Genomic DNA, 1,016,489 nt, shown 5'->3' with positions numbered 1-1,016,489 from the left:
ACCTTACTCCCTATAAGATCTGTGTGAAGGGGCATCTGGCTGGCTCAGTTGGTAGTGCATGCGACTCGGGGTCCTGATTTCGAGCCTCACATTGGACAAAGAGATTACTTTAAAAACAAACAAAAAGCTTTCTGTGGAAATGGAACTTGTGAGAACCTTATTTCTGATCCTGCCTTGTCCTCCCTAATCTTGAACATGGTCCTCTTTGGACCTATTAGGATTTTATTTAGTTGGGCCTGATCTAAATTGAAGCAATCAACAGTTTCTGGTGTGTTTGAAGAAGACAAACTGCACAGAATCCTAAAACCTTGCTTACCTACGCTAGCTTCTGAGTGCAAACTACCTACAATATCGGTTTGGGGAGCAAAACTGATAACCCAGTTGAGACAAAAGTATGTTTCTGAAACCCCAAGTAACAGAAGGCAACTTGTGATAAATGGCACGGATGAATAGTGCTTGAGCAGCTCAGAGGTAGTAACTCGCTGAGGGTGAGCTTGACTGGTGGGGATGTGGTGGGAAGGTGTAGCAGAAACAATAGTGAGATAGATGGCCTTCATCGAGACTAGTGAAGAAGCTTGCTCCAGGCAGTGGGAAGGCTCAGGATGCTGGACAGTTGAAAGGGGGGACCAGAGGGTTATCATCTCTGGCACTAAGATGTTTAAGGTTTTATTCTGTAGGTACTTGGGAGCCTTGGGAAGATTTTGAGAAGAGGAGAGATGTGACTAAGGCATTTATGTTTTAGAGGCATTGTGGTGTGGTAAAAATTTTACTGGGCTAGGAGTAAGGAAACCTGGATTCTAGTCTGGCTCTGCCACTATTTTGTGTTCTCAGACATGCTTCCACCTCTCTTAGAAAATCAGTTTCCTTACCAAAAAAAATGAGGATGATAATATCTACTTAATAAGGTTATTGTGAGGATTTGTTCAACAGATACTTTTGTACTGGTTCCAAAATGCCAGACGGGATACTGAAGTGAATAAGACAGACCTGGACCCTCTTCATGGAACTTAATGAGATAACACATGTAAAGGACTTGTCTAGCATAGTGCCTTATGGTAGGTAAGCAGATACTTAGTGGTATATTTTAGAAATAAAAGGATTGAATACTTTACAACATCTGCTCTTAAATCAAAAGTTTCCTAAAATTCTTTTCAACCAGCTATTAGAAGTTCCTTGTGATTTTTGTTTGCTTATTTTTGTTGTTTGTTTAGAAATATACCTCTTGTTGGGTCTCACACCAGCTCAGATACTGCCTTTGGAATAAGGTCTAAACTTCTTAGTGAGGCATTCAAAGCTTTTTCAGGATAAAAACTTTTTTCTTTGTACCACACACTCTTCCAAAGTATGCTGTGTCAGGGTCAAATGCATCAGGTCCCCACTTTGTGTCCATGCCTGGTGCCTTGCTGCCTTCACACTGTCACTCTTACTCCTTCCTCCTGGGATGCTCACCCTGAATCATCAGTGTGAGAGTTAATGTCAGAACTAAGGTTAAAACATTGATCTCCTATATTGTCTGTTTTCTATGGTTTAAGTGTTGGAAATGGGAGGAATGTGTAGTAAGGGTCTATAGCTGTCCAAGAATTGGGGACAAAAGTGTGGTTATTAAAGTACCCGTGAGCTTTTGCTTTTAAACAGTACTCTGTCCCTGTTTATCCTGTGCTGCTTTGGTTTCTTGCCTTCTGTGCATATGACTTTTCCATTAGAATATGAGCTAATTAGGGGCACCTGGGTGACTCAGTCATTTAAGCATCCAACTTCAGCTCAGGTCATGATCTCACTGTTTATGAGTTCAACCCCCATGTCTGGCTCCGCACTGATGGTGCAGAGCCTGCTTGGGATTCTCTCTCTCTGCCCTTTATGTGAGCATTCTCTCTCTCTCTCTCTCTCTCTCTCTCTCTCTCTCTCTCTCTCTCTCTCTCTCTCTCGTAAACTTAAAAAAGAAAAAAGAATAGGAGCTAACTGAAGGCCAGGGCAATATATGTGTTAATTCATCTTTGAATATCTTCCCCCTATTGCCTTAATTGTGCCTAATAAATGTTTGAATAAGCTAATTAATAAATATAGGTTGCATTGTAGGAGTTAAAGCTTTCACCCTGGAGTACATGCTTCAGCTCTGAAACATTTCAAGATTGGTTGGTACCGGGGCACCTGGGTGGCTCAGCCGGTTAGCATCCGACTTCAGCTCAGGTCATGATCTCACAGTCTGTGAGTTCGAGCCCCGCGTCGGGCTCTGTGCTGACAGCTCAGAGCCTGGAGCCTGCTTCAGGTTCTGTGTCTCCCTCTCTCTCTGCCCCTCCCCTGCTCATGCTCTGTCTCTCTCTGTCTCAAAAATAAATAAAAACATTTAAAAAAAAAAACTTAAAAAAAAAAAAAGATTGGTTGGTACTATTTTGGTGTGTTTGAACTGCTGTGAAGTATGCTGATGAAGTTTGAGTTGCTGCTGGAGGGTGGCAGGGCTCTGGTGATGTAAACCTAGAATTGTGACCTCAACTGCAGGCATGTGCAGGAAGTTGTTATTGGGGAAGAAGTTTCTGGGCCCAGTAGAAAATGTAGGTAGACTTAGGGTTAGGTAGCAGCTCTTGGAAACTTGTCCCCGCCCATAAGATACTGAAGGGCCCTCCAGTTTGACTATTGCCGGGACAGTTAGAACTTGTTTCCTCCTCCGTGTCATCTAGCAAGAGGTGCTCAGGGGACTGTGCCCAGCAGGACCTCACTGCCCAGCAGAATAGTAGGGAAACCAAGTGGCCTACATCTACTGTGGACTACCTGACTGGTTACCTATCTGTCTGCCCTCCTCTTTACCTCGTTCTCATCATCAACATCTACCATTGGCTTGGCAATCAGAAACCAGTATTCATCTAGATGGTAAACCGTGACTAAGGGCTATTTGTTTATAGTTGTTGGTACTTGGTGGAACTTAAAAGTTGATAGTGTCTGAATCTAGGAGTACTAGCATTGGTTGTAGAGATGCAGTTGGGTTGAAGAAGCTATGTTGTTCCACTGAAATTTTTTACTTACTCTTTGCAGATTGATTTTGATGATGTGGCCGCAATAAACCCAGAGCTTTTACAACTTCTTCCCTTACACCCAAAAGACAATCTGCCCCTGCAGGAAAATGTAACAGTCCAGGTAGGTGCTTGTCATCTGGCTGAACCAGTGCCCCAGATGATTTGCTTGGCTTGTTGGCTTTTGCTGATTTTCTGGAACTGCCTAGGACTTCAGCATAACACATGGATCTAAGATAAGTCCTTGAAAATTGATAGGAACCACATATTGTGATGTTTTTGTTTTTATTTTACAGAAACAAAAACGCAGATCAGTCAACTCCAAAATTCCTGCTCCTAAGGAAGGTAAATAGATTTTTACTGGCTTATCGTCATGGGGTTTGAGCCCAGGATAATATTCCTGGGGCACAGGAAGCTGTGAAATAGACTCATTGCTCCACTTTAGGAGGTGGCTCTATGTGGGCTGAGTCCTGCCCTGTCTTCTAAGCATCCTAGTGAAGAAGAATCGAACCTACAGGGAGGTTTTGGTCAAAAGGTACAAAGTTTCAGTTATGAGAAATAAGTCCTCGAGATCTAATGTACATCTGGCCTGTGATTAACAACACTGAATTATATACTTAAAATTTTACGATGAGGGTGGATCTTATGATAAATACCCTAACCACAAAACAAAAATAAACAAAATACAAAGCAAAGAGAGTGGGAGCAAACCTTAGGAAGAGATGGATAAGTTTATAGCATTGATTATAATGATAGTTTCATGGGTGTTTACTTATCTCCAAAATATCGAGTTAAACACATTCGATATCTACAGTTTTTGGTATTTCAATCATACTTCAAGAAGTGCTTTTTTAAAAATTTTTAAGTGTATTTATTTTGAGAGAGAGACAGTGTGAGTGGGGGAGTGGCAGAGAGAGGGAGGGAGGGGAGAGAGAGAAAGAAAAAGAAAGAAAGAAAGAAAGAAAGAAAGAAAGAAAGAAAGAAAGAAAGAAAGAAAGAAAGAAAGAAAATGAGCAAGAGAATAAATGGGGGAGGGGCAGAGAGAGGAGGAGACAGAGGATCCGAAGCAGGTGCTGTGCTGACAGCAGAGCTCAATGTGGGGGGCTCAAACTCAAATTGTGAGATCATGACCTGAACTGAAGTCGGACACTTAACTGACTGAGCCACTCACGCGCCCCTGTACCATGTGTTCTATTTCCAAATTTCTGACTTACTTTATAGGTGATGAATTGTTTCTCTCTTACGGAGGGAAACTATATAAATGGGTAGAAATTAATAAGAATTCAAATATAACTCAGTTGTTTCTCTCAGTTAAGCATTCTTATAAGATTCCAGAAAATCAGTGTAGCTGACCCATGGGTTTCTGATGATGTGCCCCAGGTCTGGCTCTGTAAAGCATCCTGAAACAGTGGAAAAATCCAAAATCCAAATCCCAGACTTTGGAATCTAACAGTTTTGGGTTAACATCCTGGCTCCAACACTTACTACAGTGTGGAAGTTCCTTAATTTCTCTGAGCCTTATTGTCCTCTTCCATCAGATGGGAAGACTGATATTTACCTTACAATGTTATTTTGAAGTATGGGAAGATTGTACAATGATAGGTGTTGCTGCTGTTAAGGTTAATAATGCTTTTTTCCAGGGATTAGGTCTGTCTCTTCAGAAAGGATTTCGGATTGGCTGTAGGTCCCTCCATTTACTCAGGACAGTTGCTCTTGTGGGAGATATCCTTGCCCTTGGGAGCTCTCAGATTGGCAGAATGTGAATAGATTAGTTTTGGGGTCACTAGTACTTGGCCTTTCTAATTTTTCCTTTCCTTGGGTGGAAGGAGTGGGAAGTTGGGCTCTTTTTCCTAGTGATCTGGACCCATCCCACCCTATACAGAATCTTGGAGGGTTGCCCCCTAGTGGCCCCCATCGGCCCTCCTGATCATGCCCCACTGATTGGCTGCTGCTGCCCTTGGTGTTTCAGGTCTCCGAGGCCGCTCCACCCGAATGTCCACTGTCTCGGAGGTTCGAATTACCACTCAGGAGAATGATATGGAGGTGGAGCTACCAGCGTCTACAAATTCCCGCAAGCAGTTTTCAGTTCCCAGTGAGTAATGAATTTGTTTTTCCTGTTTGAGGCTCTGCAGCAGCTGCTCATATATTGCCCTGTCCCTGTTCTGAAATATCCTGAGATTTCTACACTCCCCTGTCTTCAGTTCTATTCTGCTCCCTTATTTGGAAATCATTTAATTTTACTCTTTAATTTTATTGAAACATTACACACACACACACACACAAAGAAAAGCGACCATATCATTTAGTTCATAAACCGAACATACTCACATAACTCAATCAAAGCATTATGAGCAACCCAAAAATCCCCCTCAAGTTCCCTTCCAGTTCATAAGCCCCTATATTAAGTACCTATAATCTTGACTTCTGATACCATAAATTAGATTTTTCCCTTTTTGGACTTTATATAAATAGAATTTGAAAAATATTTTTAATTGTTAACTTTTATTAGATAAAGCAGGTACAGATTGTGTAAGATAGACAGTCGTTACATCTTACATGTATCAAATTCAGCTCTAATAAAATGAATGTAAACAAGAGGGTCACAACCAGGTATGGGAAGTAGCAAGTTGTCATGGGCTTTCTGGGGTTGAATCAATATGTTGTTGCTCAGGTTTCTGTTACTCCTGGCTTTTCAGTCTTTGTCCCTCTTAACCCAGGTTCCAAGACTTGGAAAAGTCTGGCTTTTTCTTCCACATACGCCCTGGCCTGAGAACCCAAGCTTGGATGAAGCCTAAAGTCTTTAGGCCTTTAGAGGCTTTCCCTTTGTGGTGAAGTCCATGCTGAGCTACTCACATACCTTCAAAGATATATATTCTTTTTTATTTAAAGATTTTATTTTTAAGTAATCTCTACACCAAACGTACAACCCTGAGATGAAGAGTCGCATGCTCTACCGACTGAGCCAGCCAGACACCCTACCCTCTAAGACTTTTGATCCCAGGAGTCAGCCCCTGTAGAGACTGGTTGGGTTCAGGGTTTGGGCTGAAGTGACGGGAAAAGCCCAAGCTCTGCTCACACGGTGGGAGCCCAAGGTTTTGCTGAGCTGGCAGTCAGTTGCACTCCTCCTGACCCACGACCTGCTAGGGCTCAGAGGAGCACAGCTCTGGTATGCCTGCCTGCTTCTCCAATGACTCTTGTTCCCCCACAGCTGGACCCCCTAGGCCCTCCTGCCCTGCAGTGGCTGAAATACCATTGATGATGGTCAGTGAGGAGGTGGAAGAGCAAGTCCATTCCATCCGAGGCAGCTCTTCTGCAAACCCTGTGAACTCAGGTAGACACACTGAGCTGTCTGCTGCCCTGCTCCTAGTGCAGGACAGGTTGTTATATCCTCTCCCAAACCTGACCTGCTTTGGCACCTGACTTCAAACCATGTTTATCACGTGGGGGCATATTTCCTGTGGCCATCGCATCAGTCTTTCACAAGAGGTGACCTTGTTCCCACCAGCTGGCAGGAGCCCTCTAATGTAGTTGAGGTGTTGCCATAGCTCAAGTCTTGACCAACACCTGAAAAACAGCCCAGAATGCCCATCAAAATCAATCAGGGATGGTATCACCTCTTGTGGTTGTTGAGAAAATGCCACAGAGACACGGAGAGAGCTTGGGTTAGGCCTAGAGCACTTGTGCAGGTCTTTACTTTGCAGGCTTAGCCTACAACGGATAGAGTCATATCCATTGCTTCCTCTCCTTGCATATGGTGGTTTAAGAGCAAGGGTCTAAGGAAGGCCTAGGCCTGGGAATGGCCCATGACTCAATAGAACAGCTGGAAAAGAGTAGGCTGGCTGGCCTAGACAGGTAAAAGTGGGCTTCCTTCTTCCCCAGTTCGGAGGAAATCATGTATTGTGAAGGAAATGGAAAAAATGAAGAACAAGCGAGAAGAGAAGAGGGCCCAGAACTCTGAAACAAGAATAAAGCGAGCTCAGGTACCTTTCTTAGGTCAAGGGTTTTTGGACAGGCATTCTTAATTGCAACCTCACCAGCAGCAGAGATACAGCTGGGCCCCAGCGTTTCTGAGGCTCCAGTTCTGATATCCAGGAAATTTAACTGGTTTTTCATCTGGATTCAGGAAAAAATAATCAGATATTTTTCTGAAGCCCTTTGGGTAGGGAATATTTCATGCTGATCATCCAGTAGGCACACCCATCACAGTGCAGTGGCCAACAGAGCTGCTGGGCAGAGTTGCCTGCTTTCCCCCCGACCCCCACCTCCACCTCCTAATTGTGTATATGGGGCAGGGGTTTGGGGTTGCAATAAAGTCCCAGTTTGGAGCATTTCCCCTCAGTTGGGTTAACTGCTCCAGGGAATCTCAACCTGCTGGTCTCCTAAGGGGACAGTGGCCCTCGCCCTAGTTCCTAGAGTGGTTGAATGCATGCCTAAAACCTACCATCCCCCACCGCCAATCTCTGTTCCCAGGGCCTTTGCTTCTGAGTTCTCAGCCTAGAGCCAGGGTGGGAGGAAGGTAAGATGTGGGAGGGCTTTGTCAACTGAAGGGCTGTGTGTATATAAAGAGCTGTTGCTGATGCTTCAGCACTAAGCTCTGAGAGCATTTACATGTCAGCAGTCAGTCCTTTTTTTGCCCTTGTCCCAAACAGGAGTATGACAGCAGCTTTCCAAACTGGGAATTTGCCCGGATGATTAAAGAATTTCGGGCTACTTTGGAATGTCATCCACTTACTATGACAGATCCTGTAAGTAAACCTAAAAGGCTTCTATCTCTCCTTCCTGAGTGTGTGTACAATTGAGAGACAAATCTCCTCTTTAAGGATGTGAGAGCTTGCAAGAATCTCCACTTACCCTTGAGGATATTTTTAATACCTTTAATGGGCTGGAGCTAGCAAGGCTGGATGGGAGAGTCAGCTGCATAAAGTGTCACCCTCTTCACTTCCATAGGTTGGCTAGATCCTTACTAATAATCGTGTAAGTGGCACTGAAACCTGTAGGCAGCAGGGTGAGAAAACTGGAAAGGAAATTCAAAGCTGCCTGACTGTTTTTGAGAGTAACTAATGGTGGAGCTGGGGTCCCAGTGTTAGGTCTTGGCCCTTGAGTGAGCCAGACATGGGATTGGAAGAGGAGGAGTTCTTTCAGTATTGCTCTGACCTTTTGGTGGTTGGTTGTCTTCTTTCATCCTTTTGAAGATCGAAGAGCACAGGATATGTGTCTGTGTGAGGAAACGCCCGCTAAATAAACAAGGTAAGCCCTGATCAGTCAGAAGGAGGCTTTTGACTGACTGACCTTCTCCATGTCCAGGAATCATCCCCTGAAATACTCTTCTTCTGCAGAATTGGCCAAGAAAGAAGTTGATGTGATTTCTGTTCCCAGCAAAGGCCTCCTCTTGGTCCATGAGCCCAAGTTAAAAGTGGACTTAACAAAGTATCTGGAGAACCAAGCCTTCTGCTTTGACTTTGCATTTGATGAAACAGCTTCAAATGAAGTTGTCTACAGGTTAGTTTCTTGGCCTCTTTTATTTCCCTTTCCCAGCCTTCCTCTTGTCAATGTGGGATATTGTACTATTCACCGCCACACTGATCTCTGAGGCCTTTCTTGGCCTCCTCATATTTTCTTTGGATCAGCCATTACAGAGTTGGTTCTGGCTCTGTCTCCTGGCACCAGGAAGGCCCAGTTTGGGCTTGTCACATCCCATTTTGCATCTTTAGCAGTGCATCCTCAAATGGATTACAAGTGAGGTATTACCCGTTGTACTCTCTGAGGCTGGGTTGGGCAGGTCGAAGGGATTCTTCCAGTGTCTTATACAGCCACTCCATTACCCACTGAGCTTAGCAGACTCAGCAAAGACTAGGACCGCTCTATCTAATACAGCACCACCAGCCTCATGTGGCTATTCAAATGAAAGTTAAATAAAATTAAGAACTCAATTCTTTTTTTTTTTTCTTTTTTTTTTTGGCTTGAACTCACAACTCTGAGATCAAGAATTGCTTTCTCTACCAACTGAGCCAGCCAGGCGTCTCAGAATTCATTAAAAAAAATTTTTTTTAATGTTTATTTATTTTTGAGAGAGAGAAAGCACGTGCACAAGCAGGAGAGGGGCAGAGACAGAGGAAGACACAGAATCTGAAGCAGGCTCCAGGCTCTGAGCTGTCAGCACAGAGCCCAACGCAGGGCTTGAACTCACAGTGAGATCATGACCTGAGCTGAAATCAGATGCTTAGCTGGCTGAGCTGCCCAGGTGTCCCAGAATTCAATTCATTAGTCACACTAGCCACATTTTAAGAGCTTGACAGCCACCTGTGGTAGTGGCTGCTATTAGCACAGTAAAGAACATGTCCACCACCACAGAAAGTTCTATAAACAACACTGCTCTAGACCAGAGGTTGACAAACTATAGCCCATGGGCCAAATTTGGTTTGCAATTCCTTTATTTATTTATTTATCTATCTATTTATTTATTTTTGAGAGACAGCATGAGACAGAGCACAAGTTGGGGAGGGACAGAGAGATAAGGAGACACAGAATCTGAAGCAGGCTCCAGGCTCCAAGCAAGTGTTCAGCACAGAGCCTGATGTTGGACTCGAACCCACGAACCATGAGATCATGACTTGAGCCAAAGTCAGTCACTTAACTGACTGACTGAGCCACCCAGGCGCCCCTGCAATTCCTTTTTATATGGTTCTCAAAATAAGAATGAATGGTTTCTGTGTTTTTAAAGGATCGTTTTTAAAAACATGTGACAGTAAGGGGCACCTGGGTACCTCAGTCAGTTAAGCATCTGACCTCAGCTCAGGTCACGATCTCACAGTTTCTGGGTTCGAGCCCCATGTTGGGCTCTCTGCTGTCAGCGTGGAGCCTGCTTTGGATCCTTTGTCCCCCCTCTTTCTCTGCCCCTCCCTGACTTGGGTGTGTGCTTGCTGTCTCTCTCTCTCTCTCAAAAATTTTTTTTAAATTTATTTTTTAAATTTACATCCAATTTAGTTCGCATATAAATAAACATTTTTTTTTTTTAATGTGGTAGTGGGGTGCCTGACTGGCTCAGTCAGTGGAAGGTGCAACTCTTGATCTCAGTGTTGTGAGTTCTAGCCCCATTTGGGTGCAGAGATTACTTAAAAATGAAATCTTTAAAAAAAAAAAAAACGTGACAGAGACCTATGTAGCCTAAAATGTTTTAGACTCCTACTTTAGAGGGTTTCCTCTGATCTTTGTAGTGTTTCTTATGCTGGCAGTCAGCTACTAAGCTCAGGGTTTCATCTTGGGTCTCCAGAGTCAGACAAAGAGCTGATGGCTCAGTTAGAGTGTAGGCCACCAGCTTACTCTTGGCAGGTCAGTCCAGCCCTCCCCAGTTGGCTGGGAGAATTTCAGATTTGTAAGTGGGGCTGGGGTCCAGTGGGACCACTTTGCAGAAGAGGAGTGCTATTGTTTGGAAGGAGGAATTGAAGACTGCAGTAGTTCTGCAGTGGAAGGGCAGTAGGACCACATTCTAGGGAGCACATTTTGGGGAGAGATGTATACTCTTTCCTGTCCTTTCTCCCAGGTTCACAGCAAGGCCACTGGTCCAGACAATCTTTGAAGGGGGAAAAGCAACCTGTTTTGCATATGGCCAGACAGGAAGTGGGAAGACACATGTGAGTATTCAGCCCGGGCAGGGAGCAAACCAGCCCATGGTGTCACACTGGGTCCCTGTAAAGGAAGCAGGTAAGTTGCTTGCAGAAAGTCCCCTTGGTACAGATGCCCTATCACCAGACACTCTTGTTGTGCCAGATGCCTTAGCAGGTACAGCTTCTCAGCTTTGATGTGGTGGCCCACTGTGGTAATGGAGCCACTAGTGCTCTGGCCTAGGCCCAGGGTCCTTTACCACAGTCTTCTGCCCCTTCCGTTTGCAGACTATGGGCGGAGACCTCTCTGGGAAAGCCCAGAATGCATCCAAAGGGATCTATGCCATGGCCTGTAAGTAGTGTGTTCTGCCCCACTTGGGTTGGGCACAGAAAGGCAGGTTGCTTACTTAATCCAGGCTCTCTCTCATAGCCCGAGATGTCTTCCTCCTGAAGAATCAGCCTCGCTACCGGAACCTGGGCCTGGAAGTCTATGTGACCTTCTTTGAGATCTATAATGGGAAGGTAGCTAGCTGGCAGGGAGCCCGTCTCTACTGTTGGGGCCACTGAACTTTCTAAAACCTTGAGGTTGGCTAGAAATTGTAGGAACCAAGCAGCCTGTGGGCTGTCAAGCCTTTAATGGGCTGCTCTGTCCTATCGTTGTGGGAGGTTTCATCTGATGGTGGGATGGTGCCCAAGCTCAGTAAGTATGGCAGGCACACTCCTCGGGGCTCCTTCTCACATGTCTCACATGGGAGGTTTGCCTTGTGTGTGCCCTGTCCTCCCTCGACCCACCTCCTTAAAACCTTTCTACTCTTCCCCTGATTGTGTACATTCATTTTCATGTTCGTATTCTCTTTCTCTCGCTCTCTCCCCTACCCCTTATACTCCATACCTTCTACCTCTACCTCTGTACTCTGCTTTTGCAGAGTTGCTTTCCTCAGCAGGATCTTGATAATAATAATGGCTAATGTTGATTATTGGTGTAGTATCATGTGCTAAGCACTTGTCTCAACTCATTCAATCGTTATAACCTATGAGGAAGTATTCGCATCATTATTCTGCAGATGAGGAATAAGCCTGGAGTAGTTAAGTACTGGTCCAGGCTCCCATAGCTGGCAAAGTAGCAGGGTCATATCAAACTGAGGCAGCCTGATTCAGCTTTCAAGTGTACTACTGCCCGCCACCCAGCTTAGCTTCTCTCTGCCTTCTCTGCTGCCAGCTCTTATCTAAGCTGGGACAGGCCCTGAAGGAGGGGGTGTAGGTGGGGTGTCCAGGACCTAATGGCCTTATCCTTGTTCCCCTGCCTGGCACAGCTGTTTGATCTGCTCAACAAGAAAGCTAAGCTGCGCGTGCTGGAGGACGGCAAGCAGCAGGTGCAGGTGGTGGGGCTACAGGAGCATCTGGTTAGCTGTGCTGACGATGTCATCAAGATGATCGACATAGGCAGTGCCTGCAGGTCAGAGTTCTGGTGAGGGGAAGGGGCCACCTAATGCCCGGTTCAGGTGATAGACCCCCGCTCTGAGCCCATTGCTGTTTCCACAGAGCGCCACTCTCTGCAGCTTGGTGAGGGCTGTGAGGGCCTCTGCCGTAAGGACTCTCAATAGGGCAGATGACCCAGGGCAAGAGGCTCATCAGGAGCAAGTGTCTTAAATCTAACCCAGGTAGACTTTATTTCCAGGTCCTTACCCCAAATCATCCTTCCTGACTTCTCTAGGTTTCTTCTTGCTGTCCCCTCCCTCTGTGGTAGGAGACAAGCTCTGGATCTAGTCTGGGCTGGAAGGGATGGGGTCATAGCTTCTATACAGAGGTAGGGAAGTGTTCTTCCACCAGGCACGGTGCAGTGGAATGCTGGGTGGCTTATGGAGGCCCAGGGAGGGGGTTGCCCTCTCCAAGCCTCTCAAGCTTTCACAAGTGGTTCATGACAACCCCTCCTCCTCATGTGCCCTGCAACACAGGCAACTCTCCTTCCCCATGTGCTTTTGGGCCCTCTGGGCTGGCTAAGGCCTAGCACAGAATCTAGTACTTTCACTGCGAGGAAAACTTGCCAGATCTGGAGGCAGAGGGAAAGCTGTTGCCCAGGAAGGGCAAAACAGAAATCTGGGATAAGAAAACACAGGACTGCTTAGAGTCTTGACCTGTGTCCTTTGTACAGAGAACTCAGTGCTGTGGAGTGGGGTGGCTTGAACTCTGGGGAGCCACAGTGGCTCATAACCTTTCTTTGCCCTCCTTTGCCACAGGACTTCTGGGCAGACATTTGCCAACTCCAACTCTTCCCGCTCCCATGCCTGCTTCCAGATTCTTCTTCGGGCCAAAGGGAGAGTGCATGGCAAGTTCTCTTTGGTGGATCTGGCAGGGAATGAGAGAGGTGCGGACACTTCCAGTGCTGACCGGCAGACTCGCATGGAGGGTGCAGAAATCAATAAGAGTCTCCTGGCTCTGAAGGTAGGAGGGCCTAAACAGGTGGTTGGCCTGGAGGACTGCTGGTGGAGGGAGGGAGGGAGAGAGGGAGGGAAGGGGCAACTCAAGAGGAAGAACGGGACCTCAGTGGCTCCTGCTGCCCCACAGGAGTGCATCAGGGCCCTGGGACAGAACAAGGCTCACACCCCATTTCGAGAGAGCAAGCTGACACAGGTGCTGAGGGACTCCTTTATCGGGGAGAACTCAAGGACCTGCATGGTGAGTAGGGTCACTTTGGAGGTGGTATAGGAAGACGTTGAGTCCTGTCTCTGGGCAGAAGGCTTGGTGCCCTTGGCTACCTGGGTTTCCAGGCTCAAACTTTACTGGGCATCCCCCACTGCTTTTTAGTACCAGGTTCCTCTTTGCCTATTCAAAAGGGAAGGAGAGGATCTGCTCCCTTTACTATATGTCTATGCAGCTCTTGGTTTGGGGTCCAAAGGGGCCTTGCCTGATGAAAAGGGGCCCCAGAATTCAGAAGGATGGCCTGTGGGAAAGCAGGAGAGCAAAATTCTCCCCTTCAATGGTTTCCCTCAGGTTCACTGACTCCTAATTAAGTACACAGGAAAGGGGTATGGCCTCAAATGACTTTTTGTTCCCTTCCTTATTTTATCTACAAGCCTGCTAGCTAGGATCTGCCTTCTTCCCCTCTAAGGAATCTCCTCTTCCCTGTCTACTAGGGAAGGTAGGAATTTCTGACTAAGCCACAGAGCCTTGAGATGTGACCTTGGTGAAAGAGTCCATAAAAAGATAAAACAACAGGTATCCAGATGCACCTTTAAAGGCAGGGAACCAATTTTTAACGTGCCTTAGTTTTCAGTGCCCTTGGGGCAAATTGCCTGGCACAGACTAGGCGCTTAGTTAGCTCTCCGCCCCAATACTGTGTGGGTGTCAGCAGCTCAAAGAGACGACTCCTGGCAGTATCCAGTACTAGGCAGTCCAGCGCCTTTACCCTACCCTGTGATCCTCAACCCTTAACTGCCTATTTCCCCGTTTTGCAGATTGCCATGATCTCACCAGGCATAAGCTCCTGCGAATATACTTTAAACACACTGAGATATGCGGACAGGTACTAGTACCATGACCAGTGGGATGGGGAGACGGGTGCAGGAGGGAGGAAAGGAAGAGGGAGGAAGTCTGGAGCCTCAGTGCCTACTGTATATTCTTCTGTGACTCAGTGAATCTGAGTTCAGACATGTCCCAGTCCCCTTCAAGCCTTAATGTGAAGCCAGCATGGGTCATCTTGGCCGATGTAAAAGCTGCCGAGCCTCATGGTTTGAGTGATGCTGCAGTCCTGTGAGTGCCAAAGAGGTTCCTGTGGGATCTGAGACCTTCTTGTTCCTCAGGGTCAAGGAGCTGAGCCCCCACAGTGGATCCAGTGGTGAGCAACCAACTCAAATGGAAACAGAAGAGATGGAAGCCAGCTCCCATGGGTCCCTGATCACAAGCAATGTAAGGTGTAGGGTGGGGCCAGGCAGGATGGAAACGTGGCCTATCGAGGGAAACTAGGCCATACTGTTGTACCTCTCCTTTTGGCCCCTCAGTTCTCCAAAGAAGAGGAGGAACTGTCTTCGCAGATGTCCAGCTTTAATGAAGCCATGTCTCAGATCAGGGAGTTGGAGGAGAGGGCCATGGAAGAGCTCAAGGAGATAATACAGGTGATGAGCTGGTCCTGGTTAGGGATGGACTGGATATCCACCCCAGCACAGGCCCTCAGCAGTGCTCAGAACCATTCCTTGAGCATGAGCTGGGCTTTGCTCCCACAGGTCTTCAGGTAGGGATGGCAAGAGGCAGACCTTTACCTAGTATTCCTCAATTGTCCACCTATTCATCTAGCTGTTCTAGAACAATGAATTACCATACCCTTTTCTCCAGCCTGGCCTACACAGGCTTTCCTCCATCCTCCTAGCCAGAGCTAGTCTCTCCCCTCTATGTTCCTGATCGAGGTTTTGGAGGGTGACTTCTTTGCAGAGATCTTGGCTTGTTTACTCAGTGAATGTTTGGTGAGTACTTTCTATATGCCAACTCCTGTGCTAAAACCAAGGACCAAAAACATCAAGTATGGATAGCATGCCCTAAAGTAAGACATGCTCAATCCTGACTCTTCTGAGTTGTTTTTTTTTTTCCCCTGACTCTTCTATTTATAAGCTGATTTCCTTAGGAAAGTCATTTAGCATCACTGGGCCTCAGTTTCTTCATCTCTGCAGTGGGCAAGACAGGATGATTGCATCTGAAGATTAAGAGATATGCTTTTAAAACAGTGCCCAGCACATGGTTAGTGTATAGTAAGTGGTAGATGCTGGTGCTGCTGTGACTCCCGCTGTGGGAGAACAGGGAGAGGGAAGGGGAGGCCCAAGAGGGCACTCTGCCAGTGGGGTATTCAGGGCAGGGTGCAGTGCAGAAAGAAGGACCTTGGGCCACTCAGAAATGAGAAGGGAACGTGAAGAGTAAGCGCTTAGGCATGTCCTCCCTCCCTGGAGTGCTCAGGGTACAAATGTGTGAAAGGACATGGTATTTTCAGAAAGAATGAGAGGTTCACTCTACTCAAAGCAAAAGATGTAAGCAAGGGACATTGATTAAATATGTGTCTAGGTCAACAGGTAACCTGATGCTAAAAGACCTATGGCTCACTCCAAAGGCCTGGACTTGGTTATGAGGGCAGTGGATACCTTTGAAGGGAGTAGAGTATGGTCAGATCAGATGACGTGGTCTTATCACAGCATTAGGTACATCACTGTAGCTGCAGTGTGGAGTCTGGTTTGGGAATGAGGGAGAGCATGAGTAGAGGCACTTAGGAGTTATGGGAAATTAGGAGATTGTTGTAAAGAGTTCACGAAGGGCATCTGGGCGGTTCAGTCAGTTAAGTGTCTGACTTGGGCTCAGGTCGTGATCTCATGATTCGTGAGTTTGAGCCCTGCGTCAGGTTCGCTGCTGTCAGCACAGAGCCCACTTCATATCCTGTGTCTCCCTCTCTTTGCCCCTCCCCCATGTTTTCTCTGTCACTCTTCTCTCTCTCTCTCAAAAATAAACATTAAAAAAAAAAAAAAGTTCTGGACACCGGGGTGGCTCAGTCAGTTAAGTGCCTGACTTTGGCTCAGGTTATGATCTCACACTTTGTGGCTTCGAGCCCCACATTGGGCTCTGTGCTGACAGCTCAGAGCCTGGAACTTGCTTCAGATTCTGTGTCCACCTCTCTCTCTGCTCCTCCCGCACTCATGTTCTGTCTCTCTCTGTCTCAAAAATAAACGTTAAAAAAAAAAGTTCAAGAGAGATGTTGGAGCCTAGACAGAGTGTGGTCATGGTCACCATGAGACTGGAGTGAGGACATGAGACTCAGGTGCCATTTAAGAAGCAGAATTGGTAGGATTTAGGGACCAGCAGGGTGAAAGAATAAAGTTATTATTCCCATTTCCTGCTTGGCATCAAGACAGATTGTGACATTGATTTGACCTAGGGAGAGGGACAAGTTTGGGGTAGAGAAGAGGATGAATTCAAGATGAAGATTTCTACAGGAGCAGGTCAAGAAGCAGAGCACAAGCTATGGCTTAAGGAGTGGGCATCTTGCCTAGGTTGTCTGCATTGCAGATGGTAGGGGCCCAGGAATAATTTGCTAAGTTTATTTGGTCATTTTTGAACTGACAAGGTCCCCCCATGTCATTGCAGCAAGGGCCAGGCTGGCTTGAGCTCTCTGAGATGACTGAGCAGCCAGACTATGACCTGGAGACCTTTGTGAACAAGACAGAGTCTGCCCTGGTCCAGCAAGCCAAGCACTTCTCAGCCCTGCGAGGTGGGTGTGGCTGGAGGATGGGGCCTCTGCCCTGAGGGAACGGGGCTTCTGAAACACCCACTAACCCCCAGTGCACCACCACTCCTTCCCTCCAGATGTCATCAAGGCCTTGCGCCTGGCCATGCAGCTGGAAGAGCAGGCCAGCAAACAAATAAGCAACAAGAAACGGCCCCACTGACGACTGCAAATAAAAGATCTGTTTGGTGTCACACCCAGCCTCTTCCCCTCCCCAACCTCCCCAGCAAACTTTGGGCACCTGGTGGGTCTAGTCAGGGTCTGAGCTGGAAAAGGCTTTGGTAAACACCAAGTATGGAGGCAGCTGGGGAGAGGGTCAGAGTGACGAGGGACACTTCTCTCCTTTTCTTCGGTTACAGCTCTCCAGGGAGCAAGGGTGGGAAGATAGAGCTTTTAGTTACTCTGGGTGTTGCCTTTCTCTCCAGGAGGGGAAGACTCTCTGGTAAAGAGTTCCCTGGGGTGTCCTTCTGCCTCTGAGGACTGGCTGCTGGTAAAGGGCTCCCTCGGGTTATCCTGGCGCTGGGGAGAGGAAAGGAGCCTTTAGTCCAGCTCTCTGCTGGCTCTGGCCTGCCTTCCATGCCCTTGGTTCAGCCACTATGTCTTGTACTCTAAAAAAAAGTTTCTGGGATCTCCCTTCCTTGCTGTTTTTTGAGGCCCAAGAGGATCCCTGCTGTTTCCTGTTTTATGTGTTTATACATTGTGTCTAACAATAAAGAAAGAGGAAAAAGTCAACCTGTTGACTGGTGTGTGGGAAGGGCTGAGACATGTATGAACCTTCTCGGACTAAGGACAGATATTACTGCAATTTTCCATAGTGCTGATTCTGTACTCTACCTAGGAGGCCAAATCCATACCAGCAGTTTCAATGATGTGGTAAAGCTTCCAAGCTCTGCCTTGTTCTGTGCTTACTAGGTCCCAGGTCTTCTGGGAACAGGAACCATAAGCAGAAAGATGGTGCTTTGTCAGTTACAGTCTTTGCTCAAGACACATTACAGGATTCTGTGGCAACACTGACAAGAAAGCACTTAGCTTGCTAGGTGGGAAAGGATCTGATGAACAATACCAGTTTGGTCTTGAAAAATTAGAAGTTTGCCAGGTGAACTGAGGAACCAGTCATAGAGCATGGACAGTTGGGAACTGGAAGATTCCAGATTCCTTGCCCTGGAATATGAATTATCAGGGGCGCCTGGGTGGCTCAGTCGATTGAGCGTCTGACTTCAGCTCAGGTCATGATCTCATGGGTTCGAGCCCCGCCTCGGGCTCTGTGCTGACAGCTCAGAGCCTGGAGCCTGATTCGGATTCTGTGTCTCCCTCTCTCTCTGCCCCTAACCCACTCGCATTCTGTCTCTGTGTCTCTAAAAAATAAATAAACATTAAAAAAATAAAAATAACATTAATTATCTAAATAGTAAAAAGGTAATAAAAGATTTTTAGCCTAAGTGCCACACAACCAAATGCACATTTTAGAAAGACCTCAGGAAGAAGGGGCACCTAGGTGGCTCAGTCGGTTAAATGAAGACCTGACCAGACCTGACCCATCTTCTCACTTGGAATGGCATATTAGTCCCTCATGGGACCAGCCAGGGGAATCCTTGTAAGTCATCACCTGCTTCAAACTCTTTTCTTTTTAAAATTTTTAAAATATTTATTTACTTTGAGAGGTACAGAGAGAGAGGGACAGAGAATCCCAAGCAAGCTCCACACTGGCAGCACAGAGCCCGATATGGGGCCCGATCTCACAAACCGTGAGATCATGATCTGAGCCAAAACCAAGAATCAGATGCTTAACAGACTGAGCCATCCAGGTGCCCCTCGAACCCTTTAATAATGTCCCTTTGCACAAAAGATAAATTCTAAATGTCCTGCTGTGGCCTGGTCAGCTCCTTCCTCTATTGGTCCAGTTGGAATGCAGTTTGGGCAAAACACTTAGGAGGTTAAAAGCCTGGCTCCTGAGGCCACCTTAAGTGGGTTATTTAACCTCTTTTTGCTATTTGTGAAATGAGGATAATACTGGTATAGAGGTGTTAATATACACACGGTAGTAAGGACAATGTCTAACATTTAATAAGTGCTATATAAGTTCTAGCTAGCTTATCGACCATAGCCAAAGTATGGAAAGAGCCCAAATGCCCACTGACGGATGAATGGATAAAGAAGATGTGGTATATATATACGCAATGGAGTATTACTCGGCAATCAAAAAGAATGAAATCTTGCCATTTGCTACTATGTGGATGGAACTAGAGGGTATTATGCTAAGCGAAATTAGTCAGAGAAAGAAATATCATATGACTTCACTCATATGAGGACTTTAAGACACAGAACAGATGAACATAAGGGAAGGGAGGCAAAAATAATATAAAAACAGGGAGGGGTCAAAACATAAGAGACTCTTGGGGCGCCTGGGTGGCGCAGTCGGTTAAGCGTCCGACTTCAGCCAGGTCACGATCTCGCGGTCCGTGAGTTCGAGCCCCGCATCGGGCTCTGGGCTGATGGCTCGGAGCCTGGAGCCTGTTTCCGATTCTGTGTCTCCCTCTCTCTCTGCCCCTCCCCCGTTCATGCTCTGTCTCTCTCTGTCCCAAAAATAAATAAAAAACGTTGAAAAAAAAAAAAAAAAAAGAGACTCTTAAATATAGAGAACAAACATAGGGTTGCTGGAGGGGCTGTGGGAGGGGGGATGGGCTAAAAGGGTAAGAGGCATTAAGGAAGACACTGCTGGGCTGAGCACTGGGTGTTAAATGTAGGGGATGAATCACTGGAATCTACTCCTGAAATCATTTTTGCACTATATGCTAACTTGGATGTAAATTAAAAAATAAAATAAGTGCTAGCTAGCTAGCTAAGCACATAAGGACAAAGATTTTTGTTTTATTTAATACTGTATCCATAACGTCTGGAACATACGGTAAGCACACAATTCATATTTTTAAATGAATGAATACACTGCATCTCCTACCGCTCCAACTACACTGACCTTTATTTCTTGAATATACCAGGGCACTTTTTTTTTTAAATAACAGCTTTATTGAGATACAATCCACGTACTATAAAAGTCACCCTTTTAAAATTCACATACTATGAATTCAATGGTTTTGGTATATTGATTTAATCGGGCAACCATCACCACTGATTCCAGAACATTTTTTTTTTTTTTAATGTTTCTTTTTTTTTTTTTTTTTTTTAACATTTATTTATTTTTGAGACAGAGAGAGACAGAGCATGAACGGGGAGGGTCAGAGAGAGGGAGACACAGAATCTGAAACAGGCTCCAGGCTCTGAGCTGTCCACACACAGCTGGACGCGGGGCTCAAACTCACGGACCGCGAGATCATGACCTGAGCCGAAGTCGGCCGCTTAACCGACTGAGCCACCCAGGCGCCCCTTAATGTTTCTTTTTGAGAGAGCACGCAGCATGTGCACAAGTGGGGGAGGGACAGACAGCGAGGGAGACAGGATTTGAAGCAGGCTCCACGCTGACAGCAAAGAGCCCGATGCAGGGCTCAAACTCAGAAACGTGAGATCATGACCTGAGCCAAAGTTGGATGCTTAAGCAACTGAACCACCCAGGTGCCCCAATTCAAGAACATTTTCACCCAAAAAGAAACCCAATATGCATTAGCAGTCATCCCCCAATCTCCTCTTCCCCCAGCCCCTGGCAACCACTAATCTACTTTCTCTATGGACTTGCTATTCTGGACATTTCATATAAATGGAATCATACAATATGAGGTCTTAGCATTTAAGATCCATGTTGGGGTGCCTGACTGGCTCAGTTGGTAGAGTATGTGACTATTGATCGCAGGGTCCTGAGTTCAAGTCCCATGTATGGTGTACAGATTACTTGGAAAAATTAAATCATGAAATAAGATTCATCAAGTCCTCTATAACTTTCTCTTCATTTTTGCACTGTCACTTTTAACACATTAAAAAAAATTTTTTTAACATTTATTTATTTTTGAGAGACAGTGTGAACAGGGGAGGGGCAGAGAGAGAGGGAGACACAGAATCTGAAGCAGGCTCCAGGCTCTGAGCTGTCAGCAGAGAGCCCATGCGGGGCTCGAACCCACGAACCATGAGATCATGACCTGAGCTGAAGTCGGATGCTTAACCAACTGAGCCACCCAGGTGCCGCCTTTTTTTTTTTTATTTTAATTTAAATCTAAGTTAGGTAACATATAGTGTAATAATAATTTCTCTCCCTGCCCCTCCTGGAATTCTCCCTCCCTCTCTCTCTGCTCCTCGCTCACTTGCGCCCTCCTCCCAGAAATTAAAAAAAAAAAAAAAAAAAAAAAAAAAGGTGGTGAGAGTTAATGTCTTTGTCTTGTTCCTGATTATTAAGTTTGATTCTACCTATGGGTTTTTATAGATGGTCTTTCTCACGTGGAAGAAGTTCAATTCTGTTTCTAGTTTAAGTATTTTTATCATGAAAGGCATTAGATTTTGTCAAATGCTTTTTTTGTGTGTTTTGAAGTGACCATGTTTTTGTCCCATTTATTTTATTTACTTTTTAAGTTTATTTATTTATTTTGAGAGAGAGAGCACGCACAAGCAGGGGAGGGGCAGAGAGAACGAGAGACAGAATCCCAAGCAGGCCCACTGCCATCAGCACATAGCCCAATATGGGGCAACTTCACAAACTGTGAGATCACGACCTGAGCAGAAATCAAAAGTAGGGTGCTTGGGGCACGTGGGTGGCTCAGCCAGTTAAGCATCAGACTCTTGGTTTTGGCTCCAGTCATGATCTCAGGGTTCATGACCTGAGAGGCCCCAAGTTGGGCCCTGTGCTGGCAGTGCAGAGCCTGCTTGGGATTCTCTCTCTCTCTCTGCCCCTCCCGCATTCAGCTTTGCTCTCTCTCAAAATAAATAAATAAATATTAAAAAAAAAAAAAAGTAGGACCTTTACCTGACTGAGACACCCAGGCACCCCTTGATTGTTATTTTTTTAAAGTAAGCTCTACCCCCAACATGGGGCTTGAACTCATAACCCAGAGATCAAGAGTCACATGCTCTACTGACTGAACCAGCCAGGCACCCCAAGCATTGTTACTTTAGAAAGCAGCAGGCTCAGAAAAGTCCTCCCACCGTGTGTTTGTACATGGAGGTGAGATTTTGAGCAGAGACAATGAGAGAATCCCTTCAAAGGGCTGGGATAGGATTGGGAGCAGAGTGTAAAGGACTCCTTTAGGCAATTTACTCCTTTAAATACTGCCCTTTGATCCGTTTCCCCTCCAGCCACCAGCCAGTCTCCTCTCTTATTATTTTTTAAAAATTTCATTGTTGTGGGGAGGGATGCCTGGGTGGCTCAGTCAGTTAAGTGTCCAACTTCAGCTCAGGTCATGATCTCGAGGTTCGTGAGTTCAAGCCCCACATCGGGCTCTGTATTGACAACTCAGAGCCTGGAACCTGCTTTGGATTCTGTCTCCCTTTCTCTCTGCCCTTCACCTGGCTTGCTCGCTCGCTCTTTCTCTCAAAAATAAATAAAACATTAAAAATTTAAAAAAAAAGGTTTTAAAGTTACTAAATCCAAGAATCCCTTTTTAGACCTTTACTAACCTTTACAGTAGCATTAGACCATGATATACTATGCTAGCTTTCTTCCTGTCAGTCTAACTGCTCCTTGTCTCCTCTGCCAGTTTTTCTTTACCTGGCCTTAAATGTTCATATTCCTCAAGCCTTGGACCTAGAACATTTTCCTATTTCTTTATGCTAAGGGTTGGCACATCACAGTATGCTGATTGAGCCCGTGCGCCAAGAGTTGTTGTTACGTTTTAAAATGTTTGTAAAAAATCAAAAGCGTAATGGTTCATGAGAGATGAATCTCAGTATCGTAAGTTCTGGAACACTGCCACACACATGGAACACTGCCACACACATTTGTTTACTATTGTCTAGGATTACTCTCACACTACACTAGCGAAGTCGAGTAGTTGTGACACAGACTCTATCTCACAAGCCTAAAGTATTTATTTAGTACATTTTACAAGAAAAGTGTGCTTTATGCTCTCTCCCTAGATGCCATTCATTCTGGAAACTTTAATTACATTTGCATAGTAATGATTCCCAAAGTAACATCTTCTGTCCAAATTTCTTCCATAAGGATGACCAAGACATGAACATCCAGCTGCCCGTCATTCCCACTTAGAGGTCACCAAGATCTCAAAATGAACATGACCAGAACCGCTCCTACCTTAGTTTACCCCATCTCAGTAAAAGGCACCGATTTTCATCCAACTCATCAAGTGAGGAATTAGTAATCCTCGACACACACCCCTTTCCCTAACCCCCTCCCCCCAAGCCCAATGTATCACCAAACCCTTCAGAATCAAACCTAAGTCCACCACTCGTTTCCCTCCCTGCTGCCTTCCACCTTTTCCCATCGCAGCCGCGCCCAGCTTCTACAACGAGTCTTTTCAAAGCGTAAAGCCAGGTGACTCCACCTCGGATGTACCCTAAAGCCCTCAACCTCTAGCGAGCGGCAGCAAACGCGGGTCCAGCGCTGTCCACAAGTTAGGAGCGCAGAGGCCCCTCTCGCAGCGGGAGGTCCGCGGTACTGTCGCAGAAACGTCAGTGACGTCGCACTCAGACTCCGGGATCCTCACAGCGGCGCGCAGAAACCACGTTAAAGGGGCGGGACTGCGTTTTACAAACCGGACCGTGAGGCTTTGCGTTTTCCCTTTCGCAGCCAGCGCCGAGAGTGATGGGTGAGTGTCGCTCTGCTTCGGGGCCCGGGAAGGGGGACGAGCTCGATCCGGCGCCATCCTGCCTCGCAGTCAAGTCAGGAGTGCGGGCGCCCCGACCCCTAGCACGGAGCAGCCACGAGGAGGGTGGTGCTCGGGTTCTGGCCGCCGAGGCCCCCTCCAGGGGCTGTAGGAGCTTGGGGTTGCAGGCATACCAACATGGCTGCCATGGGAAGGAGCCCGGGCTGGGCCGCATGTGGATGATGACACCTTGATAATGCTGTAAACTCCCGAGTGCGCAGTGGGGGAACCAACCTTGGAGAACTGAGCGTGCGGCCCGTCCGGCGCGGGGGTTTGGGGCTTGCGAGGTGCCGGCCCGAGGCCCAATGGCTAAAGCTTCCGTCCCCGTTCCGGCATGTAGGCATCTCTCGGGACAACTGGCACAAGCGCCGCAAGACCGGGGGCAAGAGAAAGCCCTACCACAAGAAGCGGAAGTATGAGCTGGGACGCCCCGCTGCCAACACTAAGGTGCGTGCGGGGCGTTCGCGTCCCCCTAGTCTCCGGCGTGGTCTGGCCTCTGCTTGTGGTGGTTGAATCTTTGCAGGGCTCTGTGATCTGTCTAGGGGACTGGGCGGCCTCCTCACCTTTACCTGTTGGTTGAGACTGAAGAGATTGCATGGAGACAGATGCTGTGTACTAGGACTTAAAGGGCACTTGGAGGGGATGGGCTCCTCAAATGATAGAAACCTAGTATTTTTGTTGAATAGAGACTTAGTTTTCAGTGTTTGGAGTTAGGTTTTTCCTCTTGGAGGTAACTAGAGTGATGAAAAAGTATCCTTAGGCGTGGTTGTGGCCGTCTTGGTCACCTGTGTGCCACTTGCCAATGCTAGGACTTGTCATAGTTACACTGACTGTGTTGCCTCCGTCCAGCCTGGGTACCCTTCCCTTTGTTGTCTTGCTCTCTTGGATAACCTAGTTCCTGTCTCCTTGTGTTTTCCAGATTGGCCCCCGCCGTATACACACAGTCCGGGTTCGGGGAGGCAATAAGAAGTACCGTGCCTTGAGGCTGGACGTGGGGAACTTCTCCTGGGGCTCTGAGTGTGAGTGAGGCCCTCTAGGAGTGGGTGGGAACTCAATCCCTAAAATTTCCTAAGCTTCAGTAGGTACTTTTTAACAGGAAGTCCTTGGCCTCCATCAAGATACTGAAGTTTCTCTTTGTTTGAAAGATCTTAAGGTTGTGGTAGCTGGAGAATTCCCTCTATCCTGTTTTGTCTCTTAAGTCCTATAGCCTCAGGGATTGGGGCTGAGTCTAGACCTTATTTATATGTGGTTGCCAGCCATCTCTGGAAAGGTGGCTTTGTGGAAGATGAGCTGACACCCTGTGGCTGGGTAACGGCTTAGAGTTCCCTTTTCCTTAGGCACTATGGGGTAGGATGTGCAGGGAACAACAAAGCCAGTTGTTTACAGGACTTGATTCTGAATTTCTCCTGTGAGCAGGTTGTACGCGCAAAACAAGGATTATTGATGTTGTCTACAATGCATCCAACAACGAACTGGTCCGCACCAAGACCTTGGTGAAGAACTGTATCGTGCTCATTGACAGCACACCGTACCGGCAGTGGTACGAGTCCCACTATGCACTGCCCCTGGGCCGCAAGAAGGGGGCCAAGCTGGTGCGTTTTTGGGGTGCCAACTTCCCTATTGGGCGGGGGAGGCCAGCCTCATTGCAGCCTTCTTATGATGAAAACTGCGTCCAGTTCTGCTGCTGAAGGGAAAGAGATGAAAGCTTTTAGTGCTGAGGAAGGCAGCAGGGATTGGGATATACTGGGCCCAAAGCTGTGAGGACATTCCTTCCTTGAGTCAGTGCTTGGGGAGCTCCAGCTAAGTCATCTGTCTCCTTTATTTAGACTCCCGAGGAGGAAGAGATTTTAAACAAAAAACGATCAAAGAAAATTCAGAAGAAATATGATGAGAGGAAAAAGAATGCCAAAATAAGCAGTCTTCTGGAGGAGCAGTTCCAGCAGGGCAAACTTCTTGGTGAGATAGCTGTTGCCTCGGGGGAGGGGGTGTCCAGATAACTGTATATCCTCTGCATTTTATTCTTGCCTCTGTTCTTTTTACTGGCCAGCCTTGTGGTAGAGGCTTCACCAGGAGAGTTAAATGATAACAGAATGCAAGCAAAACTCAGAACATGTGGTCATCCCATTAGTATGAAGCTCAAGTGGGAAATAGTGGGCAGGAGTCCGTAGGCCTAAGCTTGCCCTCTGCCTCTAACTCCCAGAAGTATTTTGAGAAGTCCATGCATGTGTGGGCTGAGGGGGCTGTCTCAGTGATGAAAACTTTGTCCAGTTCTGCTACTGACTTTTAAGTGACGATGAAGTCTTATCTGAGGAGACAGTGGGCTTCAAGCTTGCCCTCACCACCACCACCACCACCACCACCCCCCCAGGATACCTAAACCAACATGGACTTCTAAGGCAATACCTAGGTTTGGATAGGGCCACATTGTCATTTTGCTAATGAATGCATACTCTCTTGCAGCATGCATCGCTTCAAGACCAGGCCAGTGTGGCCGAGCAGATGGCTATGTACTGGAGGGCAAGGAGCTAGAGTTCTATCTGAGGAAAATCAAAGCCCGGAAAGGCAAATAAATCTTCCTTCCTATCTTCGGTCATGTAATAAAAGGTGTTTATTCTGCCCTGTATTCATGTGTGAATATCTGATTGCTTGGGAAACCGTAGAGTGTCCCAGCTCACTCTGCCTGAAGGCCAGCCTTAGGTGTGGGCTATGTCTGTAAGGGGGAGCATTTCTCACCCCAAAGGCTAGTGTTTAGTGGGAACAGGGATGTGGCATGCAGGGCAAGCAGAAACTGTGTAAGGGAGGTATCTCAGCACTGGGCCCCCAATATTACTGTGTTGACCATGACTGGTACCTGAAGCCATGCTGCCTCTGTAAATTTGGCTCTTTTAGAGGTCCTGTACCCTTTCCCTATGTGCACCTTGGTCTTAAGGTTTTAGCTTGGAAGTTTTCGGCCTGGGTTTGTGAATAGCCTATAAACCTGGAAATTGTATTCCAAATTTCTTTTGTACATTGTTGAGGAAGTTGAGCACACTTACGTATCTGTATCTTTCAGTTTTTTAATGTCTTTCTGAAGTTAATTTTCTTTTGAAACCTAATCCCCCTTCCCCTCTTACCAAAGTGTGCAAGATAACCAGTGGTTTCTGCATTGCTAAATCTGCAAAGTTCAGTTCTTTGTCTCCAGCTTGGCTGTACATTGTCTATTGTAGGTATTGAATGTGGTTTATGATGCATTTTTTTTAATGTTTATTTTGAGAGCAGAGGAGGGGCAGAGAGAATCCCAGGCAGGCTCCATGCTCAGTGCAGACCTGACTCAGGGCTCGATCTCATGACCACCAAGATCACCTGAGCCTATATAAAGAGTTGGGCACTCAATGGACTCAAGCCACCCCGGTGCCCCATATGATGCATTTTTCTAACTTTAACCCAAACCTACTTAACACCTGCATTTGTATATCATAATTGGACTCTCAAAGGTGAACATGTTAAAAATGGATAACATTCTTCAGCTTTTCCTTTTCAAATAGTTTCTCAGCTATTTGATTATAGCAAACAGTTGTCTTTATACAGCTGCTTAAATCAAAATCTTGGGTCATCTGACCCTTATATGCTAACATCTAATAATCCCAGGTCTTAATTGCTTCAACCTTTAAAACCATCCACCTTCCAGTCACTTTTTTATAAGTAGCACTCAATGCTTCTGTTGTCCCCAACACAATCCTAGCAATGTTGATAAGTTTTTTTGTTTTTTTTTTTTTTAATTTTTTAAGGTCTATTTACTTTTGAGAGAGAGTGCGAGCAGGGGAGGGACAGAGAGGGAGACACAGAATCTGAAGCAGGCTCCAGGCTCTGAGCTATCCTGTCAGTGCAGAGCCCGATGTGGGGCTCGAACTCCTGAGCCGTGAAATCATGACCTGAGCTGAAGTCGGATGCTCAACGGACTGAGCCACCCAGGCGCCCCTGTTGATCAGTTTTAAGATCAGGTTTTTGGGGCATCTGAGTGGTTCAGTCAGTTAAGGGTCCCGACTCTTGGTTTCAGCTCAGGTCATGATCTTGCAGCATCATGGGTTCAAGTCCTGCACTGGGGTCTGTGCTGGCAGTGCAGACCCTGCTTGGGATTCTTTCTGCCCCTCCCCCACTCATGCTCTCTCTCTCTCAAAATAAATAAACGTTAAAAAAAAGTTTTTGGGGGCCACCTGGGTGGTTCAGTCAGTTCATGAGATCAAGACATATGTAGGGCTCTCTGCGCAGAGCTAGCATAGGATTCTCATTCTGCTCATCCCTCGTGCATGCAGTCTGAACTTTTTATTTCTTTTGAGAAAGACTGTGAGCAGTAGAGGAGCAGAGAGGGAGAGAGCATCCAAGCAGGCTCTGTGCTGTTAGCTCAGAGCCTGACGACATAGGGCTCAAACTCAACGAATCTTGAGATCATGACCAGAGCCAAAATTAAGAGTAGGATGTTGAACCAACTGAGCCACCCAGGCACCCCCTCTCAAACTTAAAAAAATATATCAGGTTTTTGACAGGGCAACTTACCATCTCAAAAGCCTAACCAAACACTATGGAACTCTACATGACCTGCTCCCTTTTTCTATAGTGCCTATGATCCTGGCCTTACTGAGTAAATAATGTATGTTCATTTGCTATTCTTTTGTTGGAAACAATTTATTTCAAATACCCACATGGCTTACTCTCCAGGTCTTACTTAGACCGTCGTTTTTTTCCTCTCTGATCACAGTTTGGTTTTTTTTTTAATGTTTATTTTTGAGACAGAGAGACAGAGCACGAACGGGGGAGGGTCAGAGAGAGGGAGACAGAATCTGAAACAGGCTCCAGGCTCTGAGCTGTCAGCACAGAGCCCGACGCGGGGCTCGAACCCACGGACCGCGAGATCATGACCTGAGCCGAAGTCGGCCGCTCAACTGACTGAGCCACCCAGGCGCCCCTGATCACAGTTTTTTAAGTTAGTCCCTTCAATGCTGTATCTTTTCCTCCTTTTTCTCCTTATCCCTTAGTTGGGCATAAATTTTGCTCATTTTGTCTTGTCCTACTAGAATGTAATTCTGGGTAACAGGTATGTTTGTATCCTGCTCTGTCTCCAGTACCTGGAAGTACAGGACAACATAGCAAGCACTCCAGTGTGCTAAATTAATTTTTTATTAAAATTTTTTTTTAATGTTTATTTTTGAGACAATGCGAGAGACCCGAGTGCAAGCAGCGGAGGGGCAGACAGGGAGACACAGAATCCGAAGCAGGCTCCAGGCTCTGAGCTGTCAGCCCAGAGCCCGATGTAGGGCTCAAACTCACGAACCGTGAGATCATGACCTGAGCCGAAGTCGGACTCAACCGACTGAGCCACTCAGGCGCCCCTAAATTAATTTCTTAAACAAGATTTTATCGAAGTTGAAGTTGATGGAAAGTGTAAGTATGTAACTTTTAAGAGTTAAAGAAGTGAACACCCAACTGGTTCATTAGCTTGGCAAAATTGCAGACTTCTGTGAAGAGACAATAGGGAAAGATGACAGCCACCACTTTTGAGTACAAAAACTTCAGGACACAGATCAACCCAACCTTCTGACACCTTACCGTTGCTCTGGGGAGGCCTGTGCCCCACCTTTCCATCCAGTGATTATCTTAATGCAACACCTTAATTTTAGCTATTGTTGACTGAGAGGTATGAGTCAGGAGTTGGTATGGGTCAGCAAAGCCACACTAAACACTTTGCCTTTATTTCCTAATTTGAGTTCCAAAAAACTATACTTCCCCTTCTACTTATAATTTATGAATAGAATCTTTTTTAAAAAGTCTTGGATCCAGGCAGTATTCATGTCCACAGCCTTCAGATGACCATTCTTGCTCTGAGCAAGGCTACTTCCTATTAACCCTGTGAAAAAGCCTTAAATACCTTATGGGTGAATGGCTGTCCTGGGGTGCTATTGTCTCCATACATTTGGAGACCTATGCTTAGGTATCCAGTAACCTATGGTCACCCAGCAGTATGAAAGTAGCAAAACCAGCATTATCTAGTCAGTCAACAATGCCAGAGCATGCACTCAACCTCTATACTCTTGTTTCTGCCCTCCTTTGACTTCTGTCCTCTGTAATTCTTTGATCTTAAGATTCAGTTTTAGCATTCACCAAGTTCTTTAATGGAGGCTGAATTTATAGGCCAGGAATCTTAGAGGAGCTCAGTTCAGGCAACTCCATCTAGTGTTGTCTGAGTCTGATTTCCCCCCAGCACTGTAGGCCCACCACAGAGATGGAACCCCAGCTTCACCCCTTACATCGTCTCTTCTGTTGGTTGGTGGGTACAGAGAAGGATGTGGTACTCAGAAGTTCAAATGCCCAAGGTCTAGGCTGGGTGGTGTAAGACTGCCTTCACATATGAGTTCAATCAGCCTCCAGTACAGATTCCCAAGCCCTTCCATATCATCTTTACCTCACTATCCCACTGCACAGCAGGCCAATTTAGTTTTAAGCAACCATAACTGCACAATGATTATATTCTCATTGTAAACAAAAACAAAGAATATTATAGGAAAAGCAAAAGTCCCCCAGCACACACACTTTGATCCCTCTTCAGAGTAAGATCATCAAGATAAGGTATACCCTCAATATCTCTTTATGTCTCACACAAATTGTAATGTTTGGACCAGCAGCAGCAACAGCACCTGGGAATTTACTAGAAATGCAACTTCTTGGGTTCCGTCCCAGATCTAATGAATCAGAAATGCTGGAAGGGACACCCATAACTGTTCGGAACAGGCCTGTCAGTGACGCTGATGCTCCCTCAAGTTTGAGAACAGGCCCAGCTCCCCGGGAAATTAACAGTGCACCTGGGTTCTTGTCCTCTAGGCCTCGCACGTGTATCCTTCTAGCTACATCGTCCCCAAGCAAGCCATCCTACCTTCTCCCGCCAAAGCGGACGCATTCCTAGCCCTGACACTGGCCCCGCCAACGCTCTGGCTCAGGGCACACAGCAAGTGTTCCTATGGCGTCCGAGGGCAGGACCAGCGCCGTCTGGAGGGCAGCAGGGGGCGGAAAGCGAGCAGAGGCAGGCTTGGGGGAGGCAGGCAAGAGGGCCCGGCCCTGGCAGCCTTTTCTCAGGGCTCCCCGGCCTCGTCCCCTGACCCCACCGACGCCTCCTCAATGCGGTCCGCGGCCTCGGGGTCGCCGCCCTCCTCTGCTCGCAAGCGCAGTAGATGAGGGGTCCGGGGGGCTCCGCGTACGCGGCCAAAGGTCCGGAGGCTGATCGCCGGCGAGGGTGCTCCTGCGGCAAACAAGTGGCCGAGCAACGGGGTCTGCGCGGCGGGGAGAGGCCTAGCGGACCCTGGGGACGTATCCACCTGCACGTTCTGCTCGGGGTCGTCGCTCACGCTGCGGACGGGAGGGAGGTCTGAGCGATCTTGGCGCCGAGCCGCCCTGGGACTGACTCTCCCGAGAGGGCGGGGAACAGGAAGGACCGATCCATTGGCGCCCCAGAGTGGGGGCGAGGACCTGGGGCCCGCGTGCCAGCTCAACCCCTGCCTCCACCAGCTTGGGTCACTCACCGAAGGTTGAAGGTGGAGCCCAGGAAGGAAGGCCGCAGAGCCTCTGCTGCCGTGGCCACCGTGTAAGGCGGCTGCGCTGAGTCTTCGTCCCAGTACAGGTCCTTCTCCACGGGAGGCAGGTTCTGGTACATGTCGTCTACGGAGAGCAGGGACACCTGAGGCAGGCAGCAAGTCATAAGGATCCTCCTGTCCTCTCCACACTTAGGCGGAGAGCTGGCAAGGAGGGGAGCACAGGGAGTTGCCCCCGGACCCGGCGCACCTGTAAGTTGCGGTCTATGAGCTGGTTAGTCTCAAAGTCATCATCATCCTCCCCAAAGGGGTTGATAATCTGTTCGGCCACCTGCAGGTTGTAAGACAGTGTTTTCAGGGCTCAGAGCCCCATTCTCCATCCCCAAAGTTGAGGTGGACCCACATGTCTACAGAACAAGCTGGTATGAACACGCTATGTGCCCACCTTGAGCCAGCCAGCATAGAAGAAGAACTGCAGCAGAGTAGTGAGAGGCACATACATGTCCAGGTCCCCCAGAGTAGACGCTGGCCCCTGGCCTGGCTCTAATGGCTCCTGAGGTTTGGCAGGCCCTGCCTCTGGCTCCACAAACTGGCGGCCGACCAGGGAGAGGGCAAAGTAGGAGTATACCGCTATGGTCACCACCTGGAGAAGGAAGCCGGGCCGAGTAAGACAGGGAAAAATTCCCTCCCCACCCCTGAGGGCCAGTGAGGGACTCTGACAAGGAACTAAATGTGTAGCAAGGTGTGGCAGCATCAGAGGGGATGGGGTCCTATTAGTGGGGGTCCGGGGATGCTTTGAGGATGAGCCCTTAGTTGTTCAGTGTCTCACTGGACTGAACTGCCCCAGCGCAGGTGCCATCTCTAGTTTTCAATGTCACACACAGCACAGGACATGCAGTAGGCACTGGGACTGGGGAGGTGAGAGGCAGTTACTTGGGTGTAGACGAGAGGTATGCTGATCCAGTCATAGTGGAATAGCATGCTGCACTTGGCCCGGTACTTGTTCAGCTCCTGGTGGAAGAGCAAGAAGAGGAAGTCAGTGGAGGTGAGGAAGGAAGAATGGGGAAAGAACTGGGAGCCCAACACAAACCAGGCCTAGAGGCCCAGTTGGCTGTTGGAGGTGTTACCAATGTGGGAGTGCTTGTGATGGGAAGCAGTTTAGCAATGTAGTTCCAAGCATGGACCCAGAATGTATGAGTCCCAGCTCCACTAACTATCTGTGTGATTTCGGCAAGTTTCTTTTCCACTCTGCCTCAGTTTTCTCACCTGTGAAAGAGGGATGCCGATAATGTCTCAAGGGTTGTTGTGATGGCTAATGAGTTAATGTACGTACAGTGCTTCCAACAGTGTGCAGTACAAAGTTGGCAGCATCTAAGTGCTCATTACTAAAATTATTGTTCTGGTTTGCAAAGCTAGGAGGAGGAGGATAAATGGGCCTGGTCTGAGCAGACTCACTTCCAGGAGCAGGCAGAGAGCAATGTCATCACGGATTCTCCCATCCCTCCGGGCCTGGGCCGCCAGGTTAGTAAACCAGACACATGGGATCCAGTACTTGTTGAAGTCGGATTTCAGGCTCTCAAACTTTTTCCTCTCTTCCTGGGACATGAAACCTGAGGGGATAAAGTGAGTGGGGCGCAGACTCAGCCCCTGTGCCTAGGACTTGCCCCTTGGGGGTCAGACCTCTCCTCCTAGGAGGCCCACCTTCGGGCTCTGGTGGGCTGTGCCAGGGCTCCCCAGCGTGGCACCTGCATCGGCCCGGCCGAGCCCCAGGGGCCCCTGTCCGCACCTGCATCCACCACGTGCTCCATAGTGGGGAAACGCTTGAGCACGCGGGTGCTGACTGAGCGCAGCACCAGCACAGACGCCAGGTTGGCATAGCGGATGAGGGTACGGCGCAGCAGGCGGCCATGCTGGTCTACGCCGTGCACGCTGGCCGAGATGACGCACATCAGCTGGTCTGGCAGCGGGATGCTTGTATACTGGGCCCACCAGCGGTTCACCACCAGGGTCACGTAGAAACCTGGTCAGCCGCCCCAGAAGTGGGGACAGGAAGGGAAGAGGGAGCGTCTGGCAGTTAGCGTGCCCTGCCCCCCAGCTGGAGCGCCTGGTCCAGGCTAGGTTGAACTGAAGCAGGGGGAAGGACACATCCGGCTCCAGTGTCCTGCCTTGATGTCAGGGGAAGTGCCTCTTCCTAAAGCCTCTTCCTTGCTAAGCCAGGCCCGGAGGATGGAGGAGTGCAAACCTCTGGTAGAGAAGTGGTGGCTCAAGGCCACTAGTAGTAGTTAACTCTGAGCCCCTCTTCCCATGAAGGTGGGAAGGGGATGTCACCTCTCTGCAGCTCCCCTCCCCCCAGAGCGGGGGTTTGAAGCCAGCAGGTGTTTTGTCCCTTGTTTGCGGAGTGAGGGTCCAGCAAGTGATAGGCAGGGTCTAGCCCTCTGGAAATCCTGGACCCAGGATACAACTCCCATGTCTGCTGAGCCTGCTCCGGTTAACCTCTAGGCTGTGCTGTTGGGGTAATTCTGACTCAGCGCTATCGACTCAACCCAAAGGTCAGGGAAGATGGTAAGAAGGATACCAGGGAGAACTAGAGGGAGCCTTACCCAGTACAAAGGATAAGGGGATGAGATCTGCCGAACGATTACAGTATCGGGCCACCTGAGCATATACATGCCTCTGCTCCTGGGTCAGCAGCAACCTGGGTAAGGTCAGTTGTAAGCCTGGGTTAGAGGGAAGTGGGCAGCCCTGTCCCCCACAGGCCAGCCCTGAGACCTCACCCTCACCGGTAAGTGATGCTGAGCAGAGCATACAGGGCGATGAAGAGGAGGAACTCTTTGTAGAGGAGCTTGTAGATGCTTCCCCTCCAACGGAGAAGCAAGCCAGAGAAGCCTCCGAAGCGAGCCTCCGCCACTTTGAGGGTGTATGAAACCGTCATGGTGCTGGGGGCCTGAGCAGGAGGTCACAAGAGCTGCCCCCAGAGTGTCCCTCTTTCCCAGCAAACCTTCTCCTTAGCTTTCCTTCTTATCACCAAGCTTCGTTCCCCGGGCAACCTCCCTTCAATTCTGGTCACATACATCTAGCCTTCACCCTGTGTCAGTAGTCATGGGGGAGGAAGCTGCAGAGCAGACAGAGCACATCCCCATCCCCTCCAGAACTCAGTGTACATGGGTCAAGCCAGGATGGCATGGGCCTAGGGGAGCTGAGATCTATAACCTCTCTTGCAAGAGGCTTCCCCGGGATCCTCTTCCACTTGCAGGGCTAAAAGTAACCAGATCATAAACTGCTAAGGACAGGAGATCCAACTCTAGCCTAGACCCACAACTATCCCTTGGGGTCTTGTTGATAGCTGGTCTCCCGAGGCCCAGGGTACTGTCACCCCCCACTCCACACCTGCCTACCTGCTCTGAGCAGCAGCATGTGTTGAGGAAGGAGAACTGGGCTAGCCCCCACATGAAACACACTTAAATATCTGCCGGGCCCATAAAGCTTAACTGGACTGTGGTTATCATTGATGGATTGAGGCTGTCACCCAGCTTCTCCTGGTCCTGGGAACTAGATTTGTCTCCCTACTCCTGCAGGGCTGGGCTGGCCTTTGGGTGGCAGAAATGCCATCTGCACTGACCCCACAGCACACACAAATAACACCATGTCCTTGAAACCAGGATGACAGGGATTACTGTCCCACGCTCCAGGTGAGAAGACAGATGCATGATGATCAATTGTTACAACAGCTGCTGATCACAGAGCACTGACTGACAGGCACTGTGCCAAAGGCACTACTATATCATCCTCTCGTGGAATCCTCATCACAACCCCATGAGGCAGGACTCATCCCCATTTATAGATGAGGCTCCAAGAGGTAAATGTCTTGCCCAAGGTCATATAGCTGGGATGCACTGGAGGCAGGATTCAAAGCCTGAGTTGGTGGACTTTGTTGAGCTTGAAAATAAAACATCCAGTTATTTTACCAGCAAAATGGGTTTATTAAAAAAATAGAGGAATTGCAATTCAGGGCATGCAAGCTATAGCAACCCATAGGCAAGTCTAGAAAACAAAGGAAAGGAATGTTATTTTATAGAGAAAAAGGAGGATGTTGAGAGGGGCCACTTTGAACAAAGTCCACTGGAGGCTGGTGATTTTTTTCTCATTGGCTGAGTTGTGCCATCTTCTCATTGGCTGGGCTGTTGCTATTCAAAGAAAAAGTCTCCCTCTTGCAGGGGTAGTAGGGTAGGTTCTGTGTTGTTGGAAAATGCAAGGTATGCTTCTTCCTTTTGGGGTCTGCAATTGAGGACAAATTGGTAGGGTGTGAGAACTACCCCCCTTCTGGCCTACAGACTATTTTATTTTATCTTGTTTTATTTTATTTTTGAAGGGGGAGGGGCAGGGGAAGAAGGAGAGAGAGAATCTTAAGCAGGCTCTATGCTCAGTATGGAGCCCAGCTTGGGGCTCGATCTCATGACTGTGAGAGCATGACCTGAAGCGAAATCAAGAGTCAGATGCTTGGGGCACCTGGGTGGCTCAGTCGGTTGAGCTTCCAACTTTGGCTCAGGTCATCAGGCTCACTGCTGTCAGTGCAGAGTCCATTTCAGATCCTTTGCCCCCCTCTCTCTGCCCCCACCCCCACCCCCCGCACTTACACTCTCTCAAAATAAACATTAAAAAAAAAAAAAAGAGAGAGAGAGAGATGCTTAACTGATTGAGCCATTCAGGTGCCCCCAGACTCTATTTTACATGGTTTTCCTGTATTCAGTTTCACAACCTCAAAGGCTGGAAGTGGCCTACTTGGGCCTAAACAAGGGCTTGAGCCCTAGGACCATAGTCCTGTGCACTGGCCACACTGCCAGGCTTCTAGTCCAGGCTCTGAGACTTGGCTTAACCATCCCCCATCCCTATCCCATGGAGTTGACAAGGCCACAGGCCTGGGACTCAGGCCTAGCGATGCAGACCTCCCTCAGCCCTGTGTCCAGCATCTTGACTCCTAAGGGTGCCTAGCATCCTGAGTGGCCATTTGTTTTTTGTTTTGTTTTGTTTTATTTTTTTTTAACGTTTATTTATTTTTGAGACAGAGAGAGACAGAGCATGAATGGGGGAGGGTCAGAGAGAGGGAGACACAGAATCTGAAACAGGCTCCAGGCTCTGAGCTGTCAGCACAGAGCCTGACGCGGGGCTCGAACTCACAGACCGCGAGATCATGACCTGAGCCGAAGTCTGCCGCTTAACTGACTGAGCCACCCAGGCGCCCCCTGAGTGGCCATTTGTACTTCTAGGCCTCAATTTCTTCATCTGTTAAACAAAGGAAATAATATTTGAGGCACCAGCTCAATTACCCACCCAGTGGTGAGGTCATCCACAAAAACCCAGGAGTGGTGGTCCCATTCTGACCTGTATTGAGAAGCTCCTTCCCCCACATTGTGAGCTGATTCTTACAAGCATTTCTGAAAGAGAGGAACATGGAGAGGTGATTAGGAGCACAAGCTTAGGAGTCAGACAAACCTGGGTTTGAATTCTAGTTCTCTGTAGCCTTGTAAGAGTTACCTAATCTCTCTGAACTTCTGTTTCCTCTTCTATAAAACAAGATCAATAACACCTTCCACATAGGGCAATTGGGATTATTCAAAAAAACAATATCCAGAGCCTGGAGCACTGCAGGCATTGAGCCTGGGCTGCTATTACCATGAAAAGCCAAATCTGTTCTCTTTGGTTTCTACCTATTAGTCCTCTGTTGTGTCCCAGAACCAGGCAATCCTTCAGAGATGAAGATGCAGAGATGTTTCACCTGAAGCCCTGCCAGCCTGTCCCCAAACCAAACAGTGCCAGGTCCTGGCTTTTAAACTGGAAATACAAGGCCTTTTGAGATGACCCCATCTCTGCTCCCATCACCAGCCTCTGGTCTAGCTCCTTTTCACTGCTTCTGCAAGGTCCAGCTCAGAGCATCCTCAGGGAAGCTGTCCATGATCTTCCCCAGATCACTCCCCAACGCACTCTAGGTTTCCTCTCTCAGCAGCAAATCACACTGGGCTGTGTGACCTGTCTGCAGGGGTCATCTCCGTCCAACCGGTGTGGCCCTTGAGGACAAGATTGTACCTTTTTTTTTTTTTTTTTTAGTTTATATATTTTGAGAGAGAGAGAGAGAGTGCAAGCAGGGAGAGGGGCGAGAGAGAGGGAGAGAGAGAATCCCAAGCAGGCTCTGCGCTGTCAGCTCAGAGCCCAACCCGGGGCTCAATCTCATAATCAGTGATATCGTGACCTGAGCCAAAATCAAGAGTCAGACACTTAACTGACTGAAGCACCCAGGCACCCAAGGACAGGATTGTATCTGATTCATCTCGATAGAGCTGGGGAGTCCTTGAGCCCAAGCAGGCTTTTTTTTTCTTTTCCTTTCTTTTCTTTATCTTTTTTTTTTTTTTTTTTCATTTTTAACCTGAAAGACATCTGGCCTTCCTTCCCCTTTTTCTTTTCTTTTTTTTTTTAATTTTTTTTAATGTTTTGTTTATTTTTGAGACAGAGAGAGACAGAGCATGAACTGGGGAGGGGCAGAGAGAGAGGGAGACACAGAATCCGAAGCAGGCTCCAGGCTCTGAGCTGTCAGCACAGAGCCCGATGCCGGGCTCGAACTCACAAACCGCGAGATCATGACCTGAGCCAAAGTCGGACACTTAACCAACTGAGCCATCCAGGCGCCCCCCTTCCCCTTTTTCTGTAAGAACCTTCCTGGATGAACAAGGTTTGGAAACCTACTCATGGCCAGAAGAGTTATGTTCTCTTTCCAGGGCCCAGGTGAGCCAGGTGAGATGTCAATATGAGGAAAGAACTGGACTCAGGCTGTGTGTGTGTGTGTGTGTGTGTGTGTGTCCCAGAGGTCTGGAATACCAAGGATCTTTCCCAGGGAGGGTGAGATACCAGCTCTGGGGACTCAGCCATCATGGCCATGCATCCCTTCCCAGGCTCTGATCTGTGGCTTTCCTAGAGCATTCTGGGCTTCATACCACTTAAAGAGTCTTGTTATCTAGGCACCCAGGCCCTGGGACTGAAGGAACTCAGGCTCTGAGGTCCTGGGAGCTTCCGTCAGTACTCCTTTAGGGCATCCCAGGCTGCTGCATTTCAATCATTGCCCTCATTCACTTCTGTGGCCCTCACCTTCCTGACTGTTACCAACACTCTGGATCACTGGGCTGTGAAATTTCCCACAGAGCCATGGATAAAAGTACAGGACTAGAAGACTTGCTCCTGGAGGGGGCAGTCCCCAATCCCCACCCAGCCCCTCCCTCCTGAGTCACCTTATCTCCCTTCCCAGCTGCTGACAAATCCCTTTGGTTTATGGTCCAGGAGAGGGAACCATTCCACCTGTAAATCATTTACTCCACCCGTCTTTATCATTCCTCTAGTTCTTGCCTCACCCTCTTCTGGTCCTAACCACCAAAGACCCTCTCCCCTCTTCACAGCCCAGAGTTGGATATATGGCTTGACAGTTTACAGCATGGAGTTTGGAGCCAGACTGCCCAGATTTTCAAATCTGAACTCCACTGTGAACTACTTTTGTGACCTTGAGCAAGCTGTTTTACCTTTCTGTGTTTAATTTCCCCATGGGGAAATAGGGATGATAATACATTTCTCATAGAGTTGTGAATATCAAATGAATTAATATTTAGAAAGTGCTCGGAATAGCACATGGTAAGTATGAAACACTACCGTAGCTATTAGCATCTGTCTGGTTTGGCTTTAGCACTTCTACCTTTGCACCCACCAAAGACACCTGTGATCTTATTGCTTATTCCAACAGCCCCCTCCCAGTTCTAAGCTTACTTGGCAGCTCTCATTCTTGAAAGACTCCCTTGATCTCTGTGACCTGACACTGTGAAGAGATTCTGACTCTGAGCTGCCAAGGGAGCAAGGAGTGTGGGACATGTGCTCAACTAGGGGCAGAGGAGCCTGACAGAATCCTCTGGGGGATGAGGACCCAGAGAATTCAGAAAAACCTCAGCTTGGGCAGAGATTGTGAGAGTCTTGGGGGAAGGAGAAAGAGCACTAATAAGAGGGACATGGAGACATGGAGCAGTGTAGAAGGAGGACAGGTACAAGGACAGAGAACCAATGATCCCCAGAAAAGTCAGGCAATGGTGAATAGTGAAGTCAGACATCTTGGATTCAGATCTTAGTTCTACCCCTTGGTAGCTGTATATGACCTTGAGTAAGCAGCTTAACCCCTTGAGTCTCAGTTTCTTCATCTGGGAAATGGGAGTAATAATCACATGCATATCATAAGGCTACTGTGAGCAGTCAGTAACATAAATGCTTAGCCCAGTTCCTGGTGCATGGTAGGTGCATAAGATTTATTCATGGTAGCGTATATTACACTGAGGGAGGAGGCAGAGGAAACTTCCAGGCCTTTCAGTTACAACATCCAGCAGGATCTCCTCCTTGTGTGCTGGCCTCTGGAGGAGGGCTCAAAAACCTTGATAACCTCCGAGGGGGAGAAGACGGTGAAGAGTAACAGAATATGGCACCCAATATGCCACTTAGGCATATTGACTATTTTGAACTGTAGCTACATGCAAAACATCAAGTGCAAGGAGAAGCTTTCTCTGAACTTCCCTTATCTGCCTAAAGATGGATCTCTAAAAGAACTCAATGGGAATGAATCCCCTTCCTGGGAGTTTCTTCTTATATCACAGGAGAGGAGACTAGAAGTGTATACCATATCCAGACAAACTTTGCCACAAATGATCATATCTCCCAACCATTCTTCTAAGGACCCATTCAGTTTTTCCAGAAATCATTTACTCTTCCCCAAGAGGTCTATATTTCCCTTCCCTTTTCCCTATTAAGATGGTATTTAAGGGGCGCCTGGGTAGCTCAGTTGCTTAGGCATCTGACTTCTGCTCGGGTCATGATCTCACCATTCCTTAGTTCGAGCCCTCTGTCAGGCTGTGTGCTGACAGCTCAGAGCCTGGAGCCTGCTTTGGATTCTGTGTCTCCCTCTCTCTCCGCCCCTCCCCTGCTCATGCTCTGTCTCTCTCAAAAATAAAAAAAAAATAATAAAAAATAAAAACACTTAAAAAAAGATGGTATTTAAGCCTGAATTCTAAACAACATGAGAGACTTACTCATTTTTCCCTCAGTATCTCCCATTCTCCCCTGCATACATAAGTTATACATGTTAATAAACTTCTGTTTGTTTTTCTTTTGTTAATGTTCTTGTTTGAGAGTTTAATCTGAAGACTAAGATGGATGGAGGTAAAATTTTGACTCCTATACAAAGTCCTAACCCCAGTACCTTAGAATATGACTGTATTTGGAGACTGAACCTTTCAAGAAGAAGTTAAATTAAAAGGAGGCTGTTAGGTGGGTCCTAATCTGATTTGAGAAGAAGAGATTAGGTGTTTTTATGAGAAGAAGAGATTAGGACACACAGAAAAGAAGATCATGTAGATAAAGCGGATTAAGAGGTATAAATTTTCAGTTATTAAATATGTAAGTAACACAGAAATGAAAAGTATAGCATAGGGAAATAGTCAATATTACAAAAATGTTGTATGGTGACACATGGTGACTACAGTTATGGTGGTGAGCACTGAGTAATGTGTAGAATTGGCAAATCCATATGTTGTATACCTGAAACTAATATAACATGTATGTCAATTATGCTTAAGTAAAAAAAAAAAAAAAAAAAAAAAAAAAAGACTGGGGTGCCTGGCTGGTTCAGTCAGTAGAGCATGTGACTCTTGATCTCAGGGTTGTAAATTCAAGCTCCAACTTGGCATGGAACCCACTAAAAAAAAAGGAAGAAGAAGAAGAAGAAGAAGAAAGACTATTAAGTCAGAGGGAGAAGACTATCACCTACAAACTAAGAGAGAGTCCTCAGAAGAAATTGTTAAACAAAATTCAACTGGGGCACCTACGTGGCTCAGTTGGTTAAGTGAACAATTCTTATTTCAGCTCAGGTTACGATTTCACAATTCCTGGGATCAAGCCCTACATTGGGCTCTGCACTAACAGCACAGAGTCTGCTTGGGATTCTCTCTACCTCTCTCTGCCCCCCCACCCCCCACCGTGTGCTCTTGCTCTCTCTCAAAATAAAAAATTTAAAAAAAATTTTTTTTAAACGTTTATTTATTTTTGAGACAGAGAGAGACAGAGCATGAACAGGGGAGGGGCAGAGAGAGAGGGAGACACAGAATCTGAAACAGGCTCCAGGCTCTGAGCTGTCAGCACAGAGCCCGACGCGGGGCTCGAACTCACGGACCGCGAGATCGTGACCTGAGCCGAAGTCGGCCACTTAACCGACTGAGCCACCCAGGCGCCCCTAAAAATTTTTTAAAATAACAAAAAATTTAAAATTCAACTAAGTAAATTTGAAGATCTAATTGGCTTTATTAAACAAAACATGAATCAGGCAGCATCCCATCTAGGAAGTTGAGGGGTCTCTGAGGAGTTGTACAAAATGGAAAGTTGTTATAGGAAGCAGTGTGGGGCAAGAAAGAAGCAAAAGAAAATAAAGAATTGTTTCCTGCAAGGTCACTTTCTCTTAGGAGGAAGAGCAAGGGGTCTTATCATGCAGATCACCTCATCTTTCTTTGGGAGATGGAGAGAGTCCTATACAAGATTTATTGGCACCTATCAGAAAATTCCTGACAGGTTAAAATTTATATTTCTGGGGGAGATTGAAACTGCAATTAGGTTAGGTATTAAGCTCTGGCTTAGCAACTTTGCCTGGCCCAAGTAACACCATTTGAGGTCTGTGGTTTTCTTTTTAACAGAATTAACCTGTCAATACCTTGAACTTGGACCTCCAGCCTCCAGAATTATGAGAAAATAAATTTCTATTGGTTAAGCCACGTTGTGTGTAGTATTTTTTTATGGCAACCCTACCAAACTAATACAAAGACATTTTGCTTTATTTTCCAAATATAAAATTGCAAAATCAAATATGCCTTTTCAAACTACACATGCTTCAGCTCCATTTTCCCCACAGATCTGTCCTTCCTGGCCCACTGCTACCATCTCCCCACTGGAAAATTGTCAACTTGTAGGATAAAAGCCAAACTCCTGAGTATGGTACTTAAGGCCCACCCCTCACCCCTCACTCCCCCTGAGAGTAACTAGAAATTCTCCACATTTCAGGATGTTTGGTTTCTTCCATCAGTGGCCATGAAGGGCAAGGGTAGAGAAGCAGGACTTTGTGGGCCTGATGAAGGATTGGGTGGGCTGGTGACATGGAAGGAGGATAAAATGGAGATGACACTAAGGATAAGGAGACCAGCAAGATGCTGTGGCAATAATCCGAACCAGAGACTGCAACTCAGATTAGGCTGTGAGGGGAACATGGGAAGTGGGTACTTTTCAGAGATTTTTATCTTTGGGGAGATAAAACTGACAGGAATTGGGTACTCAATAAGTATTTATTGACTTTCCTGGCTACTCTTTCTAAAGCAAGCTCTTTGATTACTTTTCTGTTTACCTCCTTCATAACACTTTTCAAAGCCTGCGATTACCTTGTTGGCATACTTGCCAATTGTCTGTTTCCATCAAGCAGAATGTAAACTAAATGAGGGCTGCAACCTTGACCAGTCTTATTCATCCAGTGCTTGGCACTTAGCAGTTGCTCTCAATAAATCTTTGAGGATTGAATGGCTTAATAATTGACTGAATAGTACAGAGTGAGGGCAGAGAAATGACAGGGAAAGGCCAGGGGAAGCCTGTGAAACTGGAACAAACACTCGAGAGGGGTTAAGACCCCACCTCTCTGTCTCTGGCCCTGGAAAGGGCAGGCATGAACTAGGGGTCCAGCAGTCCAGTTGGCTCCAGAACCACCTGCCCAATTGTCCATAGCTAGATTTGAGAAAATCCAATTCTCATTCTTCACTTTCTGGCCTCTGGCTGCTGACTCCAGGCAGTGGGAGTTTTCCGGGAAGGGGAACAGGGGACCCTACCAGAACTGGAGACCTGTCCCTCAAGAATGTGTAAGAGAGGGTAGCCTGGTTGGCTCAGTCGGTTAGCGTGGGACTTCGGCTCAGGTCATTATCTCACAGTTCATGAGATCGAGCCCCACATTGGGCTCTCTACTGTCAGCGCAGAGCCCGCATTGTATTCTCTGTCCCCCCTCTCTGCCCCTCCCAGCTTATGCGCGGGCGCCCTCTCTTTCTCAAAAATAAACATAAAAAAAAAAGAAGAAGAAGAAGAATATGGAAGAGGGTTGTAGAAGATGCGGCCTGGCACATAATAAAAACCTTGAATGCTGGTCTCTGTTTGACCACAAAACTTGGCGTGGCAGTCTCCTACCCACCCCTCCCCATCCCAAGCCAGGCTCCGGAGTGTGCAATTCTTCCCAAGCCCTAAAGGGGGTGGCACCGGGCTGCGCCCGCGGGCTCTGGCCGAGGGCAAGGGACCAGCGGAAGGGCTCGCGCCCTTAAAGGGGAGTTTTGGTGACTCCCGCTGGCGAAAGCGAGCGCCGCCCCTGCCTCTCCCTTCCCACCAGGATTGCTTGTCCATCTAGTTGCCTGGCGGAGACTCCGGATACCCAGCCCCCTTCGGACTTCAGCATAAGCCCCGAAGGATGGGGAAAGAAAGAGACCTCCATTAAAGGGACTCTCGGTCACCAGGGCGTGGGGCTAGGGGTACGGAGAAACGGCTGCTCCCTACACGCTTGGTGCCTACCAGCAGAGTTGCCTCTTTAAGGCTTGGGTAGGAGGCTGGGTCTGAACTTGCATTGGGTGGGAGGACGAGCTTCTTGGTGACGTAAGACCTGAGGAGGGGCGTGCCTTCTGAGTGACTCTTCGCCTAGAAGGGGGCGGGCTCTTAATGACGGAACTCCGGGGAGGAGACAGGCGTTCATTGATAAAAACGCCGGGCTCCCTCGGGCGCGAGCGCAGCGTAGCAAATCCAGGCAGTGCCACGCGCGGCCCGGGCCTGGCGGAACAGAAACAAGCCGGGCCCGCGCTGCGACGCACCGCCTGCATGGAGCCCGCCGCCGGCTTCCTATCCCCGCGTCCCTTCCCGCGTGCTGCCGCCCCGCCCGCGCCCCCTGCCGGGCCCGGGCCGCCTGAGAATGCCTCGCCGGGACCTGATCTGGAGATGCTTGACGGACCACCGGCGCCGGACTCAGGGCGCCTCATCACCGACCCGCGCAGCGGCCGCACCTACTTCAAAGGCCGCCTGTTGGGCAAGGTGAACTGGTGGGGTGGAGTGCTAGCGAGGGGCGGGGGGGGTCTTGCCGACCTTCTGGACGGCTCCTGCTGGGGCGGGGGCGCTTGTCCTCAGCGCGGGGACGCGGGGACGCTTGTCCTCGGCGCGGGGACGCTTGCCCTCAGTGCGGGGACGGTCTGCGGGCCAGACTTGGCTATCCTGGAGCGCTCTGCCTGATGCCCCCTTCCCAACAGGGGGGCTTTGCCCGCTGCTACGAGGCCACTGACACGGAGACCGGCAACGCCTACGCTGTGAAAGTCATCTCACAGAGCCGCATCACCAAGCCGCATCAACGCGAGAAGGTGGGCCCCAGGCCCAGCGGATCAGGGGTGGGGTGGGGACAGTAGTGAGGGAGCCCTTGAAGGATGACCACCCCGCGCCCCCATTGCAGATCCTAAACGAGATTGAGCTGCACCGCGGCCTGCAGCACCGCCACATCGTGCGTTTTTCACACCACTTTGAGGATGCTGACAACATATACATTTTCCTGGAGCTCTGCAGCCGAAAGGTGAGTGATGACAATGGGAGTGGGAGAGAGAAAGGGGCCTTGAGACCCAAAGCTGGAGCCCTGTCTCTTCCTTCCGCGAGCACAGATGGAGGGAGGGTCAAAGAGGGCGGGCCAGGGGCTGAAGCAGTGGCTCTCTGCAGTCCCTGGCCCACATCTGGAAGGCCCGGCACACCCTGTTGGAGCCAGAGGTGCGCTACTACCTGCGCCAGATCCTTTCCGGACTCAAGTACTTGCACCAGCGGGGCATCCTGCATCGAGACCTCAAGCTGGGTGAGAATCCTGGGCCAGCAGGATTGGGGTTTGAGGACGCAGAGAGAAAGGAGTCTGACACACCTCTTTCCCCCTGTTCAGGAAATTTTTTTATCACTGAGAACATGGAACTGAAGATGGGGGACTTTGGGCTGGCAACCCGGTTGGAACCCCCGGAACATAGGAAGAAGTGAGTGTTTGAGGAGAGGGGTGGCCACAGTCTGTGTGATACAGATGACGTGCGTGACAGACAGTGAGTTTGTATGTGGGAGGCATGATGACTGACTGATGTGTGTGTGTGATAGATGGGGAGGGATGACAGTTGTTTGTGTGTGGGGGAAGGTGGAGGTGGCAGCCACGACTGGTGGAAAGGCTGAGGGTCCTGTTGGTGTTTGAATCCCTGAGACAGACGGGGATGTAAGGATTCTTGGAGATGTTTGATCCTGTGTGTGGCTGGGGGAAGGTGACATAAGCAATGTGTGTGTGAGACAGACGGAGTGTGGGAATAGCAGGACATGACATCCTGTGTAAGAAGACCCTGCTGTGGCCATGATGACTGGGTGTGAGTGACAACAGATAGCATGTGTGACAGAGGAGTGTTTTGGGGCAATATGACAGCTGGTGTTGGTGTGTGTGTGGCACAGACCATAGGAGGTGACAGCCTGTGTGGGTGTCTGACAGACGGGAGTGGGAGAAGGAGGAAAGGATCAGTGATGGACTCTGCTGGCCTTGGAGGAGGGAGCTGGGTTGGGGGTCAGGGCCTTCCCCCCCCCCCCCCCACGCCGCCCCCCATCATCCTGCAGAGCAGCTGAGCAGCTGGGCCAGGCGGGTGGGCGGGGACTCAGCTGCCATCTCCAGCATCCATTGTCCCAGGACAAGCAGGAGTTCTCTGGCCTTTGGTGACAGGCAGCTGCTTTGTCTGGACTCACAGTGGGGGCAGGGATGAGGGTGGGGGGTGGCTAGCCAGGCTGGGTCTGAACCTTCTCCTCTCTTCCTACTCCTTTTCAGAACCATCTGTGGCACCCCCAATTATGTGGCTCCAGAAGTGCTGCAAAGACAGGGCCATGGCCCCGAGGCAGACGTGTGGTCCCTGGGCTGTGTCATGTGAGTCCCAGGGTCGTCTACACACTGGTGGGTGCACGCATGGGGTGTACCTTCCACTTTACTCCTGACCCCCCTTATCTCTACCTCACAGGTACACACTGCTGTGTGGGAGTCCCCCCTTTGAGACAGTTGACTTGAAGGAGACCTATCGCTGCATCAAACAGGTTCACTACACACTGCCTGCCAGCCTCTCACTGCCTGCCCGGCAGCTCCTGTCTGCCATCCTTCGAGCCTCGCCCCAAGACCGCCCCTCAATTGACCAGATCCTGCGCCATGACTTCTTTACCAAGGTCTGTGGCTCCCCGAAGTCAAGTCTGCATATTCCCAGGGGATTCAATGGGGGGTAGGTGACAGGGCCCCTAGGACCTCCCTTCTCTGCTCACATGACTTCCCTCCTCAGGGCTACACCCCCGACCGGCTCCCTGTCAGCAGCTGTGTGACAGTCCCAGACCTGATACCCCTTAACCCAGCTAGGATTCTGTTTGTCAAAGTTACCAAGAGCCTCTTTGGCAGGAAGAAGAAGAGTGAGTCTGCGATGTCAGTGGGTTTGAGGGTATAAAGTGCAGGGGGGCTTGTTACATATATTGTGGGGGCATGAGTGTGAGTGCCTTTGAACCCCTGGAGAGAGCATGTGCCCATTTGTATCATCCCTACAGGAAGCCTGCGGGGTGGGCAGGATACTGAGGGCTATATCTTCCCCCACCCAGGTAAGAACCATCCTGAGGAGCGGGACGAGGTCTCCTGTTTGGTGAATGGCCTCACTCGGACGTCCATTGGCCATCAAGATGCCAGGCCTGAGGTGAGGTACTCACGTGGGTAGTGTTTCCTGACTCACTCTCACCCTAGCAGCTGCAGGAAGCCTGGGATAAAAGAAGCTAGTGAAGCATCTAGCCTCATGGTAGCCTAATTGGCTGTGTGTCATTAGCCAGGCAGGGCTGACCTGGGGTGCCCTGGCTGCCAGGGCAAGGCTGGGCCATGGACTCTCAAGGATTTGGATTTTGAGGACTATCTCACTTCCTTCTCCTACCCAACCATCCAGGCTCCAGCAGCTTCTGGTCCAGCACCCCTCAGCTTGGTAGAGACGGCACCTGAGGACAGCTCACCCCGTGGGACACTGGCAAGCAGTGGAGATGGTGAGGAGCCAGGAGGATGAGAAGTGTTAGAAGTTTCTGGGGCTGAGACCAGGGACCAGAGGGAAGGAGTCAGAGGTCAGTGGTCATGGCCTGTGTCCTGGGGAACTAATGCCTAATTCTCAGTGCCCTGTTTCCTTTAGGGTTTGAAGAAGGTCTGACTGTGGCCACAGTGGTGGAGTCAGCCCTCTGTGCTCTGAGAAACTGCCTGGCCTTCATGCCCCCAGGTGAGATTGGGGTATGGTATGGGTGAATGGTGGTGGGAGTTCTTTGGCTGCCATGTTGGGAACAGATCCTCACTCCTTCCTCTTCCATGACAGCGGAACAGAACCCAGCTCCCCTTGCACAGCCAGAGCCTCTGGTATGGGTCAGCAAGTGGGTTGACTACTCCAACAAATTTGGCTTTGGGTATCAACTGTCCAGCCGCCGTGTGGCTGTGCTTTTCAACAATGGCACACATATGGCCCTTTCAGCCAACAGAAAGTAAGTGCTGTTATGGAGTGTCTTGTATCCAGGCCATTGTGCCCAGCAGCTGTGTGCTTCTGCACTTGGGTGTCCTGGGGTCTCTCGGGGAGGGGCATCAGTGCGGGGTTCTCTCTGACCTCTTGTCTCCTCTCCTCCAGGACTGTGCACTACAACCCTACCAGCACAAAACACTTCTCTTTCTCTGTGGGTGCTGTGCCTCGGGCCCTGCAGCCTCAGCTTGGTGTCCTACGATATTTTGCCTCCTACATGGAGCAGCGTCTCATGAAGGTATGTGGACTGGAGTGGGACACGTTGAGGACTAACACAACCTGATCCCTTCCTAATCCCCTTGGCAGGAGTGGCTGGGGGGGCTAAGAGCTAGAGGCTGGACCTCTAAGGGAGACATTAACGGGGAGGGGCCTGACTAGTATCAGACAAATAACCTGCTCCTACTCCCAGGGTGGTGATCTGCCCAGTGTGGAAGAGGTGGAGATGCCTGTCCCCCCACTCTTGCTGCAGTGGGTCAAGACTGATCAGGCCCTACTCATGCTGTTTAGTGATGGTACTGTCCAGGTAAGAACCCCTCCTGGAGTTGGGGGCAGGGTCTAGGAGGCCCACTATGCTGGGGAAAGAAACTGGACCTGGGGCCTAGGCCCTGATCAGTGCTACCCTTCTGTGCATAGGTGAACTTCTATGGCGACCACACCAAACTGATCCTCAGTGGCTGGGAGCCCCTGCTTGTGACTTTTGTGGCCCGCAATCGCAGTGCTTGCACTTACCTCGCTTCCCACCTTCGGCAGCTGGGCTGTTCTCCGGACCTGCGGCAGCGGCTCCGCTATGCTCTGCGTCTGCTCCAGGACCGCTGCCCAGCCTAGGCCCCAACCTGCAGAGCAGGCCTTGACCTAAAGCCTCAGGGCTGAGGCCTGTGCCTGTAAGGCTCTGGCCTTTGCCTTTGTGGGCCTCCCTGTCCCTTTGGTGCCTCACTGGGGGTTGTGGGCCGAATCCCCCAGGGAATCAGGGACCAGCTTTACTGCGGTTGGAGTCTGCCTGTCTCGGCAGCCTCCTACCCCTTCTCCAAGAAAAGCCTGAGCCTTAGTCCCCAGCTAGGGGACGTTATTTATGGACCACTTTTATTTATTGACAGACATTTATTTATTGGGATTGAGCCCCAGGGAGGGCCTCCTCCTGGGATAATAAACCGTTTTTGCATAACTTGGAGGCCTCTTCACTCGTAGTAGAGCCCATGGACCACGGCCACGGCGAAGAGCGAGGCGTTGGTGAAGGCAGCGGAGGCCAGACCATCGCATTCGGTGTCCCAGAGCGCGCGGCTGGCCACGTGCACGCCCTGGCCGGCGCGCGGCCCCAGCACCACACTGCACACTAGCTTGTAGCGCGGGGGACTGATCTCACGCAGGCGCACGCGTACCAACTCGCACAGCTCCTGAGCCAGAGGCCCGGCCTCCATCCCCGAGTAGCACGCGTTGTGCAGCCTCGCTGCCAGCGCTGCCTCCAGGGCGCACTGTAAGCGCGAAGCTTCCCAGCGCTCCCCTGGCGCTGGCTCTGTGCGGTAGGAGGGTGCCACCTGACGCACAGGCGCTAGGGGCAACCCAGAGAAGCTAATCCTTGAGCCCAAAAGAGGAACTGGGCCCAGAGATGGTCGCCGACCCCCAGGACCCACGCCTGGTCCGGCCAGCGAGTTGCGGCGTGAGAAGGACAAGGCTGGGCCCAGCACAGAGCCACGGCGGGAGGCCGGGCCCAGACTTGCTAGTCGGGCCTCTTCAATACTGGGCAGGTGGCCTGGAGGCCTCACCGGTGATAGTTTCAGCCCGGGGTCTTTGGTAGTATCCTCCTCCTGGCGTCCTGGGGGCACAGACCTGCCAGCCATGGACCTGCCGGCTGGAAGACCCACACATAGACGGGGGCCTAAACTGGCCGTCTGTACCACATCCAGTCTTTCACTCTGTGATAAGGGTTTTTACCCCCTAACCCCTTCTTACCTGTGTTTTTGGGACAGGTGAATCAAATTGTCCCCAGCTGCGTGGATTCCTAGGTGCTTAGAGGATTAAGGGCTGTTAGGGACATAAGCGATGCTGCTCAGACTATCATCTTGGGGTTGCCCCTGTCCCCTTGAGCTCCACTTTCCCCTGGGCACTATGGAGGTTAGCTAAGTGAGCTCTAAATAAATACACCTCCTTTTCTCTCTTCCACCTGACTTCTCCAGCAGAAGGGAGATGAACCTCCCCTTTGTTTTCCTCAGCCTAGATAGTGGTGCCTCAAACCCCTAACCAGAGGGAGACACAGACAGACCAACTCCTTCAACCCCACAGATCCTTCTAGCCCCGTGTCTAGAATCCAGACACCTTCGACCCCTACCTGCTTCTAGGGTGGCTAGCACAAAGATCTCTCCTACAATTGGTTCAGGCTGGATGGAGGCAGGTGACTCAGGAAGCTCCTTCCACCCTCTCCAGTTGGCCTCTGGCCCTACCTCCAGAATTAGTTCTGGGATGAATGCCCTCTTCTCCCGAAACTCCCACAGGAAACTGAGTCAGCTGCAGCCTTTGGACTCCAAACTCTCTCCTAGCTCCACAGCCCTTCCTCACCCAGCTGGCCTGACTGGCAGGCGGGAAGGTAATGGCCCCTTGTGTTGTGGAGTTGCCCTGGGTTACTGGGAAGGCACTCCTGTTTTTTTGGTTTCCTCCTTCCAGTCCTGGCTCTGGCTTAACTTGGAAGTGTTACTACACAGTACATGCTGTGTGCGGGGTGCCTGAGTCATCAGGCAAGAGGAGATAACAGGGGCCTAGAACCCCTGTACTGAGGGGGCAGATGTAGAGAGGGGCTCTGGTCAGAAAGGTATTCCCCTACACCAGGGCTCTTGAGCCACTGTCCATTTCTCCCCTTCTGAAGGCTGGCTCTGAAGCTGTTAGCAAGTTGCAGAGGCCTGGTATATGGGGAGACCTTGAGGCTGTAGGGGTGGCTGTTCAGGAATCAGGATCTTCCCCCACAGGAAGAAGAACGTCATGGCTCTATCCTCTCCCCATTAGCCTCAACAAGGACAAACATTTCCGCTCTCTGTGCAGAGCTGGGGTGGAGTTTGGATGACTTCCTCAGCTCAGGGCTGTGTGCAGGGGGAGGGGAGACCCATTAGCCCTGCTGGTGGGAGCCGACCTGATGCAACAGTGGTGACTAGACTTGGCAGTGAACCAGAGTCCAGCCTCCTGACCCCTGCTGACCCAAGCGCTCTGGAGCTTGTCTCCAGCTGGCCACACCTCTGCTGTGCCCTAGTGCCTAGAGTGCCAACCCCCTAACTGTGGTTGCATTTTAGGGATGCCAGAGGCCATGACGCCTCTGTCAGAGCTGACACCTCCTCACCTGACCTCCTTCTGGGAAGGACAGGACTGCCCCCCTCCCAGACAAGCCAGTCTGGGCCCTGAAAGCTCTATGAGGGTGAGGAATTTCCCTATTGAGGGGGGTTTCCCAGGCCTGGCTAACCTGATCCCGACCCTGTGCGCATGTGAGGGAAGGAGTAGGAGGGTCAGGGAGTTTGAACTCTGAATCCAAGGCAGGCAGGGGCCTGGGTGCTAAGACCCTCTACTAACTTCCGGCCCCTCTGAGGGCTGAAGTTTTCCCTGGGCCTGTGGAAGATGGGTGGGGCCTCTCAAGCTGAGCTCCAGTTTCCGTGGAAACCCACAGGCTTCCCACCCACTGCTGCCTGGGCAGGCTCCCAGCTGGGGCCTCATGCTCTGCCAGCCTCTCTTCCCCAGTCCAGTCTGCTCCACCCTCAGCCTGTCTTGGCCCCTTCCCTGACTCTCCATCCCCAAGCCCAGCCTCTGGCCTCTTCTATTAGGCTCTAATGCCTTCTTAAGGAACCTGGGCCTCTCCTGCCCCATCCCTAAACTTCAGCTTCTCAGCAAACAGGCTTCCCAAGCTCCTGTCCCTCCCTCTCAGGCCTTTCTAGCCTCCTTATGAGCTCCCAGGCCTAGCCAGGCCTCCTGCTCCTGCCCACCTATCACCTCCCACAGACCAACAGACAACAGGTCTCCTAGGCTATTCTGTCCTCTTGCTCCCCTGCCCCACCCCACCCATGGAGACCCCAGGACTGCTTGTGCACGGGGAGGCTGCACCCTTTTCCACAGCACTCCGAAGCCTTCTCAACAATCCCCAATACAGGTGAGGGGGTGGGCCCTGTCTGTGGGATTTCCTTAGCTGGCTCTGCCGGGTCCCATGACTCTGAGGAAGCCTTGGGTACAGAAGAGGTGGAGATGACCCTCCTCCCTGGTGAACTCATTCTGGGGAAGTCAAGTGTGGAGAATGGCTACAGGTTACATCATTCAGTGTCCATGATGTCTTGAGAGCCAGAAGTGGGGGCGGGGGGAGAAGAGGGGGAGGCAGTGGGGGCTGGAGCCCAGAGCAACTGGTATGACTTTGGGTAAAGGCCTTCTTTTGTGGATTTGGGTTCCTGGCAGAGAGGAGCCCTTTGCCCCCTGGATCTTGAGAGATGGGATGTGACTTGAGTCCCTCCCTGGGAGGCAGAGGAGCAGATGACCCTGTTCTGGGAACTGGGGATTCACAAGAGGAACAAAACTCAAGGGATTGAGCCAGAGTTTCCGGCAGGAAGCAGTTCAAGGGTGCTGCCTAGGGCTCACTGCACAGGATGCTAGTGGTGTCTGAAACCAGGGATAGAATATGGGGGAAGGGCTGGTCAGGAGAACTAGAATGTAGCTTTCTGTCCCCACTTCCTCCCTAAGGGTTGAGGACTCCCATGACCCTACTGCTTTGGGGATTACAGTCTGGTCTGAGTAGTGGGAACCCCTGGCCTTGGACCTGGGCCTAGGAGGCTCCAGAAGCCCAAGCTTCATTTCCTGCCTCCAACCCTCTATGCTGTTGGGAGGCCCAGAGGTTGGGGCCGGAAGTGGTTGTGAAGATGGAAAATGTGGTCTGGTCTCATGATGGTGCGTCGCTGCCATGTCTATCTGCAGCCAGTGCACTCTGCACCCCCGCTCCCCCACCCCCTCCTGCCTGGAGGAGGCTGAAAAAAGCTGAGTTTGCAGTCTATGGAGGAGGAGCCAAGAAGAGCTTCCCTTACCTCAAGAGTCAGGCTGGGGAGAAGAGGGGTATGTAAGATCAATCTTGCATCAGCCTTGGTGTCCCCTCCGTGATCAAGCATAGCCACCTCCTCTAAGACCTGAGGGTTTGGGATTACTATCCCATTTCATGGATGAGAAACCTGAAATTCAAAGGTATAAGTCACTTGCCTGAGCCACCATGGGATGAAGCTAGGACTAAAATCCAGGCCTGTGTGTATACTCCAGACCATTGGCTGGAAGGACTAAGCCCTGTCCCTTATATGACAGATAAGGAAATGAAAGCTCAGAGTGGGCAAAGGCAAAGCCTAGAGTTATATCCAAGACTCTGGCCTCTTCTTCCCTGGCTCTCTCCTTCCCTTCCCACAGTGATGTTTGCTTTGTGGTCGGTCAAGAACGGCAGGAGGTGTTTGCCCACCGGTGCTTGTTAGCCTGTAGATGCAACTTCTTCCAACGACTTCTGGGTCCGAAGCTGGGCTCTGGCATGCCTAGCCCCGTGGTGCTAAGCACTGTGCCAGCTGAGGCCTTCCTGGCAGTGCTGGAGTTCCTGTACACCAACAGCGTCAGGCTGCACCGCCACTCTGTGAGCCTGTTGGGCAAGGGTGTGGATGAGAGAGGGAGGGGGAGGGGCAGGAGACACTCCCTTCCACATCCCTTCTACTTTGCAGGTGCTGGAGGTGCTGACCGCGGCTATAGAATATGGACTGGAGGAACTGCGAGAGGTAGGTTTATGTGGCAGGCCCTTGTCTCACTTCTCTTGCTTCTTATGGGCTCAGATCACACCCGACCTCACACACACTCTGGCCTGGAGAGGAACGTGTTCCAACACAGAAGTATGGATAGCTCTCTGTGTAAATAGGCATTATGTGTGCCTATGTGCAATGGATATGTACATGCCCTGTGTGTGCTGTGGGGGCATATGGCGGGGGTTATGGCTGGTGCCATAGATGCCAGGATAAATCAGCCTTGATCCTTGTTCTTCAAAGAGAGATAGACACATGAAAACTCTTAACCCAGGGGCATAAGAAGTGTGATAAATGAGGGTATATGGTGCTGAGATTCTACAGAGGGTCTCTCTAGTCTTGCCATAGGGGAGAAAGGAAGACTTCTTGGGAGGGGAAACATTTGTGTTAGATCAAGTAGAATAGGTAGAGGTTTGCTCAGAGGGGGAGTGGAAAAGGTGGCATTCTAGTCACAGAGGCACAAAAGGAGCTAGTGAGCCATTTAGTGTGGCTGGACTAAGTGTGAGAGGAGAGAGACAGATGAGATTGGAGACAGTGCTGGGGGCTAAATCATACTGGACCTTAAAAAATTTGGACTTTTTTTTTTACTCAGAGGGCATGGAAATTCATTGGAAGTTTCAGGTAAGGGAGTGAGGATTTGGAGCTAAGAGAATAAGTGATTGGGAGAGATGGGAAGGGCTCCACAGTCCAATGGGGATGAGAGGCAGTGGCAGCCCATGACTTTAAGAGAAGAGGAACTGGCATGACCCAGTGCTTTTCTGGATGTGAGAGTGAGAAGGAGAGGTCATGGGTGAAATTCAAGTTTCTGGTTAAAACAAAAAGGTCTTTGAGTCAGGAGTGACACAAGATAAGTGTCCTCAGAGAAGGAGAGTGGATTTTCACGTGGCTTTCATCTAGTTTCATTTGTGGGGAATGTGCTAGAAGGTAGACTGCTGGACCCAAAGTAGGCTGCTAGTGTCCAGTCCCTTCAGGCTTGTCAAATCTCAGACCCTGGTGATTTCTTGCCTCTCTTGGTCTGGGAGGTCACCTTGGGCATGTGGCTGCTTAGGAGCCTGGGTGGCTCACTGCTTCCGAGGATGGGGTCTTGGGGGAGACACCTTGGCACAACCCGCTTTCATTTCTGTTCCCAGCTGTGCCTGGAGTTTGTGGTGAAGGTGCTGGATGTGGAACTGGTTTGTGAGGCCTTGCAGGTGGGTGTTCTAGACAGGCTTGCAGTTAGTCCTCAGTGTGGAGGACTGGACTACAATGGTCTCTCCAGCCTCCAACCTGATGGCCTTCATCCTGTTCCTAGGTTGCTGTAACCTTTGGCCTGGGACAGCTGCAGGAGCGTTGCCTAGCTTTCATAGAGGCCCACAGCCAGGTATCGCTCCCCATCTTCATAGTCTCAATCCCTCAGACCTCATTCTGCTCCTCCCTGACCCATTCGTGGACCCACAGGAGGCGCTACGGACCCGCGGGTTCCTGGAGCTGTCGGCGCCAGCGTTGCTGTCCCTGTTGCGCAGCGACAAGCTCCGCGTGGACGAGGCTGAGCTCGTTCTGGCGGCCAGGAGCTGGGCACGCGTGGGTGCGGTGAGCGGGGGTACTAAAGGGACCCTGGGTTGGCGTGGGGAAGGAGGCTTGGGGCGCAGGAACACGGCAAGCCGGAGGCGGGGCAGGTGCTCCTGACTGTCCAGGCTTAGGGCTGGCGTTCGCAGGCTGTGCTGGAGCGGCCGGTGGCCGAGGTGGCGGCCCCGGTGGTGCGGGAGCTGAGACTGGCTTTGCTGGCCCCGGCGGAGCTGAGTGCCCTGGAAGAGCAGAACCAGCGGGAGCCGCTCATCCCGGTGCGGACGCGGGGAACCAAGCTCAGATCCGCTCAGCAGCGTGGGGGAAAAGCGCGAGGGTGGGGGTGGGGGGGCTCGGCCCAGGGTCTGCCGGGTGAGGGGGTATTGCAGGACTGCCGTGACCGGCCTTCCCCTGCAGGTGGAGCAGATCGTAGAGGCGTGGAAATGCCACGCTCTGCGAAGAGGGGATGTGGCCCGGGGCGCCCCGTGCCGCCGCCGGAGGGGAACCCTGCCCCGGGAGCATCACTGCTTTCTGGACCTGCCCTTTAAGTGACCAAAGGCCGCGGTTTGCAAGGAATTCTGGGCCTGTCCCAAGCTACAACTCCCGACGTGCCTAGTGCTCGGAGCCGACTTCCGCCCCCAGCATGCCCTGCGAGCCGGGCGCTGGAAGGGCGACTGTCGCCCGGCTCTGCGCCCTGTGGGTGGGGCTGTGGGGGTGGGGAGTGGGTGTGGGCTTGGGCGGGGCCCAAAGGCGATTTCCCTTACACTTTACCCTGACTCTACCCTGGCCCTCTGGCCGCGCAGGCCTGCCGCGTTTACTTTTATAATCCCCACGTTTTTCGGCTCAGCTCCTTCTTTAATTCCAGAGCTACCTCCTAGAGAGCACTCTCTAAATGCCCCACAGACACCTCAGACTCAATCCAAAATTGGGCTGCCTCATCTTTCTCCAGTTCTGCCCCCATCGTGTTTCTCATCTCTGTGAGTGTCTAAGCCAGAAACCTGCATCTCAGCTTTGCCTTGTTCTTCATCCTCACATCTGCCTCCCGTGACTTCTGCCTTCTAAGACACTGAAGGGTAGTAAAATGTGCCAATCCAAAATACGCCTCTTTGAGCTAAGGATTATTTTAAGCTGATTATTTTGAGAAAAAGTGGAAGCTCTGGAAACAGAATAGAAGTTACCCTTTTGTAAGGAAAATTTATAATTAAAAAGGGGATCTCCATTAGTAAGGGCGTCTCCTCTGTACCAGGAAAAGAAGGATGATCAACTCAAGATTTTAGTGGAGAAGGCACCCACTGAAATCTGCTTAACAAGCCTTACCTTATGTACTGTGTTTTTCCTGGTAGCATTCTCCTAACTGTCCTCCCTACACTTTTCTTTCATCCTTAACTGAAGATGGTCTTTCAGCAGGTATTTTAGACCACCTCAGGGAGTTACTCATTTTTCCCTGGGTATCTCCCATGTACACAAGAGGTATACATATTAATAAACTTGTTTTTCTCTTGTTAATCTGTCTTATTACAAGGGTCTCAGCCAAGACTTCATAGAGTAGAAGGAAAATTATTTTTTCTCCCCTATGAGATCTTTCCAGTTGGTTCAGTTCTCTTCACTTTAGTTCATTCAGTACCATGTTAAGAATTAATGCAACAGGCTCTTGCTAGTCTTTCTGCCTCCACACCATCCATGCCCCTCTTCGTGCCATTTCCCACACTGCAGCCAGACTTAAGATTATCAGCCGTACTACCCTTATTAAGCCCCCAACATCCCCATTGCTCAGACAAAATACACTCTATTTCACTTTCAGGACACTCCGAATTACTAGTGGTTCCAAATGTTAGCAACTCTTCTCTCAACTACCTTTGCATAAAGTCACTGGTTCTGAAGGCAGTAGTCCTCTGGCTGCACAGTCATTCTCTTGGTTACTGATGACTCCCCATGCTACAGATGCAGTTTTGGAGTGATGGTGGGGTCTGGAGCCGATGGCCAAGAAAGAATGGTTGAGTGCAAAAAGGTGATTTTAAAGCATGGGGACAGGACCAGTGGGCAGGAAGAGCTGTATGTGTGTGTGTGGGGGGGTGTTGTGAGGAGTGACTGATTATATACTTAGGGGTTGGGGTAAGTAAAGGCCAGGGGAAGTTTCCAGAAGGACTTTCATATGCTAATTATATGCTAAAGAAGACTCAGGGGCACCTGGATGGCTCAGTTGGTTGAGCTTCCCACCTGCGCTCAGGTCACGATCTCATGGTCAGTGAGTTCGAGCCGCGCATCGGGCTCTGTGCTGACAGCTCAGAGCCTGGAGCCTGCTTTGGATTCTGTATCTCCCTCTCTCTCTCACCCTCTCCCGTTCATGCTCTGTCTCTCTCTGTCTCAAAAATAAATAAACATTAAAAAAATTTAAAAAAAAGAAGACACACAGGATCCTGGAGGCCTTGCTCTTGTCAAGCTAAGATTGTTTTTTTCCCTCTAGCAAAGCATTAACATTAAGACAGTAGGGAGTTCCTGGAGGAATGTTAGAGTTGACCTGCCTCAAGAATTTGTCAAAGGGCTGCAGGTTATGAGGAAATTTAATTCTATCTACATTTCTTTCTGCCTTTGTTTCTCACATCACTACCTTTTTCATTCATTACACCCTTTGTCTTCCTGAGGATCTGAATCTCCCTAGACAAAGATCCCTGGGATTGGAGTGGTGCCTTATTCATTTCTTGTTTCTCCAGTCTCTGTCACATAATCAGTGCTCTGCAAATGTTCACTGATGACGTTATTTCCTTATTTAAATGCTATTTTATTCCATAAAGAGTTTAAAAGAGCTATAAAACAAGATACTATCAATCTAAATTGAGGGACAGTTGATTAGTAGAAAATAGGGTTAAACTTCTGTCTCAGGGATTTTATACAAAAATATGTTGCATATGAATTAAAGGAAGTTATTTGGCATTACTTCTCAAGACCGAAAATGTGGTTACTCATAGTACCACTTCATAACAGCATTGTTTGGATAATGAAAATTGAAAACAAGCTAGATGTCCTGGTTTAATCTAGAAGACTGGCTAAACTATGGTATATTACAGTGATATAGAAAGGTATCTGTGACTTTGGAAAAAGCTCAGTGCAGATCAAGTAGAGCACAATTCCTTTTGCTAAAAGAAAAGGTAGTGTAAGGGAGGAAAAAGTTCTCCTTGCCCCTCTTAGGGTGCCTGGTTGGGTTTGAAAATTAAACTTGGGAATGCAAGCTGGTGCAGCCACTCTGGAAAAGAGTATGGAGTTTCCTCAAAAAAACTAAAAATAGAACTGCCCTAGGACCCAGCAATTGTACTACCAGGCATTTATCCACGGGATACAGGTGTGCTGTTTCGAAGGGACACAGGCACCCCCATGTTTATAGCAGCACTATCAACAATAAAGTATGGAAAGAGCCCAAATGTCCATCGGCGGATGAATGGATAAAGAAGATGTGGTATATATCTACAACGGAGTATTACTCAGCGATCAAAAAGAATGAAATCTTGCCATTTGCAACTACGTGGATGGAACTGGAGGGTATTATGCTAAGTGAAATTAGTCAGAGAAAGATGAAAATCTTATGACTTCACTCATGAAGACTCTAAGAGACAAAACAGATGAACATAAGGGAAGGGAAATGAAAATAATATAAAAACAGGGAGGGGGACAAAACATAAGAGACTCTTAAATATGGAGAACAGAGGGTTACTGGAGGGGTTGTGCGAGGGGGGGATGGGCTAAATGGATAAGGGGCACTAAGGAATCTACTCCTGAAATCAGTGTTGCACTATATGCTAACTAATTTGGATATAAATTTTAAAAAAATTAAAAAGAAAATTAAACTGACATAGATTAACAGGACAAAAGCATACAAATTTATTTAATATGATTTATGTATGTATGTATGTATGTTTGTCATCTCTACACCTAACGTGGGGCTCACACGACCTTGGGATCAAGAGTCACATGGTCCTCCGGCTGAGCCAGACTGGTACTCCAATATTAAGTTTTAGTGTGCTCACTTCATCAGCACATATACCGATATAAGTTTTAGCAATACAAAAGCCTTCATAAGGAAATGAAGACTAGAAGAAATGGTTAAACCAGAGTATTTTTTTTTTAATGATTATTTTTGAGACAGAGAGAGACAGAGCATGAACGAGGGAGGGTCAGAGAGAGAGGGAGACACAGAATCTGAAGCAGGCTCCAGGCTCTGAGCTGTCAGCACAGAGCCCGACACAGGGCTCGAACTCACGGAGTGTGAAATCGTGACCTGAGCCGAAGTCCGATGCTTAACCGACTGAGCCACCCAGGCACCCCTAAACCAGAGTATTTTTATGCTGGGTTTGATGAAGAGTGGATAGTGATGGAGGACATAATGGGTTAAAGGGTATGAGGTAAGTGTAGTAAATGGGGAAATTTAGCAAAACCTGTTTGGATTCTTCTTGGAGTCCCTTTGACTCTGGAGATAAGGATGACTCCTTGCCTCCAGTATAGGAGGGCACCTCTCACTTGAGGGTTTTATGACCTGTTTCAAGGGAGAAGGGAGATAGGGCCAGGGTGAGATGAGGCAGTAAGAGTGACTCTTCTGATTTCTCAAATTGCTTAAAATATTCAATATGCCAAGATACTATATTTTGGGGTAGCATGTCCTGAACCCCATCAGTAGCACAGTGATTAAGAGTATGTCTCTTCTGGATCTAGGCTGCCTGGGTTTGAATCCTAGCTCCACCACTTTCTGGCTTTGTGACTTGAGTAGGGTAAACTTTCTATGCCTCAGTTTCCTTGTTTTGAAATGGCGATAAAAACAGAATCTATTGAATAGAGTTCTTAGGAAGGTTAATTTTGTAAAGTGCTAACCTTCCTAAGAACTATATTAAATATTTAGATAATATATAAATTAAATATCTAAAAATATTTTATATATATATATATATATATATATATATATATATATATATATGAATCCATTCATTTGTTCCATAAGTATTGAGTGCTCATGTGAAAGGCACTGATTTAGGGTCATGGGATCCATCAGAGAATAAGTCAGGTAAATTCCCTGCCTCGAGGAACTTACATTCTAGGAGAAACATACAGCAGACAAGTAAAGAAATTAATGTATGATATAATTTCAGGAAGTAGTTTGTACTCTGAAAAAAAATAAAACAGATTAAAAAGATAAAGAGTGATGTGGTGGGAGTGGGGTTGTTTCATACAGGGTGGTGAGGGTGGACCTCTGGAGACTCAGGACTGGAGACCTAAAGGATGAGGGGCACAAACCACATGTCCTGGAGAAAGGCATTTGGAGGGGTTTGTGCAGGCTGGAGAATGGAGTGTGTGATCAGATTTACATTAAAACAATTTGTGTGTGTTGTATGGAAGATTGGGACAAAGGGGCGGTAGGGAATGGGGTACAGTCTAAGAATAGTTACAGAGGAGAGTTTTGTATGAATCCATCAAGAGCTCTTCTTGGACCAGGGTGGGTTGCTTGAAGCTTATGCTTTGAATATGGCCATCACTGATCCCAGCTGTAAATTTATGGAGGTCACCAGCCATGACATGGTATTTAGTTAAAGCCAGAGAAGATGCTGGGGTACCTAGGTGGCTCAGTCGGTTGAACAGCTGACTTCAGCTCAGGTCATGAACTCAGGTTGAACATCTGATCTGACTTTGGCTTGGGTCATGATCTCGTGGCTCAAGAGTTCTAGTCAGAGCCTGACAGTTCTGAGCCTGGAATCTGCTTGGGATTCTGTCTCCTTCTCTCTCTGCCCCTCCCGCATTCACACTCTGTCTCAAAAGTAAAGGTTGAAGAAAAAAAAAAAAAAAGTCAGAGAAAATACAGATAAATGGGAGAATCTGAGTCTAAAACCCAAGGACTCATGTGGTGGGTGGCTAGCTAGCCATATATCCATTTCTCCACGGCTCTCCCCACTGAGATTATAAATTACTTACCTGGCTATGTTATTTGTCCAGCCTTTCCAACATTTGGCGTCACTAATAAACTAAACTCTTTATAAATGAAGAGGCTAGTTACTACAGTGTTAACCCACACCTGCTCTGAAATATCTTCCCAGAAATACCGGAAAAACCTAAAAAAGCACCTCACACTTACTTTTCTTTGGGAAGCAGAAACTATACTCACCCACAAGTAAAAGTCACAACGTATTATGAAGGCTGCATCTTTCCTTTTCTTAACCATAAAAATAAGCCTCAAAACGAGGCCTCAAAAAATTTGGGTAAAGACTCATAGTTGTTTCTCTCCACGGAAATCTTTAGTAAAAGGCGAAAGATTTATGCGATTTGAAGAGAAACCAGAGCATACTCTGCCACCTTCTCCTGGAATTTCCTAGAGCAAGACAACACTTAGCACACTTATGGTTGTTTAGTGTCGGCACGGTTCATGCTCCCTGCTTGGAATTTCTATAGACCATAGATTTCTAACAGGTAGTATGACCTAAACAGCGCAGAAATCTTGGTGGGGCTGGAACTCCAGCAGCGTGAAACTGGTTTTTCGTGGTGCACCATGGGTATGCAAATCACAGGCGTCTCCGGGCGGGTGGGAGACACCAGCTGTGGCGGCGGGGTGGCGCTAGGGCGATGCCTCCGTAGTAGCTCTGCGGTCCACACGAGAACCCGTGCCCCGTTTGCCCGGAGAGGTAAGGGCGTTTCCCGCCGGTGCCTGTGCCGAGCTCTTTACCAAGGGGTTGGGATTGTTAGTCCCAGTTATTGAAGTACAGCTTTACCGGCAGGAACACCCTCCACCCCCCGCCCCCAGTGCTGGGACCCAAGCAGAAACGGTTGAGCAGAGTCCTCAGGGGCCCTGGGACCTCGTAGGACGCACATCACTACCCCTCCCGGAAGAGATGGCATCCAACTAATATTAAAGGATGGTTCCATCAAAGAAGAAAAGTGTCCTTGGCAGAGAGAATGACGTCTGTGAAATTGTGGAAGGTGCACACTGAAAATAATTCAGCCTGTCTAGAGTGTGGTGTGTCTGAATGAGGGTGTGAGTCCGGCTAGACACTGTCTGGGAGAGAGCTGGATGATGGCAGAGGCTAGAGTGAGTTGCGCCTGGAAAGGGCTTAGATTTCGTCTTGTCCATGATGGGGAGCCATGAAAGGGAATTTAAGTCAGAGGACTGAGTAGTGTGAGGTACCACACAGGGTGGGCTGCCCCGCAAGGCCTGGGACTTGTCTCGGAGACTGGAGGTGATTCATACCCCTGGATTGAGCATTCTTGGGGTGGTCGAACTCCAATCGACTGGAATCCGTTTGATTGCTGCCACACCAGGACACCTTTCCAGTCAGAGCAGTCAGAGCAGAAACTTTCAGCACAGTTAGTATCTATACACACTACAAGACTAGGGAGCACTTATGAGATACCAGGTCATTTCTTACATAAATAATTTCATTGAAAATCCTGAGGAAAAGAAATAGCACCCTACGAGATAGGCTCTAATCTTCCCATTTCACAGATGAAAACACTGAAGCACAGTGAGTTTAACTAACTTTCCTGGGTCCCTCTGCTGCTAAGCAGCACAGTAGACTGACATCTTTTGCACTAGTCCAGCTTGGTGAGCTCTTCTGCTCCACTCAAAAGCCCCTCCACCCAGGCACTATTGGCTTGAAATCCAGCCTCCATCCCTTGCACCCCCTATTTTAGGTTCAAAGCCAACTACTCAAGGTCTTTTTAGGTATTTATTTTAGTGTTGATTCAACTGCTATAGGTTTGTTCATGTATTTAATTAAATGAATTTATTTTATATTTAGTCAGAACCTGATTTTCTGGCCTTTAGCCTGGTGGGTGGGGTATAAGAAGGCAGTGCTCTTAAGGTGGGGTTGTTCCTGGTGAGTGGCTGGAACCCACTGTGCATATTTGTATCACTTGAGACTGAGACCTGGAATAGTTTGAGGAAGGATAATAAAAGACCTCCCTCACCTCATAGGGTGAGGTGCTGTAATCTAGCCCAGAAGTGTGGCCAGAATCTTCTAGCCCTCTGTATAAGAACAGAACAGATAGCTTAACTATAGCACCTCACTGGCCACTAGCACAATCTCAGTTTCTGGACAGTTCCCCCTGTGGATCCCCTGGCTGTCTGGCCAAAGGTGCCTCTGGGGCACCAGGCTGCTGATTTGCAGAGGCCTCTTGCCTTGGAAGATGGTCTAGACATAAACTCCTAAAATGTCTCCCCAGACCTTGCTATTCCCATCTGTTTCAGTTGGCTACTTTCTCTATCTGCTTCCATTTTACCTTCTACCTGTTGCATGGCTCTGCCCCTGCCCACCCCCCCACCCCCCACCCCCCACCTCCCACCATGCTGCTGAAACAGAGAGGTGTGCAGGGCTGGATTATGATGGCTCTGAAAGCCACACAGCAGTGTCACCAAAAACATTTGTATCATTTGGTATACTAAGCACTTACCCCAGGTCCTGTTACCAACTATATGACCACAGTATATTTGTTGAATATGACCTTCACTTGCCAGGTGAATAAATAGACCAACATTACGTGACAAAAATTTAGAACCTGGGGGCCCTTCCGTTTCAGGACTAAAGTAGCCCCAGGAACTTAGACCATGATGCCTCTAGTTGCAAACTCCCAAGTTTGTTTGAAAGAAAAGCACCAAAGTCATTTGAGATGAGTTCATATAGAATATATTTCACTCTTTAAAAATAAAACTTTCAGCATAGCTAAAATCTATACAAACTACAAAAATAAACATCTTCATATAAATAATTTACGTGGTAGAAGGAGGGCAGAAACAGACGGCCTACTCAGGAGTTACCAAGCAGTGGGGGGCCAGGACTAGCAAAGGGTACTAGAGGATCCCCCAGGCTTGGCCTGCGAGGGGCCAGTAGCACATGGGAGGGCGGGGAGAAAAGGGATGAACCGCAGCCTGAGGTGCTGGCTTCTACCCCCATGCAGAAAGGCACAAACACAGAACCAGGTGTGCAAGGCTGTTCTCCCAGCCCAGAGGGTGCTGGTTTTGCATGGGTATCAGGGAGGTCTGTGATGGCTGAGGCAGGAAAGGGAACGCAGGCAGACAGCAGCAGCAGGGCTCTCCAGGTGTCTGTCCTGCATTCAATAACCCACCCACTGCTTCCCAGTGACTTCATGTGACCCAAGCAGGGTCTCCATGTTTCAGGTGCTCTATCACCCAGTGGCTGGGCATGGTCCCCTAGAACTGAGGTTGTTGGAGCCGCTGGCAGCTGGTGTGGCAACAGGGGACCAAGTGGGTTCATCAGAGGCTGGGTGGATGTAGGCACCAGGCAGTGGGGGTGGGTGGAGGGCCACTGTCATGGAGGTAGTCACTCTGGCAAAGCTCTGGGGCAGGGTGGGGGACAACCCCCACCTGAGTCCTCCTTCCCGTGGAGCTGGAGGGCTGAGGACCTCTGGGCTCTCCTTGTATATCTGTACCACCTGGAGGAGACACCACTCCCAGTGAGCCCAGGGGTACCAGGACCTCAGTCCCCTTCAGCAGCTCACTGGTGCATCACTCTGATTGTTGGGAAGTTGTGGCCCTTGTTGGCTTCCAGCAGCAAATAAGAGCTGACAAGGGACAGGATGTCAAGGCCTGGGACAAACTCTGCACGTTGCTCTTGACCCTAAACACTAAGGTGGGTCCCATAAAGAAGCCAGAAAAGTTGAGGGACAGGGGCATGGTGTTTGGGCAAAGGGAGAGGCTGCCACCTTTGGTTGACCTCAGGGGGAGGGTCCTTGTGAGTTGAGCCCTGTCTTTTGGCCAATGAGATTTTGTCCTGGCTCTGTCTCTTCCCTTGCCTATCCCACCCCATCCCCTGGGCTGGAAGCAGGGGGAGGGTATGGTCACCTCTGGTGGGGGGCCCAGGATGGACAGCAGCACAGGCAGCAGCATGAGCCCATGGAGGAGGCCCAGGAGTGTGAGCACTGTCAGCACCACGAAAAAGTACCTGTGTGGAGGTAAGTGGTCAGCCTGGGTAGCCCCTGTGGCCAGTACAGGCAGGCCCTACCTCCTTGCCCCATGCCTCCCCTACCTTATGATGAAGTCAAAGTTCGAACCAGCAAGCATAAGCAGACCCAGCAATGTGGAGACGGCCCCATCGGTCACCGGAGCAAATGTGTGCTCTAGGGCACAGGCAGCCCGCAGGTTCCGGCTACCCTGGGTGGTCAGGAAGCCCTGGGGGAGAAAGGAGGCCCTATAGCTGCTCATTGGCCAGCCATGCCCTCAACTTCTCATCTGTCCCTAGGGCTCACAGGTCAGGTAAACTGAGCTCCTGGAAACTATCCAGGAAGTATGCATGGGTCTATTTATTTATTTTTGCATGAGTCTATTTAAGTAACACTGTATACATACGTCTGGTGAGACACAGAGATGTCTAAAATCGTTGGCAAACAGAGCCTGTCACCTGTTTTTGTAAATAAAGTTTAGTTGAAACACCGCCACGCCCACTCATTTACATATATCTATGGCTGCTTTAGTGCTACCTCTGCAGAACTTCTACAGAGACACTGTGACCTGCCAAGCCTAAAATATTTCCTGTCTGGCTCTTTACAGAAAGTTTGCTGATCCTGGGTCCAGACGGATGGACACCAAATGGTCACAGTTACTTGTTTGGATGGGATTTCAGAGGATTTCTAATTCTTTCTTTGTACCTCTCTGCGTGCTGACTTTTCCCTCCTTCAAGGTTCTTATATATTGTTCTTACAATCAGAATAATAACGGCTATTATGGTGGAAAAAAGGGAGCTGTCTGTGGGGTCTAACCACAGCTGGTCTGTGGCCCCCACCTCTGCTCCCACTCCTCCTCTGCCAGAGAACACAGAGCTTTGGGAGAGGCTGAGCCTACCTCACTTCTACCATCTTTTTCTTGGAAGAATCCTTCATTTGCCCCACATTGCCATCCAGCTACCACCCCCCATTTCTCTGATCCCTTCACGGTAAAGCCATCCAAAAGAATTGTTGGTTCCTGTTTTCTCACTTTCCATTCTGTCCCCACTTTGGTCAGGCCTTTGTCCCGTCCTCTCTGCTGAAATGACTGCTTATTTTGTTGTTTACATGTTTATTGTTTATCTCTACCCTTTAGAATATAAGCTCCTTGAAGGTAAAGGCTGTCTGTACTGATATTATATCCCCAACTCTCCTTGTAAGTTGGTTTGTGTGTGTATGTATGTATGTATGTAATCTCTATACCCAGTGTGGGGTTCAAACTCACATCCCTGAGATCAAGAGTCCCATGCTGTATGACTGAGCCAGCCAGGCGCCCCTGTATCCCCAATTTTTTTTTTTTTTTGCGTCCAAACAAGGCTTTGAAACCAATCCTTAAATAGTACCTAGCACATAGTAGGTGCTTGACAAATATTTGCCTGACACTGAATCAGCTGGCCCACCCATCCCCCAGTGCCTGTGCTCACCAGAGCCACATGGACTGTGAACTCGACACCAATGCCTACAGAGGCCACAAGGATCACCACAGGGATGGCACTCAGTTTGATGCCCAGGAAACCCATGATGCCAAAGAGCTCCACAGTCATCATCGCCAGGACCAGTACCTGGGGAAGGCAGGGCTCACTCAGGCTCCTGGGAGAAGGGATGACGGGCTGGGCAGGACAGGGGTGGGGAGCCATGGGTCTCTCTTGCCCCATCCCTGAAAGGACTCACTATGAGACCAGCTGTCCAGGGATTGAGCAGCAGCAGGGCACAGACGAGGAAAGTGCATACCAGCAGGATGCAGATAGCCAGCAAAAAGTAGCGCCGCAGGCCCAGATACTGCTCCCAGAAGAGGAAGGGGGAGCCACTGGGGTAGGCACGCACCCCAGCCCGGCCTGCCTCGGTGCACGCTGCTCGGGCCCCCTCAATGGCCTCCACGAAGTCCGCAGTCTTCTGGAGGCCATGCAGTAGGAAGGGGAACTGGGCAAATTCCAGGGGCTGGGCCGCCGGGACTGTGGAGGGTAGGGAGCAGCAGGGAGAGGAGGGGTGGCCAGTGAGCACAAGGAGGAGAGGGCAGGGCCTTAGGATAGGGCCTGTGTGGGCCCAGGCTGAGGCTCTTGTTGGGCTTCCCCCCAGACTCACTGCGAAGGTTCTCCCCCGTAGTGTCATACTTGTCGTGCAGCCACTCGGGAGGTGGGGGGTAGAAGTTGGCCTGTGAGGCTGCCAGGCCCAGTGGGTCACTGCTTACCCACATGGTCAGCCCCACGTAGAAGAGTTCGGGTGGGATCAGCCCCTCCTTATCTACTAGCTTCCTTGTGGTCAACTGCAGAGGCAGAGAGAGCTGAAGGCCTGGGCCCGTAAGGCCTAGAGCCTCTCTGTGCTTCCTGACCCTTCCAGCCCCCTTCCAACCTGGCTGAAATCCAGAGGCTCTTGGGCATCCCCGGTCTGGATGAGCAGCTTGTAGGCCAGGGCCCCATCCTCAGAGCCATTGCGGCACGAGTGGCGGGTAATGCGCCCAGAAGCCCAGTCCTGGTCAAACGCGGCCTGGATTCCTAGGGGAGAACAAGGTAGGGTACAGTCAGCCTGCAGCCCTGGGGGCTTCTGCCCGCAGCAGCACCCCTTTCAGTTTCCTTGCCTCTTACCCTGTAGCCAGTTGCGGTAATAGTGCAGCCAGGTGCGGGGCGCCTGGGTGGCAGGCGGGGGCAGCACGGCCTTGAGAGAACTGAAGCGCTGGTGCAGATCAAAGAGGGCGCGTTGGGAGTGGGCGTAGTCAAAGCCACCCTGTGTCACCAGGGCCACCTCGTACAGGGAGAAGTACCTGAGCTGGGCGCTCAGGAAGGCATGCTCCTTGGTGCCCCGAGGCACCACATCTGTCAGGGCCAGCCCATCCTGCACCAAGGTTGCTCCGTAGAGGCTCAGGCCCAGAAGAGCCCCAAAGAGCACCAGCACCATGGCCTGTGGGAAATGGCAACTAAGCTGGAGGCCCAGGGATGTGCCCCAGCCCTCAGGAGGTGGCATGGGCCGCCTACCCTTCTTGGGGCCCAGAGACACTTAAGTCTCTGTGCTGGTGCACCCCAGCTTCTCCAGGCCTAGAGTCTTACCTTGCTGTGTGACTGGAGCAGCAAGGGTGCGAAATGATAGCGGGCGAAATGAGCGAGATTCCAGCGGGCACAGGGCAGGGAATTGCAGGTTGCCTTTTGCCTTGTCCCCTCCTCTTGGCCTAGAAGGTCCCGTGTGGACCCTCCTGGGCTGAAGAGCTCAGAGCCCAGTGGGTCAGAAGGTGGGGGCACCAAGTGGGCCCGGGGAGGCAGGATGGTGACGACATGCTGGCTGCTGGCGTCACAGTGGGCAAAGGCTTGAACTGTGGCAGTCAGGTGGGCAATGCCCACTGGTACTGTCCTATCCCCTAGTTCCTGGGGCAGAATCTGAATCACGCGGGCAGAGCAGGGGCTGGAAGAGGCAGAGAGTGGGGGTGGCAGGTCTGTGGAAATGCTGGTGGGGGGACAGGAAGTGATGGGGCCCGAGGAGATGAGGCCTGGTGGGGTGGGGATGCAGGGACGGTACCTGGAGAAACAGCAGAGCACGTCGAGGCGCTGGCAGTGGCGCCGATGCAGGTCTAGGCTGAGGACCGCTGGGAAGACAAGCATCACGGCTGCAAAGTTGCAGCCAACCACTATGGCCGCCTGGGGGATGGACAAGAGGGACACAAAGGCTGATGAAGCATGCCTCCGCTTCATGCTCACCCTGAGCCTGGGCCCTGTTCCTGAGGCCTCACCTGCAAGGAGAAGGCCCGCAGTGCAGGGATGGGAACTAGGGCAGCCATGAAGAAGGCAACCATGTGGTTGATGGATGTGAGTGCGACGCTGGTACCTGTGCGCCGCAGACACTCGCCTGTGTGCTCCTGCCAGGACAGGGGAGGAGCCATGGGTCTTCAAGGTAGAGCGAAGGGGAAGCTTGGGAGCTTGGGATGGCAGAGGAGGGACAATAACCACACGGCAGCTAACAGGTATTGAGTACCGTACACGTGTCATGCACACTGTTCTAAGCACTCAACCTGCGTTATCACCAATCCTCACAACAACCCTCACGACACCAGCACTATTATTACCCCTGTTTACAGATGAGGAAAACTGAGGCACAGACAGGTTAATTACCAGCCCAAGGCCACCTAAGCCAAGAAGCTCTTAACCCTATGCTAAACCGCTTCAGATGAGCCCAGGCTGGAGAACGAGGCCTCACCTGGAGAGGGGTGCCAGGTGGAGCCTCTGTGAAGGCATGTGCCAGCAGGAATATGTCATCCACACCGATGCCCAGTGCCAAGAAGGGCAGCACCTGGAGGGGCACAGGGGTGGGCAGCTGGAGGAACTGAGGAGCCTGGACTGTGGACCCCAAGTGTGCCCTGTAGTCCTGGTGTACCTGGGTAGTGGCAGCGTTGAAGGCGATGCCAAGCAGGGCACAGAGCCCAAGGCCCGAGGCCACTGCCAGGGCTACCAGCAGCACCCCTGCAAGGCCTACAGCACCCTGGGACTGGGCACAGTCCCAGCGCAGCATCGTCACACAGGCATAGGCTAGCTGTGGGGAAGGAGGGCACAGTCTTGGAAAGCAGCTTCCTGGCTGAGCACCGGGTAGAGGGTGGGGTAAGGTGCCGGGAGCAGGACCCACCATGAGCAGATAGCCTCCCACCACACGGGCAGCACTGACTTCAGAGAAAGCGTGCAGGATGTCATCCAGGGTGGTGGAGGAGAAGGCGTGGATCTGCTGGGATGAATTCTGAGGCAGGGCCTCCTGGGCCAGCTGGAGAGACAGGGTGGATCTGAGGGGCAGGAGGAGGGAGCGGCCTCAGGGCGCCGCCCTTGCCCTTCTGCACACCGACCTGCACAAAGCGCCGCTGCCAGGCCCTCAGCACTGTGCCAGCCTGCTCCTCGCTCCAGCCGATGTCGTGTGTCTGGTAGTCGCCTCGGAAGTGCTCATACAGCTGGCGGGGACTCATCAGCAAGAAGGTGCTCTGTAGGGCTTCTGCCCTGGTGAGGGGTAGAGGAGAGTTGGGGGGCAGAGCTGGCCTGAACGCCCAGCAGGAGCTGTACAGGGGGGTTTTGCCAGAGCCGCCTAGAATCAGAGTGTGGATTCCCATGCCTGGGGCCCCCTTACCAGGCCCCATGAAGGCCCTACCTTAGCAGCTGTCCTTGGGCGTCTCTGGCCATGCCCCCCAGCAGCAGTTCCTCCTGCCAGTGCATGAACTTGTGGGAGAAGCCATGGCAGCCACCGTTCAACTCCTGAGCCACATTGGGAGCCTAGAGGGGGACAGGAGGGGGGTTTATTATTCAAGGCTCTGGCTCTGGGTAACTCAGGGTCCCTGGGCTGGAACCACGCCTGCCATGGGGTTCCATAGCCTGAAGTGTAGATAAGTATTCTCCTGAGTTTCTTGCCTACTCTGAGTCTCTTGCCTAATAGTGAACAGCTATTATCCTGCAGAGAGGAGGCCACAAGAGGGAGAAGAGGCCTGGAAATAGGCTTCTGGGAAGCGCTGGAGTAACTTTGGTGGGTTTTGGAAAAAGGTTCACATTCACAGGGCCACAGACACTCAGGAAACTAGGTATGATACTTGTGGTTAGCTAATTGGTCCTCAGTTTCTCTGTACAAATCTATTTTGATGAAGTCCAGGTTTTCTGGGCTTAGAAAAGGACCAAGGGATTCATATACCACTTGAAGGTCCCTTAGGAGAACCGAATGGAAAGGGTATTCAGGTATCTAGCCCAGTGAAGGCAGGGTAACGATGTCCAGAAAATGGGAGACAGAGCACAATCTGCTCTCTCAGAACATATGAGGAGGGAAAAGGGAAGAAAAATAGCCTTTCCCTGGCAAACCCGGCTGGAACCCACCTGCTTGCTGTGATGGTTAGGGGCAGTAGGTGGGCAGTGGAGGTCATCAGGGTGCAGACAGGGCCGCCCCACATAGGCCTGGCCCACCTGTGCCTTGTCTAACAGCTCCCGGAAGCCCTCAAGGGAGGCAAAAGGGCCCAGCTCCTTGAGCAGCTGCTCTGGATCCAGGTTGGTCCACTGGATGTCAGGACGACCACTGAGGGGAGAGCCCATGGTTGATGAGGATAAAGGATCAATTCCCTCCCTCCAAAATGCTGCTAGGGGACCCCTGCTGTACCCTACCCTCCTCCTAGCTGTTCATTTGTCCCTCCATATGAAGGGTGTGCAATGTTGAGCCTCCCAGAGCTCCCAGGCTACACCAGCTTACCAGGTTGCTGCAGTGAGATGGAGGACAGATAGTACTTAACACATGGACAAGGCCAAGAAAAAGCCCCACTGAGTCCCTTCCCAGGCATCTATCTTTGGTTCTAATACATAACCATATGAGCACCTGCCTGTAACAGGTTTTCTTTTTAGTCTGGCAACAGCTTAGCTGATACCTAGTTAACTCTCCCATGCAAAGTCTCTTTCTGGGGATCTTTTTTTCTCCATTCAGATCTTTGTTCTGTTTTGTCTAAATAAGGCCAGTTTGCCTTTCCTTCAGAGGAAAGGAGAAGGGGGATGTGGAGAGAGCCCTGGGGCAGTCTGGCCCTGGCCTGACAGGTAGTTTAGGCCCTTAGTAAGGTTTTGATCATCATCTTTACTCCCACCCTCTCTTCTGCTGGGAAAGTCCCGGCCTAGGAAGCAGGGCCTGGGAGCAGCTGTGGTGGCACTCACGGCAAGTAGGCAGAGCCCCCTTGGAGTTTGGCTCCCTCCCAGAAGCAGTCGAGGGGGGTGAGGATCACGCACGGAAACAGCTTCTCAATCATCTGCCAGGGACATCCCAGGCCACATCAGTCCTGTCCCTGGGCTCCTTTCTCCACAATCTCTGTAGAATGCCCTCTGCAACCCCCTCCCCTCCCCTCCTGACTTTTAGCCTCCCCATCTCCGAGAACCTTCCCCTGCTGCAGAAAAGGTTCCACCTTGACCCCATCTCAAAGAACAGCTCAGGGTACTCACCCGCTCAATCATTCCATTTTCAATTAGCGGAATTCCTGACTTGTAGCAGATTTTATTCAAATCCCAGGACCTGGAATAGCCAGGGCACAAGAGATCAGCAGAAGAGGGAGATTCCCATGCCAGCTCTGCCACAGCATGCCTCACTCCCAGCTGCTCAGGGACTCAGCCAGACTCACTTTCCATAGAGTGATACTTGCACTTTACTGGCTGCAAGGGCTGCCTGGAGGTGGAGGCCCAGTGCCTCAGGCGTGAGGATGTTCTCCCCCTCCTGGTGTGGGGTCTGTATCAACATCTGGGAGGTGTATGCAGCCTCCTCCCCCAGCTTCTCCTTGGTGTAATGCAACTCCTGGCTCACCCGGCTGCCCACTGCCAGAGACAGAGAGAAAGCTGGGGAAAAGAGCTTTAGTGGATTGGAGCTCTGGGGAATGTGGGACCCTAGCCTGCTGAGGCTTCCCAGGAAAAGTGGGAGAAGTGCTCTGAAAGGAGCCCCTACTTTTCCCCTGATGGCCATTCTGACTCCACAGGCTCCTGGCCCTCTGGCTGGAATCTGGAGCTTTGCAGGGAAGTGAGAGACCTCAGTTGTATGGCTCTATGGAATTCTTGTGTTGTCTAAGATTTAAGCATGAATCAGGTTGGCTAGGTTTGGAGCAAATAACTTCAAAATGAGAGGTCAGTATGAGTTGAGTCGGGGCTGGGGTTTTGGAGGTATCCTGGTAAAGGAGCCCTCACTCAGTCCCTCTCTGCTCTGGTAAGGAAGACAAGGAGGGACAAAAGGGACCAATAGAGAGGTTGCCATTGGGAGGGTCTTCTAAAAGAACAGATCTAGTGCTAGGACTGGTTCTTAGTTCAGGTTGTCCCAGGCAATGCTTTATAGCCATACATCTTTTTGCAAATTGTTCTGCCAAGAGGGTGGGGATGGAAGTGCCTGGTAATAATGGGCCCTGTGGTGGCACAGGTGAGAGGGAGGATCAGATAGTCTTTCAGTGTGATGCTGTCAACATACTGCTTCCACTCATGCAAGAAGTACCTGGAATCGGCTCACGTACCCTGGCAGAGGTGACAGCAACATGGACCAAGGGGAAGAAAACGTTCCCAGATCCCTTTCGCCAGTCTCACTGTCCAGGCAACAGGGAGACCTAGCGCCAGGCCTGCCTTAGTTTCCTTGATCTTGGCAACCCTCAAGTCCAGCATTGTACTGGCCACAGAGTCATGGTCTATAACTGGGGCCTAGCAGGGGAGGGGTGCTGTGAGGGGATATGGCCTGCCTGTGGTTTGGAGGAGGGCAAGGGCAAGTGCCAAATCACTCCTGAGGCTTTATGGACTTGGTCTGGGCTTAGGCCCAGTTCTGCTTCCACCTGTCCAGGACCTCTGCCTGTTGGTCATTGCCATTCCTGGGGCCCACATGTATATCTTCTCTGAGGCTCCAGCCCCATCGGTGATCATCGTGGTCCCCCATCTCTTTTTCTTTTTTGGTTTATTTAGACAGAGAGAGTGTGTGAGAGTGCCTATGTGCTCACATTGGGGCAGGGTGGGGGCATGCAGAGGGAGAGAAAGAATCCCAAGCAGGCTCCGCCCTGTCAGCATGGATCCCACCACCCTGGGATCATGACCTGAGCTGAATTTGAGTTGGATGCTTAACCCACTGAGCCACGCAGGTGCCCCTCCCAATCTCTTTTTCAAACCCATATAATCTCCTTACTCATGAGAGTCCCAAACCCTTAGCAGCAAGCCCCCAACACAGATTTGCCCATCTGCTCACATTTTCTCACTCAAATCATATTCCTGGCCCTCTCTCACGAATGTAGCCTCCCATAGCCATGCTGCCTGCTTCCACATATTTTTCTTCCTTTTCTGACTCTCCTTCCTCCCCAGGCCTGTACTGTACTACAGTGTTTATTTCACCAGGCTTAGGCCAAACCTGCTACAAGGAGGGACAGGAGGGGACAAAAATAAGCTCTTCATAGTAAGTGAGTTTGCTGAGGGGAGGGAGGCACAGGAGAAGGAAGGAACCCAGAGAGGGCTATCAAGAAAGCAAGAGAGGGGTGCCTGGGTGGCTCAGTCCATCCAACTTTTGGTTTCGGCTCCAGGTCATGATCTCACAGTTTGTGAGTTCTAGCCCTGTATCGGACTCTGTGCTGACAGCGTGGAGCCTGCTTGGGATTCTTTCTCTCTCTCTCTCTCTCTCTCTCTCTCTCTCTCTCTCTCCTCTCCCTCTCTCTCTGCCCCTCCCCTGCTCACTTACTCTTTCTCAAAATAAATAAACTTAAAAAAAAAAAAAAGAGGGGCGCCTGGGTGGCTCAGTTGGTTGAGCGTCCAACTTCAGCTCAGGTCACGATCTCACGGTCCAAGAGTTCGAGCCCCGTGTCGGGCTCTGGGCTGATGGCTCAGAGCCTGGAGCCTGCTTCGGATTCTGTGTCTCCCTCTCTCTGCCCCTCCCCCGTTCATGCTCTGTCTCTCTCTGTCTCAAAAATAAAATAAACGTTTAAAAAAAAAAAAAAGAAAGCAAGAGAAATACTGGCAATGTAAAGCATAACATCAAAGAAAATAAGGAATCCTAAGAAAAAATGAGGAAAAGCAAAAGGTAAACTTCTGCTGACAACAATGATGATGATAGACATGAGGACAGATGAACTGGGATGTATTGTGCGGGCAAGAAGAGACAGCAGGTGGAAGGGAGAGCCTGGAAACTCTGTACAGACCTAGGTTTGAGCCTTGGCTCTGACACTTAGTCTGTGCTTTGGGAAAATTACTTAGTCTCTCTGATCCTCAGTTTCCTCATCTGTCAAGTGGGGACAATGCCTACCTTGGTAGAATTAGAATCAATGCAGGCAAAGCACTAACTGCCCAACACATAGTAGGTACAGACAAGGAATTGTTATTTAATAGCTGCCGGGAGAGAGACTGTGGGACTCTCCCAAATGGGAGAGAGACTGTGGGAAAAACGAGAAAGAACTTGGAGTAACAAAGATTGAATGGGGAGGAAGTAGGAGAAAAGGTGAAGGAGATGTTAAAATCAAGTCTGTTGAATGCTTTTGTGCCTTTACAAAAGAGAGAATATAACTAGTTAGCCAGCATGGAAAAAGAACCCACCTTATATGTAATCCTATAAGTGTGAATTAAAACAGCAGTAAATTACTGTCTATCAAACTAGCAAAAATAAAAAAAAAAATTGATAGCACTCATTGCTGGCTTACAGGAGTGGACTCTTCCTACCACCAAAGTGTAATTTGGTATGATATTTGGGGGAAAGCAATATTGTAATATGTATCAGACCCTGAGAAATGTTCGTAATCCTTGGTCCAGAAATTCTCCATGCAAGGGCCTATAAGCAAAGACATAGGCTTTCTTGGAGTTAACTGGGAGCCATGGTAGCTTTTGAGCAGAGAAGTGAAATGACCTTTTTCATCACTGAACAATACATTCTGGAGCTGAACTGTGAATGAATAGGAATTGAACAGGGAAGAAGGTCAGGAAAAGGCATTCTGGGCCAAGTTATGTGTAGGGAACTATCAAAGACTCAGCATTGCTGAGTGAAGGAGAGACAATGCTAGAGAAGAAATCAAGTTAGGTTGCGAGGGCCTAGAATGTGTGCTAAGGAACTGGATTCTGGAGTCTCCCCAGACCCTAACAGAAAGTGGTGGAAGGACTCTAAGCAGGGGATGGACTTGGCCAGATTTATATACACCACAGGAGGGCAGTGTAGAGGCAGAGTTGAAGGTGAGGCTTGCAGAAGATTGGTCACTTCTCTAACAGACTTTGATTTTGTTGGCCATTCTCTGAAAGGCCCAGTGATTCAGGGCAGCTGGATCCCTCCCCAGCCTCAGGGGGGTGGAATTTGATTAGTTAATCACAGTAATTCCATTGCCTTTGCCAAGTGAAGGGTTTAGGCATATGAAGCTACACAGTTCTTGCCAAAGTGACCAAATGAGAAGTCAGCTGGGGGGCTTCTGGTAAAATTTCCCCCACTTCCAAAATTTCCCCCAGACAGGACGGGATGACGTCCCTTTTCTGACACTGCAATAGGCACTTGGGACAAGGAGGTGGTAAGCCTGAGGACAAAAGGCCAACATGCTGAACAAGGCAGAGGAGAAGACAGGAAGAACCTGTGTCCCTACTGATGTCCTTAGGTTTTGAATTAACCATCCTGGAACTTCTCTACTGTGTACTACCAGATTTCTTGTTACAGGGATAATAAATCAACCTTCTTCCTTCCTTCCTCCACCCTCCTTTCCTTTTTTTTTTTCTCTTTCACGTGGCTAAAAGCATATCAAATGATACAATCAGGAGTGCACTACCAGAGACTGAGAAAGGCCTCATCTAGAGCAATGGCCACATGGGTGGAAAGGAAGAGTCTGTTATGAGAAAGGTTAACAAAGAAGAATTTGCTGGCTTAGTAACCAGTTAGGTAAGGAAGAAGAACTGAGGCTGACTCCCAAAGTTTCAGCCTTGGGTCTTTGAGTGGATAGTCGTTCCACCAATTGATATGTTGCATCCTGCCTTCTAGATAGAATGGCTACATGTTCCTTCTTTTCAGGGATAGCTCCAATTTCAAACCATCTCTCTCACTGTTCCTGTAAGTATTGGTTGGGCTATGTGTTGTGTTTTTTTATTTTAGAGATCAATCTATCTCTGGGCCTTTTAGCTTTAAAGTTGATCAGGAAGGACAAGTTATTTTCCAAGTCTCTCACCATGGCAAAATTGTAAGGGACCCTGAACTCTGGTCCAGAACTCTGATAGCCAGTGAGTGTCCTGCTTCTTTCTTTGCTTCCTGTATTAGCAAAACAGGAAAGGAATAGAGAAATACTCTTCAGTCCTCACCTTGATCAGCTCCTCATTGCCTAGGGCATTGCTGGGAGAAGCCTCAACTATAGATGTACAGAGACAAGATCAGGTCAGGATCATTGCTTTGACCTCACCCCCAGCTCTAGCTGATGTAGGACACAGCAGGATTCTGAAATAAAGGAAAAAGCCCTAGGAATTGGATACCACCCTCTAATATCACCCTTCCACAAACAGCATAAAAAATCTGGTGGGATCTAGCTTGTCCTGTGCTGGAGTAATAGGAGAGAAGATAAGGAACAGGAACATGGAGGTTCAAGCAGTGTTTAGATGGGAAAGCTCTGGGAAATGGAGAAAGAGGAAGAGGGGAGAGACAGCTTCTATTGTAACAGGAAATCCAACAGTCATTTGGGACCACCCAGGCAGCAGTGGTGTGTGGGTGGGGGTATGTGTATGTGCGTGTATGCACATGTGTGTTCTGGGGCTGGGGGCAGGCAGGCAGGCACAGAGAAACATCTGCTCTGGACCCCAGGGCTGGCCTAGAGTGTATATGTATGTGTGAGCCTGCAGAGGGCTGGGGCAGGGTGGGGATGGGGTGTGGGAGCCCAACAGGCAGGCGGGCAGGCTCCAAGAAACATCTGCTGTGCATCCTAGGGCTTGCCAGTGTTTGAAATAACTCAAGGGTGTGAGACTCTAACCTGGCCCTGCCTTTGGGTGTGGGCCAGGCCTGGGGGAGGTTTGGGGGAGGCCACAAATGCAAATTTCCCAGGAAAGACCAGGTAAGAGTTTGACTCTATTGAAGGGCTAACATATGAAACCAGGCCTCAGGAAAGAAGAGTTATGCCAAAATTATTAATAAGAAACCATCTTTATCTAATGCTTCCATTAGGAAGTGAGGATTTGGTTGCATCTGACTCCACTGCTGCCTCAAAGTGCAGACCCTGTGCCGCTTTTTCCCACTAATTGCAGGGGGCCTAGGTGCATGGGACCTCTCCATGGAGGCTTGCCAGATGATTTACTCAGTTTCCCCTGCCAGTTCTAATTTTCCAGATTCTCCTGGTTAGGTGTGATCTCTCCTTGCCTTCTCTTATTCAATGTAATCACATTCTGCTCTACATTATATTGCATCCTAACACATATTTTACTTTCCTTGCTACTGAAAAATGGGTCTTAGTTTGGTTGCCTTTACAAACCCTGCCATGCCATAAAAAATACACATAAAAAGTTGGCAATAATTGCTAAATAAACACACATGCTCACAGATAACTATTCTATATACCTATCCACAGGACTCCATCATCTGCAGATGTCCATTTACAGGTGTGGGAGGGAGCACTGCTCCCAGACGCCCAGGCTTTGGCAGACAGGTACCCCTTCCAGACCCAGAGCCAAGCCCACTAGAACTCAGTAGTCAGCTCCTCACGCTGTTCTTGTCTTAGGCTCACCATATCCAAGCAGCTATGACTAGTGTCCACAACTCACCTTCCACCCAGAGCTGTTCTAGGTCTGTCTCAATGATGGCCACACGGAGACCCAGTGCCAGGGCTCCAAAGGCCAACAGGCCCAGGAAGAGCACTTTGCCACAGTGTCTCTGGATCCCGCAGCCCAGAGAGAAGAGCAGGCCCTGGAAGTAAGCACGAAGCCAGAGCGGAGCCTTTAGGCTCCCAGCTAGGATCTGGGATGGAAAGAGAAGGGTCAGCCAGGCATTACTGCAACAATGCATGAAATCCTTCCTTTTTCTCCTTATGTACACCCTCTGCCCAAACCCTAGCTTCTTGCTTTCTGGATGCAGGACAGGTAGGATCTACAGAGACACAGGCCCAAACTTGGAAAAGATTTAACTCTATTCCCTGACACCCACCCAATACACCCCCAAGGAAGGCACAGACCCCTTTTCTGAGAGTAGAATACATATACATACATCTGTTTTCAGGTGGACAGAGGTGAAACCCAGACACACTCTCACCGGCCAGATGTTGAGGAGACACAGAAAGGCACACACACCCTTAAGGGGTGGGCAATAACACCCTGCACTTTAGAGACATCACACCTTGCTGAGTGACAGACCTGGGGTCTCTAGACCTGGTCCCAATCTTTCTAACCCGTTTCCACTCCACTCACCTGGGGTGATGCGGCTCGAGCTGGGGGTGTATAGACAGGGGGCAGCTCCTGGAGTGGCGGCGGCCGAGCCATGCTGGCGGGGATGGGGGGCGTGGGCGCCCCCAACTCGCGTTATCTGGGATTCTCCATAGGCTGGCCTGGTACCCCTGTACTGCGGGGCCCGGCGTCGGGACTCAGTGGGGCCGCTTAGACGCGGCGTGGGTGAGGGGTGGGATGCTGGTGAGCAGCGGCGGCTGTGAGGGGGATGAGCGCAAGGAGATGCGGGTGCCGGAGTCAGTCCCGCGTTCAGGCAGAGCTACCGGCCCGCGACAAGCCGCGCGGCAAGAGGTGGAGAACGCAGTGAGGAGGAGGCGTCCTTAGCCCCAGAAAAAGGGAGAGGGCCGGGACGACGCCCTCCCATTGGCTGAGGGATCCGTAAATTACTCGGAGCCGCGCGGCCGGATCTGCTGCTAGGCAACGGCGCCGCGGGTGGGGGCGGGGCAGGAGACCACCCAGGCAGGGCCACCCCACGCCTTGCTTCCCCAGCCGCCTGCGGGGCCCTGGGGGAGAAGCAGGGAGGGAGATCCCGAGGACGCACGGCGCTGGCCAAGTATGAGCTAGGACACGCCAGTGCTGAGAAAGGGTATCTGCTGACTGACCCGCCAAGACCCAAAGACTCCTTTTCGCTCTTTTCTGCCTCCACACTTGCCCCTTTCAGTCCACTCTCCACTGAAGCCAGAGTTATCTCTCTAAAATGCAAATTTGATGATTGCTCTAGAACACAAAGCCCTTTTGGAGCGCGGAGCCCTGCATGATCTAACTAAAGCCTCTCTCATAGTTCCTTCACACCCACCCGATGTTCTTTCCAGCCCTACAGAGTTACATGTAATTTCCTAAAGGCACCATGCTATTCCAGGCGTTTCTGCCTTTGTACGTGTTGTGGCCCTGTTGTCTTGGCAGACAACCTTCAAAACAACATGAATCGGTCATCTCTCTTTGAAGTCTTCCTTGATTCGCACTTCTGCCTGATGTAGTTGCTTCTTTCATTGTGCTCCTTATAACTAGACAATAAGTAGGTGCTCAATTGTTGAGTAAATCACTGCGAGTTGGAGAAACCAGGGTGGAAAGGACTGGAAACGGAATCGTTCCTTTATTAAGCTTTCATCAACTATCCTGAGTACCGTTTCTGCCAGGTTTCTGAATGATTAACCCTGAGTGGCAGAGGAGGGTAAAATCGATATTCTAACATGTAAAGTTTGGAAAAGAGAAAAATAATCTCCAATAAACTCATTAACACAACCACTACTCTCTCCCGCCAATTTCTTGGTCAGTTCTTCCAGACTTGTTTATCATTACATCATTAACATTACATTGTTACTACATAGTCTTTGTATCAATTATTTGGAGAATGTCCTTAGGACAGATTCCCAGAAGTGAGGGTGTTGGGTCAAAAAGCATGAACATTTTTATGGCTCTTGCTACACATTGCCAAACTGCTTTTTGAAAACGTGTCAATTAACATTATTTCCAGAGCCTCAGTCCTGGGGAAAGGGAAATTTCAGACTGAGGGGATGAACCACCTAACTGGTTTGCCACATCTGTTGGTCCATTCTTCCAGCAAAATGCCAGTGGAGGAATCAATACATGTATGATGCTGTTGGCCAAGTAGTAACTATGCATTAAAAAGCAGCATATGTGCATAGCACTTTCTTCTTCCCTGTTATCCTCTTGTGGATAAAGAAAGTGTATGGAAGATGGTGGAATAGGAGGATCCAAGAAAACGTATCCTCAGGAATTCTCTGGATATAGAAATAGTCTCTAAACTAGCTGTATGGGCCCCTGGATTGCTCTTGGGGCAACAGCTGAGTATGGCTGGGTACTCAAGCAGAAAGGCTCTGTTGTAAGTAGCTCTTGAGACTTCCTTCCTTCTTACCAGACTCCGCAAGACATAAAGTCCATAGAGAAAGATTTGTAACTGCCTGGGCTTTGGGACTCTGCTTCCACCGCAGGCCCACCATTGCTAACAACTGTGGTGAAGTCCAGCATTTCTGTGGATGCTTCCAGGGCAGGGCTTGCCTGCTGGGAGAATTTCTTGCCAAACTCCAAAGACCAATGTGGGAGAAACTGGTCTGCAGTTCTAACCATTCCAACTTAGGGCCTAGTCCCCTCTGGCTGCTCCAAGCTCCAAGATGACCTTTCTTTTCCCCAACAAAGTGATTTCCTGAGTGCAGCTGAGCTCAATCAGAGCAACCTAAAGCCATAGACCCCAGGGAACAGGAAGGGAAGTAGAAACTCGTCTTTTTTACGCTACAAGAAGCCTGCTTCACTGTGGAACAGCCTGGTTCAGTGTCACTTCCACTGGGCCTGGAAATGTGTTTTGGATTAAAACCAGAGAAATTCCCCAAAGAATAACAAAAGAGAAAAGCCATTTAATTAAATTCATTATCATCAAGGAGTAAATCTAATTACTGACTGAGACAACATCCTTTAAGGTCTGTTATGTGTCCACCCCTTTGCTAAGTTCTAGGGTTGCAGGGTACCTGCTTTTTAGAAGTTCATAGTCTAAGAGGGAGCACAGAGACCACAGGGGAAAACACTGTGAGCTGGAATACTCAGGGAGGTTTAACTTGGATTGGATGGGAGAGGTGGGAAGATGACCAAATTGAAAAGGAGAAGACATGGTTCAAGGTCTGGATCTATCATTTACTGCTTATGAGATCTTGGGCAAGTCACATAATCTCTGACATTGACATAAGAATTAAATAATATATGTGGCTGACAAGCAGTGTAGGTAGGGTCCATGTAGGAGGAACTAGGTTAGACCTTCTTTCCTTGGCATTCTCCTAGGCTTCTCACTCATGCTTTGGGCTGGCTTTTGTTATCTGGGCTGGGCAGGGTCAGTGACCCTGAGATGTAGAGAAGGGAAGCAGGGATCCCTGGTGGCCCCCCCCACTGCCATCCATTATGTTTAGTGGCCAAACTTGGGAATGTATACCCCTTCCCTGTAGGCAGCTTTAGGCCAATAGCACCTGTCAAGTCTCTAGTGTCAGAGGCTGCAACCTGAGATCAGAGAATGGCCTTTTACCTGGAAGGTGGAGTAAGAAGAGAGACTGAAAGTCAAAGCAGAATCTCCCCATTTATCCATGGCAGAAAAGCCTGATGCAATCCTTCTTGGTGGTGGCAGATGGCTCAGGTTGAGGATGTCATCCTAGCTTCAAGTAGAAGATGTTTTCTTGCTCAGCCTCTTTCCTTCCCTGTGAGCTCCATCAGAACTAAGCTTTCTAGCCCTTGTGTCTGGGTGGTCCTTCCCATACCCACTCCCCCTTCCTCAGACACATTTAACTATTTAGAAAGCAGTACACAAAGGCCTGGCTTACTACCTCTTTAGGGGTAGGGACAGCTGTGGATAAAGAAAGTATGTTCTCTGCAATTCTCTGGAAATAGAAACAGCTTATAAACTGGCCTGTGTGGGCCACCAGATTGTTGTTGGGGCTCCGGCTAAAGACATCCTCCCCCCCCCCCCCCCCAATTCCCACCTCCATAAATGGGAGTGGGATACGAAGACTAATGTGATGAAGGACTGGGAAGAAGTTCAGCCTCTGACCTTGGAAAAAAGTTTGGAGGGCAGTCCTGACAGTCTGTCCCCTTACAGGCTCAGGAACTCTTGCCAGCAGGTGGGGGTGAGGTGTTACTGGGGAGGGGTTCCTGGAGTAGTAGACATCAGATTTTGTCTGACCTGGCAAGCTCCCAGAACCCTTGTTGCTCAACACTTCCCCAGAGTCCTCCTTGATTGGCACTGAAAGCCTCCTTCCTTCTCTCTTCCACTTCCCTCCTGGAGCATCACTGGGAGAGGCAGAACAGGTAACTCTCTTACCTGCCTTGCCTCTTCTGGCTTCTGTCTCATAGAGAGGTAGCTGGCAGTGGAAATTCAGTTTCTCACTATATTTTAGATATATACAAACTCTCTGTAAGCTGCTGCCAAAAGGAAACAAAAATGGTCCCAGCCTTCTGGCAGACAAACAGAGCAAAGGGAAGAGAAATCAAAGCATCTTGGGCATTCAGCCAATCCTGGAGTTGTTGGAGACAATAGCAGCACTGTCCTGGGCTGGGGGCTGTTCCCAGCTGGGACTTAAACTTAGCAAGGCCTTCCCCTGGGAAATCTTACCTTGTCCTGTTTTCTCCAGCTCCCCTTTCCAAGTCCTGCTCATGGGTTTGTGCAAGGGAAAGCAGAGAAGTCTTTCCTCTACCTTACTGTCAGGGATTCCAAGGGCTCAGTGGGGGAAGATGAGGAAGGGGTTTGGGAAGGCTCTAGGACAGTTTAATCAATCCCTTCTCTTCCCTTCCTTCCAAACCTATCTAGCTTCACCCCCTTTCTGTTCAGAAGAAGCAGTTTTCTGGCCTCTTGGGCCACCCAGATCCCAAGGGTCAGAAAGCTCAGAGAGGGGACAGAACCTGAGAATGGAAAGATCCTTTAAAAGTTATCCAGTCACTTTCCCATTTTGCAGATGTGGAAACACAGGGACAGAGGAGAGGCAAGATTTGGCCAAAGCCAAACAATATTTCAGAGGGCAGGTCTTCTTCCATCCAGCATCAGCTCTACTCTACAGATTTCGTTTCCAAAGGGGACCACCCTGGGCACTGCCACAGCTCTTTACCCCCACCTCTCCCCACAGTCCTATCCATCTCAACCACTTCTACTGGGCCATTTCAGCTCCTGTCTGATTAGGGCAAATTTTCAGGAACCTTGTTCTGGCCAGTGGTAGGAATGTGGAGCTCTAGAGCTCCCAAGAAGGCTGGTGGAGGTGGAGATCCTTCAGGGTAGAAATGCTCATCTAGTCTCTCACAAGTTCAATGAGAACAGCACTAAGATTCAGGCAAGATTACTCAAATGAACTTTAGAGACTTCAGATTTTTGAAGTGATGTAGAAACCAGTATTTCAAATCATTCTTTATAATTACTGCCACCCACAGTGAGCACATCAAGGGAAACCTTTACTTTGATAATTCTAGGAGGTGAAATCCACCCCAGGAACCACTTTTATCTTCCACCAAACACCTGCAGGTTGTAAAAGTAGTGCAGGGAGAGGCAAGAGCAGAGTGTATGTGTGTTTGGGAGTGGGGGTGGTGAAGGGAAGGTGGATAGAATTCCAGAAGGGCTGTGAGTATGGAAATCTCACTTCTTAATTATCTGAAGCGGGAGAGTCAGTATAATTAGGATATAAAGGAGCGTAGCTGGAGAAGAATTAGGAAGAATTTCAACCATGATATAGGTTCCTGGCACTTATTTTCCAGGTTGGACAGACTTTAGTCTTCTCCTCATTGAGGGAAGGTGAGAAGGAGTCTGTCTGGCTTCACAGACCATGGCTTTCTCTTATTGCTCTTAAATCCACTAAAACCAGTGGAGTTAGGCTTGTCAGCTAGGCCAGGGCTGTCTCCTGCTTATTTTGAGTCTCCAAAAGGTAACAGTTGACCTGGAGAAACTGCCTAGAGACTGGGAGGTGGGGAGTGAATGGCAGGTGACGCTGGGGGTGGGGTGGTGGCAGGGGCTGAGAATCTGTGTGGCAGGTATGGGAACACAGCAGTAAGTCATGGGCTGAGGACTAGGGGCCACGCTTCCCAAATCAGCAACTGTAGAAGGAGCTTGATGTACAGAGGTGGCACTGTCAGCAGCTATGCCTATGGGTCTAGAAAGCCTGATTAGGGTCAGGAACTGAAATACTCCCAAGTCCTTTCAGTAAGCAGATACTTTTATGGATGAGGCTGGGCCAGCCAGTAAGAAAGCAGTCCTTCTAGGAGCTTTACCCTTGATAACCACTGTACACAAGAGCTAGCTACACACTGGCTCTAGATGTTTTTTTTCCCATGTGACTCATGAACACACACTGTGTATCCCTGGAGCCCACCTGATATGGAGCTTGGGACTACCCCACAAGTCTCCACCATGCCTTTGGGAGCCCTTCTCTCTCTTTTTTAAGTTTATTTAAGTAAACTCTACACCCAATGTGGGGCTCAAACTCGGAACCTTGAGAACAAGAGCCTCATGCTCTACCGACTGAGCCAGCCAAGTGCCCCATGGGAGCACTTCTTTATTGGGAAATAAATACAGAGTCAAACAGGTGGGCCAGCCAACATCTGTAGTTCTGGGGGCCAAGAGAAAGGAGTCCAACTTTTCAGAACTCAGATCTCCATGAGCTGGTCACTCCCCACGATCACCTCGTTCATTCGTTTGGCTGCAAAAGAAAAATGTTGTTTGAGAACTTGCAGTAAAGGTGTCATTTCAAACCAAATTATTTATTTTTTTGAGAGAGGGAGCACATGTGAGTGGGGCAAGCAGAGAGAGAGACAGAGACAGAGACAGAGAGAATCCCAAGCAGGCTCCACACTCAGTGTAGAGCCTGATGCAGGGCTTGATCTCATGAACTGAGATCATGACTTGAGCCAAGATCAAGAGTCGGATGCTTAACTGACTAAGCCACCCAGGCACCCCAAACCAAACCAAATTATTTCTGATTTCTATGTCCATAAACACGTATTCCTCTATGTGGCTCTGCTCTTGAGAAGATCTTGGAAGTACACCTTGCCAAAGGGATTATAGGAGAGGCAGCATCTTCCTACACAGGAAGAAGGGACTGATTCTTTATACAGTTAGCTTCTGGGAGACCTCACATAGGAGGGGAACTGGAGTTGGGTCTTTTTATTTTTAAAACATTTTGTGTGTGTGTGTGTGTGTAAAGCTTATTTATTTGAGAGCGTGAGAGAAAGAGAGAGACAGAGTGCAAGCAGGGGAGGTAGAAAGAGAGAGAGGGAGAGAGAGAGTCCCATGGAGGCTCTGTACTTTCAGTGCACGGGGGGCTTGAACTCACAAACTGTGAGACCATGACCTGAGCTGAAATCAAGAGTTGGATGCTTAACCAACAGCCACCCAGGTACCCCTGGAGTTGGGTTTTAAAGGATGAATATAGTTTTTTCAGGCAGTGTATCAAAGGAAAAGCATTCCAGGCTGTTGGAACAACATGAGCAAAGGTATAAAGATATAAGATAGGGGAATATGAAATCCTGTGGTGTGGCCAGATGATAGGAAGTGGGGGAAAAGGGTGAGAAGAAATAACGTTGAATGGTTAACGGAGATATCCAGGGGCGCCTGGGTGGCTCAGTCAGTTAAACATCCGACTTTGGCTCAGGTCATGATCTCATGGTTCGTGGGTTCAAGCCCCACGTCGGACTCTGTGCTGACAGGTCAGAGCCTGGAGCCTGCTTCGGATTCTGTATCTCTCTCTCTCTGCCCCTCCCCTGCTTGTGCTCTGTCTTTGTCTCTCAAAAATAAATGTTGAAAAAATAAATAAATAGAAATAAATGGAGATATCCAAAGGAGAAAGGGAGACGCCTCACATGTAGCATGGAAATAATACTTTCCAATAATTTTTGAGAGAGAGAGACAGTGCGAGCCAGGGAGGGGCAGAGAGAGAGAGAGACAGAGAGAGAGACATAGAATCTGAAGCAGGCTCCAGGTTCCGAGCTGTCAGCATAGAGCCTGATGTGGGGCTTGAACTCACGAACTGTGAGATCATGACCTGAGCCGAAGTTGGATGCTTAATCGACTGAGCCACCCAGATACCCCACCACCATAGAGTTTTTATTAAGATTCAATGACTTACAGAATCATCAAGTGCTTGCTAAGCAGTGGCCATTATTTTGTAAAGTCCAAACCCATGACCTGATCCTTGCCTACCCCTCCAGCTTCATGTTCCACCATTCTCCACTTATCCCTGTAAGCCATACGTTTTGTATGGCTAGACCTCTACACAGGCTGTTCCCTCTGTCTAGAATGCCTTTCTTCCCCTCATCCCATCACATTTTCACCCTAAATGCCCTAATCAAGCACCTCCACTATTTGATGCTTTCCCTTCCATACTATCCTTTTCCTGTTTTGTGAAAACACTACCTGATACATATCTCTGTCTCTACATCATTATGTCATTCTTTCTACTTCACTCTAAGAATCTCAAGGGTAGGGTCAGTATTTGTTTTCATACCCCAGTGTCTAGCACAGCTACTTGCACAGGAAAGATTTCAGAGGCTTTGGGTAATGATAAGGATAGGGTATCGTTACTAAGTGGAGAGTTAACATTGAAAGGAGATGAAGACTAGTAGAGTAGAGAAGATCAAGGAATTTTAAAGGTGAGTTTAAGTTGTCCAAGACAAGACATTTAGAAGAAGAGAAGGAGCACAGAGGAAGACTATGAACTTTCAATATATTTAAAAGGGGAGCATCACAGAAGCTGACCAGTGATGGAGTGAAAGGGAAGAAAAGTGTTAGTTTTCAAGGAATAAGAGCTATAGAACAGAGGGAGTGAATCAACAGTCTGGAAGGGATAGGGGAACCAGGGTCATGCTATCTCTTATTTCCTAGAGGTATGGGGCAGATGCACGACACAGGAAAGTTTTCCAGTCCTCTGTTGGCTCAGACAGAAAAGGCTGACCAGTTGGCTGAAAATGGATTCTTTCTGGGCAAGCTTCCCATGGCTTCTACAGGTCCAACATGTTTCTTGTAACACTTGGGAGCTTGAATGTGACCCTGATAGGTAAGGCAGAAACATTGGCTTTCCTGAGGCTCTCCTTCAGTCTCAGAAGGCTTTGGTGCAGCAAAATGAAGACCCTTGATGATGGGACTAAGCTTGGTAGAGACCTGTTTGGGTCTGTTCATATTGCCCATGGCCTGGAGCCTTGAAGGGGGTTTCTGACTGGAGCTTTAGAGACCTTAAGAATTCAGACATGCCCTCTGATCCACCCACCTTTTCAGCTTTGTTTCTTGCTATATCTCCCTTGTACCCTATGTTCTAGATTTTCCAAATGAGTTGCAGTTTCCAACACTGGATTGTTTTTTGCCTTCAAATGCTTGCTTGCTTACCTGGTTCCCCTTTGCTTGAGAGGTTCTTCCCTTTTGTGTATTTGATAAATAGCCCAGAATTTCAAGATTTAGTTTTAATTCCTTCCTTGTGTCAAGAACTGACCGATTTCTATGTCTTTAATTAACCCTTATAGTCTCTTACCATCATACCTGTGAAACTTTTCTATACTTATTTCTTTGTCTGTTTCTCTACTGGGGGCAGCTGGACAGCAAGAGGCAAATCTTATTCATCTTTATACCTCTAGCCTATCATAGCCTAGAATATAGGAGGCAGTAGTAGTTGCTGAATGCATGTATGTTTTGGGGGTTATGTGAAAGTACAGATGTAGGACAAGGAGCATATACAGGACAAGGCCCCCAACCTCTTTGTCACAGAGAGCATAATTGACACAAGAAGGGCAAATGAAGTGCTTGGATGGGGCAGACAACGCCTTCTGCTCTGCCAGGCTCCAAACAAACACCTGAGCTTTCTTTGACCTGCTCTCCCTACTTTCAGCTCTACCCTCTGGTCTGCTCGTGGCCGGGGGGTGGGAGAAGTCTTGCTCACTGGGATTCAGGGAAGAGAGACTAGATCTGGCATTTTGGGGGCAGCTGAATTTTCACAGGGATTCAGTAAGGCAGAGGAAACCTGGAGGGAAGCAACAAGCAGTACTAGTTATGCTTGGCCAGGGTTGGAAGCTGACTTCAGTAAACACACTGGAAAAGTTCTGGGCTGGAATCAGGTTGGGAAAGATCCTAAGATCCTAAGGATCCTTCCCTGAGAGTACAAAGGAAGGCTGGCAAGTTGAGGAGAAACCAATGGGACTGAAGGGAATGACAAGTTGAATATGAAAAGCTGCACTGCTGGGAAGCTGGGAAGGATTCCCACTAGCCAGGACTTGACCTATGTACCCATCAGGTTTTACTTTCATGGCCAGGGGACAAATCACTGTGATCACAGGGAAGAGATCCAAGTTATCTCACTGACAATAAGAAGAGACTCAGATGAAGTCTCCAGTTAGAGTCTCCCAGGTTTTGACTTTGTTGGCTGTGGCTTTTCTACTGGCTTGAGCAGGAGATCAAAGTAGACTGCCAGGATTTTTGCCAGAGATAATCTCATTAACTGAGTATGCTGGGGTGGGGGTAAGAAAAGCCAGAGTTTTGTTAGAAAAGGGCGTGTTCTGCTGGTAGTGAAGAGGGCTATACTGGTTGTAAAAGTCACATTTTGGGGGTATAAGACTATTATAGATGTAGTGACTCTGTGGTATGAAAACAATCGAAATCTGGAGAGAGGATAGCATTACTTCTGAGGATGAATATTTTATTCTAAAATCCCTCCAGGTGAGGAAGACTGACTTAGGGACTCTGCCATCTACTGAGCTGTTTGTTGCTGAGGACCTGAGTTGTTGATGTTTGTCTGCATCATCTACAGTAACAGGTCTCGAGTGCTGCACTAATGGTTATGGATTTTCTTTCTCCACATGGCTCAACTGCAAAGAAAAGTAACAGTGGGAATTGGTGACTGGCCAGGAGTACCTGTGGCAGGAAGGCACTGACTATTGTGCTGGATACATCAGTCCATCCAGCATAGAAAACAGAGCGGGAAGTGTTAAGGTTCTGTATTTTAGAGTCCAGATGACTTCCCTGGCCACCTCTCTTTCAACCATTAAGGGGCTTCCTTGCTAAAATGGGAACACACAGTGTTGGAGCCAAAAAGTCCATGGGACACTAAAGCCCATGACATCTTAGGAGTTTGGCTAGCCCAGCCTTGTGCTCCCTGATGGGAGATGCAATGACTCAAAGCCTAAGTATCTGGCATTCAGTTGTCATGTATACATTATGAACACAGAATGGAAAGGGTCCTTGCAGAGTAAAAGAAAGGAGCCCCATTACTTTGTTGGAAACGGGGAGAAGCAGCAGAAACTGTGAGGTTCCAGGTTCCAGCACACAAGAAGGGAGGGATCCTCTAGGGTGGTGGCAAATGGAGTTCATACATTCAAATATGCCTATGGAATCTAAACTCTTAAAAACCACAGAAGGAAGCAATTCCTGGCTCCAGGAGGGGCTGAAAGAAGAAAGTACTGGAGGATGCTTCTACTTTTTGCTGAGCAGGGAGAATTTACAAAGACAAAGAAGCGGGAAGGAGGTGGAAGAAACATTGTTCAGGGCTACAAATCCAAAGAGAACAGAACAAAGCACACAGAGAAATGCAATGAGGTGACAGGGAGAGGACAGGATAAAAAAGCAGCTCCACAGACAAGCTGCTTTTGAAACTCTGGGGACCATTTCCAAGGGCTTCCCATGGAGTTAGAGAAAAGGCTGGGTGTTCTGAATCTTGTTTTATTTTATTTATCTTATTATTATTACTTTTTAATTAATGAATTTATTTGAGAGACAGAGACACTGCGAGTGGGGGAGAGGCAGAGAGACAGAGGGAGAGAGAATCCCAAGCAGGCTCCGTGCTGCCAGAGCACGAGCTTGAACTCCTGAAACCAAGAGATCATGACCTGAGCCAAAACTAAGAGTCAGAGGCTTAACCGACTGAGCCACCCAGGCTCCCCTGAATCCTATTTTAAAGAAATTACCAACAGGCCCCATCTGCTCAAGAAAGAAGTTTCTCCGTAACCTAAGGGTAGGCCTGAGTGAGCTGGTATGTTGAGCAGGAGAAAAAATCAGGATCTGGGGCTCCTGAAGATCAGAAAGAGCTGGGATATGGAGGCCAAATGTATTTTTCCAATATGGAAAAAGGACTAAAGGGAGAAAAGGTGTATCACTGATCAAATTCTGCTGGGTAAGCCAGGAGTGGCTTCTTTCTCTGGTCTTTTTGGAGGCTATCTGGCAATAATTCAGGTTGAAGAACCAGTTTTGTCATTTACTAGCTACATACCTTGGGTTAATTTCAATTTTTCTTTCTCTCTCTTTTTTTTTAAATGTTTATTTATTTATTTTGAGAGAGAAAGAGAGCACTTGCATGAATGGAGGAGGGGCAGAGAGTGGGAGAGAGAATCCCAAGTAGACTTCGCACTGTCAGTGCAGAGCCTGGTGCAGGGCTCAATCCCATGAACTGTGAGATTATGACCTGAGCCAAAATCAAGAGTCAGATATTTAACTAACTGAGTGCCCTACACTTCAACTTTTCTAAGTCTCAGTTTCCATTTCACCAAATGGGTCAATAATGAATCCCTACCTCACAGGGTTTTTATGAGAATCCAATAAGACAGTGTATGTGAGAACATTTCAAAGCTATACACAACAGCTAGCTGTTAGCCAATGGCCTTCCAGTAGGGCAATGCCATCCATGCTGCCAGTGTTGGAATTTAAGTTTGTATGCCAGCCCTCACACCGTGCATACGATCACAGAAGAAAATACCAATAGCTGTGGTGCTGCTGTTGACTAATACTCCTGCTTGAAGTTTCTCTGGTGAGACACTGGGTAGAATGTGTCTGCCATTAATTGAACTAAAAATACCAGTCTTTCTTTTTTTTTTTTTTAACTTTTTAAAAAGTTTATTATTTTAAGGTTTATTTATTTTGAGAGCGAGCGAGCGAGCATGCACAACTGGGGGAGGGGCAGAGAGAGAGGGAGACAGAATCCCAAGCAGGCTCCACACTGTCAGCATACAGCCCGATGTGGGGCATGAATCCACGAACCATGAGATCATGACCTGAGCTGAAACCAAGAGTTGGATGCTTAACTGACTGCACCATCCAGGTGTCCCTCAAGAGTCATCATAAAGTATTGGTGCTAATCTGGGCCATTAGATCTTTTTGGTATGTTTGAAAATTTTTGATAGTAAGGCTGCATACATTTATGAGCTTATTGGTAAGATAAATTCCTAAAAAGGGAACTGTTAAATCAAAGTTAAAACGTTTGACGACAATGTCAATTCCTCTCCAAAGATGGCTTTATCGATTCATGTTCTCACCTGCAGAGTATGCATGTGCTTGTTCCCTTATTGTCACCAGCACTAAGCACTAGGTAAAAAATGGCATCTATGATTGTAATTTGGTTTACCTTTGGCTTCAATCCTCTGGCCACTTCCAATTAGGCAGTTCTTGATGTCCGTTCCCTTCTCGATCACAGCATTGTTGCAGATGATGCTCCCCTGGATGCTGCTTCTGTAACAGAGCAGCCAAGTTAAAGAGTGCCCATGGCTCTCATCACCATCCTTACCCTTGTGGGTTGGGGGTTCTGGCTCATTCATAGGCTAGGAATGGCCGGTTTGTTCAGTTAATGGCTACATGCCTCAAGTTGTCAATAGAAGAGAGAATGCTCAGCTGGACCAAGGGAGGACCTGGCTTTAGCAAAGTCCAGAGTTCAGATATGCTTGTAATGATCTTCCCCACTAGGGCTTGAAAACAGAAGACGCTGTGATTTCTTTAGACATGCCACACCTAGAGGTCTAAATTTTATTGGATCTCTCCTTATTTGTTCTGGGGAGTGGAAGCTGGCACTAGTCCCTGGGCTGACCCATCACTCTTGCTTCTCATCTGGGAATATATTCCAAATTTCATCTAAGGCTTAAATCCTATGAATCCTCCTAGGAGGTCAGCTATGGAAACAATAGGTATCCCACAGCTCTCACTACAGACTCTGATTAATCAAAACCATACTCATTTAAAAGAACCCAAAAAACAAAAAAAACAATGTTTTTTTAAACTAGCTCCATGCCATATCAAAGACTACTCCAGATCCTAAAGCCACTCTCAAGAGTAGTACCTCTGGGTCGTAGCATTTGAATGTATTTAAAGAGCATCTTTCTGGCTCCTAAAGACTAGTGGGTGGGAGTAGAGGTCCTTCTGAAAATCTTCACTAGCATGTGTTGCATACCTACTCTATGCTAGCTGCTGTGTTAAATACTCTATGTACATTATAGGAGGGACTTACAGATCTAGTCATTTAATCACCTGGGCAGCATAAAAAATAACAAACAAAAACACCCTCATCATCCTGGCCTCCATCAATCTTTTTGGTAGGTCTGGGATACAGGCTTTATGTATTTAATTAGAAAAAAAAAAGCTTCCTAGATGATCCTGGGAGTTATCATTTTTACCTCTGATGCAGTAAAAATAACAACCACATTTTTAGAGAAGTTAAACCATTTACCCAAAACCACATAATTGCCAAGTAGCAGATTCAAATCTAGATCTGCCTGACTCCAGAAGCCATACATTTAATCATAATGCTATACAAACATTAAGGGGAGCAAAGACTGGAGGAAGCTTCAAACTGCCAAGTTGTTTTTCTGAGCCAAATGTCTCTGTGGAAGGAGGGGCTCTGCCCTAACAGGGCACTGAATATTCAGTACCCTAAAGAGTCAGAAGTGGGCAACTGGAGGGGAGAAGGAAGGTGAGGAGGAAGGGTATGGGCATCTATTTAAACAAAACAAAACAAGACAAAACAAAACACTAACTAAGGAAAAATCCTCACGCAACCCAAGAAGCATTGGGGCTAGGGAGGAGGACATTCCAAGGACTGAAACTATTAATGCACAGGCCATTAAAAAAAATTCTTGCCAAATGCCAAAACTTTAGTAAAATGCAAAAAAGGAATTCTAGCAGTTTATGGCATTCCAGAGTCTTCTTTATCTCTATTTTTTGGAAGGTTAAAGCCTGTCAGAAAGCAGCAAAAGGCCAAAGCCACAGCACCTCTGTGGTATGGGCTAAAGATGGGCAGACAGTATTTGTTTTTTTGGCTCAAATTCAGGATACACTAAAAAAAAAAAAAAAAAAAAAAAAAAAAAAAAAAAATCAGGATACACTCAGTGGGTATGTATCAAGGGGCCTTCCAAAACCTACTTTCCTTCTGTTTTGGGTAAAGCAGTTCAGTTAGCAGTTAGGGTGGCTCCTGCTTCTTGATGAAAATTCCCCCAAAAAGAATAGTACGGAAGTATAGAAAGCTTCAGAAACACAGGCTGCTGGGACAAAGCAGGCTTACAATTGGCTACTAGTTTGCCACTGAAAAGTCTTTTTTTTTCTCTAAAATGGGAGTAGGCGGATGCCTTCTGCTCAGAAGTGTAAGATCCTGAGAAGGCATGCTCTGGAGCTAGGCAAGGGGTAAATATAGTCAGCAGACAAGAAAGCCAAGAGGAATTCAAGCAGCCATAATTAGAGACTACTACATGGCTATTTTGGAATTTGGGATGTAAGTGGGAACCATTCCTGGAAGGAAGAGGCTAGATTGACTGAGGTCAGATTTCCACAGCAATGGATAGCCTGGGTTCTCCTTACGTCTAACAGGTACGATTGAGGTATTCAGGAAACTTTTCTCATCTAATTTGTGTTTAACTCCCTCTGAGACACATAAACTACCACTGTAGAGTCTGCAGATGTGATGGGAAAAGTGGGTTGATTATATAAAGAAGTTGGGTGCTCTCCTGAAGCTCTTGGTCAGTGGATCTATGGAATGATTTGAGATGAACACGTGACAAAATGCTTGGTGAGTGTAAAGTTCTTTTCTGCCATTTGTTTCTTCAACTGTTTCCTATTAGCACTGCTGCAGTCACAAGTCACTTCCATTAGCAAGGCTGAGGTACTCCGGAAAAAATGTCAAGCCAATATAGCTTGTCCGGACAGACTTTTCCACCTGTCTAGAAAGAAATTCCAAGATTAAGGATTTTATTGGAATTGTGCTCATGCCAGAGAGGAAGGACTAATACTACTATATCAAATGTTGCCAATCTACAATAATGGCTTTGCCTTTTCTGCTCGGTGCATAAAGTGGAGTGGAGGTGACTTCCTCTACAGCTGAAGAAAAGAACTGGCCCCAACATGGAAACAACAGTTTTTGCAACTCAGTTTTAAGTCTCAGCTTGATACTGAAGACTCTGCTGTGCTAATACCTGGTTGTGTCTAATTTCCTTCCTTCCTTCCTTCCTTCCTTCCTTCCTTCCTTCCTTCCTTCCTTCCTTCCTCCCTCCCTCCCTCCCTCCCTCTCACCCTCCCTCCTTCTTCCTGTCCTCTCCTCTTCCCCTTCCTTCCTTCCTTCCTTCCTTCCTTCCTTCCTTCCTTCCTTCCTTCCTTCCCTCTTTCTATCTGCCTACCGGTTACCTACCTACCTACTGAGAGAGAGAGAGAGGGAGAGAACATGAGTGGGGGAGAGGGGCAGAAAGAATCTTTTTTTAAAAAATACAATGTATTTACTTTGAGAGAGGCAGAGAGGGAGAAAGAATCCCAAGCAGGCTCTGCTGTTAGTGCAGAGCCTCATGTGGGGCTTGAACTCATGAACCTGGGCTGAAATCAAGAGTCGGATGCTCAAATGACTGAGCCATCCAGGAGCCCCTGGTTGTGTTTTCTAAGAAGCTGTTGAGACATGGCTACTATTAATGGAGTTTTGGTTCTCACTTCTACTTGGTGGGGTTAAATTTTAAGCAAAACTGCAGGCTTTGGGAAATTACCCTGAAAATGCTAATGCTTCAGTGGAAAAGAGACCATGAGAAAAACAGAGGTCTTTGGAAGATCTGTAGATCACTGCTTGGCCAGGTACACTGCCACACCATGTTGTGGCATATGACATAAGGAAGAAGCCCTGGTCTGGGAAGCAAGAAGGCCTCCAAATTCTAGTTCCTCTTCTGGCTTTAGTTAGAACTTTCTTCACTTTATTACAGAAGGAAAGGGAACTCACATAACTCTATTGTCTAATATATCTCAGTCATTACACAAAACATTTTATGTTCATTGTGTAACTTAATCTTTTTAGCAAGCCTGCAGGGATAGTGGTGTTTATTCTAATTTTTACAGAGAAACTTGAGGCTTACAGAAGTTATAATAGCAATGTGCCCAAGCCTACACAGTGATTAAGTGACTCCATTGTCGGACTCAGCTGGTGACTGGGTAGTATTTGGTAAAAAGCCATGAAATTTTTCAGTAACTTTAAGGACAGGCAGGTTCTGCTCTGGAGATAAGCTGGTAGGCTTTCTAAACTTACTGATAGCCTTGGGTGAGAAAAGAGTATGGAACTGGAGATATATGTAGTTTTTCTAGGCATGTGACTAAACCCAAAGGTTCACTACTTGAGTCCAAAGATTATGGTTGAGTCACCCATATTTCCCCAAAAGGCAAGAGCCTCCTAACCTTAGCCCAAGGGGCCCTCATCCAGGAGTCTGTCTAGATGAAGAATCATGTATAATTATTTTTTGTATTTTAAAAAAAATTAATGTTTATTTTTGGGAGAGACAGAGTGTGAGTGGGGGAGGGGTAGAGAGAGAGGGAGACACAGAATCCGAAACAGGCTCCAGGCTCCAAGCTATCAGCACAGAGTCTGACTCGGGGCTCGAATCCACGAACCGTGAGATCGTGACCTGAGCCAAAGTCAGACGCTTAACCGACTGAGTCACCCAGGCACCTCTGTGTTATTTTTAATGAACTATTTCAGGCACAGAAAAAAAGTCTGTATTAGTAGACAATATATAGTATTTTTTTCATGTTTTAAAATTTTTTATAAATGCCAAACTTGCTTTTTTCCCCCTTCAACATCACATTTGTGAGATTTATCCAGGTTAATTCATGTAATAAGACATAATGCTTAAAGAAATCTCTCACCTTCTTCCTTTCTCTGGTCAATCTTGCTTTTGGTCCTCTAAATGAAACTGTATTGGCCCCAGCAAGCAAGCTGAAAATTTTCTCCCTTTAGTTCTATGTGTGTCGCTTTACCATATAAAGGTTTAGTGGTGAGAAATGTCTCCCTCCTAAGAAATCTAAGTCTTTATATTCCCTAAACAGAGGCTAAGAAAAAGAAGGGTTTGGGGGAAATCACGGTTAACAAAGTAACAACCTCAAAGAATTAAGCTGTAGTATTCTCCATCTAAGAAGATCTAAGAAGATGGGTTTAGTCCAAAGGCAAAGAGTGAATCAAAAGTCTTAAGGAGCCCCTTTAAGTCCAGGGGATCTTCCCAAAGTTTCGTACGTTGGTATTTTCAAGACTGTTACTGAAGAAACATGGAAAAAATTCTTCTAACAGTCACGGTCCTTTTGCAACTCTAATTACCACAGACTTAATTTTATGTTTAAGGGAGTTCACTTTTATACTCCTCCTACCCATTTGTTAATATTTTGTTTCATTTCTTACTTGGCTGTATTATTTCTTCAAGTAGAGTTTTCCAGAGGGTTCATGGGTGACACATCTCCAGAGGCCTGGAGTATTTTTTATGATTTTATATTTCAACCATAATTTGACTAACTCTAGGATTCTTAGGTCTTAATCGTTTCCCTCCAAATTTTCTAAATGTTGTCTTACTTAAATGTTGTCTTAAATGTGGTCACAGGAAAGTCCAAGGCCAGCTTGATTTTCTCCCTCCTATGTGCCCTGAGATTTTGCAAAAGATGTGTTTGCCAATTTCCCTCTGGTTTGCCCATGCCCTTATTTGTTATGCTGGTTGAATTTTGGTCTTTTCTTTGGATCTGATCTACATTCCATTGTGTCTGGCAGATAGTCTTTAGTCTGTGTACAGGTATGTGGTATTATCTAGTTTTATTATGGATGAAGCTTCCTTTTCTGGTTTTGTTTGTTTTTATTTTGTTGAATTTCAAGGAGTGAAGTACTCCATTATTTTTTCTAGAAGTAGACATGGCTCTCTGGACATATACTCAGCCAATTATATAGTAGGGGAGGTTAAATCAGGGACTTCTATTTTTCATTCAGTAAATACTTACAAGGTATATAAAGTACAGTATTAGAAATTAAGAGATACAAAGGTATATAAGAACTACTTCTGTGTTCAATGAATTTACAGTCTAGTTGAGGAAAAAAGAAAGGTGCACTAAACAGCACACGAACATAAATGAAGTGTATGGGTGCACAGGGAACACGGAAGCGGAGGAAACAATTTCTGGCTAGAACAATTCAAGGCTGCATGGAGGAGGTGGAAAATGTATTGGACCTTGAAAGATGAGTAGGAGGATTTCCTACAGGTAAAGATCTTCAGAGAGAGGCAATTCAGGCAGAGTGAATGTCAGGAATAAGGAAAAAAAAGAAAAGTAAGGGACCCAGTGAGCAGGGTAGTCAGTGAGTACAGGTGAAGAAGACACTCAGGGTAACAATGAGAAGCGATAATATATTGTTTGGGTCTGAGGGCTGCACTTGCTGCTTGCATAAAGCATGGAAAACCTAGGTGAAAATTTGGCTCCCTGGCCTGCCTGTGAAGGAACTACCTTACACTGTTGCTTGGGTCATTCACCTTGGACTAGGAGGAAATGCAGAAGATGTTGCTCAGGACCAGAGAGCCAAGACACAGAACACAGAACTGACACCAAAGCCTGGATAATGAAGTTTTAACTATCGACTTTGGGTTGCTGGGCATCAGCTGTCATAGAACTTGGAATTTCTACCAGAAACTGAAAATAAGAAAGACAGGACCCTTCTCTGCATAGTCTCACCTACACCTTCGCCAAGGTGGTCCTATTAGCATCTCTCAAGCTTTGAGGACCTCGGGCAGATATCTAAGCCACTGTCCAGAAAGCCTCAGCAACTCACAACTGCTGGCAGAGACAAGCAAGCTAGGAATATCAGAAACTGCCTTCTGGACGAATTCATGCTCCTACTTTGCCACTCAGTCCAGATGTAACAGCAGCAGGGTAACAGTCTCACGCAACTGCAATTTAGTTACTTTTCCCAAATTTACTATAACTAATTAAAACTAAATGACCTGAAAATAATGGAAAAAGGTTCATATGGGATGCAGGATGTCTGATCTTATCACCAGGAGCTAATTTACCAGATTGGGTAATCTCTAATGGTCTCCCTAGTCATTAGCTTCATGTGGGCTGCCTCAACTTTTTTAGTTGAAAAAAAAAAATAGCAGCCACCACCATCTAAACCTTTATTGTTTCCCTAGCTTATAAGGCCATTCAAGATGATACCTCCTCCAAAATAGCAACTGACTCTAGGATATTATGCTAGGTATTTTCTATGAATTTTTCTCATATACGCAAGTTGGAGTTTCTTAGGGAACCTTGGTTCCCTCACCAAGTCTCTTAATGTCAATTCAGGACACCAACACTGGACTTTAAAGAGGTGCCAGAGAGCTGCTCCTTTGTCTGCCCACCCACTGGAGGGGAGGGAGAGGGTGCTAATTAGAGCAAATGGGAAAGTTATGGCACTGTCTTCCCTGGAAGGTCTGAGGCATGATGAGACAGAGTGGAAGTTACAAAGCCTCATGAGCTACTCTGGAATTAGGTGATCAAATGGATAAAGGCAAGTGTGGTTCTTGTTTTTGAGAGAATGGTGATGCCTGTCAGTTTCATGCATGAATCTGGAATGAGACATGGAGTAGCAGGAGTGCAATGAGAAGAAAATCTAGAATTCCACAATTTGCCCATCTGTAAAAATGCAGGAGTGGAGCAGGGTGACTTCTAAGGCCCTATGTCACTAACATTCCAGGACTCAGTGTTGGACCTAGATCATGAAAAACCTGGAAATTCAAACTTTATTCTAAAGGTAATGGGGAGTCTTCAAAAAAAGTTTTTTTAAATTGTTATTTATTTGAGAGAGAGAGTGTGTGAAAGTGTGCGTGTGAGTGGGGTAGAAGCAGAGAGAGAGAATCTTAAACAAGCTCCATGCCCAGTGCAGAGCCTGACATGGGGCCTGATCCCATGACCCTGGGATCAGGACTTGGGCCAAAATCAAGAGTCTGGCGCTTAACCAACTGAGCCACCCAGGCGCCCCTCAAAAACAGTTTTTGAACAGAACAGGGACATGATCAGAGATCTCCTTTAGGAAGACAACACTGGCGGGGAGGTGCCTCAGTGGCTCAGTCAGTTGAGTGTCCGACTTTGGCTCAGGTCATGATCTCACTGCTCCTGAGTTCGAGCCCCACATCAGGCTCTGTGCTCACAGCTCAGAGCCTGGAGCCCACTTCAGATTCTGTGTCTCCCTCTCTCTCTGCCCCCAGTTTCACTCTGTCTCTCTCTCAAAAATAAACGTTAAAAAAAAAAAGGAAGACAACACTGGCAACATGCCACCTCTGAAATGAGATACAGTAATGATGATGTCGATGACGATAAACAAATGAGAGCTAACACTCTACGTCCAAGTTCTATTCTAAGTGCTTTATGTCTATTAACTTAGTACTCCCAATAAATCTATGGGGTAGTTTAGTTTTTTTATTATTATTTCTTAATGTTTATTTATTTTTTGAGAGACAGAGACAGAGCATGAGTGGGGGAGGGGCAGAGAGAGAGAGGGAGACACAGAATCCACACACAAGCTCCAGGCTCTGAGCTGTCAACACAGAGCCCAATGTGGGGCTTGAACTCACGAACTGTGAGACCATGACCTGAGCCAAAGTCGGACACTTAACCGACTGAGCCACCCAGCGCCCTGAGGTAGTTCAGTTTTTACCTCATTTGACAGTAAAAAAATCAGGCACAAAGACGTAAAGCCAATTCCCTAAGGGACTAGTAAGTGACAGACCCAGGATTCAGTCTGGCAGTCTGACTCCGAAGTTCAATTTCTAAATCCATAGAAGGAATGACAGAAAGGCAGATTTGGAAGAATAAGACAAATACAGACAGAAAAATAAGAGAACGCCACAATGATTCAGGAAGAGGTCTCTGGGTCTGACCTCTTCTTCTGACCTCTAGTCATGGGGTGTCTGGGTGGCTCAGTCAGTTAAGTAGTCCGACTTGGTATCAGGTCAGGTCATAATCTCGTGGTTTGTGAGTTTGAGCCCTGCATCAGGCTCCACGCTCCACCAAGGATTCTCTCTCTGTCCCTCTCTCTCTGCCCCTCCTCTGCTCGCTCTCTCTCTCAAAATAAATAAATAAACTTAAAAAAAACCTATAGTCACAAACTGGCTACTAGATACCTCCACATAACTGGATGTCCTGTAGGTACTTACAATTTCATATGCCCTACACAGGCCTTTTCTCCCCACAAATCTGTACCTCCTTCACCTTTCCTCATCTCAGTGAGCACACCATCATCTACCCTGTTTCCCCACCTAGAAACCTGGGCTTCACCTACCAACTGTCCTCTCTCTCTCTCTCTCTCTCTCTCTCATAATGTTTATTTTTGAGACAGAGAGAGTGAGCGAGTGCAAGCAGGGAAGGGGCAGAGAGAGAGGGAGACACAGAATCTGAAGCGCTGAGCTGTCAGCACAGAGCCTGACATGGGGCTCAAACCCATGAACTGTGAGATCATGACCTGAGCCAAAGTCGGACGCTTAACCAACTGAGCCACCCAGGTGCCCCTCAACTGTTGTCTCTCTTACCCTTTAAATCCCTTCCTTGCCCATTCCTTATCAGTCTCTTTAGATTCTTTTTCTTACGTCCAAAATTGCTGATGTTCTCCAAGGTTTTATCTTGGTTTCTTTTCTTTAAAAAATTTTTTTTAAGTTTATTTATTTATTTTGAGAGAAAGAGAGAGTGAGTGCCCATAAGTGGGGTAAGGGCAGAGAGAGAGGGAGAGAGAATTCCAAGCAGGCTCTGGGGTGTCAGTGTGGAGTGCATGGGGCTTGAACTCACTAACTGTGAGACCATGACCTGAGCCGATATCAAGAGTTGGACACTTAGCCAACTGAGCCACCCAGGTGCCCCTTGGTTTCTTTTCTTTTAAGGTCACATAATCTCCCTGAATGTCTCTTCTACTCCCACAGCTTCAGTTACCCCTTCTATGCCCACCACTCCCAAATCTGTACTTCAAGCACAGGCTTCTTTCCTGCACTCCAGTCCTGCACATCAAGTCCCTGCATGTCAAGGCCGCTTGCCATTAACTCAACTTATCCCAAATGGAACTTACCTTTTCCCTGCCTCCCACTCTGCAAATCCTCTGCTGATTTCTATCTTAGTGAATAGCACACCAAAAATCTTATTGTTCAAGCAAGAAATCTGGAAGTTTTCCCTAATTTCTTTTACCTTATATATCCAGGCAGTCATCATGCTTTATAGTTTGTAATCATCATACTATTTCTCCTCCCTATCACTACTGCTACTGTTTTAGTTTAGGGCCTCTTCTATTTTACCAGGATTCTTTCAGTAGTCTTCCTCTCTCCATGTTTATCCTCTTTACATCACTCTCCATAATGCAGCCAAAATGATCTTCATAAAATGTAGATTTAATTGTTATTCCTTTCCTTTAAACTCTTAAATTATTACTGTTACCTATTAAACTTCTTAGGGGATAGTCCATGATTTGGCCTTTGGCCATCTGTATAGCCTTGTCTCCTCTCTATCCATTTCTCTTTTGAATTCTGTTATTTTGGTTATTATGAATTGTTTACCATTCTTCCATATAACAAGTATTTACTGAGTTCCTGCAGGCTTTCTGCTTCAAGATATAATAGTGAAACAGAAAGATAAGGTACTTACATTCTCAAATTAATATTTACTTGTGAGAGACAGGTAAATAAGAGAAGTCCAGATAGTAATAATGCTATGAAGGAAATAAAACAGGTTGACGTAACGGAGAGTACTGGGACAGGTTACTTCTGATAGGGTAAGTCAGTCAGTGAAGCCCCTTCTTAAGTGATGAAATTCAAGCTAAGATCAAAATGAAGAGATGTTTCTGGAATAAGATATGCTCATGCTCTCTCACACTTCACACTCCTTTAAAACAATATATTTTTTAAAATTTATTTATTTACTTAGAGAGAATCGTGCGAGTGGGGTAAGTGCAAAGAGAGAGGGGAGAGAGAATCCCAAGCAGGCTCTGCACTTCAGTGCAGAGCCTGATGTGGGGCTCGAACTCACAAACCGTGGACAATGACCTGAGCCAAAACTAAGAGTCAGATGCTTAACTGACTGAGCCACCCAGGCACCCCTCACACTTAACACTCTTGATGTATCTAGAACATTCCTTTCTCTACCTTGGGTGGCTCTACTCATTTTTCAGCTCATGGGTCATTTCCTTAATTCTTTCCTGACCCTCTTCTCCTTTGTGACTATACAGATTTCTACCACAGCACTCATGCACAGTCTTCAGTATCCAGTGGGTCTTTTGTTTGATGAGTAAAATATTTGAGACAGGTCTCTACTCTCAGTGGTGTGCTGGAGGCAGCCTGTTCTGCTTGGGAGAGCTGATTGTTGGTATCTCTTCCCAACTCAAGTGTTTGCTGATATCATTGGCCATAGTGGGAGAATGTACAGTATGGAAATTGGCAGATGTTACAAATCAGATCACTTATTTTTTTCCTTTGGAAAGCTAGTTGTTAACAACTTATCAGTACACCACTGGTAGCAGTGTACCACAAAATTCTGACCTTTTTTTTTTTTTGGCAATTAAATTTATATATGCATGTATATATCTGAAAACAAATCTTTCTGAAGGTTTTACTATGAAAAACAGCAGGCTTCTGTTCCCCCTACTCATTTCCTTTTTCCTGGAGACAACTTTTGGTCTTTTTGCTGAGTTATTTCAGTTTTTTTTTGTTTGTCTGTATTTTAAAGAGAGAAAGAGGGAGTGGATGAGCAGTAGAGGGAGAGAATCTCAAGCAGGCTCCATAGCCAGCACAGTCCGACATGGGACTAAATTTCTCAACTCTGAGATCATGACCTGAGCTGAAATCAGGTCGGACTTTTAACCAATTGAACCATCCAGGTACCCCCTTGAGTAGTTCAGCCATTTACCTCCCCGTGTATACATAATAACATGCATATTACTACTTTTTCAGTTTTTAGTTTTAGTCATTATCAATAGATTTCCCACAATGGAAGATGAGGATTTAGCTTTCCTTTCTCTCCCTCTTCCCTCTTTTCCTTCCTATCCCTCATCCTTTCTATATTGTTACAGCATGATTTTGGTCAATAGTTGTTTATTACGATTACATAAATTGTATTTCACATTGTGTACATAGTGAACTGTGATGCCATTTCCTTTCATGTGCAAATTTTTATTTATTTATTTTAAAGTTTATGTATTTATTTTGAGAGAGTGCACAAATGGGGGAGGGGCAGAGAGAGAGAGAGAGAAAATCCCAAGCAGGCTCTGTGCTGTCAGCATGGAGCCCAACACGGGGCTTGAACTCAAGATCATGACTTGAGCTGAAATCAAGAGCTGGATGCTTAACTGACTGAGTGACTGAGCCACCCAGGTGTCCCTCAGGTACAACGGTTTTTTTTTAAGTTTATTTATTTATTTTTGAGAGAGACAGACACAGTGTGAGTGGGGGAGGGACAGAGAGAGAGGGAGAGAGAGAATCTCAAGCAGGCTCTGCACTGTCAGCACAGAGCTGATGTAGGGCTTGAAGTCACAAACCATGAGATCATGACCTGAGCTGAAACCAAGTCTGATGCTTCACTGACTGAGCCACCTAGGTAGCCACCCCCTACAACTTTTTAAACAGAGTTCATAACTGTTTTGTTTTTGTTAGATAGTATTCTATGCTATTACTAATTCAACCCAAACTTTTAGCCAGTTGTCTAAACCTTTCAAGATGTTTATATGTATTTGGTATTTTATCATTTTCATCTTCCTAAGTTTTTTGTGGATTCCACTCTGGGCTAACTGCTCCCTTTATGCTTCATGCATAGTTGTCATTTTTGGATCTGCCTTCAGTATCATGCTATGTATTCTTTTTGCTTTTTCAGAGTTGTATCTTTTGTATCTTGTATCTTTGGTTTATTCTTCATTTGGTGGAACACATCTAGAAAAAACACACTTGGGGCACCTGGGTGGCTCAGTCAGTTAAGGGTCTGACTTCGGCTCAGGTCATGATCTCACGGTTCGTGAATTCAAGCAGCGCATTGGGCCCTCTGCTGTCAGCACAGCCTTCTTGGGATCCTCTGTCACCCTCTCTATCCCTCCCCCACTCACTCTCTCTCTCTCAAAAATAAATAAACATTAAAAAATTTTTCTAGGAAAAAAAAGAAAAATCACATTTAACATTTTGCTTGGGTGTAGAATTCTAGGTTGAAATTAGTTTTCCTTCAGAATTTTGAAGGCATTGTTCTATTTTCTTCTAGTTTCCAATGTTGCTACTGATAAGTCCAAAGCCATTCTGGTTCCTGATTGGTTATATAGCACCTATTACTTTCTCTTTGTAACTTTATAGCATGCTTTGTCTCCAGTGTTTTGAAAACTCAAAACGACGTAGATTTTTACCCATTGTGCTGGGCACTTGGTAGGCCTTTTCATTCTGTAAATTTACCTCTCTGTGGGGCATTTTCCTATATTATTTCTTAAATAATTTCCTCCTCTGATGTCTGAACTCTCTCTTTTTTTTTTTTTAGAGAATTCATATTCAGATGTTAAACACCCTGAACTGGTCCTCTCATTTCCTTATCGTTTCTCTTCTATGTTCTATCTCTTTATCTTTTTGCTCTACTTTCTGGGAAATGTCAATTTTATCTTCTAATTCTTTTATTGGGGTTTTCCTTTTGTTATCATAGTTTTAATTTCTTAGAGTTCTTTTTTTGTTCTTTGAAATGACAGGTTGTTTGAAAGTATTTTTCTCTCCCTGCAATCCCTGTTTCTTCTAAGTTGCTTTTTTGTAACTGTTTGATTTGTAGATCTTTCATGATAGGCTTTCTTTAGATCTCTGGTAATCTTTGGTTATCTCTTCATCTTTAGGGGAGGATTGTAAAAAAGCTGACTGGAAGCTCTAAGCACATGAACGGAATTTGTCATCCATAATTTTCACTGCAGGGTGATTTGACTGGACTGTTAGAAATCTCTGATGTAAATAAATTTAGTTTTTCTTCTTGGGGCTAGTCAGAATCTCCAGAGGAGATTCTTCCAAAACACCTGACCGATGCGTTAGGCCTGGTTGCCAGGGTTTGGGAGTCAAGTCCGGAAGTGGGCTTGGGGGAGAACAGATCTTAGTGGCCAATATCCCTATGGTCTCCAATTTTCCTGGTTTATTATGGTACTTCCTCCCTCAATCCTATTACTTCCATTAGTCCCTCTTCCTAAAGAGTAAAGGCTTAACCTTTAGCTATGTCCCTACATAGCTTCTCTCTCCAAAATGCTTTCCCCAACCTCTCACTGGCACCTATGAGAGGTATTTCAGCTTTCACTGAACTTGAGGTCTTCCCTTATCCTTCTCTCCTATTAGTTCCTGGACAGAGAAATCAACAGATGTCAGAGCTAGAATCAAGGCTTTAGAATCAGCTCTTTCAGGTTAATCCAGTCTTGTGGTTTTCAAAATTTGCTTTATACGTCTGCTTCACATCCCCTAGGAAGGACAAGTGCCCCTTCCCCACTGTATTACAAACACCTGTGATTTTATCAGTTATAAATATTGAGTTTCTGCATAATAATTATTTATTTAAAATGTCTCTTTTTTGAGAGTGCGTGCATGAGTGGGGGTGGGCAGAGAGAGAGAGAGAGAGAGAGAGAGAGAGAGAGAGAGAGAGAATGAGCATCCCAAGCAGACTCCTTGCTGTCAGCCCAGAGCCCAGTATGGGGTTCAATCTCACCAACCGTGAGATCATGACCTGGACCAAAATCAAGAGTTGGACACGTAACCGACTAAGCCACCCAGGTACTCCTGCATAAGATTTATTTTAACAAAAATTCCCTTTCTAAAAAGTCTGAAAGCCATTGCTTTGGTAATACCCCTCCTCTCTTCCACCACCTGTGTTTGCATTATATACAGGAAAAACCTGAGGACCATACAGAGGAAGAATCTTACTAAATATATCATTTCAAGTCTTCTTACTACAGTTCAGGCTGTTCATAAACCAAGATTTTAGAACACTTTAAAGTGTCTCAAAATGGGGGAAGATTCTCCATAACTTGTAACAAAGAAGCTCTCTTTTAAAAATGGTGCATGGCTTAAATGTCCACTCCTCCTAGTCCCCTGCCTTCTTCAGGGCTGCTCTGAGACACTGAGATAAGGGAAGATGACTATTACACATTGGTACAGTGTCATTCTAGTACTGCCAGAGGCTCACTACTGTGGCCATCCCATCAAGTAGCACATCAAAGCAAGGGAAGGCAGCCTCTCTCAGGACCACAATTGGAATAAGTATGAAAAAGTCGCCAGAAATGTTTTCAGAGACCATGTCTTTATTGAGCCAAAACCAATGACTCAAAGGGCCTAGGCACTATTCTTTCCTTTGCCTTTTCCCTCTTCTTCCCTTCCTCAAGCTGAGCCCTTTTCTAGGCTGCACTGGCCCCCAAAACCTCCCAGGGATACCAGGAGCCTTTTGCCTTAAGTGGGCACAAGTGGAAACATACCCTTCCTCCACAGTGACTGAGTTCATGAGAAGGCAATTGGTGATAGTCACTCTATCTCTTAGGACACAGGATGAACCAATGACTGAGTGCTTAATGGATGACTTCTCTCCAACTTGCGTATCTGGCCCAATGAGGCTGTCAACTCCAACCTGCAAAAGGCAAATATAAAACTTTGTCCATCCATCTCAACCAACTGCAAATCAACTCCTCAGATCCTTTGAGTTGGGGTCTAATGCAATCTTTCCCCAGAGACACCTCAGCCAAGGGGTAAGTATTTCTTAGGGCCACAAGGTCACATAATACCTCTGAGATCAACTCAAACAAACTTACACACAGGCATTTGTGTATATAAATGTGTTCTCTTGAAGAGAGTGCTCAAATCAGTGTAAGAAGAGGGACAGAGATGGAAGGCTCTTGTGTCTGAGTCCCGAGACCCATAATGGACCTTCCTTACAGAATTTGTATGGCTGAGGTCAGCACCTGTCCAGGTAGTCTTGAATGTCTGGGCTAGATGATGATATTTTAGAACCAGAACCCAGCTGGGGTTTTCCTGGGACTAATGAGTTTCAGGGCTTGAGAACCCCAATGCATCGTCTCAAGGACATACTTCATTCAGCACACACAGAGACTGCCCCATACCTGCCCTGCCCAAGCTAGCACTTACCAGGTGTTTGCTGACAATGTGGGCTGATGAATGAACCAGTGATTCTTCTGGACAGAGAACTGATAGCAATTTGGGCACCTTGAGGAAAGAGGTTTGGTTACTAAAGACAGACCAGAAAATACCTGAGAACATCTTAGGTAGAACTCAACAGCCAGTTAGAGATGTAGGGAGTTTTTAGCCACAGCTTTCCTGTTTGGGTGAGGCAGAGCAGGAGGCTGCTTCATTTCCCCTAGGACAAGGATTGTTTATGCAGCAAATTTCAGATGGTCTTATCCTTAGTTTCCTAGCTGAGAATCTCCTCCTTAAAAGTAATGGCATGTCCCTCAGCTGGGAGGTGCAAAGACAAGCCTTCAAGAAGCACTTGGGAGAGGCCTACTGAGAGCAAGGAGGATTCTGAGTCCTGACCATAGTCATCCCAGGTTCCTGCTCCCCTCCTAGACCAGTGTGGCCATGCATAAAGTGAGAGCTAATATTAGACAATTCCATAATCAGGATAGTTCCTGAGAAGGCATCTATGGCCTTCACCAGCCAAAATAAAATGTTGAAGGTGTTCACACTATTCTCTCTTCAATATGAGAAAACTGAGAAGGCTACAAATATGAATTTTAACTATGGACCTGTTAGGAACGTGCAAGTAGTGTGCCTATCTGTCATTCTCCGGCATGAGCAGAATGCTGGTCAGAGCACTATGTGTGGTGGCCACAGTGGCTGAAGGACACCTTGCCAGGACTGGCTACACCGGCAATGTGAAGGCTAATACCTCAGCCCCTATCCCTGGGATCTCCTTCTTCTATTATACTTCAACCAAGGCTGTTCAGACCTGTCTACTGCACAGCTCCTGTTGGTACTTCATAGGACACTTCCCTAGTCTCAGGCTATCCATGGACCTGCTTTCAGACTAGCTTGACAGAATCTAGTCATAGAACTGAAGAATGAGAACTAAAAGTCAAATTAAGGAAGGTTTCTAATAGCTCTGATTCTAAGTGGGGGCTGACTTTACTGAGGACTGCCCTGGGTAAACATGGGACTAGGTATGATTTCTCATAAACTCTCTGGCTTGGATTCTCCTGGATCTACAACCAATCCAGGGTGAAGCCAGTTTGAGGCCTGGGGCTGGGACTATACACATTATATAGTGTGGGTCCTGAAGATTCCTGAGCCAAGTTTTCTTTAGGGACTAAATTCTTTTTTTTTTTTTTTTTTTTTTTTTTAATTTTTAACATTTATTCATTTTTGAGAGTGAGAGAGACAGAGCATGAGTGGGGGAGGGGCAGAGAGAGAGGGAGACACAGAATCCAAAGCAGGCTCCAGGCTCTGAGCTGTCAGCACAGGGCCTCACGCGGGGCTTGAACTCACGGACTGCAAGATCATGACCAGAGCTGAAGTTGTACGCTCAACTGACTGAGCCACCCAGGCACCCCATAGGGACTAAATTCTAATCCCAATTTTCAACAATATCTTTTATCATCCTACTTGACACGCCCCCCTCCCCCCACCCCCAGCTTATACCTGCACTGATAGTTTTCACAGAGTTCTACCAGAAACTGCATCAACAGCTAATCTTTTCATCTTATCTCCGTTGTCCTTGAATGCCACCCCAGTATAGTTCCCTCAGTCATCTATCTTTTCCTCTTCTCATCTCAACCCTTTCCTTTTCATGGTCTCATCATCCCTCCCTCCTAAAACCTTCTTCCTGTACCTGTATACAACAAAGAGTCTCCCACCCCCCACCCCCATCTTCGGTCTCTTCATTGTTTCATTACTCCACCCCTTGCTTTAACCTTTTAAAGCAATGCTTCCTCTGCAACAGAAGCTGCTCATTCTCCATATATCACAAACTTCAGGGTTAAAAGGAGGAGTTAGTTCTCTAATGCTGTTTCCAGACACTTCCCTCTCATAGACATTCCTTCTCTGAGGCTCTACCATCTGACTACTCGATATTCTATTCTTTTACCTTCTTAGGAACGTCTCCTCTCTGTGCCTAAGTTTACTTCATCACAGTACTGATTACACCGTATTTATCTGCTTGTTTATGAAGTACTGCAGATATCCCATGCCTAGCAGAACAAAAGAAAACTTCTGAACCCAGAGGCCAAAGTTAGCCTTTCTGAGAATCTCAGCCCTTCTTTGGAACCAGAGGCTCTACCGCTATGGACTAGGCTCTCTGCTTCCCCTTTTGCTGTAACTGGGTACCCCAATGCTATCCCCTGACATGTCAGGTCTTGCTCAACCTCGGGAATGAGAGGGATTCTGAACAAGTCACTGGGACTAATGAAGAAGTGAGACACCCACGATTTCTATTCTTTTTTTTTTTTTTTTTTTAATTTTTTTTAATGTTTATTTATTTTTGAGAGAGAGAGAGAGAGAAAGAGAGAGTCAGAGTGGGAGCTGGGGAAGGATCAGAGAGAGGGAGACACAGAACCTGAAGCAGGCTCCAGGCTCTGAGCTGTCTGCACAGAGCCCGACATGGGGCTTGAACCCATGAACCATGAGATCATGACCTGAGCTGAAGTCGGGACACTTAACCAACTGAGCCACCCAGGCGCCCCCCATGATTTCTATTCTAAACCCATCCTCTTACCTGTCTGTTTGCTTCCATGTAGAGTCCCAGAGTGCTTACTCGAGAGCAGAGCCCCTCTTTCATGATGTGGACATAGCAGCGCACCTGTGATTTGGACAAGTCTTCCCACCTGTCTCCTCGACAGACATTCCAGCAGGCATCATAGGGAGCAAAGGTCAGTGTATTGTCTTCTTTTATAAAGCTGTAAATATCTTCAGAATAAACAGAGAAAATAGAGGCTCAAGTTATGTTTTCAAAGAGATACAACTCACATCTCTCTCCCTGGAACTCAGTCATGCAGCATGGACCCTGAAGTCCCACTACAACCTGAAAGACTAAGTGAAATTAAAAGAGGCAACATGCTTTCCTGAACATCTGAAAACCCTTAAAAAGGATTACAAAAATCCTTAAAAAGAGATCCTAAAATGGGAATGCAAGCTGGTGCAGCCACTCTGGAAAACAGTATGGAGGTTCCTCAAAAAACTAAAAATAGAACTACCCTATGACCCAGCAATTGCACTACTAGGCATTTATCCACGGGATACAGGTGTGCTGTTTCGAAGGGACACATGCACCCCCATGTTTATAGCAGCACTATCAACAATAGCCAAAGTATGGAAAAAGCCCAAATGTCTACTGATGGATGAATGGATAAAGAGAATGTGGTATATATCTACAATGGCGTATTACTCGGCAATCAAAAAGAATGAAATCTTGCCATTTGCAACTACGTGGATGGAACTGAAAGGTATTATGCTAAGTGAAATTAGTCAGTCAGAGAAAGATGAAAATCATATGACTTCACTCATAGGAGGACTTTAAGAGACAAAACAGATGAACATAAGGGAAGGGAAATGAGAATAATGTAAAAACAGGGAGGGGGACAAAGCAGAAGAGACTCATAAATATGGAGAACAAACTGAGGGTTACTGGCGGGGTTGTGGGAGGGGGGATGGGCTAAATGGGTAGGGGCACTAAGGAATCTACTCCTGAAATCATTGTTGCACTATATGCTAACTAATTTGGATGTAAATTAAAACAAAACAAAACAAAACAAAACAGGTCCTAAAAGCAAGTTTGACCAATAATCAAGTACTACTAGGGAAAATACAATAGAGGGCTCTTGTAAATCATGACATAACATAAGCAAGGGTCCAGGCTTTAGTGACCAGCCATATTGGCTTTGTGCTGCTAGCCTCTATTACCATATCTAGTAGTTGTGCTATGACAGAAATAGCACAAGACTTGGAACCTGAGTTATTTGGGCCCCAGTTTTTCAGCTCATAAAACAACCAAGTAAGATCTTTTATTTTATGATAAGAAAACTGGGGCTCATCTCAGGTCACAGAGCTAATAAGAGGGAGAGTCAGATTTCAAATACAGATTTCAAATCCAAGTCCTGATATCTTAACCATCGTGCTATATTGTCTCCATTTATTCATTTGATAAATTTGTTTTTGGAACTCTTACTATGAGCCCAGGACTGGCCAGGGACTAGGCAGGGATATGACAGCAAACAAGACAGACCTTGCCCCTACATCCTGGAAAGGAGACAGCCTGGTTGGCCTCTTGTTGAACTGTAATTGTATACTCCTTCATCTTTCTTTCTTTGACAGAAGAGACTGAGTTTAGTCAGGAGTAGGGCTGCCCAGAGCCTAGAGAACAGACGAACTAAGAAGTGGGGGGCAGAGTTTACTCAAAACAGTCTAGTGAGGAACATAGTCAAACCAGAGCTATGAACCAGAGAACGGACTTGAGGCATGATTAGCCTGTCCTGAAGAGCATAAGCGGCAGAGTCTGATTGAGCAAGCCTACCCAGACCTTAGGGTAGGGTGTCAGCTACCCTGTCTTCCCTGGTGGTTAGACAAGAAACTGTTGCCTTGAGACAGGCATCCTGCCCAGTTATTCTTTCCAAAGGTGCTGTACCCCTACCTTACCGCACCAACCCAAACACTGACCTAAGGATTTCAGCTCCTTTTTCTTTAGATCCTCTTCTTTTTCTTCTTGTCCTTGCTGTGAGGAAGCTGAGGAGAACTGTTTTCTTATTAGGTATGGAATCAGTTCACTCCGGATGGAAGTGATTGATCTAGGAAGAAAAAGGGGTCCAATATGAGAAATCTGACTGTCTGGATCCTATGGGATCAGAAACTCTGTGTATGCTAGTAAAAGCCAAATTCCTTCCTGTCATGCCACCAGGGGACTGACAGAGATCAAAAGTGACCTGGATTTGGTAGTTCTGGAGAAGCAGAAGATCTAAGTTCTCTATCAGCTTCAGGCTGGAGGGGGGGAGGGTAGTATTCTAAATCTAAGAATCCCTTCCCTGATTTACTCAGAAAATAGTCTTTTACAAAGTCCTATCTACCTGGTGTGTGTGCACATGTGTTTGTGTATGTGCATGTATTTTAACATAGGGCCTTGACTCTTAATTGGCAATAACCCTTGAGAAGGAAGAATGCTCTTGTCTTTTGAAAAAAGTTGTTTAAAAAACATTCAAAAACTTTCTCCATAAAGGCCTTGCATGTCTTCTGTTAATCCTAAATATCTTATATTTTTGGTTCATATTATAAACGGTGACTTTTAAACAGTTATTTTCTTCTTCTTGTTGGTTTTAGAAATTTGATTTATTCTGTATTTTAATCTTATAGCCAATTGCTTCACTAACAATCTAATTCTAATAATTTATCTGTAGATTCTGACAATCATACCAACTATGAGAACAATACTTTTTTTCTTCCTTTCTAATCTGTAGATCTTTCATTTATTTTTCATGGTCTTACTATATTAGCTAAAATCTCCAATACAATGCTGACTGGAAGCACTGATCGTAGTAATCTTTACTTGTTCTTGATTTTAAAGGAAATTCTAGTATTTTATCATGTAGACTGATGATTTTTTTTTCATTATCAAAGCTACCATTTATTGATTGTCTTCTGCATGTAGATGTTGGGTTTCATGCTTTATAGCCAACAGTCCACACATGTCATAGGTTTTCTGCACATACCTTTTATGTACATAGGTTAAGGAAGTTCTCTTTTATTTCTAACTAGCTAAAAGCTTTCATCAATGACTGGGAATTGAATTTTATTTAAAAAATTTGTTTTATGTCTATGGAGCTCAACATACTTTTTCCCTTTTAATCTGTTATGATGATGAGTTTTTAATTTTTCATTTTATTTTAGAAAGAGAGCATGTGAGCAGGGAAGACAGGCAGAGAGAGAATTTTTTTTTAAAGTTTACTTATTTATTTTGAGAAAACAGGGCTCCATCCCATGACCCTGGGATCATGACCTGAGATGAAATCAACAGTCGGCCACCCAACTGCCCAAGCGCCCCATCGTGATGAGTTTTTAAAAAAACCTTTCTAATATCAACAGGTGTATTATTCAAAGACTATATATATATGATTTCTGCTCTATACTCCCTTAGAGTAGAGGAATTACAGGTGATTCTTTCATTATTTGTGCAAATTATGAAATTTTACATTTTTAGGACATTCCTAAATTTCTTGCCTCTCATTTTTTTCTCAGCTTCTATGGTACTACTCTCCTGGTTGGATTCAGACTCTGCAAATTTAAAATTCACTCTAGGGGCGCCTGGGTGGCTTGGTTGGTTAAGCGTCCGACTTCGGCTCAGGTCATGATCTCATGGTCTGTGAGTTTGAGCCCCACGTCGGGCTTTGTGCTGACAGCTCAGAGCCTGGAGCCTGTTTCAGATTCTGTGTCTCCCTCTCTCTCTGCCTCTCCCCTGTTCATGCTCTGTCTCTCTCTGTCTCAAAAATAAATAAACGTTAAAAAAATTTTTTAAAAAATAAAAAATAAAAAAAAATAAAATTCACTTTAATGACTAGGTACTTCCCATGCAGATTTCATCTTCCCATCTACTTAACAGTAGGCTTCCTCAGGACACCTGGGTGGCTCAGCTGGTTGAGTGTCTGACTTCGGCTCAGGTCATGATCTCAGTTCGTGGGTTTAAGCCCCGCATCAGGCTCTGTGCTGACAGCTCAGAGCTTGGAGCCTGCTTCAGATTCTGTGTCTCCCCTCTCTCTGCCTCTCCCCTGCTCACCCTCTGTGTCTCTTTCTCTCAAAAATAAATAAACATTAAAAATTAAAAAAAAAAAAAGAGTAGGTTTCCTTATGACAGTTGTACTTATTCACCAATGGCTATCAAGGAATTCCTCCAACAAAGTTAACTTCAATTTACTTTCATGTAATCAGATCAGTCGAGGACAGCACTTAAGGAAAATCAGATCACAGATCAATGTGTAGAACTTTCAGAACGCCAAAAAAATTCCAGCACTATTTTTATACATTTTTATAAGCAGTAAGCAATCTTGGCCAAGAGCTTTGAAGCTCTCCTTTATTTGGCCTTCCTGGGTCGCAGGAGACATGGTGATTCCTAGAGGGTACTGAGACAGAATGTTGGGTCTAAATGACCAGTAATCTGGAACAGGGAAGAAGGGACCTGATCCTTAGTACAATAAGTATGCTTTTGATTTATACTTAGCAAAGGAATTAAAAGCACAGAAGGGTAAGAGACCAGGACATGATTTTTAGTTTTCTCTCTCATGCTGTAAACTTGCCAGAATTTGAAATCACTAATTTATTTAGGATTTAACAAGCATCTATTAATATGCCATTTACTGCGCTAGGCCTTGGAAATATACTGTTTCTGACTTCAAAGAATTCATAATCCAGTGGACAGCAGCCTGATCATGGATTTAAAAGGAACAGTGTAGAGGGAGATGAGGTTGATCAGGTAGGCAAGGACGCCAAATCATGGAAGCCTTTTGTGGCAGTCTCTAGTCTGGACTGAGAAGCTACTGGTGATTTTTAAGCAAGAAAGTGACATAATCAGTTTTATTTCTTAGTAAGATAATTCTGGTAGCAGTGGAAATAGGCCTGATATAAGGAGACCGAAGAGAGGGAGACTCTGAAAGATGAAAATGTGGTTTTAATGTATAAGCAGCCCAATAAACTGCTGCTGCATACTTCACGCCCTTCCCCCACTCCCATTCAAAGAAGCTCTGCAGGCTGACATGGGACCACACAGATGGAGTACAGATAGGAAGGCAAGACAGAGGCAGAGGCAGAGGAGGGTAAGCAAAATTATGAACCCTGGAGCTACACAGTTCATGGTTTTTGTCATTTTTAAAGGATCAAGTCAGACATCTTTGAAAAATTCTGTGTAAGCTGGAAGCTCTTGTATTGAATTTCAATGTGATTTTTCTCCTGATCCTTTGATGGAGATTAAAAATTTCCATATGAATACAAAGAATGAAACAACACTTACTCTTAGCTCTTTTTCTCCCTCTTTAATGCACCAAACCAGTGTGGGTAGCAAATGTTCCTTGGCCCCCTCTGGTGGAAAACAAGTCAGTTCCCTTTGAAGAAATGACAAAGCATGGACAGCTGGGGGATTTCAGAGCCATGATATTTACATTATGGGCCAAACAGAACCGTCATGGCAAGAAGCAAGTAAACAAGCCTTGGCACACAGCCCCTTAGGGCAGAGCCCTTTACGGAGATCAGACAGTGATTTAAAGAGAGGACATGAAGCAGTCCTGCCGGGTCCCACCTGCCTCTGCTGGCGCTCAGCATCAGGTCAATCCCCATAATGCAGTTAGCTCAGCAGCATTACAGAGGACAAAATTACTCTTCCTGCTTCCTACTCAAAGTAGAGGCAGCTCAATGCTATGCCAAGAACTGGGATAGGCCACTGTGAACCTTTGTGAACATCCTGCCCTTGGGGCTGAAGATAAGCGGCTGGATCTACTGCCCTGGGCATGGGCAACCTCACATTTCCCATTCCCTCTTATACACAGCCTTCCTAGAAGGACGCCTCATCTCATGAATTATAAGCTTCCAAGAAATAAGAAATCACAAAGGAGAACAACAGATTCTGACTAGCTATAAGCAAACAACTCTACCAAATTAAGAAGACAAAAAATAGTTGCTACAAATAGGACAAAAGATTAATATCCTTAACAGATAGATAGAAGGGTTCAAAAATACTTTTAAAGAGATAAAAATTAAAACAAGATGCAATTTCTCTCTGAATCAAATCAGCAGATTTAAAATAATTCTCATTACTGATAAGGGTGCTTTGAGACAGTTACTTTCATACAAGGGGAGTCAGAGTATAAACTGGTAAAATATTTTCTGAAAAGTGGCAATACATAGAAAAAGTATTGAAGATAATGAGGGAGTGTGGAGCAAGCTGAGGGCAAAGTACAGGCTAACAGCACCCAGGTGGGATATATGTGATACTCCTTGGACACTCCTGGCTACCCAAGAACAAAGGAAAGGGGTTTAAGTGCTTACCATGGCGATATGGGAAACTACGGCACATGAAAAATTAAATTCCCTTACTCCCTATAGCCCACTGACAAGTCCTTGAAACCGGCAGAGTGACCTCCCTCTAGGAGCTCAGCTGCCTCAATGATGACACTTTGCTAGGGGCAAAAGAGAATCTTGGCTTAGCGTTATCCTGACCCCCCAGGAACCTTTGAGTCTACCTTAACATATAAAAATTCCTTTGGAAACTTCCTTTATCTCAGCTGCCCCAAGATATATGCTGGCAATCATACTCCAAACTTATGGCCCCGTGATATACATCTGAAGGGTATCATGAGGTTCTACCAAATGGTAATAAATGGCATTTTCCTAACAACACCTAATTTCTCAAGGTCCTGGAAACCTTGCTTCCAAAATACCTTAGAGACTCACTCTATCCCTAACCCCCTCCCAACCTGAGGGTATATACTCAGTTACCTGTCACGACCCCAGTGCATTTCCTGCCACGGGTCCTGTCCTTTCATAAAATCACCTTTTTGCACCAAAGACATCTTCAAGAATTCTTTCTTGGCTATTGGCTCCAGACCAACCCACCATCACCCCCAAAACTTCATTCATATTATTTCACCCTGTAGTTCTATGTCTATAAATCTATCCAAGGAAAACACATTATGCTCAATAAATATTTGCTGAATAAATGAATAATAATCTAATATCATATAGGCAAAACTGTAAGAATGTTTTAATGAAAGGAAAATGCTCATGAATAATACTGAATAAAGAAAAAACAAGATATTTTTACAGCATGATTTCAAGTATGTATATGTATATATAAAAATAAACAAAATAATGGAAAGAAATACACTAAAATGTTGTCAGTTATTACACAGTAGAATTATGGGTAATATTTTCTTTTTATATTTTTTGAATTTTCCAAATTCCACAGTCATAGGCCATTCCTTATGTCTTCTTCCCTTACTTTCTGTGCTATCACTCTCTTGATCTGTTCCTATTTCTCTCGGTTTCTCCTAAAATATTTGGTGTTTCTCGGTATTTTTCTTTTTGCCCTCTGATTGTTCTCATGCTATTCGTCTCCCTGAGGCAGATTATCGCTTACTGGCTTCTTTGCTGCTCATTCCCAAATGTGAACCCATAGCCAAGACCTCCCTCCTTTACTTTAGTCCCACATTTCCAGCTGTCTGATAGACCATGCCATTTAGATGACCCACAGATAACTTAAACTCAATGTCTACAACTGCACCCATCATCATCCCAAACCTCCCTCACCAACACTGCTTATCTTGCTCAGTGACATGAAGCTTCATTTAGCCACCCAAGCTAGAGGTCTAGTAATTACCAGACTTTTCCTTCTTCCTTCTTCACATAACCATTCACCAAACATTGCTGATTTTTATGCCCTAAATCTCTTTCAATAACTGTCAACTCCTCTCCATCTCTACTGCCACCACCTAGCCTAAGCCACTGTTATTCACTTGGATTCCTTCAATGCTTTTAATTGGTCTTACTCCCTCCGGTCTTACCTTTTGAACTCTGTCCTTCATATTGTAGACAGAATACTCTCTCTAAAATATAATCTGATCATGTCTCTTCTTCCTTCTATCCACCCCTGGATACTGTGGTTTTTACTAAAGTACAGATCTGATCTTATCTCCTTAGGGTGTGGTCAGTTTGTGAAAATTTATTGAGCCTTAAGATTGCTCTCAAATCTCTCTTCTTGGAAGCCTTTCATAACACTTGTAGGCTTCTATACTCTCACAGCAAAGACAATTATATAACGTTTTTTAATCCATATCATTAAAAATTTTTTTTAAGTTTTTTTTGAGAGAAAGAGTGCGTGCAAGTGGGGAGCAAGGGGGCAGAGAGAGAGAATCCCAAGCAGGCTCCGCACTGTCAGCACAGTGCCCAATGTGGGGCTCAAACTCACGAACCGTGAGATCATGACCTGAGCTGAGATCAAGAGTCAGATGCTTAACCAACTGAGCCACCCAGGCGCCCCAAATCCCTATCACTTTGGAGTGTTATGCTAAGAAATTAATATATATCATCTCAAATTCTTACAGCAATTCTCATGGTAGGTACTATTGTCCTTATTTTTATAAGTGAGATAATCAGGGCTTAGAAAGACTAAGATCTTTTTTAAAGTTAATACAGCTTTTATAGTTGGCAGAGCCGAAACTTACTCCATATCTATCCCAAAGCCCATGACTCTTTCCACTATACTATATTAACTAGTACTGTTTCCTGCAACCATAGTACTTTCCACAGGATTTATAATTTTTTGTTTATTGTCTTTACAAATAGTAAGTGCTAAATAAATATTTATTTGAATAAATATTTCTGAATGAATGTGTAAACAACTGAGTGTCAACCCCCTAGGCTAGAGAGCTGGGAATAATTTCTTCTTCTAATTTTTGGATATAGAAAGTAGAGCTTTCCTGATTTGGAATTGTAATAAACTCTAAATATGTTTCTCTATTACTAATATTACTACCAGTAAAAATCCAACATTTGAGGGGCACCTGAGTGGCTCAGTTGGTTAAGTGTCCAACTTTGGCTCAGGTCATGATCTCACAGTTCATGGGCTCCACATTGGGCTCTGTGCTGACAGCTTGGAGCCTGGAGCCTGCTTTGGATTCAGTGTCTCCCTCTCTCTCCCCCTCCCCTACTCACACTCTCTCAAAAATGAATAAATGTTAAAAAAAAAAATTAAAAAATCCAACATTTGAAAAAATACATAATTATTAGTTCTGGTGAAGTCTGATATTTTTAGCATTTTTGCCTTGATTTCTGATTGGGTCCTCCTTGTGGCTACAAGCTTCCAGGGAAGGCCTAAAAATGATGTCCATGGAAAAGGGAAATATTTAGCTACTTTTGCATTTTGTTTTTGTAAGCAAATCAAAAGAGACTTAAAATCCTCTAAGCGTCTTCCACCTCAAGTCAGTCCTTCAAAATATTAATGAGGAAAGAGGTAGAAGAGGAAACGTACTTTTATAGGGCCGGGAACTCAAGTTTGCAGAGCAGAATTTTTTTTTTTTTATATTTTTATTTATTTTTGAGAGAGAGAGCAAGGGAGGGGCTCTCTGATGCAGGGCTCGAACACCTGAACTGTGAGACCATGAACTGAGCTAAGTCAGATGCTTAACCGACGGAGCCACTGAGGCAGCTAAGTCAGATGCTTAACCGACGGAGCCACTGAGGCACCCTTGCAGGGCAGAATATTAAGGGCTTGGGTTTTCTTGCCTCTTTTCTCATCTCTTGCAGAGGAGCTATAATTGGGAAGGTAAGGTGATTGCGAAGTTAACCCATGCTTTCTTCTCAGTCTTCTTTTTCTTTTTGCCTTCAAAGTAAATAGATATATATGGAATAGTAAACAGGACATTATTTTGGATTAAAAGGTACTGATTTTAGTTAAAGCTAGGCACTTGGTATACATACAGTATTCTGTGATACCCTTTTCCTCTTTTTTTTTTTTTAATGTTGATTTATTTTTGAGAAAGAGAGAGAGAGAGCGAGTGCTCAGAGGAGGGGCAGAGAGAGAGGAAGAGAATCCAAAGCAGGCTCCAAGTTTTCAGAGCAGAGGCCGACGTGGGGTTCAAACACACAAACTGAGATCATGACCTGAGCCACCCAGGTGCCACTACCCTTTTCCTTTTTAACAAAAATACTGAAAACTTCTATGAGAGTAAATTTTCAATGTTGGTGCTATGGCTTGAGAAAGAAAAACATGTTCACATCCTACAGGCTGGAAAGACTGTTTAGGCTTATGTCAATCCAATAAAAACTCAAAGAATATATTTGGGTATTTATTAAATGTTTGAGTTCAAAAAAAAACTTATGGTAAGGAGCACCTGGGTGGCTCAGTCGGTTAAGCATCTGACTCTTGATTTTTGCTCAGGTCATGATCTGAAAATAAACAGATATTTAAAAAATAAAAATAATTATGGTAAGTCTAACTCACTGTTTCAAAATTTAAAAACAACTTTTTGGGGGCACCTGGGTGGCTCAGTAGGTTAAGCCTCTGACTCCTGATTTCGGCTCAGGTCATAATCTCATGGTCATGAGATTGAGCTCTGTGTTGAGGGCTCCACTCAGCGTGAAGCCTGCTTGGGATTCTCTCTCTCCTCCTCTCTCTCTTTCAAAAACAAAAGAAAACAAAAAAACATTAAAAAAATTCCAGACTTGAAGGTATATTACAAAGCTATAGTCATCAAGACAGTATGGTATTGGCACAAAAAGAGACACATAGATCAATGGAACAGAAGAGAAAACCCAGAAATAGACCCACAACTGTACGGTCAACTAATCTTTGACAAAGCAGGGAAAAATATCCAATGGGAAAGGATAGTCCCTTCAATAAATGGTGTTGGGAAAACTGGACAGCAACATGCAGATGAAACCTGACCACTTTCTTATATTATGCACCAAAATAAACTGAAAATGGATGAAAGACCTAAATGTGAGACAGGAAAACATCAAAATCTTTGAGTACACAGGCAGCAACCTCTTTGACTTAGCCATAGTGAATTCTTACTAAACACATAGGTAGAGGCAAGGGAAACTAAAACAAAAATAACTATTGGGACTTTATCAAGATAAAAAGCTTCTGCACAGTGAAGGAAACAATCAACAAAACTAAAAGGCAGCCTACAGAATGGGAGAAGAAATTTGTAAATGACATACCTGATAAAGGGTTAGTATCTAAAATCTATAAAGAACTTATTAAACTCAACACCCCAAACACAAGTAATCCAGTTAAGAAATAGGCAGAAGACATGAATACATTTTTCCGAAGAAGACATCCAGAGGGCTAACAGACTCATGAAAAGATGCTCAACATCACTCATCATCAGGGAAATACAAATCAAAATCACGATGGGATACCACCTCACACCTGTCAGAATGGCTAAAATTAACAACACAGGAAATAGCAGCTGTTGGTGAGGATGTGGAGAAATGGGAGCCCTCTTGCACTGTTGGTGGGAATGCAAACTGATTGTAGCCACTGTGGAAAACAGTGTGGAGGTTCCTCAAAAAGTTAATAACAGAACTACCCTATGACCCAGCAACTGCACTATTAGATATTTACCCAAAGAATACAAAAATACAGATTCAAAGGGATAACTGCACCCTGATGTTTATAGCAGCATTATCAACAGTAGCCAAACTATGGAAAGAGCCCAGATGTCCACGGACTGATGAATGGATAAAGATGTGGTATATATACACAATGGAATGTTACTCAGCCATCAAAAAGAATTAAATCTTGCCATTTGCAATGATATGGATGGAGCCAGAGTGTATTATGCTAACTGAAATAAGTCAGAGAAAGATAAATACCGTGTGATTTCATTCATAGGTGGAATTTAAGAAACAAAAACATAGGGGAAGGGAAAAAGAGAGACAGAGAGGGAAGCAAACCGTAAGAGACTCTTAACAATAGAGAACAGAGTTGACAGAAGGAGGTGAGCAGGGGAGGGGCTAAATGGGTGATGGGTATTAAAGAGGGCACTTGTTGTGATTAGCACCGGGTGTTGTATGTAAGTGATGAGTCACTGGGTTCTATTCCTGAGTTCAATATTACACTGTATGTTAACTGACTGGAATTTAAATAAAAATTGAGAAGAAAAAAATAGATAGCATAAGGACCATGTAATAGCATAAAAAAGGTAAATAAAATGTAGAATGTAAAGTATAAAAAAATTTTTTTTGAGTTCTTACTGTGCACCAACTATTGCTCTCAGCTCTTTACAAGTATTTTTCACAACAATCATAAACGTCAAGTATTATTATTCCCAATTTTTAGATGAGAAAAGTAAGGTTCAGAAAGGTAAACACGTATCAAGATCACACAGCTCAGTTACTAAACTTCTCTTGTCAAAGAGAGTGCAGGTTTTCTTTTCTCCCCAGTTTACCTTATAGCTTTTCTACTTGGTCAGCTATAGAAATCCTCATCTCTGCTTCCACTACTGAAAAATCACATTACTTCTGCTGATGATGTGAGATGTGAGCTATCATCACATCTCTTCATCCCATTTACCAAGCATATACTGAATGTGTTAGCAATCCCGGTAGGTTCTAATCTCAAAAGAATTTGGATTGAAGACATTAACATGTAAACAGCTAAAAAAACCACAACTGAACAAAAAACACAGGGCAGAATATGCTGACTTTCATAGGTGAAAGACAGAAGATTGCCAAAGTGTCCTTTCTGAAAGTTGTGTCTACCTGGTTTACTTCTATCCTCCCATCCCTAAAGGAGTCATCATTTCATAACCAGATAATTATAAACGCCTCTTAATTACCTTGAAGGAGCCTCTTTCCCATCCAGCATGGTCTGTTCCCCTGCCAGGTTGTACTGCTGCTCCTTCCAAAAGGGACTATTCTGTTTGAAGATTTGTAACTCCCTGCTAAACTTTCTTTCTTTTTTTTTTTAAATTTAATTTTTAAAAATTTACATCCAAATGAGTTAGCATATAGTGCAACAATGATTTCAGGAGTAGATTCTTTAGTGCCCCTTACCCATTTAGCCCATCCCCCTTCTTACAACCCCTCAGTTTCTTCTCCATATTTATGAGTCTCTTCTGCTTTGTCCCCCTCCCTGTTTTTATATTATTTTTGTTTCCCTCCCTTATGTTCAACTGTTTTATCTCTTAAAGTCCTCATATGAGTGAAGTCATATGATTTTCGTCTTTCTCTGACTAATTTCACTTAGCATAATGCCCTCCAGTTCCATCCACGTAGTTGCAAATGGCAAGATTTCATTCTTTTTGATTGCTGAATAATACTCCATTGTATGTATATATGTGTGTGTGTGTATATATATATATGTATATATATATATATACACACACACACATATATACACACACATACCACTTTTCTTTATCCATTCATCCATTGATGGACATTTGGGCTCTTTCCATACTTTGGCTATTGTTGATAGTGCTGCTATAAACATGGGGGTGCATGTGTCCCCTCGAAACAGCATACCTGTATCCCGTGGATAAATGCCTAGTAGTGCAATTGCTGGGTCGTAGGGTAGTTTTATTTTTAGTTTTTTGAGGAACCTCCATACTGTTTTCCAGAGTGGCTGCACCAGCTTGCATTCCCAACTCCCTGCTAAGCTTTCAAAGCCTTGTACATGCTGCTTCCACCAACCTATTCAACCCCATCTCCCACACCTTTGAGATAAGGCCTCCACTATTCCAGCCAGGAATAAAGAATCTCTCTTGAGTACCATTCTAATTTGTCCTGTGTGCCTTTATACTTTTCCTAATATATTGAAATATATCACTTTTCAGTATAATGCTTTTAATCCCAACGAATCTGACAGGTGAAGGGTAGATGATGGGGATAAAGAGATAAGGGTGTTTTAACAGATCTTGAGATGGGGTGGCAGTTTGAGCTGAGACTGTATCATGCTCTATTGGAACGGGCTCTGGGAAAGTCCCATTTGGCAGAGCTTCTGGCCAGGAGCCACAGAATCACCAAATTAAGGCTTGTCCTCAGGGCACATACCACTGGAGTACACTTGCCAGGTGTGGGAACAGCTAACTGGTGGCCAGATGAATTACAAAGGAGCTACTGCAGCTAGGGTGAAGCTAACTTTGGTGTAAAACTGTCTGCATATCCAGACATCAAAAGCTAAAATCCCATTTGGTAGTATTAAGGAGCACTGTTTGTTGTTGTTGTTGTTGTTGTTGTTGTTATTGTTTTAAGGTGTGATAATGGTATTGAGGTATTTGTTTAAAAGATAAAGACTTTATATTTTACATATACATGTTCAGATATTTATAGATAATAACAATTCAAATAATTACAGATGAAATTACAAAATCATAATGACCTGCTTTAAAATAATCTGGCATGCCAGTGGAGAGATGGGTGGCAACATATATAAAACAACATTGGCCATGAATTGATAATTGTTGAAGCTGTGTGATGGACACATGGGATTTCATTACATTATTTTCTCTACTTCTGCATTCCTGTGAAGTTTTCCATAGTAAATATTTAAAAAAGAAATCATAATTTCTACTACTAGTGCATCCTCTTTCAACATATCAAGGCCAGGGCCTACTTCAAGACAGGGCCTCATTTTCACTTGAGAATAAAAAACAAGCCCTTAGGGGCGCCTGGGTGGCTCAGTCAGTTAAGCTTCTGACTCTGGCTCAAGTCATGATCTCACGGTTTGTGGATTCGAGCCACACGTCAGGCTCTGTGTTGACAGCTGAGCCTGGAACCTGCTTTGAATTCTGTGTTTCCCTCTCTCTCTGCCCCTCCCCTGCTTGTGCTCTGTCTCTCAAAAATAAATAAAGGTTAAAAAATTAAAGAAACAAAAAACCAAAAAAACAACCAAGCCCTTAAAGGCCAAGAGTTAACTTCATTTTTGGAATATATATAGCCCGGACTGGTGACTGGAAAACAGGTCCTGAATCAATAATCAATGACTAATTTTGGCAGCATGTCCCTTGTTATTTAATATTTTTATTTTTATTTATTTTTAAAGTTTTATTTATTTATTTTGAGAACGAGAGAAAGAGAGAGCGCATGTGAGCGTCAGCATGTGCAGGGGAGGGACAGAGAGAGGGAGAGAGAGAATCCCAACCAGGGTCCACATTGTCATTGCGGAGTCCGATGTGGGACTCAAACCCATGAACTGTGAGATCATGATCTAAGCTGAAACCAAGGGCCAGACACTTAACTGACTGAGCCACTCAGGTGCCCCAACTCTCTTTGCTATTTAAAAAGCAAAGCTCTGCAATCTACTGTGGAGCTTAGGCTGTAAATTTCCTGAGGGCAGGGCCTATGTCTGCTTATTTACCATTGGTCCCGCAGTTGATCTAATACAATGCCTGCCTCATAACAGGTGCTTAATAAATATTTGTTGATTGAATGATCAAACACAATAATAAATTAGAGGGGAGCAAGGCAACAGTGTCCTAAGGTGGGGAAATAGAGAAACGACAATCCCTGACAAAGTTTTCTAGGAATCCAAATGATTTCTTTTATCATTGGTTCTAAATGGGTATTCCTGTAGAGGTTTACCAGGTGTTGTGGGGGTAAGGGTTAGGAAGCAAGAAATATACTGGGCACGGAGGAACAATTCCCCTTCCCCTTAATATTCCTGTATATATCCAAGTCTATCAGCCAAAAGCACGCTAGTGTTTAAACTCAGGTTCTCAGACTTTCTTCCTCAGCTGGTCTGAGGGAACTTGGTGCTGTGGTACTAGCCCACTTGCTTTCCAGTCCACCAGTGCTATTCAAGGCAGAAACTTATCCTGCAGCCATCAAGGGAGACCAGGTGCTCCTCTCCTCCTCTTAAATCTTTTCCTACCTGTTCCTCTGAGGACTCTAAGTGCATTTACTATAAAAAATCTTTGAGATCAACCTCAGAGGAACTTTTTCCCTGGAAACCTAAGTCCTGTGATCTGCCAGATATAGTCCGTGGAGAGTATTTAAGGCCCATAGTTCTATACTCAAAGCAAAATCAGAAAAAGTACCAAATTTGGTTTTTCTGCATTCATAAACATTCACCCAGTGAGATGGACTTTTCCAAAATTGGAGGGAAACTTGTTTTTTTCTCCACTCTTCTTGGCTAAGTCTCTGAAACTTTGCTAAGAGGGCCCATCTGTAGGATAATTGCCTAGGGGAAGGATACCTGCTTGGAGACAAATAGCACTAGAGCTAGGGAGCTCAATCTTGCAGAAGGAAGAAGAACCCAGAACTATGCAGAAAGAGGCACCATATGTTATGATTAGTTTTACAAAAATATTCTGTTGGCTTAGTGTAACACTGGCCCCCCAAATATAAGCAGGGACTCTGTGATACAGACAAAAATAACAGTATGCTAATAACACAATTTTATTTTTAAAACAAAGGCGAGAATCAACTATTATTTATATAAACAAGTTATCTAACATTATCAGGGTTTAAAACTGTTAACTAAGAATCAAGGTAGTTTACACACTATGAGTTTGACTCTACCTCCCTCTTTCTTACTTATTTTCCATTAGGAAGTCCACAACGTATTTCTTCAAGCAGTAGAGATGGGCATCCACAAGGCCTGTGTGGAAATGTATTCTAGGGTGCCTGCAAAAACAATAAGAGAGAAAGGGTTCACAATCAAGTAACGTGGTTCTATCCTATTATTAGGTAGTAGGCATTAAAAAGTTTATAAGCATGGGGCACCTGGGTGGCTCAGTCTGTTGAGCATCCGACTTCAGCTCAGGTCATGATCTCACGGTCCGTGAGTTTGAGCCCTGCGTTGGGCTCTATGCTGACAGCTCAGAGCCTGGAGCCTGCTTCGGATTCTGTGTCTCCCTCTCTCTCTGACCCTCCGCCGTTCATGCTCTGTCTCTCTCTGTCTCAAAAATAAATAAACATTTAAAAAAAAAAATTTAAAGGGGCACCTGGGTGGCTCAGTCGGTTAAGTGTCCGACTTTGGCTTAGGTCATAATCTCAGTTTGTGGGTTCAAGCCCCGCGTCAGGCTCTGTGCTGACAGCTCGGAGCCTGGAGCCTGCTTCGGATTCTGTGTCTCCCTCCCTCTCTGCCCCACCCCTGCTCACACTCTATCTCTCTCTCTCAAAAATAAGTAAATGTAAAAAAGAAAAAAAAATTTAAAAAGTTTATAAGGGTCAGAGCCATGCTGCTCACACCCTACTCTGGCCAACATGGTGAATACTAGCTCTACTCCTACCATAGAAAAGGTCTTCTCTTTATAGAAACTCTATCTCACACTTTATGAGGCCTTTAGGTGAACTATCAAATCACTGACAAGTCACCTTCTTCTATCACAAATTCCAACTCACAATTCTTATGATTAACATTTTCTTGCTTTTACTCCAACTGCCCCACTTTCTGCAGGCCATATTTCAGCCATGCTTTCTTCATGATCTGGTATGTATTATTCCATTTCCACAGAAAATGAAGTAAAATTCTGTGAATACTCCCTAATTCCCTACTTTTATGTATTCATCAGGACTTTCCCCAGATATACTTCCTCCAGGAAACCTTCACTGACAACTCAAGTTCCTGCTCCCACAGCACTTGGTGCCCATCTCTATCAGTTAAGTTATCATCCAGTAAGGTAACAGCTTCCTTACTTGGCTCTCTCTCCCAACAGACTGGAAGTTCCCTGAGGGCAGAGATTTATTTTTATACCTTTACCATTTAGCATTGTACCTCACACAGTGTATTTAATAAACAGCTGTTGAATAAACAAATGAATAAATTAGGTCAGATTAAGGTATTTGTTTAGTTGCTGTCTATTTTAGTTTGACGTTTTGGTTTGAGCCTTAAGAAATGCCATGCTTATAATGTCTAAGGTCATTTTATTTAGTAACAACAGACAGCTGAAAGACAGGAAGGAAGAAGCAGGGTAGAAAAACTGAGATTCCAATCACAGATACCTGATTATTACCTTTCTTCTACGCTGTGTTACTGTGCTTTGACTGGTTTATACTTAAAAAAAAAAAATTTTTTTTTTTTTTTTACATTTATTTATTTTTGAGAGAGAGAGACAGGGCACAAGTGGGGAGGGGCAGAGAGAGAAGGAGACAGAATCTGAAGCAGGCTCCAGGCTCTGAGCTGTCAGCACAGAGCCTGATGCAGGGCTTGAACTCACACTGTGAGATCGTGACCTGAGCCACAGTTGGACACTCAACCGACTGAGTCACCTATGTGCCCCAGCTGGCTTATACTTTTAAGGAAAGTTATTCTCACGGGATCTAGATACTCTAGAAGCAATTTATCAAATAAGTTAAGGTGCACCACCCCGGGCTTCCACTCTTTTGGGAGACTGGGAGAAGCGGTAACAAAATGCTTCTAAAAGAGCAACAGAAGTTGTCAGACTTAGGACCCCACACTCATAACCTGCCTCCCCATCCCCACAAGCCAATTAATGTATACAATGAGGTTGAAGAAAGTAGAAGGTACTTTCCAATTTGAGATTGAGTTCTAAGAAATTCCTGAGGAAATAGAATTTTACAAATGCGAATGTGGTTATCTTGTGGTACCAGGGTTTCATTTGAAGTCCACACCCTGGTAACTCTTTCCCTTGATCTAACCAATCTGGAAAGTTGCACTCTCCTGTTTAGTCCCTTGGTTTACAAATTCCTTGAATCATTTAATACACTCTATCTATATTATTTAATCCTCATAATCACCTCATGAGGTAGATATATTACTCTCATTTTTATAGCTGAGGTCAACTTGTATTATACAGACAGGAAAGGAATAACTTAAAAGTTCAAATAAATAAAAGTCTGAACAACCATCATCTAAACTTAGCAATCCCTATCATATATGGTAGTATTTCATATAGCATTTTATAGTTTATAACTGTTTGTCAGCTTTTTACTCTCATCCCTTTATTTTTTATTTATTAAAAAAAATTTTTTTTTAACGTTTATTTATTTTTGAGACAGAGAGAGACAGAGCATGAACGGGGGAGGGGCAGAGAGAGGGAGACACAGAATCTGAAACAGGCTCCAGGCTCTGAGCCATCAGCCCAGAGCCCGACGCGGGGCTCGAACTCACAGACCGCGAGATCGTGACCTGAGCTGAAGTCGGACGCCCAACCGACTGAGCCACCCAGGCGCCCCTCTCATCCCTTTAAAGTAGGTAAAACAAACAAAATTCTTCCATTTTTCAGAAAAAAATTCCAAAAATTTAGCTGGTATACTTAAGGCTAGAGATTTACTTACAAATTTGGACTATAATGAAGAACAGAAATGGGTGATTCAGAGATTTTTCTTTTAGATTTAATTTGTAATGAATGTAAATCTTGGAGACTAATGACATTTAAATTGTCAAAAAGGTGGTTTCCTTACTTCATTTTATTATTTTTGATAATAGCAGAAATAAGGATTGATATTTTATTTTATTTTTTTAATTTTTTAATGTTTTTTTATTTTTAAGAGAGAGACAGAGCATGAGCAGGGGAGGGGCAGAGAGAGGAGACACAGAATCCAAAGCAGGCTCCAGGCTCCGAGCCGTCAGTACAGAGCCCGACGCGGGGCTTTAACTCACGAACTGTGAGCTCGTGACCTGAGCCGAAGTCAGACGCTCAACCGACTGAGCCACCCAGGCGCCCCAAGGATTGATATTTTAAAACAAAACAAATAAAGCTAAAAACCTCAAAGAGGCACCAGCAAAATCTGGGTAATCGACTGAATGCTCCAGGTCAGGAAGATCCTTTAGATTTGTATAACATAAAGTAAGAAAACAATAAATGGAAATGAATAAGACATTTAGAAACAGTTGTAATTTTAGGTCTTAAAAGTTTTTTATTTTATTTTTTAAAATGTTTTTGATTTATTTTTGAGAAAGGGGGCGGGGACAGAGAGAACGAGTGGGGAGGGGCAGAGAGGGAAGGGAACACAGAATCTGAAGTAGGCTCCAGGCTTTGAGGTGTCAGCACAGAGCCCAACGCAGGGCTCGGACCCACAAGCTGTGAGATGGTGACCTAAGCCAAACTCAGATGCTTAACCGACTAAGCCACTCAGGCGCCCCTAAAAAAAATTTTAGAGTAAGTTGGAAACTGTGTCCTCCTCTTTTAGTTTCTGGAAGACTTTGTGAAGGATTGGTATTATTTCTTCAACTTTTTAAAAATTAAAGTATAGTTGACAATGTTATATTAAAGAAACTTTTCTAGGTTACAGAGGTAGATAATAAAAGAACTGCGATTAAAACTTAGGTATGTGTGACTCTAAAACTTTTGTACTATCTCATAAGTCTCATCTGTCTACCAACTTCTTTCTTTTCTAGATATATAATCCTAGGAATTCTATATAGATGAAGTCCTGCTCCAAATAGTTTCACATTTAAATTTGGGGCAAAGAAGGCAGAATGCTTTGTTAGGATCAAAAATCCCTGTTTTTGTACTTGCTGAATATCCTACTTTGAAGTTTATTAGCTGCTAGTACCATTCAAAATAAATGTGTTAAGGAATGAGGTTCTCAGCATTGACCTAAGACAAGCCTCTTTCTCATCCTGCTTCCAAGTTTTCTCATACATTCTGGGAGAACAGGAAAGCATATATTAAGAAATGCTTCCAAAGAAGCAGCTGCCTCCTCTGGGAAGATAACATTTATTTATTTATTTATTTATTTATTTATTTATTTATTTATTTTTTAAAAATTATTTTTTAATGTTTATTTATTTTTGAGAGAGAGCGAAACGGAGTGCAAATGGGGGAGAGGCAGAGAGAGGGAGACACAGAGTCCGAAGCAGGCTCCAGGCTCTGAGCTGTCAGCACAGGGCCCAATGTGGGACTCAAACTCACAAACCGTGAGATCATGACCTAAGCTGAAGTCAGATACCTAACCAACTGAGCCACTCAGGTACCCCTGGTAAGATCACTTTTAAATGTCTAGGAGTTGAAGATACAAGCTGTGTACCTGTGTTTCAATATTTATTTACCCCAAACTTCTCCTAATATTAACAACTTGGAAGTACTGTGTGTCAGGGACAAAGCTTTAAGATCTCTAAGGAAACTATTAAGGAAAACTACCACGCAAACACTGGTCATTATTGTGCAGGTTAAGATTTTTCTGAGCTTTACTTTCATTGAAAGAAAACTGAACACAGAACTATGTGTGTCACCAACACTGTACAGAACATCTGGAGAACTAAAAAGCTAGGAAATAAAAAAGTTGTTCAGAAAGGCAGTCCAGAAAGAAGGAAATACTCCACGAAGGATGAAATAAATACTTAACAAAACAAGTAATTACTGTCATTAAAATCATACCAATTTGCTCCCTAGTAGAATAAACTTAAGATTTTAAATATCCAAAGCTCCTAATGACTCTAAAAAAAGGCCCGAGTCTCTTTAGTTGATAAAAGGATCTGTAATTTCCCTCTAAAAGATCTCAAGGGATTTCAAACACTCATTTCCTTTAAATCTACAGAATGAGGGCAAAGGTCCTTAGGCTCAAAAGTTCTTGGGGCCTGTTCCCTTCTTCCTCATCCATAGAACCATTATGTGTACAGGAGGAAGGAAGCTGTTTTTTTTATCTTGCTCACTGCCTAAGTTTTAGCAAAGGCCAACTGGGAATTCTATTTCCTGACATACTCATAAAGAGTAGAAAAAGGCTGATAGACAAGTAAAGGCGCAGTTTATAGTTGTTGAGTGTTAAAAAACTGAAATTTATCTTGACATTCCATGTGGATACACTATTAGACTTCCAGAATTGCTGTGAATGGGACCTGAAGGACTTCCAGCCTACTGGAAAAACAGGTGTCTACTATGAGACACTCCACACTGACCCAGTGAAGAAAGAAAGCTTCCACTAATCTAAACTGAGTATGTCCTAACAGTTTACATGGCTGCACAGAATGACTTTTTTCCGACTCCAAAGTTTGAGAACAGGAGAAGAGCAAGGAATGGGAATAGAATGAAGAAGACTCAGTTAAACAAAAATTCAAAATACAAGAGAAACTTATTTCTAACATATGCTTCTCTTTGCATAAATATGAATGTTAACAGGTAAAGGAAATGTCAAGGATGGCTCCTGAATTCAGATGCCAGGGGAACTAAAGCTTGAAACAATGACTCATAAGAACCAGAAGCAACACTTCCAATGAGGATAAAAGTCTCCTAAGATAACTTAGCCATCTCTAAGTGTTCAATGCAACATTGTGAAAACCTCCCACTCTATTTAAAGACCTTCAAACAATCACCTTCTACTTTATTTGGTAATCTTAAATATATTCCAATAAAAAAGTGTCTTTTCTCCGGCTAGAAGAGTCAGAACGAATTCCCTATTGCTTAATCATTATGTATTTTTGTTTTGTTTTGTTTTTTGGTTTTAAAGTAAAAAATATGGGGGCGCCTGGGTGGCGCAGTTGGTTAAGCGTCCGACTTCAGCCAGGTCACGATCTCGCGGTCTGTGAGTTCGAGCCCCGCGTCAGGCTCTGGGCTGATGGCTCAGAGCCTGGAGCCTGTTTCCGATTCTGTGTCTCCCTCTCTCTCTGCCCCTCCCCCGTTCATGCTCTGTCTCTCTCTGTCCCAAAAATAAATAAAAAATGTTAAAAAAAAAAAATATGTTTACTGGAATGTTTTAGTTGTAGCTGACATTACAACGTTTAGCTTTATTTTTATTAAATAAATTTTTAAAGTTATTTATTTTTAGAGAGAGGGAAAGCATGAACAGCGGAGGGGCAGAGAGAGATGGGGGGGGGAAGGGGGGGTGAGAGACAGAATCCCAAGCAGGCTCTGCCCTGTCAGTGCAGAGCCTGATGTGGGGCTCAATCTCAGGAAACATGAGATCATGACCTGAGCTGAAACCAAAAGTTGGATGCTTAACCAATGGAGCCACCCAGGTGCCCCAACAACATTTAGCTTTTGTTACACCCATAAACATGTGGAAATTACAATTGCAATGGCAAAGCAATTGTAATGTGAGAAGAATCTTGAAAATATTGATGGAATGGCAATACATGTTTTTTAGCCTGATGATCTGGTACTCTACAGGGGCTTCTGGACCACCAGCCTGATCCTCATGTCAATGTGATAATGTAAGTCCTTATAATAACAGGATGAAATATTAATATCATGGTTTAATTACATATACAATCAGCTGGCAAGTATCCAGTTTCAAACTAGATCCTTGAAACATGGCAAAATAGAGGGTGGTTATCTTTGCCTTAACCATAATTACTGAAAACTTCCCTTCTGTTAGAAGGGAAGAAGATAACTGGACATTCTCAGTGATCCAATTTGAAGTGATACTTGCCTCTTATTTTCTTGAAAAAGAAGTTTTGAAAGTTATATACATAGGTTTCATTTAAATTATGCAGCAATCTTTTATTATTGCTATTCAGATTTTGTTTAATGAAAATCTCTGTCACCAAATCAAGTACGATATTTCACGACTATAAGAATGATAATTAGGGGTATGTAGATGGCTCAGTCAGTTAAGCATCCGACTTCGGCTCAGGTCATGATCTCACGGTTCATGGGTTTGAGCTCCACATCGGGCTCTATGCTGACAGCTCAGAGCCTGGAGCCTGCTTCAGACTATCTCCCTCTCTCTTTGCCCCACCCCTGCTTGCACTCTGTCTCTCTCAAAAATAAATAAACATTAAAAAAATGATACTCATTAGCAAAAGGATAACAGCAACCAACGCCATGATGGCTTTTATTCTGCATCCACGCCATCACATTTGCCTTTGAAACTGTGTGGATATGCTGCTAAAAGCAACTGCATTACCTGATAAGTTTTCTATATCACACAGAGGATGGAGAGAGGGATTAAATGATATAACAGGATTCTTTAATCTTTGTAATATTTTCTTGCATGACATCAATAACTTCAGCCACCTGATTCTGAATATACTTAATTTTATCATTTCTAGGTCTAAATCTTGGTTCAGATGGTCCCTTTAGAAAAAAGTACTCTTCTTCATCTGAATCCTCTTCCAAAAGATTTCTCCCTTCACTCTTCATGGAGCCAGTGACATCATCATCATTTAGGTGGCACTTGAACTTGGGAGGCATACTTTTTATTTTTATTTTACATTTATTTATTTTTGAGAGACAGAGTGAGACAGTACATGAAGTGGGGGAAGGGCAGAGAGAGAAGGAGACACAGAATCTGAAGCAGGCTCCAGGCTCTGAGCAAGCTGTCAGTACAGAGCCTGATGCAGGGCTCGAACTCTGCATTATGAATTATGAGACCACAACCTGAGCCGAAGTCAGACACTCAACGAACTGAGCCACCCAGGCACCCCAAGAGGCATACTTTTTGCCCAAGAAGTACTTTTCTGTTTCCCAGAATAAGTATTCACCACCTGAGCTCCTGGGGGTAGGCAGCACTGGGAGGGTGGGGGAAGGAGTGGGAAGTGCAGGAAGAAAGCGGGGCAGGGGGAGACAGTGGGCACAGACCTGGGGGCTGCTCCACCACAGCTGCACACATAATCATTAGAGTTTAAAAGAAACTAGAGACCAAGGTTGCTTAGAAGTAACTATCTATAATTCTATCTATAATTCTAATGAGACAGATTTTGGGGCAAGAATTCAGTTGCATAACTACCTGGTAGCTATTTAATAGGAAGGCACGCACTTGCCACAACACCCCAAATGCCAGATCTTGGTGGCACTGTAAGTGGCAGGAATGACAGACTGATGATCATCAGGTGTGCACATGGAGTTCCAAACCAAAGGTCTACCTGTGCAGCAGAGTGGGCTACAGCACTCTTGGTGCTCAGGTTCCATCCAAGAAAAGCAGTTGTACTGAAGTGAAAGCCCTGGACTCAAGTGCATCAGAGACTTCCAGGGTTGAAGAGTTCTTTTGTTTTGTTTTAAACTTTTAATGTTTATTTATATTTGAGAGAGAGAGAGAGAGAGAGAGAGAGAGAGAGAGAGAGAGAGGAGAGGGAGAGGGAGGGGAGGGGCAAAGAAGGAGACACGGAATCCAAAGCAGGTTCCAGGCTCTGCGTTGTCAGCACAGAGCCCGACACGGGGCTTGAGATCATGACCTGAGTCAAAGTCAGACACTTAACCAACTGAGCCACCCAGGGACCCAGAGAGGTCTAAGTGCTGCTCCTCATTGTACTGACAGAAAAACAAAATAAATTATTTTAGTCCATGTTAAAAGTAATCAATTCGCTCTTCCAGGCAACAGTCTCTAGCTTACATTCATTGAATACCTACTATGTGCCAAACATTTGGGACACAGCAGTGAAGAAAATGGACGTGAAAGTTGCATGAAGTGTACAGTTTGATGGAAATGAATTATTGTAAGTGTGCAATAACTGAATGGCAAGCAAAGAATGCTATGGAAGCATATAATGAGGGACCTTGCCCAGGTTGGAAGATGATGGAAACTTCCCTTTAAGCTTAGACTTGAAAGAAGAGCAGGAGTTAACCAGGAGAAAGGGGTGGAAAAACAGGCACTCTGGCAGAGAAAAAAGTAGGTGTCAAGACCTTGAGGCAGACTGGTGAGTGTGAGGAACTAACATTGCCCAGCACTGATAAAGCACAGAAACCAAGGTGGGGAGAGGCACAAGATGAAGCTACAATAACACGGGGCACCTGAGTGGCTCAGTTGGTTAAGCGTCCAACTTCGGCTCAGGTCATGATCTTGCAGTTCGTGAGTTTGAGCCCTGCGTCGGGCTCTGTGCCCATCACCGTGTGGCAGCTAGAGGCCATCGCGCGTATCCCCGAGGTCCTTAGCAAGATGAAGCTGCAGCCCTTTGTCACAGAGGCCAGCGTGGAGAAGGCTCTGTGGCTCTCCCAGGTGTCCATGCTGGATGCTGCCTTCTCCAGCACTCTGTCAGGGGTGGAGGGCTTTACCAGCCAGGAGGACCAGGAGATGCTGAGTCGCACTGAGAAGCTTCTCAAGTGCTGCTTCACCATCGGCTCCCGGGAGTCAGAGCACAGCATCATAATCCAGGACTTCACCAAGCAGAAATACACGGAGCACGCCATCCACAAGGCCCTGCAGCTCATGTTCTGACGGGCGAAATCCAGCATCGTATGCAGGGCAAGGCCCTCTATCACCTCAAATGAGCCTTTGCGGCCTCGCGGACTTGCCTATACCTCTTGCACCGCCTGCACCATAACCATCGCTGTCCTCTGCCTCCCTATTGTCATCCTGAACTTCCCATATGCTCTCCCCATCATAGAGGAGGTGTCCCCACCTGCGCTGGAAGAAGGAGCATCCCTTCCTCGCTGCCTCTGGGCGCCTGCCTCTAGTGCAGGTCCAGGAAATGTGCTTTTGGAGTTTGTTGAAATAATAAAGCCACGGTGTGTTTGGATGTCAAAAAAAAAAAAAAAAAAATAAATAAATAATAATAAAACAAGCCAGGTAGAGAAGGGTAACTGGCTGAAGGAGTACTAGGAATGGTGACCACAAAAGGAGAGAGGCATGAAAAAGAATGCAGAAGTCAGTGAACTATAAGCAACTCTCCATCGTTTATAGGGTAGAGTGTTGAGTATGGCTTGTAGTGAGGGGAATGGTGAGATTAGGCTGAAAGGAATACGTATGGTTAGATGACTGAGGGCCATTAGGAATTTGTGCCTTATCTTACAAGCAATGTGCTCTTTTTTTCTTCTTTTTTTTTTTTAACTTTTTATTTGAGAGAGAGAGTGCGAGCGAGGGAGAGGGGCAGAGAGAGAGAGAACCTTAAGCAGAATCCATGTTCAGCATGGACTGTGAGATCATGACCTGAGCCCAAATCAAGAACTGGACACTCAACCAACTGAGCCACATAGGCGCCCCACAAGCAATGTATTTATTGGTGTAGGGGAAAGTAGTAGAAAGCAAAGTTGAAAATTTGGGAGAGTGCTGGAAAAACTCATAGAGTAAGGTTCCAAGGGAAACAGGAAAATGGGGCAAAAGGTATAAGCGAAGGGATCAGTCTTAAACAGGAGGAAGGAAACTTCTTCCTCTAAGGCTAGAGAAAAGGAACTGAAGGTAGGTCTGAGTAAAGATAAATTATGGGTATGGGTAGTATGCTGGGCAAATCAGTATCTGTTAGCCCGGATTTTCTCGCTTAGCCTTAGCTAAGAGCTAAGAAGGAATAGGCCAAGTAATTTTCTAAGAGAGGTGGTGATGGTTGAGAATTACTGCTGAGAGAAGTGGAAAGGTGGTCCAGGAGAAGTGTAAGGCTGCAGAGTGGTTCTAAGGGTTCAGCTACAATCGGAACCATGAACTTATAGTGGTGCCAATTTACAACACTGCATAATATTTTTCCTGAAGACTTTAATAAAAAGGATGTAGGAGCAGACAAAATAGATATTAGAGGGTTTATGAGGGCAGAAAAAGGAAAAGGACAATGAGTGAGGATATGGAGGGAAATGCCTGAAGTAACAGACCACAGGGTCTAGACTGAAGAAAGAAATCAAGAGAAAGAAGAAAAAGAGAAAGAGGGAGGGAGGGAGCGAATTCAGTGACTAAAATGAAGGAAACAGGCTTCTAGGTAAAGACAGCAGATTAAAAACAGGTATTAAGCCCTATTCCTTTTGAAACCTCATTAAAGTGATAGGGAAGGGTTTTTGTTGTTATCCTCATCGTTTTTCTCCAAGGACAAAGATTAGGAGAAGGGAGGACAGTAAAAAAAATTTTGGAAGCTGGAAAGCAGGATGGTGGTAGCAGATTTAGCACATTTAAGAAAGCTGAATCCTAGACCAGGCATAAGGAAAGCTAAGGAGCAACCTAATTGGACTGCAGAAGCCCAGAAATGATCAGGAGTTGGTAGCACAGCTTTTACCCACATCGAAAGGAGATTGGAAGATTTTTCTCTGAAGTCTATAGCCAGTCCAAAAGAAAAGGCTTAAGAATACCAACATGAGAGTTTCTTTACAAATAACCTATCTACATCACTTTATAGAAGTGAGAATTAAAAGTACAGAGGAGTAAGAAAAAAAAGTCTCAGTGCCTAGGCTGGACAAGATACCTTGGGAAAGTTTGTTGATTCTGATGTCCACAAGTCCCTCTCAACCCTTCCCACAAAATACTGCAAATTAGAGAAATACTTTAGGAAGTATAGTTGGTTAGTAGCACTGGGGATACTAATTTAGATAAACAGTACTTCAAGACTTTGCATATCTTTGGGAAAACAATCAAGGGCATAAACCTATTTCTCATCATCTGGAGTCCCAGAAATACAGATTTGGCCAAGCATGATCTTTGAGGTTTTGATTTAAGTCCTTGTCTTATCAGATATAAACGTCTAAACTTAAACAAGAGGAATGTGCAAACATTTTATCCGATTTTAAAAGAAATTCTTTAGAAGTTTGTTTTAATATTATCATTACACTTACAGTGAAAAACCTTCACTAGTACTCAAAAGAAAACAACATAACATCGGAGAAAAGCTACATGATTTTCTTATTAAATATTTGGCACAAACACCTTTTACGTATGAATTATTAAAAACACATGTCGTTTAGAAGTAAAACAGGAATTTTAGGGGGAGGGGTGCGGTGGTGGTGTCTTTAAAGGACAACTAAGCCAGTTTCATTCAGGGAAACTGAGGTTTAGAGAAATAAAGTGATTTGCTCAAGGTCATATAGCTGGTTTGTCTCAAAACTAAATTCCAAAATCTCTGGACTTTAATTTCCAGTACATGCTCTTTCTACCAGCAACATTCTTTTCCACCACATGTAATGCCTCTGTATCACTAATGCATCAGTTTGACATGTAGGAAAGGTGTTGTGCTTTCTTCGAATCTACTGAGGTTGTAGAATCTGGGCCCACTGGAGTGAAGTTAGTACTGTCTGGTGATGGAACAGCTTGCTGGGGAGACTGCCTCTGTACCCGCCTATAGGGATAGCAGGACTCCTACTCCAGCAAATGTCTTATACTATTTCCCTTTCTAGGACCAAACATGACTGAGGTCCTCAAAACAGAACACTCTCTTTGCAATCAAGGAAACACTTCATCTTTTCTCAGAAAGGGAGAAAACAAAGGAGATGTACATTCTATCATCATCTCTTTCTCCTACAAGCAGTATGAAAAGTTAGAAAACTTTAAAACAAGAGGTTTCCGGCTCTCCTATATAAACAAAGTCCTTTTCCAAGATAACTTTGGTGTTTGTCCAATAGGACCTAGCCCCAATCTTTGGAAATTCAGTTAAAAAAAAAAAAGATAGGAAGTATCATATTCTCATATTCAAAAGTGCTTGAAAATCTGAATTTAATTAGTTTTTACCCACCATCTCACTGAGGCCAGGAGGAGCACAATACCCCTGAGAGTCATAGGAATGGGGGCAAGAACATTTTTACTGCTCATTTATCCAGCCAGCTGCCCTATTACAACTATAAACCAAAGATCCTTAATCATTGGAGTGTAATTACAAGTTAGAAGAATGGAGGGGAAAAAAATCTGCCAACAACCAAAAATATAATCTAGTTCTAAGAAACTGGTGTTAATGGTGTTAATGACACCAGTGCTTACCCAAGGTCCCAAACTCAGCAGCTGTGAGGGAAAAATACATCACCATCTGCTTTCATTTTCACCTTACCTCTGGCTATTTCCTTCTTCTTTGCTCCCATCATGCCCAAACCTTGCTCTCTTTGGCAGAGACCACTAGGACGAGGCATTTACTAACAGTCTCCCATATGGAGCCATCAGCTAGTTCCCAGGAAGGTTAAAGAGAAAGCAGGAGACGGTCTCCACCCTCTAGTTGTAATTAAGAAACGTATGACTAGCTGCTAAGAATTTAATGTCTAAGCTTGCCAACTCTAATATACAGGAAAGCATAAATATCAGTACTTGATGGATGCATAAATGAGCTAGGTCCTTTGTTTTACATAATAGATAATCACAATTGATCTTTCTGCATTCCAAAGGACACAATCGCTTTATTCTTTGGAGTCTTGTGAATTTAGCAGTGCAACACTGCTTAACTTTCTAGGTCTTTTACCTTAAATCTCTCCTGCATACTGCTGTCATGTTATCTTTCCAGAATCCTGAATTTGAATCATTTCCCTTCTCAAAAAATCTTTAATAATTCCCCAGTATTCAAGGCCCTCTGTTATTGTACCAACTTAACTTTCCAGCCTTATCTCCTAATATTCTCCAACAGGGACCCTCAATTTGGGCCAAACTGTCCCTAAACAAATCTTGCATACCCTGTCTCCAAGTATTTGTTCACAGCCTTCTTCGTACGCAGGATCCAGCTTCTTATGTCCTTTTCCATACCTGATCTGTATCCATCCTTCAAGGCCAAATTATTCTCTTACATTGTCCTGACCACCTCAGTCCTTAGAGACTGCTACCTTCTCTAAATTCTTAGAACACTGTTGGCCATAATTGTTCAGTATCTGATACTGTTTGCTACTGTTTGTTAGCCTTTTATATGCATAGTCTTATCTTCCACTGAGGCAAATAAATTCTTTCAGATGGTCTCCTGCCTCAGGGATCCCCTTAAATACCAAAATAGTGGTTTGACCAGAGAAGGAAACTTCATAAACATTTGTCAGTTGGAACAATGTGCTCCTGAAAAATAGAAAGGATGAGTAAATGGAAAAGGTCCAGCTCTGCCCCTAATTAGATAAATGATATGGAACAAATCCTTCTTCCTCTGGCTTTTAGCATCATTATCTGAAATACAGGTGACTGGACTAAATGATATTCTAGCTGCTACAGTCTATGATAGGATCTTACAAATAAGTTCATATTTTCAGAGCATTAAAAGATATTACTTAATTGTCATCTTATGGTGAACTTTTCTAAGATACAAGGAACCCCCCCCCCGCCATTTCCTAAAATTTCATTTTGATACATGGACTCAAAAAAATTCATAACAAAACCCTTATTTTTTATATAAAGAATTCCAAATTCAATCAGCTATATCCTAAGAAACAAGCTGTGTTACAAGGTACCATCATAGCTACTCTGTAGAGAAAAAAAAAGAGTTCCAGTGGGGCTGGCAAACTACAGCCTGCCAGTTGGATGGCCCTAAGGTTTGTTTTTGTAGATAAAGTTTTCTTGGAACACTGCCATGCTTATTTGTTATATCTTAGGATGCTTTGTGCTAGAACAGCAGAGTTGAATAAACGCAACACCATATGGTCTGCAAAGTCTAAAATATTTACTATTTGCTCTTTACAGAAAAAGTCTGCCAATCCTTGTTTTATACCTCAACATTCATCAGAAAATACCAAAGCCCTTGATTACAGAAACTTAAATCACAGTTGGTCACTGGGTGATTTCCCATTCATTCAATTAAGAAATATTTATTGGGATTTCTTTCTTTTTTAAAATGTTTATTTCTTTTTTTTTTTTTTTTTTTAAATTTTTTTTTTCAACGTTTTTTATTTATTTTTGGGACAGAGAGAGACAGAGCATGAACGGGGGAGGGGCAGAGAGAGAGGGAGACACAGAATCGGAAACAGGCTCCAGGCTCCGAGCCATCAGCCCAGAGCCTGACGCGGGGCTCGAACTCACAGACCGCGAGATCGTGACCTGGCTGAAGTCGGACGCTTAACCGACTGCGCCACCCAGGCGCCCCTAAAATGTTTATTTCTTTATTTTGAGAGAGAGAGAGAGAGAGAGGGAGAGAGAGAACAAGCAAGCAGGGGAGTTGCAGAGAGAGGGAGAGAGAGGGATCCTAAGGAGACTCTGTGCTATCAGTGCAGAGCCCAATATGGGGCTGGAACCTATGAACTGTGAGATCATGACCTGAGGTGGAACCAAGAGTCAGACACTTAACTGACTGAACCACCCAGGAGCCCCTGGAATTTCTTATTTCTAACTGAATCTTCATTCAATTTCCTCATCTGTAAAATGGCATATAATAACGTCCACTTCATAGGGTTATTGTAAAGATTACATAAAGCCTTTAGCACCATGCCTGACATAAAATCTGAAAAATGACAGCAGCTATTATCATCATTATCACCACCACCACTACCACCATCTTCTTTCCTGATGTCCTAGGAAAGAAAAGCAGACTCTCTCTGATGGCCATGACCAACAGTGAAAGGAGAGAACCCTAGCCTCCCTTAGACTTCTTGACTTCATACTTGGGGAAGAGCTTTATTTTGATAGTACTCAGATTAACCACAAGAAGACAGGGAATGTTCTTTTGATACAAAATGGCAGTTGACTCCACAAGTCCTCTGACATCAGATATATCTAGAACTCATTATCTTTGTCAGAGTGTATCAAGAAAATAAATCCGATTTTATTTTATGAATACCTCTCTTGATAAATTAGAGCTTGCCTGCAGCCCCAAACTTAAGCAACAACACTGTAAGACAATGTGAAATTAAATGATGCCACTGACTTATCACTACCTCCTAAATCAACCATCTATTCAAATTTGGTAACAAACTTTCTCACTTCTGAGAACTGTAATTTTTTAAAAATATGTTTATTTTTGAGAGAGACAGAGAGAGTGAGCTGGGGAGGGGCAGAGAGAGGGGGACAGAGGATCCAAAGTGGGCTTTGTGCTGACAGCAGCATTCCCAATGTGGGGCTTGAACTCATGAACTGTGAGATCATGACCTGAGCCAAAGTTGGATGCTCAACTGAGTCACCCAGGTGCCCCGAGAACTGTAATTTTTAAAAAGCCTAAGAGCCTATACAGTTTTTTCTAAGTCAATCCAACAAGTGAATGGTGGGTGCCTACTTTTTTCTTTTTTATAGTGTTGGTCATACCTCTCTAATATGCATAGAAGTTGTCTGAGGAAACAAGTAGGTTTTATGTTTTTTTTTGGGGGGGGAATCCTTCAAAATGCTGAAAAACAAAATGTAAATAATTCTTTGGTGGGAAAAAACAGATGATTTAAAATCAAGTGCCAACCTTTTGGGATGAGCACTGGGTGTTGTATGGAAACCAATTTGACAATAAATTTCATATATTAAAAAAAATAATAAAATAAAAAAAAGAAAAAAAAATAAAAAAAAATAAAATCAAGTGCCAATATCAATTGATAAATAATGGATATCTAAAATGTGATATATATCCATACAACAGAATACTGGTCAATAATAAAAAGGAATGAAGTACTGACAAAAGCTACAAGACAAGTAAACCCTGGAAACACTATGCTAAGTGTAAGAAGCCAGCCGTAAAAGGCCACATAAGATATGATTATATTTATGTGAAATGTCCAGAATAGGCAAATACATAGAGATATAAAGTAGATTAGTGTTGGTTGTCTAGGGTGGGAGGGGAGGATTAGAGAAAAATAGGGAATCACTTAATGGGTATTGGGTTTCCTACTGGGGTAGTAAAAATGCTGTAAAAATTGATTGTGGTGATGGTTGTACAACTCTGTGACTATATTAAAAACCACTGAATTATTCACTTTAAATGGGTGAATTGTATGTTGCATATTTATAGCTCAAAAAAACTGTTGTATTTTATTTTTTATTTATGTATTTTTTTAATGTTTATTTTTGAGAGTGGAGGAGGGGCAGAAAGAGAGGGAGACAGGATCTGAAGCAGGCTCTGTGCTGACAGCAGAGAGCCTGGTGCAGGGCTCGAACTCATGAACCGTGAGATCATGGCCTGAGCTAAAGTCGGATGTGTAACCAACTGAGTCACCTAGGCAGGCCAAAGCTGTTATATCTTAAAAAAGAAAAATCACACCTTAGCTTATATGTTACATGTCAAATTTATTCAATAAAAATAAAAATAAAAAAATAAATTTTTAAAAGGAAAAATCAAATGCTAAGACTTCCATCTTCCATCTAAGATTTATAGAGCTGGAAAGAGAGTTGCTCTCATCCTAACAAGAAAAAATTGAATAATCCATGAAATTGTAACTTTTCTTGAACTCATCACAGGCAGAACTCTAAGCAGCCAGAACTCTAAGGAAAGACAAAAGCCTCCAAGGAGAGAGGAAACATCAATGTTAGCTCACCTATAGTACAGCATAAAAGTTATAGGGCTGTCATGTAAGTGGGTAAGAAGGATTTAGCTAAATTCTCAATAAATTTCTACAGGTTGAATGTGAGCTAGCATAAGAGGATATCATCCCAGGAATCACAGACACATAAGGTATTTGCACCTATTTTTCTCAAATACATAAAACTGTATACTACAAAGAGTAAATTTTACTGCATATTAAATGATGCCTCAATGAAATGAACTTAAAAAAAAAAAATCAAGTGGAGTGCCTGGGTAGCTCAGTCGGTTAAGCATCCGACTTCGGCTCAGGTCATGATCTCACAGTTTGTGAGTTCGAGCCCCATGTCAGACTCTGTGCTGACACCTCAGAGCCTGGAACCTCCTACAGATTCTGTGTCTCCTTCTCTCTCTGCCCCTCCCCCACTCATTCTCTGTCTCTCTGTCTCAAAAATAAACACTAAAAAATAAATAAAATAAAAAAATCAAGAGCCAAGTAATTAGAAACAACCTCAATGCCCAACACTGGATATGGTTAGATAAATGATGGTATATATTCATATGACAGATAATTATATAGCTCTTGAAAACCATGTTAAAAAACTAAGAAGACTGTGATAGGATAATGGGCCCTCAAAGATGTCCACTTTGGAACCTGTGAAAGTATTATCTTACATGGCAAAAGGGACTCTGCAGATGCAATTAAGGTTCTTGAGATGGGTAGGTTATCCTATATTATCCTGGTGGGTCCAATGTAATTACAAGGGTCTTTATGAGAAGGAGACAAATAGTTGACGAAGTACTTTTTAACTGATGTGCTATTTATTTAAGATTTTATTTTTAAGTAATCTCTATACCCTAACATGGAGCTTGAACCAACAATCTCAAGGTCAAGAGTTGCATGTTCTACTGACTGAGCCAGCCTGGTGCCCCTAATATGTCATTTAATTCTCCAGAATCACTTGGCCCAGAGGGTCAAATGCCAGCCATATCATTGGGTCTGACTGCAACACCACAAATCTAGCGGGCTGCCATTTGAATACTCTAGGGTATATTTGCCTCTGTAAACAGGTCTACAATGCTTTTTTTGTTTTGTTTTGTTTGTTTTTTTTATGTCTACAATGTTAGACAGATGCTGCCTACACTAGCTGGGGCCCTCTCCTTGTGATATGGACATGGCCTGCAGCCCCTGAAAAATGAGAATCAGAGCTCCAAGCAGCAGTTTCTAGTGTTTGGTCTACTTTCATTATGCTTCCACTTACTCCTGGGGTGCTGGAAAATTCCTTTAGACTCTGACAGACCAAATGATTATCTCTTTATCAAATATTTATAGAGAAAAGAGCAATACTATTAGGCCACAAACTAGTAAGCCGAACAGGAATAGGTTTTCAGCATTACATTACCATCAAACAACAAGCTTTTTAAAAATGCCCGTTCTATGCCAGACCAATTAAAGAAGAATCACTAGCAGTGGGGCTCAGCCATCAGCATTTAAAAAATACTCCCCATTTTTTCTCATTGCCATGAGGCACCTTTTGGGATGAGCACTGGGTGTTGTATGGAAACCAATTTGACAGTAAATTTCATATATTAAAAAAAAAAAAAAAAAAAACAACAAAATTTCGACTTTTAAAATAAAAAAAAATAAAAAAAAAAAAAATACTCCCCAGAGTTGAGAACTATTGGTCTTATGAAAAGGGCAGACAAGAAATCAATGCTTACAGCAGTGAAGCTGGAAAAACTCTGATTGAATGGGCATATATTTTTTGGTACATGCTCAGTCAGGAGTTTTAAGAGGCATACATGTTATTACTTAACATTCAACATAGTTTTTATTTTCTTTTAAAAGTTTGTTTGTTTATTTATTTAGAAAGCGAGCGCACACACGTGCACAAGTCAGGAAGGCACTGAGAGAGGGAGAGAGAGAGAATCCCAAGTAGGCTCCACACCACCAGTGCAGAGCCCGATGCAGGGCTTGAACCCACAAGCCGCGAGATCATGACCTGAGCAGAAGTCAGACACTTAACTGACTGAGCCACCCAGGTACCCTGCATCATAGTTTTTATACATGCACACGTCAATGCATAGGGCTTGCTTCCTGAGAAAGAAAACAATTTAATCATCCAGGCAGTTTAATTCTACAACTGCAAAAAGGATCACCCCGAGGGAGAGAAAGTTTGCTTTATCAGGCAGTAGCAAACCATGGGGAAAACGATTATTCTGTGTTCAAGGCTGAATTCTTGAGAAGTGAGATGAGATAGTATTTGGGGTGCAAGATGCTTATTAGGGATCAATACCCATGAAGGGAAGAGGAGGAAGCAAGACTGGGCAGAGGAAAAACTGAACCAAGATGGAGGTTGTACAAAGCCTCAGCCAACACAGCAGGGAGTTGTGAAGTACTGCCTGTCAGAGTGACCAGGCCTTTATATCCATCCCTCATTTACTCTTGCTGCCCCAGCAGGGTATGACCTCAATTTGGCTCTTTACAGATGAGGTAGATCCTGAAGTCTGTGATGACTAGAGGCTGTCTGCTAATTACGCTTCCTATAGATGAGCAGCAAGTCCTTCCTTGAAGGGGGACCTAAGCATTTTACCTGTATGTCTATCATATGGCACTATAACAATGAACACTGTGGGTCAAGAGGTGGTTCCTTTTCTTAAGAATCCATTCTAACCTAGGCCTCTCTCCCTGGAAGCACAAAAAAGAAAAATTATGAGGCTATTTGTTGCCAATGTTTAAACAACAAAAACCCTTGAAGTTTAGTAAGACCACAGGATGACTGCCCATTTCCTTGATGTTTTGGATTGAGCTGATGATTTGTCCAAGATCTTAGCAAAGGCATTCAGCTAAGACAGGATACATACCATATACATAGCCACATGACTTTCCCTACTTCCAGGATATGTGGGGAGCAAACTGAGGCTGAAAGGAAAGGAACTGTGCCATATAAGCACATTTCCCCCCTTTGAGATGTCTTTCAACTTCATTATTTCTTAAAAACAAAGCCTAGAGATTTAGAATTTTATTGGTCATCTATGTTATATAACAAATTACTTCAAACTCAGAGGCTTAAAAAAACAATTATCTCACAGTTTTTGGAATCCAGGAGTGGGTTAGTGGTTCTGACTCAGGTTCTCTCATGAGGTTGCAGTCACACTGCTGGCCAAGAGCTGCAGTCATCTCGAGGCTGACTGGAGGAGAATCTGCTTTCGACATGGCTGTTGACAAGTCTCAGAGTATCTCTTCCAAGCTCATTAACGTGGTTACTGGCAGACCTCAGTTCCTCATGACATGGACTTCTCCATAGCCTGCCTGAATGTCCTTATGACATGGCAGCTAGTTGTCAAGAACTTTTTTCATCCCCCAAGAAGGGCCCATAGGTGCCATATCTATAAGTCCTTTCATGTTTGAGAATGTCTTCCTATCGCTTTTAAATATAAAAGATATCTTTATTGTTTACAATATTCTCAAGTTCCACTTTCTTTCCCTGAGAACTCTGCACATATGGTTCCTCTGGTATTTAATGTTGTGATGAACTTGGAAGTAAACTTAATTTTTCTCTCATGTAAGTGATAAGCTTTTTGTCTTTGATGCTTGAAGAATTTTTTCTTTATCCCTAAAGTTTAACAGGTTTACTAGGATACATCTGGCCAAATTATCTTAGAACACACTACACTCTTAAAATTTGCAGATTTTTTTTTTTTTTTTTTTTTTTTGAGAGAGACATAGCACAAACAGGGAGAGGGGCAGAGAGAGAGAGGGAGAATCCCAAGTAGACTCCATGCAGTCAATGCAGAGCCTAATGTGGGGCTCAAACTTACGAAACCGTGAGATCATGACCTGAGCCAAAATCAAGAGTCAGATGCTTAACTGACTGAGCCACACAGGCACCCTAAATTTGCAGATTCTTAAGATTTGTAAATTTTTACTTGATTCAAGAAATTTTATTATATTTTCTCTTGTTTTTAATTAAAAAATTGAAATTATGTATGAACATAAAGAGGTTTCTCAAGGCTTACAAGGAAAAATTTCAGTCCTCTATTCCTTCTCCTACCCCATTTTCTATTCCCCAGAAGCACCCACTTTCAATTCTTTTAGTGGATCCATTTAGTATTTATACCTGTATTTCTTTTTTTTTTTTTTTTTAATTTATTTTTGGGACAGAGAGAGACAGAGCATGAACGGGGGAGGGGCAGAGAGAGAGGGAGACACAGAATCGGAAACAGGCTCCAAGCCATCAGCCCAGAGCCTGACGCGGGGCTCGAACTCACGGACCGCGAGATCGTGACCTGGCTGAAGTCGGACGCTTAACCGACTGCGCCACCCAGGCGCCCCTATACCTGTATTTCTAATAACATTTTAATATTGAGATTTCTTAAAAACATTTTTTTAATCTTTACTATTTTTAAAAAAAAAATTTTTTTTAACGTTTATTTATTTTTGAGACAGAGAGAGACAGAGCATGAACGGGGGAGGGTCAGAGAGAGAGGGAGACACAAAATCTGAAACAGGCTCCAGGCTCCGAGCCGTCAGCACAGAGCCTGACACGGGGCTTGAACTCATGGACCGTGAGATCATGACCTGAGCCGAAGTCGGACGCTTAACCGACTGAGCCACCCAGGCGCCCCTTTAATCTTTATTTTTGAGAGAGAGAGAGAGAGAGACAGACAGACAGACTGTGAGTGGAGGAGGAACACAGAGAGAGGGAGACAAAGAATCTGAAGCAGGCTCCAGGCTCTGAGCTGTCCGCACAGAGCCTGACGCGCGGCTCGAACTCATGAACTGTGAGTTCCTAACCTGAGCCCAAGTCAGAAGCTTAACGAACTGAGCCACCCAGGTGTCCCATTTCCCATTTCAGACATCATCTGTTGACTTCCCAGTATGGAAGATGAGGATTTAGGTTTCTTTCATCACCAGCTCTGCCCCTACCAACATACAGCTATACTTCTGTACCTTTTACCTTCCCAATATAATTTTACAATTTTGGTTAGTTCAATAATCAAAGTTTAAGTTATCACCACTGCAGCTTTAGGTATTAGCTATTAACTATTAAGAAGGAAGTTTATCTCTCTTGTCTTCCCTCGTCTCCAACACACTAACCCTCCCTCTCATCATTCCAAAGTAATTATATCATAATTTTGGTTAGATCAAGTTAGTGATTACATTACTATGCAAATATAAACATTAGTTACAGCTGAGACATTCAGTAACTAACGATTAATGTTTTTCCTGCATATTTTTGCTTGCCTTGGCATTATTGTCTCTCATTTCTTGGTTTTCCAGATATTTATCAATAATTCAACCCCAACCTAATCACCAAGTACTCAAAATCCTCTCAAAATGTTGAGACACATCAACTCTTCTGCCATTTTCATCAGAAGAAATATGATCATCTTGAAGAAATTATTCCCAAAGCTTTCTGACCTATTCTAATCTGGTCTGGTTGCCATTTACACTGGGGGCTCAGATGTTATCCTGGAATCTCCCTTTATCATCATCCTAGGGATTCTTTTTCCTATATCCTATGTCTTTCTCTTTTCTTAGTTTATGCCAGGGTTTTGGTGTTATATATTCTCTAGCAGCTTTCTGAAAACAGATACATGGAAAGCAAATGTCTGTAAAATTCTTATTCTACTCTCACACCTGATTGAGAGTTTGACTACATACAGATTTAAGAATTTTGAAAGCTGTCCTCTGTTTTAGTTTCTAGTGCTGCTGTTAAACGTTCAAAGCTGTTTTAATTCCTTTACATGTGACATCCCCCCTCCTATCTGGAAGCTTGCTGGATCTTTTCTGTGATGTCAGTGTTATAGCATTTCATAATGACAATCTTGGTACGTTTCTTTTCATGCATTTTGCTGGACACTGTTTCCTTTTAGTCTAGAAACCCAGCCCCTTTCATTCTGAGAAATGTTTTTTACATTACTTCATTGATAAAATCTTTCCCCTTCATTTTCTGTTTTCTCTTTCTGGAACTCCAAATATTCAAATGTTCTTGGTTGCTCCTTTAATTTACTTACCATTTCTTTATTTTTCATCAATATGTTGTTTTATTCTACTTTGTGAAACATTTTTCAAAATTGAGTTTTTCATCTTGTTCTCTAAATGCTCCCTTTATTCTTTTTTTTTTTTTTAAGTTTATTTATTTTGGGGGGAGGGCAGGGCAGAGAGAGAAAATCCCAAGCGGGCGCCACACTGTCAGCGCAGAGCCTGATGTGGGGCTCGAACTCACAAATATGAGATCATAACCTGAGCTGAAATCAAGAGTTGGACGCTTAACCGACTGACCCACCCATGTGCTCCTAAATGTTCCCCTTGAAAAAATCATTTTGAATATAGGTGACCACAATGTTATGTTAGTTTCATGTGCACAATATAGTGATTCAACATCTCTATATGATATGCTATTCTCATCACAAGAGTGTGGCTACCATCTGTCACAATAGAATACTATTACAATACCATTGATTATATTCCCCAAGCCATGCCCTTTATTCCTGTGACTTATTCAGTCCATTAACTGGAAGCCTGTATCTCCCACTCCCTTTCATCCATTTTGCCCATTCCCTCACTTTTCTTCTCTCTGGCAACCATCAGTTTGTTCTATGTATTTATAGGTCTGATTCTGCTTTTTGTTTGCTTATTCATTTGTTGTTTTTTTGATTCCACACGTGAGTGAAATCATATGGTATTTGTCTTTCTCAGTCTGACTTATTTCACTTAGCATAATACCCTCTAGGTCCATTCATGTCACAAATGGCAACATCTCGCCTTTTTTATAGCTGTGTAATATTCCATGGTGTGTGTGTGTGTGTGTGTGTGTGTGTGTGTGTGTGTGTGTGTGTTGTGTGTGTACAGAATTTCTTTATCCATTGATCTCTCGATGGACACCTAGGTTTCTTCTATATTTTGGCTACTATAAACAATGCTGCAGTAAACACAGGGGTATATATATCTTTTCAAATTAGTGTTTTCATTTTCTTTGGATAAATACTCAATAGTGGAATTATTGGATCATATGATATTTTTAATTTTTTTGAGGAACTTCTGTACTGTTTTCCACAATGGCTACACCAATTTACATCCCCACCAATAATGGATGAGGGTTCCTTTTTCTCCACATCCTCACCAACACTTGTTTCTTGTCTTTTTTTTATTTTAGCCATTCTCACAGATATGAAGTGGTATCTCACTGTGGTTTTGATTTGCATTTTCCTGATCATTGGTGATGCTGAACATCTTTTCATGTGTCTGTTGGCTATCTGTATGTCTTCCTTGGAAAAATGTCTATTCGGGTCCTCTTCCTCTATCTATCTATGTAAATAAATGTGTTATTTTATTTTTCAGAGAGAGAGAGAGCGAGCACGAGTGGGGGAGGGACAGAGAGGGAGAATCTGAAGCAGGCTCCAGTCTCTAAGCTATCAGCACAGAGCCCGATGTGGGGCTCGAACACATGAACCATGAGATCATGACCTCAGCTGAAATTGGAGGCTTAACTGACTGAGCCACCCAGGCACCCCAAATCAGATTTTTTTTTTTTTTTTTTGGTATTGAGTCATATAAGTTCTTTATATATTTTGGATATCAACCTCTTATGTAATATTGTTTGCAAATACCTTCTCCAATTCAGTGGGTTGCCTTTTTGTTTTGTTGATAGTTTCCTTCATTGTGCAAAAGTTTTTTATTTTAATGTAGTCCCAATAGTTTATTTTTGCTTTTGTTTCCCTTGCCTTAGAAGACAGATATAGAAAAATGGTGCTAAGGCCAATGTCAGAGAAATTACTACCTGTGTTCTCTTCTAGAAATTTTATGGTTTCAGGTTTCATATTTAGGTCTTTAATCCATTTTGAGTTTATTTTTGTGTATGGTGTTAGCAAGTGGTCCAGTTTCATTCTTTTGTATGCAGCTGTCCAGTTTTCTTAGCACCAGTTTTTGAAGAGACGGTCTTTTGCCCATTGTATATTCTTGCCTCCTCTGTCATAGATTAATTGACCATATAAACCATGTTCTTATTTCTGGGCTATTTTGTTCCATTGATCTATGTTTCTATTTTTGTGCCACTAAATGCTCACTTTTTAATACAGAATTCTGCTTTTGGGGGCATGATTACAGTATTCTTATCTCTCAGTGAGGGCAAGGATTTTGGTGTGTTTTGTTCACTGCAGTATTCCTAGCTCCCAGAATAGTGGTACTTGGATGGTCAAATATTAATAAATCTTTCTGAGTAATGTTATCTCTTTTGAAGTTTTCTTCTCTCTAAAAAATTTGTTTATTTTAATTTTTAAAAGTTTATTTATTTATTTATTTTGAAAGAGAGAGTGCAAGCAGGGAAAGGGCAGAGAGAGAGAGAGAGAGAGAGAGAGAGAGAGAGAGAGAGAATCCCAAGCAGACTCTGCACTGTTAGCCCAGAGCCCGATGCAGGACTCAAACTCATGAACTGCAAGATCATGACATGAGCTGAAATCAAGAGTTGGACACTTAACCTACTGAGTCAGGCATCCTCTCTCTCTCTATCCATCTCTCTATATATTTATGAAAGAGAGAGAGAGAGAGAGAGAGAGCGCGCGCACATGCAAGAGAGCAGCACCAGTGGGGGAGAGGAACAATGGGAGAGAGAGAATCCCACGTAGGCTCCATGTCCATAACCTTGGCATCACGACCTGAGCAGAAATCAAGAGTCAGACGCTCAGCTAACTGAGCCACCAAGGCTCCCCATTTCTGAAGATTTCTGTTGGTCTTTTTTTCTGCTAACTTATTGTGCTTTTTTCCCTGTTTATTTGTTCTGGCCTCTAGATCTCATAATCCCTGTTTCTTTTTGTCTAAATTTAAGAGTGGCACACACACAAAAATCTCATTGTGAGCATTGAACACGTGGTGGGCTTTGTCAACTTTGAAATTCAGTGTAGGATGATCCAAGAAGTGGGTTTTCTGTTGGGAATTCCCTGATGTCTGCATCTTTTAGGGCTCCTCTCGGAAAGTCTGCTACCATAGAGAAGAATCTTCTAATGCCCTTGCTTGACAGGTGCAAGCCTGGCTGCTAGTATTTAGAAGCTAAGTGGGAGACAGAAGCTGAAGACCTCAGGACATACACTTCCTACTCATTTTTTTGCAACATATCTCCATCCTCATTTATGCCTAGTGCCCCAATCCAGAGATCTTCTATTTTACCCTCTTCTGGGAATAAATTTCCAGTCTCTTGCTAGGGTTGTGAGGTTTGGGGGAGGTAATCTGAGGATCGATCTACAATTTGGACACATTTTCAAGTAATCCTGTAGCTTTACTTGTAGATCTATTTGGTGCTGTTGAATCTTGACTCTTTAAAGAGTTTCATAGGGTAAATCAGTTTGCAGCTCAGCTTTCTCAGGTATGTTAAAATGTCCTGCTTTCCTGCTTCCAAATTGTTGACTTTGCTCTTTCCTTTTCCATCTTCTTTAGTCTTCTGAATTTACATCTCTCTAAAATCCATGTATTGCTGTTTTAGTGGGGCTTCAGAAGTCATCAGCCCTTCTAATTTTATGTTAAAATCCTCAAATAAAATTACTTTACCAAGAAGTCCTTATATCTTTGAATACATCTTTTGGTCCATGTTTAGTTCTGTATTTCAGAGACATTAGTTTATTGTCATCTTTATCTTTTATTCCTATCAGATTCTCTATAATTTTTAATCATTTTTGTTGAAATTACTGAATACCTCAAACCTTTCTTTTATGTCAATAATTTGATTTTCAATGGTATCTGTTCTGTCCTTTGCTATTTTGTCTTCAATTTATTTTCTTAGTTCTAAAATATCCTCTTTTATCTCATTTTGTTTTACCATCTCATCACTGAACTTTTATTTATTAAATTCACATTTTGATGAATTGTTTTACAGTTGTAAGAAATTCTATGCAATGAGTTATGTTGTCAGGATACGTTTTTTGTCTCTTTTAGAACATTTTTCTTGCTTTTATTTTGTTTGCTGTATGTTTGCCCAGTTGACATACCAGTTCTTTTGGTCTTGTTCATGCTTGATTTATTTGTCTTGGTATGATATGGGTGAGTTCTTATCTTTCATCCTCCTGTACCTGAGACCAACTACCACATGAGTGGCGGTTATTTTTTTCCTTTCTTTTTTTTTTTCTTTTTACTGAAGTATAGTTGATACACAACGTTACATTAGTTTCATATGTACAATACAGTGATTTGACAACTCTATACTGTTAATGCTCACCTCAAGTATAGCTACCATCTGTCACCATACAACACTATAATACCATTGGCTATATTCTCTATGTCGAACCTTTCATCCCTGTGACTTATTCATCCCATAATTAGAAACCAGTACTTCCTACTCTCCTTCACCTCTTTGTACTCACCCCCTACTCCCCTTCCCTGTGGCAACCACCAGTTTGTTCTCTTTATTTATGGGCCTGTTTCTGCTTTTATTTTAATTTTCATATTAAAAAAAAAGATTTTATTAAAGAATTTTTTTAATGTTTATTTTTGAGAGAGAGAGAGAGAGAGAGAGAGAGAAAGAGAGCACATGCGAGTTGGGGAGGGGCGAGAGGGGGGACAGAGGATGTGAAGCGGGCTCTGAGCTGAGAGCAGATGTGGGGCTCGAACTCATGAACCGTGAGATCATGACCTGAGCTGAAGTTGGACACTTAACTGACTGAACTGCCCAGGCGCCCCCAAAATATTTTATTTTGAAGTAATCTCTATACTCAATGTGGGGCTCAAACTCACAACCTCCGGATCAAGAGTTGCATGCTCCAACTGAGCCAGCCAGGTGCCCCTATTTCTGATTAAAAAAAAAAAAAAAAAAAAAAGTGAAATCATATATATGGTTATTTACCTTTCTCTGACTTATTCCACTTAGCATAATACCTTCTAGGTCCATCCTCATGTTGCAAATGGCAAGATCTCATTGTTATGGCTGAGTAATATTTCATTGTATATATTACCACATCTTCTTTATTCATTCATCCATCAATGTATTGATGGAGACAGGTTGCTTCCATATCTTGGCTACTGTAAATAATGCTGTAATAAACATACGAATGCACATATATTTTCAAATTACTATTTTTGGTTTCTTTGGGTAAATACCCAGTAGTGCTGGTTATTTTATATTCTGTGTACTTTTCTATGGCTTCAGGGAATGATGGGAGGCAGAGGGATAGAAGGAGCAGAAGGAACAGAGCTAAAGTACTACAGAATCTTTGTTAAAACATTCTTCTTGGGGGGCCTGGGTGGTTCAGTTGATAAAGTGTCCAACTCTTGACTTCGGCACAGGTCACGATCTCATGGTTCGTGAGTTTGAGCCCCATGTTGTGCTCTGTGCTGGTAGTGCAGAGTCTGCTTGGGATTCTGTCTCCTGCTCTCTTTCTCTGCCCCTCCTCTCCTTGTTCTCTATATCTCTCTCGAAATAAGTAAAATAATCTTTAAAAAAACACATTTTTCTTTCCTGAGATTCTGTTAAAGATTCTTCTTTCAGTCCACATAATTAAGGGTTATATTCCATTCCTAAAGAGGGATAGTCTCCAGCTTCATATTACTTCACTTATTCATTTTTATGCTTGATCTTTCATTTCTGTTAAAGAGTCAGCCTCATTGTTCATTTTCCCTGCTTCATCATTTACTTGCAAGTAGTTGTTCCTGCTACTTCTCGGTCAGAAGAAGATAAAAGTACTTAAAAAAGAAGATAAAATGTGCTTGGTTTGGTTCTTTCCAGCTTTGGAGCTTTTAGTGGGAATTTGCAGGATTTCATTAACACATCAGTATGGCTTCTGGGGAGGAGTGATAGGGTGTTGGGACCCACCTTTATTCCTTTCTATTCTTCATCAGAATCTTGTCTCTTTCCTTGACCTTCAATTTTTAAACTTTATTATATTTAATTATCCTACTTTGTCGCTGTTGAAATTTCTGCCAGTTTTATTCCCCATAGCAGCCCTATTATTATTAAACACATTTTTATAGATAAGACAACAAAGGCGCTAATATAGAACTCTAATACATTGGGTTAACTGGGCTAGCTGAAGCCAGAATTTAATTTCATTTTCATTAAAATATATAGTTTGAAATATGTTTCCTACCTCTGTTGTCCTGGATGGCAAAATCAATGACATTTTTCTTTCCCAATTTACTCCTCTCACATTCATCTTGTTCAGGGTCCAAACATGTTTTTGTTTGTTTTGTTTTGTTTTTTAACAGCAAAAATGGGTTTAGTCAAGAATAACAGAGATTTACAATCTGGGACAAGCAGGCTATGGCAAAACTACAGACAAGTCCAACCCAGGCTCCAAACAGTTTTTAAACATTCCTATGTACTGGTATGAGGCAGTAAAGCTCTGAGTATGGTGGCTTCTGATGAAAAAGTCCATGCTGGGTAAGCACTCAATAAATGCTATTTAAAGAAAATGTGCCTGGTTTGCTTATTTGTAGCCATTACGATGGCTACTATCAAAAAACAGAAAATAACAAGTGTTGGTGAGGATGTAGAGAAATTGGAACCTTTGTGCAATTGTAAAATGGTACAGCCACTGTGGAAAATAGTATGGAGGTTTCTCTAAAAATTAAAACTAGAACTATCATATAATCTAGCAATCCCGCTTCTGGGTGTATATCCAGAAGAATTCAAAGCAGGATGTCAAAGGGATATGTGCACACATGTTCACTGCAGCATTATTCACAATAGTCAAGAGGTGGAAGCAAACCAAATGTCCATGGACAAATGAATACATTTTAAAAATGTGGCATATACACACAATGGAATATTATACAGCCTTAAAAAAAGAAGGAAATTCTGACACATGCTTACAACATGAAGGAACCCTGAGGATATTATACTAAGTGAAATAAGCCAGCTGACAAAACATAAGTACTATATAATTCCACTTATCTGAGGTATCTAAAGTAGTCAAGTTCATAGGAACAGAAAGTCAAATGGTGATTACCTGGAGCTGGGGGACAGGAAAAAGAGAAGAGCTGTTGTTTAATGGATATGGAACTTCAGATTTGCAAGATGAAAAAGTTTTAGAGATCTGTTTCATAACAATGTGAATATGTTTAACATTACTAAACCATATGCTTAAAAGTGGTTAAAATGTGTGTTTACCACAATTAAAAAAAAGAAAAAGAAGGTCTATAACACTGTTAGAAAGACAGTCCAGTTCCCTGTTCTCCCCACAGCTGCTGTGCAGGATTTGACTCTACCTTGGCAAGAAAAAAACACAGGGAAAAGCTAAGCTTATGTGGGGAAGAAAAGCCTTCATCCTATCTCATGGGAAAATAGTCACATACTTTTGTCAATTTCACACAGTATAATCTCGCTTTCATTCCCTCTTTCCCATCCACTGGGTGGTTTTATTTTGTTTTAAAACAAGGAGAATTGCCAGAAAGAAAAACCCTAGGGCTTACTTTTGCAGGATGGATCCCTTAATGACCAGCTCTTCATCCAAGTCTGCTTCATTAGCCATGAAGAGCAGCCTCTTTCCTGTGCTGTCCACTCCAATGAAGTCACGCTGCTCCACTGAATCATACAAAAGAAAGAAAATCAAACAAAGCCATTTGCCCCTGCCTGCATGACTAAGTCAGGGGGACAGGGCACCTGCTCACAATTCTCTTGGAACTAAATACAGGATTGTTATATATATATGTTTTAAATACTGTGTTATATCACAGTGTTTATCACAGTGTTTATAACATGGGTAGTCAAAATATTTTTGTATTGTTCTAAAGGGTATTATTAGGTTAACTAGTGAAGTTTGAATAAGGTCTATAGATTAAAGTACTGTAGCAATGTTAGAGAGGTGGGGGGCAGGATACATACTGATTTAAAAGCAAAGGGAATCATCTGCAACTTATTCTCAAACAGCTCAGAAAAACAGTAATAGTGTATGTACTACATTGTGTATACATATCATACACTGAATATATATCATTAGAGAGAGAAAATGATAGAACAAATGTTAACATTTGGGGAATTTGGGTAAAGGATATATAAGTTCTCTGTACTAGTCTTGTAATCATTCTGTAAATGCGAAATTATCTCAAAAACAGAGTTAAGGAGTAAAGATATGTTAGTTTGACCGTGGTAATCATTTCACAATCATGTCTACATATATCAAAACACCACTGTACACTTTAAATACACATAATTTTTCTTTGTCAAAAATAAATAAAAATTAATAATAAAAAGCTGACTATGTGGATAAACCATAAACTCATTACATGGCACAGAAAGTATAACAAGGAATTCTTTCTCTGCAAAGAATACCCTAGGTCTGTGCACTGTGGAAATGAGAAAAATATTATTTACAGACATGTACATTCAATCAACATTAACTGTATGTCTATTATGCATTAGATTTTATTCTGTATGAGACAGCATTCAAAGAAAATAAGGTGCATTTTTACTAGATGTGGAGGGTTCTTTGGTAGACAGTGATTTTACAGGCTGTCATATTATTGCTGTTTTCTATGTTAGATTTCTTTCGGCCAACCAGATTATAAATTCTTCAAAGGCAAGCTTATGATTCCTTTATATCTCCTTTAACATCTAGTACAGTGTTAGGCACTTAATAAAATCTCCTACTAACATCTGAGAAGCTGAGGAGTACCTATAGCTTACAAAAGCATTTTCACATAGAGGCAGCATAGCATAATGATTAAGAAGAGAGCCTCTGAGGCCTGACTACCTGGGTATGAATCCCACTTACTAGCTGTATGTCCTAAACAAGATACTAAACTTCTCTATTCTTCAGCTTCATCTGCAAAATGGGTATCATAATAGTGCCTACCTCACAGGCTTGTTATGAGCACTGTATCAGTTAAGATTTGTAAAGTTCTTATAACAGTGCTATTAAATCAAACATTAAATAAAATGTTTTGCTAAAAAAATTAAAATGCATGCTCTCATTTGATCCTCACAATAATAAAGCAATGATTTAATACCTTCTTGAAAGAAGAAAAAAGTTGAGCTCTAGAAAAATAGTTTTTCCTTTTTTTTTAATTTAAAAAAAAAATTTATTTATTTTTGATGGAGAGAGACGGAGCACAAGTGAGGGAGGGGCAGGGAGAGAAGGAGACACAGAATCCAAAGCAGACTCCAGGTTCTGAGCTGTCAGCACAGAACCCGACACCGGGCTCAAACTCACAAACTGCAAGATCATGACCTGAGCCAAAGTCGGACGCTTAACTGACTGAGCCACCCAGGCGCCCCGAAAAATAGTATTTCTAAAGGTGAATTTGTCTGTCTCCTACTGACAGACAACAGCTACCAAATAACTGAACATGATTCACTGTTGGCTGCAGTTGCCTATATACCTAGAACCAAATGTATTACAAGTGTATAATGTGTTTTAGCTCAGGTGCTTGAAAGCATTCATTCCTTGAGATGGTTTTTGGTCATCTTATCACATGCAGTGTCTGAATCTAAATAGGGAGAAACAATCATAAAAAAAAATCATATGCTGGGGGGTGCTCGGGTGGCTCAGTCGGTTAAGCGCCCAACTTCGGCTCAGGTCATGATTTCAGGGTTTGTGGGTTCAAGCCCCGCATCAGGCTCTGTGCTAACAGCTCGGAGCCTGGAGCCTGCTTCAGATTCTGTGTCTCCCTCTCTCTCTCTCCCCTCCCCTGCTCACACTGTCCCTCTCAGTCTCTCAAAAAATAAATGTTAAAAAAAATTAAAAAAAAAAATCTTACGTTGGGGTGCCTGGCTGGCTCAGTTGGAAGAGCATGTAACTCTTGATCTCAGGGTTGTAAGTTTGAGCCCCATGTTGGGTGTAGAGATTACTTAAATAAATAAATAAATAAATAAACTTAAAAAAAAAATAAGTTATATGTTATTTTTCTCAATGACCAAGATTAGCGAATTCCAAAGAAGGAAGGGCAAATAGTGCCAATTTGAGGGTAAGTTTTACAGGGAATTTCAATTGAAGCAAATTTTGCAGAGAATTTCAAATGCCACACAGCAGATATGACATATATCAGTTCATCCATTACATGGAAACTTGAGAATATAAAGGTTTGCAGCAGTCTGATTATGAGCCAATATTTTAAAAAGAAACACAGAAATGTTATTTTTGGATATATTTGGAGTGCTTACTCTATCCAAGTCCTTCAGCCTACAAAACCTCAAATTATTGAATGTCCTGGGAGCAGTGATTTTCAAGTCCATGTTTCAGCTATGTTGCTCTTTACTCACATTCTTCACTCTCAGGGGCCCCTCCTTATATTTGCTTCCTTGAAGCTACCATAGTAACCAGGACCTCAGAATACACTACAAATTATAGAAACTTGTTTATGTTCTGCTTTAACAAAGTAAATTCTACTTTGGGAGCAGAGAAGATAACATCAAAATGTCCATCCTAAGAAGGCTACAAAAATAAGATTAAGCAAGCAGATTAAGAAAGAAACTATGAATTACCATTAAAAAAATTCTGTCAACTAGTCATATTTTTTTTCTAGTTGATTTTTTTTTTAATAAAATTTAACGTTTATTTATTTTTGAGACAGAGAGAGACAGAGCATGAACAGGGGAGGGTCAGAGAGAGGGAGACACAGAATCTGAAACAGGCTCCAGGCTCTGAGCTGTCAGCACAGAGCCCGACACGGGGCTTGAACTCACTGACCGCGAGATCATTACCTGAGCCGAAGTCGGCTGCTTAACCGACTGAGCCACCCAGGCGCCCCTAGTTGATTTTTATTTATCTGACACTTCTGTCTCCTCTATTGTCATTTACTTATCCATTCATTCATTCAACTAATAAACAAACTTGTGCACCTCCCTTGTGATAGGCATTACATTTATAGTAGGGAATTCCAACTCGTTTTATGAGGCTAGCATGATCCTGATACCAAGACCAGACAAAGACATTATGAGACAGAAAAATTACAGGCACATTCATTTGTTATATAAATACAAGGATCTTAAATAAAATATTAGCAAATAAAAACTAAAAACGTATATGGTAGAGTTAAAAGGGTTACAAATTTGTTGTACTTCTTCAAGAGGTAAGGTCTAGAATGTACAATGGTATAGCCACCATGGAAAATTGTTTGGCGGTTCCTCAAAACATTAAAAAAATAGAATTACCACACGATTCAGCAATTCCACTTCTGGGTAGACCACCCAAAAGAACTGAAAGTAGGGTCTCACAGAGATAGTGTGCATACCCTTATTCGTAACAGCATTATTCACAATAGCAAAAATGTGAAAACCACCCAAATTTCCACTAATGGAGTGATAAGCAAAATGTAATATACACATACAAGAGAATATTATTCAGCCTTAAAAATGAAGGAAATCCTCATGCTTAACACGGAGGAACCTTGAGGGCATTATACTTTATGAAATAAGCCTGTGACAAAAGGACAAATACTGTATGATTCCACTTACATATGGTACTTAAAGTAGTTAAAATCATACAGACAGAAAGGATATGGGGCACGTGGGTGGCTCAGTCGGTTGAATGTTTGACTTTGGCTCAGGTCATGATCTCACCATTCACAAGTTTGAGCTCCGCAATGGACTCTCTGCTAATGTCAGCGTGGAGCCTGCTGCAGACCCTCTGTCCACCCCCGCCCCCTGTCCCTCTCCTGCTGGTGCTCTCTCTCTTAAAAATAAAAAATAAACATTAAAAATAAAAACATGGGCACCTGGGTGGCTCAGTCAGTTAAGCATCTCACTTCGGCTCAGGTCATGACAGCTCAGAGCCTGGAGCCTGCTTCAGATTCTGTGTCTCTCTCTCTGCCTCCACCCCTACTCACACTCACTCTCTCTCTCAAAAATACATAAACATTAAAAAAAAGAAAGTATAATGGTGGTTTCCAGGGATTGGGGGGGGGAGGGGAATGGGGAGTTATTGTTTAATGGGTATAGAGTTTCAGTTTCACAAGATGAAAAAAGTTACACAGATGGTGGTGATGGTTGCACAACATTACACATGTATTTAATACCATTAAACCGTAGGGTCGCCTGGATGGCTGTTTGTAGAGCTTGCAACTCTTGATCTCAGAATCATGAGTTTGAGCCCCACATTGGGGGTAGAGATTACTTAAAAATAAATAAACTCTTTAAAAATACCACCGGACTGTACACTTAAACAAAGATGGTAAATTTTATATGTATTTTACAATAAAAAAAAGTGAAGGAAAAAAAGTGCTCACAGGAGAAAAAAAGAGGTAAGATCTAGTTCTCCATCCTTTATATCTAAGCTAGCCTAGCAACTAGCTTTAACAGAGTGCAATGGAATGACACAGTCTGAATTCCACGCTTAGCTTCAGGAGACCTTGTGTGTAGCTTCTTCTACTCTCTCCTCCTCTTTTAGAAGGAGATAGAGAGAGCACATGAATGGGGAAGAGGGGGCAGAGGAAGAGAGAGAATCTGAAGCGGGCTCCGTGCTGAGTGTAGAGCCCGATGGGGTGTTTAATCCCACGATCCTAGGATCATGACCTGAGCCCAAGTCAAGAGTCAGATGCTCAACCAACTGAGCCATCCAGGTGTATCTTCTCTTACTCTTTTAGAACCTGCTGCTGTTATATAAACCAGCTTGGGCCTCCAGTATGGCAACAGACTGGATGAAAGAGAAACTCAATTATCACAGCTTAGGCCCTAGACATATTAGTGTACCCAACTGTGGTAGGCAGCCTCTAAGAATGTTAATTGCCTCTTGGTAATCACACAATTTCTGTATCCCCTCCCACTGAGAACAGCTGGCTGGCCAGCAATTTGCTTCTAACCAACAAAATGTGGCAAAAGTGATGAGATATTATTTCTGTGATTCAGTTACATAACTTTGTAATTTCTGTCTTGTTAGAAGATTCTCTCCTTGCTGGCTTTGGCAAAGCAAACTGTTATGTTGAAGAGGCCCAAGTGATACAGAAATGAGGGCAGCCTCTGGCCAACAGCCAGCTAGAAACTGAGGCTCTCAGTCCAACAGTCCTTAGGGAACTGAAATTCTGCTGACAAACAAGAGAGCTTAGAAGCAAATTCTTTCCTAGCTGAGCCTTCAGATGAGACCTCAACCCTGAATGACAACTTGATTTCAGCTTTCTGAAAGACTCAGAATCAGAGGACCCAACTAAGCAAATACCTGGACTCCTGACCCACTCTGTTGTTTCAAGATGTTAAGTTTATGGTAATTTGTTATATAGCAATAGATAACATACACTAGCAGCAACAGAAAACTGATAAACTAGCTAATACCACTTGAACAGAGATGAGACAACTCAGTTATAACAGGCCAAACTACCAACCTAAAGAATCATGAGCAGATTACATACATCTTGCTACATTTTTTTTTTTTTGCAGTGTTTAACTTTACATTAAAAAAAAAAATTCAATTTATTTAAACTAAAACAAAACAAAACAAAAGCAGTTCACCCATTTCTACCATCTACCTCTGGAAAGCACCAATCTGTTCTCTGTATCTATGAGTTTAGTTAAAAAAAAATTATTTTTTTAGATTCCACATATAGAAGAGATCATATGGTATCTGTATTTCTGTTTGATTTATTTCACTTCACATAATATCCTTGAGGTCCATCCATGTTGCTGCAAATGCCAAAATTTCATTCTTTTTATGGCTGAATAATATTCCATTGTGTATATATACTACAACTTCTTTATTCACTCATGTACTGAAGGACACTTAGGTTTGTTTCCATATCTTGGTTACTGTAAATAGTATTGCAAGGAACAAGGGGTGCATATATCTTTTTGAATTAGTGTTTTTATTTTCTCTGGAAAAATACTCAAGTAGACTTATTGGATCATATGGTAGTTCTATTTTTAATTTTTTGAGGAACCTCCATACTGTTTCCCAAAATGGCTGCATCAATTTACATTCCTACCAACAGTGCATGAGGGCTTCTTTTTCTACGTATCCTCACCAACACTTGTTATTTCTAGTCTTTTTGGTAATAGCCATTCTAACAGGTATGAGGTAGTAGCACATTGTGGTTTGTATTTCCCTGATGATTAATGATGTAAAGCATCTTTTAATGTACCTATTGGCCCTCTGCATGTCTTCTTTAGAAAAATGTCTATTCAGAGGCACCTGGGTGGCTCAGTCGCTTAAGCATCTGGCTCTTGATTTTGGCTTAGGTCATGATCTCATGGTTTGTGAGATCAAGCCCTGCATCAGGCTCCATGCTAAGTGCATGGAGCCTGCTTGGGATTCTTTCCCTCCCTCTCTCTCTGCCCCTCTCATACTCATGCTCTCTCTCTCTCTCAAAATAAATGAATAAACTTAAAAAGAAAAGAAAAATGTTTATTCAAATCTTCTGCCCATTTTTTAATTGGATTGTTTCTTTTTGCAATTAAGTTGTATGAGTTCTTAGCCCCTTATCAGATATATGGTTTGCATATATTTTCTCCAATTCAGTAGGTTGCCTTTTCATTTTGTTGATGGTTTCCTTTACTGCATGGAAACTTTTTAGTTTGATATAGTTCCACTTGTTTATTTTTGCTTTTGTTGCTTTTGATTTTGGTGTCAGACTCAAAAATCAAGGAGACTTATCTCAAGAAGCTTACTGCCTATGTTTTCTTCTAGGAGCTGTATAGTTTCAGGTCTTACATTCAAGGCTTTAATTCATTCTGAGTTAATTTTTGTGTATGGTATAAGATAGTGATCCCATTTCATTCTTTTGCATGTGGCTGTACAATTTTCCTAGCACCATTTCTTGAAGAGCTTATCCTTTCCCCATGGTATATTGGCTCCTTAGTCATAAACTAATTGACCATATATGTGTGGGGTTAATTCTGTGCTCTTTATTCTGTTCCACTGATCTGTGTGTCTGTTTTTATGCCAACACAATACTGTTTTAAGTATTATAGCTTTAAAATATTTGAAATCAGGGAGCATGATGCCTCCAACTTTGTTTTTTCTCAAGATTGCTTTGGTTATTCGGGTTCTTTTACTGCTCCATACAAATTTTAGGATTTTTTTTTTTTGGTTCTGTTTCTGAGGAAAATGCTATTGGAATTTATTTTAAGTTTATTTATTTATTTTGAGAGAGAAGAGAGCATGAATGTGAGCTGGGGAGGGGCAGACAGAGAGGGAGAGAGAGATTCCCAAGCAGGTTCTGCACTGTCATCGTGGAGCCCAACGTGGGGCTTGAACTCATGAATTGTGACATCATGATCTGAGCCAAAACCAAGAGCTGGATACAATTGACTGAGCCACTCAGGTGCCCCAACACTACAATTTTGATAGGGATTACATTGAATAAATTGAATGAATACATGCTATCTTTTGTATAAAATCAGAATAAGTAAAATATATACATATATCTTTTAGGAATACAAAAAGCTGAGATATAACTATATGAAAAAGAAAGAAAAAAAAGAAAAATAATAAACACAGGATTCAGCAAGGGTACCTTAGATAGGGACAATAATGAGTTGGGGACACGTGGAGATCACATTGACAGAAGTTATTTTAAATTTTGAGTTTGGTGGTGTGTTAAAAAAAAGAGATTAGTTTCAGAAATTTTTCAGAATTGAAGACTTGAATATTCAGATCGAAAGGCCCGTTATCATCTAACACGGGATGATATTAGACCATACTGAGGATAATCAGTGTGAAATTTTATAATTTTGGAAACAAAAAGATTGTATAAGCTTCCCAGAAGGTTGGGGTGGGTGGGTGGGAAGGTTTCATGCAGAGAATGAAGAATCAGAATGGTGTTAGACTTAATAGAAAAGCTAGAAGACAGTGAAATAATACCTTCAACATTTTGAGGAAACATGATTTCAAGAGAAGATTATACCCAGCCAAAATATCAAACAACTATGAGGATAGAATAAAGACATGCAAAAGCTCAAAAATTTATTTTTCACAAACCTCATCTCAGGAGGCTACAAGAGGATATGTTCCACAAAAGAGTGAGTATAAGCTAAGAAAAGAGGAAAAAATAAAATAAGGGGCACCTGGGTGGCTCAGTCAGTTAAGTGTCTGACTTTGGCTCAGGCCATGATCTCACAGTTCGTGAGACTGAGCCCCACATTGGGCTCTCTGCTGTCAGCACAGAGCCCACTTCAGATCCTCTGTCTCTCTCCCCTTGTTCTCTCTCTCTCTCAAAATAAATAAATAAAAGAAATAAACTGGGAAAGAGGAAAATAATGACTTTCAAAATATGACAGTGAAGGGTGAACCTAAAATGGTAGTTTCACAGCAGAACAACTAATCCAGAAAAGCTCTAAGAGAGATTATCTTCAAGAATCTGAAACTGAGAGAACACTGAATGTGTTGGAAAGTAATGAGAGGAATTCACACAACTGAGGCTGATGTTGAATTAGTAATAAATACACAGAAAAATAAGCAAATGAAAAAACAAGACAATTTTTAGAAAAATAAAAGGAGGAAGGAGAAAATTAATCATATACAAGGTTCAGCTGTGAATACCATTTAAACAGTTATAGTAAACATTAAATATTCAGTTAATAAATACTGTAAAAAATGGGGAGACTAGAAGTTTACATGTGTGTGGTGGGGGTAGAGGGTACGGTAAAACAGAACTACAGCTTTAAGTCCCATAGTAGGAAATAAGTAAATAATTCCTAAAACTAAAAATACGAAGACATAGCAAAAAAACCCCCAAAAAACAACAAACCACGTTATTTGGAGATGTGGAATTAAATGTGAAAAAAAGTTAGCTAAAAATGTTGAAAGTGGCTGCCTCTGAGTAAGGTGAGAATAGACAGGGCTAACGACTGCTATTTATTATAATATAATTTGGATAATTCCATCAGTCTTTAAATTATGAGCATATAAAACTTTGATAAAAACAAAAACTAAATTCAAAAAAGAAAGAAAAAGAAAGCCCAGGCTATGGAGTCAGAAAGCATGGGTTCAAGTTCTGATTCTACCACTTACCACTGATGTGACTGATATTAAGCAACTATCCACAAAATGCTGGTAGGCCATTCATGGATATAAAACTTGGTAAATAACAAAACTACCTAGCCCTGTTCAATGGATTTTATTTTATTTCATTGTTTCAAGTTTTTATTTAAATTCCAGTTAATGAAGATATAGTGTAATATCAGTTTCAGCAATTCATTAGATTTTAGTTTGAGAGCAAATCTTATCTTTGTTTCCCATATGAGGCTTAGCATAAACTTTACATATAGTATGTTCTAAATTCAATGACTATATCAAAACTTAATGCATTTATAAGTCAGGGATCTCATTCCAAGTAGCCTGTCTGCATATTACTAAGTTGTTCCTCCTTCTTTTCAAATACCATGTTTTTAAATATATTTCCCTGTAACTGGGGCATTAAATTGCTCCCTGTATTTTACATATGCTCCTATTATTGTACACTGTGACTTATAAATTCTAGCATATTTGAACCTACTTCTGCATGCTGTTTCTTCAATCACAACAATTTTGATTTTCTTTTTTTTTTTTTTTTTAATTTTTTAACATTTATTTATGTTTGAGACAGGGAGAGACAGAGCATGAACAGGGGAGGGTCAGAGAGAGGGAGACACAGAATCTGAAACAGGCTCCAGGCTCTGAGCTGTCAGCACAGAGTCTGACGCGGGGCTCAAACTCACGGACCGCGAGATCATGACCCGAGCCAAAGTCGGCCGCTCAACTGACCGAGCCATTCAGGCGCCCCAACAATTTCGATTTTCAATATGCTGGGATTTCAAGTCAGTTCTGTTAAATATAATTAGGAAGAGTGGGGGAGTTGGGGATTGAGAAGAGAAAAGAGATAAAGCAGAAACCCAAGCAGAGAGTTTTCTAACAGTTCAGCTTTGAGAAATAAAGAAAGCTGAAGCAAAAAAAAAAAAAAAAAAAAAAAAACCCAAAAAAACAAACAGGCTCAGAAGGCCTGCCAACATTTGTTAGTGCAGAGGGAGCTAAGCTGATTGAGAGGTGACAGCCAAGTGACAGCTTTCATTTGTGTGATTCTCAAGCACACTGATATTTATTGAATCTAGCCTGGACCAAGGCTATATAACTCTGAGAAGTGGGGAGGAGTTTAAGAAATACTACAGTGAACTGGATGGACTAAATAAAAGTTGAATCTAATTTCTCTTACTGGGTGGGGGACAATAAGAATTGCCTTTACAGGCAGGCTCCTCAACCATTCGATAACATCTATTGACTGCTATGGGCCATAACTAGGCCAAGTGCTGGGGACAAAATGAACAAAATAGAATATAATGATCCCAGCTCTTACAGAGCATACAGTTGAGTATAGGAGAGAGTAAATAAGACAGCAGGGCTACCATATTTAGACAAACAAAGGAGTATGGTTTCATATTAGAGGGTCAAGAAAGGCCCCTCTCAGAAAAGAACTTGAAGGCTAAGCTAAATTTAGAGTACGTGTGTTGTGGGGAGAGGGGATGGCGAGGATTTTGGGCAGAGAACAACATGTGTAAAGACCTGGAGTAAGGAAAAAAAAAAGTCCCAAAAATCCAAACATGAATTTGATCTTGCCCTCCTCAGAATCTACCATCTACAAATCTTCTGGGAAAGAAGTGGCAAGAGGGGGAAAGATGGCTGCTGAAACATCTAGCCATTAGTCATTTTCTTGTAAGTTGGTAAGAACACCATTTGGGAAACTTGGACCTACCGGATCCACTCTATTAAACAATATCTGGGAAAAAGGGGACTGTAGCCTATTCTGGCACATAATAACAGCTAAGAGGCAGACCAAATATACAATTTGAGAATATTAGGGTTCTTTAAAAAAAAAATTCTTATCATTGAAATGCATAGCATTCCACAGGAGGAATTTATTTTTTGTATTATTATTTTTAGTGTTTATTTATTTTTGGAAGAGCGTGAGAGTGTGTGTGAGCACGAGTGGGGGAGGGGCAGAGAGAGAAGGGACAGAGGATCCAAAGTGGGCTCTGTGCTGACAGCAGAGAGCCCATGTGGGGCTTGAACCCACAAACCATGAGAACATGACCCAAGCCAAAGTCGAATGCGTAATTGACTGAGCCAGCCAGGGGCCCTTCCACAGGAGGAATTTAAAACTCAGTTATTTAGGTGAAACTCAGCTTTCAAATATAATAAAATACAGATACAGAGAAATTCAAAATTTCATACTAAGAATAGAAAATCTTTCTATAACACAAATCTGATCAGACATTCTCGTTTAAAATTCCTCAACAACTTGTGCTCACTTCAGCAGCACATACAATAAAATTCCTCAACAACTCCCCACTGTTTTTTTTTCTAAGATGTTCTTTTTTTTTAATGTTAATTTGTTTATTAGTTTATTTATTTATTTTGAGAGAGAGAGAGAGAGCATGCGCAGAGAGGGGCAGAGAGAGAGAGAGGGAGAAAGAGAATCCCAAGCAGGCTCTGCACAGTCAGCGTAGAGCCTGAGGTGGGGCTGCAACCCATGAACCATGGGATCATGACCTGAGCTGAAATCAAGAGTTGGACGTTCAACAGACTGAGCCCGATATGGGGCTTAAACTCATGAACTGTGAGATCATGACCTGAGCCAAAGTCAGATGCTCAACCAACTGAACCACCCAGGTACCCCAACTCCCCACTGTTTTGAGGATAAAGTCCAAACTCTTTAGTCTGATCTCTGTATCCTCTCCAGTCCTATTCCCTGCTTCCCTGTCTTCTGTAATTACACTTCAGCTAAAAAGTAGGTTATCAGTGTACATCATACGTTTTCAAAGAGAGGAGTCACCTTAAATAAACTTTCAATGGCCAAGGTGTGACAATTTAAGCATCAAAATTGTTTTTTTTTTTAATTTTTTTTCTTATTACATTTCTTTATTTTTGAGAGGCAGAGAGAGACAGAGTACGAGTGGGGGAGGGGCAGAGAGAGAGGGAGACACAGAATCTGAAGCAGGCTCCAGGCTCTGAGCTGTCAGCACAGAGCCCGACATGGGGCTCGAACTCACCAACCGTGAGATTATGACCTGAGCCAAAGTCGGATGCTTAACTGACTGAGCCACCCAGGTGCCCCTAAAATTATTCTATTTTTTATTTGAGAGGGAGAGGGAGAGGGAGAGGGAGAGGGAGAGGGAGAGGGAGAGGGAGAGGGAGAGGGAGAGGGAGAATGCAAGCAGGGGAGAGAGGGAGAGGGAGAGGGAGAGGGAGAGGGAGAGACAGTCTTAAGCAGGTTCCATGCTCAGTGCAGCGCCTGACATGGGGCTCAATCCCATGACCCTGGGATCATGACCTGAGCCAAAATCAAGAGTTGGATGCTCAACCGAGTCATCCAGGTATCCCTAGTTTAACTATTTTTTAATATTTGATCTTAAATTAGATTTTTTGTTTCTTAGATATATGCATTCAATTATTTGAGCCTTAAACACAATGCAAATAATTCTGAGTGCTCCTCTCTGCACACAAATCCTCTGGACTTTACAGAATCTAATCAATAGTTCTAAGCCTCTTCAAGTCAGGAACTGTCTTTTCTGACTTTATGTCATCAACCCCTAGCACAGTGCCTGCAGTGCAATCAGCTCTCAATAAATGAATCAGTCAATTTTTCTTTCTTTCTTTCTTTCTTTCTTTCTTTCTTTCTTTCTTTCTTTCTTTCTTTCTTTCTTTCTTTCTTTCTTTCTTCTTTCCTTTCCTTTCCTTTCTTTTCCTTCCTCCCTTCCTTCCTTCTTTCCTTCCTTCCTTCCAACATGGGGCTTGAACTCATAACCCTGAGATCAAGAGTCACATGCTCTACCAATAGAGCTTGCCAGATGCCCCAAATTGAACACATCCTTTAAATTTTCAATAAATGTTTCTTAAGTGAAAACATGAATGACAATAATAATTATAAAAACCTAACATACAAATAAACCAAACTCCAGTCTCCTTACCTGTTTTTTTTTTCCCCTTTTGACCTGGAACTTGTTCTAAGCCATCTTGGCCTTTTCTCATTAACATTGCAAGGGATGCATCATGAGCTCTGAACAGGTCTACAACTTCGTGTAAGGCAACATCTGTTATGAGATCACAGCTCAGGACTAGAACATCTGTCTGTCAAATGGAGAAGGGGAAAGTCAATATCACAAAAGGCAATGGATCACAATAATCATCACAGGATAAACTTACAATGGCTTAGAAGCACACACAAACTGGACACTTGTTTTCAAACTTTTTTAATAGCAGCAGAATAAATAACATAAATAGGCTGTTCTAACTAAATATCTGCCTCTCCTTGGGTGAGCCTTATGGCTGCTGAATCTGAGGGTCCACTGGAATCCTGGGCTCTAAGGAACAGAGTCTGAAAACCACCACATTGTCTATTTCCATGAAATATAATTAATGATCATAAATTTATATATCCCTTTACAGTTTGAAAAACATTTTCACATAGTCTGATGATTCCATATGGTTATGAAATACTATGAAACAGTCACTTTGCTATAGTACTAGAAAATAAAAGGGTGAATATAACATAAGTCCCATCTCTCAAGGAAACCAATGTAAATAGTAAATAATTACAATACAACCTCAGGTATGTATAAAAGCACTCATTTAATTCTTATAATAACACCATGGTGTGGGATTATTATTAATATTATTAGTTCTCATTTTTATGGATAAGAAATATGAGAACTAACTACCACAGTGTCTGGCACATAATAGGCATTTAGTAATTATTTGATGAATGAATGAATAAATCAATGAAGTAAAAAAAAGATTTTCTCATGTGGTGGGTATTCTGGTTGCAAGTCTGGTAATTCAGATTAATTACAATAATAACGAATAATAGTAATTAACGTTCACTGAGTGTGTACTATTGGCCAGGAATCATGGTAACTTTGCATGCATTCCCAATCTTTATAACACTATGCAGTAAGCACTATTAGCATTTGTACTTTACAGACAAAGAAACAGGTTTATAGTAGTTAGGTAACTAAGATCTAACAACTTGTAATGACTATTTATATAAATAAATAATCTATACTAGTGAATAGTGTTTGAAGAAACATAGCTTTGGTAGTTTGAAAACCAATTTAAGGGAGTTTCTAGTCCACAGTATTAGGCACCCAAAACATCTAAACTTAGATCTTAGATACTTCTAAATTTTGGTCTGTCTAGTACCCAACACTATGGGTACTAGATATCAACTGGAGTATCATATTTTAGGAGTATACTTGATAAACTAAAAAAGCATCAATAAGAAGATGATCAAGGTGGTGAAAGAGCTAGAAACATAATAGTGAAAGAAGAGAAGCTGTTTAATAGGGAAAAGACTGTAGGGGAGACAGTGGGCAGGACAAGGATTATGGGGTGGGATTAAGAAAGAAAGAGATAAAAGCATTCTTTATTAAAAACGTTATTTCCTAATGTTTATTTAGTTTTGAGAGAGAGAGAGAGAGAGTGGGGGAGGGCAGAGAGAGAGAGGGAGACACAGAATCCAAAGCAGGCTCCAGGCTCCAAGCTGTCAGCATAGAGCCTGATGCAGGGCTTGAACCCACGAACCGTGAGATCATGACCTGAGCTGAAGCCTGACACTTAACCAACTGAGCCACCCAGGTGCCCCTAAAAGCATTCTTTAAATACCTGGCAGTCTTTTCTTTTTTTTTTCTTAATGTTTATTTTTGAGAGAGAGAGTGCAAGCAGGGAAGGGGCAGAGAGAGAGGGAGACACAGAATCTGAAGCAGGCTCCAGGCTCTGAGAGGTCAGCACAGAGCCTGACAGAGGCCTCGAACCCATGAACTGTGAGATCGTGACTTGAGCTGAAGTCTGATGCTTAACCAACTGAGCCACCCAGGCACCCCAATACCTGGCAGTCTTAAGGAAGAACCAAATTTTACCTAAATAGCCCAAGAACAAAACTAAGAACAAAGAGGAAACACATGAAGAAAAGTATTTTAGTTTCCATATTAACTTATATCTGTCAATCAGAGCTATTCAAAAAGAGTAATTTTGTAAGGCAATGAATTTCCCATCATTAGAAGTGCTCAAGCAGAAACTGGATTATCACTTGCAACAATTCACTTACCTAACATTTATTTTTTTATTATTTTTTAATATTTATTTATTTTTGAGAGAGAGAGACAAAGTGTGAACAGGGGAGGGGTAGAAAGAGAGAGAGACAGAATCTGAAGCAGGCTCCAAGCTCTGAGCTGTCAGCACAGAGCCTGATGCGGGGGCCCGAACCCACGAACCATGAGATCATGACCTGAGCCAAAGTCGGACACTCAACCGACTGAGCCACCAAGGCGCCCCACTTACCTAACATTTATTGAGCACTTACTCTATGCTCACCCAGGCCCTACTCTGAAAGATTGTACTAGGAAGTGTTAAAGTGAGTGGCTAAGAAAGGCTACTTAGTATATTTTTAACAAATTGCTACCTATACATTCTGCTACTACACTTTATCATAAGTGCAGAAAACAGAAGTCCCAAAACAATCAATGGAAAAATGAATTCCTTAAATTGCCATTTAAATTAACTACACAAATGTTTCTCAATAGCACACCTGCAGTTTCTGAGGGGGGCCTGAAGTAAAGCCTGATTCCTACTGCCCTTTCTGAGTCAACCAGGGAAACTCCTCTTTTATTAATTTTATTTTCTTAGATAGGCTTCTGTACAAGCTTTGGCTTGGAAAACAGGTTTTGCTATTTTAAAAAGTCTGAAAAACACTGAACTAAATTATTCCTGGTTTAAGAATAAATAAAATGAGTATCTACATGGACATTCTTGTACGTGGTTCCTACTCTTCTGAGATTTTAATTTAAAATCAAGATTCCTGCTTTGGGTGGGAAAAATGGATGATTTCAACTCACATTCTACTATAGTAAAAAGTCATGTTTCCTCAGAAATTGAGGCTCAGGAGGAAGCAAAACATAAGAGACTCTTAAAAACTGAGAAGAAACTGAGGGTTGACGGGGGGGGGGGGGGAGGGAGGGGTTGGTGATGGGTATTGAGGAGGGCACCTGTTGAGATGAGCACTGGGTGTTGTATGGAAACTAATTTGACAATAAATTCCATATTAAAAAAAAAAAAAGAAATTGAGGCTCAACTATAAGAATGCCTTGGCTTGGTTCTTTTTTTTTTTTTTTTTTTACATTTGTTTATTTTTGAGAGACAGAGCACAAGTCGGGGAGGGGCAGAGAGAGAAGGAGACAGAATCTGAAGCAGGCTCCAGGCTCCGAGCCATCAGCAAAGAGCCCGATTTGGGGCTCGAACTCACAAACTGAGATCAAGACCTGAGCCGAAGTCAGACACTTAACTGACTGAGGCCTTGGCTTACTTCTTGAAATACAAGAACCATCATTTCTTTTTCTACACATATAACTTATTATTTATAGCCCAAACAATTCCTTTTGAGAGCCTCTTCAAGTTAAGAAGTTCAAATTTGGATTTTTTTACTCTTTTGCTTAAAGCTATCTTAGTTCCTTCTGGATTTTAACGGAGCTAAAAAAAAAAAAATTTTTTAGGAAAAAAAATTCCTAACCTCACCATCTAGGAACCACCAAATATTAGCAAATCAGCCTATGTATATGAAAGCTCAGGAAGAGATAGCATACAGAACCCTACTTCTTGTAACAATGCATAGGAAGGCAGGGAACATGGGCTATTATTAAAGACATGTCAGGACAGCAGTACAGAAGTCCCATTTCATTGTAATGAAAATGACAGTTTACTGAGAAAAAAGAACTTCTTTCTCTAATAAGATGGCTGATTTTTGCAAGCTGACTGTTCTACAATAAATTTAATTATCAAGTGTACTCCAAAGTGAAGAAAATGATCCCAATGCAAATGCCTCTGAAGTGGTGACAATGTCATCTTGGAAAATAAGTGCGGTTATCATTGAATATTTGCCAAAAATAAATCTGTCAGTGTAGTGAATGCCAAACAAGTCCTGGGTCAATGTGAACAGTCTACTGCTTCATTTTTCTCTTTGCTTTTAGATGACTTTTTGCTAAGCTGAATGCAAAATCCCCAAGGAGCACAAGAAACAGACCCCTCCCCCCACTGTTTGGTTGCCATCTGCTCTCAGTGTGAAAAGAGAGGCGTCAGTCAGAAAGGGCAGAGCTTGGGATACAGATGGAGGTGCTACTCCGTCAGGCCCTCTCCTGCCTCTGTCCCCAGAAAACGCTCCATCTAAAACTCACTCAAACCAAACACATTCCCATCCTCTTTGCAACTCCACCACTTCCAAAGGGAAGTCTTTGCTCTTTGATCAATGTACGTTGTTTCCAAAGCTGGAAATCCTGGAAAAAGAAACAAAAGTCTAAAAGGAAAACAATCATCCTTGTATCTTCATACTACCACCTATTTCTCTTTACATTTTTATAAAAGCTATAATAGAAAATAAATAACTGTTGTTTGATTTTTATTCTAAAAATGTAAAGCCCATTCTAGAAATGCAAATATTCTTCTACTAACTGGAACCCAGAGAGAAAAAGCAGAGAAACTGTTAAGAGCCAGAGGCATTTCTGATCACGTGTGACCACAAGCCATGAATAAACATAGACTGTTTGGACTGTGAAGGAACTGTATATCTGAAATGCAATTAACTTGAAAAGTTCCCTGGACACACCAAGCCTCCGCTGCTTTGTGTTTCAGGTAACCAGTTCTTTTCTAACGCCAACAGTAAGCCTCTTCTTTTGCAGAGACCAAATGGAATCTCCTCAGACCTCCCTACTCACTGTTCTAATAGTCCTCAGTATCCCTTTATCCCAAGTCTGTTCCTTTACAGGGGTTAGGGCAATGTCAAGCGCAAAAAGCACGGCTCTAAAGGATCGCAAATGTGTCCAGTTTTGACAAACTGTATGGAAACATACAAGGTCTTTAAGGGAAGGTGAAAACAGCATGTTAGTGTTTGGGGAGAACTCAAGACCTCCAGGAATTCAAAATTCCAACTGCTGCCAGTTAGTTTTGGCTAAAGCAAACAAATTAAGCTCAGAAAACCCAATTACAAAGCCATGGCAAGGCTCAGGATTTCTCTCATTACAAGAACATTTTCAATCAAGCCAAAACCACTGAGTAAAACTAGAAGAAAAAAACAAAAGTTAAATCAGAAAACCGTATATATGTGTGTGAGGTGGTAGCGGTATGGTGGGAGGTGGTAAGAGCTACTGGGAATAGCCTTTCTTCTTTTCCTGGCAGCTGCTCCATGACAGATTGTTATAAATAACACAATCTTGCAAACAATTTCCTATGGCATGGAGAGAGAAAAACACTTATTCCACTGGAAGAAAACCCGTAAAGGCAAGGTAACCTCGCTTTTACCCACCCAGCACTTCCACAAACAATGGCTATGATCCAAATCACCACCCTGTACTCCACCCCTGCCCATATGGAACTAATGAATTCAGCTACTTGGTGCTACTATGAATGGTTACAATTTACATTTCCTATGTGGTCCAATCCCAATCCAACCGTCAAGAGTAGTTTGGTGTTTTAATAAACACCAATGTCTAACTGCAATGGAGACCTCACCATGCTTGATTTCCGTTGAAAATGTTTGGAAAACACTCCCAGTCTGCAGTTCCCAAAGTGTAAGGCAAAGGGCCAACTGCCATTTTGTTTTTAATGAGTCTGGGGCATTAGGTGCAGGAAGTAATGACCAACTCAGTCTGTAAGAAATGTGATAATCCTTAGGCTTAGAGCTAAACATCCTTCCTGTGTTCCTTAGCTTAATCATAATGTCACCACCACCAGGATCTGAAGTGAGAAATCTGGCCACAATCTAGGAATGAATTCCTCTCTCTTTCCTGCCCAGTCCCCTACCCCAACATGTTACTGGTCACCAAGTCCTTTTCTTTTATCTCCACTGCACTACCTTAGTTTAGGTCTCAAAGTATTCTTCCAGTCTCTTAGCTGGTCTCTCTCATTCCAGTTTTCCCCTATTCTAATCCACACTTCAATTTCCACTACTTATTTCATTTCCCTGCTTAAAGACAGCCTAAAATAATGTTCTCCAAACATAAAAAAAAAAAAAAAAGTTGAACATTTATTCAACTATTCCCACTTACTTTAAAGAAGAATTTTTATTCATTTATTTTATTATTCTTATTTTTTTTAATGTTTATTTATTTTTGAGACAGAGACAGAGCGTGAGCAGGGAAGGGGCAGAGAGAGGGAGACGCAGAATCCGAAGCAGGCTCTAGGCTCTGAGATGTCAGCATAGAGCCCGATGCGGGGCTCGAACTCACGAATTGTGAGATCATGACCTGAGCCGAAGTTGGACGCTCAACTGGCTGAGCCACCCAGTCGCCCAAAAAAGAATTTTTTTTTAACGTTTTTGAGAGAGAGAGACAGACAGAGCGTGAGTGGGGGAGGGGCGGCAAAAGAGGGAGACACAGAATCTGAAGCAGGCTCCAGGCTCTAAGCTGTCAGCACAGAGCCTGACACGGGGCTTGAACCCATGAACCGTGAGATCATGACCTGAGCCGAAGCCTGACACTTAACCAACTGAACCACTCAGGTGCCCCTATTCCCACTTACTTTTAAAATTTATTTAAAAATACACGAATCACTATAAGTGATATAACATGCTCTTCAGACAACATATACAAAAATTGATATTTTTTTAAGTGAAGAGATAAAATTAAAAGAACTAGAGATTCTATTCTAATATCTTCCTCTGGTACTCCATCCTACACACCCCCGGCTTTGAGATCACCCCATTTAGAATATCACCGTTTTGTAAGATTGAGTTTAAGTTCCTTAGTATGACACTAAAGGTCTTTCAAATATGACTCCACCTACCTAATTCAGCCTTCTCTGCCACAATTCCCCTACCACATAGCTAATGTTAACTTGCTGGAGTAAACTGCCAAAAATGCATTCCCCATTCTCTTTTCCCATCCCACCACACATTCATCCATCAAGTTGCAGGTCCTGTCACAGTTATTATAAAAGACAGTACCCAATATATTATCTCAGCTAGAAATGAAGTCTTTTCTCTTCCATTACAGACCTTAAATAACTAAATTGGATTAAACGGGTTTTTCTCCCATCTAGACTTTTTTTTTTTTAATTAAAAAAATTTTTTTAAATGTTTATTTATTTTTGAGAGAGAGAGAGAGACAGACAGACAGACAGACAGAGTGTGAGCAGGGGAGGGGCAGAGAGAGAGAGGGAGACACAGAATCCAAAGCAGGCTCCAGGCTCTGAGCTGTCAGCACAGAGCCAGAAGCCCCAACACATGAACCATGAGGTCATGACCTGAGCCGAAGTCAGATACTTAACCGATTGAGCCGCCCAGATGCCCCTATTTTTTTTGTTTTAAATTTTTAAAATGTTGAAAGAGAGATAGAGAGAGACAGAGTGCAAGCAGGGGAGGGGCAGAGGGAGAGGGAGACACAGAACCTGAAGCAGGCTCCAGGCTCTGAGCTGTCAGCACAGAGCCCAATGCAGGACTCGAACTCATGAGACATGAGATCATGAACTGAGCTGAAGTTGGATGCTTAACTGACTGAGCCACCTAGGTGCCCCTGGAGTCCTTTATTCTTGAATGACTGCACCCATATTGAATTATCTATGGATTTTAGCTTCAACTTAAAAAAAAAAATTTTAATGTTTATTTATTCTTGAGAGAGAGACAGAATCTGAAGCAGGCTCCATGCTCTGAGCTGTCAGCACAGAACCCCAACGCGGGGCTTGAACCCACGAACTGCCAGATCATGAACTGAGCCAAAGTCAGACACTTAACCGACTGAGCCACCCAGGTGCCCCTAGACTTTGAGTTTCATAAGGAGCTCTTTTATCTTTGTGTCACCAGAGTTTAACCTAGTGCTGGGGAACAAGCATCTGTAAATGTTATTAGCACTCTTCCTGTTACCTCCTTCTCCTTGTTAAACTGACTCAAAGAAGAAAACATCCAATTTTAGGTGTTTAGAAACAGCATACTTTCTGACAAAGCTGAGAGCCCCCTTTGTAAGAGACTGTGACCGTTCACAGGACAGGGGCCAAAATGGTAACTTGGCAGCCCCCTAAAGCAACAAGGTAGGAAATAAACCTGTTGCCCCCAAAAAGGAAAAAAACAGAAATGTCTGAAAACTTACCAGATGCAGCTGTCCTGGAAGGTATGGCTGGAGGGGATATGCTAGATTTATAATTTTAAAATGGAGACTCAACATTACCTTCCTAAAGAAGTTCTCCTCTTCAGGTTACAAACAAATAGAAGAATTTTACTCATCTTTCCTGTGTGAAGCTAAGAAGTAACTGAGAATCTGTTAATTTCTGACATTATTAAATGAGTTAAATGCTAATCACTTCTCTTCCAGAATTTTTTTTGAGGCAAAATATTTATTTATTGTCACTCAGTTTGTAACATTTAAGACATAGAGGTTGTTTATGAAAATGCAGAAATTGTTGGTATCTGCATTTTAAGTATCTGCAATTTAATCTTAATCACCAAATGCATGGACATTACATGGCTTTTTTGTTCTCTCAAATCAAACCTTCACTTTGAAAGAATTTGTTACTCTGAATTTATTTTAAATAATTCAATTCTTTTTCTTCAGTTAGACACAAATAGTCCACAGAATAAAAATATAATTGCCCCATTTCAAGACTATGAAACATGCTCTTAACAATTACATTACATTTTTTCTAAGGGCTCCTGGGTGGCTCAGTCGGTTAAGCCTCTGACTTTGGCTCAGGTCCATGAGTCTCGCAGTCCATGAGTTCGAGCCCATCAGGCTCTGTGCTGACAGCTCAGAGCCTGGAGTCTGCTTTGGATTCTGTGTCTCCCTTTCTCTCTGTCCCTCTCCTGCTCATGCTCTCTCTCTGTCTCTCATAAATAAATAAATGTTAAAAAAAAAATTGAAAACAAAACAATTACATTACATATTTTCTATAACTGTAACTCGAATTTTAATTTTGTCCTGAAGTATAAAATATGTAGAAATATTGTCCGGTTTACTTGGAAGCCAGAAAGCTTGGGAGAGGGTCACAGAGGGTAGTTAGGGACTGTGATAAAGGGAAGTTTATCATAATATAAGAAAAAGACAACTAACATTTAAAAAAAAAAAAGAAACTAAAACCATTCTCAAAAAGCAACTCTTAACATTAGGCAGGTTTTTTTTCTTATTAATTTCACATGTGACTTTGAATGGGCCACTCCCTCTATGGGTCTCAGTTTCTTGATCTATTAGATGAGAGGGCTGTACCATCTCTGAAGTCCCTTATGGCATAAAATTGTATGATTACAAGGGTCAAGCTTTTTTTTTTTTTTTTTTTAGAAGAGAATAATTACTATCCATATGCCTTTTAAAAAATATTTTTTTAAATTTTTATTCATTTCTTTTGAGAGAGAAACAGAGCATGAGCAGGGGAGGGGCAGAGAGAGAGAGGGAGAGAAAGAATCCGAAGCTCTGTCAGCGCAGAGCCCGATGTGGGGCTCGAACTCAAGAACCGTGAGATCACTACCAGAGCCAAAATCAAGAGTTGGACACTTAACCGACTGAGCCATCCAGGTGCCCCCACATGCCTTTTTGGTTTTTTTAATGTTTATTTATTTATTTTGAGAGAGAGAGTGTAGACAGGGTAGGGGGAGAAAGAGAGAAAGGGAGGGAGGGAGGGGGAGAATCCCAAGCAGGCTCCACACTGTTAGTGCAGAGACTGATGCAGGGTTCGAACTCACAAACAGTGAGATCATGACCTGAGCTGAAATCAAGAGTCAGATAGATGCTCAACCGACTAAAACACCCAGGTGCCTCAAGAATATATTTCTTTATAAATATTTTTTTCTTTTTTTAAAAATGTTTATTTATTTTTGAGAAAGAGAGAGAGAGAGAGAGCACAAGCAAGGCAGAGGCAGAGAGAGAGAGGGAGACACAGAATCCAAAGCAGGCTCCAGGCTCTGAGCTGTCAAAACAAAGCCTGACGTGGGGCTCGAACTCACAAACTGCAAGATCATGACCTGAGCTGCAGTTGGACGCTTAACTGACTGAGCCACCTAGGTGCCCCCTTTATAAATATTTTTTTTCTTTACTTTTTTTTAATGTCTACTTATTTTGAGAAAGAGGGAGACAGAGAATGAGTGGGGGAGGGGCAGAGAGGGAGGGAGACCTAGAATCCGAAGCAGGCTTTAGGCTCTGAGCTGTCAGCAGAGAGCAAGACACGGGGCTTGAAATCACAAACCGTGAGATCATGACCTGAGCTGAAGTGAGATGCTTAACTGACCGAGCCACCCAGCTGCCCCTGTAAATATTTTCTAATTCTAAGTTTCTAAATTTTAACAGCATCAAAGAAACTGCTCAGGACATTTTCTCTGTTCTTCACACTGTCTTCCAATCAAAGAGTCCTGAAGGTGAAGAAGGTGAACTCTTCACTCAATCATGTTCAGGCCATTTCTCTCACTCCATGACCTATACTCATTTGAAATGCATGACAACAGATGAAATCATCTACTCCTCCTTGTTGCAGTCAGCTACGGAACTCCCTGTCACCCTTTCTCCTTAGTTATTACAGAAGTTTTAAGATAGTAGATTGAAGGCATACAACTGTATTCGCCCTTCTCAAAACATCACTGAAATAACAAAGGATTTTTAAAATGGTCCTAAACTCATAAACGTAAGAAGAATGGGAAAGGAGACAACATTAAAAAAATGACTATGTTGGGGCACCTGGGTGCCTCAGTCAGTTAAGCATCCGACTTCGGCTCAGGTCATGATCTCACGGTTTGTGAGTTCAAGCCCCACGTTGGGCTCTGTGCTGACAGCTCGGAGCCTGGAGCCTGCTTCAGATTCTGTGTCTCCTTCTCTCTCTGCCCCTCCCCCACTTGCGCTCTGTCTCTATCAAAAATAAATAAATGTAAAAAAAAAAATTAAAAAAAAATGACCATGTTAATCATAGGAAAACTGAGAACAAACTCAACTTACACCAGATTCTCCAAAAGGCTGAGGAACTGATATGGATAAAAAGCAGGGGAGGGAGGAATTAAAATAAAGAATGCTGGTTGAAAGATCTCTCTTTTCCACTCAGTGCAATCCAGCTACTGCACATGTGTCACACTGGCAGAGGGCTGAAGAGAGTAAAATAGAAGATATCTAGACTGGGAAAGCACAATCACAGTTGGGATAGGAAGAGAGGATGCATCTTACTGAAAAAAGGGGACTTAAAAAAGAATGCACACAGGGGTGCCTGGATGGCTCAGTTGGTCAAGCATCCAATTTCAGCTCAGGTCATGATTTCATGGTTCATGAGTTTGAGCCCCGCATCAGGCCCTGTGCTGACAGCTCAGAGCCTGGAGCCTGCTTCGGATTTTGTGTCTCCCTCTCTCTCTGCCCCTCCCCTGCTCGCACTCTGTCTCTCTCTCTCTCAAAAATAAACATTAAAAAAAAAAAAATGCATACAGGATTCTGAGACATCCTCCCTAGCCCTGACCCCAACTCATTTCCTGGAATGCCAGCAGCCAGGTCTTTACTTTTCAGGCAGGATAACAGTTTTCTCCAGGGAATCTGAGTAATCCAAGAGAAAAAACCCTAAAAATAGAGATATAAGAGATCCACCAAAAAAAGAGCCCAACCCTATCACCATATCACCCTATAAAGTGAAGCTCACAGTTGACACGCCCCATCCATATATAAAACTTAAGGAAAAAGATAAACGTATTGAAAATATGAAAGAAAAGATAAGAAAATTAGAGAGCCAGTCTAAGAAATGCATGAACAGAATCAGTTAATAATCAAAAATAAATAAACGTAAAAAAAAAACAAAACAGCTGTCTTACCATCTCCCATTTTCTTTTTTGTTTGTTTTTAAAGTAATCTCTACACCCAATGTGGGGCTGGAACTCACAATCCCACATTCAAGAGTCACATGTTCCATTGACTGAGCCAGCCAGGTGCCCTAACATATCCCATTTCTTAATCCCTCACCTCTTCTGTCTAATCTGGTTTTTGTCCCTACTATTCCAGCAAGAGTTTAAGTCATCAATGAATCCATGTTGCCAAATCCAATGATAAATTCTTGGTTCTCATCTTACTCAACTTTCCATAGCAATATCTGGCACAACTGATCACTCTCTCTTTGATTCACTTTCCTCACACAGCTTCCATGATACCTTAACTTCCTGATCTTTCTTTTTACTTCAGTGGCTGTACCTTCCTAATCACCTTTGTTTCCTCCTCCTCTGGTTCTTGGTCTCTAAATACCAGGCTCAGCCTTTAGCCCTCTTCTCTTCTTTTGCTACACACACTCCCCAGATGATTTCACTTTGTTGATGATCCCCAGATTTATATGTCCAGCCCTGACCTCTCCTTTGAGATTCTGAATTGTAAAACTGCCTACTTGATATCTCTACATAGACATCTAATACTCAGTGTTACAAATTAACATCCAAAAATTATCTTTAAAAAAATTTTTTTAAATTTATTTATTGAGAGCATGCGTGTGTGAGACAGAGAGCATGAACAGGGAAGGGGCAGAGAGAAAGGAGGGAGAAAATCCCACACTCTCAGCGCAGAGCCAACACAGGGCTCAAACCCATGAACTGTGACATCATGACTCGAGCTGAAGTCAAGAGTGGACACTTAACCGACTGAGCCACCCAAGTGCCCAACATCCAAAAATTATCTTGACTGCCAACTTGTTTTTCCTCCAGTCTCCCACACTACTATCACTATCACTCCAGTTGTTCAAGTAAAAAATCCAGAAGCTATTGTTTCATTTCTCTCTTTTCTTCATTCTATATATCCAATCCATAAAAAGTCCTGTTAACTCTACCTTCAAAATATGTCTTGAATGAGGGTGCCTGGGTGGCTCAGTCGGTTAAGCATCCAACTTCAGCTCAGGTCATGATCTCATGATTCGTGAGTTCAAGCCCCGCATCAGGCTCTATGCTGACAGCTGGGAGCCTGGAGCTGCTTCGAATTCTGTTTCTCCCTCTCTCTGCTCCTCCCTTGTTCATGCTCTGTCTGTCTCTCTCTCAAAAATAAATAAACATTAAAAAAATAATTAAAAAATGTTTTAAATGCAACTACTTCTACCACTACTGTTCTCATCTTAGCATTATCTTCCATCTGGACTATTGCAACTATCTCCTAACTGATCTGCCCGATTCATTCCTGTTGCATTATAGTTTTACTTTCCATACAGCAGCTGTAGAGATCTTTTAAAAGCATAAATCAGATGATGTCACTCAAAATCCACCAAAGGTTTCCCAACATAGAACAAAATATAAACTTTAAATTCTTACTATGATCTAGAAGATCCTTTATGATCTGGTCCTCACATAACTCTCAGGCCTTCCATACTACCATTCTACTACTTAATTACTGTGCTCTAGTCATATTGGTCTTCTTACTGCTTCTGAAACAGGTTAAATTTATTCCTAACTCAGGGCATGTGCACTTGCTATTCTCTCTGCAAGGAAAGATCTTCCTTAAGGCTTACTACCCATATCATTAGGGTTTCTTCTCAAATGCTATCTCCTGTCTGAAAGAGCTCTCTCTTTCCACTGCCACTCTTTATCCCCTTATCCTGCTTTATTTTTCTTCTTAGCATTTTTATCACCAGAAATTATTTGTTTTCTAATTATATATTTCTCCTTATAGAATAGCTCTATGAGGACAGGGATCTTGTTTATCTGGTTTATCACTGTATTTCCAGCATCCAGAATAGTGCTTGGTATATAGCATGTGTTCAATACATATTTGTGAATAAATGAAAAATATGACTATTTTATAGATGAATTAAATGCAAGCTTAGAAGGGATAGTAACCTCATTGAAGAGCATATGCTAATAAATGGTGGCACTAGAATTAGAATTGAGATCTACCTATATTTGTGAAAGCCTATGTTCTTTTCACTATGTCACTATATTTCTTTGATAAGACAAGACAAGACAAAACAAGACAAGACAATTCCTCCCTCTGGAATAACCTACTTGGGGTAGAGGACCAGCCATGTCAGCAAACTTAAGGCTTGATGGAAATTTACAGATGCAAATAAAATGAACACCAAACAGTCAATGCCATGATCCCTCTGATCTGCAATCACTAAAACTCATCTTTAGGCTCATATAAACATCTATGCCTATATCAAAGGAGTAAGGAACATGTTCCAAATGTTTACATAGAGCTTGCCTCCATCTGTCATTCATTCAATAAATACATATTGAGCATCCTCTCTGTGACAGGCCCAGAAACAGTTCTTGTCCCATAGTCTAGTGCAGGGAGATGACAATATGACAGGTAATTTTAATTCTCTGTGCAAGTACAGAAAAATGAAACATAATCCAGTATTAGAAAGCCAACAAAGGCTTGTTGAAGCAGACAATGCTTAAATTAAGAGCTGAAATCTGTGCTGACAGCTCAGAGCCTAGAGCCTGCTTCGGATTCTGTGTCTCCTTCTCTCTCTGCCCCTCCCCTGTTCACGCTCTGTCTCTCTCTGTCTCAAAAATAAATTTAAAAACATTAAAAAAAAAAAAAAAAGAGCTGAAAAAAGGATGGATAGCTATAGGCTACTTCAAATGAACTCCTGGTCATGAGGACAGAATGCTTACTGACTTCCCACAAATGGTACTAGCCCATTCCACCAGTCAGGCTATAGTCTTTGTTACCTTATGATTCAGAGCAGGATAGGTGGTCATACCAAGAGTTGTAAGCTATATGGCTCCTTACCACCCAAAGATAAAGAAAGTATGTAATGATAGCCTAGGTGTTCTATCCTAATTCCTAGCTATCATGTTTCTGTCCTTAGTTCATTCCATGAAGCTTGTGAATATATACACTAGGTTAGTACAGTCAAGAGAAAAGCTCCACTGAGATTTCCTAGGGACAGAAAAAAAAAGGTTTAAAATGTCCTTGTTTAACTTACTTCCACCATAGCTCCTGGGCTTTTCATTATTCCACCAGTGGGCTCAAAGAAGGCATCACTGGGGATATCCTGAGGCCTTCCTATGCAACCCCAGCCCACCAAAGCAGTCAAGAAGGAAAGTTGCCACTTAAAGACTTCAAGCAAGTTGGGACCAAGTTCTCAGATTTTCCCTTAACCAAACTGTACTCATTCTTTTCAAGCAGATAGAAATCTGCCAAAAACAAATCCTTGGGCAAAATGAAAGGTTCCAGAAAAGAATGACAGAGATTTGTAATTCGATAAAGACATCAAACACTCAACTGAAAACAACTTGTACTTAGTTTTTGAACATCTAAAAATAGCACATATGCTCAATCTTTCTAATAAGCTGTCCCTAGGATGGGGATTTCATTGGCATAGTTTGTTCTTTGTTGTAACATGTCAGCTGTTTCATAAGACATGTAACAATAGTCCTTTTTCTACATCAAAGAATTTACATAACTAAACCTCTAACTAGTGTGTTGGTATCATTATCCTTATTTTCTAGGTTGTGAAACTGAGGCAGAGGGCAAATGAGGCTTGCCTTAGGCTAAAGAAAGATTCTTGTCTAGATTAAATAGAAAATTATCAACTCTGCAATCTATAAATTAAGAGAAGCCATGAGACCTGCAATATAAGGTTAAGTGTTTTAAACACAGGCTATAGAACTCTATTACAGATGTAGTTTGCTGAGGTCTCCTAAAGATACCTCACTAACCTGTTCTCAAAACACTTACCTAATAATTTATTCTGAAGCCAAGGGTCTAGAGTTAGAGTAGATTATAAGGACTGCTGAGGGGCGCCTGGGTGGCTCAGTCGGTTAAGCGGCCGACTTCGGCTCAGGTCATGATCTCGCGGTCCGTGAGTTCGAGCCCCGCGTCGGGCTCTGTGCTGACAGCTCAGAGCCTGGAGCCTGTTTCAGATTCTGTGTCTCCCTCTCTCTCTGACCCTCCTCCGTTCATGCTCTGTCTCTCTCTGTCTCAAAAATAAATAATCGTTAAAAAAAAAAAAAAATAAGGACTGCTGATGCTTGTCTCTTGGAGGCAACAGGAGTGAAAAAAGCATGGATATTTGAGATGCACAAACGTACAGTATCTCAAAACCCAGGGCTGGGTTCTAGTCTGGCTCAGCACCTAACCAGATGTGGGATCTGGGGGAGATTATTTAAGCTCTCTGAGTATCAGTTTTCTCAACTGCAAAATAGAATACCAACTACCTTTCAAGGTGGGTATGGGGATTAGATATCCGTAGAAATCTACCTTTCAAGGTGGCTGTGGGGATTAGAAATCCAGAGTATACCTGAAAGATCTCCCTTGCGATCTTCAGAGCAAACATTCTGGGTAACTCCAAAGAAAATAAAATTTACGCCCTCATAATCAGCTAATAAATTAACTCTCTACTTTAGGGTCATCTATAAGAACAGAAACTAAAGTTCTGAAGTAAATTAATTTTTCAAATGTACTCATTTATAAAGCTTTAGCAAATTTAAGTAGCCTCAAAAGGGTTTAACTGGTTATAGACATCTTGTGTGAATAATCAGCTGTTACTGCAAAGCAGGTCTCTGCTGTTTCTCCATTTCACTTTTCATCTGCCCTTCTATTCTCCTCCCTTCCAAGTTGTCCAATTTCTAAAAAAAAGATCAAATTAAACCTTAAATGTATATACTTCAGGATGCCACACAGAAAGAAAAAAAGACTACCACTTAGGTTATTTAATTTATATGTTTTCTTTTTTAGTATATTTCAAAGATATGTAGACCTAGGTAAAGTTTTAAAGGTGTATGTTTACACTGAGTGAGGCCATCAGATCATACAACATGAAACTAAAATATTCCCTCATAATCTCAGCTTTGTAATACTCCTTCAACTGTTAAAGTAGAGGATCTACCAACATTTTTATGCTTTTCTTGGAGTTATTCTATCCCCTTCACACTAAGAATATCTATCCCTATGTATCACCCCACTAGCACAAATTCCTACTTTTCTTACAAAACTCAATTAAAAAGTGACATTCAAGAAGTGGTCTTTCTTCAATAAGTAGATCCAAGCAGTGTTTGTTGATAGTCTTACAGAGGGCACACAGTACTCTTCTCACTCTTCTTTACTATGTCCCTAATCCACTTCACTACTGCACTCAAATAACAATTCAATATCCACTGAGGCATGTGCCACTTGACCATACCTAGCAGACATCATCCTATTAATCCCTGATTACTTAATGCATTTACTGAGACTAAAGTACTTAATGCATAGTCTTTCTTTCCACCTCAGAAGTAGCTGGAGGATTAAATGAAATAATGCACATTAAGTGTTTAGCATGGAGGCTTCTGGTATTAGAAAACTGTGGGCTAAGAACCCCAAAATTGTGTTACAAACACCTAAAAATTTTGGAGAAGACTCAACAAAAAATTATTCCAGGTGTATTCAAACTTACAAGAAAGAAAGGGAAAATACCAAGTGTGAGAACTGAAGAAGGAAGTGAAAACTGAGCAGGAACCCTGGCTGCCTTAACTAGGGTTTTTAAGGGCTGCATTGGGCCAAAAGATGTGGCTGGATGCTGGTATGAAGTAGGGAGTTTGAATGGAGACCCTGCATAAATGAAAACTCAGTGGAAGGGTAAACTTTGGGGTGGGGGGGGGGGCGCGGAGTCTACCTACAGCATAGAGAGTTATCAAGGAAACCTGTCTGTCTCTGCTTGGGCTTGGGACAAAAAATTCTGAAGGTCTATTATCTCTAACCTAGAAATCTATACAAAAGTAAGGTATCATTCAAGAGTAAGGAATGGAATAAAACATTTTCAAACATTCAAGTTCTCAAAATATTTACCTTCCATGCTCTCTCTTTAAGAAGCCAATAAAGGTTGAGTTCCTTTGAAATGAGGGAGTAAACCAAAGAGGAAACATGGGACCTAGGAACCAGGGTATCCAGCCCAGGAGAGAGAAGGGAATTCCTAGAATGATGGTGAAAAGTCCCAGGATGACAGCTCTGCAGCAGGCCTAGAGAGCAAACAGTAGAGATTTGAAGAGAGAATGGATGGCTCCTAAGAGGGTTGTCTCAAAGGAAACAAAAACAAAAACAAAACAAAAAACTGGTATGTTTAAATATACTGATACATTTATGTTCCTTTTAGAAGTCTGAGGATGAAAAAAAAAAAAAGTCTGAGGATGAATTAATGATGGAAACACAGAAAACCAAGCAACTTTGAAAGTGTGGCAATTGGTAACTCTAAGAAAACAAAACATTGCATATAGAAAAAGTAAAAACTTGTAAGGGATGACAGAACCATTTATCTTGATCCAGGCAGTAGTTATACAACAATAATACATTTGTCAAAACTCAGTACACTGAAAAGGGTGAATTTTTTACTCTCTATAATTTATACCTCAATAAATCTGATTTAGAAAAATTATAGAACTGTACATTTAAAATAGGCATATTTAGGGGCGCCTGGGTGGCTCAGTCGGTTGAGCGCCGACTTCGGCTCAGGTCACGATCTCGCGGTCCGTGAGTTCGAGCCCCGCATCGGGCCCCTGTGCTGACAGCTCAGAGCCCGGAGCCTGTTTCAATTCTGTGTCTCCCTCTCTCTGACCCTCCCCCATTCATGCTCTGTCTCTCTCTGTCTCAAAAATAAATAAACGTTAAAAAAAAAAAAAAATTAAAAAAAAATGGGCATATTTATATCATATATAAATCATAATAAAATTGATTTTTAAAAAAGGAAGTATAATACTAGTATACTGCATGGTTAAGCTCTAAATAAACCCTCATGATTGATTTAATAAAAAATTATGACATACCTGTATTTGGGAGATTAAGAAAGGGGAAGTTTGTATATGTATACACGGAAGGGCAGATGGGCTGGTAAATGAACCACATCCTTATCTTTCACAGTAGAAATTCAATCGATCATCTAGAACTAAAACTAAAAAAATAGTAGTATAAATATGTTACTTAAAAATACTGAGGACATTACCAGAAGGAAAAAGAGCTGAAAGTAGTTGCTTCTGAAGAGCAAAATCATGAATGCGCATTTTTGCTGAAAAAAGAAATGAATGAGGCAACATTCTAGAAAAAAAAAATCATGAATGAGGAAGGATAGTGCAGGAGACCTTTATCCTTCACTCAAAGTTTTACAGAACTGTTTGATTAAGTTGTATACATTATGTACATCTACAAAGTACATACTAAAGAGAGGACGTGAAAACACAATTTAGGAATAAATTTGACAAAAGATAAATAAGATTTTTATGATGAAAATTATAAAACTTTACTGAGATATATTTTAAAAGCCTGAAATAAGTGGAGAGATTCTAAGTGAATTTGAGCCTAAACTATGAAAAGCAAAACTAAAAATTTAAGCAAAGTATCTTTAAGACCTCAGAAGGGAAGCCACCTGGGTGGCTCAGTGGTTAAGCATCTGACTTTTGATCATATGGTTTTTGAGTTTAAGCCCCGCGCTGGGTTCTGCGCTGTTGGCATGAAGCCTGCTTGGTATTTTGTTTCATCTCTCTGTCCCTCACCTGCTTGTGCTCTCTCTCTCTCAAAAATAAGTAAATAAATGAACTTTATATATACATATAAAAAGCTCATAAAGGGAAGAATTTCTAAATTGTGACAGAAATCACAAACCATAAAGGAAAAGAATGAAAAATCAATTACATTAAAATTTAAAATCTTCTATTTCTCCTAGATCTCAGACTGCAGTATCTAAACATCATTCTCCACAAAAAGAAACCAGGGCTTTTTTTTTTTTTTAAACCTCTTTGTTGAGGTATGATTGACATGTAAAAAGCTGTACATAAGAAAATCAGGACTTTTTTAAATGTCTGATTTCAGAGCTGGATACAATGCAATAAGAAGTACACATATGAAACATTATTACAAAAAAAGTTGAAATTGAACCTAGCTAACATTTAGATCCAAATTACAATTTATAAGAAAATACTGGGAAAGAAAAACAAGTTAAGTGACATCAGTAGAGAGCAACCAGACACACGACAGATGTCAGAGATTCTACATGACAAATAACCTGTTTTCTTTGATAAGTCAGTGGCATAAAGCTTAACCAACTGAGCCACGCAGGCGCTCCAGACTGGGGGAAAACTTGTAACCATATAACTAAAGGATTAGTATACAGAATATACAGAGTATATGTATAAGTAAGAAAAAGATGGGATGCCTGGGAGGCTCAGTTGGTTGAGCATCCGACTCTTGATTTTGGCTCAGGTCATTGGTGGGTTTGAGCCCAGCATGGGCCTCTATGCTGACAGCACGGAGTCTGTTTGGGATTCTATCTCCCTCTCTCTCTACCCCTTCCCTGTTTGTGCTCTCTCTCTCAAAAATAAATAAATAGACATTTAAGAAAGAAAGAAAGAAAGAAAGAAAGAAAGAAAGAAAGAAAGAAAGAAAGAAAGAAAGAAAGAAAGGAGGTATAACCCAAACACAAAATGGGCAAAGGATATGAGAAATTCAATGAAAAGGAAAACGACCAATATACCTAGCAAAAAAAAATCTCCCCCAAAGCCTCAATTTCACAAATAATCAAGGAAACGCAAATTAAACCAAGAATGAGGTACCATTTCACACCCATCATATTAATGAAAATTTAAGTTTCAGAATACCAATTGTTAATAAGGACAGGCAGAAATCAGAACTCTAATTCATACCACCGGTGGGAATATAGACTAATATGACTGCATTCATATTTGCCAGTATCTAGTAAAGCTGGAAATGCACATACCTTATGATCCGCACATCACTCCTAGGTGTCTATCTTCAAAACAAGAGCACAAAGAAACTGGTGCAAGGATGGACGTTGTAGTACTATACATGATGCAAGAAAAGAAAGCAAACTAACTGTCCCAAGAAGAGGAATGGATAAAAACTCTTAACAAGGACTCAGTTCCAATTTGGAGAGACTGCCTCTGCAAGGAAAGTTTTTGCTAAGCTCATGCCAGAAAGAAGAGAAGGAAGGCCTTTGTCCATCAAGTCCTTAGCCAAATCTTATTCTGCCTAGCCTCAATTTTTCCCTCTCCAGTGGATACAAATATTGACCTTCCCCATAACCCCGATCAATCCAAACATGTCTTCTCCTCTATACCTAGACACCTGAGCAGTGGTAAAAGACAGAAAAACAAGAAAAAAAATTTACCACGACTGTACTAATTGTGGTAATTATAATTTATATTCTTCAACCCCAGCTATACTCCTGATGCTGCTCAGGTCTCCTTCTCAGTGTCCATAGTCAGCTCTCTCCCATTTTCCAGCGACAATTCTAAAGCTTCACTACTCACAGGTCCCAATCCCATCACGTTTCTCTCTCCACATTCTCAACAGACAAATGCACCTCCTACTTCATCAAGAATACAGAGGCCTCAGGAGTGAATTTTTTAAATTCCTATCTCTCCTTCTTGATCTGCTTTTGAGTTTCCCTTTCTTCCTATCTTCTCATTTCAGTGGAAGATATAGTCTTCCTCTTGCCCAAAGCTGCTCCTTCATTCCTTCTTGTCTCCTTGGGGACCTCATTCATCATTTATCTTTCTTCTATACCTCTCCACTGGCCCTTCTGCTCTCTCATAAAAATGTTCAAGCTGCTTCCATCTTAAAAATACACTTGGGGAGGGGTGCCTGGGTGGCTCAGTCAGTTAAGCGTCCGACTTTGGCTCAGGTCATGATCTCGCGGTCTGTGGGTTCAAGCCCCGCGTCGGGCTCTGTGCTGACAGCTTGGAGCCTGGAGCCTGTTTCAGATTCTGTGTCTCCCTCTTTCTCTAACCCTCCCCTGTTCATGTTCTCTCTCTGTCTCAAAAATAAATAAATGTTAAAAAAAATTTTTTTTTTAAAAAAAAATACACTTGGGGAGCCTGGGTGGCTCAGTCAGTTAAGCATCTGACTTCAGCTCAGGTCATGATCTCACAGTTCATGAGTCTGAGCCCCATGTTAGGCTCTAGACTGACAGTGCAGAACCTGCTTGGGATACTCTCTCTCCCTCTCTCTCTCTCTGCCCCTCCCCAACTGGTGTTGTCTCCGTCTCTCTCGAAATAAGTAAATGAACTTTAAAAAAATAAAATGAAGGGAAATAAAATCTTTAATGGGGTGCCTGGGTGGCTTAGTCGGTTAAGCATCTGACTTTGGCTCAGGTCATGATCTCATGGTTCATGAGTGTGAGCCCTGCATTGAACTCTGCACTCTCAGTGCAGAGCCTGCTTGGGATACTCTCTCTCTCCTTCTCTTTCTGCCCCTCCCCAGCTTGCTCTCTCTCTCAAAAAATAAATAAATAAACATAAACAAATATATAAATAAAATCTTTAAAAAATTAGATAAATAAAAACGCTTTTGGAAATCCAGACAAAAAGACCAACTCACTCATAAGGGAAAGAAAGATTTTTCACCTGTACTTTTTTGAACAGCAACATTATATAACATAATCCATGAGAGAATTTAAGATATTTAAGAAAAAAATGTGAGTCAAGGATTTCATATCCATATAAATTAGCTTTGAAATATAAAGGCTGCAGATAATCTGCTAAGCATTGATATCATGAAGACTTCTTAAGGAATCTACTAGAAATAAGCCTCAGATAGCCAAATGCCTGGAGAGACAAGGACTACGGCCTGGTGGCAGTGATCATTAACCGCTACCACAACACAAAAAGAGAGACAATCTGGGCTGCATGGATAGCTTAGTAGGTAGACCATGCAACTTGATCTCAAGGTTGTGAATTTGAGCCCCATGTTAGGCGTGGAGCCTACTTAAAAGAGAGAGAAAGAGAGAGAGAGAATCAGCAAATATGTGCCTCCAGATAGAAGAACACAACACCACCTATGAAAGTCTTGCCCCAAAATTCAAAACCTGAGTTTAATGGAGCCTCTAGGTCCAACTACCAATACCAACACCAATATATATAGAGAGATACTTATTAAACAACACCACATGGTTGCAATCAACAAAATGCAGACTGTGGGAGGGAAAATATACAAGAAAAAGATCCAATTTCTCCAGCAAATAAATTAATGGGAAAAAAGAGATAGAGGTAAAATTTATATATTAAAAGAGACATTTCAACCAATTGTAATGTACAGGCCTTATCTGCCTCCTGATTTAAATAAACACACTAAAAAATATTTTAAAGTTATATTTATAAGGCAACTAGAAACTCATACACTGATTGGATATTTGACGATACTAAAGAATTATCAGTTTGTTTTTTTAGGCATTATAATGGCATTATAGTTTTATTCTTATTTTACTTTATTTTTAAATGTTTATTTTTGAGAGAGAGAAAGCATGCAAGCTGGAGAGGGGCAGAGAAAAAGGGGGACAGAGAATCTGAAGAGGGTTCTGCGCTGGCAGCAGAGAGCCCGATGCAGGGCTCGAACTCATGAACCACGAGATCATGACTTGAGTCAAAGTTGGACACTTAGCTGACTGAGCCACTCAGGCTCCCCAGTTTTTTCATTTTTTAAAGAGCTCTCAAAAAATGATCTCATCTTAGTAGTATATTCTGAAATGCTTAGAGATGAAATTATATGATGTCTGAGATTTGTTTTAAAAGAACATGAGAGGGAGCAAGATAGGTGGGGATATAGATGAAATGAGATTTGCCATGGGTTAATAACTTTTGACAATGTAACCATGTAATAGATACATTGGCAATGTTCTATTTTTGTACATATTTGAAGTTTTCCCTAATAAAAAATTTTTTAAACTATGGTCCATAATTGGTATTTAATAAATTAAGCAATTATAATCATTAGTATTAGTTGACTCTCAATAAATATTTGCTAACTGAATGAGTTCAGACATAGATAAGACTGAATCATCCATCAACAAATATGAAACATTATTGTGAAGAAGATTTAAAATCTAAGAATTTTCAGGGGGTGCCTGGGTGGCTCAGTTGGTTAGGCGATCAACTTCAGCTCAGGTCATGATCTCACAGTTTGTGAGCTCGAGCCCCGCGTTGGGCTCTGTGCTGACAGCTCAGAGCCTGAAGCCTGCTTTGGATTCTGTTGTCTCCCCCTCTCTCTACCCCTCCCCTGCTCATGCTCTGTGTCTCTCTGTCTCTCAATAATAAATAAACATTAAAAAAAATTTTTTTTTAATCTATGAATTTTCATGTCATCAACACCAACTATAAGAATGGAGCCCACTCACCCACGGCGTGGGAGAATGAATGAACCAATAATCTCTCTTGGTAAGTCAGAGAAAGAGGGTGGGCAGATGAAATAAAAAGTGAGAAGCCAGTAAGTCAGCAAAAATTGTGGCATAAGATAAGGCAAAATGAAGTAGAAAACAGTGCCAGAAGAATAAAGCCAAATGAAATATATGTCTGTTAGTTGAAAAAACACATAGCAAATATGATGTTCAGCTTCAATATCTAATATGCAGACGTGATGGAAGTTTTCACATATAAAATATATTTAGCAAATGCAATGTAAATGAAAAAAATTATAAATTAAATTTAAACAAAAAAGTCAGATAAAGCTAACATACTATTGTGGTCTGAGAAAAGCCATGTGGGATAACCTCACAGTAATATTTGGGGAACTCAATCTGGAGGAAATAGGTAAAGATAAAAGAACTAAAAGCTAATAAACTCCCAAATCTCAAGGGGAATATTATCTTACCTAAAATCTTACTTAAAACAGACCAAGAGTCCTCAAATGTTTAGGAAGCTGCTTTGTAGGCACAGGGTAAGAGAAATAAATTGGTTCAATAGGGCAATGCTTTTAAACCATGGCACAGCCTGGGGGTACAACTTCCTATTTTAGAGAGGTACTTGCCATCTCTTAGTGAACACCAACAAACTGCCTTCTCAGACTATTTCACTTTCTTCAACTGTTTATATGTATTTCTATTGCCTTTCCTACAAGATCGAGTTGATTCCAACCAGACAGTTCTAAATTTTGGCTTAGCTCAGGTCTTACTTTGATCTTAATGGCTATTTAGGAGTCTACTATGTTTCTCCACAGGTTAGCTTTGCTGCCTCTGCTCTAGGTTGGAATGCAAGTTGATGTGAAGTCAGGATTTCAGGAGCCATAGGTAAAGGAGAAACCAAGTAGAGATAGCAAAGACAACAGAGACTTGCTAGCCAAAGTCACAGCTTGAGAAGAAGGCACAGAGGTAGGATTATACGTAAAAGGTGTCATGTAAGTGATGTAGAAACAAAGGGATAAAGGAAGAAAAGAAATGAAATTGTGCAGAGTGAATTAATGAGGACTCTTACGTTATGTTCAAGGGGGAGCCCTAAAATAAGGATCAAATGATCAAAACCATAGGAAGGAGCAGTAACTTGAGAGTATTCTATCAGCAGTTACTATACTCGCCTCCACATGCCCTCTTCTATTTATAGTTGGCATTACCACTTCTCAAGCCTCTAAGAGTTATACAGGTCTCACATGAGACTTCTAGGATCTCCAGTTCCAGGTAAGGGTAAAAATATTCCTAAGATTTAGACTTAGGGAGCAAAGAGAGATTGTACCTCTATCCTAAACTTTTAAACAGTAGCTGAAAGAGCCCCTGGCTAGTCCACTAAACACCCTAAGATTCTTGGTAAACTTGGCATCTGTTCCTGCAAAAGAAAAGAATTATCATTTCATTTTCCTAGTGAAATTCCCCATATTCTCCCTAAGGAAAGAAGCAGCTGCACTCCAGAAAGTAACACACCCAACAGAACGGAATTGGAAAACTCCACCCCAGTCAGAAACACCAAAACCTACTTGGATGGAAGCATAGAAAAACAGAAAGAGAGGCCACAAGTGAATGGAAAATGCCTATTACATATTGCACTGGAGATCCTGGCTAGGGCAATAAGACAGTTCAAAAAAAAAAAACAAAAACAAAAACCATAAAGATGAAAAAAGAAGAGGTAATATTGTTTTTATTTACAATCAACATGATGATGTATATAGAAAATCCTAAAGAATCTATAATTTAACAAAGTCAATATAGAAAACATGATTTTATGCAATAAACAATTGATAATAGAGTAAAAAGCACCAGTTATAATAACATCATTAAGGGTCGCCTGGGTGGCTCAGTTGGTTAAGCGTCCAACTTCGGCTCAGGTCATTATCTCACAGTTTGTGGATTTGAGCCCCATGTTGGGCTCGCTGCTGTCAGCACAGAGCCCATTTTGGATCCTCTGTCTCCCTCTCTCTCCATCCCTTCCCTTCTCGCTCATGTGTGTGCTCTCTCTCAAATAAATAAACATTAAAAGAAATCATTAAAAACATTTACCTAGGAAAAAATTTACCAAAAGATGTTCAAAGCTTCTACACTGAAAATTATAAAACACTATTGAGAGGAATTAAAGGAAATCTAAATAAACAGATGTTCAAGATTAGAAGAATCAATATTAAAATATCAATTCTCCCCAAACTGATCTATAGATTCAGTTCAATTCGTACTATAAATCTAAAATAATGAAGACAGGGTGCCTGGGTGGCTCAGTCGGTTGAGCAGCTGACTTCTGGTCGGGTCATGATCTTGCGGTTCCTGAGTTTGAGCTCCACGTGGGGCTTTGGGCTGACAGCTCAGAGTCTGGAGCCTGCTTCAGATTCTGTGTCTTCCTCTCTCTCTCTGCCCCTCCCCCACTCACCCTGTTTGTCTGTCTGTCTGTCTCTCTCTCTCAAAAATAAACATAAAAAAAATAACGAAGACATTATTCAATGTGGTATTGAAGTAAAGACAATGAAACAAAATAGAGAAAACAGAAATTGGCCACATACAGTCCGCTGATTTTCAGTGAAGGCACCAGTGCAATTCCATGGGGAAAGTAAAGTCTTTTTAACAAATGGTGCTGGAACAAATATCCATATAGAAAAAAAACCTTTATCCTTATATCACACTACATACAAAATCAAATCAAGATGCAGTAGATATCCAACCATATTTTAGAAGTAAACATAAGAGACTATCTTCACAAGCTTGGGATAGGCAAAGATTTCTTAGAAAGGGCACAAAAACTGTATTAACCACAAAAGAAAAAAAATCAGTAATCTGAATTTCAGCAACATTGAAAACTTATGGTCATGAAGAGACACCATTAAGAAAGAAAAAAGGCAGGGGTGCCTGGGTGGCTCAGTCGGTTAGGTATCCGACTTTTGATTTCAGCTCAGGTCATGATCTCATGATTTGTGAGATTGAGCCCTGCCTGGGGCTCTTTGCTAGCAGCGTGGAGCCTGCCTGGGATTCTCTCTCTCCCACTCTCTCTCTGCCCCTCCCCTGCTCATGTGCGCACACTCTCTCTCTCTCAAAATAAATAAATACTTAAAAATAAATAAAGTAAAAAGGCAAGCCACACTAGAAGATATTCACAACACATATCTGACAAAAGACTTACATCTAGAATTTATTATTCTAGATGTAAAATACAATTTCTGTAATCAATAATTAAAAGGTAAACAACTCAATTTAAAAACAGGCAAATGCTTAAAATGGTGGTTAGTGGGGTCCCTGGATGGCTTAGTCAGTTAAGCATCCAACTCTTGATTTTGGCTCAGGTCATGATCTCATGGTTTTGTGGGTTCTAGCCCCAAGTTGGGTTCTGTGCTGCCAGCAGAAAGCCTGCTTGGGATTCTCTGGCTCTCCCTCTCTCTTTGCCGCTCCCCCACATGTTCTCTCTCTCCCTCTCTTTCTCTCTCTCTCTCTTCCCACCCAAAATAAATAAAAATGAACTTTTAAAAAAAATTAAAGAAGAAAAGGTGGTTAGCATCATTACAATCAGAGAAATGCAAATTAAAACCACAATGAGTGGGGCACCTGGGTGGCTCAGTAGGTTGGGCATCCGACTTCAGCTCAGGTCATGTTCTCACAGTTTGTAGTTCGAGCCCCGCATTGGGCTCTGTGCTGACAGCTCAGAGCCTGGAGCCTGCTTCGGATTCTGTGTCTCCCTCTCTCTGGCCCTCCCCTGCTCACACTCTGTCTCACTCTCTCTCTCAAAAATAAATAAACATTAAAAAAATTTTTTTAAAAACCACAATGAGTAACTACTCCATAGTTAGCCACTAGAATGGATGAAATGTAAAAGACGATACCAAGTGTCAATGAAGACGTGCAGCAAATGCAACCCTTACACATTGTTGATGGAAGTATAAAATGGTATAACCACTTGGAAAATTATTTGGTAGTTTCTAGTAAAGTAAACCCTACAACCTAGAATATTTTCACAAAAGACTTGCAGAACAATGTTCCTAACAGCTTTACTCATGACATCCCCAAATTAGAAACAATCCAAACGGCCATCAACAGGTAAATAAGTAAACAGTGGTATACTTATTCAATGGAATAAACACACACACACACACACACACACACACACACACACACACACAGTTATACTTGCAATAAGAGTCTGAAAAATATTACATTAAACTAAAGAAACCAGACTAAAATGGTTTGATTCCATTTATACCTAGTTCATGAACAAAGTTAACATGTGAGTTAACTCAAGGGGGGTAGGGGGCTGGAAGGTTGAGGGTAGCTTACTAAAAAGAAGTAAAAAGGAACTTTTAGAGGTAATGGAAATGTTCTAGATTTGGGTAATGGTAATCAGGGTGTATATATCTGTCAAAATTTATTGAACTGTATACTTAGTATCTGTGTATTTTACTGTATGTAAATTATTTCCCAATAAAGGTGGGATGGCGGGAAAGGCCTAGTACATTTCTACATTAATTTTTTGTTCTTTAGTGCATAGGTAGGTTGAAACTATTAATCTGTTTGTAGTCATGAGAAATACCCAGAGAGTCTGCTCCCCAATTCAAACAAGATGCCAACATTATCATACAGATTGAATTTTTCCCAAAGGACATCAATTTCAAAATAATTTACAGTGGATATTTCTCAGGTCATAGGCCACAGGCCACCAGGGAGACTATGTCCTCATATCCATAAGCCCTTGTTAGTATCTAATCAAAGCAGACCAAAAGGTCAAATATTAACATGTTGCAGGGGTGGGGGTCTGGAATTTTTGAAAGTTCCTTTATATTTCTTTCCAGTCAAACTGTCATCTGCAAAGTCAACTGTCGCTTTCATTTTTATCACTATAGATTAAATTCACTTGTTCATGAACTTCATTTAAATGGAATCTTTTAAAGCACATTTGAAGTACACCTCTTTCTTAGGGATGTACAATTACTCAAAAATATTGGAAACCAGTGCCTGTGACAACTAAACACCTAAATCTTCATTAATATATGTGCTGCCGAAGCGAGCACACCTAAATCTTCATTAATAATCAAAATAGGGGTGCCTGGCTGGCTCGGTCAGAGGAGCACGTGACTTCTGATATGGCGTTTAAGCCCCACATTAGGTACAGAGATTACTTACATAAATAAATAAATAGATAAACTTTAAAAAAATAATCAAAAGCAGTTGAAGAGTACATGGGGCAACAAAATACGTGATGCAAAAATATATTTTCAAAAAAGCACTGTAAGCTGTAATGCACTGTGAAAACATCAATGATATTTATCTTCAGTAAACAATAAAAATTAAGAAATAGCTTCTCACCTTAAGTTTTGGATATATTTGGCGCAGAGAATCTGCAGTTCCCTTGTCAGCTTCATCAGTAATACATACAACATCTAGCTTCATTTTCATCTTGAATTCTGCGGATAGAGCCTTTTGGACATCCCTGGTTGTAATGACAATGACTTCTACAGCACAAAACAAAAAAAGAAGGAAAGACACAAAAACTCGCTTTCATTTAGACAGTGGTTTCACTATTTCAATTAGATTTGGTCTCTTTCTAGATTTATTTATTGTTATTTTTTTAAGTTTATTTATTTTGAAAGAGACAGAGAGTGTGAGCAGGGGAGGGGCAGAGAGAGAGGGAGAATCACAAGCAGTCTCTGTGTTGTCAGTGCAGAGGCTGATGCAGGGCTCAAACTCACAAAACTGCAAGATCATGACCTGAGCCGAAATCAAGAACCAGATGGATACTTAACTGACTGAGCCACCTAAGAGCCCCTGTTTCTAACTGCAATAATAATAGCTAATATTATTGAGTCTTTTCAATGTATTTTACATGCATTCTCTCAATTCTTACAAAAACTCATTTTACAAATGAGGAAACCTCGACTAAAAGATATTAAGTGACTTTGTTCAGGGTCACACAACTAGTAAGCAATGGACTCAAGATAAAACTCAGTTCTGATGATTCGAGCCCACACTTTAGTATATTACATGCCACTTCTTGATGTAAAGAACTCAGAAGAGCATTCATTGAATCATACACAAACAGGATTACATTTTAAAATTTTCATTCACTACAAAGGAGCTATCACCACTTCCCACCAAGCAGCCATAAGTGTTTCATTGAGGATCACAATGAACCCTACTAAGAAGCAATTTCCATAAAACAGAGGTCTTCATCTTATCCGTATAGCTGTTAACCAATGACAGGAAACTTGGGGTTTTGTTATCTTTGGGATTTTTGGTAGGGTAATGTAATTCACTACAACATAACATGTGTTGCTGATGTTTGAAGATCAGATTTTAGTGTCTCTAAAGTGAAACAATTTCCACTTGTTCTGTGATAGTGTTCTAGGTAACAATTATGTCTCCCTTTCACTGTAATCATATTTTTCTCTTCTTTCTTCCTCTTTCTTTCTTTCTTTTCCAAATCATTTAACTTCCCTTCCTTCCTTCTCTCTTCTTCCATTCCCCACTTTGCTTTCTTTTAGTCACTAACTCATTCATCCAATAAATACAAACACTTTTAATATGAAAAGGAAAAACAGGCACTGAGAAGTCAGAAATGGAACTCAACATGGTTCCTATTCTTAAGAAACTTAAGATGGAGAAATTATACATAGAAATGACTAAGGAAGGCTTTCTGGAAGGGATGGCCTTTGAGATAGGTCAAAATAAATTCAAGTCCAACAAACATTTTTTTAGTACACACTGTATGTAAATGCTGATATTACAAAGATGAATGAGATATAGTACCTGCTCTCAGAGATATCAGTCTCCCAGGCCACTAATTATAGCATAAAACAGGCCTTGGGTAGTACTGAGACAGAAAAACACAGTGAGATGGAACCACAGAGGACAGGATGATTGATGCTGTTTAGAATTTCAAAGAGATGGTACCATTTTCGAGAGGACATTTTAGGTAGAGTGGATAGAGTGAAGGGAATAACTGCATATGTGGGACAGTCTATAACTGGACTAAGACTCTTGTGGAGAGAAAGAAAATGCTAAGCAGGGCCACATTAACTTCTCTAAACTCGCGATCAATATGAACAAAGTGAATAAAGATTTTGCTATCAAACTCCAGAATCTTGGGACGCCTAGGTGGCTCAGTTGGTTAGGCGTCCAACTTGGGCTCAGGTCATGATCTCACAGTTTTTGAGTTCAAGCCCCGCATTGGGCTCTGTGCTGACAGCTCAGAGCCTGAAGCCTGCTTCGGATTCTGGGTCTCCTTCTCTCTCTGTTCACCCTCCCCCACTTGTTCTCTGTCTCTCTCTCTCTCAAAAATAAATAAATGTAAAATAAAAAAAAAATTTTAACTCCAGAATCCTGTGTTTAGGAGGCACTCCTCAAATCTCTCTCTCCCTCCCTCTACCCCTCTCCCATGCTTGCGCACGCTCTCTCTTTAAAAAAAAAAAAAAGAAAGAAAAGAAAGAAGAAAAAAAATCTTTTCTAAAACAGATCTCTTTTTTTGGTTTGTTTTTAATTTTAGGGAGAGAGAACACAAGTGGGGGAGAGTGGCAGAGAGAGAGAGGGACAGAGAGAAGGAGAGGGAGAAAGAATCTCAAGCAGGCTCCATGCTCAGTGTGGAGCCCAATGTGGGGCTCAATCCCATGACCCTGGGATCACGACCTGAGCTGAAATCAAGAGTCAGGCACTCAAACTATTGAGCCACCCAGGCGCCACCTAAAACATATTTCTTAAAAAAAATTTTTTAATGTTTATTTTTGAGAGAGAGAGAGAGAGAGAGACAGAGTGTGAGTGGGGGAGGGGCAGAGAGAGGAGACAGAATCTGAAGCAGGCTCCAGGCTCTGAGCTGTCAGCGCAGAGCCTGATGTGGGGCTCCAACTAGTGAACCATGAGATCAAGACCTAAGCTGAAGTCAGACGCTTAACTGACTGAGTCACCCAGGAGCCTCTAAAACATATCTCTTAACATCAGTGTCATAAAGACTACTGCATAGAAATGTTCACAGGTTTGTCTCAGGAAGGCAATTCTCATGGTGGAATGAACACCAGAATACAAGACTGTGCCCCAGGATCTGACACTACTTCCATCTGGTACTCAGATTTGCTATATCTAACTATAGGACACCTCAAACTCATTGTGGCCAAAGCTGAACTCATTATATTCATTCAAACCTATTCGTTGACTCATATTACCTTTCCTAGTTACTGGTATCACCATCTAGTCACCTACTCACCCAAGCAAAAAGTAGAGGGAACTCTTCTCTCTTTTTCCACTCTCCCTCTCCATTAATCATCAACTTTGTCAAATGTTCCTTCTTCTCCATCCTTAGTGCTACTTCTTTAGTTCAGGCCCTCTTTATTACTGGTGTGGACTTCTGTATCAATTTCCCAACTCATCTCCCTGCTTGTAGCCTTGAGTCATTCAAATCCATTCTTTATAGAGATTCCAAAGCAATATTTCTAAAATGAGCGTTTAGGGGGACCTGGGTGGCTCAGTCGGATGAGCATCCGACTCTGGCTCAGGTCATGATCTCATGGTTCATTAGTTCAAGCCCCACATCGGGCTCACTGCTGTCAGCACAGAGCTTGCTACAGATCCTCTGTCCTCCTCCTCTCTCTCTGAGCTTCTCATGCTTGTGCTCTCTCTCAAAAATAAATGAAATATTAAAAAAAAACTTTTTTTAATAAAAAATAAAATGTGCATCTCAGTTGTCAAATATATTAATTACCATAAAGTTGTTCATAATATTCACTTATCTTTTTAATGTCTGTAGGATCTGTAGTCTTGTCCCCTCTCTTTATATTTGTATCACCCCACTAGACTTTAAGGTTCTAGAAATCAGGGCCTAAGTTACCTTTCCAATTCTGTACCCCTTAATATATTAATATATCACCTGATACATATAGATTCATAGTAAGTACTGACTATGAGGTACTGACTTGGAATCCCTCTGTGCTCTTTCTGATATCCTTATAGGAGTAATCTTGGATCATTGTGGAGAGCAGCTCTAAAACAGTAATAGCACTATCTTCTCAACCTTTTTTACATAGCAATAGAGTACTTCTATGTTCTTAATTAAAAGAGGCCAGTCTCCAGCCAATGCTGAGTCCTGGTCTTCTCTCATTCATCCTCTCTCACTCTCATAAAGCCGACAAATCATTGGGATCAAACATCCCCAAGGTTTTATGAGTACATCTCATTGCCATAGCTCACCTTCAAATCCAACACGCTCAAGCAGGTTCAGTGGGTACCAAATTAAAGGTTTGTTCCCAACTGGAAGCAGAGGTTTGGGAATGCTGGAAGTCAGGTCTGTCATCCGAGATCCCCCTCCAGCTGCCATCACTACTGCTTGAAATTCCATTTTCACAAACAGCTATCACAGAGAAAAACAATTAACAGGGGAAAAAAAAGTAACAAATTCAAAGCATACATAGTACTAACCCTATTTCTATTTAGGTTACTGATAATCACTTATGTCAAATGTGTCACTTCCAACTCCAATAACCACAATAAGAAAATCTCCTTAGCTACAGTATAAACATCACCTTTATCACATTTTCTGACTCACCAATATAAACTCTCAGCTCCAGCCAGGGCAGATGGGCTGAAGGAGAGATATGAATTAAAGAAACCTGGCCCTTTCCCTTGAGGTGCTCACAATTAAGTGGAGAAGATAAATTCAGTAAATTACAATATACTATCATTAGTGTCGTGGCAGGAATATATCAAAGATGCAGTAGGCATTTGGTGAAGGTAATACCTAAGTATTCCTAGAAAAGACAGGGAGTTTTACAGGAAGGTAATATTTGAGGGGACTTTTGGAGGAGTAAGAGTTTACCAAGTGGGCTTCTGATATGAGTTCTAATTTCTTGAAAAAATCTGGAAACTTCTGACTAGAATTAACAGCATAAATACAAGCATACTAGGTTTCTGAAAAGTATGAGATGACTTAAGATTCCTCCAATAATTCAGCCATCTGCTCTCTTCACATTATCCCCAACTGTGAAAGATATTACTGTAAACACAAATGTAGGGATGTATCTGAACCTAGATTTGCAGAGCCCAATAGTAGAAACAAATCAGATTAATTCCTTTTTCTAAACTCAAGGTAATAAACAAACCTGTTTGACCTTCAAAAGAATCTCTTTACAGCAGCTACCACAGAAAAGGTGCACGGTAAAAGGTCATAAATCCTTACTGGCTTAAAATAAAAGTACTCCTTGATTTACAACAAATGATAAAACTTTTTAAGTACCAGTTTGAAATACAATGTTCAGAAAAAAAAAAATCTGAAACCAAATTGGCAAATAATGCTGCACCCTCCCCTGTAATTATGATCAGTCCTGGGTCCTCATCATTATTTAAACTGCAGCAGTTACACCCGGTACACCCAAGGCACAAAGTGAAGCCTCCTGAACAACATCCACAATTTAAAGATATGGTAATTTCAATTTCAGCAACCACTGCCTCAGAATGGAATTTAACTTCAATGTGGTACTGTATAACTCCTATCACATCTGATGTTATTATGAAAAGAGCATGGGACCTTTCGAGTCAAAAGACCAGATTTTGAGTTCTGGTTCTACCACGTCTAGGTGAGATGACCAGTGGCCTGACATTTAAAACTCTGAGTGTCCTCAGTTCCTGGAAGGGAGCCTGGTTTAAGCTCATAGACCCTTGAATCAGATGGCTGGATTTGAATTCTAACCCTAACCCGCATTAGTTGTGTGAACTAAGGCAAGCTTCATAAATTCTCTTCATCTCAGTTTTATTTTGTAAGATGAGGATAATTACTACTTCACAGCGTTGTTTTGAAGAGTAAATAAGTTAATCTATGTAAAGCACACAAAATAATGTCAATCCCACAATAAGCACTGTGTCTGACATCATTAGACAGAGGCTAGGTCATGGAAAGCCTTTTGTGCCAAATGAACCATGCTGTTGCATAATTCTGGTCTTTGTGTTGCTCCTCTTGCTTCCTAGATTGCCTTTTTCCTTTGCCTAGAAATCACCTACTTAAGCTAAGAATCATCTTTCTTAAAAAAACATTCCTAACCTCTCCTATCCTCCTGGTAGAAGCAACTCCTTCCCTCTTAGGATCTTCCATTCTACCATGTACAGATCATCTCTGTCTTCCCAGGCTTTATTGCACATATATTTAAATGTCTGTATCTCGTGAGTTCCTTGAAGGCAAGGACCGTGTCAACACTGTATTCTCAGTACCTAACACAATTTCCATCAGATGCCTGGCACTCAATCAGTGTTTGTGGAATAAGCATCTGTGAACATCTCAAAAACCGCCTGTAAAAGTCAAGCTCAAACACGTGAAGGGACATTAGACCCCAGGTCACCAGGATCTAAGGTTTCTGCTCTCCGCGATAATCATGAACATAACTAACCATGATCCAGACAGATTGTCAAATGCCTCAATGTCACTGACACGACTCTGGGTGATAAGAATCACAACGAGTCTCGTTAGCCTCCCAAGGTTTAGAGTGGGGGGTTCATGGCATCTCATACATGCCTCCATCATGGCACTCGTTGCCTTCTCCTTTTGTACACTGGTAAGATAAAACACTATCATAATTGGGTCTCTCATCTGGACTTTATTGCATTCCTATTTCTATTTCATTGGCTTGCCCCTAAACAACTAAAAATAGGCAGAATAAATAAATGAAGGGCTGAAGTGGAAAGAGTTCAGGCACTGTGCTGAGTAGTCCAGGATCTGGGTTCTCTTTCGCTGTGACTTCAAGTAGATCCTCCACTCCCTCAAACTCCTTTCCATCTGTTGCACAAGGTGGTTGGCTCACATTCTCTCCAAGATCCCTTCTAGTTCGGCTACTTAGCTGCTTGGCCGGGTCAGGCAGGGACTCGAGCGGGCGACTCCAGGGCTCTGCACCCCCGCCCACCTCCTGAGGCCTTCCTCGGCCGGGATCGAGGAGCCTGCTTTCCCCATATGAGCGGGGCCCGGCTGCCCCCACCGCGGTGCTCACCCCCAACAGCCAGCTCGTAAGGGGCCTGACAGCGTTAACGCCGCAGCTTTACCTCTCGACTCCAGGCGCGCCACAGCAGCTCCCAGCGCACCCCACGCCGCCTCCGACTGCCAGTCCAAAAGCGCAGGCGCGCGATGGCCGAACAGATCGATGGGATGCGCTGGGCAGGCCCGCGTAGAAGGGACGAGCGTCGAGCAATAGATTTCATACAAAAAGCGCGCCCTATGAGAAGAGGAAGCTGGGCGGTCTGTATCCTTTCGTTCATTCACAAATCATCAACGCCCATTGAATGTGTTTCCCAGTGCTGGGCTCCTGGAATCTGCACAGGAACAAGCCACGGTCTCTTGCTTTAGGGAGTTCTCATTCTACCGTATGGCCAACTACCACTCTGAAAAGAGAGCTCATTGGGAGCCGCAGTTTTGGGCTAGCGGGCGGAGAAACAGCCAAATACTCATGCAGGCCAGAGATTGCCAACGCTTTCTATGTCTGCAATGTCTAATGTGGCGACTCACATCGGCTTTCTGAACCAGACTCTTATGGTATGGAAAACAATCACCTTTAATCATTGAAACTGGGAGAAGGAGGGGTGTCAGTGAAGACCTCATTGAGACAGTGACACTGAATAATGGCTTGAAGAGAGTGAGTCAGGTGGATATCTTGGGTAAGAGTCTTCCAAGCTGACTAGCTAGCAAGTGCAAAGGCCTTGAAGAGAGACTGCGTGTTCAAAGAACCGTAGAGAGGCCAATATAGCTGAAGGGAAGTAAGCCAGGTGGAGAATGAATGATGGCAGAGGTCAGAGGCAATGGGAGAGAGGGTGGATAATTCAGATCTTGTGCGTCTTGTAGGGCATTGTGAGGATCTTGAATTAAGCAGAAGAAGAACATGATATGACAGGTTTTTAAAGGACACTCTGATAGCTGTGTTAATAGACTCCCTGGAATCAGGGAGTCCACTTAAGTGGCTGCAACTGCATTAGAGACCTCAAATGCCTGTATCTAGACAACTCCAACAATTTTGAGAGATAATAATCGATGTTGTAAGCAGTTAGTTTTGGGGTGGTTTATAAGCTATAGCAGATAACAAGAACAATGGCCACTCTCTCACACACATTCCTGCAGTTTCCTAATCTTTTAGAAGCTTCCTCTTTTTCTGTCCATCTCTTAAACCTTGTGTTGCTTTAGCTCCTTGCAAATTAAGAGGCAGAGTCTAATTTCTGCAATAAAAATAAAGGAGTTTTACTTCATTCAACAGTATTTATTGAGTGCCTAATAAGTGCCAAACAATGTCTTAGATGGTAGATGCTGGGGATACAACAGTCAGGACTTGTAATTTTTTCCCAGACTTTCAGTTCAAAGAATAAGAGCTCAGTTAGATGTCCGGGGGGAGGGGAGGAAGACCTGAGACTATTTCCATAAAACCAGCCTATTCCTACTCTGCCTTTTCTTCATTCCAGGCTGCTGGTGGAGTTACTAAATAATTACTTATTTTACCTAAAGAATGACACCAGGTATGTGGGTAAAAGGGAGCCATGGAGTGATTGGCTACAGAAGGCCTGAAACTTGACTACCCTTTCCTTCTATGGCAAGATACTGTCTCTCCTTGTTATTAGCTCAAGCAAACAGAAGCCTTGGGAATTACAGCATGTTTTTGAGGTAAGAACCAGTTATTAAGAACAGCATTCAACCCCATATCTGTCATCCATTTTAAAAGCTCATGTTTATTTTTTTTCAATATATGAAATTTATTGTCAAATTGGTTTCCATACAACACCCAGTGCTCATCCCAAAATGTGCCCTCCTCAATACCCATCACCCACCCTCCCCTCCCTCCCACCCCCATCAACCCTCAGTTTGTTCTCAGTTTTTAACAGTCTCTTATGCTTTGGCTCTCTCCCACTCTAACCTCTTTTTTTTTTTTTTTCCTTCCCCTCCTCCTCCATGGGTTTCTGTTAAGTTTCTCAGGATCCACGTAAGAGTGAAAACATATGGTATCTGTCTTTCTCTGTATGGCTTATTTCACTTAGCATCACACTCTCCAGTTCCATCCACGTTGCTACAAAGGGCCATATTTCGTTCTTTCTCATTGCCATGTAGTACTCCATTGTGTATATAAACCACAATTTTTTTTTTAAATATATGAAATTTATTGTCAAATTGGTTTCCATACAACACCCAGTGCTCATCCCAAAAGGTGCCCTCCTCAATACCCATCACCCACCCTCCCCTCCCTCCCACCCCCCATCAACCCTCAGTTTGTTCTCAGTTTTTAACAGTCTCTTATGCTTTGGCTCTCTCCCACTCTAACCTCTTTTTTTTTTTTTTCCTTCCCCTCCCCCATGGGTTTCTGTTAAGTTTCTCAGGATCCACATAAGAGTGAAACCATATGGTATCTGTCTTTCTCTGTATGGCTTATTTCACTTAGCATCACACTCTCCAGTTCCATCCACGTTGCTACAAAAGGCCATATTTCATTCTTTCTCATTGCCACGTAGTATTCCATTGTGTATATAAACCACAATTTCTTTATCCATTCATCAGTTGATGGACATTTAGGCTCTTTCCATAATTTGGCTATTGTTGAGAGTGCTGCTATAAACATTGGGGTACAAGTGGCCCTATGCATCAGTACTCCTGTATCCCTTGGGTAAATTCCTAGCAGTGCTATTGCTGGGTCATAGGGTAGGTCTATTTTTAATTTTCTGAGGAACCTCCACACTGCTTTCCAGAGTGGCTGCACCAATTTGCATTCCCACCAACAGTGCAAGAGGGTTCCCGTTTCTCCACATCCTCGCCAGCATCTATAGTCTCCTGATTTGTTCATTTTGGCCACTCTGACTGGCGTGAGGTGATATCTGAGTGTGGTTTTGATTTGTATTTCCCTGATGAGGAGCGACGTTGAGCATCTTTCCATGTGCCTGTTGGCCATCCGGATGTCTTCTTTAGAGAAGTGTCTGTTCATGTTTTCTGCCCATTTCTTCACTGGGTTATTTGTTTTTCGGGTGTGGAGTTTGGTGAGCTCTTTATAGATTTTGGATACTAGCCCTTTGTCCGATATGTCATTTACAAATATCTTTTCCCATTCCGTTGGTTGCTTTTTAGTTTTGTTTGTTGTTTCCTTTGCTGTGCAGAATATAAGCTCATGTTTAAACTAGCAGATATTTTCAGGGAATTTGTTCCTGTAGTTGACTACTTGAGGGATTGCTTCAGTTTAAACTGACTTGAAATTATTCCCTTAGGGCAACAGTTTGCAAACTTTTTGATCTCTGGGCTCTTTGCACTCTTAAAATATTGGGGACCCTTGGGGCACCTGGCTGGCTCAGTCTGTGGGGCATGCGACTCTTGATCTCCAGGTAGTAAGTTCAAGCCCCATGCAGGGTGCAGAGATTACTTAAAAATAAAATTATTGGGGACCCCAAAGAACTTTTGTTTATATGGATTATATCAATTGATATTCACCATATTAAAAACTCAAACTGAGAAATTAAAACACATTATTCAGTTTTAAGATAAAAATAATACCATTACATGGTATCATAAATGTCATTTTTATGAAAACATAAGTTTTGAAAACAAAACAATTAGAAGAATGCCATGCTTTCACCTTTTTGCAGATCTCTTTAATATCTGGCTTAAGAGAAAACAGTTGGGGGGCACTTGGATGGCTCAGTCAGTTTTTTAAGCGTCAAACTCTTGATTTCGGCTCAGGTCATGATCTCATGGTTCATGAGATCAAGCCCTGTATCAGGCTCTGCACTGATAGCACAGAACCTGCTTGAGATTCTCTCTCTCTCTCTCTCTCTCTCTCTCTCAATCTCTGTGCTGCCCCCACCCCCCGCTGCTCTCTCTTTCTCAAAATAAATAAACATTTAAAAAAAGAAAGAAAACAACTGGATTCTCCCATCAGTTGTGATGCATTGTTTTGAGTGTATTCTATGATAAAACCTCACTTCACAGAGATACACAATTAGAAAGGGAGAGATATTTTAATAGTCTCGTCAGATAGTTGTAGGTAATATTCTTTGATACTACATCAAAGCTCAATAAGTGGTAGTTTGTTAAAGATTTGTTGCAATGTAGAATCACTGTGTTTTTTTTTAAATGTTTATTCATTGCGAGAGAGAGAGAGAGAGAGAGAGAGAGAGAGAGACAAAGAGAGAGACAGAGCATGAGTAGGGGAGGGGCAGAGAGAGAGTGAAACACAGAATCTGAAGCGGGTCCGAGGCTCTGAGCTGTCAGCACAGAGCCCGAGGCGGGCTCTAACCCCTGAATCATGAGATCATGACCTGAGCCGAAGTCAGACGCTTAACCAACTGAGCCACCCAGGAACCCCTAAAATCACTGTATTAATGAACTTGTTGTACTCTAATACTTGCACTTCAAATGGACATTTTACCTATGCATGATTTTGCAACTTGACACACTGATCACTTGGAAAATATTGGTTCACTGAATTATGCACATCATTCCATATGTTGACTCATTATATATATGTATATATACGTATATATACATTATATACATAAATTTTAAAATATATTTTTAATGTTTATTTATTTTGCGAGAGAGAGAGAACAAGCAGGGGAGGGGCAGAGAGAGAGGGAGAGACAGAGAGAATCCCAAGCAGGCTCAACACCGGCAGCGTGGAGCCCAGTGTGGGGCTCGAACTCATGAATGGTGAAATCATGACCTAAGCTGAAACCAAGAGTCGGACGCTTAACTGACAGAGCCACCCAGGTGCCCCTTATTATAGTTTAAAAATTACATTTGTTAATATAACCACCAATCTCATCAGAAAATCCTTACATGTTGTAAAGCTGGTAAGCTTATGATGACAGATACAGGTTTTCCAAACTTCTGATTTTCTCTTTTAAGCTCAAATATTATCATTGGTAGCAAATACTATTAGTGGTTTTCCTTGAAGTGACTGGCTTACTTCATTAATTTTGATAGTTTGTATGTACTCAGGGACCAAGATTTAATAAAAATATGTTATTGCTTCATCAAAGACATTAAATGAAACTTTGCTTTATTATTATTTTATTACTATTATTTTATTTTTATTGCAAGTGTGTGGCAGTGAAGAATGCAATGCATGTTAATAGAGTTTGGTATCACTGCTTTGATTCATGCCAAAGCACCAGCAGTTTTAGCCACCATTGCTTTTGCACCATTAGTGCAAATATCAATTCAATGAAAGAGGCAAGTCATATTTCAGTATTACTATGAAAGCAATTTTGACATGACAGATCCATTGAAAGGATCTTGAGGACTCCCAGAGGTCCATGGAGCATACTTTTTTTTTTTTATTTTTTTAAAAACTTTTTTTTTAACGCTTATTTATTTTTGAGACAGAGAGAGACAGAGCATGAACGGGGGAGGGTCAGAGAGAGAGAGACACAGAATCTGAAACAGGCTCCATGCTCTGAGCTGTCAGCACAGAGCCCGACGTGGGGCTTGAACTCAGGGACCGCGAGATCATGACCTGAGCCGAAGTCGGACGCTTAACTGACTGAGCCACCCAGGCGCCCCGCCATGGAGCATACTTTTAACAACTGCCGCCTCATGGATTCCTTCTTTCTGCCTCCCACTGCTTCTAGTACTTACATTATGGCACTTATCACAAAATATTGTCATCCCTTTTTTATGTTTTCTCTATCACACTGGGAGCCCTTGGAGGACAAAGGCAATATCTTAGTTGCTCCTCTCTACCCAGGTCCCAGCAGCACAGGACCTGGGACATACTAAGTAAATAATATTGAGTAAATTAAAAATTTCTCATAAATTTTCCCTTGACCTCCCATGTGGTGGTGGAAAAATGGAGTTGAGGGCCCAGGTCACTGACAACATCTCTTTTTCTGAACATTCCTTCTCACTAAATCAATCTATATTGTTATCTATATTATCCTTAGCCTCATTCTTATTTATTTTTATTAATTACATGGGAAGTACTCAATAAATGCTTACTGAATAAAGACTGTTCCCTATAATGTTTGTTTCTTTAAAAATTTTTTTTTAACATTTATTCATTTTTGAAAGGCAGAGAGAGAGCGCAAATGGGGGAGGAAGGGCATAGAGAGAGGGAGACACAGAAACAGAAGCAGGCTCCAGGCTCTGAGGTGTCAGCACAGAGCTTGACGTGGGGCTCAAACTCACAGAGCGTGAGATCATGACCTGAGCCGAAGTTGGCCACTTAACCGACTGAGGCACCCAGGCGCCCCTTGTAATGTTTGTTTCTTGTTCACATTTCTTCCCCAGGGGACATTTGTATGTATGTGTTTATCTGTGGTGGGGACTAGCCCAAGAAGGTCAAGCTCCAAAGTTCTCTTTCAGCTTTCAAAGGAAACCTTTCAAAAGTTGGGCCTTGGCTCAGAAATACTCTTCCCACGGTCTGCAAGAGTTCTCTCTTTGGGAATTTGCTGGCCACATCATAATATTCATCTACTCCATTTGGCTGTGGACTTGTCAGTGGGGCAGGAAATTATTATTTTTAGAGTACTGAGTGAAAGATAAAAATGAAAAGAGAAACTCTACTTTGGCAACCAGTTGCAGGTCCTAAAATATTTGTGTTTTATTTTTGTACATAAGCCCACCAGTTGCCTAATAGATTCATAAGTTAGAGAGCAAATGATGCTATAGTGTTTCTATAAAGGGCTTGGAAGGAAACTTCATTAATTAGGACTTCAATATTTCCTTTCAAGCACACAGAATTTCATTGTTGTTGGCTTTAAAGGTCTGAATCTGGATTATTTATGGTTAAACAATTAAAAAATACTGATTTAATCAATTTGCTAGTTTTTCTCCTTTATTAGAAGCAAAATTTTCAGAGGGCTGATTTTCCTTGTTTTTAAATTGGAAAGTATGGTTTATGAGCTACACTTTATTTACTTATTGAACAGCTGTTTACTGAGTGACTGCTATGTGCCCAGGGCAGTTTAAGGCTCATAAGGTATATTAGTGAACAAATAAGGATCCAACCTCATCCCAACAGGCAGGGGTAGCATACATTATAAATAAATTTAAGTAATAAATGAGTAAACTGTGCAGCATATTAAAGTGTGATAAAACTTTGGAAATAAGAAAAAGTTAGGGAAGAGGGACAGGGAGGAGAACACCACACTGGCAGCTATAAAGTCTTAAGAGTTTTATGGAGGTTATTGAAATTTGGGACTTGTGTCCCATTTAAATCTCTGTAACTTTCTATATAATAAATTTATGAGTATAATCAAAATGAACAGGTGAAATCAGTAAAAATGGTGAAGTCCCTCTAAAAATTCTCTCCTCCACAAAAGCAATGAGAATACTGTAAAAAATAGAATCAACTTTTTTGAACATGCATCATGAACAGTGAAACAATCATGTCACTTCTTTCAGTATGTTGGTAGTCACCATACATCTCTTAATTGTTTATACACAGACGGCAAGAATGTAGTTGTGTTGCTTCCTTGTCTCCCAGTGATAAACCCATGTGACATAAAAAAAAAAGGCGGGGGGCGCCTGGGTGGCTCAGTTGGTTGAGCGTCCAACTTCAACTCAGGTCATGATTTCATGGTTCGTGAGTTCAAGCCCCACGTCAGGCTCTGTGCTGACAGCTCAGAGCCTGGAACCTGCTTTGGATTCAGTGTCTCCCTCTTTCTCTGCCCCTCCCCTGCTCATGCTCTGTTTCTGTCTCTCAAAAATGAATAAATGTTAAAAAAATTAAAAAAAAAAAAGATAACAGAATTGGTCAAAATGAAAGTGCACCAAAGAAATGAAAAGTGATAAGGCAGGAAGTGAAATTCAATTAAACATATATGGAGTTATACAAGAAATGACTGATTGTGGGAATGTTAGTACTGCTATCATGAGAGAATATAGATACACAGCCAGAGGAATTTAGTGAAGGCTACTTTATCTACATAAAGGAGGAAAATGCTTGTGACAAAAGGGAAGAAGATGTTCCAAAGGAACTTATGCCAGCAAAAAGTCCTTCACATTCAAGGAATTCTTAGAGATAAATTTAATGAGATTGTAAAATACAAAGAAGAGAATGTTGGAAGCTGATCCAAACTTAAAAAGGTATATGACAATTCATCAAAACATAGTGAAGATACTTGTTCCATATTTTAATAAAAGAGACAAGCATTGTTCAAATTACTTTTGGTATGTTTTTTGCAAGAAAAACTGTTCTCAATTTCTCTAAATGCTTTAGATTACAAAGTAGTAAATAAATATTAGTTTAGTATATTTTGATTTTCCTCTACATTTATAACTGACAGAAAGTTTTTGATGCTTTGACAAAAAAATTTAAAGGTCACAGAACAATGGTAGTTTCTCCCACTGACTATTAAGGTCTCTTTGGTTTCAACTTGCAATGTCATTTTAATATTCTGGCAGTACTGTGAAAAATGATTTCTTTTTAAAATTTTTTTAGGATTTCATATATATATATATAATTTATATACATATAAATTTAGCATAAAATTATGAGGAGATAGCATTTCAAATCAAATCAACAGTAAAAGGATAGGTGCTTCAGAAAAGGAAGCTGAGAGGGGCGCCTGGGTGTCTCAGTCAGTTGAGGGTCTGACTTCAGCTCAGGTCATGATCTCACAGCTCGTGAGTTCGAGCCCTGCATTGGGCTCTCTATGCTGACAGCTCGGAGCCTGGAGCCTACTTCATACCCTGTGTCTCCCTCTCTCTCTGCCCCTAACCCACTCACATTCTGTCTCTCTCAAAAATAAATAAACATTAAAAAGAAAAGAAAACTGAGAAAACTTGGCCATGGTCAACAGCTAGTATGTGGAAAAACCAGGATATGAATACAGGGATGCTAACTCTACAGAATGTGCCCTTAACTAGTATAGTATGTTGACTTCACGTAGAATATATTCAATATACAGTTTCTTCCATAGGGGTTTTGAATTCATAAATATTTAAAATTTTGTAAATCAGGAAAGAACAAATATGAAATTAAGTGGCAAAGTACAGACTGGGAAAACCAAGGTATTGCAACACCTGACACAATAAAGGTATTAATATACACTAAAGGGAGTAAAATTGATACATCCTGGCAATTTGGCAGTTTGATGGTGATTTCAGGATATTATTCTAAGGAAATAATCAAATAGGTATGGAAGGATATATGCGTGAGGGTGTTTATTAGAATACTTGTAGTTTTCAATATCAAAATTTTGTAGACAACCTTAGTATCCATCTACAGAGTTTTTGTTTTGTTTTATTGTAACCTCTATGCCTGATGTGGGGCTTGAACTCATGACCGTGAGATTAAATGTTGCATGCTCTACTGACTGAGCCAGCCAGGTGCCCCAGTAGAGGGTTTTAAATGAGAAGTTAGGAAAATTTCTTAAAATGTAACAAAATGCAGCTAATAAAAATAACAGTTAAAATGAGTATGCCCCTTGCCCCAGTGACCATCATTTCTGCCTCTAGTCTCTCCTTTTCAAATTCATTTTCTACACAGATGCCAAAGGCAGATCTAATCATGTCACTCCCTTGCTTGACACCCTCATGGCTTGGCAATGCAAAATCCTAAAACAAGCTTCTAAGGCTGGAGTATCTTCTCTCTCTTCCCTTAATAGTCCAGGAACACAGGACTCAACATGTTTCTTGGCTGGACTTTGTGCCCAGTTATTCTGCCTAAGGATTTAGCATTCCATTGAGCCCCACTGGTTAGTATCACCCTGCTCTTTTAACAATACCCTTTGCTACTCCTTTGGAACTCTTACACCAATGTTATTAAATATTGTGTATGCAATTATTTAATATACTCTCTCCCGTGAGACTTTAAATTCCTAGAGAGCAAAAATTATCTGTTTAGCCAACATTTTCCCCATTGTGCCTAGTATAATGCCTGGCATGGTTGCTTGATGCATTCATTGAATGAATGAATGAAAAGCAAGCTACAAAATAAACAGTGTGAGTCCAATTTGGTAAAGGAGGGGCCAAACCAGTACCAGACACAGAAATAAGAATAGCCCCAGCAGGTACATGCTGGCCAGGCTCTTCCCTGAGAAGGGGAATGTGCTCCTCTGATAGGTGGAATGAGGGGGCAGGCTGCACAAGGGGGTGGGAGCTTGCTGGGAAGAACAGAGCTGGATGAGAGTGGCAGCCTCAGGGGCTCCTACCCTTCCACCTCCCTGGACAGGAAGGGGCTGCCACAAGAGGGAGGTAAGTCTCCTGTGGACCACCCAAGGTACAGGCATTGGAGTCACAAGATGAGGGCTGCCTGGGAGGCTCAGCTGGGGTATTAGACACAGAGTTATGGGGAGATAGGCCTTGGGGAACACACAGCCCCAGAGGGAGTGTTCAAGGCCAAGGCCTGGAGTTTCCCAGCCAGGGCAGCATGGAGGAGCATTGGGAGAGTGAATGCCACTTCACTTGAGACCATGCTTGAGGTCAACTCCTTCTGCTGGGGGAGGGGGACGGGTCTATAAGCTCAGGAGATCTCTCACCAGGTACTTGTCCTTAAAGACTGCACCCTAGCTGCGTGGCAATTGGAGGCAGTGTGGTGGGTGAATGAGTAGCTGTGCTGCTGTGTCTTTTGTCAAAAGCTTGACCTGGCTGATCAGCCATCTCAAGGCTTTGTCTTTTACGATGTCAAATTCTGCCTACCTGGTTCCTGAAGGTGGATTCCTATCCTCCATCCCAGAAGATGCCAGGCCAGGCTTTGCACACCACTGCCCCCTCTCCCAGTAGCGTCCTTATTTCCCTGCTTATCTCCAAATTTAATGTTTGTCATTGTGAGACTCACCACTCCTACTTGACACATGATCTCCCTGGCTTCCAGCCAAGAGCCCTGAAGTCCTAGAAGAACCTTCTCTGCCATCCCTCTGGAGCCCAATAAACACATTCTGAAGGAATGAATACATCCATTTATTAAACTTTCCCATGTGCAAGATCTTCTTTGATGGGGTGTCATGGAGGCCCTTAAGGGAGGAGCACTGGGGCATAGACCTGCATAAGGCTTAGGAGCAGGTTTAAAGTCTAAGCTTTGAGTTGGGTGAAAGGGAGCTACTGAAGATTTCAGAGAGGACATAACTGGCTTTAACCTTGCACAATCTTGGAGATGACACAGCAGATGGGGAATCAGGCTGGAGGCAATGCAGAAGCATTGAATACAGTATGGTGGTGGTGATTTAACGTTGAGAACATGTAGGTTCTGAGCCAAAGAAGGTGATGGCACTCTGTAGTTTGAGACTGGGTTGGAGGGAGGGCAGAGCTCACACTTTGGGTATGGAGGGAGAGGAGGAAAATACAAGTATGTGAGTGAGAAGATGCTTAGCTGCTGCTTCATTCTTGGGGCAGGTGACCAAAGAGGATAGCCATTACTCCAATGCCTTGTTTGGGGAGGAGCCTCCACCACCCTCCAGAGGTTTTAGTTTTGAATCCAGGCTGAAGCCAGAGAAAAACAGCAAAAGGCGGGGGGCGGGGAAGCAAAAAAAAAAAAAAAAAAAAAAAAAAAAGCAACAACAAAAAACTGAAGTAAAGTCCATGGGGTGGGGAGCTAGAAGGCCCCCTTCAAGTAGCTCAGGCCTGGCAGCTTGTGCTGGGCTTGTGGGATTCCCTCTCACTGAGGATGAACAACTCGGGAAGCAACCCTGAGCACGCACAGGGCTTGTGGGTCTGAGGGGCTGGGCTACCAGGGTCAACCCACCACCCCCACTCCAAGCAGACACAGGGGCGTGCTGTCTTTTTCTGAGCATGTCAGCTCAGGTCAGGAGTATGCAGACCCCACTGGTCCAGGGAACATGTCTTCACCCTGGGCGCCGCCTAGTGGGACCTGTGCAGGCAAGGTCCTGCTGGCCCGAGGCTGCCCCCTGGTGCCGCCTCACTCCTCCCAAGGGCTCATGTCAGTGTCAATGGCCACGCAGTTGTACGCCGCATAGCGGAGCTTCTCCTCGCACACCTTGGCACTGAGGGAGACGGAGACTTGGTCAGCACCAGGTGCAGAGGTCCTTCCATCACTACGAGGGTCAGTGCGGTCAGTGCGCGGGGTGATGGGTGATGGGGTTCCAGTTTGTGCACTTCAGTACTGGAAGTCCTCCTCCATCCTAGGATACCACTCCTTCCCCCACTCCCCACTCTCTAGGTTTGAGCCTAAGAAACCCACCTGGCATAATGTGGTAGGAAGAGGGTGCTTGAACAAGTTGAAGACTCAGGCAGCGCATCTGTAGTTTCGTAGCTGGGAGCGTGGAGGGGCCACAGATTAGAAAGAATTGTAGGGGCACAGGGTAGGGGTCTGACATGTGAGTATGTGTGGGGGGAAGAGGGCAAAGGCCAGCCACAGACCCTTTGGACCCCTATCCCTGCCACCTGCACTCACCCCAGTTTGTCTGGGTAGATATAGATCCGTGCTGGCAGACGGCTGCGGCCAGTGACAAAGCGCAGGAAGCGGCTCCGGTCCTCTGGATGGAGAAGGAAATCAGTACCTGCACTAATGGTGGGGGAGGTTCTACAATTTCTACCCTGTTTCTGTATCCTACAAGTGGAGTCTGAACCCAGGCATCACTCTCCCCTCTTCCACTGACCGTTGGTGAAGTTGTTCAGTGCTTCCCAAAAATATTGCACTCGAGTGTCAGATGGCTCGAAGTCCTCAAACCGGGCTGGGGACAAAGTCAGAATTCATTCTTAGGTCCCAACCTACCTAGTCCTAAGCCTCTATCCCTGTGTTGCCCTGCCCCACACTCACTGAGCTTTCGTAGAGCGTCCACAGTGACCTCTGGGTCCCCGCACACTTTCTTCTCCAATTCCTGCCAGGTCAGCAAGTCCAGCACAGCCTGTGGCACCACCTTTAGCAGTCCTGCCTGCATGGCTGCCACCTGGAGAAGGAGGGAGAGGCCTGGCTAGGGAAGAGGGCACAACTCCCAAATCAGTGTGTGGTGGAGTCACTTGGCATCCACTCATAGAGATAATGGGGGACATGACATGATGTTTGTTTAGCACTAGGGGCCACCTCTGAACCCCACCAACAAGCAGGAATGTAGGGCAGAGGAATGGTAGGGGCCAGAGTTCTTGGGATTGGGTACTGGTAGCCTATTAGGCTAGGCTCTGATTATCAGGAGCTGTGCAAAGCTCTCTGTTCTCCTGGCCTCTGGGTGGTACCTGCTCCTTGCTCTCTTCTAGCCGCGTCTTCTGCACCAGTTGGATGAAACGGGAACGGTCTTCATATCCCACTATGATGCCTGCACCCCCGGGGATCAACTCTACTACTTGCTGGTCACTCAGTACAGTGGTGAATGTTAGTTCCTTCCCAAATTTGAACTCAAATGTCTCCTTGTCCATTCCTTCCATCACTTCCAAGAGCTTCACCTGGGGGTTGGAGAGAGGCAAGGAGGTCAGCCTTTCATTGTTGAGACAATGTTGTTTTCTCTCAAGATGCTCACAGGGAAGCAGGAGAGGCAGACAGGCAAGGCAGTCCCATGCAGGTAATGAGGGCAGTGAGGGGGTCAGTACAAGGGCTATGAAAGCATCAAGACAACACTTCCTTGGCTGTCAGGGAAGGTGTCCTGAAGGAAATGGCATCCAAGCTAAAACCTAAATGATGGCTGATTGTTGGCTGGGCCACAGGAAGTCAGGAGAGAGAACATCTTGAAAAAAGGTTGAAAGAGCAAAAGGCCTGTGGAATCTGTTTGGCTAGAGCCTGAATGTGAACTAAGTGGACAGGCATACAGAGGTCATATAAGGTTTGTCAGGTTCTGCATTTTACCCTAAGCCCAGAGCAGAGACACTGAAGGGTTTAAACAAGAGGAGGGAAATGAATTACTCTGGCTGCAGGAGATCAGATGGGTAAGAATGGACATAGGAATACCAACTCTGCAGTCACTGATTGTGTCAGAAAGGAAAGTGGCCTGAACGAGGAGGAGAGCGGTGAAATAGAAGAAGTGGACAGATTCCAGAGGGAGATGTAACAGAATGTGGGAGGTGAGGGAAAAGGAGGAATGAAGGCTGACACTGAGGCCCTTGGTATGGGGAAGGGTGGGTAGTGGTGCTGTTCTGAGACAGGGACCCCTAGAAGGCAGTAGACTGGGAGGTGATGAACTCCCAGTGCTGAGCCTGAGGTTCCATCTGGGGCAGATGTCCTGCAGGCAGGTGCATATAAGACTCCAAACTTAGGAAAGAGGCTGGAGATGGAGGTAAGATTTTAGGGGTCACCAGAATAAAGAAAGTAGTTGAAGCCATGGGAACAGAAGGAGTACATGTGAGGTTAGAGAAGGCTCAAGACATCCTTTGGGAGCAGCAATCTTCAGGGGCTGCACAGAGTAAACACCAGGTCCAGGCCTTACTTACCAGCACAGAGTCCACAGCTGGGAAGTCCTTGCTCCAACTCACTTCCTCACCAGAGAGCTGCTTCCATACAAAACCAGGCAGAGCCAGGACCTATGGGACAAATAATCACTATGGTATTCTCACATTGGGCTGCCCAGGTTTGGGTGGTTCTTCTTCTTTCCAGGGGCCAGGCTCATCTGATGTGGGTACAGATTAGGCTACTCACCAAGAATTCCTTACCCCGAAGGGCAGCCCCCATCAGCTGTCCAATCCATTCATATTTGGCAAAGTCTCGGCAGGAGGGGTTAGGCACATACATGTCCCGGGCCTCACCAGTGCCATTGCCCTGCCCCCAAGATAGAGCTGTCAGCATGGCATGGAATGGACCCTACTTTGTTGTCCCAGATTCTCCAAAGACTTGCCTGCACACTTTCCACCAGAGGCCCTGAATGATCCCTGACTGTAGAATGGCCCCTCCTTTCCTGTCTGCCCAGAGGCTGCCCCAGGCAACTCGGTCCCTCCTCTGCTCCCTCTCTAGTTCAGCACCTGGGAGGTTTGCAGAGATGAACAGCAGAAACAACTTGAGAAGTAGAGATAGGAGATTACCTGGTTGGCTGTGCGCACAAAGAAGGGCAGAGGCACAGGGGTGTCTGCTGAGCTAGGGCACAACTCTTCTGACATGTCTGCCAGGCTATCTCGGAAACCACCCCCTGAAATGACACAGATGCTCTCCACTGGGGAATTCAAGAGTCCCAGCCCCCATAAAGGATTAATAAGCAGGTCTTCTATCTTGGTTAGCTCGTGACCCCAGAAGCCTCTACCACTCTGAAGGCTGGACCCTTATTATCCTTTGTCAGGGCCTCACCTTGGTCAATGATGCCTTCTGCAATGAATTTACACTCCCACCACTGGTCATAGCGCATGGGCCACCTGTAAGAAGGAGTGGATGCTGGGCCAGGGCTCAGGATGGTTCACAGGACACCAGCCAGAAGTAGGGGCTACGGAGGGGTAATGGTGAAGGGTTCCAGAAGCAGTGTGCGGGTATATATAGTTTATGTAACTCCAGCACAAATCCCTCAACCTCATGCCATACCTGTAGTCCAAGGGCTTTTCATACTTGTCAGAGGGCTTGAGGCCTTCATAAACCTGGGGGCAGGGGAAAAGGGAGGGAGTTATAGGAAAGTCTGTTTCAAGATCTGGCCCCACTTTAGACCAAAGACCTTACTCAGGTTCCTCTTGGTCCAGCCCCCAGGCCCTTTACTGACCCTCCCTTGGTCCGACCCCAAGTGGTCCAGACCTGGGTGAAGACTGCGTTCTTGCAGGCAGGGTCCCTTAAGGGGCAGGCACGGTGTTCCATGGCAAGGCGCCGGTTGATGTACAGGCGTGGCATGAAGCTGGGCTTGCTGCTTTCTGAGTCACGCAAGCACTGGGCCACTAGCCCTGGCCTTTGGCGTGATAGCAGCAGGAACTGCTTCACTTGCTGGTGAGGAGAGGTGGCCAGAGCAAGACTGGCAGGCAGTCAGTCTCTGTCCAGGACCCGGAACCTTCCTCTATGCCTGGACCCAATTCCATGGTTCTAGTCCATGCCTAGTTCATCCCCCCCACGACCCTCCCCTTCCTTGTTTCCCATCTCTCCCTTAGTCCAGTCACCGGGGTTGGGGGGGCGAGTGCTTTCTAAAACAAAAAATCAAACTTTGTCATTACCTACTTAAAACCCTTCCAATAGCTTCACTGACCTGGGACATAGTCCTTGCTTCACAGCCTGGCCCATAGTGCCCTCTGCTATCAGGGCCTGCTATTTGCCTCCCCACTCCCAGCCTCATCCCCAGGTCATACTCACATTTACCTGTATACTTCTCTTAAGTTATCTAGCAGCTAACAACTCCCAGTATGCACCTTTCATGCAATCTGCCTTGTGCACACTGTCACTTCTTCACCCCAGCTCTTGTATATTTCATATACTATCTGGGAGAACAGCATGCCTACCACTGAATTTTAACTATCTGTGTCTGGCTTTTTTCCTACATTCCCAGAGCCCAGCAAAGGTCCAGGCCTAGAGTAGGTTTGAAGAACTCTGTGTAAAAGGGTAAATGCTTGCATGAACAGAAAGGAGGAGCCCACTGCTGAGACCAATACTAGGTGGGCCAGGCTCACCTTAATCTCACTGAAGGTGCCAAGCGTGTGATCCCAGGCAGGTACCAGGTGGTGTAGGACACTGTCTAGGATCTTTATGAATCTGGGGTGAGTGGATAAAGATAATGCAACTAAAGAAAGTAGCATGGATTTAAGACCCTCTCACTCCCCAACACATAAAGACAGGAGAAGGCAGGGCCCAGGGGCTGCCCTGACCCTTGAAGTGGAAGAGCTTACAGTACAGGGCCTTGAGAACCTCCTTCATACAGACATGTGAGGTGCAGGATGGGGGGAAAGGACGGGCCGGGCAGGCCCAGGACCACAGCCACCTCTGCAGGAGAACAGCTCTGCGGTATAGTACTTCAGGGTCAGTGCCTTCGAGGCGTGGGTATCGCACCAGACTGGTTGGCTGGAACAGGTCTGCATTTAACCCTAGTTCCCGCTGTCTAGATGACTTGATCTTGATCCCTCGAAGACGCACGTCAATCCCATCATCTGGGGGAAGGAGTCAGAGCAAAGTTACTTAGGGCACTTACTGCCTCTTTGGTTCTCAGAGCTGAGAATGGCTCTTTGATGCTCAGACTTTTGTCACCCGTAGCCCCTAGAAACTTGGGACCTTTGTGAGCCCCTTCTACTCATCTGACTCTGATTATTATATTCTTTGCCGGTTCCTCCATCCATCACTGTAATATTGGGATGCCTGAGGGTCCCAACTCAGTTCCTCTTCCAGATGAGCCCAAAACCTCTATGGCTTTAAGGAAGGCATATACCTGGCGCCTCCCACCTGGCTCAGGCCCAAAGCTTCAAATCCTGGAGTTAGTTTGATAGCCTTCATCCCAACTCCAACCCCATTTCTTCTCTACACTCACTAACAGCTAGCCACTATCTATACTCTGTCACTCCCTTTCCCTCCTTATAGCCTTAAGCCCCACCTCGGCACTCCACGATGCGGATCTCGATGACTGGGAGATGAACGGTCATGTCCTCCAGGACACAGACATCCCCGATCAGGGTCCTGAGGAGATGGACGTGAGGCACTTTGAATACCCCTTGCCTGTAGGGATTGCTGGGCTCTAACCTAACCTTATGCTTCCAAGTGGGGGCAGGCCCCATTACTACAATCATGCCCCATATCCCCTCCCAGACCAGCTTGCTCACTCACTCATCAATGCTCACGTCACTCAGCTTCTTCAGGTTGTCCCCTTCGCCTCCATAGATCACTACCCGCTTAGGCATAAAGTTGTCATCTGTGGTATCCACTGTGAGCAGCAGCTTCCTAGGTGGTCAGAGTATACACATAGGTCTCTGTATACTTATAAGCACTTGGCCTGCCCACCCTGTCCTACCTCAGAGCCCACTCACTTGACAATGGTGCCCTTTTTCATGGTAAGCCGTACCCAGTGCTGGCACTGGGAACCATCACTCTCCCAGTAGGTGTCTGCGTTACTGTCCGTCAGGCAGGACACATTGAACTCCTCCTGGGGTGGGGCAGAGAGGTGGAGTCAGTGTTTACCCCACTCTCTGCACTGGGAGGTGTGCTTTGGGCCAGGGAGCACAAGAAAAAAAATACATGGAGCTGGTCAAAAGCACAGCTGGTATGTGTGCAAGTGGGGATTCCTACAGGACTTCCAAAATACAGTGCTGGACTAAGTCTGGCCTGTGGGGTTCAGGTTTGGCCCTGGTTTAGAGGTGAGGGTTCTGGATCTAGCAAGATGGGACATCTTGCTTGGGGTGGGAGGAGTCCCAGCACCCACCGTGTAGGAGGAAACGTCTATGCTCTCCACATACTGCTTCACGCTACCCAGGTTTTCATCTTCCTTGCCCAGGTGGTCGTACAAGAAGTGGATCAGGTCTTCGTCACACTCGTAGGTCCACGTCGGGGGCACATAGCTAAGCAACCCCAAGTCCCTAATTAGGTCAGGCCCAGACCTGCAGATCCTTCCTCCCTATCCCACCCCAGCGCACTCACAGTAGCCTTTGTACAGCTTCCGTGTATGCCTCGGCTGGCTGGGGCCTTGATCCAAGGCGATGAGAGTATGTCAGGTCCACTACTTGTTCCCATCTGTGGACACAGAGTAGGGGGTGGGATGGGGAGACATCACTGGGCAGAATGACACCCCCAGTGGGCTTTCTCCAGAGCTCAATCTCCACCAATCTAGGCCTCCAGAAGCTTCACCCCAGCTCCATTCAGGTGCCGCCCCTTCCTGCTCTTAACCCCGCCTTCAGTCCACATCCCACCTCCCTCGCTGTGCCACACTTCCTTCCCGGCCTAGGTATCAGGCATCAAGCTCCGCCCTTTCAAGTGCAGCACCTGAGCACAGGTCGGTAGTCCACGCCAAAGAGCTGCTGCTGCCGCTGAAGATGGTCAGGTGTGTCGATGGGTACGAGGCGGGCCCCGCCCTCCGCCGGTCGGCACACCAGCAGCCAGCCTTCGTTCAGTCCGCAGTCGCCCAGGTGTTCTGCCAGCTGCTCCTGCCAAGAAGCGCAAGATGTGAACAGCCGTCAGGGAACTGCCCAGCGGCCCGCCCTGCCCAGCCCAAGGCAAAGAACACGGAACGCAATGCCAGCTCAATGTGGGGGTGGGGAGGAGAACAGCCTGGAGCTTCCCTGGCCCCGGGGTCTTTTGCGGAGCCCAGGGCAGGCCTGGGAGTACCTTGGTCAGCTTCACCCAGAGCCCATGGCCGTTGCACAGCTCCTCTCCGGTAGTACGCACGCAGGCGCCGCGCCGGAGCTCAATGCTGTCGCGGGCAGCGCGGAGGGGCCCGGAGCCGGTACCAGGGGCGGGGCCCGCGGCTCCCACGCGCAGCCCCAGGCCCTCCGCCTCCCACACCGGTAGCAACACGCGCGAGGGTCCCGCCGGGTCCTTGTAAAGCTTGTAGAGCACCTCGCGCGGAACGAAGGCCAACGCCTTTGGTAGCGGCCGTCCGGCGCGGAGGCTCTGCGCTGCCTCCGCCAGGAAGCGCACGCGGCCCAGCAGCTGCCGAGGGGACTCTAGAGCCGCGCCCGGGCCAGGGCCCGCCATGGCGAAACAGCAAAAAGAAACGCCAGGGGCGGTTGAGCTGCTGAAGCCGCCGCCACGAAGGCTTATCAAGCTTCTCACCACGCTCTGCCCCGCCTTCGGCCAGCCCTTGCCGTAAATTCTGGACTAAGGGCATCCCTCGCGCCCGCCGTATTATCCTATGTACCCGGATACTTAATCTTTTTGCAAACCAACGTGCCTCCCACTCAGCCAACCAGACCCAAGTTCAGTAGTCTCCAACCTGATCAGTCTCCCCTTTTTCATCCTTATTGCTGCTACCATTTTATACCCTCATTGAACCACAATCATATCTAGCCTGAATCATTGTAACAGCCATTTTTCTCGTTCTCTGGCCTCCTGTTTTTGCCTTCCCACACCCAATGAGTCATACTAAAACCAGAAGAATCTTTAAAAATCTTCTAGATATCCTCTCAGGCTCCCCATCCTAGGGGCAGTGTTACTAAAACGTTTGGGAGAATAGTCCCCTGCTCGACCCTACCAGTGACACGAGTCTTGAGTTGTTCAGGCTTGCTCCTGGTAGTTATTCCTAATCCTAGGACACACAGTTTCTCCCAGTAATCCTGAACCAGAAGAGAAGAAAGGTGCAAGGTGGGAAAGGGACTCCAAGGTGGTTAGATAGGATAGAGGCAAAAAAAAAAAAAAAAAAAAAAAAAAAAAAAAAAAAGAAAAGAAAAGAAAGAAAGAAAAAGAAAGATGGACAGGTGTTGAAGTACAACCATGGAGGAAAAGGAAACTTTGTCTTGTGCCCTCCACTGCAACCAGTTTTACTGAGATATAATTCATACTCCATATAATTTACCCATCTAAAGTGTAATTCAATGGTTTTTGATATATTAATTTTTAAAATTGTGGTAAGTAACAAAATTTTCCATTTTAACCATTTTAAGAGTACCATTATCTATTTTCAAAACTTTTTCATCACTCTAAATAGAAACTCTTTCTCTTTAAGCAATAACTCCTCATGGACTCCTCTTCCCAGCCCCTGGTAAATTCTAATCTACTTTCTGCCTCTATGAATTAACCTATCCTAGATATTCTATAGGTGGAACCATACAATATTTGTCCCTTTATATCTGTCTTATTTCACTTAGCATAATATTACAATAATATTGTAGCATGTATCAAAACTTAATGTATTTTTATGGGCTGAATAATATTCCATTATACATATGTGTGTGTGTATATATATATATATAGTATATGTGTATATATACACATACATATACACACTACATGTAGCTTATCTATTTATCTGTTCATGGACACTTGGATGGAAGCTTTGTTTTAATATAATTTTCAAATAACCAAAGTTATCAAAAAAGAAATAATAAATGACATCATGTAATTTGGTCAGGTTTCCTTTTTTTTTTCCTCCTTAGGAAGTTGGGAATGTAGTGCCCCACTTCCCTTCTCTCCAAGCTATTTGTATGCTACCACACTACTACAGAATAAAGTGAACAAGAAAATCTCACAAGGGCGCCTGCATGATCTGGACTCTGAAGACATCTCCAGCCTCTTTAATTTCACCAGATTAATCTTCTGGTTCCCATAATAGGTATTTGTTCTTTTGCGTCTTCTTTTTTTTCTTTTTTTCTTTTTTTAAACGTTTATTTTTGAGAGAGAGAGAGAGAGAGAGACAGAGCACAAGCCAGGGAGGGGTAGGAGAGAGGGGGAAACACAGAACCCCAAGCAGCCTCCAGGCTCTGAGCTGCCAGCACAGAGCCCGAGGTGGGGCTTGAACTCGTGAACCATGAGATCATGACCTGAGCTGAAGTCGGACACCTAACCGACTGAGCCATCCGGGCACCCCTTTTGCGCCTTCTTTTTGCACATGCTGTTCCTTCTGCCTGGAATACCCCCACTGCTTTCCCCAGCTAAGCGAGGAGCTTTTGCTGGCTGCTTCTAGCTTTTTCCTCATAAAACATTTACTATTATGCTTGCCAATTCTGTTTCCCCACCAGTCTGTAGCTTCCTAAAGGAAGGGGCTGTCTTGGTCACCACTGTAACCTCCGCATCTATTATACAGCCCGCCTCTTAGTAGGTTATATAAATTTTTAATGATTTCATTTCCCCGGATGGCTTGGTTCTGTAACCGACGGTGTGCCTAGTCATTACGCATAAGATTGTTAGAATCATTGAGCGTGGGAGTAAAAGTGAATCTTGGGCTGAACCTTCGGGATTACCAGGGCATCCTGGTAACGCCTCCTCACCATCTCCTCATCAGAGGAGAGGAAACTGCTGATGCCATGGTAAGGTGTAGTTGTAGCGAGGTTCTTGGGGGTGGGGTGGACGTGGGGCGGCGTTTGTTGCTGCGTCGCTACAGCGGACTTTACGGTGACGGAGGTAGGGTGGTCCTACAGGCAGCAGCCGGGACAGCCCGGGAGCTGTTGCTGGAGTCTGATCATGTGACTTTCATCATGGCTACGGCCCTGGTTCATTCCAGGAAGGGGTGGAGCCTGATCTCAGAGCAGGTTCCAGTTCAGTTTAAAGTGCGGACTGTGCTTGCAGTAGCTGACAGCTTATCATGGAGGCTAACGGGTTGGGGTGAGTTTCCTGCACCACGAGGTGTGGCCAGTGTGGCTTCTGACCTGAGTCTTCCAACTCAGAAATCTGCCGCTATACCCCTCTTCCTCCGCCCTGGAGAGCTCCCAAACCGAACTCCAGTCGCTGGAATCCCGAATCCTCCACCCATGGATTCCCGAGACTTTCATTTAGGGGATGTCCCCAGGACTTTCTAATCCTCAATTAAGATCCGTATTTCGGCACCATCTACTCTGTTTTCTCCTTGACTGTCCCTCAGCCTGGGGATCTATAAGCTCCGGAACCAGCCCATAGGTACCCCAGTTCCTGAGATTTTTCTGGTCCAGAGACCCTAATCAATCCTTACTGGGCTTTCCTTCCCCCTCTCCCCAGTCTTTCTAGTGGCTTTGGCTTTGAGCTGGGGCAAGTTGGGACTGTGTAAAATAGAGGCCCCAGCGCGGGCCCTTCTAGTCTTGTGCGCCATCTGATAGGCAAAGAAGAGGCGGAATGGGTGGGGAGCCACAGCTTAGGAACTGGCCTGGAGAAGGCAGATAGTGGTGTTGGAATGAATTCGCCTTAAGAACCCAGGCCTTTCCCAACCTCCAATCTAGTTTACTGACACCTACCCCCACCCCCTCCTGATCTCCAGATCCCAGGGTTTTCCAGAGCTGAAGAATGACACGTTCCTGCGAGCAGCATGGGGAGAAGACACAGATTACACTCCCGTTTGGTGCATGCGGCAGGCAGGCCGCTACTTACCAGGTCAGGGTCAGAGCTTGGGAGTCTAGGTGAAACTCTGGAGGGTGAAGTTTTTTGAGGGGCAGGGGAGGGGTTCAGAGGTTCCTCAAGGTCGAGCCCTGCTTCCCTCTTCTGTTTGCAGAGTTTAGGGAAACTAGGGCTGCCCAGGACTTTTTCAGCACCTGTCGCTCCCCAGAGGCCTGCTGTGAATTGACTTTGCAGGTGAGACCTCCACAAAAAAGGGAGGAATTTATGCCCTCCGCTTGCCTCCTAGTAACCTGTCGTCTATTTCCTACAGCCACTGCGTCGCTTCCCTTTGGATGCTGCCATCATCTTCTCTGACATCCTTGTTGTACCCCAGGTACCTGCTCAAACCTGATGAGTAAGAAAGGGTAAAGATAGGCAAGGCTCAAGATAAGCACTTATCTTCACCTAACGGAAAAATTTGGGCTGAAAGAGATGGAGTGTGGCTGAGTTTCATTCTCCTTTTCCTCCTTCTTGGCATGGGCTAAACAGCCTTTCCTTCTAGAGTTACAGGTTGGGAATCCAGATATTTTCTCCCCCTCCAGGCACTGGGCATGGAGGTGACTATGGTGCCTGGCAAAGGGCCTAGCTTCCCAGAGCCATTAAGAGAAGAGCGGGACTTAGAACGCCTCAGGGATCCAGCAACAGTGGCCTCTGAGCTGGGCTATGTGTTCCAGGCCATCACCCTCACTCGACAACGGCTAGCTGGGCGTGTGCCGCTGATTGGCTTTGCTGGTGCCCCGGTAATGTGGAACATGGCAGGGACTTGGGCATGGGAAAATCACTCTGGAGGGTCTAGTGTACACAAGGGAAGGAAGTATCAGTCTGGCTTTTACACCTGTGACATTCTCTTTGTATCCTTTTGCAGTGGACTTTGATGACATACATGGTTGAGGGTGGCAGCTCAAGCACCATGGCTCAGGCCAAGCGCTGGCTTTATCAGAGACCACAGGCTAGTCACCAGTTGCTTCGCATCCTCACTGATGCTCTGGTCCCATATCTGGTAGGACAAGTGGCTGCTGGTGCCCAGGTGGGTCCTGAGGGAGAGAAATAAGCTGGGGTCTAGAAGGAAAAGAAGCAGCAGAGTTTCCTACATCTGAGAGGATAAGTGTCTTAATGCCAGGCATGAAAGAAGCTTGGCCTGCAGTGATTTGGCTGGCGCAGCTAAGCCCACCTTGACGTTGATATTGGCAATGCTGTATGTGTTAAAAAACCAAAGTTAGCACTGGGTCTAAAGAAGGCAAAACTTTTTGAATGGAACTGGGTTTATAGGCTTAAGCAGTATGAGGGTCTGAAGTCACTAGGGAAAAATTGAGATACTTTCTGTGTGTGAGGCCTGAGATTCTTCCTCTTTGTGTGTTATATATTTCTCTTTACTACCTCCCAACTGTAGGCATTGCAGCTCTTTGAGTCCCATGCAGGGCATCTTGGCCCACAACTCTTCAATAAATTTGCACTGCCCTATATCCGTGATGTGGCTAAGCGTGTGAAGGCCAGGCTGCAGGAGTCAGGCCTGGCACCAGTGCCCATGGTAAGGATGGGGAAAGAGTAAGTGAAGGTGGGCCCGTGGAACTTTCAGGGTATTTCCTGCATGGACTGAAGTGACCACTAGAGGGCAGCAGAGGTGCAGCCAAGATAGGTTAGTGGGCATAGCAAGGTCCTTTTGTAGCCTCAGAGGTCTGCCCTTTTCCAGATCATCTTTGCTAAAGATGGACATTTTGCCCTGGAAGAGCTGGCCCAAGCTGGCTACGAGGTGGTTGGGCTTGACTGGACAGTGGCCCCAGAAAAAGCCCGGTGAGTGATGGGGGGTGAGGTGGAGAGGGTGCAGCTGCCATGTGTGCAATCACCAGAACGTGGCACTGACTCTGCTTTCAGGGAACGTGTGGGGAAGACGGTGACCTTGCAGGGCAACCTGGACCCCTGTGCCCTGTATGCATCTGAGGTATCAATCCGAGTTCCTGTGTATGTCTGTGAGTTTGTGTACTCCCATGGTTGTGGATATGGTTGTGTGTATTACTGTGTGTTTGTGTCTTTATTATATCTGTTTGTCCCTCTAAGTGAGCTCTAGTAGAGCAGGATTTTTTTTTTTTATAATTGTTCATTTGTGTTGTCTTAGGGCCTGGCCCATATTAAGCATCCAGTAAACTTTTTTGAGTGAATGATTGAATGAATAACACTTAGTAGAAGCATGTCTACATGTGTATGTGTCACTATTATGTATAGTGAGTGTAGGGTTTGCTGGCCCCCCTGTAGCCAGTGCCCTGTTGGTCCCCCAGGAGGAGATTGGACGGCTGGTGCAGCAGATGCTGAATGACTTCGGGCCACAGCGCTACATTGCCAACCTGGGCCATGGACTTTACCCTGACATGGACCCAGAACATGTGGGGGCCTTTGTGGATGCCGTGCACAGATACTCACGTCTGCTTCGACAGAACTGAGCATACATGTTTTCCCTCAACTGCCACTAACAAAGATGATTGATTGTTTCCAGGAGAATAAAAGTTCAGAGTTGGGAGTCTAGCGTATACTTTCATTTGTGAAAGATCTTTGCCCTTATCCTCAGTTCCTTCTTAGCCTCTGCTCCTTCCTGGATGCCCCTTTCTGCATCCTCTCCACAAGTCATAGGAGCTTAGATGTCAGTGAATATGTACTGTAGGACTTAATGTCAGTGCTCTCACCACCATCGTGCTCTCAGCTCTCCAAGCATGAAAGCTAAACGGGGTTGGGTAAAGCTTCCTGGCAGCTGAAGCTGTGACATTTGCAGAGAAATGGGGTCCCACAGCATACACAGCCAGATTTATAGGGATTTGTGTCTGAAAGGGAGGGGAGTGTATATCAGAGAGGAGCATAAAATTGGCTAGAATATTTCAGAGAGGCCTGTTGAGGAAGATGGAATTTAGGTAAGCAGGTAGAAACTGAGAGACCTTCAGCTTTGACACCAAAATATGGGGGAGGACATAAAGACTCAAAACTAGGATGCTTAGGATTAAAGATTTAGACTTGCATCTTTAAGGTGAGAAGGTCTCTGAAGCCAAAAGGCCCTATGGTGCTCAGGGTTGCTCTGCATTCTTTTCTGAGCATACAATCTAATTTTCTCAGGACCTTGGTGTTTCCTTCTTTTTTTTTTTTTAATTTTTTTTTTAACGTTTATTTATTTTTGAGACAGAGAGACAGAGCATGAACGGGGGAGGGTCAGAGAGAGAGGGAGACACAGAATCTGAAACAGGCTCCAGGCTCTGAGCGGTCAGCACAGAGCCCGACGCGGGGCTCGAACTCATGGACGCGAGATCATGACCTGAGCTGAAGTCGGACGCTTAACCGACTGAGCCACCCAGGCGCCCCAGGACCTTGGTGTTTCTACCCATCATGGTGGTACCTACCTCATGGGACAAGGTCTGAGGTACCTGTGGACACTGGAGAGGGGTGTGGTATGGCAGGAAACTCTTCATTTGTCATTCTCCCTCACCTTAAACTACTAGGAACCCACTGCACTATCAGCCCAACCACTATCAGCCCAACCAATTCCTTGTCCCAGCCTGGGGCAATGCAGAAGAGAGAAAAGGGCCCATTTATTGAGAGAACACAATTTATGATTTTAGAAAAATGATATTTTCTGTGATCCATGATTTATTCATAGAAAAGCACTGTGAGTTCACACACTTGCTAAAAAAATGGCAATCGTGATACGTGATACAGAAATGGGAGTGTCTTCTTTTTTGAAACCAACCTATTGGGGCTGAGAGGTTGTAGGGGCCCATGGCTGGACAGTAAGACTTAAGTAGCCACAAACAGTGAAAACAACTTACTGGTTAGTGTGGAGAAAAAAGAGACACAGTTTGTCAAAGAAGAACATAAAGCAGACAGGTCCTTAGTTCACATTCTACCTATACCACCCCTTTCCTATCATCCCCCCACCCCCTACTCGGGAACTAAAACGTGAAACAGTAAACACCAAGACACTGGCATCCAAATGACTCTTCTGAAAGCCCTTGCTACCTCCTATAACAATTCCAGGCTGAGCACAGGGGTCAGGAAGGTAGTAGGAACATGGTACACTGTGGACGTCAGCTAGGGCTAAGACAGGCATTGCCCACTAGGGGTAGAAACTACTCAGAAAGGGAAAGGCCAAATGCATTCCAGCCCCAGCCTCCAAAACAGTGACCAATGGGCAGGCAGAGGAAGCTTGAGGTAGAAAGGCAAGGGAAGAAAGCAAGTATAGGGCAAGAAGAGAACTGGAGCTAAAGGAGCCCCTCTTGGGGTAGAAGGAGACTAGTGCTTAGAAGCTTGTTTGGAGAGAGAATGGTGAGTAAGGGAGGCAAAGAGATGGGGAACGTGTTTAGCTGGTGGGAGAGATGACGAGGAATGGGGAAGAGAGATCTGGCAAAAAGAAAAGAAACACATTCATGCAGATCCTCCAACAAATTCACAGACATACTTGCATGTCAAAATACACATAGGTACACGTATAAAGACACACCAATGGAGAGCAAGCATACAAACATGTTTTTACACATGCATCTGTGTATGCACCCCCCACTAAACGTGCACTGACAAACATGAACACACAGGTATGTATTCTTACATGTTGACAAATGTGTATACCCTCACACAGAAACCTACAGTCCAGCACACAGATATGTACTCACATGTACACACACAACTGACATACACATAAATATATATGCACAGACAGGTATGCACAGATCTATCTACGCACACAGATACATGTACTTAGCCATACAGAGACATACACACGCATACATAACTAGAGATAAAACCAGATACTCTCTAACACAAAGATGACCAGAGTAGATAAATATGAGTATGAGCTCAGTGGCCTCCCAGACCTTCACTTTCCCCTTGAACTTGTTTCTCAGGAGCTCAACAGGCTCCTAGAGAACCTGTGTGTAGCAGGAGCAAGAGCTTCGCTGTTCTCATGGCTTCATGAGGCAAGAGTCTAAGTCCAGTCCTGGCCCTGCCCCTCTCCCACCACTGGGCTATAGATGACCCGTGTCTGCAGGCTGGGTTTCTGCATAGACTGGACCTGGGATTTATTATAACTGGCCGTTGTTCTCCCTGCCACCCCTACTCTTCCTCTGCAAACAGTATATACTCTGCAAGGGAAACCTGAGAAATGGTTGTGAGTCTCCTCAGAAAACAAGCCTATCTTCCCACCCACAGCTACTTCAAGTACCCATCAAATTAGAACCAGAATTATAAATAGTTACAACTTTACAATGTAATTGGCAACACATATACTATAGTATTTACAGTACCATAAATGCTTCTGTTTCTCTGGTTAAGCAATCCCTGAGACGGAACAGTGTTCTGTGTTTGCCAAGGGAGAGTGGGCCAATGCCCAGGACACGCAGGATATAGGGGCGTGAGGTGGCATGTTGTGGGGTTTCTGATTGATCTGCAGGGCCCAGTTCCTTCAGGAACAGTGGGCTGTAGTGAGAACCTTGCCAAGGAAGGCATATTGGCTAGAGTTGGACTTTCCCATGCTTAGCCCTGTGGTCCTTTGGCTTCAGCCACAGGTGCTCAGAGTCCTCTCAGGGTGGACAAATGTTTTGGTGTCCTTGGCCTGACCTGTGGTACTTGGGAGCCCAGGCTGCCCTGGCAGTGAGCTGTCTGCTTTCTCAGCCAAAGCGCTCTCGTACCAGCAGCATCAGCTTCTTCTTGCCTTTGTAGATTTGTTTGAGGTTGTCGATGAATTGGGCAAACTGCAGGTGGCCATCCTGGGGCAGCAGGAAGGTCTCCCGAGCTTTGCTCAGAAACTCAATGAACTCTCCGTAGTGGCGAGGGCTGATGTGTGTCAGGCGTGAGTGTGTAGTGTTGATATAGGCATTGATGGTGGCGTCCAGGAGCTGGCGGAGTGGAGCTTTGTCAGTGGACATGAGCTTTCCAGAGCTGCGGCGGCCTGGGATACCAGCCAGGCCAGGTGCAGTCACTGTGCAACGCCGCAAGATGTCTGAAAGCACTGTGGCACAGTGCACACTCTTCACCACAAGGGGAATGAGGGCTGCCAGCTCATTCTTGCCCAGAGAGTGGCTGAGGGCACACGCCCAGAGCACATCATTGATGGCCGGATGGGTATCCTGGTTGTAGGCCAGGTTGAGATGGCTCATGGCCAGAGAGGCCAATTTGAAGGCACGTAGCGGGTAGCCACGGAGCTCCATGTAGCGGGCAATGGTGAATAGTTGTGAATGCGTCATGCCACCAGTGGCAGCATCAATGGCGATCTGGTAGGCTGCCTCAAAGGCGATGTGGTCTTTCTCACAGAGTGTAAGGGCTGACAGGGCACAGCTCTGTGGATCCTTCATGGCACACTGTAGAGCCAGCGTGCGAGCACAGCTAGCTAGCTCCTCCCGCTGTGGATAGTCAAGACTGAGGCGCAGGATAGTGGTGTGGGATACAGCTGTGGCAGCCACAATGCTAGTAGCCTCAGTGGGAGTGAAGAGTGTGTACCAGCTCTGCAAAATGCTCACCAAGGCCCGCACACCTGTCAGGGAGAGCCTGAGCTCAGCCGTGGCCATCCGGGTCTCCATCCAGGTCTGCCCAGATTACCATCTCGGGTCAGAACTTGGCCTGCAGAGATGAGTTCTCCCTTTTCCTCAGTAGCCTTGAGATGATCTGAGGCAAACTAGGGAGCATCCCAGATGGCCAGACCCTGTTTGGGGTCTCTTCCCATCCCTTCCTTCCCCAAGTCAGAGGGTTGAAGATTTCTGCAGGTGCTCTTAGTGCCTCACAAGGATGGAACAACAGAGCCTGTAGTCTACCTGCCCCAATGCAGGGGTTGCAGATCTGCCTGGGGGCTCTGGCTGCAGAGGGGCCTCTCAGGGTATAGTCTTATGCTGGGACATTGGGCTCTAAATGGGGGCCTGAGCCTCCAAGTTGCCTGAGGTTTTTCAGAGGCATAGACAGGGACTGGGACCAAACCACTGGGCCAACTACCGCCCAAGGGTGCACTTACATACTGGTGGCTGAAAATTCAATCTCTCATACATGTCTCTGATCAGAGGGTCAAAGTGCTGCTGACATCAGGGTATGTCTAAGCAGTGAGGGCAGAGCTTGGGCTAGCTAAACAAAGGCCATCTTTCCTACCACCAGTCCCATCAGTAATAGGAATATGAGAGCTCTAAGTATTTGCTGTCTTGTCCCAAGAGTAGGGCCTAGGAGCTCCAGTCCCCTGGGGGTAGAGGGAGGTGGGAGACTCACCCACTTCTGTAGCACATGTTACCAACCACCGCACCATCTCCCGGCGCCTCCAGTTAAGAGTTGATAAGGTCATCCTCATCACCTGGGCAAAAAAGAGGCATTTCCAGTGGGCTAAGCTTAACTGTTAGGCCCTCTACATCCCCACATCCCCTTGCCATTCATTTATGCAACAAGTATTTATTAGTGCTTTAAGCAGCCATCTCTCTCCTAATAAGTAGACAGGTTTAATTTCTGCCCCACCCCTCCCGCCAATCAGATAGAAGTCTTCTCTGATGACCTATAACAAATAAAGTCCTTATTATCACACCTTGCTTGATTTGACTTGGAGGGATAAGGAGGGGGTGGGGAGAAGATGGGGACCCTATGGAGCCTAAAGCTACATTTCTTCTGGCCTCAACTTCAAAATGGAGCCCAATTTAGAGAGTCTTCACCTAGAGGTCTAGCCTAAAAGTTGTGCTCTGGGGACACAGAAAGAACCAGACTTGGCCCATGCCCAGTGCCTCTGGGATCTTATCTTTACCATTTATCACAAGGCCAGAAGCCTAAAGTGAGGATGACCCACTCCTCCTCCATACCTGTAACCCCAGCTCCAGAGCCACGTTGAGCAGGGTGCTGTCAGTACTACTGTCTGTGGGAGTAGCAATCTTGAATGCATCTTGGGCCAGTTTGAAGATGAGGGAGGAAGAATGGATGTGCTTCTGTATTGCTTCCAGAATTGTCCGGAGCCTCAGAGTGTCCCCTATAGGTGCCGAGAGATGGGACAGTGACAGGTCTTCTTTAAAGTCTCCCTGAGTCTACTGATCACATAGGTACTGGCTGAATTGGCTACTATCAATTCACTGAATGCTTCGGAATACTACCGTCTCTTTTGGGTAGACATGCTGTGTCTCCACTAAACCCACTGGAGACTGCTTCCTTCACCAGGCCCCTGCATGAATTCACTTCTCTCTACCTTTTCATCTGCCTCTATCCCTCACCTTTTCCCCTCAGTCTCCTTAGGTCCCAGAAATAATTTTTACGAACACCTGACTTTTGAGAGCTGCTTATATAGGAGATAGGAAGCCGCATTATTGTCAGAAAAGTATGCTAGTTCCATTGTTTGCTTCCCACTGCAGCTCCCTGGAGCAAAAAGGAGCCAGGCCACCACTTCTTATTCAGCAGGCAAGGATTCTATACAAAGTACTAGTGCAGAGACTTAAGAAATATACCACAGGAAGGGCATGTATACCATATGAAGTGAAAGTCACTGAATGAAGGTAGTATAGTATATGAAAGATCGGTGTATCTTATGAAGGAGTAAAATGTGAAGTAAAGATAGAACAAAAAGTAGGTCTTATGTCTGACAAAGAGGTGTAGTGGTAAGAGCATATAGGCTTTGGAATGAAATACATTGGGAATTGAACCTAGTTCAGCCACTTACTAGCTCAGTTTCTTTATCCATAAAACAGAAATAATAACCTTTAGGGTTGTTGTGAGAATTATAAGCAACCTGCATATAGTTAATATTCTATGATCCTACTTTTGTAAAAAAAAAAAAGTAGTAGTAGTAGTAGTGTATGTGTGTGCATATATATGATTAGAAAATCTCCAGGAATATTTATACCAATGTCTTAGTAGTAGTTATCTTTCGATGTCAGAATTATGGGAGAGAGTACTTTTTTTCCTTCTGTCATCTTTAAAAGCGATTTTTAAAATTAATAGACTTCATGTTTAGGCAGTTTTAGGTTTGCAGAAAATTGAGCAGATAGTACAATAAAGTACACTTCTTACATACTCCTATCCCCACTTCCCATTTCCCCTATTATTAATGTCTTACATTAGTGTGGTACATTTGATGAACCTACATTGACATATTGTTATCATTTGAAGACCATGGTTTATATTAGGCTTCACTGAGATATACAGTTCTCTGGGTTTTAACAAAGGCATGGTATCATGGGCCCATCATTACTGTACAGAATAGATTCATTGCTCTAAAAATCTCCTGTGCTCTACCTTTTCATCCCTCTCCTCATTCCCCCTAAGGATACTGATCTTTTTTTTTTAATTGTCTCTATAATTTAACTTTTTTCACAATGTCATATACTTGGAACCACAGTATGTAACCTTTGAGACTGGGTTCCACCAACCAACACACACTTAAGGTTCCTCCATTTCTTTTTGTGTCTTGATAGCTAACTTCTTTTTATTGGTAAATAATATTGCATTGTATGAGATGTAGGTTTATCCATTCACCTTTTGAAGGACATTTTGGTTGCTTCTAGTTTCTGGCAATTACAAATATAGCTGCTATAAACATTTGTATGCAAGTTTTTATGTGGACAGAAGTTTCCAATTCATTTGGTAAAATACCTAGGAGCATGATTGCTGGATCAGATGGCAAGACTATGTTTAGCTTTGTAAAAAACTGTCAAACTGTCTTCCACAGTGGCTGCACCTTTTGCATTCCCACAAGCAATGAGAGTTCCTGTTGCTCCACATCCTTACTAGTATTTGGTATTGTCAATGTTTTGGATTTTATCCATTCTAATAGGTATGCAGTGGTATCTACTTTTTGTTTTAATTTTCATTTTCCCAATGACATGTGATACTGAGCATCTTTGCATATGCTTGTCATCTCTGTATCTTCTTTCATGAGGCACCTGTTCAGGTCTTTGGCCCTTTTTTTTTTTTTAAAAAGTGTTTTTAATGTTTATTTTTGAGAGACAGAGAGACAGAGGACAAGCTGGGGAAGGACAGAGAGAGATGTAGACACAGAATCTGGAGTAGGCTTTAGGTTCCAAGCTGTCAGCACAGAGCCTGAGGCGGGGCTCCAACTCATGAGCCATGAGATCATGACCTGAGCTGAAGTTGGACACTTAACCAGCTGAGCCCCAGTCTTTTGCCCATTTTTAAATTCAGTTGTTTGTCTTCTTATTATTGAGTTTTAAGAGTTATGTATTTGGAATACGAGTTCTTTTTTTTTTTTATGTTTATTTTGAGAAAGAAAGAGAGTTAGCAAGTGTGTGGAAGCTGGGGAGAGGCAAGAGAAAGGGAGAGAGATTCCCAAGCAGGCTCCATGTTCAGTGCTCAGCTCTCCACAGGGCTTGACCTCACGACCATGAGATCATCTTCTGAGCCTAAATCAAGAGTCGGACACTCAACCGACTGAGCCACTCAGGTGCCCCTGGGATACAAGTTCTTTATCGGATAAATGTTTTACAAATATTGTCTCCCAGTCTGTGACTTGTCTTTTCAGTTTCTTAACAGTGTTATTCACTCAGAAGTTCTTCCTTTTTTTTTTTATTAAAAATCTTTAATGGTTATTTTTGAGACACACACACACACACACACACACACACACACACAGTGAGCGAGGGAAGGCCAGAGAGACAGGGAGACACAGAATCCGAAGCAGGCTCCAAGCTCTGAGCTGTCAGCCCTGAGCCGGACGTGGGGCTTGAACTCACAAACTGTGAAATCATAATCTCAGCCAAAGTCACATGCTTAACCGACTGTCCTACAAGTTCTTCCTTTTAATGAAGTCCTACTTTTCAATTTTTTCTTTCATGCATTATATTTTTGGTATTGTATCTAAAAAGTCATTGCTAAACCCAAGGTCTCTAGATTTTCTATGTTATCCTAGGTTTATAGTTTTATGTATTACCTTTATGCCTTTGATCTATTTTAATTTTTATGAAAGGTGTAAGGTAAGGTCAGTGTCTATACATATTTTTTTTCTGCAGGTGGAGGCAGTTTTTCCAGTACCAGTTGTTGAAAGGACTATCTTTTACTTCTTTGTCAAAGATCAGTTTGCTATATTTGTGTGAGTTTATTTCTGAGCTCTCTATTCTGTTCCATTCAACTAGTTGTCTACTCTTTTGCCAATTCCATACTGCCTTGATTACTGTAGCTTTACAGCAAGTCTTGAGGTTGGGTAGTGTTAGTTCTCTAGTTTTGTTCTTCAATACTGTGTTGGCTATACTAGGTCTTTAGCTTTTAGAAAGAGTTTTTCAGTATCACAAAATAACTTGCTGGGATTTTGGTTGAGACTATATTGAATCTATAGATCAACCTAGGAAGAACTAACATAATAATGATTCTTCCGATCTATGGATACGGAATATCTATTTATTCAGATCTTTGATTTCTTTCATCAAAATTTTATAGTTTTCCTCATATAGATCTTACACATATTTTGTTAGATTTACTAAGTACTTTTGGGGGGGGGTGCTAATGTAAATATATTGTTTTTATTTTTATTCATTTATTTTTTAAAAAAATGTTTATTTATTTATTTTTGGAGAGAGAGAAAGTGAGCAGATGAAGGGCAGAGAGAGAGGGAAAGAGAGAATCCCAAGAAGGCTCTGTGCTGTCAGTGCAGAGCCTGATGCAGGGCTCCATCTCACAACTGTGAGATCATGACCTGAGCCAAAATCAAGAGTTAGACACTTAGTGACTGAGCCACTCAGGTGCCCCAATATATATTTTTTCATTTCAAAAATATTTTATAAAATTAAGTTGATTCTCTTTAACTTTTAAATAATTTTAAAATCATTTTTTATTTTTTAATTAAAAAAATTTTAATGTTTATTTTTGAGAGAGAGAGAGAGAGACAGAGAGACAGAGCATAAGTAGGGGAAGGGTAGAGAGAGAGAGAGGGAGATACAGAATCTGTAGCAGGCTCCAGGCTCTGAGCTGAGGGCACAGAGCCTGTTGTGGGGCTTGAACTTGTAAACTGCGAAATCATGACCTGAGCTGAAGTTGGATGCGCTATCAACTGAGCCACCCAGGCACTCCAATTTTTAAAAATTTTTATTTTAAGTAGGCTCCATGCCCAACATGGGGCTTTAACTCACAACCCTGAGATCACGAGTTGCATGCTCTAGCAACTGAACCAGTGAGGCACCCCAAGTTGGTTCTCTTCTATTCCTGGTTTGCTTAGTTGTTGTTTTTTATCATGAATAGGTGTTGGATTTGGTCAAATATTTTTCTTGCATCAATTGATATAATTCTATAATCTTCTTTAGTCTGTGGATGTGATAGGTTACATTAATTGACTTTCAAGTGCTGAACCAGCCTTGCATATCTGGGATAAATCCCACTTTGTAATGATATATAATTCTTTTTATACTTCATTGGATTCAATTTGCTAATACTTTGTTGAGGATTTTGGTACTTATATTCATGAGTAATACTGATCTGCAGTTTTCCTTTCTTGTATTGTCTTTATCTGGTTTTGGTATTAGAGGAGTAATGCTGTTCTCATAAGAAGAGTTAGGAGGTGTTCTCTCTGCTTCTATTTTCTAGAACAGATTTTAGAGAATTTGTATCATTTATTCCTTAATAACTCACAAGTGAAATCACCTGGGCCAAGTGCTGTCTGAAAGATTACTGATGCAATTTCTTTAATAGATACACGCTTATTCAGATTATTTATTTCTCCATATGTGAGTTTTGATAGATTGTGTTTTCCAAGGAATTGGTCCATTTCATCATTGAAGATAACAAATTTGTGGAAATATAATTTCATAATTTTTCTTTATCATCTTTTTAATATATAGGGGACTCCTGTTTCATTTATGATATTAGTAATATATATTCTCTCTCTTTTTTCTTGGTTAGCTTGGCTAGAAGTTGGATCAATTTTATTGATCTTTTTATTTTATTAAAAATTTTTAAAAATTTGGGGGGCACCTGGGTGGCTTAGTTGGTTAAATGTCTGACTTCGGCTCAGGTCATGATCTCATGGTTCATGGGTTCGAGCCCCACGTCGGGCTGACATCTTGGAGCCTGGAGCCTGTTTCAGATTCTGTGTCTCCCTCTCTCTCTGCCCCTCTCCTGTTCACGCTCTGTCTCTGTCTCAAGAATAATAAACATTAAAAAAAATTTTTTTTTAATTAAAAAAAATTTAATGTTTATTTTTGAGAGAGAAAGAGAGAGACAAAGAGAGAGAGAGACAGTGTGAGCATGGAAGGGGTGAGAGAGAAGGAGACACAGAATTCAAAGCAGGCTCCAGGCTCTGAGCTATCAGCACAGAGCCTGACGCAGGGCTCAAACTCACAAACTGTGAGATCATGGCCCCCTGAGCCAAAGTCAGATGCTTTACCGACTGAGCCACCCAGGTGCCCCTTTTCTTTCTTTCTTTTTTTTTTTTTTAACTTTTAAAAAAGTTTATTTATTTATTTTGAGAGATGGAGGGAGGGAGAGAAAGTGAGGGAGAGAGAGAGAGGCAGAGAGATAGGGAGAGAGAGAGAATTCTAAGCAGGTTCTGCACTGTCAGCACAGAGCCCTATGTGGGGCTCAGACTCATGAACCGTGAGATCATGACCTAAGCCGAAATCAAAAGTTAAACACTCAACTGACTGAGGCACTCAGGCGCCCCTTTTCTTTAAACTTTTATTAACAGTTTATTTTGAGAGTGAGCAATTTGATGGATCTATTCAAAGAAGTGCCTTTTGCTTTGAGTTTCCTCTATTTTTTTTATTTTCAATTTCAATGATTTTTTTCTGTAATTTTTATAATTTATTTTCTTCTGCTAGCTTTAAGTTAATGTTGCTCTTCTTTCTTTAGTTTGCTAAAGTGTAAGCTTAGATTATTGATTTTATTTTCCCTTCAGCTTGAGATATAATTGACATATAACTTTGTGTAAGTTTAAGGTATATAGTGTGATTTCATAAACATATTGCAAACGATTACCACGATTAGATTAATTAACACATTCATTATTGTGTGTGTGTGTGTGTGTGGTTAGAACATTTAAAACCTATACTCTTAGCAGATTTCAAGTATACAGCACAGTATTGTTAGTTATAGTCACCATGCTGTATGTTAGATTCCAAGAACTTATTTAATTATAACAGAAAATCTGTACTCTTTGACCACGATCTTCCCATTTCTCCCACTCCTCAGGCCCTGGAAACCACCAATTTACTCTGTTTCTATGAATTTGGCACTTTAAGATTCCACATATAAGTGTAATCATACTGTATTTGTCTTTTTTTTGACATAACAACATGGGTGAACCTTGAGGGCATCCTGTTTAGTTTTCACTATATACGATGCCTTTCAGGTTCATTCATGTTGTTATAAGTGACTGGATTTTCTTCCTTTTTTATGGCTGAATAATATTCCTGTGTGTGTGTGTGTGTGTGTGTGTGTGTGTGTGTGTATTACTATACATTCTTTATCTATCTATTTATCCATTGGTGGACACTTAGGTTTTTTCCAAATCGTGGCTATTGTGAATAATGCTGCAATGCAGTAAATACAGGGGTGTACATAACTCTTTAAGAGTGATTCCATTTCCTTTGGATATATATACTTGGAAGTGGGACTGCTGGACCACATATGGTAGTTCTATTTTAAAATTAAAAAAAAATTTTAATGTTTATGATTTATGAGAGGCAGGGTGCAGGTGGGAGAGGGGCAGAGAGAGAGGGAGACATAGAATCTGAAGCAGGCTCAAGAATCTGAGCTGTCAGCACAGATCCCGACTCAGGGCCCGAACCCATGGACTGCAAGGTCATGACCTGAGCTGAAGTTGGATGTTTAACTGACTGAGCCAACTAGGTGCCCCTCTACTTTAAATTTTTGAGAAAGCTCCATACTGTCTTCCAAAGTAGCTGTACCAATCTGCATTTCTACCAATACTGCATGAGGGTACCTTTTTCTGCACATCCTTGCCAGTACTTGTTATCTCTTGTTTTCTGATAATAACCATTCTGAGAGGGTAAGGTCATAGATTATTGATTTTAAATTCTCTTTCTTTTCTGGGGTGCCTGGTGGCTCAGTTGTTTAGGCCACTAACTCTTGATTTTGGCTCAGGTCATGATCTCACAGTTCATGGGAACAAGCAGCACAAAGCCTGTTTGGGATTCTCTCTCTCTCCATCTCTGCCCCTCCCCTGCTTGTGCTTGTTCTCTCTCAAAATAAATAAACAAGCAAAAAAATTGGGCAAAGCCTTCAGTAGCTGTTGCCTTTAAAATTTTTTTCTTTTCTAACATATGCATTTTAATGCTATAAATTTCCCTCCAAGCACTGCTTTTGCTGCATCTCACACATTTTGATCATTTGTATTTTAACTTTCATTTAGTTCAAAATATTAAAAAATTCCTCGACATTTTTTCTTTGACCTATGTGCAACTTAGAGGTGTGTTGTTTAATCTCTATGTATTCTGGGATTTTCCAGTAATCCTTCTGTTATTGATTTCTAGTTTAATTCCCCTGTTGTCTGAGAATATACTTTGTATGATTTCTTTTATTAAATTATTTAGGTGTGTTTTACAGTACAGAATGTGGTCTATCTTGGTGAATGTTCCATGTGAGCTTGAGAAGAATGTGCATTTTGTTGTTGTCTGATGAAGTATTCTATAAATGTTAATTGGATCCAGTTCATTGATATTGCTATTCAGTTCAAGTATATCCTTACTGATTTTCTGCCTACTGGATTTGTCAATTGCTGATAGAAATATGTTGAGTTCTCCAACTATAATAGTGGATTTGTTTATTTCTTCTCGTTCTATCAGTTTTGCCTCACGTATTTTGATGTTCTGTTACTAAGTACATATATATTAAGGATTATTATATCTTCTTGGAGAACTGGCCCCTTTTATAACTGTGGAATGCCTCTCTTTATCCCTGTAATTTTCATGTTTTGAAGCCTGTTTTGTCTAAAATTTATATAGGCACTCCAGCTTTCTTTTGATTTGTGTTAGCATAGTAGACCTTTCTCTGTATTTTGTTGTTGAAGAAATCTGTTTTTAAGAAATATTTTTATTTGTTTGTTTTAGAACTATTTTTAGTATTTCTACTATGTATGCTTTCCTGGAAGAGTACCTTTTCCAGACTCTTCCTGCTTTCAGTGCAACTAGTCTGGCAGTGAGGCTATAGGGTGTGGAAAGTGAGGGCCAGAGTGTTGACAACACCTCCTTGTTTTTTTGTTTTTGTTTTTGTTTTTTTTGTTTTAAAGTCCTGGCCTCTGTTTTTAGTAGAAAATATTTGGAAAGGTAAAACATATAAACTCAGTCATAGAGAAGTTAAATGACTGCCTAAAGTCATTTAAGTACTGGGAAAAAAAATGAAGCCCAGTGCTGTTCAGTGTCTGTACTCAGGGTCTATTTGCTTGTTCTAGCACTGATTCTTTATCAGTTCATTCATCTATTTATCTATCTATCTTATGTATATATATACATATGTATACATATATATATATATATATACACACACATATATATGTATATATATGCTAATTACATTCAAAATGTTGTGTAAATATTATCAATACTTATAAACTTTTAAATCACCCCAAACAGAGGCTCTGTACCTGTTAAACAATAATTTACATTGCCTCTCCCCTCAGGTCCTGGTAGCCTTGAATTTACTTTCTGTCTTTATTAATTTGCCTATTATAGATATTTCATATAAATGTAATCATACAATATTTATCCTTTTGTATCTGGATTCTTTCACTTAGCATGTCTTCAAGGTTCCCCCAGGTTGTAGCATGTATCAGAATGTCATTTCTCTTTATGACTTAATGATATTCCATTCTATGTATATACCACATTTTGTTTGTTTATTCATATGTTGACAGACACTGGGTTGTTTCCAACTTTTGGCTATTATGAATAATGCCGCAATGAACACTGATGTTCTGTATCTGAGTTCCTTTTTCCTTCCTTCCTTCCTTCCTTCCTTCCTTCCTTCCTTCCTTCCTTTTTTAATGTTTATTTTGAGAAAGAGAGAGTGAGCAGGGAGGGGCAGAGAGGCAGAGAGAGAATCCCAAACAGGCTCCACACTGTCAGCATAGAGCACAATGCAGGGTTTGATCCTACGAACTGAACTGTGAGATCATGACTTGAGCTGAAATCAAGAGTCAGATGCTTAACCAGCTGAGCCACCCAGGTGCCCTGTTCCTCTTTTCTATTCTTCTGGTTATATACCTAGGAGTTGAATAGCTGGGTTATATTGTACTTCTATTTAAAATTTTTAGGAACAGGGGTCATGGCCAGCTCATGGCATGTGACTCTTGATCTTGGGATTGTGAGTTTGGGCCCTACATTGGGTATAGAGCTTATATTAAAAAAAATAAAAAATAAAAATTTCAAGACCAAACTATTTTCCACAGCAGCTGTCCCATTTTACATTCCCACCAGCAATATACAACATTCCAATTTCTCCACATCCTTGCCAACTTTATTATTTTTTATAATAGCCATTCTAATGGGTGTGAGGTAGTATCTCATTGTGGTTTTGATTTGCATTTCCCTAATGACTAATGATTAATGATGTTGAGTATCTTTTCATGAGCTTATTATTTATATATGTTCTTTGGAGAAATGTCTTTTCAAGTCTTTTGCCCATTTTTAAATTGGATTGGTTGTTTTTTTGTTGTTGAGTTGTAGTTCTTTATATATTTGTATATTAAGCCCTTTCAGATATATGCTTTACAAATATTCCATCCTATAGGTTGTCTTTTTACTTTCTTAACAATATTCTTGGATGAACAAAAGCTTTTAAGTTAAAAAAAAATTTTTTTTAATGTTTATTCTTGAGAGAAAGAGAGAGAGACAGAGAGAAACAGAGAGAAAGCATGAACAGGGTAGGGACAGAGCGAGAGAGGGATACCAAGCAAGAGAAGGTCACAAAATCTGAAGCAGGCTCCAGGCTCTGAGTTGTCAACACAGAGCCCGATGCAGGACTTGAACTCACAAGCCCGTGAGATCATGACCCAAGCCAAAGTCAGACACTTAACTGACTGAGCCACCCAGGTGCCCCAAAAGCTTTTAAGTTTTTAAAGAAGATTTTAGTTTTAAGTAATCTCTATACACAATATGGGGCTTGAACTTACAACCCCAAGATCAAGAGTAACATGCTCCACTGACCAAGCCGGCCAGGCACCCCCCAAAGTTTTTAATTTTGATAAGGTCCAATTTACTTTTTCTTTTGTTGTTCATGCTATTGGTGTCATATCTAAGAATCCATTGACAAGTCAAGGTCATAAAGATTTATCCCTACATTTTCTTCTATGAAGTTTATGGCTTTAGCTTTTATATTCAGGTCATTGGTGTATCCCTTTACTTTTACTCCATCTGTATCTTTATATTTAAACTGGGTTTCTTGTAGACCACATATAATTAGGCTTTGGTGTTTTTGTTTCAAATGTGCTCTGCCAGTCTCTGCCTTTTGATTGGCATATTTAGACCATTAACATTTAAAGTGATTACTGATATAGTTGGATTAACATCTACCATATTTGTAACTGTTTTCTCTTTATTACACTTGTTCTTTGTTTCTTTTTAAAAAAATCTTCCCCCTTTTTTGGCCATCTCTGGCTTACAGTGAGCATTATTTTATAATTTAATTTTCTTTTCTCTCTTGTTAATTATACTTCCTTTGAAAGTTATTTTAGTGTTTACCCTAGAGTTGCAGTATATGTTTACAATGAGTCTAAGTTCATTTTCAAATAACTATACCACTTCATAAGGTGCCTTATAACAGTATTCTCAATTTTTCCTTTCCTTCTGTAATTTCATTGCTGCCATTCATTTCACTTATCTTTAAGCTATAATCACCCAATATATTGCTACTATACATTGCTAGTATTATTTTAAAATTTTTAAAAATATTTTATTTTTAAATCTCTATACCCAATGTGGGGCTCGAACTTATAATCCTGAGATCAAGAGTTACATGTTCTACTACTGAGCCAGCCAGGCACCCCTGATATTATTTTAAACAAGCAGTTATCTATTAATTCATTTAAGAATTTAAAAAAAAAGGTTTTATTTCACCTTCAGTTATTCCTTCTCTAACACTCTTCCTTTCTTTATGTAGATCTGAGTTTCACATTTATGTATTTTTCCTTTTCTCTGAAGGACTTCTTGCAAAGCAGATCTATTGGCAGTAAATTCCCTCAGTTTGTCTAAGAAAGTATTTCTCCTGTACTATTGGAGGGTAATTTATTTGGATACCGAATTCTAGGTTGGTGATTATTCTTTCAACATTTTACATATTCACTTCACTCTCTCTTGCTTGCATGGTTTGTGAAAGTGATGTAATTTTTATCCTTGTTTCTCAATAGGTAAGGTCTGGTTTTGTTGTATGGTTTCTTTAAAAATTTCTCTGTCTTTGGTATTCTGCAGTTTGAATATATGTTTAGGAGAAAATATTTTGGTGTTCATATTTCTTGGTCTTCTTTGAGCTTCCTGGAGCTGCATTCTAGTATCTGTCACTAATTTTGGAAAATTCTCAGCCATTATTACTTCAAATATTTGTTCTGCTCCTTTCTTCTCCTTCTGGTATTCCCATGATGTACATGTTAGATATCTTTTCTAATTGTCCCACAGTTCTCAGATATTCTGTTCTAGGTACCTCCCCACCATTAATTTTTTTCTCTCTGCATTTCAATTTAAGCAGTTTCAATTACATTTATAATTTAAAATTTTGGAAATATTCACATGGTTCAATATTGAAAAGATACAAAAAGGTTAATAATTAAAAGTTCTTTCTCTCCCTCACCCCTGACTCTCATTCACCCACTTCTAACCTATATGCAACCAATAGTATCAATTTTTGGATTACATAACATGATATTCTATGGTTAATAAGGAAATACATTATGTAGTTCATCTCCTTAAAAACAACAACAACAAGAAGAACAATGACAACAACAAAAACCTTAAAGAGTAGGCTAGTATATACATATTTGCATGTTATACCCCCCCCCCCCCACATCAGCATATCTTGGAGATTCTTCCATATCAGTACATAAAGAGCTTCTTTTCCTTTAAATGGCTGCATAGTATTCCATTTATGGATGTACAGATCCACGACTCCTTATTCAAAATCCTTGGGTTTTGAATGTGTTTTGGAATTCAGATTTTTTTAAGTTACAGAGATACAATTTATGCATACATTATACATAATTTTTGCAGTGGGCTTGGAGCAAGATCACATAATTAAACACATTACTATTTGTGCAGGGAATGAATAAATATTCACACTAGTTGGGATGAAGAGCAAAATCAGTATTGTAATTTATCAATACAGAAATGAAATAGGGTGATATAGACCATAAATACTTGGTACTCTTTATTTCTAAGAAAACATTCAATAAACAAAAACCAAGCTAAATATCTCTACATACATATGCAGAGAATATTTGCTACATCTGGGTTCTTGAGGATATTGGATAAAAGGTTTCATCAGGTTTGCTATTAGAACTGAATATTTAATGATGGGGCAAGAATGGGATTCTTTAAAACTAAAATAGATGACCTTTAAAAATGTGTAGTTATAGGGTAACATAACTCATTAATATGGTTTTCTAGATAAGCAGTGTCTTCAATTAAGCAAGAGCCATAACCTCTTCACTGATAAACACATGTTATTCAAGACCAATTAAGTGCTCATACATTTCCCCCATATTGTCTATGGAGATTTTTTCCATCTGTTATATTTCACCATAGCCATCAATACTAGTCTCATGCTTATTTGGGTTACACCATTTTAGCAATTTTTCTATCTTGCAAGGAATGTACAACAGGTACATAACATATTCAGTATTTTTTTTTTTTTATATGAGATTGCTCTACTTCAGCGCTTTACAACCTTAGTGCACATAAAAGTCATCTTGAGAATTTGTTTAACATATAGATTCTTGGGCTACACCCACAGAGATTCTGATTCAGTGGATCTGGGAATTTGTATTTTTAACAAGCTTCCAAGCAATGTTGATGCTACTTGTCCACTGACCACACTTTTTGAGTAGCAAGGCTCTGACTTATTTAGACTTTTAGTCAATAAAATTTTAGGGTAAGTAGTAAGACTATATATCTTTTCAGTAGTGACAAAATCCTTCAAAGTCTTTATCTACAGGTTTACTTTCAAACGTTATTGTAAGCCAAAGTGTCTGCCAAATATTTATCAATCATTCCAACCACCAGCAACTGTGTAAATGGCATCGTTAAGGTAGGCCTGATCAAGCTTCCACAATAACTTTTTAAGGAAGTATTAGACGTTAGCTGCTGCCAAGTATAGAGTATAAAAATTAAAAAATAAATATTACATTTGCTCTTCATTAGGAGTAAAATTTCTTGGTCACAAGAAGTTTAGGAGGGGTATGTGTGGAATGGTGTTCCAGGAATAGTATAATCAATATGGTTTTCTTCCATTCCTGTTTGTGTGCAATGAGTTCATATCATTGGTACAGATTATTAAGTCAGTTAGAAAATATCTCTTCGATTACTTATTCTTTTTTGTTTACACACTAACAATGAAATTGTGAACAACTTCTGAAACATCCTGGATGTTGGCTTTTTCTAACTTTACCTGTCCCCTGCATTGGCACATCCCAGAACTTTCAATCTGTGTTTAAAGTCCTTAAAATCTCGTTTGCTCATTAATCATTGCTATTTATTTATTTTTTAAAAAGAATATCAGCACTGCATACATGTTTAGGACTAAGATTTTCATTAAAAATGATCTTAACAAATTTGTCAATATAACTTTCATCTACTTCATGGTAAGTAGAAGCTTCTTCATCATAGATATTCAGATATTTTATACCATGATGCTTCTTAACTTTCTGCAATCAATTCTGGTATTTTATACTCACCTTAAATATGTTCAGTCCTTCATGGCATATTCTAGCTTGTTTCATGACCAAAAATCATTCAGTGGCATAGTCACACTGCTTCATTGTTGAAACTATTCAATCATGCTCATGTCAACATCTTCATTTTTTGCCCTCTGAAAAATATTCTATTCTTCATTAGTTCTGGTCATTGTTGTCTGGTAAAACTTCAATACTTTGTCTATTTTTTTTTTCAAGTCATGTCATGTTAATTGCCACACCCTATTCTTTAGTAAGATGCCTTACAGACATACCTGGATCAAGTTTCTACACTATCTCTATTTTCTGTGCTACTAAAAATGATAGATGCTTCCATTTTTTCTTATTCTCATCTTCAATTTTCTGGACATTTTTATAGGACAATTAAACTCAAATGGACAAAACAACAACAACATAAACAAAGAAGGCAACACAGTATTAGTGAACAGCAAAGATGTATATGACTAAGAGTGATGAGACCAATGCCTAATGTCAGTTGGGGTCAGGTTTTGCTGTGGAACTTAACAAAAAAAGTTTGGATTTACAAAGCTTTTCAGATTTTGGAATTCCACATAAGAGATTTTGGATATATTTAATCAGTCTCCTATTGATGAATACTTAGAATGTTTTGAATATTTTGCAATCACAAACAATGTTGGACTGAAAAACCTAGTACAAACATCATTTCACATTTGTACAAATATATTTGTAAGATAAAATCTTGGAAATGAAATTGCTGGGTCAAAGGATATGTGCACTATAATTTTCATAGATATGCCAAATTGCCCTTCACAAAGGGTTACCAATCTATACTCCCACTCCACATCTTTGCAAACACAATGTTTTATCAAAATGTTTTCTTTTATTTTGAAATAATTTCAAAATTACAGAAATGTTCCAAGAATAGTACAGAGAAATCTTTTCTTACCCTTGAAGCATTCAAAAGTATGTGACTTGACAGCCCATCACTCCTGAACACTGTAGTCTATACTTCTGGCAAAGAAGGACAATTTTCTACATACCCACAATACAACCGTCAAAATAAGGAAATTAATATTGATATATTACTACCATCTGCCAGATCCTATTCAAGTTTCACCAATTGTTTCAATTAAGTACTTTATAACAAACAGATTTCATACAAGATCATATTTGTCATGTCTCTTTAGTCTTCGTCATTTTGGGAAAACTCCTCAATCTTCCCTTGACATTTATGATCTTGACACTTTGTAGATTAGACCAGTTATTTTGTTAAGTATGTCCTTCTTTCTGGGTATGCCTGATGTTTCCTCAAGTTCTTATAGCTTCCTAACAGGTGATATATATAAATATGACTTGACCCATTTCTGATGGTATTAACTGTGATCATTTGATTAAAGTGATGTCTGCCAAATTTCTCTAATGTAAAGTTACACATTTTCCCTTTGTGATTGACAAGTATTTTATGGAAAGATAATTTGAGACTATGTAAATATCCCTTATCAAATGTTCACCCACTAGTTTTATTATCCATTGATGTTTCTAGGCTGAACTAAGTATTATATGGTTGCCAAATGGTATATTCTTTTTTTCCCAAATGTTATATTCTCATTTCATCATTCCTTCCACAATCACCAGTTGGCATTCCACTCTATTCATTTATTTGTTTATACCATATAAAACTCATGGATATTTATTTTATTCAATGAGTTATAATCAGTTGCCATCATTACTTATCTATACATTTATGTACAGCTTTAAAATTGAGGTATAACTGACATACAATAATCAGTGCATATTTTAAAATGTAAAATTTGATAAATTTTGACATATGTATACCTCCAAGAAACTATCACCACAATCAAGACACTGAACACATACATCATTTCCAAAGTTTCCTTGTGACCTCTGGTAATCCCTTCTTCCCCTTCCATCATAGCTTGCCCCAGCTCCCATTCCCAGGAGACTGCTGATCTTCTTTCTGTCACTATAATGTGCATTTTCTAGAATTTTATATAAGCAGAATAATACAATATACGGCTTTTCCTTTGGTCTGGCTTCTTTCACTTAGCAATAATTATTTTGAGATTCATTCACATTGCAGTATATATCAATAGTTCGTTCCTTTTCATTGTTGAGTAGTATTCCACTGTATGGTTATATCACAGTTTGTTTATCCCTTCACATATGGATAGATATTTGGATTGTTTCCAGTTGCTGGTATTAAAAACAAAGCTGGTGTGAACATTCATGCTGAAGATTTTTTATAGATACATACTTCCCTTTCTTTTGGGTGTTATCTAGGAGTGCAATGGCTGAATCAGGTCTATTCAACTTTTTAAGAAATTGTAAAATGGTTTCTCAAAGTGGTCTTGCCACTTATGTTCTGCCTATGGTGTATGAAAGCTCCACCTGCTCCATGTCCTTGCCAGTCCTTGCTATAGTTTTTTTTTGTTGTTGTTTTTTTAACTTTAGCCATTTTCTTATCGTGATTCTATTGTATTTCCCTAGGGACTAACGATATGGAACATTTTTTCATGTGGTTATTTTCCATCAGAATATCTTTTTTGGTGAAATGTCTCTTCATAGCTTTGCTCATTTTTAAAAAATAGGTTGTTCATTTTCTTATTGAGTTTTGAGACTTTTTTACATATTCTGGATGCAAGTCGTTTATGAGATATGTGATTTGCAAATATTTCTCTCAATCTGTTGCTTTTCATTCTCAACAGAGACTTCATAAAGCAAAAGTTCTTAATTTTGGTAAGACAATTTATCAATTTTTTCTTTTACAGATTGTACTTAAAAATTTTTTTTTAATGTGTATTTATTTTTGAGACAGAGAGAGACAGAGCATGAGCATGGGAGGGGCAGAGAGAGAGGGAGACACAGAATCTGAAGCAGGCTCCAGACCCTGAGCTGTTAGCACAGAGCCCGATGCGGGGCTCAAACTCATGAACCACGAGATCATGACCTAAGCCGAAGTTGGACGCTTAACTGACTGAGCCACGCAGGCGCCCCTGGATTGTACTTTTAATGTTGTATCTACAAAATCTTTGCTTAATATAAAATGAAAATGATTTTTCTAATGTTTTCTTTTAAAAGTTTTATAGTTTTAGTTTTTACTTCTAGGTCCTCAATCCCTCATAAATTAATTTTTGTGTATGTTGTAACATTTGTTGAAAAGACCATCTTTTTCTCAACAGAATTGACTTTGCCCTTTATTGAAATAAACTGACCACATATATATAAGTGTACTTGGGACTTTCTTTTTCATTGATTTATTTGTCTATCTTACCCCAATAATCCTATACTGGATACTATAGCTTTATAATATGTCTTGAAATTGGGTAGTGTTAGTCTTACCACTTTTGTTTTTCTTTTGCAAAGATGTTTTTGGCTACTGTAGGTCCTTTGCATTTTCATACAAATGTTAGAATCAGATAATCAATTTCTATTCCAAAGCCTGTTGAGATTTTGATTGGAATTGCACTGAATCTATTCATCAATTTGTAGAAAATCAACATTCAACAATATTGAGTTTTCTAATTCATAAGTGCAAGATATCTTTCAATTTATTTAGGTCTTCTTTCATTTCTCTCAACAGTGTTTTATGATTTTCATCATATAGGCCTTGAATCTTTTGTTAAATTTATTCTAAAGTATTTCATACCTTCTTGATACTATTACAATAATTTTTAAATTTCAATTTCTGATTGTTCATTGCTGGTATATTGATTTTTGTATACTGATCTTGTATCCTGCAACCTTGCTAAACTCATTATTAATTTTAATAGCTACTTGTAGATTTCATAGGATTTTCTACATAGATGAGCATGTCATCTGAGAATAAAGATAGTTTTATTTATTCCTTTTTTTTTTTTTAAGATTTTATTTTCAAGTAATCTCTACACCCAATTTGGGGCTTGAGCCCACAACCCTGAGATCAAGAGTCTCATGCTCCACCAAATGAGCTAGCCAGGCACTCTTACTTCTTCCTTTCTAATGAGGCTATCTTTTATTTCTTTGTACTAACTGTATTGGTTAGAACCACTGGTATGATGTTGAATGAAGAGCTGAAAGCAAACATCGTTACCTTGTTCCTGATGTTAGGAAGAAAGGATTCAATCTTTTACCATTAAGTTTAAGGGTAGCTGTATATTAGATACCCTTTATCATACCCTTTATCATGTTGAGAAAGTTTACTTCTTTTCCTAGTTTTTTGGGAGTTTTTACTGTTCTTATTAGGGATTAGTACTAGATTTTATTAAATGCTTTTTCTGTAGTTTTTTAAAGTTTATTTATTTTTTGAGAGAGAGCGAGAGAGAGCGAGAGAGAGCACATGAGGAGAGCAGGGCAGGGCAAAGACGGAGAGACAGAATCCCAAGCAGGCTCTGCGCTATAAGTGCTGAGCTTGACACAAGGCTCGAACTCACGAACTGTAAAATCACGACCTGAGCCAAAATCAAGAGTCAGAAGCTTAACTGACTGAACCACCTAGGTGCCCCACTTTTTCTGTATTATTAAGATGATGAAATAACCCAGGTGTTTTCTTTTTTACTCTATTATTATGGTGAATCACAGTGATTGCTTATTGAATGTTAAACTAAACTTAACATTCCTGGGATAAACCCTACTTTGTCATGATGTTTTATCTTTTTACAATATATTATTGGATTCAATCTGTTAACATTTTTATTAAAAATTTTTGCACCTATACTCATAAGGATATTAGTCTGTAGTTTTCTAACATTTATTCATTTTTGAGAGACAGAGCATGAGCAGGGGAGGGGCAGAGAGAGAGAGAGAGAGAGGGAGACACAGAATTCGAAGCAGGCTCCAGGCTCTGAGCTATCAGCACAGAGCCTGATGCGGGGCTCAAACTCACAGACCATGAGATCATGACCTGAGCCGAAGTCGGATGCTTAACCAACTGAGCCACCCAGGAGCCCCTGTAGTTTTCTTTTCTTAGAACGATTTTTGACTGGTTTTGGTATCAGAGTAATGTTGGCTTCATAGACTGAGGTGGGAAATATTTCTTCCTCTTCAATTTTCTGGAAGAGTTTGTATAGAATTGCTATGTTTTCCTTAAATGTTTGGTAGAAGTGAAGCCAACTAGGCCTGGATTTTTCTTTGTGGAAAGGTTTTTAACTACAAATTCAACTTTTTTGAAATTCATTTCTATATATTATTTATTTTTATTGTGGTAAAACATATGTAACATAAATTTTACCATTCTAATCACTTAAGGGTACAATTCAATGACATTAAGTCCATTCACAATGTTGTGTAACTATCGCCACTATATATTTCCAGAACTTTTTCATCATTTCAAATAGAAACTCTATATTCATTAAATAATAACTAATTTCCCCAAGCTCTGTATTCTACTTTCTGTCTCTATGAATTTCTACTCTATTTTGCTTTCTGCCTCTTTGAATTTATGATATTAACTGTGGCCACTTTACTCAAGTGATGTCTGCAAGGTTACTCAATGGCAGAATTACACTTTTTACCTTTATGATTGATAAGTATTTTGTGGAGAGATACTTTGATACCACACAAATATCCCATTGCTAATAAAATGCCCACTAGTTTAGCATCCACTGATGTTTCTTTGCTGTGGCTATTCTAGGTACCTCACATAAATAGAATCATACAATATTTCTCCTTTTGTGTCTGGTTTATTTTACTTAGTATGTATCAGGATTTCATTCCTTTTTACAACTAAATTAATATTCCAAAGAGTGTATATGTCATATTTTGTTTATTCATCTGTTTGATACATATTTCCAACTTTTTGTTATTGTGAATAATGTTGCTATGAACAGTGATATACAAGTATCTGTCTGAGTCCACGCTTTTAATTCTTTTGGGGTATGCCTAGTTCATTTTTATTTATTCTTGAATATGCTTTGGTAGTTTATATCTTTCAAGGAATTAATCCATTTATGTTGTTTGTTTTATTGACATAAAATTCTTCATAATATTCTTTTATTATTATTTTTATGTCTTTAGAGTTTGTTTTGATGTCACCTTTCTCAATCTTGGGATTGGTGATTTTTTTTTTAATTTTTTTTTTTAATGTTTATTTTTGAGACAGGGAGAGAAAGAGCATGAACGGGGGAGGGTCAGAGAGAGGGAGACACAGAATATGAAGCAGGCTCCAGGCTCTGAGCTGTCAGCACAGAGCCCGACGCAGGGCTAGAACTCACGGACCGCGAGATCATGACCCGAGCCGAAGTCGGCCGCCTAACCGACTGAGCCACCCAGGCACCCCATGGGATTGGTGATTTTTATCTTCTTTTTGACTTGATCAGTCTGGACAGAGATTTCAATTTTATTTTTCTTTTCAAACAAACAGTGTTTGGTTTCATTAATTTTATGTACTGTTTTTCTATATTCTATTTATTGATTTAGGCTCTGATCTTTATTATTTCCTTTCTTCTGCTTACTTTGAGTTTCATTTGATCTTTTTTTAAAATTTAAATTCAAGTTAGTTAACATACAGTGTAGTCTAGGCTTCAGGAGTAGAACCCAGTGATTCATCTCTTACATGTGACACCCAGTGCTCATCCCAAAAAGTGCCCTTCTTAATGCCCATCATTTATTTAATCCTTCCCCTGCCACCTCTCCTCCAGCAGCCCTCAGTTTGTTCTCTGTATTTAAGAGTCTCTCAGGGTTTACCTTACTATTTTTATCTTCTTTTTCCTTCCCTTCCCCTATGTTCTGTTGAGTTTCTTAAATGCCACGTATGAGTGAAATCATATGATATCTGTCTTTTGCTTAGCATAATATCCTCTAGTTCCATCCACGTTGTTGCAAATGGCAAGATTTCATTCTTTTTCATCACCAAGTAATATTCCTGTGTGTGTGTGTGTGTGTGTGTGTGTGTGTGTGTGTGAGTGAGTGTGTGTGTGTACCTTCTTTACACATTCATCAGTCAATGGACATTGGGCTCATTCCATAATTTGGGTATTGTTGATAGTGCTGCTAATAACATTGGGGTGCATGTGCCCATTTGAATCAGCATTTTTGTATCCTTTTGTATACCTAGCAGTACAATTGCTGGGTCATAGGGTAGTTCTACTTTTAATTTTTTGAGAAACCTCCATACGGTTTTCCAGAATGGCTGCACCAGTTTGCATTCCTACCAACAATGCAAAGGGGTTCCCCTTTCTCCGCATCCTCACCAACATCTGTTGTTTCCTAAGTTGTTAATTTTAGCCATTCTGACAGGTGTGAGGTGGTATCTCCTTTTTCTAGTTTGTGGTTAAGGTGGAAACTGAGATCACTGATTTGAAAACTTTCTTCTTTTTAGGTACAGGCATTTGGTGTCAAAAACTTCCTTCTAAGTAAGCTTTAGCTATATTCCAAAAATTTTGATATGCTGTTCTTTTAATTCTCATTCAGTTTAAACATTTTCAAATTTTTTGTTTTTTATCCCCTTTGTCCAGTGAGTTATATGGAAGTGTGTGATTTAATTTCTCCAAATTTGGTGGATTTTCCACATATCTTTTTATTATTGATTTTTAATTCAATTGAGGTTGTCTGAAAAGTTTTTTATTTCACCTTTGTTTCTGAAAGATATTTTCACTGATCTAGAATTCTTTAAAAGTACTTTAAAGAATTTTCTCCACTTTCTTCTAGTTTACACTGCTTCTAGTGAGAAACATGCTCTCATGTTTATCTTTTGTACATAATGTCTTTTTTCTCTAGTTACTTTTAAATAATATTTTCTCTTTAAATACTGGTTTTAAGCAATTTGATTATAGTGTGCCTTGGTATAGTTTTCTTTGTGTTTCTTGTGCTTGAGATTAATTGAACATTTTGGATCTGTACTCATTCTATCCTGCTTGGAATCTGACATTCTATGCCATACCACTGCCATTCCCACCCCCACAGAGATGTCTATTATCAAATTTATTGATTTTTGCCTATAAGAGTGAAAATATTATGTCAGGGTAATTCTAATTCATATTTCTCAAGGGGGGACAAGGATTTTAATTGTTTAAAAGTTACTTGTATCTTTTCTACAACTGTCTGATCATATCCTTTGTTCAGTTTTTGTATTGGTGTATTGCTCATTTACATATTGATTTATCTGTATCTTTTACCTTTTCCATAATGAGTATGTATTTTGGGGGGCAACAAGATACAGTTATTTTTTAAAAAATGCTTTAAAATAGCCATAGTTTCCTGTTATCAGAAAAATACTCACAACCCATGCTAGCTAGTATTTCATTATAGCTTCTCAGGGGCTTATTTTCATCTTCTTTGTAATTAAACCTACCTAGATAACAGGGAGGTATGTGAGCTTAAAAACTTGAGAGTTACTCTGGGCTGCCTATCTTCTGACAAGGAGCCCTGGAAATATCACAAACTCTCATAACTATAAAGAGATTTATAGCACTATCTTAGTCATGACTTTACTGGATCTTCCAAAGGCCCCGAAAGGCTGACAGGATCACTGACAATGACCCCCATTTTATAGACTTTGAACCTAGGATTGCAAAGGTGAAGTGACTATCATACAGAAGGTTAGACGTAGAAGTTATCTTGAAGATGATTTCATACTATGTACTCAGCATCCCACAATTAGTAACAAAGGCAAAACTCTGGCTTGGACCCAGGTGCTCATTCTAATGGCAGCAATCAAAGTAACCATCTATTCTAAGTTGTCAAGTATATCACTTGAGTAGTCACTCTAAGTAGTCAAGAATAGCTTTTCTTCTTCAGGAGACTGCAGACCAAGCCCTTGATAGGCCATGACTGGGCCAGCATAATGGGGGTGTTGGAGCCTAAAGTCTATCTATGCTCACCTTTGGCAGCGGTCAGCATGGTGGAGGCCAGTTCACACTGCTGTGATTCCAAGTGTCCAAGCGTGAACCAGCGAGGATAACGGCTGGGCACCACAGACACCATATGGTGAGGGTGAGAAGTGTCTCCTGTAGAAGTTGAGCTTTCTAGAACAGGTAACCTAGAAGACCCAGGGAGAGTCATCAGCCACCATCCAGAACCTTACTGTTCTGAGCTACCTTAGAGAAATTTGTTCTTTGCTGGGGAGGAACTGGGCAGGAAAGGGTTAACTATGAGTTTTAAAGGTTTTAAAACTTAGGGGCACTTGGGTGGCTCAGTTGGTTAAGCATCCAACTTTGGCACAGGTCACGGTCTCATGGTTCGTGAGTCTGAGCCCCACATTGGGCTCTGCACTGACAGTGTGGAGCCTGCTTGGGATTCTCTCTCTCTCTCTGCCACTCCCCATTCCCTCCTCCCCCCTCTCAAAATAAATAAATAAACTTAAAAAAAGGCTTTAAAACTTCAGAGTACTATACTGTAAATGAGGTGAGTGTCTGGGTACAAGTAGAACTCAAGCTGAATACTCCTTACTGCAAATGGATTTGAAAAGCAGTTCAAAAGCCCTAAGATTATTTTATAAAGTATAAGAAATATATGCCAAGGAATCCTCAGCAGTCCTTTTCTGGTTCAAGTGAAGAGCTGTCACAGCCTTCTGATCTAACTAAAATTCTTCTGTATGGTCTGCTGCATCCTAAAGGTCCACCTGCCTAATCCAAGGATCCTGTTCTAGTTTGAAAATGAGATACCCATAGCTCACTGTTCTAAAGTCTCGGTGTAGAAACACTTACTTTTACTTCCTTCAGATGTATCTGGTGACCTATGCCTGGGAACCATGATTCATTTGAGCTATGGAAGGGCTTCAACTTCTTCTCAGTCTGCCTAATGGGCCTCAGAATCAGAACAAAGATACTCAGGTCTTGGGTGCTCCCTATCTATTAAAAACTCAGGGGCTTCCTCGGACAACCCACCAAGAGTACAGGTAGCCAAATGGGTCACCAGCAAGGCATTCCAAATAGGAACCCTACATCATATGAAAATCCTTGAGCCATTTTGGGGTAGGCTTGGTCCAATATTGTTAGGTCCAACAGAATAGACAGAGGGTGAGAGAAGAAAGTGAGATACACAAAACGCAATAGAGACTTCTGCTTTGATGGAGGCAACTGGGCTGGGAAAGGGCTACCTACCTCATGGCACGTAAGGCTAATTTATAGGACAGGTCTGGATCATGAGGCAGTAGAGCTGAGAACAAATACTTGGCAAAGGTATGCATGGGAACACTCTCTCGGTGAATGACTTCTCCTAAACCACTGAAGGGGCCCCCTGCAGGAAGAAGATAAGATAGCCAGTTATTTATCTGTATGCTTCTAATTTGCCCACCTGGACTAGGGTCTTGCACATGTTTGCTGGCCATGGGAACTTTCACTACACTTTCATGTAAAAAAATATTTCTGTACAGTGCTCTGTTGGAGGGGAACCCAGAATCATGGGCCTAAGACACTGTGACAAAACTCCTCTCTACTTACCTTCCAGTAGTAAGATACATTGTTTCTGCAGTGTTTGCACTAGCTCATCGTCCAGCTGTAGCTCCTGAAGTCGACTTAGGAGCTGCTCCTCATTACGGCACACCTTGTCCTGTGCGTAGAGGCCTTCAGGCATCACCCTCTGTTGACCCATCCCCATCAGAGCAACTTCCAGGGCCAATGACAGGTAGGACTCATGGCTGTTTGGGCAGCCTGTAGCCATAGGTACATGCTGGTACACAGGGGGTCTGCTTTCATTCATATCTGAGGGCAACAGGGGACCAGATTCTTTAGGTCAGCTCTGTGGATTTTTCTGCTCCTCTCTCCCTCCCACTCTGGAATAGTGACAGTTAAGTCATCAGATAGCACTGGGAAGCTGAATCAGAACCCCAGAGCAGTAAGGAAAATATACTGAAAAAAAGCTTATACAGAGCCACAAAGATTCCCAACTCCTTCCCAGTATGTGAAGTGGCTAGACCAGTTAGGGAAGAAGAAGATCTTATATTAATTGCTAACACATTATGTAATACCATGATTATCTGATTTTGTATCTGTCTCTTTCAGGACAGTGCAAGCATCTTAAAGAGAAGAGACTTTAACTCATTGCCCTATGCATCTCCAGGGTATAGCATATGGAAGGAGCTAAGTGTATATCAGTGGTGAATAAATCCCAAGTACAATCTCAGGTTTTCAAGATGTAAATGTCATTATGTAGATGAAACAGACCAAAGATTATGATTTCCTTTCATGGAATTAGAGGGAAGATAAGGGCAGCTCTAGCTTGGGCCACCCCTTGTATCTTTACCCAGAGAAATCCAAATCCATCCAGTTAAACTATTACTTTTGTAACATTGACAACTTCTATGTTATTATTACTTCATATGTTCTACTTCTAGGTTCAAAGTTTCAGAAAAAGAGCACAGGTTTAAAGTCTTACACAGGTTTAGAGTCTTGGTTCCTTTTCTTTATCCCTCCACTCATCTGGTAAGTATTTATGGAAAACTATTAAATGAGACGTATTGCACTAAGTGCTGGGATCACAAAGATAAGTAAGTCATAAGTTCTGCTTTCAAGAAGCTAAAGTCTAGTATGATAATCACCTGTAAACAAACTGTAATGCAGTGAGCTAAATACTATAACAAACGTATGTATATAATATAGTGATGGCATAAAGGAAAGAAGAACCAATTCTGTCTCTGGTCCTTGCTACTTTGAGACTGCTAAGTTCCTTTCCTTCTAGTTCTCATTGGTAAAGTTGGTATATAACCATCATGAGGGAAAAAGTTAAAAGGAAATATGAGTACTATGAAATCGCAAGGGTTACACACACTCTTCTTGTTGGAAGTTCTTTTCCACTTCAAGACTGCTCTGAGGCTTGGCCTCAGCCTCGGCCTCCTGAAATCCCTCTCACTCTTCTTATTCCCTTTGGATCACACTCTTTAGGCATTTATAGTATAGAAGTGAGGGGAACAAAGGGAGGCTGGCAAGGTAAAATGGGAGAATAGGACAGGGCTAGTCTACAGAGTGGGAAAGGAAGATGGCAAAGAAAGGAAGGCCAAGGCAGCCAGTCAGGGCAGGTCCAATTTGGATAAGAGAAAAAAGGCTGCATGAAATGTAGAATAGAGCTGGCAGGGAGGAGAGGGCTACCAAGGGCAGTTCCAGCTCTCCTCAGGCTGACCCCTGTACCTGACACTTCCAGATAGCCATCATCGTTCAAACGGCAGGCCTCAGTCAAAGTGAGAAACAGGCAGCCAATGGGATCCAGTGGGTGGCCCACCCAACCTTCCAGGTTTGTGATGGTTGTGGTTCCTCTCTGTAACAGTTCTGGAAATAAGCAGACCCAAATTTTAGAAAGTGATGGAGACACACTGCTCTCTGTCCCTGCCTGGGTCTCCTCATTAGTCTCTTTCGGGCACTAGCCTCAAGACTTAAAGAAAATCTTCCCTCTTTGTCTTGCCTTGGATTCATAGGACTGGTCACAAGTTTATCAGTCAGATGTAAGGTCTTGAGGTCTGCATTTAGGCTTCTCACTGGCAGCACAAATATGTAAATATAATTTTACAGTTTCAAAAAGGTCACCTTATACTAGATCTAGTGGGCCTTCCAACTACCCTGTGAGGGAGGCAGACCAGCATTATTATTCCCATTTTGCAGATAAAAAACCCTGAGATTCATAGAGATAAAGTCAGGCATTCCACACAGCAAGTAGAAAAACCTGAAATTCTCGGGGTGCCTGGATGGGTCAGTGGGTTAAGCGTCCGACTTCAGCTCACTCAGGTCATGAGCTTATGGTCTGTGAGTTCGAGCCCTTCATAGGGCTATGTGCTGTCAGTTCAGAGCCTAGAGCCTTCTTCGGATTCTGTGTCTCCCTCTCTCTCTGCCCCTCCCCCCTCCCCCAACTCTGTCTCTCAAAATATGAATAAATATTTAAAAAAAAAAAAAAGAAAAGAAAAACCTGAAATTCTCTAGCTCCTGCCACTCCATGAAATTTTATGAAAATAAAATAGTAGGCCTTGTAGCCCCTAAGGATCCTCATCAGCCCCAGCCTAAGGAGTTAAGATGGCTCCTTTTCACTATACCTTTCTTCTGATGCTTGTAGATTTCCAGCTGCCGTTGCTGCTGCAGCCTCAGAGTATTGATAATGGCCACCGTGAGTCTGAGGGCCTCTTTTGGATAACCATGGGAACGCAGGGCATCAACCCGAGCACAGGCTGTAGGCACATGCTCTACCAGATGAAGAAAATAGTTTGGTTGGGTTAGATTTTCCAATCAGGAAAATTCATATTTGACAAAGGGAGTTTGTGTTTTGCTCAGTTCCTAAAATTCAACTGCTATCTACTCTGTACCAAGACCAACGTTTTATTTTTTAAGAATATAACTAAGTCACAGGCACTACCTTCAAAGAGCTACCATGCAGCCTCAGTACGGCATAGAAAGGAATACACAGCTAGGATAATAAAATGTAAGCACCTCTTTGTGAACTTGTACTATGGGAACCCAATGGAAGTAGCAACTAACTGCCTAAAGGGAAAGGCCTCATTCATTCATTAATCCTACATTTCCTGAGAACCTATTATATGTCAACTCATTTGCCAGCAAAAGGAAGTAAAAATGTGCAAGACAGGTTGCAAGCATTTACATTCCTACCAGTAGTAAATGAGAGTAACTATCTCCACGCAACCTTTCCCACACCATAAACTAATTATCTTTATTTTAAAAATCTCTGGGGCACCTGGGTGGCTCAGTCAGTTAAGCATCAGACAGTTGGTTTCAGCTTAGGTCATGATCTCACAGTTTGTGAGTTTGAGCCCCACATTGGGCTCTGCACTGACTGCGGAGCATGCTTGGGATTCTCTTTCTGCCCTTCCCCTGCTTGCCCTCTCTGTCTCTCTCAAAATAAATAAATAAATAAACTTAAAAAAAACTCTCTGACAATTTGACAATCAAAAAATGGTAATTCAGTTTTGTTTTGATTTTCATCTTTGTTTACTGATGAGATGTATACATTTTCACATTCTTATTAGATTCATGTTTTAGAAGTATTGGATCAAAGAGGAAAGATGACCAAAGGAGACTTCAGGTACTGGCCCACAGTGAGTCTGGCCAAGGCTTTCAAAAGAGAGATAGGGACATACATGCATATTCAGAAAGATCTTGAGAAAGACAAGGATAAGAGGTGAAGGATAGAACTAGGGAATTGGGAGAAGATATAAAAATATATGTCATTGTTGTAAGACTCAGAAAATGAGTATTTTTTAAAAAAATACTGTCTGTTTTGGAACGGGCATCCTGTGATAAAGTCAAGAAGAGACTGACAGTCAGCCAGAGGAAGGTTTAAACCCACAGTAGAACAGCTCTGTTCCTTTATGATGAAGTGGGTTAGGAAAGGTGGAAAGGAGGAAAGGAAGACAGCTTGGTGACAAATGCAGATAATGCCCTAGTTACTAGCACAGTGTAACTGAAGTTTCAAAGTTAGTGCATTTTTAGCAAAACATATTAATTTCAGAGTAGATTATACTGTTGCTCAGCAAATGTTGACTAAGAGCTTATGAACTGATGTTTAATGGTTTTATTAGTACTCTTTGAGATTTACTCCTTTCCTTTCCTAAAACTCAGGAAACAGAACACAAATTCCAATGTTTGAGGTCATTGTACCTCAGCTAAGTACACATGCAAATGGCTGAGGCTTCACATAAATACCCTGAGTCACTAGTTAAGGCCCCAAAAGATCTGTCCAAATTGTAGTTGTGTTGCCAGCACCTATGCAGATCTGGCCTGGCACAAGTTAAGACTGGGCTTTGAAATTCTTAGAGTAGAGGAGAGGTACACTTACCAAGCCACAGTGGCTGGCCTTGGGAATTAAACAGTAGTCTCTCGCTTTCCTGCTGGCAGGCAGGAGCTGTATATATATCGCTGCTTATTATTCGCTGTAAATGGCTGTCCTGCCAATGTAATTCACGGCCCTCAATGGCTCTAGTGAACACTGTTCGTCTTGGTCTGGATAAGGAGTCTGGGGAAAGAAAGAAATGCAGCAGTTCAATGACAGGTAATCTGAAGTTCTAACTCTTATATGTCTTCTTCAGAGTAGGAGGAAGAGAAGAAGAATAGTTTGTGGTTAGTGAGAGCAGCCATTCTACCATCTGTCTAGGTGCTGTCTCTTTATTGGATAGCCCTTAATGTATCTGTGCCCTGTATGGGAACAACCTTTCTCCAGAGATCTATGGCTGCCTTTTTACTTCTACAGAAGACCAATTTCTCCTAGGACCAAGAGCCACATGAAAGAGAAGAGGGACTGTGGTGCCCAGCTGCTCAATTATGAGGATACAAATTGCTTCTATAGAAGTCAGAATAAGAGAGAAGCAGTTAGGTAATTTCCCTGGCCTATTTATAACCTGTCTCATTTACAGCATGACCCTTATCAGACTAAGGACTTCAATATAATTGATATTAAAAGTTGAAAAAGAGCTGAAGCCCTATGTATTCTGGTCCCTTTATCATACTAATACCTATAGGCTTACAGGCTTGTTCTCTAATGTGAAAAACTGATGCTGACAAGACTAATTAACACGGAGTCTTACCATGCCATATCTCTTCAGGAAAAAGGCTGCAAGGAAACCAAAACAGCTTAGGGTGGTATATAGGAAGGCCACGTGAAAGATACATTGTCACAAACTGTATATATAAAAGGACTCATAGAAATTACATTTAAGGAAATAAAAAAACCATAAAGGATTATTTAATTGACTCTCTGCCAGATTGAGGGCAGCTGTAACTATTTTAGGATCAAGGGCTAAAGTACTATGCAGATGTTTCCAGAGATGCCCAAATGAGGGGGTGTATCCACTGAGCCTATGCAAAAAAAATGGGAGGGAAAGCCAGAGGATTCAGAATGAACATGAAAGAAATGAACATATTTATTCATTAAGCAAAAGTCCTTAGAATACAGTCATCTCTTCAGAATTTGATATATCCCATAGTGTATGGGCTTGGATGATTAAGTTAGAAAAGCACCGACCATATCTACTGAAATGTCTTCTCCTTCATATTGTCCCTCAGGAGAAGCACAATGTACCTTCTGCTGGCTACAGTCTAAGCACCTCTCTTCCTGAACTGAGACTCTACCTTGGGTCTGCTCAGCCCACAGTGGGGATTAGGCTCCCAATATTCATTAAGTCTGCAAATAGTGCCTACTACATAGCAGGTACTTGTTCCAGGTGCTGAGGATATATAAAGTCCCTGCCTTTATGGGACTTGATTTTTTTAAGTTTATTTATTTATTTTGAGAGAGAGAGAGAGAGCATGAACAAGGGAAGGGCAGAGAGAGAGGGAGAGAGTGAATCCCAAGTAGGTTCTGCATTGTCAGTGCAGAACCTGATGCAGGGCTTGATCCCAAGAACCGTGAGATCATAACCTGCACCAAAATCAAGAGTCAGATGCTTAACTGACTGAGCCACCCGGGAACTGTGAGCCTTTACAGTTAAATGGGCAGAGATAGTTGAATAAATATATAGTATATCAGATATATCAGATGGTTATGAATACTATGGAAAAGACTAAAGCAGGATTAAGGAGAAAGGCAAGCTGGTATTGGGTGGGGGTTGTTTTAAATTGAAAAAAAAAATTTAATGTTTATTTTTGAGAGAAAGAGAGAAAGAGAGAGACATAGTGCAAGCGAGGGAGAGGCAGAGAGAGGGAGAATCTGAAGCAGGCTCCAGGCTCTGAGCTGTCAGCACAGAGCCCGATGTGGGGCTCAAACCCACAAACTGTGAGATCATGACCTGAGTCAAAGTCATACGCTTAACCAACTGAGCCACCCGGGCACCCCTATTGTTTTATATAGAATGGTCTCTAATAAGGTAACATTTGAACAGAAAGCTCAAGGAACTGAAGAGCAAGCCTTAGGCATAACTAAGGGAAGAGTATTTCAGGCAAAAGTAATAGCAAATGCTAAATCCTGAGGTGGGAGCATATTTGGAGTGTTTGAGAGCAGTGAGGAGGCCAGTGTACTTAGGATGGAATGAGCAAGCAGGAAAATCATAGGAGATGAGATAAGAGAGATACTAGCAATCCCTGGAGGCTTGCTCCAAGGGCCTTACAGGCCATGAGTGAAAGATGAGAAGTCACTAGAGGGCTTTGAGCTGCTGAAGGTATATGGTGTGATCCACTTTTTAAAAGGATAACTGGCAGCAGTATTGAGAACACACCATAAGATGAAAGGGGAGAAGCAGGAGGAGCAGTTAGGAAGTCAATGCAATAATTTGAGAAGGATGATGGCAACTTGGCCAGAGTAATAAGCAGTAGAGATAAGAACATACAGATTCTGGATATATTCTGAAGGTAAAGGCAATAATATTTGCTCATGGAATAGATCTGGAGTAAGAGAGAAAAAGAATCAAGAATGGCTCCATGGTTTTTAAGACAGATTTGCCATATGTGGAGATAGGGAAGACTATAGGAGAGCAGGTTTGGGTGGGGTTTAATAGGTAAGAAATCCCACTGAGATGCCTATTAATATCAAAGTGGAGATATTGAAAAGGCAGCTGAACATACAAGTCTGAAGTTGTTGAGAGGAAAATTCTGGTCAAGGAGATATAAATCTTGGAGTTGTTGGTATACAGATGATTATTAAAACAATGCAATCACCAAGGGAGTATGTATATAGAGAGCAGTGGTTTGATGACTGAACCCTAGGCACTCTAACATTTTAGGTTAGGAAGCAGGGAGGAGACAGTAAAGGAGACTGAGAAGGAGGAACCAATGAAGTAAGAGCAGAACTAAGAGAGTAGTGTCTTAGAAATAAGATGAAAAACGTGTTTGAAGGAGAAAGTAAACAATTGTAACAAATACTACTGTCAGGTCAAGTAAGATTATGACCAAGAATCAACCACTAGATTTGGCCATATTTAGCAACAGTGACCCATACAAGAGCAGTTTCAGTAGTGGAGGGATGAAAGCTGACTAGAGTGAGTTCAAGGGAGAATATGAGCAGGAGAGATAATAAATATATACTATTCTTTTAAATTATTTTTCTTAGTTCTACCACTTATTTCTACTACCTCAGAGAAACAGGATGGTAGTTAGAGAAGCATGTGGGAACACCATGAGTGTGTATTGTGTTTTGTTTTGTCTTGTTCTGTTTTGTTTTGTGATGAGAGAGAAAGCAATGTATTTGTATACTCTCATAGGAATAATCCACAAAAATTTGTGAAGCAGGTGAGAGAGGAGATAATTCCTGGAGTGATGTCCTGGATAAAAAAGAAGGAATAGGATTTTGAGAATAAGTAGAGGGCTTAGACTTACAAGCACGAATAAAAACAGGGAAGAGGAAGAAGATGGGCACAGACAGAAGCAGATGAGAGACTCTTGGAAATTCTCTTGTGATTGCTCCTATACTCTCAGTGAACAGGAAGCAAGGCTATCAGCTGAAAGTGAGGAAGCAGAGGGAAGGGGAATAAAGTTTTCAGGTGAAGGTGGTATGAAATAGTAATTCAGAAGAGTGAAAGAAGGCATAGATTAGGGAAATGTGGATGTCTGGACAGTACTATGGTCCCATTCAAAATCAGTAGTCATAAACTTAAAGTAAGACCAGTTACTTACACTTATGTTTCTCTTCATCATGTTCAGCTCTGTGGGTGTGAGCACTAAGAAATTAGAGTTGGACTTAGCTACTAAAGTTAGTGTTAAAGTTGCTCTATGAGTGAAATAAAGGGAAAAAGGAGGTTGAGTATGTAGGTGTTGAGAGTAATTATAATGATGCACCAAGGAATCTAACCTGGATAAGGAGGAAAATGAGGCTACCAGGAAAATGAAAATGTGGCAGGATCAAAATTCCTAGTGGGTTAAAGAATTATTGGAATTGGCATACTAGAGAAAATAAACTAGCAAGACTGATGATGGTTATTAGAGCTGCCTGAAATTTAGATTATGAAGAAGGTATTGCTAGTGGTAATGACAAGGCTTAGAGTATGATCTTGGGATTGCATGGCTCAATTATGGTGGTAGACAAGACTACTAAAAGATAGGAGGTCAAAGAATTAAGAGACTAGAATATTGGAAGGATCATCTGTGTGGCTACTGAAATCAAGAATTCCAATATAAGTAGTGATAGCAGAGAACAAAAATCTTCAAGGGATGGGGAGAGGGCAGGGGCGGGTGTGGGGATTGACCCAGAGGTCTAAAATGACCCAAATCAGAAGGGTAGCAGATAGTATATTTTGATGGCATTAACTTTAAAGCTGCGGGGTATTTTGGGAAGGAGGAAAAGACAATGATACAGAAATGGCAATGAAGAGTAAGTGGGATGCCTATTGCCCCATTAGGTAAAGAGACGTTAAGAGCTAAATCAGCCACAACTTGAGAAGACTGCAGAAGAAGCAATATTCTCAAATGAGAATCAGTAACAACAAATAACCAATTTGATAAGGAAGAAACTGCCAAAATAGAAGCATGTCTTTACATGCATTTGATTCTCTATGCCAATCTAAAGCCAATACTAAAGGGATGGTGTGTTGTGGAGGTTAGATGAGTGTGAGTAAAGGGTAGCTTAAAGAAATGGCAAAACTATAGTCTTTTCACTTCTTGTTACCTTAGTTGCCTTGAATATACTGACAATCAATTATGAGACACTAGATGAAAACCTGGCAAAAACAATTTAAATTATTTTCTCCTTGGGATTAAAAACATCAGATTTATCACTTAAAATAGAAGGGACTGACATGTAAAATCAATGTGTGAAAAAAATCCCCTACCAATAAAGGTTTCCAATGGGCTAAAGAGCAATCAGTTGCCAACAGCAAATAGCCTGAGTTAGATGAACTAAAAACTGATGTGAATGCTGATGCTCAGTGATATTCGTAGGTCACTGGGCTCAAAAGGCAGAGAGTACAGTATTGTTGGATTTATCTTAAAATGGGGCAAGAGTCCTAGCAGTAATTTGGGAAGATAATCCATCCTAGCTATCTGCTATATAAAAACATTTGAGGAAAACAGGAAAGTAAGAAAAGCAATTGTCGAGCCATTTTAAAAGCTGTGTTTTGCAGGCCTTCCATTCTCCTCTTCAGGTAAGTCTTCTGAGCTAAAACCAACCCCAACCGAGGCCAAGATCCATTAGTCATGATGAACTGGAAAGGTAAAGAGGATTCATGCAGAGGACCCTAGGAATTTATGCTGGGCACTGTAAGGACACTCTAGATACAGAAAAAGACAGCATCCATAATGTCAAAGATAAAAGCTTACCCTTACTTAAGGCTTGGTATTTCAAGACAAACAAAGGACAGGCTTTTCTTACTGAGGGTGACAATACTGACAGCCAACTGTCCAGCCACCTTTGTTTTACCACTTTACCCTCCCACCTTTGGAGTTCCAGGCACAAAGACATTAGAAGGATTTATGGCTCACCTGGGCTGTGACTGGCATTCTGGGGAAGTGCATTGGTGATGTTGGGTAGCTCATGCCCATAGTTCCCATCCTCCAGGGGACAGACATCCAGGTCACTCCACCTCTGCAGTTGCTGCAGCCAACAGGATTTTTCTTCCAGTTTGCAATGTGGATTTAAAATGATGCATACCCATAAGGCCCCTGGAAAATAAAGCAACCAACATTCTTGATATCTCTCCTCTGATGTATGTTAAGCTTTAATTTTTCAGTCTTTTCTTCTCTTCTATTTTTAGTGGTAGGAAAAGTTTCCAAAACATCAGCTTTTCTCAATATAAAAAAATCAAATCTGTTGGGGCGCCTGGGTGGTTCAGTTGGTTGAGCATCTAACCTTTCTTACTTATATTTTTCTTAAAGTTTATTTACTTCTTTTGTGAGAGACAGAGACAGCACAAGTGGGGGATGGGGGGAGAGAGAGAGAATCCCAAGCAGGCTCCATGCTGGTAGGAGTGTCTGACTCTTGATTTCGGCACCGGTTGTGATCTCATAGTCGTGAGATCTCTCTCCCACTCCCTCTGCTGCTCCCCAGCTCTCTCACACACACACACTCTCTCTCTCTCAAAAAATAAAGAAAGAAATAAAATCTGCTAAAGTTTTCAGAAATGGCTTATTTTTCCTTCTCAGAGCTTCCTTAAATATCCTTCCTGGATATCTGGATATGTGCCTGTAATGATGAACAAGACCGATTTGGGCTTGAATTCTGAGCTCAGATTTGTAGTCCAACATATATTTATTGAGAACTTTCTATGTTCAAGGCCTATTCTCCTACTGGAGAATAAGACATTGTTCCAACCCTTGAGGAGCTGACTAATGGGGGACATAGATAGATACATATAATGTTACTTGAATATGATGAGTGTTAAGGTAAAGATATGGGGACAACAGCAAGATAGAGGAAGGGCACTTAGCATAAGGGCAGGGGTCAGAAGGTAGGTGCTCAGAAAAGGTTTCAATTTTTGGTTAGTAGACTTTAGGCTTTCTGAAATTCATATTCCTCAACTGTAAAACTGAGAGCACATAAATAACTACTTTGTTTTTGATGCTTATTTATTTATTTATTTTTTTTTTAAAATTTTTTTTTTCAACGTTTATTTATTTTTGGGACAGAGAGAGACAGAGCATGAACGGGGGAGGGACAGAGAGAGAGGGAGACACAGAATCGGAAACAGGCTCCAGGCTCTGAGCCATCAGCCCAGAGCCTGACGCGGGGCTCGAACTCACGGACCGTGAGATCGTGACCTGGCTGAAGTCGGACGCTTAACCGACTGCGCCACCCAGGCGCCCCGATGCTTATTTATTTTTGAGAGAGAGAGAGAAAGAGAGCATAGGTGGGGGAAGGGCAGAGAGAGAAAGAGGAAACAGGATCATACAGGGAAGGGGCAGAGACAGAGGGAGATAGAGGATCCTAAGCAGGTTCTGTGCTGACAGCAGAGAGCCCGACTTGGGGTTTGAACCCATGAACTGTGAGATTATGACCTGAGCCAAAATCAGATGCTCAACCAGCTGAGTCACCCAGATGTCCCCCAAACAACTACTTTGTAGGGATGTTGTGAGAATTAAATGAAATAACATTTGTAAAAGGCCTAGCATATTACTTGGCACATAGCAGAATTTTAGTATTTCCTTTTTCCAAGAAAAATGGTTTATTTCAGTTTGGATTTTGATACAGTTGATCTATTAGGATGTCTTAAAACTATCACATTCTTGGATCTTCTCTGTCACTGTAGCAGAGTATCACATATTCTATACAATATATGAGTACTGTCTCTCCAACCATATTACCCTTCTTTTCAAGCAAACCTGCTTCTTTTCAAGGTTGGCTATAACTGAACTAGATATATTCTCAATCTCAGACCAGCAGTAAGCCTGGCTGCAAAGTATCTTAAGTTAAACATCTTTTGGGATGAAGCTACATCTGTGGACGGAGGTACTTTGAAACACTATTTCAAGGTCCTTCAAACTCAAATAGGAATGGTTTAAAGGCCATTTTAGCCCTAATTTCAGATACTACCTGAAGATAGTGAAAATTCATTTCTACTGGCTCAGTTTTAAAAATCTACCATGAAATAAAAACTACACTGTGTAATATAATAGTATTATATTATGATGCTCTGAAGGGAATCATAGTTAGGATTCACTCAAATAATTATAATAATAAAGTATGGCAAATGCTATCATAGACATAGATAAAATCCTATGAGAATATACATGATGGAACAATGAATTCTGCATGTGGGGTCAGAAGTTATAGAAAGGAAATGGCATTTCAGTTCGAAGAATAAACATGAATTAATTCCCGTTAAAGATAGCTAACCACTGTTTCCTTTTGAAACCTCACTAAAATGAAAGTAAAAGGATAAAAACAGGTGTAAACACATACAGACACAGAGAATGGGAGAGATAAAAGAGAATAGCCACAAAATTTTGCAATGTGGAAAGCTTGTGGATGAGTGATAGCTGACCTAGCAGAACAGAAAAGTGGAAACCTCCATCAGTGGTTAGAAAGCCCAGAAGCAGACTGATTCACGCTTCAGAACCCTGCTGAAAGTGGGGCTGAAACTAGTAAAATTGGTTAGAAGTTTGTCAAAGGTCTCAGGATCCCAAAGTTCCTACTCTATTCAAGGCAACTGAGTGCCTGCTCCTCCCCTCTCCTGGAAGAAGACCAGAACTTTACTCACTGGGAAGGTTGATTCAGAGAGGTTCTGGATTGGAAATATTACTCACAGCCAAGGATGGGGTTTCCATACTAAAAACTGAGGGATGAAATCAATACATGTTGAACAAATGGATACCCTCCAACCCAACCCTAACCCTCAACCCTAACCCTCTTTCCCCCCTGGTTCTAAGAAGACTATGACAGGCTTATAACCCAGAAACAAGAGACTGGAGGATTCAAATTAGCCCAAGGACAGAAAACATAGCAGATAACTGAAAAAACCCAGCCAGATCATCCTCAGTTAAACTGACTAACAAGGCCACACACACACATACATACATGCACACACATACGTGCGTGCACACACATGCAAAGAACTTCCTTTTAGTTTTTAACTGTTACTCTTAAATAGAAATGGACAGCTAAGAAATGTTAGGTATATGAGGAAAGCATCTGACATAAAGGACAGAGAACAAAAGTAAACAGAAAGAAGAAAAACTTGGGAGGAAATACAAAAAAGGCAGAGAAGAAAGAAAACTTAAATAAAAAAAACCTGCAATTGTTATCAGCAAAATGAGAAGATACTGCATCTATGAAAAAAAGTGCAGGATGCAACAACAAAAATGGGCTCTTGGAAATTAAACCTATGGTGACAAAAAAATACATTAAAAATTAGTAAGATGTTTGAAAGATAAAACGGAGGAAACCACCTGGAAGATAAAAGACAAAAACAAAAACAAAAACACACCAAAACAATGAGAGAAAAAAAAAAAACTAGAGAATCAATCTCCATTTAGTATATTTAGTCATAAGAAATAATCTAGCAATTTTACTATTTTTTGAGACATCCCTTCTGGAACTCTCTATTTTCTTATCCCTAATCTAGACTGTTTATCTTCTAAGCCTGTTGCATAGTAACCTAGAAGCTAATATCCAAATAACAGAAGTAGTTCCAGACAAAAAGAGAAAAAAAAGGGTGAGGAAATGAAAAAAAATTTTTTTTTTCAAGAAAACATCTTAAACTAAAAGATGCAAGTTTCCCAGTTGAGAAGGTTTAGTGAGGATTAAGCAGATTAGATTTTTTATTTTTTAAATTTTATTTATTTATTTTTAAGTAGGCTTCATGCCCAGCGCAGAGCGCAACATAGGGTTTGAACTCACGACCCTGAGGTCAAGACCTGAGCTGAGATCAAGAGTCGGGAGCTTAACCGACTGAGGCCCCCAGGTGTCCCCAGATTAGATTTTTTTTAAGTTTATTTATTTATATTTTTAGTAATCTCTACACCCAACGTGAGGCTCAAACACACAACACTGAGACTAAGAGTCGCATGCTCTACTGACTGAGCCAGCCAGGCACCCAAGGAGATCAGATTTTTTAAAAATTTAGGGGGCGCCTGGGTGGCTCAGTCATTTGGGTATCTGATTCTTGATTCTAGCTCAGGTCATGATCTCATGGTTGTGAGATGGAGCCCTGCATCGGGCTCCATGCTGAGTATGGAGCCTGCTTGGAATTCTCTCTCTCTCCCTCTGTCTCTCTCTTTCTTTCAAATTAAAAAAAAAATTTAGAAGAAGACCAACAGAAAAAACAAAACTTTCCTGAACGAGAATGGCCTGGTACTTCACAACAGCAAGTGGAAGCTAGAGGACAATGGAGATAGGTCTTCAAAATTCTAAGGGAAAAAGATAAGATTTCCAACCTAGAATTATGCACCCAATCAAAGTATCAATCAAAAGTGAGGGTAAAATCCAGATACTCAGCAATACAAAATTTATCAACTATGAAAAATTCATCTCCCACCCTATCTGAGGAAGCTACTGGAAAATGTACTCTACCAAAACAAGAAAGTAAATCCATAGAGAAGAAGGTGTTGGATCCAGAAAACAGGGGGTTCAACATAGGGGAAAGGAAAAGGGAAGTCCTAGAATGATAGTAAAGAGCAGTATCTACACGATTATCCTGCAGCAGGTTTGGAGAGCACACAATCTAAACCAGGAATAGGAAAATAAATGGTTCCAGAAGAAATGTCTCTAACAAGATAATAACATTGATAGATTATTTGATGTGACCAAATATACTGTATGAAGATTTTAAATTACTGGTAAATAATTGGGGGGTAAATTAATGATAACAACAGAAAAATCTGCAACCTAATAGTCAAACAACAAACAAACAAAAATAATTTTTAATTCCTGAAGGAGAAAAAAAAGTTGTTTAAGAAAGTAAATGTAGTGGGGCGCCTGGGTGGCTTGGTCGGTTAAGCGTCCGACTTCGGCTCAGGTCATGATCTCACGGTCCGTGAGTTCGAGCCCCGCGTCGGGCTCTGTGCTGACAGTTCAGAGCCTGGAGCCTGTTTCAGATTCTGTGTCTCCCTCTCTCTCTGCCCCTCCCCTGTTCATGCTCTGTCTCTCTCTGTCTCAAAAATAAAAATAACGTTAAAAAAAAAAAGTAATGTAGTATTAGTATACTACATGACCGTGCTACAGATATGTATTTAGTCATAATAATGCACACATTTAATGTTGATCTAACCTCAAATTATAATGTCACTATTTTGCTCTCATTCTAGGACTTTCCTTTTCCTTTCTCCTGTGTTGAACCCCCTGTTTTCTGGATCCAACACCTTCCTCTCTATGGATTTACTTTCTTGTTTTGGTAGAGTACATTTTCCAGTAGCTTCCTCAGATAGGGTGGGAGATGAATTTTCCAGAGTTGATATATTTTGCATTGCTGAGTATCTGGATTTTACCCTCACTTTTGATTGATACTTTGATTGGGTGTGTAATTCTAGGTTGGAAATCTTATTTTCTTCCCTTAGAATTTTGAAGACCTATCTCCATGTGCATATCTGGCATGTGCATAGGTATGTATATATTGGGGGCTATAGAGTCATTGAGAATGAGATCTCTCATGAAAACCCCTGTTCCTTCTGCCATGGGAGAACACAGTGAAAAGATGACTACCTATAAGCCTGGAAGTAGGCCCTCACTTGACACCAAATCTACCAGTCATTTGATCTTGGACTTCCTAGCCTCTAGAACTATAAGAAATAAATTTCTGTTGTTTGTAAGTCACTTAGTCTTTGGTATTCTGTTGTGGCACCCTAAACAGACTAAGGCATAAATTGGTACCAAGAAGTGGGGTCCCACCATAACAAATACCTAAAAGTGTGAAAGCAATTTTGGAACTGGGTAAAGGGTAGAGGCTGAAAGAATTGAGTTGCATGCTAGAAAAAGCCTATGCTGCTGTGAACAGACCTTTAAAGATGATTCTGGTGAGGTCCCAGAAAGAAAAGAGGAGACCTGTAGAGAAAGTCTGAACCTCCTTAATAGTCCTGAACAGAGTGTTGGTAGAAAAATGGAGGGTTAAGGCCATTCTGATGAGATCTCAGATGGAAATGAGGAACATGTCAGTGGAAATCGGAGGAAAGGCAATCCTTGTCATACAGTGGCAAAGAACTTGGCTAAATTGTGTTCATGTCCTAGTGTTTTGTGGAATGTAGAACTTGTGAGTGATGAAATTAGCTGAGGAACTATCTAAGTGAAGTACTGAAAGAGTAGCCTGGTTCCTCTTGACTGCTTACAGTAAAATGTGAGAAGAAAGATACGATTTAAGGATGGGATTGTTAATCAAAAAAGAAGCAGAACTTAAAGATCTGCAACACTGTCAGCCTGTCCATATTGAAAAGAGTAAGAGGGGTGCCTGGGTGGCTCAGGGTAAGCATTCAATTCTTGACGTCGGCTCAGGTCATGATCTCATAGTTCTTGAGATTGAGCTCTGCTTGGGATTCTCTCACTCCCTCTTATGGTAACAGCCCAAATGTCCATCCATTGACTAATGAATGGATAAAGATGTAGTGTGCATATATGTATGTATGTGTGTACACACACACACACACACACACACACACACACACACACACTGGAATATTACTCGGAAATCAAAAAGAATGAAATCTTGCGATTTGCAACAATGTGGATGGAACTAGAGTGTATTATGCTAAGCAAAATAAGTCAGAGGAAGACAAATATCATATGATTTCACTCATATATGGAATTTAAGATACATAACAGATGAACACAGGGGAAGGGAAGGAAAAATAAGATAAAAACAGAGAGAGAGGAAACCATAAGCAACTCTTAAACACAGAAAACAAACTGAAGATTGCTGGAGGGGAGGTGGGTGGGGGGATGGGCTACATGGGGTGAGGGGAGGTGGGGGGTGGTGGGTATTAAGGATGGCACTTGCTGGGATAAGCACTGGGTGTTATTATTTTTTATTTATTAAAAATTTTAAAAATATTTATTTTTGAAAGAGAGGGAGCACGAGTGGGAGAAGGGGCAGACAGAGAGGGAGACACAGAATCCAAAGCAGGCTCTAGGCTCTGAGCAGTCAGCACAGAGCCCAGTGTGGAGCTTGAACCCACGTACTGTGAGATCATGACCTAAGCTGAAGTCGGATGTTTAATTGACTGAGCCAACCAGGCACCCTGAGCACTGGGTATTATATGAAAGTGATGAACCACTGGGTTCTACTCCTGAAACCAATACTACACTCTATGTTAACTAATGTGAATTAAAAAAACAAACAACTATGAGGAGATATCACCTCACACCTGTTAGAATGGCTAAAATTAAAAACAAGAAACAACAGATGTTGGCGAGCATGCAGAGAAAGGGGAACCCTCTTGCACTGTTGGTGGGAATGCAAACTGGTGCAGCCACTGTGGAAAACAGTATGGACGTTCCTCAGAAAGTTACAAATAGAACTACTCTATGATCCAGCAATCGCACTATTAGATATTTACCCAAAGAATACAAGAATACTAATTCAAAAGCATACATGCACTCCAATGTTTACAGCATCAACAATAGTCAAATTATGGAAACAGCCTAAGTGTCAAAGATGTGGTAATATATACACATGGAATATTACTTAGCACAAAAAAGAATGAAATCTTGTCATTTTCAATGACATGGATAAAGCTAGAGAGTATAATCCTTAGTGAAATAAGTCAGAGAAAGACAAATACCATATGATTTCACTCAGATGCAGAATTTAGTAACAGAACAAACAAACAAAAGGGAAAAAAGAGAGAGGCAAACCAAGAAACAGACTCTTCTTTTTTAAAGTTTATTTATTTATTTTGAGAGAGAGAGAGTGTGCACACAGGAGGGGCAGAGAGAATCTCAACCAGGCTCTGCACTGTTAACACGGAGTCCGATGTGGGGTTCAAACCCACAAACCAGGAGATCATGACCTGAGCCGAAACCAAGAGTTGGATGCGTAACCAACAGAGCCACCCAGGTGCTCCCAAGAAACAGACTCTTTTTTTTTTTTAACGTTTATTTATTTATTTTTTTTTGAGAGAGAAACAGAGAGTGAGTGGGGGAGAGGAAGAGAGAAAGAGGGAGACACAGAATCTGAAGCAGGCTCCAGGCTCTGAGCTGTCAGCACAGAGCCTGACATGGGGCTTGAACCCACAAGCTGGGAGACCATGACCTGAGCAGAAGTCAGAAGCCCAAATGACTGAGCCACCCAGGTGCCCCCCAAGAAACAGACTCTTAGCTATAGAGAACAAAATGTTGGTTACCAGAATCGTTGGTTGGGGGGATGAGTTACATAGGTAATGGGGATTAAGGAATATATTGTGATGAGCACTGGGTGCTGTATGGAAGTGCTGAATCATTACACTGTACACCTGAAACTAATACACTGTATGTTAACTAACTAGAATTCAAATAAAAACTTAAAAATAAGAAATACTGCTTTGAAGGGAAGAAGAGAAATGGGGTAATAATTGGAAGGGGATGAAAACATCAAAGGCACTTTTTTTGAGACTGAAGATATTAGAGCATTTTTGTATGCTGATGGGATGGGTCTAGTAGAGAGGGAGAAATTAATAATGACAGAGGGGTGCCTGAGTGGCTCAGGTGGTTAGGTGTCTGACTCTTGATTTCAGCTCAGGTCATGATATGGTTTGTGGATCTGAGCCCCAAGTCAGGCTTTGCACTGACAGTGTGGAGCCTGTTTGAGATTTTCTCTCTCTCCCTCTTTCTCTACTCCTCCCCTACTTGCATGCATGTTCTCTCTCTTACTCTCAAAATAAGTTAATTAAAAGAAACCTTTAAAAAAATGCCAGAGAGGGGCGCCTGGGTAACTCGGTTAAGTGTCCAACTTCAGCTCAGGTCATGATCTCATGGCTTGTGAGTTCAAGACTCGTGTCGGACTCTGTGCTGACAGCTCAGAGCCTGGAGCCTGCTTCGGATTCTGTGTCTCCGTCTCTCTCTGCCCTTCCCCCACTCAGACTCTGTCTTTCTTTCTCAAAAATAAATAAACATTAAAAAAAATAAAAAACAAATAATGCCACAGGGAGGAGATAATTGCAGGAGCAGAATTCTTGAGAAAAGGAGATGGCATAGGACCCAGAACAAATATGTAAGACTTGCCCTTTTATGGGAGCAAAGATATTTCATAGATTTTTTAAAAAACTTTTTAATCTTGCGGTTCGAACTCATGAACCTCAAACTCAAGATCATGACCTGAGCCGAAGTCAGACGCTTAACCAACTGAGACATCCAGGCGCCCCAAGATATTTCATAGATTTTAACAGAATATAAAGTAAAGTATATATGTACAGATATGGGGAGATGAGAAAACTTCATGTCTGACTGTTTCTATTTTCTCTGGTTCAGGGACTGAAAGTAGTGAGTCCATTCCTTTAAATTCCTACAAACCCTACTTAGGTCTTCCCAGGTGAGCAGGCTGTGTGAACACTAAGGAACCCTCAGAGTAGTTAGGGGAGGCATGAATGCACCACACTCTGGTGTCTGACCTGATAAGGTTTTCCTTAGTGCAGTGGTTCTCAAATTGTGATCTCTGGAACAGCAGCAACAGCATTCTTTTTTCTTTTTATTAAAAAAAATTTTTTTAATATAACTTATTGTCAAATTGGCTTACATACAACACCCAGTGCTCACCCCAACAAGTGCTCTCCTCAATTCCCATCACCCACTTTCCCCTCTCCCCAACACCCCATCAACCCTTAGTTTGTTCTCTGTATTTAAGAGTCTCTCCTGGTTTGCCTCCCTCCCTCTTTATTTTTTAAAATTTAAATCCAAGTTATTTAACATATAGTGTAATAATGATTTCAGGAATGTAATTTATTGACTCATCACTTACATATAACACCCAGTGCTCATCCCAACAAGTATCCTCCTTAATGCCCCTTGCCCATTTAGCCCATCCTTCCACCCAACACCCTACCAGCAACCCTCAGTTGTAGCAACAGCATTCTTTAAAAAAAATTTGTTAGAAATTCAAATTATCAGGCCCTATTCCAAACTACGGAATCAAAAACTGAGGACAGGGCCCAGAAACCTTTTTAAATAAGTACTCTTGGTGATTTTGAGAAGTTTGAGAATCACTGTCTTTGCAGGATGCTGAGAGTTTCTTGGAAGATTGTTATAGCAATTTCTTAGGTATAAAGCTGTCAGAAGCAAGAGCTTTTCATAATGAACCTAAGTATATGACAAGTGCTTTAAAAACACTGGAGACCAGCTGTGTTTACTTCTTCTCACCTACCTTTGTCTCAAAGGCAAAGCCCAAGTCCACAACACAATCCCATGAGTATGCCAGAAATTAATCTATGAGATTCAGGCCTCAGATAAAACCAACTCAGCTGAAGAAGGCTGAGTTTAAATTAAAAAAACATGCACTTTGGAGAAAAAAGTAAATAACAAGATAGAATTGAGGGAGATGTTGCAGAAGGATGTTTGATTTGGAATCAAACAGATTGCGGTTCCATAGGTAGAACTATCACTTACTGGTATGTGACCTTGAATAAAATACTTAACTTTTCTGAGTTCAGTTTTCCCATCTAAAAACATGAAGATGCCAAAATCTTACCTTGGAAGGGAGTCCATGACTGCAATCCTTTCTGAGTAAAGAGTCTAGAAGTAGTCCCAAGTTGCCATGCATTGTATCACGTGACCTTGGTCACAACAGGTTGGACCAGTAGCTTTGGAATAATAATGCAATATTTCTACACCTCAGAAAGTGTAACTATGTCCTGGCAGAGACAGTCTCCTATAATTTTATTCTGTATGGAGAAGTAACCAGAATGGTCTCTGTTTCTTTGCAATAAACACACGATTACCTTATAGGGTTGTTATGAGAATTACATGAAAAAAATGTGAGTATAATCTTCAACAGATAATGGCATATAACACTCAATAATGTAGCTATTCATTGGTAATGAGTGCTTCAAAGCCGTTAATGCCACAGCCGTTAATGCCACAGATAAAAAAGCCTCAGTACCCAAAACCAAAAACTCATACTTACCAGCCCCAAAGTAACCAAGTATAGTTACAGAGTCATTAAGCCTCATACTCTGAGGCTTTTAGCCCTGAGGATATGAAATGTATGTTTTAGGGGCTTCAGCCCAGAAGAGCACACTAAACTCCTAACCTGCAGTTTTCTCTTGTATTATTTTGTATGAGTGCCCAAGTTTGTTGTTGCTTTCTGGCATGGAGGAAGTATGGAGGAGTTGTATCAGAACTTGCAGAGTATGCTACACAGAGAGCTTTTCCAGTATAACTAAAAAGGGGGGCCATGCTTGGATTCAGGGTATGGAAGATTCTGAAAATAGGGAGAGTTGTGAGTATTAGCACTGCAAAACTGGCCTTGGAGCAGTGGACTCATACAGAGAAATGATGACCAAAGAAGATGGCCTTGAATAGAAAAATCTAGAACAGAGAGGTCATTCAGGAGGCCACAGGTCTAATTTAATCTAAACATTTCCAAGGCCCTCAACCAGACCAGTGGTGATGGGAAATAAAAGGTGTGAATGGACACTGAATTGCAGTTTGAAGGTCAAGGCATCAAATGAAGTTGGTGACTGAATGTTGGGAATGAAAGAAGAATGAGTGCTTGACATTAAGTTTGGTAGAGTGAGGAATGGTGGTGCCAATGCCAGAGTCAGGGCACCCTTTTTTGGTAGAAGGCCTGAGTTCATCTTTGGATTTCTCAAGCTTGAGGTAATCAGGGGATTTTTCAGTGGAAATGGTCACAAGCAGTGCTAATACGGGACTGGAACTCAGATAAGTGGAAAGAAGATAAGGCTGAGATCAACATAGAGGTAAGCTCTGAAGATATGACATTAAAAAAAAAAAGTTCTCAAGGGAGTATAGTGGAAGAAGAATAGAAGTCCAAGGCCCAAGTCTTAGAAACTGCCCTATGTCTAGAGGTCCATCTAGTAGTGATAAAGAAGAGAAAACTCAGGAAAAGCAAGAAAAGTGAGGTTGATAAGTATTTGGAGAGCCAGGCTAGTGCCATGCAGTAGAAGCCAAGGGAAGAGGTTTTCCCTCAGCAAAGACTTCTATGTGGTAACATCTGGAATAGATGTCAATAGCAAAGCACAATGCTGTGGAAGCAACACAAGTGAGTTCAGAATACTCTGGATAGCCTGTGTAAAGCCTGTATCTTCCACAGCTAGGCTAAAGTTCATTTAGCAAGACCTATGTAATGACTGATGGCAAGTGTTCACTAACACTGTTGCCAGGGGGAAAACTGGTAGGACAGACATAGTACTTCTCTGAGATAGGGGAACTTACCTAGCTCATCCCAGAGCTGCCTGCACTTATCTGTCATGCTTGTTCCTTGCTGCCTCCAGAGTGTGAGTCGTGGGTCAGCCATAAACTGCTCAGTTATCAGCGTCAGCATCCTGGCTCCATTGGAATCTCTCATCCGCAGCATCTCTCGAACCTGACACATAAGGAGGGGCCAGGGGTTGGTGACTGCACATCATGAAAAAGCAGGAGAAGGAAGGGGAGGAGAAGATGAAGTATCTAAGCACAACATATCCAAAGAGCCAAAAAGAAGCCTTCTTGTTCTAGAAGCAAGTTCTCTGCATATATCAAGAAAGCCTGCTGTACACAATGAGATACCACTTCATATCCACTAGGATGGCTAGAATAAAAAAATCAGATAACAACAAGTATTGGTGATAATATAGAGAAATCAGATCCCTGACACACCATTGGTGGGAATGTAAAATGGTGCAGCCACTTTAGAAATCAGTCTAGCAGTTCCTCAAATGATTAACGTAGAGTTATATGACCTATCAATTTCAATCCTAGAGAGAAATGAAAACACATGTCCACAAAGAAACTTGTATAAGAATGTTTATAAAAGTATTTGTAATAGCCAAAAGATGGAAATAATACAAATATCCACTAACAGAGAATGCATAAACCAAAGTGGCATATCCATACATTAGGATATTATTCAACTAAAAAAGGAATTAAGTACACAGATACATGTTACAACATGGATGACCCTTGAAAATACTCTGCTAGGTGAAAGAAGCCAAGCACAAAAGACTACATACTATATGATTCCTTCCCTATGAAAGTCCAGAATAGGGAAATATATAGAGACAGAAAGTAGATTAGTGGTTGTTTAGAGCTGGGAGAGGAGAAATGGAGGATAGGGAAGTGACAGGTAAAGAGTATGGGATTTCTTTCTAGGGTGATGAAAAAGTTCTAAAGTTGACTGTGGTGATGGCTGCACATATCTGCGAATATATTAAAAACCACTGAATTGCACACTTTAAGTGGGTGACTTTTACAGTATGTGAATTATCTTTTACTGAAGGTGTTAAAAAAAAAAAAAAAGAAAGACCGCCGTGAGAGCCCCCAGTTCCAAAAGACTAAATCTCTTCAAGGCCTCATCCAGCAGCCTTGGGTTCAAGGCAGAGGGATGATGGCTTCCTTACTAAAACCCACAGCAATGCTAACTTATTTAGAGTGGAGCAGAAGGAAGAGGACTACCAGGGTGAGTTTGTAGGGGTCTCTGGATGCCACCTGCTCGGGATCAGGTCTGCTCTGTTCAGCATCTCCCAATAGTTTTCAAGCTTTCAGGACAGATAGGTCTAGTGAGCTAGCTAAAATGCATGAAGCCAGAAGTGTGGTGAGGCCCGTGTAATTAAAGTAAAAAAACAAACAAAACAAAACAAAACAAAAAACCCAATACCTTTCATATCTTACCTTAGCAAACATTGAATTGAGTTGCTTTCCAGAGCCATAGTAACCACCCTGGGAGAGAAAGAGTTTCACTTGTTCTTTCACCTGTTCTTCATCCAAATGCCAACAGTTCTCATCATCAATGCTGGCCCCAGCTGTGGGGTCAGGGGCACCTGTGAGGAATGGGAATGGTGACATGAATCCCCTGAATTCATATGCTACACATTTGGCAGAAGGGGTACTCTTTGAGGATATTAAAAAACAGACGGCTTACTCTGCCTTATTCTGGGCCTTGTCAACTGTGTGGTCCTATAAATAAATGTAAGAGGGCTAATGCTAGTTTCACACTCACTTATGTTCCAGTTGTATTCCCTTACAAGGTCTACAAATACCATTCTAGGGGGAGAAATCCCAGAAGGAAATGCACAAACATGAAAAAAATGATATATTTTTTTCCTAGGAAGGTGACATTTCTTTCTTCTTCTTCTTTTTGCCTTCCTATGAAGTTCAAAATAAGCCTTAAAGTATAGATATTATTGTAAAATAAAAAATACTTCCTTAGAAAATAAAAAAAAATTGTTTTTAAAGTTCACTATAAAATTTAGCTTCTTTTTTAAAATTTTTTTTTAACATTTATTTATTTTTGAGACAGAGAGAGACAGAGCATGAATGGGGGAGGGTCACAGAGAGAGGGAGACACAGAATCCGAAACAGGCTCCAGGCTCTGAGCTGTCAGCTCAGAGCCCGACGCGGGGCTCGAACCCACGGACCGTGAGATCATGACCTGAGCTGAAGTTGGACACTTAACCAACCGAGCCACCCAGGCGCCCCTAAAATTTAGCTTCTTAAGCAGAGTCAACACTTCTGAATTTCTAGAAACTTGCCCCTTAAAGCACAGGCAGAGGTGCACATAAGGTGATATGTTTTATAAATTTATACTCAAAATATCTTTCATATCTGGTTCTCACTACAACACATTAAAACAGTTTTAGTTATTTACACATTCTTCTCCCCTAGTGCCCTGCTAGCCACTTGCTTACAGTTGAATCCCAAGTTGAATCCACAGCTGAATTGCCTATACCACAGTACTGGTAATGCGGTAGGCACCTAGGAAATATTTGTGGAATGAAAACGGAATCTTCTCTCACTTTCTCAAAGCCAGAGTCTTACGTTAAGTTTTTAGCAACCTGCCTCCAAGTTACAAAAGACTATTAATCAAATGCTCTATAGGTGTGGTCATGTAATAGAATATAAATTCACGTCATGTTTGGGGCACCTGGGTGGCTCAGTCTGATTCTTGATCTTGGCTCGGGTCATGATCTCGTGGTTCCTGAGATCAAGCCTTGTGCAGGGCTCTGTGCTGACAGCGTGGAGTCTGTTTGGGATTCTCTGTCTCTCTCACTCTGCCTCTCTCTCTCTCTCTCTCAAAATAAATAAATAAAACATTAAATAAATTCATGTCATGTTTAATTAGTCTACCTTTCCTCTTGTCTTCCTAGTTCAAAGTCCTGCTCAAATGAAATCCAGGTCTACACAGAAAAGTTGCTTTTCAGCTAAGCTTTTTTAGAGCATCTTATTCTCCATGAAATCAGGAGGGTTCACACATTCATTTATTCTACAAGTACTAATTAACACATATGATTGTCCAGTTTATGGTATCTACTATATGCTACTTTCTTCAAATGTATTATACTGAACACAGTTCTGACTATATCACTTGCCCACTCAGAAGTCTTCAGTGATGCACCATTTTTATTAAATTAAGTCCAAATGCTTTAGATTGGCATTCAAGGATCTCTCTGCTCAGGCCTTGTCTTTCATTTCTAGCCTTGTCTACCCTATATTTATGTCATGGTTCAGCTAGAAACTTAGCGTTCCCAGAAGTCAACCACATTTCCTTATGACTTTACTTCTGCTTTTTCCTTTACTTCTCTCCCACTCCTGTACCCCATTCTTTAGCCAAAAAAATGAAACTTCTCATTGTCAATATTGCCTCAGTCAGGGCTACAATGAGCAGTGGAAACCATAAAGTAAGTATACAGAAAGGCCAACACTGCTTAGCTCATTTGGCAAGAGAAGCTCTTTTTTATCCCCTAACTGAATTAACCATACAACCCACTGCTCCCTCCCTGTCAAAAGTATGTCCATCTTATGCTCACATGGATATAAAAGGAGTAATACTCTTCTTAGCACTTTATTATTGCTTTTCCTAAAGACTTGTGGCATTTTGCTGTACATCAGAATTGTGCATTTCTCATATATTCCCAAATAAATTGAAATTTTTTAAGAGTAGGTGTTCATTTTTTGTACCTTATAGTTCCTGGCTCATTATAGCACTGAGTTAATATTTATAGAATAAACAAATGCATGTCTCATTGGCCATCTAGATTTAAGCTCCAGGTGGGTAAATAATATATCCTACACTTCTTTTGTATCCCTAAAGTGGCAAAGCAAAACAAACATACTCCTTATCCTTAAATACTTGTTAATAAGAGCCATTTTTTTAGTGCTTCCTACATGCCAAAGTCTAAGCACTTTTTGTACATATCCTCACTAGAACATACTCTCCTTGAGGGCATAAACTGTTTTGTTTGTGGGCATATTTGCAACATGTAGAACAGTACCTGGCACACAGTAGGTGCTCAGTGCTTATCTGGTGAGTAAATTCCAATGAACCCTCATAACAAGTCTAGAAGGTAGTATTATTATCCTAATTTTAAAATGAAAAAACTAAAGCTTATACAGGTAAGTAATGTAACAGATGGGAAGTATATTAGCTAGGATTTGTATTTGGTTTCTCTTCAAAGGCTGTTGTTCACTATGACACTGAACTTTGGCCTCCAGCCTCATCTAGAGGCTGTGACCCACTAGCTGGTTTCAGGACCTTGAATGGAAAGCTGGATGGTGTGTCTAAAGATAGTCAAATCTTTCTTGGCCTATTTCACTATACAGAATATAGGACTAGTCAGAATAATGCATTTTCCCCATAGTGAGGATAAAAGAGTTCTCACCAATACACTGATTCTCAAATGTTAATACACAGAATAATCACCTGGGTTTGTGTTCAAAATGCAGATTATAGAGTCTCACCTCCAATGATTCTAGTTTTCAGTAGCTCTATACAGACAGAACTGAGATTAAATGAGATGCACTTTGTATAAACCAAAGACTGGGCATCTGAGTACCTTGTTGCCAAGAACAGGGATGAGGGAAGAACAGAAACAGTGCTCCAAAAAACAAGCATAGATGGTTTGAATACCAATTCTGACCCTTGGGTGGTTCAATTAGGATATGAAAAAGTAGGAGCAGAACCTAGTCTCCCAAAGGAGATGGTCTAAACTGGTTGGAAGTGTGGAGTGACATCCCCTCTAAAAATTCAAAGAGGTATAGAGAAAACTGGGGAATCTTCTGGGCCCAGGTGGTAGTAGTGGCAGCAGCAGCTCTGGAAGAAATAAGGCAAAGCTTATAAATACGTAGTGTACAGAGACGCTTCTGGGAAGATGGTGGCGTAGGAGGACGCTGGACTCACCGCATCCTGCTGATCACTTAGATTCCACCCACACCTGCCTAAATAACCCAGAAAACCACCAGAACACTAGCAGAATGGATTCTCCAGAGCCAAGCATAGATGAGAGGCCCATGGAAGAGGGTAGGAAGGGCGGAGAGGCGGTGCGCGCTACATGGATTGGCGGGAGGGAGGGGGGCGGGGGGAGGGGCAGCCCACTGGCAAAGCAGAGCCCCCAAGTCTGGCTTACAAAAGCGGAGGGGCCAGACGGAGGGTGTTCTGACAGCAAGCGGGACTTAACATCTAGAAGGTTATAAGTGAACAGCTCTGCTCGGAGAGCAGGAGGGCCGGAGGACAACGGGAGGGAGAGTTGTTGAGCCCCAGACGACAGAGCGCAGCTTGGCGGGGAACAAAGGCGCTTGCCAGCGGCATCTCCCTTGCCCATCACCCAGCCAAAATCCCAAAGGGAACCAGTTCCTGTCAGGGAACTTGCTTGCACCGCGCAAATACCCAACGCTGTGCTTCTGCGGATCCATCTCTCTGGCAGGTCTGACTCCCTACCGGTGCTGCAGGGCCCCTCTCGAAGCAGATCTCCGAAGGAAAAGTGAACTGAGCCAGACCCTCCCGCCCCTGTGCACCTTGCCGATCCACCCCAGCTAATACGCCAGGTCCCCAGCACCACAAGCCTGGCAGTGTGCAAGCAGCCCAGACAGGCCACGCCACCCCACAGTGAATCCCGCCCCTAGGAGAGGGGAAGAGAAGGTACACACCAGTCTGACTGTGGCCCCAGCAGTGGGCTGGGGGCAGACATCAGGTCTGACTGTGGCCCTGCCCACCAACGCAAGTTATTCAAGACAGCACAGGGGAAGTGCCCTAGAGTTCCACACCACTCCAGGGACCATACAAAATGACAAAACAGAAGAATTCCCCTGAAAAAAACCTCCAGGAAATAACAACAGTTAACGAACTGATCGAAAAAGATTTAAACAATATAACAGAAAGTGAATTTAGAATAATATTCATAAAATTAATCGCTGGGCTTGAAAACAGCATACAGGACAGCAGAGAATCTATTGCTACAGAGATCAAGGGACTAAGGAACAGCCAGGAGGAGCTAAAAAATGCTATAAAATAGCTGCAAAATAAAATGGAGACAACCACAGCTCGGACTGAAGAGGCAGAGAAGAGAATAGGTGAACTGGAAGATAAAATTATGGAAAAAGAAGAAGCTGAAAAGAAGAGAGATAAAAAAATCCAGGAGTATGAGGGGAAAATTAGAGAACTAAGTGATGCACTAAAGAGAAATAATCTACGCATAATTGGTATTCCAGAGGAGGAAGAAGAGGGAAAGGTGCTGAAGGTGTACTTGAAGAAATAATAGCTGAGAACTTCCCTGATCTGGGGAAGGAAAAAGGCACTGAAATCCAAGAGGCACAGAGAACTCCCTTCAGACGTAACTTGAATCGATCTTCTGCACGACATATCATAGTGAAACTGGCAAAATACAAGGATAAAGAGAAAATTCTGAAAGCAGCTAGGGATAAACGTGCTCTAACATATAAAGGGAGACCATTTAGATTCGTGACGGATCTCTCTACCGAAACTTGGCAGGCCAGAAAGGAATGGCAGGAAATCTTCAATGTGATGAACAGAAAAAAATATGCAGCCGAGAATTCTCTATCCAGCAAATCTGTCATTTAGAATAGAAAGAGAGATAAAGGTCTTCCCAAACAAACAAAAACTGAAGAATTCATCACCACTAAACCAGCCCTACAGGAGACCCTAAGGGGGATCCTGTGAGACAAAGTACCAGAGACATTGCTACAAGCATGAAACCTACAGACATCACAATGACTCTAAACTCATATCTTTCTATAATAGCACTGAATGTAAATGGACTAAATGCACCAACCAAAAGACATAGGGTATCAGAATGGATAAAAAAACAAGACCCATCTATTTGCTGTCTACAAGAGACTCATTTTAGACCTGAGGACACTTTCAGATTGAAAGTGAGGGGATGGAGAACTATTTACCATGCTACTGGAAGTCAAAAGAAAGCTGGAGTAGCCATACTTATCTCAGACAAACCAGACTTTAAATTAAAGGCTGTAACAAGAGATGAAGAAGGGCATTATATAATAATTACAGGGTTTATCCATCAAGAAGAACTAACAATTATAAATGTCTATGCGCCTAATACGGGAGCCCCCAAATATATAAAACAATTACTCACAAACATAAGCAACCTTATTGACAAGAATGTGGTAATTGCAGGGGACTTTAACAGCCCACTCACAACAATGGATAGATAATCTAGATACATGGTCAATAAAGAAACAAGGGCCCTGAATGATACATTGGATTAGATGGACTTGACAGATATATTTAGAACTCTCCATCCCAAAGCAACAGAATATACTTTCTTCTCGAGTGCACATGGAACATTCTCCAAGATAGATCACATACTGGGTCACAAAACAGCCCTTCATAACTATACAAGAATTCAGATCATACCACGCATACTTTCAGACCACAATGCTATGAAGCTTGAAATTAACCACAGGAAAAAGTCTGGAAAACCTCCAAAAGCAAGGAGGTTAAAGAACACCCTACTAAAGAATGAATGGGTCAACCAGGCAACTAGAGAAAAAATTAAAAAATATATGGAAACAAATGAAAATACAAGAATCCAAATGCTTTGGGATGCAGCAAAGGCAGTCCTGAGAGGAAAATACATTGCAATCCAGGCCTATCTCAAGAAACAAGAAAAATCCCAAATACAAAATATAACAGCACACCTAAAGGAAATAGGAGAAAAACAGCAAAGACACCCCAAACCCAGCAGAAGAAGAGAAATAATAAAGATCAGAGCAGAAATAAACAATATAGAATCTAAAAAAACTGTAGAGCAGATCAATGAAACCAAGAGTTGGTTTTTTGAAAAAAAATAAACAAAATTGATAAACCTCTAGCCAGGCTTCTCAAAAAGAAAAGGGAGATGACTCAAATAGATAAAATCATGAATGAAAATGGAATCATTACAACCAATTCCTCAGAAATACAAGCAATTATCAGGGAATACTATGAAAAATTATATGCCAACAAACTGGACAACCTGGAAGAAATGGACAAATTCCTAAACACCCACACACTTCTCAAACTCAAACAGGAAGAAATAGAAAACTTGAACAGACCCATAACCAGCGAAGAAATTGAATCAGTTATCAAAAATCTCCCAACAAATAAGAGTCCAGGACCAGATGGCTTCCCAGGGGAATTCTACCAGATGTTTAAAGCAGAGATAATACCTATCCTTCTCAAGCTGTTCCAAAAAATAGAAAGGGAAGGAAAACTTCCAGACTCATTCTATGAAGCCAGCATTACTTTGATTCCTAAACCAGACAGAGACCCAGTAAAAAAAGAGAACTACAGGCCAATATCCCTGATGAATATCGATGCAAAAATTCTCAATAAGATACTAGCAAATCGAATTCAACAGGTTATAAAAAGAATTATTCACCATGATCAAGTGGGATTCATTCCTGGGATGCAGGGCTGGTTCAACATTCGCAAATCGATCAACATGATACATCACATTAATAAAAGAAAAGATAAGAACCATATGATCCTGTCAATAGATGCAGAAAAAGCATTTGACAAAATTCAGAATCCTTTCTTAATAAAAACCCTCAAGAAAGTCGGGATAGAAGGAACATACTTAAACATCATAAAAGCCATTTATGAAAAGCCCACAGCTAACATCATCCTCAATGGGGGAAAACTGAGAGCTTTTTCCCTGAGATCAGGAACACGACAGGGATGTCCACTCTCACTGCTATTGTTTCACATAGTGTTGGAAGTGCTAGCATCAGCAATCAGACAACAAAAGGAAATCACAGGCATCAAAATTGGCAAAGATGAAGTCAAGCTTTCACTTTTTGCAGATGACATGATATTATACATGGAAAATCTGATAGACTCCACCAAAAGTCTGCTAGAACTGATACATGAATTCAGCAAAGTTACAGGATACAAAATCAATGTACAGAAATCAGTTGCATTCTTACACACTAATAATGAAGCAACAGAAAGACAAATAAAGAAACTGATCCCATTCACAATTGCATCAAGAAGCATAAAATACCTAGGGATAAATCTAACCAAAGATGTGCAAGATCTGTATGCTGAAAACTATAGAAAGCTTATGAAGGAAATTGAAGAAGATATAAAGAAATGGAAAGACATTCCCTGCTCATGGATTGGAAGAATAAATATTGTCAAAATGTCAATACTCCCCAAAGCTATCTACACATTCAATGCAATCCCAATCAAAATTGTACCAGCATTCTTCTCAGAGCTAGAACAAGCAATCCTAAAATTCATATGGAACCACAAAAGACCCCGAATAGCCAAAGTTATTTTGAAGAAGACCATAGCAGGAGGCATCACAATCCCAGACTTTAGCCTCTACTACAAAGCTGTAATCATCAAGACAGCATGGTATTGGCACAAAAACAGACACATAGACCAATGGAATAGAATAGAAACCCCAGAACTAGACCCACAAAAGTATGGCCAACTAATCTTTGACAAAGCAGGAAAGAATATCCAATGGAAAAAAGACAGTCTCTATAACAAATGGTGCTGGGAGAACTGGACAGCAACATGCAGAAGGATGAAACTAGATCACTTTCTCACACCATTCACAAAAATTAACTCAAAATGGATAACGGATCTGAATGTGAGACAGGAAACCATCAAAACCCTAGAGGAGAAAGCAGGAAAAGACCTCTCTGACCTCAGCCGTAGCAATTTCTTACTTGACACATCATCAAAGGCAAGGGAATTAAAAGCAAAAATGAACTATTGGGACTTCATGAAAATAAAAAGCTTCTGCACAGCAAAGGAAACAACCAACAAAACTAAAGGCAACCAACGGAATGGGAAAAGATATTTGCAAATGACATATCGGACAAAGGGCTAGTATCCAAAATCTATAAAGAGCTCACCAAACTCCACACCCAAAAAACAAATAACCCAGTGAAGAAATGGGCAGAAAACATGAATAGACACTTCTCTAAAGAAGACATCCGGATGGCCAATAGGCACATGAAAAGATGTTCAACGTCGCTCCTTATCAGGGAAATACAAATCAAAACCACACTCAGATATCACCTCACGCCAGTCAGAGTGGCCAAAATGAACAAATGAGGAGACTATAGATGCTGGAGAGGATGTGGAGAAACGGGAACCCTCTTGCACTGTTGGTGGGAATGCAAACTGTTGCAGCCACTCTGGAAAACAGTGTGGAGGTTCCTCAAAAAATTAAAAATAGACCTACCCTATGACGCAGCAATAGCACTGCTAGGAATTTACCCAAGGGATACAGGAGTATTGATGCATAGGTCCACTTGTACCCCATTGTTTATAGCAGCATTCTCAACAATAGCCAAATTGTGGAAAAAGCCTAAATGTCCATAACTGATGAATGGATAAAGAAATTGTAGTTTATATACACAATGGAGTACTACGTGGCAGTGAGAAAGAATGAAATATGGCTCTTTGTAGCAATGTGGATGGAACTGGAGAGTGTTATGCTAAGTGAAGTAAGCCATACAGAGAAAGACAGATACCATATGTTTTCACTCTTATGTGGATCCTGAGAAACTTAACAGAAACCCATGGGGGAGGGGAAGGAAAAAAAAAAAGAGGTTAGAGTGGGAGAGAGAGCCAAAGCATAAGAGACTTAAAAACTGAGAACAAACTGAGGGTTGATGGCAGGTGGGAGGGAGGGAAGGGTGGGTGATGGGTATTTGGGAGGGCACCTTTTGGGATGAGCACTGGGTATTGTATGGAAACCAATTTGACAATAAATTTCGTATATTGAAAAAAAAAGAAAACATGAAAAAAACCTGAGAACAAACAGCGTTGATGGGGGGTGGGAGGGAGGGGAGGGTGATGGGCATTGAAGAGGGCATCTTTTGGGATGAGCACTGGGTGTTGTATGGAAACTAATTTGACAATAAATTTCATATATTAAAAATAAATAAATACATAAATATTTTTAAAATTTTAAAAAGGAAAACAAGTACATTGGAAATTATAAAAATAATATAAAGGTAAGGTATTATCATTCTTGTAATAAGATAATAATGTATTAAACTTGCAAACCCAGATATTAAAATATTCTACTGTCAAAAAAATAAAATAAAATAAAATAAAATAAAATAAAATAAAATAACCCCTTAAAAAAATACGTAGTGTACAGACTATACAGAACTGCTGGGATAGGACTAGGATAACGCAAAGCCTTGAGAGTTACTATCAGTAAAATTTCAACTAGAACTTCAGAAGGGTTTGTTTATTTGATAGGAAATAAAGGAAGATAAACTATGTAAATGTTTGCTGATCTACAAGGAACCCAGGAGATGAGAAGCAGAGCTGCCAAAATGGGTGGCTGCAGCAAAAAAGGGAGTGAGTCAATATTTGAGGCATCTAGGTAAAACTACTACAAGGAGTTGGTGTGACTGTTGAAGGAATGAAAGTCATCTGGGAAAGCATGAATCGGCAAAAGGCCCTAAGGAGGATTTTCCAAGACATTTTCATTTACTCAATCAATATTAAATGAGAGCCTACTATGTGCCAGGATCTGTGCCAAATACTGGATATATGGTGATAAACAAAGTAGATATATAGTGCCTATGCCTGTGGATTTGATAGACTGGTTGGGGAAAGGGACATTAAACAAATAATTACACATGTACATATTTGTGTGAGAAGAAAGACAGGTTAAAGAAGTTTTCCCTGAGAAAGTGACATTTAAGTGAACACCTGAGGAAATGAATTAGGAGTTGCCTAACAAAGAGTGGAGGAAATACTGTATTTTTTGCTCAAAAAAGCATAAAGTCATAAATTATTGTGATAATCATGTACATTTATACTGAGAGAGGATAGGAAGAGTATTCCAAGAAGAGGGAAAATCACATGAAAATCCAAGCAAAAGCCAGACCAGGCAAGGTTTTGTAGGCCATATGAAATGTAGACTTTATCCATGACAAAATCTATAGTTATAGAAAAGTTACTTTGTGTGGAGAATGGAATAGAAGGGAACAATAGTGAATATGGAAAGATAAGTTTGAATACTATGGTAGCAATCAAGATGGGAGATTATAGGAGTTTTGACTTAGGGTTATGGCAATATCAATAGAGAGAAGTGGAAAAGGATGAAATATACTTTGGAGGTAAAATTAACAGGTCTTGCTGTTATGGACTGCACAAGGATTATAAGTAAAAAGTATTAGAGATGACTAGAAGATTTCTATCATAATCCACTGGCTAGATGGTGGTGCTATTTGGTATCTGAGTAAGTTTGGGGAGGAAGATAAACTCACGTTTGGATATGTTGATTTGGGGATGTCTCCATTGTATGGAGACATGTATAGTCAGTTGGATATAGGAGAAGTGATCTGTGAGCCATAGTACATAGATGACATTTAAAGTCAAGGATGTAGCTGAGATTGCCTATAGAGATCATGTAGAATAAGAATAGGAGAAAACTTGGGGCACCTGGGTGGCTCAGTCAGGTTGGGTGTCCAACTTTGTCTCAGGTCATTATCTCATGGTTCGTGGGTTCGAGCCCCATGTCGGGCTCTGTGCTGACAGCTTGGAGCCTGGGGGCCTGCTTCGGATTCTGTGTCTCCCTCTCTCTCTGCCCCTCCCCTGCTAGCACTCTGTCTCTCTCTCTCTCAAAAAGTTAATAAACATTAAAAAATATTAAAAATATATATAAAAAGAAGAGGAGAAAACTTAAGATTAATCTGTATGAAATGTCAAAATTAAGGGTCAGAGAATACAGGAGGGTAGAGCATGTAGGAATGCGTGAACAAGAACACAGATAGTCTTAATTAGATAAACTAGGCCTGGAGTTCATAAGCAGCCTCTCCAGCTGTCTCTCACTAACTTCTAGGCAAAATCTTTTTTAAAAATCCTTTGGTTAAAAAAACAAGATAAAAATGTCTCTACATATGTTCATATTTGTCTTGAGTACGAAACTAATTGACCTCAATAGTGGTAAAGTAAACCCAGTCAGTGTAAATGTTATAGTGTAAAATTTTCCACAGGACTGTACGAGAAATGGTAACAAATGAAGATAAAATAGAAAGGATGTCTTTTATAAATAATTATGAAACAAACCATCATGTGGATTAAGGCTCCAAGTTAGCACTTAGGCTTCAACAATGAGACCTGTCCTGAGGGAACTATTAAGTCTGTGGAACCAATTTTTCTTTCATTCTTAAACATCCTTTTTAAAATTATAAAAATAATACATGCTTTTATATAAAATATACTATTCATAAAGAAAATAAAATACACCTATAATGCCACCAGCCATAGATTACTATTATTAATATTATGGTGTATTTCCTTCCAGTCTTTTTGTCCTATACACATATGTGTGTGTGTAGACATGTGCATATACACACACTTTTTAAATTAAATTAATATTTTATTTTTTTAAATGTTTACTTTTGAGAGAGAAAGAGTGTGAGCACGGGAAGGGCAGAGAGAAAGGGGGACAGAGGATCCAAAGTGGCTCTGTTTTGACAGCAGTGAGCCCAATGTGGGGTTCAAACTCACAAACTGTGAGATCATGACGTGAACTGAAGTTGGACACTCAACCAACCGAGCCATTCAGGTGCTCCGGACTAAATCAGTATGTTATTTTATTAAAAAATTTTTAATGCTTATTATTTTTGAGAGAGAGAGAGAGAGAGAGAGAGAGAGAGAGAGAAAGTGGGGGAGGGGCAGAGAGGGAGGGAGACAGAATCTGAAGCAGGCTCCAGGCTCTGAGCTGTCAGCACACAGCCTGATGTGAGACTCAAACTCGTGAACCATGAGATCATGACCTGAGCTGAAGTCAGACGCTTAACTGACCGAGTCCCCCAGGTGCCCCTTAAATTAGTATTTTAAAATAAAAATATAAATTATTAAAAGTGTACAAATCTTAAGCAAACAGCTTGTTGAATTATTACATAGCCATTATAACAGTGTAACTATCATTGAAGTCAAGAAATAGAATACTAACAGCATTCTAAAAGCCCCCTCACAAACATTATCTCCTTTCTTCTTCCCCCAAATTAACCACTATCCTAACTTCTAAACAGGGACTTGTTTTTGAACTTTATAAAAGTAGAATCATACAAGAGTTATTCTTTTGTGTCTGGCTTCTTTCATTCAACATCATGTTTGTAAGATTCCCCCATACTTTGGGGCACAGCAATAGTGCTTAATTTATTTTCACTGATGTACAATATTCCATTATGTGAATGTATCAATTTATTTAGTCATTCTGTTGATGGACATTCAGATTGTTTCTATTTTAGGCTGTTACAAATTATGCTACTCATTTCCATTGAGTAGACATCTAGAAGAGTTTCTGGGTCACGGCATATACATATGCTCAACTTTAGTTAGATGATGCTAAACAGTTCACAAAGTGACTGCAACAATTTATACCTGCAATATATTAGTTCCTACCTACAATAGTTCCAGCTGCTCAGTATCTTCACCAATAGCTGCTAATGACAGTTTTTAAAAAAAAATTTTTTTTAGCGTTTATTTATTTTTGAGACAGAGAGAGACAGAGCATGAACTGGGTAGGGTCAGAGAGAGAGGGAGACACAGAATCTGAAACAGGCTCCAGGCTCCGAGCGGAGCAGCACAGAGCCCGACGCGGGGCTCGAACTCACAGACCGCGAGATCGTGACCTGAGCCGAAGTCGGACGCTTAACCGACTGAGCCACCCAGGCACCCCTGCTAATGACAGTTTTAAAACTTTAGCTGTTCTGGTGGATAGGTAATGGTATCTCACTGTGGTTTTAATTTGCATTTCCATGATTATTAATTAAAGTAACTTTTAATATGTTTATTAAATATCTGGATATCCTTTTTGTCTAGTGCCTTTCTGTGTCTCTTGTCAATTTTACTATTTGTAAGAGTTTTTCTTATTATTAATGTTTATTTTTGAGAGAGAGAGAGAGAGAGAGAGCAAGCAGGGAGGGGCAGAGAGAGAGGGAAATGGAGGATTTGAAGCAGGCTCTGCACTGACAGCAGAGAGCCTGATGCAGGGCTTGATCTCACCAACCATGAGATGGTGACCTGAGCTGAAATCAGGAGTTGGACACTTACCTGGCTAAGCCACCCAGGTGCCCTGGGGTTCTTTATGTAATTAGGATATAAGCTCTTTGTCAGTTATATATACTATAAATACCTTCTCCTATTACCTACCTTTTTAGTCTTTGAGTGGTACCTTTTGATAAAAAGAAGTTTAAAATTTTAATGTAGCCCAATTTTTAAATCTTTTCCTACTTAAGAAAAATTTTCCTACTCCAAGCACATGAAGATATTTTCTCATGTTATCTTCTATATACTTTATTGTTTTACCCTTCACATTTATATCTCCCATCTATCTGCAATTGATTTTTCTGTATGGCATGAGATATGAATTGAGGTTTTTTTTCCCCCACATGAATATATCTAACTGATCCAGCTCCATTTGTTGAAAAGACTCTTCTTTTTCCACTGCTGAGCATTTTTTTAATGTTTATTTATTTATATTGAGAGAGAGAGCATGAGTGAGGAAGAGGCAGAGAGAGAGAGAGAGAAAATCCCAAGCAGGCTCCACACTCAGCACGGAACCTGAGGTGGGGTTCAATCTCACAACTGAGATCATGCATGACCTGAGCTGAAATCAAGAGCTGGATGCTTAACCAACTGAGCCACCCAGGTGCCCCTCCACTGCTGAGCATATAGTTAAATCCTTTACTTTGGAAACTCACATGCTTTTGTTCTAGAAAATTTACTTATTTCATTGATGAATTCCTTACCTCTGTTTTCCATTTTTGGAAACCCTATTATTCAAACAATGGAATTTCTAGGACTTGTTTTCTTACTTTTTGACAATTTTTTTTCTCCTGTTTTTCATCTTTTTGTCTTTTTGCTCTACTCTGTGGGAGCTTTCCTTACCTTTATTTTCCATCACTTAGTTTTAGAAGATTTTGCCATTATATTTGTAATTTCATTAGTTCTTTCTGTTGTGTGAACTCATTTCTACAGTATCCAGTTCTTATTTCATGGTTGCAATATCTTCTTTTACTCCAATGATAATATTATTAATACTTTTTCAAAGTTTTCTTCTCTCTGTATAGTTTCTATTTCCCCTAAATTGTCTTTCTACCTTTGTTAGCTTTGGTCTGTATCTTCCATGATATTCAACATTGTTGACTATTCACTTCTTGAAACTCAGTTCTATGCTGACTTTGATAATTACTAGCTTTTTCTCATTTCTCATTCTACTTTGCTAATTTCTTTTTTTTTTTAATATATGAAATTTATTGTCAAATTGGTTTCCATACAACACCCAGTGCTCATCCCAAAAGGTGCCCTCCTCAATACCCATCACCCACCCTCCCCTCCCTCCCACGCCCCATCAACCCTCAGTTTGTTCTCAGTTTTTAACAGTCTCTTATGCTTTGGCTCTCTCCCACTCTAACCTCTTTTTTTTTTTTCTACTTTGCTAATTTCTATACTGACTCCTGCTTGCATCACCTGTATATGCATGGCTGTATTCATTTAATAAACCCTTATTATTTCCCAGGTACCATGCTAGGTGACAGAGACTCAGAAATTAATAAAACATGGTTCCTAACCCTGCTCCTCAAGTCACCTTACTTTTCTCAATGTATCAAATCTCTCTTCATGGACAAGCAGCAACTGAAGCCCTGACCAAGATGCTGTATGCCAGAGAATTTTACGGTATGGAGTTACCAAATCAAATCACAGAGCATAGAGCAGTGGTAGATGTAGAAAGACAGTCTACCAAAGGGGACAAGGCAAAGTCTAGGTAAAACCACACATAGGGGCTTAAGAAAAAAAAAAGGTTTTAAGGAGGTGAGGAGCACAGCAATGCCTGGATCCATTCTTGGGATTAAAAGCAGGCAGCTAGCAGTTTTAGAAATCTTATTCCTGCTTTTTAATTTTGTTTTGGTGAGGAGCAGAGTTTGGGAAAGAGGAGAGGGAAGATGTTCTAAGTGTTTCAAGATTTATCAGGGAAGAGAAACAAGACTCCAAATATCCCTATGCTAATCACTCCAAAATTGTGAGTTTTGCCCACAGTTCTAGATCCATATATCCAACTGCCCAACAGAAATCTTTTCCTATAAGAGTGAAAACATATGGTATCTTATGTGGATCCTGAGAAACTTAACAGAAGTCCATGGGGAGGGGAAGAAAAAAAAAGGTTAGAGAGGGAGAGAGCCAAAGCATAAGAGACTCTTAAAAAACTGAGAACAAACTTAGGGTTGATGGGGGGTGGGAGGGAGGGGAGAGTGGGTGATGGGTATTGAGGAGGGCACCTTTTGGGATGAGCACTGGGTGTTGTATGGAAACCAATTTGACAATAAATTTCATATTAAAAAAATCTTTTCCTAAATGTTCTACAAGTATCTCAAACTTATATTGAATTCATTTTCCTCCTTTTCTTTTAAGTTTATTTATTTTGAGAGAGAGAGGGAAAGAGAGAGAGAGAGAAAGCATGAACAGGGGAGGGGCAGAGAGAGAGAATCCCAAGCAGGGCTCTGATAGCACAGAGCCTAATGCAGGGCTCAGCTGGTTGGATGCTTAACAGACTGAGCCACCCACACACCCCAAATTCATCTTCCTCCTAAATTCACCCCTCCTCTTATGTTCCCTCAGTGAATGACAACATTATCATCAAGTCCATCAACATCATCCTAGCTAGACATTCTGGAATTCAGTTTTGTCTAATCTTTCTTTTCTTCCTCTTCTTCACCCTCCTCACTCATCCTATACAGCAGATATTGAATCCAGTCCATGTTACCTCTAAGATATCTCCATTCTCTGTCCCCTTTTTCATTATCATTGCCAATATCAACATTGGTTAGTAGAAATAGATTAGGAAAGGCCTTGTGGAATACTAGGGAAGCTGGGAGTAGAAAGCTAGTATTAGTATGGAATAGACACAGGTACAGAAGTAGTAGTTCCTGGGGAAGGTTGAGGATCACACTCAAGTTCAGTGTGGCAACCTAAACCTAACTTCAGAAAATAAGATGGGTGGTGTAACAAAAGATAAAAATTGCTTTAGCACAGTGGTAAAGAGGGAAGAGGATGGTTTTGGTGACAGCAGTGGTATGAACAAGACAGGTGCTATAAGGTCCTCAACCAAGATGGTCACATGAAGAAAAGGCAAGAGAGCTTGGAAATAGGCAAAAATTCTGAGAAAGAGTCAATGGGAATAAAGCATGAAAACAGGGGACAACCTAGTCATAGGGGTACAGAGCAGTATTTCTCTTTGGTGCTACAGACCTTGGGATGAGGCAGAACTCAGGTTTCTAAGAGCTCTAGAGTTAAGGAGGCCAGAGAAGTAGAACAGCCTTACTATGTGGGATGAGAGATATTTGAAGCTACTCTTTAAGAGTATCACTTAGAGAGGGCTCAGTTATTATATATATACCACAGCTTTCTGTATAAAGCAATAGAAGATTATTTCTGCTAGTTAGCAAGAGTTCCTGGAAGCCTGTCGGTCTGACTACCCTTGTTTCTGAGGAGTGGTGAGGTTGTGTATAGGACTTGATTAGTTCTATTGAACAACTGGGAGAGGCAGAACCTTTGGCACATGGATTACAATATCATACAGACCATCCACCTGGTCTCATTGCCTCTTTTACATTAGTGCCAAAATTATCTGCTAAAAATAGATAGTATAGAGAAGCATAAAAACCTTGAGTTTTGAAGTCAAGTGTGTATGGGTTATAATTTCCTTATTTAAAAAATGGAAGTAGTTAAAACACCTATTTCACAGAGTAGTTTTGAAAGCTAAATGAATCAACATATGTGGAGTCCTTTGTATCATACCTGGAACATAGGATCTAACAAACAAAACGCCTTCTCAAAATTCTTCAGTGATTTCCTGTGATAAAGTCTTTACAACCTGGCTTTATTACAAAAACAACTATTTGTTTCAAACTTAGCTGTCTTTTCTTTCTTCCCCCACACCCCTTTTCTTCCTTTTAGAGAGAGATGGAGAGAGCATGCAAGCATGGGAGATGGGCAGAGGGAGAGAAAGAGAATACCAAGCAGGCTCCATACCCAGCACAGAGCCTGACACGGGGCTTGATCCCACAACTCAGGGATCATTACCTGAGCTAATATCAAGAGTGGGACGCTCAATCAACTGAGCCACGCAGGTGCCCCAAACGTATCTGTCTTTTCTACTAGATTATAAGCTACCTGAAGGCAGGAATCATGTCTGTTTTATGCTCTCAACAATCAGCACTATTGCTTGCACAGAGCAGGTTCTCAATATATACTTGTTGAATGAGTAAGTGAGCACAATACTAAAAGATGCTCTTTAGAATGACCCTGATGCTATGTAGGATCCTAAAATGTTAAGAGAATTCTTATATATATCTAATTTCACTGAATGACACAAATTATTTTTTGCTTTCTCTCACTCCTGAATATTCCAGGCTCCTGGGGCAGGTATTATACGGACAAACAAAGTCCAAAAAACTAGATCACTACATAACTCTAACATTCTCTGTCCTTTTTTTGCAAAGAGTTTTATAAGACAGACAACTGGACTGCTTCAAAAAACTAAGAGTTGAATAGTTGATTTGATGGAATGAACTGATTTCAGGTTAAGTGATCACAATTGCAAAAATATTAACAAAAAATCCCAACCTCTAAACACGCAATAAAGCAACAAAGTAGATTTTTAGCAACAAAAATGTTGTATAATTACCATTCACTTGGTTGATTTCTGAGTTGGAGGATAGAATCTCATCTGCCAGTTTCTGCGCAGTAGGAAGAACTTCAGTGTGGTGTGCCGTGATTAAATATTGAATAAACTTCTGTAGCTGGTCCCTATTCATCTGGAAAAGGGTTTCTGAGATAGGAAGACGCAATTTGACTTGCTCTGGTTTACGGATCCTGTAGAGTGAGAGTGCCACCACATGAGCACAGTAGAATATATCTTTGTTCCCACAGCCACATGTCACTGAGGTGATTTTGCATCTGTCAAAACTGATTGCAACTTTGTAAGTCACTGCTGGTTCAGAAGTGGTAGCTGGCTCAGTTACTGTACCACTGAGATGGAAGCCTAAGGAAACAAAGAAAGTGCGTTTAGAGATTCTGCAATAAGAAACTTGGAAGATTTTCATTTTGCATTTCAATTAATCGATTCAGAAACTTTTTGCTAAGTTATCTCCTGTATATGTGGTAGGCTCTGCCATAGCACAAAGGTCAATGAAACTCAGGTACAGCTCTAAAGGAACACAATATCTAGAAAAAGAATCCTTACCCTGGAGTCCACAAACCTCGTGAACTAATAATATGAAAACTTGTTGTGTATACATGTACATTTGCTAGGGGGGCAGGGATAGTTCATAGCTTTCATCATAGTCTAAAAAGGTTAACAAGGAACCCCAAATAAGTTAAAAACCTCTAAGGTACACTGTAAACTCTTTGGGAGAAAAGACAAGGCTATAAATGAAATAAGTACAATCTAGATTAAGGCAAGTGCCATAAATCCAAGAGAAACCAAAGGAATGCCACAAGAAAGGACAGGAGAAAGAACAAAGAGAATACTGACATTTCTTCCTTAAAACATACAATTCCAAAATGGTGGCCATGTGGGATACCAAAAAGGTAAGAAACCTCATAAAATATGGAAAGCACAGCTTGGTGCAGTGAGACTATGCAGTGTTACACCTCGACTTACTAGCACATAGCACTAATAATTTTGTAATGTAGGGAGAATAATTCAGTCATTTAAACCAATTAATGAGATCTTAAGTGTCAGACTGCTAGGCCTCGGGATATTAACAAAAAAAGGAGAAAGGATATCAAATATTTGTAAAGCACCTATCACATAGCACAACTGTATCTGGTGTTTTTAATAATTTATCACAACATTATGAGGTTGCTATTATTTTCCTTATTTTATTTTTTATTTTATTTAAGTTTACTTATTTTGAGAGAGAGAGAGAGTGCACACACGAGTGGGTGAGGGGCAGAGAGAGGGAGAGAGAGAGAATCCTAAGCAGGCTCCACACTCAGCATAGAGCCCAAGACAAAGCTCTGTCCCACGAACTATAAGATCAGGATCCGAGCCGAAATCAAGTGTCAGATGCTTAACCGACTGAGCTACCCAGACTCCCCTATTTTTCTTATTTTTAAAGTTGTGTAAACTGGGGCTCAGAAAGGTTAAGTAATTTGCTTAAAACCTCTCAGGTAGTAAATGACAGACCTGAGTTTTGGAACCAGGTCTGAATGACTCCAAAGTTCATTTTCTTTCATTTATATTACACTACCTCTAAAAGATGCCATGACAAAGTCCTTATCCTCAAAAATCAGACAAATAAATAAATAAATGATTACAATATGATGTGTCAAATGGTATATCAGGGACAGGAGACTTTCCTGTCCTTGGAGACTTTCCTGCTTAACTGCACTGCACACTGTGAACAGGGAAGCAATTTTATATAAACTTTTATCTGTTGGAGAATAGTTGACAAATAATAAAGATGTATATATAAGTTTCAGAGCTACCACTGTGACCCAGCAGAATTTAAAAATGCAGACAGAAAACTTTCCAAAGTTCAAGTTTCAGATAATCATGGTTAATTAAAATAAGACCCAAATTTAAAAACATACAATCTGGAAAAATTAACACTACTAAAAGGCACATTTATGTTCAATCCAAAGAAAGGTGCACACTACTAAAAAAGTTAAGATTAATTTCCAGAGCAAGAAAAATATCCAAGACTTATTTGCTAAAACTTTATTAGCTTCCAGGTATATTTTTAAAACTTCACAGAAATTTTTTCTCAGCTAAACTTAGCTTCAGATTTAAAAATATTTATTGTCATATTTTAAAGGCAAAGTAAACAAGTTACATCCAAATATGATTAAGTGTGGATAAAGACTGCCTTCACTTTATATTATTTATTTTTATATAGTGATTCACAATTCCATATATCACCTAGTTGCCCTGCCCGTCACAAGTGAACACATTAATCCTCATCACATATTTACTCATCCTCCACCCCCCACTCCTCTGGTAACCAAGTTTGTTCTCCACAATTGAAAGTCTGTTTCTTGATTTGTCTCTCTCTATCTCTCTTTGACCCTCCTTTGCCCTTTTGTTTCATTTCTTAAATTTCACATTTGAGTGAAATCATATGGTATTTGTGTTTCTCTGACTCATTTCATTTAGCATTATACTCTTTAGCTCTATCCATGTCATTGCAAATGGTAAGATTTCATTCTTTTTTATGGCTGAATAATATTCTTTTGTATGTATAACACAACTTCTTTATCCATTCATCTATTGACAAACACTTGGGCTGCTTTCATATCTTGGCTATTGTAAGAAATGCTGCTTTAACATAGGGGTGCATGTATCCCTTTGAATTAGTGTTTATGTATTCTTTGAGTAAATGCCCACTAGTGAGATTACTGGATCATAGGGTAGTTGTATTTTTAACCCTTTAAGAAACCTCCATACTGTTTTCCACAGTGGCTGCACCAGTTTGCATTCCCACCAACAGCATACAATGTTGCTCTTTTTCCACATCGTCACCAACATCCCTTGTTTCTTGTTTTTGATTTTAGCCATTCTGACAGGTGTGAAGGGATATTTCATTGTAGTTTTGATTTGCATTTCTCTGATGATGAGTGATGTGGAGCATCTTTTCATGTGTCTGTTTGCCATCTGTCCTCTTTGGAGAAATGTCTGTTTATGTCTTCTGCCCATTTTTAAATTGGATTATTACCTTTTTGGGTGTTGAGTTTTATATGTTCTTTATATATTTTGGCTGCTAACCCTTTATTGGATATATCATTTGCAAATATCTTTTCCCATTGCATAGGTTGTTTTTTGTTTTATTGTTTCCTTTGCTTCGCAAAAGCTTTTTAATGTTTTTTAATGTTTATTTTTGAGAGAGAGAGAGAGAGAGAGTGAGCAGGGGAGGGGCAGAGAGAGAGGGAGACAGAATCTGAAGCAGGCTCCAGGCTCTGACCTTTCAGCACAGAGCCCAATGCAGGTTCAAACTCATGAACCGTGAGATCATGACCTGAGCTGAAGCCGGACACTTAACCAACTGAACCACCCAGGCACCCCAAAAGCTTTTTATTTTAATGTAGTCCCAATAGTCTATTTTTTATTTTGTTTCCCTTGCCTCAGGCAACATATCTAGAAAAGTATTGCTACTACCAATGTCAAAGAGATTACAACCTGTGTTCTCTTCAAGGATTTTTATGGTTTCAGGTCTCCCATTTGGTCCTTAACCCATTTTTATTTTATTTTTGTGTATGGTGTAAGAAAGTGGTCTAGTTTCATTCTTTTGCATGCTGCTGTCTGCTTTTCCCAACACCATTTGTTGAAGAGACTCTTTCCCACTGGATATTCTTTTCTGCTTTGTTGAAGATTAACTGATCATATACTTGTGGGTTTATTTCTGGGTTTTCTATTCTGTTCCATTAATCTATGCATCTGTTTGAAAGTTCCAGTACCACACTGTTCTGATTACTGCAGCTTTGTAGTAGAATTTGAAGTCTGGAATTGTGATGCCTCCAGCTTCTTTTTCAAGGTTGCTTTGGCTATGGGGGTCTTCTGCGGTTCCACAGAAATTTTAGAATTTTTTGCTCTAGTTCTGTGAAAAGTGCTATTGGTATTTTGATGGGATTACATTAAATGTATAGACTGCTTTGGGCAATACAGACATTTTAACAAAATTTGTTCTTCCAATCCATGAGCATGACTGTCTTTCCACTTCTTTGTGTCATTTTCAGTTTCTTTTATCAGTGTTTTCTCGTTTTCAGAGTACAGGTCTCTCACCTCTTTGGTCAGGTCTATTCCTAGGTACCTTATTATTTTTGTGCAATTGTAAATGGGATTGTTTTCTTAATTTCTCTTTCTCCTCCTTCATTATTGGTGTATAGAAATGAAACAGATTTCTGTACACTGATTTTGTATCCTGCAACTCTTCTGAATTCCTTTATTAGTTCCAGTAGTGTTTTTTTTTTTTTTTCCTTTTTTGGTGGAGTCTTTCAGGTATCCTATGTAGAGTATCATGTCATCTACAAACAGTGGAAGTTTTACTTCTTCCTTACTGATTTGGGTGCATTTTATTCTTTTTGTTTTCTGATTGCTATGGCTAGGACTTCCAGTACGATGTTGAATAAAAATGGTGAGAGTGGACGTCCTTGTCCTGTTCCTGACCTTAGGGAAAAAGCTCTAAGTTTTTCACCATTAAAGATGATGTTAGCTGTGGGTTTTTCATATATGGCCTTTATTATGTTGCGGTATATACCCTGTAAACATACATTGTTGAAGGTTTTAACCATGAATGGATGTTGTACTTTGCTAAATACTTTTTCTACATCTACTGAAATGATCACGTGGTACATATCCTTTTCCTTGTTGATGTGATGCATCATGTTGATTGACTTGTGAATACTGAACCAACCTTGCAACCCACTAGATGTGATGAATGATTTAAAAAAATTTTTTTAACGTTTTTATTTATTATTTTTGAGAGAGAGAGAGACAGAGCATGAGCAGGGGAAGGGCAGAGAGAGAGAGGGAGACACAGAATCCAAAGCAGGCTCCAGGCTCTGAGCTGTCAGCATAGAGCCCAATGCAGGGCTCGAACTCACTGACTGTGAGATCATGACCTGAGCGGAAGTCGGAAGGAAGCCCAACTGACTGAGCCACCCAGGAGCCCTGATGAATGATTTTTTAAATGCATTGTTGGATTCGGTTTGCTAGTATTTTGATGAGGGTTTTTGCATCTATGTTCATCAGACATATTGCCCTGTAGTTCTCTTTTCTAGTGATGTCTTTATCTGGTTTTTGTACCAGGATAATGCTGGCCTCATAGGATAAATTTGGAAGTTTTTCCTTCCTTTTCTGTTTTTTGGAATAGTTTGAGAATAGGTTTTAACTCTTTAAATACTTGGTAGAATTCACCCGTGAAGCCATCTGATCCTGGACTTTTGTCTGTTGGGAGTTTTTTGATTACTGATTCGAATTCTTTGCAGGTAATTATCTGCTGAAATTTTCTATTTCTTCCTGGTTCAGTTTTGTTGTATGTTTCTGGAATTCGTCCATTTCTTCTAGGTTGTCTGATTTCTGGCATGTGGTTTTTCATAATATTCTCTTAATAATTTTATTTCTGTGGTATTTGTTGTTATTTCTCCTCTCTCATTTGTGCTTTTATTTATTTGGGTCCTTTCTCTGTTTTCTTGTTAAGTGTGGCTAGGTTTATCAGTTTTATTGCTTTTTTCCAAGAACTAGCTCCTCATTTCATTGATCTGTTGTATTTTTTTTTTTTAGTTTCAGTATCATTTATTTGTGGTCTAATCTTTATAAATTTTTTTTTCAACGTTTTTTATTTATTTTTGGGACAGAGAGAGACAGAGCATGAACGGGGGAGGGGCAGAGAGAGAGGGAGACACAGAATCGGAAACAGGCTCCAGGCTCCGAGCCATCAGCCCAGAGCCTGACGCGGGGCTCGAACTCACGGACCGGACCGCGAGATCGTGACCTGGCTGAAGTCGGACGCTCAACCGACTGCGCCACCCAGGCCCCTAATCTTTATAAATTTTAAATGTTTTATTTTTTTGTTTTGGGGGGGGGGAGGAGCAGAAAGAGAGGGATAGAGGATCCAAAGCAGGCCCTGCACTGAAAGTAGCAAGCCTGATACAGGGCTCAAATTCATGAGCTGTGAGATCATGCCCTGAGCCAAAGACAGATGGCTCAACCAACTGAGCCACCCAGGTGCCCCAATTTCTGCTCTAATCTTTATTATTTCCTTTCTTTGGCTGGTTTTAGTTTTTGTTGGTGTTCTTTTTCTAGCTCCTTTAGGTGTAGGTTAAATTGTTTACTTGAAATTCCTCTTGCTTCTTGAGGAAGGCCTGTATTGCTATAAACTTCCTTCTTAGAACTGCTTTTGCTCTGTCTCAACAGTTTTAAACTGTTCTGTATTCATTTTCATTTGCTTCCATGTGCTTTTTAATTTCTTCTTTTATTTCCTGGTTGATCCATCCATTGTTAGTAGCATGGTATTTAATCCCTATGCATTTGTGATCTTTCCAAATTTTTTCTTGTGGTTGACTTCTAGTTTCATAGCATTGTGGTCAGAAAATATGCATGGTATAACTTTGATCTTTTTGAATTTGTTGAGGCTTGTCTTGTGGCTTAATATGTGATCTATTCTAGAGAATGTTCCATGTGCACTTGAAAAGAATGTGTATTCTGCTGTTTTAGGATGGAATGTTCTGAATATATCAGTTAAATCCATCTGTTTCACTATGTCATTCAAAGACATTGTTTCCTAGGTGATTTTCTGTTTAGATGATCTGTCCATTGATGTAAGTGGGGTGTTAAAGTCCTCTAGTGCTATTGTATTATTATTGATTAGTTCCTCTGTGTTTGTTATTACCTGTTTTATGTATTTGAGTGCTTCCATATTGGGTCCATAAATATTTACAATTGTTATATCTTCTTGTTGGATTGTCCCCCTTATTATTATATAGTGTCCTTCTTTGCCTCTTGTTACAGTCTTTGCTTTAAAGTCTATTTCGTCCGATGTAAGTACTGCCACTCTGGCTTGCTTTTGACATCTATTTGGATGATAGATGTTTCTCTTTCTCTATTCCCTCACTTTCAATCTCCAGGCGTCTTTTGGTCTAAAATTAGTCTTTGTAGGCAGTGTATAGATGAGTCTTGTTTTTTTTTTGTTTTATTTAAAAAAATTTTTTTTAATGTTTATTTATTATTGAGAGACAGAGAGAGACAGAGCATGAGCAGGGGAGGGGCAGAGACAGGAGGAGACACAGAATCCAAAGCAGGCTCCAGGCTCTGAGCTGTCAGCACAGAGCCTGACACGGGGCTCAAACTCACAAACTGCGAGATCATGACCTAAGCCGAAGTTGGACGCTCAACTGACTGAGCCACCCAGGTGCCCCAAGATGAGTCTTGTTTTTATATCCATTTTGTCACCCCATGTCTTTGATTGGAGTGTTTAGGCCATTTACATTCAAAACAATTATTGATACATACGTATTTATTGGCATTTTATTAGTTTCCAAAAAAATTTTTTTCATGTTTATTTTTGAGAGAGAGAGAGAAAGAGAGTGAGAGTGAGCATGAGCAGGGAAGGGGCAGAGAGAGAGGAAGACATAGAATTTGAAGCAGGCTCCAGACTCTGAGCTGTCAGCACAGAGCCCGACATGGGGCCCAAACTCACAAACTGTGAGATCATGACCTGAGCCGATGTTGGCCACTTAACTGACTGAGCCACCCAGGCGCCCCAATTTATTATTTTTGTTTCTGAAGATTTTCTCTGATCCTTTGTTGTCTTTCTCTCTTTCATGGGTTGCTCATTTTCTTTAGCGATTTGAATTCTCTTTATTCTTTGCATATTTAATAGTGGTTTTTGATATATGGTACCATTAGGTTTGTATATAACTCTTCTGCATATAACAGTCTATATTATATTGATGGTCATTTAAGTTTGAATCCATTTTTTACTCCTCTCCTCCCATGTTTTAGGGAGATGGTGTCATATTTTACAACTTTTTCTTCTGTGAGTTCCTTGACTGTTTTATACAGAAATATTCATTTTTAGTGCTTTTTTGTTTTCTACCTTCACACTGTCATTTGTGGTCTTTCCTTTCCACTCAAAGAGTCCCCTTTAATATTTCTTGCAGAGGGACGCCTGGGTGGCTCAGCAGTTAAGTGTCCAACTCTTGGTTTCGGGTCAAGTCATGATCTCAAGGTTCGTGGGTTCATGTCCTGCATTAGGCTCTGTGCTGACGGTGCAGAGCCTGCTTGGGATACTCTCCCTCCCTCTCTCTCTGCCCCTCCCTCACTTGCTCTCTTTGTCTCTCTCTCAAAAATAAATAAACTTAAATTTTTTTTCCTTTAAAAATATTTCTTTCAGGGCTGGTTTAGCGGTTATGAACTCCTTTAGTTTTTGTCAAGGAAACTATATATCTCTCTCTATTCTGAATGATACCCTTGCTATATAGACTATTCTTGGCTGCAGGTTTTTCCCATTCAGCACTTTGAATATATCATGCCACTGCTTTCTGGCTTGGAAATTTTCTGCTGAAAAGTCCACAGATAGTTTTGTGGGGTTTCCTTTGTATGTAACTGTCTTCTTTTATTTTGCTGGTTTTTAATATTTTTTTCTTCATCATTATATTTTGCCAACTTAATTACAATATGTCTTAGTGTGGATCTGCTATCGTTGATTTTGATGGGTGTTCTCTGTGCCTCTGGGATCTAGATATCTGTTTCCTTTCCCACGTTAGGGAAGTTTTCAGCTATTCTTTCTTCAAATTAAATTTTCTGCTCTCCTTTCTCTCTGTTCTTCTTCTGGGACTCCTATAATATGAATGTTATTATGTTTGATAAAGTTCCTTAAGGAAACTCGGTCACCTTATCAAACATAATAATTCTTATTTTGCATAATTCTTTTTTCTCTCCCCTGTTCAGCTTGATTACTTTCCATTACTCTGGAAATGGAAGTTGGAATTAATGGGTCATCAATTCATCCCTTTGCTTCTTTCAGCTTGCTGTTCATTCGATCAAGTGTGTTTCTCTCTGCTATGTTATTCCTTATCTCTGTGTTAAGGGTCTCACTGATGTCCTCCACTCTTTTCTCAAGTCCAGTATCTTGATGATCATTACTGTAAATTCTCTATCAGGCATATTACCTATATCTGTTTTGCTTATATCTCTGGCCATGGCCTTCTCCTGTCTTTCATTTGGGATAAATTTCTCTTTTAATTTTGTCTAAGTCTCTGTGTCTGTCTCTGTGTGTTAGGAAAGTCAGCGATGTCTCCTGTTCTTGAGGGTAATGGCTTTATAAGGAAGAGTCCTGCTATGTAGTGGCCCCTGTGCCCCAGGGCCTGACTCTTCCAGGAGTGTCTCCAAGACTGTCTTCACGTTAGAACTAAGGAAGAGAACTGCAGGGTTGAAAAGCAGCTCTTTTCTAGAACTATATCGACCAAACGTGGCCAGTAGAGTTATACAGCAGAGAGCATATTATACTGGGATTAGGCAGTCAGGATCTGCTATTAAGTATGTAGTCTTGGGAGACTCACTTCACAACTCTGAATTTCAGCTTCCTCCTCAGTAAAGTGGGGATAATTATACCTGCCCTATTTCTCAGAAGTGGTTTATAAAACTGTAAAGTGTCCCATAGATTTATTATTCATGCTTTTATGCAATTTTTGTTAATGAGTCTCCATGTCAAGGAATCAGAGAGAACTTCCCCAATGGCCAAGTTTCCCAGTGGTTGAAAACAAGGTGCTAAGAAAGTACATTATTAATTTCACTTAGGCCACTCAGGAGCATTTAGCACATTCTTGAGAAATGACCTAAGTCTTAATGAAAAGAGACACCCCATAGAAGGGTAACTTTAAAATTTCAAATATGCCAGTGATGTCAATGTAGGAAGAGCTTAGGTTCTAAGCTTCTGAATCTAAAAGTTGAATATAAACATTTCTACTTGAACAGTTCAATGTTTTGGGGCACCTGTGTTTTGAGGCAGCACAGTCTCTGAACCCAAATCTCTAATTCCTTTTCTGAATGCAAATGAGTAAGAACATTGGTAAGATTTGGGCAGAAACAATGGTTATCTTATTAAGATAGAAGCCCCACTAGGGCAGGGCTTTCTCTCTGTGTGTTCATCACTACAAAAACCAAAATATCTTTGCCTACATGAAAAAGAGACTGGACCTCAGCTTCCATGTTTTTTAAAATGAGAGGCTGGTCTAGAAGACATCTAAGGTTCATTCTCGCTAGAATATTAATTGATTTTATAGTGACTATCACTGAATTTATTATTATATCTTTCCTAGAACAAGGGTACTTTTGGGATTTAAAGAGTATGTAATAATAGTTAACCTTTATGATTTAAAGAATGTGTAATAATAGCTAATCTTTATGAGTGCCTCCCAATTGTTAGGCTCTATTCTAAATGCTTTACATGCATTTAACTCATTAAATTTTCACAATTTTTATGAATCTTTTAGTAAGTGTGATCTAAGTTTTATGTGTCAATATGACTAAGCTATAGGACCCCATTATTGAAACACTAATCTAGGTATTGCTGTAGAAGTATTTTGTAGCTGTGGTTAACATATAAAATCAGTTGACTTTAACTAAAGGAAATTAACCTCAATAATGTGGGTAGATCTCATCCAATCAGTAAAAGGCTTTAAAAGCAAAACTAAGGTTTCTCTGAGAAAGAAGAAATTCTGCCTCAAGACTGTAGAATCAGATCCTGCTCAAGGATTTCCAGCTTGCTGGCCTGCCATACAGATTTCAGACTTGCCAGCTCCCATAATTACATAGACCCATTCCTCAAAATAAATCATACATACATACATATAATATGAAATAAAACATATATACATGTTGTGTGCGTATACATATATCCTACTGCTTTTGTTCTGGAAAACCCTGATTACTATTATTCCCACTGTATGTATAAGGAAACAAGCACAGAGAGGTTAAGTAACTTGCTCAGGGTCATTCTGCTACTAAGTGCCAATGTCAAGATTTACATCCAGGCAGTCTGGCTCAAAAGCCCATACTCTACATGCTATGCTATGCTATGCTATGCTATGCTATGCTATGCTATGCTATGCTATACTATACATACTATGTAATACATACTATTACACTATACTGCTTCTGTGTATAATATTGTGTTGCATGGCAATCAATACCACATTTATAGAAACTATAAAATAATACTATCAGAAACATTATTAGAAAATAACTGTCAGGTTTACTGAAATTCTTATATTTGTTTTTATAGCATTGGTAATGGTTTGAACCCTCTATATTAATCTGGAATTAGAGACAAAATGCTGAGTATCAATTTAGATTCCAGTGATCTCCACAGTAGGTCACTATTAAATAATTCAGACATTTCTACAAAATATTTTTCAAAGCAAGTCAGACATAGCCCCCTAGAAGCTTCAGTTAAGGCCCATGATGCTCTTGGGAACATGTTCATTTGAGCTTGGTAAATCTTTGGGCTCCACTGGCATAGCTCATGCTCCAGGACTAGGCCCATTTGAAAGGCAGAAGGCTCTGAGTGGCTCTGTGGAAGTTTCCTTGCTGTGAGTTCCTTTTTCCCTTCATAGCTTTTAGAATGTAAACTGAAAGTCAGTTTAAAATATTTGTACTTCTTTCCTTATTTTAACCTAATAACATTTTTTTTGTAAAAGTCTAATTACTCCTAAGAATAAAGCTACATAGAATAGGTTCAATTAGTGTTTCTTTCCCCTTGCAAACCTAACTGCCATAAACATGTCCATCAATAATTTGCTGATTTAAGCAAATGTATAGAAGCCTATAAATCTCTATTGAATCCAGCATGCACTTACTGAATATCCACTGTGTGCTCTTTTTTAATTTTTAACTCTCTTATTTGGACATTTCCAAACAAAGAAGTAAAGAGGGCTCAGTATAATGAGACCCCATGTTTCCATCACTCAGCTTCAATAATTTTCAACAGAGACATAAACTGGCTTAGTCTTTACCCTTTCCCAACTCTCTCTATCCTCTCCAAGGGATTATACTGAAGTAAACCCCAGAAATATAATTTCATTGCTAAATACTTCTACATACATTTCTAAAAGATACGAGTTTAAAATTAGTAGTAGTTCCTTAAAATCAAATATCCAGTATTCACACCACCACAACCAACTTTTTAAAAAGATCTCAAAACAACAATCAAACAAACACAGGATGTTTGTTCAAATCAGGATACAAATAAGGTCCAGCCATTTCATTTGATTGATTCATCTCTTAAGCTATAAGTTCCTCTCCTCCCCGCCCCCCACCAGTTATTTACTGGAAAATAATAAGTTAGTGCTAGAGAGACTTGACCAGATTCAGGTTTTTTGGGAAAATTACCTCATAGGTTGTGTTGCATACTTTCTAATACATCACATCAGCAGATAAATAATGACTCATGGTTTTTCTTTTTGTGCTCTTAGGATTGATCAATGTTTTCAGGTGTTGTGAGCCTGATCCAACCATTATAAAGTTCCCTGTTAACTTTCTACCTAATAGTTTTTTTTTTAATTTTTTTTAATGTTTAATCATTTTTGCCAGAGAGAGAGAGACAGAGCATGAGTGGGGGAGGGGCAGAGAGCGAGGGAGACACAGAATCTGAAACAGGCTCCAAGTTCTGAGCTGTCAGCACAGAGCCTGATGCGGGGCTTGAACTCACAGACCACAAGATCATGACCTGAGCCGAAGTGGGCCGCTCAACCGACTGAGCCACCCAGGTGCCCCTACCTAATAGTTTTAATAGTCATTAATGATCACTGCCTCAATCAGTCATTGCCTTAGAGTGGCTTTATTTTTTACTTAAAATTTGACTCACCTTCTCTGACTCTTAACACCCTCATATGTAGAATGAAAACACATGTAAAGTGCCCAATTCAGTGTCTGAAACATTGTAGGCTTTTAACAAAAAAAGTGACAGAAATGACAGTTGTGAAAACTGCTTAGAATTCATAGGGAAAACAAGTACTTTATAGACAAAATTTTCCTGACCATCATCATAGTGATGATCCTTCAATCACATTTTCTAACATACAAAACAACAAAACAAAATAAAACAAAACACCCAAAAAACAACAAAAAAACCCTCCAAACCAAAAGGCATATATTATGAAATCATCTTGCTTACCAAATATTCAAATGCTCAAGAACTACTGGCTTTAAAAACAGTCTATTATCAACTGCAGGTCTTGGAATGATTAAGATAATGGGTGGACTGGTAGGAGAAGGAGTAGGCAGGCATAAAGGGAAGGAATCAACATATGTTTGCTTCACTAGGGGCTCCAGCCAGCCATAATGGTCAAGCATCCAATATTTCCTTCCTTGGCACAGCATTACCTTTTTGGAGCAAAGCAGTCAGGGATGGTGGGTCTGGTAGAGACCTGGGTTTTGGAAGAAAATAGTCAATTTGTATCTCCCTGATGAGGAGCAACATTGAGCATCTTTTCATGTGCCTGTTGGCCATCCGGATGTCTTCTTTAGAGAAGTGTCTATTCATGTTTTCTGCCCATTTCTTCACTGGGTTATTTGTTTTTCGGGTGTGGAGTTTGGTGAGCTCTTTATAGATTTTGGATACTAGCCCTTTGTCCGATATGTCATTTGCAAATATCTTTTCCCATTCCGTTGGTTGCCTTTTAGTTTTGGTGATTGTTTCCTTTGCTGTGCAGAAGCTTTTTGTCTTCATAAGGTCCCAAAGTTCATTTTTGCTTTTAATTCCCTTGCCTTTGGGGATGTGTCGAGTAAGAAATTGCTGCGGCTTAGGTCAGAGAGGTTTTTTCCTGCTTTCTCCTCTAGGGTTCGGATGATTTCCTGTCTCACATTTAGGTCCTTTATCCATTTTGAGTTTATTCTTGTGAATGGTGTGAGAAAGTGGTCTAGTTTCAACCTTCTGCATGTTGCTGTCCAGTTCTCCCAGCACCATTTGTTAAAGAGACTGTCTTTTTTCCATTGGATGTTCTTTCCTGCTTTGTTAAAGATTAGTTGGCCATACTTTTGTGGGTCTAGTTCTGGGGTTTCTATTCTATTCCATTGGTCTATGTGCCTGTTTTTGTGCCAATACCATGCTGTCTTGATGATTACAGCTTTGTAGTAGAGGCTAAAGTCTGGGATTGTGATGCCTCCTGCTTTGGTCTTCTTCTTCAAAATTACTTTGGCTATTCGGGGCCTTTTGTGGTTCCATATGAATTTTAGGATTGCTTGTTCTAGCTCTGAGAAGAATGCTGGTACAATTTTGATTGGGATTGCATTGAATGTGTAGATAGCTTTGGGGAGTATTGACATTTTAACAATATTTATTCTTCCAACCCATGAGCATGGAATGTTTTTCCATTTCTTTATATCTTCTTCAATTTCCTTCATAAGCTTTCTATAGTTTTCAGCATACAGATCTTTTACATCTTTGGTTAGGTTTATCCCTAGGTAGTTTATGCTTCTTGGTGCAATTGTGAATGGGATCAGTTTTTTTATTTGTCTTTCTGTTGCTTCATTATTAGTGTGTAAGAATGCAACTGATTTCTGTACATTGATTTTGTATCCTGCGACTTTGCTGAACTCATGTATCAGTTCTAGCAGACTTTTGGTGGAGTCTATCAGATTTTCCATGTATAATATCATGTCATCTGCAAAAAGTGAAAGCTTGACTGCATCGTTGCCAATTTTGATGGCTGTGATTTCATTTTGTTGTCTGATTGCTGATGCTAAGCACTTCCAACACTATGTGAAACAACAGCAGTGAGAGTGGACATCCCTGTCGTGTTCCTGATCTCAGGGAAAAAGCTCTCAGTTTTCCCCCATTGAGGATGATGTTAGCTGTGGGCTTTTCATAAATGGCTTTTATGATGTTTAAGTATGTTCCTTCTATCCCGACTTTCTTGAGGGTTTTTATTAAGAAAGGATGCTGAATTTTGTCAAATGCTTTTTCTGCATCTATAGACAGGATCATATGGTTCTTATCTTTTTTTTTATTAATGTGTTGTATCACATTGATTGATTTGCAAATGTTGAACCAGCCCTGCAGCCCAGGAATGAATCCCACTTGATCATGGTGTAGAATTCTTTTTATATGCTGTTGAATTCGATTTGCTAGTATCTTATTGAGAATTTTTGCCTCCATATTCATCAGGGATATTGGCCTGTAGTTCTCTTTTTTTACTGGGTCTCTGTCTGGTTTAGGAATCAAAGTAATGCTGGCTTCATAAAATGAGTCTGGAAGTTTTCCTTCCCTTTCTATATTTTGGAACAGCTTGAGAAGGATAGGTATTATCTCTGCTTTAAACATCTGGTAGAATTCCCCTGGGAAGCCATCTGGTCCTGGACTCTTATTTGTTGGGAGATTTTTGATAACTGATTCAATTTCTTCGCTGGTTTTCTATTTCTATTTCTTCCTGTTTTCTATTTCTTCCTGTTTGCGTTTTGGAAGTGTGTGGGTGCTTAGGAATTTGTCCATTTCTTCCAGGTTGTCCAGTTTGTTGGCATATGGTTTTTCATAGTATTCCCTGATAATTGCTTGTATTTCTGAGGAATTGGTTGTAATGATTCCATTTTCATTCATGATTTTATCTATTTGGGTCATCTCCCTTTTCTTTTTGAGAAGCCTGGCTAGAGGTTTATCACTTTTGTTTATTTTTTTTCAAAAAACCAACTCTTGGTTTCATTGATCTGCTCTACAGTTTTTTTAGATTCTATATTGTTTATTTCTGCTCTGATCTTTACTATTTCTCTTCTTCTGCTGGGTTTGGGGTGTCTTTGCTGTTCTGCTTCTATTTCATTTAGGTGTGCTGTTAGATTTTGTATTTGGGATTTTTCTTGTTTCTTGAGATAGGCCTGGATTGCAATGAATTTTCCTCTCAGGACTGCCTTTGCTGCATCCCAAAGCGTTTGGATTCTTGTATTTTCATTTTCGTTTGTTTCCATATATTTTTTAATTTCTTCTTTAATTACCTGGTTGACCCACTCATTCTTTAGTAGGGTGTTCTTTAACCTTCATGCTTTTGGAGGTTTTCCAGACTTTTTTCTGTGATTGATTTCAAGCTTCGTAGCATTGTGGTCTGAAAGTATGCGTGGTATGATCTGAATTCTTGTATAGTTATGAAGGGCTGTTTTGTGACCCAGAATGTGATCTATCTTGGAGAATGTTCCATGTGCACTCGAGAAGAAAGTATATTCTGTTGCTTTGGGATGCAGAGTTCTAAATATGTCTGTCAAGTCCATGTGATCCAATATATCATTCAGGGCCCTTGTTTCTTTATTTACCGTGTGTCTAGATGATCTATCCATTTCTGTAAGTGGGCTGTTAAAGTCCCCTGCAATTACCACATCCTTATCAATAAGGTTGCTTATGTTTGTGAGTAACTGTTTTATATATTTGGGGGCTCCCATATTTGGCGCATAGCCATTTATAATTGTTAGCTCTTCCTGATGGATAGACCCTGTAATTATTATATAATGCCCTTCTTCATCTCTTGTTACAGCCTTTAATTTAAAGTCTAGTTTGTCTAAGTATGGTTACTCCAGCTCTGAGTTCCAGTAGCATGATAGATAGTTCTCCATCCCCTCACTCTCAATCTGAAGGTGTCCTCAGGTCTAAAATGAGTCTCTTGTAGACAGCAAATAGATGGGTCTTGTTTTTTTATCCATTCTGATACCCTATGTCTTTTGGTTGGCGCATTTAGTCCATTTATATTCAGTGTTATTATAGAAAGATATGAGTTTAGAGTCATTGTGATGTCTGTAGGTTTCATGCTTGTAGCGATGTCTCTGGTACTTTGTCTCACAGGATCCCCCTTAGGATCTCTTGTAGGCCTGGTTCAGTGGTGATGAATTCTTCAGTTTTTGTGTGTTTGGGAAGACCTTTATCTCTCCTTCTATTCTAAATGACAGACTTGGGGGATAAAGGATTCTCGGCTGCATATTTTTTTCTGTTCATCACATTGAAGATTTCCTGCCATTCCTTTCTGGCCTGCCAAGTTTCGGTAGAGAGATCCGTCACGAGTCTTATCGGTCTCCCTTTATATGTTAGAGCACGTTTATCCCTAGCTGCTTTCAGAATTTTCTCTTTATCCTTGTATTTTGCCAGTTTCACTATGATATGTTGTGCAGAAGATCGATTCAAGTTACGTCTGAAGGGAGTTCTCTGTGCCTCTTGGATTTCAGTGTCTTTTTCCTTCCCCAGATCAGGGAAGTTCTCAGCTATGATCAAGTACACCTTCAGCCCCTTTCTCTCTCTCTTCCTCCTCTGGAATCCCTATTATATGGATATTGTTGCATTTCATTGCATCACTTAGTTCTCTAATTCTCGCCTCATACTCCTGGATTTTTTTTATCTTATTCTCAGCTTCCTCTTTTCCATTAATTTTATCTTCTAATTCACCTATTATCTCCTCAGCCTCTTCAATCCAAGCTGTGGTCGCCTCTATTTTATTTTGCACCTCATTTATAGCATTTTTTAGCTCCTCATGAATGTTTCTTAGTCCCTTGATCTCTGTAGCAATAGATTCTCTGCTGTCCTCTATACTTTTTTCTAACCCAGCGATTAATTTTATGAGTATTATTTGAAATTCATGTTTGTTATATTGCTTAAATCGTTTTTGATCAATTCGTTAGCTGTCGCTACTCCTGGAGTTTCTTTTGAGGAGAATTCTTCCATTTCATCCTTTTGGATAGTCCCTGGAGTGGCGAGAAACTGCAGGGCACTTCCCCTGTGCTATCTGGAGTAACTTGTGTTGGTGGCTGGGGCCGCAGTCAGACCTGATTGTCTGCCCACACTGCTGATGTGCCCCACTGCTGGGGCCACAGTCAGACTGGTGTGTACCTTATCTTTCCCTCTCCCAGGGGCAGGACTCACTGTGGAGTGGTGTGGCCCCTGTCTGGGCTACTTGCACACTGCCAGGTTTGTGGTGCTGCTTCTATGGGATCTGGCGTATTAGCTGGGGTGGATCCGCAAGGTGCACAGGGGCAGGAGGGGCAGGCTTAGCTCACTTTGCTGTCGGTGGTCCCCTGCAGGAGGGGCCCTGCAGCACCAGGAGGGAGGCAGGCAGACCCGTCGAAGGGATGGATCCACAGAAGCACAGCGTTGGGTGTTTGCGTGGTGCAAGCAAGTTCAGTGACGGGAACTGGTTCCCTTTGGGATTTGGCTGGGGGATGGGTGAGGGAGATGGCAGTGCCCAGCGCCTTTGTTCCCCACTGAGCTGAGCTCTGTCTTCCGGGGCTCAACACCTCTCCCTCACATTGTCCTCTCACCCTCCCGCTCTCCGAGCAGAGCTGTTGACTTATAACATTTCAGATGTTAAGTCCCACTGGCTGTCAGAACTCACCCAGTCCGGCCCCTCCACTTTTGCAGGCCAGACGTGGGGGCTCTGCCTTGCCAGGCGGGCTGCCCCTCCACCGCCCCGGCTCCCTCCCGCCAGTCCGTGTAGCGAGCACCGCCTCTATGCTCTTCCTACCCTCCTCCGTGGGTTTCTCCTCCAAGCTTGGCTCCAGAGAGTCCATTCTGCTAGATTTCTGGTGGTTATCAGGGTAAATTAGGCAGATGTGGGTGGAATCTAAGCGATCAGCAGGATGTGGTAAAGCCCAGCGTCCTCCTGTGCCGCCATCTTCCTGTTTTTTGTTTTTAAAATTTTTAACATTTATTTATTATTTTTGAGAGGCAGAGACACAACATGAGTGGGGGAGGGGCAGAGAGAGAGAAAAGGAGACACAGAATCCAAAGCAGGCTCCAGGCTCTGAGCAGTCAGCACAGAGCCTGATGCGGAGTTAGAACTCATGGACTGAGAGATCATGACCTGAGCTGAAGTCGGACATTTAACTGACCAAGCCACCCAGGCGCCCCTGGTATTGCTTCTTAAAATTTTTTTTTTGTGGGGACACTTGGGTGGCTCAGTTGGTTAAGCTTCCAACTCTTGATTTCAGTTCAGGTCATGATCTCACAGTCATGAGATAGAGCCCACATTGCTCCCCACCCCCCACTGCCCCATGCTGGGCATGGAGCCTGCTTAAGATTCTCTGCCCCTTCCATGCTGACACGTGCGCACGCACTCTCGAAAAAACAAAACAAAGCAAAACAACAAATTTTAAACTAAGACATTGCAAAATAATCCTAATTCAGTTTTCATCCTTTGTTTACATATAGTCAACTACCAAGATAATTACCAAACTGATAGAAAAATGGAATCCTAATAGAGACAAATGGCAGAGAATATGCAGTGTTCAGTCTCTCTGGTCAGATTTAATTTGGTAACCTATGCACACGTCTTTCCCTTAGAGACTATAAGAAATTGAAAGAGCTAAAACACATAAAGATGTTAATCCCTCTCTCTCTTTTGAAAAGTATCTTAAGGGGCGCCTAGGTGGCTTGGTCGGTTAAGCGTCCGACTTCGTCTCAGGTCATGATCTCACGGTCCATGAGTTCGAGCCCCGCATCAGGCTCTGTGCTGACAGCTCAGAGCCTGGAGCCTGTTTCAGATTCTGTGTCTCCCTCTCTCTCTGCCCCTCCCCTGTTCATGCTCTGTCTATCTCTGTCTCAAAAATAAATAAACGTTAAAAAAAAAGTATCTTAAATTAAGGTCAATTCATCCATTCAATTAATGATTATTTAACATCTACTATGTGTTAGGTTCCAAAAATAAATTCAGGAAAAGATCAAATAATCACTGACTTTATGGCCTTTATATTCTAGCTGGAGAGACAGATATTACACAATCAAATGCACAGGTAATTATTTAATTCTAATTGTGATAAGTGGTATGAAAGAGAAATACAGGATGATAGATTAGCATATAATATGAAAACCTGACCTGGTTTAGGACAAGGGATTTCTTTGAGGAAATAACATTGTGAGCAAAATTTTATAGAATAAGTAAGAATTACAAGGATGGGAAGGACAGAATAGTGGTAAAGAGTACTCAAGGTGACAAACAAACAAACTAAGATATATGCAGAGGTGCTGAGGCAGGAGGGAAAAAAAGGCTATATATAAGGCTAAGAGATACAAAAGCTGAGGGGAACATGGGATATTCAAAGAACAGAAAGACCAGTAAATGGAGAGCCAAGAGGAAGAGGTAAAGTGGCATGGTTGAGGCTGAGAGAAGCAGGCAGGAGTCATGGATCTGGGATGCATCCTAGCTCCTCCCTCTGTCTATACCCAAGAGGTCACTTAATCCTGTGGATTCTGCTTCCTGAATATCTCTCCATTCTATCTTCTCCCCTTTAACTCTCCTAACACTGCCTCAGCTCAAGATCATAACAATCTCCTGCCTATATTAACTAATCTTCCTCCCTCCACATCTTATTCCTTCTATCCATCTTCTACAACATGAGCAGAATTATCTTTCTAAAAGAGAAATAAAAATCATGTCATTCCTGGCAAACTGTGATCTATTCATTTTATATTCTTGGTACCTAATACAGAGTCCAGCATAGAATAAAAATTTATAAAAATGTTTGCTGAAATGAGTTGCTTAAAATCTTTCAAATGGTTCGGGGAGCCTGGGTGGGTCAGTCGGCTAAGTGTCCAACTTCGGCTCAGGTCATGATCTCGAGGTTTGTGAGTTTGAGCCCCGTGTCAGGCTCTCTACTGACAGTTCGGAGCCTGGAGCCTGCTTTGGATTCTGTGTCTCCTTCTCTCTCTGCCCCTCCCCCACTTGTGCTGTCTCTCTCTATCAAAAATAAATAAATGTAAAAAAAAATTTTTTTTAATTTTTCAAATGGTTCCTAATTGATTACAGAATAAAGTTCAAACTTCTTATGATGTGGCCTCTTTCTATCTCTTCAGACTTCCTTCCTACCACCTCTTAACACACTAAACTATTTGCATATTCTTGACTATGCTATGTCTTATTAGCCTCTATGCCTTTGTATATGAAGTTCCCCATACCCTGTGTGACCTTCTCACCTTCTCATCCTCAGTTCTCCACTCAAATGGTATCTACTCTGGGATGTCTTCATTGATCCCTGATATCTCTGGAGAATTAAATGCTTCTTCCTGAGTTCTCATTTTTTAATCAGTGATATCTCTTTTATAGCTCTTGACATCAGTATAATTAATAGATTTTATATTTGTCTTTTTCTTTTAGACTGTGAGCTCCTTGAAAGCAGAGATTGTGTCTTTTTCATCTCTATAATTTTTTTAAACATTTTTACTTATTTTTGAGAGACAGAGAGAGACAGAGCACGAGTGGGGGAGGGGCAGAGAGAGAGGGAAACACAGAATCCAAAGCAGGCTCCAGGCCCTGAGCTGTCAGCACAGAGCCCAATGTGGGGCTCGAACCCACAAACCACATGATCATGACCTGGGCCGAAGTTGGACGCTCAACCATGTGAGCCACCCAGGCGCCCCTCATCGCCATATTTTCATTTCAGGTGCACTATACGGGCTTAATAAGTGTTTGTTGATAGGTGAATGGATAAATAAGCACTACACTGAATCTTTTTTATTTTTTTTATTTTTTTTTATTTTTTAATATATGAAATTTACTGTCAAATTGGTTTCCATACAACACCCAGTGCTCATCCCAAAAGGTGCCCTCCTCAATACCCATCACCCACCCTGCCCTCCCTCCCACCCCCCATCAACCCTCAGTTTGTTCTCAGTTTTTAACAGTCTCTTATGCTTTGGCTCTCTCCCACTCTAACCTTTTTTTTTTTTTCCTTCCCCTCCCCCATGGGTTTCTTTTTTTTTTTTTTTTTTTTTTTTTTTTTAATATATGAAATTTACTGTCAAATTGGTTTCCATACAACACCCAGTGCTCATCCCAAAAGGTGCCCTCCTCAATACCCATCACCCACCCTGCCCTCCCTCCCACCCTGCCCTCCCTCCCACCCCCCATCAACCCTCAGTTTGTTCTCAGTTTTTAACAGTCTCTAATGCTTTGGCTCTCTCCCACTCTAACCTCTTTTTTTTTTTTTTTTCCTTCCCCTCCCCCATGGGTTTCTGTTAAGTTTCTCAGGATCCACATAAGAGTGAAACCATATGGTATCTGTCTTTCTCTGTATGGCTTATTTCACTTAGCATCACACTCTCCAGTTCCATCCATGTTGCTACAAAAGGCCATATTTCATTTTTTCTCATTGCCACGTAGTATTCCATTGTGTATATAAACCACAATTTCTTTATCCATTCATCAGTTGATGGACATTTAGGCTCTTTCCATAATTTGGCTATTGTTGAGAGTGCCACTATAAACATTGGGGTACAGGTGCCCCTATGCATCAGTACTCCTGTATCCCTTGGATAAATTCCTAGCAGTGCTATTGCTGGGTCATAGGGTAGGTCTATTTTTAATTTTCTGAGGAACCTCCACACTGCTTTCCAGAGCAGCTGCACCAATTTGCATTCCCAACAACAGTGCAAGAGGGTTCCTGTTTCTCCACATCCTGTCCAGCATCTATAGTCTCCTGATTTCTTCATTTTGGCCACTCTGACTGGCGTGAGGTGGTATCTGAGTGTGGTTTTGATTTGTATTTCCCTGATAAGGAGCGACGTTGAACATCTTTTCATGTGCCTGTTGGCCATCCGGATGTCTTCTTTAGAGAAGTGTCTATTCATGTTTTCTGCCCATTTCTTCACTGGGTTATTTGTTTTTCGGGTGTGGAGTTTGATGAGCTCTTTATAGATTTTGGATACTAGCCCTTTGTCCGATGTGTCATTTGCAAATATCTTTTCCCATTCCGTTGGTTGCCTTTTAGTTTTGTTGGTTGTTTCCTTTGCTGTGCAGAAGCTTTTTATCTTCATAAGGTCCCAGTAATTCACTTTTGCTTTTAATTCCCTTGCCTTTGGGGATGTGCCGAGTAAGAGATTGCTACGGCTGAGGTCAGAGAGGTCTTTTCCTGCTTTCTCCTCTAAGGTTTTGATGGTTTCCTGTCTCACATTCAGGTCCTTTATCCATTTTGAGTTTATTTTTGTGAATGGTGTGAGAAAGTGGTCTAGTTTCAACCTTCTGCATGTTGCTGTCCAGTTCTCCCAGCACCATTTGTTAAAGAGACTGTCTTTTTTCCATTGGATGTTCTTTCCTGCTTTGTCAAAGATGAGTTGGCCATACGTTTGTGGGTCTAGTTCTGGGGTTTCTATTCTATTCCATTGGTCTATGTGTCTGTTTTTATGCCAATACCATGCTGTCTTGATGATGACAGCTTTGTAGTAGAGGCTAAAGTCTGGGATTGTGATGCCTCCTGCTTTGGTCTTCTTCTTCAAAATTACTTTGGCTATTCGGGGCCTTTTGTGGTTCCGTATGAATTTTAGGATTGCTTGTTCTAGTTTCGAGAAGAATGCTGGTGCAATTTTGATTGGGATTGCATTGAATGTGTAGATAGCTTTGGGTAGTATTGACATTTTGACAATATTTATTCTTCCAATCCATGAGCAGGGAATGTCTTTCCATTTCTTTATATCTTCTTCAATTACCTGCATAAGCTTTCTATAGTTTTCAGCATACAGATCTTTTACATCTTTGGTTAGATTTATTCCTAGGTATTTTATGCTTCTTGGTGCAATTGTGAATGGGATCAGTTTCTTCATTTGTCTTTCTGTTGCTTCATTGTTAGTGTATAAGAATGCAACTGATTTCTGCACATTGATTTTGTATCCTGCAACTTTGCTGAATTCATGTATCAGTTCTAGCAGACTTTTGGTGGAGTCTATCGGATTTTCCATGTATAATATCATGTCATCTGCAAAAAGCGAAAGCTTGACTTCATCTTTGCCAATTTTGATGCCTTTGATTTCCTTTTGTTGTCTGATTGCTGATGCTAGAACTTCCAGCACTATATTAAACAACAGCGGTGACAGTGGGCATCCCTGTCGTGTTCCTGATCTCAGGGAAAAAGCTCTCAGTTTTTCCCCGTTGAGGATGATGTTAGCTGTGGGCTTTTCATAAATGGCCTTTATGATCTTTAAGTATGTTCCTTCTATCCCGACTTTCTCAAGGGTTTTTATTAAGAAAGGGTGCTGGATTTTGTCAAAGGCCTTTTCTGCATCGATTGACAGGATCATATGGTTCTTCTCTTTTTTTTTGTTAATGTGATGTATCACGTTGATCGATTTGCGAATGTTGAACCAGCCCTGCATCCCAGGAATGAATCCCACTTGATCATGGTGAATAATTCTTTTTATATGCTGTTGAATTCGATTTGCTAGTATCTTATTAAGAATTTTTGCATCCATATTCATCAGGGATATTGGCCTGTAGTTCTCTTTTTTTACTGGGTCTCTGTCTGGTTTAGGAATCAAAGTAATGCTGGCTTCATAGAAGGAGTCTGGAAGTTTTCCTTCCCTTTCTGTATTTTGGAACAGCTTGAGAAGGATAGGTATTATCTCTGCTTTAAACATCTGGTAGAATTCCCCTGGGAAGCCATCTGGTCCTGGACTCTTATTTGTTGGGAGATTTTTGATAACCAATTCAATTTCTTCGCTGGTTATGGGTCTGTTCAAGCTTTCTATTTCCTCCTGATCGAGTTTTGGAAGAGTGTGGGTGTTTAGAAATTTGTCCATTTCTTCCAGGTTGTCCAATTTGCTGGCATATAATTTTTCATAGTATTCCCTCATAATTGTTTGTATCTCTGAGGGATTGGTTGTAATAATTCCATTTTCATTCATGATTTTATCTATTTGGCTCATCTCCCTTTTCTTTTTGAGAAGCCTGGCTAGAGGTTTGTCAATTTTGTTTATTTTTTCAAAAAACCAACTCTTGGTTTCGTTGATCTGCTCCACAGTTTTTTTAGATTCTATATTGTTTATTTCTGCTCTGATCTTTATTATTTCTCTTCTTCTGCTGGGTTTGGGGTGTCTTTGCTGTTCTGCTTCTATTTCCTTTAGGTGTGCTGTTAGATTTTGTATTTGGGATTTTTCTTGTTTCTTGAGATAGGCCTGGATTGCAATGTATTTTCCTCTCAGGACTGCCTTCGCTGCATCCCAAAGCGTTTGGATTGTTGTATTTTCATTTTCGTTTGTTTCCATATATATTTTAATTTCTTCTCTAATTGCCTGGTTGACCCACTCATTCGTTAGTAGGGTGTTCTTTAACCTCCATGCTTTTGGAGGTTTTCCAGACTTTTTCCTGTGGTTGATTTCAAGCTTCATAGCATTGTGGTCTGAAAGTATGCATGGTATAATTTCAATTCTTGTAAACTTATGAAGGGCTGTTTTGTGACCCAGTATATGATCTATCTTGGAGAATGTTCCATGTGCACTCGAGAAGAAAGTATATTCTGTTGCTTTGGGATGCAGAGTTCTAAATATATCTGTCAAGTCCATCTGATCCAATGTATCATTCAGGGCCCTTGTTTCTTTATTGACTGTGTGTCTAAATGATCTATCCATTTCTGTAAGTGGGGTGTACACTGAATCTTTGATTTACATATTCACATCCATGATTCACAGAGAATTAAGCATATTTATAAAATTCCCAATTTTATGATTAAAATGAAACCAGACAATAAACAATTTTACCGGGATGCTGAGCATAGTAACAATAATTTGTACATAATGCTAAAAATAGTGAAGTACCAAGATTATTTTCCATAATTCATATTTATGCCTCAAAGGAATAGCTGTTATGTTTCTGCCAATTTTTAACTCATTTTTAAAAATATAAAATGTGAGCAGTTTTATTAGCTAACAATTACTGGATACTTACTTTGTACCAGACAGTTCTAACTGCTTTCCATGTATTAATTAAATTAATCCTCAAAACAAGCCTATAAGATAGGTTCACTTATTATCCCCATTTCAGGTGAAGAGACTGAGGCTTAGAGTGGTAAAGAAACTTTCTAAGATCATACAACCTGTAAGAGGTAGGGTTGGGATTTGACACAGGTAATCTGGTTTTAGAGTCTGGGCTCTTAACTACTATGATATATTGAGTATGACTATGCAGTTTACATTATATACAGAAAACTTTATAAAAGTAATTAGCAAGTACAATTCTACAAAGATGCTAATGACAAGTCAGTAAACTCTGATGTTTGCCTGGTTTCCTGGGCAATTGTACAAGGCAAGTAAAACTGACAAGTGATCTGTGATGCTCTCATAGTTGGAATGAAGATGGACTCATGAACTCATGTGCACAAGACAATGTTTCTGCACAGTGAGTGAATCAATCATCTGCTGAGAGTTCTAAAGGAAAGCACTTCTCAGTACAACCCTCTAACACCATTCAAAGGCTTTGTGTTTCTGAGTGCAAGAAAAGCTCTAGTAAATCTCGGGCAATTAAAACCACTTTGCTCATTGCTCTTTTGATTCATCAGACCCATGAGCAGGTGCTAACGCATGAAAATGAACGTAGTTTCAGCCAATGGCAGAAAAAAAGAGAGCTGTGGTTTACAAAAAGAATAATTTTTCTTATGGTCATTTTAAATGTGTGTGTATGTGTGTATACACACACATATATAAACTAGGTACCTCCTTTGAATGAGAATGCTTTCTTCTTGAATAAACTTGGTTTTGATGAAACTGCATAGTGTAAATTAGACCTTCTCACTTAATTCCTGTCTCCTGGAAGGCTACAGCAGTATATCAGCAGCCACTTTCTCTCCTTTCTGCCACCTAACAAAACAGTAGCCACAAGAAGGCTTAAAACAGTGAAAACGACATCCCCAAAGTAACTAATTTCCTTCCCAGAAAGCTTATTCAAAAGCTGGATAACTACTACCCAACCAAGAGCACTAGAATGGCTCTGTGGACTCATACTGTGATATAAAGAGCTCAGGAATCAGGGTACTTGAGTTCTAATTCCAGTATACCTCAATTCCTCTTTGCCTCAGTTTCTTAATTATGCTAATAGACATAATACTCATATGCCTATCAGACTCTTGTGAAAGTAATTTGTAAAGAACACATTTCTCAGAGATATCATTCAATAGCCATCCCAACTGGCCAGAGCCAGTGCCTATATAAGTTCACAAGAAGCAGATGGCGCCCACACACTGGGTGAGGGTGCAAGAGATTGCAAAGTGAGGAGCAGTATTGTTATTCGGGAATACAAATGATGATGCTCCATTACCCTGAGAGCTACTTGGTTTGTTTGTATTAGAGAGGTCACTCTAAGCTTCTTGGAGCAGCTGAGTAAGCTGGGGGCCCTTCTTGTGGCCATCTGCTCCCCTCCCAGACTCCTCTGGCAAATCAAGAGGTCTTCCTTGTATTAACCTCTGAAGAGCAGCCACAGGCCCTTGTCAGCACCAGCTTCAGCAGGCAATGGTCTCTACTCTCCATCTGTGCCAGCAACTACAGTTAAAGAACAATGAGGCTTCCCAAACCCAAGCATTCACTAACAGAGATAGCCTTGCATTACCTAGTTTTCCAGTAAGGATCTCTATAAGGAGATTAGGTATCTATTTTAGAAGATTGAGTTATTTTTCTTTTGTAATTTTAGAAATATTTTATTTAGAAAAAAAGCGGGGGGGGGATAATCTGTCTGGAAAATTCACTTAAAAACCTAACATGCAAAAACAAAAACAAACAAAAAAACCTAACATGCATAAAATATAATCACTTCAAAAATAGTAATTTCATCCCCCCACCCCAACCACTCTGTGGAGTCTAAGACTTAGAGCACAAGTTGTCTTGCGCATTGATGGATAACACATCTATTCAGAACTGCAGATCTGATGCCCGCTTCTCAGCTTCTCAGTTCACATTGAACACAGACTAGCAAAAACAAAAAACAAAAAACAAACAAAAAAACCCTCCATACTCCTTAAGTAGTTATCTGCAGAAATAATGTGCATACATAAAAGAAACAATGTGCATACAGTTGCCAAAATGGATGTTGTAGCTAATAACTACCACTTGGGTTATTGACTTGAACAAAGAAAAGGGCAACATATAATTGTAAAATGATTTCAGTTACCCTATTCTAATCAGTAGGCAACATCAATGATGGAAAATAAGAACTAAAAAAAAACTGCTTTTCAAAAGGAAAAGGATACACATAGCTATTTTTGGTCAACCACAATATTGAGTGATCAAATGTTTATTTTCAAGAATCTTCAAAATAGCATCCAGATTTATTTTAAAACATTAAAAAATTGCCCAGATACCTTTTTCCTAGAGGAAAAAAATTTTCCTGGCTACTTTTCCAAGACTGTGTACACTGAATCAAATCATCAGAATACATTGAAATTATACTTAAATGAGTGTGTGTGTGTGTGTGTGTGTGTCTATGCCAGACACTAACGTTAGTGTCTGGCATACACACACTAATATATGTTAGTGTCTGGCATACCATGTTATTAGTGTTCTGACTATAACTATAGCTAGCTCCCTTATTCCAATATCTAAAGACCCCTCATTTAAGGCTAAATGTAATCAAATTCTTATAGCAATCAAAAGACTCATTTTCAGGCAATCTTAATCCTCATCTTTTCTAAATTCCATGACATTTTATTTCTAACATGGCCTTTTTAATATGGAGATAAATGCATATCCCACATAAAATTCTTTATTTAAAGGTTTCATACACTACTAAGAACACCATTCCTAACATTTATAGCATTTTGGACAAGGCCTCATATTACCCTCTAGCTTTATTCTTTTGTTCCATCTTGCAACTTGACCTGTGTGGGGCAGCAAGAATGTCAAAACAAATTCAATTAGGACAATGCTTTTCATTTTGTTTAGAAACCGGAGCAAAACCATTTTTCTACATTCTAGAGTAACCTGATTCCATACAAACACCAATCAAATAAAAGACATTCTCATTGAGTCTTCACTCAGGGTTCTAAATGCATTCACATCATCCATTGGATCTAAGTTGCAGTTCTTCATAGGAAAAATCTTGTGTCAGCAGCTCTTCTGAATCAAAATTATATTCTTACTGTACAATCCCATTAATTGGCCAGCTACTTGCACCTACTGTTCTTATATGGCTTTTAACTTCTTTGCTGCTCTAACCCCAAAGGCAGGGAATAAATTTGCTAAACAGAATATTTCTCCCCATGTATACTACTTCTTTAGAAAGACTCCCTGAAAACCTATAGAATATCTAAACTATGAATTATGCATTTATGGATTCTCACCCTGTGTGATATAATTTATTTTTCTCTTCTTTAAACTGGCTTAAGGTTGTTTATAAAACAAAACAGTTGTGATCTGAGCTAAAGCTCAATTTACTCTGGCCTGGTCTCAGAATAACATCAGACTAGAACTCAGAAGGTATATATACCAAGGAAACAAAAGCTTTCTTCTGTGAATCATAAAAAGCAGACTTGCTTTTTGAGTATCCTGTAAGAGAAACAAAACAGCTAGATGAAGCTTTCTCCCCTATAATCCAGATCTAGAGCCAAGAGTTCCTCTGTGGTCCTGTAGGGATTCTCAAGACCAGGAATGCTGGTGAAGAACAGGGCTATTTTTGTAGGCAAGGAAGTGCAGAGTCCCAAAGGGGAAACGGAAATACTCTTACCCGAGAGGTAGCAAAAAATAAAAATCTACAAAGTCCATGTAGACCAGAGAAAGAAGTTTCTTTCTCTCAAAGATCTAGGACCACATTGTGGAATCCCAGTCTCTGCACCAAACATTATGCCATATAAAATACTGTTTTCTCATTTAAAACTGGAAGGAAAAAGAAAAATAATCAGGCTATTACCTAGGCAAATAGTGCTAAAATTTAATCACTTGAGAGAATGAATGCTGGAAGGGATACACCTCAGATCAGCAGGGTTACCATATTATTGGTAGCAGCCACAGTGAGTTCTTTTTCTTATTTTTTGTACTCTTGATGGAAGAAAAAAAGTGATTTTCAACCTCAGAATGAATACAATATTCAAACTCCAATTCTAAGTGATAAAATAATTGATTCATTCATTCATCATACATAATTTAAGCCCTTACTGTATGCTAGATACTAAGCTGAGTACTAAGGATACTAAGTTGAGAAGGAACAGTGTCTACTGGTAAACATAGCTTAGAGAATAAATGTTATTGACAAAGATTAGCAGAAAATACAGCAGGCACATCTAGTTTTGGTTGAGTGTCTGTGGCTGGTCTGCAGTTCAGGAAATACTTCCAGAAAGTAGTGATATTTGAGTTAAATCTTGAAAGGGGAGTGGGAGGTGAACAAAAAATTTACATTATTTGACATGCATATGAGAAATGCTATAGAGTGAGATGGAAAGACACAGGTGAAACAACCAATCTAGACTGAAGAGGAAGCCAGGAAAGGGACTCCAGAAGTAGGGAAAGGGGGCAGAATGTCACATGCAAAATAAAAGCCTGGCAGCAAAAATATAGTACAATATGAGATGCAATATAGTATAGTGATTGTATTAGTTTCCTATTGCTGATGTAACAAATTACCACAAACCTGGTGGTTTAAAACAACATAAATATATTATGTGACAGTTCTGGAAGTTAGAAGTCCAAAAAGGGTCTCACTGAGCCAAAGCATAAGAGACTGTTAAAAACTGAGAACAAACTGAGGGTTGATGGGGGGTGGGAGGGAGGGCAGGGTGGGAGGGAGGGCAGGGTGGGTGATGGGTATTGAGGAGGGCACCTTTTGGGATGAGCACTGGGTGTTGTATGGAAACCAATTTGACAGTAAATTTCATATATTAAAAAATAAAAAAATAAAAAAATAAAAAATAAAAAAACCAAAACAAAACAAAACAAAAAAAAAAACAAAAAGGGTCTCACTGGGCTGAGATCAAAGGGTTGGCAAGACTGCATTCATCTAAGAGGCTTTAGGGGAAAATCCATTTCCTTGCTTTATCCAGCTTAAAAAAAAATTGTTTTTAAATGTTTATTTTTGAGAGACAGAGAGTGAGCAGGGGAGGGGCAGAGGGAGACACAGATCTGAAGCAGGCTCCAGGCTCTGAGCTGTCAGCACAGAGCCCGACGTGGGGCTCGAACCCACTAACCGTGAGATCATGACCTGAGCCAAGGTTGGACACTTAACTGATTGCGCCACTCAGGTGCCCTGCTTTGTCCAGCTTTTAGAGTTCATCTGTATTCCTTGGCTTGTGGCCCATTCCTCCATCTTCATCATTACTAATGGCTAAATCTCCACTGTATCAATCTGGCACTGAATCACTTTTCTCTCTTTCATTTATAAGGACCCTTGTGGTTGATCAGGACCATCTGGATAATCCAGGATAATCTCCCCATCTCAAGGTCAACTGATTAATAAATTTAATTTCCACAGCAACCTTAATTTCTCCTTGCCATTGTTAACAGAACATAGTCACAGGTTCCAGAGATTAGGATGTGGACATCTCTGGAGAGTTATAATTCTGACTAACACAGTGACTGAGAGTGCACATGCTAGAGTCATACTGCCTGGGTTCATGTTTATCATCTTTATTAATAGTTGTGTGACCTTGAGGAAGTTATGTAACTTCTCTGTACCTCAGTCTCCTTATCTGTAAAATGGGATAATAATAACAGTAACTACCTCATTTTCTACTAGTGAGGAATAAATGGGTTAACATATGTGTAGGGAAAGGGAACAAAACTCTCTTCATGAGACTTCGGCCTTTGATTAAATTTTTAACTATGTTTCCTTGAAAACCTGATAAAGGTATAATGTCAACTATGTTCCTAAGCAATGTTATAGTTAAAAATGACATCTGATTAGGGCCACCTCGGTGTCTCAGTCAGTTAAGCAGCCACTTCTTGATCTCAGCTCAGGTCTTGATTTCAGGGTGGGGAGTTCAAACCCTGAGTTGGGCTCTGCCCTGGGTATGAAGCCTACTTAAAAAAAAAAAAAAAAAAAAAAAAAGACACCTGATTGGTAATGATAGGAAGTGTAAATATGTAGTTTTAAGTCAAAACCCAGGGCTACTATGCCTATGTAATTGCCTTAAGAGATATTGGTTCCTGTGGGATATGAGCCTGTTAAGTCAGGGCAACTCTTAGACCTGTCTAATGTGGATCTCATTTCTTTATACATGATTATCACCTAAGAGAATGGGGGCAAAGAATAGCTCCTGAACAGTTGTGTAGACAGCTCTATGAACTTCTATAAAGTTCTCACTGAAGAACAATGCCTGATGCTATCTTGCTAAAGAAGTTTTGGTTCCTGCCCTGTATACTTGGTTATCTTTTTTTTTTATTGTGTTAAAATATACATAACATTAAACCATCACATCCATTTTTAAGTGTGCAGTTCAGCGGTATTAAACACACTTGTACAATTGTGCAGACATCACCACCATCCATCCCCAAAACTCATTTCATATTGTAAAACTGAAACTTTATACCTATTAAACAGTAACTCCCCATTCTTCCCTCCTCTAGCTCCTGGCAACCACCATTCTACTTTCTGTTTCTATGATTTTAACTACTCTACGTACCTCATATAAGTAGAATCATACAGCATTTGTCTTTTTGTCATTGGTTTACTTCATTTAGCATAATGTCCTTAAAGTTCATCCATGTTGTAGCATATTACAGAATTTCCTTCCTTTTAAAGGCTGAATAATATTCCATTGTATATATGCACCACATCTTGCTTATCCATTCATCTATCAGTGGACACTTGGGTTACTTCTGTATCTTAGTTTTGTGAGTAATGCCGCTATGAACACGGATGTACAATCTCTTTGAGACTTTTTCAGTTCATTATGGCATATACCCAGAAGTGGAACTGCTGGGTCCTATGGTAATTTCTATTTTAATTTTTTGAGGAAACCCCATACTGTTTTCCACAGTGGCTGTACCATTTTACATTTCTACAAACAGTGCACGGGCTTCCAATTTCTCCACATCCTTGTCAACACCTGTCGTTTTCTCTCTCTTTTTCTTTTTTTTTTTAAATTTTTTTTAACATTTATTTATTTTTGAGACAGAGAGAGAGAGAGACAGAGCATGAACAGGGGAGGGGCAGAGAGAGGGGGAGACACAGAATCTGAAACAAGCTCCAGGCTCTGAGCTGTCAGCACAGAGCCGGACGCGGGGCTCGAACTCACGGAACGCGAGATCGTGACCTGAGCCGAAGTCGGCCACTTAACCGACTGAGCCACCCAGGCGCCCCTTCTCTCTCTTTTTCTTATGGTAGCCATTCTAATTAGTATGACATGGGATCTCATTATAGTTTTGATATGCATTTCCGTAATTATTAGTGAGGTTGAATATCTTTTTCATGTACTTATTGGCCATTTGCTTATCTTTTTTGGAAGAAATGTCTATTCAAGTCCTTAACCCATTTTTGAATCAAGGTGTTTGGTCTTTTATAGTTGACATGCAGGAGTCTTTTATATAGTTTTCATATTAATCTCTTACTAGATTTATGATTTGCAAATATTTTCTGTCATTCTGTGGGTTAACTTCTTACTCTGTAGATAGTGTCCTTTGATGAGTGAAAATTTTTGCTTTTCATGAAATCCAATTTCTTTTGTTACCTCTGCCTTCAGCATCATACCCAAGAAATCTTTGTCAAATCTAATCTCATTAAGATTTGTCCCATGCTTTCTTCTAATAGATTTATTGTTTTAGGTCTTACATTTAGGTTCTTGAAACTTTTGAGGTAATTTTTATATATGGTGTTAAGTAAGGGTCTAACTTCATTCTTTTACATGGGGATATCCAGTTTTCCAAGCACCAACTGTTGAAAAGACTGTCCTTTCCCCATTGAATGGTCTTGGTACCTTTGCCCAAAATCATTTAAATAAATAAATAAATAAATAAATAAATAAATAAATAAATAAATATATGAGGGCTTATTTCTGGGTTCTCTATTCTACTCCACTGTTCCACATGTCTGTCTTTATACTATAAACAGTACACAGTTTTGATTACTGCAGTTTTGTAGTAAAATGTAAAATGTCCTATATAGTTTTAAACAGACTGATGTCAAGTGTGGCCTATTATATAGTCCTGTGAGTCTAAATGTTTAACTGAACCTAAGAAGACACCTGCTGGGTAGAGCAAAGTGTGAAGCTCTTAGAAAGGTGCTGTTACGCGGTATGTGCTATATTAACTGCTAGCTATTACTGTTACATATAAATTGCAAAAAAGAAGGGCTGAAATAATCCTAACATTTACTGAAAAAATATTGGTATTAATAGTAGTATCACCACTACCTCCACCACCAGTACTACTATAATGGAGGCCTGTAAACAGCACTTCAAGCAGTCCTGTATGGATGAAGTGTACAGTGTAAAGAAGAGAATGGTAGAGACGTGCCTGAAGAGGCAGGGAGGGTTGAGACAAAGATAAACAGACAAAGAGTTTTAATTCTCTTCTGAAACCAAGGAAGAACCATTAAAAGATTATTTTAAATAAGGCAATATCATGATCAGATCTCTATTGTAGAAACATCATCCTTATAAAAATGAGGAAAATGGATTGAAAGAGAGAGGCTGGAACAGAAGCAGAGAGATTAGTTAGGAAGTTGTTACAGCTATTTATAGGAAATAAATGATGGTGAAAACTAGGATAGTTTCAAATAATTTCAAAGATTACTTTTTGTTGGTAATACCTACCTCCCCACCCCATCTCTAAAATCTTCGAGGCTGCAGATCTACATTTCCAACTACTTCCTGGACATCTCTTATGGAAGTCACTTAAACTCAACATGTTCTAAACTGAATTCATCATTCTTCCCCTAGAAAGTATGCTCCTCCTGATTTCCCAGATCCTATTACGGAAAACATCTTGGTCAAACCAAAAGAAAGCCAGAGTAGTCATACTTATATCAGACAAACTAGATTTTATTTATTTTTTTTTATATATGAAATTTATTGTCAAATTGGTTTCCATACAACACCCAGTGCTCATCCCAAAAGGTGCCCTCCTCAATACCCATCACCCACCCTCCCCTCCCTCCCACCCCCCATCAACCCTCAGTTTGTTCTCAGTTTTTAACAGTCTCGTATGCTTTGGCTCTCTCCCACTCTAACCTCTTTTTTTTTTTTTTTCCCTTCCCTTCCCCCATGGGTTTCTGTTAAGTTTCTCAGGATCTACATAAGAGTGAAACCATATGGTATCAGACAAACTAGATTTTAAACCAAAGACTGTAACAAGAGATGAAGAAGGGCACCATATCATAATTAAGGTGTCTATCCATCAAGAAGTTGTAACAATTGTAAATATTTATGCCCCTAAATTGGAGTTCCCAAATATATAAATCAATTAATAAAAAACATAAAGAAATGCAATGATAATAATATAATAATAGTAGGGGACTTTAACACCACGCTTGTAGCAATGAACAGATCATCTAAGCAGAAAACCAACAAGTAAATAATGGTTTTGAATGACACACTGGACCAGATAGACATAACATATATATCCAGAACATTTCATCCTAAAGCAGCAGAGTACACACTCTTTTCAAGTGTACATGGAACATTCTCCAGAATAGATCACATAGTGGGTCACAATCAGCCTTCAATAAGTACAAAAAGATTGAGATCATCCCATGCATATTTTCTTTCTTTTTTTTTAATATGACATTTATTGTCAAATTGATTTCCATACGACACCCAGTGCTCATCCCAACAGGTGCCCTCCTCAATGCCTATCACCCACTTTCCCCTTCCCCCCACCCCCCATCAACCCTCAGTTTGTTCTCAGTATTTAAGAGTCTCTTATGGTTTGCCTCCTTCCTTCTCTGTAACTCTTTCCCCCCTTCCCCTCTCCCCTGGTCTTCTGTTGAGTTTCTTAGGATCCACATATGAGTGAAAACATATGGTATCTGTCTTTCTCTGCCTGACTTATTTCACATAGCATAACACTCTCCAGTTTCATCCATGTTGCTACAAATGGCCAGATTTCATTCTTTCTCATTGCCAAGTAGTATTCCATGTATGTATAAACCACATCTTCTTTATCCATGTGTCAGTTGATGAACATTTAGGCTCTTTCCATAATTTGGCTATTGTTGAAAGTGCTGCTATAAACATTGGGGTACAAGTGCCCCTATGCATCAGCACTCCTGTATCCCTTGGGTAAATTCCTAGCAGTGCTATTGCTGGGTCATAGGGTAGATCTATTTTTAATTTTTTGAGGAACCTCCACACTGTTTTCCAGAGCAGCTGCATCAGTTTGCATTCCCACCAACAGTGCAAGAGGGTTCCCATTTCTCCATATCCTCTCCAGCATCTATAGTCTCCTGATTTGTTCATTTTAGCCACTCTAACCGGCGTGAGGTGGTATCTCAGTGTAGTTTTGGTTTGTATTTCCCTGATGAGGAGTGACGTTGAGCATCTTTTCATGTGCCTGTTTACCATCTGGATGTCTTCTTTAGAAAAGTGTCTATTCATGTCTTCTGCCCATTTCTTCACTGGATTATTTATTTTTCGGGTGTGGAGTTTGGTGAGTTCTTTATAGATTTTGGATACTAGCCCTTTATCTGATATGTCATTTGGAAATATCTTTTCCCATTCCGTTGGTTGCCTTTTAGTTTGGGTGATTGTTTCCTTTGCAGTGCAGAAGATTTTTATCTTCATGAGGTCCCAATAGTTCATTTTTGCTTTTAATTCCCTTGCCTTTGGAGATGTGTCAAGTAAGAAATTGCTGCAGCTGAGCTCAGAGAGGTTTTTTCCTGCTTTCTCCTCTAGGGTTTGATGGTTTCCTGTCTCACATTTAGGTCCTTTATCCATTTTGAGTTTATTTTTGTGAATGGTGTAAGAAAGTGGTCTAGTTTCATTCTTCTGCATATTGCCGTCCAGTTCTCTGTACCATTTGTTAAAGAGACTGTCTTTTTTCCATTGGATATTCTTTCCTGCTTTGTCAAAGATTAGTTGGCCATACTTTTGTGGGTCTAATTCTGGAGTCTCTATTTTATTCCACTGGTCTACGTGTCTGTTTTTGTGCCAGTACCATGCTGTCTTGATGATTACAGCTTTGTAGTAGAGGCTAAAGTCTGGAATTGTGATGCCTCCTGCTTTGGTTTTCTTCTTCAATATTACTGTGGCTATTCAGGGTCTTTTGTAGTTCTATATAAATTTTAGGATTGCTTGTTCTGGCTTCGAGAAGAATGCTGGTGCAATTTTGATTGCGATTGCATTAAATGTGTAGATTGCTTTGGGTAGTATTGACATTTTAACAATATTTATTCTTCCAATCCATGAGCATAGAATGTTTTTCCATTTCTTTGTATCTTCTTCAATTTCCTTCATAAGCTTTCTATAGTTTTCAACATACAGATCTTTTACATCTTTGGTTAGGTTTATCCCTAGATATTTTATGCTTCTTGGTGCAATTGTGAATGGGATCAGTTTCTTTATTTGTCTTTCGGTTGCTTAATTATTAGTGTGTAAGAATGCAACTGATTTCTGCACATTGATTTTGTATACTGTGACGTTGCTGAACTCATGTATCAGTTCTAGCAGACTTTTGGTGGAGTCTATCAGATTTTCCATGTATAATATCATGTCATCTGCAAAAAGTGAAAGCTTGACTGCATCGTTGCCAATTTTGATGCCTTTGATTTCCTTTTGTTGTCTGATTGCTGATGCTAGCACTTCCAAAACTATGTGAAACAACAGCGGTGAGAGTGGACATCCCTGTCGTGTTCCTGATCTCAGGGAGAAAGCTCTCAGTTTTTCCCCATTGAAGATGATATTAGCTATGGGCTTTTTATAAATGCCTTTTATGATGTTTAAGTATGTTTCTTCTATCCCAACTTTCTCGAGAGTTTTTATTAAGAAAGGATTCTGAATTTTGTCAAATGCTTTTTCTGTATCAATTGACAGGATCATATGGTTCTTATCTTTTTTTATTATTATTAATGTGATGTATCACATTGATTGATTTGCGAATGTTGACCAGCCCTGCAGCCCAGGAATAAATCCCACTTGATCATGGTGAATAATTCTTTTTATATGCTGTTGAATTCGATTTGCAAGTATCTTGTTGAGAATTTTTGCATCCATATTCATCAGGGATATTGGCCTGTAGTTCTCTTTTCTTGCTGGGTCTCTGTCTGGTTTAGGAATCAAAGTAATACTGGCTTCATAGAATGAGTCTGGAAGTTTTCCTTCCCTTTCTATTTTTTGGAACAGCTTGAGAAGGATAGGTATTATCTCTGCTTTAAATGTCTGGTAGAATCCCCCTGGGAAGTTATCTGGTCCTGGACTCTTATTTGTTGGGAGATTTTTGATAACTGATTCAATTTTTTTGCTGGTTATGGGTCTGTTCAAGTTTTCTATTTCTTCCTGTTTGAGTTTTGGAAGTGTGTGCGTGCTTAGGAATTTGTCCATTTCTTCCAGGTTGTCCAGTTTGTTGGCATATAATTTTTCATAGTATTCCCTGATAGTTGCTTGTATTTCTGAGGGATTGGTTGTAATAATTCCATTTTCATTCATGATTTTATCTATTTGGGTCATCTCCCTTTTCTTTTTGAGAAGCCTGGCTAGAGGCTTATCAATTTTGTTTATTTTTTCAAAAAACCAACTCTTGGTTTCATTGATCTGCTCTACTGTTTTTTTTAGATTCTATATTGTTTATTTCTGTTCTGATCTTTATTATTTCTCTTCTTCTGCTGGGTTTGGGGTGTCTTTGCTGTTCTGCTTTTATTTCCTTTAGGTGTGCTGTTAGATTTTGTATTTGTGATTTTTCTTGTTTCTTGAAATAGGCCTGGATTGCAATGTATTTTCCTCTCAGGACTGCCTTTGCTGCATCCCAAAGCGTTTGGATTGTTGTATTTTCATTTTCATTTGTTTCCACATTTTTAAAATTTCTTCTCTAGTTGCCTGGTTGACCCATTCATTCTTTAGTAGGATGTTCTTTCACCTCCTCCATGCTTTTGGAGATTTTCCAGACTTTTTCCTGTGGTTGATTTCAAGTTTCATAGCATTGTGGTCTGAAAGTGTGTATGGTATGATCTCAATTCTTTTATTTTTTTATTAAAAAAATTTGTTTAATGTTTATTTATTTTTGTGAGAGAGACAGAGCACGAGTGGGGGAGGAGCAGAGAGAGAGGGGGACACAGAATCTGAAACAGGCTCCAGGCTCTGAGCTGTCAGCACAGAGACTGACATGGGGCTCGAACTCACAAACTGTGAGATCATGACCTGAGCTGAAGCCAGACACTCAACCAACTGAGCCACCCAGGCGCCTCTGATCTCAATTCTTTATACTTATTAAGGGCTGTTTTGTGACCCAGTATGTGATCTATTTTGGAGAATGTTCCATGTGCACTTGAGAAGAAAGTATATTTTGTTGCTTTGGGAGGTAGAGTTCTAAATATATCTGTTAAGTCCATGTGATCCAATATATCATGCAGGGCTCTTGTTTCTTTATTTATCTCTGTCTAGATGTTCTATCCATTACTCTAAGTGGAGTATTAAAGTCTCCTGCAATTACCACATTCTTATCAATAAGGTTGCTTATGTTTGTGAGTAATTGTTTTATATATTTGGGGGCTCCTGAATTCGGTGCATAGACATTTATATTTGTTAGCCCTTCCTGATGGATAGACCCTGTAATTATTATATAATGCCCTTCTTCATCTCTTGTTACAGCCTTTAATTTAAAGTCTAGTTTGTCTGATATAAGTATGGCTACTCCAGCTTTCTTTTGACTTCCAGTAGCATGATAGGTAGTTCTCCATCCCCTCATTTTCAATCTGAAGGTGTCCTCAGGTCTAAAATGAGTCTCTTGTAGACAGCAAATAGATGGGTCTTGTTTTTTTATCCATTCTGATATCCTATGTCTTTTGTTTGGAGCATTTAGTCCATTTACATTCAGTGTTATTACTGAAAGATATGGGTTTAGAGGCATTGTGGTATCGTAGGTTTTGTGCTTGTAGTAGTGTCTCTGGTACTTTGTGGTCCTTGCAACATTTCACTCACAGAGTCCCCCTTAGGATCTCTTGTACAGCTGGTTTAGTGGTGATGAATTCTTTCAGTTTTTGTTTGTTTGGGAAAACCTTTATCTCTCCTTCTGTTCTGAATGACAGACTTGCTGGGTAAAAGATTGTTGGCTGCATATTTTTTCTGTTCATCACATTGAAGATTTCCTGCCATTCCTTTCTGGTCTGCCAAGATTCAGTAGATAGGTCTGCTACTGCCCTTATGTGTCTACCTTTGTATGTTAAGGCCTGTTTTCCCTAGCTGCTTTCAGAATTCTCTCTTTATCCTTGTATTTTGCCAGTTTCACTATGATATGTCGTGTAGAAGATTGATTCAAGTTACGTCGGAAGGGAGCTCTCTGTGCCTCTTGGATTTCAATGCCTATTTCCTTTCCCAAATCAGGGAAGTTCTCAGCTATAATTTGTTTAAGTACACCTTCAGCCCCTTTCTCTCTCTCTTCTTCTTCTGGAATTCCTATGATACAGATATTGTTCCATTTGATTGCATCACTTAGTTCTCTAATTCTCCCCTTGTACTCCTGGATTTTTTTATTTCCCTTTTTCTCAGCTTCCTCTTTTTCCATAATTTTATCTTCTAATTTACCTATTCTCTCCTTTGCCTCTTCAATCCATGCTGTGGCCACCCCCATTTTATTTTGCACCCCATTTATAGCATTTTTTAATTCATCATGACTTTTTTCTTAGTCCCTTTATCTCTGTAGCAATAGATTCCCTGCTGTCCTCTATGCTTTTTTCAAGCCCAGCGATTAATTTTATGACTATTCCTTTAAATTCTTGTCCTGTTATATTGCTTAAATCGGTTTTAATCAATTCGTTAGCTGTCACTACTTCCTGGAATTTCTTTTGAGGAGAATTCTTCCGTTTCATCATTTTGGCTAATTTTCTGTCCCTTATGCATTTTAAAAGCTTGTTGTGTTCTCTGCACCCGCGAGCACTGCTATATTAAAGGAGAGTCATACGCTGTCCAGGGCCTGGCCCTTCAGGAGATGTTTTTTTGGAGATTGTTACTTGCTCTCTGTTGTTGTGACTTTGGTTATTTTATTACCCTACTCGTAGTAATATTTTGGACCCTCCACCAGGTGTGCTTTGATTTGTTCCTTGGAGTAGCTCTATTTTTTTTTCCAGCTTTCCCATTTTCTTCCTAGTAGATTCAGTCTCTTTTCCTCCCAGGCCTGGTGTTCAAAGTCCTTTGGCTTCTATACTTCTTTGTTTGAGAGACACAGGAAGTATGGATTCCCCCTACTTCTCCACCATGTTGGCCCCTCCTCCCCCCATGCATATTTTCAGACCACAATGCTATGAAACTTGAAGTCAATCACAAGAAAAAATTTGGAAAGACCACAAATACATAGAGGTTAAAGAACATCCTACTAAAGAATGAATATGTTAACCAGGAAATTAAAGAAGAAATTAAAATACATGGAAGCAAATAAAAATGAAAACAAGACAGTCCAAAATCTTTGGGATGCAGCAAAGGCGGCCCTAAAAGGGAAGTATATTGCAATATAGGCCTACTTCAAGAAGCAAGAAAAGTCTCAAATACACAACTTAATCTTACATCTAAAGGAGCTAGAAAAGGAGCAGCAAATAAAGCCTGAAGGCAGAAGAAGGGAAATAATACAGATTAGAGAAAAAAATAAATGATATAGAAACAACAAAAAAGTAGGACAAATCAACAAAACTAAGAGCTTGTTCTTTAAAAGAATTAATAAAATTGATAACGCCCTAGCCAGACTACCAAAAAGAAAGGAGAAAGGACCCAAATAAATAAAATCATTAATTAAAGAGGAGAGATCACAACCAATGCCACAGAAATACAAATAAATACAAGAGAATATTATGAAAAATTATATGCCAACAAATGGGGAAATCTGGAAGAAATCGATAAATTCCTAGAAACATACAAACTACCAAAACTGAAACAGGAAGAAATACAAAATTTGAACAGATCCATAAACAGCAAAGAAATTGAATCGGTAATCAAAAATCTCCCAACAAACAAAAGTCCAGGGCCGGATGATTCCCAGGGGAATTCTACCAAACATTTATTTATTTAAAAAATTTTTAAAAACATTTGTTTATTTTTGAGAGAGAAACAGAGAGCATGAATGGGGTAGGGGCAGAGACAGAGGGAGACACAGAATCCGAAGTAGGCTCCAGGCTCTGAGCTGTCAGCATAGAGCCTGACGCAGGGCTCGAACTCACAAACCACGAGATCATGACCTGAGCTGAAGTCGGATGCTTAACTGACTGAGCCACCCAAGAGCCCTGATTCTACCAGACATTTAAGAAGAGTTAATACCTAGTCTTCTCAAACTGTTCATAAAAATGCAAATGGAAGGAAACTCCAAACTCATTCTATGAGGCCAGCATTACCTTGATTCCAAAACCAGACAAAGACCCTGCTAGAAAGGAGAATTACAGGCCAATATCCTTGATGAACAGGGATGCAAAAACTCTCAACAAGATACTAGCAAATTGAATCCAACAGTACATTAGAAGAATTACTCACCATGATCAGTGGGATTTATTCCTGGGCTGCAGGGCTGGTTCAATATTTGCAAATCAATCAACATGTTACATGACATTAGTAAAAGAAAGGATAAGAACCATATAATCCTCTCAATTGATGCAGAAAGAGCATTTGACAAAACACAGCATCCATTCTTGATAAAAACCCTCAACAAAGTGGGTATATATGGAATATACTTCAACATTATAAAGGCTATATATGAAAGACCCACAGCTAATATCATCCTCAACAGGGAAAAATTGAAGAGTTTTTCCTCTATGGTCAGGAACAAGACAGGAATATCAACTCTCAGCATTGTTACTTAACATAGTATGGAAGTCTTAGCCTCAGCAATCAGATAACAAAGAGAAATAAAAGGCATCCAAATTGGCAAGGAAGAAGTCAAACTTTCACTGTTTGCAGACAAATGAAATTCTCTGTAGAAACCCTGAAAGACTCCACCAAAAAATTGCTATAACTAATACATGAATTCAGCAAAGTCACAGAATATAAAATCAATGTATAGAAATCTGTTGTATTTCTATATGCCAATAATAAAGCAATAGAAAAAGAAATCAAGGAATCAATCTCATTTACAATTGCACCAAAACCAGTAAGTTACCTAGGAATAAACCTAACCAAAGAGGTAAAAGATATGTATTCTGAAAACTCTAGAGCACTTATGGAAAAAATTGAAGAGGATACAAAGAAATGAAAAGACATTCCATGCTCATGGATTGGAAGAACAAACACTGTTAAAATGTCTATACTACCCTAAGCAATGTATACATTTAATGCAATCCCTATCAAAATACCACCAGCATTTTTCACAGAGCTAGAACAAACAATCCTAAAATTTGTATGAAATCACAAAATACCCTAAATAGCCAAAGCAATTCTGAAAAAGAAAAGCAAAGTGGGAGGCATCACAATTTCGGACTTCAAACTATACTACAAAGCTGTAGTCATCAAGACAGTGTGGTACTAGCATAAAAATAAACACATAGATCAATGGAACAGCACAGAAAACCCAGAAATGGACCCACAACTATATGATCAACTAATCTTCGACACAGTAGAAAGAATATCCAGTGGAAAAAGTCTCTTCAACAAATGGTGTTGGGAAAACGGGCCAGCAACATGCAGAAGAATGAAACTGGACCACTTTCTTATGCTATACACAAAAATAAATTCAAAACTGATGAAAGCTTTAAGTTTATTTATTTTGAGAGAGAGAGAGCACATGCACAAGCAGGGTAAGGGCAGAAAGAAGGAGAGAAAAAATCCCAAGCAGGCTCCACTCCACCAGCACAGAGACCAACATGGGGCTCAAACTCACAAACTGTGAGATCATGGGCTGAGCTGAGATCAAGAGTTGGGTGCTCAACCGACTGAGTCACCCAGGCACCCCAAAAGTTTTTTTTCCTGTTCTCTCTCTTCTTGCTGCTCGTTGTGCCAGCTATGCACTTCCCTGTGCCCCTCCTCGCCATGTCTCGCAAAATTGAAGAAATCAAGGACTTTCTATTCATGTCCAGGCAAAAGGATGCAAATCCATCAAGATCAAGAAAAATAAGGATAATGTGAAGTTTAAAGTTCAATGAAGCAGACACTGTTGTAACTTGGTCATTACAAAGAGAAGGCAGAGAAACTGAAACAGTCCGTACCCCCAGGTTTGGCAGGGAAGGAGCTGAAATGAACGTGGCACATCGATTTGAACTGTATTAAAAATTTTTAAATAAAAAAAATGGATGAAAGATCTAAAGGTGAGACAAGAAATCTTCAAAATCCTAGAGAAGAACACAGGCAGCAACTTCTTTGACTTCAGCCAGTGCAACTTACTAGACACATTGCCAGAGGCAAGGGAAACAAAAGCAAACATGAACTATTGGGACTTCAACAAGATAAAAAGCTTCTGCACAGTGAATCAAACAATCAACAAAACTAAAAGGCAGCCTATGGAATGGCAGAAGATACTTGCAAATGACATAGCTAATAAAGGGTTAGCATCCAAAATCTATAAACAACTTATCAAGCTCAAATAATCCAGTTAAGAAATAGGCAGAAGACATATACGGACACTGTTCTAAGGAAGACATCCAGATGGCTAACAGGCATGTGAAAAGATGCTCAACATCATTCATCATCAGGGAAATACAAACCAAAACCATGATGAGATACCACCTCACACCTGTCAGAATGGCTAAAACTAACAACACAGGAAACAACAGATGTTGGCGAGGATGTGGAGAAAGAGGAGCCCTCTTGCATTATTGGTAGGAATGCAAACTGGTGTAGCCACTCTGGAAAACAGTATGGAGGTTCCTCAAAAAGCAAAATATAGAACTACCCTATGATCCAGCAATTGCACTACTCGGTATTTACCTAAAGGATACAAAAATACAGATTTGGGGGGCACATACACCCCTGTGTTTATAGCATCAGTATCAACAATAGCCAAACTATGGGAAGAGCCCAAATGTCCATCAATGATGAATGCATAAAGAGGAGGTGGTATACATATACAATGGAATATTACTCAACCATCAAAAAGAACGAAGTCTTGCTGTTTGTAATGACGTGGATGGAACTAGAGTGTATCATGCTAAGTCAGTCAGTCAGAGAAAGACAGATACCATATGATTTCACTCATAGGTGGGATTTAAGAAACAAAACAGATGAACATAGGGGAAATGGGAAAAAGAGAGAGAGAGGGAAGCAAACCATAAGAGACTCCTAACAAATAAAAACTGAGGGTTGATGGAGGGAGGTGGGTGGGGGATAGGCTAAATGGGTCATGGGTATTATGGAGGCACTTGTGATGAACACTGGGTATTCTATGCAAGTGATGAATCACTAAATTCTACACTTGACACCAATATTAAACTATATGTTAACTAACTAGAATTTAATTAAAAATTTGAAACAACAGAAAAAAAAAAAAAAGGAAAATATCCTGGCCATTCAATGTTGAACACTGGTCTTATATTCCTTGCCTCCCATATACAAAATTTACAAGCTTTCCAAAAATGGTTCTATAATCCATCTATTCATTCACTTAGCTAAGCAAGCAAATAATCAAATAACATTTTTTGAACAATGTGCTAATATCAAGCAGTGAAGATATATAAATAAGGCACAGTCTTTGCCTGTTTTATAATCTAAAGAGAGAGAGAGGCATGAAGACAAATAGTTATGATACATGGTGGGCAAACAAACAAACAAAAACCCAAAACCCTCCTATGATAGAATTGAGTAAAAATTACAGAAAAATAGCAAAGAGAATGGCAAAAATACCATTTGCATGCTATGTCCTTTTTCATTCTCACCACTATTCTTTAGTTCAGACTCTCATTTCTGCTTATCTAGATTACTATCTCCAATGGTCTATAAGCTAGCCACTCAGGCAGCTATTTAGAAGTAGCTGTCAGTATAATAAAGAGTACAGTACACTTTAAATCAAAATTTGTAAGTCTGCGTCCTGCCACTCACTAGTTGGGTTATCTTAGGCAAGTCCTAATCAGAAAGATAGTCTTTACATCCCACCATCCTTATCTTTAATTATTAATCTGTTTACTTCTAGTCTATTTACTGGGTTACAATGAAGTTTAAATAGAGTGAAAGTGTAAGTAACATGAAGTATATCTGGTTAAAAATACGCTGCAATAGAATAACATCCTAGAAGAAGCAGAACTCCAGACACCAAAATCTCAAATGCAAGAATCACAGGCTTCAGTCCATTCTAGGTATCTACTTATATTAATACCTAGAGGAACAGTTTAAATAAAGATTTTATGAGGACAACTTAAAACTAGTTAAGTAAATTCTTCAATACAGAAAATTAAATGTCCAGATGAAATCTCTTTTTTTTTTAGAATAACATGGTAAAATTTGATCTGTAATCATAATAAAAACTACCAGCAAATAGAAAAACAAGGAGACCTCTTTAAACCTATAAAGGTTATCTATAAAAACTTAAGCAAACATCAAACTAAATGTTGAAACTTTGTTGTTGTTATTTTTAAAGATAACTGAACAAGAAAGGGATGTTACTGTCACCTTTTTATTTGACTTCCTACTGGAGGTCCAAATGAGTACAAAAGACAAGGAAAAGAAAATAAGGATTAGAAAGGAAAAAAAAAAAAAACCCCACCATAATGCCAATTATTTGTAGAGGATTTGATTATGGAGTTAGAAAATTCTAAAGAATCTATAGGTAAATTATTAAAATCAGTGAATTTAGCAAGCCTGCTGAATAACAATGTACAAAAAAAAAAGCTGTATTTTAATAGGCCAGCAGTTAGAAAATACAATTTAAAAATGGTACCATTTACAATAGCATAAAATTTTAAATACTTTGAAATAATGTAACTAAAGATATATATGAGCCTGCCAGAAAAAACTATAAAAACATTATTGAGAAAGCAATAACCATTAAAAAGCTGATAAATTAGACTGCATCAAATTTTTTGTTCTTCAAAAGACACTCAGAAAATGAGTAGACAAGTGAAAAACAAGGAGAAAATATCTGACAAATATATCTGCTTAAAGGACTTGTATTCAGGATATATAAAGAACTTCTATAACACAATAAAAAACTCAACCCATTTTTTTTCAAATAGGCAAAAAAATTGAACATACTTCACAAAGGAAGATATACAAGTGATTAATGAACACTGAAAAAGTGTTCAACATCTTTAGTCATTGCAGAAATGTAAATTAAAACTGTAGTGAGATAACACGACATATGCACTAAAATGGCTAAACTGAAAAGAATGACACCACCAAATGTTGGCCAAGAAGTGGAGCAATGAACTCTCATATACTGCTAGTGAGAACTGCCATAAATAAACTAATGAATTCCAAAATTACATAATCATTTATATACATGTGCACTTCGACACAAGAATTCTACCCATAGGTATTTAGCTGAGAGACATGAAAAAAAAAATGCCCACACAAAGTCTTATATAAGAGTATTTATAATGGGGTACCTGAGTGGCTCAGTAGGTTAAGTGTCTGACTTCAGCTCAGGTCATGATCTCGTGGTTTGTGCACTGGAGCCTCACATCAGGCTCTGTGCAGACAGCTCAGAGCCTGGAGCCTGCTTCGGGTTCTGTGTCTCCCTCTCTCTGCCCTTCCCCCACTCACGCTCTGTCTGTCTGTCTCTCTCAAAAACAAATAGACACTTTAAAATTTTATAAAAAGAATATTTATAGCAGTTGCAGTTGCAATAGCAAAAAAAAATGGAAAAACTCAAATACTGTTCAAAGAAGAGTGGGCAAATTGTGGTATATTTATACAATCAAACACTACTTAAGCATTAAAAAGAAATGAACTACTGATACACATAATAATACACTGAATCTTATAACCATAATGCCCAATACAAACATTTATATATACTATATAATCTCATTTATATGATGTTCTAGAACAGGAAAATTAATCTAAGGTAGAAAATATTAAGAGTGGTTACTTATTAGCAAGTGGGGGGATTCCCACAAGAAGCCACCTGAGATAAAATTTTGGAGACATGAAAATGTTCTATATCATGTAACTGTGGATTACACTACAATATTACAGTATTACAGCATTTAACAATATAGATGAATGTCATAAATGTAATGCTGAGTAAAATAAGTCATATAAAAAGTGTACTTATTGCATGATTACATTTAAATAAAGTTTAAAAACATGCAACTTTAAATTGCAGTATTTAGAGATACATGCTTAAGTGGAACAATAAAGAAAGGCAAGGAATTGATTACCATTAAATCAGGGCAGTGGTTATATTTGTAAGGAGGGCAGACACAGTGATTGGGATGCATCATGAATAAGTGTTAAAGGGTACTGGCAATATTCTATTTCCTGCTCTGGAAATGGTTAAATGAGTGGTTTGTGTTGTAATAAAACATTGAGTTATACAAAATAAAACCATGATAAAATAGCATGTTCTAACTGAAAAGAAGACAGCAGCTAATTTTCCAGGTTTCCCTATTATAATTTCATTTTCAATTTGTAAAACTGCAAAATATTATTAATAAGAAGATAAGTGCATGTATATAAATGTATAATAATTAATATATTCATAAATTATATTAGAAACCCAGTGAAAGTTAACCCTGAAAATGGCATGAAGACCATCTTGAAGACAGGAAGAAAACGTAGTGTAGGACTCTTCACTGAAAGTGGCATTTGACTTAAACTACTTAACAAGAAAGGGAATGTCTTGGCTCATTTATCCTGGAAGTTCAAGTGGATGACTCCAACTTCAGGCATGGCTAGATGCAGTGATTCAAGTAGTGTCATGGAAAATCTGTCTTGGCTTTGGTTTCATGATAGGCAAAGATGAGTCATTCCTACCAACATAAAAACAATGTAATTTTTCCCATCTTTAAAAACAAAAGCTCCACTTTTCCTGCCCCACTATTTCATTTCTTTGTTCCCTTCAGAGCAAGACTAGAGTTGTTCATAGTTTCTAATTCTTTTCCTTCCAGTCTTTCTGAACCCATTCCAAACAGATGCACCTACCTTTCCAGTGAAAATGATTTCAGGGGTGCACAGGAGTCTCAGTCAGTTGAGAGTCCGACTCTTGATTTCGGCTCAGGTCATACATGATCCCAGGATCGTGGGTTCAAACCCCAAGTTGGGCTCTGCACTCAATGTGGAGCCTGCTTAAGATTCTCTTTCTTTCTCTCTCTCTCTCCCACCGCCCTTCTCCCCTGCTTTTTCTCTCTCTAAAATTAAATTCATTCATTCATTCATAAATTAAAAAAAAAAGTTTTCCAAAAAAAAAGGACTTCATCCAAGTCACCAATGACCTCCATATTGCTAAATTCAATCAGTATTTCTCAGTCCTTAGTTTACCTTTGACACAATTAACAACTCCCACATCTTTGATTATTTTCTTCATTGGATTCCAGGACAACACACTGTCTTGGTTTTCCTTTTATCTTATTGGATTCCCCCATTTTTAGTTTTCTTTGCTGGTTCCTCCTCCTTCTTTCTCCAATTCTCAATGTCAGAATGGCCTAGGGCTCTCAGTCCTTGACCTTTTTTCTCTAATTATACTTACTCCCTTGGTTATTTCAATTAGTGCCTTTGCTTTAAATAGTATCTGTATGCCAATGACTCGCAAATTTTTATCTCAGATAAGGATCTCTCTTCCAAAATCCAGATTCATACATCCAACTCCCTACTTAGAGGTCTCCATAAAACCCTTGGAGGTCTTGATAAGCATCTCAAACTTAACAAGTCCAAAACCTAATTCACCTACACCCTTCCCCATCTCGATGGCAAACTTCACTCCTCCAATTGCTCAGACCCAAAAGCTTGGAGTTATCCTTGATTCCACATCCTATATCCAATCCATCAGGAAATTATACTTGTTCCACTTATAAAATAGTTCCAAAACAATTTCTCAACATTTCCACTATTTCAACTCTGGTCCAAGCCTGGATTATTTCACTAGCCTCCTAACAGGAGCAGGTACCTGCTCTACCTTTCTACTCCTTCTTCAAATTTATTCTCCACATAGCATTCAGAATGATCTTTTAAAAGTCTATCAGATCCTGACACTCCTCTACTCAGATACTTCCAGTGGTTTCCCATTTCATTCAAAGCTGAGAGTCTTACAATGGTCTACATAGGCTTATATCTCTGACTTCTTTTTATTACTCTGCCCCTTACAGTCCTTGCTGCTCTTCAAACATACTAGGCACAGCCATACCACAAAGCCTCTGGTCTAGCTGTTCCTTCCAAATATCTGCTTGGTACACCCCTCCCTTCTTACAGTAAGTCTCCTCAGATGTTACCTTCTCAGTGAGGTCTGCCCAGATCATCCCATTAAATACTTAAACTGTCCTATCTCCCTGCCACCATTCCTATACTCTGAATTCCTTCAAACGCTATTCTCCCATTCCCTTTTTCTTTTTAAATTTTTTTAAATGTTTGTTTATTTTTGACAGAGAGAGAGAGAGAGAGAGAGAGAGAGAGTGTGAGCAGGGGAGGGGCAGAGAGAGAGGGAGACACAGAATCCGAAGCAGGCTCCAGGCTCTGAGCTGTCAGCATAGAGCCCAACACCGGGCTCGAACTCACAGACTGAGAGATCATGACCCGAGGCGAAGTCAGACGCTCAACCGACTGAGCCACCCAGGCGCCCCTCCCATTCCCTTTTTCTACAGCACTACTTTTTGATATACTATTGTAATGTACTTGCTTACTATGTTTATCATTGCTTTCCTCTGCTACAATGTAAGCCACCACAAGGGCAGGGATCTTTGATTTATTCATTAATATATCTCATGTGCCTAGAATGCTTGGCATTCAGTTAATACTTGTTAAATGTTAAATTATTGCTATTGGTTATTTTAGGCTCATGGAACCCTTATGACTAATACCACCAGCCAAAAAGCACAAGCATTTGACTGAATCCTGAATCAATCATCCTAGTGAAGAGGTGGTGTATTCAATCAGCCAGGCCTCTCATGTACCTTCATGTGGAGTTAAGAAGAGAAGTGTTAACTCTATCTGAACGACATGAAATTATTTCCTCACAAGAATGAAGGACAGCATTACCAAAAGAGATAAGGGGAAGTATACTGGACAGGCAAAACAGCACAACTGGAGGTAACTGTAGAGTAGTAAGTAGTTAAGGGTGGTTAACAGACAGACTCTGGAATAAGGAAGCATGAATTATATTCCAGCCATGCTTCTTGCTAGCTCTGAGGCCCCAAGCAAATTATTTATGCTTTTGTTGCCTCAGTTTCTTCACCTGTAAAACAAGGATAAAACTAGTAACTAACTCATAGAGTTGTAATAAGTATTAAATTGGTTTTAATGCATATAAAAACACTTAGAGAAGGGCCTGGCATATAGTAAGCATTATAGAAATGTTAGCTATTGTTGTTGTTGCTACTGTTATTATTACTATTAATTGAGGTGAAGTATTCCTCATCACAGCAATTTTATCATAACACTTAAGGTCTGGTGAGACAAAACAATAAAGAACTGCAGGGTGGCTTGCTTAATTCATCATCTTAGGATGGTTTGCTTAATCATCTACACATCCACTAAATGCTTATGCTGTGCCTGGCATTTGGCCAGTCCAGGCTTTAAGGAGGGCACAGTCTACTATGGGGAGATATTTAACAAATAAAAGCAACCAAGATTTATAGGTGCTATTTTAGTTCCATTCGTCCTAGAATCTCTCATCTTTCTATTCTAAGACCCAATTTAGATACTAAGCCCTTAAAAGTCAGAGATTTCTTCTGCTCTATACTTAAAATTTTTAGAAAATTTTAAGTAGGCTCTATACCCAATGTGGAGTTCAAATTCATGACTCCAAGATCAAGAATTGCATGCTCTACCGACTAGGCCAGCCAGGCACCCCAAGCATTCTCTAAATGATTCTCTAAAGATTTTTAAAAATCTTAATTCTAGGTCTAGCAGCAGCTCTTGGCCCCAAGTCTTAATGTCATAGTACAATGAATTATTTCCAGTTCTGCGGCAGCAGAAGACTTGTTGGCCTATTCAGTGTTTGGCTTATGATCAACTGCTACACAGATTTTTTATTTACTTCAAATTGTCTTCTACATAACCTATGGAACTTTCCATGATCACCTCTGGGGTACAAGGAGATGACTGGGAGTCTTGAAATTGTAAGAAGATCTCATAATATTTCACTCAGACACTCACAGATCACTGCATCACCATTTGAAATGTTAGACTAAATGAATGAAGTAGTTGGTTGTCTTTTATCTGATTACCTTTAAAGATAAAAAGTTCCCCGTCATTGGAGATATTAAAGAAAATATGACCACCTATTTTATTCATTTTAATCATTATTTTCATGCAAGATCCCATGGAAAGTGTTAAAAATCTAGTGATGAATAAGGTATAGTCCCTAACATTAGCCAATGAGACCTGTGTAATTTCTGAACCACAGAACTGCAAGATAATAAATTTGTATTGTTCTAAGTTTGTGGTATTAAGTTTGTGGTAATTTGTTACAGCCATTAAGCCATTAAAGTTTACAGTAATCTGTTACAGCAACAACAGAAAACTAATACAAATATCAAAAGATGTTAATCAGCAGGCAGCACAGGGGAAAAGTATGATGCTAGGCAAGGTAGGAGTCCCAAATTAAAGAAAGGTTTTTGGGAAACAGATTCTTTTCTTTTTCCAAGTTTTTATTCAAATTATAGTTTTCAACATATATGGTAAAATTGGTTTCAGTTGTAGAATTTGGTGATTCATCACTTACATACAACACCCAGTGCTCATCATAACAAATGCCCTCCTTAATACCCGACACCCACTTAGTCTATCCCCCACCCACCTCCCTCCATCAACCCTCAGTTTGTTCTCTATAGCTGAGAGTCTCTTATGGTTTGCTTCCCTCTCTCTCTTTTTTTTCTTTCCCCTATGTTCATTTGGTTTTTTCCTTAAGTTCCACCTATGAATGAAATCATATGGATTTTGTCTTTCTATCACTGATTTATTTCACTTAGCATGATACACTCTAGTTCCATCCACATCATTACAAACAGCAATACTTCATTCTTTTTGATGGTTGAGTAATATTCCATTGTATATGTATACTACTTCCTCTTTATGCATTCATCATTGATGGACATTTGGGCTCTTTCCATAGTTTGCCTATTGTTGATAACGATCCTATGAACATGGGGTGTATATGCCCCTTTGAATCTATATTTTTGTATCCTTTGGGTTAATACCTAGTAGTGCAATTGCTGGGTCATAGGGTAGTTCTTTTGTCAGGAACCCCCATACTGTTTTCCAGAGTGGCTACACCAGTTTGCATTCCCACCAAGAGGGTTCTTGCAAGAGGGTTCCCCTCCTTGCAAGAGGGTTCTCCTTTCTCCACATCCTCACCAAGATCTGTTGTTTCCTGAGTTGTTAGTTTTAGCCATTCTGACAGGTGTGAGGTGGTATCTCATCATGGTTTCGATTTGTATTTCCTTGATAATGAATGATGCTGAACATCTTTTCATGTGTCTGTTGGTCATCTGGATGGCTTGGTTGGAAAAATGTCTGTGTATATCTTCTGCCCAGTTCTTAAATGGATTATTTGTGTTTTGGGTTTTGAGTTTGATTAAGTTCTTTATAGATTTTGGATGCTAACTCTTTATTAGCTATGTCATTTGCAAATATCTTTTCCCATTCTGTAAGCTGCCTTTTAGTTTTGTTGATTGCTTGCTTTGCTGTGCAGAAGTTTCTTATCTTGATGAAGTCCCAATAGTTCATGTTTGCTTTTGTTTCCCTTACCTTTGGTGATGTGTCTAGTAAGAAGGGGCCCTGGGCAAAGTCAAAGAGGTTGCTTCTCGTGTTCTTCTCTAGGATTTTGAAGGTTTCTTGTCTTACATTTAGGTCTTTCAAGAAACAGATTCTTTCAGAGTGGCCAAAATGAACAAATGAGGAGACTATAGATGCTGGAGAGGATGTGGAGAAACGGGAACCCTCTTGCACTGTTGGTGGGAATGCAAATTGGTGCAGCCACTCTGAAAAGCAGTGTGGAGGTTCCTCAGAAAATTAAAAATAGACCTACCCTATGACCCAGCAATAGCACTGCTAGGAATTTACCCAAGGGATACAGGAGTACTGATGCATAGGGGCACTTGTGCCCCAATGTTTATAGCAGCACTCTCAACAATAGCCAAATTGTGGAAAGAGCCGAAATGTCCATCAACTGATGAATGGATAAAGAAATTGTGGTTTATATACACAATGGAGTACTTACTACGTGGCAATGAGAAAGAATGAAATATGGCCTTTTGTAGCAACGTGGATGGAACTGGAGAGTGTGATGCTAAGTGAAATAAGCCATACAGAGAAAGACAGATACCATATGGTTTCACTCTTATGTGGATCCTGAGAAACTTAACAGAAACCCATGGGGGAGGGGAAGGAAAAAAAAAAAAAAAGAGGTTAGAGTGGGAGAGAGCCAAAGCATACGAGACTGTTAAAAACTGAGAACAAACTGAGGGTTGATGGGGGGTGGGAGGGAGGGGAGGGTGGGTGATGGGTATTGAGGAGGGCACCTTTTGGGATGAGCACTGGGTGTTGTATGGAAACCAATTTGACAATAAACTTCATATATTGAAAAAATAAAAAAAATAAAAAAAGAAACAGATTCTTAACCATGGAGAGCAAACTGATGGTTACCAGAGGGGAGGTGGGTGTTGTGATGGGTTAAATTGGTGGTGGGAGTTAAGAAGGAGTACGTTTGTTGTGATGAGCATAGGGTGAGGTATGGAAGTATTTAATTACTATCTTATATACCTGAAACTAATATAACAGTATATGTTAACTAACTGGAATTAAAATAAAAAGCAAGGTTTTACTGAGGATAGGAGAAATGATCTAGAAGTACAATTAAGAAGTGGAAGAATGCCGACTCTATCTTCCTGTACCTTGTGATAAATACTGGAAGAATAAACACTATTGGCCCACCGGATATTACTATTCTTGGAAATAATCTGATCTGGGATAGAAGAGCAGCAGACCTGTAGTCAGGGTAATAACTAAAGGCATTAAAAATGAAAGGCATGGTGAGATTAGTTGGTCTACCTCTGATTCTCTGCTAATGCAGCCAGAGACCTGATGATGCTAGGAGCCAGTGGCCTGAATGTTGATTTGCTTCAGAGGAAAAAACATTTATAGGGATTCAAGTCTGAAGTGATCAATCAACCAAAAGGAAGCCTGATGTGGTACATAAAGAATCTTGTATTCAGAAGTGGAACATGTCTGAGTATTATAACTAACTGCAACAATATGAGGGTGGGCCAGTTACCTTACCTCATCATCTTTTTCTCAACTCACTTTTTATAAACTGCCTTCTTTTTTGCTAAGAGAGTCCAATTTGTAGATTAGTCTTTTGGTGTTATATACATTTATTTGAATCTAATATATTTTAACAGTATTTTATTTTATTAAAAAAATTTTAATGTTTACTTATTTTTGAGAGAGAGACACACACAGAGTGTGAGGAGGGGAGAGGTAGACAGAGAGGGAGATATAGAATCTGAGGTAGGCTCCAGGCTCTGAGCTGTCAGCACGGAGCCCAATGGAGGGCTCGAACTCACAAACCATGAGATCATGACCTGAACCAAAGTCAGATGCTTAACCAACTGAACCACCCAGGCACCCTCCTTTTTTTATTATTATTTTTTAAATGTTTATTTCTGAGAGAGACAGAGAGCAAATGGGGGAGGGGCAGAAAGTGAGGGAGACACAGAATCCAAAGCAGGTTCTAGGCTCTGACCTGTCAGGCCAGATGCAGGGCTCGAATCCACGAACTGCAAGATCATGACCTGAGCTGAAGTCAGACACTTAACCAACTGAGTCATCCAAGTGCCCCCATGCCCCCTTTTTAAAATGAAAAAAAAAAATGTTTTAACAATATCTTATACTAGCTATTCTCTTCTAATCTCAACAGTGAATTATAAAAACATTTAAAGATGGAGTACCTGGGTGGCTCAGTTGGTTAAGCATCCAACTTCAGCTCAGGTCATGATCTCACCCTTGTGGGTTCAAGCCCTGCATCGGGCTCTATGCTGACAGCTTGGAGCCTGGAGCCTGCTTTGGATTCTATGTCTCCCTCTCCCTCTGCTCCTCCCCTGCTCACACTATCTCTCTCTCTCAAATATAAATAAACATAAAGAATTTAAAAATTATATAACTAGGCATCTTCTGTTTCTCCCCAAATTATAACACCTCTAAGGTGCACTGAGCAAATATTTAATCTAATATTAAACTCCTCCCTTGTATTTCTCACATAGACTAAAGTCAACATGAAAATGGATTACTTTCACAAACATTAGAAAACTAGTATTTGACTTTAATGTTACAAGTTCATTTTAAAAAAATGAACTTGAGGGGTGCTTGGGTGGCTCAGTTGGGTATCCTACTCTTGATCTCAGCTCAGGTCTTGATCTCAGGGTCGTGAGTTCAAGCCCTGCTTTGGGCTCCATGCTGAGTGTGGAGCCTACTTAAAAAAAAAAAGTCGGGGCGCCTGGGTGGCTCAGTTGGTTAAGTGTCTGACTTCGGCTCAGGTCATGATCTCGTGGTCCATTAGTTCGAGCCCTGCGTCGGGCTCTGTGCTGACAGCTCAGAGCCTGAAGCCTGTTTCAGATTCTGTGTCTCCCTCTCTTTCTGATTCTCCCCCATTCATGCTCTGTCCCTCTCTGTCTCAAAAATAAATAAACGTTAAAAAATTTTTTAAAAAAAGTCAACTTGATTAAAAAAAATCCCATATCTCTAGTATGACAGGTTTGCATTTTATAAATCATTGATTTATGTTTCCTTTTTCTATAAAATAAAACTTAAATATTAATTGACAAAGAAAGGGTTTGCCCAAGGCAATACGACTTACACAGAGAAGACTGGCTATCAATTAATGCCAAATTATTCACACAGAGGACTGTTTTTCTACGTTGTGTGATTTTCATAACACTAAAGAATTGTTTTGGCTCTTAAGCTACTGCAGAACAAGGGAACAAGAAAGACTTTTTCACATTAAGCAATAAGCCAAGTGACAATTACCTAAAAATATTTAGGAGACTGTCTGAAGTTATTACTACCCCAAAGTGAATTTTAAACTATCATGAGCAAATTTCAGGCGATCTGACTTCTTGTTCTAGCTTTGCCGGTAATTAACTTAGTGACCTCAGAAAAAGTTACTATCAAGTTCCCTCATCAGTAAGACTAAGTTTCAGAGTAGTTTTATTTGATTTTCTCTCTTTACATTTTCAACTCTGTAGTGGAAGAAAATTATACTAACCTGTTGATCCTGGTCAACTATCATCTTTAAGTAATTTTTGATTAATTGAAGGACAGTGACTGGCTTAGAATTAGTAGGTAAGTATTCATTTAGTATTTACTACTTTCTCTAAAGTATTACTACTTTTCTCTAAAGTTCCATAGGAATTGCTTCAAAAGCTGCCAAGGGAGGCAGCAGCAGAGGTCCCAGAGCAGCTCCAATTTTACTGATCTATATAAAGCGCTATATTTTAAAAAAGGGTTTTACTACTAGGGGTGCCTGGGTGGCTCAGTCAGTTAAGCGTCTGATTTTGGCTGAGGTAATGATCTCACAGTTAGTGAATTTGAGCCCCACATCAGGCTCTGCACTCTCAGCTAGGAGCCTTCTTCAGATCCTCTGTCTCCCTCTCTCTGCCCCTCCCTTGCTTGCTCTCTCTGTCAAAAATAAATAAGCATTTTTCTTTAAAGGGTTTTACTACTACTTAAAAAAATATTTGGTGTAATGAAAAAAATCATGGATTCTGAAAAAGTGGCCAGGGTTTGGATGCTGACTCCTCCAGTTCTGGTTGGGTGAATATGGGTAATTTTCCCCTGAAATTTTAGGACTGCTCTACTGCACAGGACTGAACGTTGTAATTGAGCCTTTATTCTCAGTGTTCTCATCTAAAATGGAGATAAGAATCACCTCACTCACCTCACAAGGTTACTGTGAGGATTAAGTGGGATAAATAAATAGTGCATGTACACAGGGAGTACAAGATATCATTCACTCAAAAAGCCTTAGTTAATAACATTCCTAGTTTGTAAAGTTTATTTTTAGTAGGTTTACCAAGACATACCATACAATAAAAGCTCACATTTAAAGAATATAATTAGGTAAGTTTTGGCATATGTTTACAGCTGTGAAATCATCACCACAATCAAGATATGAACCTATCCATCATCCCCCAAAGTTTTTCACACCTCTTTGTAGTACCGCCTCATGTTTCTTCTTGCTCCCTTGAACCCCAGGCAAGCATTGCTCTATTTTTTGTCACTATAAATTAGCTGTATTTTCCAGAATTTTACATAAACGGAATCATTACAATATGTACCCTTTTTGTCTGGTTTAACTTGCTTAGCATAATTACTTTGAGATTCATGTATCAACAGCAAATCATCATAAATGTACTCTTTAATCCCAACACTTACTTCACCCATTCTTCCCACCCCACCTCCCCTCCTGTAACCACCAGTCTGTTCTCTAACCAAGAGTTTGTTTCTTAGTTTGTCTCTTATTTTTTTCTTTGTTTCTTAAATTCCACATGAGTGAAATCATACAGTATTGGTCTTTCTTTGACTTATTTTGCTTAGCACTATACTCTCTAGCTCCAACCATGTATATACATACATATATATATATATCAACATGGTTGGAGCTAGAGAGTATAGTAGGTGATGAATGGATAAAAAAGATGTGTGATATATATATATATCTCAAATCTTTTTTATCCATTTTTACCTACTATATATATATATATATATATATATATATATATATATATTTCACATCTTTTTTATCCATTCATCTATCAATGGACACTTGGACTGCATCCACATTTTGGCTATTGTAAATAATGCTGCCATAAACATAAGGGTGCATATAGTCTTTTGAATTCATGTTTTTGTATTCTTTTGGTAAATATCTAGTAGTGTGATTACTGGATCATAGGGTAGTTCTATTTTTAACCCTTTGAGGAACCTCCATACTATTTTCCACAGTGGCTGCACCAGTTTGCATTCCCACCAACAGCACACAAAGTGTTCCTCTTCTTCCACATCCTTACCAACACCTGTTGTTGGTGTTTTTGATTTTAGCCATTCTGACAGGTGTGAAGGGATATGTCATTGTAGTTTTGATTTGCATTTCCCTAGTGATGAGTGATGTGGAGCATCTTTTCATGTGTCTGTTGGCCATCTGTATGTCTTCCTTGGAGAAATGTTTGTTCATCTTCTGCCCATTTTTTAATTGGACTATTTCCTTGTTGGGCATTGAGTTTTTATAAGTTCTTTTTGTTTAATGTTTATTTATTTATTTTGAGATAGAGTGAGAAAGAGCAGGGGAGGGGCAGAGAGGGAGAGAGAGAATCCCAAGCAGGCTCTGCACTGTCAGTGTAGAGCCCGATGTGGGGCTTGACCTCATGAACCGTAAGATCATGACCTGAGCTGAAACCAAGAATCAGATGTTTAACCAACTGAGCCACCCAGGTGCCCCCATAAGTTCTTTATATATTTTAGATACTAACCCTTTATTGGATATGTCATTTGAAAATGTCTTCTCCTATTCTGTAGATTGCCTTTTAGTTTTATTGATTGTTTCCTTTGCTGTGCAGAAGCTTTTTATTTTGATGTAGTCCCAATAGTTTGTTTTTGCTTTGGCTTCACTTGCCTCAGGAAACCTATCTAGAAAAATGTTGCTATGGCTGATGTTAGAGAAATTACTGCCTCTTCAAGGATTTTTATGGTTTCTGGTCTCACATTTAGGTCTTTAATCCACTTTGAGTTTATTTTTGTGCATAGTCTGAGAAAATAGTCCAGTTTCATTCTTTTGCACATAGCTATCTAATTTTCCCAGCACCATTTGTTTAACAGACTTTTTCCTATAGCATATACTTGCCTTCTTTGTTGAAGATTAATTGACCTTTTAATTGTGAATTTATTTCTGAGCTCTCTATTCTGTTCCATTGATCTATGTGTCTGTTTTGGTGCCAGTACCATACTGTTTTGATTACTATAGCTTTGTAGTATATCTTGAAATCTGGGATTGTGATACTTCCAGTTTTGTTCTTCTTTTACAAGACTGGTTTGGCTATTTGGGGTCTTTTGTGGTTCTACATAAATTTTTGGATTCTTTGTTCCAGATCTATGAAAAATGCTATTGGTGTTTTTATAGGGATTCCATTAAATGTGTAGATTTCTTTGGGTACTATGAACATTTTAACAATATTTCTTCTTCCAATCCATGAGCATGGAATATCTTTCCATTTGTTTGTGTCATCTTCAATTTCTTTCATCAATGTTTTATAGTTTTCAGAGTACAGTTCTTTCACCTTGGTTATGTTTATTCCTAGGTATTTTATTATTTGGGATGCAAATAATAAAAATAAAAATAAGCTTTGTAAGTGGGATTGTTTTTTTAATTTCTGCTACTTCATTACTATTGTATAGAAAAGCAACGAATTGCTGTATGTATATGCTGTATGTAATCTGCAAATAATGAAAGTTTTACTTCTCTTCCTTACTGATTTGGATGCCTTTTATTTCTTTTTGTTGTCTGATTGGTGTGGCTAAGAATTCCAGTAGGTGTTGAATGAAAGCAGTGAGAGTGGACATTCTTTCTTGTTCCTGATCTTAGGGGAAAGGTTCTCAGTTTTTCTCCATTGAGTATGATGTTAAGCTATGGGTTTTTCTTTTTCTTTTTTTCTAAGTTTGTTTATTTATTTTGAGATAGAAGGGGGAGGGATAGAGAGAGAGGAAGAGAGAAATTCCCAAGCAGGATCCCTGCTCTGAGTGGAGAGCCCAAGGCAGGGCTCGAATTCATGAACTATGAGATCATGACCTGACCTGAAACCAAGAGTTGGTCGCTTAACCCTAAGCCACCCAAGCACCCCAACAGTGGGTTTTTCATATATGGCCTTTATTATGTTGAAGTATGTTCCTTCTAAATCTACTTTGTTGAGGGCTTCATTATGATTGGATGTTGTGCTTTGTCAAATGCTTTTTCTGCATCCATTAAAATGATCATATAGTTCTTAACCTTTCTCTTATTGATGTGATGTATCAATGTTGATTGATTGGCAAATACTGAATCACTCTTGATTCAGAAGTAATCCCCAGAGTAAATCCCATTGGATTGTGGTGAATGATTTTTTTATGTATTGTTGGATTTGGTTTGCTAGCATTTTGTTGAGGATTTTTGCATCTGTGTTCACCAGAGATATTACCCTGTAGTTCCCTTTTTTTGTAATATCTTTATCTGGCTTGGTATCAGCATAATGCTGGACTTGGAGAATGAATTTGGAAGCTTTCCTACCTCTTCTATTTTTTTAAATCATTTGAGAAGAATAGGTATTAACTCTTCTTTAAACGTTTGGTGGAATTCCCCTGTGAAGCTGTCTGGTCCTAGACATTTGCTGTTGAGAATTTTTTGATTACTGATTGAATTTCATTGCTAATAATCAGTCTGTTCAAATTATCTATTTCTTCCTGATTCAGTTTTGGGAGGTTATATGCACTTATCCATTTCTTCTAGATTGTCCAATTTGTTGGCCTATAGTTTTTCATAATATTCTCATAATTCTTTGTATTTCTGTGGTGTCAGTTGTTATTTCTCGTCTTTCATTTTTTTTCAATATATGAAATTTATTGTCAAATTGGTTTCCATACAACACCCAGTGCTCATCCCAAAAGGTGCCCTCCTCAATACCCATCACCCACCTTCCCCTCCCTCCCACCCCCCATCAACACTCAGTTTGTTCTCAGTTTTTAACAGTCTCTTATGCTTTGGCTCTCTCCCACTCTAACCTCTTTTTTTTTTTCCTTCCCCTCCCCCATGGGTTTCTGTTAAGTTTCTCAGGATCCACAAAAGAGTGAAACCATATGGTATCTGTCTTTCTCTGTATGGCTTATTTCACTTAGCATCACACTCTCCAGTTCCATCCACGTTGCTACAAAGGGCCATATTTCGTTCTTTCTCATTGCCATGTAGTACTCCATTGTGTATATAAACCACAATTTCTTTATCCATTCATCAGTTGATGGACATTTAGGCTCTTTCCATAATTTGGCTATTGTTGAGAGTGCCGCTATAAACATTGGGGTACAGGTGCCCCTATGCATCAGTACTCCTGTATCCCTTGGATAAATTCCTAGCAGTGCTATTGCTGGGTCATAGGGTAGGTCTATTTTTAATTTTCTGAGGAACCTCCACACTGCTTTCCAGAGCGGCTGCACCAATTTGCATTCCCACCAACAGTGCAAGAGGGTTCCTGTTTCTCCACATCCTCTCCAGCATCTATAGTCTCCTGATTTCTTCATTTTGGCCACTCTGACTGCCGTGAGGTGGTATCTGAGTGTGGTTTTGATTTGTATTTCCCTGATAAGGAGCGACGTTGAACATCTTTTCATGTGCCTGTTGGCCATCCGGATGTCTTCTTTAGAGAAGTGTCTATTCATGTTTTCTGCCCATTTCTTCACTGGGTTATTTGTTTTTCGGGTGTGGAGTTTGGTGAGCTCTTTATAGATTTTGGATACTAGCCCTTTGTCCGATATGTCATTTGCAAATATCTTTTCCCATTCCGTTGGTTGCCTTTTAGTTTTGTTGGTTGTTTCCTTTGCTGTGCAGAAGCTTTTTATTTTCATGAGGTCCCAATAGTTCATTTTTGCTTTTAATTCCCTTGCCTTTGGTGATGTGTCAAGTAAGAGATTGCTACGGCTGAGGTCAGAGAGGTCTCTTCCTGCTTTCTCCTCTAGGGTTTTGATGGTTTCCTGTCTCACATTCAGGTCCTTTATCCATTTTGAGTTTATTTTTGTGAATGGTGTGAGAAAGTGGTCTAGTTTCAACCTTCTGCATGTTGCTGTCCAGTTCTCCCAGCACCATTTGTTAAAGAGACTGTCTTTTTTCCATTGGATGTTCTTTCCTGCTTTGTCAAAGATTAGTTGGCCATACGTTTGTGGGTCTAGTTCTGGGGTTTCTATTCTCGTCTTTCATTTTTTGATTTTGAGTCCTCTCACTCTTTCTTTCTTTCTTTCTTTCTTTCTTTTTTTTTTTTTTTGTATGAGTCTGGCTCAAGGTTTATAAATTTTGTTGATCTTGTCAAAGAACCAGCTCCTGGTTTCACTGATCTACTTTGTTTTTTTAGTTTTTATTTCATTTACTTCTGCTTTAATCTTTTTTTCTTTCCTTCCTTCTACTGGTTTGGGGTTTTGTTTGTTATTCTTTTTCTAGCTCCTTCAGGTGTAAGGATAGGTTGTTTATTTGGGATTTTTCCTGCTTCTTGAGGTAGGTCTATAACTGTCCCTCTTAGAACAGATTTGTTGTATCCCAAAGATTTTGAACCATTGTGTTTTCATTTTCATTTGTCTCCATGTATTTTTTTTTTAATCTCTTCTTTGATTTCCTGGTTGACCCATTCACTGTTTAGTAGTGTCTTATTTAACCTCCCTGTACTAATGCTCTTTCCAGACTTTTTCTTGTGGTTTATTTCTAGTTTCATAGTAGTCAGAAAAGATGCATAGTATTACTTCAGTCTTCTTAAATCTGTTAAAACTTGTCTTTTGGCCTATCATCTATTTTGGCGAATGTTTCATGTGCATTTGAAAATGTGTACTCTGCTGTTTCAGGATGGAATGTTCTGAACATGTCTGTTAAATCCATCTAGTGTAATGTGTCATTCAAAGCCACTGCTTCCTTGTTGATTTTCTATTTAGATAATCTGTCCATTGATGTAAGTGGGGTGTTAAAGTCTGCTACTATTATTGTATTGCTATTGATTACTTCCTTTATATTTGTTATTAGCTGCTTTACGTATTTGGGTGCTTTCATGTTGGGTACATAAATATTTACAATTGTGATATCTTCTTGTTGGATTGTTTCCTTATCATTATATAGTGTCTACTTTGGTCTCTTGTTACAGTCTTTGTCTTAAAGTCTATTTTGTCTGATATAAGCATTGCTACCCCGGCTTTCTTTTCACCTCCATTTGCAATGATAAATGCTTTTCTCATCTTTTACTTTCAATCTGCATGTGTATTAAGGTCTAAAATGAGTCTCTTGTAGGCAGCATATAAATGGGTCTTGCTTTTTTATCCATTCTGTCACCCTATCTTGATTAGTTTAGTCCACCTATATTCAAAGTGATTATTGATAGTGATATATATTTATTGCCATTATTTGTTTTATGGTTGTTTCTGTAGTTCTTCTCTGTCCCTTTCTTCTAATGCTCTCTTTTCTCACCATTTGTTGGCTTTCTTTAGAGATACACTGAGATTCTTTTCTCTTTGTTTTTTTGTTTTTTTTTTTTTGCGTATCTATTACTGGTTTTTGATTTGTGGTTAGCATTAGATTTGTGCATAACATCTTATGTGTATAGCAGTTATATTAAATTGGTGGCTGCTTAAGTTTGAACCCATTCTTTCTTTTTCTTTCCTTTTTTTCTTTTTTTGAGACAGAGAGGGAGAGAGAGAGAGAGGGAGGGAGAGAGAGAATCTTCAGCAGGCTCCATGCTCAGTGCAGAGCCTGACATGGGGCTCGATCACACAATCCTTGGATCAACCTGAGCTGAAAACAAGAGTTGGACGCTTAACCAATGAGCCTCCCAGGTGCCCCAAATTTGAACCCATTCTTTACTCTTCTCCCACCTATGTTTTAGGTATACATTGTTGTACTTTACATCCTTTTTATTTTGTGAATCCTTTGACTCATTTTTTTTTTTTAAATTTTTTTTTTTTTAACGTTTATTTATTTTTGAGACAGAGAGAGACAGAGCATGAACGGGGGAGGGGCAGAGAGAGGGAGACACAGAATCGGAAGCAGGCTCCAGGCTCCGAGCCATCAGCCCAGAGCCTGACGCGGGGCTCGGACTCACGGACCGCGAGATCGTGACCTGGCTGAAGTCGGACGCTTAACCGACTGCGCCACCCAGGCGCCCCACCTTTGACTCATTTTTATAGATATACTTAATTTTACTGCTTTTGTGTTTCCTACTTTTCTTACTCCTACCTATGGCCTTCCCTTCCCAAAGAGTCTCCTTTCACATTTCTTACAGGGCTGATTTAGTGGTCATGAATTCCTTTAACTTTTGTCTGGGAAACTCTTTATCTCTTCTATTCTGAAGGACAGCCTTGCTGGATAGAGTATTCTTGGCTGCAGATTTTTTTTCTTTCAGCACTTTAATACATCATGCTACTCCCTAGTGGCCTGCAAAATTTCTGCTGAAAAATCAGCTGATAGCCTTATAGAATTTCCCTTGTATGTTAACTGTTTTCTTTTCTCTTGCTGCTTTGAAAATTGTCTGTCAGTACTTTTTGCCATTTTAATTACTATGTATCTTGGTGTGGACCTCTTTGGGTTGATTTTTTTGAAGGTTCTCTATGAGTCCTAGATCTGGATTTCTGTTTCCTTCCCCAGATTTGGGAAATTTTCAGCTATCATTTGTTCAAATACATTTTCACCCCCTTTTCTCTCTTTTCCTTCTGGGATCCCTATAATTCTAATGTTATTATGCTTTATGATGTTGTTGAGTTCTCTAAGTCTGTTCTCATGTTTAGCTTGATTGCTTTCCATTACTCTGCCCTCCAGCTTGCTGATCCATTCTTCCGCTTCCTCTAGTCTATTTATTCTCTCTAGTGTATTTTTAATTTCATTTATTGAGATCTTCATCTCAGATTGATTTGTTTTTATGTTTTCTATCTCTTTGTTGAGGGTCTCACTGAGGTCCTCCACTCTTTTCTCAAGTCCAGTGAGTATCTTTATGACCATTACTTTAAAGTCTCTATTAGGCATATTCCTCATCTCTGTTTTGTTTAGATCTCTTGCTGTGATTTATGTCCTGATTTTTCACTTGAGACATATTCCTCTCTCTCCTCATTTTGTCTGTGTTTTTTTCTATATGTTAGGAAAGTCAGCTATGTCTCCTACTCTTGAAAGTAGTGGCCTTATGAAGAAAGGGTCCTATAGTGCCCTGCAGTACAATGTTCCCTGTTCACCAGAATCCAGTGCTTCAGGGGTGTCTCCTATGTGTGTTGCATTTGTCCTGCTGTTGTGGCTGAGCTGCTTTTGCTTTCAGTCCAGTTGTCTGAGATGGCTCTTTGCCTGTTGTGGGCAGGGTTTGGTCCCTGAGTTGTAAATGGGCCAGTCTTGTGTTTACAAGAAATGCAGTGGCACTGAACTGCAGAAGATCACAGGGGCAGAGCCTGCGGTGCCAGAAAAATCTGTGCCAGTGGGAGGGGCCCTGAAGCTGCCCAGACCAAGGCAGGCCAGGCTGAAGGGGGAAGATCTACCAAAGCACGGGGGTGGGACACATGATGTTAACAAAGGTTGTGCAGGTCTGCTATAGGAGGGGACTTGCAGCTCAGGCCTGGCTGGAGAGGGCTTGTTCACAGAACTCAGGGGTGGGGCATGCTGTAAGTTGGGTTGGTTCCTGCAGGTGTCCATGGTCAAGGCTGGGGGGCCAGAGAGGGAAGTGGTGCCTGCCAGCTCCTGGAGAAGTTGCCCAAGGATCCCTGCCCCTCCAGCATACACTCTGAGATTAGTAAACAAATCTCCCTCAGGTATACCCCAGACTTTTCAAACTGCTGCTTCTATGCTGTATTGCCATGGGGGCTATTGTCCCAACTCTTTAAAAGCAGGGACTCTAGGGGTGCCTGGGTGGCTCAGTTGGTTAAGTGTCCAATTTCAGCTCAGGTCACGACCTTACCGCTCGTGAGTTCGAGCCCCATGTCAGGCTCTGTGCTGACAGCTCAGAGGCTGGAGCCTGCTTCCAATTCTGTGTCTCCCTCTCTCTCTGCCCCTCTCCCAATCACACTGTGTCTCTTTCTCTCAGAAATAAACATTTAAAAAAATTTAAAAAAAAATCAGGGACTCTGTTTCTGCTGGCCCTTCCTGCTCTCCCATGAGCCTGCCTATGTTTAAAGTTCTAGGTTTTAAGCCTCACGGATTATAAGAACTCATAAAATTCGACCCCTCTGGTTTTCAAAACCAAACGTTATGGGGATTCATCCTTCCCATGCAGACTCCCTGGTGTGAAAGCCTGTTTACTCCCCTCTCTGTGCCTGCAGTGGCCCTCCTTCCCACTATAGTGTGAGAAATCCATTTAGTTCCCCACTACATCTCCACTCTTCCTACCCTCTTTGATGTGGCCTCTTTACCTTTAGCTGTGGTGAGTTTGTTCCATCAGTCATCGGGTTGTTTCTGGATTATTTACACTGATGTAGCTAGCTGTTATCTAGTTGTATCTGTTCTGTTTTCCACAGTGGCTGCACCAATTCACATTCCCACCAACAGTGCACAAGGGTTCCTTTTTTTCCACATCCTTGCCAACACTTCTTTCTTATTTCTTGTCTTTTGCTAATAGCCATTCTAACAGGTGTGAGATGATATCTCATTGTAGTTTTGATTTGCATTTCCCTGATGATTTGTGATAATGAGCACCTTTTCATGTGACTGTTGGCCATCATTACACATAGTGATTTATAAATATTCTTTTTCATTCTGTGAGTTTTCACTCCTTTAATAGTGTCTTCTTCATTCTTCTATTGCTAAGTGATACCTTCACTGTATAAATATGCCTTATTTTATTTTTTCATTCATCAGCTGATAAACATAAGAGTTATTTCCACTTTTTATCTATTATGAGTAAGGCTACTGTGAACATCCATGTGCAAGTTTTTGTGTAAACATGTGTTTTCAATTCTCTTGGGTTCTGCTATAGATTAAATGTTTGTGTCCACCCAAAATTCATATATTGAAAATCTAATGCCCAAGGTGATGATATCAGGAAGTGAGGACTTTGAGAAGTGATTAGGTCATGAGGGCTCCACCCTCAGAATGAGATCTGTGCCCTTGTAAAAGAGGACCCAGGGAGATTCCTTGCCCTACCACTATGTGAGGATACAATGAGAAGTTGACAGTCTACAATTTGGAGAGGGTCCTCATTAGAACCCAAACATGTTGGCACTTTGCTTTTGGACTTCCCAGACTCCAGAACTGTGAGAAACAAATTTCTGTTGTTTATAAGCCACCCAGTAAACAGTATTCTGTTACAGTAGCCCAAACAGACTAAGACAGGTATATACCTAAAAGTGGAATTACAGGTCACTAGTTGATTATTAAACATTGAATCAACCCTGCATCCCTGAAAGAAACCTCACTTAGTCATAATATATTATTTTGTTAATATATTACTGAATTTAATTTGCTAAAATTGGGTTAAAATTTTTGGACTGATGTTCATGACAGTGGTCTATCGTTTTCTTGCAATATCTTTGTGTAATTTTGTTACCAGGATAATGCTAGTTTCACAGAATGAGTTGGAAATTAATCTCCTTTTTACATTTTTTTGTTTTTATCAAGAAATCATGCTGGATTTTGTAAAATGTTTTATTTACATCATTAAAATGTGTTAATATGATGAACTAAATTTATTAATTTTTGAATGTTAAATTTGCATTCCTGAGTGAGAAAATTCTCACTTCATTGTAATTCATTATCCTTCTCATATATTATTGGATTTGATTTGTTAAAATTTGTTCATAATTTTTGTATCTTTGGTTATAGGGGATTATTGGTCTATAGTTTTCTTGTAATGTTTTTGTCTGGTTTTGATAGCAGTGTAATGCTGGCCTCATAAAATGCATTGGAAAGTATTTCTTCCTTTTCAAATTTTTGTAAGTATTTGTGTAGAGTTAGTATTATTTCTTCCTTAAGGGTTTTTTAGAATTCACCAGTGAAGCCATCTGGGCCTGGTATTTTTTAGTAGAATGATTTCTAACTACAAATTCAATTTCTTATTAGGGCATTTCAGTTTGTCTTTAATATTTACTACCTCTTGTATTCTTGTTTATTATTTATCTACCCCCCATAGAACAAGTGCTCCATGAGCTTACAGTTGTTTTGTCTTTAAAAAATTTTTTTGAATATTTATGAGAGAGAGAGAGAGACAGAGAGAGACAGAGAGAGAGAGAGAGGAAGAGAACAGAAGCAGGGGAGAGGCAGAGAGAAAGAGGGAGACACAGAATCTGAAGCAGGCTCCAGACTCTGAGCTGTTAGCACAGAGCCCAACGCAGGGCTCGAACTCACGAACTGCGAGATCATGACTTGAGCTGAAGTCAGATGCTTAACTGACTGAGCCACCCAGGCGCCTCTGTTTTGTCTTGTTTTTTTTTAAACCTATTTTGTACTCTGCTACATTCTTAGCACTTAGTGAATGGCAGCATGGCACACAGTAAGGGCTCAATATATTGATGAATTAAATTATAGATAGGTAAAAATATGTGAACACTTTATCATGTGTTCTAATCTCTTTCAAATGTTCACATGTTCATATATAGAAACATGTCATCTAATAAATTATTCTTTTTTGTTTTATACATTGTTAGGATATATTTATTTTTTAGATATTACATGGTGAGTAGGTTATATTATGAATTTCTATTAACTGAATTTCAGGAGACTGAAGGGAGCCTTATAAAATATTTGTTAAAACGAGGGAAGGGAGGGCAAATACCAAAGCTATTATTTGAAGAAAATAAAAACTATTTGACTAGGAAAAAAAAAATTAAAAAGGGGCATATTGGATCTGACAGACTGAGAATAAATGACTTCAGTCACATCAGTTAGTGAGAGAAGTATACAAGAGGCAGTAGGTCATTGCTCTGTAAGTCCTTTGGAAGAACTGCTCTTTCCAGAATTCTAAAAATATCCATCTACAAATATCTTCAGATATTCTAGGACTTTAGGAAAAGTTAACGCAGGAAGAACTAACAAGGACCATCATTACCTTGAATGTATGTTATAGATGGAACCCAAGAGAATTCATACCTTGTTTTCAGGAGGTCAGGATGGTATCAAGTCAAGGATGGTGTTATTAAGGAAAAGTTTCACAGAAACAGTGGAGAAATATTCAAAAGCCACTGTACAGTCTTGAAAGTAAACATACAGGTGGAGTGTTGGCACTCCACAACTGAGATTTCCCTTGATTGGCATCTTTACTACTTAGGTACATAGGAACAGACTCAAGCAATCAAAGACCTGTTTCTCTATGCTATTTTGGCTGCAGTGAGGAGAAGCCCAGAATTATGAAAGTTCTGAAGATCAGGAAAAGAATTTAAAAAATAATTACAACAGGAAAATACAAAAATCATAAATGTAGATGCACCTAATAATAGGTGCATATTCCAAAGAATATGAAGCCAAAGCTGACAGAACTGAAAGAACACAGGCAAATTAATAATGTTGGAGAGTTCCATACTCTTTTGTCAGTAACTGACAAACAAGAATGTATAGTTCTCTCTTTTTAACTGATGGCTGGTCCAGTCTTGTGTACAGCATGTCTGTATTCTATGTTTGTATTCTTTTTTTGTAGCCAAATATATGAATCCTGTATCACTCTGTTCAATGAAGTTCACTATATCACAGCAATGAGTTTTATTCATTCCATGACTTAGAAAATTAGGAATAAGGAACTAGTTTCAATTCCTCAGCTTTTTCTCCAAGAGCACATAGGAAATATAACTAGCACCTGGCACTTAGGCTTTTAGTATGGTAATCAGTTTTTCCTTTAATTCAAGTATAGTTGACACACAATGTTATATTAGCTTTAGGTGTAAAACAGTGATTCAACAATTATATATGTTACACTATGCTCACCATGATAAGTGTAGTTACCATTTGTCACCATATGTTATTACAATATTATTTTTTTTAAGTTTTTATTTATTTGAGAGACAGAGTACAAGTGGGAAGGAACAGACAGAGGGGGAGAGAGAGAATCCCAAACAGGTTCCAAACCATCAGCGCAGAGCCCAATGCAGGGCTCAAACTCACAAACTGTGAGATCATGACCATAGTTGAAATCAAGAGCCAGACACTTAACTGACCGAGCCACCCAGGTGCCCCGATTATTATACCATTATTAACTATATTCCCTATGCTGTACTTTTCATCCCTGTGACTTATTTATTTTATAAATGTAATTTTATACATTTTAATCCCAGTCACCATCTGCTCCCTTCTAGCAATCACCAGTTTGTTCTCTGTATTTATGCATCTGTTTCTATTTTTTGTTTGTTCATTTGTTGTGATTTTTAGATTCCACATATAAGTAAAATCATACGGTATTTATGTTTCTCTGATTTATTTCCTTTAGCATAATACCCTCTAGGTCTATCCATGGTGTTGTAAATAGCAAGATTTCATTCTTTTTTCTTTATTTTTTTTAACGTTTATTTACTTTTTGAGAGTGAGAGAGAAACAGAGCGTGAGCAGGGAGGGGCAGAGAGAGAGAGGGAGACACAGAATCTGAAGCAGGCTTCAGGCTCTGCACTATCAGCACAGAGCCTGACGTGGGGCTCGAACCCACAACTGTGAGATCATTACCTGAGCTAAAGTCAGACGCTTAACTGACTGAGCCACCCAGGTGTCCCAAGATTTCATTCTTTTTTATGACCGAGTAATGTTACATTATGCATACGTCTACCACATCTTCTTTATCCATTCATCTATTGAAGGACATTTAGATTGCTTCCATAATTTGTCTATTGTAAATAATGCTGCAATAAACATAAGGGTTTACATATCTTTTTGAATTAGTGCTTTGTTTTCTTTGAGTAAATACCCAGGAGGAGAATTTTTGTATTATATGGTATTTCTGTTTTTAATTTTTTAAGAAACCTCCATATTGTTTTCTATAGTGGCTATACCATTTTACATTCCCACCAACAGTTCACAAGGGTTCCCCTTTCTCCACATCCTTGACAACACTTGTTATTTCCTATCCTTTTGATACTAGCCATTCTGGTAGGTGTAAAGTGATATCTGATTGTGGTTTTGATTTGCGTTTCCCTGATGATGAGTGATGTTGAAGATCTTTCATGTGTCTGTTGGCTCTATAGGTCTTCTTTGGAAAAATGTCTATTCAGATCCTTTGCCCATTTTTAAATCAGATTGAGTTTTTGTTTGCTTTTGCTATTGAGTTGCATGAGTTCTTTATATATTTTGGATATTAACCCTTTATCTGATATATGATTTGCAAATATTTTCTCCCATTTAGTAGGCTATTTTTTCATTTTGCTGGTAGTGTCTTTTGTCATCCAGTAACTTTATAGTTTGAGAGGAATTCCACTTATTTATATTTGCCTTTGTTATCTTTGCTTTTGGTGTCAAATCCAAAAAATCAGCACCAAGACTGATGTCAAAGAGCTTACCACCTATGTTTTCTTGAAGGGGTTTTATGATTTCAGGTCATGTCTTTAGCATATCTTGAGTTAATTTTTGTTTATGGTATCAGATAGTGGTCTAAGTGATCAAGTTAAGAAAGTATGGTTATCTTATCAGTATCTTTCTGCTCCCCTTAAACACAGACTAGCTCTTTTCTACTTTTGTGCCTTTGATCATACTAAAATAATCATTGTCTTCCTCTGTATATACAAATTGCATTCATCTCTTTTGACCAGTTAAAATCCCATTAATTCTAAGATATCTTTTTCGATTATATCAAATTATATTGTTTTCTCTGTTTGCTAACCTGTTTGATCTTTATTATCTGTATTACACAAATGATACATTACATTGTCTTATTTGTCAATCATACTCCCACCTGGCAGTAATGAGGCAGCTCCCTTCCTACCACTGCCATAGCTGTGTCAGAAGAAGCCAGCTAAAACAGAAGGCTTAAATAAAATGCAAAGTCTTAAAACATAACACCCTAAATGCCCAAGTTTCCACTGAAAATGACTCATACCAAAAACCAAGAAAATCTCCACTTGAATGAAAAAAGTCAACCATTACACATCAACACAAAAATAATAGAAACAGTCATTCAGACAGCATGGTACTGACATAAAAACAAACACAGATCAATAGAATAGAACAGAAAATCCAGAAATGGACCCAAAACTATATGGTCAATTGATCTTCAACAAAGCAGGAAAGAATATCCAATGGAAAAAGACAATCTTTTTTTAACAAATGGTGCTGGGAAAACTGGACAGTGATATGCAGAAAAATGGACCACTTTCCTACACCATAAACAAAAATAAATTCAAAATGGGTGAAAGACCTAAATGTGAGACCGGAAATCATCAAAAATCAAAGAGAACACAAGCAGTTATTTCTTTGACCTTGGCAAGAGCAATTTCTAACTAGACATATCACCAGAGGCAAGGGAAACAAAAGCAACCATGGACTATTAGAACTTCATCAAGATAAAAAGCTTCTGCACAGCGCAGTAAAAATTCAATAAAACTAAAAGGCAACCGATGGAATGGAGAAGATATTTGCAAATGACATATCAGATAAAGGGTTAGTATCCAAAATCTGTAAAGAACTTAGCAAACACCAAAACACAAATAATCTAGTTAAGAAATGGGCAGAAGACATGAAGAGACACTTTTCCAAGGAAGACATCCAGATGGCTTACAGACGCATGAAAAGTTGCTCAACATCACTCAGCATCAAATACAAAAAAACCCATGAGATACCACTTGACATGTCTTAATGACTAAAATTTTTAAATTTTTAAATACTTATTTTTGAGAGAGAGCGAGCAAGAGAGAGAAAGAGAGAGAGGGAAGGGGGGTGGGGCAGAGAGGGAGACACAGAATCACAAGCAGGCTCCAGGCTCTGAGCTGTCAGCATAGAGCCCAACATGGGGCTCAAACTCATGGACCATGAGATCATGACCTGAGCAGAAGTTGGACACTTAACCAACTGAGCCACCCAGGTGCCCCTCTGAATGACTAAAATGAACATAGGAAACAACAGATGTTGGGGAGGATGTGGAGAAAGGTGAGCCGTCTTTCACTTTTGGTGGGAATGTAAACTGGGGTAGCCACTCTGGAAAACAGCATGGAGGTTCCTCAAGAAACTAAAAATAGAAGTACCCTATGACCTAGCAATTGCACTACTGGGTATTTACCCAAAGGATACAAAAATACAGATTCAAAAGGGGTACATGCACCCCTTCCATCAACTGATGAATGAATAAAGAGGAAGTGGTATATGTATACAATGGAATATTACTCAGCCCTCAAAAAGAATGAAATCTTGCCATTTGTAATGATGTGGATGGAACTAGAGTGTACTATGCTAAGCGAAATAAGTCAGAGAAAGATTAATACCATATGTGGAATTTAAGAAACAAAACAGATGAACATGAGAAGTGAGGGTGGGAGGGTGAGAGAAGAGAGGAAAACAAACCACAAGAGACTCTTAATGATAGAGCACAAACCATGGGTTGACAGGGGGAAGTGGGTGGGAGATGGCCCAGATGGGTGATGTGTACTAAGGAGGGCAACTGGGTGTTGCCACCCATACACCCATACAGCACTGGGTGTATGTCACCCATACAGCACTGGGTGTTGTATGTAAGTGATGAATCACTAAATTCTACTCCTGAAACCAACACTGCACTGTATATTAAGTAACTAAAATTTAAACTAAAAAAAGAAAATAAACCAAAAAATAATAGAAATATTAAAACTGTTTGACAATCTTCAAGAAGCCAATTAAATGCTTCAAAAAGCAATTATAAACACGCTTGGAGTAAATTAACAAAATAAAAACTCTCAGGAAAGAAATATAAGACATAAAGAAGAACTGAACAGAAATTTTTGAACTAGAAAATATAATAACTGAAAATTAAAAATTCAATTGATAGACTTAACAGCAGAATAAAGGGAAGAGGGAAAACAACCAGTAAACATGAAGACACAATAATAGAAATTACCCAACTTGACAGAGAGAAAACAAAACAAAACAAGAAAACCCCAACATACCAAATAGCCTCAGGGAACTGTTGAACTGTAACCAAATATCTAACATCATTGGGGCCCCATAAAGAGAGAAGTGGGCAAAGCTTGAAAAAATAATATCTTAAAACTTCCTAAATTTGATAAAAGACATAAACCTATAAATTCAAGAAACTGAGTGAATTCTAAATAACTATATACCCAACAAAATCCACAAAATACATAACATTTGTGGAAAAAAGTTCTTAAAAGCAGCAAGAGAAACAACACCTTACCTACAGGGGGAAAACAACTCAAATAACAGCAGATTTCTCATCAGAAACCATGGAGGCCAGAAGGAAGTGGCATGACATTTTTCCATTGTTGAAGAACACTTGCTATATTTTTTTCTATTTGTTTTATTGTTAAACCCAGACTTTTATGTACAGTAAAAATATCCTTCAGGACTGAAAGAGAAATCAGGACATTGTCTGATGAAGTAAAACCAGAAGAAATCTGTTGCCAGGATAGTTACTTTAAAAGAATGCCTAGGGAGAGAGCTAAAGCATGAGAGACTCTAAAAAACTGAGAACAAACTGAGGGTTGATGGGGGGCTGGGAGGAAGGGTAGGGTGGGTGATGGGTATTGAGGAGGGCACCTTTTGGGATGAGCACTGGGTGTTGTATGGAAACCAATTTGACAATAAGTTTCATATATTGAAAAAAAAAAGAAAGAAAAAAGAAATAAATAAAAGAATACTTAAAGGAAGTTCTCTAAAAAGAAATAAAATGAGGTAGAGGGGCTAAGATGGTGGAACAGTATGGAAGATTTTTTTTTTATATCTCTCATCCCTGAAATGCAGCCAGATCAACACTAAACCATCTTGGATACCTAAAAAACTGATTTGAGGATAACACAACAATCTGCACAACCTGAACCACAGAACGCAGCAGGTACCCAGTGCGGACAGGTGAACTGGGGGAGAGAGAAGTCATGGAGGGCAGGGAGCAATTTTTGCTAGCGGAGAGAGGATGGACGCAGGGGTGGGGGGAAGTACAGGTAAAGCACCCCCCACCGCGAAAGCAGGTGGAGAGAGAGAGGAAGAGTGGAAATAGCTGCAAAGGAATGAACAAAAAAGGGAGAAAGGAGAAAGAAGAGAGTTTAAATTACAGTAAGACTACAAACAAGGGAAGAGCAAAGTCTGAAACTCTGCAGCTCGATACCTGGCAGTGCTCTGGTGGGAAGGGCAGATCCCCAGGAGCAGAGAGCAAGGTCTGAGTTGTCCTCAGGCCACACGGAGAGAGATGGTTCCCCTGCTGGGAGGACATTTGGTAGAGGCTGGACGGCCTCCCCACAGGCAAAGGTCCCAGAGGACCCCAGAGAACAACCACTTTTGCTGGTGTTGGAACAAGGATGTTAAGGATGAAGCCTGGTGCCAGATGTGTGTTGTGATTTACCATAATCCCTGAAACACTGCTGCAACATGACTATCTGAAGTTTTTTCTGGGGTGACCTGGCACCCAGCTGCAGTCTCTGGGCATCAGCAGCAGCATGGTCTCTCCAACGATCCTAGGGGCAGGCCAGCACCTGGGCAATGCTCGGGGAGACCCTCCTCCAGAGGGTCAGGAAGGGTCAAAGCCACAGTCCCTCAGAAGTGAGGGATTTGGAAACCCAGCCCCATCTGAGATAAAACTCAGGAGGGAGGTGCCTTCTGACAGCCTGACGGCTTGGTCACGGACACTGTAAAAGCGGGGAGTGGACAGAAGCTGGAGACAAAGGAGGGGTGCCTGATTGCCGGGAAAGCACAGAGTTCTAATACCAGAGACTGGTTAGCTGGGTGATGCCATTTTCACCCCTCCTGTACATGCACATACACGCCTATATGCGACATAACAATCTACCCCTGTAAGCTAAGCAGTGCCATCTAGTAGAGAACAGAGCCATTACACTAAGCCCCGCCCAACTGATCCAACTGTGCTCTTGAGGAACACAAGTCTTTCCACCTGCTTAGTTTACGGACTGTAAAGTGCTTCATAGTTTGACTTCTAGGGGACACCAGATATAATTTCAATCATATTTCATTCTGTTCACTGGTCCATCTATTCAATTTTTTGTTTTTTTCTTTTCTTATTCTTGAATACAGAAAGAGGAAAAAATTATTTTTATTTTCCATTTTTATTACAAACATTTTTCTTTAATTTTTTCTATATTTTTTATTTTTGTAAATTTAAAAAATTCTATTTTACTTCCATGATTTCATTTTATTCTCTTTTATTGTATTCATTTTTTCAAATTTTTAAGCGTTTTCCCTTTTAATTTTTCTTTGTTTTTCCTTACCTTTCCCTTTTTTCTGTAATCTATCAAGCTTCTTTCAACAACTAAACCAAAACACTCCTAGGGTCTAGCATCTCTTATTTGACTTTTTGTGTGTTGCTTTTAATTTTATAATTTTTAATTTTTTTACTTTATTAATTCTTTTTTTCCATCAAAATGATGAAATGAAGGAATTCACTCCAAAAGAAAGAACAGGAAGAAATGACAGCCAGGGATTTAATCAACACAGATGCAAGCAAGATGTCCGTACCAGAATTTAGAATCATGATAATAACAATACTAACTGGGGTTGAAAATAGATTAGAATCCCTTTTGTGGAGATAAAAGAAAAGCTAGTCAGGATGAAATAAAAAATGCTATAACTGAGCTGCAATCTCTAATGGTGCCACACCACCAAGGATGGATGAAGCAGAGCATGGAATCAGTAATATAGAGGACAAACTTAGGGAGAATAATGAAGCGGAAAAAAAGAGGGAGACTAAGGCAAAAGAGCATGATATAAGAATTAGAGAACTCAGTGACTCATTAAAAGGAATAACATCAGAATCATAGAAGTCCCAGAAGACGGAGAGAGAGAAAAAGGGGTAGAAGGTTTATGTCAGCAAATCATAGTGAAAAACTTTCCTAACCTGGGGAAAGACACGGACATCAAAATCCAGGAAGCACAGAGGACTCCCATTAGATTCAACAAAAACTGACCATCAACAAGGCATATCGTAGTCAAATTCAAAAAATACTCAGGCAAAGAAAGAATCCTGAAAGCAGCAAGGGAAAAAAAGTCCTTAACCTACAAGGGAAGACCTACCTACAAGGTTTGCAGCAGACCTATCCACGGAAACTTGGCAGGCCAGAAAGGAGTGGCAGGATGTATTCAATGTGCTGAATCAGAAAAATATGCAGCCAAAAATTCTTTATCCGTCAAGACTGTCATTTAAAATAGAAGCAGAGCTAAAAAGTTTCCCACACAAAACTTAAAATAGTTTGTGACCACTAAACCAGCCCTGCGAGAAATTTCAAGGGGGACTCTCTGAAGGGAGAAAAGATGGTGGGGGGGAGGGAAGAACAACAAAGACTAGAAAGGACCAGACAACACCACCAGAAACACCAACTCTATAGGCAATAAATAATAGCAATAAATAAATAAATTTATTTATTTATTTATAGGCAACTCTATAGGCAATAAATAATAGCAATAAATTCATATCTTTTAGTACTCTAAATGTCAAAGGACTAAATGCTCTAAATCAAAAGACATAGGGTAACAGAATGGATAAGAAAACGAGATCCATCTATATGCTGTATACAAGAGACCCATTTTAGACCTAAAGACACTTTAGATTGAAAGTAAGGGGATGGAGAACCATCTATCATGCTAACGATCACTGAAAGAAAGCTAGAGTAGCCATACTTATATCTGACAATCTAGATTTTAAAATGAAGACTGTAACAAGAGATGAAGAAGGGCATTATATCATAATTAAGCGATTTATTCACCAAGAAGATCTAACAATTGTAAACATTTATGCTCCAAATGTGATAGCACCCAGATATATAAATCACTTAATCACAAATGTAAAGAAACTCATTGATAATACCATAATAGTAGGGGACTTCAACACCCGACTTATAGCAATGGACAGATCATCTAATGAAAAAATCAACAAGGAAACAATGGCTTTGAATGACACACTGGACCAGATGCACTTAATGGATACATTCAGAACATTTCATCCTAAAGCAGCAGAATACACCTTCTTCTCCAGTGCACATGGAACATTCTCCAGAATAGATCACATACTGGGGCACAATCAGCCCTCTACAAGTACAAAAAGATCGAGATCATACCGTGCATATTTTCAGTCCACATCGCTATGAAACTTGAGATCAACCACAAGAAAACATTTGGAAAGATAACAAATACTTAGAGACTAAAGAACATCCTACTAAAGAATGAAGGGGTTAACCAAGAAGTCAAAGAGGAAATTAAAAAGTACATGGAAGTCAATGAAAATGATAACACCACAGTCCCAAACCTCTAGGACACAGCAAAGGCAGTTATAAGAGGGAAGTATATAGCAATCCAAAATTTCCTAAAGAAGGAAGAAAGGTCTCAGATATACAACCTAAACTTACACTTTAAAAAGCTGGAAAAAGAACAGCAAATAAAACCCAGAAACAGCAGAAGACAGGAAATAATAAAGACTGGAGCAGAAATCAATGCTATCGAAACAAACAAACAAAAAACAGTAGAACAGATCAATGAAACTGAGAGCTAGTTCTCTGAAAGGACCAACAAAACTGATAAACCCCTAGGCAGTTTGATCAAAAAGAAAAAGGAAAGGACCCAAATAAATAAAATCAAGAATGAAAGAGTAAAGATCACAACCAACACAGCAGAAATACAAACAATAATAAGAGAATATTATAAGCAATTATACACCAATAAAATGGGCAATCCAGAAGAAATGGACAAATTACTAGAAACATATAAACTATCAAAACTGAAATGGGAAGAAATAGAAAATTTGAACAGATGCACAACAAGTAAAGACATCGAATTAGTAATAAAAAATCTGCCAAAAAAGAAGAATCTAGGTCTGGATGGCTTTCTAAGGGAATTCTACCAAATATTTAAAGAAAAGAAGAGTTAACACCTATTCTTTTGAAGCTGTTCTAAAAAATAGAAATGGAAGAAAAACTTTCCAACTCATTCTATGAAGCCAGCATTACCTTGATTCCAAAACCAGACAGAGACCCCATTAAAAAGGAGAACTATAGACCAATGTCCCTGATGAACACAGATGTAAAAATCCTCAACAAGATACTTGCCAACTGGATCCAAAAATATATTAAAAGAATTATTCACCACAAACATGTAGGACTTATACCTGGGATGCAGGGCTGGTTCACTATTCACAAAACAATCAATGTGATACAACACATTAATAAAACAAAGGACAAGAACCACATGATACTCTCAACAGATGCAGAGAAAGCATTTGACAAAATATAGCATCCTTTCTTGATAAAAACCTTCAATAAAGTAGGAATAGAAGGATGATACCTCAAGATCATAGAAGCCGTATATGAAAGCCCCACCGCTAATATCATCCTCATGGGGGAAAACTGAGAACTTTCCCCCTGCGGTCAGGAACATAACAGGGATGTCCACTCTCGCCACTGTTATTCAACACAGTATTGGAAGTCTTAGCCTCAGCAATCAGACAACACAGAGGAATAAAAGGCATCCAAACCAGCCAGGAAGTCAAACTTTCACTCTTTGCAGATGATACTCTATATGGAAAACCCAAAAGATTCCACCAAAAAACTGCTAGAATTGATCCATGAATTCAGCAGTCACAGGATATAAAATCAATGCACAGAAATTGGTTGCATTCCTCTACACCAATAATGAAGCAACAAAAGAGAAATCAAAGAATCAATCCCATTTACAAATGCACCAAAACCCACAAAATATCTAGGAATAAACCTAACTAAAGAGGTGAAAAATCTATACACTGTATAGAAAGCTTATGAAAGAAACTGAAGAAGCCACCAAAAAATGGAAAAATATTCCATGCTCCTGGATTGGAAAAACAAATATTGTTAAAATGTCGATACTACCCAAAGCAATCTACATATTCAATTCAATCCCTATCAAAATAACACCAGCATTTTTCACAGAGCTAGAACAAACAATCCTAATATTTGTATGGAACCAGAAAAGACCCCAAATAGCCAAAGCAATATTGAAAAAGAAAACCAAAGCTAGAGGCATCACAATCCTGGACTTCAAGATGTATTACAAAACTGTAATCATCAAGACAGTATGGTACTGGAACAAAAACAGACACTCAGATCAATGGAACAGAATACAGAACCCAGAAATGGACCCAGAAACGTATGGCCAACTAATCTTTGACAAAGCAGGAAAGAATATCCAATGGAATGAAGACTGTCTCTTCAGCAAATGATGCTGGGAAAAGTGGATAGTGACATGCAGAAAAATGAACCTAGACCACTTTCTTACACCATACACAACAATAAACTCAAAATGGATGAAAGATAGGAAGCCATAAAATCCTAGAGAAAGCAGGCAAAAACTCTTTGACCTCGGCTGCAGCAACTTCTTATTCAACACGACTCTGGAGGCAAGGGAAACAAAAGCAAAAATGAACTACTGGGACCTCATCAAAATAAAAATCTTCTGCACAGTGAAGGAAACAATCAGCAAAACTAAAAGGCAACTGATGGAATGGGAGAAGATATTTGCAAATGAGATATCAGATATAAAGTGTTAGTATCCAAAATCTATAAAGAACTTATCAAACTCAACACCCAGAAAACAAATAATCCAGTGAAGAAATGGGAAAAGGGCATCAATACACATTTCTCCAAAGAAGACATCCAGATGGCCAACAGACATGTGAAAAAGTGTTCAACATCACTCATCATCAGGGAAATACAAATCAAAACCACAATGAGATACCACTTCACACCAGTCAGAATGCCTAAAATTAACAACTCAGGCAACAACAGATGTTGGAGAGGATGCAGAGAAAGAGGATCTTTTTTGCACTATTGGTGGGAATGCAAACTGGTGCAGCCACTCTGGAAAACAGTATAGAGGTTCCTCAAAAAATTAAAAATAGAACTACCCTATGACCCGGCAATTGCACTACTAGGTATTTATCCAAAGGGTACGGTTTCAAATGGACACATGTACCCCAATGTTTATAACAGTGCTATCGATAATAGCCAAAGTATGGAAAGAGCCCAAATGTCTATCAACTGGTGAACGGATAAAGAAGATGTGGTGTCTACATACAGTGGAGTATTACTCGGCAATCAAAAAGCAGGAAATCTTGCCATTTGTAACTACATGGTGGAACTAGAGGGTATTATGCTAAGCGAAATTAGAGAAAAACTAATATCACGTGACTTCACTCCTATAAGGATTTAAGAGACAAAACAGATGAACATAAGGGAAGGGAAGCAAAAATAATTAAAAAAACAGGGAGTGGCACAAAACATAAGACTCTTAAATATAGAGGACATACAGAGGGTTGCTGGAAGGATTGTGGGAGGGAGATGGGCTAAATGGGTAAGGAATCTACTCCTGAAATCATTGTTGCACTATACGCTAACTTGGATGTAAATTTAAAATTAATTAACTAACTAATTAATTTTTAAAAACAAAGAAATAAAATGATACCAGAAGGAATCTTGGAACACTAAGAAGAAGGCAGTAAGCAAAAATACGGGTAAGTAAAAGGCTTTTCCTCTTTTGTTGAATTTTCTAAATTATTTTTGCTGCTTAAAGAAAAAAATTATAACACTGATGTGCTTCTAAATGCATGTAGCGGGAATATGTAAGACAGTTTATAATATAAATGGGGAAGGTAAGAACTGTAAAGAAAGGTAAGATTTCCACATTTCACTTGAAGTGATAAAATGTCAACAGCAGTAAATTATGCTAGATACCCTCAAAAACACCAAAAATAAAACTGTATTCTAAAAAATGTTCAACTAACCCTCAGAAAAAGAAACAGAGAAACAGGAAATAGTAAGAAAAAACTGAAAACAAAAAATGAAAGAATTAAGTCATAACATACCAATAATTACATTAAATATAAAATATCTAAACATATCAATTAAAAGACAGAAACAGATAATGCATATTAAAAAAGAAAAAAACATTACCCAAATATATCCCATGTAGAAGGAACTCATAACAATGTAAGTAGGTTGACCGTAAAAGATATACTATGCAAATGCTAATCAAAAGAAAGCAGGAGTAGGGGTGTCTAGGTGGCTCAGCCAGTTAAGCTTCTGACTCTTGATTTTGGCTCAGGTCATGATCTCATGGTTTGTAAGACTGAGGCCCACATGGGGCTCTGCACTGACAGCACGGAGCCTGCTAGGATTCTCTCTCTCCCTCTCTGCCCCTCCCCTGCTCTCTCTCTGTAAATAAACATTAAAAAAAAATGGGGCGCCTGGGTGGCACAGTCGGTTAAGCGTCCGACTTCAGCCAGGTCACGATCTCGCGGTCCGTGAGTTCGAGCCCCGCGTCAGGCTCTGGGCTGATGGCTTGGAGCCTGGAGCCTGTTTCCGATTCTGTGTCTCCCTCTCTCTCTGACCCTCCCCCGTTCATGCTCTGTCTCTCTCTGTCCCAAAAAAATAAATAAAAAACGTTGAAAAAAAAATTAAAAAAAAAAAAGCAGGAGCAGCTATATTAATATCAGATAGACTTCTAAAAAAAGAAAATTATCAGAAACAAAGAGGAATATTATCTAATGATAAAGGAGTAAGTCTATTCATAAGACACAGCAATCCTTAATTTCTATGAACTAAACAACCTGTTGCAAACTGTGTAAAGCAAAACCTTACTGAATAGAAAGAACAAATAGACAAATCCACAACTGCAGTCAACAACCCCTCTCTCAGGAACTGACAGAACAAAGAGTAAGAAAATAAATAAGAATCTAGAAAAATACAACAACAATATCCACCAACAGAATGTAATTGACATTTATAAAATATTCTACCCCAAAACAGCAGAATAAACATTTGTCGAAAGTGCCCATGAAACATATGCCAAAATAGACTATATCTAGGCCATAAAGCAAATTTAAAATATATTATACAGTGTTCTATGACTGCAATAGAAGAAATAAAAGAAATAACATCACTAGAAATCAAATAACAAAGAAAGATAACAGAAAAAGCACCAAACACTTGGAAACTAAACACATTTCTAAATAATCTGTGAGTCAAAGAGGAAATCTCAAGGAAAATTTATAAATACACCAAACTGAATAAAAGTGAAAATACAACATATAAAAATTTGTGGAATACAGTGAAAACAACACTGAGAAAGAAACTTATAGCATGAAATGTTTACATTTTTTAAAAGAGTAAAAGTCTCAAAATAATAGCATGAGCTTCCAGAGTGCCTGGGTAGCTCAGTCGGTTAAGCAACCAACTCTTGATTTCAGCTCAGGTCATGATCTCATTTTTTGTGAATTTGAGCATCAGGCTCTGTGCTGGCAGTATGGAGCCTACTTGGGATTCTCTCTCTCTCCCTCTCTCTCTGCCCCTCCCTCACTCTCTCTCTCAAAATAAATAAACTTAAAAAACTATTCAAATAAATAGCATGAGCTTCCCCCTCAAGAATCTAGAATATATAGAGCAAAATAAACCCAAAACAAGCAGAGTGAAAGAAATAATAAAAATAAAAGCATGAATCAATGAAACTGAAAACAGAAAATCAAAAAGAAAAATCAAAGAAACAAAAAGCTGGTTCATGAAAAGATCAATAAAGTTGGCAAATCTCTATCAAGACTGACAAAAAACCCAGAGAAGACACAACATCAATAAAGAGAATGAAACATGGAATATTATACAAAACCTGCACACAACAAAAGGATAATAAGGGAATACTATGAATTCATACATATACCATGTATATGAATAATATACACATAATTTGACAACATGGATGACCAACTTCTCAAAAAGCACAAACTAACCCAACATATCCAATATAAATAGATTAATGTTAATGAACTGTTAATGAAAATAAATTCATAATTTTAAAACTCCCAAAGAGCAATCCATATGCCCAGATATTTTACTAGAAAATTCTACTGAATGTTTAAAAATGAATTAACATCAATTCTACACAATCTCTTATAAAAAAATGTAAAAGAAACACTTCCCAAATCATTTCATTAAGTTAATATTACCTTGATACCAAACCAAAGACAATACCAAAAAAAGGGAAACTAAAGCCCAATATCCCTTATAAATATGACACAAAAATCCTTAGCAAAACTTGAGCATGCAGAATTTGGCAATATATAAGAATTATACACCATGAACAAGTAAAGTAAATTCCAGAAATGCAAAGCTGATTCAATATGTGAAAACAATTCAATATTTGAAATTAATCAATGCAATCCACCATATAACAGGCTAAACAATAATCACAATCATTGATTGATGCAGAAAATGCACTTGACAAAATTCAACACATATTCATGATAAAAACCCTCAGAAAAAAGTAGGAATAAAGGAGAAACTCCTCAATGTAATAAAGAGTGTCTAACAAAAAAATACAGCTAGTGTTACACTTAAAGGTGACAGACTAAGAGCTTTCCCCTAAGACAGAGAAGAAGCCAAGATGTCAGCTCTCATCACTCTTATTCTACAAAGTAATGGTAATAAGTTCACACATTATACATGATAAACATACAAAAATCAACTGCATTTATATATACTAGCAATGAACAATTAGAAGCCAACATCAAAAACACAATATACTTCTTCTAATCACTAAAAAAAATACTTTGATGTAAATCTAATAAAACATATGCAGGACTTACATACTGAAGACTACAAAACACTGATGAAAGAAAATACAGATCTAAATAAATGGAGAGAGATTCCATTATTCATGGATTGGAAGATTCCCACCATAGTAAAGACATCAATGCCACCCATGCAATTAATGCAATTGCCATCAAAAGCCCAGCAAAATTTGAAAGAGAGAGAAAGAGAGAGGAAGAAAGGGGGGGAGAGAGAGAGAGAGAGAGGGAGAGGGAGAGAAACAGGCTCTTAACTATAGAGAACAAACTGATGGTTACCAGATGGGGGTGGTGGGTGGGGAGGATGGGTGAAATAGGTGAAGGGGTTAAGAGTACACTTACCATGATGAGCACTGAGAAATGTATAGAATTGCTGAATCACTACACTGTACACCTGAAACTAATATAACACTGTAGGTTAACTATACTGGAATTAAAATTAAAATCCAAGCAAGATTTTTTATGGCTTTAGACAAGATTACTCTAAACTTTATATGTAAAGACAAAGGAACTAGAGACCTAAAACAATTCCTTTTAAAGAAGAATAAATTAGGAGGAAACAGCCTGCCGTATTTTAAGAAGACTGTGGGGCACTGGACGGTCTAGACACAAAGATCAATGGACGAGAACAGAGAACCCAAAAACAGGCCTACACAAATATGCCCAAATGATATTTGTTTTAAAGTTCATAGTTTAGGGTTCACTCTGACTTGACAAACACCTAATGTCATGTATCATTATAGCATCATAAAGAGTCATTTCACTGCCGTAAATATCTCCTGTGCTCCAGTAATTCACCCTTCCCAACTCCACCACTCCCCCAAACCCCTTACAACCACTGATATTTTTTTACTGTTTCTATCAGTTTTGCCTTTTCCAGAATGTCATATACTTGCAATCATACAGTTTAAGGCTTGCCAGATGGGCCTTTCACTTAATGATAAGCATTTAAGGTTCCTCCATGGGTCAAAAGCTTATCCCAATTCTATGTTGAAAAATACTTCGTATGGATGTACCACAGTTTATTTATCAACTCACCTTCTGAAGTACATTTTGTTTGCTTCTGAAATTTGGCAACTATGAAAAAAAACTGCTCTAAACATTCCCAACTTGATCTAGATTCAATATAATCACAATCAAAATCCCAGCAAGTTACTTTGTAGATACTGACAAACTGATTATAAAGTTTATATGGAAAGGCACAGATCCAGAAATCTTCTTTCCTTAAAAATTTTAACATTTATTCATTTTTGAGACAGAGAAAGAGGGCAAGCAGGGGTGGGGCAGCAGAGAGAAAGGGAGACACAGAATCTGAAGCAGGCTCTAGGCTCAGCTGTCAGCACAGAGCCCGATGCAGGGCTCAAACCCATGAATGTGAGATCATGACCTGAGCCAAAGTCAGACACTTAAACGACTGAGCCACTCAGGCGCCCCCCTTTTTAAAAGTTTTCAATGTTTTATTTATTTTCGACAGAGAGAGAGCGCGCGAGCAGGGAAGGGGTAGAGAGAGGAAGACACAATCTTAAGCAGGCTCCAGGCTCTAAGCTGTCAGCACAGAGCCCAACGTGGGTCTTGAACTCACATAATGACCTGAGCTGAAGTCGGTTTCTCATCAGACTGAACCACCCAGGTGCCCCAGCAATTGGCTTTTTAGTATTAACCTTGTTTTCTGCAATTTTGCTATAATCCTAACTTATTTTTTTAAATTTTTAATTGGAGTACAGTTGATACACAAACATTAGTTTCAAGTATACAACTTAGTGATTTGAAAGTTTAAACATTATTCTAATTTCACCACAAGCATAGCTGTCATCTGTCCTGTTACACTGTTATTACAGTATCTTTGACTGTATATGCTTTGCTTTTTATTCCTGTGACTTACTCATTCCATAACTGGAAGCCTGTATCTCCCTCTCTCTTTCACCCATTTTGCCCAATCCTCCACTTCCCCTCTGGCAGCTACTAGTTTGTTCTCTGTATTTATAGGTCAGATTCTGCTCTTGGTTTATTCTTTTTTTTTTTCTTAGATTCCATTTATGAGTTAAATCATATGGTATTTGTCTTTCTCAGTCTGACTTATTTCACTTAGCATTCTAGGTCCATCCATGTTCCATGTTGTCCCAATGGCACAATCTCACCCTTTTTTAATTTTTAAAATATTTTTTAAGTTTATTTATTTATTTTTGAGAGAGAGAGAGAGAGAGAGCACAAGTGGGGGAGGGACAGAGAGGAGAGACAGAATCCCAAACAGGCTCCACACCATCAGCACAGAGCCCAATGTGGGCCTTGAATTCATGAATTGTGAGATCATGACCTGAGCTGAATGTAAGAATCAGATGCTCAACTGATTGCCTCACCCAGGTGCCTCAATCTCATCCTTTTTATTACTGCATTATATTATATTGTATACATTTACCACATTTTCCTTATCCACTTGTCTGTGAATGGACACTTCAGTTGCTTCCATGTCTTAGCTATTGTAAATGCTGCAGTAAACAAACGTTATATACTTGTTGAGTTAGTGTTTTCATTTTCTTTAGGTAAATACCCAAAATTGGAATTATTGGATCATGTGGTATTTCTACTTTTAATTATTTTTTTGAGGACCCTCCATATTGTTTTCCACAGTGGCTGTACCAATTTACATTCCCACCAACACTGCATGAGGGTTTTTCACCACATCCTTGCCAACACTTGTTCTTTCTTGTCATTTTAATTTTAGCCATTCTGACAGGTGTGAGGTAATATCCCACTGTGGGATTTGCATTTCCTTAATGATGAATGATGTTGAACAATTTTGGCCATCTGTATGTCTTCTTTGGAAAAATGTACATTCAGGTCCTCTGCCCGGTTTTTAATTAGATTTTTTGTTTTTTGGGTGTTCAGTTCCATAAGTTCTTTACATATTTTGGATACTAACCTCTTATTGGATATACCACTTGCAAATATCTTCACCCATTCAGTAGGCTGTCTTTTTGTTTTGTTGATGGTTTCCTTTGCTGTGCAAAAGCTTTTTATTTTGATGTAGTCCCAATTGTTTACTTTTGCTTTTGTTTCCCTTGCCTTAGGAGGCATATCTAGAAAAGTGTTGCTATGTCAGTGTTTCCCTGACATATGGCTGATGTCAGGGAAATTACCTCTTGTGCGCTCTTCTAGGATTTTTATAGTTTCAGGTCTCACATTTAGGTATTTAATCCATTTTGAGTTCATTTTTGTGTAGACTGAATGCTAAATTATTTTTTTACAAAGTGCAAAAGCAAGTTAATGGAGGAAAGAACATTTTCCTCTTCTTTTAAGTTTTGTTTTAATCATCTGGTTGGTACTCATGATGATAAATACACTCCTTAATCCTCATCACATATTTCACCCATCTGCCCACTCACTTCTGTTAACTATTAATTTGTTCTCTATAGTTAAGAGTCTGTTTCTTGATTTGTCTCTCTCTTTTTTTAAACATGATTTTTTTTATGAGAAAAAAATTTTTAACGTTTATTTTTGAGAGAGAGAGAGAGAGAGACAGAGCCTGAGCAGGGGAGGGGCAGAGAGAGAGGGAGACAGAATCCGAAGCAGGCTCCAGGCTCTGAGCTGTCAGCACAGAGCCTGATGTGGAGCTCGAACCTACGAACCACATAATCATGACCTGAGCCTAAGATGGACGCTTAACTGACTGAGCTGCCCAGGCACCCCCAATTTTTTCTTTTAATATTAATTTCAGGTGTAGAATCTAGTGATTCATCATTTACATACAGTGCTCAACATAACAAATGCCCTCCTTAATACCCATCACCCAATTAACCCATCCCCTGGCCCACCTCCCCTGCAGCAACCCTCAATTCGTTCTTATTAGTCTGTTTCATGGTTTGCCTCTCTTCCCGACCCCCATGTTCTTTGTTTTCCTTCTTACATTCCATATATGAGTGAAATCATATGGTTATTTGTCATTCTCTGACTTATTTTACTTAGCATAATACACTCTAACTCCATACATGTTGCTGCAAATGGCAAGATTTCATTCTTTTTTATGGCCAAATAATATTCCACTGTGTGTATGTATACACTATATATATACCATACACACACACACACACACACGCACACACCATTGTATGTGTGTGTACATATATGTATGTATTCTTAATCAGTTCATCTCTAATGGATACTTCGGCTGCTTCCATGGCTTGGCTAATGTAAATAATGCTACTATAGACATAGGGGTGGTGCAGGTATCCCGTTGAATTAGTGTTTTTGTATTCTTTGAGTAAATACCTAGTAGAGCTATTATTACATCATAGGGTAGTTCTATTTTTGACTCTTTGAGGAAACTGCATATTGTTTTCCACAGTGGCTATACCAGTTTGCATTCCCACCAACAGTGAATGAATATTCCTCTATTTCTATATCCTCACCAACGCTTGTTTCTTGTATTCTTGATATAGCCATTCTGACAGGTATGAGATGATACCTCATGTGGTTTTGATTTGCATTTCACTAGTAATGAGTGATGTGGAGATGATGAGTGATGGGGAACATCTTTTCATGTGTCTGTTGGCCATCTGTATGTCGTCTTTGGAGAAATGTCTGTTCATATCTTCTGCCAATTTTTTAATTGGATTATTTCTTCCTTGGGTTTTAGGATTTTTTTTAAGTTTCTTTATTTTGTCAGAGGGAGAGAGAAAGAGAGAGAACATGGGGGAGGAACAGAAAGAGAGGGAGAGAGAGGGAAAATCCCAAGCAGCCTTGCTGCTGTCAGCACAGAGCCTGACACAGGGTTCAAAAATCACGAACTGTGAAATCGTGACCTGATATGAAAACAAGAGTTGAATGCTTAACCAAATGAGCTAACCAGGCTTCCCTTGCGTGTTAAGTTTTATAGGTTCTTTATATATTTTGGATACTAACCCTTATCAGATATGTCATTTGCAAATATCTTCTCCCATTCTATAGGTTGCTTTTTAGTTTTATTGTTTCACCTTTGCTGTACAGAAGGTTTTTTATTTTGATGTAGTCCCAATAGTTTACTTTTGCTTTTGTTTCCCTTGCCTAAGGAGACATATCTAGAAAAGTATTACTACAGTCTATGTCAAAGAAATTAGTGCCTGAGCTCTTTTCTAGGATTTTTATGGTTTTAGGTCTCACATTTAGGTCTTTGAACCTATTGCTCTGGTTTTGTTTTTTTTTTTTTTTTTTCATGTTGCTGTCCAGTTTTACCAACTGGTCATTCATGGAAGAGACTGACTTATTCCCACTAGATATTCTTTTTGGCTTTGTTGAAGATTTATTGGCCAAATATTCTGGGTTTATTTCCAGCTTTCTATTTTGTTCTATTGATCACTGTATCTATTTTTGTGCCAATACCATACTGTTTTGATTACTATTGCTTTGTAATATAACTTGAAGTCTGGAATTGTAATGCTTCCAGCTTTGCTTTTCTTTTTCAAGGTTGCTTTGGCTATTCAGGGTCTTTTGTGGTTCCATACAAATTTTTGAATTATTTGTTCTAGTTCGGTGAAAATGCTATTGGTATTCTGATAGCAATTGCATTAAATGTGTAGATTGCTTTGGGTAGTAAAGACATTTTAACAAAATTTGTTCTTCCAATCCATGAGAATGGAATGTCTTTCCATTTCTTTGTGTCATCTTCAGTTTCTTTCATCAGTGTTTTCTAATTTCCAGAGTACAGGTCTTTAACTCTTTAGTTAGACCTATTCCTAGGTATCTTATTAGTTTTGGTGCAACCATAAATAGGATTATTATTTTTTATTTTTTTTTAATGTTTATTCATTTTTGAGACAATGCAAGAGACAGAGTGCAAGCGGCAGAGGGGCAGACAGAGGGAGACACAGAATCTGAAGCAGGCTCCAGGCTCTGAGCTGTCAGCACAGAGCCTGACGCGGGGCTCGAACTCATGAACCGTGAGATCATGACCTGAGCTGAAGTCGGATGCTTAACAAACTGAGCCTCGCAGGTGCCCCAGGATTGTTTTCTTAATTTCTCTTTCTGCTGCTTCACTATTGGTGTTCACAAATGCAACAGATTTCTGTACATTGATTTTTATATCCCGCAACTCTACTGAATTATCCATTTCCAGCAGTTTTTTGGTGGAGTCTTTCAGGTATCCTATATAGAATAACATGCCATCTGCAAATAGTGAAAGTTTTACCTCTTCCTTACTGATTTGGATGCCTTTTATTTCTTTTTGTTGTCTGATTGCTGTGGCTAGGATTTCCAGTACGATGTTGAATAAAAATGGTGAGAGTACAGATCCTTGTCTTGTTCCTGACCTTAGGGGCAAAGCCCTCAGTTTTTCCCCATCAAGGATGATGTTAGCTTTGGGTTTTTTTTATAATGGCCTTTATTACGTTGAGGTATGTTCCCTCTAAACTTACTCTGTTGAGGGTTTTAATCATGAATGGATGCTGTACTTTGCCAAATGCTTTTTCTGCATCTATTGAAAGGATCATGTGGTTCTTATCCCTGCCCTAGTTAATGTGATGTATCACAATGATTGATTTGCAAATAATGAACCATCCTTACAAACTCGGAGGAAATCTCACTAAATTGTGGTGAATGATAGTTTTAACATACTGTTGGATTTGGTTTGCCAGTATTTTGTTGAGGATTTTTGCATCTATGTTCATCAGGGATATTGGCATGTGGCTCTCTTTTCTAGCGATATCTTCTTTTTTTTAAAAAGTTCATTTATTTATTTTTGAGAGAGAGTATGAGCACGAGTAGGGGAGGGGCAGAAACAGAGAGACAGAGAGAGACAGAGAATCCCAAACAGGCTCTGTACTGTCAGTGCAAAGCACGACATGGGGCTCAAAGCCACGAAACTGTGAGATCATGACCTGAGATGAAATGAAGAGGTGGACGCTCAACTGACTGAGCCACCCAGGCTCCCCTCTAGTGATTTCTTTATCTGGTTTTTGTATCAGGATAATGCTACCTTCATAGAATAAATCCGGAAACGTTCCTTTTCTACTTTTTGGAATAGTTTGAGAAGAATAGGTATTAACTCTTCTTTAAATGTTTGGTAGAATTTGTCTGTGAAGCCATCTGGTCCTGAACTTTTGTTTGTTGGGTGTTTTTGTTTTTGTTTTTGTTTTTATTACTGACTACAATTCTTTGTAATTAATCTGTTCAAATTTTCTCTTTCTTCCTGTTTCAGTTTTGTTAGATTATATGTTTCTGGAATTTATCCATTTCTTCTAGGTTGTCCAATTTGTTGGCATATAGTTTTTCATAACATTCTCTTATAATTTTATTTCTGTGATGTTTGTTGTTATTTCTCCTCTCTCATTTGTTCTTTTATTTATTTGGGTCCTTTCTCTTTTCTTTTTTCTTATTAAGTCTGGCTAGAGGTTTATCAATTTTATTGATTTTTTTCAAAGAAACAGCTCCTGGTTTCATCGATGTGTTCTACTATTTTTTTAGTTTCTCTATCATTTATTTTTCTCTAATATTCATTATTTCCTTTCTCAGCTGGTTTAACTTTTGCTTGTTGTTCTTTTTTAGCTCCTTTAGGTGTAAGGTTAAGTTGTTTATTTGAGATTTTTTTTGCTTCTTGAGGTAGGCCTGTATTGTTATAAACTTCCCTCTTAGAACTGTTTTTGCTCTGTCCCAAAGGTTTTGAACTGTTGTGTTTTCATTTTCATTTGCTTCCATGTACTTTTTTTGATGTTTTATTTTTATTTTTGAGAGAAAAAGGGAGAGAGAGTGTGGGGAGGGGCAGAGAGTATGGGGTGACAGAGGATCTGAAGCGGGCTCTGGCACTGAGAGACTGATGTGGGGCTCAAACTCATGAACCTTGAGATCATGACCTGAGCTGAAGTCAGATGCTTAACTGACTGACCTACCCAGGCACCTGTTTCCATGTACTTTTTAATTTCTTCTTTTATTTCCTGGTTGACCCATTCATTGTTTAGTAGCATGTTATTTAACCTCCATGTATTTGTGGTCTTTCCAAATTTTTTCTTGTGGTTGACTTCTAGTTTCATAGCATTGTGGTCAGAAAAGATGCATGGCATAACTTCCATCTTTTTAAATTTGTTAAGGCTTGCCTTATGGCCTAATATGTGATCTGTTTTGGAGAATGTTCCATGTGCACTTGAAAAGAATGTGTATTCTGCTGTTTTAGGATGGAATGTTTTGAATATATCTGTTAAATCCATCTGTTTCACTGTGTCATTCAAAGCCACTGTTTCCTTAGTGATTTTCTGTTTAGATGATCTGTCCATTGATGTAAGTGGGGTGTTAAAGTCCTCTAGTGCTATTGTATTATTATTTATTAGTTCTTTTGTGTTTTCTATTAACTGTTTTGTGTATTTGGGTGCTCCCATGTTGGGCCCATAAATATTTACAATTGTTATATCTTCTTGTGGGATTGTTCCCTTTATTATTATATAGTGTCCTTCTTTGTCTCTTGTTACAGTGTTTGCTTTAAAGTGTGTTTCATCCGATGTAAGTATTGCCACTCTGGCTTGCTTTTGACATCCATTGGCATGATAGATGTTTCTCTATCCCCTCACTTTCAATCTCCAGGTGTGTTTGGTCTAAAATGAGTCTCTTGTAGGCAATGTATATATGAGCCTCTTTTTTTCATCCATTCTGTCACCCTATATCTTTTGATGAGAGCATTTAGTCCATTTACATTCAAAGTAATTATTGATACATATGTACTTATTGCCATTTTATTATTTGTTTAGTGGTTGTTTCTGAAGATTTTCTCTGATCCTTTCTTGTCTTTCTCTCATGGCTTGCTCGTTTTCTTTAGTGATATATTTGAATTCCTTTCTCTTTATTATTTGCATATTTAGTAGTGGTTTCTGATATATGGTTACCATTCAGTTTATATATAACATCTTCTGCATAGAGCAGTCTATATTAAATTGATGGTCATTTAAGCTTGAACCCCTTCTTTACTCCTCTGCTCCCATGTTTTAGGTACATGGTGTCATGTTCACATCCTTTTCTTTGGTGAGTTCCTTGACTGATTTTTTTTACAGAAATATTCATTTTTACTGCTTTTGTGGTTCCTACCTTCACATTGTCATTTGTGGTCTTTGCTTTCCAAAGAGTCCCCTCTAATATTTTTGCAGCACTGGTTTAGAGGTCACGAACTCCTTTAGTTTCATTCAGCTTGATTACTTTCCATTATTCTGTCTTCTAGGTCACTAATTCATTCCTCTGCTTTGTCCAGCCTGCTGTTCATTCTATTAAGTACGTTTCTCATTTGTTTATTGATCTTTTATCTGTTATTGTTCCTTATCTCTGTTTTAAGGGTCTCAGTGATGTCCTCCACTCTGTTCTCACGTCCAGTGAATATCCTTATAATTTCTTTAAATTCTCCTTCAGGTATGTTACTTATATTTGTTTCACTTAGATCCCTTTCTGTGGCCTTATCCTGTTCTTTCATTTGGGATAAATACCTTCCAGGGGAAGGGACCCACTGCCCTGGGACTAATGCAAGAGTGACTGGGAAGGGCAGTTCTTCCAGAGTGCGGGCGGGGGGGGGGGGCAGGGTTTGGTGTAAGCAAGTTAAGTAGAGAGTGTTCTGTACTGGTTTCTATAGGCGGCTCTGTGTTTAAGCCAAGGGGCAGAGAAGGATATGGTGCCTGCCAGTTCCTTTGTTCCTGGAGGAGTCTCTCATGAACAATATATTTCTATGGGACAAGCTCTGAGATGAGCAACTAACCTGCCCAGTGTGTGCCCCTGGAGCTCTTCAGATTGCAGTTTCCATGCTATATGTTGTAAGCTGTTTGCCCTGCCTTTTCCCCCAAAAGTAGACCCAAAGTCCTCTGAGCTTTCCTAGAGCCAAGCACACTGATCTTAAAACTCCAGGTTCTAAGCCCTGCTAGTTGACCCTCTCACTTTCCAAGTCAATTGCCATGGGGACTCATTTTCCCTGTGTGCACTCCTGTGTGCTAGTCTGTCTCCTGCCCTTCTCCATGACTATGGCTCCCTCCCCACCAGAGCAGCCAGGACCTGCTTTTCTTCCAAGCCACCTCTCTGCTCCTACTTTCCTTGATGTGGTCTCTTCTCTACCTTTAGTTGTGGAGTTTGTTCTGCCAGTCTTCAGATAGATTTCTAGGGTATTTAGGATGATTTGATAGTTATGTAGTTGTGTTCATGGGACAAGGCAAGCCTAGGGTCCTCCTACTCGCTTCCATCCTCCCCTCCTCAGCAGAAAGAACATCTTTTAAACAAATGATACAACTGGATGTCTATAGGCATAAGACAGTAATAATAATAAACTTTGACTTAAACCTCACACCTTATATAATTATTAACTCAAAATGGATCAAGGACTTAAATGCAAAATGTAAAACTATACAACTTTTAGAAAATACTTTAAAATCTTCAGTATTGAGCACCAGGCAAAGATTAAAAATTATAAATTCATGTTCTATGAAAAAACCTATTAATAAAAAGAAAAGACAAGCTACAGAGTAGGAGAAAATATATATAAACCACATTACCAACAAAGGACTACTAGTATTTAGAATACATAAGAATTATTAATCTCAACAGTTTAAAAAAAAAATCAGCAACCTCCCTACTGTTTTCCAGAGTGGCTGCAACAGTTTGCATTCCCGCCAGCAGTTCAAAAGGGTTCTCCTTTCTCCACAATCTCACCAACATCTGCTGTTTCCTGAGTTGTTAATTTTAGCAATTCTGACAGATGTGAGGTGGTATCTCATTGTTGTTTTGATTTGTATTTTCCTGATGATGGGTGATGTTGAGCATCTTTTCATATATCTTTTAGCCATCTAGATGTCTTCTTTGGAAAAGTGTCTATTCATGTCTTCTGCCCATTTCTTCACTGAATTACTTGTTTTTTTGGGTGTTGAGTTTGATAAGTTCTTTATAGATTTTGGATACTAACACTTTATCTGATATGTTATTTGCAAATATCTTCTCCCATTCCATTGGTTGCCTTTTAGTTTTATTGGTTGTTTCCTTTACTGTGCATAACCTTTTTGTCTTGATGAGGTCCCAATAGTTCATTTTTGCTTTTATTTCCCTTGCCTCTGGAGACAACATGTCAAGTCAGAGAAAGACAGATATCATATGATTTAATTCACATGTGGAATTTGAGGAACTCAACAGATGAACACAGGGGAAGGGAAGGAAAAATAAGACAAAAACAGAGAGGGAGGCAAACCATAAGAGACTCCTAAATACAGAGAACAAACTGAGGGTTGCTGGAGGGGAGATTGGTGGGGGGATGGGTTAAATGGGTGATGGGTGGGGCGCCTGGGTGGCTCAGTCAGTTGAGTGTCCGACTTCGGCTCAGGTCATGATCTCACGGTCTGTGAGTTCGAGCCCTGTGTCGGGCTCTGTGCTGACAGCTCAGGGCCTGGAGCCTGCTTCGGATTCTGTGTCTCCCTCTCTCTCTTCCCCTCCCCTGCTCATGCTCCGTCTCTCTCTGTCTCAAAAATAAATAAAAACATTAAAAAATAAATAAATAAATAAATAAATAAATAGGTGATGGGCATTAAGGAGGGCACTTTTCAGGATGAGCACTTGGTGTCATATATAAGAGATGAGTCACTGGGTTCTACTCCTGAAGCCAAGAGTACACTGTATGTTAACTAACTTCAATTTAAATTAAAAAAAAATCAGCAAATGAGCCAAGTACATGAAGAGATATTTCATCAAAAAGGATATAAAAATAGCAAATAAGCACATGAAAAGATGTTCAACATCATATGCCATTAGGGAAATGCAAATTAAAACCATAATGAGATCTCACCTTTCAGAGCAGATAAAATAATAGCAATAACACCAAATACTGATGAAGATGGGGAGAAATTGGATCATTCATAGTTGTTGGTGGGAATGTAAAATGGTACAGCACTCTGGAAACAGTCTGGCAATTTTTGTTCATGTGTATTTATTTATTTTTGAGAAAGAGAGAGCACAAGAGGGGGAGAAGCAGAGAAGGAGAGAGAAACACAGAATCTGAAGTTGGCTCCAGGCTTTGAGGTGTCAGTACAGAGCCCAACGCAAGGCTCAAACTCATGCACTGTGAGATCATGACATGGGCCGAAGTTGGATGCATAACCGACCCAGCCATCCAGGCACCCCAGCAATTTTTTAAAATACTAAACATGCAACTACCATACAATCCAGCAACTGCTCTCCTGAGCATAAAAACACATGTTCACACAAAAACCTGTATGTGAATGTTCAAAGAAGCTTTATTCACAAGAGCTAAACACTGGAAACAATTCAGATGTCTTTCATTGGGTGACTAGTTAAACTTTAGTATATACATTCATACCATGAAATACTACTCAACAATAACTTTTAAAATGATTGATACAACAACTTGCAATAAATCTCCAGAGAACTATGCTGAGTGAAAAGAAACAATCACCAAAAGTTACATATTATGTTATTCCACTTATACAATATCCTTGAAATAACAAAATTATAGAAATGGAGAATAGACTATTGGTTGCCAGGGGTTAAAGATGTTGGTTGGAGGAGGGTTATGAGAAAGAAATAAGTGTGACTATAAAAGGACAGTATGTGGGATACTTGTGGTAATGAAAATGTTTTGAAACTTGACTGTATCAATGTCAATATCCTGCTGAGAAACTGTTCCATAGTTTTGCAAGGTGTTACTACCAGGGGCAATGACGTAAAGAGTACTTCCAAGTACATGTGAATTTACAATGATCTCAAAATAAAAATTTTCATTAAAAATTTATATAATGCTCCCAAAGATGAGTGATATATATTTTTTACTTTGGTGAGGTAATGAGCTCACAGATCAGTAAGGAAGACAAGTATTCGAGTCAAAAATCACAATTCATTATGATAATAGCTAATAACAGTCAAAAGTCATAATTCACTATAAGAATAATGTCTAATAATTATATAAAATTTACTGTGTACCAAACAGTGTCATAAGGTCTTTACCTATATTAACTAATTTTATCTTCACAACACCCCTATGAAGTAGGCATTATTACTATTTTGTGGATGAAAAAACTTAAGTACCAAAATGTGTGATGACTTGCACAAGGGCACACAACTTGTAGCTAACTAGCACTATAAAAATTATATACAATGTTATATGTAAAGTATAGAGAGAAAAGAGATTGGAGTGACTGACTGTATCCAAAGGGATTAGGGTAAACACAGAAAGTTTCATAGAAGAATTGAACCTTGATAAACACTAAGGAGTTTATCTGGAATTTTATTTATTGTTTTTTTTTAAGTTATTTATTTATTTTGAGAGAGAGTGTTTGCGAGTTGAGGAGGGTCAGAGAGAAAGGGAGAGCAAGAATACCAAGCAGGCTTTGTGCTGCCAGCACAGAGCCTGACATGGCGCTTGGTCCCACGAACCATGTGATCATGACCTGAGCCAAAACCAAGAGTCGGACACTTAATCAACTGAGCCACCCAGGCGCCCCAGGAGTTTTTCTGGAATTTTAGACAATATATATAAATTTCAGTAATATAAGGTAAGAAAATGCTACTAAAGAAAAGTCATATATGTTTCCTGGCTTATGTCTTCTCCCGCATAAAATAACTAGTTTGGATTATGTTATCTCTAATGTCCCTCCTAACTCCTACAGTCTATGATTCTATGCTGCTAGTGTAGAAAATTTAACAAATTATTGGGACCCTGTATGTATACTCTTTGTTTCTTGTCTCAATCCTATTCTAGAATAACTTAAGGGCAACGTGTCAGTGTGTTCAAGACACATGGGTGTAGCTATTGTCAATTATAAATGAAATACCATTTGATACAAATGTAAAAGGCTTTGGAGTTAGCTGGGGAAAACAACCCACCATTTATATTATAGTTTCTATGGGAAAATAACTTTCAAACTAAATATGGTATATAAAGCAATTGTTTTAAAATTGTGCACGGCCTGTTCAAATGTATTCTAGTATGTCTGTTCAGAAGAAAAGAAATAGTTCCTTTAAAAAATTAGAATCAGGCTTGGAAGGGGCTGTAGGTCTTAGAGAAAAGTTAATGAATAATCTTTTGTGTCTGATGCCAATTAGCTTTTACAACAGTTTCAGCCTCAAAGAACAGGAAGCAGCAGAGAAGAATTCAAAGAAGAATTTCCATCCAGACTGGAAAACAGCAGCAGAGGGTAATCCTAGGAAAATACGGCATATGTAAACAGAATCATTTACCTTCTTTCTGGTTTAGACTGGAAAAAAGCAGGATGCTGAAAGATGCTAGGAAGGAAGCAAAACCTGAGCGAGGGGAGCAGAAGAGACACAGCTTCTAGTGAGACCCAGTAGCATAACAGCAACTGGGAGCAGTACTTTCTCTTACCTTTTCATTGCTACTAATGAGAAGAAAAGTCAGAATTCTTGTAATGCCAGAGTAAAGCCAAGGTTAAATCACAACAGTGGAAGATTTCTTATGATGAAGCATGCAAATGTGTTGAGGTGTTTTATTCAATTGTGCTCTGAATTATGTTTTATACTGAAGCTGCAGGTAATATATTGACTACACCACATTTGTTGTTTATATTTATAGTTTAAGACACTTTTCTAAACTTTCTTATATTCAACTGCCTACTTGACTGTTACCACTTAATGTCTCACAAGCACATCATACTTAACATATCTGTTCTACTGATCTCAACCTGTGCCTTCTCTTACCCCTATTCCTAACACAGCTTCCCTCCAAAAAGAGCCAACAACACAGGATACAAAGGATTATAAAAGACTACTACAAAAAACAATATGCCAACAAATTGGACAAACTAGAAGAATAAATAAATTCCTAAAAATATAAGATCTTCCAAGACTAAATCAGGAAGAAACAGAAAATCTAAACAGACAATTTACTGGTAATAAAATTGAAACAATATTGAATAAAAAAACTCCCAACAAACTAAAGTCCAGATGGCTTCAAAACTGAATTCTATCATTTTCTTCTACCAAACATTTAAAGAAGAGTTAATGCCTATATTTCTCAAACTATTCAAAAAATAGAAGAGGAAGGAATGCTTCCAAATTCATTCCAGGAGGACAGCATTACCCTGATACCAAAACCAAAGAGAACTATGAAGAAAGAAAATTGCAGACCAGTATCTTTGATAAGCATAGATGTGAAAATCCTCAACAAAATATAAACAAACTGAATTTTTAAATTATTAAAAGGATCATTCACCATGATCAAGTTGGATTTATTCCAGAGATGCAAGACCCAAAAATCAATCAACATGATACACCACATCCACAAAATGAAGGATAAAAATCATATAATCATTGCAATAGATGCAGAGAAAGCATTTGACAAAATTTAACATCCATTCACAAAAACTCTCAACAAAGTGGATTTAGAGAGAACATACCTCAACATAATAAAGGCCGTCTGTGACAAGCCCACAGCTAACATCATCCTCAAAAGTCAAAAATTAAAAGCTTTTCCTCTAAGATCTGGAACAAGCCAAATATGCTCACTCTTGCCACTCTTAACTCATCATAACACTGGAAAGTCTTAATTAGACAAGAAAAAGAAATAAAGGTATCCATATTAGAAAAGAAGAAGCAGGAGCACCTGGGTGGCTCAGTTGGTTGAGCATCTGACTTCAGCTCAGATCATGATCTCACGTTTGTGGGTTCCAGCCCCACATCGGGCTGTTGCTGTCAACACAGAGCCTGTCTCGGATCCTCTGTCTCCCTCTCTCTCTGCCTCTTCCCTACTCTTTCTCTCTCTTTCAAAAATTAAATAAATAAATAAATAAATAAAGCAAAACTGTTTCTATCTGCGGATGACATGATATCATATATAGAAAACTCCAAAGACTCAAAAAAAAAAAACAAAAAAAAAACTGGGGCACCTCAGTGGTTCAATTGGTTAAGCATATGACTCTTGATCTCAGCTCAGGTCTTGATCTCAGAGTTAGGAGTTCAAGCCCCATGTTGGGCTCCACACTGGGTATGAAGCCTACTTAAAAAAAAAAAAAAAAAAGAGGGGCGCCTGGGTGGCTCAGTCGGTTAAGCATCCGACTTCAGCTCAGGTCATGATCTCACAGTCCGTGAGTTCAGGCCCCGCGTCGGGCTCTGTGCTGACCGCTCAGAGCCTGGAGCCTGTTTCGGATTCTGTGTCTCCCTCTCTCTGACCCTCCCCCATTCATGCTTTGTCTCTCTCTGTCTCAAAAATAAATAAACGTAAAAAAAAATTAAAAAAAAAAAAGATGTGACTCACCCCAACCCCCCAAAAAAGACTCCAAACAACTGTTAGAACTAAACACATTCAGTACAGTTGCAGAATACAAAATCAAAATACAAAAATCAGCTAAATTTCTATACATGAAATAAAGAGCTACCAGAAAGAGAAATTAATAAAGCAATCCCACTTACAACTACACCAAAAAGAATAAAATACCTAGAAATAAACTTAATCAAAGAGGTGAAAAACTTACACAACAAAAACTATAAGACACTGATGAAGAAACTGAAGAAGATACATATAAAGTAAAGATATTCCATGCTCATGAATAGGAATAATTAATACAGTTAAAATGTCCATATTACACACAGCAATCTACAGCTTCAGTGTAATCCCTACCAAAATTCCAATGGCATTTTCACAGAAACAGAACCAACAATCCTAAAACTTGTATGAAACCACAAAAGCCAAAAACAATAGCAAAAGCAACAGCCAAAGCAATCTTGAGAAAGAAAAACAAAACTGGAGGCATCACAGTTCTTGATTTCAAACTATATTACAAAACTAGTAAAAAAAAAAAAAAGCTATGATAATCAAAACAGTATGGTATTGGCATCAAAACAGCCATACTGGGGCCCCTGGGTGGCTCAGTTGGTTGAGCATCCAACTTCAGCTCAGGTCACATCTCACGGTTTGTGAGTTCAAGCCCCACATTGGGCTTAGCTGCTGTTGGTGTGGAGCCCGCGTGTCCTCCTCTCTCTGCCCCTCCCCTGCTTGTGCTCTCTCTCTCTCTCTCTCAAAAATAATAAACATTTTTTTAAACAGTCACATAGATCAATAAAACAGAACAGAGAGACTAGAAATAAACCCACACATATATGATTTATTTATGACAATAGAGCCAAGAATATACAATAGGGAGAGAGCAGTTTCTTCAAATAAATTATGCTGGGAAAACTGGACAGCCACATGCCAAAAAGAAAGAAAGAAATTGGACCACTATCTTACACCACGCACAAAAACTAACTCAAAATGGAATGAAGACTTGAATGTACAACCTGAAACCATAAAAATCCTGGAAGGAAATATGGAGATGAGCTCCATATAAGAAGAAAATATGGAGCTAGATATCAGGCTCCACAATAATTTTTCAGATTTGACACCAAAAGTAAACACAACAAAAGGGAAAATAAGCAAGTGGGATTATATCAGACTGACTGGATGGCTCAGTCGATTGAACTCCTGACTTTGGCTCAGTCATAAGCTCATGGTTCTTGGGTTTGGGCCCCACATCGGGCTCTGTGCTGACAGCTCTGCTTTGGATTCTGTGTCTCCCTCTCTTTGATCCTCCCCCACTCACGCTCTGTCTCTCTCTCACGCTCTTAAGAGATTAAAAGAAATTTTTTTAAGAATTCTAAAAAAATTTTTCTAAAAAAAAGTGGGACTATATCAAACTAAAAAGCTTCTGCTCAAAAAGGAAACAATCAATAAAATAAAAAGGCAAACCTACAAAATGGGAAAGAATACTTGCAAATCACATCTGATAAGCAGTTAATATCTAAAATATATAAAGCACTCATACAACTCAACAGCCAAACAAACAAAAAGATTAAGAAATAGGAAAAGAAGTTGAATAGACATTTTCCAAAGAAGACATACAAATGGCCAACAGGTACATGGAAAGGTATTCAACATCACTAACAATCAGGGAAAGGTAAATCAAAACCACAATGAGATACCACCTCCACCTACTAAAATGGCTATTATCAAAAAGACAAGTGTTGGCAAGGATGTGGAGAAAAGGGAATCCCTGTGCATTGTCGGTGGGAATATAAATTGATACAGCCAGTATGGAAAACTATTTTTTTTAATGTTTTTATTTATTTCTGAAGAAGAGAGAGAGAGAGAGAGCACGAGCAGGGGAGGGGCAGAGCGAGAGGGAGACACAGAATCTGAAGTAGGCTCCAGGCTCTGAGCTGTCAGCACAGAGCCCGATGCGGGGCTTGAACTCACGACCGTGAGATCATGACCTGAGCCGAAGTCAGACGCTTAATGGACTGAGCCACCCAGGCGCCCCCAGCCACTATGGAAAACTATATTAAAGCTCCCCTCAAAATTAAAAATAGAACATATGATCCAGCAATTTCACTTCTGGGTATATTATCTGAAGGATATGAAATCACTGTCTCTCAGAGATATCTCCCATGTTTACTGCAGCATTATTTACAATGGCCAAGACATGGAAACAACCAAAGTGTTCACTGATAGATAAATGGATAAAGAAGGTGTAAGATATACATACAAATATACAATGGAATATTATTCAGCTTAAAAAAAGGAAATCCTGCCATTTGTGACAACATGGATAGATCCTAAGTGAAATAACACAGAGAAATACATATACTGTATGATCTCACTTATATGGGAATCTAAAAAAAAAATACAAACTCAGAGGTGCCTATCTAGCTCAGTTGGAAGAGCATGCAACTCTTGATTTTTGGGGTCATGAGTTTGAGCCCCATGGTGGGTGTAGAGATTACTAAAAACTAATTTTTCAATTAAAAAAAATAAAACAAACTCCTAGATATAGAGAAACAGATTGGTGGTTGCCAAAGGTAAGGTGTGGGCAAGTGGGTAAAATGGGTAAAGGTGATCAAAGGATACAAACTTCCAGTTGTAAGATAAATAAGTCTTGGGGATGTAATGTACAGCATAATGATGATAGTTAACAATATTTTAGTTAACAATATTAGTTAACAAATATGATAGTTAACAATATATTTGGAAGTTGCTAAGAGAGTCAATCTTACAAGTTCTCATCACAAGAAAAAAATTTGTGTAACTATGTGGTAATGGATGTTAATTATAAACATATTGAGGTAATAATTTGGCAATATATACATATTTCAAATCATATTGTATATCTAAAACTAATACAATATTATATGTCAGTTATATCTCAAATAAAATGAGTCTCTTATAGACAGCAAAAAAAATACCATATGATCCAGCAATTACACTTCTCAAAGGGGTAGCTGTATACTCATGTTCATAGTGGTATTATTCACTATTGCTAAAACATGGGTAAGTATCCATCAAGCAAAATGTAGATATACATACAATGGGATATTACTCTGTCCTAAAAAGGAAGGAAAGTCTGCAATATGCTACAAATGGATGAACCTTGAAGATGTGCTAAGTAAAATAAGCCAGTGACAAAAATACAAATACTGTATGATTTCACTTACATGAGGTATAAGTCAAAATGACAGAGACAGAAAATAAAACTTTGGTTGCCAGGGGCTAGAAAGATGGGTGGAAGGGCAGCTTTGTTTAATGGGCATAAAGGTTTCAGTTTTACAAGCTGAAAAGATTTATGGACATGTATGGCTGAGGCAGTTACACAACATTATGAATGTATTTAATACCACTGAACTATATACTTAAAAATAGACAGTAAATTTTATATTATATGTATTTTACCACAACAAAAAATTTTCAATTAAAAAAAAAGGAAGGAGAAATTACGACAATTACATATAAACAAAACAAAATTCACTGCTAGCAAATTTGTTCTATAAGACATGGTAAAGGGGTCCTGGATGGCTCAGTCAGTTGAGCATCCAAATCGATCTTGGCTCTGGTCATGATCTCATGTTTCATGAGATTGAGCCCCATGTCAGGCTCCATGCTGATAATGGGGAGCCTGCTTAGGATTCTCTCTCTCCCTCTCTGTCTGCCCCTCCCCTGCTCTTTCTCTCTCTCAAAATAAATAAATAAACATTAAAAAAAAAAGATATAGTAAAGGGAGTTCTTTAGATTAAAATGAAAGGACACTGGATATTAATTCAAATGAACCAAAGTAAAAAAGCACTGATAAAGGTAACTACATAGGTAAATATTAAAAGCAATGTAAATGGACTTTTGCTTATATACTGTATTTAGATGGCAATACTACCCATATTGATCTATATATTCATTGTAATACCTGTCAAAATTTCAGCTGTCTTTTTTGGAGAAATAGACAAATTTTACTTTAAAATTCATGTAGAAATGCAAAGCACCCCCAACAGCCAAAACAATCTTGAAAAAGAACAAAATTGGAAAACTCACACTTCTCAATTTCAAAATTTACTACATAGGTACAGTAATCAAGACACTGTGATTCTGACAAAAAGACAGGCATATGTTTAAATGGACTAGAACTGAGAGCATAGGAACCAACTCACATTTATGGTAAACTGATTTTCAACAAAGGTGCCAAGACCATTCAATGTGGGAAAAAATAATCTTTTTCTATAAATGGTACTGGGAAAAATATATATACATGCAAAAGAATAAAGTTAAACTAAATCCTTATACCACATACAAAAACTAACTCAAAATGAACCACAGACTTAAATGCAAAAGCTAAAACTCTAACATCCTTTTTTTTTTTTTTTTTACAGTTTATTTTTGAGAGAGAAAGAAAGAGAGTGTGTGTGTGAATGGGGTAGAGACAGAGAGAGGGGAGAGAGTATCACAAGCAGGCTCTGCACTGTCAGCACAGAGCCCGATGTGGGGCTCAAACTCACGAACCATGAGATGATGACCTGAGCTGAAGTTGGACACTTAACCGACTGAGCCACTCAGGTGCCCCGAAACTCTAACACTCTTAAAGGAAAACAGAGAAGTCTCTGTGACCTTGGCTTAGGCAATCATTTCTTAGATATGACACCAAGAGCACAAGCAACAAGAGAAAAAAAAGTAAGCAAATGCACTTCATCAAAATTAAAACCTTTTTGGCTTCAAATGATACTATTAAGAAAGTGAAAAGACAACACATAATGGAAGAATTCTTCGTAAATCCTAGTTCTCATAGGAAATAGAATATATGTACCCAGAATATATGAAGAAATCTTCCAGCTCAACAATAAAACGACAAATCGATGCTAAAATTGAGCAAAAGATTTATGTGAATACACATTAACAGATATTTGTATATCTTCTATACAAATAGAAATAAGCACATGGAAAAAATGCTCAACATTATTAGTCATGGGAAAATGCCAAACGAAATCACAGAGACCACTTCACATCCACTAGGATGACTAATATTAAAAGACAGCCAATAATAAGTGTTGACAAGGATGCAGAGACGGTGGAACTTCATACAATGCTGATGGAAATGAAAAATGCTGTAACCACTTCCAAACACTGGCAGTTTCTGAAAATGTTAAATACAGAGTTACCATATTGATCCAGCAATTCTACTCCTAGATATCTACCCAAGAGAAATGAAAACATATGTTCACATAAAAATTTATATATGAGTGTTCATAGCAACATTATTCATAAAAGCCAAGAAATGACTACAAGCTAAATGTCCATAAACTGATGAGTAGATAAACAAATGTGATACATTCGTATGATGGAATGTTATCTGGCATTAAAAAAGGAATGAAGTATTGCTACAACATGAATGAACCCTGAAAATATTGTGCCAAGTGAAAGAAATCCATCACAAAGGACTACATATTATATCATTCCATAAATAAGACATGTCTAGAAAAGACAAATCCACAGACAGAATTTAGATTAATGGCTGCAAGTGGGGTAGTATTGAGAGTAACTGCTAATAGGCATAGGGTTTCATTTTTAGGTGACAAAATGTTCTAAAATTAGTGATGATGGTTGCACATCTTTGTGAATATACTAAAACTCAATAAACTGTACACTTAAAAATAGGTGAGTTTTATAGTATTTGAATTATATCTCAATAAAGCTGTTATTTTGGGGGGCAGTCAGTTAAGTGTCCAACTCTTGACTTCGGCTAAGGTCATGATCTCATGGTCATGAAATTGAGCCCCAAGTTGGGCTCTGCACTGGGTGTGGAGCCTGCTTAAGATTCTCTCTCTCCCTTTCCCTCTGCCCGTCCCCTCCATGCTCGCACTCTCTCTCTCGCCAAAAGATAGATAGATAGATAGATAGATAGATAGATAGATAGATAATAAAGCTGTTATTTCTATTGAGAGAGAATCTTAACAAGAGCCAGAAAAATAAAGAGCAAAGATAAAAAATAACAGTAGCTTTCTTAACAGAAACAATGCATACCAGAAGAGAATGGAAAAACATCTTTTTTTTTTTTTAAATTTTTTTTTTTCAACGTTTTTTATTTATTTTTTGGGACAGAGAGAGACAGAGCATGAACGGGGGAGGGGCAGAGAGAGAGGGAGACACAGAATCGGAAACAGGCTCCAGGCTCCGAGCCATCAGCCCAGAGCCTGACGCGGGGCTCGAACTCACGGACCGCGAGATCGTGACCTGGCTGAAGTCGGACGCTCAACCGACTGCGCCACCCAGGCGCCCCGAAAAACATCTTTAAAGTACTGAAAGTGGGGGGAAAAAGTCACCTTTGATTCTATACCCAACAAAAAATATCTTTCAAAAATAAAAGTGAAATACTTTTACAGACTTACAAAAGCTAAAAGAATTCAGCAGCAGAAATTTTAAATGAAGTCCTTCAGGCAGAAGAAAAATTATAGCAGATTAATAACAAAGTGCACTAGAAACTAACAATATAGATAAATTTAAAAGATTTCATTTTTTATTTAAATCTCCCGAAAATACAATTGACTGTTCAAGGAAAAAACAATAACAATGTTACCTATACATATGCTATAAAATTTATATTGTATGTAAAATGTAAGAAAACAATTTTGCAAAGGCTGGTGGGGAAGAAATGGAAGTGTATTGTGGAAAGGTTATAATCCTATAAGTAGCAAAATATCACTTGAAAGTAGATCATGTTAAATTAAAGATATGACCAGATGTTGGCAAACTATAGCTTGCAGGCCAGATGTGGCCTGCTACCTGTTTTCATAAATTAAGTTTTATTGGAACACAGCCACAGTCATTCATTTACATATTGTCTCTGGCTGCTTTTGTAAAACAACATAGGGGTCAAATAGTTATAACAGAGATAGGTATAGTCCACCTAACCTAAAATATTTACTATATGGACTTTAATAGAAAAAGTTTGCTGATCTCTCATATATACTATATACACCCTCAAACAAGCACAAAAAGATTTACAGCTAATAAGCCAAAAAAAGAGATAAAATGGAAACATAAAAGATATTTACCCAAAAAGGAGGTAGAAAAATAAGAAAAAGAGAACAAAATATTGATGGGACAAATAGAAAATAGCACTTAGTAGATTTAATCATAACCATATCAATAATCTTCAATAAATGGTCTAAATATCCTACTAAAAAGGCAAAGACTATCAGATTGGATAAAAAAGTAAGACTCAACCATATGTTGCCTTCAAGAAACCCATTAAAATATACATAAATAGGTTAAAACAAAATGATAGGGATTCTGGAGCTGGGTAAAGATAGAGTAAGCACACTTTATCTCTCCTACTGAAATGCAGCTGCAAAACCTGGACAGAATGCATGTAATAGTATTTCAGGACTGTGAAAAGTCACTATTAAGCAGGCAGACTGGGGAAGACCAGAATTCTAAGATATTTGTTTTTTTTCCCCCTCTAGTATCCTAAAGCCTGAATTCAACACATCAAAAGAAATCTATCAGTGAACACTGGGGTGCACCTAGAGAGAGCTCCAAGAGAAGCCCTTTTGTTTTGGCTCAGAGCAGAAAAGGAAACTCCTAATACTCAGAGAGTGTGAAAATCCTCCATTTCTTCTCTTTCTTTTCTCTCTCACACCCCAACCCCTAGGCAATCGTACACTGACAGTAGTGAAGGCGGTGGCAGCAAAACTAGTGATACTAAGAATTATCAGAAGCCAAAACTAAAGAGAAGGACCTTCCTATTTGGTAGAAGCTGTGGTTCTAACAGGGTGGGACAAACCCCCATTGTTTTTCCTTTTTCTGTTCTCACGCTGCTTGGACCTGGATGTGGAAACATATAGCAGAAAAGGGCTAACGAGTGCCTCAGATTTCTGGCTGCAGAACAGAAAAGTAGAGTCCCAGAGAACCAGGAAGATCACTGAGATGGAGGAACTGAGAAGAGTAACCCCATAAAGGTTTATAAACTCATGGGCTCAGCCCTAAGCTAAAAACATGTGGACCTGATCCCATTCAGCATACCAAAGACTTTGAGAACTGAACTAATAAACAGACCACTGCCCAAGTTCCAAGTTGGTCACTGAGTGGCACACATACTTGCTTTAAAAACTGTTTAAATTTTTAAACAGTTTAAAAAACTGTTTAGAAACTAGAATCATTGTCAGGTGATTCCACAGAATCCTGGTTGGAACTTGAGGCCCAAACCTAAGTTAGGATATCGACATTCTCCATAAAATTTAAACAAGATCCAAATGACTATAAGAAGCTCACTTCAAATATAATGGTACAGAAAGATTAAAAGTAAAAAAAAAAAAAAAATGGAAAATATACTTTGAAACACTAATGAAAATAAAGCTGGAATGGCTATAGTAAATATGAGACAAGGTAGACTTTGGGGAAAAAAAATCACAGACAATGAAGAATATTATGTAATGATGAAAGGTTCAATTCACCAAGAAAACAACAATCCTAAATGTGTATTCACCTAACAGTGCTTCAAAACATACAAAATGAAAAATGGAGAGATATACACAAATTCATAATTTTAGCCAGAGGTGTCCACACTCTTCTATCAGTAATAAACAGAACTAGTACAGAGAAAATGTGCAAGATATAGACAGCTGAACAACACCACCAACCAACTGAATGTAACTGAGATTTTTAGAATAGCACTCAACAACAACAAAACACACATTCTTTTTCAAAAACGTGTGGAACATTCATATCCAGGGTCATAAAATAAACGTTAACAATTTTTTAAAGAATTGAAATTATACAAAGAATGTTTTTATATAATGGGATTAAATTAGAAATCAATATAGAAAGATAACAGGAATATAGTACGGTGCCTAAGTGGCTCAGTTGGTTAAGCATCCGAATTTGGCTCAGGTCATGATCTCCCAGCTTGTGGGTTCAAACCCATCAGGCTCTCTGCTGATAGCTCAGAGATTGGAGCTTGTTTCCCATTCTGTGTCTCCCTCTCTCTCTGCCCCTCCCCAACTTGTGCTCTGTCTCTAAAAAAAATGTTTTAATGTTTTATTTTTGAGAGAAAGAGAGAGAGAGAGCGCATGAGCAGGGAGGAGCAGAGAGAGGAAGACACAGGACTGGAAGCTGACTCCAGGCTCTGCACTGTCAGCACAGAGCCCAAGGTGGGGTTCGAACTCACTACTGTGAGGTCATGATCCGAGCTGAAGTTGGAGGCTTAACCGATTGAGCCACCCAGGTGCCCCACAAATAAAAATATTTTATAAAAAATAGGAATATAGTCAATAATACTGAAATAACTTTGTATGGTGACAAAAAGTAACTACACTTATCATGGTGAGCATTTCATAATATATATATACTGGTGACTCTTGAACAATATAGGTTTGAACTGCATGGGTCCACTTACACAAGGATTTTTTTCAACATATGCTGAAAAACATTTTAGAGATTTGCCATAATTTGAAAAAACTCAAAGAAGAACTGCATAGCCTAGAAGAACTAAAAAAAAAACTAAGAAGTTAGGTATGTCATAAATATAAAACATATGTAAATACTTGTCTATCATTTACTACTATATAATACACACAAATCTATTATAAAAAGTTAAAATTTATCAAAACTTAAGCACACACTTACAAATTATATATGGTGTCATTTGCAGTCTAGATAAATGTAAGCAAATGTAAAGATAAAGGATTAAATCATAACTGCATAAAATTAATTGTGGTCCATATTGCTACTGTGACAATTTCATAGCCACCTCCTGTTGCTCTTGTGGTGAACTCAAGTATTGCAAGTGCCTACTTAAAACACCATGTGACACTAATCACCACAGTGTGAGCAGTTGATTTCTCTAGTAAATTGCATGTATTGCAGTAAAGAGTGATCTATCATGGTTCTCACATATTTTTTATTGTGTTTAGTGAAATATCATAAAACTTGAGTAACACAAAGTGCCACTAGTGATGCTGGAAGTGCTACCAAGAAGCAGAGAAAAGTCATGAGGTTTTAGGAAAAAGGTGAATTGCTTGATATATACCAGAGATTAAGATTAGCAGCTGTGGTTGTCTATCATTTCAAGATAAATGAATCTGGTTAAGGACCATGGGAAAAAAAGAAAAGGAAATTCATTAAGTTGTTGCTGCAGTTATACCAGCAGGTATGAAAACTTTGCACTTTGTGCAAAATATCTTTTTACCTCATATTGAAAATGTAGCTTTTATGTGAGTGCAGGACTGCTAAAGAAAGGCCTACCTATAAGCCTCTAACATGATTCCAGAAAAGTGAAGTCATTATATGACAACTTAAAGCAAAAAGGTGAAGGATCTAAACCTGGAGAATTTAATGCCAGCAAAGGTTTGATAATTTTAGAAAGAGGTTTGGCCTAAAAAATGTCAAGGTAACAGAAGAAGCAGCAGGTAAGTTCCTAGACACCACTGAAATAATCATAGAGGAGAAACCATATCTACCTGAACAGGTTTTTAATGAAGACAAAGTGCCTTTTTCTGGAAAAAAAAAAAAAAAAATGCCACAAAGGACATTTATTAGTAAGAAACAGAAGTAAGCACGAGGATTTAAGGCAGGAAGAGATAGGCTAACTCTACTGTTTTGTACAAATGTAGTCAGGTTTATGATCAGGACTGCCCTTAACTATAAAGTTGCTAACCCCCAAGCCTTGAAAAGATAAACACCAGCTGCCAGTCTTTTGGTTATTCAACAAGAAGACCTGGACAATGAGAACCCTTTTTCTGGATTGGTTCCATCAATGTTTTGTCCCTGAAGTCAGGAGTACCTTGATAGTAAAGGACTGCCTTTTAAAATCCTTTTGAGGGACACCTGGATGGCTCAGTAAATTAAGCATCCAACTTTGGCTCAGGTCATGATCTCGAGGCTTGTGAGTTCAGGCCCGCATCGGGCTCTATGGGGACAGCTCAGAGCCTGGAGCCTGCTTCCCAATTGTGTCTCTCCCTCTCTCTCTGCCCCTCCCTCTCTCAAAAATAAACATTAAAAAAATTAAGTTAGGGGCGGTTGGGCGGCTCAGTCAGTTAAGCGTCCGACTTCAGCTCAGGTCATGATCTCACGGTTCATGGGTTTGAGCCCCGCACTGGGCTCTGTGCAGATAGCTCAGAGCCTGGAGTCTGCTTCAGATTCTGTGCCTCCCTCTCTCTCTCTGCCCCTCCCCTGCTCATGCTCTGTCTCTTTCTGTCTCTCAAAAATAAATAAATGTAAAAAATTTTTTTAATTAAAATAAAGTAAAAAATAAAAATAAAAACTTTAAAAAATTTTTTAATGTTTATTATTTATTTTTGAGAGAGACGGACAGACACAGCATGAGCAGGGGAGGGGCAGAGAGAGAGGGAGACACAGAATCCCAAGCAGGTTCCAGGCTCTGAGCTGTCAGCATAGAGCCCAACGCGGAGCTCAAACTCACGAACCGTGAGATCACAACATGAGCTGACGTCAGTTGCTTAACAGACTGAGCCACTCAGGTGCCCCTAAAATAAAATTTCTTTTCATGTTGGGCCAATGCCCCTGGCCAGCCAAAATCTGATGAGTTCAACACCAAAGGCATCAAAGTGGTCTACGTGCCCCCAAATACAACTCCAATTCAGCCTCTAGATCAGGGGTCATAAGGACCATTAAGGCTCATTATGCAGTACTCTATGGAAAAGACTGTCAACATTAAGGAAGAGAACCTCAATAGAGAGCACATCATGAATATCTGGAAGGATTACACCACTGAAAATGCCATTGTTCTTATAGGAAAAGCCATGAAAGCCATCAAGCCCAAAACAACAAATTCCTGTTGCAGAAAACTATATCCAGATCTTGTGTGTGACTTCACAGGATTTACAACAGGACCGATCAAGGAAATCATTGTGGATATAGCAAAAAAGGCTGGGGCAGGGGGTAAAGGGTTTCACGATATGTTTCTTGGAGAAATTCAAGAGCTAAGTGACACCACATAAGAGGAATTAACAGAAGACAACTTAATGGAGATGAGTGCTTCCGAACCAATATCAGATGCAGTAGTTCCAGAAAACAAATTGAAGTTAGACAATCTGGCAGAAGGGTTCCAATTATTCAAGACTACTTTTGACTTCATTTATGACATGGACCCTTGAATGATACAAGCACTAAAACAAAGCAAATGGTGGAAGAAGGATCAGTACCATATAGAAACATTTTCAGGAAAACAAAAGAGCCTGACAGAAATTATGATGTATTTCTATAAAGTTATACTGAGTGTGCTGCCTCTCCTGCCTCCCCTTCTACCTCCTCCACCTCTTCTGCCTCTGCCACCCCTGAGACAGCAAGACCAAACTTCCCTCTTCTCCTCAGCCTATTCAATGTGAAGATGATGAGAATAAAGACCTTTATGATGATCCACTTCCACTTAATGAATAGTAAATAATCATCATGCTGTAGTGTTAATAAATTTATCTGTTGTGTATGTGTGTATCTTTGTATGAATAACTGTACAGAAAGAACTGTATGGGGGTCTCCTGGGTGGCTCAGTCAGTTAAACATTCGACTTCAGCTCAGGTCATGATCTCACAGTTCGTGGGTTTGAGCCCCACGTCGGGCTCTGTGCTGACTCTGTGCTCGGAGCCTGAAGCCTGCTTCAGATTCTGTGTCTCCCTCTCTCCATGCCCCTCCCCCACTCATGCTCTGTCTCTGTCTCTCTCAAAAATAAACACACACACACACACACACACACACACACACAAAAGAACTGTATGGGATGTTTTTGTGTCATTAGCAGCAGCAGTGCTTAAGTATTGATCATGTAGAACAAACATCATATGCAAGGCTTGTATGGAAATAGCCTATCCCTACACAAGCATAAGGTAAGTGATATTTAATATAAAATTAATAATGTGTTAGTTTTCTATTTTATAATTTTACCTTCAACATTAATGTATAGTATATACATCTCTCTCTCCCCCTCACCCCTAAACTGGAGAAACTGTATGTCAGCCTATCATCACAGGTAAGTGGGTTTTTTTAATGTAACAATGTTTCCAATACTGTATTTTGAATATGACTGTGATACTGTATGCCACAAAAATTTTATAACAGGGGTGCCTGGGTGGCCCAATTGGTTAAAGGTCCTACCCTTGATTTTGGCTCAGGTCATGATCTCATGGGTTGTGCATTTGAGCCCTTTATAGGGCTTTGTGCTAACATCATGGAGCCTGCTTGGAATTCTCTCTCTCTCTCTCTCTCTCTCTCTCTCTCTCTCTCTCTCTTTCTCTCCCCCTCTCTCTCAACATAAATAAACATAAAAAATTTTTATAACCATTCATTAGTGTACAGGCTACCATGAAGCAATCAAGTGGATTACACTAGGCTACCATGAAAAGCAATTATACTGTTTCTTTGTTACCAATGCAAGAATAAATGTGAATCTCTTCTTCACATTACCTTTTCATTTTTGATTTCTTGTGGTGAGTAATACATAGAATATCTACAGTGTTTTGCATCATGTAAAACAATATTGATGTAGGTACTGACAATTTATTTTGTAAACAGATGATATAAACTTACAGTACCATTAAATACAGTACAGTACCATAAATGTATTTTCTCTTCCTTATAATTTCCTTTTTTTTCAACTTTTTTTTTTTAAGCAAACTATACCCCCAACGTGGTGCTCAAATTCACAATTCCAAGATCAAGAGTTGCATGCTCAGGGCGCCTAGGTGGGGTTCGTTAAGCGTCCAGCTCTTGGTTTCAGCTCAGATCACAATCTCGAGGTGTTGTGAATTCAAGCCCCCCATTGAGCTCTGCATTGGCAGCATGGAGCGTGCTTGGGATTCTGTTTCCTCTCCCTCTGCTCCTCCCCCACTTGCACTGTCTCTGTCTCTCTCTCTCAAAATAAATAAACTTAAAAAAAATAAGAGTTGCATGTTTTACTCACTGAGCCAAGCCAGGTGCCCCCCCTGATAATTTTGAGGGGGGGCAGGGGCAGCAAGAGACGGGGACAGAGGATCCAAAGCAGGCACTATGCTGAGAGCAGCAAGCCCAGTGTGGGGCTTGTACTCACGAACTGCGAGATCATGACCTGACCCAAAGTCAGACACTCAACCAACTGAGCCTCCCAGGCACCCCTCCTTATAATTTTCTTAATAACATTTTTTCTCTAGCTTACTTTATTATAAGAATACAATATATAATACATATATAAAATATGTGTTAATTGACTTTTTATTATCAGTAAGGCCTCCGGTGAACAGTAGGCTATTAGTAGTTAAGTTTTAGGGTAGTCAAAAGTGTAAGTGGGGGTGCCTGGGTGGCTCAGTCGGTTAAGCAACTGACTTCAGCTCAGGTCATGATCTCACAGTCCATGAGTTTGAGCCCCGCGTCAGGCTCTGTGCTAATAGCTCAGAGCCTGGAGCCTGCTTCAGATTCTGTGTCTCCCTCTCTCTCTGACCCTCCCTCGTTCATGCTCTCTCTCTGTCTCAAAAATAAATAAACATTAAAAAAAAATTTTTTTTTAAAAAGTGTAAGTGGATTTTTGACTGTGCAGAGGTAGGCACCCCTAACCCTGTGTTGAAGGATCAACTGTCAAATCACTATGTTGTACACCTGAAACTAATAATATATTATATTGCAACTATACTTCAATGAATTTTTTTTTTAAAAAAAGGAAAATCTCCAAACTCTTGGAGAGTTTAAAACAGAAAAACAATAGGGAAAAATCACTGAAGCCAAAAGTTGGTTTTCCGGAGAATTAATAAAAAAGATAAACCTCTACCAAGACAGACAAAGAAAAAAAGAAAGACACAAATTACCAATTTTAGGAATGAAAGAGGTAGTATCACTACAGACCATGTAAACATTAAAAGGATTATGAAGAATGATTACATATACTTCTACACACACAAATTTGATTAAATGAATGAATCTCTCAAACACTCAAACTACTAAAACTCACCAAAGATTAAATAAGTAACCCAAATATTTCTAAATTTATTAAAGAAATTAAATATGTAGTTAAGGAGCACTGGATGGCTCAGTCAGTTAAGCCTCCCACTCTTGATTTTGGCTCAGGTCATGACCTCCGAGATTTGTTAGATCAAGCCCAGTGTCAGGCTCAGTCCAAAGCACAGGTCTGCTTGGGATTCTCTCTCTTCCCTTTCTGCACCCTCCCCCACTTGTTCAAGCTCTCTCTTTCTCTCTCAAAATGAACTTTTAAAAAATTTTTAAATAAAATGCAAAAAAAAATTAAAAACTGTGCAGTTAAAAACCTTCTGAAAAATAAATCTCCAAGAACAGACGGTTTCCCAGGCATATTCTTCCAAACATTTAAAGAATAAATGGCACCAGTATTGTACAATTTCTTCCAGAGAACAGAAGTGGGAGAAACACTTCCATGCTCATGTTATGAGGCAAGCACTACTGGGATACTAAAACCAGACAAAATCAGATAAAGGAAAGAAGAGAAAGAAGGAGAGAAGAAAACAGACCAATATCCCTCATGAACACAGACACAAGAATTCTCATCAAAATGTCTGCATACTGAATCCAGAATAATATACCACAACAAAGTGGGCTTTATCCTGTGAATGCAAGGCTGGTTCAATATTTGAAAATCAATCTATATAATCCACCATATTAATAGTCTAGATTTAAAAAAATATGATCATACCAATTGATACAGAAAAAAGCATTTGACAAAATACAACACCCATTTATGATAAAAATAAATAAATAAATAAGAATCTCTTAGCAAGTTAGAAATAGAAAGGAATTTCCTGAGCCTGATAAAGGGTATTATCTATAAAAACCCTCCAGCCAACATCATACCAACTGATGAAAGATTCAATGCCTTCCTTCTAAGATCCAGAAAAAAGCAAGAATATATACTTTCACTACTGATATTCAACATTATCCTGGAAACCTTAGCTCGTGCCACATGGCAAGAAAAACTGATACAAAGTCTATAGATTGAAAAGGAAGAAATACAATTATCACTTTTGAAAGGTGGCATGACTGTCTACATAGAAACTCCCAAGGAATTTACAAAAAACTGCTAGAACTACTAAGTGCATTTAGCAAGGAGTTGGTTACAGGTCAACATACAGAAATCAATATTTCTTTATACTAGCAATGTATAAGTGGAAACTGAAATTTTTAAAAATAACCAATTATAAAAACTTCAAAAAAGCAAAATATGTTAAGTATGAGTCTAACAAAACATGTACAGGATCTATATGCTGAAAACTACAAAAAAGTGATGAAAGAAATCCAGAAAGACCTAAATTAATAGAGATACCTACTATATTCACAGATTCAAGACTCAACACAGTAAAGATTTCAATTTTCCCAAAACTGATATATAGGTTTAATACCAGTCAAATTCAGTAGAATTTTACTGTATTTTATTTTTAAATTTTTATTTTAGAGAGAGAGCACAAGAGTGAGGGAGGAGTGGGAAAGAGATAGAAAGAATCTCAAGCAGGCTCCACACTCGGCATGGAGCCCAACAAAGGGCTCGATCCCACAACCCTGGATCATAACCTAAGCTGAAATCAGGAGTTGGACGCTCAACCAACTCAGCCACCCAGGCACCCCTACATTTTTTTTTTAATATAGATAATCTAATTCTAAAAGGAACTGGAACAGCTAAAATAATTCTGAGAGATAACAAAGTTAGAAGAATAACACTAAGTGATTTTAAGACTTACTATAAATACAGTAATCAAGACAGTGTAGTAATGGTAATGGGATAAATACATAAATCAATAGAACAGAGAATCTAGAAACAGATCCACACAAATATGGTCAACTGATTTTTGATAAAGATGTAAAAGCAATTCAGTGAAAAAAGAACAGTCTTTTCAACATATAGGGCTGGACAGTGAACATCTATATGAAAAAAAAAAAGAATCTTGACCTAAACTTCACCTTTTGTACAAAAACTGATTCAAAATAAACTACAGACTAAATACAAAAGGTAAAAGTATAAAATGTTTAGATTAAAACACTGAAAATCTTTGTAACCTGGAGTTAGGCAAAGCATTTTTAGATATGTCACCAAAAGCACAATCCATAAAAAGAAGAAACTGGTAAGTTGGACTCCATTAATATTTAAAAAATATTTGCTCTACCAAAGATACCACTAAAAAGATGTAAAAACAAGTCACAGAGTAGGAGAAGATATCTGCAAAACACATATCCAACAAAGGAATTGTATCCAGAATACATAATGAACTCTCAAAACTCAAAATAAGAAAACAAACAATTCAAAAATAGCCAAAAGAGGGGCACCGGGGTGGCTCCATCAGTTAAGAGTCCAACTTCATCTCAGGGCATAATCTCAAGGGTCGTGAGTTTGAGCTCCACACTAGGCTTTCCACTGTCAGCACAGAGCCCACTTCAGATCATCTGTCTCCCTCTCTCTCTCTGCCCCTCCCCTGTGCTCACTCTCTCTATCTCTCTCTCTCTCAAAAATAAACAAATAGGCAAAAGATCTGGACATCTCTCTAAAGAAAATATGCAAATGACAAGTAAGCACATGTAAAGATGTTCAACACCATTAGCTCTTAGGGAAATCCAAATTAAAACTAAGATGAGATACTACCACATACTAAAGAGAATGGATAAAATTAAAAAATATTGACAATAACAAGTGCTAGTGAGGATACAGAACAACTGGGACTTTCATGTGTTGATGGTATGAATGCAAAATGGTACAGGCATTCTGGAAAAGCACCTGGCAGTTTCTTACAAAGTTAAACATACGCTTACCATATTACCAAGCAATCCTACTCCTGGGATTTCTCCCTAGGGAAATGAAAACTTATGTTACACAAAAACCTAGTTATCAACGTCTATAACAGCTCTGTTCATAATTGCCAAAACAACCTAAACTGGAAACAACCCAAATGTCCTTTAACAGGTAAATGGATAAACAAATTGTGGTACACCCATACAAAACCAGTCAGTAATAAGAAAACAAACAAACAAACACTAGATACATGCAACAATTCAGAGAAAAGACCAAAGGCACTATGTTGAGTCAAAGAAGCCAATCTAGGGGCGCCTGGGTAGCTCAGTTGGTTAAGCATCTGACTCTTCGTTTCAGCTCACTCAGGTCATGATCTAATGGTTCGTGGGTTTGAGCCCCGCATCAAGCTCCGCACTGTCAGTGCACAGCCTGCTTGGGATTCTCTCTCTCTGCCTGTCTCTGGCCCTTCCCCGCTTGTACTCTCTCTCTCAAAATAAATAAATAAACTTAAAAAAGTTTTTTTTAATTAAAAATAAAAAGCCAATCTAGAAAGATTACACCCTATAAAAATGGAGAATGGTGGTTTCCAGGTGATAAAGTTGTGACTATAAGAAATGACATGAGGGAGATTTTGGGGGTGATGGAATTGTTTGTATTCTGATTATAGTACTAGTTACACAAATCTATTTATGCGTTAAAATGCATAGAACTGTACATGAAAGGAAAACAGTTAACATTTCTACTGTGTGATCTTTTCTAAATTTTTTTAAATTAAGGGAATAAAGAGAAGAGGAAGAACAAGTGAAAGAGACTAAGAAGTAGTTGCCATGAAGTAAGAGAAAAACTAAGAGAATGTGGTATCCTGGAAACCTTGTGAAGAAAATAAATCAAGGGTGAGAGAGTGATCAAATACTACTACTGATAGTACTACTACTGATCAGTACTACTGATAGTCATATTAGACAAGGACTGAGAAATGACAATTAGCAATGTAGAGGTCATTCGTGACTTTGATGAGGACAGACTGTGAACAGTATAGTCAGCACTGGCTGAAATGGGTTTAAGAGAAAATAAGAAAGAAATTGGGAGTTAACAAGTATAGAAACCTCTTAAAGTTTTGCTACAGAGGATAGTAAAGAAACAGAACAATAGCTGAGAGAAGTTAGCAGAATTTAAAAAAGGTTTTCTTTAAGAGGCAAGAAATAAAAGTATGTTTATCGGATAATGGGAATATCCAAGAGAATGAAGTCAATGATGCAGTCCAAATCATTTTGCATACAGCTTTTTCAGCACTTACACTATTAACTATTTGTTTACAAACACACCCACACACACACCCCATATGGTAACCAAAAAGTCTGGAAGCACAGGCAAATATACCTGTCATGAAGGACTTCTTCAATTTTAAATATGTATATATATTTAAGACTTCACAGATATCATACACATACTGCAAATATACATACTCATACTGACTATGTGCTCCCTAAGGACAGCTACTATGTCTTACTCATCTCTGCAGTCCTAGTAGCTAGGGGAATATATGGAACACAACAGTATTCAATTAAAAATATTTACTAAATGGCTGAAGTATGTAGTAAGTGAGTCAGACTTTAAAAAAAAGGGGGGGGGATTCAACTCTATTGGCCAACTCTATGGTAAATCAACTTGGCACAAATTAATTCCCCTACTTCCCTTCCCACTCCTGACCTATCACATGATCATCCTTGGTCCTACACCACCACCTTTCTGGGATTAACTATGAACTTAGCTGAATTTTTCTGAGTTTTCATTGCTGTAAAATAGAGTCCTTGGGCATAAATGACAAATTCTGGATAAGACGATGTCATCTTTAACCAAAGAAGATGAACATTATCAACTTCAAAAAGTTAAATATTATACCTAAAACCTAAATTCTGTGAGAAATCCTAATTCAAAACATGGCTAAACTTTCTATGTAGATACCAGTTTACATGAAATTTCATATTAATTCAAGAAATATTTTTCCTATATAAACTCAACTCCAATTGCCACAAAGAAAAGGGGAAAAATACATATATATATTGCAACTTGCCAGCTTCACTAGTAAATGTACAATTACCATCATAGGAAAGGTTCCTGCTTTGCAGAACTCTACTGTGCATTCAAAATAGTTCTAAGAAGGGCCTCTAATCTGTTCCATTGTTAGTCAAGTGGTTTATACATGCAGAAAAAAAAGAAAAGAAAATCAGTTAGATGTATATAATATGGAAAGGAAAAAATGGGGACAGAAGAAATCACCTCAACAGCTCTTACTTTTCTACTTTCCAAAAATCCTTTCTAATTATTACTCTTTTCTCATCCCTCCCTCCCAAAAGAAAAAAAAAGCCAGGACCCTTGCCAAACCCCATAAAAACCCTTAGGCCTCTCTCAAGCATGCAAATGTAATTTTCTACCCAGACAACACACTCCTTTTTTAATGAACTCCAAAAACAATCTGTGAATGCCCACAGAAGAAAAAAGAGGAAAATTGCAATGAAAGAAAATACAAACAGAGAGATGTGGGGGAGGGTCAAGATGGATATGGCAAGTCCAGAGTTTAAATAGACATAAAAGATAATGAAGGTGAAGGGACTGTAATCAAACAAAATGGTCTGCAGGCTGTCATTTTATACAAATTAGAGTCAGAGAAATATATGAATATTCACTTGAATAAAAATCATTCATTACAGGAGTAGTCCTTCAAGTAAAAAGATCCCTGTCAAGGCCCAATGTGGCTGTCACTCTTTGTTCCATTTTGTAATTAAAAAACAAAACAAAATAATTGTGTACAGACAAAAAAGAGAAAAAATAATTTTACATAGGCACCCACCTCAAGAGCAAGAGCAAGTTTCTTCATGATATAACCAAATACTTTGTCAAAATTAGATATTCAAAGAATGTTAATAAATGACAAGAGACACTTCAAGTCAGTCACGTGATTCATGATCCCTCCAGATGCACATTATGATTCAGCTTTGAACAGTAAACAGAGTAGGCCACAGGGTAGGGTGGGAGGACTTAGAAAAACACAATGCAGGAAAGGTTGTCAAAATGAAAACTGTCTTCTTGCCTTGCAATTTGAAGACAAGTTTTATTGGGAAAAAAAAAACAGCTTTAAACCAATTTAAGCTGAAATAATTACAACATTTTACAATCTAACCTCTTAATGATGAATAGAATTCTCCTCCCTGCTTAAGGATCAAATTGGTTGGGCTCTACACTTGTCTGGCATCATGCTGTGGGCTATTTCCTTTAATATATAACCAATCAAAGATGTATTCAGGCTTTTGTGAGATCCAAAGCTTTGCTAACTGCATATTCTAGAGCATCATGAAGTTTCCTCTAAAAGGAGCAGACAAAGATATACACAGTGATAGCCTCCCTTGGACAGCTAACATTCAGTGGCCCCTCTTTTCTCAAAGGTAGACACTGAACCCTTTTATGATACATCAAATAGACACTTTCTCTTATAATACTTACAGCACTTGTCCTGTAATATTTATACTAACTTTTTCTCCCATCAATTTGTATCAACATACCACAAGATCACAGCTGCTTGGGAGAATGACAAAAGAAAACAAACTCTTCAAAATACCTAATTGTTAAAAACACAGTCATCTCCAAGTACTAACTAAAAGATAATACTACTTTATCAGACTTAATGATAAATGCCATCAGCTGAATATACAATTTAGCATAGATCTTTACAGAGCAACTATGCCCACATAAGGTATACATAAACCCTATTCCACATTGTTAAATTTATGATTTATAGGTAAGAGTAGTGTTACATATTGGTACACATTACATATATAAATTAAAGATTTTAGGTATGGGGTTTCTGGCTGGCTCAGTCAGTGGAATGTGCACCTCTTGATCTTGGGGTTGTGAATCTGAGTCCCATGTTGGGTATACAGATTACTTAAAAATTAAAAAAAAAAAACATTTAAGGTGAAAGAATGTATTAACAGTATTACAGGAGTTAAATCTTGCTTTCATTTATTTATAACAGATGTATTCATTGTTGGGAGACAGGGAGAGACAGAGCATGAGCAGGGGAGGAACAGGAGAGAGGGAGATACAGAATCTGAAGCAGGCTCCAGGCTCTGAGCTGTCAGCACAGAGCCCAATGTGGGGCTCAAACTCACGAACCATAAGATTATGACCTGAGCCGAAGTCGGATGTTTAACTGACTGAGCCACTTAGGTGCCCCCAAAGGATACCATTTAAAACTGCTGAACCACAGAGGTGCCTGGATGGCTCAGTTGGTGGAGCCTACAACTTTTTTTTTTTTTAAGTAGGCTTCACATCCAGCGAAGAGCCCAACATGGGGCCTGAACCCATCCTGAGATCAAGACCTGAACTGAGATCAAGAGTTAGATACTTAACTGCTGAGCCACCCAGGTGCCCCTGGAATGTGTGACTCTTGATCAAGGGGCTGTGGGTTCAAGCCCCACATTGGGTATAGAGATTACTTAAAAATAAAATATTCTTAAAAATTAAAAATAAAATAAAACTGACAAACCACAAGTAAAAAACAAAGTTAAAACAAGATTATTGTGGGCATGATAAAAACCACAAACATAAAGATAACCACTAGATTAAAAAAAACAAAAAACCAAAAAAAAAAATTTCATATGCCAAAAGAAATCTTTTTTTTTTTTTTTAACGTTTTTATTTATTTTTGAGACAGAGAGAGACAGAGCATGAATGGGGGAGGGGCAGAGAGAGAGGGAGACACAGAATCGGAAGCAGGCTCCAGGCTCTGAGCCATCAGCCCAGAGCCTGATGCGGGGCTCGAACTCACAGACTGTGAGATCGTGACCTGAGCCGAAGTCGGACGCTTAACCGACTGAGCCACCCAGGCGCCCCCAAAAGAAATCTTAAAAGAATAACAAAGGCATAGGAAAAAAGCTCCCAGGAAATAATAATACAGCAGTAATTAAAACATAAAATAATAATAAAACAGCATTTGGATCAAATATGCCAGTCATATTAATAAGTGGAGATGGGCTTAATTCACTTGAAACAGATTTTCAACTGGCTCATAAGAAAATTTAATCTATGTTGTATATAAGAGATACATCTAAAATGCAGAGATTTAGAGATACTCTTTAAAAAAGGAATAAAGAGTGCCTGCGTGGCTAGGTTGGTTAAGCATCCAACTCTTGATCTTGGCTCAGGTCGTGATCTTAATTTGTGGGTTTGAACCCCACATGGGGCTCTGCACTGGCAGTGTGGAGCCTGTTTGGGGTTCTCACTCTTCCTCTCTCTCTGCACCTCCCCCACATGCACTTTCTCTCTCAAAATAAATAATAAATAAACAAATGGGATAAACAAAGATATAAGAAAATGGAAACAATACAAAAGCAACCCTATTATGAGACAAGGTAGAATTAGGCTAAAATTATTAAATAAAACAAAGCAGGATATTTTATAATGTTAAAAGTCAATGGGTGCCTGGGTGGCTCAGTTGGATGAGCACTGGCTCTGATCTTGGCTCAAGTCATATCTCACTGATCCCATCGGGCTCTGTACCAACAGTACAGAGCCTGTTTGGAATTCTCTCTCTCCCTCTCTCTGTCTCTCTCCCCAACTCATGCTCTCTCTTTTGCTCTCTCTCTCTCTCTCTCTAAAATAAAAAAAATTTTTTAAACATTAAAAGCCAAAATTAAAAATGAAGACAAAACCCACCTATATAAAAATGAAGACAAAACCCACCTATATAAACCAGAAACACCATAAGAGTAAATTAAATAACAAATTGATAGAAACCACTACTAGTAGAATGTTTTAACATACCACTCTTAGTAAAAGAAAGGTGAAGTAGACCAACAATAAGAATGCATATAGAAAAATCTGATAATATAACCAATAAGATCTCATTAACACAGATGTAGGTATCAATGTAAATAAAACACTGCACTCTGATAACAGAAAATATTCCTTTTTTCTCAAGTGCACATGGAATGTTCACAAAAACTCATCAGAAAACATCAGTAAATTCCAGAAAGTAGTAATATTAAAACAAAATGCTCTGATTTTAAAGCAACAAAATTAAAGAAACAAAAAGACCTTTTGACCTAAAAATGAAAAAAGTCTTCTGTTAAGCAACTTTGGAGTGAAAGAGGAAATACAAACAGCAATGATGGGATTTCTGAAAAATAATAACAAAAACACTATGTATCAGAATCTATGGGATCCATTTAAAGCAGTATCCAAAGAAAAAAAAATTCATAGCATTACACATCTATATCAATAAAAATAAAATAATTAAAATTAATTAAATTTCCATCCCAAAAAGCTAGAAAAAGAACAAAAAGTAAATGGAAAGGAAACACAGCAAATAATAAAGATGAAGCAGAAATTAATGAGGTAGAGAACAGAAATTAGTTGATGAGATTAATAAATTAAAATCCTGGCTCTTTGAAAAAAAAATCAACACAATGTAATATAAGAGAAAACTCCTTTACAACAGCAACAAAAAGGACAAAATACTCAGAATAAACTTAAGAAATGTTCGAGTTTGTATAAAGAAACTCATAAAACATTCTGGAAAGAACAAAAATGCTTGTTCAAAGATGTATCTCACTCTTAGGATATTTCAACATCATCAAGATTTTAGTACTCCCTAAGTTAACATAATTTCATGCAACCTAAATAGAAATACCAACAAACGTTTTCTTCTGGAATAGACAAATTGTATTAAAGTTCATATGGAAAAAACAGACACAAAAGAATAGCTAAGAAAACACTGAAAAGGGAAAGCCATAAGTAGGTGTTACTACCTGATATATATAAAATACACAAAGCCTTTAAAGATATAACAGCATAGTACTGGCGTATGAGTACACAGAAAGACTAAAGAAATAAATTATCAAGTACAGAAACTGACTCAATGTGAAAGTATATGATAAAAGTGGTATTTCAAATCACAAGGGCAAAGATGGACTTTTAAATAAATGATATTGAGTCAAATGGAAAAAAAAAGATAAAATTAGACCTACTTTTCATACCATATACAATAACAAACTTCAAATGGTGCAGAGATCTAAATGTAGAAGAGCAAAACTATACAATATACAAGTACTAGAAGAAAACATGGGTAGATTTCTCTATAACCAGGATATAAGGAGAAGCTTTTAACTATAAACAAAATCCAGATGAATAAGACAAAACTGTTACACTTGACTACAAAAAAAAAAAACAACAAAAAACAAAAACAACTGTATGGTCCCAAACATCATAAAGTCAAAAGACAAATGACAACAAGCATCTGACTTCGGTTCATGTCATGATCTCACAGACTGTGAGTTCAAGGACCACATCAGGCTCTGTGCTGACAGCTCAGAGCCTGGAGCCTGCTTCAGATTCTGTGTCACCCTCTCTCTCTGCCCCTCCCCTGCTCAGGTTCTGTCTCTCTCTGTCTCTCAAGGGTGAATAAACATTAAAAAAAAAAAAAAAAAAAAAGAGGGAAGACAACAAAATCTGGATCTCCTTTTAAAAACTGAGACAAAAGGTTCGGGAGGAAGATGGCAGTGTAGGAGGACGCTGGGCTCACCACGTCCTGCTAATCACTTAGATTCCACCCACACCTGCCTAAATAACCCAGAAAACCACCAGAACACTAGCAGAATGGATTCTCCGGAGCCAAGCGCAGATGAGATGCCCACGGAAGAGGGTAGGAAGGGCAGAGAGGCAGTGCACGCTACAGGGACTGGTGGGAGGGAGCCAGGGCGGAGGGGCAGCCCACCAGCAAAGCAGAGCCCCCGAGTCTGGTTTACAAAAGCGGAGGGGCCGGATGGAGGGTGTTCTGACAGCAAGCGGGACTTAACATCTGGAAGGTTATAAGTTAACAGCTCTGCTCAGAGAGCATGGGAGGGCTGGAGGACAACGAGAGGGAGAGATGTTGAGCCCCAGACAACAGAGCTCAATTTGGCCGGGAACAAAGGCGCTCGCCAGCGCCATCTCCCTCGCCTATCCCCCAGCCAAAATCCCAAAGGGAACCAGTCCCTCTCAGGGAACTTAATTGCACCGCGCAAACACCCAACACTGTGCTTCTGCGGATTCATCCCTCAAGCGGCGGGTCTGACTCCCTCCCGGTGCCGCAGGGCCCCTCCTGAAGCGGACAACCGAAGGAAAAGCGAACTGAGCCTGCCCCTCCCGCCCCTGTGCACTTTGCCGATCCACCCCAGCTAATACGCCAGATCCCCAGCACCACAAGCCTGCAGTGTGCAAGTAGCCCAGATGGGCCATGTCACCCCAAAGCGAATACCACCCCTAGGAGAGGGGAAGAGAAGGTACACACCATTCTGACTGTGGCCCCAGCAGTGGGCTGGGGGCAGACATCAGGTCTGACTGTGGCCCCGCCCACCATTGCAAGTTATTCAAGACAGCACAGGGGAAGTGCCCTGCAGTTCCACACCATTCCAGGGACCATCCAAAATGACGAAACGGAACAATTCCCCTCAAAAGAATCTCCAGGAAATAACGAGAGCTAATGAAATGATCAAAAAAGATTTAAACAATATAACAGAAAGTGAATTTAGAATAATAGTCATAAAATTAATCGCTGGGCTTGAAAACAGTACACAGGACAGCAGAGAATCTATTGCTACAGAGATCAAGAGAGTAGGAACAGCCAGGAGGAGCTAAAAAATGCTATAAATGAGCTGCAAAATAAAATGGAGACGACCACAGCTCGGATTGAAGAGGCAGAGAAGAGAATAGGTGAACTGGAAGATAAAATTATGGAAAAAGAAGAAGCTGAGAAAAAGAGAGATAAAAAAATCCAGGAGTATGAGGGGAAAATTAGAGAACTAAGTGATGCACTAAAGAGAAATAATCTACGCATAATTGGTATTCCAGAGGAGGAAGAGCGAGGGAAAGGTGCTGAAGGTGTACTTGAAGAAATAATAGCTGAGAACTTCCTGGATCTGGGGAAGGAAAAAGGCACTGAAATCCAAGAGGCACAGAGAACTCCCTTCAGACGTAACTTGAGTCGATCTTCTGCACGACATATCATAGTGAAACTGGCAAAATACAAGGATAAAGAGAAAATTCTGAAAGCAGCTAGGGATAAACGTGCTCTAACATATAAAGGGAGACCGATTAGATTCGTGACGGATCTCTCTACTGAAACTTGGCAGGCCAGAAAGGAATGGCAGGAAATCTTCAATGTGATGAACAGAAAAAATATGCAGCCGAGAATCCTTTATCCACCAAGTCTGTCATTTAGAATAGAAGAAGAGATAAAGGTCTTCCCAAACAAACAAAAACTGTAGGAATTCATCACCACTAAACGAGCCCTACAAGAGATCCTAAGGTGGATCCTGTGAGACAAAGTACCAGAGACATCGCTACAAGCATGAAACCTACAGACATCACAATGACTCTAAACTCATATCTTTCTATAATAACACTGAATATAAATGGACTAAATGTGCCAACCAAAAGACATAGGGTATCAGAATGGATAAAAAAACAAGACCCATCTATTTGCTATCTACAAGAGACTCATTTTAGACCTGAGGACACCTTCAGATTGAGAGTGAGGGGATGGAGAACTATCTATCATGCTACTGGAACTCAAAAGAGAGCTGGAGTAACCATACTTATATCAGACAAACTAGACTTTAAATTAAAGGCTGTGACAAGAGATGAAGAAGGGCATTATATAATAATTACAGGGTCTATCCATCAGGAAGAGCTAACAATTATAAATGTCTATGCGCCGAATACGGGAGGCCCCAAATATATAAAACAATTACTCACAAACATAAGCAACTTTATTGATAAGAATGTGGTAATTGCAGGGGACTTTAACAGCCCACTTACAAAAATGGATAGATCATCTAGACACACGGTAAATAAAGAAACAAGGGCCCTGAATGATATATTGGATCACATGGACTTGACAGATATATTTAGAACTCTGCATCCCAAAGCAACAGAACATACTTTCTTTTGAGTGCACATGGAACATTCTCCAAGACAGATCACATACTGGGTCACAAAACAGCCCTTCATAAGTATACAAGAATTCAGATCATACCATGCATACTTTCAGACCACAATGCTATGAAGCTTGAAATCAACCACAGGAAAACGTCTGGAAAACCTCCAAAAGCATGGAGGTTAAAGAACACCCTACTAAAGAATGAGTGGGCCAACCAGGTAATTAGAGAAGAAATTAAAAAATATATGGAAACAAACGAAAATGAAAATACAAGAATCCAAACGCTCTGGGATGCAGCAAAGGCAGTCCTGAGAGGAAAATACATTGCAATCCAGGCCTATCTCAAGAAACAAGAAAAATCCCAAATACAAAATCTAACAGCACACCTAAAGGAAATAGAAGCAGAACAGCAAAGACACCCCAAACCCAGCAGAAGAAGAGAAATAATAAAGATCAGAGCAGAAATAAACAATATAGAATCTAAAAAAAACAGTAGAGCAGATCAATGAAACCAAGAGTTGGTTTTTTGAAAAAAAATAAACAAAATTGATAAACCTCTAGCCAGGCTTCTCAAAAAGAAAAGGGAGATGAGCCAAATAGATAAAATCATGAATGAAAATGGAATTATTACAACCAATCCCTCAGAGATACAAGCAATTATCAGGGAATACTATGAAAAATTATATGCCAACAAACTGGACAACCTGGAAGAAATGGACAAATTCCTAAACACCCACACGCTTCCAAAACTCAATCAGGAGGAAATAGAAAGCTTGAACAGACCCATAACCAGCGAAGAAATTGAATCAGTTATCAAAAATCTCCCAACAAATAAGAGTCCAGGACCAGATGGCTTCCCAGGGGAATTCTACCAGATGTTTAAAGCAGAGATAATACCTATCCTTCTCAAGCTGTTCCAAAATACAGAAAGGGAAGGAAAACTTCCAGACTCCTTCTATGAAGCCAGCATTACTTTGATTCCTAAACCAGACAGAGACCCAGTAAAAAAAGAGAACTACAGGCCAATATCCCTGATGAATATGGAGGCAAAAATTCTCAATAAGATACTAGCAAATCGAATTCAACAGCATATAAAAAGAATTATTCACCATGATCAGGTGGGATTCATTCCTGGGATGCAGGGCTGGTTCAACATTCGCAAATCAATCAACGTGATACATCACATTAATAAAAGAAAAGATAAGAACCATATGATCCTGTCAATCGATGCAGAAAAGGCATTTGACAAAATTCAGCTTCTTAATAAAAACCCTCAAGAAAGTCGGGATAGAAGGAACATACTTAAACATCATAAAAGCCATTTATGAAAAGCCCACAGCTAACATCATCCTCAACGGGGAAAAACTGAGAGCTTTCCCCTGAGATCAGGAACACGACAGAGATGTCCACTCTCACCGCTGTTGTTTCACATAGTGTTGGAAGTGCTTAGCATCAGCAATCAGACAACAAAATGAAATCACAGGCATCAAAATTGGCAAAGATGAAGTCAAGCTTTCACTTTTTGCAGATGACAGGATATTATACATGGAAAATCCGATAGACTCCACCAAAAGTCTGCCAGAACTGATACATGAGTTCAGCAAAGTTTCAGGATACAAAATCAATGCACAGAAATCAGTTGCATTCTTATACACTAATAATGAAGCAACCGAAAGACAAATAAAGAAACTGATCCCATTCACAATTGCACCAAGAAGCATAAAATACCTAGGGATAAATCTAACCAAAGATGTACAAGATCTGTATGCTGAAAACTACAGAACGCTTATGAAGGAAATTGAAGAAGATATAAAGTAATGGAAAAACATTCCGTGCTCATGGACTGGAAGAATAAATATTGTTAAAATGTCAATACTCCCCAAAGCTATCTACACATTCAATGCAATCCCAATGAAAATTGCACCAGCATTCTTCTCAGAGCTAGAACAAGCAATCCTAAAATTCATATGGAACCACAAAAGGCCCCGAATAGCCAAAGTAATTTTGAGGAAGAAGACCAAAGCAGGAGGCATCACAATCCCAGACTTCAGCCTCTACTACAAAGCTGTAATCATCAAGACAGCATGGTATTGGCACAAAAACAGACACGTGACCAATGGAATAGAATAGAAACCCCAGAACTAGACCCACAAATGTATAGCCAACTAATCTTTAACAAAGCAGGAAAGAATATCCAATGGAAAAAAGACAGTCTCTTTAACAAATGGTGCTGGGAGAACTGGACAGCAACATGCAGAAGGTTGAAACTAGACCACTTTCTCACACCATTCACAAAAATAAACTCAAAATGGATAAAGGACCTGAATGTGAGACAGGAAACCATTAAAACCCTAGAGGAGAAAACAGGAAAAGACCTCTCTGACCTCAGCCGTAGCAATTTCTTACTTGACACATCACCAAAGGCAAGGGAATTAAAAGCAAAAATGAACTATTGGGACCTCATGATGATAAAAAGCTTCTGCACAGCAAAAGAAACAACCAACAAAACTAAAAGACAACCAATGGAATGGGAAAAGATATTTGCAAATGACATATCGGATAAAGGGCTAGTACCCAAAATCTATAAAGAGCTCACCAAACTCCACACCCAAAAAACAAATAACCCAGTGAAGAAATGGGCAGAAAACATGAACAGACACTTCTCTAAAGAAGACATCCGGATGGCCAACAATGGCACATGAAAAGATGCTCAACGTCGCTCCTCATCAGGGAAATACAAATCAAAACCACACTCAGATATCACCTCACGCCAGTCAGAGTGGCCAAAATGAACAAATGAGGAGACTATAGATGCTGGAGAGGATGTGGAGAAACGGGAACCCTCTTGCACTGTTGGTGGGAATGCAAACTGGTGCAGCCGCTCTGGAAAACAGTGTGGAGGTTCCTCAAAAAATTAAAAATAGACCTACCCTATGACCCAGCAGTAGCACTGCTAGGAATTTACCCAAGGGATACAGGAGTACTGATGCATAGGGGCACTTGTGCCCCAATGTTTATAGCAGCACTCTTAACAATAGCCAAATTATGGAAAGAGCTGAAATGTCCATAACTGATGAATGGATAAAGAAATTGTGGTTTATATACACAATGGAGTACTACGTGGCAATGAGAAAGAATGAAATATGGCCTTTTGTAGCAATGTGGATGGAACTGGAGAGTGTTATGCTAAGTGAAATAAGCCATACAGAGAAAGACAGATACCATATGTTTTCACTCTTTTGTGGATCCTGAGAAACTTAACAGAAACCCATGGGGGAGAGGAAGGAAAAAAAAAAAAAAGAGGTTAGAGTGGGAGAGAGCCAAAGCATAAGAGACTGTTAAAAACTGAGAACAGAGGGTTGATGGGGGTGGGAGGGAGAGGAGGGTGGGTGATGGGTATTGAGGAGGGCACCTTTTGGGATGAGCACTGGGTGTTGTATGGAAACCAATTTGACAATAAATTTCATGTATTTAAAAAAAAAAAAACAGAGAAAAAACAAAAACCCTTCTAAAACTTGAAGCCAAAAACCCTCAGAAGCCCTTTGAAATACTGAGGGAAAAAATGGGGAAAAGACCCGAACAGACAATTTATAAAGGAAGATACAAAAACGCATTCAATTTTTATTTTTTTAATGCTTACTTATTTTAGAGAGAGAGAGAGAGAGAGAGAGAGAGAGAGAGAGAATCTCAAGCGGGGTCCATGCTGTCAGCGCAGAACCCCACTCAGGGCTCTACCTCACGAACCATGAGATCATGACCTGGGCCAAAATCAAGAGTCAAGAGTCCAACGTTTAACCAACTGAGCCACCCAGGTGCCCCTTCACTCCATTTTTAAAATACAAATTAAAAATATACTGACTACCAGGGAGACTGGCTGGCACAGTTGGAAGAGCATGCCATTCTTGATCTCGGGGTTGTTAAGTTTGAGCCCCACGCTGTATGTAGAGATTACTTAAAAATAAAATCTTTACGGGTGCCTGGGTGGCTCAGTTAGTTAAGTGTTGGACTCTAGATTTCAGCTCGGCTCATGATCTCACGGTTGATGGGTTCAAGCCCCATGTCTGGCTCTGCGCTGGCAGAGCTCCCTTGCCATTTGCCCCTGCTCTGCTCGTGCCACACACGCTCTTGCTCGCTCTCTCTCTCTCAAAATAATTAAACTTAAAAAAAATAAGACAAATATTTAAAAAATGTTTAAATATAGTGACTACCATTTCTCACCCATTAGATTGGCAAAAATTAAAAAGTATGACAACATTGGGGCACCCGGGTGGTTCACTACGTAAAGCGTTGAGCGTCCAACTTCAGCTCAGGTCATGGTCTCGCAGTTGGTGAGTTCGAGCCCTGCATTGGGCTCTATGCTGACAGCTAGGAGCCTGGAGCCTGCTTCGGATTCTGTACCTCTCTCTCTCTCCTCCTCCCCTGCTCATGCTCTGCCTCTCTCTGTCTCTCAAAAAAAATGTTAAAAAAATTTTTTTAATTAAAAATTAAAAAATTTTTTAAAAGTATGACAACACATTCTATTGCTGAGTCTATGTGGAAATAGGCACTCATAAACTGCTGCTGGGAATGGAAACTGGTATAACCCTTTTGAAGGGGAATTTGGCAATAACTACAAAGCTACATATGCAGTTTTATCCTTTGACCTAGCAATCCCACCAATAAGAATTTATTCTACAATAATACCGACATAATCATGTGCAAGGTTATCTATTGCAGCAAAATAATACCCAGAGGAGACCGACTGAATAAACAGTACTGAATACAGTACTATAATGCATACATAAAGATACTGTGTAGTTGTTTTAAAAAAAAAATCTCTATTAACTGATATGGAGTGATTTCCAGCATATATTGTTAAGTGGAGAAAAAAGCAAATTTCCAAAAAGTATATAAAGTATGCTATCTTTTACTTCTAATAACATGAATGCACCCAGAAGGTACTATGCTAAGTGAAGTAAGTCAGACAAAAAAAGACAAATACCATATGATTTCACTTATATGTGGAATCTAAAAACCAAAATAAACAAACAAATGGAAACGGACTCATAAACACAGAGAACAAACTGGTGGTTGCCAGATGGAGGGTTGTGGGGAAGGTGGGCGAAATAGGTGAAGGGGATTAAGAGGTACAAACTTCGCTATAAAATAAATAAGTCACAGAGATGAAAAGTACAGCATAAAGAATATAGTTGACATCACTGAATTACATTGTATGGTGACAGATGGTGACTACACTTATCATGGTGAGCACTAAATAATGTACATAATTATACAAACAGAATGCTGTCCACCTGAAACTAATATAACATTATATGTCCACTATATTTCAACAATAAAAAAATTATTAATAAAAATAAAGCATGCTACTTTTTGTGTGAGAAAAAACTGGGAAATAAAAATACATAAATGTATCTGCTTATTTCTGCAAAAAGAAAAGAGGAAGAATAAACCAGAAACCAGAGAAATTAATTAACTACAATGGTAAAAGGGATACAGTAAAGGAGAGAGTAACACCCCTTGAGTATATTTGCATAGTTTTGACTACACAAACATGTTTCTAATGTTCTGCATACTCAACACATAAAATTAAATCAACAAAGATGGGGGGGTGGGTAGGAACTATAAAACTGAATGCAAACAGGAAAAAACGACCCCAACAGTATTTCAAAGGGATAACATAACATCTCAGAAAGTTCCCTCAGGCCACTTCTTAGTGAATCCCTATCCTACCCCCCTACCTGTTTCAGTGACAACCACTATTCTAATTTTTTTTCCCATAGGTTAGCTTTGCCCACTCTAGAATTTCATACGAATGGAACCATATTGTACATAGGATTCTGAGTAAAGCTTCTTTTACTTAGCATAATGTTTCTGAAATTTATTTCTCTTGCTGTATATATCAGTAGTTTGTTCCTTTTATTACTATTAGTCTGTTGTATGAATATATCATAGTTTTTGTTATAGCTTTATTCTCCTATTGATATTTCATCCTTCTGATGATATTTCCAGTTTTGTGCTATTATGAAAAGTTATTAACACTCATACACAAGGTTTTTGTGGACATATTTTCATTTTTCTTGGTAAATACCTAGCTGTGGAAGTGATAGGTCATAAGGAGGTATACATGTAGCTTTATAGGAAACTGCCAGACCTTTTTCCAAATTGGTTTGTGCTATTTCCAACAATAATGTATGAGAGGAAAGATCTAGTTGCTCCACAACCTCACATTTGGTGTTGTCACCACTGTACTATTCTTATACTTTTGCTATATGTTTGAAATTATTTCAAAATAAATACTTAAAATAACATTTATTTGTATTTACCTTCTGATAGTTTCATCCTAATAGATACAAAATAGGTACTGCTGCTATTCTCATTTTACAGCAACTTACACAAGGTCACACAGAAAATTGTTGGTATTATCCACTGACCAGTCACTCCACTTCATCCATTGTAAAATCTGACAGTAACCTAAAACCTTCCATTCTACTAGTAATCAGTGCCACCATGCTGGATGTTCAGCATCCATGTGAATAAGCAAATTGAAAACCTACCTTTAAATTCCTTAACTTTGATATTTCCAATGGTCTTATCCTACACTTCATTTCAGCTCCACACTCCCTTGGCTACACTTTAAATCTTATCACTGTCCCAAACTGTTCTTACCTTCTGATCACTAAGTTATATATCCCACTTTCTTCTAACTCCTTTACCTCTTGAGTGTTCACTCAATTATTCTATTATAGTTGTTCTATCTCACTTGGATTTTTCAGTCCATTAACTAGTCCATTGATTTTTCTCTACCTATTCTTTAATCCTTTCCTAAGTGCCTGGTACATAGTAATCACTTAATAACGATAAATGAAATTATTATTATCACCCATCTTAGATTCCTTGGTTCATTATTTTAATGTTTATCTACTTTTGAGACAGAGAGAATGTGTGGCACATGTGCGAGTGGGGAAAGGGCAGAGAGAGGGAGACAGGATTTGATGTGGGGCTCAAGATCATGACCTGAGCCAAAGTCAGTCACTTAACTGACTGAGCCACCCAGGCGCCCATCCTTGGTTCATTATTTTAATTCCTCTCTTATTATTCTAAAACCTGTTACTCAACTATCTTTATTTGACAACTACCTGGCAAAATCTTAATCCATCACTATCTACCTTCTCTATACCTACACCTACACTGACAGACACTTAAATAAATATCACATAATTAGGTTGACTGTTGCTATTGAAAATTCAGCTTTGCCAATTTTATTTGGGCCCACAACATTGTCAGGCATTCATATTATGTTTTCTTCATCAGCTTGTTCTCCCATTCTTAACATCAAACCTCTTCCTCTTTCTTCAAAACTCCACTTGTTACCTACACTCGTATGTCTCATGGACATTTCAAATTCAACACGTTAAAGACTGAACTCAACTTTCCCACCCAACATTGCCCTCAACTATCCAAATACATTCCTCTCCCTTCTCTAGACCCCTTATCTTGGCATCAAGGCCAAGATGACACTACCATAAGGCCAGAAAACTGGCAGTCATTCTTGTCTCCCAACTGTTGCCTTACTAGCAATCTTCCCAATATCTAATCAATCACAAAGTCATATTGACTACATTCTATATATGTCTAGAATTTAACCACTTTTTTCATGGGTTCCATTAGCCCAGATCAACATTATTCTCTAACAGCTAGAGTTTTTCAAAACCCATTCTCTCTGCCTCCACTTTTACCCTAATTCCAATTCTTCCTCCAAACTGCACAGTTAGCTTTCTAATTGTCTTAAGAATCTTACAAGACCTTCTTTGATCTGACCCTAGCTAAACTCTCTAACTTTACTAAATTTCCTTCAGTCTTGTACATGTCACTCTCTCACCTCTAGGACTCTGCATACAGTATTCTCTCTACTTGACATACTTTCCTTAGGCGTCTTTTTTAAAAAATATTTTAGGGGCGCCTGGGTGGCTCAGTCGGTTAAGAGTCCGACTTCAACTCAGGTCACGATCTCACGGTCCGTGAGTTTGAGCCCCGCGTCAGGCTCTGGGCTGATGGCTCAGAGCCTGGAGCCTGCTTCTGATTCTGTGTCTCCCTCTCTCTCTGCCCCTCCCCTGTTCATGCTCTGTCTCTCTCTGTCTCAAAAATAAATAAAAACGTTAAAAAAAAGATTTTTTTTTAATATTTTAATGTTTATTTTTGAGACAGAGAGAGTGTATACACATGTGCACATGCAAGCAGGAGAAGGGGCAGAGAGAGGGAAACAGAGGTTCCAAAGTGGGCTCCACACTGACAGTAGAGAACCCGACATGGGGCTTGAACTCATGAACCATGAGATCATGACCTGAGACGGACTCAGATCTTAACCCACTGAGTCATCCAGGCACCCCTTCCTTATACCTCTTAATCTGGTTAACTCTTACTCAAATTTCCAATCTCAACTAAACATCACTTACTCTAGGCTCTATCTAATTTTCCAGAACAGTTAGCCTGCTGTTATTTGTTTCTCACCTATACTGTCCCTGTCCTCAAAGAATTTACAATCTAATGTAAACAAACAATATAGAGTGGTACTTACAATATATAAGAAGCCGTACAAAAATGTGAGTCTTTTTTTTTTCTACCTGGAAGAGTCACAGAGAAGGTGACATCTGAATACAGTTTTAAAGGATAAAGAGATTTGGCAGTATAATGAAGATGCTACTTCCCCACTCCACAAAACACACACACATACACAGAGGGGGGAAATGTGGAAAGATAGTGCCTAAACAGATATATGAACATGTACATGTGCAAGGCATGAGCAGGGCTTTAGGTGGGGGCGAGGGGGAGAGAACTGGGAAGATCAGGGACAAGTAATTATAGTAGCATAAAGTTCAAGAGTATGAGACTCTTCAGTATTTCTCAAAGATGATCTGCAGACCATCTGCTTCAGAATCACCACACATTTGTTAAAATATGTTCATTTCTAGATCTTGTATGAGATCTAATCAATCAGAATCTCTGAAGTAGGGGGCCCAGTAATATGTAATCTTAGCAACAGCACAAGAGATCTTACATCAGAATTTGAGAACTGTAGCTGTTATTTTTAAAAGAGAGAAACTGACCTTTGTCCTAAAATGGGTCACTTGAGTAGTTTAATTTTTTATGTAAATATAAAGAAAGCAGGAAGGTTTAGTGATTAAAATTTAGCAAAATATTTTGAGACATAAGAATAGATAACTACACTCTACGTCCCTCCATCCCTGGTTACGAGGGACGATTAATTGTCTTAAACAAACCAAGACTCAGAGGGACACAAAATGACACATTTTGCATTTTGGTGGTAGGAAAAAAATTGCTCAATTCTTGGGGGATTCTCATAAAGAGACATTGATTGTGGGCTCTACAATGAGAACATACCCAAACTTAGCTGAGTACAACCTCTCTGTGACAACAGGGCCTTATGAAAGAATAGATTGTGGGGGCACCTGGCTGGCTCAGTGGTTAAGCATCCCACTTCAGGTCAGGTCATGATCTCACAGTTCATGGATTCGAGCCCCATGTCAGGCTCTGTGCTGACAGCTTAGAGCCTGGAGCCTGCTTCAGATTCTGTGTCTCCCTCTCTCTCTGCTTCTCTCTCTCTCAAAAATAAACATTAAAAAACAAAAAGAATAGATTCTGTTGTATGCCTGAATAGACTGGGAACTAAAAGGGTACAAAAAGGAATATCCTGGGTCAACTGGACCACCAAGAGAGTTAATTTGTCCATGGAATCATCCTCATTTGAAAGGAATCATCCTCATTTGAAAGGACTTGACCAGCCTTCACCAAAATCTGGGCCAGTGAAATTTTTCTGTGTGGGGACCAGCAGCACCATGCATGGTGGTATCTGATATCTATACCATCCGGCAACAAAGAACAACAGTAATAGCCAACTGAGAGTCACCAAGATTCCTCTTGTTCAGAAGTGGAAATCAGATACACCTTCTGTTGGAATGAAAAAAACCCTCTGGTGCTTTCAGACAATAGAGGGGAAAGGGAAATGTCTGTATTTCAGACATTATAGGAAAGAGTGATACTGATTTTCTGTTAAATACAGCATATAGGGACTTGGGTTGGTCTTAATTTAAATTAGAGAAATAAGAGATAGACTGCATTTTCACTTTGAGTTTTGTAAAGCAGATCAGACCAGCTGCAAAATGTAAAACATTTAGTACAAAGTCTGGATCACTGCAATGTATCAATAAATGGTAGTCATTGTGATTTTTATTATTTTAGAGGGAGAGAATGGTTACAAGGCTTATAGTTTGAATACTGGGGAAAATGATCACAAACAAGGAAATTAGGAAAAAGATCTGAGTTTGTGGAAAATATTTGGCTTTCCACATGCTAAGTTTGAGGTAGAAGAAAAGCATTCAAATAGAAATGTTCACTTGTTTAAAATGCACCTCCTACTACTTCTGCTGGTTGAAATCTTTCCTTCCTCTACCCTGTTTCACCTTCCAGCTTCCTTTCTGTCCCCACACCCTTTACAATTATTCTCACCTTCTTTGATCCTTTAGCAATTTGCATTTCTATTACTTTTTTTCACATTTTGTTTTATATCATAATTATTTTTCTCTCATATGCTTGTCAAATAGACTGTGAGTTCCTTAAGAGCAGGGAAAGGTTAAAGCCAAGCAGACTGTCCCACAGGATTTTGCCAGTGGTTGGTACTTTATAAGTCAGCAGCAATCAAGGGAAACACCCAGAGCTATACGTGCTCTAGCTAAAATCAATTTAACTTCCACACCACCATTTGCAGGAGGAACAGAAGCAAACCATGATCCTGTGTGATCCTAGCAAAATTCCCAAGTTCTCCCTTGATCAACACTAAAAGCTTCACTAGCTGCCTTGAAACTTCCAGGATTAATCTCATAATACCTTTAATGCCCCACCTCTCCAAAGGAGTCCAGAGCTCACAGGTTATCCCTCAATGCACAGATTCTAAGTCATTTTATGTATCTGTCAGCACTACTTATTCCCTTTCCCTTCCCCCACTTAATTTTTCTCCACAGTATTTACCACCAACTGACTATGTAATTGTCTATATCTCAGCTCTTAAATATAAATTCCCTGAGTGCAGAGGTTTTTTCTTGTGTTTTCTTCACTACTGTAATTTCAGAACCAAGAACAGTATCTGGTTCATGGCAGAGCTTAATGGATACCTGCAGAATAAATACATGGATACATATTTTATTTGTTAGTATGTGCCTATATCCGTAGGATATATTACTGAACAAGAAAAGTGTGGTCCCTAACCTTATAAAGCCTAAAGTCTAAGGGAAAAAATGACATTAAACAAGTATTACATAATTATGCATAATTATGAGAAATGCTCTGAAGTATAGGATATATAATAGGGAACTCTAATCTAGAGAAATGGGAAGGAGGATTCCAAGCTAGATTCTCAGAGATTATATTTAAGCAAAACTGAATAGGTAGGAATTAGGTGAGCAAAGAAAAGAAAAAGAAGATTTGAGACAAAAAGAATGTGCCAAGATCCTAAAAGGAACATATAGTTACATGTTTAGCAGCTTTATTGAGAAAAAACTGGCATGCAATAAATTGTACCATTTAAAATGTACAATTAGTTATGTTTTGGCACATATTAAGTTTGATGCAAATTTTGACATACACACATAAAACCATCATCACAATCAAGATAATGACCATACCCATCTCCATCTACGTTGGCATATAATCTGTATTTACCCAACTAATATTTATTGGTACCTACCATATCAGGCCCTAAGTATACACTGATATATGATCCCTGCTCTTTTGGTACTTAAAGTTCAATGGGTATCTAGATCAATGAAGCAAAATAAAGCAAAAGAAAAGGTGTAATGGTGTTTGGGGAGATAGGCAGGGACATATTTTGCAGGGCCTTGCAGGCCATATTTTTATTTTTATATAAAGAACAATGGGAAAGTTCAGTCCTAGATGAGTTCAGTCTTGGATATAGTGAGTTTGATGATCTAAAGAGATATGTAAGTGGACATACCCAGAAGAGAATTATTCCAAAGCTGGACAGAGTAGGAACAGTCTGCAAAGGTGACCGAGAAAGGGCAACTGGACAAAGAAAAATAAAAAGCATCCAAACTGAAATGGAAGAAATAAAGCTACTATCACTATTCATAGATGGCATGATCTTATATATAGAAAATCCTACAAATCTACACAAAAACTATTAGAGATAATAACCAAAGTCAGCAAGGTTACAAGATCAATATACAAAAACTAATTGCACTTATATGTACTTGCAATGAACAACCCAAAAATAAATGTTTTGAAAAATCAAGATACAGAACCTTACCATTGTCCTAGAAAATTTTCTCATGCCCTTACCAGCCAATCCCTCCACAGACAACCACTGTTTTGATTTTTTTAACTATTCATTAGTTTTGCCTATTGTAGAACTTTTTATTAAAAAAATCAAACAATATGTACCCTTTTAAGTGAGGCTTTTTTCACTCAACTTTGTATTTTTGAGATGTATTTATGTTGCTGCATGTATCGTAGTTTGCTCCTTTTTATTGCTGAGTAGTAGTCCATGTATAAATACAACAGTTTATTTAGCCATTCTTCCTTTCATGTACAACTAGGCTGTTTCCAGTTTGGGGATATTATGACTAAAGTTACTATAAACATTCTTGTACAAGGATTTTTGTTGACATTGTTGAAATGTGCTTTCATTTATCCTGAGTAAATACTTGAGTTTCTGGACCATAGCATAGATGAATATGTAGACCTTTTTCCAAAACAGTTATAACATTTTATACTCCCAACAACAATGTATAAGACTTCTTGGTTGCTCTACATCCTTGTCAATATTTGACTTTTTAATTTTAGCCATGCTGGCAGGAATTCAGCAATATATCACTGTGATTTTAATTTACATTTCCCTGATGATTAATGATGTTGAGTGTTTTTTAATGTGTTTATTAGCTATTTGTGTATAAACTTCTGTGATATGTTTGTTTACATCTTCTGCCACATTATATTTGGTTGCTTGTCTTTTTATTATTGAGTTGCAAAAGTTCTTTATATATCTTACATACCAATCTTTTGTCAAACATATGTTTGGCAGGTATCTCCCAAGTGACAAGTATTTATTGACTGAACTGCTTACAGTTTTTAAGTAATGTTATAGAACTTCTCTCTTTTAAGTCAAATACACTTGGATTTAAATCCTGGCTCTATCGGGGCGCCTGGGTGGCTCAGTCGGCTAAGCGTCCGACTTCGGCTCAGGTCATGATCTCGCAGTCCGTGGGTTTGAGCCCCGTGTCGGGCTCTGTGCTGACAGCTCAGAGCCTGGAGCCTGTTTCAGATTCTGTGTCTCCCTCTTTCTCTGACCCTCCCCTGTTCATGCTCTCTGTCTCAAAAATAAATAAATGTTAAAAAAATTAAAAATAAATAAATCCTGGCTCTACCTACAACTACCTGTGGGAATTTGAATGACATACTTAATGGGGGGGGGGGGCATATTTTCCCATCTGTAAAATGGAGATAATACCTCTATAGGGTTGCTGTAATGATTTAGACAATGGATTTCAACATATCTGACATATAAAAGGTTTTCAATAAATGTTCATTCTGTTCTTTTCTGATTTTAGTTTTATGATAATACAGCAGTTGCTGCCTTAAAAAGCTGAACTGCAACTTTTACACTATAAAACTCCATAAAAATTTGAATTTTCACAATGGTAAAAATCATTGCAATAGTGGAGACCACAAAGGATAAGGGCTCTTGGGGGAAAAGTAATGTATCTTTCTTTTATTCTAGTTCAGTAACATATTCAAAATAAACCTGAATCTATAAGTAGTCAAATCAAATGAAATTCATCTGGAGGTAAAACTGAAAAGAAAAAGGTGAACAATTCAAATTGTGTTGTGCTAACAGTCATCTGCTATAGCACGTGGAATATGTAAATGACATGCTATTGCAAATACAATTGTACTGACTGCTATCTATACCAGTTAGTTGTATTTCATCTCATAAAAATCACATAAAAATAGGTTTAACCCAAAAGCATTTTTTAGGGAATTACTTCAACATGTTAATAATACTTTCAAGTACGAGTTATACCAATAACTTACTATAAATAGGTTAGTGTAAGTTGTAGTAATTACTACAAATAAGAGTTACTATGCAGTGCACAACTTGCTTTATTATTTGCTGTTCTTGTATTTATTTGTTGTTATAAAAAATTTCAAGTTCTGGATCCAAGTTCTGTCCCCTTAATTTACTAGTTAAGTTAGCTCTTCAAATCTCATTTCTTTCATTTGTAAAATGGGGATAATAATATTATGTAGCTCATATCATTGCTATGAGGATTAAATGATAAAAGCTTATAAAGCCCTTAGCACAGAATACTTTTTTAAGGTTTATTTATTTTTGAGAGAGAAAGAGACAGGGCATGAGCAGGGGAGGAGCAGAGAGAGAGGGAGATGCAGAATTTGAAGCAGGCTCCAGGCTCTGAGCTGTCAGCACAGAGCTCTACACGGGTCACAAACCTACGAACACATGAACTGGAACTGCGAGATCATGACCTGAGCTGAAGTCAGACACTCAATTGACTGAGCCACCCAGGCGTCCCAGAATACTTTTTTTTTTTTTAATTTGCGAGAGAGCGTGCACATGAGTGGTGGAGAGGAGCTGAGAGTGAGAGAGAGCGAGTGAGCAAGTGAGAGACAGAGAGAGAGAGAGAAAGAGAATCTTAAGCAGGCTCCATGCTCAGTGCAGAGCCTAACATGGGGCTCAATCCCATGACCCCGGGATCATGACCTGAGCTGAAATCAAGAGTGGGATCTCAACCAATTGAGCCACCCAGTTGCCCCAGCACAGAATACTTTTAGCAGAGTAAGTCATCAGTAAATATTAGTTATTTATTACTGTTGTTGTTAAAGTATGTTAATCAAGCTTTTCTTAAGTTTCTGTGACTAGTCTGGGCTTCACATTTTCCAACTTGGAGAGGTACTAAGAAATGACAATCATTCATTTCTCAAACTCACTGGAAACACTGACAGATTTTATATTTTGCATTCTTCAGATCTCAACTTAAATGTCACTTTTTTGGAGAGATCTAACTCCAAAGCAGGTCCCTCATTTAAATTTAAATTTCTAATATGGTAAATATTGTTAGATATGACCCACATAAGCAAATGTTCTTTGGGAGTCCTCAGTAATTTTTAAGAGTGTAAAGGGGTCGAGACCAAAATGTTTGAGACTGATATTAATGAATTGTTTAGAAAATGGGTATTCTCATGATTCAAAATATATTATGGCCTGTCAAACTTCTGAGTGATTTATTTTTCCTTGTTTAGCTAGATTTAATTTGAGTAGTAATTAAGAATTGTACACATTAGGGGCACCTGGGTGGCTCAGCTGGTTAAGCCTCTGACTTCGACTCAGGTCATGGTCTCACAGCTCGTGGGTTCAAGCCCCATGTGGGGCTCTGTGCTAACAACTCAGAGCAGAGCCTGAAGCCTGCTTTGGATTCTGTGTCTCCCTCTCTCTCTGCCCCTCCCCTGCTCATGCTCTGTCTCTCTTTCTCTCTCTCTCAAAAATTAATAAACAAAAATAAATAACTGTACACATTCACTTTTCTCTATTGTGGTTATGCTTACAGTAAGGTTGCTAAAGTGAATTACAATTTCAGGCTTTAGGTGTTTTATGTTTTTGTGTTTTTTTACTATGAACTAGAATTGCATAACTCAATGCAGTATGCACTAGTCACTTGGAGCCTACAGGAACCTATAATTGACAATTAAATTTATATGGTACTATGATTACTAATAAGTAAAGCTTGCTTACAGGACATAAATCTTCCCAAACTGTAAATCCATAGTAGTCTATGAAAGGGAAAATACTGGGAAGCGCTACATTCAAATTCTGTCTTCAATTCATCTCCCAACCCGTCTTCTAGCCCTAACGCCACTGCCTCAGGTTAGCCACTCTTCTCTCACATTTTCTATCTTGTTACAATAGCCAGTCTACGTTCATTCATTATTCTCACCAATTCAACCTTTACTCTAAGATGAGAATGATCTATCTCAAAATCAAATCTGGCCATGTCAATTATCCTTGTTATTAAAAAGCTAGTATGGCTTCCCAGCTATCTACAGAAGCTACAAACTGACAGTCTACGAGTTGAATAAAGAATAAAAATGCAGGTTTTTTCCCCCATACACAAGTGTTTTGAAAATAGGAAGGTTTGAAATAGGGAGGATATCTGATTTCACTTTTAAAAAATTAGAAAATTTAGCAACACTCGGCCCAAATTTCCACATAGCAAAACTCGGCTGGAGCAGGAGAGAGAATGCCTAGGTAAGACAGGGCATATATGATTTGAGATTTCCAGTTTACCACAGTCCTTAATCCAGCTCACTCATTCACCTACCTGCTTGGTTCCCCATAAACAACTGAATCTGTGCAACCTGCTTTATAGGAGAATGTCTAAACTCCTTAGAAAAATAGATCCTTGATCATTTGAGTTGAAGCTAAATTTCCACTCTCAACTCCTATCTCTCTCTGCTTTTCCTTCACACACACACTGATCATTTCTCAACACACCATGTTCTTTCACACATTCTTTTACACTTGCAAGCTGTATATCTAGTTCCTTCTGCTTGGAATGTTCTTACATTTGTTTCCCCACTCCACCAGCATCTGAAGAATTCCTTTACTTCATCAAAATCCAACCATACAAGTAGGTGAGGAAACATAAATGAGATAATGCTTGTAAACATTTAGCACAGGTCCTGACATATAGCAATCTCTGATTAAATGTCCTTACAACAATTCTAAGGGGCAGGAATTATGACCCCATATTAGAGATAAGGATGTTATGGCTTTTATAAAGAAGATATGTACTTAGTCAAGACCAAGTAGCTAGTAAGTGACACACACAGTTGGAATTTGAACTCTAATCTTATCACCAGGCTATACTGTCTCTTTTTTATTTGACTCAAATGACAGAGAACTGCCAGATTAACTTTCCTAATATATTTGTGTCACTTTTCTAATCATGTACCCCCAACAATTCCTACGATCAGCAAGTCCAAATCATTCTATCTTTATATCCCTAACTGCCTATCAGTTCAGCCCACAACACAAATTTAATATATAGTCTCAACTAATTCAACTCATATTGCTGAGTAAATGAATAAATTAATGAGAAAACTTCTACTGTACTAATAATCTGTATTAGACAGTAGGATCTGAATACTTTCTTTAGCATTTCCCACATCACCAATCTTAATGTACAGTATGCATTGAATTTAAAAAACTTACTAAAACCTGTAATACACATATAAGCACTAGCAGTTTTTAATCTCCCCACAGATAACATTATTCCTCCAAACTTAAATACCAAAACTCAGCAATATCTATGTGTGTATAGATAGATATGTATGTAAACTGTTTTATTTCATTTTATAAACAAATGATCTAAAACAACTCAAATGCTGCACATACTATTATGAGCCTATTTATATAAAATTCTGTACCTGTATTTTGAGAAAGCTGTCTGGAAAGATGTTCAGATGACTTTTACATTTTTTCTCTGAATTTTTACAAATTGTTGTAATTAATTAGAGAGCATGTAAGTTTTTAAATAAAAGACAAGCTATTTAAACTATTTGAAAAAAAATTCTTTTTGAAGCCCCAACAGTAATGGGATTAATCATAATCCCTTCCACCCCACTCAGAAACATAGTGAATCACATTTGGGAAGTAAACATTGAAGTCCTAAGAATAGGCAGGTACATAAATTAGAGGACAATTTTAATTTTAGAAATACATATTATACATTCAAAGGCCATGAAATAACTTATTAAATTAAAAATGACTGGAGAATTACCAATATTTAGTACAGTATTAAATTTACATTATTTCACGATTATTAAAAAAGTAATTAAATTGATCTCACAACACAGCAATCTGGTTTTTTTTAGAAATCACTAGTTTTTCATATCTACTTTAGATATAATTTTTGGGGAAAAAACACATTTAACAGTACAGAACTAAGAAATTTCAACACAAGGATTTATTCAAACAATTAGCTGTTGTATCAGTTATTGAAAAATTCTGCCAATGGAACAACTACTATGTGTTGGCTTCCAAAATGTTCCATGTTCCTATATACATTTCAATTCCCTAAAGTTAAGCTTTGTTTAAAAAATTAAGGAAACGTCAGGGCACCTGGGTGGTTCACTCAGTTAAGCATCTAACTCTTGATTTCGTCTCAGGTCATGATCTCACAATTCGTGAGTTCGAGCCCCACGTTGGTGGCTCTGCACTGTCCATGCCTGCGTGGAATTCTCTCTCCCTCCCTCCCTCTCTGCTCCGCCCCCCCCCCCCCAGAATAAATAAATAAACATTAGAAAAAGTTTATTAAAATGCCAAATACCCTCCTTTGTTGCTTTTTCAACAATCTCTAGGACTATATCACAACAACTAAGACTCAAAAATTAATTTTATATTGAAAAAATTAACATATGGTATTTCTTTGTTCTAAGGGTAGAAAGTCAGTTGAATTTGAATTGTCTACAATGGCATATAACTCACAAAGATTAATTTAAAACCGATATTGTCAGGGTGCCTGGGTGGCTCAGTCAGTTGGGAGTCCGACTTCGGCTCAGGTCATGATCTCACAGTTCATGGGTTCAAGTCCCACATCGGGCTCTGTGCTGACAGCTCAGAGCCTGGAGCTTGCTTTGGATTCTGTGACTCCCTCTCTTTCTGCTCCTCCCCTGCTCATGCTGTCTCTCTCTCTCTCTCTCTCAAAAATAAAATAAACATAAAAAATAACCAGATACTGTCTCTCAAACCAAAATCCATTGAACAGTTTCACAGCCTATCAATAGTGTGAAAGCCATTCTTGCTGAAGCTCTGCTGACTATTACATATCTTACAGAAATAGTTCAGTCTATTTCCATAAGATAGAAGGTCATACATATTAATATATTCCATAACCCCGTAAGAATCACAAAAGTGCAAAAGTTTCATTATAAGGAAATAAAACATGATCTAAGGAGCTTTGTGAGAATGAACAATAACCAATACTTCATCTAGAAAAGTGCTGAGGAATTACTGTATGGAACATTATATCACTATAACTAATTTTTGTTATGAGAAATTCAACAAATATACTTTACAAGAAATTTAAACTGGCCAGCAAATTATTTTAGCAAAATCTATACACAATTATTTGGAATTCCAATTGTTTCTGGCATTAAAAGGTAAAAGATATGTGAGATTTAAATGAGACTATTCAAGTAACAGTTTACCTTTTTCACTCACCTGCTGCCTTAAAGAATCATAAACCAAATTGATTTCAACAGCATATAAAAAGAATTATTCACCATGATCAAGTGGGATTCATTCTTGGGCTGCAGAGCTGGTTCAATATTCACAAATCAATCAGTGTGATATATCACATTAATAAAAAGAAAAGATAAGAACCATATGATCCTGTCAATAGATGCAGAAAAAGCATTTGACAAAATACAGCATCCTTTCATAATAAACCCCCCCAAGAAAGCTGAGATAGAAGGAACATACCTAAACATCATAAAAGCCATATATGAAAAGCCCACAGCTAATATCATCCTCAATGGGGAAAAACTGAGAGCCTTCCCCCTGAGATGAGGAACATGACAGGGACGTCCATTCTCACCACTGTTGTTTAACATAGTGTTGGAAGTCCTAGCATCAGCAATCAGACAACAAAATGAAATCAAAGGCATCAAAATTGGCAAAGATGAAGTCAAATTTTCACTTTTCGCAGACGACATGATACTCTACATGGAAAACCTGAAAGACTCCACCAAAAGACTGCTAGAACTGATAGATGAATTCAGCAGTATCATAGGGTACAAAATCAATGTACAGAAATCGGTTGCATTTCTATACACCAATAATGAAGCAACAGAAAGACAAATAAAGAAACTGATCCCATTTACAATTGCACCAAGAAGCATAAAATACCTAAGAATAAATCTAACCAAAGATGTAAAAGATTTATATGCTGAAAACTACAGAAAACATATGAAGGAAATTGAAGAAGACACAAAGAAATGGAAAAGCACTCCATGCTCATGGACTGGAAGAATAAATATTGTTAAAATGTCAATACGACCCAAAGCAATCTACACATTCAATGCAATCCCAATCAAAATTGCACTGGCATCCTTCTCAAAGCTAGAACAAACAATCCTAAAATTTGTATGGAACCACAAAAGATCCCAAATATTGAAAAAGAAAACTAAAGTGGGAGGCATCACAATCCCAGACATTAGCCTCTACCACAAAGCTGTAATCCATCAAGATAGTATGGTATTGGCACAAAAACAGACACATAGACCAATGGAATAGACTAGAGAACCCAGAATTGGGCCCACAGATGTATGGCCAACTAATCTTTGACAAAGCAGGAAAGAGTATCCAATGGAAAAAAGACAAATCTCTTTAGCAAATGGTGCTGGGAGAACTGGACAGCAACACGCAGAAGAATGAAACTGGACCACTTTCTTACACCATACACAAAAATAAACTCAAAATGGATGAAAGACCTAAATATGAGACAGAAACCATCAAAACCCTAAAGGAGAAAGCAGGCAACGGCCTCTTTTACCTTAGTCGCAGCAATTTCTTGCTCGACACGTCTTCAAAGGCAAGGGAATTAAAAGCAAAAATGAACTAATGGGACCTCTGGACTGCAAAGGAAACAATCAACAAAACTAAAAGGCAACAACTGACAGAATGGGAAAAGATATTTGCAAATGACATATCGGATAAAGGGTTAGTATCCAAAATCTATAAAGAACTTACCAAACTCAACACCTGAAAAACAAATAATCCAGTGAAGAAATGGGCAGAAGACATGAATAGACACTTTTCTGAAGATATCCAGATGGCCAACAGACACATGAAAAGATGCTTAACGTCACTCACCAGCAGGGAAATACAAATCAAAACCACACCGAGATACCACCTCACGCCAATCAGAGTGGCTAAAATTAACAACTACAGAAACAACAGATGCTGGTGAGGATGTAGAGAAATGGGAACCCTCTTGCACTGTTGGTGGGAATGTAAACTGGTGCAGCTGCTCTGGAAAACAGTGTGGAGGTTCCTCAAAAAATTAAAAATAGAACTACCCTATGACCAGCAATTGTACTACTGGGAATTTATCCAAAGGATACAGGAGTGCTGACTCATAGGGGCACATGTACCCCAATGTTTACAGCAACTCTTTCAACAGCCAAATTATGGAAAGAGCCTAAATGTCCATCAATGGATGAATGGATAAAGATGTGGTTTATATATACAATGGAATACTACTTGGCAATGAGAAAGAATGAAATCATGCCATTTGCAGCAATGTGGATAGAACTGGAAGGTATTAGGCTAAGTGAAATAAGTCAGTCAGGGAAAGACAGATACCGTATGTTTTCACTCATATGTGGAACTTGAGAAACTTAACAGAAGACCATGGGGGAAGGGAAGGGGAAAAAAATAGTTACAAACAGAGAGGGAGGGAGGCAAATCGTAAGAGACTCTTACATACAGAGAACAAACTGAGGGCTGATGGGCAGAGGGTAGGGGAGAGGGGAAAATGTGTGATGGGCATTAGGAGGGTACTTGTTGGGATGAGCGCTGGGTGTTGTATGTAAGTGATGAACCACAGAAATCTACCCCCAAAACCAAGAGCACATTGTACACACGGTATTTTAGACGATTTGACAATAAATTATATTAAAGTATATATATAATAATACACAAATAATCATAAACCACTATATTAATTTTTTAGCCTAAAAATTCTTCTAAAATCCTCCCAATCTATAACATCCAAAATTCAGAAGGAAATCAAATCATATTATAAGAACACTTATAGGTTCAAAATAAAAATAAAGAATGTTCAAAAGAAAAATAAAGAAAAGATGATCCATTCAATGCTGCATTCAAAATGTAACTCAAATGGTTGTGAAGCTGAACTGACAGGATCCTGTTCAGGTTTTACTCATATACTCTGATTTGACCTTATTTGTTGAACAAATATTAATAGTCGTATTTTTCTCTCAAAAAAAATTAACCTGCTCAAAAAATGAGATAAAATGTCAACTTAAGTTGTAAGAAAAAGCATACATATTGGTTAAAGGCAACAGTATAATAACTGAAGAACTCAGTGTCAAATTAGCACTGCAAATACACTCTTAGTAGAGTGAACTAAAAACGTTCTTAAAAAATGAAATAGTCTACTATTCAGAAAACTGAAAAAAATGCTAATATATAGCTCTGCAACAAATTTACTTCACATGATCTTAGTAAAGTCACTCTTAATATTAATACAGAACTGTATATTTTAACAAGCACTTCAGGTACATTATCTCCAGAAGCTGAACTCTTGGGAAAACTATCCTCCCATAAAAGGAACTACAAAAATTGCTACACACTTTTTTCTCCTACAATATGACCTTATAATCTTCTTAGGACCTCTAGGATCACACAGCAGTTAGCAAATGAGCCACATATTTAGATTAAAACCATCATGAAAATCATTCTTAAAGTTAGTTTTATAAACCACTCTTCAGTAAAACTTACAAATGTTTTGTCTCTTGTCTTCCTTTGTAAAAACCTACTGCTTTCTAAAAAATTCCATAACATGAGGAAAATTGCTATAGGTAAATCATAAAGGCAAAAAAAGATAAGGTGAATAAAATCAGTAACATATTCCCCATTTATGAAGTTACCTATTTGGTTTTTGTATCTACACTGCAAACTGAATTATTTCCTTGTGTTAAAATTATAACCATCACCAATTTAAACCATTTTGTACTACTGGAGGAAAAACTAATCTTGTATGAATACATAATAAGCCCATGATTATATTTATTTAATATATTGGGCTCAACAGTAGAGTTATTATTCTGCAACAGTACCAGCTAGTTTTTTCAAAGTCTGCACATTAAAGATGTGCAGAAGGCAAGACTGTGTGTTAACAAAGGCAATAAAGGTTTGTCACACACATCTGAATTTTCTTATTTATGGACAGGAAAAGAAATACAATTTCAGTATACAATGTCTTCACTTAACTGACTTTTCCCCCCTTCTCAATCACTCTTTTGAACTTAAACTGCTCATTTTATTTTTCACTATGTATAATTGAATATAGGATAATGATTAAGACCGTAAACACAAGCACCAGATTGCCTGGATTATAACCTCAGCTCCACCACTTAGCCATAGAGAAATTAGATGAGTTGTTTATGTGGGCATCATATCCTCATCGGTGAAATCGGGATAGTACCAGTACATACCTCAAAAGATTGTTTTAATTAAGAGTTAAATTAAGTTAAAACATCTTAACTGCATAGCAAATTGTTGGCACACAGTAAATGTTCACTATGTATTAGCTATTAATATTGCTGTTGTTGCCATTGTTATGCAAAAAAGTGAGAGGACATTAAGTGCCAATATTCACATAGTTTTAAAAATCAGAAGACTGTAAGTTTACACAACCAGGAAAGACATAATTATTTTTTAAAACTTAAAATTTAGCTTATAATTTTAATAAGAAATAACCAACTATCATATAAAATGAATGATGAGTTTGTACTGTTGATAATTTAACCTTTAGAATGAACATGAAATAGGGGCACGTGGATGCCTCAGTCAGTTAAGCGTCCGACTCTTGATTTCAGCTCAGGTCATGATCTCACAGTTCCTTGGATCAAGCCCCATGTCAGGTTCCACTCTGACATTACGGAGCCTACTTGGGATTCTCTCTATCCCTGTCTCTCTGCCCCTGCCTTACTTGTTCTCTCTCTCTCACACACAAAATAAATAAACTTTAAAAAGAGAATTAACATAAAATTAAAATGTTAAAAAATGATTCTTATTCAAGTAACTTTGGAGATTTGAAATATAAGCTGAGAAACAAAAATATTATCTTTTTTGAAATTGTAGTTGACAATGTTACATTAGTTTCAGGTGTACAACACAGTAATTTAACAAGTCTATACATTATGCTATACTTACGACAAATGTAGGTGCCATCTGTCATCATACAATGCTATTATAATACCCCTGACTATATTCCCTATGCTGTACTTTTTATCCCCGTGACTACAAAAATATTCTCTTAAACAGCTCAAAGTAAGTAGGTAATGGGGAAGCAAGCACTCACTACTAAATAAAGTTCACACAAGACTAATTATCAAATTTATTTCTTTTTATTTTAAAACAATCTCATATTTGCATACATGTTGCAAGTACATTTCAAATAATTTTTTAGGAGGGAGGAATACTTTTTTCCCCAGCTTTACTGAAGTATGATTGACACATAACAACTGTATATATTTAGGTTGTACAATGTAATTTTTTTAAGATGTACAATATGATTTATATACATATGCATTGTGAAATGCTTGCTACTATCAAGTTAACATTTCCATCACTTCATATAATTACCATTTGTGTGCACGTATGTGGGCATGTGCTCATGAGTGGTAAGAACACTTAAGATCTTTAGCAAACATCAAGTACGCAATACAGTATTATTAACTATAATAAATATGCTGTACATTATACCCTAATAATTTATTCATCTTATAACTGAAAATTTGTTACCCTCCAACCAACATCTCCTCTTTCCCCGACTCCCTAGCAACCACTATTCTACTCTATGGTTCTAGGAATCCAACTTTTTAGATTCCAAATAATTTTGTATGGGTCATCTGAGAATAAGTTGCTAGGCTCCAACAGTCCCTTTCAGACTGCTACCACTTGGTGCAGCCTTTTCCCTCCTTCCCTGTCTCACTTCATTTTCTCTCTGCTTCCACCAGGTTTGGACTGAATTTTTCAGGAAGGGAAGATAGAAGAAACAAAAGAGAATGTTAAGAGTTCAGGAACTAGAGAAAAGAGGAAAGAGGAAGAACAAGTATCACTTTCTGAGCTCTTACAATTAACTATTTTGCTAAATTATGATTCCCTATGTTCCTAAAACCTATCCAGAAAATAAAGAGTATAGAAAAATAATAGGAAAGAAGAAAAGAGTATGATACTGAAAAGGAAGAAAAATTTCTTAAATGTACTGAATCTTCATTCTTACTTATTTTATGCTTTCAACCATTAAGAGTTGTCATAGATTATAACAAAAGTATGAATTACAGTCAATCCCCTTTTCTCATCTTGTAATTGAAAAAACCCACACCATGCACAGGGGAAATTTAAGGTACTTAAGTTCACAGGCTATGCAGAGTAGCAACAATAACAGAGAAATTTCTATAACCTACAATCCTGACGACCCAAACTGTATAATCAATGATTAAAATTAGAGAGATATGCAAAATATACTTTTATTTTTTCAATGCTTACTTATTTTTAGAGAGAGAGAAAAAAAGAGAGAGAGACACACACAGAGAGAGGGAGAGAAAGAATCCCAAGCAGACTCCACGCTCCACGTGGAGCCCAAGACAGGACTCAATCTCAACACCAGCCCTGAGATCATGACCTGAGCTGAAGCAAGCTGGGGATCATTACCCCAGCTGAAAAAAGAGCCCAGTGCTCAACCGACTGAGCCACCCAGGCACCCCACAAAATATACTTTTAATAGCAAAACATTTCCCAGTTCTGAATCTTATTAAATGAGAAATAGGAGCCAAGAGAATACTCTTTGTCTTTTCTATAAAGCAATTCAGGGAGATTGAGCAATAAGTTACCACTTGATACTAAAGGGTAACCACCTCTGTAATGCAACATTATATTACCTCTCCCTCATTCTGTCTCACTCCCTTTTCTCTCACTCTTGCTTCCGTAGGACAGCATTTCCTAATAACACAATAGCACATTAAAAAGCATTTCCCAGGGATGCCTGGGTGGCTCAGTCGGTTGAGTGTGCGACTTCGGCTCAGGTCATGATCTCACACTCTGTGAGTTCGAGCCCTGCATCGGGCTCTGTGCTGACAGCTCAGAGCCTGGAGCCTGCTTCGGATTCTGTGTCTCCCTCTCTCTCTGGCCCTCCCCCCGTTCATGCTTTGTCTCTCTCTGTCTCAAAAATAAATAAATGTTTAAAAAAAAATTTTTTTAAAGTATTTCCAAGGTTGCCTGGGTGGCTCAGTCAATTGAGCACTGGGCTCTTGATTTTGGCTGGGGTAATGATCCCAGCGTTGTGGGATGCAGCTCCACGCTAAGCATGGAGCCTAGTTGGGATTCTCTGTCTCTTTCCCTCCGCCCTTCTTCCCCACTGGCGTTCACGCTCTCTCCCTCTCTCTCAAAAAAAAGAAGCATTTCCAAGTTCGCTGAAAAGCAGGAAATCTTCCATTTGGTGACCTGCAAAAATAAGGACCACAGGTTCCAGATTGGAAAGGAAGAAGAAAAATTATCTCTATTGACAGAATAAGTGAGTTCAACAAGGTTAGAGGTACAAGATCAATATATAAAAATCAATAATATTTACTAGCAATGAACAATCTAGAAATGAAATCAAGAAAACAATTTCATTTACAGGGGCACCTGGGTGGCTCAGTCGGTTAAGCATCGAACTCTTGGTTACTCATGATGGCACTGTTCGTGAGTTCAAGCCCCATGTTCGGTTCTGTGCTGACAATGCGGAGCCTGCTTAGGATTCTCTCTTTCTCCCTCTGTCTACTCTCTCCCCTGCTCATGCACACATGCTCTCTCTCTCAAAATAAATGAATAAACTTTAAAAAAAAAAGAAAAAGAAAACAATTCCATTTACAATAACATAAAAAAGGATCATATACTTAGGAATAAATTCACCCAAGAAAGTACAGGATTTGTATTTGGAAAATTACAAAACACTTTTGAAAAAAGTTAAAGAGGACCCAAATAAGTGGGGAAAGATCCCATGTTCATGAATCAGAAGAGCAGATATTGTTAAAATGGAATGGTGGACAGAATAATCTCCCCACTCAAATACGCCCACATCCTAATCCCCAGAACATGGCAAAAGGGACTCTGCATATGTGATTAAGTTAAGGTCCTTAAATGTGAAAGTGTCATTATCTGAAAGTGCCAATGTAATCACAGTGTCCTTGTAACAGGGAGGCAAAAGGCTTAAAGTCAGAGACAGCAAATGTGACAATGGAAGCTGAGGTTGCAGTGATATGCTATAAAAACGGAGGAAAGAGCCATGAGCCAAGGAATGTAGGTGGCTTCTAGAAGCTAGAAAAAAGCATGAAAAGAGACTTTCTCCTAGAGCCTCCAGATAGGACACAGCTCTGCTAACAACTTGATTTTTTTTTTAATTTTAGTATAATTAATATACAATGTTATATTAGTTTCAGGTGTACAACATATTGATTCAACAATTCTATACATTACTCAATGTTCACCACAATAAGTATAGTCACCATCTGTCACTGTATAATATTATTGCAATATTATTGGCTATATTCCCTATACTATACTTTTTTAATGTTTTATTTATTTTTGAGAGAGAGAGCATGAGTGGGGGCAGGTCAGAGAGAGAGGGGGACAGAGGATCCAAAGCAGGCTCTGTGCTGATAGCAACAAGCCCGATGTGGGCCTTGAACTCACGAACCGTGAGATCACTACCTGAGCCGAAATCAGACTCTCAACTCACTGAGCCACCCAGGTGCACCCCACCCCGTGATATACTTTTCATCTCCAAGACTTATTTATTTTATAACTGGAAGTTTGTAACTCTTAATCCTCTTTACCTATTTTTCCCATCTTCCCCTCCCCCCACCTCCTCTCTGGCAACCACCGGTTTGTTCTCTGTATTTAAGAATCTGTTTGGTTTGTTTGTTTGTTTGTTTGGTTGGTTGGTTGGTTGGTTGATTTTGTTTTTTACATTCCACATACAAGTGAAGTCATATGGTATTTTTCTTTGTCTGACTTACTTCATTTAATGTAATACCCTCTAGATCCATCCACGTTGTTGCAAATGGCAAGATTACATTTTTTGTGGCTGAGTAATATTCCATTGTATATATTTACCCTATCTTCTTTATCCATTTATCTATTAATGGACATTTGACCAACAACTTGATTTTTGTCCATAAAGACCAATTGCAGATTTCTGACCTCCAGAACTATAAAATATTAAACTTGTGTTGTTTAATCCACTAAATTTGTGGTCTTTTTTGGGCAGCAACAGAAAACTAATACAAATGGCAATACCCACTTATATATATAGATAGATAGATCTACAGATTCAGTGCAATCCGTATCAAAATCTCAGCTAGCTTTTTTGCAAAAACTGACAAGCTGATCCTAATATTCATATGAAAACTCAAGGGAACCAGAACAGCCAAACCAATTTTGAAAATGAAGAACAATAATAAACAAAACAGTATGGTACTGCATAAAAATAAACCAATGGAACTGAATCAAGAAGTCAGAAATAAACCCGCACAAATACGGTCAAGTAATATTTGACAAGGCAACCAAGAATATTCAGTGGGGAAAGGATAGTCTCTTCAATAATGGTGTTGGAAAGGAGCGCCTGGGTGGCTCAGTCGGTTAAGTGGCTGACTTTGGCTCAGGTCATGATCTCACGGTTCGTGGGTTCAAGCCCCATATTGGGCTCTGTGCTGACAGCTCAGAGCCTGGAGCCTGCTTGAGATTCTGTGTCTCCCTCTCTCTCTGCCCCTCCCCTGCTCACGCTATCTCTCTCAAAAATAAATATTAAAAAAATAATAAAAAATTAAAAAAAATAATGGTGTCAGGAAAACTGGATACCCACATGCAAAAGAAAGACTGGATCCCTATCTGGTACCACTCACAAAAATTAACTTAAAATGGATTAAAGAAATTATATATAAGACCCAAAACTGTAAAACTCCTACAAGAAAATATAGGGGAGAAGCTTCTTTACATAGGTCTTGACAATGGGTTTTTTTTTGGATACCAAAAACATAAACAACAAAAACAAAAATAGACAAGTCGGACTACATGAAACTAAAATGTCCTGCACAGCAAAAGAAAATCAACAAAGTGAAAAGACAACCTACAGAATGTGAGAGAATACATGCAAACCATATATCAGATATGGGGTTAATATCCAAAATATATAAGGAACTCATACAACTGAATAGCAAAAAAACAAACAATCGGGTCTTTAAAAAATGGGCAGAAGATGCGAATAGACATTTTTCCAATGAAGATATACAAATGACTAGCAAGTACTTGAAAAGATACTCAACTTCATCAGGGAATTGCAAATCAAAACCACAATGAGATATAATCTCACACCTGTTAGAATGGCTATTATAAAAAAAAAAAGAGGAGGAGAGATAACACATGCTGTCGAGGATGTGGAAAAAAGGACACTCTGGTGCACTACTGATAGGAATGTCAACTGGTATAGCCACTATGAAAACAGTATGAAGTTTCCTCAAAAAAATCAGTAAATGAACTACCATATGACCCAGCAATCCCACTTCTGGGCCTCAAAGAAATGAAATCACTATTTGAAAGAAATATATGCATTCCCATGTTCACTGAAGTATTTTACAATAGCCAAGACATGCAAACAACCTAAGTGTCCATCAAGGGATGAATGGAAAGAAAATGTCGTGTGTGTGTGTGTGTGTGTGTGTGTGTGTGTGTGTGTATAGAAGAGAATATTATTCAGTCATAAATAAAAGAAATCCTGCCATTTGTGACAACATGGATGGGCCGTGAGGGCATTTATTTAGGTAAAATAAATCAGAAAAAGACAAATACTGTATGCTCTCACTTTTTTTTAAGTTTAATTTTTTTAAATATGAAATTTATTGTCAAATTGGTTTCCATACAACAACCAGTGCTCATCCCAACAGGTTCCCTCCTCAATGCCCATCACCCACTTTCCTCTCCCTCCCACCCCCCATCAAGCCTCAGTTTATTCTCAATTTTTAAGAGTCTCTTATGGTTTGGCTCCCTCCCTCCCTTTTCTTTACCATATGTTTTCACTCTTATGTGGATCCTAAGAAACTTAACAGAAGATCATCAGGAGGGGAAGGAAAAAAAATAAGTTTAATTTTTTTAGGGGTTCCTGGGTGGCTAAGTTGGTTAAAAGTCCAACTTCAGCTCAGGTCATGACCTCGCGGTTTGTGAGTTCGAGCTCCACATCTGGCTCCGTGCTGACAGCGCAGAGACTGAAGCCTGCTTGGGATTCTGTGCCTTCCTCTCTCTGCCCCTCCCCTGCTTGTGCTCTGTCTCTTTCTGTCTCTCAAAAATAAATAAACATAAAAAAAATAATTTTAAAAAAAGTTTAATTTTTTAAGTAACCTCTACACCCAATGTAGGGCTCGAACTTACAACTCCAATATCAAAAGTCACGTGCTCTTCTGACTGAGCCAGCCAAGTGCCCTCATATGTTCTTATGTTGAACCTAAAAACACTGAAATAGAGGGGCACCTGACTGGCTTAGTCAGTAGAGCACCTGGCTCTTGATCTTGGGATTGTGGGGTCAAGCCCTACATTGGATGTAGAGATTAAAAATAAAATATTTAAATAAAATAAAAAACAAAAACATTAAACTCATAGATAACGGAGAATAGGATGGTGGTTGCAAAGGCTCAGGTGGTAGAAATGGGGAAATTAGTCAAAGGCTACTAACTAACTTTCAGTTATAAGATGAATAAGTTCCAGGAATCTACTGTACATCATGATGATTATAATTAACAATACTGTACTGTATATTTGAAAGTTGCTATGAGAGTACAGCTTTAATCAGTTGTTCTCATCATAACAACAATAACAAAATGTTAATTGTGTGAGGTAAAGTGTGTTAACTAACCCTACTGTGGTAAATGTTCTGCAATATACACATATACCAAATCATCACATTGTACACCTTAAATTTGCACTATGTTAGGTCAATTATCTCAGTAAAACTGAAAAAAGAAAAAGAACAAAGTAGGAAACTCAGACTTCCCAATTTCAAAATTTACTATGGAACAACAGTAATCAAGACAGTGTGGTACTGGCATAAGGGCAGACACACAGATCAATGGGAAAGAATTGACAGTCCAGAAATAAACCCATCTATGGTCAACTAATTTTCAACAGGAGTGCCAAAAATCATTCAATGGAGAAAGAATAGTCATTTATACAAATGATGCTGGGACAACTGGATAGCCACATGCAAAAGAATGAAATTTGAGACTTTTCTGACACCACATACAAAAATCAACTCAAAATGGACCTAAAACTATAAACTCTTAGGAAAAAAACAGAGGAGTAAATCTTCGTGACCTTGTGTTAGGCAATGGTTTCTTAGACACACTATCAAAAAAAACAAGCAACAAGGGCACCTGGGTGGCTCAGGCCATGATCTCAGTTTGTGAGTTTGAGCCCCACATCAGTCTCTGCACTAACAATGCAGAGCCTACTTCGGATTCTCTCTCTCTGCCCCTCCCCCATTCACACTTTCTCTCTCTCTCAAAATAAATAAACTTTAAAAAAATTAAAGGGAGACCTGGGTGGCTCAGTCGGTTAAGCATCCGACTTCAGCTCCGGTCATAATCTTGCAGTTTGTGAGTTCAAGTCCCACATCAGGCTCCGTACTGACAGCTCAGAGCCTGGAGCCTGCTTCAGATTCTGTTTCTCCCTCTCTCTCTGCCCCTCCCCCACTCATGCACTTGCTCTCTCTCTCTCTCTCAAAAATAAACATTAAAAATTAAAAAAAAAAAAAACAAAAGAAAAAAATTGATGGACTGTATCTCATCAAAATTGAAAATTTTTGTGCTTCAAAAATTATCAACAAATTGAAAAGAGGAGAATATGTTTGCATATCTGATAAGATCAGTATCTAAAATAAATAACACTCTTACAACTCAACAAAAGACAATAATCCAATTTAAAAATGGGCAAAGAATCTGAATAGTCATTTCCCCAAACAAGATATACAAATGACCAATAAGCACATAAAACAATGCTCAACATCATTAGTTGCCAGGGAAATGAAATGCAAATCAAAACCAAGCATTACAGAATACTGCTTCTCCTCCACTTGGATAGCAATAACAAAAAAGTTATGACAATAGCAACTGTTGGCAAGGATGTAGAGAAACTGGTACCCTCATACATTGCCACTGGGATTGTAAAATGGTATACCACTCCAGAAAATAGCTTGGCAGTTCCTCAAAAAGTTAAACATACAGTTACTCTATGACCCAATAATTCTGCTCCCAAAAGAAATTAAAACATATGTCCACACAAAAGCTTATACGTGAATGTTCATGGCACCATTATGCATAACAAAATGGGAAACTCAAAACTTTAACAACTAGAGGCTGACTCAGTCTATAAAGCATGCAACTCTTGATCTTGGGGGTGTAAGTTGTAGCCCCACAATGGGCGTAGAGATCACTTAAAATCTTTTTTAAAAAAAGTATAACAGAAAATAAAAAATAAAAATAAAAATAAATAATAAATAATAAATAAAAATAAAAAAAGTATAACAACTAGTGAACAGATAAACAGAATGTGGTATATCCATACGATGGAATATTATTTGGCCATAAAAAGGAATGAAATACTGATCCATGCTACAACACAGATGAACCTAGAAAACATGCTGAGTGAAAGAAGCCAGTCACAAAAGACTACACTTTTTTTTTTATTTGAGAGAGAGAGCGCAAGCAGGGGAGGGGCAAGCAGAGAGGGGGACAGAGGATCCAAAGCAGGCTCTGCACTGATAGCAGCGAGCCCATTGTGGGGCTTGAAGTCACAAACTGTGAGATCATGACCTGAGCTGAAGTCAGATGCTCAACCAACTGAGCCACCCAGGTGCCCCACAAAAGACTACATTTTATGTGATTCCATTTATATGATATATCCAGAATAGGCATAGAAACAGAAAGCAGTGTTTACTTAGGTCTAGAGGAGGTTGGAGGATTGGAAAGTGATATTAAAGGATAGAGGGTTTCTTCTGAAATGAAAATGTTCTTAAGTTAACTATGTTGATGGCAGCCCACATCTATAAATATACTAAAAACCACTTAATTTAATTTTACATCTTAAATGGGTGAGTCGTGTGGTATGTGAATTTTATCTTACTGAAAGTGTGAAGAAAAAAAGAAAGAAAGAAGGCCTAATGTGAGAGCCCCCGGTTCCAAAATACTGAGTCTCTTCAGGGACACTACTGACACCCTGGTGTTCAAGGCCTCATCAGGCAGCCACAGGCTCAGACCTTCCTTACTAAAACTTTCCAGCAATGCTAACTTGTCTTGATGGTTTGCTAAATGGCATATTTACCACATGGCTGTATAACTGCAGTAAATTATACTCTAACTCCATCACAGTTTTTCAATTCTAATCCCTAAGTGAATAGGTAATGGGGAGTAGGTGCTAGAAAACCACTCACTACTAAATAAAGTTCTCAATAAAACTATGCTAAAACACTAGAAATAAAAACATAAGATTTTGGTTGTATGAATTCTTCTGTTGCTAATTATCCTGATGATATATTAATAATACATGCAAGGGACAACACAAGAGATGACAATCTGTAAACCTCTGCAATTAACACCCTGATAACATATCAAAGAAACATTAATACAACAAATTCAATGTTATATTTGATCTTTAAAACCTACATAACAGACCTGATTTTAACGTCACATAATGTGCTACCTTAGCAACATATGGTGTTTATGAAATAAAATAGAGTCACCAACACAAAGAAAAGTAACATAAAGGAATAGATGACATTTATTGTCTGGGTTATCACTGGGGCATCTCTTGGAATTTCCCTACCCAATTTTGAGAGTAAATGTACAAGTACAGTGGCCAACACCTAAAAAGGGCATAGTAACTAGGCTCAGATCCCTCAGTCATGACAGTCACCCCATCTTGTAAGCCATCTAGACAAGTAGAGATATTGGCCAAGAATCTAGAATGGAGATTACAGGGAGACAGTAAGTATCAGTTGCGATCTGGGGACTAGCTGTAGTGGCAGAAGGTGTAATTAATTAACCCACTAATCTTATTCTTGTAAGTCCTCAGAAAAAGAAGCCAAACAATGCTGAGAAGTTGTTCCCACATGGGGTGAATTTACTCTATGAAATAAATCTAAGAGTTACAAGGAATGTAGTGACCAGATACTCCCTTCAAGACCAAGGCATTCATTCCATTCCTCTGTCTGCAGAGTTCTTCTAACTCCAGGATGCTAGCTGCTCACAGCTAAGTCCTCCTCCATAAACTGCCCCTTGAGTTCTCTGAAAGCACGCGTTGAGATGGAGTTTAACATGCAAGACACTTAACAGAAATCAGTACTTCTGAAGGAAAGGCAGCAGAAGACTGAAAAGAAGTCAAACTGCAATGCAGGCCTGACAACCAGGTACGGCTCTCTGGAGCAAGTACTGCCTGTCAAGGAGCTCCACGTTTGGCCAAAATAGCTGGACTTCTTTACCCAATCTTGCTCAGCCATTTGCAAGATGCCCCTAGAAGACTGAGACCACAGGTAAAGCAGTTCTCTGCAGTTGAGGCAAACCTAAACCAGTTGGCAGCTAGAAGCTATCTACTGAAAGCACTTCCTGCAGCTGGAAAGGGGAACTATGTAGTTTCACCTCCATCTCTACCACAGAAACTGCCCCATCCAAGATTATGCCCCCTCCCTTCAAGTCAGCTCATATCTAATTCCAAATAACTTTTAAATATCCCAAAAGGATTGACTAAAGTCTCTGAGACAACGCCATCAGTTCAATCTCTCTGCCCTCCAAATCTTGCATCCCTTGCTCCATTACAAGTGTCGTTCCTCAATAAACTGTCTGCAAGTAAATCTCCATCTCAGTTTACTTCCCAGGAAATATAATCTAAAAAAACCAATTCCACAGAAAAATTCAATAAAGAAGTAGCTATGGCCTACTCTGTTCAGTAACCTCATACAATATTACTTTATTTCAGCTAGTGCAAATCATTAAACCTCAGCCGTCTGTGGCACAAAAATGTCAAGCCATCATTCTACTGAAACAAACAAAAAAGTAACTTATACAGCAGCATTTAGATACATAGGAGAACAAGACGAATATGTCAGAGATGACAAAACTGAAATATTTAACCAGTAGAAGTAGCAAATAGCAGAGCTGTGTTTCTTTAATAATTATACTATTCATCACCTGAAAATGGGTAGGATGAAAAAGGTTATAGAATCACAGTCACTCATATACATCAAGGGTCAAAGGCAATAAAAGAATTAGCTGCAGAATTTTTATCAAAAAGCAGATTCTTCTGCATAAATTAGTGGTTCCTGAACTTATTTGAGTCATGGATCCCTTTGAGAATCCAATGAAAGTTATGAACTGTCTTCTTTGGAAAATGTCCATATCCATTTGTAAAATCTGAAAATAACTTCAGTTCATGGATCCCTGAAAGCTATTTACAGATGCCAGGTTAAGAACTCCTGACCTAAATCAAGTTTATAAAGGTAAGAAGACATTTCTCTAACTCATGTTAACTTAAAAGGCAAAAAATGGGGGTGCCTGGGTGGCTCAGCCACTTAAGCATCTGACTTCAGCTCAGCTATGAGCTCATGGTTTGTGAGTTCGAGCCCCTCATCAGGTTCTGCGCTGACAGTGAGGAGCCTGCTTGGGTTTCTCTCTCTCCCCCTTCTCGCTGCCCCTCCCCCGCATGCACTCTCTATCAAAATAAATTTTTAAAAAATTAAAAAGTCTCAAAAAAGGCAAAAAATGCTGTACAAAAAAATGCAGCAGAATAAACTATATTATTTGTTACTTATTTTAATTACATTATCACACAAGAAATACATAAATAGGTTCTCATCATAAAATAATTCAAGGAATACAGATTAAACTAAATTTCCTTTTGGTTACCACTCATTCCCCTTCCTCTTCACAGAAATTATTTATCAGTTTTAATTAGCTTAAATCCTTTTAGATTTTTCAATGATTTTTCAAAAACTTATGTGTCTATTAAAATGTAGAGGATTATTTTGGGTAAATACTTAAGAACTAGCATTTAAAAATAACAAACGATACTAATGATTTTCCTAACATCAGCAAATGGTAGTGTTGCTGAGTCTGAAGACTTTTTCATGTAACTCTTTCCTGAATCCATTTAATTCTGTTTGACCCATAAGTTCCAAATCTGGTTTGGAACAAACTATTGTATAAATCAATCAATAAATCAATTCAACTAACACTACTAAGCACATTTTATGTAAATCACTGTACTAAATGCTTTGGAACAATGGTTCCCAAATGTTTAAACCTGAAGAGCTTATCAAAAATACAGATTCCTAAGTCCCATTCCAATCTTAGTTTACTAGAATTTCCAAAGATGAAGCACAGACTCTGTATTTTACCAAAGTTCCCCAAGTGACTTAAGTGTAAAGCAGCCAATGCTGGAAATCACTATTATGAAAGCCACAGAAATGAACAAGATTATGTCCATAATTCATTTCCACAAAGACCTCTTAAAAGATCATTTATGAAACCTACTAGGTATTGTACTGGATGCTGAATATATCGCATGATACAGTCTTTGTCCTGTAAGCACTTGCAGACTGGAAGGGAAGAGAATACCTGTAACAATTAAAACACAAAGACCTGGGTGGCTCAGTTGGTTGGGCATCCGACTTCAGCTCAGGTCATGATCTCGCGGTTTGTGAGTTCAAGCCCTGTGTCAGGCTCTGTGCTGTCAGCTTGGAGCCTGGAGCCTGCTTCGGATTCTGTGTCTCCTTCTCTCTCTGCCCCTCCCCTGCTTGTGCTCTGTCTCTCTCTGTCTCTCAAAAATAAATAAATGTAAAAAAAAAAAGTAAAAATGTAGAAAAAATAAAACACAAACAAAATGGAAAGTGTTGTCTGTCCCCTCACTAAAATGTATGCTCCATGAAAGCAGGAACTTTGTTTTATTCACTGCCTTGTGTTCAGCTGCTAGACCACAGCCTAGAACATAACAGATAATAAACAACTGCTGATCAATGCATAGGACTAACACGGAAGAAAAGTTTAATTTCAACTAAGTAGATAAGGAAGTGGCACTTTTAAGAAGAGAGGTACAAACTATCAAGAGGCAGGGAAGGAGAAAAGAAAGAAAACTAAGATTCACAATACCACTACAATGTATAAAATATTCCAAGCTGACTTTGAATACATTATCACATTTGACTGTGATATAAATGTTCTGAGATAGTATTGTATCTCCATTTTACAGATGAAGAAACTGAAGCACAGAGAAATGAAGCAACTTGTCATCCAAGGTTATACAGCTGTGAGTGGCATAATGTCTTCAAGGTTCATCTATGTTGTAGTATGTTATCAGGATTTTCTTCCTTTTTTAAGACTGAATAATATTCCATTGTATGTATATACCACATTTTGTTTATCCGCTAATCTTTCAATGGACACTTGGGTTGCTTCCACCTTTGGCTATTGAGACGAATGCTGCTATAAATATGAGTGTACAAATATCTATTCGAGTTCCTGTGGTCAATTCTTTTGGTGTATATCCAGAAGTAGAATTGCTGGATCATATGGTAATTTTATGTTTAATTTTTTAAGAAAATTTTACCATTTTCCATAGCAGCTGCACTACTTTAATACTCCTACTAGTGATGCACAAAGATTCCAATCTCTCCATATTCTTAATAACACTTGTTATTTTCTGGGTTTTAATTTTTTTTATATGAGCCATACTAATGGGTATGAAGTGATATTCCTTGTGGTTTTAATTTATATTTCCCTAATGATGAATGATGTTAAGCATCTTCTCATGTGTTTATAGGCCATTTGCATATCTTCTTTGGAGAAATATTTATTCAACTCTTTTGCCCACTTTTAAATCATAATCAGGTTGTTTGCTTTTTGTTGTTGAGTTGTAGAAGTTCTTAATATAATCTGGACATTAATCCCTTATCAGACATTTTGACTTTCAGTGGCTAGTAAGATATCCATTTAGAAATGTCTAACAGGCAAATAAACCTGCTGATCTTGAATTCCAGAGGGAGAAACAACAACATAGATTTAATGGTCATATTATTTGCACAGTGACATTTATACAGTACTTCCACGTATATTAGTTTATTTAAAAGCTCACAAAAATCCTGACACTTTTATAGATGAGACCCCTAAGGCAGATCTCATGACTTCAAATCCCAAGATTATTATTTGGAAGTGCTCCACAGAGGCAAAAAGAAGCACCAGCTAGCCAAGCTGACAGAGTTGTGGGCCCCTCCCCAATGCCCCAAATAGTTCAATTTTTCTATGGCAAAAACTGAAATGCCATCTAAGATTTAATTTGAAAATGAGTAGAGTTGCTTTAAACAAAATTTAAGCCACTACATTATATGATGCTATCTTGTGTTCATAAAAAAGTAACAGAAGCTATAGAAATAAATAAGATTGCTAAATTAGAAAGCTTGGGGTAAAAAGGTACATCCTATTTTTGTCGGGTAAGAGTAAAAAGAAGGAAGGCAGAAAGAAAGTCAGAATGGTAAAGTAAAACTAAAATCTAGGAAGAAGCATTTCAAGAGGACGGTGCAGTAGACTACAGAAAATTCTATACAAAGGTTATGAAGGATGAAGACTGTTAAAAGGAAACTGTGTTTGGCAATCATGAGTTCACTGGTGACCTTTAAGGGATCAATTTTAATATAGTGAGTGAAAGCACAAGTCACATTAAAAAGGCTTCAGAGGTGGGGAAAAGGTTGAAGAAGGTAAGGTAACAAACACAGAATACTTTCACTAATTGCAGTATGTTAATTATAGCAAATATTTATATAGCACCTAATAAGTGCTGGGCCCTATTCTAAATATTTTACATATTAATTAATTTACTCTCAAAACAATGGTTGGTATCATCATTCTGTCCATTTACAGGTGATAAAACAGACATAGTGAGGAGACAGAATTCTAAGGCTACCTGCTACAAAGTTCCTGCAGATATGTAATAATATATATTATCATATAATATATATCATATATCACATTAGGTAATATATTTAATAATATATATGGTAGATACATGCAAATATATACAATAGCAAAGAGTACAATAATACAATATTGAGTGAAAGAAAAAATTAGCAAGATTATTTTTTCACAATAGGGAACCATAATGTGAAGAAGAATTTTATACCACTAACAACATCATATGTAAGTGATGCTTGCCAGTCATGTCAGTTTATCAGGTATTGACACATTCAAGCAAAATAAAAACAGGCTGGCTTTTCCCGAATGTATTAATGCTATAGGCTTCCATTCAATAAAACCACAAATGAATAGGGAAAACAATACAATTATCTTCAAGGTTTTCAAAGACCTAATATACTTCCTTGTTGCTTACAGACCACCAATAATGAATGGATAGACCAAATCCATTTTGCTGATTAACTCTATCATACATGTATACCTAAAAGAAGCAATATTTTTAAACTTTTTATTCATTCATTCATTCATTCATTTTGAGAGAAAGAGAGTGCATGTGCACAGGCATGCACATGAAGCAGGAAGAGGACAGAGAGAGGGGGAGAGAGAACCCCAAGCAGGTTCCACACCCAGCACAAAGCCTGACACCGGGCTCAATCTCATGACAATAAGACTCCAACCCAAGCCAAAACCAACTCAACCAACTAAGTCACCCAGGTGCCCCAGAAGCAATATTTAAAAAAAAAGAAAAAGGAAGAAAAGGGATTATATGAAGATAACAAAGCTATTCTAAAGACAGAAATCTATAAAATTTATTCTGAGAAAAAAGGATTAATATCTGTTAATATTTTTGTCATCTTTCTGCCTGCCAAAGTTACTCCGTTAAATCACTATGGACTAGAGTATTACAGGGCATAGAAGAAGAAATTTCATGAAGGATTTATCTAACATAAGCAATAAATCATGTTTTCAATCTTTATTATAATATTAGACAATTTAATCTTTATTAAAATATTTATGTTTCTTATAATTGGAATATCAAAATATAGCAATATATCTAGCTGCCCCCATTTCCTCAGTTAATCACTTCCTACTCTTTGGCTCCATAGTAACTACCTCTATTATACAAAACATCGTATTAAATGTTATTTTATACGTGTACTCTACACTAAACTATGTACTCCTTAAATACAGAAATCATGTTCTATTTTGCACAGAACATTATAAAATGTTAAATATAAGCTTCATGAATGAATAAGTGAATAAACATGAAGAAAATTATACACTGGCATTACATTTATACAAGTGTCTTTTGATGGTGACAGTGACAAAGAATTTATATACTTTTGCATAAAACCTTTCCAAAACACAGGCACACAATCTTTAAGTGGCAAGAGAATAATGATTTTCCTTGAAATCCATTAATAAACCTAAAGATAGGTAAAACAGAACAGATTGCAGTAGAAAAGAAAGTGGACATGGCCCGTAGCATTTGTGTAATAAATATTAATGTTTTGATTGCCAATAAAAAGTTTTAAAACATTGATAACACTGAAAAAGATAATCCTTTTTCTACAGCAGTGTTTTTCAACTGTATGTAAAACTATCTAGGAGCTTTTTAAAATTCTGAAGTTCAATCCTCATTCTCAAATGATTCTGATTTAATTAATTTAGGATGAGTCCTGGATGGACACTGTCAAAAAAAAACAAAACAACTCCTCAGGTGATTCTAATGTGAAACCAAGGTTGAAACCCATTAGTCTTTCCTTTAAAATCAGATTTTTTGAAGTACAACTTACATCCAATAAAATTTACCAACTTTAAGTGTACGAAATTCAGTAAGTTTTGACAAATAAATAAGTCATGTAACCACTGCATGATCATGATATAGAACATTTCCATCACTCAAAGAGGTTTCCTCACACTCTACTACCCTATACCCTAGCAAACAACTTTTCTAGTTTCTATCACTATAGCTTTGGGCTTCCTAAAATTTCATATACACAGAACTGTATTCTATGTACTCTTTTCAGTCTAGCCACTTTTATTTAGCATAATGCTTTTTAGATTCATCATGCTTCTAGGCTATCAGTAGTTTGTTCTTTTTTATTGCTGAATAGTATTCCATTGTATGGATATACAGTTTATTTATTTACCCATCTAATAGATATTTGGTTTGTTTCTGTTTTAGGGCTATCCTGAATAAAGCTGCTCTGAATATTCAAGTATAAGTCTTTTTATGAACAGATGTTTTCATTTCTCTAAGTAAATATCTAGGAATGGGGTTGCTGAATCTTATGATTAAGTGTATGACTAACTTTATAAGAAACTGTTTTTCAAAGTGACTGTATCAGTTTGCATCCCTACCAATAATGTAAGAGAGTTCTTAGCCCCATATCGTTCCTAGTCCTGGTATTGTCAATCTTTTATTTCTAGCCATACTAGCGTGTGTGTAGTCATATTTCCTTAGGTTTTAATTTGCATTTCCCTAAGAAGTAAATGATAATAAGTATACAAACCACTGTTTTTAAGACAAGAAAATCATTAGGGTTAAAGATATTTCATCTTCTGATTCAATACTCTATTTTTATTTATTTTTTTAATGTTTATTTATTTTTGAGAGAGCACAAGCAGAGGAGGGGCAGAGAGAGGGGGACAGAGGATCTGAAGCAGGCTCTGCGATGACGGGGTCATAGCAACAAGCTCGATGTGGGGGTCAAACTCAGAAACCACAACATCATGATCTGAGCTCAAGTCAGACACTCAACCAACTGAGCCACCTAGATGTCCCTTAATAGTTTATTTTTAAAGAAGGTAACAATGTTATACTGCCTTGCATACATCATCACTCCATTATAACAGGAAAAAAGCAAATGACCAAAAAATATGTACACATAAAACTTTTCAAAAATAGGTTTCAGAGAATCCCTTAGTCAAGTACCCACTCAGTAACCACCCACCTATATAAAGATGGCAACCTTAGAAGCTTAGGCTTTAGTGTCCAACTTGAGTTTGTATTCTAAGGTGGGAAAATACAAAATATTTTCCAATGATGTCCATTAAAAACAGGTAAACAATTATTTATTGAGCTTTACACAAAACAAGTGACTAAATATTCAATGAATGAATCAAGAACTAGTTAATAATAAGTTTCAAGGCACGCGCATTAGCGGGGGAGGGGCAGAGCAAGAGAGGGACACAGAATCTGCAGCAGACTCCAGGCTCTGAGCTGTCAGCACAGAGACCGACGCAGGGCTCAAACTCAAGAGTCACGAGATGATGACCTGAGCCGAAGTCGGGCACCCAATGAACTAAGCCACCCAGGCACCCCTCAAGGGTAATCTATGTAATGTTTTAAAAAATCAGAAACATCCAGAAATTCCAGTATATCTCCTAGGCTCCCATTACATATGAATATATCAATGAAGGAATATGCCCGTACTACATAAATATAAAAAGGTTATATAACTATTTGCTCATTTATTTTTTTAATGTTTATTTATTTTTGAGAAAAACAGAGAGTGTGAACAGGGAAGGGGCAGAGAGAGATGGGGACAGAGGATCTGAAGGGGGCTCCACACTGACAGAGGCAAGCCCAATGCAGGGCTCAAACTCTCCAACCGTAAGATCACGACCTGAGCTGAGGTCGGATGCTCAACCAACTGAGCCACCCAGATGCCCCTACTCATTTATTCAATAAACACTTATTGAACACCAACTTATAGCATATCATTATACCTTCTAAGGGGGCAATTTTTTCAATACCGAAAACCAGAAACTAATCAGTTGGCTATACACGATTATAAAAAGTATTAGAATAATTAAGCATACAGCAATATAATGCTAAAACTAATATTAAAGTGAGTATGATTTCCCTGACATACTAGTTCGATGATAAGCTAAAAGTGACCAAGAAACATGCTGCCTTTATCAGGAAAGAAATAAGCTGTAAATAAACTACAAGGTAGAAAATTCACATAAAAGTGATCTGGAGTGGATTGCAGTTTATTTCCAATATTAAACACTAACCCTAAACTGTATTAACTTGGGGTTTAGAAACTGATTAAGACAAGATTCATATGCTGTCAGGGTTACCTATTTCCAAAAACAAGTTATAAACGATATGCATGAAAAAAAATACCACAGTAATCTGTTCACCCATGCATGTATACCCTGAGTACTATATTTCACAGTCATCTTTTTTATAAAGAATGACAGGTTTAACCTTTAAATAACCGCCTATTCGTCAGGAAAAAAGTTCCACATATACTAAAAATACTAAATAATCAATCATGCAAATTGAATCAATTAAATTGAAATAATGCTTATCTAATAAAACTAATGTGGTGATTTCTAATTTAAGACATATCCAACGTAAAAAAGTTTAAAATTCACATGAAACTCTGTTATGCAATAAGAAATAAGTATGAGAAGCTGTTACAAGTTGTATTATGTCCCTCCAAAAATGGTATGTTGAAGTTCCTAAACCCCAGTTCCTCAGAATGTGACCTTAGTTGGAAATAGGGTCATTGCACATATAATTAGTTAAAATGAGGTCATACTGGAGTAGGGTGGGCCCCTAATTCAATATGACTGCTATCCCTATAAAATGGCCATGTGAAGACAGAGAAACACAGGAAGACTGCCATGTGACAACAAAGGCAGAGATTAGAGTTACATGCCAAGGAATGCCAGCAAACCCCCAGAAGCTAAGAAGAAGCTAAGAAAGGAATCCCCCATAGGTTTCAGACAGAGCATGGCCCTTAATATATCCTGATTTCAGACCTCTGGCCCCTAGAATTGTGAGACAGTAAAATTTGTGTTGTTTTAAGCCACCCAGTTTGTGGTTCTTTGTTACAGCAGCCATAAGAAACTAATACAGTATTTTCAGTATCTCTCTTATACTTTAATTTACTGATATATTAATGCCTTGATTTTTAAAACTTATTTTCTAAGTATAATACAGTAAGATTGGCTTTTTGGGTATAGTTCTATATATTTCAACGCACTTACATATATTCATATAACCATCATCAATAGAATACTGACAGTTAATATCTTGATTTTCAATTGCCAATGTTTAAACAAGAGAAATGAAATTGTTTCACATATGCATAAATAAATTTCTAGCCCTTTCACTTCAAAATTTAGACTTTGTACTCACATTTCAGTAATATTTTGCTTTAATTCCTGAAATAGAGATAATCTCTAAAGTAAATTCCACTATCTTTAGTTTATTCATTATCTTTCTAATCTAAAGATCTCTTTGAGAAAAATCACCTTTAATAAGAATTCCTCTAAAGTTTTCATTTGAAGAAAATGGGGTGCCTGGGTGGCTCAGTCAGTTGAGCGTCCGACTTGGGCTCAGGTCGTGATCTCACAGTTCGAGAGTTCGAGCCCCGCATAGGGCTCTGTGCTGACAGCTCGGAGCCTGGAGCCTGCTTTGGATTCTGTGTCTCCCTCTCTCCCTGCCCCTTCCCGGCTCATACTCTGTCTCTCAAAAATGAATAAACGTTTAAAAAAAATTTTTTTTAAAGAAATTGATAAGTTACCATTCTTCACACAAAACAGATGGTCAACACAGGAGATACACACATGTAATATTTGTACCACTTAATGCTATCAGTTTAATATGCACAAGTATAGTATAAAGTTTCCCCACATCTTCTAATACCACACAAATACTAAAAATTCAGGCTTCACTCTTTTTTTTTAATTTTATAACACTGAGAAGTCCATTCTTAACCTTCACTATTCAAAAAACATTTATTAAATATTAAGACGTTTGTGTGATGTGTTAGGGAAGGAGAGAACTCATTGCTTAAAAAAAAAAAAAAGTGATGTGATTTTAGAGCTTGGTAAGTTTCTACTCTTAAAAAATTTACCACTTATCCCATAAAGGCAGGCAGCTGCATTCTGTGCTGGAACAGCTTAAATAAAAATTAAGTCATTTTTCCCCACATGAAGTTTTATTATGATTTTATAGCTACTCTAACTCACACACAATGCTATAAAGCTTTTTAGGTGAGGATATCTTCTGTTCCCCCAAATAATACAGATCAAGCAAATTATAAAAATCAACAACTGTAATACTTGTTACAAATGCATTTCACAAAAGTTGTACTATAGAAAAATTTCATAGTTTATTCATAATGTACAAGTACTCATAATTATAAACTTATTACCTGACATTTAAGCTTTGAAAAACTTCCCGAAATGGAATTTTTAATTATTATTGTCTTTGTAATTATACTTCTTCCACATAAGGTAGTATATAGCATCGTGGCTCTAGTCTTGAAGACTATCCAAGGGCAAATTATACTTACTAGAAAATGTATGGGCTAAAAATATGGGGTTTTGTTAAAGTCAACTGTCCTAATCTATGAAAATTTCTGGATAAATATATAATTTATAACACATTAATATATAATGTATATAAAATATGTAATAACATATAAGAATTTATATAATTAAGATACAACAGCGCAGAAGGACCTTGCATGCCCTTTGCCCAATTTTTTAAAATCTAAATATCCAAACAAATATTTCTGCATTTAAGAAAGAAAAACTGTTAATGCTTTAAAACAGCAAAAGGAATTAGTATAAGGTGAATATCCAATGACTACAACCTAGGTTCAGTGATAGAGCATTGTCAGACCACCCAAAGACCCCTTTCTTCTCAATCAATTTGGATTTCCCTGAGAAGAAAACTTAGTAGGATTTGGTAAACCTACTAAGTCTTACCAAATACAGAGAAATTAATTTAAAATATGATGAATTGCAAAAAAGGGTCAACATCTTAAAACTCTTAGTAAATTATAGTCATCCCATTCTTATACCATCTGCAGACTCCTGAATTAAGTATTTTCCCAAAGTTTATACTACTGCTAATTTCCATGCGCTTCTTAAACAGGTTAAAAATGCAAATGCTTAAAACATCTGAACTCTATTACCTTCATAATACTGAGAGATCAGACTGTAAGTCTATTCACACGGCTTTAATTTACAGATGTCCATGAAAAGACTGATTTACAATTTTCCCTCTTTAAAAGGAACAATACTTTTGATTCAGTACTGTTATGCAGAAGAAATGTATCCTTTGAGCATAACAACCTATAGTTCTCCCATTTGTTTACATCAAGCTGGGAAAGTTTAAGTTCTGATTCAAAATCTAAAGCTTTCTACAGAAAAATTGCTTTTCAATGAGTCCATGACTTCCCATAACCAGATTCCATGTGGAAACTAATCAGAAGTTACAGAAAGTAATATGCCTACTCTTTGCACAAGTCTTTTTGTTACTGTCCATTTTCTTTCAAAATTTTTGTTTTGTGTTGTGCTGTTCATTTTTAAATTTTATTTATTTTTATTTTAAGGTATTTTGTTTTCTCCACTTAAATCCCCTTATGAATCTTTTCCTTAAAAGAATATTCTTATAAAAATACCCTACCTCCCTTCCTTTCTAAAGCATCAGCCTTTAGTAACTTGCCAATTCTGAGGTCATAACTATGGCTGACAAACGAGGAAATACGTAGAATGTTTAAATTAGCACCACCGAGTAATTAAATTGAACTTGAAATGAAGTTATAAACTGAAAAATATGATTACTATATACAAATCACTTTCTCACTCATCTCTTGGCAATACTTTTAGAAAACCTATCATCTAGATTAAGTCACATACTCACATTTTAAATTTAAAAGATGAGGGATGAGTCTTAATTTTACATATTAAAAGGTGATTCATGCCAAGATACAACACTCAAAATGCTACAGGATGGAATATCCTTCTCTTTCACACTCATTAGCATAAATTAAGGTAAGAAAAATAAAGATTACCCAGTTCATGGTTCTCAAATAGCATTACCTAAAAGTAATTAATTCATTCTCCTACCTTCATCTATGAAATCCACAGAGAATCAGAAAATATGCTTATGTGTCTTCTCTCCAGACCCCAAAACTATCTTACTCATCACTCCAATAAGCATGCCAACTATCATATTATGAAACAAAAATATCTGATTTAAACAAGAGCTGGATCACCCACAAAATTGATTTCATTTGGAATACATTATAGCCACTTACAAAATACATAGCTCTTTAAAACTCTTCCTCTCTCTCATTTGCCCCTCAAGTTTGAAAATTCTTTCAAATCCATCTCTTACTATAAAATGACCACTTAAATTGATGCTTTTCAATTTAAAATATTTTAAACAAGAATCTTAAAAGTTAACTGATCTAAACTCATACAAATAAAGTTTACAGACTAATAAATATATTCACTTTCATGTTTTCAATATAACAGTACTAAATAAAGCTATACACTTTACATGTCTGATTATTCAACTCATACTTTCAAAAATACAAATGCACAAAGGACTAGCTAGCCTTTTCCAAATAAAACTTTCTCAGTCCACTGTCACTGTATTCTGACACAAATTTAGATAAGTTAACATTTCACATTTGCAAAACAAACTGTAGTACACTGTTGTTTTAAAACGAAACACAGGATTCAATGATTCTCAATAACCAGAAGTAGATTACTTTATATGAAACACAATGCACCACTCTCCAAAAGAAAAAAAAATTCAAATATATTTGTTTTACCTGGGGAAAAGAGAGCTAGATGTTTGGGGTATGTGTGTGTTCTCCTGTGCTTATTTAATTCTAAAAACAACCTTTCTCCAACTCCTTTCAAAAATCAGTATTTTTTTCAATAAATATGAGCATATACTGTACAATAAAATGCATAATGTACACTTTCAGAATGCTACAATTCGAATTAGAAAAAAAACGCTGTGTTTTTTTTTTTTATTTTCCACACAGCAATTCAATGTTAAACAATGTCATTTTACCCCTTTCTCCCTAACCATTCTACAAATCAGGTCTGCTACTGTATTTGTATATTTAGTAAAATTAACAAATTGACTAGAAGATACAGAGGAGTAAACGAAAGGAAAGCATTTTTCACTTTCCCACAAACAAAAAGATAAAACGAAATCAAATACGAAGACTTGTTAAATGAGAAGCATTTGAAAAACCCAACGTGACTAGCTTTTGATTTACCCTAGTCTGACAAGGAAGACAGACCCCACCCCCACTCCAGATTGTGTGGCTTTTTTTTTTTTTTTCCTTGGGTGGGGGTGTGGAGAAGAGAGCTGTCACATTTCCATCTTCCGTTATTGTTAAGTCCGCAGCCTAGATTCCAAAGTACCACTGGTCCAGGGGGAAAAAAATATTAAAGCTGATAATTTTAATTGTTTGAAATGCACAGTATTTTGTTGATGTTTTTCCAATTTTAAAGTTAATTATGACCAGCTTCAATCTGCTAAGAATACGGATTGCCTTTGACAGCTTGCCCCTCAAACAGTCCCTGTAAGACTGCTTGCTCCAGATTCACTAAGAATTCTCTTCTCTCTAAACTTAAATTAGAAAAACGCGTTTCTGAAATTATTGCATCCCAAAAGGCATTCCTCCCCATCCTTTTGCCTTTGGTGTGGGGTGTAGAATTAAGAGTAAAAAAGAGATCTATTTGCTCTTCAAACAAAAAGAAATGGAGTAGAGGGCGAGTGGGGGAAAGAGCAGCAGTGGACCTGAAAGAAATGTTGAGAAAAGTTTTTTATGTGACTAGTGTGTCCTTCGGCAGAGGGACAGAGTTGGGCAGAGAGGCGGAATCTCGGCCCCAGGCTCGTGCAGAGAGAAGGCACCTGCGGAAAAGAAGGCCAGGCACCAGAGAGGAGCCGGGCTAGCACCTACCGACTTGCAGCACGTTCTCCACCGAGCCGCTGTCCAGCAGACGAATGCCCCGGCGGAACGGCAGCGCCTCGCCGCCGCTGCCCGCCGCTCCCGCCGCTGTGCCCAGCCCAGGGGACGCCCCCGCCACGGCTGCCCCAGGGGCGGAGCTGGTCGGAGCTGCGGCCCCGGGGGGCGGCGGCGGCCCCTCCTCGGCCGGCAAAGCCCCCGCGGCGCCGCCAGCGGCTGCGGCGCCGGGGCCGCCCCGGTACTGGAAACTGGAGTACATGCAGATCTCCCGCTCATTCCGCGGGAAAGACCAGTAGACGATGCGGCGCTGCACTGGCTCCGGGATCCGCTCGAAGCGCTCCTCCACCCTCTCGTACGCCCACTTTTCTGCCACTGTCTTGGCGGCGCAGTCCAGCAAGGACTCGGGCTGCAGATGGGGGCGGGCCCCGGGGGCCAGGCAGCTGCCGCCGACGCCCCCAACCCCGCCACTGGCCGCCCCAGGCGAACCGCGAGAGTGGTGAGCCTGCGGGCTCGGCCACGAGCACAGGCGCTTTGCCGGAGAGACAGGCGACGGCGAGAGCAGCTCCTCTCGCTCACCTCCTTCCGCCATTGCTGGGAACTGACTGACTGAGGCGGCGGCGGCGGCGTCGGCGGCAGCGGCGGCACCAGCAGCGGCGGCACCGACTGCGGCTGAGACCCTGGCCACGGCCACGCGCCCCGCGCAAGCGCCCAACTGCGGCGCCGGGGTGGGGGGCGGGGCAAGCAAACCCGCGAGCCGGCCGGCCCGAGTGGGGAGCCTGGGCCGGCCCGGTGCGCGCGCCGCAAGGCCGGCGAGGGCGCCCTGAGGACGAGCGTGAGGCGGCGCGCGCTGTCCGGGCCGCCGCGAGCGCGAGAAGGGGCGTGAGCGAGCGCGGGCCGGCGGCGCGCTCCAGGCGCAGACTGCCCAGAACGCGCGCCGAGCGCTAGCGCGGGACCGACAGCCACCTAGGGGCGGGAAGCTCCGGGCACAGTTGCCGGCCCGCGCGCCTCTAGCTCACCTGCCGCCTGGCCAGAGAGGGGTGGACTGTATGGCAAGGTGAAGTGGCGAGGCCGCGAGTCGCCTCCGTGAAGCTCTAGGCTTGCGGGGCACAGGCAGAGGGAAAGTTCAAAATTGGGCTGCTGTGATGGATTGATGAGACAGGAGACTGTCACGGCCGAGCGGAGGAGCCGGCAGAAAGATGGTAGGAAGACGAAAAATCCGGTAAGTTGGAACGATGTAAACTTTCCTCACGCCACAATTATGTGGAATAAAGTCGGCGGTCCCCTCCAGAGCCGCGCAAAGTCGCACCAGTCCCTGACTGGACAGTGGGGCGCCAAGATCTCACCGCCTCGGCAGCTGCACCCTCCTACGTTTTGGCGGGTTTAGCGCCTTGCATCCTAGGAAACAAAACAATTTTTTTGTGTGGTTTTGGTAGAATTCTCTGATCCCCTGCCTCCAGTCTAAATTAGGTCTTCCGTGTGTTCCTCACTTGGCTCAGTTTTTTACACCTTCGTATTACTTATGACAAATTGTACACATATTTTTATATATTTGTGTAATGTATGACTGCCCAACTGAATGTAAATTCCGTGACAGCCAGGATCATTTCTGTTTTCTTCACTGTAATTTATCCTCTGCTTGGCATATAGTGGGTGCTTAAGAATGGCAACTTCACCACTATCTCCTCCATAAACAACATTGAGTTGTTGTAAGCAGCAGTCTGTTGCTCAGTCAAGAACACTCATTATTTCTTTTTTGCTGACAGACTAACCTCTACAACTTTAAAACGTTCCAAGAACTATATTAAGAGCTCCTTTCATTGCAGTCTCCCTTTAAAATGAATGAGTTCTACCAAAGCATAAGAGACTGTTAAAAACTGAGAACAAACTGAGGGTTGATGGGCGGGTGGGAGGGAGGGGAGGGTGGGTGATGGGTATTGAGGAGGGCACCTTTTGGGATGAGCACTGGGTGTTGTATGGAAACCAATTTGACAATAAATTTCATATATTAAAAAAAATAAACATTAAAAAAAATTAAAAAGCAAAAAATAAAAATAAAAAAAATAAAATGAATGAGTTCTAGAGTATAAGAATAAGAAGAGAGTAAATGATTGGGGACAGACTGGAGCCAAAGTCGTTTGGTTTTGCTATAATCTGAGAATTAAAAAGCACAGGCTATAGAGTCAGAATTGGATATGAATCACTACTGGTGTGATGTAGTCATGACTCCCTTAAATGATGTGTAAAAGGGAACTAGTAATAGTGTCCGTGTAACTGTTGTAAGAATTACAGATATTTCAAATCGAGTGCTTATTCAGTGTAGTTAGTGCTCAATATCTGTTTATACCTGTAAATGGATTTATATCTGTAAATATCTAAATGAATTGTTGCAAAATAGCAAAATCTCTACTCCTCCTTAAATCTGGAACCACAATTATAGACTTCTATGGCACTCATTCTTTTCCTTCCTGAACCTTCCAGTTTATTGTGAGGGGTGAGTATTCCTTTAATGCCCTTCCTCCTCACTAGACTATATGTAGGAGATATGTAAGGGCAGAAACCATTTCTATATAAGAAAGGATCTATCCCTTATACATGGAAGATCTCAAAAAATGCTTGCTGTTTGAGTCAATGAGTATGTTACTCTGATTTAATCACCTGCTGGTAAATACTGTTAACAAAGTTGGGACATAGGAAGAAATTTACTTAAACATATTTTTAAAAGTTAAGTTGGGGGGGGGGTTCTGGGGGGTCCAGTCAGTTGAGCATCCAACTCTTGATCTCAACTCAGGTCTTGATTTCAGGGTTGTGAGTTCGAGCCTTGCATTGGGCTCCATGGTAGGCATGGAGCCTACTTTAAAAAAAAAAAAAAAGAAGTTAAGTTTGATTGTTACGACTTTGATTTAACAAGGTGCTTTTTCTTTATTTTGAGGACATTAAGCAGTATAGAAAATTACACAAAAAATATAGAAAATTACAAAGAATAACATAAACTACACCCACGTTCTCACCACTCAATTAATAATTATTACTTAATATATTGAAAGTCCACTTTAACCACCTTCATATAGCATACCCAGGAGCAAGTACAACCTTAGTTTGCAGTCCATTTTTATTTTTTTAAGTTTATTTTTATTTATTTTGAGAGAGACACCTCGCAAATGGAGGGAGGGTCAGGGAGAGAGGAGACAGAGAATTCCAAGCAGGCTCTGTGCTGCCAGTACCGAGCCTGATGTGGGACTAGAACTCAGGAAACCATGAGATCATGATCTGAGCTGAAACCAAGAGTCAGATGCTTAACGGACTGAGCCACCTAGGCACCGCTGCAGTCCATTTTAAAATTGTGTGTGTGTGTAACATTGTTTTGTGTGTATTTTAATTAATTAAGTGGTTTAATTAATTTAATTTCGTTAATTAAATGGTATCACACTGCCCATCATACTGATACCTTTCTTTTTTCTGTGCATACTGATAAACATCTTATTCATTCCTTTTAAGCACTATAAAATATACCATCTTGAGAATATATCATATTTTATTTCAAAGCCTATTTGCAACAACTGTTAGCTATATATACCTTAAAGAAGTGACTTAAAGCCTCTATGCCTCAGCTTTCAAATTTATAAAATGGGAATATTAAAAGTTCTTACCTAATAGTTCGTTTGTAATTAATATATGTGAATTGAATGGAATAGTGTTCACCACATGGTGTATATTCAATAAATGTTAGCTATTATTTATGTATTTCACTAATGATGGATATTAGGTGTTTCCTTTATTATTATTATTATTATTATTATTATTATTATTACAAACAGTACTTCAATGATGTATTTAGGTGTTTCCTTTATTACTACTACTACCACTACTGCTATTACAACAAATACTTCAATGAACATTCAGTGCTACAATGAACATCTTCATCTGGATCTCTTGTGCATATATTCTAGAATATCTCCTTGGGAAATAGCCAGAATGGAACTACTGGTCATAGGATATAAACACTTTCAGTTTCGCTAAATGTTGCCAAATTTGTGTTCCAATGTAGCTATACCAATGTATTAATTATTAATGCTGAGTAACAACTCCAAAACTTAGAGGTTTCAAATAACATTTGTAATTTTTATCTCTCACAGTTTCTATGAGTAAGGAATTTGGGAACAGGTTAGCTGTGTGGTTCTAGCTCAAAATATCCCATGAAGTTGGTATTAGATGTTGGCTAAAGCTGTAATCATCTGAAGGCTTGATTGGGACTGGAAGATCCCCTTCCGAAGTGGCTCACTCATAAACTGGTAAATTGGTGCTGGTGCTGGTGCTTCGCAGGAGGCCTTAGTTCCCCTCCATCTGAGTCTCTGTAATGGGATATTTAAATATCCTTGTAGTGGGGTGCCTGGGTAGCTCAGTTGGTTAAACATCTGGCTCTTGACTTCAGCTCAGGTTATTGATCTCACGGTTTATGGGCTCAAACCCCGCGTCAGGCACTGTGCAGAGTCTGCTTGGGATTCCCTGTCTCTCTGCCCTTCCCCCACCTGTGTATGCACACACGCTCTCTCTATATATCAAAATAAATAATAAAATTAAATAAAAATAATTATCCTTATGGCATGGCTGATTTTCTCCAAAGGAATTAAGAAAGCAAGCTAGAGCCTGATATGCCTTTTATAACCTAACCTCAGAAGTTACACATTATCACTTCTATCATATTCTGTCCTCTCAGAACAGTTCTGACTTAGTGCGAGATGAGACTCTATAAAAGTATGAACACCAAGGAAGAGGCAAGGATCACAAAAAGCCATGTTGGATATTGGCTACCACAACCAACTCCTACCAGCACTGAGTAAGACTATTATTTCCCTATACCCTCACAAATGCAATATTGTCAGACTTAATTAACCACTTGATTAAAAAGAAATGTTGTTGCTTTATTTTTATTTGATTACTGGTGAGGTGGAGCATCGTTTTACATATTTTTGGCTGTAGTACACCCTCTTCTATATATTGCCTAATTATATCTTTTTTTTTTTTTCTATTGGTTTGTTTAACATTTTCTTGATTCGTATGTTATGGATAGAAATTCTTTGTTATACTCATTGTAAATATCTTCTTCCAGAATGTGTCTTATCTTTTAAATTTATCATTTTTTACTACATTTTGCTATGCTGAAATTTTAAATTTTGATGAAATCAAATTACCTAACTTTTCTGTTTTGGGCATATTATTTCTTATTTAAGGAAGCCTTCCATAGTCTATATTTTCTTCTAGTAGTTTTGAACTTTTTCACTTTTTGGTCTTCTTCCCAATGTGAAATTTTTTTTCTTTCAATGTGTGTAATTTTATTTTATTTTTTTCTATAGGGAGTGTTAGTAATTGCTCTAAAACCGTTTGTCAAATAGTTCAGCCTTTCCTGAATTGGTCTGTGATGTACCAAATTGTCCTATATCCATAGGTTTGTTTCTGGGCCTTTTGTTCTGTTTCACCTACCTTTTTATCTCTTTCTATTACAATAATACACTTTTACTTAATAATTTAATTTGGCAATATGTAATTAAATTTGGAAATGTTTAGATGACTGGTAGGATGAATCTCCCTTCTTTGTCCTTGTTTTTTAAATTTGTTTTAGCTATCTATGCACCTTTATACCCTGTCATGTGAAACTTATAATCAATTTTACTATGTTCCAAGAAAGTCCTGCAGGGATTTTCCTTGGAATTACATTGAATTTTTAGATTAACTTGGGGACAGCTAATATCTTTATAATTCAGTCTTCATAAATGTAGTATATCTCTTCATTTAGTTGGGTCTTCTTTACCAGTCTTTTTAAAAGAACTAAATATTTTATTATTATTCATATTTATTTTATGGCCTTAGTGATTGCTAGATCTTTTTCTAGATACCATTAAACAAGAAATAATTTCACTTCTGGTAGCATAACATCCAGGTAGTGAAATAAGATGAAACATAAGAAAGGTAGATAACAGTAAAAGACTGAAAGAATACAAAAAAAGCAATAGATACAATAAGCTTCAGAGGATTGTCAAGTGATTTGAAGGAGCAGTAATTATTTTGGGAATCAGAAGAAAGATCACTTTGAGGGGTGCCTGGGTGGCTCCGTCGGTTAAGCATCCAACTTCAGCTCAGGTCATGATCTTGTGGTTTGTGAGTTGAGCCCCGTGTGGGGCTCTGTGCTAACAGCTCAGAGCCTGGAGCCTGCTTTGGATTCTATGTCTCCCCGTCTCTCGGCCCCTCCCCTGCTCATGCTCTGTCTCTCTCTGTCTCTCAATAATAAATAAATGTTAAAAAAAAATTTTTTAAAGAAAGATCACTTTGAGTAGAAATTGTGAGAAGTTATACTGTAGTCTTATGTCATCTAGATCATGGAAAATGATTCAAATAGGCCCAAAGGCCCTAAGGAAGGAATTAAAATTGGGTTGAATTACTTCAACAGAAACCCCAAAGCTTTGAAAAGTACAAAACATTTTAATGGAACAGTTTTTAAAAATCTATTTGGCTATAAAAATGGAAAATAAAGATTAAAAGGATCCCTTAAAGCCAACTTTTGGATAATCCTAAATGCCAACTTAAGGAATTTCGAGTTGAGTATACAAAATGGGCAATGGGGAACCAAGGTTGTTAGACATCTATATAGCATTATAAAACTGAGTATAACCTATTTTCTTTTTTTTCTTTTTAGTTTACTTATTTATTTTGAGAGAGAGAGAAAGCATGAGTGGGGGAGAGCCAGAGGGAGAGAGAGAGAATCCCAAGCAGGCTCTGCACTGTAAATGCAGAACCCAGTGCAGGGCTCAAACTCACGAACATGAGATCATGACCTGAGCTGAAGTTGGTCGCTTAGTCAACTGAGCCACCCAGGCACCCCAGTATAACCTATTTTCTAATTTTTCACATCTTTCCCCCCATTGGTCTGTGCTTTGTCCTTAGTACATAATATATTCTCAATAAACATTTCATGATGAATGAGTAAATGATCTGGCTGTAATGTACAGAACCTATTTAAAGGGGGAAAGTGGAAGACATAGAAACCTCTTAGGCACCTATTTCAGTAATGTGGTCATGAGTTAGTTGTTAGTGACCTCAATTCAGAGGATAGTATGTAAAGAAAAATTTCCCTGAATAAAGTGTTTCTGCCATACTGTTCCTGAAAAACGATATAATGAATATGTATTAATATTATCTGTAACTTAGAGTAGCAGGGTGATTTTATCTTTGGACTATGAAGCTACCTTTTGTGTTTTCTGGTATTTTTGCCATTTTGAAACAAATAAAATGAATAAACCATTATTTGTAAGGCATTATAAGGTAAATATAGTGAAGGATACTAAGTTGGTTAAGAAAGACTGGCTCTGATCTGGGACTGGGAATTGGTAGAGGAAGTTGCCGAAAGATAAGGAAGCAAGGATGCCTAATAATAATGATAGTTAAAACTGATACAGTGCTTTATAGTTTTCAGCTGGGAAATACAGCATTATTGAAGAAAATTCAGTGAGGTGTGTTGACCAAAAATACTAATTTAATTCTTATTTCAGATCAAAATTAATAAACTCTATTATTCATCCCTAATTGATTAGCACATGTATCCCCATTTTACCTATGAAGAAAGGTTCAGAAAAGTTGCAACTTAATCAAGGTCACTAGCAAGTGAGTGACAGAACTCAAATCCATGTTGTTGAATTCTGAGCCTGGTGAAATTTCACTTTTTCACCACAGCTCTCTCACCCAAGAGCCAAAGGATTTTGTAAGGATAGTATCAAAGTGAACACGTATTCTCTTTCCTGGACATGGACTCAAATTGGGCCAGAAAGGAGATTTCAGATTGATTCATTTAAAAGGAAATAAGCAATTAGATGTCTCAGTGAAGCATGAGAACCATTCCATTGGCTATAGTCAAATAGTGAAATAAGGAAAGAAAAAGGAAAAAGGGTGAGAACAAGGCGAAGGAGATGGAGAAGGTGAGAAGGAAAAGGAAAAGCAGCAGTGACTTTTAGTAAGAGAGAGACTATAATACACTGGAAATATCAGCAGGTGGAATCATAATGAGACCTAAAATTAAGGTCTTGTTGATATGTGACTTGTGTGGAGTAAATACAGAGATCAGTAGTGTTACTGAGAGTTTTGTGAGGCCATTGTTGACACCTGCCAGCTCTTTTCAAGATTAGCCAGAACACTAGTTCAAACTAAAACAATATTGGCTTGTTGATGTTAGCATTATTATTATTCTAATGCTTTAAATACAAAGACCAACATACAATATAGAGCTTATAGTCTAGTTTGGGAAACAGACATTAAACAAATGCATAAATATATAAATACAGATTGTAGTAACATGGAGTATAAGACATTTGTGAGTATGCAAAATGTGTTTGAGAATAGCAGGTACTTTATATTGATTGGAACACCAAAATTGTGGTGAGAAGTAACAGAAAAGGACTGCAAAGGAGACTTGAGACACATCATAAAAAGCTTCAAAATGCCAATTGAAGAATCTGAATTCTCTTAGGTTGGCTGAGGGAAGTTAGAAAAGATGTTTTGACAGATGAACATAGGAGAAGGGGGAAAAAAGAGGGAAGCAACCCATGAGACTCTTAATTATAGAGAACAAACAGGGTTGCTGGAGGGGAGACAGGCAGGGCATAGGCTAAATGGGCGATGGGTATTAAGGAGAACATTTGTTGTGGTGAGCACTATGTGTTATATGTAAGTGATGAATCACTAAATTCTACTCCTGAAACCAGTGTTACCATATATGTTAACTAACTAGAATTTAAAGAAAAACTTGAAACAAACTTTTAAAAAAAGGAATCACAGACCTAAAGAAAGTAGATGGATAGATGATTGATAGATAGATAGATGATAGATAGGGCACTTGTGATGGGCACAGGGTATTGAAGTGTTCTCACTGTATTGTACACCTGAAACTAATATTACACTGTATGTTAGCTAACTAGAATTTCAATAAAAACACACAAAGAAGAAAAAGATGTTTGGAGCAGAAGAATAACATGATAAAAGGCAATATTTTGAGAAAATTAATCAGACAGAAGTGTGCAGGATTAATGGGGGAGGAGAATAAGAGTCTGGAGGCAGGAGACGAGTTAGGAGGCCATGGCAACAGGTGAGATGGAGATGGTAAAGTCCTGCAGAGGGCATAAGGACATCTAGACCTAGGGGCTGAAATCCAGCCTGCACTCCATTTGCCTAGCCCTGCACCTGAGGGGTTGCATCTAGGTGCCTTTTTCTGTTTTTCACTAAGGGACCATATAAGCAGTGGCTCCAGGTTTGATCTCTCTTCTCTAGTAAGAGAATTGACCCATTTCAAAGAGACTGTGGGAGTCTAAAGATACTTCTTTTATAGCATTGCAATGTCCAGGGTGAAAACACAGATATCAAAATCAATGACCAAAAAGAACATATGACATTTTACAACAGCTCTTTTGATGTCAGGAAAATTTTGAGCCAACCTTAATAACAAATATTTAAAGTTGCATTTGTGAAACATCCTCAACCCCTCAGGAACGGAACAAAAATAAATGATGAAATGGAGGTAAGGGGAAAAATGAGGCTAAGATGAGGATTTAGGCATCATTCAGCCAGCAAACCATATGCAATACAGAGTCATTTGTTTAATAATGGAATTTATTCTAGTTTCTATTTCAAACAGTAGAAGGTAGACACCTGTGCTTCCTGATAATTCTAACTTTGATAGGGTATATTTTAAATACTGGATGAAGTGGGGATGGGGAAAGATATTTGGTAAATGGAAAGGAACACTATGATTAAAACAATATTGAACTGATTGGACCTGTTACCCAACTCTGTCATATTTCTTATAGTAGACTTTGTGGTTGTCTTCCTTAAATCTATTACATCCCTCTTTAGTTGCAGAGCAGCCATAAAACTAGAGGAATTTTGCTCCAAGTGTTAGCCCCAACTTGTCTAATTGATTGGAATAATCCCATACCCCATTCTAAAGTGATTCACTCAGATATAAACGAAAACAAGTCAGTGAATGGCATTTCCCTGGTCACAGAAATTGGTTCAGGAATGAACATAACCCATTGGAACCAATGGACATGTGGTTTGCTAGCAATTTCCAGGAAAGAATTGTTCTCAGTATTCTATGAGAGCCTATGGAAGCAATTCTCTTAGTTCCCTGACACAGAAAAGAAGATGTCATGAATATAAGGGTAAGTTAGGCTTGGGTTGAATCTGACACACTGGAAGTAATATGGAAAAGATAGAAATAATTAGATTCCTGATATTGTCGAACCACTGAGTCAAACCTATTTGAAGCCCCCATGCTTGTTGGCATCCAGTTACATGAGCAAATAAATTCTTTATTATTTTTTCAGTATTTTATTGGGATATAATTTACATGCATTAAAATGCACCAATCTTGGGGCACCTGGGTGGCTCGGTTGGCTAAGCATCCAACTTCGGCTCAGGTCATGATCTCTCTATTCAGGAGTTTGAGCCCCACATCAGATGCCACGCAGAGCCTGCTTGGGATTCTCTCTACTCCTTTCCCTCTTGTGCGGGTGTGTATACCATCTCTCTCAAAATAAATAAGTAAACTTTAATAAATAAATAAATAAATAAAATGCACCAATCTTAAGCATGCAGCTTGATGACTTTTTACATATGTACACAGTCATAGGGCCAACACACAGATCAAGATATAGAACATTTCTATCATTCCAGGAGTGCCTGGGTGGCTCAGTCGGTTGCGTGTCTGACTTCAGTTCAGGTCATGGTCTCCCGGTTCATGAGTTGGAGCCCTGCACTGGGTTCTCTGCTGTCACCATAGAGCCCACTTTGGATCCTCTGTCCCCCTCTCTGTCTGCTCCTCCCCCACTTGCACTCTCTGTCTCTCTCAAAATAAATAAATAAACTTTTAAAAAAATAGATAAAAAAACTAGATTCCCTTCCTTTAAAAAAAAAAAAGACTCTGCTACAGGGTTAGGTTAAAATAATAATATTGACAAGCTTTTATTGATCTCTTTCTATTTGCCACACACTGTAATAAGTACTCATTATATTATCTCATTTATTAACATTATTAACCATGTGGGTTCAACATTTCAGATATTACAGATGGAGAAAACAGGTTTAAAGAGGTTGGCCTGCCCAAGATCACACACAGTTCAGGTGCACTGAAATTTAAAACTACATTTCTGACTTCAAGCCTTTGCCCTCCCCCCTTTTTTTGGAAGATGAGACCATAGCTTTTTATTTTATTTTATTTTTTATGTTTATTTTTAAGAGAGAGAGACAGTGTGAGCAGGGAAAGAGCAGAGAAAGAGGGAGACACAGAATCTGAAGCAAGCTCTAGGCTCCAAGCTTGTCAGCACAGAGCCCGACGCAGGACTCGAATCCATGAACCATGAGATAATGACCTGAGCCGAGGTCAAACGCTTAACCAACTGAACCACCCGAACCATGCAGGTGCCCCAAACCTTTCCCCTTAATCACCATGTACTGCCTCTAAAACATGCTGTGAAAAAAAAAATCTGTTGTGATAACTCAAAGAGCACCTCAAAGAGTTTTACTCAATTTCCTCTGCTTTGCAGCAGCACTCATCACCTTAACCACAATGTGATTTTAAATTCCACTGCAATTTGAATAGTGGTGGATCAGTAACTTGGTTAGAAGCCAATGAGAATGATGAGAACATCATTAAAGAAGTATCTCTGGGAATGCAAACTGGTGCAGCCACTCTGGAAAACCGTATGGAGGTTCCTCAAAAAACTAAAAATAGAACTACCCTACAACCCAGCAATTGCACTACTAGGTATTTATCCAAAGGATACAGAAGCGCTGTTTCGAAGGGACACATGCACCCCAATGTCTATAGCAGCACTATCAACAATAGCCAAAGTATGGAAAGAGCCCAAATGTCCATTGATGGATGAATGAATAAAGAAAATGTGGTATATACATATACAATGGACTATTACTCGGCAATCAAAAAGGATGAAATCTTGCCATTTGCAACTACATGGATGGAACTGGAGGGTATTATGCTAAGTGAAATTAGTCAGAGAAAGACAAAAATCATATGACTTCACTCATACGAGGACTTTAAGAGACAAAACAGATGAACATAAGGGAAGGGAAGCAAAAATAATATAAAAACAGGGAGGGGGACAAAACATAAGAGACTCATAAATATGGAGAACAAACTGAGGGTTGCTGGAGGGGTTGTGGGAGGGGGATGGGCTAAATGGGTAAGGGGCATTAAGGAATCTACTCCTGAAATCATTGCTTCACTATATGCTAATTTGGATGTAAATTTTAAAAAATAAAAAATAAAGTTAAAAAAAAAGATGTGTATATATATACAATGGAGTATTACTCGGCGATCAAAAAGAATAAAATCTTGCCATTTGCAACTACATGTATGGAACTGGAGGGTATTATGCTAAGTGAAATTAGTCAGTCAGAGAAAGACAAATATCATATGACTTCACTCATATGCAGACTTTAAGAGACAGATGAACATAAGGGAAGGGAAACAAAAATAAAAACATGGAGGGGGCAAAGCATATGAGACTCAGAAACATGGAGAACAAACAGAGGGTTACTGGAGGGGTTGTGGGAGGGGGAATGGGCTAAATGGGTAAGGGGCACTAAGGAATCTACTCCTGAAATCATTGTTGTACTATATGCTAACTAATTTGGATGTAAATTTAAAAAAATAAAATTAAGTATTATGTTGAAAAAAAAAAAGAAACAGGATTAACTATTTAATCCTGAACTCATTTGACTATAGCAACTTTTAAAAATATGTGATAGTTACCATAGGGGAGTGGGGAATGAAGATATTAGGTGGTGGGGATTAAAGAATACACTTATCATGATGAGAAAATAAAGTGAAGAAAAAAAAAAAGTATCTCTGATGGGGCAGAATGGGAGAAGGGGAGTGGGAGATATAGGCTTCTAGTTATGGAATGAGTAACTTGTGGGAATTAAAGATACAGCCTAGGGAATATAGTCAATAATATTGTAATAGTGTTGAATGATGACAGATGGTAACTACACTTGTAGTGAATATGTTGAATCACTATGTTGCACACCCAAAACTAATGTGACATTGTGTGTCAACTCAAATTAAAAAATTAAAGTAAAAAAAAGAAGTACTATGCCAAGTTTTCACCTATTCAAGTTCAGTTTTCACAGGCTTATACCAGCATTGCTTCCTCAGAAATCTCCACATTCTGTGTTAAAGTGAGGGCTCTGCTAGGAGGGCAGCTTGAGAATGCTGCCCAGCAAGTGAGAACAGAATACAGGTCAAGGAAGGATTTTAGGGACAAAAGAGAAAGGGAAGAGTGATCATATCAGAGGTAAAGAACCCAGAGTTAGTCCTTTATCCAGGAAAAACCAAGGATGCTGGCTTCTTCTTGCTGTTTCTTGCCTCTTCCCTTCTGTATAATATTATTAGTAACCAAAGAATTTAGACCTCAGATTTCTCTATTCTTTCTTCTAATCATCCAGCCAAAAGCTCCTGTGGAGTATATAGCTGTGTTCCCTGTTTGGACTGCCAGTGTAGCATACAGCTTGCCTTTAAATTGGTTACTCCTCAAATAGGATCTTGCTTGCAATGGAGAACAGGAAGAACTGTCACTGTAGTTACCACAGTCTTTCATCTTCAAAGATAGCAATCGTGGTGGAATCTTTGGAATTTGTGGCATTTCTTTTATACTCCATATGTTAAGAAAGTTTGCAAAGGTATATTAAGCAGAATGTCTTAACCCTAATTTCTACTTTAAAATATTTTTTAATTTGATTAATTCTCTGACCTACTTCCCATCGTATCTATTCCAAATCTTCATCAAAATTCTACTTAAAGCTGGGGCACCTGGGTGGTTCAGTCCGTTAAGCATCTGACTTGATTTCAGCTCAGGTCATGATCTCATGGTTGCAGGATTGACTCCACACTGACCATGGAGCCTGCTTGGGATTCTCTCTCCTCTCTCTGCCCCTTTCCCTCTCTCACTCTCTTTCAATATAAGTAAATAAACATTAAAAAAATAAAAAGACTCAGGGCGCCTAGGTGGCTCAGTCAATTGAGCGTCCAACTCTTGATTTCGGTTTTGGTCATGATCTCACGGTTCGTGAGTATGAGCCCACATTGGACTTTGTGCTGACAGTGTGGAGCCTGCTTGGGATTCTGTCTCTCCCTCTCTCACTGGCCCTCCCTTGTTCATGCTTTCTCTCTCTAAATAAATAAATAAATAAACTTAAATATGTAAATAAATAAAAACTTAAATAAATATGTATATTTATATATATAATAAATATATGTGTGTGTGTATATATATATTTTTTTTTTGAAAGAGTCTAAAATTCTCCACCTGTCATTCTCATAAGCCATCTGCCTGTTCTACCAAAAACAATAGGCAATTGGCTAGTCTCCATCTGTCTTCCTTTCCATCTCTAAAAATCACAACCTTCCTTTCTGCCTTTTCTTCCTGCTTCTTAACAAAATTAAACTCTGCCTATGTCCTCAATTCCACCTTCTCTGAGTCCTTTGGGAACTTCCCTCCACAGTTATCCCCAGTTTTTAAGTGTTCTCAATTTCTCTCTTTCCACTGGGCCTTTTCACTCTGTTTTCCAATATGTACAAAATCTCTTATTCTGAGAAAGAAACCTCCAATTGACTCCTCAGTTATCCCTAATTTCTGTTATATTTTGCACTCTCTTTTAATTACCACACTTTCTGAAAAATGCAATACACTTAAAGGTCTCTACCTCCTTACCACTATCTCCTTAATGCCCTGGAGTCCAGTAATTAAGGAAAACTGGCAGCACCAAATACCTCTGTAACTAGGGATAAAGGAAAGTAGTTGAAATGTGTATTGGGTAAAAAGTTGTTTGAGAAGTGATTACTTCCCTAGGTCTCCCAAACTCCATGTTGCCGCATAACTTCGTTACCACAGAAGTCTGGAACTGATTTTCTGGAGGGGATATGATTAGGACCTCTGGATTAGGGGATGCCAGGCAAAGTTAAGGGCTTGGGTACCTTGCAAAAACAGGGAGATCAAACAATCATATATACTAAGTGCTGAGCTGTCTCTAACCCATCCCCCACACTGCTTCCAGAGCACTGGCAGCAGCTTGCCCTCTACTCCTCAGGCAGGAAATGCAAGACTCTTCTCTGAGGAACCTACTGTTCCTCAGAGAAAAGACCTAAAGAAACTAACATCAGGGGTTTCTTCAACAAATGGCTTGTGCAGGTCTGTCCATAGGGAGACTCAAAGTCAATAAGCCCCACTTCATGCTCAAGTTCCTAATGAGCTCTTCAACTTGTAATCATGAACAGACAACCAAAATTATCATCTCTCTGAAGAAAGCCTCTGACATGAAAGACATAGATCAAAACAACCAAACAATAAACAAACAAACAAACAAAAAAAAAACCTCTAAGGAGATAAAGCCTCTACATGGAGTAGAAAATTCCTCAGACAGAAGAGAGAATAGCACATCTATAAAACAAAAATAGTATGTCATTAATAAATTAATGAAAGGAGCATTCAGAAGGAAAAGAAAAATCCTCTCAGGGATGGAGGGCATCAAAGTGTACAAGCTTAAAGTTGTAAGTCATATAGATGTGACATATAAACAATATAAACATATAAACAAGTCATAGTGATGTAACATACAGCATGGTGACTATAGTTAATACTTTATTGCACATTTGAAAGTTGCTAAGAAAATTGCTAAGTTGCAATTCTCATCACACACAGAAAAATTCTGTAACTATGTATGGTGATGGTTTTTAACTAGACTTATTGTGATCATTTTGCAACATATACAAATATTGAATCATGTTGTATACCTGAAACTAACATAATGTTTTATGTTAATTATACCTCAATAAAAAAATAATTTCTTGGAAATTAAATATATGATAGCAGAAATCCAAATATCAATAGATAAATTTGAAGAAATCTCTTAAAAGTAGTACAAAATGAGTTAGAGGTGGAAAATAAGAAAAGATGAAAATTAGATGACCAGTTCAAAAGTTACAACATCAGAATGATAGGCATCCTAGAAGAAGCAGAAGGGAGAGAATCATTAATGAAACAATTCGAGAAAATATCCCAGAATCAGGGCACCCGGGTAGCCCAGTCAGTTGAACGTCCAACTTTGGCTCAGGTCATGGTCTCATAGTTCATGAGTTTGAGTCCTGCGTCAAGTTTTGTGCTGACAGCTCAGAGTCTGGAGCCTTCTTTGGATTCTGTGTCTTCCCCCTTTCTCTGCCCCACCCCCACTTTAAAAAAAAATTTTTAAAAAGGAGAAAATACCCCAGAATTAAGGTTTCTAGATTTGAAAGAGACATGGCAAAAAGTTTGAAGTTACTAGAGCATGAGGAATTTAGGACCACTTGGTAAAGGACCTTTTAAGCTATTCCTAGGAACTTAAATTTTATCTCCTATAGGCACAGCAGAGATTCTTTAGTAGGGAATGACCAAATTAGATTATATATTAAGGAGCTGGGCTGGAGGTGGGGGGAAAGCAGTAGGATAAACAGTGATATGGAGGAGAGAAACAATAATGACAATGAGAATGTTTCCAAAACTATTAGAAATGGTTAGGAAAGAAATGTTGAAGCAGATTTAAGAACTATTTAGGAGGTGGACTAGGCAGACTTGGAGCAATAAAGAAAATTTAAAGGAAATTAAAGAAAGTAGAAAATGTTTTCCAGGTTTCTAATTTGTATTATACAGTAAAAGTTAAAGTTAATAACCAAAATAGAAAATTCAGGAGTAAGAGATTTAAAGGAAAGGATTACGAGTTCACTTTGGGACATATTATGCTTGAGGTGCTTGTGAGACATCTAGGTATAAATGGACTGAAGCTCAAGAGAGTAACTTAGGACAAGGGAGAATTTGATCTGGCTTAGGGTAGGAGGTGGGGTCTTATAGAACAAGTGGGATCACCCTGAGCAAGTATATAGAGTTGGGGAGTGGGGCAAGCAGCGAGGACTAGAATGAAACCAAGTGACCACCAACAATTAAGGAGTGGACACACAGGGAGAAGCAAACAAAGGAGAGTGGAGTTATACAAGAAAGAGAAAGTGAGATCATTCAAGCCCAATGAAGAATGGAAGTTAAGGAAAGGCAAAACAAAGCATTGAAGAAGTAGGATAAGGATAGAAAAAAATTGGATTTGACCATTAAGAGATTCAGTTTTAATATTGTGGTGGGTGATATACCAGATTTTAGTTTCTTAAGGATTGGATGGGAGAGAAAGAAACAAGGACATGTAAACACAAATAATTGTAATACAAGGCGTATGTGTATTGTAGTAGAAGATAAACATATATTATTCTATTCTGCTAGTAGTAGTCTGCTATGCATGGTCTGTTGTCTACATAATAGCTGCCTTCCTTCAGACTGCTGGCCTCCAAACTACTCAGACAATACTGCCCTTGTCCCAACCTCTAATACTCCTCCCCTTGCCTATTCAATAAGAGAGCACATTCTGCTTCTTAGAGCCAGCAGCTCAGTAGAGCTGATGAGCCTCTCGTACTCAAGATTTTCTTCAGCAATCTTCTTCTAGAATCCACAGGCACTCAAGAAGGGGTTGGAGAGGAATAGATTAAATTATAGTCAGCATACTTTTCCCTGCAAGCACACACCTGAAATTTCTATTGCCACCAGTCTCCAGGTCTTGTCATTCAGTCTAGTCCCCCATGTCAGACTTCTTCATTCATGAGGTTTTTCTCTCAGAAAATCTATGAGCTCTCCCTCAAATCCTGTTCTGCAGACAGGTATGTATATGCCAAAATTCGAACACGAGACAAGTTCAAGTTTTTTCCCAGATTTGTGGACTTGAAGCAAATCACAGAATTTCAATGGAAATATTGTTTAATATCCTCAAAAGTATTATGGCAGATAAGAAGCTGGAGATAGGTGGGGGAATATGGAGAAAAATAATAATAACATAAATTGAGCACTTACTGTGCATTAGGCACTGAGCTAAATTCTTTATCTGTATGTTACAGGTTAGGAAACTGATTCAGAAAGTAACAAACTAATATGGTTGGTAAATAGCAGAGACATTATTTGAACATATACAGTGTTAGTCCAGAGCCCTTACTAGGTTAAGGGCAAAGAATTAAGCTCTGAATTAAAAAAACAAAAGTACATTGTCTCTAGCCCCAATTTACCCATTTTATTTATTTATTTATTTAGAGAGAAATTGTGCACACACACAAACAGGGAAGGGGTTGAGTGAGTGAAGAGAGAGAATCTTAAGCAGGCTCCATGCTCAGTGCAGACCCTGATGCAGGGCTCAATCTCATGACCCTGAGATTATGACCTAAACTGAAATCTTAACTGACTGAGCCACCCAGACACCCTCCAATTATCAATTCTAAACTGGAAGTTCAGTTTAATAAAAAGACTAAAAAGTAAATAAAGGAAATGTCAAGGAAGCATAAGAGCCGAATACATAAAACAAGGTATCAAAAATTGTGGGGGGCCAGGCCCCGGTGCCAGGCTGAGACCGGGTCCAGCAATGTTCCCCGTTGACTCAAGCCAACCCGGTGGTTCCCCCTCCCATTCCCCCACTTTCAAGGGCATACGAAAGCCTTGTCAAGGCTGAGAAAGTTAATTCCTGAAGCCTGTGGTCTGCAGGTGTTGGCAGTAATGCTACCTCCCTTTTTCTACCCTGAGTCAGATAGAAACAAACATGGGAATTGTGTTTTGCTAGCAATCTTATCAACAAGGTCTTGTTGTGACCCGTCTAGAAAATGCACAAGAAACACACAACTAAATGTTTTGGTGGGCAGCGATTATGTGAAACCTGTTTATTCTTAGAATGGCCTGACCCATAAGAGTCTGGATATAAAAGATTGTGTACAGCAACAATAAAGCCGTCACTTGGGCCATCAGCCCAGGGGACCCTCCTGTTCCCAAACTTTCTCTTCTCTCTTTTTTTCTTGCATTCCCCTACCCTCAGGACCCTGACCTCGGTGTTTGTCGCGCCGGCGCGACAAAAAATAGAATTAAATATCAATTATGATGATAGAGGTAAGCAATTTAAAACCTTGCATTAAAGGACTAAAACTGAGAAATTCCATGTCAAGCTGCTAATTTGGGCACAAGAATTTAACTCCCTTTGTATCAGAGTCCAGCCTGATAGGTGAAAGAGAAATATGCTAAAGGATGAAGCGCACAGCTAATCCATGAGGATTGCTAGGTGAGCACTAGTAGGCTTCCTTCATGTTGTCAAAAAAACAGTTCACTGGAACAGTTCACTGGAACCATGAAATGAAATATCTTTCTCCTATGACCGTGTAGTGTCCCTCCAGAACTCTCTTTTGACAAAGGCTAATATCAAACCAACTGACATAGTTTACATAGTTTACAGGGTCTATTACCAAAAGTGGGACAAAGAAGAATGCATTTGGATCTAAGAAACAATAGATTAATAATTGACAGAGTTCATCCCTTAACTTCCTTCTTCATATACACCTTTCTTCATACAAACTTCCATACAACAATAAAATAACTATTTCCACCTAATAAGTTAGCCGACAGCAATTTGTATAGAAAATAATAAAAAGGAAAGAGAAGAACAAAATAGTTAAATATACAAATAAATATACTACACATAATAAGTGAAGAGAAAATAGACAAAGCTAGTACAGTCCTCATTTTGGTAATTGGTCATGAGGTCACACTTAGTATCCGTGACTTCCTTCTTCCACTAACCACAGTAACCATTCTGGTCTTTTACACATTAGGGTGATCTGAACCTTCATTTTGGAAGGGCTTTCCAATAGTCCTGCCCTTGTTTGATTGCTATAGTTTTCCATAACCTTTACTTTGTGTGTGGGATTATTAAAGGTAGCCCCAGGGATCCCCTGGTTCCAGAATCACTCTTTTTTGCTCTATGTAGCAACAACTTGATTTACCCTTGGTAATCAGGGAGTAAAAACCCAGTAGAGTAATTCTTTTGTCTGCCTACTGGTTCAGTGACATAAAAAGCCCAAATAGCCAGATGGAGTTTCATCTTCAAATTCAATGGAACCATTGTTGTATTCCCCATTAGAAGCAAAGATTTCCAAACCAGCAGAACTCGGAGTAGCTGAAAGAGGAAGCAAAAATCCTGTGAGTGGGTTATTAGGTATTAATTGTGAGAGGAGCCATCTCCACTTCCTACCCTTGATTTCCAGATTCTGAATATAGAGGGGGCAGTACCATGTAATGGTCTCTGATTCAAAGCATAAACTGCATACTGTAAGACAAAATCCTATCCTTTCATGGTGTCATCTCCTAACCTGATAATCTAGTCATTCTTTAAGATTCATCCAACTTCTGCAGAGACCAAACAGGTATGTTAAATGCAGATGTGATAGATATCAGCATCCCAGCATGTTTCAAGTCTTTGATGGTGGTACTAATATCTGTAATTCCTGCAGAAATACAGTATTGCTTCTAGTTTGCTATTTCGGTAGAGAGGGTTAGCCTTTCTACCACAATGGTTCTCATAAACATGTTTACTCCATTATACATTCAGGGACTGGGGAATAACCATAGGATGTATCTGTGGACCAACTGGTTCTACCTTTGCTTAGGCTAAGACTCCATCTATTACCTACCAATCATAGTCTCCACTGTAAGCCACAGTGTCATTTTGGATCCCCCATGATTAGCATTAATACCTGAAAGACCTAGATATTCCTTTTTTTTCCCCAGTACACAACCACTCTAGCAAATGGGTGAACACCCCTTGAAGAACGCCTGGAGGAAGATTTATGATGTATTCATGCTGCAAAATCATTCCTCATGGGAAGGAAGCCTCCCAGTCAATCAAAGGATTCTACATTTGTGAACTGGCTTAAGTTTGGAAACTGGGCAAGAGGCCATGACTCTATATTGTGGTAACTCAAGTGAGATTTTTGGCCACCCAACACAGACCAGGCTGTTTATCTATTTTACTCCAAGGGATGTCATGATCAATTAATTAGCCATAACCAATGGTCCCTATGGACCAAAGTCTTATTACTAATAACATACCTCCTGCCCTTTAGAGTAACCATGCCCAACTTGTCTTTTATGCTTAAGTGCTGCTACTTGACCTGTTACTTGGGATCCCATCATTTCTAGTGAAATCAAGGAGTTCATCACAATGACAGCATCTTGTATGGTCCTACCTTTCCCACAATGGAGAGCAACCGCAAATCTCTCTAATGTATTTCTCAGTGTTTAATATTTCTCTTCTCACTAATATATTTCTCAATATTTTAGTGACAGGAGTGCCTTCCAGACCTCCCCAGGAGTTATAGTTGGGGGACAAGTATGACGTTTGCACATGATAAATTTACTCCAAATTTCCTGTCTCCTTAAGTCTTTGGATACCCTTCTTTACTTCAGGCCAGTGAAGCTCTGGTATCTTATCTTCATTCAACAGGCCACCAATAAGTCACAATTTTCATCAACCAACCCTTTAAGCTGTTAGAGCCACCTACATTTGTACAAATTAACACATTAAATCTGGAATCTCTAGTAAGCAGCCCCATATCAATGAATTCTTCCTGATCTAGTTATGTTTTGCCCTCTGTGCTCTGATACCCTTAGAATTTGCTCCTAAACACATTTCCAAGTTTTTTGCTGACACTGTATATATTAGCTAAACCTTGTGATAATTCAGGGGGAGGAGCCAAATGGTGGAACAGCATGGACGCTTTTTGTGTGTCTCATGTCCATGAAATACAGCCAGACCAACACTAAACCATCCTACATACCTAGAAAACTGATTGGAAGATTAACACAACAATCTGCACAACCTGCAGGTAAGCAGGTAACCAGGTAAGCAGGTATGTGACACGAAGAGCTGAACTTGGGGAGCAAGAAGCTGCAAAAGGAATTCACCCCAAAAGAAAGAGCACAAAGAAACGACAGCCAGGGATTTAACCAACACAGATACAAGCAAGATGTCTGAACCAGAATTTAGAATCGCGATAATAAGAATACTAGCTGGAGTCGAAAATAGATTAGAATCCCTTTCTGCAGAGATAAAAGAAGTAAAAAATAGCCAGAATGAATTTAAAAATGCTATAACTGAGCTGCAATCACGGATGGATGCAGCAGCAGTAAGGATGGACAAGGCAGAACAGAAAATCAGCGATAGAGAAGACAAACTTATGGAGAATAAAGAAGCAGAAAAAAAGAGGGAGATTAAGGCAAAAGAGCACAATTTAAGAATTAGAGAAATCAGTGACTCATTAGAAAGGAACAACATCAGAATCATAGGGGTCCCCGAGGAGGAAGAGAGAGAAATAGGGGTAGAAGGGTTATGTGAGCAAATCATAGCGGAAAACTTCCCTAACCTGGGGAAAGACAGATATCAAAATCCAGGAAGCACAGAGGACTCCCAATAGATTCAACAAAAACCATCAACAAGGCATAGCAGAGTCAAATTCACAAAATACTCAGGTAAGGAGAGGATCATGAAAGCAGCAAGGGAAAAAATAAGTCCCTCACCTACAAGGGAAGACAGATCAGGTTTGCAGCAGACCTATCCACAGAAACTTGGCAGGCCAGAAGGGAGTGGTGGGATATATTCAGTGTGCTGAATCAGAAAAATATGCAGCCAAGAATTCTTTTTTTTTTTTTTAATTTTTTTTTTTAACGTTTATTTACTTTTGAGACAGAGAGAGACAGAGCATGAACGGGGGAGGGGCAGAGAGAGAGGGAGACACAGAGTCAGAAGCAGGCTCCAGGCTCCGAGCCGTCAGCCCAGAGCCTGACGCAGGGCTCGAACTCACAGACCGCGAGATCGTGACCTGAGCTGAAGTTGGACACTTAACCGACTGAGCCACCCAGGCGCCCTGCAGCCAAGAATTCTTTATCCACCAAGACTGTCATTCAAAATAGGAGAAATAGGGGCGCCTGGGTGGCGCAGTCGGTTAAGGGTCCGACTTCAGCCAGGTCACGATCTCGCGGTCCGTGAGTTCGAGCCCCGCGTCAGGCTCTGGGCTGATGGCTCGGAGCCTGGAGCCTGTTTCCGATTCTGTGTCTCCCTCTCTCTGCCCCTCCCCCGTTCATGCTCTGTCTCTCTCTGTCCCAAAAATAAATAAAAAACGTTGAAAAAAAAAAAAAATTAAAAAAAAAAACAAAAAAAAAAAAAACAAAATAGGAGAAATAAAAAGTTTCCCAAACAAAAATTAAAGGAGTTTGTGACCACTAAACCAGCCCTGCAAGAAATTTTAAGGGGGACTCTCTGTAGGGAGAAAAGATGAAAAAAATATATATATATTTATTTATTTATAATATATATATTTATAAATATATATTTATATATATTTAATATATAATATTTATAGCATTTTATATTTTATATATTATATAGAGAGATATATAAATATAAAAATATATAAATATATATTTGTATACATAGTTATATATTTAAATATTTTATAATATATTATATAATATTTATATATTTATATATAATATTTATAATATTAATAATATTTATAATATATATGAATATATTATAAAAATATATATTTATAAATAAATACCAAAAGCAACAAAAGATTAGAAAGGACCAGAGAACACCACCAGAAACTCCAACTCTATGAGCATCATCATGGCAATAAATTCATATCTGTCAGTACTCACTCTAAACGTCAAAGGACTCAATGCTCCAATCAAAAGACATAGGGTAACAGAATGGATAAGAAAACAAGATCCATCTATATGCTGTTTCCAAGAGACCCACTTTAGACCGAAAGACACCTACAGATTGAAAATAAGGGGATGGAGAACCGTCTATCATGCTAATGGTCAACAAAAGAAAGCTGGAGTATATATAAGTATATAAGCCATACTTATATCAGACAATCTAGACTTCAAAATAAAGACTGTATCAAGAGATGCAGAAGGGCATTATATCATAATCAAGGGGTCTATAGACCAAGAAGACCTAACAATTGTAAACATTTATGTGCCAAATGTGTAGCACCCAAATATATAAATCAATCACAAACATAAACTCATCGATAGTAATACCATAATAGTAGGGGTCTTCAACACCCCACTCACAACAATGGACAGATCATCTAATAAAAAAATCAACAAGGAAACAATGGCTTTGAATGACACATTGGACCAGATGGACTTAACAGATATATTCAGAACATTTCATCCTAAAGCAGCAGAATATACATTCTTCTCCAGTGCACATGGAACGTTCTCCAGAATAAACCTTGTGATAATTCATTTGATGTACTAACTACTCCTTTTTGGGCCATATTATATACCAGACCCCCTAGAGTAGACTGAGATTTGACCCCACTTATAGTTCTAGTGGCAACCAAGTATGATTGTGGTGTTTTTACAGAGGGTGCACACCCCCTTGTAAGTCATCTGTCCTTAGTTTACTGCCAGGTTTTTAAGCAAAACAAGGCTAGTTTCCTCAGAGCCCTGCCTTTTAGAGATGATGGGTATGTTTATGGCAGTAGTTTCACGGATTTACACTTATCTCCGGACTCACCAAGTTGTATGCATTAAATATGTACAGCTTTTTGTATGTCATTCACTTTTTGAACTCAATAATGTGGCTTAAAAAAAAGAAATTTAGGGGCACCTAGGTGCCTCAGTCGGTTAAGTGTCTGACTTCAGCTCAAGTCATGATCTCACAGTTTGTGATTTCGAGCCCCACGTCAGGCTCTGTGCTGACATCTCGGAGCCTGGAGCCTACTTCAGATTCTGCGTCTCCCTCTCTCTCTCCCTCTGCCCCTCCCCCCCCCAAAATAAATAAACATTAAAAAATTAATTTAAAAAAGAAATATAAAATGAAAAAAAATTATATTGCCTTACACTTTGCCCATCCCTCTAATAGAGGAAGAAGGAGATGGTAAGAAGTTTACCACTGCTTGGGAATGCAAGCTGGTGCAGCCACTCTGGAAAACAGTATGGAGGTTCCCCAAAAAACTAAAAATAGAACTACCCTACGACCCAGCAATTGCACTACTAGGTATTATCCAAGGGATACAGGTGTGTTGTTTTGAAGGGACACATGCACCCCAATGTTTATAGCAGCACTATCCACAATAACCAAAGTATGGAAAGAACCCAAATGTCCATCGATGGATGAATGGATAAAGAAGATGTGGTGTACATATATATGCAGTGGAGTATTACTCAGCAATCAAAATGAATGAAATCTTGCCATTTGCAACTATGTGGATGGAACTGGAGGATATTATGCTAAGTGAAATTAGTCAGTCAGAGAAAGACAAATATCATATGACTTCACTCATATAAGGACTTTAAGAGACAAAACAGATGAACATAAGGGAAGGGAAGCAAAAATAATATAAAAACAGGGAGGGGGCAAAACAGAAGAGACTCTTAAATATGGAGAACAAACAGAGGGTTACTGGAGGGGTTGTGGGAGGGGGGATGGGCTAAATGGGTAAGGGGAATTAAGGAATCTACTCCTGAAATCATTGTTGCACTATATACTAATTTGGATGTAAATTAAAAATAATAATAATAAAATAAAACAAATAAATAAAAGGATAATAAAGAGGAAAAAAAAGAAGTTTACCACTGCTCAGGAAGTTCTCCCCTCTAGTCCTTCCTTCTGAGTTGCTGCCACCACCTGAATCAGACAGGCAACACAAAGCAGTCTCTAATTATCACTAACACACGCTACCCACTATTGCCAGTTGTCCCCACAAGTGTTAGGTCACAGTTTCCCAAGTCAATATGACTTTTTTTAAATACTGAAAATATAAGGGGACAAGGAGTTTATTTGAGAGGAGGGAACCTAATAAGTTTCAATTTGTCTCAGTTGCCACATTTAGGAAGAACACTGATTTGGGGTAACAGCTAAAATTGGGGGGAGGAGGTTTAAAGAACAAACAGCTATTCTTTTTTTTTATTTTTTTTAATGTTTATTTATTTTTGAGACAGAGAGAGACAGAGCATGAACGGGGGAGGGTCAAAGAGAGGGAGACACAGAATCTGAAACAGGCTACAGGCTCTGAGCTGTCAGCACAGAGCCCGACGCCGGGCTCGAACTCACGGACCGCGAAATCATGATCTGAGCCAAAGTCAGCCGCTTAACCGACTGAGCCACCCAGGTGCCCCTAAACAGCTATTCTTTAAAGAACTAACAACTATTAGGTGCCTCAGTAGTGCAGTAGGTAGCACTTCAGTCTCATAAAGAACTAACAACTATTAAGATCACTGGCAGTCATTCTTAGTGATAACAGGTGCTTATGTCCAAATAGAAATGGAGAAATAGTGCTATGAGAAAAGCAGCATTAGAAACATAATCGAGTTACATAAATCATGGGAAATTTCTAGGAATGATCATGTATTTACAGTAAGCTTATTCTCCTTGGTCTGGTGAAAGATCTGAAGAAGGAGAAATAGACAAGTAACATATTAATCAAAGAATATTATCAAAAACTTTTGAAATAAAAAGTGCATCTAGAATCCATGAATTGAATAAGTTCATACCTTCTTTTTGACTAATGTTATACTCTATGATTTCCACATTAGAGGATGCATCTTTTGGGGGCCCCTAAGCCATATTATTCGGCTACCCACATTTATTTATAACTAAATTATTAGTTATCCTTTTTAAGTTCAAACCATAGCTCTGTCATTGTTACCCATGCAGTTGTCCTTTCAACATGTTACTCATATGGTGAGAATAGTGCTGACCATGATGACATCAGGATTCCTTATGGAAAATATCTAGCAAGCTAATTACTTTGTAGTTATAGCAAATGCAGTTGCCTTTAGGCCACAAGTTCTATGAGAGTAAACATTTTTTTTTTTTAGAGTAAACATTTTACAATATAGGTTCAGACCTAGGAAAAAAATCACTGTCTTTTTCCTCCCAGGAACAAAAACTAAGACCAGATAAGAATCTAGAAAGTTACTTATCAGTACACAAGAATAGGCTTAGAGTCTTTCCTTTGCTGCCAGAGTGGTGCTGATTTCAGCATAAAGGCATCCTTCAGTTGAGAGGCCCTGTCACTCATCAGTGATGTTCACTTTGGTTAATTAGAAATACTAAAATAACATGGGAATAATTTTACTAGCCTAAAAGAGCATGAATAAATTATACAAAAGCCATGAGTAAACAGAACATTCACATTAGCTTTTCATAATGGTTCCCATCTCAACTTCATAGATTTAAAATGTCTCCAAAGTTCAATGTAATTTAGTCAGAATAAGACTCAACTGGGTTGAGTCTAGGAATCAGCTTCCTTGAAATGTATATTGGCCATACAATCATGTGTACTTAAATAGAATAAGGGATAAATTTCTGACCAAGGATGCAGTGTAACATTAGGATAAATTATTTTATGATGACCGACTTCAGAGGCTTCACTGGAAATAGTGGTGGGGAACGAAATGTAGTAACTACCCTTCTCTTGGGTCTCAGAAAGATACAGAGTAATGGTTCTTACCAGAATGAATGATATCACATAGGAGACAAAAGAACCCCCCTGACATGCGGTTTCTCTCCTCTTCTCAGGAGGACAACCACAATCCCAGTCACGGCTGCCCCTAGAGAGTTCAAGGTATGGAAGAATTTTTTTGTATAAAGCCCCTCTCTGTATAAAAAATTTACTTAACCAAAACCAGCATGTCAGCACCATTCTGGTGATCCAATTTCATGCAATCCCATGAAAGAATACCTTGATGACTAGTGAATATCTAATCTCTAGGCCACCTTCTGAAACTGGGACTAGCCATGGGACCCTAGAACAGCCCTATCCTATGAATTTCATAGTTACTCAGAATATCTGATCAACTCCATGCATGGCATAGAAATAATTAGAAAATAATTTAATTTTCAATAGCATCAAAAAACATCATGGGGCACGTGGGTGGCTCAGTTGGTTGAGCATCCAACTCTTGATTTCAGCTCAGGCTATGATCTCATGGTCGTGAGACTAAGCCTTGCTTGAGATTCTCTCTCCCTCTCTTTCTGCCCCTCCCCTGCTCATTCTCTTTCTCTCTCCCTCAAAAATAAATAAATAAATAACCTTAAAAAACATCAAATATTTACGTATTAATTTAACAAAGTATGTGAAAAACGTGTACACTGAAAGCAACAAAACCAAGAAAAATTAAAGACCTAAATAAATGGAGAGATATATCATATTAATGGATCAGAAAATTCATTATTGTTAAGATGCCAATTCTCCCCCAATTGGTCTATAGATTCAATCAATTTACACAAGGGTGTTGTTTGTTTGTTTGTTTGTTTGTCTGAAATTGACAAGCACTTTCATGAATGTATGTGGAAATGCAAAGGATCTGGAAGGAACCAAATGATCCTGAAAAAAGAAACAAGCTGGAGGATTTATACTACCTGACTCCAATATCTACTAGAAGACTACAGTATTAACATAGTGTGATGCTGGCATATAGGATACAGGTATATATGGATAGACATATAGATCAATGCAGCTGAATAGCAAACCCATAAATAGACTCATATGTATATGGTGAGTCAAAGGCACCAAAGCAATCCATTAGGAAAGGAAATGCCTTCAATAAATAGTGCTCAAACAGATGATTATCATATAAGGAAAATGAACCTCAACCCTTACCTCATACCATGCACAAAAATTAATTCATGGGATACCTAAATGTAAAACCTAAAACTAAAACTTTTAGGGGGAAAAAAGGAGACATGGGAGCAGGCAAATTTTTTTAGACATGACACACAAAGCAATAATCAGAAAATAAAACAAGTGATAAATTAGACTTCACCAAAATATAAAACTTCTATTCATCAAAAATATCATTAAGAAGATAATAGGCAAGCCGCACAATGGAAGAATATATTCATAAAACATATATCTGACAAAGGATTTATAATCAAAATATATGAAGGATTCCTAAAGTTAACAATGAATAGGCAAAAGTTTGACATAGATTGTTCAGAAAGGAAGATATATGAAAGGCCAATATGCACATGAAAAAGTATTCAACACCATTACTCACCAAGTAAATACAAATGAGGCACTTGGGTGGCTCAGTCAGTTAAGCCTCCGACTTAAGCTCAGGTCATGATCTTGCAGTTTGTGAGTCCGGGCCCCACATTGGGCTTTGTGCTGACAGCTCAGAACCTTGAGCCTGCTTTGGATTCTGTGTCTCCTCCTCTCTCTGCCCCTCTCCCACTCACGCTCTGTCTCTCTCTCAAAAATAAATAAGCATTTAAAAAAAAATTTAAAGAAAGAAAATGCAAATGTAAATCACCATGAAATACCACTAACACCCACTATGATGGCTAAAAAATTTTAAAACTGGTATCACCAAATATTGAAAAGGATGTGAAGCAAACAGAACTCTGAGACATTGTTGGTGGGAATTTAAAATGGAACTCTTTGAGAAAAGGTTAGGCAATTTTTTACAAAGTCAAACACAAGCCTATACTTTATTTAGAAATTTCATTCCTAAGTATTTAAGCCAAAAGAACTAAAAATACATATTCACAAAAAGACATGTACAAGAATGTTCAGAGTAGCTTTATTTATAATAGCACAAAACAATAAACAACCCAAACATCCTTCGGCAACTGAATGGATAAACACATTGTGGCATATTTCTATGATTAAATAATTACTCAGGAAATGAAGAAACAAAGTCCTGATACATACACCAACATGGATAAATTTCATGAACATAATGCTAAGCAAAAAAAGCTACAAACAAAAGAATACATACTGTATGATTCCATTTAGAAGAAGTTCTAGAATAGGTAAAACTAATCTAAAATGAAAATAATCAGAACAGTGGTTCCCTCTGAGAGGCAGAGAGAAGGGCTGATGGAGAAAGACAGGATGGAGCTTTCTGGGACTGAAACATTTTATATGATGATAGAGGGGTGTGGGTTATATAGGTGTATCCATTTGTCAAAATTACATAATTAGCTTTTTTGCATTTCAATATATGTAAATCTTACCTTAAAAATAACCACAAAAACAATAGTAACAAAGAGAGGTAAGTGGGTGAAAGCATAGACAAAATAGGAATAACAGAATATTAAAATTATTAAAGCCAGATGATAGATACATTGAGTTCATTATATTATTCTGCTTACTTTGTAATATGCTTGAAATTTTTTACAATAAAAAGTTTTAAAAATTAGCTGGGTCCACCACATTTCCTGGTAAGACCCCTGTGGTCAAAAAGCTCATTTTCCCACTACCTAAGACTATTTTAAACCTCCTCCTCCACTCTCCTCCAACCTTCCACCTTCCCTATCTCCTAGTCACAAACAGTTCCTCCCACCACTAAACCTACAGGTCTACTAGTATTCACATCCACACTTTTCTCCTCCCTTCTGTTCCAAAGAAAGAGGTGGCATTTCTTCTTTCCAATGTCAGTCTCTCTGTCTGAGCCTTACAGTCCTGTCCCCACCCCCACCGCCACCATCCCACTTTCTCAGAAATCTTGTGCCTTTGATTATCACTTTCTTCTCTTATCATCTCTGCTGGCTCCTTTCCCATCAACTTCTAACCACTTTCAGGCCTCTTCTATCCTAAAAACAAAAAACATAAAACCCTGATTCCACATTTTCACTAATACTGCCTGTTGCCCTCCTTCTTCAGAACCAAATTTCTTGAAAGAGTTGTGACACTAATTGTGTCAACTTCTTCCATTTCCATCACTCTTTGGTCATTCCAGTCTGGCTTCCACCTCTGCCACTTCATTTGAAATGTCTCTTATTAAGTTCACCAATGGCCTCCATGTCACTAAGGCAAAAGAATAGTTTCAGTCCTTACCTTGCTTAGACACTAGGTAATATTTATATCTCCTCCTTATCAAAAACCCTCTCAAAGTTTCTGTGACTCCATATTCCCTGGCCTAAGTCTCATTTGTTAACCTCTTGTCCCCTTCCAGAACCTTATATGCCTGAGTTTCCTAGGTCAATCTCTTACGTCTCTCTCAAAACATTGTACCTCTCCTGGATGATCTCATTTGCTTCCATCTGTATGCTAAGGACTCCCAAATGTACTTCTCCAGCCTAAATTTCTGTTCACACTCCAGAACAATATATCCAACTCTTTATAGTGCTCTTGGATATCCCAGGGGCATCTCCAACTCTGCATGTCCAAAGTTGAACTCTCACATTTGTTTCCCACAGGACTCCCTGTATCAGCATCTGGCACCACTTTCCACACAGTAGCTCAAGCCAGAGATCTGGGCATCCTTGACTTTTACATTTCCCACACCACCCACATCCAATAAATCACCAAATTTTGGAGAGTCTACTTTTTAAATATCTTTCAAAACTTCACTGTCTCTGGTTCATCCTAGTCCAAGCCACTATTTTCTCTTTTTAGACTCCAGTTATAGCATGCATATTGATCTTCTTGTCCTCAGTCTCCCAAGTCTCCAGCCTTTTTAACATATAACAGCTGGAGTGGTCTTTCTAAATTTACATTTAGATCATTTTCCAAATTTTTCAAATTTACATTTGATCATTTTCCCCACTCCTCCTCAGTCTGTTTAAAAACATGCAGTGACTTCCAACTGCCCTAATGGCAAAGTAAAAAATACTTAGCATGGCCTAACAAGACCTGTGTGTTCTGGCTTTGCTTACCTCTACAGCCTGGTTTTAGGCCTCTCTCCTTCAGTCTCTTTCTTCCAGCCATACCAAGACAAGTGTGGCAGTTGAATCCTCTGGGAAGGAATGCTGAGATGGAGTCAGGAAGGCAAAAGGTTTATTGGGAGTAAGACCTATGAAAGGAAAAGGGAGCAAGGAGGATTGGGCAAGAGGAGCCATGAAGATAGCAATACAGGTCTGTCAAAGTATTTGCCAGAGAGCTGTGGAGGAATGACTGCACATTACAGGACTCCCACATTAGGCAGAAATGGCCAGGTTCTTAAACCACAATCTTAGTTACTGGCTGAAGCCATGGGAGAAGAGCATAACCTCCTCACAAAAGCTGAGGTGGAACTAAAGGAGTTAAAGGCTGGCAGCTGGCAGTAGACCTTACCCCTAACAATCCTTTCTTTGAATGGGGAGTAGCCATTTTAGTGTCTACCACAAGGGGGCATATCACAAAAGCCCCTTTTGAAGCCTCTGGTTTTGGGGAACACTGCCTAAAGAAATAACATTTGTGTAGATTAAAATTGACCAGGGAACTGTGAGAGTATACCAGACTAGGAAACAATAGTATGTGGAAAGGCCCTAAGTGGCAAGGGTGTTGGATTCTTGAAGGAACTGAAAAAAGGACCCAAGTGACTGAGCACAGTGTGTTGAGAACAATGTTGGCTTCCAGCATACACTCCAGAAATGAATCTTTTAGGGTGCCTGGGTGGCTGTCGGTAGCATCCAACTCTTGATTTTGGCTCAGGTCATGATCTCACAGTTCGTGAGTTCGAGGCCTGCATCGGTCTCTGCGCTACTGGTATGGAGCCTGCTTCAGATTCTCTCTCTCTCTCTCTCTCTCTCTCTCTCTCTCTTTCTTCTCTCCCTCTCTCTCTCTCTCTCCCCCTGGCCCCCCCCTACACTCTCTCTCTCTCTCTCTCTCTCTCTCAAAATAAATAAATAAACTTTAAAAAACAAAAGAAATGAATCTTTTCCAAACTGAATGTGTGTAAGATGTTTTTGAGGACCTCTAATTAAAATTGCAGATCCCTGGGCCCCACACAGAAATTCTGATGCAGTAGGTCTGGTGCAGAGCCCATTACCTGTGTTTTAATAAGCACTTTTTCCTGGGGATTCCAAAACAGGTGGTTCACAATATACACCCTGAGGATTGTGATCAACAGTAGCTGTTATTATTATCTCTTTACTTGTTCATCTCCCATAGATTGAGCTTCTCTCAGGGAGTTTCCTAGCACCAAAAGTAAAATATGTATTGATAAGTATTTGAGGAATGAGTAAATGACAAATAAAAAATGGAGGCAGGGCCATGTAATAAGAATAGGATACCTAAAAGCACCTTGTAAACTATAAATAAAATTTTCTATGCTGTGAACAGTGACTTTCAATTTTTTTGACCATGTGGGACAAAAAGAAATACTAAGAAATACATTTTACTTTGTGATCTACCACATGCACACACTATACGCTCTACACACAACTATAAACAACAGACATACCAATACTTATCCTTTACTGCATTCTGATATTTTCTATTCTATTCTATCCTTTTTCAGAAAATAAATTGTTTTAATAGGTCATTAATGAGTATTGTACAGTTTAAAAAACAATGAGTGAAGCGATATTTTTTTCCCACTACTCCTTAACCCACCCTGTCTCCACTCCCCAGCTACAATTTGGCCTTGCTAAATTAGCAACAGGTACCTAGTTCTGTGAACTTAATTCTCAAGTCTGTACAGGTGTTTCCTCTGACTCAAAGGGCCCTTCTCCCTTTCCTTACTTGAGTAATTCCCATTTATTCTATCCTGTTCTGTGTCCTGGGAACCTTTCCCTCTCCTGGGCTAAGACAGCATAGTGTTCTTATCTCTGTCACTCTGTATGGAAATTGTCTGTTTAGGTATCCATACCCCTCAGCAGACTCAATACTTAAAAGTCAAGGATTGAATAAAATGAGCACTCAAAAAATGCTTTTCAAATACCTGAATAAAACCAAAGTGCTGTTATGTTATTTTGAGAGGGGAAATCTGGGTGCTGGAGGGACAAAGGAGAGGCATGAGCTAAATGATATAATTTGTGTTGTTAAAAACATGAAGCTTCTGTAAACAGACCAAGAGAAACCTAACATTTTCAGATCCCTCCAATTTCTATGACCCACTAAAACCATATATTAGTTAGGTTTTAGTTCAAGTAGAGTGCAGGTTTTTGCTCTGGTTTTTTACAGAGCCTAAATATTCAATTGTTTTAAACATAAATATTAATAGAGATATTGACTCACTGAGAAGTGATAAAGGCTTTGGTGCTGGAATCAAACTGATTGGATCAAAGACATAACCTCAAAGTGCCCAGTATGATATGGCCATAAATGAGATGGACACATAGCTCTTAGAGGGGGTAGAGAGGCTCTGCTCCTCAGCACACCCAAAAGGCACCTTGGCTAATGTCCACATACAAAGTGAGGAATTGAAATTACAAGGTCTTGTCTTTTCTTTATTCATACAGTTACTTCTGTTAGTTGAATGTATTCATACTGTATTTTGGGGACAGTATTAACAAAATCCAATAACATTTTTTAAAGTTTTTATTTAAATTCCAGTTAATTAACATACTCCAATAACATTTTTTTTATTTTTTTTTATTTTTTTAAATGTTTATTTATTTTTGAAACAGAGACAGATAGAGCATGAACGGGGGAGGGTCAGAGAGAGAGGGAGACACAGAATCCGAAGCAGGCTCCAGGCTGTGAGCTGTTGGCACAGAGACCGACGCGGGGCTCGAACTCATGAACCGTGAGATAATGACCTGAGCCGAAGTCGTTGGCTCAACTGACTGAGCCACCCAGGTGCCCCATCCAAAACGTTTTAAAGATGTTTGTATTGTCTTTATAAACTGTTTAGTCTTTGTGAAGACTTAAAGTATTTTTGTCATTTCTTAGTCCCCTTCACTTTACGCATTTCTACTTAAAGAGGCTCTTGACACTCTCTCTCTCTCTGTCCCTAGAGTCTTTCTTCTGTCTTGTATTCCTCCTCTTCTTTTGAGTAATCAGAAACCAAAAGTATCTTTGAAATTCAGTTCTTTGACATTGAAGGAGGAAAGGGACTACCTTTCACCACACTTTATAAAGGCGGATGCCACAGAATGAGGCTCAGCCCTTGACTGCTGAGAGGTAGGACTGGTGTTCAGCAGAGGTGGCAGTGATGCAGGGATCTGAGAGAAAAATGAAGACGTATGGTTACTTATGAAATGTCTATTGTGCAGTCTCATTCTGTTCTTCTAGAATACTGACACTAGGTGAACTCAATCAACCCAGATTTAATTTTTATAATCTTCATTTATTCTATTAAGATTTGAAAAGTGCCACATAACAGACCACCAGATAGTTGTATATTTACCATATGCACTTGTGAAATGGCCTTGCTTCCATTCTTTTCTTTTTTTTTTTTTTTTGCCTGACATTAAGTGCTTTGTTATTTTTTTTTAAATGTTTATTTATTTTTAAGAGAGAAAGAGAGACAGAGTGTGAGCAGCGAAAGGGCAGAGAGAGAGGGAGACACAAAATCCGAAGCAGGCTCCAGGCTCCAAGCTGTTGGCACAGAGCCCGACACGGGGCTTGAACCCATGAACCGTGAGATCATGACCTGAGCCGAAGTCAGATGCTCAACTGACTGAGCCACCCAGGCACCCCTTAAGTGCTTTATTTACACCATTTTATTTAATCACAATAGTAATTCTGTATGGAAGGTATAATTTATCCTATTTAAAGATGAGGAAAATAGGGTTCAGAGATGGTGATGTAACTTAGCAAAGTTCATACAGCTCTTAAATAACAGAAATTGAACGTGACCCCAGGTATGTCTAACTCCAGTTACCATGTGCTTATTTGTCTTTCCTTTCAGGGGTTTACTATCTAACTGAAGATATTTAAATGTGATATATTAAAAGTATTAGGCAGCATAGCATAGTAAATGCCACATATACAACAAGATAATGTGTAACAAGTTCTGTGAAAATTTGATGAAGAAGGGAGCATATCCAGCTGAGGTATGAAGATGTAAGTTTTGACCTAGATCCTAAAGATATAAGATATGACTGATGGGGTTGGTGGGTGGGAAAGAACAATATGCATTTGGGGTTGGGAAAACCACCTTCTTCAGATGTGTTGAGATGGATTAACACAAGTTGTATTCTGTAGATGGACCTGCTTCCATTCTGAAAGCATGTGGTCTAACACTGAGCAGCCTGCTTGTTCATGCTTAATACAGAAGAGAATTAAGAGAACTGTCATAACATTTACAATGAATGCTATGTTGTAAATATATATTTACAATACTATGCCTATTGAGACCTTTTGTCTTTTGAGAGTTTTTTCCAACATCCAGAACCCTTGTCAGTTATGAGTCATATAAACAATATTAGTAGAAATTTAAAAAATTACTCTCAATCCCGTGACTGCAACAAATCAATACTCTTTTTATTCCCCCTTGTTTCCTGTCCTTGACTGTGTATCTATTAGACGTTCCACTTGCAAATGACTAAACAATAAAGGAATTGCTCAAGATGAGCTTGAGGCTTGACCTAGCAGCTCAAACTAAATCACCAAGTACCAAGTTTCTTTCATTTACTCTATTCTGCCTACCACTGTGTTGCTTTATCCTCAGGCACCATGTGGTAACCTTAGGGAGTTCCAGGCCCTCCCAGTATGGTAGCAACAGCTATAGAAGTTCTAGATCCCACATCCTCACACTTCATCAAGCCCTAGCAAACAGGCTCTGATTGGGTTACCCACCCATCCATGAACCAACTTCTATGGAGAGGGAGATAAAGTTCAGATTGACCTGAATTATCAGGATCCACCTACATAGCTGAGAACTGGTGAGAAGTGGTTTCCTTAAAAACAAAACACATGTGGGGCACCTGGGTGGCTCAGTAGGTTGAGCGGTTGAATGTCTGACTTCAGCTCAGGTCTTGATCTTGCAGCTTGTGAATTTGAACCCTGCATTGAGCTCACTGCTGTCAGTGCGGAACCCGCTTCAGGTCTTCTGCCCCCTCTCTCACTGCGCCTTCCCCATTTGCACTCTCTCTCTCAAAAATAAGTAAGTCTTAAAAAAAAATGTGCTCTTAGGAAAAAACAGAGAAAGGATGCTAAGCAACATAAATAATATATGCCTATTACCATGTGCAAGCTTGATTTATCATTGTAATCATGGCCTGGATGTGATTTTATATTCTGCTCTTTAAATGTAATCTTTTATAGAATTATATTTCAATATGTTGGGCTGATAGTAAGCATACTTTCAATTAACAATAACCGCGCCTCAGATAAACTCCATTGGCTATGACACTGCCACTGCACAAAGCTTGAGAATAAACATACTTTCAATGCTGTTAGATTTATGCCATTTTTAGTGACTCTGTCGTTTAAACTTGAATGTAAATATTGTTGACACTAATGAAAAAGCTAGTGACAAGTCATTCAAATAATATAAGCATGTAAAATTAACCATTTGTGGAAGCTGGTGTATCATAACAATGATCAAAACATATCTTTGGGGGCACCTGGGTGGTTCAGTCAGTTGAGCATCCAATTTTGGCTCAGGTCATGATCTCGCTGTCCGTGAGTTCAAGCCCAGCATCAGGCTCTGTGCTGACAGCTTGGAGCCTAGAGCCTGTTTCAGATTCTGTGTCTCCCTCTCTCTCTACCCCTCCCCCACTCATGCTCTGTCTCTCTGTCAAAAATAAATAAATATTAAAAAAATAATTTAAAAAAGCCGTATCTTTGGTATACAACCCAACACCAAAAAATAATAACAATAATCCAATTAAAATGGGCAGAAAACATGAACAGACATTTCTCTACAGAAGACATACAGATGGCCAACAGACACATGAAAAGGTATTCAATGTCACTTATCATCAGGGAAATGTAAATCAAAATCACCATGAGATATCATCTCCCACCTATCAGAATGGCAAAAATCAAAAACACAAAAAACAGGGGTGCCTGGATGGCTCAGTCAGTAGAGCATGTGACTCTTGATTGCGGGGGTCATGAGTTTGAGCTACACTTTTGGGATAGAGTTTACTTAAAAAAAAAAAAAAAATTAAAGGGGCACCTGGGTGGTTCAGTTGGTTGAGTGACAGACTCTTGGTTTTGGCTCAGGTCATGATCTCTCAGTTCATGAGATCAAGCCCCGCGTCGGTCTCTGTGCTAATGGCATGGAGTCTCCTTGGGATTCTCTCTCTTCCTCTCTCTCTCTCTCTCTCTCTCTCACTCTCTCTCTCTGCCCCTTCCCTACTAATGCTCTCACTCTCTCTCAAAATAAACAAATAAACTTTTTCTTTAATTAAAAAAAACAAAAAACATGAGAAACAAGTGTTGGTGAGGACGTGAAGAAAAAGGAACTCTCTTGCACTATTGGTAGAATCAAACTGGTGCAGCCACTATGGAAACAATATGGAGGTTCCTCAAAAAATTAAAAATAGAATTACTGGGGCACTTGGGTGGCTCAGTCGGTTAAGCCTCCAACTTCGTCTCAGGTCATGATCTTGAGGTTCATGAGTTTGAGCCCTGAATTGGGCTCTGTGCTTGACAGCTCAGAGCCTGGAACCTTCTTCGGATCATGTGTCTCCCGAGGTTCATGAGTTTGAGCCCTGAATCGGGCTCTGTGCTTGACAGCTCAGAGCCTGGAACCTTCTTCGGATCATGTGTCTCCCTTTCTCTCTGTGCCCTTCCCCTGCTCATGCTTTGTCTCTCTCTGTCTCTCAAAAATGAATAAATATTTTTTAAAATTTTAATAAAATTACCATATGATCCAGTAATTACACTACCGGGTATTTACCCAAAGAATACAACACTAATTTGAAAAGATAAGCACCTCTATGTTTATTGCAGCATTATTTACAATAGTCAAATAATGGAAGCAGCCCAAAATGTCCATCAATAGATGAATGAACAAAGAAGATTGTGGTATATACATACAATGGAACATTACCCAACCATAAAAAAAGAATGAAATTTTGTCCTTTACAACAACATGGATGGATATAGAAAGTATAATGCTTAGCAAAATAAGTTAGTCAGAGAAAGACAAATGCCATATGATTTCACTCATATGTGGAATTTAAGAAACAAAACAAAGGAAAAAAAGAGACAAACCAGAAAACAGAACTTTTTTTTTAAGTAACCTCTACACCCAACATGGGACCCTAACTCATGACCCTGAGATCAAGAGTCACATGCTCCACTGACTGAGCCAGCCAGGCACCCCTAGAAAACAGACTCTTAACTATAGAGAACAAACTGATGGTTACCAGAGGTGGCGGTGGCGGGGGGGGGGGGGGGGGGGGGGGGGGAGGAATGGGTAAAATAGGTGGAAGGGATTAAGAGTACACTTATCTTGATGAGCACTGAGTAATGTATAGAAATGTTGAATCACTATATTGTACACCTGAAACTAATATAAAAGTATGTTAACTCTACTGGAATTTTAAGAAATTAGGGGTGCCTGGGTGGCTCAGTTGGTTCAGCATCCGACTTTGGCTCAGGTCATGATCTTACAGTCTGTGAGTTCGAGTCCCACATCGGGCTCTGTACTGACAACTCGGATTCTGTGTCTCCCTCTCTCTCTGCCCCTCCCCCACTCATGCTCTCTCTCTCTCTCTCTCTCTCTCTCTCTCTCTCTCTCTCTCTCTCAAAAATAATAAAAACATTTTAAACATTGTTAAAAATTTTTAAATAGAAAACAATATCTGCTAAGGCTGAAGAAAAGAAAAAAACACATCTTTGGTATGGCCAAGAGTTTAAGGCCAAGACTTTAAGTGAATATTTATTCACTGATTTATTTGCTTATTCAACAGATGTTCAACAAATGCTTGTGTGTGCCAGTGTGTCCTAGAATTGTAGGGAATACAAAGATTAATTAAACCTGGTCCCTGAGCTCAAGGAATGTATGATTTTTTTTTTAAGGTTCATTTATTTATTTTGAGAGAGAAAGCACGCACATGTGTGTGCCAGGTGGGGGTGGGGGCAGAGAAAGAGGGAAAATCCCAAGCAGGCTCTTTGCTGATGTGGGGCCCAGACCCACGAACCATGAGATCATGACCTGAGCTGAAATCAAGAGTTGGATGCTTAACCAACTGAGTCACCCAGGTGCCCCAAAGAATGTACAGTTTTTATCAGCCTTTTCCCCAAACTGCATTCGGGGTTTTGTAATCTTGTTTTCTATATAATTTACTTTCATGTAGCAAAATTCAATTACAACCTCAAGTTTATATCTCTGATAAGCTTCTTCCCTGGGACAGCCAGGACATTATTTCAATCTTCAGACTGACTCTCAAGCCACAGGACTACAGTGTCTGACTACAAAACAGATCCTTGCATATCTGTTTATGTGCTTCCAGAACTTATTATCAGAATATAATAATAACTATAAAGGAATATTTGACTAAATAGAGATAGGTACCATATTCCTGGATGTTGGTCCTTCCCCAGTTCTTTCTTTTTTTTTTTAATTTGAGAGAGAGGGAGAGCAAGAGCAGGAGAGTGGAAAGAGGGAGAGAGAGAACCTTAAGCAGGCTCCATGCTCAGCAGGGAGTCTGATGTGGGCTTCGATCCCATGACCCTAGGATCATGACCTGAGCTGAAATCAAGAGTCTGACACTCAACTGACTGAGCCACCTAGGCGCCCTCCCAGTTAATGTATTTTTAAGTATAATTCTAATCAACATCAAATTAATTTTTAACTGTAACATGATTTAAAGATAATTTTAATATCTTCTGGAAGAATATAAAATAAAAAATGAGTGAAGATTTCCCCTTCCCAGAAACTTTAAGTGTTTTAAAAACTATAATTAATTAAAATAGTGGTAAATCTCTCAGAAGAATTCCAAATAACATATGTAGAGATTCCACCTCTAGGGTGCCTAGCTTAATTTCTGCTCTCTCCCCTCCAAGGGTCAGCTATACTTACTAACTCTATGAGAGGACAGGGCAGAGAAGGGGGAAAACAGTGATTTTATAATGGAGAAACTTGCTAACACAACCTTAACCAAGTGATGAAAATTAACATCATCAATGAAGTCACATGAGTATCATTTACCCCTGATGGGATAGGCAAGCGCACTTGACCTCTGTGATATTCTTTTCAACAGCTCATAAGCCCAGTCTAATTATGAGAAAACATTAGACAAACTCAGATTAGGGGACATTCTACAATATACTTAGCCAGTACATCTCAAGACTATCAAAGTCATTAGAAGCAAGGAAACACTAAGAAACTACCACAGACCAGAGAGACTAATAGAAGTTATAGAAACTAAATGCCCTGGATTGAAACAGAAAGAGGACATTAATGGGAAAAGTGGATGAAACTCAAAGTCTTGCACCTGGCTAATTATAATGTACCAATGTTAGTTTCTTAGTTTTGACAAATGTACGGTGGTAATTAAAGTAAGATGTTAACAATGGGGGGAAACTGAATGAGGTGTATACAGGAGCTGTCTTTTGTGTGTTTTTTTTTAATTAAAAATTTTTTAATGTTTTAATTTATTTTTGAGACAGAGAGAGACAGAACAGGAGCAGGGGAGGGGCAGAGAGAGAGGGAGACACAGAATCTGAAGCAGGATCCAGGCTCTGAGCTGTCAGCACAGAGCCTGACGCAGGGCTCAAACTCACGGACTGTGAGATCATGACCTGAGCTGAAGTCAGACGCTTAACCGACTGAGCCACCCCGGCGCCCCTACAGGAGCTGTCTTTGTAACTTTTCTGTAAATCTAAAATTATTCTAAAATAAAAGTTTATTTTAAAAGATAGCATGGGGGCACCTGGGTGGCTCAATGGGTTAAATGTCTGATTCTTGATTTGGGCTCAGGTTATGATCTCATGGTTTATGGATTCAAGCCCCATGTCAGCACAAAGCCTGCTTGGGATTCTCCCTCTCTCTCTGTCCCCTCCCCACATGCACTCTCTTTCTCAAAAATAAATAAGTAAATAAATAAATAAATAAATAGCATGATGTAGGCATAATTACATGTAGATAGAGCAGTGAGATTGAAGATAATTGCCTAGAAATAGTCTAGGTATATAAGAATATAAGAAAAAGAAGGTGTTATAAATTATGGGTAGTATATATATTATTCAACAAATAAGGTTGGACCACAGTTGTTCAGCAATTTGAAATGAAATGAAATTTGACCCTTACTTCTATTTATTCAACTATGAATAATCTATAAATATTATTGAGCACCACCTACATGCCAGGCATTATGTTAGGTATTAACACTGCCCCTGCTTTCAAGGTGCTTACAATTTAATGGGAAATGAGACATGAATAAGTAATTAGAAATGTAATTATTGTAAAGGGGAAATTCTGAGTGCTCAAAAAGTGTTCCTAACCTCGTCCAAGGCATCAAGAAGTCTTAGACTCAGGGCATACATTTAGGCTAACATCTGAAGACCAACAGAAATTAGCCAGATATCAAGGGGATAAAGAGTATTCTAGGAAGATAGAACAACCCAAGTAGAGACCTGAGATGTATGAGATGACCTACAGAGAATGGTTTGTGTGGCAAGAAAAGAAAAAAGCTAAGGAAGTAGGGGGCGCCTGGGTGGCTCAGTTGGTTGAGCATCATACTTCAGCTCAGGTCATGATCTTGTGGTTCATGAGTTCGAGCCCCACATCAGGCTGGCTGCTGTCAGTGCAGTCCACTTCAGATCCTTTGTCTCCCTCTTTCTCTGTCCTTCCCTCCACTCTCTCTAAGATAAGTAAACATTAGGGACACCTGGGTGGCTCAGTCGGTTAAGCATCCAACTCTTGATCTCAGCTAAGGTCATGATCTCACAGTTTGTGAGTTTGAGCCCCACATAGGGCTCTGCACTGACAGTGTGAAGCCTGCTTGGGATTCTCTCTCCCCCTTTCTCTCCTCTCTCTCTGCCCCTCCCCTGCTCACTCTCTCTCAAAAATAAATATAAATAAATATACAAACATTAAAAAAAAAACTGAGGAAATAGTCCTAAAATACCCTAACATTAAACAATGAATGGTGGAGGAAGAGCCAGGCTTAAGGCAGGGATGTACGGGGAGAGATGTACAGGGAATTCCAAAGGAGAATGCAATATTAAAGCCAAGAACAGAAATTGTAAAATGCTGCTAAAGGTGTCCCTTGGATTTAGCAACATAAGATTATTGGTAATCTTTTTTTGGGGGGAGGGGGCAGGGGAGGAGAGAGAGAGCGAGAGCAGAGGAGAGGGGCACAGAGCGAGAGAGAGAGAGAGAGAGAGAGAGAGAGAGAGAGAGAGAAAATCTTAAGCAGGGTCCACGCTTAGTGTGGAGCCTGACCCAGGGCTCAATCCCATGACCCCAGGATCATGAGCTGAACCAAAATCAAGAGTGAGACGCTCAACCCACTGAGCCACCTAGGCGCTCTAAGATTATTGGTAATCTTAGCAAGAGCATTAGAATGATAGGAATAAAAGTCAGGTTAAGTGGTTTGAAAAGGGCAAGATATAGGACTTCTGGTTTGAAGATGGCAAAATGATCAGTTACAGCAGTCTCTTAAAAATACACTCCTTTCACCAGACTGAAAAATGCACTGGAAAGGGGGCATAGCATCCTTGAAAGGCTCTGTATTGCCATTCTCTGCAAGAGAGTGGGAAATGCTATCATTGAAATGGGCTCCCTGAATTCAACGTGTGATAAGAGTGATGGAGGCCAAGTGGAGCACTTTAAACTGTTAGAGATAAGGTAGGCGTCTCTCTCTCTCTTTCTCTCTCTCTCTCTGTGGTGTGCAGGGGTGGGGGGCAGTGTGCACTTGTGCAAAGATAACCAGAGTGGGGCTCGCTCTCCCTCTCGCTCTCCTTCTCTCTCTTCCTCGCTCACTCTCCCTCTCGCTCTCCCTCTCTCTCCCTTCCTTTCGAGAGGAAGGGAGAGAGAGGGAGAGCGAGAGGGAAAGCGAGAGAAAGAGGGGACACTTTTACTTGGCAGAAACAATGCACCTTCATTATCTTGTTTCAAGTCTGTGTTGACTCTCCAACTCTCTGTCATAATTTAGACTGTATAGAGACTTTGGTCATATCACCTTTTCATATTTCCTAACCAACTTCCATAGATAGTTAATTCACTACCTTGATAACATCATGCTGACTGTACCTAATGAACAGGAAATTGCTTAGCAAATACCCTAGAAGCCTTTGTAAGACACCTGCATGCCAGAGGGTAGAAAATAAACATTATAAAAATTAAGGAGACTCTTACATTGATAAATTTTCCAGGGGTCTAGTAGTCTGACGCATGTAAAGATATATTCTCCAAGGTGAAATGGAGAGTAGAAGAAAAGATGCCATTATTCTCTGAAGTCAGTTTACAGCCAGATATGTGGGAAGACATGAAAGCCATAGTAGCTTCCCAGGAAGCTCTTGAACACCACCTGCTTCTATTTCACTACTGCAGACTAAGACAATTGGCTCTCAGGTTTTTGAGAATCATGGCACCCTCTCAACGCTCTTGAGAATGACTCATTTATTGGTGTTTCAAAGCAATATTTTTGGTAGCACCCCCTGATCTTTGATGGTGGTTTCTTCAACCTTTACTATTCTGCTTGTCCAATGGTTGTATAAGCCCCTAACTCATATATTAAACTTTTCATATCTGGACAACATAGAATAGTTCCTGTTTTCTGATCCAGTCCCACAGAAATCTAAATGTCTAAGTGGTTGTACAAATTTACTATGCTATTGACTCTGTGGGTTTCCTCTTTTATGAATTAGCCATTTGTTATTATTTGTCCATTGTTCTGTGGTTGGTATGATGGTTAGTTTTGTATGCCAACCTGACTAGGCTATAGTACCCAGCTTTAAAATCAAACACTAATCTAGATATTGCTCTGAAGATACTTTGTAGATGTGGTTGCCATCTATAATCAGTTGACTTTAAGTAGATTATCCCCATTAATGTGAGTGGGTGTCATCTAATCAGTTGAAAGTCTTTAAAAGCAAAATCTGAGGCTTCCCAGAGAAAAAGAAATTCTATCTCAAGACTGCAAGACTGCAGCATCAACTCCTGCCTAAGTTTCCAGCCTGCCTCATATCTCCCCTATTGGTTCTGTGTTTCTGAAGAATCCTAACTGATGTAGATTGATACAGATTCTGGTTTAGAAAATGGAGTGGTTCTGTAACAAATACCTAAAATTGTAGAAGTAGCTTTGGAATCGAGTCATGGTTAGAAGCTAGAAAATTTTTTAGGCACATGATAGAAAAGGCCTAGATAGCCTTGAAGAAACTGTTTTGGAAATAATGGAGATTAAGGTGCTTCTGGTGAGGTCTCAGAGGCAATGAGGAACCTGTTACTGGACACTGGAAGAAAAGCAATCCTTGTTGTAAGATGGCAAAGAACTTGGCTGAATTGTGTTTTACTGTTGGGTGGAAAGTAGAAATTGTAAGCAATGAACTTAAACATTTAGTTCAAACTATTTCCAAGAAAAGTATGAAAGGTGTGGCCTGATTTCTCCTTATTGCTTATAGTAAAAATGTGAGGGGAAATAGATAAGTTGAGGAAGGAACTATTAAACAAAAAGGAACTTGCACTTGGTGATTTGAAGAATTCTCAGCCTATCCAGATAGCATGTTGTAGAAACAGAGCCAAGAGTGTTGCTGGACAAACTTTTGCTGAGGAGATTAAATTTGTGACTTATGGGTCTAAATCAACCTTCTCAGCATGATCCAGGAATAGAAATGGGTTCTCCAGAAAAAAATCTTTGGAGAACCCTCATATGTAATGGCATGAATCCCCTTGACATATATGGAAGATCAACACAGTTTTTTGAAAATGGTATATCAGCAGAAACACTGCCAGTTTGGACTGAAGGGGCCAGAGACAGAACTAAATGAAGGAAAGTTGTCAGACTTCAAAGATTCTAACCAGCAGGAAATGAGCTGTATTCAACTACAAATATGTGCTATGCTTCAGGTAAAAGGAAGAATGACTCCAAGGGCAATACTGTAGACACAGACACAGAGGCACAGGCTACAGAGGCTTCCTCCAGCCCAGAGGGCAGATCAAGCCACAAAAAATGATTCTCAGGCCTTGAAACCAAATGGAATTTGCCCTGCTAGCTTTCGAACTTGCTTGAGACTAGTTACTCTTATTCCTTCCATTTTCTCCCTTTCAGAATAGGAGTATCTATCATATGTTTGTCTCGCCATTGTATTTTAGAATCAATATGTTTTCTAGGTTTAGAGGTCCATAGATGGAGAAGAATTTTGTTTCAGGGTGGTCCATACCCCGAATCTCACTGATACCTGATTTAGATTATCTATATTGTGAGATTGGGGATTTAGAGTTGATACTAGAATAAATTAACATTTTGGGGGATTTAGGATAGAATAAAAGTTTTTTGCATGTGGAATAGATATGAATTTGGGGGTTCAGATGGCAGATGGTAGGGGTTTGAATAGTGTCCCACCAGAACTTCAAAATGAGACCTTGCTTAGAAATACAGTCTTTGCGGATGTAAGTAAGTTAAGATTAAATCATACTAGAGTAGGGCGGGCCCCAAATATAATGACTGGTGTCCTAAGAAGCCCATGTTAAGACACAGAGACACAGAGAATAAGGCCATGTGAAGACAGAGGCGGAGACTGGAGTGATGCAGCTACAAGCCAAGAAATGCCAAGGTTTGATGGCAATCACCAGAAGGTAGGAGAGAGGCATGGAATAATTCTCCCTTAGAGCCATTAGAAGGAATCAGTCTTGCTGATGCCTTGATTTTGGACTTCTAGACTCCAGGACTGAGAAAATAAATTTCTGTTTTTCAAGTTATTTGGTTTGTGGTAATCTGTTACAACAGGCCTAGGAAACTAACACAGTCAGTACTTAGGTGTTGATTGGTACGTCTTAATTATATATATATATATATATATATATATATATATATATATATATATATATATAGTTGGACGTTTCTTCCAACCTGCCACTTAACTTTTCACTTTGTCTATGAAACCATTGAGGTACGTAATTTTCAACACAAAAGATATAAAATTTTTCCTTCATGGTTTGTGCTTTTTGTGTCCTGTTTAAGAAATCCTTCATAACTTGGGGTGCCTGGGTGGCTCAGTTGATTAAGCATCCAACTTCAGCTCAGGTCGTGATCTCACGGTTCATGGGTTCGAGCCCCGCGTCAGGCTCTGTGCTGACAGCTGAGAGCCTGGAGCCTGCTTCCGAGTCTGTGTCTTCTCTCTCTCTCTGCTCCTCCCCCACTCATGCTCTGTTTCTATCTGTCTCAAAAATAAACATAAAAAATATTTTAAAGAAATCCTTCATAACTTGAAATGATGAAGAAATTCTCCCATATTTGCTTCTAAAAGTTTTTATGAATGGTATGAAGTACGATTGTAATTTTTTTCAATCAATTCCTCCAGCACCATTTAATAAATACCTATTCCTCCTCCATTGGCATGCAATTTTATCTTCAACATTTATCACATTCCATATTTGCAGGATTCTATTTTTGGTCTCTTTCTTCTGTTCCATGGATCATTTGCCTATCTTTACACCTGTAACACATTAATTACTATAATTTTACAGCAGTGGTTCTCACCCAGAAGTTATTTTACCTCTCAGGGGACATTTGGCAATACCTGAAGACATTTTTGGCTGTTATAAACTGGGGGCAGGGGGCATGCTACTGGCATCTAGAGGGTATAAGCCAGAAATGCTGCTAAACATCCTACAATGCACAGTACAGTACCCCCACAACAAAGAATTATCCTGTCCTAAATGGCTCTGTTTTGACAGCCCTGTTTTTTTTTAAGTATAATTAACATAGAGTGTTATATTAGTTGCAGATGCATAATATGATTCAACAACTCTATACATTACTCAGTGCTTATCACAATCAGTGTACTCTTAATCCCCTTTACCTATTTCATCCATCCCCTCAACCACCTCCCTGCTGGCAACTATCAGTTTGTTCTCTGTATTTTAAGAGTCTGTTTTTTTTGTTTGTTTGTTTGCCTCTTTTTTCCTTTGAGTGTTCATTTGTTTTATTTCTTAAATTCCACATATGAGTGAAGTTATATGGTAGTTGTCTTTCTGTGACTGACTTATTCTGCTTAGATTATACCCTCTAGGTCCATCCATGATGTTCTAAATGGCAAGATCTCATTGTTTTTTATGGCTGAGTAATATTCCAGCATGCACACAAACACACACACACACACACACACACACACACACACACATATATATATATGTATATATATATATATACAGCCCCTGTTCAAATTATTGTAAAATCCAGGTGCACCAGCTGGCTCAGTCAGTCAAGCATGCAACTCTTGATCTCAGGTTTGCAAATTTGAGCCCCAAATTGGGTATAAAATTTACTTAAAAATAAAATCTTTAAAAAACTATTGCAAATTCAAAATAAACTTACACAGTAGAACTTTACTGTGTTTAGGGGTATATAAATGTAGGGCAATAAGTATATAAAAAGGTAGATAAGGATTGGACAGCAATGTTCGTGAAAAGACCAACAGTGAAATCCTTTGTTTGGAGAAAATGCTCATCAATTGTGTCTGAATTAATGTCAGAGAATCTGTGATAAAAACCACAGAATGAAAGTTAGCACCATTTAATCTCCCTCCCTCCACCCATCCCAGCTTTTCAGAAGTTTGGAAGGAAGGCCTGCAGGGTCATTAAATTCTCTCTGTGGTAGCAGGATGGATGTGTTAGTCTCAAACCATCCATAATAGATGGATGTCTAGTCTAGCCTTAGAAATCTATTCATATGCTGTTTGCTCCTAAAGCTTCCCTCAGCAGTTAAGTGTTTTTAGAATTTTAATATTTATTAAATCCAAACCTCATCAACTTACTTCCAAAACCCAGATAATGGCAGGCAAGATCTGCTGTAATTGATTCGTCACCTGTTCTTCCCTTGCCAGGTTCTCATCTTACATGCCAGGCACTTTCCAATGTCAGACTACTTCCTTTCTCTCCTAATTGCCAGACTTTCTTCTATTTAGTCTTACATCACCTCTATCCTTCTCTCCTCCCATTTGTGCCTCCCCTCTCCTTTCCTGGGTGCTTGACTTTCAGTCTCCTTTAGATCCAATTCTTGGAGCACTTCTGATTCTAGCTGCTAGATTTTGCAACTTTTCAGTTACCTGCCTTACTTTTTCTGAACAGTAATGCTTTAGGCATAGGATTAAAATATCTACTTGTGTGTCACTGCAGCTGGCTAAGGGAAACTGATGACTATTTTGTACACTATTTCGCCTGTGTAGTTCTCTCTCCATTGTGCACTTGTGTCCTGGTCTCCCCCTTCTCACACCTCCTTTTCTTCACTTCATCTCTCTCCTCCAGATATAGGTATATAGGAGAGATATATTTGTAGCTCTCAGAATGGAAGTTCAAGAGGGTAAAATGGAATGACTTAGGAGCAAGGCAAGGAGAGAGGGCAGGGTCAGTTGAAGGCTTGTATAGAACAGGTGGGAGGTAGATTCAGAAAGGAAACGTGGCTCCATTGAAGAGGATTCATCCCGGGAGTCACATGGAGGAAGCAGCATTAACCCTGATCCTTATTCTCCCCAGGGCAGTGGTTTTTTTTGTCCTACCTTAGGTGAATTCACCTCAGATGAATTTCACTCCAAGTGTCAGGAAGGAGTGATTGAACCAGAGTCATCTGTTTTTCTCACAGATAAAGGTGGCAGGTCTGTCACTTCTGAAGAGAAGGTCTCAGGAGAAGAGCTGGGCTCCTCTAGTTTCTATCCTGCCCTAATCTTGCAGCATCATCTTGGCTGTATCTGGAAGTGGGAGATAAGAATACTGTTTCTTATCTGTAATACACTGGCTCTTTGCCTATAGACCTATTTAGATTATAATCTCCTAGAACCACGTTTAGCAATGCTACATAGAAAAAAGCATAAACTGTTGTATCAGATAGACATAGGTGCAATTTTCAGCTCTGCCACTCACCAGCCATATGACTTGGAGCCAGTCAGTTAGCCTCTCCAAGCCTCAGTTTTCTCATGAGGATTAAAGTACCTATGGGGCACCTGGGTGGCTCAGCTGGTTGAGAATCCGACTCTTGATTCTGGCTCAGGTCATCATCCCTGGAGCATGGGATCAAGCCCCACATTAGATTGCTTAGGATTCTCTCCCTCTGTCCTTCTCCCCTGCTCTCGCGCTCTCTCTCTCTCTCTCTTCAAATAAAAATAATTTCACTACATTTCATAACACTATGAGGGCTGAGACTGTGCCAATTTGCCCCCGTTTGTAGTTCAGTACCTGGCACAGAGTATGCCCTCAATAAATATTAGTTACAACTGAATGAATGAGTAGGCACCTAACAAACTGTAGCCAGATATCTCTTTGTCCAGGCTGATTCTGGCTGATGGTAATGATACTGTGCCCTGACACAGTCCAAGAAAAAAAAAAAAAATCACTACATCAAGGGGCACCTAGGTGGCTCGGTCGGTTAAGCGGCTGACTTAGCTCAGGTCATGGTCTCATGGTTTCTGAGTTCAAGGCCCGCATCAGGTTCTGTGCTGACAGCTCAGAGCCTGAAGCCTGCTTCGGATTCTGTATCTCCGTCTCTCTCTGCCCCTCTCCCCCGTGCTCTCTCTCACACCACCGCCTCTCTTTCTCAAAAATAAATAAACATTAAAAAATTCACTACATCAAATCCAGAGATAGTGGCACACTAGTCTAATGTGCCTAGGGGATTACATCATGTCCCACGGGGTAAAAGAGGCTTGTGTGAAACGCAACTTTCAATAGTATTGATTATGCCCACTGAGGAGTTTAATATAGTGCTTCTTAAACCTTAATGTGCCTCTGAATCACCTGGGGATCTTGTTAAAAAGCAGGCTCTATCTGTGCCATCTCTCCATGCTGTCATAATGGTGCATATCAGTGTCCTGACTGATGCTGTCAAGAATATCAACAATGCCGAAGAGAGGCAAACACTAGGTTCTTATTAGGCCATGCTCCGAAGTCATTGTCCAGTTTCTAATTGTAATGCTGAAACATGGTTACATTGATGAATTTGAAACGATTGGTGATCACAGAGCTGGGAAAGTTGTTATGAACCTCATGAGCAGGTTAAACAAGTATGGAATAATCAGCCCCATATTTGATATGCAACTCAAAGATCTAGGAAAATGGTAGAATAACCTGCTCCTATCCCCTTGATTTGGCTTCATTATACTGACAGCTAGTGTCATGGACCATAAAAAGGCAAGACGAAAACAGAGAAGAGGGGAAATCCTGGGTTTCTTTTCCTAGGGATGTAATACATACATGCAAATAAATGCCTCAATGGATTTAAAAAAAAAATCAGATTTTGATTCAATAGTTCCAAGTGGAGGCCGGACAAGCTCCCTGGTGATACTGAGACTCCTGGCTTAGGGGCCTCATTTTGAGTAACAGGAGTCTAACAGGAGTCAACAAACTTTTTCTGTAAAGGACCAAATAGTAAATACTGTAGCTTTGTGAAATGTATATTTTCTGCTGCTACTGCAGAACTCTGCTGGTGTAGAACAAGAGCAGCCATAGACAACATGAAACAAATGGGTGTGGTTGTGTTCCAATAAAACTGTATTTACAAAAACTAGGCCTACGGGCTGTAATTTGCCTACAGCCGGTCTAATATAGTTAAGATCAATATATCATTCTTATAATAAACATCAGTGAGCTTGTCTCCTAAGCTCCCAATAATTCCCACATACATGACAATTTGCCCTTCCTACAGATCCACCTCCCTTTACCGACAATCTACATGATTCCAGGAGCAGAGCACCCACTGCCAGGTTCCCACAACAGGACTGACTCCAGACTCCAGCTGATTGGTACAGGGTAGGTAGTGGCATGATTCACATCCTATTCTACAAAATGTTGTGCTCCATGGGTGCATTTTGAATAGAAAACAGGATGAATGGCAACCTCTAGAGTTGTCCAACTTAATTGAACTCGGCACTTGACTGAAGTAGGCTACTCATAGTCTTTCCTCAAGATTCTGGAATTAAATCTAGGAGATCCCTACTTCAGTCTTCTGTCCTCTTTTGTTTTTAATTTTTTTAATGTTTATTTATTTTTGAGAGAGAGAGACACAGAGTGTGAGTGGGAGAGGGTCAAAGAGAGAGGGAGACAAAGAATCCAAAGCAGGCTCCAGGCTTTGAGCTATCAGCACAGTGCCCAATGTGGGGCTTGAACTCATGAACGGTGAGATCAGACCTGAGCCAAAGTTGGACGCTTAAATGACTGAGCCACCCAGGTGCCCCTAAATTTTTTTTAAGTTTATTTATTTTGAGAGAGAGAGAGAGCAAGAGGGGGAGGGGCAGAGAGAGAGGGAGAGACAGAATCCCAAGCAGGCTCCACATTGCCAGTGTGGAGTCCAATGCGGGGTCTGAACCCACAAAATGTGATATCATGACCTGAGCCAACATCAAGAGTAGGACACTTAACCAACTGAGCCATCTGGGCATCCCAGTCTTTTGTCCTCTTAAAGGGAGGGTATATAAGTGGAGATGGAATCCTTTTTTTAACCCTCTTGATTGGGATGCAGAGAAAGTTAGTAGTGAGAAGGAACGAAGCAGATATTCAGAGAAACAATGATGAGAGGGCTTCCTGGGTTCTCTGTAGCACTGCAGTCCTTGGCTCCAGGACATTTCTGAGGCCCAGAGGCATCCTTGACCTTGGATTCTATGAGAGGACCTGTATCCTTATATAAATTCACTTTGCTTTTGCTTAAATCCAGTAGAATTCTGTCACAATCAGTAGAATGCATTCAGTAGAATGCAAACCGCAGTCCTAATAGCATTAACTAACCACAAAAGAGTACTTCAATAAAATTCGAAGTTGGTAGGATTTTTTTTTTTAAATCAATGTACAGACTATTTCAGGAGCACACATTTTTGTTTGAAACTGGAGTTCCCGGACAAGAAAGTATGTGAAATTTCATAAATATTAAAGTACATCTGTATCCTAATGATCTATATGGTAATAAATAATTTTGTCAGCTGTACAGTAATTCTCAGCCCCTTGCTTCAGGTAAAGTTCAGTGGCAGAGGAAAAAAAAAAACAACTATTCCTTGGGGGCAGAAAGGGATTTACTGCAAGGTATCAAATGGCTTACAATATTGTTAGATGGGCTAAAGAAACTCTAGGCTGATCTTCCAGGAGCAGTTTCTAAGCCAGACCATAGAACTGGGCTATGAAGGAAGCTGCTGTTCCTGCCAAGAACAGGAAGCTACCTGCTGAATCAGAGAGTAGCCACTAGTAGTCACAAGCTCTGGAACCATGCCAACTTTTCCATATCAGGAAGCTACCTGCCAAATGAAGGAACTATCACCTCTGCTTCCAGGTCTAAACCAAACTGCTTGCCTCTAAACCACCAGGACCAGCAAGATAGATGCCTCAAATTTTCCCTTTCTTTCCCCTCTTAACTCAGTTCATTTTCAGGTCCCAGGTGAATGCATTTGACTGAAGAAACCCATATCTCATCCAAAACCCTAGCAACAAAGGAGTCTGGAAAATGTCGTCCTAAGCTTTTCAGTTTTCAGCATTCCAGGAAGACACACTATAATGAGACTAGAACAGATGTTGAGTGAGCCAGTCCACAGAATCAGTCACACCTCTAATTGACCACACAGTTGTAAAACAAAAATTATATTTTTGTGAAGAAAATTTAAACATGAGCAAACAAACAATAACACAGTAGTTCACTCCATTTGTCAGACTGATGCTAGCATAATTCAGACTTTCCCTATTTTTGCCAGATAATGTTACTTATGCATTTATTCCTATTTAGGCATCTGGAAAATCTTTTACCATCTGAATGATTATGATGAGTAAACAGATTTATTCACTCATTCATTTATTCAACAAATATGTTTTGAATGCCTGCTAAGTGCCAGGCATTGCTTCTGTGCTGCAGCTACAACAGGGAACAAAGGATGTTATATTCTCCAGGTCAGGATTCCCTGTGAAAATTTCCTCCATCCTCTGTGAGGCTGAAGGATTCAGCAGGTTCTGTTGACCGAGGTAAAGACAAAGCAATTACACTGGTGGGTGACCCTTAAATATTTGGCCTTTTAAACCCAAAAGGTGCAAACATTTGGTCAAAGGATGCAACAACATATAAGCCAACTTTATTGACTTAAAAATTGGGTAAAAATCTAGATTTAAGATATATTTTTTTAAAAAAAACTTCTCGTGACCAAAATTCCACCATTATTTGATGATCCTTAATAATTTTGTCTCATCTGTTTTACTTTTATGCCAACTAATCTTTGGTAGTATGTAGTGAAAGAGCAAATATAATTAATCTTTCCTTGGACTAAAATCACTCAGTTAAACACAGTTGTTCAAGGGTCAGATAGTTTTGCTCACTTTTTCATCCATATGGATGAAAAATTCTATAAAGTAAAACACAGAGAAAAGTCAAAACAAAGTTTCAGACACCTGTTAGTAACATGACTAATATAATTACTGATTGATGCCAAATTAAAAAGCAAATAAAGGAAACAAAGTAGTATTCATGAATTTGCTGATTCATTCAGTAAATAAGTATTTATTGAAAACCTATCATAGTAGTTATCTAGCATGCAGAAGGGCATTGGGTGGCCCAAGGCATGTCCCATCAGGTTCACATGGAACAGCCTCTTGGACCAAGAGCTCAACTTGTAGAGCCTAATGTGGGGTTTGATTCCATGACCTTGAGATCATGACCTGAGCTGAAATCAAGAGTTGGATGCTTAAATGACTGAACCACCCAGGAGCCCCCAAAACATTTTATACTCAGAACGTAAATTACAAAATCACCAACTTAAATTATTTTAAAATACAGTAAAACCTTGGATTGCGAGTAACTTGTTCTGTGAGTGTTCCACAAGACCAGAGCATTTCTAATAAATTTTAACTTGATAAGTGAGCGATTTCTCACAAGTAGTATGTGACGCTGAACGTCACATGATCACAACTGAGCCAATGGCCCAAATTCGCTTTGATATACCAGTGCTTTGGATTACAAGCATGTTTCCAGAACAAATTATGCTCACAAACCAAGGTTTTACTGTATTAAAAAATGGAGCTGATAAGTTGCTGAACCTTAAGAACAAAGTTTTGTTTGCCACTTGGTAAAAGCAGCCAAAACTCACAAATAAAAGATGATGTCAACTTAGCAAAATAGGTATAATTCAACTATCACCTTGAGTCTCCCAGTCTGCTGGGGTTACTCTTTAATATCCAAATAAAAATTACTCAAGACACTGTCACAAGGAATGCAGAAGTTTAGGCCCTCCCAGTGTTTTGTACATCCTTTGGGAAGGACCCATGTTTTCCTTCTCACTCATTCTCCTGTTCTCCAGCTCACAATGATTTCTTTTGCCCAAGGCTCTTCCTAAGACCTAGCCTTCCCATCTTTTCAGTGCTTCTCCTCACTGCTCTACTCTCTCCAAGTTGCCCAGGCCTATTGCCCTAGCTGCTCCAAAACTCCAAATTCCTCTCATTTCTTGCTTTCTTTGGCAGATCAGTTCTGCTCTCTCCAGTCCTCCTCTCCCCTACCCATTCCTCGTCCCTCCTAAAACTCATACATTGTTTTCCTCAACAATAAGAACCATCTATGTGTGCCATGAATGCTGTTCCCATCCTGAAAGTGAAAATGAGCCATGACTTTTTTCTGAAGAGCAATTTTTCCCAGGACACAGAGAATATTATTCCTTTAACATCAACATTGGCCTTTCCTCTGTCCCTCAGCATATACTGTTCCCTCTGCCTGAAACCATACCCCCCACACACACACTCCTCCCAATCCTTCTCATGGCCCATAAATTCTATACAACTTCAAATCTCACTCAGGAATCATTATGTCCAGCACCTGGTATGTGATTGGTGACTAAATAAATACATTAATTATTTCTTCTCAACTGTCAAATACAAATCATATTCATTTCCAGAAAAGATCTTCGGGAAAAACAGACCAAAATTTACTCAGATTTAATCTAATCAATCTTATATTCTAAGCTTCCATGGCCATCAGTTTCTGATTTTTCTGCTTTGTCTCTAAAAATTTTATTGGCTCCTCCAGGTTGAAGATTAGCCAAGATTAGAACATGCTTCTCTCTCCTTACTCCTTCCTTATATTCATTTACTCCTGTAATTGATGTATTTCCAGATGGATCATGCTGCTTGTCAGAAACCCAGCTGCTTCCCGGTGGTCTTTTTTAAAAGCCCTTTCTGGCATCTTGTCATTTGGTCAACATTTTAGGTTTGCATTTCTGCTTCTGCAAGTGGAATAACTGCAGCAGGGGCTATTGGCTAACACAGTGCTTTCAGTTTCTTAAACATTTGTTCTTTAGATTGTTTAGAAAAGGGCTGCTTTCATACTGTAAGAAGCAAATTAGAGAAAAGAGTGCACACATTAATTCAGATTCAGTCTTAAGGTGGGGACAGATAATAATATGGCAATGATGTTATAATAATTATTTATTGTGTTGTTGGTTCTATTTACCCAGAACATTCTTATATACATTACAGGTGAGCAAATCAAATATTTCATCAGCCTCAATGTTCTGCAAAATGTCGTATCAGTAACCTGTAATATCTTGGGTGTTCTGTTGTCACCCTTTCAATACATTACAAATGGGAAAGATATCTATTATCAATAAGTTTACTATTTCCTGTTCCTGAAAACACTATTTGTACCACCAGAGAGATTCTTGCCTTTTTTCTTACACAGATTTTATTATCTAGTCATAATCTGACTATAAAAGAGGCTTGTTCAAACTTGCCTGTTGAGCAAACAGGAGAGTAATGCAAGGTAATGATTACTACATGGGCTTTGAAATCAACAAATGCCTCTGCATACTGGCTCTGTGATTTTAGATGAATCATTTTAATTCTATGAACTCTAGGATGCTATATTATAAAATGGAGGGGCAGCATATTGACTACTTCTTCAATTAATGACTGTAAGAATCAAATGAGATTAGACTTGTGGCATAGTAAGCATAGAGCCTGAAATACAGCAAGTGCTTCAACAGGAGTCACTACTGTTGTTGTTGTTGTTGTTGTTGTTGTTGAGCCCTGTCATGCAATTTTATTAACTGTATGATATTTTTTTCCAATTTTATTGAGAAATAATTGACATATATCTCTGTATAAGTTTAGGGCTACAGCATGATGGTTTGATTTATGTACATCATGAAATGATTACTAACATACATCTTCTCATATTATTGTGGTGCTTTTACAATCTGAAAAATTCTATTCCCCTCAAGGTTCCTTTTCAGTTTTGATCAGTGTCCAAGGAAAACGTGTAAGTAGTAAGTATCCTATTTTCATTCATGATTTGTTCATAAAATCTTGCATCAAAGTCAAATGTATGAAAATTTAACTTTATCAAAGAAGGGAAAGGAGCTCTATTCTCAATAAGCAAATATATATGCAGATATACTTTTTGCCCCTTAAAATGAACACAAAAAAAGGGGCACCTGGGTGGCTCAGTCGGTTAAGAGTCTGACTCTTGACTTTGGTTCAGGTCATGATCTCAGGGTTGTGAGATTGAGCCATGCATAAGGCTACACGCTGAGCATGGAGCCTGCTTAAGATATTCTCTCTCTCTCTCTCTCTCTCTCTCTCTCTCTCCCCCCCCCACCCCACTGGCACTCTCTCTCTGTAAAATAAAATAAAATAAGACACAAAATAAACCAAGTTAACACTAATGGACATCCAAATGAAAATAAAGAGTTAGCACTTTCAGGTTAACCATTTGGTAGCCATCCCAACTGCAATGTATTTATAAAATATATACATTTGATCACCACTATCAGCAATTTCATCTTTCCATTTTCAATTTATTTATGTAAAATATCAGTAAAATGCACAAAATATTTAAAGTTGGACTAATAGTGCTGCACCTACAAACACGGCAAAATCAAACTGTTGCTTGCCACAATGTAACAGATCAATATGTTCACTTATCAGCAGATGTGCAAAATGTTTTATTTAGAGGTATAAGTTTAATGTATAAAAGTACAGGTTGTAGGTAACCCAAGAACTACACCTACTGCTCCTTTGACAATTTTTCTTTGTTTTTTTTAATGTTTATTTATTTATTTTGAGAGAGAGCATGCATGGGGGAAGAGCAGGGAGAGGAAGAGAGAGAGAGAATCCCAAGCAGGTTCCACACTGCCAACGCAGAGCCCAACACAGGGCTGGATCCCACGAACACTGAGATCATGACCCGAGCCTAAATCAAGAGTCAGTTGCTTAACCAAATGAGCCACCCAGGCACTCTGACAATTTTTCTAAAGTTAATGCCACTAATACTTTTTGTAACAATTATTCACCTGAGAATGTTAATAGGCAACTCTTTTTTTTTTTTTTTTTAATATTTATTTTTGAGAGAAAGAGAGACAGAGTGCAAGAGGGGAAGGGAGGGCAGAGAGCCTGACATGGGGGCTCAAATCACCAACTGCAAGATCATGACCTGAGACAAAATCAGACAGACACTTAACCACTTAACCCACTGAGCCACCCAGGCGCCCCAGTGGGCAACTCTTTTTAATGATGGTGACATAAGGGAGCAGAGGAGACTTCTGGGCAGAAAATGCTGGGAAGTAACCCATTCTACCTTTTCATTAGGCTAGCTACTTCTAGGTGATATATGTAGTAAGGCTAGTTAATTCCTTGGGTATGAGCCCACTGCTCATGGACAGAATACCATGACAGTGGATAAAGCATTCTCAAGAAAGTTTACAGATGTGGAGCTGAGAGAACATTACAGGCAGGGTTGGAAAATCCATATCCATAAAATGTTTATTCCCCTGAGGATGAATTTATGACCTCTCCATGGTGGAAGAGATATAATGTATTCAGCTTGCTATCAAGTAGCTGGCTTTTCCCCCTAGGCAATGCTGCCATATTGAGGACTCAGTGTTAACATCATGTTAGCAGATTAGGTACTCAAAAGCAGCAGTAGTCAAGTCAGCTTCCTTAAGGGGCAGTCCATGTTTTTGAGCCCATGAAGAATTTTCATCCCTACTATCATAGCCACATTTTCCATGAGTTCATTAAACATGGACTGGGGTGAGGGGCGCCTGGGTGGCTCAGTCGGTTAAGCGGCCGACTTTGGCTCAGGTCATGACTCGCAGTCCGTGAGTTCGAGCCCCGCATCAGGCTCTGTGCTGACAGCTCGGAGCCTGTTTCAGATTCTGTGTCTCCTTCTCTCTGACCCTCCCCCATTCATGCTCTGTCTCTCTCTGTCGCAAAAATAAATAAACGTTAAAAAAAAAAAAACACAAAAAACATGGACTGGGGTGGATGATGAAAGGTCATATATTTGCTCCAAAATCCTAGAGGTCTATACTGTGATTCTCCTACTGGTGCTTACCTAACATTTTATTCACCATTGTTATTTGCTGGAGACCCTTGAGTATCATTAGATCTGCCGGATCATAAGGACCAAATAGAAGAGCATCTTACTTTACAGCCTGGACATGTTGCAGAGCCTTTTCTTGCTCTGTTCCTCATTTTAAAATGGCAGCCTTATGAGTGATTCCTTAGATGATTCCAACTCAAAATATGTTGGTCTACCAACCAAAAGGTCTACCAATCATTGTAACTCTTTTGTCATGGTAGGCTATCCATCAACTCTTCTGTCACCTTGGAAAGGATATCTCAGCATGCTTCAGTCTACTGGATTCCCAGAAACTTCATTGAGGTGGGAGACCCTATGATTTTTCTCACACTTCATGTTTATATATATCTTATAGGCTTCCAAATTAACTGCTAGTTTCTTATCCTCAGATCCAGTCAGCATAATATCATCAACATAATGGACAAGAATGATGTTTTGTGGAATATCAAGACATTCAAGATCTCTGCTGACTAGGATATGGCGGAGATTGAGAGCTGACATAGCACTGAGACAGACAGTAAACGTGTACTATTGACAATGCCAGGTAAAAGTAAGCCACTATGGTTGTTCTTACAACTTGGTATGGAGAAAAAAAGCATTAGTCATATAACACGTGCTAGGGGCTCTTGATATATTCCAGTAAAACATCTCTTTTATAAAAGGACATGTAATTGAAGTCACACCCTAATTAAGTTTATTGAAATCTACAGTCATTCTCCAATGTCTATTCTACTTTTTCCCTGGCCAATGAGTGAATCAAATGCGGGTATGCTAGATACCACCATTTTTACATGTTTCAAGTATTTGATGTTGCACTAATCTCTGCATTTCCCCCTAAAATTCAGCACTGCTTCTGATTTACTATCTTGGCAGAAAGAGGAAGTTCCAGGGGCTTCCACTTAGCTATTTCTACAATAATGACCTCATCCCATGGATTAGGGAGCCAATGCTCCCTAATATATATATATATATATATGGATTTATTTCTGGGCTCTCAATTCTATCACATTGATGTCTATCCTTATATTAATAGTCTTTGTTTATTTTTTTTTTAATTTTTTTCAATGTTTATTTATTTTTGAGACAGAGACAGAGCATGAACAGGGGAGGGGCAGAGAGAGAGGGAGACCCAGAATCCGAAGCAGGCTCCAGACTCTGAGCTGTCAGCACAGAGCCCGATGCAGGGCTCGAACCCGAACCATGAAATTATGACCTGAGTCAAAGTCGGACATATTAACCGACTTAGCCACCCAGGCGCCCCTAATAGTCTTTGTTTTCTTACCAGTAGATCATTGTGATTAAGAATGAGCCCTGAGGGGCATCTGGGTGGCGCAGTCGATTAAACATCTGACTTTGGCTCCAGTTATGATCTCAGGGTTCATGGGTTCGAGCTCTGTGTGAGGCTCTGTGCTGACAGCTCAGAGCCTGGAGTCTGCTTTAGATTCTGTGTCTTCCTCTCTCTCTGCCTCTCTCTGTCTCTTTCAAAAATGAATAAACTTTCAAAAAATTAAAAAAAAAAAAAAAAGAATGAGCTCTGGGTTCAGAAATGCTGAATTCAAATCCTGGCTCTACTATTTATTTACTGTACAACTTTAGGCAATTACTTAACCTCTCAGAACCTCAATTTTCACATCTGTAAATAGAGATATTAAGAGTACCTATTACCAGGGAAGGCTGTTAATAAAACTAGGATAGTGTGCATAAAGCAATATCTGAAATGTAATTAGTACTCAATAAATATTGTTATTATACAGTATGTGTCAGGCAGGAGCAGGCAAAAAGACCCACCATTTCTCCAGAAACATTGAAAGGAGCTATGTAATAGGTGTGGTACTTCAGCTTGTTCAGATTGAGCACCTGATACACGTAATAAACTACAGAAGATGCCAAAATGAGTAAGGTATAGCCTGAGTCTCTTTATACTTTTGTTGAAATTATTGATGGCTTAGCATTTAGTCCACAAAATGTGTCCAAAAAAGGGAACTCAGAGGCTGCTGCATCTAGGTGAGATGGTACATGAAGATAACTGATTCCTACAGATTCTGTTTTGGGGTCAGACCTACAAGGCTGACACTCAAAATGGCCTCAGGCTGCTTAACATTGGTCAGTCCAGTCATGTGATACAAGTGCAACTCCAACCACAAGGTAGGCATCATAGGCTGGATTCCCCAGAAAGTACAACCTCATGTTCACATGCAGATAGTTTACTTTAGGAGGTAATCCAAGGGACCAAAGTAGAGGACTAGTGAGAGGGAAACACAAAAGAAGGAAAGCTAATTCAAGAGGGCATACCTGAGTTGATCACAGCTATGGAAACTGGGGCTTGATCTTGTTGGAACCTTCTGAAGAGCTGTGAAAAACCACTTCAAAATTGTCTGCCCATATGCCAGAGGAGGGAGCATTTATCCTTCAACTCCCCTCTCCTTTTGGTCAAGGGTTGTCTCATGATGTGGTAAACCCTCACACTTCCCAGAGCACCAATATGAATGCCAGGTGGTTCTTTTTTTTTTTTTTTTTTTTTTTTTAATAATGAAATTTATTGTCAAATTGGTTTCCATACAACACCCAGTGCTCATCCCAAAAGGTGCCCTCCTCAATACCCATCACCCACCCTCCTCTCCCTCCCACCCCCCATCAACCCTCAGTTTGTTCTCAGTTTTTAACAGTCTCTTATGCTTTGGCTCTCTCCCACACTAACCTCTTTTTTTTTTTTTCCTTCCCCTCCCCCATGGGTTTCTGTTACGTTTCTCAGGATCCACATAAGAGTGAAACCATATGGTATCTGTCTTTCTCTGTATGGCTTATTTCACTTAGCATCACACTCTCCAGTTCCATGCACGTTGCTACAAAAGGCCATATTTCATTCTTTCTCATTGCCACGTAGTATTCCATTGTGTATATAAACCACAATTTCTTTATCCATTCATCAGTTGATGGACATTTAGGCTCTTTCCATAATTTGAATGCCAGGTGGTTCTTACAGAACCTCTGAGACAGCAAGTAAGATATATGGAGAAGCCGAGATGAGGTGCTGTCACATGACATTTGTGTGAAGCTGGTTCCCTGCAATGGTGGCGTCAAAGGAGGGCCTAGAAGGTATGAAGAAAGTACAGGAGATAGCCAGTATGGTGAGTAAAACAGCTATTGGCTGGCCTTCAACACAGGATGTATTGTTGTCTTTTCCTGGTGGTTGACATCATCTACTGGCAGGAGCAAGGAGCTGAGATTAGAGTCCTAGGGGAACAACACATCTCTGTTCTTTATCTCTTGCTGAGCTCTTCCCCAAATTGGGAACCAAGTACATGCCTTCCCCTAATTACAAAGGCTGGTGATTTAAAACAGCTAGGGATAAACAGATACAAGCTCCTAGAAGAGTGGAGACAAAGCCTTGAATGTAGAAGACAAGATGACAAGTGTCTCAGTGAGGGGTTTGCCACAGGAATTGAGAGGAAGAAAGATTATCCATTGGGAAAAATGATGAGGATTCAAGCAAAAGGTGGCATTTGGGACAGTCCTTGAAAAAATAAATGGTGTTGGGGAGGCATGTTCTTGGGCTTCAGGATTCAGCAGTGTCCTCAAAGGGGCCTCTGCCTGGGTGAAAATTGGGAAAAGTGTAGCAGATCTTAGAGAAAATAGAGAATAATCTAAAGGGATAAAAAGAAACATAGATCGAAAAGTGACTCTTACTGTTGCCCCTGTGGGAATTAGATAGCCAGGAGGGTGTATTAGTTTCCTATTGCTTTTATAAAAATTACCACAAAATTAACAGCTTCAAAAAATACAAATTTGTTATCTTATAGTTCTAGAGGTCAGAAGCTCAAAATGGGTCTCATTGAACTAAAATCAAGGTTATTGGCAGAGCTGTGTCCTTCTGGAGGCTCTAGGAGACAATCCATTTCCTTGCTTTTTTGGCGGCCAGAGGCAGTCCTCACTCCTTGACTCATGGCTCCGTTCTGCCTTCAAAGCCATCAATGGTAGATTGAATCCTTCTTGCATTGAATTACCCTAGCCATGGCTTCTGGTGTTACATCCTCTTCTCTGACTCTGATTCCTTTTCTGCCTTGTCTTCCACTCTTTAAAGACCCTTCTGATTGTATTGGGCCCACCTCAATAATCAGTCAGCTGATTAACAACCTTAATTCCCCTTTGCTATATAATATAACATAGTCACAGGTTCTGGAGATTAGGACACAGGTTTCTTTGAGGGGCTATTATTCTTCCAACAGAAGGGATAAGGGAATAAAAACTCTTTCCAGTCCTGTCCACACTCTCTGAACATCCCAGCCTCCATTGTTGAGGGAGGTTTCAGCATTCACAGCTTTACTTTGGCCAGAGCCACCTGGTAGCACATCTTGCCTGCTGCAGTCTCTCAGAGGGGTTAACAGCAGTGACAATGTGTGTTGCCTTCTCGAAGAATGCCCTCTCCCCCATCTACCTACAAGGTTGGGACCCTGGGGCTTGGCAGCCATGTTTATCTGTCTTGACTCTGACCCCTTAACCTCAGCTGATTGGACTCAAGTTGGGCCAGTCAGATTCTCTCTCCCAAAAAACTTGGACTTGGTTTTGGCCCTCTTGTCTCCACACATGCCATACTATCCCTCCAAGATGCCACTCTCCCCCACAGCTTCATTTCTATTACAGTGCCTCCCAAACCTATATCGCTAAATCAGACCAGTCTCTGAAGCTCCACAGGTGTCCATCCAGCTGACCCCCGGGCAGCTCCACTTGGATGTCTCACAGGCATCTCAAACTGTCTGATCCTTCACTTTGCTTACATCAGAGGCTGCTTTCTATTATCTTTTCCTGATGGGAACTAACACCGCAATGAAAACCTCTAGGTCCAGAGGTAAGGACTGTGTCCTGGATTTTTTTTTTTTTTTGGGGGGGGGGGGGGTCTTCCACAGCATCTGACACAAAAACTCACACTTGGTAAACACTGATTATTCAGTGGGTTAAGTTTGGGCTACCTACTGAGATCAATTATAGGTCCATTTTAGTAAAGTCTGCAGGCAGATATTGTCAGGGTTGAATTACTTTGGGATTGGCAGATAATGTTTCGGACTTTTTTAGCTAAATCAATATACTAAAAATAAAGTTAACTCCTAGAGTTTCAGTTGCTTTCAGACATGATGTGATTTATCACAATTCCCACCCCTAAGGAGCAGAGGAAAGCCCCAGTGCTTAAGAAACTCAAGAGGTGCCTTAAGGCTGAAAGCTTTATTTATCTATGGAGTTCTGGGACTCTCTGAATACACTGCCATTGTCTGCTCTTCCCATTAGAGACAAAAAAGTAATTAGCATAACTGAGTCCTTGCTGTTTGCTGGTTACTGACATATGTCTATATCCCTGTTATAGGCTGAATTATGTGACCCAAAAATTCATACGTTGAAATCCTAATCCCCCATTACCTCAGAATATGACCATGTTTGGAAATAGGGCCTTCGAAGAAGTAAGTAAGGTAAAATGAAGTCCTATGACTTGGCCCTAATCCAATATTCCTGTTGTTCTAATAAGAAGAGGTTAGGACACAGACACATACAGAGGAAAGACTATGTGAAGACACTGGAAGAAGATGGCCATCAACAAGGAGAGAGGATTTAAAAGAAAGCAACCTCTTAGAAATCTTGATCTCAGACTTCTAGCCTCCAGAATTGTGAGAAAGTAAATTTCTGTTGTTTAAGCTACCTAGTCTGTGGTACAGGCCTATTTTAAATATATTGTGGGTGTAATTCCAGACTACTGCAATAAAGTGAATATTCCAATATAGAGAGTCAAATGAATTTTTTGGTTTCCCACTGCATATAAAAGTATGTTTATACTATAATATAGTCTACTAAGTGAACAATAGCATTATGTCTAAAAAATTATATATATATATAGATAGATAGATAGATAGATAGATATATCTTATTAAAAAATGCTAACTATCATCTGAGCTTTCAGTAAGTCTAATCACTGATCATATATCACTATAACAAATACAATAATAATTAAATTAAAGTTTGAAATATTATGAGAATTACCAAAATGTGACACAGAGACACAAAGTGAGCAAATGCTGTTGGAAAAATGGAGCCAATAGATTTGCCCAACACAAGGTTAACACAAACCTTCAATCTGTAAAGAACAGTATGTGCAAAGTACAATAAAGCAACATACAATAAATTAAGGTAGCCTGTATAGTACTTTTCATGGCAGCCTGAGCAAACTAATAAAGTTCTACTTAACCCTCCTACAAACCCTGCAAAGTAAGTTCATTAGCTCCATTTCATAGATAAGGAAACTGAGGCACAGGGAAGTGAAGTGCCTTTCCTGATCCTCCAGCCCATAAGTGACAGGGTAAGGATGGAAGCCCAGGTTTGCCTGATACACAGACCCCATTGCAACCAGTATCTTTGGTTCTAAAGGCTACAGGCCATTTGGAAATTTGACAGAAATGTGGTGTGCTCCTGCTGACCTCCCCTCTCTCCCTGACCTTTGTGGGTTGTTTTGATCTCTCCCTCCTCTGAGTACCTCCAGCCCAACCCAGGCATTGTCAATGACTCCCTGGCACAATTAGCTCCTCGGTTTCATTCAAATTATTTAGAAATTTTGTTTATATAATTCATTCATCTTAAAAAAATTTTTTAATGTTTTTATTTATTTATTTTTTTTTATTTTGTTTAACCTTTATTTATTTTTGAGACAGAGAGAGACAGAGCATGAACGGGGGAGGGTCAGAGAGAGAGAGACACAGAATCTGAAACAGGCTCCAGGCTCTGAGCTGTAAGCAGAGCCCGACGCGGGGCTCGAACCCATGGACCACGAGATCACGACCTGAGCTGAAGTCAGATGCTTAACCGACTGAGCCACCCAGGCGCCCCTGTTTTTATTTATTTTTGAGAGAGTGAGCAGGAGATGGGTAGGGGCAGAAAGAGGTGGGGACAGAGGATCTGAAGCAGGCTCTGTGCTGAGAGCAGAGAGTCCAAGTTGGGCTCAAACCCATGAACTGTGAGATCATGGCTTAAGCAGAAGTCAGATGCTCAGCCAGCTGCACCACCAGGAGCTCCAAATCACTTAGAAATTTTTGAGTGCTGTTGTGTAGATGCTCTTCCTTGAAACCCTCACATTTTAGGGCTTGTTTTACCCCAAGCTTCCCACCTAGAATTGGGGAGGGGGTCTCCACTACTTTTCACATCTAGAAAGCCAGGCAGAGAGCAGGACAATTGTACACGCAGAACAATGCACCAGTCTGACCCCACAGTGGTTCCCATTCATCATTTTATTTAATCCTCACAACAAACCTATGAGTTTGGCATTATTATCATCTTCATCTTACAGATGAGAAAACAGAGGCATCAGGCAGTTAAGAAACTTGCCTAATGCCCATAGGAGACTGAAGGGTCTGTGAAGACCTCCTTAGGAAAGTATACTTAAACTGAAGGAGGAGTAGAAAATGGAAAAACAGCATGTGCAAAGATCCTATGGCAGGAGAGAGCCTTTGTGTTTGAGGGGCTAAGGGAAGAACACTCGCAGAGTACGAGAGAACAAAATGAGGCAGGAGCCAGGCTAAACAGGGCCTCCGAGGTCTCACTAAAGGTTTAAGTCTCTGTCACAAGAGCAACAGAAGCCATCATTAGGTTTTAACCAGGGGATAATGGGATTGGGATTGCAGTTTGAGAAAAACTTTCTGGGGCGTCTGGGTGGCTCAGTCAGTTAAATGCCAACTTAGGCTCAGGTCATGATCTTGCAGTTCGGGCTGTGTACGGACAGTTTAGAGCCTGGAGCCTGCTTCGGATTCTGTGTCTCCCTCTCTCTCTGCCCTTCCCTCATTCATGCTCTTTCAAAAAAATTTTAAAAATAAATAAATAAAATTTTTTAAAAAAGAAAAGATCTTTTTTTTTTTAATGTTTATTTGTTTGAGAAAGAGAAAGACAGAGCGTGATGGGGGAGGGGCAGAGAAAGAGGGAGACACAGAATCGGAAGCAGGCTCCAGGCTCTGAGCTGTTAGAACAGAGCCCGACATGAGGCTCGAACCCATGAACTCTGAGATCATGACCTGAACGGACGTCAGACGCTTAATTGGCTGAGCCACCCAAGAGCCCCAAAAAATCTTTCTGAGAGCAGTGCAGATAAAAAATGAGAGGGAGAATGAGATATAGGGAGACCATTAGGGTCCATGGCAGTAATCTAGGCAAGAGATGCTGGGAACACGGATTAGGACAATAGCAGTGGAGATAGGAGTGGAAGTGGAAGCAAGTAAATGCTTTTAAGAGCCATTTAAGAAGGAAAATTGACAGCATTTGGTGATGGATTGGGCATGGGGTGAGAGAAATTGAGGTCCCAGGTTTCTGACTGGTGCCACTAGCTGGGTGTTGCATAGTTTCTTCAGACAGGGGACACTGGACAAAGAGAAGGTGTGTGCAAAATTATGTGTTCAGACACATAATTTAACATAGGCATGTTAAACTTAAGGTAAGACACCCACATGGAACTATCAAATAAGTATGTAGATGCGAAGGTTTGAAGGTCAGAAGGGAAGTATGGACTAGAGATGGATATTGGGGAGTTGTATCCAGGGCCAACTAGGCACATTAGTTCCCCAATATTTCTAGAAACCCACACACAAAAAAATGCTTTACTCTTCTTTAAATCGGAAGTAAAAACAAACTTTTAAATCAAAGACGTTTTAGAGGCACCTGGGTGGCTCAGTCAGTTAAACGTCTGACTTGGGCTCATCATGATCTCTCAGTTCCTGGCTTTGAGCCCCACATCGGGCTCTGCACTATGTGGAACCTGCTTGGGATTCTCTTTCTCCCTCTCTCTGTCCCTCCCCCCCTCAAAATAAATAAACTTTAAAAGAGAGGTTTTAATGTACAATATTAATATATGCATCTTTATGCCAATGCAATCATAAAAAATTATTTATTTATTTTTAATTTTTTTTTCTTAATGTTTTTATTTATTTTTGAGACAGAGAGAGACAGAGCATGAGCAGGGAAGGGGCAGAGAGAGGGAGATACAGAATTGGAAGCAGGCTCCAGGCTCTGAGCCATCAGCACAGAGCCCAATGCGGGGCTCGAACTCACAGACTGTGAGATCATGACCTGAGCCGAAGTCGGATGCTCAACCGACTGAGCCACCCAGGCACCCCATAAAAAATAATTTAAAAAGAAATTGTTCTGTAGGAAGGAGACCACAAAAGCCATAATGCTTCCCTGGTTGTATCGCTAAGAATGCTTTCTGCTACAAATATCAGAAAGCTCACTCTAAATGGTATCAGCAGTGACAATAGTTAAAATTTCCCTTGTTTGAGGAAGTTCAGCATTAGGGTGGCCTCTGGGGTTGGCAGACTGAGTGCTGTCAAGGACAAAGACTCCTTCCAGCTCTGCGCTCTGGCATCCCTGCCATTGGCTTCATCCTCAGCTGTTAATATGACTGCATTAGTTCCAGGCCACATCCAGACTTGACAATATTCCCAGGAAGAAGAGTCACTGTTGCTTTCAGTGGTTCTCTCCTAGGAGTGAGGAAACCTTTCCCAGAAGCCCCCCCAACAAATGTCCCCTTGGCCTCACTGGATAGGACCAGCGCATAGCCCCATTTCTAAGCTGATTATTACCAGCAAGAAGGATGGAATTAATATGATGGACTTACAGTAATCATCTGGGGTGGAACTGAAGTTAGGGAGTCAACCATAATGCCTTCCCTAGAAGTCTTCCTCCAGGAGGTGAGAATTGAAGCCAAAAGCATGGATGAACTCACCTAGGGAGAACGTTTGGAGGGAGAAGCACGAAGGACATAGGAGTTTCAGCATCACCAACATCTACTGAGGGCTAACATTGCAGATTGAGTCAGTTATGGGTCCTGCTACAGAGGGGCTTCCTGTCTGATGGAAGAGATGCACCAATGAACACAGTTATAAATTGACTGGAACTATAGTTGGAAGTCAGCACAGGGCCTGAGAGCAGACTGGGTTGGAGTCTCAGTGTGTATTAAATGTGTGTCCAGGCAGGTTTCTTTAGCTCTCTGCCTCAGTTTCCCCTCTGTAAAGTACCCTTTATATACTAAGTATCAAATAAATGCATCTTTTATTATTTCATTATCATTCACATTATACAATATTTAGGCAGTGGGAAGCCATTGGAAGGGAATTAACAGGCAAGTGTCCTATCAGATTGGTGTCTTGGTTAGATGGCTTGGGCAAGCTATGCTCTGTCCCTGCTCTGGGTTTCCTCTTCACTAGGTCACCATGAGCCACTCATTGAGTTTCCTTCCAGCTGCTCCCAAGGCTGAGCCCCTCCAGGCCCCAGCAGCATCTCCACAAAACCTCTGTGTTGGTTTTAGCAGCGTTCCTGTGCCTTGGAATCAGGATGAATTACTGTCCCTCCTTTCACCCCTGTCCGCTTGCATTGTTGCCACTCAAAGAAATTAATCAGGCTTATTAAGCATGACCTCCCTTTTGTAAAGCCCTGCTCCCAGTCTGCCACTCTGTACCTGTCTGCTGCTCTCCTAGCTTGCTTCCAGTCAGAGAGGCCTCAGCTTCCCTTGGTCCTCTGATGGGGGCAGGGGCAGGCGGTCAGTGGCCACATCTTTTGTTGTTTGCAGAGACTGACGCACCGGACTGGATCGGACAAAGGCAGAATGCTCTGCTGTAGTGAGCGCAAGGCTCTTTGTTGCCATGGCTGTGGAAAAAATAGGAACAAAAAGGATAGATGTTTCATCCAAATATGCTAATAATTAACACTTAGCACCATAGATATAAAAAGCACTTAATACTAAATTACTATGATCATAATAGCTGTTCTTTATTCAGCCCTACTCCATATGGCATCATGGCTTGGTAGTTAAGTACACGTGAGCTGGAACCTGACTGCCTGGGTCCAAATCCTAGGTCTGCAATTTATCAGCTCTGGGACTTTGAGCAGGTTACTCAAGCTTCTCAAATCCCAGTTTTGCATATATAAAGCACAGACAATGAAAGTTACAACTCATGGGGCTAAATGAGTCCATACTATGCTTATAAAGCACTTAAACATGGCATGCCACATAATACATACTCAATGAATATCATACTTTTTAAGGCTTTATATACATTGCATAACAAATTTAGACCTCAAAACAAACTTGTGACATAGACATTATTATTATCCCTATTTATCAGTTGAGGAAATCAGGACTCAGAGAGGTTGTGTAACTTTCCCAAAGTCTCCCAGCAAGAACATAGCAGAACCCAATTCTGTTTGACTCTAAAGTCACGTGCTTTCCACTGCACCAAGTTACTGTCTTCCATGAGTGACTGGCAAGAGGCCCCACATCAGTGGGATGATACACTGTTGGTGACTGTTTCACAAAATCCTTCTCCCTTTAGTCAAATTGGAATATGTGAGGTATTTTTAGAATGTCGGACAAAAGAGTCCTGCATACAAGGACTAATTGCATAATTGATAGTTTCTCTCTTCCCCAGCCTGCCTTTATGCCCAGTATATGTGGCCCGGTTCTCTGGTAGAAGGTGGCAGGCCAGCTAGGGAAAAGCAGAGAGCCCAGCTCTGGGGAGGACTTCCTAAAGTTCCAGCTGTCTGATGACTTGACTGGCAGAGTGGAGCCATGGGCAGAACCTGGCCACAAGGCACCAAGCCATACCAGGTCCAGGGGCTGGGCAGATCTGGGGACAGATCTTGTACCCTAACAGTCTTTGGACATCACCAAGGAAATAAAGTGAAGCTACATATCCCAAATCACCTTCTTGCCAGAGAAGTTTAAATTCTTTGTTTTTTAATGTAACGGAATCCAAAGTCTTATTAAACCTCCTGTACAGTAGACATTTGGCTGCCAGACCAATGCTCATCAGGGCCCTGACCACTGCCCAGCCCAGTTAGGCCTCTGCCCATACTGCTACTCAAACAAAGTCAGTCCTCTGCACATAATTCTACACAACAAACTCTTGTTTAGTATTCAAAAGCAGCTCAGGGGCACCTTGCTGGCTTAGTCGGTTGAGTGTCCAACTCTTGATTTCGGCTCAGGTCATCATCACAGGGTTGTGGGATCAAGCACCGCATCAGGCTCTGTACTGTGCATGGAGCCTGCTTGGGATTCTCTTTCTCTCTTCCTTTGCCTTTCTTCCCCCCCACCCACCCCCACCTCTAAAAACAATAAAAAAGCAGCTCAATTCCTAAATAAATCCCTAGGCAAAAATAAAGCTCAGCCTTACAATATCTCTAGGAAAGAGAAGCAACTGGCTGTATCATTAATTGCAACCATTCACTGAGCCCACACTTTGGGCAAGGCACAGTGCTTAGCATAACACTTCTCACAGATTCCACCCATCCTCCTACCCCTCACCTGTCCCTCTAGTTTATGGCTAGCCTCTGATGGCTCCTCCCCGTGCATCTCCCATGTCTCGATGTCCATTTGCAATCAAATAAGAACTGGCTGGGTTCGTCCTGGACTCTGGAAAACATGACCCTGGCTCCTCAATGAGGGCACAGTTTGGTGTTAAGACAACAGCCTGTGAAGGGGCCTCCCTGGAGATCCCCAGGCTATGTCCATACCTAGTTCAAGATGGCAGAGCCCACTTATGTGTGGACAGGCAAACTGTCTATGCTATGTGAACCCCCACATACACCTGACCACAGGCCTCTTCCTCAATCTCTTCTACCCACACCTGCCTCTTACCTCCTACTTACACCCCCCTGGACTCCCAAATGAAGACCAGAGCAGGAGGGAAATGGTGAGGCTATAGATTCATTAAAAATAGCAGGAGCTCTGTAGTCAGATAGACATAGGTTTAAATTTCACTATTTTTCTAAATAGCTGTGTGACTTAGGCTGGTCACTTAACCTCTCTGAGTCTCATTTTCTCATCTCCAAAAGAGGAATTATCTTCTGTACTCTTAATATTTCTATGAGGATTAGAAACAATATATATGGGTTATACCCAGTGGCATTCAACCAATGGTAGCATTGTCAGACATAGGTGTGTCCTTTATGCTCATTTAAAGTATATATACATTCGGTCCCTAAATTCTTACAACCACCAGGCTGCAAGGTCAGCACACCAGTGGTGTTACTGTGATGAGCTTGGCTGGGTTATAGCTAAGCTCTCCTGCAAGACCTAGACCTTAGTCTCATGCAGATATGAACATTTTGGCCCCTCTTCCCTGGTTTGGCTGGGATTGTCCCAGTTTTAACACTGAAATTTCCACTACCTGGGAGCACTGGAAGTTCAGTCTTGGGAAAACAGGAATGGTTGGTCACCCTATCAAGGCAGCTGACCCAGAGCAGATGGAGAAGGTGTCAGACCTGAGAGAAGAAGCTGGGCTTCCAATAACCTTTCCCAGCTGGATGGACCAGCCAGGCCCTGTACCTACTCAGCCCCTCATTCCTGGTTCCCAGAGAAGTCCTGGTTAAGCAGAGGTCAAGGGTGACACCTAGAGGTTATGTTAAAAACTGCAGTATGGGAGAGCCTGGGTGGCTCAGTCAGTTAAGGACTGTCTCTTGATTCCTGCTCAGGTCCCAAGCTCATGATTTGTGAGTTTGAGCCCTACATCCAGCGCTGTGCTGACAGTGCAGAGCCTGCTTGGGATTCTCTCTCTCTTTGCTCTCTCTCTTCCCCTCTCACGCACTCTCTCAAAACAAATAAATAAACTTAAAAAAAAAAAAAACCCTGTAGTCTGATAATCACCCATCAGCCCCTTGAGGCCTTAGTTTGTTCATTTATAAATATTGAGGCACTGGACATAAGTCTTGGGGGGTCTTGGAAGACATCCTCAAACAAGTTAAATTTAAGCTGATATCTACTGATTGATAAGTTGTTAGCCAGGTACAAGGCAGGTGGGAAAGAAAATGTATTCTAGGCAGGAAGGAACAACAAAGACAAAGCTCTGAGTGGGAAGAAGCATGACACTTTCAAGAAACTACAGTATGGAGGAGGGGGTAGTGGTGACAACAAAAGTTGGAAAGGTTGTCAGGGGTTAATCAGCTAGGGGAAATTTTTTTGTCTTTACCCCAAGTGCAAGCAGAACTTAGTGAAAGTTTTTAAGCAGGACAGTAACATAATCAGATCTACATTTTTCAATGCTAACTCTGGCTACCGGGTGGAGACTGGTTAGGACAGTAGTAAACCTAAAGCCAGGGAGGCAATTAGTAGTGTCCAGGTGGTGTGGCAACAGTGAGACCTTGCACTTGGGTGGTACAGGGGTATGAAGAGGGAGGTGATGGTTGGAGAAATGTTATGGAAATAGAATGGGCAGGGATATGGTGATTGACTAGAGGTGAGGGGAAATGATGTAGTTTCTGAATAGGACCACTGGAAAGCAATGGGACAGCTGCTGAAATGGGAGCATAAGAAGGAGGACAGTGTTGGGCATGTTGAATCCAAATCAAGCCAGCAAATAAGCAGTTGAAGAAAGATTAGGAAGGGAGACATAAATGTGGGGATCATCTGGAAGGAGATGGTAACCAAAGCCCTGAGGAGCACCAACATTTAAAAATGAGCATAGGAGAGATAATGAGACCAAAGGAAAACCAGGTGAGTATGATGTTATAAAAGCCAGGGCAAGAGTATTTCAGAAAGAAGACAGGGGTCAGGTCAACTGCAATAAAATATTTCTGAGAGGCAGTAAGATGAGATCTGAAAATTGTCCATGGGACAACTGAAGATCATTGGTGACCTTAGATCCTTTTAAGGTGGAATGATGGACAGAAAGACAAATAGTATATGATTTCACTTATATGAAGCTCCTACTAGAGTGGTCAAAAGTAGACTAGTGGTTCCAGGGGTTGGAGGCAGGGGAGAGTGGGGAGTTATTTACTGGGGACAGAGTTTCAGCTGGGGAATAGGTTAAGAGTTCCGCAGATAGATGGTAGTGATGGCTGTGTTGCAGGACTCTTTACTTTCAATACCCTGGGTTCGTGGTCTCACCCCTTCGAAGAATGAAGAGGTGGACACAAAATGAGCAGCAGGCAAAAGTTTATTAGAGTATAAGACCAAAAAAGAAGAATAGTATGAAAGCTCTCTTTACAGAGAGAGGACATTCGAAAGTGAATGCCAGAGATGATAGGCAAGGGCCTTTGTTTTATAAGGTTCTGGTCAGCACCCCCTTCCCTTCCCTCTTGTTCCTTCTCAGATTCTACCTTTATTGGCTAGGTAACTCTAAAGGCCTAGTCATTCCTTTTTGATCAGCTCATTTCCATTGTATGAGGTGTGGTCTTAGGCCATACCATCTACTACTTCTTTTAAGTCAGGTCTTTTGTCAAATTCCTGAGGGAAACCTGAGGGGGAGGTAATATCTGTTACATTCTTAAGAGGAACCTTATGCCTGAGAGGGTTTGCTGTGGTCAGACACTCCCAGCATTGTTCCAAAGTATGTTCTTTTCTCTTTTCTCCTCAGGTCCTAATCTTTCCCTCTCTGCCTACTGATTCCTAAGGTTTCCTATCATAGCTGCACAGTATGAATGTACTTTTTTTTTTTTTAAGATTTAATTTGTAGCTAATCTCTACACCCAGTGTGGGGCTTGAACCCACAATCAGCAGATCAAGAGTCTCCTGTTCCACCGAGTGAGCCAGCCAGGTGCTCCACAATATGAATGTACTTAATACCACAAACTGTACACTTAAAAATAGTTAACACAGTAAATATTACCATGTTATGTGTATTTTACCACACACATACATACATACACAAAATTCACCTTCTCTGTAAGGTCTGCCAGGTCACCCCTTCTAAAAAGACCAGCACTCCGCAGACTGGAAGAAAAGTGGAATCAGGTAGAGGCAGGGCGAGAAAGGCGGGAACTTCCGGGCCCGCCTCCTCCAGGGGAAGGGGCTTGAGATAGGCGGGTTAAGCTGAGACCAAGGGTGACACCTAGAGGTCACGTTAAAAACAACAGCTGATAGTCACCCACGTGGCCCTAGAGTGGAGGGGAATGGAGGGGTGGGACCAGAGACGCGCGAGTTCAAGTACCCACCTTTTTAGGCTGGGAGAGAAGAGACAGGACAGGGTGGGGGTCAGGATTTTTAAGGAAGAGAGTGCACCTCCTCTAGCCCCGGGGCTTAAGCTGACTGACAGCTGCAGGAGGGGCGTGGCTCCACCGGTTTGGCTCCAGGTCCAGCCCCCACCTCCACCTACGCTGCCCTGGCCACTGTGGAAGGCAGATGTGGCAGAAGGCCTCCTGCAGCGCCATCGCCTCACCCCTTTAGACCTGCGTGCTCTCCAGAGCCCACCCCTGGCATGCTTATCCCCAGGAGAAAGACAACGGCGTCCAGGCACGGAGGACCCATCAGGCGAAAGTTCCGCAGGGACTGCTAGGAAACAGGAGTCCTACGTTGGTCACGGCTCAGATGCCAACAGGGCTGCAAGAATTGGAGTCTGGCCTGGAGGGAGACCAACATCAATGACCACCTGTACCCCACCGCGCTGGCTTCCTAAGCGCTGAATCTGTGCCCAGGGCCAAGGTCAAGCACAGTGCCCTTGCAAGGCAACTGTGCCCTAACCAAGATCACCCTTTCTTTAAAACAGCCCCACTTGGCCTTCAGAAATCTACCCTCTCCCTCAAGAGCAAATGGGAAGTGATGGGTCAGGGGTCCTCTTTCTGCTCTGTCTGTCCACACATAGAGTCCTTGAGAGGAAACCCCTTTGGCTGGACCAAAGGCCTGGAGGCACTAGAGCTGCTCACCTGGGGTCCTGACCATGATAGTCTATTCTCTCTTGGGGCCCTGACCATGATAGTGGGGGCAAAAGATAGCCTATTCTGCCCCAGCTCTCACGGAGCACTATTCCCAGGGACCTTCCCCCAGAATCCATACCAAAGCCAGGACCTTCATAGTGCCTTCCCAGTGCTCAAGCCTAGGGAGAGAGGAGTAGTCCTAATGTGGCTGTTATTCTGGGACCTACTGCAGCCCCCTCTCCTTGTGACATGTGTCCCTACCCAACCCACTTTGTTTGCCCTGCTCCCACATAACAGACCCAGGCTCACAGGTTAAATCCTAGATCCTTTGTCAGGCTGCAGCATATTCTACCTTATTTAATCACAACAACCCTATGAAGTAGGTACTATTATTATTCCCATTTTTACAGAGGAGAAAACTAAGGCTCAGAGAAGGTTAGCAACTTGCCCCAAGTCATACAACTACTAAATATTGGAGGTAGTTTTCAAGCCCAGGTCTGTCTGGCTTTTGGAACCCATGTTCTAAATTTACTAGTCTGCAGAATAACACCAAGTGCCTTTTACCACCACTGATCAGCTTCTGGGTACTGCCTTCCTGGCTGCAAGCCTGAACACCCTGCCAGACCTCTTTTTCTCAGCCCTGTCCCTCCATCACAGCCTTCTTCCTCTTGCCAATGAAACTCAATGGTATTACATCAGGCTCCCTGACAATCTCCTTTGCAATGCTTTGAACCGTAGTATCCATACCAAATGTCTCCTCAATTTTATGCTCTATTGCTCCTCTAAGGGTTTGGCTCATGTTCCTCACTGATTTGACTTTTTCTTTTCTTTTCTCTCTTTCTTTCTTCATATTTTAGGTTCTACATCCAATGTGGGGCTTGAACTCACGACCCCAAGATCAAGAGCCACATGCTATACTGACTGAGCCAGCCAGGTGCCCCTCCTCACTGACCTTTTGCTTATCTTTACCCTTCTTGGAGTGCCCTTCCCAAACCCTCCAAGAGCCACTAGCTCAATTCAGGGTCTCACACAATTCTCACACAATTCTCACAAATCTCACACAATTCTGGGTCTTAAGGCCAGAAACACTCACAGAAAACTTCTCTGGCCCAGTACCCAGTCAGGAAGGTGCAAAGAGCAAGGAGGGCTTGAGTTCTAGTCCAAATAGGGTCAGGACCTGGAGAAAGGACACCAGTGCAGCTGTTTCTTTCAGATCCTGAGCCACCAGATTTTTCTCCAAATCTTTCTTGCAACAGGGGATAAAAGATTGTTGAAAGAGAAGTGGGGCTGAAGAAAGAGATAGGTGCAGTTGAGAAATTATCAGAGAGAAAGAAGAGAGTTTTGTAGGAGCTATATAAATGACCTATCTTTGTACAACATGTTTCTCTGGACCAATTTGGGGAAGGTAAGAAAATCTGTAACTTAAAACATTTAATAGATTTTTTTTAACGTTTTAAAGGAACATCAAAACTTAAAGGCAAAGTTCTCTAGGACTCTTTTTTTTTTTTTTTTTTTTAATGTGAGGCTTGAATTCATAACTCTGAGATCAGGACCTGGATGCTTAGCCGACTGAGCCACCCAGGTGCCCCCTCTAGAATTTTTAAGGTAAAACTGGTAGAAATGACACTGGTAAGAAATTCAGGGCTTCGGGAGGGGTTGGGGGGTGGTAGGGAGACGGAAGGATTCTGGCTTCTCCCCCAGCTAGGGCTTGTTCCCTTTGCTCTGGGTTTAAAGGATGAGAGAGCCCAGCGTCCAGCACCGAATGAAGGCAGCTATTGTGATCTCCGGGGGCGGAGAAGGGAGGCTCAGTGCCAAAGGGTGTGGCCCAGCCAGAGGCTCTGGGAAAGAGCAGCCTTGCGTCCCTACAGTACCCTCGGCGACTGCGTCTGGGCGGGAGGGGAAAAGTCTGCAGAGTCCCGGGCTCCGCCCCCTCCCTCCTGCTCCGCCCTAGCTCTGGCTCCACGTGGTTTTCACCAAGCGCAGCGCAGACCGGGTGGTCTCAAGGCAGACCCGGATTGCAGAGGGCGTGGCAGGGAGAGCCGCAAGCCCCCAAGGGGGTCGGGTCTGTGACTTCTCCCCGGAAAAGAGCGAGGAACGCGCTCTGCGGGAAAAGCTGGACTCCACAGGCTTCCGACGACAAGCCTGGGACGGAGAGTCCGGGAGTTCTCAAGGACAGGTGAACGGCCCCAGGAGAAGGACAGGCAGGGTCACCATCTGGACCGCCATGGCCGCGTCCGCCCGTCGTCTGTGCCACATCGCTTTCCACGTGCCCGCGGGGCAGCCCCTTGCCCAAGATCTGCAGCTTCTCTTCGGCTTCCAGCCCCTGGCGGTGCGGGAAGCAGACGGCTGGCGGCAGTTGGCCCTGCGCAGCGGCGACGCGGTCTTTTTGGTGAACGAGGGCGCTGGGCCCCAGGAGCCCCTGTATGGCCTGGACCCACGTCATGCTGTGCCCAGCGCCACCAACCTGTGTTTCGACGTGGTGGATACGGGCGCTGCCGCCCGGGCGTTGGTTGCGCGGGGCTGCAGCGTGCCGGTGCCCCCTGTTAGCGTGCGGGATTCTCAGGGCACCGCCACCTATGCCGTGGTCAGATCACCTGTGGGCAACCTCAGCCTGACTCTGCTGGAGCGCGCCGGCTTCGGAGGGCCTTTCCTGCCGGGCTTCAGGCCTGTGCCCTGTGCAACCCGCCCAGGCTGGGTCAGCCACGTGGACCACCTGACCCTGGCCTGCACCTGTGGCAGCTCCCCCACATTGATGCGCTGGTTCCACGACTGCCTAGACTTTCGCCACCTGCCACTGAGCCCAGGTGAGGATCCGGAGCTGGGCCTCGAGGTGACAGCAGGATCTGGGCCAGGGGGACTGAAGCTCACCGCCCTGCAGACCACGCCAGGCAGCACTGCCCCCACCCTTGTACTGGCTGAGTCCCTGCCAGGGGCTGCCAGTGGACAGGACCAGGTGGAGCAGTTCCTGGCCCGGCACAGGGGACCAGGACTGCAGCACGTGGGGCTGTACACGCCGAACATAATAGAAGCCACTGAACGGGTAGCAGTGGCGGGGGGCCAGCTCCTGGCTCCTCCTGAGGCATACTACCAGCAGCCGGGCAAGGAAAGGCAAATCCTAGCTGCTGGGCATGAGCCTAGCCAGCTAGCCCGACAGGGGATCCTGCTAGATGGCGATGAAGGCAAGTTTCTGCTTCAAGTCTTCACCAAGTCTCTCTTTCCAGAGGACACCTTCTTCCTGGAGCTGATTCAGAGGCAGGGGGCGACAGGCTTTGGCCAGGGCAACATCCGGGCCCTGTGGCAGTCGGTGCAGGAGGAGCAAGCCTCCAGGAACCAAGAAACCTGAGAAGGGTTGGGGCTGGGTTCACCCTCCTGTCCGGGAGCACAGGGCCTGTTGCAAAGGAGAAACACCCATGGAGGCTTGGAGTGGAGAGGGCTTTGTCCCCAGGGCCATACCTGCCAGAACTTGAATCTCTCACTGGGGTGCCAAAGAGGTGGGATTTTATTTTTTCTTTTAAACTATGAAATGTTCTTAGTCTATAACTAATATATATGCAAGATATAAAGAATAAAGGAATTATATAATTAGGAAATAGAATATATCAATACTTTTGAACCTTCCTTGTGACCTCTGATACCATTTCCCTTCACCCCACCCCTAATTTTATGATTATTAACTCCCTGATTTTCTATATTGTTTCACTACATATGAAACAATACAGATATAAATTTAGTATTTGAGGTAGGAATTTATGACAGAACAAATCCTCCCCTGTGTTTCCCTTCTCCCCAGGGAGCAGCCTCTGCAGGTGGGGAAGGGTTGGGTCAGGGCTGAGCCCAACCACCTGCTCTAAGACAATACCACTACTCCAGTCAGAGCTGACCAAAGACCTGGACCAAGGGTGTTGGGTGTCAGCCACTGGCAGGGGCCCCCTAAAGCTGCCTTCTCCTTCTCTCTTGGGGGTTAGGGGAGGACAGATCATTCTGGACAGAATGCCCACCTTCACTGCCCAGGGCTGGCTGGGAGCTTGGCCAGAAGTTAGCACCAAGCAGGACTTTACCACTTTCTGGGATCCTCAGAGGGAAAGAATGAGAGGACTAGGAAGAGGGCAGGAAGTCTCCAAAATGACTACAAAAATAAGCACTTTATTAAACAACAGGATTTTCAAGAAGTAGGGGCTCCAGCGGTGTCACTGCGCCATACTGTTGAGGCTGGATACATCAGTGGGGTGGTGGGGCCGAAAGAAACTATCCAGGACTTGCTGGCCTGGGCTGGGCTTTCTCTGCGTGGATGGAGCAGACACCTGGGATCTTTTGGAACCCTGTGCAGAAGCCAAAAGAAGGAGGTACTAAGGGGGCAACAGAGTCCTTGCCTTCCACTCCTCTCCCCATTGCAGTGATAGAGCTCAGATTCTAGCCTGAATGTTGTAAAGCTTCCAACCTCTTCTATCAACTCTATATGGCAGCCCAAGGTAGTCTTCCTAAGATACAAACCTCACTCCTCTCCACCAAAAATGCCTTAGTGGCCTGGTGTTCATGGCCCTGACTGGCCTGCACAGACCCTGCTATGCTTACAGCTCCTTGAGCACTGCAGACTGCATTGTGGCACCTTTGCTCCTACTACTCTTGGGCCTGGAAAGAATATTCTTACTGCTGATTCCCCTCCCAGACCTGGAGAAAATGATTCATTTCTTGAACCCAGATTACCAGCTGCATCTTCTAAGCAGCCTTTCCTGATCCTTGCCTCCCAGATAGAACTAAAAGCTCTCCACCTTATAAACCACAAAACTTGGTACAAGCATTTCACATACCTGTGACCCTGTTGTTAACATCATTTGTTCTTATTCCCTTTCCACCCTGGACCCTAGACTGTAAGGTTTCAAGATAAGAACTGTTCCTCTCCCTATGGTGAAGCCTGGTGTGGATAATGTTCATCCAAACATGTGTCATTTAACTCAACTGAAAACCTGTGGATTTGGGCCCGGGGAGAGATGCCTGGGTGAGGGCCAAGAGACTCACCTTGCAGGTCCCCGGCCGTTGGCCCTCGTACACACGGAACACCTAGCCAAGGACAGAGGGGGAGAGTGCAGGACTGGCATCTTTCCCCAGAAGAGCCAGACCCCTTTGTTCTCTCAACTTCATGCTCTAGTACATCTGTTTAAAATATGGTTTTTTCCTTTTACATAGTAATAGGTTCACATAGAACATGTAGGAAGCACAAAAAGGTACAACGAAGACAACACAGGTAGTGCCTTTTTCATGGCGGTGGAGACAGCTGCGGTATGAAACTCCTCCCGGGTCAGCCAGCGAGCTCCAGGTGGTGTGATGGTCACTGGGATCTGCCCTTCCAGGGCCAAACCATATACTTGATATGTCAGCTTGATGTGAGAGAAGGTGTGGGCCACCTGAAGGGAGGGTCAAGGGACTGAAACAGGCCTGTGGATATGTCCACAAAGCCATCACTCCTGCTCCTTCCGCTGGTCACTCACCTGCCCAAGGTGCTGGAGGTGGGTGGCTGGGAGGGGCCCAGCCCAACTCTGCAGTTCCCGCAGCAGGGCCTCACGCTGACATTGCCCTGAGGGCTCTGCAGTCACAGATGGGAACTCCCACAGTCCTGCCAGCAGACCTGAGAGGAAGGACAGCCAGGTGTGGTTGGGCCTTAGCTGCTGACTCCTCCATTTCTTCCGTGTTGCTCATGCCACTGCCCTCCACTCCGAGGATCCAGGTACCTGACTTAGGCCTCTGCACCAGCAGAATTCGAGCACCCCCAAGGGCCCTGGGCTGCTCCAGAACACAGGTGGCAGAGCACTCCTCCCTGGGGGGCCTCCGGCTGGCCTTTCTGGGAAAGTTGGCCACTCCCAGGGTCTGGTCCCAGGGCTCTGTGGGAGGCGCACACAGCTGGCACTGTCCAGTGCTGGGAGCTGGGAAGAGAGATCCCAAAGCCCCACTCAGGCTTAGGTGAACTTAGATGCCAACCCCAGAGAGCCGGCCGCGGCCCAGCTCTGCAGAATCTTATTCAAGTTGTAGGATTAACTAGAATGATACTTTCCACAAGCAGCTCCATGACAGTGCAGTGAAGGGCTGGGGCTGGTACTTACCACACTCCTCCACATCAGGACTGCCTGGCAGGCTCTGTGAGGCTACGAGCTGTTCCCGTTCCACCTAAGAGGCATAAGGCAAGGTGTCATAGGGAAAGGGTCACCCTCTAGGACCCCTGCCTGCCCCTTCCCCAGATGGCTCACCCTCTGGTGTGCCCGGCACATGCTCTGCACAGGGCACTGGCTGCAGCGTGGGTGCTGTGGGGTGCATACTGTGGCCCCCAGCTCCATGGCTGCTTGGTTAAAGTCCCCTGGCCGGGCTGGGTCTACCAGCTGCTGGGCTAAGCTCCTACAAGGAAACATTGCTGTAAGCCAAAGACACTTTGGAGACACCCTTCCCAGTCTCCCCTATTACCCCAATATCCTACCAGAGCTGCTGGGAGACAAAGGTGCTTCCGGAATCAGCACCAATGGCTCGGACACGGCACAGCACCCGTACTACATTCCCATCTACCACACCAGTTGCCTGGCACAGAGGAATCCAGAAGTCAGCCTGGTCTGGGAGGAAGGTAGGTGGGCACACACAAAGTAGGGGTGGGCTATGGACTCACCTGACCAAAGGCAATGGAAGCAATAGCTCCAGCTGTGTATCGCCCCACGCCAGGCAGAAGCTTCTGCAGAGTCTCTGCTGTATGTGGCACATGGCCCCCTAGCTCTTCTACCACCTGATTGGGGTGGGAAGGCTCAAGGTTATGTGCTACCTGAGGCCCTGGGGCTCACCCTCCCTGTCTCCCCCTTACCTTCTGGGCTCCCTCCTGCAGCCGCCGGCCTCGAGAGTAGTAGCCCAGGCCAGCCCAGAGCTGGTTCACCTCCTATGGGTAGAGTCAGAGAGATCAGTGGTCAGTCCTCAGTTGTCCCCATTCCCCCTACCTCAGGGTGGCACTCACCTCCAGGGATGCACTGGCCAGGTCCTGCAGCGTTGGCCACTTCTAGAGCCCGAAGGTGATCAAAAGGAAGTAAGGTCAAGGGTGAGAGAGGTGAAGGAAGCCTTCTTTACCCCTACCCCAAAGGCTAGGCTTTCTCTGGGGTCTGGCTCAATGACCCTCCCCTTCTTTCCCTGAAGTCACCTGCATCCATCGGGTATAATAGTCGATCACCGTGGCAACCTGGGTCTGCTGCAGCATGACCTCTGAGACCCACACTGGGGGAGAGGGGTTGGCATGAGGGCACTGCTGAGCTGCCCTGCTCCCAGCCCACAGCCCCTACACCCCAGACCAGTGGGCATCCAGGCAAAGCAGCCCTGTTCTCAGGAGATGCACTCACCAGCATACGCCCGCCTGTCAGGGTCCACCTCACCCTCTGCCTGCCAATGCAATCCCAGACAAGGAGTTAGTGTGGAGGGGGTCTGGCACTAACCCCCCACCCCACTGTCCCTGCCCCCTAGCCTGCTTACCCGCCTTCTCCAGGGCAGGTCCCGTTTCTCTCGGTCGTACCAGCTCAGAAGGTTCTCCCGAAAGACTGTGACCTCAGCTGTGTCTCTGAATAGATGATATGGGGAGACAGGATCCCGCAATACCACCTCCTTCTGCCGCCTGGCCAAGCCTGCTGGGGCCTCAGGAAACTTAGGCATAGTCCCTGCACGGACAGTGCACCAGGTACCCAGGGCACTGTAGTCTGGCTGTTCCACCTTAGTGCTTCCCCCAAACCCTTGCTTAAGCTTTGAACCTGGAGTCAGACCAAAATGCTGTGTATGTAACCTTAACCAAATTTCTAGCCTTAACTTTCCTAGGGTGGTAGTGCTGGCTCCTTTGTCTCTGGGTCATGATGAAAATCCAACAGTTTCAGCCAAGCATAATGTATACCTGTTCAGGACTTTCCCATTTACAAAACACTTTCAGGCTCATAAACTCATCTGATCCCACAAAAGCCACAGGAGGAAGGAAATACACAAGCTACCACTCCATGTCACTGGTAAGAAAGCAGCCACTCAGAGAAATCATCCCAAAGTTACACAGCAAAGTCAGAATTAGATCGTAATTAGTCCCTTGAAGCCTTGATGCACAAACACGCTGTCTTCCCAGCCTGAATCGACCTCTCTTTCATGGCCAACGAAACCAACCCCTTCACCTTTGACTCAGACCAAGCTCCTCACCATCAGGGGTAGAAGGCTTGACCTGGCTGCTGCTAAGGACCTGCTTCTCCCTTCCCTCATGGCCAGACGCCTGCTTCTGGTGACAACTCCTCACAGCGGTTCGTGGCTTCTTCATGATGGCCTAGAAGAGAAAGGCCCAAAGTAGTCTGTCACAATGAGGTTGAATCTTGGGGCCCTTCAGTGAGTATAGCCACTTTCTCTACAGTACTTATTATAGAGTGTCTAGCTTTTCTTACTCTCCAGATGCTCATGGGGTTGCTCTTGGCTGGTTGTGGCACTGAGGTATGACCAGTAGGGCTGTTTCTGCAAGTGACTTCAGAGGGACCAACATTAGCATAGTCCTGGAGACACACACAAAAGAAGAGGCTGGGGCTGGGCTGGGGGCTGTACAGGAGCACCTGTATGTGTGTCCCTGATGTTTACTGTGACTGCGTGTGTGGACAGGGCTTCTTTAGGTATGTCTAAGAGCATGGGGCAGGTAGGAAGTTTATCTGCTCAGAGATGTGGCACATTTACACCGAAACAGGCTTTAGCAGTCATGCAATCCAACCTCCATTCTGCAGAAAGGAGAAACCAAGGATCAGAGATGTTAAGATATTTTTTTAGGGTGCCTGGGTGGCTCAGTCAGTTGCACATCTGACTTTGGCTCAGGTCACGATCTCACAGTTGATGAGTTTGAGCCCCACGTCAGACTCTGCTGACAGCCTGGAGCCTGCTTCAGATTCTGTGTCTCCCTCTCTCTCTGCCCTTTCCCCGCTCATGCTCCGTCTCTCTCTCTCTCTCTCTCTCAAAAATAAAAATAAGCATTAAAGATATTTTAAAAATATCTTTTTTTTAATGTTTGTTTTTATTTTTGAGAGAGAGAGAGAGAGAGAGGCAGAGAGACAGGGAGACACAGAATCCAAAGCAGACTCCAGGCTCTGAGCTGTCAGCACAGAGCCTGATCCAGAGCTCAAACCTACAAATCGCTAGATCATGACCTGAGCCGAAGTTGGATGCTTAACTAAACTAAGCCACCCAGCTGCCCCAGAGATGGTAAAAGATTTGCCTGAGAGCAGATGGCAAGTTGGGGTGGTGGTGGGAGGGGATGAGCTATTTTTTATTCCTAATCTTTTCCTGATCTAGTAAATCATAGCTGGCTGGCCACTAGTAATGAGAAATAGGTCTCAATTTCAATGAGAAATTGATCTTCACTGCTCCCTTACTGTTCTTTTGGTGCCCTTTTCTCTATATAGCTAACAGTTAGTGAAGGTTTGTCATATGCCAGACCTTATGCTAAGTGTTTTACCAATTTCTCACACAATCTCCAGATGACTCCATTAGGTACTTTCTAGTATTACCTCCATTTTAGTGATGAGGAAACTGAGGCTTGTAGAGATTAGGCAACTTGTCCACCCAAATCCTAAAGGTCTGCTTCCAGAGACTGCACTCTTGTGACTGCTATACTGCAGTCCCTGAAGCTTCAAACTCTCTCCTTAAAACTTAACTTCATCACCTCATTTTCATCAAAAGAGCTTGCTTGCTCCCTCAGAGAAAAAAAAAAAGAATGTACAGATTTGCTACGCTCTACACTTATCTGCATTCTCCTTTTCCTTCCTCCCATTAAAGAATGGTCTCTTCTAAACTGTCCAAGCTCAGGGCCCTGCTCCTCAATCCCTTTTACAACACCCACTCTCCCCTTCATAGCCAAACTTCCTTCACCAAACTCACTAGCTCCATAATTCATTCTACAATCCATTCTCCAAAGAGTAAAGCAATCTTATAAGACATGATCGTGTCACTTTCTTACTTAAAACTTTCAATGGCTTCCCACTAATTCACTGAATAAATATTTATGTAGTGCCTACTTTGTGCCGAGCAGTTTTAAGTACTTGGAATACTTCAGAAATAAAACACCAAAGGTTCCTGTTTTCATGGAACTTGTATTCTAATGGAGAGCAAAAAATAAATAATGCACATAAGTAAATTATATAGGCTGTCAGGTGGTAAATACTAGGATAAACAGAAAAAAAAATATGTGAAGGGAAATAGGAGTGGTGGTGGTGGAATGTTGCGATTTTAAAGCACATGGATGGTCAAGGTGGGCCTTATTAAAGTGGTATTTGACCAATGATTTATGGCAGTTAAAGGAGTTAGCCATGTTCTAGCCACGGGAAAGGCATACTAAAAAAGAGCTAGTGGAATAGCCCTAAGGAAGGTGCCTGTTTGCAGAATAATAAGGAAGCCAGTGTGGTTAGAATAGACTGAGGAAAGATAAGTAGTAGATGAGGTCAAAGAGGTAAAGAAGGTGGGGGGCATAGAATCACTAAGTACCTTGTAAGCCACTAGAGCACTTTGTCACACTCATTGCTCTGAAAAGCCAATCCTCTTAAAATAGTTCTGTAAGCTCCAAAGATCCCCACCTTCCTCATCCCCTCACTCACTTTGCTCCAGCCATTTGTTTGCCTAAATAGTTGCTTCAATCATCCAGGTGTCTGTCCACCTTGACACCTCACCCAATCCTTCCCCTCTGCTTGGACAGCTCTTATCCTGTGCTTCATCCAGCAGTTATTCATTCTTTCAGATCTTGACTTAAATGTCCAAATCAGCCCCCAGTATTATCCTCTTATGTAATTCTCCATTTTTCCTCTTACACTAATTGTTATTTTACGTTTGTGTTTGTTTGATGACTGTCTGCTTCCCCCACTTGACTATAAAACTCCATGAGCAAGTACTGAGTCTCTTGTTGACTATTGAGTCCCCAGAGCTTAGCACAGTGCTAAGTAAGCTGTATACGATAAACAACAGGATGGGAGAAACCCAAACAATTCTGAATAATGATGAAAAAGACTCAGTAGAGAGAGAAAAGTTGAAGATGAGCTAGAAATAGTGACTAACGAAAAGGTTGACTCCTTGTGGGTCCAGAGATGGAAACGGGAGCCTTTGAGAAAGAACAGGTCTCTCGCGGTATCAGGAGTCAAGTCCAATCACCCTCTAGGTCAAATATACCTCCTAAGCGCTTACAAGTTGTCCCTTCCTTGCCGTCCCTACTGCCGGAGCCTTAACTGAAGTCCTTATTATCACTTCCCTATATTATTTCAAAGGCTTCCTAGCCAGTCGGTGGCTCTAATCCCTCTGGCAGCCTCGTCTCGCGTCCCCCTCTCCGTCTTTTCACTTCCTGGACATGAAGCTCCCATTCCTCCCTGGGAACTTGCCTATTCCCAAAATATCCTTTCCCCCACACTCCCGTCTCTGCATAACTCCTATGCGTGCTTTAGGCTGCACCGGGGTAGCACCACCTCCTCTGGGGAGCCCGGACCCCACCCCCAACCCTGGGCCGAGCGGATGAAGACAACGTAAAGCCACCGCCCACGTTCCCGCAAAGTGCATGCGGGGAAGGAATTACCTACCTCCCGCGCAGTCTCCAAGGCCCGGCGTCCGGCGCAGTCTCCAAGGCCCGGCGTCCGGCGCACTCCAGAGGGCGTGGCTCCAATCCACGCTGTGCCAGCCAAAGAGGTCCGAGCGCGCGCTGGGACACCTCCTCCGCGCCAGACCCGGGTGGTGTGAACGGAAGTCAGACCGGTCTGCTACTCGGCGGGGGTGGGGGCGAGGCCCCGCCCCGATCCCTACAGCAGAAGCCGAGCGGAGAAACGAAGCGGAAGCCCCGCGTACCCCCCACACACCACTCAGGCGAGGGGCCCTCCGTGTCATGGCCGCCGACAGTGACGATGGCGCAGTCTCAGCCCCAGCGGCCTCTGATGGTGAGTGGCTTCCCAGGGCTTCCTCCTTAAAACTCTGTGCGCTCCGGGAAGGGAAAGGCCTCGGGCTTACGGTTCTAGAAACTGACTTCCAACGTTCAACTAGCTCACCTCCGAACCAGCCACGAGGAGACTACAAGTCCCGGTGTGCACCGCAGCTCGGCTGCAAAAGCCTTGCGTGTTGGCAGCTTAGACGGGGACCGTGGGGGCATGTCGGGAGATGTAGTCTAAGGCTCATGGTTAAGTGTAGCGGATTGGGAGTCGTGGTCCAAAGAAATGGGACGTGTTGGGGGCTTGGGTGTGAGGAATTATTTATGAGGCTCTGGGGCATCATGGCTACCACCGCTTTTGGCTACTGGGGCACAGATCGGACTGGGCCACAGTCCGACCTTCCTCTTCTGCGGATTGTGATGCTGAAGGGAGAAGTTATTTTCCCAAAAGCTCACATAAACCACTGGAAGACGCAGGCTTTCTCTCCCCAAATTCAGGGTACTGCTCATTTCAAGGCCTGTGTTTAGAGCATGTATGGTACAAAGGGTTTGAGGAGAAAGCTGCCATTTCTTGCCTTAATGGAAACTGCCCCCCAACATTCCGCCCCCAGCCATGGCCTGCCTTGGTATTGGTTTCCCTGGACCCCTGCCTGAGCATTAACATCATTTGCTCTCCTTACCCTCAGGTGGTGTCTGCAAAACCACAAAATCTGGGGAGGAGCTAGTAGTCCAGGTTCCTGTGGTGGATGTGCAGAGTGACAACTTCAAGGAGATGTGGCCATCCCTCCTGCTGGCCATAAAGACAGCTAGCTTCGTGGCTGTGGACACGGTGAGGGTTGGGGAATGGGGAGGACAGGTAGTTTTGAAAGGGCTGGTTGGTGCTGGGAACCTAACACAACTCTCCCTTTACCCACTCATAGGAACTGAGTGGGCTTGGGGACAGGAAGAGTTTGCTGAACCAGTAAGTATAAGCCCTGATCTTAGTGTCAGCCTTGGCAGGAGGGGAAGACCTCATCCCTGGAGTAGAATTCACAGTCCTGGGTGGTTTGAGGGCTAGCTCCCAGCCACAGCCACCCCCTAAACCCAACCCCAAGGTGCATCGAGGAACGTTACAAGTCCGTGTGTCATGCTGCCAGGACCCGTTCTATTCTCTCCCTGGGCCTCGCCTGCTTCAAGCAGCAGCCAGATAAGGTATGGGCTGATCTCACATCTATCCCTGGTCTTTGGCTGGCAGGGAGGAGGGTTGAAATCCTGGAGAACATCAGGTGTGAGGTGTTTTTATCCCAAATCCTGATATAGCAGATCCTTTCTCTCCCAGGGTGAACACTCATACCTGGCTCAGGTGTTCAATCTGACCCTGCTATGCATGGAAGAGTATGTGATAGAACCAAAGTCTGTGCAATTCTTGGTACAGCATGGCTTCAACTTCAACCGGCAGTATGCTCAGGGTATCCCTTACCACAAGGGTAATGACAAGGTAGGTCTCCAGCCTTGAGACTGCCCCTTCTGTGGCTTCATTTCTTCCTAACCTAGGCTGGGTACGTAGGGAGGATCTGCTCAGTATGGGAAATCACTAGAGACAGGGCTGGGGAAACAAGCCTGATACATAGAATAGCATTGGGTAAGGCAGGGAGGTAGAGCTTTCCAGGTAGGGGAGCCAGATAGAAACGTCCTGCAAAAGAGGCTCCCTAGGGGACTCTTCTTCCTGATGACCTCTTTCTTTCTACCCAGGGTGATGAGAGTCAGAGCCAGTCAGTGAGGACACTCTTCCTGGAGCTAATCCGGGCCCGCCGGCCCCTGGTACTACACAATGGTCTCATAGACTTGGTGTTCTTGTACCAGAACTTCTATGCACACCTTCCCGAGAGCTTGGGAACCTTCACTGCGGACCTGTGTGAAATGTTCCCAGCCGGCATTTATGACACCAAGTATGCTGCTGAGTTTCATGCCCGCTTCGTGGCCTCCTACCTAGAATATGTTTTCCGGAAATGGTGAGGAACTGGTTGAGGTTTAGGGATGGGGCCTGGTATAAGCCTGACTGTTTCATTTACATAAGGTATTTATTGAGTGCCTACCATGTGCCAGGCACTATTTTAGGTGCTGAGGATTCAGCAGTGAGCAAAACAGACAAAAAACCCTGTTCCTATGGAATTTATACACTAGTGGACCAATACCCTCTTGCGCTGTTGCAGTGAGCGGGAAAATGGGAAGCAGCGGGCAGCCGGAAGCCCACACCTTACCCTGGAGTTCTGCAGCTATCCTACTAGCATGAGGGCCCATATTGACTACCGCTGCTGCATGCCCCCTACAACCCACCGTCCTCATTCCATCAGCATCTGTGACAATTTTTCGGTAAGAGCACCCACCCATTTCCTGGGGGGAGGGGGAAAGTTCTGATGCCTGGAATCCCTGTCTAAGCCTCTTTCCTACCTCTAGGCCTATGGCTGGTGCCCCTTGGGACCGCAGTGTCCTCGGTCCCATGATATTGATCTTATCATTGACACTGATGAGGCTGTGGTGGAGGACAAGCGGCGACGGCGGCGACGTAGGGAAAAACGGCGGAGGGCTTTGTTGGGCCTGCCTGGGAAACAGACCTCTGAGGAAAATGAGGATGGCCCTCCCATGAAGCAGGTCTGTGGGGATGGCCTCAAGGCTGAGGAAATTGAGCAGGAAGTGGCTGAAGATGAGACTAGGAGCCAGCCTGGCTTGGAGAAAGGTCACAAAAATGACTTGGAGATGGGGCTCAAAGCAACAAGGCTGGAAACAGCTGATGTGGCTACCTCAGAAGCGCCAGGAGGTCAAGCCAATCCTCACCCAGTGGCTGGGGATGGGTTGCATCGAGCTGGTTTTGATGCCTTTATGACAGGTTTTGTAATGGCCTATGTGGGAGTGAGCCAAGGACCCCAGATCTGTAGCTCTGGACCCTGGCTACCTGAATGCCACAACAAGGTATATCTGAGTGGCAAGGCTGTACCCCTCACAGTGGCCAAGAGCCAGTTCTCCCGTTCCTCCAAAGCCCACAACCAGAAGATGAAGCTGGCTTGGGGCAGCAGCTGACACAACTTCTGCCTAGCACTCAGGGCCTAGGACGAGAACTGAGAGTGGAATACAAGTGTCTGGGTCCCTCTAGCTTGTGAATGACAGAGTTGGGGGGGTCAGGGGGTGGGGTCCTGGCAGAGATACTGCTGCATCTGTCTTGCACCTTCTCCTTTACCCCAGAGGATGAGGAACAAGGGTACACGTAAGAAGGCTGACTAGCACCTGTAACACCAACTTTATTTATTTTTAAATCTGAAAGTGTCTTGGGGAAAAAGTATTGCCAAAAAATCAACAGAAACAAGTTATGAAAATATTTGACCAGCTTCATCTTTGGTTATTTCTTATTGCGGTTCTGTAAGGACAGACTGTTCCCATAGCTCCAGCCATAGCAGGAAGGGAAGAAAATCAGTCCGTGTATAAACCATTTAACCAGTTGGGTGTGTCACATGTTGACAAATACATAGAGCAGGCCCTGGGGCGTACAAAACCAGCCCCACTCCCAACCACAGGGTTGAAAGTTTTATGGGGCAGAACATTAAGACTCCTTCATAAATATGAAAATAGATTAATCAACTGGAAAAGACCTTTGAATAGGTTAGCTAAGAGCCATGACCACTACACGGCCTCACCCTCCCCTTGCATAGAAATGTAGTGATGTGGTCTGACTGTGCAGTAAGTGCAAACAGCAATTATTCAAGTGTCTTAGACATACTGGCAAGAAGCTCCCCAGTCTTCAGGTCTGAGAAATAGCCATGCCCTTTATGGCTTCCTGGTCAGCTCCAGGTTCCATCCAGTAGCTTATATGCCCCAGAAAAGGGCAAAAGACAGACCTGGAGTAGGAAAAGAACCTGGGGTAATAGCTGCCTGCCAGCGCAAACTAGAACTAGGAGTCCTCTGGTCCTGTCTGGGGAAGTGCATTGGGAATCGGGTGGGAGCCAGAGCTCCTTGCTGGATTTCAGAAGCTTGGTATCATCTGTTGGCCCTAAGTAGGAAAGCCTTTCACTGCTGTCTCCCCTCTCATGCACAGCCGTTAGGCACTTGGAATCCCCATATTGAGCCTGGCTCGGCCTAGCCAGCCTGCTCTGTAGGCCACAGGGAAGAGTCAAGGCTGTACATAAGAGGGCCCAGTGGCTTCAACTGAAGGTCCACCCCCAAGGTGAGCTGGGACTAGCCCCCCTCACCCATCCTGTTCTCCCTGGGTTTTCAGGCCTACGCCTGAGACAGAAAACGGGACTGGAGCCAAGCTTCTTGGCCTTTCTTCTACCTCCATCTCCTCAGAGGCACCTGCAAGGCATGGACTAGCTCCCTGGGGCCTGGGCCCAAAACCATTTTCTTCTTGGGGACTGGAGCAGTCCATGGCTTCATGGGCCAGAACAGGTGGTAGGGCAGATGCTCGGAATGGTGGGATCTCTCTTACTCTGTACTTGAGACTACTGAGGCGTGGGGGGGGCCCATCAGATAGTGAATCTTCTCGGCCCACAAATGGACAGGCCTCTTGATGCAAGAACTCTGGTGAACCAGGCAAAGAACGCCACCGGCGAGCAGGTGGGGCCAGGGGCTCCTGCCAATCAGCCAGAGGCAGAGTTCCAGGCCCTGGTGCATCTAGGTCAAATACCAGCGAGATGACAGACTTGCTGGGCAGGTCAAAGAACTTGATCTTGCCACCCTTGAGGTCCTGGCGAGCACTGAAAGGGTTGATTTTGGGGGTACGGACAGTACCACCTCGTTGTGGCTGGTAGTAGGGGTCCAAGACGTTTACTGTACGTGGGGGCTTACGGGAAAAGATGTCTGACTGGCTTCGAGACAGCCAGATAGTACGTCTTGGGCGTGGGGACTTGGGAGGGATCTTGTCATCCAGTGAGCTCAGTCGCTTTACACCAGGTCCCTTCTCCAAGAGTCCTGAAAAACAGTCAAGTCAGGGTTACTCACACTAGTCATGACAAACAGAAGGAGCACCTTGTGCCACAAAGTGTTTCACCAATGAGAAAACAAGGGAGGCAATATGCCAAGTCATAACTCTGAAGAGTCCCATACTTTTTCCATCATCCCCTGCCCCTCTGCCTTTCTTCTGGACATGAGATCCTGCAATGAGCCCTAGAGAGGAAGGCCCCACATCCTAATTTCTTCCCTTGGGATCAGGTGAAACACTATGGTCTAATCTCTTACCCTTGACTGTGGGCTGCAGCTTCCTGTCCGTCTCCAGCTCTTCTTCCTGTAGATGGCTCAGAATTTCCTCCAAGGTTTTCCCAATCTCCGCAAAGGATGGGCGTAGTTTGGGGTCCATCTGTGGTCATCCACACCAGCCATTAGCCCTGCGCTCCTATTTTCCACCCCAAGGATGGCGTTTGAGTCTGTTTCTGGCATCTTTTAAGATTCAGGTGTGCAGCTAAGCTCTTTTCTGAAGGCCCCAGGCCATGAGGATGATTCCCAGAGCTAAGGTCAGGGGAGATGCTGTTGTCTAATACCCTCCCCTATCAGCACCCTTTCTGTATGGGTCTTATCCCCTTGTTGGGCACAGAACCCTCCGAAAGAGTACACTTAACATTAGTTTGTTCTGTTCTTGAGTTCTGCTGCTAACATGTCTCTGGGAGCTACCTGAGGAAAGCCCAGCTACCCCTTGGTCATAACAGGTAGGTCCAGCCCCAGAGCTGTATAAAGTGAGGGTTAACAAAAGTTCTTCCCATAGGCCTTAAAACCAGCTGGACCCAAAGTCCAATCGAAACCTGACCAGAGCTCTATCAGTATCGAAAGCAAGAGGTGGTAAGTCTACCCTGCAGGCTGAAGACTACAATACAAAGCAGTTTTCCTTTTCTTGGTCCAGGGCTCTGGACTATCTGTTAGGCCTGGAGGAGGGGATGTGGGCACTGCCACTCATCAGTGACAATGAGGCTCCTCATGAACCTTAATGAGCAGCTTGTGCCTACAGTCCTAACCAGGTGAAAAGGGTTCAGCCAGCCCCTGACCAAAGCTGGGGGAAGGGGAGGGAGACACTCACATTACAGCAGTTGAAGGTGAGCTGCAGAAATTCTGGGGGACAGTCTCCCACCATATGCTGGAAAGCGTCATAGTCTAATCCGAAGTTCTGTGGATGGGTATGGTGGGGAGGGGACATTGGTAGACTGGTCATTAATCCCTCCACCCATCCTGGCCTGCTTAGGAGAGGCTGAGAATTGCCCCAAAGAAGTAACCACACAGACAGTTCCAGCAACTCCACCCCAGTAACAACAGTCCCATAGCCTCAAAACCAGGCCCATCCCAGTGGCACTGTCCCCTATACCTGCAGCTCACCTCTGTGCGAGGAAGGTAGTCCGGATCAGCTTGGATGCGGGCGATGATCTCACAGAGGATGATACCATAAGAGAACACGTCCGCCTGGTGGGTAGTAAGACCTCAGTTTCCTTCTCAGTGGGGTGAGAGGTGGGGTCTGTGTCCCTCAGGTCTGCCAGCCCAGGCCTAAGCCCTGTATTTCATTCAGTTCATTTACTGGGTAGCTGCCAAGTACCAACCCTGCTCTGAGCAGGATGTAGATACTTACCGTGAACATACAGGGTGATTGATCCTGGACACTTTCCTGCTAAGAGTGGATTCTAAGGAGAACCAGGCCCTGGGCTCCCCAGACTCACCTTTTCATTGTAGGGCTCATCTCGGAGAACCTCAGGTGCCATCCAGAAGGGTGAGCCCACCACAGCCAGCTTCTCATTCCCCATGCTGTGGGGTGGGGGTGAGGGGAGAGATTATATGGAGAATGAGCTCACCACTGGCTGGTGCAATGGGATATCTGACCATTGGGAATTCTTCTCCCTGAAGAATGGACACAGACTAAGACTGACCAAATTTAGGGAGCTGAGATTGAACTGTAACCAAGTTCTGGCCTCTGGGGAGGAAGCTGGCATTTTTCCTTTGCTTCAGTCTCTTCTGTGACCCCAGCACCTATTAGGGCTACCCACCTGACGTCAGGAATCTTCTCGGCCAGGCCAAAGTCAGCTACCACTGCAGAGTAACCATTCTCATCCCTCTTTATCAGGCAGTTCTAGGGTTCCCAAAGAAGAAGACAATGTGGCTCAGAAGGGGGACCAGCCAGCCATAGAGTTACCACCACCCCTCCCTGCCACAGGGCACCTTGTCTTCGCCTTGGTGAAACTACACTCAGGCTGACCCAGTGGTCAGACCTGGGACTCTGTCAGCCATGTGAAATGAGTTAGGCCTGGATCTTGGGTGGCTGCCATAAGAGTCATATGCTTCAAACAAATATTTATCTTTGCTTTTATATACTAAGCATGGTTCTAAGTGACAGAGAAAGCTCAATGAACAGACATCTTTGTCCTCTTGGAGCTTACAATCTAGTGGAGGAAGACGGACTATCAGGTCCCTGCCTCCCATCCTCTTTTCCTCAGAATGCAGAGACCCAAAGTAATATAAGTGTAGGACAAGTGCCAGGTCTGCACTACCTTTCATTGCCCAGAGGATCACAACCAACCTCCTCAATGGCATTAAAAGTCTATGATCTGGCTCCAACCACTGGCCTGCCCCCTACCCCCCGGCTGCTGCTCCTATGCACACATCTCCATCTAAACTTGTCACAGACAAGCCTGACCTGTGAAGCCTGAACAGCCCCTTCAAGCCTTTGTCTTTGCTTCTATTGCTTCCTTCCATTTGGAATGTTCTCTCAACTCTCCTTTTCACCTCAGATTTTATGTGTTTTAAGGTAAGTGACCTTTCCATCCTGTCGTCTCCAGCTCTCACCACCCTCTCTCTTCTCAGCTCCTTTAACTCCTCCTCTATGCCACTTCCTCTTACAGTCTAACAGAGAGCAGGTTCTGGTTCAGGCTCTCTGATAGCACTCAACTCATGAGAGAGGCTCAGGATGTGCTCACCGAACAAATGCTGCTGTCCCCAGAGAAAAGATGAACACAAATGGCTTGTAAATAAACAAATCAGCAACCGGCTCTCCCCAAACAGCTACATTCAAAATAGCCCTACACCACTCGCTCATGAGGCACCTCACACCACCTTCTTCCTCCAAAGGCAGGAGAGAGTAGGGATCCTTGGCTCAGGGACATTTCTGGGGCCAGCAAGACCCTATTTGACCCAAACCTACCCTCCCTCCTTACCAGGTTTGGCATGCAGTTGCCAAGTCACCTCCTGCTTACTCTACCTCAGGTACCAATCACCCCCCGCCCCCTACTTTGGCCTTGACATTATCATACTATTTTCTCCCTGAGCTGGAGGGAGCCTGTGATTTCATCACATCTAACCTGGGCCCGAGTAGACATGCATCATCTCTGGCTTCCAAGCAAGACCATCCTTGTACTTGTCCTGGCTTTGGCCTTCCCATCAGGTTCTGCTGGCTCAGCACCCCATAACCCCCTGACTATGACCATGAGAAGATGGGCCCTAGGCCAGCTTGCCTATTAAACAGCTGAAGCCCAGGCCATAGGGCACAGGCTTATGAGGCAGTGGCAGCTCAGATCTGTCACCTATTTTTCTCCCCTCCTATTTGATCTGCAACTCCTTTCTCCTGTCTCCAAGGCTCAGTCTAAAGTCCTACTTACTATTTGCTTTATAGCCCTCAGAAACTGCCCTGTAAATTCAGCCTGGGAGGAGGAGATAAGGAACAGAAAATGGCCACAGTACTCTGCCCTTGTCAAAGCTCTGTGGTTTCTGGCCGATCTTCACATTCATAGACATCTACTGTCCACTCACTGCAAATCATCCATCTAGGAGTATAGGACTTCACAGTAGCTTCTCTGAACAGCTGAGAAATGGCTAAGGCAGGGATGATCAGGGCCCCACAATATGGGGCAAGGCTACCCAGTTTGCCTCTGGTCTGGAGGGTGACCACTGCCCCTCATAAAGTTTCTCACAGCCAATAGCTGGGCATTGGAGCCAAAGACAAAGATGGGATACTGAAAAACAAAAGAGCCAAATTTTAGACGTCTGTATTTCTAAAGGGATAAGGCAAATGAGGAGGAGCCCTGATGGATTAGCCCTAGTGGTATTTTCCAAAATCTCCTGAGCCTGTCCTTAATGGGGTCTAGGCTAGCAAAGTTTGGCTGGCAACACTTGCCGTTTTTACTTCCTTATCTCCCACTCATTCCTCATGGGTTTCTGCTGTAAGTTCTCACATGACTCTAGGGCTTTAAGCTCAATAGACAAAAATTAGTCCTTATATTAACTTGATCTTTCTGCTGTTGACATTGTTGATTCTTTCAACACTTTTATATATGATTCAGGAATCAATACCAGGAGTGCAGAGAATAAACAGTTGTGGTCCTGAGGCTAACAGACTAGCTATTAGAGGCTAGTTAGAGGCTATTCCTGTTCCCTTTCAATTCTTCTCTCCTGGCTTCTGTGACACTACAGCCCTGGTTTTCCTTCTCTACCTTTGGCTACTGTACAGGCTCCAGTGCAGGTACTTCTTCCCATCTCATGCTCTCAGCATTCTATCTTCAGCCTACATCTCTCAGGCTCCATTTGTGCTGATGACTCCCAAATGTATATCCTCAGACCTGACCTTTATCCTCAAGCTTCAGATTTGCATATCCAGTCTATTTCTGGACATCTCCTGGATTACTCATATTGAATTCCATACATGCAAACCTGAACTCACTTTTTCCCTCAAAAGCTAAAGCTAGCTAAGCTAGCAACCTGGGATTCACCCTAGATTTTTTACTCTTACTCCAACTAATTTAGCTTCTAAATATTTTTCAAATCTGCCCCTCCCTCTTCATTCCCCACCCCTCCCCGCCCCCACCTTTGCATTAGTCCAGGTCCTCCTTATTCCTCCCCGGGATATTGCAGTGCTCTTCTAACTGATCTTATGGCTTAGTCCAGGCTTGAACTCCATAATCCACCTTCCTCATTCCTGCCAGCATGACCTTAGTAAAACGTAAATCTGTGTTACTCTCCTGTTTAAAAGCCATCAATGACATACTGTGATTGTTTTTATATTAAATGCCCAGAATAAGCAAATCCATAGAAGTGAAAATGGACTAGTGGTTGCCCAGGGCTGAAGGGAGAGGGGAATAGAATCTGGGGCTTTCATTTCGGATGGTGAAAAGTTCTGAAGTTAGATAGTGGTGATGGCTGAATGTACTAAAAACCACTGAAATACATACTTTGAGAGGGCAAATTTTATTTTATGTGAAGTGTATCTCAAAAAGCTATTACTTTTAAAAAGCTGACAGTGGTTTTCTTCATTTCCTGTCTAGAAGATTAAATCCAAGTTTGATAGTATATGATCAGAGTCCTCTCTTTTCAGCTCTTATTCCCTACCACTCCTACCTCCCAGTCTGCCCATTGTACTATTCATGCCACTATGCCTTTGTTTATGCAATTCCCTTTGTCTACTCTGCTCTGCAATATTAGCCCCACCACATGCATGTGCACACACACACACTACTTATTCATAAGTAGAATTCAATTTTCAAGATTCAGCTTAGGTATTTTCTCTTCCAAGAAGCCTGCTCTGTACCCTCAGGTTGGGTTAAATACCACTTTTTCAAAGCATCTTATGCATTGCCCTTTCTGTAACCTTAGCATCTGCTATATTATAATGAAAGTGTCTGTACAGTTCATTCCCATGACTATAGACTATAAGCTGTAGGAAAGCAGTAATGTCTTAAGAGGAAGGTGGCCCAGAGAATACTAGGTAGTATCCCTTCCCTAGGGTAAGGGAAAGATTGCCTACTTCTGTCTGTATGGTACTGTAGGAATTACAAAACATTCTTCACAAACATAATCCTAATGGTTCTTCAAAATAACATTGTCAGATGCGCAGATCTAAGATTTTTACATTTAAGGTGATAAAAACGAAGCTTTCAACTCTAAGTGGTAAAGACCCAAGTCTCCTGATTCTAAAAGGTTCTCACATAATGATTCTGTCCTCCCCAGAAAAAGAGGCTGATGAGCTTTCCCTTGGGGATAGCAAGGTCATGGCAGGAGCAATGCAGTCTCAAGAGAGTAGCCTGGTCCATGGAGAAGGCAACACTGTGTACAATAACATAAGACCCTTTCACTTGTGACTGCAGCCCCTGCCTCAAATGTTGCCCTTGGATTCAAGGGCATCTAGTACAATGCTTGCATTTCTCATCTAACTTGGATGCGGTCCCAAAATAGACTATGTGGCTAGAAAGTACAAAATATGAAGCCAGACCAATTTTCAGGCTGTGTGAGGTGCAAGGTCCATTGCATAGAGGATAGAGACTTCTTTATTCAAAAGTATCCTTACCTATAAAAATTTTTTTCCTTGCCTATAAAATTAACAACACAGTAAACAACAGATTTTGGTGAGGATGCTGAGAAAGGGGAATCCTCTTACACTGTTGGTGGGAATGCAAACTGGTGCAGCTCTGGAAAACAGTATGGAGGTTCCACAAAAACTTAAAAATAGAACTACCCTGTGACTTAGCAATTGCACTACTAGGTATTTTCCTCGAAGGATCCAAAAATACAGATTCAAAGGGGTACATGCACCCCAATGTTTATAGCAGCATTATCAACAATAGCCAAACTATGGGAAGAGCCCAAATGCCCCACTGACTGATGAACTGATAAAGAAGATATTGGGGGGGGGGAGGGGGTGGTGCGCACACTGGAATATTACTCAGCCATCAAAAAGAATGAATTCTTGCTATTTGCAACAACAACATTGGTAGAGCTACAGCATATTATGCTAAGTGAAATGAAATAGATCACTCAGAAAGACAAATACCATATGATTTCACTCATATATGGAATTTAAGAAACAAAACATTAACATATGGGAAGGGTGAAAATGAGGGAAATAAACCATAAGAGACTCAATTACAGAGAACATACTGAGGGTTGATGGAGGGAGGCGGGTGGGGTTAGCTAAATGGGTGATGGGTACTAAAGAAGGCACTTGTTATGATGAGCTCTGGGTTTTATATGTAAGTAATGAATCACTAAATTCTACCCCTGAAACCAATATTACACTATATGTTAACTAACTTGACTTTAAATACAAATTTGAAACAAAACAAAACAAAACAAAACTATCCTTGCCTAGAGTAAGCAGCAAACATAAGAAAGGCTCAGACAGACTTCCCTGAGGTGAGGGTTGACCTTTTCAGCTTCAAAAAGGAGCCCATGCACTGCTGCTACTTGGCTCCCATTCCTCTGTCTTCACCCCTATTATAATTCATCACACCATAGCAGAGAGACTTCTATGTTTGCCTCTTCAAAGACAGTGAATGATCCCATTCATCTATGTGTCTCAAAACCTAGAACAGACACACAGAAAGGGCTTAGCAAAAGTTTGTTATATGAAAGTTTGGGCAGATAATCGAAACAACTGGGCTTCTTTTCACATATGTCAAAGGCATACACTAATCGTACATTCAACTCTCCATTGTGGGGACTGAGCTGACAAGAGACTCAAAAAGGGTGGGCACGAATGCATTTCTGGAAGCCAACACAAACCCTTCAGAACTGGGCCACAGTAGACACTTGAGAGCAGTTCCTGAGGTCTCCTAGAACAGCTGTACAGTCAATATTGGCACTGAATAAAACCACCTGAGCGAAGAAATGCCAAGTCCATTTGTTAATGTTAGTTCCAAGCTAAAGCTATTTCTGCAACAACAACAAAATGGCTTTCATGTGCCATCACCTCTTTCCCCTCACACAAATTTCTCCTCACACAAATTCACTCCATTAACCCAGTTAGGATCAGAGAGGAAAGTATTGATTCTACATCTCAAGAAAGGTTCAGAGGTTCTTTTCACAGCACAGGGAAATCAGAGACTGAACTGCACTCCTAAATGCTCAGAGGCTGCTACAGTCCAAGTTTCTTAGAAGATTATCCTGTTTACTGTAATGTGTCCCATCCCTTGCCCTCTATCCCACCCTGTGATGCCATATCTTTACCACAGCTCTTATGTAATAATCTTCACATACCTGTCCCCCCAACAAGACTAAGAGCTCATGGATAGTAAAGATTGGGTTCCAGTAATTTTCTATGTCTCCAATACTAGGTCTTCTAATAGAATAGTATGAATGGTTCCCAAAAATTATTGATGTTATTCATTATATTAAAAAAAAAAAAGAAAAAAACCTACTACAGGGTGCCTTAACAGACACTCTGTCTCTCCAGTACTCAATGTTGTTCCTAATTCTTGCTGTCTTCAGTCTCTGAAAACTGGCATTTTCTGCTCCTAGTTGTGTGGTATAGCCTAAGACCATAGTTGAATAGGCTTTCTACTCTGGTGGAGTCACCAGAGTGGTTTCTTTGGAGTCAGTGAAAAACCAAAACCAAACAACCAAAAATAGAGGTACAATTCATAATTCACACTCCTAGGGATAACCTAAGAAGTAATGGTATTAAGCAGAAACAAACTGCTCTCGGCTGCTCCTACAAGCCAAGCCTTATGTGTAGTACTAGTTACTCCCAGAGCTACTGATAAAAGCCTGTGTGTGGTGATTGCCACTTCTTGATGGAGCTCATGAATTGAGTTTTTTATTTTAAAAAATTTTTTAATGTTTATTTATTTTGAAAGAAAGAGCGAGTACTAGCAAGGGAGGCGCAGAGAGAGAGGTGAGAGAGAATCCCAAGCAGGCTCCGCACTGTCAGCACAGAGCTCCATGCTGGGCTCAGTCTCATGAACCATGAGATCATGACCTGAAACAAAATCAAGAGTCGGACACTTAAATGACTGAGCCACCTTGTGCCCCCATTTGTTTTTCTTGAACTTGAGATTCCCTACAGTGCACTTCCCAACCTGTCTCCAGGTTGCAAAGTCATTTTTTCTCACAACATGTGAGTATCCTAAATATCTCCTTACAGTTCAGATCCAAGAAATCACAGCCTAGAGACACGAAGAGTTCTTTCTCCTAAGTTCCTAATTTCTCTTCTCACGGGGATACCCACTGCCCATTAGGAAATGGACCTATAGGTCCAAAGAGGTTAATCATTGTTACAATACAACATGACAATCCCAGACAGAACTACACTTGGACACTAGCATGATGGAGCAAAGTGCTTTGGAGGCACAGAGGGAATACGATCAGCTCTTAGGAATTTGTTGGGGGGAGTTTTGTTCCAGAAAGCCTAGCTACCCTAACCTAGTGATCTTTCTTTTCCCAAAACCAATGGTCTGAAGCTGAACACTCAATTATTAAATGCTGTAGGCTGTTCTTCAGTTATTTCCCAACAGACTATAAGTACCTCTAGGTCAGAAACTGTCCTTTTCTAATATTTCTTCACCCATGGTGCCAGGCATAAGAGATGCTCATGTAGGTGTGGGGGAAATATATACATAGATAACTCATTGGGATGTCTCTCCACCTTGGAAGAAATGATGCTTTCTCGGTAGGAAGCAAAGATTTGGTTCTGGCTGCACGCTCAAGGTGAGAGAAGGCTATCAACCTAAGGCAGTATCTTGATATACAACCCTACCCATTTACCTAGAATAAGTACAGTTTTCTTAGTCTTGATTTTCTAAAATATTCCAGGGAAGGAGAGAAGACTAACAAAGGGATAAGATGACACCTTCCAGGTCCTAACCCTTACAAGTGCCGATAAAGATAAAGGACTCCTCATAACTAGGCCTCAGTTGGTCACTGGATTCCACTCGCCAGTCTTAATGCTGCTTCAGTAACAGTGTAGCTGACTACAAATGGCCCTGCCATACCCAGGGGCCCTACACTCACCTCCCCAAAGCTGTTTTCTCTGTAGTAGTTTATAAACCAATGGCCAGGGCCCCTCAGGGGTAGTACTGCTGTTTGGAACCCCAGAACCACTGTAGTGAAAGGTAGCCAGAGACTTACTGCTCTAGGCCTTATTGGCTCTGAGAGTACAGCTTGCTTGTGTTCCTTTGCAAACTTTCTCTGATAACAAGCTTTGTTACCCCTCATTCATGACAGAAGGGGTACAGGAGTATGTATATGCATACATATGTCTGTGTATGTGCACGTGTAGATGTTGAGGGTGGAGAATTAAATGACAGCTATTCTTGGGCAAGTACAAACTCCTCTAAACCTCCGCAGAAGACTAAATCGCTCTTGCAGAGAAATCATATTAGATGATTTACAGTTCCCACATCAATGATCAAACAGTACTATTTATATAAGCCTTGTTATGGTGGTATCCTGGGCCACTTGGCCCTGAGATGCCTGCCTTGTAGCATGGCCAACATCCTCTAAAAGCAACTCTTTTCTAACCTGGTCACATAGCAATTTGGACAGTAAGAGACTAGCTGATGCCAAAGAACTGGCAGAATGGCAGAAACTCAATCACACAGATAGAAAATGGGTCAGTACGTTATGGCCCTCAAAACCTGCACTCAAATGACAAAACCAGTGAACTTCTGTTCTCAGTTAAGAGCTACTTCCTGGAGGCCATGAAAGAGAACACTAAGACATAGGCTCCCAATTTGCCTTGACTGCTGTCTCTCCTATAGGGCAAGAATCTCTTAACCCTCCTCACGCCAACTGCTCCTGCAACATACATTCAGATTGAAGTAAAGCATTAAGGTTCTTAAGTGTTGCCTGGCTCAACATTCAACACTCAATCCTGCTGAAAGATTGGTTTTCTAAGGACAGCTATACTATATATGTATACTAATATACATAGTAGTAAGTTGTATTCTCTGTGATTGAATGTTAAATCTGTAAGAGATCTCCATTATTTCAAAGTTCATTAATAATTGGTTTTTTTAATACTGCTTTCTTGGTAATGGAAGACAATGTCTCAAAGAGTTGTGCAAGAAAAGCCTTCATACCTTAGATGTGAGGTCCCGATGAAAAATGCCTTTGAAATGAAGGTAGCTGAGGCCCACTGCTATGTCATAAGCCAGTTTCACCCTCACAGTCCAGGGCAAATGCAGGTTACTGTCTAGTAATTGTTCCAGGTTTCCAGAGTTGATATACTGCAAAATAGAATGGAAAACCCAGCCACCATTTGTCAGGAACGTTTAGGCTGGTGTTGAAACCATTAGATAATAAACACCTAGAAGATAGAGACTCTAGGTTTTTAATTTTTTTTTCTTAAGTCACTGAGGGTTTATTCTGCATCCAGGCACTACGGTAGATGCTACACACAAAGACCCTTTTCTTTGAAGAGATCATAATCTATTCAGGGGTACAAACTATATCATGTGGTAAATGCTAAAATATAGCTTTGTACAGGTACAACAGCACTATGAGTGGATACATTTACAAAACCAATCTGGGCATGTCAAAGGAAGCTATACAGAGGAAATAAGGAGTTAAAAAGATGACCTGGGGAATCCGGAAAGAAAGATACTACATACAGAGGGAGCAACATATGCAAAGTTATAGGTTAAACGCATGGTGCATTCAGGAAACTAATTTACTCAATATGGCCAGAGTGCATGAATTAGTAGAAACAGGTGAGGCCAATATGTTTTGCTAAGATATATGGACTTTATCCTTCTATTGGGAACAAAATAAGCCTTTTAAGCAGAAGAGGGAAATGTTCATATTTGCTTTTTATTTTATTATTATTAGTAGTAGTAGTAGTATTAATGTTTCTTTATTTTTAAGACAGAGAGAGACAGAGCCTAAGCAGGGGAGGGGCAGAGAGAGAGGGAGACACAGAATCCGAAGCTGGCTCCAGGCTCCAAGCTGTCAGCACAGAGCCTGACGTGGTGCTCAAACTCATAGACCATGACATCATGACCTGAGCCTAAGTTGGATGCTTAACTGACTGAGCCACCCAGGTTCCCCTATTTTTTTTTTATTACTTTTTAAAAAGTTTATTTATTTTTAGAGAGAGAGAGAGAGAGCATGAATGAGATAGGGGGAAGAGAGAGAGGGAAAGAGAATTCCAAGCAGGCTCTGCATGGTCAGCACAGAGCCCAGCATGGGGCTTGGTCTCACAAATGATGAGATCATGACCTGAGCCAAATGCTCAACTGAATGTGGCACCCAGGTGCCCCCATTTTCTTTTTAAAGAAAAGATTATTTAAGCAATGGTATGATCGGTGGGTTAGATGGAGAATATGGAGAAGGATAAATAGGCAATTATTACAATAATCCTGATGAAAGAAGGGTGCCTCAGTTAAGGCAATAGTGGAAGTATTGGAATAGAGCAAGATTCAAGATATATTTTTAAATGGAAGAGTCAAACAAACAAACAAACAAAAAACTTGACTACCTGGATGGGGGGATGAGGGCAACAAAAAGCTCTAGGTTGATCCTAGGTCATTGGTCCCTGGATGCCATTATTAAATATCCACAAAATAGAAGGACAGGTTTTTAGAAGAAGCAAGGTTAAAAGATAGTGAGTTTAGCTAGGACATGTTGAGTTTAAGGGCTTGTGGGACAGCTGAGGTGAAGATGTCCTATAGAGAATCAGCTTAAAGTTTAGGAACAAAGTCTGAGCTAGAGACTAACATTTAGAAGATAGTAACATTGAGCTGAAGGAGTCATGATGCCAAGGGATGTATGAAATTGTCCAGGGGTTAACATATAAAGTGCAAATTAACAGAATCTTAAGGAATGGTAACGTTTAAAGGAGCAGGCAGAGGAAGTAGAACCAAGGAAGAATGTTACCACAGAAGCCAAAGAAGGAGAACATTCCAAGGTGGAAATGACCAAAAGTATCAAATGCCATAAATATCAAGTTAGGTGAGCATAAAAAGTGGCCACTGAACTTGCAACTAAGAAGTAATTGGCAACTATGGCCGAGCAGTTGGTTAAGACCAGAGTTAAGACCAAAGGGAACGGAGGAGTGAGTAGGAAGATAAGGCTGTGGAGAAACTCTATGATGATGTACTCTTTCAATAAAGTTGGCTGTTCGTCATTTCTACATACCCATGAGGGGCTGCTTTGCATTTTTCTTTTTTTAAAGAACAAATAAACCTTTTTATAAAGAGATTCTAATAATAGAAACAATAACAATAACAATGAAACAACAATGGCAACAGTTAATATTTATTTATATAGTGTTTACTTTGTACCAAGCACTAGTCTAAGAACTTTACATTAATTATCTCATTTAATCTGCACGTAACCCTATGAGTTAAGTGTATTATTATTCTCATTTTATAAAAGGCATTTAGAGGTTAAGATCTAGGGTTCAAACCCAGACAGTCTGGCCCACAGTCAATGTTCTTTACCACTACATTACATTAGAGTCAGAACCCACAGCATCTGAGTCAAAGAGCCTCATACAGAACAGGAGCTCAATTTTTTTTTCCAATTAGGTAATGAATTTATTCAAACCTTACATGATATATTATCTCCCTTCTCCTTCCAAGAGAGAAAGAGGGAAAATTCCTCTAAGCCTAAAATTAAGCTCTTAATATCTATTTTTTGGGGGGGTGATACTGAATTTTCAAAAGACTAGGGAACCTAATGGGTTAGCAGGCAAGAGATCTGAATTTTAGTCCAATTCTGCCTCTTAACAACTATTTACCTTTGGACAAATCAACTAATGAGGCTATCCTTCAGTTTCCCCCTGTATAAAATAGATATGATAATTCCTGATCCATATAACTCACAATGTTATTATGAGGATCTAATATAAATACATGAAAGTGCTTAGAAAAAAATTTAAGTGCCATATAATCTGAGATTTTATGATGTAGTAACATAAGCACCAAAAAGAGCCAGCTGGGGGCAGTAGGATGCAACACTTTAGATCCTTGGATGCGGTGGATCAGGTTGGCTCAGGCAGAAAGAAAGGCTAAAAATATACCTAACTTCTCAAAAGGGAAACTTGTCAGTCTGCTTAATTCTGCTTCATAACCCATCTTGGGAATCTCAAAATGAGGCATAATGACAGCATTAGAATAGCACCTTTCATCTTTTCACTCTAGTTGAATCTGTCCACAGTTCACAATTGAGGAGCCCATTTGTTAAAAAGAAAGTGAATTTGCAAACTCCAAGCAACAGGGAGACAATGAAGTGGACATCTAATCACACAAATTTCTTCAGTTCTGAGAGTCAAAACAGTCTGAAAAGATGGTGGTTCACTTCTTTGATATGGTGACAATGTGACATGGAAAGCCTGACTTCAGGAGCCACTGAGGTTTCCTAATTGAGGGTCAGGCAGAAAAGACTATGATGAAAAGGCCGTATCTGCATTCTCTCTAGGCCAGGCTAAGCCAGGACCCTTGATTCTGGTTTGGAAAAACACATATTTACTCTTTTCAGCATGTCTCAGGACCTGAGAAATCCACAGAGGGTGGAGAGCAAAAGAGAAAGGTGAGACAAGGTGAGGAATCACACCATTAGTAGGCTCTGGTTTTTTCAACCAACATGGAAGAAGCAGGACCAGAGAAGGAAATTAAAGGGAGTTTATTGTTACAGCCTGTTCCTCTTGCCTGCTTTTGGTGAATATTTTTAGAAGGGGCTGATAGGCCTCTGGGCCTTTAGAAACCATAACTTCGCAATGTCTCAAGACCTTTGCATATGTAAGTAAAGGAAGTTCGAGATCTGCCAACAAGGAAGACTTCTAAGTTGCTACATACTCTGTGTGCCCATTAGTTGGAATGTTCACTTCCCCATAAGCAACTCCCAGTGCTGGCTCAGCTGGTGTCCTGTGAACAAATCCCTCTGTGCGAAGCAGAGGCAAAAGCAATTGCACTAGCACATTCAGTTTCTCAACACCTGCTTTGCTTTGTTTTCTTCCAGACCACTCCCTTGACCGGCTCTACAAAACAACCTAAGGCATTGGCAGTGTATTTAAATAACCTACTAGAGAGAGTTTTACACTTTTTATTGCTGTTCTTTTAAACTTTCAAGTTCAGAAAACTATAATATCAGCCAGTCAAGTGTCAGAGGTACTTTGGTACCTCTTATTGACGGATCCCCAACTTTATCTACACCAAAACCTGCCTTTCCTTCTCCTGGTCTAATAAAATATTATAACAGAGTTTCTACCATTTCATTTGTGTTTGATACTTGATTTCCTTAAAGACTCTTCATAAAAGCAGTAAATAAATAAATGTGTGTTGGAGACTAACAATATTATGTATGCAGGAAATCATACGTCGATACCATAAAAAATCACCAATGGGTCAGATTAGTGGACACTCAGTTCTCCACTCAGGAATATCAATTAAAATTACTTCTACCTCATTTATTGAGCACTTCTCTGCTTCCTGTCACCCCCATATGACAGTAAGAACTTATCGGTTTACATCAGCATTATTTTCCCCAGTGATTAGAAGAGTGCACTACACATAGTAAATGTGGGTATATAAAGATGAATAACAGTTTATATATACCTTAAAGATGTCCAGTGAAAGACACAGATGTAAGTAAATAATGCCAATAACCCTTTAGTAGAGGTAAATACTTCAGGTATGAAAGTAGAAACTGACTCTCCTTGAGTTTGGAAAATTTCAGAGAGTTTGGTAACATCTGAGTTGGATCCTAAAAGATAGCTGGGAGTTGTGTAGGCTGAGAATATGGCTCTTCCCATGTATCCCTATAGGCTCTCATGGTACTAGTTCAGACACAGACAGACACATAAACATACCCACACAGAAAATATTCTGGAGCAGCAGTAGGCAATACTTAACCTCTCCTTAAGGTAACACTCACCGCACCCAGGGCTCCTATTCCCAATTCTTGTTGATTTTAGTCAGCTATAGTAGGCTCACCCAATCATAACCATCAGAAGAATAAGACAAAAGGGTTACTTTTTTTTTAACTTTGAATTAACAATCTACTGATACCTGCAACAAACAAGCTTATCTCTAAACATTGGTTCAAAGGCATATCCAGAGCCTCTGAAGAAAATATCAACTGTAAGAACTGTTACTCCTTTTAGAATAACCTACCCAACTGGCCTAGAGCTAGGGAACTCACCCAAGGCAGATAAATATGCTGCCATCTAACTACCACAGATCATTTGCTGCCACTTAATTAGCAGGGCTGTCCTGAGGAAGATCTATCCATCTCTTTATCCATCCACCTACACAAACACTGAAAATGTATTATATGAAAACACAAACCTAAGTGGGGCCAGTCTCTGCTCTTAGTTCACAGTCCAGTCTAGCCTAGTTCACAGTCCAGTTGAGATGATAATCAACTAAAAATTTTTTTTCACACAAGACAATAACCTCATATATCCTATACAGAAATATCATTTTAAGAGTAATGTAAAAACTGTGTGGGAAAGTCAGGAGCTGAAGCCAGGAGAATAGTTAGGAGGCTTCTGGAATCATCCAAGTGGGAAGAAGTAACAAAAGCCTGAATAGGACAATGACAGCAAGAATGGAAAGGAGGTTAATATCTGGAGACATCTTAGAGGTAGAAGCAACAGGGTTTGATGTTTAATCAAAAGCAGGGAGTAATTAAAAGAAATAAGGTATACAAAGTATGCCTAGCACAGGGCTCAGCTCATTCTCCCCACTTTCAAGATTTTATCTTCATAATCCATCTCTTGAGTTATTCCACTAGCTGTCTAACTAGTCTTCTTGTCCCTTTCTTGTATCTTGAACAGACTTAGCCCTCATTCCAATCCTTTTTCCATAATACACCACAAATAATCCTTCTGAAATGCCAATCTAAAGCCAATCCCTGTTAAAATTATTCAGTGATGCCCTATTTCTCTTAGGATAAAACCCACAACCCTTACTTAGCATGGCATAAGAAAACTTTCACCCCTGCTTATAAAGGTCTGATCCCTGCTTACTTGCACATTTGTGCACATTGCTGTTTTTTGTTGTTTTTTTTTTTTTTTTTTTACCTGGAATACCCTTCCCTCACCCAGGCCTGGCTAAATCACTCATTGTCGAGGATTCAGTTCCATTTCATGGAAGCCCATATGTAGAACTAGGAATAAGAAAGACATTTTTTTTTTTTTTTTGCAAAAGGAACACATAGATAAAGTGCAGAGATTGGTAGTTATTCCTTTTCTTTCTCCTGAATAAGGTATAAGTAGAGAGAGGGGATGAAACTAAAAAGTAAAGGGGCAGTACAGTATAATGGTAAAGTCTACCTACTACAGAGTTAGACTGCCTAGGATTGAATCTAACCTCTGACAAGCTGTGTAACCCTGGGTTGGTTATTCAATTTCTTTAACACTCATCTATAAAATGGGAATAAGAATAGTATCTAATGACAACAACCAAAAAGATTAGTACCTAACCTACAGAGTTATGAAGATTCAATGAGTTGACTCTAAAATGCTTAGAACAATACCAAAGAAAGTTCTCAGTATATGTCAGTTGTTGTCTATTGCTGTTATTATTTATTATTATAAATATACACTATTTTTAGATAAGTTCTGAAACACCATGATGAAATGTCTATAGTTAATTTGTCAGACCATGGCAGTACTAAAGGTTTATAGGTAAAGTTATACTATGATATGTTATGTGTTGAATTATGTCTCCCCAAAAGATATGCTCAAGTCCTAACCTCTGGTACCTGTGAATGTGACCTTAATGGGAAATAGGGCCTTTGCAGATAGAATTGAATAAAGATGGGGTCATACTGGAGTAGAGCAGACCCTTAGCCCAATAGGATTGGTATCTTTATAAAAAGAGGAGAAGAGACACAGACACAGGGGGAATGTTATGTAATAAGGGAGGCAAAGATGTGAATGATAAGAGTGACACATCTGTAAGCCAACAGATACCACCAGAAGCTAGGAAGAGGCAAGGAAGGATCTTACCCTAGAGCTTTCAGAGAGACAGCATGGCCCTGCCAACACTTTGATTTTGGACTTCCAACCTTCAGAATTGTAAAACTGTAAAAGAATAATTTCTGTTGTTATAAGCCACCCACATTGTGGTGCTTTTTTATGGCAGCCCTAGGAAACTAATACATGCCCAAAACTCCATTTTAGAAAGATCATGCTGACAGCAGGATAGAGGAGTAACTAGAGGAAGGTCTAGAGGGTACTGCAACAGTAGAGATGAGAGGTGACCAAATGCCTGACTTAGAGTATTATTATTATAAGCATGAGAGGGTGAGCTAGAGTTAGAATATGCAGAGACAGAATCTAAAGGATATAGCAACCGAGTGGTAAATATGAGAACTGAAGGAAAAGAGTTAAAGACAACTCAAAGATTCCAAATTTAGGTGTTCAGAGAAGCAATGGGAAGAGATCCTATAATCGTAGGTGCCGTCAGTAAGTCAGAAACAGATCAGAAATCAGTATTAGTGTCAAATCAGTATCGGCTAAATCAGTGACTTGTGAAACCTCTGTTCTTTGGATGAGCCCTCTACAGATGAGGGCCTGGGCCCCGACCTAGTTTTCACTGAAGCCCAACAATGCCATTGTGCTGGCCACTGTATGTCTTTTGGTCGGCTCCAAACACAAAGGCTAGCAGACATCTCATCCTGCTGGCTTGGTTTAAAGAAGAAAAGAAAGCTTTGTTACTGCCTTGGGTAATTTCAGGACAGGCATCCCAAGAGCGCCCTGTGGGAGGCTTGTGCTCCAAAAGAGGCTCCTGTTCTCAGCTCGAAGTTCCACAGCCACTACAAGCATATATCCCTACATCTGCCAAGGTCCGAGTTTGCCACTGTTCAGGAGATCCACCAGGGCTGCCTGACTGAAGCAGTCAGTAGTAATGAACTGACCCAAAGGGAAAGGGAACCTAAAAAGTATTTCAGAATATTTAAATGTTTCATTCTACCTTCATATATGCTTATCTACTGCCAGAATACTCCTCTTTCTTTTCATAGCTTTGTTAATTCTTATTTATCCTTCTAAACCTAGTTCGAATCTTTTATTTTGGAAAGCATTTCCTAATACCTCATCCTATACTTTGTGCCATTTATCCCTCTGTACATATTTCTACTATTGCTTATCACATTGTACTATAACCTTGATGGCAGGGACCAGGTCTTTCTCAACTTTGTAAGCCCAGTATGCAGTGAAGTCAAAATAAATTGTTGTATGAACAAATGAATGATTGAGTACATTGAAATAAACGGAGGCAGGTTTTAAGTTCTCTCTCATTAGAAGCCATCCCAATTCCACTGGGTGTTGTATGGAAACCAATTTAACAATAAATTTCATATATTGAAAAAAAAAAAAAGAAGCCATCCCAATTCTAGTCATTAATGTAACTTAAGATCAAAAAGAAGTATGCTTTTAGAGAATTTTTCTGATAAATACCATCCAAAATAAATATTTAATAATGCCTACTATCTGGCAGACACTATGGTAGCATTGGATATAAAGTGAAATATAAAACAGTACATTTAGCTGCTCAGATATGAAATTCTGAGGATATTTTTTATCACCCTCTTGGTAAACTCCTTAAAGTGGTCAAAATCACATGGACTTTAAAAATATAAGTAAGATATCTTTTTGGAAATTATGGAAGATATTTCTTTTATCAGCAACTGAAAGGTAAGTAGAAGAGGCCATAAAGATATCTCCCCTCTTCTTTCATACTTCCCATAGACAGACACTTAGTATGACCCCGTTCACTGCTTAAAGAACATGTTTGTTTAACATACCTGAAATAGTACAAGTGTTTTTCTAAGATGTAAGCTACTATAAACATCAAAATGAATGTTTCCCCACAAGATTAAAAGAAGTAGGATTAATCTTTCCCCACAGATTTTTAACTCTTACAACAAATATCTCATAATCAAAATCAAATATGTTTAAATAAAGTAAACATTAGAAGATAAATCTGTAGAACAAATCTTCTCAAAGGAATAAACTAAGAAATAATAAGACTATTTTCTTTACCCTGTGAAGCTCTACTAGCAATCAATAGTTTCAGACATGATTTCAGATCGGCCCAGGGCTCCTAACCACTCCATCCAGTCTACTTTCCTATACCCAAATATTGGTTTTATGCTTAAAATGATTCTTTTCTCCAGCTTGCCACCCCAAATCTACTACAACCCTGTACTCTGCAGATCCACATAGGAATCTTTTGACATTGACCTGATGATTGGGCTCAGTCAGAGTGAACAAAGCAATCCATTAAAGAAGACACACACACCCTGTCTCCCCACCAGATCTGAGGAATAGGGACTTGACAGTGGACAAAATGAAAATAGAAACCAGAAGAAGTTAAGTTTCTAATTAAGGTAATAAAAGGAACGCCATCCTCAAATGAACCAATCATTTCTTCTACCTACTCTGCCTATATTAGCATACCACTTAGCCTCAGAATAAGGAATAAATCAAGCAAAAGTTAAAGGAAGCAAACTACAAGTTCAAATAGTATCTTCTAGTGGCAAATGGTAGGTAAAGGGATAGAAAGGGAGGAAAGATTTCTAACTTGCTATGTGGAAGACAGCTTCCCAGCCCAATAGTCCCTCCAAATGCAGACAGAAATCTCCAAAGGCTAAGAGTCAAATAGGTAACTAAATACCCTCACATTCACAAAAATTCATGATCTCTACTAGCAGTTATCAAAAGAAGGGGTGGGGAAAGAGGACCCAGCCAGTTATGGTTTTACTGCAGAGAAAACAGATCTGAGGTCTGGTGTATATGTAAGTATCTACATCCTAAAACAAGAAAGGAGAGCCTTTTCTCTTCCTTGGTTTTAAACCATCTCAAATGTCAGAATGATATGCCCTCTTTAATGAGAAAGTGAGAAAAATCAGATGGTTAATCTTCAGTGAATTAAGTTTATATTTATTTTACCAATTTGTTCAAAATTATCTTTCCTCTGTCAGACACTGGGACTCTCTGGGAAGCAGCTAATACTAGTCTAAGGCCAACTCTCAATTTAAGCAAAGCAGCAGACCTGGATATGATGCCACTCAGAAGGGTTTGGGGAATTCTAAATTGTAAAAAAAAATTTCTAAATGACTAAAAGCAGAGAATGAGCATAGCATTGAATTCTGAAACCCTTTCCAAATAAATTCAGAAGATCCTGACATTTCATTTCATAAGTTCATTGAAAAATAGGTTTAATACTTGGGGCGCCTGGGTGGCGCAGTCGGTTAAGCGTCCGACTTCGGCCAGGTCACGATCTTGCGGTCCGTGAGTTCGAGCCCCGCGTCGGGCTCTGGGCTGATGGCTCGGAGCCTGGAGCCTGTTTCCGATTCTGTGTCTCCCTCTCTCTCTCTGCCCCTCCCCCGTTCATGCTCTGTCTCTCTCTGTCCCAAAAATAAATAAAAAACGTTGAAAAAAAAATAAAAATAAATAAAAAAAAAAAGAAAAATAGGTTTAATACTATGCCTAGATCAGTGTCTGGTAAAGTAGGCCCTCATAAATACTTGTTGAATGAATTAATGAGTGAAGTGTCCCTAACCATCTACTATATACAGGGATTCCATCCCCATTCTCTATGAGTCAGCTCTTATCAGCTACTTCAGTCTTTAGAGCTTAAACCAGGAAAGTCTTGCCCAAGTAAGGGCCTTAAGATGGGCTAAGACAAAGACTGGGTCTGGTCTTCTATAGTGAAGAGACTAGGCCGATAATAGCATTATGTTAAAAAAAAAAAGTTCTCAGGTAATACAGGTCATATACGCACAACAGAGGGAGAAGTATTCTAGCTGTACTCTCCAAGTTTTCCACATCTCAGTAAACAATACCACCACCACCTACCTAGAAACTGTGACCATTTCATTTCTCATTCTCATTCTTCAAAAAACAATTTTTTTTTAATGTTTATTTTTGAGAGAGAGACAGACCAAGCATGAGCAGGGGAGGGGCAGAGAGAGCGGAGACATAGAATCTGAAGCAGGCTCCAGGCTCTGAGCTGTCAGCACAGAGCTGATGTGGGGCTCAAACTCATGGACTGTGAGATCATGACCTGAGCTGAAGTCTGACGCTTAACCGACTAAGCCACCCAGGCGTCCCTCTCATTCTCCTTCTTATCAAAGTCACAATCAGGATCTTGTGCTTCTATTTCCAAGACAGATCTTTAAACATTTTCATGGATATCACCCCAGTTCAAACCACCCACATCTCTCATATAATCTCTAAATTTCTCCTTCTGTTCTCCTTGCCCTTACTTTTGCCCCTCAACAATCTATTCTCCCTAGAGTAGCCAAATTACTATTTTTAAAATGCAAATTGTATCATTTACTTTCCTATCTAAAATCTTTCAATGGCTTCCTGCTGTATTTAAAATAAATTTCAAAATCCTTACCATGCCCTAAGGCCTTGCATGATCTAGTCTCTATTTCCCAAAATTTTAATGTTCTTCTATCTGATCTTCATGAATGCCTCCTTACCTTTTAGGTGTTCTCAGAAAAGGATTTTGATGACCTTATGTACAGGATAAGTTAGTCAATATCAGAATATATACATTACACTGTCCTTATTTATCTCACTTGCCATGATGGATAGAACATTTTTTCACAAGTGCATACTCATAGGGAAAACAATGCCCAAGGCTACAAAATAACAATATGACAGAATGGATCTGAAAGGCAATCCATTCTATCCCCACATTATACATTTTCCTACTATAACATCCTTGTAAGTGGCCAAAGCAACCCATATTAGCTTCGTCAAGAGAAACAGGTAAAAAGAGTAAGTAAGAACCACACTAAACACAACTGTCCTCCTAACTGTGGTGCCCTCTGGCTAACACTCTAGCCTCCCAGCATCTAAGAACATTGTCTTTAGCTTTCCTAGTGACAATTCCTGAAGAAGCCCAACTAATTCTTCTAACCCAACTCCTACCTCTTCAATGACCTGTTACCTATTTCTTGCTAGTAGTAAACAAAACAGAAAAGGTCCCAGTCCTCATGGAAGTAATATAGGGGAAAGAGAGGGACAATAAACAAACATTCATATAAATGAAGACTTATAAGATGTACTACAATGAAAAAGGAAAGAATGCTATCAAAGAAAATAAGAAGCCAACTCACAGTCTGGATGTGGGAGGTCAATTAGAAAAAGCCACTCTAGCGAAGTGAAAATTTAAACTATGACTTAAAAATTGAGTTAAGTAGGTAAAAAGTGGAAGAATTGCTTTCCAAATATTATTTAATCTAATTCTCAGTTTCTTCTTACATAAAATAACAGTAAGAGTGGCTATATCTCAGAGGGTTGTCATAAGGATGAAAAAAGAAAATACATGTAACACAACATTCAAGAAATATTAACTATTTCTTTAATGAGTACATCTGATTTTATAATCAGAAAAAAGCTTATTTTTAAATGTCATAAATAAAGGGTCCTTGATACTGCCAACTACAATAAATTATTGGTTTAAAAAGATGAAATATTTTCTTATCCAAAATTTTAGCTAACTTATCAGGTAATATGTCTATTGTTTTATTTGTATTTCTAAAAGTCCAGTGCTCAATTTTGTTCTTTCTGGGTGTACCAGAAATACATGTTTGACTGACTAGTTAATCTGAATGGAAAATAAATTGTTCAGCAAATTAGTTACAGAGTCAAAGGATAACTATGCAAGAGGTCTTATAATTTATAATTAATCAATGCAAAAGCATTCGCAAGGCATGAGCTTATGCATATAAGCTCTAAAATACATTTTAAAAATCTATTAAAAAATTTTTTTAGGGGGCACCTGGGTGGCTCAGTTAAGCATCTGACTTTGGCTCAGGTCATGATCTCACATATCCAATGAACTCAAGCCCCACTTCTGGTGAGTCCCACTTATCTCTCTCTCTCTGCCCCTCACTTACTTGTACTCTCTCTGTCTCTGTCTCTCTCTCTCTCTCAAAAAATAAGTAAATAAATGAAATGAAAAAAATTGTTAATGTTTATTTAATGTTTACTGACTTAATGTTTATTAATGAGAGAGTGCATGCAGGCATGGGAGGGGCAGAGAGAGAGGGGAACAGAGTATCCAAAGCTCTGCACCAACAGCAGGGAGCCCGATGTGGGACATGAACCCACAAACCATGAGATCATGACCTGAGTGGAATGCTTAACCTACTGAGTCACCCAGGCACCCCTAAATAAAATAATTTTTTAAGTTTATTTATTTTGAGAGAGAGAGAGAGAGAGAGAGAGAGAGAGAGAGTGTGTGTGTGTGTGTATGTGTGCGCACGTGCAGGCATGCACACACTAAATGGGGAGGGACAGAGAGAGAGAACCTAAGCAGGCTCTGCAATGTCAGCTCCGAGCTGGTGCAGAGCCTGATGTGGGGCTTGAACTCACAAACCTGAGAAATCATGACCTGAGCCAAAATCAAGAGTCTGATGCTTAACCAAATGAGCCACCCAGGCTCCCTTAAAAGAAATTTTTAAAAGAAAATTTACCTCTACTTCACTTTTTAAATGGCATAAAACATGCTTCGTTTTCTCCCATTCAATCAAGTCAGTATCTATAGTGTCTTTTAATACAAGGTACTGCTGGGAAATCACAGATATGCAGATGAGTAAAATACTATCCCTATAATAACCAGCAACTAATTTGTTTTATGAAGCACTTTCATCTCATTTGAACCTTGCAACACCCTGAAACATTCTTGTTATCTTTTTTTTTTTTTTTTTTAATAAACAAGGAAATCAAGCCTAGAGAATTTAAATAATTTGCCTATGGTTACTCAACTAGTAATAGTGAGGCCTGACATTTTATCCGAGCATTTTGACCCCAAAGCCTGGGTTCCTTCTACTCTGGAAGCTTACATTTACATAGGGAAACCAAAGCAAAAATAACTTCAATACATGGCAGAATGTGTAATAAAAGAGGTACACACACAGACACAGACATACAGACAAACACAAAAACTATTCAGGAGAAGAAGATCAATGGAGGGGAACATTATGACCAAATTTGGCGAGGAGAGGGGAGCAAGCACCGGCAAAGAAAGAATCAGAAAAGGTTTTATGGAGAAATAAGTGGACTTTGAGCCAAGTCCTGAAGGGAGAGAAGATTTCTATACAGGATAAAGGGGAAGAGTACATCCTAGGATGAAGAAATATGAATAAGGAGGCAAAAAAAAAAAATAGACCGTGTTTAGTAAACACATGAAAACCAGTTTGTTTGAATAACAAAGTATTCATTAAAGAAGAGGAGACCTAGCAGAAAAAAGGCAAGATGATGTTAGAGCACAGAGGACTACAATACCAAGCTAAGAGTTTATCCTGAATTCCATGCTTTAACCCTAGCTGTATATCAGAATAACCTATGAACTTATTTTTTTATATATAAAGTTTATTTATTTAGTTAGGGAGAGAGTACACGAGCTGGGCAGGGGCAGAGAGAGAGGAGAGATAGAGAATACCAAGCAGGTTCTGCACTGTCAGTGCAGAGCCCAATGCAGGACTCAAACAAAACTGCAAGATCATGATCTGAAGTGAAACCAAGAGTCAGACACTTAACTGACTGAACCACACAGGCACCCCCTATGGAGTACATTAATTTATTTTTAAATACAGGTGCCTAGGCCTCCGCCAAGACTTTAATTCAGTGGGTCTTATGTGAGGTTCTGGCATCTGCACTTTCTAAAAAGCTCCTAAGCAATTCTGGTAAGCAACTAAGGTTATAAAACTACACTGTAGGGGCATCAGGGTGGCTCAGTTAAGCATCTGACTGTTGGTTTTGGCTGGGGTCATGATCTCACATTTCGTGGGTTCAAGCTCCATGTTGGGCTCTGCACTGATAATGTGGAACCTGGTTGGGATTCTCTCTCTCTCTCTCTCTCTCTGCCCCCTCTCCTCTCTCTCAAAAATAAATAAATAAAAATTTAAAAAAACTATACTGTAATCAATGAAGAAATCACTGAAGGTTTTGAGCCAGAAAATGCCACTGATTATTCATTTATTCATTCATTCAATCAACAAATATGATAAGCAGCTATCATTTGTCAGGCACTATGCTAGGAATCAATTGGTATCAGTGTAAACAAAATGGTCCTTGCCATTAAGGAATTTGTAATCTACAAATGCAAACAGTGAATAAAAATCAATGATAACTATTATTGTAATATGGAAGCATATAGGAGAGATACCTAACCTTATGAGATCAGAAAAGACTTCTGAGAGAAAATAATATATGTAAGCTGGATTGTGAAGGTTAAGTAGGAGTTGGCTAGGCCAATGGGAGATGGAGAGGTTGTGTTATAGGCAGAGGGAAGAACTAGTACAGAGGATCAGAGGTGGAAAGGGTCATGTCCCATTTGTGGAACTGAAAGAGGTTAATAACTATGGTGCATAACTGAGACAGGAGCAAAGAGGTCAGAGAAGTGAGCAGTGAGGCCACACAGACAAGCAGAAGTAGGATTAGATGTTTTGACTTGACCCTGAGAGCAATGAAGAGCTATAGAAGGGTTTATGTAGGGAGAAACAAAATTAGATTTGTATTAAACATGGTGTTTATGTCCATCAAATGGATGAATGGGTAAGTAAAATGTGGTATACATTTACAATGGAATATTTTTCATCCTTAAAAAGGAAGGAAATCCCATCACACGTTACAACATTGATGAACCTTTAGGACATTATGCTAAGTGAAATAAGCCCGTCACAAAAAGACAAATGCTATATGAGTCTTCTATGAGGTACCTGGAGCAGTCAAAATCACAGAAACAGAAAGTAGAAGATGAAAAAGATCTGGAGATCTGTTGCACAACAATGTAAACATATTTAATACTATTGAACTGTACACTTAAAAATGGCTAAGATGGTTAAAAAACAGATTTGTATTTTAGAAGGACCACTTGGCTGGCAACATGGACAGTATGGATTTTAGGTGAGGAAGAAGACTGATAGACTAGTCAGGTTACTGCAAGATGATGGCAGAGGAACTGGTGTAAAGTGAATGGATTCAAGATAGTAAGAAGATAAAGTGGACAGGACATTGTGATTGATAAGATATAGAAAATGGGAAAGGTCAGGGATGAAGGAAAAGAGAACTATCAGCTAAGATAGTAGAAAAGCTAAGCGCTATATTAATACTTTTACAAGTCATTACTTAAACATTTATGAAGCAGCTACTTGTGCCATGTACCAGAAAGCTTTAGGCAATTGTTCTGCCACCTTCATAGACCAGCTTCTCTTTTTCGAAGTTCAGCTAAACTGGCCTTTGACACAAAGTGTCTGCTTAGTAATTATTTGTTGAGTAGAAAATAAACATAATCAAAAATAAACAAACAAACAAACAAACAAACATAAGCAATTACTACAGGAAAGTGAAATGTGCTAAAATGAGCATGTTGAGGATAGAAATGCTTATGATTCACTTTGGAAATTGTTGATCTAAGAATTTACTATATAGGCAAATAATGGTGACTGTCATAGGAAGAAAAGACCAACATAAAGAACAAGTAAACATAGAAAATGCAGATAGTGGGGGTGCCTGGGTGGCTCAGTCCGTTAAGCCTCCGACTTCAGCTCAGGTCATGATCTTAGAGTACTTGAGTTCGAGCCCCATGTAGGGCTCTGTGCTGACAGCTGGGAGCCTGGAGCCTGCTTCAGATTCTGTGTCTCCCTCTCTCTCTGCCCCTCCCCCACTCATGCTCTGTCTCTCTCTCTCTCTCTCTCTCTCTCTCTGTCAAAAAATAAATAAACATAAAAAAAATTTTTTTAAAAAGAAAGTACAGATAGTGATGATGTATCAGGTGTAGGAATGCAGAAATGGAGTACCAGGAATGTATGAGAGGTATATTGGGAAACCACCCTCCTTCCACTGTCTTCATTCTTGCTACAGTATCCAAAGTAGGAACAGCTCTCAAGTGCCTACATAGACCCACCTGTGAATGATACCACTTATCAAATTAAGAAAAGTACACTTGTCAAAACTTCTGTTAAAAACTGGTTTAGCCTAAACTCAAAAAGAGCTCTATGAATTCAGTTGCCACACTAGTCTCACAGTCATGGAGAGGATCAGGAGAAAGATTAGCTAGAAATCCCCTAAAGCACTTTTCTAAATCCTCCAGCTATCTTATCACTACCAACACTGAGAAAAGATTCATCAAATGGATGGCCAAAACAACCTTGAAAGAGGCAAATGTCTTTGTGCAAACAGACTAACTGCTGTAAATCCAAGTGTTGGGAAGCAGTATTCATTCATTCATCCATTTATCCATTTGCTCAACTAGTATTTATTGCATGCCTTTATGTGCCAGTTGCTGACGATTCAGTAGTGAATAAAATAACCAAACCCAAGGAGCTTAAAGTCTGGTAAACACAGGATTACAGTGAGCCAGAACTTGATTCAAATTCCAGCTCCACTACTCAGCTAAAGAGATCTTAAATTCTCTGCCCTCCTCTCTCTCTCTCTATCTATATATATAGATAGAGAGATAGATAGAGAGATAGATATGGATAGATAGATATCTATTATATATAATAGATATTATATATCTACTATAGATATATATATTATTATTATTATATATAATAGATATTATATATCTATTGTAGATATATAATATCTATTATATCTATATATCTATATATAGATATCTATATAGATATATAGATATTATATGTATTATATATATAATATTATATATTATATCTATATATCTATTATATATCTATTATATATAATAGATATTATATATAATAGATATCTATCCATAGATATCTATAGATAGATATCTATTATATATAATTATTATAAATCTATTATATAGATATCCATAGATATCCATAATATATCTATTATATATCTATTATATATAATAGATATTATATATAATAGATATCTATCCATAGATATCCATAGATAGATATCTATTATATATAATAGATATATATGGTAAAAAAAAAAAACAAAAACAAACGGGGTGCTTGGTTGACTCAGTCAGTGGAGTACACAACTCTTGATCATGGGGTCATGAGTTTGAGGCCCATGTTGGGTGTAGAGAAAAGAAAAAAAAAAAGAAAAGAAAAGGAGAGGAGAGGAGAAAGAAAGACAACTTAATTAATAATATTTTCATTATTATTACCCAAGAAGTAAGTAATACAACAGTTGAAAAATGCCTCCTTCCAAATCAGTGGAATGTTTTCTAGTGAAAAAGCTAATAAACAGGAACTGAACAAGTAAGGTATCACTCAGAGTACTCCTTGGAATCCCTGTGCTCTATACAGTTATCTCCATTTGGATGTCCAATAAATATTTCAAACTCAATCTATTCAAAACTGACATCTCAGGGTGCCTGGGTGGCTCAGTCAGTTAAGCATCCAGCTCTTGACTTCAGCTCAGGTCATAATCTCATGGTTAGTGGGTTCAAGCCCCGCATCAGATTCTGCACTAACAGTACAGAGCTGGCTTGGGATTCTGTCTCCCTCTCTCTCTGCCTCTCCCCTACTAACTCTTCTCTATATCTCAAAAATAAATAAAAATAAACTTAAAAAAAAAAAAAAACCTGACCTCTCAATCATCTTCCATCTTGTATCCTATAGTCTTCCCCATCTCCATTAATAGAACTCTATCCAAAGTTTTTGTTTTTGTTCTGACCAAAAATCTCAGAGCTATCCTTGAGTCCCTTTATCTTCTCATAGCCCATACCCAACGCATCAGGAAAGCCTCGTTTACTCTCAAAATAGATCCAGAATCAACAGAAGCACAGCTACTGCTACAACTACAACTCTGGTCCAAGTTACCATCATCTCTCACCCTTTCTGCATAGTCTTTATTTCTTGTACAGACTCTATTGCAATTGTCACTTAGCTAGTCTTCCTGCTTTCACCCTTGCCTCCTTTTCAGTCTATTCACCTCACAGTAGCCAGAGTGATCTTTTTAAAAGATAAGTCACATAATGTCATACCTCTACTCAAAAACCCCAAAGACTTCACAATTCCTGAGTAAAAGCTGAAGTTCTTACAATGGTCTATAAGACCATGTGATCTGATCCCACATTTCCTCTCTGACTCACATCTACTATACTTTTCACTTTCTCCTCTGCAGCCATATCACCTTCCTTGGAGTTCTTCAACCATACCAGGCACATTTCTGCCTCCATGTCTTTGCCCTTGTTGTTCCCACTTCCTAGAACACTCTTTCCCCAAATGTTCATGTAGCTAATTCCCTTAATTCCTTAATTTTTGTTTCTTCTGTGAGACCTCCCCTGTCCATATAGTGAAACTGCAAACGCACCCACAGCACTTAAACCATATATATTCCAATTTGTTTTCCTGTTTAGTCTAACTCCTCTACCCACCCCCTGCTGATTACAATATAAATTCCATGAGGGAAAAGATTATTTTTTGTTCATTATTACATTCCCAATACCTGGAATAGTGCTAGATACATAGTAGGAGCCCAATAAACATTTTTAGAATGAGTAAATGAGCCAGAAACAAGCTAGCAAGTCAGGGGAAAACTGCCTTAAGAATAAAGTAAACCAGGGGCGCCTGGGTGGCACAGTCGGTTAAGCGTCCGACTTTGGCTCAGGTCACGATCTCGCGGTCCGTGAGTTCGAGCCCCGCGTCAGGCTCTGGGCTGATGGCTCAGAGCCTGGAGCCTGTTTCCGATTCTGTGTCTCCCTCTCTCTCTGTCCCTCCCCCGTTCATGCTCTGTCTCTCTCTGTCCCAAAAATAAATAAACGTTGGGAAAAAAAAATTTAAAAAAAAAAAAAAAAAAGAATAAAGTAAACTAAATGAACTCTTCTATTATTTGTGGGTTAGACTGCCAACCTCAAATTCTTGTTTTTCAAATGTCATAGGGAGTTACCAAAAATAAGGGCAGAAAACACGAGCCACAATTTATTTAGAGATTTTTTATTACTAAATGACCAAACCAAAAAACTTTAATAAAAGTTACCTTTTTCAAAAGTAAAGATGCCAACACGTATTTACAGAAATGCTTTTAGCTATTTTTACAAGTATAAATGAAATAAACTTCTGGTTATGAAAGAACTTGAGATGTGGCATTTCATACTATTTGTGACCTTGGGCTCTTTCCACTGGGGCTAATTCAGCTTTCTCAGAGTTGGGTCTACACTAAACAACCTACTTTAAAAACATCCTAAACATATACTATGAGCCTAGTCACACAAAGCATTATCATTGACCCTATTTAGGAGACTGAGGTCCATTAGAGAGCCTGGGATTTGACATAACTTGGAAAGTGGGAGGGAGAAGAGATATAAGGGCATCCCAGGTCCTAGAAGGCACATCTAAGGCCAGCAGATGTAGAAGACAGCAGAAGACCCACCTAACTAAAGGGAGAGCTATGTATTCTGAAATAAAATAGTCTAGAATGCTACACAGAAGTTTTAAAACAGAAGCATCACATTATTAAAGTATGCCTAATGGATTATTTGAGTACTGATATACCAAACTGAAGCAAAGAAAGACTAGAGACAGGAAAAACAGCCACAAAGTCTTTGTAGGAATCAAGGCATGGAATAACATCATGGCAAGAATGCAGAGAAAGGAGAATCAGACAACACAAAGAAAATAAAAGGATTGGGAACTGATTAAATTCAAGAGATGAGAAAATGTAAAAACTAATTCTGTAGTTTTCTTTTGGAGGAATAAGTATTCTAACAATAGAAAAGGGTAAGATTGAAGAATGACCTAACAGAGCTATGTTCTATTTGAAATACTAGTAACATAATTGAATGGAAAACAGGAGATGACAGAAAAAAAGAATATGAAGTATAACGAGTAACAACTATCAAAATATATGGATATCTAAGAGTTAACAGCATGGAATAATGGCTGGATATTTAAAAAGAGCTTTTGGGGTACCTGCGTGGCTCAGTTGGTTGAGCATCCGACTTTGGCTCAGGTCATGATCTCACAGTTTGTGGATTCAAGCCCTGAGTTGGGCCCTGTGCTGACAGTGCGGAGCCTGCTTGGGGTCCTCTCTCTCTCTCTCTCTCTCTCTCTCTCTCTCTCTCTGCCCCTCCCCTGCTTGAGCTCTCTCTCTCTTTCAAAAATAAACATTAAAAAAAAAAAAAGCAAAGAGGTTAGAGTGGAAGAGAGCCAAAGCATAAGAGACTCTTAAAAACTGAGAACAAACTGAGGGTTGATGGGGGGTGGGAGGGAGGAGAGGGTGGGTGATGGGTATTGAGGAGGGCACCTTTTGGGATGAGCACTGGGTGTTGTATGGAAACCAATTTGACAATAAACTTCATATATTGAAAAAAAAACAACCCTAAAAAAAAAAAAAAAACTTTTAAGGAAGGACATAGTAAGAAATTTCTTACTACCCCAGTCACTAAACACTGAGTCCCTGAAAGACATTGCAGTGGAATAAAAATGGTCAGTGAGATGTAGAGTCTGATAATTCCCCTCCCTATGAATCAGATCTGACCAAGAGAATGCAGCTTAAGTGACATTCTGGAACTTCCAAAGGTATGTCATAAGAAATCTTTCAGTTTTCACTTGGGTGGCTTATTCCTCTCGCCAGTCACCACATAAAAAGTCTATCTTGAGATCGCCAAGCTGTGGGAAGCTCAAGCCATACGGAGATGACCCAGAGAATGAGACACCATGTAGTGAAAGACAGGGGCCAAAACACCTTCATCACTGTGGCACCAGGCATACGAATGAAGCAGCCATCCTGGAAGTGGGTCCTCTAGCTGACACATGAGCATCAGAGACCTAGCAAAGCTCTTCCAAATTCCTGACCTACAAAATCATAAGCAAAATAAAATGGTTGTTTTAAATTACTGAGTTTTAGGGTAGTTTGTTATACAGCAATAAATAGGGAAATAGGTTTATTTTTTTATCTTGATAAGTCCCGAGCCTAGCAGAATACCTAGCCTACAGCAAATTCACTCCAAATGTTATGTGTAAAGTGAACCTCTTTCTTCCCTTGCAGTTCACATCCTGTCATTTCTTCTACACTCATCATTCCTTTAGAAGTCCTGGGTCACAGGGGCAATCATTGTTGGCACATCTGGAATGTTCTCTTAACTATTATGTAGTAGTAAAGGCCCCCCCGCAAAGCCACCCCAAGCTTGAAAGATAGGCATGGCTATGCTGCCAAAGTTAACCCAAGGCAGGCACCAGACAATATCGCATCTGGCTCAAGGTAAATAAGGCCAACATAATACTCTGTACTGGGCTACACAGAAACAAAAAAGAAAGAAGCAGACACAACTAATAGCAATATCACTGCACACCAAGAAACTGGAATCGGGGTCTGGCTGCTCATTTTTATAAATAATGCATGAGTTTGGTCACTGAACCGACAGAGTTTCCTTTCATTGTAAGCTCTCTGATTATATAAGGCTTCTTATAAGTCTGACAAGAAACAACACATATCAACCCACATAAACAAGGAATTTTCAAAGTAACTATTCTTTTAAAAAGAAAGAAGGTGTACAATGGGGGTGGAAATGGTGAGTGAGAAGAGGATGAGGGCTATGTGAATAAAAAGTTCTTTTCAGCCGCCTGCAGGGCTGATCCATTCCCTCATGAGCTAAGAGTGTTTCTTCTTTTTTTTCCTAATGTTTATTTTATTTTTGAGACAGAGAGCACAAGCAGGAAGGGCAGAGAGTGGGGGAACAGAGGAGCTGAAGCAAGCGGGCTCTCTACTGACAACAGAGAACCCGGGGCAGGGCTGGAACTCACAAATTGTGAGATCATGACCTGAGCCAAAGTCAGACTTTTTTTTTTTTAACATTTATTTATTTTTGAGACAGAGAGAGATAGAGCATGAATGGGGGAGGGTCAGAGAGAGAGGGAGACACAGAATCCGAAACAAGTTCCAGGTTCTGAGCTGTCAGCACAGAGCCCGACTCAGGGCTCAAACTCACAGACCGCAAGATCATGACCTAAGCCAAAGTCGGGCGCCTAACCGACTGAGCCACCCAGGCTCCCCTTAAATTTTTTTTTTAACGTTTATTTATTTTTGCAAAGTTGGACATTTAACCAACAGAGCCACCTAGGTGCCCCTGGAGTCTTTTTTTTTTTAATTTTTAAAAATGTTTTTATTTATTTTTGAAGGAGAGAGAGAGAGAGAGCATGAGCAGGGGAGGAGCAGAGAGAGAAGGAGACATAGAATTTGAAGCAGGCTCCAGGCTCTAAGCTGTCAGCACAGAGCCCGATGCGGGGCTCAAACTCACGAACTGGGAGATCATGACCTGAGCCAAAGTTGGGAGCTTAACCGACTGAGCCACCCAGGCACCCCTGGAATGTTTCTTTCAGTACCAAGTATCTGCCTGACTGAGGTCACTTTGCTGTAAAGAGAATGAATCACCTCACTAGGCCAAGTAATTGCTGAGTGGTTCTTACTGGCACAGTGGGGAGAAAAAGCATAATTTCTCCTAGAAAAGGCAAGAGAGACCCCAAAATATCTGCCAAGCAATTCTTTTCTTTTGCTGACTCTTTTGACCAGAGAGTACTGTCACTTGAGATCCCTACCCGACAATCTTATATTTCACTCATTCCCAAATTTCCAATCTTCTAGGCACTGAAAGGTCCTGCACAAAGAAGCCCCTTAAACTGTTTGATTATGAGGATATTTCTCTCTTTGTGCCTTTCTTAACAAGCTTAAGAAGAAGGCATTATGAGATGACACATACTCTGTCTGGAAGAATCTCTCTCTTGTCTGTCTTTGACAATCTCCCACACCTCCATCTTGGATATGGAAGAGAAAACATATAGCATGTAAGTTGGTGGCAGCTACTTTTTGAGTAGAATGACATCCAACCTTAGGATGAAGTTGACAATATAAAGACAGAGTGAAGAGACAGAAAGACGTGGGGACTCTAAATAACATTTAGCTGCTGAATTAAACCAACCCTTAACCTAATAAAACTGCTAGAATTCCAGTTATATGAGTCATTTTGTTGTTTAAGGCTTTATGACTATTTTCCATTACTTGCCAACCAAACACATTCTAATATATCCAATAACCAGGAAATATCTTTACCAAATAACAAAAAATATATAAATAGAATAAAATTCTACAAATACTATACATGCTACACATACAAGAACATGTGGGGAATATACATAAGTGCTTAGCACTGTGGGGAATAGATAAGTGAATTAAGGACAGTGTGTTAAAATGGAATGGGTATAGGCTTTGAAGTCAAATGAATCTGGATCCAAATCCTACTTTGGGAATTCATTTAATTTCTCTAAGCCTAGTTTTCTCATCTATAAAATGGAGAAAATATGACTACAGAATTGTGAATTATACCTAATATATAAAGCATTTTTTTTTAATTAGAGAAAGTCTTTACCCTCAATTAGAGTAGAAAAGACAAATAATTATGATCTGCTAATTGGGATATTTATCGGGTATGGGAAAGTGCAACAGTGGTTCCAGTTCTTCACCCTTTATGGAATCTATGCCCTCTGACATATAACTTTGCAGTATGCTCCCAATGTGGACTCAGGCATGTGACTTGTTTTGTCCAATGGGGATGTTGGCCAAGCAAACTTGAATATAGGCAGAATCATGAAAAGCACTTATGCAAATGGCTGGCATACTCTTGTTATTCTGGTATCATCATGTCCAGGCTAGTCCGCTGGTCCCAGAAGAAGGATGAGAAGCAGCTAGAGCAAAGGGGTCCCAGCAAAGCCCAACCTAGATCAGACTACCAGATGACCTGACACATGCATGAATGAGCCCAAGTGAGACTAGCAGAAGTGCTCAACTTGCAGATGTACAAGAAATAAATGTTTATTGTTGTATTCTTTTGAGGTTTTATGGTTGGACGTTATATAGCAATAGCTAACTAATAATACAAAGGGTTATATATTTTCTGTCTTTAAAAACTGAAGATTTCCACTTCCTTGATACTCATGACCAAATGAAAGACAATGTTAGGTCTCCTGAGTCAAAGAAATACTTATGGAACATTCCTATTTGATACATGAAATTTAAAAGGTTCTGTTTGATCTTTTATCAAACCGTTTTCTCTATAACAAACAACTCATTTGCTTAAAAACTCAGAAGTCTATACTTACTACAGGTAAAACTACCGGTGGTAGTTAGTAGTACCTAACTGTCTGATTGTTCCAAGTTCAGTTAATGTCTACAATTACAAACAACACTCACAGAAATGGTTAAAGCCTAAAAAAGTCCAGATCACTACTGTATACGAGAAGTACTCTTCCTAATAATATCAACACTTTACAGGCACTAACAAGAGTTATGTTTGTCTACTGTAATTATTGAAAATTTATTTTAAGAGAAATAAAGAATGGTGTTCACATTATTGTAAAGAGCAGGCATTCCACCAATCAAGAGTTCCATCCAAGTTCCCAATGCTGTGCTAGATGTTAGTAGTAATTTATTTTTATAATCCTTAGTGAAACCAAAAGTGTGCTGCCAAATTCAATTCTAAGACAAACATGTGAGTCCTCAGATATCTATGCCATAACGGCCCTTGGGGATCCCCTTCTGAAAATAACCAGTGACATTTGGATATTTGGCCTAAATGACCATCAGCCTATTAACATCATAATAAAAATTATAAGTTATGCCAATATCTGATTAATGATACTGGAAATATACACTCTTTCACAAAGCAGGCACTGTATGTTGTATATGGCTATAACAAGCTAACAAACACAGAGAATATTACTTAAGTGCAACATGGCCAAAAGAATGCTGCATTAAGAGCATTCATTTCTGCCATTTCGACTACACTCCACTTCTAAATTTACAACATGATCACAGATTTTTCTTTTAATTTTTATTTAGTTTGAGAGAGAGAGAGAGAGAGAGAGAGAGAGAGGGAGTGGGGCAGGGGCAGAGAGAGTAGGAGACACAGAATCCAAAGCAGGCTCCAGGCTCTGAGCTGTCAGCGCAGAGCCCGATGTGGGGCTCAAACTCGCAAACTGCAAGATCATGACCTGAGCCTAAGTTGGATGCTTAACTGACTAAGCCACCCAGGCGCTCCATGATCACAGATTTTAAAGCATGTTCTTTGTCAGAAAAAACCAACATACAAACCCTTCCAGTAAACTGACACTTCAGAGAACAATGATACAAACATGGAGTACAACAAATACTTTAACAATTATTAGTGTCAGAGCTCTGCCAGAAAGCTTGAGAGAAGGAGAGAGTTTTGTGTTTGAAGAATTTATAGACTCACTTCTGAGAAAAGAAACACACAGAAAATGTTTTTGATCTGAAATGCTGGTTATGGGCGGGTTCATTTGTAAAAATTTAGTGAGCTGTACACATTTCATATGTTATAACATTTCTGTTATGTCACACTTCAATAAAAAGTTTTTTTTTTTTAAGTTTATTTATTTTTGAGAGAGAGAGAAAGCGCAAGTCGGAGAGGGGCAGACAATGAGGGAGAAAGAGAATCCCAAGCAAGCTGTATGCTGTCAGCGTGGAGCATGATGTGGGGCTTGAATCCACAAGCCATGAGATCATGACCTGAGCTGAAGTCAGACACTTAACCCACTCAGCCATCCAGGCGTACCCAATAAAAAGTTTCTAAAATTTTTAATAACATTAACCACAGAATTGAACTAAGTATCAAATGAAAAATATTGACAATTTAAGGGGTTTGGGAGGGCCCAGTCATTGCTAATAATAAAAGCTGTAACAGTTAAAATGTACTAAGCAATTACTATATGCCAGCCACTGTGCTAAATAAGCATTTTATATTTCATCCTCACAAAATCCCTGTGAGGTCATCCTCTTATCAGTAGGATCTGCTATAATTACTGACTCCCTCCTTCTTGAAACTCCTTCCTTTCCATTCCAGGCCAATACACTCTCGTGGTTTCTCTTCCTACCTCACTAACCACTCCCTCTCAAAATGTCTTCTCCTCAGACTTTTATAATTAAATACTTTAGGATTCAGCTATTGGTCCTCTTTTCTATCTAGACTCCCTGGAACAGATACCATTATTTTTTTTATTCCCATTTTACAGACAACACCACTGAGACACAGAGAAATTCAAACCTAGGCAATCAAGACTTCAGAGTCCATGCTCTTTTTTTTTTTTTTTAATTTATTTTAACGTTTATTTTTGAGAAAGAGAGAGACAGAGTGTGAACAGGGGAGGGGCAGAGAGAGAGGGAGACACAGAATCTGAAACAGGCTCCAGGCTCTGAGCTGTCAGCACAGAGCCTGACGCGGGGCTCGAACTCACAGACCGTGAGATCATGACCTGAGCCGAAGTCGGCCGCTTAACCGACTGAGCCACCCAGGTGCCCCCAGAGTCCATGCTCTTAACCACCTCATTATTCTGCCTTCTTTGGCCTTCCATATAAGAGGCAGGACAGAACTATACACATTCCACATTCTGGTGCCCTCAGTAACTGAGAAAAGAGACACAGAGTGAGGTACATGGGACCTTCTTTTATCAGATATTAGGGACAAATATAGGGCACCAAGCCAGCAGGAAACCAATACTTGCAAATTCTGTTAAACAATTTTCCTTCCTAAGTTTCTTCACTTTGTATTTTGGTACTTACTTCCTAAGGAGGAATGTGAATACATTCTAGAACATAGACTCTTAAATCTAGATGCTCATTTGAATAATCTTGGGGAGCTTTAAGAACACATATGGGCCCTATGAAGACCTTTAAGAACACATATGGGCCCTATGAAGACCTACTAAGCCTAGAAGATTCCAGGAAGCTGTGTTTCTGAGAAGGATCCAAGTAAATTCTGAGTTGATAGCTCAGTACCTAAGTTTAGGAAGCCTTTGTTCTAGAGAGGATTCTCTGGTCCTCAGAGGTTAAGTAATGGCTTTACTGCCTAGAAGAGACTGAAAATGAAATAAGACTGAAGATGTAAACTGATTCCAAGGAGTAATAAGACCAATCAGGACACTAGAACAGTGATTGTGGAATTTTATATCAGGACACCAAATGTTTCTGGATAGTCCGGGGATTTGTTGCCACAAAATAATCTGCAGCCAAGTGATGTCTCCCTTAGCTTTGGAAGGGGTCATCCGGGAAGCAAGAATCAGTATAACATTTGAGCACTCATATTCTCAGATTATTCACAAATATTATGAGAGAATCCAAGAGTATTAATAGATATGGCTATTTTCCCCAGGCAAGAGAAGAAAGCATTGTTAACACTGCCATTTTTGTATAAATATAAATGCATACACATTTTGCTAACATTATGCAAGTAACAATTAGTATGGAACCACAAATGCTAAAACTAAGGCAAAGAAGTCACTTCAATATGCTTAAGTCTTACCTCTGTAAGTGCATGCAATTGTCCTTGATGTACACACACACCCATGAACCTATGAAACAAAAAAAAATTTTTTTAGCAAAGGAAAAGAATATAACTGCCATATAAAGAAACTAGTTTAGCTAGTCATGTATTGGAAATAATCCAATTACCTGTGAAGTCTCCTGGGATCTTGTATAATGCTGCAGCCTCTCAACTTTGATATCAGGCTGGTAATTTTTTTTTTCCTTTAACTTTATTTATTTTTGAGAGAGAAGGAGAGAGCAAGCAGAGGAGGGGCAGAGAGAGAGAGGGAGAGTGAGAATCCCAAACAGGATTCTGACACAGGAGCCCTGACACAGGGCTCAATCCCATAAACCATGAGAATAATGACCTGAGCCAAAATCAAGAATCTGACCTGTAACTGACTGAGCCACTCAGGCATCCCTCATTTGTTACCAAACTTTAATAGGTTACATTCACTATCTACATTTCTTTAACCTTCGTTCATTCCTAAACTCATTATAATTTGCCCTCTGCCAATATCACTTTTTTTTTTTTAATCTTTATTTTTGAGAGAGACAGAGACAGAGCGAGAGCAGGGGAAGGACAGAGAGAGAGGGAGACAATCTGAAGCAGGCTCCAGGCTCTGAGCTGTCAGCACAGAGCCCAACGGGGGGCTTGAACTCACGGAGTGTGAGATCATGACCTGAGATGCAGTCAGACGCTTAACCGACAGAGCCACCCAGGCGCCCCAGCCAATATCACTCTTTAGTAACTAACCATCCTTACTATGAAGAATTCAGAGTTTTACATACTTTTGCATTTCTAGTACCTAGTATAGTATCTGGCACAAAAGATTTGTTGAACAGCATAAATGATTTTTATGACCTACAAACTTAAGTTCAGGCTCTTCTCTTTATTTCATTTTACTGAAAATAATCCTTCCAGGATCAGCTAAAATTTCATCTTCTCTATATTGATCTAGGGGATATCTTCACTTATCATTAATCCTCTCTCTCCTCCTCATCTCAACAGTACTGCTATGCACTTTTCACTCTGCTCTGAAAGATTGTTCATTAGCCTAACTGAGGTGGTCCAGGGTCTGGAGTCAGACTGCTTATATTTGAATCCTGGCTCTGCCACTTCATGATGACATCCCCGTATTTTAGTTTCTTCATATACAAAATGGGAGTATTACTATTACCTAACTCATATGGTTATTGTGAAGATGAAATGACATAACTTGGGCTCCTAGAATATACTAAGAACTAGAATATATTAACTGTTCTTCTTTTAACATTTGTGACTTCTTCTCCAGAATGGAATATAAGAAAGATTTTCAAGAATACAGATCTCTTCTCATTTGTTTCTACATATAGTGCCTGATACACAATGCTTTGCAAATAAGATGCTAAACAAACACTTCTTGAATGAAAAAGCAATGATCACCAAATTAGCTTCACAATGTAAATTCATTTTATAAGAAACAACCTTTTTTTTTTTGTAGGCTCCATGCCCAGCATGGAGCCCAACACAGAGCTTGAACTCACAACCCTGAGATCAAGACCTGAGGTGAGATCAAGAGTCAGACGCTTAACCTACTGAGCTATCCAGGAACCCCAGAAAGAACATTTAGAGTCAGGTACAAGGCTGGAGAACAAAGGAGTATTTATTTTATTTAGTCAAATATTTATATAGAAGTTAGGCAGTAGGATTCTACTAGCAAAACAATAGTTACATATTAGACATATCTCCAGAAGCCAGGGAAGCAAAAGATGAACTACTGGGACTTGATCAAGATAAAAAGCTGCTGCACTGTGAATCAAACAATCATCAAAACTAAAAGGCAACCTACGGAATGGGAGAGGATATTTGCAAATGACATAGCTGATAAAGGGTTAGCATCCAAAATCTATAAAGAATTCACCAAATTCAAACCCAAAAAATAAATAATCCAGTTAAGAAATGGGCAGAAGAGGGGCACCTAGGTGGCTCAGCTGGTTGAACGTCCGACTCTTGGTTTCAGCTCAGATCATGATCTCATGGTTTGTGAGTTTGAGCCCCACATCAGGCTCTGCACTGACAGTGTGGAGCCTGCTTAGGATTCTCTCTCTCCCTCTCTCTCTCTGCCCCTCCCCCACTCTCTCTCTGTCTCTCTTTCAAAATTAAAAAAAACTTAGACAAAAAGAAACAGGCAGAAGATATGAACAGACATTTTTCTAAAGAAGACATCCAGATGGCCAACAGACACATGAAAAGATGCTCAACATCACTCATCATCAGGGAAATATAAATCAAAACCATGATGAGCTACCACCTCACATCTGTCAGAATGACTAAAATTAACAACACAGGAAAACAGATGTTGGCAAGGATGTTGAGAAAGGGGAACCCTCTTACATTGTTGGTGGGAATGCAAACTGGTGCAGCTACTCTGGAAAACAGGATGGAGATTCCTCAAAAAGTTAAAAATAGAACTACCCTACGACCCAGCAATTGCACTATTAGGTATTTACCCAAAAAATACAAAGATACTGATTCGAAGGGGCACATGTATCCTGATGCTTATAGCAGCATTATCAAGAACAGTCAAATTATGGAAAGAACCCAACTGTCCATCAACTGAAATTGGATAAAGAAGATGGATATATATATATAATGGAATATTACTCAGCCATCAAAAAAATGAAATCTTGCCATTTATAGCAAAATGGATGGAGCTAGAGTATATTATGCTAAGTGAAATAAGTCAGAGAAAGACAAATACCATATGATTTCATTCATACATGGAATTTAAGAAACAAAACAGATGAACGTAGGGAAAGGGAGAAAAAAAGGAGACAGAAGCAAACCCAAAGACACTCTTTTTTTTTTTATGTTTTTATTTATTTTTAAGACAGAAAGCACAAGCTGCAAGGGGCAGAGAGAAAGGGAGACAGGAACTGAAGCAGGCTCTACACCGTCAGCAGAGATCTTGATGCGGGGTCCAAACTCATGAGCTGTGAGATCATGACCTAAGCAGAAGTCACACTTAACCAACTGAGCCACCCAGGTGGCCCAAACCATAAGAGACTCTTTTTTTTTTTTTAATTTTTTTAAGTTTACTTATTTTTGTGAGAGAGAGACAGACAGACAGAGCACAAGCAGGGGAGGAGAAGAGAGGGAGGGAGACACAGAATCTGAAGCAGGCTCTAGGCTCTAAGCTGTCAGCACAGAGGCCGACACGGGACTCCAACTCACAAACCGTGAGATCATGACCTGAGCCAAAGTCAGATGCTTAACTGACTGAGCCACCCAGGTGCCCCACCAGAAGAGACTCTTAACCATAGAGAACAAACTAAGGGTTGATGGAGGGGAGGTGGGTGGGGGAGGGGCTAAATGGGTGATGAATATTAAGAAGGGCACTTGTCATGAGCATTGGGTGTTGTATGTAAGTGATAAATCACTAAATTGTATTCCTGAAAGCAGTATTATACTATATGTTAACTAGAATTTAAATAAAAATTTGAAACAAAAAGAAATTAAAAAATAAAGTCATGAGCCTCCTAAAAGCTGAAAAGACCTGGTTTGGGTATGATACACCCTTGCTTCCCTTCCCCCCAAACCCACCATTCACTATGACCACATCATCCGCAGAGATGTCACAGCCAGCACATTCGGGCAGGCACTGGTTTCATGTGACAGTTTTCTTCTGCCTGCCTTCCTCCCCACCCCCAACTCACATCACCACATCACAGTGGTGTCACACAACTCTACTTCTATGTGAAACTTTTCTGCCTGACCTCCTCAACCTCATTTTCTTTCCATCACCCACCACATCCAAAACAGTTTCACAGAGCTCTCAAGCTAAGATAGGCATTAGCTTTATATTAGAAGAAGAGCTTGAGCAGAGTACATGATTACAGTTGCTATAAAAAGAATATACTTTAAAAGGGAAATGTTTCTCAGGGCACCTGGGTGGCTCAGTTCGTTAAGTGTTCAACTTCAGCTCAGGTCATGATCTCCAGTTCGTAAGTTTGAGCCTTGAGTCGGGCTCTGTGCTGATGGCTTAGAGCCTGGAGCCTGTTTCAGATTTTGTGTCTCCCTCTCTCTCTGCCCCTCCCCCACTCGTGTGCGTGTGTATTCTCTCTCTCTCTCTCTCTCTCTCTGTCTCTCTCTCTCTCTCTCTCTCTGAAAAATAAACATTAAAGAAAACTTTAAGGGAAATATTTCTCATCCTTAACAGGGAAGTGATATATGCCTAGAAAAGCATTTAATATTAACAGTAAGTTTTCACTGAAATTTTTATTACTAATTATATTAAAATCTAAGTTGTGGACAAAACCTCAAATCTTTTTTGGTATGAGACTGGACCTAAAAATTATTACACTCTGAATGATTCTTACTCCCTACTACCACCACCCAAAATCAAGCCGGCTAGAATTACTTAGCTCAGGAAGGGAGGACCACTTTGTTAATGCATGTGCTTGAGACTAAGACATTACTGAAATTTATTATTTTTAGTTTCATATAATGCACACACACTTGTGTTAAGTAAGAAGAGGGATGCCTAGGTGGCTCAGTCGGCTGAGCATCTGACTTTGGCTCAGGTCATAATCGCTAGGTTCATGAGTTCAAGCCCTGCATGGAGCTCTCTGCTGTCAGTGCAGAGCCCACCTCCAATCCTCTCCCTCTTTCTCTGTCCCTCCCCCACCCTGGCACACGAGCACTGGCTATCTCTTTCAAAAATAAAAACATTTAATGGGGCACCTGGGTGTCTCAGTTGGTTAAGTGACTTCAGCTCAGGTCATGATCTCACAGATTGTGAGTTCAAGTCCCACATCAGGCTCTGTGCTGACAGTGCGGAGCCTGATTTGGACCCTCTGTCCCCTCTCTCTGCTTCTCTCTCTCTCTCTCTCTCTCTGCCCTTCCTCCAAGCACAAGTTCTCTCAAAAGTAATAAATAAATATTAAAATAAATAAATAAAGGGGTGTCTTGGTGGCTCAGTCGGTTAAGTGTCCGACTTCAGCTAAGGTCGTGATCTTGTGGCTCGGGAGTTCCAGCCCCTCATCAGCTCTGTGCTGACAGCTCGGAGCCTGGAGCCTGCTTCAGATTCTGTCTCCCTCTCTCTCTGCCCCTCCCCCGCTCACACAGTCTCTGTCTCTCTCTCTCAAATATAAATAAACATAAAGTTTTTTAAATAAATAAAAACATTTAAAAAGAAAACAAAAAGAGTTGCTTTTGGTTTTTAGACCAGCACTTCCTAAATTTTAGTGTGGACACAAATCACCTAGGACTTATATAAATTCCAGGCTCTGATTCTACAGGTTGGGGCAGAGGGAGGTTGGGAGTCTGAATTTCTAATAAGCTCCCAAGTAATATTGACACTGCTAGGTCCATGGACCACACACTGAGTAGCAAGGCTCAGTCTTGACTTGACAAACGACAGTTGATCACCCACTCTAAAGTTAGTAAGACCATAACAGGAAACTTCCAACTCTGATACTACTGGTAAACTAGACTTTGATCAGAGACTTAATTTGCCTCAGCCTTTCCTGTAGCATGATTTACTATTTTCCATAAAGTGTCATTACCATGCTTTTATACACCTTTGCTTTTCTAGGGCTGTTCCCACTTCCCAGATTGCCCCTCCCCTCATTTCTACACAGTTACGTTCTACGCACCCTCAAAGCCCAGTTCAAATACTTCCTTTCCCACAAAACAAATCTGGCTCCCTCTAAGTAGAAGTACTTCTGAACTAGCATGCTTCTGAACTATGAAGACACTCCATCTATACCACTCTCCTATAGCATCATTGCTTCCTACCTTTAACTATGTTTTATAAAATGAAATGAATTCTCTTGCCTGTCATATGACAGTATATAAACACTTGCTGGGTAAATTTAACACACAACTCTGACCACTTAAAAATCACTGAATGCTTGTTATTTGCCAGGCACTGGTAATTATTATTATTATATGATTATTATAACAGTTGACTCTTTTTTTCTGAGAGAGAGAGCAGGGGAAAGGCAGAGGGAGAGGGAGAGGGAGAGCGAGAAAGAGAGAAAGAATCCTAAGCAGGCTCCACACCCAGCACAAAGCCTGATGTGGGGCTTGATCCCACAATCATGAGATCACAACCTGAGCCGAAATCAAGAGTTAGATGCTTAACTAACTGAGCCACCCAGGCACCCCAACAACTGACTTTTAAAGAGCACTTACTGTGTAGGCATTGTTTTTATATTATATTCATTTAATCCTCATAATAATCCAATGAAGTAATACTTTTATTCTCCCAATTATATTGATAAAGGAATTCAGGCTTAGAGAAATAAAGTAACCTGCCCAAAGTCATACAAATAATAAGTGGCTGAACCAGGCGTCAAACCTAAACAGTGGGTTCTGTGCTTTTAATCACAATGTTATATCACCTCTCCATATAGTTATAAAAAAGATTTAAAAATGAACAAGACACAATGCCTTTCATTAAGAAGCTACTCAAAAAGATTTTTGTGGCAGTTCACAACTCCTGATCAAAGTCCAAATTCCTTACTTAGCATGTTATTCAAGAATCTGAATGATCTGACCCACACCTCTTTTACCTTATCTCCTATTACTCCCACCTGAATTCTCTATGTTTTAGTTATATAACCTGTTCCTCCTAAATATGTCCTAAATTCTCCCACTTCCATACTGTTGCTACAATAAGGCCATCTGGAATCCACTTTTTTACTATTTCTTTTAGGGGCGGGGAGAGTGGCAGAGGGGGAGGGAGGGAGGGAGAGAGAGAGAGAGAGGGAGAGAGAGAGAGAGAGAGAATATGAATCCCAACCAGGCTCCATACTCAGTGCAGAATCTGACATGGGGCTTGATTCCACAGCCCTGGAATCATGACCTGAGCCCAAATCAAGAGTTGGACGCTCAGCTGACTCAGCCACCCAAGTGCCCCTGGAATCCACTTTTCAAAGCTCTACCAATCCTTACAAACTTAGTGCAAGAATGTCTCCGAATAATAACAATAATAACAATAGCACCCAACATTTATATACCATTTAGGATGCCAGGAACTGTCACATATCAAGTCATATGATTGAGAATGGTTATAATAATTCCTGTCTCAGAGACATAATTTCACATATTTCCCTACTCTTTCTAATCTGAAGTAATCTTTCTCTTCTCTATACATTTATATTACTCTATTTAAAACTCTATTATATAAACACATATCAGGCCTGCCTTCTACATCAAGTTTTATCTATGTCTGCTTCTTCCACTAAATTAGATAGTTCTTGAGGGCAGGAATCTTAAGTGTGGAAAAGAATGGCTATTTACTCACTAAATTACCTCCCTTTTCTTCCTGAAGTTTCCCAATGTCTATAACAGTTAGTTAAGACCATAATATTGAGTTCTGGAGAGTAGTACAGGGGCAGAAATTATTATGTCATTTCTAGGCCTGTCCCATAAAAACCTCAACCCTCTCCTCTATACTTTTCTCCTTCATCTGTCAGCAGATGCAGAAGATCCAGTGAAGGAATCTGAGGCCCTGTCCTAGGTTTAAAAAAAAAAGAAAAAAGCTCTCTAACTCAATCCAACACACGCTGAACTAGGACATGAATAAGAAACATGCCTTTAAATCAATAAGATTTTACGTGGTTTACTACAGTAATTAGCCCACCTGGAATAAATATACTAGGTGGTTTTGTGTCTATATATACTTAAAACACTGCCTTCTTCATAGTTAGCATTTAGTAAATATTTACCGAATTCAGTTAAAAGTTAAATTTTTTTTTTTTTTACATTTTATTTATTTTTGAGAGAGTGAGAGACAGAGCATGAGTGGGGGAGAGGCCGAGAGAGGAATATACAGAATCTGAAGCAGGCCCCAGGTTCTGAGCTGTCAGCACAGAGCCCAACATGGGGCTCAAACCCACAAACTGCAAGATCATGACCTGTGCCAAAGTCGGGTGCTTAATTGACTGAGCCACCCAGGCACCCCTAAAAGTTAAATTTCTTAATTCCAAAGCAGGAACTTTCTTCAGTCCTAGTATTATCTAGCAGTCTCCAAAATGAGGTATGAGTAAGATTACCCATTGAAGTCTGGGAATAAAATTAGAATTTTTAACCTATATTATTATTTATTTTTAATTTTTTAATGTTTAATTTTGAGAGAGACAGAGAGCAAGCAGGGGAGGGGCAGAAAGATTGGCAGACACAGTCTGAAGCAGGCTTCAGGCTCTGAGCTGTCAGCACAGAGCCCGACATGGGGCTCAAATCCATGAACCGTGAGATCATGACCTGAGCTGAACTCGGAGGCTTAACTGACTGAATTGCCCAGGCACCCCATTACCTATATTATTTTTATATAAAGAAGAAAAAATAAGTTTAGTAATATTTAACATGGGTTAATAATAGCACCTGGGGATGTGCTCAAAAATGTTTTCTTAATGGGATATTATGATAGGCAGAAGATGTCTAGAAAGGTCCATGTTCTAACCCTCAAAACCTGTGAATATGTTATGCTATATAGCAAGGGAAATTGATTAAAGTTGCAGATGGAATTAAGGTTGCTAATCAGCTGACTTTAAAATAGGGAGATTATCCTAGACTACCAAGTGTTATCATACTTGCAGTGTTATCATAATGGTCCCCAAAGGTGGAAGAGGGAGGCCAAAAAGTTAGTATTAGAAGGATACAATATGAAAAAAAAATCAGCCTGTCACTATTGGCTTTGAAGAGGGAAGGAGCTACAAGCCAAATAGAAACTGAAAAAGTAAGGAAACAGATTCTTCCCTAGAGCCTCCAGAAAGAAACACAACACTCTCAATACCTTGATTTTATCCTAGTAAGACCCACATCAGACTTCTGATCTATAGAAGATAATGAATTTGTGTTGTTTCAAGTCACCAGGTAATTTGTTATAGCAGCCATAGAAAACTAATGATACAACAAGAAAAAGAAAGAAAGAAAGAAAGAAAGAAAGAAAGAAAGAAAGAAAGAAAAAGAAAGAAAAGAAAAGAAAGGAAAAGAAAAGAAAGGAAAAGAAAAGAAAACTAGTATTACATAATAAAAAAATCATGGGTGGAGAAACAAAAGCAAAAATGAACTATTGGGACCTCATCAAAATAAAAAGCTTCTGCACAGCGAAGGAAACAATCAGCAAAACTAAAAGGCAACTGACAGAATGGAAGATATTTGCAAACGACATTATCAGATAAAGGGTTAGTATCCAAAATCTATAAAGAACTTATCAAACTCAACACCCAAAAAACAAATAATCCAGTGAAGAAATGGGCAAAAGACATGAATAGACACTTCTCCAAAGAAGACATCCAGATGGCCAACCGACACATGAAAAAATGCTCAACATCACTCATCATCAGGGAAATACAAATCAGAACCGTAATGAGATACCACCTCACACCAGTCAGAATGGCTAACATTAACAACTCAGGCAACAACAGATGTTGGTGAGGATGTGGAGAAAGAGAATCTCTTTTGCACTGCTGGTGGGAATGCAAACTGGTGCAGCCACTCTGGAAAACAGTATGGAGGTTCCTCAAAAAATTAAAAATAGAACTATCCTATGACCCAGTAATTGCACTAGTAGGTAGAAACAGGTGTGCTGTTTCAAAGGGGCATGTGCACCCCCATGTTTATAGCAGCACTATCAACAATAGCAAAGTATGGAAAGAGTCCAACTGTCCATCGATGGATGAGTGGATAAAGATGTGGTATACACACACACACACACACACACACACACACACACACACACACACACACAATGGAGTATCACTTGGCAATCAAAAAGAATGAAATCTTGCTATTTGCAACTATGTGGATGGAACTAGAGGGTATTATGGTAAGCAAAATTAGTCAGAGAGAGACAAATATCATATGACTTCACTCATATGAGGACTTTAAGACACAGAACAGATGAACATAAGGGAAGGGAAGCAAAAAATATATAAAAACAGGGAGGGGGACAAAACATAAGAGACTCTTAAATATGGAGAACAGAGGGTTACTGGAGGAGGGATGGGCTAAATGGGTAAGGGGCATTAAGGAATCCACTCCTGAAATCATTGTTGCACTATATGCTAAATAACTTGGATATAAATTTAAAAAAAAAATAAAAAAAAATTATGGGTCACTATGTTCACAGACCTAAAATAGACTTTGGGCTTTGACTCCTAAACAAGCACAAGGAAAATAACATTATTAGTTCCTTGGTAGCATTTTCATCCAATCAGTCAAATATTTTTTGAGTTCATAGTTCTGCTCTCAGAGTTAAACATTAAAGTTTAAATACTGTCCCTTCTCAAAAGCTTATTACCTAAACAGAAGAGTGAGGGAGAGGTGTGACAGTAGTCTGAAACACATCTAGCTGTCTTCATTCTGGAAAAATAAACACACACACAAAACACCAACACACAACTATTTTGGACCAACTCAATACTACACAACAGGACCCAGTAAGAGTCCTGTAGCCATTATATCAAAGCTGTCTGGAAAATTAGTACTTATTGCTAACTTATCTAGAATTAGGTGTATATTGCCAAAATACCTAGAAACTGTCCTAGGTACTTTATATGTATTATCTGAGATTAAATTATCCTCATTTTATCATCTAGGAAAATAAGGTTTAGAGCACTTAAGTGACTTGACAAAAGTTGGAGAAGTACTGGAATCTGATCTGTTTTGCTCTGTGACAATGGGAATGAAAGAAAAAAGGCCAGTGGTTTAATAATAACTTCATTTTGTATTCATAAATAATAACTAATGATGCCTGGGTGGCTCAATCAGTTGAGCATCTGACTCTCAATTTCAGCTCAGGTCATGGTCCCAGGGATCAAGCAAGCCTCACATTGGGCTCCTTGCTGAGCTTGGAGACTGCTTGAGATTCTCTCTCTTTCTCACTCTGCCCCTCTCCCCTGCTTAGGCTCACTCACTCTCTCTCTCTCTCTCTCAAAAAAAAAAAAAAAAAAAAAAGATTCTCTCTCTCTCTCTGTCTCCCCAAAACAAAAACAAAACCCTGCCAATCTGTAAACCAATGAAAATCTAACTGGTTTGCTTTATAAGCCTTTCTACTGTCAGCTTTGAGCAAAAAGCAACATCCATGTTAGGAGTTCTTCTGATCTGTACTGGTCTTTCCAGAAAAATGTCTGGTTCTGAAGTTATGGTAAAAACAATTAAGAGGTTTGAAATAAACCTATAATAGAATAGTAAAATGTGAGCATGATTTTCATATTAAAATGCTTTCTAAAAGGCCTACATTGGAAACCTACTGATACTGGTTTACTTTTTTTTTTTTAAGTTTTTCCAGAAATTTGATATATTTTTATCTGATTTCCCTCCCATAATTGAAGGAAAGGCTCTGCGACATACTCCACCGGATTCCACTAAGCTTTAATATGTGGCATTAAATGAACTGCTTTGCATTTTACTCCCAAATAAAGCAAAGATACCATCACTCTCTTAGACCAGAAAAAATTACCAGTAACCAAAAAGGAGAAGAAAGGGCAATGGCTCAGATCTCAAGTCCCAAAAGAGCTATGAATCTAGACCCATAAAAAAAGCAGTAATATATCTGGGTAAGGCTTACTGCAGTTCAAACGTGCTTTAGAGGTATTACATCATGGAAAACTGGTTGTGCTAGGTTCTAGCTTTGAGAACTCAAAGAAAACTCAGCTGAACAGACATTAACCACTAATGTCTCACTTCAAGTGACATTAAACAGAACTGGTTCAGTCTGGCTTTCTCTTTTCTGTCCACGATTTTTATAGTCAGATTTTAAGATAGGTAAAGGCAAATAAACATTGCTCAATATTCACTAGATCATGTCAATAGCACTACATATAATAACAAGAGGACCAATAAAGTTTATGGTCTAATCTTACTGGGTTTTTTTTTAGTGAAACAATACAAGTACTTAAAAAGTTAATACAAGATCTGCTTACTTACAAATAGTAAACCAGTTTAATAAACACAAAAACATCCTAGATTTTTTTTCATTTTTTTCTTCAATATATGAAATTTATTGTCAAATTGGTTTCCATATAACACCCAGTGCTCATCCCAAAAGGTGCCCTCCGCAATACCCATCACCCACCCTCCCCTCCCTCCCACCCCCCCCATCAACCCTCAGTTTGTTCTCAGTTTTTAAGTCTCTTATGCTTTGGCTCTCTCCCACTCTAACCTCTTTTTTTTTTTCCTTCCCCTCCCCCATGGGTTTCTGTTAAGTTTCTCAGGATCCACATAAGAGTGAAAACATATGGTATCTGTCTTTCTCTGGATGGCTTATTTCACTTAGCATCACACTCTCCAGTTCCATCCACATTGCTACAAAGGGCCATATTTCATTCTTTCTCATTGCCACGTAGTACTCCATTGTGTATATAAACCACAATTTCTTTATCCATTCATCAGTTGATGGACATTTCGGCTCTTTCCATAATTTGGCTATTGTTGAGAGTGCTGCTATAAACTTGGGGTACAAGTGCCCCTATGCATCAGTACTCCTGTAGCCCTTGGGTAAATTCCTAGCAGTGCTATTGCTGGGTCATAGGGTAGGTCTATTTTTAATTTTTTGAGGAACCTCCACACTGTTTTCCAGAGTGGCTGCACCAATTTGCATTCCCACCAACAGTGCAAGAGGGTTCCTGTTTCTCCACATCCTCTCCAGCATCTATAGTCTCCTGATTTGTTCATTTTGGCCACTCTGACTGGTGTGAGGTGATATCTGAGTGTGGTTTTGATTTGTATTTCCCTGATGAGGAGCGACATTGAGCATCTTTTCATGTGCCTGTTGGCCATCCGGATGTCTTCTTTAGAGAAGTGTCTACTCATGAAAAACATCCTAGATTTCTGAGAGAAAAACAAATATTCTCCATCTTGATTAACAACTGAAAGTAAACTTGAGACTGAGAATTAAACTCATTCTGTAACTATTTTTTCACAGAAAATTTTAAACCACACTGCTCACAACTGCCATGCAAACAGCAAAATACCAAATCTCCTGGCAAAGGTAGAAATATTAATACATATACAAGCAGTGACCTCAAGTGTTCCCCAAATGTTTTTTAATCCAGGAAGTTCGGACAAGAACTAATAATATCCACAAACCCAAGTATCTAGATTGTCTCCTCACAAAATGAGAATGCTTCTTTCTCCTTCCCAAACTTATTCTTTATTCTAAGATTACTCATAAACTCACATCCAAATAACAAAATATAAACACATTTCAATTTATGTGAGTATACTTCTAAAACAGCTCTCTCACATGATTTATGTCTTCCCCCTCTCCCAAAGTAGAAGAAATATACAGAGGAGAAAGAGAATAATTCAATCTAAAAAGCAAGAAAATAGTATGTGCAAGGTTTGTGCTCTTCTACAGATAAACAGAACCCTTAAAATTTTTTTTTACTACCTATCACATATATACTAAGCACAGTGACAGGCAAAGGTGACTAAGTGGGTGCTAGAGAAATAAACATGATGGTACCTACTTTAAGGAGTTCACAGACAAATAATGATAATGATGTATTCTAAGTATTTTACAGGTATTACCTCATTTAATACTTATGAAAACATTATGTTACAGGTACTATTATTATCTCCATTTTACAGATAAGAAAACGGAGGAGAGATTAAGTGGCTTGCCCAATATCACACAACTTGCAAATGGCAGAGTCAGGGCTGGATTCTTAACTCTTAAGCTTTATGTTCTAAGCCTCAATAAATGACACTTCAGATGATTATGACTATAGTAGTGACAATAATAGAATAATTATAGTTAACATTTAGTGCCTTGCACTGTGTTAAGTTCTTTATCTCATTTAATTCTCCCGTCAACCTGGTATAGTAGTACTATCATTACTCTTTATAGATGAGAAAACTGAGGTTATAGAGGTTAATTTGCCAAAGGTCCCCTATCTACTAAGAGACACAACCATCCTGAACCTCTCCTTTGAATTCCAGACTTTATCCAACTGTTAATTTTTAAATTTGTTTTTATTTTATTTTAGAGAGAGAGAAAGAGAGAGCAAGAGGGGGAGAGGGGCAGAGGGGGAGAGAGGATTTTAAGTAGGCTCCATGAACAGCACAGAGCATGATGAGGGAATTTGATCCCATGACCTGGGATCATGACCTGAGACGAAATTAAGAGTCCCAGGCTCAGCCAACTTGAGCCACCCCAACTACCAATTTGATAACTTCTGATGTCATATCCCCAAAACCTGTTCCCCATGCAGTCTTTCCCAGTGTAGTTACTGGCAATTAAATTCTCCCAGTTGTTCAAGTCAGAAGCCTAAGAGTCATCCTTGACTCCTTCCCCTGTGCTAATTAATATCCCAATCCATTAGGAAGTCCCATTGTCTCTACTTTAAAAAATATCCAGGGGCGCCTGGATGGCTCAGTTGGTTAAGTGTCTGACTCTTGGTTTTGGCTCAGGTCATGATCTCATGGTCCATGGGTTCCAGCCTTGTGTTGGGCTCTGTGATGACTGCTTGGGTTTCTCTCTTTCCCTCTCTCTCTCTGCCCTTCCCCAGCTTGCTCTCTGGGTCTCTCAAAATAAATAAATAAACTTCAAATATATATATATATATATATATATATATATATATATATATATATATATATATATATAATCTCCACAAATATCCAGAATCCAACTATTTCTCTCCACCTTCATTGTTACCACAGTCAAAGCCACCATCAGCTCTCTCTAGATTACTGCAATAGTCTTCTAACTTAATTTTCATCAGTTACATACTTAGATAGCTTAAAATAAACATATAATGAAAAATAACAGTCCCCTGGCCTCCCCATACCACCAGTGAACCCTATTTCCCAGAGGGAACCACTCTCCCCTCTTTCAGCTGTTTCTTCTGTTTACCATCATAGCTCTAGCTATCTACTGATTATATTGCTATTTCTTACCTTCTACTGACTTTCCAGAGTGGAGGCTGAGGATTCAGCCCTCTTAAATTACTTCCCTTTCAATATTTGCATAAGACAATCTTGGGTCCCCAAAGCAATCTACAGTTTTAATGCAATCCCTATCAAAATACAGCATTTTTCACAGAACAATAATCCCAAAATTTGTGTGGAACCACAAAAGACCCCGAATAGCGAAAGCAATCTTTTTTTTTTTAATGTTTATTGATTTTTGATGGGGGGGGGCGGCAGAGCGTGAGTGGGGGAGGGGCAGAGAGAGAGGGAGACACAGAATTCGAAGCAGGCTCCAGGCTCTGAGCTATCAGCACAGAGCCCGATGTGGGGCTCGAACTCACAAGTTGTGAGATCATGACCTGAGCTGAAGTCGGTCGCCCAACCAACTGTACCACCCAGGTGCCCCATCAAAGCAATCTTAAAAAAGAAAAAGAAAAAGAAAAAAAACCAAAGGTATCACAAATGCAGATTTCAAGTTATACTACAAAGCTGTAGTAATCAAAACAGTATTGGACTGGCACAAAAATAGACACATAGATCAATGAAACAGAATAGAAAGCCTAGAAATAAATCTATGATTATCTGGTCAATTAATCTTTTTTTTAAGTACTTATGCATGAGAATTTTTAAGTTTATTTATTTATTTATTTATTGAGAGAGAGAGAGAGAGAGAGAACAAGGGAGGGGCAGAGAGAGAATCTCAAGCAAGCTCCACACTGTCAGTGTGGAGCCTGACATGGGGCTTGAACCTATGAACCATGACATCATGACCTGAGCTGAAATCAAGAGTCGAATGCTTACCAACTGAGCCACCCAAGCACTCCTGGTCAATCAATCCTTGACAAAGGATGCAAGAATATGCAACGTGAAAAAGACAGTCTTGGGGTGCCTGGGTGGCTCAGTTGGTTAAGCGTCCCACTTCAGCTCAGGTCATGATCTCCCAGTTCATGGGTTCAAACCCCACATTGGGCTTTGTGCTAACAGCGCAGAGCCTGGTGCCTGCTTCAGATTCTGTGTCTCCTCTCTCTGCCTTCCCCAGCTCACATACTCTCTCTCTCTCAAAAATGAATAAACATTAGGGCACCTGAGTGGCTGAGTCAGTTAAGTGTCAGACTTCAGCTCAGGTCATGATCTCACAGTTCGTGGGTTTGAGCCCTGCATCAGGGTCTGTGCTGACAGCACGCAGCCTGGAGCCTGCTTTGATTCTGTGTCTCCCTCTCTCTCCGCCCTTACCCCACCCATAGTCTCTCTTTCTCTCTCAAAAATAAATAAACATTTTAAAATTTTTAAAAAAAGAAATAAACATTAAAAAAAAAAAAGAAAAAAAAAGTCTCTTCAACAAATGGTGTTGGGAAAACTGGGGAGCTACAAACAAAAGAATGAAACCAGACCACTTTCTTATACCATACACAAAAATAAACTCAAGATGGAGATGTGAGGCCAGAAACCATAAAAATCCTAGAAAAGAACACAGGCAGTAATTTCTCTGACATCAGCTATAGCAACACTTTTCTGTTGTTGTTGTTGTTTTTTTTAAGCAACACTTTTCTAGATCTGTCTCCTGAGGCAAGGGAAACAAAAGCAAAAATAAACTATTGGGACTACATCAAAATAAAAAGCTTCTTCACAGCAAAGGAAATAATCAACAAAACTAAAAGACTAGCTACTGAATGGGAGAAGATATTTGCAGTTGATATATCCAATAAGTGGTTAATATCCAAAATCTGTAAAAAGCTTATAAACTCAACACCAAAAAATAAATGATCCAATTAAAAATGGGCAGAAGACATGAACAGACATTTCTCCAAGGACAACATACAGATGACCAACAGACAAAAGAAAAGATACTCAACATCACTCATGACCAGGGAAATGCAAATCAAAACACAATGAGATATCATCTTACTTCTGTCAGAATGGCTAAAATCAAAAACACAAAAAACAAGTGTTGACAAGGATGTGGAGAAAAAGGAACCTTGTGCACTGTTGGTAGGAATGCAAACTGGTGCAGCCACTGTGGAAAATGGTATGGAGGCAGAACTACCATGTGATCTAGTAATTACACTACTGGGTATTTACCCAAAGAATACGAAATCAGTAATTCAAAAAGATACATGCACCCCCTATGTTTATGGTGGCATTATTTACAATAGCCAAAATATGGAAGCAACCTAAGTGTCTATTGACAGATGAATAGATAAAAAAGATACTGTATGTCTATACAATGGAATATTACTCAGCCTCAAAAAGAATGCAATCTTGCCATTTGCAACAGCATGGATGGATCTAGAAGGTATAATCCTAAGGAAATAAGTCCAAGAAAGACAAATACCGTATGATTTCACTCAAGGAATTTAAGAGACAAAACAAATGAACAAAGGAAAAAAAAGACAAACCAAAAAACAGACCCTTAACTATAGATAACAAACTGATGATTACCAGAAGGGAGGTGGGGGGATGGGTGAAATAGGTGATGGGGATTAAAGAGTACATATATCATGATGAGCACTGAATAATGTATAGAATCAATCACTGAATCACTATTATTGTACACCTGAAACTAATATAACACTGTACGTTAACTATACTGGAATTTAAAAAAAAGAAAAGAAAATATGTTTACCACAGACAGTTCAGTTGAAAAGATTTAAAAGATATTAAAATAAACATTAATGACAATTTTAAAAAAGAGAAAAAAGAAAAAGAAAGGCATAAGATCTAGAAAGAAATGGGTATAAAGATGATAGCAAGTCCCAAGGTGCCTGCTGGGCAACAGTCTAGAGAATAAGCAATACAAACTGGAGCAGAAGAATCAAGAGCTCCAGGAGAAATGTTGGGGGAAGGAGGTTTGATGAAAGAATTTTTAGATTTCCAGATGTGTTTAGCAGAGTGGAAATTCATATTCAGAAAAATTTTTTACAATTTTGGGAGCATCTGGGTGGCTTAGTCAGTTAAGCATCCAACTTCAGCTCAGGTCATGATCTCATGGTTTGTGAGACCTCCACATTGAGCTCTCTGCTGTCATCACAGAGCCTGCCTCAGATCTTCTGTCCCTCTCTCTGCCCATCCCCCACTTGTACTCTCTCAAAGATAAACATTAAAAAAGAAATGAAGCAAGTTGAGCACTTACTTGCCTTAAAAAGAAGAAGAAGAAGAAGAAGAAGAAGAAGAAGAAGAAGAAGAAGAAGAAGAAGAAGAAGAAGAATTTTACAATTCTGTACAAAGCTTTGGTAAGAATTTGTGGTATATAATAACTAAGCAAATGAAAAATTAGGCAAAACACAAAAATACTGTACAAGAAATAAAATGTAATTATAATACATTACTTGGCCTAGTAGTGATTATATTCAGTCATTATAATATACATGCTGAGCTTTGATTTATTTCTCAAGTTTTAAATGTTAATTCCAGCATAGTTAACACACAGTATTATATACATTTCAGGTGTACAACTACTTGATGGTTTGAAAGAGGGTAGAAGGGAAAGATATTAAAGATGACTCCTAGGTTTTTTCACCTAAGTAATAATGGTAGTAACAACAAGTCCATTTGCTGAGATGGGAGAGGTCTAGACAGGAAAAAATGGTGATGGGGTAGAAAAATAATCAATAGTGGTCCATATAGGGGTGCCTGGTTGATTCAGTCAGTAGAGCATGCGACCCTTGATCTCGAGGTTTGTGAGTTCAAGCTCCATGCTGGGTGTAGAGATTACTTAAAAAATAGTGGTCTATAATAGGTGTTCAATAAATGGTAGCCACTGTTTACATTAAAAATCATCTTCTACTATATCTCAATTATATCTCAATAAAAATAAATTTTTAAAAAATCATCCTTTTGGGGTTGTACTACTTGATTGTCCACAGACAATGGCATAAATATTACTGAAGATTATTCCATATTTTATTTTACAGAATTGTCCTACTTATATTGAATTAGAACTTACACACAGTACTAAGTCATTAAACCTTCTACCTTGACACAGAGAAGAGAAAAAAATGTTAACCCTCCTTTTCAACATGCTAGTGTTATAAAATTTGCTTTGAGGGCTATATTGAGACCCTTTCACCTAGTTACTCACTAGAATTACAGGATAATTCTGTAATTTATAATTCTGATAAAATCAGAAAGATCTACTTTAAGCCAGTATTATTTGAGAGGGGATGGGGGAAAGAAAGAGAGCATGAGCATGTGCACACATGGGAGGGGCAGAGAGAGAGGGAGGGAGAGAATCCCAAGCAGGCTCTGTGCTGTTGTGGAAGAGCCCAAATGGGGGCTCAATCCCACAAACTGTGAGATCATGATCTGAGCTGAAATCATGAGTCAGGGGCTGAAGTGATTGAGCCACCCATGTGTCTCTAATCCAGCTTTTTAAATGTTTCCAATTTATTCTGGAGCACACACGTGCACACACACACAGACACGTACACAGACACACACACAGGTGCATATACACCTGAGATACAATATTCTTTAAACCTGATCATTTACAAATTATTCAACATTGGGGCACTTGGGTGGCTCAGTTGGTTAAGCATCCGACTTTGGCTCAAGTCATGATCTCTCAGTTTGTGAGTTTGAGCCCAGTATCGGGCTCTGTGCTGACAGCTCAGAGCCTGAAGCCTGCTTCAGATTCTGTGTGTGTGTCTCTCTCTCTGTCCCTCCTCTCTCTCTCTCAAAAATAAACATTAAAGAAAAAAAAAAAACAATTAAGAAAACCAAATTATTCAACATTAATCGAACATGGATTTCTTTTTTTTAATTAAAATAATTTTTTATTTTAGATAGAGAGCAAGCAGAGGAGAGGGGCAGTGGAAGAGAGACAGAATTTCAAGCAGGCTCCATGCTCAGTGCAGAGCCCAATGTGGGGCTTCATCCCACGACCCTGTTACCATGACCCCACCTGAAATGAAGAATCAGATGCTCAACTGATTGAGCCACCTAGGTATCCCTCAATGTGGATTTCTAACCACTGATCTGGTCCATTCCCCTAATTTAATGAAAGAAAAAAAACAAAGCCTAGAGGTCAAGTAACTTGTCCAAGAGAATACGATTAGGAAATCATGGAGTTGTGTTAAGTACCTATGACAAATAGTGGAAGATAAGGCTAGAAAAAACAGATTAGACCTTAACTGTCAGTCTAAAGGATTTTCAACCCAATTCTGAAATAAAAGGTTTATAAGAAATAAGTTATACAATTAGAGCTGTGTATCAGGAATAGAGAAAGGGGGTCAAAAAGATAGGGAACATAATTCATTCCAGGAAAAATTCAAGAGGCCTGAAATGACAAATATATAAAGGAAAGAACAGATGCAAAAGTCTTTGAAGATCTAGAATCAAGAGCATATTAGCTTCTGGTTAGAAGCAATGAATAAAAAGAATAAGTAAAGATGACTTCGGGATTTTCAGAATGGGTAACTGGAAAGACAGCTATCTTAATAACTGAGACTGGAAAAATATCCTGCCATATTCTCACAGGATTAGCTGATACTTATCTGTTTCCTAGATGTAAAGTTTACTTCCCAGGGAGACTGGGAGATAACAGTGTTCTATTTCCCTGTATTCACCATGATATTGCCTAGCACAGGTCTGGACTGAATAGTTCCAAGTAAATATTTGGTGAATTAAAAGCATATTCTCCATTTTAACAAAATGATAACCACATTGCTATAAGTGGCTTTTGAAGAGGAGCTAAAACAATTCTGAACAAAAATAAGTAGACAGAAAAATAAATTCAGAATGTAGCCTAAAAAAAGGAAGCATGAGAATATAAATAAGGCATCTAAAAGAAATGCTAAATTTCTCGTGGCATGAAGAATAACAAAGAGGTATGAAAACAAATCTTGGTACAGGTCCTCAGAAAGACCACTGGGGAATGGAAGTTAGCAGGACATGGAATTGGGTTACAGATCTTGAGCATAAGACTTCCTGGCATAAACAACCTTATTCACAAGAGGCCCAAACAATCAGTCCATGCAGTCAACAACAAAGTACTTTATTGTTCCTTGTTCTAACTGATAACTTAGAGCAACTGATGATAAAAGAGCCAATCTTAACTGTAGCCATGTATTAAAAAAAAAAAAACACATATATACAAACAAAATATACACACCTACTGCCTCTATGATTTAGCAGGCATTCTTTTCCTTCCAACTAGAAATCTTAGGAGTGAGAAAGATAAAAGGAAAAAGAGGGAGTAGGGAGGCTGGGGTCAAGAAAAAGAGAAAAAAAGCTGCAAAAGTTCAGCTCACTCGCTCCTGCTGGGCACAAAATAGCTGTGCCAGCACAGGACCAAGGCATGCCCAGAGGATTAGATGCCAACCATCTGGCAGGTCATACAGATACCGTCTTTTTCAAGTAGACTTTCCAAATCACTAATGCAGTGATTTCTGACCTCTTCTTTGATTTCAAGCAGGAGACCCTTTCTTCAAAATTCTTATACACATGTTTAACATAAAACAGATAAAAAAGTGAAGCTGCCCTGGCTGGATGAAACATAGGAGGGAACCAAAAGCCTCCTCTGCTCATCAGTCTCCCCCCGGGGGTCAACCTCTAAGGAGGCAGGTCTGCGAAAAACCTAGGGTTCTGAGAGATGGATTTTTCCCAATTTAAATCTAATAATCTCAATTTCAGGGAAAACCTTGGTTCATAATTCTGCCTCAGCTTCTGCATCTATAAAGGAGAGCTTGTTAAGCGTCACAGCTTGAAAACAGCCTAAAACCCTTATTAACAAATAGTTACAAAACATTTAAATTACAAGCACTTGGATGGCTCAGTTGGTTAAGTACTGACTTCAGCTCAGGTCATGATCTCACGTTTTGTGAGTTTGAGCCCCGAGTTGGGCTCTGTGCTGACAGCTCAGAGCCTGGAGCCTGCTTTGGATTCTGTGTCTTCAGCTCTCCCTGCCCCTCTCCCACGCACACTCTCCTTCTCTCTCTCAAAAATAAATAAACATTAAAAATTTTAAATTATAAAAACAGAGTATTAATAGTAAATTTCTAAGACAAATAGAAAAGCATTTAAGAAATAAAAATTCTAAGTATTTTGAGAATGACACACAGTCATGCTTAGTTTGATATTTAAGGTAGCCTAAGGAAGTATAATAGATGCTTCTATTGCTATAGTGTTCCTCCTAATAACAAAAGTCAAGAAGACCCTGCTTCCTCTAGGCCACTGGTAAGATAATTTCTTTTTGTTGTATTCAAAATATATAATAAAAGTGAAAGCACAAAAACATGAAAGATATAAACAACCAGAAGCTTCTTTTTAAAAGTAATCTACAAGAGCACCTGGGTGGTTCAGTAAGTTAAGCATCTGACTTCAGCTCAGGTCATGATCTCATGGTTCCTGTGTCCGAGTCCGTATTGGGCTCTGTGTTGACAGCTCAGAGCCTGGAGCCTACTTTGGATTCTGTGTCTCCCTCTCTCTGTGTCCCTCCCCCACTCATGCTCTGTCTCTCTCTCTCTCTCTCTCTCTCTCTCTCTCAAAAATAAAATAAACATTAAAAAAATTTTTTTTAATAATCTACTTCCAGGGACATCTGACTGAGTGGCTCAGTCAGATAAGCACTAGCTCAGCTCATGAGATGGAGCCCCACATCAGGCTCTGCACTGACAGCCTGCTTGGGATCCTCTCTATCTCTCTCTTCCCCTCCCCCACTATCTCTCTTTCTCTTTCAAAATAAATAAATAAAACTTAAAAAAAATAATAAATAAATCTATTTCCAGGCTTTTAATGACAATATATTTGAAACAGATGGCTTATACAGAACAAAAAGAGTCATCATCAAGAGTGCAAAACCACTATGGTTAACAATAATTATAATAATTTTCATGTATTTTATACTTTCTGTGGATTATAACAGATGCAAAGGCTTTTATAAAGTATCTCATTTGTGGCCTACTGCCAAATCAAGAAGAAGTTAACATTATCTTTTATATATTAGAAAACTTAGCTGAGTGCAAAGAAAATTATTACTAGTTGAAAGTTAAAAGGGAGGGGTGTGTCATTCCTGCACAATGGAACCAAAAAGAGATAGGCTAAGTAAGAAAGATCAAGGGGACATCTGAATAGGAATAGTATCACTGGTCTCATCACACATTTCTAGGCTGGAACATAAATATTAAGCAAAACAAGAGTAAAGATCTAGGTGGATTCTGGCCCGGTATTTTGCAATACAGTAGCCAGTAGTTTCATGTAGTAATTTAAATCAAATTAAAAAAATTCAGTTCTTTGTTTGCACTAGCCACATTTCATACAATGCTCTTTAGGCACATGTGGCTATTGGAAAGCACAGATAAAGAACATTTCCACCACTGCAGAAAGTTCTATTCAAAAGCATTACTCTAGGAAAAAACCTTTGAAAGTATTAAAACCAGCAGCACTCAATAAATGTTTGGTGAATGAATGAATGATAAGCAACAGGCTTCAATGGGCCATTAAAAAAAAAAAAAAAAAAAAACTAGGGGCACCTGGGTGGCTCTGTCAGTTAAGAACCTGAGTTCGAACTCTGCATGGGGTGAGCTGGAGCCCTGCTTTGGGATTTCGAGATTCTCTTTCTCTCTCTCTCTCTCTCTCTCTCTCAGCCCCTTGTGGGATTCTCTCTCATTGCCCCTTGCTCACTTGCACTCTCTCTCTCTCTCTCTCCTCTCTCTCAAAAACAATAATAATAATAAAAACTAGCCAGAGAAAAAGAAACTAAGAATAGTAGCTAACATTTACCGGGCACTTAACACAAGCCAGATACTCTTCTAGGTGGTTTATATGCACTAATTTAATTAACCCTCAAACAACTTCATGACATATTTACTGTCATTACTCTCATTTTATAGATGGGAAAACTAATACTTGGACAGGTTAAGTAACTTTCCCAAGATCCAGGATTTGAATCCAGTCAGCCAGATCAGGAATCTAGAAACTTCATTTTTAATCATACTATACTATGCTATTTCTATTATATAACAACTGTATTTTAAGTTTTTGCTGTGCTAGAATAAAATTTATTTAATGTCATTCTTCCCGTGCATTCACCAGTCAAGTTTACATAAAGAAAATAAGAAAAGTAGTGAAATAAAAGACTGGCAAAAAATATACCAAATGTTAATAATAGTTTGATCCCTACACACTGAGATAAAGAGCAATTTTTATTTTCTTGTTTTGCTGACTGTTTTCTAAATGTTCCATAGTGATGATGTATCACTTCTATAAAAATGAAAAACAATAAAAATATTATTTTATTTTTAATGTTTAATTTTGAGAGAGAGAGAGACAACATGTGCAAGGCAGAAAAGGGGCAGAGACAGAGAAACAGAAGATCCAAAGCGGGCTCTGCACTAACAGCTGAGAGCCCAATACAAGGCTTGAACTCATGAGCTATGAGATCATGACCTGAACCAAAGTCAGATGTTTAACCAACTGAGCCACCCAGCCACCCCTAAAAATATTTTTAAGCAAGATGAAAATATGATCAGCTTAAAATCAAGACTTATACAATCTCACTCTCAAACATTATATAGGCCCCCTAACTGATCTCTTGGCCATGAGTCTCCCTAACACTAAACCATTCTGAATTTGCCATCAGTTACCTCTGCCATGTTAGTCCATGCTCAGAATCCAATACACAGAGGATAAAACATACTGTTTTTGGCTTTATGCAAGCCATTCTTGATTATTTTTATTACATTTCCACCTTTATCTACCAATAGTGTTCTGTCAAATCATCAATTCTTCTACGAGAAGAATGGTAGAAAGAGCCCAGGCCTCAGAGTCACAGACCTTGGCCAACACATCATCTCTTACCCTCAGTCCCTTCAATAGTGATTAGTTGTAAAGATTAAATCTTTAAATAGGTAAAGTATCCAGCATACAAGCCTTCAATAAATGGTGACTTTCTTACTATTGTTATTAACCAAATGGGTTTTTATTCACTAACTCCTCAAAAAGCTTTGCACTTTTACCTCTGTGTTTTATTACTGCTTTGCTTCTATTTTCTGAGTTCCTTCCCGATCTTCTAAAAATCCTTTTAAAATTCAAGTTCCAGTCCCAGTCAACCTCCTCCAAAAAGGCTTCCCTCACTCTGCCAAGCTAATATGATCGCTCACTCCTGTGAACTTCTATAGCACGTAGAGTTTATTCTATGCAAGTGGTGGTGTCCTAGATGATTTTATTAGTTCTCTTTTCATATATGTAAGTCCTACATTCCCAGTTAGAGTCAAACTCTTTCCTACTAGCAGGCATTCCATTTTATATATGTCTTTATACTTTTCTGGTGTCTCACAAATCACCAGGCTTATACTAAATGCTCAAAAAAATATGTTAATCAGATTTGTGCATTGGGAAGAAAGTCATCATAATAAAAATACTGGCTGAACATTTTTGTAGTAGACTAGGAAGCCAACAATTCTATATAAAGGTAGAAAGTTTAAAGTAAACAGTATAATCCAATTCCATAATATACTATCACTGACCAAACATGTAAGTCATACTTAAGCTGTATGATTCCTTTCCAGTCCAATGTAAATATTAGCAATAAATGACCCTAAGTAAACAGCACTTTTAACTTCTTAAAGTGTCTTACACATAAACTCTATTAAATATATATTGACTCAAATTGTCTTATTTGATTTCATTTGGAAATACACTCACCTCACTAAAACAAAAATCAAGATAATTTGAGTGAGAAAGATTCAGATACTGATTACTAGAAAGTGAGGATCATATAACCTTATTTTATATAATATGAATTCTCCTGTAAAAAGGTAAACTATTGGGGTGCCTGGGTGGCTCAGTCAGTTAAGCAATTGACTCTTGATTTCTGCTCAGGTCATGATCTCATGGTTCATGGGATCATGCCCTCTGCCAGGCTCTATGCTGGCAGTGTAGAGCCTACTTGGGATTCTCTCTCCCTCTCTCCCTGCTCCTCCCCTACTTGCACTCTCTGTCCCTCTCTCAAAACAAACATTAAAAAAAAAAAAAAGTAAAAAAGGTAAACTATGTCTTCTCCAGTGCTAAAAGTTAAGGGTAGATAGCCTAGGGGCACTCTTTTATTTTTATTCACTGATTTAATTATGATATCTCATAAAGCAATTAAGAAAATTAAATAACAACAAAAAGAGAAAAATCTTTTCTCCTTGATAAATTACTAATTTAGTGGGGCACCTGGGTGGCTCAGTCGGTTAAGCATTTGACTCTTGACTTCGCCCAGGTCATGATCTCACAGTTGGTGAGACTGAGCTCAGTGTCAGCCTCTGAACTGATAGCACAGAGCCTGCTTGGGATTCTCTGTCTCCCTCTCTCTGCCCCTGTTTGCACTCTCTCTCTCTCAAAATAAATAAATAAACTTAAAATTTTTTTAATTACTAATTTAGCAATAGTAAACAATTGTTCTAGTGAGCTGCTTTTAAGAATAAAGCAAGTTGAGAGACAGAAGGAAGTTGCTTTATTAAATGCAGTTACAGAAAATTAATTCTCAATAGGTAGAAAAATACCTATAGCACAGCTAAATCCTAGCAAGACAGATTCAGCACAAAATTCCGAATCCCTTTTTACAGCTATTAATGCTATTCTAACAAGCCTCCAATAATGTTCCAGCTTTCTCACTAATCCTCAAAAGAAAGGAAAAGCCATTACCTAAGGATGTTGGGATGGGAGAGTCTATTCATAAGCTGAACTTCTTTCAGCATGTTTGCCCGGTTACTGCTCAATGTGTTCATCTTAAGAGCCATCACCTGGCCAGAAGCTCGATGGCGCACCTAGAAAATAAAATAGAACAAGAGAAGGGTTCAAGGACAGCAGTTAAATATGAGGTCAAAGTCTCCACATGTAAACATGCCAAGATGTTTTAGTGCCAGTTTAGATAAAATAGATATACTTCAGGATGTTTTCCTGTAAACTGATCACATTAGGGTCTCACTTCCATTAATGAAGATGGATTTATTCCATCAAAGAGCAAAACTATTTCACATTAAGCTGGCCAGAAAAACATTGTTAATAACACCTCAAGAAATGGAAGCTTTTTTTAATACCTTAGAAAAAAATGGGGGAAATTTATTAGGCTAGTTCCTTATGGTGAATATTGCTGAGTCTTAGGACACTAACAGGAAAAAGTCCCCTTTGTGGAATTTTAAGTGTGCACAGAAAAGATATATGCATAAGCCTTATATAACACTTAAGGAACTATAAAACTATCTTTATAGGACACTAAAGCCACATCCTCAAAATCTCCCCCAAGCAGCATGTGTGTGTGCATCTGTGTGTGTGTGTGTGTGTGTGTGTGTATACGCACACATAAGTATATACATGAAAAAAAGCATTCATGTTAAATATAGAAAGAAGTCAGTGGACCTTTTAGGGATAATATAGTGAGCCAACCCAAAGTACCTTATAATCACATAAACATACTCAAGTCAGATACAAAAAAACATGGGTCACACCATTCACACTATTACCCGTACACACAGAGGAAAGTCTACTTCTAAAACATTTATTCTCTACAGAATTCAATATATTTTGCATGTAAAAATATTGTTTTATAATTTCAATGCACACTCCACAGTTTCCAATAACTGTAATACTTTACTCACAAGAAAATTAACTATGTTTTTACCCTCTAAATGTCTCAGTAGTAGCAAAAGGAGACTACCAGAGAAAATATTTTGTCTTACCCAAAAGAAACTCAATTATTTACTGAAATGTGTTTTTCCTACTGAGAAATTATGAATGAGGCAGTAGAAAAATTACCAAGTACCAAGGACCTCCTTACTCTCTGGTTAAAAAAAAAACATTTCAGATCTGGCACAACAGAGACTTGCTATGCAAAAATGTCATCGTCCTATGGACTTTGAGTATTCTTTTAGTATATTGTAATTGACCAAGTGGAAGTTTCAGGAGAAAATATGACAACCTACTTAACTCTTCAATCTACAGAAATTCCTTGAAATGACAACAGCCCCAGAATTTCAGCATATCTATTAGTACAGGACAGACATAACATTTTATCTTAAGAGTTCAAAGAAACAATGTTTCAGATCAGCCAGACATAAGGGAAAGAGGAAGCAAAACACTCAGAGCCACAGGCACCCCGGTTAGAAAAACTGAGGCAGAACACTGGCTGTCTCTCCCCTCTTCTAGATCTCTTAGTGAGATTTGGAACCCAACTCTCTTCCTAGTGCATCAATGATTCTGTTGTCATGTATCTCGTGATTGAAGAAAGAGAAGTGACTTTCCTTTTCAGATCCTGCATGGATAAGTTAAAAGAAACGTTTATATACAAAGAACACACTGACAGTATTCTTCCAACTCTATTTACAGAAGACATCTGTGTTTTAATAAGGGCTCTCCATTCTGAAAGCTATTCTTCTTTTTTCATCATCTGAAAACTATCACTCGGAAATTTTAACAAAATGTGAGCTTTTAAGAAAGTTCGATATTAAAACAATGTGAAATTCTAGGATGAACAATCTGTATTTCAAACTAATCAGAAAAAATCCTATTTCCTTAAAACAGTGGACAAGATGATGAACATGTTCATAACTCATTGCATTCTATCTTTCATCTGCATAAAATACTTTCTTCTAGCACCTCAAATTCTACTTACCTTTCAAGACCACACCCAAATGTTCCCTCCTCCCTGAAGTCTTCTTGACTCTCTGGGAATCATTTATTTGTGGTTTCCATCTTTATGCCACCTCAGAACAACATTCATAACACTAGTATACCACTCATCACATGGTTCTGTACATAAATATCTCCTCACCAGTCTATAAAGCATCTTGATACCAGGATCTATACTGTATCCATCTTTGTCTTGCAGTGCCTGGAAGGCCTGGCACATCATAAGGGCACAGTGAAAACAATGGCAATAACAGTTAAGTGAAACTTCTAATATACTTTCTATATATTATCTAAGGGCCAGTGAATCATTTATTCAGGTGAATTATTTGGGCAGAAGTGAGCCAGGAGTAATTTTTTTTGAGGAGGGCAGGGGTTGGGAGGAAGATTCAAATGGAAAAGAAATATAAAACTTGGTAAAATTTTTTGGGGTTTACCATCTAGAAAGGGACAAATAATAAGCTATATGGCGAGTCAGAGAAGAAAGACAATGAAGAATAAAACACAGCACACAAAGTATTTATATAAATGTTGAAATGTTGACAGAATGAGCACTTAGGCAAAAACTTCATGGAACTTCAATGAAACCTCAAAAGATTAATAGACATTGATAGATTTTTAAAATACAGATTACAGTTGATAAAGGAAGAAAAAAGTATCGTTTAAATATAGAGGTCCACAAAAGATGGGGTACCTGCCTAAATGTAGGAGGATCTTCATTCCAAGTTTCTAAAACTACAAAAATTAATTACCCTTCAAATAGACTTAGATTTTCAGAGTTAAAAGAAGGTGCTTTTTTGCTTCAGTATGTCCTCTACAGATAGATCATGGTTACTATTAATAAGAATATTCCTAAGAGAGTGACATCTTTAACTACCTTGGAAAATAAATGCTAAAATGGTTGCTGCTAGGGGAGAGAAATGGGAGGGATAGGTAAAATAGGTAAAGGGGATTAAGAGGTACAAAATTCCAGTTATAAAACAAATGCGTCAGTGATGAAAATCATAGCACACGGAATATAGTAAATGATATTGTAATAACATTGTATGGTGACAGATGGCAACTATACTTATTGTGGTGAGCATTTCATAATGTATATAATTGTCAAATCACTATGTTGTACACCTGAAACTAATATAATGTCAACTATATTTCTATCAAAAATTTATTTTTTAATGTTTTTTAACTTATTTTTATGTTTTTTAATTTATTTTGAGAGAGACAGAAACAGAGTATGAGTAGGGGAAGGGCAGAGAGAGAGGGAGACACAGAATCTGAAGAAGGCTCCAGGCTTTGAGCTGTCAGCCCAGAGCCCGAGGCGGGGCTTGAACTCATGTACCACAAGATCATGACCTGAGCCGAAATCAGATGTTTAACCGACTGAGACACCCAGGAGCCCTCTATCAAAAATTTAAAAATAAAAATATTATTATAAAGGGTAAGACCTCAAAAAATTAAAAATAAAATTGCCACATGATCCAGCAGTTCTACTTCTGGGTATGTACCCAAAAGAATTGAAAGTAGAGTTTCAATTTGCACACCCATGTTCATGGCAGCATTATTCACAAAGCCAAGACGTATATGCAACACAGGTACTCACTGACAGAGGAATAAACAAAATGTTTATTTTGTTTCTAGAATGGAATAGAATGGAATGGAATAGAATGGAATATTATAGAATTGATATGGAATATTATAGAATGGAATATTATTATTTAGCCTTAAAAAGAAAGGAAATTCTGACACATGCTATAATACAGATGAACCTTGAAGTTATTATGCTAAGTGAAATAACCCAGTCACAAAAAGATAAATACCATATGTTTCCACTTACTTGAGGTACTTAGGGTAGTTAAATTTATACAAACATAATGTAGAATGGTGGTTGCCAGAGGCTAGGGGAAGGGGAGGGATTTGGAGTTGTATACTGGGTATAGAGTTTCAGTTCTGCAAGATGAAGAGTTCTGGAGACTGGTAGCACAACCACGTGAACTGAATTATACACTTAAATATGATTAAGATGGTAAATCTTGTATGTACTTTACCATAATTATAAATAAATGAAGAGAGGGAGGGAAGAAAAGCAAGAAAAAAGAAAGGGAGAAAGAAGATAACAGAAGAGAAAATCGGTACTTCTCCTTGACTTTTAAATTCATCTGATGCTACCACAGGATCTTCAAATCTACTTTCTAAAGAAGAGCATAGCAGAGTGGTGAAGGGCTCCAGGTCAGGAAATGAGCAGACTGAATACAACGTTTTAATACTTACATGATTAGAATGACTTCTCTGTGAAGACTTCTACTGTAAAATGAAGAGAACAATAGTCTCTATCTCCTAGCACGATTATGGAGGACAAAATAGTGTTATGTTAGATAAATGAGATAATGGATGCAAACTAACACAGAGGTTGGCCCAATAAGCATTCAATAAATAGGTATTGTTTTTAATAAAAATAAGAAAGTATAGGGGCGCCTGGGTGGCTCAGTCAGTTAAGGGTCCGATTTGGGCTCAGGTCATGATCTTAGTGATTTCAAGCCCCGCACCAGGCTCTGTGCTGACAGCTCGGAGCCTGGAGTCTGGTTTGGATTCTGTGTTTCCTGCTCTCTCTGCCCCTCCCTTGCTCACACTCTGTCTCTGTCTCTCTCAAGAATAAATAAACATTAAAAAAATATTTAAAAAAATAAACTATATGCTCATAAGAATTTAGCATATCAGGTGAATTTGACATAACACAGAAAATACTATTATAATTTTAAGTGAAAAACAGTAGTATATATAATTGCTGTATAATACCCCCAAGATTACTTATATACTACAAAGGGAAAAATATGTCTTTACAATGGAGAGATCTGCTGGTTAGCACCTTAACCAAGGGGTTGGTCACATTTAGCATTACCAAAAGTGAAACACCTGGCATTGTCAACTTTCTGATGTGATGTAATATACATACTGAAATGTTTAAGTCAAATCTAATCATAAGAAAACAATTAGACACATCCAGAATATCTAAAAGACAACTAGACAATCCTCTCCAAACAAAATGTGGGGGAATATTCTAGATTAAGTGACATTAACAGACATAACCCCTGAAACGAAATGTATGAAACCTTGATTTGATTCTGGGTTCAAAAAAGCTATAAAAAACTTTTTGTTGGGGCCCCTGGCTGACTCAGTTGGTAGAGGATGTGACTCTTGATCTCAGGGTCATGAGTTCAAGCTCCATGTTGGGCGTAGAGCTTACTTAATTAAAAAAAACAAAAAACACCCACCTTTTGCTGGCAAATAGGAAAACTTTTAATAGGAACTGTATATGAAATTATTTTTCTGAATTAAGGTTAATTGTCTCAGTTATAAATAATGATACTATGGCCTCGTAGAAGAACGCATTCTTAGAAGATATATACTAAAATATTTATATTAAAGTGTCATGATAGCTGCAATTTGCTTTCAAGTGTTGTAAAAAATATATATATATACCAATGGGGCACCTGGTTGGCTCAGTTAGTAGTACAGCATGTAACTCTTGATCTCAGGATTGTAAGTTCAAGTCCCATGTTGGGTGTAGAGATGACTTTAAAAAATAAAATAAAATCTTAAAAAAATACAGATAGATAAAGCAATGTAGGAAAACATTAGCTGGCAAATCCAGGTGAAGGGACTATAGGGGTTTTATACTATTCTTTCCATTTTCTATAGATTTTTATTTTTTTAATTAAAACATTTTTTTAATGTTTTATTTATTTTTGAGAGAGAGAGACAAAGCATGAATGGGGGAGGGGCAGAGAGAGAGGGAGACACAGAACCCGAAGCAGGCTCCAGTCTCTGAGCTATCAGCACAGAGCCCGATGCAGGGCTCGAACCCGTGAACCATGATATCATGACCTGAGCCAAAGTCGGATGCTCAACCGACTAAGCCACACAGGCACTCCCAATTTTCTATAGATTTTTAAAGCTTCCAAAAGTTGGAAGAAACAAGTAAAAATTTTATCTTATTTTCTCCCATAAATTTAGCATTAAGAAATAAAGAACAGTTTTTTAATCACACACAAAAAAAATCCTGCATATGATATATGCCCAAGCCTATGCTAAAACAAAAAGTGGAAGTAAGTTTATCAAATGTTAATAGTGACTGTCACTGGTGGTAGAACTAATATCAATGATTTATTTTCTTTTACTTTTCTTCATTTTCCAATTCTTTCACAGTATATTTGACTAAAATTTCTAATAGAAAATATAACTTTTCAACTTCAATTTATATTAATTTTTACCTAAATAATACATGCATATATTTTCTTTGTAACACATTAAAACAATATAAATAAAAATAAATAAGTCCCTTTGACTATCCGATCCATTAAATGCAATCTTCTGTGTTCATTCCAAGTAGTTATTGTCTCAAGCTTGATGAGTACCCCTCTAGGCCTTTAAAAAATGCACTGACAACACTCCCTCAATACATACACAGACACACAGACACACACACACACATTAGGAAACAGAGAGCATGGCATCTAACTGCAGACAAAATTAAAGTTTTATAGAACAGAGGCTTATATTCACATGTTCAAAAGTCCAAGTACCCTGCAGGTTTTAAAGATGTTTCAGTAATATACCAAAACAAACAAAAAAGCACAGATACAATCAAATAACAATACTAAGTCACCAGAAATGTCTGTGTACATAAGAGTTTCTCTACCAGCATGGTAGTATTCTAATGAGTAACCCCCATCATCCCACAGTTCTTCTGGATAAAGTATGAACAACGGGAAAATTAAAGGAAGAGGCCAACCAGAAGAAAGAGAACTATATAAAGGGTGAGCAGAAAAATTGAGAACTGCTACTTAGAATGAATGATCGCAGACACCAAGAAAACATTCAGTGGCATTAGGCAGGCAACTATCAAGAACAGAGTTTCTCCCCTTGATCAAAGATTCAGACCCTAAAACTAATATCTGAGTTGAAGATAATTTCCAGATCTGCAAACAAGAGTTACATATCACAAACTAAAGTCCAGTCAAGTGTGTACATGCAGGCTGGAAGTGACCGATTACCTTTCATTAGTCTTTTCAGGTACAAATAGTAACAAATATTATCATCCTCTATGCAAGGCACTGTGCTGGATGTTGAGAAGCCTATAGATCAACACTAGGCATCAGCTTGTCAGGTCTTCCAGTAATCCATGCCCCCAAATCACAAAGTTACCTTGTTGCTCTCCAGTTTAAAATTCTTCAATGGCTCACTGATACTTAAGGAATAAAGTCCAAACTCCTTAGCAAAACTAAATTCATCTACTGCTCCCTGTCTATCCCTGTGCCCACTCCTCCCCCTATCTTTACCTATTATATATTTATATTTGTAATTCTTACAAATGCATCACACTCTCATACTTCCTTGCCTTGACATATACTATTCTCCTTGCCTTGATGCAATCCTCACCTCCTGAGCCCAATACCAATCTCCCTACTAAATTTCTTTCAATTATTCAAGATATAGAAACATCACTTTCCCTGGGAAAAATCTCTTTACTTCAAGAAAAACTGGATGCTCCATTCTGTGTTTTCTTACTACTCTACCCTTAATTATCTGTATTACAGAATTTGCATTACATAATTTGCATATCGTATTACAGAATTTGCATATTGCATTTGTATGTTGGTAGTCTACCTATCTTCTATATGTCTAAGAGCAGTCTGGGTTCAAGATGGCAACATAGGAAGACCCTGAACTCATCTCCTTCTATGGACACATAGAATCTACAACTACAAGGGCGCCTGGGTGGCTCAGTTGGTTACACTTCCGACTTCCACTCAGGTAATGATCTCACGGTTCATGGGTTCGAGCCCCGCGACAGGATCTGTGTTGATGGTCCAGAGCCTGAGGCCAGCTTCAGATTCTGTGTCTACGTCTCTCTCTGCCCTCCCCCACCCATGCTCGCTCTCTCTCTCTCTCTCTCTCTCTCAAATATAAATAAACATTTTTAAAAATCAGATTAAAAAAGAGATTAAAAAATCTACAACTACATATGAATAATTTCCCATATGCTTCAAGCCAAGAACTTGCCCCGTTCATTTTTCTATCCCTGAAAGAGTAGTTCAGCTTTCTTCCACACCCCACATACACACCTTCTGACATGTAGGACTTATTTTTATATGGGCAATCTAGATTTTTGTCAAAAATCATACAAAGGTAAGCAGGAAAGAGAAACATGACAATAATTATATAACTACGAACAGACATTAGATTTTTTCAAATAGAAAAAACAAATTACAGGTTACAAATACAATCCTATGTCCATTAGCTATTTCTATAGCCCATTTTTATTCCATTCAAATAAGCATATTAACACACAAATGAGAGTGACAGTTAATATAGGGGTACCTCTAATTCAACTCTAATTTATATTTTTAAAATTAAATTATTTGCATATGTTTAATAACAAATCACATCCCATATATTCACTTTTAGCAGTGTGGTATAAAATCAAGCTAAGAATCCCTTCTCTGGCACAGTGCCTTTAGTTTAGCATTTAGAAATTGCTCAAAAAATATTTGCTGAATTTAAATAGTTAACTTGAGTCAGGAGGCTTAATTTCTAGAGCAAATGAGAAACATAAACCTCTGACCAGTTCAGAGAAATAGTAAGGAGAGAATTAAATAATAATTAGGACAAGAACATAAGAACTGTCACAAAGCAATTAATCATTAAGTTAACTGTTAAATGAATGGCTTAGGACTTCCAGTCAAGAAGTCACAGTGAATATACAATAAGTATACAGTAAGCTGGTATAGCAATGTAAGTATTAGGCATATGCAGTGTTTAAAGCAATAATTTTCAATAGAGGCTATAACAAGTCACTTACGAGGCGTTTTTAAAGTTTTTAGATTAAGGTTTTTGGTTATAACAATGACTGGGGGCAAGGAGTGTTGCTGGCCAGAGATGCTAGACATCCTGCAAGGTACCAGGACAGTACTGAACAAGGAAGCATTGTTCTATGTGCTGTATGAAATTCAAATATCTTGCTAGACATTCATGTAAATGAAGAACATATATATGTATTATTACCTGAACTTGGATTCTAACACTATTTGACAAAAAAAAAAAAAAAAAAAGTCATCTTGCATGGTTTTAATATATACTAAATTTTCTAGAAATACAACTATATTATGAATTGAGGAAAAATCACTTCTTTCGTTATGTTCAGAAGAACACATGAAGAATTGGTCAACATTTCAGAAAATCAGACCACCAGTAGCAATGCTGCTCCTAGTATTTGAAGTATAGTATAGTCGTATAGTATTTGAATCCTATACAACTGTATTGTATTATACAATATGTATCAGAACCCATTTGTAGTTTTTATACTCACAATGATTTATTTAGCCTTTATTTTAAAATATCACCTATCCTGGGGAGCCTGGGTGACTGTCAGTTAAGCATCTGACTCTTAGATTTCGGCTCAGGTCATGATCTCATGGTCTTGAGATGGAGCTCCATGTCAGACTCCACGCTGTTAGTGTCTGACTCTTGATCTTGGCTCCGGTCATAATCTCACAGTTCGTGAGTTTCAGCCCCACATGGGGCTCAACACTGATGGTGCAGAGCCTGCTTGGGATTCTGTCTCATTTCTCTCTGCCTCTCCTCCGCAGGTGCTCGCTCTCTCTCTCTCTCTCTCTCAACATAAACTTAAAATAAAATATCAACTATAGTGGCACCTGGGTGGCTCAGTTGTTGGACCACCCAACCCTTGATTTTGGCTTAGGTCATGATCCCAGGGTTAGGGGATCAAGTCCCACAGTGGTCTCTGTGCTGAGCATGGTAAGAATCTCTCTCCCTCTGCCCCTCTCCCCTGCTTGTGCTCTCTTTCTCTTTCTAAAAATTAAAAAAAAAAAAAAATCAACCATAAATTAAAAGCATATTTTTGCTTTGCTCACAAATAAATTTATCAGTGTTCCTACTCTGCCAAGTTTTTTCCCTCAATGAAACATTCAAGATTAAATGAATATTTTACAAAGAAACACTGATAAAGCTGGCAAAGATATATCATACCTCGTTCTTTTCTCTCCTTCATCAATCTGTAATTTGCCTTGGCAAGCTATCGCTATTTCATTTGAGGTCACTGTCCTCTTTCCCTTATCACATACAAATAAGTCTAGTCCATTAGATTTTTTTGGTCTGTTATACTTTTTTTTTTTTAATTTTTTTTTCAACGTTTTTTATTTATTTTTGGGACAGAGAGAGACAGAGCATGAACGGGGGAGGGGCAGAGAGAGAGGGAGACACAGAATCGGAAACAGGCTCCAGGCTCCGAGCCATCAGCCCAGAGCCTGACGCGGGGCTCGAACTCACAGACCGCGAGATCGTGACCTGGCTGAAGTCGGACGCTTAACCGACTGCGCCACCCAGGCGCCCCTGTTATACTTTTATTCTAATATCCACTGGTATCTCTGCTCTTTAATTTTTCTTCTTGCATGGAATGGCTTCTGTCTTCTCTTAAATCTAAAACTAATCATTTGTGGGGCGTCTGGGTAGCTCAGTTGATCAAGTGTCTGACTTCAGCTAAGGTCATGATCTCACGCTTCGTGGGTTCGAGCCCCACATTGGGCTCTGTGCTGACAGCTCAGAGCCTGGAGACTGCTTCAGATTCTGTCTCCCTCCTTCTCTGCCCCTCCCCCACTCACGCTCTGTTTCTCTCTTTCTCTCAAAAATAAACATTAAAAAAAATTTTTAAACCAGTCATTTGTGAGAGGGTAAAAGCATCAGACTACTTCATTAAATTTTCTACAGTAGTCAGGCCCCAAATTTTGCATATTGAAATGTATATTTTTACTAATTTAATTTTCTTTTACTTCTTGTTTATCATAGAGTTAGGGTATCATGTTGATGCTTTATAATTATGAACAACAGTAACCTAATTACCTATCAATTTCATTTCCAAGGTAGTCAGAATTCATTAAAAAATTGTTATAGTAGCAATAATATAGCTATTATTCATAGCACTTGCTTCGTACTAGACTCTGTTATACTGTATATATACACGTGTATATATACAGTATAACACGTGTATATATACACGTGTATATACATATACATATATATATATATGTATATACACACGTGTATATATATATATATATATTAACTCAATCCTCAAAACAATTCTGGGATGTTGGTATTATTAATGTCTCCTATTTTACAGCTATGGAAATTGGGCACAGAGAGATTAAAAGGACTTTCTCAAGATCCTACATCTAGTAAACGAGAGAGCCAGAATTTGAACCCAGATAATGGAAACATTAGGGCTAAAATGCTTGAGAACAACTAATCTAAGGGAAAAAGCACTGCATGCACCCTACAAAACTGCCAAGAAATAATAATTATGACCTTGTATGTATCTAACAACACAGACTTGTAATATATAAAACAAAAACTGACAAAACACAAGGCAAGTTTAACAAATCCACAGTCTTCATGGGATTATTTAACATACCTCTCAGAAACTGAAAGTTCTAGAAGATAAATGAGTATGGATATAGCACTTTTTTTTAAAGTTTATTTATTTTGAGAGAGAGCGGAAACACATGTGCATGAGCATTGGAGGGGGCAGAGACAGAGAGGACAGAGAGAGAATCTCAAGGAGGTTCTGCACTGTCAGTGCTGAGCCCAAAGCGGGGCTCAAACCCAGAAACCATGAGATCTTGACCTGAGCCGAAATCAAGAGTTGGATGGTTAACAGACTAAGCCACCCAGATGGCTGATATGATACATTTTAATAACAAAACTGATATGCTTGATTCAATCTTGTCCCAATCAAGGTAGGCTTTATTTATCTTTTTTTTTTTCAAGTCCATATGAAAAAATTGACCAAAATGCCTGGATCATAAAGGAATTCTCAAAAAATTTCAAAGAATGTAGTTCCAAAACCACATTCCCAGACCACTATGAAATAAAATTAGAAGTCAACAACAACAAAAAAATAATTAAAAACAAGCATAGTAGACAACACTGTTTATCAACATCTATTTTCCCCCTCTTCTTGACTTATAGGACCTCAGTTAGTTGGCAATGTGCTTGGTTAATTAAAACATTCAGGGCGCCTGGGTGCTTGGTCGGTTAAGTATCTGACTCTTGATTTTGGATCAGGTCATGATCTCACAGTTCATGAGTTCCAGCCCTGCATCAGGCTCCGCACTCACATTATAGAGCCCTCTTGGGATTCATCCTCTCTCTCTCTCTCTCTCTCTCTCTCTCTCTCTCTCTCTCTCTCTCTCTCCCCCTCCCTCCCTCCCTCCCTCCCCCGCTCTCTCTAGAGTAGCCAGGTGACATAGTACTAAGTAAGGAGATATAAGTGGGAATTGCTAGGTAGGGATTCTAGAAACGTTTCCCTGATGAAATTGCCCTTTATCGTTTTTATAGACTGGAGCAAAGACGTAGTGCTTGCATCAAGAACAGCTACCTTATAACCAAAAGGCCACAAACTACACACTAAAGACAAGGAAACTAGAAGCTTGGTTTGTTGAGGACTTCCTTAAGCAGCTGCACAGCATAGGCATTTCTCAAGATTTCTTGAGAAAAATTTGAATAAGCCACTGTGTTCAGGTTTCTGTAACATACTGCCAAAAACAATCCTAACTGATTTGCAAAAAAGATTAAAAATAAATGGGTTAGGGGCACCTGGGTGGCTCAGTCAGTTGAGCCTCCAACTTCGGCTCCAGATGTGATCTCACGGTTTGTGAGTTCGAGCCCTACATCAGGCTCTGTGCTGGCAGCTCAGAGCCTGGAGCCTGCTTTGGATTCTGTGTCTCCCTCTCTCTCTGACCCTCCCCTGTTCATGCTCTGTCTGTCTCTGTCTCAAAAATAAACATTTAAAAAAATGTAAAAATGGGTTAGAGTTCAACTAAAAATGCCATATAAAAATATAAAAATAAAGATAAAAACAAAAATTAATGAAATAGGAAACAAAGAAACAATTGAGAGATTCAACAAACCAAAAGCTGACTTGGGAATACAAAAAACTAATAAACATATCTGCAGTGACTCTGGATCAAGAAAAAATCTTTTAGGGGCGCCTGGGGGGCTCAGTCAGTTGAGCGTCTGACTTCAGCTCAGGTCATGATCTTGCAGTTTGTAAGTTTGAGCCCTGCATTGGGCCCTATGCTGACAGCTCAGAGACTAGAACCTGCTTTGGATTCTGTGTCTCCCTCTTTCTTTGCCCCTCCCCCACTCTGTCTGTCTCTCTCTCACTCAAAAATAAACATTTTAAAAATTAAAAAAAAAAGAAAGAAAAAATTAAAAGAAAAAATCTTTTATTGTCTAGCTCCTGCCTATCTCTCTAGATTCATCAGAGTTTTGCCATTCCTTTACATGCATCCACCAGACTTAAACTAAATCAAATTTCTCACCGTTCCTAGAATATTCCTCTGCGCCTCCACATATGCTTTTCCTACTGCTTGAAATGCCCTTTCCCTTACTTGTCCACAAGACAAGCTCTATTTTCTCCTTCAAGAAAACTAAAGGGTGACTTCCTCTATGAAGCCTTCTCTGACCCCTTCACACAATGTTTATACTGGTGCCCAGTATTATATTCCTTAGTCCCCTATGCATACTTTCACACACTTAGCAAATATGTATTGAGTAATTTCAGGCTCTTGCTAAAGTTCTATTTTAGCAAATACTGTGTTTTAAATATATTTCCTATCTTCCATCCTAAGCAAAGAGCTCTTTTAGGGCAGGATTTTATTCCTCTATCCCTAACACCTAGCTCAATGTCCTACACCTAATGAGTATTAACTAAATATCTGCTGAGTAAATAAATGAATAAGGTGGCAAATTGCAATGTTTGTCACATGCTGCAACAGAAGTAGCAACAGAGTGCAATGAGATTACACAAAAGGACAGTAACCAACTCTCTCACTCTCACTGACGCAAAATAATACACTCTAGAATCAACTTTTTGTAGTATCTTTCACGTGCCTTCACATATATCATATCATTTACAGAAATACTTCCACGAGCTGAGTGAATGCAAGTTGTACAATACAACTTGTGTGCTTCTAGTTTTTGTCCCCCATCTCCCCCCCCCCCCCCCGCCGCCGAATTATCAATTAAAGTGAAGGATCTTGGCAGGTATTTCTACACAGCAATATGAACACAGTAAAATTTGCTACCTGATAAATTATCACTTGTCACTGAGTGCTGAGCTTGGCCCACTGAGACATCTACAATATTCTTTACTACTTAGCCCAACTTCCCACAGCAGCTCTAGGGGAAATATTAAATGTACTGAAAAGGGCCAAAAGCTCCAATCATATATTGCTGTGTGTGAACCTTAAGTGCACATATGATACACAGTGCCTCCTATAAAATACATCATTTCCCCTCCACACCAGCCAAACACCAAACCTCCCCAGGAGAGCTCCCGCTCTGAAACCCCCAGTATCTCAAAGAGGTTACAAAACCAGATAAATGCAACAAGGAACACAATAGGAAATTTAGCAAGAAGTAGTTTTGACAGACAATAAGGCTATGCAACAAAGACAATTACCAAGGTGCAAAGCCCTAAGTTGCACTGGACTGTTATCACCCTCTTTCTCCACACTTTTCAATGCTAAACTCCTTTAAAAAGGGTGGTGGAAGGTGGGGAGGGAAGTTTGTTTTCCTCTTTATACCCTCTTTTGTAAATGTCTGTAACACGGTGTCAGCTCTTTGGAATTTATGTTTGGTAGCTCTGGCAGCTTCCTTGAACTTTACGAACCTACCTCTGACTGCTACTTGTCTCTTCTTCTTCACACCCTCCCCATGTAAAGATACTTAAGGTTCAAGCCTTGCTGCTCTAGTGTCTCTATCCACTCTTTTCCTGGACTGTTTCTAACACTGACAACATTTTCTGATGGTTAAAAATGCACTCAATTCCTGAAAGAAAGAAAGAAAGAAAGAAAGAAAGAAAGAAAGAAAGAGAAAGAAAAAAGAACATTTTAAAAAGCGCTCAATTCCTATAAAACACTGCTTTCATGCCAGAGTAATATTGTACGATGAAGAGTTTTCTCTACATTTGTTCTTCTTTAATCTCATTCTTCATACTGAAGGTTATCTTAATTCTCTGACTATATGGGGCAATTTACTTCTGAAATGGCTGATCTGACACAATGGGACAAACATGGACAAACAAACACACACACACACACACACACACACACATCCACACACATCTTGCTCACTGATGTTTTGGAGTTTGGGGGTGGGTTCAAATTACTCCCAGAACTCATTACTTTGTTCCTCCAAACAGCTTTGGTATAAACAGACATTGCAGTCAGAGCAATAACTCTAAAAACTGGTACTAAACAGTACCAGAGATGGCTAACGGGCTTACTCCTAACCTTCACACTCAGGTAGAACATTCACTACCTCACATCATCCTGTCTACTTCTTAGTCATTTTATAAAAGCTTCCTTATACACCTTCAAGACTATAGAACTTAACTCTTCTCTGACGCTGTGACTATGAAAACATGCAGTCATTACATATTGTAAGAACAGGATCACACGTAGTGTTGCTGAAAACACTTTTTATGGTGAGGTCTCAGACAGGCAGATGGAAAAGCACAAACACTGGGTGGCTCAGTCAGCTGAGTGTCCAACTCTTGATTTCGCCTCAGGTCATGCATGATCCCAGTATGTGGAATTGAGCCCTGCATCGACTTAAGATTCTCTCCCTCTCTCTCTCTCTCCCTCTGCCCTTCTCAACCACTCATGTTCTCTCTCGAAAAGAAGAGAAGAGAACAAACACAACTATGAAAATATAGACAATTTGAGAAAAATCCTTGAGTTTCTATAGATTCAGGTTGTGACAATGATCACATTTGAAAGAGAAAGGATTCAGTGTCTTGAAGATCTCACAAGATGTAGTTGGAGAGACTAAAAAATTGTAGGCAGTTGGCACACTAAGACCGCTGCAGCAACACCAGCATTTTGAGACCCAGTATCTTACTTCTCAAAGTAGATAAAACCACCAGAGAACACAAAAACTTTACCTTCCCAAGCACAAAAATAAAACATCTCAGAACAAAGTAACATTCACATACTAAAATGTTCCCCTTACTTTCTTTATACCACAACTGTTAATACTGTTACAGATTTAGAGTTTGCATGACAACTCCATGTGCACTAAATAATAAATGTATAACCATGAATGTGAATAAATCAATTTTTCAGTACCCAAGCAGATGGCAGATATCTGGCTCTTTTAGTTTGTAAGTTTATTATTTCTTACAGCTTGGCATTTCCACATAATGCTGTCAATTTGGGAAAATATAAAGGGGGAGAAAGTAGGAACTTTGCCTCTTTTTTTTTTTTTTTCTTGAGAGAGAGAGCACAAGTGAGCAAGGAGCAGAGACAGAGAGAGAGAGAGAGAGAGAGAAGCGGGGCTCACCCAAAGCGGGGCTCATGTTCACCAGAAGCAGAGCTTGTGCTCACCCAAAGCAGGGCTCATGCTCACCCACAGTGGGACTCAAGCTCATGAACCATGAGATCATAACGTGAGCTGAAGTCAGATGCTTAACAACCAAGCCACCCAGGCGCCCAAGCCTCTAACTTATATAACTAGTTGTATACTTGCCACTCAAAATGAATCAGGTTGAACTCTATAAGAAAGCATACACACACACACACACACACACACACACACACACACACACACAGAGTATTCTAAAAATATAGCATAAATATATAAAAATTAATAAAATAATCTTTAAATTTTTTCTTGTACACTGGATCAAAATTAGCTATGATATTCCATTCATCAATTACACAGATATGAATTCAAATCCTAGCTGTACCACTTACCTATTGGCAAGACATTAAACATTTTTGGACCTCAGTTTCCTAATTTATTTATGTATTTATTATTATTTTTTCCAAGTTCCAAAAGTTTCTATTACATACAGAGGGGAGGAGTTCAATCCTTCTTGGCTGTGACTTTCCCCATGGCTACCAGCATGTTGCTCAGCTCCTCTCTCTTCCTCTTGGCATGGATGTGTGTCTCCACCTTTTTCTTGATGAACTTGATGGCACCATTGTCCTTGGAGACCTTGAGCAACTCCACGCAGGCTGCTCATATGAGGCAAAGCCATATACCTCTCGGATCATGTACCACACAAACCTGGTGTGCTTGGTGAGGCGCCTGTGGCAGCAGCTATACCTCAGTTTGCTCACGTTCTTAGTCACCTCATGGCCCTTGTTTAGGCCCCCGGCCATAGGGTAGCACAGAGCTACGGCTGCTGCTTCTTAATGGCTCCAGGGCAGGGGCAGTTTCCTCATTTATATAATGGAAGTATAACTGCTTATAGAATTATTGTGGCAAATATAAATATTTGTATAAATAAAAAGATCATGTATACAAGTTCTTAACATAGTACTTAGCACAAAACTCAAAATCTTAACTGCATTTGTAATAGAAATAATAACTAGCCCTTATATAGGGCATATTATATGCTAGACAGTATTCTAAATACTTTACATACTAGCTCATTACATCCGCTCAACAACCCCATAAGGTAGGTACTATCATTACCTCTATTTTGCAGATGCAGAAACTGAGGCACAGAAGTCAAGTAACTTGCCCAAGGTCAGAAAGCTTATAAGTGGTAGAGCCAAGATTCAAATAGAGTCATTATAGTGGTGCCTGCCTGGCTCAGGTGATGCAGCATGTTGACTCTTGATCTCAGGGTTGTGAGTTCGAGCCTCATATTGGGTTTAGAAAAAAAAATTTTTAAAGGCTCAAACAGAGGCAGTCTAGCTCCAGAGTCTGTCTCTCTCTCATGTTGCTTCTCAATGCATTCTCTTCTTTCTTTCTTTTTATACTGAAGTATAATTGACATACAGTGTTATATTAGTTTCAGGTGTACAATTTGATTAGCAAACTCTACATATTCTTATAACATATATATGGGGTTTTTTTCATGCAACAAATATTTAGTGAGTACCCACTACTTGGCAGAGTCTGTGCCAAGTACTAAAGACACAGAGATGAAAAACATAGGGAGGTCTGATCTAACAGAGAAACACAAACACGTAAAAAAAAAAGTCATAAAATGTAGCATTGCTCTGATAAAAGTTTATATAGGGTATACAGGAGGTACAAAGGAGAGAAGAGGCAATCATGCTATGAAAAATATGATAATTACAAGAAAAGAAGGCATTTGATATCACATGACCATAAAAAATTAAATCATATCTGGGGCTCAGTTATGGGCCCAGTTAGTTAAGCAACAGACTCTTGATTTAGGCTTGGTCCTGCGGTCATGTGATTGAGCCCTGGGTCGGGTCCTCACTCAGCATGGAGCCTGCTTGGGATTCTCTCTCCAATCTCTCCCCTCCCGCTCCTCTTCCCCACTTGTGCTCTCTCTCTCTAATAAAAATAACAATAATAGAATTTTTAAAAATGAAATCACATCTAAAAATAGTGGGCTAACCTAAGATCAAATTTGAACTGTTGTGCAAAAATAAAATAGAGAAAATAACATCTAAAATAACAAAAGCTACTATTTGCTCGATCGACAAAACATTGTACAAGATGCTCTACACATTTCATTTGATCCTTCCAACATTACAAGGTAGGCATTGTTATACAGGGTACAGTGAAAAGAACACAAACTTTGTGTTCATCCTAGGTTCAAATTTCTTCATCAAGTCTCTCTCTCTCACTCACTAACACACAGGTACACAGATACACACACCGGTACTCTTACCCTCTTACTACTTGTCTTCAGGCTCCTTTGCCAGCTCTTCCTTCCTCTACTCAACCCTTAAATGTTTGAGTTCATCAATACTTGGTCCCAGGCTCTCTTCTGTCTGTTTATACTCCCTGTATAACATCATTCACACCCATGGCTTCAGTTACTCTATGTTTTTTTTTTAATTTTTTTTAACGTTTATTTATTTTTGAGACAGAGAGAGACAGAGCATGAACGGGGGAGGGTCAGAGAGAGGGAGACACAGAATCTGAAGCAGGCTCCAGGCTCTGAGCTGTCAGCACAGAGCCCGACGCGGGGCTCTAACTCACAGACCGCGAGATCATGACCTGAGCTGAAGTCGGCCGCTTAACCGACTGAGCCACCCAGGCGCCCCCAGTTACTCTATGTTAATAGCTCTTATATCTACATTTCCAAGCCAGATCTCTCTTCTGAACTCTAGATGTTAACTGCTTATAGAGGTTTCACATTCTAATCCAAATCTGAAATCATCAAATACATTCCTCCTTCAGAGTTCAAACATCCAGCTACTTGTACTTGAAATCATCTTTGATTCCTCCTTCCTCTCACCGTCACATCCAACCATTCACCAAATGCTACAGTTAATACCTTCAAAGTATCTCTCAATTTTTTTATATGCATACTTAAGTTGGTAAATTAAACCGCATGTCTAGAGGCACCTGGGTGGGTGGCTCAGTTGATTAAGCGTCTGACTTCAGCTCAGGTCATGATCTCGCGGTTGGTGAGTTGGAACTCTGCATCAGGCTCTCTGCTGTCACCTGCTTCAGATCCTCTGTCTCTCTCTCTGCCCCTCCCAGCTCATGCTCTCTCTCTCAAAAATGAATAAATGTTTTTCAAAAAGATTTTTAAAAAGCATGTCTAGTATTTCAAATCATTTCACTCCACACCATTCCAGTTACCACCATGCACACTTCTGCCACAGTCACATATCACATCTTTCACTTTGGACCATTGCCAAACTGAATCAGTTCTTACCCTCTCCAACCCACTTACTTAAAATTAAAAGCAAGTGTCTTAAGATAAAATCGAAAATTCTTATCCTTGAGTACCTCTACAGATGATGAAGTCCTCAACAATAAACCCCTGCTTACCTCTGCAACATATTTCATCTCTTACCAATCTCCCTGACCCTCTGCTGAAGCCATTCTAGACTTCTTTCAGATCCTTAACTGCATCTCAGACTTCTCTCATCTAGGTCTACAAATAGATTGTTCCTTCCTCTTGGAATGTTCCTTTCTCCAACCTATTCCTTCACTTGGCTAGTTCCTATTTACCCTTCAAGTCTCAACTTAAACTTCACTTTCTCAAGAAGAGCATTCTCCCACTCCAAATTAGACAATGGCTTTTTTGTACTCCCATTGCAATCCGTGTGTGGCAACAGACTCTAGACTGGCTCCCATGATCCCTACCCCTAGTGTTCATGCCATTGTGTGATCCTTTCCCCTTGAGCCTGGGCAGGGTCTGTGACTTATTTTTAACCAATACAATATGGCAAAGGTGACTCAAAATTTAAAACATCAAAAATGAATTAACTGCGGGACACCTGGGTAGCTCAGTCGGTTGAGTATCCGACTTCAGCTCAGTTCATGATCTTGCAGTTCATGAGTTCAAGCTCCACATCGGAGCTTGACAGCAACAGAGTCAGCCTGTCAGCACAGAGCCGGCTTCAGATCCTCTGTCCCCCTCTCTCTGTACCCGCCCCCCTGCTTGCACTCTCCAAAAAAAAAAAAAAAAAAAAAAAAAAAAAAAATTTAAATAAATAAGAAGAAAAAAATGAATTAACTGTGACCTAAATGTCACATAAGCTTGTAACCTATCTTATTAGAAGACTCGCTTACTAGCTTCAAAGACTCAAGCTGCCAATATGAAACATATCAAGCTGAAGCCCTCAATTCAACAGCCTGCAAGGAATTGAATGCTGCCACCAACCACATGAGCTTAGTAGCAAATCCTTCCCCAGTTGAGCCCCAGATAAGATGTCAGCCCCAGATGACACCATTTTGTAAAAGTTTTTTTTAATTTATTTAACTAATCTCTACACCCAACATGGGGCTTGAACTCACAAGCCTGAGATCAAGAGTCACACCCTCTTCTGACTGAGCCAGTCAGGATCTCCACCCAACCTGACACCTTAATTACAGCTTTGTGAGACCATGGAGCAGGGGACCCAGCCAAGTCCTGCCTGGACTCTTGAACCACAGAAAAAGATATCATAAATACGTATTCCTTTCAACTATTGCATTCATGGTAATACTGCTATGCAGCAATAGGAAACTAATATGCCATGTTCCTCTTTGTGTTGTAATCACCCTTGTAATTACTTAATATAAATATTTACCATTAGATTATAAATTCCACAATGGCAAGAATAACAAGTCTTACTCATTACTGTATCTCAGCACTTAGCACAATGCCTAACATATAGAAGAACCACAATATAGTGAATGGATGGATGGATGGATAGATGCCTATTCTATGCCAGGCACAGTGCTATACCCTGGCAAAACAAAAATAAATAACACATAGTCCCTATCCTCATGGAGCTTAAAGCTAAGTGGGATGACAGACACTTTAAATAGATCATTTCAACAGAATATGATAAAAGTAACAGGTTTCTGTGAAGACAACGGGCATGTAACTCAGACTGTGCAAGGGTCTAGGTATGGGAGAGGAGAAAACTTATATAGTCAAGATTTATGTTAAGCAGGTGACATGATCTTGTACATAGAAAATTCTAGGGGCACCTGGATGGCTCAGTCAGTTAAGCATCTGACTCTCAGTTTTGGCTCAGGTCATGATCTCAATGTTTCGTGGGTTTGAGCGCTGCGTCGGGCTCTGTGCTGACAACGCAGAGCCTGCTTGGGATTCTCTTCCTTTCTCTGCTTCTCCCCCACTTACTCTCTCATTCTCTCTCTCTCTCTCTCTCTCTCTCTCTCTCTCTCTCTCTCTCTTTCTCTCTCTCAAATAAACTTTAAAAAAGAAAATTCCAAAATTCTAAAAAATAAAAGAGTTCAGCAAAGTTATAGGATACAAGACAAATACAAACATCAATTGTATTTTTTTACACTAGCAATAAATAATCTGAAAAATGAAATTAAGAAAACCATTTCCCCTATAATAATACTGCTAGAAACTAATTCCTTTCCCTAAAACACTGGGTGACTGAGGCATTCTTCTTGTAGCACATAAAGTTCTCTTCTGAAGTGAAAAGAGTACAGCTCCGCCCACATTTTACCCTGTGGTATCTTCTACTGTCACTTTGGAAGACACCAACTAGCTTTGACCTGATACTGGTATTCTTTTCCTAACTTGATCTTATGTCAGCATTCCAACACTTCCACTGCTAAAATTAAAGGGTCCTCATTACATGAATATAAGAATCCTCCCAAACCAAAGATTACTCTTCTGTTTTTTTTTTAATTCATCTCTTTTCATTGTAGTCATTTTGCTTTAATAAAAATTTTTTTTGTTATTTTTAATGTTTATTTATTTACTGATTTATTTTTGAGAGACAGAGAGAGCATGTGCGCACGTGAGGGAGGGGCGGGGGGTGGGGGGAGACAGAGATCTGAAGCAGCTTGGTGCTGACAGCAGAGAGCCTGATGCGGGGCTCAAACTCATGAACAATGAGATCCTGACCTGAGCCGAAGTCACACAGTTAACCGACTGAGCCACCCAAGCAACCCAATAAAAAATATTTTAAAGATAGAAAAGAAAAGAGGGGTCCCTGGGTGGCTCAGTCGGTTAATCTTGACTCTTGATTTCATCTCAGATCATGATCTCATGGTTTGTGAGTTCAAGCCCCATGTCAGGCTCTGCACTGACAGTGCACATGCGTGCGCATGCTCTCTCTCTCAAAATAAATAAATAAACTGAAAGAAAGAAGGAAAGAAGAGAAAAGAAAAGAAAAGAAAAGAAAAGAAAAGAAAAGAAAAGAAAAGAAAAGAAGGAAAAGAAAACAATTCCATTTACAATAGCATCAAAACTTAAGAGCTAAAACTACAGAACTCTTAGAATAAAACATTGGGGGAAATCTTTATGACTTTGGATTTGATACCAAAAGCACAAGCAACAAAAGAAAAAAACAGATAAACTGAACAGCATCAAAAGACACTATATAAATATGGGAGTACCCAAACTGGAAGTCAGTAAATGAACTGATCTACAAGTGTGGTTATGGCAAAATCAACAAGAAGCGAATTATCTTGACAGATAACACATTGACTGCTCACTCTTTTGGTAAATATGGCATTATCTGCATGGAGGATCTGATTCACAAGATCTATACTGTTAGAATATATTTCAAAGAAGCAAATAACTTCTTATGGCCCTTCAAATTATCTTCTCCATGAGGGGGAATAAAGAAAAAGACCACCCGTTTGGCAAAAGATGGAGATGCCCACAACAGGGAAGACCAGATCAACAGGCTCATTAGAAGGATGAACTGAGCAGGGTGCCTGGGTGGTTCAATCAGTTGAGCGTCCGACTTCAGCTCAGGTCATGATCTCACAGTTCATGGGTTCAAGCCCAGCATTGGGCTCTGTGCTGACAACTCAGAGCCTGGATGGAGCCTGCTTCAGATTCTGTGTCTCCCTCTCTCTCTGCTCCTCCCCATTTGTGCTCTGTCTCTCTGTCTCTCAAAAATAAACATTAAAAAATAATAATAATAAGGCATCCAAATCGGCAAGGAGGAAAAACTTTCACTCTTCACAGATGACATGATACTCTACATGGAAAACCCAAAAGATTCCACCAAAAAACTGCTGGAACTGATCCATGAATTCACCAAAGTCACAGGACATAAAATCAATGCACAGAAATCCGTTGTATTCTTATACATCAATAATGAAGTGACGGAAAGAGAAATCAAGGAATCGACCCCATTTACATTTGCACCAAAAACCATAAAATACCTAGGAATAAATCTAACCAAAGAGGTGAAAACTCTATATACTGAGAACTACTGAAAGCTTATGAAAGAAATTGAAGAAGACACACACACACACACACACACACACACACACACACACAAATGGAAAAACATTCCATGCTCCTGGACTGGAAGAATAAATGTTGTTAAAAATGTCCATACTACCCAAAGCAATCTACATATTCAATGCAATCCCTACCAAAATAATACCAGCATTCTTCACAGAGCTACAACAAACAATCCTAAAGTTTGTAGGGAACCAGAAAAGACCCAAAATAGCCAAAGCAATCTTGAAAAAGAAAACCAAAGCAGGAGGCATCACAATCCCAGACTTCAAGCTACACTACAAAGTTGTAACCATCAAGACAGTATGATACTGGCACAAAAACAGACACTCAGATCAATGGAACAGAATAGAGAACCCAGGAATGGACCCACAAACATATGGCCAACTAATCTTTGACAAAGCAGGAAAGAATATCCAATGGAATAAAGACAGTCTCTTCAGCAAGTGGTGCTGGGAAAACTGGACAGAGACATGGCAGAAAAATGAACCTGGACCACTTTCTTACACCATACACAAAAATAAATTCAAAATGGATGAAAGACCTAAAATTAAGACAGGAAGCCATCAAAATCCTCAAGGAGAAAGCAGGCAAAAACCTCTTTGATCTTGGCCACAGCAACTTCTTACTCAACTTGTCTCTGAAGGCAAGGGAAACAAAAGCAAAAATGAACTACTGGGACCTCATCAAAATAAAAAGCTTCTGCACAGCGAAGGAAACAATCAGCAAAACTAAAAGGCAACCAACAGAATGGAAGAAGATATTTGCAAACTACATATCAGATAAAGGGTTAGCATCCAAAATCTATTAAAACTTATCAAACTCAATACTCAACAAACAAATAATCCAGTGAAGAAATGGGCAAAAGACATGAATAGACACTTCTCCAAAGAAGACATCCAGATGGCCAACCAACACATGAAAAAATGCTCAACATCACTTATCATCAGGGAAATACAAATCAAAACCACAATGAGATTCCACCTCACACCTATCAGAATGGCTAACATTTACAACTCAGGTAATAACAGATGTTGGCGAGGATGTGGAGAAAGAGGATCTCTTTTGCACTGCTGGTGGGAACGCAAACTGGTGCAGCCACTCTGGAAAATGGTATGGAGGTTCCTCAAAAAATTAAAAATAGAACTACCCTAGGACCCAGCAATTGCACTAGTAGGTATTTATCCAAGGGATATAGGTTTGCTGTTTTGAACCGGCACATGCACCCCCATGTTTATCGCAGCACTATCAACAATAGCCAAAGTATGGAAAGAGCCCAAATGTCCACTGATGGATGAATGGATAAAGAAGATGTGGTATATATACACAAGGAGTACTACTCGGCAATCAAAAAGAATGAAATCTTGCCATTTGCAACTACGTGGATGGAACTGGAGGGTATTATGCTAAGTGAAATTAGTCAGAGAAAGACAAATATCTATGACTTCATTCATATGAGGAATTTAAGATACAAAACAGATGAACATAAGGGAAGGGAAGCAAAAGTAACAGGGAGGGGGATAAAACATAAGAGACTCTTAAATATAGAGAACAAACAGAGGGTTGCTAGAGGGATTGTGTGAGGGAGGATGAGCTAAATGGATAAAAAGCAATAAGAGACACTTGTTGGGATGAGCACTGGGTGTTATACATAGGGGATGAACCACTGGAATCTACTCCCAAAATCATTGTTGTACTATATGCTAACTAACCTGGAAGTAAATACATACATACATACATACATACATACATACATACATACATAAAATTAAAAACAATTTTTAAAAAAAATTTTAATTAAAAAAAGGATTAACTGAGGTATCTACCATGATTATTTTTGTAATCTGGACAGTTAACAAACGACTACTTTCAAATTGAAAAAATAAAGGATACTATATAAAGAACTACAACTCGACAAAAACAACTCAATTCAAAAATGTGCAAAGAACTTGAATAGCCATTTCTCAAAAGAAGATAGGCAAATGGCCAAGAAGCACATGAAAAAAATGCTCAATATCACTAGTCATTTGGGAAACGTAAATCAAAACTACAATGAGATACTTCACACCCACTAGGATGGTTATTATAATTTTTATAAAAAGAAAAGAGAGAGAAAATAACAAGTTTTGGCAAGATTGTAGAGAAACTGGACCCCGTATGTTACTAGTAGGAATGCAAAATGATACGGCCAATGTGGAAAACAGTTTGGTACTATTTCAAAAAGTAAATCTTAGAGTTACTTTATATCCCAATAATTCCACTTCTAGGTATATACTCAAAAGAAATGAAAACAAGTACTCAAATACTTGTACACGAATGTTTATAGCTGCACTACTCACAATAGCCAAAAGATAAAAACAATCCAAATGTTTATCAACAGATGACTGTATAAACAAAATGTGGTACTATCCATACACTGAAATATTACTGAGACATAAAAAGAAATGAAGTGGGGCACCTGGGTGGCTCAGTCAGTTAAGTGTCCCACTTCAGCTCAGGTCATGATCTCAACTGCTCATGAGTTCAACCCCCATGTCGAGCTCTGTACTGACAGCTCAGAGCCTGGAGCCTGCTTCAGATTCTGTCTCCGTCTCTCTGCCCCTCCCCTTCTCACTGTCTCTCTGTCTGTCTCTGTCTCTAATATAAAATAAAACATAAAATTTTTTTTAAAAAAGGAATGAAGTACTGACATATACTATAACATGGATCAAAGTTGAAAACATTATGCTAAGTAAACGAAATCAGTCATAAAGGCCACATATGATATGATTCTATTTATATGAAATGTCCAGAATGGACAAATCCATTGAGACAGAAAGTAAAATAGTGGTTGCCAAGGGCTGGGGGAAGGGAGAAATGAGTTGTCACTAATAATGAGTATAGGTTTTCTTTTTAGGATGATAAAATAATTTTTATTTATTTTTTAAATGTTTATTTTTGAGAGAGACAGCATGAGCGAGGGAGGGGCAGAGAAAGAGGGAGACACAGAATCTGAAACAGGCTCCAGGCTCTGAGCTGTCAGCATAGAGCCATATGCAGGGCTCCAACCTACTAGCTGTGAGATCATAACCTGAGCTGAAGTTGGACACTTAACCAACTGAGCCACCCAGACACCCCGATAAAAAATTTTTAATTAGGCAGTGATGATGGCTGCACAACCTTGTAAATATACTAAAAAACACTGAATTATAGATTTTTAAAAGGAGAATTTTACAGTATGTGAATTATTTCTTAGTAAAGCTATTATTAAAAAGAAAAAAGCTACATTGATACTTTGTTCTGGAATGTGATTCCAGGTTTTACAGTTTTCACAATACATGCTAAAATACAGAGTTATATCATGGGGTAATAAAAGGTGAGTTATCTCAAAAGATTGGAACAATCACCTTCCTAGAAAGTCTCCTTCCAATCATATTCTCAAACAAAACAGGACTAGATTAAAAAGAAAGGAAGAACCTTGAACTGTATCCCAAAAGAAGCACTCTGAATTGGAAACATTAAGCAGGTTGTCACTGCTAACAATGGAACTGGACAGATTTTTCACTTACCAGAAGGTGAGAGGTGAGAAGCGGGGTCCACTGTGCCATTTGGTTTTATATTTTTCTCTCTTACTCTATTAAATGTGCACACAAACACTAATGTCATCTCCACTTACACATGCTTCAGTCCTTCCCTAACATCCAAAATATTCTAAGTCATTTGCCTAGAAATAATGAAATTGCCCTTAATCTCTATTTCATGATTTTTTTAATGAAAAGGAAAGATTAACAATCAAAGGTGAATATTTGAAGCTCACAAATATTATAAATGCAAATCCAACTTATTTTGTTTCTAGAAGTATATTTTCCCCAAATTCAATAAGAGAGGTTATAAAATGCTTTCAACTTTTCTATGCTTTTAGGCCACAGATTTATAACCTCAGCACTATTAACATTTAAGGCCATATAATTCTGTGTTGCAGAGCACTGTCCTGTGCATTATAGGATGTTTTGTGACATCCCTGGCCCCTACCCACTAGATACCAGTAGCATTCACTGCCTAATTGTGACAACCAAAAATAACTTCAGACACTGTCAAATATCACGTTCAGAGCAAAACTGCCCCCAGTTGAGAACAACTGCTCCAGTCCAAGTCCATCTGCCTTAATTATTTCCTAACAGTAGATTAGCTAAACTTATCATTAACCTTAAAAACAAACACATTTTTTGTGAAATACAGAAGCTGAATACACCTAAAAGAGAAGGCTTGTCTTTTGGGTTTGTATAAATCCATTTCTGGAACATATAAACATAACAAAGATCTATTTTTAAGGATGAGTGACCAGAAGGTCCTAAATTCTAAAACTGAATTATTTTAAAGGAATACAAGCAAGTCACATAAATCCACATTCGTCAGTGTAAAGTCATCCATCAATCAGTCTTCCTTTTGCTATCTAAAGCAACTGAAAGTCCTTAAATTATCTGCATAATTTCTATCTCCCATACCAGAAATCAAATATTTCCTTTTATTGCCAGTGATACACTTTTTATTTAACCTGACCTTTAAAACCCTGTAGTCATTTGTACTTTGTAATCAAAGATAAAAACTAACCATATCCTAGCTGCATTATAGTTATCAGACCAGGAGTTGGCAAACTTTTTCTGTAAAGGGTCAGAGAGTAAATACCTTAGGCTTGAAGGGCCACGTGGTCTTTGTTACAACTATTTAAATCTGTTATTGTAGCACAAAGGCAACCATAAAACATACATACTGACAAATGGGTGTGGATGTGTTGCAATAAAACTTTATTTACAAAAAAAGGGGCAGGCTATAGTTTATCAAACCCTGTATCAGACTATTACATGCAGAATAAATAAATAGACCAATTTCTCTCTTTCCCAATGATAATGTCCTCACCATAAAATTAACTAATTACTTTCTAAAATACCATGAAATAATGTTAACTAGCTTTCTCCTTTTCATAGTAGGCATTTGTAGTAGGATAATGCTAGATCCTACTGCCTTAAATGAGGAATAAAAGCCAACTGTGAAAATCAAGTTCAGGTTTGAGATCTATACAGAAAGCCTGAGCCAAGAAATCAAAATAAAGCCTTTAGGTTCAGATCTAGAACCTATATGACTCCAGCAGAAGCAAATGTGAGACCACTATATTAAGTACATCCACAACTTAGAACAAAAGAACTCGGGGCACCTGGGTGGCTCAGTCGGTTGGGCATCCAACTTCAGCTCAGGTCATGATCTCTCAGTTCCTGAGTTCAAGCCCCACATCGGGCTCTGTGCTGACAGCTTGGAGTTTGGAGTTTGGAGCTTGAAGCCTGCTTCAGATTCTGTGTGTCTCTCTCTGCCCCTCCCCTACTTGTACTGTTTCTCTCTTTCTCAAAAATAAATAAACATTAAAACACACACACACACATACACACACACGAGCTCCAAGGGAAGGGCACCTGGGTGGCTCAGTAGGTTAAGTATCTGACTCTGGATTTCAGCTCAGGTCATGATCTCATGGTTTGTGAGTTCGAGCCCCATGTCTGGCTCTGTGCTGACCGCAAGAAACCTGCTTGGGATTCTCTCCTCCTCTCTGTCTGCCCCTCCCCTCCTCATGCTCTCTCTCTCTTTCTCTCTCAAAATAAATAAATAAACATTAAAAAAAAAAAAGAAAAGAAATGCTTTTTTAAAAAAAAAGAACTCCAGGGGAAATCGTCTCCCACTGAAAACAGATTTTCAATAAAAAAATTATAAATCACAGGAGAAATGAAAATCCATGAAAAAGGACCAACAGACCAAATAGTGTAGGGTCTATACTCCAAGAGTTGCAACTAATCTAAAAGTTACTTAAACAAACAAAAGATTTAAGTCAAAATTCACTCATTTCTATGCAAGTATATTAGAAACCCTATAAGAAATAATAACTTTTTAGTAAAATATAATTTACCAAAATTGACCCAGAAGAAACAAAAATCTAAATAGACCAATTACCCCAGAAGAAAAGGAAAAATATCAAAGTACCTGACCAAACATTGCACAGGAGAATTCTATATTAATGAATTCTTAAGGAGTAATTCCAAAACTATTTCAACTGTTCCAAAACATAGGGGAGAAAAGACTTCAAAATAATTTTTTTTGAGGTAAGAATAACATTGCTACCAAAACTAATAACAAAAGCATGAAAGAGAAAACCACAGACAAGTCTCACAAATACCAAGGCAAAAACCCCCAGCAAAAAGAAGTTAGCAGCACATGAAAGAATAATATACCAGGAATGCAAGGATGGCTCACTATTAGAACACCTACTAATACAACTCACTTTACTAAGAGATCAAAAGAAAAAAATAGTTTTACCACCATATGTATTAGAGTTCTCCAGAGGAACAGAACTAATAGGATATATACAGAGAGAAAGAGATTTATTATTAAGAATTGGCTCACATGATAATGGAAGCTGAGAAGTTCCAAGATCTGTAGTCAGCAAGCTGGAGACCCAGGAGAGACAATGGTGTAGTTCCAGTCCAAGTCCGAAGGCCTGAGATCCAGGAGGGCCAATGATATAAGTTCCAATCCAAAAGCTGGCAGTCTCAAGGCCCAAGAATATTTTGGTTCCAATCCAAAAGCAGAAAAAGACCAATGTCCCAACTCAAGCAGTCAGGCAGGAAGGGTTCCCCTCTTAATTATAAGAAGGTCAGCCTTTTTATTCTATTCAGATCTTCAAATGTTTCGATGAGGGCCACCCACATTAGGGAGGGCAATCTATTTTACTTACATCTACTGATTCAAATGTTAATCTCATCCAAAAACACTCTCACAGACACACCCAGAATAATGTTTAACCAAATATCTGGGTACTTGGTGGCCCTGTCAAGTTGACACATAAAAGTAACCATCATACCATAGATTCTGAGAAGACATGTGGTAAAATTCAACATCCATTCTTCATAAAAATAATTCTTAAGAAAATAGAAGATTTTTGTTAATATTTTAAAGATCCAATAGAATAAAATATATTTATTTCAGCCTCCAAATCATATTAATTAGGAAACACTACAAGCATTCCCATTAAAGTCAGGAACAAGACAAAGATGACAAATATCACTATTAATATTTTAGGAAGTATTAGTCATTGCAGTTGGTTGAGAAAAAGTGAGGTATAAAAATAAGAAATAAATAAACATACCATCATTTATAGCTGACATGATTATAAACCTGGAAAACCAAAACAAATCAACTGAAAATCTATCACAAACATTAATAATTCAGTATGTTAGGGGAGCCTAGGTGGCTCAGTTGGTTTCCACTCAGGTCATGATCTCATAGTTCATGAGTTCAAGCCCCGTGTTGGACTCTGTGCTGACAGCTCAGAGCCTGGAGCCTGCTTTGGATTCTGTGTCTCCCTCTCCTTCTGCCCCTCCCCCACTTGTGCTCTGTCTCTGTGTCTCAAAAATGAATAAGCATTTAAAAAAATTGTTTTTAATTCAGTATGTTGGCTGCATCAAAAATTAATATGCAAAATTTAGTAGTCCTCATATGCAAACAACAAACAGAAGATATAATGGAAGGAGAGCTCCAATTTACAATTGCAATAGAAAAGAGAAAAAAACTAAGAATAAACGTTGCAGAAAATGTGCAAGCTAAAAAATTTCTGATGTCTACCAAGGGGCACAAAATACTTGAAGAGATACAAAATAAAGGTATGGAATGTACTTACATAAAAGATTCAATACCATAACGACATTAATTCTCCCTAAATCTATAAATTCTCTCTAACCTCAATAAAAATGGCAATAGTATGCTTTAGGAAACTGGCAAGCTGATTGATTCTAAAAGTCACCTAAAGGGGTGCCTGGCTGGCTCAGTCAGTAAAGCATGCAACTCTTGATCCCAGGGTTGTGATTTCAAGCCCCATATTGGATTTGGAGCCTAATTAAAATAAAAAAGTTTTAAAAATAGATAAATCTCACATAAAAAATAAGGAAGAGACACCAAGACAATTCTGAAAAGGAAGAATAATGATAGAGAACTAGACTAACCAGATATTAAAATAAAGTTGCAATGATTAAGTTATTATAACAGTGTGTACTAGTATATGAACAGACAGATCAAGGCAACAGATTAAACAGACCTAAGAAAACAGACCTTGAAACATACCAAAATACTTAGGAAAATTCAGTAAATTTTCCAATCAGTGAGAAAAATATTAAATACATAATAAATATTGCTGGTACAACTGAATGATGAATTCCAGATAGATCAAATATTTAAATATAAGTAGTAAAATCATAAGATTAAAAAATGATAATTTTATTTGTAACATGGAAATATAGAGAATTTCTAAATAAGATAGAAGATAGAAATGAAAAGACACATACAGAACTTTATGCAAACAAACACATAAAACAGAGAATTAATACTTGTTTCAAACACATTGGCCAAAAAAAAAAAAAAAGACCATGTATTAGGACAAAACAAAATCTAAGTATACTCTAAAAGGTAGACATCATGTACATCATTTTCTCTGATCATCATTAGAAATTAAATATCAGAGGTGCCTGGGTGGCTCAATCAGTTAAATGTCAGACTTCAGGTCAGGTCATGATCTAGCAGTTTATGAGTTCGGGCCCATGTCAGGCTTTGTGCTGACAGCTCAGAGCCTGGAGCCTGCCTCAAATTCTGTGTCTCCCCCTCTCTCTGCCCCTGCCCCTGCTCACACTCTGTCTCTACTTCAAAAGTAAACATTAAAAAAAATTTTTTTAATCTTTAAAAAAAAAACAAAACCCTACAGCAAACATTATGTTAATGGTGAAAAACTCAAAGCTTTCTGGTTAAGATTAGGAAAATGGTACGGATGTACCTTCTCTCTACTGCTTTTCTTTTCTTTTTTTTTAATGTTTGTTTATTTATTTTGAGGAAAAAGAGAAAGCATGAGCAGGGAAGGAACAGAGAGAGAGGGAGAGAGAGAGAATCCCAAGCAGGCTCTGCACTCAGCATAGAGCCCAACACAGGGCTCCATCTCACCACTGTAAGATCATGACCTGAGCCGAAATGAAGAGTTAGATCCCTAACTGGCTGAGCCCACCCAGGTGCTCCCTCACTACTGCATTTTAACATCATACTATAAGTCCTAGCTAATAGATAAGATAAGATAAGATATACAGGTTGGAAGGAAAAAAGATAAAACTGTCTTTGTTCACAGATGACATAATCATCTATGTAGCAATCCTAAAGAATCTATTAAAAAAACCTCCTGGGACTGATAAGCAATTATAATAAGGCTTCAGGATACAAGGTTAGTGTAAAAAAAGTCAGTCACATTCATATACACCAGTAATGAACAACTGGAATTTAAAATTTAAAACACATTACTATTTACATGACACCATATACAAAAGTTAACTTGAGTGGATCAAAGACCTAAATGCAAAGACCTAAATCTATAAAACTCTTACAGGAAAACACTGGGGAAAATCTTCATGATACTGGATTTGGCAATAATTTCTTGGATATCACACCAAAAAGCACAAGCAACCCAAGAAAAAATAGATAAACTTGACTTAATCATAATTTAAAACTTGTATATATCAAAGGACACAATCAAGAGAGTTAAAAGACAATCTATAGGAGAAAATATTTTCAACTCATATACATACATACAAATGCAACCCAATTCAAAAATGGGCAAAGGAACTGCCAACAGACACATGAAAAGATGCTCAGCATCACTAATCATCAGGGAAATGCAAATCAAAACCACAGTGAGATAGCACCTCACAACTGTCAGAATGGCTAAAATTAAAGCACAAGAAACAACAAGTGTTAGGGAGGATATAGAGAAAAAAGAACCCTCATGCACTGTTGGTCAAAATGCAAACTGGGGGGAGCCTGGGTGGCTCCGTTAAGCGGCCGGTTAAGCGGCCGACTTCGGCTCAGGTCATGATCTCACGGTCCGTGAGTTCGAGCCCCGCGTCGGGCTCTGAGCTGTCAGCACAGAGCCTGGAGCCTGTTTCAGATTCTGTCTCCCTCTCTCTGACCCTCCCCCGTTCATGCTCTGTCTCTCTCTTATTTATTTTATCAAAAATAAATAAATGTTGGGGCGCCTGGGTGGCGCAGTCGGTTGGGCGTCCGACTTCAGCCAGGTCACGATCTCGCGGTCTGTGAGTTCGAGCCCCGCATCGGGCTCTGGGCTGATGGCTCGGAGCCTGGAGCCTGTTTCCGATTCTGTGTCTCCTTCTCTCTCTGCCCCTCCCCCGTTCATGCTCTGTCTCTCTCTGTCCCAAAAATAAATAAAAAACGTTGAAAAAAAATAAATAAATAAAAAATAAATAAATACATAAATAAATGTTAAAAAAAATTGTTTTTTAAATGCAAACTGGTACAGCTACTGTGGAAAACATATGGATGTTCCTCAAAAAATTAAAAATACAACTACCATATGATCCAGTAATTCTGCTACTAAGTATTCACACAAAGAATACAAAGATACTAATTTGAAAAAATATATGCACTCCTATGTTTATTGAAGCATTATTTACAATAACCAAAATATGGAAGCAACCCAAGTGTCCATCATTAGATGAATGGATAAAAAAGATGTGGTATATTTATATACAACAGAATATTATTCAGCCATAAAAAAAGAATAAAATCTTGCCATTTGCAACACCATGGATGAATCTAGAGGATGTAATGCTAAGTAAAATACGTTAGTCAGATAAAGAGACAAATACCACAAGATTTCACCTATATGTGGAATTTAAGAAACAAAATAAATGGACAAAGGAAAAAAAGAGACAAACCAAAAAACAGACCCTTAACTATAGAGAACAAAATGGTGGTTACCAGAGGGGAGGTGGGCTGGGAGATTGATCAAATAGGCGAAGGGGATAAAGAGTTCACTTATCATGGGGTGCCTGGGTGGCTCAGTTGGTTAAGCATCCAACTTCGGCTCAAGTCATGATCTCATGGTTCGTGGGTTCTGGCCCTGCATCAGTCTCTGTGCTGACAGCTCAGAGCCTGGAGCCTACCTTGGATTCTGTGTCTCCCTGTCTTTGCCCCTTCCTCACTTGCACTCTGTCTCCATCTCTCAAAAATGAAACATTTAAAAAAAAGAGAGAGAGAGAGAGAGAGTACACTTATGATGAGCACTGAGTAATGTACAGAATTGTTGAATCACCATTGTATACATGAAACTAATATACACTGTATATTAAGTATAGTGGAATTAATTTTTTTTTTTAATGGGCAAAGGGGGGCTCCTGGGTGGCTCAGTCAGTTAAGAGTCCAACTTCGGCTCAGATCATGATCTTGAGTTTTGTACGTTCGAGCCCTGCATCAGGCTCTGTGCTGACAGCTTGGAGCCTGGAGCCTGCTTCAGATTCTGTGTCTCCCTCTCTCTCTGCCACTCCCCTGCTCGCGCTCTCTCTCTCTCTCTCTCTCAAAAATAATAAACATTAAAATTAAAAAAAAACACCTGGAACTTGAAATATGGCTTAAATTGGAACATGGGTAGTTCATCCATAGTGACAGGTATAAAGACTGAGTAAGTGGGTAAAGATACTGGATTAGTAGGTATTTGTGGTGATAGGAGGCTGTGGAAGTTCTCCAGCTTGCTTCAGTTTTCTCAGTGAATTAGGACGCAAGCTCATCACTGAAAAGAAGTACTGAGGTTTTGATGAGAGAAGAAAAAGTATGAAATAATGTTCTGGGAGAGTAAGTGAACTTGGGAAATACGAATACTTGGAAGCATTAAGGGCTCAACTTTATTAAAAAATAACCAAATAAAAACTATATGAGTGGGTATATATGTGTATTTTCTTATATTTATATATAAATTTTTATATATGTATATAAGATGTCTGTGTATAATATATGTGTAAGCACAGAAAAGGATCCAGAAGTATACATACCAAATTGTTAATAATGCTTATTATTAGAGAGAGAGATATATATAGGGAGGGGGAATGGAAGATACTCCTATATTATTTGAATTTTTGATCAGCATGTATTATCTTTATAATTAAAATAAAATAGCCTAGAAGTTTATAGTGTGAGAGGACAGTTTATTTTTTTAATTAATTTATTTTTTTGATCAAAATAAGGGCCTTGATAAATGTCTCTGGAGAGATGGAAAGAGGAAAAAATAGGATATAAACAACTATTATGTACAACTCCCAATGGTAAAATTCTCCCAGTCATCCCCTCCATCTCCAAAGTGTCTGAGGCAGTGATTGGGCACCACCAAGTAAATACAAAAATATCCAGGTTCTGACTCTAGGCGCTGATGGAAAAGGGGCAGGTCAGGCCTCCCAGGCATAAATGGAAGGAGCAGATATGATGTAAATCACATGAATTTCCATCTTCAAGGTAACTCCAAACTGCTGGCTGGCTCAGGGCATCCCCAGAACCCTCCTGCATTCTCCTATATGTTGAGTGCATCTGGTAGCAGACCCCAAGTGAGACCCAGTATACTGGCCAGGGTCATGGTGTCACACATGGACCAGCAAAAGCACACATAGCACTGGCCAGGCCCATGGCCACCAACAGTCCCAAAGCCGGAGGAGAGGAAAATTTAGAACACTGATCAAGATGCACAGCACCCTCACCTCAACTAGGCAAAGGATATGTCATAATTAAACACAATTATCAACTCTGTAGTAAAGCTGATTATCAACAAGACACTATGAGAAAAGCAGAGGCATCACTCACCTTGAACACTTCAGAGAAGAAGCCAGACCCTATTTTTTCACAGGTGAAGTCATCTAAACGTGTCAGTCTAGAAAAGGCACTTATAAGAGCTCGATATGAAGATGGCCAAACTCTTCCCACCTGGGTCATGTTCCCATCTCCCCCACCACCTCCTTCAAAATCTTCAAGACGCTCCACACGTGGAGGAAAGCCTGCAATTGAATTCCGTTTGCTCCGATCCATAGTCTCAATAATCACTTTTTCTTCTTTTAAGAAGGAACTCCACACATAATACAATTTTGTTGAGTTTTACTTCTCTTCCGGTTTGATGCTAAAAGAGATATCAGAAAGATATTTCATTAAAACCATTAATGAATAAATACATGCAAACCAATGAATTATCAATGTAAAAATATTTCCTCTTTCACATTCTAGGTCCTGATTTTCAGATCTAAAAAATACTTTATACCTTTACCTTAAAAAATACTGATATATTTAGGGGCGCCTGGGTGGCTCAGTCGGTTAAGCAGCCGACTTCAGCTCAGGTCATGATCTTGCGGTCCGTGAGGGCTGTGAGTTCGAGCCCCGCGTTGGGCTCTGTGCTGACAGCTCAGAGCCTGGAGCCTGTTTCAGATTCTGTGTCTCCCTCTCTCTGACCCTCCCCTGTTCATGCTCTGTCTCTCTCTGTCTCAAAAATAAATAAATGTTAAAAAAAAATTTTTTTTTAAATACTGATATATTTAAAGCCCAAAATGTAGTCAGTCTTTAGAGTAGACTATAATAAATATCAACTGCATTCTAAAAAACAAAATAACAATATCTATCATTCATTGAGCACCCATTCTAGGAATCATAGTATAAAAGCTGTACATAGGTCATCATTTCATTCTCAAATAATCCACAATAGGGGAGCCTGTGTGACTCAGTTGGTTAAGCATCCGACTCTTCGTTTTGGCTCAGTCATGATCTTGTAGTTCATGAGTTCAAGCCTGCATCAGGCTCTGTGCTGACAACCTGGACTCTGCTTGGGATTTTCTGTCTCCCTCTCTCCCTGCCCCTTACCCATACTCATGCTCTCTCTCTCTCTCTCTCAGAAATAAATAAACATTTAAATAATAATAATAATCCATGATATAAGAATTAGTATGTTCTTGGGGTGCCTGGGTGGCTCAGTAGGTTAAGTGTCCAACTTTGGCTCCGGTCATAATCTCACAGTTTGTGAGTTTGAGCCCTGCATGGGGCTCTGTGCTGACAGCTCAGAGCCAGGAGCCTGCTTCAGATTCTGTGACTCCCTATCGCTGCCCCTCCCCTGCTCAAACTCTGTCTCTCTCTCTGTCTCTGTCTCTCTCTCAAAAATAAATAAACATTAAAAAAATGAACTTTAGAAAAGGGGATCAGTACTTAAATGTGGAGAAAGACAAGGGTGACTGTAATGTGGACAGAGATAGAAAAGATGGGGAAAAATAAACTTCACTTTAGAAAAATAAAATACAATGGGGCACCTGGGTGGCTCAGTTGGTTAAGTTTCCAACTTCAGCTCAGGTCATGATCTCACGGTTCGTGAGTTCAAGCCCCATGTCAGGCTCCATGTTGACAGTTCAGAGCCTACAGCCTGTTTCTGTCTCCCAGTCTCTCTGTTCTCCCTGCTTGTGCGCTCTCTCTCTCTCTCAAAAATAAAAGTAAACATTAAAATTAAAAAAAAAAAAAGAAAGTACAAAATACTGAAGTTAAAACTACATAAAACATAGTTGCTTGTGAAATTACTGAACAATCTGACTGCCTTACTATCTACTGAGTTTTAATTTTTTTAGATATATTTCATTTTGAATGAAATACATTATTAACTTCCACAATGCCTTCAATTTTTCTGGTGGGTAGCAAATTCTATTGTCTATACTAAGACTTGGAAGACAGAATTGCTCATTGTAGCTCAATAGGTCTGAGAGGAGGTAAGGAATACCTAATACCAACGAAACTGGTTTGGTTGGAGCTGTTACAAGTTTCAAAATAGCACAATAGGCTGAAATTTTTCTTTTTTCTTTCTTTTTTTTTTTTTTCAAGTAGGCTCCATGCCCAGCGTGGAGCCCAACACAGGGCTTGAACTCATGATCCTGAGATCAAGACCTGAGCTGAGATCAAGAGTTGACTGCTCAACCAAATGAGCCAGTCAGGTGCCCCTAGGCTGAAATTTTTAATATTTTTATTCTGAAAAGCAAATATCTTTGTATCTTGGTTCATGGGGAAGGGGAAATGTATTTATTTAAAAGGTATATGCTGGGGCGCCTGGGTGGCTCAGTTGGTTAAGTATCTGACTTTTGCTCAGGTCATGATCTCATGGTTCATGAGTTTGAGCCTTACACTTCGGATCCTCTGTCTCCCTCTCTCTCTCTGCCCTTCCCCTGCTCATTCTCTCTCTCTCTCTCTCTCTCTCTCTCTCTCTCTCTCTCTCTCTCTCTTTCTCTCTCTCTCTAATAAATAAATAAATAAAAATTTTTAAGAAGGTTAAAAAAATAAAAGATATATACTTATACAAACTCCTGCACATCAGGAGATGTGAACAAGAATATTCATTTTATTTCAGCATTGTTTGTAATAAGTGTGTGTGTGGAGGGGGGAGGAAACAACCCAAAGTTAATCTGTAAGAACAACAGTAAACTGTAGAATATTTTCAATGAAATACATAGCACTTACAATGAATGAACTCTATCTAGCAATGTAGATGTATTTCAAAAGCAATACTAAGTAGGGGGAAAGAAGCAAGTTGTAGTTAAGTGGTATCATTAAAATTTAATTCAAAAACATTTGTTTAAGTTACAAAAAAATGGAAGTGAAAAGAAAGCTGGGGTAGCAATACTTATATGGACAAAATGGGACTTTAAAAAAAAGATGATAAAAAGAAACAAAGGAGGACACTACATAATGATAAAGGGAAAATTTCAACAAGAGAATGTAACAACTATAAATACATAAAGTAATTATTAACAGACATAAAGGAAAAAATTGACAATAATACAATAGTAGGGGACTTTAACACCCCACTTACATTGATAGATAGATCAGACAGAAAATCAACAAGGAAACAATAGCTTTGAATGACACATTAGACCATATGGATCTAATAGATATATTCAGAACATCCAAAAACAGTGGAATACACATTCTTTTCAAGTGCACATGGAACATTTTCCAGAACAAATCACATGTTAGACCACAAAACAAGTCTCAACAAATTGAAAAAGACTAAAATCATATCACGCATCTTTCCTGAGGATAATAGTATGAAACTAGAAACCAATCACAAGACAAAATCTGGAAAGAACACAAATACACAGAGGCTAAATAACTTGCTAGTAAACAATAAATGGGTCAACCAAGAAATCAAAGAAATTTAAAAATACATGGAGACAAATGAAAAAGAAAATACAACTGTCCAAAATCTTTGGGATGCAGCAAAAGCTATTCTAAAGGGAATATTATAACAATGCAGGCCTACCTCAAGAAACAAAAAAAAATCTCAAATAAACAACCTAACTTTACACCTAAAGGAGCTAGGAAAAGAGTAACAAAGCCTAAAGCTAGTAGAAGGAAGATAATAATAAAGATTAGAACACAAATAAATGAAATAGAAACTAAAAAAAAAAAAAACAGATCAATGAAACCAGGACCTGGTTCTTCGAAAAGATCAACAAAATCGATAAGCATTTAGCCAGACTCATCAAAAAAAAAAAAAAAAAAAGAGAAAGAGGACTCAAATGAATAAAATCAGAATGAAGGAGGAGAAATAAAACCAACACCAACACCAAGAAATACAAAGGATTATAAGAGAATATTATGAAAAATTATATGCCAACACCCAAAAAACAAATAATCCAGTGAAGAAATGGGCAAAAGACATGGATAGACACTTCTCCATAGAAGACATCTAGATGGCCAACCAACACATAAAAAAATGCTCAACATCACTCATCACATCAAAACAGTGAGATACAACCTCACACCATTCAGAATGGCTAACATTAACAACTCAGGTAACAACAGATGTTGGTGAGGATGCGGAGAAAGAGGATCTCTTTTGCACTGCTGGTGGGAATGCAAACTGATGCAGCCACTCTGGAAAACAGTATGGAGGTTGCTCAAAAAATTAAAAATAGAACTACCCTACAACCCAGCAATTGCGCTACTGGGTAGTAGAGAGAGAGAGAGAGAGAGAGAGAGAGAGAGAATTGCAAGCAGGCTCTGCACCGACAACACAAAGCCTGATGTAGGACTTGAACTCATGAACTGTGAGATCATGACCTGACAAGAAACCAAAACTCGGACACCTAACTGTCTGAGACACCCAAGTGCTCCCTAAATGACCATGTCTTAAATGAAATCAACCAAGCTACAAGTGACTTTCAATTTAATCTGATAAATTTTAATTAGCCATGAAAGGCAACAAAAGTACAAATGAAACCACGTCCTATTTTTTAAGTCTGAAAATGATTAATTAAAAAAATTTTTTTAATGTTTATTTTATTTTTGAGAGAGAGATAGAGCAGGGGAGGGGCAGAGAGAGAGACACACACAAAATTCAAAGCAGGCTCCAGGTTCTGAGCTGTCAGCATAGGGCCTGACACAAGGCTTGAATCTGCAAACTGTGTGATCATGACCTGAGCCGAAGTCGGACACTCAACCAACTGAGTCACCCAGGCACCCCTGAAAATGATTAATTTTAAAGTAAAAAAGGAATTATTTGAAATGTGTGAGATTTTTACATTTTCAGCCTCTCAATTACCTCCCTTAGTCTTATTTATGGAATATTATATTTTTTATACTAATTGTACCCCTGAAAGTATACTATTTTGGGGAACAAAGACAACTGTAATTACTCTCACATTTACTAGAAAGATTCAATGACTGAAAAAATGCAGGTTTCACTTTAAACAGACCACTTGAGGGGCGCCTGGGTGGCTCAGCCAGTTGAGCATTGCACTCTTGACTACAGCTTAGGTCATGATCTCATGGTCTGTGGGTTCGAGCCCCACATCAGGCTCCATGCTGGCAGTGCGGAGCCTGCTCGGGACTGTCTCTCTCTCCCTTCTCTCTGCCCCTTCCCCACTCACGCTCTCTCACTCTCTCTCAAAAACAAATAAATGTTAAAAAAAGAAGAAGAAGAATTAATTTTCAGAGCACCTGGGTATTTTAGTTGGTTGAGCATCTGAATTTGGCTCAGGTTATGATCTCACAGTTTGTGAGTTCGAGGCCTGCATTGGGCTGTGTGCTGACAGCTCAGAGCTTGGAGCCTGCTTCGGATTCAGTGTCTCCCTTTCTCTCTGCACCTCCCCCACTCATTCTTTCTCCCTCTCTCTCTCTTTTTTTTTTAATTTATTTATTTTTGAAAGACAGAGTGAGACAGAGCACGAGTAGAGGAAGGGCAGAGAGAGGAGACACAGAATCTGAAGCGGGCTCCAGGCTCTGGGCAAGTGTTCAGCACAGAGCCCGATGCAGGTCTCGAACCCACAAACCGTGAGATCACACCCTGAGCCAAAGTTGGACACTTAACCGACTGACCCACCCAGGCGCACCCCCCCCTCAAAATTAAACATTAAAAAAAAAGAAGAAGAATTCATTTTCCTGGGACAAGATGGAGCCATTCATGCTGTTCCTGACAGTGTGAGGATCAGAAGAACTGCACATGGTAAATGGACCACCACATTTCACAGAAACTACATCGTTTCCAAGGGAATGTGGGAAAAACTGCAAAGTCTACACATTTAGTAAGGATGGCACCTTGTTTGCCTGGGGCAATGGAGAAAAATAAATATTATCAATGTCACTAACAAGGGATTACTGCACTCCTTTGACTTCCCAAAGGCAATTTGCCTTGAGTTCTCACCCAAAAACACTGTCTTGGCAATGTGGCCTCACATTACTTCTAAAGATGGCACAGCTAGGATACCTAACTACCACTTTATGATGTGAAAATAGGTACATGTTTGAAGTCTTTCATCTAGAAAAAAGTGCAAAATTGGTGTCCATCCGGGTGAGGAGATGAATATTTGTGTTGGAAATGTTAACGGGGCACCTGAGTGGCTCAGTTGGTTGAGACTCCGACTTCAGCTCAGGTTATGATCTCATGCTTCATGGGTTTGAGCCCTGCATGACACTATCTGCTGTCAGCACAGAGCCTGCTTTGGATCCTCTGTTTTCCTTTCTCTCTGCCCCTCCCCTGCTCTCACTTTTTCTCTCTTTCAAATATAAATAAACATTAAAAAATAAAAAGGAAATGTTAACAATGAAGTTCACTTCTTTGAAAAAAATTCTAGTATGGAAATATTTATGAAATAAATTTACTATTTATTATAAATGTATAGTTTTATTGCCTTATATGGCATCATAGGGTTTCCCTAAATAGTGTTAATAGATTAAAAATTGCTATTAATTCATTTGAATAACTCTTCTATATCTAAATGCTAGTGAAATTCTAAAACACAAAGATTTCCTTTCATAATAAGTTTTTATTTTTTAAAGACTTCTTAATTTTTTTTTTTTTTTAGAGAGAGGAAGAGAGAGTGTGCGTGCGAACAGGGGAGAGCAGAGAGAGGGAGAAGGAGAATCCCAACTAGGTCCTGCATTGTTAGCATGGAGCCCAACACAGGGTTCAATCTCATGAACCTGAGATCATGACCTGAGCTGAAATCAAGAGTCGGATGTTCAACCAACTGCCCCAAACTTGGAATTCTTAAATGAAAACCGGTGATAGTATGATCTGCTTCCCTAAAAATATTTCAGCTGGAATCCCAGTGGTTCTCATTTAGGGACATGTGAAAATTTAGGGGGAGGAAGGTCCTTGTCAGGGAGGAGTTACTGTCACAGTGGTGAAGGTGTGGGGTGGGCACTACTGGCATTTTAGTGGGCAGGGGCCAGGAAAGCTAAATGTCCTACAATGCATAGAACACTCCTGCACAACAAAGAATTGTCCTGCCCTAAATGCCAATAGTGCCCTCGTTGAGAAATACTGTGTTAGAAAAGCTACATCAGTTTGGTACTTTAAACTAGGAAATAGCCTTTAGCAGTCTTTCAAAAATGCCAAAATTATGTTGCTAGGAAGGACACAAATCATTTTTTAGTAACTGTATTCTCAATTTCAACACTTATAAACTTGGAAGTTCAAACCTTTTGCTTTCTTTTTTACATAGGCGAGTGTTGCTTTTCAAAGGCTAATTTTCACTTATATTGGGGATTGATTTATTTTTCACAAAGAAGGTACAATTAAAACTTTGGGAAAAGTAAAAGCTACCAGTAAATGAGCCAGTGAATTAAATACTGTATATCCAATATTATATATATTATCCTTCAAAGCAGGAACTCCACAAATGATTTTCCAGAGAATCAAGGAAACTTTTCTAGGACTCACAGTTAGATCATACTCCCATCTGAAATGTTTCTGGAAATAATAACTGCAGTTACCATTTACCATGGACCATGCATTCTACCAAGTGGGGTTTTTTTTGTTTGTTTCATTTTGTTTTAAATTTTTTTTAATGTTTATTTATTTTTGAGAGAGAGAGCACAAGCCGGGGAGGGCAGAGAGAGAGGGAGACACAAAATCCACAGTAGGATCCAGACTCTAAGCTGTCCACACAGAGCCTGATGCGGGGCTCAAACCCATGAACCATGAGATCATGACCTGAGCTCAACTGACTCAGGCGTTCAAACGACTAAACCACCTAGGCACTCCTACCAAGTGTTTTGCATACGCTATCTCTAGTATTTATGACAACTCTGCAAAGTAGGTATTATCTCCAATTTAAAGAGGACGAAATTAAGACACTGAGATTAAAAGACTTGATCAAACTCAAATAACTAGTGACAAACTTGGGATTCAAATTCAGTACTTCCAAATTGAAACACTTTCCACCATGATATGTCCCTTCCAGAAAAACAACTAAATTTCGTGAAAAATTATTTGTATATTAAGCTAGGTAGAAAGCTACTATTATTCCACTCCCACCCACCCCTCCACCCCCATCTTGACAACAGAGGCTAAGGAGTATACAATGATAGCTCCACCAGCCTCTGGAACAAAAGCCTTTAGTCATTTAATCACATTCCACAGACATAAAAATGATCATTGGTTTAAAAAGACAGACTGTCTAAAGAATGGATGCCAAGCTGCAAGCTGACAGGGAAGATAGGTCAACTCCCAATCATATTTCTTTTCCATTCTGATATATAGTATTTATTGTTTCTTACCCTCTCATTTAATAGGCACAAAGTAGAGGAAACTTCACAATAATGGAGATGCAAATAAAATCCTGCAAGGTACTGACTAGTTATCAACCATCAGGTAGCAGGCAGGACATGGCAGTGTCAGTGTCAGCCAGCAACCAAAAATTTTCAATATCCATCCAAATATAGAATTGTGTGTGCACAAAGTTGGTAATGAAGTTCCACAAAGTGAGTAAAAAAGTCTGCTGAGATTTCAGTGGACTTTTATAACCTGGGTATAAAGAGTAGAAAAAGAAGGCAAACAGTATCCTAATCATATATTGCTTTCTTTCTATTATCATAAAAATTTCCTAAGTCAAAACAAAACAAGGATTTGTTATGGGTAAGATGTAATCCAGAAAACTGGCCATTTTCCAGAACATGAATACTGACAAGTACATTAGCTGTGTATCAAGACCAACCACATAGCAAATCTATATGACAGGTCTGCTCAGCTGCTATCCTTTCTATGAACCAACATAGCAAATACAGACACATTTCAGGATGACTGCCCAATTAAAAATAAAAGCGATACTGCTGAACTTGCCATCCTACTGCGAAATAATGAGTTGCAGTTTCCATTCAAACCAAAGGCAATCTAACATAGAAACTGGCATCCCCTATTTAATTAGCCATGAATTACACAATGGCATATATTGGTGTCAGACAGATCAAAAGCCAGTTCTTAAAACTGTATTATCTCTTTTGGATAAACATCTTTTCTGCTCTTTTAACTACAATCTACCAGGCCTTATGTCATGACACAAAACAGAAACTTAGGTTTAAAGTTGTAAAGGCATTTACATTAACTAGTCCAGTCTTTCGGACAATTCAGGAATCTTCTCTGTTAACTGACTCAAATGTTAATTGGATAACTAGGTAGGTACAAGGCATTATAATAAAATTTAATTAGTTACTATAATCCAAACAGTCCTCCACGTGCTTTATATTTAATATTCATAATAGCCCAATAAAATAGATACTATTATTATTCTTGTTTTTTAAATGTGGAAACAAAGACATGAAGGAATTAGTTAACTGGTCCAAGCTCCTACAGCCAAGAAGTTGTAGAGCCAGAATTCAAATCCAGAGCCTGTACTCTTAATCATTATACTACTGCCTCTCTTAGATAAGCATATAGAAAACCAAATAAAACATGATTCAACCCCTCCAGGAGCTTAGTCTCCCCTTGGAAAGAAAGACACATGTAATTCAATGAGTACAATACAGTGTGATAATTGCTAATGACATGTTAAAAATAAGGAGGACTTAATTAAAGCACTAGCAGTAAGGACAGAGAATTAGGAAAGCAGGTAAGTGACTTTAAAAACAAGAGCAAAAATTAGGGTGCCTGGGTGGCTCAGTTAAGCCTCCGACTTTGGCTCAGGTCATGATCTCGCGGTCCATGAGTTCGAGCCCCACATCGGGCTCTGTGCTAAAGCTCAGAGCCTGGAGCCTGCTTCAGATTCTGTGTCTCCCTCTCTCTGCCTCTCCCCCACTCATGCTCTGTCTCTCTCTCTCTGTCAAAAATAAATAAACATTAAAAAAAAATTAAAACGAGAGCAAATAGAAGTAGGAGAAAGTAGGAGGTACGAGCAGTACTTAGGATGACTCCAAGTTTAACTAGAATCCTCCCCATGTTTCAAGCTTGGGTGATTTGGGGAATGAGGAGGAATTCACCAAAGGAAAATATTTGTGAACTGATTAAAATTCTCTTCTGATCACAGAGTTTGAGGTGCCTAAAAGAATACCAAGTGACAATATTTAGGAAGCAGCTATCGACACCACACTGGAGTCAGAAGAGAAGACTAGCCTGGAGACGCAGACTTGAAAGTCATTAGCACTTCCAAATATTCTAAAGAGTCTCTCAAAGTAGAGAATATGAGTAATAGCTAATATTTACTGAGTTGCTATTATGTGCCACAGCCCAGTCTCCTTCTCGACATCCTTAAATGAGATCAGATAAGAGGCCAAGGAAACACTAACATATACAGAACAAAAGGGAAACAACAGAGGTAAAAATAAAACCAGGAGAAAGTATGTCACACAAGCCAAAGGTGGAAATGATGAACATTATCAAATGCCACAACGTAGTCAAATAATATGAAGAATGGTGGCCAATGGATTGAACATTACAGAAGCAAGAGTCAGCCCAACCTACTGAAAAAACACCACTAAGAAAGAGCCCACTAATTCCTCCAGTGGCTTGTTCTATTATTGGAAAGTTCTAATTGTTACAAAAGTTTTTCTTTCTGAAGAAATATAAGAATGGAAAACATAGTATTCTATTCAAATTCTGACTCTGAAGGAGAATTAAGAGCTATAATGACTTAAATACAGTAATGATACTTGATTGAATCCTGATTTGAACAAACTAGATATAAAAGATAACTGAGGAAATTTTTATAAGGATTTCTACTAGATGATGGTAGAAAATCATTTTTTTAAGTTTATCAATCTTTTTTTAGTAATCTTTACACCCAACATGGAGCTCAGACTTATAACCACGAGATCAAGAGTCACATGCTCTTCTGCCTGAGCCAGTCAAGCACCCTGATGATAGTAGAAAATTATTATCAATTTCGTTAAGTGTGACAATGACATTAAGATTATATAAGACTTATTTTTGGAGAAACAGAGGTGAAATAGCATGTCTGTAGTTTCATTAAAATATATCAGAAAAAAATAAATGTAGCAAATTTTACAAAATGTTAGTAACTTATATATGGGAGATGGGTAAATGGGTGTTACTTACATTTTGCTCATAATAACAAAAACAAAAAGGCTTCAGAAACAAAAGATAAACATTTTTCAATTAAAAAAATTCAGCAAATGAATATAGGTATACCTTATTTTATTGTGGATAAATTACTATGCTTCACAGATAGTGCATTTTTTACAAACTGAAGGTTTATGGCAACCCTGCATTGATTAAGTCTATTGGCACCATTTTCCAACAGCATTTCTTCACTTCTCATCTCTCTCTCATTTTGGTAATTCTTCCACTACGGCAAACTTTTCATTATTATTGTACTTGTTATGGTGATCTGTGATGTTACTAATTATCTGGGGATGTCACAAACTGCACCATATAAGATGGAGAACTGACATGATGAATATTGTGAGTGTTCTAACTGCCTCATCAACCAGCTTTTCCCTCTTCTCTCTCCTCCTAGGGCTTCCCTAGTCCCTGAGACACAATCTTGAAGTTAGGCCAGTTGATTTTTATTTTCAAGTCTTATTACTTAAGGAACACATTTCAGGAGCACCTGGGTGGCCCAGTCAGTTAAGTGTCTGACTTCGGTCCAGGTCACAATCTCATGGTTTGTGAGTTGGAGCCTAGCAGGCATCGGACTCTGTGCTGATAATGCACAGCCTGCCTGGGATTCTCTCTCCCTCTCTGCCCCTCCCCTACTTGTGCATTCTCAATCTCCCTCTCTCTCTCTCTCTGTCTCTCTCTCTCAAAAATATAAAAAGAAAAAGAAACACATTCCATAAGGCTACAGCTGCAATAGGAAATGATTCCTTTGATGAATCTGGACAAAATAAACTGAAAATTTCCTGGAAAGGATTCACCATTCTAGATTCCATTAAGAACATTTGCTATTCATGGGAAGAAGTCAAAATAGCAACAGTAAATAAGAGTTTGGAAGAAACTGATTCCAATCCTTACACATGACTTTGTCAGGTTCAAGACATCAATGGAGGAAGTAACTGCAGATGGGGTGGAAATAGGAAAAAAATTAGAAGTGGAGCCCAAAGATGTGACTCATCTATTACAATCTTACAATCTCATGATAAAACTTGCTTTTTATGGGTGAGCAAATAAAGTATTTTCTTAGGGTGGAATCTACTCCTGAAGATGCTGTGAAGATTGTTGAAATGAAAACAAAGGCTTTAGAACATCACATAAACTTAGGTGATAAAGCAGCTACAGGATTTGAGAAGATTGACTCCAGTTTGGAAAGAAGTTCTCCTGTGGGTAAAATGCTATCAAACAGCGTCACATGCTACAGAGGAATCATTCCTGGAAGTAACAGAAATATCAATGTGGCAAACTTCACATTCTTGTCTTATTTTAAGAAATTGCTACAGCTGCCTCAACCTTCAGTAACCACTATGCTGATCAGGGAGCAGCCATCAACATTCAGACATGACTCTCCACCAGCAAAAAGATTATGACTCACTGAAAGGTGAGATGATGGTTAGCATTTTTAAGCAATACAGCACTGACCCTCAAACAACACATGTTTGAACTACATGGGTCCACGTATAAATGAGTTTTTGTTAAATATAGTACAGTACTATAAATATATTTTCCCAAGACTTTCTTAATACCATTTTCATTTCAAAACAAAACAAAACAAAAAAACAAAACAAATTCTTTTCTCTAGTCTACTTTATTGTCAGAATACAATACATAATATATATACAAAATACGTTAATCAACTGTCTTTTTGGTAAGACTTCCATGGGGCACTTGGGTGGCTCAGTCGGTTAAGTGTCTGACTTGGACTCAGATCATGATCTCACGGTTTGTGGGTTCAAGCCCCATGCTGGGCTCTGTGCTGACAGCTCAGAGCCTGGAGCCTGCTTCAGATTCTGTGTCTCCCTCTCTGTCTGTTCCTCCCCTGCTAACACTCTGTCTCTGTCTCTCAAAAATGAATAAATGTTAAAAAATTTTTAAAAAGTGGCACCTGGGTGGCTCAGTCAGTTAAGCGTCCAACTTCAGCTCAGGCTGATTAATAAATAAACAGTAAAAATTTTTAATAAAAAAAAAAAAGACTTCCAGTCAACAGCAGGCTATTAGTAGTTAAGTTATATGTGAATTTTTTACCACACCGGGAGTCAACACCCCAACCCCTGTGTTGTTCAGGGTACACTGTATTTTTTAACTAAGGTGTATATATATTTTTTGATATAATGCTACTGTATACATAACAGACTACAGTATAGTATAAACATAAATTTTATATGTACTGAGAATCAAAAATTTCATTTGGCCCATTTTAATGTGTTGGTATGGAACTAAATCTGCAATATCTCCAAGGCTATGCCTGTACAGCAAAGAGATCACAAACATCAACACTAGAAATGGAAAAACCAGCTGCTTTTATGTTGTGTGAATGAGTACATATTGCTTGGAATAAAATTTCTAAAAAAGCAACACACATATATTCAAAAACTGTTATATCTCAAACAGTTTAAATGGAATAGCAGAGGATATACCATGGTGAACTGTGCTAGATAATTCAAAAAGGACCTAGTGATGGCGAAGATACTGAAATTGAAAAAGCATGTAAAGGCTTAAAATTTCATGAAATGAGAGCAGGAAAAAAAGCGATTTTTCTAAAATATTAATATATATTTAACATATATGGAGGGGGCGCCTGGGTGACTCAGTCTGTTAAGCGACAGACTTCAGCTCAGGTCATGATCTCATAGTTCATGAGTTTGAGTCCTGCACAGGACTCTCTGCTGTCTGTGCAAGGAGCCTGCTTCTGATCCTGTCTCCCTCTCTCTGTGCCCCTCCCCCATGTGCATGTGCACTCTCTCTCAAAAATAAACATTTAATAATTAATTAATTAGATATATGTGTGTGACTAAAATAAACAAAATAAATTTTTAAAATTTTGAATCTGGGGCATCCGGGTGGCTCAGTTGGTTAAGCGTCCAACTTCGGCTCGGGCCATGATCTCTTGGTCCATGAGTTCAAGCCCCGCGTCCAGTCAGCTCAGAGCCTGGAACCTGCTTCAGATTCTGTGTCTCCTCTCTCTGCCCCTCCCCCACTCACACTCTATCTCTCAAAAATAAAAATAAAGGGGCGCCTGGGTGGCGCAGTCGGTTAAGCGTCCGACTTCAGCCAGGTCACGATCTCGCGGTCCGGTCCGTGAGTTCGAGCCCCGCGTCAGGCTCTGGGCTGATGGCTCGGAGCCTGGAGCCTGTTTCCGATTCTGTGTCTCCCTCTCTCTCTGCCCCTCCCCCGTTCATGCTCTGTCTCTCTCTGTCCCAAAAATAAATAAAAAACGTTGAAAAAAAAAATTAAAAAAAAATAAAAATAAAAAATAAAAAATAAAAATAAAAAATTTTAATTTTTTTATTCCAATTTAGTAGCTTAATGATCTTGGGCATGTTACTTAAATTCTGCCCTTATCTATAATATGGAAACATTAACTATATCTCATTGAGTTATTATGAGAATTAAATGAGAACATACTAGGGGCACCTGGGTGGCTCAGTCAGTCAGGCGTCTGACTTCGGCTCAGGTCATGATCTCACGGCTGTGAGTTCAAGCCCCCCATCAGGCTCTGTGCAGGCAGCTCAGAGCCTGGAGCCTGCTTCATATTCTGTGTCTCCCTCTCTCTCTGTCCCTCCCCTGCTCACGCTCTGTCTCTCTCTCCTTCAAAAATAAATAAACATTAAATGAGAACATACTAAGGAGTTAAAGAATAAAAATGCATATATGAAGTACTGGGCAAAGTGCCTGTCACACAGTAAGAATTTACTAAACATGAATTCCCTTTCCTCTCCCTTCCCTGCTCCACCCTTAGTCCTAGTTTTGAATGCTGCAAGAATGCAACAAATTAAGACTTTTTTTTCTTCTTTATGATAGCTTTTCAGTTACCAAGTCTTCCCCAGGGAAAATATACACAAGTCTTTCAGGTTTCCCATAGAACAGTGCATCAAGATCTCCCTGGTTACCTTCTTTATAGTTTAGCCTTGATTGCCCTCCAAACTGTGAAAGGTCTGCTAAAACACAATAGTAAAAAATGTACACAATATTAAATATATAATCTAACTAGGACAAAATTGAATAGGACTATTATTTCCCATAATCTAGATATTAAAAACATGGCTTCTGATCTTCTAAATACACTAAATGTATCTTCAACTTTGTATGCTGGAACATGAAACTTGACACAAGGTAAACTGATATTATTAGACCCCATTCAAATAAGCTGAAATGCTAAAGTACTAGGAGAATGTGTGAGTTTCCAGGATAATACCTCTTCTGATAAATGTTCCTATTTTATTTTAAGAAGACCTAAACATGACCACTTAGATCATCAAACAACTCATCTGTTCTGATAAAGTAAGTCAGAAGCCCATTGCAGAGACTGTAGGAAAGAAAGCAATCAAGAGGAAAGAGGAAGTTAGTTCTGGGGTTAGGGTAGACTATTCTATAGTTTACATTGCAAAGGTTAAAGAAGGAATCTGATAAAAGGGAAAATAAAATTAATAACATGAAGTACTATCAAAAAATATTCACCAAAAAAATATTTTTATTCAATTTTGTTTTTCTCAAATGTATTATTTCCACTAAAAGGAATATTTTATAGCCATTAAAAATGACAGTTAAGACAAGTACACAAAGATATATGTACAAGAATAATAACTTACATGTTGTCATTATCAATAACAGAAAAAAAACAGAGATAATCCAAATGTCCATCAATAGGGATAGGTTAAAAAAATTATAGCATATCCATATAATTTAATAGTCATTAAAAGAATGAGATCAATTTTATACATACTAACATGGAAAGATGTCTAAGTTTCACTGTTAAGTAACAATAGCAAGTTGCAAAATAGAATAAATAGTGGGATCTTGTTTTTATTTTTTGGTATAATAGTGAACATTGTATCTTCTTATCTATAAAATAGAGATAAATATTAACTATATCTCCCTGAGTTTTTAAGAGAATTAAACGAGTATATGCCTAGAAAACAATTTAGAGGAATATATACACTAAACTGTCATCTTGGTGGAAGAAGTGATTATAAGAGACACTCAATTTTTTATGGAATACATTCTTTATAGTTGTTTCTTGCAATGATCATGCATTACTTTTGTTTAAAAAATGAAGTTAAAAAGGTAGATCTATCCTTTCATCCCTCCTACAACAGTAGCTTAGACCACATGAGACAAAATTTATGATATATGTGAAATGGGAAGAGGGAAAGGCAAAGAATGTAAAAATTGAATAATCGGTGATTATAATTATATAAAATTATGCACTGGAAAAAAATAAGGGAATAATACCAAGTGATACTGTTATTTTGGAGTAAAAAGATTATGACTTGTTCTTTACTCTTATTCTAAACCTTCTATAATGGTATATAGCTTCTATAATTATAAAACAAAGTATCAATTTGACATAATAAATGTGGCAAAGTTCACATAATTTCAAAATCAATCTATATGAACTTGAATCTCTTAAAACATTTAATTATGAATGTATATAAATACAACTACAAAGGATGTAGTCATTAAACTGAATTCATATTAATTGCAGCATATTACCTGGCATTTCTTTAACTTTCTGATAGGGGTTTGCTTCCTTGAAATATTTTTTCTGATTTAAGTTTAGGAAAAAATTTCAATTGCAGTTTAAAATGTATTCTCTGGGGGTGCCTGGGTGGCTCAGTCAGTTAAGTATTTGACTCATGGTTTCGGCTCAGGTCATGACCTCAGAGTTTGTGAGTTCGAGCCCCGCATCGGGTTCTGTGCTGTCAGCACGGAGCCTGCTTGAGATCTCTGTCTACCCCCCTCTCTCTGCCTCTCCCACGCTCTCTCTGCCTCTCTCAAAAATAAACATTTAAAAATAAAATAAAATGTATTCTCTGGTATAATTATGGTGCTTTAAGAGGGCCTTCAATATGATTTCCTTAAATTTGTTATGAAGCCCCAACATGACCAGAACTTTCCCATGCCAGAGGAATTATCTGGTCTTAAGAATCCAAAGGAAACAGCATACAACTATTTAAAAATGTATTTTCTGGGGCACCTGGGTGGCTCAGTGGGTTAAGTGTCTGACTCTTGGTTTCAGCTCACGTCATGATCTCGTGGTTCATGGGATCAAGCCCCACATTGGGCCCTGCGCTGATGGCTCGGAGCCTGGTTGGGATTCTCTCTCTCTCCTCTCTCCCTCTGCCCCTCCCCCCACTTGCTCACCCTCTCTCTCTAAACATTTAAAAAATTAAAAATAAAAAAAAGTATTTTCTCACAATGCCTTTTCTCAAGGGTCTTTATCAAATACACACGTAAGTTTCCTTTCAAATAAAGGGTCATTTTCAGGCCAAAATTTCACTCCTGTGAAATATTTCTACTACTTCACAGGCATGAAAGATTTCAACATTATTTCAGACTAGCCAGAAGGAAGCACACTACAACCTGTAACAGGTCACATAACATGACAATCTTCAGTGACATTTGTTGCATCCATAATTCCTTAGTCTGGCTTTCAAATACTATGCTCTACTAAAACGGGCCTAATCATATCCACCTTAACCCACCTTTCAAGCCCACCCTTCCCTCCCTATTTCAGCTGAAGTGATATACGCCTCATTCCAACTGGTTGTACTCAATTAATGTCTTCCTATCTCTACTCTTGCACCTCTTCCAATCTATTCTCCAAGCGGAGTAAACTTTTGAGAACTCTTCATGTGTGATACAAAGGCTCTTTCTTATTTTCTGCTACCCTCATCTCCAGCCTCATCTATCTCTATCCCTTTACCCACAGACACGATCTATTCCAGACATAGAGAACAATTTGTAGAGCCCTGCTCTTACTTCAATGCCTGTACAGGTAATATTCTTTCTCCCTGTTATGTTCTTCATGACCTCTTCAAACGACTCTCTCAATAATCACCACACGTGGGAAGTGTCCTCTGACCCCTCAATCTCCTTTTTTTGTGCTTTGATAATGCCTTGCACAAATCTTTGCTATTACAGTAATTACATAGTATTTTAATTGTTGTTTATCTATCTCTTTCACTGGACTATGAGCTCCGTGAGGGCTTAGACTCAAACTTACTCACCTCCAAATGAATTGTGGCATACAAATTTCAATACTACTATATGAATCAAAATTTACAGTGGAGGAAAAAAATAGGCCATTGAGATTCCATATTTTTTAAAAAAAAAGTTTTAATGTTTATTTATTTATTTTGAGAGAGAGAGAGAGAGAGAGACAGAGAGAGAGAGAGAGAATGCACGCGTGAGCAGAGGAGGGCAGGGAGAGAGGGTGAGAGAGAATCCCAAGACGACTCTATGCTGACAGTGCAAAGTCTGACGCAGGGCTCAATCTCACGAACCGTGAGATCATGACCTGAGCTGAAATCAAGAGTTAGATGCTTAACCAACTGAGCCACCCAGGCGCTCCAAGATTCCATACTTTCTATGTAAAAGCATATTCATTCTTTTATTCATTCAATCAACAAATATTTATTTAGTACCTACTAGGAGCCAAGCACTATGCCAAGCTCTAGAGAGTTGGTGATGATAATACAGACACAAACACAAGAAGAATTCTGAGAGAATACAGTCCAAACTGTTAATACTGGCTATTAACTGTTTGAATCTAGGGAGGATTTGAATAATTTCTATCTTTTCCTTTAAAATTACCTCTATTTCCCCATTCTTCCTTAATGAAAATGCATTAATTTTATAAACACACATACACACAAATATATATGTGAGATATCCTCACAAATTACAAATTCCTACAAATCAGTAGGAATATAATACCCAAAGTAAACAATGTATAAATTTGTGTATCAGAGCTAATATGAAAGCAAAACAATTTTTTAGAACTTTTAGTCAGATTCTAATTATAGATTTCAAATATAAAGAATAAACTGGGGCACCTGGGTGGCTCAGTTGGTTAAGCATCCAACTTCGGCACAGGTCATGATCTCTCGGTTCACAAGTTGGAGCCCTGCATTAGGCTCTGTGCTGACAGCTCAGAGCCTGGAGCCTGCTTTGGATTCTGGGTCTCCCTCTCTCTCTCTGCCGCTTCTCCCCCCTTCGTTCTCTCTCTCTCTCAAAAATAAATAAAACATTAATAAAATTAAAAGAAAACAAGAACAGGGTGTCTGGGTGGCTCAGTTGGGTAAGCATCCGACTTCAGCACAGGTCACAATCTCTCGGTTCACGAGTTGGAGGCCCGAGTTGGGCTCTGTGCTGACAGCTCAGAGACTGGAACCTGCTTCAGATTCTGTGTCTTCCTCTCTCTGCCCCTCCCCCACTCATTGAGCTCTTCCTCTGTCTCTCAAAAATAAGCAAAAACATTAAAAAATTTTTTAAAAAAGAACAAAACTAATGTATGCCAAAATACTTCCGGATTTCCACAGTATCTACTTTTGAAAAAGATCCCATGTAAATTGCCCAAGGAAAACACTGACCACAACATCAATACCACGAGTTTTTCCACATTGCAGAAAGAAAATTATGTCAATGTATTCGACTTAATGCAGAAGAGATGACAGCCTCCATACAATTTATTCAGAAGTCAAATTAATAAATAACACCATATTTCATCTGTATAATGATTTACAGTTTATAGTTCACAAAGCACTTTGACCTTCACAATAATTCTGTTTTCTTGTTCCCACTGGATAGATTAAAAAATGAAGGATTAAAATGGAGGCCTTTCTAAATATGACTCAAAATCCAAAAGCCATAAAAGAAAAGATTAAGAAATTTGTCTACATAAAAAAAAAGAAAGAAATTTGCCTAAATAAAAATCTAAAAGTTCTGCATGGGAATAAAATAAAAGAAGACAGAAGACAAATACCAAAATGGGAACACATACCACAGGAAAACAAACTATCATATATACATGAATTATATAAAGTATGTGTGTGTGATGTGTATAAAAATAGAGAGAGACCTAGAAATCAACAGAAAAGAGGCCTATGACAACAGAAAAATAAGAATTTAAACAGGTAGTTTATAGAAAATGAAATATGAATAATTCAAACAATATAAATAGATGCTTAACTTTTACCACAACTTTTTTAAAACTTAAAACTAGGTACCATTTTTCTCTATCAGATTGGCAAAAATTCAACTTTGATAACAGCAAAGCATAATATTAACAACACTGACCCTAGAGCCAGAGTGCATAGTTTGAATTTCTGCCACAATAGCTGTATGGTTTGGGCAAGTCACTTAAATTCTCTATTTCTCAATTTATTCACCTGAAAAACAGAGATAATAATAGTACCTATCTCAAAGGGATGTTAGTAAGATTAAAGGAAGTAATATGTATAAAGCACTTCAGATATTGTCTGGCACGTAGTAACCACTTTATAAGCATTAGCTATGATACAGCTAATGTTGGTGAGTGATCAAGCAAGCTTGATATACCTCAAGCAATGTATCTTAGAATAACCTCTAAGGAAAGCAATTTGGCAGTATTTCATATTTATAAATGGATATTCAAAGGATATTCTTTGACTTAGAAATCCCACTTTCTTCCAATTTATTCTATAACTACCCTTATACACATGTAAAATGACATATGTTCAAGGGGCTTCCTTACAGAATTGCTTACAATATAGGAAACCTGGAAGTAATACAAATGTCCAACAATAAGGAACTAGTTAAATAAATTATGATAGAGCCACTCAATGGAATACTATGCAGGTGATTTTTTAAAAAAGAAAGAAAGAGGGGCGCCTGGGTGGCTCAGTGGGTTGGGTATCCGGCTTCAGCTCAGGTCATGATCTCACAGTTTGTGGGTTCAAGCCCCGCATCAGGCTCTGTGCTGGAGGTTTAGACCCTGGAGCCTGCATCGAATTCTGTCTCCCTCTCTCTGTGCTCCTCCCCCACTCATGCTCTGTCTCTCTCTCTCTCCTTCAAAAATAAATTAAAAAATTTTAAAAAATTTTTATAAAAAATAAATAAAATAAAATAAAAAAGAAAGAGGTTAGGGCGCCTGGGTGGCTCAGTCGGTTGAGCGTCCAACTTTGGCTCAGGTCATGATCTTGCGGTCTGTGGGTTTGAGCCCTGCATCGGGCTCTGTGCTAACAGCTCGGAGCCTGGAGCCTGCTTGGGATTCTGTGTCTCCCCCTCTCTCTGCCCCTCCCCCATTCATGCTCTACCTCTCTCTCTGTCAAAAATAAATAAACATTAAAAAAAATAATTAGAAAAAAGAAAGAAAGAGGGGCACCTGGCTGGCTCGGTGGAACATGTGACACTTGATCTTGTGGTTCAGTTCGAGCCCCACATTAGGTGTAGAGATTACTTAAAAAAAAAATTTTATTTTATGTTTAAAAAAAAAAAAAAGAAAAGAAAGCAGAAGCTTTTTACATACTGATCTAAAAAGGTCTCCAAGATATAGCATGTGAAAAAGTAGTATAGGGTGGGCAGGGAGTACAGATGAATGGGGAACCATGTGCTAACTTTTACATTAAAAATGGGAAAAATAGGGACGCCTGGCTGGCTCAGTCAGTGGAGTGTGGGACTCCTGATCTCAAGGTTGTGAGTTTGAGCCCCACGTTGCACGCAAAGGTTACTTTAAAAAAAAAAGCTGAGGGCGCCTTGGTGGCTCAGTCAGTTAAGCATCCAACTTCTACTTAGGTCATGATATCGCAGTTAGTGAGTTCGGGCTCTGTGTTGGGCTCTGTGCTGACAGCTCAGAGCCTGGAGCCTGCTTCAGATTCTGTGTCTCCCTCTCTCTCTGCCCCTCCTCCACTCTCACTCTATCTCTTGCTCTCTCTGAAAAATAAACATTAAAAAAAATTGTTTAGGGGCGCCTGGGTGGCTCAGTTGGTTAAGTGCCCGACTTCAGCTCAGGTCATGATATCACGGTTCATGGGTTTGAGCCCCATGTCAGGCTCTGTGCTGACAGCTTGGACCCTGGAGCCTGCTTTGGATTCTGTGTCTCCCTCTCTCTCTGGCCCTCCCCTGCTCACGCTCTCTCTCTCTCTCTCTCTCTCCCAAAAATAAATAAACATTAAAAAAAATTTTTTTTAATAAATAAAAAAAATTGTTTACCTGGGAAAAATAAGATTTTATATTCATATTTATATGCATTTGCCTGAAGAAAGTCTAAAAGAGTATAAAGAAACTAGTAGGGGCATCTAGCTGCCTCAATCAGTACAGCATGCAACTCCTAATCTCAGGGTCCTGAGTTCAAGCCCCATACTAGGCATGGAGCCTAGTTAAACAAACTAGTAAAAGTAGTTGGGAGGAGGCATGGAACTGGGTGCATGGGGGATAGGCATAGGAGTGAGACTTTCACTGTTTATATTAAATATATAAATATGCAAACATTTATTTAATCATGGAATGTATTATGTCTTCATAGATTAATTTTTTTATTTTTTTTTAACGTTTATTCATTTTTGAGACAGAGAGAGACAGAGCATGAATGGGGGAAGGTCAGAGAGAGAGGGAGACACAGAATCCAAAACAGGCTCCAGGCTCCGAGCTGTCAGCACAGAGCCCGACGCGGGGCTCGAACCCATGGACTGCGAGATCATGACCTGAGCCGAAGTCGGACACCCAACAGACAGAGCCACCCAGGCGCCCCCACAGATTAATTTTTTAAATGTTTGTTTATTTTAAGAGAGAGAGCAGGGAAAGGGCAGAGAGAGAGAATCCCAAGCAGGCTCCGTGCTATCAGTGCAGAGCCCATGCTGGGCTCAATCCTACGAACTGTGAGATCATGATCTGAGCCAAAATCAAGAGTTGGAAGTTTAACCGACTGAGCCACCCAGGTGCCCCAAAAGATTAATTTTTTTTGGAAAACCTGAATCTCACAGAGGATAAGAAATTTGCCTACAATCATATAGCTAATAATAACAAGATTGATTACATTGTTTTTCCTTATACCATACTGCCTTTCTGAAATTTTCAGGAATGGAAGACTTTAAAATGATCACAAATAGGGACGCCTGGGTGGCTCAATCAGTTGAGCATCCATCTCTTGATTTCAGCTCAGGTCATGATCTCATGGTTCATGAGTTTAAGCCCTGCATTGATCCCTACTTGGGCTTCAGTCTTCCTATCTTGTCCCCTCCCCCTGATTACTCTCTATTGCTCTGTCAAGATAAATAAAAATATGGGGCACCTGGGTGGCTCAGTTGGTTAAGCATCCGACTTCGGCTCAGGTCATGATGTCAGAGTTCACGAGTTCAAGCCCCATGTGAGGCTCTGTGCTAACAGCTCAGAGCCTGGAGCCTGCTTCAGATTCTGTGCCTCCTCTCTCTCTGCCCCTCCCCCGCTCACAGTCTGTCTGTCTCTCTCAAAAATAAACATTAAAAAAAATTTTTAACAAACAATAAATAAAAATAAACTTAAAAAATGTATCACAAAAAGTTTTTTTTTTAATTTTAAAAGGGAAAAAAAATTTTTTAAGGGGCACCTGCCTGGCTCAGTCAGTGGAGCATGTGACTCTTGATCTCGGGTCAGGAGTTCAAGCCCATGTTCGGCCTAGAGCTTACTTATAAAAAAAATTACCACAATGGGAATGCAAGCTGGTGCAGCCACTCTGGAAAACAGTATGGAGGTTCCTCAAAAAATTAAAAATAGAACTACTCTATGACCCAGCAATTGCACTACTAGGTATTTATCCAAGGGATAAAGGTGTGCTGTTTCGAAGGGACACACTCACCTCAATGTTTATAGCAGCACCATCAACAATAGCCAAAGTATGGAAAGAGCCCAAATGTCTATCAGTGGATGAATAGATAAAGAAAATGTGGTAAATATATACAATGGAGTATTACTCGGCAAACAAAAAGAATGAAATCTTGCCATTTGCAACTATGTGGATGGAACTAGAGGGTATTATGCTAAGCAAAATTAGTCAGAGAAAGACAAATATCATATGACTTCACTCATATGAGGACTTTAAGACACAGAATAGATGAACACAAGGGAAGGGAAACAAAAATAATATAAAAACAGGGAGGGGGACAAAACATAAGAGACTCTTAAATATGGAGAACAAACAGAGGGTTACTGGAGGGGTTGTGGGAGGGGGGATGGTCTAAATGGGTAAGGGGCATTAAGGAATCTACTCCTGAAATCTTTGCTGCACTGTCTGCTAACTAATTTGGATATAAATTTAAAAATTAAATTAAATTAAAAAAAGAAAAAAAATTATCACAAGTAGGCTTTTCTCTGAAATAACCACCTACTCTTGAGTGCTCAGCAAAAATAATACTAGTGACACCACACTGAAGTAATTAATCTCTGTATGATGACTTGGAAAATAGTATAATACCCATTGTTGGTCCAAAACATTCACCATCACCCACACTATACATTGTAATAATTGGGCTTCATTTACTGGAAGGAGATGAAATTCTTATAAAAGCCCTTATCACAGGTTTCAAATTCCAACACAACATTCATTTTGCAGAACAATGAAGGGTACGGCACTAAGAATATATCTATAAACACTTTCACATAGGGGGAAAAAACATTAAAGCAAGTCAGCTTTCTACTATAAGTAAGCCAAGGAATGAGTACATGTAAATATGTAATTTTCTTTTTACAAATAACATAAGCACAAAATGTTATTGGGGATCCTGGGGTGGAGAGTCCCTAGCCTAGCCTGCCAATACTTTTATTCTTATTTTTTTTTTAATGTTTATTCATTTTTGAGGGAGCAAGCATGACCGGGGTAGGGGCAGAGAGAGGACAGTGGATTCAAAGCAGGTTCTGTGGTCACAGCAGCAAGCCCGACACGGGGCTTGAACACTGAACCGTGAGATCATGACCTTTGCCAAAGTCAAAGGCTCAACCAACTGAGCCACCCAGGTGCCCCCATGCATACACTTTTAAACAGAATTAAACAGGCTCACCATATGCTAAATCTCAAAGGATTTGTGTTTGAGACCATCCCAAATACATATCGGTATAATACATCAAATATCCAGGGCAGTAAGTATCAAGGATCTCAACAGTAATTCACAAACATCTGTATCACCTAGTACTACTTCTAACAAGTAACCAAGAACCTCCAACTCGATCCTCAGTCTCTCAGTTCTGACCAGCCCCACCTACAGACCCCAACATCTCCTGTGTTCCATTCCCTGCTATCATCCCGGGCAACTATGACATCCATACTAATGACATGTCCAACATACTTCACAGCCCCATAACCTCCCACTACTTCAAAGCCTATACTTCCACTGGCTTCAACAGCACTATGACAGTTACACCCTGGTTGTTTTGTTTGTTTGTTTAACCTTGAAATATTGAACTCTCAGCTTTCCCATTCTGTATTTCTTAAAGAACCTGATCTTCAACTATATTTCTCATTGTCTGCTTATTCTTCAAGCTTTTACTTATAATCCCAACTTGGACTCCCAGATTCCATCATATCTCCCACACTATTACTAGCAGTATAAAGTTACTCTCCATTTTATCTTTCTTTTTTGTATATTCCAATTCTAGATCAACTCAACCATCTTTTTTGCTCTCCTGCTCTTAGGCTTCTGGAGAAGTATAAAATCCATGCTACTAGGCCCTATTACAAATACATTATTTCTAACTTTTACTGGGCCCTCAATGTGATCAGCAATGTTTTTTGGTTTTTTTTTTTTATCCTTAATCTATTCTTCTTTCATTTCCTATTGAAGATTTCCATGGCCCTAATATTTACCACAGTTCCTTCAGTCTCCAGAAATAATTGACTTCTCTACAGATAACTAATCTCATCAAGAAAATAAGGCCACCTGGAGTGCCTGGGTGGCTCAGTAGGTTGAGCATCCGACTTCAGCTCAGGTCATGATCTCACAGTTTGTGGGTTCGAGCCCCGCATCGGGCTCTGTGCTGACAGCTTGCTCAGAGCCTGCAGCCTGCTTCAGATTCTGTGTCTCCTTCTCTCTCTCTGCCCCTCCCCCACTCATTCTCTGTATCTCTCTCTCAAAAATAAATGTTAAAAAAACTAAAAAAAAAAAAAAGAAGGCCATCTGTCAAACTCCCTCACCTTTTCCTTCTACCACATCATTATCCATCTTGACTTGTATTACTGTCAAGGAATAAAACCCAACTGATTTCTTAGGTAAATTTTCCACTCAATCTACAAAATTCTTTCACTCATGCTAAAAAGAAAAACACCCATGTACCATAGTGGAAAGAACACAGGTTTCAGAGATAGATAGATTTTGTTCAAATTCTTGCCTATAGTCTTCCCAATTGTAAAAGAAGGATACTGATACCTAAACCACAAGGCTGTTGTGATCTATAAAGCATCTTTATGGCATCTGGCAGAATATATTCTCTCTTTCTTCTAAAAAGATTTTATCTCTAAGCAATTTCTACACCCAATGTGGGGCTCGATCTCACCACCCCAAGATCAAGAGTCGCATGCTCCAGCAACTGAGACAGCCAGGCACCCTTCAGTATATTCTCATCTCAATAAAGATGTTTCACTACTATCATCTCTTTCACAACCACACTTGTTGAAAGAGTAATTTTACTCACTGCCTCCCATTTATTCCTCAATCCATTATGATCTGACTACTGCTATCATTGCCACCACTGCACTATCTGAAGCGTCTTTCAGAGGAAACAAGAGATCTCCTAATTGCTAAATTCAGTGGTTTCTCTCTAATCCTCATTCTGCTTGACTTCTGCAGCACCTGACAGTGATGGTCACCCCCTCCCATCCTGAAACCCTTCTTCCTTTGGTTTCCATTATAATGCCATTCTGTTCCAGTTCTTATCCCATTCCTTTAGCCTATCTTGGTGTCTATTGCCCTTCAAATAATGATGTTCCTTCTGGTCCACAGCCCTTTTCTTCTATTCTTTCAGTGTTACCATCCCATATCAAGTCTTCAAATATCCCTGTTATATTCTCTGTTGACCCTCAAATTTATGTATTCAGTTCCAACCTTTCTCCCAATTTTCAGACCCCACAGTATTATCTGAAAAACACCTCAAATTAAGCATGTCCAAAGGGAACATTATCTTCCCTCAAAATTGCTTATGTTCCATTCCTATTACAATTAACACGACCAACACATCCCACCAATGAAGTCAGAAACTTCCCTCTCAACTCTGGAAACATCATGGAATTGAAACCTCCTGGAACTGCATGCCATTGTCTTCATTTTCCTACCACTATCCCAGTTCATCCCCTCCGACCTAGAGTAGCACACTGGTTTCCTGCCTACCTAGGTTTGTTTTATCTACCTCCACACTGTCTTCACTTTCATTTCTTCCTCCACATTTTCACCAGAGATAATCAATCATACCAAATTCCTGCCTAGAAAACTTTCAATGGCCCCCCATACCTACAAAACAAAGTCCAAATTCTTCAGCAAGGTTTTCTCAGAGTTATAAACGGAAAGGTTTTAGATCAGACAAACATGGTTTTCAAAAACAAAAACAAAACAAACAAAACCATGGGTTTCATTTCTAGCTAAATCTAAATACTGGCTTAGTCCAGAGTCTTCCAAGTGAAAGATAAAAGGCAGGGAAGGGAGAACGAGGGATGACAGGAGAAAAGAAGGAGACAGTAGTGTCTGAGGTGGGGGACGGAGTATTTTCGAGTTTAGAAATGGAAAGTTTCCAGAGAAGAGTATTTGAGGGAAGCGTTGAGGGAAGTAAAGTGACGGAGACCAGATCTCTGAGGGAGGAGGGATTACAGAGACGAGGGAAGCTCTCAGTGTGGAGTTGGAGGTCTCTGAAACAGGAGTTCTCCGAGAAAATGAAGGATTCTTGAGTCTGTGAAATGAGAAGAGTTCCTGAGTCAAGGACCAGGTCCCCGATACGAAGGAACTTCTAATGGGTTCCTGGCCTCTGAGGCAAGAAGGCGGGGGTCGGGGAAGGGGTTGTCCCGCGACCCTGAGGGAAGTGAAAAGGGAAGGGGAAGGGGCGAGAAGTGTCCCCAGCCGCTCAGAGGAAGACCTTGGGAAGCGAAGGGGTCCTGCCGGTGTTGAGAGACCCGAGCGCCAATGCTCCGGAACCGCGGCGGTGTAGCAGCCGCGCGCGCGGGCCGGGGTGCCCCGGATTTGTGCCCTATGCGCTCTCTCGGCGTTACCTGAGGCGGGACTGAGCAGCCAGAGGGGTGCCTGCGCGGGCGGGAGGCGGAGGCAGCAGCAAAGTGGGAGCATAGTAGCCCTCACAGCTTGGAGGCGGCAGAGGCTCTCAGCCTGCGGAGGCGGTGGGGGTCCCTCGCGCAGAAGCCGGAGACTCGGCGGAGCTAACGGCGGCGAAGGACAAGGAGGCTACTGCCATGGCCCCGCAGTCGGGACCGTTCCCCCCGTCTGCTTGACGGGGCCAGGAGAATGATCCCAACGGCGAGCCAGAAAGAGCAGCTGAAAGCTCCGCTTGAGCTCCGCGACCGCGAGCCACTGAAACGCCTGCCCAAGTAGGCTGGAGGACTGGGGGCGGGGCCTCGGCGGCCACGCCCCTCTTCTCAAGCCTCCCAGCAGCCAATCAATCGTCGATCCTTGATAAACCAGCTAGTGGAATTGCCCAATTAGCGTTAGGAATGCCACGTGGTATGAGGGTGGACTCAATAGGCGTCCGGGAAAGCCAATCAACAGCCCTAGGCGCCAACTCCGGAGGACGAAGAGAACCAATAGAAAGTAAGAGGAGGTTAAAAACAGAAGAGGCAGTGTGCTGGAAAGGCGGAATCAAGGAGGAGGGAATACACCTGGGGGAAACTCAAGTCCCTGGACCCTCCAGAGGGCGGGACAGTAAATACGAGAGGGAACAATTAAAATGCCAAACATATAAACGATTGGTAATTAATAAAACTAACAGAAAATGGGTTCGACTGGCGCGGCTTTGCAGTTGGTGAAGGAATAGCTGAGTAAGGACTCTCTGAATAAGAAAAAGCCATTTGAACGTAGAGTCCTGCAGGATCTCGGTATACTGTAGGGGAGAAATTGATACATAAACTATTATTATTAGCTACTTGGGATAGTAAAAGCAATGAGTTGGGTTCAAACGCTGAAGCAACAATTAATCTAGACTAAGAATTGATTCGGTGAAGCCTTCTTGGAAGAGAGAACGCTTGAGCTGGCTTGAAAACTGAAGATTTTGAAAGAGCTGGGTAGGGAATAAGAATTCTATTCAACTGTTCACCATGCACATATTTCCTTCCTCATGCTTTCCATATGCCTGGACTTCAGGTGCTCATAATCTCACGCCTGAGCAGATTGGAACAGAGTTTCCAGGGCTAGAGCAGGCAAAGAAACACCAGAGTATGGGCCTTCCTGCACCAATATTTCCTTGGATTAGAGACCTCCTTTCAGACATCTTTAGACTTGCCTCCTACTGGAAGAGTCTTGACAGATAAGTGGGATTTGAATAGTTGGAGTATAGGTGGTGTACATTCCTAGTGGCAATAAAATTTAAGAAAGATGTGTGTATGATTTCACTCATATGTGGAATGTAAAAGACAACAAATGAATAAACAAACAAAAAACAGAACCAGACCTATAAGTACAGAGAACAAACTGATGGTTGCTGGAAAGGACAGGGAACAAAATGGGTGAAGGGGAGTGGGAGATAGAGGCTTTCAGTTTTAGAATGAATAAGTCACGAGAATAAAAGGCACAGCACAAGGAATATAGTCAAAGGTATTCTAATAGTATTGTATGGTAAAAGATGATAGCTATACTTGTGACCATACCATAATGTATAAATTTGTCCAATCACTATATTGTACATCTGAAACTAATGTAACATTGTGTGTCAACTACAGTTAAATAAAAAGTTTTAAAAAGATGTGTGATAGGAGATAAGAATGGAAGTTAAATGTGGATTGAGCTTAAATGCCAAATTTGTCCTTTTTCATGCTGTGAGAGTTGTCAAAGGTTCTCGAGCAGAGTAGTCTCAAGAGGACACTGGTTTAGTTAGATTAATAGGTAGCTCACAGTATCTCCAAAAGGAGAAAAGAAACCACCCAGCCCTGTACCCTTGGCTCAAAGCCTTTTCTGTATCATTCTTTTGGCAACACATGATGTGCTGCCACCTGGTGACAGTTCAAATACCATTGTTCCCCACTGCTATTTAATTTTTCTGTTGTTAGAGCCCTGGCACCTTTTAAACCTGTCTCCCACAAAGCCTGATGCAAAGTATTTGATAAATAGGTACAGCACTGGTAGCAAGTATAATTGAATAATGCCATCATACCATATGTATCACATGCCCAGTGAAAGATGTAAAAGAGAGGGGTTACTTATACCCTCAGTGGGAAGATGAGCCTTGATGGCAAGTTTTTAGGTTTTTGAACAAGTTCTGTTTGACCCAAGTCTGATCTCTACCATTCCACTGTCAGAAATTTCCTTTATAGTGAGGGGAAAGAACCAAGGATTGCCTTATAGTTATTTGGGTGTCAAAGGCCCACTCTTCATTATCTGTCTCCTAGTTAGGCCAGGGCCTTGAATGCATCGTATAACCTGCCCTACTGATCTCAGCCTTTTATTATGCTTTTATTTCAGAATTGTCTCCTCTTCCCAGCTAGATGGAGCTAAGAGCTGGGAACTTTATAAGCCCACTGCACATCTTAACTCAGGGCAAATACATACCAGGGCTGGTATGTATTATCCTCAATAAATATCAACTGGGTGGATGAATGGCATTATCTTTTGTCTATATTTAGCGGTGGAAGAGACCTCATGAGTCCTTAGTGGGATGCTGCTGCTTCTAAGGAAATCTTGGACTGCATGCTCTAGAATACAAAATCCAAGTAAGAAGCAAGTAAAGCTGCCCTTAGCCTACATAGAAAGATCTACTTTCCAGAGAGCAAGCTTGTGATGGAAGGATTAGAACTAATAACCACAAGGCATTTTTTTAAATATAACAAGAAATATAGAGTACATCACCCCTAATGATTCGATTAATATTAAATCATGAAATTTGTTTCATCTAATAAATATATACATGTATATTTACTAGGCCACAATGTAAACTATATTTCTTACTGGAGGTCACGTCAAAAAATTTTAAAGCCACTGGATTAGAGGCAGAGACTGAAAGAAAGGAGACCAGGAGACTGTTGCAGAAATGCAAGCAGGGCTGGGCTACTGAGGATGAGGAAATGTGGAGGGACTAGAGTAAGCCTTAAGAGGTAGGAGCTGGAGGTGAGGAGAGGAAGCCTCCTATTGCTCAGGTCCAGGGCCTATATAAATGTCTTGCCCTCCTCTGCATCCCCACAGCAATACTGGCCTACCTTATTCTACCTACCAGAATGGGAACTCCCATCTCCTTCCAAATTCCACTGAGCAGAGGGCTTGCACTCAGCTATGAGTATCTATGAACTTGGACTTCAGAGAGAGGGATGGCAGAAAGCAGTCCAGTAACAGGAGGAAGGGTACAGTTGAGTCTATCCCATGTGGGTGCTGATTCACAGAAGACATCAGGAAGAGTTAAAACATTTATTGTAATTATTGCCTGGTGGGCAGGCAGTGACAAGCCTCAGTAAGAGGGCAGATACCAGCTAGATCAAGAAAGGAGGGACATGGGGCCCAGAAACAGGGCCTTGAAGGGGAAGGTGAGCAAAGCTACTCTTAGAAGTTCTTATAGGTCACTCAGGAACATTGTGGGGCCCTTAAAGAATATGTTCTCCTGCTCAAGGCTCTGGGACTAAAGCTGAAAGCTGCTGGGCTCCAGGTTAGAAAATGTGCTCTTCTGGAGATCTAAGGGGATAAAAAGGGAAAAGAAAACAAACCGTCAGCAAGCACTATGATACACACAGAACTAGGCCCTAGGCCTGTCTGATGGGGAGGAACATACAAGCCTGACCTGGGATAAGTAACGACAGAATGATGGATTCACTAAAAAAGAGGCAGAGACTCCATTCTACCCAGTGTCAAATAATCAGGCAGCTGACACACACGCACCATTCAGATTCACCCTCCCCCAGACCTGGGATCCCTGCCCTTACTCCCACCTAGTTTCCCAGCTACTGTTGCTGTCTGGAAGACTGACTTCAGAGGTAGATGAAGAAAGAGACATGGTGAAGGTGGCAGCCAGGGACAACTTAGATTGGAGGATGTGAATGGAGGTCCTGGAAAGGGGAACAGAATCAGAAGCAGAGATGGAGACAGTGGGTCAAGAGGACCCTTCCACCATAGAACTGTTCTCCTTCATGAGGCCAGGACCCCGGTCTCCTCTCCCTTTATCCTTCAAACATATAAAGATACCTCAGTGACCCTGTATCAAGTAAAGAATGCCCAGTACTGCCTTTACAGGCTGTAACCCAGATACCAAACCACCCCTACCAGCCCATGTCAAATCTAGGATAGCTGAACTTTGGTCCCCAATGCCTGGCCTCTGAGACATATCCCTTCCACTGCCACAAGCATCCACACCCCCTGACCTGAGGAGGTTGTGCTCCTGCCGGGCATCCTGGACCTCTGTCCTGGCAGCCTCCAGGGTGTGACCCTTGACCTCCCTGCCACTTTGCAGCTGCTCCAACATCTGCCAGACCATGGGCCCAGGTAGGACCAGGTAGGTACATTCCTCTCCCTCTCCAGGAGGAATCCCCCTCCCCACCATTGGCATCTTCAGCGCACATGGAACCCTCATGTGGGCAATGACAGTCTCTCAACCTGGAGAAGAGGGCTTGGGAAGAAAAGCTTTGGAGGGAGGTAGAGTCAGCACAGGGAACAGAGAAAGAGATAGGGGTGGGAAAGGGTATGCTGGCCTGCCTGCACAACAGAAAAGACAGAAAGGAAGGAGCCTTCATAGGGAGATATGAAGAAATAGGTCTGATCCTGGTCCTACCTTCCAGCTGTGGGCCTGAGCTTGCCCCCCTTCAGTCATCTGTTTCAGCAGCAGCTCCTGGTGCTGGCCTTCAATGAGAGAAAAATGTAAGAGAGCTGTTCTCCAACTTCTTTCTTTTCTCCTCCCAGCCTTGTACCCAGCCTGGTGCTGAAAACTGAGACAGAAGCATTCTGGTCTAGCATTCCAAACTGACTGGGGAAACTAGACTCACACCATGGAGGCAAGACAAAACACTTGGCCAGACTTCTGAGCAGCTCAAGAAATCAGAGCTATGGCCACTTACTGGGACAGCAAAAAGGCTTTCCAGAAAAGGGGACAGGTGAACTCATACCCACCCTCAATCTTTTACTCACTCAGCTGGTCCTGCAGCAATTTCAGCTCCTCCTGAAGAATCTCTGATTCCTCCCACAGGAGTTGACACCTGCACAGATGACAGCAGTGTCATTCGAAAGCCAATCAACAAGCCCTGAGGACACTACCAGAGTGCCAAGAGTTCAGAGGCCCAAAGAAGGAGAGGTCTTGCCCATCACTTACTCATTCTGCAGCTCTTGGTGAAGGCAACCCGTAGCACTACGTTTTTGTGGTCCTGTTTGTATTTGGGCTTGGGCCTGTTCCTGCACCTGGCTTCGAAGACCCTGCAGTTCCCTTCTCAGCCCCTCCAGGAGTTGATCCAGGAGAAGGACCCTCTGCTCTGGGCTCCCCTGCAGCAACCTTAGTGATGCTGTAGTGGGACAAACTGAGGATCAGTCCTTCTGAGACTTTTACACATGAGCCTACAGATTCCACTTGCAAATCAAGACACAAGTGCACACACAGGAGATATGTAACAAAACTGTGTGCATACATAATGAGCTGTGTGCAGGAAAAAAATAACTGGCCATATACCTTCCAGGGTACAGATCTTATACTTCTGCTGCTTTTGCTCTTCCAGCAGCCCCTGCACAGCCTGTCTTAGTGTCTCAGTCACCTACCCAGGCAAGAAAAGCCACTTGAGCTACTGTGCAAGGGGCATCTCACACAAACACAAACACATACACACTAGGATTCCACACTTTACCTGAGCCTGGGATTGAAGCTGGGATTGGAGAATAATAACTTCATCCCAGAGAGAAGATGCACCATGGGCCTTACCCCAACTCAGCCTCTCTGGGACAAAGGGAGTCTCTAGAGCCCAAGGCTGTTGAGCATGGACTCCAGACTGAGGAGGCAAGTGATGAGGGGAAATCCAGGTCCCAGCCAAATCTCCTGCTGAGGGAATAAGCAAGGGATGATTGTAAGGCCTAACTTTGGGGAGAAAACAGATGTTTGTTCAGTTAAGAAAACAGTTGGAATTTGGAATAGTGGATGATACAGGCACTGGAAAAAAGCAGATCCTGGAAAAAGAAAAGAACGGGGGCAGAAAAGGGACAATACTCACCCGCTGTGGAGACTCCAAGAGGATACAGCCACTGCTACAAAAAAAAAAGTTCACAGGCCAATAGGCTCTGAGTGTCCCTAAACCCAAACCTCTAACGGGGGCCCTCAGGTGCCCCCTCACCTTAATCCTGGCCACATTTCCATCGGTAGCATTGAGAAGCACGTCGAGGTGCTCAGACCAGCTCAGGCTCCTACTCATAACCTTCCGCAAGGCTCCCTGACGTCTTGTGCCTTTGCTCTTCCAGCCCGGAACACCAGAGACACAGCCCAGTAAGGCCACACTTCAGATCGAAAGTGGGGAGTGGGGATGTAATACTAAAGGTAGGGAGGGATGCAGTTATCAAGCCAAACTGGGACTGGTCAGGAGGGCAGCGCTTGGGGACTCTAGGGGGAAAGCGGGATGCTTTGATACTCAATTATCAGCTGGGAATTGAGAGTGCCGAATCTTGGTCGAAACCTTCCCAGACCCAAGACACAGGTACCATCACTCCGAACCTGTGCCAGCGACTACTGCCCAGTTCAAACCCTCCTGTAGGCCGGGAAAGCCCGACCTCGGACTGGCTGCCGCAGCGCCACGTGGGAAACTGAGTTTGTCTCTCGCGGAAACAACCGGCGATGGAGGCTGTAGAACTACGTTTCCCTGGTAGCGGCACGAGCATTGACACTGCCACCGTGAAGCTTGCCGGGAAACCGAGGCTTTCTGATTCTGTAGCTGTTGAACCCAAGGACCAAGTGCACTACATATCCCAAGATGCATTGCATAGAGCCAACGCTACCCCGCTGCTGATCCCAGTGGTTCTTGGGAAATGGAGTCCAAGCTACCTTGAAACTTAACGGCCCAGGTTATCCTTGAGACTCCATTCCCCAGCAAGGTCTGCGCGTTGCGTGCACTATGGAGCTGCAAGTCGCAGAACTGAAGCAGAAGATCGAGGACACATTGTGCCCTTTTGGCTTCGAGGTTTACCCCTTCCAGGTTGGTTTATCCCTCTGCGGTGCTGGAGCGAGGTGTATGATTGGCCTCGGTGCTATTGGCGTGAAGCTCGAGAGCCTTCTGATCTTTCCCGAGCTCCTCTGGCCGCATGTCCATCTGACGTACGGGAACATGGTGTCAATGGGGACTTTGTTAAAGAGGTAGAGAAACGGCCGCATGTTTGTCCTTGAAATCCCATATAACGCCATATTGATGAATGGGAGACACCACATAAGCCAGTAATCTTGTGGCTCTACCACCTCCATAATTTACAGGAAGAAAGTGACCAGTGGGGTCAGAGTCATTTGAGAAGCATCCTTCAGAAGGGGCGCCTGGGTGACTCAGTCGGTTAAGCGTCGGTTTCTAAGTTCGAGCCCCGCCTTGGGCTCTGTGCTGACAGCTCAGAGCCTGGAGCCTGCTGCGGATTCTGCGTCTCCCTCTCTCTCTCTGACCTTCCCCAGCTCGCTCGCTCACTTGCTCTGTCTCTCTCCCCAAAAAGTAAACATTTAAAAAAAAAAAAAAAAAAGCTTCCTTAAAGAGTTAGGATAGAGCAAGGCCTTGTAGGTTTGTGTAGCTAAGATTTAGGTTATTTGAGGGGGGAAGGGCATTCCTGTTGTTGAACAAGCAAACAATTGGCTGGTTTGTTCCATCTACCAACAGAGGGCTAATTCATGATGTTGCCAATCACCAGCGCTGGGCTGGATACAGAAACTGTGCACTCGCCTGTCACAGAAGTCTGGCACCACTACCTACCCTTGTTTACACAGATCCTTCCCCCTTATCCAGTGCCCTTTGTACTGAGCTGTGTGCTTGGATACAAAGCTAAATCAACTCAGGTTGAGCCCTTTGCCTGATGCTTAAGAGACAACTCACTCCCACCCCTTCCATTGAGTGGCACACAGCAGTGCTAGGAAAGAATATAGTGAAAGTATGTTGGGTCTAGCTTGAGAAGGACTTCCCAGAAAAAAATATAGAGTTGAGCTATATATGAAAAGAAGGAAAGAGTATTATGTACATCCCAAATATCAGGAACAGCTTAAGTAAAGGTGTGGAGGTAGTGGTGGATGGCAGGTATGGAGAGAGTGAGAATGTTTGGTGGGTCAGGTAGAACTGGGTGAGTAGTAAGAGTTATTGTACTAGACTCCTACTTCTCACCCTTTCCCTCCCCCACATCCAGTCAGACACCAAGACCTTTAGGAATCTGTCACTTGAGTCTCCCAAGTCCATTCCCTTCCATCCAACCCCTCTGTGTTTGGATTACTGCAATAATCTGCTTGCTATCATTTTGCATTCAACCTGTCCTTACACTGCAGCCAGATCTTTCCAAAGCCGATCATGTACATTTCCTCCTTAAATCTTAAATGGCTAGCCCCCCCCCCCCCCGCCATTGTCACCAAATTAGACCTATATTCCTTAAATTAGTATCTAGGCCAGTCATAATTTCACGCCTACTGATCTTTCCACCCTTCTCTCCTGCTCCCCTTTACAGACCCTTCACTTCTATCAAACTAGACAATTTGCTGTTTTCCAAATATGTCATTTTTGCATGTCTTTGTTAATGCTGTGCCCTCTATTTAGAATAAAACACCAGATTTTCTCTCCCTACATCATCTTGTCAGTTTCCTTCCTACCGTTCAAAAACAGCTTCCAAGAAGCCTTTTCTAGTTTCACAGGATCCTCATCAGGCCCTGTCATTGCACTAATCACAGTAGTTTCTTTTGGTTCTTAGTCATGAATTCTCTGCCTCTTTATCCCAAACTCCCTGTCAGATTCCCCTGTGGAGGAGTCCCCCATAAATATACATCATGCAGCATCAGTAGAAATCCATTCACTGAATGAATGAGATGGAGACAGCCCAAGATGTATGAGGCCTTGAATGCCGGGCCAAGGTATGGACGTGACAAAGGCCTAAATTGGCCCTCCTGTGTAGCCTGAATTTTCTCTCTGTTCTAGGTGGCATGGTATAATGCACTCCTGCCTCCAGCCTTCCACCTACCCCTGCCAGGACCTACCCTGGCCTTCCTGGTACTCAGCACACCTGCCATGTTTGACCGGGCCCTCAAACCCTTCCTGCAGAGTTGCCATCTCCGACCACTGACTGACCCTGTGGACCAGTGTGTAGCCTACCACTTGGGCCGTGTTAGAAAGGTGAGCAAGGTTCATATATTCCCCCAGGTTTCAAACCCATAGCTGCTTTCAGCTACTCTAAGCTCAGTGCAGGATCTAGACCTACTTACGGCTATGAGCCACTTTCAGATGGGCTATGCTAGAGCATCTTTGACATTGTGAGCTCTCCCCATTCTGCCTTAGCCCAGTTTCAGCCACCTTCTTCTAGCAGCCCCCCAGGTCTATAATCAATCTCACTTACCCTATCTCAGATGGGCAATTACATGAACTTCAAACCAGACTTCCCTTAGCCTCCAAGTGAAATAGGAATAAGCCTAGCATCCCCTAAGCATCTTTCACCTGTCCTTGCCCTAGACCTGGATATTTTGTGTGTCTTTGGGGCCTTTTGAGGGTAGAACAATATCCCCACCACCACCAGACACATGCACACACACATATATATATATACACATACATCGGGTCTCCCCAGAGCTGGGCCATGTCTTCCTCCACACTGAGACTTGGGAGGGCAGAGCCAAGTCACCCCTTGTAATAGGCATTTGTGAGCAAGACCTTGTTATTTCCCTTCAAATATGGGCCTTCCTGGACAGAGTATCATTTTCTTCACAGTGGAGCTCCCCCAAGTTTAAGGTCATGTTTTCCCTTTAAACAACTTCTGAGGACAGGACCAAGTTAACACAACTAGGGCTCTCTAGGACAAAGTCATGATTCCTTTCATGTTGAAATGAGCTTCCATCTCTATCCCAGAACCTCCCAGAGTTGCAAATGGAAGTCATCGCTGACTACGAGGTACACCCCAATCGGCGCCCCAAGATTCTGGCCCAGACTGCAGCCCATGTGGCAGGGGCTGCTTACTACTACCAACGGAAGGATGTGGAGGCTGACCCCTGGGGGACCCAGGTCAGAGGGCAAGTGTGAATGAGTAGGGACTGGGAGAAAATGGTGAAGGCTCCTCAAGATACCAATTCACATTCTTCCACCTACCCTGGGTAAATGATTTGGTAGACACAATCCAAGGGAAAGGTGTGCCCTAGTCAGGACCCCAACCCCACATGCTTTCTGGAGTCGGCCTGGGAACACATCAGGTCAGAGAACTTAGTCTGTTAAAATCTTGTTACAGGATGGAGGTGTAGAGCAGTAATCAGGAAACCCAACAGTAAGACTGGGAAGTTGACAGAGACTCAGCTTAATAAACCCTTCCTTCTAGGTTCCTCATGGCCAAAGTGAGCTCATGAAAAGGGTTGTCCATGAAAGGAAATAGGGGAACCCAGCCAAAGGAGAGGTTCAAATGTGGAATCAGTGTTCCTTGAAAATAAATGAACAAGCCTAGCTTGCAGTGATGATAGTTGGACTTACTCCATGACCTTGCTTTACCATCTCCTCAGCACATATCAGGTGTGTGCATACATCCCCGATACGGAGGCTGGTTTGCCATCCGAGGAGTAATGCTGCTGCCAGGAGTAGAGGTGCCAGATCTGCCACCCACAAAGCCCCTGGACTGTGTACCTACAAGAGCTGCCCGAATCACCCTGCTTGAAGGCTTTAATTTCCACTGGCGTGACTGGACATACCGGGATGCTGTAACACCACAGGAGCGTTACTCAGAAGAACAGAAGGCTTACTTTTCTACTCCACCTGCCCAACGCTTAGCTTTGTTGGGCTTGGCCCAGCCCTCAGAGGATCCTAGCTCTGCATCACCTGAGCTTCCTTTTACCACACTCCCACCCAAGAAGCCCCAGAATCCCAGCAGAGCCCGAGGCTGGCTCAGCCCCAGCATCTCACCACCTGCATCCCCTGGCCCTTGATATCCTCCCTCCTCTGAGATCCCTATTTATAAGTGGTACTTGGCTCTAGAACTCCTTTGGCTTTGGCAAGGCCAGATATTTTATTTTGGGTACAATATTTTTGTTTAAACAGGCTTCATGCCCAGTGTGGAGCCCAACATTGGGCTAGAACTCATGATCCTGAGATCAAGACATGAGCTGAGATCTAGAGTTGGATGCTTAACCAAATGAGCCACCCCAGGTGCCTGGGTACGATATTTTTGATACAAGGATTGTAATAGAGCTCTTCAGTGAAGATAACAAAGCTCAGAAAAATTTAGTCAAAAGTCGAAGACAAGACAGATCCAGAATTCCCACCTTAAAATACAGGATTTATTCCTTTCCATTTCTCTCCAGTGCTCCAAGATCCTACTTGTTACAGAGCCTAAAAGGCAATCATCTCCTACCTAATGGCACCTGCCTCACAGGCTTGTTGTGGGGAATAAACAAACACATGCAAAGCATTTTTGAAACCATGCCTGTTTTATATTAAGGGGTGTATGAGCTGTCATTGAAAGCCCTGGGAATTCTGTACTGCTCTTAGGTCTTGCTTGGGAGGAGGAGGATAGACTAGACTAGCTTATGTCTGGAAGGGTACATAATACACCAGACTGTTTTGAATCTTTCTTACCCACAAGGGCTCAGGAGAAACCCACCTTCATCTCCCCTATACCCCTCCCACCTCAGAACAAGGAGATGAATGTAGCCTTCCCCTACAAACAACAGGGCAGTTTGTCTCCCCCTCCCCCTTTTAGTTTCAAAGCCTCTAATTCTGATCTTCTACAGAGCCAGTACGGGACATTTAGCAGAAGAGGCCAAGCTTCAAGTTCTCATGCAGCCCTCCCAATAGTATAAATGTCCAAGTAATCTCATTGGGGCCTCCATCTGCAACCTGCAATTTATGCTTCACCTATAGGACAAATTGCAGTGTTTTGACCAACACTGCAGATCTTGCTCTTCTCCCCCAAATGTAGTGAAAATGTTAACACCTGGTTCAGTTCCTTTCCTGTGTCTACTTGCATATCCCGCCCCCCCCCCCCCAATGTAACTTTCTGATTCTGAGGCAGCTATCAACCTTCATTTTACCCTAAAAAAAGGAAGCAGAGAGTAAATTACTCTTAAAATCAAAGCTGGTGCCCCCTGAAATGAAGACTCAACAAGGTCTCAGTTCAAGTTTAATAGAAACAAAGATCAAAAGTGATGCCCCACTACTGTACACATCAGTTGACTTGCCCCATAGCACAGCATGGGCCATTCTCTCCAGAGGAAGAAAGGCTGGCCTCCCCAACCCCTGCAGGAAAGGCCTGTCCCATCCCATACCACATCTGCACTGAATCTAAAGTCTTGTGTCTTAAGCATGACAATAGTACAAAAGAGATTTTGTTTTCATGGCCAGCCAATGCAGCCGGGCCCTAAAAAGGCCCAGCGCTCACTTCTGCTTAGAGAAATATTCTTTGCTCTTCTGGACATCAGGCTTGATGGTATCACTGCCAGGCTTCCAGCCAGCTGGGCACACTGCAAGAGAAGAGTACTATCAATTAATAACCTGCTCAGTGGTGAGTTCCACCCTCCTCCCATGGACAAATGGGTGACAGACAAAAGGCTCAAAACCAAATCTGATACCTTAAGAGGCTGAACACTCAGGAACCAGAATACTTATGCTATAGTGTGAGATAATTCAAGTCTTTTAGTGCAAGGATAACTACAAACATAATTCAATCCTCACCACAGCCCTAATGCTATTGTATCTAATTTATTCATGCAGCACCTGAAATTTAAAGAAATTAAGTAACTACTTTACAAGCTTCAATTGTATGCTTTGGTCTACAAATAATCTGCGTAATGCACATACAGCAAAAAAAAAAAAAAACACATGTATTTGTTAACCGTAGACAGTGGATGAATTGGTATTTGTATTTCCTCAATTATTTTATGTATGCTTCATGTATATATATATTTTTATATTTATTTATTTTTTGAGAGACACAGAGAAACAGAGCACAAGTTGGGGAGGGGCAGAGAAAGAAGACAGAATCCAAAGCAGGCTCCAGGCTCTGAACTGTCAGCACATAGCCCAACACGGGACTCCCAAACCGTGAGATCATGACCTGAGCCAAAGTCGGACACTTAACCGACTGAGCAACCCAGGCACCCCTTCATGTGTATCTTTTTAAAAATCTTAATTGCTCTTCAATAAATGGTGTTGGGACCAGCTGGACTTCCACATGAGAAAGAATGAAGGTGGATCCCTATTTTACACCTCATATTAAAAAAAAAAAAAAAAAAAAAAAAAAAAAAAAAAATCAACTCAATAATGGGTCAACCTAAAGATAAGGGCTAAAATCATAAACTCTGGAGAAAACAGAACTTCACAACCTTGGATTTGGAAATGTATTCGTAGATAGGATTATAAAAGCACATGCAACAATAAACAGATAAATTTGACGATCTAAATTATAAACTTTTGTACAAAGGCTTTTTTTTTAAAGTTTATTTTCATTTATTCTGAGAGAGAGAGTGAGCAGGGAGGAACAGAGGGAGACAGAATCCCAAGCAGGCTCCACAATGTCAACACAGAGCCTGATGTTGGGCTGGAACTCCCAAATCATAAGATCATGACCTGAGCCAAAATCAAGAGTTGGATGCTTAACTGACTGAGCCACAAAGGTGCCCCAAAAAGGACATTTTAAGAGTTAACACACAGAATGGGAATATTTACCCATCATGTATCTGATGAGGGATTAATATCCAAAATGTATAAAGAACTCCCACAACTGAAGACATCCAGTGAACTCGCCTGGGTGACTGTCGGTTAAGCATCTGACTCTTGGTTCTCACAGGGTTCGTGAGTTTGAGCCCCATGTCAAATTTATGCCCCACTTGCCAATTCTCTCTTCCTTTCTCTCCCTGTCCCTTCCCCACTTGCTGTCTCTCTCAAACTTAAAAAAAGAACTTTTACCAAAAAAACCCCACAAAAAACAAAAAAAAACCTCCCACAACTCAACAAAAGACACCCTAGCTCAAAACAGGCAAAGGACTTGAGTAGACATTTCCCTAAAGATATGCAAATGGTCAATAAGCACATGAAAACATGCTCAATATCACTATTCATTAGGGACATGCAAATCAAAAGCACAATGACACCTCTTCACACCCACCAGGCTATATAGCATTTATTTTAAAAAAAAAAAAAAAGAAAGGAAAAAGACCAAGTGTTGGCAAGGTTGTAGAGAATCCTTGATATTACTGGTGGGAATGTAAAATGGTGCAGCTGCTATAGAAGAGAGTTTGGCAATTCTTGAAAAAGCTAAACAGAACTACATGACCCAGCAATTACACTTCTAATGTAAATACCCAAAATAAATAGGAACAAAGATTCAGATACCTGTTCACCATTACTCTAGCAGCATTATTCACAACAGCCAAAAGATAAAAAACTGTGTCCATCAAGAAATGAAAGAATAAATAGGACATATATACATAAAATGGAGTATTATTCAGCCTTAAAAAAGAAAGTTTTGATACCCACTGCAACATGAACCTTGAGAATGTCGAATACATTATGCTAAGTGAAAGAAACCAAACATAGATGGACAAATATCGTATGATTTCACTTACATGAAATATCTAGAATAGACAAACTCATAGACACAGAAAGTAGAATTTACCAAGGGCTGGAAGGAAAGGGGAATGGGGAGTTAATGCTTAATGGTTATAGCTATTTGGGATGATGAAAACATTCAGAAAGTACTGGTGATGGATACACAAAATTGTGAATGCAATTAATGCCACTGAATTATACACTTAATGACAGATTAGGCCACACTGTATTGCATTAAAAATCTAAAAACTTTAGAGGTGCCTGGGTGGCTTAGTTAGTTCAGTGTCCGACTCTTGATTTTGGCTCAGATCATGATCCCAGGGTTGTAGGATTGAGCTCTGCATTGGATTCCATGCTGAGGGTGGAGCCTAAGATTCTCTCTCCCTCTGCCCCTCTTCCCCAGTTTACAGGCTCTTAACAAAAAAACAAAAACCAAAAAAAACCAAAAAAAAAACCAAAATCACGATTTGTCTACATACCAAGAAATAAGCTAAACAAACAAAGCTAGGACTGTGTAACAACAGTTAACACTAAGCTGCTTCTTCCTTCTGACAGCCCTTGGAGGATCTGAAGATAGCAACCAGTTTGCCTCCTCAGTGTTAACTGCCAAACTGGACAGCCTGAAATACATGGGGGCAGGACCCCCATAACAGGCCCTATTTGTCTAAGTAAGTGCCTTCTACCCCATGGTAAACAAAGGTCTGCATTTGAATCTTTCATACATTTATGCAGAAAGCATAGCTTTTAACCTTTTCCTATAATCCTGAGCCAGCAATGCTCCTTGGGCTAACCTGAGGAGAGAGAAGCAAGGAAACCAATCTCTGATTTTTCACTTCCATTTGCTATTCCATCTTCTAGGAGACACATAGTCACCAAGTCCAATAATGAAGCAGCAAATCTCTCTTGCTCAAGTGAGAGAAGGGGAGCCCCTTTCAGTCCAAGGATATCATAGCCTTAGATGTCACTCTGCAACCAGCTGTCTGGGAACAAAGTATACATGGACCCAGCTGCCATCCATTACTTTCCTGGAATCTTCACTTGATTGTTACAATTATTAGCTTTATTAGCACCAAAGGGTTAAAACACAGGTCCCTAAAGCATAAAAAAGCTAGAGAACAAAGAACAGCAAATAAGCAGAGACCAGGCGAGAGCCAGCCAAAAGTTTGACAGTAGATGTGAACAGGGAACCAACAAAGTTGGTCTTAGAAAACATATAACCTTTAAAAGAAAAGCCCAATTATAAATCATGACACAAAGATAGGAATAATGAACCAGAAAAACCTTGCCAACTTATTCTCATGGGCAGTAAAGGTTCATGGCACTTAAGAATATATGTTAAAAAAAAAAAAAAAAAAAAAAAGAATATAACCAGTTATCAGTGACAAGACAGAAAGAACCACACTTGCATGTTTCACTCATACCCAGCAGTGTTGGTTTTCTCAGAACATGGGGTACAGAAGAACTGGTTAAGCCCCACATAAACCACCTTTCAAAATAGCATGACTCTCCAAGGAGAAAGTGACATAGTCATGGTAACCTCAGTATAAGAAACTTCCAAAACAGCCCTCAAGAGGGACTTTTTAGCATTTTAAAAATTTAAAAAAAAAAAAAAGAACAGCTGTGAATTTGGTTTGGTTTCCACATTTACTATGAATAAATACTGTATTTAAAATATCGTTTGAGTCCTCAAAAATAACAACGTAGTTTCTCAACTACAGAAAACAAACTGAGGGGCACCTGGGTGGCTCAGTAGGTTAAGCATCTGACTTCATCTCAGGTCATGACCTCAATTACTCGAGTTTGAGCCCTGTGTTGGGCTCTGTGCTGGCAGCTCCAGGGCCTGGAGCCTGTTTCTGATTCTGTGTCTCCCTCCCTCTCTGCCCCCTCCTCCACTCACATTCTGTCTCTCTCTCCTTCAAAAATAAACATTAAAAAATTAAGAAGGGGCGCCTGGGTGGCTCAGTCGGTTAAGCAGCCGACTTCGGCTCAGGTCACGATCTCACGGTCCGTGAGTTCGAGCCCTGCGTCGGGCTCTGTGCTGACAGCTCAGAGCCTGGAGCCTGTTTCAGATTCTGTGTCTCCCTCTCTGACCCTCCCCCGTTCATGCTGTCTCTCTCTGTCTCAAAAATAAATAAACGTTAAAAAAAAAAAAAAAATTAAGAAAAAAAACAGGGTTACTGGAGGGAATGGAGGGGCAGGATATGGGTTAAATGGGTGATGGGTATGAAGGAGGGCACTTGTGTAGAGCACTGGTATTGTAAGTGATGAATCGCTAAGTTTTACACCTGAAACGGTTACATTATGTTAACTGGAATTTAAATAAAAACTTGAAAACACAGGAACATAGAATATATAAATACAAATGAAACTGAATTTCACTGTATACCTAAAACTGATGTTATATGTCAATTACATCAAAAAATAGAAATGTAGAGTTATCTGTCAAATAACACACGCTAAGTACCTCACATACCATGTTTGGTATTCATACGCTCTCAAATGGCAATTATCATATAAATCATAAAGGCTACACACAACAAGCTATGCCTGTTCTAGTGAGATGGAAAGAAGAGACCAAGACTCTGAAGAAGCAATCTTCAGTTATGAAAGCTTGGGTTCAAGTCTCACCTATATGCAAGGTGCTAGGAAGTTCAATAAAGGGCTTTAACAACACTCCTCAGCAACTTCTTTGTGCTGAATCTCATCCCCCACCAGGAGGCAGTCTCAGCAGCAGTCAGCTCCTTCAATCCACACAAGCTTCCGCAAATGGTGCCTTTGGGTGTCAGCGCTCATGGATTCATACTAGCGTTCCCCTCTAGCCAAACTATCACTTTTCGGTTCCCCTAAGAGACATCATCAATTCCAACTCTTATCAACTTCCATGTTCTTTACCACAAAATCAGAGGTGAAATGGGCCTTAGAAAACTAGTCTGAACTATTTATTATCTAGAGAAAGAAAATGGAACGTTGTAAGACAAATTTATTGAAGTACACTTGTGCACCTGATTTGACATCAGTAGCACTTGATCACAACTATTCTGTCCTTAGGGCACCTGGGTGGCTCACTTGCTTAAGTAGTCTACTTGGGCCCAGGTCATGATCTCATGGTTCATGGGTTCAAGCCCCATGTCTGGCTCTGTGCTGACAGCTGAGTCTGGAGCCTGCTTTGGATTCTGTGTCTCCCTCTCTGTCCCTCCCCTGCTCGTGCTCGGTCTCCCTCAAAAATAAACATTAAAAAAAATTAAAAACAAAATAACTATCTTGTCCTTCTCATCCTCAATTATGTTAAGCTTGGAAAGGTGTAGGCTTCAAGATCTCCATTCCCCACATACCCAGCACCTGTAGCCTCAGGAGCTAAGTCTTAAAAAACTAAACTAACTCTTAAGGTTGTCTCATTCCAGCAACAACTATACTCCAGTGAGGGGGAAAAAGTAAAAAAAGCTACAGCCTTGGGGCACCTGGGTGGCTCAGTTGGTTAAGTTTCCCACTCTTGATTTCAACTAAGGTCATGATCTCAAGGTCTGTGAGATCAAACCCCACTTCAGGCTTTGTGCTGACTGCGTGGAGCCTCTTTGGGATTCTCTCTCCCTGTCTCTCTCTCTCTCTGCCCCTTCCCTGCTTGTGCACATGCTCTGGCACGGTCTCAAAAACTTAAAAAACATCTAGGGGCACCTGGGTGGTTCAGTCGGTTAAGCATCTAACTTTGGCTCAGGTCATCTCACAGTTTGTGGTTTTGAGCCCTGCATCAGGCTCTGCACAGACAGTATGGAGCCTCCTTGGGATCTCTCGCTCTCCCTCCCTCAAAATTAAACTTAAAAAAAAAAAAACAAAAAACAAAAAAAACAAAAAAACAGCTACACCCTTACAAACTCAAAAGCTGGGATCAAGTAGTTCAGTACTTTATCATACTGCAGTAAGAATATTATTAGAAGGAGGAGCGCCTGGGTGGCTCGGTCGGTTGGGCGTCTGACTTCAGCTCAGGTCACGATCTCGCGGTTCGCGAGTTCGAGCCCCGCATCGGGCTCTGGGCTGATGGCTCAGAGCCTGGAGCCTGCTTCCGATTCTGTGTCTCCCTCTCTCTCTCTCCCTCTCTCTCTGCCCCTCCCCCGTTCATGCCATGTTTCTCTCTCTGTCTCAAAAATAAACGTTAAAAAAATAAAAATAAAAATAAAAAGAATATTAGAAGGAAAGTACTAATGCTGGATAAATAGGAAAAGAAAGGTCTACACTCTCTAAAATGCTAGGTAAAAAACCCTAAATTGAATCTCTTTAGTGATGTGTAGATTCTCTAAGGACAACCTTGTAAAACATTATCTTTGGGGTACCTGGGTAGCTCAGCCAGTTGAGTGCCCAACTCTTTCTTTTTGGTTCAGATCATGATCCAAGGGTCATGGGAATGAGCCCTGTGTCAGACTCCATGTTAAGCATGGAGTCTGCTTCACATTCTTTCTCTCCCCCTGCCCCCTCCCTCACTCACAGGCATTCTAAACAAAAAATTAAAATTAAAAAATTTAACAAAAAAGTCTTTGATCCTCAAATGTCTAATGAAGAACCTGGATATTTCATTTGAAACCCTCTATCCCTAACCCTCTTCCTTCAAAAAAGTTTTAAACATTTACATAATTTGGTTATTTGCAGAGCGTAATTCTTACAAATACAACAACAACGCTGTACAATAAAATGTTTTTTATTTTTTAGAATGTATTTAAGAAGATTAAAAAAAAGTATTAGCTGTATCTGTCCATTGTCCTTGGGCAAGTTATCTTAGCCCTATTTATATTATCCAAAATTCAAAACTGGTCTTAGATTTGTGTTTAAAAAGGATCATAAAACAAATACGGACCACAGGGATTAAGCTCCTCTCCCAATAAACACTTGTCAAGAATGGCATGCTTTATCTCTAGATATAATTCTCAAGCCTTTTGTTTTGTCCTTATACACCTATGAAATCCTCCTACACTCCTTTAATAACTTAAAGGCTTCAGCAGTGATTCTAAATGAGCAGGGCAGAAGCTGGGAATGTGGAGCTGGAACAAAAAACCTTTATATTCTCTTCCCCAAGCTTTTCCATTATCTCACCCCCACAACCCAGTATAATGCAGAGACTTCAATTTCTTGGAGAAACAGATTTTTCTCACTTGGTAGACCATGTTCCTGCCATCTTTCGTATCCTACCACCATTCTATTGTCAAGTCACTAGGTGAATTGGCTTACCTTCCCCATGCTTGTCAGTAAACTGGAAGGCCTGAACTAGTCTCAGAGTCTCATCCACAGAACGGCCGACAGGAAGGTCATTTACTGTGATCTGTCGAAGGATACCTTTCTCATCAATGATAAAGAGGCCCCTGGGAAGAAGAGATTGAAGGCTTGAGAGAGATGCAATTATCAGTTTGGAAACTGCTTGCAATGGAAATGAAAACGTGCTGGCCTCCCAGACTTGCACTGGCTTTGCCTCTAGTGAAGAAGCATCCCCCGCCAACCCCTGCTCAGTTGGAAAATCGTACTACTCTCGACCTTCAGGTCTTAGGCATACAGATGAGGAAGGAGAGAAAGAGGGAGGGAGAGAGAGAAAGGAAAGGCAAGGAAGGAAGGAGATTAGATCACCATGCTGTACACTTTAAACACATGTAGTGATGGGGGAGCCTGGCTGGCTTAATTGGTAAAGCATATGACTCTTGATCTCAGGGTTGTGAGTTCGAGCCCCACGTTGGAAGTAAAGATTACTTAAAAAATAAAATCTAAATTTGGGCTCAGGTCATGTCATGGTTCGGGAGACTGAGCCCTTCCATCAGGTTCTACACGCTGAGCATGCTTGGGATCCTCTCTCCCCTTCTCTGCATCCCCCTTACTCATGTGCTCTCTTCTCTCTCAAAATAAATTTAAAAAATAAAGTAAAATTTAAATAAGTAAAATTAAAAAGTTAAAAATAAACTTATTCAGTAACGTAGGTCAATTATTTCTCAGTAAATTAACTGGAGGGGAAAAAAAACCCACACACACAAAAGAGTCTACAGATCAGGGTCCTATCTTTCTCCAAATAAAAAAGGCCCTCAAGTCAATCAGATAATTTTGATGACAGCCCACTGGTAGGTATATACCTGAATGAGATGCCTTCATCAGCCTTTAAGACTCCATAGTCCTGAGCAATGGTACGCTTGGGGTCTGATACCAAGGGAATGTTCATGGGTCCCAGTCCTCCTTGTTTCTTGGGTGTGTTGATCCTACAGCAAAAGGCACACATACAATCACATTCATTTAAACTCTTGTGTAGCAAAAGCATTAACTGTTTCTATTCCTTCCCTTTTTCAACATTCCTAATGTAATGTGAAGTAACTGTAATTTAATCCCCAAAAGACTTCAAACTTTTTCCAGCAGTAAAGTGACTGCCTGAAGACAGTTAAGGTCACCAGGATACTCAGCTGCTTGCTTCTTCTTTGCTGCCAGATGAGAGCAACAAGAAGTCACAGCCGTTGCACACTCCTTCCATCAGAAGCCAGAAGGCAATACTTGAGCAAGTCTATTATCAAAGCCTCCAGTCCCAGTTGCGGCTTAGTTCAAAGTTCATATGCAAAAGTTGACCAAGAGATTTACCATGCCAGGTGACAGAAATGAGAATCCACAGAAGCACCAATCACTTGGCAGTTGAGTTTCTTAAATTCTTCCGCTCTGTCACTGAAAGCAATGATCTCCGTGGGGCACACAAAGGTGAAATCAAGAGGGTAAAAGAAGAACACAACGTATTTTCCTGGGGAGGGAGGGGGAGGAAAAGCCACAAGTTTGCCTTTGAAACATACTTCCTTGCTTTACAAAGGGCACCTGGCTGGCTCAGTGGGTGGTGTGTGTGACTCTTGATCTCCCAGCTTTGAGTTTCAGCCCCCTGTTGGGTGCTGATATTTAAGATAAAACCTTGGGCCACCTAGGAGACTCAGTCGTTTAAGCATCTGACTTAGGCCCAGGTTCAAGCTCTACTTCTTTCTCTCTCTGCCCCTCCTGGGATTCTCTCTCCCTCTCTCTGCCCCTCACTTGTGCCTCTCTTTCAAAATATTTTTTTAAAAATAAAAACCTAAAGGCATTTTTCTCTGAGGAAAAAAAGCCTTTTTATAAACAATTGCTAAACACCAACACTCAACACAGATGTCTCCTAGCAGCTACTTTTAGAACATCTTGTGGCAGGAAAGCCTGTATTAAAAAAAGTTCCTTTCAGTTCTGTGCTTTATTTTCCTGTCTCCTCACTAGCTGCCAATTATAAGATAAACACCGTTCAGTTTGATCTGTATCTTTAGGTAGTTAAAATTAGCACAGGAGGGGGGCACTTGGGTGGCTCAGTCCATTGAGCTTCCGACTTTGGCTCAGGTCATGATCTCAGTCTGTGAGTTTGAGCCCTGCATCGTGCTCTGTGCTGACAACTCAGAGCCTGGAGCCTGCTTCAGATTCTGTGTCTCCCTCTCTCTCCGACCCTCCCCCTTCATGCTCAGTCTGTCTCAAAAATAAACATTAAAAAAATTTTTTTTTTTTTTTTTTTAATTAGCACAGGAGGGGGCCTGAATGGCTCCGTGGGTGAAGTTGGATTAAGCCTCCGATTTCAGCTCAGGTCATGATCTCCCCATTCCCAAGTTTGAGCCCCACGTCCGACTCTGTGCTCGGAGCCTGGAGCCTATTTCAGATTTGGTGTCTCCCTCTCTCTCTCTACCCCTCCCCGCTCACACACGGTCTCTCTCAAAAATAAACATTAAAGGGGCGCCTGGGTGGCGCAGTCGGTTAAGCGTCCGACTTCAGCCAGGTCACGATCTCGCGGTCCGTGAGTTCGAGCCCCGCGTCAGGCTCTGGGCTGATGGCTCGGAGCCTGGAGCCTGTTTCCGATTCTGTGTCTCCCTCTCTCTCTGCCCCTCCCCCGTTCATGCTCTGTCTCTCTCTGTCCCAAAAATAAATAAAAAACGTTGAAAAAAAAAAAAAAATTTAAAAAAAAAAAAAAACATTAAAAAAAAAGTTAGCACAAACACCAAGTTCTCCAATGAAGAAAAGCAAAACCAAGGATGCAAATACCTACTAGATAGCCTAATGCCAATGATTACAATTAGCCCACAGGAGAAGCTCAATTACTGGATTCCATGCTACAAAGCAATAAAGAAAAACAAAACAAAATGCCTTTTGTGCTTCTTCCACAATGAACCACATCAACGGGACAGGTAAGGTTTAAGTGATCACCTGAATCAGCACAAATCCAACAAGCCTAATAGGACAAGAAAAATTTCTTGAGGCAAAAGTTTCAAAAGTCCTGAAAGGTAACAGGATCTCTAGTGTAAATTTTACTGAGGTCACTCAGATTACCAATAGAAGTAGATCTTCAACTGGCCAAGCAGCCTTTCACCACACCTAATGGGCTGAATTATTAAAACAGTTCCAAATATTCACTCATTTCCAGGTAGCAGCAATGTCTGAAAACCAAAGTAAGGTGCTCCTTTTGACATTTACTCTGAAAACCAAAATCAGTAGAAACTCACTCATCTAAACAACCTCTCCAGGGCTTTGCCTAACAAGCACTTTGAAACCTCAGGTCAAGCCCTGGAGGACAGAGAGCAGCTCTTTCTAAACCCTTGGGCCAGGGTCACCTCCCCATGGTGCTACTTATCCTGTTTGCCAGAGGAGCTTCCCTCCATAGGGCCCCTCTTACTTGCTTCTCATTCCAAACAAGTGTGCTGCGTTAGGAAACCTTAGTCACATGTCCATGCAAAAGCCGAGTCTAGGAACTAATTACCACACTACTAAGAAAGGTACGCTTAAAACTGGAGTTTCAGGTTCGCATTTCAAGGAATTTGTATCAATTATCCCAGAAAACGCAGCTGTTCTAGGACTGTTAAGGTTTAACACGAAAAAAAAAAAAAAAAAAAAGAAGAGCCTCATTAGAATTTGCCAAGTGTTTGCATGAAACTGTAACAGGAAGAGTTGTTCCAACTGTACCATCAACTCTTCTCTTGGGGCAAAACAGTCAAGGGAATGTACCTAAGCCTTCTGCCTATTATAGCAGCTGTGCATACATTATTTCAAAAACTTAATAAGCAGCTTAAGCCCCAAAAACTTGAGCTTTCAATGAAATACTGAGAAGATCTCCAAGATAATACAACTGAGTACTGAGAAGATAACTAATATATCCAGACATAATGAAGCATGGGCTTTTTCCATAGCAGTCTGAACCTAAAGTCTACCCCCATGAACATGGTTGGTAATCACTACTTCAACATGTAGGTAAACGGCCTCCTACCCTAAAGACAGTGACCTACAATATATAAATTCATTTTACAATCAAACATGACAGATACAGAAACCTAATGAGCCACCTTAAACTGTAAAATAGTTAAGTCTTAATGTTTATTTTTTTAAGAGAAAGAGAGCATGAGCGGGGGAGGGTCGGAGAGGGAGACACAGAATCTGAAGCAGGCTCCAGGCTGGGTTGTCAGCACAGAGCCCGAAGTAGGGCTCGAACTCACGAACCAGGAGATCATGACCTGAGCTGAAATCGGATGCTCAAGCAACTGAGCCACCCAGGTGCCCCTAAAGTAATTCAATTTTAATGAATCTAAAGTAATTACTCTCACCTTTGTAGTCAGATAGGCTGATGTCTTTGAACTGGCCATCTGGCATAACAGCCGTGGCTTTGAAGTTGGGGGCAGGATGCCCAATTTTGGCATTTCCTGAAGACATCTTACTATCAGCTGAAAAAGATAAAAGAGGAAATGAATTAGAAACAAGCCTTACTTTTTTTTTTTTTTTTTTTTTTAGATAACCAGCACATTTCATCTACTTAGAAACTTAGCTGTAGAATGATAAAAGAATTGTCCAGTGGCCCTGAACATATACATTAATTTTTACATTAGTAAGAAGCATAAACTGAGCTTTCCATCTTTTGAAACAAAACCAGATACTCCATGTCTGAGTATCATTTTCACTTAAATACAGCAATTTCTTTATAAACTAAAGTAACCTCTATTACTTTTTCTAAAACAGGATTTGTGCAAAGGCACTTTCCTTCTGTATTTTCATTATACATAAAGAAACAAAGGAAGGTTCAGCCCCAAACCTGAGCCCAAATGAACAATGCCAGTGTCTGATTCCTAGATGTGATCATGTTGCCACCCCTTTCCCTGGACTGCACTTTCATCTGCCTTCATAATTCAGGAAGCACACTTGACGTTTCTCCAGGTACATTTGCCCACAAGTGCACACACCCTAAAGCAATCCAATTTTTTAAGAGGCAAGACCACTATTCTGGCATCTACTAAATTCCAAAACTTCAGGGGTTGTGTTTTAAGCACTTGAAGTGCTTACAAAAATGGGTTTCTGACCTGGGGCCAGGACAACGAGAGTCTATTGCTAAAAAGCAATGCTGCACTGGATTCACCCAAGTGGAAACAAAGATAAGGATTTAAGAGCTAACCCAGTACGCCATCAGTTTGAAAGCAGCAAGCTAATTTTCCAAGTCCCAAAGTTTTTTGGTGCATAGCACCACAACCAAAAACGTTGTGAGCATCGATCACTGAAAACTTTTTTTTAATATTTATTTTTGAGAGAGAGCACCAGCGAGGGAAGTGCAGAGAGCCTGATGCGGGGCTCTAAACCACTAAAGGGGAGATCATGACCTGAGCGGAAGTTGGACGCTCAACCGACCAAGCCACCCAGGTGCCCCAATCACTGCAAACTTTACTGCTTAACACACACTTTTAACAACAAAAAAGCAGCGCCTGGGTGGCTCAGTCGGTTAAGCTTCCGACCTGCTTTGGATCAGGTCATAATCTCGGCGATCCGGAGTTCGGGCCTCGCTTTAGGCACCGTACGGACAGACAGCTCAGAGCCTGGAGACTGTTTCAAATTCTGTGTCTCCCTCTCCGCCTTTCCCCTGCTCTCACTCTCTCAAACATAAACATTAAAAAAAATTTTTTTTTTAACTAGTAAGGCACGCTCCAACTTGGCGACCAAATATATAGGGTGTGACCAACATAAAGGCCCTTCACGTCCAAACCTGCTTTTCCAGACGGCCCCCACGTCCGCTAAAGTCCAACTTAGCGAGGGGAAGGCTGTTGGGCCTTAAGCCCTTTGTGGGCACCCTCCGAGGATCCGCCCCCAAACTCCGCCACACCCCCAACTCTACTTCTGGTAACCTCCTGCCACTCCTATCATCACCCCAACACTTCGGAAAGCACCAGAAAAAAAAAAAAATGCGCGGTCTTCACAGAGGCATTTGGGACCACCACAATATTCCGTAAATGAAAAAAATAGATACAGGGAAGGGAATCTTCATATCCGAAACTCCTCATCTAGTCACAGCTGCGGACCGGGAAAAGCCTTTGCCTCTACCACACGTCGGGCGGGTAGCCTCAGGTCAGTTTCCAGGTCCATTCTAGAAGCTTCCCGAACCCGCCGCGCCCAGAAGGCTAGTCGGAGAGCCCACTACTACCACGAGTCCGCCCCGGCGCCATACCAAGCCAATGAGCGCCCTCTGCTCGGGTTGCCGGGGGAAGAGGAAACTCGAGCCGACATTAGCTTCGGGGTTTAAACAAGTCACCGCATCTCTACGGAGGGCCCACTGGAGGGTGTACGTACCACCTAACCACTCTCAAGCGCGCCACACCTCGCCGAGCCGCCTCCCCCGTCACAACAACCCAAACCGAGTAGGGCAGGTCCCCGGATGGACGAGGAAAAGGCGACAACAGGGGTATAGGGGCGCCTCTTACCAGGTCTAAAGCAAATCACACCAAAAGCCAGCCAGGAAGAAAACGCGTGAAGCACGCGGGAGGCACTGCTTTTATAGCCTATAGGGCTCTCGCGAGAGTCAGAGAGGGCCGGGGGTGTAAGAGGTGGAGAGAGGAGGGGGATCTGGTCCGAGCCCCGCCCCGATTGAAAGCGCCCCGCCAGAATGAGTCAGCACTTTCCTCGTTGTGGGCGGGCTAGGACGCGGAAGGTACGAATACCCCTCCTTGCCCCCGACCTTTGGGGTCGGAGAGCTGAGAGCTACAGTTTCCAAATCCATAATGCCTCGGTTAATCTGGGTCTCTGTGAGGGGGGGGGGGCGGGGCCCTGCGTGTCTTGCGCTCAAGGCCGAGACCAGGGTCCTGTTGCCGTCCACGGAGGATCACGTCTGATCCATACGAAGCATTGAAAACTATCCAAATGTTTCTCAAAGATTCCACCCCGATCCCCCCAGCCTCTGCCCTATTGCTGATCCTCGGTAGACAACTTCCTTAATTGTTCTGATCACAGGATTGCTGCTTTACTTCTCCCATCCGCTCCTTCCACAGCTGCTGGAGGGAATCTTTTTGAAATCTGATCGTTTCACTCCTCTGATTTGTAGTTTAAAAAACTGGGGCTCTCTATTCAGTTTCCTCAGTTAAAACTCATTGTCATTTTATCTGTGGCCTTCAGGCAAGAGCCTTACTTTTCTTACCTATAAAATGGGAATATTATTAATTCTTTGAGATCATCTTCGTAGCTTACTTAGCAGTTCCTAGTTCTTATTATACATTAGAATGTTAGCTATTGTTGCTATAATTCTTCCTTGCTCCTAGATTAATTGTAATACCCACAACAATGTGTCGCTGTTTCAAGACTTCAGGCTTTTGTTCAAGTATGAAGAATCCGTTCCCTCCTAGTTGGCCTAGAGAAAGTATCTTTAAAGACTCAGCTGAAGCATGACTTCTCTGAAACTGTTCCTGACCTTGGCTCATCCCCAGAATTTCTCTGAAGCTGTTCTGGTTTTTGCTCATGCGCAGAATTTACCATTCCCTCCTTTGTGCCCAAACAATATCCTGATAGCGAAAAGCTATACAAAGTATCTAAGCTATTTTACACGTTTACATGACTGCTGCTTCTTGATAGACTTTCTGGAAAGTAAGGTTTGGGTTACTTCCATCTCTGTATCCCCAAGACACAACAGAGCACCCGCTATAAAATATCAGGCGTATAATAAATACATTTTGTCCCCTTTCTGCCCCCATCTCCATTCCCCCATCCTATTAACTCCCTTGGATGTTACAGCAGAGTAAGAAATGGGAATGTGCTGAGTCATGCTGGTTGAGCATCTCAAAGTGTTTTGGCATTTATCCTACATTGCAACAGTAGTGATTTTTTATTGTTGGGTTTTTTTTTTCCTTCTCTGCCTGAGGCTGAACAATTATTTGGCCATTATTCATTTCCTTCCAGAGGCGCAGGGGAGACATAGAACTTCAGAGCTTAATAGTGGATGGTTATTGGGGCACCTGGGTGGTTCAGTCAATTAAGCCTCCGACTTGGGCTCAGGCCATGATCTCAAGGTTCGTGAGTTCGGGCCCAGCTCCAGCTCTGTGCTGACGGTTTGGAGCCTGGAGCCTGCTTGGGATTCTGTGTCTCCTTCTCTGTTCCTCCCCTGCTCGCACTCTGTCTCTCTCTCAAAAATAAATAAAGACTTAAAAAAATATATAGTGGATGGTTATTGCTATAGGCAGTTAAACCAACAACACACAGTCCTACTTCAGCCAGAATAAAAAATGACCATTTATTGTATCTAGCCCTGGGCTAGGCACTTAGGTTTACTTGGGTCATTCAAGAACCAAAAGAGTTATGCTGGCCCAAATAAATCTTAACAGCCTATCCCCATGGAAATAAAAAACTGAGGGGCTCCTGGGTGACCCAGCTGGTTAAGTGTCTGACTCTTGGTTTCAGCTCAGGTCATTATCTCATGGTTTGTGAGTTCGAGCCCTACAGGGGGCTGCGTGCTGACAGTGTGGAGCCTGCTTGGGATTCTTTCTCTCCCTCTCTCTGTTCCCCTCCCCTGCTTGTGCTCTCTGTCTCTTTCTTAAAAATAAATAAATAAACTTTAAGTATATATACAAAAAAATAAAAAAGAACCTGAAATACCAGGACAGAGTTCTGAAAAGAGAAAAAAATCTGTTGAACACTTGCGTAAGCAAGTGACTATGGAATCTCTTTCCTGAGAACAGCAAAGACTTGGAAATGGGAGCAAGGGGTCTTTCTTCTTTATCCTTCTACAGTACCTAATATATACCTCTAGCTCTAAGTTTACACATGATTCTTTTGTCCTTCCTTATTTAACAGTGGTCTGGGAAGGATTTTACTGGTTTTATTTATCTTGTAGTGTCAGAACCTAGCAGAGTAACTGGCATAGGAGGAATGCTTAATTTTGGAATGTACTTAAGATTTTTGAAGGGCGCCTGGGTGGCTCAGTCGGTTAAGCATCCGACTTCAGCTCAGGTCACGATCTCGCGATCTCACGGTCCGTGAGTTCGAGCCCTGCATTGGGCTCTGGGCTGATGGCTCAGAGCCTGGAGCCTGCTTCCAATTCTGTGTCTCCCTCTCTCTCTGCTCCTCCCCCGTTCATGCTCTGTCTCTCTCTCTGTCTCAAAAATAAATAAACAAAAAAAAAAAAAAAGATTTTTGAGATGTAGGGTGCCTGGGTAGCTCAGTCGGTTGAGCCTCTGACTTCGGCTCAGGTCATGATGGCATGGCTTGTGAGTTGGAGCCCCATGTCAGGCTCTGTGCTGATGGCTCAGGGCCTGGAGGCTGCTTCAGATTCTGTCTCTCTCTCTCTGCCCCTCCCCCACTCATGCTCTGTCTCTCAAAAATAAATAAACATTAAAAAAAATTTTTAAAATATTTTTGAGATGTGAAGTTAACTTATTTGAACTATGTTTTAGGAAGATAACTCTAGCAGCTGTGTGATATGAAAAATAATGACTGGGAGACAAGAAGCAGAGATCCAGAAGAGAAGTCTCAGAACTGTAATATGACATTGGCAGCAAGATGGGATGAAGGAAAGAAAAAATATTTCTATAGGCCTTGTATTGGATTTAGGGTGAGAAGAAAGAGGAAGTTCAATCCTTCAATCTGATTCCTTGGTTTCTTATCTTGGTGACAAAGGAGTAATGTCATGGGGCGGTGCCTGGGTAGCTTAGTCGGTTAAGCAGCTGGCCATGATTCATGAGTTCGAGCCCCTTGTCAGGCTCTGTGCTGACAGCTCAGAGCCTGGAGCCTGCCTCAGATTCTGTGTCTCCCTCTCTCTCTGCCCCTCCCCCACTCATCCTTGTTCTCTCTCTCTCTCTCTCTCTCTCTCTCTCAGAAATAAATACAACATTAAAAAAATTTTCAAAGGAGTAATGTCATTTACCTGTGACATAGGAGATACTAGAGGAGAAGCAGGCTTGAGGTTAAAAATAATAACAAACAAGGGCACCTGGGTGGCTCAGGCCATTGAGCACCCAACTTTAGCTCAGGTAGTGATCTTGCAGTTTGTGAGTTTGAGCCCCATATCAGGCACCCTGCTGTCTGCTGTCAGCCTGGGACTGTCAGCGCAGAGCCCTCTTCAGATCCTTTGTCCTCCTCTCTCCCTCTGCCCCTCCCCTGCTTGTGCTCTCTCCTTCTCAAAAAGTAAATAAAACTTTAAAAAATAAAGACATTTATTGAGTATTGTTTTACAGACAAAATACCTGATGCCTAAAGAATTTAAGTAAATTGTCCAAAGTCACAGCTAAGAAGTGTTGGGCCAGATGCGATCCTAGGCAGCAGAACCATCATGTACAATATGCAAATGTGACATTTATATAGACTATAATGTAAATGGTGCCCCCTGGAGTTGTGCCTTACTGTGGTCTGGCCAGGCTTTGTGACTCTGGAGTCTACCCTATTACTATACTGACTCCTTTCTTTATTTTATTTTATTTTATTTTATTTTATTTTATTTTATTTTATTATTTTTTATTTAAATCCAAGTTAGTTAACATATAGTGTAATAATGTTTTCAGTAGAATTTAATGATTCGTTGACTCCTTTCTTAATGGAGAAGGTAAGCAGTTTGGTTTGAGGTAAACGACACTAAGATGCTCTTCAGACATCCAAGTAGATTTGTCCAGAGTTCACCACTGGAGATATAGATGTGAGAATTAGCAGCACAGAGGTTTCGTTATGTATTTATTATTCTTCTATTTACAGGAGGCCTATACTTTGCTAGACATGCAAAGATGAATAAGACACCATGTATTCAGGTGTTGAAAGATCACTAAAGAGTTTGTTAAGGAGGAAAAAAGTAAAGAACGAGTTTCAAGCAGAGAAAACAGTAAAAGAAGTGGGAAAAAAATACAATGTGTATGGGGAAGTACAAAAAGTTCAATATTAGCAGAATGTAAATGCCAAAGACTAGAATGTAGAGACAAAAAACACAGAGATTGGTTATGATGTATCTCATAAGCCAGGATTCTAATTTTATGGGTAAAATTAAAGTGGAAGTATAGAAAGAAATTCAGAGTTTTAAATAAGAGAGTGACCACATTGGGTTGCATTATTGATCATTCTGGCAGCTGTAGAGAGAACAGATTTAGGGGACCAAGAAGATATGGGGTAGGGAGACAAATAAGGAAGCTATTGCCATGACCTTGGAAAAGAGGTGGAGAGCCTGAATGAAGGCAGTAGTGCAGAACATGGAGAGATGGGATTCGAGGGCAGTAAGCAAATTCTGGGCATCAGATATGGGAACTGAAAGCGAGGAATCAAGGAGGAGTCTCAGGGGAATTAGGTGAAGTGTGGTGTGCCTCACAGACATGCAGTGAAACAGAGTTTGGAGGAGATGATAAAGACCTCACTTTGGGGTATGTTGAATTTAGCATTCCAAGGGGGAGATGACCAGTAGGAAGCTAGAAATGTGGAAACTTGTGCCTATCTTGTTCATCACATTATAACCCTAATACTTAGCAGCATGGTCCATAGCACACGATAGATACAATAGGTATTTTTAAAATACATTAATGAATTATATGTGTTCACATCACTTACAATAACAAGGATACTTAAAACTGTGAGAGTAAATTAAAACCTGTAGAAAGAGGTAAGCCAAGACCAGGACTTCTGAGAATTTCTATGAGAATAGGAGGAAGGACAAAGCCATTAAGAGCAACTTAAAAAGAATAGCATTTTGTGGCTGAAGGGTCATTCATGAAGATGGGCTGTTTCTACCAATAATAATTTCCTTTGGTCCCCACCATCAGCACTGAAGTTTCCTACACCTGGGAAAGGGTAACAACAAAATGGAATGGTTTAAAAAGTCAAATAGTGTGCTCGCTTCGGCAGCACATATACTAAAATTGGAAAGATACAGAGAAGATTAGCATGGCCCCTGCGCAAGGATGACACGCAAATTCGTGAAGCGTTCCATATTAAAAAAAAAAAAAAAGTCAAATAGTATACAGACAAGCTGCCACCTGTGAAATTTACTAAGTTTTCTCCAAACTCTTTTAAATGAAAAAAAAATACATATATATCTCTTACTAAGTCGCTGGTTGCTGAAGGCATTAGATAGAACTTTGTTAGGAAGAATTGCTTGGTGTCATGGCAGCAACTGAGAAAATGCTTGCATGAATCATATTTTGCTTTATTTCTTAGAAGTGAGGCCCTTAAATTTTTTCTCTGCCAATTCAAGTAAGTATGGCTCTTTGCTGGGCGAAGCATTGGATTCCAGTCCAGTTCTTCAGAAGACCTGGCTCCCTCGACCTAGTAGGTTAAAGTAGTTTTCTCAAATATTAGTAATATTAGTAATATGAAGTTCCTTGTGAAAGGAAAAATATTCTTGAGGAAGTCCAAAGTTGGCTTCATTTCTCAAATTTAATTATTTAACTTTTATTACTTTTATTTCATTTTTTTCAGACTATGTAGTATTTTACTTTTTAAAATATATTTTTTAAAACATTATTTACTTATTTATTTTAAATTTTTTTTAATGTTTTTATTTATTTTTGAGACAGAGAGAGACAGACCATGAGCAGGGGAGGGGCAGAGAGAGAGGGAGATGCAGAATCTGAAGCAGGCTCCAGGCTCTGAGCTGTCATCACAGAGGCTGATGCGGGGCTCGAACCCAGAGACTGTGAGATCATGACCTGAGCTGAAGTCGGACGCTTAACTGACTGAGCTACCCAGGTGCCCCATTTACTTATTTATTTTAGAGAAAGAGTGTGAGCGGGGAGAGGGGCAGCGGGAGAGGGAGAGAATCCTTTTTTTTTTTAAATGTTTATTTATATTTGAGAGAGAGAGCAGGGGGAGGGGCAGAGAGAGACTGAGACAATCTGAAGCAGGGTCCAGGCTCTGAGCTGTCAGCACAGAGCCAGATGTGGGGCTGGAAATCACAAACCATGAGATCATGACCTGAGCTGAAATCAAGAGTCAGCCACTTAACTGACTGAGCCACCCAGGCACCCCAGACTCTGTAATACTTTAATAAGTTGCTCCAGAATGCAATATTGAAAATTATTTGCCTACTAATTTAAAATACTGTTGAATGAAAATGTTTTCCTTAATTACTACTATCTGGCTGCTAAGGAACTATTGCAAGTTAAAATATTCAAGATGAGACTCCTCAAGCAATACTCTCCACGAATATCATCCTAATGCTATAGTGCATCTCCTTCTGGGGTCTGCATACCTATACTGCCTACACCTTGCAATGGTGTCTTGATTCTCCCACCACCTTTCTCCCTTTAAGCTAGCATGAGACACTTGTTCATGAGGTGTTCTTTGACATCATCTGGCCATCACTTAACAAAGCATTAGTTACTGATTAATGAACAGCCTTTGCCCCTTCTTCATAGCTAACTAGATACACCAGGTAAGGCGATTCAGTAGGAGTATAAAGCAGATGCCCTGCAACAGTGATCATTTTAACATTAGGAGTTGCTAAACTAATAACAGCCTGCAATCAACTTATAAACCATTACAGTTAAACCTATAAACCATTAAAATTAATTAAACCTATAAACATTAAAGCTAAATGCTTTCTTGTAATTGTAATAACCAATGAAATCATGGAAATCAAAATCATAGAGCAGCATTCAGTTATGATCACATCCAGATGATTCAGAACATGTTTATTTTTATTTTTTTAATTATCACTAAAAGAAAAACACTACATTTAACAGTTCTCAGAGAACACATGAATCCTTAAATTTATAAGAATTCAATTTATAAAGTTATATTTAGGACACAGAAAGACCTACAGATAACCCAGTTGAGAAAAACTATTATCAAGGATGATGTTTGTTAGAATTGAACACAGCTGTAAGTAACAGTTTAAACTCAAGTAACAAGCTTAACCAAATAGGGGATTAATTTTTCCCATTGAACAAATAAGTAGTCCAAGGCTCTTACAGTGATTCCATGCTGCTATGAGGGAACCAGACTTCTTTTAACTTTCTGTACCTAAATTCCTAGCATGTAACTTTTATTCTTACGATTACCTTATACTAAACAAAATGTCTGCTCTACTTCCAACAATACACCTGTATTCCAGGGAGAAGGAAGAGGCAGCCAGAGGGGGGTGGGGACTATAATAAGGAAGCAAAGCACTCCCGGAATCTCTCAGTTTAAATATCTCCTAGAACTATGTCACATGGCTGCTCCTAGCTGTGAGGGAGGCTGGAAATGTGTCTACTAGTTAGGTATATTACCACTCCTAACAAAATTGAGATTCTGTTAGAAAGAAAGGAAGAGAGAAGGACATTGGATAAACTAGATTGACCTTGATGGACTTTGAAAGGAAAAACTTGGGATTCTGAATGTGACCATGCAAGCATGTTGAAATGCTAGAAAAAAAAAGAGCTTCAGTTACTATTTTTATCTTCTACCCTTGATAGAAATGGCAAGTTGTTTTACTAAACTTGCCTTGTATTTATACGGACCTCTGTGTCATAGAACTTTAGGGGGTGATATTCACTTTATGTGTTCCATGAATAGTGCCCCTGGAATTGGGTAACACAGCAACACTATTTGTAGTAATGCTTTTGGTATTGCAGACCTTTCATGAAGTGATATAAAACTCTTGGTTACATGCATGATTAAATATTTATTTATGCACAATTATGTCCTCAAAAAAATATAGAGCCCTAGACCCTCAAAGTTGGAAGGAACCACAGTTAAATAATTTAAAATGAATTTGCCACCATGTGCCATGTACTCTTCTATGCCCTGTCCTCTGTGCCCTATACTTACTAAACATGGAGCTTAACACCCAACCTTCTACCCATTACCAGAATCCCTTCTTCGGTAGGCCTAACAGTCACTTGGTTTTGTCTTGCACACTTCCGTGATAACTGACTTGCAGGTGTTCCTGTTGGTGCTCTCTAGGTTATCTGTGACCCCTAGAAGGGGGCAGCAATTCAGATGCATAAAACCACTATAGTATTACTCACGTGGAATACAGTGGAACTGTCTCCCTGCCTTTGCTTACTCACCAAGTGTCGGGATAGTTTGTTACACAAACACAGGTAACTGAGATCTCATGTAACTCCCCTCAGCCTCAGTTTTCTTCTCATGAAAATGGTATGACAGCATTATCTGTGGCACAGAGTAAGTGCTTAGTAATAATCATTCTTATGATCATCATCATTATCATTATAATCTGTATCAAAATTTGTTGTCTTGCCTCCAATCCATCATTTGAATCCATCAAAATATTAATGAATTTAAAATTGTTGTCTTTTTTTTTTTTTTAAGACAGAGCATGAATGGGGGAGGGGCAGAGCGAGAGGGAGACGAGAATCTCAACCAGGCTCTGCATGGTCAGCGTGGAGCCTGAGGCAGGGCTCAAACCCACAAATCCATGAGATCATAACCTGAGCTGAAACCAATAGTCAGACATTCAACCGACTGAGCTACCCAGGCACTCCCCAAAATTAATGAATTTAAATAGCTCCTTACCTAATCTTCAGTTGAACTTGTTTCTGAGACTACATTGACTTCCACTCATTTCTGGTTTTTATTTCTACAAATCTGACATCCCAATTCATACATTTTCAATGATTCCAACTTTAAATTCAAGTATGATTTGGTATTTGTTATTTTTCTGTCATTGTCCTGTTTTATAATGAACTGCTATTTGTATTTTAAAAAGGTACATATTTAAGATATTAAACTCAATTTTAGACTCCAGTTTTCACCCTCTCACACCTAACTAGAAAAATAAAGTGTTGATTTTTCTTCTCTTCCTCCATCTTCCTTCTCCCCAATTTTAGGAGAACTAGAATGAATGCACAGATACAGTTGAAAACAGAGCAGTAAAGGGGAAGTCCACCATGACATATCAATAAGCTAGACTAACAGCAAGCTTGCAGACTATGCTTATACAATTAAAGTGGGCTTTTACCTTTAGCCACTTGATACCCCAGGGACTACTGCTCAAATCCTTTTTTTACTGCCCCCCCCCAACCAAATCCTTATACACATAAGCTTTTATCAGTTATTCCATCAGCATCAGTGCTATCAACATTTTGAGTCTGATGATTCTTTTTTTTTTAATTTTTTTTTAATGTTTATTTATTTTTGAGACAGAGAGAGACAGAGCATGAACAGGGGAAGGTCAGAGAGAGAGGGAGACACAGAATCTGAAACAGTCTCCAGGCTCTGAGCTGTCAGCACAGAGCCCGACGCGGGGCTCAAACTCACGGACAGCTCATGACCTGATCTGAAGTCAGACGCTTAACCCACTGAGCCACCCAGGCGCCCCTGAGTCTGATAATTCTTTGTTGGGAGGGTGGAGGGTTGTTCAACGCATAATAGGATATTTAACAATACTCTGTCCTCTAGATGCCAGTAGCAACCCTCCCACCCCCACACACATTACCAAAATGTGCCCTGGGGGACAAAATTTCCCCAGGTTGAGCTAGAGAAAATCAAATAAATGACTTGAGGACTCATAGCCTATATAGCCTTCTGGCCCATTTGTCCTGGCTGGTAGGGTCTTCTCTGCCTGGAAGCAGGAAAAATAAAATTTACCTCTTTAATGTATTCATACTTTACTTCTAGATACCTTGGCCAAAGCTTCCAGAAGAGTGCCTTCACTGTCAGAAGTACTGCAATTAGGTGAGTAATGATGTTGAGACTAGAAAAGCTCACACCCATTGTAATGACTCTGGCTTGCTCTTCTCAGGGCCACTCTGCCATTGACAGATGGGAAAGAAAGGGAGACAAAGGACAAAAGGCTCTGAGAAATCACACAGATGGAAAAGGAGAGCTTTACCTCTGGGCAAGAAGGCTTTACTGATTCATTCCCAGCCTTAACCACACCTTTAACCACAAGCTGGGTTCCTGCCTTTCATGGCACCCTTAGTCATGTTCCCTTACCCCTCTGCAAGCTGTAATTCTGCAACTAGAGGTATCTCTGTATTCTCTCCTTCCACCTTCCACAGAGGAACATCAGGGCTGACAAGTAGACCCTAATCTGAGAACTCTAAGACCAGAGTGGGATAGGAGTCAGGGCCATCTCATATGGTTGAACAGTTTGGGCAACTGACCAAAGAGGCTAATGGAGGTCTGGTAACCTGCCCCTAACCAGATCATCATGTATGGTTTGCCAAGCTAGGATAAACGGCCTTTTCTAATTCTGAAGTAATACGGAATAAAAAATTCTGCACATGCTATAAACCAGGTTTTTTTTCCCTTAACGTCTTCTCCTCAACTTAAACAGACCCATTTCCCCAGCCATTCCTTATGTGAATTAATTTCCAACCCCCTTGCTGATATCTCCCCAGAGCACTGAACTTAGCGTAATGTTCAGCATAATATTCCTTATCCTGACACACAGGCCTTCCACCATCTGACATCTTGTCTCTCCTCCCTCACATACACCTCATATTGCTCTAACCATAAAGCACTGAGTGAAATCCCTGAGTGTACCATAATGTTACAGATCTCCCACATTCTGTTCATAGATTCTTATTTGCCTAACTCTTGCTTATCTCTCAAAACTGGGTTCAAGTATCACCATTCTGGGACATCTTTCCTGACAAGCTTCCCATTCCTAATCTGATTTTCAGTGCTCCTTTCTCTGTATTTCCACCATACCCTGTGTTTATTTCTATCACAAATAGCACTTATCACATAGTTCTATAATTATTATTTCTTTTTCCCACCCTCCCCCACCATGGACCATGATTTTAGTAAGTTAAGGATATGATGGTAGCAAGTACCCCATAGCATCAAAGAGACAACAGATTGAGAACCATTGCACTGGACTGTCAATTCCTCGAGGGCAGGGTCACATCTTTACCTCTGCACCTCCAGCAGTCCAGTACATGGCCTGAAAGCAGATGATGCTCAGTGAATGTGGAATAAATGCAAGAATGCCTCAGGCAGAAGGGAATTGCTCTCAGGTGACTAGCCACACATTTAGTGCTTATTTTTGAGTGTCATGAGGATGCAAAGGGGACCAAGATGGAGCCAGAAAGCTGATTGAATCTTGCCATCACCCCATTCACCTATATCCGTCACAAGTGTGCAAGTTCCTTATTCATGTCAACAGAGAAAGTGTTGAACAGGTAGGTATCTGCTGAGTTAATCAATGCCACAATTTTCCCACTTTCAAGAACTGAGGTTCCTGCTACCTTCCACCATAGGCTAGCAAGAAGGTAGAACATAAAACAAAAAACAGCCCTCTCATGTATTTAATATTACTTTCTAAGTTCCTTGAGAGACAGAGAGCATTATGAGTCAGCCTCACTGAAAACTGAGTCAACCATAGCCATTCTGATCTGGATGGTGGCCCAGAACTGCTGACAGGAGTGGAACTGATCTGAGCCTGAGAATTGCACTGTGACTTCTGTCCTCCTCCTCTCTGTGGGGTGGGGGAGGGCGGGAAGAAAAGGCATTTTTTTTAAGAGTGTAAGAAGTGGGATTCTGGCACCTTAGGTGGGAAAAACCAGTGTGGAGGCTTTCTCTGGAGAATGTTTTTGATCAGTAAGTGTTGTACACTGGATTTACTACTTCAGTCCCTAGAGGATTTCCAGACAGGGCCCAACCTGGGAGTTCCAGAGCTTTAATTAGCTACTAATTGGTCATTTAAGTAGTAATAGTTTGTTCAATGTTCAGATCCTGAAATATAGTGAAGAAATTATTTTGCTTCCTAAGATCTTACTGGAAACCTAGGCTTACATGAAGCTTCATGTTTATCAAGTACCTACTACTGTATTATGGAGGACCCTGAAATCTTATGATCCTCTTGCCCCTCAGAAATGGACTCAAATATCTCTCCTCTAATAGAACATGACCAAGACAAATGTTCTGGCTATAGCTGGTCTATAATTAAAATGACAGCCTTACAGCAAAGACTTATCTGCTAGATTCCCTAGAAAAATGAAATCAGATTTCCAAAGCCTAGCACTAGCAGAGCTCAGAGAAGTCACCTTCTTACTCTAACAAAGTAGGAAGGGCACCAGTAAGTACCCAGGGCTTTAACTTTGACCCACATTTTGCCCAGAGAAGGAAATCTGGGCTTCAGTGCAGGGATCTGGATCCTGGGCTCTGTCATGGCTGTGACAGGGCTGGAGAAGAAATCCCCACCCCCACCCTCCCTTGACTCTGGGCCAGCCTCCTCCTTCATTGTGCACAACCTTGATCCGGGAGCAGACTGGCACCCTGGCCTTTGAAGCACTAGGACTTTGATCTCTGGAGCTGAATGAGCTGAATACACCTAGTGCCAAACCTGCTTTTGATAACCTCCTTTTTTTTTTTTTTTTTAATGCTTATTTATTTATTTATTTTTGAGAGAGAGGGAAAGAGCATGAGTTGGGGGAGGGGCCGAGAGAGAGAGAGAGAGAGAGAGAGAGAGAGAGAGAGACTCTCAAGCAGGCTCCACTTTATCAGCACAGAGTCTAGTGCAGGGCTTGAAGAAACCATGAGATCATGATCTGAGCTGAAATCAAGAGTTGGATGCTTAACTGGTTGAGCCACCCAGGGGCCCTGGTAACCTCCTGTTTTTCCCCCCACTTAACAATGTATCATAGACATTTTTCTACTACAACACTTACAGATCTACTTTCTCCTTGGGACTATATTGTTTTTATTGTATGGATATACAATAATTTATTTTGCCAATTCCCTTCTTATGAACATTTGGGTAATTTTTCTCTCCTTTAAACAACACAGTAAATATCCTGGTTGCTTTTTTTTATTATTTCCTTTGACTAAATTCCTTAAAATTGCTGGATCAGAAGTGATGCACATTTAAAATTTTAATATATATTACCAAATTACCCTGTAGAAAGATTATACTATTTTGGGGGCATCTAGGTGGCTCAGTTGGTTAAGTGTAGACTCTTATTTTGACTCAGGTCATGATCTCACAGTTCATGAGTTTCAGCCCCGCATTGGGCTCTGCACTGACAGTGCAGAGCCTGCTTGGGATTCTCCCTCTCACTCTCTCTCTCTCAAAATAAATAAATAAACTTAAAAAAAGAAAGAAAGAAAGAAAGAAAGAAAGAAAGAAAGAAAGAAAGAAAGAAAGAAAGAAAGAAAGGATTGTACTGTTTTGCATTTCCATCAACAGTATATGAGTAGATCCCTTTTTCATATTGTCCCTAACACTGGGGCTTGATCTTTTTAATTTTATCAACCTGATGGGGAAAATGATTTGTATGGGGAAAATTATTTTTATTAGTATATTTGAATAACACTTTTATTGCCATTTTTCTTTTTTTCTATTGAGAACTACTTGTGAAGAACTTTGCATATTTTTTCAAAATATTTCTTTTTCTTAATTTTATAGAAATTCCTTACAAAGTAAGCTTTGAACTCTTTAATCATTAAATATTACAATCTTTTCCTACTTTGTTATTTGTCTTTTAATCTTGCTTATGCTGGTTTTGCTGTGCAATTTTCACTTTTATCTAGTGAAAACTGTCAATAGTTTCCTTTACACTTTCTAACTTTGGTTGTAAAGTTAAGAAAGGCCTTTTCTACCCCCAAGATTATATAAATATTCTTCTGTTTCTTCTTTTAGCATTCTGTTTGTTGTTTAATATTCAAACCTTTAAACCTTCTGAAATCTGCCTTTATGTATAGTATGAAGTAGGAGTTGAACTTTTTTTTCTCAAATGGTTAGTCAATTATCCAGATATTAAAATTTTTTTTTTCTAAATGCTTAATTATTTTGAGAGAGGGAGAGAGAGCATATGTGCACACACAAGGAAGTGAGGGGCAGAGAGAGAGGGAGAGTGAGAATCCCAAGCAGGCTCTGCACTGTTAGCACAGAGCCCAACATGGGGCTCAGTCTCATGAACCGTGAGCTCATGACATGAGCGAAGACCAAGAGTTGGACACTCAACCAACTCAGACACCCAGGTGCCCCTATCCAGACATTTTAATGTTATATATAAGTCTCTTTATGAATTGACCTTATCCTACCTCTGCAATTTCATCTCCCACTTTTCTGCCTGGAATTTTATGCCCCCTTCTTATCAAACCATAGATAATTTCTGGAATGTAACACCCTGCTTTATTCCTCCACAATTTGGCACATTAGTTTCTCTACCTAGAATACCCTTCCCCAGCTCCCTTTAATTCCCTGATCAACAACTGTTTATCCTTCCAGAATATTCCTCGCACATGGCAGGTATCATTAAATGCTGGTCAATTGAATGAATATATCAATCACTTCTACCCACTTTTAGCACAGAGTGGGTCTGTGGGTGATATGTGCAATGGAAGGATGTAAAATTGGGAAGTGAAGTTGACAGGGGAAATCCGCACTGCCATATGATTTAGGCTGTCAGCTTCCTGCTGTGGTTCTGCTCTTGCTTGCCAGACCTGCTCACATCACTCCTTCCTCTTCCCCTCCCTTTTCCAGCCCCAGACCAATAGGTTGCATTGGTTGGCATTCAGTTGGCTGCAGCCTTCTTTCCACTTCACTGCACATCAACCTTTGTGACTATGATTCCTGCCCTGATACAACCATAGCTCTATACTAACAGCTGCTGCTCTACAGAAAGGTGTGTTTGCACACATGTGTTAGTATGAGAGAGAGAGAGAGAGAGAGAGAGAGAGAGAGAGAGAGAGAGAGAGAGAGAGATGGAGACAGTGCAACCTTTCTGCAGAGTCCTCCTCCATTTGGGAGTCCTGCTGTCTCTCTCAGGTCTGGAGAGCAGTTTCAGCAGCTTTACTGGGTGAGGAGGGGCATGGTTTTCTTTAGCCTCCCTTGCAGCAATCTACTCTGAATACAAATAATCACTACCATTCACTAAGTCCCTACTATGCACTAACAGGTACTTTACATCCATTGTTTCATTTAATCCAAAAACATATCAGCAAGGTGGATATTAAAATCTCTATTTCAGGGGAGCCTTGGGTGGCTCAGTTGGCTAAGTGTCCAACTCTTGATTTTGGCTCAGGTCATGATCTCACAGTTTGTGAGTTTGAGCCCCGCATCTGGCTCTGCACTGACAGCATGGAGCCTGCTTGGGATTCTCTCTCTCTCTCCCCCCGCCATCTCACACTCTCTCTTTCTCTCAAAATAAATAAATAAACCTTAAAAAAAAAAATTCACAGATGAGAAATTTTCCCAAGGTCACACAGCTACTAAGGGGTACAGCAAGGATTTAAATACAGTTCTATATAAACAACAACTGTCTTTTTTTTTTTTTAACATTTATTTATTTTTGAGACAGAGAGAGACAGAGCATGAGCAGGGGAGGGGCAGAGAGAGAGAGAGGGAGACACAGAATCTGAAATAGGCTCCAGGCTCTGAGCTGCCAGCCCAGAGCCCGATGCGGGGCTCGAACTCACGGACAGCTCAATGACATTCATATCAACCAAATCCAAAAGTTTCTGTTGTGGAGATTAGACAGCATGAATGTAGAGAGTAGGACAAATAATGGATGATCAATAAAATGGTAATTGTTCTTATTTGTCTTAGTTTCTCTAACATTAAACTTACTTTTGGTTCTTTTTTTTAAATCATTTTTCCCCCTTACTCCTCTCTCTCTCCCCATTATAAAGTTAATATGGTTTTGGAGTGCCTGGATGCAACTCTTGATCTTGGGGTTGTGAGTTCGAGCCTCACATTGGGTGCAGGTGCAGAGATTACTTAAAAATAAAATATATTTTAAAAAATAACACTTTTTTTTTTTTAAATCTTAGCCTGTTTCTCTAGAAAACCAGAGCTCAGGACAAAGTTTACATGCTGAGGCTTTATTGGGAACTTCAGTAATTCATTCTCAGGGCAATAGGGATGAGGGAAAAACAGAAATGAGGCAAAGAAGGGGAGCCTGGGTGGCTCAGTCAGTTTAAGCTTCCAACTTCAGCTCTGGTCATGATCTCAAGGGTTTATAGGTTCGAGCCCCACATCAGGCTCCATGCTGACAGTGAGGAGCCTGCTTGGGATTCTTTGTCTCCCTCCCTCTCTCTCAAAGATAGACAAATAAACTTTAAAAAACAAAAACAAAAACATAAATAAGGCAAAGAAGGGAAAGAAACCAAAAGGTGGTGTGCTACAGAGCTTGCTATTGCTTTATAAAAAGACACAGCTAATTGGTCAGTTATAGAGGTCTGAGAAGCTATATGAAACCACTATATGGTGTCCAGGAACTATTTATTGGGTAAAGGAAAAGCAAACTATCTGTTGACTCTTTCCTTCTATCTCTCATTGGCCAATTTCCTTATACCCTATGAGACATTAACTCCCCTGCACTCCCTGATCCTCAGGGAAGCCTGAGGAGACTGATCCCAATGCTTCTGCTTACTCTGAAAGTAGTGTAAGTGGCAAAATTCTCAGCAGGTCTACTTAAGTCATAACTGAGTGAGTGCCATAGCTGCTACGGCTCCCACTACAACAGGTGCAAAAGAGAGGGTGTTTGGCCCATGCACTTGGGGATGTAAGACAGACCACTGCATCAGGAGATGAGCAATAGTAGTGACTAGGGTGCTCCATTGAATAAGTGGAGAACCTGGGAGCAAGTGGGTCCAAGTGAATCTGCAGAGTTACTAAACTAAATCCAATACAATAGTTCAAAATCTTGATAAATATAGAAGAAAAACAAAATAACCTATACTTCCACTAATCAAATACAACTGTTATAATTAGTTTTGTGTGTTTCCATCTACTTTCTTTCCTTATACATATAGGGTTTGGTGGGTTTTTTTTAATTTTTTAATGTTTATTTATTTTGAGAGAAAGAGAGACAGCACGTGAGCAGAGAGGGGCAGACAGAATCCAAAGTAGGCTCCAGGCTCCAATCTGTCAGCCCAGAGTTTGATGCAGGGCTCAAACTCATGAACTATGAGATCATGACCTGAGCAGAAGTTGGATGCTTAACCAACTGAACTACCCAGGCACCCCTAGGTTTTGTTGTTGTTTTTTTTAATATGAAAGGTTTCTCTTTTATTTAAAAAAAAAATTTTTTTTTAATGTTTATTTATTTTTGAGACAGAGAGAGACAGAGCATGAACAGGGGAAGGGCAGAGAGAGAGGGAGACACAGAATTGGAAACGGGCTCCAGGCTCTGAGCTGTCAGCACAGAGCCGGACGTGGGGCACGAACCCACGGACCGTGAGATCATGACCCGAGCCGAAGTCGGACACTTAACCAACTGAGCCACCCAGGCGCCCCAAAAGGTTTCTCTTTTAAATTGAAATACAACACAATATGGAAAAATGTACATACCAAATATATAACTTAAATTTTCAGAAATTTTACATATCCTTTAAAAAAACTTTTTTTTAAATGTTTATTTTTGAGAGACAGAGTGTGAGTGGGGGAGGAGCAGAGAGAGAGGGAGACACAGAATACAAAGAAGGCTCCAGGCTCTGGGCTGTCAGCACAGAGACCAATGCAGGGCTCAAACTCAGGAACCGTGAGATTATGACCTGAGCTGAAGCGGACACTTAACTTACTGAGCCACCCAGTCACCCCAGAAATTTTACATATCCTTATAAGTCAAATCAAGAAACAGATCATACCTATCACTCCACAAGCTTCCCCTCTTGCCCACTTCTAGTCACTGTATGTCCAAGGGTTACCACTATCCTGACTTCTAACAACTCTAAATTTTATTGTTTTTTGTACTGTATAGAATTGGTTGGAATTAATAGTCTTTCATGTCTGTTTTATTCCACTCAGCAGTAAGTTTGAGAAATTTATTCATGCTGTTGAATATAGCAGAAGTTAATTCTTTCACTCCTGCATCACTCCCAGAATTCCTATTTACCTCTTTTTTGAAACTGACTTCTTCTTTCATGCCATGGTATTATCTTATGACTCAGTTTGTATGAGAGGCTCCAGGCAGTTTCCGATCTTGAGAGAGTTCCCAGAAGTTACTTCTGTGGAGAAGGTGGTAGCTGAGATGAAGGCGAGATGTGCCACAACCATTTTGCCACCATGAGGAAAGCAACTTCAGGATGAAGAGAGATTGGAGAGTGGAGAGAAAAAACAGAAGGAAAGGGGTCCCGGTGACTTTGTCGAACTGCTGAATCAAACCAAACCTAATCCTACCTACATGAGTCCATACATTTCCTTCATTGTTGAAGCCAGCTTAAATTAGGTTTTCTGTTAAGAGCAACATAGAGGCATAAGTTATCTGTACGTAAGGGAAGTAAATTTTGCCAATATAGAAGAGGACCATTTGGGGACCATTTGTAGAGTTCCCTGTGATATACTTACTCTTCTTCCTGCAGTGTCTGATACTATTTTTACTCATTTGTGTCTGTTAGCGTTCTTTGGTTGCAAGCAACAAAAACTGTCTCTAACCAAAGACAAAGAAAGGTATTTTGTTTTGTTTTGTTTTGTTTTTGAAGGCTATAGGAGTACTTGCAAAACCAAAGGGAAGGTACAGCATGGAATTGGCAGGAACCAGGTGTCTTCAGGAGGTCCTATTAGCAGAGATTGCTCGACAGCCATGGCAGGGTGCTAGTGAAATGCATTTCATGATGAAAGGCATGAAATCCAGGTGATTAGTCTTTTGGTGACTGTATTAATAATTAAGACTCAAGGAAGGAATAGCCAATTGGCATATTTTGGGATATTCACACACATGTTAGCTAGGGGAGGGCAAGTACTTAAATTAATGACTGTTGAATTGGATCCAATGAGGAGGAAGAAATTCTCCAAAAGAGGGAGGAATGGGCACTGGGAAGCCAAAAACAATAATTCCCACTATCCCTCCTGCCTGAACCACTCATTTCCCTTGGATTCTGAGACAACTTATTCACTTGGTCTCCTCTCAGTCTACCTCTCAGGCTGTTCTCTGCCTCCTTGTTTTTACAATGGGGCAAGGCACCCTAGAAGTTGACAGAGGCTTATCCTTTGTAAGATGGGAAAAGGCTGGTTGTGAAAGGGGCAGTGTGTTCTTGAGCCGATCTATTTTGCAATCTGACAACTATTTGAAAACTCCTGGAGGGATAGGGTTGTGCCTTGTATGAAATATTCCCTGGCACCAGAATTAAGACCAAAAGCCCCAAAGTTGGGGGAAGGAGAGGGCCTCAGTAGTTCATCACTTGGCAAGGTCATCACCTGATGGTTACACTTCAGACTTTTAAGAAGTCAGACTCAGCAGAAAAGAAATATGGAGTCTGTCAGACCCTGAAGAAAAGGTGGGAGGGATGGGATACATGGCATGTGTCTCTTGATGGCAAGTCTTTGCTAGGGTAAGATGAGTTTGAGGTATATTAAATTCCGATCACATAAGCTGGAATCTGAGTGTCTTTATGAGGATAGATGGTGTCAAACATTAGACATTCGGTCCATCAAGACACTACCTGTATTGAGGAGACAGTGGGGAGTAATCCAGGGGAGCCAAAAAAAATGAGGAAGAGTAGAGGAGCAGAGGAGACAGAGGTGTGGGGAGAGAAAAGCAGAGCTACACAGAGGGGAAAACGTGTACAATGCAAGACACCTCTCAGTCCACATGGCTAGGGCTATTTCAAATATAAAATCTGTATGACTTAATAGCTATGTGATTTTGGCCAAGCTACTTTACCTGGTTGAGTCTGTTCAATCTGTGAAATTGAACGTGAATACCTCCCTCACAGGAGACTTCCAGTGTGCAGGTAACGTCTGTATCTTCACTTGGATAATAGTTACATTGAAAAAAAGAATCATAGAGCCGTACGTTTTAGATTTGTGCATTTTTCTGTATGTATGCTATACTATACTCCAATAAAAAAAACTTACAAAAAAAAAAAAAAGAACATTTCCCTTACAGGGTTGAAGATTCAATAAAATCATCTTTATAAGTCTAGCACAGTATCTGGCACATTAATGCGCGTCCAGAGTCCACAGTCCGGATACAGGGACCACGAACTTACTACCGCTTGCAGCCCAGAGACCCGACCTCTTCCTTGTTACAGACAACTTTTATCGCGGCTGCGCTCCGAGCCTGTTTGCCAGACCAAGTAACGAAGCCAGTTTAGGTATATTCTGTGAACCCCGCCAACCTGACTCTAAAAGATAGGAGAGAGAGTCGGTTTTGCGAACCCGGATGGAGTGGAGACACCAGAAGAACCTGCAATGTGACACCCAGTACCCTCCTCCCTCCAGCAGAAGGAGCTCCAGCAGCCTAGAGCGGCGTGGCTGTGGCGCGCGGTGCATTGTGGGCCAGCAGAGGCACGGACTGGCCCCGACGTTAGGGTCCCCCCAAGTGGCCAGGGGCTCGCGCTTCACTCTGCCCCCATGTACTCCAAACCTACGCAGTGAAGTGTGTCTAGACTCCAGCCAATCCAACCACCAGAGCTAGAGGTGGAGCTGGTGCAGGCTCCCAACTCTGGCTTCCAAACTCCAGCCCTTTACAGGGCGGGGTGGGGTCCACCACTGCGCGTGATGCTGAATGCCGGCCCTCTCCCCTCCTCCGGGAGGAGCTTCCTCCTCACCGCCAGACTTAAGCTAGATTCCTGCCTCCACCATCAGGCCAACCAACTTCCTTTGCAGCCCACCAGTTCCGGAAGCTGAGGCTTACTGTAACGTTGGCAAGGTGCAGAACCGAAGAGAGATCACACTGTTTTGTTCACGCTCTGTGATTGAGCCGAGGTGAGTTTCTCCTGCTGCTGTTCCATCTTTCTCGCAGAGGAGATGGCCTTGATCTGTAGTGAAACTACAGAGTTGTGTGCCTTCGGAATAGAGCGGAGAGCGCAGGCTCTGGAGGCAACCTGACTTGGTTTCGGATTTGAGCTCATTGTGATCTTGGAAAAGTTCTGTTTCTCTGGACCTCAGTTTACTCACGGATGAAAAGAGTTCCTACATCGGAACTGTAGTGAGAATTGAGATAAAGCTTTTAAAACGCCTGTCAACTATTAGGTGCTCAGTAAATTTTAGTTGCCCTCTTTTGTTTATGTTAATTTATTTTTAAGAGAGAGAGAGAGAGAGAGAGAGAGCGCGCGCGAGCACGCAAGTGGGGGAGCGGGGGAGGAGCAGAGAGAGAGGGAGACAGAATCTGAAGCTGACTCCAGGCTCAGAGCTCTCAGCGTAGAGCCCAAGGCAGAGCTTGAACTCATACTCGGACGGTCATGACCTGAGCCTAAGTTGGATGTTTAAAAGACTGAGACACCCAGGCGCCCTTGCCCTCTTCTTTTTGAGCACCAACACGATTTTTCCAGGAGCTCCGGCCTTTCTTTGGAATTGCAGAGATACTTCCTGAAAGTGGGAGTAGTGGGCAAAATTAGCTAACTTAGACACCTGCTTTGGGTTTGGGAAAGCTAGGGCTTTTCTGTTGCCTCAGACCTCTGTTACAGTGAGGCTGGAATCTGAACTGTCACCAGATAGAGCTACTATTAACTCTTCCTTTCAGCCTACTCATATCAGGCTGCAAGACCTCCCTAAAAGAGTCTTGAGGGTTCTGATCAGGCCTGTTAATTTCCCAAGATCTCAGTTTTCTTATCTGTACGTGAGCAATCCCAGTATCATCCTGTATGAAGCCACTGGGAATTTTTTTTTTTTTTTTTTTTTTTTTTTTTTTTTTTTTTTTGCTGAAAATGGTAAAGTGCTTTGATGTCTTCCAGAGATGATTCTTTCCAGGTTATCCAAGAAGTAAAAAAAGAAGGTGACGGGGGCACCTGGGTGACTCAGTTGGTTAAGCATGGGACTCTTGATTTCGGCTCAGGTCCTGATCTCAGTTTGTGAGTTGGAGCCCTATGGAGCCTGCTTGGGATTCTCTCTCCCTCTCTCTCTGTCACTCCTTGGCTTGCCTTGCACTCTCTCTCCCTCAAAATAAAGGAACAAAGAAAGAAAGAAAAAGAAAGAAAGGAAGAAAGAAAGAAAGAAAGAAAAAAAGTGATGAAGGCAGTGACTTCCTCAAATGCCCTGCAGCCCATTTGCCTTAGTGTGTGTGCTCACATGTGTTTCTACATCTATTTATGGGGCAGGCACTCTAGGAGTAAGGGGTTCAGATAGATGACCTCTGACCTCAAGGTATCCCCTAGTTTGTGAGGGAAACTCATATAAACAAACAACTGCAGCTATGTGCACAAGCTGTCAGTGCACAGGAGGAGCAAGTGCTAGCTGAAGGATGAGCAGTAATTAGCCAGACAAGGGTGGGACTTGGGGAAGCAAAGTGTGCCTGGAGTTAAGTAAGCGGTGGCTGGTTTTGCAAAGTCTGAAGCACGGAGTTTGGAATGAAGAGGTGGAAAAATGAGGAGGATGGGAGCCAGGTAATGAAGTGTATTACTAAGGACTGTGGACTTTATCCTGAAGGTAAGCAAGAACTACTGGAAGAATTTGAGCCTTGGAATCACATGTTCAGATTTAGTGAATGGATTGTGGGGAGAGGGGCTGCACTGGAAACAGAGAGATGGTGGTTCAGGTAGGGGTGGTTCGAGCTAGAGCAGTAGCAGTGGAGGCAGATATGGATGGACTGGAGAAAGACTCAAGAAATATATATTTTAGGGGCGCCTGGGTGGCTCAGTCGGTTAAGTGTCCGGCTTCGGCTCAGGTCATGATCTCACAGTCCGTGAGTTCGAGCCCTGCGTTGGGCTTTGTGCTGATCGCTCAGAGCCTGGAGCCTGTTTCAGATTCTGTGTCTCCCTCTCTCCCTGACCCTCCCCCATTCATGCTCTGTCTCTCTCTGTCTCAAAAATAAACATTAAAAAAAAGAAATATATATTTTAAAATTCTTTTCACGTCAAGAGGTACATGAAGTGTTTGGCTCAGGTCATGATCTCATGGTTCATGAGTTCAAAGCATGCTGACAGCGCAGGCCTACTTAGGATTCTCTCTCCCTCTTTCTTTTCTCCTCCCCCCACTTATGCGCTCTCTCTTTCTCTGTCTCTCTCTCTCTCTCTCTCTCAAAATAAACTTAAGAAATATATATTTACCAGTATTAGTAGTGATGGGGTTTTGGAGTGGTGGGGGTCTAGAGCCGACGGCCAAGAAAGATTTTTTGAGACTTCTTTGGTGCAAAAAAGGTGATTTTATTAAAGCACAGGGACAGGACCCATGGGCTGAAAGAGCTGCCCTGGGGTTGTAAAGAGTCAGTAATTATTTCCTATGGAGTTGGGGGGAGATAAAGGCAAAAGGGAGACCTCCAAAAGGACTTTCATATGCTAAAGAGGACTCACAAGATACTGGAGGCCTTGCTATTACCAGGCTAAGGTGGTTTTCCCTTTAGTGAGGCATTAACATTATAGGAAGTTCCTGGAGAAATGTTTCATTCTGCCTATCTCAAGTATTCATCAATGGACTGCAGGTTATAAGGAAATTTAATTTTGGGGTGCTTGGGTGGCTTAGTCGGTTGAGCATCCAACTTTGGCTCAGGTCATGATCTCGCGGTCCGTGAGTTTGAGCCCTGCGTAGAGCCCTGTGCTGACAGCTCAGAGCCTGGAGCCTGTTTCGGAATCTGTGTCTCCGTCTCTCTCTGACCCTCCCCCATTCATGTTCTGTCTCTCTCGGTCTCAAAAAATAAATAAGCATTAAAAAAAATTTATAAGGAAATTTAATTTTACCTACCATTTCCTTCTTGCCTTTGTTCTCCACATCAGAATGGAGGGGAGGGTGATGTTAGGGCTCCAGGAAACTGAAACTATAGGTTTCTGGAGATTAGGCTATTGGTAAGATTGCCTTTTTCTTATAATTTACTAAGACATTTGTAAACTGGTGGGCACTCAGGTCCTGCATGACTGTGATCTCTATCAGTTAACCACTTGTTTTCCCCTTTTCCTTTGTTCTTGGGCAGCCAGGGGTGCCTGTGGAATGTCACACTTATCCCACCTTGTTGGGGGGGGGGGGCGGGTAGGTGGTGTTTGCCGTGTCCCAGCCAAATAGACCTAATCTAGGCCAATGTTACATATTTAAAGTAGTTTTCTGTGCTTGTTTCTTAGAAGTACAAGCAAGGGTATACTCCCCTACCAATCACCTGTCAAAACCCTAAAATGGTAATAACTCAGAAATGCCAAATGAACTGAAATACTTTATTTAGATGGCTTTTCAAGACCCCATGTGATGAGGGAGCATAATGCAAGCTGAGGGCAAAGCACAAGCTATCGCTTGCGCGAACACACCACACACACACACACACACACACACACACACACACACACACACAAGGTGGGATATGTGTAATAATCTTCAGGAGCTCCTGGCTGCCCAAGAACAAAGGAAAGGACAGAAAACAGATGGTTAAACTGTTCAGTCTCCATCAGTTTACAAATGTCTTAGTAAATTACAAGAAAAAGGCAATCTTATCAATAGCCTAATCTCCAGAAACTGTAGACTCAGTTTCCTGGAGCCCCAACATCACCCCTTCGTAGTGATATGGGGAACAAAGCCAAGAAGGAAATCGCAGGTAAAATTAAAAAAAAAAATTTTAACGTTTATTTATTTTTGAGACAGAGAGAGACAGAGCATGAACAGGGGAGGGGCAGAGAGAGAGGGAGACACAGAATCCGAAGCAGGCTCCAGGCTCTGAGCCATCAGCCCAGAGCCCGATGCGGGGCTCCAACTCACGGACCGTGAGATCGTGACCTGAGTTGAAGTCGGACACTTAACCGACTGAGCCACCCAGGCGCCCCCAGAATTTGCAGGTAAAATTAAATTTCCTTATAACCTGCTGCCCATTGACAAATACTTGAGGCAAATATTTCTCCATTTCTCCAGGAACTCCCTATGTCTTTTTTTTTTTTTTTAATTTTTTTTAACATTTTATTTATTTTTGAGACAGGGAGAGACAGAGCATGAACAGGGGAGGGTCAGAGAGAGGGAGACACAGAATCTGAAACAGGCTCCAGGCTCTGAGCTGGCAGCACAGAGCCCGACACGGGGCTTGAACTCACGGACCGTGAGATCATGACCTGAGCCACCCAGGCGCCCCAACTCCCTATGTCTTAACTCCCAATGCTTTGCTAGAGGGTAAAACAGCCTTAACTTGACAAATAGCTAGGCCTGCAGTATTCTGAGAATCTTCTTTAGCATCTGAAAATCTCTTTGAAAACTTCCCCTTGACTTACCTCCTCCAACTCCTTAGTATATAAACAGTCACTCTTTACAACCCCAGTGCAGCTCTTTCTGCTTCAATAAAATCACCTTTTTGTACCAAAGACTTAGAAAATTCTTTCTTGGCTGTCAGCTCAGAACCTGCCCACCTCCCACCCCCGACTCCAAAACTTTATCAGATGGATTATACTGTGAACTTGTTGTCTGATTTGCTTTAACAGTTGTTATCCAGGCCCTTGAGTCCCTTGTGAGAGAGAGTATACAGAAAGAAGAGCATGCATGGGTCAGGTACTGTGCAAAGTGCTTTAGATCTAGTTTCTCTTCCAAATGGGGGAAGGGGTGCTGAGATTCAGATTCAGGTCTGTGCAACCCCAGGCCCTGAACTGATTCCTTTGTGCTCTGCTGTTGGATTTGATGAGTTCAGTTTTGGATATTTTGAGTCTTAGATACCTATAGGGCATACTGGTAGAGATATCTCCAGGGAGTTGAATGTACAGAACTAGGGTGGGCAGAATCAGTGCTTAAAGTGATAACTGAAGACATGAGCTTAACTAGGGAGTGAGAAGAGGATTGGGAACAGAACTCTGAGGGACACCAACATTTATAGGAAGTAAAGGAAAGGCCCATGCAGCCCAGGAACATTCATGTAAATACTGCTTCCTCTTTTTCCTGTGTTTTTGAGATCCCTGCATGCAAGCAGTGGCTATAGAGCCCTCCTCTGAGAAGAAACATAGGCACTGATTTAGGAATAATAAAACCTGAGTCCTTTAAAAAAAAAAAAAAAGAGTTTGAGTAATCTCTGTACCCAGTGTGGGGCTTGAACTTAAAACCCCAGGATCAAGAGTTACATGCTCCACTGACTGAGCCAGCCAGGCACCACTAAAATCTGAGACCTGATTCTACCTCTCCCTATGCAGACCCAGTTTTTCTCTCTTTCATGAGTAAAACCTTCCCAAATTAACGTGAGGGTTTCTGAGTGTTGCCAGAGGCCAAGCTAGGCAGTTTCTGACAACTTCAGAGCCTGTTAATTCAGGAGAAGGCTGGAAAGCCAATGCCTCAGGCAGAAGATGAGGAAGTCCAGAGCTGGCAGAGTATGACTTCCTGTCCTAGAGGAAAACATTTGTTCTTTGCAGAGACTCTTCTTTTTTAATTTTTTTTTTCAACGTTTTTTATTTATTTTTGGGACAGAGAGAGACAGAGCATGAACGGGGAGGGGCAAAGAGAGAGGGAGGCACAGAATCGGAAACAGGCTCCAGGCTCCGAGCCATCAGCCCAGAGCCTGACGCGGGGCTCGAACTCACGCACTGCGAGATCGTGACCTGGCTGAAGTCGGACGCTTAACCGACTACGCCACCCAGGCGCCCCTTTGCAGAGACTCTTCTATTCCCTCCCTTGGAGCTCTTGTTCTTTGAAGCTCTTTGTTAGGTCTTCCTACTTGTATGATCCCAACCCCCCCCCCCCCCCCAAGCCTCATTGTTTTGGGTTTTCAGTTTCAGCATCAAAAGAAAGAGAAACAAGCATCAGGTTTCTTCTTCCTTTTCGCCTTAGATCAGGCCTTTGTTCAAGGCTCTCAGTCTAAGTCCACGTGTAATTTCAGAGTTCTCCAGTGTGTGCTGGGAAATCTGGGAGAGGCCAACGGTCACTTGTTTGGGGATCAAGCCCAGGAAACCAGCCACAGACCCTGGTGGCAACTGGCAGGCTAGCTGCTCCTGTGAAGTCCAGACATGATTGCCTGATCCTCTGGCAAGTTTATATCCCTGGGAAGTTTGCTAGCACTCAAGTGATCTGTGGTTTGATGCCCAGATTGAACTTTTTGTTTTTGTTTTAGCAGAAACAGGTGGTCTCCATAACCAGGTTATGCTAGACTGTAAAGTTCTTGCAGGGGCGCCTGGGTGGCTCAGTCCATTAAGCATCTGACTTTGGCTCAGGTCATGATGTTCTGGTTCGTGAGTTCAAGCCCATGTTGGACTCTCTGCTCTCAATGCAGAGCCTGCTTTGGATCCTTTGTCCCCTCTCTCTCTGCCCCTCCCCTGCTCTCTTTCTTGCTCTCAAAAATAAACATTTATAAAAAAAAAAAATTCTTCTGGAGTCAGACGTATCAGGAAAGACAATTTTGATGTGTCAGTTATACTTAGAACTTGTCTTAGTTCTTGCTCTACCATAATATTCTGGATGTCTTTTCAGAACTTGGAAACAAAGGTTATATTTATAAAGGTATTGCTGGCAATGAAATCAATCCCAAGGGGGTGATATCTATAGTACTAATGAAATCAAGGGAAAAGGCTTCTACCTTATCCGCTCTAGGGTGAGCATTCTTTCTTTTTTCCCTTTCGCTTGGATAATTGCTATTCATCAAGACTTGACCTTGCATGCCTGGCTGGCTCAGTTGATAGAGCATGCGACTCTTGACTTTGGGGTTGTGGGTTTGAGCCCCACATTGGTGTAAAGAATACTTAAAAATAAAATCATTTTTTTTAAACTTTTTTAATGTTTATTTATTTTTGAGAGAGAGAGGGAGAGAGACAGAGCATGAGTGGGGGAGAGGCAGAGAGAGAGGGAGACACAGAATCTGAAGCAGGTTCCAGGCTCTGAGCTGTCAGCACAGAGCCCGACGTGGGGCCCAAACTCACAAATCATGAGATCATGACTTGAGCTGAAGTCAGATGCTCAACCAACTGAGCCACCCAGGCACCCCAAGAATACTTAAAAATAAAATCTTAAAAAAAAAAAAAAGACAACTCAAATATCCCCTCCATGAAGCCATCCTAGCAGGGTTACTCTTTTCTTATAGCACTTGAGCAGATTTTGCTCCTATCTTATACATTGTACTGATATCCTCAGTCCAGCCCCTACTAGCCCATAAACTCCAAGAGGGCAGGGGCTTTATTTGAATATGTATGTCTCTTAGATCTAGCACACAGCCAGGAATATTAAGCATTTGCTGCCTGAATGAGTATCCGTGGGTCATTTGGAGACTTCTGATTTTCATAGCTCTCCAAAGAGGGTTGTTCCAATCACCCACCTGTTTTGTTCAGTTGGAAATTTTCCTGTGTCTATAATTTACTGCTTTCTGCTGTGTCTAATTACCCTTCCTGGAAACCCTTTTCCCCTTGACTCTTAGGAAAGTCCAACTTACTCTTAAAAGCCAATGTCAATATTCCCTGGTCCTTGCTCTGCAGAAGTCATTTGCTTTTCTGTAGCACACTGTGATATGTGTCTACTGTGAGGCATAGCACAAGTATATTATGAGTCTGTGTTTACCTCTCTTTTCTTGCCTTTTTCCATTGGCTCTTCCTTGAATGCTTGGCTCTGCCACTTCTTAGCTGTTGATTCAAGGCAAATAACTTCACCTCTCTGAGCTTGGTTTGTTTTTTTTTTTTTTTTTTTTTTTTTAAACAATGGTCTACTTCCCTTGTAATAACCCACTCAGGCCTCGTAACATGCTGATCAGACATCTTTGTGAGGGACTAGGAGATTCTGTAGTTTCTGACAACCTCCTGCGAATGTTCATTTCATCTTCAGAGAAGTGACCCATCCCTGAGCTTGTTCTGTCACTTGGTCTCACTTTGTTTCATAATGGCCTTTACCTGTCCTACACTGGTTTGAGACCTTATGTAGTCAAGGCTGGGTACTTCAGGGAGCCACCCACCTTTGTTTTTAGGTATTAGAACTGTCTAACATAGACCTTTAGCCTGGTAGAAGGAAGGCAGCTAAACTGATGGTCCGGTTAATATTTGTCCAGGAGCTCCTGACTTTGGTTGGTTCTAGTCACCCTGTCTTAGCTGCCCTCTGCTCACAGGCATGTATACACAACCACGTGTTTGTTCTCCTTTCGCCGCTGTGCTCCCTTTACCACCCATGTTTTACAGGAGTCTTGACAGGTGGGTGGCTGAAGCTCAAGCAGCACTGACCCCCACACCATTCTCTTCCCATCTGTGTTTCAGGGAACATGGCGGCTTCCTGTGTCCTCCTGCACACTGGGCAGAAGATGCCCCTGATTGGACTGGGCACCTGGAAGAGCGATCCTGGACAGGTGAGAGATGGAGGAAAAAGAGGAGAGCTTCTTGTGCCTCTGCTAGGGAAGAGGCAGTATTTGGGAGATGGTCCCAGCACTTTCCCTAGCAGCCCCAACCCTATACTACATTTCATGTAGGAATGAGCCTGAAGGGCAGTGGGAAGAAACAAGAGAAGAGACCAGCAGTGAGCCCTTGGCTTCCTCAGCTGACTCAGAGGAAGGGCTGAGGGGCCCAGTAGAGCCGAGCGAATAGGAAGGAACTCTTTCCCTAATTGGATCTGCACTGAGTGCTGTGGCAGACATGGGATCCCTCTGTGCCTGGCCCTATGCTGACCCCTCATAACGCCACTTACCACCTTGCGCGGTGATCATGTCTCCCTCTCCTACACAGGGTTCCTTGAGGACTGGGCCACTCCCTAATGCCCAGTCCAGAGATAGACAACAGCAGGTGTCAGGATTTGAAGAATAACTATGTCAGCTGTGTAGACCAAGGGTTAGCAAACTTTTTCTTAAAGAACCAGATGGTTAATAATTTAGATTTTGCTGGATAAGTTGCAAAACGGAGGTGATTATGTATTCATGTAACCTTTTAAAGGTGTAAAAGTCATTCTTAGCACAAGGGCTGGAAAAAACAAAAGGCAGCTGCGAGCTGGAGTATAATAACCCCTGCTGTCAACTCTTCATCTTAGGGGAGCATGGGAATAGAGATCTGCTCCCACCTGGGGTGGGGCATCTTCCCAGGTCTTCTTCCTTGTTCTTTGGAAATCTGAATCAGGCTTTAGAGAAGTTTGGGGATTAAGTTTGAGAGGGACTCAGGCAGGGAGAACAGCCTCTTCTCTCAGGGATTTAGGCTGGTATTTGTGTTGTGCTCTGCCTCTTTTCCCTTTGCTTTCATTCCTGCAGTTGCCTAGAACCCTGGAGTCAGGGTCTTTGTGCTCCAGGCAGGCACTGACATGGCCCAGGACACGTCCAGGAGCTACATAAAGGCAGGAGGTGGAAGTCAGAACTGGGCCAAAACTAGGGGTATGGGGCAGCAGGGGTGAGGGGAGTACGTCTGGATAGTAAGAGCTATACCTAGATGGGGATCTTGAATGGCAAGGCCCTGACACTGTTGGTTTTGCTTCTGCTGCCATGTTTCTAGTCTGTTTTTTAGCAAATTGACTGACCTGTCCTCCTACCTGGTGTCTGCTTTCTTCTTTCCTAACAGAGGGCTCTGAGCCCAGCCTCCATCTTACTTCTCTGCCTTCCTTAATTTTCTTCCGCTCTCAGAGTTCTTCTGCTTCCCTGAACTGCCAGAACTCACTTGATCTTCACGGCTCCATAAGCATTTCTCTGTGCGTTGGCGTACAAATTATTTACCTGTATATCATGTTTCTGTAACCAGCTCTTCAGAACTAGAGAACCTGTGTCCATGACCTATATTTCTGTTCTCTGTCAAAGGATACATCCACCTGCTGAGCATCTAACTGGGAATACAATGGTAGTTTTTTGCTGGGCTCGCGTTGAGATTGCTTAGGTAGGAGGGAAACTTGGGGGTTATTGGGGTAGGCACAAAGGGGTTGGGGTCTCTGAAGAGGCTTCTGGTCCCCTCAACTAGAACCATCTTTCATCCTTTCACCCCTACTTTATGGATAACTGCAGTCATCCTGCCCCTCCCCCATCAGTGGCCCTCAGGAGGGCAGTTCCTGGCCTAGGGCAGTTTCTGGCCTAGGCCAGCAGAGCTGAAACCTCTGCTTCTCTCACCTGGCAGGTAAAGGCTGCTGTTAAGTACGCCCTGAGTGTAGGCTACCGCCACATTGACTGTGCTGCTATTTATGGCAATGAGACGGAGATTGGGGAGGCTTTGAAGGAGAATGTGGGACCTGGCAAGGTGAGGTCTGGGGCTACAGAGGGATGGGGTGAGAGAGCTCTGGAGCTGGGGCACCTGGACAGAGGGATCTGAAAGCACCTTCCTTCTAATCAGTTTCCCAGAGGTGAGGGTGGGTGACTGGGTGCCCAGGGCTCTTCTCACTATGGGCCCTGCCCCCTGTACCAGGTGGTGCCTCGAGAGGAGGTGTTTGTGACTTCCAAGCTGTGGAACACTAAACACCACCCTGAGGATGTGGAGCCTGCCCTCCGGAAGACACTGGCTGACCTCCAGCTGGAGTATTTGGACCTGTACCTAATGCACTGGCCTTATGCCTTTGAGTGAGTCTTGCCAGGGTCTTTATCCAGGGAGTCGGGTGTTGTGGGAGTCAGGTCAGGAACTTATAAGGCACAGGAGCAGAGCAGGAGCAGAGCAGGAGAGGAACATTCCTCAGCTTCCTGTGGGAACTCAGCCTTTTATGCCACAGCATCCAGAAGTTTAGCTACAGAAAAGGAGTGCAGCTTCGCATGGTGTGTACCCTAGGGGTGCACGGGTGGTCCCTCCTGCCCCCTTTATTTATTCAAAAAACTACTAGCTTTTAAGCTAGGCCTAGAGGTTGCTGTAGAGAGTCAGCTCCAGCAGAGGGCGTGAAAGGAGCCTTACCATCAGCTCTGTGCACTGTAATGAAAGAAGGTTGCAAGAGCATGCAACTCTCTGAGGGGGAAGAAGTTCAAGATTTTCCAGAGGAGAAGAGGTACAATGTGTCTAGGAAGAAGAGGAGCGGAAATGGGCATTCTGTATAAAGTTAATGCCTGGGTCATGACCTTAAGGGGTTTCTTTTTTTTTTTTTTTTAATGTTTTTTTTTTCAATGTTTATTTATTTTTGAGACAGAGAGAGACAGAGCATGAACAAGGGAGGGGCAGAGAGAGGGGGAGACACAGAATCTGAAACAGGCTGCAGGCTCTGAGCGGTCAGCACAGAGCCCGACGCGGGGCTCGAACTCACAGACCATGAGATCATGACCTGAGCCGAAGTCGGACGCTCAACCGACCAAGCCACCCAGGCGCCCCAAAGGGTTTCTTTAATAAGGTTTCTTATTCTTGGCTTTTTGCCCTTTCTGGGCTTAGTATGGGGACACAGAGTGGCTGGATGGGCAGGTAAGGTAGGAGGCCTACATTTGTGCCCACTCATGGGGAACTGTCTTTCACTTAGGCGAGGAGACAACCCTTTCCCTAAGAATGTTGATGGGACTATCCGCTATGATTCTACCCACTACAAGGAGACCTGGAAGGCTCTGGAGGCACTGGTGGATAAGGGGCTGGTACGGGCACTGGGCCTGTCCAACTTCAGCAGTCGGCAGATTGATGACGTGCTCAGTGTGGCGTCTGTGCGCCCAGCTGTCTTGCAGGTAAGTACAGCAAAGCAGATCTGTTGGTTTGGGGGTATATGTGTGTTCAAGAACATGAGTGAGCAGATGATGCATCTGTTTTATGGAGATGGTTAGCAAGTTTTCAGAAGTGTTAGTGTAAAATTCTATGCATAAAGAAGGGCACTAAGGGTGCCTGGGTAGCTCAGTCTGTTGAGTGTCTAACTCTTGATTTCGGCTCAGGTTGTGAGCCCAGGGTTATGGGATCGAGCCCTGTGTTGAGTGCTATGCTGACAGCTCAGAGCCTGGAGCCTGCTTCAGATTCTGTGTCTCCCTCTCTCTCTCTCTGCCCCTCCCCTGTTCGAGCTTGTCTTTCTCAAAAATAAACATTTAAAAAAAACAACTTAATTTTTTTTTAAATTTTTATTTTAGAGAGTGTGTGAGTTGGGAAGAGGGACAGAGGGAGAGAATCCCAAGCAGGCTCCAAGCTCAGTGCAGAGCCCAACACAGGGCTTGATCCCATGACCCTGAGATCACGACCAAAACCAAAATCAAGAGTCAGACACTCAACTGACTAAGCCACCCAGGTGCCCCAAAAAATAAAAACTTAAAGATAAAGGGCATTGAGTTAACTACACTGGAATTAAATTTCAAAAAAGCTAAAAAAGTCTGTTTGACTGAAACACAATGGAAATAAATATGAATAACATACATACAAAGTAAGATTGAGGGTGCCTAGGTAGCTCAGTGGGTTAAGCATATGATTCTTGGTTTCAGCTCAGGTCTCGGCTCAGGTCGTGATCTCAGGGAGTTCGAGCACCACATAGGGCTCTGTGCTGACAGCGTGGAGCCTGCTTGGGATTTTCTCTCTCCTTCTATCTCAGCCCCTCCCCTGCTCTCTCTCTCAAATAAATAAACTTAAAAAAAAATTAAAAATAGATAAAGTAAGTTTCTGTCAGAACAAGTACTATATATTGGTTCATATCAAATATAAGAATATTAGAAAACCAAAAATAAATGAAAGGCATTGAAGTGTGGGAAGAGAATGAAATGGACAGTGGAAGATGGAGAGTGAGAAAAGTGATTTGAGGGGAAGTGGGGGGATCAGCAGTGCAAGGTTGGTCAAGATGTGTGGGTGGGGTTCTAAAATTTGGGTGTGGCCAACCTATAGTAATGGGTTTTTTCTTGATTCAGGTGGAATGCCACCCATACCTGGCTCAGAAGGAGCTGATTGCCCACTGCCAAGCACGTGGCCTGGAGGTGACTGCTTATAGTCCTCTGGGCTCCTCTGATCGTGCTTGGCGTGATCCTAATGAGCCTGTCCTACTGGAGGAGCCAGTGGTCTTGGCACTGGCTGAAAAGTATGGCCGGTCTCCGGCTCAGATCCTGCTCAGGTGTGCGCAGTCTTGGAGAAAGGTGGGGGAGGGCACTGGATTGGGAGGCAAGTGTTGAGGGATGTGGTTGCTAATCTTGCCATGTATGTAATCTGGGGGAAGCTACTCTGAGGCATGTTCCCCATTCTAGTGAGGCTCAGGGAGTCCAGGAGTTTAGAGAACACTGCGTGGAAGACAAAACACTGCTTGTGAGTACTGACTCCTCTTCCTAATTCTATTTCAATCACCCACCTTAGGTGGCAGGTCCAGCGGAAAGTGATCTCCATCCCCAAGAGTATCACACCTTCACGTATCCTTCAGAACATCCAGGTACTTGGTGATGGGTCCTTTCTCTTTTAGACCATTGGGACACAGTCTGGCTCCGACTCTGCCTGGCAAGAAGGCAGTGTTCTGGAATCTCAACTTCCACACACAAAGCTGGCTTTCCTGACCTCCACTTTCCCTCCCCAGGTGTTTGACTTCACCTTTAGCCCAGAAGAGATGAAGCAGTTAGACACCCTGAATAAAAATTGGCGATATATTGTGCCCATGATCACTGTGAGTAAATATCATGTGCTAGAGTTAGAGAATAAATGTAAGTTTTGCGGCAGGAGTCTGGCCCAAAACTGGCCTCAACCTTGCTGGTCAGAGGAGAGGCAGGATGTTGTTGGTAGGATTGCTGTTCCTGCACACAGTGGGCTTTTTTATTTTTATTAAGCTTGGGGAAGTAGTATGGCTTGGGAATAAAGCATATAGCCTGTGAGTCCCAGGCTATATGACCTTGTGACCTAGAACAAGTTATTTAACTTCTCCAAGCCTCAGTTTCCCAGTAAACTGAGACATAGCAAGTTCCCAGTTCTTGCCACATAGCAAGTTCTCAGTAAATGGTATAAATAAGAGGAGCCTAGAAGGCATTCTCAACCTTGGTAGAGGGATTGAGGTTGGGTTGAAGCCTTTTACACATAGGGATATAAATAATTCCTTATCCCAGCTGAGACTGCAATTTCTTAGGGGCAGGGGCAGGTATATAACAGACTATGGTTTGCTGGAGTGCTGACACTGGCATTGTCTGAGGTCCAGGTCCTGCCACTGCCATCTGTCATAGTGCTTACAGGTGACATTGTTTATGAAGATTCAGGGAAAAATGCCCTGTGTCTTTGGAATGTCAATTCCTCCTAATAGTCATCTGTCTGTCTCTCTTTCCAGGTGGATGGGAAGAGGGTCCCGAGAGATGCAGGGCACCCTCTGTATCCTTTTAATGATCCATACTGAGACCACCACTCTGTGGTTTCCTTTCCAGCTCTCCAGCTACAAGGTCCTGCCACCCCCAGAAAGAAGGAGTTAATAAAACCACTGGAACATCCATACTACTTGCTTGTCTTATTTGTCTGGTCAGACCCAAGATAAAAATGGTTTCCCTTAGGAATGCCAGACCTAGGGACGCTGGATTGCACCAGCCCCAAGCCCAGACTTCTTTTGGTTCTGGAGGAACAAGAATGTGGCTGAATTCCAGTTCTACTTTCTTGAATTAGGTACCTTGATGGAGCAGTGCCATCTACTGGCAGTTTGCAGCACTTACATGCTCCCCCAGAGTGCCCAAAATTGGTTCTTGGCGTGCCATTATGGCAGTGGGATCCCATGGTTTCGTGACACTGCTGGGCCTGGGTCTTGGGTTCCCACCCCACCACCCTGTTCAGCCCCTAGGTTTAGGACTGTGAAGTGGAAAACAAACAAACATTCAGAAGTTTGAGAATTCCAGCTTATAATACCAAGAAAGGAGGGGATAGGGGCTTTGTCTCATAGACACTATAGTCAGTATGCATAGGCTACCTGAAGGAGGTCAAGTCAGTCTAAAAACTTGTCAGTCTGCATGTATTTTATGTATTTTGTAGTCCCACCAGAAGCCACTGAGGTTTTTTGTTGTTGATGTTGTTTTTTTAATGTATATTTATTTATTTTTGAGAGAGAGGGAGACAGAGAATCCCAAGCAGGCTCTGCACTGCCAGCTCAGAGCCTGACACAGGGCTCAATCCCACAAACTGTGAGATCATGACGTGAGCCAAAACCTAGAGTCAGGCACTTAACTTACTGAGTCACCCAGGTGCCCTAGCCACTGTGGTTTTAGGAGAGTTTTTTGTTGTTGTTGTTGTTTTTTAATGTTTATTTATTTCTGAGGCAGAGAGAGACAGAGCATGAGTGGGGGAGGGTCAGAGAGAGAGGGAGACACAGAATCAGAAGCAGGCTCCAGGCTCTGAGCTGGCAGCACAGAACCCAATGCGGGGCTTGAACTCACAAACCATGAGATCATGACCTGAGCCGAAGTCGGTCGCTCAACCGACTGAGCCACCCAGGTGCCCCAGGAGAGTTTTTGAATAATTCCTCTAAAAAGTCACACAAAACATATTTTAGTTTTCCAGTGGAACCATTGCTCTTCATTCAACACATATTTATTGGGTACTTACATGAGTTAAGCACAATGTCAGACCCAGGGGACCAAGACACATAGGTCCTTACGGTTTAACGGAGGAGACAGACTTTAAGTAATTGCATAATTAGTTTAATTACACTTGGAAGAAGTGTTATGAAAAAACACAGAGTAAGGAGCCTACTGATTTAATCAGCAGAGATATGAAGGATGAATAGGGATTAATTAGTTAAAAGAGGTGAGCATGAGAACAGTATTCCATATAACTTGAATAGCTTGTGGTAGCGGGGGAGCCTTGAAACTAGAAGAAGCTGTTGGGAAAACCTAAAGAAGTCTTTTGTAATAAAAACTGAAAGTGAGTGGGGATGAGATGGCATGAAATAATGCTGAAATTAGGTAGGGCCTGGTGATGGAGGGCCTAGTTAAAGATTTTGCTTTTATCCTGAACGCAGCAGGAAGCCACACAGTTTGGAGCCAGAATAACTTGTCATGATACGTGTCTTAGCAACACAATGCTGATGCAGTGGAGAGAATGGATTAAACGGATAAAAAGTAGATGGAGGGAGCATGTTGGAAGTTAGTCGTTTTTTCTGGTCCTTTCTACCTGGAACAACCCATCCTTTAGCCCACTGTGCAGTTAACACCTCTTCCTTAAATGTCCAGTTTAGCTGTCACTTCCTCTGGGACCTCTTTCCTGACCTCCCCCTCCCCAGGTTGTTTGCTATATGATTCCATAGCTTCTGACTCATGATTCAAGTTTCTACAATTATGAAGTAGTTTGAGTGTGAGGTGTATTAATTTGCTAGGCCTGCTGTAACAGTACCACAGAATGGGTGGCTTAAACAACAGAAATTTATTCCTCACACTTCTGGAAGTTACAAGTCTAAGATGAAGGTGTCAGGATTGCTTCCTTCTGAAAGTCATGAGGGAAGGATTTGTGCCAGGCCTTTTTCCTTGGCTTATAGATGGCCATCTCCCTGTGCTTTTACAACTTCTCTCTGTATACTTCTATGTCCAAATTTCTTCTCTCTCTCGTTCTCTTTTTTTTTTTTTTTTTTGCCACAGAAAAAACCTAAGACTTTATTATTCCCATTCCAAAGGGCAGGTCTTCGAAGGATGAGGGAATTCCAACTGTGAGGAGGAGGTCCCTGCTTGCCTTCGATAAGTAGGTTCTGCAGGACCACAATGACCCAGTCCCACACAGGAACATCTTGGAGATGCAGTGGTTTTGTTGATTGGCTTGGACTTCTTACTCTTGCCACTCTTGGAGACATCAGTCCACATCTCTCACATTCTCCAGCACCATGGTGCTATGCCTGTCAAAGGCCTTCCCAGGGCCCAGGGGCTTCTTGTTGCAGCAGTTGATGAACACTTGGGCGTTCTTGACTGTGTGAGCACAGAGAGTGGACCCGTGTTAAACTCTTCATCCTCCCACTTCTGTAGCTCCTCTGGGGTCATCTCACTCTTGAGCTTCTTTTATGTATGTATGTATGTATGTATGTATTTAATTTACATCCAAATTAGTTAGCATATAGTGCAACAATGATTTCAGGAGTAGACTCCTTAATGCCCCTTACCCATTTAGCCCATCCCCCCTCCCACAACCCCTCAGTAACCCTCTGTTTGTTCCACATTTAAGAGTCTCATGTTTTGTACACTTCCCTGTTTTTATATTATTTTGCTTTCCTTGTGTTCATCTGTTCTGTGTCTTACAGTCCTCATATGAGTGAAGCCATATATTTGTCTTTCTCTGACTAATTTCGTTTAGCATAATACCCTCTAGTTCCATTCACGTAGTTGCCAAGTGGCAAGATTTCATTCTTTTTGGTTGCTGAGTAATACTCCATTGTGTGTGTGTGTGTGTGTGTGTGTGTGTGTGTGTGTGTGTGTGTGTCTTCTTTATCCATTCATCCATTGATGGACATTTGGGCTCTTTTCATACTTTGGCTATTGTTGATAGTGCTGCTATAAACATTGGGGTGCATGTACCCCTTTTAAACAGCATACCTGTATCCCTTGAATAAATACTTAGTAGTGCAATTGCTGGGTCGTAGGGTAGTTCTATTTATATCACTCTTGAGCTTCTTGAGGAGGCTCACGGTGGTAGTGGCTTCACTCCCAGGTCAGTCCAAATTTCTTCTTATAAGGACACCAGTCATGTTGGATTAGGGCCCATCCTAATGACCTCATTTTAACTTAATTATCTCTTTAAAGACCCTGTCTCCAAATACAGCCACATTCTGAGGTACTGGGAGTTAGGAGTTAAGTATAGAAATTTGGAGAGGACACAATTCAGCCCATATGAGGAAGCAGAAGTTATTGAACATAACATGAAATTATTCACTAATAAACTGAAAACTGACTGATTAAAAATTGTTCCTGACTCAAACATCTCACCCTACTTAACTTTAGGATTTCTCTGTTGACATCTTTGACTAATCACTGGATAATACAGTGCACATCCACTGCAAAGTGAAATTGCAAATCTTGCAAAAGATGTATTATTTGATGAAACAATGGAAGTGAAGCTGGAGAAATTTCATACAACATACCCAAAGCCATTGATAAGTGAGGATCTGATAGTTAACCAACAAAGAAAATCAAAGATGAGGACACTAGCCTTTGAAGGAAGATACTTAATATCAAAGTATTAAGGCTTTTTGGAAAACTATGAAGTCCTCAAGTATTTTTACAAAAATGATTCTTTTTATGATTATTGTTTTGAATAAAAAGAATTTCAAAATGAGACTTGCCTTTCTAAGACTACATTCCAGAAGAAAGGAAGAGAGTGCTCACCGGCTAATGGCTAGCACCACCACATTCTAGTTCTTACACCAAAAATTTTTTATACACCAGTACAATCTAACACCTCTCAGAAACTGCCTTGTAGTCTGCAAGGGAGAGTCCATCTCACAGGCAGGTAGTAAAAATGAGACCTTGTAACATTGTGTAGGGGAAGGAATGTGAACCTTGTAGTCAAAATGTTGATGAATCTAAAAAAGGATACTGGAGGGGTGCCTGAGTGGCTCAGTTAACAGTCAGTTCCACTCTTGATCTTGGCTCAGGTCATCTCACAGCTTGGCTCATGATTTTGAGCCCCCGCATCTGTCTTCGTGCTGACAACACAGAGCCTGCTTGGGATTCTCTCCCTCTTTCTCTGCCCCTCCTGCTTGTGCTCTCTCTCTCAGAATAAATAAGTAAACATTTAAAAAAAAAAAAAAAAGATACTTGAAAAAGGGGACTGATAACATGTATTTGAAAGAGGTCACCGTATTCATGTAGGAAAATATCCATTAAGGAGTCCTGATATTTGTCCAAAGCATTAAAATATTGAAAATCTCTTTTTTAAAAAAAAATTTCTTTTTATTTTTTGAGAGAGAGAGAGCGCATGAGAAAGAGAATCTCATGCAGCCCCTGCACTGTCAGTGCGGAGCCCAAAGCAAGGCTCTAGCTCACTGGAAGCAGGGCTTGAGTTCATGAACCATAAGATCATAACTTGAGCCAAAGGCGTCCCTGAAAATCTTTTTATTGGTTGAGATGTTAACTGCTAGAATGTTCATGACAAGTTCTGTTGATTTTCCTCTTTATATTCCTTTCTGTGGATCGTCCACACTTCAACACCCATATATTCATGAAACTATGTTTTCAAATTTATTAACATATAGTTATTCTTAATATGCTTATTTTTAAATTGTGTTTAAGTTTCTATAGTTATTTCTTCTGCATTTTCCTTTCTGCATTTGCTATCTATATATTTTTTCTGCACATATTTAATTTTTTTAAAAGAAGCAGTCTCTAGTTTTATTATTTTTCAATTTTTCTCTTGATTTCTGCCATATCTTCCTTATGTCTTTTCCTCCTGAGATTTCTCTATTGCTCTTTTTTTAACTTCATAAATTGAATTATTAGGTCATTCTTTTTACTGTTTCCTGACAAAATTTTTTGAAAGCTAGAATTCATGTAAATGCAGCTTCATGTCCTATGAATTTTGACATATAGAGTGTTCATTATCACTCCATTCTAAGTATTTAACTTCCTTCGTGATTTAAAAAACATATTTTTAATGTTTGTTTTTGAGAGAGAGAGACAGAGAGAGAGCACGCAAGTAGGGGAGGGGCAGACAGAGAGGGAGACACAGAATCTGAAGCAGGCTTCAGGCTCTGAGCTATCAGCACAGACCTTGATGGGGGGCTTGGACTCACGGACCGCGAGATATGACCTGAGCCCAAGCTGAATGCTTAACCAACTGAACCACCCAGGTGCCCTCCTTCATGATTTTTTAACCCAAGGGATATTTATACTATGTTATTTATGCTATATACAGTTGACCCTTGAACAACACAGAAGTTAGAGGCACTGATCCCTCTTCCCTCCCACTCCTCACAAAAATCCACATATAGCTTTTTTAATCCCCTCAAACTTAGCTACTAATAGCCTACTGTCAACTAGAAACTTTATCAATAACATAAACAGTCATTTAACACATATTTATGTTATATGAATTACATATAGTATTCTTACAATGAAGCTAGAGAGAAGAAAATGTTATTAAGAAAATCATAGGGGCATCTGGGTGGCTCAGTTAGTTAAGTGTCCGACTTCAGCTCAGGTCACGATCTCGCAGTTCATGAGTCTGAACCCTGTATCAGGCTCTATGCTGTCAGCTCAGAGCCTGGAGCCTGCTTCAGATTCTGTGTGTGTCTCTCTCTCTCTCTGCCCCTCCCTCTCTCTCTCTCTTTCAAAAATAAATAAAAACATTAAAAATATATATTTAAAAAAATCATAGGGGCGCGTGGGTGGCTCAGTCGGTTGAATGTCCAACTTCATTTTGGCTCAGGTTATGATTTCAGGGTTGTGGGATCAAGCCTTGCATTGGGCTCCTTGCTGAGCATGGAGCCTGCTTAAGATTCTCTCCCTCTCTCTCTCTCTCTCTCTGCCCCTCCTTTTCTTCTTAAATTAAAAAGAGAAAATCATAAGGAAGAGAAAATACATTTAGAGTGCTATACTGTAAAAAATCCATGTGTAAGTGGATCCACACAGTTCAAACCCATGTTGTTGCTCAAGGGTCAACTCTATAAATGTTAATTTGCAGTGCAATAAAGCTTAGTGATTGGAGAATATAGTCTGTACAATAATGACAAGGATTCTTTAGAATTTATTGGGATTTTTCTTGTGGCCTAATATATGGTCCATTTTTGTAAATCATCCATAATGTTTGAATATAATGTGCATTTGAAGTTTTGAGTATAGATTTCTACATATATTTAGTCACTTGAGCATATTAATAGTATTAGTCATGTCTTCAACATTTCTGCTAATTTTTTGTGTGCTTATAATGATTTCTGAGTGACAAGCATTTAAAATTTAACTACAATTATTGACTTATCTCTATCTATTTTGCAATTCTGGTAGTTATTGCTTGATATGTGATTATCTAAGATGTTTATTTCTGTCTTATATAACATTTTTTTAAAAGTTTATTTATTTTGAGGGGCGCCTGGGTGGCTCAGTGCGTTGAGCATCCGACTTCGGCTCAGGTCACGATCTCATGGTCAGTGAGTTCGAGCCCCGCGTCGGGCTCTGTGCTGACAGCTCAGATCCTGGAGCCTGCTTCGGATTCTGTGTCTCCCTCTCTCTCTGACCCTCCCCCGTTCATGCTCTGTCTCTCTTTCTCAAAAATAAATAAAAACATTAAAAAAATTATTAAAAAAAATTTATTTATTTTGAGAGAGAGAGAGAGTGAGCAGGGGAGGAGCAAAGAGAGAGGGAGAGAGAGAATCCCAAGGAGGCTCTGCACTATCAGCACAGAGCCCAATGCGGGGCTTGAACCCATGAACTGCAAGATCATGACCTGAGCTAAAATCAAGAGTCAGACAATCAACAGATTGAGCCACCCAGGTGCCCCTATGTTATATAACATTTTGAGAGTAAGCAGCTTAGAGCTGGTATACTGGCTCCGTGATGCTAGGAACATAGGCTTCTCCTGTATTACTGCTTTGTCATTCCTGGGGCATTGCCCTGATTGACATGGTTGAAGATGGTTCACCAAGTCTTTTTTCTTTTTTTTAGGTTTTATTTTTATTTACTCATTTTGAGAGAGAGAGAGAGAGAGAGAGAGAGAGAGAGAGAGAGAGACGAGCAGGGGAGGGACAGAGAGAGAGGGAGAGAGAATCTCAAGCAGGTTCTTCATTGTCAGTGCAGAAGCCCAATGTGGTGCTCAAATTCATGAACTGTGAGATCACGACCTGAGCCAAGGAAGGAAGCTTAATGCACTGAGCCACCCAGGTGCCCCTCACTACCAAGTCTTTTGAAAGACCAGCCCCTTCCCTTTGATGTGTCTATCTGGAAGTTGCACACATTGCTTCTGTTCACTTTCCATTAACCAGAATGTCATCATGTGAGTACTACCTCCATGGGACAGTGACAAATAAATATATAAATATATAAATAAAATAAAATAAAAATAAAAATATATATATAAATAAATTAAAATCAGGATTCTGTTACTACTATAGAAAAAGGGGAACATGCATATGGGAAGACAACTAGCTGCCTGTCACAAAGTCTCAACATTTTGTATGTAATCATTTAATCCCTTTTTTTCAATATCCTTCTACTCTCAACCTTCACTCAGTTCAACATCCTTTTTTGTTTTATCCTTTTTTTTTTGAAGGGTTTTTTTTTCTTTAATACATCTGAAAAGAATGCATGTACAAAGAATTGAGACATGTGAAAGCATTGGTTCAACACTAATGAATCTATGAGAATTAGGATTTGGGGAAGGCGGAGAAGATTACCTAAACATTTTTAAAAATTGGGAACTGCAACCAAAATAAGCAGATAAAATCCCCATTAACACTCATGAAGAATCTTCATAAGACTCCATTTTTTTTACTAAACTAGAGAGCCTTAACTAGCTACTCTAGGGTTCCCCGTATGCAAAACAGAAATAAGGGGATTCCCCTGACTGGTCCCCACGTTGTTAAATGTCCTCCCCACCCCCACCCGCACCCCCAGCTTCTTCATGAAGCAGGTCTGTCTCCATCCTCCAACTTGAAAGAGGATGTGCATCATTCCACAGACATCTGTCTTCTAGCACCACCCCTCACACTTCCTCGATCTACCAGGTCTCTGGCTGTGTTTTAGGAACACCGTATCATACGCTACTAAGCTGGACATCTACCTAAGCATGTAAGACAATGACTGACAGGGAAAAAAATGTTTTTTAATTACGTACTCAATCCATTTGGTGTATTTCAAAAGGTGCAATACTTTTCTTCATTTATCAATGAATGAAGCTAGAAATTAACTTCAAAAAAAAATCAGCAAATGGCAAACAAATTTCCTTGAAAGTCACAGTCACATATAGAGTGCATCCTAGAAAAGAGGAGGGGCAAGACAGGTTCCACCTGCTTTCATGAGTTTCATCAAGTACTAGACATACTCAAGGGTGGAGAGAAAGGCAACTTTCAAAAAGGAGTATGTTATTAAATGAAACATTTATTATACTCCTTCCTAAGAGCACCAGGTGGGGGACAAGTGTTCTAAACTAGCTCTAGGAAGTGGAATGTGGAGTCAGTCCATCCTCCTCCCCTTAAGGGCTGTCCAATGGTTACTGAATTTAAAAAACATGACTAAATAAAAACAAATCCCCCACACACTCCCCCCCAAAAAAGAACAAAAACAAAAACAAAAAGAACAAAAACAAAAACAAAACCCCTAAATGTCCCAGATTATTCTCCAGAGTGGATGGAGCCCCGGGAGCAGCTTCAACAGCCCAAGTTAGTCTGTTACAGAGTCATCACAAGCATGCCTTGCTTTTAAACAAACAAAACAAAACAAAACAAAAAAATTTTTTTTTTGAAACAACAGAACAAAAACTAGTACTAACCACTTTTCTGACAATACACAATTACTCAAATTAACTAGTACTGAGAGGGGGAAGGGGACCATACCTATGGGCCTTGTCTCACATGAGTGCATGTGGGTAGGTGCAGGGCATTTGTCATTATTGCAAAAACGAATTTTAATTTTTAATTTTTAGTTTGATTTAACATTGCTTTTAGTACGATGGTGACACCAGCTGTGCGGAAAGGGCTCTGGAGATGTTCATAGCAGCACACACCTGTGGGTCTTCTTTGGTTCTGGAGGCTCCAGGGCAGCCAATATTGCTTCGTCAAATACATTCTCTAGGCCTTTCTGTGAGTGCAGAACACTCCACATACTCGACCGCCTTCAGGTCATGGGCCAGCTTTTCAGCAGTTTCTGGAGTGATAGGCTTTGTTTGTTCTTGGCAAGTTTCTCAATCATAGAGGGGTCATCTAGGAGATCAATTTGGGTCCCAACAAGCAAGAAAGGAGTCTTTGTATCTCAGGCACCCACTTCTCCTTCACATTTTCAAATGGGGATGGAGAGACCACTGAAAAACAGACTAGAAATACATGTTTGTGGATAACTCAGCGGTCGTAATCTGTCATAATCCTCTTGACCTGCAGTATCAAAAAGTCCAAGAGTATATGGCTCTCCACCAATCATAACTGTGACTGCATAGTTGTCAAAAACAGTCGGTACATACTCTGATGGAAATTTATTTGTTGTGTAGGATATCAGGAGACAGGTTTTACCAACGGCACCATTGCCCACAACAACACACTTAATTGTCTGCATTGCTGAAACAGTTTTGTATCCATTTTAAATATTTCAAATTCAATGATGACCTCAGCTTCTCCGCCGGGGCCTTTTTATCCTTTTTTTATTAAGAAAAATTTTTTTAAATTTATTTTGAGAGAGAGCGAGAGAGAGCAAGGAGGAATAGAGAGAGAGGGAGAGAGAGAGAGAATCTCAAGCAGGTTCTGCACTGTCAGCACAGAGCCCAATGCAGGGCTCCAACTCACAAACGCCTGAGATCATGACCTAAGCCCAAATCAAGAGTTGGATGCTTAATTGATTGAGCCACCCAGGCTCCCCTGTATTATCCTCTTTATTTTTTTTAATGTTTATTTATTTTTGAGAGAGAGAGAGAGAGAACAAGTGGGCGATGGGAAGAGAGAGAGGGAGACAGAGGATCTGAAGCAGTGTGGGACTGGAACTCATCAACTATGAGATCATGACGAACTTATCAACTATGAGATTATGACATGAGCCTAAGTTGGATGCTTAACTGACTGAGCCACCCAGATGCCCGTTTTATCCTCTTTAAACTTCTAGTCTTCTATTGCCTTGGGGAAGATGTAGACAGTCTAAATACCTCTTAAAAATGTTCAACCTAACCACCTTTTTTTAGCTCTATTTTCATTCTCTATTCCTAGAGGGACCTGCTGCAACTAATTCCTGAGCCTTTCTTAGTCTGCTAGGTTAATTACTACTTGTTCATCTCTTTTCCAGCTTTAAAAATGTTGCTGTTACTTCCTCTCCCATTCTCTTTGATCCTGTTTTACCTAAAAACAAAACAAAACAACAAATAAAAGGTGTGCCTGGCTTAGTAGGTTAAGCATCTGACTCTTGATTTAGGCTCAGGTTATAATCTCATGGTTTGTTGGATTGAGCCCTGTGTCAGGCTCTGTGCTGACAGTACAGAGCCTGCTTGGGATTCAATCTCTGCCTCTTCCTACTCTCTCTCAAAATAAATACATATTTAAAAATTTTTTTTTTTCAACATTTTTTTTTTTTTTTTTTTTTTTTTTTGGGACAGAGAGAGACAGAGCATGAACGGGGGAGGGTCAGAGAGAGAGGGAGACACAGAATCGGAAACAGGCTCCAGGCTCTGAGCCATCAGCCCAGAGCCTGACGCGGGGCTCGAACTCACGGACCGCGAGATCGTGACCTGGCTGAAGTCGGACGCTTAACCGACTGCGCCACCCAGGCGCCCCAAAATAAATACATATTTAAAAAAATTAAAAAAAATTCTCTAGGGTCAATCACAAAAAAAAAAAAAAAAACAAAAAAAAAAAAACCCAAAAAATTTCCTTTATTAGTATGTAGACAGGCTTCAAAAGGGAATGGCTGTAAATGTATGTCTTCAACCCAACATCTTTTAAAAAAATTTTTAAATGTTTTATTTATTTTTTATTTTTGAGAGAGAGAGAGAGAAAGAGAGAGAGAGAGAGAGAAAGTGCAGGGGAGGGGCAGAGAGAGAGGGAGCCAGAGGATCCAAATCGGGCTCTGCACTGACAGCAGAGAGCCAATGTGGGGCTTGAACCCATGAACCATGAGATCATGACCTGAGCCAATGTCTGGCACTTAACCGACTGAGCTACCCAGGCACCCCTCAACCCAACATCTTTAACTGGAAGCCCTCCCTAAATCTTGTTAAATATAAGATTCTTCCCACCCCACCCTAGATAAAGTCCCATTATCCTTATTACTTACTATGAAATATTGGTTCTTATTTTAAGTAGATATATTCTTTTTTTTTAAATTTTTTTTTTAAATTTAAAAAAAAAATTTTTTTTTTTAATGTTTTATTTATTTTTGAGACAGGGAGAGACAGAGCATGAATGGGGGAGGGTCAGAGAGAGGGGGAGACACAGAATCTGAAGCAGGCTCCAGGCTCTGAGCTGTCAGCACAGAGCCCGACGCGGGGCTCGAACCCACGAACCACGAGATCATGACCTGAACCACGAGATCATGACCTGAGCCGAAGTCGGACGCTTAACCGACTGAGCCACCCAGGCGCCCCTAAGTAGATATATTCTAAGTGAAATTTCTTTCAGTTCTAATTATGATTATACTATGATTGCTTCATTTGTTCATTCCTTCATTCATCTAACAAGTTCACTTTTTTTTCAACATTAAAAAACATTGTTTTAATGTTTATTTATTTTTTAGAGAGATAGAGTGTGAGCAGTGGAGGGGCAGAGAGAGAGGGAGACACAGAATCTAAAGCAGCTACAGGCTCTGAGCTGTCAGCACAGACCCCGATCCAGGGCTTGAACTCACAAACCGAGAGGTCATGATCTAACCCGAAGTTGGACACTAAACTGACTGAGTCACCCAGGCGCCCCCCAACAAGTTCACTTTGGACACCTAGTGTGAGTCAGCTACTACTATGGTATGCATTGGGGATTTAGCTATAAACAAGACAGAAAAAGTCACATGGAACCTATACTTAGAACTGGGTGAGAGTTAAAAACAAAAACAAAAATAAAAAAAAACCAAGTAAATAACTTCAGAGTTTGATGAGCACAATGGAAGAATATACAAAAAGGAAGCTAATTTTGATTGAGTGGACTGGGAAGTCTTCTTTGGAGAAGTAACACTTAAAATGAGGCCTGAAGGATGAATAGAGCTAGTCATTCCAAGTATTGGGAGAAGAGCTTTCTAGGCAGTCAGATAGTAAGCACAAAGGCCCCTGGATATGAGAAAGGGCTTGGGCATTCTGAGGAATAGCAAGGAGATCAACATAGTAGGAGGAAGATAAAGGAAAGGGAGAAGTATGAGATGTTTGGAGAGGTGGATTGGAGCCGGATCATGCAGGACCTTGCAGGCAATGATAAGGAGCTCAAAATTTCTTCTAAGAGCAATGGAAAGCTATTCAAGGAGAGTGATGTGATCTTATTTACATTTTAAAAAGATTTTCCTGGAGAGGATTATGCAGAGACCAGAGGCTATGTAGTAGTACAGGCAAGAGATGATGGTGGCTAGGCTTGGATCAGAATGCTGGTAGTAAAGACTGACAGAGTGGATGGATTTAAAATCTATTTTAAAATCTATTTTTTATACAACTGAATTCCCCAAAGTCAGAGATCATGTCTTTTGTCCTTAGGACCTAGTACAAAGCCTTGCACAGCATGGTTGCTCTGTGAATGTTAGTTTAACAGATGAGTGGGTCACAAAAGGTACTAGACCGGTTTCTCAGACCCTAGCCCAGGTTGCAATGCTGCAATGACTCTGAAGAGATCTCCCCTTCCCCAAGCCAACCCTCCAGTCACCACGTTATCAGACAGTGGTAGCCATTTAATGAGTGTTTAGCATAAGCCAGGTAGTGTTGATTATTGAAACAAGCATTAACTGTAATTTTCACAATATCCTGAAGGAGTGAATATAAATATTGTCCTCATTTTACATACAATCTTAAAAGATTACATGACTTACCTCAAGTCACCCAGCTAATAAAGGGGATCCCACTTCTGTTTGCCACAGGAATTGGCATTTACAGGTCTAGCTCTATGCCCCTAAGATTTCAACCTGCCTGACCTTTTACAGACTGGAGGAAGAATTCTTGCAGGAAATCTTTTCCAGTGTGCCTTAACCTGGACAGAAATAAAATCCCTGTTCTGGGGCACCTGGGTGGCTCAGTCGGTTAAGCGGCTGACTTCGGCTCGGGTCATGATCTCGCGGTCCGTGGGTTTGAGCGCCGCATCGGGCTCTGTGCTGACAGCTCAGAACCTGGAGCCTGTTTCAGATTCTGTGTCTCCCTCTCTCTGACCCTCCCCCGTTCATGCTCTGTCTCTGTCAGTCTCAAAAATAAATAAACGTTAAAAAAAAAATTAAAAAAAAAATCCCTGTTCTGATCACCATAGGGAAGGCCATGGTGGAAGGCAATGGATGATGCTACAGGTGTGAGAAAGTGCAATCATTGCAGCCTGCCAGTTATCTTCCACTGCCAGTTGCAGGAAATGGAAGCACACTGCTTTCCGTAACTGACTTGTCTTGCAACTTTCTGAACAAAGCACACTGCTTCCCCCCACCCCCCCTTAAAGTGTATTTATTTTGAGAGCGGGTAGGTAGGGAGGAGCAGAGAGAGAGAATCCCAAGAAGGCTCCACACAGCGTGGGAGCCGGATGCGGGCTCGAACTCCCCAATCATGAGATCATGACCTGAACCGAAATGGAGAGACCGACACTTAGGCGAGCCACCTAGGCGCCCCCTCTGAACCTTGGCTTCTATTTCTACCAAATGGGGCTGATAATCCCGATCTCACCAGTAGTGTTGTTAAGATTTAATAAAAACGGCTAACATCTTTCAAAGTGCCTAAGCACAGTACTCTTTTCGTACTGTGCAAACGACAAACAGTAGCTCCGAGTGGAGGAAAAGAGCTGGGAGAGTTCAACTAGCCAGATTTGGAGTCTGGGTAGGGCTAAGAGGATTGCGTCAGGGGATTGGGCCAGCTGAAGGGGGGCGGGCCCAGAGGGAGGAGCCAGTCGCAACACCCGCAGCCCTGACTTTGAATCCAGCGCGGTAGTTTCAGCGGTAGCCAATCCTAGGGTAGTATTTTCTTGCATCATTGTTGCTGAGGTTCAGAGCCACGAGTCTCTTACCGAAATCAGTTCTGGACGTTGCTGCTGTACCCATGCTCGGTTCTTTCGTGTCCATCCGTTAGGACTGAGAGGACGGATAGAAAGTTTCGTTTACCTTTCGGAGTATCTGGGCCAGAAAGAGACCCTCGGTTACTCTCTCCAAACATGCAGAGCAGCACCAGCTTCCCCTTCTGTGAAAGTCGCTGGCCGACGCCCAGTCAGGAGTTGTAATACCAAGATTCCAGTTCTTCTTACGCGACTTGCTAGAGAAGCAGGAAGTTACTTTTTGGGGAGAAAGCTGGCAAGGGAGGAAGGTACCCCGTTGAAAACGACGGCGAGAGAGGGCGTGTCCTTGGACTGGACTGGAGCAGAGTCCTGGCCCTTTAAACTCGAGGGGGAGGATCCGGAAGTGGAAGGGCGGGGCGAAGGGCTCTGGTATATATAGGGGTCCAGCCGCGCGGGGTCTCCAATCTGCCATTTTCTGTCCCTGAATAGGTTTGTGGCTTCCCAAATTCCCTCTGTTTTCCTCACAGATTCTGTTCTGCCCGCTGGTCCACCACCTCAGGGGAACGATGGCCGCAGAGTCCACAGCCACTGCCGCCATCACCGCGGAGCTGGTTTCCGCCGACAAGTAAGCGGGACTGTAGAGAGCTTGAGGCACTGGCCAGTACACGGGGAGGGGGTGGTGGACGGGGGCTCCCCCGGAGGGACAGACCTGTGAGAGGGAGGACTTGCCTCCCAGTGAGCAACCGTCGCAGTTTGGGGAGGCCGGCACTGTGGAAACCCACCTCTTGCAGAGAACCTCGAGCATTAGCGGTAACACAAGTCGGCTGGCGCCCCCTGCCCCGCTTTTCGCGGCCGCCATCTTGCCGGGGGCAGCGGCGGCTGCTCCATCGCCTGCCCCTCTCCTTCCTCCCCCGGCCCGGGGCTATCTTTGAGGAGGCGGGGCCACAGCGCCCTGGTCTGTGTTTAAGCTCCTACTGTCCTCCCACTCTTGGCTCGTGTCTTCAGTAGGGTCCCCAAACAAACCGGGAAAATAACTCAAGAGATTTGGCGCCAAAAAAAAAAAAAAAAAAAAAAAAAAAAAAACCCTTTGCATGAGGAGGGAGGCCGGTCCGGTGGGCTCTGGAGGGGGCGGGGCCTGCGGGGGCGGGGCTTGCGCGGGAGCGTTCCCTTCCCTCCAGCTCTGGAGCAGGGGGCGGGGTCCTGAGGAGGCGGGAAAACTCCATTGTTTGCGGCTGTGCGGCTCGCGGAGAACCTCCAACTTCCGCGGTGTGGCGCGGTGAAGCTTGTTTTCCACCGTCTATTCGCTCGCCTCGTGTCCTCCTACTCAGCTGTCCTCGTTCTTAGGCCTGTGATGGAGAGCTTAGTGTCTCTTTAGGCTTCAAGAGTGTTGTCCAGAGACTTGGCTGCTAGGGAGGGATTTTTATGGGGACACACAGCATCTTCACCTAGCACTGCGTGGAGCTCCCCTCACTTTCAGAAGTGTTTGGTTGCTAGGTGAATGGACTGTAATATGCGCGACTAGTAGTAGGAGGATTGAATAAAAGATATATGATTGCTTTGAAAATGGCACAGTGCTCGTCAGGTGTAAGGTATTTCTTGAAGCGTGAAAGGGAACACTCCATTAATTCGAGGGAGCAAGTGCTCTTCATCTAGTAGGTCTCACTTTTCAATTATCCTTCGTTTCTTAGGGGCCTGGTCTTATATTTTTCCTTCTCTTCTGCACTTTAAAAGTAAGCTTTCTCCACTATAAAGAGAAAGGTTGCTGTGAGGTTCTGTAGGCTTAGACTACACTAACTACACTGTACTAGCAGTACAGTCAGTTACTAGAGATTTACATATCTCTATCATGCTACCTACCACTTTCTGGTTCTCTTTCCCTTCAGAACCATGTTCATGTTGAGTGGTTCCCAAACCAGCATCAAAATCACTTGGAAACTCTTGGAAAGTACAATTTTAGTTTCAAGCTCCGTTTTCAGCCTCTTCATTGATTTACTAGGACTGAAATAAGCTTTGTGAGTCGTGTGGTATCTTTTTTTTTTTTAAAAGGATCTTACTTGAGATTCTCAGGAGACCCATTTTATGGTGCCCTAGACAGCTCTAGCAATCATTCCACTTAGAAGGATCCTTGCCCTCTACAATACTTAATAAAAGCTGTATGGGTTTTGTTTTGAGATAAAATTATGCAATGAATATGGATTGCAGATTTCCAGATGTTATCAGTGTTTGGCAAAGTTGGTAGTGAACTGTGCTGCAGCTTCCTGGAAGGTCATACACAGAGAAAGTACTCATGTGCCACCAAAAAGGAAAATATAAGTTCTTCCTATCATAAGTTGCAAACTAAAACCGACCAATTGTAATAAGTGTTTTTCTTTCTTTAAAAAAAAATCTTTTTTAATGTTTTATTTATTGTTGAGAGAGAGAGAGACAGAGCATGAGCGAGGGAGGGGCAGAGAAAGAGCGGGACACAGAAGCCGAAGCAGGCTCTAGGCTCGGAGCTGTCAGCACAGAGCCCGATGTGAGGCTTGAACTCACAAACCGGGAGATCATGACCCCAGAGGAAGTTGGATGCTTAACCGACTGAGCCACCCAGGCACCCCTGTAATAAGTGCTTTTCTGAGTGTTTTTATTTGATCCACATAAGTATGCTATGAAATAGTTATCTTTTATTGATAAGAAAAATCAAGGTTAGAGTGGTGAAGTAATTTCCAAATTAGTAAGTGGCAGTCTGGGTTAAATCCCAGTATTTCCTTTTTTATTCCTTCATTACTCCTAGAAAAACCTGAGTAAATTCCATGAAAACCTAATTAGCTAATCTGAGGGAACAGTAAAGATGGCATTTCTCAGTTACACAAGTTGGTGAGGCTATTCAGAGGTAAAATGTCTAAAGGTTAAGTTTAAAGGGGTAGGTAAAGAAAAGGAGTTTAGACTTTCATATGATGCACTTTATAATTTTTAAAAAATGTTTATTTTTGAGAGAGAGGGGAACAGGATCCGAAGCAGGCTCTGTGCTGATAGAGTCCCACTGTGGGGCCCGAATTCACAAACCATGAGATATGACCTGAGCCAAAGCTTAACCGACTGAGCCACCCAGGCACCCCTATAATTCTGATATAACTAAAAGAATAAGAACATGTATAACTTTCAAACCAGTAGAGAGGAAAAGTGGAATGAGAAAAAGACAGTTCAGAGTTGATTTTGATACCAACTTCATTGCTTAAGTAGAGAGATGTTGGGCCACAATTTTGTCACCTGTAAAAAGCTTCAATTTGGCCTCTCTCCCCTCATGCCATTTTTTTTTTAAATTTTTTTTTTTTAACGTTTATTTATTTTTGAGACAGAGAGAGACACAGCATGAACGGGGGAGGGGCAGAGAGAGAGGGAAACACAGAATCGGAAGCAGGCTCCAGGCTCTGAGCCATCAGCCCAGAGCCCGACGCGGGGCTCGAACTCACGGACCGCGAGATCGTGACCTGAGCCGAAGTCGGACGCTTAACCGACTGAGCCACCCAGGCGCCCCTCCCTCATGCCATTTAAACAACATTGCTGGGTGGGTGCCTGGGTGGCTCAGTCGGTTAAACGTCTGACTTCAGCTCAGGTCATGATCTCAAGGCTGGTGGGTTCCTGCCCCGCATCAGCCTCTGTGCTGACAGCTCAGAACCTGGAGCCTGCTTAGGATTCTGTATCTCCCTCCCTCTCTCTGCCCCCCTCCCCACTCACACTCTGTCTCTTAGTCTCTTAAAAATAAACAAAACAGGGGCACCTGGGTGGCTCAGTCGGTTAAAGCGTCTGACCGGCTCAGGTCACGATCTCGCGGTCCGTGAGTTCGAGCCCTGCGTCGGGCTCTGGGCTGATGGCTCAGAGCCTGGAGCCTGTTTCCGATTCTGTGTCTCCCTCTCTCTCTGCCCCTGCCCCTGCCCCATTCATGCTCTCTCTCTGTCTCAAAAATAAATAAATGTTAAAAAATTAAAAAAATAAATAAAAATAAACAAAACATTGCTAAAGGTAACCAGTGACTAAGTGCTAATTAGTCCTTGCCCATATTACCTTTCTAACCAGTTCTTAATCTTTTTGTTACAAAAAGTAAAGAATATAGCAGTTTGTAATGGTAAAAAGGAAAGAAAGCTCAGAAGGGAGTCTTTGATGCACTGAATTTTGGCTTAGCTGTTGTATAATTCCTGGGCTGCTTATTTGTTGCTTGAGAAGAGAGATGTCAAAATAATAATTAGGTGGTTTAGCTCAATAATCTTCAAAGTTCTGGGGTTTTTTTATTTCCACAAGTGATTCATTTCATTTATTTTGGTGTGGTGGTTATGTTAGTGCTTAGTATTTTGCTGTTTAAAATAAAATAACCGGGGTGCCTGGGTGGCTCAGTTGGGTAAGCGTCTGACTTCAGCTTGGGTCACGAGCTCACGGTTTGTGAGTTTGAGCCCCCCATCAGGCTCTGTGCTGACAGCTTGAAGCCTGGAGACTGCTTTGGGTTCTGTGTCTCTGCCCCTCCCCCGCTCACATTCTGTCTGTATCTCTCAAAAATAAATAAAAATGTTAAAAAAATTTTTAAATAAGATAATCTTGTGAGTTAGCTTTATGGACTTATGATGAATTAATGTCATAATTTGTGTGACAGATTTAGCCAGAACACCTGAGTACCTATTTTTCAGTGGGTGGAGGAGTTAAGTGTATTAGCTCAAGTATGTAAGTGGGAAAAGAGCCCTTCTAGTGAATCTGGGGGGAAAAGGCAACAAACTATTCTTAGATTTGTTTTAGATGAATTCTGTTATTTGGTAATTCTGCTATTTCCTTTTTTGAGGTGAGGACAGAAAAATAAATGGAGTAAGTGTGTTGAAATTATTTCTGAATAAGAGCATCACCTTGTATTCTTAAGACAATTTAGGGGAGCTTGGGTGACTCAGTCAGTTGAGTGTCTGACTTCAGCTCAGGTCATGATCTTGTGGTCAGTGAGTTTGAGCCCCGCGTCGGGCTCTGTGCTGACAGCTCAGAGCCTGGAGCCTGCTTCAGATTCTGTGTCTCCCTCTCTCTGCCCCTCTGTTTGTGCCCTGTCTCTCCCCCTCTCTCAAAAATAAATAAACATTAAAAGAAAATTTTTTTTTTAAAGTATACTTCTGGACACCTGGCTGGCTCAGTACAGAGCACGCAACTCTTGATCTCGGGTGGTGAATTCAAGCCCTATGTTGGATGTGGATACTACTTAAGTAAAAAATTTTTTTAAAGATGAAAACTACATTTATCATGATGAACACTGAGCAATGTATAGAATTGTTGAATCACTGTATTATACACCTGAAACTAATATAACACTGTTAATTGTACTGGAATTAAAATTCTTTAAAATAAATTTAAAAATTTTAAATGAAGTCCACCTTAAAGATTACACAAAAAAAACTGGTAAAACTAATGAACAAATTTTGCAAGGTTTTGTTTTTTTAAGATTTTATTTTTATATAATCTCTATATCCAACGTGGGCTCCAGCTTACAACTCCCAAGATCGAGTGCATCCTCTACTGACCAGTGAGGTTGCCCCTGCAAAGTTTTAGGATACTAAATCAACACAAAAATCAGTTCTGTTTGGGGGCACCTGGCTGGCTCAGGTGTTGGAGCATGCAACTCTTGATCTCAGGGATGTGAATCCAAGCCCCACGTTGGGTGTACAGATTATTTAAAAGTAAAATCTTAAATCAGGGGCACCTGGGTGGCTCAGTCAGTTGAGTGTCAGACTCTTGATTTCAGCCCAGATCATGATCTCAGGGTCCTGAGTTCAAGCCCCACATTGGACTCCATGCTAGTCATGGAGCCTACTTAAAAAAAAAAAAAAAAAAAATGAGTTATGCGTTTATATAATAACGAACGATCTGGAAAGTTAACAGTTCATTTAAAATAGCACCAGGGGTGCCTGGGTGGCTCAGTTAGTTAAGCATCTGACTTTGGCTGTGCTGGTAGCTCAGAGCCTGGAGCCTGCTCCAGATTCTGTGTCTCCCTCTCTGCCTCTCCCCTGCTTGCACTCTGTCTCTCTCTTTCAAAAATAAGTAAACATTAAAATAATTTTAAATAACATCCAAGAGTTAGATACTAGGTATAAGCCTGACCAAGGAGGTGAAAAACTTACACAAACTTTTGTAATAAAAACTACAAAATGGGCGACTGCATGGCTCAGTGGGTTGAGCGTCCAACTCTTGATCTTGGTTCAGGTCATGATCTCATGGTCTTGAGATCCAGCCCCACATTAGGCTCTGCGCTGACAGTGCAGATTCCGCTTGGGATTCTCTGTCTGTCTTTGCCCCTCCCCTACTCTCTCTCTCTCTCTCTCTCTCTCTCTCTCTCTCTCTCTCTCTCAAAATAAGTAAACGTTAAAAAAAGTCTGAACCTGCAATGGAAAGTTTAGTTAGAAGATGGAAGTCAGGTCTTGATTATTCAAAATTATTTTATTCATTGTAGATCCCTACTTTTTAATTTTACATAGTTTTTTTTTTTTTTTTAAAGAATTGGTTCTCTGAGGTAAAAGTACAAGCAAGGCAAGTCATTCAACTTAAAAATTTACCAGCCCGTTTTTCAGTATATTTTACTGAAGTGTAACATACTACAAAAAGTACACAAATGGAAAACGTACAGCTGAGTTTTCACAAAGGAAAATTAAAAACAAAACACTGTGGAACCCAGAAATCCCCCTTTTAATCCCATCACTCCCATCAAGAATAGCTCTTCGGATTTCTAACATACTTGTTTTGCTAGTTTTTAAAAAAAGCATTTATCTATTTTGAGAGATGTAGAGCGAGAGAGAGAATCCAATCCCAAGGATCCATGCTGTCAGTGCGGAGCCCTACATGGGGCGCAGGCTTGATATACGAAGGGTGAGATCATGACCCCAGGCAAGATCAAGAGTCTGATGCCTAACTGACTGAAATAAATGGTATTATGTACTGTATGTAGTAATGTCTGTTTTTTTTTTTAAATTTATTTTTAGTTTTATTTTTTAATGTTTATTATTGAGAGACAGAGAGACAGAGTGTGAGCAGGGGAGGGGGCAGAGAGAGAGGGGGAGACACAGAATCCAAAGCAGGCTCCAGGCTCTGAGCTGTCAGCACAGAGCCCAAGGTGGGGCTCGAACTCACAAACTGCAAGATCATGACCATGACCCAAGCTGAAGTCGGTTGCCCAACCGACTGAGCCACCCAGGTGCCCCGATAATGTCTGGTTTTCTTTTATTCAACTTTGTGAGAATTGTTCACATTACATACTGTTTCAGTGATTTCTGCTGTATATTGCTTCACTGTATGAATATGTCCTACTTTATCCATTCTATCATAGGCAGACGTTGAGCTTACATTTATGTGTAAGGGTACCTTAAAATCTAGAGTGGATGATAGATGATAATAAATTTCTATGATGACTAGGTATCTGGAAAACTGTATTGTTTCTGGTTGCCACTGTGGGCCCTGGTTTTTCCCATTTCTCATGGTGGCAGTAGTGGGGGAGATTCTACAAGTTAAGATTTCATTCTTTTAGAAGAATTTTGTGAAGCAGTTTTCTTGTTTCCCAGGTTATAAGCATATTTCCCCTATATTTACTGATCATTTGTTTCAGTTACTAGAGGTACTGTGGTTAAGGAGAGAGAAGAGGTGGTGTGCCTGGGTGGCTCAGTCGGTTAAGCATCTGACTTCAGCTCAGGTCATGGTCTCGTGGTCGGTGGGTTCGAGCCCTGCGTTGAGCTCTGTGTTGACAGGGTGAAGCCTGGAGCCTGCTTTGGATTCTGTGTCTCTCTCTCTGCCCTTCCCCCACTCTCTCTCTCTCTCTCTCTCTCTCTCTCTCTCTCTCTCAAAAGTAAACGTTAAAAAATTTAAAAAAAGAGAAGAGGTCCCTCTTGTCAGATGGAGTCTCCACTACTGGGCTATAGACTGTAAATACATAGATTCGAGAATGTCGGTGATAAAATGTATGCAGATGATTGTCTTCATTTACCCATTTTAAGGTGAAAGTAACTGGGTGATTAATTTAGACTGCGTGGTCAGATATTGCCTTTATGAGATATGAATGACAAGGAGCAGCTATATGAAGATTCTAGTACAGAAACTTTATTCATAGAAATAAGGATAGCAGAAAATAGGGTTAGCAGGTTGGTAATTTTGGCATGGTGGAGAAAGGTCTGTTTCTGTTTGCTTAGTGAAGTGTGAGGCAAGTTCTGTTTGGAAGCAAGGAGGAATGTAGTATAATGTAGGACATTTGAAGAAGAAATAGTCATTTTGGAGAGTGGGGAAAAAAAACACATAGGGGATGTGTGGTAGGATTGCCATTGTTGTCTCTGTTTTGGGTTTGTGGCCAAGAATGTAGTGTTGGGGGGGGGGGGTGCGGAGAGAGAGAGAGAGAGAGAGAGAGAGAGAGAGAGAGAGAGAGAGAGAGAGAGAGAATCTTAAGCAGGCTCCATGCTCAGCGTAAAACTAGATATGGGGCTCGATTCCTCGACCTTGGCATCATGACCTGAGGTGAACTCAAGAGTTGGATGCTTGAGGCGCCTGGGTGGCTCAATTGGTTAAGCATCTGACTTTGGCTCAGGTCACAATCTTAGGGTTTGTGGGTTCAAGCCCCATGTCTGTCTCTGTGCTGACAGCTCAGTCTGGAGCCTGATTCAGATTCTGTGTCTCCCTCTCTGTGCCCCTCCCCTGCTTGTTGTGTGCGTGTTCTCTTTCACTTTCTCTCTCTCTCCCTCTCTCTCTCTCTCTCTCTCTCAAAAATAAACTTAAAAAAGACAAAGAGTTGGATGCTTAACTGACTGAGCTACCCATGCACCCCTGTGGCCAAGAATTTAAAATGAGCCCATTCAGTACTGTTGTATGTTTCCTTAGAATGTTCATTCAGATGCTTGGCAATAACAGACACAAAATAGATGGTTAGAGGGTTGAGACCTCCCTCTTGTGGAACTTAAAGGTTTTATACAAGAAAAGTCTGAATATAGTACAGTGTCTTCATAGGGGGTTTATATTTAAAAACATCTTGAAGATAACCATTGGAGATTCCCCCCCTTCCCCCCCCCTCCCAAATATTTAATTGTTCAGCAGCAATTACCTATTTGGTCTCTTGATGCTTCCCCTTTCCCCCTCACATGGCAGCATCTCTTGCGTTCAAACGTCCTAACATGAATGCATTTAAAAACCATTACTCCATCATATATCTGTTTAGCTTCTTCCAATTGAGAGCCAAACTTCTTTAGACAAGAATCTGCCTTCCTAGATCCCTTTTCTTCCTTTCTGTTTAACCGTTTAGCAGATATATTTAATATACAGTAAAACCTTAGATTGTGAGTAACTTGTTCTGTGAGTGTTCTGCAAGACGAGCAAACATTTCTAATAAAATTTAACTTGATAAATGAATAATGTCTTGCAATACTAATAGTACGTGGTGCTGAATGTCACATCACAACTGAACCAATGGTTCTTCTCTCACTGCGGTATTATGGGTGATTGTCTCCTATGCTCAGATGCTTGGTCTCAGGCTGTGGTATTTGGCAGAGATCAGTGATTTTTTTCAGAACATTGGAAGGTACCCCACACCTGGCACTACTGTATTTTTTGTCACTTCAAAGCACCTATGGACAGTCCTTTGCTTTTCAACACAAGAGTAAGCTCAGGAATGATTTGCTTCATTCTAGGTCAGGCTGCCTGCAGATATAGACCCTTTCCTGTGCTGCCTTATTGCCAGTTACATTTAAAAAATTTTTTTTAATGTTTATTTATTTTTGAGAGAGACAGAGACAGAATGTGAGTGTGTTAGGAGCAGAGAGGGAGACATGGAATCCAAAGCAGGCTCTAGGCTCCAAGCTGTCAGCACAGAGCCTGACGCGGGGCTTGAACTCACAAGCTGTGAGATCATGACCTGAGCCCAAGTCGGACACTCAACCGACTGAGCCACCCCAGTGCCCCTTGCCAGTTACGTTAAATACAGTATATGACGAGTTTATTAATACTGTCCTGTAGTCACCATCTGTGCCAGTGTATACACTGGCCCTTATGCAGGAGAAGAATCCATTGAACCAGTAGATAACTGATTCTGTTCGTCATAGCGAAAGTCATCCTATACAATAATAATCCTCCTCTCTCTTCTCTCCTTCACACCAGCCATGAAGATTTTCAAAGGTAAGTGAAGGTTAATATGTTTATTTTTCTTTATTATTTTGTATTACAGTATTAACCTATTTTGTATGAATATTTTTGGGATGTACAACAAATCATCTGAGTTTCCATTGTTTCTTATGGGGAAATTCGCTTTGATATACAAGTGCTTTGGGTTATAAGCATGATTCTTGAATAAACTATGCTCACAAACCAGGATTTTACCATATATTTTAATGTGCTAGGTTTTAGAGATACAAAGATGAATTCAGAGTCTCAGTTTCTGGTCATCATATCACAATCTAATAGGGCAGGTATGCAGTGAGTATACACATTAGTTCAGCTTGTATCAGTCCAGCTTCTTTCCCTTCATGCCTTCTAAACATTACTAAAAGTAATCATTGATTGTCTCCATGCTAAATTAGTCTTATTCTTAGCTTTTTACTTCTTAACTTTTTTGCTGCAGCTGATACCAGTCATTACCTCCTAATTTTATTTCCCTTTGATACTACCTCTATTCCTTACCTCTGCTTCATTGTTGATAATGGCTGTTATTGATTTGTTATATGTCAAGCCTTGAATGAAGTACTTTATGAACTTTCTTATTTGATTTTCAAAACAAACCCTAGGAGTTAGGTACTATTAATTATAGTTGATGAAACTGAAGCACCTCACATGCTAAGTGGCAAAGTCACTTGCCCTAATCCTACCCTAGTGATTCAGAATTGGTCACTTATTTTAACAAATACTGACTAGGTGCCAGACCTTGTGCCTGGTACTGGTATACAGCTAGAATGAGAGAGATAGGATGTTTTTCCTTAAAGCTTAATCCTCTTGCACAGTACAGAAAGTCAATAGGCAATTGAAATATACTATGAAATGTGATAGGGTCATATAGGTTACTAAATCACTTACTTAGATAAGTAATTTCTCTGTAAAATAGGAGCATTGCCATCTGCCACAGGTTTTGTTTTTGTTTTTTGTGAGAGGATTAAATGAAAATGAATAGGTGCTGCATGTATTATGTTTGGCAGTCAAATGTTTGCTCTGAATTGCCTATTGGATGTTATCCGTTTAGTTGTTCGATAAGCACTTCAAAATCAACTTGTCTTAAAACCTAAGTCTTCCAATTTTCACTAATGTTCTTGTACCTTATTTTGGTTGGATAGCACTCAAGTTTCCCAACCCCAGAAATAAGAATTCTGGGCTCTCTCCTTTTCTCATTTCCAGACAGTTACCAATGTTTAGTAGTGTGGTGTTCTATAACAGAATTTAGAAATGTTAAGCTTAGAGGGCCAGATAAAAATAAGTAATGGCAGGGGGCTGCTGGCTAAGTCGATTAAGCATCTGACTCTTTATTTTTATTTTTATTTTTTTTAATGTTTATTTATTTTTGAGAGAGAGACAGGTCAAGAGGGGAAGGGCCAGAGAGAGAGGGAGACACAGAATCTGAAGCAGGTTCCAGGTTCTGAGCTGTGAGCACAGAGCCTGATGCGGGGCTCGAACTCATGAACCTTGAGATCATGACCTGAGCCGAAGTCAGACGCTTAACTGACTGAGCCACTCAGGCACCCCAGCATCTGACTCTTCATTTCGACTCAGGTCATGATCTCACAGTTTGTGAGTTCAAACCCAGAATTGGCTCTGTGCTGACGGCGCAGAACCTGCTTGGGATTCTCTGTCTCCCTCTCTCTCAAAAAGAAGTAAACAAACAAACAAAAAAAAGTGATGGGGATTGTAGTACATTCTCCTTCCTTAAAGTGAGTGGTCACTATTTAGCTCCAGCTGATTGTGTGAGAAGGTAAGGCCTATTGGCAGGTATCAGATTTTTAAGAAATATTTTAATTTTTAATAGAAAATACATTCCTGATTCAAAATCCATAAGGATCGTTATACAGTGAAATGTCCTTCTACCCCTTATTTTCTAGTCGCATAGTTTTTCTTCTCAAGTGGGAATTTATTATATGTTCCTCAAAGACAACCTTCTGCATATAAAAACAAATTGTATGTAGTTATTAATTCTACATTGTTGTATAAATGGTAGCCTATTTGACACATTTCTGAACATTTAGCAATATGTCTTGGAGATCATTCATCAGGGCATAGTTACCTTAAATTTTCCTTAATTTTTTTTTTTTTAATTTATTTTTGAGACACAGAGAGACAGAGCATGAACAGGGGAGGGTGAGAGAGAGAGGGAGACACAGAATCTGAAACAGGCTCCAGGCTCTGAGCTGTCAGCACAGAGCCTGATGCGGGGCTCGAACTCGCGGACCGCGAGATCATGACCTGAGCCGAAGTCGGATGCTCAACTGACTGAGCCATCCAGGCGCCCCTTCTTAATTTTTTTTTAAATTTTATTTATTTTGAGAGAGAGTGGAAGGGCAGAGAGAGAGGGAGAGAGAGAGAATCCCAAGCAGGCTCTGCACCGTCAGTGCAGAGTCCAATGTGGGGCTCAAACTCACGAACCGTGAGATCATGACCTGAGCTGAATGAAGTTAGACACTTAACTGAGTGAGCCACCCAGGCTCCCCTTAACTTTTTATGACTGCCTTGTATTCTATTCTGTGGGTATCTCATAACAAATTGGCTATTGATAGACATTTGAGTTGTTTCCAGTATTATTACAAATAGTGCTACAGTGAATACCTTGTAATAAACCATGGACTAGTATATCTGTAGGGTGATTTATTGTTATTTTTACTTCAAAAATTTTAATTCCAGTGTAATTAACATACAGTGCTATATCAGTTTTAGGTGTAGCAGTTTAGGTGTAGCAGTGAATATAGCAGTTCAATTCTATACATTACTCAGTGCTCATCACGATCAGTATACTCTCAATCCCCTTCACCTATTTCACCCCTCCCTCCCCCACCTTCCCTCTGGTAACCATCAATTTGTTCTCTATAGTTAAGAGTCTGGTTTTTTGATTTGTCTCTTTTTTCTTTGTTCATTTGTTTTGTTTCTTAAATTCCACATAAGACTAAAATGTTATTTGTTTTTCTCTGACTTATTTCACTTAGCATTATACCCTCTAGATCCATCCATGTTGTTGTAGATGGCAAGATCTTGCTTTTTCTTTTATTTATTTTGAGAGAGAGAGAGAGAGAGAGAGAGAGCAAGCACACAAGCAGGGGAGGGGGAGAGAGAATCCCAAACAGGCTCCTGCACTGTCGGTGCAGGGCCCAGGGTGGAGCTCGAACTCAGGATTTGTGAGATCATGATCTGAGCTGAAATCAAGAGTTGGATTGGATGATTAACCGACTGAGCCACCCAGGCACCCCAGGATCTTGCTCCCCCCCCCTTTTTTTTTTCTTTAAGTTTTATTTATTTATTTTGAGAGAGAGAAAATGAGCCAGGGAGTGGCAGAGAGAAATCCCAAGTAGGCTCGCAGAGCCCGATGTGGGGGAGACCCGCAAGATCATGACCTGAGCTGAAGCCAGGAGTTGGGGGCTTAACTGGCTGAGCCATCCAGGCACCAGGATCTTGCTCTTGTTTATGGCTGAGTAATATTCCATTATGTATATGTGCCACATCTTCACCCATTAAGATTAGGTTTAAAAAAACTGAGATATAATTGACAGTAGTTTCAGGTGTGCAACATAGCAATCCAACATTCGTACATATTACCAAATGATCACCATGGTAAGTCTAGATAGGACTTTTTTTTCCAGTTTTAAACTAGCTCTTATAAAAATGGACAATGTGTTTAAAAGATTCTGGGCTTAGAAATGGTGGATTGAAGGTGAAAATGCAAGCACAAATAGCAAGACAATAGCAGAATTGACCCTTTTGTAGTTTGTATTCCTAGCTCTTTGTTAGCCACATTAGGTTGAAAACAATGGTTGTCAGTAGTAAACCCATTAGCAGATACTTTGAAAATAAACTGTTCAAGATAATGTTGTGTTGTTTTGTTTTGTTTTGTTTTTAAGTAAGCTCTTGGCCCAATGTGGGGCTTGAACTCACCACCCAGGATCAGGAGTTGTTTGCTGTACTGACTGAGCTAGCCAGGTGCCCTAAGATAAAATTGATCTGTTAACAAATGAGAAAGTAACTGTTTTTCAAAAGATACATGCTATGGAGAGAGTTGTTTGTATGTTTGTTTGTTTTATTTTTAATTTTATTTATTTTTAAATTTATATCCAAGTTAGCATATAGTGCAATAATTATTTCAGAAGTAGATTCCAGTGATTCATCCATCCCTTATGTATAAATAACACCCAGTGCTTGGCCCATCAAGCACTTAATGCCCCTTAATGCCCCTTACCCATTTAGCCCATCCCCACCCACCCACAACCCCGCCAGCAACCCTCAGTTTGTTCTCTGTATTTAAGAGTCTTTTGTCCCCCTCCCTGTTTTATTAATTAATTAATGTTTTATTTATTTATTTTTTATTTAAAAAAAATTTTTTTTAACGTTTATTTATTTTTGAGACAGCGAGAGACAGAGCATGAACGGGGGAGGGTCAGAGAGAGGGAGACACAGAATCTGAAACAGGCTCCAGGCTCTGAGCCGTCAGCACAGAGCCCGACGTGGGGCTTGAACTCACTGACTGTGAGATCATGACCTGAGCCTAAGTCGGCCGCTTAACCGACTGAGCCACCCAGGCGCCCCAATGTTTTATTTATTTTTGAGAGAGAGCACGAGCGGGGGAAGGGCAGAGAGGGAGGGAGACAGAATCCGAAGTAGGCTCCAGGCTCCAAGCTGGAATGAAAAGACCCAGATATGGGGTTCAAACCCACGAAGTGTGAGATCATGACTTGAGCTGATGTCTGATTCTTAATCGACAGACACCCTGCCCCTCCCTGTTCTTATTTTTGCTTCCCTTATGTTCATCTGTTTTGTATCTTAAATTCCTCCTATGAGTGAAGTTGTAGGCCATTGTCTTTCTCTAATTTTTTTTTTTATTTTCTAGTAAGACAATTTATTCAATACCCTAGTAAAAGTTTTGATTATAAGTATCCAACAGTATAAAAAGTACAAAACAGATTTGTAGATTTCTAATATATTAATACAAAGTGCATGACTACATACAGTATATCCTACAGGCAAAGAGGTAGAAGGGGAAAAAGAAGGCTGTGGTTGAGGTCTAGTACTAAATAAATACAGAAGTAGAGATGATCCATATTATAGTATATTCTACCACCAATACTGTAGCCAAAATGTACAAAAAAAAAAAATTTTTTTCGAAACAACAGGAGGAAGATGATAATGGCTGGGACTCTTGTAATTCACCTCAGAGGCTGTGGGAGAGCCAACCCAACTCACGGTGTAATCTGTGCATATGGTGGCTTGTAGTTTTTGCCATAAGGAAGAAATATAAAATTTTAAGTTTAGATTAAGAATTATAAAACTATATGGTGCCCGTAAAAAATGGCTCACTCCTTACTGTTATTTATACTAATTTTTAAAATCCGGTTTTAAAAATAAGCACTGAGTTATGTTATTATAAGGTAGGCAAACGATCCTCCCTAATTATGAGAAGTCTGAACCGGTGATAGGTTATTCTTGAACGTTTAGAAAAGAGGCAATGACAGTACTTTGGTTTGGGTTCAAGTAAAAAGGCCTCCAATGAAGATTTTGGAATCAAAGAGCTCCGTGTTCAGGATGCTTCATCTAACATCTCAGTGTTCACAAAGCCTGACTAAAAGAAGTCAAACCTAAACCAGCCCACTCAGCATTAACACACACCTCTTTTCTTTTAGAATTTTACTTTAATATAGAGTGGAAAAAAAACCAAAAACCCCAAACCCTAATAGGTTAAAGCCAGTCAAACAATCCCAACTCACTCTACACAGACAAAACCTTCACAAAGGTCAACTGAAGTAATCCAGAGCTAAAACTGAATTGCGCAGATTTTCAGTGAAGTCACCAGTCATGTAACACAAACAAAAGTCAATTATTTACACACTAGGCAAGCCCTCTAAGAAATGTGCCCCAAGAAGCATTAACCTTTGTTTTTTATGTGTGCCATCCTGAAGACGTGCACATTTATTTTAGATAATTTAACATTTTTAATAGAATGTGATCTCTACCATGCGGTAATGCTTTGGTTCTCTTCATTTAGGATTGCTCATCCTAAAACTTGACATTTCCCCAGAGGAGCTTTGATTCTGCTTTAGAAGTTTCAATATAGATTAAAATCTTTATCAAAAATGAATATGGAGGGAGGTGAGAGGATGCAACATATACACTCAAGTTACCTCTCTGTATGTTTAGAAACTACTCCTTCGAGGCATTTGCACCAGAGAGCTTAGTCTGTCCTGCTTAATATTCAGTAGTACAGGTTTGAATCATCAGAACCTTGGCAAGACCTTACTTAAATTATTAACAACTACCTCTTGGGGCAAGTCCATGTTACTGAGTTATGACAAATTTATTATCAAGAAGGAAAACAAGTATAGCCAGCCATCTTAAAAATGCCCAACCACTGCTTCTCAATATAGAAAGACTAAAACTACATACATTTATCATACAACAAATCCCGTCTCTGTCCCCTGAAATTCCCCTAGATTCATTCATTAGAAGGGGATTAAAAAAAAAAAAAAGACTTAAAGAGCACTTTACAGCAGCATCAGCTTTCCTATGAAATACTCAGCATCTTAAATATTATGTGTACTTTTTTTCTTTTAGTAAGCTAGACACTGGCTTCAGAGTTTGTGGAACTGGAGGAGAAATAACAACCCATTCAAAACTATTCTAGAAAGTGTCTTTTGGCAGAATAGCAGGTATCCAAGTTAAAAATAGAAGGGTTTTGTTGCTTTGTTTTCTTTCTAAAATTTAAATCATTTTTTTGTTCCCCTTCTACCTAAACCTCAGTCACCACTCCTGAGTGGAGATGGGCAGAGGCTCTGGCCCCTGCTCCTCCAGCTTCTCAGCAGCTGCTTTCTTATTGTTGCAGCAAGGCTTGAATAGATGTGTGTCAATGAGAACTTCTCCAAAACGGCCTTTATAGATAATCCCACAACGTATTTTCTGTCTTTTCCAGTATGTGAGATCTAAAAAGGAAAAAACTGGCGTTCTGTTAGAGCCAGAAGCCATCTCTGTACCTGAGCCATTATCTGACTGGTTACTATAACAAGGAGACTGAGCTGGGGAGGCACTTGAGGTGGTACTGTGAGCATCAGAATTGTGACGTTTGAATTCCTTCTGTAGTTTACTGATTTGGTTGCTTTTTATCATGTTTCCAGGTGAAGTTTTCACTTTCTTTGGTTTCAATGTTGTCTTCAGACTGGGTCCTGCCCTTGCATCTACCACATGATTCCAGTTTTTTTTTGATCCTGCTGGCAATTTCGTCCATCTTTTCACAAGCAGGACACAGGCATTACAGATGTCTCCTGAACCAGTCTCATGCAACCCAAAACAGCTCTGGAAGTCCTTTTCATAGCGTTTACTGTCAGTGAATCGAGAACTGGAGGACTTAGCTCTGCAAATACAGCAGCCCTCTATACTTCGGTACATCTTTGGCTTGTGAAAACCAAACATCTTTTCTGGGCAATAGTCTTCCAAAATCCTGTCTTTCTCTAATTTTGCTTAGCATAACACCCTCTAGCTCCATCCATATAGTTGCAAATGGCAAGGTTTCATTCTTTTTGATTGCCTAGTAATACACCATTTTGTGTGTGTGTGTGTGTGTACACGTGTGTGTGTACACCCCACATCTTCTTTATCCATTCATCGGTCAGTGGACATTTAGGCTCTTTCCATACTTTGGCTATTGTTGATAGCGCTGCTATACACATTGGGGTGCACATGCCCCTTTGAAACAGCACACCTGTTTCTACCTACTAGTGCAATTGCTGGGTCGTAGGGTAGTTCTATTTTTAATTTTTTGAGGAACCTCCATACTGTTTTCCACAGTGGCTGCACCAGTTTGCATTCCCACCAGCAGTGCAAAAGAGATCCTCTCTCCCTGCATCCTCGCCAACATCTGTTGTTGCCTGAGTTGTTCATTTTAGCCATTCGGACTGGTGTGAGGTGGTATCTCATTGTGGTTTTAGTTTGTATTTCCCTGATGATGAGTGATGTTGAGCATTTTTTCATGTGTCAGCCATCTGAATGTCTTCTTTGGAGAAGTGTGTATTCCTGTCTTTTTCCCATATCTTCAGTGGATTATTTGTTTTTTTGGGTGTTGAGCTTGATAAGTTCTTTATGGATTTTGGATACTAACCCTTTATCTGATATGTCGTTTGCAAATATCTTCTCCCATTCTGTTGGTTGCCTCTTAGTTTTGCTGATTGTCTCCTTTGCTGTGCAAAAACTTTTTATTTTGATGAAGTCCCAATAGTTTGTTTTTGTTTTTGTTTTTCTTGCCTCTGGAGACATGTTGAGTAAGAAATTGCTGCTGCCGAAGTCAAAAAGGTTTTGCCTGCTTTCTCCTCGAGGATTTTGATGGCTTCCTGTCTTACATTTAGGTCTTTCATCCATTTTGAGTTTATTTTTGTGTATGGCGTAAGAAAGTGGTCCAGGTTCATTTTGCTGCATGTCACTGTCCAGTTTTCCCAGTACCATTTGCGGAAGAGAGTGTCTTATTTCAATGGATATTCTTTCCTACTTTGTCAAAGATTAGTTCGCCATACGTTTGTGGGTCCATTTCAGGGTTCTCTATTCTGTTCCATTGATCTGAATGTCTGCTTTTGCGCCAGTACCATACTGTCTTGATTACAGCTTTGTAATACAATACATCTTGAAGTCCGGGATTGTGACGACTCCGGTTTCGGTTTTCTTTTTCAGGATTGCTTTGGCTATTCGGGGTCTTTTCTGGTTCCCTGCAAATTTTAGGATTGTTTGTTGTAGCTCTGTGAAGAATGCTGGTGTTACTTTGATAAGGATTGTATTGAATGTGTAGATTGCTTTGGGTAGTAATGACGTTCTAATATTTGTTCTTCCAATCCAGGAGCATGGAATATTTTTCCTGTGTGTGTGTGTCTTCAATTTCTTTCATAAGCTTTATATAGTTTCCAGTGTGTAGATTTTTCACCTTTGGTTAGAGCTGACAGCTCAGAGCCTGGAGCCTGCTTTGGATTCCATGTGTCTCTCTTTCTCTCTCTCTCACCCTCCCCTGCTCACTGTCTCTCTCTCTCAAAGAAAAGTTTTAAAAAATAAAGATATTATTTATATTTATAAATATATATAACTTATTATATATATTTTAAAATATATATATAAATATATAAAATATAAAAATTTATATAAATGTAAATAAAGATATTTACAATCCTCATTTACCGTTGTCAATGCTTTTTATTTATGTATATACAAACTTCTTTTTTTGGGTGTGTAGATCCAAATTTCTACCCGGTATTATTTTTTCTCTGTCTAGACTTCTTTTAGTATTTTTTTCATGAAGAGGAGTTATTTCTTGTATTTGAAAGATACTTCATTAGCTACAAAATAGGTTGATTTTTTTTGTGTGTTTTGCCCACCCCTCCCCCTCCCCCATTTTAGAGATCTGACTACTATGTTTTGGCTTACATTGTTTCTAACAAGTTGTCATTCTTAAATTTGTTACTCTGATTATACAAGTCTCTTTTTTTTCCTTTTGCCTGATTTTTATGTTTTTTTCCCCCCATCACTGGTTTTCTGAAACTTTTAAAAAAGACTTATTTTTGGGGTGCCTGGGTGGCTCAGTTGGTTAAGCGTTTGACTTCAGCTCAGGTCATGATTTCGCAGTCCATGAGTTTGAGCCCCGCGTCTGGCCCTGTGCTGACAGCTCGGAGCCTGGAGCCTGCTTCGGATTCTATGTCTCCCTCTCACTGCCCATCCCCTGCTTATGCTCTGTCTCTGTCACTCTCAAAAATGAATAAATGTTTAAAAAAATTTTTTTTAAAGACTTTTTTTTTTTTTTTTTAACGTTTATTTATTTTTGAGACAGAGAGAGACAAAGCATGAACGGGGGAGGGTCAGAGAGAGGGAGACACAGAATCTGAAACAGGCTCCAGGCTCTGAGCTGTCAGCACAGAGCCCAATGCGGGGCTTGAACTCACGGACCGCGAGATCATGACCTGAGCCGAAGTCAGCCGCTTAACGGACTGAGCCACCCAGGCGCCCCTAAAGACTTATTTTTAAATAATTCCTACACCCAGCGTGGGTCTGGAACCCACAACCCCGAGATTAAGAGTTGCATGCCATACCAACTGAGCCAGCCACAAGTCCCTTTAGCAATTTATGAAATGCTTTAGTGTGTGTTTTTTCATATTTCTTTTGCTTGGGGTTTGTTTTTTGGATCTGTAGATTTATACTTTTCATCAAAACTGGCAAGTTTTCTGCCATTGTTTATTTTGTAAACTTACTGCTTATTGTTTTTATTGTGTTTGTTTTGGTTTTTCCATCATTTAAATATTTTCCTCCATTCCTTTAAATATTTCCTTTCCTGGGGCGCCTGGGTGGCTCAGTAGGTTAAGCGGCCGACTTAGGCTCAGGTCATGATCTCACAGTCAGTGAGTTCAAGCCCCGCGTCGGGCTCTGCTGACAGCTCAGAGCCTGGAGCCTGTTTCAGATTCTGTGTCTCCCTCTCTCTGACCCTCCCCCGTTCATGCTCTGTCTCTCTCTGTCTCAAAAATAAATAAACGTTAAAAAAAAATTAAAAAAAAATATTTCCTTTCCCATCCATATCCCTTCAGGCAGCTAGTCAACATGTATGTTTGTATGCTTAGTGTTTCATACTCACAAAGTTCTATTTTTTTTTTTTTTTTAATGTTTAGTTATTCTTGAGAGAGAAAGAGAACAGTGGAGAGGCAGAGAGAGGGAGATGGGATCCAAAGCAGAGAGCCTCATGCGGGGCTCGAATCATGAACTGTGAGATCATGACCTGAGCAGAAACCAAGAAGTCAGATGCTTAAACTGAATGAGCCACCCAGGCATCCCTGTTCTTTTTGTTTTTTTAAATCTTTGTGTTTTCATTTAGGTAGTTTCTACTGCTGTTTTTGAATTCTTTTTTTTTTTTTTAAGTTTATTTATTTAAGTAATCTCTCTACTCAATGTGGGTCTCACTCACAACCCCAAGCTCAAGAGTCACATGCACTTCCGACTGAGTGAGCCAGGCGCCCCAAGTATCTTTAATTCCTGATAATGTTCTTCTTCACAGTCTGATTGATGTTAATCCTATTAAGTGTATTTTTGTCTCCAGAAGTTTTGACTTGAGTCTTTCTCTTTGTTTTTTAAAGTATCTTCTATTTCTCTCCTGCTCAAGTTTTGCTTTACATTCTTGAGTATGTGGAATACATTTTCTTAAATTTTTCTATTTATTTTTGAGAGATGCTCGGGGGCAAGGGCAACAGGAGGGGGACAGAGGATCTGAAGCAGGCTCTGCGCTGATAGCAGAGAGCCCTATGTGGGACTTGAACTCAACAAACCATGAGATAGATCATGACCTTAGCTGAAGTTGGACACTCAACCGACTGAGCCACCCAAATGCCCCAGAGCATGTGAAATACATTTTAAATAACTGTCTTAATGTCCTTGTCTAGTTCTGTCATCTATGTCCTTTTTGGGTCTGTTTCTATTGAATATCCTTTCTTCATTATGGATTTTAATTCCTTGCTTCTTTGTTTGCCTGATAATTTTTTACTTATGTAACTTACCAGACATTGTGAGGTTTGTTGCAGTGCTGGGTTTTTGTTTTTTGTGTGTGTTTTGTTTTGATGAACATGAGTGGGGGAGAGGGACGAGAGCGGGGGAGAGAGAATCTTAAGCAGGAGCCAGCCACATGCAGGGCTTGATCCCACAACCCTGGGATCATGACCGGAGCCAAAATCAAGTCAGACGCTCAACCAACTGAACCACCCAGGTGCCCCTGTATGTATGTTGTTTGTTTTGACTCTGGGAGGCAGTTACTTGGAAACAGTTTGGTCCTATTGAGGATTGCCTTTATGTTTTGTTAGGCAGGCCTGGAACAGGTCTCCAGTGTTAATTTAACTCCATTACTAAAGCAGTACTTGCCCTGTGTTGTATAGGTCTTTCTACCTTGGCTATTGGGAACATGAGTTATTCTAGACCCTATGTGATATCTGAAGATTGTTTCATCTACTCATTTCTAAGTAATTCTTATATAGGCCTCAGTTTTCTCAAGCAGAAGCTGATTAGCAGTTAGCCAAAGGCTGGAGGGAATGTTCTGCAGATATCTGAGCTTGCTATCTCTTCATTCTGTCCTGTAAATTCTAGCCACCAAGGCCTCTCCAAATTCTGTGAGACAATACTCCTTTTGGGTTGCTCCTCTATGCTGTGAACAAAATTCTGTAGGCAGTAAGTTGGGGACACTTGTAGGACTCCTCTCATTTGTTTCCCTTCTCTCAGATCACTGTCCTGTGCTACTACTGTTCAGTGTTGAAAACTGATGTTTCATGTACTTGGCCATTTTTTTTAGTTGTTTGAGGTGGGAGGGTGAATCTGGTACCTGTTAACTTCCATCATGGCTAACAGTGAAAGTTAAATAGTACTGCAACTTACCCCTCATTTGTGTGGGATATAAAACATTTTGTGTATTTTTGTTGCCACTGGAGTACCTCAATGTTTGTAGCATGTGTATGTAGCATTCATGTGTTTGTTTTTAGTGCTCATACTCTGTTTGGACATTTAATGTTACTACCACATTGTGTGGTCCATAGACTAATGTGGTTGTGAACTGTTTGTTACTGGTCTACAGAGAGAGAAGTATAAAAATTTGGAGTAAGCATAATTTTTTAAAATTTATTTTGAGAAAGTGTGAGTGGGGGAGGGCAGAGAACAAGAGGCAGAGAGAATCCCAAGTAGGCGCCATGCTCAGTGCAGGTTTGATCTCACAACTGCAAGATTATGACCTGAGTGGAAATCAAGAGTCGGATGCCTAACCACCTGAGCCACCCAGGTACCCCTGGAGTGAGCATTATTTTATAAAAATCCATTTGATGGGGTGCCTGGCTGGCTCAGTTGGAAGAGCATATATATGCCTCTTGATCTTGGGGTTGTGAGTTTGAGCCCCACATTGGGTATAAAGATTACTAAAAATAAATAAATTAAAAAAAAATTTTTTTAACGTTTATTTAATTTTGAGACAGAAACAGAGCGTGAACAGGGGAGGGGCAGAGAGAGAGGGAGACACAGAATCTGAAACAGGCTCCAGGCTCTGAGCGGTCAGCACAGAGCCCGACGTGGGGCTCAAACTCACAGACTTAACCGACCGAGCCACCCAGGCGCCCCTGAAATAAATAAATTTTAAAAAATACAGCAAGGAGTGATTGTTAACAACAAAAAACCCATCTGTTGTACACTGGAAATAAAAAATCTGGTCCTTCAACCACTGGTAATTTGAGGAGCTATGTGTTGGAATCTGCCCAGAATGACTAACTTCACTAAGGGGTTAGACATCACTGGCTAGGTCAGAAAGTGTTTGTAGATAAGGATCCACAGCCCTAATTCCAGGATTCTGGGCAGATTATCTGTCTGCTTACTTACCTGCAGCTAAATACTGCCTTTTAAACTGTGCCTCATCCCTATGGCTCTAGCTTTGAAGTCTCTCTATTTTCAACCCGGTTTTTCCCCATTCCTCAGGGCTTTTCATCAAACTTGTTGACTAATATATTCACAAAAGGATTAGGAGTTGGAAGCAAAGATTTTGGATTCTGCTGAAAGTAACTGACTTTTTATTTTATTTTAATCTTCAAAGCATTTAAGCATTTTCTAGGACTCTGACTCCAATATAGTTAGTCCCCACCTGTCATGTAATCTCTTCTCCCTTTCTCTGTCCTTCTAAACAAGTGTCCCCTCTACTGTTTTAATGTTTGGTTGGAGATGGTCTCCAATGCATACAGTAGGCACTAAAATTAAAATGTCTGTTGAATTTAAATATTTACTGAATTGAGTAAGCTGTTTTTTCATTGATCATTTGTTTTGTCCATTTTGCTTGTGTTATTTCATTTCTTTACAAGTTTGTTACAGCTAAACAAGAAGAAAGTCCAGTTTGAAAAACTAATGGACTCCATTCTGTGTGTATGTGTGTGAGAGAGAGAGTCAGTAATTGTCTAATAGGAGAGCCCTTTTAATCTTCTATATCTTCCTTTTTAATTATTATTACTATTATTATTTTATTTTTTATTAAAAAATTTTTTTAATGTTTATTTTAGAGAGAGAGAGTGTGAGTAGAGGAGGGGCAAAGAGAGAGGGAGACAGAATCCGAAGCAGGCTCCAGGTTCTGAACTGTCAGCACAGAGCCCTATGTGGGGCTTGAACCCATGAACGTGAAATCATGACCTGAGGTGAAGTTGGATGCTCAACTGACTGAGCCACCCAGGCGCCCCTATTTCATTATTTTTTTAAAAAACTTTTTAATGTTTATTTTATTTTTGAGAGAGAAACAGAGTGTGAGCACGGGAGGAGCAGAGAGGGAAACAGAATCTGAAGAAGGCTCCAGGCTCTGGGCTATCATCACAGACCCTGATGCTTGAACCCACGAACTATGAGATCATGACCAGAACCAAAAGTCAGAGACTTAACTGATTGAGCCACCCAGGCGCCCCTATAGCTTCCTTTAAAAAATTTTTTTAAAATTTATTTTAAGAGAGAGATTATTGGGGGGAGGGGGCGCAGAAACAGAGATGGAAGGAGGGAAGAGAGAGTGCCCGCACGAGCATCCCAGGCAGGCTCTGCACTGTCAGTGCAGATGCAGGGCTCGAACTCCCAAATCATGAGATCATGACCTGAGCTGAAATCAAGAGTCAAACACTTAAACCGACTGAGCTACCCAGGTGCCCCTATCTTTTAAGCTTCTACTTATTATCATATTTCTAGCTTTCTTGTGGTATGTACTCCCAATTCTAATTTATTGCTTCTGAGTAATACTTGGTAGTATAAAGTACCTGGTAGTCAGGTTGCCTCTTTCTGTGTGTTCTTTCTTTTCCTTTTCTCCATTTCACCAGTTAACAGCATTCTTGGGTCTCATTTGAGATCTGGTGTGCTTTGGGGGCACATTTATAAATGATATAAATGATACCCTTCTCTGGATATTACTTTTGGGATATATATGAAAACTGATAGTAGAGCAGGTTAAAATGGCAAGAATTTAAGTTAATACCAAATAATCTACAGGATTCCTAAGTAGTAACTTAAATCAACCATATCTTAAAGCCTGTCTAAATACAACTGTATTGTAAAGAAAATGCAAATACAATTGTATTGTAGCTTTTTCTCTCACTTTATTTACTAATTTTCAGAATAATGCAGTGGTTTCCTATTATTCTTCAAAGATAATGAGTTCTTTGTTTTTGTTTCTGTCATTGAGAGTGCATCGATTTAAACATATTCGAAGTTTTCAATCCATTGTAGCTGTTATTTTTTTGGTGCTCAAACTGACTCTTCTTTTCACCAGTGGAATTTTATCCAGGCTGGCTCTTGAATCTGCTTTTGTAATATTTTTGTAAATTATTATGAAACATGTCAAATTTATAGAAAAGTTGCAAAAATGGCACAAAGAACTATTCATCTGCTTTTCCCTGGATTCCCCATATTTGCTTTATAATTCCTTTTGGCATGACCATAAGTATATAGAACTCCTAAGTCGTTACTAGAAATAGCTTTGTTGCTTTCTGGCATGAAAGCCAAAGTCACCTTTGTATTTTCCCTGTCCCAGCTTAGAATCTGTTAACTTCTCAGTGGAATCTTGGTTCCTTTTAGTGAGAAATGGGATTTTAGGCATATAGTCTGGGTGCTAGGGGTGGGGTACTCATTGCTACTGAGTTGGTCATTATTTCTAGACCTTTTCAGTAAACGCCACTATGAAATGTTTTTTTTTTTTTTTTAATTAAAAAAAGTTTTTAATGTTTCATTTTGAGAGCAAGCGCGTGCTGTTTCTTTTTGAGAGAGGGCAAGCGCGAGCAAGTGGGGGAGGGGCAGAGAGAGAGGGAGACAATCTGAAGCAGGCTCCAGGCTCTGAGCTGTCCGCACAGAGCCTGATGCAGGGCTTGAACTCAGGAACCATGAGATCATGACTTGAACCAGTCGGATTCCCAACTGACTGAGCCAGCCAGGTGCCCCACAACTATGAAATGTCTTAAAGATACTTACTAAAACTTTTCAAAAAATGAATGTTCTTGAAAACTTTGCTTCTTTGTTTTTTAAAGAACAGAAAACTTATTTTTAGTGAGAAGTTAAGCAGAATGTGAGATTTTTCAGTAATGCATATGTTGCATTATAATAAATACTTCACTTTCATCCATCTAATCATAAACTTAAAGCTAGGATGTGACCATCACTGTAGTATATCTCATGACTAGCAAATACGTATTTAACAGATATTTGAATGAGTGAAGATTGAATAGAAGTAAATATTGGTTTTAAGATCTTAATATCCTATCAGGCATTTAATAAATGGTGGTTCTTCTTAAGGCTTTTTAAAAACATTTTTTTTAATTTATTTTGAGAGAGCCAGAGTGTGAGAGTGGGGGAGGGGCATAGAGAATCCCAAGCAGGCCCCACACTGCCAGCATAAGGCCCAACATGGGGTTGAACCCATGAACTATAAGCTATGACCTGAGCTGAAGTCAAGAACCGGATGCTTAACCAACTGAGCCACCCAGGCACCCTCTTTTTATGGCTTTATATTTTTCTTAATTTATGTAATTTCCAGGCTTAAAATAACCTCATTTTTGTTTCCTCTTAATGTTTCATTACAGGATTGAAGAAGATGCTCCTGCTCCCTCTACCTCTGCAGATAAAGTGGATAGGTAAGATTGTTTACAGAGTACAGTTAGATTTTATCTCTGGAACATAAACGTAAGAACTATATAACTTGAGGGCAGTGTCATTATTTTAAAAAAAAATTTTTGGGGCGCCTGGGTGGCGCAGTCGGTTAAGCGTCCGACTTCAGCCAGGTCACGATCTCGCGGTCCGTGAGTTCGAGCCCCGCGTCAGGCTCTGGGCTGATGGCTCGGAGCCTGGAGCCTGTTTCCGATTCTGTGTCTCCCTCTCTCTCTGCCCCTCCCCCGTTCATGCTCTGTCTCTCTCTGTCCCAAAAATAAATAAAAAATGTTGAAAATAAAAAAAAATTTTTTTAATGTTTATTTTTAGAGAAACAGAGCATGAGTGGGGGAGGGGCAGAGAGAGAAGGAGACAGAATCCGAAGCAGGTTCCAGGCTCTGAGCTGTCAAGACAGAGCTGGATGTGGGGCTTGAAGCCACAAGCCATAAGATCATGACCTGAGCCGAAGTCGGATGCTTAACCAACTGAGCCACCCAGGCACCACAGTATCATTATTATTTTTTTTTTAATTATTATTTTTTAAAATGTTTATTCACCCTTGAGAGAGAGAGAGAAAGAGAGAGAGAGAGACAGAGCACAAGCAGGGGAGGGGCAGAGAGAGAGAGAGGGAGACACAGAATCTGAAGTAGGCTCCAGGCTCTGAGCTGTCAGCACAGAGCCCGACACAGGGCTGAAGCTCATGAGCCGTGAGGTCATAGCCACCCAGAGAAGCCCCTAACTTGTGTGTAATTTAAAGTATAGTCTTGGGCCACCTGGGTGGCTCAGTCAGTTGTGTCCGACTTTGGCTCAGGTCATGATCTCATAGTTCATGGGTTCAAGCCCCACATCGGGCTCTGTGCTGACAGCTCAGATCCTGGAGCCTGCTTCGGATTCTGTGTCTCCTTCTCTCTGCCCCTCCCCTGCTCACGCTCTTGTCTCTATCTCTTTCAAAATAAATAAACATTAAAAATTTAAAAAATATATAAAGTATGGCATCCTCCTGACAGTGATGTCTTCTGGTTTTTCACATTGATTAAAATATTAAATTGTAAGTTACTTAGTTCTCCTTATTCATTACATGCCTGGCAAATGTTAACCTATCTTTGAATACTCATGAGCTGTGAGGTCATGACTTGAACAGAAGCTGGACGTTTATTTATTTATTTATTTTTTTAGTGTTTATTTTTTAGAGAGAGCAAGCAGGAGAGGGTCAGAGAGAGAGGGAGACAGGATCCCAACCGGGCTCTGTGCTGCTAGCAGAGAGCCCCATGTGGGGCTTGAACTCTTGAACCATGAGATCATGACCTGAGCTGAAGTTAAATGCTTAGTTGACTGAGCCACCCAGGCGTCCCAGGATTTCTTTTGATGTTATAGTGATAAATAAATGTGAGTTAGCTAGGCCTTGCCACAGTGGTCAGAGGTTTAAAGAGGTTAAAGTATAATGGTTTAAATGTAGCAGGTATTCAGGGCACTGGATGAGTCGGTGGATTGTCTGACTCTTGATTTTGTCTCAGGTCATGATCCCAGGGTCGTGGGATCCAGCTCCATGCTGGCTCCATGCTGTGTGTGAAGAATCCTGCTTAAGATTCTCTCTCTTTCCCTATGCCTTTCTTCCCTGCTTGCACTCTCTCTAAAGTAAAAATTAAAAAAATACATAGCAGGTATTCCAAAAAATGTGGGTTTTAAACAGTATTTGACACTTGAAAAACTTTTTTCTTGCAGTTTGGATGTGGATAATGAAGCTAAGAAACTGTTGGGTTTAGGACAGAAACATCTGGTGATGGGGGATATTCCAGCAGCTGTCAATGCATTCCAGGAAGCAGCTAGTCTTTTGTAAGTACTGTGTTTTGATATGATGTGCTATATTTTGTTCGTTAAAAGGTTGTCTTCTGGTGCCTGGATGGCTGAGTCGGTTAAGCGTCTGACTCTTGATTTTGGCTCAGGTCATGATTTCATGGTTTTGGGGTTTGAACCTGTATTGAGCTCTGCACTGTCAATGGGGAGCATGCTTAGGATTCCCTCTCCCTCTCTCTCTGCTCAAATACATATAAATACATATAAAGACAACATATGGTTGTCTTGTGGGGGAAAGAATTTTAAAAGATTGGATATTTTTCATGTACAAGTTTATTCCTGTAACTAATGATGAGACTTACATATCACTGAGCAATTTTGGTCTTTGCTTTTCCTGAATAAGGTAATTTGTTTTTCCAACCACCACTGATTAGGGTGGCCAACCTGTCCTGCTTTGTTCTGGGACTTTTCTAAATTTTTTATTTTTTAATGTTTTATTTATTCTTGAGAGAGGGAGAGAGTGCGCACGTGCCTGAACATGAGTGGGGGAGGGGCAGAGCTAGAGAGATACACAGAATCCGAAGCAGGCTCCAGGCTCTGAGCTGTCAGCACAGAGCCTGATGTGGGGCTCGAGCCCACAAGCCGCAAGATCATGAGCTGAAGTTGGATGACCAACCAGCTGAGCCACCCAGGCGCCCCTGTTCTGGGACTTTTCTAATTTAACATTGGAAGTTCTGTGTCTGGGGAAACTCCTCAAAGTCCAAGCAAGCCGTAGGGGCTCCTGGGTGGGTAATTCAGTTGAGCAACCAACTTGTGATTTTAGATCAGGTCATGATCCCAGGGTGGGATCGAGCCGCCCCCCCCCCCCCCCCCCGTCAGGCTCGGAGCATGGAGCCTGCTTAAGATTCCCTCCCTCCCCGCCCCTCTCACCTGCTCAAGTGCTTTCTTTTCTCTCTCTCTCTCTTTTTTTTTAAGTCCCAGGTAAGCCATAACGGCCACCCTACCACTAATGCTGATATAAGTGCAGAATTTTTCATATCGTTAGCACCTTTATTCTCTGTTGCAACTATTTGGAAGTTGGCAGCTACCACTAGGTGGCCATATATATCTACATCATGAGGAAGCAGATTAGCTTTATTTAGTGCCTCAAAAGTGATTTATTTTAACCAAAGAGTTTAATGTATCCGTTTAACTGGAAGAGAAGAAATTTAAGTTGAATCTTCAAGCAATAGCCTTTCAGCCTATGACCTGGTTTGAGCTAGTTTCTCAATATAGGTAACATCCTGTTACCAGTAGCAGTTGAAGTTAGTCATGTTCCCTGATGAGTTGAGTAGTTATATGGAGTTGAGTTGAAGAAATCCTTATAATAGAAATGCTTATAATAAAACTGGGTTTCAGGCTCACAGTGATTAAAAGCCTCTGGCTTTTTCATTCCTTCTTATTCAGTCAGGGTCGTATCAGTCCATTCTTGTCTCAACCCCACTACTTCTCCCAATAGAGCAGAATCTTATTCCTAGATGTCTGCATTAATATAGTGTCTAATTCCTTTTTTTTTTTTTTTTTTTTTTTGCTTTTTTTAATGTTTGTTTATTCACTTTGAGAATGGGGGGAGGGGCAAAGAGAGAGGGAGAGACAGAATTCCAAGCAGGGTCCAGGATCAGCATGGAGCCCAACATGGGGCTTCATTCCGCAATGAGGAGATGATGACCTGTGCCGAAATCAAGAGTTGGATGCTTAACGATCTGAGCCACCCTATCTAGATCTTAATAGCTAAAACTTACATATAGTGCTGTCTTTATGTCTAAGCATCGTACTTTTGTATACATTAATTCAATTCTTAGAATAGATCTTTGAGCAGTTCTTAACATTTCTACATTAAGGCACTGTGAGTCTAAGGTTATACAGCTAAAGTTTAGAGATGTGATTTGAACCCAGACAGTCTTACTCCAGAGAGTCTTACCTTCTATAACATGATGTCTTTCCATATATTTTATTAGTCTTTTAGGTTCCAGCTAAAGGTCCTTTAACTATTCTGGCCTATGCTGACACCCATCTTCTAGCAGGAGAAATATCTATTAATGTAGTTTGTCTCTTAAGATTATATACTCTAACCATAGCAAATTGATGTTAATTGGAATGTATATGTAGAGAGACCAGGCAATAACCCTTTGACCTTGACTTGAAAGCAAGAGGAGGGGAATATTGGTTTCCTAGAGAGATGTGTTACTGAAGAAATGTCATTTTAAAGAACTAGAAATGAATGTTTTAGACTAGATGTTAATTCAGGTCTTAGACGTTTCTTCTCTTTGTAGAGGTAAGAAGTATGGAGAGACCGCTAATGAGTGTGGAGAAGCCTTCTTTTTCTATGGGAAATCACTTCTGGAGTTGGCAAGGTATGTCTTTTAAGCCACAGTTTTTAAGTAGGGTGTTTTGTGTAACATTATGATGGTCTCTTTAAAAACTTAAGGTTTCTTTGTTTGCCAGGATTGTTTACTAGCTTTGTGATTTCACATGAGCTAAGTGAACTGGGGGTTTAGGAGGAACAGGACATATTGATGGAAGTTTTCAAAGGCACTTGAAGCAGAGTAAAGTTATGCATGGGTTTTGACTTTTGGGGTCTTTAGAGGCAGAGATGTTTCTATTAGTGAATGGTCAATAATTTATTGAAGTCCAGTATAGAGAGAACTTTTAAAAACACTCTCATCCCAAAACAGTCATCCTTAAAAGCACTCTCAGCCCAGAACAATCATCCTTAACAAGGACTGAATGAAGGACAATTTGAAAACATTAGCATATGAGAATCTCTAGTAAATAAAACTCATAAGTAGTCTAAACTCTTGGAAACTGGTGTATTTTCCACTGAAGTTTATTAACCAGAATAGAATCTATTGAGGGTACACAAACTAGCAAATAATTTGTGCCCTGTTTAATCTGGTAAGTTTTCTAATTTGTAGATCATTCCCATGATTTGTCATGAAAGTCTTGCCAGAATGTTTTTAAGCCATCCAGAGAAATGCGGGTGGATGCGAAGTTTAGGAAATACAATGGCTATAACGTAAAGGGAATATATTGATTTTGTTCTTTTGACAAGAGTCATCAGTATTTTTTAGGTGGCTGGATGAAGGGTATGCTTTTTTCTTTCAGTACTTTTACAGTCTTAATTTATATTAGTTTTGATTGTTGCTTTTCGTCTCTGAAAACTTAGTTTATATTCCCTGCGCTTGATTGCTCTTCTGTTGCTTTTATGATATAGGACTGTAATTTTTGTCTTAGAAAAACTGTTAGTTCTATCCATCATACCTCTGGTGCTTTCTCCTTTTATTCTCCTAGAATGGAGAATGGTGTGTTGGGAAATGCCCTGGAAGGTGTGCATGTGGAAGAGGAGGAAGGAGAAAAAACAGAAGACGAATCTCTGGTAGAAAATAATGATAACATAGATGGTATGTGGAGTTGCATGTGACATTCAGAAGATGCGACGTATATTTCTTGTGTACAGATGATGGAAGTAAGGCTCTCCCTATCCTGGATGGTCTCTCCCTAAGTTGCTAGGGGGTAAATAACCTGCATCTAGTGGAGACTACAGTGGAGGTAGCCAATTACTGAAACTGACAGCAGGCTTTTGTAAGAGGAAAACTTAATTTCCCCAATAAATGTGTTAAATTGATACTTTTAAATATACAACTTTAAATATTTTTCTGATGCAAAAATTTTAAAAGTCTGTGCAGCTCAGTGATTTTAATAGTCATGGTTTTGGAGTCTTTACACTTTTTGTGGCTAAGAAAATTAAATGTTAAATTCTAAGTAGAGTTTGGCTACTAGAGTTTTACATGTCAGTTGGAGGTTTATAATGTTCAGAGGAGAGAATAAAGCTTGGCATCTCTTACCTAACTGATAATCAGAATGCTCAAGTAAAAGAGTATCTAATTTAAGGAGCTTGGGTTTCTTTTGCAATAAGTTGCTCTGCTATCTGGGACTTTTTCCCTTTGCTTTTCTCAAGGGGGTAGATAAGTTTTAGGTCATCGCTAAAATTTAAGCCAGGTTGTTTGAGGGTTTAAAGGGAATGTATTTTTAGTTTCCGTTTATGCCTTTATCACTAAACTCGAAGACATGTTTATGCTTCATGTTCTTTAACCATGTAGAGGAAGCAAGGGAAGAGTTGAGAGAACAGGTTTATGACGCCATGGGAGAAAAAGAAGAAGCAAAAAAACCAGAAGACCAGTCTCTGGTAAAGCCTGAAATTGATAAAGAGCAGGAGACTGAAATGGAGAAGGGTGGAAGAGAAGATATGGATATAAGTGAGCCTGCACAGGAACTACAGGAAAAAGTTGAATCCACTCCAGATCAGTTAGCTGAAACCACTGAGGAAGCAAAAGAAACAGCAGCACCAGAAGGACTGAATGAAGCCAAGGTCACTTCTGAGAAGAGACCAGAGGAGGAAGCACCAGATGCTGAGGAAGAAAAATCAGTTTGTAGAACTGACATCCAAGAAGAATGCAGAGAAAAAGGAGGTCAAGAAAAGCAGGGAGAAGTAATTGTGAGCATAGAGGAGAAGCCAAAAGAAGCTTTAGAAGAGCAGTCTGATATGACTCTTGAAAAGCAGGGTACTGCAGTGGAGGCAGAAGCAGAGCCTATAGATTCAACAGTCAAGCCAGTGGATGTGGGTGGGGATGAGCCAAAGGAGCAGGTAGCTGCCTCTGAAAATGAGTCAGGAAAGGCTGTTCTTGAGCAGCTGGTAGGGCAAGAAGTGCCTCCTGCTGAAGAGTCACCAGAGGTGACAGTAGAGGCTGCAGAGTCCTCAGCTGTAAAAGCTGGGTCAGAAGTCTCTGAGAAGCCTGGGCAGGAGATCACAGTTCTCCCTAAGGATGGTGCAGTCAATGGACTGTCAGCTGCAGGAGATCAGACTCCTGTTGAACAACAGACTAATGCAGAAGGACTGACAGAAACAAAAGATGGCTCAGGACTAGAGGAGAAGGTCAGGGCAGAGTTGGTTCCTAGCCAGGAGGAGACTAAGCTGTCCACAGAAGAGTCTGAGGCAGCTGGAGATGGGGTTGAGACCAAGGTAGCCCAGGGGGCTACTGAGAAATGCCCTGAAGACAAAGTTAAGATAGCTGCTAATGAAGAAACACAAGAAAGAGAAGAACAGATGAAAGAGGGTGAAGGTAACCGGGATATGCAAGAGCTGCAGTGGGTGGAGTACATTCTGGATTTGACTCACTAATCATGGGTAAAAGTCAGCCTTCCATTCAGGATTTTCCGTCTGCCTTTGGATTAGGAAAGGACTAAATGAAAATGGGGGTAGTTTAAGAAGATTGTGATAAGTTTAGCAAGTTAAATCAAAAGCAAGTCTTTAGCTGGCTTATAAACTAACGCTTTTACTAACTGCAAAATAGGCCTTCTCTGTGATTTCTGAGACTTGGCTAGCTATCAGTAATTTGTATTGTACTAGCCAATAAAGGTGGATGGAGGGTGGTGGAGTAGGTAGGGAAATAGTGGGCTAGGCTGGCAGAGAATGCTGAATGGATGTTCACTTGCATGCCTCTGGATTTTTAAATTTACTGTTCACATGGTTCCTATTCTCTGCTTTAGGAAGCAGGATAAGAACAGTAGAATCCAGTGAATTGGTACACTTAAGCAGGCATGCCATTTAAATGAAGGCAGTTAACCACAGTGAAAGAATTCTGGTGACTTTTACTTTTAGTCTTCAGGAAGTACTTAGAGGCTTATTCACATTAGTTTTAAATTAGCCCCTCCAAAAGATAATGAAAAACTTAACTGTTAGCTCTCTTGCTGCTTTCCCCCTCATTTCATGCTTGCTTTGGCTGCTAAACTGAAGTTTTTGTTACTTAGAACGTTATAAAGTGTCTGGATGCTTTGTATAGTATTGGTCTAATTTTGATTCAATTCCATCAAGATGTATAAGCCTCTAATTAGTAATTAGATAACTGGCACGTCTGACTTGAGTTGTACTATCATTTGAGGATTCTACTGTCTGTAAGGTTCATCTAACGTTGGTATTAATAACCACAGGTATATTCTAGTTAATAGTTACTAGTTCATATAATTGCCAGACTACTTCAAGAGTTCTCTTTACTTCTAGATTTTCAAAAACAAACAATCAGTACTTGCAGCTCATCCTGGTAAAATACATTCTACCTATGTGCAGGTCGCTGCACTCCAGCCAGCACAGGCATGGTAACCAGAAATGAATTGGCTAAGTGGTAGTACCATTGGGCTGCTTATTGGGTTTTAGGAGTTCTTTATGGAAAAAGCACAGAACTGAATTACCTCAATTTTTAAGAAACTACCATGTCTTGATCTTTAATGATAGTGAGCAAAAACAGTAAGAAGTTCTGCTGGCTCTTTTAAGTTGGACTTTGAATAATAAGCTACAGTAGAGATGTCCTATTTCTCCAGTTCAAAAACTATTCTGTGGGATCACAAGTGACATTGTTAGAGCTTTCTCACATACATTATTTTTTATTCCAAGATTATACTATGTAGTAGGTAGTATTACTCCACTTACAGCCATGAGGAAATTGAGGCTTAGGGATTACGTTACATGCTTAGGGTCAAATACTAAGTCATAGTACTAGAATCCAACTCTAGATCTGACATGAATGTATTGCTGTCCCCAAGCCTACCTCACAGTGAGGAAGGTAGTTTTATCTCCTTTAATCCATCTCCTATCAAAAACTGTCTGGTCACTCTTTTCAAAACACTTATAAAAGCCCTAGGAGTCATCAGTTGCAGTTTTTAGTCTTATCCCAGCTACCACTCTACTTCTAAAGAAGGTAGTTTTCCATATTTTACAAAAGAAGAAATGGCAGGGGCACTTGGATGGCTCAGTCATTCAGGCGTCCCACTCTTGATTTTGGCTCAGGTCATGATCTCGGTTGGTTCGAGTCCTGAGTAGGGCTCTATGCTAACAGTGTGGAGCCTGCTTGGGATACCCTTCGCCACTCATGATCTCTGTCTCAAAAAAAAAAAAAAAAAATTAAAAGCAAATGAAGAAATGGCAGAAAGAGGTTAAGCAATTTGCCTTAGTCATATAGCCAATAAGTGGAGGGGTGAGGTACCCAAACCTTCTGGCTCTAGGGCCCAAGCCCTCAACTCTCTGTGCTCTATTTCTCTTTATGTGGCAACACTAGCCTGCAGAATTTTTTTTTTTTTTTATTTTGAGAGAGTGTGTGAGCAAGTGGGGAAGGAACAGAGAGAGAGAATCCCAAGCAGACCTCCACACTGTCAGCCCAGAGCCTGATGCAGGGCTTGAACCCGCGAACCATGAGATCATGACCTGAGCCTGTCAGATGCCTAACTATACCACCCAGGTGTCCCTTTGCAGAAATCTTATAAGTGTTTTGTTTTGTTTTTTTCTCTCTCTTTATCTTTTAAGAATTTTGATTTTTTATTTAAAAAAAATTTTTTTTTAATGTTATTTATTTTTGAGACAGAGACAGAGCATGAATGGGGGAGGGTCAGAGAGAGGGAGACACAGAATCGGAAACAGGCTCCAGGCTCCGAGCTGTCAGCACAGAGCCCGACGCGGGGCTCGAACTCACGGACCGCAAGATCATGACCTGAGCCGAAGTCGGCCGCCCAACCGACTGAGCCACCCAGGCGCCCCTATTTTTTAAAATTTTTAATGTTTGTTTATTTTGAGACAGTGCACACAAGTATGGGGCAGGGGGTGGGGGGGCAGAGAGAGAGGGAAAGAGAGAATCCTAAGCAGGCTCCGTGCTGTTAGCACAGACCCCAAAGTGGGACTCAATCTCATTAACTGCCAGGGCATAACCTGAGCTGAAATCAAGAGTTGGCAGTTTAACTGACTGAGCTAACCAGGCACCCCTTAAGATTTTATTAAAAAAAAAAAAAAAAAAAAAATTTTTTTTAAGGTTTATTTTTGAGAGACCGAGACAGAGCATGAGTCGGGGAGGAGCAGAGAGAGAGGGAAACACAGAATCTGAAGCAGGCTCAAGGCTCTGAACTATCAGCACAGAGCCCGACATGGGGCTTAAACTCCTGAACTGTAAGATCATGACCTAAGCCCAAGTTGGAAGCTTAACTGACAGAGCCAACTAGGTGCCCCTTAAGATTTTTAAGTAATCTCTACACTTAACAGGGGGCTCAAACTCACAACCCCAAAATCAAGAGTGTCACATATACTACCAACTGAGCCAGCCAGGTATCCCAGAGGTTTTCTCTTAAAATCCCATTTTCTACCACCTCTCTTAAAATGGCATTTATCCCTAATAAAGATAACTGATCTGTTCTTTTCTGATTGTCACACTAGATAGGATTGATAAGTAAACAAAGTTTTTAAATTGTAGGCACAGAGCTTGGCCATGCTCAGACTACTGGTCAGTCTGTAGTGTTTACCTGACTTAGTCCTGTGGGAGTGCTAGAATAACCAAAGAACCAGCAGATTGCCTTTACTTTGTCTTTAAGAGGAATTTTCTTCTTTGCACCATTCTGTGCCCTTAACTTTTGAACAGGCAACAAATTAGAGAAATGGTATAAAACTGTGTTTCCCTTTCTCCAAAGGATGATAATAGGCAAACTACAAAGAAGATTCCACTTTCAAAGAAGTTTCACTTTACTGAGGACATCAGGGCAATTCCTATTAATACTTAAATACAGGTTACCAGATTGGAAAGTATTACTTTAGAGTAATGGCTTTCTCATTAACCTAGCTGCTTCTCTACCATCCCATGAAGGTAGTACAAATTTCTGCAGGAAAACCAATATTTTCTCACATTATCATAAGAGTTTTAGTTTAAAAATTTGATGTAAAACTCAGTAAGACTTTATGCCAAATTAGATGTCACCTAGCATTCTGGTATGAGTAGGAACAGATACCAGATAATTAAAAATAGAGAATAACCATACACATTTTGTTAATTTTTTCTACAAATTGTGAAGGTAAAATGTTTCACCGATTTACTTCACCCGTTTTGCATATTCTCCTGGAGAACGGGCTTCATTACCATCTAGTCTTAACAGTGTACTAAGTATACAAACATCTTGGAAACTTGGGCATGGAAAGATAATGGTGTGTGATGGTGGGTATTTATTTCAGAAGCACTAAATCACATGGTCAACGGGAAAAGTGACTCATTTGATAAAAGTTTACCAAAGAGGTTAATTAGCTTGTAACTTGTAATTGATTCTTAGAGGATTTCTTTTTTTAATTTAATTTTAATTTTATTTATTTAAGTAATCTCTACACCCAGTGTGGTGCTAGAACTTAAAATCTTGAGATCAAGAGTTACACATTCCATTGACTGTGCCGGCCAGGTGCCCTTCTTAAAGGACTTTGTTAGATTGTCCTACTAATTTATAATGTTTAGGAATTTTCTTTGCCTGTTCCCATCCTGAACCAGAATTGCTAGACAGATAAAAGTCCTTTAGCCTGACTTCCTGTCTAAGGCCTAATTGCCATATTCATGTTCCCATAATAGCTTAAGAGACAATATTTTGCTTGTGTTAAAAATGCTTAATGAAAGATGGCAGAGGTAGGCACATTATACCCAGTTTGTGAACTGTTTGTGCCCCCATAAGCCCATTTAAAAAAAATTTTTTTAATGTTTATTTATTATTGAAAGAGAGCGTGAGCAGGGGAGGGACAGAGGGAGAGGGAGACACAGAATCTAAAGTAGGCTCCAGGCTCTGAGCTGTCAGCACAGAGCCTGACGTGGGGCTTGAACTCAAAAACCGCGAGATCATGACCTGAGCCCAGGTCGGACACTTAACCGACTGAGCCACCCAGGCGCCCCTATAAGCCCATTTTTAACCGCTTGATATTCTGAGCTTCATGTGGTGAATAGAGCTATTTATTAGCAGCCTGTCCTTCTACTAGGCATTTGACTTGTGAGTGTATGCCAGTATGGTAAATACAGTGTCAGTATGGCTGCAAATTTTATCATTATACTGGAGTAGAATAATTGGTTGTGGTAGTGCTCACTCATTTCTGTATGTGCTAGAGCTGGCTGGAGTCTGTGGCATGCTCATTGGTGAGAGTTGGTAAGGACTATGCTTTTCTCTCTACAGCTCTGTTGTGGGAAAGCTAGTCTCTTGAGCCTTCTTGATTTGAATGGACTGGGGTAATTTAACTTTTCATACTTTGTCAGCTTGTTAGTATTCTCTAACAAGTGGCCTGAAGACCCCAGGAACACTGGCTGAGGTCTCCATTTGCTTCTGGCTGAGTAGATGGGAACTTCTAGTAAACAAAAGGCTACAATAGCTAATATGTCTTGATCTGAGAGATCAGGAATGATTTTTAGAAGAGAAACATTCAGCCTTCTGATCACTGAAGGTATAAACCATAGACGCTATAAGATTATACAATCTAAATCTAGATTACACATGAATTAGACTGTAATCACTGGCTTTATATTTCTATCCAGTTCAAATATTAACTGACTTAGCATCTGGCCTGTTCTACCTCAGAATATAGGTTATTCAACCGACATTTATTGGAACTTCTGACTAGTTAAAAGATATCCTTAGTATTCTCAATACTGAGTAATTTTTGCTTGCAGAAACTGAAGGCTCAGAAGAGGAGGATAAAGAAAATGACAAGGCTGAAGAAACACCAAATGAATCCATTCTTGAAAACAAGGTAAATTATTTGTTCAGTATCAATTTCTGCTTTCTTTTTGTAGGACTGTAGCTTACTAGGTATGCCTGATTATTATCATAGCTTTTTCTTAGTTATACATTTAGATTTGTAATCTAAAGATGCCTGTCTTGTACTGCTGCCTAATACCAATGATTTGGATATACTTTTTAGTCTCTTCAAGAAAGTGAAGAGGAAGAGATTGGGAATCTAGAGCTTGCCTGGGATATGCTGGATTTAGCAAAGATTATTTTTAAAAGGTAAAACTTTTGTTGTGTCTAGGCTCAGGTTGGGAGTTCGGAGGTTGAATGAAAATAGAATACCAGTTAGGCTTGTGCAAATGCTGTTAAGGTTTCTGATCATCTTTTCCTTCTTTTAGGCAAGAAACAAAAGAAGCTCAGCTTTATGCTGCACAGGCACATCTTAAACTTGGAGAAGTTAGTGTTGAATCTGGTAATACATTTTTCATTTTACTCTCTCCTTTAATGTCCCCCCGCCCCCATTCTTCCTCTAATTCCTTAAAATTCAGCTTGATTGATCATAAGTTGTGGGCAGTTGGCTTTAAAGGACAGTCAGTTTGGGTTCCTATAGCTCCTAGAGCTGTGTGAATAATCTCCCCTAACTGAAGTCTTTCAGTAGTTTTTTTTGTTTTGTTTTTTGTTATTTTGATATTGTTTATAGTCAAGGATCCTAGAGATGCTACAAAGAAAATGAAATGTAAAATAGAGCATTCCTGTAGGATAGTCTAAAATTTAGAAATATTGGGGCGCGTGGGTGGCTCAGTCGGTTGGGCGTCCGACTTCGGCTCAGGTCATGATCTCGCGGTCCATGAGTTCGAGCCCCGCGTCAGGCTCTGGGCTGATGGCTCAGAGCCTGGAGCCTTCTTCCAATTCTGTGTCTCCCTCTCTCTCTGCCCCTCCCCCGTTCATGCTCTGTCTCTCTCTGTCTCGAAAATAAATAAAATGTTAAAATAAATAAATAAATAAAAATAAAATAAAATTTAGAAATATTAGATGCTATCCATTTGCTTGCTTTTCTTTTTCTCTTTATTAGAGAATTATGTCCAAGCTGTGGAGGAGTTCCAGGCCTGCCTAAACCTTCAAGAACAGTACCTGGAAGCCCATGACCGTCTCCTTGCAGAGACCCACTACCAGCTGGGCTTGGCCTATGGGTACAACTCTCAGTATGATGAGGCAGTGGCACAGTTCAGCAAATCCATTGAAGTAATTGAGAAGAGAATGGGTGAGTGAACATCAGCTATTTGATGCTAAGCTTGGTGGATCCAGTAATTGACAAGATTTTTAAAAAATGGATCCCCTTGTGGTTAACTATTAGTGATCACTTTAGCCTGTTTTTTGTAGCTGTACTAAGTGAGCAGATGAAGGAGGCTGATGGATCATCTTCTGAATATGAAAAAGAAATTGAGGAGCTGAAGGAACTGCTACCTGAAATTAGAGAGAAGATAGAAGATGCGAAGGAGTCCCAGCGTAGTGGGAATGTAGCTGAATTGGCTCTGAAAGCAACTCTGGTTGGTTTGGTTTCCTTTTAAAGTTTTGGTAATAGTATGATATTGTTGGAAGTCATCATGGTATTAGTGTTCCATTTGTCTAGGAACCATGACTTGGTTTCTGAGGAGCTGGTTGTTGAAGGAATGTGAGAATTTATCTAATTATTCCTATCAGATATGCTTAAGATAGTATAATGCTTAAGAGAAGACACTCTGGAGCCATACTGGGTTTGAGCTCTGTATCTGCTGCTTACTGTGTGTGGCCACAGGCATGTTACCTAACATTTCTTTGCCTTAGTTGACTCATCTGTAAGATGGGGATAATAATACCTGTAGGTTAAAATACTTATGACAATACAAATAGTGTTCGCTTAATAAATATTAGCTATTACTTCCATCTTTGAGAACTCCTATTTAGATTAGCAAGGTATTGATGGCTTCTAGCCCCACATTTCCTGGCTCTGCTTTCGGCTGCTGGAATGTCAGGGAGCGTTCTATCCTCCTGGTGATGACATGATACAGAGGGGTTAATTTAACATCTACACTGCCTAAGCTCCCAGTTTGGGGATGGCAGGTGTAGGTAGAGGTGGGTGGACGATATTGCTTCTATAAGGAAGCCCGCTAGTATTTGAGGTCTTAATCAGAATCAGTTGTTTCTGATTAAGATGGTCAGTACCGTTGTAGGACTGTGGGTGACCTGGTGGGTTTTGTCCTGGGCCCCACTTGGGTCTGTCACCTCCCAAACAGGTGGAGAGCTCTACTTCAGGTTTCATTCCTAGTGGAGGAGGCACTTCAGTCTCCATGGTGAGTATGCGGGTGGTTTTTGTCACTTAACCTCAGGTGTGTTGGCCTCATGTAGCTGTACGTTGCTAACAAAGTCCTTTTTGCCAGGTTGCCAGTAGAAAGCCAACAGATGGTGCTTCCTCATCTAACTGTGTGACTGATATTTCCCACCTTGTCAGAAAGAAGGTAAATGTACATGTGGTCATTTCTGTCTTTCCAGTCTTTTTGTTTTGTTTTTTGCTTCAAATGATACATGGGGAATGCATTCCCTAATATTTGATGCAATAAGACACTCATTTTGCAAAGTTGGTGAGGATTTGAGTGAATGTAGTTTTCACTTGAATATGTCTTCTAACAAAAATTTCCAGGCCTCTTCTGGCCTAGGAGTATCAAATCAGAAAAGTTGCTGAGGAGACTTGGTCTCATGGCTCATCTTAGGAAGCAGGCAGGTTTTGACAGTAGTCATTCAGCAGCAGACCTGCTGATCCTTATACTCCTGACTCTGCCTGTAGTTACAATAGTTTTTTTTTTTTCCCTCTTGTGGGAGACTGATTCCTTTGTTTCTGACTCCCAAAATTGTGGTTTGGTTATTGTTTAGATCTCCTTACCCTACCCCACCTTTCCACTAGGGAGGCTGAATTGGTATGTTTTGGCAGACCACTTTATTGTATTGAACTCAGGTTGGCTTCTGCCTCTGTGGCCATGGGAGAAGACCCTTAGACCTGTGGATCCTGGTGCTGCAAAACCATGGGGTGGCAGCGGCAGGGGAGGAGAGGAGTAAAGGGACTGTTAAAAAGTTCTGCAGTTCTTTTAAAAATATCCAGCACATTTGTGAAGCTCACAATTATATCTTCAGAGGAAACCAGAGGAAGAGAGTCCCCGAAAAGATGATGCAAAGAAAGCCAAACAAGAGCTGGAGGTGAATGGAGGCAGTGGGGATGCCGTCTCCAGTGGAAATGAAGTTTCAGAAAACATGGAGGAGGAGGTGGGCAGTTAAGAGGGCTTGGACTCTTGCCTTATTTCCCCTTGTTCTCAGGGCGTGGGGAAACTAGTCCTCCTAAGTGCATGTTCCCTGCCTTGAGCCTGTTTTCATAAGGGTTGCATTCAGTTAATCCACTGTGCAGGAAACGATTTGGTTATGGAATGTAGGATGTCCCGTTGACAGATGGAAACTATATACATACCACAGGTCCCATCCTAATGAATGTATGAGAAGGTATTTAATTGGCAAGACCATTGGGTTACTTCTGCTTCCTCCTTTCCAGGTAACCTATAAACATTGGCATGGTCAGCCCTATTCTAGAAAATTTAGGAAATGGCCTTATATTTTGTGGTCATTGCCGTTATTCATGTAGGGAGCAAAGCAGGGTTTTAAGAGACCTGTTTACTTTCTCTAAGGCCTCTACTCATTTATATAAGACGGAATGGCTTAAACTAGGTAGGGTCATTTATGCCCAGGCTCCCTGTTTGTCTTCCAGGCTGAGAATCAGGCTGAAAGCCGGGCAGCAGTGGAGGGGACCGTGGAGGCCGGAGCAACAGTTGAAAGCACTGCATGTTAAGAGAGGGCGCAGAGCCTTCCTCCTGAGGGAAAGTGTTTTTGTATATAATGTATTTTTTCACTTTGGGGGGATTCTTTTTGTATAACTTCAATAAAGATTGTAAGCAAAGGTTGAGGCTTTGATGATTTTTTTCTTAAACATTGGCTGAATCTGTGCCTTGGAACGCTCCAGGTTTTGTATAGTGGCCAAAGGCACCCCCCACTCCCTTTCTGTACTGTTCTCATCCAAATTCCTACCTATTGTGGAGGTGATCAAATAAAGCATGGTTATAGGCCTTTTGTCTTCCAATGGTGCTATGCTTTTTCCATTTTAAATACTGCACTCAGCTGTGTTGCAAACCTTCAGTGGTGCTGTCCCTGGATGGGGGCTACAAAAACAAGACTTGGTGAAGATCTTGCTCTTTGGTGCTGATACTTCTGTTTGATGGACTTTGTGAGCTGATAACCGCCTCTGAGTCAGGCCTTGGTACTTTTATCCACTTAGTCTCCAACTGGGGGCCAATAATCCTGTCTGGAAAAAGAACTCTGAAGAAAACTTGTGAGGGAGTGGTGGGGGAAACCTTGAGAACTGGTGTGCTAATTATAGAGAAATGAGCTTTCTGGTTTGAAAGTGGCTGAGGGACAGACTGGACCCTTTGGATGTGCTTGGGAGAATCTGTGGGGAGGCTGGTTGATGGAGTTTTGTTTTCTGTACAGAAAGGCTGAAATTATCTATCAACTTGAATCCGAATTGTTACCCCATCTGCAGTTTTGACTTCTCAAATAAAGATGCTAAAAAAGCTCTTGGTCTGGACTTGTGTTTAAAGATTTTCAGATTCAGTGTCTCCTTCTCTGCCCCTCCTCTGCTCACTCTTACTCTCTCAACTAAATGTTTAAAAAAAAAAAAAAAAAAAAATCTTCACTGGGATCCTTGACTGCCTAGAGCATTTCCATGTCAAAGGTGGGGTTGAAAGTCTGGCTGCCCAGTCTAAGGGTGCTGGTGCTTAGGATACTGGTACTAAAGCCATCCCATTAGGACCTCACAGATGCCCAGGATGCAAGGTAAATGGAGAGCCTCCATATATGAGCTACCTCTGACCCGACCCTTAGTTTAATTACTTGTTATGCATCAGGCATTGTTTGGATCTGAATTCCAAACAGTGCCTGCCCTACATTACCTAGAGGGAGTTATTTCTGACCACCCACAGGGCTACTTTGCTGCACTAGACTCTAGGTCAGAAACTGCCATTTTAATAACCAATGTCAGAGGCAGTTTTTCACTTTATTTTGTCCCCTAAATACAAGAGAAAATGGAGTTTTTCTGGGCTGGTTATGGTAACTCATGGCTGCAGATCTTCCTGAAGATGCCTTCGTATTGCAGGTACCAAGTCCTGAGGGTTTTAGGCCTAATATCAAATTTCAGCCAGATTTCACAAGTGACCCTCTGTAAGTGTGTAAGATATGGGAGCTCCTAGTTTATGGGACCTTTAGAACCTGGATGGCTTCCCAGAGGATGTCCTGAGGAAGCTTGGATTTGAATGAAGAAGTGTGGCAACAAGATAGACTTGATAGCAAGAAACGTGGGAATAAGTTCAAGTTCCTTTAATGAATTAAAGAGTGCCCTTGCTCATCTTTGAAAGGATTTAGATGCCAGGCAGTATTGCAAATAACCTTACATTCACTTAATCGCCACATCTGTTTTACACAAGTATTTTTGAAAGGTGGTAAAGCCGTTGGAGCTTTTATCTGCTATTTGCTCCTAGACCTTCAGAAGGTGTAGTAGTAAAACTGCAGGTCTGGCAACTTCAAATCCTAGATCTCTGCATGTTAAGCTACATATTTTCCTAGACTCAAAGCCAGAGGGGGTAGGTCAAAGCTGTGATGAGGGCCCAAACCCTCATCTCAAACCTTGACTGCTGAGGGGCTCTTCTGTGGGAGGAGGGGGATCAACAAAGCCAGCTTTTGGGGCAAGGGAGTTGGATTCCAGTGAAGGCGAACTGGACATCTGTGGAACAGGGAGAAGAAAGTATCTTTAGCAAGAGGTTTGTCTTGACTACCCAGTGTAAACCAAGTTAACCTCATTGTTCTCTGATTTCCTTATCCATTTACCTAGATCTACCTAATAGGATGTATGAGGGTTAAATGAGTTCATTCACAGCACTTGATAACTTGGCACATGGTGGTCAGCAAATACCGGCAATTAACCACACACCAATCACACCTGTGGTGCCCCTAGCTCCAGGTGGGCCCTCACCAGAGGTGGGTACTGGTATTCCTGGGCACTTGCTGGATTGATCTCTGCCAGTGTCTGGACACCTGCATCTCTTGCATTAACCAGTCGCAGAAAGAGCTCAGCCTGACCTACCTGGAGAGAGATGAAATAGTAATGCATCTGTACCTGGAGTAGACCCAGTCCTCATTACTCCACACTTACCTGGGGAATCCCATTCAGCTGCCCAAGGCTAAGGCTGGGGTCCAGAGGAAGGGCCCGAAGTGGAATACGCCAGTGACCACTTAGCACTCTTTGATCCTGGTCAAATAACATCAGTGAGGCCCAAGCCTTTGGCTGTGGTGCTGTAGCCCATGCCAGCCCCTGCCAGGCCTGTAGCTCACAGACCAAGGATACTGATGGTGAAGGTGGCAGTCTAGAACAACCAAAACAAGGTGTCAGAACTGTTCTCCCTTCCTAGGATAGCCCTCAGAGCCAGTGGCCCTATGTACACAGAAAACTCAGAATGAGGGAAAAGCCTCAAAATGTGGCACCAAAGCCAATCTCCACATACTGACCTGGGTACAGGCTGCCTGCTGGCAAGGATGGCACAGTTGCCCATGGGCCCAGGAGCTGGAGGTGGGGGCAAGCAAAGGGCTGGGGGCAATGCTGTGACCCCTCCTGTATCCTGTCCATCTCGGGTCAAACCGGTCAGTAGTTGCACCCAAATCCAAGAAGCCTCAAGTCCCCGAAGGAAGTCATAGAAAATGACCAGACCAGCCCTGAAGAACACAGGTCTCAGCTGGCACCTACACATAAACACACCCCCAGCTCCTCTTAACCTTGCCCCACCCCCCCCTTAACCCTCATTTGTCCTAGTGGTCTCCTTAATTAAAAGTGATGACCAAGTCACAGAGGATGTCAAAAGAGGAAGCCCGCCTCACCCAGGGTCGTAGGGTGCAGGGCCCAGAACGTCAGAAGTGGGCAGGAGGAAGTGTGCATCCAGGCCTAGGTTTCTGGTCATGGTTCCAGGAGGCTGCGGCTGTGGATGGGGAAAGAGTGGACCCCGGAAAGCCTCCCAGGTGTCCGTGCTTCCCCAACTGCACAAAACAGAACTGCCTGCCACCCTCCCCCACCAAACCCCTGGGTCCTCACAGCCTCTTCTGTGCCACTCAATAGGACACCTGTGGGGTGTGGAATCGGTGGCAGTGGGGGAGCCACCCGGGGTGGGAGGCGTGGGGGATCTTCCCTCCTTCTCAGACTTGGGCTGGGATTCGCGGCAGGTCGCAGCTTCCTAGGCCCTGGGAGCAGAATTAAGAGTAGGGTACCCCTAAGCAGGACGCAGCAAGTAACAGCGCTGAGATAACCCTCCCCCGGGGGGCCTAGGTGCATGGACACCTGAAGATGCACATAAACAAGGACGGACAGCACATAAACACCAGCCTCATTCCCCACACATGGTCCCTCTAACCCCCTCTTCTGAGCTTGGTCTGATTGAGCTAGGTGACCTGGGACGGGTACTCGCTGAAGCCAGGACGCAGGGCCTGCGCCTCTCTGCATCTGCAAAGCCAGGATTTCTGCCTCCAGGCGCCGGTTTTCAGCTTCCACTACTAGAAGCTCCCCCAGTGTGGCATCTGCCTTCCTTCCTGCGATGAAAAGTCCGACCTGTCACCTCTGACCTCTGGTGACCAGCTGGTGAGATTCTGAGTTATCCAGCTTTAGGTCTCTTTGGACAAGGCTGGACTTGTCAGGTAACATTCTAGCCATTGCCACAAAGACCACCCAGGTTTTATACTTCTGGGTTTTTGCTCAGGTGGTCCTCATGCCTCCCTCAACCGCCCTTTTCCTCCTCCCACAATTAAGACCACCGCATCTGAGAGGCACTCCTGGCCGGCCCCCCGGCCCCCTCCTGTTCACCCCTGCGAGTCCGCAACCGCTGCAGCTCCAGTGTTGAGGCCTCCACTTGCAACTGACATATCTGGCCCAAAACGCCGGGGTCCCGGCCCCCGCCTCGAACATAGGCCTCGCGCAGGGCCCTAGGAAGGGAGTAGGGGACAAAAAGGCAGCAGCGTCTTTCCAGAGCTGATCAGCGCTTCGCCCATGCCGTACCCGGGCCCGGGACCTCACCCGATCTCGGCAGCCAGAGTCCCTGGGTTGGCCTGTAGTACCGGACAACAGAGTTCTGCCTGTCGCAAGGGGTTGAGCCCGGTCCTGGAGCAGAGGGATACCGGCGCGGAAAAGGTATTACAGATCCAGACGCCAGGCCTCCGGAAGCCCCGCCCCTTCCCGAGCTAACACTCGCAGCTTTCCAGCGGCTTAGGGGCTGGAGCCTCGCGCGTCCCGCCCTCCAGAGGGTCCCGCCCCGCCCCAGCCCCGCCCCCAAGCCCGCTCAGCTGAGCTACCGAATTCCCCGAGCCGGCTCTCACCCGGACTCTGGCTGTAGCTGCTGAACGTGCGCCCCTAGCACTTCCAGAGCTCCCCGCGTTCGCCGGCCTTCTGCCCTGAGTTCTCGAAGCTCCCGCTCCAGGCCGATAAGGCGTGATATTCCGCCCCGGGTCTGGGCCAAACCTTGGAGGCGTTGGCTCAGTTCTGAGGCGGTAAAGGATTGGGTCGCAACGGGGCCAACAAACTCAAATCCGAAGGGCGAGGGGCGGAGCGGGCCCTTAGTCCCCCTCTCCTTTCCCCTCACCCTCGTTGCGTCGCTCCAGGGCAAGGCTCTGTGCCTTCGTCTCCACCATCCGCTTTGCGTGAGTCTTTTGCAATGCCCAAAGCCTTTCTCCCGGGCTTCCAGCAGCTTCTGGGGTGGGGCCCTGAGTCAGCGCCTCACAACGTCTTCGGAGCCCTTCTGATCTTCGGGGGACCTCTGTTATCCAGGGTTGCATTTCCTGTAGGTACAGCCACAGCCGCTGCACCTGGAGATAACAGGAACGCGCGATCTCTGTTAGGAGTAATCCGACCTATAATCTGCTTGATCTGTAGGCTTGGGGAGGACGCTGAATTTTGAGCCAAGAGTACCTCCTCCGTTAGCTTCTTCAGAGCCAATTTGCTGGCCTCTTGGTCTGAGATGCCCTGGTGTCCTTGTGGCACAACCTGGCGACAGGGTGTGGGATGAGAAATCCTCAAAGAGTTGTCTGAATACCCGCCCGGTTTGGCCAGAGGCGGCCTGTTGAGGGGTGTGCACCAGGTGTTACCTCTCGGGTCAGATGGCCAATGCAGAAGCGCTGAGTGTGGGTAGCCAGCAGGGCCCAGGAGCGAAAAACCATGTCACAGGACCCACAGGACAGGAGCCCTGGCTCCCCAGAGTAGGAGGCCATGGAATGGGATCCCTTTCCTGACACCAGACAAGACCTGCAGAAGACAGGGCAGAGGGCAGGGGAATGGGAGAGGAGTTTGAAACAGAAAGCCAGAGGCAGAGAGGAAAGGCCAGGTTTACTGAGTTTAGATTAAGTTTATGTTTGGGGAGGAGATTTAGCAACCTGGGAAACAACTACAAGTCTAGGCAGGTCTGGAGCATGGGCGGGAAAAAGCAGGCCACCTTTGGGAGGAGCCCCTAAAAAGTGTCACAAGGACTGCTCTACCTAATTACATGAGCATGGGCAAGTCCCTTTTAAAATCTCCGTTTCTCTGCTTATATAAAGGGGAACAAACAGCTGTCTCCTAGGCTGGCTGGGCCCCATCACTCCCAATTGCTGGCCACTGAATAGCCTCCAGCAGGGAGGTGTCATCTTGTTCATTCTTGTTTTCCCCCAAATAGATGTTACCCAAGTTAGCCCCATTCTCCATTCTAGGGAACACCTGGGAATGGAAGCAATCGTCCCTTCTGGGTTTTCTTCCAGGAAACCTGTCTTTCCTGTAGGCTGAAAAGCTCTTCTTTGCACTGTGCCTCTCTGGAAGAAACCACAGCTTTTGCATAACCAAGTCACACCAAAGCCAGCGATCTCTCCCTAACACCCATTCCCTGATTCCTGTTTTTTGGGTTTTGTTTTGTTTGGCTATAGAGGAAAGATAGTCCACACAGGCCAAGGAATGGAAAGTTCAGGGAGAACATTATAAATTTATCAGATGAGGGTAAGCTTTCACTTGAGCTGGCCAGGGGCCAGGGAGGCCCTTCTTGTGGGTCAGATCTCTCTGCCACCTCCCCAAAGATCTGCATCCATCAGAGGCAGGAGCTCTGACTTAGCCCCATGTTTCCAAACTCCCTTTTCTAAACAAGATAGAGACTTAAGGTAGCAACACCCCCTCCCCATGTAAGGCCAAGATATGACCAGCAACAGCTTGCAAAGTGTTTCAAAGCATGTGATCTCAGTCCAGCTTAAGTCCAAGGGAGAAGAAGGGCACATTTTTAGAAATCTGTTCTGTGAAAGCTAGTTAGGAGCAAAGCCCAAGGCTAAACAGGTACGATATTTCTATCTCAACCAATTTCTCATGTCTGGTTTAATACTTTTGCAACTTAATTCATTTATAGTATTCACGGATTCTAATATGCACGTTTTTCCCACATTTTAACACTGAAATCAGGATCGACAATGTAGTAACTGCCAAGTTTTCTTATTACTACATAAAAGAATGTCTTCAAATAGATATATTCAATGAAATATGACAGTTTTTATTGCTCAATCAACATTTCCACTTGGACTACTTGTAACACTAGCAGGAGAGACTATATAATAGTGTGGCAGACAGGGTCTCTGCCTTCCTAGCCTTTAGAATCCAACAAATGTCATGCTAGTCTTTCTGCCTCTAGGCCTCTACCCCTTCTGAAGACACTACAAGTTAGTCATCTAACATGCAATGAGGCCTGTTGCTCTGCTGCTGGTCTCCTATTAGAGTATGATCTTAGACCTCTATAGCCACTGTAGGGATGGCCAAAGAGTGCCAGTATCAATATGTTTGGTTTAACTTCTACCTGGTCCATCAAATTTTGGACTAAGGTTTCATTTTTAATGTAACTTTATTTTCTTTCCTACTGGGCTGGGCACTCCCTGCATCCCCAGAGCCTTGCTGGGGAAGTGTACGTTGAATGAAAAAATGTACCTCCTCCACTGGTCACCCAGACAGTACTGGCTCAAACCCTTTCCCATGTTCTTATTTAGCAGGAAACTGAGACATAAACCTTCCTTAAAATATGCACACTGGTAAATACTTAAGCAGTGAAAATCAGTTTCAGGAAGGAAACTTGGGTTTCTGATTTTATTATGGGTAATTTATTGCACAAATTCTTCTGCATCAGAAAAGTATCTGCTAAAAGGAGAAACAGGTGTGTCTGAATTCAGATTTCCCTCAGACTTCTAAAAGTATTTCCCCAAAGAATCCACTCATCTAATTTTAAAGGAAATATACTTCTTACACAAGACAATCCAAACTGATGCAAAATATTTATTCCAAGTTAGTTATTTTATGCAGTAGTTTTCCCCCTCAACAGACTTGTGATAACCACATCTTTTAAATCTGTAAATAATGTTATCAAAATAATCTTAATCTTTGAAATCTCACAAAAATTTATATTTTACAATCCACCCTGAATATCAAGGCTGCAAGAATAACACATTTCCTATATCCAAATATTTTACAGCTGTACCCAAAAAGGAAAAAAAAAAAAAAAAAAAAAAGAAAGAAAGAAAAAGAAAACCATGTATGCTTGGTTAAGGGCTATCGTTACCCGAGCAGCCAAAAATAAAATAAAATATCCAAATTATTAGCATTAATTTAATACAATTATAACTTCAATAGTCACTTTGTCATTGACAATGATTGCTTGAGCACAGGGGTGAGTGCCCCAAGGGCTGGTAGTAGAAGCTGTTGCTGCAGACCGGTGTTTCCTCCTCTCTGCACTGCCAGCTCCCACCTGTGCATCGCCCCATATATACTGTGTCTGTGTGTGTGTATTTAAAAAATTTTTCCCATCACACAAACTTCTCTCTATTAAGCAGATAACAGGGAAGAACAACAACAAAAGCTAAACAAGCCAATTGCTCTCTCTTTGGGATATGATTATTTCCCTTGTGCATGAAGTATTCAACAACAACATAAGAAAAGGAAAAGAACAATTTCTTTTGTATACTCTCTAAACACACAAGCTGAGTTTCCTGGGTCAGATTTGTGAACATTTATATGCCTACTTCCAGGCATCGTCATCTGATGTTTCACTGCTACTGGTTTCCGTGTCTGAGTCCTCAAACTCTGCTTTACAAGTGCTTCTCCACGGGGAGAACAGGCTGGAACTGCGGCTCTGCAAAAAGCCATTCTTCCCAAAGCCATTTCTTCTCAGCTATGGTTAGCATGGGAAAGAAAAAAGAAAACCATCAAAAATGACACTGGCAATGGGACCTGGAAAAGGCCAGGCCTCAACTCAATTCTAGGCAGAATGTGGACGGCGCCCTTCTGAGAGATTAAAGATTTCATATAGCTGTGCTTTTTCAAAGTTTAATGTGCAAATCAATCATTTAATGATTTTTTTAAAATGCAGATTCTGATTTCAGTAGGTAGGGTTTCAGATTCTCTATTTCTCCAAGTTCTCAGATGATGACAATGACTGAGGGAATACTTCTGAGTAGCAAAATTTTTCTGTCAGCCTGTAATTTCTCTTTATAGGACTTGATACTGTTATTTGTGCTTTAAACATAAATGCCATAAATACAAATACATGTAAATAAAATATAAATACCACCAGAATTTAGGCTCCATGAGGTTTGTAGAGACTCCATTTATCTTGCTCACTGCTATAAACCCTAGGATCTGGCAGTGTTTCACTCAAAGACTCCAAACATTTGTTGAATGAATTCAAATATGTCGTTTCTTGGCTCTGGCCAGAGTATCTGAGGGAAACCATAACGCTGAAGGCAGGGGAGGGTGAGCTTGCTTCTCTAGAGACCAAGGGCTGAGACCCTAGCTTTGGACACAGTCTTGTGGTTCTGATAAGGAGTTAGAGCTGCCAGGATGAAAGACTATACTACCTTGTGAAATCTGCAAACTACTACTGGAGATCCATATTGCCTAGGAAGTGATACACTTCTCTTTATTTTTACTATGACAACTTACTTTATATTTTCTTCTCCAAGGTCCTTTTCTTACACTAAACTGGGGCTCCCTAAGGACAAGGACTGTTCTGACTCCTTCCTCTCCTGGTCATTAACTGGTCTCCAGGAAAGGTTTATGACATACCTGCTCTGTCTTCATGTGGAACTCTCTGAGCTCATCCTCTGTGAGGGGGAGGCAATTCTCATCATTTTCAGGATACTCTTGCCATCCCATTGCTTTCAATAACCTTGTAGAGGGAGGTAAGGCAAAACAAAAACAAAACAAAAAAAAAAACACAAAAAAACATGACACCTTTAAGCATAAGTGGGAAGCCCACAACTTTTCGGAAAAAACTTACTTGTCTAGGGGCAATGGTACCCACTTGGATTTTTCTTTCCTCCCCAGCGGGGTAAACTTTAATTATGGCAACTTAGGTGCTTGAATTAAATGAGGGATCTCCACAGTTGCTCTTTCCAGAGCACAAGGGCTATAGAGAAGAGATAGTAGAGCAGAAAATAAGATTGCATAAGAGCCAAAATGCAAGGGCCCTCTCTATCCCATAGACAAAACAGAGGAAGAAATCTCACTTTTGTCTCTTGTAAGCAGATTAGTACAGTTCCACATGTACCTAAGTTTTCTTTCAACTTCATGGCATTGTGGTCTCCTTCATACTCTTGTGATCTTGCTGACTCCTAAAGTTATTCTGGACAGGAACCTCCTTTCAGGAAGGGACTGTCAAACATGGCAGGCCCTATCTGCCATCTAGTTAGTTGCCCAGAGAGCTGGCTGCTCTGTGTTCGAGGCCCTCATTAAAAGAATGCACTCCACCCATGGGGGTCTCATGCCTCCCAAGGCCCTTTAAAGGCCTCTTGGAACTGCTCACTTGGGTTAGGAGGGCCCAAGGGTCAGCACAACAGTCCCAGAAAACCGGTTCCCCTTTCCACTGAGTTATAAACTGAATCTGAAACTAAACTACATGAAAGCCTTGGAGAGGAAAGTGTAAAAAAAGCTGGCAAATCTGTAAAGCAATGCCCAGCGGGCAACAGGTCAAAGCAGGGGCATACAGAGAGAACAAGTTATTGTGCTAATGGACACTTCTCTCTGTATGCCAGACCAGATGTGAAACGTCTTAAGTATGTTCAAGCTTCTCGCAGGCCATACACAGCATCCACTGTGATCTGATCTTCCCTTACCTGTGCTCTGCTTCCAGAGAATGTGAGAGGACTTCCCCTTCCTCCTCTATAGGGAGACTAAGACCATTTTGATGACAGCCTTCCTCTCCATTTTCCTTTGGTTCTGGTGTGCTGTTGTCCTCCAACTGAAATAAGGACACACTTGGTTTAATGATCCTTTGTGGCAAGAAAAGTAATCTACAAAATTAAGGAGTCAGGATTGAGGGAAGTGCTTTCCAGAAAGCAACTTCAGTTCAAAAGTCTTCCTATTTAATAATGAGGACTTGCTCACCTTACTAAGATTTCCAAAGTATTACCAACTAGTCAGGATCTTAACTTCAGGTTATGTCAATGGTGGCAGAGCTATTAGATCCCTATGCAATACCCATGCAATCATTTGGTCTAAAGAACTGTGCTCAGCTTTAAAAAGTTGACTTTCGGGTACCTGGGTGGCTCAAGTCAACTGAGAGCGTCCGACACTTGATTTTGGCTCAGGTCATTATCCCAGGGTAAAAAAAAAAAAAAAAAAAAAAAAAAAAAGTTCACTTTCCTAGAGTTCTTGCAGCTAGGTGTTGCTATCTGACAGTTGGCCAATGTTGTATACATGCAAATTGTAGGATGGGGCTTTTAGGAAAGCACTTAAAAAAGTGCTTTTTTTAAGCACTTTAAAAAAGTGCTTTTCTTTGTCCTTTCCCTAGCCAGAACATGGATGGGTAGTACAGAGGTGCATAACTAGCCAAGCCCAAGTTGACTAAAACTTACAAGTTTCTTGATAATACCAAGGAGCTCACCCTCGTATTTTTTTATTTTTAGTTTTTTTAAATGTTTATTTTATTTTTGAGAGAAAGAACGCGAGCAGGAGAGAGGCAGAGAGAGAGGGAGACATAGACTCTGAAGCAGGCTCCAGGCTCAGAGCTGTCAGCACAGAGCCTGATGTAGGGCTCGAACTCACAATCTGTGAGATCATGACCTGAGCTGAAGTTGAACACTTAACCAACCGTACCACCCAGGTGCCCCAGGCTCACCCTCTTAAACTGCAACCTCTAACTCTCCTGTTGTAGGATACAGAACAAAAACAAAACAAAACAAAACCCTCTTGGTTTTACGGTTTTGTCAGATTTTCTAATTTTTTTAAATGTATTTCTAAGGTTGGGGGGAACAGAGGGATCCAAAGTGGGCTCTGTGCTTACAGCAGAGAGCCCGCAGTGGGACTTGGACTCTCGAACCATGAGATGATGACCTGAGCTGAAGTCAGATGCTTAACTGACTCAGCCACCCAGGTATCCTGTCAGATTTTCTTATATTGCAAGTAAATATAATCCTAACTGATAAAAGCTTCTGTAAGTTTACCAACTTCTTAGAGCACTAACCAATTCAAGACTTTAAAAAAGCATAAATACAACACGGGAAAACCCCTATGTTGCCCAGAAAATTCCTATGGTCTTACATCCTCCAGCTTGTCACAGTCTCTGTTCTCTGAAAAGTCTCCATTCCGGTCATCCTTCAGAGTCTTCAGGAACTCACTCTTCCTGTCGGTAGTTCGGCGGGTCAGCTTGGTCAGGCGAGAGGAGCTGATCTCAATTGGAGGAGTAGTGCTGGAGGGACTCTGGGCAAATATCACAAATAGGTTGCTCCTGACAGCAAAGAGCAAGAACTGGAATTCTCTGGGTCACTTCTATATGGAAGTGGTTTCCAGAATCTGGCAGCCTATTTACCAGTCTGTCTTTTATCAAAAACAAACTATCCTTTTCATATAAACAGACTTCAGCTTTGCAGGGTTTTTGCAGTTAAGACTGTATAGTTTATACAGCATCTCTTTCATTTTTTTATAGTCTCGAGAAATGATGCCGGTCTAACATAGTCTACTACAGAGCAACTACTAACTACTCAGCTACTGTCCATCTTTAGACGCTAATGGGGTCAAGAAATGACTCTGAGAGAAGCACAGCTACAAAGGAAATGGAATTAGAGTTGTACATGTCATACCGTGTATCTTAGCACATGTAAGTAAATGAGAAATGGCAATTTTAGAAAAAGCTGTTTGGCCTTGTCCTCACTCACCTCTTTAGGAGAGCTTAAAACTGCACCACCAGCCAGTACTACTGGTTTGGTAACAGAGATTGGACTGGTAAAAGCAGACTCCCGGCTCGAGGAAAGGGATCCTGATTTGTGTTCCATTCTGTTAGCTTTCCATGCACTGGGCTACACAGGAAGAAAGAATAAATCAGTCAAAACAAGTATGGAGACAGAAGCTCAGCCTGGAAGATCAGAAAGTAAACAGTGAAATGTTATGTAAGAACACGAGTTCCAAGAGCTTACCCATCTTAACATGTTTGGGAGGCATGCAACCTCTTTCTGATGTTAGGCACTTGAAGGAGAAAAAAGCAGATGGGAACCAGAAGGGTCATGGGATATTAATAGGTATTTCTCAAAAAGAAAGCTCTGGTTCAATAACTCTGGGAGAAGCTGAAGTGAATAAAGTTCAACAGGTTTCTTCACTGTGCTATTTCTCAAAGCATTTAATTGTATATGAATTGGAGAGGCAGATATAATATACAGCATTTTCCAAACTTACTGGACCCCAAAATGTTTTGTTTCCCAGAAGGAACTCTTATGGCAGGAAGCTAGTTCTAGGAGGCCAGAGCAGGCAATGTAAATGGCTAGACAATGCTGGTTTGATCCTTTCTTTGCTTGGCCTTGTGGGGCTTAGGCCTATTTTGTCATGCTGGCCCTAGCTCCAATTTTGATGGCAGCATAGTGAAGCTGGAAGATTTTTTTTTTGAGTCAACCACACTGTCTGAAGAGACAGGAAGACAAAGCACATCAATGGAGTGAGGCTGGATAAGTGAAAAATGTCCATTTTTCCAGAATGAAACAATCAGAACAGAGAGACGGTCAGGACAAAGGAAGGATCTGAGTGAAAAGAATTTCTTTCTTGGTATTCAACAGGATATTATAGGCTTTAGGAAAGGAATTAATGTAAATGAGTATCTACCAGACGCTTATCAAACTGTTCACATTCTTATTCTAATTAGGTATAATTATTATATTGACTTTTAAGAAAGTTATACAATTTGTCCAAGGTTACTCAAATAGTATGTAGTATTGTTTTTTTGCAATGCCTCCAAAAAGAACATGCAAGCAGATAAGAGAGACAATGACCCTACTGGAATGGAGATTAATTTTTTTTCTTGTGCTCATCAAAATCTAAAGATGGCTGCTTATATAAGACTAAATATCAAAGATGATAGTTCCTCAGTGGCTTCCAGAGTTGTAGATGGTTACCAGATGCCTTGTCTTTCTTTTAACATTGTCACCTCAGGACACACAAACACTTGCATTTCTGCCACAGTAGTATGAAAAGTTTACCAATGTTACATGCAACAGGATACCTACATCTCTGCCCAACTTTATTCCAATTTAATCTTAATTTTCAGTAACTCAAACACTATGCTATATAGCTGGCTTCTCACTGGACAAAACCCATTTTGCCCTGGGCCCTCTTTTAGTAGAGAAATTATATATGTAGACATGCATCAGAGTGAACCACATATCAACCATGGTTGGCTTTTTTTTTTGTTTATTTTGAGAGAGAGAGAGAGAGAGAGAGAGACCGACCAAGCACACATACATGAGCAGGGGAGAGGCAGAGAGAGAATCCCAAGTAGGCTCCACACCATCAGTGCAGAGCCCGATGCTGGATTTGATCCCACAAACCATGAGATCATGACCTGAACCGAAATCAAGAGTCAGACGCTTAACCAACTGAGCCATCCAGGTACCCCTCAACACAGCTTTTTAAAAAATGTCCTCCCTTTCCTTTAAACTCCAATCAAAGCACTCCCAACTCTCTCCACCACAAATGATCCTGTCTTCTCCTACTGGACTCAGAAGTCAGAAGTCACTAGATCAAACTTTCCCCAATTCCCTCCTTTGCACCTCAAGTTTAACAGCTTCCTACTCCCTTTCTACCATTCTACACCTAGTTCATTCTCTTTCCATTCAGAATTTATCAGTTATTTCCTCCCTTCCTTCTAATAAGTTCTTCCATTTTATCTACAAACATGCTAAGCCACCTTACTGAAGCTAGGTGAAAAAAACCAAACACATTTATTTTCCTTTATACTACCATCCTTTTATTGACAAGCTTTCCTGCATTAAGTCAGTATCTGCTGTCTTACACTTGCTCATTATTACTTTTCAATTCTTTGCAACATTCACCTCCATCCCCATTTTAATAAAATAGTTCTTTTGGGGCACCTGGGTGGCACAGCCTGCTTCAGATCCTCTGTCCCCCTCTCCCTCCCCTGCTTGCACTCTCTCCCTAAACAATCAATTAATTAACTAGCTCTTTCAATAAATAACCAAAAATCTTGTTGTCATATTATATTCCAAGGCCAGCTCTTAATAAAAATATCTGTTTTTGGAGATTGCTATTACCCATCTTTTCAGAACCTGTCCCCTCTTTCCTTTCTGGATTCCCTTGCGTCTTTTCAGTGGATCCAGGAGGCATTCTCCAGGGCTCTAGCCTCAGTGTTCTGCTGTAATATGCTTCTCAGTTAACCAGTTATTTGTAACTGTTTAATCCCTTAAATTGTTGAGACCATATGATAATATGTAAAACTGTATCTCTACACTTAACCTCTCTCCTGAGGTTTTTTTTTTTTTTTTTTTTTTTTAAATGTTTATCTATGTTTGAGAGAGAGAGAGAGAGACAGAGACAGCGTGTGAGTGGGGGAGGAACAGAGACAGAGGGAGACACAGAATCCAAAAGCAGGCTCCAGGCTCTGAGCTGTCAGCACAGAGCCAGATTTGGGGCTTGAACTCACAAGCTGTGAGATCACAACCTGAGTTGAAGTCAGATGCTTAACGAAGTGAGCCACCCATGTGTGCTGTCTCTCTTGAGTTTTTATAAAGACCTCCATGATTGGACTGGCTTTAGTAGTCCTTCCCCCCATCAATTCCCAACTATCAGCCATACTTAAGCATTTGTCTTTTCCCAAACATGCCATGTTTTGCCTTCCTTCCTTTCCTTCCCTTTCTTTCCTCTCTGTTTGGATAACAATGGTTCCTCTGCCTCAAAAGCCCCATCTACTTGCTCCCTAACAAACTTCTGCTGTTTTATTTTTTTAAAGTAATCTCTAGGCCCAATGTGGGGCTCAAACTCATGATCCTGAGATCAAGAATCACATGCTTCATGGGCTGAGCCAGCCCTTCAGGTGTGTCCCAAACTTCTACTGTTTTTAAACTATTTACTGACTTAGGCCGTGTCAATATTATATTCCAAGTACTTTTAAAACTTTAATTTCATTCTTTTACCACAATTATGTGACAGATATAATTCGCTCCAATTTATTTTTAAGGAAACAAGTTTAGCAAAATTAAGTAACTTGCTGAAAATCATAGCCCCAGAGAGCGGCATGAAGTTTGACTCTAAAATCCAAATTCTCAACTTCCTCTTTTTTAATCCTTCAGGATGGTAGACATTTTGGAGCAGTGGAAACAGCTCTGGATTGAAGTTGGTCAAACCTGGTTTAAGAGCCCTGGCTCCATCACTTTATCAGCTATGTAATCTCATATTACAGAATTTTCTACATCCTAGGATTAGAGGAGTAAACTTATAGAATATATGTAAAAGGCCTAATGAAGGTCTTGGAACATAGGAAGATGTCAATAAATGGCAATTCTTTCCTTTTCTACTTCAAAACCCAGTTCAAATCTGACCTTATCTATAAAGACTCTGAGAAGAACATTTATTATTATTATTGTTTATTTATTTTTTTATGTTTATTTCTCTTTCAGAGTGAGAGAGAGGGAGACATACAATCTGAAGCAGGCTCCAGGCTCTGAGCTGTCAACACAGAGCCCAACATGGGGCTCAAACTCACAAACAACAAAATCATGACCTGAGCCAAAGTTGGACACTTAACTGACTGAGCCACCCAGGTGCCCCGAGAACATTTATTTTTTATATCTGTCTCTCCACTAGACAGCAAATTCTTTAAGATTATTTTGGGGTTTGTTGTTGTTGTTTTATTTTAGAGAGAGAGAGAGTACAGGAGCAGAGAAGAGAGGCAGAGGGAGAAAGAGAGAATCCCAACCAGGCTACATGTTCAGCATGGAGCCTGACAGGGAGCTTGATTCCACAACCCTGGGATCATGACCTGAACCAAAATCAAGAGTCTGATGCTCAACCGACTGAGCCACCCAGGCACCCCTAAGATTACTTTGTGCCTCTAGTGACACAGGTTTTAATACATAGATACTCAACGTCTAGAGAAAATGAATGAATGGATAAATCCACGTTTTCCAGTCATCTCACCTCTTCCTTCCTCTAATACCTCGCTTTTCACATATCTACAACCATTCTCATTAACTGTTCCTGAAATCTGACCTTCCTCTCTTTTATACCTCTAGTGAAACAGCTACAGAGCTATACCAGTTTCCCAGAGAAGAACATGTGGTGTCATGTTTTCGGCCTCTAATTTGCTTTACACTGTGTGACTTCACCACCTCCCTTCTCTGTCCACTTTCATCATCCCTGTTCAGGCTTCATTACCTTTTACAAGGACAGTAACAGCTTTTACTTTAGTTTTCCTATTTTCATTCTATCCTCCACTTAGGATAGTCCTACACAACAGGGCTAAACTAATCTTAAACCCTGTGTCCTGACTTTTGTTCTTGCCACTTCTTCACCCTCAAAACCGTTCCTAGGTGTTTGAGGACATGACATTGTCTTAAATCATTTCTATACTCTCTAGAGTCTAACAGAATACTTGCACTCATTTCTAATTAAGTAACACTCATAAAAATTCTTTATAAATTCTTAAGGAATGGAGCAAACATAAAGTGTGATGGCATATTGATAATAATAGCTATAACTTATTAGCACTTACTATATGTCAGCTTTAAGTACTTCATAAAACCTTCTCATCTATTCCTCACAAAAACCTTAAAAGATGGGTACTATTACCCCATTTTATAGATGATCAAACTGAGACTTAGTAAAAAACCTGACCACGGTCATATCATAAAGAATGTGCAAAGTGAACTCTATCTACTCCAAGGCCCTGCTGTTAATATTCATGCCACATTATTTCTTTGATAGTACTTGCTCCCTTGACTTAAATTCACATTCTTTCCCTTCTACATCAGAGAAACAAGTATCTTATACCCTTTCAAAGATAATTCAACTTGTCAATCAGTTTTATTCCCACTCATTTCTTCCTGAGCCATGATTCTTTAATGACTTCTTTGAAGTATATTCCAAGTTGCTCCCAAGGGCTTCTTCCTACAGATTTCTTCATCCTTTCACTTAACTTTACCACCACATATATTCTATTTCCTTTTACTGTCAAGTCTCAAAAGTTGCCACTGCCTCTACTTCCACCCACGTAATTCCAGGATCCCCCGACATCTTGTTTTGTCCCTACACCACTCTCATAAAACCTAAAGTCAAAGGTCATCTAAACCTTTCCAATTGCTAAGGTCAAAACCCATTTTTCATTTATTTTCCTCAAATGGTCAGCAACAACTGACAAGCGTTGACAACCCCAGTTGCTATCTAAACTCACCTACCCAGATTTTTGTGATAGCACAGTATTTTTTTTTTTTTAATTTTTTTTTTTTCAACGTTTATTTATTTTGGGGACAGAGAGAGACAGAGCATGAACGGGGGAGGGACAGAGAGAGAGGGAGACACAGAATCGGAAACAGGCTCCAGGCTCTGAGCCATCAGCCCAGAGCCTGACGCGGGGCCCGAACTCACGGACCGTGAGATCGTGACCTGGCTGAAGTCGGACGTTTAACCAACTGCGCCACCCAGGCGCCCCAGCACAGTATTTTTTTGATGTCTGAATTATAATTTCTTAGTCTTATGGACTATATTGTTATTTTCCTAATATTTATAAGATATTAAATATTTCCTCCAAGTTTTATTTTCCCGTTCTTTATTCTTCCATCCTTTTCCCTTAGAGATCTTATCTACCCTGAAAGCCTCATTCATTACCACTAGGATAAGGACCCCCAGTCTGGATATTTCCCCAGTGCTCCCAGGAGTAATTAAAATGATCATCCACTATCCCTCAAATATGCCTAGTGTTTTCTGGTTTCAGAACTTGCATTTACCTCTTCTTACCATGTATAATACTCCCCAGACTCTTTTCTGCCTATCCAAATGTGAATCATTCTCCAAAGATCAGTTCAAAAGACAGTTTTCAATAACATTTTCCTCAATGGTCATAATCTGAACTGATGCTGCTCCTCTAAACTGAACACTAAATAGTGTTTATTTAAAAAAAAAATTTTTTTAATGTTTATTTATTCTTGAGACAGAGACAGAACGTGAACAGGGGAGGGGCAGAGAGAGAGGGAGACACAGAATCCAAAACAGGCTCCAGGCACGGAGCTGTCAGCACAGAGCCCGATGTAGGACTCGAACCCACGAACTGTGAGATCCTGACCTGAGCCGAAGTCGGATGCCCAACCGACTGAGCCACCCAGGTGCCCCCTAAATAGTGTTTAAGTAATTTAGTTGTTCCAAGTCTGTTTAGAACTTGTTATTAGCATGTTATTATTTCATTTCACATATATCACATGACCTTTCATATTGTTATATCTTGTTAATCAGATTTTCAGCTCATGGAGTATCATGACCCATGTTGTACTTCTCTGTACTGTTCATAACCACCAAACACAGTGCTTACACACAGAGGAAATGAATAAATGCTCACTGGTTTTCCTCTCAATAACAAAGTAAATTCTAGTTATTGCTGTACTGTGCTAACAGCTCAAAGCCTGGAGCCGGCTTCAAATTCTGTGTCTGCCTCTCTCTCTCTCAAAAATAAACATTAAAAAAAATTTGGGGGGGGGGGCACCTGGGTGGCTCAGCCAGTAAGCGTCCGACCTTGGCTCAGGTCATGATCTCACAGTTCGTGGGTTTGAGCCCCACATCGGGCTCTGTGCCGTCAGCTCAGAGCCTGGAGCCTGCTTTGGATTCTGCATCTTATTCTCTCTGTGCCCCTCCACGACTCATGCTCTGTCTCTCAAAAATAAGCAAACGTTAAAAAAAATTTTTAAAAAAACACTAAAAAAATTTCAAATTATACTAAAGAGATCCAATAAAGTGTTATAAATATTATGATAAGAGACAAGAGCACTACTCAATTAGAGATAAAAGGATGAATTAGATCTTTAGATGTATGTGATAGAAAAGGATTCACAGAGCAGGTAACATGAACTTGAAGGATAACTAATTTCCCAGGTAAAAGAAAGAAGCGATAGTAAAATATAAAAGATGGATTAGAGTTAGGCTATAAAGAATTATACATGCCACTGCCAAGGAGTCTAGCCACTGTTATTATAAGATCAGTGTTGGCAAGCAACAACTCGTGGGTCAGAGGCCTGTTTTTGTATGGCCCATGAGCTAATAATATTTTACATTTTTCAAGCACTGTAAAACAAACAAAAAACACAAGGGGAAGGGAGAAAAGGTAACAGAGACCATATGTCATAAGTGACCAGCAAAGCCTAAAATATTTATTATTTGGCTCTTCACAGAAAAGTTTACCAAACCCTTCTGTAGATGGTTTGGGACCGCTAAAGTGATTGAGGAAAGGATGTGTTATATTCAAATTGTTTTATGATAATCATTCTGGCAGTTCTGTACAAGATGACTGTACAGGGAGATGAAGAAATAGAAGAGGACACTACAACAGTAAATGGGAGGTGAAAAGGGCACAGGACATCACAGAGGGAGTAACTGACACGGACTTTATAACTGCTTGGTAGAGGGGAATGAGTAATGAGGAGGAAAGCAGCAGCCAATCTAGACAATCATCCGAGTGATCAAACGGATGTTGATGCTATTAACGGAAACAGCAAATTAAGAGAAACAGGTTTATGAGATGAAGCTCATGAGAATGAGAAGCCTACTAAGAAAGCAGCTGGCAGCAGTAGAGAGTTTGGAGACAGAGTAAACTATATCTATAGATATCTGTATATAACTATATAGATATCTATACAGTTATATCTATTTTTTTTTTTTCTGTTGAATCATTCACCAGATACTCATTCAGTACTATATATATTAGGTACTGAATGAGTATCTGGCGAATGATTCAACAGAAAAAAATAAAAATACTATTTTTTTTCCTAATTTATTACCAAACTTCTGCTGTATAAGGTTCTTATACGGATTCCAAATCATACCTTGGAAGGTGGTGGTGCAGGCTTAGGAACCAGGTTCTTATAGACACTTGGAACCATGGTTGACGATTTGTTCCCATTTGCATGGTGAGATCCTGGTGAGGTGAATGCAGCAGAGAAGGCAGCAGAAGGATCTTCTTTGGAAACTTTTTTGATGACTAGCATTTTGGAAGGTTGCTTGGCACTAGGTGGGTTTTCTGTGAAATACAATAGTGAAGAGACAAAAGAATGTCAAGCAATGGTTAACATGAAGCACAGTTTATATGAAGTCCTCACTTTCAACAGAGAGCTGGCAGGTGAGACTGAGGGACAAACATTTCCTGGTGTGCACTTAACAGATATTCTCAAAAGTGACAATACTTGAGAACTACAGGAAAAAAGGCAACATATGAAGCTAAATTCATAAATCAACCAGGAAGCCCAAAGATGTTAGTAGTCCTTCAGGGGCTTAATATGTCTAGTGTATGGTGTGATCACTCAGGCCATCAAGAACATATCCAAGGGTGGCAGTTCCTGTTAGCAGGGGAATGGAGAGAGATGTGGAAATTGGGAAAAGGAGGCTACCATGGGACCTTCTGATCAAAGTGGAGCAAAGCTTTACACTATTAACAAAGGGGAAATGGTACAACAAGCACCCTTAATTCCGTAACTCAAAATCCAAAACCAGTATTCAGGTATGCTAAAGCCTTCCCAATAAGATGCCTAACTACTGACTGAATAGGTCTAATGTAGGAACTAGGGGAGTCTCATTTGTAAATGCCAACAATTTCAAAACTACAGATCACATTTGGTATAAAATACATTGATTTGTATGTTAATTTTTTATAAAGCTAGTTACTCCCAGCATGTACACATAAACAGGTATATGTATATGTTTTCACCTTGCCTTCTACAATAAGCAACATTTAACTGCCAAACCTGCCCCCTAACCACCCCCACCAAATAAAAAAAAAAAACAACTGTAACCTGGCTGAACAAAATACTCTATAGGATGTGGTAGTATGCAGCCTTTCAAAGAACATTTTAGAAGAGTATCCAATAATATGAAAGAATGCTTAGTACATATTGTTATATATGCCTGCCAAATATTTAGGAGACAATTATAACAACATAAAATTCAATTGAATTGTTACAAATGAATTAGCAATGTTAATTAAACATTACTACTTATAAGCTTTAGATTATTCTCCCTTTGCTTAAAATCTTTCAAATTCAGGGCTCTACAAGCTCTCAATTATCTGTATTGGGACTCCACTACCATTACAGTTCAATGGTATTTTCGGAGGGCAGAGTAAGAGATAATAGGTGTTAGTTACCATGTGCAAATGGATGAGATGAGAAAAAAAGAGATAAAGAAACAAACAAACAAAAAAGAGATAAAGAGTTTTTGCTCTTCTCCATGCGAAGAAAAATTTAAAGTTGTGTGCCTTTAAAATGGCAAAATCTACCTACCCCACACTCCAGAAGGGGTCCCAATAGGTCTGCATGGCTGATTCTGTTTGCCAGCTTCTGGATTCAAAGAAGGCTAGGAAAAAAGGGATATTAATGGTTGATAAAGAAAGCTAATTATTTTGGCACTTTTTACAAAGTAGCCATCACCATGGAACCTATCAAATAATTATATATGAGCAGCACTTATTTAACGCTGTAATCAGAATCAAGTAAGCAGAAGATATTGAAATGCTAAATCAACAGATCTTGTATTAATCTTAGGCTCTCTTGGGTTTCATTTCCCTTAATGTAAGAGGATTAAATTTGTTTTTTTAAAATGAACAGATTAAATGTAAGTCCTCATCTGCCAATAGGACTATATACGCCAAATAAGGAGGCACAGAAAACTGAATGAACAAGAATGTAGATTACTTTTCTCAGATTTAAGGATAATCTGGACAGTGAAATGTGTAGTATTTGTGATTTTTCTAAGACTGCTTTAGGGCAGAGCCAGACAATGTGCCAGGGACAGTGCTAGAAATACAAAGACAATTAAGAAGAGCCCCTGTGCCCACTACAAAGATATACTTGTAGACAAGCATAATAAAAGGTTACAGGGTTTATGATAAAAATTCCTATTAGGGAAGAGGAACGGTCAATTCCGCTTGAAAAAGAAGTGCTATCAGAAAAGGTTTCATTAGAGGTTAAAGGACTAAGAAGGAATCTTTAAAGATGAAGTCCAAAGTTGGAAAATGGGTGATTCCAGGAACAGAATGCTCAATGAACATCTGGAAAGCGTGAAAAAGAATAGAATATTCAGAAATCTGCAAATAGTTTAGAATGATTAGTACTAGGGAAGGAGGGGATCCTTCTGTGGTGAAAGAGATGTCTTGCAAAGTAGGCAAGAGCCAGACTGCAGTTTAGTTTTTAGGGAGACTAAATTTTATCCTGTAGGTATTGAAGATCCATCTCTCGGGCAGAGTTAACATAATCCATAATCATTAAGTTTTTAACAGTCTGGTAAGCAGCTTGAAGGATGTATTTGAGAAGTTTAAACATCAACTAGGAGACCAATTCCACAGATCCATAGATAAAGAGAGAAATGAAGGTAACAGGAATAGAGGAAGAGATGAGGGGAAGGATGGGAAAGTGTTAAGAGCAATAAACTGGACTTAACAAGGTTGAGTATGACACTGGTGTTCAAGCCCAAACTTTACAATATGGTAATAGAGTAGGAAAATGGCTTTTCAGCACAATTACCCACAGAACATTAAACAAACAACAGAAAGATGCCCAGATCCACTACAAAGCTTCTGAATCAGAATCTCCAGGGATGGAGCCCCAGCAGGTATATATTTTCAACCCATCAAGGTTGAGAACCACAACAATAGGATAAGCACAGATACATACTGAATAACTAACTCAATATATAAATGGACAAATTAGTGACAAAATATGAAGGACAGGTAAATACACTCCTCTGGATAGAAAAATACAGGTAAAGGGAGTCCCCATAGATAAAAGCTGTATTTTCCTGTTTTAACAGGCTTGTGTTGTTTTTTTAATGTTTATTTCTGAGAGAGACTGAGAGACAGCATGAACGGGGAAGGTGCAGAGAGAGAGGGGGACAGAGGATCTGAAGCAGGTTCTGCCCTGAAAGCAGAGAGCCTGATATGGGGCTCAAACCCACAAACCGTGAGATAATGACTTGAGCCGAAGTTGGATGCCCAACCAACTGAGCCACCCTGGTGCCCCTAAGCTTTCATTCTTAGTCACATTTCATTTAGGGTTTTCAGAGCTACTTTATGTGTGGTACCTTCTATTTCTCTCCATTGGTTTTTTAAAAATGTAAAATACAACACAGATACAAAAAATTACAAAAAACAAATGGGCAAAAGCTCCAGTAATCACCAGGCAGTTCAAGCAACAGAATATCAACATCCAAACCAGAAAATGTTTTATAAGCCTCATTTAAAAAAAACAAACCAGGGGTGTCTGGGTGGCTCAGGTGGTTAAGTGTCTGACTCTTGATTTTGGCTCAGGTCATTATCTGAGTTACAGTGACAGATTAACTGACAGTGCAGAGCCTGTTTGGGATTCTGTCTCCCTTTCTCTCTGCCCCCCACTGCTCTCTCTCTCAAAAATAAATAAATAAAACCTAAAACAAACAAAAACCCACAACATAAACCCAAAAAACAAACCTCCCTCCCCTCTAAAAATAACTATTATCCTGACTTATGGTGAACACCTCTTTGCTTTTCTTTTACCACCCTAGTGTATATCCCTCAAAATGATTATTTGGTCTCCAAAAAAATATCTCTTAACTCTCTTAACTTACAGGTTACTCTAAAATATCTTATACCTCTGTATTTCCTATAAATTGGTGGTTGGTTCTAGAGGCTACAGAACTGCCCCCCTCCCCTATACACATCTTTATTTTGGAAAGGCAACTTCTTGCTAGCTTTGTGCACTAGGAGACACATAATGTCTGATTATGCTTCTTTTTGTGAGGCTGGCAGATATGGATGCTCATAGCCTAAAACTATTAACTTACTACAAGCTGCAAAACAATGATCTTCCAGTTTTATCATTCCTTCTTTATTAGCTAGTATACTTGCATAAAATGGAATTTCCTCTCATCTATTTGGTGACTCAATGGTAAAATTCACAGGGAAAGATAGACTGCATGCTTATTTCTAAGGTGAGGTATCACTGAGAACTCACAAATTTAATCAGTTAATATCCTTAGCTGATGCATGAAGCATCTATATTTGGCCAGTGGGAACATCTTCAATTTGGCTACTGAATACTTTTGATACAGCTCTAGTAATCTTTAATCACTTCTCTGCTTTGTAGTATGACAAAATGTTCCAAGCTTATCTTACAAATATCCTGTCCAGAAATGCTATTTCAAGACTACTATCTGGGTACTAGGGATGCTAATTGCTATGAGGTTGGTCACTGCTTTTAGGTCTTTTCCATGAGCAGAGTCTGGAAATATATACCCGTTTTCAAAGAATATATCATAACATGACCTCTCACTGATATATATTTTTTAAAGATTTATTTTAAGAGAGAGATTGCATACGAGGAGGGAAGAGGGGCAGAGGGAGAATCAATCTTAAGCTCAACATGGGGCTTGATCCCACGACCTTGGGGTCATGACCTGAGCCAAAAACAAGAGGTGGACGCTCAACCAACCAAGCCACCCATGTGCCCTGATAATTCTAATTCATATTGAGAAACTTGAGTTTTTACCAAACATCTTATATCTATACTTCATTTCCTCTACATCAAGAATCCTGACTTTCAAGGACACAAGGTATAGAATATCATATCATATTCAACCACTTTATCTCGTATTACATACAACATACAACAGTTACATACAGATTACATACAACAGTAATCAGAGTATCAATCAACATGACACCACCAACATGACTAATAAAATGTTATTCTGTACAGGCTCTCCCCATTCTCCCACTAAAAAGTTATACCTGTTTGGGGCATCTGGCTGGCTCAGTCAGTGGAGTATGCAACTCTTTTTTTTAATGTTTATTATTTATAAGTAAGGGAGGGGCAGAGCGAGAGGGAGACACAGAATCCAAAGCAGGCTCCAGGCTCTGTCAGCACAGAGCCCAACGTGGGGCTTGAACTCACAGACCGTGAGATCATAACCTGAGCTGAAGTTGGGACGCTTAACCGAGTGAGCCACCCAGGCGCTCCATGGGCATGCAACTCTTGATCTTGGGATTGTGAGTTCAAGCCCCAAGTTGGGTATAGAGATTACTCAGAAATAAAATCTCTAATAAAAAAAGTAAGGTGGGGCACCTGGGTGGCTCAGTTGGTTAAGCGTCCGACTTCGGCTCAGGTCATGATCTTACGACTCGTGAGTTCGAGCCCCGCGTTAGGCTCTGTGCTGACAGCTCAGAGCCTGGAGCCTGTTTCAGATTCTGTGTCTCCCTCTCTATGACCCTCCCCCGTTCATGCTCTGTCTCTCTCTGTCTCAAAAGTAAATAAACGTTAAAAAACAAAAATTAAAAAAAAAAAAAAAAGGTATGCTTTTTCTAGACTGTTAAGAGCCCATAGCTATTACATGCTAAACTCTCTTAACTCTCATTTAGTTCTATAATCAGCCATATATTTAGTATTTACCATCTTTCTGTTTATCTTTCAGGTTAGTTTCATTGTCTGAAGCTTGTCTAGTATTTTCCTCAGGAAAATTCTTGGAAACAATATTCCAAGTTCCTACACACTAGTATTTGTGACTTTTAGAAATGAAGATTAGTTTGATAGAGTATAAAATCTTTGGCTCACATTTTGAGTACTGTAATTGTTATTCCATTGACTTGTCATAAAACTTCATCAAAGTCTGATTTTCTTTGTAAGTCACTTGGACTTTATGCTCAAAGGGTATTTTTCTTTTTCACTTGAATCTAGCATTTTATAAGCCTATTTGGTGTTGGCTGTTCTGGCTGCCCTTTCAATTCATAGCTTCAAATCTTACTGTATTTCAGGGAATTATTCTTGAATTGTAATTTTTAGCTGTTAACTTGTCCTTTTGGGATTTTCTGGGTGTGTGTGTATGATCCTATTATACATATATTGGATCATTTTTGGCCAAATGTGTATCATCTCTCAATTCTTCAAAAAAAATTTTTAATGTTAGAGAGAGAGAGAGGGCACGCGCGCGCATGAGGGGCGGAGGGGCAGAGAGAGAAGGAGACACAAAACCCAAAGCAGGCTCCAGGTTCTGAGCTGTCAGCAGAGCCCGATGCGGCACTTGAACCCACAAACTGCAAGATCAGGACCTGAGCCGAAGTCAGACACTCAACTGATTGAGCCACCCAGGTGCCCTTTTATTTTTTATTCACTCATTCATTCATTTAAACAATAATGATGCATTAAAAAAACTTTTTTTAAAGCAGGCTTCACACATAGCACAGAGACCAACATGGGGCTTGAACTCACAATCCTAAGATCAAGACGTGAAGCAAGATCAAGAGTGGGACACTTAACTGATTGAGCCACCCAGGCATCACCCCCACTCAGTTTTTTATATTTAGTAAACTCTACCCCCAAAGTGGGGCTTGAACTTACAACCCTGAGACCAATGGTCACATGCTCTACTGACTGGGCCAACCAGATGCCTCTCAATTCTAACTTTTTTTTTTTTTAACATTTACTCATTTTTGAGAGAGAGAGAGAGAGAGAGAGGAAAGGGAGAGGGGGAGAGAGAGGGAATCCAAAGCAGGATCCAGGCTCTGAGCCATCAGCACAGAGCTCAACATGGGGCTCAAACCCACAAACCATTGAGATCGTGACATGAGCCAAAGTCAGATGCTCAACTGACTGAACCACCTAGGTGCCCCAATTTTAACTTTTGTTTATAAATTCTTATTTTGAGAGAGAGAGAGAGAACAAGTGAGTGCGAGCAGGGGAGGGGCAGAGAGAGGGAAAGAATCCCAAGCAGGCTCTGTGCAATGCTGTCAGTGCAGAGACCAACACAGGAACTGTGAGATCATGACCTGAGCCGAAATCAAGAGTTGGACGTTTAACCAATATAGCCACCCAGGTGCTCCTCAATTCTAACTTTTAATGTTTCTCCCTCATTTAAAAATTTTCTTCTAATTCTTAGAAAACATTGATTATTCACTTGAGTTCCTTCTCGTTTAGTCTCCTTTTGAGTATCTTTCCTTATTTCTAGCACCTTAAGTTTTTCTGGTTGAGGTTGTTCTTATGCCATTTTCTTAGTATTATCTAAATTTTAAAATAGTATAGTAGTACTGTAGTACTAGTAAATTTTAAAATGGTTCTTATCTGTTTTGTGGACATGCTGTACAGGTGTACGTTGCATTGTCTGTTAAGGATGTTATTCTAGTCTATTCTTTATCCTTGTGACCCTTAAAAATTTTTTTTTAATGTTTTTGAGAGAGAGCGAGCAAGCAAGCCAGGGAGGGGCAGAGAGAGAGAGAGAGGGAGAAAGAAATCCCAAGCAGGCTGCAAGAAGAGCCTGATGCAGGGCTCAAACTCATGAACCATGTGATCATGACCTGAACTGAAACCAGGAGTTGGATGTTTGCACCACCCAGGCGCCACTTCTATTGATCCTTTTATGTTCATTTATGTATGATTAGTTTTGTGAATGTGAGTCAAGACTGCTTTTCTGACATCAAACTTTAGAGCTCTTTTCTGTTTTTTCATAGTGTTAAAAAAATATGGTGGCTTATGGGGCCGCCTGAGTGGCTCAGGTGGTTGGGTATCCAACTTCAGCTCAGGTCATGATCTCACAGTTGGTGGGTTCAAGCCCTGTGTCAGGCTCTGTGCTGGCATCTTGGAGCCTGGAGCTTGCTTCCGATTCTGTCTCTCTCTCTCTCTGCCCCTCCCCTGCTCACACTGTCTCTGTTTCTCAAAAATAAATAAAAATGTTTAAAAAAATTTTAAAAAGGTGGCTTAGTTTCTTTCATGTCCAGGCTATTGTCCCTACCTTCTTCCCTCCCTTTTATCTGAACCTTCTCTTTCCTTTGTCTCTATGTTTTCCATTTCTGTAGTTCAATCTGGATTCTATTTCCAAAAGCTTTGTGTTCAGTGAGGGGCTACATTCTGGAAGGGAATACTGGTTGGTTAATATAAACAATGATAGTGCCCGGTGCTAGTTATCAACTATTGCCTTAGTTCCAAAGTCATCCTTTCTGCCTACTCTTTGTAAATGTGTCTGAGCACTTAAAATTTTTCCCTTTGCCAGCTGTCAGGTTAACTTTTGTCAGTAGAGCAAGACAGACTTCTGCTTCTTACTCCGGTGTGCTTACTCAGCAGGCTCCTGCAGCACCCAGTTCCTGCTAAGCCAGGTTCTAAAGTGCAAATGAGCTTTGACTTGAGTGATTTTACAGCAGAGTGACATGTGAACAGCTTTACCAGGTACTTAAGAGGGCAGATTTCCAACATGTTCTCTGGAGAACCACCTGAACAACTGTTCTGTCATTCAGTAAACCACAGCTAAGCCCTTCCTCACAAGGTCTGGTGGTGATGGGGGAATGGGGATACTCTTCCTTGAGTACTCTATCTTAGCCCTAGGGTTAATGGCTATTCCCTACATCTGCTACTTTGATACTCTTCAGCGTTCTCTTTATTGCTAGTCAACTGCTCATTTCCCCAATCCTGTACTTTCCCTGTTGAAACTATGGTGTGGCTTTTCTCTCCTAACTGATCCAACCAGACCCTTTATACCTCATTCCAGTATTGACTGACTAGTTTTGTAAAACCACTCCTAATTTTCAGCTGTTCTCCAATTAACGTTCTAAGCCATCTAGAAACAACTGCTGCCTCTTTTGGGGGCTGTCAGATATCCTATGCTTTCTCCAATTTTTCCTGCACAAATGCTACCACCACCCAGGTATTATAGTTTTGTGGTTTGTTCCTGTTTAACACCTCACTTTGTTTTGCTGTAGATAATGCCCATGGATTTTTTTCTGGTTCTTCGATTCCAGTTGTTCTGTATTCTTTATTATTTTGAAATAATTTCAGAGTTACAACAAAGTTGCAAAAATAATTCAAAGAATTTCTTTATATTATGCACAGATGTCTAGATTCTCATGTCACCATTTTACATTTGCTCCAACATTCTAATTATTTTTTCTTGAACCATATGCAAGCTGAAGGACTTGATACCATTTACCCATAAATACTTTATTATGTGTTTCCTCAAAAGCACGTTCTTTATATAATCACAATGCAATTATAAAGACTGGGCATGGGGCGCCTGGGTGGCTTGGTCAGTTAAGCGTCTGACTTTGGCTCAGGTCATGATCTCGCGGTCCGTGAGTTCGAGCCCCGCGTCGGGCTCTGTGCTGACAGCTCAGAGCCTGGAGCCTGTTTCAGATTCTGTGTCTCCCTCTCTCTGTGACCCTCCCCTGTTCATGCTCTGTCTCTGTCTCAAAAATAAATAAACGTTAAAAAAAAAAAAAAAGACTGGGCAATTAATATCAACAAATACTACTATCTAATCTATAACACTTATTCAAATTATAATACTGATTAGTTTCATAGCAAAACAAAATTTTTAAAATGTACATTGTTTTTCTCTCATCCAGTATCCAATCTGGGATTACATGCTTTTTTTTTTTTTTTTGCATAGGCTCCATGCCCAATGTGAGGCTCGAACTCATGACTCAGAGATCAAGAGTCTCACTGACTAAGCAAGCCAGGCACCCTGAACGTGTTTCCTTTAGTTGTCTTATCTCTTTAGTTTTCTTTAACCTGGAACTTTTCTTTCACGACAACATTTTTAAAAAGTAGACGCTACTTCTTTTGTAGAATCTTTTGTAATTCTTTAGTAAAACTTCAATTTGAGTGTGTGTGGTATTTCCTTATGGTTAGATTCAGGCTATGCATTTCTGGAAGGAGTTCACAAAGGTGAGGTTGCATTCTCAATGCATCACATCAGAAGGCTTATTATATTTATTTCCCCCATGACTGGTGATGTTAATCTATTTTTTAAGTTTCTTTATTTTGAGAGAGAGGGAGGGAAAGAGAGAGAGCACGCACATGCAAAAGAGAGAGTGGGGTAGGGGCAGAAAGAGGGAGAGAATCCCAATCAGGCTCCATGTCGTCACTGCAGAGTCTGACATGGGCTCGATCCCACGAACCATGAGATCATGACCCAAACCAAAATTAAAAGTCGGATACTTAACTGACTGAGCCACCCAGGCGCCCATCTATTTTTTTAATAAAATAAAATACAGAGTGAAATGCACATATACCAAGTATACCATTCTATGAGTTTTGAAAAATGCTCATAACTCCTCAACCTCTATAAAAATAAAAACTACCTTCTACAACAAGAAAGTTCCTTTTGCCCTCTCCAGTCAATCCCCACTTCACACAAGCAACCACTGTTTGGATTTTCTTTCCCACCATAGATTACTTGCTTATTCTAGAATAGGCACATAAATAGAACCAGATGGTATGTACCATTTTGTGTAATGGTACACTGAAACTCATCACGTTGTTTTATCAGTCACTCCTTTTTATTAACAAATATGTAATTCATTACATGATTACACCACAACTTTTCTATTCTTGGGTCAACAGATATTTAAACTGTTTCCAGTTTGGTGCTATTATGAATAAAATTAAAATAAATGAACATTTACCTTCGTTTCTCTTGAGTATCTATAAATAAATATCTAGAAGTGCTGGGTCATAATGTAGTTTTACAAGAAACTACCATAGCTTTTCCCAAAATGGTTAGACTACTTCATGTTCCTGTAATGTATAAGAGTTCCAAATGCTCTAGAATGTGACCGAATTTAGTGTTTTCAGACTTATAAATTTTAGCCATTCCGGAGCGTGGGTAGCAATATCTCACAATGGTCTTAATTTGAATTTCCACATTTCCCTTGCAACTAATGACAATGATTATTTTTTCCATGTGCCTACTGGACATTTGAGTATCCTCCTTTGCGAAGTATCTGTTCAAATCTTGCTCATTTTTTTCTTTTCAAATTTTTATTTAAATTCTTATTAGTTAACATACTGTGCAATATTAGTTTCACAAGAAGAATTCAGTGATTCATCACTTACATTCAACACCCAGTGCTCATCATAACAAGTGCCCTCCTTAATACCCATCACTCATCTAGCCCATTTCACACCCACCTCCATCAATCCTGTTTGTTTTCTATCTTTAAGAGTCTCTTATGGCTTGTTTCTCCCTCTTCCCTACTCCCTTGCATATGTTCATCTGTTTTGTTTCTTAAAATCCACAGGTAAGTGAAATCCTATGGTATCTTTCTCTGACTTATTTTGCTTAGCATAATACTCTAGCTGCATCCATCTCACTGCAAATGACAAGGTTTCATTCTTTTTGATGGCTGAGTAATACTCTATTATATATGTACACCACATCTTTATCCATCCATTAGTCGACAGACACATGGGCTCTTGCCATAGTTTGGCTATTGTTGATAATGCTGCTATAAACATTGGGGTGCATGTCCCCCTTTGAATCTGTATTTTTGTATCCTTTGGGTAAATACCTAGTAGCATAATTGTTGGGTCATAGGGTAGTTCTATTTTTAGTTTTTTGAGGAACCTCCATACTGCTCTCCAGAGTGGCTGCACCAGTCTGCATTCCCACCAACAGGGCACATCCTTTCTCCACATCCGCGCCAACACCTGCTGTTTCTTATGTTAACTTTAGCCATTCTAACAGGTGTGAGGTGATATCTCATCATGGTTTTGATTTGTATTTCCCTGATGATGAGTGATGTTGAGCATCTTTTCATGTGTCTGTTAGCCATATGGATCTTCTTTTGAAGAGTGTCGATCCATGTCTACTGCCCACTTCTTAACTGGGTTGTTTTGAGTGTTGAGTTTGAGAAGTTCTTTATAGATTTTGGATACTAACCCTTTATCAGGTATATAGTTTGCAAATATCTTCTCCTATTCTGTAGGCTGCCTTTTTTTTTTTTTTTAAGTTTATTTATTTTTGAGACAGAGAGAGACAGAGCATGAACAGGGGAGGGGCAGAGAGAGAGGGAGACACAGAATCGGAGGCAGGCTCCAGGCTCTGAGCCATCAGCCCAGAGCCTGACGCGGGGCTCGAACTCACGGACCGCGAGATTGTGACCTGAGCCGAAGTCGGACGCTTAACTGACTGAGCCACCCAGGCGCCCCTGTCGGCTGCCTTTTAATTTTGTTGTTTCCTTTGCTGTGCTGAAGCTTTTTATCTTGATGAGGTCCCAACAGTTCATTTTTGCTTTTGTTTCCCTTTTCTCCAGTGATGTGTCTAGTAAGAAGTTGCTCAGGATGAGGTCACAGAGGTTACTGAACTGTGTTCTCCTCTAAGACTTTGATGGTTTCCTATCTCACATTTAGGTCTCTCATCCATTTTTAATTTATCTTTGTGTATGGTATAAGAAAGTGGTCCAGTTTCATTCTTCTACATGTGGCTGCCCAGTTCCCACAAAACTATTTGTTGAAGAAAGTATTTTTTCACCTGGATATTCTTTCTTGCTTTGCTGAAGATTAGTTGACCATATAGCTGTAGGTCCATTTCTGGGTTTTCTGTTCTGTTCCACTGATCTATATGTCTGTTTTTGAGCCAATACCATGCTGTCTTGATGAGTACAGCTTTATAATATAGGTTGAAATTCAGAATCATGGTGCCTCCAATTTCATTTTTATTTTTCAGGATTGTTATGGCTATTCAGGGTCTTTTATGGTTCCATACACATTTGAAGACTGTTTGTTTCAGCTTTGTGAAAAATGCTGGTGGTATTTTGATGGGTATACATTAAATGTGTACATTGCTTTGAGCAGTATACACATTTTAACTATGTTCTTCTAACCCATGAGTATGGAATGCTTTTCCATTTCTTCATAACCTCTTCACTTTCTTTCAGAAGTTTTATGTAATTTTCAGAGTACAGATCTTTTACCTCTTTGGTTAGGTTTATTCCTACATATCTAACTGTTTTAGGTGCAAATGCAAATGGGATCAGTTCCTTGATTTATTTTTCTGCTTTGTTATCGGTGTATAGAAATGCAACAGATTTTTGTATATTGATTTTATATTCTGCAACTTTGCTAAATTCATGTATTAGTTCTAGCAATTTTTGGTGGAGACTTTTGGGTTTTCTACATAGAGTATCATGCTGTCTGCAAATAGTGAAAATTTGACTTCTTCCTTGCCCATCTGGATTGCCTTTTATTTCGTTTTGTTGTCTGATTGCTAAGGCTAATAAGACTTCCAGTACTATGTTAAATAGTAATGGTGAAACTGGACATCTGTAATCTTGTTCTTAACCACAGGAAAAAGTTTTCAGTTTTTCCCCACTGAGGATGATATTAGCTGTAGGTCTTTTGTATATGGCCTTAATAATGTTGAGGTATGTTCAATCTCTACTTTGTTGAGTTTTTATCAAGAATGGATGTTGTATTTTGTCAAATGCTTTTTCTGCATCTATTGAGAGGTTCATTATGGTTCTCATAAATCTTGCTCATTTTTAAAATACCGAGTTGTTGGGGTACCTGGCTGGCTCAGCTGGTAGAACATGTGACTCTTGATCTTGGAGTCATGAGTTTGGGTCCCACATTGGACATAGAGGTTACTTCAAAGAAATAAAATACAGTAAAAACCTTGGATTTCAAGTAACTTGTTTTGCAAGTGTTCCATAAGATGAGCAAATATTTCTAATAAATTTTAACTTGATAAATGAACGATGTCTTGCAATACAAATAGTACACGATGCCAAGCGTCACATGATCATAATTGACTCAACAGTTCTCTTTTGCTCGCTGCAGATTGTGGGTGATCGTCTCCCATACTTGGATGTTTGGTCTCAGAGGCCACAGGTTTTGGCAAAAATCAGTGATTTTTCAGAACACTGGAAGGTGCCCACACCTGGCACTAGCATATTTTTTGTCACTTTAAAGCACCTATGGACAGTCCTTTGCTTTTCCATGTAAGAGTAAGCTCAAGAATGATTTGCTTCATTCTAGGCCAGGCTACCTGCAGATATAGACCCTTTCCTCTGCTGCCTTATTGCCAGCTACATTAAATACAGTGTATGACAAGAGTTTATTAATACTGTCCGGTAGTCAACATCGGTGCCAGTGTATACAATGGCCCCCATGCACAAAAAGGTTGAAAAGGCAGGCAGGGAGGAGGAGATGATTACAGTGAAAGTTAAGGAAATCATCGTGGGGTGCCTGCATGGCTCAGTCAGTTAAGCATCCGACTTCGGCTCAGGTCATGATCTCACTTTTCATGAGTTTGAGCCCCACATCAGGCTCCCTCCCTCTCTGCCCCTTGCCCACTCGCACCCTCTCTCTCTAAAATAAACAAAAGAAAAAAAAAAAAGAAAACCATCAAGAAGTAAGAACAAAGTTTGCAAGTTGCTGAAATTGCAAGATTTTAGAAGACATCTACATCTGGGGGCGCCTGGATGGCTCAGTCGGTTGAGCGTCTGACTTCAGCTCAGGTCATGATCTCATGGCTTGTGAGTTCGAGCCCCGTGTCGGGCTCTGTGCTGACAGCTCAGAGCCTGGAGCCTGCTTCAGATTCTGTGTCCCCCTCTCTCTGCTCCTCCCTTGCTTGTGCTCTGTCTCTGTCTTTCAAAAATGAATAAACATTAAAAAAAAAAAAAAAAAAAAAGACGTCTATGTCTGCATCATGTCTGCAGAGAAGGAGGAGAGAAAAAGGTGGATGAATCCTTCACTTCAAATGAGATTAGGGAGATGTGTAAAATGTGGCAAACAGTGCAAACTTTGTAGAAAAGCACCACCTCAATAAAGCTGTAGCAGTGCGAGCGACGAATCTGCTTAACAACAATCCAATATCACATTTCTGTAAAATCCTCAAAAGGAGGCGAAAGCAAGTGCCATTGGATAGGTTCCTCGTTAAAACTGCATGAAAAGGAAACGATTCCACTGAACCAATAGACAGCAGTGATTCCATTAGTGATAGTGAAAGTCATCCAATAACCCTCTTCCTCCTCTCTTGTTTCCCTCATACCAACCACAAAGGTTTTCAAAGGTAAGTGCCAATTATTTTTCTTTATATTTTGTATTTTATTTTCTTTATATTTTATATTTATATTTTGTATATTTATATTTTGTATTGTATTTTTGTATTATATTTTGTATTGTATTCTTTATATTTTGTATATTTTGTATTATATTTTGTATTTTGTATTATATTACAGTATTGCAATAATTTTTATATGAATATTTTTGGGTTGTGGGATGAATTATCTGAGTTTCCAATATTTCTTACACGGAAATTCGCTGTGATATACAAGTGCTTTGGATTACAAGCATGTTTCCAGAATGAATTATGCTCACAAACCATATATATATTTACTGTATATATAAAATATTGTCTTTTTATTATTAAGTTGTAAGAGTTATTCATATTATATATACAGGTCCATTTTCATATATGTTTTGCAAATATTTTCTCAGTCTGTGAGATAAGCAGATGTTTTACATTTTGATGAAATTTGATTCATCAATGTTTTTCTTTATGGTTATTGTTTCCTATGTCCAAAGAAATCTTCTTCTACCCTCTAAGCCATAAAGATATTCCCCCAAGTTTTCTTCTAGAACCTTTACAGTTTTAGGCCATACATCTGGGTCTATAAATCCTCCCAAATTCACTTTTTTGTATGCTGTGAGAAAAAGGGGGAGACGGGGAGAAGGAGGGAGGGGGCAGGAGGGAGGGGGCGGGAGGGAGGGAGGGAGGGAGGGAGAGAGAGAGAGAGAGAGAGAGAGAGAGTGTGTGTGCCATGTATGTATATATAGTTCTTTCTCCACATTTCTTTCTCCGTTGGTCTGCTTTAGCATCTTTGTTGAAAATCAAGTGAATGTATAAATGGAAGTTTATTTCTAAGCTCTCTATTCTGCTCCACTATTGGACTATCCTTATAATAATGTAACATTATCTTTTTTTTTCTCTTAATTTTAGAGAGAGACAGCACAAAGCAGGGGAGAGAGGCAGGGGGAGAGAGGGGGAGAGACAGAGTCAGAGAGAGAGAGAGAGAGAGAGAGAGAGAGAGAGAGTGAGAGTGAGTCTCAAGCATGCTCCATGCTTAGCATGGAGCCTGACTTGGTACACCTGAGCTGAAATCAAGAGTCAAGACACTCAACTGACTGAGCCACACAGGTACCCCCATCATTATCTTGATTATCAAAGCTTTACACTAAGCTTCAAGTTAGGTAGTGTAAGTCCTCCAATTGTTTTTCAAGATTACTTTGGGTATTCTAGAGTCTTTAAGAAAAATTTTTAGAATAATTTTGTCCATTTCTATAAGAAAGCATACTGACTGATATTGTGCAGAACCTGTAGAAATGATGTCCTAACAATGTTGGGTCTTCTAATTCAAAGCCTCCCGTTCACATTTTTCTTTCTGTTGTCAATTCACTTCCCACTGGGGATGCCACAGAACTGAAATAGTCCTTCTTATCAAACCATACCAATGAGGAGTATAGAACCTAGTTTAAAAGGTATTCATAAAAAAAAAAAAAAAAATACTCTTAAGCAACTTCCACTTTACCCCACATTTCTTGTTTGCTGCAATCTCTTTTTTACCAAAGCAAGCAAAAACAAAACTAATAAAGAGACCCAAATAAACTTCTTTACTATATGCTCTGCTGGCTATGGTCATAATGTAAGACATATTTCTAAATAAACATTCAAGTCATATATAAATTACAATTTTATAGTGGGTTAGTTTAATTATGTGGAGGAGTGCCTGGGTGGCTCAGTCAGTTAAGCGTTCAACTTTTGATTTCAGCTCAGGTCATAATCTCATGGTAGTGGGACTGAGCCCCGTATTGGGCTCCGCACTGAGCTTGGGATTCTTTCTCTGCCCTCTCCCCTGCTAGCTCTCTCTCTCTCTCTCTCTCTCTCTCTCTAAATAAGCATTAAAAAAGGTAGTTTTTAATTATGTGGAATAAAATACAAAAAGAAATGTTTTATAATAGGAATACAATTAAACTTAAAAAAAAATTATTTTGAGAGAGAGCAGGAATGGGGGAGGGGCAGAGAGAGAGGGAGAGAGAGAGGGAGAGAGAGAGAGAGGGAGAGAGAGGGAGAGAGAGAGAGGGAGAGAGAGAGAGGGAGAGAGAGGGAGAGAGAGAGGGAGAGAGAGAGGGGAGAGAGAGAAGGGAGAGAGAGGGAGAGAGAGAGGGAGAGAGAGGGAGAGAGAGGGAGAGAGAGAGGGAGAGAGAGAGGGAGGGAGAGAGAGGGAGGGAGAGAGAGGGAGGGAGAGAGAGGGAGGAGAGAGAGGGAGGGAGAGAGAGAGAGAGAATCCCAAGTGTAGATAGTGCAGAGCTTCATGCAGGCTCAAACCCATGAACCATGAGATCATGACCTGAGCCGAAACCAAGAGCTGGACACTTAACCAAATGAGACACCCAGGTGCCCCAAAGTTTTTTGTCATTGCTAGTTTGATGAGGACTTCAGCCAAGTTCCCAAAGCATGATGAGCAACAGAGGTTTTTATTAATCTTTCCCACTAGTCTTTCTTATATTTGCTAAATTTATTGAATAAATAATGAAAGTTATAATTTAGTGTCATAAGTCTGCACCACTTAATATTTAGAACATTCTGGACAATATTCAATACATCAGGGAAATATAAACCTTTCACAAATAAAGTTTTGAAGAACAGTGCCTGGGGTAGGAATTCACATTAAAAAAATAACATTTAAAGGATCCCAGAATGGGGCCTCTGGGGTGGCTCAGTAGATTTAAGCATCTGACTCTTGATTTTGGCTCAGGTCATGATCTCATGGTTCCTGAGATGGAGTCTTGCATCTGGCTCTGTGCTGACAGCACAGAGCCTGTTTGGGATTCTTTCTCTCCTTCTCTCTCTGCCCCTCCCCCTGCCTGCCCACGTGCTCTCTCTCTCAAAAATAAATAAACATTAAAAAGAAATCTAGAAAAAATAAGATAAAATGGCCCCAGAACATTTGCTAGACTTGGGAAAAGAGGAGATGACACCTAAATTTGACTCTTAATCAGTTGGCCTTATTAATATATTAAAACGGCTGTCACAGAAGTGACTGGCTAACCGAATGTGCTACTTAAAAATGACTAGGGGCGTCTGGATGGCTCAACTGGTTAAGCGTCCGACTTCCGGTTCAGGTCACGATCACATGGTTCATGGGTTTGAGGCCTGTGTTAGACTGTCGCACTGTCACTGTAGAGCCTGCTTAGGATTTTCCCTCTCTCTCTGTCTCTCTGCCCCTCTCCACTTGCACTTTCTCTCTCTCTCAAAAAGATAAATTATAAAATAAATAAATAAATAACTAGAGCTGCGCTGTTCAATATGGTAGCCACTACCTACATGTAGTTGTTGAGCAGCATTCAGGAAGTGTGTCATTTATACTGAGATTATACTACAAACAAGTAGAGGATACACAAAGGATCTTGAAGATCCAGTACAAAAAATAACATAAATTATCTCAATAATTTAAAGATATCAATTACATATTAAAATGTTAATCATTTGGATATATTTTGTTAAATAAAATATACTCGACTTTTTTTTTAAGGCACACTAAAAACTCTACTTTAGGTTGAAAGGGCAAAAGGCATATTAATTCAACACACAATAGCAAAGTTTTACTTATATATAGGAAGGAGCTTAAATACTCACAACTGCATGTTTATAACATCACAATTATTTTATATAAGAGGGAAAAATCAAGAGAAAAAGACCTCTTACGATAACTGGAGAAAGACAATTTAACATGCAAGACCATTTTTACATAATTTGAATACTGAATTTTGAATGTTAAAACCTTATAAAACAAAGGAAATTAAGAACTTTTTAAAGTTTCGAAGGCATAAAGATGAAAAACATGATGATGTGCCAAAAGTTACATAGGAATTTTGGTCATTAAAAAAAACAACAACAAAAAAAGGAATTTTGGTCATTATCTTCATACTAATCAACTCCATCTAAAAACAATAAAAATCTAAAGTTAGGGGACTTCCTTTTTTAGTAATTTCTTCAATATTCTTATTATTAACAGGGTCTTATATTTATGGCATTATTTGTTAGGTTTTAATTAAACATCTACACTTTGATACTTACAAAGTCTTCCTCTTCAAATTGTAATTTTTCCACCTTGTCTTCTTTCTTTTCTTCTCTAATCTCTGTAGGTGGCTTCTCCTGAAAGGCACAGCCTTTCCGGGAGTGGAAGCTGCCATTCCAGTGGCGATGGTTCCCTGTGCCACCCCCCACTACGCTGGCTCATGCCATCATGACCTCGGGAGGAGCCATGCCAACCAGATAGATTCCCTGTGATTCCAGCATATGTTCCCTTAGAGACACCAGAGTCCACAGAATCGTGGCGGAACAGGGAGGGCTGATGCCAGGAATCTGGAATAGTAAGGAAAAGTAACACATTACATTTTTGCTTCCTGATCTGATTTACAGTACTACCAAAAGCACTTTAGGGATCTTTTAAAATAAAAATAAAAGATTAAGGGGCACCTTGGTGGCTCAGTCAGTTAAGCATCTGACTCTTGATTTCGGCTCAGGTCATAATCTCACAGTTCGCGGGATCGAGCCCTGCATCGGGCTCTGGCACTAACAGTATGGAGCCTGCTTGAGATCCTCTATCTCCCTCTCTGGCCCTCCTCCACTTGCTCTCTCCCTCCCTCAAAAAATAATAAACAAACAAACAAACAAACAAACAAAAGATTAAGCCCACAAAAATGAAATCACAAAATACATCTTTTTCTTTTATATAATTTCTATATGAAATCTTCCAAATAAATAAATGACATAGGAGAACACAAGAATGTTAGAAAGCCAATATAACTGAATAATGACAATAGGAGATCTAATTGAAAAATATGTTTAAAAAACATCATCATTTCAAGATTATGGACAGACTTGCATCCCTCAATGTGGGCTTGCTCTGAGTAGTTTAAATATAGTCATGGAAGTTGGGCATGGCTTACCTCCTGTAGTTCGTAGAGGTCCATTGTTAAAAAAGCCATCAGAGGAATTATGTCGACGACGGCTTACTCCAAATCTACGGTCTCCTCGGGGTAGGTGTTCTCCGTGTTTTTCGAAGGTGGCTGTAGGTGACTAAGATGATAAAGTATAGAGAAGCAAACAGTTAAGATAATCAACCTCAGTATCTTAGGTTTCGCATCAGCCTTTTAGAAAACAAGTAACACTGGCAGAAACCCCATTATGAGCATATGGGCCATAATAAGGGTACTATAGGCCCATGAGTTAGAGAAGTCCTAGGTTACATACTCAATCATTAACTCATTTTCTATATTCCAGAACGGGAGAGATACTCATTTATTTGCATGAGAGAGTGAACAAAAACCCTGTTGATATCCATAAATAAGACCTCCAACTTTACACTTAAAGATATTAAGTTAATATTGCAACAGGAAAGGAGAAGATGCTTGCTTTCAAAAATTCTCAGGGTGCCTGGGTGGTTCAGTTGGTTAAGTGTCCGACTTTGGCTCAGGTCATGATCTCATGGTTTGTGAGTTCGAGAGCTGCTTCGGGCTCTGTGCTGACTGCTCAGAGTCTGGAGCCTGCTTCAGATTCTGTGTCTCCCTCTCTCTCTGCCCTCCCCCACTCATGCTCTGTCTCAAAAATAAAATAAACATTAAAACAATTATTTTTAAATCCTAAACAGCTTTATTACTTCTGTAAGTTATTCTAGAATTGGAGAGAAAGAAATGGTTTAAATACCACATCACCTTGAGGCCTTTAACAACTACACAGTTTTTATAGTTTTATAAAACATTTAGTTCTGAATGTCACTTAATATTCATAACAGTACTATAATTTGGCATCATTCTCATTTTACTCATTTACACATGAAGAAAGGTCAGGGAAAATAAGTCTTTGCGGTTACATCATGAAAAGGAAGCAGTTTGAGAAATACAGATGAACTCTCATTTCCCTCCCTATTCCAAATAATTTTATTCTAGAACATTCTTTAGTTTCCAATGAGAGAACAAAGTCTAAGAAGTTGTGAAAAATATGGATATATTTGACAAAGGCTTAGAGGAAAACTACAGGTTGGGGCACAGACATCTTTGCATTTATTTTCTTATTATTAATATCCTCACCAACACTTGGTATTGTTAGTATTGCTTATTTTAGCCAATTCTAATGGGTTACAAAGATTTTTCTCCTTTCTTCCAGAAGTTTTATGGTTTTTAGCTCTTTAAATTAGGTTATTATCCACTTCAAGCTAATTTTTGTGTGTGATATGAAGGTTGAAGTCAAGGTTCTCACTACCCCCCACCCATATTTATATCCAGTTCTAGAACCATTTCCTAAAAAGACTATCACTTCTACATTAAATTACCTTGGCATTTTAGTAAAAAAATCAACTTACTATACCTATAGGACAATTTCTGAATATTCTATTCCATTGCTTTATGTCTATGCTTATGCCAATGCTACACAACTTTGTTTATTGTAACTTTACTGGCAATAGTCAAACCATATTTCCCAATTCTTTTTACTTACTTCACTGTGCTAGATTATCTTTGCAGATAAGATCTATATACTTTTAAATGCTTTCCTGGATCTCACAACTACTCCCTCAGACCCACCATCCCCAAGCCTTGGGTCAGAATTATGCCAATTATGAGATCTTGGGAATTTCAAAAGGGCAATTCAAAATGAAGTTCAGAGAAAAAGGTTGTGGGTCTAGGCAGATAAGTAGTATCTGTCCCAAAAATCACATTTAAAAATAGGGAAGATGGGCCTTTTTTTTTTGAGATTACCAATCAACTTTGTCCCTCCTTGGGAAGCATTCTGAAGTTTATTAACTTCCCAAAGGTTTCTTTTATCAATAATTTAGGCTGCTCTTCTGTGTACTGTGACTAGGACTACTTTACTTCATATGAACTGGCTGTTTTCGTTTGTCTTTATTCCTAATTCAACACACATTTTCCCCTGAAATCGTTAAGCAGATTATTATCTCTAAAACAGTTTCTATTTTTTTAATATTTATTTTTGGGAGAGAGAGTGTGAGCAGGGGAGTGGCAGAGAGAGGGGGACAGAAAAGTTGAAGCAGGCTCTGCACTGACAGCAGTAAGCCCAATGCAGGGCTCAAACTCACAAACTGTGAGATCATAACCTGAACTGAAGTTGGACGCTTAGCCAACTGAGCCACCCAGGTGCCCCTAAAAGAAAACTTCTAAGATTTAATCTGAGATCCACATAGTAGTCAATCAATGCCTTTCCCTTTTCCTTCTCATCTGTTACTATACACAAATATACATTCATTCCAAAGGTCCATTTCCCCAAAAAAAACATTTCCCCTTTACCCCTGCCCCTTTGTACCTAAATAATAGGTAAGCAAATATGTTTTAGTTCCAAAGTGTAGTGCACCTAATCCAGGAAATCTTGTGTGCCACATGAGAAAAGTTTAGCATGTAATGAAAAATGGGGGGTGGGTGGGGAGACACACTTGGCAGTGTCAGGGCACACACTGACTGACTTAGACTGCCTAATTATTTATATCCTATTAAAAGAAATGTGGTAAGCTGATGAAAACACACTTTAAACCCTCAGGCAAGGCTGAATATACAAAAAACACTTAGACTGTAAAAGAGAGGCTGTCAACAAGTTGGAGATAAAACTGTTATTTGGAAAGTTACTATAGGAATGAAGAACAGTACCTTAGCTGACTGTGGTGTTGAGAAATTTAGCCAAGCAGGAACAAAGTCATGCTGCGCCATTTAGGTCCAGTGTCTCTTTTCAGCAAGGTGAGGCATCCAACCTCATGGCCAGGATCTGAAAATGAGAAAACTCTAATCACTTATGCTTGCAAGACCTGGATACCAATGTACAAAAGAATCTGATTACTCTAAGATCCTCTCTTTATAAAAAGACCTACCCTCTGAGCCTCTCTAAGACTACTTATCAGGCATACCTCAAAGTTCTAAACAGGAGCAGCAGTCCATGAATATATGAGTATGAAAAACACATGAACAGAAAAAAGTGACATAAACCTGGAAGGTTATGAATTCTTGAGTTTTATGAGAAGAACCTTAAGAATAAACACCTGGGGTGCCTGGGTGGCTCAGTCAGTTAAGCATCTGATTCTTGGTTTTGGCTCAGGTCATGATCTCACGGTTTATGAGTTTGAGCCCTGCATCGGGCTCTGCACTGACAGTGTGGAGCCAGCTTGGGATTCCTTGCTCTCAAAAAATAAATAAACATTTTAAAAACAAATAGCGAAAGGTTTGAAAAAACCAAAAAGAATAAACACCTAGTTAAAACTACTGATTCTTATGAAAAGAGATTAACCTGCTTCAGGTACTCAGGCAAATTGTGAAAAAGCAGTAGAAAAGACCTTCCTAGAGAAGGAAGATGCGATCTCTCAAGAGTTATTCTTGGGGTGCCTGGGTGGCTCAGTGGGTTAAGTGTCCAACTTCGGCTCAGGTCATGACCTCACGGCTTGTGAGTTCGAGCCCCGTGTCAGGCTCTGTGCAGACAGCTCAGAGCCTGGAGCCTGCTTCAGATTCTGTGTCTCCCTCTCTCTGTGCCCCTCCCCAACTCACACGCTCTCTCTCTCAAAAATAAACATTAAACAACAAAAAAAGTTATTCTATTTAGTTCACATTAATTTCCTCCAACACCCACTAGCATCAGTTTTCCTAAGAGATCCATTGGTGTCTCTAAACCATCCCACTAAAGATCTCCAAAATTAAATACACCAGAAAACAGTATGTATTTTCCATGATACATATACATACACAGTCTTCTTCCAAAGTTAGATATAGGAGAATATTTACCCCAGAGTGTAACCTCTGTGGTCCTGTTTCCCAAACTCCTTGAGTCTGCCAGCTGGATTTCCCACGAGGTTGTCTTGTTAAAAGGGTGCTTAAATAGGCTGGCCAGCAGCACGCCTTGTGATAAAGCACAAGGAAGCCAGACTCTGTGTGGATCACTCTCAGTCCCCTCAATTGCTCATCTTTAACTATCTAATTCCTGACACGTTTCCAAAAAGGGGAAAGGGAAAGGGGAAGGGGGAAGGGGAACATAAAAAGTATTTGTTACATTTAAAAAATGGGGGGAAGGGGAAAGAGCTGTGTCTACGTTCACCTCATTCAACTTCCTTGAGTGACGGCACTATGATGTTGTTTAAATAGATAATACATGGACATCTGCACATTGAGTGCAAACACTGTTCATAACAAGGTCATAGCTAGAAAGACAGGTTAACTCATGTGTGGGCAAATAATGCCATCAAAGCAATAGTCAAAAATATAACATTAAAGAGTTATAAAAGATCTTCTGAACAATCAATTCTAAAGGCAAAACATCCACACGACAAAGTCCTTAATTTACAAATCTCATTATTCCTACACAGCTGTTAAAAAGTATGCAGATATTTATATCTGTTTTAATATTCAAAATCTAAGGGCATAAGAAATCTTGTTTGTTTTTAATCAGACAAGAATTTGATATATGTTTCCCTCTAAAGAATAGCAGCTCTCAAGGCAAATTTCTTTGTTATATAAAGCTCCCAAATGTATCTTCTATTTCTTTGGTCTTCACTATTTATAAATTCACAGCAAAATTAAAACAAGCAGAAGGAAAGAAGTTAAGGAGTAGTTAAGGAGTAAAACAGTTCCAACGCTGAGGTTTTTCTCTCTTCAGTTTGCTGTATTTCACTTGTTCTGCCTCTCCTGAAGACTGAACTGAGCTGGAGGGTACTATGAAGAATCTTCTACTGCTTCAGTAGAGTAGTCACTTTTTATTTTGGATCCATTTCCATCATTTTTCAATCATTTAAAGGCCACAGGAATCTATCACTATAAGTGAAAAAGCAAAATAACACTGTATCACAAGAGGCAAAATCATTATTACATATAATTGCTAAAATGAGACACAGTCAAATGATCAATCAATAAAAGGTATTAGTAGTTAAAACTTTTAGGTCTAACTTAGACATTAATTTAATGTGTCACCGCCTATAGCAACAAAAAAACTGGCTATAATTCTTTTAAGGATTTTAGACAAGTCAGCTGAACAGTGTCTGTTGTTTTATATAACCATACCTGTAATTAGTTATCAAAGGTAATTCAGAAATGCAAATTAATGAGGTTGTTAGAGTTAACATTTTCTCTCCTACATGAGAATAACTTGCTCTAAGTAATCAAAAAGCCATATAACTTGCTTATTACCACAGTCATCAACTAATACCAACCACAGCTTGATCCTTAAAAATAAGACATCTGTCATAGTATTCCTGATATATGATACATATTTTTAGATACCTAGTTATCAACTGAGAGGCTTAGGCTCTTAGGCTCTGACTTACGATATGCTGTAAGAGAGAACACAAATATTTCTTTGGCAAATTCCCATCATTCTTCCAGGGGCTAGATAAAAATTTTTTGATATAAGAGGAGGCTTGCATCTGTAGGCAATTCTGGTCTACACTGGTACAAAGTCTAGTTTTGGAGGATATTTCTCATATAATAAATTGGCAGCCTTGCTCTACTATTTTAAGTTCACGGGTATAGGAAATACCAAATTCAGGGCAGTAAATACCTCTGTGAGGAAAGGAAAGGAATCAAAAAGAGGACTTGGATGGCTTCAATTACATCTGTAATACTTTATTTCTTAAAGTGAGTGATACATACATCACTACTCACTCTACACTTTTTTTTTTTTAATTTACCAGCTTATTAAAGAATATGATAAAGGATATGAATCAACAGCCAGCTGGAAGACATGCATAAGGTGATGAAAGTATGCAGAGCTTCTAAGCTCTCTCCAGGTGCACCACTCTCCCCAATCTCTATGTGTTCACATTCTCTACACTTTTTATATACTTAAAATACTTGAAACAGTAGTAACAGAACAAGCATATAGCAAGTTATGTATTGGGTGATGGGTATTGAGGAGGGCACCTGTTGGGATGAGCACTGGGTGTTGTATGGAAACCAATTTGACAATAAATTTCATATATTAAAAAAAAAAAAAAGTTATGTAAAAGATTGGCATGCAGCAGCACCTGGGTGGCTCAGTCGGCTGAGCATCCAGCTTTTGATTTCAGATTGGGTCATGATCTTATGGTTTGAGAGTTTGAGCTCTGCATCGGGCTATGCACTGACGGTGCAGAGCCTGCTTGGGATTCTCTTTTGCCTTCTCTCTGCCCCTCCCCCACTTCTCTCTCCCTCTCTCAAAATTAAACAAACATTAAGAAAAAAAGATTTGAATGCAATTTATAATGTACACACACACACACACCCCAATCACCCAGAGTATATATATTCCTTCAGTACACATAGAAGTCATAAAAACTGACCTTATACTAGCTAGAAGTCTCCAAAGAATAAAACATTCTGTTCTCTAACCATACTGTATTAAACTTAGAAAATGACATTCTTTTGCAGTTCCCATTCTCCTTCCCCCTCCTGAAAAGATCCTGTCCAAAGTCATTAGGTGGGGTCAAGCAAGGTCAGATCTATAGATCTACGGCAGAGGCCCATGTCAGGGTGCTGGGGCCTAATCAGGATGTGAAGTGTGTCCACGAAGGGTGGAAGATAGGGTAATGTGTGTATGGCAGCAGCCCAGTGAAGAATGTCAGAGCCTGCTGTTTCCTGTTAGGAAACGTAAGGTGAAAGTCCTAGGAGGAGGGCAGCCCAATTCAAAGTGCAGGAGCCTGAGTAGAATAAGGAAGCCATCCTGGCAGAGGGACAAGGCCAAGCAAGTTGAGGACTTCCATGCAGCAAGATGCTTTGCACAGGTATTGTAACCTGGGTGAAGTGAGGAAGGAATTAATGTAAGGGAGGAGGTGGTAACTGGAGTTTAGTTACATGCTGGGAATTGATCAAAAAGTAAAAAGTATTAAAGAAAAACAGGAGTCAGATTTCTTACTGTGGGAGAAAGGAGGCAATGACAAAATTTCAAAACACATAGAATTACAAAAACCACTATGAATACATCTTCAGTATAACTGGTAGAGCAGTACTTAATGGAAAATAAGCTTCAAGAATACTTTTTTATGGACTTCAAGCTGTATTACAAAGCTGTAATCATCAAGACAGTATGGTACTGGCACAAAAACAGACACTCAGATCAATGGAACAGAATAGAGAACCCAGAAATGGACCCACATACGTATGGCCAACTAATCTTTCACAAAGCAGGAAAGAATATCCAATGGAATAAAGACAGTCTCTTCAGCAAGTGGTGCTGGGAAAACTGGACAGCAACATGCAGAAAAATGAACTTGGACCACTTTCTTACACCATACACAAAAATAAATTCAAAATGGATGAAAGACCTAAAATTAAGACAGGAAGCCATCAAAATCCTCAAGGAGAAAGCAGGCAAAACCTCTTTGATCTTGACCGCAGCAACTTCTTACTCAACATGTCTCTGGAGGCAAGGGAAACAAAAGTAAAAATGAACTATTGGGACCTCATCAAAATAAAAAGCTTTTGCACAACGAAGGAAACAATCAGCAAAACCAGAAGGCAACCAACAGAATGGGAGAAGATATTTGTAAACGACATATCAGATAAAGGGTTAGTATCTAAAATCTATAAAGAACTTATCAAATTCAACACCCAAAAAACAAATAATCCAGTGAAGAAATGGGCAAAAGACATTAATAGACACTTCTCCAAAGAAGACATCCAGATGGCCAACCGACACATGAAAAAATGCTCAACATCACTCATCATCAGGGGAATACAAATCAAAACCACAACAAGATACCACCTCACACCTGTCAGAATGGCTAACATTAACAACTCAGGCAACAACAGGTATTAGTGAGGATGTGGAGAGAGAGGATCTCTTTCTCTGGTGGTGGGAATGCAAATTGGTGCAGCCACTCTGGAAAACAGAGGCTCCTCAAAAAATTAAAAATAGAACTACCCTATGACCCAGCAACTGCACTACTATGTATTTACCCAAGGGATACAGGTATGCTGTTTCGAAGGGGCACATGCACCCCCATGTTTATCGCAGCACCATCAACAATAGCCAAAATATGGAAAGAGCCCAAATGTCCATCGATGGATGAATGGATAAAGATGTACACACACACACACACACACAAAATGGAGTATTACTCAGCAATCAAAAAGAATGAAATCTTGCCATTTGCAACTACGTGGATGGAACTAGAGGGTATTATGCTAAGCAAAATTAGTCAGAGAAAGACAAATATCATGACTTCACTCATATGAGGACTTTAAGACACAGAACAGATGAACACAAGGGAAGGAAAGCAAAAATAGTATAAAAACAGGGAGGGGGACAAAACATAAGAGACTCTTAAATATGGAGAACAAACAGAGGGTTACTGGAGGGGTTGTGGGAGGGGGGATGGGCTAAATGGGTAAGGGGCATTTAAGGAATCTACTCCTGAAATCATTGTTGCACTATATGCTAACTAATTTGGATGTAAATTAAAGAATAAAATTTAAAAAAACGAGAAAAGATACTGAAAATACTACATATAAAACAGTATTTGTGTTAAAAAAAAAAGATAGTTGCACAGCAATGTGAATGTACTCAATGCCAATTCACCTAATGCCACATACACTTAAAAATGGCTTAAAAGGTGGAGTGCTTAGGTGGTTCAGTCGGTTGAGCATCCGACTTTGGCTCAGGTCATGATCTCACGGTTTGTGGGTTCGAGCCCCGCATCGGGCTCTGTGCTGACAGCTCAGAGCCTGGAGCCTGCTTCGGATTCTGTGTCCCCCTCTCTCTCCGCCCCACCCCTGCTTGTGCTCTGTCTCTGTCTTTGAAATATGAATAAACATAAAAAAAATTTTTTAATGGCTTAAAATGGTAAATTTTGTTATTTTACCACCAAAAAAAAAAAAGGGAAAAAAATGTAGACAATATATTTGTTATTGCTTGATTAGCCACAGAGTGTTTCCAGAATGCTACACAAGACGTTGATAAGGGCTGCTTTGAGGAAGGCAGCTATGCTCACCACTATACCACCAACACTGGCAAGGGCTGCTTTGAGGGAAGGGAAAGTGGGGGTCATATTTTCTCTGTATATCTATGTATACCTTTTGGACTTTGAACTATGTGAATGCATTAGCCAGCAACAAATAAACAAGATAAATTTTAAAACAAAAAAAACCAAAACAAAAAACCCATACATCAACCAAAAAACTTATATCCATAATAGTGATTTTTCAAAAATGAAGGGTATTGAATTTTTTTTCTTAAACCAGAAAATAACATGTTAGAACACTATTAATGAAAACATATCACAACTAAACTGAATTTTATTGGTAACAGTTCAGATAAAATGGGAAAAAATAAAGAAAATCTATCAAGAAAAAAAAAGAATATTTAAATAAATGAAAAAAAAAAAAAGACTAGGGGCACTTGGGTGGCTCAGATGGTTGAAGGACTCACCCTGGATTTCAGCTCATGTCATGATCCCAGAGTTATGGAATGGAGCCCCACATCAGGCTACACATTCAATGTGGAGCCTACTTGAGATATTCTCTCTCTCTCTCCCTCTCCTCTTGCCCCTCTCCCTTGCTTCCACTCTCTCTTTCTTTTTTAAAAAAAAAAATTTTTTTTTTAACGTTTATTTATTTTTGAGACAGAGAGAGACAGAGCATGAACAGGGGAGGGGCAGAGAGAGACGGAGACACAGAATCTGAAGCGGGCTCCAGGCTCTGAGCTGTCAGCACAGAGCCCGACGTGGGGCTCGAACTCACGGATCGTGAGATCATGACCTGAGCTGAAGTCGGCGGCTTAACCGACTGAGCCACCCAGGCGCCCCTCCACTCTCTCTTTCTTAAAACATCCACACACACACGACTAAAACCAAACTGACACAAAACATTTTTATCAAGATGATGGAAAAAGAACAGTAAGGGATGCCTGGGTAGCACAGGGTTAAGCATCTGACTCTTAATCTTAGCTCAGATCATGATCTCACGGTTCATGACTTCGAGCCCCACATCAGGCTCTGCGGAACCTGGTTGGGATTCTGTCTCTTCTCTCTACCCCTCCCTCCTTGTGCGCGTGCGCGCGCTCTCTCTCAAAATAAATAAATAATTTTTTTTTTTTAATTTTTTTTTCAACGTTTTTTATTTATTTTTGGGACAGAGAGAGACAGAGCATGAACAGGGGAGGGGCAGAGAGAGAGGGAGACACAGAATCGGAAACAGGCTCCAGGCTCCGAGCCATCAGCCCAGAGCCTGACGCGGGGCTCGAACTCACGGACCGCAAGATCGTGACCTGGCTGAAGTCGGACGCTTAACCGACTGCGCCACCCAGGCGCCCCAAAATAAATAAATAATTTTAAAAAAGAAAAAGAGCAATAAAGCAAACCAAAAGGGGTGCCTGGGTAACGCTCAGCCAGTTAAGCATCCAATTTCAGCTCAGGTCATGATCTCACATTTGTTGAGTTCAAGCCCCGCATCTAGCTCTCTGCTGTCAGTGCTGAGCTCACTTCAGATCCTCTGTACCCTCCCCTCTGTCCCTCTCCTGCTTGTTGTATGCATGCGCGCTCTCTCAAAAATAAATAAAAATTTAAAATAAAGCAAACCAAAGAAACAGAAGCAAAAAAGGTAAAATAATAGAGATGATTTATAATTAATTTATAGTTACAATAAATGCAACAGATTAAGAAATATTATGAGCAAAATAATTATCATGAGCAATTTATATGCTAATAAATTTGAAAATCGTACACCAGATAATTTCTATTACATGATGAATCTGGCATAGTAAAAAACTTAAATAGACCTGTATATACTGTTACACACACCAAAGACACTTAAATGTGAATCAGAAAATGCCCCTTTTCAAAAGGGTCTGAGGTGAAGAAAGGAAGCTGAATCTCTGCGTGCAATTTGCTCTTGGTTAGCAAAGAGGTGCCTTGTTAGTGAGCTGGGACAGGTTGGTTAGCACTTTGGTCCAGAACTAAAGTTTGGGACCAGACTGCACAAAAGGAATAGCTAATTCAAGGACAATCCCTTGATTTGATTCAGTGGCCCAGTCTAGAGATTTTTAAAATCACGACTGATTGCAAGACACTCTGGGAAAGACCAGCATTTAATATAAACAAATTAAAGGAAGCCAATTCACACAATATTTAGGAAGGAAAATAAGCAGGACTTCATAACTAATGGGATATGGGAGTGGGTGTAAAGGAGAAACAGGCTCATTTCTAGTTTGTACAACTACATAGATGACCATAATATCATTTGCTAATATAGGGAATAAAATGCTGACTCTTCCTTCAGTGTAATTCAGTTTTTGTTTTTGTTTTTTAAGATTTTATTTTAAAGTAATCTCTACACCCAACATGGGGCTCAGACCCACAACACTGAGACCAAGATTTGCATACTCCACCAACCGAGCCAGTCAGGCACTCCTAGAGTTGTTTTTATATATGTCTATACCTACAACTCCCAGTAATAAATGTAATGTCCATGTAAACGTTTTTATGGAAAGACGTAACTGCTACATGCTTTTTGTCTTAAAGAATTTTGGCTTAAGTCACAGAGAATGTGAAATTCAAGGCAGGGAGATGAACCACCCATTAGGTTATTAAGCTGTTAGACACAAAGGAAAAATGCCTCAATTTTTTTTTTTTTAAATTTTAAAAATGTTTATTTATGTTTGAGAGACAGAGACAGAGTGTGAGCGGGTGAGGGGGAGAGAGAGAGGGAGACACAAAATCCAAAGCAGGCTCCAGGCTCCACGCTGTCAGCACAAAGCCCGACGTGGGGCTCGAACTCACACACCGTGAGATCATGACCTGAGCCGAAGCTGGACGCTCAACCGACTGAGCCACCCAGGTACCCCCCAAAAATGCCTCAATTTTAAACATGAGCAGTTCCTTTGCAGACCCGAGTAGGCATGTTCCTCCAGTCTTCCAACTGATGCTTATATACCATCTTTTCAGTCAATTCTCAATTTCAAATTTCTGTAACAGACTCCCAGTTGAGGCAGTGATTGCAGAAGAAATATTAATTGGCAATGCTTTGCTACTGGTATGAAAATTCTAAAGCTATCATATATCTCTTAACAATTCCCACCATCCTCAATAAACACCACACCTAGGATGTAAAGTTATTATATAAAAGTGTGATCCGTGCACGCATGTGCAAAGTATGTGGTCGGGAGAAGATGGATGACAAATGGGAGTGTTTAGTAAAAGGCAACAAATAAAAGAAGATGAAAAGAGGTCAGATAAAAAAAAAATTCCTGTTCTGAAAGCTAAAGACTAAAGAGAAACATGATAAAATGCCAATAATGGTTTTATTAGGATGGTGGAACTATGGGCATTTTGTTTTATCTTCTTTATTAGTCAACATTTTTGGAATGAAATTACTTTGTTCTGCAATTTTTTATAAAATTTTATAAAGTTCTCTGCTGATGCCTTTTGGAGCTGTGGCCATTTTTCTAGAGTGAGTAATTGAAGGGGTTTCTGCTTAACCACTGACAGATTCTGAAAAGGAAAAATTTCATCACTTAAAATTTTCTTAGAAGTTTTTAAAAACATTGTACAAATTAGAGGGGAAATTAAGATTTAAAAAAAATATATTATATATATATAACATATATATACTTTATATATATAGTTTATTTTCAGAGAGACAGTGCACGTGGGGGAAGGGCAGAGAGGGGGACACAGAATCCAAAAAGGGCTCATTGTTGACAGTGGCAAGCCTGACGTGGGGCTTGAACCCACGAAATGCAAGATCATGACCTGAGCCAAAGTCAGATGCTTAACCAACTGAGCCACCAAGGCACCCCATAAGATACATATTTTTAAATATGAGACATCAAGTATGTGGTCTGGATCTCAGAAAGGTTTGTTCTGGAGACAGAATTTTGGCAACTATCAGTATCTGGTAGATGATGCTTAACTTCAGAGGAGATGAGATCTAGGGAGACTATATGGATATAAATAGTTTTGAAATACTGTCTATTCCATCCCTCAGTTTCCATTTCTATTTGTCACTCCAAGATCCAATTACTCACCAATAAGAAAATTGGTTTCATAGGCACTACTAGTCTCTTCCATCCTCTGCCTCAGCCTCTACTCCTGGCTGCTAGATGTCTCTTCCTAAATCTAGGTTCAAATTATATCACAACACTGGCTGAGAAATTTTGTCTTCCTACCAACTACAGAATAGGATTTAAGTTCCTCAGTCTAATAGTCAGAAATAAATGTTTCCTCACAAGTAATCCCCTCTGAAATCTGCAAAGGACTTTGTGCCTTTTAATGTACTTAACATTTACCCCTTCCAGTATAGATATAAATGTTGATCTTAACTCCCAAGCAGGCCAAAAACCTATTAGCTTCTATATTCCTGCCTTGCCTTTTTTTGAAACTCAATAGCATTTAACATAGTCTCCAGCATGTGGTAAGGATTCAAAGGTTTAATGAATTGATTTTTACAAATTACAATAAAGCAAGGATGCAGAAAATTGGAACCTTCATACACTTCTGGTAGAAATATAAAATGGTGTAGCTGCTGAAAACAATTGGCAGTTCTGGGGCACCTGGGTGGCTCAGTTAAGCATCTGACTTTGGCTCAGGTCATAATCTTACCACTCATGAATTCAAGTCCCGTGCTGGGCTCTGTGTTGACAGCTCAGAGCCTGGAGCGTGCTTTGGATTCTGTCTCTCCCTCTCTTTCTGCCCTTCCCCTGCTCGCTCTCTCTCTCCTTCAAAAATAAATAAACGTTAAAAAAGGAAAAGAAAAAAAACCAAACAAACAATTGGCAGTTCTTCAAAAAGTTAAACATGGAGTTACCATATGACCTAACATCTCTACTCCTAGATACATGTCCAAGAGAAATGAAAAGATACGTACACACAAAAACTTGTAAGTGATATTCACAGCAGCTTTGTTCACAATAGCCAAAGTAGAAACAACCCAAACGTCCACAAACAGATGAAGAAAAATATAATGTGGTATATCCATTTAATAGATTATTCAGCTATAATAAGGAACGAAGTACTAATACAACATGGATGAACCTTGAAAACTAAAAGAAACCAAATACATAAAAGGACACATACTATATGACTCCATTTATATGAAATATCCAATCCATAGAGACAGAAAACAGATTAAGTGGTTACCAGGGGCTGGAGGGAGTGTGACTGCTTAATGAATATGAGGTTTATGTTTGGAATAACGAAAAAGTTCTGCAACTGGATAGTGGTGACTGTTACAAAACACTGTGAATGTATTTAATGGCACCAAATTGTATATGCTTTAATATGGTCACAGTGGGGGCACCTGGCTGGCTCAGTCAGTAGAGCATGTGACTCTTAATCTCAGGATCATGAGTGCAAGCCCAACATTGGGCATGGAGCCTACTTAAATTAAAAAAAAAAAAAAAAAAAAATGGTTGCAATGGTAAATCTTATGTTAAGTGCATTTTGCCACAATTTAAAAAGTATAATAAGGCCGCTAAGTCAAAAGAAATAGTCAATATTAAATATAAACAGGGGAGCCTGGGTGGTTTAGTCGGTTAAGCGTCTGACTTCGCTCAAGTCATGATCTCACAGTTCATGAGTCCGAGCCTCGCATTGGGCTCTGTACTGTCAGCACTGAGCCTGCTTCAGATTCTTTGTCTCCCTCACTCTCTGCCCCTCCCCCACTTTCATGAATGTGCTCTCTCCCAAAATAAACATTAAAAAAAATAGAGAAACAAAGCTATTTAAAAATAAATAAATAAATATAAACAATGCTCTCCATTAAAAAAAATTTTTTTTCAACGTTTATTCATTTTTGAGAGATGGAGAGAAACAAGCATGAGGGGGAGAAGGGCAGAGAGGAAGGGAGACACAGAATCCGAAGCAGGCTCTAGGCTCTGAACTGGAGCCCGACACGATGCTCAAACCCACTGAGATCATGACCTGAGACTGAGATCATGACCTGAGCTGAAGTTGGATGCTCAGGTGTCCCAATGCTCTCCATTTTTATTCAGGTTTTATCTAAGTGCTTTAGCTCTCTCCCTGTAACATGTATATCAGAAATATCTGTACCTGAATACTTGACCCAAACACGCACTCATAAACATTTGTTGAATATTTTACCTTTTCCAAACCTGTAACTTATCAGGCATTTCATATATGCCTGGCAATTTGCAAAGTACTTCACAACATGATCTAATTTTATCCCTTATAATTAAGCTTGTAATACAAGTAGAGGATGTCCCTGCCAAGGGACCTTCCCTCAATCTCTTCTTCTACCTTAGGCTCCCTTTACCACTCTGATCTCAGTCAGTCATTTTCTCCACAGTCCAGCAGTGTCGCCATCTACTCCTCTTGGTAACTTCTGCCTCTTTCTACACTGGTTTCACTGCAATTAACAAAAAAACACACCCACTTCTCCCCCAACTTTGAACAAAACCCTTTCCTAGAGTCTGTATTTCCCTCTAGGTATTTAAGTTCACTTCCCCTCATTCTTTTTTTAAGTTAGTTAATTTATTTATTTATTTTGAGAGAGACAGAGACTGTGCGAGTGGGGGAGCGGCACAGAGAGAATCCCACGCAGACCCTGCACTGCCAGGGCAGAGCCCTATGTGGGGCTTGAACCCATGAAACCGTGAGATCATGACTTGACTGAAACCAAGAGACCGATGCTTAACCGACTGAACCACCTAGGCATCCCTCCCTTCATTCCTTTTTTTTTTTTTTAGTGCTTATTTTTGAGATAGAGAGAGAGACAGTGCGAACAAGGGAGGGGCAGAGAGAGGGAGACACAGAATCTGAAGGAGGCTCCAGGCTCTAAGCTGTCAGCACAGAGCCCAGTGCGAGACTCGAACTCATGAACCATGAGATCGTGACCTGAGCCGAAGCTGCATGCCCAACCGACTGAACCACCCAGGCACCTCCCCTCTTCATTCTTAATAAACTTATATAGATAGCAGTGTATCCCTTAGCCTTCATTTTATCACCCCCCCTTTATTCCTCAGTCCACAGCAAATTATTTTTCCCTCACAATTTCAAACACAACTCTGAACACAGATGTCCTTTTAATTCCAAAATCTGATGAGTAGCTCCCAGTTTATCTCTAAATGAAAGCTGTGCTATTTCGCATGTTGCTTTGAAGAATAAACCAAATATTAAAAATGAGAAACACATTACACTGATTCTTAGTCAAAGGATGGATTAAACTAAATACAAAGCCAGATACATTATTTACTCCTATTCGGGAAGAATTATTAAAATAAAACACTGATCTATGTCACTCCTAACATTCACTTTATCCTTTTCCTCCTTCCTCCCACGGACATCAGGGAAGCCATCCATTCCAGAGGTTAACAACAAGAAAAAACTGAGGCAGGCTCTAAAATGTTAAGGGACTTATCCAAGGTAACACATCTAATAAGCAGCTAGGTCAGGCCTGGAATCAAGCCTTCTAACTACACTGCCTTCTGCATTACACTGTGGATCTTCTTAAAAAATTAATTAATTAACTCATTTGAGAGAGAGAGAAAGAACATACAAGCAGGGGAGAGAGTTAGAGAATCTTAAGCAGGCTCCATGATCAGCACAGAGCCCAACAATGGGGCTCAATCTAACAACCACGAGATCATGACCTGAGCTGAAATCAAGAGTTGGACACTTAACCTACAGAAACACCCAGGTGCACCTACACTGCAGCTCTTAGTCTCCAGTCATAAAATAATTCCTAAAATTAGGGGCGCCTGAGTGGCTCAGTTGGTTGGGTGTTCACCTTTGGCTCAGGTCGTGATCTCACGGTTCGTGGGTTCAAGCCCCGCGTGGGGCTCTGTGCTGACAGCTCAGAGCCTGGGGCCTGCTTCGGATTCTGTGTCTCCCTCTCTCTCTGGCCCTCCCCCGCTCACACTCTGTCTCTCTCTGCCTCTCAAAAATAAATAAAAATGTAAAAAGATAAATAAATAAAAAATTTAAAAAAATTCCTAAAATTAGAAAAATAAAACAAGCTCCTTAAAGTCTTATGGAGCAAATGTACTAAACAAGGATTTTAACTTAAATATAGCGGTTTTTGCCTTTCTTTTTGTACTCCTCTCATTATTTGTCTGTGTCAGTAGAGTCTGGCATCCTAGCAAAACTGAAAGACTTGAAAAATACGTTTTTGTGATAAGAAAAAAACCACATAATGAAATGTGGCTAGTAAGCACATGGTTCCTCATCTTAATAAAACTACAGGGGTACCTGGGTGGCTCAGTCAATTACGTGCCTGAGTTTGGCTCAGGTCACGGCAGTTCACGAGTTCCAGCCCACCATTAGAGTCTCGGCTGATAGTGCCACTGAATCCTGATCCTGTCTCCCTCTCTTTCTGTCCCTCCCCCACTCGCACTCTATCAAAAATAAATAAACATTAAAAAAAAAAAAAAGATTATCAGGATTATGCCAAAAGACTGGCTAAAAGGGGTAGCAGACTTGGAAGAGTTTGAAGGGAACCTCCCTATTTTTTACTTCCATCTGCTCACTTCTTTAAAACTGTTCTGCCTAAGGTGGCACCTATAATCAAGGCATCATGTTGGTTTTTTTCCCATCTCCCTGGTTCAAAAGTGTTCTTCTCACCCATCTTACTGTGGTGTACTACCTTAAGTGTATTAAAAAGAAAAATAAAAAATCTTTTGATTAATGTCGGGAGTATTCTGATTGTTGAGTGTGATGACAGGAATTTCTGTTTAATGGCCTCATCTCTTGGGTCCCTATTATGAAAGAATGCCTTGGTTCTGAGAGCACAGAGAATGTGGGTAAGATATAGAACATTATTTCATGTAGGTAACAGACTCAGCAATACTCCTTGTAAAGCATGCTGGGAAAATGAATCTACTGTGAAACCCGGCAAGGACTCATACTGTGCCTAAAACTGTGTCTAAGCTACACTAAGAACGTGTCCCAGTTTCACATTTCACATGATTCCAAGCTATTGAAAAGGTCCAAATTTACTTCCAAGAGATCAATGTTATATATTTGAATAAAAGGAACATAAAGTTTGAAAACATGTTTTTAAAAAAGAAATACAAACACATGTTAAGGTTTACATTACCTTTTTTTCTTTTTTTTTTTTTTAGTGTTTATTTTTGAGAGAGAGAGATAGCGGGAGAGGGACAGAGTGTGAGAGGGAGAGGGGCATAGAGAGGAGACACAGAATCCGAAGCAGGCTCCAGGCTCTGAGCTGTCAGCACAGAGCATGATGCGGGGCTTAAACTTGTGAACCCTGAGATCATGACCTGAGATGTCGGACACCTAACTGACTGAGCCACCGAGGCACCCCAAATCTATATTCATTTTTAAGTGCAAATCTTTTGTTACTGTCATAAATGAAGCATACTCATTCCTACCATTTGGTTATTTGCTTAATTTAAAGTGACTGTGAATTATACTGTTTAAAAAAGTTCCTAGCAAAATAAATTATACTCTTAAAAACAGAACACCTACATCTACACATTAGGGAGGACAACTGTTTCTGAAATGCAATCTAGGATATAATGCCTTAAACTTATAAACAACAAAATACACTTCATTTAATTCCGATAATTTCTCTCTCTCAGATGCTGACATCCCATTTTAATTCTAAAGCATAATTATAAGCACATCTTCAACCATTAAATTTCTATTTCTAGTGCTTGCTTTGGCTTTAATATAATTTTTTAATACTCAATGGGAAAAATCCACAAATACTCAGTATCTACCTTTTAACCAATCTTGTGTTTAATTTTAGATTCATAAACAAAACTCCTTTATAGTCATTTGGTAAGTCTTCTTTAGTAAAGGTTTTTGGGTCTACCTTTTAGAAACTGAGAAATGTAATTGACTGGGTAACAAATCATTGAACACACAATCTGTGTTTACAATCTGTGTACAGGCATACTTTGGAGATATTGCAGATTCAGTTCCAGACCACGCAATAAAGCAAATACCGCCATAGAGCTGGTCAAACGAATTTTTTGGTTTCACAGTGCATATAAAAGTTGTTTACACTAGGGTTGCCTGGGTGGCTCAGTCAGTTAAGCATCTGACTCTTGATTTCGGCTCAGGTCATGATCTCACAGTTTGTGAGAGCTGCATGGGGCTCTGCACTGACAGCGTGGAGCCTGTGTGGGATCCTCTCCCCACCTCCCTCTTTCAAAAATAAATAAACTTTTTAATAAAAGTTGTCTACAATATACTGCAGTCTATGAAGTGTGCAGTAGTATTATGTCCAAAAAAATAATGTACATATAGCTTATTGAAAGTACTTTATGGCTAAAAATGCTAACCGTCATGATTTTTCAACCAGTCATAATCTTTTTGCTGGTGGAGGGTCCTGCCTTGGATGTAGGTACAGCTTCTGTATCAGCACTTGCTGCTTCACCTTGTACTTTGTTATGGAGATGACTACTTCTGCTAGCTTTGAACTTTTCTTCTGCAAGAATTAGGGTCGGGGGCACGTGGGTGGCTCAGTCGGTAGAGCATCCGACTTCGGCTCAGGTCATGACCTCGCAGTTCTTGAGTTCGACCCTCACCGTCAGGCTCTGTGCTGACAGCTCGGAGCTTGGAGCCTGCTTCGGATCCTGTGTCTCCCTCTCTCTACCCCTTCCCCACTCATGCTGTCTCTGTCATAATAAATGTTAAAAATAAATGTTAAATAAATAAATGTTAAAAATAAATGTTAAAAATGTTAAAAATAATAAATGTTAAATAAATGTTAAAAATAAATGTTAAAAAAAGAATTAGGGTCTTATTCTGGATTAGGTTTTGGCATAAGAGAGTGTTATGGCTGGTTTGATCTTCTATTTAGACCACTCAAACTTTCTCCATGCCAGCAATAAGGCCATTCCACTTTCTTATCATTCAGGTGTTTGTTGCAGTAGCACTTTTAATCTCCTTAAAGAACTTTTCCTTTGCATTTACAACTTGGCTGTCTGACACAAGGGGTCTAGCTTTTGGCCTATCTTGGGTTTCGACATGCCTTCCTCATTATGCTTAATCATTTCTAGCTATTGATTTAAATATTTATTTTATTTTATACTTTAGAGAGAGCAAGAGCATGCAAGCGGGGAAGAGGGGCAGAGAGAGAGAGAGAGAGAGAGAATCCCAAGCAGGCCCTGCACACTGTGATTCTTCTCTCTCTCTGCCGCCCCCCCCCCCCCACTCGTGTGGATGTGCTCTCTCAAAATAAAGATTAAAGAAATAATAATAAAGTGAAACACCTGCTATTCTTACTTTCACTTGGACACTTATAGGCCATTGCAGGTTATTAATTGGCCTAATTTGAACATTGTTGTGTCTCGGAATAGGAACTCTGCCTGAGAAGGAAAGAAACAGGGGAGCAGTCAGAACACAGATATTTATTAAGGTAGCCTTCTTGTATGGGCATAGTTAGTGGTCCCCCAAAACAAGTACAATAGTAATAGCAAAGATCATTGATCACAGATCACCATAACAAATATAATAATGAAAAACTCTGAAATACGGCGAGGATTACCAAACTGACAAAGACAGGAAAACCCTGTTGGAAAAGTGGCACCAAAAAACTTGCTCAACACAAGGTTGTCACAAATCTTCAGTTGGGAAAAAACACAGTATCTGTGAAGCACAATAAAACAAGGTATGCCTATATTCCACAGAATTGAAAAAAAGATATAACCTAGTTCTCAGCTAAAAGATCACTAAAAATAACTTTTGATGACAGACTATGAAATGATTTTTGGTAAACAACTTAAAGAGTTCAAAGAAGTGAGTGGCAATATGATATAACAAACCATGTATGGCATTCTTCGATATCACATCCGTACAAAATATAGAAAGACTTATACAACTCAATACTCAAACAAAAAAATCCCATTAAAAAATTGGAAGAAGACATGAACAGACATTTCTCCAAAGACATCCAGATGGCTGACACATGAGGAAATGCAAATCAAAACTACAATGAGATACCACCTCACTCCTGTCAGAATACCTGAAATCAAAATACAAGACAGGGCACCTGGCTGGTTCAGTTGGTTGAGCATGCAACCCTTGACCTTGGGGTCATGAGTTTGAGCCTCACACTGGGCATAGAGATTACTTTAAAAATAAAAATAGGGGCACCTGGGTGGCTCAGTCAGTTAAGCATCTGACTCTTGGTTTCAGACTCAGGTCATGATCTCACAGTTTGGGAGTTCGAGCCCTGCATCATGCTGATAGTGTGGAGCCTGCTTGGGATACTCTCTTTCTTCCCCCTCCTCTGCTCGTGTTCTCTCTCTCTCTCTCTCTCTCAAAATAAATAAACTTTAATAAAAAATAAATAAAAATACAACATAAGAAACAAGTGTTGGCAAGGACGTGGAGAAAAAGGAACCCTTATGCACTGTAGGTGGGAATGCAAAGTGGTGCGGCCACTGTGGAAAACAGTACAGAGGTTCCTCACAAAGTTAAAAATAAACTACCTTATGATCCAGCAATCACACTACAGGGTATTTACCCAAAGAATGCAACACTAATTCAAAGGGTACATGCACCCCTATGTTTATAGCAGCATTATTCACAATTGCCAAGATATGGAAGCAACCAAATGTTCATCAACTGATGAATGGATACAGAAGATGTGGTATAAGGGTGACTGGCTGGCTCAGCTGGTGGAGCACATGACTTGATCTTGGGGTTGTGAGTTAGAGCTTCACACTGGGTGTAGAGATTGCTTAATAAAACCTTAGAAAAAGATGTGGTGTGTATATACACACACACACACACACACACACACACACACAGGAATATCATTCAGCCATAAAAAAGAATGAAATCTTGCCATTTGCAACAACATGGATAGAGCTAGAGAGTATAATGCTAGGCAAAATAAGTCAGAGAAAGACAAATACCATATCATTTCACACATGTGAAATTTAAGAAACAAAAACAAAAAAACAAGCAAAGGGAAGAAAACCAGAGAGAGAGAGAGACAAGCCAAGAAACAGATTCTTAATTACAGAAAACTGATGGTTACTAGAGGAGAGAAGGGTGGAGGGATGGATTTAAATAGGTGATGGGGTTTAAAGAGTATACTTGTGATGAGCACAGGATGTTGTATGGAAGTGCTTAATCACTATATTGTACACCTGAAACTAACACTGTATGTTAACTGGAATTAAAATTTAATTTAAAAAATTAAAGAAAAATCACATCCATAAAAGTTAATAAAAAAAGGGGGGGGGGAGTAACTTGTTATTGTTTTCTTTCTAGTAAGTAACTTTTTCCTATAGCACGATTACCTATGTAACTTATCTTTAACTGTCACCCAATGAATCAAGCACAAAGAACGCTGTCTGGCACATAAGTGCTCAATATATATTTACTGAATGAGTGCATAAATAAATGAAAGGATTGCTGACCAAAAGGCAGTACGGTTTCACCTTCACAAGGTAATCTCATACTGCTTTGCAATGAGGTGTTAGCAATTTATATCACCAGTAGGGGTTATTTTAAGAGTTCCATCTGTTCCCCATCCTCACCAAGCTACATATTGCCAAACTGGCAGTTATTCTTTGTTCTGCTGGTGAGTATAAAATGATCACTTACTCTGGTCTTCATTTGCATCTTTTAATCTATTTATCATATCTTTGTTTCCTTTTTTTGTAAAATACCAATTTTTATCTTTCAAACATTCCTCCTTTGGTGGCTGATCTTTCTCTTACTTATCTGAAGTAAGAAAATTACAATAGATCCCAATCTTCTAAGTGTTGCAAATATCTTTTCCAACTTCATGGGTTATCTTTTGAGGAACACAAGTTCTAAATTTAAATGTAGTCATTTACCTATGTTGTCTTCTTAAAGCCAGCTCTATTATAAATTATTTCTATATATGTATGGGTCTGTTTCCAGGTTTCTGTTCCACTGATCTACTTATCTATTCCCATGCTATTACCTCATGTCTTAACTATTATGGCTTTATAATAAGATCTTAATATATAGTAGGCCAAGGCCTCCCCCCCCCCCCCATACATATACCGTATTGAAGGCCCTCGCTATCCTTTCATGTATATTTTAAAACAAGCATGGGGGGCACCTGGGTGGCTCAGTTGGTTGAGCGTCCAACTTCGGCACAGGTCATGATCTCACGCTCCGTGAGTTCGAGCCCCACGTCGGGCTCCGTGCTGACCGCCCAGAGCCTGGAGTCCGCTTCCGATTCTGTGTCTCCCCCTCTCTCTGCCCCTCCCCTGCTCATGCTCTGTCTCTCTCTCTCAAAAATAAATAAAAACATTTAAAAAAATAAATAAATAAAACAAGCATGGGATGGGAGGTTGTTATGACACTGCTTAGAACAGTAATGAGTCAATCTAGATCAATATGGGAAAAATATCTTTATGATAAATCTTCCAAATCATGAATATAGTCAATCTCTTACTTAGGTATTCTTTACATCTTCAATTGAACTTCTAAAATTTAAAAAAAACAAAAAAAACCTCTTACAACTCAACAACGAAAAGACAAATAACACAATTAAAAAGTGGACAAAGGATTTGAATAGACATTTCTCCAAAGAAGATATACAAATGACCACTAAGCATAAGAAAATGCTTAACATCATTAGCCATGAGGGAAATGTAAATTAAAACCACAATGAGATACTATTTCACACCCACTAGAATGGTTGTAATAAAAAAGACAGACATAATAACAAGTGTTGCTGAGGATGTGAAAAACCAAAACCAACAGAAACTGCCAGTGGGAATGTATAATGGTGCAAGCACTGTGGAACACAGCTTCTCAAAAAGTTAAACAGAATTACCATATAACCTAGCAATTACACTCCTAAAAAGATCTAAGAAAGATGTAAACATATGTTCACACAAAAACTTGTACCTCAATGTTCACAGCAGCATTGTTCATAATAAACAGCCACTGAGAGGTGACAATTCAAATGCCCATCAATAGATGACTGAATAAATAAAATATAGTCTCAACAGAACACAACCATAAAAACAAATTAAGCACTGATACACAGTACAACATGGATGAACCTTAAAAACATTATGCTAAATGAGGAAAGTCATACATAAAAGACCATACACTGTATAATTCTATTTATATGAAAACTCCAGAATAGGCAAATCCACAGAGACAGGGGTTAGTGATTAGTGGTTGTCAGTTGATTAGTGGTTGCCTTAGGGCAAGGTGATTGCTGACAGTTATGAGGTTTCTTTTTGGGGTGATGAAAATGTTCTAAAATTAGACAGTGGCAGTGGTTATACAATTTTGTGAACATACTAAAAAAAAATCATTGAATTGTACATTTAAAATGTGTGAATTTTAGGGACACCTGGGTGGCTCAAGTCAGTTGAATGTCCAACTGTGGCTCAGGTAGTGGTCTCGTGGTTTGTGAGTCTGAGCCCCTGATCAGGCTCGTTGCTGTTGGCATGGAGACCTGCTTTGGATCCTCTGTCACGGTCTCTCTGCCCCTCCCCAATGCATATGCACTCTATTTCTCTTTCTCAAAAATAAACATTTAAAAATAAATAAAATGTAAAAATAAAATGTGTGAATTTCAGATTATGTAAATTAGTATCTCAATAAAGTAGCCTTAAAAAAAAAATAGGACAACAGTGGGGTTAAGTATCCAACTCTTGGTTTTGGCTCAGGTCAAGCAAGAACCTGTGGTTTTTGAGTTCAAGCCCCACATCGGGCTCTCTGCTGACAGTGCGCAGCCTGCTTGAAATTCTCTCTCTCCCTCTCTGTCTGCCCCTCCCCTGCTCGCTCTCTCTCTCAAAATAAATAAATAAACTTAAAAAAAATTAGGGTGACTGATGAGGGACTGGGAACTTTTAGTGCACTATGCGAAGTATTTTCTCACTGCAAGAAAAGAAGACTCATCATTAATATACGGATCAGACAACTATCACCTTAATCCAAAAATCAATCTTAGCATTATAAGTCAATAAGGTATTATGTGTTTTATAATATGTATTTTTTTATTAAAAATTTTTTTATTTACTTTGAGAGAGTGCACAAGTACGGTAGGGGCAGAGAGGGGGGAGAGAGAATCCCAAGCAGGCTCTGCACTGTTAGCACAGAGCACAATGTAGGGCTCAAACTCATGAACCATGAGATCATGACCTGAGCCAAAACCAAGAGTTGGACACTTAACCAACTGAGCCACTCGTGTTTTATAATACTGTGCAGAACGAGATATAGCTATGATGTATTCTAGCCCAAAATATTTTGATGTTAATCTGTCAAGTTTCTACATGTCCACTTTAGAGAAAAATACAGGAATTAAAGAACAAACTAAATGACAACACAGAATGCAACTGTATAAAACCATTCTCAGGATAGTCTCAAACTCAAGTGTCACTGAAAAATAAGGTATGCTAGATTAAAGAGACATAAAGAAATTAAAGTGTTACATGCAGGGGCACCTGAGTGGCTCAGGTGGTTTAGCGTTTGACTTTGACTTAGGTCATGATCTCACGGTTGGTTTATGAGTTTGAGCTATCACTCGGAGCCCACTTCAGATCCTGTCTCCTCCCTCTCTCTTCCCCTCCTCCACACACATGCGCTCTCTCAAAAATAAACATTAAAAATAAAATAAATAAAAACATTATAAAGTATTACATGCAACAAGGTCTTGGATCAGATACTAGTACTGAATAAGCTAGCTATATGATTATACTTTAGATCAACTGGGGGAATCTAAATAGCACCTGGATATGAGAGGAAAAGAACATTTATTCACATGAAGAGTGGGTATTACCAACTAAAAAAGCAAGGTGTAAGTCAGTCTCAATTTCATAAAATAAAAATAAAAACCTACATATATGTGCTTAGAGAAAGATCTGGAAAAAGTGTACCAAAAGTCACATTAGTGATTTCTAGATGATGAGAATGCTTTTATTTTTGCATATGTTTATTTCTTAATATTCTATCCAGCATATGTACTGCTTTTATAATAATAAAAGAATCTTTAAAAGAAAAATCATATGGGGGAGCTTTAATAAACTCACAGTGCACAGGCCTTACTCCAGCTAAATTTTAAAAAGATTGAGAACTACTGCTTTTAAAAACTGGGAGTGAATATGGGGTGCCTGGGTGGCTCAGTTGGTTAAGTGTTGTTGGACTTCAGCTCAGGTCATGATTTTGCAGTGAGTTCAAGCTCCATGTCTGGCTCTGTGCTGACAGCTCAGAGCCTGAAGCCTACTTCAGATTCTGTGTCTCCTTCTCTCTCTCTGCCCTTCCCCAGTTCACACTGTCTCTCTCTCTCAAAAAAAAAAAAAAAAAAAAGTTAAAAATAAAAAAAATAAACAAACCTGGAAGTGGATAAAAAGGGAAAATTCTTGTCTAAGATTGTCTTTAACAAAGACATTCATGTAAGTTTTTCACTCAGGAGTTAGGAGACTACCCTAAATAAAGGCAGTTACAAACAAAATCTACAAGGAGCAAATTATATTAGCCAATTTTATAAATCAGCGTCTTTGGTTGAAAAAAAGAAACTATATTTAGGTAGATTAAATAGAAAAGGAGTTTATCAGAAATATATTGGGAGTTCAGAGAATGAATGAGAGCCTCCTTGACTTTGCAAACATGCAGAAACCAAGGTAAAACTAAGCAGTCAAAATTACCAACCAAGGTCACACCACAGAAGAGTCCCAGGAAACTCCCCCACTGGCACTGCCACAGCTACTGCCACCCGCCAATGGAATGGATTCTAAACTGTCCTTGCTTCTCTGCATCTCTCACACCAGATGCAAGTCCTCAGTCAAGTGTATGTGATTGGCACGACTTGGGTGACAACTGCCAGGTGTTCAGGACAGAAAGTGTATGTGTAGGTATGTATATGTGTGTATGCATCAAGTTATATACACACAGCCTCTCCAGCTTCCTCTCCCACTAAGATTCACAAAAAGGCTATATACAAAGGGGGTTAAAACGGTAAACAGTCAAAAGAAACAACAAAGGATCACTTTAAATCCCAATTAGAATGTCTAACACAGGAATCTTGCCAGTTTTCCCATCAGTAATAAACTTTAATCACTGTGCCACCTTCCGCTTCACTGTTCCAAAAAACATTTCCTGAAAGTAATTTCAGCAAATATAAAATTTTTGAAGAGTAAAATTTATTAACTTTTTTCAAGTAATCTCCTTTCCAATACTGCCATCATTCAATGGTCACCAACACTTGCTGCAACCATAACTAAACACTCTTAACTCACAAAAGTTCCAAATAAGAATAGTATATTATAGAAATATATTTATTACCTAATGTAATCCAGACACATTAAAATTTGCCAGCTATGAGATTCAGATAATTAAGAGCATTAGATTTATGCAAGTACCTGAAACCATAAGGTTTTATAAACAGCAAAAATGTTTTCATAGCATTTGCTTCAGAAGTCACTGTATCAACTACGCTACAAACAAACAAGCCATTCAACAGTGATAAACTTTTATCAAATTTTTGCAGCTACACTGACCCTGAAAGGCTCCAATTCCCTAATAGGGAAAAGACTACTTGTCACATCTAAAAAACGATGTATAGGGGCGCCTGGGTGGCTCAGTCGGTTGAGCGTCTGACTTTGGCTCAGGTCACGATCTCACTGTCCGTGAGTTGGAGCCCTGCGTCGGGCTCTGTGCTGACAGCTCAGAGCTTGGAGCCTGTTTCGGATTCTGTGTCTCCCTCTCTCTCTGACCCTCCCCCGTTCATGCTCTGTCTCTCTCTGTCTCAAAAATAAATAAACGTTAAAAATAAATAAATAAATAAATAAATAAATAAAAAATAAAAACGATGTATAATTTTTATAACTGATGGGTGTTAAGTAACAGTAGTGAATAACTATCACAAGACACACATTTTTACTTCAAGTTCATCTTACCTATAACCATTTCTTTTTTTGAGAGAGAGAGAAAAGGGGGCAGAGAAGATAAGAGAGAATCCCAAGCAGGCTTCGCGCTGTCACCACAGAACCCAACATGGGGTCCGAACACACGAACTGTGAATCATGATCTGAGCCAAAATCAAGAGCTGAATGCTTAACAAACTGAGCCACCCAGGCACCCCAACTTACAAGCATTTCTAAAATCTCTTCTGAAGAATAAACTTGGCTTCCGATCCAAACGTTACTTTTAAGGTAGAAGAGCAGACTGTATCTAGCCGGTTCTGCCACGTACTTAGCTGGGTAACTTTGGGCAAGTCACTTCATCTCATTTTGCTTCAAATCTTTATCTGTAATTTGGAGACTGTTGGAACGTTGAAAGATTAAATGGTGAATACAGGTAGTGTTAAGAATATGCCTGGGGGCACCTGGGTGGCTCAGTCAGTTTAGCATCCCGTTTGGCATCTGACTTCAGCTGAGGTCCTGATCTCAGGGGTTTGAACCCCACATCAGGTTTTCAGCTAGCAGCTTGGAGCCTGATTCGGATTTTGTCCCCCCCCCCCCCCCCCGCCCCCTTCCTCCCCTGCTCACACACTTTCTCTCTTTCAAAGATAAATAAACAAACATTTTAAAAAATTAAAAAAAAAAAAAAAAGAATATGCCTGGATGTTTTCCCTAGGGGTGTGGGGAAAGAAGTGCCTGCCCTATAGTGAGCATTCAATAGGTGCTAAGAATAAAATGCTTAAGGGAGTTGGGAGTGGGGCATAAGCAAGAGGAGAAAAATTTTCAAACCAAATACACTGAGAAAACTACTCACTAGTAACCAAAACTAGAAAACAAAACCACTGCAAACCCAGCACACTCAGCTCAATTTTACAACACCATAAATACATACTATGAAGAAAAAAAGGACAGGAAAAAAAAACTGCTTGGAAAATTAGTATTAAGTTGGCAAACGAAACACTCCATTTTACATGCATATCAAAGGAGGACAAATAACTCATTTAATTACTCTATGCTGCTCAATAGACAAATTTTAAGAAAACGATATGAAAACCACTGAACAAACCAGAAAAAAATAATCCCCAAATGCACAGAATCACCTATGAAGTTAGTCTTCTCTTTATTCCCAATGTATCAAATCTCAATCTAAGCTTCAATACCCAACTACCAATTCATAAGAAATTAGAAAAATCTCGAATGTGGCAAACTGTGCCAAATAATCTGACTTCAACAAAGTGCGGGGGGGGGGGGGGACACAGAAGAAACATAAAAATTAAGAAGCTTGAAAGAATGTCAATTATAGTATGTGGGAACTAGATTCTCATTCAGATAAACTAGAAAAGTTAACAGAAAAATAATACCTAATAAAGAAAAAAAGAAGAACCTCCGCATGCAACATTCTGTTCAGATTTCACTAAATTTCATTTGATTGGTAAAAGGACATTCATTAAAGACAATTTCATACAGTTTATATAACAATTATGAAATATTGTTATATATATACATATATAAATACATACATATATATTTTTTTGTTTTTTAACATTTATTTATTCTGAAAGAGAGAGAGAGACAGAACGCTCAATCGCAAGTAGGGTAGGGGCAGAGAAAGAGGAGAAAGAATCCCAAACAGGCCCCACACTATCAGCGCAGAGCCCGGTGTGGAGTGTAAACTCACAAACTGAGATCTTGACCTGAGTCGAAGTCAGATTCTTAACTGACTGAGCCACCCAAGCGCCCCATGAAGTGCATTGTTTTTAAGAACTCTACAAATATTATTTACCACAATAATTCTACGAGAAATTACTATTATCCCCATTTAACAGAGGAAGGAAAAGGCACAGAAGAAATTTCACTTTAAACTCTCCAAGGTCACAAAGCTGTAAGTGGCAATGCTGAGATTCAAACCTGGCTGTATAACTGGTGGCCTTAATTACCACACCATGTCATCTTTGCATCAGATGTGGTGGAAACTGAGCTTCAGAATCAGAGAAAGGCGCCTGAATCCAGATCTCTCATTATGTTATGTAAATTACGTAATTTCTTGGACCCTCTATACATTCACTTGTAGAAGGGATAAGATTATCTATTTAATTAAAAAGTATTTTGGGGCGCCTGGGTGGCTCAGTCGGTTAAGCGGCCGACTTCAGCTCAGGTCATGATCTCACGGTACGTGAGTTCAAGCCCAGCGTCGGGCTCTGTGCTGACAGCTCAGAGCCTGGAGCCTGTTTCAGATTCTGTGTCTCCCTCTCTCTGACCCTCCCCCGTTCATGCTCTGTCTCTCTCTGTCTCGAAAATAAATGTTTAAAAAAAAAAAAAAAAGTATTTTGAGGAATTATATACATTGGGTTATATACTAGACTCTATTATAACCCATAGCTTATGAAGCCCAAAATAAACTACCCTTCCCACCATATCTCGTAAGACTAATTAAAAAGTAGAGCTAATAATTCATAAACACATAGCAGGAACACTGGAATAGCTCTACCTTTTAATTAGCCAAAGAGCCCTCAAAACAACTTTTCAACATACTTCAAAGATAGCAATCATTCAGAAAAGAATTTTTTATATAACAAAATTTAAACTTACAATCAGCAGAAATAAGAGTTTGAAATCTAAAGTATAGCCAAATTTAAATGAATTTGATTTTTCTGAAAACAAAATGTATTCCGCACAAATAGACCTAATGCTCAGAAAAGTGTACCAAAACTTTGTTCATGCTGGTGATTCTAGCCTGACATCTGGTTAACATAAGGCAAAGCAGTTTTATCATAGAAAAGGAAGGTAAACATAGTAAGTATGTTAAAAGTCAACTCCTTTAAGAAAGACTGCTTTCTATGTTGTTATCCTATGAACATTTTCCACTTATGTGTTAAACTACTAAATTCTTTGGTGGCAAGACATTTTATGGTCATTTAGGAATTTCTAAACACCTTAGAACACCCAAACTGGCACCACAGTATAGCCTCTATCATTTCTTGAAATGAAAAAAAAAAAAAAAAAAATAATAAAGGCTGATTGTTTGCTTTAGTAAAGGAAAATAACTATTTGATTCCTTTAAATACTTGCCCGGGATATTTGCAATCATCTATAAAAATTCGAGTCACATAACATTAGCAATATTTTACCTTATTAGTTAAAGTTACCTGTGGACAAAAGTTCAGCCATTCTTACTTAACTATTTTTTTTATAATTTTTTTAAAAGTTTATTTACCTTTGACAGAGAGAGAGAGAGAGAGAGAGAGACAGAGCATGAGCGGGGGAGGGGCAGAGAGAGAGAGAGACACACAGAATCTGAAGCAGGCTCCAGGCTCTGAGCTGTCAGCACAGAGCCTGACATGAGGCTTGAACTCACAGACTGCAAGATCATGACCTGAGCCGAAGTCGGACGCTCAACCGACTGAGCCACCCAGACGCCCCAACTATTTTTTTTTTTACTTAACTAGTTTGTTGTAGCCAGTTTTGTTTTGGGCACACTACAATTGGAAATAAAAATCAGAGTCTGATTTAGAAATGACTTGGACAGCTAGATCTCAACACACCAAATATTAAATTCCAAACAACGGCAACTACAGTCACATATGAGGTAACATGTTATCTATGCTGCACCTCGATTTTTTCACCCATCTATTTGGGAAACCATAAATAACCCACTACAAAATTTACCTTTTCCATGAAGTTTTTTTTTAGTTGAGATCCTTTAAAATTTTTGTGCCTGTCACCTTTCTAATAGTCTCATTTTCACCAGTAAAGACAGCATTCATAATGGTGAAGCACAATGACTTAGAAACAGATTGCCTAGTTATCACTGTTACTAAGTACATACAATTTAACCATAAAACAAAGATATGCAATCTGCTAAAGTATGACTCAGAATTGTGTACTGTATCTATAACAGAATTTAAAAATGAATTATAAGCAGGGGGCGCCTGGGTGGCTCAGTCAGTTGAGGGTCCGACTCTTGATTTCACCTCAGATTATGATCTCCCAGTTAGTGGGATCAGCAGAGTCTGGCTCTGCAATGGCAGCTGGGAGCCTGGTTGGGATTCCCTCTCTCCTCTCTTTCTGCCCCTCCTCCAGCAAGTGCATCCTCTCTTTCTCAAAAAAAAAAAAAAAAAAAAAAAAAAAAAAAAAAAAAAAATTAATTTAACATTTTAAAAATAAGTAGATAGGAATTATAAGCAGAAATGTGTCCCAGATTTTTTATTCCAAACTTATTAAAATGGTTGCATGTGCCCCCCTCAGCCAAGCTTTTAAACAGCCACTGATGAGAAAACCCGTGGATTGCATTTATTAAAAATAAAAAGGCTTAGGGGCACCTGGGTGCCTCCATCGGTTAAACGCTGACTTCAGCTCAGGTCATGATCTCACAGTTCGTGAGTTCAAGCCCCACGTTGGGCTCTGTGCTGACAGCTCAGAGCCTGGAGCCTGCTTCGGATTCTGTGTCTCCCTCTCTGCTCCTTCCCCACTCGTGCTGTCTCTGTCTCTCAAAAATATATAAACATTAAAAAATAAAAAGGCTTCCTAACATCCCCCCTTATTTCAAGATCTCTGATAAGATACTATATACAGAATCAATTGAAAGAATATTTATATCAACATGTACAAACCATTTTGAGCATCTAAGTTTATGGGTTCAGTAGGCAAATGGCCATACACAAAGCAGTTGACTTGTAATTTCTACAGAGCACTGCAAATGTTTTCCTTGTAAAATCACCAAAATAATTTAAAAACAAAAAAAGATCCTAGGAGCACTGATAAAACTAAACTTTTGTGTTAAAAGAATGCAGTATGTTAAATTGAAACTGACTCCTTAAGGAAGATGACAGCTTATTTTACTATTAATTCCCAAGTTCTCATTCACGATTAGCATTTTTATTATTTTATCTTTTAAGCAGATTGCAACCTGAAACTCAAGCACCTTCCCAAACACTGAAGTTATCTGTTTTTGATTTCCAGTCTATGCCTTTTTGTTTTCAGTTAAACTTCTGGATCTGATGGCTTAAAAGGGGGGGGGGGGGGGGAGAGGGGCAAACAAAAAGGCAGCCTTTTGTTTGAAAGGGCACACACAACAATCAGCCACTCCACATCTAAAGTTCGTTTTCACTGGTTGTCTCACAGAGTTGCAATCAAGGTCCCAAACTTAAGAGCACTCTGATTCCCTTTCAAGTATTACACAGAAAAGACCGGAAAACTTCAGAAGTCCGTCAAATTACAAATCTGAGTCTTCTGAAGACTACCAATCACTTTAGTTTTGGACTGGATTTACTCAGGAATGTGTGACTTCTGTTACTAAAACATGACCCACACCATTAGCTGGTTTTTTTTCCTGGTAAGCAATAAATATCAAAGTTAAGAATAAGTATTTCAACAAATATGACAAACCAACCTCAGAGCACAAAGTTGGCTGATAAAATTACCATCATAGCACAATTTCAAAACTATAAGCAACCACACACACACACACACACCCGCACCCACTCTTACGTAAACTTTTGGAGTAAGCAAACTTCTTTAGCCTCACCTTTCTTTTCACCTAGCAAGGACTCTTCAAGACACCAATTGCAAGAAGACCAAAATATCAAAAGATTCAGCTGCTGCCCTCGTAGAAGAAACAACCAAAAATTAAGACATGGTAATGTGTTTAAGTTACTGAAGCTTAGGGCACTTCCCAAGCTACAGCCATTTTAGATTCAGCCTTTCTTTTGAATTTCATGGGGGTGGAGAGGTAGATTTAAAACAGTAAAAAAAATCCTCGTTAAAACTCTTCAACATCGACCAGCTTTTTTTCGGAGCAGGAGGCGATCCGTAGGTGTTGGATATCGACTTAAATCTAAATCAAAGAAAATACCTCGCTACCACGGAGAACCGAAACGCTGGTGGTTAAAGCTCTTCTTTTCCCCTCAGAGGTCCCACATTTGACTTACACTATTTTTTCCTCCTTAGGTTTTCCTTCACTGGAAAACAAAAGCCCTTGGTTCTAATTTAAGAAGGGGAGAGAAAGAAACCCTTAAACCAAGCCACTCAACCACCAACAAGCCGGAACGCCTGGAGAGGAGCCAGAGAGCCGCAGGTGAGCGACCCGAAGACCAAAGTTGAAGTAGAAGCGCTCGGGCAAAGCCGCTGCAACACTCGACTGCAAAGCTCCTCGCGCGGGGGGAAGTGCCCCGTCCGAACCACAGGACCGCGGGCCCTTCGGCTCCTCTCCCCCTCCCGGGGCCGACCTATACCAACCACCTGTGAGAGAGCCTCCTTCAACTAGTTTCAACAGCCGGTTGGTCAGGCACCGGGCGGAGCCCCGAGCCGGGACGACTCAAGATCCCCTACCGCCCGTTTCCCGGAACCCCTACTCACCCGGCAGTAGCGGGGCTACAGATAGGGAGCATACGCGGCGTCTGAGGGCGCGTCCCCAGCTTCCTGATCCCGCAAAGGTGGAGAGCCCACAACCATAACAAAGCTCTTCCCAAAATGGCTGCCCGGCCCACACGGCCCAGGAGGGGCAAGAGGGGGAGGAGCGACGGCCAGCCGGGCCCTCCCCCCTCCGACCACGCCTCACACACGCCCACCCGCTCGCACCTCCCACAGGAGCGCAAGCGCAGGAGCCCTGTTCGGGTGACCCTGCCGGCGCCCCACGCAGCCAACGTTCCGCCGCGTGAACGGCAGTTATTCCGTGCGTGGTCCCCAACCCCCCCTTACGGCCGCTGGAGACAGTGCCCCCACCCGTCTGCCGACTTGAATTCTCTGCCCTTCCTCGCGCCGCTTGAGAGGGAGAGACCAGCCGAGTTTGGTATCCCTCCTCTTACCCCCGGCCGAACACCAGGGCCTGAATGCGTGTGAATGAGTGGGTGGGTGTGTATGTGTGTACTGTTTTTCCCCGCCCCTTCGTCCTCCTGTACCCCACTTCTGAGCATGCTCGCGTCCCCAAGCTACCCGTACAAGTACTAGCAAACCGGCTTCGTAGGATCCCGTGTTTTCCGACCCTTCCCACCTTCCACTCTTTCCAGTGCGCGCGTCGTTAAGACTTCAGCCCCCAGCGGGCCACACCGCCGGGCTCTTGAGGCCTGCGCGGCTGGTCCCGACGCGCTATACCCGCTGGGAGTGGTAGTTCCGCCCGATGGCTGGCGTCACGGCCTTGGCCCAGCGCAGGGCGTATTTCTGTCCGGAGCCTGCTCCTATGCCTGGGTGGAGAAGTTGTTTCTCCGACCCAAAGCCTCATTGGATATCGCACTACTGGAAGGGGCGGCGCTGCCATGACAGAAGGAAATAAAAGTGAAAGCCTATCGCGATTAGAAGCGGTTATTATTACGAAGAATTCGCAATGGGTCCACCCTGCACAGGATGCTAAGCCATATGGTGGCCAGCAGCCGGGAAGCTAGATTACCTAGAGTCCTGAAACATTGGAGGAAGCGGCCAGCGTGGGCCCTTCCAGCTCTATTGTTTTCAGATGAACGCTCAAATTGCTCGGCGCTGTCTCCTTTGATAGACTGAAATGGAGGCCCAGAGAAGACACGAGACTGTCCAAGGTCACAGAGCTGATAAATAAAAATTAAAACAGAGGGTGACAAAGAATGATCTAACTTTTCAGATCAACCCAGACCAATGCTCTTATCGCCATACCTTTCATGGAAGCAAAAGTCCTGCCCCTTGTACTCTTTTTTAAAATAACTTTTAAAAATCTTTATTATTATTGAGAGACACACAGAGTGTGAGCAGGGGAGGGGCAGAGAGAAAGGGAGACAGAATCCGAAGCAAGTTCCAGGCTCCAAGCAAGCTGTCAGCACAGAGCCCGACGTGGGGCTCAAACTCACAAACCGGGAGATGGTGACCTGAGCCGAAATCCCACACTTAACCAACTGAGCCACCCAGGCGCCCCCATACTCTTTATTTCTTAATACGTTTCCATGTCCAAGCAACGAGAATGGAAGTTAAAAACAGTTTTGTTTTTCTTAGTAGTTCAGGACCCTAATACATTGTAAGATGTAGCCCATCGATCCTAGAAACCCTGTTATGAGTTCCAGAGATGGCAAACAATTTGACCAAGTCACACAACCTAGACTCCAAATCTCTCCTACCACTATCACTTGTCATTGTTTCAGTAGTTACACTCTACCTTCCCGAACTCGGAGGGGCAGATTCTGCTGGCTGGGAAACCTAAAAGAAAGACCATTCAGGCATCCTACAGACTTCAAAAGCCGGCTTCCAGAGTTAAGATTTAAAATAATAACCCAAGATGGAAAGCCTGTCATGGGAACCAGTTCAGCGCTGGTCAAGTTCCCACCCGGACTGTTCCCCAACCCGCCCCTTCTCAGGAAGTGGGGAGGGACTGTTACCACCCACGTGCCGGAAGTTGCCTTTTCCTGAATACCTGGCTATTCTGGTGGCTCAGCTTTATTTACATCTCCCGATTCCAAGGTGGCAAGTAAGTAGCAGGGCGGCTGCCACAGGGTGCAGATTGGGAATGGGGTCACCAAGGGTTGAGAGTAAATCAAAGCCGCGAGCACTGTGGGGCAGTTTCCCGAGGATCCTTTCGTCCAGACACTTCTCTCAAATGTTCACTCTGAGGCTTTGCAGTCTGCAAGTCTTCCCTCTGGGGCAGTGGAAATACCGTCCGTTTTCACCTAAATTGAGCGGATTAAACCTTGGTTCTTTGCCCTTCATTTCCTCACCAGTTGCCGTCCCCGGGGTTTAGGCCATCACTCTTTCCCTTTAACAACCAAGAGTTGGAAATCACATGGTCATAGTGCATAGGGAGTCCGGAAAGCTCTTACGCAGGTGATTTTGAGCAACAGTGAGTGTGGGCCCCGCAGATATACGTATTTGGAAGTCAGGAGTGGGTGTAAGTGCCATCTAAGATCTATTCATAGGACCGGGATAACCTACCTCCCTCCTTCTTTATGTTATAGAATGAAAACATTGACTGGTATGTATACAGGATTTCTCTACCCAGCCTTAAGAGCTGTGACCTAGAAATTAGTTCATTAAAATGTTTACTTAGGTAGCACATGTGGTTTTTGGATCTTTTAGACACCCATTCTGATTAAGAGTGAAACTCATGTAAGACAGATCTAGATTTATCTTCTCACTCAACCACTTACTGGCTGCTTACATTAGACAGGGTTTTTAACCATTTCCCCTTGTGTAAGGTGGGAATATAGTTAATACTTTTTGAGTGCTTACTTTGTGTTAGGGACAGTTCTCAGTTCTTCACATGTATTATAATACGACCCTATGTAGTTCTTGTGATTATTTCAAAGGTGAGTGAACTGCAACATAGCAAGGTTAAATAACTTGTTCAAAGTCACATACTTGGTAAGTGGTGGAGCCATGATCCCAACACAAATTGACTCCAAAATCTTCACTCTAATTTAACAGGCTATATGTGTTCTTTCAGCACTAAGTTGATAACGTTGTTGTATTAAATGAGTTAATGCATATAAAACACATAGTTACAGTGCTTGGTTCACAGCTAAATTGTATTGATTGCTACCATCATTTGGAACTGTAAATGCCTACCCAAAATAGGTAACTAAGGTGAAAAAAGAGAACAGAGAAGCTATAACTTTCCATTTTAATGAGAGAACTGCACTTCAAGGAAACAATTTATGCAAGGTCACCACAGCTGGGGAATTATAGAGGTGTTTGTAAGATACAAATCTTCTGTCGCTGTACATTACTTTTTCTGTTCCACCAAACAGCAAAGGCTAGAAGAATGGTTCAGGGGTGCCTAGGTGGCTCAGTTGGTTAAGCATCCAGACTTCAGCTCAGGTCATGATCTCACAGTTCATTAGTTCAAGCCCCGCTGAGAGTGTAGAGCCTGCTTTGGGTCCTCTGTCTCCCCCCTCTCTGCCCCCACCTCACTTGCCCACTCACATGTGCTCTCTCTTTCAAAAAGAAATAAACATTAATAAAAATAAAAAATAAAAGAATGGTTCAGAGATGAAAAGGATCTATCTACTTAATGTGTTACTGATTTTTTGAAGACATTAATGATTGTTTTCAAAGGAAAATTCTTGAGTTACTACTTATAAAAAGATATGTATAAAATGAAGAAAATTAAGTGACATCTTGTTTTGTACACAGCAGCATACTTCTGATTCAGCCCCTCCACTTAGCTATAAAAATGAATTAATCAGAACTGCCTGGCATTTTCCTGAGCAAGACTTGCAATTGGACCCAGCATGCTTCATTTCATCCAGAAGTTTTCTCAGGCATCTTCAAAGGTTGGTTTATTCGGCAAATATTTGCTGGCACTGCTTTGCTGAGGCAATAGCAGTGAAAAAAAAAAAAAAGACAAAAATCTTTATCCTTATATATTTAGGTGATGCGGGAAAAGGTGGGTAAAACAAATTATTTCATATATCAAGTGGTAAGTCCTCTGGAAAAATATAAAACAGAGAAGGGGAATAGGGAGTATCAACAATAAACTTAAGATTGTACTTAAAAATAGGTTGGAAGAGAGGGAATAGGCTGTGCAAACAGCTCAGGGAAGAACATTCCAAACAAAAGGAAGAAAAGACTCCAGGATGGAATCATTCCTAGCATTTTGAGGAGTCACCAAGATTCTTAAATAGCTTTTTTTTCTTTCATTCAATGCTTTTTGAGTCACTGTTCATCTGTTAGCTAGTTGAAGTCTGAAATCTGCTCACTAAAGCACAGAATCAGCAGGAAAGGTTTTTATTTTGGCTGTGACCATGAAAGGCACTGGGGAGTTTTTTTGTTTGTTTGAAGACAAAGGAAAAAATATGGTTCTGACTCTCAAGTATATGGAGACAAACACATAATTTACATTCACCGTGAGAATTATGATGGGAGTGTGCAGAAGATACTTACATAGTTATAGGAGCATTAATTCAGACTGGGGAATGCTTCATGCTGAATTTTGAAAGATGGGTTCCCTACAGAGAAAAGTAGGCAGAGACGTGTAGGAAGGAATGGAGCTATGGAAAGTATAGTTTCTATAAAGCTAAACTGGAAGGTAGATTGCTTTATCAATATAAAATAGCATTCCCACAGTAATTAACACTGCTTCTTTTGCAAGTTATAAATAGAAGAGGCAGTTTAAAATGCCAGATCCTAAAGGTGTACTCTTTACCTGTTTCTCTTTCAGATACTCCTTTCATGGGATAAGGTTAGTGGTAGGAAAAAATACATCACTAGGTTTCTATTCAGTTTCTTTTGCATGTTTTATCACTATTTGCTAGCCTTAGCTAGCATTAACATCACCCTATAGTACAATCTTTTTGTAAGTTTGATGTACTAATAGAAAGGAGATGCTTTGTTTTTATATTGTTTCAGTTTGGGATTAACTAAGAAATTGCGATTATTTTAAAATTTGTTTTTGTCTACTGGTTCTGTTTTCTCTTTAGATGCTGAAGTACCCTTTCACATTCCGACTAGGAGCCAGCAGAATAGAAACACTTTCTCTCAAGACATGTCTCCAGCAAAACTTTTCCCCTTTGTTGCCAGGGCCTTGGTTTTTCTCATCATTTCCAGTGTATATGAACAAGACACAATACTATCATACTTCCCCATGCAGCTTTAAGAAGCAGCAGAAGCAAGAAGTCCTTCCAACCAAGCCACCAGGCACCATAACTTTCCTGCTTGAAAGCCCAAAGCCAGTATTATACATAATTCTGGCAGGAGTAATCCCCTTTGTTGCTCCACCACTGGTCATGGTGATGGCAAAGACTTATATCCCCTTATTAGCTTTTACTCAGATGGCTTATGGAGCCAGTTTCCTATCTTTCTTGGGAGGGATCAAATGGGGTTTTGCTCTGCCAGAAGATAATACAGCCAAACCAGACTTCCTCAGTTTAGCTAGTAGTACGCCTCCTCTTCTGTTTTCATGGTTTGCCTTCCTTATTTCTGAAAGACTCAGTGAAGCTATAGTCACAGTAATAATAGGTTTGGGGATAGCATTACACATTGAACTTTTTCTCCTGCCACATTATCCCAACTGGTTCAAAGTCCTTAAGATAGTAGTCACTTTAGTGGCTTTGCTTTCATTTGTAATCACTTTACTAGTTAAAGATATTTATCCAGAGAAAGGACTCAAGAAGCCTGGTCAAGTAGAATAAATATAAAAACTACTTTGTAGATAATGTTAGCATGTTGGCTACAAGCCTCATAAAGTTGTGTTTTGGCATCACCTTTTTCTTCTTCTCTTGTTTAGCTTTTGTTCCCCATCAGTGGTTATTTATTCACAGATTTTTTTTTTTCATTTCTAGAAATCTTTATTTCCTAGGAATTACTTGATAAGAGTTTGAAAATCCCTAACAAGTCATTTTCACTTTAGGTTACAGCTTTCATTGTGTATGAATTATACATAACATTTTAATGTTTTACTTGTTTTGAAAAACGTAAAATGAAAAAATATATATATAAAATGATAAAAATGAAAATCCTTTTTGCTAGAGCCTTATGATCATTGAAAAAAGACACGCATATTCTCCCATAAGAGGAAAACTCTGTATCCATGAGTGTCTGAAAATAATAGGTGGTTCCGTTGTGGGGTTGTCATTGCAATTGGCCCTGAGAATTGCATTTCCAAGCTCATTTTATTTGGTGTAATCTAGTTATATGAGCTGAAAGGATCTGTGGCTCTAAAAGTCAGTAGGGAGCAGTATCATAAGGGGAAAGCCATATTCAAAGAAAAGCTGAACACATTTTCCAGTTTGTATCCAATTTTTATAGACACAACCCCATCTTCAAATATCATCAGCTGGTCAAAAAAATTTTTAAATAAAGTCACAAGTATGTATAAATTAGGAAAAGTAAAGCTGGGTTACACAACTCAGAAGCTTTTTTAAAAACAGAAGCAACACCTTAGGTTCTAACTTGAAAACAGTCTCTTGAGATTGTCTTCTAAAAAAAGGAAAAACAATTTAATTGGCAGAAGACTATAAATCAGTAGGAGCACATGGGTGACTCCGTTGGTTAGGTGTCTGACTGAATCTCAGCTCAGGTCATGATCTCATGGTTTGTGAGTTTGAGCCCCACATCAGGCTCTGCTGGCAGTGCAGAGCCTGCAAGTGATTCTCCCTGTTTCTCTGCCTCTCCCCTGCTTGCTCACTCTCTCAAAATAAATCAATAAACTTAAAGAATATAAACCTGGTATATGTTATCTTTGGATAATGTATTCAAATATTAGTTAACTTGATTTTCATAAATTGTGTGTTGAAATCCTCGCCCCAATATCTCAGAATGTGACCTTATTTGGAGACAGGGTCTTTACAGAGGTAATAAGGCTAAAATGAGGGCATATGAGTAAGCTGTAATGTAATATTACCAGCATTCTTCTTTTTTTATTACCAGTATTCTAATAACAAGGGAAAACTTAGAGATAAACATGCATACAGGGAAAATGTCATGTATACATGAAGGTGGCCATCCACATTCCAAGGATTCCTAGAATACATGCCTTCCTTTCAGCCCTCAGAAGGAACCAACTACCAACAAGTTGATTTTAGACTTCCAGCTTCCAAAACTATGAGACAATAAGTTTTATTGTTTAAACTTCTGTGGTACTTTGTTACACCAGCCCTAGCAAACAAATACCACAGAGCTAGACCTTGTTCTGATCAGTGAGAAGCTTACCAATAAAACCACCACACAATCCTTCTTTATTAATGCAGAGAATACGTTACCTACAGTCTGACACTAAAGAAAAGAAACCTTACACTTTAGAAGCTCTTTCTCAGATTCTACTCACAGTGTTTTGGTGAGGAAACTGCTTCTAAATTACATGAGGACTGCAAAAATTAAAACTTCTCTGATCTCAAATTCATCATCTTTCAGAATAGGGGCAAGTCACTTTTAAGCTAGTTGCCCAATTTCAATAAATGAGGCAGGCAAATGCACTTTGCAAGTAAATTACAGTGTATGATTCTTTAAGAAAACATTCTAGGGGGACCTGGGTGGCTCATCAGTTAAGTGTCAGGCTTCAGCTCACGTCATGATGCACAGTTTATGAGTTCGAGCCCTGCTTTGGATTCTGTGTCTCCCTCTCTCTCTGCCCCTCCCCCACTCATGTGCTCTTGAGCTCGCTCGCTCTCAAATATTTAAAAAAAATTTTTTTAACTGATTTTAAAGTACATCCAACTTTACATTGCACAGGACGTCTTGAAGTATATTAGATTGTCAAATATTAAAAAAAAAATTTTTTTTTTAGTTTATTTATTTTGAGAGAGACAGAGAGAGAGAGCAAGCGGGGTAGGGGCATAGAGAGAAAGAATCCCAAGCAAGCTCTGCACTGTCAGAGCAGAGCCCGATGCAGGGCTTAAATTCATGAACCATGAGATCATGACCAGAGTTGAAGTCAGACACTCAACCAACTGAGCCACCTAGGTGCTCCAAGATTGTCAAATATTTTGAAGGAAGATCACATTAACAGCTGCTCAGAAAACAGATTTAAATGTAAGAACTAAATGTGCAAGTCCCTAAAGGTAAAACACAACACTAAAAAACTTGGTCAATCCTATTAATTTGGTGGTGATCCAGGAACACCACTAATAAACTAAGTTATAAGTAATACAAGGAAAGCAAAAATCAACATACTTTATTAGTACATTATTTTTAAAACAGTGTCACTACCCAAAAAATAATAAGCATTTTTACAATTATCTATTTACAGAGATTGTCTGGACCTGTTAAGCCCAAACATGGATTGTCTTGACAGGTTTCTGCCACCACAATACAAAATGCCTCCCTCACAGTGCCATTTTAGTTTGGCACCAGGCAATAATGAGAACTAAATTACAGTAGTATTTTTTAAATCTCTTTTGAACCAGAATGCAGATTTTCTATAACTAGAAATATTAAAGGCACATAAATTAGAGCTTCAATAATTTACAAATGATCTTACTTCATTCCTTGACATTTTATAGGTCTCAGCCAAGCATCTATGACACTTCAGACTTTCAGGATACCCCAAAGAAAGGGATACAGAGCTTTGTGTCTGCACTACTTGGGCTTTTCTTAATACATGCATATGGTTAAGTTATGGAAGAAAGTACCCTTGTGGGCCAATCCAAATATTTTGGATATGAGTGCTAAGTCTTTAATGCTTACCAAAGATTGTGTATCTAAATAAGCTGCTGATCCCTGTTAACAATACCCTGAAGAACTTTAGTAAAGAAAAAGGGAAATCAGGGATATACAAATCAAATCCTGGAATCACTAGGTAAACGTAAATGTATGCAAGACCTTTAATATGTATGGTTCCAAACGACTAGTGGAAATAAATAAAATAATGATCATGTACACAAAGAATGTTCCTCAGAACTGGACAGAAAACATTCTTTAGAATGTTTCTCAGGTGAAAAATGAAAAGTTCTGAGAAGCAGTTTTGGATCAGAGTCCTTTAACTTAACAATGTCTATAAAAGCTTCATAGGTACCTACAATTCCACTTTTTCCAAGCAAGGCAGTAGGCTTTGTACTAAGTTCATACTTAGGCTTGCTCAAGTACAAGTAAGCTTTACCAAGGTTGATGGTGTAATAAAATTCCCTCTTCCCAAAGCCAAACTAAGAACTATTTAGAAAATAGGTGTTAACCTCCCACTAGGCTCTGTTACCCATTATATTATCCAATTGCACTAATGGACTATCACTAAGAACCTCCTAGTAATTCCTCACTTGCATTTTCAGCATTAAGACAAAAAATATAAGTGAACAGAAGCTTTTTTAACCCTGTGAACAATAGGCAAAAATGTATCAATCTATATAAACATCTATACAGATAGCTAGATATTTCCCACATGTCCCTCCCAGTGTATCTGCTGCTAATAAAAAGTCTGGGGCTATTGAAAACTCCTGGCATCAAATGAAAGTAGGGAGTTGTTTCATTGGCTTTTCTCTGTAGGTTCAACTATGGCCATGGAAAATTGTGCTATGGACTGAATCATGAATGTACAGACATCTTTAAACTGTCTCACTCAAATTCTTGTATCACATAAGGGTCATGTTACAGCTTGGCTTGCCCCGGAGAAACAAGTAAAGGGGCTATTAGCCAAGAAGCTTCTAGCAAATCATTTTTACAATTAGGACTCTTCCCTTAGGGGAAAATTCTAGAGCAAAAACAGCATTGCTATTGGTAAGCTTAACAAATTTGTGTGAGTTCTTTATTAATTTAGGATATGTTCCATATCTCCTCTCACTCAAATTCTTAGAGAAATCATTCTTTAGTCATCTAACCTATCAAATACATGGAAAACTCAACAGAATTAGAGGGTCCTATCACCAAATACATATGTGATTTGCAAACATTTTATTTTCAAAATGTTTCTTGTGCTCCCTTATGCTTTATATTTCATAGTACAGCAACACCACCTTCACAACGACTGGTGATCATGTTACCGATTTCTGTCCATGTATCTGAATGAGGGTTATAAACTTCAACAGAGTCCAAGGTACCTGGGGCCAAGAAATCATGGCTGGAAGATCGACCTCCAGAAACATACAGAAGCCCATTAACTGCCACAACACACATGCCTGCTCTAGGCACTTTCATCGAAGCAACTTCAACCCACTTTTCCTGGTTAAGAGGAAATAAAAAAAGAGCAGAAATCATAAAATGGTAACAGAGAAAACTGTTGAGAAATCAGATACTCTAGTTCTTTTTACATGTTTAAATTTCAAACTCACAATCCAGTCATATAAACATTTTCAAATGAACTTTTGAGTAGGCATAGACAAAAGTAACGAGTTTAGAGGAAAACAACTGAAAAACATGTTTGATTAATTATAAATCATGATCAGGAGACAATCTAGAAATCCCTTATAGGCAGGCATTCTATAAAACTAGTTCTACTGAATATAAGTAGGTAATGCACACACACACACACACACACACACACACACACACACACACAAATACAAACCCACAAAGCTCCAAGAAGAAAAAAGCTCTATACAGAAGGACTTTAATATGCTAATGACCTTTATTAATCTCCAAGATAATGATATTGCTATCAACACTTGCCCAGTTATTAACCACGGAATCCTTTTTTTCGAAGATCATCTAGTGGAGTTAATGATTTGCAAAATGTATTTTCAGAAAAAGTATGGATCGGGGATCAGAAACTATAGCCTATTTTGGTGAGAATGATTTTTCCAGATTAAGAGATTATTTTAAAATATAAGAATATTTCAAATGGTGTTGGGAAAAACGGGACTATATGCCAAAGAATAAAACTGGACCACCTTCTGACACCATACACAAAAATAAGCTCAAAATGGATCAAAGACCTAACTGTGAGACCTGAAACCATAAAAATCCTACAAGAGAGCACACACAGCAATTTCTCTGATATCAGCTATAGCATCACTTTTCTAGCTAGGTCTCCTGAGGAAAGACAAAAATAAATAAAAGTAAATATAAACTGTTGGGACTACATCAAAATAAAATGCTGTTTTCTGCACAGTGAAGAAAACAATCAACAAAACAAGAAAACAATCTACTGAATGGGAGAAGATATTTGCAAATGACATATCTGATAAAGGGTTAATATCCAAAATATATAAAGTGCTATTACAACTCAATACTATAATCATCATCATCATCATCATCATCCAATTAAAAAATGGACAAAAGACATGAACAGACATTTCGCCAAAGAAGACATCCAGATGGCCAACAGACATGTGAGAAGATGCTCAACATCACTCATCATCAGGGAAATGCGAATCAAAACTACAATGAGATACCACCTCACCCCTGTCAGAATGGCTAAAATCAAAATACAAGATGGGGCACCTAACTGGTTCAGTTGGTTGGGCATGTGACTCTTGATCTTGGGGTCATGACTTTGAGCCCCATGTTGGGCGTAGAGATTACTTAAAAAAAAAAGAAATAAAAATATAACACAGGAAACAAAGTGTTAGTAAGGATGTGGAAAAAAAGGAACCCTCGTGCACTGCTGGTGGGAATGCAAACTGGTACAGCCACTGGAGAAAACAGTATAGAGGTTCCTCAAAAAGTTAAAAACTACTGCCTACAATCCAGTAATGGCACTACTGGGTATTTACCTAAAAAGTACAAAAACACTAATTCAAAGGGACACATGCACCCCTATGTTTATTGCAGCATTATTTACATAGCCAAATTACAGAAGCAGCCTCAGTGTTCATCAGTAGAGGAATGGATAAAGAATAGTATATGAATACAGTGGAATATTATTCACCCATAAAAAAGAATGAAATCTCCCCTACAAAAATGGCTCTTAACAAGAATAAGGGAACCATGGGGCTCATCCCACAATGTCGATGTTTCATTTTCATCAGTGTATTAGAACTATAGTTTGCTTTTTATCCTGAGTAACCTCAAAATAAACTCTGTAGGACCAGACACATGTTATACATTATCTTTAAGATTTGGATCTATAATGTAGGTCTTTAGTAGACAGAAAATAACAGTAACATTTTAGATTTATGCACGAAAAACCAAGATAACTGACTACTGATAAACACTTATTTTGGAACAAAAATCTATTCATTTCCAGCCATATAGAAAAAAATAGCAACAGAAAGTGCCCTCAGAAAGTTCATTTTCTAGATTCCCAAATAAGATCACACAGAAGGTCAAAGGAATTTGAACTATCACCAAAGTCTGAAATTTATTAGAAATAAGAATCAAAATCATGCTTTACAATAAGACAATTCTATTCTTGCCACTTCTATTCAACATTGTACTAGAGGTTTTAACCAAGGCAATTAGGAAAGAAAATGAAATAAAAGGCATTGAGAGTGGAAAGGAAAAAGTAAAGCGATCTCTATCTATAGAAGACACAATCTTGTATTTGGAAAATCTTAAGAAATCCATAAAAAAGGGGAGCCTGGGTGGCTCAGTCAGTTAAGCGTCCGACTTCAGCTCAGGTCATGATCTCACAGCTTGTGAGTTTGAACCCCACATCAGGCTCTGTGCTGACAGCTCAGAGCCTGGAGCCTGTTTTGGATTTTGTGTCTTCCTCTCTCTCTGCCCCTCCGCCACTCACACTCTGTCTCTCTCTCTCTATCAAAAATAAATAATAAAACATTAAAAAAATTTTTTTAATAAAAAAAAATCCACAAAAAAAAACTATCAGAGTACAAGTGCTACAAGGTTTCAGGATATAAGATCAACAGACAAAAATCAATTGAATTTCTATACACTAGCAATGAAAAATCTGAATATGAAACTAAGAAAACATTAAAGGAATAAAATACTTAGGAATAAATTTTAAAAACAGAGTTCAAGGAACTGAAAATTATAAAACATTGTTTAAAGAAACTGAAGACGACTAAACAAACAGAAAAACATTCCATGTTGAAGATGAAAAGTCCTAATATTGCTGGGGCACCTGGGTGGCTCAGTCAGTTGAGTGTCCGACTTTGGCTCAGGTCATGGTCTCGCAGTTCATGAGTTCGAGCCCTGCTTTGGGCTCTGTGCTGACAGCTTGGAGCCCGGAGCCTGCTTTGAATTCTGTGTCTCCCTCTCTCTCTGCCCCTCCTCCACTCGCTCGCTGTCTCTCTCTCTCTCTCTCTCTCTCAAAAATAAGTAAACATTAAATATTGTTAAGATAGCAACACTCCCTATATTGATCTCTAATTCAATGTAATCCCTATCAAAATCCAGCTAGCTTCTTGGTAAAAACCGACAAGCTGATGGGGCACCTGGTTGGCTCAGCTGGAAGAACATGCGACTCTTGATCTTGGGTTTGTGAGTTTGAGCCCCACACTGGGTATACAGATTATTTAAAAATAAAATCTTGGGGGGCGCCTGGGTGGCGCAGTCGGTTAAGCGTCCGACTTCAGCCAGGTCACGATCTCGCGGTCCGTGAGTTCGAGCCCCGCGTCAGGCTCTGGGCTGATGGCTCGGAGCCTGGAGCCTGTTTCCGATTCTGTGTCTCCCTCTCTCTCTGCCCCTCCCCCGTTCATGCTCTGTCTCTCTCTGTCCCAAAAATAAATAAAAAATGTTGAAAAAAAAAATTAAAAAAATAAAAATAAAAATAAAATCTTGGGGCGCCTGGGTGGCTTGGTCGGTTGGGTGGCCGACTTCGGCTCAGGTCATGATCTCGCGGTCCGTGAGTTAGAGCCCCGCGTCGGGCTCTGGGCTGACAGCTCAGAGCCTGGAGCCTGTTTCGGATTCTTTGTCTCCCTCTCCCTCTGCCCCTCCCCTGTTCATGCTCTGTCTCTCTCTGTCTCAAAGATAAATAAACGTAAAAAAAAAAATAAATATTTTTGAAAATAAAATCTTAAAACAAAAAAAACAAAACCTGACAAGCTGATTCTAAAATTCACATGGAAAGGACCCAAAATAGCTAAACCCATTTTTTATTTTTTATTCTATTTATTTATTAAGTTTATTTATTTATTTATTTTGAGAGAGAGCATGCGCATGGGTAGGGGAGGGACACAGAGAGAGAGAGAGAGAATCCCAAAGAATCCCAAGCAGGCTCTGCACTGTCAGCGTGGAGCCTGATGTGGGGCTCGAACCCACAAACTGTGAGATCATGACTTGAGCCAAAGCTGGATGCTTTGATACCTGAGCCACCCAGGTACCCCTAAACCCCCTCTTTAAAAGAAGTACAAAGTTGAAGGACTCACACTGTCCAATTTCAAAACTTGCTACAAAGCTACAGTAATGAAGACAGTGTGGTAGTGGCATTAGAATAGGCATATAGATAGATAAGTGAATAGAACTGACAGTCCAGAAATAAAACCCTCACTTTCATGGTCAACTGATTTTCAACAGAGGTGCCAAGACAATCCAATGGGAAAGAATAGTCTTTTCAACAAATAGTGCTGGGATGATGGGTTAGCCACATACAAAAGAATGAAGGTAGACCCCTACTTCAACCCCTATACAAAAATTAACTTAAAATGAATCAAAGACTTAAATATAAGAGCTAAAACTATAAAAGTCTTAGAAAAATATCTTCATAACACTGAATTAGGCAATGGTTTCTTAGTTATGACACCAAAAGCATAAATGACAAAAGAAAAAAACATCAAAATTAAAAATGCTGATTTTTTTTTTTTTAAAGTAGGCCTCACACCCAGCATAGAGCCCAATGTGGAGCTTAAACTCACAACCCTGAGATCAAGACCTGAGCTGAGATCAAGAGTCAGACGCTTAACCAACTGAGCCATCCAGGTGCCCCAAAAATGTTTGTGCTTCTAACTATACCATAAAGTGAAGAAAATCACTTTTTGGAATGGGGGGAAATTTTTGCAAATGATACATCTGATAAAGGACTAGAATATATAAAGAACTCTTACAACTCAATAATAAAAAGACAATCCATTTTTCAAAAAATTTCTAATGTTTGTTATTTGAGAGACAGACAGACAGAGAGACAGACAGAGCATGAGCGGGGTAGGGGCAGAGAGAGAGAGAGACAAACAGAATCCGAAGCAGGCTCCAGGCTCTGAGCTGTCAGCACAGACAGCTGGGTTCAAACCCACAAACTGTGAGATCATGACCTGAGCCGAAGTTGGAATTACTGTATCATCCAGCAATTCCACTCCTAGGTATGTATATACCCAAGAAAAATGAAAACACATGTCCACACAAAAATGTGTACACAAATGTTCACAGCAGCATTGTTTATAATAGCCAAAAGTTTAAACAATTCAAATGTTTGGTGTGTGAATAATATCTCAATAAAGCTGTTAACAAAATTCTTTTTACTTGAGAGAGAAAAGAAAGAAAATTTAAATCTTTAGGCTTTAAAGGTTTTAATAACCATAAGTGGTTTAAGAACCATAAAATTCAAGTAACATTAATCCACATTTCCCAAAATATGTTCCCTGAAACACTTTATTCTAGAAATGCTCCACAAACATCCACAAACAAAAGGGTTTGTGTGCACCATAAAATTTGAGAGATTTAGCATAAAGATGCATAAAGCATATTATTGTACTAAATTGTGTAAAGAAACTTATTTAACTTTGTTTAACCCGACTTTCCCTACATATAGTTGATTAGGGGAACACGTTACCTAATTCCTCTTAACAGTGCAAAAAACTAGGGACACCTGGGTGGCTCAGTCAGTTGCGTGTTTGATTCTTGATTCTGGCTCAAGTCATGATCTCACCCTTTGTGAGATCAAGCCTGTGTCAGGCTCTCCACTGATAGTGCAGAGCCTGCTTGGGATTCTCTCCCTCCCTCTCTCTCTCTACCCTTCCCCCACTCATGCGCTCGCTCTCTCTCTCTCTCTCTCTCTCTCGATAAATATAGTACTCCATGGAAACTAATTTGGAAAAAATTGCTCTAACCTATAAGCCTACAGCATAACACACCTTATTACTGCATATCCCAGCACCTAACAAACTGTGATGTAATTGTCTATTTACGTCTCTATATTCCCCACTAGAATTTAGGCTCCTTAAAAACTGGGGCCTTGCATGTTCAGTTTGCCCTGTTTCCCCATGCATAGTATCTGATCGATACTTACATACTAAGAAGTCTGTACAAGTGAATGAATAAATGGATTAATGAACAAATGCACGATAGAATGGTGATTCAATGAAGACACAACCTTTCCCTATTTTCCTCTAATCTTCCCTTCCTAGCATAATTGAGTCAACCCAGTATGTGAGAGGAAGAAAGTACATTGGTGAGCTCATATACGCAGTGACAAGAAGGGTTATGTACAGGGGCGCCTGGGTGACTCAGTCAGTTGAGCGTCCGACTTTGGCTCAGGTCACGATCTCATGGCTCATGAGTTCGAGCCCTGAGTTGGGCTCTGTGCTGACAGCTCAGAGCCTGGAGCCTGCTTCATATTCTGGGTCTCCCTCTCTCTCTCTCCCCTCTTCCGCTCATGCTGTCTCTGTCTCTCAAAAATAAATAAACATTTAAAAAAAAAAAAAAAGAAGGGTTATGTACAGAAGTGGCAGTTAGAGAAGAGAGTTGGACATAGTAGGGAGATTTGTTTCATTTAACAAGTACATTGAATTAACAAATAAGTAAATATACAGTTGACCCATTAATAGCAAGGGGGTTGGGGCACCTACCCCCATGCAGTTGAAAATCCATGTGTAACTTTTGACTCCCCACGAACTTAATTACTAATAACTTACTATTAGTAAATGTTATTAAAAAATCATAAGGAAGAGAAGATACATTTACAGTACCGTATTGTATGTATTGAAAAATTCCATGTATAAGTGGACCCACACAGTTCAAAACCATGTTGTGTTCAAGGGTCAGCTATAGGGAGAATAATAGGACCCAAGTTTTTAACTAACAGAGAAGGTATTTACAAAAATGGAAATGGGTAAGGCCTGAAAGAATCTGAGATATTGTACTGGAATTTGGAGTTATCATTATGAACTCATGGTTTTATAATGTATAATACTTACATGTTACAGAAATATTTACAAATTAATGTGCGTGAATATATGTATATAAATATATATATTTCCTAGCTCTGTTTACTGAGAGTGCCTAGAAGCAGCAATACCCCAGTAGTAATGAGCAGTCCAAGTGCCTAGACCTTGGTTTTTAAATACTATCCTTCCCTAAGACGAACTGGAGCTTCTTAGAGAAATGGCTGATTCCAGGGCTAGAGCAGAGAAAGTACAAAATAAGCTTGAAATATTTTATTATCTATAAAGTAATGCTCAATGAATGATGGAACATGTCAAAAGGACACAGGAAGGATTTCCACTTACAGCCATGGTAGACTAATTGTTACCAAAGCTGTCCTCCTGCCATAAAAACCTAGAAAACTGGACAAAACCTATGAAACAAAAGTTCTCAGACAACACACAATGAATAATTGTGATCCCTTAGAAAAAGAAACAAACAAGGTGTCCAAGCTTTCTGTCTGATGGGGCTTTCTAAACAGTAGTACAGGGAAGGAGATTCCCAAGCACAGCATGACAGTAATCTGATTTAGGAGACAGAGATCATAGTTTAGAGAGGTTGAAGCAGCTAAGATTTGCAAGCAAGACTGCCAGAGGTCCCCTTGTGTCTTGAGTACTACTAATCTGTTCAATGCATAAAGTGAGACTCTATTAGAACAGGCAAAGAACTAATAGGAGGATGTGACGTAACAAGAAATATGTATTTGGTCTCTGGCCCCAGTTCCTGACACAGAAGTCCTAAATCCTTTGGAATTTCCTGGGTGATAGAAGTGTCTTTTGTTCTAATGAGGCGCTCTTAATAGCTTCAGAATGAGAGCTGGTTATCAGAAAGACCAAGCCAGAATTAGAACCTCGGAACTTTTAGCCCCACCCCCTATCATCTGGGTAGGGGAGAGGGGCTGGAGGTTGAATTAGTAATCAATTATGCCTACATGATGAAACCTCCATAAAAATCCCCATACTATGGTGTTCGGAGAGCTTTCAGGTTGGTAAAGACATCCATATATCACAAGGGTATCATACCCCAAATTCTACAGACTCCTACACCCAAGACCCTTCTGGACCTTGCCGTATATACCTCTTTATCTGGCTATTCATTTATATCCTTTATAATAAACCAGTAATAGTACATAAAGCATTTCCCTGAGTTCTGTAAGCCATTAGAGCAAATTATTGAACCTGAGGAAAGGATTTTGGGAACCCCTGATTTGTATCCAAATCAAACAAATGTAATGTAAAGAAGTCAGTGGTTAACCTGAAGTCCCACTGCTTGAAATTGGTGTATAAAGTGAGGGGCAGTCTTGTAAAACTGAGCCCTTAATCTGTGGGGTTGTTAGGGTCAGAAATGAATTGACTTGAGGGTACCCAGTTGGTGTCTATCAAGAACGAGAGAACAGTTTGGTATGGAATACCTACACATTTGGTGTCAAAAATATTGTGACAACAAAAACTGTTTTCCTTGATAGGAGGTGTAAGCTGAACAATTCCCAGAGCTCACACAAGGCTAGAGGACATTCTAGTTTTGAGTAGCCAAAATAAAGAAACCTTGCTGAATACCTGGGACATTAGCAGAGACTCAAGAAGCGTCATTCTTTAGTAGGAGACCTACAAGAAAGACTACTCTAGACCTTCCCTACAAAGCTTAAGAACATTTTTCAAAAGAATCAATCTGATTTGCAAATGATGTAACTGTTCATCAACAGTTAAAAGAAGAAAATAAAATCCAAACACTGAGCAATATAACATTCACAGTGTCCACCATCCAAACGACAGTTACTAAAAATGTGGAAAAGCAGGAAGAATGTGACTCAAACCAGAAAGAAAAAATTTCAACAGACACAGGTCCAAAAGTGATGATAATAATGGAATCAGCAGACAAGGACTTCAAAACAGGTGTTATAAATATGTTCAAGGATCTAAAGGAAAATATGGACATGATGAGAGAAATGGAAGACATAAAAAAAGAAAACCCAAAAATATCTTTTAGAGCTAAAAATATATTTGAAGTGAAAAATTCCTTAAATGGAATTAGACACTGCATATTAGAAGTCAATATAGATTAATAAACTTGAAAACACAGCAAGAGTAACTATCCAAACTGAAGCACAAAGTTTCACTTATACAGGATGAATAAGTTCTAAAGATCTAACATATAGCATGGTAACTATAGTTAATAATACTATACCGTATACTTGAAATTCGGTAAGAAAGCAGATCTTAAGTACTCTCACCACACCCAAAAAAAGGAAAAGAGAACCTGAAACTAATATAACACTGTATGTTAACAATACTGGAATTAAAAAAAAATTAGAGGGGCGCCTGGGTGGCTCAGTGGATTGAGCATCCGACTTTGGCTCAGGTCATGATCTCACGGTTTGTGAGTTCGAGCCCACATCGGGCTCTGTGCTGACAGCTCAGAGCCTGGAGCCTGCTTCATAGTCTGGGTCTCCCTCTCTCTATCAAAAATAAATAAACATTAAAAAAAATTAAATAAAAATTAGAATAACTAATACAGACTTTAGTAAAATGGAAAAAAAAGAAAAGGAAACTGTGATGTGATGAATATGCTAATCAGTTTGATTTGGCAATCATTTCATAATGTATATCAAAACATCAAATTATACACCTTAAATCTATACAATTTTTATCAAGTATGCCTCAGTGAAGCTGTATAGCAAAAAAACAAAACAAAAAACAGAAAACAAAACGGAAGCACAGAGAGAAAAGATGCGGAAAAATTAACAGAATCTCAGTAACCTGTAGGACCTGGGCATGTTATTGGAGTCTCAGAAAATCTAAGAAAATCTAAGGAAATATGGCTGAAACCATTTAATTTGATGAAAGCTATAATTCTACAAATTCAAGGGGTTCAGTGAATTCCAAGCAGGTTAAACACAAAACCCCAACAGGACACACCATAATCAAATATTGGAAACCTATGATAAAGAGAAAATTGTAAAAGCCTCCAAAGAAAAAAAAGACACGTACAAGGGAACAAGGATAAGAATGACTACTGACTTCCCATCAGAAACAGTGCAAGAAGATAATGCCTTTTAAGCAATGGGGGAAAAAAAACCCATAAAATTCTGTGCTCAGTAAAATATCTTTTGGAGCACCTGGGTGGCTCAGTCAGTTGAGCGTCTGACTCAGGTCATGATCTCATGGCTTGTGAGTTCCAGCCCCACATGGGGGTCTGTGCTGACACCTCGGAGCCTGGAGCCTGCTTCAGATTCTGTGTCTCCCTCTTTCTCTGTCCCTCTGCTGCTCGTGCTCTGTCTCCCTCTTTCTCAAAAATAAACATTAAAAAAAGAAAAATATATATATCTTTCAAAAAATGAAGGCAAAAGAAAACCGTTCAGAAAATGAACACTGAGAGTGAATCAACGCCAGCAGACCAACACTAAAAGAAATATTAAGGAGAAGTTAGTTCTTCATGCTAATAGAAAATGTTACGAGATGAAAACTTAGTTCTATAGAAAAGAATAAAACTAGGAATGATAAATATATACATAATTATAAAAGACTTTCACATTAAAATTTTATGTTAACCTCTTGCACTGTTGGTGGGAATGCAAATTGGTGCAGCCGCTCTGGAAAGCAGTGTGGAGGTTCCTCAGAAAATTAAAAATAGACCTACCCTATGACCCAGCAATAGCACTGCTAGGAATTTATCCAAGGGATACAGGAGTACTGATGCATAGGGGCACTTGTACCCCAATGTTTATAGCAGCACTCTCAACAATAGCCAAATTATGGAAAGAGCCTAAATGTCCATCAACTGATGAATGGATAAAGAAATTGTGGTTTATATACACAATGGAATACTACGTGGCAATGAGAAAGAATGAAATATGGCCTTTTGTAGCAACGTGGACGGAACTGGAGAGTGTGATGCTAAGTGAAATAAGCCATACAGAGAAAGACAGATACCATATGGTTTCACTCTTATGTGGATCCTGAGAAACTTAACAGAAACCCATGGGGGAGGGGAAGGGAAAAAAAAAAAAAAAAAGAGGTTAGAGTGGGAGAGAGCCAAAGCATAAGAGACTGTTAAAAACTGAGAACAAACTGAGGGTTGATGGGGGGTGGGAGGGAGGGGAGGGTGGGTGATGGGTATTGAGGAGGGCACCTTTTGGGATGAGCACTGGGTGTTGTATGGAAACCAATTTGACAATAAATTTCATATATTAAAAAATAAATAAATAAAATAAAATAAAATTTTATGTTAAATATAACTTTTTAAAGCAAATATAACAAAAGGTATTATGGGGTTTACAACATATATAGAAGTAAAATGTATAACAAAAGCACAAAGAATGGAAAATGGGAAAATGAAAGTATATTTTTGTAAGTTTCTGACATTCAAAGTGAAGTGGTTTGGGGTGTCAACTATACTCGAATTAAAAAAAACTTTTAGGGGTGCCTGGGTGGCTCAGTTTGTTTAGCATCCAACTTCAGCTCAGGTCATGATCTCATGGTTCATGAGTTCCAAACTCATGTCAGTCTCTGTGCTGACAGCTCAGAGCCTGGAGCCTGCTTCAGATTCTGTGTCTCCCTCTCTCTCTCTGTCCCTCCCCAGCTCGCACTCTGTCTCTCTCAAAGATCAATAAACATTTAAAAAAAAGTTAAAACAAAAAAGAAGTGGTTTAAAAAAAAAAAAGAAAGTGGTATGATATTATGCAAAGGTAGCCTTGATCATACATACATATATATATATATATATACATATATATATATAGTATAAATATGTATAATACATAATATAAACACTACAATAACCACTAAGAAAAAGGTGAAGAGTTATAGTTAATTGGACAATAAAAGAGATCAAATAGAATACTAAAACAATTGACATAAAGACAGAAAAGAGGGGGGAAAAATGAAAGAAAGAATTGTAGAAATAGAAAAACAGCAAAACAGGAGTCTAGAAACCAATCATATTTGTAATTACATTACATATAAATAGTAAAAACTCTAAAGACTCCGTTTGAAAGGCAAGAAACTGTCAAACTGGATTAAAAAGAGACTACAACTGGGTCACCTGGGTGACTTAGTTGGTTAAGCATCTGACTCTTGGTTTTGGCTCAGGTCATAGATCTCACAGTTTGGGAGTTTGAGCCCCGCACTGGGCTCTGTGCTAACAGTAAGGAACCTGCTTGGGATTCTCTCTCTCCTTCTCTCTCTGCCCCTCCCCTGCTTGCTCTCTAAGTAAATAAACTTAAAAAATAAATAAAAAAAGAGACTACAACTGTATGTTACCTTACAAGAGATGCAACTTGTAAAGATATAGATAGATTTAAAGTAGAAGGAAAGAAAAAGATGTACCATGCAAATAATAGTCAAAAGATAGCTTGGCCACATCAATGATTATATTAATATCAGACAAAGTAGACTTCAGAACAAAATATAATACCAAAGATAAAAACAAATATTTCATGACTATGAAAGGATCAATTTCATCAAGAAGACATAATAATCCCAACCTGTACACACTTAATAACAGAGATTCAAAATATGTGCAGGGAAGGGAAAATTCTTCCTTTACCCTTAAGGTCTTCCAGCTGGACTAAGAATTAAATTTACATGAGACAGATTAACAAGAGAAAAAAAGTTTTATTACTTGCACACAAAGGCCCAATAATGTAATTGAGACCTAAAAAAGTGACAAAGGCAGGTGGTTTTTATACGTTTTAAACAAAGAGAGAATAAATCTGTGGGGAATTGACAGGACAAAGTAAAATTAACTTTTGGAGCTTCAATTAGTAAGGAATTGTAAAAAGAATTTGGGTTCTCACAGTAAATTAGGTTTTTTTTTTTTTTAAATGTTTATTTAATTTTGAGAGAGAGAGAGACAGGGGCAGAGGGAGAGAACAAGTTGGGGAGGGGCAGAGAGACAGGGGGACAGGAGATCCAAAGCAGGCCCTGTGCTGACATCCCGATGTGGGGCTCGAACTCATGAACCGTAAGATCATGACCTGAGCTGAAGTCAGATGTTCAACTGACTGAGCCACCCAGGAGCCCCCTGATAGTAAACTAGTAAAAACAAAAATAATAAGGGCTGCTTATACACCCTTCTTGGCTCTATATTTCCCATCTCTGGTGATACCTCTTTATTTCCTGGTACAGGAAAGGTACCTTTCAAGTGAGAGATTTATTTCCTGCTTTTAGGGGGAGAGAGGAGGGTCTGAATATCCTTCTTGCACAAGTGGTCTCATAAGTAACTTTTATTTAAAATAATATGCCAGGGGCGCCTGGGTGGCTCAGTCAGTTGAGCAGCCGACTTCGGCTCAGGTCATGATCTCACAGTCCGTGAGTTCGAGCCCCGCGTCGGGCTCTGTGCTGACAGCTCAGAGCCTGGAGCCCGTTTCAGATTCTGTGTCTCCCTCTCTCTCTGCCCCTCCCCTGTTCATGCTCTGTCTCTCTCTGTCTCAAAAATAAATAAACGTTAAAAAAAAATTTTTTTTTTTTAAATAAGTAAATAAAATAATATGCCAAAGTGGTACATTTTAGGGCGGCCTGCCCTTGACTCCTACATTTGAGGTAAAACCTGACAGAAATGAAAGGAGAAACAGACAAATCCATAATTACACTTGGAGATTTCAATACTTCTTTCTTAATAGTTGACAAAACAATTGGACAAGTTGAAAAGAAAAGACTAGGGAAGACTCGAATAACACTAACCAACTTGACTTAATTGACATTTATAGAACACTAAAGAGTAGAATACAAATTCCTTTCAGGTGGACACAAAACATTTACCAAGACAGAAATCATATAAAGTATGCTCTCTGATCATAATGGAATTAAATTAGAAATCAGTAACACAAAGATCTGGAAAATTGCCAAGTATTTGGAAATCAAATAACATACTTCTAACAATTCACTGGTCAAAAAAAAATTGCCAGGGAAATTAGAAGGTATTTCAAGATAAGTGCTAATTAAAATACAACATATCAAAATGTGTGGGAGCCACTTAAAGCAGGACTTGAAAATATAGTTTTAAACATTTACAATATAAAAAAAGGAAAGTCTAAAATCAATCATTTAAGCTTCTACTTAAAGAATCTAGAAAAACGTGCAAATTAAACCAAAAAAAAAAAAAAAAAAAACAAGAAAAAAATAGAAACAGAAATCAATGAAATAGAAGATGGGCAATCAATAGAAAAAAAAAAATCTATGATACCAAAGTTGGTTCTTTGAAAATAAAAAAAAAACCTACAGATGATCAATATCATGAATGAAAAAGTGCATATCACTACAGATCTTATAGACACTAAAAAAATAATAGGATATTAAACACTGAAATCATCCACCCTACCTCTTCGAAGGAATATTTTTCTACAGTATGAAGAGCATCTTGTGTCTCATTCCATCCTCCAACAGAATAGATACAATCATTAAGTGCAGCCACTCCAAGATATGCTCTCCTGGTTCCCATTGGAGGAAGTGGAGACCAACGCTTAGAAAGTGGATCATATACTTCAAAAGAACGAAGCTCTATTCCTTCATTGCTGATGCCCCCAATTACGTAAATTAAACCTGGAAACAGAATAGAAAATTTTACAAGAAATAGAATATAAACATTATAAACAGTAATATGTCTGCTATGCTGATGCTATATTTAACATAGAGCTCACAATAGCCTTTTAAGAGAGAAAATTGACTTCTGTCTAGTATATCATAGCTCACACGTAAGCATGTTACAAAGATTTAGAGGTATAAAGTGGCATTTATAGTTTCAACGAACTTACAATGCTGTAACAAAACAATCTGTCAAACAAGGTTTTCTCATCTTATTGTCTGCCTGATGATCTCAAGTTCCAGAACCACTGCTACCATAAGGTAAAAAAGGGAGAGGGATTTTTTTCCCCCTAAAAAAAAATGCCAGGCACTTAAACTGGGAATGACATAGCCTTGTTTGTGACAGCCTACCTGTTGCTCAAATGGACACAGAGAAGTGAATTCAAATTATAATAGTTATATGGCTAGATTAAGGTATCAGGATCAATCACCAGAGTACAAGAGAATGTAATTCACAGTGAGTTTCTGATTAAATTTGATTTGAAACTAATGGTCCTGACAATCTACAATTATTTTTGAATGCCTAGCATTGTTTCCCATATTCTAAAGTGAGGAGCTATATGTTATAAAGAATGGCATTTTAAGAAATGTGTGCTAAATGTCAATGAATGTGGGTTCTAGCTCCAACTTTGCCAGTAACGGGCTATGAAAAAGAACACACAACCTTCCTGATCTCTAGCTTGCTCCTCTATAAAGGGGTTGGAATAATCTCCAAGATGCCTCTCTAACTCCGTAGTTTTCAAAGGTGCAACACTGTGGTTTATAAGATGGCCAAATATATATTTCTCATCTATATTTGGTCTTCATCCACAGTCCCTAGCTCACAGCAACCTGAACCCTTAGAATTTCCGAACTGTTAAGAGTGATAAGGGTGTCTTTTGTTATGTTAATAAGGTAACTTTCGGAAAGTACTTAAGGATGGGGACTGGTTGCTAAAGGAGCAAACCTTGTGATTTGAGTTTTGGAACTTTCAGTCTCACGCCCTGACCTTCTGGGGAGAGGAGAGGTTCTAGAGGTTGAATCAATCACCAATGGCCAATGATTAATCACTCATGCCTATGTAATGAAGGAAGGCTCCATAAAAATCCAAAAGGACATGGGGCACCTGGGTGGCTCAGTTGGTTAAGCGCCTGACTTCGGCTCAGGTCATGATTTTGCGGCTTTGAGTTTGAGCCCTGGACTGAGTCCTGCATTGGGCTCTGTGCTGAGCCTGGAGCCTGCTTCAGATCCTGTGTCTCCCTCTCTCTATGCCCTTCCCCTGGCCGTGCTCTGCCTCTCTCTCTCTCAAAAATAAATAAACATTAAAAAAAATTTTTTTTTAAATCCAAAAGGACAGGATTTGTAGAGCTTCTGGGTTGGTAACATATGGAGATGTGAGTACACTGGCACACCTGGAGAAGGCATGAAAGTTCCGCACCCCTTCCCCATAACATCCCCTATGCATCTCTTCCACCTAGCTATTCCTGAGTTATATCCTTTTAGTAGTAAGTGACATTTCCTCTGAGTTCTGTGAGCTGCTCTAGCAAATTAATTGAACCCAAAAAGAAGTTAGAACATCCAATCTATAGCCAGTCCATCAGAAGCACAGGTAAGAGCCTGGTAAGGATGAGTGTCTTATAGGACTGAGCCTTCAATCTGTGGAATTTGAGGCTATCTCCAGGTATGGGTACATAGTGTTAGAAGTGAGGTGAATTCTCCAACACCCAGTTGGTGTTCTGAAAACCACTTGTTAGTAGGAGGGAAACTTCCCCCTACCTCCACACTGGAAACTTAGTCTCAGAACACCTGATTTGCATGGGAAAATGAAAGTAATAAATACAAAACAATTAGAGAACACTATAATATTACACAATATAGTCTGTACCATGTAATCTGAACATCTAAATGCTAGTGAAAGTCTGAGAAGGTACTCACAAAACAGAAAGAACTTGAGCTGGGAACAGCTGGTTGAGTTATCGTAACAATGAGCAGACTGCTCATTACTCTACAGGTACATATAAATCTGCTCTCCAACTCTGGACAAAGAATCTGGAGTGCTTACCAACTACTTCTCAGGATATAGTAGACAATTAAAATATGTTTGTGTACCATTTTAATATGCAGTACAACATTTTTCAAATCTGTCATAACATTATATTCTGTATGGATTGAATCACAGTGTGCCCTGTGAGAAAACACTGAAAAAGCCAAAAGAGACAGTGAAGATCATTTTTTATATCCTCTTCCTACTTAGAAATACTAAGGACTGCATGGGAGAGAAAATGACAAAGATGAAGGTTCAAAGGTTTATTTTGCTAGTTAGGTATTTGTGCCTATCTGTAATTTTTAATTCTAGTTTTGTTTATTTTGGAAAAAATGATTATTTTGGCAATACAGAAATAAGGACCTAAGAGGTTAAAACATATAAAACATTTAAAAGCAAAACTTCAATACTGTTAGTGTCAACCATTCAATATTAACAGACATAAAATATACTCTTGTGAAAATAAAGCCTCAAGTTTCTTTTTTTCAAAAATATTTCTTCAGGAAAAAGTTTTTAGAAAGCAATTACCTTGCATTTCACAACACCCAAAGTAGTAGCGTGACATAGCCATGTTGCCAACTACTTCCCATTTATTTTCATCAGGATCAAATCGTTCAATGGTGTTCCCTATCTCAGCTCCAACCCATCCACCTGTAACCAAATAGAAAATGTTATTTCTGGATAAAGGAGTCTTATTTATGAAAAACACCTTAGCAAACAACTTTATATTGTGAATGATTATCATATGGAGCAGATTTACATTGTGAATGATTATCACATTATCAATGATTTGTCCAAGATCATATGAGAAGTTAGAATCTGACTATACGGATCTTAACTCTCTGCTTAGTTTCCATTAGACATTTAAAAAACAAAACAAAAACAAACCCATATTGCTTAAGAAATATGGTACTTTACAAAACTACCTTTTAAAACAACTTCTGCATATTCAGAATGGTTGCCCAAATTTAAAATGTGAAGATTTAAAATGCTCCACTGGACATCTATCTCATCTATACTTTATCCCCCTCTCCTTCTAAGAGCTCTATACTTGACAATATTCTCTACATAATTCAATTTTGAAAATAAAAATTATTTATAAAGCTGAAAAGGCATAAGTTTCTTATAGGCGGGAAGGAAAATTTCTAATGTAATCAGAATCTAAAAATTAAAATAATACTAGATATCCTTAAACTGAACTGAACAGCATAATTACCCAAAGCATAGATAGCCCCATAACACACACACACTCCCAAGCCACAGCGGGGGTGATTCATTGAAGCTACAGTTGTCCACTGTTTAGTAACCGGATCATAGCATTCAGTACAGTCAAAAATCATTGAATCCTTCTCACCTGAGTTCAATAAAAGAAACACATATCAGAAGGTTTAGTAATGCTAATAGCCTAGAACCATAATACAACACTCAGTAGTATTCATGTTATCAGAGATTCAACTATTGTCTGATTTTTTACTATTCATTAAAATTCATTTGCCCAGAAAAAAATAAAAACAATAAAATTCATTTGCCTAGTGTTATTATAAATCAATAGCACTTTCATTTATTAAAGTCCACTTAATGAAACAAAGGCATAATTTCCCTATTATCTATTTCCAATTCTACCACCCAAATAATCCATGTAATTATTGAGGATGAAATTTATATTTTAACACTTCTATATTTTTTCATGCATTAGTTTGGATAGCTAGCTCTGGTACAATTTGAGTTTTAATTCAATCCTTATCTAGCAACAAACAGAAAATAAAATTTCTTCTTTTTTTTTTTTTTGTAATTTTTTTCAATGTTTGTTTATTTTTGAGAGGTGGAGACAGAGTGTGAGCAGGGGAGGGGCAGAGAGAGCGGGAGACACAGAATCTTAAGCAGGCTCCAAACTCTGAGCTGGCAGCACAGAGCCTGATGCGGGGCTCGAACTCACAAACCATGAGAGCATGACCCGAGCTGAAGTCAGACGCTTAACCGACTGAGCCACCCAGGTGCCCCAAAATTTCTAAAAAGATACCACTTAAAATAGAATTTTAAAAAATACTATACCTAGAATTAAATCTAATCAAAGATTGTACAAGACGTCTACAGATAAAATTTATACACTTCATTTAAATAGAATTTTATTTTTTTAACATTTATTTATTTTTGAGAGAGAAAGTAAGAGCTCATGCGAGGTGAGGAGGGGCAGAGAGAGAAGAAGAGAGAATCCCAAGCAGCCTCCGTGCTGTCAGCACAGAGACCAATGTGGGGCTCAAACTCACGAACTGTGAGATCATGACCTGAGCCAAAATCAAGAGTCCGATGCTTAACCAACTGCACTAGGTGCCCCTAGATAAAATTTTAAATTAAGGAATACCTAAGTAAATGAAGAGATATCACATTCATGAATTAGAAGAGTCAACGTAAAGATGATTATCCCCAAACTGATTTGTAGATTTAATGTGATCCCAATTTGAAACACGCTTTCTTTTTTACTGTACTAAAATACAAGTAACATAAAATTTACCATCTTAACCATTTTTAAGTGTAGAGTTCAGTGATGTGAAACACATTCACATTTTTGTGCAGCCATCACCACCATCCATCCCTATAATTCTTTAGATCTTGTAAAACTGAAACACTATCCTGATTTAAACAATAACTCCCTGGGGCGCTTGGGTGCCTCAGTAGGCTTAGCGGCTGACTTAGGCCCAGGTCATGATTGCAAGGTCTGTGGGTTCAAGCCCCACATCAGGCTCTGTGCTGATAGTTTGAAGCCTGGAGCCTGCCTGGGATTCTGTGTCCCCCTCTCCCTTTGACCCTCCCCCACTCATGCTCTCTCTCTCTCAAAAATAAATAAACATTAAAAAAAACAACTCCCCATTCTCCACTTCCCTAGCCCCAGGCACACCATTATACTTTCCATCTTTTATTATTTTGACTACTCTAAGTACCTCATATAAGTGGAATCATACATTATTTTTAAAAACAGAATTGACAAAAAAACAAACAAACAGATTTGAGGAACTGATACTAAAATTTATATGGAAGTACAAAGGGCCTAGAATAGCCAAGCACTCCCACACGAGAATAATGAAAGAAACTGTCCTGTCAGATAAACTTATAAGACTTAAAATAGAGCTATAGTAATTAAGATAGGGATACACAGAAAGTCAAAACAGAACAGAAATGAAATTCTAGAAACAGATACACACATGTATAATTACTTGATATGTGAAAGAGTTTGCACTGCACAGCAGTGGGGAAACAAAAGCCTTTTATGCTGGAATAATTGATTATATATATAAGGGAAAAAATGAAACTGGTTGGCTACTCATACTGTCTATAAAAACTCAGTTCCAGGTGCATTACAGATATACATGTAAATGACATAACTAAAAATTTAAGAAACAATAAAGGTATATATAACCTTATGACTTTGGAGTAGGGGAGGATTTCTCTACAAAGATACAAGAGAGGTGTCTGGGTGGCTCAGCTGGTTAACTCAACTTCGGCTCAGGTCATGATCTCACAGTTCATGAATTTAAGCCCCGCCGTGGGCTCTCTGCTGTCAGCATGGAGCCTGCTTCAGATCCTCTGTCTCCCTCTCTCTCTGCACCTCCTCCCTCTCTCAAAAAATAAACATTTAAAAATAAAAAATACAAGAAACATTAACCATAAAGGGGAAAAAATAATAGAGTTGGAGTTGGCTACATTAAAATGAAAACCATCTGTTTATCAAAAGATATCATAAAGAAAAAAAGCTACCATAAGGAGAGTGAAAGATAAAGGAGTAGAGTAGCAAAAGGTATTTGCAGCACATATAACTTTAGGAGGGCCTAGAATCCTGAATGCTACAAAACTACTGTGCAGAAAAGAATCAGCACAGCAGGCCTGAGACTGCCCATCCTTAGAAAGTCCTGCTTGCCAGATTGACCCTTGACTGGAGTCTGGGAACATGGCTCGTAAATAATTCTCTGGACTGATATAAAAATCTTTCTAAATAATAAGAACAGCTTTTTGCGGTGATAAAAATGTTTGGAATTAGTGATAATGGTTGCACAACTTTGTGAATATGCTAAAAATCACTGAACTGTATACTTCAAATGGTGGCTTTTATGGTATGTAAGTTACATCTTAATTTTTACAAATAATATTTAGAATATTAAGCCAGATATGTATATATCTAGAATAAACCAAATATTCTGATTATCTCTGGGTGGCATGATTAGAGTATGTGTGATTTTTATTTTTTCATATGCTTCAATTTCAGCCAAATTTTCTTCCACAAACCTGAAGTGCTTTAATGATAAACATTACTTTAAAATTACATATTACGGGGGCGCTTGGGTGGCTCAGTCAGTTAAATGTCCAATTCTTGATTTCAGCTCAGGTCATAATCTCATGATTTCATGAGGTTGAGTCCCACATCAGGGCTCTGCACGGACAGTGCGGAGCCTTCTTGGGATTCTGTTTCCCTCTCTCTCTGCCCCTCCCTGCTCGCTTGGACTCTGTCTCTCTCAAAATAAATGAGTAAATAAAAACTTAAAAAAATTATATATTACAAAATATCTTAAGATGACAATGTTGATAGTATTAAAACATTTTTTTAATGTTTATTTTTGAGAGAGAGAGACAGAGTATGAGTAGGGGAGGGGCAAAGACAGAGGGAGACACAGAATCTGAAGCAGGCTGCAGGCTCTGAGCTATCAGCACAGAGCCCCAAGCAGGGCTTGAACTTACCGACTGGGAGATCGTGACCTGAGCCGAAGTTGGTTGCTTAACAAACTGGGCCAGCCAGGTGCCCCAGCAATGTTGTTAGCATTAATAATAGTGGGCCAAGTTGGGACACCCGGCTGACTCAAGTTGGTAGAACATGCGGCCCTTGATCTCAGAGTCGTGAGTTCAAGCCCCACGTTGGGTGTGGAACATACTTAAAAAAATAATAAACAAATAAATAAATAAGTAAAAAATAAATTAGTGAAGTCACAGCATTTTTGAAAGGTACCCATAAGTATTTCTGTGGAATCACAAGAAGGGACACAAATATATGCAAGTGTCACCTAGGACACTGTGACTCTCGGTTAAACAGAAGAGTTCATGCAATGAAACTATCCACAATCACCAAAATGTATATAAAAAGAGCTGTTAGAGTTCTAGTCAAAGATTACATGTAATAACGGTCTTTATGCTGACAGAAAGTTACTGCTTAAAACTTTTATTTCTTTGTCGGGATTTTTGGATCCACCATGGCATTTATTGATTTAATGAACTGTTTTTAAGGGACAGTTGTGTTCCCTCCAAAAGACAAGTAAAAAATCAAATATTCTCTACATCTCTCTCATTTTATTTATTTTTATTTTTTAAACCTTTTTAAAAGTTTACTTATTTATTTTGAGAGAGAGAGCGTGCGCGTACATGAGCGGGGGGGGGGGGGGGGGGGGGGGAAGGAGCAGAGAGAGAGAGAGAGAGAGAGAGAGAGAGAGAGAATCCTAAGCAGGCTCTGCACCATCAGCACAGAGTCAGATGTGGGGATTGAACTCACAAACTGTGAGATCATGACCTGAAGTTGGACACTTAACCAACTGAGCCACCCAGACACCCTGTATCTCTCTCATTTTAACCTGACAGTATCATAGTTAAAAATAACAAAATTTTCAGTATACAACTTTTTGTGTTTTAGACTAATCTGTAGAAATAAAGCATAAAGACTAGCTCTAAGGATTGGAGATGACGTACCTAGGCTTGTTGCTATAAAGACAAATTAGCCAGAAGTAAATATTGATCTAAAAGTGTTAGCATTTATTTCTCTTTAGATTCCTCCTCTGATGGGAAACAACATTTGCCTTTTTTAAAAAAATGTTTATATATTTATTTGGAGAGTGAGAGCAGAGGAGAGGCAGAGAAAGAGGGAGAGAGAGAATCACAAGCAGGCTCTGTGCTGTCAGTGCAGAGCCTGAAGCAGGACTCGATCTCACAAACTGTGAGATTACCAGAGCTGAAATCAAGAGTTGGACACTTAACTGACTGAGCCATCCAGGCACCCCGAAACCTGTTTTATTTAATTTTATTAATCATTTTATAATTCATAATAATAGTTTTAGAAAACACAGTGATTTCAATCAAGACATATATCCCAATGTCCAGATGACTTAGTTTTTATAAATCCCACTTCCAGGTAATTTGGTTAATTAAAAATTATTTGTATTCACTATAGAGAACAAACTGATGGTTACCAAATGGGAGGTGGGTGGGGGGATGGGTTAAATGGATGATGGGTATTGAGGAGGGCATTTGTTGTGATGGGCACTAAGTGTGGTATGTAAGGATTAAATCAATAAATCCTATACCAGAAACTAATATTACACTGTATGTTAACTAACTGGTATTTCACTAAAAACTTGAGGGACACCTGGGTGGTTCAGTCAGTTAAGCATCCAACTCTTGGTGTCAGCTCAGGTCATGATCTCACGGTTAGTGGGTTCAAGCCCCACTTCGGGTTCTCTGCTGAAAGCGTATATCCTGCTTGCAATTCTCTCTCTCTCTCTCTCTCTCTCTCTCTCTCTCTGTCCTCTACTATCCCCACCCTCTCTCTCTCAAAAATAAATAAATGTTTTATAAATAAATGAATGAATAAATAAATAGAAATTTAAAAAGACCAATCTAAAAAAAAAAGATTTGTAATGCAGCTTCCAATATATGAAATTAAATTTCAAAATTAAAACAATTTTTATCACAAACACTGATCTAAATTTTGGTGCCACATTTTATTTTATTTATCTAAAAAAAATTTTTTTTAACATTTATTTATTTTTGAGACAGAGAGAGACAGAGCATGAACAGGGGAAGGGCAGAGAGAGAGGGAGACACAGAATCTGAAACAGGCTCCAGGCTCTGAGCTGTCAGCACAGAGCCTGACGCGGGGCTCGAACTCACAGACCATGAGATCATGACCTGAGCCGAAGTCGGCCACTTAACCGACTGAGCCACCTAGGCGCCCCTGTTGCCACATTTTATAAACAACTTTTCATTAAAACCAAACTAAATATTCTGCCTCGTGATAAATCACAGTATCCCTCTGGGCTGAAACATTCAATATCTTGTGTTTCCTTTTTCTTTCTTCCATTCATTTATTCATTAAATATTTATGGAACACAATCATATCTGTGTATACCCCATAGTACCTAACAATATACATAAGGCATATATACAGCCAACTTATGGCTAGAGACTAATAACAGAAAGAAGACATTTTCATTATTACCTCCAATAGCGTAAACCATCCCTCCCAGAACTGCTACTCCCAGCCCACATCGAGCCTGATGAAGTGAAGACACAGTGGTCCAGTACTGGCTAAAGGTGTCAAAACGTTCTACACAGCTGAGGGCTCTGCTATCACTCCAACGACCCCCCTGCAACCGAGTATATCCACCTGAACGAAGGAAAGGAGATACACAGCAAATCCTTTATTTAAATATGCAAATGACAGACATTAAGTAATTAACTATTTGATAGCAAGGAATAAGTGCTTTAAAGCCTGCCATATATACATATATTATTCTTTTTTTTTTTTTATTTTTTTTATTTTTTTTTAATTTTTTTTTTTTCAACGTTTTTTACTTATTTTTGGGACAGAGAGAGACAGAGCATGAACGGGGGAGGGGCAGAGAGAGAGGGAGACACAGAATCGGAAACAGGCTCCAGGCTCCGAGCCATCAGCCCAGAGCCTGACGCGGGGCTCGAACTCGCGGACCGCGAGATCGTGACCTGGCTGAAGTCGGACGCTTAACTGACTGCGCCACCCAGGCGCCCCTACATATATTATTCTTAAATGCACCAAGTCCTGAAAGATTATGGCTTAAATGCAATGAAGTCAACTACGGTGTTCTACCACCTGGTTTTGGTTCTAATAGAATGTCAGATAAAACATAAAAGGAGCTGGTTATCTGTCTAGTTAGGAATTTTCATCATGACTTCTATTAACATTTTTTTCAATTAAAAATAGTGAGTTGAGTGGTGCCTGGGTGGCTCAGTCAAAGAACTGACTCTTGATTTTGGTTCAGGTCACAATCTCACAGTTCATGAGTCTGAGCCCCACATCAGGCTCTGCATACTGACAGTGTGGAACCTGCTTGGGATTCTCTCTCTCCCTCTTTCTCTGCCCTGCTTTCTCTCTCTCTCTCAAAATAAATACACTTAAAAAAAAGTGAGTTGAGGGGTGCCTGGGTGGCTCAGTCGGTTGAGCGTCCGACTTTGGCTCAGGTCATGATCTCACAGTCTGTGGGTTTGAGCCCCACATCGGGCTCTGAGCTGAGGCTCAGAGCCTGTGCTCAGAGCCTGGAGCCTGCTTCGGATTCTGTGTCTACCTCTCTCTCTGACATTCCCCCATTCATACTCTGTCTCTCTCTGTCTCAAAAATAAATAAACATTAAAAAAATTTTAAAAAAAAAGTGAGTTGAAACCCTTGTTTAACTACACATCCCATCAGTAAAAAATCTTTAGCATGCATTCAAAAATTATATATTTATATATTATAGCATATATGATATTATACATCTAATTACATACAAATTATAAATCATATTACAAAGTGAATATAAAATATTATGTATATAAATCTGGACAATCTGTCTCTATATGTCACATATTAATAAGGTTTAATGCTTTTTAAAATAAAAAAGAGGTTTTAATATGTTCATCTGATACTGTGAATTATCCTGTATACTCACACTTTAGAGACCACTGGTTCCTATAATCCCTAATCATCTAAAATACCATGAAGAGTCAAAAATTTTGAAATTTTCCTTATTTTTCACTAGAATTCACATTTTTAACTTTTAAAGTAGTATTTAAGTCAGTTATTTGACAATAATTGAGCAATCCAAGAACCCAACAATTGAGATCACAGAATAATAGATGTCAAATGAGCAGCTATTTATTCTTAGGTGTATCCACTATACTACACAATTCCTTAATCTGTAGTCTATATGTGAAATTAAATATGCCTATTTGATACACCTGCATATTCTGATGTGTAAAATAACAAAATATTGAAAGATTTTAATCCTAAAAAGAGATTATTTGCATCACTTTTTTAAAGGTTCTCACCTACTGCATACAGGTACTTTCTTGCTTTCTTCCGAGGTCGAACCTTAGATGTCTGCAGAAAATTACAAAATTTGTTCTCTTTGGAAGATTTGCACACCTCACAGTACTCTTTCAAAAGTGTTTGCAACGCAACACGAAGATTGAAATCGGACACTCCTAAAGCAAGTTTAACAAGATAATGTTTCAATCAACTTTTAAATAATATTCAAAAAACGTGTTCTTATAAAGATAAAATACAAATACCAAAAAATAAAAACTCATCATCAAGCAATGGTGCTTGTTTCCTACAATACAAATTTTATTTTTCTCATTATTACTAAAGAATATACTTTCCCTAAATCAGATTGTTTTTAACAATATGCTTCATTATATCTAATTTGAAAACACATGCATTAGGATTTCCAAAGATGGCAAAGTGAAACAGGATCACAATTATCCAACAAAATGGAAAAATAAAATAGCCCAATACCTACATTTACAACTTAAAAACAAAAAGATATAAAATTGTTATATACTTTTAAAAATGATAGTCAAAGCAAGAAACAAAAGATTCTAGTGGAACGAGGTCCATCTCCTCAAAAAGACTTTGAGCATGATTGGGTGGATTGTTCCTGCACAAGGATCCTTAGCTGAGGTGAAGTGGGGATAAAAGTCAACCGGTGTCCCACTTGGCAAGCTCTAAGATCTTGCCCTGTGAAAGGGCACTATTTTCTAATTTGCATAAAGGCACCAAATATGCCAGCAAGGGACTATCTCCAAGCCTTGAAGCCTAGAAGCAATATTGAGGAAACAAGGTCAACTAAGGAAATCTTGAGAATTCTCACTAATGCCTAATAATTTGGAAAGGTAGAATGAGCAGGTATAAAGCAGAACTGAGAAGTCAAAGAAAAAAACATTAAAAGAAATCCTTTGGGGGGCACCTGGGTGGATCAGTTGGTTAAGCCTCTGACTTTGGCTCAGGCCATGATCTTTTGGGCACTGGGCTCTGTGCTGACAGCTGAGAGCCTGGAGCCTGCTTTGGATTCTGTGTTTCCTTCTCTCTATGTCCCTCCCCCATTCGTGCTCTGTCTGTCTCTCTCAAAAATAAATAATAAAACATTAAAAAAAAAAGAAAAGAAAAGAAAAGAAAAGAAATCCTTTGGGCGCCTGGGTGGCTTGGTCTGTTGAGCATCCAACTTGGGCCCAGGTCATGATCTCATAGTTCATAAGTTCAAGCCCCTCATTGGGCTCTCTGCTGTCAGCACAGAGCCCTCTTTGGATGCTATGCCCCCCTCTCTCTCTGCATATCCATGGCTCACATTCTCTCTCTCTCAAAAATTAATAATAAAACGTTAAAAAAAAAAAAAAAAAGAAATCCTTTATAGGGCCTTCAGTAAATGTAGAATCACCAGAGCTTGCCATCTAACAGAGCACAGTACCAGCTAAAGTCCACACTAGTAAGACACATCCTTACCTGGGTTAAGTAAGCCCTGACACAAGATCAATAATTGGATTTGAGAGAGAGCTCAGAGCCCAGGTCCTTAATCAAATATCTAAGCCTTAGCAGATCTCTGTTCTTCTACCACCATCATACCTTTGGTTAGAAAGAAGTGGCCAAAATACAACACAGTTCTCAATAGAAAGAAGTAGCCAAAATACAACACAGTCCTCAAATTTTAGATGTAAGAAACAAAGTAGTTACATTAGTAGGCAAAAAAGGTGTCAAGGAGAATTAACTCTTACATTATCAGAGCTAAACTGGTTTAAACAAAGTTTCTCATGTTATGCATAGATCTCATGTTGAGCAATAGATCAAGAAATAACAATTCAACTATTAAAATATATCCCAGGAGGGGCACCTGGGTGGCTCAGTCTGTTAAGCATCCAACTTCGGCTCAAGTCATGATCTCGTGGTTTGTGAGTTGGAGTCCTGCATCAGGCTCTGTGCTGACAGCTCACAGCCTGGAGCCTGACTTGGATTCTGTGTCTCCCTCTCTCTCTGCCCCTACCCTGCTCATACTCTGTCTCTCTCTCTCTTACTCTCTCTCAAAAAGAAACATTATATTAAAAAATAAAATAAAAATTAAAAACTAAATAAATAAAATATATCCCAGGAAAAAGAAAAGAAGGAGATTGAAGAATTCAGTCTGGAAGAAAACATTAGCCAAAAACAGAAACAGACTTGCCATAAATGCTTCATAGGATAGAATTACTTAAGAATATAGATCCCATTGGGGTGCCTAATTGGGGTGGCTAAGCATCTGGTTGGTTAAGCATCTGACTCTTCACTTTGGCTCAGGTTATAATCCCACAGTTCGTGGGATCAAGCCCTGCCTCAGGCTCTGCACTGACAGTGCGGAGCCTGCTTGGGATTCTCTCTCTCACCCTCTCTCTGCCCCTCCCCCACATGCATACTGTCTCTCTGTCTCTCTCTCTCTCTCAAAATAAGTAAACATTAAAAAAAATATAGAGACCCTATTTAAAAAAAAAAAAAGCTTGGGGTACCTGGGTGGCTCAGTTGGTTGAGAGTCCAGCCCTTTTTTTTTTTAAATGTATTTATTTATTTATTTATTAACGTTTATTTATTTTTGAGACAGAGAGAGACAGAGCATGAATGGGGGGAGGGTCAGAGAGAGAGGGAGACACAGAATCAGAAGCAGGCTCCAGGCTCTGAGCTGTCAGCACAGAGCCCGACGCGGGGCTCGAACTCACGGACCGCGAGATTACGACCTGAGCCAAAGTTGGACGCTTAACCGACTGAGCCACCCAGGCGCCCCTGTTTTTATTTATTTTTGAGAGAAAGCATGACAGAGTACGAGCAGGGGAGGGACAGACAGAGAGGGACACACAGAATCCAAGTCAGGCCCCAGGCTCTGGGCTGTCAGCAAAGAGCCCGACACGGGGCTCAAACTCACAAACCATGAGATCATGACCTGAGCAGAAGTCAGACACTTAACTGACTGAGCCACACAGGTGCCCCAAAAGAACTTCATTCTTTTCTTTCCTTTTTTTTTTTTTTTTTTAAAGTAGAGAGCTAGAGAGAGAGAGAAAGAGAGAGAGAATCCCAACCAGGCTCTGCACTCTCAGCGTTGAGTCTGATGCAGGGCTTGAACCCATGAACTGGGGGATCATGACCTGAGCTGAAACCAAGATTGGATGCTTAAGTGACTGAGCCACCCAAGCGGCCCCCTCTCTTTTTTAAATATTTGAGAGAGAGAGAGAGAGCAGGGGAAAGCTTTTGCCCTATTCCTAAATTCTCATGATTCCACAGAAATGTGTCTGGATAATTTCTCTTTTCTTTTTTAGCATTTAAATACAGTCAGTCTTCATTATTTGTGGACTCCTTATTTGGGAATACATGTACTCACTAAAATGCATTTATAACCCAAATTAAAACTCACAGAGCTTTTCTAGTCATTCACAGATATGCCACAGAGTGGCAAAAAGTATGAATCACCTGACATGCATGTTTCCAGGTGAGAACTGAACAAGGTGATGCTTTGCCTCTTATTTCAGCTCTCATACTATAAACAAATGTCCTTTTCACGGTCTCTTTAGTGCCATGCTTTTCACATTTTTGTGCTTTGTTGACTTCATTGTTAAAAATGACCCCACGCCTACTTTTTTTTTTTTTTTTTTTTTCCCCACGCCTACTTTTGAAGTGCTGTCTAGTGTTCCTAATTGCAGGAAGCCTGTGATATACCTTATGGAATTAATACATGTATTGGATAGGTTTCATTCAGGCATGAGTTATAGTGCTGTTGGCCATGAGTTCAACATTAATGAATCAAGTATATAAATTAAATAAGGTGCTTCTGATAGACACACACATAAAACAAGGTTATGTATTGATCATCTGGCAAAAATATTGCGACCAGAGTAAGAACTTACCCAGTATTTCCCCTAGGAACAATGTTTCAGTATCTGCCAATTCAAAGTTTGTGGCAACTTTACAGAGCATAATGACTGTGAATAATGAGAACTGATTGAGTAATATATGTGTATTAATAAAAGATAACATTCAGAAAAACCTACAAAATTCTGTTAACAATGTTAAGAGTAGAAAAAAACTAAAAATCCACATTAAGTATAATTTTTTTCTTTTTTTTAAGTTTACTTATTTATTTTGAGAGAGCACAAATGGGGAGGGGGAGAGAGAGGGAGAGGGAGAGAGAATCCCAAGCAGGTTCCTCTGCACTGTCAGTGGGGAGTCTGATGCAGGGCTCAAACTCATGAGCCTTGAGATTATGACCTGAGCTGAAATCAGGTCACAGGCCTAACCGACTGAGCCAGCCGGGCACCCCCATATTAAATATAATTTTTTCACAGAATTATACCTTTAATGCTAGCGGTGTATTTAATTCATAAGAAGCTCATTTGCGGGGTGCCTGGGTGGCTCAGTCAGTTGAGCATCCAACTTGCACTCAGGTCATGATCTTGCAGTTCATAAGTTCAAGCCCTGCATCAGGCTCTGTGCTGACAGCTCAGACAGAGCCTGGAGCCTGCTTCAGATTCTGTGTCTCCCTCTCTCTGCCCCTTCCCTGCTCAGGCTCTGTCTCTCCCTGTCTCTCAAAAATGAATAAATGTTAAAAAAATTAAAAAAAAAAAAAAAAAAAGAAGCTCATTTGTAACTCAGTCATATCCTAAAGTTTCAATGCACAACAAGGGTAAGAGCTTAAAATCTTAAAACCAGGTCTAAGGTAGGTGTTGTTTTTTTTTTTTTGAATTAATTTTTTTTTTTTTTAATTTACATCCAAATTAGTTAGCATATAGTGCAACAATGATTTCAGGAGTAGATTCCTTAATGTCCTTTACTCATTTAGCCCATCCCCCCCTCCCACAACCCCTCCAGTAACCCTCAGTTTGTTCTCCATATTTATGAATCTCTTCTGTTTTGTCCCCCTCCCTGCTTTTATATTATTTTTGTTTCCCTTCCCTATGTTCATCTGTTTTGTCTCTTAAAGTCCTCATAGGAGTGAAGTCATATGATTTTTGTCTTTCTCTAATTTCACTTAGGATAATACCCTTCAGTTCCATCCACGTAGTTGCAAATGACAAGATTTCATTCTTTTTGATTGCCAAGTAATACTCCATTATATAAACATACCACCTTTTTATCCATTCATCCATCAGTGGACATTTGGGCTCTTTCCATACTTTGGCTATTGTTCATAGTGCTGCTATAAACATGGAGGTGCATGTGTCCCTTCGAAACAGCACATCTGTATCCCTTGGATAAATGCCTAGTAGTGCAATTGCTGGGTCATAGGGTAGTTCTATTTTTAGTTTTTTGAGGAACCTCCATACTGTTTTCCAGAGTGGCTGCACCAGCTTGTATTCTGAAGGTCTAAGGTAGTTTTTAAAAATAAATTTAGGATGCCTGGGTGGCTCAGGTCACGGTTTTTGAGTTGAGTCCTACATTAGGCTCTCCACTCTCAGTGCCAAGTCCACTTTGGATCCTCTGTCTCCTTCTCTGCCTGTCCCCCACTTGTACTCTTTCAAAAATAAACAAACATTAATAAATAAATAAATAAATAAATAAATAAATAAATAAATAAATAAATTTAAATATGGGGTGCCTGGCTGGTTCAGTCAGTGGGCAGGTAACTTTTAATACTAAGGTTGTGGGCTCAAGCTCCACATTGGGTGTAGAGAGTACTTAAAAATAAAATCTTAATTAATGAATAATTTAAATACATACTATCATTCTTCTAATACAACAATTTAAACTATTTTATACTATGATGAAAAGTATTTTCAAAGTTTCATACCTAAAGATAATTCAAAGGCTACTTAGAAGCTATGATACTGTATCAATATAAAATTCATTTTTATTATTTTTTTAAATGTTTATTTATTTACTTAGAGAGAGAGAGAGAGCATAAGCAGGGGAGGGGTAGAGAATGGGAGACAGAATCCCAGGCAGGTTCCACAGGGAGCCCAACTCAGGGCTCAATCCCACAACCATGAGACCATGACCTGAACCAAAATCAAGAGTCGGACAATTAATTGACTGAGCCACCCATGAGTGAATATAAAATTAATTTTATAAAGAGAAGACTTACAGGATTTATTGAGTTTGGGTTTTGTTTTTAGCATATGCATTCTCCTCAAATGACAGGTTTTGCTGAATTTATCTTACACTGAAATATAATCAGTATTACCAAAAACAGCAGTGGTATTTTAGCTCTGTCACTGATTTTATTTATACCTCTAATCTCCCTTAGTATTTAATCTCAAGAAAGGTATGTAAAGGTTTGATTAAAATAATGGCTACAAATACTGAATACCACTATCCACAAAACACAAAAGTTGTATCTTGCATATAGTAATCATTCAATAAATGTCTGCTGTTGGACTGAAAAATGAAAACATTATCACATTTCAACAGAAAAAGCCACTGGATATTGACTCATTTGACAAGCAACAAAAAAATTACCTTCAATATACTTTAAAAGCCTCTGAGGAGGTAATAAAGGGAATCGAATTGGTTCTAGCACTTCCACCACATATTTTCTTCTTTTTCCCAGATCCTTCAGAATCCATTGCATTGCAGCTAAGAAGACCTGATATTCATCCTCAATACTAAGCTCTTCGCTTCGCAAAATTTTGATCAGTTGATCTTTTGTAAGTGCCAGGAACTCTTCCCCACTGTGAACCTCCAAGAAATGGACATGAATGTAGTTTTCTGTGAATTCCAAAAGATCATGGCAGGCAATTTGCTCAGAGAACTGAAAGATCCCAATGCAGTTCAGTGGATCAATTTGTCCTTTCAGAAATTCACAGCAAAGATTAACAACTTCAGTCAACTGTAGCATGTCTGCTGCAACAATCAACTCCTGGACATTATTCACGCCTATGTTCACTATACCTAGGGAAGTAGGGAGACAAATTAACCAAAAAAATAAAACAAACATTTGACTTATGGTCAAAAAGCATTATTTATTTAATATAATTTAATATATTAACTGATAGCTTAGTGTTTGCAGAGTTGATAGATGCTAAGTAAAAAGCAACAGGGTGCCTGGGTGGCTCAGTTGGGTAAGCATCTGACTTCAGCTCAGGTCATGGTCTCATAGCAGCTCAGAGCCTGGAGCCTGCTTCGGATTCTGTACCTCCCTCTCTCTCTGCCCCTTCCCTGCTCGCACTCTTTCTCACTCTCTCTCTCTCTCTCTCTCAAAAATAAATAAACCTTAAAAATAAATTTTTTAAAGTAATTTAAAAAAAAGGCAACAAAGGATTTGTAGAAAGAGCAGAAAACTAAATGATGATAATTAACATTTATGGAACACTTACAATGGATAGACACATTAATTGTTTTAGACATTCATTTAACTGTCACCACAACCCCATATAATAGATATTATTTTTTTCTTTTTCTATCAAAACAGAATCAAAAGCTTTAAATAATTTGTCACCAAGTCACATGATCAAGTGATTGAGGGTAAGGATTGCTATCAAAGTCCATGCTTTTAACATAAGGCTGTTTAACATAATGCATCTAACATTTACTAAGGCACTGGGGTGAGTAACGCAGGGTTTCCATCTTCAATTATGATAAAGTGCCATACAAACATTAATTTTTAATACTAGGTATAATCAGGAGTCTATAACATATGAGAAGTTTTAAATACTTAACATTTAGTAACTATGTATACCACTCTCTTTCTAGATGGCTTGACTTTCATATATTTACATATGTGACTTTGAGAGAATACCAAATAGTCAATTATATTTAGAAGGGGGAAAAAAAACACTGTAATTCTCTTACCCGATAAGAATAAACTCTCAATTCAATCTTATACTTGCCCTTCATCCCCTTTATGATATTCACTCCACTAAACTATTTATCTGAAGTTTGTATTCCCAATAAGATTTATAAAGTCTGTTGGGGGGAAGGTTTGTCCCTTCTGTATTCTCAATGCCTAGCACCCACAGGTGTTCAAAAAATTTGTCTTAAATAAATGAATGGCCAAAGAGATTATGGTAAGAGGAAGAATATGGCTTGTCGAATGCAAACGGGGATTTCTGAAAGTATAAGAAATGGAATCCACCATGGGAGCAAATGGTAGAGGCTGCAGAGAAAATGGAGGTAAGACTTAGTTGAACAAAATGAGAATTCACTACAAATTTGGACAAGGTAAGATTATGGGTTGTGATCTATGAAGACTGAATGACTGTTACTGGATAAAGCCAAGAGTTACTTGAGAGCAATACAAAGAATGCCCTATAACTTAATAAGGCTTTATAGCTTACAAAAAGCACTTTTACATTTATTAAAATTTATCTCACTTAACCTTCACATGAATTATGAAATGCTATCCCCACTTAACAGCTAAGGAAAATGAGGTTCTCACAAGCTGATTTCAAATTTGTAAGTACCTAACTGCACTATCTACAAAGCTCTGTGAAGGCAGAGGCTCTGCCTATCTGGTGTACTATCATATCCCAAGTGCTTAGCTCACAAAAAGTATTCATGTGGAGCGCCTGGCTGGTTCAGTCAGTAGAGCATACAACTCTTGATCTCGGGGGTTGTGAGTTCAAGCCCCACATTGGGCATAGAGCTTACCTTTAAAAAAGTATTCATAAATATCTGTTGAAAGAATGAATGATTGACTAAAGAAATGGAAATGCCTTGTATCAAATAGCTAATTAGTGACAGAACTAGATCACAAACCCAGGTTATTTGATTTTTTTTTTTTTCAACGTTTATTTTTTTTATTTTTTTGGGACAGAGAGAGACAGAGCATGAACAGGGGAGGGACAGAGAGAGGGAGACACAGAATCGGAAACAGGCTCCAGGCTCCGAGCCATCAGCCCAGAGCCCGACGCGGGGCTCGAACTCACGGACCGTGAGATCGTGACCTGGCTGAAGTCGGACGCTTAACCGACTGCGCCACCCAGGCGCCCCTCTCACATTAGATTTTTATAAACTTCACTTAAAATCAAATAACCTGGGGCCCCTCTCACATTAGATTTTTATAAACTTCACTTAAAATCAAATAACCTGGGGCCCCTCTCACATTAGATTTTTATAAACTTCACTTAAAATCAAATAACCTGGGGCCCCTCTCACATTAGATTTTTATAAACTTCACTTAAAATCAAATAACCTGGGGCGCCTGGGTGGCGCAGTCGGTTAAGCGTCCGACTTCAGCCAGGTCACGATCTCACGGTCCGTGAGTTCGAGCCCCGCGTCGGGCTCTGGGCTGATGGCTCGGAGCCTGGAGCCTGTTTCCGATTCTGTGTCTCCCTCTCTCTGTCCCTCCCCTGTTCATGCTCTGTCTCTCTCTGTCCCAAAAAAATAAAAAAAATAAACGTTGAAAAAAAAAAATTTAAAAAAAAAATAAAAATAAATAAAAATAAAAAAAAATCTAATGTGAGAAAAATCTGTTAAGATCTGTTAGAACTGGGAATGGTTAATAAAGAATGTATAGATAGGGGCGCCTGGGTGGCTCAATCGGTTGAGCATCCGACTTCTGCTCAGATCATGATCTCACAGTTTGTGGGTTAAAGCCCCGCGTCAGGCCCTGTGCTGACAGCTCAGAGCTTCAGATATTCAGATACTGTGTCTCCCTGATCACACTCTGTCTCTCTCTCAAAAATAAATAGGGAGTAAAAAAAAAAAAAAGAAGAATGTATAGATAAGTCCAAAGGAGAGATCAATAGAATAACAGGTTTTGCTGCACCCACATCCCCCCAAAAGGAAATGCTATTGCAGTGAAAGAACATGTTTTTTAAGAACAAATTATATCAAAGACTGCAAAGTTCCCTGTCCAATAAATACTCAATATCCATTTTCTTTTCATCCTTTACTAAGAGAACCTTGATTTTGCTGTGGGTGGTAATTGTGCTCTGCTGCAAATTACATTTCTTAGTCTCCCTTACAGATAGGGATGTTATTTACTATTTGGCCAATGGGATATATGCAGCAGTTACTGGGTAGGGCTAACAGCAAAAGTTAAAAAGAGCATAGACTTAGCTAGCAGGCCCTTCTGCCTTTTCCCCTTCCTCCTTCCACTGGCTGGAGTTCAGCGATACGAGATTAGAAGCTACAAGCCATAGATGGTAGAGCGAAATGTTGGGAAAATAATAGGATGCTAATGACATCATGAAGCCACCCTGCCATCCTTGGAATGCCTACTATGAATTCACTTTTGTGGAAAAATAAATTTCTATCTTGTTAAGCCACTTTATATCTTCTACTAGTAGCCAAATGCTATTCTTAACTATTTTAACCTTAAATTTCAGTATTCTAGAATGTTGTTTCTCCCAAATATGCTCAGTACTATTTATTTCTCTGGGTTTTGCTACCTTTTTTTTTTAATGTTTTATTTATTCTTGAGAGAGAGAGAGAGACAGAGCATGAGCGAGGGAGGGGCAGAGAGAGAGTGGGACACAGAATCCAAAGCAGGCTCCAGGCTCCGCGCTGTCAGTACAGAGCCCGACGCAGGGCTCGAACCCACAAGTGGTGAGATCATGACCTGAGCCAAAGTCAGATGTTCAAACGACTGAGCCACCCAGGCGCCCCTGGGTTTTACTACTTTTTATCTATTTGATGGAAGTGCTAATCACCAACAATATGATGATAGTACTGGGAACACTGTCTTTCAATAAGTATCTCTTGTTGCTACCCTTAAACAGAGGCAGAATAGACACTTTGTAGTATTGCTTCTGTTTTTATGTAGTTCACTAATTCCATCAGATTAATCTGTGTTAATTTACATTTTGGAAATAAAAGAAGCAGGGGCATTTATGAAACAGTTTTCAGCTCACACAAATCATTTAGAAAAGGTAAAAAAAATCCTTCAACGCTAATTTGTACATTAGCCAATAGACAGGGCTGCATTAAAGATAGTAATTTTTAGGGGCGCCTGGGTGGCTCAGTAGGTTGAGCGTCCGACTTCAGCTCAGGTCATGATCTCGCGGTCTGTGAGTTGGAGCCCCGCGTTGGGCTCTGTGCTGACAGCTGGGAGCCTGGAGCCTGCTTCACATTCTGTGTCTCCCTCTCTCTCTGCCTCTCCCTCACTCATGCTGTCTCTGTCTCAGAAATAAATAAACATTAAAAAACATTTTTTTTAAAAGATAGTTTTTATAATCTCCAATTTAAGAGTTATTTTCTGATATCTTCCAAAAAGCAATATGAAGAACACAAAGAAATGACCTTTTGTCATTTTCCAGGCTTAAATACCATGTGTTAAATAAACAATATTTTATCAGATCACATAATTATCTCCCATCAAGTAGTCCTTTAAGCATGATGACCACAGTCTTTATTTTCAAACATGTTTTCTAATTATAAAAGTAATATATATTCACCACAGAAAAAAACCTTAAGGCATAAAAGTATAAAAATGAAAATGACATTTTCCCACAGACATACACTGTATTAACACTTTAGTGCATTTCTTTTTAATCTTTTTTCCCATGTATATTTATGTTACCTATCATATAAAACTTAAACTTCATAGTTTTTGTGTGCATTTTCTAACGTCATTAAAACTCTTCAAAAACATTTTAAAAATAAAAGTTTTAAATAATATATATACATCCTGATTGTAAATCAGAAAAAAAACAGAAAAAGAGGGGAAAATAAGGATCATCCATATTCCATCATCCAGAGATAAATACTTATCAACACTCTGGTCTTTTTCCTGTGCGCAAATACAAATAATTTTTTCCTTTACAAAACTAGAGAAGTATTTATATCCAATTTTTTTTTCATTTTATATATTGTAAACACTCTTCCATAACATAACTGAAAAATCTAAAAAATATTCCATGATATATACATGTGCCATGATTTATTTAATCATATATCCTGAGGGACAATTAGATTGTATTCAATTATATATTATTGTAAATAATGCTACAATAAACATCCTGGTACATAAACATTTGCCTGCAGCACTAACTGATTACTTATGATTCCTAGAAAAGGAATACTGGGTCAAAAGATAGAAACCTTTCAAACACTGATGATAGCGTATTGTTAAATTACTTTCCATATAAATTGTATCAACTTATTTATATTCCCATTGCGATACCTGAGTGATTACACCACTCTTCACTCAAAGGTAAAGGCTCACTTGACATACCTGTATATATGAAATCTAGAAGTATTTGAAAGATTCCAGCTTCAATTCCTAGAATCTGTACAACATCTTTTGAGGACTCTTTCATTCCTCCAGTAAACAAAGCTGCAAAGTAAGGGCTACTGGCAGCCAGCACCAGCCGATGAACTTTAAAAGTTTCCTTCCCAACTTGCAGCTGCACATCACAGAAATGCTCTCCATTCCTCATTTTATTGATCTGGGCCAAGATGAGTTGGGCATGTTTATCCGATGAAAAAGGACTATCACCAGCCTTGGGACAGTCCTCATTAGCCATGATGATGACAGATTAATTAAAAGAACTGTTGCCCATAATCTGGTCCTATCCTGAAAAACAAAATAGGAGACCAGACAACGTATTTTTGTGCTTAACATGTCTTCTATTCATACACATATCAAACATTGACCATGTTCAAGAAGCTTATGATCTAGTTAGGGACATAAAACACACATGAAATAAATAAGGACTAAACTATGTGATACTTTCTTAATAGGGTTTCAAAGAAGGGAATAAGTAATGGGGCCTAAAATAATTGGAGGACGCTTTACAGCAGAAATAGGACCTGAGAGGGGTGCCTCGGTGGCTCAGTCAGGTAAGTGTCCGACTTTGACTCAGGTCATGATCTTGTGGTCCGTGGGTTCAAAACCTGCATTGGGCTCTGTGCTGACAGCTCAGAGCCTGGACCCTGCTTCGGATTCTGCGTCTCCCTCTCTCTTTGCCCCTCCTCCACTAACACTCTGTCTCTCAAAAATAAATAAACGTTAAAAAAAAAAAAAAAAAAGAAAGAAAGAAATGGGACCTGAACGATAAAGATTAACATATGAAGAGAGGAAATAAGCCCTTCTGGGTGAAGTAAAGAAAATAAGGCACAAAGGCATAAGTTTTTGTATACTGTAGTAAGGGAAGAACATACTCTAGCCAGAACAAATTTTCAAAAACCAATTGTGGGAGTGCCTCAGTTGGTTGAGCAACCGATTTCGCTGCTGTCATCGCCGAGTCCTCTTTGGATCCTCTGTCTACCTCTCTCTGCCCCTCCCCTGCTTGTGCTCTAGCTCTCAAAAAATAAACATTAAAAAAAAAAAAAGTGATCAGGCCAACTGTTTACTTATAATCCTTCAATTTACACATTTCTCTGAGCACACAAAGCCCTTCAAATCTCACCTCTACCTGTCCAGTCCTATTTCCCATACTCCTATTTGAACTTAATACCCCAACAAAACCTAACAATTTGCAGTTCTCTAAAAGTGTCTCTTTCAAGGCATCCTTCCTCACCTTTTCCTTTTGGATATTTGCTATAATTCAAGACTGTTCAAACATAATTTCCTGCAGAACCATCCCTGTTCCTCTCTCCTCTGGATTTGGTGCTCACCCTAAGCTTACCTATTTTACAGCCTATATCACACTTTACCTTGTCAGACACTACCACCCTACTCCCTATAGATACATATGTTCTCTGAAAGCTCCCTGAAAGACAGCCCCTTAAAGGAACAGACTATCTTTCATAGCAGTAGCGCCAGTATCTAACATATATGAGGTTTTCAACTGTTTATGAAATGAATACAATGAGAAATAACAATAGCTTAGGTTGTTTTTATTTGTTTAACTATGATAATTATTCCACACATTCTGCCAATTGTAATTCTCACAATAATTAAGAGTCTAGAAGAAAAGATACTTTTATTTGAGGGGTGCCTGAGTGGCTGAGTCGGTTGGGCATCCGACTTCAGCTCAGGTCATGATCTCACTGCTCATGAATTCAAGCCCTGCATCAGGCTCTGTGCTGACAGCTCAGAGCCTGGAGCCTGCTTCAGATTCTTTGTCTCCCTCCCTCTCCGCTCCTCCCCTGCTCACGCTCTCTCTCTCTCTCAAAAATAAATAAACATTAAAAAAAATAATAAAATAAATAAGATACTGTTATTTGAAGTGAGAGATAAAGGGGCACCTGGGTGGCTTAGTTGGTTGGGCGTCTGACATTGGCTCAGGACATGATCTCACAGCATGAGTTCGGGCCTGGTGTTGGGCTCTGTGCTGAGAGCTCGAAGCATGGAGCCTGCTTCAGATTCTGTGTCTCTTTCTCTCTCTGCCTCTCTCCACCTCACATTCTCTCTCTCTCTCTCAAAAATAAATAAACATTAAAAAAATTTTTTTTTGAAGTGAGAGAGAAAGAAACTGAAAAAGTTTCCCAAGGACACAGTGTTAGTATAACAATACTCTCAATATTTGAATCTAAGTCTTTTTACTCTAAATCCTGGCCTTGTCCCACCATATCACATGCACAGGAATTACTAGGCCAGGTTATAGAGAAAAAAGGCTTTGAAACTCAAGTGCAGAAATGTAGACATGAGCCTTTATAGGCTCAAGAGTAAACATGACAACAATCATGTTTCAGAACTGTTATACAAACCTTCCAAGGGATGAACTGAGAGGCAGCAAAGTCCTTGAAAACAGCTTTACAGCTTCAATAATGAGAATCAAGGGATAAATCCAACTTACTTTTTGAATAAAGAAGCCTACTGAGATTCAGTAATATAAGACATCTGGAGATAAAGCACAGGGGAAATCTAAGATGACTAAGGTTTTGTAATTTAGGCACCAAAGGGAATTAGTAATAAGACTGACAGAAAGGTGTGGGCTGATGTTAGAAAAAAAGTGGTTAAGTTTATAGCAATCAGTCAAATTTATCAAAGTAAAACTAAGCTGATTATCATGATTATCTAGGAATTCAGAAATTTGATTAAGAGGTTCCAAGTCAGCTGCTAAAACTTCACATCAGCATTTACAGAATGTCAACATATTACATTTAGCTGGCATATAAAAGCAAACAGTGCATTTGTCTCTACATAGAAATTTGACCTGCAGATATTATTAAACATGACATGGCTGTTAGGCTTTTTTTTTTTTTTTTTTTTTGCTTTAGATTTCTTCCAGTCAGCAGATTTTGGACCCCAGTGGCTTAATTACAAGGTATCTTCCTCTGATCCCAACTTCAAGGCATCAAGCACTGCCACTGAGCTAAAATGCTGCCCCCTGCTACAAAAAAAAAAAGAAAAAAAAAAAAAAGGGGTTCACTGAATATCCATCCACTCTGGTAGCCGACAGCAGAAATTCTAATATTACCATGCTTCTTAGTAACTGCTGATACTACCCCACTGCCAGTGAAGAACTTCATTCCAAACGGCAGCACACGCGTACTTCCAAAAGGAAAGCACATTAACTCCGGGAAACTGCATATGGATGTAAAGGACGTACCTCAAGAAACCAAACCATGAAAGGCAGATAATTAGATGGAGATGCTCGGAAGTAAAGAAGACCTGTCTGTCTGGTGGCCTTGACTTCATTGCTGAGAGCATCGGGAAGCTCCTTCAGCAAAGGGTGTCAGAAACAGCAAGCGTCAAAGAAACAAAAAAACGAGGCTCTTTGTGTGTTTGAATTGGGGACCTGGAGAGTCACAGCTACCGCGACACTACAAGCAGATAAACACTGGGCACTACCTAAATGGCGGGTAAGGCAAGTGAGACTTGTCTGGGGCTACCGGACAGGCTAGGGGCCTGAGGATTCCCCGGTGGGGGTGGGGAAAGGAGAGGCAGGAGCGGAGCGGACCAGACCTAACGAAAGGTGAGGGCGGAAACATTTCGACTATCAGAGGCACGCCTGAGCTGCATGAGGAACCGGTTCCAGAGGCTCCCCTCCTTAGGGGTCCCAAGAGCTGTGAGAGCCGAAGAGGACATTCCCAACCCTGTCATGGTCGCACCCAGACGCAGGCCGTTCTTACCCGCCTCTTCCCCTTCCCGCCGACGCCTGCTCAGGCTCTGCGCGCGCAGTCGCTACCGGCGCCAGCGCCGGCGCGGAGAGGGCGGGGGGGAAACAGCAGGGCCAAACAGGCAGAGGTGACTGGGAAGTGCGGTCCGCGCAGAGCTGGAGGCGAGGCCAGGCCCACTGGAGGGTGCCTCTCGCCGGGCCTGCGCGTGCGCAGTGTTTTTCCGCTCGCGAGTAGCGGCGGCTCCAGGGACAACGGGGCTCTGGCTTAGGACGGGTGCTGGATTCCCCGCTGGCGAACTGCCCTGCTGCAAGCCCAAGCTCCTGCGTGTTGGCGCTGGCCCTTTCGACAGTGCCATTTCACCTACTCTCCATCCTTGTGGCGTCCCACACATACAGCAAACCTCAGTGTTAAGGAAGGACTGAGACAACCCTCCCTGCCCCCAACCCCCCCCCCCCACGCTGTGCTTCTCTTTTTTTTAAATTGAGATGTAATTGATATATAACATCATATTAGTTTCAGGTGTACAACATGATACGGTATTTCTATCTTCTCTTTATTCTTTACCATTCACTCAAATCATTTTCTAAGTTTGCCTCTTTGAGCCGGGCATTGTAGATGGATGCCTACTTTGAGGGGAGAACTCAAAACATCTAGTTCTTTTCACGGTTGAACCTCACAATATGTTACATTCGTGAAAGTCGATCTTCTCTTTTTTTTTCTTTTTAGGATTTATTTATTTTTGAGAGCGCGCAAGCAGGGAAAGGGCAGAGAGAGGTAGACAGAAGATCTGAAGCGGGCTCTGTGCTGACAGCAGCAAGTACAATGTGGGGTTTGAACTCACGAAATCATGTCCTGAGCGGAAACCAAGAGTCGTCGCTCAACCGACTGAGCCACCCAGGTGACTCTGAAAGTCATTCTTAAAAGCCCCACAAAACTTGTTCAGATCATGCCAATGTACTCAAGGCCCCAGGTAAGTTTGTGGCTGAGGTCAACTGTTTGCTGAGAGTCCTCCTGCTAACTTTTTTTCTGTTTTTACTGAGAAAAACTGAGAAAGAAAGGGAAAGGAGACATGAGCGTGAGCTTCATTTATTCATTGATTCAACCAAAACTTTTTTTTAATTCAATCAATACTTAATGAGTGCCAAAAATTGGCCACTTTAGGTTGTGCTGATACAGCAGTGAACAAAAAAATGACCTGTTCTTGTGGGATTACATTCTGATTGAGGAGACAGAAAATCAACAAATAAGTGAATAAATATATGATATATCAGGAGATGATAAGTGTTACAAAGAGGATAAAGAAGGATAAGAGGATAGAGTGACATACTGGGGAAGGGGTACTATTCTAGACAATGTGGTCAGGGAAAACTTTCCTAAGAAGGTAACATTTGAGTAGGGGCATGAATGAAGAGAGGGAACCATGTAAAAGAGAATTCTAGACAGAAAAATAGGGGCGCCTGGGTGGCTCAGTCAGTTAAGCGCCCAACTCTTGGTTTCGGCTCAGGTCATGATCTCACAGTTGTGTGAGTTAGAGCCCCACATTGGGCTCTGTGCTGATAGCTTGGAAACTGTTTGGGATTCTCTCTCTCCCTTGCTCTCTGCCCCTCCCCCACTCGTGCTGTCTCTGTCTCTCTCAAAACAAATACATAAACCTTAAAAAAAAAAAAGGTAAATGCAGGGCACCTGGCTGGCTCAGTCAGTAGAGCATATGACTCTTAATCTCAGGGTTATGTGTTTAAGCCCCACTTTGGGGGTAGAGTTTACCTAGTAAGAATAAATAAATAAAAAGAAAAGTACATGAAACCTTCCTATGGTGAGAGTATGCTTAGGATATTTAAGAAACAGCAAAGAATTGGGGCACCTGGGTAGTTCAGTCAGTTAAGTGACTGACTCTTGTTTCCTCTCAGGTCATGATCTCGAGGTTTGTGGGTTCAAGCCCCTCATTGGGCTCTGCACTGACAGTGCAGAGCCCGATTGAGATTTTCTCTCTCTTCCTCTCTCTCTGCCTCTCTCTCTCAAAATACATCATAAAAAAAAAAAAAAAAAAAAAAAGAAACAGCAAGGAAGCCATTGTTACTGGAGAAATATTAGCAAGGGAGAAGTCTTAGGGTATGAAGGCAGACAGGTAGCTAAGAGCAGTATCACTTAGTGTCTTGTATACAGGAAGAGCTTTGCCTTTTTTTCTGGGTGAAATAGCTATGCTGTTGAATGTGTTTTTGTTGTTGTTATTTGTTTTGTTTTCCAAATGACAAATGTCTCTCACACATGTATGCATATAAAAATCTAGTCGAGTATTTACCCAAAGAATTCAAAACCACTAATTTATTCACTTTTTTTTTTCTTTCATTTTTTGAGATAGGCTCCACACCCAGTGCAGAGCCCAATGCAGGGCTTGGACTCATGATCCTGAAATCAAGACCTGACCTAAGATCAAGAGTCAGACACTTACCCAACTGAGCCACCCAGGCATCCCTTGAAAACACTAATTTGAAAAGATATATGCACCCCTATGTTTACTGCAACATTATTTACAATAGCCAAATTATGGAAGCAACCCAAGTTGCTTATAATTAATAAATTATATAATATATTATATAATTCTGCTTATTAATTAAAATTGAAATATATAATGGAGTATTATTCAGCTGTAAAAAAGAATGAAGTCTTGCCATTTGCAACAGCATGAATGGATCTAGAGGGTATAATGCTAAGTGAAATAAGTCAGACAAAGATAAATGCCATATGAGTATACTCACATATGGAATTTAAGAAACAAAGCAAACAAAGAAAAAAAAAAGATGAGCCAGAAAACAGACTCTTAACTATAGAGCACAGAGGGTTACCAGAGGGGAGGTGGGTGGGGGAAAGAATTAAATAGGTGATGATTAAGGAGCGCATATGTTGTGGTGAGCACAGAGTGTTATATGCAAGTGTTGAATCACTATATTGTATGCTTGAAACTAAGATAATACTGTATGTTAGCTAACTGGAATGTAAAAACACCCAGTCAAATTGAGTTCAGTGTTTTGAATCCTTAAAGAACTAGGTGTGTTCCCGAGATCAGATTGTTGAGCAAACAATTGTTGAGCAAACTTTAGGGCCAGTTTGTCTGTCTAGTTTAGGCACTCTTCTCTCATGCCCTGATCTCTCACCCTTTCCTCGTATGTTGGTTGTAAACATACATGATACAAGTAAAATATGTATGTAAGCTTACATAAACAAGTCCTTATGTCATTTGTGTCTCCAGCTAACCCTGAGACCAGGACATCTGGATTTGGAGAGCAACTGAGCAAGCAAATTGTAAGATTGGGTGGATGTGGTCATTGTGTGATGTGGAATTTCAGCAGTTCTAAATGGTTGAAGTAGAGTGGAGAAGAACAGTCATGATTCACCTGCTGCTGATAAATGTTTAAAACTAACATTTTTTAAAGTTGAGTTTATTGAGGTATAATTTACATAGAGTAAAATTTATCCTTTTTGTGTATACACGTCTGAGTTCTTTTTTTTAAGTTTATTTTAAGAGAGACCGAGTGAGTGGGGGGGGGGGGGCAAAGAAAGAGGGGGACAGAGGATCTGAAGCTGGTTCTTCAAGGACAGTAGAGAGCCCAATGCGGGGCTCAAAACTGCAAACTGCGAGATCATGACCTGAGCTGAAGTCAGACATTCAACCATCTGAGCCACCCAGGCACCCCAGCAGTTCTGAGTTTTGACAAATGCATTGTGTTAGTCCAGGTTATCCATAAAGCAGATGCCAATATAAGATTAAACATGCAAGGATTTGGGGGGAGGGGCAACACATAGTAGAAATGAGGAGAGAGCCAAGAAAGGCTAGGAGAACTATCTGATCACAATGCAAGCCTGATCCAGAGTGCGCAAAAGAAGGAGAAAGGTTCCATTCCTTGAATTCTAGGAAGTCTAAAGAAAGATCAACAAGCAAGGATTTTGGGAATCTTTGAGCTAAAACTGACTTTTAGAGAAACTTTCGCAATGGACCCGCCTTAATATTCCCAGTAATTGTCTGGGAATAGACCATTGAAATGTAGCATTGGTTCAAATAGGATGATAAATTTCTGGACCCAGCAGGTAATGCCCTTGATCAGTTATGCTTCCTGAAGTTGAAAGTCTGCCAGGCACATTCAGATGGCATTGGAAGTATAAAGTCATGCAGCCTACCACAATCAAGATATAAATTATTTCCATTACTCCATAAAGTAACGTCATTTTTGAGGACTTATTTTCTAACCACAATATTTTCATTACCTTCAAAGACCTTCTGCAATTTGCTTGGTAAACTTTTAGGATCAATTATCATAGTCAATCTCAACAGCTTAATATATGGCTTCCATTAATAACTGAATTCATGGGACACCTGGGTGGCTCAGTCAGTTAAGCATCTGACTTCAGCTCAGGTCATGATCTTGCAGTTCCTGAGTTGAAGCCTCGCGTTGGGCTCTGTGCTGACGGCTCAGAGCCTTGGGCTCTGTGCTGACGGCTCAGAGCCTGGAGCCTGCTTCAGATTCTGTGTCTCCCCCTTTCTCTGCCCCTCCCCCACTTGCACGTGCGCTCTCTCTCTCTCAAAAAATAAAAACTAAAAGAAAAAAATTTTTAAATAAATAACTGAATTCATCATGCCAAAGAGAGAACTTTTCACTCCCAGTGGGCAGTTCAAGGATCAGAATCTTTGGGGCACCTGGCTGGCTCAGTTAGTAGAGCATGCCACTCTTGATCTCAGGGTAGCAAGTTTTAAGCCCCATGTTGGGCCTAGAGCTTACTTAAAGATAAATAACAGACAAATAAATAACAAAATAAATAAAATTTAAAAATAAAAAGAGAAGTGCAGTTGTGAGCCATTATCAGCCAATACCTGTATCAGCCTAGTAAAGAAGATCTGGGCAGGACATCTACTATGCCCAATATTACATCAACTGTCACAAAGAGTTACCAATTCTATTATCTTTTTTTTAATGTTTTATTTATTTTTGACACAGAGAGAGAGAGAGTGCAAGCCGGGGAGGAGCAAAGAAAGAGGGAAACACAGAATCTGAAGCAGGCTCCAGGCTCTGAGCCACAGAGCCAACCCTACATGAGTCTGGAACTCATGAACTGCAAGATCATGACCTGAGCCCAAGTCCAACACTTAACCAACTGAGCCACCCAGGAGCCCCTGTAAAAAAATTTTTTTTAAGTTTATTTATTTATTTTGAGAGAGAGAGTGAGCAGGGGAAGGGCAGAGAGAGAGGAAGAGGAACAGAATCCCAAGCAGGCTCCACACTGTCAGCATGGAACTCGATGTGGAACTCTGACTTATAAACTGTGAGATCATGACCTGAGCCTAAGTCAAGAGTAGGACGCTTAACCCCTTAACTGACTGAGCCATCCAGGCGTCCCATATCTATTCTATTGTCTTAACACCTCTTTTGTTATTCTGATTACCACTGGGTAGTTCCTACACTGCTAAATCACTTTTTGCCTGGAAAACTGCAAGCCATCATCATTTCTCACCTAGATTGTCACGATAGCATCCTAACCAGTCTTCCTGCTTTAGACCTTGCTCTACTCCAATCCATTTAAAATGTAAGGTGACCAGGGGCACCTGGGTGGCTCAGTTGGTTGAGCATCCGACTTCGGCTTGGGTCATGATCTTGAACTCTGTAAGTTCGAGCCCTGCGTTGGGCTCTGTGCTGATAGCTCAGAGCCTGGAGCTTGCTTCAAATTCTGTGTGTCTCTCTCTCTCTGTTCCTCCCCCACTCATGCTCTGTCTCTCTCTGTCAAAAATAAATAAACATTAAAAAAAATTATTATAAAATGTAAGGTGACCTTTCATGATAAAAACACAGAACAAACTGGGAATAGAAGGGAGCTCCACCTATCTTATAAAGGGCATCTACAAACACCCCACAACTAACACTACACTTGATAGTGAAAGACTGAATAATTTTCCCCTAAGATCAGGAACAAGACGAGGTACATGCTCTCACCACTTTTATTCAATATTGTACTTGGTGTTTAGCCAGGGCAATTAAAAAAAAAGAAATTAAAAAAACATTCAGATTAGATGAAAAATTTAATTTTTTAAAAAAGTTTATTTATTTTTGAAAGAGAGAGAGAGCACACAATATCGAGCAGGGGAAGGGCAGAGAGAGAGGGAGAGAGAATCCCAAGCAGGCTCTGAGCTGTCAGCACAGAGCCTGATGTGGGGCTTGAACTCACGAACCATGAGACATGATCTGAGCTGAAACCAAGAGTTGGACGCTTAACTGACTAAGCCACCCAGGCGCCCCCAAGAAATAAAAGTTTTAATGTGCAGTGATTTGATCTTGTGTAGAAAATCCTACAGAATACATACACACACAGAATTAATAATTGAATTTAGCAAGGTTACAGATATATCAATATACAAAAATCAATTGTATTTCCATACACTGCAAATGGGCAATCTTAAAATAAAACTAAGAAGACAATTCCAGGGGTGCCTGGGTGGCTCAGTCGGTTGAGTGTCCAACTCTTGACTTTGGCTCAGGTCATGATCTCTCAGTTTATGGGTTTGGGTCCTGCATCAGGCTCTGCGCTGATAGTGCAGAGCCTGCTTGGGTTTCTGTCTCCCTCTCTCTCTGCTCCTCTCCCACTTGTTCTCTATCTCTCTCTCAAAAAATAAATAAAAATACAAAAAATAAAAATAAAAAAAGGAGACAATTCCATTTACAATAGCATCAAAAATAATAAAATACTTAGGAATAAGTTTAACAAAAGAAGTATAAGAATTGTAACTGAAAAACTATAAAACATGGTTGAAGGAAATTAAGAGAACTAAATAAATGAAAAGACATCCTGTGTTTGTGTATCAAAAACTTAATATTGTTAAGATGACAACACTTCCTAGACTTAGATTCAGTGCAACTCCTATAAAAAAATCAGCTGGTTTCTTTGCAGAAATTGAGAAGCTGAGCCTAAATTCAATTGGAATTCAAGGGGCCCAGAATAGCCAAACCATTTTTTAAAAAGAAGTACAAAGTTGGAAGACTCTCACTTTCCAATTTCAGAACTTAATACAAAGCTACTATAATCAAGACAGCATGATTCTAGCATAAGTTTAGACATATAGATAAGTGAATAGAATTGAGAATCCAAAAATAAACCTTCATATCTATTGTCAATCGATTTTCAACAGAGATGCTAAGATGATTCAAAGGGGAAAGAAGAGCCTTTTTAACAACTGGTGCTGAAACAACTGAATATCTACATGCAAAAGAATGGTGGCCCTCTCCCTCATATCATATGTAAAAATTATCTCAAAATAGATCGAAGATGTAAATATAAGTCCCAAACCATGACATCATAGAAGAAAATGTAGGCATAAAGTTTTGTGACTTTGGGTTAGGTAAAGACTTCTTAGATACATACTAAAGCACAAGTGACAAAAAGAAAAAAATATATAAAGTGGACTTCATCAAAAATAAAAACTTTAAAAAAAAGAGAGGTTAGAGTGGGAGAGAGCCAAAGCATAAGAGACTTAAAAACTGAGAACAAACTGAGGGCTGATGGGGGGTGGGAGGGAGAGGAGGGTAGGTGATGGGTATTGAAGAGGGCATCTTTTGGGATGAGCATTGGGTATTGTATGGAAACCAATTTGACAATAAATTTCATATATTAAAAAAATTAAAATAAAATAAAATAAATAAAATAAAAACTTTTGTGCTTCAAAGGACACCATTAAGAAAGTAAAAAGACCGGGCGCCTGGGTGGCTCAGTCGGTTAAGCGTCTGATTTTGGCTCAGATCATGATCTCACAGCTCATGAGTTTGAGCCCCGCGTCAGGCTTTGTGCTGACAGCTCAGAGCCTGGAGCCTGTTTCAGATTCTGTGTCTCCCTCTCTCTGACCCTCCTGTCTCAAAAATAAATAAACATTAAAAAAAAAATTAAAAAAAAAACTACAATAAAATCAATACACCCACTACGATGGCTAAAATAAAAAAGACAGACAATAGCAACTGTTGATAAGTTTAAGAAATTGAAACCCTCAATTATTGCCGGTGGGATTGTAAAATAGTGCAACTACTGTGGGAAACAGTTTTGCCATTCCTCTAAAGGTTAAACACAGAGTTACCATGTGACCTTACAATTTCTCTCCTAAGTATATACCCAAGAGAAATGAAAACATATATCCGTGCAAAAACTTGTACAAGAATGGTCACAGCAGTATTATTTAAGTAGCCACCAAGTGGAAACAACCCAAATGGCCATCAACTGATGAATGCATAAACAAAACATAGTGTATCTATACAATGGAATATGACTTGGCAATAAAAGAGAATGAAGTACTGAGATATGCTACAACACAGATGAACCTTGAAAACACTATGTTAAGTGACAGAAGCCAGTCACAAAAGACCACATATTCTCTCATCCCATGTATATGAAATGTTTAGTATAGGCATATCGATGAAGATAAAAATTAGATTTGTGACTACCAGGAGCTGAGGCGAGGGCATAAGAAAGGGATGATTGATCATTTCAGGATAATGAAAATGTTTTAAAATTAAGTAATGGTGATTGTTGTACAACTGTGTAAATATACTAAAAACCACTGAGTTGTATACTATCCAAGGACAAATTTTATGACATGTAAGTTATATCTTCATAAAGCTCTTTTAAAAAGATTATATCATTCCTGTGCTCAGAACTCCTCAGTGGCTTTTCATATTAGTTAGAGCAAAAGTCAAAGTCTTTAATTGGCCAAAAGATCCTGTAAGATCTGCCTCTCCATTTGACCTCGTTTATAGTTCTTCCCTGCATTTACTGTTTTAGCTTCTCTGGCTTCCTTACTGTTCTTCCACACTATAGGCACAGTCCTATTTGGGGGGTTGTATTTGGCTGGATCATTCTTACCCAGTATATCCTCATGGCTTATCCCTTCAGGTCTTTTTCAGATTCACATTCTCAGTGAAGCCATCCTGATTTCCCTATTTAAAATTACAGTATAACACCTCTCCCAGAACTCTCTTTCCCAGTCCTCACCTATATTTTTCTCCATAGCATTTATTTCCATTTGACATACTACAAATATTATGTATTTATGTGTCTATTGACTGTCTTTCCTCATCCAAGCATAAACTCTATGAAAGCAGGTATTTTTCTGTATTTTGTCATTCCTATATTTTCAGTACCTAGAACAGTGGTTGGTACATGGGAGATGTTCAATGTTTATTGAATGAATGAGTGAATGAATGAATAACATTTTACTCTTTCTGCCTCGAGTTTATCCCTGCTGCAATTCATCTCCACCTGCAAATCAGAGTGATCTTCCTACACGTGGGAATATATCACACCCTTGCTCAAATTCCTTCATTAGTTTCCTATTATGTTCAAGAAGAAGTATAATGAAATATTGAAGAATACAAGCCAGAGTCAGAGTGCCTTGGTTCAAGGCAATTTGCCTTTGGGCAAGGTTATTTAACCTTGTTGGTAAAATAGGAATAATTAGAGTGCCTTTCTTTTAGAGTTGTGGTAGTGATTAGATAATCTTATACATGCAAGTTTGCCTACATAGTTGCCAAACCCATTGTTTCATTAGAGGTTGCAAAATGTTGACTTTTAAAATTCTGTCACTTCTTTATCATTCATTAGCAATGATTCTTCTAAAATTTTTTAATGTTTATTTATTTTTGAAAGAAAGAGACAGACAGACAGAGCTCAAATAGGGGAGGAGCAGAGAGAGAAGGAGACCCAGAATCCGAAGCAGGCTCCAGGCTCTGAGCTGCCAGCACAGAGCCCAACACAGGGCTTGAACTCACAAATGAAATTGTGACCTGAGCTGAAGTTGGCCATGTAACTGACTGGGCCACCCAGGTGCCCCTAGTAATGATTCTTCTATAAATAACTTCCCCACACTATCTTTAAGTATAGTCTATACAGTAAAGACAGGACAGGAGTTTTGTTTTGTTTTGTTTTAAAATTTTTACTTATTTATTTTGAGAAAGAGAGAAAGCGTGAGCTAGGGAGGGGCAGAGAGAGAAGCCAGAGCAAGAATCCCAAATAGGATCCACACTGTCAGCTGAGAGCTGGATGTGGGGCTTGAACTCATGAACTATGAGATCATGACCTGAGCCGAAGTCACACTTAACCTACTGAGTGCCCCAAGACAGGATAGAAGTGTGATGCTTACTGTTATTTATCAATTTTCAGAGTAATGATTCAGTGCCCTAGCAACTTCCAAAGGTAACTAAAGAATACATTTTAGTGTTCAAATCATTGCAGTCATTATTCTTATTGATATTCAAATTATTCCATCTTTGGTAAGTAGGGATCCCTTTCTAGTTGGCTCCTGTATGATTTTTTTTTTTATAGCACAACTTATATATTTTAAATGGACAAAAATTAGTATCATTCACAATATCTTAAGATAAATTGCCTTTAAATGGGAGCTTCCTTTCCAGTACTTTGAGGTCTACAAGACGTATCTAGAAAATTTACTACTGTGAAAAATGAAGACTGCTTAAATCAAATGGGAGGGGGTAGGGGGAGGACTTGTGGTTTTTCTTTTTGATTAATTGTTGTAACACTGTCCTTCGGGCGGCTGAGGGAGTTTCATGTTTTCTTTAGACATCATTAGGCTCCTGAGCTCTTGCAGGACAACTTTGATGCTGTATGAATTCTGCCATTTTGCTAGCACTGATATGGCTCTTAGGTCCACCACTCCATTAGAACTATTAACTGCATTCATATTAATTTTTGTTACAGATCTTACAAAGTGGGGTGCTTCTGGGTATTTAGGTCCACATTCTATTTTAAGGCTGTATATTCAGTTTTTGTAAATTGTTCTTGGAAGCCCAATTATCATTCCTGTCCATCTTGTAAGTGTCATGTCTTCATCACCTTCTAGACCCCAGCTAACTGTGCCATCTCCTACTCCTTTCTGGCCTTCTTCCAGTTCTTCCAACAGTCGAAAATTGCAAGGGACTTTTACTCCCGAGCCCGTGGTGGCTGCCATCTTGCGTTGCTGTCGCTCCTGTATGATTTTAACACACCACCAGTAGTCTTTGATACCTTCCTTGCTTTCAGACACAAGATACTTCAGACTCATCTTAACATTATTTCTTTTTTTAATGTTTATTTTTAAGAAAGAGAGTGTGAACATGGGCAGGGTGGGGAGAGAGGGAGACACAGAATCTGAAGCAGGCTCCAGGCTCTGAGCTGTCAGCACAGAGCACGATGTAGGGCTTTAATTCATGAACCACGAGATCATGACCTGAGCTGAAGTCAGACGCTTAATCAACTGAGCTACCCAGGCACCCCTCACCTTAACATTTGTTGTCCCAGGCCTGGAATCAGCTATTCCTCCAAGGAGTTTTAGATACTTTTTAATAGGAAATGGTATTTAGAGACTATAATTTGGACACTAGAGGGAGCTAATTGTTACTGGGTTGGAGTGTACATCATTTTAAAAAAGATTCTTAATTGTTAATACACAGTTTGGATAATACCACTGTTTTCCTTGGAAGGTTGTGTTAAAGACTAGAGAATGGAGACTTTCCAATTTAGCAAAGTATTTCACAATGAAGTAGACTAAACTTATTAATCAGAAGTTCACTATTATTTGCGTTTTTATTTTCCTTCTCTCTCTCTCTTTTCCATTTCTCCTGAGAAATAATAGTCTGGGTTGGAAATGAATAGGGAAGAAAAATGGTTGATAAGAGAGACTACTTTAAGGTTTGAGCAGAACATTTGCTGTAGAATTACCAGAGGCAGAGACAAAATAATTTCTCATATTAACCAAAGAAATACATAATTCTGGAATGCAAAGAAGATAGAAAATTCAGTGGTTCCTTCAGCAGGAGGTAATGGAAGAAAAGTATATAAGGTACTTACTGCTTCTTTTTGGTGCACAACCCAGAAGGGGTCAATAATTCCACAGTCGTTATAAATACTAATCTGGTAAGCAAATCAACAGAGAATCAAAGGACAAGTAAAGTAGTTTTTTTATACACCACAAGAGAACTGAACTCAAAGTTCACAGTCCACCATTGTCCTTACTTCCCTCAAAACTTAGTCTTTATTTTTAATTTTTTTTTAACGTTTATTATTGAGAGACAGACAGAGACAGAGCATGAGCATGGGAGGGACAGAGAGAGGGGGAGACACAGAATCTGAAGCAGGCTCCAGGCTCTGAGCTTTCAGCACAGAGGCCGACACACGGCTCAAACTCATAAACTGTGAGATCATTACCTGAGCTGAAGTCAGACGCTTAACTGACTGAGCTACCCAGGCGCCCCAAAACTTAATCTTTTTGAAGATGACAAAGCAGCATAGAAGTTCTCTGCTCATCCCTGAAATGCAACTAGACAAGCAACAAACCATTTTGCACATCTAGAAAATTGATCTGAGGATTAACACAACAATCTGCATAGGTTGAGCCACAGAACTTGGCAGATATGTGGCGGTGGATTGGTGAAATGAGGGAGAGAGAAGCCATGGAGGGTAGGGAGCTGTTTTTGTTTGTGGAGAGAGGACAGACAGAGGGGGGAGAGTACAAGAAAAGCACTCCCCCCAAAAGCAGCTAGAGGGAAAGAGAAAGAGTGGAAGCACCCACAAGGATCTGAACAAGAAAGGGAGAAAGGAAAAAGGAGAGAGTTTCAATGCCATTAGAACTCTATAAACAGGGGAGTGCAGAGTCTGAAATTCCACAGCTCAATACCTGGCCATGCTCTGGTGGGAAGGGCGAATCCCCAGGAGCAGACAGTGAGGTCCTCGGGGTCCTTGGGCCACATGGGGAGAGAGGTTCTCCTGCTGAGAGGACATCTGGTAGAGGCTATGCAGCTTTCCCATGGGAAAAGGTCCCAGCAGACCCTGGAGAACAGAAACATTTGCCAGTGTTGGAACGAGGACACTAGGGTGCAGTGAAGCCTGGGTGCCAGTTGTGTGTTCTGATTTGCCATAGTTCTCTGAACTGCTGCTGCTACATGATTGCATGAACTTTTTCTGAGGCAGACTGACATCTGGGCACAGTCCCTGGGCCTCTGCAGTGCAGTTGCATGAGCGTTCCTTGGGGGTCAAGCTGGTACCAGGCCACTGCTTGGTGAGACCCTCCCCCAGAGGGTTGGAGGGGGCCCAAGCCACAGGGCCCTCAGAAGTGACGGGTTTGGAAACACATCCCCATCTGAGATAAAATTCAGGAGAGAGGTGCCACCTGGCCGGCTGATGACTTGGTGACTGACATTGTAGAAGTGGGGAGGGGATGGAAGCTGGAGACAAAGAAGGGTGCCTGATGGCTGGTTGGTGACAGCACGGAGTTCTGATGCTACAGACTGTGAAGTTGTGTGATGCCATGTTCACCTCTCCCTCGCCTGCACATACACAGACACCAGAGCCACACCAATCCACCCCAATAAGCTAAGCAACGCCACCTAGTGGAGAACAGAGCCATTACACCAAACCCCATCTAACTGTGCCAACCAAGCCCTAGAGAATGACCACAAGTCTCTGCCCCTGCTGAGTGTATGTACTATAAAGTGCTTCCTAGTTTGGCTTCTAGGGCAAACTGGATGTAATTTCATTCAGATTTCATTCTGTTTGATGGTCCACCTATTCATTTTTTTTCTCTTTTTCTTTTCTTATTCTTGGGTACAGAAAGAGAAAAAAATTATTTTCATTTTCTGTTTTTATAAAAGATTTAAAAAACATTTTAACTGTATTTTTTGTAAATTTTTTAATTCTGTTACTTTCTCATTTCATTTTATTGTATACATTAAAATTTTTTTAATCGTTTTCTTTTTTCTTTTTTTCTCTCTTTCTTTTTATGTTTTCCCCCTCTTTTCTTTTCTTTCCCTTTCTTCTTTATTCTGTTAAGCTTTTGTCAACAACCAGACCAAAACACATCTAGGATCAAGCTTCCTTTATTTGATTTTTTTGTTGTTTTAATTTTCTAATTTTAATTTTAATTTTTAATTTTATTAATTCTTTCTCTTCCTCCAAAATGACAAAAAGAAGGAATTCACCCCAAAAGAAAGAACAGGAAGAAACGACAGCCAGGGACTTAATCAGCACAGATATAAGGAAGATGTCTGAACTAGAATTGAGAATTACGATAACAAGAATACTAACTGGGGTTGAAAAAAAGCATGGAATCCCTTTCTGCAGAGATTTAAAAAAGTAAAATCTAGTCAGGATGAAATTAAAAAATGCTATAGCTGAGATACAATCTCTATTAGATGCCACGGCAGCAAGGATGGATGAAACAGAGCAGTGAATCAGCGATACAGAAGAAAAAATTATGGAGAATAATGGAGCAGAAAAAAAAGAGGGAAATCCAGGCAAATATATAAGAGCACGATATAAGAATTAGAGAACTCAGTGACTTATTAAAAAGGAATAACATCTGAATCATAGGAGTCCCAGAAGATGAAGAGAGAGAAAAAGTGGTAGAAGGTTTAAGTGAGCAAATCATAGATAAAAACTTTCCTAACCTGGGGAAAGACACAAACATCAAAATCTAGGAAGTACAGAGAACTCCCATTAGATTCAACAAAAACCGACTATCAACAAAGCATATCATAGTCAAATTCACAAAATACACAGACAAAGAAAGAATTATGAAAGCAGCAAGGGAAAAAAAGTCCTTAACCTATAAAGGAAGACAGATCAGGTTTGCAGCAGACCTATCCTCAGAAACTTGGCAGGCCAGAAAGGAGTGGCAGGATATATTCAATGTGCTGAACTGGAAAAATACGCAGCCAAGAATTCTTTATCCAGCAACGCTGTCATTCAAAATAGAAGGAGAGATAAAGAGTTTCCCAGAAAAATGAAAACTAAAGGAGTTAGTGACCACTAAACCAGCCCTATGAGAAATATTAAAGGGAACTCTCTGAGGGGAGAAAAGATTGAAAAAAAAAAAAAAAGACCAAAAGCAACAAAGACTAGAAAGGACCATAGAACATCACTAGAATTTCCAACTCTATAGGCAACACAATGGCAATAAATTCATATCTTTCAGTACTCACTGTAAATGTCAATGGACTAAACACTCCAATCAAAAGACATAGGGTAACAGAATGGATAAAAAAATAAGATTCATCTATATGCTGTTTACAAGAGACTCATTTTAGACCTAAAGTCACCTTCATATTGAAAGTAAGAAGATGGAGAACCATCGATCATGCTAATGGTCACCAAAAGAAAGCCAGAGTAGCTATACTTATATCAGACAATGTAGATTTTAAAACAAAGACTGTAACAAGAGATGAAGAAGGATTTTATATCACAATTAAGGGGTCTATCCATCAAGACCTAACAATTGTAAACATTATGCCCCCAACATGCAGACACCCAAATATATAGATCAATTAATCACAAACATAAAGAAACTCATTGGCAATAATACCATAATAATAGGGGACTTCAACACCCCACTTACAACAATGGACAGATCATCTAAGCAGAAAATGAAAAAGGAAACAATGGCTTTGAATGACACACTGGAACAGATTGACTTAACATATATATTCAGAACATTTCATCCCAAAGCAGCAGAATACACATTCTTCTCTAGTGCACATGGAACATTCTCCAGAATAGATCATATACTGGGACACAAATCAATCCTCAGCAAGTACAAAAAGATCAAGATCATATCGTGCATATATTCAGACCACAGTGCTATGAACCTTGAAGTCAACCACAAGAAAAAAATTGGAAAGACAACAAATACTTGGAGACTAAAAACATCCTACTAAAGAATGAATGGGCTAACCAAGAAGTTAAAGAAGAAATTAAAAAGTACATGGAAGCCAATGAAACTGATCACACCACAGCCCAAAATCTCTGGGATGCAGCAAAGGCAGTCATAAAAGGGAAGTATATAGCAATCCAGGCCTTCCTAAAAAAGGAAGAAAGGTCTCAGATACACAACCTTACACTTTAAAGAGCTGTAAAAATAACAGCAAATAAAATCCCAAACGAGCAGAAGCAGGAAATAATAAAGATTACAGCAGAAATCAATGCTATCAAAACAAAACAAAACAAAACAAAACAAAACAAAACAGTAGAACAGATCAGTGAAACCAGGAGCTGGTTCTTTGAAAGAATTAACAAAATTGATAACCCCCTAGTCAGTGTAACCAAAAAGAAAAAGGAAAGGACCCAAATAAATAAAATCAAGAATGAAAGAGGAGAGATCATAACCAATAAAGCAGAAATACAAACAATAATAAGAGAATATTATGAGCAATTATATGCCAATAAATTGGGCAATCTGGAAGAAATGGACAAATTCCTTGAAACATACAAACTACCAAAACTGAAATGGGAAGAAATAGAAAATTTGAACAGACTTGTACCCAATAAAGAAATTGAATTAGTAATCAAAAATCCCCCAAAAAGCAAGAGTCCAGGGCCAGATGGCTATCCAGGGGAATTCTATCAAACATTTAAAGAAGAATTAATACCTATTCTTTTGAAGCTGTTCCCAAAAATAGAAATGATAGGAAAACTTCCAAACTAATTCTATGAGGCCAGCATTACTTTGATTCCAAAACCAGACAAAGACTCCACTAAAAAGGAGAACTACAGAACAATTTCCCTGATGAACATGGATGCAGAAAGTCTCAACAAGATACTAACCAACTGGATCCAACAATACATTAAAAGAATTATTCACCATGACCAAGTGGTATTTATACCTGGGATGCATGGCTGGTTCAACATCTGCAAGTCAATCGATGTGATACATCACATTAATAAAAGGAAGGACAAAAACTAAATGATTCTCCCAATAGATGCAGAGAAAGCATTTGACAAAATCCTTTCTTGATAAAAACCCTCAAGAAAGTAGGGATAGAAGGATCATTCCTTGAGTTCATAAAAGCCATATAAAAAAGACCCACTGTTAATAACATCCTCAATGGGGGAAAACTGAGAACTCTCCCCTTAAGGTCAGGAACACGACAGGGATGTTCACTCTTGCCACTGTTATTCAACATAATGTTGGAAGTCCTAGCCTCAGTAATCAAACACAAAGAAATAAAAGGCATCCAAATCGGTAAGAAGCAAGTCAAACTTTCACTCTTTGCAGACAACATGATACTCTATATGGAAAACCCAAAGGATTCCACCAAAAAATCCTGCTAGAACTGATCCATGAATTCAGCAAACTCGCAGGATATAAAATGAATGCACAGAAATTGTTGCATTTCTATACACCAATAATGAAGAAGCAGAAAGAGGAATCAAGGAATTGATTCCATTTACAATTGCACCAAAAACCATGAAATACCTAGGAATAAACCTAACCAAAGAAGTGAAAAATCTATACACTGAAAAACTATAGAAAGCTTATGAAAGAAATTGAAGACACACACACAAAATAAAGGAAAAATATTCCATGCTCCTGGATTGGAAGAGCAAATATTGTTAAAATGTCAATACTACCCAGAGCAATCTACATATTCAGTGCAATCCTTATCAAAATAACACCAGCATTCTTCACAGAGCTAGAACAAACAATCCTAAAATCTGTATGGAACCAGAAAAAGACCCTGAATAGCCAAAGCAATCCTGAAAAAGAAAACCAAAGCTGGAGGCATCACAATTCCAAACTTCGGGATGTATTACAAAGCTGTAATCATCAGGACAGTGTGGTACTGGCACCAAAACAGACACTCAGATATAATGGAACAGACTAGAGAACCCAGAAATGGACCCACAAATGTACGACCAACTAATCTTTGACAAAGCAGGAAACAATATCCAAAGGAATAAAGATAGTCTCTTCGGCAAATGGTGCTGGGAAAACTGGACAGCGGCATGCAGAAAAATGAACCTGGACCATTTTCTTACACCACACACAAAAACAAACTCAAAATGGATGAAAGACCTAAATGTAAGACAGGAAGCCATCAAAATCCTAGAGGAGAAAGAAGGCAAAAGCCTCTTTGACCTTGGCCGCAATAACATCTTACTCAACATGTCTCCAGAGGCAAGAGAAACAGACACAAAAATGAACTATTGGGACCTCATCAAAATAAAAAGCTTCTGCACAGTGAAGGGAACAGTCAACAAAACTAAAAGACAACTGATTGAATGGGAGATGATATTTGCAAATGACATATCAGATAAAGGGTTAGTATCCAAAAGCTATAAAGAACTTATCAAACTCAACACCCAAAAAACAAATAAGCCAGTGAAGAAATGGGCAAAAGACATGAATAGACACTTCTCCAAAGAACACATCCAGATGGCTAACCGACACATGAAAAGATGCTCAACATCACTCATCATCAGGGAAATACAAATCAAAACCACAATGAGATGCCACCTCACACCTGTCAGAATGGCTAAAATTAACAACTCAGGCAACAGCAGATGTTGGCAAGGATACAGAGAAAGAGGAACCCTTTTGCACTGCTGGTGGGAATGCAAACTGGTGCAGCCACTCTGGAAAATAGTATAAAGGTTCCTTAAAAAATTAAAAGTAGAACTACCCTACAATTCCACAATTGCACTACTAGGTATTTATCCAAAGGATACAGTTTCGAAGGGACACATGCACCCCAGTATTTATATCAGTGCTATCGACAATAGCCAAAGTATGGAAAGAGACCAAATGTCCACGCAGATGAATGGATAAAGAAGATGGGGTATATATATACAATGGATTATTACTTGGCAATCAAAAAGAATGAAATCTTGCCATTTGCAACCACATGGATGAAACTAGAGTGTATTAAGCCAACCGAAATTAGTCAGAGAAGAACAAATATCATGACTTCACTCATGTGTGGAATTTAAGATACAAAACAGATGAACATAATGGGAGGGAGGCAAAAATAATATAAAGACAGGGAGGGGGAAATACATAAGAGACAACTCTTAAATATAGAGAACAAACTGAGGGTTGCTGGAGGGGTTGTGGCGGGGGATGGGCTAAATGGGCAAGGGGCATTAAGGAAGACACTTGTTGGGTTGAGCACTGGGTGTTATATGCAGGGGAATGAATCACTGGATTCTACTCCTGAAATCATTATTTCACTATCTGCTAACTAGCTTGGATGTAAATTTAAAAAAAAAGAAAAGAAAGAAAAAAGAAGAAAACTTGACCAAAAACTTAATCTTTTTTTTTTTTTTTTTTGGAGAGAGTGAGTGTGCAAGTGAGTGAGGGGCAGAGAGAGGGAGAGAGAGAGAGAGAGAGAAGGAGAAAGAAGGAGAGAGAGAAAATCCCAAGCTCAAACTCATGAACTGAGAGATCATGACCTGAATTGCAGTCAGAGGCTTAACTGACTGAGCCACCCAGGTGCCCCAAAACTTAATCTTGAATCTTGATTAAATATCACTTAGCATCTAAAACATGCCTTGGTTTTGACGTCTAATACTCATGATTTTATTTTGGTTAAGGAAAGAGAGATGAATGCTGGCTGGACCTCTTGTGATCTGGATCATGTTTCCTATAAAGGTCGGTTTCAGGGCTTCCAGAAGTTGGGTTTAGCCAGAAAATAACACCCCAAACAGGATTTTTTTTTCCAATGGGCCTTTTTTACATGGTACTTTTCAAAGACAATTGCCTATTTCAAAGGCAATAATTCTCAGCCCTGACTTGAAGAACTTCTTTTTTTAACCTTCTTTCACTATTTTATTTTATTTTATTATTATTTTTTTTCAATATATGAAGTTTATTGTCAAATTGGTTTCCATACAACACCCAGTGCTCATCCCAAAAGGTGCCCTCCTCAATACCCATCACCCACCCTCCCCTCCCTCCCACCCCCCATCAACCCTCAGTTTGTTCTCAGTTTTTAACAGTCTCTTATGCTTTGGCTCTCTCCCACTCTAACCTCTTTTTTTTTTTTTTCCTTCCCCTCCCCCATGGGTTTCTGTTAAATTTCTCAGGATCCACATAAGAGTGAAACCATATGGTATCTGTCTTTCTCTGTATGGCTTATTTCACTTAGCATCACACTCTCCAGTTCCATCCACGTTGCTACAAAGGGCCATATTTCATTCTTTCTCATTGCCACGTAGTACTCCATTGTGTACATAAACCACAATTTCTTTATCCATTCATCAGTTGATGGACATTTCGGGTCTTTCCATAATTTGGCTATTATTGAGAGTGCTGCTATAAACATTGGGGTACAAGTGCCCCTATGCATCAGTACTCCTGTATCCCTTGGGTAAATTCCTAGCAGTGCTATTGCTGGGTCATAGGGTAGGTCTATTTTTAATTTTTTGAGGAACCTCCACACTGTTTTCCAGAGTGGCTGCCCCAATTTTCATTCCCACCAACAGTGCAAGAGGGTTCCTGTTTCTCCACATCCTCGCCAGCATCTATAGTCTCCTGATTTGTTCATTTTGGCCACTCTGACTGGCATGAGGTAATATCTGAGTGTGGTTTTGATTTGTATTTCCCTGATGAGGAGCGATGTTGAGCATCTGTTCATGTGCCTGTTGGCCATCTGGATGTCTTCTTTAGAGAAGTGTCTATTCATGTTTTCTGCCCACTTCTTCACTGGGTTATTTGTTTTTCGGGTGTGGAGTTTGGTGAGTTCTTTATAGATTTTGGATACTAGCCCTTTGTCTGATATGTCATTTGCAAATATCTTTTCCCATTCCGTTGGTTGCCTTTTAGTTTTGTTGGTTGTTTCCTTTGCTGTGCAGAAGCTTTTTATCTTCATAAGGTCCCAGTAGTTCATTTTTGCTTTTAATTCCCTTGCCTTTGGGGATGTGTCAAGTAAGAAATTGCTACGGCTGAGGTCAGAGAGGTCTTTTCCTGCTTTCTCCTCTAGGGTTTTGATGGTTTCCTGTCTCACATTCAGGTCCTTTATCCATTTTGTGTTTATTTTTGTGAATGGTGTGAGAAAGTGGTCTAGTTTCAATCTTCTGCATATTGCTGTCCAGTTCTCCCAGCACCATTTGTTAAAGAGACTGTCTTTTTTCCATTGGATATTCTTTCCTGCTTTGTCAAAGATTAGTTGGCCATACGTTTGTGGGTCTAGTTCTGGGGTTTCTATTCTATTCCATTGGTCATGTGTCTGTTTTTGTGCCAATACCATGCTGTCTTGATGATTACAGCTTTGTAGTAGAGGCTAAAGTCTGGGATTGTGATGCCTCCTGCTTTGGTCTTCTTCTTCAAAATTACTTTGGCTATTCGGGGCCTTTTGTGGTTCCATATGAATTTTAGGATTGCTTGTCCTAGTTTCGAGAAGAATGCTGGTGCAATTTTGATTGGGATTGCATTGAATGTGTAGATAGCTTTGGGTAGTATTGACATTTTGACAATATTTATACTTCCAATCCATGAGCACGGAATGTTTTTCCATTTCTTTATACCTTCTTCAATTTCCTTCATAAGCTTTCTATAGTTTTCAGCATACAGATCTTGTACATCTTTGGTTAGATTTATTCCTAGGTATTTTATGCTTCTTGGTGCAATTGTGAATGGGATCAGTTTCTTTATTTGTCTTTCTGTTGCTTAATTATTAGTGTATAAGAATGCAACTGATTTCTGTACATTGATTTTGTATCCTGCAACTTTGCTGAATTCATGTATCAGTTCTAGCAGACTTCTGGTGGAGTCTGTCGGATTTTCCATGTATAATATCATGTCATCTGCAAAAAGTGAAAGCTTGACTTCATGTTTGCCAATTTTGATGCCTTTGATTTCCTTTTGTTGTCTGATTGCTGATGCTAGCACTTCCAACACTATGTGAAACAACAGCGGTGAGAGTGGACATCCCTGTCGTGTTCCTGATCTCAGGGGGAAAGCTCTCAGTGTTTCCCCATTGAGGATGATGTTAGCTGTGGGCTTTTCATAAATGGCTTTTATGATCTTTAAGTATGTTCCTTCTATCCCGACTTTCTCAAGGGTTTTTATTAAGAAAGGTTGTTGAATTTTGTCAAAGGCCTTTTCTGCATCGATTGACAGGATCATATGGTTCTTATCTTTTCTTTTATTAATGTGATGTATCACATTGATTGATTTGCGAATGTTGAACCAGCCCTGAATCCCAGGAATGAATCCCACTTGATCATGGTGAATAATTCTTTTTATAAGCTGTTGAATTCGATTTGCTAGTATCTTATTGAGAATTTTTGCATCCGTATTCATCAGGGATATTGGCCTGTAGTTCTCTTTTTTTACTGGGTCTCTGTCTGGTTTAGGAATCAAAGTAATACTTGCTTCATAGAATGAGTCTGGAAGTTTTCCTTCCCTTTCTATTTTTTGGAATAGCTTGAGAAGGATAGGTATTATCTCTGCTTTAAACGTCTGGTAGAACTCCCCTGGGAAGCCATCTGGTCCTGGACTCTTATTTGTTGGGAGATTTTTGATGACTGATTCAATTTCTTCGCTGGTTATGAGTCTGTTCAAGCTTTCTATTTCCTCCTGCTTGAGTTTTGGATGTGTGTGGTTGTTTAGGAATTTGTCCATTTCTTCCAGGTTGTCCAGTTTGTTGGCATATAATTTTTCATAGTATTTCCTGATAATTGCTTGTATCTCTGAGGGATTGGTTGTAATAATTCCGTTTTCATTCATGATTTTATCTATTTGGGTCATCTCCCTTTTCTTTTTGAGAAGCCTGGCTAGAGGTTTGTCAATTTTGTTTATTTTTTCAAAAACCAACTCAGTTTCGTTGATCTGCTCTACAGTTTTTTTAGATTCTATATTGTTTATTTCTGCTCTGATCTTTATTATTTCTCTTCCTCTGCTGGATTTAGGCTGTCTTTGCTGTTCTGCTTCTATTTCCTTTAGGTGTGCTGTTAGATTTTGTATTTGGGATTTTTCTTGTTTCTTGAGATAGGCCTGGATTGCAATGTATTTTCCTCTCAGGACTGCCTTTGCTGCATCCCAAAGCGTTTGGATTCTTGTATTTTCATTTTTGTTTGTTTCCATATATTTTTAAATTTCTTCTCTAATTGCCTGGTTGACCCATTCATTCTTTAGTAGGGTGTTCTTTAACCTCCATGCTTTTGGAGGTTTTCCAGACTTTTTCCTGTGGTTGATTTCAAGCTTCATAGCATTGTGGTCTGAAAGTATGCATGGTATGATCTCAATTCTTGTATACTTATGAAGGGCTGTTTTGTGACCCAGTATGTGATCTATCTTCGAGAATGTTCCATGTGCACTCGAGAAGAAAGTATATTCTGTTGCTTTGGGATGCAGAGTTCTAAATATATCTGTCAAGTCCATCTGATCCAATGTATCATTCAGGGCCCTTGTTTCTTTATTGACTGTGTGTCTAGATGATCTCTCCATTTCTGTAAGTGGAGTGTTAAAGTCCCCTGCAATTACCACATTCTTGTCAATAAGGTTGCTTATGTTTGTAATTGTTTTATATATTTGGGGGCTCCCGTATTTGGCGGATAGACATTTATAATTGTTAGCTCTTCTTGATGGATAGACCCTGTGATTATTATATAATGCCCTTCTTCATCTCTTGTTACAGCCTTTAATTTAAAGACTAGTTTGTCTGATATAAGTATGGCTACTCCAGCTTTCTTTTGACTTCCAGTGGCATGATAACTACTTCTCCATCCCCTCACTCTCAATCTGAAGGTGTCCTCAGGTCTAAAATGAGTCTCTTGTAGACAGCAAATAGATGGGTCTTGTTTTTTTATCCATTCTGATACCCTATGTCTTTTGGTTAGCGCATTTAGTCCATTTACATTCAGTGTTATTATAGAAAGATATGGGTTTAGAGTCATTGTGATGTCCATAGGTTTCATCCCTGTAGCGATGTCTCTGGTACTTTGTCTCACAGGATCCCCCTTAGGATCTCTTGTAGGGCTGGTTTAGTGGCGATGAATTCCTTCAGTTTTTGTCTGGGAAGACCTTTATCTCTCCTTCTATTCTAAATGACAGACTTGCTGGATAAAGGATTCTCGGCTGCATATTTTTTCTGTTCATCACAGTGAAGATCTCCTGCCATTCCCTTCTGGTCTGCCAAGTTTCAGTAGAGAGATCAGTCACGAGTCTTACAGGTCTCCCTTTATATGTTAGAGCACGTTTATCCCTAGCTGCTTTCAGAATTTTCTCTTTATCCCTGTATTTTGCCAGTTTCACTATGATATGTCGTGCAGAAGATCGATTCAAGTTACGTCTGAAGGGAGTTCTCTGTGCCTCTTGGATTTCAGTGCCTTTTTCCTTCCCCAGATCATGGAAGTTCTCAGCTATTATTTCTTCAAGTACCCCTTCAGCACCTTTCCCTCTCTCTTCCTCCTCTGGAATACCAATTATGCGTAGATTATTTCTCTTTAGTGTATCACTTAGTTCTCTAATTTTCCCCTCATACTCCTGGATTTTTTTATCTCTCTTCTTCTCAGCTTCTTCTTTTTCCATAATTTTATCTTCTAGTTCCCCTATTCTCTCCTCTGCCTCTTCAGTCCAAGCCGTAGTTGTCTCCATTTTATTTTGCAGCTCATTGATAGCATTTTTTAGCTCCTCCTGGCTGTTCCTTAGTCTCTTGATCTCTGTAGCAAGAGATTCTCTGCTGTCCTTTATACTGTTTTCAAGCCCAGCGATTAATTTTATGGCTATTATTCTAAATTCACTTTCTGTCATATTGTTTGAATCATTTTTGATCAGTTCGTTAGCTGTTGTTATTTCCTGGACGTTTTTCTGAGGGGAATTCTTCCGTTTCATCATTTTGGATGGTCCCTGGAGTGGTACAGAACTGCGGGGCACTTCCCCAGTGCTGTCTTGAATAACTTGTGTTGGTGAGCGGGGCCACAGTCAGACCTGATGTCTGCCCCCAGCCCACCGCTGGGGCCACGGTCAGACTGGTGTGTGCCTTCTCTTCCCCTCTCCTAGGGGCGGGATTCACTGTGGGGTGGCGTGGCCCGTCTGGGCTACTTGCACACTGCCAGGCTTGTGGTGCTGGGGATCTGGCATATTAGCTGGGGTGGATCGGGAAGGTGCACAGGGGTGGGAGGGGCAGGCTCAGTTCACTTTTCCTTCGGAGATCCGCTTCGGGAGGTGCCCTGCGGCACCGGGAGAGAGTCAGACCCGCCAGAGGGATGGATTGGCAGAAGCACAGCGTTGGGTGTTTGTGCAGTGCAAGCAAGTTCCCTGGCAGGAACTGGTTCCCTTTGGGATTTTGGCTGGGGGCTGGGCTAGGGAGATGGCGCTCGCGAGCGCCTTTGTTCCCCGCCAAGCTGAGCTCTGTGGTTCGGGGCTCAACAACTCTCCCTCCCGTTGTCCTCCAGCCCTCCTGTTCTCCCAGCAGAGCTGTTAGCTTTTAACCTTCCAGATGTCAAGTCCCTCTTGCTGTCAGAACACACTCCGCCCGGCCCCTCTGCTTTTGCAAGCCAGACTCGGGGGCTCTGCTTGGCCGTCGGGCCGCCCCTCCACCCTGGCTCCCTCCCACCAGTCTGTGTAGTGCGCACCGCTTCGCCGCCCTTCCTACCCTCTTCCGTGGGCCTCTTGTCTGTGCTTGGCTCTGGAGAATCTGTTCTGCTAGTGTTCTGGCGGTTTTCTGGGTTATTTAGGCAGGTGTAGGTGGAATCTAAGTGATCAGCAGGACGCGCGGTGAGCCCAGCGTCCTCTTACGCCGCCATCTTCCCAGGATCTTGAAGAACTTTTAAAAATAATACCATGGGGGCGCCTGGGTGGCTCGGTCGGTTAAGCGTCTGACTTCGGCTCAGGTCATGATCTCGCGGTCCGTGGGTTCGAGCCCCGCGTCGGGCTCTGTGCTGACAGCTCAGAGCCTGGAGCCTGTTTCAGATTCTGTGTCTCCCTCTCTCTGTGACCCTCCCCTGTTCATGCTCTGTCTCTCTCTGTCTCAAAAATAAATAAACGTTAAAAAAAATTTAAAAAAAAATTAAAAAAAAAAATAATACCATGGGTGATACAAAAATGCAGATTCGAAGGGGTATATGCACCCCAATGTTTATAATAGCATTATCAACAATAGTCAAACTATGGAAGGAGCCCAAATGTCCATTGACTGATGAATGGATAAAGAAGATGTGGTATGTAGATGTAATGGAATGTTACTCACCAATCAAAAAGAATGAAATCTTGCCATTTGCAATGACATGGTTGGAGCTAGAGTGTATTATCCTAGGCGAAATAAGTCAGTCGGAGAAAGATAAATACTACATGATTTTACTCCTATGTGGATTTTAAGAAACAAAACAGATGAATATATAGGAAGAGGGGGGAAAAAAGAGAGAGGAAGACAAACCATGAGAGACTCTTAATGATTGAGAATCAACTGAGGGTTGATAGAGGGAGGTTAGTGGGGGATGGGCTAGATGGGTGATGGAGTATTAAGGAGATAGTTATTATGGAGGGCATGTTATGATAAACACTGGGTGTTGTATGTAAGTGATGCATCACTGAATTCTACTCCTCAAATCAAAACTGCACTGTATGTTAACTAACTAGAATTTTAATAAAAATTAAAAAAATAAAAATATAATAATACCATACCTAACCCCCAGAGAAGTTGATTAAATTGGTTTGGGGTGAGGCACAGGCTTCTTATGGTCTTAAAATTCCCTAGGTGATTATAATAAGCTGATAGAGATGAGAATTGCACTTCCAATAAAGTGAAAAAACGTGAAGGCTTTTGAATTTTAAAAAAAGTCAGCTTTTTATAATAGGGCAAAAAGTTACACATAGAAAACAGTATGTTCTGAGGCATCTTGGGTGGCTCACTTGGTTAAGTGTCTAGCTTTTGATTTTGGCTCAGGTCATGATTTCACAGTTCGTGAGTTCAACCCCTGGTAAAGGCTCTGTGCGTCATGACAGCTAAGAGCCTGCCTAGGATTCTCTGTCTCCCTCTCTCTCTCTGCCCCTCTCCCACTTGCGCACGCACATGCAGACACACACTCTCTCTCTCCCTAAATTAATAAACATTAAAAATATAAACAGCATTCTCCAAACCATTTGATTATTATACCCCATTAGTAAAATATTTTAAGTATCTTCCAAATATATGTGTATTTATTTTTGTGTAAATTATATATAACACAAATTCTAAAATTTTTAGAATAATATAAATATGACATAAGCAGTATTTCTAAGATAGGTTTTATTTTATTTTTTGTTTGTTTGTTTTGTTTTGTTTTGGAGTTGTGTTTATTTAAGTGATCTCTACACCCCATGTGGGGCCCAAACTCACACCCCAAGGTCAAGAGCTGCATGTTCTTCTGACTGAGGCAGCCAGATACCCGTATTTTACTTTTAATGGTTTAAAAAGCCTGGGGTGCCTGGTGGCTCAGTTGGTTAAGTATCTGACTTTGACTTAGGTCATGATCTGGTGGTTCATGAGTTCAAGCCCCACATTGGGCTCTGTACTGACAGCTCAGATCTGGAACCTACCTTGGATTCTGTGTCTCCCTTTTTTTCTGCCCCTCCCCTGCTCGTGCTTTGTCTCTCTCTCTCAAAATATAATAGACATTAAAAAATTTTACATTATTTTTTTTAAAATGATACAAAAAACCTTTTTACTCCTTCCTGTTGAGAGCAATGAGACAGAATAGGCTTCATTCTTCTTAAACAACTTGTGAAACAGTAATTTGAAGATCCAGTTTTAAGTTTAATTCATTTCTATACTTGATTTTAATGCATATTATAGTTTAAAAAGATAACTCAGAAAAGGACCCATGAGTCCTTTCACTAAGAGATGTGAATAATTGTATTAGCTATCTAGTGCTATGTAACAATAATATCATGAACTTAGTGGCTTAAAATAACACACATTTATTCTCACTGTCTCAAGAAGTCAGGAATCTGGGCATGGCTTCATTGCATCCTCAGCTTCAGGGTCTTACAAAATTATAATCAGCTTGTTTACCAGGGCAGTCATCTCATCTGAGGTTCGACTGGATAAGGATTCACTTATGTGCTTGTTGATAGCATTCAGTTCCTGGTGAACTGCCAGATTGAGGGCCTCTTTCTTGCTGGCTGTCAACAGGAGGCCACCCTCAGCTCTTTGCAAGGTGTCCCTCTCCATATGGCAGTTCACAACATGGCAGCTTGTTTCTTACAATCTAGCAAAGGAAAGATAGTCCCCTTGCAAGACAGTTTTAATCTTATGTAATGTAATCACAAACAGATAACCACATGTATATACAGTCACTTTCACCATATTCTATTGGCTAGAAGCAAGTTACAGGTCCCATTCACCTTCAAAAGGAAGTTACCACATAAGGCAGTGAACTTTGGGAGGTAGGGATCATGGGCACCACCCTAGAGTTTGTCTACTACACAAATACCAAAATAGATGAGTGAAAGAGGAAAAAAGGAAAGAAATTTTTCACGGTAACAGACCAACAAATAAATGTAGAAGAGTGATATTCAGAAAATTACTATTTTCAACCATCACAGCAATAAATGGTATAATAAGAATAGTCAATGGATGCTAAAAACCATTGCATAAAAAGATGTCAGAGAACAGGGTATCTATATGATCTCAAAGTATCTCCACATGGACTTTCACTTCCAATCATAATTTACCCTTCAGCATAAAACATGTAACACTTTGGGCAAAATATTGGAACATTTTTCAGATATTGGAAAACAGGCAGAACAAGAGAGTGATCCTTGAGAGAAGGGAATCAAAAGCCGTGAGTTCTATAATTGCCCTATCTCACTGCATGGAGAGAATTTCTTGATACAGTTCAAGGAGGGAGAACTCAGAATCCAGCATACCTACTGGTTGAGGAGACAAAGTTGTTTCTTTTTATTTATTTACTTTATTTAAAAAAATGTTTAGGTTTATTTATTTTTGAGAGAGAGACAAAGAGAGACAGCATGAGCAGGGGAGGGGCAGAGAAAGAGGGAAACACAGAATCTGAAACAGACTCCAGGATCTGAGCTGTCAGCAACCTGATGTGGGGCTTAAACCTATGAACTGTGAGATTATGACCTGAAGCAAAGTAGATGCCTAACCGACTGAGCCACCCAGGTGCCCCACAAAGTTGTTTCTTTTTTTTTTTTAATTTCTTTAAATGTTTTTATTTATTTTTGAGACAGAGAGAGACAGAGCACAAGCAGGGGAGGGGCAGAGAGAGAGGGAGACACAGAATCCGAAGCCGGCTCCAGGCTCTGGAGCCGTCAGCACAGAGCCTGACACAGGGCTTGAACTCATGGACTGTGAGATCATGACCTGAGCCGAAGTCGGACGCTTAACCAACTGAGCCACTCAGGCACCCCCAAAGTTGTTTCTTAGTAGTAATTTACCTTGTTCTTCTAACCCTTATATTTCCTGTAACTGACAGTTGTAGCTAAAAATTTGCTTAAATTCAATTAAACATTTAGGTAAAAATATTTAATAGGTTTTACTGTGTACTTTATACTGTATCACATCATGATGCCCATAATGTTGGGTTGTTTCATTAATAGTGATTCTAGATTTGTTCACTTGATTAAGTTAGTGATCTCCCAGATCTCCAAATTGTAAAGATAGGGTTTTCTCTTTGCAATTAGCAACAGAATAACCTGTGAGTGATGCTTTGGTAAGTGCAAATATCTTGTTCCCAAAAGCCCTTCACTCATGGTTTCAGCATCCACTGGTTTTTCTTGCCATAAGCAAGTATTTTATGAGTAGAGAAATGGCTGTTTTTACTTCAATTGTTCCTTTTACATTCACTAGCTGACATTTTCCCATAAAGAAAAGCTTTCTCTTCTCTACTGGAATTATCCACAATTCCTCTTTAAAGGTAGGGTAAATGCTTAATTTTTTTTTGTTGCCCATTTTCAGAATAGTGTGTATAAAAGTTTATTTTCAATTAATCCCCTCTCTTTCTCTGTCTCTCTCTGAGCATCACTGTGGACTTATTAATTTTTATTTGTTCAATATTTTAAAAATGTTTACTTATTTATTTTTCAGAGAGAGGAAGAGGGAGAAGGAGAGAGAGAATCCCAAGCAGGCTCCATATTGTTGGTGCAGAGCCTGATTTGGGGCTCGATCTCACGATCTGTAAGACCATGACCTGAGCTGAAATTAAGAATCAGAGACCTAACAAACTGAGCCAACCAGGCTTCCCTTTTTGTTCAATATTCAAAAATCACAGTCATTATTCTTTTTGATTCTAAAGTAATCCCAAATTTGGCCAATGAGAATTCCTTCAACATGCCTCACGTGCTTGTGATACGTTTCCAATAGTCTTTGAGAACTTCCTTGTTTTCTGCCACAATAAGATAACCCAAGTTTACCTTATACTTTCCTTGCCCTATACCTGTCATAAACTATTTCTTTAGGAATTGTGGCTTATTTTAGTGAAAGATAGTAATTAGAGATCACAATGTGAGTGCTAGGTATACTGATTACTATTGGAGTTTGTCCTCATTTGGATTCTCCTGAAAGCAGACCCCAAGACAAGGATTTGAGTGCAAGTATTTTCTTTGGAAGATGATCCCAAGAAGTTTAAGTCAGGAAGTGGGGACATGAATCAGGAAAGGGAAAAAAGCCAGTAAAGGGTGTATTAATGAACACATTGCTGTTGTGAGCAAATGGGGCTCAATCCTGTTGGGAATCCTCTAAGGAACAGCCTAAAACGTGTTCCAGAACCCTCCCACTCAGGGACAGAAACACTGGGATATTTATCCACTAACCTCCATCCCTTATTGTTTGAGGAATTGTCTAGATTGTTAAATCCCAGCACTTGTGTCAGACGTATGACTTCATAAGCATGACTTGAAGTGTTTACTGCAGCTTCAGGTGAACTCCGAGCAGGCAGAAGGGAATATAGAAGAAGGCATCCATAGCATCTACTACAAGTTATAGCTTCTAGGTGCTTTTAAAAGGCAAAGCTGGGAGATAAATTTTTTAAAAAACTGAATCCATACTGATTTCCAATTCAAAATGAACATTATAGGATTTTTGTCTTTATTTTTAAATTTGTATCTCCCTTCTCTTTTACTTGTTTTTGGTTTTCAATACTAATAGTATTTATTTGTTTTATCCTACAATATACATTATTAAATTCAAAATTGCATTACCAATATTACTACCAACATTAAAATTATTAATAACATTGAATATTTCTTTGAAGTTTTTTATCCGTTGGATACACCTTCTGATTATATCCTGAATGTATAAGAACTTTTACAACTCAATAATAAAGAGATAAATAATAAAATTTAAAAATGGGCAAAGGATATTTATGAATAAGCATTTCCCCATAGAAGGTATACAAATGGTCAATAACACATGAAAAGTCATTAAAGGGGGTACCTGGGTGGCTCAGTCAGTTAAGTGTCTGACTTCAGCTCAGGTCATGATCTCATGGCTCATGGGTTTGAGTCCTTCATCAGGCTCTGTGCTGACAGCTCAGAGACTGGAGCCTGCTTCAGATTCTGTGTCTCCCTCTCTCTCTGCCCCTCCCCCACTTGCACTCCCCCCCCCCCTACTCTCTCTCTCTCTAAAAAATGAATAAACATTAAAAAAAAAATTAAAGGGCGCCTGGGTGGCTCAGTCAGTTAAGTGTCCAACTTTGGCTCAGGTCATAATCTCGGGTTCGTGGGTTCAAGCCCCATGTCGGGTTCTGTGCTGACAGCTCAGAGCCTGGAGCCTGCTTCAGATTCTGTCTCCTTCTCTTTTTGCCCCTCCCCCACTCGCACTCTGTCTCTGTCTCTCTCAAAAATAAATAAACATTAAAAATAACAATAATAAAAGAAAAAAAAGAAAAGTCATTAAGGAAATGAAAATCAAAAACAATGGGGAGTGGCACCTGGCTGGCTCAGTCAGTAGACCATGCAACTCTTGATCTCAGGGTTGCGAATTCAAGCCCCATGATAATATACCCAATAATCTTGGGTATAGAGACTATTTAAATAAATAAACTTAATAGCAACAAAAACAAAAGCACAGGGAGATGTCACTTCACAGCCATAGAGTGACTAAAACAAAAGACAGACAATAGCAAGTGTTGGTGAAGATGAAGAGAAATTGGAACCTTCATTCATTGATGATGGGATCATAAAATGGTAGGGCAACTTTGGAAAATTGTTTGGCTGTTCATCAAAATGCCTGGGGGGGCCTGGCTGGCTCAGTCAGTAGAGCACATGACTCTGGATCTTGGGGTCATGAGTTCAAGCCCCATGTTGGGTCTAGAGCTTACTTAAAACTATAAAGAGTAAATAAAGAAAAAAAAAAGTTAAAAACAGAGTTACCACATGATGAAACTATTCCACTCCAGCAGAAACAAAAACATGTGTCTGCACTAAACTCGTATATGATGTTCATAGGAGCATTATTCATAACAGCCACAGAGAGAAAACAATACAAATGTCCATCAACTGATGTATGAATAAACCAAATGTGGTATCTCTATATGATAGAATATTATTTGACTGGAAGAAGGAATGAAGTACTGATATATGCCACAACATGGATGACCCTTGAAAAAATTGTGCTCAGTGAAAGAAACCAGTCACAAAAGACCACATATTATATGAAATGTCCAGAATAGGCAAATCTGTCATAAGCACATCTCATCAGAGAAGTTCAGGCTCAACTCTTCCTCCATCCTCTTTGCTTCTCTTCAATTCTTCTTCCTCACTTCAACATATACCAAGCTATCCTTACCTATGGGAAGCTTGCTCTCATGTTGCCTTGAAACCTAAAGTTTAAAAAAAATTTTTTATTACATTTATTTATTTTTGAGAGACAGGGTGAGACAGAGCACTAATTGGGGAGGGGTGGAGAGAGAAGGAGACACAGAATCCGAAGCAGGCTCCAGGTTCCAAGCACGCATTCAGCACAGAGCCTGATGCGGGGCTCAAACCCACAGACTGTGAGATCATGACCTGACCCAAAGTTGGACACTTAACTGACTGAGCCACCCAGGCTCCCTGAAACCTAAAGTTTTAATTCTCAGAAGTCAAGAAACAATTTTTGAGTCTGCTATGTCATTTCCTTCCAGAGGTAGTAAGTGAGGCAATAAGCTCACTGAATGGTAGAAGAACAAAAGGTACAAGGAAATGTAGAAAAATAGTCTCAATTAATTTATTCTCCCACAATTTAGGATTTTTCATTTTTAAAATTTTTTAATGTTTATTTTTTGAGAGGAAGAGAAAGAGAGAGAGAGAGAGACAGAGAAAGAAAATGAGTGGGGGAGGGGCAGAGAGAGAGGGAGATACAGAATCTGAAGCAGGCTCCAGGCTCCCAGCTGTCAGCACAGAGCCTGACACGGAGCTCGAACCCACGGACTGTGAGATCATGACCTGAGTCGAAGTCTGATGGTTACCTGACTGAGCCACCAGGCGGCCCAGGACTTTTCTTTCTTTGTAATCCAAGTATCTTTTAGAAGAAAATTACTGTTTTCATAGCTAGGAATTAAGAGCATCCAGGTCTCTTGCTGGGGCTGAGGTACTTGTACCCTGATGGAAGAGTTCTGGAGGTGTTTCTGCCTTCCTTCTTTCTGTCTGAAAGGCCCAGGTGCATACACTGGACACCTCCTGAGATATTCTGTTCCCAGATTCCCTCTATCCCAGCTCATACAAGTTTCCCTGGATGAATTGGCAGGAGGAGCATCATGTGACTGAGCTGAGGACCATATCTGCTTAAGGACAATCAGGTTCTTGGGTTTTTTAGGGCCCAATGAAGTGGACCCTTATTTTCTCAGGAGCGTTTGTATGTCTAGGAAGGGAGAACTGAGGAGACCAGTTTAGGAAAGGAAACAGAAAGAGAATTTTCTGGTTTTGGAAACAGACAAACCTAAATTCTAGTCCTAGCTGTGTCACTAATCAGTTATATAGCCATGGGAAAATCACTTAACTTCCAAGTTTACATCACTTTATTTCTGCAGTGGATATGACACTGTCCCCAGAGGCCCAAACGAGGCTCAAATGAGATCATACAGTTAAAGGGCTTCATAAACTGTTTGTCCCTATGTAAACATATGCCATTGTTATTGTGAAGATGATTACTTCCTGTATGGCCAAAGTGGCTAGTGAATTTCCTGTACATGGAGCATGCATCTGCTCAGATTCTGGCTGCTATACTGGGTCCCAGGGAAACCATGCTGAGTTTCCATCTTCATCCAAGCAATTTATTTTGTAACTTGGCCCTGTTCATCCTGGATTGGCATTGAACAGGGACTATCCAGGAAGTTCTGCCTGGCTAATCTGGGCCTCCTGAGATAATAGGTTGGAAAATCATCTTATATCATAGAAAAGGGCTTCTCAGTTCTTGGCTCTTGGTTCCAGTATACACACACACACACACACACACACACACACACACACACACACACACAAAAAAAATTGTGTATAGTGGACACACAATGTTATATTAGTTCCAGGTGTACAACATAGTAATTCAACAACTCTATACATTATACTATGCTCACCACAAGTGTAGATACCATCTGTCACCATATAAGACTATTATACTATCATTGACCATATTCCTTATGTTATACCTTTCATCTCCATGAATTATTCATTCTGTAACTGGAAGCCTATACCTCCCACTCCCCTTTGCCCAGTTTGGTAACCACCAGTTTGTTCTCTGTATTTATGGGCCTGTTTCTAGTTTTTTTGTTTGTTTCTTGGTTTCAGTTTTTCGTTTTCATTTTAGAGAGAGAACGCGAGTGGTAGGGGGATGGGGCAGAGTAGGGGAGAGAGAGGGAGAGAGGGAGAGAGGGAGAGAGGGAGAGAGAGAGAGAGAGAGAGAGAGAGAGAGAGAGAGAGAGAGAATCCTAAGCATGCTCCATGCTCAGAACAGAGCCCAGTCCGGGGCTCAATCCCACTACTCAAGGATCCTGAGCTTAGCCAAAATTAAGAGTCAGATGTTTAACAGACTGAGCCACCCAGGCACCTCTTTTGGCTTCAGTTTTTGAGCTATCTGCTTCTGCTTCACTTCTCTCTGCTTTCTCTGTTTCTTGTCCCTGCTTCCCCTGATCATGTTCACAAATGTGGTTTTTAGGCTCTGGCCCAGGCTGTGCCTGGCTGGACAATCAATCATCTATTTAGCCCACTACCCGGGCTCTGTGCAGCTGGCCCCAAGAGCAAGGGCTGCCTGAATAATTTGTGCCTTTAATTTCCTTCAAATTCAAAATCACAGGGCAACTTGGAAGCAGAGACCTCTGGGCTTGTTGCAAGTTGCACAGGAGAACAGGGCAGTATCAGCCCTACCCCTCAACCCCCATAAAGTGACACAGATACCCACAGACATGCACACATGAACATATGCACATTGTACACATATATCATGGACATACACAGAAACATGCACATTGATGTGATCACACACACACATACATAAATATACATGGACACAAATACCTTACAGGTCAGAAGGTCTAGATAGGGTAGGGAAAGTGATTGGCTCTAATTCCCTTTTACTCAAAGTCTGAGACAGGCCTGTAGGAACTTTACTCAAAGGACTTGGCATTCTGAGAGATGTGCCTCTGTCTTTGATGAACACTTTCACTAAATGAGATCACAAAAGTAACCAAAATTGTCTTTTATTGAATGTGTCTCTGTGTTCACTGCTGCCCTAGCCCCTTCATATATGCTATATGCCATCTCATGGAGCATCACCACAGCTCTATGCAACCAGAATATTCCAGGCCTCTATGGGTTCAAAAGAAAACATCTTAATATTAATGTCCAATCACATTGGTACTTAGCTCTCATTTTGCCATGCAAAAGCCTTCCTAGATATTCCAAGTAGTACTCAGAGGTGTCTGAGGAATTGAGGGAAATTTGCTTGTATTCTTCTGGTCCAGAAACCTCTTCAAGGAGCCTTTTAATTGCCTGATACCTTTGCCAGAATTCTCCAGCAGGCATAGGTTGTCTTCCACCTCTGGCCTTGGCACTACAGTTTATAGTAGAGGAAGGAAAGGAAGGAAATTATCAGCTCCCTAAGTTTGTTACTAAAGCCCCAAAGCTTCCCCAAGTTTGCCCCAAATCTCACAAAGATCTGATGCACACCTAGCTCTAGCCCTTTTGTAGCAGATGCTATTGGTGCCCTGTCTTTACCCTTTGCACCTTATCACTTAAGAACTCACTAATAAACTACCACTAGTCTGCATCTGCATCTCTTTGCATGAAGGTCACTCAGCCCCTGTATTGGGCAGGCTGCAAGTGCACTGACAGGGGTGGTAGTGAAGGGAATTAATACTCCCTGGAGCAGTCCTCAAACAATGACTGATAGGAGTTGGTGTATATATACCCCAGTTCCTTACCCCTGACATGCAGTAACTCTGAGACTTGTATTCTATACAATTTCCTACAGTTTTTCCGTGGGATTAAGCTCTAGTCACTATAGTGATAAATTGTTGGATAATTTGTTCCTTATTGACTTTTCCTTCCCTTTCTAACTCCTCACTTTCCTACTAATGTTTCCTGTACCACCTAATGATCTACTTGTTGTATTTTTGTTTCAGGGTTTGTTTCAAGGGGAATTCAAATTAAGACACCTACTCTCCAAGGAGACATCTGTTCCTCTGGCAAATATAGGGACTAAGTAAGTCTCTGCTGTTCCCTCCATTCATCTCTGACCTCTCCCCAGGGAAACTTTTCATGTGTTAACTCATACACGAGCCCATGAATTCCACCACAATTCAGACTCTAAATTCAGTTTGGGCTAAACTAGGACATCGTGCTATACCCGGAAGTAGAGGGAACTGAAGGTCAGAGAAGGAAAGTGATGTTTCCTTCTGGCTGTATCTGTGCTGAGCTTTGGCACATCTGGTCTTGGTGTAGAGCTAAGAGGCTATTTATAGCTGCTCTTGGGTGGGAGCTTTGAATGTGGAAATGTAGATCACCATGCTGCCCTTAATGCCAGCAGCATGATGACAGGAGGCCGAGACTTTTGAAAAGGCTTTACTAAAAGATTGAAAGTGACACAGGAAGTACACACAGAGAGTAGCATGATATTAGACCATCTGTCTCGCAAATAATAGTCTGTTCTCTTCACCCAGAAACATTCATTTCCATTATAACTCTGAGTTACCTCCATGTAGCATACTGGACATAATCTCTCCTCTTTTGACCTGCTTGGAGGCTGGTCTGCAAGTTTTTCATCATCTGGACACTGGAGTGACTATGACTTTCCCAACTTGTTGTCTCTATCAAAATATCTATTGGCTCAAAACGGCACATAATCCCAATTTATCTACAAGCAATAGAGACTTCCTTACACAAGATGAGGCTTCATCAACTTTTCTTTTCTCAATCCAGTCTCTTGGCTAACTCTGCATACAACGGCTACTGGATATCTGTGAGGCAGCTCTGGCTACTCCTTTTGCTTTGCCTGTAGGATTGTCTCAGTTCCCCCTCATCATCACTGACCAAATGCCCGGATTTTCTAAGCAAAGCTGTAATTGGCTCAGCATTAGGAATCCTCATTCTGTCTTTCATTCACCCCAAGGCTTTGGGGAAGATTTTGTCTTGTATCATAGGGAGATTACAGAATGGTCTTTTCTACCCTTATAAGGTTTTGACAGGTTGAAATTTCACCCTAGAATACATAGCTGTATGGTTGAACAACCAGTGCCATTTGTACTCCTGTCACACACAGAGCATGGGCAGGTTTGAAGGTCCACACTGAGTTCCGGGGAGATACCGGAGAGTGATATATGCTCCATTTAAAAGCACCTGAGACCTCTTAGCTCTCATCAGCTATTATTATTCGGAAAGTATTGTGGCTGGGGAGTGGCTTACACTAGCCTGGGAAATTGTGTTTATAACTTTCTCTGACAAAAGAACAGAACAGAGATGAGGAAGCCCAAGGGGACTATTTCTGCAGCATTACTAAGAAGCCATAGTTCTCAGAGATACCCTTGAACAGTTGACCCTGCTATTGGGCTAAGCTTGCTATTGCTGTTGTTGCTAAGTTACAGAGACAGAAAATTATCAATGCATGGATAGCTGGTGAGGTTAGAACCATCCAGCCTTGGGCCAAAGTGCAAGTTGAACACATATGTGTACATGTGTAAAGTCAGTTATACTCCACTTCCAGAAAAAAAAAATGCAGCCATATTTTTCCCCAAGTCCCCAATTATTTATACGGATCTATTAATTTATTTGTTTGATTGAAAAAAATTGTCCTGTGGCTGTGTATGCGTGTGTGTGACTGAATCAGAAAGAAGATGGGTCAGGACACCTGGAAACCACACATAGTAAGTCACACCTGCCTTGTTCAATGTTCTGCAGAGCTGAGAATCAGGATGGGTATGAAAGGACTCAGCAGAAGGCTTCATGTGGTCAGGTTGACATCTGCAGATTCCATCCCCTACAGGTCTTGTATTCTTAAAGTTTTTTAAGATGCCCAGCATAGTCCTAGTACATAGTAGATGTTTAATGAATTATTTTTGAAGGAATGGATGAACGAATTTCAAGAGCAAGTTTCTTTTAAAAAGTGAATGGAGAAAATGACTAGAGGAGGAGTGAGTTTCAAGGTCAAGTCACCGTTAGCAGAGGAGGACTGAGAACGGAGTTGGCCAGATAAATGAGGTACGACTGTGTTTTGGCCTCAAAACAACCTCAGTTAGCTTGGAGACTAATAAGGATTCTATCCAAACCTGAAATTTCCTGTCTGAACACCTAGTAATAGGAGCAGATCCATCCAGATGTGCTGATTATCCAGTTTTCTTGATTATTTCAGACCAGGCCCAGTATTCAAGGTTTGGCTAAAAAAGCATGTTCTTTCTCACCCAGAAAGCTCAGAAGTTCCCTTAAGATTTTTGAATCCATCGCCTCAGGGTACAAGAAAGCAGTCCTTAGAGTATAATGGTTAGAGTGTTAGAGGAGAGGTTCCCAAGGCAGATAATGACTTCATCAATTTTTTAGCTCTGGTAGCTAATCCTCTTGGCTGTCCAGCAAACTTTTACATTCACCTTCTCCGGCTAACAAAACTTGCTTCTCTTTTAATGGGAAACATATAATGGGTTTGAGCCTGGCATAGGGCTCTGTGCTGACAGCTCAGAGCCTAGAGCCTGCTTCAGATTCTGTCTCCTTCTCTCTCTGTCCCTCTCCCATTCATGTTCCCTCTCTCTCTCTCTCTCTCTCTCTCTCTCTCTCTCTCTCTCACTGTTTCTCAAAAATAAACATTAAAAAAATATTTCAAAAAATAGGAAACATAACTCAGCCATGGCCTGTCACAGTATTCCATCTCCCTGGCTCAGTAATTGGTCCACAGGGGACATGTGACCTAGAAGAGCTAATCAGAGTCCTAGGCTTAATCTATATACCGTAAGAGAGAAGCACGTTCCTTTTTGGTGGCAGATTCTTCTTATCTGAGGTAATGTAAGTCTGGGGCTGCTGGCTACCATCTTTCCTACAATACAGAAAACCTGACAGTTGTAGGAGAGAAACCACGTGAGCGAAAGAGTACTGAATAATACAATTGCCTAGCACTTAGTAGGTTCTTAGAAAATGTTAGCTTCCCTTCACCATAAATGTAATGTAAATTACATTACATAAATGTAAATTCAGTCTTCAGCCAAATCTTTCAGTTCTTGGGGTACCTGGGTAGCTTAGTCAGTTAAGCAACTGACTCTTGATTTCGGCTCAGATCATGATCTCATTTTTTTGTGAGATTGAGCTCTGCTTTGGGCTCTGTGCTGACAGCTTGGGATTCTCTCTCCTCCTCCCTTTCTGCCTCTCTCCCACTCACTCTCTCTCTCTCTCTCTAGTAAACTTAAAAAAAAAAATTTTTTTTAAAGGAGTTGATACTTTAGGGAGGAAAAAGAGTAGCACAGACAATGACAATGCAATATGACAAATGCAATGACAGAATTATGCACTAGAGGCTGTGGGTGGGATGGGTGCAACTTCATGGACAGATGCAGGGAAGGGGAATGAAACTTTGGTCTTCATAGTTTCACGTTCCATCCACAAGGTCAGCACAGCTAAAATCTCCAGGTACCTGTTTCTGGTGCCACATGTAAGTGTCTATCTTCTTTTTTTTTTTTTTTTTTTTTTTTTTTGGGACAGAGAGAGACAGAGCATGAATGGGGGAGGGGCAGAGAGAGAGGGAGACACAGAATCGGAAACAGGCTCCAGGCTCCGAGCCATCAGCCCAGAGCCTGACGCGGGGCTCGAACTCACGGTCCGCGAGATCGTGACCTGGCTGAAGTCGGACGCTTAACCGACTGCGCCACCCAGGCGCCCCTAAGTGTCTATCTTCTATGCTGCAGTACAGACTGCTACAGTGTTGACTCCTGCCAATGGGGACTTCTGAACTTTCTCTACAAGTACCTACTTCCCAGAAGACAGAGCTGTCCAGACAGCCCAGGACTTCTATCCATACTCAGCTATGGCTCTTAAGGAGGAGAGGAGGACCAGGAGGGCTGGTGGTGGGACAGGGAGTGGAACCAGGCAGGAGACAGCAGTGACTGGAGAGCAGGTGTGGGCAGCCCAGAAGAAATGCAGATATTTGTATAACACCTCCAGAGAGAGCCTGACTCCTCAGCTCTGCAGGGGAGATCTTCATACTTTTTACCAAGGAGATGGGAAGAAACTACACATATCTCTGCCCTGTCCAGAAGAAGCATCAGTGTATAAATACCTGAGAAAATGCTCAGCCTCACTAGTGATAAAAAAAAAACAACCAAACCCAAACCCACAAATTAAAACAACAATGAGATACCACTTTTCCCCTTTCAAATTAGCCTCCATTTCCTTAAAGTTAACAGGTGTAGGCAAACAGGAACTCCCAGTTACTGCAGGTAAGAGGGCAGGTTGGTGCTCTTTCTGGAAAGCAATTGGCTTTAAAATGCTTACATCATTTTATCTGATGATTTCATTTACCTATCTATTCTAAGGAAAGTTGACATATGAAGGCCATAGTAGACCTTTTTTGAGGTATATTCCCAGCTCATAATGATTCACCTTTCTCTGAAAACAGAGGGTCCTATTCATGTCATCACCCTCCTTATCCAGCCTCAGAAGTGGGGCCTTGATCCATTGGCTACTTTTGACTAGACCAGGGTAGGCACCTGGCGAAACTAGGTTAATTATCTTTCTCACCTAGGAATTCCAATTTAATTTGAGCTAACATCTTGAATGGAAGGAGTATAAAAACTCAGGAATGTGTCAAGGCTATTATCTGCCAGATAGACTGTAGAGCAGAGCAGAGAACATCAGTTTGTAGAGAGAGGAGAATGAAGCAGAGAGAAGAATGTGGAGAGAAGCAGAGGTAAGAGACAGATAAAACTTTCTTCAGAGCATTCTATTGCACATTCTAGCTATTTTATGCATTCCTACCTCTTCATGCTATAAAACACAGCATCCTTATAACAGCTTATAATTTTTCCTTTAAGACAACTTAGGTGAGGGGTGCCTGTGTGGCTCAGTTGGTTAATCGCCTCACAGTTTGTGAGTTTAAGCCCTGCATTGGGCTGTCTGCTGTCAACACAGAGCCTGCTTCAGATTCTCTGTCCCCTTCTCTCTCTGCCCCTACTCCACTTGTGCATGTGCACACACACTCACTCTCAAAAATAAATAAACATTATTTAAAAAAAAAGACAACTTAGGTGAGTTTAAGTACTTGCAACCAAGCATTATAATAACTTTACAACTAAGGGAATGATTGAGTAAATAATTATACATTTTTGTATGTAGATTATCTGCCATATTTTTTTTTAAAGTAGGTTTCACCCCTGGCACAGAGTCCAATGCAGAGCTTGAATTTATGACTCTGAGACCAAGACCTGAGCTGAGATCAAGAGTCAGATGCCTAACTGACTGAGCTTCCTAGGTGCTCCCAAAATATTATAGAAGACTATTTAATGACATGTAAAGTGTTTATTGTGTAATGATAAGTAAAAATACTAGGATATACAAGTTTCTGTGCACAGAAAAAAGTTTGCAAACACACAAAACATTTAGTAGTGGTTCTCTGGGGTAAACTTATTTTTTGTAAGATTTTTTATTTTTTTAAGTAATCTCCACATCCAACATGAGGTTCAAACTCACAACCCCAAGATCAAGAGTCACTTGCTCTACTGACTGAGCCAGCCGGGTGCCCCTAATTTTCACTATTCTAAACAATGCTGTGAAAAACATCTTTTAGTTTTAGGTTTTTTTATTTTAAGATTTTATTTTTAAGTAATCTCTACACCCAACATGGGGGTTTGAACTTGCAAACCTGAGATCAAGAGTCGCATGCTCTACTGACTGAGCCAGCCAGGCACCCCTGAAAGATATCTTTAATGCATAAGGTTTTTTTTTCCTCCATATTTTGGATTTTTTGCCTAGTATCTTTTCTCAGAAGTAGAATCATTAAGGTGGAACATTTCTATGGTTCATGAATAATTTGACCACAATGGTTACTCTAAAGACTGTAACCTACTTCCTTGCCATCTGAAACACAGGTAAGTAAAAAGGCCTAACATTGCCTTAGCAGCCAGCCTATTTGCTAATCTAATAGGTTAAAAAAAAAAAATAGTACATCTCCTTGTCTTAATTTGCATTTCTTTGGTCACTAATAAGTTAGAACATTTTTCATGTTTGTTAATTCTTTTAATTTCATTCTTTTGTGAATTATCTGTTCCCTGCACTCTGCTCCTTCATTTATTGGAAGCTTTGTGATTCTCACATTGACCTATATTGAATCTGTGTGGAACTAAGGTCAAAATCTGGTGTTTAAAACCATGTAAATTTTTTTTTTTTTTTTTTTTTTATTTTTGGGACAGAGAGAGACAGAGCATGAACGGGGGAGGGTCAGAGAGAGAGGGAGACACAGAATCAGAAACAGGCTCCAGGCTCCGAGCCATCAGCCCAGAGCCTGACGCGGGGCTCGAACTCACGGACCGCGAGATCGTGACCTGGCTGAAGTCGGACGCTTAACCGACTGCGCCACCCAGGCGCCCCAAAACCATGTAAATTTTTTAAATCAAGATTTTATATTTATTTATTTTAAAATTTTTTCAATGTTTATTTTTGAGAGACAGAGAGAGATAGAGCATGAATGGGGGAGGAGCAGAGAGAGAGGGAGACACAGAATCTGAGGCAGGCTCCAGGCTCTGAGCTGTCAGCACAGAGCCAGACCCAGGGCTCGAACCCATGGACTGCGAGATCATGACCTGAGCCGAAGTCAGATGCTTAACCACTGAGCCACCCAGGTGCCCTGTTAATTAAGATTTTATTTTTAAATAATTTCTACACTGAATGTTGTGTTCAAACCCACAACCCCGAGACAAAGACTTACCTATTCTACCGACTAAGCTAACCAGGCACCCCTAAAACCATGTAAATTGTGTGTAGAGAAGAATCAACATTGTTCAGACCAAAGTTACTATTTATGATAAGTCAATTTGATTCAATAATCAGTTCTTTTTTTTTTTTTTTTTTTTTGGAAGAAACAAACTTTGAAGTCATTCTCAACTTCTCCCTTCTTTTCAACATTCCCTCTTCTTTTTTTCTTACTTTTAATTTAAATTTTATTTTTTTATATTTATTTTTGAGAGAGAGAGAGAGCACACGTGAAGGAGGGACAGAGAGAGAGGGGGACAGAGGACCCAAAGTGGGCTACATGCTGCCACTAGACAGTCCGATGCAGGGCTTGAGTCACGAACGATGAGACCATGACCAAATTCAGATGCTTAACTGACTGAGGCACCCCTACTTTTTATTTAAATTGTAGTTAACATACAGTGCAAGATTGATTTCAGGAGTAGAATTCAGTGATTCATCACATACATACAACACTTAGTGCTCATAATAATAAGTACCCTCTTTAATACCTGTCACCTATCTCACCCATCCCCCACCCTCCTCCCTCCATCAATCCTCAGTTTGTTTTCCATTGTTAAGAGTCTCTTGTGGGCGCCTGAGTGGCTCAGTCAATGGAATGTCTGACTTTGGCTCAGGTCACGATCTCACAGGTTGTCAATTTGAGCCCCACATTGGGCTCTCTGCTGTCAGCACAGAGCCCATTTCATATCCTCTGTCTCCCCCTCCCTCTGCTCCTCCCCTCTCACACTATCTCAAAAATAAACACTAAAAAAAAAAGTTTCTTGCAGTTTGTTTCCCTCTCTCTTCTTTCCCCTCCCCCTTCTCATATGTTCATTTGTTTTGTTTCTTAAATCCCACTATGAGTGAGACCATATGGTATTTGTCTTTTTCTGCTTGACTTATTTCACTTAGTAGAATACATTGTAGCTCTATCTACATCCTCACAAAGGACAAAATTTCATTCTTTTTGATGGCTGAGTACTATTCCATATACTGGAATATGGATATATGTATCCACATATATGTATGCATATATGTATGCCACATATGTATGCCACATCTTTATCCATTCATTAGTTGATGGATATTTGGGGTCTCTCCATATTTGGCTATTGTTGATAATGCTATAAACATTGGGGTGCATGTACCCCTTAGAATCTGTATTTTTTTTACCCTTTGGATAAATACCTAGTAGTGCAGTTGTTGGACCAGAGGGTAGTTCTATTTTTAGTTTTTTGAAGAACATCCATATTGTTTTCCAGAGTGGCTGTACCAGTTTGCATTCCCACCAACAGTGCAAGAGGGTTCCCCTTTCTCCACATCCTCACCAACACCTGTTGTTTCTTGTATTGTTAATTTTAGCCACTCTAACAGGTATGAGGTGGTATCTTATTGTGGTTTTGATTTGTATTTCCCTGATGATGAGTGATGTTGAGCATCTTTTCATGTGTCGGTTAGCCATCTGGATGTCTTCCTTGGAGAAGTGTCTATTCAGGTCTTTTGCCCATTTCTTCTCTGGGTTTGTTTTTTAAGTGTTTGATAAGTTCTTTTTTTTTTTTTTTAACATTTATTTATTTTTGAGACAGAGAGAGACAGAGCATGAACGGGGGAGGGGCAGAGAGAGAGGGAGACACAGAATCAGAAGCAGGCTCCAGGCTCTGAGCCATCAGCCCAGAGCCCAATGCAGGGCTCGAACCCACGGACCGAGAGATCGTGACCTGAGCTGAAGTCAGACGCCCAACCGACTGAGCCACCCAGGCGCCCCTGATAAGTTCTTTATAGATTCTGGATACTAACCTTTTGTCTGATATGTCATTTGAAAATATGTCATTTGAAAATAACCTCCATTCTGTAGGTTGCCTTTTAGTTTTGTTGATCATTTCCTTTGCTGTGCTGAAGGCTTTTTATCTTTTTTTCAATTAAAAAAATTTTAAATTTGTTATTTATTTATTTTTATTTTTAAGAGAGTGAGAAAGAGAGAGATTGGGGGAAGAGGGGCAGAGAGAGAGGGAGACACAGAATCTGAAGCAGGCTCCAGGCTCCATGCTATTAGCACAGAGTCTGACACAGGGCTCAAACTCATGAACTGTGAGATGAAGACCTGACCTGAAGTCAGACACTTATTAATGGGGCCATCCTGGTGCACCCTGAAGCTTTTTATCTTGATGAAATTCCAATAGTTAATTTTTGCTTTTTTTCCCTTTGCTCCAACGATGTTTCTAGTAAGAAGTTGCTCAGGCCAAAGTCACAGAAGTTGCTGCCTGTGTTCTCTTCTAGGATTTTGATAGTTTTCTGTCTCACATTTAGGTCTTTCATCCATTTTGAATTTATTTTTGTGTATGGTGTAAGAAAGTGGTCCAGTCCTAACACCATTTGTTGAAGAGCGACATTGCAAGACAATTCTTCCAAGACAATCGGTCACTTGTGGATTATCCTTTTATTTATTCCTTGAGTCTTTCTTCTTTTTTTAAAATTTTTAGTGTGTATTTATTTTTTAGAGAGAGGGAGAGAGAGAAAGTCAAGAGTGAGAGGGGGAGGGCAGAGAGAGAGGGAGACACAGAATCTAAAGCAGGCTCCAGGCTCTGAACTGTCAGCACAGAGCCCACATGGGGCTCTAACTCATGAGCCATGAGATCATGACCTGAGCTGAAGTCAGATGCTTAACCGACTGAGCCACCCAGGTGCCCCATATTCTTTGAATCTTTCTTATCTCTAACTCTGGTACCACCTCCCTAATTCAGTCTTTATAGTAAGCATCTATTGTTTTGTCTGTTAGGCTTTCTTTTTCTTGTGAAAACTGCTCTCCTCTAATTCTATTCATATGGTTCTTGCTGGAGATTGCATGTCTATATATGACCTTGTGCACATGTTAAGGGTTGATTGGTCCAGGGGCAGTCATCTGACCCACGCTGGGCAAATGAGTTTCTTCTTATCTTTTTATATTTAAGACCAAGAGAGTGAGGTTGATCTCTTTTCAGTGACTGTCAATATTTAATATAAAACATAGAAGCTGTTGTTGGTCATGTTTTCTGCTATATGGATTGAGGAGTAGAGAAAGCTGGATTAGACAAGAAAAAAAAAGTTAATTCAGCATGCAGAGAACAATAATGAGATAAAGAAGGGAGATCTACAGTACTTCAGCTTCTTCCAAGATCCGTTTATTGAACTCCAGTTCAGTTTGTACAATCTGTGAGTTACTTTAGGATCCCTCCAATACATTCCCTTTATCAGTGAGGGATGTATTCAGTTGTAAGTAATTAACATGATTTACCTGTATAGAAATTTATTTTCCTCTTATGAAAAGATGCTTGGAGATAGACATCCGGGTAAGAGCAGCTGCTTCAGGTTACAGAATTTCATAAAAGACTAGGCTTCCTGTTCCACCATCTTCAGTGTGAGGCAAAATAGAGGCTACACCTCCCAAGTAGAGTCTACTGTCTTACCAAGAAGAGAAGGAAAGGATAAAGAACAGAAGACTGAAGGAATAAGCATAGTATCTACATACCCCTGGAAGTAGAACTCTGAAACTTTCTTTTATTCTCTCTTTGGCCAGAGTTGAGTTATATGGCCATCCCTTAAGTACAGATTACCCCACTTGCACTCTAGAAAGGTAAGAATTTTTAGCTGTTACAAGTACTGCTGTCCCATACAAAATTAGAATTCCTTCATGTGGAAGACAGAGGAATGGATATCGGATAGGCAACCAGCAGTGTGTTCCATGTTCACTTTTGCTTTCCCGATTGAGTTAGGTTTTGATCACTTGCAACCAGATACTTTTTGACTAATACAGCCTTTATCATCTCTTTCCTGGGTTACTTTATTGAGGTCCTTTAAAGTCTCCCTGCCACTGATTTCCACTTTGCTTGAAATGATTATGCCGGGGCGCCTGGGTGGCCCAGTCGGTTAAGCGTCCGACTTCAGCCAGGTCACGATCTCGCAGTCTGTGAGTTCCAGCCCGGCGTCAGGCTCTGGGCCGATGGCTCGGAGCCTGGAGCCTGTTTCCGATTCTGTGTCTCCCTCTCTCTCTGCCCCTCCCCCATCCATGCTCTGTCTCTCTCTGTCCCAAAAATAAATAAAAAATGTTGAAAAAAAAATTAAAAAAAAAAAAAAAGAAATGATGATGCCAATGCAACCAGCCTTCCCAAAGTACATCTCTGAGCCTAGCTATTTCATTGCCTGTTACAGAGGTCAGCATACATTTTCTTTTTTTTTTTTTAATGTTTATTTATTTTTGACACAGAGAGAGACAGAGCATGAATGGGGGAGGGTCAGAGAGAGAGGGAGACACAGAATCTGAAGCAGGCTCCAGGCTCTGAGCTGTCAGCACAGAGCCTGACACAGGGCTCGAATTCACGGACCATGAGATCATGACCTGAGCCGAAGTCGGACGCTTAACCGACTGAGCCACCCAGGCGCCCCAGCATACATTTTCTATAAAAGATGAGATAATAGATAGTTTAGGCTTTGTAGACTAAGGAAAAATTGAGGATATTATATAGGTGTTCACACATTTCCACAAACCTTTATTGAAAAAATTGAGGAGCTCCTGGATGGCTCAGTTGGTTGAGAATCTGACTCTTGATTTTGGATCAGGTCATGATCCTGGGATTGCAGGATGGAGTCCCATGTTGGGTTCTGTGATGAGTGTGGAGCCTGCTTAGGATTCTCTCTCTACATCTGCCCCTCCTCTACTTGAACTCTCTCTGTCTCTCTAAAACAAAAGCAAGAAAAGCAAGCAAGAAAAGCAAGAAAGCAAGAAAGCAAGCAAGAAAAGGAAGGAAGAAAGAAAGCAAGAAAAGGAAGAAGAAAGAAAGAAAAAGAAAGAAAGGAAGGAAGAAAGAAAGAAAGGAAGGAAGAAAGAAAGAAAGGAAGGAAGAAAGAAAGAAAGAAAGAAAGAAAGGGAAGGAAGAAAGAAAGAAAGAAAGAAAGGGAAGGAAGAAAGAAAGAAAAGGAAGGAAGGGAGAAAGAAAGAAAGAAAGAAAGAAAGAAAGAAAGAAAGAAAGAAAGAAAAGGAAGGAAGGAAGAAAGAAAAGGAAGGAAGGAAGAAAGAAAAGGAAGGAAGGAAGAAAGAAAAGGAAGGAAGGAAAAAAGAAAAGGAAGAAAGAAAGCAAGAAAGAAAAGGAAGAAAGAAAGCAAGAAAGAAAAGGAAGAAAGAAAGCAAGAAAGAAAAGGAAGAAAGAAAGCAAGAAAGAAAAGGAAGAAAGAAAGCAAGAAAGAAAAGGAAGAAAGAAAGCAAGAAAGAAAAGGAAGAAAGAAAGAAAAGGAAGAAAGAAAGAAAGAGAAGGAAGGAAGAAAGAAAGAGAAGAAAGGAAGAAAGAAAGAGAAGGAAGGGAGAAAGAAAGAAAGAAAGAAAGAAAGAAAGAAGGAAAAGGAAGGAAGGAAGAAAGAAAGAAAAGGAAGAAAGAAAGAAAGAAAAGAAAGAAAGAAAAGAAAGAAAGAAAGAAAAGAAATAAAGAAAGAAAAGGAAGAAAGAAAGAAAGAGAAGGAAGGAAGAAAGAAAGAGAAGAAAGGAAGAAAGAAAGAGAAGGAAGGAAGAAAGAAAGAAAGAAAAGAAAGAAAGAAAAGGAAGGAAGGAAGAAAAGAAAGAAAAGGAAGGAAGAAAGAAAGCAAGAAAAGGAAGAAGAAAGAAAAGGAAGAAAGAAAGAAAAGGGAGAAAGGAAGAAAGAAAAGGAAGGAAGGAAGAAAAGGAAGAAAGGAAGAAAGAAAGAAAGAGAAGGAAGGAAGAAAGAAAGGAAGGGAAAGAGCAAGAAAAGGAAGAAAGAAAGAAAGAAAGGAAGGAAGAAAGAAAGAAAGGAAGAAAAGAAAGAAAGAAAGAAAGAAAGAAAGAAAGAAAGAAAGAAAAGGAAGGAAGAAAGAAAGCAAGAAAAGGAAGAAAGCAAGAAAAGGAAGAAAGAAAAGGAAGGAAGGAAGGAAGAAAAGGAAGGAAGGGAGAAAGAAAAGGAAGGAAGGGAGAAAGAAAAGGAAGGAAGGGAGAAAGAAAAGGAAGGAAGGGAGAAAGAAAAGGAAGGAAGGAAGAAAGAAAAGGAAGGAAGGAAGAAAGGAAGGAAGGAAGAAAGGAAGGAAGAAAGGAAGGAAGGAAGAAAGGAAGGAAGGAAGGAAGAAAGAAAAGGAAGGAAGAAAGAAAAGGAAGAAAGAAAGAAAGAAAAGGAAGAAAGAAAGAAAAGGAAGAAAGAAAGGAAGAAAAGAAAGAAAGAAAGAAAAGGAAGAAAAGAAAGAAAGAAAGAAAAGGAAGAAAGAAAGAAAGAAAAGGAAGGAAGAAAGAAAAGGAAGGAAGAAAGAAAGAATTGAAAATATAATAATAACTGGGTTTGTTGTTTTTTGGGGTTTTTTGTGGTTTTTTATGTGTGTTTTTCTTTTTGTTTTTGTTTGTAATACAGTTCTACTCATGACGAGGATGGGATTCTTTTTGAGAGGAGCTAACATTTCATTTAATTGGGGTTCAAGATTAGTGTTTTCTATCATCAAATAGATTGCAAATTTTGACCTGTAACATGGTTCTAACAAAAATAGGCAGCAAGCCAGATTTTGCCAATGGCTTATAGTTTGCTAACCCATGGCCCAGTGCCTGAAGCTTCTATATTCTGAAACTTGGTACTTAAAGATTTTCCAAGATTCGGGTATTTACTACTTTTCCACGTATATTGCTCACTACTTTTTTTTTTCTTTTTAATTTTTTTAAACATTTATTTATTATTGAGAGACAGACACAGAGCATGAGCAGGGGAGGGGCAGAGAGAGGGGAAGACACAGAATCCGAAGCAGGCTCCAGGCTCTGAGCTGTCAGCACAGAGCCCGACATGGGGCTCGAACTCATAAACCGCGAGATCATGACCCAAGCCGAAGTCAGACGCCCAATGGACTGAGCCACCCAGGCGCCCCTTTTTTTAAAAAATATTTATTTATTTTTGAGAGAGAGACAGAGTGTGAGCAGGGGAGGGGGAGAAAGAAAGGGAGACACAGAATCCGAAGCAGGCTCCAGGTTCTGAGCTATCAGCACAGAGCCCGATGTCAGGCTTGAACTCATGAACTATGAGATCATGACCTGAGCTAAAGTCAGATGCTTAACCAACTGAGCCACCCAGGCGCCCCTATTGCTGACTACTTCTATTCACATACTTCACTAGTCAAACTAAAATACTTACCATTCAGTATAAGCCACCTACATTTCCCCAAGTCCACTCCTTTGTTCATGCTGTTCCATCCACAATCTCTCAATATCAAAATAGTTTAAGGTTCTGTTCAAATGACATTTCCTTTTTTTTTTTTTACAGGTTTCATCTGAATACATATTTATTAGATAAATATTAGAGGTTGTCACATCATCTACATACTGCTTTGCAAGACTAGAAATTAGGTTTCTAGGGTGGCTCAGTCAGTTAAGTGATCAGCTCTTGGTTCAGCTCAAGTCATGGTCTCAGATTTCATGAGTTCGAGCCCTGCATTGGCTGTGCACTGTAAGTGCACTTGAGAATCTCTCTCTTCTTCTCTCTCTGCCCCTCCCCCACTTGCACATGCTCTTTCTCTCTCAATCTCCTCTCTCTCAAAATAAATAAAAATTAAAAAAATTTTAAATTAAAAAAATTAATTTCTGAGCAGTTTAAAGTTTGAAATGATTGCATTGTACATAGATGTAAAAAGACAGTGACAGTTTCTGTGGTAGTTACTTCAGGCTGCACTGTGGGTGTGTTTATGTGTGTAGGTGTGAATCACCTGCAATCATGATATTAAAAATTATACAAAGTATGAATTTGGTTATAATTTTCTTCTGAAATTCCAGTTTCTTTTCATTATTTCCATAGCACATAGGTGACTAGTACACTCAATCTAAATAGTGCATGTAGATAAAATAAAAACAAAAAAGAGCAAACATTTCTTCCACACAGAGTCAGAGTATATTACCTGAGACAAATGTGGAGAGAGACCTCACAAACGCTAACAAATAGGATCTAGTTTTTCCACGTTAAGATGGAGTTCTAAGCCTTTTGTTTTGTTCTGTAAAATAAAAACAATACACATTCCAAGGGAAATTAATGCATCTGTTACACGTCTCTCTTTCTCATTTACATATGTACACACATCCCTTGAGTCTACTGCTGACATCATCCTGTCTAGATGGTCAGATCAAGGGAGCTCTGGTGGGGATGGGGGGTTAAAGCTTCCATTAGGGAGAAAGTATTAGAAATTTCTTTAAAAATAAAATGGCTACAGGGAACATGATACATGTGTAAAGCTTCGAACCAAAAAGAGGGGGTGAGTGCCTGTATTCGGGTCTTCCCACCTGCCAGCTGGCGCCTTGTCCATTTTGTGGAGTGGCAGCAGAAATGTGTCTACGGCCTGGGTGGATCCTTGTCATAGAGAAGTGGCTTGCTGAGACCTCGTTTCTGTTGAGGTTACTTATGGCTCCAAGTAGTCATCCAAAAGGATGCAGCATCTCCTTGCTTGGGGAGGCTGTTGTCACCTGAATCTGCACCATCCAGGGCTTGCTCCAGCCCTGGACTCCTTTCTGCCTCCCTCACCACCTGGCCTGGTTCCAAAATCCTTCTGGAATAGTATGTCCCCAGAGCACGGGCTTCAGGTATCACGGTTCTGGAAAGCTTTTTGCCCAGCTTGCTGCTGGAGGTTTGCAGGAAACCTGCCTCAGGTGCTGAGCCCTGGCTTCCTCACAGATGGTTATGGGAGGTGCCCAGAGCCTGGGCTGTGGGGAGCAGATCGACCCTCTGTACTAGAAAGCTGTGGGTAGGCTGGTGAGCAGAATGGGGACACCCGATAAGAATGAGAATGGATCCCAGGCCTTTCTGGGAAAAAGTAGCACAGCAGCAAGCAGGAACTACTACTACTACTACTACTTCTTCTTCTTCTTCTTCTTCTTCTTCTTCTTCTTCTTCTTCTTCTTCTTCTTCTTCTTCTTCTTCTTCTTTTTCTTCTTCTCCTTGTTCTTGTCCTTCTCCTTGTCCTTCTCCTTCTCTTCTCCTTCTTCTTCTTCATCTCCTTCTTCTTCTCCTTCTTCTTCTTCTTTTAATGTTTGTTTATTTTTGAGATAGACACAGAATCTAAAGTGGGCTCCAGGCTCTAAGTCAGATGCTTAACCGACTGAGCCACCCAGGTGCCCATATAAGCAGGAACTTCTAAGGGAGGCACTTGTAAGTTTGTCTGGGGCAGAACATTCCCAGATGGCCTAACACAGAGTGTGGCCACCTATCAGGGCTATCAGTCACTGGGCAAGGATGCCCACATGCTACCTGGCATCTTTAGAGATGGTTCTAAACAGGGGGCAGCCTGATCTAACTCATGGTACAGTCACCCATGTACTTTGTCCCTTCATGTGTACAAACAGCCCTGGTTGCTTTTTTGTTTTTGTTTACTGGGTTTTTTTAATTTTTTTTTATTTTTTATTTATTTTTTTGTTTGTTTTTTAAAAGGACTCAGTCCTGTTGTTGAGTCAAGGTATTTTAAAAACAGCAGCAAAGGCTATATAACCAGGTCATGAAAATGTTGAATATTATCAAAGACAATAGTAAAATATTCACAAAGATATTTACAAAAGCAATTTTTAAAGTAATTGCTTTGAATACTGAATACCATGCTGTTTGAAAAAACCTCAACAAAGGAAAAGGGGGCGGGGACATTGGCAGCTTTCCTACAGAAAACCTTGTGCCAGCTATCTGATACAGTGATTAGAAATCAACAGCTGAGGCCACCATTCTGGTCAAGTCCAGAGGAGTTCTGGGGACCAGCCACCACAGGGGTAGACAGAGATTGAGATCACAGACAGTGAATGGGAAGTAGGAGACCCCAGACAGCAGCAGGGAGGGGTGCAATGAATTCAGAGATGTGACCCAAATGACCTGACTGCCCTGCAGCATCACAGACCATGCGGCTTAGCAGGACACAGATGATCCCAAAACAAAAGGGGCACCCCACAGGCTGGGAGACTGAGAGAGCAGTAAGCCTGATGGAGTGAAGCAGTGGAAGGAAAACCAGAGGCTGCTTCTGCTCCAGTGAGCAGGAGTGTGGGCAGCTTTGCAGGGCAGGGGGACACAGAGGGAAGGAGAGGTCGGCAGCCAAGTGCAATACAAAAATACCACGTGATGCTGGCAGGCACATCCTGGCACATTTGGTGACAGACCGGGGTGCAGCTGGGGAAGTCTTGAGCAAAGGGACAGATGGGACAGCCAGGCCAGAGAGATGCCTGCTGCCAAGCCTACACAGGTGCTGGAGTCTCCCCTGCCTCTCCACGGGCCCAACTGACTATCAGGGTGGTCAAAGCAGAACTGGGGCAGAGGGAAGTAAGTGTTCCATTAACAGTCTGGGAGAGGTGAGTGGAGGCAGGAAGAAGGAAACAGGGTGCATGGAGAGAAATGGTTTACTTGCCATCCAAGTCTACTGTCCCTTTTCTCAGATGACTTTGTAGCTTAATAAAATTGTCATTTCTTTATTTATTTTGAAAGAGAGAGAGACAGAGTGTGCAAGCAGGGGAGGGGCAGAGAGAAGGAGAGAGAGAATCCCAAGCAGGCTTCAGATCCTGACACAGGGCTTGAACCCTCAAGCCGTGAGATCATGACCTGAGCTGAAATCAAGAGCCTATGCTTAACTGACTGAAGCACCCAGGTGGCCCTAAATTGTAATTTTTTTTAATGTTTAATTTATTTATTTTTGAGAAAGAGACAAAGAGAGAGAGAAAGAGGGAGAATCCCAAGCAGAGTCCAATGAGGGGCTTGAACTCACAAACCTGATTCCCAGATCATGACCTGAGCTGAAATCAAGAGTTGGACTCTTAACCAACTGAGCCACCCAGGCAACCCTAAATTGTCACTTATAAACAAGGAGTGGCTTGGAGCAAAGTTATAAGTTGCTGTTCCTATCTGACTCCAGCTGGCAGCATCCCTCTGTCCCCCAAATAGAGGCACAATAATTTTGGCTGGGAATGCTCTCTCTCTGTCCCCCCATACCAGTGCTGCCTGAGTCCAGAAGTCGTGGGGCCAGCTTCACTATCCTGGCTCTGAGGAGGCCTTAACCCCCTTTCCCACCAGAGGAATGGCACACCCTCCCTCAAATACAGAATCTTGTCCTTTTTTTCTCTGCTTTCTGAGAGAGTATTTACAGGGTATCTTGGCTTAGAGGTCAGAGGTCAAACCTACAAACTTGGCCCTGAGGGAGTTCTCTTTCCCAGAGGTTTGTGCTTTTCTGTGGTGGGTAATGGTGGTGGTGGGTGGGCTGTTTTAACTGCCGCCAACTGTCACTGCTCCTCCAAAGCTCAGTGCCTGCCTTCCCTCAGGCTCAGTCATTTGAAGGAGGCTCTGAGCCAGGAAGCAGGGAGGCAGGGTTACAGTTTACAAACCAGAAGAACCTTGAGGGGCACTGGAGGGTCCTTTGGAATTAGCATGCAGAGAGGGACCAGGAGGGCTTCCTCAGCGTATATACTCTCACCAGGCCTGTTGTCACCATGAGGGTCATCTTTAGAGTATGCTCTGGGCATGGGCCCCAGACGCACACAGCCTTCACAGTGCACTCTCCCACCCCTCTGCTTCAAGAAGGCCACAGTAGGGGTGGTCTGGGGGCATGGGCTCCCAGTGGTAAAGTGTGTGTGGGACAGATGGGGAAGGAGGCAGAGTGGGGAGGGATGGCCGCAATGGAGGGGTGGGCTTCAGTTGTTCTCAGAGAAAGGAGATCATCGTTACTATTGCTTGGTATGTCAGAGGGATCCAAATATGAGAGGAGCTTATCAGGATTTGTGAGTTCTGGGGGTCCCTGGTGGCTCAGTTGGTTGAATGTCTGACTTCAGCTCAAGTCATGATCTTGCTGTTCATGGGTTCAAGCCCTGTATCAGGCTCTGTGCTAAAAGCTCAGAGCCTGGAGCCTGCTTCAGCTTCTGTGTCTCCCTCTCTCTCTGCCCCTCCCCTGCTTATGCTCTGTCTTTCTCCCTCTCAAAAATAAATAAACATTTAAAAAAAAAAAGAATTTGTGAGTTCTGGAAGGAGATCCAGTATGGCTCCAGCATGTCTTCATGTCGGATGCTCCATGTGCTCCAGCCTGACCCTCCAAGGCTGAGGAGGGGTTAAAAGTCAGGCCGCTGTGTGTATGGTTGCTGGGAACAGCCTGTTGCAATTGCAGGGGAAACTGGGAAGGAAGAGGAGGAGCCCTACTGTGATGTAATGGAAGCCTTTACTAGCTGCTGGAGTGCAGGATGTGCAAACCTTGTCATATGGAGAGATGGGGCTGGTCAGAACTGCCAGCTTGCGGCAAAGCTTCTTACACAGGGTGACTGAGGGGTTTCTTGAGGGTGGTCATGTTGTTGGGCATGTTTGGAGAGTGGGAGAGCTGTGGCGGGGCCCGTAGATGAAGTCGTTCATAGACATCTGGCCAGGGTTTCCATGGGGGAAGTCAAAGTTGCCATGGCCCTGGTAGTTGTTGCTTTGGTTGTTGTGATTGTTGGAATTGGCACCCTCCCACCCCCTTTTCTGGCCCCGGTTAGAGGCAGGAGTGGGTAGGGGGATCTGCTGGGCCCAGGGCTATGATCATTTCCGTGATGTTGGGCATGATCATCTGGCTGGGAGTCATCTTTAATGTGTATATCTGATTTGATGGGGATTGGCCCCCAGGTGCATGAAGTCGGTGGGTGGCCAGGTGTGCGGAAGGGTGCCCGTGTCTGCAGGGGCATTAGGACCCAGGGGGTAACTGGTCCCGAAGCCCCTGCTGCTGGAGTCATTGGGCTGGCTATACATGCTCTGCTGGTTGTAGGGCTGAGCAGGCCTGGCCTTGCCCAAGAACTGCTGCTGCCACCCAACAAATGGGGGGAAGTTGAGGTTGGGGTTATTGGTGGTCATGCCTGATGCTATGGGATTGCTGTCTGGATTTATGGGGTTGTTGGTATTGGCCATAGGAGCTGGCTCTGGGATGTGTCGGTTACTCCCCAAACTATAGTGAACACAGAGAGGGAGACGGGAGACTGATTGGTGTTCTGCTGTCAAGGAACAGAGTCATAGGGGAATGGCCCATCACTGTGCGATAGACTGGGTTTCATGGAGCTCATGGAGTTGAGGGAGGGCTGCATGGGGAGTTTCCTGGGGTGGGGGGATTGCCCTGGTTGCTCTTCTGAGAGAAGCAGAGCAGCAGCAGGTAGCAGAGCTCCTTGCACCATGAGGACAGCAGGGTCATGTGCACACGAAGACCGTAGGCCCAGCCACTTTGCTGAGAGGCAGCACAATTGACAACATTTCCTTCTTGAGGTTCTTCTTGAACCTTCAGCAGAAATTGATCCTTTCTTTGAATTCTCATAGAACAGGTGTTGTCTATTTCTGATCACTTGTACATGTTTTATTTTTTATACAAAACTCTGAGGTCCTTGAGCACAAGTATCATGTTTAGTTTATTTTTGTGTCTCCCTCAGGATATAGCATGAAGAGACATTCAATAGATAGTTGTAGAACGTAGGATTGGATACTGAGGGAGAATGATTCATATTAGGGGAAATACCCTCTGGAATTCCATATATAAAAAATATTTTATTTTATATGTATGTATTTTATATTTATATATAAACCTGTGTGGTAAAACTCTTATCTAACTCACTGCTCTGGATACTCTTTAGTCTTGGTGCTCACCTTTCTTGTCCTTTGATGGATGATTGAGTAACATTAATTCTCATGATTTATATATACTACTTAGATTAATTCTATCTGTTAAGGTTCAGTCAGAGAAACAGAGCCCATGCCAGCAGTTAAATAGAAGGAATTTATTTTAGGGAGCTACTTAAAAATGTATTAGTGAAACAGGGATGGGGAAGCAACTCAGGACTTAGCAACAGCAGGAAACCTCTACCACCTCTAGGGCTGGAGAGTGAGAAGAGTAGGTGGTGTTAATAGATCCCATAACTTGGGATGACTCAGTGGGAACTGAAACCATACAGGCAAAGACTGTCCTGTAGGAGCTGAGGTGGAAGGAAGGGATGCTGGTGAGACCTGAAATCATGGAAAAGTTGGTGATGCTTCCTGTAGCAGAGATCCTTCAACATCCTTCCCACTGACCAAAAGTAACCAGGTTAGGGAACTTTAGATATATAATTCATATGAGCCAATCCTCTGCAAAATAGAGCAAAGTAGAGGAAGGCCAAGAAATGGATTTGAGACTAGTATAGTTAATAATGGCTGAAGTTTACAAAGATGTTCCCAAGTCCATTAGGATTTTTAAAAATCCAACCTAAAAGTTATAAAACGTTAACGACAAAAGTAGAAGTGTCAGGGCTAAATGGACTTTCTTATCCTATTTGCCATTGATTGCTAAAATATAGGCCACATTTTAAATTTGCTTCATCTTTCAACTATGGCTTTTTGTTTTTCTGGAGATTCTAAGAGCTCTTCTTTTTTTCTTGTTAAGAAACTTTTATTTTCTTTACCATATATTTTTAAATTTTTAAATTATTTTTTTATTTTAGAGAGAGAGAGAGAAAGCAAGTACAAGTAGGGGAGAGGGGCTGAGGGAGGGGAGATAAAGAGAGAATCTTAAGCAGCCTCCACGCTCAGTACAGAGCCTGACACAGGGCTCGATCCCACAATCCTGGGATCATGACCTGGATCATCAAAAGTTGGATGCTCAACTGACTGAGCCACCCAGGCACCCCTTCTTTACTATATCAATAAGATCTTTCATCTTCATAAACATGTATAATTTAAATGGAATTAATTTCATTTTAACTTTTGACTTCTTATTCTAATTTGAACAATTCATTTTAGACCTACTGTACAAGTAAATCCTGATACCTATTTTCATTGTGCTTTTATATTAGTCAACTGTTTCTTCCCATAACTGTCTCTTTCTTTTTGGACTCCTTTATAATTTTTTCTGGAATACACACTTGTATTCAATTATATATATATTTTCAAGTATTTACATGAAGGATCAAGTTTCTGAATTATTACATATATGAAAGTAAAGATGATAAGAAGTTTGATGCCAGAGTTTATTTTCTGAGGAAGATATATAATTAAAATGGGGAGAGGGTTAGCTAACAAGACTTCCCTCACCCAAATACCAAAATAAGGAGTCTAGGCCATGGACTCCCCTGTGCAGATTCTTCCATTTATTCTCAGGATGTATTTTGAAATAACAGGGAAACTAGTGGATGCCTGTGGAGAGAGAGAAGATGCTAAATAGTGCACCTGTTCTATAGATAGTGTTTCAATTACTATCTTAATTTTTTTTAAATTTTAATCACCTTGTGCTTCAATTAATATCTTTATTTCTGCTTCCCTTTCAATGCTCTTTGCTCTAGCTCAATCCAATTTAGAAATTCTCTGTCTCACAAGTTGATTTCCACCTCCATTAAAATTTTTTTTTTTAATGTTTATATACTTTTGAGAGAGAGAGACAGAACACAAGCAGGGGAGGGCAGAGAGAGAGGGAGACACAGAATCTGAAGCAGGCTCCAGGCTCTGAGCTGTCAGCACAGAGCCCGACACAGGGCTTGAACTCACAAGCTGTGAGATCATGACCTGAGCAGAAGTAGAATGCTCAACCGACTGAACCACCCAGGTACCCCTCCACTCCCATTTTAGACTTTTCTGTGCATGTTCTGGGCTGTGGCTTTCTCAGCTCCAGTTTATCTGTCAATATGATCCTATCTGTAAAAAATGTTTTTGTTTTTTGAAAATCATATACTATAAGGTATTGTTTTGTCAGGGCAAGTTAGGCTAGAGAGTAACCCTAAAATCTTAATGGCTTACAAAAACAAAGGTTTGTTTCTTGCTCATTCTGATGATTCTAGTCTGACTCAAAAGGTTAGGTGTCCTCCATGTGATAACTTAACAATTCCACCTTTCCAATAAGTCTCTGCAGTCACCTGTAGGGAAGGGAGAACATGACAAAATTACACTCTCTCTTTGACACATTGAAGTTTACTTATCTCTATTCCTTTCATAGCTCATTGGTCAGTTCTGTCACATGATCCCACCTAACTGCAAAGGATGATGGGAAATGTAGGGGATCATATGGATATTTAGTGAGCAATAAATGTGTCTTGCACAGATACATGCAAAATAATGTATGTAATATGTATGTAAGTTTGAAGCATGATAAAATAAACCCTAGCAAATTTACCACCCAGCCAAATAGCTAGAACGTTATCAGGACCATTGACCCTGTTAGCTTTGGTCTAGGAATTTGTCACAAACTGGAATATATTCATTGTTCAAATTCAATGAAATTTTTGTTTATTTATTTATTTTTAAAATTTATTTATTTATTTTGAGAGAGACAGAGAGTGTGAGCAGAGGAGGGGCGGAGAGAGAGGGAGAATCCCAAGCAGGCTCCATGCTGTCAGCACAGAGCCTGAGCTGAGGCTTGAACTCATGAAACTGAGAGATCATGACTTGAGTCAATGTCATGAGTGGGATGCTTAACTGACTGAGTCACCCAGGTGCCCAAATTCAGTAAAGTTTTTAGAAATAGAAATTGTCAAAACATACGCTATAGGGAGACTGCGTGGCTCAGTCGGTTGATCATCCAGTTCTCGATTTTGGCTCAGGCCATGATCCCAGGGTTATGGGATTAAGCCCCACATTGGTCTCCATGCTGGGTGTGGAGCCTGCTTGGGATTCTCTCTCTCTATCCCTCTGCCCCTCTCCCTACTTGTGCTCTCTCTCTCCCTCTAAAAAAAAAAAAAAAAAAACAAAACACAACAACAACCCACAAAAAATGTGCTGCAGTAAACACAGCCTCTTGACTTACATTTTCAGAAAGCCAGTGCTGGTTGTGGAACAGATTCGAAGGGGCAAGAGAAAGAGGTAATCTATTTCAGATTTCTTTTGCTATTTCAGTTGTACAAATGAAAGATGGTAATGGCCTGGACTAGAGAGATAGCAGTAGAGATAATAAATGAACAATTTTAGATTTTTCTCTATAGATAGACCAAAGAGGATTTGGTGACTGACTGCATGGAGGGGTTAAGAAAGTCAGTGGCATCAAGGATGACTTCCAGATTCTTGGCTTAAGCAACTAGACAGATAAAAGTGTCATTTTTTAGGTGTTAGTTAAGTGAAAAAATATAACAACAAGGAGGGAATGGACTGATTCCAGGCTTGATGCAAGAAATGTGCAAGATTATCATGGGATGTCCTTTTTTCCAGAAAGCAAGAAGACTACCAAAGACTACTGGGGTTTGTCAAAAGAATGAAAAGATACAGGAGTCAACCTAAATCCTCTCCCACTATCCAAAAAAAGAGGGATAATTTGAACACTAAGAATATGACTAACATGGATTGAAACTATGAGCCCGTAACCACTATAAACCTCCAGTACCCATTGGTCTCCTTTGGCGAGAGCAGGGCAGTCATTACTCTGAAAATTGGTGAACAAAGAGAATCAGGCACATATATTGGCTTTTCCATAAAATGAAACGTTAGACTTAGATTCCCTAATGATTCTCATTGTCTCCTAAACCATTAGGTGAATAGTTGATGGGAAAACCTATAGTGAATGGATCAAGTTCGTCAGTCTTATTATCATCATTGCAAATAAGAGCACAATTTATTGTGTGTCTCCTCATAGGATGCAGTGAGAATTACACGGCACCACTTATGAAGTATTCTTGCCAAGAAAAATAAAACCGAATCTCATCAAGCCTCCAGATATAATTACTAATTTACAGGGAAACACTAGGGATAGGGGAATATATAAATGACACCACAAGGATCCAGTCAGCTAAATGTAGAATGTGGGAAATTCTATAGGACAAATAACATGGTTTCTTCAGCAAATAAATGGCATAAAAAGGGGGGAGGGGAAACTTTTATATTAAAGGAGACTTAAGAGATATGTCAATCACATAATTGTGTAGATGTTGCTTGGAAAGAATTTTCAAAACAACTGCAAAAAGATATTTTTTTTGACAAAAGGGGAAATTGTACACAGATTGTGTATTAGATGATATTAAGAAATTATTATTAATTTTTTTAGGTGTGAAAATGCAATATGGTTATGTTGTAAAAGTCCTTATCTGTACAGATATATATTGAAATTATATACTGTCTAGGATTTCCTTTAAATACTCCAGAGGAGCATAAATAAACAAGAATGACAAAATGTTGATAATTATACAACCTGGGTGGTAATGGTACTTTGTTTTATAATTTTCTGTGAAAACAAAAGAAGTATATCATGAGCAAATATATAAAATGCAACTGAGAAACCAAATTAAATAAAAACTGATCTTTGGGTTTAAAAGCATGGTAAGTACTGATAATCTTGACCAGAGAAGTTTTGGTGGAGTGGTGGTAGGGGAAGCTTTTTCTTTTTAAAGTTTATTATTTGTTTTGAGAGAGAAAGAGCACATGCATAAGCAGGGAAGGGAAGAGTGTGGGGGGGGGGGGGGGGAGGGGGGAGAATCCCAAGCAGGCTCTGCACTGCCAGCGCAGAGTCGGATGTGGGGCTGGAACTCACAAATCATGAGATGACCTGAGCCAAAATCAAGATTTGGGTGCTTAATCAACTGAGCCACCCAGGTGCCCCATGTTTGTAAATTTAATAATAAAACAACTTTTAAAAATAGGATGGAGGAGTGGGATTAGATATAGTATATATAGACAAATATTCTTTCTTAAAAAATATAATTTATTGTCAAATTGGTTTTCATACAACACCCAGTGCTCATCCCGACAAGTGCCCTCCTCAAAGCCCATCACCCACTTTCCCCTCTCCCCCACCCCATCAACCCTCAGTTTGTTTTCAGTATTTAAGAGTCTCTTATGGTTTGCCTCTCTCTCTCTGTAACTTTTTTCCCCTCTTCCCCCCGCCCACATCCCCGCCATGGTCTTCTGTTAAGTTTCTCAAGATCCACATATGAGTGAAAACATATGGTATGTGTCTTTTTCTGATTGACTTATTTCACTTAGCATAATACCCTCCAGTTCCATCCACATTGCTGCAAACGGCCAGATTTCATTCTTTCTCATTGCCAAGTAGTATTCCATTGCATATATAAACCACATCTTCTTTATCCATTCTTCAGTTGATGGACATTTAGGCTCTTTCCATAATTTGGCTATTGTTGAAAGTGCTGCTGTAAACATTGGGGTACATGTGCCTCTATGCATCAGCACTCCTGTATCCTGCTATTGCTGGGTCATAGGGTAGTTCTATTTTTAAATTTTTGAGGAATCTCCATGCTGTTTTCCAGAGCAGCTGCACCAGTTTTCATTCCCACCAACAGTGCAAGAGAGTTCCCATTTCTCCACATCCTCACCAGGATCTATAGTCTCCCGATTTGTTCATTTTAGCCACTCTCACCGACGTGAGGTGGTATCTCAGTGTGGTTTTGATTTATGGAAGAATATTCTTAGAAATTATGCTGCACAGAGGAGCAAAAAGTATTAGGAGGAGCTGATGGTAGAAGTGGGGACAAGAGAAACTTTAAGTACACTGAAAGAATGATCCAGAACAGAGAGGGAAAATTATGATATAGGAGAGAAGGGGCAGTGTTTCTGGAGTGATATTCTTGAGTAAATGAAAGGAAATGGAATTATTGAAAATAACAATAAACAACAATACTAAAGAAATCTGAACTGAAATTATTAATTTGAAAGTCAACAATACACAGTATTTTGTCATAGAGATGTATGAGATTACCTAAGGAAATTGTATTGAGTAAGTAAGATCCTACTGTTGCGTAGAGAGGTCTACCCAACTTGAAAAATTATATAACGCAACAGTTGTCAAAGCTGTCTGGTACTACATTACTAATGGAAGAAAAGAAAGCAGAACTTAATAGAAATTCAAGACATAGACTTAAACCCTTATAAAAGTTGAAGTCTCCCTTAAACTATAAATTCAGTGGGGCCAAGAATTATATTCATCTTAGCTTGTTCAACAGAAATAAGGCCTGGCATGTAGTAGGCACTCTTTTAATATTTGCTGAATGAATGAATTGAGGAACAAATAAAGGTAACATAGTAAAATACAAAGAGCATGAGCTCTGGAGATATTCACCAGACTAACATGTATTCAACCATCAGATTAGCTCAATTGTTATTTCCTCAGAGGGCCCTACTCAGCACAATACCTAAAACAAGAAAAAGTCAAATTTGCATTTTTTTTTAGTTTATTTATTTATTTTGAGAGAGAAGATTTGAGCAGGGGAGAGGCAGAGAGAGGGAGAGAGAGAGAATCCCAAGCAGGCTCCACACTGTCAGTGGAGAGCCCAATGTGGGGCTCAAACTCACGAACCATGAGATCATGACCTGAGCCAAAATCAAGAGTCGGATGCTCAACTGACTGGGCCACCCAGGCGTCCCAATAAATCTGCACTTGTGATAAATTTTCAGGTAATGTTGCTGCTGCTCTAGGTCAGTTCTTCTCAACTATCTGAGACTTAAAATAATTTTTTTAATTGCATAGGCTGATATTTTTGTAAAATACAATGAAACAACTTGAAAAACAACCACTGTGGAAAACAGAATGGAGGTTCCTCAAAAAATAAAAAATAGAACTACCACATAATCCAGTAATTCCACTTCTAGGTATTTATCTAAAGAAAATAGCAACACTAATATGAAAAGATATAGGTACCCCCCATGTTCACTGTAGTGTTATTTATAATAGCCAAGACATGGAAACAACCTAAATATCCACCAACAACAGATGAATGGAAAAAGAAGATGTAGTACGTATATATTATGGAATATTATTCAACTGTACTTTATTTAATTAAATTAAATTAATTTTTTGACAGAAAGAGAGAGAGAGTGAGAGCTTGCAAGCACAAGTGGAGGAGGGACAGAGGGAGAGGGAAAGAGAGAATATTAAACAAGCTCTATGCCCAGCACTGAGCCCAAACCATGAAATCAAGACCTTGGCAGAAATCAAGAGTTGGATGTTTAACCAACTGAGCCACCTAGGCATCCCCAGTCATACTTTAAAAAGAATGAAATCTTGCCATTTGCAACAACATGGATGGACCTTGAGGGCATTCTGCTAAGTAAAATAAAACAAAGAGAGACCAATACCATGTGATCTTATGGATATGTGGAACCTTTAAAAACAAACTGAAAGCCAGCCAAAAAACTGAGCTCATAGATAGAACAGATTGGTAGTTGCCAGAGGCAGGGGATGGGCAAAATCAGTGAATCAAAAGGCATAAATTTCCTGAGGCGCCTGGGTGCCTCAGTTGGTTAAGTGTCCACTTTGGCTCAGGTCATGATCTTGTGGTTCATGCGTTCGAGCCCCGAATCAGGCTCTGCACTGACAGCTTAGACCCTGGAACCTGCTTCAGATCCTGTGTCTTCCTCTCTCTCTGCCCCTCCCCTGCTCATACTCCCTGTCTCTCTCTTGAAAATAAATAAGCCATAAAAAAAAAAGGCATAAATTTCCAGTTATAAGATAAATCTGAGGAGATATAATGTATAGCATGTGACTCTAAGTGAGTAGATCTTAAAAGTTCTCATCACAAGGAAACAAATTTTGTAACTATGTATGGAGATGAATGGAGACTGTGATGATCATTTTGAAATATATACAAATATTAAAACATTACCTTGTACATCTGAAATTAACATAATGTGGTATGTCAATCATACCTTAGTAAAAAAAAAAAAAAGGAAAAACTGGAAGAAAATGAAATAAGACAGACATGTAAAATTTCTTACAATTAGATTCACAGACATATACTTTGCCAAAATATTATAAATGTTTTTTTTGAGAAATTGCTGTCAGTTTCTTTACTTATCACTTTATAGACCAATAACAGTTTGCCAACTGGCTCATGTCTGAGGACCAAACTTGGAATAACCCTGCTCCTGATGATCTCCAAATTTCTTTCTGCTCTGAGCAGTCAAGAATGTTTTTTGTTTTGTTTTGTTTTGTTTTAAGATGACAACCTTTTTATGTTTGTTATATAATTTCTTTTGCTTTAAGATTTTATTTATTTATTTAATTTTTTAGTCATATCTTTTTAATTTTTATTAAAAACATTTTTTTAATCTTTATTTATTTTTGAGAGAGAAAGACAGTGAAAGTGGAGGAAGAACAGAGGGAGAGGGAGACCCAGAATCTGAAGCAGCCTCTAGGCTCTAAGCTGTCATACAGAGCCTGACATGGGGCTCGAATTCACGGACCGCGAGATTATGACCTGAGCCAAAGTTGGAGGCTTAACCCAATGAGCCACCCAGGAGCCCCAGAAATCCTCTTTTTTTAAAACCTCTTGTATTTCCCAACATCTTTAGTTATATCATTATTTCACATTGCCACAGATTATAACATTAATTTTATACCCTGAAATTATAATGCTTATTTTAGTCTCAAGCTGCCATTTGTTTATAATGATGGAGCATCTGTGAGTTTAAGATGCTTTGGAAGTTGCAGGCTTCCTCACTTTCCTTAACCAACTTTTCATACACACACACACACACACACACACACACACACACACACATTTATATATTTATATATACACATACATATTGCAACAACTTCAAATTTATACGTGACCCTCAATCAATGAGGGAGGGCTACATGACTCAGTATCTGCAGGGAATCATATTTAGAGAAGTACATAGTTCAGCAGTCAAAAGTAACTTCAAAATGATGCAAGTCCTTTACAGGCATTGCTTGGGAACTGAGAAGAGGATTTGTAGCAATACTCATTACAGCTCCTCTTCCTCTCTTACCCACTTCCCTCACCACAAAACAAATACTCCCAGCCACCCACACAGTTTTCTTTTCTTCTCTTTGCTTCCTTACCTCCTGTCTTCTACCCTCCTCCCTTTCCTCCCTTCTTATAGCTCTTTCTTAAGTAGATCAACTTAGCCCCTTGAACTAAATTCTAATTCTTTTATCCCTTAAATTATTATTTCTCATTCTCCTTATCCTGCATTCCCAAAGTCCAAAGAAGCAATCTGGCATCCATAAAACTCTCAGGGGAAGACTTGGGGGTGGGAGTGAAGATTGTGAGCATTTGCTTGCTGGTTATTTTCATTCTTTTTGTTTTTTAAAATATTTTTTAATGTTTATTTTTGAGAGAGAGAAACAGAGCATGAGCTGGGGAGGGGCAGAGAGACAGAGACACAGAATTGGAAGCAGGCTCCAGGCTCTGAGCTGTCAGCACAGAGCCTGACGCGGGGCTTGAACCCACGAACTGTGAGATCATGATCTGAGTTGAAGTCGGACGCCCAACCGAATGAGTGACCCAGGTGCCCCAGTAATTTTTATTCTGTCACATGTATATCTGGCTGAGAGTGTTCCCTGAACTTTAGACCTATTTATCCATCTGGTATATCTCATAGATGCTGCAAAATCAACATGTTCCAAAGTTGTACTTCTTTATAACATCCAGTAAGTGCATTTGTTCAATGTTTCCCTTCCATGCAACATGAAGCAAATACTTGTTGAGTGTATAAATAAATGAGTGAACAAAATTATAAACTTGCTCTTCCTTCAGTATTCTCTAGGACAATGAAAGACATCACCATCCACCTGATTATTTAAAGTAGAGCCTTGAGGGGCGCCTGGGTGGCGCAGTCGGTTAAGCGTCCGACTTCAGCCAGGTCACGATCTCGCGGTCTGTGAGTTCAAGCCCCGCGTCAGGCTCTGGGCTGATGGCTCGGAGCCTGTTTCCGATTCTGTGTCTCCCTCTCTTTCTGCCCCTCCCCCGTTCATGCTCTGTCTCTCTCTGTCCCAAAAATAAATAAAAAGCATTGAAAAAAAAAATTTAAAGTAGAATCTTGAAAATCATCCCTGACTTATCCCATTTTCTTTTTTCCCCTTTCTGGCTACTCCTCAAGTCCTGTGATTCTACATCTTTAATACTTCTTCAGACTCTTCTTCAGTCCCTTCCTCTCTAGCTCCACTACTATAAAACTCTGATCACTTTTGTTTATTCTTTTCTAATAGACTTCTATGTGGTTTTTGGTCTCCACTTTTATTCCCCTCCAGTATATCTGTCCAAGACATGTTACTCATAACTCCAGATAAGTCTGTCATTCCTCTTTATGGAAAATTATACTTCCCATACTTCTGTTGAGGGTTAGCCCTAGGCAGTCATATTCTGTACCACAAGACACCATCTTCCCAATTCGTAGACGTTGCTGATTGGACCACGGAGGTACCCCTGACTAATAATGTGTAGGTTATCCAGTAGCTATAAAGTAACTCGACAGGTAAAGTTTGGCCAGTTAGTTTCCCAACCTTAGGCAAATGAATTAGAAAGTAGGGAATGGATCAGACATTAGAAGCAGGAAGTGATTATTTTAAAATTGC

The 1,016,489-nt window shown here is 40.7% G+C and overlaps 25 protein-coding genes, 5 long non-coding RNA genes, 6 other non-coding genes and 6 pseudogenes across 92 annotated transcripts in view; 19 read left to right on the top strand and 23 right to left on the bottom strand.

Annotated features, from left to right (window-relative positions):
• KIF2C (kinesin family member 2C) overlaps positions 1–17,594 on the top strand; it is an 18,768-nt gene extending 1,174 nt beyond the window's left edge. The window contains exons 1-20 of one of the 4 annotated variants that reach the window (XM_019429034.2): positions 953–1,055; positions 3,028–3,129; positions 3,302–3,350; positions 4,975–5,097; positions 6,214–6,336; positions 6,885–6,985; positions 7,655–7,750; positions 8,198–8,252; positions 8,342–8,504; positions 10,546–10,636; positions 10,895–10,958; positions 11,037–11,128; positions 11,920–12,062; positions 12,844–13,048; positions 13,172–13,282; positions 14,062–14,129; positions 14,407–14,512; positions 14,605–14,718; positions 16,724–16,847; positions 16,943–17,594. In XM_019429034.2, the coding sequence (XP_019284579.2) occupies positions 1,053–1,055; positions 3,028–3,129; positions 3,302–3,350; positions 4,975–5,097; positions 6,214–6,336; positions 6,885–6,985; positions 7,655–7,750; positions 8,198–8,252; positions 8,342–8,504; positions 10,546–10,636; positions 10,895–10,958; positions 11,037–11,128; positions 11,920–12,062; positions 12,844–13,048; positions 13,172–13,282; positions 14,062–14,129; positions 14,407–14,512; positions 14,605–14,718; positions 16,724–16,847; positions 16,943–17,025 (2,016 nt within the window). In that variant the 5' untranslated portion in view covers positions 953–1,052 and the 3' untranslated portion in view covers positions 17,026–17,594. Of the gene's footprint in view, positions 1–952; positions 1,056–2,527; positions 2,866–3,027; positions 3,130–3,301; positions 3,351–4,974; positions 5,098–6,213; positions 6,337–6,884; positions 6,986–7,654; positions 7,751–8,197; positions 8,253–8,341; positions 8,505–10,545; positions 10,637–10,894; positions 10,959–11,036; positions 11,129–11,919; positions 12,063–12,843; positions 13,049–13,171; positions 13,283–14,061; positions 14,130–14,406; positions 14,513–14,604; positions 14,719–16,723; positions 16,848–16,942 lie in introns of those variants that run through there. The other 3 variants (XM_019429033.2, XM_019429031.2, XM_019429032.2) reach the window with 3 other exon arrangements.
• Positions 17,595–23,433: 5,839 nt separating this feature from the next.
• Positions 23,434–26,243, top strand: RPS8 (ribosomal protein S8). Its single transcript, XM_019429035.2, has 6 exons — positions 23,434–23,563; positions 23,961–24,067; positions 24,540–24,639; positions 25,037–25,212; positions 25,447–25,576; positions 26,081–26,243. Exons 1-6 carry the CDS (start codon positions 23,560–23,562, stop codon positions 26,188–26,190), a joined length of 627 nt encoding a protein of 208 aa, XP_019284580.1. The 5' UTR covers positions 23,434–23,559; the 3' UTR covers positions 26,191–26,243.
• On the top strand, positions 23,795–23,874 carry LOC128776002 (small nucleolar RNA SNORD55/SNORD39). Its single transcript, XR_008420978.1, has one exon. It is a non-coding gene; the product is annotated as a small nucleolar RNA SNORD55/SNORD39 (small nucleolar RNA).
• LOC128776010 (small nucleolar RNA SNORD46) lies at positions 24,353–24,456 on the top strand. The gene has a single exon (XR_008420986.1). It is a non-coding gene; the product is annotated as a small nucleolar RNA SNORD46 (small nucleolar RNA).
• On the top strand, positions 25,273–25,342 carry LOC128776009 (small nucleolar RNA SNORD38). Its single transcript, XR_008420985.1, has one exon. It is a non-coding gene; the product is annotated as a small nucleolar RNA SNORD38 (small nucleolar RNA).
• Positions 25,864–25,934, top strand: LOC128776008 (small nucleolar RNA SNORD38). Its single transcript, XR_008420984.1, has one exon. It is a non-coding gene; the product is annotated as a small nucleolar RNA SNORD38 (small nucleolar RNA).
• Positions 26,244–30,700: 4,457 nt separating the features above from the next.
• BEST4 (bestrophin 4) lies at positions 30,701–34,108 on the bottom strand. The gene is made up of 9 exons (XM_019429036.2): positions 33,957–34,108; positions 33,777–33,871; positions 32,963–33,196; positions 32,632–32,786; positions 32,110–32,187; positions 31,622–31,819; positions 31,427–31,507; positions 31,168–31,322; positions 30,701–30,994 (listed from the first exon to the last, which is right to left on the bottom strand). The coding sequence occupies exons 1-9, from the start codon at positions 34,106–34,108 to the stop codon at positions 30,721–30,723; spliced, it is 1,422 nt and encodes a 473-aa protein (XP_019284581.2). The 3' UTR covers positions 30,701–30,720.
• Positions 34,109–43,996: 9,888 nt separating this feature from the next.
• On the top strand, positions 43,997–49,023 carry PLK3 (polo like kinase 3). The gene is made up of 15 exons (XM_019429040.2): positions 43,997–44,337; positions 44,550–44,657; positions 44,747–44,863; positions 45,004–45,133; positions 45,215–45,302; positions 46,121–46,216; positions 46,308–46,506; positions 46,617–46,740; positions 46,924–47,015; positions 47,256–47,349; positions 47,490–47,573; positions 47,667–47,829; positions 47,970–48,099; positions 48,271–48,384; positions 48,495–49,023. Exons 1-15 carry the CDS (start codon positions 44,128–44,130, stop codon positions 48,684–48,686), a joined length of 1,941 nt encoding a protein of 646 aa, XP_019284585.2. The 5' UTR covers positions 43,997–44,127; the 3' UTR covers positions 48,687–49,023.
• A 13-nt stretch (positions 49,024–49,036) lies between these two features.
• On the bottom strand, positions 49,037–50,415 carry DYNLT4 (dynein light chain Tctex-type 4). Of its 2 annotated transcripts, none has more exons than XM_019429046.2 (3): positions 50,185–50,415; positions 49,809–49,880; positions 49,037–49,707 (listed from the first exon to the last, which is right to left on the bottom strand). In XM_019429046.2, exon 3 carries the CDS (start codon positions 49,694–49,696, stop codon positions 49,037–49,039), a length of 660 nt encoding a protein of 219 aa, XP_019284591.2. In that variant the 5' UTR covers positions 49,697–49,707; positions 49,809–49,880; positions 50,185–50,415. The 2 variants fall into 2 exon arrangements, with proteins under 2 accessions (XP_019284591.2, XP_019284592.2); XM_019429047.2 differs by having other exon boundaries at positions 49,809–49,864.
• Positions 50,415–56,683, top strand: BTBD19 (BTB domain containing 19). Of its 5 annotated transcripts, none has more exons than XM_019429042.2 (8): positions 50,415–51,978; positions 53,262–53,475; positions 53,561–53,614; positions 54,766–54,825; positions 54,927–54,995; positions 55,073–55,199; positions 55,330–55,455; positions 55,595–56,683. In XM_019429042.2, the coding sequence occupies exons 1-8, from the start codon at positions 51,893–51,895 to the stop codon at positions 55,723–55,725; spliced, it is 867 nt and encodes a 288-aa protein (XP_019284587.1). In that variant the 5' UTR covers positions 50,415–51,892; the 3' UTR covers positions 55,726–56,683. The 5 variants fall into 5 exon arrangements, with proteins under 5 accessions (XP_019284587.1, XP_019284586.1, XP_019284589.1 ...); XM_019429041.2 differs by having other exon boundaries at positions 55,073–55,204; XM_019429043.2 differs by lacking the exon at positions 50,415–51,978 and adding an exon at positions 52,933–53,048 and having other exon boundaries at positions 55,073–55,204.
• A 4,697-nt stretch (positions 56,684–61,380) lies between these two features.
• On the bottom strand, positions 61,381–61,494 carry LOC128776061 (U5 spliceosomal RNA). Its single transcript, XR_008421014.1, has one exon. It is a non-coding gene; the product is annotated as a U5 spliceosomal RNA (small nuclear RNA).
• A 2,318-nt stretch (positions 61,495–63,812) lies between these two features.
• PTCH2 (patched 2) lies at positions 63,813–79,398 on the bottom strand. Of its 13 annotated transcripts, XM_019429051.2 has the most exons (22): positions 78,958–79,373; positions 78,319–78,511; positions 72,234–72,423; positions 72,058–72,127; positions 71,776–71,867; positions 70,960–71,155; positions 70,250–70,371; positions 69,954–70,101; positions 69,743–69,874; positions 69,497–69,652; positions 69,320–69,412; positions 68,856–68,981; positions 68,645–68,763; positions 68,182–68,530; positions 67,723–68,035; positions 67,490–67,632; positions 67,223–67,403; positions 66,812–67,092; positions 66,565–66,702; positions 65,188–65,330; positions 65,004–65,103; positions 63,813–64,594 (listed from the first exon to the last, which is right to left on the bottom strand). In XM_019429051.2, exons 1-22 carry the CDS (start codon positions 79,027–79,029, stop codon positions 64,328–64,330), a joined length of 3,624 nt encoding a protein of 1,207 aa, XP_019284596.2. In that variant the 5' UTR covers positions 79,030–79,373; the 3' UTR covers positions 63,813–64,327. The 13 variants fall into 13 exon arrangements, with proteins under 13 accessions (XP_019284596.2, XP_019284594.2, XP_019284593.2 ...); XM_019429049.2 differs by having other exon boundaries at positions 68,182–68,763; positions 72,255–72,423; positions 78,958–79,377; XM_019429048.2 differs by having other exon boundaries at positions 68,182–68,763; positions 78,958–79,376.
• Positions 79,399–84,989: 5,591 nt separating this feature from the next.
• EIF2B3 (eukaryotic translation initiation factor 2B subunit gamma) lies at positions 84,990–206,859 on the bottom strand. 4 transcript variants are annotated; one of them, XM_053896089.1, is made up of 12 exons: positions 206,729–206,859; positions 203,897–204,056; positions 200,030–200,175; positions 170,581–170,740; positions 157,188–157,299; positions 126,478–126,567; positions 112,120–112,247; positions 110,183–110,373; positions 107,602–107,679; positions 106,938–107,086; positions 91,839–91,942; positions 84,990–85,166 (listed from the first exon to the last, which is right to left on the bottom strand). In XM_053896089.1, exons 2-12 carry the CDS (start codon positions 204,042–204,044, stop codon positions 85,114–85,116), a joined length of 1,359 nt encoding a protein of 452 aa, XP_053752064.1. In that variant the 5' UTR covers positions 204,045–204,056; positions 206,729–206,859; the 3' UTR covers positions 84,990–85,113. The 4 variants fall into 4 exon arrangements, with proteins under 4 accessions (XP_053752064.1, XP_053752069.1, XP_053752070.1 ...); XM_053896094.1 differs by having other exon boundaries at positions 206,677–206,788; XM_053896095.1 differs by lacking the exons at positions 203,897–204,056; positions 206,729–206,859 and adding exons at positions 188,341–188,510; positions 189,312–189,436 and having other exon boundaries at positions 200,030–200,143.
• Positions 132,545–137,499, bottom strand: LOC128775261 (vesicle-associated membrane protein 4-like; annotated as a pseudogene).
• A 10,672-nt stretch (positions 206,860–217,531) lies between the features above and the next one.
• On the bottom strand, positions 217,532–226,185 carry HECTD3 (HECT domain E3 ubiquitin protein ligase 3). 3 transcript variants are annotated; one of them, XM_019429062.2, is made up of 21 exons: positions 225,727–226,184; positions 225,385–225,545; positions 225,043–225,135; positions 224,828–224,963; positions 224,436–224,551; positions 224,236–224,349; positions 224,006–224,088; positions 223,403–223,568; positions 223,095–223,176; positions 222,238–222,420; positions 222,034–222,086; positions 221,806–221,870; positions 221,547–221,650; positions 221,167–221,286; positions 220,962–221,051; positions 219,777–219,983; positions 219,364–219,493; positions 219,203–219,277; positions 218,998–219,079; positions 218,785–218,856; positions 217,532–217,899 (listed from the first exon to the last, which is right to left on the bottom strand). In XM_019429062.2, the coding sequence occupies exons 1-21, from the start codon at positions 226,093–226,095 to the stop codon at positions 217,761–217,763; spliced, it is 2,640 nt and encodes an 879-aa protein (XP_019284607.1). In that variant the 5' UTR covers positions 226,096–226,184; the 3' UTR covers positions 217,532–217,760. The 3 variants fall into 3 exon arrangements, with proteins under 3 accessions (XP_019284607.1, XP_019284608.2, XP_019284609.1); XM_019429063.2 differs by having other exon boundaries at positions 217,781–218,638; positions 225,727–226,185; XM_019429064.2 differs by having other exon boundaries at positions 217,781–218,587.
• A 2,010-nt stretch (positions 226,186–228,195) lies between these two features.
• On the top strand, positions 228,196–231,908 carry UROD (uroporphyrinogen decarboxylase). 3 transcript variants are annotated; one of them, XM_019429068.2, is made up of 10 exons: positions 228,196–228,362; positions 229,283–229,395; positions 229,514–229,593; positions 229,670–229,732; positions 229,941–230,138; positions 230,264–230,425; positions 230,789–230,926; positions 231,089–231,189; positions 231,271–231,337; positions 231,672–231,908. In XM_019429068.2, the coding sequence occupies exons 2-10, from the start codon at positions 229,368–229,370 to the stop codon at positions 231,831–231,833; spliced, it is 999 nt and encodes a 332-aa protein (XP_019284613.1). In that variant the 5' UTR covers positions 228,196–228,362; positions 229,283–229,367; the 3' UTR covers positions 231,834–231,908. The 3 variants fall into 3 exon arrangements, with proteins under 3 accessions (XP_019284613.1, XP_019284612.1, XP_019284611.1); XM_019429067.2 differs by lacking the exon at positions 228,196–228,362 and adding an exon at positions 228,525–228,657 and having other exon boundaries at positions 230,264–230,398; XM_019429066.2 differs by lacking the exon at positions 228,196–228,362 and adding an exon at positions 228,526–228,657.
• Positions 231,909–233,002: 1,094 nt separating this feature from the next.
• On the bottom strand, positions 233,003–481,861 carry ZSWIM5 (zinc finger SWIM-type containing 5). The gene is made up of 14 exons (XM_053896054.1): positions 481,169–481,861; positions 303,505–303,861; positions 285,200–285,348; positions 283,766–283,916; positions 271,462–271,641; positions 265,898–266,074; positions 264,144–264,290; positions 263,251–263,388; positions 261,568–261,828; positions 261,229–261,364; positions 260,008–260,165; positions 237,189–237,352; positions 236,614–236,695; positions 233,003–235,897 (listed from the first exon to the last, which is right to left on the bottom strand). Exons 1-14 carry the CDS (start codon positions 481,761–481,763, stop codon positions 235,035–235,037), a joined length of 3,558 nt encoding a protein of 1,185 aa, XP_053752029.1. The 5' UTR covers positions 481,764–481,861; the 3' UTR covers positions 233,003–235,034.
• Positions 367,427–369,820, bottom strand: LOC128775257 (uncharacterized). The gene is made up of 2 exons (XR_008419869.1): positions 368,091–369,820; positions 367,427–367,850 (listed from the first exon to the last, which is right to left on the bottom strand). It is a non-coding gene; the product is annotated as an uncharacterized LOC128775257 (long non-coding RNA).
• A 155-nt stretch (positions 481,862–482,016) lies between the features above and the next one.
• LOC128775256 (uncharacterized) lies at positions 482,017–532,699 on the top strand. Its single transcript, XR_008419868.1, has 3 exons — positions 482,017–482,393; positions 508,712–508,757; positions 532,553–532,699. It is a non-coding gene; the product is annotated as an uncharacterized LOC128775256 (long non-coding RNA).
• LOC109266978 (uncharacterized) lies at positions 511,912–550,884 on the bottom strand. 3 transcript variants are annotated; one of them, XR_002079941.2, is made up of 4 exons: positions 550,695–550,884; positions 549,855–549,962; positions 530,415–530,603; positions 511,912–512,934 (listed from the first exon to the last, which is right to left on the bottom strand). It is a non-coding gene; the product is annotated as an uncharacterized LOC109266978 (long non-coding RNA). The 3 variants fall into 3 exon arrangements; XR_008419862.1 differs by lacking the exon at positions 511,912–512,934 and adding an exon at positions 515,108–516,010; XR_008419863.1 differs by lacking the exons at positions 511,912–512,934; positions 530,415–530,603 and adding an exon at positions 515,108–516,010.
• LOC128776056 (U4 spliceosomal RNA) lies at positions 518,053–518,162 on the bottom strand (annotated as a pseudogene).
• Positions 550,885–558,426: 7,542 nt separating the features above from the next.
• HPDL (4-hydroxyphenylpyruvate dioxygenase like) lies at positions 558,427–560,461 on the top strand. The gene has a single exon (XM_019449503.2). The coding sequence runs from the start codon at positions 559,089–559,091 to the stop codon at positions 560,205–560,207; it is 1,119 nt and encodes a 372-aa protein (XP_019305048.2). The 5' UTR covers positions 558,427–559,088; the 3' UTR covers positions 560,208–560,461.
• Positions 560,462–560,987: 526 nt separating this feature from the next.
• On the bottom strand, positions 560,988–568,601 carry MUTYH (mutY DNA glycosylase). Of its 6 annotated transcripts, XM_019449493.2 has the most exons (18): positions 568,441–568,460; positions 565,475–565,608; positions 565,288–565,392; positions 565,052–565,172; positions 564,353–564,534; positions 564,223–564,262; positions 564,027–564,100; positions 563,847–563,888; positions 563,700–563,771; positions 563,511–563,624; positions 563,328–563,425; positions 563,104–563,248; positions 562,960–563,023; positions 562,591–562,782; positions 562,351–562,487; positions 562,114–562,266; positions 561,881–561,922; positions 560,988–561,183 (listed from the first exon to the last, which is right to left on the bottom strand). In XM_019449493.2, exons 2-18 carry the CDS (start codon positions 565,520–565,522, stop codon positions 561,052–561,054), a joined length of 1,761 nt encoding a protein of 586 aa, XP_019305038.2. In that variant the 5' UTR covers positions 565,523–565,608; positions 568,441–568,460; the 3' UTR covers positions 560,988–561,051. The 6 variants fall into 6 exon arrangements, with proteins under 6 accessions (XP_019305038.2, XP_053751971.1, XP_019305037.2 ...); XM_053895996.1 differs by lacking the exon at positions 565,475–565,608 and having other exon boundaries at positions 568,441–568,601; XM_019449492.2 differs by lacking the exon at positions 568,441–568,460 and having other exon boundaries at positions 565,475–565,820.
• A 26-nt stretch (positions 568,602–568,627) lies between these two features.
• Positions 568,628–572,130, top strand: TOE1 (target of EGR1, exonuclease). 2 transcript variants are annotated; one of them, XM_019449501.2, is made up of 8 exons: positions 568,628–568,791; positions 569,465–569,607; positions 569,699–569,739; positions 569,873–569,969; positions 570,097–570,255; positions 570,510–570,769; positions 570,971–571,130; positions 571,215–572,130. In XM_019449501.2, exons 1-8 carry the CDS (start codon positions 568,740–568,742, stop codon positions 571,833–571,835), a joined length of 1,533 nt encoding a protein of 510 aa, XP_019305046.2. In that variant the 5' UTR covers positions 568,628–568,739; the 3' UTR covers positions 571,836–572,130. The 2 variants fall into 2 exon arrangements, with proteins under 2 accessions (XP_019305046.2, XP_019305047.2); XM_019449502.2 differs by lacking the exon at positions 570,097–570,255.
• On the bottom strand, positions 572,034–704,036 carry TESK2 (testis associated actin remodelling kinase 2). 3 transcript variants are annotated; one of them, XM_019449498.2, is made up of 11 exons: positions 703,703–704,036; positions 675,678–675,987; positions 639,245–639,366; positions 612,707–612,755; positions 584,558–584,704; positions 575,765–575,847; positions 575,441–575,525; positions 575,106–575,189; positions 574,813–574,899; positions 573,984–574,101; positions 572,034–573,716 (listed from the first exon to the last, which is right to left on the bottom strand). In XM_019449498.2, exons 2-11 carry the CDS (start codon positions 675,897–675,899, stop codon positions 572,995–572,997), a joined length of 1,719 nt encoding a protein of 572 aa, XP_019305043.2. In that variant the 5' UTR covers positions 675,900–675,987; positions 703,703–704,036; the 3' UTR covers positions 572,034–572,994. The 3 variants fall into 3 exon arrangements, with proteins under 3 accessions (XP_019305043.2, XP_019305044.2, XP_019305045.2); XM_019449499.2 differs by lacking the exon at positions 584,558–584,704; XM_019449500.2 differs by lacking the exons at positions 675,678–675,987; positions 703,703–704,036 and adding an exon at positions 669,411–669,532.
• LOC128775217 (uncharacterized) lies at positions 584,700–588,685 on the top strand. The gene is made up of 2 exons (XR_008419861.1): positions 584,700–588,018; positions 588,438–588,685. It is a non-coding gene; the product is annotated as an uncharacterized LOC128775217 (long non-coding RNA).
• LOC109266601 (60S ribosomal protein L36-like) lies at positions 655,981–666,629 on the bottom strand (annotated as a pseudogene).
• Positions 704,037–707,037: 3,001 nt separating the features above from the next.
• On the bottom strand, positions 707,038–710,468 carry CCDC163 (CCDC163 homolog). Of its 7 annotated transcripts, XM_019449489.2 has the most exons (9): positions 709,940–710,465; positions 709,820–709,853; positions 709,460–709,650; positions 709,288–709,369; positions 708,937–709,123; positions 708,756–708,823; positions 708,403–708,470; positions 707,567–707,683; positions 707,202–707,312 (listed from the first exon to the last, which is right to left on the bottom strand). In XM_019449489.2, the coding sequence occupies exons 1-8, from the start codon at positions 710,015–710,017 to the stop codon at positions 707,657–707,659; spliced, it is 735 nt and encodes a 244-aa protein (XP_019305034.2). In that variant the 5' UTR covers positions 710,018–710,465; the 3' UTR covers positions 707,202–707,312; positions 707,567–707,656. The 7 variants fall into 7 exon arrangements, with proteins under 7 accessions (XP_019305028.2, XP_019305029.2, XP_019305030.2 ...); XM_019449483.2 differs by lacking the exon at positions 707,567–707,683 and having other exon boundaries at positions 707,038–707,312; positions 709,940–710,464; XM_019449484.2 differs by lacking the exon at positions 707,567–707,683 and having other exon boundaries at positions 707,038–707,312; positions 709,460–709,647; positions 709,940–710,464.
• A 171-nt stretch (positions 710,469–710,639) lies between these two features.
• Positions 710,640–717,914, top strand: MMACHC (metabolism of cobalamin associated C). Of its 2 annotated transcripts, XM_019449481.2 has the most exons (4): positions 710,642–710,791; positions 712,742–712,936; positions 713,663–713,815; positions 714,301–717,914. In XM_019449481.2, exons 1-4 carry the CDS (start codon positions 710,711–710,713, stop codon positions 714,718–714,720), a joined length of 849 nt encoding a protein of 282 aa, XP_019305026.1. In that variant the 5' UTR covers positions 710,642–710,710; the 3' UTR covers positions 714,721–717,914. The 2 variants fall into 2 exon arrangements, with proteins under 2 accessions (XP_019305027.1, XP_019305026.1); XM_019449482.2 differs by lacking the exon at positions 713,663–713,815 and having other exon boundaries at positions 710,640–710,791.
• On the bottom strand, positions 715,901–730,194 carry PRDX1 (peroxiredoxin 1). The gene is made up of 6 exons (XM_019449491.2): positions 730,066–730,194; positions 727,933–728,049; positions 724,931–725,084; positions 724,438–724,560; positions 723,554–723,684; positions 715,901–716,253 (listed from the first exon to the last, which is right to left on the bottom strand). The coding sequence occupies exons 2-6, from the start codon at positions 728,036–728,038 to the stop codon at positions 716,168–716,170; spliced, it is 600 nt and encodes a 199-aa protein (XP_019305036.1). The 5' UTR covers positions 728,039–728,049; positions 730,066–730,194; the 3' UTR covers positions 715,901–716,167.
• A 5,232-nt stretch (positions 730,195–735,426) lies between these two features.
• LOC128775948 (U6 spliceosomal RNA) lies at positions 735,427–735,533 on the top strand. The gene has a single exon (XR_008420926.1). It is a non-coding gene; the product is annotated as a U6 spliceosomal RNA (small nuclear RNA).
• Positions 735,534–750,760: 15,227 nt separating this feature from the next.
• Positions 750,761–765,505, top strand: AKR1A1 (aldo-keto reductase family 1 member A1). 2 transcript variants are annotated; one of them, XM_019449478.2, is made up of 9 exons: positions 750,761–751,145; positions 759,482–759,570; positions 761,303–761,422; positions 761,588–761,739; positions 762,612–762,807; positions 763,960–764,159; positions 764,396–764,468; positions 764,610–764,696; positions 765,345–765,505. In XM_019449478.2, exons 2-9 carry the CDS (start codon positions 759,487–759,489, stop codon positions 765,408–765,410), a joined length of 978 nt encoding a protein of 325 aa, XP_019305023.1. In that variant the 5' UTR covers positions 750,761–751,145; positions 759,482–759,486; the 3' UTR covers positions 765,411–765,505. The 2 variants fall into 2 exon arrangements, with proteins under 2 accessions (XP_019305023.1, XP_019305024.1); XM_019449479.2 differs by lacking the exon at positions 750,761–751,145 and adding an exon at positions 754,962–755,128.
• Positions 765,506–767,000: 1,495 nt separating this feature from the next.
• On the bottom strand, positions 767,001–768,024 carry LOC109266623 (small nuclear ribonucleoprotein Sm D2-like; annotated as a pseudogene).
• A 6,547-nt stretch (positions 768,025–774,571) lies between these two features.
• On the bottom strand, positions 774,572–775,297 carry LOC109266968 (cell division control protein 42 homolog; annotated as a pseudogene).
• Positions 775,298–780,231: 4,934 nt separating this feature from the next.
• On the top strand, positions 780,232–823,668 carry NASP (nuclear autoantigenic sperm protein). 6 transcript variants are annotated; one of them, XM_019449456.2, is made up of 16 exons: positions 780,238–780,432; positions 789,930–789,947; positions 806,567–806,617; positions 808,353–808,463; positions 810,737–810,817; positions 811,755–811,864; positions 812,564–813,583; positions 818,963–819,042; positions 819,214–819,299; positions 819,419–819,492; positions 820,093–820,281; positions 820,401–820,567; positions 821,294–821,350; positions 821,438–821,515; positions 822,186–822,314; positions 822,808–823,668. In XM_019449456.2, exons 1-16 carry the CDS (start codon positions 780,374–780,376, stop codon positions 822,886–822,888), a joined length of 2,391 nt encoding a protein of 796 aa, XP_019305001.2. In that variant the 5' UTR covers positions 780,238–780,373; the 3' UTR covers positions 822,889–823,668. The 6 variants fall into 6 exon arrangements, with proteins under 6 accessions (XP_019305006.2, XP_019305005.2, XP_019305004.2 ...); XM_019449460.2 differs by lacking the exon at positions 822,186–822,314 and having other exon boundaries at positions 780,233–780,432; XM_019449459.2 differs by lacking the exon at positions 821,294–821,350 and having other exon boundaries at positions 780,237–780,432.
• Positions 795,673–799,019, bottom strand: LOC109266966 (SIN3-HDAC complex-associated factor-like). Its single transcript, XM_053896053.1, has one exon. The coding sequence runs from the start codon at positions 797,406–797,408 to the stop codon at positions 796,743–796,745; it is 666 nt and encodes a 221-aa protein (XP_053752028.1). The 5' UTR covers positions 797,409–799,019; the 3' UTR covers positions 795,673–796,742.
• Positions 823,669–824,453: 785 nt separating the features above from the next.
• On the bottom strand, positions 824,454–830,304 carry CCDC17 (coiled-coil domain containing 17). The gene is given in 14 exon segments (XM_019449463.2): positions 824,454–824,781; positions 824,783–824,871; positions 825,121–825,231; positions 825,301–825,511; positions 825,654–825,857; positions 826,020–826,117; positions 826,231–826,376; positions 826,584–826,721; positions 826,993–827,111; positions 827,203–827,286; positions 827,502–827,664; positions 827,765–827,987; positions 828,091–828,171; positions 828,174–830,304. Coding segments are annotated over 14 exon segments (1,971 nt in total). The 5' UTR covers positions 828,390–830,304; the 3' UTR covers positions 824,454–824,693.
• Positions 830,305–830,431: 127 nt separating this feature from the next.
• GPBP1L1 (GC-rich promoter binding protein 1 like 1) lies at positions 830,432–896,805 on the bottom strand. The gene is given in 13 exon segments (XM_019449474.2): positions 830,432–831,343; positions 832,237–832,339; positions 833,286–833,410; positions 834,712–834,870; positions 835,326–835,466; positions 843,474–843,667; positions 844,923–844,995; positions 862,513–862,659; positions 862,661–862,800; positions 863,388–863,517; positions 866,094–866,208; positions 867,213–868,235; positions 896,753–896,805. Coding segments are annotated over 11 exon segments (1,425 nt in total). The 5' UTR covers positions 866,154–866,208; positions 867,213–868,235; positions 896,753–896,805; the 3' UTR covers positions 830,432–831,190.
• Positions 896,806–899,515: 2,710 nt separating this feature from the next.
• On the top strand, positions 899,516–904,342 carry TMEM69 (transmembrane protein 69). 2 transcript variants are annotated; one of them, XM_019449477.2, is made up of 3 exons: positions 899,516–899,647; positions 901,312–901,448; positions 902,595–904,342. In XM_019449477.2, the coding sequence occupies exons 2-3, from the start codon at positions 901,407–901,409 to the stop codon at positions 903,303–903,305; spliced, it is 753 nt and encodes a 250-aa protein (XP_019305022.1). In that variant the 5' UTR covers positions 899,516–899,647; positions 901,312–901,406; the 3' UTR covers positions 903,306–904,342. The 2 variants fall into 2 exon arrangements, with proteins under 2 accessions (XP_019305022.1, XP_019305021.1); XM_019449476.2 differs by having other exon boundaries at positions 901,309–901,448.
• A 1,427-nt stretch (positions 904,343–905,769) lies between these two features.
• On the bottom strand, positions 905,770–949,272 carry IPP (intracisternal A particle-promoted polypeptide). 6 transcript variants are annotated; one of them, XM_019449465.2, is made up of 9 exons: positions 949,139–949,272; positions 945,351–945,692; positions 939,692–940,123; positions 933,274–933,429; positions 931,430–931,597; positions 925,397–925,534; positions 924,709–924,831; positions 921,895–922,115; positions 905,770–907,761 (listed from the first exon to the last, which is right to left on the bottom strand). In XM_019449465.2, exons 2-9 carry the CDS (start codon positions 945,640–945,642, stop codon positions 907,537–907,539), a joined length of 1,755 nt encoding a protein of 584 aa, XP_019305010.1. In that variant the 5' UTR covers positions 945,643–945,692; positions 949,139–949,272; the 3' UTR covers positions 905,770–907,536. The 6 variants fall into 6 exon arrangements, with proteins under 6 accessions (XP_019305010.1, XP_019305011.1, XP_019305009.1 ...); XM_019449466.2 differs by lacking the exon at positions 949,139–949,272 and adding an exon at positions 948,972–949,132; XM_019449464.2 differs by lacking the exon at positions 949,139–949,272 and adding an exon at positions 948,616–948,726.
• LOC128775099 (uncharacterized) lies at positions 948,767–952,636 on the top strand. The gene is made up of 3 exons (XR_008419751.1): positions 948,767–948,868; positions 949,853–950,096; positions 951,486–952,636. It is a non-coding gene; the product is annotated as an uncharacterized LOC128775099 (long non-coding RNA).
• Positions 952,637–959,501: 6,865 nt separating this feature from the next.
• Positions 959,502–960,126, bottom strand: LOC109266647 (ubiquitin-conjugating enzyme E2 variant 1-like; annotated as a pseudogene).
• Positions 960,127–1,016,489: the final 56,363 nt, after the last annotated feature.

The sequence above is a fragment of the Panthera pardus genome, unplaced genomic scaffold (genome assembly GCF_024362965.1).
Source record: "Panthera pardus isolate Hobbes unplaced genomic scaffold, ASM2436296v1 HiC_scaffold_11, whole genome shotgun sequence".
NCBI lineage: Eukaryota > Metazoa > Chordata > Mammalia > Carnivora > Felidae > Panthera > Panthera pardus.
Note: the sequence above shows the minus strand (reverse complement) of the source record. Positions and strands in the feature narration are given on the sequence as shown.

Excerpts from the sequence above, each read along its gene's own strand:
- RPS8 (XM_019429035.2), top strand. Across the intron at positions 24,068-24,539 it reads GCCCCGCTGCCAACACTAAG|ATTGGCCCCCGCCGTATACA; the intron begins GTGCGTGCGGGG and ends TGTGTTTTCCAG. Across the intron at positions 25,577-26,080 it reads CCAGCAGGGCAAACTTCTTG|CATGCATCGCTTCAAGACCA; the intron begins GTGAGATAGCTG and ends ACTCTCTTGCAG.
- BEST4 (XM_019429036.2), bottom strand. The coding sequence starts at position 34,108 with ATGACGGTTTCATACACCCTCAAAGTGGCGGAGGCTCGCTTCGGAGGC. Across the intron at positions 33,197-33,776 it reads CCCCTTATCCTTTGTACTGG|GTTTCTACGTGACCCTGGTG; the intron begins GTAAGGCTCCCT and ends GCGGCTGACCAG. Across the intron at positions 31,820-32,109 it reads TACCTCTCGTCTACACCCAA|GTGGTGACCATAGCGGTATA; the intron begins GTAACTGCCTCT and ends TTCCTTCTCCAG.
- PLK3 (XM_019429040.2), top strand. The coding sequence starts at position 44,128 with ATGGAGCCCGCCGCCGGCTTCCTATCCCCGCGTCCCTTCCCGCGTGCT. Across the intron at positions 45,134-45,214 it reads GCATCGAGACCTCAAGCTGG|GAAATTTTTTTATCACTGAG; the intron begins GTGAGAATCCTG and ends CCCCCTGTTCAG. Across the intron at positions 46,741-46,923 it reads CTTTGGCAGGAAGAAGAAGA|GTAAGAACCATCCTGAGGAG; the intron begins GTGAGTCTGCGA and ends TCCCCCACCCAG.
- DYNLT4 (XM_019429046.2), bottom strand. The coding sequence starts at position 49,696 with ATGGCTGGCAGGTCTGTGCCCCCAGGACGCCAGGAGGAGGATACTACC.
- BTBD19 (XM_053896132.1), top strand. The coding sequence starts at position 51,893 with ATGGAGACCCCAGGACTGCTTGTGCACGGGGAGGCTGCACCCTTTTCC. Across the intron at positions 53,476-53,560 it reads TCAGGCTGCACCGCCACTCT|GTGCTGGAGGTGCTGACCGC; the intron begins GTGAGCCTGTTG and ends TCTACTTTGCAG. Across the intron at positions 55,456-55,594 it reads AGCGGGAGCCGCTCATCCCG|GTGGAGCAGATCGTAGAGGC; the intron begins GTGCGGACGCGG and ends CTTCCCCTGCAG.
- PTCH2 (XM_019429048.2), bottom strand. The coding sequence starts at position 79,029 with ATGGCTCGGCCGCCGCCACTCCAGGAGCTGCCCCCTGTCTATACACCC. Across the intron at positions 71,156-71,775 it reads GGGGGCTCTGCCTACTTGCC|TGGTCGTCCTGACATCCAGT; the intron begins GTGAGTGCCACC and ends CTCTCCCCTCAG. Across the intron at positions 67,093-67,222 it reads TACGGGGGAGAACCTTCGCA|TCCCGGCGGCCCAGCCCCTG; the intron begins GTGAGTCTGGGG and ends TACCCTCCACAG.
- EIF2B3 (XM_053896089.1), bottom strand. The coding sequence starts at position 204,044 with ATGGAATTTCAAGCAGTAGTGATGGCAGCTGGAGGGGGATCTCGGATG. Across the intron at positions 157,300-170,580 it reads AAAGGGGAAAAAAAAAACAG|TGGAGCAGCGTGACTTCATT; the intron begins GTAAGGAGACTG and ends TGTATGATTCAG. Across the intron at positions 112,248-126,477 it reads GACTTCCTAATGGAAAATAA|ATCAATCACTTCCATCCGGA; the intron begins GTAAGAAAGAGG and ends TTTTCTTCCTAG.
- HECTD3 (XM_019429062.2), bottom strand. The coding sequence starts at position 226,095 with ATGGCGGGCCCTGGCCCGGGCGCGGCTCTAGAGTCCCCTCGGCAGCTG. Across the intron at positions 224,552-224,827 it reads TAGACGTTTCCTCCTACACG|GAGGAGTTCAATGTGTCCTG; the intron begins GTGGGTGCTGGG and ends GCCCCACCCCAG. Across the intron at positions 219,080-219,202 it reads ACTGAACAACTTCACCAACG|AGGACCGGAGCCGCTTCCTG; the intron begins GTCAGTGGAAGA and ends TTCTCCATCCAG.
- UROD (XM_019429066.2), top strand. The coding sequence starts at position 228,638 with ATGGAGGCTAACGGGTTGGG. Across the intron at positions 231,190-231,270 it reads GTGGCCCCAGAAAAAGCCCG|GGAACGTGTGGGGAAGACGG; the intron begins GTGAGTGATGGG and ends CTCTGCTTTCAG. Across the intron at positions 231,338-231,671 it reads GTGCCCTGTATGCATCTGAG|GAGGAGATTGGACGGCTGGT; the intron begins GTATCAATCCGA and ends TTGGTCCCCCAG.
- ZSWIM5 (XM_053896054.1), bottom strand. The coding sequence starts at position 481,763 with ATGGCGGAAGGAGGTGAGCGAGAGGAGCTGCTCTCGCCGTCGCCTGTC. Across the intron at positions 285,349-303,504 it reads AGAAATCAACCAAGTGAATG|GTGCCCCTGACCCCACAGCT; the intron begins GTAATTATACAA and ends CATTCCTCACAG. Across the intron at positions 263,389-264,143 it reads CTACAAGCATCAGAAGAAAG|AACTGTTACAGAGAGGAACC; the intron begins GTATAGTGAAAA and ends GCTTATTTCCAG.
- HPDL (XM_019449503.2), top strand. The coding sequence starts at position 559,089 with ATGGCCGCGTCCGCCCGTCGTCTGTGCCACATCGCTTTCCACGTGCCC.
- MUTYH (XM_019449493.2), bottom strand. The coding sequence starts at position 565,522 with ATGCTCTTAGACATACCTAAAGAAGCCCTGTCCACACACGCAGTCACA. Across the intron at positions 563,426-563,510 it reads CTTCCATTGCCTTTGGTCAG|GCAACTGGTGTGGTAGATGG; the intron begins GTGAGTCCATAG and ends CCTCTGTGCCAG. Across the intron at positions 561,923-562,113 it reads TCTCCACCGCCATGAAAAAG|GTGTTCCGTGTGTACGAGGG; the intron begins GCACTACCTGTG and ends GTCCTTGGCTAG.
- TOE1 (XM_019449501.2), top strand. The coding sequence starts at position 568,740 with ATGGCCGCCGACAGTGACGATGGCGCAGTCTCAGCCCCAGCGGCCTCT. Across the intron at positions 569,608-569,698 it reads GCTTCGTGGCTGTGGACACG|GAACTGAGTGGGCTTGGGGA; the intron begins GTGAGGGTTGGG and ends ACCCACTCATAG. Across the intron at positions 570,256-570,509 it reads ACCACAAGGGTAATGACAAG|GGTGATGAGAGTCAGAGCCA; the intron begins GTAGGTCTCCAG and ends CTTTCTACCCAG.
- TESK2 (XM_019449498.2), bottom strand. The coding sequence starts at position 675,899 with ATGGATCGGAGCAAACGGAATTCAATTGCAGGCTTTCCTCCACGTGTG. Across the intron at positions 575,526-575,764 it reads GAGAAGATTCCTGACGTCAG|CATGGGGAATGAGAAGCTGG; the intron begins GTGGGTAGCCCT and ends CCCACCCCACAG. Across the intron at positions 574,102-574,812 it reads TCACCTTCAACTGCTGTAAT|ATGGACCCCAAACTACGCCC; the intron begins GTGAGTGTCTCC and ends GGATGACCACAG.
- CCDC163 (XM_019449483.2), bottom strand. The coding sequence starts at position 710,017 with ATGAGTAGGAGCCTGAGCTGGTCTGAGCACCTCGACGTGCTTCTCAAT. Across the intron at positions 709,124-709,287 it reads TAAGATCTGTACCCTGGAAG|CATCACTAAGGTTGCTGCAG; the intron begins GTATATGGCCAG and ends GTCCCACTACAG. Across the intron at positions 708,471-708,755 it reads ATTGCTGCAGGACCAGCTGA|GCCAGCACCAGGAGCTGCTG; the intron begins GTGAGTAAAAGA and ends CTCTCATTGAAG.
- MMACHC (XM_019449481.2), top strand. The coding sequence starts at position 710,711 with ATGGAGCTGCAAGTCGCAGAACTGAAGCAGAAGATCGAGGACACATTG. Across the intron at positions 710,792-712,741 it reads TCGAGGTTTACCCCTTCCAG|GTGGCATGGTATAATGCACT; the intron begins GTTGGTTTATCC and ends TCTCTGTTCTAG. Across the intron at positions 712,937-713,662 it reads ACTTGGGCCGTGTTAGAAAG|AACCTCCCAGAGTTGCAAAT; the intron begins GTGAGCAAGGTT and ends TCTCTATCCCAG.
- PRDX1 (XM_019449491.2), bottom strand. The coding sequence starts at position 728,038 with ATGTCTTCAGGAAATGCCAAAATTGGGCATCCTGCCCCCAACTTCAAA. Across the intron at positions 725,085-727,932 it reads CAGCCTATCTGACTACAAAG|GAAAATACGTTGTGTTCTTC; the intron begins GTGAGAGTAATT and ends CTCCCTCCCCAG. Across the intron at positions 723,685-724,437 it reads GATGAAGGCATCTCATTCAG|GGGCCTCTTTATCATTGATG; the intron begins GTATATACCTAC and ends TCTTCTTCCCAG.
- AKR1A1 (XM_019449478.2), top strand. The coding sequence starts at position 759,487 with ATGGCGGCTTCCTGTGTCCTCCTGCACACTGGGCAGAAGATGCCCCTG. Across the intron at positions 761,740-762,611 it reads CACTGGCCTTATGCCTTTGA|GCGAGGAGACAACCCTTTCC; the intron begins GTGAGTCTTGCC and ends TCTTTCACTTAG. Across the intron at positions 764,469-764,609 it reads GTATCCTTCAGAACATCCAG|GTGTTTGACTTCACCTTTAG; the intron begins GTACTTGGTGAT and ends TTCCCTCCCCAG.
- NASP (XM_019449456.2), top strand. The coding sequence starts at position 780,374 with ATGGCCGCAGAGTCCACAGCCACTGCCGCCATCACCGCGGAGCTGGTT. Across the intron at positions 821,516-822,185 it reads CCCACCTTGTCAGAAAGAAG|AGGAAACCAGAGGAAGAGAG; the intron begins GTAAATGTACAT and ends TTATATCTTCAG. Across the intron at positions 822,315-822,807 it reads CAGAAAACATGGAGGAGGAG|GCTGAGAATCAGGCTGAAAG; the intron begins GTGGGCAGTTAA and ends TTTGTCTTCCAG.
- LOC109266966 (XM_053896053.1), bottom strand. The coding sequence starts at position 797,408 with ATGTTTGGTTTTCACAAGCCAAAGATGTACCGAAGTATAGAGGGCTGC.
- TMEM69 (XM_019449477.2), top strand. The coding sequence starts at position 901,407 with ATGCTTCATTTCATCCAGAAGTTTTCTCAGGCATCTTCAAAG. Across the intron at positions 901,449-902,594 it reads TTTCTCAGGCATCTTCAAAG|ATGCTGAAGTACCCTTTCAC; the intron begins GTTGGTTTATTC and ends TTTTCTCTTTAG.
- IPP (XM_019449465.2), bottom strand. The coding sequence starts at position 945,642 with ATGGCTAATGAGGACTGTCCCAAGGCTGGTGATAGTCCTTTTTCATCG. Across the intron at positions 931,598-933,273 it reads AAAGTACCTGTATGCAGTAG|GTGGATATACTCGGTTGCAG; the intron begins GTGAGAACCTTT and ends TCCTTCGTTCAG. Across the intron at positions 924,832-925,396 it reads TGGGGCTATCTATGCTTTGG|GTGGATGGGTTGGAGCTGAG; the intron begins GTAATTATGCTG and ends ATTTGGTTACAG.